The 1,153,433-nt window shown below is 44.0% G+C and overlaps 1 long non-coding RNA gene, 1 other non-coding gene and 2 pseudogenes across 2 annotated transcripts; 2 read left to right on the top strand and 2 right to left on the bottom strand.

Moving 5' to 3' along the window:
• Positions 1 to 3,288: 3,288 nt before the first annotated feature.
• Positions 3,289 to 3,406, top strand: LOC126177774 (5S ribosomal RNA; annotated as a pseudogene).
• Positions 3,407 to 40,650: 37,244 nt separating this feature from the next.
• Positions 40,651 to 817,839, bottom strand: LOC126177084 (uncharacterized). Its single transcript, XR_007535745.1, has 3 exons — positions 817,769 to 817,839; positions 225,306 to 225,370; positions 40,651 to 40,705 (listed from the first exon to the last, which is right to left on the bottom strand). It is a non-coding gene; the product is annotated as an uncharacterized LOC126177084 (long non-coding RNA).
• On the top strand, positions 443,829 to 443,903 carry Trnas-cga (transfer RNA serine (anticodon CGA)). The gene has a single exon. It is a non-coding gene; the product is annotated as a tRNA-Ser (tRNA).
• A 224,145-nt stretch (positions 817,840 to 1,041,984) lies between the features above and the next one.
• LOC126177609 (5S ribosomal RNA) lies at positions 1,041,985 to 1,042,102 on the bottom strand (annotated as a pseudogene).
• Positions 1,042,103 to 1,153,433: the final 111,331 nt, after the last annotated feature.

Here is a 1,153,433-nt window from a genome sequence, read left to right on the forward strand (position 1 = left end):
CGTCGTCGGCCGTGTCTCGGGGCGCGGTCAGTGTCACCAGCACGCCGGGGTCGCAGCGGGCGTGGGGCGGCCCCTCCTGCCAGGGCTCCGACTCCTGCGAAAACGTCACCGTGTAGGATGGACTGCACCATACCTGCTTTGCGGCCGGCCGCGGTGGTCTAGCGGTTCTGGCGCTGCAGTCCGGAACCGCGGGACTGCTACGGTCGCAGGTTCGAATCCTGCCTCGGGCATGGGTGTGTGTGATGTCCTTAGGTTAGTCAGGTTTAAGTAGTTCTAAGTTCTAGGGGACTTATGACCTAAGATGTTGAGTCCCATAGTGCTCAGAGCCATTTGAACCATTTGAACCTGCTTTGCCGCACTGCCTTCGACACACTTCCTGATAGCTCGCTTTATGTAACGCAAACGTAACATGCACTGAGGTGATAAAAGTCACGGATATAGACATACACAGATGGTGGTAGCGATGTGTCCACCAGGCATAAAAGGACAGTGCAATGGCGGACCTGTCATTTGTACTCGGCTGCTTCATATGACATTACGGTCGCACGACAGGAATTAACAGACTTTCCATTTCGGAAATCATTAGTGAATTCAAAATTTGGTGATCCACAGTGTCAAGAATGTGTCGATAATACCGGATTTCACGCATTGCCTCTCACCATGGACAACTCAGTGGCCGACGGCTTTCACTTAACGACCCAGAGCAGCAGCGTTTGGCCGGCCGGAGTGGCCGTGCGGTTCTAGGCGCTACAGTCTGGAGCCGAGCGACCGCTACGGTCGCAGGTTCGAATAATGCCTCGGGCATGGATGCGTGTGATGTACTTAGGTTAGTTAGGTTTAATTAGTTCTAAGTTCTAAGCGACTGTTGACCTCAGAAGTTAAGTCGCATAGTGCTCAGAGACATTTGAACCATTTTGAGCGGCGTTTGCGTGGAGTTGCTAGTGTTAAAAGACAACCAACATTGCCTGAAATAACCGCAGGAATCAACGTGTGACGAATGACGAACTTCTCCGTTTGTTCAGTGCGGCGAAATTTGGCGTTAATGGGCTATGGCAGCAGAGGACAGACTCAAGTGTCTTTGATAACAGCACGAAATTGCCTGCAGCTCCTCTCTAGGGCTCATGACCATGTCGGTTGGAGCCTAGACTTCTGGAAAACCAAGCCGTCTCAGATGAGTCCCGGTTTCAGTTAGTAAGAGCGGATGGTAAGGTTCGAGTGTGATGTAGACCAGACGACGCCATGGACCCATGTTGTTAACAAGGCACTGTGCAAGCTGGTGCTGATTACATACTGGCGTAGGCTCTGTTTACATGGAATGGACTGACCCTCTGTTCGAGTGAACTGATCATTAACAGGACTCTGAGACCATTTCCAGCCATTCATGCACTTCATGTTGCCAAACAACGATAGTATTTTTATGGGTGACAGTGCACCATGTCAGTGGGTCACAGTTCTTCGCAACTGGTTTAAATAACATTCTGGACAATTCGGGCGAGTGACTTGGCCACGGGCATCGGCCGACGTGTATCCTCTTAAACGTAATGACAGGTCAATTCGTGCAGAAAATCCTGCACCGATAATATTTTCGCAATTATAGACGGCTATAGAGGCAGTGTGGCTCAGTATTTCTGCAGGCGACTTCCAACGACTTGCTGAGTCCATGCCACGTCGAGTTTCTGCACAACGCCAGGAAAAAGGAGAAACACAGCGATATTAGGAAGTATCCCATGACGCTTGTCACCTCAGTGTGCAATCCCTTCACAAACGCCAATGGTGTGCACAACTTTAGGACGAAAGTAACTTTCGCTCGATTTCCCACTGTCAAGTTCAAAAATGGTTCAAATGGCTCTGAGCACTATGGGACTGAACTTCTGAGGTCATCAGTCCCCTAGAACTTAGAACTACTTAACCTAACTAACGTAAGGACATCACACACATCCATGCCCGAGGCAGGATTCGAACCTGCGACCGTAGCGGTCGCGCGGTTCCAGACTGTAGCGCCTAGAACCGCTCGGCCACCCAGGCCGGCTACGTTGGTGGTGCTCGTTAAGTCTCTGAAAAGTGGCATATATATTGAATATTCTGCCTTAGCAAAAAAAAAAAAAAAAAATGGCTCTGAGCACTATGGGACTTAACACCTGTGGTCATCAGTCCCCTAGAACTTAGAACTACTTAAACCTAACTAACCTAAGGACATCACACACATCCATGCCCGAGGCAGGATTCGAACCTGCGACCGTAGCAGTCTCGCGGTTCCCGACTGAGCACCTAGAACCGCTAGACCACCGCGGCCGGCACTGTCAAGTAATATACGAGGGTTGCACCGCATTTTTTTCCTCAATAATTCTTTATTAAACATAATGAGGATTACAGAAACGAAATAATGATGTTTTATCTAAGCACCCTAATTTTCGACGTAATCCCCATCCCGTTCTATGGCCTTCATCCAGTGTGAAACAAGGGCGTGTTCGCCCTGTTGGTACCAGTCTTTGTCCTGATGGTAGAGCCAATGCTTCACTATATGAATCGTTTCCTCATCGTCCTCAAAATGTCTTCCAAGAACGCCATCCTTTAATGGACCAAACAAGTGGAAGTCCGAGGGGGCTAGGCCAGGGCTGTCACGTGTGACAGCCGTGAACGGTCTCCTCGAAAGCCGCAAATCTTGGAGCTCCGCCGAACCGCGTTCTGTTCACCTCACCCTCTGTGTCCAGCGACTAACTGTACTTCTGTCGACAGCAGATTCTCCATAGACTTTGCGTAATCGGTTGTAAATATTCTCCAAAGTTTCTTTCTCTGTAGCGAGAAATTCAATGACGGCACGTTGCTTGTAACGTACATCACCTACAGATGTCATTTTGAAACTGTCCTGAAGCTACGCTATCTGTCGGAAGTGACGGAAACTAGGCAAGCTCACTCAAACGTCAAATAATACATACGTATCGTTTCTTATTCGTTGCATTGTTTTCGTCTGAGAAAAAAAAATGCGGTGCATTACTTTCTGGGTAAACCTCGTAGATCGATGAAACTTGGACCATTAAAAAAAATGCAACAGTATAGTGCAGGAACGTCACTGAAAGAAATACGCAATGAACTGAACATAAATGACAATTTTGTTCAAAGACCAAAAGCGCAATGCACTCCGCCTCGCCTTGTGTATACGCCTCCCATCCCCCATACTCTACACCTCCCACCGCCTTGATCCCCCTCATTCCCTGGTTGCTCCTCTCCTCTCCAACCCCCGCCCTCTGCTGCTCTTTCACTGTTGTGTCCCCCCTACCCTCCATCTCTGGCAACGGCCTTGCCGCAGTGGATACTCCGGTTCCCGTGAGATCACCGAAGTTAAGCGCTGTCGGGCGTGGTCGGCAATTGGATGGGTGATCATCCAGGGCACCATGCGCTGTTGCCATTTTTCGGGGTGCACTCAGCCTCTTGACGCCAATTGAGGAGCTACTCGACCGAATAGTAGCGGCTTCGGTCAAGAATACCATCTTACGACTGGGAGAGCGGTGTGCTGACCCCACGCCTCTCCTATCCGCATCCTCCACCGATGATGACACGATGGTCGGATGGTCCCGGTAGGCCACTCGTGGCCTGAAGACGGAGTGCTACCCTCCATCTCTACACCCTTAATCTCCTTTCCCAAGGTGGCTTTCGTCAACTCCCCCTCCCAGATGATGCCCTCTCTCCCTCCATTCATCCCTCCTATTAACTCTGATCCTCATTTTCCCCTCCTTTCCTCAGCTCCCTGTTCCTCCCCCCCCTTCCAACCTGTTTTTTCTCCACCAAACCTCTCTGCCTCCCTTCCCCCCCCCCCCAAGTCCTTTTGCATTCCCCTCCTCTGCTTTTTCCCCGCTCCCTGTCGTGTCTGCCCAGCCCCCCCCCCCCTCACCACTCTTATGGGTCCTGGTTCTCCATTGGCTCTTTCCCCCCTCCCCCCACTTAGTTTTTCCTCTCCTTCCCCCCTTTTCTTTCGGATCATCTGTCCAGGTCCCCCCCCCCCCAGCGCCATCTGCCCTCGGCTATGGTATGTCATATTTGTGCCAACTTTTTAGTGTAATGTTCGAGTGTTCAATGTTGTGTGTCTTCCCAAAGTGTTGCGAACAGAAGTCATGCTGTTGCTGGGTGTGCATTTTATATCTCTTGTGAACAGAAACCACACTGTCGCCGTGTTTTTTAATTGCCTGTCTATTATTTTACCTGTCTGCTTCCTGTATATTTTATTAGCATCATCAACCCTTTGTTTTATGTTATAAGTTCCACATTTTTCCGCCATTTTACCATTTAAGTCACCGATTTTATCGCCTGCTTTTATTATTTATTATCTACATCTTTTTAAAACAAATTCTGTAGGCTGAAGAGTGGCGTACTAAGCTGCTGCCAGCCCTCCCCCCTCTGGGGGAATCGAAACTCAATAAAGTAAAAAAAAAGACAAAAACCCCCTCCCCTGCTGCACCTTGCTCTCCCCTCCTTTTCCATCCTCTCAGGTTTCTCCCTCAGCAGGTCCCACCTGGCAGTTTTATTCTTCATCGTGTGTGCTCCAAGTAGGTTTAAAGTGTGTTGTTCTGGAGTGTTTTTAATACTGTGGTCAACTTTTAACCTGTGCGTGTGAATTCAGTGTCTCTTTTATGTTCTACGAATCGCCAACTGTGTTTTTTTAACCTTATGTCGACTTTTTTAATTGTCCCCCATGAACGTCTCCATGTCAGTGTATTTTTACCTCCATTATCTCCCCTTACTCTGTGTTATGTCCCCCTTTTTTATCGCCTTATATGTAACATTTTCTTCTTATATTAGCTGTCATGTCACTCGGCTGAAGAGCGGCGTATTGTGCTGCTGACAGCCCTCCACTGCCCATATGGGGCAGGGGAATGAAATCACAACAAAGAAAAAAAAGACAATAATTACACTGAAGTCACCGTGATTCATGATGGTCTTCTGGACGTTACAGAGGGCGGGATTGGTTCTTTATGGGACGTTTGATGATTACAGACGGTAAGGTGTGGCCTGCAACGTGCTCCCATGCTGACCACAAGATTCGTAAGGAGTTCTTATTGTAGGGTATTCCATTCCTTCACCAGTGCGGTTGACAACTCAATGGTTCAAATGGCTCTGAGCACTGTGGGACTTAACGTCTGAAGTCATCAGTCCCCTAGAACTTAGAACTACTTAAACCTAAGTAGCCTAAGGACATCACATACATCCATGCGTGAGGCAGGATTCGAACTTGCGACCGTTGCGGTCTCGCGGTTCCAGACTGAAGGTTGACAACTGATTGATGGTCGCTGGTCATGTGGACGTGCTGCAACACGTCTTCCCCTAACGCACATCACAGGAGAGCTCGATCGGATTTAAGTCGGAGAAGCTGCCAAGTCCATCCATTCGCCGAATATCCTCTTGTTACCTTCTTCTGCACTGTTCGACAGCTCGTGCATTGTCATCCACAGAAATGAAATGAGGGCCGAATGCACCCACGAAAATATGCGCATATCGAAGGAGTACAGGTTTACAATAATGCCCACCAGTGAGTCTGCCGTGTCCAAAGACATGGACGGCAGTATGCCCAGGCAACGTTATGCCTTCCTGCACCATAACAGCAGTACCATCAAAACTATCATGTTTAACAATGTTCCTGAGTGCAGTGTGTTCTAATCTCTTGCCATATGAGGGTACGGCAAAGTATTTAACTTAACTATTGGCACTTGCACTCGGCCTCCGTTAACATCATACTAAGTACTCACAAATATTTGTTGATAATATAAAGCAGATGAGGACTGGATGAAGTGAAGACATGATCGGGCAATACGTATTTTCCTTTTTTACGATGGCGGCAGTACAAGATACATTGGATGGAGTTGATTGTATAATACACTCCTGGAAATTGAAATAAGAACACCGTGAATTCATTGTCCCAGGAAGGGGAAACTTTATTGACACATTCCTGGGGTCAGATACATCACATGATCACACTGACAGAACCACAGGCACATAGACACAGGCAACAGAGCATGCACAATGTCGGCACTAGTACAGTGTATATCCACCTTTCGCAGCAATGCAGGCTGCTATTCTCCCATGGAGACGATCGTAGAGATGCTGGATGTAGTCCTGTGGAACGGCTTGCCATGCCATTTCCACCTGGCGCCTCAGTTGGACCAGCGTTCGTGCTGGACGTGCAGACCGCGTGAGACGACGCTTCATCCAGTCCCAAACATGCTCAATGGGGGACAGATCCGGAGATCTTGCTGGCCAGGGTAGTTGACTTACACCTTCTAGAGCACGTTGGGTGGCACGGGATACATGCGGACGTGCATTGTCCTGTTGGAACAGCAAGTTCCCTTGCCGGTCTAGGAATGGTAGAACGATGGGTTCGATGACGGTTTGAATGTACCGTGCATTATTCAGTGTCCCCTCGACGATCACCAGTGGTGTACGACCAGTGTAGGAGATCGCTCCCCACACCATGATGCCGGGTGTTGGCCCTGTGTGCCTCGGTCGTATGCAGTCCTGACTGTGGCGCTCACCTGCACGGCGCCAAACACGCATACGACCATCATTGGCACCAAGGCAGAAGCGACTCTCATCGCTGAAGACGACACGTCTCCATTCGTCCCTCCATTCACGCCTGTCGCGACACCACTGGAGGCGGGCTGCACGATGTTGGGGCGTGAGCGGAAGACGGCCTAACGGTGTGCGGGACCGTAGCCCAGCTTCATGGAGACGGTTGCGAATGGTCCTCGCCGATACCCCAGGAGCAACAGTGTCCCTAATTTGCTGGGAAGTGGCGGTGCGGTCCCCTACGGCACTGCGTAGGATCCTACGGTCTTGGCGTGCATCCGTGCGTCGCTGCGGTCCGGTCCCAGGTCGACGGGCACGTGCACCTTCCGCCGACCACTGGCGACAACATCGATGTACTGTGGAGACCTCACGCCCCACGTGTTGAGCAATTCGGCGGTACGTCCACCCGGCCTCCCGCATGCCCACTATACGCCCTCGCTCAAAGTCCGTCAACTGCACATACGGTTCACGTCCACGCTGTCGCGGCATGCTACCAGTGTTAAAGACTGCGATGGAGCTCCGTATGCCACGGCAAACTGGCTGACACTGACGGCGGCGGTGCACAAATGCTGCGCAGCTAGCGCCATTCGACGGCCAACACCGCGGTTCCTGTTGTGTCCGCTGTGCCGTGCGTGTGATCATTGCTTGTACAGCCCTCTCGCAGTGTCCGGAGCAAGTATGGTGGGTCTGACACACCGGTGTCAATGTGTTCTTTTTTCCATTTCCAGGAGTGTATGTGCATGCTGGTTACATTTAAGCACTTTCTGATTTCTCTCAGAAACGCGTAACAACTAAAACAAGGAGAAACATCGTTCACTACAATGTATTACATAAGCAGACGAAATGCTACTGAGAATACTGACAGTGTTCTAGAGCACTGTAGCCATCAGAAAATCAGCATAATAGCCCTAAACCGCCCATGACAGCAAAATAGAGCTGGCTGAAAATATTGTGGCTTGTTGCGCTCTCCCTTAACATTCCTTTTTATTTTGTCTTTTTTCTTGACTTGGAAAGAAGAAATAAAACGCACTCAACGAGGTAGACGTCAGTGCTGACGTCAGAACTGGGACCTTTTTAGGAAAGCACCGCAGATAACCGCCAGAGTAACTTGTCTTGCAGAGCAGCAGGTTGTTTCTGTGTACTGGGGAGTAAGAGAGATAAAATTACCGTGTTACTCCAGTTTTTGAGTCTTGGCAGACGCAAAAGAAAGAGCTTGTATCTTTCGTACGAAGTTATTATTCGAAAGGCAAGCAGCAAAAGCTACGATTTTTGACGTCATAAAGGCTTTCCTGAAACATATTTAGCTACTGACTGCATAAAGTACCTGTTTTGGGGCACTAATGAGCATGTTAAGAGTAGTTGGTAGTAGTTTAGAAGGCTCAAAATGGCTCTGAGCACTATGGGACTCAACTGCTGTGGTCATCAGTCCCCTAGAACTTAGAACTACTTAAACCTAACTAACCTAAGGACATCACACACACCCTTGCCCGAGGCAGGATTCGAACCTGCGACCGTAGCAGCAGCGCGGCTCCGGACTGGAGCTCGTAGAACCGCACGGCCACCGCCGCCGGCGTAGCTTAGAAGCATGGTATACACGTATTGATATTTATATCTTGTATGTAACTTAACACTGTATTTATTTTTAGAGGCTATCGATGTTTTAGATCTCGGAACCTCTGCGGCGACTTTTAACGACTGATAGTATTAAAGCCACGTATGTAGCTACTATGGTATACTGAACTTGTATTGTACTTAGCGATGAGTGCATCGAAATTGAGCCGCCAAGTGGCCGTAGATTGGCACAATGTTCACCAATGGATCCTTTTCGTAGGTGAATGTGATGCCAATGAAAGTCCTGTACTACTAGTTCCCCTCACGAATACATCCACTTTAACGATAATACACGCCGGCCGAAGTGGCCGTGCGGTTAAAGGCGCTGCAGTCTGGAACCGCAAGATCGCTACGGTCGCAGGTTCGAATCCTGCCTCGGGCATGGATGTTTGTGATGTCCTTAGGTTAGTTAGGTTTAACTAGTTCTAAGTTCTAGGGGACTAATGACCTCAGCAGTTGAGTCCCATAGTGCTCAGAGCCATTTAACGATAATGCACTTCATGCACCTAATTACCACAGAGACATTCTTTTTTTCTTTCCTTTCATGACAGATGAAAATTAAGAAGCAGAGAGCATCTGTCGTTGATGCATCTGTGTGGATGGTGGGCACTACGCTAGACTGCTAAGAGGACGTTATAGTCAGTGATTCATTATCTTTTCAACAGTAAGGAGAAGTTTATTATTTCAAGCACAATCTGTGTGAAATTGAGACGTTTTGGCAAGAAGAAACGTACTGTCCCGTTTTTCCAACTTTGCCGTACGTTTCCACTTGTCGTGGCATTTTCACTCCTACACTGTGATGCACTTATTAACCGTAACACAGGAGAATTGCGTCTGCAGGTATCAATCCCCCATTACTGTTACGCCATAATCTTAGTTTGCGACGACCTATGTAGCTTACTTTTTTAAGTCCACTCGTAGTTACGAAGAGCATAAAATTTCAAAGTAGTGATCTTTCTCTTCATATTACATCTTTCCTCACATCTCTAGATAAAGTTTTGTGGAAATGTCATTATCTGTTCTTCCAAACTACTCTCTTCAACACTAACTTTAAACTGTTATGAGCTACAGCTTTGAGATTGCAGACCATCTTCAGTTGTACGAAGTTAAAATTTCAGCTGAGATTTACACGCCAAATAACTGGCGTCTATCAAACAGTGGATCAACGATCACCATTACTTGGCATAAAATCGCGTATGAGGCCATGATTCACGATTGAAATGTTCGTATAGCCGAAGATGATTTGATTCAAACTGAGTGAATTAACATTATTAAACACAAAGATGTACAGTGCGTGACAGCACATTTCTTGAGGAATGTGGTCAATAGCTACAGCGATGACACCGGTATCCCGGATGTTTTTCGTAAAAATGTACGTTAAAAGCAACCCTTTGAGAGAGGTTACACACTCGTAACGAAAGATTCTTACACTCGCTGTTCATGTGAGGTTCCAATACGATGGTGATGATTTTAACTTTCGTAGGGTTTGCTGACTCATGGGGAATTCATATGCCAAGGGGTTTCGGCTATATAGTTCATTAGCTTTCCTCCTCTTTGTCAGAGGAAGTCTCTGTCTTGAATAGATACGTTGGTGGTTCAAATGGTTCAAATGGCTCTGAGCACTATCGGGCTGAACTTCTGAGGTCATCAGTCCCCTAGAACTTAGAACTACTTAACCTAACTAACGTAAGGACATCACACACATCCATGCCCGAGGCAGGATTCGAACCTGCGACCGTAGCGGTCGCGCGGTTCCAGACTGTAGCGCCTAGAACCGCTCGGCCACCCAGGCCGGCTACGTTGGTGGTGCTGGTTAAGTCTCTGAAAAGTGGCAAAAAGCATCGTGATTATTAGCTTAATAATTAAGTCCATTTCCGGGTTGTCCGGCCACCAGCACCCGATTTAGAGGTTGTAAATGTTACAGCAGCGTCGGTAAATGCGAATATTATGACGAAAAACGTGCCAAATAAAACAGGAGACGTGGCATTACTACGGTAGAACTGCCATTGGATACTGGTGGCGTATTTATAATGGTCACGAGGAGAACGACGTGTTGCCGTACTTTATACTGGGGAGTCTCACTACTTTATTCACACAGTTTTTAAACCGCTTGTGTATAGTGCGAAACTAACAGACAAAGTTAGCCATTCTGGAACTCAGTTTCGTTTATTACTGCCGCACAGTCAGTAAAGTTTTAATACGCAGCATTCAGCAGCGTCGTCATCCGTTAACTGCGATCCCGCCGTAATGCAAGGCTCGTTCCAGCTCCAGAGAGCAATGTTGTTGGCGCAGGGCGGTAGCGCGACTAAAGAAATGAAGAGATGTACGGGCCGGCGGCGGGCTGAATGTTAAACACCGCGTGGGCCGCGTAGGAAGTGGGGCGCGCTTTAAAAGGCGTCCGGATTAGGGCCGCAGCCACTTGGCCCTGCAAGTGGGTCGCCAAACTTGCGCAAAAGTTCCCTCCGCAGCCGGATTCGGGCCGATTGCCCGCAAAGTCGTCTCGCATACTGAGTTGGCTCGATGTGGAACTAAGTGAGATTATGGGAGTTTGCCATATTCGCAGCACCAGGTCACAGTTGTCTAAAGTGCATCCCGTAATAATTCCATAAACGATAAAAATACGTAGGCTTCTATTTAATCTCCTTAAAATCCCTCTCGGTGCACTGCCGAATTGTCTTATCTACCTGTCCTCTTTCTATTTCTGCTTCTATCTACAGGGTGTTACAAAAAGGTACGGCCAAACTTTCAGAAAACATTCGTCACACACAAAGAAAGAAAATATGTTATGTGCACATGTGTCCGGAAACGCTTACTTTCCATGTTAGAGCTCATTTTATTACTTCTCTTCAAATCACATTAATCATGGAATGGATACACAAGGCAACAGAACGTACCAGCGTGACTTCAAACACTTTGTTTCAGGAAATGTTCAAAATGTCCTCCGTTAGCGAGGATACATGCATCCAGCCTCCGTCGCATGGAATCCCTGATGCGCTGATGCAGCTATGGAGAATGACGTATTGTATCACAGCCGTACACAATACGAGCACGAAGTCTCTACATTTGGTTCAAAATGGTTCAAATGGCTCTGAGCACTATGGGACTTAACTTCTGAGGTCATCAGTCCCCTAGAACTTAGAATTACTTAAACCTAACTAACCTAAGGACAACACACACATCCATGCCCGAGGCAGGATTCGAACCTGCGACCGTAGCCGTCACGCGGTTCCAGACTGTAGCGCCTAGAACCGCTCGGCCACTCCGGCCGGCGACATTTCGTACAGGGGTTGCGTAGACAAGAACTTTTAAATGCCCCAATAAATGAAAGTCAAGAGGGTTGAGGTCAGGAGAGCGTGGAGGCCATGGAATTCGTCCGCCTCTACCAATCCATCGGTCACCGAATCTGTTGTTGAGAAGCGTACGAACACTTCGACTGAAATGTGCAGGAGCTCCATCGTGCATGAACCACATGTTGTGTCGTACTTGTAAAGGCACATGTTCTAGCAACACAGGTAGTGTATCCCGTATGAAATCATGATAACGTGCTCCATCGAGCGTAGGTGGAAGAAGATGGGGCCCAATCAAGACATCACCAACAATACCTGCTCAAACGTTCACAGAAAATCTATGTTGATGACGTGAATGCACAATTGAGTGCGGATTCTCGTCAGCCCACACATGTTGATTGTAAAAATTTACAATTTGATAACGTGGGAATGAAGCCTGATCCGTAAAGAGAACATTTGCACTGAAATGAGGATTGACACATTGTTGGGTGAAGCATTCGCAGAAGTGTACTCGTGGAGGCCAATCAGCTGCTGATAGTGCTTGCACACGCTGTACATGGTACGGAAACAACTGGTTCTCCCGTAGCACTCTCCATACAGCGACGTGGTCAACGTCACCTTGTAGAGCAGTAACTTCTCTGACGCTGACATTAGGGTTATCGTCAAATGCACGAAGAATTGCCTCGTCCATTGCAGGTGTCCTCGTCGTTCTAGGTCTTCCCCAGTCGCGAGTCATAGTCTGGAATGTTACGTGCTCCCTAAGACGCCGATCAATTGCACCTTGGTTCTGGAAATCGGTCTCGATACAATCGTACCGCGCCACGGCTATAGCCCCGTGTTAATCCATACATCAAATGGGCATCTGCCAATTCCTCATTTGTAAACATTGCACTGACTGCAAAACCACGTTCGTGATGAACACTAACCTGTTGATACTACGTACTGATGTGCTTGATGCTAGTACTGTAGAGTAATGAGTCGCATGTCAACACAAGCACCGAAGTCAACATTACCTTCCTTCAATTGGGCCAACTGGCGGTGAATCGAGGAAGTACAGTACATACTGACGAAACTAAAATGAGCTCTAACATGGAAATTAAGCTTTTCCGGACACATGTCCACATAACATCTTTTCTTTATTGTGTGTGAGGAATGTTTCCTGAAAGTTTGGCCGTACCTTTTTGTAACACCCTGTATACACATATAAATAGAAGCTCCCCCCCTCCTACTGTTCTGTTTGCATGCTCCGGGCAAACTTCAGACACAACTGCAGTGATTTTGATGCAGTTCTCACTAATAGGCTGTTCTCACTAATAGACAGACTGATTCACAAAGAATGTTTAGGTAGATAATTTATAAATATTTCGTGCAGACTGGCTGAACTTACTGCTTTTACTTTTGAGCCATCAGGCTTCGGCCTGGTTTGATGCGGCCCGCCACGAATTCCTCTTCTGTGCCAATCTTTTCGTCTCAGAGTAGCACTTATAACCCATGTCCTCGATTATTTGCTGGATGTATTCCAATCTCCGCCTTCCTCTACAGTTTTTGCCCTCTACAGTTCCCTTTAGTAGCCTGGAAGTTACTCCATTACCTCTTACTAGATGTCCTATCCTTCCGTACCTTCTTTATATCAGTGTTTTCAATCTACAGAGGGGTCCAAAAAGTGTATCCAGCGTTTAAAAGTCCATAACTGGCAAACTAATTTACGGAGTTGTCTCATGTTTGGTAGTGTAATAGTTTGTAGTTCCGGCAATCGCCACACAAGTATTGTATTGCGCTGTTTTGTTTTGTCAGATGACAGTCGCCATATAGTCAGTGTTTTGTTCTTAGTTGCACCAAGTTACTCGAGTAAACATGGCTGGCGCAAGGCTTACATTCGATGAAAGGAAGTCAGTTTTGAAGTGTCAGCAAACGGAGCCACCAACACGTTTAACGATTCGTCGCAATCGAGACAAATTTGAGGCCGAAGGCTGTGTTAATGATGTACACAAACAACGATCTGGACGACCTGTAACAGTAACAAGTCCAGCTAACTCCCGTCGTGTGTTACAACAATTCACTCACTCACCACAGAAGTCTGCGAGACAATGCGCCCGTGAAACTGGAGTGAGTCGCTCAAGTGTTTGGCGAATTTTGAAGACAGCAAAGTGGAAGTGCTACACGCAATGAACGAGGACGACCCAGATCGTAGAATGGAGTTCTGCGAGTGGTTTACTAACATGGTGCGCAACGATGATGAGTTTGCAGAGATAATTGTGTTGTCTGATGAGGCACAGTTCAAACTCAATGGTACAGTAAATCGCCAAAACTACATCTACTGGGCCGCCGAAAATCCGAACGTCCATGTAGACAAAGCCGTGAATTTGCCAGGAGTAAATCTGTGGTAAGGCTTGTCTTACCAAGGCTTGATTGGGCCATTCTTCTTTGACGGCACAGTTACCGGTCAGGTGTACCTTCAGAAGTTTCAGACATCCATTTTACCTGCCATCCGGGACTTGTATGGAGACGGAAGAGTTTACTTTCAACAAGATGGTGCCCCAACCCACTACCAAAATCGTGTTAGGGCGTATCTTGACGAAAATCTACCAGAAAGATGAATAGGCCGGAGAGGTGCTGTGGAGTATCCACTATGTTCCCCAGACCTAACTCTCCTGGACTTTTACCTGTGGGGAACACTAAAGGATGTCGTTTATCGACAAAAGCCACGCACATTGGATGAACTTCGAGAATCCATCGTACATTCATGTGCAAATATCCAACTGAACACGTTGCAGTCAGTAGTTCGTGCTGCAGTTCGGCGCCATCGTTTGTATGTGGATGTTAATGGCGACCATTTTGAACACCTACAGTGATATCTTAAAGGTGGACTTTAAGCTACACTTTCACCAAAAATGAGACAACTCCGTCAATTAGTTTGCAAGTTATGGACTTAAACAGTGGATACATTTTTTTGGACAGCTCTATATTTCTTACTTTGCCGATACTGCTGAGAAACTTCTCATTTCTTATCGTATTAGCCCGCCGAATTTTCCTAATTTTGAATATTTTCCTGTAGCATCCCTCTCAAATTCTTAGATTCTCTTCTGTTCCGGTTTTCCCACAGTCCATGTTTCACTACCATACAATGCTGTACATCGAACAAACATGCCCAGTAATTTCTTTCACAAATTAAGGTCTATGTTAGGTAGTGGTACACTTTTCTTGGGCATCAATGCCCTTTCTGCAAACTCTAGTCTGCTTGTTTAGTCCTCCTTGCGCGCTCCGTTACGGGTTATTTTGCTGCCTAGGTAGCAGAATTCCTTAACTTCGTCTACTTCGTGAAAACCAATTTTGATGTTAAGTTTCTTGGTATTGTCATTTCTGCTACTTTACATTACGTTCGTATTTCTTCGCGTTATTCTCAATCATTAGTTTGTACTCATTAAACTGTTCATTCCATTCAACAGATTCTGTACTCTTCTTCACTTTCACTGACGATAGCAATGTCATCAGCAAATCTCATTATTGATAACCTTTCAATTTGAATTTCAATCCCACTATTGAACCTTTCTTTATTTCTGTCATTGCTTCTTCGATGTATAGATTGAACAGTATTCGTCCACGAGACTCAGAGGGCCATAGACACGGGTTCACAGGTAGATGCCGTGTTTCTTGACTTCCGCAAGGCGTTCGATACAGTTCAAATGGTTCAAATGGCTCTGAGCACTATGGGACTTAACATCTATGGTCATCAGTCCCCTAGAACTTAGAACTACTTAAACCTAACTAACCTAAGGACAGCACACAACACCCAGCCATCACGAGGCAGAGAAACTCCCTGACCACGCCGGGTATCGAACCCGGGAACCCGGGCGTGGCAAGCGAGAACGCTACCGCACGACCACGAGATGCGGGCATATACAGTTCCCCACAGTCGTTTAATGAACAAAGTAAGAGCATATGGACTATCTGACCAATTGTGTGATTGGATTGAAGAGTTCCTAGACAACAGAACGCAGCATGTCATTCTCAATGGAGAGAAGTCTTCCGAAGTAAGAGTGTTTTCTGGTGTGCCGCAGGGGAGTGTCATAGGACCGTTGCTATTCACAATATACATAAATGACCTTGTGGATGACATCGGAAGTTCACTGAGGCTTTTTGTGGATGATGCTGTGGTATATCGAGAGGTTGTAACAATGGAAAATTGTACTGAAATGCAGGAGGATCTGCAGCGAATTGACGCATGGTGGAGGGAATGGCAATTGAATCTCAATGTAGACAAGTGTAATGTGCTGCGAATACATAGAAAGAAAGATCCTTTATCATTTAGCTACAACAGGTCAGAACTGGAAGCAGTTAATTCCATAAATTATCTGGGAGTACGCATTAGGAGTGATTTAAAATGGAATGATCATATAAAGTTGATCGTCGGTAAAGCAGATGCCAGACTGAGATTCATTGGTAGAATCCTAAGGAAATGCAATCCGAAAACAAAGGAAGTAGGTTACAGTACGCTCGTTCGCCCACTGCTTGAATACTGCTCAGCAGCGTGGGATCCGTACCAGATAGGATTGATAGAAGAGATAGAGAAGATCCAACGGAGAGCAGCGCGCTTCGTTACAGGATCATTTAGTAATCGCGAAAGCGTTACGGAGATGATAGATAAACTCCAGTGGAAGACTCTGCAGGAGAGACGCTCTGTAGCTCGGTACGGGCTTTTGTTGAAATTTCGAGAACATACCTTCACCGAGGAGTCAAGCAGTATATTGCTCCCTCCTACGTATATGTCGCGAAGAGATCATGAGGATAAAATCAGAGAGATTAGAGCCCACACAGAGGCATACTGACAATCCTTCTTTCCACGAACAATACGAGACTGGAATAGAAGGGAGAATCGATAGAGGTACTCAATGTACCCTCCGCCACACATCGTCAGGTGGCTTGCGGAGTATGGATGTAGATGTAGATGTAAAGATGGTAGATTGTATCCCTGAAAATTCCTGGCAGATTTAAACTGTGTGCAGGAACGAGACTCGTACTCAAAGTATGCAGGAGAGCTGCTGTGAAGTTTGGAAGGTACGAGACGAGGTACTGGCGGAATTACAGCTTTGAGGAAGGGTCTTGAGTCGTGCTTGGGTAGCTCAGATGGTGCACGCACGGCAGGTCAGCATTTCCGGTCAGAGAGCTGGCTGGCCTGTGTAATAAAAATCTGAGTGAAGGGATCAACTACTAACTTGAATGGATGTCATCTGACGTCTGCTACGACCACTAACTACAACGAAAAAAAAAGACGAGGATGGCAGAGCACTTGCCCGCGACAGACAAAGGTCCCGAGTTCGAGTCTCGATCCGGCACATCTGTCAAGAAGTTTCATATCAGCACACACTCCGCTGCAGACTGAAAATTTTATACTGTATCCCTGTCTCACATCATTTTTATTCTGAGCACTTCGTTACTGGTCTTAGAGTCTTATTGTTCCCTCTTACCTGTCTTTCCGTATAGCTTATCTCAATTTGTCTCAAACTTTCGAACATATCATATCATTTTACATTGTAGAACGCTCTTCCCACGTCGACAGATCCTATGAACGTTTCCTAATGTCTCTTCAGTCTTGCGCCCATTACCAACCGCAACGTCAGAACTGCCTCTCTGCTGCTTCTGCGTTTCTTAAAGCCAAACTGATCGTCATCTAACAGATCCTCAGTTTTCTTTCCCATTCTTCTGTACGTTATTCTGCTCAGCAACTTGGATGCAGGAATCGTTAAGCTGATTGCGTGATAACCGTCACACTTGAGGGCTCTTGCTATCTTCGGAATTGTGTGGATGATATTTTTCCGAAAGTATAATGGTACACCAACGTGTATAATTGTTTTGATGCCACTTCCCATAATGAATTTAGAAATTCCGGTGGAATGTTATCTACTCGTTATGCCTTATCTGATCTTAAGTCTTCCAGAGCTCTTTTAATACTAGATCCCCTATCTGTTCTCTATCGACTCCCGTTTTTTCTTCTGTCAAGTTTTCAGACAAGTCCTCACCCAACTATCTGCTCTCTCCTCTGTATTCAACTGTGGAATTCCGACTGCACTCTTAATGTTACCACCTTTGCTTTTAATTTCCACCAAGGTTGTTTTGACTTTTCTATATGCTGAGTTAGTCCTTCAGACAATCATTTCGTTTTATATTTCTTAGCATTTTCCATGCAGTTAGTTTGCCTTAGCTTCCCTGCACTTCCTGTTTATTTCATTCCTAAGTGACTTTTATTTCTGTATTACTTAATTTCCCAGAACATCTTTCCACTTCCTTCTTTCGTCGGTCAGCTGAAGTGTTTGTTCTGTTACCAATGTTTCCTCTCATTCACATTCCTTGTACCTACGTTCTTATTTCCAAATTCTCCAATTGCTCTCTTTAAGGATGTCTATTCCTCTCCAACTGAAATGTCCAATGAGGTATTCATTATGATTGTATCTATAACCCTAGAGAACTTAAAGCGTTTCTCTTCATTCCTATGTATTTCCGTATCCCACTTCTTTGCGCATTGTTTCTTCCTGACTAGTCCCTTACACTTCACCCTACTCTTCATCGTTACTTAATTGCGATCTGAGTCTATATCTGCTCCTGGATACGCCTTATAATCCAACATCTGATTTGAAAATCTCAACTTGATCATGGTGTAATGTAATTGAAAGCTTCCTGTATCTTCCGGCCTTATCCAAGTGCATCTACTCCTCTTGTGGTTCTTGAACAGAGTTATTACTAGCTGAAATTTATTGCAGAAGCCCATTAGACTACCTCTTCTTTCATTTCTACTACCAAGCACATATTCTTCCATTACCCTACCGCCCACTCCTTTCCCTACAACCGCATTCCAATCCCCCTTGGCTACTAGATATTCATCTCCATTCAAGTGCTAAATTATCCATTCAGAGTCCTCACATACTTTCCCTCTCTCTTCGTCTTCTGTTTGCAACGTCGGCATCTACATCTGAACTACTGGTGTCGCTGTTGATTCGCTGTCGATTCTGACGAGAACAACCCTGTCACTGAACTGTTCATAGTAACTCACTCCATGTCCTGCCTTCCTAATCATAACGAATTCTGCTCCGTTTGTACCATTTTCTGTTGCTGTTGGTTTTATCTGTTGACTGAACTATGATGAAATGATGACATTGCTATACTCGTATACAGGGTGTTACAAAAAGGTGCGGCCAAACTTTCAGGAAACATTCCTCACACACAAAGAAAGAAAATATGTTATGTGGACATGTACGTTTAATTTCCATGTTAGAGCTCATTTTAGTTTCGTCAGTATGTACTGTACTTCCTCGATTCACCGCCAGTTGGCCCAATTGAAGGAAGGTAATGTTGACTTCGGTGCTTGTGTTGACATGCGACTCATTGCTCTACAATACTAGCATCAACCACATCAGTACGTAGCATCAACAGGTTAGTGTTCATCACGAACGTGGTTTTGCAGTCAGTGCAATGTTTACAAATGCGGAGTTGGCAGATGCCCATTTGATGTATGGATTAGCACGGGGCAATAGCCGTGGCGCAGTACGTTTGTATCGAGACCGATTTCCAGAACGAAGGTGTCCCGACAGGAAGAAGTCCGAAGCAATTGACCGGCGTCTTAGGGAGCACGGAACATTCCAGACTATGACTCGCGACTGGGGAAGACCTAGAACGACGAGGACACCTGCAATGGACGAGGCAATTCTTCGTGCAGTTGACGATAACACTAATGTCAGCGTCAGAGAAGTTGCTGCAGTACAAGGTAACGTTGACCACGTCATTGAATGGAGAGTGCTACGGGAGAACCAGTTGTTTCCGTTCCATGTACAGCGTGTGCAGGCACCATCAGCAGCTGATTGGCCTCCACGGGTACACTTCTGCGAATGGTTCATCCAACAATGTGTCAATCCTCATTTCAGTGCAAATGTTCTCTTTACGGATGAGGCTTCATTCCAACGTGATCAAATTGTAAATTTTCACAATCAACATGTGTGGGCTGACGAGAATCCGCACGCAATTGTGCATTCACGTCATCAACACAGATTTTCTGTGAACGTTTGTGCAGGCATTGTTGGTAATGTCTTGATTTGGCCCCATCTTCTTCCACCTACGCTCAATGGAGCACGTTATCATGATTTCATACGGGATACTCTACCTGTGCTGCTAGAACATGTGCCTTTACAAGTACGACACAACATGTGGTTCATGCACGATGGAGCTCCTGCACGTTTCAGTCGAAGTGTTCGAACGCTTCTCAACAACAGATTCGGTGACCGATGGATTGGTAGAGGCGGACCAATTCCATGGCCTCCACGCTCTCCTGACCTCAAACCTCTTGACTTTCATTTATGGGGGCATTTGAAAGCTCTTGTCTACGCAACCCCGGTACCAAATGTAGAGACTCTTCGTTCTCGTATTGTGGAGGGATGTGATACAATACGCCATTCTCCAGGGATGCATCAGCGCATCATGGATTCCATGCAACGGAGAGTGGATGCATGTATCCTCGCTAACGGAGGACATTTTGAACAGTTCCTGTAACAAAGTGTTTGAAGTGACGCTGGTACGTTCTGTTGCTGTGTGTATCCATTCCATTATTAATGTGATTTGAAGAGAAGTAATAAAATGGGCTCTAACATGGAAAGTAAGCGTTTCCGGACACATGTCCACATAACATACACTCCTGGAAATGAAAAAAAGAACACATTGACACCGGTGTGTCAGACCCACCATACTTGCACCGGACACTGCGAGAGGGCTGTACAAGCAATGATCACACGCACGGCACAGCGGACACACCAGGAACCGCGGTGTTGGCCGTCGAATGGCGCTAGCTGCGCAGCATTTGTGCACCGCCGCCGTCAGTGTCAGCCAGTTTGCCGTGGCATACGGAGCTCCATCGCAGTCTTTAACACTGGTAGCATGCCGCGACAGCGTGGACGTGAACCGTATGTGCAGTTGACGGACTTGGAGCGAGGGCGTATAGTGGGCATGCGGGAGGCCGGGTGGACGTACCGCCGAATTGCTCAACACGTGGGGCGTGAGGTCTCCACAGTATATCGATGTTGTCGCCAGTGGTCGGCGGAAGGTGCACGTGCCCGTCGACCTGGGACCGGACCGCAGCGACGCACGGATGCACGCCAAGACCGTAGGATCCTACGCAGTGCCGTAGGGGACCGCACCGCCACTTCCCAGCAAATTAGGGACACTGTTGCTCCTGGGGTATCGGCGAGGACCATTCGCAACCGTCTCCATGAAGCTGGGCTACGGTCCCGCACACCGTTAGACCGTCTTCCGCTCACGCCCCAACATCGTGCAGCCCGCCTCCAGTGGTGTCGCGACAGGCGTGAATGGAGGGACGAATGGAGACGTGTCGTCTTCAGCGATGAGAGTCGCTTCTGCCTTGGTGCCAATGATGGTCGTATGCGTGTTTGGCGCCGTGCAGGTGAGCGCCACAATCAGGACTGCATACGACCGAGGCACACAGGGCCAACACCCGGCATCATGGTGTGGGGAGCGATCTCCTACACTGGCCGTACACCACTGGTGATCGTCGAGGGGACACTGAATAGTGCACGATACATCCAAACCGTCATCGAACCCATCGTTCTACCATTCCTAGACCGGCAAGGGAACTTGCTGTTCCAACAGGACAATGCACGTCCGCATGTATCCCGTGCCACCCAACGTGCTCTAGAAGGTGTAAGTCAACTACCCTGGCCAGCAAGATCTCCGGATCTGTCCCCCATTGAGCATGTTTCGGACTGGATGAAGCGTCGTCTCACGCGGTTTGCACGTCCAGCTCGAACGCTGGTCCAACTGAGGCGCCAGGTGGAAATGGCATGGCAAGCCGTTCCACAGGACTACATCCAGCATCTCTACGATCGTCTCCATGGGAGAATAGCAGCCTGCATTGCTGCGAAAGGTGGATATACACTGTACTAGTGCCGACATTGTGCATGCTCTGTTGCCTGTGTCTATGTGCCTGTGGTTCTGTCAGTGTGATCATGTGATGTATCTGACCCCAGGAATGTGTCAATAAAGTTTCCTCTTCCTGGGACAATGAATTCACGGTGTTCTTATTTCTATTTCCAGGAGTGTATTTTCTTTCTTTGTGTGTGAGGAATGTTTCCTGAAAGTTCAGCCGTATCTTTTTGTAACACCCAGTATAGCAGTGAATGTCGGAATATCTTGGAATAATCCTTTATATCAATGGTGTGTGGCAGAGAGTGCTTCTTACCGAAGTTACGTTGCAGTGTTCTTATCGATGTTGTATGGAAGAAGGTGCTCCGTACTGATATTACATGACGGAGGTTTCATTGTATATATGTTACTGGCAAAGTGTGCTTAGTACGAACGTTACGTGGGGAAGGATGATTTGTACCAATTTTGCACGGCAGAGAGTGTTTCTTACCAATCACAGGGTGTTTCTCTCCAAAGATGCGAAGCGGGGTGGACTGCTTCGTACCAACGGCGCGTGGCAGAGGGTGATCTGCATCGACTATGGCAGAGAACGCTTCAGTGCAATGCTTCGTGGCAGAAGGTGCTTCGCAACGATGTTACGTTGGAAAAATGCGAGAAAAGATCGCACAGAAAATGTAGCTCGTGCCAGATTGGCGCTCGACTCACGTGGCCAGTAATTGGACAGCCCACACTGAACTGGAGCTGCAGTTCAGCGAACCGCTTGGCGCAGTAGTTCAACCCTCATAGAACTGCCACAAGATATCGCTCCAAAACGCCTACTGAATATGGAATTCTGACAAACTTCATGGCGTGCATTTTTTTAAATCGTATGAAAGTAATGATATTCAGTTACCTAATGTCGTTCTCCGAAATTTAATCATGACTCTATGCGGTAGGCCATAACCTAAATCACCATTACACTATGCAAGTTGTCCGGCCATGGACACTTTGTGTAACCCATATGAAGCTGGGGAGTGTCGCTAATAAAATACTGAAACGCTGAACTACTAAAGCATCTGAAGTTTCGGATGTGCTGCAGTGGCCTGCTCAAGGCCACAGACTAATTTAGCTGAGATGTGCGGGCGTATTACGTTTCGAATGGTTTTAAAATACCATTGACGTTAGATTCCTGAGATTTAATTGTCCTAAATTGCCACTGAGCAGTGTTAGAGAGGGAGGGGAGAGCGAACACCAATTTCCTGCAAAATGAAGCTGAAAAAAACCTCCCACGAGCTTGTCAGTGGTTGGCAGTGTGCTGTTAATTACCAGCAAGCTGCGTATTCCACGAATGGTCTGCCATAGATCCCTTCCCTGTCGCGTAGCACCAACCAATGGCAATTTAAGAAATTTCAGGTTGGTTGTATTATGACACAGAAACGCAACATTCATTTGTGTAGATAGCAGCAGCTATATACGAAATACAGGGTCAGTCTGAATGATTCATCAGGTTTCAAGGCACTGTTTATTTACAAGTATACGACGTACAAAGACGGGTGATACATCAAAAGCTAGATACACTCACCACATTTCTAGTCGATTATACAAATGTTCAGTGTGTGCATCCTTGGTCATTCGGTACACATCTTAACGGCAATCCATTTGCAGCCATAAGTTCACAAGCATGTTTCCGTCAATGTGTGCAGTCCAGCAGCAGTGATGCGTTCCCGCAGTTCTTGCAGAGTTCTTGGCACTGAGGGTTCGTAAACTTTGTTCTGAAGATAACTCCATGGGAAGACATCACAAGGCGTGAGATTTCGCGACCTGTAACGGTGGATGGGGAGGGCGGTGGGGGGAGGGGGAGGGGGGGAGCATTGGCAACAGAGGAACATCATCCAGACCAGCGCGCCCTATTTGGCGTTGTGGCAGTTTTCTGTTGAGGAAGTTGCAGAAAGTTGTGCTCAAGCGAGATGGGGCCTCTTTGAAAGATTGAAGTCAAGAAGTCAGCAGTCAGGTGTGGTGACATCATCATCTTCCACATGTCCAGGTACACGGAACCTGTCACCGTTTGTTCGATGAAGAAAAAGGGACCATACATCTTTTTCCTGAAAACGGCACAGAAGACATTCGTTTTTGGTGAGACCCTTTCCACTTGCCTGCCGGAGTGGCCGAGCGGTTAAAGGCGCTACAGTCTGGAACCGCACGACCGCTACGGTCGCAGGTTCGAATCCTGCCTCGGGCATGGATGTGTGTGATGTTCTTAGGTTAGTTAGGTTTAAGTAGTTGTAAGTTCTAGGGGACTTATGACCACAGCAGTTGAGTCCCATAGTGCTCAGAGCCATTTTTGAACCCTTTCCACTTCACGTGGACATGCGGCAGTTCTGCACCCACACTCTCGCTCTTTGACAATTCAAGTTTCCTAACAGATGGTAAATCGCCTCCTTGCTGAATATTAGTGTCTCTGAAAAGTCGTTATCATCTCAATGGCTTGCTGCATTTGGGTACAGCACTCCGATTGGTGGGCATAATTATCTGGAGTAGGGCGTTGTAGTTGTTGCAAACGGTAGGTTTTGAAATGAAAACTCAGCCGCAAACCAGTCCACATTGTTTGCTGCGCAATGCACAGTTCGCGGTTTGCACGAGCAGTTGATTTTTGTGGGCTGCGCGCAAAGCTCTCTGTCACGCCCCCCACGATTTCCTCTGAGACACGCGGTTGCCCCGTGCTTTTCCCTCACAGAGACAAACATGTGTCACGAAACTTGCGAAACCAATACAAAATGCTCTCGTGACTGGGTGCCGCTTTATTGTATTTGCGTACAAGCGCATGCTGAACGTTCGTAACCAACGAACAGTTCGCACATTTTAACACACGAAAAGCCTTCTCCTGCGTTGGCGCAATCTCGTAGCGTGTTGTTGCAGGCCTGGAATCTAGTGTGCATGTGAGCCATAAGGTGGGCTTTTTAAACTTGGCGAGTGTATCTATTTTTTCCTGTCTCTGTACGTCGTATACTTGTGAATAAACAGTGCTTTGAAACCCAATGAACCATTTAGGCAAACATGTATTTCTATTTTATCCCACTAAATCAATCCACACTCGGAGGAATGCTGCAGCTCGATCAAAACGTCGCATATCTTAATATTTTAAGTTTGATTATTTTACTATTTTTAGTGTTTTACAAGGCGACGCGGGATTATATCCAGAATGCTTTAATAAGCTTTATAAACGGTTCAACACACTAAAAAAATTAAAGAAAACGATGAAATGTTTTATGAAATGACTTGTCTAAACATAAGAAACAAAACAGCTTAAAGAAACATGCGACGCACCTTTGAACGACGCTTGAAATGATGTACAGCAAATGAGGCGCGTCAGATATTTCTCTAACCTATTTCTATATTTCTTGTAATTAGACAAATCAGTTCACAAGACATTTGGCTTAGTTTTCCATTTTTCATTTTAAATTTTCGTTTAGAAAGCGTGAAATATAATTAAATATCGATCGGTATTTTGTTGTTATTAAAAGTATATAGATCTGGTGAAAGCTCAGCAGTTCACTTTATGTTGTAATTTGATGTAATGTGATATTAACTATACTCATTCAGCATGAAAGAAAGAATTTCTCAATTTTTACATCAATGTAATTTTTTACTCGCAAAATAGCTAGACCTTGGAGATGGTTCAAATGGCTCTGAGCACTATGGGACTTAACTTCTGAGGTCATCAGTCCCCTAGAACTTAGAACTACTTAAACCTAACTAACCTAAGGACATCACACACACCCATGCCCGAGGCAGGATTCGAACCTGCGACCGTAGCAGTCCCGCGGTTCCGGACTGAGTGCCTAGAACCGCTAGACCACCGCGGCCGGCAAATGGAAGAGGATGTAGATGAAGATGAAATGGGAGATACGATACTGCATGAAGAGTTTGACAGAGCACTGAAAGACCTGAGTCGAAACAAGGCCCCTGGAGTAGACAACATTCCACTGGAACTACTGACGGCCTTGGGAGAGCCAGTCCTGACAAAACTCTACCATCTGGCGAGCAAGATGTATGAAATAGACGAAATACCCTCAGACTTCAAGAAGAATATAATAATTCCAATCCCAAAGAAAGCAGGTGTTGACAGATGTGAAAATTACCGAACAATCAGTTTAATAAGCCACAGCTGCAAAATACTAACATGAATTCTTTACAGACGAATGGAAAAACTAGTAGAAGCCGACCTCGGGGAAGATCGGTTTGGATTCCGTAGAAATAATGGAACACGTGAGGCAATACTGACCTTACGACTTATCTTAGAAGAAAGATTAAGGAAAGGCAAACCTACGTTTCTAGCATTTGTAGACTTAGAGAAAGCTTTTGACAATGTTGACTGGAATACTCTCTTTCAAATTCTAAAGGGGGGGTAAAATACAGGGAGCGAAAGGCTATTTACAATTTATACAGAAACCAGATGGCAGTTATAAGAGTCGAGGGACATGAAAGGGAAGCAGTGGTTGGGAAGGGAGTAAGACAGGGTTGTAGCTTCTCCGCGATGTTATTCAATCTGTATATTGAGCAAGCAGTAAAGGAAACAAAAGAAAAATTCGGAGTAGGTATTAAAATCCATGGAGAAGAAATAAAAACTTTGAGGTTCGCCGATGATATTGTAATTCTGTCAGAGACAGCAAAGGACTTGGAAGAGCAGTTGAACGGAATGGATGGTGTCTTGAAGGGAGGATATAAGATGAACATTAACAAAAGCAAAACGAGGATAATGGAATGTAGTCGAATTAAGTCGGGTGATGTTGAGGGTATTAGATTAGGAAATGAGACACTTAAAGTAGTAAAGGAGTTTTGCTATTTGGGGAGCAAAATAACTGATGATGGTCGAAGTAGAGAGGATATAAAATGTAGACTGGCAATGGCAAGGAAAGCGTTTCTGAAGAAGAGAAATTTGTTAACATCGAGTATAGATTTAAGTGTCAGGAAGTCATTTCTGAAAGTATTTGTATGGAGTGTAGCCATGTATGGAAGTGAAACATGGACGGTAAATAGTTTGAACAAGAAGAGAATAGAAGCTTTCGAAATGTGGTGCTACAGAAGAATGCTGAAGATTAGATGGGTAGATCACATAACTAATGAGGAAGTATTGAACAGGATTGGGGAGAAGAGAAGTTTGTGGCACAACTTGACCAGAAGAAGGGATCGGTTGGTAGGACATGTTCTGAGGCATCAAGAGATCACCAATTTAGTATTGGAGGGCAGCGTGGAGGGTAAAAATCGTAGGGGGAGACCAAGAGATGAATATACTAAGCAGATTCAGAAGGATGTAGGTTGCAGTAGGTACTGGGAGATGAAGAAGCTTGCACAGGATAGAGTAGCATGGAGAGCTGCATCAAACCAGTCTCGGGACTGAAGACCACAACAACAACAACAACAACGTCAATGGTGGCTGTTAACCACAAAGTCGCAATTATTGTGGACCTTATGTTTATGTTGGCTCTAAGCACTATGGGACTTAACATTGAGCTCATCATTCCCCTGGACTTAGAACTACTTAAACCTAACCAACCTAAGGACATCACACACATTCATACCCGAAGCAAGATTCGAACCTGCGACCGCAGCAGCAGCAGCGTGGTTCCGGACTGAAGCGCCTACAACCGCTCGGTCACAGCGGGCGGTCAATTCGAAATTTGTGGTAAGGTCTTATGGGACCAAACTGCTGAGGTCATCGGATCCTTAGCCAACACACTACTTAATCTAACTTATACTAACTTACGCTATGGACAACACACACACACACACACACACCCATGCCCGAGGGAGGACTCGAACGTCCGACGGGGGGAGCCGCACGGACAGCGACAAGGCGCCCCAGACCGCGCGGCTACACCGCGCGACACCTATGTTTACTGAGACTTTTTTACTGCTACCATTGTCTACTGTATGCATTTACACCGATACCTATGATACAACTTACATATTTTAACTGTAAACACAAATGTAGAAGTTTTTCATCGATTCAGAATAAAAACATTTCCTAGCCGGATGAATGTGTGAACTGACACAGACATAATACCAGGAAACAAGGAAAGTAAAATGTTGTAAATGAAGGCCGCGTATTGGTAACCGAAGTATTCCTAACTTCGGTTGCATCGAGATTTGTGGTGGCCTGTGCACTTTGTGACCTTCACATGCAGGACTATCTGTGGCAAATGTCGGACCATTATCCTGGGATGATCCACGGTGCTGTCCACAGAAAAGGACAATATGTCAATAGCAGACACTGACAAGGCTACCATCCTAAAACAGAAGCAGATGGGAAAGCAACTTTGGCCCTCCAAGATTCCAACAGAACAACTTCTGTCACGGAGTGTTCTTATCCAAGCTTCCAAAGGACCAGATCTCCTTCTTGAGGTGTCCTCCTCCAAAACTCCAGCCAAACAGAACCCGAAGTTAGTTCTCCTCGACTGCTCTTCTCTCAAATTTTACATTCATTGGTTCGTCCATTGCATGTTCTCCATTCAGTAGGGTGTCACCTCACGAACTTGCGTCTCGCACTCAGTCCTCCTGCGGTCACCTTGCCCATCCACCAAACAAAATTGTCACAGAATATCTTAGTGATCAGAATATCCATGTTTGTCCAAATTATCTGTATCGCTCTATTTTCTAGCAGCGAGCCGGCCGGAGCGGCCGAGCGGTTCTAGGCGCTACAGTCTGGAACCGCGCGACCGCTACGGTCGCAGGTTCGAATCCTGCCTCGGGCATGGATGTGTGTGATGTCCTTAGGTTAGTTAGGTTTAAGTAGTTCTAAGTTCTAGGGGACTGATGACCACAGCAATTAAGTCTCATAGTGCTCAGAGCCATTTGAACCATTTTTTTCTAGCAGCGAATTTGATGTATTTCTGCCACCCTGCAGCAACATTTCTCTAGAGAAAACATTTTTTTTGTATCTGCGTGGACTTCATGGTGTTTAGATAGCTATGACAAGCCATTTATTTACAAATAGCTAACGGGAAGTTACCAGGAAGGTTTCTTCTTGTCGCAGAGTTATGATTTCCTTTCCCACGAACTGCTGTGGGGGTTGCGTACAAAGTACCAGCACCACTGACTGCAATGTTATCACTTCAATCTTCCGCTGTTTGATTGTTTATATACTTATCGTATGATGAGAGGAGGAAATACTAGACAACGAAGTCTAGAAAATATATTAACACTGATGATATTGCTTTGATCGCTCTGTATCAAAGATTTAGAGAAGCAGATCTGAAGATGTTGGATGAATACTCCAAACATTATTCTCTTCCACCGAATTCTCCAAAAGTGGTTGTATCAACCTTCCACCTATGGAATAAATACGAAAACTACAAACCTTATGTGTTCAAATGTGTGTGAATTCCTAAGGGACCAAACTGCTGAGATCATCTGCCCCTAGACTTACACAGTATTTAAACTAAATTATTCTAAGAACAACACACACACACCCATGCCCGAGGGAGCACTCGAACCTCCGGCGGGAGGGGACCCTCGCTCCGTGACATGACGCACTACAAACCTAACGCTAAACTCTCCAATAATGAAATTCTCCAAAATACCTCGGAGTGACCGTAGACAGGCCATTGACATGTAATCCATCCCCGGACTGTGGCAACTGAAATCAAAATTCGTAACAATAAACTCCAGAAGTTAACAGTAACTGTCTGGGGTGCCACTGCAACAGTTATCAGATCGTCAGCCGTAGCTCTTTCATGCCAAGTTGCAGAATATCGCTGTTCCAATTGGCTAAACAGTGCTACCATCAAAATAATTGACACACTGCTCAATAAAGGAACGCGCCTCATCACAGGGTGTATTCGTTTTACTAACAAACACTGGACCGGTTCTTAGCAATATTACACCACAAGCCGTAAGAGAATCACAGTCATTACTGAATACGTGGGTAAATATAAATTTAGCAGTTCATTTCACTTTTTTAGAACACTGGCGAATAAGGCCTAGAAAACTATCGTGGCACACAGCAGTGAGTCTGCAGAACAGCCATTACAATATTCAAGATGCCTGGAGCAATCAATGGCAGGAGCAAACTTCTTTGGTGCGTCACCAACTAATTAAAACTCCCTGGGAGCGACCAGAAGGTTCTCATTTACCGACGACACTGGTGCTTACTGAACCGGGTCAGAACTGACCGGAACAGATGTGGAGCATTACTGAACCAATGAAGACCTAAGTCATCCTCTGAATGTGACTGTAGAGAAGAGCAGCAAACAATACTGTGGAGAAGAGCGGTAAACAGTACACCACGTGATACTTGAATGTTCCCTCAGAGTATTAAAAGGCATAATGGAAGACGTTCGGAGAGTTTTGATTTGGAGTGAAGGTGCGATGAGTTGGTATGGGCCAGGCTTTGCAGGATATGAGACACAGTAGAGCGTCAAGACCCATATGGGACAGACAAAGCAGTTTTAGGTGTTTGAAGAAGTGTGAAAACTTATGAGTTGGTACAGGACGTGGGTGGAAGAAGGGAATCGGATACTGAAAACTCAGCACGCTGCATGTCGTTCTAAGATTCAGAGTCAGTAGTAAATAAAACGAAAATGTTGGCGATACGGTCCCACCATGTTTACACAGGGTGAGTCAGTAACTATTGCCACCTAGAATAACTCCGAAGGTATGATAGGTGCTGAAAAGTTTGAGGGACAAAAACTGCATGGGAGAACGGGAGATATAATATGACGTTGGTTTTTTGTTGCTAGGTGGGATCGCTTCAGGGATATTAAGGTCAACTTCGTTTTTTTAAATGGGGTGTTATAGTTTGGTACTTATTTTCTGATAGCGGCTATCGAGACGAATCCGATGATGAGTAACAGTAAAGTCTATGAAGGTCAACGAAGGTCGCAAAGGTGGCATGAACGTCCATTTATAGAAGGTGTTCGAAGTGATGACCGTTTGTATCAATGCAGTGCTGCAATCTTCTTATCATGGACTGAGTGGTATTCCATGTCACTTCGGCACTTACCGAAGCACGTGCTCTGGCAATTGTCTCTCTTATATCGTGCAGATAGTAAATATTCGCCGAAAACGGTGTTTCCATCTAACGTGCCATTGACATGTAAACACCATTCGACGGTTTCGCAATATAACACTAATAGCAACGGTAAAGCTAGTATCGTTGAATCAATCGAATGTGAATGATATATTCGTTCGAAGAACATATTGTTATGCTTATGATTTACGGAGAATGCCAATGAAATTCAGTGAGAGCTAGAGACTTATACGCTGAAAGACATCCTCAACGTACTCATCCTACACGTCGTACATTTAAATATGCGTATGATAAATTGAGAACAACTGGATCTTTAACGCACCAGAAACATATCCGGCAAAGGAAAGTTACTAACGAGGAAACGGAAATTAGTACTCTTGCCACTGTGGTTCGAGATCCTTTTGTTAGTTCACGTCAAATTGCAAGGGAATCTGGCGTGAGCCAGAGTAGTGTTGATCGTGCTCCGCATCGCCATAAATATCATCCTTACCATATCAGTCTCCACCAAGAATTAACTGGTACGGATTGCAGCCGTCGCATTGAATTCTGTCGATGGGCTCAACTTCACATTACGAGGAATGACACATTTATTTTATTTACTTAATAGGCTACATTCACGAAATATGAAAATGTTAATTTGCATAACATGCGTTACTGGGCAACTGAAAATCCATGTTGGCTTCGGCAAGTTGCACACCAAAAATCGTGGTCGGTGAATGTATGGTGTAGGATACTGGAGGACAGAATTATAGGGCCCCATTTCATCGAAGGAAATCTTAATGGTAGGAAGTACACCACATTCCTGCAAGAAACATTAAGTGTGTTATTGGAAGAAACACCTTTAGGAACAAGGAACAGAATGTGGTACCAATACAATGGGTGTCCGACACATTTTTCGCTGATGGCTAGAAATGAGTTGCAGAGACAATTCTCAAATCGTTGGATTGGATGCGGAGGAGATGTGTCGTGGTCGGTTCGTTCGCCAAACTTCACCCCCCTGGATTTTTTCTTGTGGGGATTCGTAAAAGACATTGTTTATGAAGACGTTCCAATTACACCTGAAGATATGCGAGAGAGAATTGTCAGAGCATATGCTTCGATACGTGCCGATGTGATAAGGAATACTACTCAATCCACGATAAGAGGATTGCAGCACTGCATTGATACCAATGGTCATCACTTCGAACACCTTCTGTAAATAGACGTTCATGCCACATTTGTTACCTTCGCTGATCTTCAAAGGCCTTACTGTTACACATCATTGGATTCGTCTTGATAGCCGCTATCAGAAAGTAAGTACCAAACTATAGCATCCCATTAAAAAAAAAAAGTTGAACTTCATTTATCTGAAGAGACCCCGCCTAACAACAGAAAACCAACGTCATATTATGGCCCCCCCTTGTCCCATGCAATTTTTGTCCCACAAACTTTTCAGCTCCTGTCACACTTTCGGAGTTATTCTTCGTAGCAATAGTTAGTGACTCACTCTGTAGAATCTCGTCTTTGTATCGCAGAGCAATGAGATCGATCTCAACAACCACGAGAGGTATACGGTAGTCTCTTGTGCCACCCCACAGCATCGCTTCAGCACCACCTTGTTGGACGTGTGGGACACAACGGAGGAGGCGTTCCATGTGGCTGGGTTGTATCGAAACTCACTGTCTGCCATTATCGGGGTACAAACAGATCGGAGTGTCGTCCAGAAACGACATCTGACTTCAATCCTGAGGCGTACACTCTGCATGATTTCTTCCCCCATTGTATTATAGTGCATGACGTGGTGACCGTCAATGTCGTCAGGATTGGAGAGTCGCATCATGGAATTATTTTCTAATAGTTTGACGCAATAGATTGACGTCCTGTAGCCTCTTTGATCGCTGAATTCAGTTTTGAAACACTCACTCCATGGTTCCTTTGGCCAAGAAAAACAATGTCGATTTTCACTAAAATAATAAATGCTTTTGTGAACCTGTGTTTTTCCCTCTCAACGCAGCACTACCAGCACCCATTGGGAGCCTGTTCTTGCTACAAGTATTGAGCTCTGCTAATCTTCCGGAACTTGGTCATTCTTCCAGATTATGAATATACAAAGGTGAACCAAAACATTATCACCACTTACTTAATAGCTTGTTTGTCCGTCTTTGGAACGAAATGTGATTCTGCGTATCATGGATGTGAAACTTTGTTGGAAGTAGATGACTTTAGACGTCTACACATAGGTCATGTGATACACGTAAACAAGGGGCCAGCCGGCCACTGTGGCCGAGTGATTCTAGGCGCTTCAGACGGAAACTCGCTGCTGCTACGGTCGCAGGTTCGAATCCTGCCTTGGGCATGGATGTGTGTGTTGTCCTTAGGTTAGTTAGGTTTAAGTAGTTGTAAGTCTAGGGGACTGATGATCTCAGATGTTAAGTCCCATAGTGCTGGAAGCCATTTGAACCATTTTGAAATAAGGGGCCGCTGATTTGCGTACGTGGTGAAGGCGCCCGATAGCGACCTAGATGGGTTCCATAAGATTTAAATCAGGCCTCTTTGTTCACCGAGACAGCATAGTCATTTCGCCACCATGCTCCTCAAACCGCTGTAGCATCGTTCTGGCTCCGAGACACGGACAGTTACACTGCTGAAAGATGACATCACCGTCGTGGAAGATATCAAGCATGAAGAAATGCATTTGGTTCACAGCTGTCACCATGCCCTGGATTGCTACGATAGATCCCATGCAAGCGCAGGAGAATCTCTCCCATAGCATAATTCTGCCACCACCAGCCTGTGTCCATGGTGCGTTACACGTTTCGAGAAGCCGTTCACCTCGATGGCGGCGTTCGTGGAGACGACTATCAACATAGTGTAGCAAAAACATGATTCACCCGAAGATACGGCACATTTCGATTGATCGACGGTCGAATCTCTATAGTCCCGTGCACACTGCAATCGTGAATGACGATGTCGTTGGGTCAACGTCTGAACATGTACGAGTGATCTGATCCGGAGCTACATGTTCAACCATGTGATGCGAAACACTTGTGCGTGACCCAGCATTGTGCTCGTTCAACAGAGACGCCACACATCACCTTTTATCATACACTCCTGGAAATTGAAATAAGAACACCGTGAATTCATTGTCCCAGGAAGGGGAAACTTTATTGACACATTCCTGGGGTCAGATACATCACATGATCACACTGACAGAACCACAGGCACATAGACACAGGCAACAGAGCATGCACAATGTCGGCACTAGTACAGTGTATATCCACCTTTCGCAGCAATGCAGGCTGCTATTCTCCCATGGAGACGATCGTAGAGATGCTGGATGTAGTCCTGTGGAACGGCTTGCCATGCCATTTCCACCTGGCGCCTCAGTTGGACCAGCGTTCGTGCTGGACGTGCAGACCGCGTGAGACGACGCTTCATCCAGTCCCAAACATGCTCAATGGGGGACAGATCCGGAGATCTTGCTGGCCAGGGTAGTTGACTTACACCTTCTAGAGCACGTTGGGTGGCACGGGATACATGCGGACGTGCATTGTCCTGTTCGAACAGCAAGTTCCCTTGCCGGTCTAGGAATGGTAGAACGATTGGTTCGATGACGGTTTGGATGTACCGTGCACTATTCAGTGTTTCCTCGACGATTACCAGTGGTGTACGGCCAGTGTAGGAGATCGCTCCCCACACCATGATGCCGGGTGTTGGCCCTGTGTGCCTCGGTCGTATGCAGTCCTGATTGTGGCGCTCACCTGCACGGCGCCAAACACGCATACGACCATCATTGGCACCAAGGCAGAAGCGACTCTCATCGCTGAAGACGACACGTCTCCATTCGTCCCTCCATTCACGCCTGTCGCGACACCACTGGAGGCGGGCTGCACGATGTTGGGGCGTGAGCGGAAGACGGCCCAACGGTGTGCGGGACCGTAGCCCAGCTTCTTGGAGACGGTTGCGAATGGTCCTCGCCGATACCCCAGGAGCAACAGTGTCCCTAATTTGCTGGAAAGTGGCGGTGCGGTCCCCTACGGCACTGCGTAGGATCCTACGGTCTTGGCGTGCATCCGTGCGTCGCTGCGGTCCGGTCCCAGGTCGACGGGCACGTGCACCTTCCGCCAACCACTGCCGACAACATCGATGTACTGTGGAGACCTCACGCCCCACGTGTTGAGCAATTCGGCGGTACGTCCACCCGGCCTCCCGCATGCCCACTATACGCCCTCGCTCAAAGTCCGTCAACTGCACATACGGTTCACGTCCACGCTGTCGCGGCATGCTACCAGTGTTAAAGACTGCGATGGAGCTCCGTATGCCACGGCAAACTGGCTGACACTGACGGCGGCGGTGCACAAATGCTGCGCAGCTAGCGCCATTCGACGGCCAACACCGCGGTTCCTGGTGTGTCCGCTGCGCCGTGCGTGTGATCATTGCTTGTACAGCCCTCTCGCAGTGTCTGGAGCAAGTATGGTGGGTCTGACACACCGGTGTCAATGTGTTCTTTTTTCCATTTCCAGGAGTGTATTTCACAGAGCAGGCGAACCTCTGACCACACGTTCTGTGTAGAGTCGCGGGTGTCCATCCTTTTAGCGCCTGGTGGTATTGTCACTGTGCTTCTGCCTCTCTCTATACAATTTCTCTGCAATTCACACTTAAGTGCCTGGTAGAGGGTTAATCGAACCATTTTCATACTATTTGACTCCCGAATGGGGCGTCGGAAAAAGGGACACCTAAATCTTTGAGTTCGAGCTCTGATTAGTCTTATTTTATTACGATAATCATTTCTCACTACGTAGGTTGGTGTCAACAAAATATTTTCACATTCGGAAGAGAAAGTTGGTGATTGAAATTTCGTAAATAGTTCTCGCCGCAAAGAAAACCGCCTTTGTTTCAGTGACTGCCACCCTAACTCGCGTATCGTATCAGTGACACCCTCATCCCTATTGCGTGATAACACGAAAATAGTTGCCCTTCTTTGTACTTTTTCGATGTCCTCCGTCAATCCTACCTGGTAAGGATTCCACACCGCGCAGCAGTATTCAACCAGCGGACGGACAAGTGTAATGTAGATGCTCTGATATGCAAATTATTAGCTTTTCAGAGCATTCACACAAGGTTGGAGCCGGTGGCGACACCTACAACGTGCTGACATGAGTAAAGTTTCAACCGATTTCACATACACAAACAGCAGTTGACCGGCGTTGCCTGTGAAACATTGTTGTGATGCCTCGTGTAAGGAGGCGATATGCGTACCATCACTTTTTCGACTTTGATAAAGGTCGGATTGTAGTCTATCGCGGTTGCGGTTTATCGTATCGCGACATTGCTGCCCGCGTTGGTCGAAATCCAATGACCGTTAGCAGAATATGGAATCGGTGGGTTCAGGAAGGTAATACGGAACGCCGTGCTGGTTCCCATCGGCCTCGTATCACTAGCAGTCGAGATGACAGGAATCTTATCCACATGGCTGTAACGGATCGTGCAGCCACGTCTCGATCCCTGAGTCAACAGATGGGGACGTTTGCAGGACAACAACCATCTGTATGAACAGTTCGACGACGTTTGCAGCAGCACGGACTATCAGCCCGGAGACCATGGCCTCGTTTCTCCTTGACGCTGCATCACAGACAGGAGCGCCTGCGGTGGTGTACTCAACGAAGAACCTGGGTACACGAATGGCAATACGTCATTTTTTCGGATGAATCCAGGTTCTGTTTACAGCATCATGATGGTCGCATCCGTGTTTGGCGACATCACGGTGAACGCACATTGGAAGCATATATTCGACATCGCCATACTGGCGTATCACCCGGTGAGATGGTATGGGGTGCCATTGGTTGCACGTCTCGGTCACCTGTTGTTCGCATTGACGGCAGTCTGAACAGTGGACGTTACATTTCAGATGTGTTACGACCCGTGGCGCTACCCTTCATTCGATCCCTGCGAAACCCTACATTTCAGCAGGATAATGCACGACCGCATGTTGCAGGTCCTGCACGGGCCTTTCTGGATACAGAAAATGTTCGACTGGTGCCCTGGCCAGCATATTCTCCAGAGATCTCACCAACTGAAAACGTCTGGTCAATGGTGGCCGAGCAACTGGCTCGTCACAATACACCAGTCACTACTCTTGACGAACTGTGGTATCGTGTTGAAGCTGTATGGGCAGCCCTACCTGTACACACCATCCAAGCTCTGTTTGACTCAAAGCCCATGCATATGAAGGCTGTTATTACGGCCAGAGGTGGTTGTTCTGGGTACTGATTTTTCAGGATCTATGCACCCAAATTGCGTGAAAATGTAATCACATGTCAGATCTAGTATAATGTATTTGTCCAATAAATACCCGTTTATCATCTGCATTTCTTCTTGGTGTAGCAATTTTAATTGCCAGTAGTATAATAATCTACACTTTGTCAAAGTTGCTTATCTCAGTGGATTTTCCCATTTGTAGGCCATATCTTCACCAAGGTGAACCCAAGTCCCTGTCTGCTCACATACTTTTATTTCTACATCACGTGCTGACAGAGCCAGCGCCACCCTATGGGATCCAACGTCGCGGTGGGCAGTGGTTGTAGTGTTTTGGGTTAACAGTTCTAACATTCTGGGTGGTGTCTGTTTGTTTTAAGTCGTGTCTCCCTACCACTTTCGCGCAAGGACGCTCTGAGCATGTATTTTAGGGAACTGACTAGTTTGAACCTGGGACCTGTTGCTGGTAAGAAGACGCCAGACCACACATGACATGTAGAGTTCAGAAGAGTTCAATGAGACTAGCGTTGATATAATCAAATACTTAATGATTTCACCGTCAGCTCCACTGCACTCCATGTAAAAGAATCTTAATACTAACTAAATTTAGTGGAAGTGGTTCAAAGCTTTCCTATTTTTAGTTAGCTGGTGAAATAACGTCGAAAAAGCAGTTAAGTTTACTATTGGAATTTTTATTCCTCACAAAACATTGTTTATAAATTGTACTATTGATAAAAGTTAATATTTTAATAGAGGATGATAAAAACCAGCCGGCCAGTGTGGCCTTACGGTTCTAGGCGCTTCAGTCTCGAACCGCGTGACCGCTACGGTCGCAGGTTCGAATCCTGCCTCGGGCATGGATGTGTGTGATGTCCTTAGGTTAGTTAGGTTTAAGTAGTTCTAAGTTCTAGGGGACTGATGACCACAGTTGTTAAGTCCCATGGAGGTCAGAGCCATTTGATAAAAACCAACTGCATTCAACAAAAATGTGAACGAATATTCCCTGAATGGGTTTCCAAGTTCTATAATGGATTGAAGGATGACCAATGCCATATCACATCTATAATATAGGTTTAAATTAAGTTTCATGAAAGAGAAAACTATCAAAAATGGTCTACAGTGACCCTGAATTATCTTTAATTACTTATTTAACTTGTCGTAGATTACAGTGGCTTATGTGGCTTCTCAATAATTATATAACAGAAAAATCATCGCGTTTCAGATTTTTACTCCAAACAGCAAATGTGAATACCACGAAGTTTAATTGACGATCGATACTAGTATTACGTAAAAAGGGGATGTAACAGATAAGACTTCTGCAGTTCTGAGTCAAGCCTTATGCGCTCTTATGCGGCATCGCGTGCGTTCATTACCTTGTCGGTGGTTAGGCAGCATCAGGGGCGGCGGGTGACACAGCTCCACACAAATCGCCGTCTCAGTAGCAACTCTCTCGAACTTATCCTTACTACTGTTTACCGAAGTTGGTTTAAGAAAAAGGTATCTGGCTGTGTTTTCAACGACCAGTCAGTGTCTCAATGTGAACCTTAAGCTCCACGTACAAAAATTCTGTCTATCCAATTAGGAACGTTATACTTTTCGTGGTGGGGCAATGTTTTTAATGTTTGCTACGTAACAGAGACGCGTATAGTCTCACGCTAAAACTTGCAGGTGGTGTAGCCCTTTTAGTGTTATCTATACTGTTCTTCTCGGGGGCTCTATCCTTGAACATGAGCCGGGGGATGGACCTCCCGGCGGTCGGCCGGCGATGTGGGTGTCGCATTGTCCCGCTCTTATCGTTAGGGCCTTCTAGCCTACACGGCTCTGCTCTCGGCTTCTGTTGTTGTTTCTCCTCTCAGGACTGCTTCACGGTGGGAAGGCATGACATACATTTAGACGTTCTTGGGTTAGTCTGTCGAATTCCATTTGCTCACTCGTTGATCGTATTACTTTGGTTAATTTAATGTCAGGGTTTATTCGGAGCTATGTGACATATTGCCGGATTTGTTATCATGTCAGGGTTTTCAGGGAAGGTGTTGAATTTGCCTGACACCTTACACAGTGTACAGACATGTGCCAAAGGGCTACTCAGATAGTATGACCTGCACGACATGTGCTCGTACGTATGTCATTCGCTGAGTTTGCCCACAGGTGAAGAGCAAACGAAATACACTCCTGGAAATTGAAATAAGAACACCGTGAATTCATTGTCCCAGGAAGGGGAAACTTTATTGACACATTCCTGGGGTCAGATACATCACATGCTCACACTGACAGCAGCACAGGCACATAGACACAGGCAACAGAGTATGCACAATGTCGGCACTAGTACAGTGTATATCCACATTTCGCAGCAATGCAGGCTGCTATTCTCCCATGGAGACGATCGCAGAGATGCTGGATGTAGTCCTGTGGAACGGCTTGCCATGCCATTTCCACCTGGCGCCTCAGTTGGACCAGCGTTCGTGCTGGACGTGCAGACCGCGTGAGACGACGCTTCGTCCAGTCCCAAACATGCTCAATGGGGGACAGATCCGGAGATCTTGCTGGCCAGGGTAGTTGACTTACACCTTCTAGAGCACGTTGGGTGGCACGGGATACATGCGGACGTGCATTGTCCTGTTGGAACAGCAAGTTCCCTTGCCGGTCTAGGAATGGTAGAACGATGGGTTCGATGACGGTTTGGATGTACCGTGCACTATTCAGTGTCCCCTCGACGATCACCAGTGGTGTACGGCCAGTGTAGGAGATCGCTCCCCACACCATGATGCCGGGTGTTGGCCCTGTGTGCCTCGGTCGTATGCAGTCCTGATTGTGGCGCTCACCTGCACAGCGCCAAACACGCATACGACCATCATTGGCACCAAGGCAGAAGCGACTCTCATCGCTGAAGACGACACGTCTCCATTCGTCCCTCCATTCACGCCTGTCGCGACACCACTGGAGGAGGGCTGCACGATGTTGGGGCGTGAGCGGAAGACGGCCTAACGGTGTGCGGGACCGTAGCCCAGCTTCATGGTGACGGTTGCGAATGGTCCTCGCCGATACCCCAGGAGCAACAGTCTCCCTAATTTGCTGGGAAGTGGCGGTGCGGTCCCCTACGGCACTGCGTAGGATCCTACGGTCTTGGCGCGCATCCGTGCGTCGCTGCGGTCCGGTCCCAGGTCGACGGGCACGTGCACCTTCCGCCGACCACTGGCGACAACATCGATGTACTGTGGAGACCTCACGCCCCACGTGTTGAGCAATTCGGCGGTACGTCCACCCGGCCTCCCGCATGCCCACTATACGCCCTCGCTCAAAGTCCGTCAACTGCACATACGGTTCACGTCCACGCTGTCGCAGCATGCTACCAGTGTTAAAGACTGCGATGGAGCTCCGTATGCCACGGCAAACTGGCTGACACTGACGGCGGCGGTGCACAAATGCTGCGCAGCTAGCGCCATTCGACGGCCAACACCGCGGTTCCTGGTGTGTCCGCTGTGCCGTGCGTGTGATCATTGCTTGTACAGCCCTCTCGCAGTGTCCGGAGCAAGTATGGTGGGTCTGACACACCGGTGTCAATGTGTTCTTTTTTCCATTTCCAGGAGTGTAGCAGTGAAGGTGGCGAAGCGCGTACGAGAAGGGGTGCGTACCTGCTGGACGTCGTCGGCGCCGCGGCCTACGGCGAGCTCGAGGCGGACGCGCTGGCCGTAGGGCTGCAGCAGGCGGAAGGTGCAGTCGAGGCCGGGCGGCACGTCGAGGGCGAGCGAGCCGTTGCGGCGGTCGAGGCGCTGGTCGTAGCAGGCGTCGACGAGGCGGTAGCGCAGCGCGAAGCGCGGCCGGCCCGCCAGCAGGAGTGGCGCGGCGGGCGGCGGCAGGTGCTGGGAGCGCGCGCCCGCCGGCAGCTCCTGCAGCTTGCCGCAGAGGACGCGCGAGCCCAGCCGCAGCCGGCCGCCGCCGCCGCCGCCGCCGTCGCAGGCCGCGTTCAGCCGCAGCAGCGTCACCAGCACCGAGGGCCCCGGCCAGCGCAGCCGGCAGCCGCCCCACGCCGCCGGCGCCGGCACCTCCAGCCACGACACCTCCGCCTGCGCCGGCGACAGCCGCAGCTCGCACTCTGCAACACGGCGGCTCCGTCTCAGATCGTCCTAAAACACACACTTCACTCCGGGAACGCACTGCAAGATACACTGTCTGATAACGTGTCGACCCAAGCTGGGGGATGGTCCATTTCTTGACAGGCCACAGGCCGTATCCGGTATATTTAAACCGTATGGTTGATCGACTATTCAAAAACAGTCTTAATCGCATTTATTATTATTAAACCGCCAACCGGTTTCAACCCGACGTAGGGGGTCATCATCTGGACGTTTACACTAGAGATGGGTAGTTCGCGAAAGAACGGTTGCAAAGGAACGGTTCACCAAGATGAACGAAAGAACCGAGGAACGAATTCCAAGGAACGATCGGTTAATAGTTCACTTCGGTCGCGGCGGTCTACTTATAGTTTCCAGGAACGAGGAACGATCGGTTCATAGTTCACTTCGGTCGCGGCGGTCTACTTATAGTTTCCAGGAACGAGGAACGATCGGTTCATAGTTCACTTCGGTCGCGGCGGTCTACTTATAGTTTCCAGGAACGAGGAACGATCGGTTCATAGTTCACTTCGGTCGCGGCGTTCTACTCATAGTTCCCGAGAACGATTAACGATCGGTTCGTAGTTCACTAGTTCACTTCGGTCGCGGCGGTCACTTTGGCAGTTCTCGTTCCAGCCTCGGTCCTGTGCTCGTCTCAGTCTCGGTCTCCCTCGGCCGCACTCGTCGTTCTTCGCATGACCACCTGTCTCAGTTCCACTGCCGACTAGAGATGGGGGATCCACTCTCGAACTAATTCATAGAGTTGAATCTTTCAAAGGAGTGAACAATCAGTGATTCAGAAAAAAAGAACGGTAGCTCCAAACGTTACCCACGGCAGAGAGAGAGAGAGAGAGAGAGAGAGAGAGAGAGAGAGAGAGAGATGGAGCATATCAGCAGCGCCTCTGCTGGTCAGAGCACAGTGCACACCACACAACACAGCCAGCGCCAGCCTCTGCCCTCCTTCTACCTTGGCTGCCTGCATTGTGCAGTGCCCCATTGGATTTTGTGTTTCACATATGCCGTGCCGTCTCTGTGCGTCGTCTGCTGTGTGCAGTGTCTGGCGCAGCTTAACTTTGCATCACACTCTGTCGGCGATCGTTTCAGTCGCACGTCCTGCCCTCTGGGCAGTTGATGCGAGCAACAGGACAGAGAGCCACCTAGCGGATAACGTAGGAACTACTTGCAAAAACCTGCTCGCAAGGGAACAGACGATTTGTCTCGGAGCGGGTGAGTTCACCGCTCCCCCCACCCTCGGAACTCGCCCGCTCAACGCTCACCCCACCGTCTCGACTCTAGCCAGAGCGTTGAGCAAAGCGACTCAGGTGTCACTCTGGTCTCTGCGGTCTCAGCTCATGCAGTAATACACCTCGCGGCTCGACCTGCTCGACTCAGCGCCTCTGCATCGGAGTTCGTCCCCACTGGATATTGTTCTTCGTAGTAATACCGCTATGTATATTACATTATTATGTTATGTATACATCAATTGTTTTTATTTTATTTTTATTTGTTTAAACTGATTAGATTAGGTTCCTGATGACTCCTACTACTATAGGATTTTTATTATGGACACTCGAATTTACGCTTTAATTACGAGCAAACCAATAAACGTATCGCAAAATGTGATACACCAATATTTTCCTTGTTTTATTCTGCGTAAGGCTATATGCAGCACTTTCGTTTTACAGTCAAATTTATATATTTTTTTCTTATTCTGGTACGGATTTTGCGATTTTAGGCGTCTTCGGAAGGAAACGTTCACTTTAAAAATATATGGCTTGTGATGTATTTGTATGAGGTTAATGAAATTTTAATACATTATAGCCAAATATATTGTTAATGTAAATCTCAAGTTACAACATTTTCCGATCACCCAAAAAACCACGATAGTGCAAAATAAATCAATAATCAAAAACTTTGTCATATCGTGGAAATTTCAATAAACAATACAGAATTCTTACTCATTATCTGTGTTACTTCAAAATAGGATCAAATAAGATCAAAATACAGCTATAGTACTGGAATAAACCAAGTTTAAAGGGCAATGTGCCTTCCATTTATTTTCTATTGTAAATGAGTGGTGAGTCATGAAAAAGAGCTAATTCATTTCAGGGAGTGAACAGTTATGATCCAATCTCTGAAAAGAACAGTTTTGCCCATCTCTACTGCCGACTGCTCCTAGTTAGTTCAGTATCGAGTTGTTCATTTCGTTCACTGCGCTCGCCCATTTTACATGTGTTCCAAACTGTTCTTCCACTTGCCTCTGGCTGTTCAGCGTCCACGACCGGTAATGAAAAAGTATTTTATAGTTACGTAAATTACAAAAAAATTACGTTGTATGTAATAGATACGTCTGTTCAGGTAACAAAAGGGCATATCAGATCACTTCATTATATCGATGAACAGCGGAAGACATACTTATAACAAGGGAAGTTTTTTTGTTATTCATATATTTTTAGGTTTCATCAACTTGATTTAGCAACTAACTGTCAATAATTTGCTTAATTTTTAGCGTAAGAAAATTCATATAAAACGATTTTCGTGTATCTTTCATGTACAAAACATTACATTTAGGAAGACTCTTATTATTTTTATGTTCGGTTGTTTCCAATTTGCATTACCTGCTAATTTGGTTTCTTTGAAAAAAATGGGTTGTGGGTCATTTTGGCTCAGTAGGAAAAGCGGTGCCTCTCCATTTGAAAAGACAAAGATTACCATAAAATCGTGTTTACTTATTATCTCAAAAACGTTTGTTCAGAAAGAGCTTTCAAACCAAAAACTTCATTACTGCGAACTTCATTATTATTATTATTGCTGCATTAACTTTAATAATGCAACATAAAAACCTAATTTTTACTAAGCATATGACGCCAAGTATGATGAGAAAACCACATTTTATTTTATGCTTCCATAAAGTCTCTACTTCGCCTACGAGCTCAGAGACAACGTGAAGTATATATAGGGTGTAAATTCATTGTTTATAACGTAGCATAGCTGTGTAGTGGAAGTCGAAACGAAAAATTTTATACAAGACACTTGTGGTCTATTGAGTTGGGAAACAGCCACCAACAGGTTTACAAGACTACATCTGCTGTAGCCCATGCGCGTTGCATGAGATTTTCATGTTCTCTTCTCCAGCTCTCTACACATCGTCATCGATTGTTTCGCAATTGTTGCTTGCATTAGCTTGTTATTTCTTCACTGCGTAACTATTACATGTCTGTCTGTTTGTTGTATCTGCTCGTAACGGGCAACACATCGTCCGTAATTGGCGAGCAGTCTGTACTTGGTGCCTGTTTTCCGTGCGCCACCCTATATTTTTTCCCTGCGTTCAGCCACAGCTGGCTAAACGAGAGGTTCTGCAGAATCACAGAAATTACTTCTAAAAGTGTGTAAGAATTCTGTAATGAATAAAAACTCTATACTCCAGGGGGGAGGAAAGTGGCCCCTCTTGGTGCCCTCCATCTTTCAGTCACCTACACTACTAGTTTTCAGTTTTTCATGAGAACCATACCAAGCACAAATGAACGGTGAACGAATAAAAATGAACGGTTCCCAAAAAAGAACGACCAGCAGTGAACTAGTTCCAAGGATGAACGAGTCTGCACATCTCTAGTTTACACTGTGAAATTGTAAAAAATGGTTCAAATGGCTCTGAGCACTATGGGACTTAACATCTATGGTAATCAGTCCCCTAGAACTACCTAAACCTTACTAACCTAAGGACATCACACAACACCCAGTCATCACGAGGCAGAGAAAATAATCCCTGATCCCGCCGGGAATCGAACCCGGGAACTCAGGCGTGGGAAGCGAGAACGCTACTGCACGACCACGAGCTGCGGACTGTGAAATTATAGATATCCGTCAGAAAGACTCCATTACACAACAGCTAAAGTTACGTAAATTTAAAATATGTTACCCATTGGTCGACTGCTGGTGGTGATGTCACTCCTGTCTACATAACGGCAGGAAAATATGCGAGACTAACCCTTCGTATGGGCTTAAATAGCGTACTGAGATCTCGTGAATAGACGGCAACACCCCCAGCGGCGATCAACGGCGATCAAGGCATACAGCCTCTCCCAGTAAGTTTGTGGCTTTGCAGGTGTAAATGGCTGAATCATCAGCTCGTAATCCAGTGACAGACAAACTGACATGGCCAAAGTCAAACGTAGTCCTAAGTCTAGTGCCAGTAGCAAGTGGTTTTCCATTCTTGAACCATTCAACTCGAAGGTTTGGATCTGTGCGTGGCTCCACTTGTGCCTCCAATAAAATATTTTGACCTTCTACGAATTTATCATGGCTGGTCAAATGAGTTGTGAAAACAGGTGCTTGTTGAGGTGTTGTATCTACAAATTGTGGAGGAACTTTATTCATTTCTGCTTCTTTCAGCTGAATCTTTTGCCATGCATCAGGTTGAAGAGTATCTCCAAAATTGATGAACGTGTTTTTACTTTCAGTGATATTGAAGACACTGCTTCCCCAGCTTTATTTATGGCTTTACACATATAGACTCCAGAATCTTCACTAATTACAGAGTTTATATCCAAGTTCACATAACCAAAGTCGTGTGTGACATGGAAGCGAGATCCTAATTTCAGCTCTGTCCCATTAATGTACCACTCAAATCGCATATTTGGATCACCGTTATTTATTATAATTACTAGTCACCTTCGTTTAACATAAATGTTAGTGACAGTTAATAACAGAAAACGGAACTATTCCATTTAAAAAGAGTTACAATTATAGTGTTAATTATAAAATAATAACAAATGTTCCGTAGCCAGCTCGTAGAAGTATATTACATTATGGGCCATAAGATAAAGTAAAACAATTTGTGACACACAAGAACTGTGTCACAGCCTCACCTAAACCAACATCAAGCAAACTCGTACACTGACAGACAGTGACCGCCGAAAAAAGCGGATGTGGTTGTAAAAAAAGCATCAAATCAGGGAAATGCTATCACTAGTCCAGCACATGGACTGTGCACAGGAAGATAAAAAGGATGAGGTACAATGTGTAACGGCTCATTTACTTGGCCACAGAGTCTGGAGATAAGGTTGAGCTCAATATTGGTCGTGCCTTAATCCAAGGGAGCGGCTGGGCATCCTCCTCCTTCGGCTGCGGGCAGACAGACTGGCTGGATGGCGGCTTCCGGTGATGGAGAGGGTGACTGGCTGGTCGCTCGCTGATGAGATCCCTGGGAACGCTCGACACAGGGAAATTGTCCCGTTCTCGCAAATGTTTGTCAATACGCATTGCGACCCCTGGAGTCGCTGTCGAACAAAATGTTCAAATGTGTGTGAAATCTTATGGGGCTTAACTGCTAAGGTCATCAGTCCCTAAGTTTACGCACTACTTAACCTAAATTATCCTAAGGACAAACACACACACCCATGCTCGAGGGAGGACTCGAACCTCCGCCGGGACCAGCCGCACAGTCCATGACTGCAGCGCCTTAGACCGACCGGCTAATCCCCCGCGGCCGCTGTGGAGCCATGCCGGCTCTGGGAACTCTGAGGCTGTTTTGCAAAGCCGGAATGGAGGTGTGTCGGCAGTTGTGCGAAGGGTTACTTTCCCATGGACAAAAGTAGCTGTGGTTCCCAGGCCAATGTTATACCGAGAAATTTATCAGGAAGGACAAAGAGGGGCAGTGGGGTTAGCAGGAAAAAGCGTGACCAATGACAGCGAGTTGCTGTTGTTGCCTATCGGACAGCCAATCATTAGAGGGCAGTCCAAGATTGGTGTAGCAGAGTACTGTGGTGGTAGCAGCATCTCTGAACTGGTTTCCCTGCAGTTCGACCATCCTTATGAAAGGACGCTGGTTCTTCGCGACTGTCAGGTGGACCACTGATTTCTGTTTACAATAATTCTCTTTGTCTCACGTGGTGAACCTGGCGACCTGAAATAATCAGGTGATGGGAGAGTGGGTATTAAAAGCTTCCGACAACAACTGACTTAGTTAAGTAGGTCACTGGACATCGGACGACTGGAAACGAGTGATTTGGAATGATGAATCAAGCCGTACCCTGTGCCAATCCGATGCAAGCATTTGGGTTTGGCGAATTCGTCGAGAACATTACCCGTCATCAGGTGTAGTGCGATCAGTGAAGTACAAAGGAAGTCGTGTTACAGTAGGCGAGGGGGGTTTGCTGTGATTATGGTGTAGTCTCTGTACGCTAATTTAAGAAATGTACAGTATTGTGTACTGAGTGCAGCAGAGAAACAGTTAGGAGAAGATGACTGTTTGTGTCAGCTAGATACCCTCCCACAAAGTAGCATCTTTGAGATGATGGGAAGTGGACGACGACATTCCTGAAACGGATTGGCCAGCCCAGAATCTCGACCTGAAAGTTAGAACGTCGACTTCGCTCCAGATCTTCTCTGGTTTCAGCTCGTGAGGAAGAATCACCTGCCATTCCTCAACAGGTATTCAGACACCTCTCTGAATGTGTCCCCAGCAGAGCTCAAACCGTCATGAAGGAGAAGGCTGGACACACCCCATGTTATTGCCCACCAGTAGGTGTATCATTTCCTAACAAGGGGACCTTCGAGATTAGACTTCGTAGTTTAGTAGTACACCTCAAGTATGTTTACACTAGCCAGAAGATTCCGAGAGAAATGGCCCTAAAGTTTTATCCACAGCTCATATAAGGGTCAATTTTTACGCTCTGGCAACATAGCGAAATAGCTGCGTCTGTAGAGGAGCCCCTTGCCACGTGGGCGATCTAGGTTCGACCCTGCCTAGTGACCCAAAATGTTATCTTCGAAATAAGGTTGGTTCAAATGGCTCTGAGCACTATGGGACTCAACTTCTGAGGTCATCAGTCCCCTAGAACTTTGAACTACTTAATCCTAATTAACCTAAGGACATCACACACATCCATGCCCGAGGCAGGATTCGAACCCGCGACTGTAGCGGTCACGCGGTTCCAGACTGAAGTGCCTAGAACCGCACGGCCACACCGGCAGGCTTCGAAATAAGGAAACTAACGACAGTGCTGTATATTGACGTTCTCGCCCGTTGTTTAAATTTTTGTGTGGCAAATGAACATATTCTATAATTATTAACTCTTGGGTGGTGGGGGGGGAGGGGGACAAGCAATGCCTGAATTATATGACAAAATCTTTGTGGAAGAGGAGAGATAACCGACACGTACAATTAAAGTGACTCCTCCGAAATGTACTCCTCTTATTCAGCCTTGTGACGTATATTTTTAGAGACAGATAAAAAATCTAATAAAGCGTATACAAAATGGCAGTTATCCGACTGAAAATAAAAGAGATATAAATTCCAGTGAAGATTCTATAAAAATAAAATAGGTAGTGCATCATCAACTGCCACTGCCACAGGCAGTGTTGCATGTGGTTACCACATGTCCTGACTCATCTTTTACCCTCCTTCACCGTGAATCTTGCACACTTTTCAATATAACTAGTTGCATTTGGTTTGCATCACATGCACTGATCACACTCTTCTGTGACGTCTGCAATGGCTCAAATGGTTCAAATGGCTCTGAGCACTATGGGACTTAACTTCTAAGGTCATCAGTCCCCTAGAACTTAGAACTACTGAAACCTAACTAACCTAAGGACATCACACACATCCATGCCCGAGGCAGGATTCGAACCTGCGACCGTAGCGATCACGCGGTTCCAGACTGTAGCGCCTTTAACCGCTTGGCCACACCGGCCGGCGTCTGCATTGGCGATGGGCTTCCAAATAGCCAGAAATCCAAAGAGTTCGAGTGCAGTGAACAGGGAGACCATGCTACAAGATCACTTCGACCCATCCATCGCCCATGAAATGTGTCTGTGAGGTACTGTCGCCGTAGAAAATAGTGTCGTGCCCTGTCGTCTATAAATGACGCCGTCTTTCTGTGGGGGTAACGTTCTCCAGCAGCACTGGTAATTCATCGAGCAGACATCGATAAACACATGTATCGCATCAAACGTTGCCCTTGTTACTTTTCATATTTTTAACCACTTTAAGTACAAAACCATAATTTGTTCATTCAAAAACAGATGAGCACTGAGATAGACATCGTAGCGTTTCTTACTTACTCGCACAAGACGCAGTTCATCAAAGAACAACCACTTTCGTCGATGTTCGTCACATAATTTCTGTTTGTATGTTTGTCATTCGAAAGTTTTTCTAATGAACAATGCTGCAGGTATGAAACTTCTGTATGATTAAGGATTCCAGTGAGATGAGCTTGTCTGTTTACTAAGTTGTTTACTAATTATTAACATCTGAAGTTTTACATATTTCTGTCAATTTTGATTGTGAGTTTCTACAGTTTGCCTTAGCTCACGAACAAAGTCTCGTACTGACTGAAAGTTTCCCGTACTTATTAGGTCTACGTGTGCTGACCATCTGTCATTGTAGATGAGTAGCCTAACACATCGTCTGCTACCACAGCCACAGCAGTTCTGTAACTCTGTAGTGAAATAATGTCATCACTCTGAATGTTTCGTAAACGCCACAACCAGGCATTAAAACTTCTTGTCTCCTTTATAGACATTCTGTTCTGTTACAACATTTATTGTAGACTGCTATGCTGAAACGTTACTTTCTTCCACACCTCGGAGCATCCGTAGCGTGCCGCAAAGCCACACTCGCAGCGTCGGACAGAGTCCACGTGACGAATTGCTCTACAGATATAATCGGAAACGTTTATTGGTGGACCCGGATTAATTTTCTGCACTGCTACACATGTAAATGCAGTATAAATACTGGTCCCTAAGCTCTCTCTGACCCTCGAGGCAGGGTTAAGATGCTCACTACTTCGAAGTCAGTAACTAAAAGCCTTGTAGCAAACCACTTACTTTCATAAACATTTCGAGTACCGACCACTGGACTACATATGTTCACTGCTTCCAATTGGCTCATAACCTGTCAATAATCTCCACACAACAAAATAACAGTACAGTTCAGTGTCAATAAACGAGAAATTCTGACATCAGCACCACACTCAAATTTGAACGATGACACTAGCCAAGTCCATCAGTTTGATCGAACACTGTCCCAGCTATATAATGGCTCCACGCTCAGTTCTGAAGATGTGAAAAAGCTGGAAGTGCCTGCGCCGAATTCAATAACTGCGCACGGGAAAGTGCTTTCGCTTTGTGGGCTTCCAGTACTGGAAAAGCAACTTCGGTAATCGCGTCGGATCACTGTAGCTGCGAAAAGATAACGACTTTAAAACACAAACTGCGCCCTAGAGGGTCAAAAACTTGGAACGTCAACCCAACGAGGGCTGTCTGACTGTTTCACGAGCTTGAAAACTGCTACACGAAATTACGTAACGTATTCGCCTTTCAGCCAATCACAGTCAGGAGCACAATGTATGCATCATAATTGGGCGTTTCGTGCTTACAACTCCTCTGTAAGGTGCTGCCTTCTAACAGGACATAGATCACGTGGACATATGGCCGGAATGGTTTCCAAGGGACTTGCATCCACTGGAAGGTGGACCTCGGACAGTGATGACTGAAAGCACCCATGAGGAGACCAGGCAAATAGGAATGTACTGTCTATCTGTATTTTAGCTTCACACTCAATTGGGCAGTGAGATGGAGCACTATCATATATAGACACATCACCCTTTTTACCTCCAAAGGTACGTCTCCCAGCAGGGGGAGGCGAAGTCATCCGCAGCGTAAGTGCACATTTGCCTCGTCCATGGGGAGTTGTGAAAGGATCACTGTCCCCTCGAGGAGGTCGCCAATAATCCCCGTCCACACATTGATGCAGAACTGGAACTGATGTTTGGTTGCCACCAGACCATGGTGATTCTCCGTAGCCCACAGGTGAGTATTGCGAAGGTTAAGGACACTTCCCCTCGTAAAAGCAGTCTCATGTGTTTGTAGGGTGGATAACAGAAATCCCTGCACCTTTGTGGCCTGTGGGACGATCCAGCTGTAGCCGTGGAGGCAAGTCCGTAAGCGATAAGGCCTGCTGGTATTATAAGTGATATGTGTAGTGGCTGATACCATGGTCCCCTTCACTTCTATGTGCTTGCCTTGGAACCCATTTTTGGCTATATGTCCACTTGACCATTTTTGCTCCTTATTGTCTCAGGCATCGTTTCGTGCAGTTTGTCCACATTTAACTAAATCATCCTGTATAGTAGGAGTCTGGGACGAGACTAATGCTTCAGTGAAATTTACTGCGGAACTATAGTTTCTGTTAGCTGAGACAGATCTAATAAAATCAGAGGCCATTTGATCCAGCATTGATTGTTCACAGTTTGGAGCCCAGTGTGGCCTTGGAGATTTACTAATCCCTAGTGATATTCTAAATGATTTGCTCGGTGTGACTGGTGCAAAGGTGCGAAGTTAGGTATTGATTGCGTTTGTGCAGTATAAAGCAGAACTCGGTCGCCTGTTTTCCGCAGATTGCGGAATCCGTTGGCGCAATCACGATACGACACGACGCAACGTATAACCGTAATGTGATATTCTGAAAGTCTGTTTGTATTCAACCCAACTGTGGTCCGTATGGTCTTTTAGACTGCACTGTGAAAACAATGGCCAATGTATCGTGTTACATCTTGGAGCAACAAATCATCAAGAGTACCTCGGCCCAAGAACAGTTACATGATTTACAGATTAGATGTATTGCTGCTTCACACCATTTACTGTAGCAAAAGAGAAAATTATGCGTATATTTAGTATAAGCAGAATCCAAATTTTTTTGAAGAATTGTAAATGAATCCACCTCGTGCAGTGCAACGTCTGCCACACACTTAGGCCATCAGAGTCATGTCCTGTAGTCATGAATCAGGTGGTTTATCCAGCGATTCTACATGACTGGTTTGTCCTGTAACTGCAGCTTTTTGGACAATTTCGTCAAATCTTGTTACAATGAATTTTACGGCAGGTCTGAAGGAACATTCTACTGAGGTACAAATGTATTTGACGACGGCTGCTAGTGTCGTCAGCACCTCCGACAAGGTCTCCCAAATGAGATAATGTTTTACGTGGAGCCGGCAAACGGGAAGTCACCCACAGTCGTTATCAGATAGCTTAGGACCTCAAAGACATTGTTCGAAATGTAGTTGCTTCCATTACTCTAACAATACTGCCGCCAATTTATGTCGCTCCCAGAGATAAAAAAGACTGTGCTATCGAAATGACAGAATCCACATAGATCGCATCGAGCAAAGCTCATTTATTTACATATTATATGTATTTATCTGCACAACCGTTCTGCACGAATACATGCTATTGCATGGACGTTTTGAAAACATATCTCAAGTATAGAGGGGAGAGGGTTTGTTTGTTTGTGTGTGTGTGTGTGTGTGTGTGTGTGTGTGTGTGTGTGTGTGTAGCTGGGTGGAGAAAAGGGAGGTGAATGGAAATTTTCGTACACTGTGTAGTTTGTTAGGTCACCGTGGGCGAGCTAATTTTGAGCTACTGAATTTATCGGCCTCTTCAATTAGAGGATCGTTAATTACATTTGTTACTTACAAATAATGGACTTAATTGCATCTATTGCAGTCAGAGAGATCAATTAAAGTAATAAATTTGTGTGCGACATTTTAAATAAAAAAAAATATTGGATTAGATGCGCCAGCTGCAGGAATGTAATTAAAATACGCCGCCTGAAAAGAAAAGAAAAAAAAAAACACCCAGAAGGGGAGGAGGAAAGGAAAGCGAAACTCTACTGTTTGAGAGGGCACGTGGCGTTATTTTAGTGACACAAAATGCAGTCAAATTTACAAAGATCTGAGCAGTATGCGCCCGCTTATCTGTACAACGTTGCACTCACTCTCCCCTAAACTCATGCACAGATTCGGTTGGGAAGGATGTCATAAGGTCGTTATATCCCCTCCCGAGGTAAGCTGGTCCACAACAGTTGTAGCTGCTCCTTGATGCCCTGGGAGTTGGAGTTGGAGCTGGAGTTGACGACCTAGCTGGTGCCACACATATTCTATCGGGGACAAACCTATAGGTCTGACCGACCACGGAACTAGCTCAACATCACACAGACATTACAATGAAATAAACACCATTAGCTGCTTACAGGCGTTGACATACGTCAATGCGGACAGATGAAAATGTGTGCCCCGACCGGGACTCGAACCCGGGATCTCCTGCTTACATGGGAGACGCTCTATCCATCTCCTTTTTTTTTTTTTTTTTTAGCTCTCGTTTTGTTCGTTTTCGTTAATTGTATCTGCTCTGGGCGGACGTCGAAAGACACCCGTTTCAGTTCGTTGTTGATCCATTAAGTCAGTTTTTTTATTACAGAGGGCAGCTAGCCCTTTGACCGAACACGCTCAGCTACCGTGCCGGCATCTGAGCCACCGAGGACACAGAGGATAGCGCGACTGCAGGGATTTATCTCTGGCACGCCTCCCGCGAAACCCACATTCTCAACGTATTGTTCCGCACTACATTCGTAATGCCCCTGCCTATTATATTCATTACTCGCGGCGCGTTGCCGATTCCTGTAACAGTTCGGGCACTGTTTGTGCATTGGCACAGAAGAAGAAGATGGTCAAGGGGCCGGTGAGCGTTAACGATAAATATACTAAGATGGTATCTGTCCTTTCGGGCATGTCCAAAAGGACAGATACCATCTTAGTATACAGGGTGATTCAAAAAGAATACCACAACTTTAGGAATTTAAAACTCTGCAACGACAAAAGGCAGAGCTAAGCACTATCTGTCGGCGAATTAAGGGAGCTATAAAGTTTCATTTAGTTGTACATCTGTTCGCTTGAGGCGCTGCTGACTAGGCGTCAGCATCAGTTGATGCTAAGATGACTGTAACTGGACTACAGTATCTGGAGATGTTAGAGAATTGGCTGTTCCCTCAGCTCGAACAAGAAGCACAACAATTCATATTTCAGCAGTATGGAGCGCCACCACATTGGCACTTATCTGTCCGTAACTACCTGAACGTCAACTACCGGAGGCGATGGATCGGCCGCCAGGCAGCCCGTGACAGAGCACTTCGTCACTGGCCTCCAAGAAGCCCTGATCTTACCCCCTGCGATTTTTTCTTATGGGGGTATGTTAAGGATATGGTGTTTCGGCCACCTCTCCCAGCCACCATTGATGATTTGAAACGAGAAATAACAGCAGCTATCCAAACTGTTACGCCTGATATGCTACAGAGAGTGTGGAACGAGTTGGAAATGGCTGGCTCTGAGCACTATGCGACTTAACTTCTAAGGTCATCAGTCGCCTAGAACTTAGAACTAATTAAACCTAACTAACCTAAGGGGCGTGAGTCGTGCTTGGGTAGCTCAGTTGGCCGGCAACGAGTTGGAGTATCGGGTTGATATTGCTCGAGTGTCTGGAGGGGGCCATATTGAACATCTCTGAACTTGTTTTTGAGTGAAAAAAAACCTTTTTAAATAGTCTTTGTAATGATGTATAACAGAAGGTTATATTATGTTTCTTTCATTAAATACACATTTTTAAAGTTGTGATATTCTTTTTGAATCACCCTGTATATATCACACTGACAGCTGTTCCAGACACGTGCCATGTGTCGACGTGCACTGTCTTGTTGAGAAATGGCGCCACTTCACAGTCGCATGAGAAGTAACATAAGGCCGTAATACCGGTACGTCAATGACGTGCCGTTGGGCGCCAGTTCCCTCATTTTCTATCGGCCGTTGCCTGATGTCACACAAAATGGCTCCTCGCGCCGTGACACCAGGAGCAACACAGCTGTGTTTCCCCAGAACAGTGGAAGAATGTCACCTCTGCCCGAGTTGCTGCCTCACCTGCCGACGATGGTCATGCTGGGCAGTGCATGACATGATCCGTCGTTGAACTCCGTGGGATGCTATCCATCAGCAGTCCATGTCTCCTTGCAACGGCACCACTTCAATCGCATCCTTTTGTGTTGTGATGTTAATGGCAGACCACCCATTCGCTAGGGGCTGGATGACATAAAATGTTGTAGGGAGTCCATTACCTGTTATCGGATGGCAGGCGTAGGTCCGAAGAGGTTAAACGTCCTTTTTTGCACATTGTAACCTCTCTCTCCTGTGCTGGTACGACGTTATTAGCCGGGAACTTCACGATGAGTCTGCCTGCCCTTATGCAGTCCAACATCGGGCCGCTGACACATCTAATTGCTCCACAAACGTGGATGCTGCACTATTTGACCAGCCGACTAAATTGAGATCCACAGTGGGTGTGTTTTCAAACCATGTGTGGTACTGTTTCACTCAAGTACGCGGTATCTGCGCATCCTTCACAGTGATCAACCAACATCTGACACTATTCACGCCCGATATAAACGCTACCAAGATCGGTGACAATACTTAAACATGAATACCTTAGTGTTCACTGGTGGCCGTTCTATCACAGAGACTAGGTAAGCCCGCAGCTCGTGGTCTGGTGGTTACCATTGCTGCCTCTGGATCATGCGGTCCCGGGTCCGAGTCCCAGCCAGGTCGGAGATTTTTCTCCGCCCGGGAATTGGTGTTTGTGTTGTCCACATCATTTCATAATAATTCGGGAAAGTGGCGTAACTGGACAAATTGGGAATTTGTACGGGCGTTGATAACCGCGGAGTTGAGAGCCCCACAAACCAAATATTATCATCATCATCAGAATGGTAACTCTAATTATTTACATACCTGCTGTTGGTATGTACATGTACGAAGTTATATTGACACCCGACTATGTCTTATGTGCGATTCACGTTTTTTTATAGGCATGTAGTTCAGTTCGGAAAGATTGCAGTATCGACCAATTGACTGGAAAATGTGCATCTCTAACAGTTTGTATACCGCCAGCAAGTGGCTCCTAGTGCAAGTAGGCTGTTTAGGTTTTTATATTGGTAACGCCACGTAGCGCTCTGTATGAAAATCACTGGCTGTGCTCTGTGCAGTCTGTGGCTGGTTGGCATTGTTGGAATATTCGCTATTGTAGTGTTGAGCAGTTGGATGTGAACAGCGCGTAGCGTTGCGCTGTTGGAGGTGAGCCGGCAGCAGTGGTGGATGTGGGGAGTGAGATGGCGAGTTTTGAGAGCGGATGATCTGGACGTGTGTCGATCAGAGAGAGTTAATTTGTAAGACTGGATGTCATCAACTGATATATATATTACGACTTTTGAAACACTATTAAGGTAAATACATTGTTTGTTGTCTGTCAAAATCTTTCATTTACTAACTATGCCTATCAGTAGTTAGTGCCTTCAGTAGTTGTTATCTTTTATTTAGCTGGCAGTATTGGCGCTCGCTGTATTGCAGTAGTTCGAGTAACGAAGATTTTTGTGAGGTAAGTGATTCATGAAAGGTATAGGTTATTGTTAGTCAGGGCCATTCTTTTGTAGGGATTATTGAAAGTCAGATTGCGTTGCGCTAAAAATATTGTGCGTCAGTTTAGTGATGATCAGAATAAGTAAAGAGAGAAATGTCGGAGTACGTTCAGTTTTGCTCAGCTGTTTGAAAATCAAATAACGTAAGGGGTTTACCAGCATAGTAATTCATTAATTTTTCTAAGGGGACGTTTCACTAGCAACTCCACAAATCCTAAAAAGGATAAAGGTTCAGATTTAATATGTTAGGTAAAATGTTAAACAAAACCTCCATAACACAAATTTTCACTGGAAGAAATGCAATTTACTGACTTCAGTTAGACTTCGCCAAGCCAGTAACTTTCATTAAACACCACCTCTAGGTAGCTACTGGTTAGACCTTTGCCTACAGACCTTGTCCACACTCGCTCTTATTGTGCCGAAGATGATGCTAAAATTATAAAAAAGACATCCTGCGACTTAATTTTATTCTGAGTTCACAGTAAAAGTGATACTATAGAGAACGCTTTAGTAATTTTTTTGTTGCTTTGTGATGATGTAAGTGAACCACAAAGAGTGAGTCACACATGTATTATGGCACACCAAGTAACTTTCGCTGAATGCTGCACTATACTTCAGTGTGACACATACACATGACACTATTATTGAACATAGTCGCCAAGCCTCTATAAACAACGCACGGAACCACCAGAAATTCACGGTGAATCTCTGCTCGATTTAGGCGTTTTGCCCGCAAGAATCGTACTATCCCGCCTACTTCATCTTTGGAATACGTTCCGAGTTGCTGCGTCATTTCACACCCAGACTGTGACCCACCCGTTGTCAGTACCTGTATCTGCAGAGAACCCAGAACGTGTACTCTTCCTGTGACAAGGAACAACTCTTGTTGTGCACCGTTCCTCGCGTGGAACGACATGTGTAGCTTACTTTCGGAAGTCGCTACGTGGTTTCGATCGGTAGCGAGTAACAATATAATTTATCAGCAGCGCTTGGTGGTATATAAATACGACTTTTTTAAATACTGTTTTTTACTTTCCTTTGTTAGCAGAGGTCAATGTCTGCTGGAACCGTACATTCGCTGGTCGTTTCTTCTCTGTTTTAAAATCTTCGTGTATTCCTAGTAGTTACCTTGTAAACTTGACTTTTCCTCATTTCATATTACATGTAGCCTGCAAAAGCTCTTTTCAGTAGTTTGTTTTTTGTAGCCTTTACGTAGGTACACATTCCACAAACAAACGTCTTCTAAGAGTAGAGAAGAAATGACCAATAAAAATGCTGTGCAACTCAGGCTGAAATCAGTTGTTACAACGAAAGAAAAATTTACTTGTAATCGTAAAACGAACAACAGGTGCTTAAAATCACTGATGCTGCTTTGCAAAACACTTTGGTAAGAAAAACTTCAATTTGCACAGGACATAAGACGAAAAAAATGTAAACAAAATAATAATTAGCACAACAGTTGCTCATGAAAATGGCTGCCAAGACAAACGTTATGTCTTTACATACAGGAAAATGTAGGAACTATTGAATATTCACTCAAACTGTAAATCATGGAACGTAAGTGAAGAGGATGATTGAAACCATTACCCGAGAATGCTTTACAAATTTAATGAATGAAGTCTGAATTGTTTTCTGTTACGTAACAAAAGAGATTCATTTATATCAGTCCAATGTGACAATTCCAATGAGTATCGTTGGACATCCATGGGGAAACCAGCTAGCGGAGTTATCGTAAAATGATATAAGAGAAACATTGAAGAACCAAGCCTTCGGACGCATAATAAGAAGGCTAATTGTTGGTTTCGGTATATTGATGGCACTTTCGTTGTATGATCTCACGGAGAAATGACTTTAAACGCGTGTCGACAAGTTTCTGTAACGAGAAATATCCATATTTTTCAACCATCCATGAACTATAAAGAGTGATCGATTCCGCTGTGGACACGTTATGGGCGACAATTTTTCAAGGTAGCGCTATACAATCTATGCGGAAGACATTGTTTGGTATGAAACATGAGATTTTGAAAACATCATCTTCTCTCTCATGCTGATTAACAGCACCGTAACACCTGAAATATTCAGTTACGACCTATTGCGCCTTATTTCAGAATACTCAGTTTAAGATTCTTTGCCGTCCGTGCCAGTTGGACACATATACGCAGCAAACAGAGCTAATTCATGCGCCGAAAGAATTCCAGGAACAACGTCGGCTCGATTTGGCGTCTGTTGACAGCTTTCGTGTGATGTCATAACGACGCGGCTGTTGAGCGGATACGAACACTTATTTCGGATGTTATCGTCTCTTGTTCTACAGTCAACAATGTTAGTACAGTTGCCTAGCAACAGAAGTACTACAGAAGTCGGTCTCGCAAGTTCGTTGCGGGTCAAGGAACCGTATGAATGTGCTGAAGGTAGGTTTTCATGTAAGCAGTTCGAAGAACTTTAGTGAAATGTGAGAGAAATTCGTCTGTGACAGTTAATAGTACTCGACTACCGGCATAAGGTCTCGTATCCTTTTTATTATCGTAGTCATATTCGGTGGTAACTACACGGGGTGTGCGATGAATATTATGTCAGCGTCATAGAATTCGTTTATAGGAACGACAGCCACTATGATTTTCCTGTTATCGGTAATACCCTTGCAACACGAATAACGTTCAGACCACTTCGGTAGCAAGAAATGAGCTCTCATAATAGTGCAAGGTAATGGAAATTCGAAACGATGATATAAATAGTTTGAAGGCAGACGGCGAAAACGCCAACAAATTGCGTCCGAAGTCCTACAAGGGACCTAAGGAGAAGCAAGCAACATGACCTGGCAAATCCTACAGCACTCGTCTGAGAAACCACCCGAGGCAGGTGGACCCAACGCTTATCCCGTTCTACATCAGCAAATAAAACACGCCTTTATCATTAATTACGTGCTGTAGGGTACTTATGTAACTACTATAGAGGATAAACGTACTTATAAAAGCGAAGGGAAGCTACCGAGTAGTGCGAACATCGAAGAGCTAAACGCAATTGCACGCATTTGATTGACTGCTTGTGTGCAGTGCTGCAATACTCATTTTAATGTTTATCAACTCCATTGCACCGTCTAGAAGATATTATCCGTCGACTTTGATCATTTATGTAAAGGTGACGACTGCTGTGACGTCATTTATAAGTGACCATTTTCAGTTGTCTTCCTCTGTAATGCTGTCCTTGTTATATACTAGTAGGTTTCGAGAGAAATTACGTTCTTAATCTCTGCCTTGTATAAGATACCAGATACCCTCTGTTCTTTGTTCTTTACGATCGCCACATTGTATACTCTGACTCGTCACTCCACACAACGTTTTTCCACTGTTCAATCGTCCAATGTTTACGCTCCTTACACCAAGAGAGGCGTCGTTTGGCATTTACCGGTGCGATGTGTGGCTTATGAGCAACCGCTCGATCATGAAATACAAGTTTCTTACCTCCCGCCTAACTGTCTAGTGCTTGCAGTGGATCCTAATGCAGTCTGGAACTCCTGTGTGATGGGCTGAAGAGATGTCTGCCTATTACACATTACGACCCTCTTCAACTGTCGGCGGTCTCTGTCAATCAACAGACGAGGTCGGCCTGTAGGCTTTCGTGCTGTATGTGTCCCTTCACGTTTCCACTTCACTATCACATAGGAAACAGTGGAGCTAGGGATGTTTAGGAGTGTGTAAATCTCGCGTACATTCGTGTGACACGCGTGATACGCAATCACCTGACTACGTTCGAAGCCCGTGAGTTCCGCGGAGCGCCCCATTCTCTCTCACGATGTCTAATAATTACTGAGGTCGCTGATATGGAGTACCTGGCAGTAGGTGGCAGCACAATGCACCTAATACGAAAAACGTATGTTTTTGGTGGTGTCCGGATACTTTTGATCACATAGTGTATATTCGTATCGGGTCAAGCGCACGGTCCTATTCCATCCATCTGCTTTTATTCATGAATTCCTGTGTGACGTCAAGAGTTTATGTTCCGACGGATCTAAGCGGTCTGTTATTGTGGTTGTGTCAGTAGCTGTTGTAAGCTTTGATGTTTGTTAACCATGTTGTTTATTCCAAATGTGTCGCAGTGTAACGGAGTGTGGTAAGTTGGAACCTGAGTGCTCGGTAAGATTATGCTGGTACCTAAGAGCACAACTTAAATTGTTGCGAGTTAAACGATGAGTGATTACAATTATAAAGTTGTTTATTATAGTATTTGCTTTATTTGACTGTTTTCTCAGTGTGGCACGTTTGTTAATTCTGAAGTTAGGCATGAAGCTAAGTGAATAGCTCAAATGGTTGCGAGCGAAATACTGATTCTTATATATATTTGCGAGTTTTTCTCCCCAAATGTGACATAGTGCAGACGTTGCATGTATCAGATCGATTGTTCTTTTCGCTGTCGTGTTGATAGTGGCGGATCACACTTTAGGGGACGTGTGTTTTTGCGATTTAGTTTGTCTTAGTGGGTTAGTTAAATGGGATTGGGGTTTTGGTATTTATCGATTACTTTTCTTTCCTTATGTTTGTTGAATTTCATTTGTATTATGATAATTTTTTAAATAGATTTTCTTTTGGCTTATTCTGGAGGAAACTGAGTGTTCCTTTCTTCGATTGATTCCTTGTTTTCTGCGGTTGTGTATGGTATCCCGTTTTCGTTTCAGCTATATACGTCAAGTGAAAAATGGTTCAAATGGCTCTGAGCACTACGGGGCTTCACATCTGAGGTCATCAGTCCCCTAGAACTTAGAACTACTTAAACCTAACTAACCTAAGGACATCACACACATCCATGCCCGAGGCAGGATTTGAACCTGCGACCGTAGCGGTCGCGCGCTTCCAGACTGCAGCGCCTGCAACCGCTCGGCCACTCTGGCCGGCTCGTCAAGTGAAGAATTCGACTGCAAATTTTGTTTAAGGTGGGTGGAGCTTTTATTTTTATTTCTTTTTTTGAGGAGGGTGGAGGCTGGTAACTGCTATCGCCGTCTTTGATATTTAGCTTTAGCATACGTTGCAATTACCCTAAAGTGTTTTCTTTTACAATGTCTTTTGATTTACTTTGAAAGAATTTATGCGTATTGTTATTCGACTTTTTCGTTGCTTTGTGGAGGTGTACCTGTACCCCTGTCTTCATTTGAGCTATATAGGTCACGCAAAATATTCTATTGTAAATGGATATTTCCTCTTTTTTTTTTTGGTTCATTCTAAAGGAATTTGTGTGCTATTTTTCGTATGTGGTTCTTTTGTGGTGCGGATGTCTGTCGTCGTCGTCTTCGTTTGAGCTTGTATTTGTATGTCTGTGGTTTGAGTATGTTTGCTGGCAACCCTGATATTAGTATGTATCGGTAATGCTTGATAAGTACGTGTCAGTGATATCCGTTATTTAACTTTAGTTTGTGTTTTGTTTCCAGAAGCGAAATTTATTTCCATTTATGGTTTTCAATTTTTCGATTCGTTATTTTCATTTGCAGCTGTATGTTTTTGTTGATAATGTATGATTTTCATGTGCATGAACCTGATAAAAATTGCGACACTGCTTTTTGCGGTTCGGTTTGCTGTTGTCGGTATCGCTATCTTCGTTTGAGCTATGGTCCAGGGAATTATTCGATACCAAATTTCTGTTTTCCATGTATTTTCGTTTCGTTTATTCTAGATGAATCTGGGTGTAATATTTTTGGATTTTTTACGAGGGTAATCCCAAAAGTAAGGTCTCTTTTTTTATAAGTGCATAGATCTGTTTATTTCTACAATGGTTTACATCAGTTTACAGCTTCAATATTTAGCTGTTTTCCGTCGATGCATTTTTGTAGACGCTGCGGCAGTTTTTTTATGCCCATGTCGTCGCCATGGTGATGAACCTCTCCTTCACTTCGTCGTCGGAACTGCCGCGCGGTCTTGGTTGGGTGCCTTGCCACGGTTCCCGCGGCTCCCCTCCCCCCCCCCCCCTCCCCCCGTCGGAGGTACGAGTACTCCATCGGGCATGGATGTGTGAGTTGTTCTCAGCGCGTAAGTTACTTACAGTTAGATTAAGGTGTGTATAAGTATAAGGACCATTGACCTCAAAAGTTTGGTTCCATAGGAGCTTACGACAAAATTTTCAGCAACTTGGGTGCATGAGCTGTTAAGCTGACTGTGCGATAGTGCTCACATTTATCTGCCTTTTCTATTTTCGGAATTGTATCGATATATCCGGTGGTATGTCTCCAGTATCATATATACTACACAGTAACGTGAATAATCGTGTGTTTGCCACTTACCCCAATAAGTTTTGAAATTCGAAAGGCATGTTATCTGCATAGTTTCTCTTTTGTTTGACCTCAAGTCATTCAGAACTCTAACCCTAATGATGCATCCCCTGAGTCTTCCAAACCGATGCCCATTTACTCTTCTGGGACGTCAGGAAAGAGTTACGCTACCTTGCAAAGGGTTTTATTTTGCATTCGTAATGTTGACGCCTCTGCCTTTAATTTCACTTATCATTGCTTTAACTTTCTTTACAGTGAATCATTTTACCGACGACTATTTCCTTCTAGATTCTTTCACGTTTTTTTCGTGCAGCCGCTTCCATTTTGCTTCCCTGCACTTTCTGTTGGTTTCATTCCTTAATGGAACATGTCCGATGTTGTCTAGATATATTGAGGGCGAATCCCCGAAGGTCCTAATCACAGATGTTTCTAGGACCGTCTCATATATCGTAATAGTGACTTCAAGTCACATGAACTGCAAGTAAATCCTTGCTAACCGAGTTATAGAATCTTATCATAGCATTATTAAGTACGAAGATATCGGTATCAACTTCGTTTTTTGTTTTAAATGTAGCTTACGGTAGTAGTATGGTTGATCTGGAACGACGTAGTTTCATTTTCAGACCATCGATAAGCTGTTACAGAAAACTTGAAGTGTGCGGAACTTAAGATTACTCTATTTGAACATCAAAGATTGTCTTACGGGACAGTACCTGATATAGTATATTATAAGAAACTATACGGAACTTTCACGTCGCTTCAGTGTGGTACAGCTGAACAAGACTAAACATTCGAAATAGCGGATATTCAGAATACAGGGTGTGCTCATAAAACTGGCCCGGAAAATATTTATAAGTCTGACGCGGAATTGACCTTTCTTAATGAACGGGAGAACTCCCCATGACGGTAAATGCTGGATACCGTGATTTCGATGCACCAATCGGTCCTGGCAGTGGTTTCTGAATGAAGTGGAATGTGATCTTTTGGATCATCAGCTTTTCATTTCTTCATATGGGGCCTAACTTATCCTGTCGGAGTCTGTGATTTCATAGATCAATCGCCTTTATGCCATCAAAAATATGTTCATCAGTACTTTGAGGAACCGTTACATAGTCTCAAAATTCTTATTCGGTTCACGATGTCTGGTGTCCACATAGCAGCTCGATTCTTTCACCATACTGATAACGCTAACTGGTATGTCCAGAAACTGTTTGCTCTACCTGTGGATCAACTCACAGAAAATGAACGACTGTGTGGATATTTTCAGCAAGAAGGAACAAGAGCACTTAAGACCCCTGTCAACCTTGTCACAAGTGCAAGAAGTGTTCGGTGATATCACATTGCCTAACGATTCAGAAGATATTGTCATTAAAATAAAACTGGGCCAGAAAATTTTTACAATAAAACTGACATAGGCTTGATCCTTGTTAATGAAAATCACAGAAGATACCAGAAATAGCCACCACTGACGACCGTTGACGTCAGTGTAGCACTGTGCTCGATTTAACTGACCGTGTGACACGAGTAGCAGCTCTGCCCGAGGCAGTGCAATATCCCGGCCACCTCGATCGCCTGATCTCTCTCCCTGTGATTTATACCAGTGGGGCTAATTGAAGTGTCAGCTGCACTCAAACAATCCTCACACACTGGAAGAGCTGCAGCAGGACACTCAAACCGCTGTCGCTGCTGTCCCTCAGGCAGAGCTGCTCCTCGTGTCACACAGTATGATAAATCGAGCACAGTACTACATTGACGTCAACGGTGACTACGTTCTGCGATGTTCATCAACGAGGTCAACCCTATGTCAGTTTTATTGTAAATATTTTCCAGCCCAGTTTCAGTTTGGCGATAAAATCTTCTGAGTCGTCAAAAAAATGGTTCAAATGGCTCTGAGCACTATGGGACTTAACTGCTGAGGTCATCAGTCCCCTAGAACTTAGAACCACTCAAAACTTAACTAACCTAAGGACATCACACACGTCCATGCCCGAGGCAGGATTCGAACCTGCGACCGTAGCGGTCGCACGCACGGTTCTAGACTGTAGCGCCTAGAACCGCTCGGCCACCCCGGCCGGCTCTGAGTCGTCAGGCAGTGTCACATTTCTCTTCAAACTTCTTCACTGCTTCACGTTTTGAGCTTTCTTTTGAGATCGTCATCAACATTCTATTGGCGTCCCTGGATGGCTGAACTCACTCTTATTTTTCCCACTCTGACCAAAGCTGCATTTCCTCTCCTCTCCATTCATTCCAACATCGCGGTGGCGCAACATTTCGTTTCGTCTTCATCCGATAGCACATATTTCCTTGTTTCAGTAGCCAGTCAAGATCTTCTGGATAAACGAACAAGCAGTTTGATGTTATAGAAATCCTTTCCGAAGTTTACGCATTGGAACTCGAAAGTGAGACGCCGTTGAATTCGTCTGTTTCAGATGTAGGTTGATAGCCATATCTTTGCAGCTAATTTAGGTATGAACAGATAACATATGAGGTATCTTCGGTACTACAATGAAGAGCCAAAGAAACTGGTGCACCTACCTAATATCGTGTAGCGCCCATGCGAGCACACAGGAGTGCCGCAACACGACGTGGCATTGACTCGATGAATGAAGTAGTGCTGAAGGGAACTGACAACATGAATCTTGCAGGGCTGTTCATAAATCCCTAAGAATACAAAGGGGTTGAGATCTCTTCTGAACAGCACGTTGCAAGGCATCCCAGATATGCTCAATAATGTTCATGTCTGGGGAGTTTGGTCGCCAGCGGAAGTGTTTAAACTCAGAAGAGTGTTCCTGGAGCTACCCTGTCCCAATTCTGGACGTGTGAGGTGTCGCATTGCCCTGCTGGAATTTCGGAAGTCCGTTGGAATGCACAATGGACATTAATGAATTCAGGTCATCAGACAGAATGCTTATGTACTTGTCATCTGTCAGAGGCGTACCTAGACGTATCAGGGGTCCCATTTCACTCCAACTGCAAACGCCCCACACCGTTACAGAGCCTCCACCAGCTTGAACAGTCTACTGATGACACGCAGGGTCCATGGATTCATGAGGTTGTCTCTATACCCATAAACGTCCATCCGCTCGATACAATCTGAAACGAGATCAGTCCAACCAGGCAACATGTCTCCAGTCATTACCAGTACAATGTCAGTGTTGAGGGGTCCAGGCGAGGAGTAACACTGAGTCGTGTAGTCACCAAGGGTACACGAATGGGCCTTCGGTTCCGAAAGCCCATATCGATGACGTTCTGTCGAATGGTTCGCACCTTGACACTTGTTGATGGCCCAGCATTAAAATCTGCAGTACTTTGCGGAAGGGTTGTACTTCTGCCACGTTGAACGATTATCTTCAGTTGTCGTTGGTCCCGTTCTTGCAGGATCTTCTTCCGGCCGCAGCGATGACAGAGATTTGATATTTACTGGATTCCTGATATTCACGGCACACTCGTGAAATGGTCGTACGGGAAAAACCCCACTTCATTGTTACCTCTGAGATGCTGTGTGTCATCGCTTGTGCACCGACTATAAACACCACGTTCAAATTCACATCTTGATAACCTGGCATTTTAGCAGCGGTATCGGATCTAATAACTGCGCTATTGCTACACCCTTGTTTTCTTAGATAGGCGTTGCCGATGGCAGCGCCGTATTCTGCCTGTTAACATATCTACGAGGTGTGGCTGGAAAAAAACCGGACTAGTACTGGTGAAACAATAAAACGAATGCAATAAGGCTGAAAGTCGCGTGGCCTGTCACGTGACTCTCGCTCCGCCTACTGCTCGAGTTTCATCTGCCTCCTGCACTCAGTCTGCCCGTGGCGTCTGTTTTAAGTAGTTGACGTTTTGTCTGTGCGTCGGAAAATGTTGAGTGTACAGAAAGAACAGCATGTTAACATAAAATTTTGTTTCAAACTAGGAATATCTGCAAGTGAAACGTTTGTAATGTTACAACAAGTGTACGGCAATGATTGTTTATCGCGAACACAAGTGTTTGAGTGGTTTAAACGATTTAAAGATGGCCGCAAAGACACCAGTGATGACACTCGCACTGGCAGACCATTGTCAGCAAAAACTGATGCAAACATTGAAAAAATCGGTAAACTTGTTCGACAAGATCGCCGTCAACTCCTGTTAACTCAGACACTGCTCTGATTGTTAAACGGCGATCTTGTCGAACAAGTTTACCGATTTTTTCAATGTTTGCATCAGTTTTTGCTGACAATGATCTGCCAGTGCGAGTGTCATCACTGGTGTCTTCGCGGCCATCTTTAAATCGTTTAAACCACTCAAACACTTGTGTTCGCGATAAACAATCATCGCCGTACACTTGTTGTAACATTACAAACGTTTCACTTGCAGATTTTCCTAGTTTGAAACAAAATTTGATGTTAACACGCTGTTCTTTCTGTACACTCAACATTTTCCGACGCACAGACAAAACGTCAACTACTTAAAACAGACGCCACGGGCAGACTGAGTGCAGGAGGCAGATGAAACTCGAGCAGTAGGCGGAGCGAGAGTCACGTGACAGGCCACGCGACTTTCAGCCTTATTGCATTCGTTTTATTGTTTCACCAGTATTAGTCCGGTTTTTTTCTAGCCACACCTCCTATGTATGTGAATATGCATGCCTATACCAGTTTTAATTCATGAAATACTCCCCACCCGGAGATCCGAACGGGGGAGTAGTTTATCTCCGGAATATTTTACTCCAGGAAACGCCATAATTATCCTCCGTCTTCCAACGTTCAGGAAATATATTAATGTGGTAGTCTTTCCATTTCCTTTCCACATCGCAGTATCATGGCCGAAGAACGAGACTATGGTTGGTTTCGCCCATGAGTCTTCGATCTTGATCCATATGAAGCATCATTTGCTGTGTGCATCAATTCGATACTGGTGCCCGCTGCTGCCCATTACCAGAGGAAGTATAGGATTGGGTAAAGAAAGACTCCTAGCCCTCGAAACCTAATAGCGTCAGGGTCGGAAAAAACAAGAGTTGGCCGACGATGGCCAGACAGGAAAGATAAAAGTGAGGAGCCTGGCATAAGTAAGTGGAAGCAATACCAGGACTCAGCTTGGGGCCCCGTGGTTGCCAGCCACGTACTCGCTAGGTGCAAGTCCCCTGGAGAATATATTGATGAACATCCTTAAGGAAATAGGAATCAACTGGAGAGATCGGAGACTTATAAGGAACTTGTACCTGGGACAAAGGGTAAGGATACGTCTGAACTATGGAGAAACAAACTGTGGTGTGCGTACTGTAAGACCTTCGGTACACACACCATCAGATTATTTGACTTGTCGCTGTAACGAGTGTCAGCAATATGTCTCGTGGTCTTATCGTGGCGTGTTTATCTTCTGCCATTAGGTCAGATGATAGAAATGCCACTTGCACGCTTAGAGTAGCAGATTGACGGTGACCAACTTTAAACAGAACTTGATTAATTTTCACACAAATTTATTAAAATAATAAAAAGCATAGACACTATGTAACGTGATTCTGGATGCTGTTTACAACTGACAATCTGAAGTTCCTTTGGTCTTGGTACGTTAATCTTATTCTCACATATCTCTGATAGTTGACAAAGTGTCTATACATTTCTCTTCATGGCTATGTACAGGAATATGATAATCTTATTAGGTGCAGACTGAAACTTGACTATAGACTGGTACAGACAAATGCAGACTAATGCAGACTGACTAATCGGAGGTCTGTACACTCGTTATAATACCTCGAGCGTTCAGCTATCACTGCGCGAGTGTGATCCGCTAGGAGAAAAGGTTCTACGTTAACAGCAATCTCATTGGCTGCGATACATATTAATACGCGGATCGGCGGAAGCAGAATTTGGCCCGTCTCTAAGACAGCGCCATCTCGTAGTGCAGAGACGGACGAGCGCTGCGCCTGCGCTGTTGTGCTTAGCGGGGCGCGCTCTAGTGGGAAAGTTGTGTACGCGCTAACTAAGCGGAACTATGTACACAACACAAACAGTGTGGAAATAGGAAGGGGAGTGAGACAAGGATGTTGTCTGTCGCCAAGCCTCTTCAACTTCTATGGAGAAATGCTGGCGAGACAAGTGCTGAAAGGATGTGGAAACTTCAAAGTGGGAGGACGCCTCATCAACACCATCAAGTATGCAGACGACCTGGTAGTGCTCGCCAAAAATCAGAGACATCTGCAACACAAGATGAACAATTTGGTGGAAACGGGAAGAAAATATGGCATGGAAATCAACATCAAAAATCAAAAGTGATGTGCATATCAAAACGTGAGAAACACTTGAAGATAAATGTTGGCAATCGGGAAGTGGAAAATGTGAATCAGTTCAAGTATCTGGGAAGTTTTATCACAAAGGATGCCCACTGCACCAACGAAATCCGAGCAAGAATCGCCATGGCCAAAGCTACTGTCAGCAAGAACAGGACTCTGCTGACCGTCAAGTTGAGTTTGGCATTGAGGAAAAAACTGATAAAGTGCTACATTTGGAGCATCGCACTGGATGGAGCGGAGACATGGACCATGAGAAAGAAGGAGAAAAAATAATTAGAGAGCTTTGAAATATGGTGCTGGAGGAGAATGGAAAAGATAAAGTTGACAGATCGCATAAAAATGACGATGTACTGCGAAGAGTTAGGAGAGAGGAGAAGTATTCTTGAGAGAAAGGTCAACTGGATTGGACATGTACTTAGGCATGAGGGACTCATACATAATGTCATCGAAGGGAAACTCAGAGGAAACGCAGGACGAGGAAGAAGAAGAATTCAACATCTGGACGACATGAAAAATGGAAGGAGATACAACAGACTGAAGGATGAAGCTGAAGACAGCGAACAGCGGAATCAGAAATTCTCCGTACCAAGACATGGACCTGCCACTAGGCTACATAATAATAATAATAATAATAAAATATAAGTTTCTCTGGCGGTTCAGTGTAGCTTACAGTTACTCTATCTCCACAGCTGTATAGTCAGCATAGATGGCTGCCATGCTGAGGATCCGAGACTGACTCCTGGGCCGCCCGCGGTGGTCTAGCAGTTCTAGGCGCTCAGTCCGGAACCGCGCGACTGCTACGGTAGCAGATTCAAATCCTGCCTCGGGCATGGATGTGTGTGATGTCCTTAGGTTAGTTAGGTTTAAGTAGTTCTAAGTTCTAGGGGACTGATGACCACAGATGTTAAGTCCCATCGTGCTCAGAGCCATTTGAACCATTTTTTTGAACTGACTCCTGGAACTACTCAGGATTTTTCCTTGGTGAGAGGACTGGTACAGGGTGCACTCAGCCTCGTGTGCCGAATGAAGAGCTACTGTACCGAGTAGCAACGGCTGGCCTGTCGGCAATCGGAAATTGGAGCAAATCGGGTGGGGGGGGGGAGGGGGGAGGGGGAGAGAGGAGGGTGTGTGCTGGCTACATGCCCCTCCATACCGCATCCACATGACGCCTTAAGGCACTGGACTATTATCATTCAGCTGTTTCTGCCCAGTGTGCAACCATTGTCCATCAATATGGTTTTGAATGTTTCAAGATGATAGTGTCATGATCGACTCTGTTCGCCGCGTAATAAACGTTCCTTTCTGATGTAGACTGTTTCATACTCAGTTTCATGTAAAGAAAAACTATGAGGTAATCAAGATTACAGTACGTAAAACAGACCTAAACAAATAGAATGGTAAAAATGACGTCGCTCTGTAAAACAGATTGTTGAGAAGGGGCAGCAGATACGCAAAGATGAGTTCAAAAAATAGATCTAAGCACTATGGAACTTAACATCTGAGGTCATCAGTTCCCTAGACTTAGAACTACTTAAACCTGACTAACCTAAGGACATCACACACATCCATGCCCGAGGCAGGATTCGAACCTGCGACGGTAGCAGCAGCTAGGTTCCGGACTGAGGCACCTAGAACCGCTCGGCCACAGCGGCCGGCAAACATGAGTTCAAGGAAGATTGAGGAAGTGAACGCTAATGAACTACTCGAAGTAAAAGAATAACTGAAAATCAAACTGTCGAAGGTTTAGGTTCTGAAATTCCAGATGAAAGGTACGCTAGTAAATTATTGAGTGCTTCTAGAGTGTATACTTTCATGAAAAAGAGTTCGAATAGTTTTTTGGATTATTGTTTGTGTGTGTCTCTTCAGCACCGTGTGTTAGACATATGATACGGTGCTGTGAACACGCTAAGGCATGGAAGGACTGGCGGCAGTGCAGCGGGTGGAAGCTAGTTGCGCACGATTGGACAGTTCCCACAGCAACAAGCTGCCACTCGGCGCCAACGGCCTGGGACTGAACGTTTCCCAGCAACAGAAATGGCCGGCGGCGCCTACGGGGAAAGGTTAACACCGATAGGCACTTTGCTCTCTGCCAGAGAGCGGACACGTGTTGCCTTCGTGTGAATAAACTGGCAGCTACTGGTTGCGTGTTCACTAAAGTACGCAGGCTGCGGCAGCTGACTCAAGTTTGTGACAAACCAGCACGAGAAATTGCAGTGAAATAATTCCTTCCGAATTCACTCTCCTCCGTCTTCGCGGCCTCCTCTCTCCTTCTTTTGCTGTCTTTCTATTTTACCTCAGTGTTCTTCTGAATAGTAAGCTTCTGGCTCATTCCAAAAGCTGTCGATTTTTGTTAACATTTCAGATGCCTCTAAATCGGCTCATAGACCGTGTTGTTTAGGTTTTCTGTAATGTGTGACGCATCTATTTTCTGTTTGCAAGCACACGGTTCTTCGATTCGTGTAGCATTTGACACTAGGCACATAAAAATTAAACGGTATTACAAAAAGGTACGGGCAAACTTTCAGGAAACATTTCTCACACACACAAAGAAAGAAAATACGTTATGTGGACATGTGTCCGGAAACGCTTACTTTCCATGTTAGAGCTCATTTTATTACTTCTCTTCAAATCACATTAATCATGGAATGGATACACACAGCAACAGAACGTACCAGCGTGACTTCAAACACTTTGTTACAGGAAATGTTCAAAATTTCCTCCGTTAGCGAGGATACATGCATCCACCCTCCGTCGCATGGAATCGCTGATGCGCTGATGCAGCCTTGGAGAATGGCGTGTTGCATCACAGCCGTCCACAATACGAGCACGAAGAGTCTCTACATTTGGTACCGGGGTTGCGTAGACAAGAGCTTTCAAATGCCCCCATAAATGAAAGTCAAGGGGGTTGAGGTCAGGAAAGCGTGGAGGCCATAGAATTGGTCCGCCTCTACCAATCCAACGGTCACCGAATCTGTTGTTGAGAAGCGTACGAACACTTCGACTGAAATGTGCAGGAGCTCCATCGTGCATGAACCACATGTTGTGTCGTACTTGTAAAGGCACATGTTCTAGCAGCACATGTAGAGTATCCCGTATGAAATCATGGCAGTGAATCGAGGAAGTATAGTACATACTGACGAAACTAAAATGAGCTCTAACATGGAAATTAAGCGTTTCCGGACACATGTCCACATAACATCTTTTCTTTATTTGTGTGTGAGGAATGTTTCCTGAAAGTTTGGCCGTACGTTTTTGTAACACTCTGTATATATATGTTCCATATCTCTCCTAAACAGTCAGGCAACAACCGATGTCGGGGAAAGAGCAACAGACTCCATCAAATTTCTGGAGATATGACGTCACAAAAAAACTACCATATCGTGCATGACGTTTAGCTTTTTTACTTCTGTGCTACTTACTCTATCTGCAAGAAATTTCGTAGACGATATCGACACATGTCACTAAATGCGCTTAGAAAATTATGTCACTGTACAGCACGTAGTTCAGGAGATATGAAGTCAAAAACAGTGAGCTGCGTGAAAAAATGTCGCATCATTCATGAAGTTTTCAATACGTTTATTGTTTACTACTACGATGCTCCTACAGTCGAGTGAACTTAAGGAAATCCATGATAACTGGCTGCGCTTTTGACAGTTTTCAACTGCGAACCGCAAACGGCTGTAGGCACAAATAAAAGCCTTCTATAGAGCTATGAAGAAGCGTTACGACAGAGACGTTCACTAACTGCGTCATGGACAAGAGAAGCAGATGTGCTTATACATTTGACACTATGCTTATTTCTTTGTACGTCTGTTCTATAATTTCGAAAGTGTTTTCACGAAAACATGAAAATGAAATGTTTTCGATATTACTCTACAAACACAGTTAATTTTTTGCTTTCATTTCTAATAGAAAATTGTCAAAATGAATAATCTGACAGCGCTGGATGTGTCATTTAATATTCAGTATTGTAAAGAATAATGTATAATCCTACCCGCAACAATTTCTCAATCCTAAATTTTACGTTAAGTGTAATATTGGACCGAACAATGCAATGTTATTTAGTAAAGAGTTCTTAATTGAGAACATGCGATTCTATAGCACATGAATGATGAAAGGAAGGAGCAATTGCTTCCAAAATACTGAATCTATTCGTCAACTATCGAACAAGAGACTCGTCCAATCAACCGTAGGCCAATAATATGATTCATCAATGCAGGTGTCGCCTACACGAGACGCTTCTACCATTAGGAATTACAGATAAACCTCTAGAACTGGCGTATCATTTGATTTGATTGGTTTCGCACATCAGACGCGAGTGCCTTCAGATACTCATTGTCCTGATGAGAGCACACATGAAAGCTTCAAAGTCCCGCCATTACAGTCACCAGTACCATTTCTGAAAGTGCTACTATTAGGACAATAAACATTTGGAAACACTCTCGTCTGTAGAGTCAAACTAATAATAAATCAGATCATATGCTGCTTACAGCAGTTTTATGTGTACGTGTACTGGGTTTAATTTAACTCTTATATATTTGAGGAAGACGTTGGCTTTAATCGATTTTCTTTTCTTCTGGAAGTAGGTTGTAGCTATTTATATTTTGTTTATGGAACGATACGTCCCACACAAAAATATGAATGTGTAGTGTTTGTATGTCTATCTGTAAACGGGTGTGAAGTTAACAACTTGCCTCACCTTTTATTACGTTCCATTCCCTACTCACGAAGCTACAAGACAGGGCAGAATGTGCAGTCCTGGAAGAGACAGGCAACGTCTTACTTCCTTCCACATATGGTGGCATGTGATGCATAGTTGTAGATGTTGGTATAGAGTAGAGTGAACAATTCGTACTGTAGAATCTTTGTTCTACCGAGGCAAAATCCACAAACTGAGAATAGGGCAGGTTAATTCCCAACTGGGAATAATTGATTGAGTTAGTAACCACTTTTTGTCTGACTGGAAGCGTTCGTATATATACAGGGTGTCCCAGCTATCTTGTCCACCCAAAATATCTCTGGAACGATAACAGCTATTGGAAAACGACTTTCACCGGTATCCATGTAGGGCTGGGGCCCATGAATGTACATATTTGGAAACATTCTAAAACGAAAGCATATGTGTTTTTTAACACAAACTTGTGTTTTTTTAAATGGACCTCCTATATTTTTTCTTCAGCAATCCATAGCATGACAAAGCACATACTCAATGGCGTTGATTGCATCGCAATATTCCCACTATATCCCGAGATATTGAGACGCGAAGATGATGCTTGGAACACCCGAACCCCATGCGTTAATGCAGGATGGCAGCAGACCGTATTATTCGTTTCGGACCTCTTGATAAGTATGGAAGTGTGATTACGCATGTCAATCACATCGCGATTACGGGCAGGATGGGGTTCACGCCTGAGCCTCAGGACGTGCGCTAGCAGCGCATGTCGGGTGTTTCAAGCGTCATCTTCGCGTCTTAATATCTCGGAATTTAATGGGAATATTGCGATACAATCAACGCCATTGTGTATGTGCTTTGTCATGCTATAGATTGCTGAAGAAAAAATATAGGAGGTCCATTTAAAAAAAAAACATAAGTTTGTGTTAAAAACACACACTCTTTCGTTTTAGAATGTTTCCAAATATGTACATTCATGGGCCCCAGCCCTACATTGATACCGGTGAAAGTCGTTTTCCAATAGCTGTTATTGTTCCAGAGATATTTTGGGTGGACAAGATAGCTGGGACACCTTGTATATGACAAAACTGCTGCAGACAAAACTGTGTCGGACTGAGCTACCTTGAAGAACTTGTTTAAGTCTACTATGTTTACTGCCCAGTAATTCAATGTGGATTGATATTAATCTGGAGGAATGAACCCCATAAATAATTCACTTCATTTTATGTTTTTACCCTTTTTCGAAATTATAATCCGTTGGCTCCATTATTCCAAGCTTTTTATGCACCAAGGGTTACTGTCTCACATCACGGCTGCTATGGTTAATGTTTTACTATGCATCCAATGCGGCTTTCACCACATATCAGTCTGCTAAGACCTTACCATCGACGCTACGTTAAACTCTAACCTTCCTTTCTCTCCACCACATACTCATGCGGAATGTGTTTTTCAGGAAGATACATTTGCTGTGGACGCATAGGGAAGTTATTATTACGCCGCCAGTAAATGAAGCAGGCAAAAAGGAATACAAACGTCTCAAAAATGAGATCGACAGGAAGTGCTAAATGGCTAAGCAGGGATGGCTAGAGGACAAATGTAAGGATGTAGAGGCTTATCTCACTAGGGGTAAGATAGATACTGCCTACAGGAAAATTAAAGAGACCTTTGGAGAAAGGAGAACCACTTGTATGAACATCAAGAGCTCAGATGGAATCCCAGTTCTTATCAAAGAAGGGAAAGCAGAAAGGTGGAAGGAGTATATAGAGGGTCTATACAACGGCGATGTACTTGAGGACTATATTATGGAAATGGAAGAGGATGTAGATGAAGATGAAATGGGAGATACGATACTGCGTGAAGAGTTTGATAGAGCACTGAAAGACCTGAGTCGAAACAAGGCCCCCGGAGTAGACAACATTCCATTGGAACTACTGACGGCCTTGGGAGAGCCAGTCCTGACAAAACTCTACCATCTGTTGAGCAAGATGTATGAAACAGGCGAAATACCCTCAGACTTCAAGAAGAATGTAATAATTCCAATCCCAAAGAAAGCAGGTGTTGACGTGTGAAAATTACCGAACAATCAGTTTAATAAGCCACAGCTGCAAAATACTAACACGAATTCTTTACAGACGAATGGAAAAACTAGTAGAAGCCGACCTCGGGGAAGATCAGTTTGGATTCCGTAGAAATACTGGAACACGTGAGGCAATACTGACCTTACGACTCATCTTAGAAGAAAGATTAAGGAAAGACAAACCTACGTTTCTAGCATTTGTAGACTTAGAGAAAGCTTTTGACGATGTTGACTGGAATACTCTCTTTCAAATTCTAAGGGTGACAGGGGTAAAATACAGGGAGCGAAAGGCTATTTACAATTTGTACAGAAACCAGATGGCAGTTATAAGAGTCGAGGGTCATGAAAGGGAAGCAGTGGTTGGGAAGGAAGTGAGACAAGGTTGTAGCCTCTTCCCGAAGTTATTCAATCTGTATATTGAGCAAGCAGTAAAGGAAACAAAAGAAAAATTCGGAGTAGGAATTAAAATCCATGGAGAAGAAATAAAAACTTTGAGGTTCGCCGATGACATTGTAATTCTGTCAGAGACAGCAAAGGACTTGGAAGAGCAGTTGAACGGAATGGATGGTGTCTTGAAGGGAGGATATAAGATGAACATCAACAAAAGCAAAACGAGGATAATGGAATGTAGTCGAATTAAGTCGGGTGATAGTGAGGGTATTAGATTAGGAAATGAGACGTTTAAAGTAGTAAAGGAGTTTTGCTATTTGGGGAGCAAAGTAACTGATGATGGTCGAAGTAGAGAGGATATAAAATGTAGACTGGCAATGGCAAGGAAAGCGTTTCTGAAGAAGAGAAATTTGTTAACGTCGAGCATAGATTTAAGTGTCAGGAAGTCATTTCTGAAAGTATTTGTATGGAGTGTAGCCATGTATGGAAGTGAAACATGGACGATAAATAGTTTGGACAAGAAGAGAATAGAAGCTTTCGAAATGTGGTGCTACAGAAGAATGCTGAAGATTAGATGGGTAGATCACATAACTAATGAGGAAGTATTGAATAGGATTGGGGAGAAGAGAAGTTTGTGGCACAACTTGACCAGAAGAAGGGATCGGTTGGTAGGACATGTTCTGAGACATCGAGGGATCACCAATTTAGTATTAGAGGGCAACGTGGAGGGTAAAAATCGTAGGGGGAGACCAAGAGATGAATACACTAAGCAGATTCAGAAGGATGTAGGTTGCAGTAGGTACTGGGAGATGAAGAAGCTTGCACAGGATAGAATAGCATGGAGAGCTGCATCAAACCAGTCTCAGAACTGAAGACCACAACAACAACAGTACCTATGGACAACATACACCATTCCATTTCAATCTATTTTATCCGTTGACGGTGATGTGGATGTACAACTTAAGAAGAGATGGCTGCAAGGGAGTAGCCACGTTGCGATATTATTTTTATTGCTCTTGTTTATTATTTATATTGGCCGCTTTTATGAGTTTCTTGTACAGTAATTCTGAAGCCGAACGCTCCAAACGCGTAAATTACAGTGTTTCTTACGCTATAAATGCGTTGTTGAGCCGAAATTTTAACATTAAAAAAAATTGATTCCGAAGGTTATGTTGTCTCCTATGAACTACATAGCTGTCAACGAAATTTCCGTTATTTTAATAACTTAATTAATAGTTTTCGTTGCAGCACTAATCATCACTAGTAAAACGAAACGTATAAAAATTTATTCAAAACTTACCGGGTTTGTATAATTTTTTCTGCCTCATTTAAATGTTTCTGATAGTTTTAATAATTTTATTTGCTACGATCCAGCTGTGCTCAGTAAGTCAGAGAATTAAGTTTCACAAATGCAGACTATATCAGTTTACAGCTTTTGGTGGCCGTGTCTGACATATGTGTGCAGTATTCTGACAGTGCCTTCTGAGAATGTATAAAAATACGTCTTCGCATTGTTACTAACTGTTCACTAAATGTACCCGTTGAAGTAACTGAACGTTTCCGCATTTATTGACGACAATTTCTTTTAAATAAGGTGCTGATCTCATTTACTCTCTCTACAACTAGTTTTTGCTGTGATTTTACACGAGAAGGTAACTATTGAGGAGTTATGTAATTCCAACAGAAATTTCTCTCAGTAGAGCGACGAAAGTTATGATTTACGAGGAGAGGCACCCGTCGCAGCACAAAGATGTCGGAAGTCTGCTTTCTACTAAACGAATAATCAGCTATAATGGGGAAAGAGTTCACGGATGAACAGCCTGGTGTACACAATGTTTCGGCAAGCGACCACGTTGCCATCATCAGAAGCGGTGACGAACTGACCGCCGAGGTGGCAGAGCCGGGCTTCTCTCTCCTCCCGCCCCCTCCCCCGTTTCAGGTGCTCCGAACGCGGTCCGTGCTCAGAATCACGTCAGTTGTAATGGGGTCTGAAAACCATCCTGATCTTCGTAGCAAATAGTTCCACTGAGAAAAATCATTCTCTATAGTTCGTCGCGTTATTTTTACCGAATGATACCTAGCAAATATTTTGTATAAGATGAAGTTCACAATATATCCGTAGATTACTCCGAAAGACTTGAATTTAACAGTAACTTGTGCCTTGTATGGTCTGTAACAAACATCCATTGCGCTTTGTAACGATCCCATTTTTGATCGAAGCGTTCCGCCAACGGAAACTCCCCATCGTCCCCCCACCCGTCTCCTCCCACTGCTCCGCACAGATTTAGTAACAAGAGGGCCCAGTGGATAACCCGTCAAACACTGAACGCAAATCAGGCTTGAAAACAGGAAGAGGGTGTATTGAACTGTGAAAAAAGAAGCAAAATAGAAACAGTGAACGGTCCAAGCCCTACAGCGTGCAGTCTACTGGTCTCAAATCACCGCCTTTTGCGTTTTCAGAGATATCAAGCGAGAGTTCACTGGAGAGGCCGAACATTTGTTGCGTCTCGGTGTCAGTAATTGCCGTGTGTAGGTTAAGAGAAGGCCAGCCGAGTGCGTGCAAACAGCTTGTCTGCGTGCTGGACACACGAAACGATCACCTGGAGGTATGGTCTGGAGTGATATACACTACTGGCCATTAAAATTGCTACACCAAGAAAAACTGCAGATGGTAAACAAGTATTCATTGGACAAATATATTATACTAGAACTGACATGTGATTACATTTTCACGCAATTTTGGTGCATAGATCCTGAGAATACAGTACCCAGAACAACCACCTCTGGCCGTAATAACGGCCTTGATACGCCTGGGCATTGGGTCAAACAGAGATTGGATGGCGTGTACAGGTACAGCTGCCCATGCAGCGTCAACACGATACAACAGTTCATCAAGAGTAGTGACTGGCGTATAGTGACGAGCCAGTTGCTCGGCCACCATTGACCAGACGTTTTCAATCGGTGAGAGATCTGGAGAATGTGCTGGCCAGGGCAGCAGTCAAACATTTTCTGTATCCAGAAAGGCCCGTACAGGACGTGCAACATGCGGTCGTGCATTATCCTGCCGAAATGTAGGGTTTCGCAGGGATCGAATGAAGGGCAGAGCCACGGGTTGCAGCACATCTGAAATGTAACGTCCACTGTTCAAAGTCCCGTTAATGCGAACAAGAGGTGACCAAGACGTGTAACCAATGGCAACGCATACCATCACGCCCGTGATATGCCAGTGTGGCGATGACGAATACACGTTTCCAATGTTAGTTCACCGCGATGTCGCCAAACACGGATGCGACCATGATGATGCTGTAAACAGAACCTGGATTCATCCGAAAAAATGACGTTTTGCCATTCGTGCACCCAGGTTCGTCGTTGAGTACACCATCGCAGGCGCTCCTGTCTGTAATGCAGCGTCAAGGGTAATCGCAGCTACGGTCTCCGAGCTGACAGTCCATGCTGCTGCAAACGTCGTCGAACTGTTCGTGCAGATGGTTGTTGTCTTGAAAACGTCCCCATCTGTTGACTCAGGGATCAAGACGCGGCTGCACGATCCGTTACAGCCATCTCGACTGCTAGTGATACTAGGCTGCTGGGATCCAGCACGGCGTTCCGTATTACCTTCCTGAACCCACCGATTCCATATTCTGCTAACAGTCATTGGATCGCGACCAACGCGAGCAGCAATGTCGCGATACGACAAACCGCACTCGCGATATTCTACAATCCGACCTTTATCAAAGTCGGAAAGCTAATGGTGCGCATTTCTCCTTCTTACACGAGGCATCACAACAACGTTTCACCAGGCAACGCCGGTCAACTGCTGCTTGTGTATGATAAATCGGCTGGAAACTTTCCTAATGTCAGCACGTTGTAGGTGTCGCCACCGGCGCCAACCTTGTGTGAATGCTCTGAAAAGCTAATCATTTGCATAACACAGCATCTTCTTCCTGTCGGTTAAATTTCGCGTCTGTACCTCGTCATCTTCGTGGTGTAGCAATTTTAATGGCCAGTAGTGTAGTATGACAGCGGGAACACTCTCTCGGTAAATTAACGCAGCCTGACTGCCAGTTTGTGCGTCAGTCTGGTCACTCGACCTGTCGTGCTGCTACTCATGAACAGCGTTCCAGGGGGTGTTTTCCAACTGCATAACGCTCACTCATGTACCGCTGTTGTAACGCAACATGTTCTACAGAACGTCGATGAGCCGTGTGTGGCTCGTGTTCCCGCCATCTTTTATTTTACACCCTGTTTTTAACGTACTTCCACCTCACTACGTTAATTTAAATTACTGTCACTGAGATGCTGCTTTGCCTGAACGTGACCGGCGCTATCAGCGCGTATCGATATATTCCCTCTCGCAGTATCTATGCTTGACTGCTATTACTTCCCGGTCGTTGTCTGTCGTAAGTCAGTTGGGTTTGCGAGTTCGAATCGCGAGTTCGGGTCTGGCAGTCAGTTGGAAGGCGTCTTTTGCGCAGTCCGGACCTGCAAGCCTGGGAGCTGCAATGCGGCACTAGTGTTGTCGGGTTGGAGCAGGAGCGAGGTCTGTGTCGACATGGCTCACCCGACCATTGCAGCCACCCATCACTTGAGCCGGGCCACGCTCTTGGTGGATCGTCGGTCGGTCGTCCTGCCGGACGACGCATTTGAATGTCGTTTAGGTCTTCGTGCAAGTGTTAGTCAGGTTGTGTGTTTAGCTGGCTTTTCTTGATCAAGTTACTTTAAATGTTGTTAGCGTACTGACTCTTAGGGGTCGGTCGTCTCATCGGGTTGGGCGACGTATAACTGGTTCTCAGAGCGCGTCTGGACCCCTTCAATTACCATCTTGTGGAACTTGGGTCGACCCTTTCCTGGTGCAGGGATGTCGTTTAGCTAGTGGGCGTGTTTCCTCTGCATGGTTGGGTCCGAGCCAGTATGTCCGCCGTCGTGTGTCTGCAAGTGAGTGGGAGATGCACCAGCAGTGCAGTCGCGACGGAGCAGCAGTCAGGCGGTCGGTTGCTGCGGACCAGGGAGGATCTCCGTGCGGTGCTGTCGGCTGAGTCCGCTGCCGGTCCCTGCAAAGTGTCGGAGCGTGTGTGGAGCTGTCCGATCTACATCTACATCTACATTTATACTCCGCAAGCCACCCAACGGTGTGTGGCGGAGGGCACTTTACGTGCCACTGTCATTACCTCCCTTTCTGTTCCAGTCGCGTATGGTTCGCGGGAGAACGACTGTCTGAAAGCCTCCGTGCGCGCTCGAATCTCTCTCTAATTTTACATTCGTGATCTCCTCGGGAGGTATAAGTAGGGGGAAGCAATATATTCGATACCTCATCCAGAAACGCACCCTCTCGAAACCTGGCGAGCAAGCTACACCGCGATGCAGAGCGCCTCTCCTGCAGAATCTGCCACTTGAGTTTGCTAATCATCTCCGTAACGCTATCACGCTTACCAAATAACCCTGTGATGAAACGCGCCGCTCTTCTTTGGATCTTCTCTATCTCTTCCGTCAACCCGATCTGGTACGGATCCCACACTGATGAGCAATACTCAAGTATAGGTCGAACGAGTGTTTTGTAAGCCACCTCCTTTGTTGATGGACTACATTTTATAAGGACTCTCCCAATGAATCTTTTTGTAGCGGTGAAGCCGCGACAAACACTTCGCTGTAGAAACGGCTTACGAAGTCACCGCCACACTTTTAATAGCGGGGCGACCGGTCCGCTGGAACAGTGAACAGAAAGATGAAAACCCAAACACTCTGATTAAATAACAGACGGTACTTATCTTTATTAACGAAGATACAGAAACACAGTAGTGAACTCCGTGTCTACAGAAATCTGTCTAGATCGAGTCGGAGCGGCTAGGTCAGCGTCGGCTGACGACAAACATCAACTCTGCTGCGATGAACACACAACGGTCTAGTAAGTACACAAAACGGTAGCGAGCATACCACTGAGCGGCGAATACAGAACTGTCCTAGCGCTCGCGACTCCAGCGCTTAAGAAGCCAGAAGCCAGCGGTGGCGCGCGCAGACTTGCGGCGATTTCCTGTATCGCTGGCGCTGCTTATGCGGACGGCGTCCGGACTTTGATGCTGCCAACCTTTTGGCAGCGGGCTCGGTTGGCACTACTGGCTAGGATATAATAAATCTCAACCTGGTACCCACCTTACCAACAATTAATTTTATGTGATCATTCCACTTCAAATAGTTCCGCGCGCATACTCCCAGATATTTTACAGAAGTAACTGCTACCAGTGTTTGTTCCGCTATCATATAATCATACAATAAAGGATCCTTCTTTCTATGTATTCACAATACATTACATTTGTCTATGTTAAGGGTCAGTTGCCACTCCCTGCACCAAGTGCCTATCCGCTGCAGATCTTCCTGCATTTCGCTACAATTTTCTAATGCTGCAACTTCTCTGTATACTACACCATCATCCGCGAAAAGCCGCATGGAACTTCCGACACTATCTACTAGGTCATTTATATATATTGTGAAAAGCAATGGTCCCATAACACTCCCCTGTGGCACGCCAGAGGTTACCTTAACGTCTGTAGACGTCTCTCCATTGATAACAACATGCTGTGTTCTGTTTGCTAAAAACTGTTCAATCCAGCCACACAGCTGGTCTGATATTCCGTAGGCTCTTACTTTGTTCATCAGGCGACAATGCGGAACTGTATCGAATGCCTTCCGGAAGTCAGGGAAAATAGCATCTACCTGGGAGCCTGTATCTAATATTTTCTGGGTCTCTTGAACAAATAAAGCGAGTTGGGTCTCACACGATCGCTGTTTCCGGAATCCATGTTGATTCCTACAGAGTAGATTCTGGGTTTCCAGAAACGACATGATATGCGAGCAAAAAACATGTTCTAAAATTCTACAACAGATAGACGTCAGAGATATAGATCTATGGTTTTGCGCATCTGCTCGACGACCCTTCTTGAAGACTGGGACTACCTGTGCTCTTTTCCAATCATTTGGAAACTTCCGTTCCTCTAGAGACTTTCGGTACACGGCTGTTAGAAGGGGGGCAAGTTCTTTTGCGTACTCTGTGTAGAACCGAATTGGTATCCCGTCAGGTCCAGTGGACTTTCCTCTGTTGAGTGAGTCCAGTTGCTTTTCTATTCCTTGGACACTTATTTCGATGTCAGCCGACCCAGGACGTCAAAATTGAGTGTGTAACCTTTTTTGTTTGAGTTTTCATGTACAGATTGGTGGCAAGCAGGTCGTTGTGTCGGTCGGTCCGTCGCTGCCCCCTGGTTGGGTTCCAGCTGATCAAGTATAGCTGGGCTCACCACCTGTCTCTCCTAAGTGAACGAGGGCAGGCCGACCTCCTTGGAGGCTTCTGAATGCCACCGGTGTTTAATTATCTGTTGTCAGCTGTTTTAAATTCAAGGCTTATGGTTATTTTTATTTAATTTTCATAATAATTTTGTAAAATTAATTTTAAATTTTTCTTTCAAGCTTAAACATTGTGGCCTTCTGCCTTTAAAGGATTATGGTTATATATTCTAAAATTTTTAAATTTAATTGTGGCCCTCAGCCATTTGTATTGCACTCTGCATATGTTTGCTGGTTTTTTTTAAATTATTTTACTGCAACCTTAATTGGATTTTTATCTTGTTTGGATGTCTTCAGCCGTGTGAGAGTTGCATTCGGTAAAGGTCCGGCTATGTGCCGCTTTGGTTGTAAAGGTTATTAAATTACAATAAATGATAATTAGAAGGAGAAACTGACATCAACCTTTGGCCCTTTCCACAATCCTATTACCTGTTCTGCCCAGCAGGTTTAACGGGCGTCTCAGTCGACATGTTGTCTGGGAATGCTCAGTCACCAGATATGTCTACAATCGAGCACATATGGGACACCATAGGACGACGACTCTAGCGTCATTCACAAATAGCATTAACCGTTCCTGTGTTGACCGACCAAGTGTAACAGGCATGGTACTCAGTCCTACAAACTGACATCCGGCACCTGTACAACATAATACATGCATGTTTGAATCGTTACATTTAACAGTCTGACGGTTTCGCCGGTTATTAATACGAGGTGCATTCAAGTTCTAAGGCCTCCGATTTTTTTTCTAATTATCTACTCCCCCTGAAATCGATGAAACTGGCGTTACTTCTCGACGTAATCGCCCTGCAGACGTACACATTTTTCACAACGCTGACGCCATGATTCCATGGCAGCGGCGAAGGCTTCTTTAGGAGTCTGTTTTGACCACTGGAAAATCGCTGATGCAATAGCAGCAAGGCTGGCGAATGTGCGGCCACGGAGAGTGTCTTTCATTGTTGGAAAAAGCCAAAAGTCACTAGGAGCCAGGTCATGTGAGTAGGGAGCATGAGGAATCACTTCAAAGTTGTTATCACGAAGAAACTGTTGCGTACCGTTAGCTCGATGTGCGGGTGCGTTGTCTTGGTGAAACAACACACAAGCAGCCCTTCCCGGACGTTTTTGTTGCAGTGCAAGAAGGAATTTGTTCTTCAAAACATTTTCGTAGGATGCACCTGTTACCGTAGTGCCCTTTGGAACGCAATGGGTAAGGATTACGCCCTCGCTGTCCCAGAACATGGACACCATCATTTTTTCAGCTCTGGCGGTTACCCGAAATTTTTTTGGTGGCGGTGAATCAGTGTGCTTCCATTGAGCTGACTGGCGCTTTGTTTCTGGATTAAAAAATGGCATCCACGTCTCATCCATTGTCACAACCGACGAAAAGAAAGTCCCATTCATGCTGTCGTTGCGCGTCAACATTGCTTGGCAACATGCCACACGGGCAGCCATGTGGTCGTCCGTCAGCATTCGTGGCACCCACCTGGATGACACTTTTCGCATTTTCAGGTCGTCATGCAGGATTGTGTGCACAGAACTCACAGAAATGCCAAATCTGGAGGTCGTCATGCAGGATTGTGTGCACAGAACTCACAGAAATGCCAAATCTGGAGGCGATCTGTTCAACAGTCATTCGGCGATCCCCCAAAACAATTCTCTCCACTTTCTTGATCATGTCGTCAGACCGGCTTGTGCGAGCCTGAGGTTGTTTCGGTTTGTTGTTACACGATGTTCTGCCTTCATTAAACTGTCACACCCACGAACGCACTTTCGACACATCCATAACTCCATCACCACATGTCTCCTTCGCTGTCGATGAATTTCAATTGGTTTCACACCACGCAAATTCAGAGAACGAATGATTGCCCGCTGTTCAAGTAAGGAAAACGTCGCCATTTTAGGTATTTAAAACATTTCTCATTCTCGCCGCTGGCGGTAAAATTCCATCTTCCGTACGGTGCTGCCATCTCTGGGACGTATTGATAATGAACGCGGCCTCATTTTAAAACAATGCGCATGTTTCTATCTCTTTCCAGTCCGGAGAAAAAAATCGGAGGCCTTAGAACTTGAATGCACCTCGTATTCTAGCATTTCGCATTTGCAATGGCGTATCCCATTCTTACATTAACTTGTTATCTTGCAATGTTAATCACTTTAAAATGTTAGCTAGAGAAATGTATTCCCTAATTTCACTACTCTACATTAACTATCTTTTTTGCTGTTGTGATTTTGTTTTCCGCGAGTGTGCTTCATCTTATTCATCGAAACTCAAGAGAAAAACTATAATAACTTTGATGATGAAAGTGAAAATCAAAATGGCAAAAGTATATACAAACGAAGGAAAGACGAGTAATGATTACTAGCATTTCTGATGCATTAAAAAGAAACTAACAATTACAAGATTTTTAAAAAAATCGAATTACGCCAATGAAATCTTCAATACGTTAATTAAAAGAGACACAGAAAGTTACAAATGTAAATGCCAAAATTTCTGATAGGGATGCTGAGTGTAAAAGAAATAGAATTTAGATATGTCTGCCAATGAAAGCTATTTTCAACACCTAGGCTTCTTGTTTTCCTTGTGCACAGGGGTGTAGTGAGTATTAGGATGTACAGAGAAAACAATCTATGATTATAAACTACGTGTTCGGCAGTAACTGCCATGATACACTGATGGAAGAAAATCACAGCACCAAAAAATAACAGAGCAATGAAATTTCTGGAATGCATTTGCATAGGTCACACGTGTAAGTGACGAACATTGTACTGTTTCTTCGGGATGGACATGAATATGAAATGTATAAATTACATGTTTTTACGATAAGTATTGTATGAGTTCCTTGCGAGATTTACCAAGGAAAATATATTATGCTACAATGTATGCCTATTCCATGGAATTGAGATTCTGTGTTTGAACTCTGACCTCTTTTGTCATTACTATTCTTCTTCTTGGCTTATGATCTGGACACGAACGGTAAGGAGCGTTTAACGAAGGTTCATCTTGCTGTATCAGCCAATGTAAGTTTAACAAAACTGAAAATAGAGTTGTTTGTGACTTTAAACTTGCGTCCGTGTTGAAATCATTTGTAATCCTAAACCTTGCTTGTCTAGAGTAAACATGGGCCTTAACAGGAATTCTTCATTGTTAGGCGCCATCTTAAAGAAAAAATGTTTCTGAGCACTATGGGACTTAACTTCCGTGGTCATCAGTCCCCTAGAACTTAGAACTACTTAAACCTAACTAGCCTAAGGACATCACACACATCTATGCCCGAGGCAGGATTCGAACTTGCGACCGTAGCAGTCCCGCGGTTCCGAACTGCGCGCCTAGAACCACTAGACCACTGCGGCCGGCCATCTTAAAGAATAATTTAGAACTTTCCTTTAGCTCATCGTAGAGACGTGCCGCCGGTTAGAAAACTAAACCTTTCTTTCAGATTCTACGCGCGTGGCGATCGCTGAAAAAAATTTAATAAGATTCACTTTCAGATTTTCTCGAAGTTACGAGATAATATCCCAGGCAGCAAAGCCTGGTCACAGGATTCTAGCTCTGGTATAAGATTTTATTTACAAAAGCTACGCTTTTTTTGCGGAGGGGGGGGGGGGGGGGGGGAATCAAGACGAAACCACGATTTTGAGTTACGGAGTCTATTGTTGTACAGTGAAAGGACTGGTGAAATATTCTCTGGTGCTATAAGCACACGACTTTTAACTTGAAGTCGACTAGGCATATACTGAGGAATATTTGTGGTGTTTTAATAGTTAAACAAATGAGTGTTCAGAATTCCGTAATCCCTGAGAACTGAGCTAGTTTACTGTGTGCTTATACCCGTCGGGCTAAATGAAACAACATATTACACTGCTGTTAATAATATTCCTACAGTGGTTATTTCTCTTTTATGCTGAGCCATTGCATTAATGTGTGTTTCTTCTTTATATACGTCACGGCTCATATTCGTTCTATAACATTACACTGAAAGAAAAACAGTCACAACTATTTTTATTTTCAGAATGAGATTTTCACTCTGCAGCGGAGTGTGCGCTGATATGAAACTTCCTGGCAGATTAAAACTGTGTGCCCGACCGAGACTCGAACTCGTGACCTTTGCCTTTCGCGGGCAAGTGCTCTACCATCTGAGCTACCGAAGCACGACTCACGCCCGGTACTCACAGCTTTACTTCTGCCAGTATCTCGTCTCCTACCTTCCAAACTTTACAGAAGCTCTCCTGCGAACCTTGCAGAACTGGTACTCCTGAAAGAAAGGATATAGCGGAGACATGGCTTAGCCAAAGCCTGGGGGATGTTTCCAAAATGAGATTTTCACTCTGCAGCGGAGTGTGCGCTGATATGAAACTTCCTGGCAGATTAAAACCGTGTGCCCGACCGAGACTCGAACTCGGGACCTTTGCCTTTGGCGGGCAAGTGCTCTACTCGCTGGACAGCTTCTGTGAAGTTTTGAAGGTAGGAGACGAGATACTGGCTATTTTTATTTTATTACATTGCAACATTACAAGATCACAGGTCAATGTAAGTGCCAGATAAACTATTTCCAATGTGAAATGGCACGCCTGAATGCAAGCATGCAGATTGACGTACAAATTTGCAGTTTGGATGCATGGGTTAACCACAAGAGTGCTGCTACTGTCATACGAAAACGCCCGCCAGATTATAACTTCATATGTAGGTCGAGCGCGTCTAGGATGCAGACAGGCTGACTGCAGGTCCCCAACTAGTCTCCTGCTAACCAACACACGGCCATCACTGGCACGGGGGCAGAATCAGCTTTCATCAGAAAACAGTGCAGACCTTCACCCTGCCTTCTAGTGAGCTCTATCTTGGCACAAAAGGAATCGCAAACGGTGGTGTTTTGGGGTCAGTAGAATGCACGCTACAAGGTGTCTGGATCGGAACTGTGCTTGAAATAAGCGATTTGTAACAGTTCGTTGCGTCACTGTGGTGGCAACTGCTGCACAAATTGCTGCTGCAGATTCAGTACAATGCGCGAGAGCCATCCGCCAAACAAGATGATGTTCCCTCTCGTTAGGAACACGTGGCCGTCCAGAGCCATGTCTCCTTGCGACAGTACGTTCTTGTGACCATTGCTGCCAGCAATCATGTATAATGGCTACATTACTCCCAAGTGTTTCTGCAGTATCGCAGAAGGAACATCCACCTTCTGGGGGTAGGCCTACTACACGACCTAGTTCAAACTCAGCGAGGTGTTGATAACGGCTTCTTTGTCCCCTTAAAGGCACTTGACTGAAGTGAAGTAACCATACCCAGGGTCAAAATAATTAACGCTGGCCGGCCGGAGTGGCCGAGCGGTTCTAGGCGCTATAGTCTGGAACCGCGCGACCACTACGGTCGCAGGTTCGAATCCTACCTCGGGCATGGATGTGTGTGACCTCCTTAGGTTAGTTAGGTTTAAGTGGTTCTAAGTTCTATTGGACTGATGACCTCAGAAGTTAAGTCCCATAGTGCTCAGAGCCTTTTGAACCATTTTTTGAACTAACGCTGAACACCGTTACAGCGTGTGTTTAAGGCAAACCTGATTTGCATCCTCATTGTAGCGCTATTAGTGCCGCTCTTATGAGACTGGCGTGAAATCTGAACAGACATCTTCTTTCAGATGTAGAAACAGGCCTACCAACTTTCGCTTTTGTCGCACACGACCTTCTTGGTGTTTCCATTTTTTCAGTCAGTGTGGGAACTATTTAGATATATTATCGGTTTCGTTATTGCACACTTTTTCGTACTGCAGCGTTTTGTCTGATTAGGCACAGCCTAGGTGATTACATGGAATGGACAATACCACAACAGGATGGTCCAACAAAGCGCAAATCGTGGTACAGGTCATAATATCAACGGACGGTAAAATTAAGTGAAAGGACAAACCGGATACGAGACACATACAGTCAAGGTCGAATAAAGGAAAAATAGAGTATCACAGCGTTTTGAGAAAGAAATTAAAACACCAAAAGTAACTACATTTAGTAACAAGTATGCGAGATTAGGAGAAATTTAATACACATGATCTACAAAAAAATTTTGTGATAGACTGTTCATGTAAGTTTTAAGATTTTGCGAAGTAATAACTTAAACGATGAAGCAGAAAAAGTATAGAAAGGAGTTTCTCTCTTGCTATGAAAACACGATTCCTCGATGTTACTGGCGAAATTGAAGTCTTTTACGACGTTCATGCATATTCTCCTAGCGCCACTTTCTCGCATAAAATTTGCATTAATCGAAGCGTTATTGCTTTTTATACGCCGATACCCGTCACGAAAAATTGTACAGCACTGGGCAACATTCTTATTGTACCAGTGAGAGCGTGTGTGAATAATCTATGAAGCAAGCGACAGCTCATGAATTAAAGAAGAATGAAAATTTACATACAATGAACATTCATATCAGAGAAAGTCATTATTGCCTGCTAACATTTATTTCACCGAATGAGAATGGCACTACCGAATCAGTACGCTATAAAATAGTCACAGAGGATTTTCATTTTCCGTTTTTTCTTTGTGGTGCGACTGAGCGAAAAGGCTGCAGTGGAGCGTATTCGTCAAGTAACTATCACAGCGAGGAATGAAAAATTTTGCCTCTGAAAAATCACAAAGTGAAATGTTTCACAATATTGCGGTTGTCGCCTGGTTCATTTATTTAGAGACAACTGAGCATCTTCATCCCCACATCCCGACCAACACGCAACAGTAAAATTAGATACATAGATATGCCGACAATAATTCTTCCCACGCACAATTCGCAACCGTAATAGAAAAGTGGAAATTCATGTTAATATACAGGATGATTCAAAAAGAATACCACAACTTTAAAAATGTGTATTTAATGAAAGAAACATAATATAACCTTCTGTTATACATCATTACAAAGAGTATTTAAAAAGGTTTTTTTTTTTCACTCAAAAACAAGTTCAGAGATGTTCAATATGGCCCCCTCCAGACACTCGAGCAATATCAACCCGATACTCCAACTCGTTCCACACTCTCTGTAGCATATCAGGCGTAACAGTTTGGATAGCTGCTGTTATTTCTCGTTTCAAATCATCGATGGTGGCTGGGAGAGGTGGCCGAAACACCATATCCTTAACATACCCCCATAAGAAAAAATCGCAGGAGGTAAGATCAGGGCTTCTTGGAGGCCAGTGATGAAGTGCTCTGTCACGGGCTGCCTGGCGGCCGATCCATCGCCTCGGGTAGTTGACGTTCAGGTTTCATAACTAACCTTTTTCGTAGGACTCTCCATACAGTTGATTGTGGAATTTGCAGCTCTCTGCTAGCTCTGCGAGTCGATTTTCCTGGGCTGCGAACAAATGCTTGCTGGATGCGTGCTACATTTTCATCACTCGTTCTCGGCCGTCCAGAATTTTTCCCTTTGCACAAACACCCATTCTCTGTAAACTGTTTATACCAACGTTTAATACACCACCTATCAGGAGGTTTAACACCATACTTCGTTCGAAATGCACGCTGAACAACTGTCGTCGATTCACTTCTGCCGTACTCAGTAACACAAAAAGCTTTCTGTTGAGCGGTCGCCATCTTAGCATCAACTGACGCTGACGCCTAGTCAACAGCGCCTCAAGCGAACAAATGTACAACTAAATGAAACTTTATAGCTCCCTTAATTCGCCGACAGATAGTTCTTAGCTCTGCCTTTTGTCGTTGCAGAGTTTTAAATTCCTAAAGTTGTGGTATTCTTTTTGAATCACCCTGTACTATGTATTCTTCCCTACACACTTTGATTTGCAGAGTATACTTTGTAAGGATCCTGTGGTCTTCATCTCACCTGAACTTGATTTTTGAATGAGTATTGTCAACGTCATCAGCTGTTGTTATCTAACTGCCTGTGACTGTCCTTACCTGCGGTAGACAATGCCCTGTCCAATTAGACAGCAATCTATGCTGGAAGGAGCTTTTACGCTGGACGATTAAATTCAAGAGGAATTTGACTGTGATGTATTTCTTCTGTAGTTCTAATGACATTTCATACTCTGAAGCGCCAAAGACACTGGTGTAGGCATGCGTATTCAAATTCAGCGATATGTAAACAGGAAGAATAGGGTACTGCGGTCGGCAACGCCTATATAAGACGACAAGTGTCTGGTGCAGTTATTAGGTCGGTTACTGCTGCTACAATGGCAGGTTACCAAGATTTAAGTGAGTTTGAAAGCTGTGTTATAGTCGGCGCACGAGCGATGTGACACAGCATCTCCGAGGTAGCGATGAAGTGGGGATTTTCCTATACGACCATTTCACGAGTGTACCGTGACTATCAGGAATCCGTTAAAACATGAAATCTCTGACATCACAGCGGTCGGAAAAATATCCTGCAAGAATGGCACCAACGACGACTGAAGGCAATCATTCAACGTGACAGAAGTACAACCCTTCCGCAAAGTACGGCAGATTTCAATGGTGGACCATCAACAAGTGTCAGACCACGAACCAGTCAACGAAACGTCATCGATATGGGCTTTCGGAGCCGAAGGCCCATTCGTGTACCCTTGACGACCACACGACACAGGGAGTTGCGCCTCACCTGGGCCCCTCAACACTGACATTGGACTGTTAATGACTGCAAACATGTTGCCTGGTTGGACTGGTCTCGTTTCAGATTGTATCGAGCGGATGGACGTGTACGGATATGGAGACAACCTCATGAATGCATGGACCCTGCGTGTCATTAATAGACTATTCAAGCTGGTGGAGGCTCTGTAACGGTGTGGAGCGTGTACAGTTGGAGTGATATGGGACCCCTGATACGTCTAGATACGACTCTGATAGGTGATACGTACGTAAGCATCCTGTCTGGTCACCTGTATTCACTCATGTCCATTGTGCATTCCGACGGACTTCGGCAATTCCAGCAGGACAATGCGACACCCTACACGTTCAGAATTGGTACAGAGTGGCTCCAGGAACACTCTTCTCAGTTTAAACACTTCCGCTGGCCACGAAACTCCTCTGACATGAACATTATTGAGCATATCTGGGATGTCTTGCAACGTGCTGTTCAGAAGAGATCTTCTCTCCCCTCGTACTCTTAGGAAATTATGGACAGCCCTGCAGGATTCGTGGTGTCAGTTCTCTCCAGCTCTACTTCAGACATTAGTCAAGTCCATGCCACGTCGTACTGCGGCAATTCTGCGTGTTCGCGTGGGCTCTACACGATATTAGGCAGGTGCACCAGTTTCTTTGACTCTTCAGTGTATTATAATACCAATAAAGCGTTAATCGGGTCCATTTGAACGCTCCAGTACATACTTCTTAAATGACAATTTATTAGTAAAAATCAGAGTCAGTACAAAGTGCTATGCAGGTAGACTTTGGATTAAGAAGGAACTACAGCTCTTAGCAGAATTTTACTTCGTTGCTTCGTCTTATCGTGAATATGTCGACGCTTCCCAAACTATAAGCTGCTTTAGCATGTTGTATGCTAACACCTAAAGGAAGCTGAATGTCAAGACGCACCTTCCATTCAGCCAAGGTCCACTAAGAAAATTCTAGCTGACAACCTAGCAGCATTGTCATCGTCAAGACAGATTTACACAGATAAGTCCAAACAAAAAGGCAGGGTAAGGGGTGCCTTTATAAATGGCAAGACTAATAGATGAGGCAAATTCAAGCTCCAGGAATTTGCGTCCATGCTCACTACAGCGATTTTAAATGCGCAAAATAAGTGTAAGAAGAAACAATCATACACTCCTGGAAATGGAAAAAAGAACACATTGACACCGGTGTGTCAGACCCACCATACTTGCTCCGGACACTGCGAGAGGGCTGTACAAGCAATGATCACACGCACGGCACAGCGGACACACCAGGAACCGCGGTGTTGGCCGTCGAATGGCGCTAGCTGCGCAGCATTTGTGCACCGCCGCCGTCAGTGTCAGCCAGTTTGCCGTGGCATACGGAGCTCCATCGCAGTCTTTAACACTGGTAGCATGCCGCGACAGCGTGGACGTGAACCGTATGTGCAGTTGACGGACTTTGAGCGAGGGCGTATAGTGGGCATGCGGGAGGCCGGGTGGACGTACCGCCGAATTTCTCAACACGTGGGGCGTGAGGTCTCCACAGTACATCGATGTTGTCGCCAGTGGTCGGCGGAAGGTGCACGTGCCCGTCGACCTGGGACCGGACCGCAGCGACGCACGGCTGCACGCCAAGACCGTAGGATCCTACGCAGTGCCGTAGGGGACCGCACCGCCACTTCCCAGCAAATTAGGGACACTGTTGCTCCTGGGGTATCGGCGAGGACCATTCGCAACCGTCTCCATGAAGCTGGGCTACGGTCCCGCACACCGTTAGGCCGTCTTCCGCTCACGCCCCAACATCGTGCAGCCCGTGAATGGAGGGACGAATAGAGACGTGTCGTCTTCAGCGATGAGAGTCGCTTCTGCCTTGGTGCCAATGATGGTCGTATGCGTGTTTGGCGCCGTGCAGGTGAGCGCCACAATCAGGACTGCATACGACCGAGGCACACAGGGCCAACACCCGGCATCATGGTGTGGGGAGCGATCTCCTACAATGGCCGTACACCACTGGTGATCGTCGAGGGGACACTGAGTAGTGCACGGTATGGATGTACCTTCATCGAACCCATCGTTCTACCATTCCTAGACCGGCAAGGGAACTTGCTGTTCCAACAGGACAATGCACGTCCGCATGTATCCCGTGCCACCCAACGTGCTCTAGAAGGTGTAAGTCAACTACCCTGGCCAGCAAGATCTCCGGATTTGTCCCCCATTGAGCATGTTTGGGACTGGATGAAGCGTCGTCTCACGCGGTCTGCACGTCCAGCACGAACGCTGGTCCAACTGAGGCGCCAGGTGGAAATGGCATGGCAAGCCGTTCCACAGGACTACATCCAGCATCTCTACGATCGTCTCCATGGGAGAATAGCAGCCTGCATTGCTGCGAAAGGTGGATATACACTGTACTAGTGCCGACATTGTGCATGCTCTGTTGCCTGTGTCTATGTGCCTGTGGTTCTGTCAGTGTGATCATGTGATGTATCTGACCCCAGGAATGTGTCAATAAAGTTTCCCCTTCCTGGGACAATGAATTCACGGTGTTCTTATTTCAATTTCCAGAAGTGTAATTTTATAAAACTCACGGTCTGCATTGATGCAGTTAAAATACTACGACGTCAGCAATACAAAAAATTAGCTAGTACATGGCATTTTACATAGAAGCAATGTGGGAGCTTTACCGTGTAAATAACACAACCATCATGTTATAGGTGAAAGTGTACAGCTGCATAAAAGGAAATGAAAAAGTGGATACTCTGGCCAAGGAAATGGCGTACGCTGGTTCAGTGAAATACAAAAAAGTGCCACCCGACGATATTCTTCATACCGTAAGGACTACAATCTGAGGCCTCTTGGAACAAAAATTTGCTTCAATCTTACGAAATTAAAAGAGGGCGTTATGCCGCATTGGCGCCTAATTTCCCATCACGTCCTTGGTACCAAAATTGCAGATGGAACAGAAACTTCGTAGTGACAACGGCACGAGTTCGCTCCATTCACGGGAGATTCCGGCAACATATCTACCGCCTCAACATGGTCGCATCTTCTTCATGTGAATGTGGCAATGAGAAGATGTTAATCACATTTTCTTCGGTCGCCACAGAAGGTTTCTAGAACGTGCTTGAGTATTCCAGCTCTGATGATGTCTGGAAATGCCGGCCGGCCGGAGTGGCCGAGCGGTTCTAGGCGCTACAGTCTGGAACCGCGCGACCGCTGCGGTAGCAGGTTCGAATCCTGCCTCGGGCATGGGTGTGTGTGATGTCCTTAGGTTAGTTAGGTTTAAGTAGTTCTAAGTTCTAGGGGACTGATGACCTCAGCAGTTAAGTCCCATAGTGCGCCGAGCCATATGGAAATGCTATGCCTACAACCATTAAACCCTTTTATCAAAAGAAGACACGAAAGTGCACAAGCTTCTATAATATTTTATAACAGAGGGTCAGCTAAGAATATAGGAAGAGAGAATGTTGTTACTTTATAATATATTAAATATGTAACTTTACTTAAGTCGTTCACCTAAGTTCAATTTAAATTTTCTGCAAGAGGTCATTCCGTACAGAAGCGAGTAGTAAAAGTGTGTCGTGTTGTTCAAACATATGAAAGTAGTCATAAAATTTTAACTATCACTTCAAAAGCGTCAAGCTGCGAACATGTAATTTCATGATGTCTTTAATCCTTCTCTGCATATTTGAAGGGCTTATTTCATTAGTGGTACAAGTCCATTTTTGTTCGTTCTGAAATACAGTCCTAAAGTTAAATGAGCGCTGAAAAATCTACAGTTGACATGCCAGAAATATTCAAGTATAAATACTCGAATATTTCTGATATCTCAAGTGCAGATTTTTTAGCGCTCATTTAACTTTAGGTCTCTGTATCTCAGAATGATCAAAAATTGACTTGTACCACTGCTGAAATAAGTCCTTCATTTATCCTTCACTTCTAGACTTTTTCTCAATGATGGGTGAATTGTCGGAGAACTTGGTAATAGAAGTCTGCATTTTGCTCCTTCAGGAAACCTCAAGAGCCACGTAGTTGTTTTTCTGGAAAAGTGTACAACGAAATGGTTTCTTCACCCTGGTAAGAGGAAGAAGTCAGTAGATACCATGTCAGGAGAATATACAGGCGAGGGACAGAATTGGAGTGGGGGGGAGAGAGGCAAAATTATACAGCAAAAAGGCAGAGTGTGGTGGTGCAGTGGTTAGTACACTGGACTCGCATACGAGAGGACGACGGTGCAAACCTGCGTCTGGCCATCCTGATTTAGGTTTCCCACAATTTCCCTAAATCATTTCAGGCAAATTCCAGGATGGTTCCTTTGAGAGGGCACGGCGGATTTTCTTCGCCATACTTCCCTAATTCGAGCTTGTGCTCCGTCTCCAATGACCTCGTTGTCAAATGGATCAAATGGCTCTGAGCACTATAGGACTTAACATCTGAGGTCATCAGTTCCCTAGACTTAGAACTACTTAAACCTAACTAACCAAAGGACATCACACACATCCATGCTCGAAGCAGAATTCGAACCTGCGACCGTAGCAGCAGCGCGGTTCCAGACTGAAGCGGCTAGAACCGCTCGGTCGACAGGACGTTAAAAACTAATCACCTCCTCCTTATAGCAAGAAGAAGTAGAATGTGGAATGGTGTCCCGTCCAGAATGAGCTGGGGCTTCTTCGTGGGTCAGAAACACCAGCTTGGACTGCTTCCGCAATGCATCGTCTTTACAGCCTCCCGTAATCCCTTAAGGAGATTTCGGTGCAATGTTCCTGTGATGGTTTGCCACTTACGAGCAGATCTCTTAGCACCACATCATGACAATCTCGAAAAACACTCAGCATCACCAAGCCCGATAAAGGTCGTGTCTTTATTTTTTCAGCAGTGGTGAACCCACATGTTTCCACTGCTTGCTATGATCCTTTTCTCGCAGTGATACAGCAGCACTCGTCCAAGGCGGTAAGCCGCCTAAAGAAGATATATGGATTGGCATGAGACAGCGGCAACATTTCCGCTGCTGCTTCAGTTCAGCGGGATTTCTGAATGGGTGTGAGCAGCAGCGGATATCAGCGGGCGGCGACATTTGTCGTCTTCAAAATACAGAACAAAAAGTTGAAAACAGATTTTTTTAATTTACATGGCAAACCCTATTTACAGGGCTATATTTTAATTTGGACTAATGGATTTATGCAGATATTTGTAAAAATGACGACGATACATCATCCCATATTAATGTAATACTGCCGCCTTCTGAAGAAGATAGATTTAAATCTGTCGAAACCTAGGCAAAGATTACTTTATCCATTGCAACTGGTCGGCTGGTTTTTAGTCTTATTATTATGGTTCAAAATGGCTCTGAGCACTATGGGACTTAACTGCTGTGGTCATCAGTCCCCTAGAACTCAGAACTACTTAAACCTAACTAACCTAACGACATCACAACATCCATGCCCGAGGCAAGATTCGAACCTGCGACCGTAGCAGTCCCGCGGTTCCGGACTGCGCGCCTAGATCTTATTATTATGAAAACAGAGTCATACTTTTTCTACTACCTCCTAGGGATTCTTGGTTTTTCCATAGAGAGGCTGTCCCTTTCATTGTCGCTGACCCGGGTTCGATTCGCGGTACGGTAGTTGCCACTATTTAAGTTCCAACCCTCGTTTTTGATTTATTGTTTTGTTTCTGATTAAAACTGGCAAAGACTGTTACGCTCTTTCCACTATAGTACTCTGAATAAAACAAGTGATATTTAGTTAACAGTTCTTAAATAATTTTGTTATATTTTCGTAAGTGTGCTACTAGACATTCAGTCACTTCTGGACGAGGAAGGCTCACTGAATTTTTTTCTGTAAATTCCAGATTCAATTGAGTATTCTTACCTGACAATTCTGCATTCAGCAGCACTGCATGTCTACGCTGTGTAAAGACTCAAATAACTGCGTTAACATTTTTCGTTAACAAAAAGCTCACCTTTGCATTTAATTGCTACGTCTTGACAAGGAAGAGAGAGTCACAGCACATCTGTGTCAGTACGGAGCATTGCGTGGAAAGTGAACATGTTTAATTATCTAACGGCCTATCGCTCCGCCTTTACTATTCCAAACCTGTCCTCACCATGTCCTCTTCCTGTCATTTCCTGTTATATGTATAAGACCTCAACGGCAGCGACAGCGGATAAAGAGTCTTTCGGTACAGTGAAGCTGGCGAAAGAGGCACCTTTTCTCTTTGGGTTCAAAAAGAGTACAAGTAGCGACTGTACCCCAGAGGGGTGGCTACAGACAGCGTCTCACTCATAGTTAGCAGCTGATTTTAGGCCTGGCATCCTACTGCCTATGTAGAAAGTAACGGGAAACTAACACATTGCATTCCCAAGCAGTACATCGTATGTCTCTCCATGTGAAATATACCGGAGTTAAAATTTCCCCTCATTCGGATCTCCGGGAGGGGAACACATTGAAAGTAGACATATTTGAATGGAAGAAAGGGGCAGTGAAGGAAGGAAAGATAAGGATTGGAACACAGAATGTGAGGACACTAATGCAAGCAGGAAAGCTAGAGAATGCAAAACAGGAGATGAAAAGAAACAGATTAGATGCCCTCTGTTTGTGTGAAATGAGATGGGGAGAGAATGGGGAGATAGAAAATGGAGATTATAAGCTCTTTTACTCAGGGGAAATCAAGAGTGGTGAAAATGGAGTAGGAATATTGATAGGGCAAAAGCTAAAAAGTAAGATAATGAAGGTATAATATATTGATAGAAGACTAATAATGATACGACTGAAGGGTATTTCAAAAGATTTGGTGTTAATACAGGTATATATGCCAACAAACCAACATAGAAATGAGGAATTGGACGAATATTATGAGAAAATACAAGAACTCATCGAGAAAGAAAGTAGAAATGTCTGCATTATCATCGTGGGGACTGGAATGCAGTGGTGGGTGAAGGAAGAGATGAAGATACAGTAGAAAAATTTAGTTTAGGAATAAGAAATGAGAGAGGTGACCGAATAATTAGTTTCTGTAAAGAAAATTGATTAGCAATGGGTAACACATTATTTGAACACCACAAAAGGAGATGTTACACATGGATATCAAATTTGAATAGGGAAAGATATGTTGGACTACATGCTGATACAAAAAAGCTTCAGGAACTGTTTGAAGAATACCAAAGCTTATCCAGGAGCGGATATAAATTCAGACCACAACATAGTAGTGGGAGAAATACAAGTGAAGCTGAAAAAAGTCTGGAGAGGTAATGCAAAAGAAAGACTAAACATAGAAAGACTCAAAGAGGTAGGAAAGGCATCAGATTTGGAAAACAGATGTATGGAAAAATGGGAAAGAGGTATTGTTGATGAAAGTGTTAATCACAAATGGATAAAAATGAGGAAAGGACTCATTAACTCTGCCAAAGAAGTACTAGCAGTTAGAGTATCCCAAAGTACCAGGAAAGAATGGATAACAGATAACATGTTGGAAAAAGTGGGAGAGTGGAGAAAGTTGAAAAATGTAGAAACTGAAGAAGGCAAAAAGAGGTACAGGAAACTGAATAATTAATTAAGAAGAGAAACTGAAGAAGCAAGGGAAAAATGGATGAAACAGAAATGCGACCAAATAGAGAAAATGGAGAAAGAGGGAAAGTATGAAATTGTGTATAGACTGGCTAGTGAGATAGTTTTTGAACGTAAAAGAAAGAGGAATTACATGGAAATAGAAAGAGCGGATGGTACTCTAGCAGAAGAACCACAGGAGGTTTTGAACAGATGGCAAGAATATATTGAATGTCTGTATAAGGGGGATGAAATACAAAGCGAAATTAAGGTTGAAGAGGAGCAATATGCTCCAGAAGATGTGCACAATGGGGGCGCGAATTGTCGTCCATGAGGAAGAATGCCTCCCCAATATGTTGCCGATATGGTTGCACTATCGGTCGGAGGATGGCATTCACGTATCGTACAGCCGTTACGGCACCTTCCACGACCACCAGCGACCGACATTCACAGCTGGGAACTTCCATCTCGCTGCACTCACTGGACAGTGTGTCTAAGGCGTTCAGCCTGACGGGGTTGCCCCCAAACACGCCTCCACGATTGTCTGGTTGAAAGCATATACGACACTCATCGGTGAAGAGAACGTGATGCCAATCCTGAGCGGTGTGTTCGGCATGTTGTTGGGCCCATCTGTACCCCGCTGCTTGGTGTCGTGGTTGCAAAGGTGGACCTCGCCATGCACGTCGGGAGTGAAGTTGCGCATCATGCAGCCTATTGCGCACAGTTGGATCCGTAACACGACGTCCTGTGGCTGCACGAAAAGCATTTATTCAACACGGTGGCGTTGCTGTCAGCGTTCCTCCAAGCCATAATCCGTGGCAGAAGCCTTTGGGCGGCCTGAGCGAGGCATGTCATCGACAGTTCCTGTCTCTCTGTATCTCCTCCATGTCCGAAAAACATTGCTTTGGTTCACTGCAAGATGCCTGGACACTTCCCTTGTTGAGAGACCTTCCTGGCACAAAGTAATAATGCGGTCGCGATCGAACCGAAATATTGACCGTCTAGGTATGGTTGAACTACAGACAACACGAGCTGTGTACCTCCTTCCTGGCGGAATGACTGGAACTGATCGACTGTCGGACCCCCCTGTCTAGTAGGCGCTCCTCATGCATAGTTGTTTACATCTTTGGGCGGGCTTAGTGACATCTCTGAACAGTCAATGGCTCTGTGTCTGTGATACGATATCCACAGTCAACATCTGTTTTCAGGCGTTCCGGGAAGCGGGGTGATGCAAAACGTTTTTTTTAAATTTGTGTATATATATGACAGCTCACATTTCCTATTAATATCCTTCGCAATAGTTGTCGCAGACTCTCCCAAGCTGTAGGTGGTGTTTCATTAAGTAACAATTTCTTGTACAATGGTGACCAACAATATAGCGCAGTACACATTAATACATCCATTTTTGTTGTATGTATCGTACCGAAACTCAAAAAGATATGGTAGAATGAATGCTTTCACGATCGGATGACGTAGCTACTGGTAAATCTTTCTGGGTATAAAGTCGTTGTCCACGAAGCCCTGCTGTTCCTAACGTTTCATCCAGAACTGCGCTGGACATCTTCAAGAGGCGTTGCCCTTCCGTTGAGTCTTACCGACTGACTGGTCGGACACTAGAGAGACATACAGGGTGTTTCAAAAATGACCGGTATATTTGAAACGGCAATAGAAACTAAACGAGCAGCGATAGAAATACACCGTTTGTTGCAATATGCTTGGGACAACAGTACATTTTCAGGCAGACAAACTTTCGAAATTACAGTAGTTACAATTTTCAACAACAGATGGCGCTGCAGTCTGGGAAACTCTATTGTACGATTTTTTCCACATATCCACCATGCGTAGCAATAATATGGCGTAGTCTCTGAATGAAATTACCCGAAACCTTTGACAACGTGTCTGGCGGAATGGCTTCACATGCAGATGAGATGTACTGCTTCAGCTGTTCAATTGTTTCTGGATTCTGGCGGTACACCTGGTCTTTCAAGTGTCCCCACAGAAAGAAGTCACAGGGGTTCATGTCTGGCGAATAGGGAGGCCAATCCACGCCGCCTCCTGTATGTTTCGGATAGCCCAAAGCAATCACACGATCATCGAAATATTCATTCAGGAAATTAAAGACGTCGGCCGTACGATGTGGCCGGGCACCATCTTGCATAAACCACGAGGTGTTCGCAGTGTCGTCTAAGGCAGTTTGTACCGCCACAAATTCACGAAGAATGTCCAGATAGCGTGATGCAGTAATCGTTTCGGATCTGAAAAATGGGCCAATGATTCCTTTGGAAGAAATGGCGGCCCAGGCCAGTACTTTTTGAGGATGCAGGGACGATGGGACTGCAACATGGGGCTTTTCGGTTCCCCATATGCGCCAGTTCTGTTTATTGACGAAGCCGTCCAGGTAAAAATAAGCTTCGTCAGTAAATCAAATGCTGCCCACATGCATATCGCCGTCATCAATCCTGTGCACTATATCGTTAGCGAATGTCTCTCGTGCAGCAATGGTAGCGGCGCTGAGGGGCTGCCACGTTTGAATTTTGTACGGATAGAGGTGTAAACTCTGGCGCATGAGACGATACGTGGACGTTGGCGTCATTTGGACCGCAGCTGCAACACGGCGAACGGAAACCCGAGGCCGCTGTTGGATCACCTGCTGCACTAGCTGCGCGTTGCCCTCTTTGGTTGCCAACGCGGTCGCCCTACCTTTCCGGCACGTTCATCCGTCACGTTCCCAGTCCGTTGAAATTTTTCAAACAGATCCTTTATTGTATCGCCTTTCGGTCCTTTGGTTACATTAAACCGCCGTTGAAAACTTCGTCTTGTTGCAACAACACTGTGTTCTAGGCGGTGGAATTCCAACACCAGAAAAATCCTCTGTTCTAAGGAATAAACCATGTTGTCTACAGCACACTTGCACGTTGTGAACAGCACACGCTTACAGCAGAAAGATGACGTACAGAATGGCGCACCCACAGACTGCGTTGTCTTCTATATCTTTCACATCACTTGCAGCGCCATCTGTTGTTGAAAATTGTAACTACTGTAATTTCTAAAGTTTGTCCGCCTGAAAATGTACTGTTGTCCCAAGCATATTGCAACAAACGGTGTATTTCTATCGCTGCTCGTTTAGTTTTTATTGCCGTTTCAAATATACCGGTCATTTTTGAAACACCCTGTATATACTGCAGAAAAGCGGGCGTGGCCCGAGTTACACGTGATAAGCAGAGATGATCCTCATGAAATATTAAATTTAACTATGGACTGTCGTTTTTGTCGAAGATAAAAATCTGTTTAGCGTTTCTGAAGAGCTACTGTCCATACGTCGTTAAGTTTCACGCCTTTCCTATTAAAATTATCCCTATGTTTATATATTTCACTGGATTCTCTACATAGCCGTGGACAATAGTTCACAGTCGTAGATAAAATTATTTGTTTCAGAAAACTTCACTTCGTAACTTCCTGGTAGAAGAGCATGCTCTGCTACAGCCTGTCCGCCCCGATAGCTGAGTAGTCAGCGTGACGGATTTCCGTCCTACGAGCCCGGGTTCGATTCCCGACTGGGTCGGAGACTTTCTTCGCTCAGGGACTGGGTGTTGTGTTGTCTTCATCATCATTTCATCCCCATCCGGCACCCAAGTCGCCCAATGTGGCGTCGAATGTAATAAGACCTGCACCAAGGCGGCCGGACCTGCTCCTCAAGGGGCCTCCCGGCCAATGACGCCAAACGTTCATTTCCATCTTTCTGCTACAGTCGAATTGTCTATTCTCCCTAGTCGGCAAAGACTTTTTTGCTCCCTTAGCCGTGTATTCACGCTTCTCTTGGTCGCAGTGCTCCAATATAAATTTTACGACACGTACACGGAATTGTATATACTCCACATGCTGACAGAGGAGGGCGTTTATGCTTCACAGATCGGAGTGCTTGACCTATTTTCTTTGTTGGTCTAAAAACCGGTTTAGGATATCCAGTTGAGGATATTGTCGCGAATGTAGAAGCAGATATACATACTCTCCCCAAAGAAACTGCAAATGCAGTCCGGTTTAAAACCACCAGAGTATTGTGTCGCAGTAAACTTTCGGAAAATAATTTAACGCTAGGTGGAAGAAAGGCTCTTAGAGATTTAAATGCACATGAAGAGATAGTGATTCTTCGTGTTAATAAGTGGGATGCTACTGTTCTTCTGAATGATGAGGATTATCGAAGCAAAATACTATACCAAACGTCAAAAAAAAGCATACTTGAGTTATGAATTTTATACTCCACTGACGGTGACCTAACTTTATGGCAACAACTGAAGTCGTAAGTAGATCACTAGGTCATGAGACTGCTCTTGCTTTCTCCTCCAGGCGGCTGCTGTAACAATCTGAGCACGCCATAGCTCATTTGTGCCGCGTTACGGCAGCTAGTGTTTGAAGCAGGGCGCAAGTTAGCTGCTGCTGACGTCAGCAACAGGCTCCCAGGCCTGGAGCGTTTTAGCGGGGTTGCATGCACTGTGCGGTGCGCTAACTTTCAGCAAGTGTCTGCCGCGAGCTGCGCCAATGAACGAGCTATACAGGTGAAACTATGCACTGTTACCAACCTCTCAGCAGGCATACAAATAAGCAAAATTCACACAACTTCCCTGCAGTAACGGGTTTCGTGGCAAAGTAAAGTTGCCGTGGTGCTTCAAGGGTGGGTTTTACGAGGTAGCTATAACGGTTAAATTGCGCCTTGAATACAGAAGACTTCTAATTTGCTGTTGCAACCACAGTTATCAGACGACTTTGTGAAATTTTCATCCACTTAGGCAATATACATTTTTATCTGCGCTATTTATGTGCCTCATCTGCGCATTTGTGTTACGTTACCAAAATTTCATTGGCATAAAAGTTTGGCGTCATAGTTACGAATGTGAACCGGATTCTGTATGCGTGGCGCTAGATAACGCTGTGCGTTTTCCTTTACTCTGTGTATATGATTATATTACTAGAAAGATAACAAGAGATTTAAGATCAACATTCAGATATATTTAGAAATGAGGATTGATGTTTATAAACGAAAATAAATATTTTTGGTAGATGTTTGGCAATCTTTGAAACCTACGTGAAGTACGTCATCTTCTAGCTCAATGAAAATCGGCACTACATAATGAAGGGCCTATTTCAATAGTGGTACAAGTCTATTTTTGTCCATTCTGAGATACAGAGTCCTAAAGTCCTTTAGGACTCTGTATCTCAGAAGGAACAAAAATAGACTTGTACCACTATTGAAATAGGCCCTTCATATGTCCAGTGATCGAAGAGAGCTCTATTTGCAAAAGTTTGTTCCACTCAGAAAAGAAGAGACTACTGTGGCTTGTACAGGAAAATCGACTGTTAAGTATCACTTGATCAACAAGATTTTTTGATACAGCGCAAAGGAAAAATTTACCCACATCATTTTTACTTTTCTCTCAGGTTCCACAGAACCAGCCGTGCAACGCTTCGCAGCGTAATACACAGAATACTGGTAAAGAGTTTTAGAAAACACCGAACTGAATGGAAAATATTACTCAGCATGGAATGAAAGAGAGCAAGATAGAATTTAACGTCTCGTCTACGTGGTTTTCGTTGAAGACGGAACACAAGTTTATTTTGGAGAGGATGGTAGGGGGAAACGCCCATTATTTATTGTAAGGAATAAATCCTGCTTGTGTCTGAAGTCATATTGGCATACAATCCTGGAAATTGAAATAAGAACACCGTGAATTCATTGTCCCAGGAAGGGGAAACTTTATTGACACATTCCTGGGGTCAGATACATCACATGATCACACTGACAGAACCACAGGCACATAGACACAGGCAACAGAGCATGCACAATGTCGGCACTAGTACAGTGTATATCCACCTTTCGCAGCAATGCAGGCTGCTATTCTCCCATGGAGACGATCGTAGAGATTTTGGATGTAGTCCTGTGGAACGGCTTGCCATGCCATTTCCACCTGGCGCCTCAGTTGGACCAGCGTTCGTGCTGGACGTGCAGACCGCGTGAGACGACGCTTCATCCAGTCCCAAACATGCTCAATGGGGGACAGATCCGGAGATCTTGCTGGCCAGGGTAGTTGACTTACACCTTCTAGAGCACGTTGGGTGGCACGGGATACATGCGGACGTGCATTGTCCTGTTGGAACAGCAAGTTCCATTGCCGGTCTAGGAATGGTAGAACGATGGGTTCGATGACGGTTTGGATGTACCGTGCACTATTCAGTGTCCGCTCGACGATCACCAGTGGTGTACGGCCAGTGTAGGAGATCGCTCCCCACACCATGATGCCGGGTGTTGGCCCTGTGTGCCTCGGTCGTATGCAGTCCTGATTGTGGCGCTCACCTGCACGGCGCCAAACACGCATACGACCATCATTGGCACCAAGGCAGAAGCGACTCTCATCGCTGAAGACGACACGTTTCCATTCGTCCCTCCATTCACGCCTGTCGCGACACTACTGGAGGCGGGCTGTACGATGTTGGGACGTGAGCGGAAGACGGCCTAACGGTGTGCGGGACCGTAGCCCAGCTTCATGGAGACGGTTGCGAATGGTCCTCGCCGATACCCCAGGAGCAACAGTGTCCCTAATTTGCTGGGAAGTGGCGGTGCGGTCCCCTACGGCACTGCGTAGGATCCTACGGTCTTGGCGTGCATCCGTGCGTCGCTGCGGTCCGGTCCCAGGTCGACGGGCACGTGCACCTTCCGCCGACCACTGGCGACAACATCGATGTACTGTGGAGACCTCACGCCCCACGTGTTGAGCAATTCGGCGGTACGTCCACCCGGCCTCCCGCATGCCCACTATACGCCCTCGCTCAAAGTCCGTCAACTGCACATACGGTTCACGTCCACGCTGTCGCGGCATGCTACCAGTGTTAAAGACTGCGATGGAGCTCCGTATGCCACGGCAAACTGGCTGACACTGACGGCGGCGGTGCACAAATGCTGCGCAGCTAGCGCCATTCGACGGCCAACACCGCGGTTCCTGGTGTGTCCGCTGTGCCGTGCGTGTGATCATTGCTTGTACAGCCCTCTCGCAGTGTCCGGAGCAAGTATGGTGGGTGTGACACACCGGTGTCAATGTGTTCTTTTTTCCAGTTCCAGGAGTGTATTTCCATATTTCAAGGTAACAAAAGCTAACACTTTGTCAGAATGGAACGCAACCACCATAATGCAGAAATCAAAGAAAGGCCATCAAAAATTTGCTTTGTCATGATGTGTGATTGCTCGACGACTGCGTAACAATTTTTAAATTACACGTTTTCCTTAGTTTGTCATTCAGAGAAAGATTGAGAAAGCCGCAGCGTGAATAATTTCCACTCCTGCTACTTCCTACTGGTGTAAAACTAAAGTGCTGCAAGAAAATATTCAAGATTCAGGTTATGGTTAACTTCTAAGAAAGGAAACCACTGCCGTCATGAAAATATTATGCTCAACGCTTTTAAAGTCAGGAAGCACTGCGTCCTTCCTTCTGCCGTTTCACTGCATACCGAAATTTGCATAGAAAATAAACTGTTGCAAAAAAAAGGTTCACACCAACTCCTGTCTGCGATAGAGTCTCGGGAGGGAATGAAAGAATGAATCTAAAAAAAAAAAAAAAAAAAAATGAAAATAAAATAAAAACGAATCAATAACCAAATCAAACTCTGTCTGTTTGAAAGAGCACATTTTTACACATCTCAGAAATCAAAATGTGCTAGTGGGTAACATTCAACACCCTGTCACACCATCTCTTCCATTGCAACGTTCCTGGGTCTTCCTCACCCGCAATGGTGGTCGAACGTTGCTTACTTCTGAAGTCTGTTCCACTCTTCGACTGTGGCCCTCACTGAGGTCATCCACTGTGTGAGAAGTGTTTTTGCGATGACGGATTGCAAGCTTCAGCTGGTCTCAAGCAAGGTAAATTGGGCCCTTGAAGTCGTAAACAGCAAACCATTCCGTTCGATTGATTCTTTCGTACACACTAAAAACAGAAAAAAGATCCACTACGAAAGAATTAACCAAACGCGACGGAAATCGGTAGATGTGATGTACATGCACACACAATTTATTACAATTTCAGACAAATGGATGATTTCTTGAAGAGAAACACCTTCACAAATCGAGAAAGTCAATAACCCATAGATCCCCCGGTGGCCTTTATGCAGGCAGTTATTCGGGTTGACATTGATTGACAGAGTTGTTGGAGGTCTTCCTGAGGCATATCGTGTCAAATTCTGTCCAAGTGACGCCTTACATCGTCAGAATCACGAGATGGTTGGAGGGTCCTGCCTATAAGGCTCCAAACGTTCTCCGTTGGGGAGAGAGATCAGGTGACTTTGTTGGTCAAGGTAGGCTTTGGCAAGCACAAAGACAAGCAGTGGAAACTCTCGTCGTGTGCGGTGGGCGGGTATTATCTCGCTGAAATGTAATCCCAGGATGCCTTGCCATGAAGGACAGCAAAACGGTCGTAGAACATTCTCGACGTACGACTGTGCTGTAACGGCGCCGTGGATAACAACCAAATGGATGCTGCTATGAAAGAAAATGGCTTGCCAAACCCTACCCTGGCAAACAACATCGCCGTATCTCTCCCCAATTGAAAACGTTTGTAGCTTTATGATCAGGACCAGCTACGGATTTTGATGATCTAACTCGCCAATTGGATTTAATTTGGCACCATACCCTCAGGAGGCATCCAACAACTATATCAATCTGTTTCAACCCAAATAAATGCTTTCATAAGAGCCAGAAGTGGTCCAATGAGTTATTGACGTTATTGACTTGCTCAGTTTGTGAAACTCGTTCTCTTGAATAAAATATCCAGTTTTTGTGATATTGTAAAAATTGGTTTGTCTGTACATGTACATCACATCCACATATTTCCGTCTAGTTCGGATATCTCCTTCATGGTGCGTAATTTTTTTCCTTTTTTTCTAATGTTGGTTTTGGTTACTGAGGAACACATGAAATAACTTATGTATTATTAATTTTTTCTTTCTTTTCAGTAATTTTTCATTCTTTGCCTATGTTTTTCTCTCCTTTCTTCTGCCTATATTGCACCTGTCTTTTTCTTTGTTTTCTCCTGGAAGCCCTTCAAACTTTTTACTTTTGCTCTGAACCTCTCTCTATCTCCCACATCTTCCTCCATAATTTCCATTTTCCTCATGTCTGTTTTAACTTCTTTTATCCACATCATTGATGTTTTGGAGTTTCTTTAAAAATAAATTAAAATTTCTTTTTGTTATCCTGTTTTCATGTAGCCTTTTGTGTGTCCATAAAATGCAACTCTTCTCTTCTTCAGCATGTCTGATATTCGCTCTATTTTTCATAAAATATTTTTAATTACTTTTCAAGTTTTATTTCCCATTCTCATATTTTGGTCCCAAGATTTTCCTGATTATTTTCCTTTCCTTCTCTTCTATTTCACCTGATTGTTTGGCTGTATTTAACGAAAGGCATTCATTCTGGTTTGTAGTGCCGAAGTTTCGCTTTTATGGAAATAGAATTTGTGTTATACTGGTTTTCTGTTAGTTGATAAGCCACCTCCATTTCCCTTGCCCTTGATAGGTTACCTTATTTATCTAAAGCGTTTGGTTGTGTTATGTCACCTAGATGTTTAAATTTTGCAGACATTTTCATTCTATCGTAAAAAATTTCCATACATTTCGGTGCTTCCTTCACATCTGTCATGTACTCTGTTTTTTTCCAAAGATATGTGTAGGCCTGCTTTTGAAGCTGTCTGTTGTAGGGTATTTATCTGAATTGTTGTATCTAATAGAGATTCAACAAATATGGAAAGATCATCTGCGAAAGCCAGACAATCAAAACTCTGATTATCCTTTTTTCTCCCAACTGTGAGCCTTCTAATTCGTTTTTCTTCTGATCTTTTCCTAAATTCCCTGATTATCTTTTCTAGCACACAGTTGAACAACAGTGGGGACAGTCCACACCTCTGCCTTATGCCAATTGCTTTTTTTGTGAGGTCTGACATTCTTACATTTTACTGGGTCAAAACATGACCGACCGATCTCTATGCTGAACCAGTGTGACTGCATTCCAAGACATGTACTGGTATCTGGAAGCCTCCATACTTCTCTACAACGATAAACAGACTTGAGACCAATTCCACACTCTTTAGTGAAAAAAAAAAACAGACGCCAGTGATCCATGCTCCATTCCAGGTGTTCCCTTGCTCACTTCCAGGAACCATGATGCCAGGGGATAGTACTGCTACTCATAATGGAAAGCTAATGGCAAAATTTGTCGTGCAAAGACGGATGCTTACTTTATGCTTCGACACAGCACTCTCAGGTGCCTCTAAGTACAGTTCTGTGGCCTTCTAGTTTTTGATACCTACGAGCCACATAATTTGTAAGTAGCTGGCATCAGCTGATGTTGCTGACCACAGGGGACTACTATAAGACATGTCTTCAACTTAATGTGTCTCACTATTGTGATTTGATTGTTCTATACAGCCACCGCTATATTTTGCGTGTTGTCGCAGTCGGGGGCTGAGGTATCGGCATGCCAACTATAGCAACAGGGCTGTATATGGATCAGACGCAGACTACACCAAGCACCGCCACCTCTCGCTGGGGCGAGTTTCAGCATCGGAGGCTGGCATCCCTTACAAGTATTTCAGCAGTCTTCTGCGCCAATGGCAACGTACACGAGTAGCAATGCCCCATCTAAGGCCTGCAATTTCTTTTCTCTGGACTGGAAAGAGATAGAAACATGCGCATTGTTTAAATATGAGGCCGTGTTCATTGTCAATACGTCCCAGAGATGGCAGCACCGTATGGCAGATGGAATTTTACCGCCAGCGGCGAGAATGAGAACTGTTTTAAATACTTAAAATGGCGATGTTTTCCTTACTTGAACAGCATGCAATCATTCGTTTTCTGAATTTGCCTGGTGTCAAACCAATTAAAATTCGTCGACAGTTGAAGGAGACATATGGTGATGGAGTTATGGATGTGTCGAAAGTGCATTCGTGGGTGCGACAGTTTAATGAAGGCAGAACATCGTGTGACAACAAACCGAAACAACCTCGGGCTCGTACAAGCCGGTCTGACGACATGATTGAGAAAGTGGAGAGAAGTATTTTGGGTGATCGCCGAATGACTGTTGAACAGATCGCCTCCAGAGTTGGCATTTCTGTGGGTTCTGTGCACACAATCCTGCATGACGACCTGAAAATGCGAAAAGTGTCATCCAGGTGGGTGCCACGAATGCTGACGGACGACCACACGGCTGCCCGTGTGGCATGTTGCCAAGCAATGTAGACGCGCAACGACAGCACGAATGGGACTTTCTTTTCGTGAGTTGTGACAATGGATGAGACGTGGATACCATTTTTCAATCCAGAAACGAAGCGCCAGTCAGCTCAATGGAAGCACACAGCACCGCCACCAAAAAAATTTCGGGTAACCGCCAGTGCTGAAAAAATGATGGTGTCCATGTTCTGGGACAGCGAGGGCGTAATCCTTACCCATTGCGTTCCAAAGGGCACTACGGTATCAGGTGCATCCTACGAAAATGTTTTGAAGAACAAATTCCTTCCTGCACTGCAACAAAAACGTCCGGGAAGGGCTGCACGTGTGCTGTTTCACCAAGACAACGCACCCGCACATCGAGCTAACGTTACGCAACAGTTTCTTCGTGATAACAACTTTGAAGTGATTCCTCATGCTCCCTACTCACCTGACCTAACTCCTAGTGGCTTTTGGCTTTTTCCAACAATGAAAGACACTCTCCGTGGACGCACATTCACCAGCCGTGCTGCTATCGCCTCAGCGATTTTCCAGTGGTCAAAACAGACTCCTAAAGAAGCCTTCGCCGCTGTCATGGAATCATGGCGTCAGCGTTCTGAAAAATGTGTACGCCTGCAGGGCGATTACGTCGAGAAGTAACGCCAGTTTCATCGATTTCGGGTGAGTAGTTAATTAGAAAAAAAATCGGAGGCCTTAGAACTTGAATGCACCTCGTAATTGGGGCGAGTGCCAATTGGTAAACTCCAGATGTCAGCGTTTCTGGGCGCAGCAGTCACGGCCCACTAGCCGTCAGCTAACTGCCACTGCGCGCCTTGCACCACCCTCACTACGTGCTGAGTGTGGAGTGCCCGCCGCAACACGAGGCTATGGGTGTAATCAAATGAGTTGTGATGAAGATTTGACATTTGATGCCTTTCTTCTAAGCTGCTACCGGCCTGCGTCCTCGCCACGACTCATCATCGCAACCCAATCTGGCACACAAGTGGTGCTTCATCCCAGGTCCACTTCAGTTGGAATGATGACGTCATAGTGTACGCCAGCCGGGCACGCAACTTCCTGTACTGACAACCCACCCGCCCTAAAATGATCGGTTTGAAAAGTGCAGACAAGCTTAATTGTCCTGTTCATGCGTGAAGACACAACACGTTCCGCTGAACCGCACTGAGAACGCAGACTTACTATTATATCCATTACACAAGCAATCTCTTGTGGTCACATGCGCGTTGAGAAAGTAGTTTCCGAAGAAAAAAGGGAAAATACAGTCTTTGTAAATCAAGAAGGTGATGCAGAAGTCCCCCGAGCGTTACTTGCAACTGTGTTGTAGCAGCTATAGAAGAATTACTCAACGAATTATGAGGTTTCATTATTAGCTCGGGTAATGCAGGAGTATTTTGTTATCTGCTGTGAAATTTCCTCGAAATTTTGCAGTACCTCACATGTCATTTTCGAAATTTATTGCTATTTACATATCATCTGTACATCATTTAGTATTTAGCAGTAAACTCCCGATTCCTTAAAGACGTGGACTCTCAAATACAGGATGATGAAGCTTTCCATATATGTGAGTTTTATGCAACCTGCAACACCTTCAAATAGCTGGAGCAAGGTTTTCATATTCTGTGCCTCACGTCTCATAAACTAGTAGTCCTACAGAAAAAATGAATATGTAGGAAAATTAACGTAGTTAAATTTCGTACTGGGAAATGTTTTCACTAAAATTGTTCAACAAAAACGTACAAAAGTAACATTCAAATACGGTTTTTTTCAAAAACCTCAGAACTGTGTCGTCCTTCGAAAACATAAGTCACTACAAAATTTAAATACAGAAAAATTTCCTACAAAAAGGTTCTGTTAATTTTCTCTGTACGAATAATAGCTTCTGTGTAGTGAGCGAGAGAATATGAAAATGAAGTTTCATATCAGCGCACACTCCGCTGCAGAGTGAAAATCTCATTCTGGAAACATCCCCCAGGCTGTGGCTAAGCCATGTCTCCGCTATATCCTTTCTTTCAGGAGTGCTAGTTCTGCATGGTTCCCAGGAGAGCTTCTGTAAAGTTTGGAAGGTAGGAGACGAGATACTGGCAGAAGTACAGCTGTGAGTACCGGGCGTGAGTCGTGCTTCGGTAGCTGAGTTGGTAGAGCACTTGCCCGCGAAAGGCAAAGGTCCCGAGTTCGAGTCTCGGTCGGGCACACAGTTTCAATCTGCCAGGAAGTTTCATATCAGCGCACACTCCGCTGCAGAGTGAAAATCTCATTCTGGAAACATCCCCCAGGCTGTGGCTAAGCCATGTCTCCGCTATATCCTTTCTTTCAGGAGTGCTAGTTCTGCAAGGTTCGCAGGAGAGCTTCTGTAAAGTTTGGAAGGTAGCAGACGAGATACTGGCAGAAGTAAAGCTGTGAGTACCGGGCGTGAGTCGTGCTTCGGTAGCTGAGTTGGTAGAGCACTTGCCCGCGAAAGGCAAAGGTCCCGAGTTCGAGTCTCGGTCGGGCACACAGTTTTAATCTGCCAGGAAGTTTCATATCAGCGCACACCCCTCTGCAGAGTGAAAATCTCATTCTGGAAACATCCCCCAGGCTGTGGCTAAGCCGTGTCTCCGCTATATCCTTTCTTTCAGGAGTGCTAGTTCTGCAAGGTTCGCAGGAGAGCTTCTGTAAAGTTTGGAAGGTAGGAGACGAGATACTGGCAGAAGTAAAGCTGTGAGTACCGGGCGTGAGTCGTGCTTCCGTAGCTCAGTTGGTAGAGCACTTGCCCGCGAATGGCAAAGGTCCCGAGTTCGAGTCTCGGTCGGGCACACAGTTTTAATCTGCCAGGAAGTTTCATGAAAATCTGGTTGGCGGTTTATGAATGTGTTGCGCCGTCCGATGTGGCCGTACGGGTCTAGGCGCTTCAGTCTGGAACCGCGTGACCGCTACGGTCGCAGGTTCGCATCCTGCCTCGGGCATGGATGTGTGTGATGTCCTTAGGCTAGTTAGGTTTAAGTAGTTCTAAGTTCTAGGGGACTGATGACCACAGATGTTAAGTCCCATAGTGCTCAGAGCCATTTTTTATTAATGTGTTGCGGGTCAAATACAACCCGTAAGTAGAGACACCTGAATCCCCTGTATAAAACAGCTTCGGGCTGTTGATTTCTTAAAGAATGAGTGCATGAGTTAAATGTTTAAGGCTAAACATGCAAGCGAGAAAGAGTTTAGAAAATGTTTTAAATTATGTTTAAAGTTTGTTGGAGGTGGTTAAGTGCTTTCGTTATTAAATGTGTTTATGCACAGTAAGCTAGGAGAAGAAGAAATATACACAGTTTCAGACAGTAACATGAGGTTATATCTATTCCTGCGTAGATTACGACAGAATTTAAATATTTTAATACTGTAAAAAATATGTAAAATTTGAAAGTCAATTTTGTTTTGGCTCTGGAAGCAGTTAGATATATAGGTAGGCTGCAATGGGAACCGAATGCCAAGAACCGGATCAGCTGTTGCGTAATATAGATTAAAATATTCTGTAGCTGATTTCAGTTATCCAGAAATATTTGGAAAATGAATTTTGGTTCAGTGGTTTCAAGTATGAGTCACTACGCACTTTAATGTATAACATGTATTTTACTGCATTGTACTTCACAACTACTTCACTGAATAAGAGAGTTGCCACACCGAAATGATCACTCTCCGTTAAACAGAACAACCACACAAAAGTGAGACACAGAAATCGATGAACGGAACGGACAGCGCAATATTTTTCTCACGTCTCTTAAGGCTACACCAAATGAATAAAAAAGCAGGCTGGAAGAATGCAAAATGGGAAATACGTGACAGCAATGTACGACGAAAGTTTTAGATGATAATAGAGACCTTTGATAGAGTATAGCTTGTCATATAGTCTTTTGAGCTACTCCTTATCTACAATGTGCGCAAAAACATGCTGAAATCCGTGTAACAGTATCCTCCGCTGGCGTTGATTCTATGAACATTGACATGTAGAAACAGTGATGTGTTCAGTGTGATTCAGCCGAGAGTATTTAAAATACTCTGTCTAAAGGCCCTGTCAGGCGATTCAGTACCGACGGGCCACCGTGTCATCCTCTGCCAGTTGTGTAATACGGCTGCAGTATAGAGTGGTAGGGGGTCAGCACACTTCTCTCCCGGCCGTGGTTAGCATTCAAAACCTTGTAGCTGCTACTTATTACCCAAGTAAGTCCTCAGTTGGTATCACGAGGCTGTGAGCTCCTCTGCCAGTTGTGTAATACGGCTGCAGTATAGAGTGGTAGGGGGTCAGCACACTTCTCTCCCGGCCGTGGTTAGCATTCAAAACCTTGTAGCTGCTACTTATTACCCAAGTAAGTCCTCAGTTGGTATCACGAGGCTGTGAGCTCCTCTGCCAGTTGTGTAATACGGCTGCAGTATAGAGTGGTAGGGGGTCAGCACACTTCTCTCCCGGCCGTGGTTAGCATTCAAAACCTTGTAGCTGCTACTTATTACCCAAGTAAGTCCTCAGTTGGTATCACGAGGCTGTGAGCTCCTCTGCCAGTTGTGTAATACGGCTGCAGTATAGAGTGGTAGGGGGTCAGCACACTTCTCTCCCGGCCGTGGTTAGCATTCAAAACCTTGTAGCTGCTACTTATTACCCAAGTAAGTCCTCAGTTGGTATCACGAGGCTGTGAGCTCCTCTGCCAGTTGTGTAATACGGCTGCAGTATAGAGTGGTAGGGGGTCAGCACACTTCTCTCCCGGCCGTGGTTAGCATTCAAAACCTTGTAGCTGCTACTTATTACCCAAGTAAGTCCTCAGTTGGTATCACGAGGCTGTGAGCTCCTCTGCCAGTTGTGTAATACGGCTGCAGTATAGAGTGGTAGGGGGTCAGCACACTTCTCTCCCGGCCGTGGTTAGCATTCAAAACCTTGTAGCTGCTACTTATTACCCAAGTAAGTCCTCAGTTGGTATCACGAGGCTGTGAGCTCCTCTGCCAGTTGTGTAATACGGCTGCAGTATAGAGTGGTAGGGGGTCAGCACACTTCTCTCCCGGCCGTGGTTAGCATTCAAAACCTTGTAGCTGCTACTTATTACCCAAGTAAGTCCTCAGTTGGTATCACGAGGCTGTGAGCTCCTCTGCCAGTTGTGTAATACGGCTGCAGTATAGAGTGGTAGGGGGTCAGCACACTTCTCTCCCGGCCGTGGTTAGCATTCAAAACCTTGTAGCTGCTACTTATTACCCAAGTAAGTCCTCAGTTGGTATCACGAGGCTGTGAGCTAAGAAGGCAGGCACGGTGTGTATTTTCGGCTTCAGATTTCGGCGTGGAAGGTCGGTCAATATTTCAATGAACCTGAAATACAAGAGCGGTCTATTTTCAGAGTCCATCTTTCCGAATCCTCGAAATCGACTGGCAAGTTGTAATAAGGTACAGTGAAAGTAGCCACTGCACTTGGGAACATATTATTGTTTTCGTTGTGAAGATTCTGGTTTCACATTGCGTTCAGTTCAATGGGACATCAGTTCTTGGTATAATGCAGCGTTTCCTCCATGGTTGGACATCACTCCCGTACAGTAAGACAAAATTTATAGCTCGTTCTTTTGACCCGGTTTGGAATAACTTTTCCGAATTTATTTTTCTACGTATTCTTTCCTGCCCTTGGCTCCTATATTAACGTGCTGACTCCAGTATTGTTTAAGCTAAACTGGAACTGGAAACCGAAAATCAAAAGACAGAGAGTTGCCATTCTCAGCGTTCATCGACTCACAACGCAGTAAGATCCCTTTTTATGAGATATGGCACAGAAACCCCAAACTAGTAACGACAGTGTGGTGCACAAGGAAACTTAAACATTGTAAACCTGACACTTTTTAGCTGATTTTAAAAATATTTCTTACAATTTTTTTATGGACGTTTTACATCTGAAAATTTTCATAGAACCACCATAAGTAATATCTATGAAAACTGCAAAACTGCTCATCAGACCAAGTTTTTCCGGTCTTCCTGGGTTTTTCTGACAGGCCAGTTGTCTGATCATGAATTTCCTGGGTAATTTTTTCTGACTGGTGTAATGAAGTGCGTTATTCCTGCTTCTTTCTGATCTTCTTTTACTGTTGTATTGTTTCCAGGGCCTCATCATGCAAACGGCGAAGACAGAGAATGAGAAGTAACAACCTCGTAAACAAAAGGAGATCTCACCTAGACTGGATGATAGAACCATGCAAGGGCCCTTTGCTGGGGGTGGCAAGGAAAACCTCAACGGCAAAAAAGGCGCAGAGAATTGGGTTATGACACCAGACGACCGTCGCTAGTGCTTTGCTAACAGCACGACCTGGCCTGCAGGACCTTGTCTGGGCTAGTCTCCATATCGGTTAGATCCTAGACGTCTGGTAAACTGCTGCCTGGTCGGATAGGTCCCGATTTCAGTTGGCAAGAGCTGATGGTAGGGTTCCAGTGCTGCGCAGACTCCACGAAGCCATGGATCCACATTGTCAATACGGCACTGTACAAGTTGATGGTGGTTCAATAATGGTGTGGGCGGTGTTTGCATGGAATGGATTTGGTCGTCTGGTCCAAGTGAACCGATCATCAACGGGAAATGGTTGTGTTCGTCTACTTGGGGACCACTTGCAGTCATTCAACGATGGAATTTATTTGGGTGGCTATGTGCCATGTCACCGGGCAACAACTGTTCGTCATTGATCTGAAGAACATTCAGGACAAATTGAGCGAATGATCTGGCCACCCTAGTCACCCGACATTAATCCCATCGAACATTTATGGGACATAATTGTGAGGTCAGTGGTGCACAAAATCCTGCGCCGGCAACACTTATGCAATTATGGACGGCTGTACAGGCAACATGGCTCAATATTTCTGCAGGGGACTTCCTACGAGCTGTTGAGTCCGTGACACGTCAAGTTGCTGGTCCGCAGCTCGTGGTGTAGTGGCTAGCGTTGCTACCTCTGAATCACGGGGTCCCGGGTTCGATTCCCAGCCGGGTTGGGGATTTTCTCTGCCTGGGGACTGAGTGTTTGTGTTGTCCTCATCATTCCATCATCTTTCATGAAAATGGCTAGATTGGACTGTGCAAAGATTGGGAATGTGTATGGGCGCTGATGACCGCGAAATTGAGAGATCCACACAAATCAAACATCATCATCATCATCGTCGTCGAGTTGCTGTGCTATGTGGAGCAAAAGGAGGTCCGACACGACACTAGGAGATGTCCAACGACTTAAGTCACCTTAGTGTAGAATGATATTTCTTAAATATGTCTTAATATTTTTGATAGTTTTAAAACTGATAATTTCATTGTTTTATGAATGAATTTTGCTGTTCCTTTGAAGCTCTGTATCTTGGTAAATATGTGATGTAAATGTGCGTTTGGCCACTGCAAACTGTAGTAAATTTTACGCTCCACAAGAAGAGTATGAGCGCAATTTGTAGTACGACGTAAGGAAAAAAATTATAGAGAAAAACCTGGAAAAATTGCCAAACTTTCACGGTTGTTCAGCTCCCTCCAAGTTAGCGCAGGTTCGTGAGTTGAATACTTGGATTATACAGTACAGAGAATCCATATACAACATATCAAAAGTTCATAAAATATGGACCTCTCGTGAGGACCTTGTACCTGCCGACTGGACTACTGATTATCAGGCAAATATGCCTAATTGTGATTCCCTCTGCCCCTCATTCAGCCGGATGGGAAGTTCGACTGTAAAGAAGCACGACTATTTAATGGGCCAGACGGCAAACCGTCCTCTCTGCTCCTTGGAGTTGAGAATGGAAGGGGGAGAGGGAGAGAGAGAGAGAGAGAGAGAGAGAGAGAGAGAGAGAGGCGTTAAGCTGCCGCCTTCCACCGAAATGTCAGCTAATTTACGCTATCTCAGGAAGTTACAGCGCTATGTCTATTAGAGCCATTCTGACTGAAATAGCCGGCCGGAGTGGCCGAGCGGTTCTAGGCGCTACAGTCTGAAACCGCATGACCGCAACGGCCGCAGGTTCGAATCCTGCCTCGGGCATGGATGTGTGTGATGTCATTAGGTTAGTTAGGTTTAAGTAGTTCTAAGTTCTAGGGGACTGATGACCTCAGAAGTTAAGTCCCATAGTGCTCAGAGCCATTTGAACCATTTTTTTTGACTGAAATACTTTAACGCAATCGTATGGTGTTTCTGGTATGTTTCCTTTTTACTTATTTGTTTATAGATAATAGAAATCAATTTAATTTGGTTTTATCGTTTATTTGGCTTTGAACTATGCCCGAAGTCAGATTTCAATAACTTTATTACAAAGAAAAAAAAAAAAAGAGGAACAGTATAAGTTGGCATTGCACCACCGATGGACTTTTAAAGACTCGTCAGTGAAAAAACATCTTAGTTGCGTGGTTTCCACTCACCATCCACAACGAGTAAACTGTATTATATACTATATTATTATCGTCTTAGGCGCAGCACAGCGGCAAGAAAGTACACTGCTGGCCACCGTAAATGCAACACCCTGAAGGAAGTATCCGAATCAAGTGAAATTTGCACCATGAGTTTGCAGCGATGAGATATGCAACTGATTAGAATTTCAGACGCACATCACGCGCGCCTGTGGCGCCACCTCATAGCGCCATTTAAGGCTTGGCGATTTCGACGAGTGTAACGATCAGTTATGCCTCGTAGACAACAGCAAACATCTTTTGATCAAGTATCCGAGTTCGACAGAGGAAGGATAGTGGCTTACCGAGATTGTGGATTATCATACAGAGAAATCGCTAGTCGTGTTGGACGAAACCAAACAACTGTAATGCGGATATGTGACCGTTGGATGCAGGAGGGTACGACGGACCGACGTGGTCGATCGCATTCACCTCGGTGCACCTCTGCACGTGCTGATAGACAAATTGTGCGCATGGCAGTGACGGATCGCTCAGTGACATCCCGAAACATAGCACTGCACATTGCGTCTGTAACGCATCATCCAGTGTCTGCGCGTACCATTCGACGCCGTTTACAGCAGAGTGGTCTGTCCGCAAGACGTCCATTGCTTCGTCTACCATTGACGCAGAACCACAGACGTCTCCGTCGCCAATGGTGTGATGACAGACGGATGTGGACAGCAGAATGGAATGACGTTGTCTTTACTGACGAGGCACGCTTCTGTCTGCAGCACCACGATGGTCGGATTCGAGTGTGGAGACACCGTGGAGAGAGGATGCTGGACAGCTGCATTATGCACCGCCACACTGGTCTTGCACCGGGTATTATGGTATGGGGCGGTATTGGATATTACTCTCGCACGCCTCTAGTATGCATTGCCGGTACTTTAAATAGCCGGCGCTACATATCCGAGGTTCTGGAGCCAGTTGTCCTTCCTTACCTTCAGGGCTCGGCCACAGCCATATTTCAACAGGATAATGCGCGACCACACGTGGCACGCATTGTCCAAAGGTTCTTCATTGCTCAACGAGTGACCCGGATTACATTCCCAGCTGCCACACCAGATGATCTTTGGCAATGTGTGGTAGCTGCTTGGGCTGCTGTACCCCAGGAACACATCCAACGTCTCTTTGACTCAATGCCGAGACGTGTGGCAGCTGTGATCTCCAACAATGGCGGCTACTCTGGCTACTGATTCTGGCAGGAACCAGATGTCACAGACGTCTGTAAACGTAATCATTTGATACTTGGTCAACATGTTATCTACAAAATAAATTCTGTTGTACTACCTCTTGTATTTCTTGGTGTTGCATTTACGGTGGCCAGCAGTGTAAATGGTTTAAGAAAGTAGCTCAAATTTACGTGCAACACTAGAGCAACTGCATTACTATTATCTATGGAGATATGTGCTCTTAGAAATATACGATTATCAGTTTTTTTTTGCAACTAATTTATCTTAACTACTGGCGTTGATTTTTTCAGAAACTACACAAGACCTAACAGCTTCACCGAAGTAAATATAATTTCTCTCGTTACACCTTACAATGCTATTTCAGCCGCCTTGAAAGAAAATTCATAGCAACTGACAGAACTTTTTCAGCAACAGTAGCCTGGTCGTGATCTCACTCGCAAGGGTCCATATATTTCATTGTACATTCAATCGCCTTCACACTTGTCGTTCATGTAAGCTACTATTGTAAGGAAGCGGCCTTGGGCGCCCTACTTTGTATATCAATGTGCAGTTGGACGTGTGCACCCTGAGTGGGTGGCAACACGCCGTTCTGTAGCAAAGTCGTTAGCACTTGAATGGCTGGTGGTGGGACGCGCGGAAGCTATTCCATTCCCACTGTACTCGCCCCACCGGCACAAATTCTTCTGTGGTGGCTCAGTGCGGGATACAGCCGCAGGTGCAACCGCCCGCACTGTGGCAAACCGGATTACGTTAAACCCCAAACTTTGTTTGCGAAACTGCCAACTCTGCGGCGACCAACGACAAGGAACGGATTCTCCTTTCCGAAAAGCACTTATCCTTTGAGTCTTGTACTTCTATCGAAGAGCTCCTGTATGCAAGGCCAACAGAGAGATTTTATGTGTAACCTGCATTGAGTATAAAGAGAACAGATATAGTTATCGGGTATGGGGAAATGGGTAAATAGTGTGCACTTATGTAAATAATATCATTTTCACACTTTCGTAAAAAGTAACTTAAAACTAACTGTATGCAAAATTGCTGTAGTTTCTCTACTCTTATTATACAACATAAATTTATGAGGTTCGTGAGAAGTCGAGTCGTTTTCTATTTGCAGGTTGGTATTCCAGTTGCTATTGGCTTATTTCTCGACTGTCACTTTTTATTTGTAGCTCACTGTTGCTATTTGAGTTTAAGTATTGTACGAAGGTCACTCCAAAGGAAATGCACACTTTTTTTTTAAATCCATCGTTTATTCTACATGTTTGAAAGTTTTACAGTGTGCACATACATTCTTTAGGAACAATATTTTCATTTCTCCACATAATTTCCAACTGCCTTATGCCATCTTGGAACCAGCGCCTGTATACCTGCACGGTAAAATTAGGACCAACCTGTTGGAGCCACTGTTTGGCAGCGTGCACAAGAGAGTCACCGTCTTCAAACCTTTTTCCACGAAGAGAGTCTTTCAGTTTCCCAAAGCCATGATAGTCACATGGAGCCAGGTCGCGACTGTAAGGCAGGTGTTTCAGTGTTGTCCATCAGAGTTTTGTGATCGCTTCCATGGTTTTTTGACTGATATGTGGACGTGGACGTGCATTGTCGTGCAACAGCAAAACATCCTGCTTTTGCCGATGTGGTCGAACACAACTCAGTCGAGCTTGAAGTTTCTTCAGTGTCGTCACATATGCATCAGAATTTATGGTGGTTCCACTTGGCATGATGTCCACAAGTAAGAGTCCTTCGGAATCGAAAAACACCGTAGCCATAACTTTTCCAGCAGAAGGTGTAGTTCTGAATTTTTTTTAATTGGGTGAATTTGTATGATGCCACTCCATTGATTGCCTCTTTGCCTCTGGTGAAAAATGATGGATCCATGTTTCATCATCTGTCACAATTCTTCCGAGAAATTCATCTGCACCTTTCGCGTACTGTTCCAAAAGTTCGATGCATACCGTTTTTCTTGTTTCTTTGTGAGCCGCTATCAACATTCTGGGAACCCACCTGGCACAAACCTTCTTTAACGCCAACACTTTCAGTATTCTGCAAACACTTCCTTCCACTATCCCAACGTAGCGTGACAATTCGTTCACTGTGATGCGTCTGTCAGCAGTAACCAATTCGTTAACTCTCTGCACATTGTCTGGAGTGTGTGCAGTACGATGCCTGCAGCTGCGAGGACAATCCTCAATATTTCCGTGCCCGCTTTCATCACGTAACTTGCTTGCCCACCGACTAACTGTACTGTGATCGACAACAGCATCTCCAAAAAAAATGGCTCTGAGCACTATGGGACTGAACATCTATGGTCATCAGTCCCCTAGAACTTAGAACTACTTAAACCTAACTAACCTAAGGACAGCACACAACACCCAGCCATCACGAGGCAGAGAAAATCCCTGACCCCGCCGGGAATCGAACCCGGGAACCCGGGCGTGGGAAGCGAGAACGCTACCGCACGGCCACGAGATGCGGGCCAGCATCTCCATACAGCTATTTCAACCTCTTGTTGATGTTTCCCACTGTCTCGTTTTCACAGCACAGGAATTCTATGACAGCACGTTGCTTCTGACGAACGTCAAGTGCAGCAGCCATCTTGAAGACATGCTGTGATGGCGCCACTCACGGGAACAGGTTGAACTAAGTTTGAAAACAAGCGGGAAGGATGTATCTACACACTGTAAAACTTTCACACATGCAGAATGAAAACTATATTTTTACAAAAAATAGTGTGCATTTCTTTTGGAGTGACCCTCTTAATTTTGTCATTTGGAGATAGTGAGTCGAGCTGCGGACCCAAAAAAATAGTGCCAAGCTGAGAAATCGAAACATTTCTGACATATTCTTCTATTTGAGTTCAACAGAGGGGTGATAGCAGCGAGCAAGAAATATTTGTGCCGTATATGTGGATAATGCCACTGCACAGAGCACAGCATGAAAATGGTGTTCTCGTTTTAAGGAAGATTGTTTTGACATTAGCAACTCTCCATGTTTAGGAAGATCTTCGGGGTCTCATGAAGAACGTTTAAACACTTTAATCCACCATAATCCGCGACAGTGTACTCGAGAACTGGTAACTGTGTTCATTTCACCATCGTGCGATATTTGCATGCAATGTGGCGGGTTCAAACATCGGGTGTACGGTTACCGCATGCTCTAAGAGAAAGTCACAAAAATCAGCTGGTGACCATATGTGCATCTCTGCTTGCTCGTCATCACTTGGCTCGTGAACGACACGGACCATTCCTATCCTGTATCGTTACTGGTGACGAGTAATGATGTCTTTCCGCTAACATAAGGAAAACAGAAGAATGGTTGCGCCCAAATAAAGCAGCAACTCCAGGTACAAAGACCTGCGCGAATCCACAAAGGAAAATGTTATGGATCTAGTGGAACAGGAACAATGAGGTGAACTAAGAATTGCTTCCCCGAAGTGGAACCATCACTGCCGATATTTATGGCCAGACGTCTTGCAAGCGCAATCCACGAACAACGACCAGAATGAATGTGTCAAGTGACGCTATTTCACCATAACGTCCGCCCGCATTCTGCTGGACTGACAAAAAACACTGTACAGGAGTGAGGTTGGGAAGTCATTTCGCACCCTCCTTATTGACCTGATCTCGCGCCGTCGGATTTCCACCTTTTCCGCTCTCTATCTTACAACTTTCTAGGAACTTCCTTTGCGTATGAAAGTGCACTCCTAACGTGGCTCGACGAGTTTTTCGCCTCAAAATCACGTGATTTCTACTGTCGCGGCCTCGGAAAGTTACGCCACCAGTGAAGGAGAACGTATTATTGATTACTAAAGTCTCGATTGCGGTGTGTTTGTTGTGTTTATTAAACTTATGGAAGAACGGCACGAACTTATGCACCAACCTAATAAATGTAAAAAAAGCAGCACAATGAAGCTAAATTGCAAGTATCAGAAAAGTGTGATTGAGCATAATTCTCCATTTTATGGCGTAATTTTCTGCGGTGTTTGGGGGACTGAGCACTTGAGAAGGGAAGCTTATACCAAATGTGAGTGGAAATCCTTTTTATCTGTATTCCCACGAGTTGCTGAGAGGCATAAACAAACAGTACGCGTATTTTGCAGAACTTCATTTGTAGATAACACTTTTCAACATTGCCAAAACACCGTATAAATTCATTGAGGTGTGTTCTGTCGTTGCAACTAAATTAAAGGGATTTCGTTTTTTTTATGAAACAGCTTCAGTGGCCTGAAATATACGATAGGATATAACTTCCTGGCAGATTAAAACTGTTTGCCCGACCGAGACTCGAACTCGGTACCTTTGCCTTTCGCGGGCAGCCATGCAGAACTCGCACTCCTGGAAGAAAGGATATTGCAGAGGCATGGATTACCCATAGCCTGGGAGATATTTCCAGAATCAGATTTTCACTCTGCAGCGGAGTGTGCGCTGATTTGAAACTTCCTGGCAGATTAAAACTGTGTGCCCGACCGAGACTCGAACTCGGTACCTTTGCCTTTCGCGGGCAGCCATGCAGAACTCGCACTCCTGGGAGAAAGGATATTGCAGAGACATGGATTATCCATAGCCTGGGAGATATTTCCAGAATCAGATTTTCACTCTGCAGCGGAGTGTGCGCTGATTTGAAACTTCCTGGCAGATTAAAACTGTGTGCCCGACCGAGACTCGAACTCGGGACCTTTGCCTTTCGCGGGCAAGTCTCTACCATCTGAGCTACCGACGCACGAAGCTGCAGAGTGTAAATCTCATTCTGGAAACCTCCACCAGGCTGTGGAGTAAATACATTATGAAGTAGTTACAAGGCTGTTACTATGTTACGTTTTATCATGTTTTTCTCTGGTTTTTTAGGTTAGAGACAATTTTTTCAGCACAAGTTTCGTGATGTTAAATTATCGTTTGATGTTATTTATTTGTTTGCTTACTTTCTTACTCACGTTCAACACACAATGAAAACTACAAGTGAGTTGCTGTAATAGATGTTGGTGAAAAAACGTTGGAATCGGCAATCTGGAGTAGGAGAGCGAGTAAATCCATTTCCAAAACCACACACATGTGGTAGCAACACTGGAAATAGTGATTAACACCAAACGCTGATATAGCTTCAAGAACTTGGGGCTACAAAAGGGAAAAACATGAGAAAACGTCACACAACAACATACTTGCAACTACTAAGTAATGCATTTATTACGCGTATAAAAAGAAACATGTATTACAGGCCACTGGAAATACAAATAAAAGAAGCGAAGCACTTGTGGCACAAAACAAACAATCTTTTATTTAGCTGCTTGGGCGGAACGAAGGTGGACATACCAGCTATTAGATAGGTGGTCATGATGCTCTGGCTGATCAGTGTAGATGACATTAGAAAATCTGCGGGAGCGACATGGATTAATTCAGGTGAAGACAGTAATGGGAAAGTTTGGAGGCAATCCTTAGCCAGCGTTGCGTGTCGAAGGCTGATAAAGATGAAGTAAATAACTTCGTCTTTTACTGAACAAATGAAATAATCCTTTTTAAAGATAAAAGTTCATTAACACGAGGTGAAAAATTTCGCTTAGCACATCTATGACAGTAGGCCTACACGAATTTTGAAGCAGATAAGGAACGACGGAAAAAGGAAAAAATGAGAGTGTAAATGTTGATTGGTTGGTTGATTTGGGGGAGGGGACCAAACCGCGAGGTCATAGGTCCCATGTGATTAGGGAAGTATGAGGAACGAAGTCGGCCGTGTCCAGCATTTGCCCGTAGCAATGTAGGGTAATCACGGAAAAACCAAATCAGGATGGCCGGACGCCGATTTAGCCCGTTGTCCTTCCGAATGCGAATCCAGCGTGCTAACCACTGCGACACCTCACGCGGTGTAAAACTTGGTCTCGTGAGTTTGGCGCCAAATATGAATTTCTTTCACTTCTACCCTGCCTCCCCCCCCCCCTTTCTCTCTCTCTCTCTCTCTCTCTCTCTCTCTCTCTCTCTGTCTCTCTTTCTCTCTCTCTGTATCTGTATGTGTTTAGCGGAGGCCTTATCAATAAATTAAATAAATTAGCAATTCAGCTCACTTTAATGAAATAAGGAGAAAGAGAAAAGGCACACATACAAAAATGGAGAAACATTCCACAGTATCATAAACAGCATAAGTACACCCACAGCATATAAACATCAGAATCGAACATATAAATTGCATGACAGAATCATCAACCACACTGACCAAACAAGGAAAGTGCCACTAAAACGAGTACCAAAACGTAACATTAATACACATACATCACACAAAACAATAGAAGAACTCATAAGGAAATCTGAACACATTATTAAAAAAAGAAAAAGAAAAACAAGTAATACTCAGCACATCAATTTTAAGAGAATTAGTAGCTGCAGAAGTAACATAATCAGAACACACAAATCCACCACAATCTCCAATAACAGAACACTGGATGAAATCACATCCAAGAAGCTAAAACAATTGTAAATAAAGGCAATAAAATTGAGAACGTGAATAAAAAGTAATTCACAGATCAAATGCTAGATCTCCTGGACAACTATAATGCCATGTTAACAATTCATCCAACAAAACATTCGATACATTAAAAATACATTCACAATTTGCCAGGTAGAAAGAATGACACGGAAATATCCGAAGGCTCCCAGTCTACAGTCCCTATCAAAAGCGCACAGTCAAAGTTATTAATCTCATAAATACTTCCTTCAGTTATCTAGGCAACACACACACACACACACACACACACACACACACACACACACACACACACACACATACTCTATTAAAAGCGAATGTACACTTCTAAAAACAACAGACCCTGGAAAAGTCAAAGGAATTAATAGACAGAATCAAGAACATAGGCCTTTTATCATTTGATGTCACATCAGTGTAAACTTGTATTCCAGTAGATGAAACAATCAACACCATTACACAAGGACTAAAACGAGTCCACACACCAGACGCATAAATCGATGAAATGCACAACACTTAAATTAACTACATCAAATTTTCTACAAAAAAGACCTGTTCATTTTTGCTGTAGTACTAATAGTTTCGGCGCAGTGAGCGAGAGAATATGAAAATCACACGCATGGTACTTTGGACCATTACAGATCAAAATTACTTCCTGTTAACAAAGAATATTAGTCCTAACATGAAGGACTGCCAATGGGATTACTTAGAGAACAAGATTTTCAGACACATAATAAAATCAAAACAATACGAAACTTAGCCTGGTGATTCAGCTATCCCTACCAATGGGTTTTATGCAACACATTCCGCCTTCAAATGCCACATGCAAGGTTTTCATATTCTCTCGCTCACTGTATGCAAACTATTAATAGCACAGAAAAAAATGAAGACGACCTTTTTGTAGGAAATTTAATGTATTTAAATTTTGTACTAGGATACGATTCGTTAGAGTGTGTGGTTTGTGAATTATTCAAGAAGAACGTACAAAAGTGAACTTCACATGCGTTTTTCTTGAATAACACGAAAATCGTGACCTCTAGCGAAAACGTATTCCAGTACAAAATTTAACTACATCAAATTTCCTACAAAAAAGACCTGTTCATTTTTACTGTAGGACTAATAGTTTCGGCGTAGTGAGCGAGAGAATATGAAAATCACACGCATGGTGTTTGAAGGCATTGCATGTTGCACAAAATCCATCAGAAGGGACACCTGAATCACCTTGTGTACTGGATAAACTATGCCGATGATATATGCCTGATCTACAAACCATATCAACACACAGAATAGTCAAATAATGAAATAAACAATTTAAACCAAATATTCATTTCACGCTAGAAACAGAAACGGACTACACATAAAATTTTGTGGATCTGGCATTACAAAGAATAAAACACACTTCGAACCTTCAGGGAACCAGCGATCATGAGCGCCACCATTCACACTCAATCAGACCATTCATTAACACCCATGCAAGCAAGCTTCACGTTCATGCTCCAAAGACTAAACGGAACACCCATAAGGAAAAGGGACTACACACAGGGGCTAAACAAAATAAAACAAAAGCAGTGGAAAATTGTTATGATACCCACATTCTAGAAAAACTATTACAACGAGTTCGTAAACGGAAATGTAATGAACAGGATACAAGTACACAACAACACAGAAGAACACAACATACTGGCAATGGTCACGTACAAGACACAACAAAGCAGCAACCCACACACAAAAAAATGGCACGTAGTCACCTACAGTAAAAAAAAAATTAGAAATTTGTGGTAAGGCCTTTGGGAGCAAACTGCTGAGGTCATCGGTCCCTAGGCTTACGCACTACTTAATCTAACTTAAACTAACTTAAGCTAAGGACAACTCACACACCCATGCCCGAGGGAGGACTCGAACCTCCGACGGGGGGAGCGGCGCGAACCGTGACAAGACGCCCAAGACCGCACGGAAACCCAGCGCGGCCACAGTAATGAAAACAGTTCACAGAATAGGCAACATTTTAAAGAAACATGGACTGTAAATAGGATACGGGACACAAAACGCAACATAGGAAAAACTCAGAACACAGGAAACACCCACAGATAAATTCAACGCATAACGCACTTGCAATACTTGTCATTCAGTATACATAAGACATACGTGCAAGAATTTTAAAACAAGATATCCACAAAACGCCAAGAGCTTTGAAATGCAACAGCCCCTGTAGCACATTTGCTGACCACTTAAGAGATCACACCCATCACCCAACGAAAATAGAAATAGATTTCAAAATACTAAAATCCAGAAGGGATGACAGAAACAGCTAAACATGTAAGCGTATTGTCATATCGCTGGCTTAGTTGTGGAGTATATTAGCGGGCAGCGGCGTCTAGACAGTCGAGCACGGGACACGAAACTGTTATGCTGTGTAGTGTGTAGCTCTGCGGCTACGGATTTCAGAATTCAAGACACAATGCATTGAATGACCAGGTGTGAAACAGGAAACATAACAAGTGGAAAGCGTATATAACATATTTTTGAGGGTGTAATCAACAGCATACCTCATGCCACAAGGGCAAACACCATGTGGAAAATATTAAACTATACTATAGTGAGCAAGATTAATGACTGATTGATATATTGTGACGTGTCTGAATCTGTATATATGTCTACTGCTATTGTCATTAAGTACAGACATTAATTTCTAATTATTATGAGGTTTCAAGAGGACACTCTAATCGAGTGAGATTTAACTAGGATGTGTTACTGCCATATGCAATTTTTTTTCTTCTTTCTTTTCACTTTCTTCTGTTGAACCTAGATTATATGTAATATATTTCTTCTTGCCCACACAGTGATATGGTTTGAGTGATTAATGGAGTCTAGTGTATGTAGGTTGTGCTATCCAAAAGTTGTTTTCATTTAGAAGTTTCTTACTACTCCTGCTTAATGATTGCTATTATTTTTTGTGCCATTCACTTAGTAACTAAATTTAATTTAGTGGACATCCATAATTTTTTTCCTTCTTAATAGCCTATGTGTTTATTATGTCATATAGAACATCGTAATGTCTACTGTAGTAGTAACAGACTAAGGATAAGTTGAATAGACATTGCTAGGGCAACACTGAGAGCAGCATTAACCTGTTTCATGTTCGCCAATGGACGGAATACCGCGAGGCGAGAGTGGCCAGCTGACGACTATACTGCACACCTGCTGGTCTGCGCAGCATGGACACTACAGTCACTCCCCACCCCCTTTCAATGCGAAGAACGCTCCCTTGTGATGCAGTGTTGTGAGTAGTGAAGTAATTTTTTTGTATTTGACGGCCTAGTGCTGATGGAGGTTCTCTAGTTCATGCCTAATAGTTACCGGTGATTTATCTACCAAACGTAGCAGTGCACGCGTGTTCTTTTTTTTGTATTTTTTTATTTATCTCTTTCTTTCAGGCACCTGCCTATCATACCTAATCCATATTATTTGTAATTGTAAACTTTCTACTTCAGGGACAATATTTTAGTGTCTTATTGTATTAACTCCTTGTTTATCCACTGCATTGTAACTGTGTTTTGCTATATAGGTTGCACTGTAGGTAGGGTTCTTTTATTGTGTAGAATTTCGTATATTTGACAACTGTTCTTTATGTTTCCATGATTATGTGTAACTATTGTCTGGTCCACGAGTAGCAATGGTATATAACTGTGGGATGAGGCAGTACACCCCCCCCCCCTCCCCTCACACCATCTCTTTAACCCCCTGCAGTAGGGAATTATCTATATTTCGATATTCTCTTCGACAATTCGAAAACTTTTTCATGCGGGAATGTAAGCGTATTGTCATATCGCTGGCATAGTTGTGGAGTATCTTTGCGAGCAGCGGCGTCTAGACAGTCGACCACGGTACACGAGACTGTTATGTTGTGCAGTGTGTAGCTCTACATGTAGAAGCATTGTTAGTACTCAGGTTGAAGTGTTGCTACAACTGCTATTATAGTAAAGTGATGACATATGGAAATGGTTCAGAGGAAAGTGCGTCAAGAAGTAATTGAAAATGAGCAGTGGCGTTAATAACGTATTTATGCATCCTTTCGTTGCGTGTCGCATAGCATCGATCATCCGCGCCGTGTTCGGTCTCCAAGAACGAACAAATGTGAATCAGTAATACTATTTACCACAGAAGAGTGCAATCAAGTGTCAGCGATTTGTAGCGAGCGTGAGAACGTGCCTTCGATCATTGCGTTCCGCATCATCAACAATCAGCCGCGCCGCGACGGTTACGCGCACGCTCGTACAAGTGAGAACTGAGAACTGAAAAATTAACTTTACGAACAGTGCTATATCATTACTAGTGACAAGGAGGATATCTGTATTTGTGACGAGCGTAAAAACTTCCTTTCGATCATTCGGCTTCCGCATCATCAACAATCACCCGCGTCGTATCGGTTACGCGTACGATTGTCTGAATTATATTTTGGACTGTTAATCATCAAGATTGTTAATTGGGATAAACATTTACGATTTAGAGCGTAATCAGTGCAACCTGTGAATTCCATATCGTATCAGAATATAGATGTTAATACCAGACATAGGACAGTGTTGTGTTTCAACGTTGAGTGGCTCCCCTAAATCCGATTGCATATTTCGATAGATAATTTCAGGCAAGCCAGCAGCAGTGTGGAGCAGGACAATACGACCGCCGTGGGATTATCAGGTACGTGGTGTGGACAGGGCGCACGGTCACGAAACGAGAAGTCAGTTTAAGGTACCCCCCACCCATTCGTACTACCGGGCGTGTTACAGACACACGCACATGCACACACAGCGACAGAGAGAGAGAGAGAGAGAGAGAGAGAGAGGAAGAAAATAAATAAATAAAATTCCAATTTGGCGTCAAATTCTCTCAAGTGTCAGCTAGCACTGGACAAACAACAGCAACATGTTTTTGAAACGAAGTTCTGCGAAGTATGTATAGTGTTTGTTGTGTGCTTCTCAACAACTCACGGGAACGCAGATAAAAAGAATTTACGAAAGCTTAATGTAAGTAATCGTAAATGTAGTCGTGAGATAATTTCACACAATAAAATTACATTTAGATGTAAAGCGATGTGTTAAATCGTTAACCAAATTCACATTAACAGATGTAATTCATTGCAGATGACAAGCTAACTGTTTCCGATAAATAACAGAGGGTTCTGCATGACCATAAAATTCAAAATTAAAGTAACGACGTTGACAATTGCTTTTAGGCTCAGTTTTAGTATCTTAGGGTGTCTGCTAGTTTTCGTAGATCAATTATCCCTTAAATTATGTTCATATTTTATGGATTTGAATAAAGAAAACGCATGGACGATGGAACAAAAGTGCTGAAACATATCTGGCTTCATATGAAAAACTGTGTTTTTCATAACAGGTGTACCTTAGATCCAGTAATTTTATCTGCAAACACCGCCAATGTAAATACAGCAAAACCAAAAGATGAATATACCTGCAAGTATTTCCACAGTCTGAACTACGTTAGGGAGATGTGAAAGAAGGAGAAAATTTTATTTTCACGTAATAGTGCCAACCACGGCGTCAGGGGACTGACATTCTAATTTCCACGTGACCCATGTTCTTTATTTTAAGAGGGCTGATACACAAACACTGAGACTGATTTTTACACAGATGTTTACTATTCCATTTCAATGTTTACATAATTTTTTTCAAAGTACTCCCTTCCTACTCGAACGCACTTTTATAGCGTCTTCGTCAGGGCCCGAATACATGGGGCACGCCATTCTTTGTCAGTTCCTTGATAAACGCCTCAGTTTTCTTGAGCACTGCTTCAGAGATTTCAGATAGAATGCCCCGAATTTTTGCCTTTAGTGATGGGAATTAAAACTCAGGGTGGAGTGTGGGGGCTACAAGTTGGACGCAGTACTCAAGTACAGGGTTATTACAAATGATTGAAGCGATTTCACAGCTCTACAATAACTTTATTATTTGAGATATTTTCAAAATGCTTTGCACACACATACAAAAACTCAAAAAGTTTTTTTAGGCATTCACAAATGTTCGATATGTGCCCCTTTAGTGATTCGGTAGGCATCAAGCCGATAATCAAGTTCCTCCCGCACTCGGCGCAGCATGTCCCCGTCAATGAGTTCGAAAGCATCGTTGATGCGAGCTCGCAGTTCTGGCACGTTTCTTGGTTGAGGAGGTTTAAACACTGAATCTTTCACGTAACCCCACAGAAAGAAATCGCATGGGGTTAAGTCGGGAGAGCGTGGAGGCCATGACATGAATTGCTGATCATGATCTCCACCACGACCGATCCATCGGTTTTCCAATCTCCTATTTAAGAAATGCCGAACATCATGATGGAAGTGCGGTGGAGCACCATCCTGTTGAAAGATGAAGTCGGCGCTGTCGGTCTCCAGTTGTGCCATGAGCCAATTTTCCGCGGGCTACGCGTGAAACTTGCCCGCACGCGTTCAACCGTTTCTTCGCTCACTGCAGGCCGACCCGTTAATTTCCGCTTACAGAGGCATCCAGAAGCTTTAAACTGCGCATACCATCGCCGAATGGAGTTAGCAGTTGGTGGATCTTTGTTGAACTTTGTCCTGAAGTGTCGTTGCATTGTTATGACTGACTGATGTGAGTGCATTTCAAGCACGACATACTCTTTCTCGGCTCCTGTCACCATTTTGTCTCACTGCGCTCTCGAGCGCTCTGACGGCAGAAACCTGAAGTGCGGCTTCAGCCGAACAAAACTTTATGAGTTTTTCTACGTATCTGTAGTGTGTCGTGACCATATGTCAATGAATGGAGCTACAGTGAATTTATGAAATCGCTTCAATCATTTGTAATAGCCCTGTATTGTTGAACTGAGCCAGAAACTGCATGACTTGATTTTCGACGTAAGGCCACACAGTGTCATGATGAAGTCGCCACCCAGTCCCAGAAAGTTCTGGTCCTTTCCTTGCAATTTTCTTCCTCAGTTTAGCCAATACTGACGTGTAGAATGCTCCTGTAAGAGTAGGTGGGTATGAGAAGAAACTACAAGCTGCTAAGTCATTCCATGACAATCAAAAAATGTGATCACCCTCAATTTCCCTGCAAATGTAACTACTTTGGCCTTTTTGGTGTTGCAGAACCTGGGATTTCCACATTGTGCTGGCTCGTTCCTTCAGGATCATAATGATACAGTCATGACTCATCAACTGTGATAATAGATTCCAGAAATGCATCCCCTCCATCAGCAAAAAGCGTTTTGCTCGGGAGTCAACAGACGTGGCACCCAACGGGCGCAAACACGTGTCATATGGAGAACACTCTGCCATATGAAATCTCGACACTTCACTGAGGTTACGTAATGTTATTCGCCGATCCTCAAGGACGATGACAGCAACTGTTTTGTTCATGTCGATTTCAGTCACAGTAGAATTCGAAACACCAGGCCCACCTTGCTTAATACAGACAAGTCAACCTTATCTGAAGCCATTGAACCAAATGGTTCAAATGGCTCTGAGCACTATGGGACTTAACATCTGTGGTCATCAGTCCCCTAGAACTTAGAACTACTTAAACCTAACGAACCTAAGGACATCACACACATCCATGCCCGAGGCAGGATTCGAACCTGCGACCGTAGAAAGCCATTGAACCACCTAAACAGTATTGCACGAGGTAGTGCATCTTCACCGTACACTTGCTATATCTTTACTGACTGTATGGTTTTAACGAAAACAGAATTTTATACGCCTTAGTGCTCCTCCGGCAACGGCCTTGCCGCAGTGGATACACCGGTTACCGTGAGATCACCGAAGTTAAGCGCTGTCGGGCGTGGCCGGCACTTGGATGGGTGACCATCCAGCCGCCATGCAATTTTCGGGGTTCACTCAGCCTCGTGATGCCAATTGAGGAGCTACTCGACCGAATAGTAGCGGCTCCGGTCAAAGAAAACCATCAAACGACCGGGAGAGCGGTGTGCTGACCACACGTCCCTCCTATCTCCATCCTCAATGAGGATGACACGGCGGTCGGATGGTCCCGATAGGCCACTTGTGGCCTGAAGACGGAGTGCTTTTAGTGCTCCTCTCGGGTCACCTCCATTGTTTGGTATACAAAACGCAAAGCCCGTCTGCAGTACAGAGCATTAATACCAACCTGCTTGTACGAGTGGGCTGTCGCCTGTGGACAGTATATGTAAAAACCCGCTGTCTTTAAATATTCATGGTACGGATAGGAAGCTATCACGGAAGCTACAGGAAAAAATCTATGTCAGTCTGCGCAACCACACCTAAATATAATGCCACAGCTTCCGTATCCGGGGCGACCTGAATGAAAAGAGGTTGGTGGGCGAGATTAATACCAGATAGGCCATCTGGGTCTCAAGTTATAATCGTACCCAGTATCAGACCGTGGAAAATCGTGGACTACGACGCTACTTACAAGGAACTATAAGGAACCATTTGCACTCGAGCACAGACAATATTTAATTTAGTTAACTTAGATTATATGTATCGATTTTTTAAGACAAGAGAATGCAAAAAAAAAAGCAATTAACTCCGCTCTCTTGTCACAGCCAGTAGGCATCAACAGACTCTCATGTCATTCGTTGTCCTAGAAGGACTTAATATTTTGTGCGGCTCCACAGTTAGCCATATTTATGTTTATTAGCAGAAGAGACGCAGAATTAATAAGTCGCTCTCATTTGTGAATGATCTGCAATTATTTCTCTATAATTTTACGTAAGTGTCAGTTATATCGTAATGTATATGTTAAAATGAATATATGTTTTATTTAATCGTATGCGTTTCTTTGTTTCAGTAGCTTTAGTCACTCCATTTTCATGATTGAAGCTCAGGTCAGATATTAGACTTTGTCTACAAAAAATATATAATGAGCCCCGGCTACGTTCCGTACATCTTCGGACGTGCGAAGCTCGATAAATTCACGACGTAAATTTTCATCTCTCAATTACTTACTCAACCAAACAAACAATAATTATTATTATTACAAATTATTATTATTATTATTATTATATTATTATTATTATTATTATTATTATTATTTAAAATTTTTTATTTGCTAAAGAACCATTGATTTGAATGGATGCTGGGGGAAGGTGGTAGGAATCGCGACACAAATAAACAGTCCAGAAACTAGCACAAAGAGACATTTTCTGAAATTAGCACGGAACAACTTGCTGTTAACCGAAAGCACCTTCACTGATATATACACATTCACAGAATGACATAGGAATAGCATTCGCCGGCCGCGGTGGTCTAGCGGTTCTGGTGCTGCAGTCCGGAACCGCGGGACTGCTACGGTCGCAGGTTCGAATCCTGCCTCGGGCATGGGTGTGTGTGATGTCCTTAGGTTAGTTAGGTTTAAACAGTTCTAAGTTCTAGGGTACTTATGACCTAAGATGTTGAGTCCCATAGTGCTCAGAGCCATTTGAACCATTTGAATAGCATTCACTCACAGCTACACAAGTTTAACTGAGAATATTTTGGAGAGAGAATACTGGATCATGGGAACTGTGTTTCTGCAAAAAAAGTAGGATGGTGGCAGAATTCGGTGAACCTTACCGCATGGTTAGCTCTGCTCGCGAATTACTCGCAATTATCAAACGCCTGAAACGGAGATAGAAAACGAATATCATTACAAGACAACGCCCGAAGTCACGAACCGTTCATCTTTACCGTTGCATGGCAACAATACCTACGGACAGTAGAAGATCGCGGGCGAAACGGCAGCTAGTGGACCTTCCAAGAAGACGTTCCAGAATGGCTGGAGAGGCGATGCTCAGGGCTTTTGTTAGTTGGTAGACACCTCAAACAAATATGTCTACGACTAAAAGAAGTAGGTTCGGTGCCAACTTGCTGGGTGGTCAAGTGTCTAGCTGGCGCCTGCTGGCTCATAGACTTGGCCGCTTCCTTTTCGCTCCAGAAGTTTCCTAACCTGACTTAGCCTCGGCCATTGGGATGGTGGGATGTTACGCGTTCGTGCGCGTTTCAAAACGAACAAGACGCCGGTTTCAACTTTAATCTTCTTAACGTCTGCCGCCATTAAAAAAAAATCCTTCGCAGCCAAGGTCTTTTTCGGTTCCTCTGTATGTAGGAAATTATTATTACAAGATTCTTTTTGTTTCTGTAATTATTTAGATTGCTTTAATTTGCAATTGAATGTTTAGAAACTTCGAAATCAAACTTATGTGCAAATTATGGGTAGAGCAGCTGTTTGCTCCTCTTCAAAAGATCCTCAATCTGCCATCCGATTTTTTATCCATCAATTACTCTCGACGCATCATTTGTTTCCGGCCTTGCGTGCCACCCACGGGCTCGTCACTGCACGTCGCGTTCTGTTGTAGATTGTCAATATTGTAGCAACTGACGTTGTCTCCTGGGCTACATTTTTTACCCCTCTGATGTTCTATGAGATTTACTCCTGGAATCTCGTTGTTGGACTTCTTGTGCTTTGGTTGATACTTTATGTGACTATTTTTCAGTACTCTGGTGGGAAACTACTGACTTGTCTTCGAATGACTAGATTGGTTGTACAGACATAACCTGCTAATATGGGCATCTTGAGACTTGCTAGCTGTCGCTTGTAGGTTACGCGAGATAGGTTTCAGCTGTCTAACTACACCTCCCCTGCTTCGCAGTGGAGCCCCCACCACTGCGTTTCCCCCCTCCCCTACCTCGCCGTCTGCACAACTTGCCAACTTTTTTTGTGTGCCCTCTACCCTGATGACTCTGTTGTTTTCTCCTTGCTTCTAATTCTCTATTTCTTCTTTGCTGGTTGCTCAGTGAAGCACCCGTGTACAGTTTTCCCTCTCTTGTTCCTCAACTCGGTCTACATTTCTTACTCTTTTCTTCTTCTCACGTTTTTCTACCTCTCTTCCCACAGGCGTGCACACCTGTTCTCTTTCAGCGGACGACTAGAACAGTCTGTCACTACAAAATAGTGCGATCAGATTGTGCGTGTTAAACTGCCATATTTAGAAAGCAAATCCATAAAACCACATAACGATTTACAGGTTCTAATAACATGGTTGTATAAATCAGTAATAACTGCAAGTTTAACTTCTTATTTCCTGTATGCTAAAAATAACAAGAAACGGATCTGCTTTATTTTTCTCATACTAACACATTCCTTATATACAAAGGTGTCTTTTTTGTTCCTCTTTGCTACTTACAGGAATGAGAAGAGGACAGCAGTAGTCAGAAGTTGTTATTTTCATCGTAAGCTTCAAATGTTGAATGGATAAGATTACCTGCCACGCGCAATTACCCAGATTGACTCAATCAGGCACCGACAAAAGGTTTCATTTTCTCCAACATGAAATGTTTGTTGAAAACTTGTCAGTCACAATTTTCTCTGTTCTTCGCAAGAAGCGCTTCGGGAAGCAATTCCCAATATCAATGTGTGCGATGTGTGAGCTGCTGCATGAATGTGGTGAGTATAGGATTTCTTGTTGTTCTGTAGAAACTCACACCCAGTATACACTAGAAACTCACGCACAGAATACATCAGTTCACGATTCGCAGTACAAAGTACACATTAAAATCAGACACACACATTAACAAATGAATAGCTTTTTCAGTGCTTGTTTATGTATGTTTCTCATTTTAACGCATGCCGTGGGATCATATTGTGAAATGATGTGTGCCTTGTGTGCGTTTCTACATCAGAAGGCAACAGAAATTTAAAATCATCTGAATAATGAATAAGGTCAAACACTGCAAACAACACACCTAAAAAACTTCATAGTACACGAAACATGAAACAGATAATGGGGTCTATTTCCCAAAAGGCGACGTTCGGTAAATAAACTAAAAAAATCCAAGACTGGCAGTAGCAATCGCTATTTTGTACATACATACATTAAAAAAAGAGTTAGTGGCACTGTTTTCCCTCAAACATCTCCTCTATTTCGTAGAAAAATGTGGATCCTCTTTAATTACTGTTTGGCATTCCATTCCGTTGTTAGGCCAATAGGTCGCTGGCGGTCGAAGAAATGTGCTGTATCACATGGTGTTATTATAATTTCCATAATGCGAGGAGCTCTGTGCTGTCGCTCAACATATTAAAGTGTGGTAAACTAGTTGACCGAATAAAATGGCATTAGGGAAAGTAGTACGGTGCTCCCTGTAAAGAATGACGAGAAATGCACCTAATACGTGTCTGGAAAGCAAGAATGGAAGATTTGGTTCCACGCTCCAGAGGCGAGCAAATTTGAGACGTAGCAAGGAGATGTAAGAAAATCAGCGACCTCCTTTTCAAAGGCATTCGCGTTATTCGATTTAGGGCAAAAACGGGAAAGCTCTGCCGTCACATGCGGTACAAATTTCGCTCCTATCAGAATTAAAATCGATTGGCTCGGATTCCATGGCGCATCCTCCTGTATACTGTAGGAGGCCCGTATTAACGAAAAACGAAGGATGCATTTGAGAACCTATATAACCGTCAAAAAACAATAACTCGAAGCATTCACTATTGTGTCTTCATTGTATTACAAAGAGCGACGTAATACACCGCCTGGCGAAAAAGTGAAGCACCCAGAAGACACTGTCGAATGTCAGTGAAACTTCGTTGACTTACAGACCATATATGGATATGCAAATAATTACAGTTTCAATTCTCTTTGAGAAATTGTAAGGTACCGCTTATTTGCAGATAAAAGCGCGTTTTACTTTATTTCCAGTTTTGCTATTTCATACACGTGAAGTGAATGTATCAGCGTTGCTGTTCCTATGGAGTAAGGAGCGAGCGATAGTTTCCCACCTTGGCTATCAGAGACTGTTGACCATCTGGCGCTTTCAGAGACAGTGGCGTGAGGTCCTGATGCGTAAATAGGTCGTGACTCCAGCAAAGAGATACGTAGGGAAAGTACAGTTTTTCTAGCGCGAATGAAGTAACTGCTATTAATAAACATTTGCTACAGAAAGTTGCCTTCTGCAACCAGACATTAGGAGTCACAAATACTATCTTTCAGTAGTTTTAAAGTGCCAGTAACGTTGGTTTTCATAAATAAATGAGTAACTTCTGTTTAACCGAAGATGTAAAATCTTATACGAACTATACCGATTGTACGCACAAGTTATAGACTATGCGCCATAGTCGTCAGGCGTCGATAGGATGCCTTTCGATCTAGTCGTGCGATAGACCATGCTCTCATAGCTTCATTACGTAAAAGGTAGAAGTAGCATTTCAGTTTCAGAATCCGACGGTGCTGCTACAGCTCTGCAGGACGACTTAAAACAACGAGAGCCTCTCCACACAAGAGGTAAGTAGAATTCCTACGCGGTGGCTTACTAAGTCAGTGCAAGGACGGACTGGTTTAATTATCGCAAAAATCGGGTGAGTAAGCATGCCCAGTTACACTGCACTCCCCTTATACCACCATCTACGGACTCGCCGGCTAAACTGAGACATTTATTGAGATTTAGTAGGGAGGGGGGGGGGGGCTCCTGCAGGGTGGAAAGGCCATAAGAGTGCAATGGTATTGTTCGTTTTTAGTGTTGGTACCAGGCATGGTACGGAGCACAACGGCCGGCTGTGAACAGAGTCAGATGTTGTGTGTTAGACATAGGCCACTGTTTCTATGTTTCGATACAGTGTATCGATACGTGGAACTGTTTCAGTGTTACGGAACGGTTGTGGTTCACTATTTCGAAACAGTGGTGTTTCATTCTGCCCCTGTCTCGGACCAGATTCGATCTCGAGCCAGCCACAGAAACTGTATCGTTGTTTCAAAATAAGGCTGTTTCAGTCCACCTGTGCCTGGAACGGACTAATTGTATCGATACAGTGATGTTTCATTCCACTCTGTGTCGGACGAGATTAGGGCTCGGCACAGGTACTGAAACACAACATACCACTTCATGAAACTCTTTCAAGAGTGTCGAAATCTTTTTAACAAGCAATAGCATGAAGCTTAAGATTTCCGAAAATAAAGCTTCGTTTCTAGCTGACTGTCCTGTTTCGAAATGGCGTAACATCTGCTTTATAAACTCTAACCAAACAATAAAACAACGATTACTATTCACATTCAAAATAATAAATATGTGAAAATCATTCAGTTAAATTACACTTTTTTTTATAACATACGTTTCTCTGTTCAAGTACAGTAATCATATTAAGAAACGCAATGAAGCCTAGAACATTTTGAATAAAAAAAGGCGTAGAGTGACAGTTATTAGACATATACATAAATTTGATGTAGGTGTAATTGCAAGCAATCTGTTTGACAAATCACTGATAGTGTAATGATAGTGTAATGGTGTACGGGAAGGGCTGGGAAGCATGGTGAATTTATAGTAACGGTTCGAAACACCTTGAAAGACAAAAAAAATTTCTGTTATATATTGTTATATATTGTTATTTATTCGACTTATTTGGCGTTATTTGTGAGTCTATAGTCACTGTGCCTATCATCCACAATGATTCCCTTTGTGTAGATGGAAATTAGCAGGATGGGTATATTACCCATACTAAAGGAATGTGGGACTCCCAGTAGAATATCCGTTGTTTCTGCAGTTTGGTCCCACCTCCAGTTCCGTTCGTGGTGGTTCTTCTGTTTTCAGCTATGGCTGTCCTCAGCTAATTGAAAAGTATGAAAGTCACGCGACACGAAAGCAGCGCATTTGCTGCAGGAAATACGAAACTGCCAAGACGCCTAAGTGATAGTTTTATACTTTCTGCGACATGATTAGCGCTCTCGCACCTCATTTGTGTTTATATGGACATACTTATACAGTAGACATTCAAGATGATAAAATGTGTAGGTTTATTAGATTACAAAACACAAACTGTTTTACTGTTTCGAAACAGCGTATCGGAACATTACATTGTACTGTTTCATTTCAAAAAATGGCTCTGAGCACTATGGGACTTAACATCTGTGGTCATCAGTCCCCTAGAACTTAGAACTACTTAAACCTAACTAACCTAAGGACATCACACACATCCATGCCCGAGGCAGGATTCGAACCTGCGACCGTAGCAGTCGCGCGGTTCCGGACTGCGCGCCTAGAACCGCTAGACCACCGCGGCCGGCGTACTGTTTCATTTGTTTCGAAACAGTTACGTGTTTCAGTTTGCCCATCTCTATTGTGTGATCACTGTCAAGGACATGTAATGCCGGTACTGGTCTGAGACACCGTTATCATCACGTGACAGAGTTTGAAAGTGGTTCATTATGGCCCTCCATTTAGCCGGCTGCAGTGTCCGGATTTTTTGGACCTTCAGTTGGAAAGTGACTCAATGTTGGACTATATTGGAACATGAGAGCAGCCATATTTGTTGCCAAGTACCTTGTCGACCATGTCTGGCCAACACAAAGGAGGATCGCCGTATTGTGACAAAAGCACATCGTAACCACTTCACATCTGCGCCTGCCACTCGAGAACAAATAATGGATTCCATGCACCATTCTGTGTCATTCCGCACCATTGATCGGGATCTAACAGCAGATAGACTAGGGAACTGCCATCCCACTCGTAGGCTCTCGTTAACAGTACAGCACAACTGCATCCATTTGGGGTGGTACCATGACCAAAACGTGAAGACTGCTGATAATGACATCACTATTCTACTCTACACCGGATGAGCATCATACGGGAGTACGGCGGCAGCGAGGGGACAGGTCCCATTCTTCACATATTTTGGAGAGGCGTAGTTGTTTTACTCGTGGGGTGAGGGTGTGGGGTTCATGGAGTATGACTTCAGGTCACTGCTGATAGCGATTGAGGGAAAGGACATCGCGCGTTCTCATGTGTTTCCTCTCATGCGACACTATCGTGAAGCCATTTTTCAACATCCCTATGCTCGCCCACACATGGAATGTGGGTCAATAAACTTTCTCCGTGATGGTGAGGTACTCCCGTCGCCAGCAAGATCCCCAGACCCGACGCTGATACAACATGTGTTGTACCGTCTTGGAAGTCAACTTTGTCTCAGTGCCAAAAACCAGAGTATCAACGACCATCTGCAATAGTTCTGGGCCAGCTCGCCTCGGGAGAGGATACGACCGAATCATACACACATCAACAAAATTTTTGCATCACCCCAGTTCCCAGAACTCCTGAAGATAGACGTTGACTCTGGATATTGTGTCACACACACAGTCCCTCTGACTGGTCAGAAATGTCACCAAACCCGCCCAAAGATGTAAACAACCATGCATGAGCAGCGCCTATTAGACGGAGGGGGTTCGACACTGATAAGTTCCAGTCATTCCACCAGGAAGGAGGTACACGGCTAGGGTTGTCTGTAGCTCAACCGTGCCTAGACGGTCAATACCACGGTTCGATCCCGTCGGCATTGTTACTTTGTGCCAGGGAGGACTCTCAACGAGGGAAGTTTCCAGACGTCTCGGAGTGAACCAAAGCGATGTTATTCTGACATGGAGGAGATACAGAGACACAGGAACGGTCGATGACATGCTTCGCTCAGGCTTTCCAAAGGCTGTAACTGCAGTGGATGACCGCTACCTACGGATTATGGGTCGGAGAAACCCTGACAGCAACGCCACCATGTTGAATAATGCTTTTTGTGCAGCCACAGATGTCGTGTTACGGCTCACACTTCGCGCAAAAGGCTGCATGATCCGCAACTTCACTCCCGACGTCCATGGCGAGATCCATCTTTGCAACCACGATACCAGTCAGCGCGACACAGATGGGCCCAGCAACATGCCGAATAGACCGCTCAGGATTGGCATCACTTTCTCATCACCAATGAGTGTCGCATATGCCTTGAACCAGACAATCGACGGAGACGTGTCTGGAGGCAACCTGGTCAGTCTGAACACCTTAGACGCAATGTCCAGCGAGTGCAGCATGGTGGAAGTTCCCTGCTGTTTTGGTGTGGCATTATGTGGGGCCGACGTACGGCGCTAGTGATCATGGTAGGTGCCGTAACAGCTGTACTATACTTGAATACCATCCTCCGACCGATAGTGCAACCAATGCAACGTTCCACTTATTTGTTACTCTCCCTACTTGCAAATACCCCAACAAATATACATGCTAACATTTCACGAGTTTTACCATGTGTTAAAATGTATGTTTGCTACAGAATCAACTTTTTATTGACATGTAGTGGCTGGTTACTGAGAGAACGCGTGACATCTCTGAAGACAAAAACGTGAGGCCGACTGCCTGGTCATCGTCTGCCAGGCCTCGTACGCCATCGCTTCTCAGAGAAGCGCTCGCGTATTCTCCCTGTAAGCGCCGATCAATGTCATAGCTCCAGAATAGCAGGAATGACTCCTTATAATTTCCTGTTCTGTCTGATTTATTCAAAAGTTAGTTCATGTTGAAATGCAGTCTTGTTAACTTCTATGTGCAGTATATATACATAATAATAAAAGTTTTGAAGTTGGTTGGAAATGGAAGGTATTGTTCATGTGAATGTGAATATTATTACCTGAGAGTAGTGAACAAATTTATTGAGAGTATGAGGATTATTTTCATCATATGATGTACTTCAGTTTTACAAAGGAGGTAAGTCAGATTAAGTACGAGGTGCATTCAAGTTCTAAGGCCTCCGATATTTTTTCTAATTAACTACTCACCCGAAATCGACGAAACTGGCGTTACTTCTCGACGTAATCGCCCTGCAGACGTACACATTTTTCACAACGCTGACGCCATGATTCCAAGGCAGCGGCGAATGCTTCTTTAGGAGTGTTTTGACCACTGGAAAATCGCTGAGGCAATAGCAGCATGGCTGGTGAATGTGCGGCCACGGAGAGTGTCTTTCATTGTTGGAAAAAGCCAAAAGTCACTGGGAGTCAGGTCAGGTGAGTAGGGAACATGAGGAATCACTTCAAAGTTGTTATCACGAAGAAACTGTTGCATAACGTTAGCTCGATGTGCGGGTGCGTTGTCTTGGTGAAACAGCACACGTGCAGTCCTTCCCGGACGTTTTTGTTGCACTGCAGGAAGGAATTTGTTCTTCAAAACATTTTCGTAGGATGCACCTGTTACCGTAGTGCCCTTTGGAACGCAATGGCTAAGAATTACGCCCTCGCTGTCCCAGAACATGGACACCGACATTTTTTCAGCACTGGCGGTTACCCGAAATTTATTTGCTGGCGGTGAATCTGTGTGCTTCCACTGAGCTGACTGGCGCTTTGTTTCTGGATTGAAAAATGGCATCCACGTCTCATCCATTGTCACAACCGACGAAAAGAAAGTCCCATTCATGCTGTCGTTGCACGTCAACATTGCTTGGCAACATGCCACACGGGCAGCCATGTGGTCGTCCGTCAGCATTCGTGGCACCCACCTGGATGACACTTTTCGCATTTTCAGGTCGTCATGCAGGATTGTGTGCACAGAACCCACAGAAATGCCAACTCTGGAGGCGATCTGTTCAACAGTCATTCGGCGATCCCCCAAAACAATTCTCTCCACTTTCTCGATCATGTCGTCAGACTGGCTTGTGCGAGCCCGAGGTTGTTTCAATTTGTTGTCACATGATGTTCTGCCTTCATTAATCTGTCGCACCCACGAACGCACTTTCGACACATCCATAACTCCATCACCACATGTCTCCTTCAACTGTCGATGAATTTCAATTGGTTTCACACCACGCAAATTCAGAAAACGAATGATTGCACGCTGTTCAAGTAAGGAAAACGTCGCCATTTTAAGTATTTAAAACAGTTCTCATTCTCGCCGCTGGCGGTAAAATTCCATCTGCCGTACGGTGCTGCCATCTCTGGGACGTATTGACAATGAATACGGCCTCATTTTAAAACAATGCGCATGTTTCTATCTCTTTCCAGTGTGGAGAAAAAAAATCGGAGGCCTTAGAACTTGAATGCACCTTGTATAATCAGGGTGAAACTTCCTGGCCGCCATATCCTTTCTTTCAGGAGTGCTAGTTCTGCAAGGTACGCAGGAGAGTTTATGTTAAGTTTGGAAGGTAGGAGACGAGGTTCTGGCAGAAGTAAAGCTGTGAGGAAGGGGCGTGAGTCGTGCTTGGGTAGCTCAGTTGATAGAGCACTTGCCCGCGAAAGGCAAAGGTCCCGAGTTCGAGTCTCGATCCAGCACACAGTTTTAATCTGCCAGGAAGTTTCATATCAGCGCACACTCTGCTGCAGAGTGAAAATCTCAATCTATAAAGAGGGTATTTTGTTTGTGTTGTGTTACTAAAGATGCTGAATATATCCTTACGAGAGTGCAGAATTTTATTTACTGTCTTTTTGGAATTGCGTATACAGTTTCTTTGCCACTTTGGATTAATTGAAGCAACATGCATCATGAGGCTTCAGCTAACTTTTAGGGCTATAACAGATGTGTTTACCGTCTGTGTTCCACATGGTTGATTTTGAACTTTCATGTTTTTAAAAAACACTAACTGTTCCGCGCACCAGCCGTACGAAACACAATAAAACTTTCAAGGTACCGTGTAAAGCGACTGTGATGGGTAAACAATATAAGACTTGAGTGAGTAGTAAACTGCCACTACTTCGTGATGACGCTACAAGGCACATTGGTGTGGTAAATGGCAGATTATTTTAAACGTGGAAAAAACGTAACTTAATACCGAAAACAGTCCTGCAATGTTCGAACATAGAATTAGTGGCGAGCTGCTTGAAGTTTTTACTTCAGTTAAACATACAGGCATAATGTTGCAAAGCGACATGAAATGGAACGAGCATACAACGTCGGCTTTAGAGAAGGCAAATTGTCGACTTAGGCTTATTGGGAGAATTCTGAGGAAGTGTAGCTCATCTATCAGGTCCACCACTTCGCTTCCACCGTTTTGCAATACATGCCAGGAGCGGCAAGTAGTGATGCTGGTGGTAGCTTGTAAGTGTCGTACAATAAGCTTAGGCGTTTGTAAACATAAAGCTATCAAATTATTAGTCGATTTGTGATTGCATCATAAAGTTATTCTCGACCGAATGTATCAGCTTACGAGTCCAACTCTATTCATTTGAGGAAGTATCGATTTTGTGTTTTAACACGAAGAAATCTGCGGCTGAGCTCATGAAATGCAGAGTAAGACCAATGGTGAGGGAACTGTTAGGGAAAGAACCTGGAGAGAATGATTTCAACGCTTCAAGAACGGAGATTCTGACATCGAAGACAGGCATGGCGGTGGAAGAGTAATTTTCGAAGCTACTGAAACCGACGGAAACAGTCACAGAAGATCATTAACGAAAGCGGTTCATGCGTCTGAGCCAAGTACTGAAAGACAAACAACGGCCACAGCACTGGGATAGACATGAAAATGTGATTTTGCAGCATGAAAGCGTTAGACCCAAGTCGCAAAACCCGTCAAAGCATACTTGGAAACATGGAAATGGGAAGTCCTACCCCGCTCGCCGTATTCTTTAGACATTGCTCCCTCTGACTACCACCTTTCTCTATAAATGGCACGCGGCCTGGCTGACCAGCACTCCCTGTCACATGAACAAGTGCAAAACTGGTTTGATTCATGGATCTCCTCAAAAGAAGCCCAGTTCTTCCTCCGCGGGATTCATATGCAACCCGAAAGATGGGAGACAGTTTTGACTAGCAATGGTCAAGACTTTGAATCGTAAATGTTTTGTACGTTTTTATAAAAAAGCCTCGAACTTCGTGAAAATATGGCGCCAGAGAAGTTGCAGACCTAGTATAAAGAAGACCGTGTGCAGAATACCTGTGCGATCCTTTCTTGATTGACCCGCTGCTCGAATGTTTAGGACCCGCGGAAGGTCGGATTAAAGGAAGACATCGAAGAAATTCAGTGTCGTGTTGCTAGATTTTTTACCAGTAGGTTATTAACATTCGAGTATTACGGAAATAATGAACTCCAATGGGAATCCCTGGCTGCAAGAAGACTTTTTTTCGGGAAAAAATATCGAGGAAGTTTAGAAAACCGGCATTTGAAGTTGTCTGCAGAATTCTACTGCCACTAACGTACATCTCGCGTAAGGATCGTGAAGACAAGAGAAATCAGTGCTCGAACGGAAAAAGTAGTTTCTTCCTCGTTCCATTTATGAGTGAAACAGGGAGGGAAATGACTAGCAGTCGTACAAAATACCCTCCACCATGGGCCCTGTGGTGGCTTGCTGAGTATCTTTGTAGATGTAGATGTAAATGGAAGAGTAGAGGTGCACTCTGGCGGTAACGCCATGACATATTCAAAGAGCGGTAAAAATCCCAACGTGTGAGTGCACATTCCGTGACCTTATCCTAGTCGATTTAATTCTCCGTGGGATAGCTCATTAAAAGTTAAATTTTCGTTTTAATGAAATGTTCACAATTTCATTTTCTCATCAAGGCTACCTACGTAAGAGCAACAATTTATCTTCTTCGATCTTAAGAACAGTTTCCTGGTCGTGGTACGAACGAGTACATAGTGCGGAATGTGTAGTTGTCTCAGCTTCAATAACAGGTGCTTCTGTTTCAGTGAGCTTTGTTCGATATGCTGTTTATTGTGCGACGCTAATTAATCGATGGTAATTAGAAATTAACATTTTTTATTTTGTGTATAGCTACTTTAGAAGCAGTAGTCCTCTGAATTGAATAACGGTGGGAAATGTAGTTGGTCATGCCCACGCAGAAGGAATCATGTTGTCACTTGCTTCATCTGATTTAGGAAATCCCTGGTAAACATAAATCAAAGTGGCCACGCGAAAACGTGAACCTCACTTCGTCCGACGTTCAACTTCACTGTCTTAATCACTGTGCCTTTTCACTAAGAACCAAACCTCCAGATATCAGACACTCCGATCAATACCAAACGTTGTATTGTAAGTGGGCTGTTTAGGTTTTTATGTTGGTAACACCACGTAGCGCTCTGTATGAAAATCACTGACTGTGCTGTGTGCAGTCTGTGGCTGGTTGGCATTGTTGGAATATTCACTATTTTAGTGTTGGGCAGTTGGAGGTGAGCCGCCAGCAGTGGTGGATGTGGGGAGAGAGATGGCAGAATTTTGAGAGCGGACGATCTGCACGTGTGTCCATCAGAAACAGTAAATCTGTAATACTGGATATCATTAACTGATATATATATATATATGATGACTTTTGAACACTATTAAGGTAAATACATTGTTTGTTGTCTATCAAAATCTTTCATTTGCTAACTATGCCTATCAGTAGTTAGTGACTTCAGTAGTTAGAATCTTTTATTTAGCTGGCAGTATTGGCGCTCGCTGTATTGCAGTAATTCGAGTAACGAAGATTTTTGTGACGTAAGTGATTCATGAAAGGTATAGGTTACTGTTAGTCAGGGCCATTCTTTTGTAGGGATTATTGAGAGTCAGATTGCGTTACGCTAAAAATATTGTGTGTCAGTTTAGTGTTGATCAGAATACGTAAAGAGAGAAAGGTGTGAGTACGTTCAGTTTTGCTCAGCTGTTTGAAAATCAAATAACTTAAGGGAATTATCAGCACAGTAATTCATAAATTTTTGTAAGGGGAGGTTTCAATATGTAGACAGAGTATATTTTTTTTTTTGTGGTTTTAGGGCGCACAACTTCAACGGTCATTAGCGCCCAGACTATGTTAGGAATGCACCGCGAGTCACAAGTTTAAAACAGAAACGAAACGGAAAACACGATAAAAGACAGACTGAGGCATAGGATTAAAAAAAAAGGGAAAACAGCATAATCAAATGTCCTTAGAGAGGGTTGTCAAACTGATAAAATGAAGAACGCGAGCAGCTGCTCGTGGGTCATCCGCTAAAAGGGCTTCTAGAGTACATGGCAGGCCAAGATCAAGACGCAGTGTGTTAAAATCCGGACAGGACGTTAAAATGTGGCGCACCGTCAGTAGACAGAGTATGAACCAAAACAGCGATTTGGTTGGTGTTGTGTGCTGTCGGCCAGTAGAACATGCGTAAAAGATAATTAAAAATAATACCAGAACTACGGAGCACATGAAATGCGTATCTCAGTGACAGTTTCGTAGATCTCTCGTGGGTGTGTTGCTAGAGCGTGAGGTCGTGGTACCAAAGGTCTGGCATTCAAATCCTAAAAATGACGATTTATTTCAAATTTTTCCCCTTGAAACTATTATATGGGGGAACATTTTTCTGACATGTAAAAGGTCTTTTCAGAGTTTGTAGCAATGTTCTTTTGACAGTCTGCTTTCGCTTCGTTAGCTGAAAGTGGCAAACCTATTGAGTACATTTGTAGAGATAGGTGCGGTGTTCTCAGGATATGAGCGAAGAACAGATACCACTCATGATGATTTAGGTTTTGCATTTGTAGTTTCACAGAATAACCAGTCGGAACAGTGGAATAAAGAAACAATTGCGTCACACGTGCAGATGTATTAATAGTCCCATATAACATTTCTACGCAATAACACAGCAAAACTGAAAAACTCTACCATCTGGTGAGCAAGATGTATGAGACAGGCGAAATACCCTCAGACTTCAAGAAGAATATAATAATTCCAATCCCAAAGAAAGCAGGTGCTGACAGATGTGAAAACTACCGATCAGTCAGTTTAATAAGTCCCGGATGCAAAATACTAACGCGATTTCTTTACAGAAGAATGGAGAAACTGGTAGAAGCCACCTCGGGGAAGATCAGTTTGGATTCCGTAGAAATATTGGAACACGTGAGGCAATACTGACCGAACGACTTATCTTAGAAGAAAGATTAAGGAAAGGCAAACCTACGTTTCTAGCATTTGTAGACTTAGAGAAAGTTTTGACAGTATTGACTGGAATACTATCTTTCAAATTCGGAAGGTGGCAGGGGTCAAAAACAGGGAACGAAGGCTATTTGCAATTTGTACAGAAACCAAATGGTAGTTATAAGAGTCAAGAGGTATGAAAGGGAAGCAGTGGTTGTGAAGGGAGTGAGAATGCGTTGTAGTCTATCCCCGATGTTATTCAATCTGTATATTGAGCAAGCAGCAAAGGAGACAAAAGAAAATTCGGAATAGGAATTAAAATCCATGGAGAAGAAATAAAAACTTTGAGGTTCGCCGATGACATTGTCAGAGACAGCAAAGGACTTGGAAGAGCAGTTGAACGGAATGGACAGTGTGTCGAAAGGAGGATATAAGATGAACATCAACAAAAGCAAAACGAGGATAACGGAATGTAGTCGAGTCAACTCGTGTGATGCTGAGGGAATTAGATTAGGAAATAAGACACTTAAAGTAGTAAAGGAGTTTTGCTATTTGGGGAGCAAAATAACTGATGATGGTCGAATAGAGAGGATATGAAATGTAGACTGGCAATGGCAAGGAAAGCGTTTCTGAAGAAGAGAAATTTTTAACATCGAGTATAGATTCAAGTGTCAGGAAGTCGTTTCTGAAAGTATTTGTATGGATTGTAGCCATGTATGGAAGTGAAACATGGACGATAAATAGTTTGGACAAGAAGAGAATAGAAGCTTTCGAAATGTGGTGCTACAGAAGGATGCTGAAGATTATATGCGTAGATCACATAAATAATGAGGAGGTATTGAACAGGATTGGGGGAAGAGAAGTTTGTGGCACAAGTCGACTAGAAGAAGGGATCGGTTGGTAGGACATGTTCTGAGGCATCAAGGGATCACCAATTTAGTATTGGAGGGAAGCGTAGAGGGTAAAAATCGTAGAGGGCGAGCAAGAGATGAATGCACTAAACAGATTCAGAAGGATGTACTTGCTGTAGGTACTGGGAGATGAAGCTTGCACAGGATCGAATAGCATGGAGAGCTGCATCAAACCAGTCTCAGGACTCAAGAGCACAACAACAACAACACAGCAAAAAATTGTCATCATTAGGGTATGAACCCAGAACATTTGGTACCACGATCTAACACTCTAAAAACGTTCCCACGGAAACCATACTTACTACAGTTATGCTTTTCCTGTGCTCCTTATTGCTTTTAATTTACGTTTACGCCTGTTCTGTTGGACGAGAGTACATAGTACGAACTAAATCGGAGTTTTAGTCGACACTCTTCTCAACATACAACGTTTGGCATCGGTATGAGTGTCTGACATCTGGAGGTTTGTGTGTAAGAAAGACGTGAGAAACACTGGCTGTGGTACGGCAGTAATGTGCCTGAGCGCCAAGTAAGAAATCAAAATTGCAGTCTAAAAACTCCGGTCGGAGATTGAGAATACATCATTACCGCCGCGTTCCTAAAGCCAGAAGCCTGTTTTACACGAGATGCGGAGCCGTATTTCAGAGATTCCTTGGCCGGCGGCGTTTTGAAACTGTGTCGCCTTTCTGTAGCGGCCTTTGTGGCGGTCGCTGGCGGGCGGCCAGAAAGCGCGTTGTTTGGCGGGCAGCGGCGCCAGAGCGGCGCATCAGGGTGTAAATGCAGTGGCTGCCTGCTCACTGCTCCCTCCTGCCTACTGCCTACTGCCTGCTGAGAGAAGCCGCGCGGGATGTGGGAGAGTGCCAGCCAGCTAGCTCTGCGGGAGCTCTCCAGTGCGTGCCAAGCGCAAAAAAATAGCATCTCACACAAAAACAGATTATCTGCTGCCCTCGCACAGCTCCGTTCTAGACTTCGCTGAGAGTTTCAGAGCGCGCCATTCCTTATCACTGCGAGAAAACGCTGGTTAATTCGGAACGAGAATTTATTGCTAGAATCTTACTCCTATTGCGCTTACTGTTTTCCTAAAAAATTCCGGCACATTCTACAACACGTCTCTGTCGTTTTCGACCGCGGGTCAGTGACAATAAAAGTGAAAGTCACGTTGTTGATGACAAGCTTATATTATTCGATCATTAGATACTGCTTTGAAGAATTTTTGGCGTTTTATTTCGGCGTATGTTAACAGGATGTGACTCCACGTATTGTACGGGAGTGAGTCAAATGAAAACCTTAAATTTGTAATAGCAAATCGAAATTTCGCGCCGCTATCCTGTAAGTTGGTAAGCGTGCTACAAATGTGCAGAATGGCCTGTAGGTGGCAGCATAGTGCAGATGCACACATACCGCCGCAGTATCAGTATAAAGATGGCCGCCCCACTTGCGACTTGCACCAGGGAAGAGCAGCGTTCTGTTATTCGGTTTTTGTGTAGTGAAGGTGTGAAACCTATTGAAATTCATCGACGAATGAAGGTTCAGTACGGTGACTCATGTTTGTCACAGCAGCAAGTCTACGAATGGAGTAGGAAGTTCGCAAATGGTGTGACTTCAGTCGAAGATGCTCCTCGTCCAGGTCAGGCACAACGAGTTGTGACTACAGAACACTGCAGCAGTTGAGGCCATAGTGAAGGAAAACCGCCGAGTGACACTGAATGACATTGCAACATGTTTACAGATTAGTCAAAAATGGTTCAAATGGCTGTGAGCACTATGGGACTCAACTTCTGAGGTAATCAGTCCCCTAGACTTAGAACTACTTAAACCTAAGGACATCACAAACAACCATGCCCGAGGCAGGATTCGAACCTGCGACCGTAGCAGCAGCGCAGTTCCGGACTGGAGCGCCTAGAACCGTTTTCTTTTTTTTTTAGTCCCATTTTGTGTCTTTTCGGTCGTTGTATCTGCTCGGTGCGGATGTCGCAAGACACCTGTTTCAGTTTGTTGTTGATCCATTAACTCAGTTTTTTTATTACAGAAGGCAGCTAACCCTATGACCGAACACGCTGAGTTACCGTGCCGGCGAACTGCTCGGCCACCACGGCCGGCACAGATTAGTCATGGGTCAGTACACCACAATGTGCATGATGTGCTCCAGCTTCACACAGTGTCTGAAATGAGAGAACGACATGTTGATGTTTGTGAGGAACTTCTTCGGCGCTTTGAATGAGAAGGTGGTGTCTTCCTTGCAAGAACAGTTACTGGGGACGAAACCTGGGTTCACTTCCACCAACCACTTCCTCATCCACCATACTCACCAGACCATGCCCCAAGTGATTTCCATATGCTTGAACCACTCAAAGACGCAATGGGAGGAAAGAAGTTCTGTTCTAATGAAGAGGTACGCCACGCGGTGCATGAGTGGTTGCGCGGACTACCAAAAGAATTTTTTTCTAAATGAATATATGCACTTTGTAAGCACTGGAGAACTTGCATTGAGCGTGGGGAACATTATGTTGAAAAGTGATTCAGTTTTGTACCACTTTTGCACAATAAATAATATTTAAAAAAAATATTTAAGGTTTTCATTTGACTCACCCTCGTATTACCTGGTAAAAAGAAATGAACACTTGGCCATGACGGCAGCACCGTGAATTTACACCCAGTGAGCATGACGGAGAGGTATGGCGAACACTCCATTATTTCTACGATTCACTTCACACAATACCTTGAAACGCGTTTGCTTTTCGCGTTGACTCGTTTCGTTGAGGCATTAACATGATGCTGTCATGCACGTCAAAAGAGGCACGCACATATACAGGGTGGTCCATTGATCGTGCCCGGGCTAAATATCTCACGAAATAAGCGTCAAACGAAAAAAACTACAAACAACGAAACTTGTCTAGCTTGAAGGGGGAAACCAGATGGCGCTATAGTTTGCCCGCTAGATGGCACTGCCATAGGTCAAACGGATATCAACTGCGTTTTTTAAAATAGGAACCCCCATTTTTATTACATATTCGTGTAATACGTAAAGAAATATGAATGTTTTAGATGGACCACTTTCTCGCTTTGTGATAGATGGCGCTGTAATAGTCACAAACATATGGCTCACAATTTTAGACGAACAGTTGGTAACAGGTAGGTTTTTTAAATTGAAATACAGAACGTAGGTACGTTTGAACATTTTATTTCGGTTGTTCCAATGTGATACATGTACAATTGTGAACTTATCATTTCTGAGAACGGGTGCTGTTACAGCGTGATTACCTCTAAATACCACATTAATGCAATAAATGCTCAAAATGATGTCCGTCAACCTCAATGCATTTGGCAATACGTGTAACGACATTCCTCTCAACAGCGAGTAGTTCGCCTTCCGCAATATTCGCACATGCATTGACAATGAGTTGACGTATGTTGTCAGGCGTTGTCGGTGGATCACGATAGCAAATATCCTTCAACTTTCCCCACAGGAAGAAATCCGGGGATGTCAGATCGTGTGAACGTGCGGGCCACAGTATGGTGCTCCGACGACCAATCCACGTGTCATGAAATATGCTACTGCTTAAACCGCACGCGAGCTATGTGCCGGACATCCATCATGTTGGAAGTACATCGCCAATCTGTCATGCAGTGAAACATCTTGTAGTAACATCGGTAGAACATTACGTAGGAAATCAGCATACATTGCACCATTTAGATTGCCATCGATAAAATGGGGGCCAATTATCCTTCCTCCCATTATCCCGCCGCACCATACATTAACCCGCCAAGGTAGCTGATGTTCCACTTGTCGCAGCCATTGTGGATTTTTCGTTGCCCAATAATGCATATTATGCTGGTTTACGTTAACGCTGTTGGTGAATGACGCTTCGTCGCTAAATAGAGCGTGTGCAGAAAATCTGTCATCGTTCCGTAATTTATCTTCTGCCCAGTGGCAGAACTGTACACGACGTTCAAAGTCGTCGCCATGCAATTCCTGGTGCACAGAAATATGGTACGGGTGCAATCGATGTTGATGTAGCATTCTCAACACCGTTGTTTTTGAGATTCCCGATTCTCACGCAATTTGTCTGCTACTGATGTGCGGATTAGCCGCGACAGCAGCTAAAACACCTACTTGGGCATCATCATTTGTTGCAGGTCGTGGTTGACGTTTCACATGTGGCTGAAGACTTCCTGTTTCCTTAACTGACGTAACTATCCGGCGAACGGTCCGGACACTTGGATGATGTCGTCTAGGATACCGAGCAGCATGCCCATTGGGCATTTTGATCACAATAGCCATACATCAACACGATATCGACGTTTTCCGAAATTGGTAAAAGGTCCATTTTAATACGGGTACTGTATCACGAAGCAAATACCACCCGCACTGGCGGAATATTACGTTATACCACGTACTTATACGTTTGTGACAATTACAGCGCCATCTATCACAAAGCGAGAAAGTGGTCCATCTAAAACATTCATATTTCTTTACGTACTACACGAATATGTAATAAAAATGGGGGTTCCTATTTTAAAAAAAACTTAGTTGATATCCGTTTGACCTATGGCAGCGCCATCTAGCGGGCCAACCATAGCGCCATCTGGTTTCCCCTTCAAGCTAGACGAGTTTCGTTCTTTGTAGTTTGATGCATATTTCGTGAGATATTTGGCCCGGTCACTATCAATGGACCACACTATACGTACCTATCTATGCTGTACTGCCTTGCGTAGCTCTTTGGACTCGCACGTAGCTGGGCACGTGACGTATCACACAGGATGCTCTTTGGTGCCAGGGGCCCATCAGATACTTGACGTGAGAATTCACTTAAATCTGGGAACATTGTGATTCAGTGTGTTTCTGTCTTGGTTCTGACCGACTACGAGTTTGTCGGTTGCCGAGTTCGCTTCATATCGCTGAAAATTTGTTGTAGAGATCAATACATGCTTTTGGCTTAAAACTCGCATTGATGGTATAATCGGCTGCATTCATGTAGGACGAACTTATTTTCCTGACGTTACTGTTAAGTACAGTGTCTTTTTTTTCATTTCGACTGAAAATGGGACTCAGTTATTTCTAGGTGAGTTAAAGTCGTGCGCCCATGTAGACCAGAATATCCACACCTTCTATTGCCATTTGTCATCCACGATCACACTAGGTATTAACCCTCCCTGTCATTCAGTAACAAATCAGACTTTTTTACCCTATTATATTATTTAGTCTGTAAAGAGATGTGTTTTTTGTATTTAGCTGGAATTTTCTGTGTTGATCAAAGATCTTCATCTTTTTACTCTGTAAAAGTTATTAGCAAACCTGCTATCTACACTCCTGGAAATTGAAATAAGAACACCGTGAATTCATTGTCCCAGGAAGGGGAAACTTTATTGACACATTCCTGGGGTCAGATACATCACATGATCACACTGACAGAACCACAGGCACATAGACACAGGCAACAGAGCATGCACAATGTCGGCACTAGTACAGTGTATATCCACCTTTCGCAGCAATGCAGGCTGCTATTCTCCCATGGAGACGATCGTAGACATGCTGGATGTAGTCCTGTGGAACGGCTTGCCATGCCATTTCCACCTGGCGCCTCAGTTGGACCAGCGTTCGTGCTGGACGTGCAGACCGCGTGAGACGACGCTTCATCCAGTCCCAAACATGCTCAATGGGGGACAGATCCGGAGATCTTGCTGGCCAGGGTAGTTGACTTACACCTTCTAGAGCACGTTGGGTGGCACGGGATACATGCGGACGTGCATTGTTCTGTTGGAACAGCAAGTTCCCTTGCCGGTCTAGGAATGGTAGAACGATGGGTTCGATGACGGTTTGGATGTACCGTGCACTATTCAGTGTCCCCTCGACGATCACCAGTGGTGTACGGCCAGTGTAGGAGATCGCTCCCCACACCATGATGCCGGGTGTTGGCCCTGTGTGCCTCGGTCGTATGCAGTCCTGATTGTGGCGCTCACCTGCACGGCGCCAAACACGCATACGACTATCATTGGCACCAAGGCAGAAGCGACTCTCATCGCTGAAGACGACACGTCTCCATTCGTCCCTCCATTCACGCCTGTCGCGACACCACTGGAGGCGGGCTGCACGATGTTGGGGCGTGAGCGGAAGACGGCCTAACGGTGTGCGGGACCATAGCCCAGCTTCATGGAGACGATTGCGAATGGTCCTCGCCGATACCCCAGGAGCAACAGTGTCCCTAATTTGCTGGGAAGTGGCGGTGCGGTCCCCTACGGCACTGCGTAGGATCCTACGATCTTGGCGTGCATCCGTGCGTCGCTGCGGTCCGGTCCCAGGTCGACGGGCACGTGCACCTTCCGCCGACCACTGGCGACAACATCGATGTACTGTGGAGACCTCACGCCCCACGTGTTGAGCAATTCGGCGGTACGTCCACCCGGCCTCCCGCATGCCCACTATACGCCCTCGCTCAAAGTCCGTTAACTGCACATACGGTTCACGTCCACGCTGTCGCTGCATGCTACCAGTGTTAAAGACTGCGATGGAGCTCCGTATGCCACGGCAAACTGGCTGACACTGACGGCGGCGGTGCACAAATGCTGCGCAGCTAGCGCCATTCGACGGCCAACACCGCAGTTCCTGGTGTGTCCGCTGTGCCGTGCGTGTGATCATTGCTTGTACAGCCCTCTCGCAGTGTCCGGAGCAAGTATGGTGGGTCTGACACACCGGTGTCAATGTGTTCTTTTTTCCATTTCCAGGAGTGTATATGACTGTTTTTCTGAAACTTCCTTTGTTTTTCCCGCAACCATCTGCTAACGCATCACCATAATGCCATACTGTGATCCCATGCTCTATTTAACTGTACCGCCAGTCTCATATACGAGGTGCATTCACTAAGTTATACAACACTTTTTTTCTCGGCCAGTTTCGGTTGAATATACGAAATTTGCTGTGAGATATCGTGAAATATTCCCCCTTCAGCCGCTACACTTTAAGTTCCGATAGGTGGCGACGCTATACGTAGCCTTCAAAATTGCGTCTGTAACGAAGGTGCACTCTAAGCAGAGCTGTCACCGATTTTCTTTTGGCAAAAAAACAGAGTATCTTTCGTTTCATAGCCCTCTGAAGAGTGTATAGAGATACATTGAACAAAACCACGGTTAGTCGCTGGGCGAAGCATCTGTTATCATCGCAACAAGATCGCGCAAACCAGTCCGATCTCCCGCGTGCCGTACGCCAGCACACAGCTGTGACGCCTTCAATGTTGGAACGTGCGGACACTCTCATTCGAGATGATCGACAGATCACAGTCAAACACTTCACTGCACTACTGGAAGTTTCTGTTGGTAGCGCTGACACACTCGTCTAACAGTTGGGGTACTTCGAGGTGCTCACTCTCTGTTTCCCTCGCCGCCTAATAGAAGGTCATAAAGAGCAACGAAGGTGTGTGCCTCTGAGGAAGTGTTTGCGCCTTACGAGGCTGATAGTGAGATTTTTTTATATAAAATCCACACAGGCGATGAAACATCTGTTCACCTTTTAACATTTTTTAATGTTCGGATAATAAGTTGCCGTCTCTTTAAGAATAGATGATGAATGCCGCTAGCCGCTATCTCTGTGTAATGTCTTGTCTGTATAGACGTGTATCTGTTGCCTTTAAGATCACTTCACCTTCACACATAAATCTATACAGTAAAGCAAGGCCCTCCCCGTTCTTGGCTGATCCGTGATAAGACAGGCGAAAAATTAGACTAATGGAGGATTATTAGTATTATCTCTATTTTCATTCGCTCTCTCTCTTTCTCTCCTTTATCTATGTACAGTTTTTAATATAATATTTCATTACGTGAAATCAGCCAAATAGGATCTTTGGTGGAGTCCTTCGTCTTAGTAATCAGCGGCTGGCTTGCTGTAAGAGACCTTTATATTTATTAGTACTGTTAAACACTGCAGTCAGTTGGGAGAATCAATCGTTTGGACAATTTATTCCTTTTACGAAAGATTGCGAATTCCAGATGTGTACGAAGCCTTTTTGGACGATTTAATACAGACTCAGTGATTGCAGGCTCTCTTCGACACAGCTGAAACTTCCCCACTAATTACAGGGCCAACGTGATCATCAAATGATTCAGAAAAAACTCATTCGTTCATTCACTCCAGAACAAAAAAGTCACAAACCTTATTTATGGAGAAATTGTGTATTAAATCCATCTCCATTACATGTCCAGATCTCCAGTGATTCCACGCCTTAATTAATTTTCCGTTTACGGTCTTTTTCTCTTCAAACAAACCGCTAGCGGCACAAATGTTAATTGGCTCGCTTTAGCGAGAAGAAAAGCAGAATATGTGTCTCTCAGAAACACGTCAATCCCTCAACAGATACTCCAGAAGCTGTCCTAGTTACCACTCTAACAACCATGGAGAATGCATATATGCATCTCTGTTATTTCAAAGAACAAACGCACTAGAAAATACTTTGGCGTCGTCGAGCTGTTGCCGCATATATTACGAGAAAATCAGATCAGATAACTTTCCCAAAGTGAATGAATGTGGATGGTTTGATTGAAAATGATTAATTGGTGCGTGGTAGAGTGTATTTTCTGTGGGGACATTACAACCTTTTCTGACCGGAAGAAAACGTCAATCTATCAAATGGCCCCAACGTGTCTTTCATCATCATTTCATCCTCATTCACTCACAAGTCGACGTAGTGGCGTTAAAGAACTTGTGGAGCGGCGGCCGAACCGCCCCGCGAGGGGTCTCCCGGCGACCAATGGCATAGACTCATTATTATTATCTCTCCCTCGCAGAAAAAGTTCAAAGTCGGACCCTCAACTGCAAAGTCATCTGGGCGTGTGAAGGGCTTATTCTCTTTGATGTCTTCCCTCATGTGCTCCCCACAGAAAACTGAAGAAACAACTTCAGCGTGTTCGCCGCCACAAAAATTCAAACTAACTTCTCCTTCTCCGAGACAACACAAGGCCCGCATCAGTTTGCGTGACTGTCTCTTCCTCCTCATCCACCCTAGAGTCCGGATCTCGCACCTTCCAACTTCCACCTGTTCGGCACAATGAAGCATGCAGTCCATGGGAGGTAGTTCGTGGATGATAGTGAGGTTGTGAGGTGGCTATAATTTCTCACCTTACAAGCACCCAACCACACGCTAAATGGTTCAAATGGCTCTGAGCACTATGCGACTTAACGTCTGAGGTCATCAGTCCCTTAGAACTTAGAACTAAGTAAACCTAACTAACCTAAGTACATGACACACATCCATGCCCGAGGCAGGATTCGAACCTACGACCGCAGCGGTCGCTCGGATCCAGACTGTAGCGCCTAGAACCGCACGGCCACTCCAGCCGGCCAACCACACACGTTGTTGTGATCTACACACACAATTAGGTATAATGTGATAGGCTGTACATCGTATATATGAATATATAAAGGAAACTGACATTGTCGCGTATGCCTTGTAAATAATTGTTAATGCTTATTGCATGAAAGGTGATGGAGTGTCTTCATTATGATACTAGTAGAGGTTAGAGTGGAAATGAAACAGTAGGCTAAACTCAAGCCATGGATGAAAGGCCCACACAAGTGTGTTGATTCTGCTTAAACCCAGGAAGCAGCAAGACGGACGTCGGGACACCTGAGCACTGGGGCACAATAGAGTCGCCACCGGCCGGATTTGTAGCTGAACCGGAAGGATTATACTTCGGAAGCTACGAAAATCATGGACGCAGCTGAGAAGAACGAGGAAGCGTCACCCCAGAAACCTCACAGGGTGGGTTATTTCCAAGGATTTTTACTCAGAAGTGCACCATCGTACGAGTATGGGTCTTTCCTCGCAAACTTCCCCCGCTGGACGACAAAAGAGTAAATAAGGTGGTTCGGCTTTCGGAAGAATCTGTAGAGAGAGAGAATATTCCGCGGTTTCGGGAATATGATTCGTTTTCGGAATTATGAGGGTGGGGAGCCGAGCCTTGCTGGGAGGCCAGTAGTGGGGAGACGAGGTCTTCCGTTGTGAGCGCCTGTGTGTAACGGTCGCTCCATGTCAGCTTTGTTGGTACAGACAGAGTTGCTATCTTTGCTCTCACGAGAGTTTATAGTTAGAACAGTTAGGCACTGTACTGTACGATTCTGGACTTCACCTCCAGATTGGAAGTCGTTATTGAGTACGCAGCATTCAGTAACTGAGAGCACTCCCTCTGCCTATACTTACGTTGAAATGTTATCTGAACTCTGTCCTCATGGCTGAGAGTTCGCGTTTCTCGTCTGTAGAACACAGAGAGGAGAAGACAGTATTAGAGTATATTAGTCAGAGGACTGCCTTCTGCAGTCCTAGTGTTTGAAAGATTTTATTTGTGGCTGGAGTTCTTCCATCGTCGCAGACGAATACGAGAACCATCACTTAGACGCAGCGGACGCAGTACATACCGTGATATCGCAAACTGCTTCGGCTTATTAGGGCTATAAAAGCTAAACAGCTGTGATCACGTTAGTTTGTTTGTACTGAGGTACCACACCACCGTAGATCATTTTGAAAATAGTGTCTTCTAGTGTTTTGTACATAGGTGATGTCAGTCATTTCACGTTATTGAAATTAGATCGCGCAGTCATAATAAGGGGCAAAGTTGGGCACTTGACTAGTAATTTTACTTAGGAAATGTAAACTTTGTAATATAAAGTTTTTTTTAATCTACAATAAATATATAAGCAGGAACAATGTTTATCATTTAGTAGTATTAGTCGCCTTAATCATTCATTTATGTTTAGGTTGTAATTTATACGCTAAAATCCATTAAGAGATCCTAAGATCTGCTTCAGGGGGTAGTCAGACAGGGCCAAATCTTCATTTTAGCGTTTATTATTTTCCGTTGCGCACATTTATTTTTACACCCGCCTGGAGTAGCATCTTGGAAGGTTACTGATGCAGCAAAACGTTATCTCCTATGGCGACCAGTAGAATGGTACCATGGGGACATACAGACCTTCCCAGAAAGGTAGCCTAAGGCCATCGCATTGAACGGAGATCATGTTGAGAAAAGCCGCGCGGAGTGGCCGCGTGGTTTGAGGCGCCATGTGACGGACTGCGTGGGCCCTCCCGACGTAGGTTCGAGTCCTCCCTCGGGTTTCTGTGTGTGTGTGTGTGTGTGTGTGTGTGTGTGTGTGTGTGTTGTTCTTAGCATAAGTTAGTTTAAGTAGTATGTAAGTCTAGGGGCCGATGACCTCAGCAGTTTGGTCCCTTAGGAATTCACACACATTTGATCATCATGTTGAGAAAGAATGTTTAACAACCGGAAGTGTGAGGAATAATATTGTATACTGGAATCCCGAATAAATTCAACTTTCTTTCATTAAAAAGTGTTGAATTTATTACTGAAAACGCCTCGTGCTTTGCACATTCTTCCAAAAAAAATGGCTCTGAGCACTATGGGACTCAACTGCTGAGGTCATTAGTCCCCTAGAACTTAGAACTAGTTAAACCTAACTAACCTAAGGACATCACAAACATCCATGCCCGAGGCAGGATTCGAACCTGCGACCGTAGCGGTCTTGCGGTTCCAGGCTGCAGCGCCTTTAACCGCACGGCCACTTCGGCCGGCCCACATTCTTCCAAGCTATGAGTATTGTGCAATAAGTGACTTCCAAGATTTTTGGGTAGATAATCATACAGGAGACTGCCGATTAATGCAGCAGCACAGCAAGTACTCCCTGCATATAAAGGTTCTCTAAGCATATAAAGGTTCGATAGTATTCAATGATTTTAGCGTATGTATTATTCAGAGTTGCGGTAGATTACACAAACTGTACGAACATGTGCATGGAGGGAAATTTTCTTACGACAGATACTACTACACTAAGTTCGTATCTGTGTTATTCCTATTTTAATTGCCGGCCGCGGTAGCCGAGCGGATCTAGGCGCTTCTGTCCGGGACCGCGTGACTACTACGGTCGCAGGTTGGAATCCTGCCTCGGGCATGGATGTGTGTGATGTCCTTAGGTTAGTTAGGTTTAAGTAGTTCTAAGTGCTAGGGGACTGATGACCTCAGAAGTTAAGTCCCATAGTGCTCAGAGCCATTTGAACCTATTTTAATTTCTTTTTAAAAATACTATTACCACGGCCAGCCGGGGTGGCCGAGCGGTTCTACGCACTACAGTCTGGAACCGCGCGACCGCTACGGTCGCAGGTTCGAATCCTGCCTCGGGCATGGATGTGTGTGACGTCCTTAGGTTAGTTAGGTTTACGTAGTTCTAAGTTCTAGGGGACTGATGACCTCAGAAGTTAAGTCCCATATTACTCAGAGCCCTTTGAACCATTTGAACTACTACCACGTTCATTTATTTTCTACTTCTTCCTCTGTTCTTGCGAAAGTTAACTGTTGCCGCCACATGAACTGCAGTCAGATGCGTACTCATGTGGGCTTGCCAGAAAACAACTGTAAACAAATAGTTCGAATTTTGGACGAGTTATTAAACCGGAGGAGGCGACAGTTAGTTTTCAACCTCTGTACAGTGCCCTGCACTACACAACATTTTGTTTGACAATGCTTAGCACACAATATCACTGTAGCGACATCGTTCCAGAGTGAAATGTGTACGAATCCACGTTTTGTTTCAATAAACACTGCCCGTTACAATTTTGATGCTCCATTTTCAGCAAAAATCTAATATATGCTTATTTGATACTATGACGTCTAGTTCGCACATATTAACTCTTTTTTTCAGACCACTTTTAAAACCAAATTCGATAGCCAGAACAATTTATCTCTGTGTTTCCTTGCTAGCCTTGATGTATAGCTTGGCTCAAATGGTTCAAATGGCTCTGAGCACTATGGGACAACATCTGTGGTCATCAGTCTCCTAGAACTTAGAACTACTTAAACCTAACTAACCTAAGGACATCACACACATCCATGCCTGATGCAGGATTCGAACCTGCGACCGTAGCGGTCACGCGGTTCCAGACTGAAGCGCCTAGAACCGCACGGCCATTCAGGCCGGCGATGTATAGCTCCGTGCAGCAATGTTCCCGCAAAGGTGGTGCTCGTATTATTCATAATATATCACAAATTTGAACCTCATTACACATTTTTCTACGTCGTAAATGAGATATACAGGGCGTGCACTTTGGTGCTTCATTTCTAGGGTAGGTAATTGACTCCCACTCCATTTGGAATCGAGTCCCATATTCTGTACTTTGCATACTGTCAACCTATTCAGTTTTAACGCTTTGGTTGCACATTTCGACAGCTTTTCCATCATCACCGTCACGCCTCTCACCTGCTCATCGTTGATAAATTTAATGATAATTGCATGCTGTCGTCCCGCCTGTCGCCATGAGAATGACGGTGGACTCACGCTGCACTCTGTTTAATAGAGTATGTACAGGGTGAACCAGAGTTTCACTGACAAAATTTCTGACGTTCTCCGGGGATAGTTTCCGAGTGTTTTGCAATAAGGAACCCGTGGTTTCCTGTGGCTCGTTAAAAAGTAATGATGTAATCATGATTTATTCGGTTTGTCAACCCAGTTACCTTTATTTGTGGGAAAATACCGTCACAACAATGAAAAAGTCTGTAATACGACAACACAAAATATGTGTTAATGCATTCAGTGAACCCATACAAGAGATGCATTTCTGCAAAATCTCCGTCAGGAAATCTATCTGTACTGCTGTATTTCACTGTTAACTGACGACTAACTCATGAAAAAATAAACAAATAAAAAACGAAATATTGTTGTTGTTGTGGTCTTCAGTCCTGAGACTGGTTTGATGCAGCTCTCCATGCAACTCTATCCTGTGCAAGCTTCTTCATCTCCCAGTACCTACTGCAACCTACATCCTTCTGAATCTGCTTAGTGTATTCATCTCTTGGTCTCCCCCTACGATTTTTACCCTCCACGCTGCCCTCCAATACTAAATTGGTGATCCCTTGATGCCTCAGAACATGTCCTACCAACCGATCCCTTCTTCTTGTCAAGTTGTGCCACAAACTTCTCCCCAATCCTATTCAATACTTCCTCATTAGTTACGTGATCTACCCATCTAATCTTCAGCATTCTTCTGTAGCACCACATTTCAAAAGCTTCTATTCTCTTCTTGTCTAAACTAGTTATCGTCCATGTTTCACTTCCATACAGGGCTACACTCCATACAAATACTTTCAGAAATGACTTCCTGACACTTAAATCTATACTCGATGTTAACAAATTTCTCTTCTTCAGAAACGCTTTCCTTGCCATTGCCAGTCTACATTTAATATCCTCTCTACTTCGACCATCATCAGTTATTTTGCTTCCCAAATAGCAAAACTCCTTTACTACTTTAAGTGTCTCATTTTCTAATCTAATTCCCTCAGCATCACCCGACTTAATTCGACTACATTCCATTATCCTCGTTTTGCTTTTGTTGATGTTCATCTTATATCCTCCCTTCAAGACACCATCCATTCCGTTCAACTGCTCTTCCAAGTCCTTTGCTGTCTCTGACAGAATTACAATGTCATCGGCGAACCTCAAAGTTTTTATTTCTTCTCCATGGATTTTAATACCTACTCCAAATTTTTCTTTTGTTTCCTTTACTGCTTGCTCAATATACAGATTGAATATCTTCGGAGAGAAGCTACAACCCTGCCTTACTCCTTTCCCAACCACTACTTCCCTTTCATGTCCCTCGACTCTTATAACTGCCATCTGGTTTCTGTACAAATTGTATATAGCCTTTCGCTCCCTGTATTTTACCCCTGCCACCTTTAGAATTTGAAATAGAGTATTCCAGTCAACATTGTCAAAAGCTTTCTCTAAGTCTACAAATGCTAGAAACGTAGGTTTGCCTTTCCTTAATCTTTCTTCTAAGATTAGTCGTAAGGTCAGTATTGCCTCACGTGTTCCAGTATTTCTGCGGAATCCAAACTGATCTTCCCCGAGGTCGGCTTCTACTAGTTTTTCCATTCGTCTGTAAAGAGTTCGTGTTAGTACTTTGCAGCTGTGGCTTATTAAGCTGATTGTCCGGTAATTTTCACATCTGTCAACACCTGCTTTCTTTGGGTTTGGAATTATTATATTCTTCTTGAAGTCTGAGGGTATTTCGCCTGTTTCATACATCTTGCTCACTGAACGCAATTACGGAAGTATAATGCGGACTTTGCTGTTGTCAACAGCAAGTACCATAAGTGGATGGAACACGTGTTCGCAAACAGGAATCACAGTACACGCCGTCGACATATGCTGATATTTTCAGGGCAATACATATACAGATATGAATGAGCACTACTCAGGAATGAGCCATCGGAGACTACGGGATCCTCATACCAAATTACTCGCAAAATATCCCTGAAAAACCTCCGAAATTTTGTCGGTGGAGTTCTGGTTCATCATGTAGTCCAGTGATATGCATTAATTTGTATTTCTTGACTGAGTTGATGTCAGTGTGCAGGAAGTCAGGTACGATGTCTTTTTCAACGTTGTGAATCTTGTGTTTCGCAACTTTACCTTCAGTACCGCTTTTATGATTATTTATTGTGAAATTTCAACGTCGCTCCACAACCATTATAAAACTGACTGACAATTATATGTTTCTATGGACAGTGGGATTTGTTTTTCATAAGGTGTGAGCATAAATGGTTTTAGCTCAAATGGATCCCATATCGGAAACGACTGGGACAACGTGACATTGTAAATGTCGATAAAGAAGTGGTTTTACTGATGAATAATTGCTGAGGACGTTGGGAGAAACAGATTTTGAGATCGGTGATGTAACATCATCGGAGTTCCCTGAAGATGTTTTTGAGGGCACAACTGATAGCAAAAACCAAGATCGCATTTTCGCGCCATGTTCGCCTACACTAAATGTTTCAACAACAAACCGCGTGTGCCTGTGACTGAATTACAACCTTCCATGCACACGGCGTCAGGAGCGAGGCTGTACTGCACCCACTAGAGCTCTCGTGGCAGTCGACGTGTTAAATAGCCATCCTTGGTTGCCACCTGAAAGAATCCGGAAACAGTTGGGGATGTTCTCTGCTGCATGCCCAAACGATGAAATAAGGATGAACTGGTGCATAAGATGCAAAATATGAAAGCCATCCTTTCGTAATCAAGACATGAGATACATACCGTGATCGCCCCGAAGCCTTCTTCGTCAATCAATACATTCTTAAGCGACTACAGGATGTAGTAGCAGTGCTGCTATTGCCTAAAGCGATCACGTAGCTAGCGCTGGGCTTAACATCTTAGTATGTCTGGCAATACAAAATATTCAAAGTACTTTTCAAAGCCACCGCCACAGCCAGCAAGTTAGGGGGACTTGCACTTAAAAATCCAGGAATCTACTGCACAACGATTCTCCAAAAATAGGCGCAGAAAATCTTCAACAATACTAACGACACATAAACCTAAATACCACTACGCAGCGTTCCACCAGCAAATCGATCCATCGCTGCGTCGAGACGTCGCCGCTAATGTACCAGGAAAAGTTACCATGTACTTCCAAGCCTTGAACCAGCTGCAGGAGGGAGTGTTTCGCGTCCCTATGAACATTCATTTTCTGTATTTTGCTTAGCCCTTTTCCGCCACGCCCCCTAGTAGCCAAGTTGCCACGGCTCAATTTGTCCGTGGGGCGAGCAAATCGAATGATACGCATCTCCGTACAGGCAACATGGTATGAAACGGCCACCAACACAGTGCCTACACGGGAGAAATTGAACCGAGCCAATCTCGCACAGAGCCTGCTCTGCAATCATTGTCAAGTTCCCCGTACCGTCGAACGATGGGTCTTGCATAGGAACCAAAAGGTCATTTGGAACATGCCGTGAATGAAACAGGGTCTCATCACCAGGAAGGCGCCTCACACAATCACGACATCACGTTTGCTACAATCGGACTGACAATTTTTCCCACCAGCCAAACATTACAGCTACGTGCGCCTGGTATGGAATTTCGAGTACGATGCCCCACACAGTGCACATATCGATCTTGAAGACTTCACGAGCTTAACAAGACAACATCACTGGTATCTAACGAAGCGCCTGCGAACGAGATACAAACCTAATTTTCATAACTGCACTCGTATTATAGCGCCCGCACCGTAACCCAATGGGGCACATAATCTCCGAGGTAGCGAAGAAGTGAGAATTTTCCCGTACGATCACTTCACGAGTGTACCGTGAATATCAGGAGTACCGTAAAACATCAAATCTCCAACATCACTGCGGCCAGAAAAAAAATCCTGCAAGAACGGGGCCAACGACGGCAGAAGAAAATCTTTCAACGTGACAGAAGTGCAACCCTTCCGCAAATTGCTGCAGGTTTCAATGCCAGGTAGTCAACAAGTGTCAGCGTGCTAACCATTCAACGAAACATCATCGATATGGGCTTTCGGAGCCGAAGGCCGACTCGTGTACCCTTGATAACAGCCTCGTCTGGGCCCATCAACATCAGCGTTGGACTGTTGATAACTGGAAACATGTTGCTTGGTCGGACGAGTCTCGTTTCAGGTTCTATCGAGCGGATGGAGGTGTACGGGTATGGAAACAACCTCATGAATCCATGGACCCTGCATGTCAGCAGGGGACTGTTTAAGCTGGTGGAGGCTCTGAAATGATGTGGGGCGTGTGCAACTGAAGTGACATGGGTCTAGATACGACTCTGACAGATGATATTTACGTAAGCATCGTATCAGATTGCCTGCATCCATTTATGTCTGATGTGTTGGCAGAAGTGCCAACACCTTGTAGTTAGAGGAGGCCGAAATGCACGCTAAAAGCACACGCAGCCTGGCGTGAGGTCTGAAACAGGATACGTAATGAATTCTAAAGTACGTAGCTTCTGGAATGCTTAACTTTAATCCACATTTGTAGAACATCGCTCGTGATGATACATTAATAGAATCTAAATATCTGTACTGGTAATGGCGCCTTGCTAGGTCGTAGCAAATGTAGCTGAAGGCTATGCTAACTATCGTCTCGGCAAATGAGAGCGTAATTCTCAGTGAACCATGGCTAGCAACGTCGGCTGTACAACTGGGGCGAGTGCTAGTACGTCTCTCTAGACCTGCCGTGTGGTGGCGCTCGATCTGCAATTACTGACAGTGGCGACACGCGGGTCCGTCGTATACTAGCGGACCGCGGCCGATTTAAAAGCTACCACCTAGCAAGTGTGGTGTCTGGCGGTGACACCACAATGTCCATTGTGCATTTCGATGGACTTGGGCAATTCCAGCAGGACAGTGCGACACACCACAGTCCAGAATTGCTACACAGTAGCTCGAGGAACACTTTTACGAGTTTAAACGCTTCCGTTGGCCACCAGACTCCCCAGACGAGACATTATTGAGCATTTCTGGGATCCTTGCAACGTGCTGTTCAGAAGAGACCTCCACCTCCTCTTACTGTTACGCATTCATGCAGAGCCCTGCATGTTTTATGGTATCAGTTCCCTCAAGCACTACTTCGGACATTAGTCGAGTCAATGTCACGTCGTGTTGCGGCACTTCTGTGTGTCCGCGGGGACCCTACACGATATTAGGCAGGTGTACCAGTTTCTTTGATGTTCGGTGGGGTATGAACCCTACTCTTGGGACACAAACTTGGCCATATGTTGGAAACAGTGTGAAACAAGACTCATCCGATCAAAAGACTTTCTTTCACTGCTCCATAGTCCAGGTTTTACGGTTTCGGTACCACGTTTTTCTATTGCGGATGTTTGTATCACTAGTGAGTAGGTTTGGAATTTCAGCACGCCCTACAGTTCCCAGGATATGGAGCCCCCATCGTGGTGTTCTGGTGGTGCCAGGGTTCACGACTGCGACGTTCAGGTCCGAAATGACTTTTACAGCTTTCATGCTCTTACTTTTCGTCACAGAGCTCTTCAATGAGCGTCTGTCACGATGAGTCAACACTCACTTTCGTCTGTGTTGTGACTTAGCGGAAGATGTGTTTCCCCTCTTCCTGTACGCTACGTGAAACTTCCTTACGGTGCCTCTTGAAACACCGAACACTTTGGCCCCCTTGGTTACGGAAGCACACACCAAACGAGCATCAACCATTTGGCTAAAAATGGCTCTGAGCACTATGGGACTCAACTGCGGAGGTCATTAGTCCCCTAGAACTTAGAACTAGTTAAACCGAACTAACCTAAGGACATCACAAACATCCATGTCCGAGGCAGGATTCGAACCTGCGACCGTAACTGTCTTGCGGTTCCAGACTGCAGCGCCTCAACCATTTGCCAATCTTCAGCTTCGCTTAGCTCCGACATAATTCACTCTCAAATACACAGAACAGTGCTCTGGATTCATATTCAACTACACAGAACAGTGTTCTCAATACACTTTCAACGTATTGAGGCCATTGCATAGATGTCATTTGTGGTCAAATGCAACAGCGCTACATCCAGATTTGGCTAGCATCAGCATTTACGTTTAACCATGGACCTTGCCGATGGTGGGGAGGCTTGCGTCCCTCAGCGATACAGATGGCCGTACCGTAGATGCAATCACAACGGAGGGGTATCTGTTGAGAGGCCAGACAAACGTGTGGTTCCTGAAGAGGGGCAGCAGCCTTTTCAGTAGTTGCAGGGGCAACAGTCTGGATATTGACTGATCTGGCGTTGTAACACTAACCAAAACGGCCTTGCTGTGGTGGTACAGCGAACGGCTGAAAGCAAGGGGAAACTACAGCCGTGATTTTTCCCGAGGGCAAGCAGCTTTATTGTATAGTTAAATGATGATGACGTCCTATTGAGTAAAATATTCCGGAGGTAAAATAGTCCCCCATTCGCATCTCCGGGCGGGGACTAATCAAGAGGACGTCGTTATCAGGAGAAAGGAAACTGGAGTTCTACAGATCGGAGCGTGGGATGTCAGATCCCTTAATCAGGCAGGTAGGTTAGAAAATTTACAAAGGGAATAGTTAGATATAATGGGAATTTGTGAAGTTTGGTGGCAGGAGCAACAAGACTTCTGGTCAGGTGAATAAAGGGTTAAAAATACAAAATCAAATAGGGGTAATACAGGAGTAGGTTTAATAATGAATAAAAAAGTAGGAGTGCGGGTAAGCTAATACAAACAACATAGTGAACGCATTATTGTGGCCAAGATAGACACGAATCCCATGCCTGCTAAAGTAGTATAAGTTTATATGCCAACTACCTCTGCAGATGATGAAGAAATTGATGATATGTATGAGGAGATAAAAGAAATTATTCAGGTAGTGAAGGGAGACGAAAATTTAATAGTCATGGGCGACTGGAATTCGAGAGTAGGAAAAGGGAGAGAAAGAAACATAGTAGGTGAATATGGATTGGGGGTAAGAAATTAAAGACGTAGTCGTCTGGTAGAATTTTGCACAGAGCATAACTTAATCATAGATAACACTTGGTTCAAGAATCATAAAAGAAGGTTGTATACATGGAAGAATCCTGGAGATACTAGAAGGTATCAGATAGATTATATAATGGTGAGACAGAGATTTAGGAACCAGGTTTTAAATTATAAGACATTTCCAGGGGCAGATGTGAACTCTGACCACAATCTATTGGTTATGAACTGTAGATCAAAACTGAAGAAACTGCAAAAAGGTGAGAGTTTAAGGAATGGGATCTGGATAAACTGAAAGAACCAGAGGTTGTACAGAGTTTCAGGGAAAGCATAAGGGAACAATTGTCAGGAATGGGGGAAAGAAATATAGTAGAAGAAGGATGGGTAGCTCTGAGGGATGCAGCAGAGGATCAAGTAGGTAAAAAGACGAGAGCTAGTAGAAATCATTGGGTAACAGAAGAAATACTGAATTTAATTGATGAAAGGAGAAAATATAAAACTGCAGTAAATGAAGCAGGCAAAAAGGAATACAAACGACTCAAAAATGAGTTCGACAGGAAGTGCAAAATGGGTAAGCAGGAATGGATAGAGGACAAATGTAAGGATGTAGAGGCTTATCTCACTGGGGGTAAGATACACTCCTGGAAATAGAAAAAAGAACACATTGACACCGGTGTGTCAGACCCACCATACTTGCTCCGGACACTGCGAGAGGGCTGTACAAGCAATGATCACACGCACGGCACAGCGGACACACCAGGAACCGCAGTGTTGGCCGTCGAATGGCGCTAGCTGCGCAGCATTTGTGCACCGCCGCCGTCAGTGTCAGCCAGTTTGCCGTGGCATACGGAGCTCCATCGCACTCTTTAACACTGGTAGCATGCCGCGACAGCGTGGACGTGAACCGTATGTGCAGTTGACGGACTTTGAGCGAGGGCGTATAGTGGGCATGCGGGAGGCCGGGTGGACGTACCGCCGAATTGCTCAACACGTGGGGCGTGAGGTCTCCACAGTACATCGATGTTGTCGCCAGTGGTCGGCGGAATGTGCACGTGCCCGTCGACCTGGGACCGGACCGCAGCGACGCACGGATGCACGCCAAGACCGTAGAATCCTACGCATTGCCGTAGGGGACCGCACCGCCACTTCCCAGCAAATTAGGGACACTGTTGCTCCTGGGGTATCGGCGAGGACCATTCGCAACCGTCTCCATGAAGCTGGGCTACGGTCCTGCACAACGTTAGGCCGTCTTCCGCTCACGCCCCAACATCGTGCAGCCCGCCTCCAGTGGTGTCGCGACAGGCGTGAATGGAGGGACGAATGGAGACGTGTCGTCTTCAGCGATGAGAGTCGCTTCTGCCTTGGTGCCAATGATGGTCGTATGCGTGTTTGGCGCCGTGCAGGTGAGCGCCACAATCAGGACTGCATACGACCGAGGCACACAGGGCCAACACCCGACATCATGGTGTGGGGAGCGATCTCCTACACTGGCCGTACACCACTGGTGATCGTCGAGGGGACACTGAATAGTGCACGGTACATCCAAACCGTCATCGAACCCATCGTTCTACCATTCCTAGACCGGCAAGGGAACTTGCTGTTCCAACAGGACAATGCACGTCCGCATGTATCCCGTGCCACCCAACGTGCTCTAGAAGGTGTAAGTCAACTACCCTGGCCAGCAAGATCTCCGGATCTGTCCCCCATTGAGCATGTTTGGGACTGGATGAAGCGTCGTCTCACGCGGTCTGCACGTCCAGCACGAACGCTGGTCCAACTGAGGCGCCAGGTGGAAATGGCATGGCAAGCCGTTCCACAGGACTACATCCAGCATGTCTACGATCGTCTCCATGGGAGAATAGCAGCCTGCATTGCTGCGAAAGGTGGATATACACTGTACTAGTGCCGACATTGTGCATGCTCTGTTGCCTGTGTCTATGTGCCTGTGGTTCTGTCAGTGTGATCATGTGATGTATCTGACCCCAGGAATGTGTCAATAAAGTTTCCCCTTCCTGGGACAATGAATTCACGGTGTTCTTATTTCAATTTCCAGGAGTGTAGATACAGCCAACAGGAAAATTAGAGAGAGTTTTGGAGAAAAGAGAGCCACTTGTATGAATATCAAGAGCTCAGATGGATACCCAGTTCTAAGCAAAGAAGGGAAAGCAGAAAGGTGGAAGGAGTATATAGAGGCTCTATACAAGGGCGATGTACTTGAGGACAATATTATGGAAATGGAAGAGGCTGTAGATGAAGATGAAATGGGAGATATGATATTGCGTGAAGAGTTTGACAGAGCAGTGAAAGGCCTGAGTCGAAACAAGGCCGCGGGAGTAGACAACACTCCATTAGAACTACTGACAGCCTTGGGAGAGCCAGTCCTGACAAAATTCTACCATCTGGTAAGCGAGATATATGTTGTTGTTGTTGTGGTCTTCAGTCCTGAGACTGGTTTGATGCAGCTCTCCATGCTACTCTATCCAGTGCAAGCTTCTTCATCTCCCAGTATCTACTGCAACCTACATCCTTCTGAATCTGCTTAGTGTATTCATCTCTTGGTCTCCCTCTACGATTTTTACCCTCCACACTGCCCTCCAATGCTAAATTTGTGATCCCTTGACGCCTCAAAACATGTCCTACCAACCGATCCCTTCTTCTAGTCAAGTTGTGCCACAAACTTCTCTTCTCCCCAATCCTATTCAATACCTCCTCATTAGTTACGTGATCTACCCACCTTATCTTCAGCATTCTTCTGTAGCACCACATTTCGAAAGCTTCTATTCTCTTCTTGTCCAAACTAGTTATCGTCCATGTTTCACTTCCATACATGGTTACACTCCATACAAATACTTTCAGAAAAGACTTCCTGACACTTAAATCTATACTCGATGTTAACAAATTCCTCTTCTTGAGAAACGCTTTCCTTGCCATTGCCAGTCTACATTTTATATCCTCTCTACTTCGACCATCATCGGTTATTTTACTCCCTAAATAGCAAAACTCCTTTAGTACTTTAAGTGTCTCATTTCCTAATCTAATTCCCTCAGCATCACCCGACTTAATTTGACTACATTCCATTATCCTCGTTTTGCTTTTGTTGATGTTCATCTTATATCCTCTTTTCAAGACACTGTCCATTCCGTTCAACTGATTTTCCAAGTCCTTTGCTGTCTCTGACAGAATTACAATGTCATCGGCGAACCTCAAAGTTTTTACTTCTTCTCCATGAATTTTAGTACCTACTCCGAATTTTTCTTTTGTTTCCTTTACTGCTTGCTGAATATACAGATTGAATAACAGCGGGGAGAGGCTACAACCCTGTCTTACTCCTTTCCCAACCACTGCTTCCCTTTCATGCCCCTCGACTCTTATAACTGCCATCTGGTTTCTGTACAAACTGTAAATAGCCTTTCGCTCCCTGTATTTTACCCCTGCCACCTTCAGAATTTGAAAGAGAGTATTCCAGTTAACATTGTCAAAAGCTTTCTCTAAGTCTACAAATGCTAGAAACGTAGGTTTGCTTTTCTTAATCTTTCTTCTAAGATAAGTCGTAAGGTCAGTATTGCCTCTCGTGTTCCAACATTTCTACGGAATCCAAACTGATCCTCCCCGAGGTCGGCTTCTACCAGTTTTTCCATTCGTCTGTAAGGAATTCGCGTTAGTATTTTGCAGCTGTGACTTATTAAACTGATAGTTCGGTAATTTTCACATCTGTCAACACCTGCTTTCTTTGGGATTGGAATTATTATATTCTTCTTGAAGTCTGAGGGTATTTCGCCTGTCTCATACATCGTGCTCACCAGATGGTAGAGTTTTGTCATGACTGGCTCTCCCGAGGCCATCAGTAGTTCAAATGGAATGTTGTCTCGTCCCGGGGCCTTGTTTCGACTCAGGTCTTTCAGTGCTCTGTCAAACTCTTCACGCAGTATCTTATCTCCCATTTCGTCTTCATCTACATCCTCTTCCATTTCCATAATATTGTCCTCAAGTACATCGCCCTTGTATGAACCCTCTATATACTCCTTCCACCTTTCTGCTTTCCCTTCTTTGCTTAGAACTGAGTTTCCATCTAAGCTCTTGATATTCATACAAGTGGTTCTCTTCTCTCCAAAGGTCTCTTTAATTTTCCTGTAGGCAGTTTCTATCTTACCCCAAGTGAGACAAACCTTTACATCCTTACATTTGTCCTCTAGCCATCCCTGCTTAGCCATTTTACACTTCCTGTCGATATCATTTTTGAGACGTTTGTATTCCTTTCTGCCTGCTTCATTTACTGCATTTTTATATTTTCTCCTTTCATCAATTAAATTCAATATTTCTTCTGTTACCCAAGGATTTCTATTAGCCCTCGTCTTTTTACCTACTCGATCCTCTGCTGCCTTCACTACTTCATCCCTCAGAGCTACCCATTCTTCTTCTACTGTATTTCTTTCCCCCATTCCTGTCAATTCTTCCCTTATGCTCTCCCTGAAACTCTCTACAACTTCTGGTTCTTTCAGTTTATCCAGGTCCCATCGCCTTAAATTCCCACCTTTTTGCAGTTTCTTCAGTTTCAATCTGCAGTTCATAACCAATAGATTGTGGTCAGAATCCACATCTACCCCAGGAAATGTCTTACAATTTAAAACCTGGTTCCTAAATCTCTGTCTTACCATTATATAATCTATCCGATACCTTTTAGTATCTCCAGGATTCTTCCAGGTATACAACCTTCTTTTATGATTATTGAACCAAGTGTTCGCTATGATTAAGTTATGCTCTGTGCATAATTCTACAAGGCGGCTTCCTCTTTCATTCCTTCCCCCCAATCCATATTCACCTACTATGTTTCCTTCTCTCCCTTTTCCTACTGACGGGGAGAGAAGGAAACATAGTAGGTGAATATGGATTGGGGGGAAGGAATGAAAGAGGAAGCCGCCTTGTAGAATTTTGCACAGAGCATAACTTAATCATAGCGAACACTTGGTTCAAGAATCATAAAAGAAGGTTGTATACCTGGAAGAATCCTGGAGATACTAAAAGGTATCAGATAGATTATATAATGGTAAGACAGAGATTTAGGAACCAGGTTTTAAATTGTAAGACATTTCCTGGGGCAGATGTGGATTCTGACCACAATCTATTGGTTATGAACTTCTTTCCCCCATTCCTTCTTCGAGATATATGAGACAAGCGAAATACCCTCAGACTTCAAGAGGAATATAATAATTCCAATCCCAAAGGAAGCAGGTGCTGACATATGTGAAAACTACCGAACAATCAGTTTAATAAGTCACGGATGCAAAATACTAACGCGAATTCTTTACAGACGAATGGAAAAACTGGTAGAAGCCGACCTCGGGGAAGATCAGTTTGGATTCGGTAGAAATGTTGGAACACGTGAGGCAATACTGACCTTACGATTTATCGTAGAAGAAAGATTATGGAAAAGCAAACCTCTGTTTCTAGCATTTGTAAACTTAGAAAAAGCTTTTGACAATGTTGACTGGAATACTCTCATTCAAATTGTGAAGGTGGCAGGGGTAAAATACAGGGAGCCAAAGGCTATTTACAGTTTGTACAGAAACCAGATGGCAATTATAAAAGTCGAGGGGCATGAAAGGGAAGCAGTGGTTGGGAAGGGAGTGAGACAGGGCTGTAGCCTCTCCCCGACGTTATTCAATCTGTATATTGAGCAAGCAGTAAAGAAAACAAAAGAAAAATTCGGAGTAGGTATTAAAATCCATGGAGAAGAAATATAAACTTTGAGGTTCGCCGATGACATTGTAATTCTGTCAGCGACAGCAAGGGACTTGGAAGAGCAGTTGAACGGAATGGACAGTGTCTTGAAAAGAGGATATAAGATGAACATCAACAAAAGCAAAACGAGGATAATGGAATGTAGTCGAATTAAGTCAGGTGATGCTGAGGGAATTAGATTAGGAAATGAAACACTTAAAGTAGTAAAGGAGTTTTGCTATTTGGGGAGCAAAATAACTGATGATGGTCGAAGTAGAGAGGATATAAAATGTAGACTGGCAATGGCAAGGAAAGCGTTTCTGAAGAAGAGACATTTTTTAACATCGAGCATAGATTTAAGTGTCAGGAACTCGTTTCTGAAAGTATTTGTATTGAGTGTAGCCATGCATGGAAGTGAATCATGGACGATAATTAGTTTGGACAAGAAGAGAATAGAAGCATTCGAAATGTGGTGCTACAGAAGAACGCTGAAGATTAGATGGGTACATCACACAACTAATGAGGAGGTATTGAATAGAATTGGGGAGAAGAGGAGTTTGTGGCACAACTTGACAAGAAGAAGGGACCGGTTGGTAGGACATGTTCTGAGGCATCAAGGAATCACAAATTTAGCATTAGAGGGCAGCGTGGGGGGTAAAAATCGTAGAGCGAGAGCAAGAGATGAATACACTAAACAGATTCAGAAGGATGTAGGTTGCAGTAAGTACTGGGAGATGAAGAAGCTTGCACAGGATAGAGTAGCATGGAGAGCTGCATCAAGCCAGTCTCAGGACTGAAGACCACTACAGTAACAACGACATGCATTTCTTGCGGTGTTTTCATATTTTAATCCATCCCCTGTACGCTTAAGTCATAACTTTCCTACCACGAAGAAGAAAACCATTTCCGATTGGATGCCTGAACAACCGATCTGTCTCTCCCAGCCGACAAAATCTTACCATTACTTCTTTTGTTAACAGATGAGTTATTCTACAGTTGTCTTTAGCTCTTTGCTGGATGTCGATCTGCAGAGTTTAGAAGCTGCCGCACAACTTCCGCTTGGTTCGACGCCCGCAGGTGTGTGGTGTGCACTCGCTAGCACAGCAGCGGCACGCCTCTGCGCTGGTCGTCACCCCCTGCAAAGTTCCCCGCGGCGCGTGATCGGGATAGGAAACGCTACCTGCAGTGCACCTGCGCTGCACCCGAACCTTGCGCCAACTTAATTAATATTCGGCGGCGTCGTTGATTTTCTACAGCACAGGCGGAATTTTTACAGGATCGTACGCTGGTGGCGTCAGCAGGACTCAATCAGAACAGTATTAGACGTGATGCAGTTGAGGCGAGATGCGCTTGCGGTAGCGAACGTTGCCAGAAACACAGCGCATCTGTGTGGATGCTAGACGCACGGTTTTTATCGTCAGAAACGTTTACCGGTAATTCCTGTGCGTTAAATTGTTGTCAGAACATCACTCCAATTTCTATAGAACAGATAACTTGAAATTTAGCGTGTGTTATTGTGTCTGGTTCAAATAGCTCTAAGCACTATTGGACTTAACTTCTGAGGTCATCAGTCCCCTAGAACTTAGAACTACTTAAACCTAACTAACCTAAGGACATCACACACATCCATGCCCGAGGCAGGATTCGAACCTGCGACTGTAGCGGTCACGCGGTTCCAGACTGTAGCGCCTAGAACCGCTCGGCCACCCCGGTCGGCTATTGTGTCTGGTCATTAACTTTATTTCTAGTTTAATATTATAGCCTGTGGTTCTTCGTCGATGAACTCTTAGGTCACTTAACTTTATTTAATTAAGAGTAGGAGATTTGTGAATAATTCTGTAGAAATTGAGTACTGGATCTGCAGTAATGACTACCGTACGTTCATCGTGTCTAGCTGTGCCGGTACCTATATTGCCGAGTTATCTGACGATGGCCGCTTGCTAGGTCTACAGCATGTAACTTGTCACGTCTGTCACATGATGTGTGCTGGAGTTGACGAGTAGGCAACTTACAGGCTGTGTGCACGTACGTAGTACAGAACACAAGTCCTCACACTGATAATTTAACAATTTTAAAGTCGAAGAGCACGTATTTTCTCTGCTGACTTACTCAGTATGGTACATTTGGCTCTATATCTTGCTCACAATGGGTTTTTAAACATCCATGGTAATAGGTATATGTTCTTTCGAGATAGTAAAGGTTTCGTCTGTCACAGCACTGAAGTGCTCATGGAATCGAGTCATATCTTACCATTCACTAGTGTTAAAGTTTTGAGATGTAGATACAGTGCTGAAGTGACAAATCCTGCTAACACGACAGGTGGTGCAACAATGACATATAAAATTCATTACTTCTGAATGATCGGGAGCGTCTTCGTGCCATATGCGTACGTTATTTAGTGTGTTCCTTTCAGGCACGAATCATTTGTGGGCAACGCCACTCTTACCAAAAAACACGATTAGATCCATCACCATCTTGGCATCTGAGAATACGGACTTTTCTTTGGATATAAGGGATTGTTGTACCGACTCATGTGGAACGCAGCATGCGAAATAAATTAATCTAAGAAAAAAATGGCTCTGAGCACTATGGGACTCAACTTCTGTGGTCATTAAGTCCCCTAGAACTTAGAACTACTTAAACCTAACTAACCTAAGGACAGCACACAACACCCAGCCATCACGAGACAGAGAAAATCTCTGACTCCGCCGGGAATTGAACCCGGGAACCCGGGCGTGGGAAGCGAGAACGCTACCTTAATCTAAGATATATATATATATATATATATATATATCTTCTTCCTCCTCATCCTCCTCTCTCTCTCTCTCTCTCTCTCTCTCTCTCTCTCTCTCTCTCTCACACACACACACACACACACACACACACACACACACACACCACGACACCAAGTCGTATACCACTAAATATGACTGCAGAGCTCGAAATACGTACTGACACAGTGCTTCGATACAAAGGCTTAACTGAAAAAAGAAAGTTGTTCGGGAACTTGTGGACAGCACACTGTATGTATCGCTAACTGCTAAAACGGATGAAGTTAGAGATTTATCTGAATCAATGCTAGAAAAGATCGACGTACAGAAACGAACAAACATGTAATGATTTCATCTTTATGTAAACTGCATGAAAGCCAAATGTGGTTGACTAGATCGTAATCTGAACCTCCCCACACGTCGACACGCGTAAGAGTTCAGTATGTTAGTGTTGTGCCCCACCTTGTTCCATTTAAGAGAATATGTGTAGATCATTTATATGTACTGTTGTGAGAGCCTTTGCACCCCGTTGTTTTTGAACTTCTTACTAATAAATGGAAGAACGAATATCAATCAAGGAAAGGAATAAACACAAAGTATTGAACTAAAACACGTACTTACATGAGGAAATATGTAAGATCGTTTAAGATAGCTTCGAAGTAGTATACAGAGAAACAGCTAATGTAATCGTATAGACAATGTCAATCGACGGTCATGGAAGTCGTAAGGTTTCCATCTTAACCTTCTGACCTTTCAAGCTGACGACAGTCAGTAAGTTAAATAGTATCAAGTGTGTTATTACAGTTTGTTGATGGTTTACATTTTAAACTACAATTGACAAAAGCAGGAAATATACACTAATTTATGAAATTCACCTTTGACTGACAGCGGAAGAAACGGTATCAATAATTTCAACAACAGTTGAGATCATATTATCTTTCTGTTATTTCTGTTATTTATAACTATCACATAGTTGTTTTATTATTTTTAACTGTATTTACGGGACACGCTCATACGTACACTGAACTCGGAAACTCTGTCGTCGGAAGCCCCAGAGAGAGCGACCGACCGCCATGTCGTCCTCAGTTGATAGGTGTCACTGGATGCCGATATAGGGGGGGGGGGGGGGCATATAGTCAGAACACTGCTCTCCCTGCCACTGTCAGTTTTCGTGGCCGCCACTTGTCAATCGAGTAGCTCCTCAACTGGTCTCACAAGGGCTGAGTGCACCCCAGTCACCCATCAAAGTGCTAGTCAAGCTAGATAGCGCTTAACTTCGGTGACCTGACGGCAATCGGTGTTACCACTGCAACAAGGCCGTTGCAGTTCTAATAACGGATAGCAAGAAAGGAAAATCCATAGTTTGAAACCATAATATTTAATAATTAATTATCTTATTTGTAACAGGAAACTGAGAAAAAGCACGTTATTTTGTGAAAGTGCTAACAGGACTACAAAAAACAAATGAAGTAAAAAAGTCACTGAATTTGTCACCGAATGCCACAACACAGCGCAAAATCGTAGTCTTCAGTTTTAGTCTATTCATTATTGTCTAACCCAGGGTCGGTATCGGCGTCCCATACTACACGTGGACGTGACGCGCTGCACGCATATGAGCTTAGGCTCGGCTTGTATGTGCTTTGCTGGGTCCTTCTCAGAAGTACCATGTACAGCGCGGCATTTGATATAACACAGCAGTGCGGCACTTTTCGGTCAGTTCGGCAGAATTGTGATGTCAGCGCTGTTTAGCCTTCGATATTTATTCATGGCATAAAGGAAATTCACAGGTACTTTGGACGTTTGCACACGAAACGTAGTCCAGCAATCCATCGTCAGAAGCTTTTAAAATGAATGGGACTGTGGCAAGAGAAGGACGAGAAGTGTCAGTATACATTATGCAGTCGCGTAATCGACAGGACTGAAAATTTGCTATGGAACAGCTATACAACACCATCCAGAAAGAACTTAAAGTAGACGATGAAAGTGTAAAAGAATACAATGATCAACAGAGGGGATTTATCGATCTGTACAGCAAAAACCACTTTGTGTTAAATTTGTTGGCATGAGGCGCGTGTTTAAACTGGTGATACGAACAGTTAATTCTCTGAAGCCAAGTCGCACGCCTTATTACACTGTCAGTTGCAACAGTTTTCGATGGAACTGAATGAAGAATATGGAGACTTCATATGTTACTGAAAAGTACGTTGGCTAACTCAAAGGCCATTCCTGGAACGGCTTTTGCGCTATAAAGCCCGCTATATTGAATTTATGGAGAGAAAAGGAAAGCAGGAGCGAAAATTGAAACATGTAGAATGGATTTCAGACCTCGCATTTTAAGTGAACCTGACTACAGACTGCCCACAGTAAGACATTGCAAGGTGAGGTGAGAAACAACTTACTTATGGTTTGATAAGTATGCAGTTAAAAGAAATCCCATTGTGGAAGTGAGAGATTCTGACAAAAATACCGTCTATTTCCGTAAGTTCACTGCCGTTAAAAGAAAGGCGAGTTTTGAAGAACTAATTGTGAACTTGTTACAATTACAAGTTTACTTTTCTAAACGGTTCGATGACACTGCCAATCCTACACCTGTTTACTGTTTTCGAGACCGTTTGCCTTTTCAGCTGAAAGCGCCCCTACCAATGAACAAAATGGTTCAAATGGCTCTGAGCACTATGGGACTTAACATCTGAGGTCACCAGTCCCCTAGACCTTAGAACTACTTAAACCTAACTAACCTAAGGACATCACACACATCCATGCCCGAGGCAGGATTCGAACCTGCGACCGTAGCGGTCGCGCGGTTCCAGACTGAAGCGCCTAGAACCGTACGAATGAACAGATAGACATGATTAACTGCAGTGTAGTTCTCATTTAAAACACAAATTCACTTACGTTAAGATCGTCTAGGAAGTCTACATTCTTTTCTTCAGGAAGTATTTCCAGGTCTCCATAACGAGGTTGCAAACGTGATAAAATTTTTGGATCAATATACATGTGTGAAAGGCTTTTTTCGATTATGAAACTAAATAAGCCACAATTACATGGCAATTTGAGTGTGAAAATCTTCGAAATATTCGACTTTTGTCCGTATGCACGACAGCTGGTGTCAGATAAAAATTTTGTCATCAGTGCATCTAAAACAATTAAACAACACCTAAATTTTCTTTGCTTGTGATCTATGTTGTTGCAAAATATGAAATATGAAAGGAAGCCGTATGCAGTACGACTGCGTTGCCATGTAAATGTAGCACTTTGCAGTTTCTTTTTCTTCTCGTTCCTCATGCTCGGACAGCGTGGCGTGGCGACGGGGGAACTGTGCACTGAGAAAAGAGAGGTATACACGCAGGCAGGAGTACTGCTCACGTGTCGATTTCATGGCCTCCCTGGTTAAACTAGTCCAAAAGTCCATTCAATATATTCGGATGCGTTCGAGAAAATGAAGAAATATTGAAAATGAACAAAATCTGTCGTACAAAACGAGAGCGCTTCTTTACAACATAGCAATTTCTGCATCCATCACCATTTGTGGAGTGTGTGACAGAAGGGTACATTACAAAGACAGCGATACCTGGTAGAAAATTTGGCCGCTAGAGTCGAATTCCAGATCTACTTTTTGCGTTCTTTTCTCTTAACTCCTAGTGAATACCTCATCACATTTCGTTTAAATAAACTACAACAATATAGCTATGCTAGTCAAACAAATAATATACTAAATCGGTGCATAAACCAAGCCTAACAAAGATGTTATAAGATCATATAGTGTGCTAAGTCGAAGAGGAAAAAATCAGTTACAAATAATGCAAGAGTTGTTCAATTCAATCCAGTAAGTGGCAGAGTAAGCAATATATTATTTCGCTAAGCGGATATATCGAATGAAACAATAAGTTTACAGTTACTAGTCACTTTTTGTTTATATCTACAACGCATTTCGAAGGTTTAAACCTCCATCATCACGTGGACGTACATGTGTTAGTACGAGGCGTGTGTGTGTGTGTGTGTGTGTGTGTGTGTGTGTGTGTGTGTGTGTGTGTGTGTGTGTTGTATTACGATTTTGGGGTAACCTGTGGCACTGTATGATGCAAAAACAGACACACTATTTCATAATATCGTTTTTGGGAGATTTTTGACTAAACTAAAAGTACAAAGACGAGCCAAAACATTATGACCATCTGCTTCATATTTTGTTTCTCCCTCTTTGGACCGAAATACATCACTGACGCTGCGTACCCCGGTTCCGACAGTTTGTTCCTAGTTTTTTGGAGGTATGTGGCATTAGACGTCTACGCACAGGTCACGTAATTCGTGTAATTAACGGGCCGCTGATTTGCGTACGCGGTGATGGCGCCCGATAGCGACCCAGATGGGTTGCATGGGATTTACATCAGCGAATTTAGTCGCCGAGGTAATAACTTGAGTTCATTGTGTCGCTCCTCAAACCACTGTAGCACGGTTCTGGCTCCGTGACACAGACAATTGTACTGCTGAGGTTAACAGCTGTCAGTGTGTCTTCGATGACTATCACAGGTCACATACAAGCGCAGGAGAATGGTTCGAATAGTATAATAGTCCTCCCACCAGGCTGCGCTGCACGTTTCGAGCTGCAGTTCACCTCGATGAAGGCGTTTGCGGAGACGAGACGACGTTGGGTCAACATGTGAACACGTAGGGGTGCGGGCTGCGGAGCTCCCTGCTCAACAATGTACGATGAACAGTGCGTTCCCAAACACTTGCGCTGCATCAGCATTGTGCTGTTTCGGCAGAGGTGCCAGAGATCATTATCTAACCTACTTTACAGAGCAGACGAGCCTCCGAACACATGTTCTGCGAAGAGTCGTCGACGTCCAACCATTTCGCAGCTAGTGGTAGTTTGACTGTTCTTCTGGATCTTTCTGTAGATGCTCATGAACACGCGACCAGCTTGCCGTTTTCGAGATACTCATTCACAGGCTCTGCGTAATAATAACTTGTTCCTTGTCAAAGCAGGTTATCTCAATGGACTTCTCCATCTGCAGACTATGTTTTCGCTAGGGCGATCCCCCGTTGCGTGTCTGCTCCGCTTACATACTCTTGTTACCGCGTCAAGTGCCCGAAACGCCACCAGGCTACATCCAACTTCGCGGTGGGCAGTTGTCATAATGTTTTGGCTTATTAGTGTACATCTAAATGCGAAAATGGTACAACTAAAACAGAATATCTCCAGTGGTCACAATGGATTACATGTAAACTGTTATACTTTGTAAATGAAAATGGAGTGTGGAAATTATTACGCGCAAAGAACATGTATCAAACCAGAATCATTATCTCGAAGTACAAAGAATATGTAGGAAAAGAGCACTGTTATTTCATAATAAGTTTTAAAGAAGTGTGGAGACTATGTTTAAATTTATGAATACATGTGGTGGAATGAATACTTCAAATGGTATACAGATCCTTTTCTGTGAAGTTTTTATATCTTAAATTTCATACCCGTTTTTATAATCAGTTGACGTATTGGAAATCTTAAGTACAATAACTATGTTGTGGCAACAGTAGTAAAATTATACATCAGAACAGTTTTGACTGGCATTCAGAGGTAGAGGATGAAATAACTGCTAGAAAGACACCTAACTGTAGGGTATGCTAGGGCAGTGGAGTCGTTCAACTTACATGTGTTACGTGTTATACCTAAGTAACTACTGAAGTTACACATTGATACTGAGTTGAAGATATTCAGATAGGTAAGCTCTAATAACATAAACAGATATCAAACTGACATGGGGCAAAAATTTTTGGTTTTATTTCCGTGGATTATTTAGTTTTGGGAGTTAGATAATTTATTGTTCAATTGGAAAATATCAAAAGAAACTTGCAAATAACTAAATTAACTCATGGAAAGTGGGAAGGAAAAATGGAAGCAGGGACTAAATAACTAAATTAATTAATGGAAAATATAAGGGTGAGGATGGAGGCAGATTGAGAGAGAGAAAGGGAGAAAAATAGATAGATAGATAGATAGAGAGAGAGAGAGAGAGAGAGAGTTAGATTCAGATATGAAAGGGTGAAAGGAGTGATTGGAGGAGAGGCAAAATTTTCGGAGCACACGGTTCTTAAGACATGATTTTATATGATTTTATAACAAAATAAAGATTGAAGTAATGCACTGGTAATGCTTTAAAAATATGCAGCTAGATATACAATTTGTTGTGTTAGTTGATATACATATAGTCTCAAGTTAACAGGGGGTACAAGCTGTTGGTGTGATGGTCTATTTCTAAATCAGGTCATCCCTTGTTCATTTGGGGAATGTCAGGGTAACGTAACTAACTAACTTCTTCTTCTTCTTCTTCTTCGCGGATGGATCACTTAGGAGCATGCGTAATCAACATTTGTTGGCCTTCCTTTTCGCCCAGTATTCCTTCATAAACAACGAATGGGCTAGCTTTCGTTGCGTAGACCATGTATGTCGGTCAGTTTTTCTCTCTTCTTCCTCAAAACCCCGTGTGTTTGTGATTTTTCTGATTTCATTTCTATCATGTAGATTTGGAGACCTTAATTCTCTCAGGTGTTTTTCCGTCTGTTTGTACCAGTTCGGTCTTGTAGTTTTGTTCTTTAAAAATGTATGGATTTTGTGCGTTAACCTGTTTGAGTCCATTCTTTCTAAGTGCCCCATGAATTGGATTCTTCTTATGCGCATTGTGTCTTATTTTGGTGATATTTTTATATATTTCTGCATTGCGTTTTGGATAATGTACCCCATCTTTGGTTCTTGGTCCTAGGATTTTCCTCATTATCTTACGTTCTTTCACTTCTAATTCCTCTTTTAGTGTTCTGTGTTGAAGGTTTAGTGTCTCAGATGCGTAGAGAGCTTCGGGTCTAATTACTGTTGTATAGTGTCGTATTTTGCAGTTCCACGAGAGACTTTTTGTTGTAAATGTTTTTTGTTAACTGAAACGCCGTCTCCATTTTCTGGACTCTTGATCTGACAGATTTCTTTTCATTACAATTTTCTGCAATCCATTCACCTAAATATTTAAATTCTTTTACTCGAGAGATGTAGTTATTACCAATTTTGAGATCAGAAGGTGCATTTTGACGTCAGTCATAAATTTTGTTTTTTCAAATGAAATTTGTAATCCTATTTTAACTGCCTGTTCTTGTAATAATTCTAGCTGTTTCTGTGCATCGGTAATGTCTTGTGCGATCAGTGCCATGTCATCAGCAAATGCTAAACAGTCTAATTCTATGCCCTTATGTCTTGGTCCCAGTCTGTGTGCTGGTGCACCTGCTTTTTTCCATTCTCTAACAACTTTTTCAAGAGCACAATTGAAGAGCACTGGGGACAGTACATCCCCTTGTCGTACTCCTGTGTCTATTTCAAATTCTGTGCTCAATTCTCCCATAAATTTTACTTTGGATTTGGTCTCCGTGAGTGTTTCTTTTATGATGTTTGTTGTCTTTTGATCTAGTCCAAATTCTGCTAATACTTCAAAAAGGGATTCTCGGTCTATACTGTCATATGCTTTCTTAAAGTCTTGACATAACTTTTGTTTGGAGTACTATGTAAATATTTCATTGAGTTTTTCAAGTTAAGGATTTGTTCTACGCAAGATCGACCTTTTCTGAACCCACCTTGGTATTCGCCTAGTTTTGAATCCAGCTGAGGTTCTGCGCGGTTTAGTAGGGCTTTAGACAGAATTTTGTAAGTTATTGACAATAAAGAGATTCCACGATAGTTGTTAGGGTCTGTTTTACTTCCTTTTTTGTACAGAGGATGTATGATTGCAGTCTTCCAATCTGTGGGGATTTTTTCAGTTTTCCAGATTTCATGTATAATTTCTTTGAATTTTGCAATAAGATTTTCTCCTGCATTTTTCCATAATTCTGCGATGATTTGGTCTTCTCCTGACGCTTTGTTATTTTTCAGTGACTGAATTATCTCTTTAATCTCTTGTAAACTTGGTGGCTTTGAGTCTGGGTTTCGTTGTGTACGATGGAACTCAAATTTTTCTGCAGGCTTTTCACAATTCAGTAATTTAGATAAGTATTTTGCAAGAATTTCACAGTTTTCGGTGTTGGTATGAGCAATTTCCCCATGGTCATTTTTGAACTGGAGTGATGGAGGAGAGTACTTTGTTACTTTTTGTTTGAATACTCTGTAGAAATTTCGGGAATTGTTTTTCTTGAAATCATTTTCTATGTCTTGCAATTTTTTGTCTTCGTGTTGTTTACGGACTGGTCGTATTGCTTTTGTGACTGTTTTCCTGGTATCTTTGAGATCTTCCAGGGTCTTTTGATTTTTGTTGCACAACCAATTTTGCCACGCCTGTTGTCTGAGATTTATCGGTTGGTCACACTCATCTGTCCACCATGGGTGTTTACGTGTTCTCGTTTGCGGTGCTACAGTTTCAGCTGCATTTAAAAGTCCTGGTTGCAGTTGTTGCCAATTTTATGCTTTTAAATTTTGCGTTGCTTTTGTAAATTGTTCATTGCCATTTATCTTTTGTACATCATATTTACGGTGTGGAGATTTCTTAGTGAATTTTCTTTTTTCTGGAATTTTTTTTTTGTGGTTTTAGGGCGCACAACTTCAATGGTCATTAGCGTCCTGACGACGTTAAGAATGCACCGCGAGGCACAAGTTTAAAACAACAACTAAAAGAAAAAACACGATAAAAGACAGACTGACAGGCATAGGATTAAAAAACAGCATCATCAAATGTCCTTAGTGAGGTTTGTCAAATTGATAAAACGAAGAACACGAGCAGATGCTCGTGGGTCATCCGCTAAAACGGCATCTAAAGTACATGGCAGGTTAAGATCGAGACGCAGTGCGTTAAAATCCGGACACGACATTAAAATGTGGCGGACCGTCAGCAATTGCCCACATGGGCAGAACGGCGCCGGCGCAGCCGTCAGCAGATGGCGATGGCTGAACCGGCAGTGTCCAATCCTTAACCGGGCCAAAACTACCTCCTCCCGCCGAGAAGGGTGTGAGGAGGACGTCCAAGCCACGGGAAGAGGTTTCAAGGCCCGAAGCTTGTTGGCTGTAAGGGCAGCCCAATCGGCATGCCACAGCGATAAAATGCGCCGACAAATAACCCTGCTAAAATCTGACGAAGGGACACAACAAGAAGCTGTCCGAGGCTGGAGGACCGCAGCCTTGGCCGCGGCATCTGCAGCTTCGTTCCCAGGGATACCGACATCGCCAGGGACCCACATAAAGCTAACCGGAGAACCGACGTCCACCAGCTGCCGAAGAGAGCGTTGGATCCGGTGCACGAAAGGGTGAACCGGATACGGATCACTAAGGCTCTGGATGGCGCTCAGGGAATCGGAGCAGATGACATAAGCAGAATGTCGGTGGCGGCAGATGTAAAGAACAGCCTGGTAGAGGGCAAAGAGCTCAGCTGTGAAGACCGAACAATGGCCATGGAGCCGGTATTTGAAACTTTGTGCCCCGACAATAAAAGAACACCCGACCCCGTCATTGGTCTTAGAGCCATCTGTATAAATGGAAGTCATATTGATGAACTTCGAACGAAGTTCCAGAAAACGGGAGTGGTAGACCGAACCGGGGGTAACCTCTTTTGGGAGCGAGCTGAGGTCAAGGTGAACGCAGACCTGAGCCTGGAGCCAAGGTGGCGTGTGGCTCTCGCCCACTCGAAAGGTTGCAGGGAGTGAAAAATTAAGGTGGTGAAGGAGGCGACGAAAGCGAACTCCAGGGGGTAGCAGGGCAGAGACATACAACCCGTATTGACGGTCGAGAGAGTCGTCAAAAAAGGAACGTTAAGACGGATGGTCGGGCATTGACAGCAGCCGACAGGCATACCGACAAAGCAGTATATCGCGCCGGTAGGTGAGTGGCAATTCGCCAGCGTCAGCATGAAGACTCTCTACGGGACTAGTATAAAATGCTCCGATCGCAAGTCGTAAACCCCGATGTTGTATGGAGTTGAGGCGGCGTAAGATGGATGGCCGTGCAGAGGAGTATACGAAGCTCCCATAATCCAGCTTGGAGCGGACGATCGACCGATATAGACGAAGTAGGACGGTTCGATCCGCTCCCCACGACTTACCACTGAGAACACGGAGGACATTTAAAGAACGGGTACAACGGGCGGCCAAATATGACACATGTGGAGACCAGCTAAGTTTCCTGTCAAATGTAAGGCCTAAAAATGTGGTTGTCTCCACGATTGGGAGAGCAACGGGACCGAGTCGTAAGGACGGTGGGAGAAACTCTTTGTAGCGCCAGAAGTTAATACAGACCGTCTTCTCGGCAGAAAAACGGAAGCCATTGGCGACACTCCAGGAGTAAAGACGGTCAAGAGAACGCTGAAGACAGCGCTCCAGGACACGTGTACACTGCGCGCTGCAATAGATGGTAAAATCGTCCACGAAAAGGGAGCCTGATACATCAGCTGGGAGGCAATCCATTATTGGATTGATCGCGATGGCGAAGAGAGCGACGCTCAAAACTGAGCCCTGTGGCACCCCATTCTCCTGGCGAAAGGTGTCGGACAGGACAGAACCCACACGTACCTTGAACTGTCGATCCATTAAAAAGGAACGAATAAAAAGAGGGAGGCGACCGCGAAGGCCCCATGTATGCATGGTGCGGAGAATGCCCGCCCTCCAACAGGTGTCGTAAGCCTTCTCCAAATCAAAGAACACAGCCGCGGTCGGGCGCTTCCGCAAGAAGTTATTCATAATTAAGGTCGACAAGGTAACCAGATGGTCAACAGCACAGCGGCGCCTACGAAATCCACATTGTACATTGGTAAGTAGGCGTCGAGACTCGAGCAGCCAAACCAATCGAGAGTTAACCATTCGCTCCATCACTTTACAGACACAGCTGGTAAGCGAGATAGGTCGATAACTGGAAGGCAAGTGCTTGTCCTTCCCCGGCTTAGGAATCGGGACAACAATAGACTCGCGCCAGCATGCGGGAACATGTCCTTCAATCCAGATGCGATTGTATGTACGAAGAAGAAAACCTTTACCCGCAGGAGAAAGGTTCTTCAGCATCTGAATATGAATAGAATCAGGCCCTGGAGCGGAGGACCGTGATCGGCCAAGTGCGTTTTCGAGTTCCCGCATGGTGAATGGGGCATTATAACTTTCACAATTCGAAGAGCGGAAGTTAGGTGGCCTAGCCTCCTCTGCCTGTTTGCGGGGGAGGAAGGCAGGGTGGTAATGAGCGGAGCTCGAAACCTCTGCGAAAAAGCGGCAGAAGGCATTGGAGACAGCCTCAGGGGCCACAAGGGCGTCATTCGCGACCTTCAAGCCAGAAACTGGTGAGTGGACCTTAGTGCCAGATAGCCGGCGCAGGCTACCCCAGACAACAGAAGAAGGAGTAAAACTGTTGAAGGTGCTTGTGAAAGCAGCCCAGCTGGCTTTCTTGCTTTCTTTAATAATACGACGACACTGAGCACGTAATCGTTTATAATTGATACAATTCGCCACTGTAGGGTGGCGTTTAAAGGTGCGTAAAGCACGTCGACATGCTGCGGACCACCAGGGGACCGGTACGCGACGTGGAGAAGAAGTAGGGTGAGGGATGGAATATTCAGCAGCAGCGAGAATGACTTCCGTGAGGTGGGCGACCTGACGATCGCAGCTTGGGAAGGTTTGATCCTGAAAGGTCGCCCTGGAAGAGAAGAACCCCCAGTCTGCCTTGGAGATGGTCCAACTAGAGGAGCACGGAGAGGGGGTATGCTGCAGGAGATGGATAACACACGGGAAGTGGTCGCTCGAATATGTATCAGAAAGTGCATACCACTCAAACCGGCGTGCAAGTTGGGGAGTACATGTAGAGAGGTCTAAATGGGAATAGGTGTGAGATGTGTCCGAAAGAAAAGTAGGGGCGCCAGTATTGAGGCAGACAAGATTGAGCTGGTTGAAAAGGTCTGCTAACAAGGAGCCCCTCGGGCAGGATGCTGGAGAGCCCCAAAGGGGATGGTGGGCATTGAAGTCTCCAGTTAACAAAAATGGTGCAGGTAGCTGAGCAATAAGTTGCATCATGTCTGCCCTGGTAACGGCAGATGACGATGGAGTGTAAACGGTACAAATGGAAAATGTAAAAGTGGGGAGAGTAATGCGGATGGCAACTGCCTGCAGGCCGGTGTGCAACGTGATGGGATCGTAGTAAATATCATCCCGGACCAGCAACATAACCCCTCCATGAGCTGGGATACCTACCACAGGGGGTAGGTCAAAACGCACAGAGGTGTAGTGTGCCAAGGCAATTTGATCGCATGGGCGTAGCTTCGTTTCCTGGAGGGCTACGACGAGCGGACGGTGCAAGCGGAGCAGCAACTTCAAGTCCTCTCGGTTGGAGCGAATGCTGCGAATATTCCAGTGAATAAGTGCCATCGTAAGAAAAGGTAGATGAAAGAAGGGGTCACCTCGAAGGCCGCTGAGGGCATGGCTGCGAGCGAGCACTGCCGCCGCTATCAGTAGGCGGACAGTCATCGTACATTGGGTCTATAGGTTCATCGGCCATCTTGGGAGGATGGCCGGGAGGGGGAGCTTCCTCCGCCGGTGAACGGCCAGATGTTCGGCTACCAGCGGTGCGGCCAGGCGAAACGGATGACGGCCTGGGGCGGAAACCGCTGGGTGGCGCAGGAGAAGAAATGCGCCGTGGCGGAGAAGGAGAACTGTGCTTCCTATGAGCCTTTTTGGAAGGACTTTTGGTGGAAGTACCGGTCGAAGGCTGGGAGGTCGAGGTACGTAGGAAGTCTGCATGGGATGGTTCCTTCTTGAAGGCCCGTGCATCTGACTTCGGGGTCTTCGTCTTAGCAGAAGCTGATGAAGGGGCTGGTGTCTGTGGGGTGATGGGAGGAAGAGGAGACGTCGACCGCGCGATCTTAGCACTGGCCGAACGGACGACCGTGGTGCTGAAGGTCAGATCGCATGTCTGGGTTGCCACCTCCCTGGTAGTCCGAGGAGAGGCGAGGACAGTACTGTATTTCCCCGCTGGGAGCAGCGCGGGCTTCCTACTAGCCAATAGCTTGCGAGCAGCCGAGGTGGACACTTTCTCTTTGACCCGAATTTCTTGGATACAGCGTTCTTCCTTATAGACAGTACAGTCGCGGGAGGATGCGGCATGGTCACCCTGACAGTTCACACAACGAGGAGACGGAGGTGGACAGTCACCCTCATGGGCATCCCTGCCACAAGTGACACATTTAGCCGCATTGGAACAAGACTGTCGAGTGTGATTGAAACGCTGACACTGGTAGCAGCGCGTAGGTGTCGGGACATAGGGGCGAACAGAAATAACCTCGTAGCCCGCCTTGATGCGCGATGGCAGCTTAACACTATCGAAGGTCAAGAAAAGTGTCCGGGTCGGTACAAGGTCATTGTTGACCTTTTTCATGACCCTATGGACAGCCGTCACGCCTTGCTCAGCGAGGAAAGATTGAATCTCCTCGTCAGTCAATCCGTCGAGGGAGCTAGTATAGACTACACCACGAGACGAATTCAAAGTTCGGTGGGCCTCCACCCGGACAGGGAACGTGTACAGGAGTGTGGCCCGGAGCAGTTTTTGTGCCTGAAAGGCACTCTCAGTTTCTAGTAATAAGGTACCGTTACGCAACCTGGTACAAGATTTGACAGATCCGGCTATGGCATCTACGCCCTTCTGGATAACGAAAGGGTTGACAGAGGAATAATCCTTTCCGTCCTCAGATCGAGAAACGACGAGGAACTGTGGGACAGGCGGTAGTACTTTTGTCACTGGTGGCTGGTCACGTTTCCGTTTTTGGGCAGAAGTCGAGAGAGATGGAGTGGAATCCATTGCGGAGGAATCCCCCATGATTGCCAGCGTCTCCGATGGCGCGCTCCTTCCTTGTGGGGACCCTCTCAGAGGGCACTCCCGCCTTAGGTGAATGTTTACACCTCAGGTCACACCTCCCGAGAAACAGACAGAGGGACCAATCGGCATGGTCAGAAGGTATCAGCTCAGGCAATCACCCCTCCCCGGGTCTGGCCTTTACCAGGGGGTACGCGCGTGCCTTACATGTCTACCCAGGGCGGGGAATTACGCGTTACCCCGTCACCGGCTACGCGTGCGAACGCGTGGGTCGGCCTTCAGGCACGCACAGGGAGGAAGGAAGAAGAGGAAAAAGAAGAGAGAGAGGGAGAAAGAGGACAGACTGTCTCAAACGCCGAGGCGGAGACCAGAGAAGGCAAGGAGAAGAAGGCAATGAGAAGGCAAGGAGAAGAAGGCAATGAGATGGCAAGGAGAAGAAGGCAATGAGAAGGCAAGGAGAAGTCAAGGGAAAGAGTAAGGAAGACAGTGAGGTGGAGAAGAGCAAAGAAAGGAACCAACAAAAGGAAGGAAGAAACGAGAAGTGAAAAACCAAAAAGACCACAATTATAGGTCGTGGAACCGTCCGTCTCCGGACGCAGGCGCTAACTACCCCCGTGAGGGGGATGGACTCCTTTTAGTCGCCTCTTACGACAGGCTGGAATACCTCGGGCCTATTCTAATCCCCGGACCCGCAGGTTTTTTTTTTCTGGAATGACATATAGGGAGAATTTTGTTGGGTAATGGTCGGAATCTAGGTCTAGTCCATTAAGGACTTTAAGTTTCGTGATTTCTACTGTATTTACGCGGGAGATCATTACATGATCCAACTGATATTTACCTAGTAATGGATTAGGTGACATCCAAGTTTTCGTTTTCGAAGCTCTTTTCTTGAAAAATGTTGATTTGAAAAATAAGTCATGGTTTTTGCAGATTTCAATGAGTCGCATGTCATTCCGGTTGGTCTGTGTATGCCCTGACCATTTACCTACCCAATATCGATATTTCTTTTCTTTACCGATTTGTGCATTGAAATCGCCCGTAAGGATTTTGACATGGTTATTTGGGATTTTTTGGAGAGTATTATCTAATTGGTTCCAGAATTCTTCTACTTCTTTGTTTTTGTTAGTGATGTTAGTTGGTGCATGTCCGTTGATTAGGGTGTATATCTTATTAGCTGATTTTATTGTCATCGTGGAGAGCCGACCCGAGTAAGATTTGAAAGTTGCGACTGAATCAAGTATTGATGTATCTACTATAAATCCAGTTCCAAATTGTGGACAATTTGCCATGGCTCGTTTTCCAGGTTTTCTTTTGTATATCCTGTATCCTTCCGAATCAAAAGGATTTTCATCTGTATATCGTGATTCCTGAAATGCAATAATTTTGATTTTACGTTCTCTGGATTTGTCCAGGATGTTTTTTAGTTTTCCCATTTTTAAGAAAGAATTTACATTAAATGTCATTAGCCAAATTCTAGATTTTGGTTTGATTTTGTTATTACGGGGTTTTGAGGTACTCCGATTTACCTCCATGCACACTTCTGTGGTCTCCCCAGAATCCGAATAGACCACTTGCGGTTTTTCAACCGTGGGATTTGACCCACTGGGGTAATTTGTCTTTGAAGGTGCTGTATCCATGTTGATTTAATTGGACTGGGTTTGTGACTGAAATTGAGATTTCAGTCTGGTTAAGCTCAGAGTTCCACTTCTGAGTTTTATAGTTCAGCCGCCACTAACGTGTGGAACAGACGCTGTAGAGTTACCGCCACTAACCTGTGGAACCGTCGTGACCTTTGTCCAAATAACCTTGGACGATAGCTTTTATAGTATCCCAAAAAGCAAGGTTGCCTCTTCCGCCAGTTCCGCCGTAGATGATCTTCATCTCCGCCTTCACTGCTGTTGAGGTCTTCACCGTGTCCCTGGCAAGGGGCCCTCACGAGGTACTATCACCCGGGCCAGGTCAACCAAGGTTTTTTTATGAGGTGTTACCCCTCCTCCTCCTCCTTTTTCAACCGGGCTTGGGACCGGCTATGGCGTAACTAGCTATTTTATGGTAAATTTGAAGCGAGGTTGTGCTTGTGTGTGTGTGTGTGTGTGTGTGTGTGTGTGTGTGTGTGTGTGCGTGTGTGCGATCTTGCGCGCGCGTGTGTGTGTATGTGTGTATGTGTTTGTGTGTGTGTGCGAATTGCAAATTTAATAATTTAGGCTGTTATCTAAGGCAGAAATGATACTATTGTAAATCTTCTCATTTTTGTCGTTTCATATGGATTCAGGTTCTTGGCTTTGGTGTTTGTACATTTGGAGTGTGTCAAGGATGTCTAGTTTCCTGCCTTTAGTTTGGATTTGTAGGACGATGATACTTGTGTTGTTGACATTTTACTTTTTTCACACAGGTGTGTGGTTATTGCTGATGTCTGGTAGTATTGTTTTTAGAGCTGTCATGTGTTCTTTGAATGTAACGTAAAACGATCCACCTGTCTGGTCTATGTAGAAACATCCACAGTCCAAACATACAGTTTTGCACACATCTATATGGTGAAGGGGGTTACGTGTGTTTCTGTTGTGAGGTAACCTTTGCCCAGTCTTATTATCCATGGTAAAGGATGTACTTACACCCTTTCGTTTGAAGACATCGGCAGCCTAATATGAAATACAATCCAGAAATGAAATTACATGGAAAGTATTATTTTCATGTTTTGTGATGTGATTATTTTGCGACTACTGAGTGTTTTAGGGTTTTTGAAATGGGATTGTTAAAGCCATTTGCAATAGCTGTTTGTTTTATCATTTCAATTTCTTGTTTATATTTACCTTCAGGGAGTGTGGTAGTTGGATTGCTCTGTTGGTCATATACCGGAATCCTGCAATTTTGTGGGCTGTGGGATGACTGGAGGAGCTGTGGATAGTAGTTTGTGTTATGGCAGGCTTCCGATAATAGACACCAATGTGAAATTTATTTGAGACCTACCGCATGACATAAAATGAACATCCTTGAAACACTCAAAGTGTACAACCACCAAAGCAAACAACCTAAATCTATCTTAAACGACAAAAATGGCAACATTTACAATAGTATCATCTCCGTTCTCTTAAATTTGAATTGCAAACACACACAAAACCTCTACACTCCCCTTCTTATTTATCATAAAATAATTAGTTATGTTATCCTTGACATATCCCAAATGAACAAGGGATTGACCTCTTTTACAAAAATACCATGACATCAACAGCTTGTACCTTCTGTCAGCTTGAGACTATATGTATATCAACTAACATCAAAGTTGTATAACTATCTGCGTGTTTTTAAAGCATTACCAACGTATAACTTGAACATTTGTTTTGCCACAGCATGTAACACATACAATCTTAAGAACCCCCTCATATTTTCCGTGAATTAATTTGACTATTTACTTTATGCCTCCACCCCTCCTTCCCATTTTCCACGAGTTAATTTAGTTATTTGCATGTTTCCTTTGATACCTTCCAAGTAAACAATAACTTACCTAACTCACAAAACTATATGTTCTTTGCACCTAATAGTTTCCAGACCCCATTTCCAAGTGTGACAGTTTACGTGTGATGTATTACGACGGAGAAATGAATCTGTGACCACTGGAGGTATTCTGTTTTAGCTGTTCTATTTTGACTTTTACTTATACTTTAAGTCTACTCAAAAACCTCTCAAAAACCATGCTATGGAATAGTGTGGTTTTTTTTTCAGTACACGGTGCCACTGGTTACCCCAAAGTCGAGACACAACACACAAACATGTTGTACTAACACATGTAAATCCACCTGATAATGGAGAAATTCGTTGTGGCTACAAATTGAGAGTGGTAACTAAACTTGTTGCTTCAATCTATACCAATAACAGTCAGGATAAAGTCTAACTTAATAAGTCCACGTTTAAAGATCAACAGAGGAATTTAAATTAAGTTTAGTATGTGATAAAGGAAAGCAGCAACAGAGCTTAGAAAAAGTACAACTCAGGATTTGAGATGAGCATACACTGATTCAAAAGAAATGATTTCTATATAGATGCATTGTAGAACTACGTGTATATTCAATGATTTTAACAGGAATTATTATAAGTAGACTATAAGATGAGGTAAAGAAACTAAAAATGAAAAAAGGGCAAAATGAACCAAACTACGAAGAAATAACTAGCTTTTAAATAAAGATTTATTGTCTTCTTTTCGTCATAAACATAGTTGACGTTAGCTGTCGCATGATTTACTGCGTACCGCCTCACTAAATTGATTTCCCGATGTTGTTTAATAATTTGTGATACAATAGACAGTTCACATAACTATCACAACGGCAAAATGAGTTTGTTTCTCCTCCGCAGCATAAAGTAGAATTATTTTGAGGATGTGCTATTATGCTAGTCGCTTCGTCCGTCACCTTGCAACGCAATGACAGCTGGGACTACTCATCGAGGTTAACGCTTTCAACAACGTAGACCAACAGGGATGAGAATCCTGCGACACTCCTTTCCTGATATACCGAAGTGCGCGATGCGTACCTAAATTCCGCGAGCAGTAACTGCGCCTGCAAAGCGAGCTCGTCCGCGCAAAACCAACACACCGTGTGCCAACAAAAACACGCCTCTGGTCTACCCACCCACTTCGTTTGTGTATCTCTGTTCACTACTGGCACACATTTTTTCTGTGTTATCTTTCCTCGTTTGCTCTAACGCAAATTACCGCATTGGAGTTACACGATTCATTCCTGCACGAACGGTATGCCAACTCATTTGTGTGTAAAATACGGTCTAGACTGTAAGAATATAAATGTTATCTCTGTACGCAAAGATTCCTCGCCACACGGTCAAGACCAAATAACACAACCGGAATAATACTAGCGCATCGAATAGTTGCTCTCTTATTTACCACCATAAAGGTTGATTTCAGCTCGTCGACATAATGCGCGTTAGATACATCGGCTTATTTTAATATTCCGCCAACCCTTTAATGTAAAAGTCCTTACAGAATCTACCTGGTATTTTTGAAAATACTGAATCGATTACATGATTTTACGTTGTGCACACGTCGTTCACGAATGACAATTGTAAAGAAACAAACCCTGTGATCGTGTTTCCAAGTTACTGCTATGTTAGCGACAATTTGTGAACAGTGACCAAGAGAACCACAACACATCACAACGGGACTACCACGCCAGAAGAACAAAGATGACCACAGCATTTACGAAAAGTCTATGTAACATCAGTATGACCTTATTGTAAAATTGTTTGTGTAATGCCATGTAGCCTGAAGATTAGGTTTAACTTTCGAAACAAGTCGCTATATAAATAATACAATACTTGACAAAGTTTGTGACTGCTAGCCGTAATTTAAAGAAAAAAAAAACCTTTACGTAAAGCTTTGTGTCGTGCAGTCATCAGGGGTACATGAGTGAGACTCCGGCTTCGAAAGCCCATATCGATGGCATTTCGTTGAATGGTTCGCATGCTGATACTTGTCGTTGGCCCAGCATTGAAATCTGCAGCAATCTGCGGAAGGGTTGCGCTTCTATCACGTCGAATGATTCTTTTCAGTCGTCGTTGGTCCTGTTCTTGTAAGATATTTATCCGGAGATTTGATGTTTTACCGGATTCCTGATATTCATGGGACACTCCTGAAATAGTCGCACGGGAAAATCCGAGCTTCATCGCTAGTTTTTGATGCTGTGTCCCAACGCTCGTGCGCCGACTATAACATCACGTTCAAACTCCCTTAAATATTGAAACCTGCCACTGTAGCAGTAGTATCGATCTCACAACTGCGCCAGACGCTTGTTGTCTTACACTACTGGCCATTAAAATTGCTACACCACGAAGATGACGTGCTACACACGCGAAATTTACCGACAGGAAGAAGATGCTGTGATATGCAAATGATTAGCTTTCCAGAGCATTCACACAAGGTTGGCGCCGGTGGCGACACTACAACGTGCTGACATGAGGAAAATTTCCAACCAATTTCTCATACACAAACAGCAGTTGACGGGCGTTGCCTGGTGAAACGCTGTTGTGATGCCTCGTTTAAGGAGGAGAAATGCGTACCATCACGTTTCCGACTTTGATAAAGGTCGGACTGTAGCCTATGGCGATTGAGGTTTATTGTATCGCTAAATTGCTGCTCGCGTTGGTCGAGGTAAAATGACTGTTAGCAGAATATGGAATCGGTGGGTTCAGGAGGGTAATACGGAACGCCGTGCTGGATCTCAACGACATCGTATCACTAGCACTCGAGATGACAGACATCTTATCCACATGGCTGTAACGGATCGTGCAGCCACGTCTCGATCCCTGAGTCAACAGATGGGGACGTTTGCAAGACAACAACCATCTGCACAAACAGTTCGACGACGTTTGCAGCAGCATGGATTATAAGCTCGAAGACCATGGCTGCGGTTACCCTTGACGCTGCATCACAGACAGGAGCGCCTGCGATGGTGTACTCAACGACGAACCTGGGTGCACGAATGGCAAAACGTCATTTTTTCGGATGAATCCACGTTCTGTTTACAACATCATGATGGTCGCATCCGCGTTTGGCGACATAGCGGTGAACGCACATTGGAAGCGTGTATTCGTCATCGCCATACTGGCGTATCACCCGGCGTGATGGTATGGGGTGCCATTGGTTACACGTAAAGGGACGGAGAAACGATGAAGGAGACTGGGGCCGAAGCCCCAATTGCTGCTGCTGGGGGGGGGGGGGGGAGGGAGGTGACCTGGCTGGCCGACCGGTGGGGATGCTGCTGCCGGCTGGGAGCGCTGCTGGCTCTCCCGTCCTGATCCTTCATTCTTGAGGCCCGGAACCTCACCCTTTTCCTTCGCCAGCATTTTCCCGGTGCCCCCATCTCCCTCCTCACTCCTCGCCGTGATTTGGTCCTCATCTCCTCCACCAGCCCCACCCTTCACACAGATCTCCTTTCCCGCATCACTGTCACCCGCTTTGGCCCTCATGCCTACCTCACCCCTGCCCCTTCCCTGCCTCCCTCCCTTAGCACACTGGACTCGCATTCGGGAGGACGACGGTTCAATCCCGTCTCCAGCCATCCTGATTTCTGTTTTCCGTGATTTCCCTAAATCGCTTGAGGCAAATGCCGGGATTGTTCCTTTGAAAGGGCACGGCCGATTTCCTTCCCCATCCTTCCCTCACCCGAGCTTGCGCTCCGTCTCTAATGACCTCGTTGTCGACGGGACGCTAAACATTAATTTCCTCCTCCTCCCCTCCCTCCTCCCTCCCTCCCTCCAACCCCAACCCCTGCGTCGCCCGCCGACCCTCACCGCCATGATCACTCGGCTTAGTCCGACGATCACGGAGGAGGAGGTGTTGGCGGAGCTCAAGGCGCAGCCCCATCTGGAGGTGCGTGCGGTTCGCCACATCCACAACTCAGCCAGCCCTACCCGCCTTATGCGGGTCTTTTCCCAACACGCCCCCTCCATAGACCGTCTCCTGAAGGAGGGTGCCCTTCTTTTTCACCAACGCTACCAAGTTGACCCTTCTCGTTCCCCTCCTCAATCCCTCCGCTGCCAGAGGTGCTTGCGGTATAATGCACACACGACATCTGAGTGCCACGAGGCCCCCACCTGCCCGCACTGTAGAGGAGCCCACTTCTTACGGCAGTGCCCCAATCTCCAGTCCTCCCCTCCTGTAATACCTGTAACCTCCTACTTACTCCCAGAAATGTAAGGCCCGACCCCCTCCTACCACTCCTGAACTCACCATTCCTGTCTGCCCTCTGGACGCCCCCACCCCTCCTGACAATTCCCTTCACCCACCCCCTACCGCTGAGGACATCATCAGATTCCTCACCATCGTCCTTCAGAATCTTCATCCTTTTCAGCACCCCCACACCCTCCAACTGATATCCCTCGCCGCCCGTTCCGTTTTCCACCTAAAAATGTATGCCACCTACTTCAAAAACCAGGCCCATTTCACCTTCTCCCATCTTGACACCCTTGTCTAAATCCCTGTCATGGCGTGACAGCACTGTATCCTTTTCAACAACATCCGCTCCCTTCCCGCCGACAAGAACCTCTTCCTGCACACCCTTGCCACCCACCACATGGATGCCTTCCTCCTCAATGAAACCTTCCTCCAACCCCACCACACCATCCACACTTCGCCCTACCTCCTTCATCTCTCCAATACTCCCCTCCCGATTGCACGTGGCGGAGTTGCCATTTGTCACCACCACCAGATCCCCGTTCGGCTCTAACCTCTCCTTCCCAACCCCACCGAACACCTGATCCTTAATCTCTTCTTCCCCGGCCTTACCGTCACCTGCGCCACCATCTATGTCCACCCTAACACCCCTATTCCCTTCGACTTCCTCTCCCACATTGACCGTACCTTCTCCTCCTACGTGATAGCCGCCGACTTCAACATCCATAGTCGTTCCGCCGCCCAGTTACGGCAGTGGCATCGGTTCCCCTCCTCCCTTCAAGGCGACCTCATCCCCATCCCCCAGCACACCCGTCCCAAATCCAACTCCACTCCCGATGTTATCCTTTCCTCCCCTAACCTCCTTGGCCATATAAAGGTGGATGTCCTGGAGCCTATTGGTAGCGACCATCTCCCTGTCCTCCTCACCATTTCAGACGGTCGTCGCCCCCACCCCAATCCTCATAATGACCCTCCCCCAAAGTACATCCATGACTATTCCTGTGCCAACTGGAATGCCTACCGGGATACCCTCTCCACCCAGGACGATAGCCACACCTTCACCTACCACCACCCTGATGATGTAACCCATGCCGCCTCCTTTCTCCAGCAGACCTTATCTGAGGCCGTCGAGGCCCACGTCCCTACTGTCGCCATCCACCAGCACCGTCCTACCCTACCCCCACAGGCCGTCCTCCTCCTCCATGAATCCCACTGTCTCTACCGTGCCTTTCTCCACACATGTGACCCGGACACACTACGACGCCTCTGGCAACTACAGCGACACATTCGTAATTTGCTCGCGGCTAGGAACGCCGGGACTGGCGACAGACATGCACCCCGTTTAAATGCTACCCTACCTATAAACTCGTCCAAGTTCTGGTCAGCCTTCCGTCGCCTTACTGGAACTAAACCCTCTCCCTAGTATCCTCTTCTCCATGATGATCACCCCTTCCCAGACACCCTTAGTAAGGCCAATCACTTTGCCTCCTGCCTCTCCGATGTGTTTTCCATCCCCGATGATCCCCAGTTCGATTACTCCCTCTGCCCAGATGTCCGCGATCGATCTGACACCTCTGTCCCTCCCCTCGCACCTGGTTTCCAGTACTTGGACAACATTGCACACACGGAACTCAATGGCCCTACCACTACACAGGATCTCATTGCTACACTCCGCACAAGACGCAACACCGCTCCTGGTCACGATTGTGTCACCTACCATCACCTTTGTGAAGCTCCTGTCTCTTTCCTCTCCACCCTGGCCAGGCTCTACAATGTAGTCCTGTCCACCGGTTACTACCCTGACCTGTGGAAAACCTCCCGTATCCTGATGTTCCTTAAACCTGGCAAACCGCCGTCCACTGTCTCCTCCTACCGTCCCATCAGCCTTACCTCGGTCTTCAGCAAGGTCCTGGAATCTATCCTCACTCGACGCATCCACCAGCATCTCTGCCAGCACTGCCTCCTTCCCGTTACCCAGTGTGGCTTACGGCCGACCTCCTCTTCTAACGACCTTCTCCTTCACCTCACTCATTTCCTTTCCGAACAGCTTAATTCCCGTCGCTCGGCAATCCTCCTCTCCCTGGACCTCGAACGTGCTTATGACCGCGTATGGCATTCCGGTCTACTCTTCAAGCTCCAAACCTTCGCCCTTCCCATTAACTACGTCCGTCTGATCGGCTCCTTTCTCTCCCACCGTCCTTCCTACGTCACCATACATAACACGGATTCCTACACCTTTTTTCCCTCCGCCGGTGTGCCCCAAGGCTCCATCCTCTCCCCCCTTATGTACCTTTTGTATATGGCGGACATGCCGCCGTCATCACCCCCTGTCGACTTTCTCCGGTTCGGCGATGACACCACCTTCCTTGCCCTTGCCCCCACCCTGCAGCGCTCCCAACACCTTCTCCAATCCCATCTTGACTGGTTCACCGCTTGGTGCAACCAGTGGTTGCTCAGGGTCAATCCCTCCAAAACCCAGGCGATCATTGTAGGCAAAACCACCCCTTCCTTCCGCCTCCTTGATTTCTATCTCACCATCTATGGCCGTCCTATCGCCCTCACCCCCACCCCCAAGTACCGTGGCGTCACCCTCGACCGTCGCCTTTCCTGGACCCCCATCTCCGGAGAATCCAAGCCAAGGCACTCTTCCGACTCCGTCTCCTCAAGCTCCTTTCTGGCCGCACATTGGGTCTGGAGCCCTCCACCATCCTTCACACCTATCAATCCCTCATCCGCCCTATCCTCTGTTACGCCCATCCAGCCTAGATCTCCACCCCCCCCTACCTTTTATAAATCCCTTCAAATCCTTGAACGCCATGCTCTCCGCCTCACCTATCACATCCGTCTCACCTCCCCCATGCGGATCCTGTACGATCTCATTCCATTCCCCCACCTCCTCCTTTGCCTTGAAAGGATATGGATCCTTTACACCTCCCACAAACTCGATCCTCCTCACCCGCTTGTCTCGCCCATCCTCTCCCACCCCCACCTGCTGCCACACCTGTATTCCTATGTCCCACCCGGTCTCCATCTCTCCACCCTCCTTACACTCTTCCAAGGTGGCTTCCGCCAGCTCCCTCTACCTGATGATGTGCTCCTCCCCTCCATCTACCCCTCCTATCAACTTTGATCCTCCCTCACCCACTTCCTTTGTCCTTTCCTATAGGCACCCTCCCTCCCTTCTCTTTCCTTTTCCCTCCCATCCCCCTTCCTCCACCCCTCTTCCCCCGGGATTCCCCTCCCCCTTCCTCTCCCTTCCTCCCTTTCCCCCTATCTCCCCTGCCCCTGGCATCTCTGCTCTCCCCTCTCCCTCTCCCACCCCTCCTCCTCCTCTCTTGGCAGGTCCCCGGACTTGTACACGCTCAGTGGACTTTCGCGCGCCGGACATCGTCGCCATCAGTGTCTCGTGTGTGTGCCTTCGTTTTGTGTTTAGTGTTCTTTCGCCGTCACGCCACCACTGTTCACGTGTGCCGTCGCAGTCATCCGTGTTATGTGCGCCGTGTCAACAAGTATTAGTGTTTTTTCTCGTCCAGCGTGAACGGCTTCATGTTTATTGTTTTTTGTATCTACATATTTTGCCCGCCGTCTTTATTGTATTGTCTGTGCCACCTATATGTCATATTATTGTACCACTCAAGGCTGAAGAGCAGAGTAATATGCTGCTGACAGCCCGCCATGTATGGGGTGATTAAAATTACAATAAAGAAAAAAAAAGCTCATCCAGTCAGTCTAATCTCGCTTACGTCGATTTACGCATCGCTTGTGCTAGACTGCTTTGTTCCTGGTTCGTGTACAAGTTTGTTTCCTTGTGACTCTGTCGTTCGGTCTTGTCGTATTCGTTCTGGTCTACGTTGGTCGTGTCCGTCCTTTTCCGTTGTGTTGTTGTTCGCGGGCCTCTCCGCGCGTCCTGCCGCGCCTTCCGTCAGTGCTAGCCCGCGACCGTAATGGTCGCAGTTACAACAATAATTGCTCAAACAAGTGCAGCCCATCTTTCATCCGACGCCCAATATTGACGGAAAGCGTCGGTTTCTTTCCTGTTACAAACATCGTGATTTTTAAAGCAGGGATTTCCCTTTCGATAGAGCCGTCCGAAATTTTTACAGTACGTTATTCATTTCATTGATATCTGGTAAAATGGAAAATAAAACTAAGAATAAAAAAAATGGTTCAAATGGCTATGAGCACTATGGGACTTAACAGCTGTGGTCATCAGTCCCCTAGAACTTAGAACTACTTAAACCTAACTAACCTAAGGACATCACACACATCCATGCCCGAGGCAGGATTCGAACCTGCGACCGTAGCAGTCGCGCGGTTCCGGACTGCGCGCCTAGAACCGCAAGACCACCGCGGCCGGCAACTGAGAATAACCAGTACACCAGCAGAGGTACCATTACCTGCTACCACCATGCAGCAGCGCTGCTCAACCGATGATGGAGTACTGGTTATTCTGCCTGTATTACTGTCCCTGTTAATACATATCAATAAAATGAATATCATGCAAGACTAATTTTGGACCATTCTATCTAATGGGCACGTAAAATTCCTCTTTAAGAAATATTTTGTTTGTAACAAACAAACAAACCGACGCTTTCTATCGACAATGGGCGTCGCATGCAAAATGTCATGAGGTATTTGTTTGGACTGACTCCAGCTAGACACCGAAAATACTAAATTGCAAATACACTCCTGGAAATGGAAAAAAGAACACATTGACACCGGTGTGTCAGACCCACCATACTTGCTCCGGACACTGCGAGAGGGCTGTACAAGCAATGATCACACGCACGGCACAGCGGACACACCAGGAACCGCGGTGTTGGCCGTCGAATGGCGCTAGCTGCGCAGCATTTGTGCACCGCCGCCGTCAGTGTCAGCCAGTTTGCCGTGGCATACGGAGCTCCATCGCAGTCTTTAACATTGGTAGCATGCCGCGACAGCGTGGACGTGAACCGTATGTGCAGTTGACGGACTTTGAGCGAGGGCGTATAGTGGGCATGCGGGAGGCCGGGTGGACGTACCACCGAATTGCTCAACACGTGGGGCGTGAGGTCTCCACAGTACATCGATGTTGTCGCCAGTGGTCGGCGGAAGGTGCACGTGCCCGTCGACCTGGGACCGGACCGCAGCGACGCACGGATGCACGCCAAGACCGTAGGATCCTACGCAGTGCCGTAGGGGACCGCACCGCCACTTCCCAGCAAATTAGGGACACTGTTGCTCCTGGGGTATCGGCGAGGACCATTCGCAACCGTCTCCATGAAGCTGGGCTACGGTCCCGCACACCGTTAGGCCGTCTTCCGCTCACGCCACAACATCGTGCAGCCCGCCTCCAGTGGTGTCGCGACAGGCGTGAATGGAGGGACGAATGGAGACGTGTCGTCTTCAGCGATGAGAGTCGCTTCTGCCTTGGTGCCAATGATGGTCGTATGCGTGTTTGGAGCCGTGCAGGTGAGCGCCACAATCAGGACTGCATACGACCGAGGCACACAGGGCCAACACCCGGCATCATGGTGTGGGGAGCGATCTCCTACACTGGCCGTACACCACTGGTGATCGTCGAGGGGACACTGAATAGTGCACGGTACATCCAAACCGTCATCGAACCCATCGTTCTACCATTCCTAGACCGGCAAGGGAACTTGCTGTTCCAACAGGACAATGCACGTCCGCATGTATCCCGTGCCACCCGACGTGCTCTAGAAGGTGTAAGTCAACTACCCTGGCCAGCAAGATCTCCGGATCTGTCCCCCATTGAGCATGTTTGGGACTGGATGAAGCGTCGTCTCACGCGGTCTGCACGTCCAGCACGAACGCTGGTCCAACTGAGGCCCCAGGTGGAAATGGCATGGCAAGCCGTTCCACAGGACTACATCCAGCATCTCTACGATCGTCTCCATGGGAGAATAGCAGCCTGCATTGCTGCGAAAGGTGGATATACACTGTACTAGTGCCGACATTGTGCATGCTCTGTTGCCTGTGTCTATGTGCCTGTGGTTCTGTCAGTGTGATCATGTGATGTATCTGACCCCAGGAATGTGTCAATAAAGTTTCCCCTTCCTGGGCCAATGAATTCACGGTGTTCTTATTTCAATTTCCAGGAGTGTATGTACCGAAACACCAGAGAAAATGCGCGAAGACTCTTATAAGGGACACCCGGTGTACATGTGCACTGGTGTGCAAGCCTTAAGGACGAAAGTAATTTTCTTGTGACGTGTCACGGCCAAGTAACATATTTCGATGAAACTTCGAACACGCATAGAAGGAACTGCTAAAATATCGTACAGAAATGAAAGAAATACACAATGAGACGAAGAGATACGACACTTTTACTCAAAGATAATAATTACACTGAAGAGAGAGCAATTCATGACGGCCCCAGGACATACATTCACTGGCAAACGTTGTTGTGGCTCTGTACTCCTTTCCAAAGTACTTATTTTCAGGGATGACAATGCGCGACCAAACCGAACTGTGCAATCGAGGACTTATTGAAAGGGTAAGATAGTAGGCGAATGGACTCGCCTGCTCGTTCCTCCGAATTAAATCTTATCGAGCACTTGTGAAATCCGCGTTGGCATTCTGCAGCACGTCCACAGGCACCAACGACCGACTTGCGGTTCTGAACCGCGCTAGTGGAGGAACGGAATGCCGAACCCCAAGAACTGTTTACCAACCTTGTGAATAGCATGGGAGCAGGTAGCAGAGCGAGAATTTTCATTCCTGGTGATACACACCCTATTAAGAACCGTATCACACATTAACCATATCACACATTTTATTATGTCCAGAGATCAACGTGAATCGCGGTGACTTCAATGTATTTATTGTCCTTCAATGAAAGTGTAGTTTCTATTCGTCTCATTGCGTATTTTCTTCAGTAAGCTTCTGCACGTAACTGTAACAGTTCTTTCTATGTCTGGTAAATGTTTCCTCAATCTACACTACTGGCCATTAAAATTGCGACACCAAGAAGGAATGCAGATGACACACGAGTATTCGTTGGACAAATCTATTACATTAGAACTGACATGTGATTACATTTTCACGCAATTTGGGTGCATACATCCTGAGAAATCAGTACCCAGAACAACCACCTCTGGCCGTAGTAACGACCTTGATACGCCTGGGCATCTAGTCAAACAGAGCTTGAATGGCGTGTACAGGTACAGCTGCCCAAGCAGCTTCAACACGATACCACAGTTCATCAAGAGTAGTGACTGGCGTATTGTGACGAGAAAGTTGCTCGGCCATCATTGACCGGACGTTTTCAATTGGTGAGAGATCTGGAGAATGTGCTGGCTAGGGCAGGAGTCGAACATTTTCTGTATCGAGAAAGGCCTGTACAGGACCTGCAACATGCGGTCGTGCGTTATCTTGCTGAAATGTAGGGTTTCGCAGCGATCGAATGAAGGGTAGAGCCACGGGTCGTAACACATCTGAAATGTAACGTCCATTGTTCAAAGTGCCGTCAATGCGCACAAGTGGTGACCGAGACGTGTAACCAATGGCACCCCATACCATCACGCCGGGTGATACGCCAGTATCTCGATGACGAATACACGCTTCCAATATGCGTTCACCGCGATGTCACCAAACACGGATACGGCCATCATGATGCTCTAAACAAAACCTGGATTCATCCCAAAAAACCACATTTTGCCATTCGTGCACCCAGGTTCGTCGCTGAGTACACCATCGCAGGCGCTCCTGTCTGTCATGCAGCGTCAAGGGTAACCGCAGCCATGGTCTTCGAGCTGATAGTCCATGCTGTTGCAAACATCGCTGAACTGTTCGTGCAGATGGTTGTTGTCCCCCATCTGTTGACTCAGGGATCGGGATGTGGCTGCACGATCCGTTACTGCCATGCGGATAAGATGCCTGTCATCTCGACTGCTAGTGATACGAGGCCGTTGGGTTCCAGCACGGTTTCCGTATTACCCTCCTGAACCCACCGATTCCATTTTCTGCTAAGTCATTGGATCTCGACCAACGCGAGCAGCAATGTCGCGATACGATAAACCGCAATCGCGATAGGCTACAATCCGACCTACATCAAAGTCGGAAACGGGATGGTACGCATTTCTCCTCCTTACAGGAGGCATCACAACAATGTTTCACCAGGCGACGCCGGTCAACTGCTGTTTGTGTATGAGAAATCGCTTGCAAACTTTCCTCATGGCAGCACGCTGTAGCTGTCGCCACCGGCGCCAACCTTGTTTGAATGCTCTGAAAAGCTAATAATTTGCGTATCACAACATCATCATCCTGTCGGTTAAATTTCGCGTCTGTAGCACGTCATCTTTGGGTGTAGCAATTTTAATTGCGGGTAGTGTATGTTCCCCTCCCAACGGCCAATGACACATCATGCGAAAGTCACTTTTGTCCTTACGCGTTTGTACAATATTTATCTACGTACAGAGTACGGAACAGTAGCGGTCGGTGTACGCCGCCCTATTACACCGCCCCGGTCTACCCTTCGCCCCTGCAGTGGGGTACAAGAATGGGCCCCATTCGACGCTCTGTGTGGGAACGGCTCACTAAGTACGAAATAGGTTGTTCTGTGTGGAAGGACGTACAAGTACATGAGACCTATGTACAGTAAACTGTGATTAGTATCACTGTTATACTCGTGACATTAATTTACGTGTCCATTCGTTCTAGGGATTCGACGTGATATTCACAAATGAGGAAATGGCTGACATGATATTACTGTACAGCGAATGTCACCAAAATGGCACAAATGTGACGCAGGTATATACCCAGCGGTACCATGAGCCGTCCTACCTTTATGAATATGTTAGAAGGCTTCGCGCGACAGGGCGGTTGTCTCCACGACCGCGGATCGCAATCAGAGGCGTAACACATGAAGCAGAAGAGGTAGCTTTTCTGGCATCCGCTGTAATAAACTCTCAAGCAAGTGCTCGTGAAATGGAGAGGCAGATGCGAATCCCTCGAACAAGCGCGATGCGTATTCTGCACAGGCATAGGTACCATCGGTATCACGTGGTACTAAATCAAGGCGACCACGAAAACGACGTTCACAATTGCCTGGAATACTCTCAGTGAGTTCCGCAGCAAGGACATGACTTTATGTGTAGGATGCTGTTTACAGATGAGGCCACGTTTGCAAACCATGGGAAAGTCAATTTACTCAATATGCACTACTGCTCACCAGAAAACCCACACTGGGTTCACCAGGTTGAACATCAGCATCAGTGCAGTGTCAATGTATGGCGTGGTATTTCAAGTCACATCATTGGCATGTGTTTCATTGATAGCTCTCTTAACGGACAAAAGTACACGAGGTTCCTGAGATGTACCTTAGTTGCACTGATGGAAGACCTGCCCCTTCATTTGCGTCAAATAATGTGGTATCAACATGATGGATGCCCTGCGCATATTGCCATGGTGGCGGGAAAGGCGATAACCAACAATTCCCACATCGATGGATTGGACGGGGAAGTCCCGTTTAGGGATTTCCAGCACTGTCGCCGGACCTAACCCCCACGAACTTTTCCCTCTTAGGACATGTGAAAGACTTGGTGTATCAGCAGGTGCCAACAACAATGGCCAGCATTGAAGCTCGTATTACCGCAGCATGCGCTGCAAAAACACGACAAACACTGACAGCCGTGAGTGGATCCGTGATGGAGCGCGCATACCGGAGTTGCCAAGCAGATGGCGATCGGTTGTGAAACATGTGATTGCACACCAGCGTACATATAGTGTATTGCAGAGAAGACGTATGATTGTTTTGTTGGCACTACTGTACACCATGACTGATTCTCTCTCTCTTACTGCCCCCATCTCTCTCTCTCTCTCTGTTGTGTGTGTGTGTGTGTGTGTGTGTGTGTGTGTGTGTGTGTGTGTGTGTTCCATGGCGACAGAGAGAGGGGGAAAGGGAGGATGGGGGGAATGGGGGAGAGGAAAAGAGAGGGAGAGACTGGAAGAGAGGGAGAGACTGGAAGAGGTGGAAGAGGGAGAGAGGGAGAGGGGTGAGGGAAAGGGATAAAGAGAGTGGAAGAGAGAGGGATACAGACAGGTAGTGGGGGAAGAGGGGGAGGGGGAGGGAGAGGGAGAGATGGGGAAAGATGGGTGGGAGGAGGAGGGGTAGAGTGGGGAGGGAGAGGGAGAGATGGGGAAAGATGGGTGGGTGGAGGAGGGGTAGAGTGGGGAGGGAGAGGGAGAGAGGGTGATGAGGGGGGAGAGGAGACGGGAGGGAGAGCGGGAAGGAGAGGGGGAGGAGAGGTAGACGAAGTAGATGGAAACAGTGTCTGGTATACACGTAGGCCTGTATTTTCCTTACATAAGCACTGGGGAATTAAATAGGGAAGATAAAGGAAGACTTTAAAACTGGCCAATAAAGAGCATTTAATTAATTGATACCGCATTTGACCTTTAGTTCAATGCCTGGATTTTTGTCGCTTGGTCCAGCATTATTCTGCATATCGGATAATGGCTGCGTGCCATATGGTCTCTGACATTAAATTAGCTATTGTATTATTTGTTTTCAGTTTTTCTATTAGCTCATGGCAGCGCCAATTAAGGGTAACAGGACGCTCAATTTCATCGAAATTAAACAACATTAACATTTTATCCCTCCGCCCCCACAGCTAGGAATAACAGCAAGTGCTTATGCGGAGAAACATGTTAAGCGGTCGGCAACGTACTGGTGAACGCCGGGTAGCATACAGCTCCGTACAATGGCCACGCCGCGCTCCGGAATGTTCCCTTCACAGAGCTTTTGTTCCAGGATACCCGCTGATACAATTACGCGTTGCTCGTCGCTTTTTCACTGGTTTTGTTATCATATCGGTTCTATGAAAACACGGGAAACATAATATCCGCACCGACAGGAAACACCAAAATCGCGAATCGAGGTTCTATAGAATCTCATTAAGAGCATTCGCCTCAATTTATTTGTGATATTATTCCCTTCCAGTAACCTTAGCTTTAGTGTAACGAGGGTTGTTCAATAAATAGTTCACCATGATTTTTTCCGCAGCACATACTTATTCTTAAGAGTCAGAATCAGTCATTTATTTTACACGTATTGTTGTTCTACATAGTCTCCATCACGTTCTATGATCTCACGCCAGCCTTGTATAAGCGCATATCTCCTGTTGGTAAAATCTCATTCCCTGTGCTAGTAGTCACATTCGTACTGCTTAAATTACGATCTCATCATCTTGAAACTATGTCCCACCTACAGAATCTGTAAGTGGCACGAACGGAAGTCGGAAGCCGCCAAGTCTGGGCTACAGAGCGGATAAGACAGTAATGTCCGATCCAGTTTGCGGATGTGTTGCCGGCTTACGAGACCTGTGTGTGGGCGGGCATTCTTGCCTTTAAACAGAACTTCTTCTGGATTCTTGACAGACATAACACGTTGAAAACGATTGTTGAGACTGTTCAGCGTCTTCACATCTTTTTCTTTTGCCTTTATTTCGCATCGACACAGGATCGGCATTTTAATTTTCAAATTTGGCATTGTTAATATTAAAGAGTGGCCGGATACCCTAACTGTCATCACCGCTTTGTCCCCTGGATGGAATCTACATCTACATTTATACTCCGCAAGCCACCCAAAGGTGTGTGGCGGAGGGCACTTTACGTGCCACTGTCATTATCTCCCTTTCCTGTTCCAGTCGCGTATGGTTCGCGGGAAGAACGACTGTCTGAGAGCCTCTGTGCGCGCTCTAATCTCTCTAATTTTACATTCGTGATCTCCTCGGGAGGTATAAGTAGGGGGAAGCAATATATTCGATACCTCATCCAGAAACGCACCCTCTCGAAACCTGGCGAGCAAGCTACACCGCGATGCAGAGCGCCTCTCTTGCAGAGTCTGCCACTTGAGTTTGTTAAACATCTCCGTAACGCTATCACGGTTACCAAATAACCCTGTGACGAAACGCGCCGCTCTTCTTTGGATCTTCTCTATCTCCTCCGTCAACCCGATCTGGTACGGATCCCACACTGATGAGCAATACTCAAGTATAGGTCGAACGAGTATTTTGTAAGCCACCTCCTTTGTTGATGGACTACATTTTCTAAGGACTCTCCCAATGAATCTCAACCTGGTACCCGCCTTACCAACAATTAATTTTATATGATCATTCCACTTCAAATCGTTCCGCACGCATACTCCCAGATATTTTACAGAAGTAATTGCTACCAGTGTTTGTTCCGCTATCATATAATCATACAATAAAGGATCCTTCTTTCTATGTATTCGCAATACATTACATTTGTCTATGTTAAGGGTCAGTTGCCACTCCCTGCAACAAGTGCCTATCCGCTGCAGATCTTCCTGCATTTCGCTACAATTTTCTAATGCCGCAACTTCTCTGTATACTACAGCATCATCCGCGAAAGGCCGCATGGAACTTCCGACACTATCTACTAGGTCATTTATATATATTGTGAAAAGCAATGGTCCCATAACACTCCCCTGTGGCACGCCAGAGGTTACTTTAATGTCTGTAGACGTCTGTGTACCCGAACTGTCTGCGTCTAGTGATATCTACATACATACTCCACAAGCGTGGATGAAGGTCCACTGTACCACTAGTAGTCATTTCCATTCCTGTTCCACGCTAAAAGAGACCGGGGGAAAAAGTGTGAGCCCTAATTTCTCGAATCTTATCTTCGTTGTCCTCACGCGAAACACACTACTGGCCATTAAAGTTGCTACACCAAGAAGAAATGCAGATCATAAACGGTAGTATTCATTGGACAAACATTTTATACTAGAACTCACATGTAATAACATTTTCACGCAATTTGGGTGCATACATCCTGAGAAATCAGTACCCAGAACAACGACCTCTGGTCGCAATAACGGCCTTGATACGCCTGGGCATCGAGTCAAACAGAGCTTGGATGGCGTGTACAGGTACAGCTGCCCATGCAGGTTCAATACGATACCACAGTTGATCAAGAGTAGTGACTGGCGTCTTGTGACGAGCCAGTTGCTCGGCCACCATTGACCAGACGTTTTCAATTGTTGAGAGATATTGAGAATGTGCTGGCCAGGGCAGCAGTCGAACATTTTCTGTATCCCGAAACGCCCGAACAGGACCTGCAACATGCGGTCGTGCATTATCCTGCTAAAATGTAGGGTTTCGCAGGGATCGAATGAATGGTAGAGCCACGGGTCGTAACACATCTGAAATTTAACGTCCACTGTTCAAAGTGCCGTCAATACGAACAAGAGGTGACCGAGCCGTGTAACCAATGGCACCCCATACCATCACGCCGGGTGATACGCCAGTATGTCGATGACGAATACACGCTTTCAATGTGCGCTCACCGCGATGTCGCAACACGGATGCGACCATCACGATGCTGTAAACAGAACCGAAAAAAAAACGAGGTTTTGTCATTCGTGCAGCCAGGTTAGTCGTTGAGTACACCATCGCAGGCGCTCCTGTCTGTGATGCAGCGTCAAGGGTAACCGAAGCCATGGTCTCCAAGCTGATAGTCCATGATGCTGCGAACGTCGTCGAACTGTTCGTGCAGATGGTTGTTGTCTTGCAAACGTCCCCATCTGTTGACTCAGGGATCGAATTGTAGCTGCACGATCCGTTACAGCCATGCGGATAAGATGCCTGTCATCTCGACTGCTAGTGATACGAGGCCGTTCGGATCCAGTACGGCGTTCCGTATTACCCTCCTGAACCCACCGATTCCATATTCTGCTAACAGTCATTGGATCTCGACCAACGCGAGCAGCAATATCGCGATACGATAAACCGCAATCGCGATAGTCTAAAATCCGACCTTTGTCTAAGTCGGAAACGTGATAGTACGAATTTCTCCTCCTTACACGAGGCATCACAACAGCGTTTCACCAGGAAACGCCAGTCAACTGCTGCTTGTGTATAAGAAATCGATTGGAAACTGTCGTCATGTCAGCACGTTGTAGGTGTCGCCACCGGCGCCAACCTTGTGTGAATGATGTGAAAAGCTAATCTTTTGCATATCACGGTATCTTCTTCCTGTCGGATAAGTTTCGCGTCTGTAGCACGTCATCTTCGTGGTGTAGCAATTTTAATGGCCACTAGTGTATGTATTGAGCGCGGTAGAGCAATTCTACAGTCAGCTTCAAACTCTGGTTCTCTAAATTTTCTCAGTGGTGTTCCTCGAAAAGAACGTCCCTCCAGGGATTCCAGTTTGAAGTCCCGAAGCACCTCCACAACACTTGCCTCTTGCTCAAACCTACTGGTAACAAGTCTAGCAGCCCGCCTCTGAACTGGTTCGATGTGTTCCTTGAATCCGACCTGGTGCGGATCCCAAACACTCGAGCAGTAGTCAAGAATAGGTCGCACAAGCGTTCTATAAGTGGTCTCCTTTACAGATGGACTACTCTTTCGCAAAATTCGTCCTATAAACCGAAGTCGACCATTCGTTTACGCTACCACAATCCTTACATGCTCGTTCCATTTCACATCGCTTTGCTGTGGTACGATCAGATATTAGCACGACGCGACAGTATCAAGCAGGACACTACTAATGCTGTTTCCGAACATTACAGCTGTATTTTCGTACATCTTTCTACTTAGAGCCACCTGACACTCATCACACTAAATAGAAATTTTGTCTAAATCATCTTGTATCCTCCTGCAGACACTCAACTTCGACACCTTCCCGTACACCTCAGCATCCTCAGCAAACAACCGCAGATTGCTGCCCACCCTGTCTCCAGATCATTTATGTGCACAAAACAGAGAATGCACTGTTTTCTAAATGTTTGCAAATTTTGTAACTAAGGTGCGTGCCCAGTATTCACCTAGTCCGATGTGGGAAACCGCCTAAAATCGCATGCAGGCTGACCGGCACACAAGCCTTCGTCGTTAATCCGTCAGGCGGATTTTATCCGAGGCCCGCGTACCTTCCCGAATCACGGATGTGGCGTGCTAATACGCACGGTTACCTGGGCGGGTTCAGCGTCTTCGCAACGACTCTGAATTAATGACTGATCCTTCTGGAAACACATGCACGAGAACGAGTCCACCACAGTCCTAAATGACTGTTATCTTGACTGGCCACCAGAGGAAGTTGCCTTGAATTTATTTCTACCTTTTCTTTGTGATTGCAGAGTGGTGGGGCTGTAGTGACTGTCTTTTTGTTTACGGCTCAAATTGGTGCACCCATGTTTCGACACCTGCAACGGGCTATAATCGAGATGTGATGCGCTCGTCTACACGAATAATGGGCTCCTCACGATTCACCATGTCAGGAGGAAAGGCTATGGCAGGACGCCCTAACGTGACGGATCCTGGCGTTTCGATTCTTTTTACCTATCACTCTACTCCTAACCAATGCAACAGTACCATACACTGCACACAAACATTAATGGAAGTTCATTTTCACCGCGGTTTCCGTTTTCGGCAACTAAGATTTCAATGACAGCACAGCGCCTGTAAGAAATGTCTTGCATTGACGCTATTTTGATGGCTGGGGACAATTCTGACAGATGACTCTCTTCGGAACTGCGCATACATGCAGAAGAAACGTTAAGTCTGATGCACCTTAAAGGACCTTTTCTTACGTACACTGCTAGACAGAATCTGAGGGACCCAGGAGACATTGCCGCATGTCAACGTAACTTCGTTCATATACGTGCTATCGGCGGGTACGCAAATAACTAGAATTACAATTCTTTGTGACACGTAGAACGACCACTAGAGGGCATCAGTGTTGTTCGTATTTAGCGTTATTACCATGGATAGCTGGATATACAGGGTGAGGCGAAATTCGCGCACTCGGGCTTCGCAGCGCATCTGCTGACATGCCAGCGATAAAAAACGTCTGTCAAAAAATTTTGTATGGCGAGTACATCCGGCAGAGAAAAACGCTGAAGAGTGGCAGTCCGGCAACCACATGAACGGTAGCTACTTCTGTCAGTACACTGTCTTTGTGCTGTACAGTTGGTGCAGTGGCTAGCGTTTTGGGTTAGCATACAGCAGGTCGATGGTTCGATCCTGAGTTGAGGCCTACGTTTTTTATTTGATAAATATAGTGCAGGTGGTACGATATCTGACAACTTAATCGTCAACAGTGATTGCAGTGGGTCCTCTAGAAAACACTTGTACTTACATACTACAATCGTAGAAGTGGAAGATTGGCCAGCTTTAAAAGAAGCCCTTTTCATATCATAGAATTTCACAATTACCTCATTCTCTAGATGTGAAACGTGTTTTCTTTGTATCCTCCTCCAATGGTCCCAGAGATTAGTAGCAACTACTATTCTTGCCTCGTTCAGGTACATACATTTCGTTGGGGCCTCACATTACCAATAGGACTACCAATGTGCTTTGTAAACAATGTCCAAACTCGGTTATTATTTGTTTGTGTTGTCACCATGGTCCCACGCCTTTCATCACTGAGTCTGGCAACCGCATGCTGCTTAACACGTTTTTCAATGCATTATTATTACTATTGTTATTATTATTCTATCGGTTGGATTGTGGAAACATCACGTCTAGTACCATTACGGACACACAGCGTAACTCGAAACAGAACATTTCACAATTAGCGCTGTCGGTATGAATCGTGCAGAACAATATCTGTCAGAGGGGTAATGCGCAATACATGGACTAGGCGCATCTTTAGCATCTCTAAATTGATATTTATTTTGCAGTAATTCTGTCCTATGACAGGTTATTGCTTCAACAATCTATTTCTTATCTGTCTAACCACATACTTGTTACGTTCAGAGTTACAAAAGTTGTAAATTTAGGATACACGTGACGTAAGAAACGGCGCATATTACAGTATGAAATGTCAGAATGAAATTAGGAAATAAAAAAAAATGCGCCCTAATCCAGGATCGAACCCACGACCTCCTGCATGTGAACCCAAAAAGGTGTTCACTGCAGCAACTGTGCAGAACGGCTAACGTGTACTGACAAACCTGCTTACCGTGCACGTGGTTACAGTGTTACCAGACTGCCACTCTTTAACGTCCTTTTTTCTGCCGGATGCACTCACTCCGTCTTCAGGCCACGAGTGGCCCATCAGGACCATCCGACCGCCGTGTCGTCCTCAGTTGAGGATTCGGATAGGAGAGGCGTGGGGTCAGCACACCGCTCTCTCGGTCGTTATGATGGTATTCTTAATCGAAGCCGCTACTATTCGGTCGAGTAGCTCCTCAATTGGCATCACGAGGCTGCGTGCACCGCGAGAAATGGCAACAGCGCATGGCGGCCTGGATGGTCACCCATGCAAGTGCCGACCACGCCCGACAGCGCTTAACTTCGGTGATCTCACGGGAACCGGCGTATCCACGGCGGCAAGGCCGTTGCTATGCCGGATTCACTCGCCGGACGAAATTTTGCTACAGACATTTTTTTATCGCTGGCATGAGAGGAGTCGCGCTGCGAAGCATGAGTGCGCGAATTTCGCTTCACCCTGTATAAGGGGCACGAACAACGTCAGATGTTGCGTAATGGCCGTGAAGGAGATGAAGGTGCTGCGTACTCTAATGCAACTGCTTTACCAGCATCTGAGACAGTTTGAAATGGGCCTCGCCGTGGGACTCTATTTCGCAGGCTGATAGAATTTTACAATATCCAGACTTGTGGGGAATTAGGATGTGGTAGTGGCCCGATGTTGGTATGCGTGGAAACAAGAGTTCAAGCGTACTTGTAGTCAAGTTTCTGATCGAGCACGTCTCAGCACCCCAATGAGGTATTGCCGTACTACACACCAAGCACACCATAACTCTTCGCGACATTCCGTGTTATCCCGAATGATTGGTCGAAGACTACTCTATTGGCCATTAAAATTGCTACACCACGTAGATGACGTGCTTCAGACGCGAAATTTAACCGACAGGAAGAAGATGCTGTGATATGCAAATGATTAGCTTTTCAGAGCATTCACACAAGGTTGGAGCCGGTGGCGACACCTACAACGTGCTGACGTGAGGAAAGTTTACAACCGATTTCTCATACACAAACAGCAGTTGACCGTCGTTGCCTGGTGAAACGTTGTTGTAATGCCTCGTGTAAGGAGGAGAAATGCGTGCCATCACGTTTCAGACTTCGATAAAGGTCGGGTTGTAGATTATCGAGATTGCGGTTTATCCTATCGCGACATTGCTGCTCGCGTTGGTCGAGATCCAATGACTTAGCAGAATATGGAATCGGTGGGTTCAGGAGGGTAATATGGAACGCAGTGCTGGACCCCAACGGCCTCGTATCACTAGCAGTCGAAATGACAGGCATCTTATCCGCATGGATGTAACGGATCGTGCAGCCACGTCTCGATCCCTGAGTCAACAATTGGGGACATTTGCAAGACAACTACTATCTGCACGAACAGTTCGACGACGTTTGCAGCAGCATGGACTATCAGCTCGAAAACCATGGCTGCGGTTACCCTTGACGCTGCATCACAGACAGGAGTGCCTGCGATGGTGTACTCAACGACGAATCTGGGTGCACGAATGGCAAAACGTCATTTTTTCGGATGAATCCAGGTTCTGTTTACTGCATCATGATGGTCGCATCCGTGTTGGGCGACATCGCGGTGACCGCACATTGGAAGCGTGTATTCGTCATCGCCATACTGCCGTATCACCTAGTGTGATGGAAGGGGGTGCCATTGGTTACACGTCACGGTCATCGCTTGTTCGCATTGACTGTACTTTGAACAGTGGACGTTACATTTCAGATGTTCTACGACCCGTGGCTCTGCCCTTCATTCGACCTCTGCGAAACCCTACACTTCAGCAGGATAATGCACGACCGTATGTTGCAGGTCCTGTACGGGCCATTCTGGATAAAGAAAACGTTCGACTGCTGCCGTGGCCAGCACATTTTCCAGATCTCACACCAACTGAAAACGCCTGGTCAATGGTGGCCGAGCAACTGTCTCGTCACAATACGCCAGTAACTACTCTTAATGAACTGTGGTATCGTGTTGATGCTGCATCGGCAGCTGTATCTGTACACGCCATCCAAGCTCTCTTTGACTAATGCCCAGATGTATCAAGGCCGTTATTACGGCCAGAGGTGGTTGTTCTGGGTACTGATTTCTCAGGGTCTATGTACCCTAATTGTTTGAAAATGTAATCACATGTCAGTTCTAGTATAATATATTTGTCCAATGAATACCCGTTTATCATCTGCATTTCGTCTTGGTGTAGCAATTTAATGGCCAGTAGTGTAGCTGCATCCGGAGTAGGGAATTACCGTCAAATACGGAGGCTGTCCTCAACACCCCAAGACAAAGGACTATGTATAGCGTTGTGCTGTGACCAGGAAGTATGGACTGTACATCAAGGAGATTCTGCATCGTTGAATGTCAGTATCAGTGTGATGATACTGTGGTGCCATTTTTGAACACCACAGTGCTAGTACACAAAATACATGTGTCTCTGCGAAGTGTCTGATTGATATTGAGGTAGGCTCGTGGGCAGCACGATCCGCAGATCTGTCCCCAGTGGGACATGTGTCGTACCAGCTCTGACATCAATTCTATCCCAGTGCCAGTATCTAGGAAGTCAAGTACCAGTTCATCAGTTGTGGGGCAGCTTCCTCCAGGAGATGATACAATCGCTTTATGACACCCTCCCAAGAGCACACATCAGGGCCAGGTGAGATGCAACGTCGTACTGATAAATGGGCTCATAGTGCCAGGTGCGCTGTTAAATTTGACTCGATATTGTAGTCAGTGAAATAACGTCACATAGTCTCTCAACCAGTGAAGTTTCGTTTCGCTTTCTGCTCCTCGTCCTCCTCCTCCTTTTCTGGGTGAATCACTTAATTTTTAATGTACGGGAGCGTTTTACACTGACAGAAAAAAAATGAAGAATCCCGGAAACAGAAATAAGGGTTCATCGCTCGACTTCAGGATACATATATGACGATCACAACCAAAATGGAGACAAAAATCTAAGATTAGATGTAGAGATTACACTCGAAAAGAATAAGGCATCTGATAAAATAATTAAATCACGTTGAAACATATCCAAAAGTAATGCAAATTTAAAGTAGCGACAGGAAGGGTATCTGGCTACCCTACAGAACTAACGTGACAAATCAAGATTTAACAGCCGAACCGGTGTAGATACGGAATAATGAACGAAGAAAAAGAAGAAGAACGCATAATTAAAAGCCATGCGGAAAGACTGTTGACGAAGACCGCAGAAAAGAGGTAACGACAGATTTTGATACCGCTGAAAGATGAACAGTTGTAACAAGACTGATCCTTAACTTTTAGTAGCTAGTGATGGTCAAAACTGAGGAAAAATTCCTATAGACATATGACCGGAAACAAATACGTGGGATAAATAACTAGACGCTCTTTGTTACAGATTTTCCGCGCTACAAAAGAACGTTGTTCTTGCAGAAAGGCAACGGTTGTCTTTTACGCGCGACAGGGCAGCATTACATTTTCGGTACTTCGTACAATAGCACCTAATATAAACTCTAAATGAGCAATGGTTAGATAGATCGAGATGTCCAGTACCGTGGCCTCTCAGTTCACATGGCGTTTAAATCTACGGACAGATGACAGTCACTGGCGAGAATAGCTCACAGCTGGCCTAGTAACTGTCTATAAAACTTTTTTGCTAGTTTTGACTAGTGCTATAGCCTCTAGGAGCATGATACACCCTGTATATATATTGTGAAAGTTACCGTGCATAAAAATTAAGCTACATGAATTTGGAGCATGTTTACTTTAAAAAAATACATTAATTAAAGAATTACCGAAAATACAGAAGCACAGGAAAACTAAAGACCGATATTAGAGTATCATGTGAGTGTGAGTTGCACATGATGGCAAATAAACAGAGATTGATGCACTGTTATGACAAACTTGTCTGGTTTGATACTTATTTGCAGGAATCAACTAAGAATATTCATTTCCATTGTTGGTTTGTTACATTAATAAGCTAATGTAAGACTGAATGATTAGTAAAGTGGCCTTCAACAGATACATTGAACTGTGTGTCTATTTTCGTTATTTACAGCGTTTTACTTTCCCATTTCTGTTGAACTGACTAGTGTAGCAACTGCGTAACTCAGTATTACTGGTGGTTGCTGCGAAGAAAATTTCTGATGAAAAGCATCACAGGAAATAAAAAAGGAACCTTTTTTCTTTTTGCTCTTATGAGTGTAAAAGCTTTCGTTTTGAGACTTGTTTACGTTTCCAAAACTCAAAGCAGCAAACAGATACACAATTGTTGTACTGTAAATCTGAAGTTTTAGCTAGATCAGCTGTGAAATTTTTCACATCATTTAGCTTACGAAAAAGGGGATTTGGGATTTGTGAAAACAAGGAAACGAAAATATCTCGAAAGTCTTCAGATAAGAAAGCAATTTTGACATGACACACAAGTAAGTGTAAGTGACGTTTCATTCACATAAAGGTTATGTATGAACTGTTTTGAATCTGTAAGTGGAAAAATAAAATTATGCCACTCACGAAAAAAAAGAAGAAATCGACTAGAGAAGTCTCTGTGAATACGTGCAAAACGCTTCTGGAACATACCGGTCGCCGGCCGCGGTGGTCTAGCGGTTCTGGCGCTGCAGTCCTGAACCGCGGAACTGCTACGGTCGCAGGTTCGAATCCTGCCTCGGGCATGGGTGTGTGTGATGTCCTTAGGTTAGTAAGGTTTAAGTAGTTCTAAGTTCTAGGGGACTTATGACCTAAGATGTTGAGTCCCATAGTGCTCAGAGCCATTTGAACCATTTGAACGTACCGGTAAAAAATATTATATTGCTGCACGAAAAAGGCGTTTGAATTCACAAAGCGAATGTTAAAATGAGGTAAAACACTTTGTAACGTTCTAAAAATTTTGTTTATTTGATCAAGAACCGGCTTTCGGCTTTTCAGGCCATCTTCAGGTGACAGTTAAATGCGACTTACACAGAGATTATCTGTACAGAGGATACAAAAATGTAAGTGTTTACACAGAAAAGAATTACTGTTTGTCGCTTAAGAAACATGACAAACTGTAAAAGGGACTAAACGAAGTTTTTAGGTGGAGATATATTTAACAATTAATGAGAAATAAGATGAATTTGCAGTCTGAATCCAGTATTTGTAATAAGAACTTAATATACTTTCCCCTTTCTTAAATTATGTTTTCATTGCAAATACTAAATTCAAACTGTAAATTTATGTTATTACTCATCATCTGTTAAATGTATCTTCATATAAAAATGTATCTTCATATAAAAAAACCATCTTTTTACTTAATTAGTAAAGTGTTTCTCTGTGGTAAAAAATAATACTGGGTGGGGCAAATAAAAGAGTTCTGGAGAACATACTTCTAGGGCACAAAAAAAGACAGCATAGGAAAGGAAATAAAGTACTAACCTGACTCTAGCAGATTCATCTCTTGGCACTTTTGGGCCCTGATCAGTAAATAATGTTAATGTTAAAACAAATTTTGCTACAGAAAACTACCCCAACAATTAACTGGTTATAAACTAGTGTCGAAAGAAGCGGTTTTGTGCATGCTGGAAACGGGTACTACTACACTACTGGTCATTAAAATTGCTGTACCAAGAAGAATGATAAACGGGTATTCATTAGACAAATATATTATACTAGAACTGGCATGTGATTACATTTTCACGCAATTTGGGTGAATAGATACTGAGAAATCAGTATCCAAACAACCACTTCTGGCCATAACAACGGCCTTGATACGCCTGGGCATTGAGTCAAACAGAGCTTGGATGGCGTGTACAGGTAAAGCTGCCCACGCAGCTTCAACACGATACCACAGTTCATCAAGAGTAGTGACTGGCGTATTGTGACGAGACAGTTGCTCGGCCACCATTGATCAGACGTTTTCATTTGGTGAGAGATCTGGAGAATGTGCTGGCCAGGACAGCAGTCGAACGTTTTCTGTATCCAGAAAGGCCCGTACAGGACCGGCAACATGCGGTCATGCATTATGCTGTTGAAATGTAGGGTTTCGCAGGCATCGAATGAAGGGTAGAGCCACGGGTCGTAACACATCTGAAATGTAACGTCCACTGTTCAAAATGCCGTCTATGCGAGCAAGAGGTAGCCCAGACGTGTAACCAGTGGCAACCCATACCATCACGCCGGGTGATACGCCAGTATGGCGATGACGAATACACGCTTCCAATGTGCGTTCAGCGCGAAGTCGCCAAACACGAATGCGACCATCATGATGCTGTAAATAGAACCTGGATTCATCCCAAAAAATGACGTTTTGCCATTCGTGCACCTAGGTTCGTCGTTGAGTACACCATCGCAGGCACTCCTGTCTGTGATGCAGCGTCAAGGGTAACCTCAGCCATGGTCTCCGAGCTGATAGTCCATGTTACTGCAAACGTCGTCGAATTGTTTGTGCAGATGGTTGTTGTCTTGCAAACGTCCCCATGTGTTGACTCAGGGATCGAGACGTGGCTGCACGATCTGCTACAGCCATGCGGAGAAGATGCCTGTCATCCTGACTGCTAGTGATACGTGGCCGTTGGGATCCAGCACGGCGTTCCGTTTTACCCTCCTGAACCCACCGATTCCATATTCTGCTAACAGGCATTGGACCAACACGAGCAGCAATGTGCGATACGATAAACGGCAATCGTGACAGGCTACAATCCGACCTTTATCAAAGTCGGAAAAGTGATAGTACGCATTTCTCCTCCTTACACGAGGCATCACAACAACGTTTCACCAGGCAACGCCGGTCAACTGCTGTTTGTGTATGAGAAATCGGTTGGAAATTTTCCTCATGTCAGCGCGTTGTAGGTGTCGCCACCGGCGCCAACCATGTGTGAAGGCTCTGAAAAGCTCATCATTTGCATATCACAGCATCTTCTTCCTGTCGGTTAAATTTCGTGTCTGTAGCACGTCATCTTGGTGGTTTAGCAATTTTAATGGCCAGTAGTGTAGATACGGTAAGAAAATTCCTTTTCAAAGCGAGTTAGGTCAGTGTAAATAGGTTTCGTAATTACAATTTTTTCTTGCAAAGGAAATGTTATTAAATATGTTTTGTATTACTAGAGTAATAAATTGTGTCTCGTACTTTTTAATTTTGTATCGGGTGTTTCAATTCTTTTGTTATTGCATAAAGTCTAGGATACTTGTACTAAGCGAAGTTCATTACTCGTATTTTAGCTGCTCTTTAGGTGTTATTCTGGCAGGTTTATGAGACTCACCGTCGAGCAGGGGCAGCACGAGGCTGGTCTCCCGGGCAGCCCCAGCGCCGTCCGAGTAGCGAGCCCTGCAACACAAAAGCAAGCGCAGGGTCACCAGCTAGCTCACGGCGCGTGCGCAGGTACGTGGCAGCGTGACGCGCGCGAGGCAGCACATCACACGGGGCTGCGCGGCAGGGTTCACTGCTAATGTGGCGGCAGAACGGGCGCAATTCTGAGAACGACACGCGCGCTGCCTCGCTGCGTCAGAGGCAGAGAGAGAGAGAGAGAGAGAGAGAGAGAGAGAGGGAGAGAGAGAGAGAGAAATGTGTACCAGTTCCATGTCCATCACATACGAACAGGGATTACGAATTTGAAGGGATTATTCCAGGATTTTGTCGCGAATCTTGTGTTCCTTCCAGTACATGAGGCGCATTTTTAATTAAGTTCGGTGTTTACGCAAGTCCATTTTTAAATTGATGTTGTTATCAGGTGAAAGACTTGACTTAATCTACTTTTCAACACAATTTCAATCAGTCATAAGGCAGCAATCGTAATGAACGACACCACCTTTTAAAATATTAATTGCGAGCCTTTCTTTATATATCTTTGGCCCATCTATAAGCCTAGAGACGACCGAACGTCGGGTCGGTGCTCAGTAGTTCCAATACAACATATCTACATCTACACTTATACTCCGCAAGCCACCCAACGGTGTGTGGCGGAGGGCACTTTACGCGCCACTGTCATTACCTCCCTTTCCTGTTCCAGTCGCGTATGGTTCGCGGGAAGAACGACTCCCGGAAGGCCTCCGTGCGCGCTCGAATCTCTCTGATTTTACATTTGTGGTCTCCTCAGGAGGTATAAGTAGGGGGAAGCAATATATTCGATACCTCAGCCAGAAACGCACCCTCTCGAAACCTGGACAGCAAGCTACACCGCGATGCAGAGCGCCTCTCTTGCAGAGTCTGCTACTTGAGTTTGCTAAACATCTCACGCTTACCAAATATCCCTGTGACGAAACGTGCCGCTCTTCTTTGGATCTTCTGTATCTCCTCTGTCAACCCTACATGGTACGGATACCACACTGATGAGCAATATTCAAGTATAGGTCGAAAGAGTGTTTTGTAAGCCACCTCCTTCGTTCAAGGACTACATTTTCTAAGGACTCTCCCAGTGAATCTCAACCTGGAACCCGCATTACCAACAGTTAATTTTATATGATCATTCCACTTGAAATCGTTCCGTACGCATACCCCCAGATATTTTACAGAAGTAACTGCTATCGTATAATCATACAATAAAGGATCCTTCTTTCTATGTATTCGCAATACATCAAGAACAGAATGTTAACAGCACAAAATTACACTCCTGGAAATTGAAATAAGAACACCGTGAATTCATTGTCCCAGGAAGGGGAAACTTTATTGACACATTCCTGGGGTCAGATACATCACATGATCACACTGACAGAACCACAGGCACATAGACACAGGCAACAGAGCATGCACAATGTCGGCACTAGTACAGTGTATATCCACCTTTCGCAGCAATGCAGGCTGCTATTCTCCCATGGACACGATCGTAGAGATGCTGGATGTAGTCCTGTGGAACGGCTTGCCATGCCATTTCCACCTGGCGCCTCAGTTGGACCAGCGTTCGTGCTGGACGTGCAGACCGCGTGAGACGACGCTTCATCCAGTCCCAAACATGCTCAATGGGGGACAGATCCGGAGATCTTGCTGGCCAGGGTAGTTGACTTACACCTTCTACAGCACGTTGGGTGGCACGGGATACATGCGGACGTGCATTGTCCTGTTGGAACAGCAAGTTCCCTTGCCGGTCTAGGAATGATAGATCGATGGGTTCGATGACGGTTTGGATGCACGATGTTGGGGCGTGAGCGGAAGACGGCCTAACGGTGTGCGGGACCGTAGCCCAGCTTCATGGAGACGGTTGAGAATGGTCCTCGCCGATACCCCAGGAGCAACAGTGTCCCTAATTTGCTGGGAAGTGGCGGTGCGGTCCCCTACGGCACTGCGTAGGATCCTACGGTTTTGGCGTGCATCCGTGCGTCGCTGCGGTCCGGTCCCAGGTCGACGGGCACGTGCACATTCCGCCGACCACTGGCGACAACATCGATGTACTGTGGAGACCTCACGCCCCACGTGTTGAGCAATTCGGCGGTACGTCCACCCGGCCTCCCGCATGCCCACTATACGGCCTTGCTCAAAGTCCGTCAACTGCACATACGGTTCACGTCCACGCTGCCGCGGCATGGTACCAGTGTTAAAGACTGCGATGGAGCTCCGTATGCCACGGCAAACTGGCTGACACTGACGGCGGCGGTGCACAAATGCTGCGCAGCTAGCGTCATTCGACGGCCAACACCGCGGTTACTGGTGTGTCCGCTGTGCCGTGCGTGTGATCATTGCTTGTACAGCCCTCTCGCAGTGTCCGGAGCAAGTATGGTGGGTCTGACACACCGGTGTCAATGTGTTCTTTTTTCAATTTCCAGGAGTGTATTATGCTGGAAGTGAATTGGAATGAATATTATTGATAACCAGAGAATAAGTTTGAACAACTATTTTTTCCAGAATGAGATTTTCACTCTGCAGCGGAGTGAGCCCTGACATGAAACTTCCTGACAGATTAAAACTGTGTGCCAGACCGAGACTCGAACTCGGGACCTTTGCCTTTCGCGGGCAGCCATGCAGAACTCGCACTCCTGGAAGAAAGGATATTGCAGAGACATGGATTATGGAGATATTTCCAGAGTCAGATTTTCACTCTGCAGCGGAGTGTTCGCTAATATGAAACTTCCTGACAGATTAAAACTTTGTGCCGGACCGAGACTCGAACTCGGGAGCTTTGCCTTTCTCGCAAGCGTACACTCCGTTGCAGAGTGGAAATCTCATTCTGGAAACATCCTCCAGGTTGTGGCTAAGCCATGTCTCCGCAATATCCTTTCTTCCAGGAGTGCGAGTTCTGCAAGATTCACAGAAGAGCTTCTGTGAAGTTTGGGAGGTAGCAGACTTGAACTGAATTGAAGCTGTGAGGACGGGTCTCGAGTCGTGCTTGGGTAGCTCAGTTGGCAGAGCACTTGCCCGCGAAAGGCAAAGTTACTGAATTCGAGTCTCGGTCCGGCACACAGTTTTAATCTGTCAGGAAGCTTCAACTATGGTTTATGAATCAATGACAGACATTTTTCGTGGATAATAAGTAAGTGGATTCCGCAGCCTACAGTTTCAACCTGTAAGCCATAGTTTAAATACAATCCTAGTACAACACGCAATCTAAATTCATTGCAAAGTTCTTTCATAATCTTGTCACCAGCATTAATTTTACGAAATCGATAACTCGGCTTCATATGTGGAATTTGTAAGTATCGTACCTGTGTCCCATAGGCGGTAGTATGCTACCCAGTAAAGTAACAAGGGGCCTGACGAATGGCCTTCTTCCACTTTCTTCATACATAACAGGTTTTGAAGCTCGGTGCTCAGACATCAATTTCTTAAAGCAGTACGGTGCAAAACTAAATTCTCGAGCGCTGTCAAGTACAAAATATTTGCAATTAAATAACAAAGTCCAGGTATTTGGGTCATTAGTGTTACAAAACGAAAAACTGTGTAGCCACTGGTTCGAATCTCGCTAGTAGAAACATTTTGTACAGCTATTTAAATCCCGTATTTATTAACAAATAGAAACGATAATTAATAAATATTAAAACATTTTTAATAAAATTAACATCTGTTTATTTTTATTTACTAGTCATACAAAAATCTAAGGAGTAGTCAAATGAAAACGAGACATATATTTAAAAAAAAAATCAATCGCCGTGACAGTTAATTCACTTATTCCACTGTGAGACAAGATGGTCACCGTCTTCGTGGAAAAATATTTGCAGTGGTCTACAGAACAACACTTGTGCCAAGGCGTGCATCTCTTCATCTGAAGCAAATCAGCAGCCAAAAATGTCTTTTTCTTCGGCTCCAAAAATATGGAAATCCCAATGGAAGAGGTTAGAACTGTTTGGAGGCTATGTAAACCTTCCCAGTGAAACTTTTACAGCATAGTCGAAATAACCTTGGCAACATGCGGACAGACATTATCCTGCAACGAGAGATTGCTGTCTGTCAACATTCCTGGTGTTTTGGCTTGTTCGCGCACTTAAATTTTCTCAACGTTTCCACGTGGACACCCGTGTGATTTCCATATTTTTGGATCTCTAAAGAAAGACATTCGTGGCCATTGATTCGCTTTGGACAAAGAGATGCACACCTGTATACGATCATGGTTTCACAAGTAGATACAAACATTTTTCAATGTAGGCACTGCCTGTCTTGTCTCTCAGTGTAACGAATGTATTAAGAGTTACAACAATTACTTTCGAAACAATAAACCCTTTACTTTCTTCCTTCTGCCTAGTTTTCATATGAGTGCTGCTTTAATATTATCATTGGCTATACGTACTTGTGAAATCCCTTTCTGTTAAATGAAAGAAGTTAAATCAGTCAATACTGTCCAGTTTTTAAAAACAAAAATTGTGTAATTCCCTACATGAAATTCCACATTTTTGCCCCAAAATTTTAATTTATTGTCAATACTGGCAGTTTAATGGAATGCGTAATTATAAATAAAAATCTTATTTTATTAAAAATTGAAATTCAACAATTTGTTAATTAATATTTCTGTTTGTCAATAAATTCGGAATTTAAATAAAAGTAAAAAAAAGTCGTGTTATCAGTGATATTCGTATCAGTGGCTCTATAAATTTCAGACATTTACGCCGTGCACTCAGCTACTGACGACTATTTTACTTAATTACAATGTTTTGTTTTTAGCACCACTCCGAATTCTAATTTTCAAAGGAAATTTTTTCGAGATCTCTTGAGAATTGTATCATACAGCTTTAGAAAATTAATGTGTGGGCATTGAGCTTTAAATTCCGTAAGTGGTGAAAATCAAAGAAGGCCACTCCGTAAGTCCAACACCACCGTCCCGCGACCTAGATAAAAATCCTCTCCGAGACCAAAAACCATCACGTTCCACATACCGAACGCCGAAAGCCATGCCCCTCATCACCTTTGTATGAAGGCGCAGGTAGTGTAGGCTACCCGCTAGACGCCCCTGACTGCAAGCATTTTGCGCAGACGTCAGCTGCTTGCTCGTCCCAGCTCACTAGTGCCTGGCTAGCAGAGTGCGATCGCATACACTACGGGCATTCTAAGAGACAATGCACATCAGCTCAGTTTCCTACCCCTGTCCACCCGCTGTAAGGCCCATCTTATTCTGCGCTAACCACAACGTCAAACAGCGCCCGCTACTAATATTTTCGCATTCGGAGGAGAAAGTTGGTGATTGGGATTTCGTGAGAAGATTCCGTCGCAACGAAAAACGCCTTTCTTTTAATGATGTCCATCCCAAATCCTGTATCATTTCTGTGACACTCTCTCCCATATTTCGCCACAGCACAAAACGTGCTGCCTTTCTTTAAACTTTTTCGATGTACTCCGTCAGTCCTATCTGGTAAGGATCCCACACCGCGCAACAGTATTCTAAAAGTGGACGGACAAGCGTAGTGTAGACAGTCTCCTTAGTAGGTCTGTTACATTTTCTAAGTGTTCTGCCAATAAAACGCAGTCTTTGGTTAGCCTTCCCCACAACGTTTTCTGTGTTTTCCTTCCAATTTAAATTGTTCGTAACTGTAATGCCTAGGTATTTAGTTGAATTTACGGCTTTTAGATTAGACTGATTCATCCTGTAACTGAGGTTTAACGAGTGCCTTTCAGCACTCATGTGGATGACCTCACACTTTTCGTTATTTAAGGTCAACTGCCACTTTTCGCACCATTCAGATATCTTTATCTAAATCGTTTTGCAATTTGTTTTGATCTTCTGATGACTTTTATTTATTAGTCGATAAACGACAGCGTCATCTGCAAACAGCCGAAGACGGCTGCTCAGATTATCTCCCAAATCGTTTATATAGATAAGGAACAGCAAAGGGTCTATAACACTACCTTGGGGAACGCCAGAAATCACTTCTGTTTTACTCGATGACTTTCCTTCAATTACAACGAACTGTGACCTCTCTGATAGGACATCATAGATCCAGTCACATAACTGAGACGATATTCCATAAGCACGCAATTTCACTACGAGCCGCTTGTGTGGTACAGTGTCAAAAGCCTTCTGGAAATCCAGAAATACGGAATCGATCTGAAATCCCTTGTCAATAGCACTCAACACTTCATGTGAATAAAGAGCTGTTTCACAGGAACGATGTTTTCTAAATCCATGTTGACTGTCAATAGATCGTTTTCTTGGAGGTAATTCATTATGTTCAAACACAATATATGTTCTAAAATCCTGCTGTATATCGATGTTAACGATATGGGCCTCTAATTTAGTGGATTACTCCTACTACCTTTCTTGAATATTGGTGTGACCTGTGCAACTTTCCAGTCTTTGGGTACGGATCTTTCGTCGAGCGAACGGTTGTATATGACTGTCAAGTATGGAGCTAATGCATCAGCATACTCCGAAAGGAACCTAATTGGTATACAGTCTGGACCAGAAGACTTGATTTTATTAAGTGATTTAACTTGCTTCACTACTCCGAGGATATTTACTTCTACGTTACTCATGTTGGTAGCTGTTCTTGATTCGAATTCTCGAATATTTACTCTGTATCCTTTTGTGAAGGCATTTCGGAAAGCTGTGTTTAGTAACTCTGCTTTGGCAGCACTGTCTTCGATGGTATCTCCATTGCTATCGTACTGAGAAGGCACTGATTGTTTCTTGCCGGCAACATACTTCACATACGACCAGAATCGCTCTGGATTTTCTGTCAGGTTTCGTTGTGCAAACTGTTATAAGCATCTCGCATTGAAGTCCGCGCTAAATTTGGAGCTTCTGTAAAAGATCGCCAATCTTGGGGACTTTGCGTCTGTTTAAATTTGGCGTGTTTGTTTCGTTTTTTATGTAACAGTGTTCTAACCCGTTTTGTGTACCAAGGAGGATCTTCTCCGTCGTTTGTTAATTTATTTGGTATAAATCTCTCAAATGCTGTCGATACTATTTCTTTGAATTTAAGCCACATCTGGTCTACACTTATATTATTAATTTGGAATGAGTGGAGATTGTCTCTTAGGATGGCGTCAAGTGAATTTTTATCTGAGTTTTTGAATAGGTATATTTTTCACTTATTTTTCGAGGATTTGGGGAGTACACTATTTAATCTTGCTACGACAGCCTTGTGTTCAATAATCCCTGAATCGGTTTTGATGCTCGTTATTAACTCAGGATTATTTGTTGCTAAGAGGTCAAGTGTGTTTTCACAACCATTTACTATTCGCGTGGGCTCATGACCTAATTGCTCGAGATAATTTTCAGAGAATGCGTTTAACACAATTCCGGGTGATATTTTATGCGTACCTCCGGAATTAAATATATATCTTTGCCAACATATCGAGGGTAAATTAAAGTCACCACCAACTATTATCGTATGATTCGGGTACGTGTTTGACATCAAACTCAAGTTTTCTTTGTACCTTTCAGCAACTGTATCATCTGAATTGGGAGGTAGGTAAAATGATAGAATTGTTATTTTATTCCGGTTGCCAACGATTACCACTGCCCATACTAACTCACAGGAATTATCTACTTCAATTTCGCGACAAGTTAAACTACTTCTGATAGCAACAAACACGCCTCCGCCAACCGTGTTAAGGCCTATCCTTTCGGAACACCGTTAAGTTCTTCGCAAAAATTTTGGCTGAGCTTATATCCGGCTTTAGCCAGATTTCAGTGCCTATAAAAATTTGAGCATCAGTGCTTTCTATTAGCGCTTGGAGCTCTGGTACTGTCCCAACACAGCTACGACAATTTACAACTGCGTTACCAATGGTTCCTTTATCTACGTTTTTTCTGTGTTCAGCCTGCACCATTCGCGACTGAAGCCCTTCTTGTGTTTTCCCGAGACCCTCTAACCTAAAAAAACCGCCCAGTCCACGCCACACAGCCGCTGCTACCCGTGCAGCCGCCTCCTACGTATAGTGGACACCTGACCTATCCAGCGGAACCCGAAACCTCACCACCCTTTAGTGCAAGTCGAGGAATCTGCAGCCTACACGGTCGCAGAACCGTCTGAGCCTCTGATTCAGACCCTGCACTCAGCTCTGTGCCAGAGGTCCGCAATCGGTCCTGTGACTACGCTGCAAATTGTCAGCTCTGCTTTCATCTTGCAAGCAAGACTGGCAGCCTTTACCTCCTCTGTTAGCCGCTCGAAACCAGAGAGAATCTCTTCTGATCCAAAGTGACACACATCATTGGTACCGACGTGAGCAACCGCCTGCAGTTGGCTGCACCCTGTGCTCTTCATGGCATCCGGGAGGACCCTTTCCACATCTGGAATGACTCCACCCGGTATGCGCATGGAGTGCACATTGGATTTCTTATCCTTCTTGTCAGCCAAGTCCCTAAGGGACTCCATAACGTGCCTAACGTTGGAGCTCCCAACTACCAATAATCCCATCCTCTGCGATTACCCGGATCTTGCAGACTGAGTGGAACAGGACAGGCAACAGCATCTGGCTCAGCGACAGTGTCAGCCACAGACAGTGAATTACATGAAATTACGACTTTAGAATCAAAAGGCTATTTTAAAATAACGAAATATACTTAGATACGCATTAAAGCACTGAGCAATTTGATATCGAAGATAACTTATCATGTTATTTCTTTTTCATTAAATGATAAATTTAATATTACTTGCTAAAAATATAGTAAAGCCAAGATCGCGTAAGTATTTCTTTATTTAAACTGGTTTCGACAGACTTTTCTGTCATCTTAATGTCCTAAGAAATCTTTTTATTATGAAATATGTTCATTTTAAGCTGGACCTCACGTCAAGTTGTCATATGGATGAAAATAGTACATTTCATAATGAAAAGATTTTTAAGACTTGAAGATGACAATAAGGCCTGTCAAAGTTGGTTATTTTAAATAAAGAAATATTTATGCGACCTTGGCTGTAGAAAATTTTTAGCACGTAAAACAGATCAGTCCTTTTGTCCTCTCATTTTGAGAACATTCAGTTTAATATTTACGCTGTTGCACAAATTCGGTCACTGATGACAACTTTTACAAAAATGATCCTACAAATGGATACAATACATCATTTTACAACTATTCAACATTTTGTTTCGTATGGACCTAGCAAAAATTTATTGTCACTTATTATTTGCTATTTAATTATTGAATCAGGAAACTTAGAGTTATCACAACTGTAATTGCACATATTCACAAATATAATCAAAGACGACGAAGAATGATATACAGAAAAGAATTCCTTAACAGCATACCATGGTGTATCATTCAGTGATTGTTTCTGTTTATTCGTATTTAAATATATAGATTATTACTGAAACTAAAAAACAATAGTAACTTTTAAAATAAATAAGGTAAAACAACGGTTAAGTTTTTATATTAATTCCCATAAAATTGTCTATAGCAAAATGTTCTTTAAAATGAGCACAAACAGTCTCGTCCGCAAGAAACTTTTAATTTTTTGGTTACCAGATTCGGTGTGATACTGACTATCTTCAGACCTCATACCATGATGGTAGGCTGTGGTGGAAAGAGGAGCAGTTGTGTTTAATAGCAATTAAATAAATTTTGCCTGAGCAGAAGTTCCTTTCCCATTGTAGAATACACACACACACATACACACACACACACACACACACACACACACACACACACACACACACACACAGAGAGAGAGAGAGAGAGAGGGGGGGGGGAAATAAAGGGGAGAGGAAAAAGTAATTATTAATGCGCTTTTCAAACAATTCATCCCAAAATTTGGCTTAAGAAATTTAGAGCAGCCATGGAAGATCAAAAGCTGGATGTACAAATAAACATTGAAACCCTGGTCCTCCCAGATCCGAGTACTGGGGGAGAGGGAGAAAGAGAAAGAGAGAGAGAGAGAGAGAGGTGCTAGAGTGCTAGATACATGTAGAGAGAGACAAAGACAGAGGGAATCATAATTGAAAACCCTGCAGGGCACTCACATCCCTCATGAAACAAAAACAAATGGACGTGAGAGCATCACCGGCAGATAGTTACGGCCCATGCATATTCATGGAATAATTTGATAGCGAAATACCGGCTCGCTGCGCAACGCCCCAAACAATGTAACGTTCATCAGCTAGTTAAAACCCACTTCCACTGGGAATATAAACGCAGCAGCAAAAACATAATGTTCTAACTAAATACGGGCATGTGTATCAATACTTATCAGAGGGTGGAAATTTAAGTACTCATATTATCAACGGTAATGTTTAAGGCATTTCAATTAAAATTATGCTATCTGAATGCGTGTAATTTTCTTATTCAGCAGCAGGCATACTTGACATCTTCACACTTACGCCGTAGGTTTAGAAAAAAGAAAGCGACGACGTCGCTAATATACATTAAAATATTCGTTCCAATTTCTTATTTGCTTGTTAAAGATATCTCAATTTTATCAGGCTTGGACCAAAAAGTTCCATGGTCACTATTTGCGTGAAGTGCTACCTTGGGGGTGAATGTGATTTGCTATTAGCCTCTTCTGACCTGTGGAAGATCTGCTAACGTGTGGCAAGCTATGATGGATGCTTGTACTGTGCAGTACATTGTTCTGTAATATTAAGACGTTATATGCAATGGAGGTTCCGGCGCTCCCTGGGTACGTATTAATTTCGATCTTCTATTAGCCTAGCTCCTCTATCCCTTCTCTCTATCTGTCTAATCCTTGACCCTACTTCTGTCCATCTCCTCCTCTCCCTCTCCATCTACTCCTCTTTACTTTCTCTGTCCATCTCCTCCGCTTCCTGCTCTCTGTCCATATCCTCCTCTTTCCTTTCTATGTCTATTTTCTCTCTCCATCTCTCTATTAATCTCCTCCTCTCTCTCTCTCTCTCTCTCTCTCTCTCTCTCTCTCTCTCTCTCGCTCCCTCTCTCTCTCTCTCTCTCTGTGCATCTCTTCTTCTCTCTGTCTGTCCATCTCTTCTTTGATGTGGCCATATCCTTCACTCTCCTCTCTGTTAGTGACTTTTGGTCATTTCATTGAAGAAAGAGGCTGAGTTTGAGAGATCAAATCCTGAGTATTCGACTCAAGTATCTGTTCAGCATAACAGTCTGTCGGTAATCAGCAACCAGATGTTTTACTGAGAGAGATACAGGAAAACTGCTGACTAGGCCAACAGTCGATCACACTCGGTTATCGGAGTAAGTACAGGTTACATGCGATCCAGTGCATTTGCTTTCCACTCATTCTGCCCATCTCCTCCTCGCGCTATCTGCGACCAGTTCTTCCTTTTCCCTTACTGCCTGTTCATCTCGTCGTCCCCGCCCCGGCCCCCCATCACCATCTCTCGTCACCTCGTCATTTTCTCTGCAATACGAGGTGGTTGGTGGCTATTGTCACAAATGCGATGTTTTCCAAACAGTGAGTGATACACTTACCAACATTGGTTGAAGTCGGTCAAGTGATTTACGAGGAAGTGTGGAACATACAAACATACGTACATACGAGGGTGAGTTGCCTGCCGCGGTGGCCGAGCGGTTCTAGGCGCTTCAGTTCGGAACCGCGTGACTGCTACGGTCGCAGGTTCGAATCCCGCCTCAGGCATGGATGTGTGTGATGTGCTTAGGTTAGTTAGGTTTAAGTAGTTCTAAGTCTAGGGGATTGATGACCTCAGATGTTGTCCCATATTCCTCAGAGCCACTTGAACCATTTGAGGGTGACTTAAATGAAAACCTTAAATATTTTTTAAATATTATTTATTGTGCAGAAATGGTAAAAAGCTGTATCAGTTTTAAACATAATCTCCCCCACGATCAATGCAAGTCCTCCAGCGCTTACAAAGTGCATAAATTCCTTTAGAAAAAATTCTTTTGGTAGTCCGCGCAACAACTCATGCGCCGCGTGGTGTACCTCTTCATCAGAACGTCTTCATCAGAACGTCTCTGAGCAGTCCAAACATATGGAAAGCACTTGGGGCAAGGTCTGGTGAGTATGGTGGATGAAGAAGACACTCAAAATGCAGGTCTGTGATTGTTGGAACTGTTGTACGAGCAGTGTGGGGCCTTGAATTGTCTTGTTGCAAAAGGACACCTGCTGACAGTAATCCACGTTGCTTTGATTTGATTGCAGTCCGCAGATAATTTTTTAGGAGATCTGTGTATGATGCACTGGTGACAGTGGTCTCTCTAGGCGTGTAACGCTCCAAAATCACGTCTTTTTCATCCCAAAAGAGAGTCAGCATAACCTTCTGCTGATGGTTCTGTTCGAAACTTCTTTGGTTTTGGTGATGAGGAATGGCGCCATTCCTTGCTCGCTCTCTTCGTTTCCGGTTGGTGGAAGTGAACCCAGGTTTAGTCATCAGTAACGATTCTTGCAAGGAAGCCATCACCTTCTCATTCAAAGCGCCGAAGAAGATCTTCACAAGCATCAACACGTCGTTCTCTCATTTCAGGAGTCAGCTGTCGTGGCACCCATCTTAAATACACTTTGTGAAACTGGAGCAGATCATGCACAATGTGGTGTGCTGACCCATGACTAATCTGTAAACATGCTGCAATGTCATTCAGTGTCACTCGGCGGTTTTCCTTCACTATGGCCTCAACTGCTGCAATGTTCTGTGGAGTCATAACTCGTGCCTGACCTGGACGAGGAGTATCTTCCACTGAAGTTACACCATTTGCGAACTTCCTACTCCATTCGTAGACTTGCTGCTGTGACAAACATGCATCACCGTACTGAACCTTCATTCGTCGATGAATTTCAATAGGTTTCACAACTTCACTACGCAAAAACCGAATAACAGAAAGCTGTTCTTCCCTGGTGCAAGTCGCAAATGGGGAGGCCATCTTTGCACTGATACTGCGGCGGTATGTGCGCATCTGCACAATGCTGCCACCTACAGGCCATTCTGAACATTTGTAGCACGCTTACCAACTTACAGGATACCGGCGCGAAATTTTGATTTGTTATTACAAACTTAAGGTTATCATTTGACTCACCTCGTACATACAAACATATAAGTATAAGTACATCCAGTTTTGTAATTTGTATTGATTCCTCTTTAAAAGTATTAAGCCTTCCATTGGGTATAAGATGGGATCCGAGTTATTATTGCTCACATTGGGTGGGATCCTTTGATTGTTACAAGAGTATGGAATCGATGGGTTCGTGAGGGTCCTACTAATTGTCCTGCAGGATCTTAATGATTCCAAATGACTAGCACCGGAGAGGACAGATACTCTCTTCACTCGGCCATGGAGGATTGAACAGCCTTGTCTCATACTTTGAGTCAGAAAATGGGCTTGTTTCCAACAGGATAGGTATCCATGCGGTACAGATATGTGTCAAGCACTATGGACTGTCAGCAGAGCGACCAATGTTGCGGATTCCCTGGAGGTGGTAGCAAAGAGAGGCACGCAGACAGGGATGCGCCCAACGACAACACTGAACACAGGAAAGGCACCACGTTGTCTTTTCAAACGTGTTCCGGTTCTGCATGCACTGTCATGATGGATGTATGCATAAGGAGGATTCAAGGAAAACAGACGTTGACAGATTGCATTCCTCATCGTCATACAGATCCAGCATCTGGCATTATGATTTGGGGTGGGAGTGGGTATGCAACACGATCAGCTTTGATTCGCATAGACAGTGATTTGGAGCGTTACATTACTGAGGTAAATGGATATGAGCATTTGGCGTCATTGGCTGGGAGGCCCCGTATGGGGTAGGTCCGGTCGCCTTGGTGCAGGCCTTATTACATTCGACGCCACATTGGCGACCTGCGCGCTGGATGGGGATGAAATGATGATGAAGACAACACAACACCTGTCCCTTACTGAGGTGATACGTAAGGTGCCTGTGTCCTATTTCAGTGTCTCAGTAACGCTATCTTTCAACAAGATAACACTGGACCCCATGCAACCTGTACTTACTCTGATAACCGAGTGTGTTCGACTGTTGGCCTAATCAGCAGTTTTCCTGTATCTCTCACTCAGTAAAACATCTGGTTGCTGATTACCGACAGACTGTTATGCTGAACAGCTACTTGAGTCGAATACTCAGGATTTGATCTCTCAAACGCAGCCTCTTTCTTCAATGAAATGACCAAAAGTCACTAACAGTCCCTGTTGCAATTTGTTTCTTCCTTGCTAAAGAAATCACAGTACTGGAACTCAAAGTGGTTCAGTCACTATTTACGTGGTGGTCCTGCCATGTTTTATCGCCGTGATCGTGGTGGCGGCAGTCTGCCATCAGCCTCTTCCGACCTGTGGACGATTTGTCAGTGAGGGGCAGGCTGTGATTGATGATTCTTCTGCGCTGACTGGTCTGGTGTTACGTATAGTAATATTGTGATGTTATACCGAATAGCATGATGTAGCACATCCCTATTACAAAGTATGGAGGTGGCCTTCGGGCACAAGCTCAACATATGCATCTGCATTCATGCTCATAAAATAAGGATAACTATAGAATGTAGTGCCACACAACGTGACACTACACAAAACTGGCGCTAATAGCATAGGCACATAGGGAACACACACGACACTGATCTGTAAGTCCACGGTATTGGTGATAAGTTGAGAAAACCGTTCCGAAAGACATGTGCTACAAAACGCCACTGTTTCCTGCGCATGTACCCCGACATCAATATGGGATGTGATCATCATGCACACGTACATAGGCCGCACAACGGGTTCGCATACTCTGGATCAGGTGGTCGAGCTGCTGCTGTGGTATAGCCTCCCATTGTTGCACCAGTGCCTGTCTGAGCTCCTGAAGTGTCGTAGGGGTTTGAAGACGTGCAGCGATACGTCGACCGAGAACATCCCAGACGTGCTCGACGGGATTTAGGTATGGAGAACAGGCAGGCCACTCCATTCGCCTGATATCTTCTGTTTCGAGGTACTCCTTCACGATGGCAGCTCGGTGGGGCCGTCTGGTATCATCCATCAGGAGGAAGGTGGGCCCCACTGCAACCCTGGAAAGGCGGACATACTGGTGCAAAATGACGTCCCGATACACATGACCTGTTACAGTTCCTCTGTCAAAGACATGCAGGGGTGTACGTGCACCAATCATAATCCCACCCCACACCATCAAACTACGACATCCATACAGGGGTTGGTATCTGGTTCCTAATTCACGCCAGGTGAAACCCGGCGAGAATCAGAGTTCAGACTATACCTGGACTCGTCTGTGAACATAACCTGGGACGACTGTTCCAGTGACCATGTACTGTGTGCTCTTGACACCAGGCTTTACGGGCTCTCCTGTGACCAGGGGTCAGTGGAATGCACCTTGCAGGTCTCCAGGCGAATAAACCATGTCTATTCAGTCGTCTGTAGACTGTGTGGATGGAAACAACTGTTCCAGTGGCTGTTGTAAGGTCCCGAGCAAGGCTAACTGCAGTACTCCGTTCTGTCTTCGTGCACTGATGGTGATATATCGGTCTTCTTGTGGTGTTGTACACTGTGGACGTCTCGCACTGTAGCACCTGGACACGGTTCCTGTCTTTTGGAATCGTTACCATAATCGTAAGATGACACTTTGTGGCACACGGAAGGCCTGTGCTACGACTTGCTGTGTTTGACCAACCTCCAGTCGTTCTATCCGGCCCCTGTGGCCGAGCAGTTCTAGGTGCTTCAGTCGGGAACCGCGCTGCTGCTGCGGTCGCAGATGCTTGGCCTGCCATAATAAAGTGTAACTTACGTTTTGAGTTCTACTCGTGGCACTGATAGCAAGAGAGTCTCAATGTACACACATCAACAAAAGTTTTGCATCACCACGGTTCCCAGAACTCTTGAACATAGACGTTGACTGTGGATCTTGTATCACAGACACAATCCCTTGGACTGTTCATAGATGTCACTAAACCCACCCAAGGACGTAACCATGCATGGGCAGCGCCTACTAGACGGAGGGGGTCTGACAGCCGTTCAGTTGCAGACCGTTCCACCAGGAAGGAGGTACACGGCTTATGTTGTCTGTAGTTCAACCATGCCTAGACAGGCAATACTGCGCTTCGATCGCGTCCGCATTGTTACTTTGTGCCAGGTAGGGCTCTCAAGAAGGGAAGTGTCCAGGCGTCTCGGAGTGAACGAAAGCGATGTTGTACGGACGCATAGCAGATACAGAGAGACAGGAACTGTCAATGAAATGCCTCGCTCAGGCCGCCCAAGGGCTACTACTGCAGTGGATGACTGCAACCTAAGGATTACGGCTCGGAGGAACCCTGACACCAACGCCAGCATGTTGAATAATGCTTTTCGTGCAGCCACAGGACGTCGTGTTACGACACAAACTGTGGGCAATAGGCTGCATGATGCGTAACTTCACTCCCGACGTCCATGGCGATGTCCATCTTTGCAACCACGACACCATGAAACGTGGTACAGGTGGGTGTCAACAACATGCCGAATGGACCACTCAGGACTGGCACCACGTTCTCTTCACCGATGAGTGTCGCATGTGCCTTCACCCAGACAATCGTCGGAGACGCGTTTGGAGGCAACCCGGTCAGGCTGAACGCCTTAGACACGCTGTTCAAAAAAATGGCTCTGAGCACTATGGGACTTAACATCTGTGGTCATCAGTCCCCTAGAACTTAGAACTACTTAAACCTAACTAACCTAAGGACATCACACACATCCATGCCCGAGGCAGGATTCGAACCTGCGACCGTAGCAGTCGCGCGGTTCCGGACTGAGCGCCTAGAACCGCTAGACCACCGCGGCCGGCTAGACACGCCGTCCAGCGAGTGTAGCAAGGTGGAAGTTACCTGCTGTTTTGGGGTGGCATTACGTGGGGCCGACGTACGCCGCTGGTGGTCATAGAAGGCACCTTAACGGCTGTACGATACTTGAATGCCATCCTTCGACCGATAGTGCAACCACATCGGCAGCATATTGGCGAGGCATTCGTCTTCATGGACGACACGTCGCTCCCCCATCGTGCCCATCTTGGGAATGACTTCCTTCAAGAGAACGACATCGCTCGACTGGAGTTGCCAGCATGTTCTCCAGACATGAACCCTATCGAACATTCCTGGGTTAGATTGAAAAGGCCGGTTTATGGACGACGTGACCCACCAACCACTCTGAGGAGTGTAAACAGAATCGCCGTTGAGGAGTGGGACAATCTGGACTAACAGTGCCTTGATGAACTTGTGGATAGTATTCTACGACGAATACAGGCATGCATCAATGCAAGACGCCATGCTACTGGGTACTACAGGTACCGGTGTCTACAGCAATCTGGATCAGCACCTCTGAAGGTCTCGCTGTATGGTGGTACAACATGCAAAGTGTGGTTTTCATTAGCAACAAAAACGGCGGAAATGATGTTTATGTTGATCTCTGTTCCAATTTTCTGTACAGGTTCCGGAAGTCTCGGAACCGAGGTGATGCAAAATTTTGATGTGTGTAGTTGATGAAGTGGTGCGATTGAATATACGCAGACGATGTCCTATGGCTGGAGGAAAACTACGTAGTATTAAAGGCTCAAAATGCTTCAAATGGCTCTGAGCACAACATCTGTGGACATCAGTCCCCTAGAACTTAGAACTACTTAAACCTAACTAACCTAAAGACATCACACACATCCATGCCCGAGGCAGGATTCGAACCTGCGACCGTAGCGGTCAAGCGGCTCCAGACTGACGCGCCTAGTATTAAAGAAGGACAGACCAAGGAGGAGATGAAGTGTGTGTACGTGTATGTGTTTTTGTGGGTGTGTGTGTGTGGGTGGGGGGGGGGGGGAGGGCAGAAAATCGAAGCAGTGCTGATGATGGTACGGAAAGCGTGGAGTGGTGTAGCGCGTGACAGAGAACAGATTACGCGTTTGAAGGCAAAGATGTCTTTAAAGGTGAAATTACAAACATGTCGGAACTCTAATTTGTGGGTTAGTGTTAAGTAAAGGAACATTTTTGGTTTAAGATCTGCTGCAATTGCTGTATAATATCAACCCGCCTGAAATCCCAAAATAAAATAAAATAAAGAATTACACGCAGACCCGGAATCTAAGTCTGGATCTAGAGTATTTCAACGTAAAATGCTACCTACCACACTCACTGAGCAACACATTTACGTACTACCGAAGCAATATGCTTGTCTATATGTGGTTAAAGTGTTGACAGATTTCCTTCGTTTTTACGTCAATTTTCTGCCGAAACCATGCATTGAACGAGAGTATGTTGGACGTTTCTGTACTGTTAACGTGAAAGGAATCGCACTGTGGCGTCGCAGTACGCGAAGTTTGATTTCACCCAGTTTAATGTACGTCTGTCATTCATAACCGATGCCGTGGTAACTCGAATGAGAACAAATTTCCAAATTCATAAATGTTGTTCGCGTCCAGTCTACTATGACAATAGTTAGATATTTGAATAGCAAATGTACATTATACACACGCGAGCCGACTGTGTACAATTACGAGATAATCAGTAAGCATTTAAAATGGCTCATTGCTGAAATCAGCTTAATGAAGGACTGCGATTGTAATGCAGGGGGTGTGAGGCGAAAGCACTGCTATTCTGGCCACAGGCGGCTAAACTGGGACCCACCGATCGCCGTGTCATCCTCGGCAGGTGTCGAGTCAGCACACCCTGAGCCGCTGCTACTCAGTCAGCCTCAGTTGGCGTCATGATGCTGTGTGTACACCGTCCCAATTCTTCCCAAAAAAAAAAAAAAATCGCTTGCAGTACTGAGAAGCAATTGGGTGGCCCGCACTACTGTAAGCAGCGCCGACCACTCAGCTGTGGAGGCAGACATCGTAATACTGACAAGGTGGGAAATGGAATTGTCTTTCAATAAATAAGCGGCTGTGACACCCGATATAAAAAATTCATTGAGCAGAATATGGCGGGCAGAAGACAGTAGTGACTGAAACATACCGCAACGGAATAATCATAAACTCATCAGAGAAAAAAATTAGTCGCAGGTGAATCATTAAGCCTTTACATATGGCGCAGCAATAGAGTCCCACTCTCAACCGCGAGCTTACCTGAGCGTATGGTAATAGGTTTTTTTTCCTTTATTGTTATTTTGAAACCTGTATTACAGGCAGGCCTGCAGCAGCATACGACGCCGCTCTTTAGCCGCAAGGAAACACAAATATACAAATGAAGATATTTAAAGAAAAAACATGGTGGACATATAAACGGAGACAAACACTTTTTAAAATACAAGGTGCCGTTCACGGGCGTAGAGTCCAAGATAAAATGTGTTCAGACACTTGGACACAGACAGAGACGAAAATTGTCACACGTGAACGTAGGTGCACAAAACGAATAACACTGAATCACTTAAGCACAAAACGACGGCACACACAGAACACGAGACGTTGATCTCCGGCGCGCGAATGTTCACTATCCGTGTACGAGTCCGGGGACCTGCCAAGAGAGGAGGAGGGGGGGGGGGTGGGAGAGGGAGAGGGGAGAGCAGATGCCATGGGCAGGGGAGATAGGGGGAAGGGAGGAAGAGGAAGGGGGAGGGGAAGCCAGGGGAAAGAGGGAAGGAGGGAGGGGATGGGGAAAAAGGAAAGAGAAGGGTGGGAGGGTGCCTAAAGGAAAGGACACAGGATGTGGGGGGGAGGATCAAAGTTGATAGGAGGGGTAGATGGAGGGGAGGAGGACATCATCAGGGATATGGTAATAGCGATCAGGGAAACATTTATATTTCAAGCGGACATCTTACGTAAACATGGCTAAATGTAACGGCGTGACAGAGTGGCAAAAAGGGGCAGTCGTGTTTGGCCGAGTGTGAAGTTGCTGGATTTGTTGGTGTTTCGCGTCGGACTTTCAACGTGTCTACAAGCAGTAGTGTGACACACGTGGCCACACAACGCCAGAATTGTAGTCGGAGAAACATTCCGATTGATTTCACGGCTTGTGAATCAAAGTCGCTTCCATACCACACAGGAACTGCTGAATGGAGTGAATGAACGCCCGTCCCGACCTGTTAACGAGAGAACTTTGCAACGGTAAATGCATACGATGAACATTTGGAGTCGATCACCTCTCAAGAGGTCATTTGCTCACACAGGAATATAAAGGCGACAACGGCAAAGTTCATCAGGCTGGAAGATTGTGTGACTGGTTTATAAACACTCCCCCACCCTATTACTTCTTGAATGGCCTGCAAATCCACTTGAACTCAATAGAAGAGTGTGAGACATGTTGGAACAGCGGGTCAGTATCCCCAGAATTTGTTTGAACCACGAAAACAAATTCTCAGTGAGTGTCTTAACGTTGGTGCGAAGGACATGCACAACCTTGTAGACTCATTCCCCAACCGATTCGAGGCGGTTATCAAGTGCATGGGCGGAACTACACCCTATTAAACGATGGTTGTAATGATTTCTCTTTCGGTGACTAACTTTTTGTGTGTTGAGCGGAGTTTCAACTGTTGATGTCGTGGTAACATGTAATTCTGTTTACCCTGAGTAATGTATAAAAAAAGTGCTATATAAATATCTCTGTATCACACTCCCAATATCAAACATGTATTTTGGAGAAAACATCATTTTGTCTATGGAGTGCGTGATTGATTCTTTGGTAAAATTTTTTTTGTTTATTTATAGACACAATCACATGTTTATGACACAGTCATAACCGGGTTTGGCCATACAATGACCATCTTCAGAATTTAAAACAAGACAAAAGAAAATTTATATTAAAACCTAAAAATACGTGCAATATTTAACCAGGCTTAGTAGTGATCTAACAGATATTATGCGAAATACAAATAGTTCATATCTAAAGGCGGCATACACAGCACACAGGTTCATGCTTTGTCAAACTAGCTATAAAATGTAAAACACTGGTCTTATATAGATATAAAAATTAGTTACATTTTGTTCACCTTCTTTGAGCTAGGTGTGCACTGCCTCTATAAGATAGTCCTGATTTTTCAAAGACCTAAAATATACAAATTTACTATTAATATTTAGGTCAAATGTACATAAAATTTAAGATTACAGAACAGATCGTTAAATAGTAAAATAACATTTCAGAACACGGAGAAAACATTGCTACAGATGAAAATAGTAGTAGCACTTCTAGAGTATATTTCTGACGCCCGCTGGCGCTGTATTTCCGGCTATGGCCTGTTTCTGCCTTTCTCCATTGGTACGACAGGGACGACACGGGCAGGACGACGAGTGTGGTGCTCTGCTGCATGTGGCTGGCACGCTCCTCCGCCTCAGAGGTTGTTGACATCTGCTGCGGCCCGCACTACACAGTGCAATACTCGACCGCCGGAAGGCTCCATCCTCAGCTGAAGCACGTATGTAGTAAAAACGATTCGCTCAGATGAACAGATCGTCGTCAATGTTGAAGTATGCGGCTGTTGCAAATTCATTCTGTTCATTGAGGAGTTTGTCAGGGACCCGGAGAACCTGACAGACTCCTCAATGAACAGAATGAACACGTTGTCGTGTCAGTTGACAGTTGATGGTTGGAGGGCTGACACATTATCTGCGAATCCAGTAATGCTGGCAACTGATGGGTTATGAATGGGGATCGTATCAACCTGTACCGCATCAAAACAGCCTGAAGATGACGCAATGAAACGTCTAAACTGGTAGCGACGAAATAAAAGAAAATCATAAGGACGGCTGAAGGTGTTTTTATTTTTTGTCACGACAGTAAACGGCCGTCGTCCCAGAGACGTCCTGCTAAAAGGATGGACATACAAAAAAATCTAACAAATTTTTATATCTATATAAGACCGGTGTTTTGCATTTTATAGCTAGTTTGACAACGCATGAACCTGTGTGCAGTGTATGCCGCATTTAGGTATGAACTAAATGTACACTCCTGGAAATTGAAATAAGAACACCGTGAATTCATTGTCCCAGGAAGGGGAAACTTTATTGACACATTCCTGGGGTCAGATACATCACATGATCACACTGACAGAACCACAGGCACATAGACACAGGCAACAGAGCATGCACAATGTCGGCACTAGTACAGTGTATATCCACCTTCTCCCATGGAGACGATCGTAGAGATGCTGGATGTAGTCCTGTGGAACGGCTTGCCATGCCATTTCCACCTGGCGCCTCAGTTGGACCAGCGTTCGTGCTGGACGTGCAGACCGCGTGAGACGACGCTTCATCCAGTCCCAAACATGCTCAATGGGGGACAGATCCGGAGATCTTGCTGGCCAGGGTAGTTGACTTACACCTTCTAGAGCACGTTGGGTGGCACGGGATACATGCGGACGTGCATTGTCCTGTTGGAACAGCAAGTTCCCTTGCCGGTCTAGGAATGGTAGAACGATGGGTTCGATGACGGTTTGGATGTACCGTGCACTATTCAGTGTCCCCTCGACGATCACCAGTGGTGTACGGCCAGTGTAGGAGATCGCTCCCCACACCATGATGCCGGGTGTTTCCCCTGTGTGCCTCGGTCGTATGCAGTCCTGATTGTGGCGCTCACCTGCACGGCGCCAAACACGCATACGACCATCATTGGCACCAAGGCAGAAGCGACTCTCATCGCTGAAGACGACACGTCACCATTCGTCCCTCCATTCACGCCTGTCGCGACACCACTGGAGGCGGGCTGCACGATGTTGGGGCGTGAGCGGAAGACGGCCTAACGGTGTGCGGGACCGTAGCCCAGCTTCATGGAGACGGTTGCGAATGGTCCTCGCCGATACCCCAGGAGCAACAGTGTCCCTAATTTGCTGGGAAGTGGCCGTGCGGTCCCCTACGGCACTGCGTAGGATCCTACGGTCTTGGCGTGCATCCGTGCGTCGCTGCGGTCCGGTCCCAGGTCGACGGGCACGTGCACCTTCCGCCGACCACTGGCGACAACATCGATGTACTGTGGAGACCTCACGCCCCACGTGTTGAGCAATTCGGCGGTACGTCCACCCGGCCTCCCGCATGCCCACTATACGCCCTCGCTCAAAGTCCGTCAACTGCACATACGATTCACGTCCACGCTGTCGCGGCATGCTACCAGTGTTAAAGACTGCGATGGAGCTCCGTATGCCACGGCAAACTGGCTGACACTGACGGCGGCGGTGCACAAATGCTGCGCAGCTAGCGCCATTCGACGGCCAACACCGCGGTTCCTGGTGTGTCCGCTGTGCCGTGCGTGTGATCATTGCTTGTACAGCCCTCTCGCAGTGTCCGGAGCAAGTATGGTGGGTCTGACACACCGGTGTCAATGTGTTCTTTTTTCCATTTCCAGGAGTGTATTTCACACAAATTCTGTTAGATCACTATATAAGCCCAGTTAAATTTGCACTTGTTTTTAGGTTTTAATATAAATTTTCTTTTGTAGTGTTTCAGCATCTGGAGTTGGTCACTGTATGGCCGAAACCGGTTATGACTGTGTCATAAACACGTGATTGTGTCTATAAATAAACAAAAAAAGATTTTTTATCAAACATGTATCACAAAGATAGTATTATAACCGCTTGCCGATTCTCCTGAAAATTAAGGATATTATTTCACGTGCAGGAACTGCCTCAGACCGAGGCGCCGCCCAGACGTCTCCTGCCGCTGTCGTTTATGGAAGGACGCGCTCTTTAATGGCTGGGCCCTTGGAGTCGGTGCTCCTGGGAGAGGCTTCTACGTCGTGTTTTTACAGGGCCCTGGCGGCTGTTTTCGGTAGCGTCGCGTCGCAACAAGACTAACATTTACCCTGCAGGCGCCCGCGCCGGCGCTCTCGTAATGCTTCCCCGTAGAGTGACAAAACAATGGAAAAGTGCTTTCTTAACCCACTATTCCGGGAGCAGCCCGAGACCCTGCGACAAACTCCACCGATACTTTACCCGTGTACGGGAAGCCTTCTGTGTCTAGGTGTGCATGTGATTCCACTAAATGTCGAGTATAATTTATTCAAATGAATAACAAAGAAGGAAGGAAGACGGAAAATAAATGTTTAACGTCTCGTCGACACCAAGATAACTAGAGAAGGAAAATAAGAAGGATATGAAACTAAAGACCGTAGGTGAAAAATATACTGACGAATGTGGAAAGCGTTACTCCGGAAATCATCAGTCCGATATTTATCTACAATTAGCCGTGAACCCGGCGTTGCCCGAGTATGCAATTAGTGCCATCTTCTATTAATCCATCTGCTCCTTCCCCCTCTCCTTAACCATCTTCTCTTCCACTCTGTCTCTCTGTCTGCCTTCTCTACCCCCATATCTCTTTCCACCTCCTGCTGCTACTCTCTCTGTCCTTCTCCTCCTCATCCCTTTCTCTATTTCCTCCTCCCCACTCTCTGCTATCCCTTCCCCACCCTGTCTTTTTCTATATTCGCCTCTCCCCTTTCTCTGTCTATTTCCCTCTCTTCCCCTCTCTTTCCATTTCCTCCTCTCCCTCGCTCTGTCCATCTCCTCCTCCCCAACTACCTGTGCCCACCCCTTCCTTTCCCCTCACTGTCTCTGTATTTCCTCCTTCTCTCTCCATGTTACCACGTTTACTCTAATAGGAGGCTGGTGGGTCGTACCCGTCACAGTATTTCTTTCCAGTTTGTAACTAATGTGTGAACCAAACTTGACTGATGTCGTTCCTGGAATTTTGGATGGGCGTTTTACTCGTGACTTTTGCACGTGTCAAACACTGAAGAGCCAAAGAAACTGGCACACGTGCCGAGAACAGGAACCGGGGGGGGGGGGGGGGGGGGGTTGGATATCTCTTCTGACCGGCACGATTAAAGGCATCTCAGACATGCTGAATAATGTTCACGTCTGGGGAGCTTTTGTGGCCAGCGGAAGTTTTTAAACTCAGAAGAGTTTTTCTGGAGCCACTCGGTAGCAGTTCTGGACGTGTGTGGTGTTACATTATCCTGCTGGAATTGCCCAAGTCCGTCGGAGTGCTATGTACACATGAATGGATGCAGGTGATCAGACAGGATGCTTAGGTACCGATCACCTGTCAGAGTCGTATCTTGACGTATCAGGCGCCCCATATCACTCTTAACTGCACACGTCCCACAGCATTACAGGGCCTCCACCAGCTTGAACAGTCCCCTGATGTCATGAAGAGCCCATGCATTCATGAGGTTGCAGTGGTGTCAGAGATTTGACGTTTTATCGGACTCCTGATATTCAAGGTACACCTGTGAAATTCTCGCTACCTCTGAGAAGCTGCGTACCGTCGCTAGTGCGCAAACTACAACACCGCGTTCAAACTCACGTAGATCTCGTTAACCTGCCATTGTAGCAGCAGTAACAGATCTAACAACTGCACCAGACATTTGTCGTCTTGTATAGGCGTTGTCGACCGCAGCGCCGTATTCTGCCTGTTTACATCTCTGTATTTGAATACGCATGCCTATACCAGTTTGTATGGAGCTTCAGTGTTTCTTTCGCAGATACAGGGTGACCTACTTAAACGTTCAGCGGAAATATCTCTGGTAGAAAAGTAGATACTAAAAAACAACTTTCATGGGTTTAAGTGTAAGGCAGGGCTCATAAAAGTAAATACTGTGACATGTTTTAAAAAGTAAGCAAATACTTATTTCACCACAAACTTAGGATTTTTAAACGGACACTCCATATTATTTCTTACCAAAAACTAACATGAAAAATCACAAAAAGAATGACGTCGATTGCATCACAGAACGTCAATTTCGTCCTGTGAAATTGCAGAGTGAAGTTCACACTTGAAATGAACGAAATGCGCCTTTATCGCACATCCACAGATACAAGCGTGATCCCCATATATTAGTGTTTGTGGCAGGAAACCCTACTATTACTTTCGGCTTTCATGACAACAGTGACAATAAGATTATGTACGTCAATCACATCGAGATTATGAGCAACATGGGGTTCACGTTTGCAGCAGCAGTGCGTTTCGTTTATTTCAGTCATCAGGTCCGCCTTGCGGTTTCTCGGGATCTAACTGATGTATTGCAATGCAACCAACACCATTCTTTTTGTGTTTTTCTGTTTTATTGACTGCGTAAGAAATAATATGGGTGTCCATTTAAAAAAAATATAAGTTCGTGTTGAAACTAATATTTGGTTACGTTTCAGAATGTCTCATGTTCTTTATTTTAAAGAAGCCCTGTCTTACATTCATATCCGTGAAAGTCGTTTCTCAATATCTAATTTTGTTCCAGAGATATTTGCCCTGAAACGTTTAAGTGGGCCACACTGTATATAAAATATTTCACACGTATTTGTACGCATACTTCACCTTTATGTCTATCGAATTTCTCCCAGCAATTTCACTTTCGTGCAGCTCAATGTTTATGGCGTCATACTTCCAGAGCAATGTTCTGTAAGGTAAAAGAATTTGCAGGTACATCCAGTGGTATATTTAGCTACTGTCTGCGAAATGTATTGTGAATAAAGCTAGTAGTAAAGAAATAATAAATTAAACCGTCATTTACGATGCGGCAATTTTTCACGCATCTCAGTGTTTATGAGATCATTTCTCCTGAACTATTTGTCGTACAATGATATAATTTTTCTGGTGTCCGCCCCTGGTAGCTAAGTGGTCAGCGCGAAGGACTGTCATACCTAACGACCCGGGTTCGATTCCCGGCTGGGTCGGAGATTTTCTCCACTTAGGGACTGGGTGTTGTCCCTAACATCATCATTTCATCCCCATCGACACGCAAGTCGCCGAAGTGGCGTCAACTCGAAACGCTTGCACCAGACGAACGGTCTACCCAACGGGAGGCCCTAGCCACACGGCATTTACATTTTTATTTTTTTGGTACATTCAGTGGTGTATTTGAATACTGCCAGCAATATGCGTCAGGAATCGCGAATGTAGTTAATAGTAGAGAAGTAATACATTAAAACGTCATACTTCATGCTGTGGTTTTACTGCATGAACACCGAAGTTGTAGTAAGCTATAAAATTTTTTCGTTTCATCATGTTGTGGGGTTGTCAGCAAGAAAATGTTCCGTAAAGGTTTGAAATTATGGACAAAGTTTGTTGTAAGTCGCTAAGTGCTCTAATCCTCAAGCACTAGATGACTAAACTAAGGGTATTCGCGCGTCGTGTGTCACACTGCTGTTTCACCCCCAATCTCAACCCTATGATGGGTACATGGTTCTTAGACCCACAGCGATTCCTTCTGGACAGTAAGTGAATGTGTACCAAGATTGGTTCAGGAGAAGATGTGGAAACATACCCATACCCATATCCATACCCATATACACACACACACACACACACACACACACACACACACACACACACACACACACACACACACACACACACAAATTCTTGCTGATAATATGTATTGATCTACATTGTCATCTACATCTACAATTATATGTTGATTTCCATCGAATATCGAGCGTTAAATGATTAAACTTTCCATTAGGAATTGATGTCGGTTATCAACATCAGAATGAGTTGTGTTCCACTATTGGCACGAATAGACCGTTTTATTCGTTAGGGGTAAGCCAGCAGGGTTCACCGTTCATGCCACATATTGGCGAGTATTACCAAATCTGCCCTGCTGCCATATCCCATAGCTTTCGACACAATTCCAGTAGTTGGAGAGCCATTATTCTCTACAATTGTTGCTTCCTGTGACATATGAACACATTGGCATCTATTTGATCACCATAAACGGAAGTGAAAGCCACCCCTGAACACCACAGAATGCCACTCACTGTCCCAGTTAACCATCACTCAGTGCTGTGAAAGTCTGTGCTGTCAGTGTATGTTTGTGTGGTGTCAATGGTAAATGACGCATTGCAATTCGAGATCTCAAACTACACTCCTGGAAATGGAAAAAAGAACACATTGACACCGGTGTGTCAGACCCACCATACTTGCTGCGGACACTGCGAGAGGGCTGTACAAGCAATGATCACACGCACGGCACATCGGACACACCAGGAACCGCGGTGTTGGCCGTCGAATGGCGCTAGCTGCGCAGCATTTGTGCACCGCCGCCGTCAGTGTCAGCCAGTTTGCCGTGGCATACGGAGCTCCATCGCAGTCTTTAACACTGGTAGCATGCCGCGACAGCGTGGACGTGAACCGTATGTGCAGTTGACGGACTTTGAGCGAGGGCGTATAGTGGGCATGCGGGAGGCCGGGTGGACGTACCGCCGAATTGCTCAACACGTGGGACGTGAGGTCTCCACAGTACATCGATGTTGTCGCCAGTGGTCGGCGGAAGGTGCACGTGCCCGTCGACCTGGGACCGGACCGCAGCGACGCACGGATGCACGCCAAGACCGTAGGATCCTACGCAGTGCCGTAGGGGACCGCACCGCCACTTCCCAGCAAATTAGGGACACTGTTGCTCCTGGGGTATCGGCGAGGACCATTCGCAACCGTCTCCATGAAGCTGGGCTACGGTGCCGCACACCGTTAGGCCGTCTTCCGCTCACGCCCCAACATCGTGCAGCCCGCCTCCAGTGGTGTCGCGACAGGCGTGAATGGAGGGACGAATGGAGACGTGTCGTCTTCAACGATGAGAGTCGCTTCTGCCTTGGTGCCAATGATGGTCGTATGCGTGTTTGGCGCCGTGCAGGTGAGCGCCACAATCAGGACTGCATACGACCGAGGCACACAGGGCCAACACCCGGCATCATGGTGTGGGGAGCGATCTCCTACACTGGCCGTACACCACTGGTGATCGTCGAGGGGACACTGAATAGTGCACGGTACATCCAAACCGTCATCGAACCCATCGTTCTACCATTCCTAGACCAGCAAGGGAACTTGCTGTTCCAATAGGACAATGCACGTCCGCATGTATCCCGTGCCACCCAACGTGCTCTAGAAGGTGTAAGTCAACTACCCTGGCCAGCAAGATCTCCGGATCTGTCCCCCATTGAGCATGTTTGGGACTGGATGAAGCGTCGTCTCACGCGGTCTGCACGTCCAGCACGAACGCTGGTCCAACTGAGGCGCCAGGTGGAAATGGCATGGCAAGCCGTTCCACAGGACTACATCCAGCATCTCTACGATCGTCTCCATGGGAGAATAGCAGCCTGCATTGCTGCGAAAGGTGGATATACACTGTACTAGTGCCGACATTGTGCATGCTCTGTTGCCTGTGTCTATGTGCCTGTGGTTCTGTCAGTGTGATCATGTGATGTATCTGACCCCAGGAATGTGTCAATAAAGTTTCCCCTTCCTGGGACAATGAATTCACGGTGTTCTTATTTCAATTTCCAGGAGTGTAGCTTTTAGTATTCCGTTCCCGGCAGTTCGTGGTGACATTTTGCCCGTAACTTCAATCCATATTTCAGCTGTTGTTATGCGAACATTCGTCAGAGGCAGTCGAAAAGTCCTATGATTTTCACATGGTGTAGTCCTACTGGAATGCCTGCCTTTCTTGCCACACTCTTGTGTTGAGTCCATTTCGTCATCTTTCGTTCTGCAGTCGTTTGATTGCAACCAACTGTCTTTACGCTCTGTTGTTATGATACTCCAATGTCCTTCATGCCACAGACTAGACTTTTCTCAAAGTCTGAGAGACGTGTACGACCTGTGGGCATATTGTGTTGTCATCTCCACATGAAAACTTCCTGTAAGGTTAAACATCATCATAAACTCACATCGTTATTCAAATATCGTATGACTTTTTCTGTACTGAAAATAAGCTTGCATAAAGACGAAATTTTAATCAACATATCCGACAGGCATGGAAATACAGGAGTAGCGATTTGGTAGAGTTCGATTAATGTGTTCACAGTTCGACACATCCCGTTTCCGTCAGAATATTTCAACAGAAATTTCAAACAAGGTTTGTCTGTATACTTAATGGCTACGACAACTACTCCGCTTCAAACAATGGTTACACCAAAGAGCAACGAATACAATATTGAGTGAAAAATAGTCACTATAATGTCACTAGTGTTCGCATTTTATTTTTAAGGAAGGACAGGACATTTACAAAATATTGCACGAAGATGTAGAACAAGTACATAAAAGACAAAATTTTGATTATGCAATCATAATTAGAAATTTATTTAGAAAAAATTATTTAGAAAATTTCTTTAGAAAAAAAGGAGAATAATCTCATTGGACATGCAACTGTCAACACACCTTTATTACAAGTTCTGAACTGAAATTGGTGACACTTGTATATAAATAAAAACGAGGACTGACTTGAAATTAGAGAGACTGAATGAATCGAAAATTACTGAAAAAATTACTTTCTTGTATTTTCCAACAGTTGCTACATAGTGATATGCGTAATTACATTCGTAGTAATTTATTTCTATTTACTCTCAGAACACTGAAACTTCTGCTTCTATAGCGTCCTAACTTCCTCAGCGTGTAATCGATTAATCTGAAACAGTGACTGTACATCAAGGTGTGGTACGCAAATGTATCTACTTACCTGACAAATCGCATTTCTTGCTCAGTGACAATTTTCACCGATAGATAGTAATCTATTTTGAGGCTCGACGACTGATATTAAGCAGAAATGTAAATGTTCGTTCGTTCAGCATCGTGTATTTCAGACAGTTCTTGAACGATAGCTTTAAAATTTTGACACACCGTTTGATTCTAATAATATTTTTAATAATAGGGAAACTTTATGAAATATACAATAGTGGAACGTTCTGAGGAAACAAGGAAATTGTATTTATGGCTTATTGGTTTATGATTAGAATACTACTACAGAATTTGAATGTGCAATAACGATAAACAACACTCAAGGTCAGAGAGAGAGAGAGAGAGAGAGAGAGAGAAGAAGAGATGGACAGTGGGGAAAAATGGACATAGAAAACTGGAAGGAGGAGATGAACAGATGAACAGAGAGAGGGCAGGAGGAGATGGAGAGAGAAGGGGAGAAGAAAATGGACAGGGAAAGGGGGAGAAGCTGATGAATAGAAAGAGTGGGGAAGGAGGAGGAGATGGACAAAGAAAGTTGGGGAAGGAGTTGGACAGAGATAGGGGAGAGAAGGAGATTAGAAATGTGTGCTTTCCCTTTACTTTCTTTTCCACTGAGCCACAACAAAGCCAGGCCAGATACAGTTAGTATGCAACAAAAACTTCATGTCTGCCTAATTTCTTACGTCGTGTGATGTTAATTCGTCCCCCACGTCCAGGTCTAAATTTTTCACTACGAACTGTTCTGTCAAAACAGTCTTACCATGAAATTTGTGAATACAGACTCTTCAAACAACTTGCTGTTCATCTTCGACTTAACTTTTCCTCGTAACACCATCGCAAATAAATCAGTAATATTTACTAAAATTATAACTGCAGAACTGGAACCAGCGATGTATTAAACTCTATAGCATAATATTATCCACAAACGGCAATATTGCTGTGACAAACGAACACCGAAGTCTGAACAAGTCCCATTGTTGATGGGACCACGATGCCTTCGAGTTTCCAACAAAATCTATATTGTGTATTGCTCTTGAGGCTTGACACAGCTTCGAGAGAATAAAGCATTATGCCACAATCGTTAAAATCCTTCAATAAAGCAAATAATACAAGATAAATTAGCACAGTGCTCGTAACGAAATCTGTGTGTGCAGCCAGTTGAAAAAAAAAAAAAAAAAAAAAAAAAAGGGAAAACCAACCAGGGTGCACTATATACCAAGGTTATTTCTTGAAAATACGGCCTGTTCTAGAAAAATCGGGATGGATGGGATTTTACTGTAATTCGCTCTCCATGTTGACACATGCTTTCTTTCATCGACTGAATCAAGTGATGATGGATAGTACATATCAAATTACTTCGATGGATGGCGTATTAGCCTCCAGATAGTATCAATAACTCCCTAAAGGCAATAATTTGGGCCACGATAGTAGTGGAGCTCTACCAGTTTGAGGACAAAATAACCTTGTTCTCCTTACGTAAACAAACATGCCACTTGGCCTAGCGGCCTTACTAAAACAAACTGCTCACCTGTATTTTTAAGTTATGTTTATGTAAGTATAATTTATGATACTAATGCGAATAGATTGGGTACATATACTCTTAGATGCATTTACACAAGCCTAATTTAAGACCAGATGCTCACAACCATATCTAAGTTATTATAATTTATGACCAAAAATGGTTAGCTTATAAATTCCCTGCTCCGATAGTTCAGTTGTTTAGTGTACAAAAGGCAGGTTAACCCATTGGTGGGATTTGACCCCACCACCATTCGAAGTTGTGGCTTACTCCTACCATTCATGTCTGACCAGGCACTTTGACATTGCACTCCAACGTAGTGACGGATACATATGAGGGGCGCAGCCCGCCCCCCCCCTCCCCCTGCTTCCTTGCAGGGCGAGGAGACTAGTGGGAGAGATTCTTGAATACAAGCAAACGAGCATAAACACCCTTAATGATTGTAATTCTGTTATGCAAGCGTTGTCTGTTTGTCCTAGATCTGACTATCCTACTTCGCACATGCTGTACAAAATATTTGCTTGTCTACCTGCATCTATTACTACAGTAGAAAGAAGTTTTTCAACATTGCGGCGTACAAAGACATGGGTGAGGTCGACAGTGAAGGAGGATCGACTTGATGGGTTACCTCTGTTGAACATCACCTTGACATTGATTGTCCTATTGACGATGTAATTTACCAATTTGCCAGGATGAACAGTCGCATGGAATTCATAATTTAAGGAGAGGACCACAGTTGTAACTTTATTACACCATAAGACGGCATTGTCTTGCATATGTGTATTATCAGTTTAAATAAAACTTTCTTAAACTTGATTATTTTTTATTATGGTAAAAGTAAAGCTAGCTCAAGATATCGTTAGCGCCCCCTCCTTGAGGTTTCTCTGTATCCGCCACTGCTTCAACATATGACCACCTTCCATTGATATTTACAGTTTGGGGATGTTACAGTTTTGGAGAAACAGTGCACATTTCCTGCCAGTATTCCAAATATCCATTGTTTCAAGACTGCCATCTAAAGAAACATGTTTGTTATCATAAATATAAATACAAGACTTTTAGTGTTACCACAGTGCATTATTTAAACAAATACAGTCTTGATATTACAAATTACATTGATATCGTAAGGTTTAATTAGCACAGTGTATTATTTAAACAAATAGACTCCTGCTTCATATAAAGTCTGTTTCATACAGATAAGAAATGAAGGTTGCTATGCTTTTGGCTGTCTGATTTTGGTCGTTTTCCAGATCATCAACCTATCCAATTTTTAGCAATGATGCAGAAGCTTTTTTAAAAATGTAGCCACTATAAAGGACTTGTGCTCACACCAGACCACATTAACAGCACTAGTGATGCCTATACTCATATTTAATGTTTAAACAACTTTCATCACTATAGAAGCAATTTCAAGCGTTTAATTGAACAAACACCACATCATGGAGTGTCCAAGAGTTCTGCAATGGACCACACCACCTCACGCCACACACCAGTGCTACCACTACATTCACCATGATGTGTATCTTATGGGCTTCACTATGTATGTGGTAGAAGCAGATGAGCATGACCACTGGCCTCTCGCTATGCTACTGCCATTATGGCTCATGCTGCTATGAACATGCATGGGTGGGTGAGTCTCAGAGTCGCCACCATCTAGTCCACAGACCGTCACAAGGAGGCAACAAACTACCATTGCTAAACACTAATAATTTTATACGACTTGTATGTTATTCACTGCAAATATTTCCAGACATAGGTGATATTAAAATTCCAGCATGATGTACTACCCCTGCCTGTATAGAACTATACAAACACTTTGGTCACAAAATTTAACAGTATGTAAGTGCAGGTGCATTAGCCACGTGTCAGCTGCTTTTCACAACATACTAGCGAGACTATAAATCTCTGATCGCTATGATAATATCATCATTTTGGAACTTAAACGAAGATTTAGCAGTATAGAAACATAATTATGGACGAGTATACTTCTGGACGATTCTCAAATTGTGATATAGCTGTTACAGAAAGACAGAAGTGCTGATGACGGTTAGAAAATTATGTTGGTGTAATTTGTATATGTATTTCATTAAACGATGCACTGTGGTGATTGTTAAATATTAAAAGTCTTGTATTTACGATAATCTTCACGTATATTTGGACGATGATCTTGAAAAGTGAATATTTTGAATACTAGGAGGAAATTGGTAAGGTTTCTGTAAAACTGTAATAAATTGCCCCAAAATTGTAAATATGAGTAGAAGGTGGTCATATATTGCAGTTCCCAGGGAATCATGAGTGGTGTGGGTAAGTCACAACTTGGACTGTTGGCGGGGTCAAATCCCACCAATGGATTAACTTCCTGCCATTTATACATCACGCAGTTGAACCAGAGGAGTGGGGAATATCTAAGATGGTCATTTTTGTCAAAAAATAAAAGCATGTTGTTATATATTAGACCTAGCTTGTATAACATAATAGCACAAGTGAACAGTTTGTTTACATAAGGAAAGACAAAATATCTGCATTACTGCTATGTATTTTAAACAAAGATATTCAGTGACAGAGATTAAAATGGAAGTACAAGAGAATGTTTTGTACATATTGCCTGCCATTAAAACTGCAACACCTGGAAGGACTGCAAATGACGAAATTCTACTAGTTGTGCGTGTACAGAATAGTAGATCTAATACATTATTAAATTTGTATGTGGTTTGGGCTACACAAAATGCTAAATTTAGTACACAGCTCCACCATCTCTGCCAGCAACAATAGCTCTAATCCAACTTGGAAGCCACTGGAATTGAGACTGGATGGCGAATATGGGTACATCATCCCATGCTGTTTTATTTCTGTGCCAGAGTTCATCCACAGGTGAAGAGTGGTGATGTAACAGTCTCTCGGCAACCCATGACCAGATGTCTTCAGCAGGTAATGTATCTGCAGAATAAGGTACTAAGGACAGCAGCCAAACACGTTCTGTATCGAGGTACTTTAGGATAGTATGGGCCACATGTGGTATTTCATTATCTTGTTGCATCGATATACAGGGTGTTACAAAAAGGTACGGCCAAACTTTCAGGAAACATTCCTCACACACAAATAAAGAAAAGATGTTATGTGGACATGTGTCTGGAAACGCTTAATTACCATGTTAGAGCTCATTTTAGTTTCGTCAGTATGTACTGTACTTCCTCGATTCACCGCCATGATACGGGATACTCTACCTGTGCTGCTGGAACATGTGCCTTTACAAGTACGACACAACATGTGGTTCATGCACGATGGAGCTCCTGCACATTTCAGTCGAAGTGTTCGTACGCTTCTCAACAACAGATTCGGTGACCGTTGGATTGGTAGAGGCGGACCAATTCCATGGCCTCCACGCTCTCCTGACCTCAACCCTTTTGACTTTCATTTATGGGGGCATTTGAAAGCTCTTGTCTACGCAACCCCGGTACCAAATGTAGAGACTCTTCGTGCTCGTGTTGTGGACGGCTGTGATACAATACGCCATTCTCCAGGGCTGCATCAGCGCATCAGGGATTCCATGCGACGGAGGGTGGATGCATGTATCCTCGTTAACATTTCCTGTAACAAAGTGTTTGAAGTCACGCTGGTACGTTCTGTTCCTGTGTGTTTCCATTCCATGATTAATGTGATTTGAAGAGAAGTAATAAAATGAGCTCTAACATGGAAAGTAAGCGTTTCCGGAAGCATGACCACTTAACGTATTTTCTTTCTTTGTGTGTGAGGAAGGTTTCCTGAAAGTTTGGCCGTACCTTTTTGTAACACCCTGTATACGGCTCAGCCATCAGGCTTAAAGTGTCTAGAAGGTAAGGGTTTCTGTCTAAAATGTCATCAGTATGACTGAGAGACCATCGAGTTCTGTACCTAATGGCAGCCTGTGCCATCACGAGAGGGGGTGCGGGATGCACCAGTACACGAATGACGAATTTAATCTATCAAAATTCGTTTTCCTTGGAGACTCTATACTGCATGCATTCATCGTAATGCTGCAACCAGGACATGGTGTCACTCTTACTATGTCCAGTGATGTCGTTGGGGATGCACTGTCGATGCACATCCCTGCTGCCACTTCAAGGGAAGCCACAACCACTGCTGCCATGCTCCTCCAGTGTCGCCGTACTCTCTTTGTGTAGACTAATCGTACTGTAAATAACATGTCCTGACTAAAGAATCGTAATATGGATGTATGATCCTGTACAGGTGAGCGGACAGTATTTCTGTCCACTGGGGCATTAGTCGGGTGGACCCACTGAGATCCCGTATGCTATTGAGTATAGCGCTTGTGAACCCATAGCTCCGGTATTCGTAACAGAAGTCCCAGCAATAGTGGCCGTGTTGCCAGTCTGTGATGCTCCAGACGTGTTGCACTGTCCATCTAAATACTGCTCTAGCTGCAGACAAGCTCATTTCCTGAGCTGAGATACACTCCTGGAAATTGAAATAAGAACACCGTGAATTCATTGTCCCAGGAAGGAGAAACTTTATTGACACATTCCTGGGGTCAGATACATCACATGATCACACTGACAGAACCACAGGCACATAGACACAGGCAACAGAGCATGCACAATGTCGGCACTAGTACAGTGTATATCCACCTTTCGCAGCAATGCAGGCTGCTATTCTCCCATGGAGACGATCGTAGAGATGCTGGATGTAGTCCTGTGGAACGGCTTGCCATGCCATTTCCACCTGGCGCCTCAGTTGGACCAGCGTTCGTGCTGGACGTGCAGACCGCGTGAGACGACGCTTCATCCAGTCCCAAACATGCTCAATGGGGGACAGATCCGGAGATCTTGCTGGCCAGGGTAGTTGACTTACACCTTCTAGAGCACGTTGGGTGGCACGGGATACATGCGGACGTGCATTGTCCTGTTGGAACAGCAAGTTCCCTTGCCAGTCTAGGAATGGTAGAACGATGGGTTCGATGACGGTTTGGATGTACCGTGCACTATTCAGTGTCCCCTCGACGATCACCAGTGGTGTACGGCCAGTGTAGGAGATCGCTCCCCACACCATGATGCCGGGTGTTGGCCCTGTGTGCCTCGGTCGTATGCAGTCCTGATTGTGGCGCTCACCTGCACGGCGCCAAACACGCATACGACCATCATTAGCACCAAGGCAGAAGCGACTCTCATCGCTGAAGACGACACGTCTCCATTCGTCCCTCCATTCACGCCTGTCGCGACACCATTGGAGGCGGGCTGCACGATGTTGGGGCGTGAGCGGAAGACGGCATAACGGTGTGCGGGACCGTAGCCCAGCTTCATGGAGACGGTTGCGAATGGTCCTCGCCGATACCCCAGGAGCAACAGTGTCCCTAATTTGCTGGGAAGTGGCGGTGCGGTCCCCTACGGCACTGCGTAGGATCCTACGGTCTTGCGGGAATCCGTGCGTCGCTGCGGTCCGGTCCCAGGTCGACGGTCACGTGCACCTTCCGCCGACCACTGGCGACAACATCGATGTACTGTGGAGACCTCACGCCCCACGTGTTGAGCAATTCGGCGGCACGTCCACCCGGCCTCCCGCATGCCCACTATACGCCCTCGCTCAAAGTCCGTCAACTGCACATACGGTTCACGTCCACGCTGTCGCGGCATGCTACCAGTGTTAAAGACTGCGATGGAGCTCCGTATGCCACGGCAAACTGGCTGACACTGACGGCGGCGGTGCACAAATGCTGCGCAGCTAGCGCCATTCGACGGCCAACACCGCGGTTCCTGGTGTGTCCGCTGTGCCGTGCGTGTGATCATTGCTTGTACAGCCCTCTCGCAGTGTCCGGAGCAAGTATGGTGGGTCTGACACACCGGTGTCAATGTGTTCTTTTTTCCATTTCCAGGAGTGTATGTAGTGTGACTGTACCGTACTGCACGGCCGAGAGAATAATATGTCTGCCCTCTCAGGTATTAATCATGTGGGGCCTTTGAGATCCTATATAGTGTTGCGTAAGGCCCTCCTGTACCCTTCGATTTCATATTCGCACCAGAGTCGTGAGAACAAGACCAAAGTGACCAGCAATATCACGGAACCATAAAGCTCACTCTCGACTGCCCACAACCTTGCTGCTGTCGAATTCTGAGATACCCTGGCAGATATTTTTTTTCTTTTTGTGCACTTATAAACAATGGGTATTCAGGCGTGATTGTGAATGAGAAACCCGTTGCGTAATCTCCCCTTGCATTCAGATTCTACATGGTGTTGCTCCTTCCTAGTTTGCGTCGTTGAGCTGAAATGCCAATAATTCGAATATCGAGTCATATAGTACACTTCACAACACTATATGACGTTTAATAAGTGCCACAAGCATGGTGTTACAATTTTTAGGGCAAGAGTATACGAGTATATGACGTCTGACAGTTTGTTTCAGTAATACTCGTCTGTCGACGATCATTTCCAGTAGACATACTACTAGGTCGTGTTGGACGTGCCCATAGTGTGACAGACTATAACAGTGGCTATTATAACAATAGACAAGGTAGTTATGTCATGATCGAAAACACGGCTCTAAAACATCATTTCAGTCACCCATAGAAGAATCAGTAGTTATAATTCGATAAACTCGACGAAGCATTCGGTTAAAGCTAGTATAATCACGTGTACGGCTAGAATTGGGAAATATTTCTTTGTTAAAATATTCTATGTGCTTACTACCAGGCAGTCATCTCTATTTCCGTTGATTTTTCTTGTTTCTCATATCTCTAGCGTAAGTGTTTGCTCCTTTATGAAGTATTTAAAGAAGGCAGCGAATCAACGAGAGAATTAACACGGGATGGTAAACAAACAAACCTAATTGTTGCCGATCAACATAGAACAAATAAACATAAAAGCTCACCGTCCACAAACGGGAGCACAAAATTTCCCATGTACGCTATTAATGTTCAATCCCCCCGAGAGCAAACTAGTGCGATGGTGCAAGGACACATTAATGGGTAATATACGGAACTAATCGAATGACAGAGTTCATCAAATACAGTGGGCCGTAATAAACGGGCAAACGTTATGATCAAACAGTAGAAGCAAACACAGACCAGCGCCTTACTCCAATATAGCCACGAAATTGCGCGTAGCCTGTTGTGGTGTTTATTAGTGTAGTACGCTAATGCAATTCAGAGAGATAAGCGGACAGAGTACACAAACTGGGAGTGTCCTGCGTGGGGTATGAAACTTCATGTTACTTCATGAGCTTTGTACTTCGTGTTAGAGCAAGAAAAGTAACGAAGAAACACCACAATCCAGTAAGTTTAAAGAAGGCTATAAAATTAAAGATACAAACACTGGAAGACTATGAAGTATATTTCTCACCACTAAAAATGTGTTGCGTATCGGTAAGCCAGTCGGGACTATACCTATCACATGACCTACATGTTTGCATAGATGGTAACTGCAGAAAGATGACTTGTTGAGAATGTACTGGTTGAAGGTAATTCACAGATTCTTCAGCTGACAAATTTCGAAATTTCTACCTGTTTGAAGCGTTTGAGAGTAACAAACATTATGCACCCAGCCTGCACTTCCTTTTAAACCATCAGACTCATCCATACACCTAGTCCCCTTAAACCACCTATAAGAATGTGTACACTGTCTCACTTATCTACGTTATGTTTCTATTTAATCTTGACATTTCAATACAAAGAGGCAGGCAAAGTGGTTCATCCAATTTCACAAGATTATATCTTCTATATGAATGAAGATAAGAAGTAGGGATCGAATTTAATGTATGTAGCGAAAGTTAAAATTTACCTTGCCAGTGTATATGGTTGCCGGTTGGGATACACCTGGTGCAACTAGATCGCTTGTTTTTTCATTATCCAAGCTGCGTTCTTGGGCTGCCAGTGCAGTCAGCGACAAGTTAAATACGCCAAAATCGATCTGAAGAGATCTATGCATAGCTAAAATGCTCATAAAGTATTCTGTTATTACGGACTAAACAGTTAAAAATGTTCGCATCTTATAGGTGCGATATAGCACCTCCTTTCCCTAACTATCTTGATGAAGTTGATCCACCACCCCAACCCAGCACTGATAACTATAAATAATTGGTTGCCAGCCTCACTATAAAATGTTTACCCGGTGAGAGAAGGGTAACTCACTATATGTGACTTATCAGGCCATAAATCAACTTAAATGAACAACTCTTCCGTTGGTTTGAATCTACCACACATTGATATTACAGGACACACTGGAATACAGCGTCAACACAAAACACCTGAAAACGCTTTAAAGAAAGGAGAAAGTAACTAATACTGACACATCAATACAGTGCCTTGTTTGGCATTTGGCACATGTAAATGCAGTTTCCGCAACTGTAGTATTTATTCCGAAGAAATTTCCAGAATCCACTTTTCTTCTTATTTTAAAAAACCATGCCCGGTTTCAGCCCCAAAGGCCATTATCCAATGGTATTTACACAGTATTAAGAAACAAACTTAAACTGCATTAGTTAAATAGAGAAAATGTAGCTATAGATATCAGTAACGAGCATGATACATAAATGTTACTAAACAACTTGTTCACGAACTTCATAAATGGAACAAAGTAAGAAATAATATTGTTCTGAGCTTGTCTACTATAAAAAATATCTTGTTACGCAAATTAAGCAATGTTGAAAAGCAGCTCGTCAACGTTTGTTTCGTCAATTGCCTCTCCCTCCCTGTCTCACACGCTGTGTGTTCTGTCAAACGTCAGACATGTAAGTTCACATTACATACGTCGATTTCTTAGACTATTAAGGAATTTATACAACACTTAAGACATTATCGCATTTTTATGATGTTGGTTGACGAGCTGTTTTTCAGCGTCACTAGTTTATGTAATATAAACATACTTTTCAATAGTAGACGAGTTCAACACATAATTTTTTTTGTTTTCTTGCTTTAATGAAGTTTTTTAAAATGTTTTTCATATTTTATGTATTAAGCTTGCTGTTGGTGATCCCCTGCTACATTCTTCTCTGTTTGACTAATTCTACTGTACTTGGTTTTTCGCTACTACGTAGCTGCCGCCGATCGTGGATCTTAAAATAGAAAGTACGTACGGAACTGGCATGCTGGTCAACATCGATATAAATTATGAGAGGAGTCCTTTTATTAAATTTAAATTCATTCTATTAGATCAACGCCCAGCAATTTCTGGATTCATATCCCGGCTCAGGTAGCTGCTAAAACTTTGTTAAATTTCAGTAACAGCCTTAGTAACTAATAGGTTCTCCTGCAAACTAGTCACAGTAACAGAAAACTACGGGTGCTCCAGACTTTTACTGGACAGCGTTCCTTCCTCCCACTAACTACAACGAGCTGCCTTCAGCACTGTACCTTAAGTTAGGCAGATGTCATGTCTCGTCTTTCCACCTCTTCAAGTAGGACTTCCAGGCTCTTTCTTTGTGTAGCATTTCCACTGCTGCCTTAATATTTTTCATCGCATTCCACACTCGCAAGTCTTCCCTTGGGCGATCAACGTGATCTCAACATCGGCTGACACCGCTTTCTTCCCGCTCCCGCACTCTGATACGCGTTGTTAGCCTCTGATCTCTTTTAATTGGCTGTTTCATAAACATCTATAGACACATGTGCACTTTGGTCATTCGGTTCTCCTCATCTTCCTTGGACCCTTTCTTGCTCTTCCCTAGTACATTTTCCAGTACAGCTGACTATTACCATAAAACATGCAGGGACAGTTTGCAGCTGCCGGTGTTTCCAAATAACCTTGGAGTTCCAGCAGCCGCTAAGATTCCGTAACAACGCCAGTTATCGTACAGGCTTCGAAGCAAACAGTAACGAGAACAGGCTAACTTCGTTGTGTCCAACTTTCCCTGGGAAACTGTATCTGAGCGCGTAGGTAAGCCTGCCTTCTGGCTTCTCAGGGACGCGCCACAATATGCACTGTTCCCACCCTTTCGCCGGAAACCGTTATCCAGGTAGATATTCTTATTGCGGCCTAGGTAAAAGGTTATTCACAACCCTTCTCAACCAAAGAATTACCTTTGCGGAGCTTACCGATTTATTACAGGTGAACATAAAAAAATACACACCACGAAGGAATTATTCGAATGGGACGGAAATTGGTAGATATGACGATTGATGTACCTGTACAGACAAACGTGTTGTGGGTTGGCAGGAGAGCCAACACCGGGTACTAGAGGAAGCCGAAAGGCACGCGTTTTAGCTCACGCAGGCTGGCGTGAGGTCTGGAACAGGAGAAGGAAATTAGAATTTAGAAAAACGGACGTAGCAGGTGGAATACTTAACTTTAATCCATTAATGATGAGCGTCACTCTTAACTGTACATGACTCAGTATCAATAGTAACTGGTAATGGCGCCTTGCGAGGTCGTAGCAAATGACGTAGCTGAAGGCTATGCTAACTATCGTCTCGGCAAATGAGAGCGTAATTTGTCAGTGAACCATCGCTAGCAAAGTCGGTTGTACAACTGGGGCGAGTGCTAAGAAGTCTCTCTAGTCCTGCCGTGTGGCGGCGCTCGGTCTGCAATCACTGATAGTGGCGACACGCGGGTCCGACGTATACTAACGGACCGCGGCCGATTTAAAGGCTACCACCTAGCAAGTGTGGTGTCTGGCGGTGACACCACAAAACGAATCTTATAATTAAATTTTGCCCGACACATTTAAGTCTCATCTTTATCTACGATAATGATGGAAACAGAAGACTTAAATGTCTCATGGAAAATTTAATTATAAGATCTATAAGATAAGGACTTCCCCCATTACGTCTGACGCTGGTGTGCTATCCCAATGCAGGAGAGCCCTGGCAATAGTCACAATGTAAGGGGGAAACTAAGCTTAAGAAAATGTTCAAATGTGTGTGAAATCTTATGGGACTTAACTGCTATGGTCATCAGTCCCTAAGCTTACACACTACTTAACCTAAATTATCTTAAGACAAACACACACACCCATGCCCGAGAGAGGACTCGAACCTCCCCCGGGACCAGCTACACAGTCCATGACTGCAGAGCCCTAGACCGCTCGGCTAATCCTGCGCGGCCTAAGCTTAAGATATGGATTGAAGTTTGTGTTGGGGAGGGCAATCGACCTGGGTAGTTCGTGCAGCAACGTTGGCCATAGTGCTGCAGTATGTAATGGTTCGCATATCTGCCTAGTAAGCAAAGAGACCCAGGTTCGAAACCTGGCCGTGGTACAAATTTTAATTTATTTCTTCTTCTTCCATCATTACCGTAGACGAACAAATGATTACTATTTCAGAAAAATTGAATGATTTATTTAAGAGACAGAGCTTCACAAACTGAGCAAGTTAACAACTCGTTGGTCCATCTCTGGCCCTCATGCAAGCGGTTATTCGAATAGGCATTGAGTGATGGAGTGATTCGATGTCCTCCTGAGGGATATCGTGCCAAATTCTGTACAACTGGCGCGTTAAATCTTCAAAATCCGGCGTAGGATGGAGCACCCTACCCATAACGCTGCAAGCGTTCAAAATTGGGTAGAGACCTGGTGACTTTACTGGCCAAGGTATGCTTGGCAAGCACACGAAAAGCAGTAGAAATTCCCGCTGTGTGCGAGCGGGCATTGGTTTGCTGTAATGTAAACCCAGGAAGGCAATGAGATATACGATATCGTCGACGTTCCGCTCATCTGTTAGGTTTACGTAGTTCTAAGTCTAGGGGACTGATGACCTCATATGTTAAGTCCCATAGTGCTTAGAGACTTTTGAACCATCTGAACCCTCACAGCAAGGTGGACATCGACGATATTCTACTCTCCGTTTTGTTGGCCTTCGTGGCAGGACATCGTAAGCTTACATTTCAACAAGATAATACCTGCCCTACCGTGACGAGAGCTTCTACTGCTTGTCTTCGTGCTTGCCAAACCCTTGCTCAGGAAACTTGTCGGATCTCTCCCCAACTGAGAACAGTTGGATCACTATGGCCGGGTCCCTGCAACTAGCTCGAGATTTTGACGATCTAACCCGCCAATCTGGCGTCAAGACTTTCATCAGGCGAACGGTCTACCCGACGGGAGGCTCTAGCCACACGGCATTTTTATTGGACAGAACTGACACGATATCCTTCAGGAGGGCACCCAACAATCCTACCAAAGAGAAACCGAATAGCTGCTTGTATAAGGGCCAGAGGTACATCAACGCGTTATTGACTTGCTGCGTGACGCTTTTTCTCTTGAATAGATCATCCAAATTTTCTGAAATTGTAATCATTTGTTTGTCTGTACAATGTACATCACATCTAGCGACTTCTGTCCTATTCGGATAATTCCTTCGTGGTGCATCGGTTGTTCTTTCTTTCTTCTCTATTTTTGTCTTAGAGTGTCTCAATTGTGTCTACAGTCAAAACGTAGTGAAGCATTAACTTTCCTTTAATTTACGTCTATGGTCACAAACTTTTTGTTAACAGATTACCGGTTTCGGTCTATAATGACCATCATCAGATCTGTTTTATAAAAACAAAGTCCTAATGTACTGCAGCCATAGTGGCATCATAAAATGTTAAATGCAAAATCAGCACCAGCATCGTCAAATATATACTGCTTTCTATTTATATATATTTGACGATGATGGTGCTGATTTTGCATTTAACATTCGACAATGCCACTATGACTGCAGTACATTAGGACTTTGTTTTTATAAAACAGATCTGATGATGGTCATTATAGACCGAAGCCGGTGATCTGTTAACAAAAAGTTTGTGACCATAGACGTAAATTAAAGGAAATCAGCACCAGCAACGTCAAATATATACTGCTTTCTATTTATATATATTTGACGATGATGGTGCTGATTTTGCATTTAACATTTGACAATGCCACTATGGCTGCAGTACATTAGGACTTTGTTTTTATAAAACAGATCTGATGATGGTCATTATAGACCGAAGCCGGTGATCTGTTAACAAAAAGTTTGTGACCATAGACGTAAATTAAAGGAAATCAGCACCAGCAACGTCAAATATATACTGCTTTCTATTTATATATATTTGACGATGATGGTGCTGATTTTGCATTTAACATTTGACAATGCCACTATGGCTGCAGTACATTAGGACTTTGTTTTTATAAAACAGATCTGATGATGGTCATTATAGACCGAAGCCGGTGATCTGTTAACAAAAAGTTTGTGACCATAGACGTAAATTAAAGGAAACTTATTGTATATGTGGGTCACTGTTTTATTCACGACAATGTCACAGCTTGTGAAAATAGTGAAGCGTTTCAGGGAGCTCTGTAATGTACGAGATGAATTCATGTTATAAGACCTTAGGCTTTTTGCCAGGACAGATAGAAACAGGAAGTTTGTTTTGAAATAGACGTGCATGCCTGGTAGGGATGTCAGCACTCTGCGGGACACAGAACTCCGGCTACGGCAACGAAAGTGAGGACTGGTTTTCATGCAATGGCGGCAAGTGTTCTCCGAGTGAATGACACGAATGCTGCCACACGACTAGAAGGCTGCTTGCATGGGATGTTGCCAGGCAATGTCGACGCGTGATAAAGGCATGAATTGGACTTCCTATTCATCGATCGCAACAATGGGTGAGACATAGGTGCCACTTTCCAGTATTCAAACCACTCCTACAGAACCGTTCGCAGCAGCCATGGAATCATGGCGCTGACGGTTTGAAAAATGTATACGACTGCAGGGAGATTATGTCGGGAAGTGACACAAGTTTCGCAGTTCTCGCGTGATTAGTATGCGAGAAAAAAAAATTCGTCAGTGTTTGTAACTTGAAGTATGTCGTAATAGAGGAGTCAGAGTCTCGGGATGCTGCACCCATCTTGGTCTCGCTTAACAAATTCCAGCGACATAAATTCCTTTTACCACTAGGGAACGACACACGTGGCAGTACACTGATGACAAATACCTTGCTGTGGTGCAAGGCAGTGGAGCTGTGTGGGCCACCAGCCCAGCTGCGCACACGGGCTCTGCGTTGCAATTACGCTTCTCCTCAATTAGCGCTGCCTTCCCTCCCCCTCCCCTCCCCTCTCCTGCTCTCCTCACCCCTCGTCCCCACCCTTCCACCACTCCACGTACCCCCTCCACCACTCTCAGCCAACACCAGGTGCGCTGTCCTCGTTAATTAAAACGCAAACCGCTCGAGTTTTTCCCGCCCTGCACTCGCGACCGATTTTGCGCTAATGAGTTCGACTTCTTCTCGTAAAATTTCCTTCATTTAGCGAAATGAACGCAATTTTCTTCACTAATATTCCTGCTAACTGGTCTGTGCCGCCACTTAAACAGCTATGACTTTAATGTTTTTTTTCGCTTATCTGTCAAACAGGAAATAAAGTCCAAACTATAATTAAGTAGCCATGCCGTTCAAAAATTTAATTTGTTAGAAGGCTTACGTCAAAAGTGACGAAAAAATCCAGTAAAAATGAAATAAAAGTTGTTTGATCACATTTGGTGACACTTGTATTGCCTCTACGTTGAAGATCATGCGTCCCGTTCCACCAGTAGCCAAATTCAGCACAGCTGTGCATGATTAGTGATTTCAAAAGAGCCGTGTCAATCTTAATTCCGGTAATGAATGTAATCGAGGTACTATTCGTCCTCTGTACGTGGTAATACCTTGTATACAAACTAGACAATACGCTGCCAGATTCCTACGAGGCCACTTGTACACATTGGAAGCGAGATGGGATGTGACCAGACTCTACACAATACCAGTATATGAATACCTCGACAAAATACTGACACCAACAATACTGCAAGGTATTTAAGGTTTTCAATTCATTTTCAAAATATTTTAATTCAGACAGACATATTTAGGATGCAAAGCAATTGTGCCTGGGTGAAGCAAGCGAGTACTCGTCCCTGGACGCCGTTTCCCTGCCTCAAATTGAAGCGTTTGTACGTCTCGATCATCCGTGAATATTTTAGTAGCTCGGAAACACTCTGCAAATTAAACATCAGACTACTTAGCAGACACAGTACAGGGTGTCTCTAAAAGTTAGATCTGATGCCACAAGACTATGCACGATGGTCAGAAACAGTTACAAAAGCTTGTAAGTGTGTTACAGAGTATATTCTACTAAGAAATTATTGTTATAAAAAAAATTCGATTCATAGCTCCGTTTCAGAGTTAATTAGAAGTGAAGTTAGCCAACCAGACATTTTCACGCGCAAGTTCAAATGGCTCTTAGCACTATGGGACTTAACATCTATGGTCATCAGTCCCCTAGAACTTAGAGGAGTTCCTAGATAACAGGACGCAGCATGTTATTCTCAATGGAGAGAAGTCTTCCGAAGTAAGAGTAATTTCAGGTGTGCCGCAGGGGAGTGTCATAGGACCGTTGCTATTCACAATATACATAAATGACCTGGTGGATGACATCGGAAGTTCACTGAGGCTTTTTGCAGATGATGCTGTGGTGTATCGAGAGGTTGTAACAATGGAAAATTGTACTGAAATGCAGGAGGATCTGCAGCGAATTGACGCATGGTGCAGGGAATGGCAACTGAATCTCAATGTAGACAAGTGTAATGTGCTGCGAATACACAGAAAGACAGATCCTTTATCATTTAGCTACAAAATAGCAGGTCAGCAACTGGAAGCAGTTAATACCATAAATTATCTGGGAGTACGCATTAGGAGTGATTTAAAATGGAATGATCATATAATGTTGATTGTCGGTAAAGCAGATGCCAGACTGAGATTCATTGGAAGAATCCTAAGGAAATGCAATCTGAAAACAAAGGAAGTAGGTTACAGTACACTTGTTCGCCCACTGCTTGAATACTGCTCAGCAGTGTGGGATCCGTACCAGATAGGGTTGATACAAGACATAGAGAAGATCCAACGGAGAGCAGCGCGCTTCGTTACAGGATCATTTAGTAATCGCGAAAGCGTTACGGAGATGATAGATAAACTCCAGTGGAAGACTCTGCAGGAGAGACGCTCAGTAGCTCGGTACGGGCTTTTGTCAAAGTTTCGAGAACATACCTTCACCGAAGAGTCAAGCAGTATATTGCTCCCTCCTACGTATATCTCGCGAAGAGACCATGAGGATAAAATCAGAGAGATTAGAGCCCACACAGAGGCATACCGACAATCCTTCTTTCCACGAACAATACGAGACTGGAATAGAAGGGAGAACTGATAGAGGTACTGAAGGTACCCTCCGCCATACACCGTCAGGTGGCTTGCGGAGTATGGATGTAGATGTAGATGTAGATGTAGAACTACTTAAACCTAACTAACCTAAGGACAGCACACAACACCCAGTCATCACGAGGCAGAGAAAATCCCTGACCCCGCCGGGAATCGAACCCGGGAACCCGGGCGCGGGAAGCGAGAACGCTACCGCTCACGCGCAAGTTCAAGCGGCCCGATAGACACAATTAGTGTCAGTTGTTCTCAGAGCGTAGGTGTTAGCACGCAAGACAGCTCAGCCTTTGGTTCGGTTTCGATCCTTACTACTGTTTCAAATCCAGTTTTTGTAACACTCTCTTGCTCAGTTTTAGGAAGCCGAACGAACAACACGTTTGGCGACACCGTCTTGGGCGGGTCACTTGAATTCGCACGCGCAGCAGCCTGATTGGCTGACTTCAACGCTAATTAATTCGGAAACGGTGCAACTTAACGAGTATTTTTCTTAGCAATATTATTTCTTCGCACAACCTACCGTGCAACACCCTTACAAACTTTTCACAATGTTTCTAACCTCCCTGTATATTCTACGCGAATTAAGACAGAAAATTGGCATGATCGTTCATTTAGGCATAGGATTACAAAATATTTACAAAAAAAAAAATCTGGTTTAACGAAGGTGCACCTGTGTTAGGTTGGTTGGTTGGTTTGGGGAAGGAGACCAGGCAGCGTGGTCATCGGTCTCATCGGATTAGGGAAGGATGGGGAAGGAAGTCGGCCGTGCCCTTTCAGAGGAACCATCCCGGCATTGGCCTGGAGTGATTTAGGGAAATCACGGAAAACCTAAATCAGGATGGCCGGACGCGGGATTGAACCGTATTCCTCCCGAATGCGAGTCCAGTGTCTAACCACTGCGCCACCTCGCTCGGTGCACCTGTGTTAGGTTGGCGCTTAAGCTTGTAGCGTTTTGCATGTTGGTGTTCTGGTTGCTATGGGTTTATTTATCGATTCTCATTTTTTTATTGTAGTTCACTGTTGCTATTTCAGTTTAAATGTTGTCTTTTGCCAGCTGCACCACGCAGTTTCCTGTCGGCTACCACATAATCCGTAAACTTACAACTGGCGCCCGTGTATCCTTCAAATTTCGATGTGAATGTTAAATTTCCATTTTTATTCCTGTAGAAGACATGGCATTGCGAAGCCGAATGAATATCTCCATACCACGGCGTACTACAATGTCAAAGCAACATATACAGAAACAAAAGGTAGGTAAGTGGGATGATGCAGATGTTGTGGGAGTGTCTAGGTTGTTTTGAGAGGAATTAAGTAGTGCAGAGTGGAGTCTGCCGGTATGCTGTGTGTCAGATATTTGCTGATCTCAAAGGATTCAAATGAATTGAGATTTCGTGTTTGTTTGTCATTAAACGCAGACATACTTCACACAATCCATCCTCAACAAAAACGGAGTCTACGTTCTGTAACCAGCAATGCTTTCCACTCACGTTTATTCAGTGTAACAGCTATAGGTTTGTCTGACAAAAGTTGCTCATTTACGAAAAGTACTATAAATTTCAGAACTGTCAAGTAATTACATCTTTCATGTCCTGATAAAACTTTGCGTAATTCTGCTCTCTTACACCAGAGGCGCCTCGATTTCAACTTTACTAAAATTCTGCCATTCCCTCATAAACCTCGTACACCACGCACTCCCTCGCCTTCCATATCGTTTTACCCTCGCCCACTGGAATCCTGCATTAATATCCAAATTTCCCACCTTTCCTCTCCAGCATTGGACTTCTTAAGATTTTCTAGTGCCCGCCAACTTGATACCACCCGCTTTATTGCTTCATCGCTCTAACCCTCGCCTGCACCAGCACATTCCCTGAATCTTACGCCCACACACTCTCACACCCTATCCCAATGAAACTTTAACTACCTTCCCCTATCTAAACACGAAATCCACCCAGACTGCTACCCAGCGTTCCAGATTATATGCAGCATTTCTTTTCTTCCTCTCACTTCCCTCTCCACTTTCATTTCTTGTTCTGTGGCCCTCCTCTCCAACTTCTCGATTTCGCTCCTGTTCATAAATGCTCTCCCACAACCACCTCCATCATTTGTTGCTCAGTATCTACAACTTAGTGCAAGAAATTTAAGTCTTCCTTTTTTACGCTGACTACTAACAAATTACTGTGTTCCAAAAGACAATAATATTTTACTTAAAACCTTCAACGTGCAGCCACTCGTTTTAATACCAGTACATATTTTTCATTTTAACTTTTTAAAACTATGTTTGTGTATTTTATGAATGCTATTCAGCTGAGGAGTGACACTGTACCACTGCCAGTTCACCCTCCTCTGATGGACAAGGGAATCAAATAGCACTAAATACGAAAAATGCAGGACTGATGATGTTTGGTTTCACAAGCTCAGTGTCTTGATATCTGCACCACTAACAAGGGAACCTCCCCATCGCACCCCCATCAGATTTAGTTGTAAGTTGGCACAGTGGATAGGCCTTGAAAAACTGAACACAGATCAATCGAGAAAACAGGAAGAAGTTGTGTAGAACTATGAAAAAATAAGCAAAATATACAAACTCAGTAGTCCATGCGCAACATACGCAACATCAAGTATGATGTTAGCGCAGGAGAGCCGTGGTCCCGTGGTTAGCGTGAGGAGCTGCGGAACGAGAGGTCCTTGGTGCAACTCTTCCCTCTAGTAAAAAGTTTAATTTTTAATTTTCAGTTTATGTGACAAACTCTTGTTTTCATTACTTTTTTGGGAGTGATTATCACATCCACAAGAAAACCTAAATAGGGCAAGGTAGAAGAATCTTTTTACCCATCCGCCAAGTGTACAAGTTAGGTGGGTCGTCAACATATTCCTGTCATGTGACGCACATGCCGTCACCAGTGTCGTATAGAATATATCAGACGCGTTTTCCTGTGGAGTAATCGGTTGACCTATGACCTTGCGATCAAATGTTTTCGGTTCCCATTGGAGAGGCACATCCTTTCGTCTACTAATCGCACGGTTTTCCGATGCGGTCGCAAAACACAGACACTAAACTTATTACAGTGAACAGAGACGTCAATGAGAATTGAATGTAGTCGAAATACTCTGAGTGATTCCGTGGAAATTAATTTAGGAATTGATACGCAAAGTAGTGGACGTGTTTTGTTTTTTGGAACATGAAACAACTACCGACGGCAGGAATGAAGAGGATATAAAATGCAGATTGCCACAACAATGAGAACCTTTTATGAAATAGAGTAATACGGTAACAATATAAACGTAAGCGTTGTGAAGTCTTTCGAGAAAGTATTTGGGTGGAGTGTAGTCTAACACCAAATCAAAATGCGCACATAAACTATAAAGACAAAAACTTCTCAAATGTGGTGCTACAGAAAAATACTTACGTTTAGATGGGTGAATAGGATAACTAACAAAGAGGAACTGAATCGATTTGTGGAGAAAAGAAATTTGCGGTATAGTTTGGCTAAACGGAGAAACAGCTTGGAAGGACACATTCTGAGGCATGAAGAAATAGTTTCGTAACTGAGAGAGCTGTGAGGATGGGTAAAAATTGAAGTGGTAATAAAGTCTGGGCTAAATTATGTTCAAGTGGCTGTAGGGTGCCGAAGATGAAGAAACTGGCTCATGTCAAACTACTGTGAAGAGCTGCAACAAACCCGTGTACAGAGTGAAGAAGACTAAACCAGCGATAGTAACTCAGATACTAAACAGATTAACGACACTAGAAAACAATTGAATAAATTAAAACCATGATGGAGTGTTTCTCCTCAGCTTGCTTCTCTTGAATGCATTCTGTTGTACTCTACATCATTGAAAACGATATAAATAACGTCATTTATTACTGTTAGCTTCTGTTAAGTGTTTAATAAGCAGCGCGTTTTGCTTTAATCCATTGGATTAATGTCGGGACTCTCGGCAGGGCAGACCATTTCAGGAAAGTTATTGTCCACAAACATTCAAAGAGGAGCTTTTATAACTCTCCCTTAATTTTGAAAAAACTCACTACATCCTGTTCTGTACACCGAATAGAATCATACCGACATTTGATGTAGCATATGAACAGGGCTCAGTTAATTAAATGTCTCCAAATTTTTGGGTGTTCACTCTGATGACAGCTTGAACTGGAAGAAGCATATTACTGAGCTTCTCAAACAATTAAGTTCAGCTTCTTTCGCTCTTCGTATAACCGTGGTAATTTACAGATCAGCCTTCTAACGTACTTTGCATATTTCCACTCAATAATGTCTTATTGAATAGTTTTTGAGGATAACTCACCACTTAGACATAAAGTATTGAGTGCACAAAAGAGATCAGTGAGAATAATTAGTGGTGTTCACCCAAGGACGTCATGTAGGCACCTTTTCAAGGAGTTAGGGATTTTAACTGCATCATCAGAGTACAAATATTCACTAATGAAATTAGTTACAAATAATCCATCTCAGGTCGAGAAGAACAGTGATGTTCATATGTACAACACAAGAGAGAAAAATGACCTTTCCTCTCCGTTATTGAAGTTGTCAGTTGCTCAAAAAGGAGTACACTATTCAGCAACAAAAATCTTCCATCATTTGCCCAACAACACAAAGTGTCTGGCAGGTAGCAGATCAAGTTTTAAATCTAGTTTAAAATAATTTCTTTTGGACGACTCCTTCTATTCCATGGACGAATTTCTGTTTCAGAAATGGTAAAAAAAATATTGTACCTCTAAATGTAGTTGATGAGTAGAACTAAAAATTTCAGTAACATTAATATTAGCACTACTCACGTGTTTATATATATATATATATATATATATATATATATATATATATATATATATATATATATATATATATATATATATATATATATATCTTGTAATCCGACTTGTTCCACATCATTTCGATAAAATAATCGCGAAAATGATCTACGGAACGTGACATAACTAAAACTAAACTAAAGCAGTGTACTATTATCCTGATTTGATCAATAATCGTCTCCTAACTGTTCCTCTACTGTACGCAGCACAAAATGATGTAATACGGATTCGTATTCTTCCACGTTTATAATTTTCTTAAGCACAACAAGGAGATCACACCGTAAGTAATAAAAACATCCCTATGTCATAACGCAACATCCTATGTACCTAACATTTGGCACTACAGATGATGGCAGGTAACGTTCTGCAGCAATTCGTTAAACCCAAACCCTTCCATCGGACTGCCACAAGGTGTACCGGGATTCGTCTATACAAACCACTAATTTCCAGTACCCACTGTCCATCCGTGTCCCTCTTCACAGTGCCTCAAGTGTCACTTAGCACTGGCTAGAGAGACGTGTGACTAAAGAGGAGTTGCTCGACTGTGTACTTCATTACTTTTGACTCCATACGCTCAGTCACTGTGCTAACTGGACTGCTGGTAGCAGTTGGTAAATATTGCATGAAATCATTCATGAGTTCGTCGCACTCTGCAGTGCTCCTTGGTCCCTGTCCATCCATAAATGAGGTCTGTCTGGTCATGGCTTAGCTACAGTTATTCGTTAGTGTTTCCACTGTAAGGTAGCAGAATAAATGGTCAGATTCACACCTTACATGAGACCTTAATACATTGCAACGAGAAGGTGAATGTGACACACAACGTAATTCAGCAGTTATGAGAACATTTGCCTATCAGTATGTAATGCAAAAAGGGATGACAGCCAATTGACAGTAATTAACACACCATTCCTATGCAATGCATGTCTTTGAGCAGAATGTGGAACAGGCAACACAAGTCGTTTTCAGTTTGAAAAGGCAGGCTGACAGCGAAGGCATGCTGCAGGGGTCACGATGGAAACCACTTAAAGGGGTGGCAGGAGGAATGTCAGCGACCCCGACCAGGTGATTCAGGAGGGAGGACTGTGTGTAGTCACATCTGCAGAAGGGACAGGGAAAGAGCTTTAGAAAGCTGCGTTTCAGTATTCCAACGGGATATGAACTTTTAAACTAGTAACGCATTTCGATCACATGTCCAGCGAGTGCAACACACAGAAAGGTCAATGTACTTTAGATGTCTAGAACGGGCAAAAAACGTCCGATCGGCGGAAAAGCACTAGGAAGGAGAAAAATACTGAAGTTTCGACGCGGTTTGATAGAAGGGACATTGCGATTGGCAGGGAGAGTTTCCACAAAATAAGAGGAACGCAAATATTGGTCAAAAAAGGCCGTGACATGAGGAACGAATGAACCCTAAGTGGGGGAGGAAATTCTGCCATGAGTAGGACAAGCAAGAAATTTTTGGGGACTCTTCTCTGAACTGGCGTTAAGTGCGGAACAGATGTTTAACTATCTATACGATGCAGAAAAAAAAATGTGTGTGGACACTGCATTCACAGCAGCTGCAGCCCAGCTAGAGATTAGCTGTAGCAACGTTTAGCTCCAACTGTGGAGAATGGAGAAACGAACCAGCCATATTAGTTAACTGTACTTGCGAGAACTGAGAGGGCACTATAATATGCACGCTGCTCCAACCATGCGCGTGTATATCACCACATACTAAGACTAGGGCTGAGTACATGTTTTCTCGCATAACGAGAAACATAGGGAAAGCTTCTACTGGGAAGTTCAGCAAAGGCCTGTTTAGTTTTGTGCCAGCCGTTGTGGCTGAGCGGTTCTAGGCACTTCAGTCTGGAACCACGCGACCACTACAGTCGCAGGTTCGAATCCTCCCTCGGGCATGGATGTGGGTGATGTCCTTAGGTTAGTTAGGTTTAAGTAGTTCTAAGTTCTAGGGGACTGATGACCTCAGATGTTAAGTCCCATAGTGCTCAGAGTCATTTGAGCCATTAGTTTTGTAGGAATTTCAGTGGGAGAGAGTGGCGATGCAGTCGGCAGCTCGTCGCAGCTTAAGGTAAACACTGCATGCAGAGGCATAAACTTTGTTGGTTCACCAGCTTGCTCCCACTGTAAACTCGAGTGGCCTCGGGTAATCTTGCGCTCAAATTTGTCACATAACTAACCATCCACCGTGGACTTGATTGTCATCCTAAATAGTACCGAACTTTGAACCGGAATCAGATGATTTTCGTAGTACTGACCAACATTTTGTGATAAAAATTGCGACATTAAACTTGGCAGTTGTTCTCAATCCTAGAATAAACACGCACATTACACCACTTCAGAACCACAACAGCAACAGTCGATTTGGGCAGCTTTAGAAGGACTGAAATGTCCCTGATAGATTTGTTACTCAGCTGACATCCAGTGACAAGTCAACTTTCGAAGCTACTGAGGTCTGCTGACCGGCTCATTCCGCTGCTACTGCCTCTCTACTGACAACACAATACACCCCGTCACCATTTATACTGACAAGTCCACCTGTCGTGACATCAATTTTGCATTACGTACGAGTGTCCGGATGTTATTTATCAGATGGTGTATATTAGACGTCGTTGGCATCGAAGCTACAGCATGTGCAAAAGATCAACAACGAACCTTTACATACAGTTATTGCACGAGACTTCTTCCCTTTCGGAGACAAGAATAGGAAATGTATTCAAAGTCTACAAAGACAGAGCTCTAACTACACACATAGGACACATAGGAAACGTAGGTGGACGTTAAGATAAAAGAAAAAAATACTGACTGAACAGTAACACGGTGTAGGCACAAAGATTTTATATTAAAGCCAAATTGCGATATCTGGCAGTGGTTTTGAAGCACAGCCGGCTTTCTTACATTCTCTTACTGATTATTTACGTAGATTAGATAATATTCGTGTGTCTCGATACAGTCCTTAACAGGATCCGATTGCTGTGCTGGGGCTCCGTATATGTATCGGAAGAAGGAATCCTATATCCAGATGGTGCTGAAAAGCCCAAGGGACGCAGACTGGCTGGGACGTAAATCCGCAGGGGATTTGCGTCCTGGTCGTGGAATTTGTATTGGAAGTGGTAGGGAGGGAGGTTCGTGCGAGAGCCGAAGCGAAGAACTCCCGTAGGGATCGTCCGCCAGCACAACGATAGACGAGCAGTGAATGTCCCAGGGGAACAGGCAACCAGTTAACCGTTATTGATGTACGTGTGACTGAAACAAACTCTTCTGCATAGAGCTTTGATAAGAATCTAATGACTTCGACGTCAACGGAATATTGAACTTTTATCAAATGATATAAACACGCTAAGCGGCAAGACAAAGGTGAGTTTGATGAGCTGTCTGAGACTAAAGAGCAATGGCATGCTGATCTGTAGGATCAGTATTTCACGCTTCAACTTCATACAGATTTTTTTTGTTTCAATGTAACGCACAATGTACAAGGTTGAAAGGTTCTGTCGAAGCTGCCCAACGTAACCTATAATCTACAGTAAGCCCTTCTTTTATAGCAAATTTTTGTACTGTTACAAATGGGAAGGTACTGAATAGGACTGGGGAGACAAGAATTTTGTGGCACAACTTGACCAAAAGAAGAGATCAGTTGATAGGACACATTCTGAGACATCAAGGGATCACCAACTTAGTATTGGAGAGAAGTAGAGATGAATACAGTAAGCAGATTCCGAAGGATGTAGGTTGTAGTAGTTACTCGGAGATGAAGAAGCCCGCACAGGATAGAGTAGCATGGTGAGCTGTATCAAATCAGTCTTCGGACTGACGACAGCAACGGCAACAACAACAACAACAACAAATGGGACACTCACGGAGAGAACGATACAGTCCATCTGATGGTGCAAATGATGAACTTCATTGAAGATTGCTTCTTAAGAAGCACGTGTATCGGCCTAAAATATCGTTCCTCACTCAGTAAGGCCTTAGATGAAGGTGAAACATTCATTAAAAGCATATGTGTTCCTAGGACGGCGTATGTGACGAGATCGATAAAAACGCTCTAGTTTCATGCGGTACATTTTCAGGTAAGGAAATTAGGTTGCTAATTAACAGCTGTCTCTTGTAACAACCTACTCTTGCAGCATACATTTTTATATGCAGTGTGTAAAGTTCTTCCCTGACTAAACGTATTTTATTGTAACATGACTAGTTTCAAACCTACAATATTATTTTCAAGTGGAATCTGAAAAAATACACAAGCGAAACAAAGCCACTGAACTTCCAGCTGCCTACAAGCAACATCAGTGTGCGTGGTTTAAAATAAAGTACTATAATACCTTACGCAATATCCAACATTAACATCCAGTGAAGAATGAAATATGCTGTTTCAGAAAACAGGATGTTGTAAAGCCCATATACTGATGGTTTTAGGTAATTTAATACTGTAATGATCTTATTTATGTTACATTTTGCTTGTAGGTTTTGCTTGTATGTTTGCTTGTACAGGGTGTTTCAAAAATGACCGGTATATTTGAAATGGCAATAAAAACTAAACGAGCAGCGATAGAAATACACCGTTTGTTGAAATATGCTTGGGACAACAGTACATTTTCAGGCAGACAAACTTTCGAAATTACAGTAGTTACAATTTTCAACCACAGATGGCGCTGCGGTCTGGGAAACTCTATAGTACGATATTTTCCACATATCCACCATGCGTAGCAGTAATATGGCGTAGTCTCTGAATGAAATTACCCGAAACCTTTGACAACGTGTCTGGCGGAATGGCTTCACATGCAGATGAGATGTACTGCTTCAGCTGTTCAATTGTTTCTGGATTCTGGCGGTACACCAGGTCTTTCAAGTGTCCCCACAGAAAGAAGTCACAGGGGTTCATGTCTGGCGAATAGGGAGGCCAATCCACGCCGCCTCCTGTATGTTTCGGATAGCCCAAAGCAATTACACGATCATCGAAATATTCATTCAGGAAATTAAAGACGTCGGCCGTACGAAGTGGCCGGGCTCCATCTTGCATAAACCACGAGGTGTTCGCAGTGTCGTCTAAGGCAGTTTGTACCGCCACAAATTCACGAAGAATGCCCAGATAGCGTGATGCAGTAATCGTTTCGGATCTGAAAAATGGGCCAATGATTCCTTTGGAAGAAATGGCGGCCCAGACCAGTACTTTTTGAGGATGCAGGGACGATGGGACTGCAACATGGGGCTTTTCGGTTCCCCACATGCGCCAGTTCTGTTTATTGACGAAGCCGTCCATGTATAAATAAGCTTCGTCAGTAAACCAAATGCTGCCCACATGCATATCGCCGTCATCAATCCTGTGCACTATATCGTTAGCGAATGTCTCTCGTGCAGCAATGGTAGCGGCGCTGAGGGTTTGCCGCGTTTGAATTTTGTATGGATAGAGGTGTAAACTCTGGCGCATGAGACGATACGTGGACGTTGGCGTCATTTGGACCGCAGCTGCAACACGGCGAACGGAAACCCGAGGCCGCTGTTGGATCACCTGCTGCACTAGCTGCGCGTTGCCCTCTGTGGTTGCCGTACACGGTCGCCCTATCTTTCCAGCACGTTCATCCGTCACGTTCCCAGTCCGTTGAAATTTTTCAAACAGATCCTTTATTGTATCGCTTTTCGGTCCTTTGGTTACATTAAACCTCCGTTGAAAACTTCGTCTTGTTGCAACAACACTGTGTTCTAGGCGGTGGAATTCCAACACCAGAAAAATCCTCTGTTCTAAGGAATAAACCATGTTGTCTACAGCACACTTGCACGTTGTGAACAGCACACGCTTACAGCAGAAAGACGACGTACAGAATGGCGCACCCACAGACTGCGTTGTCTTCTATATCTTTCACATCACTTGCAGCGCCATCTGTTGTTGAAAATTGTAACTACTGTAATTTCGAAAGTTTGTCCGCCTGAAAATGTACTGTTGTCCCAAGCATATTGCAACAAACGGTGTATTTCTATCGCTGCTCGTTTAATTTTTATTGCCATTTCAAATATACCGGTCATTTTTGAAACACCCTGTATGTTCGAGTGTGGTAGAATAAAAGATATGCTGCTGAAGAGGAGTTTTACATAAGCAGCTGTGGGGTACCCCAAAATGACAAAGAACAATTTTTAATTAAAACTGTACAAAAATAATTTTATATTCGATTAACTGCTTGGGGAAGAGTGGATTTAGCATAGGCATCTCAAAACCCACTCCCACAGGTGTGGGATGATGGGTATCAACCAATACCACTAAAAAGAAACATTCATCATCATCAAAGAAAGAAACGATGCGCTTAGACCAATCAAGTTTAGTGATACCTGGCTATCATGAGGAAGCTCTGGGTAACTGGCTGTCACGATGAAGCAGTTGTACTGGCGCCTATAGCAATCATCTACAAGTTGGTTTTGGATGACTGTGCTGAAAAAGTACCGTTACTGATTTGGAATTTATAGTTCATCGTCTGAGGGCTTAAACACTTTTATCAAAACATGTGGTATGTTTGCTATGACAAAACTGTCACGTACATCTAAAGAATATTGTTTCATTTTCTGCCATAATTTTGTGGCTATTTTATTGAGAGTACTGGACATATGGGTTTGGGAGAAAGGCTCTGCGCTTTTCGTGCTGGAAGTGCGCATTCCCCGTTTTGTCATAGAATCCTGTTGTCGGCAGAAGGCAGTCAGTGAATCTAATCAGGAGAAGTGAGTCTCCAGAGGGACATTTTTCATTAAAGTAACGCTGTGGCCTTCTTCGTGCTTTTGTGGGCAGAGCCAGCGAGCGGCCCAATCTGAGTGTAGTGAACACCGTGCTGCCTCTGACGTCCCCAGAGAATAATTGAGTATGAATTTTTTGTCTTTTCTGCATGGGCAGCAAGGATTGAGGTGCTGCAGTGCCACCTGGCCGGCATGAGAAAGACAGTTGCTTTCACTCCAAAATTTTGGTCATCCAGGCAAAATGAGTCACTCTGCCACCACGTTTGGTGCAAAGAGGACGACCAATTGACGAGACACTGCTCTAGGCCAGTAGCATCCTCGTGTCTGTTAATGTACATTTTGTACGGTAATAGTTGGATGTTTCTGCGGGAGTTCCATGGTTTTTTCATGAAATAAGTGATATTTTGTCTGTCACGTTGGCAACAGCATTGGGTCGTACCATCCATGTAGTGCTTTTTGAAAGTAGAGAGTTGAGGAGGGAGAAGTAAGTTTCGTTGCATTCGTACTCTGGCTACTGTGCAGTTGGTCTCTTGACAGTTGTCTGGTGCTGAAGGGTGCACACTTTGCTGATTTTGGGGAATGAAAGTGTCCCAGTCTGCGGTAGCATAGTCCATACTCTGAGCATGGTCCATATTCTGAGCAGCTTGCTACTTACTTGTTCTGACACGCTACTTGAGTTGCACACTGATTATAATTTGTGATTTTCTCTCATTAGCGTTAAATTTGCGACCTTCCCAGATACAGATAGACTGTTACGTTTCTGCATGCGGTCTTACATATAATTTGGTAACTCTACACGGTATTAGCGTCATTTCTGTGTAAAGGAGGCCCACGAGAAAGACAGGCCGCGGTGCGTACGTCACGAAGGTAGTCCTGAACTCGCTCGCTCACTCAGCTCAGCAGACAAAATGCGTTTCTAAACCTGTTAACTCGCAGCTGGGCGTGTAAGTACTAACGAGAATTGCATCTTCCACTGAAATCTGCTATTATGAAGTTTTACTGATTAACAGTACTACAGCAAAATTTAATTTAAGATCAATGCTCGATATAAATGGTATAATGGCTTGTTTATAGCATTTAGTCTCTTTTGATTAAAAGTACTCATTACATGCTGGAAGTGGTGCCTTATGCAACTGATAATCATTTTAGCATGATTTTATTTTATTGTACGTCAGTACAGCCGTAACAAATTATAAGTAGGCCCATGGACTTCCCATCATTATAGAACTAATAACAGTAAGACTCCATAATAGCGGATTACAGTAGGCCCATGGACTTCCCATCATTATAGGACTAATAACAGTAAGATTCCATAATAGCGGATTCCAGTAGAAGATTCAGTTTTCGTTTGTATGGACACGCCTAGTTACGAGTTAACAAGTGTAGAAACGTAGTCAGTCTGCTGATTTGAGCGAGCGAGCGAGCGAGCGAGCGAGCGCAGAACTACCTTCGTGACGTAAGCGCCGCGGCCTGTCTTCCTCGTAGGCCTCGTATGTAAATTCAACCCACGTGTTTTCGACAACTTTGCTCTATGTCAAGTATTGAATTATGTCCAAAAAATAGGGAAAAAAATAATCTGTTATATTCATACTTGATTTAAATTACCAGATCCCTTAAACTGTCGTACAATTTTTCCATGATTAGGTGACCCAATATGGCCTGCTGGACACCTAATCTTGTTGTTCTTACTCTGAAGGTGATAACACTGATCACTGCGACCAAACTTAACATCATTCTCTTGTTATTCGGATAAACTAACAAGCACTGCAATCGCTCTTCTTGTTATATTGTAAATCTGTTCATTGATCGAGAGAGCTGTGTCGACTTCCCATGGGATTGCAAGTTTGTTCTGTGTTGCTTTATGACTATTTGTCAACCAACACAGTAGTCAGACGTCATAGATTAACGAGGGGCCGGTGTCACTGCCCACGCAAAAACGTTAAACTTCCACGTTTGCAGACGAACTGACCTTGGATTAAAAGGAAAAAGAGAATCCAAAGATTGAAAATTACGACATTAATGGGTGCGCTACAAACGAGATCGTAGAGCAACCATAACTGTCACGCTTTCGAACCTCTGTTTATCCTAAGTCAACTCACCTGCAAAACATTCCCTACGTTTTGATTAAAGTTTGCAAGCCATCTGACGAAGAATGTATAAATTGGTCACCGGCAACGGTAGCTTTTCAGTAAGTTAAAGCAAAACCAGCTTGTTTTTGGTTTCTAGCGTGTACTATCAATATTCCGTACTTCATTCCTTTTTACCAATCAATTCCAGTCGGTCGCAAACAAAAACAAGAGATGCAAAATTTTCCAATACCTTCAGGGGGTTAGTTTTATGAAACTGTTGCTCGACACTGTCCAATACGTATCTCTTCATCGTTTCCCTTCATACACTTCGTCCTTTCCCATCCTTCTCTTTTCTGAGTACGCCATCAGCCACGCTACATAGCTTTAGCCTCAGAGGGCCACTCCAGCCAGGCATTCCCCAGAGTGATGCCACACACAGCTCTTACGAGTCGCCTCAAAAGCATCGCACATAACAGGAATCTTCTTACGCTTCCGCCAAAAGACGTTAAAATAGGTCTGCCTATCTGTCGATAAACGTGCGTGCCGCCACGGTGACCGCCGAAACCAGGGGCTACTTCCTACATCCAGCAAACAGAGCGCAGATAACGATTCATAAGCTGATCGTGGATAAAAATGACCACATACCTCTACTCGGCCAGTTGCTGAACATTTGTTGACCAGTTACCGTTATCTACAGTTGTCATACTTGTATCCCGGCTGCCGACGATTGGTGATTGTAGCCTGAACTATAGCTTACAGACTGAACTATAGGATTAGGTAGTTATCACTAAGATTTATTTTCGTTTCTATTACTACAGTGCTAGACCTTTTCATCATCAGACTGAAGATGGATATTTCGAACAATAATTTAATAAATTGTTATTTGCTAATTATGGTGATATATATATATATATATATATATATATATATATATATATATATATATATATTATACCAGTAGCCCACCCTGGCTTCGCACAGACAGCGCTATGTATCTATGGCCTGGTGACTTGTTTATAATGTGTAGTGACGAGCGACATAATGCATGATGCTCTCAGTCACAGTTACGCCATGCCTCGTTTTCGGAAGAAGTTTCCAAGGAGTAAGTTGAGGCCTGATGTTGTCAAGCTGCAGGAAGTCTCCTTTCACAGTCTTCACTGGATACTTGAAACCGCGTAGTCCTCATTCCTTAAGACGTTCTAGTGCACTGAGACGACTCAACAATTTTCTACTGTTTTTATTCGTCAACGAAACTAAATCAAAATGTAGTAAGCAGGCACCCAAATCACAAACAAAACACATTAAATTCGTTTCTCCTAGACAAGGAATCAAACACAAAACCTATCAAAAGAAGAAAAGCGACGTAGTTAAGTTTTTAATATACAAAGTGAAATCAGTAGATCCATACATCACAACCAACTAAATTCAATGTTAATTTGTATCAGTAAAAATAAAATACCTTATGAACCAAACATTATGAGCACCTGCTTAATAGCTTGTTTGTCCGTCTTTGGAATGAAATACATCGTTCATTCTGCATATCATGGATCCGACAGATTGTTGGTAGGTTTCTGGAGGTATGCGACATTAGACGCCTGCGCACAGGTCATCTAATTCGCGAAAATAACGGGCCACTGACATGCGTGCGCAGTGATATCTCCCGATATCAACCCACATGGGTTCCATAGGATTTACATCAGGCGAATTTTGGTCGCCGAGACGTGAACGTGAGTTCACTAGATCGCTCCTCAAACCACTGTTACACCGTTCTGGCTCCGAGACGCAGACAGTTATACTGCTGAAAGATGACGTCGCCGTCGGGGAAGACGTCAAACATGCAGGGATGCTGGTGGTTCGCAGTTCTCAGTGTGTCTTCCATTACTACCACAGGTCCCATGCATGCCCCCCACCAGACTGCGTCCATGGCGCGCTGCTCGTTCCGAGCCGCGCTTGTCCTCGATGTCGGCGTTTGTGGAGATGGCCAGGTACATGATGTAGCAAAAATGTGACTCTCCCGAATAGCCGACACGTTTCCATTGATCGACGGTCGACTCCCTGTGATTCAGTGCCCAGTGCAATCGTAGTTGACCATGTCGTTGGGTCAAAATGTGAACACATTGGGTGGTCTGCTGCGGAGCTACGTGTTCAACAATGTACGAAGAACGGTGTGATCCGAAACACTCATGCGTGTACCATCATTGTGCTCTTTCGGCACAGATACCACAGGTCACCCTCTATCCTACTTTACACAGCTGACAAGCCTCCAAAGCAACGTTCTGTGAAGAGTCGTGGACGTCCACTCTTTCCGAAAGTAGCACGTGAATATTCTACCAGCTTTTCTCTTTTCGAAATTCTCGTTCACAGGCTATGCGTAATAATTAGCTCCCCTTTGTCAAATATTCTTATCTCAAAGGATTTCCGCCGGCCGTTGTGGCCGAGCGCTTCCAGGTGCTTCAGTCCGGAACCGCGATGCTGCTACGGTCGCAGGTTCGAATCCTGCCTCGGGCATGGACGTGTGTGATGTCCTTAGGTTAGTTAGGTGTAAGTAGTTCTAAGTTCTAGGGGACTGATGATCTCAGAAGTTAAGTCCTATAGTGCTCAGAGTCATTTTTGAATGGATTTCCCCGTTTGCAGCCAATGTCATCGCTAGGGTGATATCTCGCCCGTCTCTGCTCCGCTTGCATACTTCTGTTACCGCATCACGAACTCACAGCAGCATCCAACCTCGCTGTGGGCAGTGGTCATAATGTTTTGGCTTGTCAGTGTAGTGGCGCTTAAATCTGTCACTAACGTTAGCTTCCTAAAATACTTCTGTTATAGAGAGAGAGAGAGAGAGAGAGAGAGAGAGAGAGAGAGAGAGAGAGAGAGAGAGAGAGAAAGAAACCAGAGCCATCTATTGGTTATTTAGTGTACTACGGAAGAACACGGCCATCTATCGGTTCTTCGGTGTACTACGTCGCGATGATCGAGTCATTGAGGTAAGCATCCGAATTGCTAAGATGATTAGACTTCAAAAAAATGGCTCTGAGCACTATGGGACTTAACTTCTGAGGTCGTCAGTCCCCTAGAACTTAGAACTACTTAAACCTAACTAACCTAAGGACATCACATACATCCATGCCCGAGGCAGGATTCGAACCTGCGAGCGTAGCGGTCGCTCAGTTCCAGACTGTAGCGTCTAGAACCGCTCGGCCACTCCCGCCGGCGATGATTAGACTCCTAAAATTTTAAAGTAAAATATCTTTCGTTCCGTGTTCCACAATTTTGATGAAATAAAGCCTATATGCAGCCTCATGCTACGCTGAAGGTACCTGTGAATACTTCACGAAAATTCATCTCGAGATTAGCACGGTGGTGGTGAGTTCTTATGGGACCAAACTGCTGAGGTCATCGGTCCCTAGGCTTACACAGTACTTAATCTAACTTACGCTGAGGACAACACACACACGCCTGCCCGAGGGTGGACTCGAACCTCCGACGGGGTCAGCCGCTCGAACCGTTTCCAGGCGCCCAAGACCGTGCGGCTACCCCGCGTGGCGGAGATTAGCAATTCGAACAGAAAATCACTACGGATAAGAGACATACAACGTTTTTAGACACAGTCTTATTGTATTCTGTTACATTCTCCACATTACCCGAAATCAGTTTTTGCCAAATATTTTCAGACAGACAGAATAGTTTTAGAGTTTTATTATCAGATTGACTGGAGACCTCCGGCTGCTGTCGAATGCCGCGTCTCACCCTTCAGAGTAACATATTTTGTCTTTCTTCAACTGTCAAATTTCTGTTGGTCACACTCCTTTCAATCTCTTGAATTCATTTAAGTCGTGTTCTTTCTCTGCGCCTTCCGTTTGTCGGGCTATATTCAAATATATTTTTCGGTGTTCTTAACTGTCCAGTTCTCAGTAAGTATCCTAATGATAAAAGTTACACTGGACTCGCATTAGAAAGGGTGATGGTTCGAACTCGAGTACGGCATCTTCATTTAGGTTTTCCGTGATTTTCCTAAATTTCTTAAGGCAAATGCCGGGATGGTTCTTTTGAAAGTGCACGGCTGAGTTTCCTCCCCCATCCTTCCCCAATCCGAGATTGTAGTCCGTCTCTAACGACCTAGTTGTCCTCCTCATAAAAGTTACCTGTATTCTATTTCTTCTATTGATATACACTCCTGGAAATGGAAAAAAGAACACATTGACACCGGTGTGTCAGACCCACCATACTTGCTCTGGACACTGCGAGAGGGCTGTACAAGCAATGATCACACGCACGGCACAGCGGACACACAAGGAACCGCGGTGTTGGCCGTCGAATGGCGCTAGCTGCGCAACATTTGTGCACCGCCGCCGTCAGTGTCAGCCAGTTTGCCGTGGCATACGGAGCTCCATCGCAGTCTTTAACACTGGTAGCACGCCGCGACAGCGTGGACGTGAACCGTATGTGCAGTTGACGGACTTTGAGCGAGGGCATATAGTGGGCATGCGGGAGGCCGGGTGGACGTACCGCCGAATTGCTCAACACGTGGGGCGTGAGGTCTCCACAGTACATCGATGTTGTCGCCAGTGGTCGGCGGAAGGTGCACGTGCCCGTCGACCTGAGACCGGACCGCAGCGACGCACGGATGCACGCCAAGACCGTAGGATCTTACGCAGTGCCGTAGGGGACCGCACCGCCACTTCCCAGCAAATTAGGGACACTGTTGCTCCTGGGGTATCGGCGAGGACCATTCGCAACCGTCTCCATGAAGCTGGGCTACGGTCCCGCACACCGTTAGGCCGTCTTCCTCTCACGCCCCAACATCGTGCAGCCCGCCTCCAGTGGTGTCGCGACAGACGTGAATGGAGGGACGAATGGAGACGTGTCGTCTTCAGCGATGAGAGTCGCTTCTGCCTTGGTGCCAATGATGGTCGTATGCGTGTTTGGCGCCGTGCAGGTGAGCGCCACAATCAGGACTGCATACGACCGAGGCACACAGGGCCAACACCCGGCATCGTGGTGTGGGGAGCGATCTCCTACACTGGCCGTACACCACTGGTGATCGTCGAGGGGACACTGAATAGTGCACGGTACATCCAAACCGTCATCGAACCCATCGTTCTAACATTCCTAGACCGGCAAGAGAACTTCCTGTTCCAACAGGACAATGCACGTCCGCATGTATCCCGTGCCACCCAACGTGCTCTAGAAGGTGTAAGTCAACTACCCCGGCCAGCAAGATCTCCGGATCTGTCCCCCATTGAGCATGTTTGGGACTGGATGAAGCGTCGTCTCACGCGGTCTGCACGTCCAGCACGAACGCTGGTCCAACTGAGGCGCCAGGTGGAAATGGCATGGCAAGCCGTTCCACAGGACTACATCCAGCATCTCTACGATCGTCTCCATGGGAGAATAGCAGCCTGCATTGCTGCGAAAGGTGGATATACACTGTACTAGTGCCGACATTGTGCATGCTCTGTTGCCTGTGTCTATGTGCCTGTGGTTCTGTCAGTGTGATCATGTGATGTATCTGACCCCAGGAATGTGTCAATAAAGTTTCCCCTTCCTGGGACAATGAATTCACGGTGTTCTTATTTCAATTTCCAGGAGTGTATCTTTGTTTTTTGCTGTTTCCCGTAAAACCTCATTTTTTTCTGTATTCCAAAAGAAAGACGCTTGTTTCTTGTCTTAGAAAGTCCATTTCTACGATTTCGATCTTCTTGCCGTTCTTCTCCGTAATCGTCCAGCACTCCGAACCCTAGATGGTGTTTGGCTCAATAATGCCTTTAAAATATATTAAATTTCGATTTTAATCCAGGTTTTGCGGACCACGTAGTGTTCAAATGTGTGTGAAATCTTATGCGACTTAACTGCTAAGGTCATCAGTCCCTAAGCTTACACACTACTTAACCTAAATTATCCTAACTACAAACACACACACGCAAGCCTGAGGGAGGACTCGAACCTCCGCCGGAACCAGCCGGACAGACCATGACTGCAGCGCCTAAGACCACTCGGCTAATCCCGCGCGGCCTGCGGACCACAAAAGGGAGTTCAGTTTTGAAATTGTCCTCCTTCCTGAGATCAATCTGTTTCTCAAGTCATGTTCACATGTTCCATTTTTATATGTACTCCCAGCTATTTACAACTTCCACATCTACCGACGATTGAATTGTCTGATATTTCAATATCTATCGATTGCGTTCTCGTGTATTTTAAATGTTTTTAAATTTTATTGTTGGATTTCAGGACGTGCCCATTCAGCCTTGTCAATAGTGAAATGTCAATTATGACAATACGAACGGAAAGACAATACAATACGTAATCTCTGGGCAGAGGAAATCTCCAACCTAGCCGGTAATCGAAACCAGGCCCCTTCGCTTGGCAATCCTACCCTCTGACCACATAGCTACCGAGACAACCACGTTGTCGTTAAGTATTCTGTCCGTTGCCAAGATTATTTGTGTTTTAGTTGCGACAGCTCTTTCATAAATCTAGCTGCAAGCATGCAAGCCACCCCCCCCCCCCCAACAACTACACTTCTATGGCAGATGTTTCCCTTCTTGCTACTTCTTATGAAGGGCGCCAAATTTATTTTGTGAATACAGCATTCTTCTTCTTCTTTCTCTTTCTCTTCCTCTTCCCTCTATCATTTTCTCTGCCCTTCTTCATCTTTTTCCTCGCCACGAAACTGCACCCTTACAGAAATATAGCCCAGGGTCTCCGCAGGTCAGTTTCACCTCTGCTAGATAACTTCTTGGTAGCCCCTATATGTCCTGGCCTTCACGACGAATCTAGCCCTTCTCTCCGCGACCCGAAAAGTGGCCGGATCAGAAGACGAAGTAGAGACTAATTCGCGGCGGAATCCGTTCCTGGGAATACGCGAACAATCCGCGTCGTGATTAATCGCGGCGGATCCTGGCGCGGGCGGGCAATTTATCAGAGGCGATACGCCTGCGGCCGGCCGCGAGAGGCCTGCGCTGGACCATTAGTCAGCACACCTGCTTCCAGGGCCGCGCGACCGCCTGCGACGAACGGAGCTCCCGCCAACGGCGCCGCCTCTCCGACACCACTCTGACGTCACAGCGCCATCACTCTCCTTCATCCACGCCTTACACCGATCGTACAAACTTTTCAGGTCAGACGAGACTGCGCTTGGCTATGGGCCCGTCCGCGGAGTGGAGTAAAAACTGTTTAGTTAGACATATTGTGGTGTGCGTACTGTAAGACCTTCAGTACACACACCATCAGAATATTTGACTTGTCGCTCTAACGAAGTAGGCGAGTGTCAGCAATATGTCTCGCGGTCTTATCGTGGCGTGTTTATCTTCTGCCGTTAGGTCAGACGATAGAAATGCCACTTTAACGCTTAGATTAGCAGATTGACGGTGACCAACTTTAAACAGAACTTGATTAATTTTCACACACATTTATTAAAATAATAACAAGCATAAAAATTACTTAACTTGGTTCTGGATCCTATTTACAATTGACAATCTGAAGTTCCTTTGGTACTGGTACGTTAATCCTATTCTCACATATATGTCTGATACTTGAAAAACATGTATACATTTATCTTCATGGCTTTGTACAGGAATATGGTAATCTTATTAGGCGCAGACTGAAGATTGAGTATAGACTGGTACAGACAAATGTAGAGCTCGTACAAACTGATACAGTCTAATGCAGACTGGTACAGACAAATGCAGACTGACTAATCGGAGGTCTGTACACTCGTTATAATACCTCGCGCGTTCATGTATCACTGCGCGAGTGTGATCCACGAGGAGAAAAGGTTCTACGTTAGCAGCAATCTCATTGGCTGCGTTACATATTAATACGCGGATCGGCGAAAGCAGAATTTGGTCCGTCTCTATGGCAGCGCCATCTCGTAGTGCGGAGACGTACGAGTGCTGCGCCTGCGTTGTTCTGCTTAGTGGGAAAGTTGTGTACGCGCTGACTACGCGGAACTATGTACACAACACATATGGATGAGTTATTCCTTTTAAATGATCCACCTTTGACAAGGTCGTAAACTTGTACAAATAACAAATACCTGAGCCATATTTTTTATGAAATGTATTAATCATGCGACAGGTTTCGACACTACAGTAGTGTCACCTTCAGGCCGTTATGCATACCGAATGGTGATAGCCAACTTTCGATGCATTAAGACAGGTACCATGTATATTCACTGGTCCAATTATCCAACGGTAACAACTGGTCGCGTAATTGATATATTTTATTAAAACTACGGCTGTTGGTATTCCATATTTCTGCAAGTTATTCATTGGCTTTTCAACTGTAGCGCACCCATACAGGGGTTATACAAATACATGGAAGCGCCGCGAGAGATGCCTCCTTGAGCATAAATGCATATGCTAGCCAAACCTGGATGTTATTCTGTTGTATTTGACCACGAGCGGTACCTGTGCAATGTCCTCATGACATTGAAAGTGTTAGTCGGGATCGGAGCAGTGTTCTGGTTTATTGAGAGTGCGTTATTCCGGAACCATGATTGTACCCAGGCGTGCACCGCTTCTCCGAAACAACTTGGTGGTCACGAATGTCTGTCTTGGGGCTCCAAACTATGGAAATCGCTTAGGGAGAGATAAGGGCTTTGTGGAGAATATTTAAGAGCTTCCCAGCGAATTTTCTGCGATGAATTCGAAACATTCTTAGCAGTATTTGGTTCATTGGTGAAGTGTTAAGTATGATCACTGCTTAGTTCTAGGAGCTTTATCTGTCACTCATCACTTCTTTCAAATTCGAAAATGTTCGTGAACGTGTAAACGTCCGAGTTGCACCTTGGAAGGTTTCCCTGTAACTGGCTGGGTGCGTCTATTCAAAGTTCAGAGGAAAAGAGCGGTATACCAGACCCAACAGAATTATGCCTATTAAAGCACTGTGGCATTCAAACCTACCTTCCTGTTGATGACAGCTTTACCTTCCTACGCACATGGAGCAATGTCATTGATTATCTGCTTGCTGGTCGCAGTGCTGCCGTATGAGATGGTTGACGGAAACCTAATGGTCTTGTTCACATTTACGGTGCAAATTAGGACTTCCTTCTAGCAATGGATGTGGTATTTTAGAATGATAAGTGTAGTAATGTATTCAAAAATGGTTCAAATGGCTCTGAGCACTATGGGACTTAACATCTGAGGTCATCAGTACCCTAGAACTTAGAACTACTTAAACCTAACTAACCTAAGGACATCACCCACATCCATGCCCGAGGCAGGATTCGAACCTGCCACCGTAACGGTAGCGCGGTTCCAGGCTGTAGCGCCTAGGAAGTTCGGTTATGGAGGTGGAGGTGGGATAGTACACATTGAGAATTAATATTGTGAAGTCATTTTAGTTCTGTCAACAGTTGGCTGCAATATTGCCGCCCGGATTTAAAGTTTTGCGAAACCGCTTTCATGGAAACAGTAGTAAGGAATAGTAACGTTCTATGAGGTTTCGTGATTGCAGCTGTCCACTTTCCTACTAATCAAGACGTTGGGTCATTAGGGCAATCTGTGTACCGTAAGCCCACACACGTACAGACTTCTATCTGCAAGCGTCCAGCTGCCATCACCCTTCACAAACTACTGGCGTCCTTAGAAAATTGGTTCAAATGGCTCCAAGCACTATGGGACTTAACACCTGAGGTCATCAGTCTCCTAGACTCAGAACTACTTAAACCTAACTAACCTAAGGACATCACACACATCCACGCCCGAGGCAGGATTTGAAGCTGCGACCGTAGCAGCAGCGCGGTTCCGGACTAAAGCGCCTAGAACCGCTCGGCCTTGTGGCACCGAGCACATGTTATTTATGACGGAGACAGCCTTACAAAGGAGCTAGAACATCTGCAGTCGGTGTTCAATGGTAATGGCTTCTCTCCACGTCAAACTAGTACATCGCTAAGGAGGAAGACACATGATCACCCACAACATCAATAAGTTAAAGAGCTGTTCAAACCCAGGGCGTTTCTTCCGTACGTAGGCAACCTTTCGTTTAAAGTAGCAAGATACTAAGGAAACATCAACTTAAAGTAATCTTCCGGCCTCAGGCATAGATCTCAGTTCTGAAAGGGACTATATGAAACTGCGGAACGCCAAAATTTATAAAATTCCTTGCCAGTGTGCAAAGCTTACATAAGTCAGACGATATGCACAGCACATAGAAAGTGCATTAAACATGAGCGCCACTCTCGTCTTTGGCAGCCCAGTAAGTTGGCCGTAGCTGAGCATTGTTTTATCACAAGACACTATGGATTATTTTGTCTCAAAAATCTTGGCCCCGGCGAGATCCTTTTGGCAATTAGTAATTACATAATCTGTGAAATACGTCTAACACAAAATCTTATAAATCGTGACACCGGCTTTCAACTGGACAAGACTTGGGACGCGGTGATGTCTCCAATTTTTTTTCTGAGAGGAAAATAATGACACGTCTGTCGACATCTGACGCTTGTTTTTAGCGCCGCGAGCTCGCTCTCCGACAGAGAGCGGCATGTAGTTTCATCTTAACAGGCATGGGCTTGCGCGCCACAGATGGAACAGTGTCTACAGAGGGCGCCGATTTCGATAGAGGACACTCCTGTGAGGTCGCCAATGCGCCATCCGTCTCCTCTCCAATCTTTGCTATAAAGCCCACACCGTGAACTGGCAGTCTCCAGTGGAGGGCACTCACCTGAAAATTGTTGGACGGTTGCCAACCGAAACATTGTGGCAAGAAATTGGACATTGTGGTAAGGTCTTTGTTGTGTCTAGACAAGACAGTCTAGACACAGGGCGAGGAAGCCGAAAGGGCACGCGCTTAATTCACGCAGGCTTGCTTAGGTCTGAAACAGGATACGTAATGAATGCTATAAAGGAAAGTACGTAGCTGCTGGAATACTTAACTTTAATCCATCAATTGTATACAGCATTCTTGATGATACAAGTGAGACTCTCAGATATGGTTAATGGCGCCTTGCTAGGTCGTAGCCATGGACTTAGCTGAAGGCTATTCTATCTCTCGGCAAATGAGAGAAAGGCTTCGTCAGTGTAGTCGCTAGCAAAGTCGTCGTACAACTGGGGCGAGTGCTAGTCCGTCTCTCTAGACCTGCCGTGTGGTGGCGCTCGGTCTGCGATCACTGACAGTGGCGACACGCGGGTCCGACATGTGCTAATGGACCGCGGCCGATTTAAAGCTACCACCTAGCAACTGTGGTGTCTGGCGGTGACACCACAGTCTTATGGGACCAAACTGCGGAGGTAATTGGTCCTTAAGCTTAAACACTATTTAATATAACTTAAACTAACTTACGCTGAGGAGGACACACACCCCCATGTCCGAGGGGGGACTCGAACCTCCGACGGTAGGAGCCGCACGGACCGTGACAAGACGCCTTAGACCACGCGGCTATAACCCCTGCAGCTATTGTAGCAAGAAGTCAACATGATCCGCCTGCTATCCCGAAAACTCATCGAATATTCAGTACGTCGGGAAAACTAGAAGAATCACATATAGGTAATGTGTTTGAATTAATGTAAAAAGTCCTTTACTACGAAACAAAAAGTAATTGTAAAATATTTTTCCTGAAAAAGAAAGGTCATATAGCGAAAGTATAAGGAAAACTATATCGATGATGATAGTTTTTTGAAACTGTCGCAGTAAAATGCAATTCGTTTTCTGTTTATTCTTCTGTGAGCGGCTAGAGGTAACGTAATCGTTACCTCTGTAAGAAAGATTGTTGAGTATTTAGTAGCAAAGAACTGGCAAATGGCTGTCAGCAAAACTCTTCTCTGTAGCAATGAGAAACTGGTTAGGAACAGTGAGATTATTTCCTAGTTTTCTCTGATGGAAAAATGGTTCAAATGGCTCTGAGCACTATGGGACTTAACATTTGAGGTCATCAGTCCCCTAGAACTTAGAACTACTTAAACCTAACTAACCTGCCCTAGGCAGGATTCGAACCTGCGACCGTAGCGGTCACACGGTTCCAGACTGAAGCGCCCAGAACCGCTCGGCCACATCGGCTGGCTCTCTGATGGAGATAACTGTAAATGTGGGTGTGTCCGGTGACAGCCAATCGTAGTTTGACGTTTCAGTTTAATTAAGTTGAAGTTTAAGTGAAATAAGGCATTTGTTATTTTTGTTTTCTTTCTATAATTTTAATGGAAAAACTTTAGCGGAGAAACTGCAATACAGAACGTAATTAGAACTGAGAAAGAAGATAGATCTTTTTTACTCATCGAGCTTGTAAAAAAGATAGAAAGCGTTAAAATGATGAGGAAAAAACCTACATTTTCTCTCTTTTTATTATGTGTGTAGCATGTGTTTTATGAAGGTAGGAATGTTCGTCTTTGTTTGGATTTGAATCATTCAGACTGTAAGAACGCCAAATTGCTACAAAAGATAAAATAAAAGACATAGTTCTCACTATTTTCTGAAATACGATGTAATGAAAAAAAAAAAGAAGAAAAGCTGAATACAGTTCCATCTGAGAACTCGAGAACTACAGATATTTATTTATTTATCTTTGGATTTCATAAGATCGTCTGCTACACAGACAAAGTGATACATTTTGATTGATATTATCATTTTTCTTACTGTATGTGTGGGAATTTTCAGAAAGCTTGAATGTAATTTGCAAACTGTTCAAATGGTTCAAATGGCTCTAAGCACTATGGGACTCAACTGCTGAGGCCATTAGTCCCCTAGAACTTAGACCTAGTTAAACCTAACTAACCTAAGGACATCACAAACATCCATGCCCGAGTCAGGATTCGAACCTGCGACCGTAGCGGTCTTGCGGTTCCAGACTGCAGCGCCTTTAACTGCACGGCCACTTCGGCCGGCTGCAGACTGTATTCCATGAGAAAAAAACTACAAATATGTTTAACGAGTCAAATGCTATTTGTGGTGAAAAAGGTATATGTTTCATCCTGCAAATGTGGCCGACATAATCGCTGTGTGCCGTACAGAAAATGAGACTACGAGCGTTCTACAAGATTTCAGCATCTGCTTGTCTAAGCCTTTTTTTTTTTTTCTTTTTCCATTTCGCTCCGTTCCCTCAATCACATGCGCGGCGGGTTGCAATCTGCAGTCTTCGGGCCCGGCACGACATCTGCTCCGCGGCTGAGCCATTTGCGGCTGCCACGGCGGATAAGACGTTTCCCCGAGCAGACAAGGTGCGGTCGGGGGGGATCCCGCGGTTCGCGTTTTATTGACGCTCTCCGGCGTGTCTGTGGAGATGGTGTCAGATAAAACCCGACCGAGATTGGCGCCCGGAGCATCCGCCTGGCGTACACCCCTCTGAGGGAATGTTGGCCAACTTTACAGCTGCGGCATCACACCAAGCGAGCGGCGCACCGTCATCTCCGGGGCGCTGTCTACCTTGCTTGTATGGGATTCCCCTGTGTAGCACGTTCATTAACCGGAGCCACATTACGCTAGGCCGTATTCCGGAATTGTACTGTTACTCACGTTGGCGTCCTACTAGACCAGGCGATGAGAAACAAATGTCATTTTTCGGAATTTTGTTTGACATCTGCTTTGTGCGCTTACTGCTTTCGTGGGCTCTTTTCCTATCGTCAGACCAACTTGTTGCGGACTTCTTGAGTTTTGCTGCAACGCTTTTTGTCCAGTTGTGGCTTTTCTGTCTAAAAATGTTTCTGTCTGGTAATCGTGCTTCTTTAAGGTCTTCGTGCATTGCACCTGTTGTAATGTTCTAACATTTGAAGCTCTTCCACTTCGGATTATGCCACTGTCGCGTAGCATACTGGACTCGCATTCGGGAGGACGACGGTTCAGTCCCGCGACCGGCCATCCTGTTTTAGATTTTCCGTGATTTCCCTCAATCGCTCCAGGCAAATGCCGGGATGGTTCCTTTGAAAGGGCACGGCCGACTTCCTTCCCCGTCCTTCCCTAATCCGATGAGACCGATGACCTCGCTGTCGCCGGACGGAGTGGCCGAGCGGTTCTAGGCGCTACATTCTGGAACCGCACGACGCTACGGTCGCAGGTTCGAATCCTGCCTCGGGCATGGATGTGTGTGATGTCCTTAGGCACTGTCGCGATATATGGTACAGTAAGTTAAGCCACAATGATAAATAATTTTGTTATATTAAGTGTGCTTTGCAAAAATTACAAAATGTTTTTATTTTTTGTCATTCTTTCATGTTCGAAGCGGAGTGGATATTCAGTCTCGGTTTGAAGACATTGACGTACTGGACCAAGCTACTGGCGAACCGTCAGCCATCCCTCGCAAGGAGATGTTTTATGTTGTGTAAAGGGCTCGCTGATAATTGTTAAAAAATAAGAGAAGAGAAATTATGCCCCATGCTGTAATAATGTTTTATCAGCTGAAGATTAGCTGCTTTTGCTTATAGAGATTTGTTAATTAACCTTGCTCTAACTTAAGTGGTGGTTTTACGTGTATTGTTCAAGTGTGATAAATCTTCGTGACGTGCTGAATATGAATTACTATTAAAAAGCTTTGTACCTGAAATGACAAATTTGTCTTCCGAGGAAATAATTGTACAAGGATCAATATATCTGAATCATAACTAAAGTTTAAATTCAACGGAGAAATATTTATATAAAAAGACCATTTCTCTTCAAAAGTTACGGCGACCACGTTTTATGAAACGATGTTTTAATTAGTTGTGAAATAAAAAGATGTCTGAGCCATTTATTACGGAAAGTACGAAGTTAATTACCAGTAACTGGCCAGCTAAGAAAGATACCTAAAAGTTAAAAATAGATATTAGTAACTCAGTTGAATAGCTAATTTGAAACTCAAAGATAATTTCAAATCAATGTGTTGCGGTGACTGAGTATCTCTCGATACCATAGCAACGATATCTGCACCCTCAAAATCTTACGCGAATTTTATGAAAAAATTGTAATTGCCAGATATCAGCAACTATTGTACTCCTTGTTGAATGAAAACGTTTTCAATACAAGCCTGCAACCTTTATATGTATTAGGGAAAATAATGCTAACACATTGAGTAGAGGCAAGAAAATTACGAAGATAATTCACGCACACGCCGCAGTATTATTATGTGCCTCGAAGATGACAAAGCAGTGTAGCATTATACGATCCATCCTCTTGTCTCAGCTTTAGATGTATTGTAACTTTTGCAGAATTAAGCAACCTGTCTAGTCAATCTGTTTAGTTACATTCTTTGGACATGCCTGCTTTTTTTCAAGACCGACGCGACGGGAGTGACAGCATGTCACGGGGAATCTATCAACTGTCGGCCAGCTCACAGAAGAATATGGCGCCTGAGGCGCCTGTATCGCTGTATTTTAATTACTGTACATTATTTAAAAAGAAAAAGAGTTATTTTTGCTATATCATATGCCATAATACTGAAAAATGAATCAGTCTATGTCCAACTGTCAACCCATTTACTGCTATGGACATGGTATCGCCGATCTTGTTATCATTTGTGTGTGAGCTGTTGTTGGGGATTCAACAAAACTGGTTTTTAAGATTTTTGTAATATAAATACACGATGAGTGAAAATCATGTTATTTCACTTCAAAATTATATTGAGGGTTGGATCGTAAAACCGTTAAAGTATAGTGTGAAAAAGTAATTTTATGTAAATTGAATTGAGCAGTGAAAGGATTTTTGCCAAGATCAAAGTAATTTCAACCAGTGAAGTGAATAATCTAAAATCAAATTCATATCGTTACAGTGTCTTAAAGACTCTCTTAAAGTTAACGATCATTTTTAATACTTTCATTCATTAATAACAGTTATGCTGAATTACATTTTCTGTGGAATCTTTCTAGAAGATCAAAACCACAGAGTCGATATACATCTCTATACTTAAAGTAAACTAATACGACGTAAAGAAGTTTCTCCAACGACAAGAAAGTTTCTCCTCGCATTAGCTTAACTCTGCGTGCGCCCAAGAAGAACCTTTTAACAGCGGATAAAAGCAACAGATCACAAATATAATTACGACAGACGTTTACAGTGTGGAGTATCGCCGAATGGTGACCATTCTGAACCAGCGCAGTCCGGTTGATGCTTGAAGAGAGTTTGTCATCAATCCTGTTACATTTCGACAACTAAAGAGCGTAACATCACTTCAGCATAGGTGATACTGGGGCTAAAAGGCAATGGCAGAGGAAACTGTCGTCGAGGTTTTAGCTCCAACGCCTCATTATGCAGCTTGAAGCACCTTTTAATGTTCAGTAACACTCTCTAAGAAACACCTTTAAAAAATAAAAATAAAAAAAATCTGTACGCTTCATCTGAAAGTACACTTCAGATGGCTTGAAAACTAAACAAAATAATACATCACAAGTGACGGGTTGGAAATACCTGCCCTTAGTCGTCTGCCTTCCGTTGAATGTTACCGAGCGAGACGGCGCAGTGGCTACCACACTGGATTCGCATTCTGGAGGACGACGGTTCAATCTCGCGTCCGGCCATCCTGATTAGGTTTTCCGTGATTTCCCTAAAACGCTTCAGGCAAATGCAGAGATGGTTCCTGTGAAAGGGCGCGGGCGATTTGCTTCCCTAATCCGATGGGACGACCGATGACCTCGCTACTTGGTTCTTTCCCCCGGATCAACCAACCAACCAACCTTTGAGTCTATTTTTGCTTTTTTCATATCACAAATGAAATCATTTCCATATTTTCCGAGGTCTTCCAGTATCTCTTTTTCTAATTAGACCTGTAGTTCAGGGTCTTTTGGGGAATTCTGTGATTATTACTGTTAATACATATAGACATGGTTAAAAATACCAACAAAAGCATTACTAACAGTAAAGCAACGTAGGAGGTAATATTAGTGCATTGTGGTACAACTACATCATGAAAAAATTGCGGAACATGTACACAGAGAGAGAGTTTCAGCGAGCCTTTCATGAATGCCTTGCTTGCATGACATAATGACGGAGACGATTCCGAATCAAATGCATTAAGAAAAGTAATTAATTTTTTTCGTTGATGTTTTAATTTCGATGGATGTGAAATGTGTATTGTCACTGTATTCGGATTTAAATTCTTCTATTCAAGCGAACTCATACCCAGGTAATACTATAGTCTCTTTCTGCCCGTCTGATTAGCATTTTCATTGTTTTTGCCTTTGTGTTTTATGGAGGATTTTTCACTTATAATTTAGCACCATCCAGATGCCATTTGTATACTATTTGACAAGGGAGTCAAGGTAACTGTTGTCTTTAGTGTGAGAATGGTTTCCACTGGCCACGTAGAACACGTAACTATGAGTGTAACATTTTGCTCTTACCGAGTGTTAAGATCTGTTTGTCACATTTAAACATTATCCCATAAATTAATCGTATATTTACGTTTACGATGCCATACGATGGTAATAACAAAATCTATCGGTTGTGGCGGGGAAACATCTTACAGTTGCTTTCACAAGAACACAGCCGCGTGGGATTAACCGAGCGGTCTTAGGCGCTGCAGTCATGGACTGTGCGGCTGGTTCCAGCGGAGGTTCGAGTCCTCCCTCGGGCATAGGTGTGTGTCTTTGTACTTAGGATAATTTAGGTTAAGTAGTGTGTAAGCTTAGGGAATGATGACCTTAGCAGTTAAGTCCCATAAGATAAAAAAAAAAAAAAAAACTCTAAGAGTCTCTCGCCAAGCAACTCTCTACATCCCCGCGCCTGTGAGACAAAGCGGCAACTTTCCAGAGCGATAGTATTACGAACATTGTTCACAAAGGGAAGAAAAAAAGTTGCCGGATCTGAAACTAGGGTGACAGTACAACAGCGAGGAAAACTGCAGACTTTTCATAAAATTTGAGCATTATTTCCCCGCACGAAAGCATCACTTATTCGGCTAAATGAGAGGACAACCTTTGAACGACTGTCATAAAATAAAAACGCGCACATAGATTTTTACAACCTTATCTGGCACAGCTTTGCATTCGTACAAGCGTTTCAACGTTTTGCACGATGGGTCATTTACTGACATACGTAGCCTACATTCCCGCATTTTGTTGCAGGAGGATCGTTTTTGTCCGTACCATGTCATGTAACGGGCGGGGAGCATTTATTATTTTTTAAGCTGAACGTATTCTAAAAATGTTTCCGATAAAAGTGAAGTACGAGAGTCTTTCTTTTCCATCTAATGCAGCATATAACATGATATCAGCAGTTCGGTAGGAAACTTTACACAACGTTACGCGCAAATATAAAAAGCCCTGATGAAGTTCGACGCAGCCGGAACCTACGTAAGGTCACATCTCGTACCTATAACTAAATTACACGGAAAAAGGGAAAGAGAACAGTGGAGAAGGACACACAGTACAAATTTTATCGTCTGCGCTTGTCAAGCGCGCTATTTCTACATAAGGGAGGCGCAGAAAAGAGTGAATTTGCACGACGAGAGAGAGAGAGAGCATGAAACGACCCTCACGTGTCTGTGTATGAGACATTCATGTTGGTCTGGTCCAACAGATAATGCTTACATTTATTCTAAGTCGTTGCAGCTGAAACAGTTTTAAAATCGGCGTATAATGATATCAATGACTGAAGGAACAGAAGCTCCAATATTCAAACTGTAGAAGAAAGTGAAACGAAAAGCTCATTTCTTAATCTGTCACATCTTGGAAGAGCGATTTCCTATATAAGAATTACATACAATATAATGTAAATGTCAGAAAAGTCGATTCCTGGAAACGGAGTATTGTCAAAGATGATAATATGGAAGAAAAGATAACAGCGATAACGACGTATTTAATGCTGCATCCAAGCAAGGGGGCGTTCCACCACGTATCGACGGTGCTCAGGAGTAATGTGAAAAAAAAAAGCCATGAGGGAAACAGATGATTTTGTCATTACACGTCGTTTTATGATATGGATATATTGAAAATGAATATAAACACATGACACAGAGCCTATTTTTGTTTTCAGTGTCATGAATTTCGAAATAAAGGAGCGATTAGAAAGTATTGTTGATGTTTGTGTATTCTTTTGAGGTACATATTGCCATACCTTCTCGAACGGATCTTTGTAGAGTATTCTTGAAATTATTACTCACTGTGTAATCACAAAACACACACAGAAACTCCAGTTTTACTGAGCAGAGCACAGTAAAGTGGATGGAGAAGGGTACTCCCTACATACACTAACGAATTCCACCTCTATGCATCCGCATGTGGTGCGAAACAAGAATAACTTTCTATATGCCTTTCACTTTATTTTCATGGTTGTGACGTCATCCTCAGGTGCTAACAGCAGACGTCTCAGGCCTGATAGTTACTCGTATGTAGAACACTTCATCAGTGTCGGTAAAAAAAGTATTAAAAAGGATTTTAGTGCCGTAGTGAAAACAACGGCCACGTATTTAGGAATAAAAACTTACGATAATTGCAGTTCTATGTAGGGGCGCTTATTCTTAAGGCAATTTTCTTCCTGTAATTTTCTTTCTTGTTCGTGTCATGTTTTATGTTATCAATAAGTAAAACAAAAGTAGAGACCAGTTAATTAAAATACGCTCCCTAGATCAGTTGTTTGTATCTAAAAACCTTTCTTGGAGTATATTAGACTTACCGTGTCTCATAGCATCAAGTTCTGAAAGGCAACGACGGTTTTTCATCATACACTGGCAGTTAGGTAAGGAATTTTCGATAGAAGATACAAAGAGAGCGGCTGTTGGAACTCTGAGAAACGACGCTGTGCGAGCGAGGCTGTGAAACGCAGCTAATGAAAGGAAAATATCATCGAGACTGTTCGTCACAAAAATTTAATTCCCGAAGGGAGTCAAACTGTTCAAAGACAGACCAGACGAGATACAACTAAGCTAAGAATGAAACAAATATTTTCGTTCCGAATGTAAATTAAGTACCGTTATTGTAACTGGTATAACGTGAATAACGAAAACTAATGACTGGAGTTCAACAGGAAAGGTTATCAAGAAAATGTTTTCTTCTCTTCTTCATTAGTGTACCCATCTTAGACAGGTTTCAACTGGAGGCTCTGCTTAGTGTCCTGTTATGAGGATCTTTCTTCGTCTGTTTGTATGTTAGTCGTCTTCCAACGTCATCGATTATTTCAAATTTCTTTATGCTTCTTTCTCGCATTTCTTTCACGTTTACATCTATAATTATTTGTCGCAAGTAATTCCTGCGTAGTATATGTCCTAGCCAGGAATTTTTTCCTCCATCTGATCACTTTCATCAATCTCCTTTCTCCTCCTATTTTCTTCATTACTACTTCATTCTTAAGTCTGTCAGTCCACTTCACCTTAAGCATTCTTCTCCATAGTCACGTTTCAAATTTTCGTAAAAATCTTTCTTTTTTCTTTTTGATTATCCATGATTCGCTGCTGTATAACACTGCAGTCCAGACACAACATTTATCATCTTTTCCCCAACTCCATCGGAATTCTTCTAGATGTTAGTAACTGCTGTACCTTTTCAAATGCTGTTTTTCCCATAGATATCTTCCTTCTCATTTATTCTGTAAAACTTCCACTCGATATCATTAAACTTCCCAAGTACAGAAAGTATTTCACTTGTTATATATTTTTTCCGTCTAGCAGTTTGTGAACTAGAGTTTCCTTCTTGCTTATTCTCATCACTTTTATCTTTCCTATATTTACCTTCATTCCATAATCTTTGCCCCTTAATATTCTTCAATATCTGCTGCAGCTCCTCTTCTAATTCTGCCAGTACTCCTCGATCATCCTAGCATTTTACAGTCTTTATCGTTTCTCCAACAATTACAATTCCTCTTGCGTTCTCTATGGTCTAACTCATCAGTTCGTCTCCATATACGTTGAAAAGCTTCGCTGTCAGTGAGCATCCTTGCCTTACGCCACTCTAATGCTCGTCGTTCCCGTCTCCTCATTCTCTACTCTAACTCTCACTTTTTGCATTGTATACAAATCTTCTTTATTAATCTGTCATTCCGGTCTATACCAACACCTTTCCAAATTCTCAGCAGTATACTCCAGTTAACGCTATTGAAAGGCTTCTCCCAGACGATAAAATAAAATGTACCCTCCTTGTTCATCCTCATCATTGTTTCCCCGATCATCCTCAGAGTACCTATAAAATCTACAAATCTTTAACATTTTAATTTTGACTGACATAATCTTATGATTATGCGTCTTTAATGTTTTAATTTTTAATCTGTGACATGACCAGTGTTTGGCTCACAAAATAATTTCATTTTTTGTTCTGAGGAAGATTCCATTACTGGAATCGAAACCTAGGTAAACGAGTAAAATTACCTTGCAACTGAAGGCTGAAAAAAATATTTATTTGCTGTACCTATAAAATCTCTTTTTTCTTTGCCCTTTCTGAATCGAAACTAGTCTTCCCCAATATTTTCCTCGGTTTTCTTTTCAATTGTCGTTAGTATGACTTTCGTTTAAGCCTTTGTTACATGGCTAACAAAATTTATTGTCCTATGGTCTGTACATTCTTTTGCGTTACACTTTTTATGATAAGCAGACACTGAGGCCGAATTCAAGTGCTATAAATACTATTTACAAAAAGAAATTATATTTACTCAGAAAAAACTCATAATGGGATGTTGTGTGAGTGAATTGCAGCTTAGGTACAGTGTGGCACAAAGTCCTGCAAAAAGAACGCAACAAGTCTGAAATTAAGTTGAGTGTTAGTTCACTACAGTGTCTCTCAGCGTTTCCACTGTTGGCTGTAAAAGTGGAACTGAACATGGCTTCATTTTGCTAGTGCTTCCGGCACATAGCAACGAAAACAGTGGACAATGGTAGATGTATGATGCGAAGTGTTAAACACCTTGTGGTATCCTACAAATATTGTATGTGACGTGAATGTATTTTTCTAAGAGGTGGCATTACTAACGTTAACACAAATTTTGGAGTACCTCGTTTAAAGTGGTCGACCGTGTTGCTGAGTATAATTTTTATCAAATGAAACTATTTGGTCCCAGAGATATTTTCAAGTCTTAAATATCTATGAAATATGTAAGCATAACCCATGCAATTATGCAAAGCTAGTGTGTCAGGGTGGCGTAGTGGTTAGTGCATCTGTCTAGTGGGAAGGAGTCCTGGGTTCCCATCCCAGCCTTGGTACAAATTTTCATTTGTCGCTTCAGTCTGCATACCTACATCTTACAACTTCTATATTGCAAATAGAAACAATAATTCCACAATTTTAATTCAAAATATTCTGTAACCGAGCATAGACTGGTAGAACAGTTTCTCGTTTACTACATATTGCTCGGCACCTTAGAGATTCTACGTTCCAGAATTATGCATTATAAAGTCAAGCATCAACCTTACAAAATTTTTGCGTAGACACATTGACAAAAAACTGTGAAATGTGTTCCTCTTCTAAATTTTTATTGCTTTTTATCGCCTTTAGCTATGAAGCCTTCTAACATAGGCATCAAAATTTTTGTTTTAAAGATTCGGGATATGAGTACTTTTCTGGAGCTCCCAACACAACAGAAAGTAAATTAAATAAAGGTGGTAATTGTGATGTACCAAATACACAGTATCTGGAGACTGGAGAAGACTCTCAAACCTCAGTGTCTACTAACTACGACGTCGAATAAGGGAGCAAGTAGAAGTAAAACCGGTCTCCCTGTTATAAAACAAAAGAATCATTTTATTTTCTGGGTGGCTACCGTTATTTGAAGTATACTGCATTATGTGACTCTAGTATTAAAAGTGCTGCTCTGGCGTCGCTAATCGAATCTGTGGTCTGCATTTCACGTTGTGAAGCTGTCTAATTATACAGCCTGCTTGCGGCATGGTGAAAACTTTGCAACCGCAGGACTATTAGCCACTCTCTATACAGAGTGTCCAATTTATCTTCAACAGTAGATGCAGAACGCCTCTCTTGCAGCGTCTGCCATTAGTCTTGGCTGAGCATCTCCGTGACGCTTACAAAAGGATCCTACACTGATGCGCCAAAGAAACTGGTATAGGCATGCGTATACAAATACGGAGGTATTATATGTGAACCAGCAGAATACGGCGCTGCGATCGGCAACGCCTATGTAAAACAAATGTCTGGCGCAGTTGAGAGATCTGTTACTACTGCTACAACGGCAGGTTATTAAGATTTAAGTGAGTTTGAACGTGGTCTTATAGCCGGCACACGAGCGATGGGACACATCTCTGCGGTAGCGACGAAGTGGGGATTTTCCCATACGACTATTTCATGAGTGTATCGTGAGCAACAGGAATCTGGTGAAACATCAAATCTCCGACACTGCTGTGGCCGGGAAAAGATCCTGCAAGAACGGGACCAACGGCGACTGAAGAGAATCGTTCAACGTGACAAAAGTGCAGTGGGCTTTCGGAGCCGAAGGCCCACTCGTGTACCCTTTCTCACTGATCGACACAAAGCTTTACCCCTCGCCCGGGCCCGTCAACACCGACGTTGGGCTGTTGATGACTGGAAACATGTTCCGTGGTCGGACGAGTCTCGTTTCAAATTCTATCGAGCGGATGGACGTGCACGGATATGGAGACAACCTCACGAATGCATGGACCCTTCATGTCAGCAGAGGGACTGTTCAAGTTGATGGAGGCTCTGAAACAGTGTGGGGCGTCTGCAGTTGGAGTGGTACTGGAGGCCTGAAAGGTCTAGATACGGCTTGACAGATGACACGTATGTAAGCAGTCTGTCTGATCACCTGCATCCATTCACGTCCATTGTGCATTCCAACGGACTTGGGTACTTCCACGAGGACAATGCGACACCTCACACGTCCAGAATTGCTATGGAGTGGCTCCAGCAACACTCTTCTGAGTTTAAACATTTCCGCTGGCCACCGAACTCTCAAGACTTGAATATTATTGAGTATATTTGGGACGCCTTGCAAAGTGCTGCTCAGAAGCTATCTCCGCCCCTCGTACTCTTACGGATTTATGGGCAGCCCTGCAGGGTTCATGATGTCGAATCCCTGGAGCACTACTTCAGATATTAGTCGACTCCATGCCACGTCATGTTGTAGCACTTCTGCATGCTCGCGGGAGCCGTACACGATATTAGGCAGGTGTGCCAGTTTCTTTGGCAGTGTGTAATGAAACGTGCTGCTCTTCTTGGAAGCTTCTTCTATAAGTCGTATCTGTTACGGATCACGCACTGACGATGAATATTCAGGTACTGGTCGTACGAGCGTTTTGTAAGTAATTTCCTTTGTTGATTGACTACATTTCCTAAGGATTCTTCCAATGAATCTCAATCCGTCATCTGCCTTTTCGCTATTAGTTTTATGTGGTCGTTCCACTTCAGATCGATCCATACGCATACTTCTAGGTATTTTATTGAAGTAACTGCTTCCAGTGATTGTTATGCAATTGTGTAATCATAAAATAAATGATCTTTGTGCCTATGTATTCGCAACACATTACATTTGTTTATGTTTGCGGTCAGTTACCACCCCCTGCACCAATCGTCAATTCACTGTGTGTCTTTCTGCTGTTTGCTACAATTTTCTAGCGCCTCGACTTCTCTGTAAGCGGCAGCATTATGCGCGAAAGCCTCTTGGAAGTTCCGACGTTATCTACTAGGTCAATTACATATTGTGAAAAGAAGTGCTATAACACTCCCGTTCGGCACGCCGGAAAATACTTTTACGTCTGAAGTCTTCTCTCCTTTCGGAATGACAGGCTGGGATCTGTTTTCTAGAAAGTCTTCAGTCCTGTCACACAGTTGGTCTGTTATATCATACGCTCATATCTTATTCAATACGCAGCAGTCACGAAACTGCGTCGAATGCCTTTCGGAAGTCAAGGAACACGATTTGTAGTTGGGCGCCTGTGTCTACAGCCTCTGTGTTTCGTGGACGAACGGGCCATGCTGGGTTTCAGACCATCGTTGTTGCGAAACCCATGTTGTCTCGTGCAGAGGAGATTTTTTATCTCTCTAATTGTCATAAGAAGCCAACGTAAAATGTGTTTCAAAATCTACGACAGTCTAATGTCATAGATGTAGGCATATTATTTTGTACGTCTGTTCGGCAATCCTTCTTGGGCATGACTTGTGCTTTTTTCCAGTTATTACGAACGGATCGCTCCTCTAGGAACCTACAGTAGACTGCTACTAGAAGAGGGACAAATTCTTTCGCATACTCTATATAGAATCGAACTGGTATCCCGTCAGGTCCAGTGGCTTTTCCTGGGTTGAGCGATTTCAGTTGCTTATCTATGCCTCTGGCACTTATTTCGATATCTGTCATTTTACCGTTCGTGCGACGATTTGAAGGAGGAGCTACAGTGCGGCCTTCCCCTGTGAAACAGTTTTGGAAAAGACGTTTAGTATTTTGGCCTTTCCTCTGTCATTCTCTGTTTCAGTGCCATTATGGGCACAGAGTGTCTGGAGAGACGGCTTAGATCCGTTTACTGATTTAACATAAGGCCAGAACTTCTTAGGATTTTCTGTCAAGTTGACAGTTTTACTTTGGCATTCGTTGAACGCTTCATGCTTAGCCCTACTAACGCCGATTTTGGCTACGTTTCAATTTTGTCTATCTGTGAGACTTTAGCTACCTTTAAATTTGCAGTGAATCTGTCGTTGCTTTTGTGGCAGCTTCATAACACGGTTGTCGCACCACGGTGTGTCTTTTCCAGTCCTCAAAATTTTGCTCGCGACATTCTTATCTAGAGCTCTTGAACTTTGTTCACTGTCGCTCAACATTGTCAGTGCTGGAGATGAAATTTTTGTAATTACCTGCTAGGTAATGTGGAATATGTCTCTTCTCGCTATTACTAAACAGAGAGATTTTCCTACCTTTCTTTGTATACCTGTTTACAGATGCATTCAGTGATGCTGTAACTAACTTACGATCACTGATTCCCTGTTCTACGCAAATTTAGTCGAGAAATTCGGGCCTGTTTGTCGCCACCAGGTCTAAGACCTTATCTTCACAAGTCGGTTCTCTGATTAACTACTCAAGGCAATTTTCGGATAAGGCACTTGGAACAGTTTCACACGGTTCTCTGTCCCTACTGCCCATCCTGATCACTTGAGGCTCCCAGTCTATAGGTGGTTAGCTACAATCTGCACCTAAATATAAAATATGACCAGGAAATTTACGCTATATTTTAGCAGACAACACTAGAAGCAGAGATGAATTTTTTCATCTAACACGTGACCCAGTGTATCCTCCTCCATGGTCACCACTTTGAGCAATCTTAACTTTTCTATGTTCTTTTGTGTCCGCGATGAATTACAGAGCTATAATGATATTAAGGATCGCCGTTCCTGCTTTTTTTTGTTGTTGTTTAATACTGTGCTCACGTGAATACATGATACATGTTTGATCTGGTCTTGAGGAGAAGGTGTGTATTACCGATCAAAAGAATATAGGGTCTATTTAAGTAACAAGAAAACAATGTACTGCTGTCCATATCCTCGTAGCAAACAAAGATACAAGATAGGCAGTCATTGTGATTGTTGTCTGCCTGTGAGTTAAACTGCTTTTGCTTGATATATATATATTTTTTCTGGGTGGTTAAGATATGGGTTAATGGGCCATCGTGTAGGTCCTCAAATTCAAACCATAAAAGCGCGACATCTATCGATGCTACGGTTGTGGCAGTAAATACGGTGGGAGCCACAAAACGCTATGGAGCCGTTTATAAAATAACAACTTAGCTGTAGTTACGTCATTTTCCCATCCGTGTCGCAGTTTCAAACAGAATCAGTGCTGCACTGCGATATGACCATGGGAACGCTACTATATCGTTACATACGTAAACTGACCCACTGCACTGGATAGGATACAAATTAGAGCATGAAACCGTTGCTTTAATCTAGGGACTCTATTTCCGATACAGCTGTCTGATTTTAAATTAGAACACTGCTCACACGTCGCAGATAGAAACTATTCCAAACGTCGACCGTGTAATACGAACTTTATCTATTGTTCACTGGCAGTATTGAAATATCGACAAATTGTTCATCATTTAAAGCATCGCACTCGGCGCATCAGTTCCTGTTGGAGCAGAAAGCTCCCAATTTTTTGTTCTGTCGTAGTTCCGCTCTGTGCGAGCTCGCTCTTTGTAATCGGCCTGCCACGTGTAGAACAATTGTCGCCAGCCATTCGACACCCCCTCCTCCCTCCCGCTCACGCCGATGCAGAACTGCAGCATTGTTCACGGGGGCCGTAATTTGGAGCAGCATGTTCAATACCCCCTGAATGCTGTCCGTAAATAAATGACGCGCGTTAAGCAAAACCATCGCGAGAGCTCGTACCGTCCGAACAATCGTGCGATGGTTCTAACACTACACGCTCTGCGTCACGCACGTGAGGAAACGAATTAACACTAGCGTTCTGTCTTTGTCGAACGTTTCTCCTATACATGAAACAAGATGAAAGAGATGTATGTTTCTTCATTGCGAAAAATATAGCGTTGCTATTATTGGGCAGAAGCTCTTCCTTGTTTTCGATGTTTGAACTAGGTTCCGATCAGAACTTCCGTTTTCTGATTAGCGTGAATGCAGGTCTGTGACACGCCGTGCGTTCCAGTTCACCAGCCGATATCATGATCGTATTAACCTGATGTGTTCTGTAATATTTACAATGCTTCGCTCTCTCGACACCTTAAATTTAAATATACTGACGGAAAAAAATCCCAGCACCAAGAAATAAGCGATAGTAATGAAACCTCTGGAAGACATTTGTCTCGGCTGAATTTTCTCATTTTAACCTGCCGTTGTGGCCGAATGGTTCTAGGTGCTTCAGTCTGGAACCGCTCGACCGCTACGGTCGCAGGTTCGAATCCTGCCTCGGGCATGGATGTGTGTGATGTCAGGTTAGTTAGGTTTAAGTAGTTCTAAGTTCTAGGAGACTGATGACCTCAGATGTTATGTCCATTGAGCCATTTGAACTAATTTTTTTCTCATTTTAGGAATGCAGAAGGAGAGATCTGGTGTCCTTGCTAAAAAATTTCTACAACCAAGACTGCATAAGTGTTTCTTTATTTAAAACAACCGGTTTCGACACACTTTACTGTCATCCTCAGGTCTCAAAAAATCTTTTAGCTTCTAAACGCGTTCATTTGGAGATTGACCTCAGGCCAAGTTTTCATGTGAATAAGAAACATCACATTATAAAAGATTTGTCAAAACTAAAACATTTAAAAACACAAAGCACCTTGTGCAAATGGCCATGTCCATATACCGCTCACTCATGATTTGACTAGGTAACATATTTAAACGATTAGCGTTGCAAGTTCATAGGCTAATGGAAGCACAAAGTAAGCCACTGTAAATGTGAAATGCTTGTATATTAGTAACTAGTGTAACCACCATAATGTTGAATGCAAACATATCAGTGTGCATGCTTGTGTCACACAGGTGGCGGTGTCAGCTTGTGGGATAGAGTTTCATGCCTGTTGCACTTGGTCGGTCAATACAGCGACGGTTAGTGCTGATTCTGGCTGATGCTGGAGTTGTCATCCGATGATGTCCCACACGTCCTCGACTGGAGACAGATTTAGTGATCGATCAGGCCAAGGATCACATGGTACAAATGGCTCTAAGCACTATGGGACTTAACATCGGAGGTCACAGTCTCCTAGACTTAGAACTACTTAAACCTAACTAACCTAAGGACGTCACACGCATCCATGCCCGAGGCAGGATTCGAACCTGCCACCGTAGGAGCCGAGTAGTTCCGGACTGAAGTGCCTAGAACCGCTCGGGCACCGCGGTCGGCTCAGGCCAAGGTAACTTGACACTCTGTAGAGATTGTTGTGTTACAACATTTGTATCTGGGCCAGCGTTATCCTGCTGGAAAACAACCCACGCCGTGCTGTTCATGAGTGGCAGTACAACAGGTCGAATCGCCAGACTGACGTGCACGTTTGCAGTCAGTGTGAGTGGTATAACCACGAGAGTGCTTGAATGTCCAGTTTGTCTATTCTACAGACAGGTTGGTTGCAGACGCTCATCTGGCCTCCTCCCAACCAACACATGGCCATCTCTTGCACCGAGGAGAACCAGATTTCATCAGAAATCACAAGCCTCTGTCCTCCAGTGAGCTCTCGCAAACGGCGGTGGTTGGGATCAGTGGAATGCAAGCTACAGGACACCTGACTTGCAGTTGTCCTTGAAGTAACCAATTTGTAACAGTTCGTTGTGTCAGTGTAGTGCCACCTGCTGCTCGCGCTGCTGCTGCAGATGAAGTACGATGCACCAGAGGTATACGACGAACACAGTCTCCCCTCGTGGAAGCGCTAAGTGGCCGTCCAGAGCCCGGTCTTCTCCCGACCGCAGATTTCGGTTACCACCGCTTCCAGCAGTCGTGTACAGCGGCTACATTCCTGCCAAGACTTTCTGCAATGACACAGAAGGACACAGAATGAACATCCAGCTTCTCTGAGCCCTATTTCAGGATTTAGTTCAAACACAGTGATCTGCTGATAATGGCGCCTTCGTCGTCTTAAAGGCATTCTTGATTAACACAACTCACTAAGTCCAATGTCAAACGTAACACCATACCTGCTATTGGATTCACGACTTCCTTGCAGATAGAACTCAACACGTCCCTCTTAACGGAACTAAATCGACAGATGTAAAGGTAATACCCGGAGTACCACAGGGAAGCGTGATATGACCGTTGCTATTTAATATATATATATAAATGATCTAGCAGCGACCCGCCAGGTTAGCCGAGAGCGCTAATGCTCTGCTTCCTGGACTCGGGTAGGCGCGCCGGCTCCGGATCGAATCTGCCCGGCGGCTTAACGACGGAGGCCGGTGTGCCGGTCAGCCTGGATGTGGTTTTTAGGCGGTTTTCCACATCCCACTAGGTGAACACCGGGCTGGTCCCCACGTCCCGCCTCAGTTACACGGCTCGCAGACATCTGAACACATTCGCACTATTCCATGTATTACACTAGACGCAGACAGCTGGGGTACACTATTTCCGTCCCGCGGGGTACGGGGTGGCGGCAGGAAGGGCACCCAGCCACCCCTTAAATTAACCTTGGCAAATCCGATTAACCATGCTGACCCTGCGTCCTTGCGGGAAAAGGCACAAGCAAAAGGAAAGAAAGCGTTGGATGCTCTTTAAGGCTATTTGCAGATGATGCAATTGTTTATACCAAAGTAGCAACTCCTGAAGGTAGTAAGAATTTGCAGAACGACCTGCAGAGAATTGATGAATGGTGCAGACTCTGTCGGTTGACCCTGAACGTAAATGAATGTAACATATTGCGCATACATAGGAAAAGAAATCCACTACTGTACAGCTACACTATTGATGACAAACAGCTGGAGACAGCGTCTGCCGTAAAAGATCTAGGCGTAACTATCCAGAGCGACCTTAAGTGGAATGACTATATAAAATAGATAGTGGGAAAAGCAGACACCTGACTCTGATTCATCGACAGAATCTTAAGGAAATGTAACTCTTAAGGAAATGTAACTCACGAAAGAAGTGGCTTATAAGTTGCTTATTCGCCCGATTCTTGAGTATTGTTCATCTGTCTGGGATTCCTATCAGGTAGGACTGATAGAGGGGATAGAGAAGGCCCAAAGAAGAGCGGCACGTTTCGTCACGGGTTCGTTTAGCTGGCGATAGAGCTTTACGGAGATGCTAAACACCACTGGCAGGCGTTACAAGAAAGGCGTTGTGCATCACGGAGAGATTTACTATTGAAATTTCGGGACAGCACTTTTCAGGAGTAGTCAGACATCATATTACTTCCCCCCACACATACATCTCGCGTATTGACCACGAGGAGAAAATTCGAGAAATTAGAGCCAATGCAGAGGCTTACCGACAATCATTCTTCCCACGCACTATTCGCGAGTGAAACATGGTTGGAGTGATCAGATAGTGGTACCGAAAGTACCCTCCGTCACATACCATTAGGTGGCTTGCGGAGTACGATGTAGAGGTAGATGGAGATGCAACTAACGCCCATGACCGTTACAGCGTGTGTTTAAAGCAAACTTGATCTGCATACTCATGGTGGCGCTACTTGCGAAACTCATCCCATTGGAGCGAAATATGAATAGACGTCATATTTCAGACGCAGAAATACGCCTACCAATACTTTTATCTCGCACGACTCCTTCTTGGGATTTTTTTCCATCAGTGTATTAGTATAAATTACCGTAGCATGTGTAAGTAGTACGAAAGATTCGCAGACCTGATGGTAATACAACTTAAGTCCTATTAAACACATTAAGCTATATATTTTTGATTTTAATACCTTTGTGCCATGGTGTGTACAAAACTTGATTGTTAAAAAGTAATACCTAAGGACTCAAAGGTGACCTCATATCTGTCCGATAGCTTATCAGCGAACATTTTCGTAAAACAGTTAGTCCCATGCTCCGGTATGACACCAAGCTGCCCCGTTATTTTTCAAGTAAAAGACCCCGGCGTAACCGTCTATGAACCTCTAAAATGGCAACAGAAAACTGTGACACCATGAAATTGGAAAATTAGAAAAAAAACTGTTTCTACTTAAAATAAAAGTAAAATAATTCCCGCAATTAACAGTGCGCAGTCTTCACTGCGGCAATGTAGTTCAACACTGAACAAATAACAAACTTCAGACGACGAGCTACGTATGAATACTTCCATGTGTTATCTATTTAACATTCGGCTGTTTGATCACGGCTGTTCACATTATGGGCAATTAGGCTGGGAATGAGCGAGAATTTCATCGACTGTGTCTTCTATTTAACATTTTCTTAGTCATCAGAATATCCACAAGAATAGCTGCATGTCCTCTTGCTGTCAGACGTTCACGTAGCAAGGCCACATTGAATAATGCAAGAAGGGTGAGCAGTCAATGACTTTTGTCCCTACGATTACTGAAACGTCAGTTGCCCTTCTTCAGGAATGAAATGTCAGTTCGTCCTCTCCAGAGATTCCTTCAAAAGTGTGTGAGCCTTCTCCATTTCAACTGTAACAAACTACCCAACAACCTGTGTCCGTCGCATTTAAGAAGAGAGATAGCTTTTCCCGTTACCATCAACGTAATTTTCAATTCCAGCTGTCTTCCCCCTATCCAACAGAGAACCAATATATTTATCACATTGTCAAAATCATCGCAGTTTTCTTCATCCCGGTTTATTTCTATTTTTTTTTCTCCGTCTCATCTGCTAACTTTAACCCGTTGTCTCCCGCTCTTCCTCAGATAATTTCTCTTCTCTTAATTTGTTCCTTCTGTACTGCTGCCAAGCACTTTTGTTAGTTTACAATTAATATCATGAGATAACATCGTTATTTTGTGCGGTATTATTACTGTAATTCCAATATTCGTCTCCATAACTATTATTACTGTACACAGCTCAAGTACCAGGCGCATTAGGATGTTAACCGTAAAATGACTTTCTAAGGATGTATTGTTAGATGTACGGTAAAATATGCTACGAAAAGTGAATACAAAAACAACAAATTGTCGTTGACTAAGATTGCCTTCATTTGAGAAGAAATGTAATTAGAAACCTAATTGACGAAAGTGGCAATTAGCAAGTTCAAGAACAGCCCGAACTATTTCTTCAGAAAAGAAATCTCTCGGGTCAAATGGAAAGTTTCTTTTTCTACGAAAATAGAAAGGGATCGCTTGGTCCTTTTAAGATGTAAAGATCGTGTAGAACCAGTATTCAGCAGTAGTTGACGGTTACGTTCTCCGTTGTTATCTTTTTTCTCACTTTCTTAATCTATGTTAGAGCGTGCCAGTTGCGTGTGAGCCAAGGCATCTCATATACACTTTCCTTACCCGCTTGGTTCAATGCTCGGAATGATTTATTGAAAGGGGACCGGCCCGAAGTCGGTATCTGATTGATTAGGGGATTATTATATTAATATTCCACAACGGATAAGGCGGGGAAGGGCTCAAGCAACCAAGTGGGCAAGTAGTTAATTTCCACGCTCTAACATGATCTATATTCTCTATCCTTGTTAATTTTCATTCCCGCCAGATTATCATGACTCTAGTTTAATACTAACAACGTTCGCTGCACAGGATGGGGTTACTGGAAGAGCATCCTTTGGCTACAGATATGGATATGTTCTTCCCTTACACCTTCTTTTAGTAAGGCGACACAGCATCTAAACGTAACGTTCTCTGGGAGACGGATCAGCCGAAATTTTCAAGGTTCTTATCCACAAAAGTCTTCGGATCAAACAATATAGATTTTTGCCTTTGAGGATGATTAAAAGTGGAGCCTACAAAAAACTACAAAAAAACAGCAAACAGAAAGACGACTTGATCGATCTGATTATGAATATCGCTGTGCTCACAAAAAACAAAAAAAAAAAAAAAACAGGAAGACGACCTCAGAACTGCACATGGTACTATCAAGAGAATTCTACAGCGTGTTGAAGTCAAAAGACGAGTTTATGAAAATTAACTTTGAACTTCATAATTTACCTTTGCTTAACACCTTCTGCAACTATTTATTTCCTCTCAGTTCTAACAATTGATCTCTATAACTAATAAAAATTAGACATATGTTAAATTGAATGTCGTATACTTCCAGCAACACACTGTATTTAAATATCACATTCAACACTACTATCACTCCTCTTCGATTGCGTAGGTGAACTAGTGATATTCTAGCAAATTTAAAAACTAATTAGAGCTCACATCCAACATTTTTTTAAACCTCATAGTTTATAGATAAGGAAATATGCTTTCTTATACACGCTGGTCAGCCAGAACATTATGAACACCGATCTACTATCGATATAAACCCTTCCAGGTGACAGCAACGTCACCCGGCGACGAATGACTGCTAGTCAGACATACGCACGCTGCATGTGGTATCAGTAATCGTGCTGTCCGTGAGTAGAATGGGGAAGGCGCGCGATCTATCTGAGTTTGACCGAGGACGGATTGTGATGACCCAGAGGATTTGGCAAGAGCATTTCGGAAACTGCACTACTTGTCGGGTGTTCGAGGAGTGCTGTGGTGGGGGTCTTCAACACGTTGTCTAACCAAGGTGACCACCTCTAGCCGTCTTGGGGTTGGGCGGCCATCGCTCATTAAAGATGTCGGACGTTGTAGACGGGCAGCCCGGTAAAACAGGACACGCGACGAACTGCGGCGGAACTAACAGCAGATTTTAGTGCCGGCCAGAGTACAAGTGTGTGTGAACACACACTGCCCAGAACGGTCCTAACGAAGGGCCTCCGCAGCCGACGACCCATGCCAATGTTAACACCACAACATCGGCAACTGCGACTGAAATGGGCACATGATCATCAGCACTTGACGTTGGTGCAGAGGCAGAGCGTTGCATGGTCTGATCATTCCCGATACCTTCTTCATCATACCGAACGGAGGGCGCCAATCTGTCGTCTGCCAAAGGAACAACTGCTTGGAAACTGTACTGCGGGACGGAGACAAGTTGTCGGCTGCTCCATTACGTTTCGTGGCACATTCACTGGGCATCGGAGCGTCCAGTGGAGCTCGTGCAAGGCATCATAATGGCCAAGGTGTATCGTACTGACTGCAGACCACGCACACTACTTCAAGACGATCATGTTTCCCAACGGCTGTGGCATTCTTCAACAAGATAATGTGCCATGTCACAAGCCCAGGGGTCTGATGGAGTGGTTCGAGGAACACAGTGGCGAAATCCCATTGATGTGCTGGCTTCCCAACTCTCCAGATCTGAACCCGATCGAACACATCAGGGATGTGGCTGAACATGGCATCAGAGCTCATCGCCTCCTCCCCGGATCTCAGGGGAATAAGGTGACTCGTGTGTGCAGATCTGGTGCCAACCCCCTCCAGCGATGTAGCAAGGCCTTATGGCTTCCATGCCACGACGCGTCGTTGCTGTTATCCTTGCCAAAGATGGACAAGCCGGGTATTGTGTTCTGGCTGATCAGTGTACATATTCATATGAGTAAGGGTGTATTTGTATTGCCAAAACATGAACCCCCCTCCATAGGAAAATTTTAACATTTGCTCACAATAAATTCAGCTAGAAGTAAAAACAAAACAAAAATTTCTTTCCAGGTGAATCTTTGATGACAAAAATGACTACAAGTAATTTTTACATAATTAGTCTAGAGAACATTTTGTCACAAAAAGTCCAACGTTGCATGCTTTGTAGCAGTATCTCTTTCTTTCCTGTGAGAGAGAAAACTTAATACGGCTGGTGAGTGACACCTTTTCTGGAAAATGGCTACCAAAATTTCAATTTGAACCCTCTTGCAGCTGCGAAGATCATGTTAACGTTTTTCTGTAAGTTCCAATAGAGAGGTCTCTTGCATAGTAACGGCTTTGTACAAAATAAAACCATTTACAACAGACTTAGGAAAACGTGAAAGGAAAGGGTTTTTTCAATCACTTCATTGTTTTGTCTGTGAATGGGTAGTAGCTGTAAAGCTGATTGACACTTTTTACACCAGTCTTGTTCATCTATAATCTATGACACTGTCTGGCTTTGCTGTACATTTAAAACTTCCTTTTGAACGTACAGAAAACTCTTCAATCTACATCTACGTGATTACTCTGCTATTCACAATAAAGTGCCTGGCAGAGGGTTCAATAAACCACCTTCAAGCTGTCTCTCTACCGTTCTACTCTCGAACGGCACGCGGGGAAAACGGGCACTTAAATTTTTCTGTGCGAGCCCTGATTTCTCTATCGTTATGATCATTTCTCCCTATGTAGGTGGGTGCCAACAGAATGTTTTTGCAATCGGAGGAGATAATTGGTGATTGAAATTTCATGAGAAGATCCCGTCGCAACGAAAAACGCCTTTGTTCTAATGATTGCCATTCCAATTCACGTCTGTGACACTGTCTCCCCTATTTCGCGATAATACGAAACGAGCTGCCCTTCTTTGTACTTTTTCAATGTCATCCGACAGTCCCACCTGATGCGGACCCCACACCGTACATCAATACTCTAGAATAGGGCGGACAAGCGTGGTGCAAGCAGTCTCTTTAGTAGACCTGTTGCACCTTCTAAGTGTTCTGCCAATGAATCGCAGTCTTTGGTTTGCTCTACCCACAATATTATCTATGTGATCGTTTCAATTTAGGTTATTTGTAATTGTAATTCCTAAGTAGTTGAATTTACAGCCTTCAGATTTGTGTGACTTATCGCGTAATCGAAATTTAGCTGATTTCCTTTAATATTCATGTGATGACTTCACACTTTTCTATATTCAGGGTCAACTGCCACTTTTCGCACCATACAGGTATCTTATCTAAATCATTTTTCAAGTCGTTTTGATCATATGACGACTTTACAGGACGGTAAATGGCAGCATCATCTGCAAACAATCTATGTCGTTAATACAGATCAGGACAATAGAGGGCCTATAACACTTCCTTGGGGAACGCCGGATATTACTCGATGAGTTTTCATCTATTACTACGAACTGTGACCTTTCTGACAGGAAATCACGAATCCAGTCGCACAACTGAGGAGATACTCCGTAGGCACGCAATGTGGTTAGGAGACACTTGCTGCCTATGTTCTGCGGAGAGGCAATTGTACATCTTTTTTTTTCAGTAGAATAGAATAGGACCAATCCAGGGAGAGAGAGAGAGAGAGAGAGAGAGAGAGAGAGAGTCAAATTCCTTCGCCTTCCTCGATTTCGGGCTTGTTGTTATACCCTGTTCTTCATGACAGCTCCTACAGCTAGTGTCTGATGTTCCTACAATATTTAAGTACAGTCACATTTGTAAATCGACTCCTGCTGCATCTAGTAGACAAAATATGAACCAGCACGGCTATCATACAGCCGGCAGTCGTGCTGCAAGCGGGAAACTCTTATCAGTGGATGATAAAGCTGTGCCTGTGTGGGATATGGGCGACGTTCACACGTCCAATACATGCGAGCCTTTTTTTTTTTAAGTGAAGTACTTTTAGTGAGATGTACAGTGAGTACGACACGGCGATGGAAAAGCGCGAAGGGCGTGGTGTTTCTCGATACCACACAGAGTGCGGCTGTTTTCGATCTGATGCGGGGCGTAAGCCATCCATCGCGACTGCTGAGCGATTCAATGCATGTTAAGCAGAGCCGTCGGGCCCTGGAGACGCGGGCTTAGCAAAGTTGGGAGCGTCTGCCGCGCAAACAATTTATCTCCTGCGAAGGACGGCACTGGCTGAAGCGCGGGTTGTAACGGGAACATCTCTCTACACCAGAGAGCAAGCTGCCAGAACGAGGCAGATTGATAGCGGTTTCTACGTCACTTCATACTTTTATCTGCACTGACAGGAAAAAATTGTAACGCCAAAAAATAATTAATGTACAGTAATATAACATTTGGAATACATTTGCCTATGTTACATACTTAAATGATTAATATTGCAATATCACAGCTTAACGCGCGAGATAAGCCATTGCAAATGTATAATGCTGGTGCATTAATACCCGGTGTAACAGGTTGTTGAATGCAAGAATGCAAAGGTGCATATTTTGTGTTGTACAAATGCCGCATGTCTGTTTGTAGGATGGTGTTCCATGCCTGTTGGACTTGGTCGGTCAATACAGGGACGGTTAACGCTATTTGTGGATGATGCTGGAGTTGTCGTCCGGTGGCGTCCCATATGTGCTCGATTGGAGACAGTTCTGGTGATTGAACATCCCCAGGCAACATGTCCACACTCTGTAGAGCGTGTTGGGTTACAACAGCAGTATGTGGGCGAGCGTTATTCTGTTGGAAAACACTCAGTGCCATGCTTTTCATAAATGGCAGCATGACAGGCCGATTCACCAGACGCTACAGTTTTGCAGTTAGGGTGCGTGGGATACTCTCGAGAGTGCTCCTGCTGTGACACGAAATCGCACCCCAGATTATACAGCTTCACGTGTAGGTCCGGTGTGTCTAGGCCGAAGTCAGGTTGGTTACAAGCCCTAAACTGGCCTCCTCCTAATCAAAACACGGCCATCATTGGCACCGAGGCAGGACCAGCTATCACCAGAAAACACAACAGGCCTCCATCATGCCGTCCAATGAGCTCTCGATTGAGACCAGTGAAGTCGCAAATGGAGGTGGTTTTGGGTTGGTGGAATACAGGCTACAGGGCGTCTGGTTCGGAGCTGCCCTTGAAGTAACCGATTTGTAGCAATTCGTTGTGTCACTGTGGTGCCAACTGCTGCTCAAATTACTGCTGCAGCTGCAGTACGATGCACCACAACCATACGCCGAACACCACTTTACTCTTTCTTGATAGTTCCACATGACTATCCAGAGCCCAGTCTTCTTGCGACTGTACATTCTCGTGACCACTGCTACCAGCAACTATGTACAATGGCTATAATCCTGCCAAGTCTTTCCGCAGTATCGTAGAAGGAACATCCAGCTTCTCGTAGCCCTATTACACGACCTCGTTCAAACTCGGTGAGATGTTGATAATGGCGTCATTTTCGGCTTAAAGGCATTCTTGACTAACATCAACTCACCACGTCCAATCTCAAAGGCTGATAACGCTCACAGCCGTCATAGCGCATATTTAAAGCAAAACTGATTTGCATCCTGACAGGGACGCTACTCTTATGCGACTGGTGAGGCATTGGTACACACATCATTTTTCAGATGTAGGAACACGCCTACTAACTTTCGTCTATGTTGCACAACTCCTTCTTGGTGCTGACTTTTTTCCGTCAGTGCATCTAGCTATCTCTCATGCTCCATTAAGTCACCTATGGGCGAAAGGAGTTCTGAGTTTCACAGAGTCTGTGCTTTTAGATTAAATGGGAACTATTTTATTGCTGAAATTTCATTTTGTTCAACTTCTAGCCAGAAAATTGATTATGTAACACTACACCCCATATAGCCAAACGTGCATTACATTTTATTAATTATGTTGGTTTTTGTGATGAACCGCACTAGATAAGTTTGGAATAAAATCAGTTATAAAAATTCCTTTGTTTTTAAGAGAGTCTGTTAATTACGTTTCTTTGTAAGTCTTGTCCCACCATGAATTACTGCTCCTATACGACAGAACTCATAAATAGGCCGGCACGTTCCATACTTGACAAATTATCCCGCCGTTTGTCGCATATGAAACTGGCATAGCACTAATTCTGACATCTCTGTGTAGAAATTTACTGCCTCTGGCATTCACGTACTTCTCGCATGGTCCCACGCCAAACAATTTTCAAAAAAGGCAGTTCTGGATAATAGTTTAATACCCACTGCGTTACTTTCAGTCAAATTAAATTTTTCGCGAATCCTGTCACGAATCCTATGTCTGTGTCTCTATCGAACTAATTGCAGGAGAGACATTCCGCGCAAAATCACACACGAATGAAGACATTCGTGCTTGAGCAAATGGCGAGCAGAAAGATCAGGAGCATATGTGGCCTCACTGCTGTTGTGAGACTGTAGTTGACCATTTAGCGTACCTCTGAGATGCCAACAAGATCTGAATCCGGTGACCTATACAGTGAACGGACTCCTCCTGTAAGATCATGTGGAATGTTATGACAAAGTTGCGTAACGTAAACTAATGAACGTCCGAACTTAAACAGGGGTTGCCCAATTTAACATCAAATACGGGCGCCATAGCTCACAAAAATATAATGAGAAAGGGTGTCACAAAACTACGTAATGAAAGTACAGGTCACAATAAAGTCCTGTTAAAACTAAGTTGCAGGTGCGTGATTCCAAGCATTTAGTAGATGGTTCAAATGGCTCTGAGCACTATGGGACTTAACTTCTGAGGTCATCAGTCCCCTACAACTTAGAACTACTTAAACCTAACTAACCTAAGGACATCACACACATCCGTGCCCGAGGTAGGATTCGATCCTGCGACCGTAGCGGTCGCGCTGTTCCAGACTGCAGCGCCTAGAACCGCTCGGTCACGCCAGCCGGCCATTTAGTAGACAATAAGAATAATTTGTAAAGGCACAATGTTTCAAGCGAATTACACAAAAGATATACGAAAAACAAGTGACGTCTAATAATTGATGGAACACTTTTTTTTTCTCGGGCAAATGCGAAATTTGCTGTGGGACATCAGCTTCTATAGTTTCATGGAGCTCCGATAGGTGGCGGCACTAAACGCACCTTTGAAAATGGAGTCTGTAACGGAGTTGCGTTCCACGCAGAGAACTATAACTGAGTTCCTTTCGGCGGGAAACCAGAGCATCGTAGATATTCATAGACTCTTGTTGGCAGTTAACAAAAGCACGGTGAGTGGTTGGGCTAGGCGTCTGTCATCATCGCAACAAGGTCACGCAAACCTGTCCGATGTCCCGCGTGCCAGACGACCGCACGCAGCTGTGACTTCTACAATGTTGGAACGTTCGGACACTCTTATTCAAGGTGATCGACGGATTACAGTCGAACACCTTGCTGCACAAGTGAACAGCTCTGTTGACAGTTGTGACTCAAGTTTGCACACCCGACAGCAGCTCACAAAATTTCATTAGATTGTTCTTCCTCATCACCTTACAGCCCAGATCTTGCACCTTCCAACTTCCATGTGTTTGGCCAAATGAAGGATGCGCTCTGCGGAAAGCAGCACATGGTTGATGGGGAGGTTACTGATCCCGCAAGACGTTGCTCAGACGCTGACCAGTAGACTGGCACCATGAGGGCATCCAGGACCCCCTTGCTCAGACGCTGACCAGTAGACTGGTACCATGAGGGCATCCAGGACCTCCTTGCTCAGACGCTGACCAGTAGACTGGTACCATGAGGGCATCCAGGACCTCCTTGCTCAGACGCTGACCAGTAGACTGGTACCATGAGGGCATCCAGGACCTCCTTGCTCAGACGCTGACCAGTAGACTGGTACCATGAGGGCATCCAGGACCCCCTTGCTCAGACGCTGACCAGTAGACTGGTACCATGAGGGCATCCAGGACCTCCTTGCTCAGACGCTGACCAGTAGACTTGGTACCATGAGGGCATCCAGGACCTCCTTGCTCAGACGCTGACCAGTAGACTGGTACCATGAGGGCATCCAGGACCTCCTTGCTCAGACGCTGACCAGTAGACTGGTACCATGAGGGCATCCAGGACCTCCTTGCTCAGACGCTTACCAGTAGACTGGTACCATGAGGGCATCCAGGACCTCCCAGTAAGGTGAGGTAAGGCCGTTGCATTGAACGGAGATTATATGCTGAAAAATACGGGTTTATAGCCAAAAGAGAGGGGAATAATATCGTGTGTTGTGAATAAAACTAACCTGCTTTCAGAAAAAAATATGTTGCATTATTTATTGAACGCCCCTCGTACCTTGGCACAAATGGGGGAGTTGGAAATTAAATGATAGTTACCTATGTCCACGTGAACTGTCAGTGATTGCTGAACTGATCAACAGATGAAAGAAATGACTCAGAAAAATTGTATAAGCACCAGTTCCCTTGCCTAAGTACATGCTGTGTTCAACTATCTGACTGCATGAATTAATTCAGAAAAATAAAACTTGAACTCTCAACAAACGACTTCGTTGTCTCCTCATCACAACACACGCAACAACAGCTCAGGCTTACCATCTTTATAAACTTAACTGTAAAGGCTTGTTGCACTGGTGGCTGTGAGTTATAAGTTCAGTTCCGGCATCTATGATCAGCTCTAGGACGAATTTATCCTCCTCTGTAGTTCTAAGGGCCGGCCTCGGTGGCCGTGCGGTTCTAGGCGCTGCAGTCCGGAACCGCGAGACTGCTACGGTCACAGGTTCGAATCCTGCCTCGGGCATGGTTGTGTGTGATGTCCTTAGGTTAGTTAGGTTTAAGTAGTTCTCCGTTCTAGGGGACTGATGACCTAACATGTTAAGTCCCATAGTGCTCAGAGCCATTTTTAGCAGTTCTAAGGTGAAAACATCTAAAAAAAATGGTTCAAATGGCTCTGAGCACTATGGGACTTAACATCTATGGTCATCAGTCCCCTAAAACTTAGAAATACTTAAACCTAACTAACCTAAGGGCATCACACACATCCATGCCCGAGGCAGGATTCGAACCTGCGACCGTAGCAGTCGCGCGGCTCCGGACTGAGCGCCTAGAACCGCTAGACCACCGCGGCCGGCTGAAAACATCTCTCGCACAAAATATTGCTGTAGACCTTTCACATTCTGACGAACGAAACTTATAAAAATAGCAACACACTCCTTTCGCCTATGGAATCGAGTTTGGTTAACAAGTTACATTTCTCTCTGAGATTAGGGCAGAAAGCAGAAAATCACTCCCACTATGAAGGTGCTTTCACGTTTGAGACAATGATAACGGCTACAAGTATGCAGTTGTAAGTCTTCGTCCTGCCAAAAAACTAATTTTGGTGAACCTGTCAAGGGCACTCTTACAAAATTTAAAGATCAGTTACTGCCGGTCACTTTTGGGCCCAACAGAGTCATCTCGTCCTGAGTGCCTCATATTTTCACATTTCCTTGCATATCTTTTTAGAAAGCATTTTTTGTGCTGTTTCCTACAATGGCAGTTTACAGCTGAATGCTATCTCCCGCTCTCTGCAAAGGTTTTATCGTAACTTGGGACACCGTCTTTGACATCACCTGTCCACTCAGGGTGTAACTTGCTGGGAATTTGCCTTTCAAATGGTTCAAATGGCTCTAAGCACCATGGGACTTAACATCTGAGGTCATCAGTCCCCTAGACTTAGAACTACTTAAACCTAACTAACCCAAGGACATCACACACATCCATGCCCGAGGCAGGATTCGAAACTGCGACCGTAGCAGTAGCGCGGTTCCGGACTGAAGCGCCTAGGTCTGCTCGGCCACAGCGATTTGCCTTTCAGTGAGGAATAGTTCTACGGCTCGCTTGCAATTGTACCACAGCGGTCCTCCCGCTCCCATGGTCAACCAGAGCATGCAGCTTATAGAGCAACGTATCACATGTGCTTCACCGTGTAGAAGTGAAATTATGAAGTACTTATTAGATTCTGAATCATTCGTGTTTGTTTGAATTACAAGCATACCTTCATGTGTCGCTAGTAATTTTTAATTGATATGGAAGTTTAGTTTGAATAGAGGGTTATTAGTTAGGTTATCGGGCATTTTTAGAAAAAGCTTTCGTCTAACAATGTGGACGAAGAAGCCACAAAGACGGAGGTCTTTGAGAGCTCTGCACCTCGTATAGTGTATTCACATTTGGACAGACAGCCATAACCTCCAATACGAAAACATATTTGGAAGCGGCTGCTATTAGTTGCATTTTAGAAATTGAGGTAAACTGTGACTGTTCTTCGGTTAACCATGTACAGGCAACAAGCAGATGAAATGCTTTATGAAAATAGACGATGAGTATGTCTGATTACTGGACTTGTGTGTTTAGTACCACATACACCACTAGAAGACTTTACAGGCAGCAACATACAGATGAAAGGGGTAAAAAAAAAGGAAAACTTCCTCTACAGGATACTGCTGCCTCCTCTAGTGTTGTCAGCTTGTGCAGCCTGCTGGACACCAGAATAATGATATTTTACTGTCGAACTACAAATTGGCTGTGATTGGTCACTGTGAGAACCAGTTGCCAGCCAAGATTTGGTAAAAAACTTTTGCCCATCGTTCGGAATTTATCAGAATCAAACGCCAGGGGAAGGAAACTATTTCCATGTCTAAGATTTCTCTGCAAGATATTACATGCGGGTTCGTATTATTAAGTAGGATTTCTGAAGCATACTGAGTGAGGAATATATTTGACTTCATTATTACAAGCCGCTGTCTCCTAAAGCTCATAGTCCAAATCTGTGACCAAGATGCCAGTTGACGTACCATGGTGTCGTATTTGGTGTAGCCCTATTCGAAGCCATTTCTTGTCTTCCTCCGACCTTTAGGCCAGCTACATACAAAAATGGTCTCTCTGATTGTGATACATCATGTGATTCTGAGGATGAGAGCCCAGCTTCCATTTCAGTGATTAGGCCACCAAACTTTCACAACGCATCAGACTCCATCTGAGCTTGCTGATGACCAGTCTAAGACTGAACGTAATTGGAGCAAAACAATGCCCTGATGATGTCCCTGCATTTATTTCCCAGTGTAGTCCCAGTGATTTTATTGTGGAGTTAGGTACACCATTACCATCTCAGTTATTTGGAGTTATGCTTTCAGGTGATATGATGGAGTTAATTTTGTTTCAGGCAAACTTGTATGCTCAACAGTCGTCTCTGACTGTTGGTAAACCTTATGTAACAGCATCCGTGGAAAACTTAAAAACTTTCTTAGGGATAAACATCTTGATGGACATAAAACCACTTCCTAGTTACAGAGATTACTGGAGTTCAGCTACTGACGTACATGACAGTTACATGAGTCAACAGCGGTCAAGGAGGCGTTTCGAGTGGTTTCTCACCAACTTGCATTTGAATGACAACAGTAAAATGCCACAAGGGCACACCAACTATGATAAACTTTATAAGTTGCGTCCTTTCTTAATAGAAATTGCACGTAACTTACAGAAAGCACTAAATCCAAATGAATGTATGGCAGTGGACACAGAAGTGGCAGTGTTTTAGTATAGTAAGGAGTCAAAACCTAGTATTTTCCACATGAAAAAGCATTTTCATAGAAATGACACATTGCTTGGCAGAATGGTACTGTAATCGACTAGCAGCCAGACAGCAAATAATTTTTTTTTTAATTTGAAGATTAAGAATGAAATCGTTCATACTGTAACATCATGATCTAAAAATGCCAACGGAGGTATAAAAGGCAAAAACAAGAGTGTAATCACTGTTACGGCATGGTGGTATTTACAGAGATGGATACCACATTTAAATGATCGAGAAAGATGAAGATTTCTGTTACGCTATCAATATGGCCTACTACTGCTCAAAATAAAAACTAAAGCGATGGATAACGATGATCGGGAGAATGTGATGATAGTTTAATAGTCACTGTGAAAATGGTTGTAACGTGTTTACTGATGTGTGGTATGGAGAAATACACTACATATTTTTCCTAAATCATTTGTTGTATCATTAAGCCTCGGAGCAGGAAAGTCATACGGATAGTATCGCAAGTTGTTGGTTGTTTAAGGGGGGACATTCATTCATGAAATACATACTATGTAAAATGTGCTCCAAATCAACAATTTTCAAGATACTGCAATGAAATTTCGTACCATACGTTATATGAAATTAACACATTCACTAGAAAGTTCCTCGGATAATATATATTTAACATTGTTATGGACTTTAAAAAAATTATTTAAAAAAGTAATACATGTACCTTCTTGTCAGAAATAATTCGAGAGATTTATACAGACTTTTCTCTGTTGAATCTTTTTGAATATAGTAAGCTTGTTCTATACGTTTTCTGAATATTTCGAATAGGTGAATTTTAATAATTTTTAACTGTAATTTTTTAAGCATAATGTAGAATCATGCAAAATTCCAACCATTTTGCCACATATCTCAGGTTACACTGAGAGTTATAAAATTTACTCCAGAGACAACATTTACTGGGTTTACGGGAATAAATGCACAAAATTTAATAATTCTAGACTTCATAGGTACTGAGCAAAAGGGTCAAAAACGTAAAGTTCAAACTAACGTTTTCTCTTACGTCACCTCCTCAGAAGGCTCCAGATTTGTACTCAGGGCTCTCTTTCCCTTCAAGGCTTCTCCTCTGGTTTCGTGTTTTCTGTCTACTTTCCTTTATCAGGTCTTCAACTGACTTTTCAGCTGCAGAGAAGCGGGTTAAATCTATTGTTCTTAAGACGTCTTGAGTGAAATTTCCTATCACAAAGCTAGCTCTCTCTAATACCTTCGTCCTCCCTTTTTACCATCATTAAACCCAAGAACTGCATCGTAAGTTGCAGTTCTCATAACTGTGGCAGATGAAAATGTGACAAAACAATAACTGCTTCTTCGTAAACAAGGCAGCGGTTTGTTATTATTTCTAACACATCGAACAGAGTCAGAGATGATTTATAAAACCGAAGAGTGTATGTCACAGCCTTCTAGATGTATCCTGTGCAAGTTAGCTTGAAAGTGATTCACGGAGTCGTTGTTCACCGAGCTAGTATTGAAGTGTTGCTTCAAAAAATGGGCGTGGCAGGAAGGTCGAGTCACACATTTAATTATTTTTCAGGCACTTTAGATACGGTTTCATCATTGAAACTGTGGGAACTTATTGTTCATGAAATCTACTAATAAATGAAAAATAAATTGAAAATTTACATTTCCGGTCAATTACATAAACATCCCCCCTTAATATATCGCACTGAATGTCACAGTCCATTGTGACGAGTCCTGTCTAGGTCACTGTCCACTGTCATCCTTGCTAGCGAAACTGTAATTACTGGCCGATTCAGAGAGCTCACGAGAGCACACACACATTATAACGGGTGGCTGGTGCAAAGCTTTGTGTTGCTCCGATTAGATAATGGAACACAGGCGTCGTGACAGCGTTACTAGCAGTGCTTTGATTATTTGGCGCTTAGACAGTGCTACTCACATTGAATGTCGACCAATGCTGGCGAATTAAAACGTAAAATTACGGTGACAAGAGTCCCAACGCTAAATCCCAAATAACGCGCGATTATAGGAAAAAAATATTCACCTACGTAGAAAAAGAAGCAACGTAACGAAAAAGCATTTGTGCTGTACTAATTCAAAATTTATAGTTTTAGATGAAGATCAGAAACAGGGGAGCCTTGGTGTGGAATACTGAGAAGTCATGGTCCATAATGGCCTGTTTGGTGTTAAAGACAGCAGCTTCGTGTAAAGCAGTATGTGAACCTATTGTATGTAAAAGCAGGTAACGGCGCTATTTCATAGCGGAAATCGAAAAGAGCGGTCAAAGCATGGCGCACCGAGAACTTGTCGAAGGTCAGTTTTATGGTGCTGCATTGAGACAGAGTTGCATCGAATATAGCTTTTTGTCGTTGTCAAAGTCACGTGACAGTTGTAATTAGCTGCCGTGGACCTGCAGAACTTTGAACTAAATTTGATTAATTGATATGAACGGAATTACTCAGCTGAAATAAATGATACGTTGTACATAGAAATGGTATTAAAAAAATACTTGAAGAAATATTGAAACTACAGAAATCGAGGTGACGTGTGACAGAACGTGATACGATTACGCCATCCATGCACGAGTCTGGGGAGAGACAAACGCTCAAGGTCACTGACGCTTTTCTCCTATCTTGTCATCTGAAGAAACAACCAGTGTTCATTCCCTAGGAAGAAGCACCGTCGAGGAAACAGATGTGATGTAGTATTGTGGCTTACCTTGCCACAGGGATATACACCACTTATGATAAAATCACTGCAATGACAAAAATTACGCCAAGCCGATGTGGCAGAGCGGTTCAGTCGCTTCAGTCCGGAACCGCCCGACGACTAAGGTCGCAGGTTCGAATCCTGCCTCGGGCATGGATGTGTTTGATGTTCTTAGGCTAGTTCGGTTTAAGGAGTTCTAAGTTCTAGGGGACTGATAACCTCTGATGTTAAGTCCTATAGTGCTCAGAGCCATTTGAACAAAAAATTAAAGCGCTAAAACCAGAGTTGTAGATTTTTTAACATTTCAGAGATGATAGATGATTTTGGTTGGAAACTTTGCGTAAAAAAGTTTTTAAACATTGTAAAATCACGACAGTTACCGAATTGTTGAAAGACGAAATACTAACATACGGAGATTCTGTTGTACAGTCATACATTCGAAAATTCAAAAGTTACAACTACGAACAGTTTTTTCCTTTAAAATCCTTTCATTCTCCTTTCAAAGGTGCGGGCTGTAAGTTGCCATTACGTAGGACTTAAACATTTATAATATTAAAACATGTTAAAATAGAAGATTGAAATACATTAAATGTGCTGAACAATATGTTTATGTCAGTGATTTGAGGAATCTGCAGTTATTATGAGTTGCTGCTTCTGGTGAAATATCTATATGTGTCTGTGTTGGTGTGCGTTATGTGCAGGGTCTAGACTCTAGAGCCTGGCATCCGTAAAGGCTTGGCATACATGATAAGTAAACATTCTCACACTGAGTGACACTAGACATTTGAAGTATGTTTGTCAGGTCCGGTACGCAGATAACAAAACTAGAGTTTCTTCAATATAAAGAGAATAACAAGCCAGTATTACACTGACCACCGATCGACAAGGAGACATGTAGCATTATTAGATAAAAAACAATAAATCAAAAGGCTAAAACATGTTCGATGTGTGACTACATAACATGTCTACTGAAACATCGTCTCCAGTCATGAAAGTTGAACTCAGCGAAAGTGTAAATCCATTTACAATCTTGTGGAACTATCTTTTTACTTTGCATCAGTTTTACTTTTCACCAGTTTTAGATAAACCGCTTGTACGTACTTTTCGATGGTAGCAGGACGTATTAGCATGTTAGTGACATGACAATCTGTTCTGTGCAGTGTTGTGCACTGCTGCTTTTGCACATGGTAACACTCTAAGCCTACATCAAAATCATGTGAAGATGGATCATAATATAACGAATTAAATTTTTCTCCTTCACTTCAAAAGAAAATGGAATGACATTCACATATTACTTAACTACTACCTTCACTAGAAATTTTTAATATTTAAACATAATTTATTCAACTCTGAATCTGGCCATTTTATCATAGCAACTGTTCCTTAGCTACTGAGGTAAGGAATTATGCACATACTCTCCATCTCCAGAGAGGTAAGCAAGAAGAGCTGCTTTACGTGCACTAAACTACTGGCAGTATGAGTGACGGCAGAGGTGAGAACTTCCATCAAAATTTTGCAATATCAATATTGCTCAATACACTTTTGGGTGGTTTTGTTCGGTCATGCGAATGGGTGAACTCCATCAAGAAGCTTGATGATGTAGGCCTACTCCAAACTTCGTCAGTAATACTCTAAGGAGATCGCAAATGATATCATCCATGCGTTATCTGCTTGCTGTCGTTACTGTAGTGACAGGCACGTAGCTTCTGTCTGTGGACACTCAACGGAGTAACCCTGGAACTTCCACGTAGCGCCATACCATCGTCTAATTTTGGCGATAACCAGCCCAACAGCCACAAAAACATATTTCAACCTCTCAAGCATGCAAATCAAGTGATGACAACCATTTCCCGATATGTCTGTGTCGCTCATTTTCACAAACACTGCTTTGCTGCCACCTGTTCGTTTAATGTACTAATATTTTCAAAGAATGTAAAAGATGGCTAAGAAGTCAGACAGTGCAGTTATTACAATTACTAAATCATACAGCACTCTCAACACATTTACATGGCAATGAACTGTGGATTCCAATGACCAATAACAGCAGCTGGATTCAGGCACAGAAATGAAATATCGGATTGTGAGAGGAATTAAAGGTAGTATGGATCCCACCCGCAATGAAAATATTAGGACTGGAGATCTCCCCCTTCCTCCCCTACCCACTGAAAAAAAAATCAAAACCGCCTGAAACATGTATTTCGAATGAGCAATCACTAGTTGCCAAAGCAACCTATTGTGTAACTGACAGGCTAAATCCTTTTGGGAAGACCAAGGTGAAGTGAATTCATGTTCTGGAACAGACCCACAGGCCTGGCTCCTGAGGTAAATTATGGTGATGGTAACGGTGATACAACATAATATTTTGCAAATTAAGAATACTCGTATGAGGCATTACTTACTGTATGTAAACAATATATCATTTTCTGTGTCATGTTACCATAACAACTGTTCCTTAGCTAATGGGGCAAGGAATTTCGCAGTGTAACACACTGAGGCAAAGAGCGTCACCACACAAGCAACTCCCACCACTGCCACTCTCTTATCTCCACCACCACCACCACCACCACCACCACCACGTCAAACATTATCATTATCGTGATCGTCATCTTGCTATACTGTGCTATATCCAATAACGCAGGATAAAGACTAGTCCTACTATGAAGATTTCAGTGGCTGTTCAGAGATACTGTGTATGAATTTTAGAATAAGAGATTCGTGGTCGGAGGTGGCCCGTTGTTGTACGAAGACTGGTTTGATGCGTCTCTCCACGCTACTCTATCGTGTACAAGCCTCATCTCTGCATAACTACTGTAGTGCACATCCATTTGAACTGTTGACTGTATAAGAGTCTTAGCTTCCTTCTAAAAATTTATTACCCCCCACCCCCCACACACACGTTTACGATGCTGATGATTTCTCGATGCCCGAGGATATGTCCTATCAGACTTTCTTTTAGTCAAGTTGTGACGTACTTTTGTGTTTACTCAAATTCGACTTTGTAGCTTCTCATTAGTTATTCGGTCAACCTATCAAATATTCAGCATTGTTCTACTCGTACATTACGAGGCTCGTTACAGAGTATGATTTATTCTATGTGCTATCCAGATTACCTGTCAGACAGGGGGAAGCAAATTATTATTTGTGGGGACTTCAATGTAGATTCTCTGAAAGAGGGTAATAGGAAAAATGACCTTGAAGTATTACTCGGTTCTTTCAATTTGACACCCATTATTGATTTTCCTACTCGGGTGGTAAAGGATAACAGCTCACTGATAGATAACTTCTTTATAGACCAAGATAAGTTTAACCAGATAAATGCTCAGCCTGTTGAGAATGGTCTTTCTGATCATGGTGCACAGCTAGTTACAATATATGACATAGCTCCATTCAGCAATACTAAACAGTCCTCCAAAGTAGTACGTTCAGTCAACGATTTAACAATCGCAAATTTCAAGGAAAGCCTACAGCAGTTAGACTGGGATGAGGTGTACCGTGAACCTGATGCCAATTTAAAATATAATTTATTTCATGATATTTTTGTAAATGCATTTGAAAACTGCTTCCCCAAGAAAATAGTTAAATATACTCGTAAGAAACCTTGTAACAAACAATGGCTTACTAAGGGTATAAAAATATCTTGTAACCGGAAAAGGGAAATGTATCTGACAGCAAGAAAGAGTAGTGACCCAGAAACTATCAAACATTATAAAAACTACTGTGTTATATTAAGAAAAGTTATTAAAAAATCCAGAAGTATGTATATCATGTCTGAAATCAGCAACTCTGATAAATAAAATTAAAACAATTTGGAATATTATTAAAAGAGAAACAGGTCAACCAAGAGCACAGGAAGACAGTATTACCATCAAATTGAATGAAAACTTTACGAACAAAAAGTCAGAAGTTGAAAATATTTTTAATAATCATTTTCTAAATGTTGTGGATATAGTAGGATCCAGGTGTTCATTAGAAGATGCTAGGCTGTTAATGGAAGAGGCCATACCTATGCAATTTGATACAATTGAAATCTCACCCACTTCTCCCTCTGAAATTAGGAAAATAATAAACTTGCTTAAAAGCAAAAACTCACATGGAATTGATGGCATTTCCAGCAAAATACTAAAAGCTTGTTCTCAACAGATAAGTAAGATTCTCAGCCACCTGTGTAACAGCTCTCTGGAACAGGGCATTTTCCCTGATAGACTGAAATATGCAATTGTTATACCTTTGCATAAAAAGGGGGATAGATCTGATGTCAACAATTACCGTCCAATCTCCCTTCTAACAGCTTTATCCAAAATTTTTGAGAAAGTAATGTATTCAAGAGTAGCTTCACATATCTGTAACAATGAAGTACTAAAAAAATGTCAGTTTGGTTTCCAGAAAGGTTTTTCAACAGAAAATGCCATATATGCTTTCACCAATCAAATTTTGAATGATCTGAATAACCGAACACCACCCATTGGGATTTTTTGTGATCTCTCAAAGGCTTTTGATTGTGTAAATCATGAAATTCTGCTAGACAAGCTCAAGTATTGTGGCATGAGGGGGACAGTGCACAAATGGTTTAATTCATACCTAACTGGAAGAGTGCAGAAAGTTGAAATAAGTAGTTCTCATACTATGCAAAGATCAGCACATTCATCAAACTGGGGAACTATCAAGAATGGGGTTTCACAAGGGCCAGTCTTGGGTCCTTTGTTGTTCTTAATATATATTAATGACTTGCCATTCTATATTCATGAAGAGGCAAAGTTAGTTCTCTTTGCTGATGATACAAGTATAGTAATCACACCTGACAAACAAGAATTAACTGATGAAATTGTCAATACTGTCTTTCAGAAAATTACTAAGTGGTTCCTTGTAAACGGACTCTCACTGAATTTTGATAAGACACAGTACATACAGTTCCGTACAGTGAATGGTATGACGCCATTAATAAATATAGACCTTAATCAGAAGCATATAGCTAAGGTAGAATATTCCAAATTTTTAGGTGTGTCCATTGATGAGAGATTAAATTGGAAGAAACACATTGATGATCTGCTGAAACGTTTGAGTTCAGCTACTTATGCAATAAGGGTCATTGCAAATTTTGGTGATAAACATCTTAGTAAATTAGCTTACTACGCCTATTTTCACTCGTTGATTTCATATGGCATCATATTTTGGGGTAATTCATCACTGAGGAATAAAGTATTTATTGCACAAAAGCGTGTAATCAGAATAATAGCTGGAGTCCACCCAAGATCATCCTGCAGACATTTATTTAAGGATCTAGGGATATTCACAGTAGCTTCTCAGTATATATACTCTCTTATGAAATTTGTTATTAACAACCAAACCCAATTCAAAAGTAATAGCAGTGTGCATAACTACAATACTAGGAGAAAGGATGATCTTCACTATTCAAGATTAAATCTAACTTTGGCACAGAAAGGGGTGAATTATACTGGCACTAAAGTCTTTGGTCACTTACCAAATAGTATCAAAAGTCTGACAGATAACCAACAAGTATTTAAGAAGAAATTAAAAGAATTTCTGAGTAACAACTCCTTCTACTCCATAGAGGAATTTTTAGATATAAATTTAAAAAAATATTAAAAAAATAAAAATAAAAACACAAAAAATGAAAAAGTTATATTAACTTAAGTATGTTGTTAAATTAACTTAATTATGTCATGTATTGGAAAATTTGACTCGTTCCACATCATTACGAAATATCGTATTCATTATCAATGGAACTAGTATTAATCTAATCTAATCTAACCTTACAGTGATAAAGTCTGTAATGTGAAATGACCATAGAACGGAGAGACGGCTATGTACGGATGCAAAAGTACTGTGATGTGGTTGCCACTATCTTAGAAGTATCATAGCAGGAAAAAACAAACGCGAGGCAGAACCGAGCGGCACTGAATGCAAGATTTAGGGAGAAGATTAGAAGGGCATTAAAACCGTCAGGAGCAGATATAGTCAATAAATGGAACAAGTTCGTTTGCAAACGAGACACACAGCGCATACCATTCACAGGTGCACTGTTGCGCATACATTTTCACTTCAATACAGATACAATGAGTAACGTGCGTAAGGAATGAAAGGAAATCCAATTTTAGCGAGCCACATGAGACCATCAATACTGATCGTCCAAAATCTTGTCGGTGGCGTTTGGGCACACCCTATTTTACTGGCTAGTCGCCTTCCCAGACTAGAATCCAACGCTCTCTTTTCCGCTGCAGGATTGGCGATGACTGTAGTGAACAACTTAGCCGGCCAGAGTGGCCAAGCGGTTCTAGGCGCTTCAGTCTGGAACGGCGCGACCGCTACGGTCGCAGGTTCGAATCCTGCTTCGGGCATGGATGTGTGTGATGTCCTTAGGTTAGTTAGGTTTAAGTATTTCTAAGTTCTAAGGGACTGATGACCTCAGATGTTAAGTCCCATAGTGCTCAGAGCCATTTGAACCATTTTTTTGAACATCTTACTGTAAACAACTCATGTTTATGGCTAACTGGTCCTTGTGCAAAATGTGATGTGGTGTAATGTGGCTGGATCACTACAGGGCAACACAAATTGCGTCGTAATGCATCGTTTACGGACTGGGTGCGTGGGTGACACATGAAAAGACAGAGAAAGTGCGTGGGTAATCACGTAGAAGAACGGAGGAATATGTTTTCTCGTCTCCCACTGGCTATCCATTAAAAGCAAGCTTTCCATTTTCTGATTGGATGAAATTGGAAAACAGATATTCCAGAATAGTTCGACACTAGATTAATGGCGTCACTTCAGTTTTTGGACTGGAGTCTGTCAGTTGAATCTTGGCTGTGACACTTACGTAGTGCGACAGTACATTTTTATTTCATGTGTAGTCTTTACAGTGTGAATGCGATGAAATGTAACAGCTCATATGGCAGCATGGCAATAAATTATTCTGACATCTCTAAAAATCATTACACAGGTTTAGAGAATCCTTAATCCTCATTACAGTCACTACAGATGTACACTCCTGGAAATTGAAATAAGAACACCGTGAATTCATTGTCCCAGGAAGGGGAAACTTTATTGACACATTCCTGGGGTCAGATACATCACATGATCACACTGACAGAACCACAGGCACATAGACACAGGCAACAGAGCATGCACAATGTCGGCACTAGTACAGTGTATATCCACCTTTCGCAGCAATGCAGGCTGCTATTCTCCCATGGAGACGATCGTAGAGATGCTGGATGTAGTCCTGTGGAACGGCTTGCATGCCATTTCCACCTGGCGCCTCAGTTGGACCAGCGTTCGTGCTGGACGTGCAGACCGCGTGAGACGACGCTTCATCCACTCCCAAACATGCTCAATGGGGGACAGATCCGGAGATCTTGCTGGCCAGGGTAGTTGACTTACACCTTCTAGAGCACGTTGGGTGGCACGGGATACATGCGGGCGTGCATTGTCCTGTTGGAATAGCAAGTTCCCTTGCCGGTCTAGGAATGGTAGAACGATGGGTTGGATGACGGTTTGGATGTACCGTGCACTATTCAGTGTCCCCTCGACGATCACCAGTGGTGTACGGCCAGTGTAGGAGATCGCTCCCCACACCATGATGCCGGGTGTTGGCCCTGTGTGCCTCGGTCGTATGCAGTCCTGATTGTGGCGCTCACCTGCACGGCGCCAAACACGCATACGACCATCATTGGCACCAAGGCAGAAGCGACTCTCATCGCTGAAGACGACACGTCTCCATTCGTCCCTCCATTCACACCTGTCGCGACACCACTGGAGGCGGGCTGCACGATGTTGGGGCATGAGAGGAAGACGGCCTAACGGTGTGCGGGACCGTAGCCCAGCTTCATGGAGGCGGTTGCGAACGGTCCTCGCCGATACCCCAGGAGCAACAGTGTCCCTAATTTGCTGGGAAGTGGCGGTGCGGTCCCCTACGGCACTGCGTAGGATCCTACGGTCTTGGCGTGCATCCGTGCGTCGCTGCGGTCCGGTCCCAGGTCGACGGGCACGTGCACCTTCCGCCGACCACTGGGGACAACATCGATGTACTGTGGAGACCTCACGCCCCACGTGTTGAGCAATTCGGCGGTACGTCCACCCGGCCTCCCGCATGCCCACTATACGCCCTCGCTCAAAGTCCGTCAACTGCACATACGGCTCACGTCCACGCTGTCGCGGCATGCTACCAGTGTTAAAGACTGCGATGGAGCTCCGTATGCCACAGCAAACTGGCTGACACTGACGGCGGCGGTGCAAAAATGCTGCGCAGCTAGCGCCATTCGACGGCCAACACCGCGGTTCCTGGTGTGTCCGCTGTGCCGTGCGTGTGATCATTGCTTGTACAGCCCTCTCGCAGTGTCCGGAGCAAGTATGGTGGGTCTGACACACCGGTGTCAATGTGTTCTTTTTTCCATTTCCAGGAGTGTATCAATGGACCTACGACCTTACGAGGTCTTCGCTGGAGATACACTACTGATACCAGACGCAGAGCGAGTGGACACAACTTTTGGGACGTGTGGCTGCAGTGTTACACGTCCAACCGAAATTCTCAAATGAACCGTTAGGCTGTAACAGCCAGTTCACAGCTTCACGTTTTTGAAAGTAATTTCGAGTGGAGATCTTCTTAAGTGAGAGTTCGTCTATATCTGCATCCGCACGCATACCAAAGGCCTCCGCATGCTGCATGGCGAAGGGTACGTTATACCACTGACAGTCATACCTTTTTCTGTTTCACTTGGAAATGGAGCGAGGAAAAATGAATGTCTATACGCCTCCTTACGAGCATAATTTATCTTATCCTATCTTAGGTGAAACGCATGTTTCCTCGGACATGGGTGTGTGTGCTGTCCATAGCATAAGTTAGTTTAAGTTAGATTAAGTCGTGTGTAAGCTTAAGGACCGATGATCTCAGCGGTTTGGTCCCACAAGACGTTACCACAAATTTCCATTTCCCAATTTCCGAAACGCATGTTAGCAGCAGTCGAATCGTTCTGTGGTCAGTTTCAAATGCCGGCCTCTAAACCTTGTCAATAGTGTTCTGCGAAAATAACGTCGTCTTTCCTCTACGTCTACGGATTCCCAGTTGAGTTCATGAAGCATCTCCGCAATACTATCGTGTTTACTGAAACTACCGGTAACGTAACTAGTAGCCTGCTTCAGAACTGATTCGATGCCTCCCTGCAATCCGACCTGGTAGAGATCCAGAAATGTCACACTAGCGTTCTATAAGCGATCTCCTTTACATATCAACCATGCACATTCCTCTATCGTGTGTGTTGTGTTCATTATACAGGGTGGTCCATTGATAGTGACCGGGCCAAATATCTCACGAAATAAGCATCAAACGAAAAAACTACAAAGTAAGAAACTCGTCTAGCTTGAAGGGCGAAAGCAGATGGCGCTATGGTTGGCCCGCTAGATGGCGCTGCCATAGGTCAAACGGATATCAACGTTTTTTTTTAAATAGGAACCCCCATTTTTTATTACATATTTGTGTTGTAAGTAAAGAAATATGAATGTTTTTGTTGGACCATTTTTTTTCGTTTTGTGATGGATGGCGCTGTAATAGTCACAAACATGTAAGTACGTGGTATCACGAAACATTCCGACAGTGTGGACGGTATTTGCTTCGTGATACATTACCCGTGTTAAAATGGACCGCTTACCAATTGCGGACAACGTCGAAATCGTGTTGATGTATGGCCATTGTGATCAAAAGGCCCAACGGGCGTGTGCTGTGTATGCTGCTCGGTATCCTAAACGACATCATCCAAGTGTCCGGACCGTTCGCTGGATAGTTACGTTATTTAAGAAAACAGGAAGTGTTCAGCCACATGTGAAACGTCAACCACGACCTGCAACAAATGATGATGCCCAAGTAGGTGTTTTAGCTGCTGTCGCGGATAGTCCACACATCAGTAGCAGACAAATTGCGCGAGAATCGGGAATCTCAAAAACGTCGGTGTTGAGAATGCTACATCAACATCGATTGCACCCGTACCATATTTCTACGCAACAGCAATTGCATGGCGACAACTTTGAACTTCGTGTACAGTTCTGCCACTGGGCACAAGAGAAATTACGGGACGATGACAGATTTTTTGCACGCGTTCTATTTAGCGACGAAGCGTTATTCACAAACAGTAGTAACGTAAACCGGTATAATATGCACAATTGGGCAACGGAAAATCCACGATGGCAGCGACAAGTGGAACATCAGCAACCTTGGCGGGTTAATGTATGGTGCGGCAGGATAATGGGAGGAAGGATAATTGGCCCCCATTTTATCGATGGCAATCTAAATGGTGCAATGTATGCTCATTTCCTACGTAATGTTCTACCGATGTTACTACAAGATGTTTCGTTGCATGAGAGAATAGCGATGTACTTCCAACATGATGGATGTCCGGCACATAGCTCGCGTGCGGTTGAAGCGGTACTGAATAGCATTTTTCATGACAGGTGGATTGGTCGTTGAAGCACCATACCATGGCCCGCACGTTCACCGGATCTGACGTCCCCGGGTTTCTTTCTGTGGGGAAAGTCGAAGAATATTTGCTATCGTGATCCACCGACAACGCCTGACAACATGCGTCAGTGCATTGTCAATGCATGTGCGAACATTACGGAAGCCGAACTAACCGAATCTCGTTACTCGCATTGCCAAATGCACTGAGCTTGACGGATATCATTTTGAGCATTTATTGCATTAATGCGGTATTTACAGGTAATCACGCTGTAACAGCGTGCGTTCTCAGAAATAATAAGTTCACAAAGGTACATGTATCACATTGGAACAATCGAAATAAAATGTCCAAACGTACCTAAGTTCTCTATTTTAATTTAAAAAACCTACCTGTTAGTTATCTAAAATTGTGAACCATTTGTTTGTGACTATTACAGCGCCATCTATCACAAAGTGAAAAAAGTGGTCCAACTAAAACATTCATATTTCTTTACTTACTACAAGTATATGTAATAAAAAACGGGGGTTCCTATTTTTAAAAAACGCAGTTGATATCCGTTTGACCTGTGGCAGCGCCATCTAGCGTGCCAACCATAGCGCCATCTGGTTTGCCCCTTCAAGCTAGACAAGTTTCGTTCTTTGTAGTTTTTTCGTTTGACCCTTATTTCGTGAAGTATTTGGGCCGTTCACGATCAATTGACCACCCTGTATACACCGGGTGTTTCTACTAATAGTCACCAGGTGCGTTTTCTCTAGTGTTTCGGTACAAATTTGCAATTTCGTTTTTTGACATAAAGACCTTTCTAGACTCTGAGAAGCTCATCTGCAGAAACCAGGACGGTTTTAGGAAACAGCGGTCATGCGAGACACAGCTGGCCGTCTTTGTGCGTGATATACGAGAAGTTCTAGATACCGACTCCCAAGTTGATGCGATATTTCTCGACTTTCGAAAGGCGTTCGACTCAGTTCCCCACTGTCGCTTGCTCCAAAAAGTGCGCACTTACGGTCTATCCGATGACATATACGGTTGGATAGAAAGTTTTCTAACAGACAGAGAGCAGTATGTTGTCCTGAAAGGGGTCTGTTCAACAGAAACAACCGTAACTTCAGGTGTGCCCCATGGCAGTGTAATAGGTCCTGTGCTTTTTACGATTTACATAAACGATGTGGTTGATGGTATTGACAGCGGCATTAGACTGTTTGCCGATGATGCTGTAGTCTACAGGAAAGTAATATCACACGGAAGTTGTGAACAAATCAATGAGAATTTGCAGAAAATAATTGCGTGGTGTGATGACTGTCAGTTATCTCTCAATATTAGTAAGTGTAACCTACTGCGTTTAACAAGCTTAAGGCCATTAATGTGAACGAGTACGAAGTAAATGCCCAGTCTTTGGAAGCGGTAACATCCGTCAAGTATCTGGGTGCGACTATTCGAAATGATCTGAAATGGAATGATCACAGTACACAAGTAACGGACCAGGCGAACTCTAGACTGCGGTTTATTGGTAGAATCCTGAAGCGATACAGTCCTTCAACAAAGGAAATTGGTTACAATACGTTAGTTGGTCCAGTCTTAGAGTACTGTTCGTCAATATGGGACCCTTACCAGTTACGTCTGATTCAAGAGACTGAGAAGGCCCAAAGAAGAGCTGCAAGATTCGTGATTGGTACATTTAGCCATCGCGAGAGCGTTACAAATGTCATAGAAAGTTTGGAGTGGGACACACTTGCAGATAGACGGGGCGCTAAACGGAAGGGGCAGCTCACTAAATTCCGAAATCCGATCTTCGCCGAGGATGTAGAGCATATATTATTACCACCAACTTTCAAATCGCACAATGATCACCATTCAAAGATAAGGGAAACTAGAGCTCGTACTGAGTCTTTCAGACAGTCGTTTTTACCTCGTGCGATCCGCGAGTGGAACAGAGTGGGGGATATGACTTTGGCGCGACTTGTGCCCTCTGCCCCACACAGCTTGGTGGCTAGCGGAGTATATATGTAGATGTAGCTGTAGCTCAAATAAATTTTGCTCATCACATACTTCATGCGACGTCCATCGTCGACGTAATGCATCAGTTTGTTTGAAACAAAATTATTTTTAAATCGGTATTTTACGTACCTATTCGATAGAGCACTACCTATTAGTCTAGTGCGCTATTTGTTTTATCGATACATATTAATAGGGAAAGTAAGACACGAAGACTAACTAGTATTCCAGCAGCGCGTGAGCAGCACACTTCTGCGCGGTGGTAGCAGTCAGGGTAGGGCGGTGCTGCCACTGTTGGAGTCCCGATATTCCTTATGTTTAATTGTTCCTGATAATACACGTCGGTGGAACGAATATCGCACTACAGTAGTATGGGATCGCTCTGTCTAATGGGTACGTAAAATTCCACTTTAAAAATAATTTTGTTTGTAACGAGAAAAAATAAACGACGGTTTCGATTTAGGCTGAGTGTCGCATGAAAGACATGATAAAAAGAAACGCACCCGTGACCATCACTATTGGTTGTCGTGCTGTGCGGCGTACGACAGTCACATTGGTATCTCACCGCTGTCTGGGCGTCTCCAGACACCTCTTCGCCTGAAATTTCATTCACTGTAGTAGGATTGTCTTCAGTGATGAGTCAGGCTTCAAGCTGAGCCACGATGACCAGCTAAGACGTGTCTCGAGGTGCCCAGGACGGTGGTGAGATACCAACCTGATTATCGCCCGCCATACGTCCCGGCAACCAGGAATGATGGTCTGGGGTGCCCTTTATTTTGATAATATGACGCCTTTGCTTGTGATCCGCGGCATCCTTACAGTACAGCGGTACGGCGACGATATTCTGCGCCCCGTTTCATTACCCCTCATGGGAAAGCCAGCCTGAGCTTGCATTTCAGCAAGATAATGCCTCCAGAAAGAGATTTTCACTCTGCAGCGGAGTGTGGGCAGATATGAAATTTCCTGGCAGATTAAAACTGTGTGCCGGACCGAGACTCGAACTGGGAACCTTTGCCTTTAGCGGGCAAGTGCTCTACCAACTGAGCTACCCAAGCACGACTCACGACCCATCCTCACAGCTTCAATTCTGCCAGTACCACATCTCCTACCTTCCAAACTTCACAGAAGCTCTCCTGCGAATCTTGCAAAACTAGCACTCTTCCCCAGTTCGAGTCTCGGTCCGGCACACAGTTTTAATCTGCCAGGAAATTTCAAGATAATGCCTGCTTGAATGCACGTGGCAAGAATTTCTACTACTTGTCTTCGTGCGACCTTGAATAGCAAGGCTGTCTGGTTTCTCGGCAACTGAGAACCTTTGCCGCATTATCTGCAGGGTCCTCCAATCACCTCAGGAATTTGACGATGTAACGCGCCAGTTGGACATAATTCAACACCATATCCTTGAGGAGGACATCCAGCAATTTCATCAATCAGCACCAAACCGAATAATTGCTTGCATAAGGTCCAAAGGTGCACCAATGCGCAATTGACTTGCTGAATTTGTGGAGCTCTTTCTCTTGGACAAATCGTCCAATTTTTCTGAAACTGTATTTTTTCTGTACATATACATTGTATGTAGGCTGTTTAGGTTTTTATACTGGTAACGCCACGTAGCGCTCTGTATGAAAATCACTGACTGTGCTGTGTGCAGTTTGTGGCTGGTTGGACTCATTGTTGGAATATTCGCTTGTGTAGTGTTGGATAGTTGGATGTGAACAGCGCATAGCGTAGGGCAGTTGGAGGTGATATATGATTGACTTTTGAACACTATTAAGGTAAATACATTGTTTGTTCTCTATCAAAATCCTTCATTTGCTAACTATGCCTATCCGTAGTTAGTGCCTTCAGTAGTTAGCATCTTTTATTTAGTTAGCAATATTGGCGCGCGCTGTATTGCAACAGTTCGAGTAACGAAGATTTTTCTGAGGTAAGAGATTCATGAAAGGTATAGGTTATTGTTAGTCAGGGCTATTCTGTTGTAGGGATTATTGAAAGTCAGATTGCGATGCGCTAAAAAAATATTGCGTATCAGTTTAGTGATGATCAGAATAAGTAAAGAGAGAACTGTCTGAGTACGTTCAGTTTTACTCAGCTGTCTTTGTATCAAATAACGTAGAAATTTACTAGCACAGTCATTCATAATTTTTCTAAGCGGACGTTTCAACATTACATCCACCGATTCCTGTCCCATTCGGATAATTCCTTCTGGTGCGTCGTCTTTTTTATCTTAGTTTGTATATGTGTGGTTGTCATAAAGTCTTAATTATTTTTTTTGTTCAAAGCTGCATGTCTGCAGTCGTGATACATTATGAAATTGCTGCGCCGTAGTAGAATAGCAAGCAGCTAGAGGCACCATAACAGAATGGTGCAGCATATTTGCATATTAGCAGTGGATTCCACCATTTTGTTCAGACTGTTTTAACGGCGTTACACGGTACTGTGAAGCGGAAATTTGAATGTGTACTAGGATTGCAAGCACGCACGTGCTTAAAAACAAAAATTTAATCAGGAAGTGTTAATTAAAACTTTGTCTACACCTCACAGATATAACCTACTTATTTATATACGTGTTTCCTCATTGGCATGGGATGCAGATACAAGTTTTACTTCCGGCCTGCATTTTCAGGGCTGTGTAGGCGCCACCAGCGCCAGCCAGCCTGCCCTAATGAAGCTGCCGTTAGGACAACACGAGCCAGGGCGTGACGCGGGCCGGCGCCGCATTTGCATGTTGATTCAACTGCGCGCTGTTCGCACAATGCGCCGCCGCTCGCCCTCTTACGGCACTGACAAACTGTCGCCTCCTCTCGCCCCATGTGGCATCCGAACCGCACGTCAATATCGACGCACGTTGTCCGTGAGCTGTTAGCACTCTTGTTGTACAGGAGCACACTGGGCCAGCCGCAAACCGTTACGTCCCGTCCGTGACAATAGTTTTGTCGATACGACCAATGTCCTGCAGATAAGGTCTCGCTCAGCACGCCACGTCACATTAGCAGCACTGGCGCGGCAGCAAATACACTCCTGGAAATGGAAAAAAGAACACATTGACACCGGTGTGTCAGACCCACCATACTTGCTCCGGACACTGCGAGAGGGCTGTACAAGCAATGATCACACGCACGGCACAGCGGACACACCAGGAACCGCGGTGTTGGCCGTCGAATGGCGCTAGCTGCGCAGCATTTGTGCACCGCCGCCGTCAGTGTCAGCCAGTTTGCCGTGGCATACGGAGCTCCATCGCAGTCTTTAACACTGGTAGCACGCCGCGACAGCGTGGACGTGAACCGTATGTGCAGTTGACGGACTTTGAGCGAGGGTGTATAGTGGGCACGCGGGAGGCCGGGTGGACGTACCGCCGAATTGCTCAACATGTGGGGCGTGAGGTCTCCACAGTACATCGATGTTGTCGCCAGTGGTCGGCGGAAGGTGCACGTGCCCGTCGACCTGGGACCGGACCGCAGCGACGCACGGATGCACGCCAAGACCGTAGGATCCTACGCAGTGCCGTAGGGGACCGCTCCGCCACTTCCCAGCAAATTAGGGACACTGTTGCTACTGGGGTATCGGCGAGGATCATTCGCAACCGTCTCCATGAAGCTGGGCTACGGTCCCGCACACCGTTAGGCCGTCTTCCGCTCACGCCCCAACATCGTGCAGCCCGCCTCCAGTGGTGTCGCGACAGGCGTGAATGGAGGGACGAATGGAGACGTGTCGTCTTCAGCGATGAGAGTCGCTTCTGCCTTGGTGCCAATGATGGTCGTATGCGTGTTTGGCGCCGTGCAGGTGAGCGCCACAATCAGGACTGCATACGACCGAGGCACACAGGGCCAACACCCGGCATCATGGTGTGGGGAGCGATCTCCTACACTGGCCGTACACCACTGGTGATCGTCGAGGGGACACTGAATAGTGCACGGTACATCCAAACCGTCATCGAACCCATCGTTCTACCATTCCTAGACCGGCAAGGGAACTTGCTGTTCCAACAGGACAATGCACGTCCGCATGTATCCCGTTCCACCCAACGTGCTCTAGAAGGTGTAAGTCAACTACCCTGGCCAGCAAGATCTCCGGATCTGTCCCCCATTGAGCATGTTTGGGACTGGATGAAGCGTCGTCTCACGCGGTCTGCACGTCCAGCACGAACGCTGGTCCAACTGAGGCGCCAGGTGGAAATGGCATGGCAAGCCGTTCCACAGGACTACATCCAGCATCTCTACGATCGTCTCCATGGGTAGAATAGCAGCCTGCATTGCTGCGAAAGGTGGATATACACTGTACTAGTGCCGACATTGTGCATGCTCTGTTGCCTGTGTCTATGTGCCTGTGGTTCTGTCAGTGTGATCATGTGATGTATCTGACCCCAGGAATGTGTCAATAAAGTTTCCCCTTCCTGGGACAATGAATTGACGGTGTTCTTATTTCAATTTCCAGGGGTGTATACACACCTGCTGACAGAAGCTTGCAACATTCGCCGAAATGTTGGTCTACGAATCGTGAGAACACGATCACATTCAGTGGTTCGACAAAAATTCGGAGACACCGCGAAAAATGCATGCTTCTACGTTAATGCAGATGTTAGCCAAGCTGGTACGTTAAGCTGTTGTAGTTGACCACGAAAGGCAGCTGTCCAGTGCTCTCAAGTGTCAATCGTGGTCAGAACAGTGTTCTGTGAGATTGTGAGGGAATTACTTCGAAGCTAAGTTATATCGAAGGTGGGCGTATCGTTGGTGCCTATATGCTGAGGGAGGAAGATGAAAGAAGATTAGAGGCACTAAAGATGTGGATATGGAGAAGAATGTGAAAAGTGAAATGGGAAGACCGAGTAAGGATTGAAGTATTAAGACGAGTTGGAGAACAAAGCAACATGCTGGAAGTCATCAGAAAGAGAAAACGGATCTGTATTGAGGAGGGACTATTTATTGAAGGAAGGAATAGAAGGAATGGTGGACGGAAAAAGGGGAAGAGGAAAAAGAAAATATCAAATGCTGGACAATATCAAAGGAGGCATATATTCAGAAATGAAAAAAAAAACTGGCTATGGACAGACAAAAGTGGAAGAGACTTAACCCACGAAAAGTCCTGCCGTAGGGCAAAATACCATATATACACATACATATGCAGGGTGCATCCATAACCAATGCAGCAGAAATGTTCCATGTTTCAAGAGGCATCGCATCGATTATTTGTACCGCAAACAGGGCACGTGGTAAAACTTCATCCGCTAAGTCAGAACGTGGACGATGGGTGTGTGTTGCGTGATCGTGACAGGCGGTCACTAACTAAGAGGACGACAGCTGAAAATGTATCTTCAGATCTGAATGTCGCACTCGCGAACCGTATGAGTATCGAAACAACACAAAGAGAGCTGCATAAGCTCGACATTTCAGGGAGAAGTTTAATTCCAAAACCGCACTTCTGTAATAAAAATGGCCGCACGGGAAAACTTGGTGTCGAAGCCATAAAAACTGGACTCATTTGATCGGATGAGTCTGGTTTCAAAGTATTTCCAATTTATGACCAAGTTTACGTCCCATGACGGAGGTTCAGTGACGATTGGTCAGCCATATCGTCATATTCCATGGACTCCATGGTTACTATGGAATGTCGCATTGCCGGCCGTTGTGACCGAGTGGTTGTAGGCGCTTCAGTCCAGAACCGCGCTGCTGCTACGGTCGCAGGTTCGAATCCTGCCTCGGGCATGGATGTGGGCGCTGTCCTTAGGTTAGTTAGGTTTAAGTATTTCTAAGTCTAGGTGACTGATGACCTCAGATGTTAAGTCCCACAATGTTTAGAGCCATTTGAACCATTTCAATATAGCGTTACTGTCAAGGATATATGAACATTTAGGCTGACCATGTCCACCCGATAGTACAGTGCTTGTTCCCCAATGGTGATGCTGTGTTCCAAGACGACAGGGCCCCTGTTCAGACAGCTCGAACCGTCGAGGACTATTTTTGTGAGCTCGAAGATGTCGCATCTCGCCTGTGCCATGACACTCATCAGACCTCAATATTATTGAGCCTTTGTCATCTACTATGAAAAGAAATGTGAGAGACCGCTATGCACCTCCGTCATCATTGTTAACTGAACTTCCCACAGTTTTGCATGAAAAATGGTATCAGATTCCCTCGAAGAACATATAGGACCTCTGCATGTCCATTCCGAGACGACAAAGCTGTTTTGAATGCCAACCAGTTTTCTATACTGCATTATGCGTGATTTTCTTTCTTTTTGTGTTCGCATATTTTGTCCAACTCATTTACGTACCTGCAAAGTATTTGTCGAAGACAGATACTAGTGCTCACACTAAGTAGGAGAACTACTATTGTACAGAGTGATCTATAGGTATGGAACCACCCTTCTAATAGAAAAGTCATGTAGCTAAACATAAATTTCAATTAAAGTAGTATGAGACTGAAGAGATGGGAAACCCTCTCAGGGAGGGGCACTCTGCAAGGCGCTGTCTCGATGCAACTCGAAATTTTCAAAAAGAGGTCACGTGACATGCCAAACAATAGAGAATTACACGAGCAAAACAATTGTTACTTTCATGTGAAACAATTGATGCTTTGTCCGTATTGCGATACATGGGTTGGTCTAGTCCACGAGGAATGGGTGAAATGAATAACAAAATCGTTACACAGTGCTCGACAGCACATCGAGCACATCTTGTTGGCTGTAAATGGCATCACCAGCAGCTGCCATGCTATGTACAAAATGCGGCATAACTGGAGAATGAAGAGTTGTATGCTCTTATGAAAGGAACTGTTGTTTTTTTCGTATAATTCCCTTTTAGTTTCATATGTCATGTGACCGCCTTTGGAATTTTACGAGTTGCAAACAAGGTGCAGGCTTCTAGAATGTCTGCCGTGTCTGTAGCAGCCTCATCTGTTTTCAGCCTCTAGTGTACTTGACTTTCAGGTTCTGTGAAATCACGTGCTTTTCTAGGGGATTGTTTCCACACTGTATAATGGACGATGGTGGCACCAGGCGATTCTATGGAGCATCTGAAGAGAAAGATGCATGCAGCAGTATTTAAATAAATTAATGTCAGTTGGAAGATTACCAATTAGAAATGAAATGTGCCAGTTATGCAATGGTGAGCAAAATTTCCAGACACGTACAAAATGTTAACTTCATTACACTTATAGGAAATGGTCGTAAAATTTTAACCACCACATCGAAAAAAATAAAGTTATATAATTAATTTTTTGTTTGTTCGCTGGAGTATAACCGCAGTCCTAATACGTCTTGAAATCCCCAAGCCACAGTACCGTAGCACTCCAGAGGAGCTAAAACAAAATAATGCAAACCGCTGATAAAGTGAAGTATAGTTTGATAATTCGTTTTCTGCGTTTGAAGGGGACGAACGCTACAACAGTCCACGCTGAACTGGTGGAAGTGAACGGCAAGAATGCACCGCAGTCCAAACGCCAAGAAATATTGACGGACGGCATTATTCCGTTGGAGGATAATGCCCAACCACATGATGCCAAAGTTGTTTTGACTATGCAGCAAGAGTTTCTCTGCGAAGACCTTACATATTCCCATGTGGTTTCCATATTTTTGTAGGTCAGAAGAAAGATGTTTGTGGCCGTCGATTTGCGTTGCATGAGGAGGTTCACGCTTGGGTACTACGCCAACCCCTTCTCTGTGACCTGTTTCCCCAATATTTTTAATTTTATGTTTAATTAAAGAAACTATGAATATTGTTGAAAATGTGAGACCATAAACTTTACATAATGACACGCCGCACGACAGGGCGCAACCAGCGATCATGTAACACAGACAATTGCAATAAGCGTTACTTCTCTGGAAAATGGCAACTCTTATTCCTTGTAACTTCATTATTAAGTTGAAGAGAACTGTAATAAATTAAGACTACTAAGGTCTGAGTTTTGTAGCGTTTAGAGATATTGAACGCAGTCGCCATGAGATACCATTGTTAGCAGCCATTTTAACAATTTTATAATTGAGAGATTTGCGTCCGATTGTGGACGAGGTTTGAAAAGTTATTGTGACTTGGAACGTTAGGGGTTGTTAACGAATGATTTACAGAATGATTCACAGAATAGTATCACACGATATTAAGTTTCAGGTACGTGACCAGCCCTTTTATTGCATTTTCCTGAACCCCAGTTTTCATGTTTAATGGTTTGACTCTACGCAGTTTTCCGGGATTGAGAAGGATGATGGGTTAAACAGATTCTGCACCATGATCTTTGTCTCTTTTTTTTAGCAAATCATTTAGTTGCGTAATTTCATGTTGTAAGCACAACTAATTTAGAATCCGTCGACCCTCCACGCAGAGTGCCACAATGACACAGATGCGGATTCCCTACTACTTATAGTCACGACTCAGAACTATGAATTATCAGTGAAGGCTTTTGCTAATGTATTATGATTAGCGCATTTCATCTCTGATGCGGCACTCTTCGGTGTGCATATGAAATCACATTCACGCAAGGAAAAGGCATTCAGGTTGGGATTGATATAACGAGGTTTCAGTGGAAATTTAATGAATTATAGGTATTAACTTTCTTTGCTGTACTATTCACAAAAGAGAGAAGATTTGTTGTACCAAGTTAATTAAAACATTTAAACTGTTATTTCATTCAAAACAGTGAACAATCTAACCAAAATTACTGTAAGTGTCTTATTGAGAAAGAGACAAGGCTAACAGATTTATTTAATATTCAGTCACAACATTTTACAGAAGATTTTTCTGAGTTCCATTTCCAGTTACATACACTGTAAGATAACATCTGCGTCAAATTATACAAAATGTTATTGTAGAAATACAATAGTACAATCACGTTTCCGGAGGCAACTGCATACATTTTTCCATGAAGGCATTGACTGTCTTTTCTCACAGTGGGATACATGTATAAACAGTTGTGGGATTACTTTCGAAACAGTTTACTTACTTTTCTCCATCTGTCTCGTATTCATTTGACTACTCGTTATATAACCTAGTGGACAAACGTCTGAAGCTCTGCAGAACTGTTCCCGGACATTTATGCTGCCTATAGGAAGCTTAACAACGTCAGAAGACGATACTGAAATGCAGAGAGAACAGCAGAACATTGACGACTGTTACAGTGATTGGGGTTTAAGCGTACATTACGAGAAGTGGAAGGCAACATATTAATTCATCCATACGTTTCCAGAAATGACCGGGATGGAAAAAATCAGATAAATTAGAGCTCATAAGGAAGCTCACAGAGAGACAATTTTCATTTGCGTCATGCAGAAGTGGAACAGAGGAAGGATTGCAACGGTAGTGGTTCTGGAAGTACTTTCTGCCACTCGCAGTTGCGGAGTAGCATGCACGTGCCGGTTAATTCGGCTCCGCCCTACCACTGGGAGTTGTGCAACCCGCAACGCCTTCAAATGCGACATACAAGATTTTCATATTCTCTCGCTTGCTATGCGCCTTTTTGTAGGAAATTTAATGTAGTTAATTTTTATACTGGGATGCGTTTTCGCTAGAGGCTGTAGTTTTCGAATTATTAAACAAAACATACAAAAGTTACCTTCTAACACGTTTGTATTGAATAATTCGAAAACCGTGGCTTGCAGCAGAAACGTCGCTCAGTACAGAATTTAAATACATTTAACTTTCCACAAAAAGGTCCAGTTAATTTTTTCTGTATGACTAATAGTGATCACGTAATGAGTGAGAGAATATCAAAACCTTGCACATGGAATCTGAAGGCGTTATTGGCTGCATAAAACCCAATAGTAGGGACAGTTGAATCGTCCTTTACAGGTGCATTTCGGGGCTACAGTTCCGTCGCTAATGACATCGCCAGCGATGAGATGTTAAATCCTAATCTTACCTCATCCAAGAGGTAAGTCACGACAAACTACTACAAGATAAAAATACTGGTACAACAGCCGCCTCCATAGCTGTATCCGGCATACGCCAGTGAATTCGTGTTCGAGTAGAACGTAGTCATGTCGTTACTTACTATCCTGACTGCCTGACATAGTGTCAGTAGCCTGGGTTAAAATATATGCTTCTCCGCGGTGTATCATGGAGTGAGGGCACGTAACACTTGTGTCCATCACATCAGGATGCTAAACGATGTTCGAAGAGGAGTGGTTTTGCGTGCAGTCACTAGGCTTCTCCCTCTCTCTTCTCTCACATTACTATGAAACAAACATGACGCCATAGTATATACACATTTGTTAAAGTCACCTACACTCAACAGGTATGTTGAAGACAACTCGCACATACTCTGTGGAAAATGGCCATTGTGCGTGGAGGAAGAAGCTCTTCTCTGATTAGGCTTCTGAATTTACCCTTTGCGAACTCCCTATTAACAATGCCATACTTGTGTGCATCAAGGCATTCGCAATTCAGAAGCAATCACAAGCAGAGATAGGTACCGAACAGGCGATGACCCCTTCCGAAATTGCATCCTTACTAAGGGTTTTTAGTGATTCTTCCCTAAGTAGTGAGGGAATGCTGTCATAAGAACCACCAAATAATGAATGAAGATATCAAGACCATATGCAAGGTTCAACAGATATAAATGCAGGTATGGTCTACTGTACAGCATTGCATCAGTATTTACATCACTTTCACACTAATAATTACAGGTATTACAAGTTGTAAGTTTCAAGGTTGGGTAGTACCTCCATGTATGTGTGGCGCAAACAAGCCATAAGTGTTTTTACCTGGACAGCAGGTCAGGTGTTGAAATGTCGATGCGTGGACGCAAAACGGACTGTCTACATTGACAGGCGTAATCCACTTTGCGATGAAGTTACAACCAGAGAGCACATTACAACTGTGAAAAAAATCCTGTCATAAAGTTTGTAACGTGTTTGTGGGAAGACTATTCGACACAGAGAAAAAACAACCAACCTAGTGATGTGTGTACATCTTAAGGTACCACATACAAAAATATCTGCATTTATACTCATTGTACCCCGTATATTTGAAACAAGGAACAGATGTTTAGCAGTTAAATTGAGGGAATAAACAAGATAAAAATTTTGAAACACTATTGCTGTTCCAATGCTTGTTTACGGAAATGAATCTTGGGTTACGTGCTTCAAGAAAGTCGCAGGCAAGTCACAGAAATGAAATTTTTAAGAGCAGTAAAGCGATGCACAAGAACCGATAGATTTCGTAATCCGAAAATTAGAGAAGAACTGGATATATTTAGTATAAAAAAATATAAGAAAATCGGAGAAATCAAAATGAACACACCAACGGAAAGACTGGGGAAAGATTATCTCTCCAGATAAAATTTAAGACAGTTCGGAGAAGAAGTGGAGGAAGACCAAAGAATCTATGACTACCGTAACAGGGAAAAAAAGGCCTAATGTTCCAAGTGAAGCTGATGATGAGATATCAAGACGATCGAGGCCTTTAGTAGCCCCATTAAAAAATAAACGGAGGTCAATTAGCAATCCTGCTACTCTTCCAAGGCCTCGCCACCAAATCAGGGCTAGCGTTATCAAGAAAAGATAATAATCACTAGCTCTTCAATCCTAGACTGACCACGTTAGACAAAATAGATCCTAAAATGAAGCCTGAAATCGCATTCATAGGTACAATTTTTAGAATTTAATAAACAAAATTGAAAGATGTATTTTTTTTTAAGTATGAACGTGCATCATCGGTACATCATCGAAAGATAGGAAAAATTTTCACTATCAACTGCTCCTCCATCAGCCTAGACGCTTGATGCCCTACACGAACACTGTGTTCTCCTTGGGTCTCAGTACCATTTCAGAAACCTTTAAGCGGAAATTTGAGTTCTGTAGCAAATGAACAGAAAAATTGAAATACCAGTGTTTAATTATTTGGGATTATGAAGCAGATTTGAGGAATATGCACCACTTTTCGAAATGGAACGGAATGAAAAAGATCATAAATCATTTAGTATAATTAAAAATCAACACGACGTATGGAGCCCTGCTTTTAAATTACTAGACCATAATTATGTGCTACCTGACAAACTGATTCTATGGTGGAAGACAAAAAGCGCCCTACGGAATTCCTGATGTCTGTACTGTATAGTGTATGTATCGGCACTTTCGGTATTCGGTAGCTTACTGACCGTTCATTTAAACAGCTTGCGTATTTATGCCGCTCCGTCGCAGACAAATCTGCAACGACTGTCAACATAGTGGCCATTATTCAGAAGAGTAGGTCAGCTACGCCCGTGTGTACTGTTCTGCACAATGGACGATTAATTTCCGATATAATGTTGGAGATTAATGGTAACAACCAAATTTCCAATCCGATACTAGGGGTTTGCTCTAATACCAGCCGCAGCTGACCTCTATCAGATATGCAGATCGTAACAGCACCGTAAATAATGACAATGAGCTATTGCAGTAAAAAGCAAACAGAATTATATGCGAGAGATAATTAGCATATGAAATCAAATAATGACGTGCCGTTACCAGTGAGGAAATGCCCGCAACTAATATGTCATTCTTACGTAAACAGCTACAGGAATAAGTACCACTGAGCTAATGGATTTGAACAGTTCATTTTATTTTCTGTGAAAGAATAGTAAAAATAAAGTGTGTCTGAAAGCTATACAAATGGTAAGAGGTTCCATCTTAGTGCCTTGAAATGAGGAATTAATGGTCGAAATGAATATAAAGTTTTTTATTAACACAAACAATAACACAACATAGCTATTATTGCATCTTCGACGTTATTTTGTGAGTCCGAATATGCAACAATCAGTAAACAACACATCTCAACGGCAGGAAGTGTAGAAATTGAGCAGCGAAGGAAAATGACTGTATGTATGAGATTTGATTTCTAAGAAAACGTCTTACTTCAGAAAAAGAAGTAATGTGTTCACTAGGAGTGGAATCCGGGACTGTAGAAACAGAAATGGAAAAAATAATAAAACTACGGAAAAATAGGACGAAAATTTGACAAGAATCACTGAAAAACTGGAAGCATCACAATATTTGCTGAACGTACAAAGCTGACGTAATTCACTCCTTAGTGATGACAACGGCGGAAGAAAACATCCATATAATCCCCATATTTGGAACACTATACAAACAGTCGTAGCCAGCTGTGATAATGTTATGTTTGAAATTCTTCAAGTGTAGCAAGTCTTTTTTGATCAATGATTTATAGTTGTCGTCCTATTATGTGGAGAGGTGGAGGGAGATTAAAGCAAATCGCAGCTGACGCAAACATACCTACTATTGCGATATCGTATGAAGAACATGTTTAACTGAGGTCAAGTCGACACTTTCGTGTATCTACAATAGACAGTTGAGAAGAATGGTTGTGCAGGGAGGCAGGGTGTGAGAAAACTGTCCTTCCTGAAGTCCCTTTCCTCCCTGTGGTTATCGATAGTCTGTGACATTGATCAGAAAATTATTGTGTTACTAGGAGACATCATTGTCAGCCTTGCTGTGCTGTGCTTTGTTGTTCGCAGTCAATTAGGAAATGCTTAAAAGGAGAGTGTACAGTGCTCACAAACTAATATGAATACTTTATTTGTTGTATGAGTGATAAATGTGTACGCACCTTCTAACATTCACTACTAAACTAAACTAAACTCCGTCCGAACAGGCCTTGGAAGTCCCTGAGGTACTGACCGGCCGCCGTGTCATCCCCAGCCCACAGACGTCACTGGATGCGGATGTGGAGGGACATGTGGTCAGCACACCTCTCTGCGGCCGTATGTCAGTTTCCGAGACCGGAGCCGCTACTTCTCAATCAAGTAGCTCCTCAGTTTGCCTCACAAGGGCTGAGTGCACCCAGCTGGCCAACAGCGCTCGAAAAGCCGGATGGTCACCCATCCAAGTGCTAGCCTACCACGACAGCGCTTAACTTCGGTGATCTGACGGGACCCCGTGTTATCACTGCGACAAGGCCGTTGTCTTTTGGCGCCATACACGGTGCATAATATTCAGTTAAAACTTGTGAGTGCAGACGTTCTACCTTTTGTTTCTCGAAACGAAGATACGTGTTCAAAAAATGGTTCAAATGGCTCTGAGCACTATGGGACTTAACTTCTGACGTCATCAGTCCCCTAGAACTTGGAACTACTTAAACCTAACTAACCAAGGACATCACACACATCCATGCCCGAGGAAGGATTCGAACCTGCGACCGTAGAGCTCGCACGGTTCCAGACTGTAGCGCATAGAACTGCTCGGCCACACCTTCCGGCAAGATATGTGTTGCTTGCTTGCATATTTCACGTGCTTTACGTTCGAAACTACTTTTTTATTTGGAGCATCAGTTACAAATCTAATATGTTACTGTGAAATACGCAGGCAACAAATCGTTTGTTGTGATGAATAAAACGGATTTCAGCTGTTGTATATACAATACAAGAGTTAATGCTCTGTTTATCCAGTAGCTACCAATACCACAGCCACGCCAACCAGAAATCTGATCGATGTTTTCAGAATAGTATCGGTACGCTGAAAAGCTGTCTCAATTTAATATACGAGTATTTACGTCGTTTCCATGTAATCAGGCCAGCCCTACAATATTTTAACAGTTGCAGAACGGCGAGTAGGAATACTATCCCGCTCTAGACAGCGTCGCAATGCACTCTCGACTGGCTGCTGTACTACTGTGGCCTACTTTCTCCTGCGCAGCAGACAGTAGCTGCCGGTATCATCACAGCTCGCAGAACATGCATCGCTGCTTCAGGTTAGTAAATACCATCTGAAAATCAACTATGCGCATGTTTTCTATTTGATAACGTGTCAAGCAGTTAGCAAACAAGTTAGTTTCTTATTTTACACTTACACTGGTTGGGTCTTATAAATTTAAATGGACACCACTACAGAACGCCTTATCGCAGAACAATTTAATGTTCTCACCAGGAGTGGAACTGGGACAGTTGTTTTAACAGCCAGCAACTATGAAAAGGAGAAGAACCCTAACCACTAGCCACCGGCTTCCTCCTAGGGATGGCGACTACCACAGAAACGTCCGCCTCCAGTAGGTAAGTGGTCACCGGCACGGTTGCTCAGCGTGTTCGGTCAGAGAGCTGTTTGGCCTCTGTAATAAAAAAACTGAGACCAAGGATCAACAAACGAACTTGACTGGATGTCATGTGACATCCGCAAGGACTAACACAACGATCAAACACGAACAAAATGAAAAAAAATGTGGTCAGCGCGACAGACTGTCAAACCTAAGAGCCCGGGTTCGATTCCCGGCAGGGTCGGAGATTTTCTCCGCTCAGGGACTGGGTGTTGTGTTGTCCTAATCATCATCATTTGATCCCCATCGACGCGCAAGTCGCCCACGTGGCGTCAAATCGAAAGACTTGCACCAGGCGAGCGGTCTACCCGACGGGAGGCCCTCGTCACACGACATTATTATTATCATCATCATCACTGAAACAAACCGTTTTAGGTATACTCGTTCTTTTCGTTTCCAGTTTAACCTGACTGTTGCAGCCGCTCAAAATAATCAGTTTCTGAAATAACCGATTTCAATTTTTTATGGCTGTTAGTTCCAGTAATAAACGTAGATTATTAACAAAGAATTCTTGTGGAGGTGAAAGAGTAGATCACTATCGATATGGGCTTGAGGCTGCGGCAGAAATTGGTCTCACTGTTTCCAGCGAAAATAGCTTAGCTGAAGTAGACAGGCGCGGCGAAATTGAGAGCGAAGGGTCACAAGTTGAAGACCTCCCTGCATCGTCAATTTTCGATGGTGTAAATTTTTCTTCCTGAAGCAACCACAAACTTACAGGTTCAGTTGTAATCCCAAGATAATAGCATGTCATTACAATCAGTCACATTTACCTTCCCTTACAAAGATCTTTGCGGATGTTGTCTCCTTATATGGTGTTGTAAGTTTGTTTTGTCTCCTCCCGTTTTTGATCTTTTAAAGCAAATGTTGCTGCCGCACTTCTTAAAAAAAAAATGGTTCAAATGGCTCTGAGCACTATGGGACTCAACATCTTAGGTCATAAGTCCCCGAGAACTTAGAACTACTTAAACCTAACTAACCTAAGGACATCACACACACCCATGCCCGAGGCAGGATTCGAACCTGCGACCGTAGCAGTCCCGCGGTTCCGGACTGCAGCGCCAGAACCGCTAGACCACCGCGGCCGGCTGCACTTCTTAAAATAATTTCCTAACTACGCATGGTCCTATTCTGATGTACAACTGATACCCGAGAACGACAGCGAGAAATCCCCCTCCGGACGAGAAGGGGGTAAGTCTTTGAAACTGCAAGTACATGCTTACCGTCACACGGCATTAGATACGTTATTGTATCTGCAATGAAGTACCGCCTCTAATGTCATGTGTTTGTTACCAGTTTCTAATTGAAGGCGCTGTTATTGAAGTAGTACTGCCCGCATTCCACAATTTATATATTAATCCAATAATTCGAAGCAATGAAAATTTTATGAATAAACAATACTGGTTTTATGGGAAGTTTTATTTGAAAGCAATAAAATTAACGTTGCTACAGTGACAATGTACTATTCAGGTTTTTACTCGATTATTAGTAAAAAATTTAAAAAAGTCTGTTGTATCCGTGGCCAAAAAAATATTTAAAATACCAATTATTCATAACTAAAATACCGGTATCTGTTTTAACCTGTAGGTTTTCCCATCCCTATAATATCTCCCCACCAGGCGATTGCTAATAAATGATGATCTGATGACGCCGATGTGATCTTGGTCGTTGCAGAAGCCAATCTGAACATCTAGTTCACAGGAACAAAGCGTGCTGATGGAACTTTGTGGTAGTTTGTGGAATTTGTAATTGGGTCTTTGCATTTCACAGGCAACGACTTAGTTACCCGAGAACGTGTCTTCAGTTTTCCTATACTTCTTACACGCTTTCCACAATCCTACAGAAGTATCTCAGCGAAGCTTGAAAACATAGAATTGGGAACATTGTCTCATACAACCTGTTATTCGGAATAAACACAAGTTTAAAGAAACTGTTGAATCTTAAGAACAAACTGAAACAGACCCACTACGTACTTCGTAAGTGATACTATGGTGTCACCGCCAGACACCACACTTGCTAGGTGGTAGCCTTTACATCGGACGCGGTCCGTTAGTATACGTCGGACCCGCGTGTCGCCACTATCAGTGATTGCAGACCGAGTGCCGCCACACGGCAGGTCTAGAGACACTTCCTAGCACTCGCCCCAGTTGTTCAACCTACTTTGCTAGCGATGGTTCACTGACAAAATACCCTCTCATTTGCCGAGACGATAGTAGCCTTCAGCTACGTCATTTGCTACGACCTGGCAAGGCGCCATTACCAGTTACTATTGATGCTGTAAAACACGTACCATCAAGAGCGATGTTCACCAATTATGGATTAAAGTTAAGTATTCCAGCAGCTACGTACGTTTTTTGCTAGTCTAATTTCCTTGACCTGTTCCAGACCTCACGCCAGCCTGCGTGAGCTAAAACGCGTGCCTTTCGGCTTCCTCTCATAGTGGGTTGGCGCTCTTGCCACTTCACAAGATACACACACGGTAACGTTGTTTTTGTATATAAATAACTTACATTATTACACTTGCTTGCAAACCAGTCACGTTTTGTAATTATTTCCTACTAAGAATCTCCACTACCATTTTAATGAGATATGTATTTGCGTAAATGTTTACAAGGAATCGAGACATGATTCGATAATTTTCGATCATCCTGATGTCTATTTTCGATTCATTGTTTAAGAGATAACGATTCTCATTGCACGGTGGATTTCATCGGCTCAGAAACCATAGTACAGTAATGAGAGCTATAGTAGAAAAACAGTGTGTATAGAACTGTCAAGAAAAGTAACAGTACAAAGCTACGACAAAATGACATTTACATTGTAACCGTGGACGTAAACATAACAAAAGTAGAAATAAAATGTTTTACTCTTCATCTAAGTAGTCTGTATCACATTTTATGGTTAAATAATTCTCTCTGTAAGTTTATTGTTCTAATTAAAAATTTATATACAACGAAGCTCCAAGCGTAGGTTTTAATGAAATATCTAAGAAAACAAAGATAGAATAAGGTAAGCTGGTTGTCATCAAGAGATGAAGATGGGGGACTGGCAAAGAAATGAGAGACTGCAATGTACCACCAGTAAGACTAGTGGCTTCTAGTGTCTCCCAAAGAAAATCCAGAATATGTTCCAACACCATGAAAGTTAAGTCACAGGCACCATTTCTGAAACACCAACATTTTACACGATTTACAAAAGTTAAAGTTAACATAGCCAAGATCTAGAAATACAGTATGAATGAAAGCAGTTCCAATTTTGGCCATCAGGTGCAAATCTGGTGCTGTGAATGCGGAAATGTTTCAGTATGTAATGGATTAGGAACGGGACGTGACAGAAAAGATCAAACAAGTGAGAAAGCCATAATATTAATTTTATTACTAACCACCGCTTCAACAATTTGTTCAGTACAAGCAACGGAAACGTGACGTTGGATCTCAGATACGGTGCTGTGACTTGACTTTCACGGTGTTGGAACAGATCCTGAATTTCCTTTGGGAGATACTTTAAGCCTCTAGTCTTACTAGTGGTATACTGCAATCTTTCCTTTATTTGCTAGTCCCCCAATCTCCATCTGTTGATGACAATCAACTTACAGGACTCAATCTTTGTTTACTTAGGTATGTCAGTAAAGCTTATACTTGATATACACTGGCCTTCGTATCAGGTAGAGAGCGAACATATCCCTGGTAAACGCGTTCTCTCAGATATCCTCAGAGCCAAATGTCACATGGTTTCAGATCAGGTGATCTTGTAGGTTACCCATCTGGAAAACCTTCGGAGATAAAACGTTCGTGGAACGTTACATTAAGCACATCTTTCACTGGGCGAGCAATATGACATGTTTCCCCATTCACGCAGCCACGCTTTTCCAAAGCAAGAATCATAGGCTGCACAAGGCGGTTTCGACAACGTGCAGACGTCACAATAAACCTGACAGGCCTTTAGGCGTGTTCTCTTCAAAGAAGAACGGACCAAGAACAAAGGTGCTTACCATACCATACCACACCATACAGTCATATATGGAAAATGGTAAGGCTCTTCGTCCGTAGCATACAGTTTAACAGTACCCCAAATTCGGCAGTTCTGTATATTCACTGCACACTGTAGTGTAATAAGTGCCTCGTCGCTCAGTGGAATGTTCCCCTTCCAGATGCCATCAATTTCGATCCGAGCCAGAAACGAAGTGCAAATTCAGAACGTTGCTGTCGTTCATGTGTTTTTGATTGCTGCACCGTCTTGATCTTGTGAAGGTGCCAGTGTAAAACAGACCGTAAAACGTTCCATACTGCTGACCATGAGATGGACAATTCTTGTGACGCTGCCTGAGCGCTAGCACTACCTGGACCACGAGCTGCATGGTCAGTTACAGCAACAGTAATCTCCTCTATAACTTGCACTGGGATAGGACGCTTTCTTCTTCTAGGTTCCACATAAAGTTCCCCCGTGTCGTTATCTTCTTTATACCATTTAATAACACTGGACCTCTTTTCAGTCCCTTTAGTCAGCGATTCTCTATCAATTCTGCACTGTAATTCCTGCCGTTCAAGTATAAGAATTTCACTAACAGCGCACCATTTCGCTTCTCGGTAGCCATACTGTTCATTCACGTTATGTCTCGTCAAATGACATCGTGGATGTCATACGTTATACAAACAGAGCGCAGCGCCACTGCGCCAGATTTGCACCTAGTGGCCACAATTGGAACTAATTCTTTTTCCGGCGTATATCGGTTCCGCATTAACGCAGTACATTTACCTACCAAGTTTCGCTCCCACACGTTAATTACAGTCTATGCTGGACTTCTGTGTGTAGCTGCACCTTAATGACAACCACCACGAGGAAGATAAAAAGTGGTTCAAATGACTCTGAGCACTATGGGACTTAACTTCTGAGGTCATCAGTCCCCCAGAACGTAGAACTACTTAAACCTAACTAACCTAAGGGTATCACACACATCCATGCCCGAGGCAGGATTCGAACCTACGACCGTAGCGGTCGCGCGGTTCCGAACTGTAGCGCCTAGAACCGCTTGGCCACCACGGCCGGCACGAGAAAGATAAGTAAACTTCTTGTGTAATGGAGTAGGACACAGTAGTGGGAAATGAGATTAATTTCCTAGTAACAGCTCGAATCAACACAGGAAATGGCACGATAACACTGAAAAACCAGACAGACTGCGAAAATAGTCATCGTAGAAAGAGTAAAGTAAATATAGTGATTTTTATAAGATTTGTGGGATTTGTAGAAATGACAAACTGCTGAGAAGTCTTGACGCCAGATGGCTGCATTGGGTTACAGTAGGTAGAGGACTTGCGTGCTCCTTCACACTAGTGAGATGGTAAACTGACAACACACCAGATTGTACTCAGGAGGACAGCAGTTCAAAATAACGTCTGGTTATCGATATTTAGGTTTCCGTGGCTCAGGTAAAACTATTAAGTCAATGCCAGGATATTTCTTGTGGTAGAAAAGAGCATAGCCAATTTCCTTTCCCAGTTCTCAGAGTTTTCCTCAGTCTCTAAAAATGGTTCAATGGCTCTAAGACTATGGGACTTAACCTCTGAGGTCATCAGTCCCCTAGACTTAGAACTACTTAAACCTAACTAACCTAAGGTCATCACACAGATCCATGCGCGAGGCAGGATTCGAAACTGCGACCGTAGCAGCAGCGCGGTTCCGGACTGAGGCGCCTAGAACTGCTCGGTCACATCGGGAAGCCTTCAGTCTCTAATGACTTCGTCGCCGCTTAGACTAATTTTCCTTCCTTCTTCGATGAGTAAGGCCAGGCACTGGTATGGACCACGTGGTAGGGCCAGTCTTACAAGGGAACCTCCCCATCGCTCCCCCCTCAGATTTAGTTATAAGTTGACACAGTGGATAGGCCTTGAAAAACTGAATACAGATCAATCGAGAAAACAGGAAGAAGTTGTGTGAAACTATTAAAAAAATAAGCAAAATATACAAACTGAGTAGTCCATGTGTAAGATAGGCAACATCAAGGAACGTGTGAGGCCATGAGCGCCGTGGTCCCGTGGTTAGCGTGAGCAGCTGCGGAACGAGAGGTCCTTGATTCAAGTCTTCCATTGAGTGAAAATTTTATTTTCTTTATTTTTGTAAAGTTATGATCTGTCCTTTCGTTCATTGACGTCTCTGTTCACTGTAATAAGTTTAGTGTCTGTGTTTTGCGACCGCACCGCAAAACCGTGCGATTAGTAGACGAAAGGACGTGCCTCTCCAATGGGAACCGAAAACATTTGATCACAAGGTCATAGGTCAACCGATTCCGTCTGATAAATTCTATACGACACTGGTGACGGCGTGTGCGTCACATGACAGGAATATGTTGTCGACGCACCTAACTTGTACGCTTGGCGAATGGGTAAAAAGATTCTTCTACCTTGCCCGATTGAGGTTTTCTTGTTGATGTGATAACCACTCCTAAAAAGTGATGAAAACGTAATTGTCACATAAACTGCAACAAATGAATGCAACAGTTTCATAGTCGCACAGTTTTCCCTGTGCTCTGTCAAAACATATGTTTTTAACGTTTTCAAATTTTTCCGTGTGTAGACCGTCAAATCCTGCATATATCCAAGCAAATCCGAAAATGTCCTGGAATTTTGGAGAGCGAAGTTGATTATATAAAAAATTAAACTTTTCACTCAAGGGAAGACTTGAACCAACGACCTCTCGTTCCGCAGCTGCTAATGCTAACCACGGGACCACGGCGCTCCTGCGCTCAGACGATACTTGATTTTGCCTATCTTACACATGGACTACTCTGTATATTTTGCTTATTTTTTTCATAGTTCCACATGACTTCTTCCTGTTTTCTCGATTGATCTGTGTTCAGTTTTTCAAGGCCTATCCACTGTGCCAACTTGTAACTAAATGTGAGAGGGGTGCGATGGGGAGGTTCCCTTGTTAGGAGTGTTTGAGACCTCACACAGCAGTGAGGGCAGATCATAAAAGCATCTCTCAAACATAGCGAACACTGAAGTTGACAAAAGAGAGCAGATATGGTCAGCGTCCGTAGTTGAGTAGATGGGAGTGGTCAGCATGACTGACTACCATGCGGGAGAGCCCGGGTTTGATTCCCGGTACTACCTGCAATTTTTCCTTGGTGAGAGTAATGAAACGGAATGTACTGAGCCTTGTGAAGCCAACTGAGGAGCTACGTTACCGGGTAGTAGCAGCACCACGTCTGTCAGCTCGACAATGGCAGGGAGGTGAGTGTTTTGACACCCCACCCCCTATACAGCTTCTCGGTGACCCAATTGACAGAATGATACGGAGACCGGTCGGGCCTGTCATTGGCAAGAGCGGCGATGCTTTGCTTTCCTTTCCTTTTGAGTAGATACTGGTCTTGTCGATAGAAAGAGTCTGGTGGAACATATGGAACGAAAATATGCAAAGTATGTAATTATAGAAAACTGATTATGCGTACTAGTGCGAATTCTGGATTGCTAGGAATGTGAAGAGAGATAAGTTTCTGAGGAACTTGCAATTAGATACTCGAAACAAAGTAAAAGGTTAATTGGCAAACAGATGTGTACGCCAAGATTACCAGAGAAATCATGAGTATATTGCTTGTGTTTCTGTGGGATAGGAACATTGTAAGTGAAATGGCTTCACAGTGATGACTCTGAATACTACTGCAGTAGTTGGTTGCCAGGTCTCCTGCAATCTCGTTCGAAGCTAGCGTCCGAGGACATTTAGGATAGAACTGTCACTTCTCTCTGAGGCGTAATATGTCACATACGCGGCACCGATATATTTCTTGGAGCCCTTTTGCTTCGTTTGCTTCTGGAGGAAACATGGTGTAACTTAGTCGTGGCCTTACTGCACGTATAACGTATCGGTATACTGAAGAAACTTCATGTTTAACCGGCTTAAGTAAGGGATGGAAATGATACAAAAACAGGGAATTCAAATTGCAAGTTGAAAAACAGTCTTTACGGAGTGGTATGCAAGACAGAAATAGCACTGGAATATAGAGTTGAGGCAAATACATAGTAAAATAGTTCTCCTTAATAATAATCTCCATAAAAGAGATAGTAATATACAAAGGGGAAAAGGCAATGATGATAACAATCGCAATTCAAAGGTGATAGGTGCATCACTATTTCCAAGGCGTCAGTAAACAAGTCATGACTAAAAAATACTAAGACGAATTACCTTCAGTAGAATAGCCTGGGGGAAAATCAAGTTGGGTCTCGCAGAAATATAGGTACACTTGAGACAATACTGACCCAACGAATTATCTTAGTAGATTAGTTAAGGCAATGTAAATCACTTTGCATGCCACTCGAAAGTTTACGGGGGAAAAAAAAAATCTTGTGATAACGATGACTGGAATACACTGTTTGATATTCTGAAGTTCTCAGGGCGAATGTACACGAAGCAAATTGAACATAATGAATAACATACGAAGAACCTCAAAGAGGGACGGTACTTCAGACGCGGGAAGAATGATGTTCAGGTCGATTCTTCACGTTATTCAGTTTATATATGCACTGATGAGCCAAAACATTATGACCGGCCAAGAGACTGAATGCCGCCTGGTGGCGTTATAGATAAGTGACGTGGCAGACGACACGGGAGGCAAATGGGGAAATCCATTGACAACAGCGATTTTTCCAACCTCGCCTTCCGCGCATGCGTCACTTAAGGCCTCTCTGGAAGGTTCCGGTCACTGCAATCGCGTCTATAAAGGATGTAATGGGTATAAGCATTTGTAGTCGTGACTAAGGACTAAGCAGTACACAGCATTACATCAGTATTTATGTCATTTGCAGACTAATAATTACTCATTAAATGTCACATGTTTTTAGGCTGGTTAGTACCTCCAAATGCATGTGAGAAGAGCAAGTCATTAATGGTTGTTTCCCCATGGGAAGCGGTCAGGTGTTGAACTGAGGACGCGCGAACGCAAAACGGTTAGTCTATATTGATAAGTGTAGTCCACTTAGTGGTGCAGTACGACTGAGCGGAAAACATCAGGTCGTAAAGTTTGTGACGTGTTTGTGGGAAGACTGTTCGACGCTGAGAAAAAAACAACCGATGTGTGTACGTATTAAGGCACCACACATAATACCGGGTGATCAAAAAGTCAGTATAAATTTGAAAACTGAATAAATCACGGAATAATGTAGATAGAGAGGTACAAATTGTTCAAAATATGTCCGACAGATGGCGCTTCATCTGATCAGAATAGCAATAATTAGCATAACGAAGTAAGACAAAGCAAAGATGAGGTTCTTTACAGGAAATGCTCAGTATATCCACCATCATTCCTCAACAATAGCTGTAGTCGAGGAATAATGCTGTGAACAGCACTGTAAAGCATGTCCGGAGTTATGGTGAGGCATTGGCGTCGGATGTTGTCTTTCAGCGTCCCTAGAGATGTCGGTCGATCACGCTGCACTTCAGGTAACCCCAAAGCCAATAATCGCATGGACTGAGGTCTGGGGACCTGGGAGGCCAAGCATGACGAAAGTGGCGGCTGAGCACACGATCATCACCAAACGACGCGCATCTGTCAGACACTTTGTGAACTTTGTTTTATTGGGTTCTAATAAAACCCCATGTCATTCCAAGCATGTGTGTCAATTTTTACCTCTCTATGTACAGTATTCCGTGGTTTATTCAGTTTTCAAATTTATACTGACTTTTTGATCACCCGGAAGTATCTGGACTTATACCCGTTACATCCCATGTAAGGGAATACAGTGCCAGTCCCAGCAGCCTGTGGTTTTTGCGATTATGAGAACAGAGACACCCGTTGTGAAACTTGCCCTTTGAATGTTAAGAATGACTGTGCTGGTAAAACGTCTACGTTACTTTATTTTCAAACTCCAGAGTGAAACTAAACGCACTTAGACTGTTTTCTCTTTACTTATTCTGATCATTTCAAAACCGACACACAATACTTTAGCGCAACGCAATCTGACTTTCAATAATCCCTACAAAAGAATAGCCCAGACTAACAATAACCTGTCCCTTTCATGAATCACTTACCTCACAAAAATCTTCGTTACTCGAACTACTGCAATAACGCGAGCGCCAGTATTGCCATCTAAATAAAAGATTCTAACTACTGAAGGCACTAACTACTGTTAGTACTGATAGTCATATACACTCCTGGAAATGGAAAAAAGAACACATTGACACCGGTGTGTCAGACCCACCATACTTGCTCCGGACACTGCGAGAGGGCTGTACAAGCAATGATCACACGCACGGCACAGCGGACACACCGGGAACCGTGGTGTTGGCCGTCGAATGGCGCTAGCTGCGCAGCATTTGTGCACCGCCGCCGTCAGTGTCAGCCAGTTTGCCGTGGCATACGGAGCTCCATCGCAGTCTTTAACACTGGTAGCATGCCGCGACAGCGTGGACGAGAACCGTATGTGCAGTTGACGGACTTTGAGCGAGGGCGTATAGTGGGCATGCGGGAGGCCGGGTGGACGTACCGCCGAATTGCTCAACACGTGGGGCGTGAGGTCTCCACAGTACATCGATGTTGTCGCCAGTGGTCGGCGGAAGGTGCACGTGCCCGTCGACCTGGGACCGGACCGCAGCGACGCACGGATGCATGCCAAGACCGTAGGATCCTACGCAGTGCCGTAGGGGACCGCACCGCCACTTCCCAGCAAATTAGGGACACTGTTGCTCCTGGGGTATCGGCGAGGACCATTCGCAACCGTCTCCATGAAGCTGGGCTACGGTTACGCACACCGTTAGGCCGTCTTCCGCTCACGCCCCAACATCGTGCAGCCCGCCTCCAGTGGTGTCGCGACAGGCGTGAATGGAGGGACGAATGGAGACGTGTCGTCTTCAGCGATGAGAGTCGCTTCTGCCTTGGTGCCAATGATGGTCGTATGCGTGTTTGGCGCCGTGCAGGTGAGCGCCACAATCAGGACTGCATACGACCGAGGCACACAGGGCCAACAACCGGCATCATGGTGTGGGGAGCGATCTCCTACACTGGCCGTACACCACTGGTGATCGTCGAGGGGACACTGAATAGTGCACGGTACATCCAAACCGTCATCGAACCCATCGTTCTACCATTCCTAGACCGGCAAGGGAACTTGCTGTTCCAACAGGACAATGCACGTCCGCATGTAGAAGGTGTAAGTCAACTACCCTGGCCAGCAAGATCTCCGGATCTCTCCCCCATTGAGCATGTTTGGGACTGGATGAAGCGTCGTCTCACGCGGTCTGCACGTCCAGCACGAACGCTGGTCCAACTGAGGTGCCAGGTGGAAATGGCATGGCAAGCCGTTCCACAGGACTACATCCAGCATCTCTACGATCGTCTCCATGGGAGAATAGCAGCCTGCATTGCTGCGAAAGGTGGATATACACTGTACGAGTGCCGACATTGTGCATGCTCTGTTGCCTGTGTCTATGTGCCTGTGGTTCTGTCAGTGTGATCATGTGATGTATCTGATCCCAGGAATGTGTCAATAAAGTTTCCCCTTCCTGGGACAATGAATTCACGGTGTTCTTATTTCAATTTCCAGGAGTGTAGTTAGCAGATCAAAGATTTTGACAGAGAACAAATATGATATATTTACCTTAATAGTGTTCAAAAGTCATATATATATATATATATATATATATATATATATATATATATATATATATATATATATATTCTTGACATCCAGTTTAACAAATTTCCTTTTTCTGACGGGCACACGTCCAGATCGTCCGCTCATCTCGAAACCCTGGCATCTCTCTCTCCACATCCACCACTGCTGGCGGCTCACCCCCAACAGCCCAACGCTACGGGCTGCTCACCTGTTCACATCCAACTACCCAACACTATACTGGCGAATAACTTCCAACAAAGAGTTCAACCAGCCACAGAATGCACACAGCGCAGTCATCGATTTTAATACAGAGCCCTACGTGGCGTTACCAACATAAAAACCTGAAAGGTCGCTTGTTTTATTCAAAGTGACTGGGCTTGTAAATAGAGAAGGTTTTATACGTAAGTGAATCTGACAAAGGGCGGATTGTTAGGGCCCAGCACCTGTGAACGAGCATCTTGGAAACGCTACGCTGGTCGACTATTCACATGCTACTGTCTTCAGCATCTATGGACAGTAGCTGAATGACACTGAAACCATGAGTAGATGGCGAGGTGTTGGACGCCCATATCGTATAATACAATGTGGAGGTGGGACGCTTGCCTACTCTGTAAATGATCTGTGACAATTCTGATGGCAGAGTACAATGCTGGTCCATAAACAAATATTTTGGAGCACGTGGTTCAGCAGATATTGTTGAACATGGGTTCTGCAGCAGGCCAATGCAACTTGCTCCCATGCCGACTCTATGACGTAAGTCGTTCCGACTGCAGTGGGTATGGGATCGTTAAGACTGGATCACTGAAGGGTGGAAACGTGTCGCCTGGTCAGATGATAACGTTTCTTGTTGCATCAGGTTGATTGTCGTGACTGGATGACCAATTAACCATGTACACGGCTGCTCTAAACACGCAATGCGTCATGGACACATGACGGCCATGCAATATTACGGGATACTGGTCTACCATGGGACCTGTTGCAGTACCCTAAGGCATCGTAACAGTGAACTACGAGGACATTACTACGGACCACCTGCCGCCTTGCATGCTTGATGTCTTCCCTGACTGCGATGGCGTTTTCCAGCGTAATAACCGGATAACTGATAGTGTCATAAGGCCAGAACCACGCTACAGAGTTTTGAGGAGCGTGACAGAGAATTCACATTGCAAAGTTTCCTGATCCGATTGCGATGGAATTTTTCTGGAACTCTACTGTACGCCAGTTCCTCGCCCATAAACCACTGACCCGTAATTCACGAGAAATGTGTGACCCGTGTGCAGATTTTGATGCTGTATTGCGATCCGAAGGTGGTCCAACACACTATTTGGCAGGGTGTCATAATGTTTTGGCTCATCTGTGTAGATGAAGCAGTCAAGGAAACCAAGGAGAAATTTGAAAAAGAACTGAAGTTCAAGCTGAAGATATAAAAACCTTAAGATTTGCCAACGCCATTGTAATTCCATCAGAGACAGCAAACAACTCGGAACACTACTTGAGCACAATAGATGTTGTCTTGGAAAAAAGTTACAAGATGAACACGAAGAAATGAGAAACAGTGGTAATGAAGTGCAGTCGAGTGAAATCGGGCAGTGGCGAGGGAATTGGATTAGAAAACCAGACATTAGAAGTGTGGCAGCAAAATGACTTTCTGAGGCTGAAGTAAAGATGTGCATACTAGCAATAGCAAGAAAAACGATCCTGAAAAAGAGAAATTTGGTCGGCAAAATAAACGACAACGTTAGAAACAAATAAAATTAAACTGAAGATTGGCAATGGCAAGAAAAACTATTCTTAAAAATACAAATAAGTTTAAAATGAATGTAAGTTTGTGTGTTAAGATGATTTTTCTGAAACTATTTTTGTGGAGTGGAGTCCCATACGGATACGAACGCTATTTCAGCTGGTTTAAACTGATTTCTATGGATTGCCGTGTTCAGCAAGTGGTTCTTACTACTATACTGTCCTTTTTATGGAGAATCTTGCTTTTCATTTGCTATCAGAAAGTTCAGTTTTTACAGTGCCTCTTGATTCCACCGTTTTCGGTTATGATAGTACGTTGTAATTGTGCTGTGCAAGAACAATAAACCTCTTTACACATTGTAAGTGTAAAATATGACAGGCCACATCTAGGAAAAATAGAGTAAAAGATACATGAAATGTATTCACATCAACTGGAGAATGGAATGACAATAAAAATCTGTGTCGAACTGGGACTCGAACACAGATCTCGCTCTTTACGGGAGCAGTAGCTTAGTCCCTTTGGCTATCCGTGCACGACTCACTGACAGACCCTCCCTTCCATATGTCCTCGTTCATGCAACACAACCTGCTCTCGTTCATATTATGTAATTCCCGTACGGGAATTTCAATTGAAAATCGCTTGCCCGGTGTCGGCGGATAAAAACGATATTACAGTACCTGTGTTGTCGAGAATTACGATGCGAAGTCGTACTTCTGAACGACACAGGTACTGCAGAATAGTAGAGCAAAAGGTATTCTACGATCTAGTAGGAGCATTGATGGTTTTCATCTCGTATCGTCAAAACGAAGAAAGGTGCCATTAATGTCGAATACGCGTAATGTGTAAAAAATATTGCACAAGGAACTAGTGAAAGAGAGAAACGTACAATGGACACAAGCTGCTGCAGCTATTTGTAACGTCACACAGCCTACAACTGTTTGAGTCATGCGTCTATATTTCACAAATACGTAAATAAATGTGCATCGAAATGAAGGCAGTGTGTAGTTCTGATATACTCGTACAACAAGTATGTATGGGACTGGCATTTTATATGAACAACTCGTAAGATTTCTATTGCATAAAATATTGCTTTAGGGTGATTGTATAAACCACACACTAATACTCTAATATCTGAAAATTTTTGTATTTATTTTAGTCTTAAATTTAATCTTTTACGATGTACAGAATACCGTCTGCAAATTTTAGCTCTACTGGAGTTATCTAAAATGTGTTGTGGAATTAAAAAATTGTCAAATGTATTTATTGTTTCATTTAAACAGAAATTAATACCATCGCAGTGCCCACATTGGTAACAGAATGTTGAACTCCTGTTGACAGAGATGCTTGGTATTGGTCCAGGAAACCGCATCCAACAAAAGTAGTGGACAATAGTATCTGGGACATTTTAGAATTTCAAGCTGCGATAATCAAGTAAAAAAGACATTTTCTGATGATGACAAATCAGTTAAATTTGAGACTACAGGATACTGTGTTGCACGATACTTTTTTCGAATAACAAACTAACTGAAAGCAAGCTGTGCTAGAACCTAAAGTGTTACCTAAACTTCTAACGCGGTATTCACTTGATGTTACCGCATGAAGAACAAGAAGAATGTTCGACTTCACAAGTATTCGCGACTTCATTTAAAACTGATAGGCGAAATTTTTTACTGTTTATTTGAACCTCAGGTCAGACACATGGTACCATGACCGGAGTCGACTAATTAGGAAGCCATCATAAGATGATACTAGAAGAACCGCCTGTGACCTGTTTGCTTCTCGGCCATCACGTCTAATGATGACTTGCTAAGAACGATCATGATACAATTTTTCTGTTCTGAGGTTGAAAAATACCATTTTAAAAATTCGTTTAGGAAACGATCAACTTGTTCCCGTAAGCCAAACTGCCTAGTCTGTATAAACATGATAGACTCGGATACGTCAGTTCATAAATCTCATTATACACGGCGTTTAAGAAAAAAGTGTATCATATGACTGTAGGAGGAAATACTGGTCAAAACTAGAACAAAAGTTCCTACAATTATATCTCCATCTACATCTACAAAGATACTCCTCAAGCCACCTTACGGTGCATGGCGAAGGGTACCCTCTACCACAACTAGTCATTTCCATTCCTATTCCCTCCCAAATAGAGCGAGGGAAAACGATTGTCTATGTGCCACCGTATGAGTCCTAATTTCTCGTATCTTATCTTCGTGGTCTTTACGCGCAGTGTATGTTGGCGGTAGTAAAATCGTTCGTCAGTCAGCTTCAAATGTCATTTCTCTAAATCTTCTCAAGAGTGTTTCTCGAAAAGAACTTCGCCTTCCTTCCATGGATTCCAATTTAAGTTTCCGAAGCATCACCGTGACACTTCCGTGTTGTCTGAACTCACCGGTAGCAAATCTAGCAGCCTGCCTCTGAACTGCTTCGATATCTTCCTTCCGACCTGGTTCGGATCCCGAACACTCGAGCAGTAATGAAGAATACGTCGCACCAATGTCCTACATGCCGTCTTCTTTACAGGTGAACAACTCTTTCCAAAAATTCTCCCAATAAGGCGAAGTCGACCATTCGCATTTCCTACCAAAGTTCTCACGTGCTCGTTCCATCTCACATCGCTTTGTAACATTACGCCTAGATATTTAAACGACTTCACTATGTCAACAGGACGCTAGTAATACTGTATCCGAAAAATTACAGGTTTGATCTTCCTACTCAACCTCATTATCTTACATTTTTCCACATTTTTCCACATTTATCACACCAACTAGAAATACCCGGGAACCAACACTTGTTGAGGTTCAAATGGTTCAAATGGCTCTGAGCACTATGGGACTCAACTGCTGTGGTCATCAGTCCCCTAGAACTTAGAACTACTTAAACCTAACTAACCTAAGGACATCACACACATCCATGCCCGAGGCAGGATTCGAACCTGCGACCGTAGCGGTCTCGCGGTTCCAGACTGTAGCGCCTAGAACCTCACGGCCACTCCGGCCGGCACTTATTGAGGAACAGGCCAACCTGTCCTCTTATTCTTCCCGTATAAAGTGATGCTATAGGGAGTGTATAGGCATGCTGCATTTGATTATCACCCATACTGACATAGCCTTCAGCCGTGCTTTGCAATGAATCACGGACTCTCAAATCCGTCTTGCTCCATTCGGATTGCGTCACATGCATTGATTATACGTTCCTGTATAGACTGCTTATTGTCGATAGGTTGGGCGTACACCGATGCCTCCAAACGTCCCCATAATCAAAGTTCCCATGGATTCATGTCTGGTGAACACTGAGGCCAAGGTACCAAACCACCTCGACCAATTCATCCACCACGAAACGTTGCGGTGCGATACTGTAATACAGTCTGTATAAAATAGGGTAGCACTGCATCGTGCATAAACCCACAATCGTTGTCTTTCTGCAAGGATAACGTTCTCCAACAGCGCTGGTAAATCATTGCGCAGAAATCAGTGATACGTACTATTTGTATAACTGTTTGGTAAAATGTATGACCCTATGAATCTTTCACTTACAGTTCAGGCCCGTACATTGAATTGAAACGATCCTTCATCACGATCGTTTCAATTCAAAGTACGGGCCTGAACTGTAAGTGAAAGATTCATAGGGTCATATATTTTACCAAACAGGCTGCTCGAGGATTTGCATCTGCCCACATGTGCGTAATTTTCTATGATATCTTTTGTGCATCCTGCCTAGAACTGATTGTCATTTAGATGTGAGTTCATTCATTGATCTTAAATACCCCTTGTGCATTAATGTTCACTTCTTGTATGCCATTAATCTCAGTTAATAGCTGCTACTGACCTTTCTAGTCAAATAAAATGCCGGCCATGAAGTACGGTTCTTCATATCTCAGCAGGTATTCGTTTTCAGACACATCATTTTAAGAAATTTTCTTGTAGTTTTGATCAATCTGGTCTTCTGTATTATCTTTTGTGGAACTACATTATTTTGAGATGTAATAAATAAACAACATTATGAATTTTCTCTTGTACAGTGTGTGTTATGCATTCTGTTCTGTCTTCCTGACATCCAGCCTTGATTATCAGTACTGCCTGATGTTACATGCTCATAAGTAGTGCGGTACTGAAGTTCCTGATTATCATTGCATATCAAGAAACATCAGATTCCTCTGATAAATTACAACAAATTTTTCCTTTAAAATTAATACGTGATGGACTGTATTGGAACCCACACACAAGACAATGTGGAACATATCTAGAGTAGAACTTTATTGACACGCAATAATTTAAAAATCCCACCCAGTAATTTGATTTACTGTGTCAGAGCAATCGTCGAATGTGTTTTCGACATTACAAGTTGCAGGACGGTATTCTTCATAAAGACGTGGAAAACATAAATTAAAAGGACTCTACTGCATCGAATAAATGCAATTTCACGCATGCACAAGGAATTATTAGAGGTTCTAAGAAAAAACAGAACTCGTTGACATTTTGAAAAATTTCTCTTTCTTCCGACAATTTAGATGCAAACCCGGCGTAACACATTTTCGTAAATATCGGTGCCCAAAATTGGTATAGTTGAATGTATTTCTTAGCATCTTCATGAGAAGCAATTTCTCGTTCGTTTTCAATTAAATATGAACAACTCTGAAGGCGCTTGACAAAGTTTTTAACGTGCCTACAGGAATAAAGGTCGAGTAAAATTTATTGTAATAATTAAAATGAGTAAAACGAAAACAACATTGGAAATTCTGTAAAAGTTTATGTAAATGTTCTTGCTCGTCTTTTCATCATATTATCTTTCAAATGTAATATATACGAAATAATATGACTAGCGTTGAAGAAAAGTATAAATTAAGCGGGACTTGATCCCGCAATCCACAGATTACGGAGTTTGAACGCTAACCTCACGACCATGACCAGCTCGTGCCCAGAGTGGCAACGCACTGGTACATTACAGGCGCGTGATACTCCTCTCGCGATTTTCTCGAAATCGCTTGAGTAATACGACTTACTACTACACTACTGGCCATTAAAATTGCTACACCACGAAGATGACGTACTACCGACGCGAAATTCAACCGCCAGGAAGAAGATGCTGTGATATGCAAATGATTAGCTTTACAAAGCATTCACACAAGGTTGGCGCCGGTGGCAACACGTACAACGTGCTGACATGAGCAAAGTTTCCAACCGATTTCTCATACACAAACAGCAATTGACGGGCGTTGCCTGGTGAAACGTTGTTGTGATGCCTCGTGTAAGGAGGAGAAATGCGTACCATCACGTTTCCGACTTTGATAAACGTCGGATTGTAGCCTATCGCGATTGCGGTTTATCGTATCGTGACATTGCTGCTCGCGTTGGTCGAGATCCAACAACTGTTAGCAGAATATGGAATCGGTGGGTTCAGGAGGGTAATACGGAACGCCGTACTGGATCCCAACGGCCTCGTATCACCAGCAGTCGAGATGACAGGCATCTTATCCACATGGCTGTAACGGATCGTGCAGCCACGTCTCGATCCCTGAGTCAACAGATGGGGACGTTTGTAGGACAACAACCGTGTGCACGAACAGTTTGACGAGGTTTGCAGCAGCATGGACTATCAGCTCGGAGACCGTGGTTGCGGTTACCCTTCACGCTGCATCACAGGCAGGAGCGCCCGCGAAGGTGTACTCAACGACGAACCTTGGTGCACGAATGGTCGCATGCGTGTTTGGCGACATCACGGTGAACGCACATTGGAAGCGTGTATTCACTATCGCCATACTGGCGTATCACGCAGCGTGATGGTATGGAGTGCCATTGGTTACACGTCTGGGTCACCTCTTGTTCGCATTGACGGCACTTTGAACAGTGGACGTTACATTTCAGATGTGTTACGACCCGTAGCTCTACCCTTCATTCGATCCCTGCGAAACCCTACATTTCAGCAGGATAATGCACTAGCGCATGTTGCAGATCCTGTACGCGCCTTTCTGCATACAGAAAATGTTCGACTGCTGCCCTGGCCAGCACATTCTCCAGATCTCTCACCAATTGAAAACGTCTGGTCAATGGTGACCGAGCAACTGGCTCTTCACAATACGCCAGTCACTACTCTTGATGAACTGTTGTATCGTGGTAGCTGCATGGGCAGCTATACCTGTACACGCCATCCGAGCTCTGTTTGACTCAATGCCCAGGCGTATCAAGGCCGATATTACGGCCAGAGGTGGTTATTCTGGGTACTGATTTCTCAGGATCTATGCATCCAAATTGCGTGAAAATGTAATCACATGTCAGTTCTAGTATAATATATTTGTCCAATGAATACCCCTTTATCATCTGCATTTCTTCTTGGTGTAATTTTAATGGCCAGTAGTGTACTTGCACATTATCTTGCCCTAATGGATTATAAAAACTGTAGTAAGTTTGAAGTAATTCCGTGATCTGAAAGTCGTGGCCTCTCTCTTGAGATTATGGCCTGCATCCGACCTCCAAACAACCCGAGCATTCTACTCGGCTAGACAGGGATCTATTGACACCTTCTGGTACTGCGTAGTAAGTTTTACCAGACGTAAAAAAATTGTAAATATGAGTTTGTCGTAAGAGTCTAGCACCTTGATATTTGTTATCTTTGAATCACGTGCTTATTCGAAACCTTTCTGCCTAGCAGCGGGTGTGAAAATTATTACGGCTGCAATTCTGTGTGACAAATCGAACGACCATCAGGCAGCGTTAGTGTTGTTCGTGTTGTAAGAGGTATGCGCTATATGCGCTGCCTGCAGTGGGCAAGGCATAGGAGAGCAGTATGTAGTTAGTTGTTGCTTGTCGCTGGTCGAGAGTAGTCTGTGTGAGTCGGCAGTAGTCGGCGCGTGTCTGCAGTCTGCCCTGGTCGGGAATCTGGAGGATGAGTATTATTGTAGAAGGTAAAGAAGCAGCCTTGCGCATATCTAGTAATGTATGTTAACTGTCATCCAATTTCTTTTAAAAAATGCCCCAATAATAATTTTTATAAAATAAAGTAATTTTTTTAAAAAAACACTCATTTCAATTTGAAGAATATATCCAATGCATGATCATTCCTTTCAAGAATTACAAAAAAAATATAGGCCAGCATTGCACGAAGCTGTGCCGAAAACGTTTAGGTAAGAGCAGATATATTCGCAGTTTTTATTGAGGTAGGAATTTTTTTTGTTTTTTTATTCAGAGTACAGGGCCATGCCGCAGCGCTGCTGTCGTCATAACATTTACCAGGTTACCGAATTTTCTTTATTATTTTGGTGTTTAGGAATATTTCTGTTTCGAACTTAACGTTAAATGAGAAAAGAATTTTGTGGGTACATTAAATGTGAATGCATTTCTGCACAGAGATTATAAATGGGAGCCAATTTTGTTCAGAGGTTACAATATTTAAAATTCATTTAATTATTATTTCTGTGGGGAGGTTACAGTGTTTATTGTTGTTACAAGGCCTGATATGGAACGTAAAGGGAGAGGTCCCATGATTCCAATGTTTTGGAGAGGCACAGCGATGTTTGCCCCTGGTGTCGTGAAGCATCGGTTATGACTTCAGGTCATGGCTGGTAGTGACTGAGGCAGCTCCGACGGCTCAATGACACGCTACGCCATATATATATACACTCCTGGAAATTGAAATAAGAACACCGTGAATTCATTGTCCCAGGAAGGGGAAACTTTATTGACACATTCCTGGGGTCAGATACATCACATGATCACACTGACAGAACCACAGGCACATAGACACAGGCAACAGAGCATGCACAATGGCGGCACTAGTACAGTGTATATCCACCTTTCGCAGCAATGCAGGCTGCTATTCTCCCATGGAGACGATCGTAGAGATGCTGGATGTAGTCCTGTGGAACGGCTTGCCATGCCATTTCCACCTGGCGCCTCAGTTGGACCAGCGTTCGTGCTGGACGTGCAGACCGCGTGAGACGACGCTTCATCCAGTCCCAAACATGCTCAATGGGGGACAGATCCGGAGATCTTGCTGGCCAGGGTAGTTGACTTACACCTTCTAGAGCACGTTGGGTGGCACGGGATACATGCGGACGTGCATTGTCCTGTTGGAACAGCAAGTTCCCTTGCCGGTCTAGGAATGGTAGAACGATGGGTTCGATGACGGTTTGGATGTACCGTGCACTATTCAGTGTCCCCTCGACGATCACCAGTGGTGTACGGCCAGTGTAGGAGATCGCTCCCCACACCATGATGCCGGGTGTTGGCCCTGTGTGCCTCGGTCGTATGCAGTCCTGATTGTGGCGCTCACCTGCACGGCGCCAAACACGCATACGACCATCATTGGCACCAAGGCAGAAGCGACTCTCATCGCTGAAGACGACACGTCTCCATTCGTCCCTCCATTCACGCCTGTCGCGACACCACTGGAGGCGGGCTGCACGATGTTGGGGCGTGAGCGGAAGACGGCCTAACGGTGTGCGGGACCGTAGCCTAGCTTCATGGAGACGGTTGCGAATGGTCCTCGCCGATACCCCAGGAGCAACAGTGTCCCTAATTTGCTGGGAAGTGGCGGTGCGGTCCCCTACGGCACTGCGTAGGATCCTACGGTCTTGGCGTGCATCCGTGCGTCGCTGCGGTCCGGTCCCAGGTCGACGGGCACGTGCACCTTCCGCTGACCACTGGCGACAACATCGATGTACTGTGGAGACCTCACGCCCCACGTGTTGAGCAATTCGGCGGTACATCCACCCGGCCTCCCGCATGCCCACTATACGCCCTCGCTCAAAGTCCGTCAACTGCACATACGGTTCACGTACACGCTGTCGCGGCATTCTACCAGTGTTAAAGACTGCGATGGAGCTCCGTATGCCACGGCAAACTGGCTGACACTGACGGCGGCGGTGCACAAATGCTGCGCAGCTAGCGCCATTCGACGGCCAACACCGCGGTTCCTGGTGTGTCCGCTGTGCCGTGCGTGTGATCATTGCTTGTACAGCCCTCTCGCAGTGTCCGGAGCAAGTATGGTGGGTCTGACACACCGGTGTCAATGTGTTCTTTTTTCCATTTCCAGGAGTGTATATATATATATATATATATATATATATATATATATATATATATATATATATATATATATATATATATATATTACTCCGCTAGCCACCAAGCGGTGTGTGGCGGGGACACAATTTGCGCCAAAGTCATATTTCCCTCCATCTGTTCCACTCGCGAATCACGCGAGGGAAAAACGACTGTCTGAAAGACTCAGTACGAGCTCTAATTTCCCTTATCTTTAAATGGTGATCATTGCGCGATTTGAAAGTTGGTGGTAATAATATATGCTCTACATCCTCGGCGAAGATCGGATTTCGGAATTTAGTGAGCAGCCCCTTCCGCTTAGCGCGCCGTCTATCTGCAAGTGTGTCCCACTTCAAACTTTCTATGAGGTCTGTAACGCTCTCGCAATGGCTAAATGTACCAGTCACGAAACTTGCCGCTCTTCTTTGATCCTTCTCAGTCTCTTGAATCAGACCCAACCGGTAAGGACCCCTTACAGACCAACAATACTCTAAGACTTGTTGAACTAACGTATTGTAAGCTATTTCCTTTATTGAAGGACAGCGTCGCTTCAGGATTCTACCAATAAACAACAATCTAGAGTTCACCTTGCCCGTTACTTGTATAATCTGATCATTCCATTTGAGATCATTTCGAATAGTCACACCCAGATACTTGACGGATGTTACCGCTTCCAAAGACGGACATTTATATTGTACTCGTATATTCATGGGGATTTTGGCCTTGTTATACGCCAGGGCTTCACAACATACGTGTTCGCGGAGCAAGCTGTGAGCAGGAGCAGCAAAGCGCGAGCATGGAGCAGCGCGACCACGCTACCCCCACTACCGGACCAGAGCCGAGAGTGGGGAGAGTCACTTGGGGCACACAACAGCTGCCGCCAGTCAATGTAAATCTGCGACCACCTGCAGGGATATCACTCACGAATTATTACTGCGACAAATGAAACAAATAAAGGAGAATGTACACGTGCCACATAATTTTATTAGCTTAGTGTATGCCTCTACATTCGTATTAATTTGTGAACTGTTATACAATAAAAGATGTCACTAAAGTGTGGGATTCTCGGTTATATTGTACTTTTTGCTCTTTACAATTGCGTCTGTGTTCGGAGTAATTGTTCTTGTGCATTGTAGGCGCAGCGTGCAGTTTAAATTTCGATCAGACAATGCGTTTCTCAGGCGCGTCTTGTTACATTTCATTGCAGAGAACAGTTGTTCACAAACATACGTGGAACCGAACATTGATATTATTGTAGCCGCCAATTTGTGCAAACGAGGAAATCTATCCTGAGGGAAGTGTCTGTAGAATTCCAAAATGTTTTTCTTGCTCTGAAATTTGTCTCTGTATTCTCTGTCACACTGGAGGTCAATAATTTCTAGTTGCAACTCAGGGCGAATCTCTTCAATATTCGCTGAGTATGGAGAGGATAACAGATCAGAATTACTGTCTAGTGCTGTCAGGTCTTGAAAGCGATGATCAAATTCTTCCTTAAGGGCAACTAAACTATGTGAATAACGTTCACAGTCTTTGTGAACATCTTGCACGGATGGTAATTTAGGAAAATGAATTAGATTTCCTGTTTCCAGTTGACTCACCCAAAGCGTCAATTTCATTTTAAAAGTTCGTGTTCGATCTATGAAATGAGTAATTAGCAGATCTTTACCTTGTAGTGAAATGTTCAAAGCATTCAGATGGCTAGTTAAATCTGCTAAGAACGCGAGATCACATTTCCATGAAGGCTCTTTCAATTCAGGAACACACATGCTATTTATTTCCATGAACATATTTATCCCATCTAATAGGCAAAAAAATCAATTTAATAATTCGCCACGACTAAGCCAGCGGACCTCGCTGTAATAAGGCAGGCTACCATACTGGTTTTCATGCTCAAGAAAGCTTTTAAATTGCCTGTGTTGTAGCCCATGCTTTCTTATATAATTGGTTGTACGAACAACACTCATCACATTTTTTAGAGTGATACTCTTTGCACATAAGTTTTCCTGGTGGATCACAAAGTGAACGCCCCTTATTTCATTCGGCATGGTCAGTTATTGCATTTTCTCCTTCAACAGCGCAACAAAACCTGACTTTTTCCCTGTCATCGCCGGTGCACCGTCTGCAGACACTGAAACTAAAGAATTCCACGACTATCCTACATTTTCAACACTTTCTTCAACACTACTTAAAATATCACCTCCGGTTGTAGTGTTCTTCATGGCTACTACATCGAGGAGATCCTCCCTCTCCTGAAGATCTCTATTAACACCTCTAATAAATATGGCAAGCTGCGCTGTTCCAGTGATATCAACACTTTCGTCCAGAGCTATACAATACGCCATAAAATCTTTACAGATATTTGCAAGCTGGCTCTGGACGTCGTCTGCCATGTCCTGTATGCGACGCATAATGGTCATGTTAGATAATGGCACAATCCGAAACTGTTCAACTTGAGATGGACTCAAACGTTCCGCTGCAACTACCAAACATACTTTTATTAAATCGCCATCAGTGAAGGGGCTAAAAAGAAAGCAATTTTGTAATTCACTCTGAGACCTGCCTCAGTTGATTTTTCTTCATCGTCCAGATCTTCTTCGGATAGCTTTCTTTTAAGTTTAATAACTTCCTGAGCACGATCTGGTCCATCATATTTCCCAACCCGTAGTCTTTCGCGTGGTACGACATATAATGTCGCTGCAAATTAAATTTCCTAAAAGAATTCAGCGTTTTGTGACATACTAAACATTTTGCAACACCATTTTTTTCTGTAAACAGATACAATTCCTCCCAATGGGGGTTGAACTGCGAAAGCATGGTTGGGGTTACACAACGGCGACTTGACATGATTCTTAACCAGCGAAGTGATTGCTAGAGCTGATAGTAGTACTTTAAACGTTACACAGTTGACGCGAATTCAATAGGCACGCTGCGGCCCTATTCAAACGTGTGCGCGCGTTTCCCCTCCCTCCCCTCCCTCACTGCTCCACGACCTTGCACCTGCTCGCGAGCACGTGCCTGAGCAGACGCGAGTACTCGCGCTCAAAACCGGCCAGTTGTTAAGCTCTGTTACACGCAGTAGGCTACACTTACTAATATTGAGAGATAACTGCCAGTCATTACACCACACATTAATTTTTCTGCAAATCCTCATTGATTTGTTCACAAGTTTCGTGTGATACTACTTTCCTGTGTACTGCAGCATCATCTGCAAACAGTCTAATGCTGCTGTCAATACCATCAACCACATCGTTTATGTAAATCGTAAAAAGCAGCAGACTTATTACACTGCCCTGGGGCACACCTGAAGTTACGCTTGTTTCTGTTGAACACAACCCTTTCAGGACGACATACTGCTCTCTGTCTGTTAGAAAACTATCTATCCAACCGCATATGTCATCGGATAGGCAGTAAGCGAGCGCTTTTTGGAGCAAGCGACAGTGCGGAACTGAGCCGAACGCCTTTCGAAAGTCGAGAAATATGTCATCAGCCTGGGAGCCGGTGTCTAGAACCTGTTGTATATCAAATGTTCAAACGTGTGTGAAATGTTATGGGACTTAACTGCTAAGGTCATCAGTCCCTAAGCTTACACACTACTTAACCTAAATTATCCTAAGGACAAACACACACACCCATGCCCGAGGGAGGACTCGAACCTCCGCCGGGACCAGCCGCACAGTCCATGACTGCAGCGCCTTAGACCGCTCGGCTGTTGTATATAATTAACAAAGAGGATGACCGCTGTTTTCTAAAATAGTGTTTGGTTCTGCAGATAAGCTTCTCAGAGTCTACAAAGGTCATTATGTCTGAACACAAAATAAGTTCCATGATTCTACTACAAATCAATGTGAGTGAAATTGGTAATTATGTGCATCGGATTTTCTACCCTTTTTATAGAGTGCTATGACCTGGGCTTTCTTCCAGTCCCGTGGAACTTTCCGTTGATCTGAACTTTCCAATGATCTCTGACAGATGATGGATAAGAATGGTGCTATATTTGTAGCATAGTCAACATAAAATGTCACGGGGCCACTGTCTTCATGTGTTACCTCTTGTGACAATATTGTGGTACCATTTTTCAAGAGGACAATGCTCGTCCACACATGACACTTATTTTTGTGGACTGTCTGCGGGATGCTGAGGTATTTCCATGGCCAGAAAGATCTCTAGATCTGTCCCTGGTAGAACATGTGTGGGACCAGATCAGAAAACTCCTTCCCACTGCCAGCATCCAGGACAACAAGTATCAGTTACAACAGCTATGGGCCAGCTTTCCCAAACCGAATCAGTAGATACATCGTCATACTGATAATGGACTCATACTGTCAGGTTCTTTGCAAATTTAATTCGATTTTGTATTCACTGAAATATCATCACATAACCTGTCAACCCTTGAAGCTTCGTTTCGTTTCCTCATCCCCTTACTGATATTCATTCACAGCGCTTGCTCGGATTGTTCCTTCCCATCTCTTTTTTTCCCGAATGTGTGTAACATCTGGACATTAGCATAGGACCTTTTGTTCTGGAAATATCCCGTACTGTGATGTTATTAATCACAGAGGACACAGCGAGCGAGGCAGCACCCAGTATCCTGCTCAGGCTGACGGAAACAGTGTGGGCTGATTGACAATCAGTAGGACAAAGCCCCGTTGCGACGTCGTGTGACGCTCCCTGTGGACGGGGTGGGGAACGGTGAGTGATGAAGTGGCACCTCGGTGCGTGTCACTCACGCCTGGTACACGACGCGTAATGAAAAGCGGCGGACGACCATCGCGGTCCATCAGACACGAGACGGCGGCTATCTGGCCACGCGGCAGCTGCTAATTAGAAATCAATAACGGCCAGCGGACAGACGCTCTCACTCTTCCTCTGCGGACACTTCCTCTTTAAGCGATTTGCTTTTTTCGTAATCTAGGAACCGCTCTCAAAGCCTTCACCAGCAACAGATGCAAGCTACGAGATCCACATCAAAACATTTTTGCGCCTCTGAAGGCCTAACTACAATCAACAGCTACCGTAGTTTACAGTCTGGGAACCTACAGTCATGTTCAATAAATCTTTCGTTCTACTGGAGAAAGGCGTAGTATCCGCCACCGTGGTCGCAGACGCAAGCGCGTGCTGTGGTGCCCACCTCACATTCAGCCAGTTCGAATCCTGGCTGTGCAGCAAAAGGCCCTTTTGGTCGGTTAGGAGAGGAGATAAGCGAGCGCGCAGACTTTTCATCACTGTACTAGATAAAATGGCACACCTCCCCGTCATGGCTAGTGGCGGAGATTCGTTCGTCGGATGGGGTCATAAATTGGGAGGTCTACTGGTGTTTTTCCAGAGAAGTGGGCTAATTGACGGTTCTCTGTCGCAGTCAGCAAATACAAAATAAATAAATAAATAAAATGGTTCAAATGGCTCTAAGCACTATAAGACAACATCTGAGGTCATCAGTCCCCTAGAACTTAGAACTACTTAAACCTAACTAACCTAAGGAGATCACACACATCCATGCCCGAGGTAGGATTCGAACCTGCGACCGTAGCGGTCGAGCGGTTCCAGACTGAAGCGCCTAGAACCGCTAGGCCACAACGGCCGGCAGCAAATACACATGTAAGTGGGCTGTTTATGTTTTTATGTTGGTAACGTCACGTAACGCTCTGTATGAAAATCACTGACTGTGCTGTATGCAGTCTGTGGCTGGTTGGACTCATTGTTGGAATATTCGCTTGTGTAGTGTTGGGCAGTTGGATGTGAACAGTGCGTAGCGTTGCGCAGTTGGAGGTGAGCCGTCAGCAGTGGTGGATGTGGGAAGACAGATGACAGAGTTTTGAGAGCGGACGATCTGTACGTGTGTCCATCAGAAAGAGTAAATTTGTAATACTGGATACCATGAACTGATATATATATATGACGAATTTTGAACATTATTAAGGTAAATACATTGTTTGTTCTCTGTTGTTGTTGTTGTCGTCTTCAGTCGTGAGACTGGTTTGATGCAGTTCTCCATGCTACTCTATCCTGTGCAAGCTTCTTCATCTCCCAGTACTTACTGCAACCTACATCCTTCTGAATCTGCTTAGTGTATTCATCTCTTGGTCTCCCTCTACGATCTTTACCCTCCACACTGCACTCCAATGCTAAATTTGTGATCCCTTGATGCTTCAGAACAACGTTTCACAAACACGGCAGTAAAAATCCACACACACTCACTACAGTCACCTCAATTCAACTTGTAAGTCTACATCACAAATTTAAGCGAAGTGTGTCAACGTGCCTCAGGGAAGAAAACATTTTTTCACGCCACTTACCTTTTCCTTGTACAAAGGTGCAGTGCATTTTGGCTGTATTATAAACTCAAGAAAATTTTCTGAGTGGGCAGAGGTGGAAGAAGCACATGAAAAGTAAACATTAACGCTGAAGGTGAATGTAAGATCGGTTAATTAACTGATATCTAAAGGAAACCGATTACAGCTAAAAACTGCGTACATAAAATAAATAGTGACTGAGTGGATTGCTGCTGATTTGAAAGAAGTCCTGCATGATGAGGGAGACTATTTTTTTCTCCTTTGCGTTTCCAAATCTCGTCCTGTTTGAGCTTATATGCTGTATCAAATGACGTCGCGTCGCTGGAACGTTAAATCAATTCTTCCTTGGAGGAACACGCTATTCGTAGAATATCGCTTCAGTTTTGAGCATAATTCACGTTGCGTATTCTTCGTAATGGAATGTGGAGACTTGTGTACTCCCAGGAACCTCGAGGAAACATAGAGCTTTGTTGGTGGTTGGGTCTTGGATGGCGATGCTTCATATTCAATTCGCATACGGCTTAAGATCGTAGTTGGTCTTAAGAACATTATTACCATCCATCCAGAGGTAGAGAGTTACATCAAACATGTGCCAATTTTAATAGGTGAATATGGTCCAGTTTTCCTTTTTATGGACGATAAAGTTCTTCCGTATCTAGCTGTTTTGGGGGGCGAATTTCTGTCATTCAGCAGGGCACTAAGCTTCAATCTGAAAGGTGGCGGTTTGTGTAATATACATTAATCACGATAAAATTTACCATACAGTAAGTGATTGACAACACATATACGGTTTTAAAAGATAAGATGTTCATATAAGTAAAGATCTACAGTACTTTCGATCCTCTTGAAACGTCTGTGAGCCTGGGTCACGTTCAGTTTCACATTCTTCTGTAAATTGTTCAGTACAGTAACATCAGCTTCGGCTGACCGAAAAGCATGTAAGCTCTCGGTGAGATATATGAAGGAAGAGCCGACCGCCTCGTTATGTGGGGGGACACGCTGTAAAGTGGGCCGCATATACCGGAGTTCGGTAACACATATCACTGTTTTCTGTGCAATAGCGCTCAGCTACACTCTGGTTTTAAAGGGCGAGAGGCTACATGTCTCGACTGACTGCCAAAATAGTTTGCAACTACTGTAGATTTGTTAAAATCGCTTTTCGGCAAGGACATGGGTGTCGGCGACGCTGCGGTGATATGAATTTTTATGTGGGGCCAGTAACGTTTGTGTATATTAAATGCACAATTTCGCTCAATTATTGATGTGAGTTTTGCTGTTAATCGGCGATCGTGTACCGTGCTCTTGTACCGGGATTTGCTTAACAGTTTATCGTTAATTCAATTCGTCTGCAATATGGACAGTCATGTTTTCCGTCAACTATTCCACGTTGCTTTGATGTTACCTGCTTCTTAATTTTTTTCATGGATTGAACGTAATTTAAATACCCCTCGCTTTTATGTACTGAACAGACTGTGCTTCTGTAAAGACGTGGTCAGGTGTTTGTGACACTTCAGTCATTGCAATATGTGTTAAGAACATTGATAACCCCAGTTATGCTTGAATTTTTCTTGCAGTATATCATTTGAACTATGGTTCTTCTTGGCTATTAATTTGTACAACTGGATCCTAAGTTTCAGTATTTCCCCTCTATCGTTACTAAGGTCAAAATGACATGTTTGTCTGTATAGAAAACTTGCGCAATTAGCATGCACTTGTTAGGCGATGCAATACAGTCTGTTGAGTGAAACAGTTTCAAGTGAAATGGCGAAATACGAGATTTCCATTCGTCAAAGAGCATTAATGAATGATTCATTTGCGCTTAGTGAATCAGTACGTGCAGTAAAGGACACTAATTCAGCAGGAATTTCCTGATGTTCAGGTTCCTAATCGAAGTACGATTCATGGATTGACGAATAAATTTCGTGAAACGGGAAGTGTTATTGACAGGAAACGTAGACAACCACGAACAGTACTCTCACAAAGACTCTGAATTGGTCTTCTAGAAAATCAGTTCGACGTTTTCCTCACCAAATGATGATGTTGAACGGTTCTGTTCAAACAACTACCAAGCTACTGAATGCGATAACTACAGTGCAAGAATTCAAACTTAGTGGTCCTGCAAAAGGTAGCGATTTTGTGAATGTATTTTGAATAGGGTGCACGACGAAGAAATTGACCCTCACCTAACTCTCTTTTCGAACCAATCATGTTTCCACCTAACTGGATAGTTAATTCACTGTTCTGAAAAGTCTTACGCAATACGTCAGGCACCACTGCCTGATATAAAAAAGATAGGAAAGTGGTGCGCTATTATCGGTGAGAAAATAATGGGCCCTTTTTGCATGAAATAATAAAAAGTGAGAGATATATTTTGCCGGCCGTTGTGGCAGAGCTGTTCTAGGCGTTTCAGTCCGGAACCGCGCTGCTGCTACGGTCGCAGGTTTGAATCCTGCCTTGGGCATGGATGTGTGTAATGTCCTTAGCTTAGTTAGGTTTAAGTAGTTCTCAGTCTAAGGGACTGATGACCTCAGATGTTAAGCCCCATAGTGCTCAGAGCCATCTGAACCATATTGAAGGATATTTTGCAGGCTATTTTTGGCCAATTGACAGAGAGAGAACGTACTTTGAAGACCTTTCAGCAGGACTCATTACGAGGGAAACAAAAGGAGTTTCAAGATAGAGTTATTACTAACATCATAATTGCCTCCTAGTCCCTCGATTTAACCCCCTACGATTTTTCTCTCTGTGGGGGCATTAAAAGAGAAAGAGTACAGCTCAAATACACACGCTTTAGATAATCTTAAAATTAACATTCGTCAAGAATATTTTGACATTTCACAGGGAGACCTGCGGATTTCAACGAGCAATATCCCAAGCAGGTGTCAGAAGTACTTTAACAACGATGGGGGACAATCGAAGCAGTGAGTGATTTAGTATTCTTTTTAAGCGTTCATGTTATGTATGTTAGAAATACCTTAAAACTAAAAGCACACGCCTATTACCAACGGAAAACACCAACTTCCAGAAACCATTTACCATGAGAGAGTTGAACAATGGCATAAATACCATGAAGAATGGGAAATCCGCTGGGTTTGATGATATCTGCGTGGAACAGATTAAAAACTTCTGCCTTGGTGCCAGGGACTGGATACTTGCACTTTTTAACGTGTGCCGTGAAACCTTTCAAATCCCGAAACTGTGGAGGAAGTCAAAAGTGGTGGCTCTGCTTAAACCCGGGAAGGACCCAGAGTCTCCGAAGAGCTATCGACCCATAACCCTTCTCTACCACCTGTTAAAGTTCTATGAAAGATTGATCCTCAACAGAATGGAGAATATCGTTGACTCGAAGCTAATTCCACACCAAGCAGGTTTTAGACCTGGAAAGTCCTGTACCAGTCAGATTCTGGCATTGACGGAACATATCGAGGATGGGTTTGAGAATAAACTAATCACCGGACTGGCACCAGTCCACGTAATTCCGCCTATGATACAGTAGATCACTGGACACTACTGCATAAAACCTACGTGACCCTGAAAGACTACCACCTAGTCAAAATAATCGAATCCCTGCTCCAAAATAGAGTGTTCTTCGCAATGCTTGAGGGGAAAAAAGAGTCGATGGCGGAGTCAGAAAAATGGGCTCGCGCAAGGGAGCGTGTTGGCGCCAATCCGATTCAACATATATACAAATGACCAACCAAATCCAGACAAAACCAAAACTTTTGTATATGCAGACGACCTGGCAATAACAGTTGAAGGCAACAGGTTTGAAGCCATCGAGGAGAAACTAGAAACCGCCCTTTCTATAATGTCAACCTACTACAAAAAGAATTCTTTAAAACCCAATCCCTCCAATACTCAAGTGAGTGCATTTCATCTGTACTCGAGGCAGGCAAAGTACAGGCTCAGTGTTACCTGGGATGGGACGTTACTAGAACACAGAGATACTTCCACATACCTTGGCGTCGTGTTGGACAGAACATTGACATACAAATATCATTGCGGAAAAACACGCGAAAAAGTATAAGCACGAAATTCCCTAATAAGAAAGCTGTCCAATAGCAAATGGGGTGCCAAACCTACCGTAATCATAACTTCAGCCCAAGATTTGTGCTTATCAACTGCCGAATATGCCTGCCCGGTACGGTGCAGATCCGCCCACGCAAAAAGGTAGATATAAGCTTGAATGAAACATACAGGATAGTGACAGGCTGAATGAAACCAGCCCCCATAGAAAATCTTTACAGGGCCGCAGGTTTCACAAACCCTGACTCACGTAGGAAAGCCCATGAACATACCGAGAAGCTAAAACAAACCTTTAGATGCCCGTCACTCAATATTTGGCCTAGAGTGTGACCCCAGCAGACTCAAATCCAGACGACGTTTCCTAAGTTGCGCCTTAGATGAGCCCCCCCCCCCCCCCCATCTACTATCCACTAAGAGAGGACGCACAGCCGGCCGCGGTGGTCTAGCGGTTCTAGGCGCTCAGTCCGGAACCGCGCTGCTGCTACGGTCGCAGGTTCGAATCCTGCCTCGGGCATGGATGTGTGTGATGTCCTTAGGTTAGTTAGGTTTAAGTAGTTCTAAGTTCTAGGGGACTGATGACCACAGATGTTAATTCCCATAGTGCTCAGAGCCATTTCAACCAGTTTTAGAGGACCCACAAAGCGGCGTTTCTGGTGATTGGGAAACCTGGAGAATGTTTAACCGCATCAGAACTGGGGTGATTCCTGTGAAATCTAATCTGATCAAGTGGGGTTTGTTGGACGAAAATGACGACAAATGCGACTGCGGTACTCGACAGGACATGGAACATCTCCTACAATGTCCTGCCTGCCCCCACAGATGCACACTCGACGATCTATGGCTGGCTAAAGAAGAAGCATTGGACATTGCCCAATACTGGGCAAACAAATGTTAGTTTTCGGACACGAAAAAGTAAAGTAAAGTAAGAAATACCTTAAGCGACATACCGCACTTTATTTACCGCGGCCCTCCTGTCACCACCGCCGCGGGCACAGCAGCCGGCCTCGCCAACCGGCCGCACGCCGCGAAAGCGGTTGCGTTAACGATTGATCGCCCTGTTTCAGACCTGGCCGAGTTCGCCTCGTTCACTAAAACTCCACCTCCCAGCCGGCTACTGGTTCCACGATGCGATTTGACGGCCCTACGTACTGGCTATATGCGTGTCCACTCAAAGGCAGCACTCCCTTTAATAAACCTAAAGTGCCTGAGCGGAATTCTCCGCTGGTTCGCAGGAACACGAATTTGGTTTCCTGTGGACTTTCCGTACCGGCAAAATAACTTCGTTGATCGCTCAGGGTCACCAACGACTGATTTCAGAAGGTGCTCATTTTGAGAGCTCCAGACCACACACGAAATGTGTATACATAGAATCAGTTGCCGCATCTATTAAAGATCATCACCTGAGAACTGCCTGACCGATTTGGTTGATTTTTTTTGTTATTGTCTTCGTTATTGTCACGAGAATGTTTCATTGAAAGAAAATTTTTGGAAAAATCGGACGGAAAAGCCGGAAATTAACATCAGTTGCCGCAGGATGTATGAAATATCAATTAAGAACGGCTCGACAAATCTGATTGATTTTTGTTGTGTTTGTAATTGTAAGAAAAAGATTTATATAAAGAAAACTTTTGTAAAAATTGGAAATCTATTTTGAAAGATCTACTGTGCAGAACGCCTCGACTGATTTATTCTTTTTTTGTGTTCATAATTGTGGGTTGTAATGATATTTTTAATATGAAAAAGAAAATCCGTTTATAAAAAAGAGACAAAATGTCGTTTTTTCCAAAATGTGTTTAGTCTGACAAGTCTGCTGTCACATGTTTTCATAGCAAAAAAGGAATCAGTTTGACAGTGTTTCTAAAAATCGAAAAACGTTCTACTGAGATGTTTGGTATCAACTGCACACACACACATATATATAAGAGATAGAGAGATGTATAGAGATAGAGAGAGATACAGATAGACAGAGAGAGATAGATAGAGAAGAGAAAGGTTGTCACCAAACATCTCGGAAAGTACTTGACGGATTTCGTTCTTGGCCTATTTACACCAAATTCCTACATTCAGATAAAACATTGAAGAAAATTATTAAAAAGTTAAATAGCTAACAAACAAAATATATCATGGTAAAACAAGTGTAATTCCTGTTGCAAAATAAATTACAGCTGCACTACCCATTTTGGAGATAGTACCGTCAGACGTCAGTAGATGGTGGTATGAGCGAAAGTTCACGAATTTGACAGAAACATGGTTTCAGACTCTTAGTTATTGATTAGTTGCCGCTGTTACTTGTGACGCATACCCTGCAAATTTCACAGTTATTTTCATTATTAAAATCCACAGTGCCATCCCAACCCTAAGGCACGTCGTGGATAGACTGTCAACAAAAGTCTCTGGATTGCGGGTTGATCAAGAGATCAAATAGAACCAGAAATTTCTCGAACTGTGGCATAAACTGTTGGAACAGTCTGAGTCATGGGCAAGCACAGCCCCTACTTGAAACAGTGAAAACTGAGCTGAAACAACAGGAGATGAATTTTCCAAAAATACAATGAGATACCGCAAAATGAAACGACATATGGAGCAACTGATCATTTTTTCATACAGGGAAAGTATGAAGTATGCGACACTTTCCTTGAAAAAATTATTTAAAAATGCCCTTCGATTTAAAGCAATTGCAGTTTCCCTTGCAGTTTGTATTCGCTATGAGAATCAACAAGGCACGCGACCAATCACGTTGTGTAGCAAATACGAGGGTTGCCCAGAAAGTACAGGGTGATTCAAAAAGAATACCACAACTTTAAAAATGTGTATTTAATGAAAGAAACATAATATAACCTTCTGTTATACATCATTACAAAGAGTATTTAAAAAGGTCTTTTTTCACTCAAAAACAAGTTCAGAGATGTTCAATATGGCCCCCTCCAGACACTCGAGCAATATCAACCCGATACTCCAACTCGTTCCACACTCTCTGTAGCATATCAGGCGTAACAGTTTGGATAGCTGCTGTTATTTCTCGTTTCAAATCATCAATGGTGGCTGGGAGAGGTGGCCGAAACACCATATCCTTAACATACCCCCATAAGAAAAAATCGCAGGGGGTAAGATCAGGGCTTCTTGGAGGCCAGTGATGAAGTTCTCTGTCACGGGCTTTCATCACTCGTTCTCGGCCGTCCAGAACTTTTCCCTTTGCACAAACACCCATTCTCTGTAAACTGTTTATACCAACGTTTAATACACCACCTATCAGGAGGTTTAACACCATACTTCGTTCGAAATGCACGCTGAACAACTGTCGTCGATTCACTTCTGCCGTACTCAATAACACAAAAAGCTTTCTGTTGAGCGGTCTCCATCTTAGCATCAACTGACGCTGACGCCTAGTCAACAGCGCCTCAAGCGAACAAATGTACAACTAAATGAAACTTTATAGCTCCCTTAATTCACCGACAGATAGTGCTTAGCTCTGCCTTTTGTAGTTGCAGAGTTTTAAATTCCTAAAGTTGTGGTATTCTTTTTGAATCACCCTGTAATGTATTTTCTTCAACAGTCCATTACTGGACATAATTAGAATTACACTCACGAAAGAATGGTGTTTTATCTATACATCCCATTTTTCCACGTAATCTCCATCCCGGTCTACGATTTTCTCTAGTGCGAAGCGAGGGCGTGTTTGCCTTGTCGGTACTAATGTGTGTCCTCAAAATGTCTTCCACGAATGGCATACTTCAATGGCCGAAACAAGTGGAAGTCCGAGGGGCCTTGGTCAGGGCTGTAGGGTGGATGGGGTAACACTGTCCAACCCTGTTCTGAAATGTGTGGAGCAGTCCTCAGACTAGTGGGGGGCCGAGCGTTATCGTGTTGCAGCAAAACGTCTCTTGGGTTGCTGTGGCACGAAGTCGCCAGAAGCGCGTCTTGAGTTTTGTTAATGTGTTGACATTGGTTTCTGAATTAATGGGACCGCCTCTTGGCATCACATCAATGAGAATCACACCTTCACAGTCTCAGAACACGGTGATCATGATCTTACCGGCGGAAGCAGTTGCTCTGAATTTTATCTTCTGTGCAGAGTGGGAATGGCGCCATTCCGTCGACTGTCGTATGTTTCGGGCTCGAAATAGTGAATCCATGCTTCATCACCTGTCACATTCCGGAACAACAAGGCCTCCCCCTCAGCTTCAAAACGTAGCAACAAATCAAGAAAAATGTTTTTCTCTGCGCGATTTTTGATCCACCGTTAGATACCGCGGGATCCATCTTGCACACACTTTTGAATATCCAGAAGTACGGATAACTGCAGTCACATTTCCTTTGCTGATTGACAGATGCAGCGTAAACTACTGAATCGTAATGCGTCCGTCCCAGCGAGTGACATCAGCTCGCTACAGCATGTCAGGTGTGACAGCCGTGGATGGTCTCCCTGAACGCTGCAAATCATGGAGCTCCGGCGAACAGCCATCTGATGACCTCACCCTCCCGTACCCAGAGACTAAGTGTACTTCTGTCGACAGCACATGCTCCACAGACTGCGCGCAAGCGTTCGTGAATAATCCCCACTGTTTCTTTCTCTGCAGTGAGAAATTCAATGACGGCAGGTTGTTTGTAATGTACAGGACTATTACAAATGATTGAAGCGATTTCATAAATTCACTGTAGCTCCATTCATTGACATATGGTCACGACACACTACAGATACGTAGAAAAACTCATAAAGTTTTATTCGGCTGAAGCCGCACTTCAGGTTTCTGCCGTCAGAGCGCTCGAGAGCGCAGTGAGACAAAATGGCGACAGGAGCCGAGAAAGCGTATGTCGTGCTTGAAATGCACTCACATCAGTCAGTCATAACAGTGCGACGACACTTCAGGACGAAGTTCAACAAAGATCCACCAACTGCTAACTCCATTCGGCGATGGTATGCGCAGTTTAAAGCTTCTGGATGCCTCTGTAAGGGGAAATCATCGGGTCGGCCTGCAGTGAGCGAAGAAACGGTTGAACGCGTGCGGGCAAGTTTCACGCGTAGCCCGCGGAAAATTGGCTCATGCCAGAACTGGAGACCGACAGCGCCGACTTCATCTTTCAACAGGATGGTGCTCCACCGCACTTCCATCATGATGTTCGGCATTTATTAAACAGGAGATTGCAAAACCGATGGATCGGTCGTGGTGGAGATCATGATCAGGAATTCATGTCATGGCCTCCACGCTCTCCCGACTTAACCCCATGCGATTTCTTTCTGTGGTGTTATGTGAAAGATTCAGTGTTTAAACCTCTTCTACGAAGAAACGTGCCAGAACTGCGAGCTCGCATCAACGATGCTTTGAACTCATTGATGGGGACATGCTGCGCCGAGTGTGGGAGGAACTTGATTATCGGCTTGATGTCTGCCGAATCACTAAAGGGGCACATATCGAACATTTGTGAATGCCTAAAAAAACTTTTTGAGTTTTTGTATGTGTGTGCAAAGCACTGTGAAAATATCTCTAATAATAAAGTTATTGTAGAGCTGTGAAATCGCTTCAATCATTTGTAAAAACCCTGTATATCACCTACAGACGGCATTTTGAAACTTTCTTTCAGCTACTCTATCTGTCGGAAGTGACGGAAACCTGGCGCACTCACTCAGGACATTTCAAATATTACTGACACACACACAGTGGTTACGGTTACTACAAGCCACACCACAATTTGGGAAACGGGGCCAAATTTCTAGTAGTTTACTGTCGAGTTGAGATTTTCACAGATGTTTTATTCGTATCTTACAGAAACTAGCAGTACGCCAATAAACAGCCTTTTAAACACGCCGCTAACGGCAATCAAGTAATTTATAGCAATACAACAATTTTTAAAAAAATTTAAAGAACATTAGTAAACAGGCTACTTAAGTAAATACAGAACTTTGTTAATAAGGTACAGTGAGATAGTGAAGCTACCAACACCGCCATTAAAAAAAGTTAAACTGGTTTCAGCAAACACATGATTAATGGCAATAAAAGGAATTTACAAACTTGGAGGAATTTAAAAAAAATTTAAACAAAAGTGCCCTGGAATTTGATTAGAACATAACAGATATGACGGACCCGTGCAAGGCGGCCACAAATCACCCACTCAGGGATGCTCAGGCTAGGCAGAATACTGAACAATTTAAATACGCCCGTAAACACAATTGCCACTCTCAGGCTGGTCACTGCACCGACTTTTAGCCAGCGAAAACTTGTTATAAGATGGCTTAACTTGCTGACGGAATTAGAGCTAACCTCGTGCAAGGAAACATTACACCACACAGTCCTGAATGAGCGACCACATGATCAACCAACAAGAAGCATGAATTTACTCATAACCCACGACAGAATAGCGAAACAATTAAACTGCCAAAACTACACCTCCCATCGGACAGTAACGAGAGGAGGAGGAAAGATCACTGTCTTCAATTACACCGGTGCCACGGACAGGAAACTCGGTCGCCGGAGGCCACAAGGCAGAAGAGACGCTGGTTACACAAAATTATTACTTAATGATTAAACCTTCCACAAACTTAACTTGCAATTATGCTCGAACAGGCAGTACGCGACCTCCGATGGCAAGGATCCACACATCCGACCGCGCACGCGTCGCCAGCGTACCCAACACGCCACTGTCACGTGACAACACGCTCTGTCACCGGAGTTCACGTCTTCTCTGCAAACGTTGACGGGTAGTGACCGCTCCTTCATGTTAGGCGTCTCCTTTTAAACTCCAGTGTTGAAACAGAGGATTTAAAGAAACTTGTTAACGTCCCACCAAGGCGAAATGAACAGCAACTACTCGTGGGGCGATTCTGTATACAACCAACACGCGGGGAGCTCTTCCGTCAACTCGACCCGCTCGTTACACACAACCGACATACATCACGTGGCGACTCGATACAACCGACCACGCCTGCTTCGCGCTGGAGAGCCACACTGCACTCCCGTGTCCACCACACGTAATCTGCGCGCAACGCCCCTACTTCCGCGCCACCACACGAGGCTACACCCGGTCAAAGATCTCACTTCGTCCATAGTAGTTTCCCGGAAGCAAAAACGCAGATATCGATAGCAGAGGGAAAAGACAACCAAGCAGCCACTTAATGACAGACAATATATCAAACAAACATGTCAGGGGAAGAAAAGGAAAACCAATGCAATCTAAACACAAGGTGTAGCACGAGTCGATACACGGCTCAATTCCATACGTAACGTTTTGCATTCGTAGCATCGTTTTCGTCTGAGACTAAAATGCGGTGCATTACTTTCTCGGCAACCCTCGTATTAAAGATCCTAAGCAATACCGGGCACTGCAGCTAGAACAGACACAAAAAAGCGGTGGTGGACTTTTACTTATCAATATGCAGAGTGTGTTAACCGGAAGTTGTCTGATTCCTGATGAATTCGCGTGGAGCAGAGGAAGCAGACCCTACCTCCACCCGGTGAGGAGCGGTGCGGGGCGGAAAGCCCCGCCTGCATCCCACATGGTAGACACCTTAACCAGTGTGGTCCACGCTTAGCCGCGTCGGGTACCCACGCGGTCCCAGGCGCCTTGTCACGGTCCTAGCGGCTCTCGCCGTCGGAGGTTCGAGTCCTCCCTCGGGCATGTGTGCGTGTGTTGTCCATAGTGTAACTTAGTTTCAGTTAGATTAAGTAGTGTGTAGGCTTAGAGGCCGATGACACATGTAGTTTGGTCCCATAAGACCTTCCCACACACACGGTTCACGCTTCCGCGAAAGCAGAAGTGACGCTCTGAGGTTAATGATGGCTTATATTTTGTTCGTAATCAAAAATGAAATCGTCTTATGTATTGAGATATTTAATAAAGACCTTAACTGCAACAACTACGTACAGTTATCAGCAGAAAAGGAAACTGCGAAGTAGAATTAAGTACAACATAATAGCAGAGCAGTCAACAATGATCATCTCACATACTGATGTCTGCTAGGTTACGTTAGCTGCAGTCAGAAACAAATGAATACCACAAAAACCTTCCGACGTCCAACGATGTCTACCGTTTCATGACGCTGATCGGCCAACCTAAAGTTAAGACAGTCTGTAGAATCTTTGTTACTGTGAATTTTTAGACTATAGTGTAGGTCACTATACGACGTGCATTCAAGTTCTAAGGCCTCCGATTTTTTTTCTCCGGACTGATAGAAACATGCGCATTGTTTTAAAATGAGGCCGCGTTCATTATCAATACGTCCCAGAGATGCCAGCACCGTACGGCAGATGGAATTTTACCGCCAGCGGCGAGAATGAGAACTGTTTTAAATACTTAAAATGGCGACGTGTTCCTTACTTGAACAGCGTGCAATCATTCGTTTTCTGAATTTGCTTGGTGTGAAACCAATTGAAATTCATCGACAGTTGAAGGAGACGTGTGGTGATGGAGTTATGAATGTGTCGAAAGTGCATTCGTGAGTGCGACAGTTTAATGAAGGCAGAACATCTTGTGACAACAAACCAAAACAACCTCGGGCTCGCACAAGCCGGTCTGACGACATGATCGAGGAAGTGGAGAGAATTGGTTTGGGGGATCGCCGAATGACTGTTGAACAGATCGCCTCCAGAGTTGGCATTTCTGTGGGTTCTGTGCACACAATCCTGCATGACGACCTGAAAATGTGAAAAGTGTCATCCAGGTGGGTGCCACGAATGCTGACTGTCGACCACACGGCTGCCCATGTGGCATGTTGCCAAGCAATGTTGATGCGCAACAACAGCATGAATGGGATTTTCTTTTCGTCGGTTGTGACAATGGATGAGACGTGGATGCCAGTTTTCAATCCAGAAACAAAGCGCCAGTCAGCTCAATGGAAACACACAGATTCAACGTCACCAAAAAAATTTCGGGTAACTGCCAGTGCTGAAAAAATGATGGTGTCCATGTTCTGGGACAGCGAGGGCGTAATCCTTACCCATTGCATTCCAAAGGGCACTACGGCAACAGGTGCATCCTACGAAAATGTTTTGAAGAACAAATTCCTTCCTGCACTGCAACAAAAACGTCCGGGAAGGGCTACGCGTGTGCTGTTTCACCAGGACAACGCACCCGCACATCGAGCTAACGTTACGCAACAGTTTCTTCGTGATAACAACTTTGAAGTGATTCCTCATGCTCCCTACTCACCTGACCTCGCTCCTAGTGACTTTTGGCTTTTTCCAACAATGAAAGACACTCTCCGTGGCCACACATTCACCAGCCGTGCTGCTATTGCCTCAGCCATTTTCCAGTGGTCAAAACATACTCCTAAGGAAGCCTTCGCCGCTGCCATGGAATCATGGCGTCAGCGTTGTGAAAAATGTGTACGTTTGCAGGGCGATTACGTCGAGAAGTAACGCCAGTTTCATCGATTTCGGGTGAGTAGTTAATTAGAAAAAAAATCGGAGGCCTTTGAACTTGAATGTATCCCGTATCTCGCTCAAAATACTAACCTAACAGGCAGTCGACCTTAGGAGGCGACGATGTTGTCTGTATACGTTCGCTAAACACTCGATATAGCTAAGGCAGGAATAGCTGTGAGTTTCCGTTCTGGGTACAGTCACAAGCCGCCTGTTAACTTACAGTATTAAATTTGGTCGGCAGGTCGTAGCTTACTTATCACTTTTCTGCACACTTTTACAAATATTTTAAGACATTCTGTCTAGTAAAATAAGCAAGCCGCAGAGAGAAACAATAAGGACAATGAAAAGAAGCCACAGTTGTTACGTTGCCAGGCGCTGGCGTCATTTGCAACTGATTGCGCCAGTGGGCACCGGACATAGTGTCATGGCTGTACTACAGGGGAGGCGAGATAGGGATAGGCTGCCGTCAAGGGCGCAGGAACAAACGAGGAGCAAAAACTCACCAGAAGAAAACGAAGACCCGTTAACAATTAACCGGAGAGGTAGTGACTTTTTCTACCCCTTGCATTCATACCTGCTAGAATTAGCCTATCCTTCGGCCCGTTACGTCGGTACCGTTCACTGTTGTCACAGTATCGTTTCTACAATGTCATTTTGTTCAAGTACCATCACGAAGAAATAACTGCTACCCAACAGACGTCTCTCGCTAACTTCGCTGCTGTCACAACAGTGTGCTTAGATCATATAGCTGGCACCTAAACAGTTCGTTCATGTTCAACAGGATTTCTTGGTGCTGCTTCGCTGAAGAACTGCACGATCTGTAAGAAATCACCAAAGACGCTATTAAACCCAACGCTTCCGATTATTGTCGATTCCTGCCGACTGAGATCTGGAGCGAAACGCGACAGTAGAGAAAGAATAAAAACTGGAAGGGATATTTAATTTACTAGCCATCCAAGGAAGTACTTTTGCTGCTCGCAAGTTTCGGCTGAAACGATCTCATGTGGAAACAGAAAAGAATTCACAAATAAGCTTCTTGTTGCACATTGCTAATAAACAGAGCTACTTGTCGTTATGCTTATAGACAACTGTAACCTGTTCATGTACGTTGAACACTCTCGTAAACAAAGGAATGACCCGCTATTGATAAAAAAATGGTTCAGATGGCTCTGAGCACTATGGGACTTAACATCGGAGATCATCAGTCCCCTAGAACTTAGAACTACTTAAACCTAACTAACCTAAGGACATCACACACATCCATGCCCGAGGCAGGATTCGAACCTGCGACCGTAGCGGTCGCGCAGTTACAAACTGAAGCGCCTAGAACCGCTCGGCCACAAGGGCCGGCCGCTATTGATCATCGGCTGCAATGCTCGAGCATACGATGCCTTACTATCACTGAAAGTAATGATGTTATAAAATATTTTGTTTATTTTACTGCGAAAAAAATATGTAACATAGTAAAGCACGGAGCATCTTTCTTTACCTTTCTTAGTTATGCCCACTAAAAATCGCGTTTTAACTTGTTACCTTGGTCTTCCTTTTCTTCTCTTCCCAAAATTCCTTCATTAATTCTCTGGGCTATTCTTTGCATTCCTCCATTCACTGTTTTTCTGTAGTGTTTTTAGCTTTCTCTGCGAATGTGTGATTTGCAACACTAGGAATCCAGTCTCTTCTGTGGGGTTTATTTGTCGTAAATTCTGCTAAATTATTTCCTAACAAGTGAATTTTATCTTTTTTGAATTTATAACATTAAATAGTTTTTTTTTGTAATCTACTGTTGCCCATTTTTATAGTTGTGACCAGAGGATTTCAAGTCTTCTATGCATTGAACCAGCGAACTTGTCTATTACTGTGTATGAGTTTTTTTATTTATTTTTATTTATGATGTAAATTTGATGCACTTGGTAAGCGAGATATCTCTGGCTTCTTGTTTTATAGGTTTGAAGATGATCGCCATATACCGAAATTAATTACCTGGCGTAAAATATTGCGGCCTGTAACTGGAGTAAATATAGAACAAACGTTTCCTGGAACGCTGGATTTTTGTTTGTAAATATTCTTCGCTACTCACTTTGGTATATGTTTAACTGACATAATTGTTGCATCAAATCTTACCTAACTATCGGTTTCGCTGTGCTCCACTTTTACCAGAACTACGTCAAAAACTAAAATTTTCTGGATATACGTAGAAAAAGGTATATAATATATTTTCTCAGTGGAGAGGTATGGGGGGGGGGGGGGGGGGGCGCAGTGTATGCAGTTCTGCCAGTAGCACAGTATCGGTACGGTTCTGGGTAGCAGAGCTTTGTGGACGGTGAAAAGAGAAAAAGGCATGTTGTTGTTGTGGTCTTCAGTACTGAGACTGGTTTGATGCAGCTCTCCATGCTACTCTATCCTGTGCAAGCTTCTTCATCTCCCAGTACCTACTGCAACCTACATCCTTCTCAATCTGCTTAGTGTATTCATCTCTTGGTCTCCCTCTACGATTTTTACCCTCCACGCTGCCCTCCAATACTAAATTGGTGATCCCTTGATGCCTCAGAACATGTCCTACCAACCGATCCCTTCTTTTAGTCAACTTATGCCACAAACTCCTCTTCTCCCCAATTCTATTCAATAACTCCTCATTAGCTATGTGATCTACCCATCTAATCTTCAGCATTCTTCTATAGCACCACCTTTCAAAAGCTTCTATTCTCTTCTTGTCCAAACTATTTATCGTCCATGTTTCACTTCCATACATGGCTACACTCCACACAAATACTTTCAGAAATGACTTCCTGACACTTAAATCGATACTCGATGTTAGCAAATTTCTTTTCTTCAGAAACGCTTTCCTTGCCATTGCCAGTCTACATTTTATATCCTCTCTACTTCTACCATCATCAATTATTTTGCTCCCCAAATAGCAAAACTCCTTTACTACTTGAAGTGTCATACATTTCCTAATATAACTCCCTCAGCATCACTCGATTTAATTCTACTACATTCCATTATCCTCGTTTTGCTTTTGTTGATGTTCATCTTATATCCTCCTTTCAAGACACTATCCATTCCGTTCAACTGCTCTTCCAAGTTCTTTGCTGTCTCTGACAGAGTTACAATGTCATCGGCAAACCTCAAAGTTTTTATTTCTTTTCCACGGATTTTAATACCTACTCCGAATGTTTCTTTTGTTTCCTTCACTGGTTGTTCAGTATACAGATTGAATAGCATCGAGGAGAGGCTACAACCCTGTCTCACTCCCTTCCCAACCACTGCTTCCCTTTCGTGTCCCTCGACTCTTATAACGGCCATCTGGTTTCTGTACAAATTGTAAATAGCCTTTCGCTCCCTGTATTTTACCTCTGCCACCTTCAGAATTTTAAAGAGAGTATTCCAGTCAACATTGTAAAAAGCTTTCTCTAATATGTGACTGTACACCGAGAACCGAACGCGGCCGCCGAGGGCGACCGCCATCCCCACCACCGCGCGCACGCCGCTGGTCCACCGCAGCCACCCGAGGACTAGTGGAGGGGGGTGACCGCGCATATAAATAGCGCGCTCTCCGCGAATCTCGACACTTCGCCAGAAGATGGGTAGTATGACATCAACGCTTCCACCCGGCTGGAGACCCGAGAAACCTTCATCAGTCTACAAATGCTAGAAAGATAAGTCGTAGGGTCAGTATTGTCTCACGTGTTCCAATATCTCTACGGAATCCAAACTGATCTTCCCCGAAGTCGGCTTCGTCTGTAAAGAATTCGGGTTAGTATTTAAGTTAAGGCTTAACAAAGCTCATTTCCTGATTTGTTATTGCTGTGGTAATTGTACTGTAAACTACTAACTGTCAACCGCATTGTTATTCTGATCTAGGAATAGCAGGGGCCACTTGACAAGATATTACACTACTAAAAGTAATATTTTATTTTTCGGAAATAAAGCTGGATGCACACAGTATGAGACGTAGGTGCCGTAATAAGCCCGAGTTACAAAAAAGGAGGAAAAAAACCTTATGGTATTTTAAGTAAGGTGGAATAACGTAATGTGTAATGCGACATCCAAAGGAATATCACAAACAACTGCTACGCAATTCGGCTCCGCTAATTAACTTTTATTTCAACGGTCTCTAATACGAGCAGAGTGAAGCTGAATTAAAGTCTGCTTCTGGAAAAAAAAGGAAAAACAGAGGAAAATGAGCTGGCCGTTTACGTCGTAGCAGTATTTACTCTCTGTTAATGGACTTTCGCGAGGCTCTCGCCGGCGCCCGAAGGACACATATTTTGTGTCATACATTTCCAAGAAATTCAGGACTCCGGCTGGCGCAGACGGTGAAACGAAACAAGGGCGCGACTGACGTCTCCAAAGAGGAGAGGTGAGGAGTGGAGGGGTAGGGGGTGAGGAGAGGGGGAGTGGAGGGGAGGGGAGGGGTGGGATAGGCGGGGGGATAGAGGCATCGAGAATTAGTAGCCAGGCGGCTGCGCCCGCGGTAGCTGGCTGCGATGATTACGCTAATGAGCCCGGCGACCGCGCATCGATTCTCATAAAAGGGAGTGGAGTCGAGCGCCTGAGCGGGCGAACAGACAGACGTCGTCCCAGGGGTGGCGGCGGCGGTGGTGGCTGCCACTGACAGACAGCCGTCCCGAGGGGCTTGGCACAGGCTGGAGGCGAGCGTGCGCACGTCACACGCACGACATCAGGACGGCAACACCTCGCAGGGAGCAGAGGTCACGCGCTAATGTCCGGTATCACGTCAAGAACGCAGTTTTTGAGTGCATAACAACACACTATGAAATTAAGTACTGTACATACACTACTGGCCATTAAAATTTCTACACCACGAAGGTGACGTGCTAGAACCGACAGGAAGAAGATGTTGTGATATGCAAATGATTAGCTTTTCAGAGCATTCACACAAGGTTGGCGGCTGTTTTGACACATACAACGTGCTAACGTTTCCAACTCATTTCTCATAGACAAACGGCAATTGACCGGCGTTCCTTGTGAAACGTTGTTGTGATGCCTCGTGTAAGGAGGAGAAATGCGTACCATCATGTAGCCCAGGGGCGGGCAAACGTTGCACGCGGCTCATGAGCGCACAGCGCTGCACGTGTGCTGCTCGCGTGCAGGCGTCGACCGGGGCTGTGGAGACGGCCGGCTGGTTGCGGCAGTGTAGTGCCAGGCTAAGCTGCGGACGTTGATGCGAAGCGAGCACTATGTAGTGAACGTTGTATTTCAAGAAACGGAGAAGTGGAGATTTGCTATCTTTTAAAAAGTAATGGGAGAATCATTTTTTCTTTGTGCAAAAACGTGAAAATTTGAAATGTTTAATATGTGGCAGTATTCTCGCTGGTCAACGGCAGTTTAGTATTGAAGGCCATTAGAATAAATTTCACAAGGACGAGTACAATTTATTGTCGGATTCTGAGCGGATGGGGAATTGACTGAGCTTAAGAAGAGCGATCTGACGATACCAGATGAATCTGTCGTAGTTGGCCGGCCAGAGTGGCTGAGCGGTTCTAGGCACTACAGTCTGGAACCGCGCGACCGCTATGGTCGCAGGTTCGAATCCTGCCTCGGGCATTGATGTGTGCGATGCCCTTAGGTTAGTTAGGTTTAAGTAGTTCTAAGTTCTAGGGGACTGATGACCACAGCAGTTAAGTCCCATAGTGCTCAGAGCCATTTGAATTTGTCGTAGTTGCTGTTGTCACGAAAGATCTGCGACTTTCTCTCGTCGTGTCTCTCATCTAACTGATTTAACATTTTATTGAGCATTGTTTTCAAGTTTTCAGGACGACAACAATAATAGCCCAGCGGTACGTGCAAGTTATAAGACTGCGCTTAATATAGCGAGAACTGGAAAACCGTTTGCTGAATTACTAAGTCTCGGTTAAGAGCAACCATCAGTGATGAAAATTTACGTAACTGTTTGTGTTTGTCTGTATGTAGAAATTTTGTTCCAGATATTAAACGTATTGTAAACTCCACCTGTGATAATTAAATAAAACGTATCGTAGGTAATAGGTGCTCTTTCAAACCATGATTTCTTTCAAGCACTCCTACTAACCTTATTCATTCACTCAGTAAAGCAAGCTAGGAAACAAAACGCATTACAGAGGAAGGAGCGGACAGAAGGTATGGTGGGGATGGAAGATATGCGGGTGGCTAGCTTGCCCCTGTGTGCACGCGGAACACCTGTTAACTGCACGCGTGCAAGTGCACCGCACAAGTGCAGGATTCCTGCCCGCCCCTGATGTAGCCTATCGCGACTGCCGTTTACCGTATCGCGACATTGGTGGTCGCGTTGGTCGAGATCCAATGACTGTTAGCAGAATATGGATTTGCTAATAGCTACACTACATCTTGTGACAAAAGACTGTACAGAATGTACTTTGCTAACATGGTGGAGTCCCATCACATTCGCCAACGCATCAAGGTGAAGGCCAAATAAAACTGGTGATCCTCGCCCAGCTGTCACAGGCAGGCCTCTTATGGAGGAGGACAGGCTGTTTCAGGGCGTGACTGCTCTCTTCAGTCGTAGATAGGAACGTTATTTCGTTTTACTTCTTCATTGTCGATTTCGGTTGATGCATGGGTATGGGGGAGAAGTTGGGAATCTATTTGAAACGTTTCTTGAAGATAGTTTTGGTATTCACTTTATAGCTAGGGGAAACCTGGCCAGAAATGCTGGTGTTATCGTCGTCTTCTCTCGCTTCGCCTCATCTTCTCGCAACTTTCTTCGAAGTTCATCGGGGATCTTCTTTCCTCCTCTGCGACCTGTGTTGTCTCCACTGCACTGTTGGCCATTCCTGGACGTTCACATTACTCCTCAGAGCATCTGCAGTCTTCGTGCCCTGGTACTGTGGGCAGCCCACGTTCATGCGCGCATTGGTTGCAGTTATTGTGGCGTCCAGTCTGAGCGTATCCTTTTGACTCGGGCAGTGGCAGGGACAACTGCACCCTCTACAATGCACGCTTGTGTCACTAGACACTGCAGCCAGGAAATCCTGATCCTTTCCGGTGACACCGAAACGGGGACGTGTCCGTGAGAGCCCCCCACCTCCCACCTTAAACTTCTCAATGGACGAGAAAGCTGGGGACAGAACAATGGCCTGCGGTGCTATTATCTTCTTACAATTTGATCAAGTTAGGCGCATACTGTGTCGTTGAAGTCAACTTGGAAGGTTCTTTCTAGTCCCATAGAAAAAAAATATATAGTTAAAAACAAATTTCCACTACCAGTCACAATAAAAGGTTATTTATTTGTCACACGACCGGTTTCGGGCTTGCGCCCATCTTCAGGTGTTTATACATTCATATACAAAAAAATGGTTCAAATGGCTCTGAGCACTATGGGCCTTAACTGCTGAGGTCATCAGTCCCCTAGAACTTAGAACTACTTAAACCTAACTAACCTAACGACAACACACACATCCATGCCCGAGGCAGGATTCGAACCTGCGACCGTAGCGGTCGCGCGGCTCCAAACAGTAGCGCCTAGAACCGCTCGGCCACTCCGGCCGGCATTCATATACATGTTTATATGTTAAATACAAAAAAAAAATTATTTGCTGGTGACTAAACAGATACAAGTGGGACAATTGTAAGTGGTAAGGCAGCATTTGTCGAAAATACATCTGTACTTATACAGGGTGAGTCACCTAACGTTACCGCTGGATATATTTCGTAAACCACATCAAATACTGACGAACCGATTCCACAGACCGAACGTGAGGAGAGGGGCTAGTGTAATTGTTTAATACGAACCATACAAAAATGCACGGAAGTATGTTTTTTAACACAAACCTACGTTTTTTTAAATGGAACCATGTTAGTTTTGTTATCACATCTGAACATATAAACAAATACGTAATCAGTGCCGTTTGTTGCATTGTAAAATGTTAATTACATCCGGAGATATTGTAACCTAAAGTTGACGCTTGAAACCTCCGACGTTCAGTTGCGTGTTGTAACAAACACAGGCCACGGTCGGCGAGCAGCATCTGCAGGGACATGTTTACGATGACGACCGTGTTACGAGTGTGGCTGTAGTGCACTGTTGTGGTTTGGTCTAGCTGTCGCAGTGTCCGCATGCAGCGCTTGCTGCTATTGTTATTCTGCATTCGTCTCCGCACGCAGACCAACTGTAGTGCACCGTGTTACCAGACGTCTGTGATAGTGTAGTGTTGTAGGAACTGTGACCATGGTGTATTAGAACTCTGAAAAGGCGGAGATGATACTCATCTATGGCGAGTGTCGACGAAATGCAGCTGAAGCCTGCAGGGTGTATGCAGAACGGTACCCGGACAGAGAGCATCCAACGTGCCGCACATTGCAAAACATCTACCGCCAACTGTATGCAACAGGTATGGTCGTAGCACCCAAACGGGTCCGTAACAGGCCCGTCACAGGAGAAGCGGGTGCAGTTGGTGTGTTAGTTGCTGTTGCCATGAACCCACACATGAGTACACGGGACATTGCGAGAGCCGGTGGATTGAGTCAGAGTAGTGTCATGAGCATACTGCATCGTCACCGCTTTCACCCGTTTCATGTGTCGCTACATCAGCAATTACATGGTGATGACTTTAATCATCGAGTGCAATTCTGTCAATGGGCATTAACAGAGAATGCGTTGCAGTTCTACCTGTTTACCGATGAAGCGGGTTTCACAAATCACGGGGCAGTGAATCTACGGAACATGCATTACTGGTCCGTGGACAATCCTCGCTGGCTCAGACAGGTAGAGCGACAGCGACCGTGGACCGTAAATGTATGGTGCGGAATCATTGGCGACCACCTCACTGGTCCTCACTTCATTGCAGGGGCCCAAACAGCTGCAACAAAATGGTTCAAATGGCTCTGAGCACTATGGGACTTAACTTCTAAGGTCATCAGTCCCCTAGAACTTAGAACTACTTAAACCTAACCAACCTAAGGACATCACACACATCCATGCCCGAGGCAGGATTCGAACCTGCGACCGTAGCAGTCACGCAGCTCCGGACTGAGCGCCTAGAACCGCTAGACCACCGCGGCCGGCCAGCTGCAACATACATCGCGTTTCTACAGAATGATCTGCCAACGTTGCTCGAAAATGTCCCGCTGGAAACGCGTCGACGTATGTGGTATCAGCATGATGGTTTACGTGCACATTCCGCAATTAACACTACGCTGACCCTTGACAGCATGTTCGACGGGCGTTTCATAGGACGTGGAGGACGCATAAATTGGCCAGCCCGTTCTCCTGATCTTACACCTCTGGACTTCTTTCTTTGGGGTACGTTAAAGGAGAATGTGTACCGTGATGTGCCTACAACCCCAGAGGATATGAAACAACGTATTGTGGCAGCCTGCGGCGACATTACACCAGATGTACTGCGCGTGTACGACATTCATTACGCCACAGATTGCAATTGTATGCAGCAAATGATGGCCACCACATTGAACATCTATTGGCCTGACATGTCGGGACACACTCTATTCCACTCCGTAATTGAAAATGGAAACCACGTGTGTACGTGTACCTCACCCCTCATGGTAATGTACATGTGCGTCAGTGAAAAAGACCAATAAAAAGGTGTTAGCATGTGGACGTAATGTGCTGTTCCAGTCTCTTCTGTACCTAAGGTACATCACCGTTCCCTTTGGATCCCTACGTAATTCGGTGCTCTCCGATACACACGATCGAACAGCGGAGGAGTGGTACTCAAGCGTCAACTTTAGGTTACAATATCTCCGGATGTAATTAACATTTTACAATGCAACAAACGGAACTGATTACGTATTTGTTTATATGTTCAGATCTGCTAACAAAACTAACGGGGTTCCATTTAAAAAAAACGTAGGTTTGTGTTAAAAAACATGCTTCCGTGCATTTTTTTTTTGTTTGTATTAACCAATTACACTAGCCCCTCTCCTCACGTTCGGTCTGTGGAATCGATTCGTCAGTATTTGATGTGGTTTACGAAATATATCCAGCGGTAATGTTAGGTGACTCACCCTGTATAAAGCTGAAGCATCATCATTATAGTTACGCTGTGGTAACCGTTTATCCAATTAGTCACTCACTTGTTATCATTTTCGCGTCCATATTTCAGTTTCATAAAGTTTAGCTGCACTATTACGATGTGCACTCATGAAATACACTGTGTTTACATACAAACATGTGGGCTGTGGTCAAAGAACTTCGACGTAGCAGGTGTAAAGATGTTGCTCATACAGAAACATGTAGGTTATTGTCAAAGAACTTAGCCACAGAAAGTGCAAGGGTGTTTCACATATAGAAACCTAAAAAGCTGTTATAGACTGCGAAGATTTTTTGATATACATTATGAAATTTTTTGGATCCACTTTTTTATCGGAAAACTTAGAGCTAGGAAGTACAATGATGCTATATACATGAAATTACTAAAAGCTATTACAAATTAAAAAATTACAGCTAGAACTGTTTTGAGCCACACTTTTGTCAGAGAGCTGTTGACAATTACGAAAGTTGGAATTACTTCATTTCATTAGAATCGACCACTTTCTTAGCTACAAGTAAGTATAAACTTGCCCGCCCGGTTGGCCGTGCGGTCTAACGCACGGCTTTCCGTGCTGGAAGGAGCGCCGGCCCCCGGCACGAATCCGCCCGGCGCATTTGTGTCGAGGTCCGGTGAGCCGGCCAGTCTGTGGATGGTTCTTAGGCGGTTTTCCATCTGCCTCGGCAAATGCGGGCTGGTTCCCCTTATTCCGCCTCAGCTACACTATGTCGGTGATTGCTGCGCAAACAAGCTCTCCACGTACGCGTACACCACCATTACTCTACCACGCAAACATAGGGGTTACACTCGTCTGGTGTGAGACGTTCCCCGGGGGAACCAACGGGGGCCGAACCGCACAGTAACCCTGGGTTCGGTGTAGGCTGGATGGGTGAAGTGGACTGCGGTAGTCGTTGTGGGGTTGTGGACCACTGCGGCTGCGGCGGGGACGGAGCCTCTCCGTCGCTTCTAGGCTCCCGGTTAACACAACAAGCATAAACTTCACCTCGATAAGTTTATTCGTTCTGGGTAAATTTTGAATGGCCGGTCATAACTGTCTCATCCTCTGTAATGAGGCAAAATACCGTGAATTGTATCTGTAATTACTTGGCCTCTTATCAGAATGTGCACAGTAACTCCTTACGTACTTAACTTACAGCGATGTTATACTGCAAGGCCTTTCTCAGGAAAGCGCACGGAGCGTGGAACTGGTTATAAATGACTGTGTTTGTTATATCTGTGATGTTCGACTCTTTGATCAGATTTCACCATCATATTCACAGCTATCCTGGCTGCAAGATAACGCAGTCCCTCATATCTCCCCTGGAGCTTAACGTTGTTATCTAACCAACATGGCAGAAACACCTGTTTCAATTAGAGAAAAATGCTTTCTCTCCATCGTTCAGCCACTTCCTCGAAGTCAGCAACAGGTATTCGAGTCTAGAGTAATATCCTACGTTACGTTAGAGAACTGCTTAACATCTACAGCTTCAGAAAACAGTTTTCATCTTTTTATTAATTTACCGCATGCGCTATTACCGTATTCGTAATACTACAAGTACTGAGTGTGTGTGTGTGTGTGTGTGTGTGTGTGTGTGTGTGTGTGTGTGTGTGTAATGTAATGGCCGGTCGCTGTGGCCGAGCGATTCTAGGCGCTTCAGTCCGGAACCGCGTTACTGCTACGGTCGCAGGTTCGAATCCTGCCTCGGGCATGGATGTGTGTAATGTCCTGAGGTTAGTTAGGTTTAAGTAGTTCTAAGTCTAGGGGACTGATGACATCAGATGTTAAGTCCCATAGTGCTTAGAGCCATTTGAACCATTTAGTAATGTAATGTAATGTTTTCAGAAGGAAGTTAATGGCGTATCTACTAAAGCAACAATAAGGATTACCATTGTCTCTTCGCACACTCATTACTCTTGTACATCCTTCTTCCAACCAGATCTTCATCTTTTGCCAGTGTTCTTAGCTGATGCAACCTCCTTAAATTTCCTTTCCCCAGAAGTCACTACATCAGGAAACATCTACGATGTACACCTATAAATTATTTTTGTATACTTGCCACTTATTATTGTTTTCACACTATTATTATTACTGTTATTATTATAATGATTATCACTATTAATGTCAGCAGCTGGAGTCGTACAAGTACTACCACTGTTAACTTGGTGAGCTCATGATGAGTATTATTTACTTACATTCCCGCTTCAGACATTCAAATCATTCTAATACTATTTATTATATTAAGCTTGTTATTTTTTTAGGAAACTATTATTTAAAAAATGTATGTATGTGTGAAACCCCGAGTCGTTGTAAGTGGCCTGATGACGATAATTAGATCAGGTTAAATAAATAAAAAGTAAAACATTTATGGCAGCTAAACTGCTCTGCCATCAGTCGAAATTGTTAACTACTACAGTATAATTAAATAAACAAACGTTTCTTGCTTTGTTTCTTCGTATTACTATGGTTACTCCACAACCTTGGTTTCGCGTTATAAGCCCATTTTATAATTATGTGTGAATGGGCTAAATTCTGCAAATACACTCCTGGAAATGGAAAAAAGAACACATTGACTCCGGTGTGTCAGACCCACCATACTTGCTCCGGACACTGCGAGAGGGCTGTACAAGCAATGATCACACGCACGGCACAGCGGACACACCAGGAACCGCGGTGTTGGCCGTCGAATGGTGCTAGCTGCGCAGCATTTGTGCACCGCCGCCGTCAGTGTCAGCCAGTTTGCCGTGGCATACGGAGCTCCATCGCAGTCTTTAACACTGGTAGCATGCCGCGACAGCGTGGACGTGAACCGTATGTGCAGTTGACGGACTTTGAGCGAGGGCGTATAGTGGGCATGCGGGAGGCCGGGTGGACGTACCGCCGAATTGCTCAACACGTGGGGCGTGAGGTCTCCACAGTACATCGATGTTGTCGCCAGTGGTCGGCGGAAGGTGCACGTGCCCGTCGACCTGGGACCGGACCGCAGCGACGCACGGATGCACGCCAAGACCGTAGGATCCTACACAGTGCCGTAGGGGACCGCACCGCCACTTCCCAGCAAATTAGGGACACTGTTGCTCCTGGGGTATCGGCGAGGACCATTCGCAGCCGTCTCCATGAAGCTGGGCTACGGTCCCGCACACCGTTAGGCCGTCTTCCGCTCACGCCCCAACATCGTGCAGCCCGCCTCCAGTGGTGTCGCGACAGGCGTGAATGGAGGGACGAATGGAGACGTGTCGTCTTCAGCGATGAGAGTCGCTTCTGCCTTGGTGCCAATGATGGTCGTATGCGTGTTTGGCGCCGTGCAGGTGAGCGCCACAATCAGGACTGCATACGACCGAGGCACACAGGGCCAACACCCGGCATCATGGTGTGGGGAGCGATCTCCTACACTGGCCGTACACCACTGGTGATCGTCGAGGGGACACTGAATAGTGCACGGTACATCCAAACCGTCATCGAACCCATCGTTCTACCATTCCTAGACCGGCAAGGGCACTTGCTGTTCCAACAGGACAATGCACGTCCGCATGTATCCCGTGCCACCCAACGTGCTCTAGAAGGTGTAAGTCAACTACCCTGGCCAGCAAGATCTCCGGATCTGTCCCCCATTGAGCATGTTTGGGACTGGATGAAGCGTCGTCTCACGCGGTCTGCACGTCCAGCACGAACGCTGGTCCAACTGAGGCGCCAGGTGGAAATGGCATGGCATCCAGCATCTCTACGATCGTCTCCATGGGAGAATAGCAGCCTGCATTGCTGCGAAAGGTGGATATACACTGTACTAGTGCCGACGTTTTGCATGCTCTGTTGCCTGTGTCCATGTGCCTGTGGTTCTGTCAGTGTGATCATGTGATGTATCTGACCCCAGGAATGTGTCAATAAAGTTTCCCCTTCCTGGGACAATGAATTCACGGTGTTCTTATTTCAATTTCCAGGAGTGTACTAGGGGTTGAAAACCTGTAGTGCGTCCACTCGAACGGCCCGGTTCCTCAAGGGCTTAAAAGAGTTCTTCGACAGTCGCCGCTTGTCTCTTTACTTCCTGCCAAGAAACTCGAGAGGCAGAAAGGGCGTCAGCAAGAGAGACACGACAGCGCGTTGAGTGTCCTTCCCCGGGGAGAGTGACTGGTAGGATGAGGGGGGGTGGAGTGGGGGAGAGGTGGGCATGCTCTCCTGGGAGCGCCTCTGCAGACACCGGGGCTGGGGAGGCCGGCATTGGCAGGCGCCAGGTGCTCCTACTCCATCACGGCGTCAAAATGCCCGTCCACCGGAGCAAAGGGCTGCTCTATTCAGCGGAGAGCAAAGCGAATAAATCGACCGTGACGCAGACCTGGCGATCGAGACGCTGAATAGCTGCTCTGGTGTGTACACCGAAGTGTGCTTCCTACAAAGGTACCAATAAGCTTGAACTTTTAAGCTATAGCCAGTTACGTACTGGGCGCCAGATGGAGTGGAATGACATCAATAGTTAAATACTTACCTGAAACAAATACACAACGGCTGTCGTTGTTATTGGGTCGGGCACTGTTTTTATTAATTTTCGATGTAAGTGAATGACAGTTATACCGAACGTACTCTAAAATGCACCGGAGCTGTCATTGAATAACTGGAAAATGTTACTGAAATCATTTGTAAAAGTAATTAATTTCGAAGGCCGTAAAGGAACCGATCTTTAATGTTCATTCAAGTAAGAGAACGATTTTAAGCTTACCTGTGTAAAACCACTGATGCTCACTCCTGCTTTGTTCCGCAGTGTGTACTGTTTGTATGACGTAAGAGAGGCCACACTCGCAAGATATCTTGTAGACCCCGGGTGTTCTGAGGCCTGCTGCGTCTTTAACTGGTCTCAGCAGTTGACAGATTTTTGTCGGAGCCCTGTAAATCGATATGATATTGTGTCTTTTCAGCATCTGGCTTATCTCGCCCGACACGGAGCCACAAAACGGCAACAAAGCCAGTTTCTTTTCCTGCTCCACGTCGGTGGTCTTATTTTGATTCTTGCTTGAAATCACTTCGCTTAGTCCGCAACTCGTGGTCGTGCGGTAGCGTTCTCGCTTCCTACGCCCGGGATCCCGGGTTCGATTCCCGGCGGGGTCAGAGATTTTCTCTGCCTCGTGATGGCTGGGTGTTGTGTGCTGTCCTTAGGTTAGTTAGGTTTAAGTAGTCTTCAGTTCTAGGGGACTGATGACCATAGATGTTAAGTCCCATAGTGCTCAGAGCCATTTTCACTTCACTTATTTGATGAACGTTATAGCCATTGTTCCAGAAGACCTAGCATAGGTGGCTCAGCTCAAGCGGCGGGTTATCGGCATTCATGCTCGATGCAAACAATGCGGGAAGGAGCATGAGGGGTTTTGTCATCTACGCTACACCGAGGAATCTGTTTTGGTTGAGATGCTTTAGTTAACGGTAAGCGGGTAAAATTTGACGAAACCTCCGTCTTGGCTCGCACTAATGGCTTCTGGGACTGAACAATTCAAGAAGCCATTGAAATTAAAATCACCGATAACATCCTTAACAGAGACGGCGAGCAACTAAGCGTGGCGTGGTATCAAGTGAGAGCGAAGTTGAAGCGGATACATCAAACGCTGCCTCAACGTATGCCTACGTACGATGCCACGACCAACCGTGACGTCATAGCCGGAGCTAGTATATATAAGGGCATACCAGCGGTCCAATGGCAGTTACACCACTTGACAATGACCAAAAGTGCTTGGCCGGAAGTTGGCATATTTCTCATCACTCGAGGCGGCTGGAAATCCAAGAACTTTTTATTCAGTGCTACCGTCTGAGACTCTGCACCCTTACATTAAATTTCTTGTTTCTATTCTAATAATCCAATCTAAAACTCTACTATGCACATCGTCTGTCAAGCAAATATAATGAGAAAATCAAATTTTCTTTTACAAATCCGTGTTTTTATTTATTTATTTATTTGTTTTTATTCAAAGCCCTGAAAACTTACGCCGATACTCTGGCACGCCGTGGAGAACGTAGAGCTCCTATTTCTCATGTTTCTCGTCTGATGTAAGTAGTTTCTGTAGACCTCTACGAGTTTCTTGACTAGGTGCAGACTGTTGATGAAAATATTCATTTGCATCCGTCTGTGAAGGATTTATCGTAATGAACTTGTCGTTCAAGGCGATGTGTCATAAAATTGTCTTGTTTCCTTAGAAAATAACTATTCCGTCGCGACACTCTAGCCACACTTGATCAATACATACTGAAATATTTTTAGTATTATCTTCTGATGGTCCCGCCTCCGGGCTCAACAGATTGACCATCGATATTTTTGAATCAGAAGACAAAATAGGAGTGAAGAATGCGAAAGCGCCAAATTCAGGTTAAAGGTATCATAAATGATTTTATTATTTTAATAAATACAGCAAGCAGTCACTTTTTAATGTATTTTGATTTATATTCATGCTAATAAGCTTTTCGGGGTTTTACCCATCTTCTACTGCCGTCACATGTATTCAGTCTTCACTTGTTGGTTGATACGTTAGTTCGCAGTATTTTTGTTTTGTATGTTGGTATTCCGGTTTCAATGGGTTCCTTTATCGATTGTCGTTTCTATTTGTAGTTCACTGTTGCTATTTTACTTCACACATTGTCATTTTGCCATCTGGAGATAGTGACTAGTGCTGTTGTAATGCATATGTCCCTTCACGTGTTTAAGGCAAGTATTATGCATATTTAAGCGATCGGGAATGCTCACAAGGGAACCTCCCCATCGCACCCCCCTCAGATTTAGTTATAAGTTGGCACAGTGGATAGGCCTTGAAAAACTGAACGCAGATCAATCGAGAAAACAGGAGGAAGTTGTGTGGAACTATGAAAAAAAAAGCAAAATATACAAACTGAGTAGTCCATGCGCAAGATAGGCAACACCAAGGATAATCTTAGCTCAGGACCGCCGTGGTTCCGTGGTTAGCGTGAGCACCTGCGGAACGAGAGGTCCTTGGTTCAAGTCTTCCCTCGAGTAAAAACTTTAATTTTTTTTATTTTCGCAAAGTTATGATCTGTCCGTTTGTTCATTGACGTCTCTGTTCACTGTAATAAGTTTAGTGTCTGTGTTTTGCTATCGCACCGCAAAACCGTGCTATTAGTAGACGGAAGGACGTGCCTCCCCAATGGGAACCGAAAACATTTGATCGCAAGGTCATAGGTCAACCGATTCCTCCACAGGAAAACACGTCTGATATATTCTATACGACACTGGTGACGGCATGTGTGTCACATGACAGGAGTATGTTGTCGACCCTCCTAACTTGTACACTTGGCGAATGGGTAAAAATATTCTTCTACCTTGCCCGATTTAGGTTTTCTTCTGTATGTGATAATCACTCCCAAAAAAGTGATGAAAACATAAGAGTTTGTCACATAAACTGCAACAAATGAATGCAACAGTTTCACAGTCGCACAGTTTTCCCTGTGCTCTGTCAAAACATATGTTTTTAACGTTTTCAAATTTTTCCTTGTGTAGGCCGTCAAATACTGCAAATGTCCAAGCAAATCTGAACATGTCCTGGAATTTTGGAGAGCGAAGTTGATTATGTGTGAGTACCTGAACTTTGAGAATTGTCTGAAAACAAAAAAATTAAACTTTTCACTCGAGGGTAGACTTGAACCAAGGACCTCTCTTTCCGCAGGTGATCACGCTAACCACGGGACCACGGCGCTCCTGAGCTCAGAGTTTCCTTGATGTTGGCTATCGTGCGCATGGACTACTCGGTTTGTATATTTTGCTTATTTTTTTCATAGTTCCACACAACTTCTTCCTGTTTTCTCGATTGATCTGTGTTCAGTTTTTCAAGGCCTATCCACTGTGCCAACTTATAACTAAATCTGAGGTGGGTGCGATGGGGAGGTTCCCTTGTCAGTAGCAGCCAGGCTACATAGAACACTTAACAAATAAGCGACAGAAAAGAACTTTAGAGATGAAATCATAGCATGCAATGTTGTGCAACCTTAGTAAGGACAAGACTCGACTATTTGGGAGTAGGATCTTACAGTCCGAGACAGTGTTACGAGACAAACGTCCGTCACAATGTCTGCAAATGTGACGTCAGATCCGCCTGGCAACGCCAATTGGCTGAAAGTTTGGATAGTAAACGAGCGAAGTGTTCCTATTGGCTGAGAGAGAAAGGTGGGGTCTCTTGTCCGTCGGGAAGACAGGGCGAGTTAGTAGCGAGGAGCCACTCAAAACGCACGGTCCAGTAACCGGGGCGGCTGTAAAAGAACGGTCTCAGCTGTTAAACAAGATATAAAGTGAAGTTGTTAGTTATCAGAACGCCACGTGTCGTGGGCAGTGTCTATCATTATGTAAAGTCAGAAAACTGTGTAAATGTGGTAAAGGGTCGAATATAACGGCGTAGCCCCGAGCCGCCATTTTGCAAATTCTGATTCTGTGATGTGTGTGACAAAGCAATTTCTGTATGAAAACAAGTATAATACAAACGTTGTTGACAATTAACAACTGGCATCCCTAAACACTCCACTTCAGCAAGATCACCACCAACATGGAACATGGCGACTGAGCGCTACTACTGTGCTACGAGGGACTTACCGAAGCAGCAAGACGACAGGTTAGTGATACCGCACAGACAAGTACCGGTACTTCCTTCTCGCTACAATGCCGCTGAGGGTGTTGAACTGTGGACGCTAGGTAATTGAGTGTCAAGTGGAGAAATCGAAAAATTTCCCACACATTCTTCTGGTTGAGTTCAATACAGGGGTGACAGAAGCGGAGGCAGCCAGAAACATTTGCGCCGAGTATGGATATAATGCCTTTGGGCAGAGCACGGCGAGATAATGGTTTTGTCGTTTTAAGGAGGATCGTTTTGGCATTAGTGACTCTCTATGGTCAGGAAGATATTAGAGGTTTGATGAAGATCGTCTAAGACAAATAAACCACCAAGATACACTTCAGCGTCCTCTAAAACTGGAAAATGTGACGAAATGTGATAATTGCACCATTTTGCAACATTTGCATGCAGTGGGAAGGTTCAGAAATCGTGTTACGGGTACCACATGCTCCAAGCGAAAGGTACACAAACCAGCAGGTGGCCATATGTGCATGTCTGCATGTTCGATATCAGTTGCCTCGTGAACAACACCGACCATTCCTATCCTGTATCGTTAGTGGAGACGAGAAATGGTGTCTATATGATAACATAAGGAAAAGAAATGAATAGTTGAGCCCAAATAAAGCAGCAAATACTGCCCCGTACTAAGACCTGCGCGCATCCAAAAAAGATAATGTTATGTACGTGGTGGAGCAGCGACGGTGTGGTGCCCTAATAATTGCTTCCCCGAGATGTAACCATCACTGGTTCAAATGGCTCTGAGCACTATGGGTCATCAGTCCCCTAGAACATAGAACTACGTAAACCTAACTAACCTAAGGACATCACACACATCCATGCCCGAGGCAGGATTCGAACCAGCGACCATAGCAGCAGCGCGGTTCCGGACGGAAACGCCTAGAACTGCTCGGCCACAGCGGCCGGCGTAACCATCACTGCTGACATTTATTGTCAACTGAGATGTCTTGCAGACGCAACCCAACAGCAAAGACCAGGAAGACTGTGTGAATTGATGCTACTGCACGCTAACGCCCGCCCACATTCTGCGAGACTGACAGAAAACATAAAACAGGAATTGGGTTGAGGGTTTATTCCTCCCCACCCCTCTTACCCGATCTTGCGCCCTCAGATTTTCACATTTTCCGAACAATTTCAAGGAGATTCCTTTCCGGATGAGAATGGACTTCGAACATGATGATGATGATGATGGTGATGTTGGTTTGTGGGGCGCTCAACATCGTGATCATCAGCGCCCGTACAAGTTCGAAATCTTTCAATTTCCAGTCTCGGCATTTCCCGAATGATGATAAGTATGACGAGGACAACACAAACACTCAGTTCTCCGTCGGAGAAAATCGCCGACCCGGCCGGGAATCGAACCCTGGACCGCGTGATCCAGAAGCTGTGAACATGACTCGACGAGTTTTTCGCTCAAAACGAGAAACTCAAAATACATCTTTAAAATATCGGCAGAAATTTTGATGCTGCAGATGAAATGTGTAAATTAACGTTTCTGTTTAGCTACTATCACGAGTTGTATATTTACGATGTATTACCTATTGAAATGGATGTAGGTACAAGTGATATAGACTGAACAGGATACTGTAGGACATCTACAGCTACATCTACATGGATCCTCTGCAAATCATATTCAAGTGCCCGGCAGAGGGTTCATCGAACCACCTTCACAATTTTCTATCATTCCAGTCTCGTATAGCGCTCGGAAAGAATGAACACCTATATCTTTCCGTACTAGCTCTGATTTCCCTTATTTTATAGTGGTTATCGTTCCTCCCTATGTCGGTCGAAAGTTGGTGATTGGAATTTCGTGAGAAGATTCCGTCGCAACGAAAAACGCCTTTCTTTTAATGATTTCCAGCCCAAGTCCTGTATAATTTCTGTGACACTCTCTCCCATAATTCGCGATAATACAAAACATGCTGCCTTTCTTTGAACTTCTTCGATGTACTCCGTCAGTCCTATCTGGTAAGGATCCCACACCGCGCAGAAGTATTCTAAAAGTCTCCTTAATAGGTCTGTTGCATTTTCTAAGTGTCCTGACACTAAAACGCAGTCTTTGCTTGGCCTTTCCCACAACATTTTCTATGTATTCCTTGCATTTTAAGTTGTTTGTAATTGTAATACCTAGGTATATAGTTGAATTTACGGCTTTTAGATTAGACTGATTTATCGTGTAGTCGAAGTTTAACGAGATCATTTTAGCACTCATGTGGATCAGCTCACACTTTTTGTTATTTAGGATCAACTGCCACTATTCGCACCATTCAGATATCTTTCCTAAATCGTTTTGCAGTTTGTTTTGATCTTCTGATGACTTTATTAGTCGATAAACGACAGCGTCATCTGCAAACAATCGAAGACGGTTGCTCAGATTGTCCCCAAATGGGTTCAAATGGCTCTGAGCACTATGGGACTCAACTACTGTGGTCATAAGTCCCCTAGAACTTAGAACTACTTAAACCTAACTAACCTAAGGACAGCACACAACACCCAGCCATCACGAGGCAGAGAAAATCCCTGACCCCGCCGGGAATCGAACCCGGGAACCCGGGCGTGGGAAGCGAGAACGCTACCGCACGACCACGAGATGCGGGCGATTGTCCCCAGATCGTTTATATAGATAAGGAACAGCAAAGGGCCTACAACACTACCTTGGGGAACGCCGGAAATCACTTCTGTTTTACTCGATGACTTTCCATCAGTTGCTATGAACTGTGACCTCTCTGACAGGAAATCACAAATCCAGTCACATAACTGAGACGATATTCCATAAACACGCAATTTCACTACGAGCCGCTTGTGTGGTATACTGTCAGAAGCCTTGCGGAAATCCAGAAATACGGAATCGATCTGCAATCCCTCGTCAATAGAAGTCAACACTTCATGTGAATAAAGAGCTAGTTGTGTTTCACAGGAACGATGTTTTCTAAACCCATGTTGACTGTGTGAGAAGTGCAGAGAACTGTTATCAAACCAGTGCTTGAAATTAGGACCCTAACAACAAGAGACAGGAACGGAGGAAAGCAGAGAGTGGCAGCCTTACGCTACGATACCGACCATGGAGGTAAAAATAGGAGGAGTTGTCATGACGTCACAAACTTGAAGCCGACCCAAGTGAAGATCCGCCTTGTTAGCTACCCCAAAACATTCGCTTCTGGTGGTTTGATTCTGTGTAGTCGTGAAGTGTTTTGATAAAAAATGCCGGCTTGCGTCGCTTAGGGTGTACTAATCGTTCTGATTATAGTCTAAAGTTTAAACAAATCACATTTTATTTGTAAGTGGACTTATTTAAGCGCTATGTTCTTATATATACTTGAAATTCGGATGCATTGTAAAGTTTTACAGTACGGTTTTATATATGTGAAGACAGTAACTGTTCTCGAGAGAACAGAATACTGTTGATGACCGTGCAGCTTTTCCCTGGAATAAATGATAACTAATTGAAACCCTCAGCTGCCGACAGGTGTTGTTGATATACCTCGATGTGGACAGTTGAAACTGTGTGCCCCGACTGGGACTCGAACTCGGGATCTCCTGCTTACATGGCAGACGCTCTATCCATCTGAGCCACCGTGGACACAGAAGAATAACGCGACTGCAGGGACTTATCCCTTGCACGCTTCCCGTGAGACTCACATTCCCAACTGTCCACAATTCTACATATGTAATGTACCTTATAGTTAAAGGCTATCGAGCCATTGACCTTCGTCTGTGCGAATGCGCACAGGTTGCTCAAACTCTTACGGGAATCGCCAAAGCGTGCGCGAGTAATGAGTGGATCGGCAAATGTCTATAGGTACATTAGATATGTAGAATTGTGGACAGTTGGGAATGTGAGTCTCACAGGAAGCGTGCAAGGGATAAGTCCCTGCAGTCGCGCTATTCATCGTGTCCTCGGTGGCTCAGATGGACAAGCAGGCACGGTAGCTCAGCGTGTTCGGTCAGAGAGCCGGTTGGCCTCTGTAATAAAAAAACTGAGTGGAAGGATCAACCACCGAACTTGAACAGGATGACTTGCGACGTCCGCAACGACCAAACACAACGATCAATAACGAACAAAATGTAAAGAAAAAAAAAGAAAAAAAGAAAGAAAATGGATAGAGCGTCTGCCTCGTAAGCAGGAGATCCCGGGTTCGAGTCCCGGTCGGGGCACACATTTTCAACTGTCCAAATCGAGGTATATCAACACCACCTGTCGGCAGCTGAGGGTTTCAGTTAGTATGGTTTTATTTTTGTGATTTGACTTAAGATTTCCAATCAATCCAACGCGAAGAGCTCTCTGGAGATGAGCAATACACTTGGTTTTCATTGTATGGTTATTCCCACGTAACTGAAAAGTACTGACAAGAAATATCCTGGAAATGGGACTGACGTTTTAAAACGCGATAATTTAATATGAAAGTAATGTAACTACACGTAGTTAATTAAATCTTCAGTAAAATGTGTGGAACACCTTTTACAGTGGTTAAATTATAAGTACTTGAAGGGTTACATATTTGTTAAAGCAAATTTCCCTATCTAAGTCCAGGCTATTTAGATCATTAAATTAGTCACTGTGTCGTCGTGTCACCCTGTAAATTGCTGTTATTTGCCACACTGAATGTCACTTGAAAGGTACAATTTAAAAACAAAGCAGATGTGTAAACTGCAATGGCCCTAACAATCTTAAATTCCATTGTTTTCCTTCGTAATTTAACGAATCTTTCACTTTGTTGACATGACAGCTGGCTTGTTTATATAATCCCTGCACACATCTATAGGACACAAAAAGGAAATAAGGTAAGTTTCTTGCAAACTTGAACATTGAAAATTTGCATTTGACTTGAAAATGCAACGAATACAAATCGGTGCCTCTAAACTATCAACCATTGCTTTTGAAGTTCTGGCTCCATCAGTTATCGACACAAACACAATAAAGTGAATAGAAATGGACTACGAAAGCACGCTTTCCATAGCACATACTGCTCTCCTCGGTTATTCGAAGTGTATAAACAAAAAGGAATTACTGTACTGAGGCCAGAAGAGTGATATTTCGGTGTCGTATTACTGTATCGAATACGCATTTAAGAGCAGAAAAACGTTTGAAGTTGCGTTCCTTATGCTGTGTTGTTCACTAAAATAGTGTAACATTTACTATATAAAATAAATATCGCGTGCACACGACAGAAATAACGAACAAGAAGCAATTGTAAACACTCGTCTGCTAATGTTTTGCGGGATCCAAGATGGCGGCAGGCCCCGACCACTGACTTCAAAACAACGTACAGCGTTAAGTCTGTAGCGCCTTCTCCCCTTATTCTACCTCCATGGTACCGACTCTGCTGTTGGGGATCGCCCTGACCACTCCAGCGGTGGGACCGTTGCGGTTGCGGCTGCGTTGCACGGCTGTGGGCCGGCCGGCATTGTGCGCGCTATCTGGCGCCGTCAGCGCCAACTTGCCGGCGCTCGCTGGCAGATGTTATCTGGGGACGCGCCGTCGACAAGTGGCCGGGACAGCACAAAGCGCCCGGAGTCGGCCTTTCCGCTGCCCACGTTTGCCGTTGTCGACTGACGCACCGCTCGCTGCGATCCTATCTGGGCTTACACCGCAAACGCCACAAGACGCTATAGTCAATATTACACAGATGACACTAAACAGTATTTTCAGAATAGGTCCTGAACGAACATCATGTGTGAAGCACATGGCTGTAAGTAGCCGTGTTTCGTATTCACCGCTCTACAGAACCTAACCTAGCAGTGAGTGTTGGCGTTTGGTACATCCCTTACAGCAAATTTATATTGTTAATTGTTGGATGGCTTCTTACACGATGTAAGTTCCCCGCTATGTGTTTCTGTATGAAATTCAACACAAACTTACCTCCCACACTATAAAAAAAATCTGGATATTATCAAAATATGTACCCACAAACTGTTATTCACCTGAAACTCCTATGCTAACCTTTCACTAAACAGAACCTGATTACGCCGGCCGAAGTGGCCGCGCGGTTCTGGCGCTGCAGTCTGGAACCGCGAGACCGCTACGGTCGCAGGTTCGAATCCTGCCTCGGGCATGGATGTTTGTGATGTCCTTAGGTTAGTTAGGTTTAACTAGTTCTAAGTTCTAGGGGACTAATGACCTCAGCAGTTGAGTCCCATAGTGCTCAGAGCCATTTTTTTAGAACCTGATTTGAACTGAACCGTAACTGGTCTGAAAACAACTCGTCTTTATATTAAATACGCAACTGAAGTAAAACAGCAGAGGTCGAAAATGCTTCAGTTGTAGGGTTGTTTGTTTAGAACAATACCGGTTCCGGGCTCTTATATGGCCATAATCAGGTTTTATACTGTAAATAAACTAGTGACCGGAGCTAACAAAAGTTTTAAACTCAGTAATACACATAAAAGAAACAAAAATTGAAGTTCCATATAACATTTTAGAAACCAGCGGTTGGGCAAGCTTCTGTAAAACCTAAGTCAATGGCAAAGTGACAGCCGGCCGGTGTGGCAGAGCGATTCTAGGCGCTTCAGTCTGGAACCGCGTGACCGCTACGGTTGCAGGTTCGAATCCTGCCTCGGGCATGGATGTTTGTGATATCCTTAGGTTACAGAATGAGATTTTCACTCTGCAGCGGAGTGTGCGCTGATATGAAATTTCCTGGCAGATTAAAACTGTGTGCCGGACAGAGACTCGAACTCGGGACCTTTGCTTTTAGCGGGCAAGTGCTCTACCAACTGAGCTACCCAAGCACGACTCACGCCCCTTAGGTTAGTTAGGTTTAAGTAGTTCTAAGTTCTAGGGGACTGATGACCTCGGATGTTAAGTCCCACAGTGCTCAGAGCCATTTGAACCATTTTGAGCAGAGTGACACTAGACAGTACTACGGACGACCACCTGGGTAAAGAAATATGCAATGAACACCAGGACACTTCGTGCTGTGACCCTACCGAGCGAGGTGGAGCAGTGGTTAGCACACTGCACTCGCATTTGGGAGAACGACGGTTCAAAACCCGCGTCCAGCCATCCTGATTTAGGTTTTCCGTGATTTCTCTAAATCGCTTCAGGCAAATGCCGAGATGGTTCTTTTGAAAGGACACGATCGACTTCCTTCCGCATAATTCCCTAACCCGATGGGACCGATGATTTCGCTGTTTGGTCCGCTTCCCCAAATCAACCAACCAACCAAGAAGCTGAGACCCCGAGCGCCACGGTGCACGAATGCAGGACGCACTGTATTACCCACGACCACAGAGCACATGTTGCGTACGCGAAGGGGGAACCAAACTGGTAAACCGAAGTGGCAAAGGTACTGCCGGCTGTCGACGGGAAGACGAACGCTGGGCCACTAGCCCGGTCTTTACAATTTGTATTAGTGATTTAAATTCAAAATGAACAAAAAAACTATTACATAGAAAGTTACATGAATAACGTTAGAAGTTCATTATGAGTGATAAAGGACATATTGAACAGGGCAGTACAGAACTGACTGGAAGCCGGTGACATAAAATTTGTATATAAACCGTAAAATACAATGAAGATTTTTCCCTTTCCACGGCTCGTAGAGAGGCATATAGGCAGTCATTTTTCCCTCGTTCTGTTTGAGAGTGGAACAGGGAGAGAAGATGCTAGTTGTGGTACGAGGTACCCTCCGCCACGCACCGTATGGTGGATTGCGGAGTATGTGTGTAGATGTAGATGCAGAAATATTACTGCATGTAAAGACTATTATTACCTCCGGTCCCGCCTCCGTAGTGCAGCGATAGCGTTACCGCCTACCACGCAAAGCGGCCCGGGTTCGATTCCCGGCAGGGGACTGGGTGTTAGGTGTCCTTCATCATCACTGACACGCAAGTCGCCGCAGTGGCGTCAACTAAAAAGACTTCCAATATGGCGGCCGAACCCCGAAGGGGATATACCGGCCAGTAAATGCCATACGTTCATTTCATTTTTTCTTGTTTATTTTCAGTATAACACCTGATGATGGGCATATAAGAGCCCGAAACCGGTCTTGTTCTAAAGAAAAAGAACCTTAAAACTGAAGCGGTATTTTCGATCTCTGCTATAACGCCCAGTTGCGGATATTCCCCCGACAGATTGTTTGAAGTAAAACAATTATCTGATCCTAAGCAAAATTTCCATTTACTTCGCGTCTTGACAACGTTGTTGCAGATTTCTCAAAAGGGCAACAGCAAACAGCAAGCAGGCAGCAACTAAGCTAGATATCTACTTTTTTATTAAAATTTCGAAAGAATACTAAAATCGTTGCCTACCATGTGGAGCAATGTGGTAATGCATAATGATAAACCTTATTTATACAGTGGGGTGGGGAGGGAAACTATTGCTATGAAATGATATTCAAAGACAACAGTTTCAGAATGAAGTGTGTATTCAAACAAATAGAGGAAAACTTCGCGTGATCTTCACACTAACACTGGTCTGAACAAAAGTATGTTTAACAAAGAGAACAATAATTTGAAAAGGGTAAATGTTAACAGCTTAATCATTTGATATGTTAATGCACGACGCAGGGAAGTTTGGATGGTCTTACTCTCAACCCTTAGCAAGTGAACAAAGTTAACCACTTGATAATAATCAGTTCGATAAATTAGCTGCATAGTGCTGCAGTCTTACATCAGACTTCTCTTCAAAAAAAGGTAACATTATTCAAAATTTATATTCTTTTCGCCTTTCACTATCTACATCATATTAATCCTTGCTGTCCTTTACAATAAATCTTTTTGTTGATCTAATAGATACAATCATAAGTCAGCACTGCACTAATGAATACGTCCAGTACCTACCACACAGCTAAGGATGTGTAAGACTGCGCAGAGATAAAGACTGGGCTCCGACAAGACCAGATCGTGATTAACAGTAACGTAACTTGCTCTCTCTCTGACGTGCGCATCGATAACTTACAAAAATCAAAATGCCATTCCCACCTTACAATTCGACTGTTGTAGGTGCTACTAGATGTCAGTAGAGTGGTACAAGTGTTTTTCTGTAACTTTAGTTGAGAACAGGACTCCGTGAGATACTGCTGAAACAAGTTTGAGCATGCAGGAGATTGTGAAACCCCACTACACCACTCTCGTCCCATAAGATTAAGTCAAGGTAGCTATTTCATTGAATTTTTGCGAGTATTTTGCATAATATATGATACTTTATCGCATAATTAATAGCAAATATTGTTATATTTTGATTATTATGGGCCAAAAGAGGACGAAAAGGCGTTCACTGGTTGACCACTACTTGATGAGGGGACAGTTGATTCCGATGATGGAGATGAAGAGGATGCTGTTGTTGAAAGTGATCGCGACACATCATCAGAGCAGGAAGGATCCAATTTTCCTGAAATTGTAACTGTACGAGGGTTGCCCAGAAAATAATGCACCGCATTTTTGTACTCAGCCGAATACAATGCTATGAAAGCGGAACGTTACGTATGTATTATTTGAAGTGTCCTGAGTGAGCGCGCCAAGTTTCTGTCACTTACGACAGATAGGGTAGCTGCAGGACAGTTTCAAAATGGAGTTTTTAGTTGTTGAGCGTTACAAGCAACGTGCCGTCACTGAATTACTCACTGCAGAGAAACAAACTGTGAGGAATATTCACAAACGCTTGTGCAAAGTCTGTGGAGCATCTGCTGTCGACAGAAGTACAGTTAGTCCATGGGCGCGGAGGGTGAAGTCATCAGAAGGCGGTTCGGCGGAGCTCCACAATTTGCAGCAGTCGGGGGAGACTATCCACGGCTGTCACATCTGACGTGTTGCAGGAAGCTGATGTTGTCATTCCACTTGTTTGGGACAGTAAAGGATGCCGTTCGTGGAAAATATGTTGAGGACGATGAGGAGGTGATTCACACAATGAAACACTGGCTCCGCCATCAAGACAAGAATTGTTACCGACAGGGCGTACACACGCCCTTCTTTCGTGCTGGAGGAAGGCCATAGAACGGCATGGAGATTACGTGGAAAAATAGGCTGTGTAGATAAAAATACCATTCTTTCGTGCGTGTAATTCTCATTATATCCAATAAAGAATTGTTCAAGAACAAAAAAAAAAAAAAAATGCGGTACATTACTTTCTGCAGAACCGTCGTATGTTTGTTTGTACATGTACTTCATATCTACCGATTTCCGTCCCATTCGGATAATTCCTTCGTGGTCCATATTTGGTCTTAGAGTGTACAATCTTTGTGAGGTGCGACAATTATGGCTACAACGCGCGCTTAAGCTTCTCTCTGCTGAGCAACGATTTTCTCCGTGGCTTGTTTCTGAGGGCGCGCCGTTGTGATTGTCGTTAATATTGGGTCTTCAGGTATGGTCGGTCATAACGCCAAGTTGTATAATGTATACTAAATATTACAGTCGTGTGACGGAAAAGAACTGAAAATTAAGTCGCACGAACAGAATTTTTTTCCAACATTTAAGCACTCGTGAAAGTTGATGTTTTAGTCATCCATCCTGTCATGCTTTTTGAGTTTGATTCAATAGTACATGTTGACAAAGAGCATAGTAAGTGATTAGTGATATTTCAATTTATTGTGGTTGTTGAACTTCACTCAACCGACCATTAAATAATAGTAGTGATGAAATAACCCATCGTTGACATGCAGAATGATAATTACTAACGAAGCCAGACAGTGCGGCAGGATCCTTACAATAGATAAATACCACAACAGCAATGGCGTCGAATTTTTTATGTGAAGTGTCAAAGGTTTTTAAATAAAACAAATTTTATTTACATTCCACATCTTTTCTACATCCTTATTCTTCATGTCTACGTATTTATTTGTCAACATAGATACCTTGACGGCCAACACATTACCCTCAATCAGAGGCCAGTTTGCTCATTCCGTCACTGTAAAATATTTGAATTCGTGAACGGAGTCACAGTCTCGCGTCAGCTTGCATCTTTTTGTCACTGTGAGAGTGAAGTCCTCGAACGTGATCTTTAAGGTCTGGAAACAGATGAAAACCTGGTGGGGCCAAATCAGCACTGAATGGAGGGCGATCGATGACAACGAACCGAAGTCGTCGGATTGATGCAGATGTCGCGTGTGTAGTCTGACATTGTCGTTCTGAGGTAGAGCGTGTTCCAAGTGTGAATGAACTCTGGCGAATTCGTGCTTTCAATTTTCTGAAGGTCTGTTTCTCAAGCACCAACGTAGTTACGATACACGCTGGCACGTTACACGCTACAGTTCGGAGCCCTCTAGTGGCAGAGCGCTGTAAATAGTATAAACGAAGAATAATGATGTAGAATATCAATAACGATTGTTTTATTGAAAAAAGTTTTAAGAATTTTCCCACAAAAGATTCTGATGCATTACTTTTCGGCGCGGCCTCGTATAATCACAATTATCACGCTAGCAAGAAGTTCTTTATGTTTTGAAAAATATCGAGACATTGTGTACTAAGAAGTTTAATATTGTAGAGGTTCTAAAGTAGAATGTTGACATTAGTGACCCTTCACGTTCAGGAAGACATTTGGGGTATGATGAAGATCGTTTAAACGCATTAATCCACAATGATCCACGCCATTGTACTTCAGAACTGGCAAATATGATGTGCTATGATAGTTTCACCGTCGTGGGACACTTAAATGCAACGGGTTAGAATCAAAGTTGGGTGTATGGATACCGCATGCTCTAAGCCAAAATCACAAAAATCAGCGGGTAGCTATATATGCATCTCTGCTTGCTCGTCATCAATTAGCTCGTGAATAACACCGACCAGCCGTAGTCTGTACTGTCACTGATGATGAGAAATGGTATCTTTGTGCTATCATAAGGGGAAGGAAGGAACGTTTGAGCCCAAACAAAGCACCAGCTCCCCGAACAAAGACTTGCGCGCATTCACAAAAGGTAGTGTTATGCGTCTGCTGGAACAACGACGGTATGGTTTACTACGAGTTGCTTCCTGGACAAGTAAGCAAAGCATCACTGCTGACATTTATTGTCAACAACTGAGAAGTCTTGTAGATGAAGTTCAAGGACAACGACCAGGGAGACTGTGTGAAGTGATGCTACTCCACGATAACACCCGACTGCATTCTGCTAGAAAAAAAAAAAAAAAAAAAAAAAGGAAGATCGTTTGGGATAGTTGGCCGGGAGGCCTCATGCGGGGGAGTTCGGCCGGCGTATTGCAAGTCGTATTTAGTTGTTGGCCGGGAGGCCTCATGCGGGGGAGTTCGGCCGGCGTATTGCAAGTCGTCTTTAGTTGTCGCCACATTGGCGACTTGCGAGTCAACGACGATGAAAGACACACAACACACAGTCCCCTGCCGGGAATCGAACCCGGCCCTCCTGCGTGGTAGGCGGTGGACACTGAAAAAAAAAAACCCGCTATACAGGAGTTTGGTTAGGAAGTTATTCCGCCCCCACCTTACTCATCTGATATTGTGCCCTTAGAATTTTAGCTTTCCCGCTCTCTATGGAACAACCTTCAAGGAACTTCCTTTCAGAATGAAAATGCGCTACTAACATGGCTCCACGGGTTCTTCGCCTCAAATCCACGTGATTCCTACAGCCGCGGAATCGAAAGGATACCCCAGCGTTGGCAGACTGTTGTAAATGGTGACATAATATATTATTGATGGCTGAAGTCTTTGTTATACGTATCTGCTACGTTTATTGAACTTGTGGAAAAACCCTACGAAGTCATCCATCAAGTCAATATGTTTTATTAGTTATTCAGGTCTAAAGAAACTTCAAATGATAAGACAGCGTGAAGATAAGTATCGAACTAGTCTTCAGATTGAAGACTTCAGCACAATGTAGCGCCAGTTTATGTGGCTCAATTGCAGTGTATTTACTAAAAAAAAGTGATACATAAAGTTATGTCTGCTGTTATAGTGGGCCGCGACAAGTGGACAAGCTGAACTGCCAGTTACGGAATTATTCCAGCGGCAGGGTCTATAATACAGCTAACTCAGCATCCTGTACGCTGCAGGCCGTCTTACGACAGACCAGGTTGCTCCGTTCTACCCTCTGGGGCAGCGCACGTGACAGAAAGAGGGGTTTTTGTCACAACTACGCCACCTTGCCGGGTATATCTTGGCTACCCGCCCGGCCGAAGTTCCTTGCACTGGGGACTTGACTGTCGTCACTCGACGCTAGATCTGTCCGGTCGTGTCCTGACTTCATACTGGGCTTCTGACGTGTCCACCGACGACGCCGTGCTGTGTCCCGCTCCTGACTTAGCCTCCAGCCTCGGTGCCAATGCTGTGTCTGCACCACCTGTCGCCCTCCTGGCTCCGCTAGTACGACGGCAGTTCAATAAGTAATGCAACACGTTTTTTTTCTCGGCCAATTTTGGTTGAAAAAACCGGAAATTTCTTGTGGAATATTTTCAAACATTCCCGCTTCGTCTCGTATAGTTTCATTGACTTCCGACAGGTGGCAGCGCTGTACGGAGCTGTTAAAATGGCGTCTGTAACGGATGTGCGTTGCAAACAACGGGCAGTGATCGAGTTTCTTTTGGCGGAAAACCAAGGCATCTCAGATAATCATAGGCGCTTGCAGAATGTCTACGGTGATCTGGTAGTGGACAAAAGCACAGTGAGTCGTTGGGCAAAGCGTGTGTCATCATCGCCGCAAGGTCAAGCAAGACTGTCTGATCTCCCGCGTGCGGGCCGGCCGTGCACAGCTGTGACTCCTGCAATGGCGGAGCGTGCGAACACACTCGTTCGAGATGATCGACGGATCACCATCAAACAACTCAGTGCTCAACTTGACATCTCTGTTGGTAGTGCTGTCACAATTGTTCACCAGTTGGGATATTCAAAAGTTTGTTCCCGCTGGGTCCCTCGTTGTCTAACCGAACACCATAAAGAGCAAAGGAGAACCATCTGTGCGGAATTGCTTGCTCGTCATGTGGCTGAGGGTGACAATTTCTTGTCAAAGATTGTTACAGGCGATGAAATATGGGTTCATCACTTCGAACCTGAAACAAAACGGCAATCAATGGAGTGGCGCCACACCCACTCCCCTACCAAGAAAAAGTTTAAAGCCATACCCTCAGCCGGTAAAGTCATGGTTACACTCTTCTGGGACGCTGAAGGGGTTATTCTGTTCGATGTCCTTCCCCATGGTCAAACGATCAACTCTGAAGCGTATTGTGCTACTCTTCAGAAATTGAAGAAACGACTTCAGCGTGTTCGTAGGCACAAAAGTCTGAACGAACTTCTCCTTCTTCATGACAACGCAAGACCTCACACAAGTCTTCGCACCCGAGAGGAGCTCACAAAACTTCAGTGGACTGTTCTTCCTCATGCACCCTACAGCCCCGATCTCGCACCGTCGGATTTCCATATGTTTGGCCCAATGAAGGACGCAATCCGTGGGAGGCACTACGCGGATAATGAAGAAGTTATTGATGCAGTACGACGTTGGCTCCGACATCGACCAGTGGAATGGTACCGTGCAGGCATACAGGCCCTCATTTCAAGGTGGCGTAAGGCCGTAGCATTGAATGGAGATTACGTTCAAAAATAGTGTTGTGTAGCTAAAAGATTGGGGAATAACCTGGTGTATTTCAATGCTGAATAAAACAACCCCTGTTTCAGAAAAAAAATGTGTTGCATTACTTATTGAACTGCCCTCGTAGATGCAGTCGCTCGCCTGCTAGAGCCAGCTCGCCTGATGCTCATGGGCATCGACTTGCGACCAGTCCGGTAGGGCCATTCAGAGCGCATCAGCTCCCAGCCCTCCATCGACTTTGGGGATCCTGGGATCGACCAGGGCCACACCAACTTAGGCTAGCCACCTCGTGGACTGTCGTCAATAATCGATGTTCGCAACTCTCTGCTGCAGGGCTGTTTTGTCACCGCCTACCTCAGCTAGGTCACTGTGCCAGCTGCTGCCAGCGCTGGACTTGCCACATTCCGCCACCTCAGTGGTTGCCGGCCACTTTTACTGCCTCAATTTTCTTTATAGAATGTGCTGTCAATAAGCGCTCTTTATTTTCTGACAGTCCGCCTGCTTAGCTGGGTGGTAACGTGCTCGCCTCCCATGCAAGTGGGCCCGGGTTCGATTCCCGGCTGGGTTGGACATTTTCTCCGCTCGTGGACTGGGTGTTGTGTTGTCCTCATCATCATTTCATCCTCATCCTTGGCGTGCAAGTCGCCCACTGTGGCGTCGAATGAAATAAGACGCACTCGGCGGCCGAACTTCCCCGAATAGGGGCCTCCCAGCAAACGATACCATTCGCTCATTTCCATTTCCATTTCCATTTTCTGACAGCATCCTCTGTCTTCGCCGGCGTCACAGACATTGCATTGATCATCCCCCGAAGTCACATCCTGAAGCCCAGGTAGCCATTCTTCTACCCTTGGGTGATTACTGATCAGCAACCCGCGCCACTACAATAAATTCGTTAGTGTGATAGTGGTATATACATGCCGAGCAATTTTCATCAGTAAGTAAGATTTGCATATGACAACTTGAGTCACGTCTTTAAAATTGTACAGATTTCCTAAGTATTTTTCTTACTTTAAAATACAGGGTGATTCAAAAAGAATACCACAACTTTAAAAATGTGTATTTAATGAAAGAAACATAATATAACCTTCTGTTATACATCATTACAAAGAGTATTTAAAAAGGTCTTTTTTCACTCAAAAACAATTTCAGAGATGTTCAATATGGCCCCCTCCAGACACTCGAGCAATATCAACCCGATACTCCAACTCGTTCCACACACTCTGTAGCATATCAGGCGTAACAGTTTGGATAGCTGCTGTTATTTCTCGTTTCAAATCATCAATGGTGACTGGGAGAGGTGGCCGAAACACCATATCCTTAACATACCCCCATAAGAAAAAATCGCAGGGGGAAATATCAGGGCTTCTTGGAGGCTCGTTCTCGGCCGTCCAGAACTTTTCCCTTTGCACAAACACCCATTATCTGTAAACTGTTTATACCAACGTTTAATACACCACCTATCAGGAGGTTTAACACCATACTTCGTTCGAAATGCACGCTGAACAACTGTCGTCGATTCACTTCTGCCGTACTCAATAACACAAAAAGCTTTTTGTTGAGCGGTCGCCATCTTAGCATCAACTGACGCTGACGCCTAGTCAACAGCGCCTCAAGCGAACAAATGTACAACTAAATGAAACTTTATAGCTCCCTTAATTCGCCGACAGATAGTGCTTAGCTCTGCCTTTTGTCGTTGCAGAGTTTTAAATTCCTAAAGTTGTGGTATTCTTTTTGAATCACCCTGTAGTCATAATAGGAAGCTATACTACCAGCACCTATGGTGTGCAGCATGAATGTGTGCGATTAGTTCAAATGGTTCAAATGGCTCTGAGCACTATGGGACTTAACATCTCAGGTCATCAGTCCCCTAGACTTGGAACTACTTAAACCTAACTAACCTAAAGACATCACACACATCAATGCCCGACGCAGGATTCGAACCTGCAACCGTAGCGGTCGCGCGGTTCCGCACTGCAGCGCCTAGAACCGCTCTGCCACACCGGCCGGCTGTGCGATTAGTGAAACAGAATGAACTTTATAAGCGTAGTATTAGGAAGTAAAAAAAGAAGCACTTCGTTGTTATAAAAATAGCTCGAAGTGTGCTTATAACCGTTGCTGAGAGATGTTTCGATGGTGAGAAGTTTGCAGAAGCCTGTGTGAGTGCGCTTGTACACATGTGCGGTCAGGTGTGGATTGAATTTGTTTTACTGTTATTCATTTTCTTCAATTACCTTTCACTTAATATCTATGCTGTGAAAAAGTAGACACTTGTACATCAAACCTCCAAAATAAATAGCACAAAATTTTAATTTTTTTGTGGGATTGCCTATTGTAAAGAGATAAATGAATATGTATAAATGAATATGTTTGTTGGGTCGATGTGATTGAAGAATTGATTGTATTCTAGTTGTGAAGTTGGTGATCAGAGACCGAAATTAATTACCTGGTGTAAAATATTGTTGTCTATAGTGGGAATAGTCCTGGACCACTGTCAATTATGTTGCGACTGTGTCGCAACTCGTGCACTCCTATGAAGAGAACTTGATACAATATAAGAGTTAATCACTAATGTACTGCATATTATAAAACGAAACTCGATGTTTTTGGGAGGCAATATGATCAAGGTCAGTACTAAACCTAAAAAGCACCTTCGCCAGTATCTTAATTTTCTGTAAAGAAACTTTAAATCAAGTCCATTCCAGAATCTGCGGCAAGTTGTTAAGATGTCTATGAAACACATGTACTAATTTCAAGGTAGTTTTGGATGGGATCTTACTGTTATAGCGACATAATGACAATAAAATCTGCGTAGCACTTACGGGCGGACATTACACCAAACCGAAGCCTCGTGAGAGACAACATATGTTGCCGATAAAAATCCTGTTGTTCGCATCTGAATGTTCATTCCATAGATATTCGTAATCAGTGGACCAATACAATGTGGTAAAGGAGCCACAATATGGGCAGCAGGGGAAAAGGGGGTTGTTGATAACGTGATTAGTCACAAGTGATATCTAATTAAGCCGCTGCTTCTCATAATTTTCTGAATATGCTCGTTTTTGTGAAATAGCTTGTGGTTGGGTCAGTAAATAAACATTTAAAAGATATTCTCTCTGTCGCGATTTCTTGTCTCTACTGTGACAACGGAAGTGACCATTGTCTGTAATCGAATGGACACATGGTTGTCTTTGCACTGGAGGACATGTCTCACTGTCGCAATCTTTTATTGCGAGTACGCATTTGGCGTTTATGGAAGCCATAATTTTCTACAGAACAGTAGTGCTTTATGGCAGCGCGGTTTCCAAAGTAATCCTTTTGATGCAGCTAGTATTTAGCTTCCTGTTAGTATGCACGTTTACTGCGTCCGACGAGAGGAGAACAGGCTTGGCCGTAAAACCTGTGTTAGCTGTTACCCAATCTCCTGTTTTGCCTCGTACTGTTGCCTTTGCGGACGGTGGTGGGGTGAATGTCCTCTTAACAACCATCAATAAAGCACAGCAGGGCTTAACTCTGGGGCCATTACTTCCACTCTATCGTACAGCTACTGGCCACGACGTTACTGAGGCATTTTGTTGCGTCACCCAAGTCCGGAAACTCCACCGTCACGGGTCTGTCTCGAAAAGAAAGTAGATTAAGTCTTAAAGTACTTGCAAAAGGAATAATGAAAGTGATTCTCACTGTTGATAGGCAATGCACTTAGTATCGTCTACAGCGCTAAATGCGTTCCACGCCTTGGAGCCAATGAAGAGTGTCTTAAATATTTAATCTTTATGTCATAACACCTTATGCTGTACGCTAAACGACATCATATCACATGCACCATTGCTTTAAGGATAATTATACATACAGTGTTAGATTACGTTATACAATCAAGAGGGCATTACAAAACACTGATTAAGAGGCATATACGATGTAGGAACCACGAAATGTGTAGAGAATGGGAAGTATTTTCTTTCTTTTCAGAACGCAGTCGTACAACATTATTAAGTTCTTGTTTGTTTTTCCTCCCGTTGGGTTCCCTAGCCAAGTTGCCTAGGCAAACCGTTCTTAGCCTTAATTCCTTACAGTCAGAACTTAGTGAACTCGAGTGCGACAATGGGATTCAAGTGTCTAAGAGGCGATTACCATTTTTGGGATTTTTGAGGAAACCAATGATACTTACTGTGAGATTGGAACTACTTTTGTTTCCTTGACAATAGCCTCCTACAAAGCAGTCAGGAGAGAGAGGGGGGGCATAGGATGGTAGAGGGCGGGAGGGGGTTAGGTTGTTTTGGGGAAGGAGACCAGACAGCGAGGTCATCGGTCTCATCAGATTAGGGAAGGACGGGAAAGGAAGTCGGCCGGGTGGGAGGGGGGGGGGGGGGTAGACGAAGGTAGAAGGTAGCAGAGAGAGGTAGAAGGGGCAATTGCGCAGGAAGGCGGGATAGTAGGGAAGACAATAATGCGTGTGCGTGTGTGTGCGTGTGTGTGTGTGTGTGTGTGTGTGTGTGTTATTGTGTAACCTATGACACTCTTTTCCCGAAAGAGTAGTCAGTGTTGTTGGTTTGTAGAGTTCACATACACTCCTGGAAATTGAAATAAGAACACCGTGAATTCATTGTCCCAGGAAGGGGAAACTTTATTGACACATTCCTGGGGTCAGATACATCACATGATCACACTGACAGAACCACAGGCACATAGACACAGGCAACAGAGCATGCACAATGTCGGCACTAGTACAGTGTATATCCACCTTTCGCAGCAATGCAGGCTGCTATTCTCCCATAGAGACGATCGTAGAGATGCTGGATGTAGTCCTGTGGAATGGCTTGCCATGCCATTTCCACCTGGCGCCTCAGTTGGACCAGCGTTCGTGCTGGACGTGCAGACCGCGTGAGACGACGCTTCATCCAGTCCCAAACATGCTCAATGGGGGACAGATCCGGAGATCTTGCTGGCCAGGGTAGTTGACTTACACCTTCTAGAGCACGTTGGGTGGCACGGGATACATGCGGACGTGCATTGTCCTGTTGGAACAGCAAGTTCCCTTGCCGGTCTCGGAATGGTAGAACGATGGGTTCGATGACTGTTTGGATGTACCGTGCACTATTCAGTGTCCCCTCGACGATCACCAGTGGTGTACGGCCAGTGTAGGAGATCGCTCCCCACACCATGATGCCGGGTGTTGGCCCTGTGTGCCTCGGTCGTATGCAGTCCTGATTGTGGCGCTCACCTGCACGGCGCCAAACACGCATACGACCATCATTGGCACCAAGGCAAAAGCGACTCTCATCGCTGAAGACAACACGTCTCCATTCGTCCCTCCATTCACGCCTGTCGCGACACCACTGGAGGCGGGCTGCACGATGTTGGGGCGTGAGCGGAAGACGGCCTAACGGTGTGCGGGACCGTAGCCCAGCTTCATGGAGACGGTTGCGAATGGTCCTCGCCGATACCCCAGGAGCAACAGTGTCCCTAATTTGCTGGGAAGTGGCGGTGCGGTCCCCTACGGCACTGCGTAGGATCCTACGGTCTTGGCGTGCATCCGTGCGTCGCTGCGGTCCGGTCCCAGGTCGACGGGCACGTGCACCTTCCGCCGACCACTGGCGACAACATCGATGTACTATGGAGACCTCACGCCCCACGTGTTGAGCAATTCGGCGGTACGTCCACCCGGCCTCCCGCATGCCCACTATACGCCCTCGCTCAAAGTCCGTCAACTGCACATACGGTTCACGTCCACGCTGTCGCGGCATGCTACCAGTGTTAAAGACTGCGATGGAGCTCCGTATGCCACGGCAAACTGGCTGACACTGACGGCGGCGGTGCACAAATGGTGCGCAGCTAGCGCCATTCGACGGCCAACAGCGCGGTTCCTGGTGTGTCCGCTGTGCCGTGCGTGTGATCATTGCTTGTACAGCCCTCTCGCAGTGTCCGGAGCAAGTATGGTGGGTCTGACACACCGGTGTCAACGTGTTCTTTTTTCCATTTCCAGGAGTGTATTTCCATCTAGATCACAGCAGTATGGGATTTCGGCTTGGGGTTCCCCATATGGGAAATTCTGGAGGGGTTATTCAGTTCCAGCATTTACATTACAACCAAGAAATACCTCCAGAAAATTCTAACTGAAACCGAGGAGTTGGAACTACGTCAGTCTGTAACTGATGATACGCCGTTCCAGTCACAATTATATAATCCCAGCGCCCGAGTGTAACTGATTGTGTATGTTTTAGACGTAAAGTCTATAATTTGTAAGCTACATTACATGTAAATTATACGTTTTTCTCTCCCTCATTTTTCATCCCATATCGTAACAGGCAGAGGAAGTCATTGTAGAACACGATATTTCTTAGCGGAATCTTAGAGACCCGCAACTATAGCGCACTCAACATCCCTAATTATTTATTGTATGTATGCCGGTCTCTGAATTCGCTTACAATTTCTACCCTCTACAGCTCTCTCTAGTACCACGGAAGTCATGCACTGACGTCTCAGCAATTGTCCTACCTCCATGTGCCTTCTTCTTTTCACTGTTTTCCAGACGTTCCTCTTCTCACCGATTCTATTGACAGCCACCTCATTTCTTATGTTATTTGTCCACCCAGTTTTCAACATCCATCTACAGTATATATTAAATGCTTCGTTTTGTTTTCCTTTTCCAGTTTTGTGTAACCGACATTGTCCAGCCAATTTAATGTGACCACCTGTAAAAATCCTGAATAACCACTTTTCGCAGCGCCGACTGCTGCAAGACATGCAGGAACAGACTCAATGAGGCTCTGGAAGGTACGGACAGGGATGTGGAGCTATGATGACTCCAATGCTGTGGTCAGCTGCGCTAAGTATCTCTGCTGAGGATCCGTGGTGCGAACAGCCCGATTGAGGTAATCTCGATTGGGCTTAAATGCGAAGAATTTGGTTGCCAGGGGCGTACAGTAAACTGGTCCTGGTGCTCTTGGAACCATGCACGTACACTGTGAGCTGTGTGACACGATGCATTATCCTGCTGGTAGATGCCATCATGCCGAGGGAAAGCAAACATCTGGTAGAGGTGGATGTGGTCCTCAAGGATAGATGCACACTTATGTTGATCCATTGTGCCACAAAAAGAATCACCAGACCATAAACCTCTCTCTCCCAGAATGAGATTTTCACTCTGCAGTGGAGTGTGCGCTGATATGAAACTTCCTGACAGATTAAAACTGTCTGCCGGACCGAGACTCGAACTCGGGATCTTTGCCTTTCGCGGGCAAGTGCTCGGAAGGTACTGGCAGAAGTAAAGCTGAGAGGAAGGGGCGTGAGTCGTGCTTGGGTAGCTCAGTTGGTAGAGCACCTGCCCTCGAAAGGCAAAGGTCCCGAGTTCGAGTCTCGGTCCGGCACACAGTTTTAATCTGTCAAGAAGTTTCTCCCTCTTCCAGTCTGCACTCTTCCAACGATTATTGCGCGGTATTTGTTTTCAGACATTCCACGCTGTACACGCCAACGGCAATCTGTATTTTGAAAAGGCCACATGTTGCCACTCAGTGGACGTCCAAATTCCTGCCGTTGTCACCGATGAACGGCAGTCATCATGGGTGCATGAACCAGGTACCTGCTACAGATGTCCATACGAAGCAACGTTAGCTGAACGGTGATTGAGGAGATACTGTTGGTAGCCCTTGTTTCATCTGGGCAGTCAGTTGCTCAACAGTTGCACGTCTATTCGCCCGTACATACCTCCACAGCCGTCGTTCAGTCATCTCATCTATGGTCCGCATGCATCACAGTTACCTTTGCCGCCAGTTTTGTACAGTGCCATTTCCTCCTGCATGGTATGCTTTAACCACGGCAACACGCGAACAGTTTACGAACTCATCCGTTTCGAAAATGCTTCCACTCTTGGGCCGATAGCCAATGATCATGCCCTTTAAAACATCAGATAAATCATTCTGTTTTCGGATTACGACAACAACTGCACTGTTTTCCGTGTCCCCCGGCAAGTTTGAAATATTCTCCACTGCTAGTGCGTCCACCTGCCGTCTGTGAGCGGTTTTTGCACGTTGACGCCATCACAGGTGGTGCCCACATTAATGTGACTGAACTGTGTGTAATAAAATGAAATACAGAATGAGATTTTCACTCTGCAGCGGAGTGTGCGCTGATATTAAACTACTTGGCCGATTAAAGCTGTGTGCCGGACCGAGATTCGAACTCGGGACCTTTGCTTTTCGCGGGCAAGTGCTCTACCATCTTTTTTTTCCATTATTGTTCGGTATTGTTCGTTGCGTTTGGTCTGGGCGGACGTCACGAGACATCCGTTCAAGTTGATCATTGATTCCCTTACTAAGTTTTTTTATTACAGAGGGCGAGCAGCCCTCTTACTGAACACGCTGAGCTGCAGCTGCAGCTGGAAACTCAGAATCTACTATGTAGGAATCAACATGGATGTAGATGTAGATGTAGATGTACCGTGCTGTGTCACCTGAGCTATCCAAGCACGACTCACGCCCCGTCCTCACAGCTTCAATTCTGTCAGTATCTCGTCTCCTACATTCCGAACTTCATAGAAGCTTTTCTGCGAACATCGCAGAACTAGCACTTCTCGAAGAAAGGATATTTGCGGAGACATGGCTTAGCCACACAAAAGCTTCTGTGAAGTTCGGAATGTAGGAGACGAGATACTGACAGAATTGAAGTTGTGAGGACGGGGCGTACGTCGTGCTTGGGTAGCTCAGATGGTAGAGCACTTGCCCGCGAAAGGCAAAGGTCCCGAGTTTGTGTCTCGGTCCGGCACACAGTTTTAATCTGCCAGGAAGTTACAAAACGAAATACACTTTCAGTTAATTCCACCAAATTAATCAGTCGAGGTGAAGCAATGGTCGGGACACTCGAATAAAGTTCTACAGAAGTATCAGCCAAATTCTTGTCTGTGGTAGTAGTCATCGTGATGGTATATCACAGCAAGCAAGTGTTTTCCAAAATGTAGCATAAACACTCTTGTTAGACGCACCCGCCTATTTCATGTTGCAATCAACCACAATGGATAACCTGTACATAAGTGATTTCTTACGGGTATAGAGCCATTAAAGGTGATACAGTGCGCTCTACTGGGAGGTCATTTAGAGTATAAATGGACAAATATTTCATTACGATAAAAGTCAACCATGTCACTGTGAACAATATTATGACAGCGGAAAAAACATAGAGACAGAAAAAGGACTTAAAATTTAGACTGATACATCAAAAATATCAAGAAAACCATTCGGTAAAAGAAAAATACTGTGGCATCCAATAAAGATTTGACTATTAGAACGTCTTTAGTATAACTGTCCGTGTTGTAGCCTTATATGCGAGTACTCATGGACCATAAGCATTACAGACATGCAGGGAATGGGAACTTTTCCACAGTGGTGCTACAGAAGCTTGATGAAGATTAGATAGGTGAATCAGGTAACTAATAAGGATGTGGAGGATCGATTGGGAAAACAGAAATTTAAGGTACAGCTTGACTAAAAGAAGTTGTGTTTGCATTGGACACATTGTGTGAGCCTTGAAGAAATCGTTAATTTGATAATGGGGTCGTGCGTGTATGTAGCGGAGGGTAAGGGGCAAGGAAATACAAAAATCTAGAGACCCTGACTTGACTGCAGAACCCGGATACAAGTGTATAAGATTTACAGCATGAAGAACCACTTGAAACTCGTCTTGGGACTGAGGACCACAACAACAATGCTATAATTTTATTGTTCTGATTTTCTATTTATGAGGAAGTAAAGATATGCAGATGCATTGCAACAATTCATAACGTTGATTTCTTGTTGAGCTGATGAAGCAGTGCGTGGCAGATTCCGCAACTGCAGTATTGATCTGCAGTCGAATAAAAGCATAAGTTGATCGTTCCTTTTTCTTCTAAGTGTCACATCCGGTTTCGATCACAAAGACAATTCTATGTTCATCGTCAGGAGAAAGTACAGTCCGTCTGGGAATTCTCAGGACGATAGACATACAGGGTGATTTAGCTGCCCCTATTGTTAGGTTTTGTGCATCCCACAACGCCATCAAAACCAATATGCGAGATTTTCATACTCTCTCGTTTGCTATGCGCAGACTACTCATATTAGTCCTACAGAAAAACTGAACAGTACTTTTTTCTAGGAGATGTAATTTAGTCAAGTTTTGTTCCAGGATAAGTTTCCGTGGAAGCCAGAGTTTTCGAATTGTTTAAAAAAGACACCATTTGAAGGCCACTTTTGAAAATTTCTTGAATAATTCGAAAACTATAGCCTCTAGGGAAAACGTATCCCAGTGCATAATTTAAGTATACGAGGGTCACTCCAAAAGAAATGCACACTATTTTTTTAAATCCATCTTTTATTCTACATGTTTTAAAGTTTTACAGTGTGTAGATACATCCTTTAGGAACAACATTTTCATTTCTCCACATGATTTCCAACCCTCTCAAGTGCCTTACGCCACCTTGGAACCAGCGCCTGTATACCCGCACGGTAAAATTCTGGACCAACCTGTTGGAGCCACTGTTTGGCAGCGTTCACAAGGGAGTCATCATCTTCAAACCTTGTTCCACGAAGAGAGTCTTTCAGTTTTCCAAAGAGATGATAATCACATGGAACCAGGTCAGGACTGTAATGCGCATGTTTCAGTGTTGTCCATCCGAGTTTTGTGATCGCTTCCATGGTTTTTTGACTGACATGTGGCCGTGCATTGTCGTGCAACAGCAAAACATCCTGCTTTTGCCGATGTGGTCGAACATGACTCAGTCGAGCTTGAAGTTTATTCAGTGTCGTCACATATGCATCAGAATTTACGGTGGTTCCATTTGGCATGATGTCCACAAGCAAGAGTCCTTCGGAATCGAAAAACACCCTAGCCATAACTTTTCCAGCAGAAGGTGTAGTTTTCAATTTTTTTCTTGGATGTATTTGCGTGATGCCACTCCATAGATTGCCTCTTCGTCTCTGGTGAAAAATGATGGAGGCATGTTTCACCACCTGTCACAATTCTTCCAAGCAATTCATCTCCACCATTCTCGTACAGTTTCAAAAGTTCGCTGCATACCGTTTTTCTTGTTTCTTTGTGAGCCACCGTCAACATCCTCGGAACCCACCTGGCACAAACCTTTTTTTAACGCCAACACTTTCAGTATTCTGCAAACACTTCCTTCTCCTATCCCAACGTAGCGTGACGATTCGTTCACTGTGATGCGTCTGTCAACAGTCACCAGTTCGTTAACTCTCTACACATTGTCTGGAGTGTGTGCAGTACGAGGCCTGCCTCTGCGAGGACAATCCTCAATATTGCCGAGCACGCTTTCATCACGTAACCTGCTTGCCCACCGACTAACTGTACTGCGATCGACCGCAGCATCTCTATACATCTTTTGCAACCTCTTGTGGATGTTTCCCACTGTCTCGTTTTCACAGCACAGGAATTCTATGACAGCACGTTGCTTCTGACGAACGTCAAGTGTAGCAGCCATCTTGAAGACATGCTGTGACGGCGCCACACACGGGAACAGGTTGAACTAAGTTTGAAAACAAGCGGGAAGAATGTATTTACACACTGTGAAACTTTCACACATACAGAATGAAAACTGTATTTTTACAAAAATAGTGTGCATTTCTTTCGGAGTGACCCTCGTATTAAATTTACTACAAAAAGGTCCTGTTCATTTTTTCTGTAGGACTAAGAGTTTTCAGATAGCGAGCGAGAGACTATGAAAATCTTGCGCGTGGTATTTGAAAGCGTTGCGGGATGCATAAAACTTAAAGGTCAGGGCAGGTGAGTCACCCCGTATAGCCACTGGAAAATGGACTTTGGTGACCGAAGCCGGAGGTGGCGCTTGAAATGAAACGATAACTTGAACTGGTGCGTTTGTTCGATTGCAAGTTCATAACATACCACGATGCGAGATACGCTATGGGCACGCACTACCTCTTTCATGGAAGAAACGGGAGTTCGGCACGTTCTTGTCTGCCTAGCAGTGCACGGGAAGTGGCTGACTTGCACATCGCGTGGTCCTAATTACATCGGCGGGCGTGGGTAAACACTGCCGGCACTCATCGCAATGTAGGTCGATAGAGCGCTGTCACAAGTTTGCACGTGCTCGTGCCAGCGCCCTCCTGCAATTTGCTAACACGATTACGGGTCATGGAACCCGCGCAGGGTCTTGCGTTCTGCAGCCACCGTCCATGGCCGAGGAAGATGGATTAACGTCCCGGAACTCGGGACAGTGTTCTCAGAAGTTGAGCCCTTCTGCTCGTTATGAAGCACTTACCGAGTACAGCAAAACAATTGCTTGAGGAAAACTACAAATTGTCGTTTCCTTAACACCCGTAATCGGCTGAAACCAGACTGGAACTTCCTCGTTTGTGTTTCTCTTAACTTCAGCCACAATGAAATACACTCCTTCACTTCAAAGTTCAGAACTTGGGGTACTTACAAGGGAAACTCCCTATCGCATCCACTCGGATTTAGTGGTAAGATGGCGCACAGGACAGCCCACCGAAAACTGAACGCAGATCAGGCATGGAAACAGGAAGAAGGTGTAGTGAACTGTGAAAAAAGAAGCAAAATACGAAAAGTGAACGGTCTAAGTTTAAGATGTTTTGCATCGGGCGTCTTTGTATAGCTGCGGCGTCTTGGTTGTGTGGTTACGATGTTGGTCTGCGTCGGGCAGATCCGTGTTCAAATCTCCGTCGTGCCCCACTTCTTTGTTCACAAAAATTATGAACTGTACATCAACTCATTGATGTGTCCGTTCTCCGCATTCAAATTTGTGTCTGTGGCGTGGTGTAACATACGTTTGTAACAGCGAGCTGTACGGAAAGGACCTCCAGACGTACGAAAAATGGTTCAAATGGCTCCAAGCACTATGGGACTTAACATCTGACGTCATCAGTCCCCTAGACTTAGAACTACTTAAACCTAACTAAAATAAGCACTACACACACATCCATGCCCGAGGCAGGATTCGAACCTATGACAGTAGCAGCAGCGTGGTTCCAGACTGAAGCGCCTAGAACCGCTCGGTCACAGCAGCCGGCCCAGACGTACGTACCTCTTATTTATTCTACATACGTAGCATATGTTATAGCTGTTGATTTCCATTTTGGAAATTATGACTCTTGAATTTCCTTGTTGCGACGTAGTTCTCATTATTCGTCACATTTACTTACGACGGTAATATATTCTTACCACGTGCTCATATTCTATAACCAATTGCCAAGACTACAGAAGGAAACCACGTACTTCAGTGACCGGACGGAAAGTTCGTAATTTTGTCAAGGGGGCAAAAGTGGTCACGAAGGAGATTTGAACACAGATTACCTGCTTTGCAGACCAATTCCATGAGTACACAACCACGACGGCACAGCTGTTGCATTTTGCTCGATAACGCATATCGTGAGCTCGGAGCGTTCACTGTTTTTATTTTTCTTCTTTTTTCACAATCCAGTAAACCTTCTTCCTGTTTTCATGCTTGATCTATGTTCATTTTTTGACGGACTGTCCAGTCGGCCATTTTACTACTAAATCTGAGGGGGAGGGAGGGGGTGTACGATGAGGAGTTCCCTAGTTAGTACAGTCACAATTGAAAGTACCCGTTGGTGACGCCTGGCAGGAGTAGCAACTTCTTCGTGTTCACACTGCCAGCCTGTGCGGCCGAGCGGTTCTAGGTGCTTAAGTCTGGAACCGCGCGGCCGCTACGGTCGCAGGTTCGAATCCTTCCTCGGGCATGGATGAATGTGATGTCCTTAAGTTAGTTAGGTTTAAGTAGTTCTAAGTTCTAGGGGACTGATGACCTCAGATTTTAAGTCCCATAGTGCTCAGAGCCATTTCAACCATTCCTGTTCACACTTGTCAGTAAAACAGCACTCCTCACGCGCATTATTTCAGGCACGGCAGCGTTTGATTTTCTCACGTGTTGCGTGTGTGACGGAACAACAGCAATAGAGGGTGAGGTAGCTAGGACGCTCCCAACAAATTATATTCAGAATATGTAAATACACCGATGTGCGGGTTTTGCTAAATTACAGCGAACATAGGGTGAATTTTCTGGCGCATTTTAAACAATTTGTCACTTTTGTTCTTGCTGAATAATATCACTGACTTTTTTAAAGGATCATTATAACTTTTTGTAGAATTTGAAAGATACATCGTAGAGGACTTCAAAGACATAACATGTGTTGAACATGATCGGATTGTGATCAGATAGCAGCGCCGAAATTCACTGTCCAGCTGTCAGGAGAACAGGTCCAACAAAAATGGTATTGCAGTGCCTATGTTGTTTGGATCTGGCGCTGCGAGAAATGCACAGGTAGCCAAAGCGTTTAAGGCGACCAATCACTTAAAGCGGGAAATCAGGTGACGAATACCCGTCTGGCACAAACTTTCACTGTCGTCATTACCTAATATAGCTGACGATTATTCATATTCATAACGGCGAGCACATTTAATGTAAGTCCAACAAACCTCTGTCCTAGTGTACCACATACATAGCTTCAGTGAACAGCAACAAACATTTTCTTCAGCTTCTTCAATCAATGCAGCATAATATCACAGAAACAGCTCTTCAGCAGAGAAGATCTTTGAAATTGGATCATCACGTGATTCGCAAGATGATACCGACTTTTGTAGAACTAACGAAGAAGATTAGTTTCTAAAGCAGTCTTATTTCAAACGGCAATCAAAAAGAAACCGTTAAGCAATACATTCTGTACGACGAAAGCATTACTTAGATAATACAGAGTAGATGTTTGGTGAAGAATGTAATACAAGCAAAGAACAATAAAATACAGCAGTCATTTCACCTTTTCTAATTGTTTTTCTTCTTTTTTGGCAGGCTTTATGCCAAAGCTCTGCAATTGACATCTTGGATTCATTACTAGGTTAACGGCTTACAGGGATAATAACACGATATTTCAAGCAAGCAAATGTGATGCTGTCGTACACAAAATGGAAACCCAACAACATCGTCACGGTCCTGATGTCAGATTGTAGTATGTGTTTACTGCTTATGGCGTATGCTGTGACTGGTCCTGAGAAATGTATGAACGGTGTAGAAACAGCTTTTTACCTTATGAAAGATCTGATTTGCTGGAATAGTTACACAGAACAGGACTCGAATAAGGTTACAGCGTTTTCACCAGCCTGGTTGTGTAGCCACGAGACGAAGGTTATAAACCCAATCCAGCCACTCTGAGATTTTCCGCCTTTTCCCTAAATTACTTGAGGGAAATGCCGGAATGGTTCCAAGTATAATGCCACGGCTGACTACCTGTCCCACACATGTCAAACTAATCCTGTAAACATATAAATTCATTATTATACTTAAAATTTGGGTTTTCGTCTTAAATTTCAATTGTACGGCATAACATTCTTTTAAATGAGTTACCTGTATGAATAAAATTGCTACAATAACAACAAAACGGCCCCTCCCGCCGGAGGTTTGAGTCCTCCCTCGGACACGTGTGTGTGTTGTTCTTAGCACACGTTAGCTTAAGTTCCTTTAAGTAGTGTGTAAGTCTAGGGACCAATGACCTCAGCAGTTTGGTCCCTTAGGTATTCACACACATTTGAACAACAACAACAACTACTACTACTACTACTACTACTACTACTACTACTGCCACTTTCTTCTGTAGATGATGAAGGCTATACTCAGTAGGTTGCGGGCTGTTAACTGAACAGCACTCTAATCAAGAAAAAAAAAAATCAAACGCATTTGCGTATTTGCTCATTATAACACTGTTGTACGAAATTTAAGACCACACGTTAGACAATGCAGTTCTTCTGCAGTTTTCGTGTTACTCGATGCCTTCGGATTATTTTGACCCCTTTCACCAGAGATTATACACTGAGGTGTTACAGGCTAGCAATACTCACGTACACAGATGGCGGTAGTACTGTGTACACAAGGTATAAAAGGGCAATGCATTGGTAGCGCTGTAATTTGTACGTAGGTGATTTATGTGAAAAGTTTTCCGAAGTGATTTAGTCACATGACGTGAAGTAACAGACTTGGGACGCGGGACGGTAGTTGGAGCTAGACGCACGGGGCATTCAGTTTCGGAATTCGTTAGGGAATTCAATATTCCGATATCCACAGTGTCTAGAGTGTGCCGAGAATACCAAATTTCAGGCATTACGTTTCACCACGGAGAACGCCGCGACCTTCACTTAACAAACGAGAGCAGTGGCGCTTATGCAGAGTTGTCAGTGCTAACACACAAGTAACACTGAGTGAAATAAGTGCATAAATCGATGTCGGACTGTTAGGCTTTAATGGGCTGTGGCAGCAGACGATCGACGCGAGTGTCTTTGCTAACAGCACTACATCGCCTGCAGTGCATCTACTGGGGTCGTGACCATATTGGCTGGAAGCCAGACGACTGGGAAACTTTGGCCAGCCCTGATGAGTCCCGATTTTAGTTTGCAAGGGCTGATGGTAGGGTTTAAGTGTGGTACAGAGCACAAGAAGCCATGGACCCAAGTTATCAGTTAGGCACTGTGCAAGCTGGTTGTGCTTCCATAATGGAGCGGGCTGTGTTTACATGGAATGGACTGGGTCCTCTAGTCAAACTGAACCGAACGTTGACTGGAAATGGTAATGTTCGGCTACTTTGAGACCGTTTTCAACCAGTCATTGACTTTATGTTCCCGAACAACGATGGACTTTTTATGGATGAGAAAGCGCCCTGCCACCGGGCCACAAATGTTCGAAATTTGTTTGCAGAGCATTCTGGACGATTCGAGCGAATGATTTGGCCACCCAGATTATCAGACAAGAATCCCATCGAACATTCATGGGACATAATCTAGAAACCAGTTCGTATACAAAATCCTGCACCAGCAACACTTTCGCAATTATTGTCGGCAATAGAGACAGACAGCAAGGCTCAATATTTTTGCAGGGGACCTCCAGCTTGTTGAGTCCATGCGACGTCGCTCCAGCTTGTTGAGTCCATGCGACGTCGAGTTGCTGCAGTATGCCGGGAAAAAGGAGGTCCGACACGTTATTGGGAGTTACCCCATGACTTTTATCACCTCGCTTGCAATGGATGAATACGGGTCCTATATGGTTACCAAAGGAAACTTGTAACATTCTTTCTGCGAAATAGTGGCACTGTCGGGTAACGGTGATGGAGGTGTTTAGGGATCTTGCATCCTTCTCTCCAAAGTAGACACCAAAGGATCAACAGTACTCATATCTGGTGACTTTGCTGGCTAGGGAAGATGCAACAATTTATCCTCGTGCTCACAAACCAATCCTGGACGATGGAGCTCTGTGAATAGTGTCCCTATCCCGTTGGAACACGGCATCACCTTTGGGGAAGAAACATTGTACCAAGAGATGGACCTAATCACATAATCCTTGTCCGTAATGTGAGGCTGCAGAGCAGCAATGGTGCTCATGCAATACCACGATGTGTTCGCCCAAGTCATCACCGAACCTCCACCATGTATCATTCTTAACTCAGCCAGAAGTTGGAAACAGTGTGAAACAAGACTCGTCCAACCAAATACTTTTCTTCCATTGCTCCATAGTTCAAGTTTTATGGCTTCGTCACCACATTTTCCTGTTACAGAAATTTTCATCTCTAATGATTGTTTCTGGTATTCCAGCTCGCTTCGCAATTCTTTGCGTCTGGAGCTCACTTCGTACCGTTTTCGTGCTGACAGGGTTCAGGAGTGCGACGTTGAGTGCTACAGCGACTTTTGCAGCTGTCGTCCTCTTATTTTTCGTCATAACTTTCTTCGATGACCGTCTGTCACGATCACTCAAAACGCACTTTCGTCCTCAATCCTGTGAGTATGTAAATTCATGTTGATAAGAACTACATTTTTTGTTGTTAAATTATAATTACACGCCATCGTATTCTTGTAAAAATGATAACCGTATGAATAAAAGTACTTCTGCTACTACTACTACGACTACTACTACTACTGCACTATTACGACCAGTACTGCTTTGTAGAAACAGATAGCGTGGACTGTAATCTGTAATCTGCTTTGTAGAAACAGATAGCGTGGACTGTAAGTTGTGGGCTGTCAACTGTGCAGAACTCCATTGTCAAATGACTCCGATGAAGAGAAATGGATTAAATGCAATTGCTCTTTTTCTTACTGTAACGAGGACTCTACACCGACGCGTTAGACGACGTAGTCTCTCGGCAGTTTTCTCGCTACTCAATGATTTTGGACTATTCTGACCCCTTTTACCGGAAATTATAGAATCACTGGATAAAATATTAGCCGCACACTTGTACGGGCAAACTGGTCGTTTTAAAGCGGAGTAGCTGTTGTACAGTTGGTAAAAAGCGGTCATGTGACCCTAAAACGAAGACGTAAGTCATGGCAGTGAAGTGGTGTGTATGGGCAAGTCGATTGTATTGAATCAGCGCAGTACCATAGGTCAAGCTGGAGAGATGACAATATAATAGAAAGGGGCTATCTTGCTTGGACTTCTCCATGACAACAGCGATAGTGAATCTCTCCGATTTGTGAACGTATCAACGCGGAATGTCCAACGAGTCCACATGGAATGGTACACCACTCACAATCACGTAACCCAACGTAAGGAGAGTGATCGTAAATTTATTCTAACCAACTCCTTGCCAATGACAGTCTATTTCAATCCCGAGAGAAATTGCTGCTTTCTGTGAACGAGAGGCTATCTCACCCAATTTTTTAGCGAGTACTGCCACGAGAATTGCATGCAATTGTCATTTGGAGCTCGGCATCTCCAAAAGCAGTCAAGAAATTTTCGAGAATTTTGTTAACAACTTTTTCCCTTTATGTATTGCATTTACGTTTATATATTGTATGTCTTAAAAAGAAATACAGCCTATGTCTCTCAGAAAGTTCATTAGGGTATCGCGTAAAGATTTTAAGAAAATCGGTCAACTATTTATCGAGGTTTCTGGTAGCAATGTTAAACAACGATTTGTCTTTATACAGTAGCATAAATTTCAAACTGATATTCAAATTCTGCTTTACTAGCTTGTTTCCAAAATTTAGGAATCAAAATAGGGAACTCGATATAAAAATAATGAATAGAACGCCAGAGTTCATGTTATTGCTTTCGTTTTGTTTGTACCCACTGCTACGTAACTGTGGTTGTAATTTCCACATGTTTCCAGAGCACTCCATGAATATGCCTTTTAATGAAAGGTTTTTCATTAAAAGCTTGTAAACAACAGTAAGGACGATATACTGACTAATTTTCCCGGTAGACTGCGGATTTACGTGGTAGTCCGGTGTTTTGATCGCATTTTTTCTCTGACTGACAGCGTTCTGGGAAGCCGTACCTCGCCGGTTGCGCCAGATTAGGTGCATTCAGCGGCGCGAAGCGCCTATTCAGGGTAGCGCCGCGCCCATCCCAATTACCGGTTGATTACGACGCGTAGAACTGCACCGGATTCGATCACGGCGCCGTATTAATGCGGATCCACGTGGGCGGCGTGACAACAAACGCTGTGCGGGGCGCCCGGCCACGAGAATAATACCTGTCCGAGGACAACGAAGAGCCATGGCACGAAATGCAGGCTGGGCCGTGTGCAAAGGGCGAAAGTTCGCACGGCATGAAGTTCTGCGGTAAATCGATAATTTCTGCTCTGAATGTGACTACCATACGTCAGTGGTGAGCAAAAGTACGCCTCGTCATATTGACGTACAGTAACACAAGCATGTGTCATATCTTCGAAATAAACCCACACTGTCTGATCAGTTGTATCCGAACACGTCTGTACAAGGTGAATCATCTAAAAGTTTCGCTGCAAATATTGCAGAAATGGAAGGTGCTAATGAGTGCGGTTTTCACAGAATGGGGTTGTAGTCAGGGTTTCGAAAAGAAATGGCTCTGAGCACTATGGGACTTAACATCTATGGTCATCAGTCCCCTAGAACTTAGAACTACTTAAACCTAACTAACCTAAGGACAGCACACAACACCCAGCCATCACGAGGCAGAGAAAATCCCTGACCCCGCCGGAAATCGAACCCGGGAACCCGGGCGTGGGAAGCGAGAACGCTACCGCACGACCACGAGATGCGGGCAGTCAGGGTTTCGTATTGTTACCCAACCAACTGATTGTAATAATAACTAGGAAGTGTATTTTTGAGCAAACATACACCATTTTAAATAGAACAATGCCTATCGAACTAAAAATAGGGTAAATTAGAATGTCAGTGGTGTTTGTTGCAAGATTCTAGTGCGAGACGTTTACGACATATAGTATTTTTAAAAGTTCCCACACCAACACGTGTGCAATACCTGTGGTAGCACATACTAAAGAACAATAAAAAATGGTTCAAATGGCTCTGAGCACTATGAGACTTTACTTCTGAGGTCATCAGTCCCCTAGAACTTAGAACTACTTAAACCTAACTAACCTAAAGACATCACACACATCCATGTCCGAGGCAGGATTCGAACCTGCAATCGTAGCGGTGGCGCGGTTCCAGACTGTAGCGCCTAGAACCGGTCGGCCACTCTGGCCGGCCAAAGAACAATACAAGTGCATAGATTAGTTATGTGGATTACCAGTAACGAGACCATTGGGCATCAGAGGTTGTGTTGAAAATGCATTCTCCGAATATTATTTCGAGCAGTTAGTTCATGAGCCCACGCGAATAGTAAACGGTTGTGAAAACACACTTTACCTCTTAGCAACAAATAATACTGAGCTAAAAACGAGCATCAGAACGGATACAGGGTTGTCGTAGCGAGACTGAATACTGTAACTCCAAAACCCACCAAAAATAAACGAAAAATGTTGTTGTTGTTGTTGTTGTGGTCTTCAGTCCTGAGACTGGTTTGATGTAGATCTCCATGCTACACTATCCTGTGCAAGTTTCTTCATCTCCCAGTACCTAATGCAACCTACATCCTTCTGAATCTGCTTAGTGTATTCATCTCTTGGTCTCCCTCTACGATTTTTACCCTCCACGCTGCCCTCCAATGCTAAATTTGTGATCCCCTGATGCCTCAGAACATGTCCTACTAACCAGTCCCTTCTTCTCGTCAAGTTGTGCCACAAACTCCTCTTCTCCCCAATTCTATTCACTACCTCCTCTTTAGTTATGTGATCTACCCATCTAATCTTCAGCATTCTTCTGTAGCACCACATTTCGAAAGCTTCTATTCTCTTCCTGTCCAAACTACTTATCGTCCATGTTTCACTTCCATACATGGCTACACTCCATACAAACACTTTCAGAAACGACTTCCTGACACATAAATCTATACTCGATGTTAGCAAATTTCTCTTCTTCAGATGAAATGCACCAGTTCAAAAAAGCAGATAAAAATTCACTTGATGCCTTCCTGAGAGACAATCTCCATTCCTTCCGAATTAACAATATAAGTGTAGACAAGATGTGGCCTGAATTCAAAGAAATAGTACTGGCAGCAACTGAGAGATTTATACCAAATAAATTAACAAACGACTGAGCTGATCCTCCTTGGTACACAAAACGGGTCAGAACACTATTGCAGAAAAAACGACAAAAACACGGCAAATTTAAACACACGCAAAATTCCCAAGATCGGCGATCTTCTACAGAAGCTCAAAATTCAGCGCGGACTTCAGTGCGAGATGCTTATAATAGTTTCCATAACGAAACTTTTTCTCGAAACCTGGCAGAAAGTCCAAATAGATTCTGAGCGTAAGTGAATTATGCTAGCTGCAAGACGCAATCAATGCCTTCTCTGCGCGACAGCAATGGATATACTATCGAAGACGGTACTACCAAAGCAGAGTTACTAAACACAGCTGTCCGAAATGCCTTCACAAAAGAATACAAATTAAATATTCGAGAATTCGATTCAAGAACAGCTGCCAACGTGAGTGACGTAGAAGTAGATATTCTCAGAGTATTGAAGCAACTTAAATCATTAAATAAAATCAAGTCTTATGGTCCAGACAGTATACCAATTAGGTTCCTTTCAGAGTTCAAATGGCTCTGAGCACTATGGGACTTAACTGCTCAGGTCATCAGTCCCCTAGAACTTGGAACTACTTAAACCTAACTAACCTAAGGACATAACCCACATCCATGCCCGAGGCAGGATTCGAACCTGCGACCGTAGCGGTCGCGCGGTTTCAGACTGTAGCGCCTAGAACCTCTCGATCACTCCGGCCGGCCCTTTCAGAGTATGCTGATGCAATAGTTCCATACTTAACAATCATATACAACCGGTCGCTCGACGAAAGAATCCGTACCCAAAGACTGGACAGTGGCACAGGTCACACCAATATTCAAGAAAGGTAGTAGGAGTAATCCACTAAACTACAGGCCTATACCATGAACGTCGACATGCAGCAGGATTGTGGAACATTGTGTTCGAACATTATGAACTACCTTTAAGAAAACTGTCTATTGCCAAACAGTCAACTTTTACGAAACATCGTTCTTGTGAAACAGAACTACCTCTTCGCCTGCATGAGGTTTTGAGTGCTATTGGCAAGGGATTTCAGACTGATTCCATATTTCTGGATTTCCGGAAGGTTTTTGACATTGTACCACACAAGTGGCTTGTAGAGAAATTGCGTGCTTATCGTCTCAATTATGTAACTGGATTTGTGATTTCCTGTCAGAGGGGTCACAGTTCATCGTGTAAAACAGAAGTGATTTCTGGCGCTTTCCAAGGTAGTGTTAAGGCGCTTTGCTTATCCATATAAACGATTTGAGAGACAATCTGAGCAGCCTTTTTAGGTAGTTTGCAGATGACTCTGTCGTTTATCGACTAATCAAGTCATCAGAAAATCAAAACAAATTGCAAAACGATTTGGCATTGGAACCTAAATAGCGAAAAGTGTGAGGTCCGAGATGGCTGCAGGAATACGTCGTTGCTTTCATCCGCTGTAGTTCATATGTCTTTGGAGAAACCGTCTTTTAGCTTTACACACACAATAAAGTCTACAGGTGCCAAATCCAGGGAACGGGCCGGCGAAGGTGCAGGTCCTCTGTGTACAGTCCAACGATTGGGAAACAATTCGTGAAGACATGCTGTAGTTTTCATGCACTATGGGCTGGACAGATATCATGTTAGGGCCACGGATTCCTCGTCGTATGTAGAGGAAAGTCTTCTAGCAGCCGTGGAATGCCCATGTGCAGCAGTTAACACGGTTCTCACACTCGTTTCCTTGCAGTTCTTGATGGAGAGAGATGTGACAGAGATGGAACCTACGTGATGGAGAACGCTTAGGACAGTTTCCTGACTATGCCACTTCGACTGTGCAGGAGCCAACGTGCGGATCAAATGCGACAGTAGCGAGCATACTCATTAATTTCCCCCTATTTTGTCATCATTTGTTTCCTAATCTTACGTTGTCTAGGTGTTACACTTGTTGAAAAGTTTGATAAATAAATTTCGTGGTGGTTGACGTCTATTGGGATATCTTGCCACATACACCGTACAAGAACGAACTACATTGTTCCTACACTCTCCATCGTCCATGAGCACGTCAGCTTTTTCTGCATTGGTAAATCCCATCATAGACTCATGCCTTACTGCTTGGATTGCCACACATTAACTGACTTGCAAGTCGCAATGTACTCAAGGAACACATAACCACACTGTAAGCAAACATAACAACATCACACTTAGTAAGTATACAGATTGAACGGCACGAGCATCGGTGCGGAAACTTTTCAAAATACGGCATCTCGTAAACGACGCTGACTAGAAGCCTGAAATAAACGCCACTGACATTCAAATTAACCTTCATTTAATTTGTCAATGTCAACAGGCACTGTTCCATTTTAAAAAGTGTTTGTTGGCAAAAAAAATACACTTTCTTACGACTTTTACAGCCTATTTATTGGGTAACAGTACAAGCCCCTGACTACCAATGTTTTCTGTGGGAACCGCACGTCAAAAGCATTTTCCATTTCCGCATTATCTGCAGTACAAGTTTTAGGTATTCACCCTGTACAGTATGGAATCGGCCACGAGATGTAACGAGAGCCACCCCCGCCTGTATAAAAGGAGGTGTTGAGTATCGTGTTGGCAGTAGCGAAGCCGTACCAGCAGAATGGATCGGTGAGGAGAGCTTAGTGACTTTGGGGGTGTACTGGTCATTAGACGACGCCTGACAAACAAATCCACCAAAGACATTTCAACTCTTCCAAAGCTGCCTAAGTCGACTAATGGTGATGCGATTATTGAAGTGGGAACGCGAAGGCATAACCGCGCCTAAACCAAAACCAGACAGACCTCGATTGCTGACTGACAGACACTATCGAGCATTGCGGAGTGTGGTGGTAAAAAATTATAGGAAATCAGCGGAAAGAATCTCTCGTGAATGTTACCAACAGTCTAGCTAATATAATGACTAGCGAGGTAAAAATAATGGTTGTACAGTCATCGAGCAGATCCTCATAAACCCCACATATCTGCAGTGAACGCTAAGCAGAGCTTCAGGACGTGTAAAGAGCGTCGCTAATGGGGCTGTGGACGGCTGGGAGCGAATGATTTGGGGTGATAAATTATACTACACCCTATGACAATTCGATAGGAATATACGGGGTGGTCCAATGACAGTCACCGGGCCAAATATCTCACGAAATAAGCATCAAACGAAAAAACTACAAAGAACGAAACTCGTTTAGCTTGAAGGGGGAAACCAGATGGCGCTATGGTTGGCCCGCTAGATGGTGCTGCCGTAGATGAAACGGATATCTACGGTTTTTTTTAAAAATAGGAACCCCCATTTTTTATTACATATTTGTGTTGTAAGTAAAGAAATATGAATGTTTTAGTTGGACCACTTTTTTCGCTTTGTGATAGATGGCGCTGTAATAGTCACAGACGTATATGTATGTGGTATCACGTAACACTCCGTCAGTGCGGACGGTGTTTGCTTTGTGATACATTGCCCGTGTTAAAATGGACCGCTTACCAATTGCGGAAAAGATCGATATCGTGTTGATGTATGGCTATTGTGATCAAAATGCCCAACGGGCGTGTGCTATGTCTACTGCTCGGTATCCTGGACGACGTCATCCAAGTGTCCGGACCGTTCGCCGGATAGTCACATTATTTAAGGAAGCAGGACCACGACCTGCAACAAATGATGATGCCCAAGTAGGTGTTTCACCTGCTGTCGCGGCTAATCTGCACATCAGTAGCAGACAAATTGCGCGAGAATCGGGAATCTCAAAAACGTCGGTGTTGAGAATGCTACATCAACATCGATTGTACCCGTACCATATTTCTATGCAACAGAATTTGCATGGCGACGACTTTGAACGTCGTGTATAGTTCTGCCACTGGGCACAAGAGAAATTACCGGACGATGACAGAATTTTTGCACGCGTTCTATTTAGCGACGGAGCGTTATTCACGAACAGCGGTAACGTAAACCGGCATAATATGCACTATTGGGCAACGGACCATCCACGATGGCTGCGACAAGTGGAACATCAGCGACCTTGGCGGGATAATGCATGGTGTGGCATTATGGGAGGAAGAATAATTGGCCCCCATTTTATCGATGGCAATCTAAATGGTGCAATGTATGCTGATTTCCTACGTAATGTTCTACCGATGTTACTACAAGATGTTTCACTGCATGACAGAATGGCGATGTACTTCCAACATGATGGATGTCCGGTACCTAACTCGCATGCGGTTGAAGCGGTATTGAAAAGCATATTTTATGACAGGTGGATTGGTCGTCGAAGCACCATGCCATGGCGCGCACGTTCACCTGATCTGACGTCCCCGGATTTCTTTCTGTGGGGAACGTTGAAGGATATTTGCTATCGTGAACCACCGACATCGCCTGACAACATGCGTCAGCGCATCGTCAATACATGTGCGAACATTACGGAAGGCGAACTACTCGATGTTGAGAGGAATGTCGTTACACGTATTGCCAAATGCATTGAGGTTGACGGACATAATTTTGAGCATTTATTGCATTAATGTGATACTTACAGGTAATCACGCTGTAACAGCATCCGTTCTCAGAAATGATAAGTTCAAAAAGGTACATTTATCACATTGGAAAGTACCGAAATAAAATGTTCAAACGTACCTACGTTCCGTATTTTAATTTAAAAACCCTGCCGGTTACCAACTGTTCGTCTAAAATTGTGAGCCATATGTTTGTGACTATTACAGCGCCATCTATCACAAAGCGAAAGAAGTGGTCCCAGAAATACATATTTGTTTACGTACTACACGAATATGTAATAAAAAATGGGGGTTCCTATTTTAAAAAAACGCAGTTGATATCCGTTTGACATATGGCTGCGCCATCTAGCGGGCCAACCATAGCGCCATCTGGTTTCTCCCTTTAAGCTAGACAAGTTTCGTTCTTTGGAGTTTTTTTCGTTTGACGCTTATTTCGTGTGATATTTGGCCCGGTCACGATCAATGGACCACCCTGTGAAACCAATGGTGTCCACAGTGAACTAAGGAAGAGGTGGTGTTACGATACGTGGGTGTTTTTGGTCTATAGAGTGTGGTTCCCATATCGAAGTAAAGTAAGTGCTGCATTAAGAGGGATTTGTATACGTTTTAAAGCAAGTGTACTGCGTACGGTAGAGGAACAGTTAGGGGGCGATTATAGTATTAGCGTGAAAATACCTCCTGTCATAAAGGAGCATCTTTGAGGTAATGGTTCGTGAAGAACAACATTCCTGAAATGGACTGGCCTGCCCAGTGTCCCGATCTAAACCCAATGGAACATCTCTGGGATGAGATAGAACGTCGACTTCGCTCCACACCCCAGCGTCCAACATTGCTGCCTTCACTGGTTTCGGCTCTTGAGGAAGAATTGTCTGCCATTCCTCCACACTCATTCAGACACCTCTTTGGAAGTGTCTTCAGCAGGGTTCAAGCTGTCAGAAAGCGATCGATGATCACACTCCATATTAATGTCCAAAAGTATGTGTCCAGACACTTTTATCACGTAGTGTAACTACCTATTTAGCAAAGTTCCTTAAGGAAGACCAAATTAAGGCAAAATAGGAAATCAATAATTGAAAACTCCACCAACTAGCCTAGAGGACCGGCGTTGCCGAGAGACTGCCATGCCCTGCTCTGCCAATTTTCTCATATGGATGAGATAGTAAAGGGTATGGGGTCAGAATCAGTACCGACCCTATCGGTTTTCCAGACCTTCCAGCTGCTACTTGCATTCAAGCATCTCCTCGTCTGTCCTCAGTCAACAGAGTACACCACATTCCAATCCTCTCACCACAGAAAAGCAAATATTGGAGTTTGAACCCAAAGTCCTCTTCACAGTTATGTTATGTTAACCGGGGACCTAGAAACAACGGAGAGGCTCCATCCCCGTCGCAGCCGCAGTGGTCCGCAACCCCACTATGACTACCTCAGTCTACTTCACCCCTCCGCCGCCCCACACCGAACCCAGTGTTATTGTGCGGTTCGGCCCTCAGTGGATTTTCTCCGCTCAGAAGGTGGGTGTTGTGTTGTCTTCATCATCATTTCATCCCCATCCGGCGCTCAGGTCGCCCAATGTGGCGTCGAATGTAATAAGACCTACACCAAGGCGGCCGGACTTATGCCGTAAGGGGCCTCCCGGCCAATGACGCCCAACGCTCATTTCCATTTCATTTCTCCGAGGAGATGAGTGCTGCGGGTCCTGTTACCCGTACTATAACTGGTAAACGCTACGAGCGTCTTTTGCCCACTTACGAAATTCCAACCCTTCAACAGGTTGTATGTGTGGGTAGGCGCATGGTGCTCTTCATCACAATGTACAGCCAGTGAAACGGCTGCTGGAGAGGCATTTCGGTTCAAAAATGGCTGTGAGCACTATGGGACTTAACAGCTGAGGTCATGAGTCCCCTAGGACTTAGAACTACTTAAACCTAACTAACCTGAGGACATCACACACATCCATGCCCGAGGCAGGATTCGAACCTGCGACCGTAGCTATCGCGCGGTTCCAGACTGTAGAGCCTAGAACCGCTCGGCCTCCTCGGCCGGCAGGCATTTCGGTAATGCTAAAATTTTCAGTGTCATTTCCCTACATGGGAATCCGCGTGACTTCTGGCTGTGGGGTTATCTGAAACATGTGTTCAGTGCACCAGTTACGAACGTAGCTGAATTTGGGGCTCGCACTCCGCAATGCATTCTAAACGCGAATCCCGAGACACTACAATCTGTTGTGGAACGTGCTGTTTCCCGATTTCTGCTTGTGGCAGAAAACGGTGGACAGCACATTAAACGTGGCTTGTACGTCTCAAGACACTTAATAACCGATTTCATTTTGTCCTTTATACAGTTTTTGACCCCATATTCTGTCAGAGACAGCAAAGGACTTGGAATAGCAGTTGAACGGAATGGACAGTGTCTTGAAAGGAGGATATAAGATGAACAACAAAAGCAAAACGAGGATAATGGAATGTAGTCGCATGAAGTCGGGTGATGCTGAGGGAATTACATTAGGAAATGAGACACTTAAAGTAGTAAAGGAGTTCTGCTATTTGGGGAGCAAAATAACTTATGATGGCCGAAGTAGAGAGGATATAAAATGTAGACTGACAATGGCAAGGAAAACGTTTCTGAAGAAGAGAAATTTGTTGACATCGAGTATAGATTTAAGTGTGAGGAATTCGTTTCTGAAAGTATTTGTATGGAGTGTAGCCATGTATGGAAGTGAAAGATGGACGATAAGTAGTCTGGACAAGAAGAAAATAGAAGCTTTCGAAATGTGGTGCTACAGAAGAATTCTGGAGATTAGATGGGTAGATCACATAACTAATGAGGAGGTATTGAATAGAACTGGGGAGAAGAGGAGTTTGTGGCACAACTTGACAAGAAGAAGGGACCGGTTGGTAGGACATGTTCTGATGCATCAGGGGATCACAAATTTAGCATTGGAGGGCAGTGTGGAGGGTAAAAATCGTAGAGGGAGACCAAGAGATGAATATACTAAGCAGGTTCAGAAGGATGTAGGTTGCAGCAGGTACTGGGAGATGAAGAAGCTAGCACAGGATAGTGTAGCATGGAGAGCTGCATCAAACCAGTCTCAGGACTGAAGACCGCAACAACAACAACAGAAACAGACGTTATTTTCCTTTTAATGGGTTTTTAGGTGCACGACAATTAAAAACCAATTTTTCCCATCCGATGTGGTACTGCCTTAACGCAGTGGATGGACTTACCTAACCAACAGCGCCACCACTGGTGACTGCCGAACTTGTGGCTCTGAGCACTATGGGACTTAACATCTGTGGTCATCAGTCCCCTAGAACTGAGAACTACTTAAACCTAACTAACCTAAGGACATCACATACATCCATGCCCGAGGCAGGATTCGAACCTGCGACCGTAGCAGTCGCGCGGTTCCGGACTGAGCGCCTACAACCGCTAGACCACCGCGGCCGGCCCGAACTTGTGCTGTCATGGACACTGAATTGTACGGATGGTGTAATTTGCAACTCAAACCACAGCCATTGTATTACGATTCATCTGTCATTCGTAGCTGGCCCCATTTACTTTAAGACGCTTGCAGTGCCACCTGCGTGAATAATATACTGTTACAATTGGACGTGGCTCTGTTTCTACAGCATTTTGAAACTGGAACTTTCATTATGGACACCGTGTACATTCTATACACACCATAAATTAAAGTCAATGTCGCGTTTTTCTGTTTTTTTTTCTGAAGGCTTATCTTAGGAATTACTATAGAGATTTTGATTTAGTTTTCACTAACAGGTAGACCAGTTAAGGAGGAAGTTTTTTGTATGTAATTACCGCTACGCCAAACAATTTTGCAGATTAAAATTTGTCACCCGTACACGTTTCTATGAGAATGATGTCCCCAATGACACCGTCATATCAGTTTCAAATATTTTGAATCAGTTGTATCGTTAACCAAACATAGTTTGGATATGATATGGACCGCGGTACCGACGAAGCAATTAATAGGTTTACTGAACACAGGAAATTTTTTTATATGATAAGAAATCACCACTTTGGATGCTCTACAAGTTGCTGATGTAGTCTGATCGTACGGCAGTCGTAACAGTCTATCAATCAATCGTTTTAGTCATAAAATATACGGTTTTCAAGTAATTCGTAGGAGCAGACCAAGACCAAATTATCTGCATTGTAATAACTACATTGCGGTTTCCGCAGGTTTAGATCCTTCACCCAATACTGATCTCCTATGTCAATAGTTTTTTGTATCACGAAGAAAAATTAGTTCTTTTCGTAGATGTTACACACAACAGTTACCAAAAAATGCAATTCTTTGCGATAGTGATTAACTGGTTTTGTTATATCACAATGTACTGAAGAATGCGAATTTTGATACTGGAGTTTCTTTTTTTAAATTCAGCTTATCTTTTCCAGATTGTATTTATTATACAAAAATCCTAACATGTTCACCACCATTGTTGCACAGATAAGTAATCACTTTAATTATCTTTGATGTAATTAATTGCACATATCTATGATTTTCCACCTCTTCATTAGAGAACCATCAACAGCTCCCCACCTTCAACCAATGAGCCGTACCAATGTGAAATGCAAATGTCGTGTGACTAGGGCCTCCCGTTGGGTAGGGCGTTCACCGGGTGCAAGTCTTTCGATTTGACGCCACTTCGGTGACTTGTGCGTCGATGGGGATGAAATGATGACGATTAGGACAACACAACACCCAGTCCCTGAGCGGAGAAAATCTCCGACCCAGCCGGGAATCGAACCCGGGCCCTTAGGATTGACATTCTGTCGCTCTGACCACTCAGCTACCAGGGGCGGACAACGTGAAATAATATATATGGAACTAATTCTAATGCATAAGTTCACTTTCTTTAGCCGTAAGAATAACTGCTTCATTTAGGGCTGTTACTTTCATTCAGTGATGGCACAGAGGATAATACGAGGGTTGACTCAAAAGTAATGCCTCCCCTTTCGTAACTCTTCAACAGTTAGTAGCATGGGGATGCGGTGGGTACTGGCTTATTCCATAGCCTCTTCTCGACAGCTCCAGTTGGCGGGAAGCTTTAGCATTGAACGGTTGTGTTGTTACAGTACAAAGTATGGAACCCTGTGCAGATGATCCGTCAATGCGATTTAAGCAACGTGCAGTCATTTAATTCTTGACGGCAGAAGGTGTCACCCCAAAGGAGATTCATCAGAGAATGAAAGCAGTTTGTAGTGATTGTGTTTATGTGAGTACTATGCATCGTTAGGCATGTAAGTTTTAAGATGTTGCGGCGGGAACATCTGACCTGCGACACAAACAAAGAGTTGGACTTCCTGTGACAGCAACCACCGACTTTAACAAGTAAAAAGTTGACAGGTTGATTCAGGACGATCGTCGTATCACTCAGAGAGAAATTGCAAGCACAATCGGCATTTACAAGATTGTGTGGGTCGCATTAGCGCTTTGCTTGGGTATCGGAAGATCTGTTCAAATGGTTCAAATGGCTCTGAGCACTATGGGACTTAACTTCTGAGGTCATCAGTCCCATAGAACTTAGAACTACTTAAACCTAACTAACCTACGGACATCACACACATCCATGCCCGAGGCAGGATTCGAACCTGCGACCGTAGCGGTCGCGCGGTTCCAGACTGAAGCGCCTAGAACCGCTCGGCCACTCCGGTCGGCGGAAGATCTGTGCACGATGGGTTCCCCGGATGCTTATTCCTGAAATGAAAGCGCACAGACCTGAAATTAGCCAGGAACTCCTCTCGCGTTACTAGAATGAAGGTGACGCCTTTCTCCATTCCGATAATTAAAGACGATTTGAGGGGACATCATTATGCTTCTGATGAAGACGTTGAGAGAACTGTGAAATTGTGGTTGCGGAAACAGAGTGTCGACTTCTTCCGTGACGGCTTCAGGAAACTTGTTCATTGTTGGCATAAATGTAGCCGATTGGCTGGCGATTATATGGAAAAGTGAATATTGGTAATTAAAGATGACTTTCTAAGAATTACTTCTGCGTTTGATTTCTTAAAATATTCCCAACCAAACCCAACCCAAGTAATGAGTGTGGAAGCATTACTTTTCATTCAAACCTCGTATTTTGAGGTATCTCGTCATTTAGGTGAAAGAAATTCATTGTGCAAAGAGAAGTAATTACAGATACTTCTGAAATGCGCTCATGTATATTTTGAAACTGTATATTTAAGCATATAGCAATATTAGCCACATCCTCAGAGTTTAGTCATTCACCGAAGATCATCAACAATCCATTTGAGTTTCAGAGTAACAAAGGTATCCAGTAATACAGTATTTGAAGGAAAACTTATGTACATCAGCCTCTAGTGAATCTATGGTTGGCATAGAGAGAAAACAACTTGGACATACACCCAAGGAAATAAAATGTCTTATAGACTGCAACAATGTAAACAGAGATTATAGTTGTTTCTTCTTATCAACTCCTCCTATAACGGGGAGTATTTATTGAATAGAAATTCATGATCATTTGGCCAAAAGATAAATATAAAACTCAAATTTTAAAGAACTGTCTACAATTTTTGTTCACCTGACACATTCCACATCGTAATGTTTATCGTCAGTTTGCTTCTGGGGGTCAAATAACTAATTGATAGGACAATAAACATTTAAAGTAATAAAACATAGTTTGAGTCAAAGTGCAAGGGATTATGTAAAAATCTGTAAAACAAACGATCTTCATGAATGAATGCATATTTTTTAGACAACTGGTGATGTTTATTGACATTAAATTGAGGGGAAACAAAAATGTCAGAATGTAAAGTACAATAAATCAGCCGAAAATAAAAGTAACCTCAAAAATAACCTGCAGCTACACTTCATAGTCCTCCTTGCAGCGTGAATCACCGATTATGTAGCGTACTAGAATCAGTTAACACTTTCTTGCCCATTCTCGAACGGTTCACGGGAAGAACTACTGCTTGTGAGGTTTCATATGAGTTTTCCAAAACAGTGGTTTCGGGAGATGTATGTGGGAGGAAAAAACATGTTGCTCGACTTCTTTTGTAACTATCTGGAATTTTAAGAGTAACACTTCAGCTGGAGTTTGAAGAACATCACCGAGATGCTATTGCAGTTAATAAATGTGCCGCTCTTCTTTGGATCTTCCCTACGACCTCCATTATTACTACCTGGTAACGGTTCTAGACTGAATGAGGAGTCTGTTAAACTCCCTTAACAGTCACCTAAATCGAGAGCGGTTTGACATATTCATAGTATGCGTTCAATAATACTCTGTCGTTTGACTTTTATACAGTTCTTTCATTTGATTTTATGTATACAGGCTGAAGTGGCGAGTGGAAATTTGTTCCAAGGCCGGGAATCGAAACCAGGTCCCCTGCTTACTAGGCAGGTTCGTTGGCCACTAAGCCACCTTGCCACAGCATTCACAGAACTACATGGATTATCGTGGCATGCCTTCCTCCTCAAACCAAATTCTCACTAACACAATTGCCGAAGCTCTCCATTTTCTGGAATAGCAACTCAGCATCGAACGTTAATGGGGGAACCAGCCTGTAACTCAGGAGCAGGTACTCATAAAAATGAAATGGCACAGTTTCGAAGACTTTAATGGTCATACGGACATGATTTTTTGTGTGTAGACTGAAGCAGCGAGTGAAAATTTCTACCAAGACTGGGAATCGAACCCGGGTCTCCTGCTTACTAGCCAGGTGCGTTATCCCCCTTTTTTTTTTTTTAATCTCATTTTGTTCGCTTTCGTTCGTTGTATCTGCTTGGGGCGGATGTCGTAAGACATCCGTTTAAGTTCGTTGTTGATCGGTTAACTCAGTTTTTTTATTACAGAGGGCAGCTAACCCTCTGACCGAACACGCTGAGCTACCGTGCCGGCTGTCCCCTAAGCCACTTTGGGACAGCGGTCCACACAACTGCAATTTAAAGTAGACTGGGTTTGCAGTGAGAATTTGGATCATAGAGGGGGGTGTGTCAGGGTAATCCATGCAGTTCTGTGGCTTAGTGGCTAACGCACCTGCCTAGTAAGCAGAAGACCCTTGTTCGATTCCCAGCCTCGGTACAAAGTTTCACTCGCCACTTCAGTCTCTATACATAAAATCATATCTTTATGTGACCAGTAAAGTCTCTGAAACTGTGTCATTTCATTTGTACTTTCATTTGGTTCTTCCGTCTTGAATTTCTACAGGTGCATACTCTTACATATTTTTCTGTTTCGTTTGTTGCCAAAGGTTCATAGCAAAACTTTTACCTGAACTCCGGTAGGGCTCCTTCCAAACTGGAAAATAAAAAGAACTAAAAGAACGGTCAGAGAGCTGTAAGGACACACCTTGGTCGAATGAGAAAAACAGAGAAGATATTTAGATGTAATAACATGTGATATTTCGCTGCCGCAACTAATATTATGCATTTCAATGTTTGCTCTGTCTCCTGGCCTTGAGTGTGAATGATTACAGTCAGAGTAACTCCAGATATATTTCGACAGGGTCACAGAACCATGCAAGCAGCACCTCGTGTCAAGCTGTGCTGTCATCTCATGTGCGATTTGCGAAAGTTAACAATTAATCTACGTCTAGTACACAAGCCATGTAGCCATGTTACGCATGAGAGTACCATAATGGATGTCCGCTTACCATGTTCCATCCGTCTAAACGTCAATAGTAAGTAATATCCAGGGAAGTGTTTTGAGATGAACATTAAGAGAATGAGCGTATTAGGTTTTATATTTTTGTTCGTGATGGAAGGGCGTTATTTGTTCAAGAGTGTTATGGTTAGGTATTAAGTAATTAACGAAAGTGTAACTGAAAATCATTTTTGCTGAGGTCCACGTTGGGTAATTGAAGTGGAAATAAAATCAGTAATAATGTAGTATAGTTACATTGCTACAGCTTTTATACCTGTTATTTTGGTTTCATTGATTGCAAATGCTTTACTGAAAGTACATTGGTTTCGTTAGTTTGTATGATTGAAATATTTGCCATTTGAATGCACTGGCTGTAATAGAAGTAACACAAATTTTGTCAGAAAACTGTATAGAGTTTTAAATTTAACGCTAAATAAATAGTTTAAACAAAGCATGGATACTGAGAAGGCAATACATAAAATATGTTTCCTAAATGCACTTTACAAAGTACATGATAAAAGTAATAATAATGACGTGTGGCTCAAAGGCAGAGTGCAAGTCTTTCAATTGAACTCCACTTCAGCAACAAAAAAAGTGTAGGATGAGAAACATTCACGGGTCAAAATTACAGCTTTTGCGTGATAGATATTGGTAATTACTCTACGTATCTGCATGTGTGATGGATTGCGGTTTAAAGGCTTTGTTCCTAGGGACAATATCGCCCAGCACTCGCGTGGGAAGAATTCGAGGTAATCAGGTGGGCTTCAACGGAGAACGGACGGCCCTCTCGGTCCAGTGCAAATATTCCATTCAGCTGGCATTCGAGGAGGGGCATGCTAAGCATGAAATTATCGACAGCAGTTGCAGAAAGCGGGGGCAAATTAATTCCGTCCATTCCGCTTATTGTCCGGGCCCGGTAGAACGTCTGGCCTGTATCGACAACATTGTCATAGCTCGGTGTTTGCCCTGCAAATTCCCGCGGTCATCTCGCTACGTTATTGAATGACGCCTGCCGCGTGGTGCCGAATTTTGGCGCGCAGTTTACGTCGCACGTAATAACGCCGTAAATTCACAGAACCCACAGAGGAGGAGGTCATTATGAGGTGATCCAAATACCGTATATAAGCTCGCTATTTTATTTTCTGCGGTTATCCGCTTTGAAGGGGTCTGAGAGGAAAGCTGTTGAGGATTTCATGGATTATATGTTACCGTCACAGTAAACTTTATAAAGTTTGCTATCAATGGTAGTGTTACTTGAGGCAGAGTTATAAAAAAATAGTACAAAACTAATAAAAAGGATAATGTTTTGGTAATACATCAGTTTTGCAGTGGTTTGATACCATGTTTCATTTCAGGCCATCGTGTGCTAATACTTCCACGGCTACACAACTGTTACACCCAATATAAGATATTTGACATGTTTCAGTTTTTGTTTTCTCTCTGTGTCTCCTACCTATGACAAGGTAACTATTGTCACTGAAGGTAAACAGTGATCCAGGGAATGTTTATCCTAATTCTCTGCAATCACAGTACTTTATCGCAAATGTACAATAATTTACTATCGATTTCGGTCAGTGTTGACCACCTTCAGATCTGTTTTATAATATCTAAACACACACACACACACACACACACACACACATACACACACACACACACAGACAGACAGACACACAGACACACACGCACACACACAGACAGACAGACAGACAGACAGACACACACACACACACACACACACACACACACACACACACACATATATATATATATATATATATATATATATATATATATATATATATATCAAACGGATATCAACTGCATTTTTTAAAAATAGGAACCCCAATTTTTATTATATGTTCGTAAAGAAATTTGAATGTTTTAGTTGCACCACTTTTTTCGCTTTGTGATAGATGTGAGGTATTAAGCGTCGGCTACATAAATACTTCTGAATCTCAAAATGTTAATAATGTCCAACGCGGAATACTTCCAGCCTATCCACGAATAGAAACAATAATGACATTTAGCATAAAGCGGCATCTGATGGGGCTGTTGGCGTCGTACTACGCTACAATGACGACAATAGAACACCAGCACACTTGGCGCCATGTGTCAGGCGTCGCAACTGTAGAGAGAATTAGAAGAGTGTAACAAAATCAGTGATGTAAAGTACGTGAAATGCTACCTAATTATTAAAATTTTAAGAAAGGGGGAGTAAAGTGCTGTATGAAAGTGAGGTTGCTGTACGATGATGATGGAAGCAAAATAAATGAATTAAAATTTGTATTATGGCCGGGACTTCAGCTCGGATCTCCTTGCTTACTAGGCGGGGATGCTGACCATTACATCGCCGCAGAACTATGGTCGTCATTGCTGCACGGACTACTCAAGTCCAGTGCCCTCCCCAACATCAACTTAAATTCATATCTTCAGTTTATTTTCCCCCTAAATAGTCAGTATTAAATGTCTCGAGGAAAATTTAATTACAAGATCTATACCAGGGGCAGGAATCCTGCACGTGTGCGGTGCACTTGCACGTGTGCAGTTAACAGGCGTTCTGCGTGCACACAGGGGCAAGCTAGCCACCTGCTTGTCTCCACTCCCCACCATACCGTCTCTCCACTCCTTCCTCTGTAATGCGTTTTGTTTGATAGCTTGCTTTATTGAATGAAGGGATAAGGTTAGTAGGACTGCTTGAAAGAAATCATGGTTTGAAAGAGTGCCTATTACCTACGACACGTTTTATTTATTTATCACAGGTGGAGTTTACAATACGTTTAATGTCTGGAACAAAATTTCTAAATACAGACAAACGCAAACAGTTACGTAAATATTCATTACAGATGTTTGCTCTTATCCGAGACTTATTAATTTTCATAATAGAAAAAATCTTTCACAAATGTATGTCGAAGCAAACATTGTCATTATCTTCGCGGCTTCACGATGGAGACGAGGAAACTCTTTCTGTGGAAAGTCGTGATAAAAGTCTATTACACGTCTTACCAAACGAACTTGTCTCTCAGACGAGAATTACACTGTAGATCTATTAATTCCATTTGCAAATTGGGATGAATATCATCTACAGAAACAGCAAATGGTCTCGAGAACCATTCAAAAGCATGGGATAAATATGATATATCCCCAATTCGCTTGAGAAATTCCTCTCTTATTCCACAAAGTACGGAAACATATTCTTTGCAATTCTGTTATCGCACAGTAGACAGAGTAGAGAAATGCACTGCGTTCCCTGACGAGCGCTGTCGTTCCCACAGCTCATACTTGCTAGTGAAAGCTTGCACCTTTTCAGCTATTTCACAAATTATCTGATTTCCTCCTTGCAAACTTGTGTCCAATACATTCATGTGTCCGGTAATGTCCACTAAAAATGCAAGGTCGACAACCCACTCTGGATCTTCTAACGTAGGGTCGTAACTTCCTTTGCCCTTTAAAAACTGATTTATTGTATTCTCAGCTCAAAAAATCTTTTGAGTACATTACCGCGGCTAAGGCAGCGGACTTCACTGTGATATGGTATGTCACCGTACTGTTCCCCAATTTCAGCGAAATATGCGTGAAACTGTCTATGTGTAAGCCCGTGGGATCTCAAATAATTAACTGCCCGAATAACAACTTGCACGACGTCTCCCAGTTTTGCTGCTTTTGCGCACAGTACTTCTTGGTGCAAAATGCAGTGCATGCAGTACAATGATTCTTCTGTACGCTGTAGCTTCTTCTTAGTAATCCAACAAATCCCATTTTTCCCCTTTCATTGCAGGTGCTCCGTCTGTTGTCACTGACACCAAACGTTCCCAGTTTAAGCCAGCTGAATCGGCAGCTTCTTCAATGGCTTTTAGGACGTGCGCGGCGGTGGTCGTGCTTTTCAAAGGTATCACATCTAAAAAATCCTCTGTTACGTGCAGAGCAGTGTCCACGCCACGAACATAAATCATTAATTGCGCGGTGTCTGAAATATCTGCCACGGTCGACGACTGCACGCGAGCAGCACACGTGCAGCGCTGTGCGCTCATGAGCCGCGTGCAACGTTTGCCCGCCCCTGATCTATACGATCACCTGAGGTACAGGATTTCCCCATTACGTCCAAACTGGGATGCTATTCTAATGCCGTAGAGCCCTGGCAATAGTGACGATTTAGGGGGGGAATTAGCTGAAGATATGAACTGAAGTTTGTGTTGGGAGGGCATTGGACTTCAGCCGTCCGTGCAACGATGGTGGCCACAGTGCTGCGGTGGTTTAGTGGATGCCGGCACGGTAGCTCAGCGTGTTCGGTCGGAGGGTTAGCTGCCCTCTGTGATAAAAAAAAACTGAGGGAATGGATCAACAACGAACTTCAACGGGTGTTATGGGATGTCCGCCCCGAACAAAGGCAACGACCAAAATGAGATAAAAAAAAACAGTAAGCAAGAATACCCGTGTTCAAGTCCCGCCCGTCGCACAAATTTTAATTCACATTTTCCGTCATTATCCTAGTTAAAGATCAGACTTAAATATCTGGAGCAAAATTTGATTGTAAGATCTATAAGGTTGTAATGTCCCCACAGAAAAATACCCTCTACCACGCAACAATTAATCATTGTCAATCAAACCATCCACATTTATTTACTCTGGAAAAGTATCTGATCTGATTTTCTAGTAATATATGCGCCGACAGTTCGTCGACGCCAAAGTATTTTTTAGTACGTTTATTCTTTGGAATAACAGAGATACATGTATGTATTCTCCATGGTTGTGAGACGGGTAACTAGGACAGCTTCGGAAGTATCGGTGGAAAGATTGACGGGTTTCTAAAACAGACATATTTGCTTTTCTTCTCGCTAAAGCGAGCTATTAACATTTGTGCCACTAGCGGGTTGTTTGAAGAGAGAGAAAGACTGTAAACGGAAAATAATTAAGACTTGGAATCAACAGAAATCTGGACATGTAATGGAGATGGATTGAATATACAATTTCCTTCATAAATAAGGTTTGTGACCCCTTTTATTCTGGAGTGAATGAACGAATGAGTTCTTTGTCTGAATCATTGATGATCGCTTTGGCCCTGTAATTAGTGGGGAAGTTTCAGCTGTGTCGAAGAGAACCTGCAATCACCGAGTCTTTGTTAAATCGTCCAAAAAGGCTTCGTACACATCTGGAATTCGAAATCTGTCGTAAAAGGAACGAATTGTTCAAACGATCGATTTTCCCAACTGAATGCAGCGCTTGACAATAATAATAAATGTAAAGATCTTTTACAGCAAGCCAGGCGCTGAATACTAAGACGAAGGGCTCCACCAGAGATTCTATTGGGCTGATTTCACGTAATGAAATATTATATTTAAAACTGTACATAGATAAAGGAGAGAGAAAGAGAGAGAGAGAGAGAGAGAGAGAGAGAGAGCGAATGAAATTAGAGAAAATACTCAAAATCCTCCATTAGTCTAACTTTTCGCCTGTCTTATCACGGATCAGCCTAAAGACAAAACTTACTTTACTGTATAGATTTATGTGTGAAAGTGAAGGGATCTTAAAGGCAACAGATACACGTCTATACAGACAAAACATTACACAAAGTTAGCGGCAAGCTGCATGCATTCATGTATACATCATCTATTCTATTCTTACATTAATACATTATAAGGTGTCTGTGGTGTATCGGGCATTCCCCAGTAGATCCGCTACCTCTCTGGCACTTGTGATATGCGAGAGGCCTAACCTCGAAGGGGTTACATCAGAAGATTAGTCACGCACACTAACAAGGTCGGCACGCGGCAGCACGAGCGCTGCTATAGGTAGCTCGCTCCGTGAACCTGTTTGCTTCTGCAAGTCACCTGATCGCTAACAGTTACTCTTTTATCTCCACGCAGCCTGCGCATTTGGGGCTGCGCAACACCGCTCTGAGTCATTTCTCCTCCGAGCTCTGGGGTAAGTGGCGACTGCGCCCGCAGTTCTTCAATCAGAATCTCTGTCGGAACCTTTACTACATAACACGTCATGCCAAACCAGATACCACCGACCGAGAGAGCCGCCAGTGTCTGTCTTCACCACAAGCAGCACTTGGCCTCTGCCTCTGAGACGACCAGGAGCTTTATATCAGCTGTCAACCTTCACTACGTGATTTTGTTCTACTTCTGAATGAATATAAGACTTTAACTTTTTCGTCATTATGGCCTTCAGCCTAATTTCAGACTTGTGTAGATTTAGTGCTGGACACAAACTTCCACAAACTATTCAAGTCATTAACTTTTCTCTGAAGAGGAGCCTTTGGTTGATGCACTTAACATTAAAACCATTCTACAGTATTTACCTGACCGGTGTTCTAACTGTCTCAACTGGAGCAAGGCATTTCAGTTGGCGACCAGGATTTTACAGACTCCAATACCTTTGATGGCTACAGCGCCATCTCCAAGCTTCGTCACATATCAGTTGTTGATGAGAACTTTTTGGAATCTGCACCTCCTTCGGCTCCAGCGCTACCTCCAAATTTCATGCCATATCATTTGGCGATGAGGAATTTTTCCTGTGAACCAAATCCTTCACATGCACTCTTCACTCCAGGTCTCTGTGTGCGTGTCACTCCTATATCGTGGGAACTTTGATGGTGACTTTCTGCACCAACGTGTCTAATTCCCAGGTGTTTGCCTTCAGCTGGAATCTCCACAATGCTGGAAGTACCCAGTCAATGTCTCACACGCTTCTCCAGGGTCAACAACCTCCAGAATCGTCCGTCACAACTTCCTGCTTCTGGCACAGCACCATAGCTCTTGCCCAGCCTCATCACCACTGTAGTAGATCCCAGCAGCTGCCCAACGCTCCTTCGGGGTCAGCCGCTGCCAGACAGCATCGCAGCAATTTCTGAACCAGTGTACGTATCTACCCTCGTGCACAGTCTTTTCAACATCTATTAGCAGCACAGCTGTGTAGTTGCGCCAATTTTCTCATGCCTGGCCGATCCCCTGTCTTAGACATGCACGAAATATCTGAACCAGTCTTCTGCGCCCAATCTCAGAACAGATGTCTTGTCTTTCCTCTCCAGACACGATCACTCCATACGTTTTACTATTTTCCCGGTGATTCCTCACCCATCTATGTCCTCTGGCCACAGTATTCTTCAACTTACAGTGCTTCTGCAGCTGTCTCTGTCCCAAAATCGATTGTACCCACCTCTACTCCCCCAACAATATCATTTCCTGTTTCCCATTCTTGCACACTCTTTTATGCCATCAAGGACCAACAGGTTAACTTTCCATGTGCTCACACACCCGCTTCTACCCTCTGGGCTCTGAAATTTTCTGTTTCAAGTGCTCCCACCCACACATTCACCCTTTACATACAAATTATCCACGCCCTTTTCAGAATCCTTTCACACCACTTTCGGCCGTCTGCATCCTGTATGTATATTCCTATGTTTGGTCTCGTTACGGACTCGCTCCAAACAGCTCGCTGCTCAGCTGCTGCCAGTCTTGCTAACCACTGCAGATCTATCCAGATCATACTTGTGTTAGGGCCAGGTTCCAGAGACATGACCCCTGGACATATTGGATGGCTTCGTATATCCATACTGCTAACACGCCAATTGTGGTCACCTAGCTTTTGGGTCTGGCTGTGGGAAAAGTGACTACATGCCAGATCTACATGCATCCCAACAGGTCTATCTGGTGTAACCCCAGGAAACATTGCCACCTCTCTTCCAGAGGATTTTCATGATCTTTTGTTCCAGGCTCGGAATTCCTCCCTTCGAGTACCCAGGACAACGCCAACCTGCCCCTGATTCAACAGGCTAGCGGTCCCGAGCTTCAAAGGACGTCAGCCAACTCCACTTGCAGCTCTAACGTGGATGGACGTCGCCAAAAATCTCCTGATGGACGTCTGCCACAGTCTCCTGTGCCACTAGTTCCATGAGCGACCACTTGCTTCCCGAGTCTTTGAAATGGGCCACCCATCCTCTCATCTTTCATGAGAGACGAGAAGGGGGGGGGGGGAGGGAGGGAGAACGTCGTGTATGGGCCTCTGACCTGGCAGACCCGCAACCACTCTCACACCTGAGGTACGCGAATGGCCTCGCCCGTAAGGGATTACCTTTTTTTTTGGACATCAGTCTACTGACTGGTTTGATGCGGCCCGCCACGAATTTCTTTCCTGTGGTAACCTCTTCATCTCAGCGTAGCACTTGCAACCTACGTCCTCAATTATTTTCTTGACATATTCCAATATCTGTCTTCCTCTACAGTTTTTGCCCTCTACAGCTCTCTCTAGTACCATGGAAGTGGTTCCCTCATGTCTTAGCAGATGTCCTACCATCCTGTCCCTTCTCCTTATCAGTGTTTTCCACATATTCCTTTCCTCTCCGATTCTGCGTAGAACCTCCTCATTCCTTACCTTATCAGTCCACCTAATTTTCAACATTCGTCTATAGCACCACATCTCAAATGCTTATATTCTCTTCTGTTCCGGTTTTCCCACAGTCCATGTTTCACTACCATACAATGCCGTTCTCCAGACGTACATCCTCAGAAATTTCTTCCTCAAATTAAGGCCGGTATTTGATATTAATAGACTTCTCTTGGCCAGAAATGCCTTTGTTGCCATAGCGAGTCTGCTTTTGATGTCCTACTTGCTCCGTCCGTCATTGGTTATTTTACTGCCTAGGTAGCAGAATTCCTTAACTTCATTTACTTCGTGACCATCAATCCTTATGTTAAGTTTCTCGCTGTTCTCATTTCTACTACTTCTCATTACCTTCGTCTTTCTCCGATTTACTCTCAAACCATACTGTGTACTCGTTAGACTGTTCATTCCGTTCAGCAGATCATTTAATTCTTCTTCACTTTCACTCGGGATAGCAATGTCATCAGCGAATCGTATCATTGATATCCTTTCACCTTGTATTTTAATTCCACTCCTGAACCTTTCTTTTATTTCCATCATTGCTCTCTCGATGTACAGATTGAAGAGTAGGGGCGAAAGGCTACAGCCTTGTCTTACACCCTCCTTAATACGAGCACTTCGTTCTTGATCGTCCACTCTTATTATTCCCTCTTGGTTGTTGTAGATATTGTATATGACCCGTCTCTCCCTATAGCTTACCCCTACTTTTTTCAGAATCTCGAACAGCTTAGACCATTTTATATTGTCAAACGCTTTTTCCAGGTCGACAAATCCTATGAAAGTGTCTTGATTTTTCTTTAGCCTTGCTTCCATTATTAGCCGTAACGTCAGAATTGCCTCTCTCGTCCCTTTACTTTTCCTAAAGCCAAACTGATCGTCACCTAGCGCATTCTCAATTTTCTTTTCCATTCTTCTGTATATTATTCTTGTAAGCAGCTTCGATGCATGAGCTGTTAAGCTGATTGTGCGATAATTCTCGCACTTGTCAGCTCTTGCCGTCTTCGGAATTGTGTGGATGATGCTTTTCCGAAAGTCAGATGGTATATCGACAGACTCATATATTCTACATACCAACGTGAATAGTCGTTTTGTTGCCACTTCCCCCAATGATTTTAGAAATTCTGGTGGAATGTTATCCATCCCTTCTGCCTTATTTGACCGTAAGTCCTCCAAAGCTCTTTTAAATTCCGATTCTAATACTGGATCCCCTATCTCTTCTAAATCGACTCCTGTTTCTTCTTCTATCACATCAGCCAAATCTTCACCCTCATAGAGGCTTTCAATGTATTCTTTCCACCTATCTGCTCTCTCCTCTGCATTACCTTAGCAGACAACTAAACATGAATCAGGCATGCTGACTAGGCCAGCAGGTGGCAGCGCGAGGGCCGCTAGAGGTCGTCCGTCTTGCGGACCTCCTTGCTTCTGCAGGCCACGTGATCCCAAATAGTTCCTCAAGTCTAGTATCTTTATGTGGTCTTGGTGTTTAAGGATGTGTAACTCCTCTCCAAGCCAGTCTTCCGTCGAGCACTGCGACAGGCGCCGACCGCACCAACAGCTCTTCAGTCGATCTCGATCTCAGAACCTTCTCTACGTATGATGCATGCTGTACTACCCAATGCCGGCTTGGGGGAGCTGCCAGTCTCTACGTTCACATCAGTAACGACCAGAAACGTATGATCGGCTGTCAGCCTTCACTACATTATTTCGTTCAACTTATGAGTGAATATAAGACTTTGAGTGTTTCATAATTACGGCCTTCAGCCTAATTTCGGACTAGCTCAAATTCAGCACTAATGACAAACTTTCACAAACCATCATGGCGGTTTAATTTTCTACAAAGAGGAGCTTTTGGCTGATGCATTTCTTAATAAAACTGTTTCCCACTGTTTACCTGGCCTGTGGCTTCATTGCACCTCAAATGGCACAAGGAAAATCAGTGGCAAAAGCTTGGATTATGAAATACAAGTTGTAGTGTAAAAACCAGGTGAGCATACATGTATTGGGGACATACAGGTAGTTTATTTGTAGAGAATAACAGAGAATATGCAGGTCTTGGTGTCACTCGCGTCCATCTAGAAAAGTTTTTGCTGAGTTTAACGAAGGCGATGTTGGCCTGATATATTTGACGATGCCCTTTGGCTACACTGACTATCCTTCTGAGAAATACCAAATTAAGATAACCTGAAGATTTCTAAATAAGGCGAAACGCGTAGTTGAAAAATAAAAAACTAAAATTGCAACCAAAACTGTTTTTAACCAATACATGTTCAAAAGTAAAGTACACTTCCTGATAAGCACATATACAGATGGTACTACTATCGCGTACACAATATACAAAAAGGGCAGTGCATTGTCTGAGGTATCATTTGTACTCATGTGATACAGGTGGAAACGTTTTCGAAGTGATTATGCCCGCACGATGGATATTCACAGACTTTGAATGCGAAATGGTAGTTGGAGCTAGACGAATGGGACATCACATTTCGAAAGTAGTTATGGAATTCAGTATTCCGAGATCCACAGTGTCAGAATTGCGCCGAAAATACGAAATTGCAGGAATTATCTCTCACCGCGGGGTGGCAGACGGCCCACGACTGGGAACAGAGGTGTTTGCCTAGAGTTGTCAGTGCTGACAGACAAGCAACACTGTGAGAAATAACCGCAGGAATCAATTTGGGATGTACGACGGACGTATCCGTTCGGACAGTGTGGTCAAATTTGGCGTTAATGGGCTATGGCAGTTGTGCCTTGAGAATGGCAGGGTGTGCTCCTGCCGAAATATCGGCGGTGGTCGACGACGTCACTCGGCAGCAAACCCGTAAATTATTTGAACATTCAGTTCGCCGAGAAAAGTTAAGGTCTCACGTTATTTGAAATGATTGTCACTATTGATCACTTTAAAAATGAAAAATCTTCAAAGATGAGCCAATGTTTCGCTAAGCTGCTTGTACTGTTTTCAGTTATTACCAATAAACTAAAGTAGATTTGATCATCCTATGTTTAGTGTTCGTGGATATTCACGAATGAGATTTGCAGCAAACGTTTGCATGTGACTGACCTAGTGGTTTACCTTGCAAAACCATTCTTTTACGGACAGTATAAAATGAGCACCGGCGTACTGAACGTAATATCAGTATATCATCTGACTTCTAACATCTACCATCATCAGAATACATCTCCGAGTACCATAAAGACGATTACCATTTTACTGGTAACAGGTTAACTACAACCAACTGAATGGTATTGCGGTGTACATATGTTGGACGAAAATATGGAAACACCATAAACACAGCGCATTACCATGCCTAGTACGGTGCAGGAAAAGTTTTGGGACTCAAAACAGATTCCACTTGTCACGTAATGATTAAATCAGGTCCTATATGGGTTTCAAGGGAATCTTATACCATTATTCCTGCAAAATAGTGGTAGATTCAAGTAATGATGACAGAAATGGATAGTAATAATGCACCCTTCTGTTAAAAGTAGACCACAAAGGCTCAATAATATTGACACTGGATGACTGTGCTAGCCAGGAAATATACAAAAATTCATCCTTGTGCCCACAAAATCAGTCCTGGATTCCAAAATGTGCGTGAACTGGGGATTTTTTCCGCTTTCGTCCGCGTTGTGATTTAGTGGATGGTGTTTCTCCGCTTTCCCTGCATAAGGGGTAAGTTTTCAATATGTTGCTTCTTGAAATACACTTAGCTCCATTGGTTACGGAAGCACCCACCAGAAGAGCACTAACAATTTGTCCATGTTCGAATCCACCTAGTTACGCCATAAATCATTCACAACTACACAGAACACTGTTCTGATCATGAATGACATTGCACATCTGCCATTCGTGGTCAAAGATAACAATGCAACCTGCAAGCAACATCTATGTTCAAGCACAGAGTTCTCTGGATGATTCCATATTTTAGTCCGCCCCCTGTACGTTAACTTCGAAATGTAAGAGCGTAAAATTGTGTAAGAGTACTACAATGTCGAACGATGTTCCTACAACGATTTCATATCCAGGACCTAAGAGCACTAATCTCGCCAACAAAAACAGGACTGACATTTAACATTCACTACAGTTTTATTTCATATTCAGGCTGCTACAGCCCGAGAACAGAATGGGTGTGTAAACATCTCAGACGATATTGGCATACAACGCCACATGTCCCCATCTTTATAATTATTGTATACTTACACTAAATATTCAATTTGTAATGATCGCGTATTATTGAGATTACATAGCAAAATAATTCGAGGATGATTTATAGCGTGTGACTGGTTGTGGCTATCGAAAACGTGCATATTTCTTTGGAAAAAAGACTCATTCTTGCAGTAAAATTATTCTAATTACTCCTTGTTGCCACTTTATTCAATCCCTGCGAACTTCGATTGTTATTATTACGGTCATCAACACTAAGGCAGATCCGATGCAGTTTTTCAATCCTCATGTCCGATATTTTTTCGTTTACACGTTGACAGCTACACTCGACTAATGGCTTTATATGTGCACATGTAGGTGCACTATCCCTGCAACAAGAGTTTTCAGCATGGAGTCACTTCGTGGTATCTTCTTTACTAGACTTCTCGTTGATTCTATTGTGAGACGACTCAGCCTATTGATCGATTCTTTCGTACCAATAGAGCTGTGGTACAAACACAGTTTTTCATGAATATTTATGTGGTTCCTAAACTTTCATTCTTGGATGTTAGCTGCCAGTGTTGTTTACTTAAATAAATTATTTATTTTCATAAAATGCTCTTTTGCTTTCCTGCTGTATACGTGTTTATATGAAATCCCTTGGTTTTCACGTGCAACGAAAAAAAACTATGAGACGTAGATACTGGCTATTTGCAGCGTCATGTAACCCGTGAAATGTCTAGATGATATTGTAAATCAACCTAAGAAGGCACAAGTATGTCTGGGATGATGGAGGCTATTGTATCCATAATTCTTCTGATGGACAAGGTCATATACGGAGGAAGCATACACAATGTCTTTCACACAACCTTAAAGTAAGAGATCCAGAGGAGTATTTCCGGAGATCGCGATGGCCACTTTCTTTGTCCACCACGTCCTATCCACTACTGTGAAATATGGCCCACCATCCTGCTGGAATGTCACCTTTGGGTGAAGAGGATGAAGCTGGGTAACAGCAAATTGCTGAAGCGTATCCTAATAAACGGTTTCTGTTACTGGTTAGTGGATGAAGAAAAAATGATCCAACTAGGTTGTCCTTCATCAACAAGTACCTCACGTTTACCTTTCCCCCGTCTCTGACATTTCCGTGTCTGTGGGGTTTTTTTGAGGCCCAGGTATGAATGTTGCAACCGGTTAACCTTCCCACATGTGCGCGATGCACGTGATAGATAGATAGACAGGTATTTTAGGCATCTCAGTAGCAAACTAATGGCGAATCTGCAAGTCATTTCGTTTCAACACTTGCACAGTTTGAGCTTTGTAAGATTTCAAGCGAATTAGTTTATGAGATACTTTGCTAACTGTTGAGCTACGGATATTTAGCTCTCGTGATGCTCGACGAAGTGGCGTTGATGGGGATCTTTGGAAAATTCTCTCCTCTCCATCAGATGTTGGTTTTCTGCCAGATCCTGACTCTCGGTTTACACTCCCAGTGACTAGTAACTTGTCGTACCAAACCATAATTGTTTTAACGTCTTATGGCTCCCTTTGAAACAGACGTCGGAAATTTCTTTGAACGGCGGTGGGTGATTTCGTTTCTACATACTACACCACGCATTGGGCTCTTTCTTGAGGTGTAGTTATTTCTGGTAACTATTTAGCGCCTGAATAAAAAGAATCATTCAGAAAAAAATTACATAAAACTTCTTTGAGTTGCTTTACATGATGTAGAAAACCGTTAGTATTTGTATCTCATAGTTATTTATTTATTTTATTATTATTATTATTATTCGGAAATCAGACAGGTTTCATGTGGCTATCCTGTTAGAATGTTCCTCCCCATCTACTCCGTTTCCAAGATAGCAAAATTCATCCGTCCCTCCAAGAGCTTCTAATCCAAGTTTAACATTTAACCATGGAGCACGTACACTTGCAACGCCCACCGATCACTTAGGTTTCTTATTTTTTTTAAATCCATGTTGTAGAATCAGCCAGCACACGTTTCGTTTCATTAAGAATCTCATTCAGTTCCTAGTCACTCTCAGTAACTACTTCTACGTCTTCAGCAAACCTTATCGTGCTTATCTTCTGTCCATAACAAAGAGCTCCCACATTGCGATAGGCCTTCCATTTCCTCTCCTACATACAAATTATATATTTGGTAACAATGAGCAACCTTTCCTAATTGTGGCTTCTTGTATTTTGTGAATGAACACAAGGCTGTATTGTTTTTTTATTATCTATGCGGTTGACCAATTTCGACCTTTTGTCGTTTTAAAGCACGTGTCGTAAGCTTCGAGCTTCATTTTACATCAAAACATACCGCTGGTACATGTCAAGAGGAAGACATCTTACTTCCGTGCTTATGTGGCACAAAAACAATATACTCGTACTGCTGTACATGGTTACATCTACTTGTCGGCTAATGTACATCACTGTGTACAATAGTGTATTGTTTTTGTGCCAGATATCCACAGAAGTAAGATGTATTGCGTCGACATATACCAGAGATATACAAGTATTATAATGTAAAATGAAGTGAGAAGTTAAGAGCCGGCCGCGGTGGTCTAGCGGTTCTAGGCGCGCAGTCCGGAGCCGCGCGACTGCCACGGTCGCAGGTTCGAATCCTGCCTCGGGCATGGATGTGTGTGATGTCCTTAGGTTAGTTAGGTTTAAGTAGTTCTAAGTTCTAGGGGACTGATGACCACAGATGTTAAGTCCCATAGTGCTCAGAACCATTTTAACCAGAAGTTAAGATACGTGCTTGAAAATGACAAAATGTCGCAATTGGCCAATCGCATAGGCAATAAAACAAAAAAATAATACAGCCAACGCGGACCATGTTTTCATTCACAAAACACGTTTGAGGCTGTGGACCCCCTTACAAAAATAAAATTTTAAACTTCTCGTATCTCGTTCCTATTATGCTGACTGCTGTAATCAAACAATGGTTTACCAACTAACTATTGTAGAATCTCTTAAACTGTTGATCCACACATCCTTTGAGAGTGACAAATTTTCGCTTCAATATACGCAAGAAGAATAGAATAATTCCAATTTTATACTCATTTTCACTCTGTAATGTTTTCTCAGAATTCCAAATAGTTCAACTGCCCCATTGAGGAGTGCCACTTCGGAATTAGAACACTGTGCAGTTTTATATAAAGTAACAAAACTGACCGTCGTATCTCCTCAGTACTTTCTCCTATGCACACTACGTTACGTGAACTCACAGCTGCAGTTAGTTTTGTTTGAAGAATTTTTGTAAACCACTAAAATGGGGCGATTTACCATTGCTGTGGACTGTACTACGTGTTGTTCTCTCTGTGATGGATTCCGGTTGTGCTGTATTTCTGAAACAGGCTGTTTACGGGTAGTATCACCTTTAAGGTCGCAGGGTTCTAGAAACAGTTGCGACGATAGATCACTGTGAGGCAGACAGACTGACAAAAGTGACCCAGAGCGTAGAGAGAGCGGCGGCGTGTCGGCTGTCGACAATCGATCATGCGTAGCGCAACTCTGCGAGGCAGAACGAGTCTTATTAGCGTGCTGGGGTGTGAACGCCACAGTCGGCTACGTGCTGCCAAGCGCAACAAACGCGCTCCAGACTCAGCTCGTGGAGTGTGGGGTTCATTGGGGCGGGAGAGGAAGAGGGAGGGGGAGGGGTAGGGCAGGGGGCAAACTGCACAAATAGAAATGTACATGCCAGAGTGACTTGTCAAAATAGACGATGGTCAACATTTCAGCATCGACAGCGGCTCATGGTTCTAAAATCAACGTGTACTAACGTTAGTATTATTAGACGTAAGGCCCGCATGTTATGGGTATGCTGAGGGTACTTCTGGCAGCAGTATCTAATCCCCCCTTCCCTGTTTCACTCGGGAAAGCCACGTGAGAAGAATGATTGAAGATAGGCCGCTGTATTAGCTCTAATTTCTCGGATTTTCTTGCGGTGGTCATTTCGTAGGAATACGTTATCCGACTTATTGTGGAAAGTGCTCTCTCGAAATTTCTATAGTAAACCACTCCGTGATGCCCAACGTCTCTCTTGAAGCGCCTATCACTGGAATTTGTTGAGCCTCTCCGTAACGCTCTCCCGACGACTGAACGAATCTGTGAGGAAACGTGCGGCTTTTGGCTGGGTTCTCTCTATTTCTTCTGTCAGTCCTACCGGGTAAGGGTCCCAGATTGATGAAGAATACTCAAGAATCGGTCGACCAGGCGCCTTGTAAGCCACTTGTTTCGTGGATGAGTTATATTTACTTAATATTCTTCAAATACATCTCTGTCTGGTATTTGCTTTTCCAACTGTTTTATGTGACAGTTCCTCTTTAGGTCGCTCTGGGTATTTACTCCTAGATATTTTGGGGCAGATACCTTTCCCAACAATTTTTCATCAATACTACAGTTGTTACAAGAGAGGCGTTGTGCATCACTCCCCCCCCCCACCCCCCCCACCCCCCCACACACACACACACGTACATCTGGCGTACTGAACACGAGGAGAAAATTCGAGAAATTAGAGTCAATACAGAAGCTTACCGACAATCATTCTTCCCACGCACTATTCACGAGTGGAACAGGGTTGGAGGATCAGATAGTGGTACCGAAAGTACCCTCCGCCATACACCATTAGGTGGCTTGCGGCGTATGATGCAGATGTAGATGTACAGCAGTGGATTTCTTGTACTTTGTATGCACACTATGTTACATTTAATGTATGTTCAGGATCAGTTGCAGGTTCTTTTGCAAATCGATACTGTCTTCTGGCGTTGCTACACTACTGGCAATTAAAATAGCTTCACCAAGAAGAGCAGATAATAAACGGGTATTCAGTGGACAAATATATTATACTACAACTGACATGTGATTACATTTTCACGCAATTTTGGTGCATAGATCCTGAGAAATCAGTACCCAGAACAACCAACTCTGGCCGTAATAACGGCCTTCATACGCCTGTGCATTGAGTCAAACAGAGCTCGGACGGCGTGTACAGGTAGAGCTGCCCATGCAGCTTCAACACGATACCAAAGTTCATCAAGAGTAGTGACTGGCGTATTGTGACGAGCCAGTTGCTCGGCCACCATTGACCAGATGTTTTCAATTGGTGAGAGATATGAAGAATGTGCTGGCCAGGGCAGCAGTCGAACATTTTCTGTATCCAGAAAGGCCAGTACAGGACCTGCAACATGCGGTCGTGCATTATCCTGCTGAAATGTAGGTTTCGCAGGGATCGAATGACGGGTAGAGCCACGGGTAGTAACACATCTGAAATGTAACGTCCACAGTTCAAAGTGCCGTCAATGGGAACATGAGGTGACCGAGACGTGTAACCAAAGCACACCATACCACACGCCGGGTGATACGCCAGTATGACCATTACGAATACACGCTTCCAATGTGTGTTCACCGGAATGTCGCCAAACACGGATGCGACCATCATGATGCTGTAAACAGAACCTGCAGTCATCCGAAAAAATGACGTTTTGCCATTCGTGCACCCAGGTTCGTCGATGAGTACACCATCGCAGGCGCTCCTGTCTGTGATGCAGCGTCAAGGGTAACCGCAGCCATGGTCTCCGAGTTGATAGTCCATGCTGCTGAAAATGTCATCGAAGTGTTCGTGCAGATTGTTGTTGTCTTGCAAACGTCCCCATCTGTTAACTCAGGGATCGAGACGTGGCTGGACGATCCGTTACATCCATGCGTATAAGATGCCTGTCATCTCGACTGCTAGTGATGCGAGGTAGTTGGTATCCAGCACGGCGTTCCGTATTACCCTCCTGAACCCACCGATTCCATATTCTGCTAACAGTCATTGGATCTCGACCAACGCGAGCAGCAATGTCGCGACACTATAAACAGGAATCGCGATAGGTTAGAATCCGACCTTTGCCAAAGTCGGAAACGTGATGGTACGCATTTCTCCTCCTTACACGAGGCATCACAACAACGTTTCACCAGGAAACGCCGGTCAACTGCTGTTTGTGTATGAGAAATCGGTTGGAAACTGTCCTCATGTCAGCATGTTGTAAGTGTCGCCACAGGCGCTAACCTTGTGTGAATGCTCTGAAAAGCTAATCATTTTCGTATCACAGCGTCTTCTTCCTGTTAGTTAAATTTCGCGTCTGTAGCACGTCATCTTCGTGGTGTAGCAATTTTAATGGCCAGTAGTGTATGTCCAGACCGGCGTAATTCTTCTATCTGAGTTATCTGCTAATACTGTGTGTGACCATTTCGGGTTTTGCAGAGAGGTCTGTTATGTGGTAGTGACAAACGACAGTGTACCAATTGGTGGAGCGAATAAAGTTGTAGAAGTGGGCGAATCTTATATAGCTAGAAGGAAGAACCAGAGAGAACGACCTTCAAAGAGTGAAATAGATCATATTTGGGTATTCGGTGAAATAGAAAGAGTGTCTCGGAAGTGTTTCGTTGTGAGAGTATTGTCGCGAGACAAAGTCACATTAGTGGGTCTGATAAAGCACTTCATGCTGCCTTGTACTAACGTCGTTACAGACAGGTTTCACGTCCGCCGCTCGTGGTCTCGCGGTAGCGTTCTCGCTTCCCGAGCACGGGGTCCCGGGTTCGATTCCCGGCGGGGTCAGGGATTTTCACCTGCCTCGCGATGACTGGGTGTTTGTGTTGTCCTCATCATTTCATCATCATCCAGGAAAGTGGCGAAATTGGACTGAGCAAAGGTTGGGAAATTGTACGGGCGCTGATAACCACGCAGTTGAGCGCCCCACAAACCAAACATCATCATCCCAGACGGGTTTCAGTTCTACAAGACTCTGAAAGCTGAAGGATTCGTCCACGAACTCTGAAGAGTTTATTTATTTGGATGGTGCTAGTGCGCACACGCAGAAAATCGAACGCCTTAGGCAATTTGTGAAGTCTTCCATTAAAAGAGAAGGGCGTCCAGGACAAATGGACGAACTTTACTTGTTTCAGTATCTCTGTTTCCACAACTTGCGTTTGCGTGATGTTGGCAGAGCTTACCCAGGCTATTGCAAAAAGGGAATTGTCCCTGTAGCGTACACATCACATGGACTTTCACATGACGACAACACCGACGACGAGTACGGTAAGTCGTCTCCTTTGTAATTACAAGTATTTTTTAACGCTCTTCTTTTGTCTTTGCTGTAGTGACTACCGTAAACATACTCATAACATCAGCGACGAGAGTCGCATGATCGATTTACAATTGCACGTTCGAGATGTGCCGTTTGCACCCCACGACTTCGATAGGCAATCATTCTTGAAAATTAGCCAATTACCCGAACAAGCGCCTTGTAAGCCACATATTTCGTGGATGAATTATATTTCCTTAATATTCTTCAAATAAATCTCAGTATGGTATTTGCGTTTCCAACTGTTTGTTTTATGTGATAATTCCCCCTTAAGGTTGCTCAGGGTAGTTACTCCTAGATATTTCGGGGTAGATACTGTTCCCAACAATTTTTCATCAATACTACAGTTGTTACAAGAGAGGCGTTGTGCATCACGGAGAGATTTACTATTGAAATTTCGGGACAGCACTTTTCAGGAGGAGTCAGACAACGTATTATTCCCCCCCCCCCCCCCCATACTACTCGCGTATTGACCACGAGGAGATAAGTTCATCAGTCCCCTAGACTTAGAACTACTTAAACCTAACTAACCTAAGGACACCACACACATCTGTGCCCAAGGCAGGATTCGAACCTGCGACCGTAGCAGCCACGTGGTTCCGGACTGAAGCGCCTAGAATCGCTCGGCCACAGCGGCCAGCACAGTGGTTCAAAGATGTTCATGCATTACTCTGACACACCTCCCTCTTTGATCCAAATTCTCACTGCGAACAAAATCTACTTTAAATTGCAGTTGTGTGAACCGCTGTCCCAATGCGGCTTAGGGGATAACGCACCAGCCCAGTAAGCAGTAGACCCGGGTTCGATTCCCAGTCTTGGTAGAAATTTTCACTCGCTGCACATCATAGGTGGCGTTGGGCAGATCTGTGGTGATATTTGTTTCCACTGTGACAACATGAACCCACCTTACACCTCGCAACAACTTCTGAGCTCTGGTCTCTTGTTTGCATGTGCCGACACCTCGCTGTCTGTATCGTCGTCGAGCCCGAGTCCGACGTTGTGCTTTTCACTGTTACGTAGGAAGGTTGTACGTAGGTTTGAGCCAAATTTCTAACTTCCATGTCACAAAGGGAGACAATTACGACGTGTCGAAAGCATGCCGGTGTAATTGTATTGTAAGGTGTTTTGAGCTATGTGCCAGTACGTTCATTTTACAGCTGTATTCCTTTGTCTTGTCCTTGAAAGAGCAAGGTGAAACTGTGGATAGTGCAAGCTACTCTTTGTTCTTAATATAAAATTAAAAAGTGTTATTTTTTTCAAATAGTGACTGGTTTTTGACGAAAAATTCATAACAGAGCAGCGTTTCTGGATGAGGTATCGAATATATTGCTTCCCCGTACTTATACCTCCCGAGGAGATCACGAATGTAAAATTAGAGAGATTCGAGCGCGCACGGAGGCTTTGCGGCAGTCGTTCTTCCCGCGAACCATACGCGAGTGGAACAGGAAAGGGAGGTAATGACAGTGGCACGTAAGTGCCCTCCACCGCACACTGTTGGGTGGCTTGCGGAGTATAAATGTAGATGTAGTAGATGAAGTATTGTACGACTGTTGTAAAACGTCTAGTATTTTCAGATTGTTGCGCACATGAGCTTCGAGAAATGACATCTGGTATTATTCTTACAGCTCCCTTCTGTACACTGTGCACTGAGTACTTTGCAACTAAGTACGGAGTTGTCCCGAAAAATTATTTCACATGGCATTAACGAATTAAAGGATGACGAATAAGGCAATGTACTGAAGCTTCCATAATCAAAATCACCGAACACAGCCTCAACAGAACTAAACAATTTGAGGTGAGTGATTTGTGACTCCCAATTCAAGTTTCGAAAAAATTTAAAACTTTTAATTTCACATTTCCATCTTTCTGTTATGCTCTGAGTATTGATGCTTCATACACTGCCATATTCGCAAAGGAATAAACTATGTTTTTTTCTGAGTTGTGCTGTAGATCATTTACCGAGAAGTAATCAATAATTTCGATAAATATTTCATTTGCTTTTAGTTCTATTGCTGAACTCCTACTGAGCTTAATTATACGCCGAAGAGCCAAAGAAACTGGTACACATGCCTAATATCATGTAGGGCCCCCGAGACCACGCAGAAATGCTGCAACACGACGTGGCATGGGCTCGAATAATGTCTAAAGTAGTGCTGGAGGGATCTGACACTATGGTTCCTGCAGGGCTGTCCATAAATTCGTATGAATAAATTCTGAACAGCACGTTGCAAGACATCCCAGATATGCTCAATAATGTTCATATCTGGGGAATTTGGTGGCCAGCGGAAGTGTCTAAATTCAGAAGAGTGTTCCAGGAGCCACTCTCTAACAATTCTCGACGTACGTGGTGTCGCATTGTCCTGCTGGAGAACGCACTATGGACATGAATGGACTCAAGTAAGACAGGATGCTTACGTACGTGTCACCTGTCACAGTCGTATCTAATCGTGTCGTGGCCCACATCACTCCAGCTGCACACGCCCCACATAATTACAGAGCCTCCACCAGCTTAAACAGTCCCCTGCTGACATGTAGGGCCCATGGATTCTTGAGGCTGTCTCCGTACTCGAGCACGTCCATCCGCTCGATACAATTTGAACCGAAACTCGTCCGACCAGGCAACATGTATTTAGTCATCAATAGTCCAATGTCGGTGTTGAGGGGCCCAGATGAGGCGTAAAGCTTTGTGTCGTGCTGTCATCAAGGGTATACGAGTGGGCCTTTGGTTCCGAAAGCCCATATCGATGATGTTTCGCACGCAGACACTTCTTGTTTGCCCAACATTGAATTCTCCAGAAATTTGCGGAAGGGTTGCATTTCTGTCACGTTGAATGATTCTCTTCAGTCGTCGTTGGTCCCGTACTTGCAACACCTTTTTTCCGGACGCAGCGATGACGGAAATTTGATGTTTTGCGGTATTCTTGATATTCACCGTGCACTCGTGAAATAGTCATAAGGGAAAATCCCCACTTCGTCGCTGCCTCGGAGATACTGTGTCCCATCGCTCGTCCGCCGACTATAACATCGCGTTCAAACTCACTTAAATCTTGACAACCTGTCATTGCAGCAGCAATAACCGATCTAACAACTGCTACAGACACTTGTTGTCTTATATGGGCGCTGCCGACCGCTGCGCCGTATTCTGGCTGTTTACGTATTTCTGTATTTGAATACGCATGCCTATACCAGTTTCTTTGACGCTTCAGTGTAATTATGCAATAAGAAGTGAGTACTATTTCTGCTTTTTCTGTGACAGTAAGATGGAGTGTCATATGATAGGATCAGTATTCTTACAATTAACTCCGTTGAACACTAGAAGCAATTTTTCACCACTAAGAAGAAGAGTCGACGGCCGTTGTGACCGAGCGGTTCTAGGCGCTTCAGTCTGGAAACGCGTGACGCTACGGTCGCAGGTTCCAATCCTGCCTCGGGCATGGGTGTGTGTGATGTCCTTAGGTTAGTTAGGTTTAAGTAGTTCTAAGTTCTAGGGTACTGATGACCTCAGATGTTAAGTTCCATAGTGCTCAGAGCCATTTGAACCATTTGAAGAAGAGTCGTCATGAAAACTGCATAGTGCATTTAACATGGCTGTTGACAATGTTGTGAATGGTGTGGCGAAAGTTTAATGCGAGAAATTTCACCATTTAGGTATTTAATTAGGGTTGGTGAAATACTAGATGCGTGATTTCGTGGTAAGGCATCCCTGGAATCTAAATTGTAGCTCAGAAGGATTGTCCGACAGATTCCACATTACAGTTGCCTACACAGTTGGCTACCCAGGAAACTAATAACTTGCATAGTATATAGCTGAACCATTTCTAGTCTTGAAGACGAATTCCGTTAGAGTAGCTTCTACGAGAAACATTAATTTACCGTGCACTGGCAAATACTGAAACAGTTTCGTGTCGGTTTGCCACGGAGAGACACTGATAGGTTGTAGGCAGTGTTCAGAGTCGAGTAGATTCTCAATCTAGGCGGAGGTTGTGATATCACGGAGTCACTCGCGTTCGCTGTGAAGCTATAAACCGGGTGCAGTTTATAAGGTTTCAAATAACTAGTCATTCAGTTTCAAACTTTCTGAACACTAAGAAACACATAATGGCGGCCATGTGCAGCTGTTACGGTGTCAAAACTCTCGCGTCGAAACGTATACATAATGCAGAAAAGAACTTTACTGTAACTGAACCGTTTCATTTTACATCCGCCCGAAGTCTTTCCGTACAATAGTACTTTTTCGGTGGTGGTAGGCTTTTCCGCATTCAGATTCAGTCTTCGTCTACCTCCTGGCTGTTTCTATGTCATATAAGTCATTAGCTTTATGCTGTGACCTCATGGTATTACGGGGGGATCAGAATAGGAAAACAGCGCGAATAACATCAAATGGCTCAAATGGCTCTGAGCACTATGGGACTTAACAGCTATGGTCATCAGTCCCGAATAACATCAAATGAGATCCTCTAGTGTCGTGTACTACATTCTTGGAATAGCATATTGTCATCTTTTAGAGCAAGGGTGTCCATTCTTTTAGCTTATCTGGGTCACGTTGGAAGAAAGCGAGTGTCTTTGGGCCGCAGATAATAACGAAACTGCTGAGCAAAAAATTCTCAGGGTTTTCTCAAAGTGCTGATCTTATACTTTTATGAAACGTCCCCTTAGAACAATTTCAGAATTACTGTGCTGATAAACCTCTTACATTATTTGCTTTTCAAACAGCTGAGCAAAACTGAACGTACTCAAACATTCACTAAAGTGACACACAATATTTTTAGCGCAACGCAATCTGACTTTCAAAAATCCCTACAAAAGAATGGCCCTGACTAACATTAACCTATACCTTTCACAAATCACTTACCTCACAAAAATCTTCATTACTCGAACTACTGCAATACAGCGAGCGCCACTACTGCCAGCTAAATAAAAAATTCAAACTACGGAAGGCACTAACTACTGATAGGCACAGTCAGCAAATGAAAGATTTTAATAGAGAACAAACAATGTATTTACCTTAATAGTCATCAAAAGTCATAATATATACAGCAGTTCATGACACCCAGTCTTACAAATTTCAAAATTCCCCCATTTCTCTCCCCACATCCACCACTGCTGGCGGCTCACCAACTGTGCAACGCTACGCGCTGTTCACATCCAGCTGCCCAACACTACAATGGCAGACAACAATGCAAACTAGCCACAGACTGCACACAGCACAGCCAAGGATTTTCATACAGAGCGCTACGTGGCGTCACCAATAAGAAAACCTAAACAGCCTACTTACACTTTTAGTTCCATTTTTACTCTTTGTGTGCTTTACTCTTGAAAACAAAAGTTCACAAACGTACGTGCATCCAAAGCAAGGTGATATATTTAACGCATGAGTGTGCAGCAATTGATATTTGTCTCTGGGCAGGTCAGATTTGTAACAGTCGAAAAAAGACACATGATCAAATTGGATGTCACACTGCAGCTCTATGCATTCCATCTGCATAGTATATTTAACGTGACATCTTTTGTACAAGGTTTAACATAAATACCAAAATTTTTATTATTTTTTAGAAAATCTTGAAATCGATTTCCAAATTTTTTCATCAAATAGAAAATTGTGGCTGCATATTTAATCCCGAATTTAGGACTATGTTTTCAAAATGTGCTGAAACGAACAAAAATCGTTTGCGTTAATTGTGCTTGTCTACCAAAAAGTCCAAATTTACTACCCAGCCGGCATCGTCACGTTCTGGCATACTTTTCATTATACGGCTCTAAATCTCTATTTTCGCAGTTGTAACTGAAGTAGTCTAAGAGAGCAGACCAGCGCATCTGATGGACTGATCGATTATGAGAACGACACTCTGGGGGTTCAGGTATAGCACGATAGGCAATGTTAAGAACGGGATGGAGCAATGAGAAAACAGCATCGTCTGACGGGAGTTTCAGATTGAAAATGTTCACTTTACCATAAATTTATGTAAACTAAATTTTATGTTTTCATTTCTTCTTATTTATTTATTTTTGTACCGGACGTGTGGCAGATACCCACTCGTTGGGCCGCGTTGATACTTGCTTTGGGCCTAATGCGAACCGCGAGCCATGAGCTGGACACCCCTAGCTTACAACAGTAAGATAACTGTATCGTCTGCAACTTTACCGAGAGTCAGTCTTTGAGAGATTGGTTTGTGTTTGCACACAGAAAAATCTGTGAATTCTACAGAATATACACCTTGAGACGGCACCATGGAACTTAAATGAATCAGTCTTATTATTTGACATCTCCGTGGATTCCCGGAGCCAGATGCGTAGTATTTAAAGCAGTGCTTTCAACTACGATTTCAAAACAATTACGTATATTACCTTCTTATGCCGTTACGAGTTACTGCTTTTCTGTTTAATCGGAATAACCACACTTCACTGTCTTCACTTTACAGTCTTCGTTTGAGTGAGACTGGTCATTTGAAGCAACTATGTGTATGACTGGAAATTCCACGCTGCTCCCGAAGCAGTAGAATTTCTGCAATATAGGAGCTCCTGCTGAGAACTGGAATCCTTTCGATAACTACACTGAATGTAATTGCCACCCTTGTAGCGACCTAGATAGCGAATATATTGACGCGTTCCTTAACGACAAAGGGGCCGTTGGCAAAGTTTATATGAGAGAATAGTTTCACCACGATCTCACTGAAAGATCTAGTTGCTACATTAGAAAGTCTTACCAATTAATTCATTTCCTTAGTCTATTGTGAGAGTGTGTGAAAATGTTGCAAGTGTTTGTATAAATTCACTTGATAGCTACTAGTCACAAATATTATTTATTCACTATGCGTTTAGAGTGCTTGTGACCTCATATTTAGGTACTGCATGCAATTAAAGTATAAAGAACTTGAACAGTAAACTACGAGAGATGTTCAATAATTAAGGAGATGAACTGGTGGAGAAATGAAAAAGTTTGTAGGAGGGGTCTTGCGCTTACGCGACTTTGGGGTGCTATCATTGGGATGATGAGCTGGCAACACCTGTCGGATTAAAAATTGTTTTGTTTACAACCTCAGTATTGCATTTAACGATGCCACGCCCGCATCAAGTTTCAACATTAGCTGTACAACGTACAGTGTTCCGTTTTTTGCTTTATGAAAATGAAAAACGAGCTAATATCTTTCCTCGAATGATTTTACGGTGTGGTGAAAGTTGTATGAACCGAGCAAATTTTTTAAACCGTTAGAATTGTTGAAAAAGGGTCGAACCTCGGTGACTGACATCTTTTGGGATGTTCATGGTGTCGTCGTCTGTGATTACGAGGAATATCAGTGAACAGCGAGAAGCGCCTAATACTAAGACACCTGAAAACGATAGAAAGAAATGGGTTGGAATGTACTGCCTCATCCTCCTTACAGCCCAGATATGGCTACCTCGGAATGGATCCACTCAAGGAGGCATTAAGTGGAAAAAAATTCAGCAACAACTAGGAGATGAAAGAATTTATGGGAAAGTAGCTCAAACAATAAGACAAAGACTTCTTTGTGTGAAGAATAAAAAACTAGCTCATCGTTGGGATGCGTGTATTAATAATTTCGAGAATGATGCTGAGAAGTAGTAAAAATCTCACTTCTGTAAAAATACACAGGTTACTTTTTCTAGATCAGTTTGTGTCTTTCGTTATTGACTGTCCCTCGCAATTAAACGGCTCCATCTGTCTGCCATCTAGATTAGACACAAAACATTATAGCTGTAATATGTAGTAAAAAGCAACACATCGAACATGCTAGTCTCAATATATTGATTTTAACAGCCGTGAATCTGTTCCACGTGTAAGTAGACGGTGCTGTATTTGCTGTTAGATTGTGCTGCACGGGTATGTGTAGTATAACGAATTAAAAGAAAACATTATGAAGAGTGATAAATATTTCAAGCTAGTTCTAGCTTCTTGGTATTTCTATCATAGCGACTCTGATAGGGCCCAAATGAACACCGAAATTAGAAAAAGAAAAGAAAAAAATCGCGTGTGAAATCATTACGTTAACACCGACGAAATCCATGTGGAAGACCCAGCGAGGTAGTGAAGTGGTTAGTTCCCTGGACTCGCATTCGGGTGGATGACAGTTCAAGTCCCCTTTCACACATCCAGATATATGTTTTACATGATTCTCTCTAATCACTTGACGCAAATACCGGGATGGTTTCTTCACAAAAGGTACAGCCAATTCATTCCCCACTCTTCCCTAATCCGATCTTGAATCGTTCTCTAATGACCTGGCTGTCGACTGGATGGTAAATTCTGATATTCCTTCCTTTTTAGGATTCCGTATCTCAGTCGGTAAAAAAGGAACCACTATAAGATCACTTTGTTATCTCCCTGTCCGTTTGTTAAGACCCCTTTTCCGCAGAAAAATGTAGAGGTATCAAGTTGAAATTTATGTCAAATACTAAGGCCTACGTTCCCTTGACGGTGTAAAAAGTTTAAGCTTCTCAGGCAATGTAACAAAAAATACGGCTATATAAGTCACATATTCTGATGCTTCCAAAGTCGCTCAATAAAACCTGTGCATGAATCGTCTACATACATGTTGGACCTGATGATCTGTTGGTAAGCACGTGCCTGGAGATCGAGAGATCGCGCGGTAGAAACTCTGGCGGTCCACGGATTTTGCAGTCTTAGTTGTAACCTAAATTTGTGAGCAGTGGCCAGAACAACACGAGGTTCGGATTCTGCGTTACACTGTAGGTCACCCTTCTCTGGCTGGATACGGGATACGCAAGTCGCTGAAGTGGCGTCTAGCGGAAAGACTTGCACCAGGCCATTGAGCGACACGAAATCATTATCGACGTACGTAATTAAGTTTGTGCGGAACACAACAGTGAGCTACTCACGGTTGCCGTATCTTTTTCTCCCAGACTGACAGAATAAAACACAACATTTGTTTAGAAAGTACAGTCACAATTAGTTCGAGTTTAATTGAATTACGCGATGCATTTCGGGCCTTGTGGGTCCATTATCACGCGAAAATCGTTTTATCACACCATTTACTTCTGCTCTTGAGTGAGGTGATGGGGAATTCTATACATTTTCCTTTAGTTGATCCGCGAATTTCTAAGCTTAACATATAACTTTCCAACAGGAACAAACATTTAGCATCCCGTCACTCAAGAAACAAACCTGATGTTGCATGATAAATGTGCATATTCAAAAGTGTTCCACATATAGCAAAAGTTAAGAGACGATTATCTACATTGGCGAGACAAAACATTATGACGACCTCCTTTATAGCGTGTGGTTCAATTTATAAAAACAATACAGCAGCGATTCTGCGCGACATGGATTCGACAAGTTCTTGGTTGGTTTCCGAAGTACGTAGGCATCTGGTCCCAGACGTCAACACACAGGTCGCACAGTTCCCACAAATTACGGGGCAGCTGCTTTTGAGAGAAAAGCTCCCTCCAAAAATTGTGTTCCAGATGTCTTACATCGTGGTCACGTAAGGCAAATTTGGTGGCCAAGACATCAAGACGAGTTCACTCCGATGCTCCTCAAACAAATTATCATGTTTCTGGCACTGAGACTCGGAGAGAGAACAAGAAGATGTCATCGCCATCAAGCGTGATGGGACGCAGGTGGTCCAAAATAAGGTTACTGCACCCCACAGCTGTTACGGTATCACCACAGATCTCTTTCTGAATATACGAGGCCTGTTCAAAAAATTCAGGAACATTCGTAATTTCGCGCCAGTGGTGTGTTGGAGCGGAATGTGACTGACATCCCTGCACACGCCTGTGTGTCATGTGTACCTACATCTACATCTACATCCATACTCCGCAAGCCACCTGACGGTGTGTGGCGGAGGGTACCTTGAGTACCTCTATCGGTTCTCCCTTCTATTCCAGTCTCGTATTATTCGTGGAAAGAAGGATTGTCGGTATGCCTCTGTGTGGGCTCTAATCTGTCTGATTTTATCCTCATGGTCTCTTCGCGAGATATACGTAGGAGGGAGCAATATACTGCTTGACTCTTCGGTGAAGGTATGTTCTCGAAACTTTAACAAAAGCCCGTACCGAGCTACTGAGCGTCTCTCCTGCAGAGTCTTCCACTGGAGTTTATCTATCATCTCCGTAACGCTTTCGCGATTAATAAATGATGCTGTAACGAAGCGCGCTGCTCTCCGTTGGATCTTCTCTATGTCTTGTATCAACCCTATCTGGTACGGATCCCACACTGCTGAGCAGCATTCAAGCAGTGGGCGAACAAGCGTACTGTAACCTACTTCCTTTGTTTTTGGATTGCATTTCCTTAGGATTCTTCCAATGAATCTCAGTCTGGCATCTACTTTACCGACGATCAACATTATATGATCATTCCATTTTAAATCACTCCTAATGCGTACTCCCAGATAATTTATGGTATTAACTGCTTCCAGTTGCTGACCTGCTATTTTGTAGCTAAATGATAAAGGATCTATCTTTCTGTGTATTCGCAGCACATTACACTTGTCTACATTGAGATTCAATTGCCATTCCCTGCACCATGCCTCAATCCGCTGCAAATCCTCCTGAATTTCACTACAATTTTCCATTGTTACAACCTCTCGATACACCACAGCATCATCTGCAAAAATCCCTCAGTGAACTTCCGATGTCATCCACCAGGTCATTTATGTATATTGTGAATAGCAACGGTCCTATGACCTGCCGAAAGTTTCACTATTGTATGTCTGTTAGCTATTGTTCAATGTTGTATTGAGTAGAGCGTAGTGTCGCATAGTTTACGAATTTAAAAATAGCAGAGTTAGGGGAGCAACGCATCTGCTTTAAATTTTGCGTGAAAGTCAAGAAAATCTTTACAGAGACACTGTAAATGATGGTTCAGATGGCTCTGAGCACTATGGGACTTAACACCTGAGTTCATCAGTTCCCTAGAACTTAGAACTACTTAAACCTAACTAACCTAAGGACACCACACACATCCATGCCCGAGGCAGGATTCGAACCTGCGACCGTAGCAGTCGCGCGGTTCCGGACTGAAGGCATATAACCGCTCGGCCACCGCCGCTGGCCACTGTAAATGATGTAGGAAGCCTACGGTGATGAGTGCTTAAGCCGTGCTCGGTATTTTGAATGGTTCACACGGTTTAAAAATGGCCGGATCGAAGTTGAAGATGATCCTCGTTCAGGACGCCCTTCGACGTCTACCGGCGACGCTCATGTCAGGAGCGCCAACGTAAGTGTGCGTGCCAGTTGAAGACTGACTATCGGAGAGATTGGGGAAGAACGCAACATATCAGTTGGATCGTGTCATGAGATCGTGGTACAGCATGGTGTTGTCGTCAAGTTCGTCCCATGATTCATGGTTCACGAACAAGACCAGAAAGACCTTCGCCTTGCAATCTGTGAAGAGCTTGTAACGTTCCCTGGCAGCACACACACTATTAATCAAAGGAAATGACATTTGATTGTACTATGTACGCTATGAAGCAATCCGTATGTACTGTAATTGTTTAGCAAAAAAATATTATTTAATTTTGTATAAAGGACATTCGTTATTATTGTAATATTTTCTGTAATAATATTCTCGATGTGTTTATGATTGTAATATTTCAATACTCATAATGTAATTACGAAATATGTTAATATCTGCGATAAGAAAAATGTAAAATACAGCCACAGAGGGGAGTAATGTTGTATGATTGCAAAGAGACATTAACGGTCGGCAGTGGTATAAATAGGAATACATAATGTGCATTCTTTGTCGTCTTCCTCGAGAGCTGAGAGAGAGAGAGGAACCTGTGACGTAGCATTTTATGAATGAGTAGATTTCTTTTGTCTGTATCTATCTTTAGCCGCCATTAGAGGAGAAATTACAAACTAATGCAAGTTGAATTATTGTTGTGGTCTAAATACATTACAATTTATCAAAACTGTGTATTACTAATGTAAATTAGCTTGCCCATGTCATCTATAATATTTCTTTAAAGAATTTTCAGCATTTTTAGCAATTATCGCTGGTGTTGCTGGGCTGTCCCGCGACCGAACGATTTGCAGCGGTGGCACATTTAAAAAATTGTTCCGCTAAGAAAAATTAACCAAACCCGTAAATCGGGAGCAGATAAAATTAGCAGTGAATTACGAAAATATTTTTTCTTTTACAGCGATCCTGAGACTGACGGAATTTATTACTGGATTCACATTTGTGCATTCATAGGCGGATAGTTAACGTTGAAGTTTAACAATCTGTTGGTTCTTTCAATTTCTAAAGCAAATAACTGAAACGTACAGTGAAGTGTGTTTTATCAATGATAATTAAACGTTCAGGTCGGCTTGGCAATATTTAAACATTTTCTGCTAACAGAGACAGTCTTGTGTTCCACAGCTAACGCCGGGAAAGAACTCAATAACTATTTTTAAAAAAACCACTGCATTTTGAAAATGTGTGCCAAGGCCGAAATACGTAAAAAAAATTTAATTTATACAATTTTCAACTAAATGTTCTTAATCAGTTAATATGAATTTATCAGCATGAGAGGGTTGACTAAGGTTCACGTAATTTTAAATGTGCTTAATTCTGTCTAAATGAATTTTTATTAGTTCTACAACAAAGTTAGTACTGAAGGAGCAAATAACAAAAATATTTAAAGCAACATTTCCATCCCCAACATTTTCAAATCAATTCATCTTTTTTTTTAAATTTCATTAAAAGCTTTTGGATCGCGCATATAAGAACGAAACATTCCTCAACAGAATCATAACTGGTCATGAGATTATTTTCTATGGTTACGACTTGAGACAAAGGTTCAATCTTCATAATGAGTCGGGAAAGTTTCTCCACGACCAAGAAAAGCTCATCAGGCCAGATCAAATGGTCAAAGCCATGCTGATAGCTTTTTTGACTCTGAAGTAGTAGTTCATCGTGAATATGTGCCACAGGGGCAAACTGTACTCGAACATTATGAATCACCTTGAAAAAATGACTTATTAACACATAACCAACACGGATTCAGAAAATATCGTTCTTGTGCAACACAGGTAACTCTTTATTCCCATGAAGTAATGAGTGCTGTCGACAAGGGATCTCAGATCGATTCCATAATCCTAGATTTCCAGAAGGCTTTTGATACCGTTCCTCACAGCGACTATTAATCAAACTGCGTGCATATGGAGTATCGTCTCAGTTGTGTGACTGCATTCGTGATTTCCTCTCAGAGAGGCCACCGTTCGTATTGATAGATGGTAAATCATCGAGTAGAACAGAAGTGATATAAAAATTATATAGGTGATAATCTGAGCAGCCCCCTTTGATTGTTTGCAGATGACGCTGTAATTTACCGTCTAGTAAAATCATCAGGCGATCAATTCCAATTACAAAATGATCTAGAGAGAATTTCTGTATTGTGCGAAAAGTGGCAATTAGCACTAAACAAAGAAAAGTGCGAGATCATCCACATGCGTAGGAAAAGAAATCCGATAAACATCTGGTATACGATAAATTAATTCGACTAAATACCTAGGAATTAAAATTACGAGGAACTTAAATTGGAAAGACTACATAGATAATATTGTGAGGAAGGCGAAACAAAGACTGCGCTTTGTTGGCAGAACACTTAGAAGATGCGACAAACCTACTAAAGAGATAGCCTACATTACACTTGTCCGTCCTCTGCTGCAATATTGCTGCGTGGTATGGGATCCTTACCAGGTAGGATTGACGGAGGACATCGATTCTTTGCAAAGGGAAGCTCGTTTCGTGTTATCGCGCAATAGGGGTGAGAGTGTCACTGATATGATACGTGAGTTGGGGTGGCAGTCAGTTAAACAAAGGCGGTTTTCTTTGCGGTGAGATCTATTTACGAAATTTCAATCACCAACTTTCTCTTCCGAATGCGAAAATATTTTGTTGACACTCACAGACGTAGGGAGAAATGAGCATCATAATAAAATCAGAGAAATCAGAGCTCGAACGGAAAGATTTAGGTGTTCCATGTCCCACACGCCATTCGAGAGTGGAATGGTAGAGAAGTTGTGCAAAAATGGTTCGATGAAAACTCTGCCAGGTACTTAAGTGTGAATTGCAGAGTAACCATGTAGATTTACATGTAGATGTTAATCGATGGTATTATCGAAAAGTGCTGCAACGCCTGAGAGAAAATGTGAGAAGGAAACGGCTTGAAAATGTGTGCGCCAATTTATGACGATAACGCACCCGCACATTCATCCCTATTGGTACTTGACTGTTGCACAAAAAACGAGATCACGGTGCTGCGTCATCCTCAGTACTCTCCAGACCTGGCCGCTGCAGAGTTTTTTTATTTCCAAAGTTGAAAACCCTGCTGAAAGGAAGAAAATTTGCGACGATGGACGAGATAAAAGAAAATTCGCAGACGGTGCTACGCGCGATCCAGTAAGACGCGTGGCAAGATTGCTTCCTTTTGTATCCCGCCTGGATAGGTTGCGCGTGGGTCTGCTCCTGTGAACTGCTTCTGTAATACAGGCCGAGAGTGAAGGAAGCGAGTAGGAGAGTAGAGGTGAAGCACTTCGGTACTGCACGTAGCTTTAACACTTTTAATAGAGTCAAAAACACAAGTAAATTCAAATGCATACATAACTTTGGCTAGGATGAGCACGTAGGAGTGAAGCCGTAGTCCACGTCAAAGCGTGTGAAATTAGGATTACTGTTCTGTATGATCTCAAAACTAACAAATACTTGTTGCTGTCAAAACTTTAACTGAACGTAACTAATACAAAGTCTCAGTAGGCTAGCGCACTCGGTAGTAGACGCGATATTTCATGGCCGTCTGCTCTTGATGAAATGGACGAAATCAAGAAGGCACTCCCTGAGTTCCACGGCGTCGGTCAGAGGGCGCTGTGATCGGCGTAGTTAGTCTTCTCTCGTAGTGCCAACTTACGAGAGCGTGCACCTACGTTGTGGCATCAGAACTATCGACGCCACACTCCCGGAAGTGGAAAAGGCGTTGGAAGCGGTGTGTCAATTGTGGAGGAGAATATTTCGAAGTAGATCATGCACAATCAGTAAAAGGTAAGCGTAGAAAAATGTTGTGGAGAAAGTCTCGGAATTTTTTTGAACAGAGCTCGTATATTCGTTTGGATGACGATGTATCCGGGCACTACAATCGACCAGCTGCAACAAGAAACGTGATTAATCTGGCCAGGGACACGTTTCAGCTGATCCAACGACCAGTCTCAATGATCCTGTGTACACATCGTTCATAATTCACCGTGTAGTCCGCTCAACATAGGAACACTTAGGGGGCGTCTTCTGCGGAATTCCATGTTCAACAGTGTGCGCTAAACACTGTGCCAGAGTTGTACTCAGTAGTCAGATCTGCCACATACTTCCGCCTATCCTGCTTTACAGAATGGGCAAGTCTCCGACCTCCACGTTTTGTGTTAAGATTTACTCGTGGTTCTACCATCTTTTAACCATTTGGCGTATGGGCTTAAGACAGCAAAATGCAAACAGCCGACCATTTTCACCGCTCCCTCGATTTCATTTCCAGGAGCCGGCCCATAACAATCTGTCACTTCTCAAGATCACTTATGATAGTGGATTTCCCATTTTCCTTCCGTATCGTCGCTTCAAACATTCTGCTTATAGTTTCCTTGCCGCATCAAGTGTTCGCAGTGCCCAGAGACGATAATCGATTTCACAGTAGGCAGTGTTGCCACGATGTCTTGACGAATCAATGCCTCTGACACACATGTCGCCACATTTCTCGAAACAGTAATTTACATAGCGGAATACAAACAACCGCCTATCGATATCACAGTATGAAAGATTGAAATGACTGCTTACAAATTACTCATACGATATAAAATTACAGTAATCCATACGAGGTGCGACAATAAAGTAATGAGACTGATTTTCTTTGGAAGATGTGGCAACCCTGCAGGATTGCGTAGGCACTATATCTTTGACCTTGGTCTATAAGCTGCTTCTAGTCCAAGCGGCACATTGATGCAACTGCTCAGTCGTCAGTTGTGCTGTAATAAGTTAACACGTGTTTGTGTCTCTCGTCGCGGAAGTGGAACCGCATAATATTGCGCAATGGTATGCCATTTCTTTTTGCGTTAAATTGGGTGAAAACGCGACGACAACTTACGGTAAGCTTTTGGAGAGGAGGTAATGTCAAGAACTCAAGTTTTTCGTTGGCATAATATGTTTAGTGAAGGCAGAAAGAATGTTGAAGATAAAGACCGCAGCAGACGATCATCAACCTCACAGACGGATGTCGACTTGGCCAGAGTGTGTGAACTCGTACAATCTGATTAAATATTATCCATGAAAAATTTTTGCAGAAGAACGTCAATCGAGAAACGGTTCGTCTAATAATAACTGAAGATCTTGGTATGAGAATGGTTTGTGCAAAAATGGCCCCCAAAAACCTCACACCACAACAGCGAGAAACACGGAAAAATGTCGCAGGCGATCAGTTCGAGCAAACGGAAATCAATCCAGAATTGTTGAGTCTTGTTATCACTGGTGACGAAACTTGATTTTTTTCAGTACGATCCAAAGACAAAGCGCCAAAGTTGGCAATGGTGCTCAAAGGAATCACCCAGACCAAACAAAGCTCGCAAGTCAGTCAAAAGTGAAATGCATGCTTGTGTGCTTCTTTGATTCCAAGGGAATTGTTCATAAAGAGTGGGTGCCTCCTGGACAAACGGTTAACCAATAATCCTACAAAGAAATTTTAGAAAGACTTCGTAGAAGAGTTCTTCGTGTCCGTGCCAACATTACTGATAGTTGGATTTTGCATCACGATTATGCGCCATCCCATACTGCTCTGTCAGTACAGCAATTTCTAACCTCAAAACTGATTTCAGTACTACGACAGCCACCTTATTCACCAGATATTGCTGCGTGCGACTTTTTTCTATTTCCAAGAGTGAAAACGGCGTTCAAGTGACACGATTTTCAAACAACACAAGGTGTCCAAAAACTGTGACGAGAGTCTTGAGGGTATTACAGGAGATGAGTTCCAGAAATGTTACCATCAATGTCAGAACAGCCCTCAAAACTGATTTCAGTACTACGACAGCCACCTTATTCACCAGATATTGCTGCGTGCGACTTTTTTCTATTTCCAAGAGTGAAAACGGCGTTCAAGTGACACCATTTTCAAACAACACAAGGTGTCCAAAAACTGTGACGAGGGTCTTGAGGGTATTACAGGAGATGAGTTCCAGAAATGTTACCATCAATGTCAGAACAGCTGAAAAAAGTGTGTTCAATCAGAAGGGAACTACTTTGATGGAGACAACACTAAACTTGACTAAAACGCTAAGAAACATTTTTTCTCACATCAGTCTCATTACTTTATTGTCGCACCTCGTATAGTAAAGAAAACTGGACAAAATTTGATCAAAGGTATTGCTTGACATCTAATAAAAATAGATGGCTGTATTTTCTAGTACCATTTACTATTGAAACAACAGTTCTTTTTATTTCAGTTTTCTCACTTACTAATCGGACATGTTTACTTCAAAATTGTAATTCGCTTCCTGTCAGCGATTAGACGTCCTTGCGCTTCCGAGACGAGCCGAGACGACACATGTTGAATGTGCTGTTTAGTGCCCACTGAAGGCGGGAATCCAGCTTAACGACTTCCGTAAGTTTACTCAAAGCTGACGCCGTAACTAGTTACAGTGCTTTTCAGTGGACTTACCCTGCTGTTGCGACGTGAATTTCGCGTGTTTTTCGTCGTAATTACCTACTTACAACTGAAAAACAAGGGCCCAACGGCCTATCTTTCGTACGGTATTATCTGAGTGCCCGATAATACTAAGCCAGTCTTGAGAAAGAAAGTTTCTCCACAAACACATTTCATCTGTAGCGTAGCGTAAAAAATAATGTGTTTCCAGGCGTTCACTGCCAGAAGTTAGTTTTCTGCAGAGTGTGAAGTGGTGTTACCGTTATTCGATCCCTTTTCTTCACGAAGAACGATAACATTTCTCGAAATGTTTCTCACGAGATATTCTTTAGAGGTAGGCAATCGCAGGCCACTTCAGCCCCATCGTACAGGCACTATTTCCCGGAAATATTGCCTCAAAACTTTTCAGGTAAAATGCGTTTTAGGTAAACCGACAAGGGTGAATAGAGTGTCTGGAAGCTGCTGGAAATCGATGACACGAATTCAGCAAGAGAATTTTAAATGGGAACATGGGTAGAAATTGTACCTTTCAAAAGAGCTCTCGAAACTGAACATTTTCCATTGAAAAGTTTGCTGTGTAATTTGCGGCATTGTGGTTAAATGGGTGACACTTGGAATATCGCTTCAGGAATCAAAAAGAAAGTTTCATACGATAACAGATGTGCATTTTGATGTAACGAAAACTACTTTGCCTTACACATTCAACTTTGAGTAAACTTTATCCAGTATTTTAATACTTCTAAAAATCTGTTAGAAAATATAGCCATTCAGTTCACAAAAATAAGTGTTTATAATGTTTTTTATGCTATTCTAAACACAGTACTGACCTCCTTTGTGCCCTCAGAGTAACCTAGAACGTCTCTGCATCTGGGAGTGACCGGCGTATTTTGCGAATTCCATCATTCACATCTCGCCTTCTGAGCCACTGATGATACACGTTCTCTGTGTTGCAGCTCTGAAACAAGTAATCTAGACGAATTGACTGTGGCAACCCTAGCAACCAAGACATCGGGCTTACTACAACCAGTCCATCAGCTAAAAAAAAAGTAAAGTTTGACCTGGTCTCCAAGGAAAATTGTTCCCTGTTGCAAGTTTTCAGTCGAACGTCTTCTAGAAACTCTGTCAATTCATGTTGAAGCATTTCAAAGTACAGCTCAGTACTTAAATTTTCAACAAACAAATACGTCGGATGATTTTTCGTGGCTGAGTCCACAGCAAATGTTCGGACTCTAGACGTGCTGGCTGTTTTGATGAAGTAACCAATGAGGATTTTCTTCTCACTTATAGTGAGCATTGTGGCTGTTTGCCTCGTCGCTAGATTTTTAAAGTGGCTCCATCAATGCACAATATTATAGTTTTGACGTTCAGATTTTGATTTACACTGAAACTGGTACACCTGCCTAATATCGTGTAGGACCCCGCGAGAATGCAGAAGTGCCGCAACACGACGTGGCATGGGCTTGACTAATGTCTGAAGTAGTGCAGGAGGGAACTGACACCATAAATCCTGCAGGGCTGTCCATAAATCCATAAGAGTACGAGGGTGGGGGGGGGGGGGGGGGGCTGGAGCTCTTCTGCTTCTGAACAGCACATTGCAAGGCATCCCAGATATGCTCAATAATGTACGTGTCTGGGAGTTTAATGGCCAGCGGAAGTATTTAAACTCATAAGAGTGTTCCTGGAGACACTCTGTAGCAATTCTGGAGCTGTGGGGTGTCGCACTGTCCTGCTGGAATTGTCCAAGTCCGTCGGAATGCACAATGGACATGAATGGAGGCAGGTGATCAGACAGGATGCTTACGTACGTGTCACCTGTCACAGTCGTACCTAGACATCCCATATCACCCCAACTGCACACGCCCCACAACATTATAGAGCCTCCACTAGCTTGAACTATCCCCTGCTGACACGCAGGATCCATGGATTGATGAGGTTGTCTTCATACGCGTACACGTTCATCCACTCGATACAATTTGAAACGAGACCAGGCAACATGTTTCTAGTCATTAACAGTCCAATGTCGGTGTTGACGTGCCTAAGTGAGGCGTAAGGCTTTGTGTCGTGCAGTCATCAAGGGTACACGAGTGGGCCTTCGGCTCTGAAAGCTCATATCGATGATGTTACGTTGAATGGTTCGCACACTGACACTTGTTGATGGCCCAACATTGAAATCTGCAGCAATTTGCGGAAGGTTTGCACTTTCGTCACATTGAACGTTTCTCTTCAGTCGTCGTTGGTCCCGTTTTTGCAGGATCTTTTTCCGTCTGCACAGTGTCGGAGGTCTGATGTTTTACCGTATTCCTGATATTCACGGTACACTCGTGATATGGTCGTACGGGAAAATCCCCACTTCATCGCTACCTCGCAGATGCTATGTCCCACCGCTCGTGCGGCGACTATAACACCTCGTTCAGACTCACTTAAATCTTGATAACCTGCCATTGTAGGAGCAGTAACCGATGTAACAACTGCTCCAGACACTTGATGTCTTCAGCGCCGTATTCTACCTGTTACATATCTCTGTATTTGAATACTCACGCCTATAGCCTTTGGCGTTTCAGTGTAGAAACCTAGATTCGTAACCTTCACTTAACATCTAATGAATATGAATTAAACAGGCATGTATAATTGTCTAGAAGGTACTTTTACTCAAAGTGAAAGTGTTCGCTATAGAAGGACGTGGATCGAGATTTATTGCAACAGTAAAGAGGACATGGTTTATCCTACAAACTTTCATATCTCTTAGGTGTTGTTCAGATCGTCCGATAGAGGAAGCTTTTTTTTATATCTCTGAAATGGCCAATGGCCTTGCCGCAGTGGCAACAACGTTTCCCGTCAGATCACCAAGGTTAAGCGCTGTCGAGCTTGGCTAGAACTTGGGTGGGCTACTGTGCGGGTCTGCCGAGCGCTGTTGGCAAGCGGTATGCACTCAGCCCGTGTGAGGCCAACTGAGGAGAGCTTGATTGAGCAGTAGCGGCTCTAGCTCTAGCCACGAAAACTGACAATGGATGGGAGAGCGGTGTGCTGACGACGTGCCCTCCATATCCGTACCCCGTGGCGCCCATCGTCTGAGGATGACACGGCGGTCGGTCGGTACTGTTGGATCTTCCGAGGCCTGTTCGGAAGAAGTTAAAGAAAATAACTGTATGTCAGGTCTGATCCACCTTGTGTACTTGTACAGGTGGGCAAAATAGAAACTGTCCCAGAAAATACACTCCTGGAAATTGAAATAAGAACACCGTGAATTCATTGTCCCAGGAAGGGGAAACTTTATTGACACATTCCTGGGGTCAGATACATCACATGATCACACTGACAGAACCACAGGCACATAGACACAGGCAACAGAGCATGCACAATGTCGGCACTAGTACAGTGTATATCCACCTTTCGCAGCAATGCAGGCTGCTATTCTCCCATGGAGACGATCGTAGAGATGCTGGATGTAGTCCTGTGGAACGGCTTGCCATGCCATTTCCACCTGGCGCCTCAGTTGGACCAGAGTTCGTGCTGGACGTGCAGACCGCGTGAGACGACGCTTCATCCAGTCCCAAACATGCTCAATGGGGGACAGATCCGGAGATCTTGCTGGCCAGGGTAGTTGACTTACACCTTCTAGAGCACGTTGGGTGGCACGGGATACATGCGGACGTGCATTGTCCTGTTGGAACAGCAAGTTCCCTTGCCGGTCTAGGAATGGTAGAACGATGGGTTCGATGAGGGTTTGGATGTGCCGTGCACTATTCAGTGTCCCCTCGACGATCAGCAGTGGTGTACGGCCAGTGTAGGAGATCGCTCCCCACACCATGATGCCGGGTGTTGGCCCTGTGTGCCTCGGTCGTATGCAGTCCTGATTGTGGCGCTCACCTGCACGGCGCCAAACACGCATACGACCATCATTGGCACCAAGGCAGAAGCGACTCTCATCGCTGAAGACGACAAATCTCCATTCGTCCCTCCATTCACGCCTGTCGCGACACCACTGGAGGCGGGCTGCACGATGTTGGGGCGTGAGCGGAAGACGGCCTAACGGTGTGCGGGACCGTAGCCCAGCTTCATGGAGACGGTTGCGAATGGTCCTCGCCGATACCCCAGCAGCAACAGTGTCCCTAATTTGCTGGGAAGTGGCGGTGCGGTCCCCTACGGCACTGCGTAGGATCCTACGGTCTTGGCGTGCATCCGTGCGTCGCTGCGGTCCGGTCCCAGGTCGACGGGCACGTGCACCTTCCGCCTACCACTGGCGACAACATCGATGTACTGTGGAGACCTCAGGCCCCACGTGTTGAGCAATTCGGCGGTACGTCCACCCGGCGTCCCGCATGCCCACTATACGCCCTCGCTCAAAGTCCGTCAACTGCACATACGGTTCACGTCCACGCTGTCGCGGCATGCTACCAGTGTTAAAGACTGCGATGGAGCTCCGTATGCCACGGCAAACTGACTGACACTGACGGCGGCGGTGCACAAATGCTGCGCAGCTAGCGCCATTCGACGGCCAACACCGCAGTTCCTGGTGTGTCCGCTGTGCCGTGCGTGTGATCATTGCTTGTACAGCCCTCTCGCAGTGTCCGGAGCAAGTATGGTGGGTCTGACACACCGGTGTCAATGTGTTCTTTTTTCCATTTCCAGGAGTGTATTTCGACAACTTTAAGCACCCTACTTTCACATTACATATTCAAGTCGTTGGTGATGTACGTTGTATTGCCTAGCTTAAGGAGCTTGTATATTGTGTAGACATCGAACGGATTAGTCAGCAATCGCTGCATTTTGCGAATCCACAAATAAGAGTGCGTTAATGTAACATTACAAGCAGTCTTTATATTATCTTTTAACTTCGGTATTGTTCCAGTGATGGCGTTCGGCGGAGGAAGAGAAGCGAGACATTTAAATTACGTCACTGGTCATTAGGTGAATTAACATAATTAGCAATAGACACAAGGAACAAACCTCTTGTGTGTTACCTTTTTCATAGGCACTTGGCATTTTAGAAAATTATCATCATAATCAGACAATTAACTAACAGCAGCTCCAGGTGTTAGTAGGAGATGATGTAGCTCTTCTCAACAAGTACTCATCGCATTATCATAACAGTGTATTTTTCGACGGACAAGTTTTTATACGAATATATGTAAAAGGTTGTCTTTCATAAATAGTCGAATAAAGAAATGTTAGCGTGAAGTGATACATGTTAAAAATAGCTTTCTGCATCTTCCTGTTACAGTGCTGATAACAATCGTAACCTTTGGCAAAGGATACCAACAGTTTCTTCGACTGTGTCATGTCCACCGCAGTGATGATAAACATGAGTTAGGGGACCTTGGTTATTGTTCTGAAAACGTTGTGAAACTCGTTACAGTTGTGGGTTTCCTACTCATTCTATGTAACAATCAGTTTCATAACAATGGGTCATTTGTGTCAGTTTTTTCAATTAATAACTTTTTCATCGAGCACGCGTAAGGATTTGTTTATAGTGCTATAATTATGTCCGTTTTTTGACATCGCACGCAATTTCTGATGTTGAAAGCGGCCTAAGTATAAAATATTTGTCTTCCAGTGAAACGGAATTGATCAATTATAAGCTGTGCTAAAAGTCAAAACTCTCGCCATTTTTGTTTGGTGCTGTGTGTGCCTTTATAGGTTCAGCTGGCAAAAAATTAATAAATAGAGGACATGTTTGATTTCTGCTCAAATTAGCTACAAAGATATGCGGGCTTCTCGGCAGTCTTCACTCGTTCTTAGAATGTTTACAGCTCTGTCACGTGCTATCGAATAGCGTAAATGGATTTTCACAGCACTAAGATATAATTCGTTTACGATAGCTTGGTACGACTAGTTTTAAATGAACCGTGTAAGTATCTCATTCTACACTGTAATTAGAGATTACTATTCCGCAAAACGGAGAACGTAAAAAGAATATCGAGCTGGAAACTGGTGTGACTAATTTGCATTAAGCACGAGGAATAAACTGATAGTATCGAATTTGAAACAAAAGCAGTTGCTGCTTTTACGGTGTCAGAACGTAACCGGTAAACTCAGAAATAAATCTTTATTACGCTGTGAAACGGCGGCATTCTGTTGTACTAGCCCGCATCCGTGGTGTATGACGAAATGCACTTTCAGGTTATGTCTGCGGGGGGGTTTCATGAAAGCGCTTATCTTCATTATTTGCTTAAGGTAGGCAAGGCTTAGTATAACTGTGTCTGGGTATGACGGGACTAAAACAGGAACAGGGAGCGCACACACAAATAAGCGCAATTACCTGCAAATTAGTTACGTCATAAAAAATGAGATTTGCTCTTCAGACCAAAGAAGTTGCATTTTATATTGTTGTATTGCATTAATCTCTCGCTGTTGCCGTGTGAACTTGTGGTAATTCTGGAATCTGAGGTATTCTTCCGGTAGATCTGGGAAATCATATGTAATACTACAAGTGTTCAGTAGCTGATTGATGTCATCAGTTCTGCGACACCATACATATATTTGCAATTTTTCCCCAGGTTTAAACACTTTCTTACTCTGCTAGTCCCTCGTTCCCATAGTAAAAACAAAAGAATTTACTGTCACTACACTTAGAAATTTTAATATTAACCACAAACTGACGGCTACACAGCATGCCAATTCCTGGATTCAGTTCAATACGAACGAAACAGCACAACAAAATATCAGTTCTTAGAACACAATATTCAGTGAATGAAAGAGGCAACGATTTGGCACTGAAAACAGAGGTGCATTTGCAACTTTGTGATCTGAAACGTTTTCTATGAACGCAGCTGGCACGATTTCGGTTATTCACGTCTGAAGCGGAATTGCAGTCAAAGCACTGCGTGGGAGCCGGTTGCCTGGCAGGAAATCGGGAGAGGTAAATTCCATCTGCCGGGAATGTTATGGCCTGTATTTCCTAGGATGCAAAAATTATTCTTGTGATTGAATGTCTCGGAATAGTTAAAATAACGCACTGGTAAATACTTGACAAGCCTCAACTGTATGAAATAAAATATGTGAGATACATTCTAGATTGCAAGACAAAACGAATAAAAACTCTGTCGCGTAATACACAAAAATGCCTAAAAGGAGCCTCGTCGACAGGAATACTGTGAGGGGTTTAGGAATGTGGTGTTGTAATATACACCCAGTTTGCGAGATTTCGTACCCTCTGACTTCACCTATCGTACTCCAAGATCTACTCAGATTTGTGGCTATAAAATGTTTTGAATCACCTGGAAGATTGGTATTTTGCAAATATTCCTGTGTTGTACTCCATAAATGGATTCTACTTCCACAAAGTGCAGTGACCTGAAACGAAACTACCTCGTTAATTAGTTAACTTTGCATCTGAAACACAGTCTTTCGCTGCCGCTGTGGTTGTGGTGGTCTTCAGTCTCAAGACTGGCTTGAAGCAGCTTTCTAGCTGGTCTGTCCCGTGCAAGTATCTTCATCTCTGCTTAGCTACTGCAACCTACATTACCTTGAACTCGTTTAGTGTAACATGCCTCCTTCAATAATTTCCCCCTCTGCCAGCATTTCGCACCATTACCAAATTAACTAATCCTTGATGCTGCAACATGTATGCATTCAACTGATACCTGCTTGAAGCAAAGCTCTTTTATCTACATATCGTCTCAGTATGTAAGATAGTTAGGTCCGCGGCTCGTGGTCGTGCGGTAGCGTTCTCGCTTCCCGCGCCCGGGTTCCCGGGTTCGAGTCCCGGCGGGGTCAGGGATTTTCTCTGCCTCGTGATGATTGGGTGTTGTGTGATGTCCTTAGGTTAGTTAGGTTTAAGTAGTTCTAAGTTCTAGGGGACTGATGACCATAGATGTTAAGTCCCATTTTTTGTAAGATAGTTAGCTCCCCTCCCTTTTTCTTTGCTAAACCTTCAGAAATATGTGAGTTCATTTAGTGAGGTCGTAGAGGACGACATAATAAGAGTAAAGTATGACTGGCTGTTCTTTTCTATCCAAGACTTACCGAGATTAATACGACCCGTCCTTGGATTATCTTAGTCGGTCGTCACGTAGGATTTCCTCCTACCAAAATTAGAATTACATTAATACCTTCAGCTGCTGACGGGCGTAGATATATATAAACGGGGACAGATGAAAATGTGTGCCCCGACCGGGACTCGAACCCCGGATCTATTGTTTACATGGCAGACACTCTATCCATCTTTTTTTTTTTTTTTTTTTCAGGTCTCGTTTTGTTCTGTATTGTTCGTTGAATTTGTTCGTGGCGGACGTCCGATGACACTCATTCAGGTGTTCGTTAATCCGTTCACTCAGTTTTTTTTATGACAGAGGGTAGCGAAACCCTCTCACCGAACACGCTGAGCTACCGTGCCGGCGTCCATCTGAGCCACCGAGGACACAGAGGATAGTGCGACTGTAGGGACCATCTCACGCACGCCTCCCGCGAAGACCCACATTCTCACCTTGTATGCCCGCACACTACATTCGTAGTGTCCCTCCCCAACACACTCATTACTCGTGGAAGACATTCTTACCAAGTCCCGTAAGAGTTCGCGGAATATGTGTGCATCCGCACAGAAGAAGGTCATGGCCGGTATTGCCAGAACTATATATTTACATGGATATGGTGTCTGTTCTTTCGGACATGCCCGAAAGAAGAGACACCATATCCATATAAGTACATTCCTCCTATCTGTTTTTCCGCAAAGCACTCATAGTTGACGTGCCTCGCAGAAGCGGTATCAGCTCCATCAGATTGTATGGAAAAGTGCTGCTGTTTACGTTGCAATTTCTAAGTGATGAATCGGGAGCGTATGTAACTTGAAATAATGTTCGTGCATGCCCTTATGATGTGTTTTTTAGGAAAACACCATTTTCGGCAGTAATAAAATAATCCGTCACTTTTAACTCAAAACTAGCTATTTCCTGAGAGCATGGTCTTGCGACACAACTAAACCGAAAGGCATGCTATCGGCGACTGGCAACTATGCCGCCCAGTCTAGATCTCATACTTACGGTCGCGGAACATCGTAACTGTTCGTACAATTATGTTACCTTAAACATTGTTCACTTGTTTATTAAAATGACTGTTTTCTTCAACCGTAATGTAGTTGTAAAAAAGTGTTTACGACCAGCAGGCTTCTCCTAATATCTGTAGTGGTAAAAGTAACTTTTTTTTCGTAAGTATTTATTGAATAAAGTTACTTGCTTAGCGCCAGAACGGTTGTTGTTTCCTGTATCGTGCGCTGGTGTAGCTGACTTTCTCACAGCTAGTCTCGGCACCTCACCACGCCAGATGGTCCACCGGCTACTTCAGCCAGCGTGGTACTCAACTCTTGCTCCCTGCTATGCGTTCTGCAGTGCCGCCTGAGCTTACTGAACGCTACTGAAGTGTGCAGACGCGATACAGAATGTAAATCTGGGAAGTCTCTGTGTATAAAAGGCACTGTCCTGACAGATTGACTGACTAACTCATCTTGGCCTAGCCCAAACAGCTGAAGATTTGGAGAAGATCTGGAGGTTATACTGTAGGCATTGTTTAAGAAGCGATTTATCGAAATTCCAACCATAAGGGGGTGAAATAGGGGATGAAGGTATCTTTTGAAGATGTCGCTATTAACGCAATTTTGAAGCTAGACCTAAAAAATTGGTATTTGGTTTCTTGATCAGAAATAGAGAAATACGTGTTTCAGCATTTTTGGAAATTCAATCCTATTGGAGGGAAATAGCGGGTGAAGGCTTTTTTTGAAAATAGATCATTATTAAAGAACTACAGGACGATGGTAATAAAGGAAAGTGGCCAGTTGTATGAGTAAAAGTTGCACCAAACGCTCACTGTCTGCAAATTTTACTCATGAAACTGGCCATTTTCCTTTATTATCGTCATTCTGCAAGATTACGGTCTATATTGTCGCTTGCTCACGGTGATGCTTTTAAACTTCCACTGTCATTGTACATGTATTTGCGAATTCATGTCATTGCATGACCACAGCTAATGACGCTTTCCCATGGATATTCACCGCATTTTATATTTATTTTGAATGATCTGAAGATGGCTGCAGATAGCAACCGAAACTAGTTGTCGACCTTTAATTGTAATAGAAAAATTGCAGTCTAGGCATTAAAAGTTTTACTTTCAAAACATTTTTATTTAATAAAGAATATTAAGACAGCCATCTCCTCCCTGACATTGTTACAATACAGTAATTTTTAGGTTTGTCAGAAAATTCACGACCATGAAATTTGTCCTCGACGGGTCATCACTTTGACCACTAAATGGAAAAATAAAAGTTCGGAAGCGACCGCTTCATCATCCCTTTTAATTCTCTTGCAAAAGGATTTCATGAACGTGCGTCAGATTTGAACTCCTGGACGAGATGTAATGCGACTTCCGGCTCATAGAGGACGGTGCGTAATGAATAATTCAGAACACACTGAATATATTTAAATAATATGAAAGGAGAAAGAACGGCCATATTTGTCAAGCTCCAGATTGATCGTATACCCCATAACAACGCGGAAGAATATGAAAGTGCGCCGCATTGCAGTAAGGCCGCAAAATAACCAAAAAATGAGCGGAAAGAAAACGTTACGCGGTGAGTAACCTCTTTAGCATTCCGCAGAGGAATAATTCTTGATACGGGAACATGCAACATTCCTATTTTGTCGTAACTGTTTCCAAACGGTTCGGGATTTTTCTCCAAGACGGCATTTGTTATCATTGCTAAAGAAACAGTAACTGCCGCTAAGATGGCGTATCATGTGGCATATCTAAGGGAAACTCTTGATAATGTAATGTTTGTGCCACCAGGCAGACTTGGTAGTAAAGCCCGTTAATAACGTAATCTAATATTCTCCACGATTTTTTGCATCATCAGACAGAAAAATCAATTAAGTGTTGTGAAAACAGTATTTGATGAAGCACGCCTATAATAGCAGTAGCATAAGAATTATCACATGCCCATTCTGTCGTATGATAACCATCCGCAGGAGGTGGTCGTAAGCCATTTTTACACGTCCTTCAGAACCCCGCATAGAATCACAAACTCGTATATTGAACATTTACGTATTTTCAGACAAGTTATTTATTGCCATTTGAATGAAAATAAGTTGAAATCTTTTTTACTTATTTCACATTCATGAGGATCATTTAACTTCGGTTCTGTAGAAGGTACAATTAGCATGTATGTTTTCATTTGTAAATATTTATCGTGTATTCACGTTTTCCGACGTGTTCTACACCGTGGAGGGCCTCCCACTATATTCTACTGGAATGAATAATTCATACGACGTAATATTATCTGCAGAGGACGCCGGAAGTCAAAATTTTCGGTTGTGAAAAAATGCGAGCAATATTTTAAAATATTAAACGAGTCACAAATGTAGTTGAAATTGCGTTGTAGGTATTTAAAACGTGTCGCATAATCATACAGAAAATAATATTGGCGAAGATTGGAAAAAAAGTAATATGAACGTACAGTCCGAGCAAAACCTTTTCGAGAAGCTGCCCATTCTGTCGTATGATAGCAATCCACAGGAGGTGGTAGTAAGCCATTTTTACAGGTCCTTCAGAACTCCGCATAGAATCACAAACTCGTATGATTACACGTGGCTACTCCCAGAACTAATAGCACGTATGGCACACACGCCACTGAAATGTACACATATTGGTGATGGGAGTGACGTACGTCAAAGCCTTTAAATGTTCCCATACCAGGAAATCTGAGACACTGAAGTCGTGTAACAGCAATGTCATTGTACTGGGTTGCCTAGACCAATCTATTGCTTTTAGGTACAGTGCGTGACAAGAAGGCGTCGATCTGGGTTGTTTTCCGTTGTACACAAAATGAATCCCCTGTATTCTGTAAGGGAAATATGCACCAGTAGTTCCCGATTCGCAGAATTCTTTGATAAACAGCACTGGTAAATGTTCACGGTAATGTGTAGGGATAGCGAGTGTGTCATAGTTACCATCCACGCATTGATACTAAAGACAGCCTCATGTCATGCTTCAGAGGTCACTCGAGACTTTGTATGTGGCATGTGTACATCGTGGTAACGCATGGATTCACTCTGCGTGAATCCAATTTAGTCTATAAATTAAATGCAAATTGCGAACTACGAAATTTCTGCACTTAATGCTGTACGTATGTAATATCTGAAATATGTGACAGGTGTAATTACTATGATGCCAGTACCAGAGACATCCGTATTAATGCAAAGGCATAATAAGCGAATAAGATATAAGCAGTAAACTCCGATAGGGATAAAGTCTACTCCACTGAGTGCTAAACATTCCGGATAAAGTGAAACTGGTCCATCCCTCCATCTATATTTATTCTTGGAGACAGGTTTACGTGACGTTTATCTAATTTTGACGCTTCTATAAAATAGGTTACTTTATTTAAAAAACCAACCAACACAGTAATATCTGTACAAATTTCTCAAAAAGCACCTCCGTGGTTTCAGAAGACTACTGCCCGAAGTAAGACATATAGGAAATAGGAATATATCAGTGCGTAGAATATCTCTAGATGATGTTAACTCAATGTAGGTATAGTCTGTGACGCCGCAAACGTCAGTAAGTTCGTGTAATTCATTGGAGTCGCTACTCAGAAAGGAGCCACGGCACCCCTTTTTGAAAGTATTTTCCTTTGATTGCCTGTCTATAGGCGTGAACTAATTTGATACGACAATACGGAGTGGTTCATATTTATAGAGGTTCTGACATTCTAGTCTCCTAGTGATGCTGCCACAGTATGCATTACGAGTCAAAACGTGGAGAGATGCTCTATATAACGATATGTGTCGATTTTCTGTATTTCTTGTTTTTCGGCAGGCGTCTTCTGAAAGCCCCACGTAGTCGTGAATAGCCCTGCATAACCATAGAACTGTATCTTGATTGGCGTGGTCGGCGAAGGAGGTATTGGAAAAAATGGAAAATTACCGAGGAAAAATTACTGCTAATGTTAAGTGAGAGCGTCGAATTACACTGAGGTGAAAAAATGTCACGGAATAGGGAAATGCACGTATAGAGATGGCGGTAGTATCACGTACGCAGGGAATAAAAGGACAGTGCATTGGCGAGCCTGTCATTTAAACTTAGGTGACTCATGTGACAAGATGTGTGACATCAATGTAGGTGCACGATGCTACTGTAGCAGGTTAGAGTCCTGCCTCGTGCATGGATGTGTGATGTCCTTAGGTTAGTTAGGTTTAAGTAGTTCTAAGTCTACGGGACTGATGACCTCAGTTGTTAAGTCTCGTAGTGCTTAGAGCCATTTGAACCATTTTAGGTGCACGATGGGAATTAACAGATTATGCAGGCGGATGCTAGTTGGATCTAGATGCATGGGACACTCCATTTAGGAAATCGATGGGGAATTCAATATTTCGAGATCCACAGTATCAATAGTGTGCCGAGAATACCAGATTTCAGGCATTAGCTCCCACCACGGACAACACAGTGACCGACGGCCTTCACTTATCGACCGAGAGCGGAGTTGTCAGTGCTAACAGACAAGCAACATTGAGTGAAATAACCGCAGAAATCGATATGGGACGTAGTCATACGTATCCCTTAGGACTGTTTGGCGTTAATGAGCTATGGCAGCAGATGACCGACGCGAGTGCCTTTGCTAACCGCACGACATCGCCTGCAGCGCCTCTGCTGAACTTGTGAGCATATTGGTTAGGCCCCAGACGACTGGAAAACCGTGGCCTGGTAAGAGCTGTTGGTACGCTTCCAGTGTGGTGCAGACCCCGCAAAGTCATGTCCCCAATTTAACAAGGTACTGTGCAAGCTCGTGGTTGTTCCTTAACGGTGTGGGCTGTGTTTACATGCAATGGTCCAACTTAAGCGATCATTAGTTGGAACTAGTTATGTTCAGCTACTTGGAGACCATTAGCAGCCATTCATGGATTTCGTGTTCCCAATCAATAACGAAATTTTTATGGATGACAATGCGCCGTGTCACTGGAGCACAATTGTTCGCGAGTGGTTTGAAGAACGTTCTGGACAGTTCGAGCGAATGATTTGGCCACTCAGATCTACATCTACATCTACATCCATACTCCGCAAGCCACCTGACGGTGTGTGGCGGAGGGTACCTTCAGTACCTCTATCGGTTCTCCCTTCTATTCCAGTCTCGTGTCGTTCGTGGAAAGAAGGATTGTCGGTATGCCTCTGTGTGGGCTCTAATTTCTCTGATTTTATCCTCATGGTCTCTTCGCGAGATATACGTAGGAGGGAGCAATATACTGCTTGACTCTTCGGTGAAGGTATGTTCTCGAAACTTCGACAAAAGCCCGTACCGAGCTACTGAGCGTCTCTCCTGCAGAGTCTTCCACTGGAGTTTATCTATCATCTCCGTAACGCTTTCGCGATTACTAAATGATCCTGTAACGAAGCGCGCTGCTGTCCGTTGGATCTTCTCTATATCTTCTATCAACCCTATCTGGTACGGATCCCATACTGCTGAGCAGTATTCAAGCAGTGGGCGAACAAGCGTACTGTAACCTACTTCTTTGTTTTCGGATTGCATTTCCTTAGGATTCTTCCAATGAATCTCAGTCTGGCATCTGCTTTACCGACGATCAACATTATATGATCATTCCATTTTAAATCACTCCTAATGCATACTCCCAGATAATTTATGGTATTAACTGCTTCCAGTTGCTGACCTGCTATATTGTAGCTAAATGATAAAGGATCTTTCTTTCTATGTATTCGCAGCACATTACACTTGTCTACATTGACACTGAATTGCCAATCCCTGCACCATGCGTCAATTCGCTGCAGATCCTCCTGCATTTCAGTACAATTTTCCATTGTTACAACCTCTCGATACACCACAGCATCATCTGCAAAAAGCCTCAGTGAACTTCCGATGTCATCCACCAGGTCATTTATGTATACTGTGAATAGCAACGGTCCTATGAAACTGCCCTGGGGCACACCTGAAATCACTCTTACTTCGGAAGACTTCTCTCCATTGAGAATGACATGCTGCGTCCTGTTATCTAGGAACTCCTCAATCCAATCACACAATTGGTCTGATAGTCCATATGCTCTTACTTTGTTCATTAAACGACTGTGGGGAACTGTATCGAACGCCTTGCGGAAGTCAAGAAACACGGCATCTACCTGTGAACCCGTGTCTATGGCCCCCTGAGTCTCGTGGACGAATAGCGCGAGCTGGGTTCCACATGACCGTCTTTTTCGAAATCCATGCTGATTCCTACAGAGTAGATTTCTAGTCTCCATCGCCCAACATGAATCCCATCGAATATTTGTGGCGTATAATCGAGAGTACAGTTTGTGCACAAAATCTTTCACTGGCAGTAGTTTCGCAATTTGGATGGTTATAGAGGCATCATGGCTCAATATTTCTACAGATGACGAAGAACCACTTGTTGAGTCCATGTCATGTCGAGTTGCTGCACTTCGCCGGGCAAAAGGAGGTCCGAGACGATATTATGAGCTATTCCGTAACTTTTGTCACCTCAGTGAAGACAAGATAACCTCGTACATATTGGGCTTTTAATCAAAATTCAGTGATAGTAAAACCACGAACGGTGTCACGTTACCTCAGAATTTAAATACGATAAACAGTCCCATATTCAGGGAATGTGCGTAGGGGGAGCAGATGCAGTACTCCTGCACCGCAGCTCACAACAAGGTCTAGGTGGTGGTGGTCAGCCTCTGACGTCTTCCGACATTGTAGTGAAGTGTCAAGTGTGTATCTGTGTCGTGTGATGACTGTGTTGAGTGTTTGTGCTGTTATGGATGAATTATTTTATCTATCGTATGGCAATACACACACATAAGAAAGAAACAGACAAATCACTAATATAACAAACGTTAATAATTGCAAACAAACATAACTAGTATAACAAAGTTTAAGGATTACAAACAAACATAGAGTCTATTAATATAATCTATCTACTCTGGAGTTGCGAGCAGGAAGTCGTCGGGGCTCCCATTAGAGGCTCTTCTGGAACACTCTTCAACGATGTGGCTGATGGTCTGACTTTCTCCGCAGTCACACTGAGATAGTATTTCGTCCCATTTATACAGGGAGTAAGCACATCTGCCATAATGAGTTGGAATCCTATTCAGAGTGGACCACGTTTTGCGTGGTAGGTCAAAACCAGGTGGCATTTGTGTGATGCAAGGCATGGTATGACTTTGCCATGCGTTCCATTTTTCAGACCATGCGTTTGTGGTACTGAAACCTTCTTGTCCAAAGGTCCTTGCTGTTCTTGTTGGCAGGTTCCTAGATCGAAACATATTAGTGTTTGCAGGCTCAGTGTCTTGGTGGATTGGCAGGCTTCGATTTCCCATGATGTTTTTGTATTCACGTACATGGGCGTCAGTACGTCGTTGGTGTGGCGGCGGGATGGGGCTTAATATTGGGAGCCATTACGTTAGAGTGGGTTTAATTACTCCAGAAATCATCCTTAGAGTGTTATTGCAACTGGACATCCACCTTTTTTACATGTGGGCTGTTTAGCCAAATCGGAGCACAGTATTCGGCAGAAGAGAATCCAATTGCTAAAGCAGAGGTGCGGAGAGTGGAGGCCGTTGCTCCCCAGGTAGTACCACAGAGCTTTTGAATAATGTTGTTTCTTGTCTTTAATTTTTCGGCAGTCTTTGTTAGGTGCTCTTTAAAAGATAATGTTCTGTCCAGCGTCATGCCCAAGTACTTCGGAATTTTATTGTGACTGAGAATGTTGAGTTCCTTTCCAGCGAGTTTGTTGTTGAGATTGAAGCAACTAACCTCTGTTTTGGAAGCATTTGGTAGAAGTCCACATACGGAAATATTCACCCATTATTTTCGGGTCTTTCGTTAGGGTGTCCTTAGATGCTTCAGTTGTGCTACATCTTGTAGCGAGGGCCCAGTCGTCAGCATACCCGAACTTTCTAGATTATGTTTCCGGCAGGACTGCAATATAGAGGCTATAGAGCAGTGGTACGAGCACTGATCCCTGTGGTAAGCCATTTTTAGTTTTTTGATGGAGCTGTAGTCAGTGCCCTGTCATTGAGCATGCTGTCTATTAAGCGTGCTATAGCTTTGCAAGGAATTACTCGGAGAATTTTGTACATGATGCCTTCTCTTCCCACACTGTCGTAAGCTGCTGGAGGTCAATAAAGGCCACTGATGTTTTCAATTTTCTCTGGATGAATGGAAGGGAGAGAATGAAACCTTGTTCCAGCACACAGCCTACGCCTCTCGAAATGCACCAAAGGGGCCGCCAAGCAGTACATCTCCTTCTGACGGACGGGTCGCCATCAAAAGTGTCACATACCCTCCTCACTACATGAGACACTGCGGACAGGTTTGGAATTTAATACAGGACACTGGCGCAAAGACTGGTGATCACGGATCTTACGTCACCATCGATCCTCCCATTGCCGACGACGTACAGGCAGTGAAAATTTCTTCCACCACAAGGATTAGAACCGGCTTACCTCCAGGCGTCGAGCGCCACTACACAGATGTGCTTCTAGCGACCTTGGACACGGAGGAAGATTTATAATTTGAAACAGGACTATAGATATGATTCTGATACTGTTGGGCCTCCTGTTGGCACTTAGCTGCCCGGTTAGCCGAGCGTGTTAACACGCCACTACCGGGATGCGGGGAGACGAGCCTGACCGAGATGGAACCCACCTCGCGGTCTAAGAACGAGGGCTGGTAAGCTGGCCAGCCTGGATGCGATTTTTAGGCGGTTTCCCACATCCCACTAGGTGAATAACAGGTTCGTACCCAGATCCCGCTACTCGAGCATCTGCACTCATGCTCATAAATTAAGGATAATGCTGATACATGGTGAAACAACGCTCTGGTTGGCGGTTTGCGGGTTTAAATCACCTCGGGGTATGACCATGAGGTGCATTTTACCCGCGGTCGTCGCACTGTGGTGCTGGCAGCAGTCCACATACGTAGAGGTGTGTTGGTGCATGTCAGAGTACGATGCAGCGAGTAAGTGTGCAGACGTTTTCAGGCGTGCTAATGGTGACTGTGTGTTGAAAATGGCTCAAAGAACACATACTGATGACGTTATGAGGGATAGAATACTAGGGCGACTGGAGGCTGGACAAACACAGTAGGTCGTAGCATGGGCCCTCCATGTGTCACAAAGTGTGATCTCAAGATTATGGCAACGATTCATGCAGACAGGAAACGTGTCCAGGCGCTACTGTACAGGACATCCACAGCGTAAAACATCACAAGAAGACCGATATCTCACCATCAGTGCCCGCAGACGGCCACGGGGTACTGCATGTAGCCTTGCTTGGAACTTTACCGCAGCCACTGGAACAGTTGTCTCCAGACACACAGTCTACAGACGACTGAACAGACATGGTTTATTTGCCTGGAGAACTTCAAGGTGCATTCAACTGACCCCTGGTCACAGGAGAGCCCGTCAAGCCTGGTGTCAAGAACACAGTACATTGTCATTGGAAGAGTGTTCCCAGGTTATGTTCACGAACGAGTCCGGGTACAGTCTAAACAGTGGTTCTCGCCGGGTTTTCATCTGGCGTGGACCAGGAACCAGATACCAACCCCTTAATGTCCTTGAAATGGACCTGTATGGAGGACGTGGTTTGATGGTGTGGGGTCGGAGTATGATTGGTGCACGTATACCCCTGCATGTATTTGACAGAGGAACTGTAACAGGTCAGGTGTATCGGGACCATTTTGCACCAATATGTCCGCCTTTTCAGGGGCGCAGTTGGTCACACCTTCTTCCTGATGGATGATAACGCACGGAGGATTACCTTGACAAGATATCAGGCAAATGGAGTGTGCCTGACTGTTCTCCAGACCTAAACCCCATCGAGCACGGCTTCAAACCCCTAAGACCCGTCAGAAGCTCCGACAGGCACTGGTGCAAGACTGAGAGTCTATACTCCAGCAGCTGCTCGACCACCTGATCCAGAGTATGCCAACCCGTTGTGCGGTCTGTGTACGTACGCATGGTGAGAATATCCCATATTGATGTCGGGGTACATGTGCAGGAAACAGTGACGTTTTGTAGCATATGTGTTTCGGGACGGTTTTCTCAACTTATCACCAATACCGTGGACTTACAGATCTGTGTCGTGTGTGTTCCATATGTGCCTATGCTAGTAGCGCCAGTTTTGTTTAGTGCCACGTTGTATGGCACCACATTCTGCAATTATCTTTAATGTATGAGTATGAGTGTAGAAAACGTTCTCACTCTGGCGCACTGGAATTACTCTGGACGCGGAGAGACGGTGTACATTGATTCCGTCCTGGAGGGGGGGGGGGGGGGAGGTGAATAAGAGACTGACGAGCTTAGATGTTTGGTCTTCTTAAACCAATAATCAGCGGCTGCATGGTACAGTGGCGTTGGAAAGACATTTGATCTCGTCTCTATCTTTAAATCTTGCGTTTTCAGCCAACTGACGAAGCAAGATGAACAGAAATTTTCTGCTTCCCCTTGGTGGGATTGCAAGATTTGAGGAGTTACATTGGCGACACGTTAAAGGCGTACTAATTCCTTAAGATTAACAACTTGCTGTACGTGTACTGGTCGTAACTGTGTTCTATACTTCGCTCAACTGAAGTCATTGTATCCGTACTGCATCGGAAATTCTTAAAATCTCGCTTTGTTGTAATTACCTAAAGACGAATGTACTTGGGTAAGTGTATGTAACACCTATGTTAAATTTAAATTAACCTCAATCTAAAATATTATTTATTTAAACAAAAATGTTGATACGAGTAGAATTGAATGCTGTTCGCCATGTTTTGGGTGAGAAAGATCTCTGACGTAATTCTGAAACTCTAAGTATAGGGAATGCCATGGCAGTATATTTCATTTTAATGTGAAATATTACTACAACTCTGATTTAGGGTTTAAGCTGGGAGTTACTTGACACAAACGCCTAGCAGTCATCTTCGAATGTTCTGTCAGCGAGGCTAGAGCTGTTAGATACAGATACAGACAGATCTGAAATGCTAAGCGCTCTGTAACCAACTGATAGAACTTTCCCCATCCCGAGGTCGAAACTGGATGTTAGCAGCTTCTGACGGATTCTCTGTCTGACATCACAAAGGGCGTATTAATTACACTGATGAGCCAAAACCACCCGCATAATAGCTTGTTCCTCCGTCTTTGGAGCGAAATAAACCACTGATTGTGCGTAACAGGGATCCGACAGCTCGTTGCTAGGTTTGTGGAGGTATGCGGCATTAGATATCTGCGCAGAAGCTGTGTAATTCGCCTAAATAAGGGGCTTCTGATTTGCATACGCTGTGATGCCGCCCGAGAGCGACCCAGATGGCTTCATAGGATTTACATCAGGCAAATCTGTTCGCCGAAACATCGACTTGAGTTCAATATAATGCTCCTTAAACCAGTGTAGGACGGTTCTGGCTCCGACACACGATCAATTATACTGCTGAAAGATGACACCGCCGTCGGGGAACCGTTAAGCGTAAAGGGCTGCAGGTGGTTCGCAGCTGTCAGCGTGTCTACAATCACCATCACAGGTCTCATGCAAGCGCAGGAGAATGTCTCCCATAATACTGCTCCCAGCAGCCTGCTTCCGTGCCACGCTGCACGTTCCGAAAGACGTTTGAGGAGACGTCCATTGACCTAGTGTAGCAACAATGTGATTCACCCAAAGAGCCGACACGTTTCCATTGATCGACGGTCGAATCCCGATGGTCCCGTGCCATCTGCAGTCGTAATTGACGATGTCGTTGGGTCAACTTGTGAACACGTAAGGGTGGTCTGCTGCGGAGCTCCATGTTCAACAACGTACAACTAACGGCGTGCTCCGCAACATTTGCGGGTGCACCAGCATTGTGCTCTTCCAGCAGAGATGCTACAGATCACCATCTATCCTACTTCATAGAGCAGACGAGTCTCCGCACCCACGTTCTGTGAAGAGTCGTGGACTTCCAACCATTTAGCGCTTAGTGGTAGTTTCTCTGTCCTACCTCTTTCCGTAGATGCTTACGACAGTAGGACACGGGACATTTGACCAGGTTCGCTGTTTTCGAGATACTCGTTCACAGGCTCTGCGTAGTAATGATCTGCCCTTTGTCGAAGTCGCTTGTCTTAATGGATTTCGCCGTTTGCAGCCCATATCTTTGCTAGGGTGTCTACACCACACTACTGTTACCGCGTCACGTGCCCGCTACCCAACAGCAGGAGGCACCCACCGTCAGGGTTGGCAGTGGTCATAATGTTTTGGCTTACCAGTTACGCAAGGTACTTTCTGTGCGAGTGATTAGGTAAAGTCTTCGCTTCTGGATATTGGGTTCTCCAGTTACCTGACAACGCCCTGTAAGTGTTGTGGCTATTGCAGGTTAATGGTACAGCTGTGCGCTTCAAGGAAACGAACTCAGTATGAACATTTTTGTAGATGTTATGTAGGAAGTTCAGATTAAGTAGATTCCTCTCATACCAGAAATGAAGGCAAGTAAAACACGTGGTTTAAGGCGACGTAGAACTTTATTTTTGAATTGTTGTAAATCTGGTTTGGCTGACAGTTGTTATTCCAAACTTTAGATAAGTGGAGCTAGCTTGGTAAGACAGAACTTTTAAATGTAGACTGTATGATTACTTTGTCGCAGTAGCGGTTCGCTGCAGTGACGATCAATAAACTTTGTACCTCACATGTATTAAATTTACATTTTCGTTACACGAAAATATATGGCCAATGTACAGAACTGTGCAAAATTAAAGCAACAAACTATGTCCCCATCGTGTATCTAATTCACGATATAATCAAACAGACTGTCAAGTGATGCCGTTACGGTCGAGTTCTGCTTGGAAGGTGGCATTCCGATCAACGGACAACCACGCCACGAATGACGTCAGGGCACCTATCCAGCGCGGTAGTGTTTGCAGGGTAGTCCCCCACTCACAGTCCCCCACTGTAGAGGGCCATAAGAAGAATGGAAGCAGGAGAATCGCAAACTGATGTGGCCTGATGGCTTATCGAGAACTGCTACTTTGTTTCTCGGATAAGGCGACAGTTTAGAAAGACCGAAAGTGTATCCCGGAGACCAAGATAGGGCTGACCACGTATGACCTCAGGAAGAGTGGACCGTTATTTGGCTGTAAGGGCACGACAGTACCGCCTTAGTACTACACTGCAACTGGCATCTGACCTCGCAGCATCCCCTGGATGTGTTGTATCGACGCAAATTGTGTACAGAAGGTTTCAGCAGAGTGGCCTTTATTGTTGGAGACTTGCTGTCTGCTTATTTGTAGCGTGTCTTCACAGAAGGGAGCGTCTAGAGTGGAGCCGTCAAGATGCCACCTGGACGGCCAAATGGTGGGCCAATGTTCTTTTCACAGATTAGTCCCGATTTTGTATGGAGAATGTTTCTCTACGGATTCGCATCTGGAGGGAACGTGGAACACGATTTTGGGACCCAAACATTGTGGAAAGATACCGATATCTAGGAGGACCCCAAATAGTGTGCTCAGGGGTTATGTTGACCGTTCGAACACTTCTTCATGATATTGTACCGGTGAATCAGCAAGATTTAACAGCTGTCAGGTACCGTTAGGAGATCTTGGGATCTCATGCGCGGTTCTTGCGAGGCGCTATGGGCCCAGACTTCTTATTAATGGACGATAATGCTCGACCCATTAGAGCACGGATGGTTGATTTTTTTTGGGGGGGGGGAGGGGGGGGGGGCGGAAGATACTGTACACATGGCGTGGCATGCTCGCTTCCCCGATTTGAATCCCACAGAGCACGTCTGGATACACTAGAGAGATGGGTTGTATCACGTCAGCATCCAGCAGTCACTCTCCAAGTCTTGTGAGCAACTCTGCTGGATGAATGGGCGTTATTGCCTCAACGTGAGATTGATGACATCATTCACAGCATGTCCAGTCGTTGTCAGGCCTGCATTGGTGCCAGAAGTGGTCACACCCCCTCCTGCGACCATTAACCGGTTGTCAGAATGTGTGTGCAAATCCCTTAAGTTGAAAAGAAACGAAGAACATCTTTCTCCACCGCTATGCTTCTTGCAGTTGTATTCTTTACATTGCCTCTACTTTACTATCACCTGTTTAATACCGTTTTGTGTCAAAATAAACACAACCATGCAAAATTTCCGTTTTTTAAAATTTAATTTTGGGACACCAGTATATATTTCATTACTATCATTATAAGCATAGTTTTCAACAACTTCAACTGTACAATATACTTCAATTTTCTATGTTAAACATGTTGTGGACTTAGGTCCATTTTCGACAAATTCAAAAAGTAAAAACGCGTTCTGGGTACGCCACGAAAATATACTAAAACAGCTTCACAGTGCAAGGTGATCTTGTACTTTAGTGACGTATTTTGTGGAAAATCTGACAGTCTGACAGTGAGGGGCTCTCAAATTGTAACAGTAGATATATATTATGTTTTGATGTTATATTATGTTTCAAGAAAGTAGCAAGACGCAATGTAGTAACAGTAGAGATTTCCTGAGATACAGGAGCTATTTACTTTATTATAATTTCAGTCACAGACAATAGATGTTTATCAATCACCTCATTAATTACAGTCAGTGACGAACATCTCCATATACGAGTAAATGCGGTACACTAAAGATATCGTGTACGCACAGATGTATAAGGTACAATCACAATGTTACCCACACAAGCTTCGTCACAAAGATACAAAGTTTAAATGTCGTAACTACCACATAAATGTTGGCACTCTGAGGAAACACGTTACACTCAATAACATACAGGACAGCAACTGCGTGAAATTTGTTCTAAGATTCGATTTTAATAGGTGCCAAAGTAAACGACTCATTATGTGCAAACAAGAAGACCGGTTTGATAACTGTAAAACATTAGATTTTCATTAAGAAATGAATCATCAGAATCAAAGTGGCCAGTCATTTACTCAGACGAAACGTGGAGTCATATCCATTAAAACGTGAATGAATATTATAAAAGTGAAACTGTGAGAGAATGTTCTGAAAAGAAAGTGCCAGTCACTTTTTGATTGTTGGTCTATGCAGATGATTCGCGGGCAACTTTGTTTGTCTGTGCTCCTCTTTAAGAACGCTGGAGTGTGTAATGTACGTGGAAAATACTAAACATTAACATTTTACACCCGCAAAATATCTCAGTCAAGTAAAAGCTGTATGTATTTTCCTCTTCAGTTGCGAAGATTAATCTATTTTGGCTTTAAATTTTAACTGAACAAATCAAACTACTTCGAAAGTACGTCGATGGTCCTGGGTTTGGTAAACTGTTAAACTAGACACGTTTTAAAACAGATCTTATGTGTTAGTCTTGACTAACTGTACGAACACTGTAACAAAGTCTATGAGACATTCGCAGACAGAGAAACCACGCTGAGACTGACTCTCAGTAATATATAGATTTTACACAGTTAGCTCAATTTTTACATTCATAATTGATAAGTTGTGATTTATTCATTAATTTCGAGAAATTTTTACGAAGTTTTATGCAAAATATGTTTTCTCGTAGTTATTTTCAAAAGTAACAATATTGCCATCTTTTATAAATCTGACATTACCTTTTGTAAATGTTTGTGATTTTTGCATGTGACATACAGTAATTTTTTTCATAAAATTTACTACTTATTTTGGGTTTTTTGCAATTTTGTGTACACATTCAATGATAATTTACTGTTATGTATTAAGAGGATAATCATACACCCATCAGGAGCGACAATAGCGGCAAGATGGAGACTGAATGTGCTGCAGATTGCCGGCCGCTGTGGCCGAGCGGTTCTAAGCGCTTCAGTCTGGAACATCGTGACCGCTGCGGTCGCAGGTTCGAATCCTGCCTCGGGCGTCCTTAGGTTAGTTAGGTTGGCATTGCTTCCCTGAGTCGTCTTCTGGAAAGACAAGAAGTGGACGTGCTCCTGATTCAGGAACCTTATTTACATAAAGGGGGTGTATCGGGCTAGAAATATAAGAAACTTCAGAATGTGCATTTCTGTAAAACATGGAATCATCTTCATGCCGATGGTGGACTTTTGTTCTAGGGACTGAGTGACCACCGGGATGTGGCAACGCGAGGAAGATATCACGAGGGAGTTTGTAATGGCCTCAGCATTCTTTCCTTATGAGGACAGTGCTCCTCCTTCTCAGGAGTTGAGGAGACTGAAGGAAGCCTGTCCACAACAGGGTGACCAACTATTGGTGGGATGCGATGCTAATGCCCACAACTTAGAGTGGGGCAGGACTGACACCAACCAACCTTCCAGAATTTCTTCTAGTTAGTAACTTAGAGATCCTCAATAGGGGCAAGAACCTACATTTAGGAATATAAGAAGGGGAGAGGTAATTGACATAACCTTCAGTTCCACTTTGATTTGTAGTTATGTCAAACAATGGCATGTGGCTTTAGAACCATCCTCATCAGACCACATTTGTATTACGTTTGAGGCTGAAATGGGCATTAGACATACCATGTCCTATAAGAAGCCCAGGAAAACGAACTGGGAGGCGTACAAGAGGGACCTCGACTCAAGCCTATCGGAAGTCAGTACTTCAATAAGGAATCCAGTAGAGTTTGAGGAGGCTGCAGAGGCAGTGAGATCTACCATCGTGACCCCATACCATGATAACTGCTCAATCACCAAGAAGTGCACGAATAGGAATGTATCTTGGTGGAACAACAACCTCTGAATCACAGAGGAGATAGGTATGAAGACTGTTTAATCTTGCGAGAAGGAAAGGACAAAGGGCAAAATATCGGGAGGCCCTTGTTAAATACAATCTTGCAGTTAAGCAAGCAAAGCAGTAGTCCTGGAAGGTATTCTGTGAGGAGGTAGAGGGTACAGCTGTTCAAGCCAGACTTGACAAAATCCTCACTATGATACCAACTAATTCAGGAGGAACTTTAAGAAAGAGGATGGGGAGTGACCTCTATATACAAGGACACTACATGAAACGCTGAAACTACTCCTCAAGACTCATTTTCCTCACTGAACTCTGACAGACAACATAGACCAGGACGAGATCCCTGTGAGATATCGGTTTTCAGGTATTAGAAGGGAGAACTGGGAATCTGCCAGGGAATGTGTTAATCACAATAAAATCTGACGGGCGGTGGGAACACTCCAATTGTTCAAGTCACCTGGTTCAGATGGAATTTTCCCAGCGCTCCTACAAAAAGCAGGAGTCAACTTAATAAGATTCCTACACAGGTTATTTAGGGTTAGCCTAGCAGCAGGAATCATTCCTAATGTCTGGAGGGCAGCGAAGGTTGTTGTCATTCCAAAGCCAGGGAGAATTGATCATACCAAGGCCAAGAATATGAGACCAATCAGTCTGTTCTCCTTTCTTCTTAAAACATTAGAAAAACTGGTCAATGTGCATGCTAGGGAGAGGAGGTTAACAAGGGTTCCTCTACACGTAAACCAACATGCATACCAACCAGGAAAATCGTGTGAAACTGCACCCCATCATTTTGTTGGGAAGGTGGAGAAAGCACGACACTTTCAGGAAATAACCCTCTGCATGTTCTTGGACATCGAAGGGATGTTAGCGACACGACCTTCGAATCCATGGTTAAGGCAACAGAGGTGCATGGCTTGGAGACCACCATTTGCAGGTGGATTACAGCCATGCTTAGTGGTAGAAGGATAGAAGCCACCATGATGCAAGAAAAAATGGTAATTAACACCACCAAAGGTTGTCCAAAAGGAGGGGTCCTGTCCCCTCTTCTATGGAACTTCGTGCTGAATGAACTGATTGTAGAGTTAAACTCTGTATTGTCTACTTTTGCCAGGGATACGCAGACGATCTTTTCATAGTAATACTTGGCAAATTTTCAAGTACAGTCAGAGCTATGGCACAAGGAGCATTGGACATTGTGCAAAACTGATGAAGGAAACAGGATCTAAGGGTCAGTCCCAAGAAGACTGTTGTGCTACCATTTATGAGGAAGCGGATCCAACACACATTCTGGAATCTCAAGCTTCTCGATGAAACTCTACCAGTGAAGGGGATAGTGAAATATCTAGGGGTAACCCTGAGCCGGCCGGGATAGCCAAGCGGTTCTAGGCGCTACATGCTGGAACCGAGCGACCACTACGGTCGCAGGTTCGAATCCTGCCTCGGGCATGGATGTGTGTGATGTCCTTAGGTTAGTTTGGTTTATGTAGTTCTAAGTTCTAGGGAACTGATGACCTCAGATGTTAAGTCCCATAGTGCTCAAAGCCATTTGAACCATTTTTTTGGTAACCCTGAATGAGAAACTATCGTGGACCCCTCACTAAGGAGCACCTGTTCCAAGGCGAAAGGTATTCTGATGACTACCAGGAGAGCTTGTGGTATAAACTGGGGCTGAAGCCTCAAGAGTATGTACTGGATACACCACGGTAGTAAGACCTATGATCACTTTTGGGGCAACTGTGTGGTGGAAAAAAGTAGAACAGCAGGTAGCTGCTGAGGAGCTTGCTAAGGTGCAGAGATTGGCCTGCTTAGCCATTACAGGTGGAATCAGCAGCACAAACACTGCTGGGAAGGGAACCATGCTGGACAAGCCCCCATTACACCTGTGGGGAAAGAGGGAGGAAGCAGCTGGAGCACACAGGTTAAAGACTGACAAAAACAGGACCTCACTGAGGTATCCAGGATCTCACACTAAAATACTGTGTGAGGTACACATAGGTATGGTTGGGGAAATTCCGGCCGACTATATAATAACTACCAGTTGCTTTAACAAGCCTTTCAATGTCGTAATTCAAGGTAGAGAGCTCTGGGAGAACAAATTTCGTCATCGTACTGGGGACATAATCGGGTTCACTGACGGTTCGAAAATAGACGAAGATGTTCGGAGTGGGGCATACGGAGTGCAGCCAAGGCTGGAGAGTGCAATCTCTGTAGGGAAAATAGCTGACATTTCTGCTTGAAACACAGTGGCTATCAGGGTGTACGTGCTGGAGAATTTGCGGAGATGCTACAGAGGTCGTAGCATTTTCATTTATTCAGACAGCCAAGCAGCCCTGAAAGCACTGGAAGCCTCTGCAACAAGATCAAAGATCGTGGAAGAATGCCAAAAAGTCATCTGGAGCTAGGGGGAAGAAATAGGGTAAACATATATTGTGCGTCTCTCGTCACCCAGGGGCTCGTGGTAATGAACAAGCCAATGGATTCGCCAGGATAGGGAGCGATGGCACCATTTATTGGACCGGAATCTGTCCTAAGAATCACCAAGGCGATGGTAAAAAAAAAAAAAAAAAAAAAAAAAAAACCAACTACGAGACTGGACAAGGAGGCAGCATGTAGAATATTGGGCTAAGATCTAAAAGCAAAAACTTGGCAGGGTATTGATGCAGAAGTCATGTTCTAAGAGAAGTCTCTCAATCCTGGGCTTGAGCAGGAGAGAAATGAAACTCATGGTTGGACTATTGACAGGCCATACTCATACAATGCGGATAATAGAAGACCCCCAATGTAGGATGTGTGGTGTGGGTGAGGAAACCGCATCACGTTTGATCTTAGAATGCGAGGTATTGTAGATTAAAAGATACAGAACATTCGGATCAACCAGACCTGAAGAAATCGTGTCTAGCAAAGCACTGGTAAAGGGCCTCCCTGCACTGTTCAAGGTTATTGGTTGGCTTTACTAGAGACACAGACGATACCGCGCAATAAACCCTGTTTCTGTGCGGGCAGCAGCGGGCTTGATCAATGTTGCTTCTGCTTCCCCGATAAAATCAGATCAATCAAACTGACAGTCGCTCGCCATGCGACCCGACAGCCATGAATGATGGTCTGGGGCGCCATTTCATTTCATAGCAGGACGCCTTTGGTTGTCATCCGCTGCACCCTTACAGCACAGCGGTACGTCGACGGTATTCTACGCCCCGTTTTGTTGCGCTACATGCCAAGCCATCCTGGGCTTACATTTCATAAAGATAATGCCTTTCCGCACACGGTGAGAGCTCTAATGCATCTCTTCACGCTTGCCAAACTCTAACTTGGTCAGCAAGGTCGGCAGATCTCTCCCTACCTGAAAACGTTTGGAGCATTATGGGCAGGGCCACCCAACAAGCTCCGGAGTTTGGCTATTTGAAGGGGAAATTGGATTGAATTTCGCATGATATCCCTGAGGAGGACGTCCAACAACTGGTTAATAAGCGTCAAACCGAATAACTGCTGCCATAAGGACCCAAGGTTGACCAACGCTGTTATTAACTTCCTCACTTTGTGAAGCTCTTTCTTTTAAATTAATCATCCAATTTTTCTGAAATTTTAGTAATTTGTTTGTAAGTGTACGTCGCGTCTATCAACTTCCGTCCTATTCAGAAAATTGTTTCGTGGTGCTGTTTTTCTTTCCTTAGAGTATACTCCGACGGTATCAACGTAGTCGTTGGTAGCTCAGCAGATAACGCCAAAGTCTGATCAGCAACCCTTTTAACTTTTAGTTAAAGTCTACGTTTATTATCAAATCGAAATCTTACTATACATACTGGTTCAACATTTTTATTGAAGATGAAAGAAAGGTATTATGGTCATTTACGAAGACAGCCGAAGAAGGCCAATCAGTACGTTCTCCTTGTGAGAATTATTTCTTCGGGGTTAGAACAAGAAAGTGTTCGCTATGAAACCAGCACGGTTTTGACGCAAGCACGGTATCGTTTGTACGAAATGTATTTGACCATTTCTGATTCATTCTACAGGTAGTACTGCCAGGTTTGTGCAAACAAAAGCGAAGGGGGATTTCGTGTGCTAGTATTTCCACTGGAAAAGGAAAGAAGAAATCAGTTTCATTTGTAGTACACAGATGAGATATAAGACAAATGGCTCTGAGCACTATGGGACTTAGGTCATAAGTCCCCTAGAACTTAGAACTACTTAAACCTAACCAACCTAAGGACATCACACACACCCATGCCCGAGGCTGGATTCGAACCTGCGACCGTAGCAGTCCCGCGGTTCCGGACTGCAACGCCAGAACCGCTAGACCACTGCGGCCGGCGATATAAGACACACATAGAAAATGTGTTTGCATTTCAGTACCAGATCTTGCTGTAGATATTGCCATGTCTTTTGAATATCTTTCAAGCCAGAAGCATCCGCTAGCGTACTCTTCTGAGGGTGCTTGTCACGGTAATTGTTTACTACTTCTTTTTCTTACAGTGACGCTCAAAGTTTGGTATAACTATTTTAGTTTCGGTATGTTACTGTACACATCATATAGACCTCTAAGTACTGCAATGAACTGATTTTTTGACGCACTACAGTTCTTTAAAATATGTTGCATGGAACCATTAGGTTTTATGAAGCCTGTAATTGACAGCTCTTGGTGGTAACGTAAAGTTTCGGTAATTTTTGCCACGGTTGTCCGCATATATGATGTCAGTCTCATTTTTATTGCGATCCAAAACAGCAGCCTTTGTTTCGGTATTACCTCTGACTGTTGTCCAGATACAGTCTTGACATACACTCCTGGAAATGGAAAAAAGAACACATTGACACCGGTGTGTCAGACCCACCATACTTGCTCCGGACACTGCGAGAGGGCTGTACAAGCAATGATCACACGCACGGCACAGCGGACACACCAGGAACCGCGGTGTTGGCCGTCGAATGGCGCTAGCTGCGCAGCATTTGTGCACCGCCGCCGTCAGTGTCAGCCAGTTTGCCGTGGCATACGGAGCTCCATCGCAGTCTTTAACACTGGTACCATGCCGCGACAGCGTGGACATGAACCGCATGTGCAGTTGACGGACTTTGAGCGAGGGCGTATAGTGGGCATGCGGGAGGCCGGGTGGACGTACCGCCGAATTGCTCAACACGTGGGGCGTGAGGTCTCCACAGTACATCGATGTTGTCGCCAGTGGTCGGCGGAAGGTGCACGTGCCCGTCGACCTGGGACCGGACCGCAGCGACGCACGGATGCACGCCAAGACCGTAGGATCCTACGCAGTGCCGTAGGGGACCGCACCGCCACTTCCCAGCAAATTAGGGACACTGTTGCTCCTGGGGTATCGGCGAGGACCATTCGCAACCGTCTCCATGAAGCTGGGCTACGGTCCCGCACACCGTTAGGCCGTCTTCCGCTCACGCCCCAACATCGTGCAGCCCGCCTCCAGTGGTGTCGCGAGAGGCGTGAATGGAGGGACAAATGGAGACGTGTCGTCTTCAGCGATGAGAGTCGCTTCTGCCTTGGTGCCAATGATGGTCGTATGCGTGTTTGGCGCCGTGCAGGTGAGCGCCACAATCAGGACTGCATACGACCGAGGCACACAGGGCCAACACCCGGCATCATGGTGTGGGGAGCGATCTCCTACACTGGCCGTACACCACTGGTGATCGTCGAGGGGACGCTGAATAGTGCACGGTACATCCAAACCGTCATCGAACCCATCGTTCTACCATTCCTAGACCGGCAAGGGAACTTGCTGTTCCAACAGGACAATGCACGTCCACATGTATCCCGTGCCACCCAACGTGCTCTAGAAGGTGTAAGTCAACTACCCTGGCCAGCAAGATCTCCGGATCTGTCCCCCATTGAGCATGTTTGGGACTGGATGAAGCGTCGTCTCACGCGGTCTGCACGTCCAGCACGAACGCTGGTCCAACTGAGGCGCCAGGTGGAAATGGCATGGCAAGCCGTTCCACAGGACTACATCCAGCATCTCTACGATCGTCTCCATGGGAGAATAGCAGCCTGCATTGCTGCGAAAGGTGGATATACACTGTACTAGTGCCGACATTGTGCATGCTCTGTTGCCTGTGTCTATGTGCCTGTGGTTCTGTCAGTGTGATCATGTGATGTATCTGACCCCAGGAATGTGTCAATAAAGTTTCCCCTTCCTGGGACAATGAATTCACGGTGTTCTTATTTCAATTTCCAGGAGTGTAGTTTCTTCGCATATGTAGTTAAATGCTTCAGCACTGTTCACTGTAAGTAAGCGTCTACTTGAAGACTTTTTTGTTGAACTCATCACCTCGGCATTCTTTTATAGTCCCATGAGATATCACACCTACTGATTTATTGTGTAAATTACGACAATATTAATTAACCTTGGGGAGAGATAGTTTTTTTACATTTATTTCGTCATTGTAGTATAGTTTAACACTATGGGATCTCGGTATTTGTGCAGTTACTCATAAAGGCATTCAGCCTGAAACCCTCGGTGGTCTCGCGGTTCTAGGCGCTCCGTCCGGAACCGCGCGACTGCTACGGTCGCCGGTTCGAATCCTGCCTCGGGCATGGATGTGGGTGATGTCCTTAGGTTAGTTCGGTTTAAATAGTTCTAAGTTCTAGGGGACTGATGGCCACAGATGTTAAGTCGCATAGTGCTCAGAGCCACCCTGAAACCTTGAATGACGCTGAAAAACGTTTTGTGATTACTTTTTGTTACGACTTCAAACACTTGTTCACAGTCAGAAACTGACGACTGTTTACGACTTCATTTCTTCTAGCATAATGTATGTTTCGAGTTTAACTTTTTTCATTTAACATGGAAAAAATGCCTTACATGACTAAATTTGAAATCTATGTTCTTGTGAGTGCAATGTTTTGTCTCATGATAAAGCTTCAAAAATCATCCAGTAGTACAAAAGACCTACATTAGCGTATTTCTCGGAATACAATCGTCGTCTTTTTTGTCTAAGTGACAGAGGTGTTTCAGCAGAATGCGCACTCAGCGATCGTTCGTACGTATGTTTTGCGCAGATTGGAAGTGCAGCGGCTATGGAGTGTCCCCCCCCCCCCTCTCTCACTCTCTCTCTCTTTCCCTAAATTGCTCCAGGCTAATGCCGGGATGGTTCCTTTCAAAGGGCACGGCCGACTTCCTTCCCCGTCCTTCCCTAATCCGATGAGACCGATGACCTCGTAGTCTGGTGTTCCCCAAAACAACCAACCAACCAATCTCTCTCTCTCTATTTCTCTTTCTCTCTCTCTCTCTCTCTCTATCTCTCTCTCTCTGTGCGTGTGTGTGTGTGTGTGTGTGTGTGTGTGTGTACGCACGCTCGCGCGTACTATTTGATAAATAGTATACCGGTACCTGTTAGTGGACATAAATGAGGGGTGTGTCCAACCTTCGCCGTTATCACAGCTTGTACTATGCTGGTGACACAGTGAGATGCTTGAATGTCTGTGGGAGAAAGGCACCCCACTCTTTCTCATGTACCAAAACCAGAGAAAGTAGTGAAGTAGAACACGGGGTTCTCGAGCGAACTGGGCGTTCTAATTCACCTCAAAGGACGGGACTCCGGCCAAGTCAGTCCATTTCAGGAACGCTATTTTACAAAAACAACTGCGCCACAGTTTCTGCTTTATTACGGGAAAACTGTACGACGTCTGCGAACTGTTCTTCTGCAGACTCAGTATAATAAGAATAAATAACTCAGGGAGGTGTATTATTCGTATAGCAACGATCCAATAGCGCAAAAGACAGTGACGGAAAAAAATCGTAACACCAAAAAATAATCAATGTAGAGTAATGAAATTGCGAGAATACATTTTTCAAGGTAACATACGTAAGTGATTCACATTGCGAGATAACAAGTTAACGTAAGAGCGATATAATACCTTGCAAATGTGCAATGTTCGGTCATTAATAAACGGTGTAATCGCCAGTATGTTGAATTCAAGCATGTAAACGTGCATGCATTGTATTGTAGAGATGCCGGATGTCAGTTTTTGGGATTGAGTACCATGTTCACTGTGTAAGTAGGCTATTTATGTTTTCTTATTGGCAACGTTACGTAGCGCTCTATATGAAAATCAATGGCTGTGCTGTGTGCAGTCTGTGGCTAGTTTGCATTGTTGTCTGCCATTGTAGTGTTTGGCAGCGGCAGCTGGATGTGAACAGCACGTAGCGTTGCGCAGTTGGAGGTGAGCCTCCAGCAGTGGTGGATGTGGGGAGAGAGATGGCGGAGTTTTGAAATTTGTTATACTGGATGGAATGAACTGCTATATATATTATGATTATTAAGGTAAATACATTGTTTGTTCTCTATTAAAATCTTTCATTTGCTAACTATGCCTACCAGTAGTTAGTGCCTTCAGTAGTTTGAATCTTTTATTTAGCTGGCAGTAGTGGCGCTCGCCGTATTGCAGTAGTTCGAGTAACGAAGATTTTTGGTGAGGTAAGTGATTTGTGAAAGGTATAGGTTAATGTTAGTCAGGGCCATTCTTTTGTAGGGATTTTTGATAGTCAGATTGCGTTGCGCTAAAAATATTGTGTGTCAGTTTAAGCACAGTCTTGTATAATTGTTCCAAGGGGACGTTTCAACTGCACTTGGTCGGTCAGTACAGGAACGGTTAACGCTGGTTGTAGAGGACACTGGAATTGTCGTCCGATGATATCCCATACATGCTCGATTGGAGAAATGTCTGATGATACAGCAGGCAGGTCAAAGCAACATGACGACATTCTGTAGACCATGTTGAGTTACAGCGGGAGTATGTGTGCAAGTGTTATCCTGTTGGAAAGCAGCTCCTGGTATACTGTTCATGAATCGCAGTACAACAGGTCGAATCACCAGACTGAAGTGCAAATTTGCAATCAGGGTGCGTGGGATCGTCACCAGAGTGCTCCCTCTGTCGCACGAAATCGCACCGCAGACCATAACTCCAGGTGTAGGTGCTGTGTGTCTAGCATGCACACAGGTTGGTTGCAGGCCCTCAACTGACATCCTCCTAACCACCACACGGCCATCACTGACACCGATACCAAACCAGCTTTCACTAGAAAACACAACAGACCTCCACCCTGCCCTCCACTGAGCTCTCTCTTGACACCACTCAAGTCGCAAATGACGGTGGTTTGGGGCCAGTGGAGTGCGCGCTAAGGTCATCTGGCTCGGAGCTGTCCTTGAAGCAACCGATTTGTAACAGTTTGTCACTGTGGTGTCAACTGCTGATAAGATTGCTGCTGCAGATGCAGTAAGATGCGCAAGAAACGTACGCCGAACACGATGGTCTTCCATCTACATCTACATCTACATTTATACTCCGCAAGCCACCCAACGGTGTGTGGCGGAGGGCACTTTACGTGCCACTGTCATTACCTCCCTTTCCTGTTCCAGTCGCGTATGGTTCGCGGGAAGAACGACTGTCTGAAAGCCTCTGTGCGCGCTCTAATCTCTCTAATTTTACATTCGTGATCTCCTCGGGAGGTATAAGTAGGGGGAAGCAATATATTCGATACCTCATCCAGAAACGCACCCTCTCGAAACCTGGCGAGCAAGCTACACCGCGATGCAGAGCGCCTCTCTTGCAGAGTCTGCCACCTGAGTTTGTTAAACATCTCCGCAACGCTATCACGGTTACCAAATAGCCCTGTGACGAAACGCGCCGCCCTTCTTTGGATCCTCTCTATCTCCTCCGTCAACCCGATCTGGTACGGATCCCACACTGATGAGCAATACTCAAGTATAGGTCGAACGAGTGTTTTGTAAGCCACCTCCTTTGTTGATGGACTACATTTTCTAAGGACTCTCCCAATGAATCTCAACCTGGTATCCGCCTTACCGACAATTAATTTTATATGATCATTCCACTTCAAATCGTTCCGCACGCATACTCCCAGATATTTTACAGAAGTAACTGCTACCAGTGTTTGTTCCGCTATCATATAATCATACAATAAAGGATCCTTCTTTCTATGTATTCGCAATACATTACATTTGTCTATGTTAAGGGTCAGTTGCCACTCCCTGCACCAAGTGCCTATCCGCTGCAGATCTTCCTGCATTTCGCTACAATTTTCTAATGCTGCAACTTCTCTGTATACTACAGCATCATCCGCGAAAAGCCGCATGGAACTTGCGACACTATCTACTAGGTCATTTATATATATTGTGAAAAGCAATGGTACCATAACACTCCCCTGTGGCACACCAGAGGTTACTGTAACGTCTGTAGACGTCTCTCCGTTCCCTCTTGGTAATGTCACGTTACCGTCCGGAGTTCTGTCTTCTTGCTGTCGAAGGTGACCACCGCTTCCAGCAGTCATTTACAGTGCTACATACCAGCCAAGTCTTTCTGCCTATCGCAAAGCAACATCTGGCTTCTCAGTTCTCTATTACCCGACCTGGTTCAAACTCTGTGAGACGTTAATAATTGCATCTTTGTTGCGTTAAAGGCATTCTTGACTAACTGCAGCTGACCGAGTCCAGTTTCAAAGGTAAGTAACGCCCACGACAGTTACAGCGTATACCTAAAGCAAAGCTGACTGCATCGTCATAGTGTCGCTACTAGCTCCATTCTTCGCGGCTGGCGCGAAATTTGAATAGACATGATCTTCGAGATGTAGAAACACCGCTACCAGCTTCCATTCATGACTCACAAGTCCTCGTTGGTGATCCGATTTTTTTCCCGTCAGTGTAATTATACACTACTGGCCATTAAAATTGCTACACCACGAAGATGACGTGCTACAGACGCGAAATTTAACCGACAGGAAGAAGATGATGTGATATGCAAATGAATACCTTTTCAGAGCATCCACAGAAGGTTGACGCCGGTGGCGACACCTACAACGTGCTGACATGAGGAAAGTTTCCAACCGATTTCTCATACACAAACAGCAGTTGACCGGCGTTGCCTGGTGAAACGTTGTTGTGATGCCTCGTGTAAGGAGGAGAAATGTGTACCATCACGTTTCCGACATTGATAAAGGTGGGATTGTAGCCTGTCGCGATTGCGGTTTATCGTATCGCGACATTGCTGCTCGCGTTGGTCGAGATCCAATGCCTGTTAGCAGAATATGGAATTGGTGCGTTCAGGAGGGTAATACGGAACGCCGTGCTGTATCCCAACGGCGTCGTATTACTAGCAGTCGAGATGACAGGCATCTTATCCCCATGGCTGTAACGGATCGTGCAGCCACGTCTCGATCCCTGAGTTAAAAGATGGGGACGTCTGTAAGACAACAAGCATCTGCACGAACAGTTCGACGACGTTTGCAGCAGCATGGACTATCAGCTCGGAGACAACGGCTGCGGTTACCCTTGACGCTGCATCAGAGACAGGAGCGCCTGCGATGGTGTACTCAACGACGAACCGGAGTGCACGAATGGCAAAACGTCATTTTTTCGGATGAATCCAAGTACTGTTTACAGCATCATGATGGTCGCATCCGTGTTTGGCGACATCGCGGTGAACGCACATTGGAAGCGTGTATTCGTCATCGCCATACTGGCGTATCACCCGGCGTGAAGGTATGGGGTGCCATTGGTTACACGTCTCGGCCACATCTTGTTCGCATTAACGGCACTTTGAACAATGGACGTTACACTTCTGATGTGTTACGACCTGCGGCTCTACCCTTCATTCCATCTCTGCGAAATCCTACATTTCAGCAGGATAATGCACGACCGCATATTGCAGGTTCTGTACGGGCCTTTCTGGATACAGAAAATGTTCGACTGCTGCCTCAGCAATTGTCAACGTCTGGCCAATGGTGGCCGAGCAACTGGCTCGTCACAATACGCCAGTCACTACTCTTGATGAACTGTGGTATCGTGTTGAAGCTGCATGGGCAGCTGTACCTGTACACGCAATCCAAGCTCTGAGTCAATGCCCAGGCGTATCAAGGCCGTTATTACGGCCAGAGGCGGTTGTTCTGGGTACTGATTTCTCAGGATCTATGCACCCAAATTGCGTGAAAATGTAATCACAAGTCAGTTCTAGTATAATATATTTGTCCAATGAATACCCATTTATCATCTGCATTTGTTCTTGGTGTAGCAATTTTAATTGCCAGTAGTGTAGTAGTGTAATTTTGGCGATTTCATCTTTTTTTTCTTTTTTTTTCCGCGTGAGAGATGTATTTAAGCGGACAGTGCATTCCGCTGTCCTTCGGCCGTACGTTCCTCCGCAGTTAGGGCGAAGCACGGCCACCGTAGCGGCATTGGCCACTCTCTGTACACGGGCTCCCTACGCCTGCCACAGACTGGCCAGGGCGGCGCGGCAGCCAGCTGGCGGGCTCGTTAGCCGCTGCTTCATTACGCCACGCGGCCCCTAATTAAAACACTCGCTGCAGCGCGCCGAGCTGGGCCGCGTGCCGCGTGCCGCCGCCCCCCCCCCCCCCCGCCCTACTTCTCCACAGCACCGCAGCCGCCAATCACGCTCTGCGTTACCGCGCGGCCGTCGCTTCACACCGCCGCTCGCGACGAGTCACACCCCAGCTCCGCGCCGCTCCGCTCGCAGTGCCGTCACTTTGGCTCGTGAATATTTATGTCATACACACGCGGGCCCTTCGTTAGCTGCCGCATCCTAACCAGGTTGGCCGGAGTTTTGATACCGCCCTGTGTTCTCACTTTCCGGAATGATCCACTTAACGGTGACGAGCCAGACCGGATTTGTCCACGGAGTGGAACACGCTGCGGTAACTTTTTGAAACTAAAACGAAAAGACGGTTTCACAAAATGTAGGCGTGGGAAAATATAACGAACGAAAACCTAGCGTCGGTTCACCACTGCGTTATGAATGTTAACGTATAACGGGACACTGTCTGACTTTCTACGCGACTATAAACTTACCTCAATAACTATATGTTGTAAGTTGTGTTCGTCACATTTGTTCAAATGGTGAAACACGTATGTAACATAGCAGCGATGGTGAGGCACGTTAAAATCTTTGACCAGAGAGCCTATTTTCGTGGTTAGTCTGCGCTTGACCGCGCGAGTGTTGCGAGCTGTTCTGTAATAGTCGTCATGCAGAGCAGTCGGTCAGTAGTAGCAGCCCAGTGCGGTTGTGTGATGTAGTCTGTCGGCAGCACTGGTCAAGATGCTGAATGAGGTATATTGTTGATTAAGGTAATCATCAGATAATGTAAAGTTTATTTACTGTAATTAATTTCCAACAAGTGCCCCAATAATAATTTTGATTTCAAAAGCAATTTTACAAAAAAAAAATTATTTAATTGAATTAACGATTTCGTTCCACTTCCCTTAAACAAAAGTTTCAGTTTAATTACAAAAAAAAAAGGAATATTATTATTTGCAATGCAGTTCCTCCAAGCTGTGCGCAAGAATAAGAGCAGAAATTTGACTAGCAGTTACAATGAGGTAAGAATTTAATTCTGATTTGCACAGGGCCGAAGACCGATATTTCGGTTTAATTGAATTTTCATTGTCACTGAAGTTTTATTAGTACTGAATTGTTTTTCATTATTTTTGCGGGAGCTTACACCAGAGTCAGATTGCGAATTTCACATTTTTGTTGTCATTGTCAGTAAATATATTTGCTGGGAGATTACGTTAGGTTGTATTCTTGTTAATATTCAAATTATTGTCCGGTCAACATTTTTGTGGCAAGGTTTCTCTTGGCTCCATTTTTATTAAATATTGTCATTTCTTATAAATTTTTCTGGGGAGGTTACACTTGGCGACCCCAGTCCAGGATCGTATTTCGTTGAGAGTCTTTTGAACAACAGTCAGATATCTGCTCTTATTTGCTTAGATATAATTAGGATTTGGCGCAACGCTTTTATTAACTTGTGACTTTCTTTCTACAGGTCAACGGCAATTCGTTGCTCTGTTGTATTTATGTGTTGCTTTTGCATTGTGCTTATTTATTTTGTGAATATTTGTGACTATTGTAAAAATGCCGCGAAAGACTGTGAATAGTGTATCGCGAAGTATTTTGAATGAAACTACCGACTTAAATAATGTAAACGATAGTAATTGTGACACGCAGTGTAATGATGACAATCCTGCGTTCACTAACAATCAGTGCATTCCAATCACTAATGATGACTTTTATCTTAATGATGAACAAGCCAACTCAATTGTCTCCTCTGTGAATTTGACGACAATTGATGACGCGGAGCGCTCTATTGTAATGAGCGCTGCCCAGCTTAACGCACCCGGTTCGGAGAATTCAAGTAATGTACAGACGAATTTTTCTAATGAAAATGAACAGTATACACAAAGTACGACGGATCCATTTCATTCCGAAATAGTGACCGACCGTGTACATTCGACTGACAAACCTTTTTGTAAGTCTCAGAATAGCCAAATGGTTATAGAAAACGAGACAATTCCAGATCCACCACTAAACAGCACAGAGAATATAAACGCTAATTTTGACTTGGTACGAATTATGAGAAGTTTACTACAACAGCAAAGTGAGAAAATAGACAGCAATTTCAAACAACAGAGTGAAGATTTCAAACAACAACTTAGTGAACAGAACAAACAGTTTAATGAAAAATTAGACAATAATAACAAAAAATTAGACGACAATTCCAGACAGTTAAATGAAAAATTAGACGACAATTCCAGACAGCTTAGTGAACAAATTAGAGCTGTTGCCGCGCAGTGTCATGACACTAAGGAACAGTTGCGCGCAGAAATTGAGGCTTGTTCAAAAAAAAATAGCGAAGAAATTAAGTCTGTTGCGCAGGAATTAAGGGAAATGCAAACTGCCGCAACAGACACACTCAGAGACGAAATTAGCGGAGTCGCTAAACAATGCTCTGAAAAGGCTACACAATTACGCGACGAGTTTAAAGCAATGACGGTAGAACTTTCGCGCACAATGGATTCAAAGATAGACGCGAAATTCGAACAGCAGAACACTCAGATTAACGAGCGCTTTAATCAGCACATACAGAACAGTGATACGCGTTTCCGGAAATTTATTCAAGATCAAAACAAAGTAAAACGACAAGTCATGGAAACAATCACTGCACAAAGACAAGAAGACAAACGTAAAATGTTCGCGAAAGCGAAGACGTATGTAGACAATAATATTACTACAGTGTCCGACGAAATTAATTCCATCAAACAGTCGAACACAGAATTACGTGACGAAATTTCCAATCTTAAATCAAAAACAGATACACACACAGTAGATATTCAAACAGTGACAGACAGATTCGAACAATTAGAACTAACGCAGGATTGCGATGTCATCAAAGCTGATGTTAGAAAACTGAGCGAAACTACGCGTAAGTTGCAGAAACAGATTAATGCGTCCGATTCTAAAACCGATGATCAGGCAAAAATACTGACTGAAAAATATGATGAATTAGCCAGTCGTATTGATGCTATTGAAAGTAGTAATGATAATAAATCAGACGATACTGCACCGATTTCATTTAACCAAACACCTGAATTTCAAAATTTGCAGCAGACAATTAATGAGATCGACTCGTCTAACAACACGTTGCGTAGAAAACTGTCGAGTTTACAGCAAGAAGTAACAGAGATTAAAAATATTTCAGTTAATAACACATCACAGCAGGCGCCACTTTTCGAACATTTGCCAGACTCACGCAGTGCGTATAATTTGAGTAATCTACAGAGAGTACGGGACTTCGATTCCGAACAACCACAGTTCAATAGATACTCTTACGATCCTGAACCTGTTGCATCACACAGAGATGATAATTTCGATTACAAACATTTTCTGTCAGTGAGAAAGTTTAAAGTATTTAAAAACGATAGAACGCAGGTTCACCCACTGGACTGGATTCAACAATTTAGCTTTGCTCTTCCACCGACTTGGCCTGTAACGCATAAACTTGAATTTATTTGCAGTTTTTTGGAAGGCGAACCGGCAACTCGTATGAGATCGATCGCGAGGCAATGTTACTCGGTAGAAGAATTCCAGAATGCTTTTCTGTCAGCGTACTGGTCGAAGACGACACAGCGCGGAATTAAAGATCAGTTAATTAGCTTACCAAATTATGAGAACACAAATTTTCCCAGTGTCACGCAATTTTTTGAGCACATGGTTCAACAAAACCAGTACCTAAGTGAACCGTACAGTGAATCTGCACTTATACAATTATGCATTTCCAAATTACCACGGTCGTTAAGAGTGTCACTTCTAACGGGCCAGCAAAAAGAAAACATTTCAGCATTCAGGGATCTTTTGCAGCTTTTAGAAGTACAGCAATCTGATTATTCATTTGTAAACAAAAACTTTTCGTATAATATCCAAGGTCAACAAACTTACAGTAATTATGATCAAGGACGTAATTTCAATAGGAAAAGTAACAGGCGCTTTAGGAACGACAACTACCAGAACTTAAATCAGAGACAAAATTCTAATTATCAATATCGTCAAAATTTTCAGCAACAGGAACCACACTTTAGTAACAATAGAGGTATTTCACAACAACAACATCAAAACCAGCCGGTTAGCACACCTAACCAACAATGGAATGCACAAGGTCAACCAGGCTTTAATGTTCTGCCGCGTGCACGTATAGTCCCTGATACAACAAATAGTAACGCACGACAGCAAGGAAACAACTACGTACAAAGAAGACAGTATTTCAATTCCTATCGCAATACACCGTATAGGAATGATTATCATGACAGACGTAAAAACGATGAACACAATTATCAGCGTACATATAATAACAGTCGGTCTTACCAGCAACAAAGTAATCAACAAGAACATATTCTCATGAATGAACCCGACAGTAGGTACCATCCAGAGCGTAACACGTCTGGAAGAAGTAATAGGACAGTTCAAATCGTCGAAATGCCACAGAATCCTCCTAATAATAATAACACGTCAGACAGAATCTGTCTAGATACTGTACAGGACGCATCTTCCAATAACACAAGCACTACGTTTGACACGCAAAATGTTGTTCACGAAAATGTAATTACTTTTGATGATATCAGAGACACTCTCTTGCAGGAAAGACCATTTGTTCAGAAAACTATTTCACATCCTGTCATCGAAATTAAAATTGGTTCATCAAAATTCTCAGCAGTAATTGATTCCGGATCACCTATATCAGTAATAAATGAGGAGACTTTTAACGAGTGCAACAAAGAGAATACTTATCCGACATTACCTTTAGGCAAAACAAAAGTGAAAGGAGCAGTATCGAGTAAAGGAGTAGACGTTAAATTACAGACGCATTTATCATTTTGTATTGGAGGTCATACTTTCCACTCAAATTTTTGGATTGTTCCTTTATTGACAACAGACGTAATTTTAGGTACGAATTTTCTGGTACAACACGATGCAGTTATCGATTTTCAAAATTCTTATTTAATGTTAAAGGATGAAAATGTACAATTGGCTTTAGAATTTCAGCACTCTTTATCTACGGAAGAACAAACAATTAACCGCACAGAGGTCATTTCCGCAACACGTAACATAGACTGTAATCCCACATTGTTCACGGATACGTACGTACACAACGATAATACTCCAGACGAAGCTGACTACGACGTAATGCAAATGATTTCCGATAAAGTTAGACAAAGCAGTGCAACTACAGACGACGAACGAATGCAACTACACAAAATTCTTTTACAGCAAGCTCCAGTTTTTGACAACATTCCTGGTACTATGTCCGATTTTATGTATGAATTTCAAGTGAAACAGCACGACACATTTAAAGCAAAGCATTATCCTATTCCGTATATTCACAGAGAACAAGTTAAAAAAGAATTGCAGGATATGCTTGATCAAGGAATTATAGAACCAGCAGTTAGTCCGTACATAAACCCGCTACATATTGTTAAGATGGCTCACTTCGCCTCGTACGTGATTCACGTCACATTAATGACATTATTATTAATGAAACAGATCGACCACAGACACTAGAGGAACTTTTACAGAAATTTCACGGTACTGCTATTTATTCTACATTAGATTTGAAATCGGGATTTTGGCAAATTCAACTTCATCCAAATTGCAGAAAATATACAGCTTTTCTCTGTTTCGGCGACTGTTATCAATTTTGTAAATTACCATTCGGCTTAACTATTTCTTCTGCAGCTTTTATTCGCGGTTTGAACACAATACTTCCGACAGAACTTAAGGACAGAATTACGACGTATGTAGACGACATTCTTATTGCAGAAGCTAACTGGTCTGATCACAATCTGATTCTTGAACAACTGTTACAAACTTTCCATGCACAAGGACTCACAGTTAATCTTAGTAAATCGCACTTTGGCAAAACTTCTATAAAATTTCTTGGACACGTAATTTCAGCGGAAGGCATTGCACCTGATCCGGAAAAACTTCAAGCTCTACGTGACATTACTGTTCCTACGACAAAAAAGCAACTACGCAGTTTTTTGGGCTTAATTAACTTTTTTCGTAAATTTATTCATCATTCTGCTTTAGACACACCTAGATTATGTCAACTGACAGGTAAAAACAGTATTTGGTCTTGGGATAAGCAAGCACATTCTGAATTTGTGAACCTGAAACATGCTTTGTTGAATGCTCCACTTTTATCGCACCCAGATCTTACCAGAAATTTTTCCATTGCCACCGACAGTTCTAACACCGCTTTAGGCGTACACATTTTCCAGGAAATTGAAGAAGATGGTTCTACAGTAATTAAAAACATCGCATTTGCAAGCCGCATTTTGTCACCTGCTGAACGAAATTATTCCGTTACAGAATTGGAAACATTATGTGTTGTATGGGCTTTCACGAGATTTAGGCACTTTCTTTATGGCAGACATACCACCGTGTACACAGACCACAGAGCGATACAATTTTTACTTTCGGCCAAATTCACGCACGACAGATTAAGCAGATGGAAACTTTATTTACAGGAATTTAATTTTACAATAGTTCACATTCCCGGTACGCAAAATGTTATAGCAGACGCACTATCGCGTTCTCTCGGCAACAATCAGCAAGACGTAGCAACCAACTTCTGCAAAACAAATTTCAGTGTCATGTACATTCAGGAAGTAGCATTTGAAAATTTTATTTCATCGTCATTACAGGACATAGCACAAGAACAAAATAAAGACAATGTGTGGAAAGAAATTAAACACCTTTGGCAAGATAGGAAAAATGTTACGATTAGAAACCATTACACTGTACGCAATGACATTCTGTTTCGCCGTTCTCATCCTGACAGCAACAATTGGTTATTATGCATCCCTGACGAACTTGTTAACAAATTAATCTGGTACACTCATTTAAGTTACGCACATTACGGAGCACGAAAATGTTTTCTTATACTGAGACAGAACTGTTATTTTACCAACATGGAGAAACGTATACGACGAGTTTTAGCGTCTTGTAAAATTTGCCAGAAAGCTAAATCAGACACCACTTCACATATTCCTCCTTTATATCCCATTGTACCTGTTAAATTAAGACATATGGCCGCAGTAGATATTTTTGGTTCGATTCCGAAAACTAACAGAGGTTTTTGCTACATCTTTGTCGCTGTTGAGCTCACTTCAAAATTTGTTACTTTCACTCCGTTACGCAAAGCTACTGCTAAAACTGTTTCGAAAGCATTTGTAAAACATTTTCTATTTCATGTAGGGCATGTGATGAAAGTAATTTCTGACAATGGATCTCAATTTCGTAGTAGCATATGGACACGCATGTTACGAGCCAGAAACATTTCTCCGATCTATATATCCAAGTACCACGCTTCTTCAAACCCCTGTGAACGGTTAATGAAAGAAATTGGTAAGCTGTGCCGAATATACTGCCACAAAAGACATATTGATTGGGATACACACATACTCTCATTCCAAGATGTAATTAATTCCATTCCAAATGAATCCACTATGCTATCTCCGTCTGTTATACTGAAAAACGTTGAACCACCAAACAAAATTAAAGAATTTGTAAAATTTCCTACATCTGGTCGCTTACGACACCACGAAATAATTGACATTGCGCTGAACAACATCAAACGTGCCGCAGAGCGCCGGAGAAGACAGCAAAAACAGGTTTGTACACGCCGAGACTTTCACGTTGGACAGAAAATATTAGTACGTACACACTATTTATCCAGCAAATTAAAAGGTAAGTGCAGTAAATTTGAACTTCTATACGCAGGTCCATATCGGATTCGCAGCATCCCTCACCCCAATGTTGTACACGTCGAAACTTTGAGAACCAGAAAATCGAAAGGCAATCACCATGTCTCAAACATTAAACCGTTTATTGAATGAAATCACTTTATGATGTAACATGCTATGATGCCATTTACTAATGCAATTATATTCACCTGACTAATTACTGATGATTATCGTATTTTTTCTTGGCAAGTGCCCGGCAAGGTAAGGTTGGCGGGTCGCTTTTCTTGTCGTTGCACATCAGACCGTGCACATTTTCCACTTTTTTTTATGTACGATTGTATTCCAGTTTTGTCTATGTGCACTGTGAAATAGTTAAGATATAACACACACCAGTCGACTTTGACATTTTTTTTTTTTTGGCCTTATGACATCTCAACATCGTGACTTTTACATTTTTTGCTGCTGCATTGTGATATTCTCTGTACATTTTGGCTTTGAACACTGTCAATGTCTTTGACATATTACGTTGTCTGTAATGTTATGCTGTATGGTTAATTGTGTCACCATAAACCAGTCATTATTTAGTGGGTATATGATTTAAATGCAAGACGTTAATCTCTGTTCATCATTTTCAGAAAGAAATAACGTGTAAGCGAAATAAATTAAACGGGAATGGGTATTTCAACTACGGAATAAACGATAGAAGATGCAATAACTTTATGAGGAAGAGTAAATGGATCAGGATTAACAAGCATTAACAAGAATATACTATACTCATCGTAGAATAGCAGTCTTAACTAATTTTTTCTTTCAGGATACAAGGTGATTGATGCAGGCTGTCGGACAGAACTGCACATCTTAGTTTTAGTGATGAAATATGCTAGAGATAAGGAATAGTTGTATAATGAGTAATGAAGTGATATTTTTGCAGATGATAATGAATACTGATGAATAATGATGAAGAATATGCTATTATGAATAATGAAATTTTTCTTTACAGGTGATGATAATAATGAAGTTATGATAATATGGATAATGAAGTGATTGATAATGAAGTTTTTTTCTTTACAGATGAGGATAATGTTGAAGTTATGTATTTATGCTACGTAGTTATTTAAGTATTTGTTGCAGTTTGTTTTGACAGCAGGTGTTATATTGCATAGCAGGATGTTGGAAAGGACAGCTATGGAACACATGTTTATACACATTTCACTACTTGTTAATTCGAAGTTCACTACTTTTCAGCATAGTGTGCGTTTCTTCTTTCAGGTCAATAATCCATTTTGTATTTTTTCCAGGAGAAGTTTTTCATGATACATACTAAACCTGTTACTTATTATATCTGTTCTAGTACTTGCATTTTTATTTTTTTTAACCCATTTGTGTTTATCATTTATAAATGTGATCACATATACTGCCTTGTTTCATAACCTTGCTACAGCTGACTCATGACGAATGATGTTACACATTTTTGATTTACAGGAACAACTACACATTTTGATTTACAGGAACAACCCAGTACCAATTTTTTTTCTCTTTTTTCTCTTCTTGCTTTCTCTTATAATTACCAAACGCAATGCATTGCTAACAAAAAATGTATTACCAGTCCCAAATAGTGATACCAATTTGAGAAAGTTCTGAATAATACTGATCAACTCTGAATAGTATGTCCCTTCAGTAATGACTTCATAATGATACAAAAAATATATATATAAAATAATGCTTTGTAACTGGCTAATAACTGCCACTGTTTATTGTAATGAGACTACTTATAATGCCCATGATTATTAATGCTATGACTGTAATTAGCTGATTTTTAATAATGACTTCGTAATGATCTGAATAATACTGAGTGATGAACAATGTTTTATTCTATTCAATACTTGATGGGCACTGAGTGCCAATAATTAATGTCACTCAATGAATTATGTTATTAATTATGCCATTAATTAGCTCTTGTTTTCAATGTTGATACTTTGTAACTCGAAAAGAATGCGATTGCTTAATAATGCTTTGTAATCAGAAGAAGGCTAATGATTCTTACTATATTGGAATGACAAATGATTAATTAACTGTAATCAGAAGAAGGCTAATGATTCTTAATAATACTTTGTAACTGAAAAGAATGCGATTGCTTAATAATGCTTTGTAATTAGAAGAAGGCTAATGATTCTTACTATATTGGAATGACAAATGATTGATTAACTGTAATTAGAAGAAGGCTAATGATTCTTAATAATGCTTTGTAATTAGGCGAAAGCTAATGATTATTACTATTGAAATGACAAATAATTAATTTACGATGCCATACTTTGTAACTGGAAAAGAATGCGATTGCTTCATAATGCTTTGTAATTAGGAGAAGGCTAGTGATTAATACTATTGGAATGACAAATAATTAATTAACTATGCCATACTTTGTAACTGGAAAAGAATGCGATTATTTAATAATGCTTTGTATCTAGGAAAAGAAGGTTACTGATTCTATGTAAAACAATTAATGAACATTTTTCTGTAATACTACATACTTGGTACAGAAATGTTCAATCACTGGGCTATGAATGCCGCAAACTACTAATGAAGACTGTAATTGTCAATATTATGTGACTTAATGTCCTTCACCTCATGAGCTAACTACCCTGAATTACTGCAATGTCCATTTGTCCTGTCTATCCTAGTGATCATGGAGCACTATCTTTGGTTTTGCACTAATTCTACGTTGGTGTGCCTTGTAAGAGCGTGGTGTTGACACGACATGCTGTCCACCACCGTGGGCGATGAAGACGTTATTATGGTCCCACTGTTTGGTGTACCTAATGTACTGCCAAAATGAGAACATGAAATGTTACTACGAGAGTTCAGTGTCTTGGCTACACTGGTAAATTCTGATGGGAAAGAAACTTCAAATTGTGTCACTTGGTGTTGTACTTCTGTGGAAAGATATGGACTTTCAGAACAGCTGTGTGCAATCTAAAGTGCTACAACCATGATGCGATCCTTCCCTTTCCTATCCTAATTCTTGTCACATAGTGAAAATCATTTTTTTGCTAACATTATTTATGTTCATGGGTTATACATATTTTTTTTTTTTTTTGATTCGCTGAACTCCAGTGCGAGTACACTTATGTCACTTGTCGATATGATTTTTGCCATTATGTTTATTTATTGCAAAAATGCCTAAGACATTTTTCCGATTTGTTCTCAAGTACAGTATGTGCACTCTTGTCTTTTATATTGTATATACATTTTTTTATTTATTATTTTATTTTAATGATATGTTCTGAACTACAGTGCATGTGCACTTATGTTGTGTGTTAAATTGTTTTCTACTGAACTTCAGTGCCTGTGCATTTTCAATATGATTTGTACTCATTCTGTATATTCAATACTTCAGTACGTATGCACTTATGCCATTTGTTACTAACTGTATATACATTTCGTAAATTGCTAATATGTTCTCAACTCCAGTGCGAGTACACTCATGTCACTTATCAACACGATTTATGCCATTCTGTTTATTTGTTCTGAAAATGCTAAAGAATTTTTTCAGTGCGTGTGCACGTTGCTATCTGTCAAATAATTTGTATATACAGTTTTCTGATTTACTACTATGTTTTGTACTCACATCCTGTCTTTGTCTGATATACTTTGTACTCGGTGCATGTGCACAACATTTAATTTATGTACTAAATTTGAATATTCTGTAAATTGTAAAAATTTCTTGCGATGGCAAGTCCAAATGACTCACCATCGCTGCCAAATTTTTGCCCCCCCAGTGGAGGGTTATGAAACACGTATGTAACATAGCAGCGATGGTGAGGCACATTAAAATCTTTGACCAGAGAGCCTATTTTCGTGGTTAGTCTGCGCTTGACCGCGCGAGTGTTGCGAGCTGTTCTGTAGTAGTCGTCATGCAGAGCAGTCGGTCAGTAGTAGCAGCCCAGTGCGGTTGTGTGATGTAGTCTGTCAGCAGCACTGGTCAAGATGCTGAATGAGGTATATTGTTGATTAAGGTAATCATCAGATAATGTAAAGTTTATTTATTGTAATTAATTTCCAACAAGTGCCCCAATAATAATTTTGATTTCAAAAGCAATTTTACAAAAAAAAAATTTATTTAATTGAATTAACGATTTCGTTCCACTTCCCTTAAACAAAAGTTTCAGTTTAATTACAAAAAAAAGGAATATTATTATTTGCAATGCAGTTCCTCCAAGCTGTGCGCAAGAATAAGAGCAGAAATTTGACTAGCAGTTACAATGAGGTAAGAATTTAATTCTGATTTGCACAGGGCCGAAGACCGATATTTCGGTTTAATTGAATTTTCATTGTCACTGAAGTTTTATTAGTACTGAATTGTTTTTCATTATTTTTGCGGGAGCTTACACCAGAGTCAGATTGCGAATTTCACATTTTTGTTGTCATTGTCAGTAAATATATTTGCTGGGAGATTACGTTAGGTTGTATTCTTGTTAATATTCAAATTATTGTCCGGTCAACATTTTTGTGGCAAGGTTTCTCTTGGCTCCATTTTATTAAATATTTATGTCTTTTCTTTTAAATTTTTGTAGGGAGGTTACAATGGTTCAAATGGCTCTGAGCACTATGGGACTCAACATCTTAGGTCATAAGTCCCCTAGAACTTAGAACTACTTAAACCTAACTAACCTAAGGACATCACACACACCCATGCCCGAGGCAGGATTCGAACCTGCGACCGTAGCAGTCCCGCGGTTCCGGACTGCAGCGCCAGAACCGCTAGACCACCGCGGCCGGCGTTCGTCACATTTCAAATGGTGGAATATGCATCCATATACTTGTGAGTTTCAACTTCCAGATGATATTACTGTGTTCGATGCAGAATTTGTGCGGTACTCTAGGTAGACGAGAGGTGATGGAAGGAAAAAAATATCTTATTTACACGATAATGTGGATATCGTTCAAACTATGAGGAAAATGTGTAAGAGAAGAAAATGGTCCAGTATACTTGATGTAACGGGTAGAAGCGCAGATATTTTTATATATGGTACATTAATATATACACACATCCGTTGGTTTTCTCTGCATCGAAGAGTCTTCCCACATACATGTCACAAATTTCACGATGTGATGTTTTCTGCGTGGCTGTAACTGCACCATTAAGTGGACAACGCCTGTCACTATAGACTAACCGTTTTGCGTCATCACTGGGCCTGAATTACATTATTACTATGGCCATTTTTTCCGTGTAAGTTCCCGAGGAAACATTCAGAACAGATGTTGGTGATTGCAATTTCGTGAAAAGATCTGGCGGCAACGAAACACGCTTTTGTTTTCATGAATGTCACCCAAACCGGCTTATCAATTCTGGGACTCTCTCTCCCCTATTTCGTGACATTATAAATCGTGCTACATAAACGACCGTATCTGTAGATTGCGTTGACATAGAAGCTCGCTTTTTTACACCACCAAGGGGCCGTATACCGCAGGAAGTGCGATACATATCCGTGTATTATGTCTACCCGTACTCGAGGTAAACGCGTTTTAAGGGTTGGGTAGACAGACGGACGTTCAAGAAAATGAGTCTAGTAGCGTTCCATTTTTACGATTTAAGTGACGAAATCCTAACACCGAAAATAGCAACGACCGTTACTGAAGATGAGGGCCGCTTAAATAATTCCCCCTACTCTTTATTCGAAATGTTCTAGTTGCAGTCTTACATCAGCATATTAATCGTAGCTCCGCTTTTGATCCAAATCACGTTTACAGGAATGCAAATAAAATCCATTTGCCTACACACGTGGTAATTCAGATTCCAGTATTAATGCCACCGCGTTTTAGATGTACGAGTATTCCCTTTGCTAACTAGCTTAAGAAACACTTCGGCTAATGAACGTTTTTTGGCTGTGGCGAGTCTAATGGAGAATTCGAAACATTGTACAATACGATTGGCAGCTATGTAGCCGTTTATTTCCTGGGGTGATGCAGAATTATTCTACTATATTTACTCGGTAAACATCCCGAATGATTGTCACATAAGCGGTGACGTAAAGGTAGAAAATTTATGTTTTTGAGTCTAGAAAGTTCTATGCAACAGAAACTGCTGATCATTTTGCCATTTTCTTTGCGAAATTGCCGTCTTATTCATGTCTGGAGTAATAACAGAGGGCTGTTTGCCTGGGTTGTCTGCTAGAGTAGTGAGAGGTGTTTGCTACTGCAAGGGAGGTCAGGTTTGTTTTCGGTTCTAATCTCGATGGAGGCAGATAGTCGATCAGTAAAGCAATTATAAGAAATTCTCGGGCCCCAATACGTTTTATTGCAACTTTTATTCTGGAGCCCTGTGGATGTCAATATGAAACTCTTGTAGAATTTCACACTTGTTACTGCCTATTTTTTCCACTTCTGTCAATAACTGAACTGACTTAAGTGTGGCACTGAATGATTTTTCACTGAATTTCGCTATGAATCTTCATGCATTGCTAAATTTGCACACTTTCATGGTGGGTCAGCAACGGTAATCCAGTATGACTGGTCTGAACGTTGGAATGAAATGTCGTGTGACGAGGGCCTCCCGTCGGGTAGACCGCTCGCCTGGTGCATGTCTTTCGATTTGACGCCACTTCGGCGACTTGCGCGTTGATAGGGATGAAATGATAATGATTAGGACAACACAACACCCAGTCCCTGAGCGGAGAAAATCTCCGACCCAGCCGGGAATCGAACCCGGGCCCTTTGGATTGACAGTCTGTCGCGCTGACCACTCAGCTACCGGGGGCGGACGTCTGAACGTTGATACAGACCGTTTCGCTGCCGAAGGCGCATGATATTCTGCTAATTCGTAACGATCTGGGGTACTTTGTCGTACTAAAACAGTTCTGTTATCTCGATAAACTGAAATTTTTTTATTAGTACAGTTCATACTCATTAGCGTTTCTTCTTTCATTTATATCTTATATTTACGTGTTGTGTTTAACACACTAATCAACATTAATATAGTCTTACACATGACTGAAAACAGTCTGACAAAGTTCGGATAGTTTTTCAATTTCACACCTGTGCATAGTATGTTGGTAGCACTTCGTCGCTTTGCCTGTTATGCTGTGAAGCAGACTTATAAGCTGTGCGGATCAGCATAACGAAAAGGCGAGGGGTCTCGCTCGTTTTGTCCACGACTGTACATCGCCATTCTGTCATGCAGTGAAACATCTTATAGTAACATCGGTAGAACATTACGTAGGAGATCAGCATACATTGCACCATTTAGACTGCCAACGATAAAATGGGGCTACTTATCCTTCCTCCTATAATGCCGCACCATACATTAACCCGCCAATGTTCCTGATGTTCCACTTGTCGCAGCCATCGTGGATTTTCCGTTGCCCAATAGTTCATGTTATGCCGGTTTACGCTACCGCTGTTGGTGAATGACGCTTCGTCGCTAAATAGAACGCGTCCAAAAAATCTGTCATCGTCCCGTAATTTCTCTTGTTTTGGGCTACCGGAAACAGAAGACAAAATGGTAGATATCGAAATAGACGACAGAGGGATAGAGATAAAATTAAAATCACTCAAAAGAGGAAAGGCCGCTGGACCTGATGGGATACCAGTTCGATTTTACACAGAGTACGCGAAGGAACTTGCCCCCCTTCTTGCAGCGGTGTACCGTAGGTCTCTAGAAGAGCGTAGCGTTCCAAAGGATTGGAAAAGGGCACAGGTCATCCCCGTTTTCAAGAAGGGACGTCGAACAGATGTGCAGAACTATAGACCTATATCTCTAACGTCGATCAGTTGTAGAATTTTGGAACACGTGTTATGTTCGAATATAATGACTTTTGTGGAGACTAGAAATCTACCTTGTAGGAATCAGCATGGGTTTCGAAAAAGACGGTCGTGTGGAACCCAGCTCGCGCTATTCGTCCACGAGACTCAGAGGGCCATAGACACGGGTTCACAGGTAGATGCCGCGTTTCTTGACTTCCGCAAGGCGTTCGATACAGTTCCCCACAGTCGTTTAATGAACAAAGTAAGAGCATATGGACTATCAGACCAACTGTGTGATTGGATTGAAGAGTTCCTAGATAACAGAACGCAGCATGTCATTCTCAATGGAAAGAAGTCTTCCGAAGTAAGAGTGATTTCAGGTGTGCCGCAGGGGAGTGTCATAGGACCGTTGCTATTCACAATATACAGTACATAAATGACCTTGTCGATGACATCGGAAGTTCACTGAGGCTTTTTGCAGATGATGCTGTGGTGTATCGAGAGGTTGTAACAATGGAAAATTGTACTGAAATGCAGGAGGATCTCCAGCGAATTGACGCATGGTGCAGGGAATGGCAATTGAATCTCAATGTAGACAAGTGTAATGTGCTGCGAATACACAGAAAGATAGATCCTTTATCATTTAGCTACAAAATAGCAGGTCAGCAACTGGAAGCAGTTAATACCATAAATTATCTGGGAGTACGCATTAGGAGTGATTTAAAATGGAATGATCATATAATGTTGATTGTCGGTAAAGCAGATGCCAGACTGAGATTCATTGGAAGAATCATAAGGAAATGCAATCCGAAAACAAAGGAAGTAGGTTACAGTACGCTTGTTCGTCCACTGCTTGAATACTGCTCAGCAGTGTGGGATCCGTACCAAACAGGGTTGATAGAAGAGATAGAGAAGATCCAACGGAGAGCAGCGCGCTTCGTTACAGGATCATTTAGTACTCGCGAAAGCGTTACGGAGATGATAGATAAACTCCAGTGGAAGACTCTGCAGGAGAGACGCTCAGTAGCTCGGTACGGGCTTTTGTTAAAGTTTCGAGAACATACCTTCATCGAAGAGTCAAGCAGTATATTGCTCCCTCCTACGTATATCTCGCGAAGAGACCATGAGGATAAAATCAGAGAGATTAGAGCCCACACAGAGGCATACCGAACCGACAATCTGGCTCTGAGCACTATGGGACTTAACTGCCACGGTCATCAGTCCCCTAGAACTTAGAACTACTTAAACTTAACTAACCTAAGGACAGCATACAACACCCAGCCATCACGAGGCAGAGAAAATCCCTGACCCCGCCGGGAATCGAACCCGGGAACCCGGGCGTGGGAAGCGAGAACGCTACCGCACGACCACGAGATGCGGGCCCCGACAATCCTTCTTTCCACGAACAATACGAGACTGGAATAGAAGGGAGAACCGATAGAGGTACTCAGGGTACCCTCCGCCACACACCGTCAGGTGGCTTGCGGAGTATGGATATAGATGTAGATGCCGATCCAACGTCACACCCAGACAGGCTGGTTTATCCGTGTGTTCCAATTTGGTATTATTCCAGGAAACAATGTGCTTTCGATTTGCTGCCGAAAGGTTGAAGCGGTTTTTTGAGTCTTCGAAGGATTCAGTTAAAGGGAGTATTTTGATAGTGTTCAGACAAGGCTCCGAGTGATTAGTGACAAAATAGTAGGGGTTTCGAGTCCTGCAGTGGGCGACCTCTACAGGGATGTGACGAGACATCCATTTTTTTCATTTGCAAAATACAAATTGGTGAGCAGATCGAAGCCGTGTTTGAGCCTGTAATCAACAGTACCCACACAATCGCCAGATTCAGTAGAGAGCAGTGACAATCTGATTCTTTTATAACGGTATCAGGATACCCTGTAGTTCTGTTACAGCAGCTTCCTGTCCTCCACCACAACTCTACCGGCTTCGCAGATCAATTAGCGGGGAGCCGCCGATACCGCAGAGGAGCCTTGTATCAGCCGTGTATGGGTCGCAGATTTATGGCGGCGCGTAAAATGAGCGCTAATTGCGAAACAACGGCAGGCACCCAGCAGCAGCGGCAGATATGTTTAGCTTTTATCCACGGGCGCGTTCTGTCAGTCCGAATGAATTACTGGCCGCCACAGCGGCAGCCAGCCCGGAGCGCTTGTCACATGGCGCGGGCAATCCCGTATTTATGGCCAGTACATCACAGCCGCCGCCGGACGCCAGCCGTCTGCTGCGGGGGTGGCAGAAATACGGCCGCTGCGGCCTCGGACACTGTACGTTACTGCCAGGGACAGGCACGCAGCGGAGGTGATAGTTTCTCGGCAGATCTCATTTTTCTGCTGCGAGTATTGTGGTCCGTGAGGTCCCGGCAGAGCTACGACTCGGGTCGTTGGAGACAGCAGGCAGCTTATGTGCGAAATACCACTGCACACCCTGGCAGTGTTTCGGTAGACGCGCTATGTAATGTGGAATTTACCACCAGATTCAGGAGAGGCGAACACGCCAGTATAAAAGATGGCGCGAAATATCACTGAAAGTTTCCTTTAAAATTTTTATTTTCGTATAATTTTGAACTCTTACTGCCTTGAATGGTTACTTGTTTGTAACTTTTCTGCTGCTTAGCTTTGGGTAATTTTGTGTGTTTCAATTGCGAGGGGAAGAAAGTACACTACTGGCCATTAAAATTCCTACACCACGAATATGACGTGCTACAGACGCGAAATTTAACCGACAGGAAGAAGATGCTGTGACATGCAAATGATTACCTTTTCAGAGTATGCACTCGAGGTTGGCGCCGGTGGCGACACCTACAACGTGCTGACATGAGGAACGTTTCCAACCGATTTCTCATACACAAACAGCAGCTGACCGGCGTTGCCTGGTGAAAAGTTGTTGTGATGCCACGTGTAAGGAGGAGAAATGCGTACCATCACGTTTCCGACTTTGATAAACGTCGGATTGTACCCTTTCGCGATTGCGGTTTATCGTATCGCGAAATTGCTGCTCGCGTTGGTCGAGATCCAATGACTGTTAGCAGAATATGGAATCTGTGGGGTCAGGAGGGTAATACGGAACGCCGTGCTGGATCCCAACGGCCTCGTATCACTAGCAGTCGAGATGACAGGCATCTTATCCCCATGGCTGTAACGGATCGTGCAGACGCGTCTTGATCCCTGGGTCAACAGATGGGGACGTTTGCAAGACAACAACCATCTGCACAAACAGTTCGACGACCTTTGCAGCAGAATGGACTATCAGCTCGGAGACCACGGCTGCGGTTACTCCTGACGCTGCATCACAGACAGGAGCGCCTGCGATTGTGTACTCAACGACGAACCTGGGTGCACGAATGGCAAAACGTCATTGTTTCGGATGAATCCAGGTTCTGTTTACAGCATCATGATGGTCGCATCGGTGTTTGGCGACATGGCGGTGAACGCACATTGGAAGCGTGTATTGGTCATCGCCATACTGGCATTATCACCCGGCGTCATGGTATGGGGTGCCGTTGGTTACACGTCTCGGTCACCTCTTTTACGCATTGACATTGACGGTTCTTTGAACAGTGGAATTTATATTTGAGATGTGTTACGACCCGTGGCTATACTCTTCATTCGATTCCTGCGAAACCCTACATTTCATCAGGATAATGCATGATCGCATGTTGCAGTTCCTGTACGGGCCTTTCTGGATACAGAATATGTTCGACTGCTGTTCTGGCCAGCACATTCTCCAGATCTCTCACCAATTGGAAACGTGTGATCAATGGTGGCCGAGCAACTGTCTCGTCATAATACGCCAGTCACTACTCTTGATGAACTGTGGTACCGTGTTGAGGCTGCATGGACAGTTGTACGTGTACACGCCATCCAAGCTCTGTTTGACTCAATGCCCAGGCGTGGAGGTGGTTGTTCTGGGTACTGATTTCTCAGGATCTATGCAGCCAAACTGCGTGAAAATGTAATCACCTGTCAGTTCTAGTATAATATATTTGTCCAATGAATACCCGATTATCATCTGCAGTTCTTCTTGGTGTAGCAATTTTAATGGCCAGTAGTGTAAACCTTACTGCGACAATACAACAAGAATTTAACCCCGTCTTAAAATCTTTCTAAAATGTGCAAACTTATTATATGCTGAACTTTACTATTAATCTCTTTAATTAAGCCGCGCTAGGTAGCCGCGCGGTGCTAGGCGCCTTGCCACGGTTCCCCGCGGCTGGCCCGTCGGAGGTTCGTGTCCTCCTTTGGGCATGGGTGTGTGTGTGTTGTCCTTACTGTAAGTTGGTTTAAGCTAGATTAACCCTCCGTTGCTCGCGCGGGTGACACTCGTCATCCACATGACTTTCCCGCTCAATTTTGTCTGAGTGCGCGCCATTTTCAGTACCTTTCCGTTAACTCTCCGGCAGTTAGCTCCAATCATTGTTGGCTTTCAGTTACGAAAGATACATTGTTTATGAAACATTATTATAGTCTGGAGGACACTTGTTATCCGTGCGAGCTCTGCTGCCACAATATGAAACAAAGTAAGTCCGTATTACTTTATTGCTTTCCTAGATTCAATCGATCTTCCACGTGCGTAAATTTAGACATACTGAAACTGATTGCAGTTACCTTCCATGTTACCTAGTATTCTCTTTATTTTTATATTGTGGAAGAAATGTCAAAGGCAAAAAGCCTCGAACAGAGTTTGGTAGAGATCCTAATGTATGGTTGGAAGGGTTCAATGAGCTGAGTGGTCAAGATGCTCACAGTGATAGCGCTGACTCAGAGAGTCGGGATTCTGTCCATGAAAGCGGTCACGATTCAGGAACGGAACAAGAAGTGTCAGAAAATGATGAATATGAATCACAGGAAGAAGTAACTCAAGCAAATGCATTTTTTTAGGTAAAGATGGAATAACTAAACGGAGGAGAAATAAATATCCTACCATTGTTAGAAGCAGATCTTGTAATTTTATCACGCTTTTGCCTGGACCAAAAAATCAAGCTCGCATAAAAAAGGCAGAAATAGAAATTCTGAGTTTGTTCTTGGATGAAAACATAATAAGCATTAACGCAACATGCACTAATATATACATCAATGAAGTTCGTGGTGCCGGCCGGTGTGGCCGTGCGGTTGTAGGCGCTTCAGTCTGGAACCGCGTGACCGCTAAGGTCGCAGGTTCGAATCCTGCCTCGGGCATGGATGTGTGTGATGTCCTTAGGTCAGTTAGGTTTAACTAGTTCTAAGTTCTAGGGGACTGATGACCATAGATGTTAAGTCCCATAGTGCTCAGAGCCATTTGAACCATTTGAAGTTCGTGGTAACTTCTGTAGGGAAATGGTTCAAATGGTTCAAATGGCTCTGAGCACTATGGGACTTACATCTATGGTCATCAGTCCCCTAGAACTTAGAACTACTTAAACCTAACTAACCTAAGGACAGCATACAACACCCAGCCATCACGAGGCAGAGAAAATCCCTGACCCCGCCGGGAATCGAACCCGGGAACCCGGGCGTGGGAAGCGAGAACGCTACCGCACGACCACGAGATGCGGGCTAGGGAAAGGGATTCTGAAGAAACAGATGCGATAGAGTTCATAGCTTTCATTGGTTTGTTATATCTATGTCGATCTTTGAGATGTTCTAGGAAGAGTAAATCGAAATTGTGAGATACCTCAAAGGGAAACAGACTTGAAATCATGTTATTTATGAGTAAGTGAAAACCGAGTCAGGTGTCTGAGGTTCGATAATATGCGTGATAGAGGTGTTCGCAGAGAGATTGACAAGATGGCTGCTATCAGAGCGGTGCTTGAACTATTCACGAACAATTGCCAAAAATATTTTTCTCCTAGTGAATATCTTACTGTTGACGAACAGCTTCTGGCATTTAGATGAAACTGCCGGTTCAGGCAATATGTTCCTAGCAAACCAGCAAAGTATGGGTTAAAAGTGTTTGCTTCAGATGATGTAAAAACAGCTTACACTTTGAATTTAGAACCGTATGTCGGTAAGCAACAAGAGGGACCATGTAATGCCAGTAATTCAGCTGAAGATATTGCTCTTCGAATGGTCAAACTGTTTCAAACGTTAGAATATATTACGCTGTGTACAAATATTAAATTTATCATATTTAGATTTAATAGAAAAATCATAAAACCAGTCATAAAGACTGTTCAAACTGTACAGATAGACCACTTGCTTTGTGGATGACACCAGTCATCCGCGCGAGTGACGATGTCACGAACTTTCGCGCGAGTAACGGAGGGTTAAGTAGTATGTAAGCCTAGGGACCGATGACCTCAGCAGGTTGGTCCCATAGGAACTTAGAACAAATTTCCACGTTCCAATTTCCCTCACTTCTCGTATCTTCGTGGTCCTTATGCTCAGTGAATGTTGGAGGTAGCAGAATCGTTCTGCAGTCAGCTTATAATGCCAGTTCTCTAAATCTTCTCAATGGTGTTCCTCGAAAAGAACGCCGCCTTCCCAACAAGGATTCCCATTCTCAAAGCATCTCCGCAACAGTTACGTCTTACTCGTACCTACAGTAAGAACACTAGCAGCCCACCTCTGAACTGCTTCGATATATGTCGTATGACTCGGACATCCCGTCGGGTAGACCGTTCGCCGGGTGCAAGTCTTTCGATCTGACGCCACTTCGGCGACTTGCGCGTCGATGGGGATGAAATGATGATGATTAGGACAACACAAGACTCAGTCCCTGAGCGGAAAAAAATCTCCGACCCAGCCGGGAATCGAACCCGGGCCCTTAGGATTGACATTCCGTCGTGCTGACCACTCATCTACCGGGGGTGGACAATTGGTTCGATGACTTCCTTTAATCCGACCTGGTACGGATCCCAAACATTCGAGCAGTAGTTACGAATAGGTCGCACGAGCGTCCTACATACGGTCTCCTTTGCAGATGAACCACACTTTCCTACAATTCTCCCAAAAATCCGAATTCAATCATCCGCGTTTACCACCACGACTCTCACATGCTCTGCGACGTAACGCCTAGATATTTGAAGGACGTGACTGTGGCAGCCAGGAACTAATGCTGTATCCGAACATTACGGGCTTGTTTCTTCTACTCGTCCGAATTACCTTACATTTTTCTACATTTAGAACTAGCTACCATTCACCTCACCAATCAGAAATTTTGTCTAAGTCACCTTGTATCCTCCTACAGTGACTCGATTTAGAGGCCTTCCCGTACAGCACAACGTCCATCAGCAAACCACCGCAGATTGTTGCTCATCATGTCCGCCAAATCATTTAACGTATATAGAGAACAATAGCGGTCCTATCACACTTCCCTGGCGCATTGCTGACGTCGAGGACAACACAATGAGTTTGCGAATTTAAGAAGTCTTCGAGACACTCACATATCTGTAAACCTGTTCGCTATGCTTGTGCCTTCTTTAACATCCTACGGTGGGGCACCGAATAAAATGCTTTCCGGAAATCCAAAATAAGGAATCTGCCTGTTTCCCTTCATCCACAGTTCTCAGTATATCATGTGAGAAAAGGAGAAGCTGAGTTTCGCACAAACGACTCTTTCTAAACCTATACTGATTAGTGGATATAAGCTTCTCGGTCTAAAATAGGACGAGGAATTCCGCCTATGCAAGACACCTTTTTCTGTTGTGTTTTACCCAGACATGTTTCAGCACAATACTGTGCTATCTCCAGTGGGGTATTTTTTTATTGTCATACTGTAAAACTGTCGTTACATATTAACATTTAGCCAAACCTTTCCTACATAATACACTACTGTTCTTTAAAATGGCTACACCAAGAAAAATTCAGAGGATAAACGGGTATTCATTGAACAAATATATTATACTAGAACTGACATGTGATTACATTTTCACGCAGTTTGGGTGCATAAATCCTGAGAAATCAGTACCCAGAACAACCACCTCTGGCCGTAATAGCGGCCTTGATACGCCTGCGCATTACGTCAAACAGAGCTTGGATGGCGTGTACACGTACAGCTGCCCATGCAGCTTCAACACGATACCACAGTTCATCAAGAGTAGTGACTGGCGTATTGTGACGAGCCAGTTGCTCGGCCACCATTGACCATACGTTTTCAATTGGTGAGAGATCTGGAGAATGTGCTGGCCAGGGCAGCAGTCGCACATTTTCTGCATCCAGAAAGGCCCGTACAGGACCTGCAACATGCGGTCGTGCATTATCCTGCTGAAATGTAGGGTTTCGCAGGGATCGAATGAAGGGTAGAGCCACCGTTCGTAACACATCTGAAATGTAACGTCCACTGTTCAAAGTGCCGTTCAATGCGAACAAGAGGTGACCGACACGTGTAACCAATGGCACCCCATACCATCAGGCCGGGTGATACGCCAGTATGGCGATGACGAATACACGCTTCCAATGTGCGTTCATCGCGATGCCGCCAAAAACGGATGCGACCATCATGATTCTGTAAACAGAACCTGGATTCATGCGAAAAAATGACGTTTTGCCATTCGTGCACCCAGATTCGTCGTTGAGTACACCATCGCAGGCGCTCCTGTCTGTGATGCAGCGTCAAGTGTAACCGCAGCCATGGTCTCCGAGCTGATAGTCTATGCTGCTGCAAACGTCGTCGAACTGTTCGTGCAAATGGTTGTTGTCTTGTATCTGTTGACTCAGGGATCGAGTCGTGGCTGCACGATCCGTTACAGCCATGTGGATAAGATGCCTGTCATCTTCACTGCTAGTGATACGAGGCCGTTGGGATCCAGCGCGGCATTCCGTACTACCCTCCTGAACCCACCGATTCCATATTATGCTAACAGTCATTGGTTCTCGACCAACTCGAGCAGCAATGTGGCGATACGATAAACCGCAATCGCGATAGGCTACAATCCGACCTTTATCAAAGTCGGAAACGTGATGGTACCCATTTCTCCCCCTTACGCAAGGCATCACAACAACTTTTCACCAGGCAACGCTGGTCAACTGCTGTTTGTGTATGAGAAATCGGTTGGAAACTTTCCTCATGTCAGCACGTTGTAGGTGTCGCCACCGGCGCCAACCTTGTGTGAATGCTCTGAAAAGCTAATCATTTGCATATCAGAGCAACTTTTCCTGTCGGTGAAATTTCGCGTCTGTAGCACGTCATCTTCGTGGTGTAGCAATTTTAATGGCCAGTAGTGTATTTACAATCGTGAATGAATAATTGTTGTAAAACATCACACAGCATTTGTTCATAGTTCATAGTTGAGATACGTATTAACGACCTGATACACTGTGTGTTATTTATAACATTATGTCAAAGTTCTATTTATAGTTTAATTGGCAAAAAGAGTGCATGTAAACATTATTTTACATACTTTACATGATGGTATTGGACATTTATGTTGGTAGCTATTCTGTGAACAAATTATGTATAATATTTTACAACAATTATTCATTCACGACTGTAAATATTATGTGCCAAACGTTTCGCTAAATGTTTGTGTGTAACAACAATTTAAAGTACGAAAATAAAAATAACCCAATGAAAATAGCACATAATTGTGCTGAAACATGTCTGGGGAAAAGAAAACAGAAAAAGATGTCTAGCATAAGGCGGAATTCCTCGTCCTAATTTTATAGCAAGCAAGGGCATATGAAGAGGAATAGCAAAATCATAAGATGATTAATTCTCGGCCTAACAAAAATTATTATATTTGAATTGAGAATCTGTTCAAGGATTCTGCAGCAAACCTATGTTAGGGATACTGCTCTGTAATACTGCGGTCCGTTTTTTTATTTATTTTTTTTTTTTTGCCCTTCTTATAAACAGGAGTCCCCTGCGCTTTTTTCCAGTCGGATGGGGCTTTGCTCTTCGCAAGAGATTCTCCTGCCTTAAGGAGATATAATTCCATAACCTATTGACACAAATAAAAAACTACTATGACACATATTTCTCTCTAGCCCAAAAATGCGCCGCAAAGGGAAAAAAAGCGTATTTGCTAGTGCAATCATAAAAATTTAATTACGGAACAGTGTCAAAAGGAGAGCGAAGCGGACCCGTCAGAACGCAGACATGGCACCACAATACTTCTCCCTTAGTTCAATTTGTCCTCTAAATGCGGACTGTTTTATCGCGGAAGCATACCGCCTGGAGTAGGGCAGCTGAAATACAGCTCGGTGGCCTGGATTAAATCCGCATAGTTTGCGCGACTGCTGTAATTCTTCGACGCGGTGACAATTTAGCCCGCGGCCCGCTCCGCTGCACGGGGCCCCATACAGAAAAAGTGTCGGCGAATTCTGCAAACTGCATTTATTTCGTTAGATTAAAACCCGCTTCTGGAACTAACCGTGGAAAACGTTTTAGAGTCTAAATGGATTACAGCCGGAAAATCCTGTTTGGTATCCAGAACGGCCAGCTCCGACGCATCCGCGCGATTAATGCAATAAATTCGGCTGGTGTCAGCGGGCTCGCGAAGGGTGGTGGTGTGTGGTGGAGGGTGGTTTGTGCGGGTTGTGGGGCGCGGGTGGTGGCGGGACAGGTCGGCTGCGAGGGGTTTACACATAAAGGTAAGCGTGGCGCACGAGGAACGGCGGATGCTAGGTGGCTTTCGTAAGTTTTCTTCAATCCATGACGTATCTCTAACGGGAAAATAGATGGAACAGCCTGAGGCAAAAATAATGTTGCGTTTTAATCATGGCGAAGAAGTTCAAATAATCACTGTCGTATTTCTACTTTGTAAGCCTCCTACTACTTTTTTTTGCAAGTGGGCTGAGTACATGAGAACATGTGATTACAATAAAATGCTCTGAGCGTGTTCCCCTTTTTATACAAAATTTTGACCCAAGAAATAATTTAGAACGCCATGTGACTACGGTTTTGTAAACGCATTCAAGAGAAGTAAATGCTTTACATTTCGCAGCAGGAAGCCAAGACACAGTACCTCGTTATGACGCGTGGTCATTGTCAGACTGCTGATCATCTAATCACTGCAGGTTGGGGACCATTCCTACAAGAGAGTTCAAGAATCCAAATACCTAGGGGCACTTTTCACTGAGAACTCGTCATGTGAAGCAGAGATCAATGCCAGCAGGAAACCGATCTTACCACAGCCTAGCACAACTGCTTCGGTCCAAATCTCTCTCCAGACAGTTCAAGATTCGACTGTACAAAACCCTGATCCAGCCTGTTGTTCTATATGGCTGTGAGACATGGAATATCCGGAAACAGGACTTCCATAAGCTCCTTGTTTTTGAGAGAAAAGTGCTTCGGAAGATCTTCGGTCCGGTTCTGGATGCAGATACAGGGGAATGGAGGATCAGATACAACCAAGAGCTTGAGGAACTATACCAGCAGCCCAACATAGCAGGAACTGTCAAACCCAAACGAATGCAGTGGGCCGGCCATGTGGCCTGGATGGAGGATCACAGATGGCCTCGGAAGCTCCTGGATTTCACACCTACAGGAAAGAGACCGCCAGGGAGACCCAAGAAACGTTGGAGGGATGGACTCCATGAAGATTTAAACCAAGTGTCAATAGATGACGAATGGCGGATAGCAGCAATGGGCAGAATACAGTGGAGGAGGAAACTTGTAGATGCGTGCGGTCCACTGGGCCTGATAACGTAGTAGTAGTAATAGAAGTAGTAGCAGGAAGAAATGGGGGCATGTATGAGCATCTGAATCGATTTAGCCCTTTCATGGGCAATGGGAAGATGTCTTCCCTCATACTTTAATGTCCTCCAGGGACCAAAGAGCTTAACATTCCCACGTCTAGCTGGTGCTGCCATCTGTAGACTAGAATAGAAACTCGTGAAAATTCCCGCGCTGCCAGCAGTTGCTCTGCAACAATTGAGGTAGTCTTATATGTCAGTTGTGCTCAATCTGGTGGCAAGTAGACGTCGTTTTGATGTAATTTAGTGATTGTATATCTGCAGACAATAGCATTTTTAAGTAACTCCACGGTACTTATTCGATATCTAATGCAGCTTTCTTCATGTTAATGCATGAAAGAAATTTTCTGGTCGATTCTAACACATCAAAGATATGTTGTAAACATGTGGGAATATTTGCTCCAACGGCCCAAGTTGGCCATACGTCTGGTACTATTTCTAACTTTTAGTGTAGACAATAGGCCTCTTTACTGATGTATTATTAGGCATATTCATTTAGCTTACGTATTTATCACTGCAGAATTAGTTTACCAGAGAGGAAGACATGCTAGAATATTTCTTCTCACTTCCTGAGAATGAGTCAGTTTCGGACATTGAATCGGACAATGTTGCAACTGGTGAAGAAATTATTATACTGAGCATCCACCCACAATCACCTGCTATTTTTCAACAACAAGTTCATTCAGTAGGAGACAATGCTTCAGTCAATGGAGTGTGTTCAGTCTCCGCAGGTTCTCCCACAGAGTCGAAAAGAATTCCAGCTTTGAGTGATAGTGATGAGAGTGCTGAAACTCTTTGGGCGGAAACACTGCCTAAGTGTTTAGACATAGATTCTGTTAGAGAAAGTTTAGCATTGCCAAAGAAAGCATTCTCTAAAACGAATCGTCTATATGAATATTTTCTTGAGATCTTCAACTAAAATATCGTTAGAATATTGTCGAACAAACAAACTTGTAAGCATCCCAAGAGCGACACAATTTACGACTGAGCTCTGAAACACCTGTAACAACAGAAAACTGGATGGACACGGCAGACATTGAAATAAAAGCATTTACTGGTTTGTTTATGATTATGGGCGTCCACAAATTGCCACATTTATCAAATGACTGGAGTTCAGATACCCTTCTGAATGTTGAATCAGTGTAGTATGTGATGAGTCTAAAACGGTTCAAAAAATTTTAGAAAACCGTCATCTGAACAACAATTCGAAGCCAGTGGGGAAGGGTGCTCATTAATACGATAAATACACTCATGCTCATAAATTAGTGATAACTGCAGATGTGGTGCCACACAACGTGGCACTGCACAAAACTGGTGCTAATAGCATCGGCACTTAGGAACACACACGACATACATCTGTACGTCCACGGTATTGGTAGTAAGTTGAAAAAAGGTCCCGAAACACATGTGCTACAAAACGCAACTGTTTCCTGCGCATGTACCCCGACATCAATATGGGATATGATCACCATGCACACGTACACAGGCCGCACAACGGGTTGGCATTGTCTAGATCAGGTGGTCGAGCAGCTGCTGGGGTATAGCCTCCCATTCTTGCACCAGTGACTGCCGGAGCTACTGAAGTGTCGTAGGGGTTTGAAGACGTGCAGAGATATGTCGACCGAGAGCATCCCAGACATGTTCGATGGGGTTTAGGTCTGGAGAACAGGCAGGCCACTCAATTCGCCTGACATCTTCTGTTTCAAGGTACTCCTCCACGATGGCAGCTCGGTGGGGCCGTGCGTTATCATCCATCAGGAGGAAGGTGGGACCCACTGCATCCCTGAAAAGGTGAATATACTGGTGCAAAATGACGTCCCGATACACCTGACCTGTTACAGTTCCTCTGTCAAAGACATGCATTGGTGTACGTGCACCAATCATAATCCCACCCCACACCATCAACCACAACCTCCATACAAGTCCCTTTCAATGACATTAAGGGATTGGTACCTGGTTTCTAGTTCACGCCTGTGTCACATGGTCACTGTTCCAGTGACCATGTACTGTGTTCTTGACACCAGGCTTTACGGGCTCTCCTGTGACCAGGGGTCAGTGGAATGCAGCTTGAGCGTCTCCGGGCGAATAAACCACGTATGTTCCGTCGTCTGTAGACTGTGTGTCTGGAGACAACTGTTCCTGTAGCTGCGGTGAGGTCCCGAGCAAGGCTACCTGCAATACTCCCTGACCGTCTGTGAGCACTGATGGTGAGATATCGTTCTTCTTATGGTGTTGTACACTGTGGGCATCCCGTACTGTAGCGCCTGGAGACTTTTCCTGTCTGCTGGAATCGTTGCCACAATCTTGAGATCACACTCTGTGGCACACGGAGGGCCACCTGCTGTGTTTGACCAGCCTCCAGTCGTCCTAGCATACTACCCCTCACAACGTCATTAGCATGTGTTCTTTGAGCCATTTTCAACACACAGTCACCATTAGTACGTCCGAAAACGACTGCACACTTACTCGCTACACCGTACTCTGACATGCATCAACACACCTCTGCTTATGTGGACTGCTGCCAGTGCCACCGTGCGACAACCGCAGGTGAAATGCACCGCATGGTCATACCCCGAGGTGATTTAAACCCGCAAACCGCCCACCAGAGCGTTGTTTCACCATGTATCAAAGTTATCCCGAATTTATGAGCATGAGTGTATATAGGCCCCAGACTGACGCCCTAAATGCCTATTTCTTAGAGGCATATAATCATTCATACAGATTATCTGTTGAAGAAGCTATGTATGATACCTTTCAATACAACAATATATGCCCAATAAAACAATATATTCCCATGAAGCCTATCAGAAGAGCGTACAAGGTCTGGTGCGTGGCTGATGCTAAGACAGGCTATCTACTGAACTTCCAGATCTATTGTGGAAAAGGGGAAGACAATATTTCCAATATTGCTCATGGTGAAAGGGTTGTACTTGAATTGTATTCATCTTTGAAAAACAGAAAATGTATTGTTGCATTTGACAACTATTTCACTACGTACGCCCTAATGAAAACGCTTCTGGATAATGGAATATATTCTGTAGGTACTGTCAGAGTCAACAGATGTCTTCCAGAAGGGCTGAAGAAAAATGACTAACTTTCACGAGGGGAGTTCAAGGCGCAGATAAAAGATTCAGTTGTTGCTATAAAGTGGCAAGACACAAGGACAGTAACAGTTTTACTACAGCAACATCTCCCAAGGATGTAACATTCGTTTCCAAGAAAGGAAGAGATGGTTCCACATGTGTCATTGCTTGTCCAAGTGCCATAAGTTTGTACAACAGTGTAATGGCCGGTGTGGATCTCTTTGACCAGAAGCGAGAACGATATGAAGCTGGACGGCGACGGCTAAAATGGTGGCACATAATTTTTTTTCTGGTTGGCGCTGCCATTGTGAATGCGTTTATATTGCAGGCAGCAGTCACTGGAAATGGAGAGTTGTTAACATTCCGTTTACAGTTGGCAATGAAACGATATGGTGGTCCACCTGTATTCATTTTTAAAAAAAGCAGACAGCATTAGTGTTCCTGGTGAACTCAGACTTTCAAATGTGGGTGAGCATCTGCCAAAGCAAATTGCAAAGTCTATACGTTGTCGTATGTGCAGCAGAAGAAAAGAAGAAAAAAGAAACGAGATCAATGTTCTCAAATTGCAGTGTTGCTTTGGGTGTAGATCCATGTCTCACACTGTTCCATAACATCTAGTAATTGAATTTTTGTTAATATCTTGTGAGTAAAAGGTAATCTAGCAATGATGTATATTCTTTATTTTGTTTTGCAGTGTCAACATTTACAATAAAAAATTCCTAAAAATTTGATAGTATCATCTCGAGGACCGTGGAAAGCCATTTTCGCACATAAATGGGTGCCTAATTTTTTTTGTTTTTGCATGGTATGGCATAGGTGGTTCATAGCAAGTCGCTGAACTACAAACTGTCACCTGTAATAAACAGTAAAATGTGCCCACGAAAGGGATAAGATCGCAACTGCTTACCGAAGTTTCATAACCTCATTAGTTGGATGCATAATTAATCTTCCTTGTAGGTAAATCAAGTGCTATGAGGACGTGAGTCTTAGTATCGTAGTAGCCTAAAGCCTGCGCACACAATGCCATGAGAAATACTTTAAGAAAGACAAAAAAATAACGTCGCAGCACGAAGGAATTATCCGAGTGGGTCAGAAATCGATAGATGTGACGTACATGTACAAACAAATGATTACAATTTCAGAAAAACTGGATGATTTATTCAAGAGAATGAGCTTCACAAATTGAGCAAATCAATAACGTGTTCGTCCACCTCTGGCCCTTATGCAAGCAGTTATTCAGCTTGGCATTGTTTGATAGAGTTGCTGAGTGTGCTCCTGAGAAATGTCGTGCCAAATACTGTTCAACTGGCGCCTTAGACCGTCAAAATCCCGAGCTGGTTGGAGGCCCTGCCTATAATGCTCCAAACGTTCTCAATTGGGAAGAGCTCTGGCAATGTTGCTGGCCACGATGGGTTTGGGCAAGCACTACGACAAGCTGTAGGAACTCTTGCTGTTTGTGGGTGGAAATTATCTTGCAGAAATGTAAGTCCAGGATGGCTTGCCGTGAAGGGCAACAAAACAGCAACAACAACAGCATTCAAATATAACAGCTACGCGACACGAAGTCCATTTCTCATTTATAACGTGGATGCCATTACAGATGCTGGTAGCAAGTTTTCAGGGAGTAATTATGATGTGCTTTCATCCCAAAAACAAAAGCTATAAATGTGGAAGCAATAATTGTATGCTGCTTCGCTATTTTTCCCCACAAGTGTGTGTTTCGCGAGAAGTGGGCAACTTAAAGAGGACTCTCACACCGAAAACTTTAGTACTGGTAGGTCTACATTCCCTTTAACTATTCCTATCTACCAGTTAGCAACCTCACATGTGTGCTGTGTAGCTGTCGTTTTAATTAATCTCACACGTGAGTAGCCATCAAAAGTGGTCTTAATTAGAAATTATTTACATTTGTCACAGATCTCCCAGGAATCCAGCGACTGTCTGTTACTAAACATATTCACTTTTAATTGCCAGTGACAGTCGCAATTTTAATAAAATTGCAGTTCAGAATAAATAACGCTGGTGTGGCTAGCATATTAAAGTGAACATATTTAATTACAAAACTGATTCACGCCGCAGCAACAGATAACATGCCGCTGACGTCAACGCTTCGACCAGACTAATTCAGCAAAACTATGTCACTGAGCAGTTGCTCACCAGTGAGCACGAAATGAAGTATGCAGGTATTCACCTCGCGGAGCAGGCACCGTACTTCTGGTACAGTGTTACAAAGAAGGCGATTAGAATATAACTTCCATTTGTTTAGATCGTGAATTTATAAAATATACTGGTTTAGACTGTAGTGGCAGTTATCTTCAGATCTAAAACTGAGAGAGAAAAAAATATTGTTCATAAGATGTTTTACCTACTTACAATAATTAGAATAGCAAACGAGAGGAAAGTGCCAAAGAACATACCACAAAATATCGTTACAGAGTGTGACATGTCGCATGCTCTACATTAAAGTGCTGAGTCATAAAACTGCTTTGTGTTCCGTGATACTACTACTTAACATACAAAGAAGTGTGCATTTACTAGAGCGCCACACTGTATGCACAATCACATACTAAAGTTTATGACACTAAAACAAAGGTAAAAATATACAAAAATGTTGGTAGTAAAAATTATGGTAGTAAAAGAGTTCAACAAAGAAAAATAATAAAATATGGGGAGAGTATATAAGAACGTAAAACAATAATTCTAGTGAGTAGGCAGTTAATTGATAATGTGAGGTGCTCCTTAGTACATCACCAAGTAATTTTTAAAAAGGAGAACATACGGTAGTTTTATTACTTAGCACTTTAATGTACTACAAGTGATGTGATGCATTCTGTAACGATATTGTACTGAATGTTCTTTGCCACTTTCCTTTCATTTTATACTCTAATTGTTGTAAGTGAATACAACGTTTTATGAACAATATTTTCCTCTGTCCATTTTAGGTGTGAAGAGGACTGCTAGTACAATCGAAACCGGTAATATTCTAGAAACTCGCGATCTAGGCAAATATGAGTTATATTAAAAATCAAGATCGCCGTTCCAACTTTTTGACCATGTCACGCATAATTAAACGAGATTAAAATGACTGATAATTTAAACAAGAGTGACAGACACCTTAACAGTAAGTAAGTCGTGGAACACGAACATTGCAAAACATGTCAGTCCGGCAGGGGGAACGTCTAGACCCTAAGGGGTGGAGCTGGAACGAAATAAATTTTCAGCACTGGCACACATTCAGTGCACCAACAAGCGGCACGCAATTTGTACATTTCTACTAATTTCTTAGGGAGATTTTCCTTTGCTACGGTGCAAATTCCGTAACAAGAAATATTCGCAATTAGAAACCCTGTTGTCTCACTCTCAGGAATTGGCGGAAGTATAATAAAGTGATACGACAGGTTGACAGCTATAAAGACTATGACTATTCTAAACTGTTGACCTTAACCGTGGTGCTCTGGTAACAAGAAATAAGGTTCAAAGTGGTTCAAATGGTTCTGAGCACTATGGGACCTAACATCTGAGGTCATCAGTCCCCTAGAACTTAGAACTATTTAAAACTGACTAACCTAAGGACATCACACACATCCATGCCCGAGGCACGATTCGAACCTGCGACCATAGCGGCCGTGCGGTTCCAGACTGAAGCGCCTAGAACCACTCGGCCACCCCGGCCGGCAATAAATAAGGCGGCGAATAAAGTGGTATGAACAAATTAGTCACACCTCTTGAATTAAAACCTGTTGTTTTTGTGGTCTTCAGTCCTGAGACTGGTTTGATGCAGCTCTCCATGCTACTCTATCCTGTGCAAGCTTCTTCATCTCCCAGTACCTACTGCAACCTACATCCTTCTGAATCTGTTTAGTGTATTCAACTCTTGGTCTCCCTCTACGATTTTTACCCTCCATGCTGCCCTCCAGTACTAAATTGGTGATCCCTTGATGCCTCAGACCATGTCCTACCAACCCTACCAACCGATCCCTTCTTTTAGTCAAGTTGTGCCACAAACTCCTCTTCTCCCTAATTCTATTCAATACCTTCTCATTAGTTATGCGATATACCCATCTAATCTTCAGCATTCTTCTGTAGCACCACATTTCGAAAGCTTCTATTCTCTTCTTGTCTAAACTATTTATCGTCCACGTTTCACTTCCATACATGGCTACACTCCATACAAATACTTCCAGAAACGACTTCCTGACACTTAAATCTATACTCGATGTTAACAAATTTCTCTTCTTCAGAAATGCTTTCCTTGCCATTGCCAGTCTACATTTTATATCCTCTCTACTTCGACCATCATCAGTTATTTTGCTCCCCAAATTGCAGAACTCCTTTACTACTTTAAGTGTCTCATTTCCTAATCTAATTCCCTCAGCATCACCCGACTTAATTCTACTACGTATCATTATCCTCGTTTTGCTTTTGTTTATGTTCATCTTACATCCTCCTTTTTGCTTTTGTTGATGTTCATCTGATATCCTTCTTTTTTGCTTTTATTGATGTTCATCATTAAAACCTTATGAGCTATAACCATTCGGAAATAATCAAATCGTATGAATTTTAAGGTAAGGGAAGATCTCACCCTCGTGAAATAGTACTGGGCACATCAGACTTGGAACTTGTGGAGAGTCAGTGGGGACTTTATTACCTGTATTGTCTGGAGTACATTAGGGATAGGAACTGCAGCCTTTTTGAGATTACACACTCTGCGATCCTCCTAGTGCAAAAGTTGAATGAGATAAACACGCGTTACCTGCAGGTGAGTGTAGTGACCAATCCGCGTCTACGGTTTTGTAAATTTCCGATCGTTGCCTCTATATTTTCGGAAGTACTGTGACGAAATGAAGCATCACAGAGTTTCCGGAAGTGGTACCTGCGCCAAAAAGTGAAGCGGAAAATCGAATAGTCGGAGGCGCGTTAACATCGTTAGGGTCAGGGAAGCCCCACCCGCCGTGCACCGAGGTGCGAAGCCCTGCGCCGTTGACATGAGTCACATTGCGTCACAAGGCAACCAGCTGCCGCTGCTGAGGCAAACCCGTGTGACGTGTCGCCCGTCTTCAGCCTGGACTGTGACGTTTGGTCGCTTTCCAGTCTATAGACTTTGGGCTCGTCCTATACCAGCTGTTTGCGAGACCCGACTGCACCCCCATTCCTACTGTGCTGGTGCAGTCGGCACGATAATACCCTTAGCTCCTCGAGGAACGGTTTCCTAATCCCGGCCTGGCACTACTAAATCACGATCCCCATGATTTGGAGGTCGTCCGCAGTTACAAGCCGTATAATAACTGTTCCATCACTTGAAAATTCTTTTATTTCAGTGGAGATTCAAAGGAGAAATAACACAGCCAACCAGTTGCATGTAATTGTTTGATACATTTACGTAGGTTTCGACACCTATAAGGATGTCTTCATCAGAATGAAAATTTAAAAGCCCTATAAAATAATAGATAGAAAAATAACTGTGACAGAAACAGTAACCAAGATGAAAAATATCACAACACACAAAGGTTACTTACGTAAAATTACATTGCGAGAAGGTAATAGTCAAAGCTTGGAGCAGACATGCTCAAGTCAAAAATCAAAAGCATTCCAGCCCTTGCTACGTACACTTTGCAAGCAACAACATCAAACTGAGTAACCCAGTCGCTTACATTGCTGCTACAAAAACAAGAGACAAGTTGCTCCGCCTATAGGGCGTGGACAGTGAGCCATCTATATTTGAGACATTATAATAGAAAAAACCGACTTTAACAACAGTTAATTACAAAAAAAAATTCAAAGCATGAGAGCTTAATGTACTTTTGAAAGTACAAAGTAGTCAAAGAGCCATATATTAGACTTTACTGAAATGCCCATTACGTAAAGTACAAAGTATTGTAGAATATTTACACAAACTGCTACACAGTCCAAAAAGATCTGAACGAAGGAAACTATAGTAACACAATGTATTAAATAATTATTTGACTGTGTTACTTCTCCATTAAAATTTATATATGGTCGCTGAAACACAGCCATGTTCATAACTGTAAGATTCTTTCATTTCCCAGTTTTACTTTTAGCGAGTCCTCCCTGTCTGTAAAATCGTTTCGAGGACTTACAGTAATGTTAATTATTTCCGTTGTGAAACAATACTGACGTCACCTAAGTACGATACTACATGCAAGGGAAAAATAACAGATAACTACGAATGTCACAGAGAATGGAACGAGTTAAGTATCAGGTATTTTCTGGATCATGTGGGAGAAAGTACTGAAAAGCGACCCGCATCACAAAGGAAGGGAAAGCTCACCTGATAACAATGGTTCTATGACAATGGCATGACTGACAGATCTGAACTAATATTTACAAAATATGACATGTTCGTCACCTACGCACTTCCATTTCTAAAGGTATACATGAGAATTTTGCAAGTATGGTCCCTGTTGCAGGGACTGTAAGTTCACCCTAAACATAAATACATGTTCCACATTGCACACAATTAAGCAAGAAGTTTACTATTTTGTTGGCAAAAAATAGCTGGAAATAGTGGCAACCTCAATACACCCAGGCGTTACTGTACGCAACGACCTAACATGGGATAACCGTATAAAACTAGTCCTAGGAAAACAGGAAGCCGGCCGCGGTGGTCTAGCGGTTCTAGGCGCTCAGTCCGGAACTGCGCGACTGCTACGGTCGCAGGGTCGAATCCTGCCTCGGGCATGGATGTGTGTGATGTCCTTAGGTTAGTTAGGTTTAAGTAGTTCTAAGTTCTAGGGGACTGATGACCACAGATGTTAAGTCCCATAGTGCTCAGAGCCATTTGAACCATTTTTGAAAACAGGTGCTAGACTGAGATTCATTGGAAGAACCTCAAGAAAATGTAATTCATCCACCAACCGATTCTTGAGTACTGTTCATCTGTCTGCGATCCTTACCATGTAGGATTTACTGTAGAGTTGATCCTACAAACAGCGGCACGTTTCGCCATGGGGTCGTAACGGAGATGCTCAACAAATTCTAATGGCAGACGCTGCAAGAGAGGCGATGAGCATCACGGTTAGGTTTATAGTTGAAACTAAGAGAGTTTATGTTGGAAGAACACTTTGTCAATATAGTACTTCCCCTCACATACGATCTCGTAAAATGACCGCGACGAGAAAGTCAGAGAAAATAGGGGAAATTAGAATTCATATCAAAGTTTTTCAACAGTAATTTTTTCGCTGCACAACTCGTGAACAGAAGAGCGAGCGAAGTAAACGGTAACGGAACATATAGCACCCTCCGACAAACAGCATAACGTGGCTTTCGGAGTGTACATGTAGATGGAACCTTATCGCTGGTAAAAGTTGAATAAGTGGTGTTGATTAGAAATGGGTCAACGTCAAAAATAAATCCATTTCTGTATTCAGAACACGAACTGTCTCTACCCGCGAGACAACATTACATCTTGGTCTCGCGTCTTGCGATGTTAATGACGTGGGTCTGGAGAACCGGCTGGGTACTTTCTCATGTGGGTGTGGTAAACCGTACAAAAACCGCACTTGACTATGACTGGTACACTAGGTTAACGTTCACTAATCCGGCACGCAGTAGCAGCCGGCCAGTGTGGCCGAGCGGTTCTAGGCGCTACAATGTGGAACCGAGCGACCGCTACGGTCGCAGGTTCGAATCCTGCCTCGGGCATGGGTGTGTGTGATGTTCTTAGGTTAGTTAGGTTTAATTAGTTCCAAGTTCTATGGGACTGATGACCTCAAAAGTTAAGTCCGGTAGTGCTCAGAGCCATTTGAACCACGTAGTAGCAGTCCTTGTCAACGAGCGAGGTCGCGCTTTTCACACTGTGCTCTTCCTTCCCTTTCCTATAAACTTTAACTGTTGATTGAGTTTATATATTTTATTTAATGTCCTCTGCAAATTCTATGTATGCTTCACCAGTCTTAAGAACTCAGTACTAATTTTATCAAGATAAAGTAAAATGGTTTGGAATAGGCTGAGGTGGCTACGCCGTAAGCATGTGCTCCGGGCTATTGAGGCGGAGTGGTCTGTTGCGAAACGTGAAATAGACTGCATGCAGGCTCGTCGTCTCAGTCTCCCATTTCCATGTCGTATAATCTTGAAATCAGGGATTTCCGGGTGAGCCTTGAATTTATTTCCTTCGTATTGTTCAATGACAATAATGGTATTTTACAATAATAATGATGGCATCATTTTATTCCATACATTTCCACATCCTAGCAGTTCAAATCTAACTTAACAAAAAAAGACTTCAATAACAACTACTTCTTTATCATTAAGCAGCAAACGAAAGAACGTAGCAAAACACATAATGCGTACATCTAGGTGATGGTGACAGCGATCGCCTAATACAGTTATAGAGTAGAAATATAACTGGAGTGAGCATTCAGATGCGCAGAATTGTTTTTCCGTTGTCAACACACATTGCCACTGTGATCTCGGGATAGCGTAGGTCTGTCCGCAAAGCGTGCTATAAATTTCGAATGTCATTGTGTGCTAGTGCTGACAGACTCTCTTTGTAGTCGCCGTGGATTTGGTAAAGGCGTTCTGTAGGCACCATAACAATTTCCACTTGATACCTGGAATAAAGCAGGCTCTTAATTTTGAAAAGCAAAATGAACCGACATCACATAACGACACCGTCACTGCAGGGTGAGTTTACATTGCCCGACATGTCATGTCACGACACATAACGTGAATTCGCTTAGCCCCGTACCAAAAGGAGAAGGTGAGGTTATGAATCACCATCCGTGATACAAAAAGAGTACAGTAGCATAACTGAGGAACCAACAACAACAACGTTTATTACGAGCCAAAGCAAATTTCATGACGTGTGTTCTTGATCAATTTTAATTGTTAAGCTGCTGAAAAGTGAAACAACATTTCAAAACATCGACAGTTATTTGATAGGGAAACTATGTACATGCAAATACTTCAAACAATAACTTTAAAGAAATAAATGGAAACTGTTTATTTTATCCATTATGTTTTTCTTCTCACGTAACTAAAACGTCATAAACAGCTCTACTTTTCTCCTTCATTAATGCTGACCTTTTCACTTAAAACGTAATGTAATGGAAACTACTTCTATAGCATTTGTTGTTATTTCCACGCACTGTGGGCGTCAGCCCTGTTGTTATAAAACTTAAATAATTTTACGCGTTGATGTATCTGACCTTGCTTGTGTAATAAAACTGAATGAAAAATATACAAGTCATTGCGGAACATATGCAATCTGTCACTAAAACAAAGCATAATAATAAAATGAAGTTAAGACGACACAAAACACTAAAACATGAGTGAGCACGCGAAAGTAGGTTAACTTACGTTGTTAGCAGGTGGCAATACCATCAACACTTCCTTCCCGAGAAACCTCGACGTGCCGTGATATAACATGACGGTTCTTTGACGGTATGCGTGAATGCCGCAATTTGAAACGCGTTATGAAATATTTTGACTTGACGTGAGTTGGCGTGACATGACGTGATGTGATGTGTCGTGACGTGACATGACAGCTAATGTCAACTGGCCTTAAAGCAAACAACGTCGTCCCGAGATCGTGTGACGATTCCAGCTTAATGGGCAGAATACAATGCTCGCTCCGGAGATTTTCTACTCTACGAATACGTTTAGCGTAGAATCGTCATTGTATTTGACCAGTAGCTTGACGCTTCACAAGTACGTAGATAAAAGAGTTGAATGACAGTTTTTTTAACTCACAGAAAAGATGATATTACAATATCAGTCTAAACGAGATGGCAATTACGGGTTCTAGAGGCAACAGAATGTGTGTTGGCTGTCAGCATCGAAAGAACAAACTTTTTGGCGATTATTGGATTCGATTTATTTGTGTGAGCAGGTTGTGCTGTGCTTGGCTCACTGGACTCGTATTCGGAAGGAGGGCAGTTGGGTACAGGGCTCAGATCGCCGTGCCGCTATTCACATTTACAGGTTTTTCTGCGGCTTCACTAAATCGCTTAACCAAATGCTATGATGTATCTTTTGAAAATGACATAGCCGAAGTGCTACTCCATTGTTCCTCCGTTCCGAGAATGTGCTTCGTCTCAGTCATCTTCTTCGATGAGGCATTCAACTCTAATCCCCCTTCCTTTCGATTTGTTTAACAATTCACTTCAAATTATCTACTCCGACAGCTGTATATATACTGAACAATTACAACCTATTACATGCTATGTCGTGCTCTTTACGCACCGCTTGATATATCTATGTGGAACATCTGAAGATGGTTTATTAAATAAACCGAAAGAGAGAATCTTCAAAGCAAAAAATTCCGATCACTTCGAATAATAAATGTTCTTAATTTCTCCATGTTTGGAGTGCGCTGCTGCTACACAGCTGTTTACTGAATTAATGAATAGATGTTCCAGTTAATAATACGTTCTATATTTTAGTCCACTACCGATTTGAAACTTTAACACAATGCAAGACTTGTACCAGAATACTGGCGCCTACAAGATTTAGTTCTCTGACTGTAATGCTAGATATATCAGATACACGTAGAAATTTTACAACGGGAAACATAATTACAAATGAAAATCACAGGAAGCACATCCACCTTCGAAGCTCACACAGAGCAAATATCGTGTATCGTGAATACGGGTTACTTTATGAACACACACTGCAGAAAAAAAATTAGTACAAACTTTTAGAGATTTCAAATTTGCTCCAGATAGGTTGATGTAGCAGTGCATATGGAGTACATGAAATGATTACATTTAAAAGTCAATTGCACAAGCGGTTCTGTTGAACGAGTTATCGGCCCATGCCGCAATGCTCAGATCTGTATGTGATGTAGCCTCCACGGATGGAATGCAGGCGCTGACTGTGGCTTTGGAGAAGAAGCTAAATATATGGGAAAGGAAAGTGCTGAGGAAGATTTTTGGTCCCGTAAAAGAAGGTGAGACATGGAGAACTAGGACTGATGAAGAATTAAGGGCTCTGTACAAAGAACTTGATATGGTAACCTTAATCAAAACGGGAAGGCTAAGTTGGTTAGGACATGTACAACAGATAACATCAGAAAGGCTCCCGAAGATGATGATGATCCTGATGGTAGAAGAAGGAGAGGACGACCGCGTGTGAGATGGCTGGAAGATGTGTAAGCCGACCTGACAGGAGTGGGAATGAGGTGGTGGCGCAGGTGTGCTGAAGACCGAGACGATTGGAAATCTGTGATTGAGGAGGCCATGGGGTAAGTAAGTAAGTGGTGGTGGAATGACGGCTGTGTAGTGCTGGGGTGGGAACAAGGAAGGGGCTGGATGGGTGAGGACAGTGACTAACGAAGGTTGAGGCCAGGAGTGTTACAGGAACATAGGATGTACTGCAGGGAAAGTTGCCACCTGTGTAATTCAGAAAAGCTGGTGTTGGTGTAAAGGATCCATATGGCACAAGCTGTGAAGCAGTCATTGAAATGAAGGCTGTCGTGTTGGGCAGCATGCTCAGCAACAGGGTGGTCCGCTTGTTTGTTGCGCACAGTTTGTCAGTGGCCATTCATGCAGACATTCAGCTTGTTGGTTGTCATGCAGCACAGTGGTTGCAGCTTAGGTTGTAGACCACATGATTGGTTTCATAGGTAGCCCTGCCTTTGATGGCATACGTGATGTTAGTGACCAGACTGGAGTAGGTGGCGGTGGGAGGATGTATGGGCCCGTATCTCGTGGTCGTGCGGTAGCGTTCTCGCTTCCCACGCCCGGGTTCCCGGGTTCGATTCCCGGCGGGGTCAGGGATTTTCTCTGCCTCGTGATGGCTGGGTGTTGTGTGATGTCCTTAAGTTAGTTAGGTTTAAGTAGTTCTAAGTTCTAGGGGACTGATGACCAAAGATGTTAAGTCCCATAGTGCTCAGAGCCATTTGAACCATTTTGATGATGTATAGGACAGGTCTTGCATCTAGGTCTATTACAGAGGTATGTTCTATGAGGAAATCTCCTGTGCCTTATCTTTCCAGTCTCCCATCACCACCCTACACAATACACTCGTCCATCCTTACACAACTCCTGCTCCCAATCCCTTACCTCATGGCTCATACCCCTGTAATAAACCTAGATGCAAGACCTGTCCCATAAATCCTCCCACCACCACCTACTCAGTCCAGTAACTAACATGACATATCCCATCAAAAACAGGGCTACCTGTGAAACCAGTCTACGAGCTAATCTGCAACCACTGTGCTGCATTACATGTACCCATGACAACCAACAAGCTTTCTGTCTGCATGAATGGCCACCAACAAACTGTGGCCAACAAATAAGTGGACCACCCTGTTGCTGAACATGCTGTCAAACATGACATCCTTCATTTCAATGACTGCTTCACAGCCTGTGCCATATGGACCCTTTCCACCAACACCAGCTTTTCTGAATTGTGCAGGTGGAAACTTTCACTGCAGTACATCCTATGGTCCCATAACCCTCCTGGCCTCAACCTTCGTTAGTCACTGTCCTCACCCATTCAGCCCCTTCCCTGTTCCATCCCAGCGCTACACACCCATCATCCCGCGACTACATCCAGTCTCTTTATTTCCCTTCATTTCTGCTACTTCTGCCCCTTCCCCACCTCTTCCCTGCGCTCAGCCTAACCTGCAGCACTTCACTAACCACCACCCCCACCATACTATCCCTCCCCATCCCCACCCCAGCCTCTTCCTTAACCCAACCCAGTGGCCACTCCCATTATGCACTGGTGCTGCTGCTGCGAGTGTGGTTTCAGTTGCCTGAGACTGCAGTCATGTGTGTGAGTTGCTTCTGTGTGTGTGTGTGTGTGTGAGAGAGAGAGAGAGAGAGAGAGAGAGAGAGAGAGAGAGAGAGAAGGAGTCTACTGTTGACAAACTCCTTGGTTGAAACCTTTAACTGTGAGAGTCTTTTCGTTGTGCCTATCTGCGACTCAGCATCTCCACTATATGGTGAGTAGAAACTTTCCTTCTCATAAAATTGTTAAATATCTATTAATAACAAAAGTATGGTCAGCACTGGTCGTTCAGTAGGAATCGTTATTTCTATTGCAGATCGATTCCAATCACTGCGAGACCATTATTAGTGGTAGTATTAAAGCCCTGTAGACTCATAAATACAAGCAGTAAAACTGTAGTATCTACACATATCAACAACGAGTACTCATCAGACCGAAGGTAACACTGCAATCTGCAATTTTACTGCTTGTATTTATGACTGCACAAGGCCTTACTACTAGCACTGATGGTGGTCACGCAGTGACTTAAATCTGTTTGCAACAGAAACGAAGATTTCTGTTTCAATGACCTATGCTGACCCTCTTTTTCTTTATTAAAACGGCGAGGTGGTCGTGGTGCACGCAACTTCCGATGGAGTCCCCATTCAACTAAATGTCTATTTACTGTGTTCATTCTTATCAAATTTAAACCAGTTATTGTATAATTGCAGGAATGTAGCCAAATTCACAAGAAAAGCCCGTGTACAGAGCTTATAAACTGATATGTTCAAAATAATTTACAAAACAGTCGTGAAAATTGTCTACGGAACGTCTGACTAACCAACCAAAATACCTTTCGATACACTATATAACGAAGTTTTAGGGACGCCTTTACAATGTTGACTTGCTTTCAAACTCAAGAATCTTACCAATTAATAGTGTATAATTCTTAGAAAAAGATGAAACTTCTGTTAAGTACGAAAAGGTATGCATTTTCTGATAGTCCGGGCGTAATTGATCACTCATTAAATTCCAAGCATGCAGCCGTGGAATTCCAACTTTTCTGCTGACATCCCTGCCATTTTTGGAGTGGGTCAAGAGACAGACGGCACGGTGCCAAGAATGACCTTACATTCTTCACTTCTGACACACAGCACATACCAGCGGAGTAACAAATGCTGATCGGCCCGCGGAAAAGGTATACCTTGCCCACACGTGGTCTGAAAGACGAAGGTGGTACTTTAACTCATCTGCATTTCTAACTTACACGGCTGCGCTTTCCTCGAAGGTCGAATTTTCGAGAAAAACAGTCTGTAATTGATCGTTTGTCCTCCTATGAAGACTGTAGACATAGTCAGTTCTTTAAAGAATGATTCTTTGTTTCGAAAGGCGGGAGTGTATCAGACTGTGTGTAAGAGTTGCGGTATTTCATATGTTGACCAACCACCACGATCAGTTCGTGAGAGGGGTATTGAACCCCAACGGCACACCCGCATGCCGCAGACAGGCAAGTCAGCAGTGTCAGAACATTGCCTACATCTGGGTTACATTGTGGACTGTAGTGAAGTAAAGACATTTGCGCCCACCTCATCGTTTTGAGACTCGAGGAGGACACAGCGAGTGCGATCACCCGATTTGCCAGATACTTTGCTCAGTGAAAGAGGGGTCAAAATAAACGAACACATGTTTCGGCTGGCCCGTAGATATTTGAGCGTTTGTGAAAAAATGAAGGTCAGATTTTCCGAGAACTTTTTTTAAATTTTGTGCCTCATGTTCGAATTCGTATCATCACCTTTGTTTCTCATTTAGGTAGCCACGTGAGTAGAAGATCACTATACCAATATTTTCCAGTGTATAATGACACAACGTTGTCATTATTCGTCTACTAATTGTATGTTAGGTGAAAGAATTTTAAAAAAATAACAAAATTATTTGAAATCGTTTTCAGTGAAATTCCTGCAGCGTATCTCGATTCATAATCAGTAGCAAGAGCCAGTTTTCATTAAAGTGATCCGTTACGCAAGATTTGCCGCGAAATTATTGCCAACATGCGAAATTTTCACCAATGTTAACGATGCTTCGTTCCCGAGTAAGACTCATACGAATAAATGTCACTGTGGCGAACCTGCCTTCGCGCGATGCTTGTGGTGTTCAGAATATGTGTGTTTCGAGTGCTTCTATGATGGGTGTCATAAACGGGAATGCACCTTATCTTCCTGAAGAATAGACATATGAATAAAATATAAGAATTAATGTATGAACTGATATAAGAATGAAATATCAGAACATGAGAATTTAAATAGACTGAATCCCTTCAATGTACCATACACACACGTATATTACATAATAAATGTACGACACTTATCGTGAAATCCAGTTGCAGTTTTACAAGTAGCGTGACACCCTTGAGTTCCCTAATTTGATACGAAACATTCGTGTAATAACCTTCTACGGATATGTGTAGGCGAATGAAAAGAATGAAAGTAAAGGAAAATAAAATAAATAAAAATAATAACCGAATTTCGAACAATTTCGTCCGAGAATAAAAGACACATAAAGCACCCTCGATTTTAGAAACAGCAGAATATCTACTAATAAGCCGAAACACGTGTTCGTTTATTTTGACTCTTTTTCCTCTAAGCAAAGTTCCTGGGAAATTATTTAATGGCACTTGCCGTGTTGTCCTCATCAGCGTTATAGGAAGCTGTGGACACTTGATTGCCGGAACATTTAATACATTGTGATAGCCATTTTAATTTGAACATGGCAAGGAATCCAACCCTTGTTATAACTCGATCGCCACGATGTTGTCCGCACGAAAAAGATATATCGAGAAACGGTTCGACTTCCTGAACGTTTTCTCCACCGGCTACAGGGGATGCGCGTCTTCAAGGTACACCTCTTTGCCTTCCATCAGTATCTGTGTCGTGGAGGGCACCGTTATCGATACCCTTACCGAAGATCGACATAGTAGCTCACTTCCGGCGGCTGCCACATCGTTAAAGCGCCGACGGCCGGGATTGTCGACATCAACGATATCACTCTGGTAAACCGCGTGCGGCTTTCGGACGTGGGGAGTAAAGTAGTCGTTGACAAGTGTCCGAGCGCGCAGGATGGGCTGTGGTCCTTTTTGCGGATAAAAATTAAAATTGGCGGACGGAACTGTCTATATACTAGTTGACTCCGTGATGACGTTACAAACTTTCGGGGATGATGGAAAAGCTTTAATGCGTTAATTTGAGGTAAGAAAGCCTGGTTCAGAAATGACTGCGTCGAAAGCTACAAGTTAAAATGGTTCTGATACTTCTGACAGTGAAATACACTCCTGGAAATTGAAATAAGAACACCGTGAATTCATTGCACCAGGAAGGGGAAACTTTATTGACACATTCCTGGGGTCAGATACATCACATGATCACACTGACAGAACCACAGACACATAGACACAGGCAACAGAGCATGCACAATGTCGGCACTAGTACAGTGTATATCCACATTTCGCAGCAATGCAGGCTGCTATTCTCCCATGGAGACCATCGTAGAGATGCTGGATGTAGTCCTGTGGAACGGCTTGCCATGCCATTTCCACCTGGCGCCTCAGTTGGACCAGCGTTCGTGCTGGACGTGCAGACCGCGTGAGACGACGCTTCATCCAGTCCCAAACATGCTCAATGGGGGACAGATCCGGAGATCTTGCTGGCCAGGGTAGTTGACTTACACCTTCTAGAGCACGTTGGGTGGCACGGGATACATGCGGACGTGCATTGTCCTGTTGGAACAGCAAGTTCCCTTGCCGGTCTAGGAATGGTAGAATGATGGGTTCGATGACGGTTTGGATGTACCGTGCACTATTCAGTGTCCCCTCGACGATCACCAGTGGTGTACGGCCAGTGTAGGAGATCGCTCCCCACACCATGATGCCGGGTGTTGGCCCTGTGTGCGTCGGTCGTATGCAGTCCTGATTGTGGCGCTCACCTGCACGGCGCCAAACACGCATACGACCATCATTGGCACCAAGGCAGAAGTGACTCTCATCGCTGAAGACGACACGTCTCCATTCGCCCCTCCATTCACGCCTGTCGCGACACCACTGGAGGCGGGCTGCACGATGTTGGGGCGTGAGCGGAAGACGGCCTAAGGTGTGCGGGACCGTAGCCCAGCTTCATGGAGACGGTTGCGAATGGTCCTCGCCGATACCCCAGGAGCAACAGTGTCCCTAATTTGCTGGGAAGTGGCGGTGCGGTCCCCTACGGCACTGCGTAGGATCCTACGGTCTTGGCGTGCATCCGTGCGTCGCTGCGGTCCGGTCCCAGGTCGACGGGCACGTGCACCTTCCGCCGACCACTGGCGACAACATCGATGTACTGTGGAGACCTCACGCCCCACGTGTTGAGCAATTCGGCGGTACGTCCACCCGGCCTCCCGCATGCCCACTATACGCCCTCGCTCAAAGTCCGTCAACTGCACATACGGATCACGTCCACGCTGTCGCGGCATGCTACCAGTGTTAAAGACTGCGATGGAGCTCCGTATGCCACGGCAAACTGGCTGACACTGACGGCGGCGGTGCACAAATGCTGCGCAGCTAGCGCCATTCGACGGCCAACACCGCGGTTCCTGGTGTGTCCGCTGTGCCGTGCGTGTGATCATTGCTTGTACAGCCCTCTCGCAGTGTCCGGAGCAAGTATGGTGGGTCTGACACACCGGTGTCAATGTGTTCTTTTTTCCATTTCCAGGAGTGTACATACATGTGCCGGTACTGTCGCTAAGACTCTAGGGTAGGAAACTTTCAAAAGCGCTAATATGGACAAAAGTAAAGAAAAAATGTTTAGTAAACAGGGGCCCTTGTTCATCTTTGCAAATGTGAAACACATCTCTTCTACTGAACAGGGGCCCATAGCTCTCAAGGGAACCAGGAAGTAAAAATCCATCAAAATTCCGATTTTTTTATATTGTGTTAAGTTACAGGCCAGTCCTTCTTGGTGAATTTTAATAGGAAAGAATGACCATTTTGTAAACAACGACACATCCCCTTCTGTCTGCTATCAGTTGATCTGTGCATAGCCCGAATGCAGTAGATTTTTTTCTTTACTCTATTGATTCTTTTAGTACTGCTTTGCAAGTTGGTTAGCCTGGTACTAAGCGAGTGTATGCAACGACTCAACATCAGTTCAGCAGTCTGTGACTGTTTTCATTTTATTCTTTGTACCGACCTGAAAGAACACTTGATTTTAGGAAGTAATCTTATTAAGTTTACAGTTATATTTTGTCCGTGCAGATCGTAAATACGAACATCATAGAGGAGTTTAACAACAGGAATAAGTTTAAAGGTAACATAGGACCTCCGTCATTCTCTCTGTCCAAAGGGCTCCGAGTCTTGGTCTAAGTATCAGAGAGTTACTGTAACTGGTAATGAATACAGATATAACTACCCCTACCAAAGTCATAACAGATGTTATAAAACCTATCTATAAAGTCTTAGCTAGAAAAAACTTGCTTTGTTTATGCTTCCATGGGAGAACTCAAAATCCCAATGAAAGTTTCAATAACTGTGTTTTGGAACTCTTGCCGAAAACAATATCTGTGGGCCTCAAACGCCTAAACACTGGTGTCATGGATGCAGTGTTGTGTTTCAAGGATTGGTCAGCGACAGCCAGCAGGCTGGAAGTTTCCAGACCTGACGTGAACACGAATAATGCGCTTACCAGGTATGGGTGAGGGAGGATGAGAAAAATGATCTGTAATGACGAAAGGGGCCAGAATTCGAAACAACGCCCCCAAACGTAAGTTGGAGGGTACAGAAACTTGAATAGATGACAAATATAGACCTGGCGAGTTTTAACTCTAAGTATAGGATGAAAAGATTGTACCGAAAACTTCAAATGCATTTGCCCGAAAATATTAAATTTTGAGCTTTATCTACAATTTTCTCAGGGGACTAATACCTCTGCGTCAATGAAACTTACAGAGACTAATTACATCACTTTCATTAAAACATTCTAGAATTATGGAAATGAAATAAAGGGATTGAGAAACATTTGGATATCACTTTCTTTAAGCACCAATTTCTTACGTCACATACATTTCTTAATTTCTACCGTGATAACAATGGTACTATTATATAAGTTGTACAGTTTGAAGAAAATATGACACCTTATGCATGTTTGAAATTCGGTTTGAATTGAACATATAGTTTTTGAGAAAGGTGTACTAACGTCAGTGTTGTCAAATACAGGAAATTCCCTCACGACCGGTCCCCTTAAGGCATACATTTCAGGGGCCATGGTTACTTTACATTTTTTTTTTGTTTTGGTCCATGCGGACACCTCTGAAACTTGTCTACCCTACACCGTTAGCAACAGCAGTAACGGTACATGTATTCCACTGTCAGTGGTATCAGAAAGACTTTTATCACAACTTTCGACTCAGTTGTTTCCAGACCAGGGTCCCTTATCTCAGACTGACATATTTACCATTTTCCATCATTCCTGAAAGTTCGTAACAACAGCACGGAATCAGCCTGCGTAACTGTTAAGAAATGTTATTGGAATCTAAGAAGCATGTAAGTATATCCAGACAGTAGGAGAGGCGTCCAATAAATAACGCAACACAGTTTTTTCCCGAAAGCAGGTTGGTTTTATTCAGGATTCCAGCATACCGATACACCATCCCCACTCTTCTGGCTAAAAAACCCTATATTTCAACATAATCTTCGTTCAAAGGGACAGCCTTACGCCACCTTACTAGGAGGCCCCGTATGCTTGCATGGTATCACTCTACCAGTCGACGACTGGGCCAACATCGTGCTGCAACAATAACCTCCACATCATCAACGTACCATTTCCCGCGGAGTGCATCCCTCATTGAGCCAAACAAATGGAATGAAATGATTATTAAATCAAGACCCTAAGCTGTTGAAAGGTGTTGATATACATTAACGGGGACAGGTAAAAATGTGTGTCCCGACCGGGACTCGAACCCGGGATCTCCTGCTTACATGGCAGAAGCTTTATCCATCTTTTTTTCGTCTTTTTTTTCTTATTCTGTTCGTTGTGTATATTCAGGGTGGACGTCTCATGACACCCGTTCAGGTTGTTCGTTGATCCGTTCACTCAGTTTTTTTTTTTTTTTATTACAGAGGGTAGCTAATCCATCTGAGCCACCGAGAGCACAGAGGGTAGTGCGACTACAGGTATTTATCACTTGCACGCACCCCGTGAGACCCATATTCCCAGCTTAAGGTCCACACACTACATTCGTAGTGCCCCTGCCCACTGCACTCATTACTCGCGTCAGACAATCTTACCGAGAGTTCGGGCAATACGTGTGCATCCTGCACAGAAGAAGGAGGTTAATTGCCGGTTAGCCTTAACTATATGAAGATGGCATCTGTTCTTTCGGATATGTCCGAAAGAACAGATACCATCTTCATAAACAAATGGAAGTCGGAAGGAGCGAGATCCGGGCTAAGGGATGGACCAGGAAGAACAGTCCAATGAAGAGTTGTGAGCTGCTCTTCTCTGATGTGCAGACTTGTGTGAGGCCTTGCGTTGTCATGGAGGAGAAGTTCGTTTACAGTTTTGTGGCGACAAACACGATGATGTCGTTTCTTCAATTCACTTGGAGTAGCACAACACACTTCAGAGTTGATCGTCGCACCATGATTGAGGACATCAAGGAGAATAACCCCTTCAGAGTCCGAGAAGGCCATCGCCATGACTTTACCGGCTGAGGCTATGAAAACTGAGTTTTTTCTTCAGAGGAGAGGTGGCGTGGCGCAACTCTATGGATGGCCGTTCTGTTTCCGGTTCGAACTGATGAATCCATGTTGCCTTTCCTGTGACGATGTTGACAAAAAATTGTTTCGATCAGTCTCGTAACGCGCAAGCAATTCCGCACAGATGGTGCTCTTTATGGAAGCCAGCAGGCACACACCTTTGAGTACCCCAAATGGTGGGCGAGTGTGTCAGCACTATCAGATGAGTTGGGCAGCGAGGTGTTCGATTGTGATATGTCGATCATCTCGAATGAGAGTGTCCGCTCTTTGCATCATTGCAGGTATCGCAGCTGTGTGCAGTCGTTCGGCACGCGGGAGATCGGAAAAGTTGGCATGACCTTATTGTAATGACAGACACCTCGCCCACCGACTCATCGTGCTTTTGTGCACTGTCAGGTCTCCGTAGACGTTCTGCAAAGCGCCCCTTGAATATCTGTGATGCTGTGGTTTTCCTGACAACTCTCTAGACACCATTTTGAAGGCTACATATTGCGCCGTTATCTAGCGGAACTTCATGAAACTACAGTGGCTGAAGCAAGAACATTTCACGATGCCCCGCAACGAATTTCGCATCATTTCAACCGAAACTGGCTGAGAAAAAAGAATGTGTTGGCTTATTCAACGTCCCTCTCATTAATGAGGAATTATTTACGAAGAATTAAGGGTCTATGAGCAATCACAGACTGCGAATTGATATATCTGCGTGGGCGGATCATGTACATAGGAAATTATTTCTCTTATAGGCGACCGTGTCGGAAATTCATTCACTGAAAATGTAAACTTTTATGTCAAAACCTATAGTATGTGTCCTCTGAGTCTTTCGCAATGGCATGCGTGAATAAAGTATTCTCGGTTTACAACCGCGTCACATCTCATAAAACACTCGATCTTTCGACGACTGTATGCGTCATTTCTTAAAGAGTAAAACACCGAGGTGTGCGGCTCATAGCAGGTCTGGCTCACCGCGGGACCATTTCACGTCAGGCGGCGCGAGGGATCGGGCGCCGTGTTTGAAATTGTCGTTCCCGTCTCCTTACGAGCGTACGTCTTTGCTTTCGCTAGATATCCAAACCACCCCCCCCCCTCCCCCCATGTAGCTCTTCTCAGGCTTAGATAAAGTAGGGTGAATAGCTAAATGACTTTGATTTTTGCAGATTGTCTTGTTAATTTGGTCCCGTATTACTATAGGAAGCAGAATATAGGACGATATTAGATACCCGTGACATGTGATAATCACCTGTGTTTGTGGTGTTACATATTTCTTTACTCGACCGATTGCTTAAACTGTAAAACTATCTAAAAGTAGCACTTCACATTCACGCATGCGCAGCGCCATTGTGGTGGAGCGTTTAAGGCCGCCGTCTGGGACAACATGCAGGGTGATTACAATTAAAGTTAAACTTTCGAAACGCTGTAGAAATAACACCACTGGTCAGAATTATCGGAGAAGGGGGAAAACGTGTGGCGGAAGAAGGAAAATAAAGTGAAAATTGATCAATAGACGGCTCTTTACGTGTCAGAATACGTAAATGAAAAGCCGGTCGGAGTGGCCGAGCGGTTCTAGGTCTGGAACCGCGCGACTGCTACGGTCGCAGGTTCGAATCCTGCCTCGGGCATGGATGTGTGTGATGTCCTTAGGTTAGTTAGGTTTAAGTAGTTCTAAGTTCTAGGGGACTGATGACCTCAGAAGTTAAGTCCCATAGTGCTCAGAGCCATTTGAACCATTTGAACGTAAAAGAAAACACCTGCCATCCGCACGACCCACTGAAGTTGGTGTAAAAACGTCGGTACAGGGCTTTTCCTCCTATCGCGTCTGTGACGTTCGCCATGACTGTCTCAATGCAGGATCGCGCTCTGCTCGCAGAGCTGTATTACAAGGATGATGACTGTGCACACGTCACTCTGCAGACGTTCTGGACACTGAAGGGTTTGAAAAAAGGCGTTAGTCCGATGACTGTCCTGGGTCTGGAGAAAATGAATCGGAAAATTCGAAAAGACGAGTTCTTTTGTTGTGCAACCTGGTAGAGGGAGGAAACGAATTGATTCGACTTCAGTGGAAGCAGTGGCCACAGCAATGCAGGAGGAGACGAGTGGTGGTGGGCAAACGTGTAGTGCACGGAGAATTGCCCGAACATTGGACATATCCGTGAGAACGGAGCGCAAAATCCTACGAAACATCCTTCTTTGCTATCCATTCAAAATTACCCATGTGCACGAGTTGCTTCACATGGCTCTGGGCACTATGGGACTTAACATCTGATGTCATCATTCCCCTAGAACTTACAGCTACTTGAACCTAAATAGGCTAAGGACATCACACACATCCATTCCATAGGCAGGATTCGAACCTGCGGCCGTAGCGGTCACGCGGTTCCGGACTGAAGCGCCTAGAACCGCTCGGCCACCGCGGCCGGCCGAGTTGCTTCCTGTTGACCTGCCAGCAAGAGAGACCTTTGCTTTAGAATTTCTTACTCGCGTGGAGGTGGACAATGATTGGCCGTGGAAGGTTTTGTTGACAGACGAAGCCCACTTCCATCTGACAGGATATGCCAATACACAGAATCGTCGAATATCCACACGCAAATCAACCAGTACGACTTCATCCTGAAAAGATCATAGTGTGGTGCAGGTTTATCATAGAGCCACATTTTTTCGAAGATACAGTTGATTCCGGTCCTGTTACCTGTACCGCTCCTGGTAAGCGCTATGAGTGTCTTTTGAGCAACCACGTCATTCCAGATATCCAATAGCTTCGATGGGATCATTTTTATGCAAGATGGCGCACCTCCGCACACTGCAAACCCTGTTAAGCAGCTGCTGAAGCGCCATTTCGGAAATGCTAGAATTATCAGCCTTCATTTCCCTACAGCTGGCCGTCCCGATCACCTGATCTTAATCCGTGTGACTTCTGGCTGTGGGCTATATGAATGATGTTGTGTTCAGTGTTCCGATTGCAAACTTAGCTGCATTGAAGCCTCGCATTGCGCAACACATTCTGAACATGACCCGGAAACACTTCGATCAGTTGTGGAACACGCTGTTTCTCGATTTCAACTTGTTGCTAAAAACAGTGGACAGCATATTGAACATGTTTTGCGCCAGTCACACCGAAATTGATAACCCTATTTGACTGATGCTTTTATGCGTTTTGTGGCCTCAGGACATTTAAAAACCGATTTTTCCCATCCGATGTGAGATGACCTTGCCGTGATGGATGGGCTTACATAACTAACAATATCACACACACTGAATAGTACAGTTTGTTTAACGTCCAACGTACACCTTAGGCATTGTTGTATGATTCATTTGTCATTTGTAATCGACCACTGTTAAATTATGATGCTTACTGTGGTGTCACCGCCAGACACCACACTTGCTAGGTGGTAGCCTTTAAATCGGCCGCGGTGCGCTGGTATACGTCGGACCCGCGTGTCGCCACTGTCAGTGATTGCAGACTGAGCGCCACCACATGGCAGGTCTAGAGAGACGTCCTAGCACTCGCCCCAGTGGTACAGCCGACTTTGCTAGCGAAGCTACACTGACAAATACGCTCTCATTCGCCGAGACGATAGTTATCATAGCCTTCAGCTACGTCATTTGCTACGACCGAGCAAGGCGCCATTACGTTTATATTGAAATTATAAATCATGTATCAACAAGAGCGATGTTCTCCAATTATGGATTAAAGTTAAGTATTACATCAACTACGTACTTTATTTGCTACTATACATTCCCTTAACTGTTCCAGACCTCACGCCGGTCTGCGTGAGCTTTAACGCGTGCATTTCGGCCTCCTCTAGCAACACGGTGTTGGCTCTTCTGCCAACAAACACTTACAACGCCATATATTTCTACATTTTGTAACTATTTGTTTTTCTTCTGCCATACGTTTTCCCCCTTCTCCGATAATATTCCGTTGCAATTTGACGACATTCTGGCCAGTGTTGTTATTTCTACAGCTGGTTAAAAGTTTAACTTTAATTATAACCATCCTGTACTTTTCCAGTTGCGAAAACAACTCAATATTCAGAGGTGGTTATCGACGATAAACTAATATGGGCTCCTCAAATCCGACGTACCATTATCATACCAAACATACAATCTCATCATTTCTACGGGCTGGAGTCTGTTGAGACTCTGATCAGCGGACAGCGATGTCTTTATACCGGTCCCTAGTAATGACGCTGACTACGGCCACCTATACTACCGATCAGCATGAGACGGCAAGCTCCAAAGACTCGATACTATGCAATACATAGCCTTGCGAATAGTTTCTTGGGCGTTCGTGTCAACAACAAGCAACGCTTTACCGGTTGAAGCGAATGTGCAGACGGATATCACGACCAGTTTAACGTGTCGAAGTCAGTACCCAACTAACACAACGGCAATGGAATTCCTATCTCATTATCACAATGCGTGGAAGGTGTATGCGAATGGTTTCAAGTGTAGTGAAGGCGCCGATAGTGCTTATGGGGTATCCCGAAGCCAACAACAAGCTGGAGCCACAATCCACTATTATGACAGCCGAGTTGATTGCCATTTTGGAGGCCCTCCGATTCGCACAGACGACCACAGAAGACACAACAGTCATCATGTCTGATAGTAAGTCAGTTCTGTAACTAATTAGAAACCACCACAATAGTTGTAGCAACCCAAAAGTTGGAGGCAATTGTCGACGTTTTGTTTCGGCTGCAGAGGAACTATCGAAACATCGTGGTGGTATGGATGAAAGGCCACTCTGGGATATTTGGAAATGAACAAGTAGATGCCCTAGCAAAGCAGGCATCTCTTCATGGAGCTATTAGATATGATAAACTTCCTCCCACAGATGCAATACCATTGCTTAGAAAGCGGTTGTCCTCAGACTGGCAAGAGAAATGATCGCGGTCATGTGATATTAAGGGCAGTCACTATGCATTAGTACATCCCACGATTCCTAGAGAATTACGGTATAATAAGACACAACCATCAAGGAGGTTCACGACAGTTACAGCATGGCTGAAATTTAATGATTGGAAGTTCCACAAAGATCTCTATCGGCTCAACCGAAGAGCCACCTCTGAATGTAACTGCGAAAAGAAGAAGTCAAAACCATGATTTCACCAGTGCCCTTGGAGCATGTATCATATAAACGTTCTTGAAAGTAATCTTCGGACTCTTGCTCATCAGTTATTTGGCAGCCTCAAAACCTTGTCAACGTCAGACGATAGTGCAATGTACAACCTACTGCACGAGTTCGTCAACAGTGCCAACATCAACATATAGCTCCCTGCGCTGCTAATATAATGTTCATGGTACTTAGAATGCCAGGGGAAAACCAAAAGTTCAGGTAACTATGTACCTTCTATGTGTACGTCACTGAATATTGGTGTATCTATACGTGTGCCTGCAATACGCAACTCTGGTTCTTGTAAACTCTCCTCCTGATCTGTCTAGATGGCAGTTACAAACCTGCAGAAATATTCAAGTCTTATCTGCAGTTTTTGAAGCAATTCACACAGGACAAACAAAGAACGTTTTATTGTTAATTGAGATATATAGTCATTAATATGGACTAAATTGGGAATATCCCAAATGTGTACCAACAGTGATTTGTCATTTCACATTGTGTTATAAGTAGGAGTTTTATAGTCAACGATCTCTGTATGTCCTGTGTTCCATTTCCGTCTTGTTTACTCGTTTTAGTGTACTCTGGTTGTAAATCTTGGCTGGCTCTGAGCACTATGGGACTTAACATCTATGGTCATCAGTCCCCTAGAACTTAGAACTACTTAAACCTAACTAACCTAAGGACATCACACAACACCCAGCCATCACGAGGCAGAGAAAATCCCTGACCCCGCCGGGAATCGAACCCGGGAACCCGGGCGTGGGAAGCGAGAACGCTACCGCACGACCACGAGATGCGGGTGAGTAAATCTTGTTTTACGTCGACAGTCTTTTGTTAATCCTATGTAACTTCGTACCAGGGTACGAATTAAAGTAATTTCTAGCATAAATTGTCAAAACAAATCGTAATGTAACATTTTCTGCGTTGAGATGGCTGTATGGGCGCGTTCCTAATGCCAATAAACCTAAAAAAAGGCTGCCATCGATAGTGTGTTGTCTCTGCATTAGCTAAATTCTAAAAATTATGTGGTCTCCTGGTAAGACAAGCAATTTGCCTTGTCTTTCGCGTCTGTCTGCCTTCCTCAACTCTCATACTAAACTAACTCAACCATAAATCACGCCCTCTTCCCCTCCTAGAGCACGTGTTGACGCAAAACTTTAACCTGCTACCCAGTATTCTATCTGTTACTTATCAATCCAGGTATTCTGCTGCACCACTACCTCCACATCCCACCGTCCATTCACCTTCGTCCCTTATCCATCCTTCTCCGCTAGAACTTAAACCAACTGCCGTTACCGGAAGACGAAATCCATTCCAAGATACACACTTCTTTCCAGCCCTAGTCACAACGCGCCACTTGACACCATCCTTCCGCCTTTCTATCTACCCCTGAACGACTTTTCATTACTTCCTGCAGCTCCACTAGGACCAATAGTCATACGCATCATCCCACCTCCATCATGAAGCTGATCATTTTCATGCATCAGCGTCACCATTATACCATAGCAGTAGAACGTTATCATCAGTGATTGCATTATAAATGTAGGATAAAATCTAAATACTTTAAAACTTGTATTAAATAAATAAAACCTTTGGCTGAGCATATAAAGCTACGAGCATCTTCCGCAAGCCAACACACGGTGCGTGGCGGAGGGTAGGCTGTACCACTGTTAGTCGTTTCATTTTCCATTCGCAAATAGGGCGAAGGAAAAACGACTATTTATATGCTTCCGTACGAGACCTCATTTCTCATATCTTAGCTTCGTTGTCCTTACGCGAAGCGTATGTTGGCGCCAGTTGAATCGCTCTGCAGTCAGCCTCAATGCCGGTTAGCTAACTTTTCTCAACAGTGTTCCTCGGAAAGAAATTCACCTCCTTCCAGGAATTCCCATGTGAGTTCCCGAAGCATCTCCGTAATACTTGAGTGCTGTTCGAACCCACCGGTAACATATCTAGCAACCGGCTCTGAACTGCTACGATGTTTTCCTTTAAATCCGACTTGAAGCGGAACCAAAACACTCGATAGTATTTTAGCCGTGTGTGGCTCGCACTGATGCCATTATTCATAGCTTGGCATCTTGTAATAGCGATAGTGGCGTCTCGTTTTCTTAGTGTATTCACTGTGAAACGTCCCCTTAGAACAATTATACATGACTGTGCTTAAACTGACACACAATATTTTTAGCGCAACGCAATCTGACTTTCAATAATCCCTACAAAAGAATGGCCCTGACTAACATTAACCTACACCTTTCACAAATCACTTACCTCACAAAAATCTTCGTTACTCGAACTACTCCAATACAGCGAGCGCCACTACTGCCAGCTAAATAAAAGATTCTAACTACTGAAGTCACTAACTACTGATAGGCATAGTTAGCAAATGAAAGATTTTGATAAAGAACAGACAATGTATTTACCTTAATAGTGTTCAAAAGTCGTATCAGTTCATGACATCCAGTCTTATAAATTTACTGTCTCTGATGGACACACGTCCAGATCATCCGCTCTCAAAACTCCGCCATCTCTCTCCCCACATCCACCACTGCTGGCAGTTGACCTCGAACTGCTCAACGCTACGCGCTGTTCACATCCATCTGCCCAACACTACAATGGCACACAACAATGCAAACTAGCCACAGACTGCACACAGCACAGCCAGTGATTTTTCATACAGAGCGCTACGTGGCGTTACCAATAAGAAAACCTAAACAGCCTAGTTACAACTGGTGCCAATACGTTTGCTCGCCTTGTCAGTCCGTGAGTGGCAGCAGCAGCGCTTATCGATAGCGCGTACTGTGGTACAATCTTTGGAGCGGCCTCTACTATTTCCGGGTCGTTGTGTGTCGAGCTAGGGGAGTTGGGACGGAGCAGCAGTGAGGTCAGGTCCGGACAGCCAGTATTCGCCCGACCGCTGGCGACACACATGCACTGTCCGACGGAAGAATGTGGTCGCGAGAGTGCGCAACCACGTCAAGGACCGAATTCAGCGAGTTTCCGTTGAATGGACTGTGATATCCGAGTAGTGCAACTTTCACCTCTCTCTCTCTCTCTGTGTGTGTGTGTGTGTGTGTGTGTGTGTGTGTGTGTGTGTGTGGGTGGATGGGTGGGTGGGTGTGTCCGCCTGTCAGAGTGCCCTCATGGCAATAAGTTGTCAGTCGACGATATATACTGGGATCTTTCCCGTGCCTGACTTGAGTGAGGACGACCGTTGGTTGGTCGTTCAGTTGGTCGTCGCAGCGGACGCCGTCCATTTGGTTTTCCGACCGCTTCTGGCTTCTCTGTGTTTGTGCGGACTAGTAATTCGTCCGTGTTGTTTCACAGTGACTGGTTTTAGCATTTTTTGAGGCTTTGTGGAACTATCTTCGTGGACCCATGTGCATCTTTTGGTTTTTAATGTCCAGTTATTGAAATGCTGCCTGCGTTCTGGTGTCGGTAGTTGGGCTTCAGCCGGAGCAGCTAGCAGGTCTGCAGCGCGAGGGCACGCCGGGACCGCTGGAGGCGTGCAGCTACTGTCGGATCGAGGAGCTGTAGCCCACGCCCGAACCCAGGACGTTTGAAGTTGAGTGAACCGTGTCCAATGCTGAAACCTCCACTTTTTGAGATCTCGCTGTTTGTGTGTTGTTGCTCCCACGGTCGGTGAGACCAACCGCAATAAGTGGAGTCTGTCAGGTGGGTGGGAGCTATTAGCTGCTTCTACTCCTGGATGTTAGTTTGGATTTAGTATTACTCTTATTAGTGAAGTGCAACCAGCGGTATTTTCTGAATTGTGGCCGCTAACGTCCGAGTTACCTGACCTGGAGGTTAGTGAACCTTTCCAGCAGTCCTCGTGGTGTTGACGCTGTCGGACACGGCGTGTAGTTCGAGAGCCTCCTGAATTGTCTACTGTGCATACGTTTCTGGGAGGTGTAGCTTGGTTCTAGAGTTTCCTTCGGCCTTGGGTGTGTTTCTGAAGACGTGGTGCTGCCTGTCTCTTCGCCTTGCATAAAAATATTCCATCGTTGTACAGGTGATCGAACGTTAGGCGGATTGGTTAGTCTGTCGGTCGGCGCTTAAGCTACTCCTAGTGTGACTTGCCATCCTGTTACGTGGGTACAACTCTTGGCTGCCTGTCTCACCGCTTACACAGCTGTAGTCACCTTCCTCAGGTCGATCCTCACTCTTATTTGGACAAGATGTCATAATTGTTTAAAATTTACCCTAATGTTTTAACATGTTATTGCCTTCCCCACTCGTAATTCCGGCCTTCAGCCATTGATTGCGTGTAACATCGTTTGTGGTCTTCAGTCGACCAATAATTTGCAACTTTTTCTTAATATGGCCTTCGGTCGTTGCTACAGCATTTTTACCATTTTGATTGTTAAGAAGAAAATATCTTAGAATTTGTTCATGAGTAAGTGCCTTCCTTACTTGTAATTCAGGCCTTCAGCCGTTGTGTATTTTTGCTATTGCTTCTGGCCTTCAGCTGACGAATAATTTTGAACCTTTTTAGTGAGGCCTTCAGGCATTGATTGTGTGTAACACTGCTTGTGGCCTCCAGCCGACAATAACTTCCAATTCTTCCAATAATGCTTTCAGCTGCCAGTGTAGTAAAATCTTTTTTAAAATGATTATTGAGCGTTTTGTGTTTTGAAAATAAAGCGTATGTGTTTCCTGTGTAACCAACGATAACTGATTAGGCACCGTCCACATCTTTCCTGTTTTCCCTAAGTCAAATGGTTCAAAATGGCTCTGAGCACTATGGGACTCAACTGCTGTGGTCATCAGTCCCCTAGAACTTAGAACTAATTAAACCTAACTAACCTAAGGACATCACACACATCCATGCCCGAGGCAGGATTCGAGCCTGCGACCGTAGCAGCAGCGCGGCTCCGGACTGGAGCGCCTAGAACCGCACGACCACCACGGCCGGCATTTCCCTAAGTCCCGCGTCTCAGTATTCTCATAAGCCGCACTGGCTTCATGTGTCATCAGTCCCCTACGACTCAGAACTACTTAAACCTAACTAACCTAAAGACATCACACACATTCATGCCCGAGGCAGGATTCGAGCCTGCGACCGTAGCAGTCGCTCGGTTCCAGACTGAAGCGCCTAGAACCGCTCGAGCACAACGGCGGCTCTATTTTCAAACTACGCCCATGTATTTAAAGGACGTGACTGTATGAGACAGGACACTAACACTGTATTGAACATTACTGGTAGTTTTTCCTATTCATCGGCATTAAGTTACATTTTTTTACATTTAGAGCTAGCTGCCATTGAACACACCAACTACAAATTGTGTCATCTTGTATCCTCCTACAGTTACTTCCCGTACACCACACCATCATCAGCAAACGACCACATACTGCTGCACACTAGGCCACCCAGGTCATTTTTGTATAGAGAACATAATACCGGTCCTTTCACACTTACCTGGGGCTCTCCTGACAGTAGACTTCTCTCTGATGAACACTCGCCGCCGAGGACAACTTACTCGGTTCTTTATCCGCTACCAGCCCGCCCTTCCACCGACGAGGTAGCGCAGTGGTTAGCACACTGGACTCGTGTTCGGGAGGACGACGGTTCAAACCCGCGTCTGGCCATCCCAATTTAGGTTTTTCCATGATTTCCCTTAATCGCTTCAAGCGAACGCTGGGATGGTTCCTGTGAAAGGGCACGGCCGACTTCCTTCCCCGTCCTTCCCTAATCCGATGAGACCGATGACCTCGCTGTTTGGTCTCCTCCCCCAAACAACCCAACCCAACAATTTGGAACGAGACTAGTGCGACCAGGCAACATGTTTCCAGTCATCAACAGTCCAATGTCGGTGTTGACGGGCCCAGGCGAGGCGTAAAGCTTTGTGTCGTACAGTCATCAAGGCTACACTAATGGACCTACGGCTCCACAAGTCCATATATGTGATGTTTCGTTGAATGGTTCGCACGCTGACACTTGTTGATGGCCCAGCATTGAAATCTGCAGCAATTTGCGGAAGGTTTGCATTTCTGCCACGTTGAACGATTCTCTTCAGTCATCGTTCGTCCCTTTCTTGCAGGATCTACTTCCGGCCGCGGTGACGTCCATGATTTCCCTTAATCGCGTCAAGCAAACGCTGGGATGGTTCCTGTGAAAGGGCACGGCCAACTTCCTTCCCCATCCTTCCCTAATCCTATGGGACCGATACCCTTGCCTTTTGGTCCCCTCCCCAGAATCAACCAACCAACGCACCCCTCGTGGGAAATTAAAATGGCGATAAAAAACAATAAAGCTTCTCGTCAATCTCAGAGTTCATTCCTGGATTGCCAGGAGATATGCGCCCGAAATGTCAGTAGAAGAGTTGCAAATAACGCGGACACATGCCTCACGCTTAGTGACACAGACAAAAGTGTGTGTGTGTGGCGCTCATAACGAGGATCGAGAACAACACAGGGAAATCGTGAGATAAAATTTTACACATAGACGTAGATGTCTTCGGCAGTTTGCGATGAGTGTTCCTGTAGCAAAGTTGTGCGTTGCTGCCGCCGGTGTGACTCAGATGGATGGGCGGCGCCGCCCCTGGGACCGGTCCTCGCCAACCGGCGCGTCTCTCTCGGAGGAGCCCTTCGGGCGTTGGCGGCAAGCAGCAAGTTTCCTCGCCTTCCTGCGCCTCTGGCGGAGCTGCTCCTGTCTACGGCTGTGGACGCACCTGCAGCACGCGGCAGGCGGAGGCGGACAATTTCCCCGCCGATGGCGGCCGTCGCCTGTCGCGCTTTGTGAACAGAGAAGGGCCGACGTCGGGGGAGACAGCGCTCCTGTGGGGACGATATACTGGGCGCTTCTCTGTTCAGTCGCCAGCGGCGCAAGTGTCAGAGCTTCTCACAGCGCACTGCACTCGACGTGCTGCTTACACAATTTTAGACAAGGGACGTGACTTCTGGAAAATGAACACAAAAGGAAAATCACCTCCTTTGCTGAAATCATGAAATGTGCAGACGAAGAAATGATTACTTCATCCGGCTGTGCCTGTATGATCGCTACTTGAAATCCATACGTAGTATAAAAGTTTGTGTGTGTTTGTGTGTGTGTATACTACGAGTCAAGTTCTAAGGCCTCCGACTTTTTTTCTCCGGACTGGAAAGAGATAGAAACATGCGCATTGTTTTAAAACGAGGCCGCGTTCATTGTCAATACGTTCCAGAGATGGCAGCACCGTACCGCAGATGTAATTTTACCGCCAGCGGCGAGAATGAGAACTGTTTTAAATACTTGAAATGGTGACGTTTTCCTTACTTGAACAGCGTGCAATCATTCGTTTTCTGAATTTGCGTGGTGTGAAACCAATTGAAATTCATCGACAGTTGAAGGAAATCACTGGCCCGATTTTAGCCAAACTCGACAGGCATATATTTTACTGTTAGGCGACAATTACGATGAGGGTAAGAACTACCATCCATGAAAGGTACAGAGGTGGAAAGTAAGCGTAGCCTGCAATGTGTGAATTCCCAGACTTCAGTCATCCTTTGTTTGAGAATGAGAGCACTTAGCGACCCATGAAGAAGATATTTTTAGAAATATCGTAACGTAGGTCAAGTGCTAATGAACCTTTGATTTGCAACTCGTTGGCTGATTATTTCATCCTCTTTATAATTTATTACTTCTTTACTACTAACAGTAATGGCAACACATTTGCAGACGGTACGCGCCTACACAACTGAATGTAAGTGCGAAATTATTTCGTTGTACGAGGTGCATTCAAGTTCTAAGGCCTACGATTTTTTTTCTCCGGACTGGAAAGAGATAGAAACATGCGCATTGTTTTAAAATGAGGCCGCGTTCATTGTCAATACGTTCCAGAGATGGCAGCACCGTTCGGCAGATGGAATTTTACCGCCAGCGGCGAGAATGAGAACTGTTTTAAATACTTGAAATGGTGACGTTTTCCTTACTTGAACAGCGTGCAATCATTCGTTTTCTGAATTTGCGTGGTGTGAAACCAACTGAAATTCTTCGACAGTTGAAGGAGACATGTGGTGATGGAGTTATGGATGTGTCGAAAGTGCGTTCGTGGGTGCGACAGTTTAATGAAGGCAGAACATCGTGTGACAACAAACCGAAACAACCTCGGGCTCGCACAAGCCGGTCTGACGACATGATCGAGAAAGTGGAGAGAATTGTTTTGGGGGATCGCCGAATGACTGTTGAACAGATCGCCTCCAGAGTTGGCATTTCTGTGGGTTCTGTGCAGACAATCCGGCATGACGACCTGAAAATGCGAGAAGTGTCATCCAGGTGGGTGCCACGAATGCTGACGGACGACCACATGGCTGCCTGTGTGGCATGTTGCCAAGCAATGTTGACGCGCAACGACAGCATGAATGGGACTTTCTTTTCGTCGGTTGTGACAATGGATGAGACGTGGATGCCATTTTTCAATCCAGAAACAAAGCGCCAGTCAGCTCAATGGAAGTACACAGATTCACAGCCACCAAAAAAATTTCTGGTAACCGCCAGTGCTGAAAAAATGATGGTGCCCATGTTCTGGGGCAGCGAGGGTGTAATCCTTACCCATTGCATTCCAAAGGGCACTACGCTAACAGGTGCATCCTACGAAAATGTTTCGAAGAACAAATTCCTTCCTGCACTGCAACAAAAACGTCCGGGAATGGCTGCGCATGTGCTGTTTCACCAAGACAACACACCCGCACATCGAGCTAACGTTACGCAACAGTTTCTTCGTGATAACAACTTTGAAGTGATTCCTCATGCTCCCTACTCACCTGACCTGGCTCCTAGTGACCTTTGGCTTTTTCCAAGAATGAAAGACACTCTCCGTGGCCGCACATTCACCAGCCGTGCTGCTATTGCCTCAGCGATTTTCCAGTGGTCAAAACAGACTCCTAAAGAAGCCTTCGCCACTGCCGTGGAATCATGGCGTCAGCGTTGTGAAAAATGTGTACGTCTGCATGGCGATTACGTCGAGAAGTAACGCCAGTTTCATCGATTTCGGGTGAGTAGTTAATTAGAAAAAAAATCGGAGGCCTTAGAACTTGAATGCACCTCGTACATCTCCTCCCAAATCACTGGCCCGATTTTAGCCATACTCGACAGGCATATATTTTACTGTTAGGCGACAATCACGGTGAGGGTAAGAACTACCATCCATGAAAGGTACAGAGGTGGAAAGTAAGCGTAGCCTGCAATGTGTGAATTCCCAGACTTCATTCATCCTGTATTTGGGAATGAGAGCACTTAGCGACTCATGAAGAAGATATTTTTAGAAATATCGTAACGTAGGTCAAGTACTAATGAACCTTTGATTTGCAACTCGTTGGCTGATTATTTCATCCTCTTTATAATTTATTACTTCTTTACTACTAACAGTAATGGCGACACATTTGCAGACGGTACGCGCCTACACAACTGAATGTAAGTGCGAAATTATTTCGTTGTACAACACACAGCTGAGGAGATACGAAACCATAAGCAATGAGGTGCATTAAAAAAAAATAAAAATAAAAATAAAAACATGCATCGTGCATGACGTTTAAATTTATTAGTTCATTGTTGGTGATTCTATTCGCAACACATTTTGCAGATAGTATCCCCGTATGCCGCTGAATGTACCTACAAAATTATGTCTTTGTAGTAGTATTAGTATTAGTATTAGCAGTAGTAGTAATAGTAGTAGTAGTGGTGGTGGTAGTAGCAGCTTTATTCATCTGTAGATCTCTTTTTACAAGGTTATAGGACATGTCAAAGTATTTACAAGTTTAGATCAATTTAAAATAAGCTAATAAGCTAAATAGCTAACTAATAAGCTTAATAAGCTAAAATAAGCTAATTCATATACACATATATTTACAGAATTCTAGTTAGAGACAATCATTACATTTACTCCTGGTATACAATACAAATAACTTATTAAATAATGTAATGCCACACTGTTCACTCATATGTCACTATCAGTCATGGCACGCACTATACACACATTGTTTCATAATACTTCAATCACTACACACACACACACACACACACACACACACACACACACACACACACTCACACTCACATTGGTGATCTCTGGGCCATTTTTGTACTGCAGCTTCCCTTTTGATACCCTGAAAAACTGAGTCAGTATCACTCCGCAATGGGTGAGACGTTGAGCTCAGAAAGAGGAAGAGGTGATAGTATTGTGCTATGCTTAGCTTGGGGGTAAGTATTTCTAGAAAGGAAAGAAGAAGGAAAAAATAACACAAAGTGAAGGTGTAATGTTGCACGTTTTATAATCATTATTATTTATTTGAATAACTTTTTTTTATCAAACCCCTCCTCTGTTTTATTTAAGTAATGTATAAAATGTATTGCATAACAGGTACTTTTTAGTTGCCTTTTTAAATATGTGTAATTTTGCAGTTTCTTTAATATCTTTTGATAATTTATTGTAGAGTTTTATTCCTTGGTAGAAAATGCTGTTATGAGTTTTATGTTTATTTTTTCTTGGTAAATGTAAGTTGAGTCTATCTCTTCTTGCAGGCTCATGGACAGAGCTGTTTGTGCAGTAATTACCAATGTTATTTTTGATGTGTACAACTGACATGGTTCAGGAGTTATGACGTCATGAACATTAGGCACAAGGCCAGACGCTGCATGGTACGGATGTGAACGCACAATTGTAAATAAGTAACTGGGTAGCGCCGGGTTTTTCTCCGCTAGTAACTGAATAAAACACAGTAGCCAGGTTAATGTTACCTGAAAGTTTCTCTGAAGGGGCAACCGCTTGCATTCATCGAAACAGTTTTCTGTAGATCAAAAAGAATCTGAATCATTAGATTCAAATGTGATGTGTCACAAAATAGGAATTACAAAGTAGAATAGCCTCTGGCTGTAAGATTAGTTTTACAACTTTTTTCATATTACATGATCAATATCGAGACAACGTGTTCCATCTTCAGACGCAACTAAACACACAGCAACATTTTTCAGAAACTACGTTACATCAATGCCTACACTCATAACAGTATTTCTCGTGAAATACATGTTACAAGTTTTCTAGCCTGCCGGTCATAAGATCAGGTTAAAGTTCTTGTATATACTCGGAATTGTACTTACTGATAGCCAAGACTAAATATTAAACCAATATAGGTTACCAACAATATGAAATGGCTATAAAATTACTGTCGTCAAATCAATGCCTCGTAGATGCTTCTTTGCATCAGGGTGAGTGCCATGTTATGCACTCATCGTCTGAAACAGTCCCTCTTAAGTACACACTACACAATGTGTTCATATCCATCTTCATTTAGCATTTGCGTAAGCGCAAAAAGGTATCGCACCATAACCACGAAAAAATACCTCCACATTCAAGTACCACGTGTAACAGTGGCTCCCGCCTTGCCCAAATCGTGGAGACCCATACACACAGAATTTAAGTATGAAGCGTCTTGAACTTTTTTTTTTTTTAATTAGCAACCTGCCACGGCTTCGTGCGGATAGCACTAAGTTCAAAAATGGTTCAAATGGCTCTGAGCACTATGCGACGTAACTTCTGAGGTCATCAGTCGCCTAGAACTTAGAACTAATTAAACCTAACTAACCTAAGGACATCACACACATCCATGCCCAAGGTAGGATTCGAACCTGCGACCGTAGCGGTCGCTCGGCTCCAGACTGTAGCGCCTAGAACCGCACGGCCACACCGGCCGGCTAGCACTAAGTACCGGATGGTTGTAATTAAAGCGCAGCTACTCAAAGAGGTCGAGTATGGATTGTAACTATCGTATGGCAGCGAGACAAGGTAGATATCGTAACTCGTTAATGTTCCAATTTTGGCCACCAGGTGCAATTCTGGTGCTGTTTTGCATCTCATCGACGTCTCCGGTGCTCATATTGAACAAATTGTGTAAGCAGCGGTTAATAATAGTATCAACGTTATGAGTGTCTCTTTTGTTTCACCTTTTCTGTCATGTCCAGTTCCCAATACATTACATATAGAAATATTTCTATACGTCTTTCTTGCATTCACGGCGCTAGATTTGCACCTGGTGGCCAGAATTGAAAGTAATTTTTTTGTCTAGCGTAAATCGGTTCCGCACTAACGCGGTGGAATATCTGCCAAGTTCCGCTGTCATCCGATAATTGTAGCCCACACTGAACATCTGTGAGTAGCCACCGGTATTTACAACGGAAAGACTTTTCTACGTGTCTGTGGGGCAGTCCTGGCAGTGAGAAAACGGTTCAGCTAGAGCATGTGCAGCGGCAAGAATTGCTCTCTGTGCCGCCGGCTAACACAGTGTGTTCGTTGTTGCGCAGTACCGGTAGCTACACAGCAGGTGGATCGGACCTGCGCTTACAGCCTTAGCTGGCGCCGGCGGCACACAGCGGCCAGGTCGGACCGGTCGCGCTAATTGAAATCCACACACGGCGCTAACGAGCGGTCCTGACGAGGCAGCGCCGAGAGCGGCAGTCTGCAGGGGCCGTTCCCTGGCATCCCAGCGACGCCGCGATAAACTGCGCCGATGGCGCCAGCCGCGATACGCTTTTGATCTCGGCTCGGCGAACCCTCGCCGAGAGAAATATTTCCTTTGACACTGGACTGCGGGTAATGATGGCCAGCATGGAAGCGGTTTATCTCTCCACGCCTGAAAATAACTACGATCTACAGCTCATCAACTGAGATGTAATTCATACATGAACCGGATTATTTAATGACATTTGTAATTTTAAGATAGTAGTACACGGTCTCTTTCGGAAAATATACTTGATTATTCACAACTGTCGTAATCGCATTTCTGGGCTTTTGATAGTTTCGGTTCTTACAACTACAAGGTTGCATGCCAGCTAGCTCCGTAGATGATGAATAAATTGAGAGACTGTTGGATGAGATAAAAAGAATTATTCAAGACGAAAATTTAACTGCGGAGAGGGATTGGAATACGATAGCAGGAAAAGGAAGTGAAGGAAAAATTGCGGGAGAACGTGGACAGGGGGAAAGAAACGACAGAGGAAGCCACGTGGCACAATCCTGCACAGAGCATAACTTAATTATCACTAATATGTAGTTTAAGAAATTTGAAAGAATGTTTTATACGTGGAAGAGTCCTGGAGAGACTGGAAGGTTTGAAATACACTATGTGATCATAGTGCTGCCACCTACTGCCAGGTGCTCCATATTAGCGACTTCAGTCATCAATAGACATCGTGAAAGAGCAGAATGGGGCGCTCCGCGGAGCTCAAGGGCTTCGAATGTGGTCACGTGGTTGCGTGTTACTTGTGTTATACGACTGTACGTGAGATTTACACATTCCTAAACATCCCTAGGTTCACTGTTTCCGATGTGTAACTGAAGTGGAAAAGTGAAGGGACACATACAGCACAAAAGCGTACAGGCTGACTTCATCTGTTGACTGACAGAGACTGCCGACAGTCGAAGAGGGTCGTAATGTGTAATAGGCAGACATCAACGCAGACCATCACACAGGAATTCCAAAATGCATAAGGATACACTGCAAGTACTATGACAGATGGGCTGGAAGTGAGAAAATTTGGATTTCATGGTCGAGCGGCTCCTCATAAGCCACACATCACGCAGGTAAATGCAAAACGACGCCTCGCTTGGTGTAAGGATCGCAAACATTGGACGATTGAACTGTGGAAAAATGTTGTGTGGAGTGACGAATCACGGTACACAATGTGGAGATCCGATGGCAGGGTGTGGGTATGGCGAATGCCCGGTGAACGACATCTACCAGCGTGTGCAGTGGCAACAGTACGAGGTGCATTCAAGTTCTAAGGCCTCCAATTTTTTTTCTAATTAACTACTCACCCGAAATCGATGAAACTGGCGTTACTTCTCGACGTAATCGCCCTGCAGACGTACACATTTTTCACAACGCTGACGCCATGATTCCATGGCAGCGGCGAAGGCTTCTTTAGGAGTCTGTTTTGACCACTGGAAAATCGCTGAGGCAATAGCAGTACGGCTGGTGAATGTGCGGCCACGGAGTGTGGAAAAAGCCAAAAGTCCCTAGGAGCCAGGTCAGGTGAGTAGGGAGCATGAGGAATCACTTCAAAGTTGTTATCACGAAGAAACTGTTGCGTAACGTTAGCTCGATGTGTGGGTGCGTTGTCTTGGTGAAACAGCAAACGCGCCGTCCTTCCTGGACGTTTTTGTTGCAGTGCAGGAAGGAAATTGTTCTTCAAAAGATTTTCGTAGGACGCACGTGTTACCGTAGTGCCCTTTGGAACGCAATGGGTAAGGATTACGCCCTCGCTGTCCCAGAACATGGACACCATGATTTTTTCAGCACTGGCGGTTACCCGAAATTTTTTTGGTGGCGGTGAATCTGTGTGCTTCCATTGAGCTGACTGGCGCTTTGTTTCTGGATTGAAAAATGGCATCCACGTCTCATCCATTGTCACAACCGACGAAAAGAAAGTCCCATTCATGCTGTCGTTGCGCGACAACATTGCTCGGCAACATGCCACACGGGAAGCCATGTGGTCGTCCGTCAGCATTCGTGGCACCCACCTGGATGACACTTTTCGCATTTTCAGGTCGTCATGCAGGATTGTGTGCACAGAACCCACAGAAATGCCAACTCTGGAGGCGATCTGTTCGACAGTCATTCGGCGATCCGCCAAAACAATTCTCTCCACTTTCTCGATCATGTCGTCAGACCGGCTTGTGCGAGCCCGAGGTTGTTTCGGTTTGCTGTCACATGATGTTCTGCCTTCATTAAACTGTCGCACCCACAAACGCACTTTCGACACATCCATAACTCCATCACCACATGTCTCCTTCAACTGTGGATGAATTTCAATTGGTTTCACACCACGCAAATTCAGAAAACGAATGATTGCACGCTGTTCAAGTAAGGAAAACGTCCCCATTTAAGTATTTAAAACAATTCTCATTCTCGCCGCTGGCGGTAAAATTCCATCTGGCGTACTGTGCTGCCATCTCTGGGACGTATTGACAATGAACGCGGCCTCATTTTAAAACAATGCGCATGTTTCTATCTCTTTCCACATCCGGAGAAAAAAAAATCGGAGGCCTTAGAACTTGAATGCACCTCGTAAAATTCGGAGGCGGTGGTGTGGTCGTGATTTTCATGGAGGGGGCTTGCATCCTTGTTGTTTTGCGTGGAACTATCACAGCACAAACCTACAATGAAGTTATAAGCACCTTCTTGCTTCCCATTATTGAAGAGCAATTCGGGAATGGTGATTGCATCTTCCAACACGATCGAGCACCTGTTCATAATGCACGGCCTATGGCTGAGTGGTTACACGACAGTAACATCCCTGTAATGGGCTAGTCTGCACAGAGTCCTGACCTGAATCCTATAGAACACCTTAGGGATGTTTGGAACGCCAACTTCGTACCAGGCCTCACCGACCGACATCGATATCTCTCCTCAGTGCAGTACTCCGTGAAGAATGGGCTGCCATTCTCCAAGAAACATTCCAGCACCTGATTGAACGTACGCCTGCGAGAGTGAAAGCTGTCATTAAGGTTAAGGGTGGGTCAACATCATACTGAATTCAGCATTACCGATGAAGGGCGCCACGAACTTGTAAGTCATTTTCAGCTAGGTATCCAGATAATTTTCATCACATAGTGTATATTAGATAATGGTAAGAGACACATTTCCAGGGGCAGATGTCGATAATGATCACAATTTATTGGTTACGAAGTGTAGATAAAAAGTGAAGAATTTGCAAAAAGATAAGAAATTAAGGAAATGGGACTTGCATAATATGAGAGCTCAGAGGTATCTGAGTGGTGCAGAAGGAGCATTAAACAACACTTGACCGAACAGGGGAAAGGAATACAATAGAAGATGGGTGTGTATCTTTGAAATATGTAACAGTGAAGGCAGTATAAGAATGATAAAAGGGTAAGACCCCGCAGGAATCTTTAAAGAACACACGAGATATTACCAAGCGAGATGGCGCAGTGGTTAGCACACTGGATCGCACTCGGGACGACGATGGTTCAAACCCGGGTCCTGCCATCCTGTTTTACGTTTCCGTGATTTACCTAAATCACTTCAGGCAAATGCCGGGATGGTTCCTTTGAAAGGGCACAGCCGACTTCCTTCCGCATGCTTCCATAATCCGATGGAGCCGATGACCTCGCTGTTTGGTTCTCCCCCCCCCCCCCTGAAATCAACCAACCACACGAGGTATTGAATCTAACTGACGAAAGGAGCAAATATAATGCATTAACTAAACAGGAAAAAGTCCGCCCCAGGTAGCTGAGTGGTCAGCGCGACAGACTGTCAATCCAAAGGGCCCGGGTTCGGTTCCCGGCTGGGTCGGAGATTTTCTCCGCTCAGGGACTGGATGTTGTGTTGTCCTAATCATCATCATTTCATCCCCTTCGACGAGCAAGTCGCCGAAGTGGCGTCAAATCGAAAGACTTGCACCAGGCGAACGGTCTACCCGACGGGAGGCCCTCGTCACACGACATTTCATTTCATTTCAACAGGAAAAAGGTAATATACATGAGATGGACATGAAACGTAAGATCTCAAAGCAGGAATGGCTAGACGAGAAATAAAAGGACGTAGAAACGCGCACAACTAAGGGAAAGATAGGCACCACCTACAGAAATATTAAAGAAGCCTTTGGAGAAAAGAGAAGCAGCTGTATGAAAAGCAAGAGCTCGGATGCAAAACCAATAATAAGCAACGAAGAGAAAACTGACAGGTGAAAGGAACAAACTGAAGGGCTCTATAATGGAAATGGACTTAGAGGTAATATTACAAATAGGAAATGAATGAAGATGAAACAGAGGATATGATTCTGCGATAACAATTTAACACTGCACTGAAACACCTAAGCGGAAACAAAGCCTCTGGAGCAAATGATAATCCCTTAGCAATGTTGAGGTCTTTGGGAGCACCAGCCATGAGAAAACAATACCACCTGGTGTGCAAGGTATGTGAAACAGACAAAATACCGCCAGGCTTCAAGATGAATGTAATAATCCACATTTGGAAGAAGGTATGTATTGCCATTTGTGCATATAATTGATTCATCTCTTTATTAAGTAATGGTTGCGAATCACTGGCACGAAATGTTTACCAAGGAATGGAAAAACTAGTACAAGCCGACGTCAAGAAAGATCACTTTGTTTATTTGAGAAATCTACAAACATTTAGAGGCTATACTGACATTACTACTTATCTTAGAAGATAGACTGAAGAAAGACATACATATGTTTATAGCTTTTGTGAATTTAGAGAAAGTTTTTGATAATGTTGACTGGAATATACTCTATGAAATTCTATTCGCTAGTCGCAGAGTTTAAGTAACCAGCTTGAGACATGCCTTTGTGCTTCTAGACGAAAGTCTAAGGCACTTTGGCAGACGGAAGGCGGACTATATGTTCTTTGTGATGTGCAAGTGTTTTCTGATACACATAGGAAAACAGAGTATGACGGGTATCTATAGCAGATGACTTTCAGTTTGATCTGCCATTATTTATACACTATCAGGGAAAAATGCATCACTGTAAATGACAAGGCCATTCTATTCACAAGTTCTTTGACAGCTATTTCATCATCGTAAGAGTATGTGATAGCGAAGTCAGACCAAATGAAAAACACATGCCACAGAAAAGGGTGCCCAAACGGTACCATCAATGCATTATTTGGGAATGTCAGATATGACCTCGGTTTGCGGAATGCCGGGGTATACCAGAGCTAGTGACAATGTGGCATGGCATGTATTGCACAAAATGTGCGCATAATTGAAGATCGATGTCGAGAATGTCAGCGGCACAGTCAACTGATGTAGCCCAACCAGTCGGCGGTCACAGACCACTGTTTGTGATGGAATATTGGGACAGTGTCGTTAGAGAAGCTATCGAAATTCGCACCAGGAATAATCTTATTAACCGGGACTGCGGATATAATCTCAGCAAGGCTTGGGAGCCAGCACTGGGTCTAATTAAGACAACCCTCAGCAACTATAATGATCTGACGATCAGGGCAGATAGAGCAACTACGTCGACGCTACCACAGACGCCAACGTGAGTGAGCGTCTCCGTGACTACTGACGCGCTCCCTTTGGCGCAGACAGCGAAGGGAACGGCTTGCGGTAAGGTAAACAAGTCGGCTGCGCGCCCCATGGAGCTGAGTTCGCAAGCGCGGCTGACGATGGCGACATGTCTGATCTCCGAAATATTGTGCCGGTTGGACAGTACGGACCGACGTTACATCGGTGAACTGTTCGATCTGAAGGAATTAATTCCCAGTTGGGACACTAAAAGTAGTAGATGAAGTTTGCTGTTTGGGCAACAAAATAACTGACGAAGGTCGACGTAGAGAGAATATTAAGTACAGATTGGCTATAGCTCAAAAAATCTTATAAAGAGGAATTATTTAAAATCTAAATGAGTTGGTTTGGAAGTCTTTTCTGAAAATACGTGTCTTGTTTGTAGCCGTATACGTTAAGTGTAACGTGGACGATAGACAGTTCAGGCAAGAAGAAAATAGAATGTCTGAGATGTTGCTGAAGATTAGATGGGTATATCGAGTAATTAATGAGAGGCTACTGAATATTATTGGAGGAAAAAGCTATTTACGACGCAATATGACTGGACGAAGAGAGCACTTCATAGGTCACATCGTGAGACATGAAGTAATCGTCAGTTTGATAACAGAATGAAGTGTTCAGGATAAAAATTGTAGAGGGAGACCAAGTGATGAATACTGTAAGCATATTGTAATGGATGAAAGTTGCAGGTGTTGTTCGGAGTTGAAGAGGCTGATACAGGATAGGCTAGCGAGAAAATCTGCATCAAACCAGTCTTCAGACCAAATACCACAACAGCAATGAGTCATTATGAGGACCAGCATGTAATTACTACAGCTACACGTCAGTGGTCAAGAGGTGCCACAGTGGTTCATTTAAAGTGATCGCAATGGGTGCTAAATGACTGTAGGCCAGTAATTGTCGTAGCGGAGACTAGGCCCAGTGATGTCTCGGTAAACTATCGTTAAGACCAGCATGAGGACAATTGTGAGCGAAGTAGGACTTATTGTTCTAGTGAAAAAAAAGAAAAAAAACTCAAGGAGTCTGTCGTGCATGTACTAAATTTTATGCGTGTATTTGGGTGCTGCTGCACCTTGCACATTGACACCAACATCAGCTCACTTTCAAGTCTCGCAAATTTTTTAGGAAGCCCAGCAACATAGCCTCCATGAAATTCGTTACTCATTCATTGCAGGCTTCCGCGGCCCAAAACCACATGTCTAACCTCAGTCTTTGTTTTTTCGATTAGGTTTATTTTTGTGCGTTTGAATCTCTATGGCATATCTGTACAACGTAGCATAGTACTGATTACACATTTGCAGGCGTTACTGCTGCATAAAACAAACAGCGCCAGCTCCTCCACACAGCAAGGTCTACAATACGCGTCGGTGCGGCTCTGCGATCTTTCGAAGCAGTCTGATGACGTCAAGGCTCAATCGTTGCTTGCGTACGTATAAGCAGTTCGGCTTGCTGAGCTTGTATGAGTTTCAAACAACTATCTGAGTCTTTGTAGCCTCTAATGTTGCCTCCGACATTAGCAGACGAAACATTGGGCACAGAAACACCCCTTAGACCCCTTTAACAAACACCATGAAGGGTGAAATTCATTGTGCTCGTCGACGTTGTTGTGGTGTGTGTACAGTATTTGCAAGAAAGAAATTCGCTTTATCCACTATTTCATGAATGTCACATGACTTTACTCTCTGCTCACGTCAAGGAAATCGTTCGTGTCCTTTCAAAGGAACCATTATGCAATTCACCTTAAGCGGTTTCGACCTAAATGTCGATGACCAGACGTGGTTTCGAACCACTGACCTCCGCAGGACGAGTCCGGGCTCTAACAACTGCGTCGGTAAAGTTACTGAAGGCGGAGCTTTACCTCTGACTGGATTAGTATCGAGAATATAAATCGGTTGATTCCTTCTCAGTGAAGCATTCTCTCTGTGGCTGACTTTGGTAGACCACGGGAAACCCAATATGATCGTCCGGTCGGAGGTATAAACCTCCTCCCAGCTCTTGCACGTTGTCTACTTCTCTACAGTGTCATTAAGAGGGCTGTGGGGATTAACGAACACACCCATCCTAATCACAGATTGTCATCAACAGCGTAAAATACCCTCACTCCACGGGACGCTTCTTATAGGTTTGGAATTCAGTCGAGGATATTCGCTAAGAGTTTGGGTACCACTAAGTGTTGAAATTCGTTTTAACTGGATTCTCAGGGGAGGTGATGCTGCAATTAAATGCCTAGTAAAGAGTCCCCTTAAAAGTACAATACATGCTGTTTGTTACAGCTTTCTGATACACGTAATACACGATAAAACGACATGTTCGCAACGTGGATAAGTTAGCAGTGGAATACGAGTATTACACATAAATTAACAGTCCGTCAGTTACAATTTTGCAACAGAAGAACATAAAAATCTTTAAATTTTGCGTACGAAGTCTAGAGACACGGAAAGCTATGAACCTTGGACAATGTAGATAAAAGTCTGTCTCACAGTGAACCACGAGGCGAGTCAACCATTGCTAACAGAGGAAAGTACAACAAAAAAGTAGTCAGGATTCCCCATAGAAACGCCATGAACGTATTAAACACATATGATTAAAACAAGGCATGAAAATTGGTCGATTTTTACCACGAGATGTCTTCAGACACACTACAAGTAATTTCGAGCCATGTTATCGTGGAATACCTTACAGACACTAGCTACCGACTGACCTACACAAATACAGGATCAACATCCCGTCGCATGAAAAATTGTTGGCTGGACAAACTACTGAGGTATACCTCTGGATACTGGCCAGTTCTGGAATCCATAACAATACGTTCAACTTCCGACTGGATTCATAAAATAGACTGTCAGCTCGAAGTGACACTATGCGGCAAGATTACTTTTTGGGATTATTTCAGTGAAAAATCCCCACCGGCTACTATCTCTTTTAACTAAAACTGGCTTCTACCCTACAGCTTTCTGTTAAGACCAGGATACACACGTCAGCTTCCTCTCATGTTAACAGACGTGAGAAACTTTGGCATCTCCCTTAACCATGGACTGCATTCGAGGTACTACCAGAAATTAAGGTCAAATGAAGATATTCCAGAGATACATAAATAAAAGTCATAGACAGATTCAGATAATCACACACGTTAAATAAAGCCATAAATTACAGATACAACAAGCTCCTTTAATGACTTAATGTGATATCACTGAAATGAGTGGCAACATGTGCTTAAACGGTTCAGATTTTACAGGTTGCTGGACCGGCAGTCGCTGATCGTTCAACATGAGCAAAATGGCACCCAAGAAATATTTCAATACACAAGAAAATAAAAGCGAACGAGAGTTGTGTTCTGTTAGATGATGATACGACAGCAGTCGGGGGTTTAACATAACTGATCTGCAGGTTGGATGACGTCTCAGTTCGATTGTAGCTGTTCGAACTACCATTATCGTATCTATTAATCGAGTTGTCGCAGATCTATATCTACATCTTCGTGAACTACTCTGCTATTCACAATAGTACCTGACAGAGGGTTCAATGAATCACCTTGAAGCTGTCTCTCTCGAAGGGCGCGCGGGAAAAACGAGCACTTAAATTTTTCTGTGCGAGCCCTGATTTCTCTTATTTTATCGTGACGGTCATTTCTCCCTTTGTACGTGGGTGCCAACAGAACGTTTTCACAATCGGAGGAGAAAACTCGTGATTGAAATTTCATGAGAAGATCCCGTCGCAAACGAAATCGCCTTTATTTTAATAATTGCCACTGCAATTCACGTATCATGTCTGTGGCACTATGGTGAAATAGGGATTTCACGATAATACAATTCTTTGAACTTTTTCGATGTCATCCGTCAGTCGCACCTGATGCGGATCCCACACCGCACATCAATACTCCAGAATAGGGTTTACAAGCGTGGTGTAAGCAGTCTCTTTAGTAGACCTGTTGCACCTTCTAAGTGTTGTGCCAATGAATAGCACTCTTTGGTTTGCTCTACCCACAACACTAGCTATGTGATCGTTCCAATTTACGTTATTTGTAATTGTAATTCCTAAGTGATTAGTTGAATTTACAGCCTTCAGGTTTGAGTGATTTATCGCGTAATCGAAATTTAGCGGATTTCTTTTATTGCTTGTGTAAATAACTTCACACTTTTCTTTATTTACAGACAATCGTCACTTTTCACACCATACAGGTAACGTATCTGAATCATTTTTCAATTCGCTTTGGTCATCTGATGACTTTACAAGACGGTAAATGGCAGCATCATCTGCAAACAATCTAAGAGGGCTACTCAAATTGTCACCTATGTCGTAAATAGAGATCAAGAGCAGTAGAGGGCCTATAACACTTCCTCGGGGAACGCCGGATGTTACTTCTGTTTTACTCGATGACTTTCCCTCTATTACTACGACCTGTGACTTTTCTGACAGGAAATCACGAATCCAGTTGCACAACTGAGGCGATATTCCATAGGCAAGCAGCATTGTTAGAAGACGCTTATGAGGAACGGTGTCGAAAGCCTTCTGGAAGTCTAAAAATATGGAATCAATTTGACATCCCCTGTCGATAACGCTCATTACTTCATGAGCGTAAAGAGTGAGTTGTGTTTCACAAGAACGATATTTTCTGACTGCGTGCTGACTATGTGTCAATAAATCGTTTTCTCCGAGGTAATTCATAATGTTCGAACACAGTATATGTTGCAAAACACTACTGCAAATCGACATTAGTGACATGGACCTCTAATTGAGCGAATTACTCCTATTTCCCTTTTTAGCATTGGTGTGACTTGAGCAATTTTCCAGTTTTTAGGTGCGGTTATTTCTCTGAGCGATCGGTTGTATATAATTGCTAAATATGGAGCTATTATATCAGCATACTCTAAAAGGAATCTGACTGGTATAAAATCTGGACCGGAGGCCTTGTCTTTATTAAGCGATTTGATCTCCTTTGCTACACCGAGGATATCTGCTTCTATGTTTCTCATCTTCGCAGTTGTTCTTGATTGGAATTAAGGAATATTTACTTCGTCTTCTTTGGTGAAGGAGTCTCGGGAAAATGTGTTTAATAACTCTGCCTTTGTGGCACTGTCATTAGTGACTTCACCGTTATTATCGTGCGGTGAAGGTATTGATTGCGTCTTGCCACTGGTGTGCTTTATGTACGACCAGAATCTCTTTGGGTTTTCTACCATATTCCGGGACAGAGTTTCGTTGTGGAAAATATTAAAAGCATATCGCATTGACATATAGCGTGGACGTGAACCGTATGTGCAGTTGACGGACTTTTAGCGAGGGCGTATAGTGGGCATGCGGGAGGCCGGGTGGACGTACCGCCGAATTGCTCAACACGTGGGGCGTGAGGTCTCCACAGTACATCGATGTTGTCGCCAGTGGTCGGCAGAAGGTGCACGTGCCCGTCGACCTGGGACCGGACCGCAGCGACGCACGGATGCACGCCAAGACCCTAGGATCCTACGCAGTGCCGTAGGGGACCGCACCGCCACTTCCCAGCAAATTAGGGACGCTGTTGCTCCTGGGATATCGGCGAGGACCATTCGCAACCGTCTCCATGAAGCTGGGCTACGGTCCCGCACACCGTTAGGCCGTCTTCCGCTCACGCCCCAACAGCGTGCAGCCCGCCTCCAGTGGTGTCGCGACAGGCGTGAATGGAGGGACGAATGGAGACGTGTCGTCTTCAGCGATGAGAGTCGCTTCTGCCTTGGTGCCAATGATGGTCGTATGCGTGTTTGGCGCCGTGCAGGTGAGCGCCACAATCAGGACTGCATACGACCGAGGCACACAGGGCCAACACCCGGCATCATGGTGTGGGGAGCGATCTCCTACACTGGCCGTACACCACTGGTGATCGTCGAGGGGACACTGAATAGTGCACGGTACATCCAAACCGTCATTGAACCCATCGTTCTACCATTCCTAGACCGGCAAGGGAACTTGCTGTTCCAACAGGACAATGCACGTCCGCATGTATCCCGTGCCACCCAACGTGCTCTAGAAGATGTAAGTCAACTACCCTGGCCAGCAAGATCTCCGGATCTGTCCCCCATTGAGCATGTTTGGGACTGGATGAAGCGTCGTCTCACGCTGGTCCAACTGAGGCGCCAGGTGGAAATGGCATGGCAAGCCGTTCCACAGGACTACATCCAGCATCTCTACGATCGTCTCCATGGGAGAATAGCAGCCTGCATTGCTGCGAAAGGTGGATATACACTGTACTAGTGCCGACATTGTGCATGCTCTGTTGCCTGTGTCTATGTGCCTGTGGTTCTGTCAGTGTGATCATGTGATGTATCTGACCCCAGGAATGTGTCAATAAAGTTTCCCCTTCCTGGGACAATGAATTCACGGTGTTCTTATTTCAATTTCCAGGAGTGTATATTTGGCAGGCATTTTTCGTTGCTTCTGCAACAGCGATCTGACCTGTTTTGTGTACCATGGGTATCAGTACCATCACTTATTAATTTATGTGCTATATATCTTTCAATTGCTGTCGATGCTATATCTCTGAAATCATTCCACATCGTGCTTACATGATCAGAACGAAAGGAGTGGAGACTCTCTCTTCAAAAGACGTTAAGAGTGTTTTTATCAGCTTTTTTTTTTAATAGATGTACTTTGCGTTTCTTTTTGATGGTTGCGGGTGTTACGATATTGAGCCTAGCAGCAACTGCCTTGTGGTCGCTGATCTCTGTAACCGTCATGATACTCCCTATTTGTCCAGTATTATTTGTTGCTAAGAGGTCAAGTATGCTTTCGCGACCATTTACGCTTCGAGTGGGCTAATGTACTAACTGTTCAAAATAATTTTCTGAGAAAGCAGCAGTACAATTTCGTATGACGTTTTAACCTGCCGCCGACTTGAAACGCTTAATTTTTCCAGCCTATCGATGGTAGAGTGAAATCGCCGCCGACAAAAAATTGGGGAACCTATTTGAAATAAGACTCAAGTTTTCTTTGACCTGTTCAGCAACTACTGTATATCTTCTGAGTCGGGGGTCGGTAAAACGATCCAATTAACAGTTTAGTCCGATTGTGAAGTATTGTAAGTAGGCTGTTTAGGTTCTTATATTGGTAACGCCACGTAGCGCTCTGTATGAAAATCACTGGCTGTGCTTTGTGCAGTCTGTGGCTGGGTGGCATTGTTGGAATTTGCTATTGTAGTGTTGGGCAGTTGGCTGTTAACAGCGCGTAGCGTTGCGCAGTTGGAGGTGAGCCGCCAGCAGTGGTGGATGTGGGGAGAGAGATGGCGGAGTTTTGAGAGCGGATGATCATCAGAGACAGTAAATTTATAAGACTGGATGTCATGAACTGATTATATATATTATATAATGACTTTTGAACACTATTAAGGTAAATACATTGTCTGTTCTATATCAAAATCTTTCATTTGCTAACTATGCCTATCAGTAGTTAGTGACTTCAGTAGTTAGAATCTTTTATTTAGTTGGCTGTATTGGCGCTCGCTGTATTGCAGTAGTTCGAGTAATGAAGATTTTTGTGAGGTAAGTGATTCATGAAAGATATAGGTTATTGTTAGTCATGGCCATTCTTTTGTAGGGATTATTAAAAGTCAGATTGCGTTGCGCTAAAAATATTGTGTGTCAATTTATTGATGATCAGAATAAGTAAAGAGAGAAATGACTGAGAACGTTCAGTTTTGCTCAGCTGTTTGAAAATCAAATAACGTAACGGGTTCACCAGCACAGTAATTCACTAATTTTTCTAAGGGGACGTTTCATATGTCGACCCTTAGCCGAAGATACTTCACTGGAATCTTCTAATTTTTTCTTGTAGTTTGTGTAATTAGTGTAGCTATTGATTATTGCTAGCGCAAAGTGCGAATATTGCCGGTTGAAATGTACTGCTGAATAGCACTGAGGAACATGTTTCAGACACCAGTGCATTGTTATAACAGTTAATGCAACAAATGGGACAAAGGCTACAAAAGTTAGACACAACGCTTGAACAAAATGAGAAACAAATTGGACAAAAATCTTCAAAAGGTAGACCCAATGCACCAAAATCAAAAACAGTCACAGCAACAGCTTCAAAAGTTAGACACCACGCTTCAACAAACACGTGAAGGTTTCACTGCTGAGTTACTTAAAATGGAAACGAAATGTCAAAATGTCTGTAATGACGTAAAAACACAAATTTGTGAGCATTTTTAAACTATTTTTTCGCGTCATGAAAATGCATTACTGGATCACGAAGCAGCCATAAAAGAACTGCAAACTATTGTTCATGAAAATCACGACACCTTGCAAACTTCAATTGACTCAGTGGCATCTACCGATTCAGTTACGCAACTTAAAAGTACACACGATTTCAACGCAAATGGACACTCTGAAACTTGGTTCAGAAAAACACACTGAGGGAATAAGTTCACTATCGGAGAAAGTAGCCGAACTTTCGGATCATTTCACAAACTTACCTACAAAGGTAGATGATGTTCTGAATGACACAAGACCTGTAGCCTTCACTGACACGGAAGAGTATGAATAAATTAAGAAATTCAAACAAAATCAGAATCAAATTAATACGCAACACAAAAGAGAAATCCGGGAAGTACAAGATCAGTTGGTACAAGTAATACAAGAATTACATATTTCAGAGGACACCCTTGCTCCAACACGAGAAGAGGGACTTAGAAATACGGAAAAGCCACAAAATAATAACACAGGGCATTTCGGAAATTATGAAAGAAATTGGCAAGGTGAACCGAATTTTGAGATGGAACCGCCGACAAGACGTAACAATGACTGATATGCGACTCGCCGACACGATGATTTTGACTATAAGCTGTTCATTACTACACGTAAATCCAACACATTTAAGAATTCTGGCAACGACATTCATCCATAAGCGTGGCTTCATCAATTCTCTCATTGTTTATCTCCCAACTGGTCATTAGAGCACAGATTAGAATTTATGTGTGGCTACTTAGAGAATGAACCAGCTGTAAGAATGCGATCGTTCATTCACGATTGCCACAGTGAAGGAGAATTTTATCATGCCTTCCTCTCAGCATATTGGTCTCAAGCTACACAAGACCGAGTAGAACATAGCCTCATAATGATGAAACATTTCGAACAATCTGAATTTTCCAGTCTTTTCAAATATATATCAATTATATTCAAATATATATCAAACCCATACAGACCCTTAGAACTCATCTGCATTTGCTTAATCAAATTGCCTGAACATTTACGACATATTATTTTAGCAGGACGTTGCAAAGACAGCATTGAAGCTTTTCAGGGACTCTTACAAGAATAAGAAAATGACACTGACAATCACGGGACGCGAAAACAGGAACACAACAATTACAGGTCACATCCGTCACAATTCTGCGATGACAGAAATAATAAAGGGAAACGACAAGGCTATTCTTACAATGTAAATCGTGACCAAAACAGACACCACCCATATGACAACCGTTGGCGGAGTAGTAGTAATTACAGGGAAAGATCATCTCTCTGCAGTAATGGCTATCACAGAGACAATCAGAGAAACAGACAATATGGGAACCAAAATAATTATTATCAAGGGAGACAGAATAACTTCAGACGCAACGGTCCACCGCGCAGTTACGATTTCGGGAGAAATTCTCCACCACATGACCGACAAAAAAGAAACTATGTAAACTACCGACAAAACGACAGACCTGAATTTCATCAGAACTGGTGGCATTCAAACGGGGCAGGGCCCTCTCGACAAGGTGAATTTGTAGAAGTTAGATCTCCAAATCCCAATAACGACGCGCGTCAACAAAGAGACAATAGGCAATGACTCACACACCTGGCAGCCACAAAACGTACTTATGAAGCTGACGACGTAGCTGCCGTGGCTAGTAATTAAGTAAAAATGGAAGACATTAGGGACATCTTACACCAGGAACACGACGTAAAACATAACAACATTGCATATCCTGTAATTCACATTACAGTAAATGACGTAAAATTTATGGCAGTACTTGACTCTGGCAATCCCATTTCAGTAATTAGTGAAACAGACTTTAGCAAATGCAACGAATCGAACGATTGCCTCACTCTTCCTTTACGTAAGATTAAATTACAAGGTGCAATTTTTGGAAAAAGTGTAGACGTACGTGAACAAACCAACTTAGAATTCCATGGTCAAAGTCACAGCTTCTCTATGAAATTTCTTATTGTTCCGGTACTGTCGACGGAAATTATATTGGGAGTAGACTTTTAGAATGAATACAAAGCAGTTTTAAACTTTCACAATGCTGAAATAAATTTAGATAAAGAAGATAAGTCAATAGCTTTGAAATTTGAAGATTGGCTCTCAAACCATGACGAGGAAATTAATCGGCTTTACCTGCTGTTAGACAACAGTTCGGAATTTTCGACGGAACTTGACACTGAAAGGTGGCTTTCATTTGTGACATTCATTTCGCAGATGATTCTGCATATTTGGAGTAAATATACCCATATAATGGTTAATTAGTCTTATTAGGTGGATTAGAAAGAGAGATACGTGATGATTAGACACATGTCTGAAAGAATACTGGCTTTGGTAATGGTAATATTTAGTTGCATGCTGTAGGTGTAAGCAAAGTGGATTTGCCAGTGGAGGCGGGAAGGCGAAGGCCGGTGAGCGCCGGAAGAGCATTGTGCAGGGGCCGGGTGTCCCAGAGGATGCGGCCACTGACCTGCAAGCATCAAAAGGAATGCCGCCGGGTGCCAGGTGAGAGACAGAGGGGAAATGTCGAGCAGACAGAGAGCGTCCAATGTACGCGCTGGCGCCGCCCGGTCGCGCGCTGTTTTAGCGGCAAACGGGCTGAGCTCTGGCTGGGTAGTTCATAAGAAAGTGTGGGAAACGCTGAGGGTCAACGCCCGCTGTTTGGACAGAGAAATTTTTGGATAGGTGGAGAAACTGTATCACTCCGCGAGGGAGATGTGGGAGGCCTTTGCAGGGTCGGGATTGGCTGATTAGAGTTTGGTGGCAAGATCGTCGCAAAAGCATTGTGCAGAGCGAGGCAGGAGAGAGCGTCTTGTGCCGTAAAAGCGCACAGTCGCAAAGTTCGGTAGCTCTGAGATAGGGACTTAGAGTCTGAAGAGTGTGCTGTGTGTGATCTACAGTCTGCAGCCACACTCGGACATCAGCGTCCACGAAAGGCATTGCATTGACTACTAGTATAAATGCAGTTGATTCCGCCTTATAGGCTGGCAGTCACCATTGAACGTAGTCAACCAGTGCATAGAGCTATCATACTGGTATTGCACGTTAGTACAAGACACATTGGGCTGCACCGTAAAGGTTGTTGATCCAGTCTTGAAAGCATTGTATACCATTTAGAGGCAATATAGGGCTAGTGGTATTAGCAGTTTCTGATTAGGTTATTCTGCTCAAGATATTTGAGAGACTTATCTTAATTAGCGACTTTGCAGCTGCAGTCGTCGCCTCAACAGTATTGACGGAGCCAGCACGCTTGTACACGGTATAGTAAAACTCGCAGCAGCGGCAGTAAAGTTCAGAAATAGTTGTTGGATCGTGTTCTTGCCATCCACTGAGCATCCGTGCAGTTTTGCTTACGATTCGTTATAGGCTATTTGTCTTTTTGCATGTTGTTTGGTTTGTTTCTTGGTGATGGTGTCCGAAATGCATATTATTTCAGACACAAAAAATATTATAGGAACGCAGTCAGATCGCATTTACCATTTGCTTATCCAGAGGCATAATTAAATCTAACTTCGCATCAACTTAACATTAAGAGCTGAGACCCAATCTTACCAGTGTATATATCTAAGAACAGTGTACAATTTGTTTAATTTGTTTTCATTCATGATTTGTTCAATATGATCTAATTTTCATCGTGAGATAATTTACAATAAATACAAGTTATTTACAATATCGCTTTTGATTCAGTAATCAGTGGTAGTTAGCTGTCAGTGTCACATTAATATATTTTATTCATGTTTAATTTCGGCCACTACCCCAATAGGATTACTACAACACTAACAATCACTCTGCAAGTATTGAGAGGAATGATATCGACGGCGTATTTGATACTAATGAGTTAATTCAAAATAAAATTCAAACAATTGAGAATTGTAATGACACATAGGCAGAACCTTTTTGAGATTTTACAAGTACATTCCACAGTTTTTACTCACAAAACAGGAACAATCAAGGGATTTCAATACCAATTTCGTGTTCGTGAGCATACGAAATTTTGTGATAGACCATACGTAATTCCGGCACATTATAGGGACCGTATTAGAACAGAAATACAATCTATGCTTGACGAGGGATTTATTGAGCCTGCAGTAAGCTCATACAACATTCAATTACATGTTGTTGCGAAGAAAAATGGATCGATCAGGCTTATCTTACATTCGGGACAAATGAATACTATCATAATTCCTGAAACTGACAGGCCGCAAACGTTGGGAGAACTTCTTCAAAATATTAATGGTGTAAAAGTGTTGTCTTCCATTGATCTTAGATCCAGCTTTTATCAGATCGAACTTCATCCAGAATGTAGAAAATACACAGCTTTGCTTTGTTTCGGCGTTTGTTATCAATTTCGGAAACTTCCTTTTTGTTTGAACATTTTTTCGGCAGCATTCGTTCGTGGGATAAATTCCATATGACCTGAGTTCTTAAAACGTCACATCACCTTATATGTGGAAGATATTCTGATAGCAGAAGCCTCATGGGAACAACATAATCGCATCCTCAACAGCGTGTTACATATTTTTGCAGAATCTGGAATTACAGTTAACTTGGAAAAGTCTGAATTCGGTAGGACAAAGGTGAAGTTTTTGGGACATATTATTTCTTCTGAAGGCATTCAGCCGGAACCTGAAAAGTTAGAAGCAGTCAGAGCCATTCCAGTTCCATCCACAAAAAAACAAGTCCGCACTTTTCTAGGTCTCGTAAATTTTTACCTTCGTTTTATGAATATGCAAATTCTAGTTACACCAAAACTTTGTTCTCTCACGAGAAAAAAAATACTATTTGGAACTGGGGCGAACAGGCACAGTTAGAATTCAATTCTTTGAAAGAATCGCTACTTAACGCGCCAATATTAGCTCATCCAGATCTGTTACAAGATTTTTGCCTTAGCACGGATTCTTCTATAGCTGGTCTTTGTGCCCATTTATTTCAAGAAGCCATAGAAAATGACACTGCTGTTCAGAAAACCATTGCTTTTGCTAGCCGAGTGCTAACAAAATGTGAAAAAATTATTCCATTACTGTATTAGAAGCTTTAGCAATCGTTTGGGCATTTAACAAATTCCGTTTCTTTATTTCTGGTAAGCACGTAAAAGTATACAGTGTTTTTATTTCATTCTACTCACCACATTGTAACCCGTCTGAACGGATTATGAAAGAAATCAATAAGCTTTGCAGACTTTATTGTCACAGAAAGCATCAGCATTGGGACAGATATTTATACTTATTTCAAAACGTGCTGAATGAAATGCCTCGTGACTCCACTGCTTTACCACCTATTCTTGTACTGAAGAATGAAGAACCACCAAACTGAATCAGAGAGCTTGTACCTTTACCGAATACACGTAAACTTCGACACAAAGACATAATTAATTTGGCTATTAAAAATATAAATTCTGCTGCAGACAAAAGGAGAAAACTACACGGTAAAGCATATGCAAAGAAACTGTATATTGGTCAGCAAGTTCTCATTAAAGCTCATTCATTGTCACATAAGAAGAGACACTTGAGTCATAAATTCTTTCTGGTTTACAATGGACCTTACAGAATCCGACGTATACCACATGATAATTGCGTTGAAGTTGAAACTCTGCGTACTAGGAAGAGTAAAGGTTTACACCACATTTCACATGTAAACGTTTATTGAGAGATAATCTGCTTTTTAACTTAGTCTTTGCCATAAAACTTTTCACTTCACGTTACTAGTATGCTTTGTCAGACTTAGAATCTGTTAACATGCAACAATGTTTGAAGTTAAATATCCAGTCAAGAACCAAGAGAACTTATTTAAACAGAAATTACTGATGCTTTGTTATAGTAAACAGACGACACAGTGTTGTTATTTGTACATTCTTGCTTGTTAGTTGCACGATTACGTAACGAATATACGGCTTACATACTTAGAACATATACTGCTAATGAGATTTTAATGCAACATTTTGGTTTACTTGAAAAGATATTCTTTATTTGAAGTACATTCTGTGAGATTAAAGATGACTTAGCATTTGGTTTCTTTTATAGCTACACGATTATATAACGACGCTACTAATATGTGACACAATTTACATTGTTGCTTTTGCTGTGTATTGTTTTATATCTTCACAGTTTTTCGGTATTATTCTGGAAAGTAGAACATGTTTTAGTAGTAACTTTGTGGTGTAGCTACGATGAGACAGCCTTTTCTGTAGCACAACAATACGTTACAGTACAGTACTTACTTCATCACGGCAATAAGCGTAATAACTACGATATTTATAGGCAAAGCATTTCACTTTTGTTTATTACGAGGTAAGTGCATTGACTTCTACATAACTTTGCTTACGGACGACGATAATTACGACACTTGCCACATTTTTTACCCTCAAGTAATGACAGAGATTATCTTACAACAAGACGCACAATTTAGCACTACAGTACACATATTTGAGTGATTAATTTTGTACTTAAAACATTTATTTTTAAAGATTTTTGAATTACAAAAATACTAAGGTTTTCCGTGATACATTTCATTCCTTTTCTGCAATCTGTAACACCTGAGGGTATAATTACATTAATCCTCAGGGGGTACACGCCTACTTTGTGTACCATGTGTTTGGCAAGCACAAGGAGCCCTAGCTAATATGGTATTTGCTTATACAACTTCACACATCGGTACCATATTTCTCTAACACATAATTACACAACTATCAGATCATTTAACTGAGAGAGACAAACATTGTTTTTACTACATCAGTGACAGATGTTTGCGTAATTACACAGTTGGATAACTTCACACTTATGAAACTGTATTTTGTTTGTACTTTGTGAACTGTTCATATTTTTTCGGAACCACTGTGATACTATGAGAGCTTTGAATGCTGTATTCGGTATGGGATCATGATTTTTAAAGTACGTTTGAGGTAGATGACACTATTTAAATGAGCAGAGAATATTTTTTAGGTTTTGAAATTATTGCAGAAAGCTACGACGGTTTTGAGATTTGACTGAGGTGTTATGATATTATTATGATGACGATGTGTATTATGCTGCTGAGGTATATTTGTGATCAATAAGCGGATGCTATAAGAGGAATTTGTTTATGCTATGTATTTATTATGATAAAATATTGAAGAAGTGTCAACAAATATGTATATGTGTAATAAGGTAGGGAATAATGAGTAGTGGTTAGGGACTCTGACTTGTGAAAAAGGATGTTGGAAACCAAGAATCATACTTTAAGAGTTATGAAATGTGTGTAAATGCGTGAATGTATCACAGTGCCACCGAAAATTTTTTGGACACTGTTATATTTATAGGATTTTGTTTCTACACATTTGTAAAGCAAATTCTCGACCTGTGAAATTTTTTATATGAGACTGTCACTGCTGTCGTAAATATTTCGGTAAGAACATTAAGTGACCTTCACGTAATGCGTCGTGGGTGCCCAGCTGTGCCACCTGCCTGGAGAAAAAGCCATTAGGAGGAGAAACAAAAGGAGACCATTAACCTCGATATTGACATTCCTTTGTAGAAAGCATCGCAAATACGACACTTTCTGATATTTACTGAAATGACTAATGAAACGATGAGAAACATTTCATGGCTATTGTCTTGCTGGTTGAGAGATTTTTTACTGCCTTATGAAATGCCATATGGCTAGTGAATGACGTTTCACCCCTTGCTTTATGTATTTATTTGCTCATTTTGTTTAGTATCTAGTTCCTAGTTGCACTGCAACATTGGTAAAATAAAATGTAATAGATGTACTAATATCAATATTTTCTGTCTACAGAACCAGTAAAGAATAATTTTATGATATACTTTCTTAGAAAAGAGAGCACAAATAGACATTTCCCTTCACAGGAATTGCATACATAATTTTTGTCAATGACTGGGTAACTTGTTTCGTAGAGTAAGCCAAGGTGATGCATCAGTCTAATGTTAAGATGTGACATAGTTATTAGACATTTCCTATCTTTACTGTAATATTTTTTCTGCTTGAGCTTTGTCTCATTTAGGTATAAGTTATTGTATTTGCTACTGCTGTTTGCCAGGCATAGTGCTACTTAATTTCACTTTGTATTACTCTGTTAAGCCAGTTTTACTACTGATTTATTTTTCTTGTTTGCTGCACATTGACTTATATTAGTTGTAACGTTGCAATTGCTCTGCTAATTTAGATATACCGCTGCTTGCTTTGCCAATTTGCATTTTTTTGTCAGTGCTGTTTGTGTTAATTGTTTTGTACTGCTGCATTGCCTCGTCCCTTAGTTTATGCATCTGAGCTCAGTAGATTTAAGTTAGCTTAAGAGGGGGTAGGCTATATAAGAGAATGAGTTGCGATGAATTGGAAGAAATGCATTGAGAAGTTAAATGAAAAAGATTTGGACCAAAATGAGTAGTGTACAATGAAGAATAATTATTTTTAAAGAAGATATGAACAGAACAGTAGGGTTTGGGGACAAGAGGTATAGATAGGACTTTTTGGGAATAATGATGAATGAAGGGAGATCTCCAAGAAGTAACGAAAGTTTTGTTTGCAAAATACTGCAGTAAAACAAACCTTGTCCTTTCCTTTTGTGTTATTCCTTTATGTGTTCGTGTAACCTTGTGTATTTGTGTATTTCCTGTCTTTATGTGTTTAGCTAATAAGATTTACGTTGTAGAATTTTTCTAATACTCAGCTATATTCACTATGATGAGGAATACTGTTATCCTCAAATATAATTTGCATTTATAATATTTTATTTACTTTGTAAAGATGTTTGGACATCATTTATTCTGTTTTGTTTTAATGATCATGTGTGAAATTAATGTTTTGAAATCTATTCTCATTATTTTATATATATTACATATGTCATAATTCCTGTAACACTGATGTATATGTCTATTTCTACTCTTTTGTAAAGCCTGTATTACTAAAAATGTTATCTGTACTATTATCTTCTTTAACTATGTATTTTGTACCTTTGTAATTGTATTCCTATGTTGTAAATTTATAATTGTATAGACACCAGATCTTCAGGTTAAGTTTCATTTCAGTGCACACGTTTCTGTTGGTCATAGTATCTGCACAATATGTGAGAAGTTGGGACTGTTAATGTTTGCGCATGTGTTAACAACTCAGCAAGGGACTGGTTAACAGCCTTGCTAGTTCTAAGGACATTTAAAAAAGTTTTTTGTGATTGCACAATTGGTTGTTCATGGATTTGCTATATTGTCCGCAAGACTCTTCGATGGTGATTGTGCACCTGCACAGTCGCAACAGATGGCTGCTGGCCATCTCTACAAGGACTGAAGTGGGTCTACACCTTTGATGACCCACTAATACCATTATTTCTACAAGGACTGCAGTGGGTCTGCACCTCTGGTGGCCAACCAATACCATAATCTCTACCAGGACTACAGTGGGTCTGCTCTGTGATGACCTACCTACCAATATTCTTCAAAACGTCGACTGACTCTGCGGTGGGTTTGCTCTGTTGTGGCCCATTACCTGTCTGCATGTCAAGAGTCAGCGTTGTCTTTCTGTTGGAAGGACAACACTACTTCTTCAAGACTGCATGGAAATCCACTACTTCCATGTGCATTTTCTTTTACTAATGAGATTTTGTGCAAAAAACCGTATTTACGATTGTGATAAATGATCAGGACGGCCTCGATGAGAACAATTTTTGCTTTTGACCAAAAGTGTATCAGTAAGAGTGTGCATTTGATATCTTTGTTATTGTAATTATGAAAAAAATTTTCAAATCTGTATTAAACCACTGTCCAAAACAATTTGTAAAATTTTTTGTGGAGAGCATGGGGGGCTATGTAAGTAGCCTGTTTAGGTTCTTACATTGGTAACGCCATGTAGCGTTCTGTATGAAAATCACTGGCTGTGCTTTGTGCAGTCTGTGGCTGGGTGGCATTGTTGGAATTTGCTATTGTAGTGTTGGGCAGTTGGCTGTTAACAGCGCGTAGCGTTGCGCAGTTGGAGGTGAGCCGCCAGCAGTGGTGGATGTAGGGAGAGAGATGGCGGAGTTTTGAGAGCGGATGATCTGGACGTGTGTCCATCAGAGACAGTAAATTTATAAGACTGGATGTCATGAACTGATATATATATATGATGACATCTGAACACCATTAAGGTAAATACATTGTCTGTTCTTTATCAAAATCTTTCATTTGCTAACTATGCCTATCAGTAGTTAGTGACTTCAGTAGTTAGAATCTTTTATTTAGCTGGGAGTATTGGCGCTCGCTGTATTGCAGCAGTTCGAGTAATGAAGATTTTTCTGAGGTAAGTGATTCATGAAAGGTATAGGTTATTGTTACTCTGGGCCATTCTTTTGTAGGGATTATTGAAAGTCAGATTGCGTTGCGCTAAAAATATTGTGTGTCAGTTTAGTGATGATCAGAATAAGTAAAGAGAGATATGTCTGAGTACGTTCAGTTTTGCTCAACTGTTTGAAAATCAAATAACGTAAGGGGTTTACCAGCACAGTAATTCACTAATTTTTCTAAGGGGACGTTTCAGTATAACCTCTACCCACACAATTTCGCAAGAACTATCTGCTTCAGTTTCATTACAATGTAAAGTACTTCTGACAGCAAAGTGGTCGCGCATAAGGTGGCATCATGTCACGGATTACCTGTCGGAGGTTCGAGGCCTCCCTCGGGATTGGGTGTGTGTTGTTCTTAGCATAAGTTACTTTAAGTAGTGTGTAAGTCTAGGGACCGATGACCTAATCAGTTTGGTCCCTTAGGAATTCACATACATTTGAACATTTTTGAACACAGCAATAAATATTCCTCCACCAACTGTGTTTAATATATCCTTTCTGAACACTGTTAGATCGTTCGAAAAAATTTTGGGTGAACTTTTTTTCGTCTGTAGCCAGCTTTCTGTACCTGTAAGTATTTCAGCTTCAGTGTTTTCTATTAGGCCTTGGAGCTCTGGTTCTTTCCTAACACAGCTACAACAATTTACAACTACAATACCAATCGTTTCTGCATTTACTTCACTGTGTCCTTCTAGACAGACACCCTTTCTGTGGTTTCCTGAGACCCTCTTACCTAATAAACCGCCCAGTCCCTTCCACACAGCCCCCACTACTCGTGTAGCCGTTTCCTGTGTGTAGTGGACTCCTGACCTATTAAGCGGGACCCTGTAACCCACTACCCGATGGCCCAAGTAAAGGAATCTGCTGCCTACACGGTTACAGAACCGCCTGAGCCTCTGATTCAGACCCTCCACTCGGCTCTACACCAAAGGACCACAGCCGGTTCTATCGAAGATGCTGCAGACGGTGAGCTCCGCCTTAAACTCACAAGCATGACTGGCAGTCTTTACCATTACCGGTAGCCGCTCGAAACCAGTGAGTCTCCTCCAATGCAAAGCTACCCATGTCATTGGTACCGACGTGATCCACCACCAGCAGTTCGCTGCACCCTGTACTCTTCATGGCATCCAGAAGCACCCTTTCCACATCCGGAATGACTGCCCCCAGTATGCACACGGAGTGCACACTGGCTTCCTTCCCCTCCTTGGTAGCCATATTCCTAAGGGGCCCCATTATGTGCCTAACATTGGAGCTCCCAACTAGCAGCAAACCCACCCTCTGTGGATGCCCAGGTCCTGCGGGCCGAGAAGCTTTCTCTGGAAAAGGGTGGACGACTGCATCTGGCTCTAAGACTTCGTCAGCCGCAGATAACGCCCGAAACCTGTTCGTCAAATGAAGTGGGGAGGCCGTACGATCGGCCCCTTGGAAAGTCTTTCGCTGTCTGCCAGACATTGGAATGATCTCCCACTCGACCACGAGTGAGGAGTCAACCTCAGTGCAGGCAGTCCCCCGAGGCCGACCCCTCACAGTGATGCCTCTTGGCAGCAGCCTCAAGCTGTATGACAGGAGCCAAAACCGCCTGGAGTTGTAAGTGAAGGGTCACCGGTTCAGCTCGCATCTACACACAGCTACAACAGATCCTATCAATTACAGAAGTCGTTCCTGTTTAAAGTTAGTAAAAATATGTAACGAATGAACGACAATCTTGCCTTATTAGCAGCAGGAACTCGAGGTACTCTCTCTCTGACGGTCTAACCGACACTGCGAGGAACAAGGCGCTTAAATGGTTTCATTGTAGAAAACCGGCAGCCTTCCCCAAACCTCTGAGGATTCAGTACTACAGTATGTTGCCTAAACTGTGGGTCTGTGTAGGCTGGAGGCTGACAATACCAGTCAGGTAAATGCATGTTGATCACTGCAAGGCGTTCCAAAGAGTGAGAATCACTGCTCGTTTTGGGTGCTATTTACAATCTCTAATACCAAAGAAACTAGCCAACAGTTCAAACCGGCACTACCCTCTATGGCCAACTTAAATGTGTGTTTTACATAAGTTCTTACAATAGCACTCTGAAACGTTAAGCTGCCAGTGTCAGGTTTCTTGTAACGACCAACTTAACCTCACTGTCGAATGAAACAACAGGTTTACTGCTACCAGTAACTGTTGATTTATATGAACAACAGGTTTACTGCTACCAGTCACTGTTTATTTATATCCACAACGTGTTTCGAAGGTTTAAGCCTCCATCATCAGGTGGATTTACATGTGTTAGTATGACATACGTGTATGTTGTGTTACGATTTTAGGGCAACTTGTGGCACTGTCTCCAGTGGTAAAAGGCTCCCTCCTCTGTCATAACACACAACATGTAAACTGTCATATTTTGTAAACAAAGACCATCTTTGGACATACGTCCGATACATGCGAAGCCCATGTTTTATCCTGGTCTCCTACCCTCAGTAGCAAGATTACTCTGATAGGCAGTCGTCACAAGAGGTGTCATATTTTGGCTACGCGAGGGAAATGTTACTTCATGACAAGTGTAAGAAAAAAGTTATTCACGGATTTTAAAAATTTTCGTGGCGTTCTGATTAAATAAATTTTACCCTTCAAAAGCACTCGAAAACTACAAAATTCTGCATTAATTGCAACACAGAGAATATGAAATTCACATTATCAGTAATAGTAATAATGTTTGTAATACACAAATAGATGGATCAAGTTGGGTTTTGTAATTCATTTAACAGATGTGACAAATGGTTCAAATGGCTCTGAGCACTATGCGACTTAACTTCTGAGGTCATCAGTCGCTTAGAACTTAGAACTAATTAAACCTAACCAACCTAAGGACATTACACACATCCATGCCCGAGGCAGGAATCGAACCTGCGATAACAGATGTGACAACCAGAGGATGATGATGATGATGATGATTCGTAGGTAAGGGCGCTAAACAGCCAGGTCATCGGCGCTTTTGCATGAATGTTATACAGACGAGCGTGATGAAATTTTTATTAAAAATAATGATAAATGGGAAAACTAAGATGCATTCACACATAATAATTGAAAAGACAACCACGATAAAGTCAGCATCAGAAAAGCTCTCAATAAAAGTGGGACGAATCACAGCGGAATAAAAGATGGAATCAGGTGAAAAATACCAGTACAGACACGGTTAAAAAGGGAACCGGTGACTGTGGTTGGTTGACTACTCAGTGACAACCTGAAAAACAAAATTACCCCCAAACTAAAAATGTAGATTGGGAAAAACAGATGTATTGCATCTCCGAAAAATCTATAATTTTTATGGTGATATTTTGAAAGGAGGAAATACATGAGAATAGGCTATTTTTGTTCCTGAAAATTTTCATTGTTGTTGTCAGCAATGATTCTGAATTCGTTTCAAGAGTGCTTGCTTTTCATCAAGCCGAATAATTACAATTTTTTTTTCGTTTTACCACTATCCCTTGAGGCTGAGGCATTAGAAGTGACTTTATGTCAGTCAGAGATCGTAGGGTCAGCACGACTGTAACTGTAATACCTCAATACGTGACAGAGACAGAGAGGACAATCTCATTAAAGTAAATGCAGATGCTGAAAGAAATAGAACAGGCTTATTGTAATGGCAGCGACTTCGGCTACACCGATGTAATCCTTGTCAGTGAACAGTGGCAGTGACTGGCTGCTTCCACCGCTTCGTCTCTTTAGTGGGATACGCACTGCGCCGGCATCAGATTCCGCTGGCTGTGCGTTTCTGTGCTAACAGGTACACACAGAGACGAAACGACGCGCTGGACAGAAGGCCGCCTGGAGCACAATGGGAGGGCCAGCCTGACTCGGGGGCTCATCGACCAGACGGTCGCCCATCCGCAATTAACGCGAGCCGCCGCTATTTCCATTCCCGTACCCATTCTCATTCCAGAGCCGACGACCACGGGCCTTCAGAAACCTCCGGCAGACGAAGCGGCCGAGAATTCCCCAGCGGAGGGCCGCTTGCCGAGCAAATGCGCCATAATTCAACGCGTTGGCTGGGCCACCAGGCGCGAGTGCGCTCAAGGACGCGGTAAACATTCCAGATTAAGTTAATTTAATGAGGTTTGGTCTCCAGGGCTGAAATTCTCCAACGAGTTAACTTCCATTGCTTACTTAACGTGCACTTATAGTACATTCAGTGATAAATCTTCTTCTCGGAACTTCGTAATTTCCTTAATTATACTCATAAGAAGAGAAATAATGTTGTAGAGTCTTCGTGAACCAAAGATATTACTGTCTGCACTGGATGAATCACAAACATATGGCACACTGTTACGCAGTCGTAAATAATGACTCCTACACTGCCGAAAAAAAAAAATGCAGGAACCTCAGTGGCACCACGGTGTGATATGTGCATACTGAGGGGCTGTACTGTTATTCATTTTTCGTCATTTTCGACGATGGAGCCCTGGAGGTCTGTCTATGTGCCCTCTGTTTTGATGCTGCAGGATGGGGTTGGGTTGTTTTTGGGGAAGGAGACCAGACAGCAAGGTCGTCGGTCTCATCGGATTAGGGAAGGATGGGGAAGGAAGTCGGCCGTGCCCTTTCAGAGGAACCATCCCGGCATTTGCCTGGAGTGATTTAGGGAAATCACGGAAAACCTAAATCAGGATGGCCGGACGTGGGATTGAACCGTCGTCCTCCCGAATGCTAGTCCAGTGTTGCTGCAGGATGTAAATATGCTGAGTTCGGAGCTGAACAGTGTGTGCAACGCTCATTCTAGGTAGAGCCATGCCCTGCCGACGAGTACATACTGAACAACTTAAGCCATTTCAACAGGGTCGCATTATGGGCCTGCGGGAAGTTGAATGGACGAGTTCATTCGTATGTTCGGCGCAATGTATTGGTAGTGTCAGGGACAAATAAGTACCAACCCAGAGTTCATGATTTGGGCGGTGTATGGGGGGGGGGGGGGGGGGGGGAGGAAGGGCATCAGTTACAACTCGCAGTCACATTTGGTGTTTCTGTGTGCTAAAATAATCAGTGCCACCTATTTTTATACACAGACACGCAGCCATTTGAAATGTGAGAACACTGCTTCCGCATAGCAAGCTAGAAAATGCAAAACTTGAAATGTAACGACTGGGAATCGATATCCTGGGCATATCGGAGACGAGATAGCCCCAGGCAGGTGACTTCTGGCCTGGAAAATACAGAGTCGTGAGAACACTGCTTCCGCGTAGCAAGCTAGAAAATGCAAAACTTGAAATGGAACGACTGAGAATCGATATCCTGGACATATCTCCGCATAGCAAGCTATAAAATGCAAAACTTGAAATGTAACGACTGGGAATCAATATCCTGGGCATATCGGAGACGAGATAGCCCCAGGCAGGTGATTTCTGGCCTGGAAAATACAGAGTCGTGAGAACACTGCTTCTGCGTAGCAAGCTAGAAAATGCAAAACTTGAAATGGAACGACTGGGAATCGATATCCTGGGCATATCGGAGACGAGATAGCCCCAGCCAGGCGACTTTTGGTCTGGAAAATACAGAGTCATTCACACCGGAACTGACCAAGATAGACCAGGAATTGGAGGAGTTGGAGTAATTTAGAGGAAAAACTATGGCTCACGTGTCAACGGATATGTGCAATATAGCTCTCGAGTAATACTAGTCAAACTTGAAACTAAACCAAAGGACACTGTGATATAGAAATATACATGCCAACATCCAAAGAAGAAGATGCAGTCATTGACGAAAAATACGAAGAAATAAGTAATGCGATGAGAAATGTCAAGGTAGATGAAAACCTGATTGCCATGGGCGACTGGAACGCGATTGTGGGTGAAGAACCGGAGGAAGGAATTGTTGACATATATGGACTTGGAAGAAGAAATGAAAGAAGAGATTGGCTTATCGAGTTCTGCTCGAGGAACCAATTAATCGTTGCAAAGACACTTTTCCAACATCACAAACGAAGAAGACACGCATGGAAGGCCCCTGGAGACCTGAGGAGACGACAGATTGATTACATTCTAGTGAAAGCACGTTTTAGGAACCAGATAAAAGATTGCAGGAGCTATCCATCTGCAGACATAGGCAGTTATCATAACCTGGTCCTGGTGAAAAGTTCACTGAGATTGAAACGTTTGAAGAAGCCAGTAAAACTTAAATGGGAACTAGAAAAACTGAGGGACTGGCAAAGCGCTATGCTCATGAAACAGATAACCTAGCTAAGAATTTTCAACATGAAGTAAATGAAAACTGGGATCAAATTAAATCTTGTATATACAAAGCTGCAGAAAAGGTAGTTGGAAGAACCCAAAAACAAGAGGAAATGGATTACAGCAGATATTATTGAGCTTATAGAAAACAGGAGATTATACAAAAATGCAACTGATGGACAAGGAAAAGCTGAATACAGAAGACTAAAGAATTTAGTTAATAGAAAGCTAGGAAAGCAAAAGAAAATTTTCTTGAAGAAATGTGCAGAGAAGTGGAATAAAATATGCAAAACGGAAGAACTGATTTAGCCTACAGAACAGCAAATCAGTTTTTAACAAATGTAAAACGACACTCTCAGGCACAATAGAAAATAAAGAGGGGAAAATGCTGTTTCGTGAAGACGTGATGAAAAGATGGAAAGAATACGTAGAGGAGTTGAAATCCTGAACACCTCTTTCAAAGGAAGTAATAGGAAGAGAAGAGCAAGTAGACGAAGATGACAAGCGAGATGACATTCTGCAAGAAGAATTTGACAGAGCTCTAAAAGAACTACGGGACAAGAAAGCAACGGGTATTGATGACATCCCTGCAGAACTAATAAAGAATGCTGCTGAGAGCATGAAAATGATGCTGCTTAAACTTATTAGGTCCATGAGATAGCGACAGACTTCCAGAAATGTATCATTGTTCCTATACCAAAGAAGGCAGCAGCTACGGAATGCGAACAGTACCGAACTCTAAGCCTAATATCACATCCATCAAAAATTCTCATAAAAATAGTTCTGAAGAGAATGGAAGAGAAGGTGAAGGATATGCTCAGTGAAGATCAGTTTGGCTTCAGCAGGGGATTGGGAACATGAGAGGCGATTCTGGCACTGAGACTCGTTATCGAAAAGCAATTACAGAAAAATAAACCAACTTATATTGCCTTTGTAGACATGGAAAAGGCGTTTGATAACGTTATCTGGCAAGAGATGTGCAGAGTGCTGAGGAAAAGTGGAATAAAGTATAAAGACATCCGTGTGATACTCAGCTTCTATAAGAATGAGGTGGCAGTGATTAGGACATGTCACCATGAACAAGAAGCAAATATTAGAAAAGGGGTAAGGCAAGGATGTGCTCTCTCTCCTCTTATATTCAATGCTTACATCCAGGAAGCTATAGACCAAGTTCGAGAAACTACTGAGGTGGGGATCAAAATTAATGGGCAGAAGATAGACATGCTACGTTATGCAGATGATATTGCTATAGTCACGGAGACAAAAGAAGATCTAGAGGAAGTCCTCAGAACAATGGAAAAAATTCTATGCAATCAGTATGGAATAAGAATAAACAAGAAAAAGAGTAAAGTGATGGTATGCAGTACAGGAGCAGAATATGAACCTCTGAGAATAAGAATTGGAAGAGAGGAGCTGAAAGTGATAGAGGAATTTACTTACCTCGGAAGTAAAATCACAAGAGATGGTAGAAGCCGGAAAGAAATTGCAACCAGAATACAGAAGGCCAAAATTGCATTTAATTGGAGAAGGAACTTACTCACCAGCAACAACATCAGTCTGAAAATAAGGAAACGTATCATGAAAGGATTCGTTGGGAGTGTGGCCCTATAAGGATGTGAAACTTGGACGATTGGAAGAGAAGAGAGAAGACGGATAGAAGCCCTGGACATGTGGTGCTATAGAAGGACTTGTAGGGCACATCCTACGACACAACAACATCACTGGAACAATAGCAGAAGGAGCTATTGAGAGAAGGAATCGGCGGGGGCGACCAAGGATATCATACATGCAACAGATCATGAATGACGTTGGATGTAAAACATACGTGGAAATGAAGAGGAAGGCAGACAGAAGAGAGGAATGGCGCTCTGCTGCAAACCAACCTCAGGGATGAACGCTAAAAGAAGAGGACACACACACACACACACACACACACACACACACACACACACACCTACACACATCCTCGCGAGCTATTGCCAATTCCTTTCACAGGAAGGTGATGTGCCTCTTGAGTAGGACAGTGCACGCCCACAAAGGACCGCTCTGACGCAACGAGTTCCTCGTGGTTTGCTACAGTCCTGGCGTGTAAGATCATCAGATCCCTAGCCAATTGAAAACATATGGGACGTGGTGAAGCAGAAACTTTGCAACAAAAGTGCAAGGTTCATGGGGTAACATATTGTAGGATTCCATTCGGTACCTTTACGATCGTTTGCATGCGAGAATATACGCCTGCGTTGCCGCCAGAGAGGATTACGCTCTGTACCCATGGTACAGTTTGGGCACCCTTTTCTGTGGCAAGTGTATTTCATTTGGTCTGAATTTCTTATTATATAATCCTACAATGATGAACTACCCGTAAAATAACTTCTGAATAAAATTACCTTGTCCTTGAGCGTGTTGTCTGGTGTAGACACTTCTTACATTCCATACTCATATGCGTATCAGAAAGCACCTGCATGTCACAAAGAACATATAGTCAGCCTTCAGTCTGCTGGAGTGGCCGAGCGACCGCTACGGTCGCAGGTTCGAATCCTGCCTCGGGCATGGATGTGTGTGATGTCCTTAGGTTAGTTAGGTTTAATTAGTTCTAAGTTCTAGGCGACTGATGACCTCCGAAGTTAAGTCGCATAGTGCTCAGAGCCATTTGAACCATTTTGCTGGAGTGGCTTCTTCTGTGGTCGAGAAGCATAAAGGCACGTCTCAAACAAGCTTCTTTAACCCCGAGATCAGACAGCCAATACCACTGCTTAGCATGGACACTCTTTATCGAGGCCCTGCATGACTGTTGGACAAAAGGAACACGTGATCCACTTCCCTCTGCTACCAAATACGCCCTCTTCTTCTGTGTGATCGTGCTGCACTATTTAGTATAAACGCTTGTCTCGTGAAATAGAAATGGACACATGGCCCAGGGTTACGGTGAGATGGTCACTTGTTTGCACTGCCTTTGCGTAGTTACACTTGCAAAACTTCCCCAATGGTAGTATACCTCCAGAAATGTCTCAGTTTAACCGTTGAGTACGTAGATGATGGTATAAATGGCGTACAGTATAACTGGGCACACTTTCCCCACCCGAGGTTTGCGATAATTAAGCCAGTCCGTTCTTGAACTGACTTAGTGAGGCACCACATAGAAATTCTTCCTGCCTGTTATGTGGAGACGCTCTCGCTCGCCGTTTTAACTCCCCTTGCAAAGCCGCAGCAGTACCTTCGGATTCTGAAAGTGTAATACTACTGTCTATATTTTACTTAATGAAGCGGACGATTTTTTATGCAAATAATTTTTATTCTGAATCCCATTATGGTGTCTCTATTTAAGAAACATTCAAATGAACTTGTTCACACTGTTTATAAGCTAACTATTAACGTACGAGAGTATGGTCTATCACATGACTAGATCGAAAGGCATCCTATCGACGACTGTCGCACAGTGTGAAACATGGTGGGTAAAATCGGTATAGTTGGTATAAGATCGTACATCTTCGGTTATGCCAAAGTTATTCATTCATTTATTAATATCGACGTTACCTGCCATTGTAAAATTATTGAAAGATTGTATTTACGATCCATAGATTCCCCCTAACGTCTGGGTGGCAAAATACAGTAAAATTCGGAGGCGGTGGTGTTATGGTGTGGTCGTGCCTTCCGTGGAGGGGGCTTGAACCCCTTGTTGTTTTGCTTGGCACTATCACAGAACAGGCCTACATTGATTTTTTAGGCACCTTCTTGCTTTCCACTGTTTAAGAGCAAATCTGGAACCGAAGGTTATGATGTGGAAGGATGCTTTCGTAATCCACGTAATTTCACTTTTCCTATAGTTGGACTGACAGCGAAAGAAGCTGGAACTCTTAAACCAATGCTTGTTCGGTTACTGTTAATGCTTCTACTTGGTTACATTTCCAGCTTTCAGCTCGTATGTACAACGTTTATGGTGTCCATGTTTGCAAAAAACGTACCTAAGATCTCTTTGTTAGCCCACTAACGTGTGCAATGAGGAAAGAAGCAAGGCGTACTATCGTATGGCCGGCCTGAGTGGCCTAGCGGTTCTAGGCGCTACCGTCAGGAACCGCGCGACCGCTACGGTCGCAGGTTCGAATCCTGCCTCAGGCATGGATGTGTGTGATGACCTTAGGTTAGTTAGGTTTAAGTAGTTCTCGGGGACTGATGACCACAGAAGTTGTCTCATAGTGCTCAGAGCCATTTGAACCATTTGCTATCGGATCTTGCGCTCCAACAAAGTGAACGATTATAGAAATGTGCAGTATATCAGGACAAGATACATACTGGGATTTTTTATGACGCAACTGCGGTGCACACAGTCAAAGCACCAATGTTATTTGGGATACGACCACGAAATTCGATGGTTATTCCTAACGGTCGAAACTGGGCATGGGCGCTTTAGACTGACGTCACGGGGAAGTATTGCCGCGGTGAACCATTGAAGTGAATGCGGTGAACCTAATGTTCTTGGGCTAGGTGAGATGGCGGATGTCGTCTTTAAGTTTGTGACGTAATGAAAACTCACTTTTTTTTTTACCTCCATGTACAGAATCATATCTGCAGTAATCCTGCGATAGAAGCAGGAAAGCGTGTTTACCCACAGCTGCAGTGAAATTAATTACTGATTCAAAAAGTGTGGCTAGTTGCAATTTCCTTCCTCACTGATATAATTCACAACAAAACATTTGTCGTCATTGCATTGTAACTGTACAGCCAAATACGACAATTTCTCTCATTATTTTGTAATACCTGTTTAAAATGCGTATGAAACTTTACTCATGTGATCGAGTGCTTTAACATATTAATCTTTTATTTTTGACTGTCATATGCACATACATAAATTGCACAACTGGCGAGTTTTCACAGTATTCACGTTGTTCAGTCTGAACACCGGAACTGGTTGATAAAGGAACTTGGTACAATAATTCACGGAGAAGTATAGATTAATGATTCCGGTGAAAGGTATAAACTACTACCAACTTACTTCGCGGTTTAGCCAATATAACCATTAATACAGAATTTTAACCGTTCTGTTTACCTGTTTGTAAACAGTTAAATTCTTTCGACTTCCGTTACAGACATCTTAGTTCAAATCGTTCAAATGGCTCTGAGCACTATGGGACTTAACATCTGTGGTCATCAGTCCCCTAGAACTTAGAACTACTTAAACCTAACCAACCTAAGGACATCACACACATCCATGCCCGAGGCAGGATTCGAACCTGCGACCGTAGCAGTCGCGCGGTTCCTGACTGAGCGCCTTGACCGCGAGACCACCGCGGCCGGCCAGAGACATCTTAGTTCAAAATGGTTCAAATGGCTCTGAGCACTATGGGACTCAACTGCTGTGGTCATAAGTCCCCTAGAACTTAGAACAACTTAAACCCAACTAACCTAAGGACAGCACACAACACCCAGCCATCACGCGGCAGAGAAAATCCCTGACCCCGCCGGGAATCGAACCCAGGAACCCGGGCGCGGGAAGCGAGAACGCTACCGCACGACCACGAGATGCGGGCTACATCTTAGTCTTAAGAGACTTTATGGGGTGTTGTAATGATAGGGTGCATGTTGCTGAACTAACAAACAAGTCGACGCACGACTAATATACAGAATTTACTTCTCTTGCAAATTTGAGTGAGGTGACGTGTTAGCTAATGGACTTCTGATGCTACTTTCATGTATAGAAGTAAACGGGTTCATGCTGAGAGCCACTCAGGCGTTCTCTGCGGGCGTGCCAACTGGAAGTTTTTATAGTCTGCAGGTTTCCACGCTCTTACAAATATTTATGACGCAAAGCAGAAGTAGGCTACGCCGTGCGTCGCGGACGACTGAAGTTGAATGCTGCCCTACTTACCGGTGCCTCATGTTCGGCAGCTCAGGCTCCGTAAAACTGAGTATTTCGGAGACATAGCCTTTAATTTTTATGTCGTTCGTGAAGTGAGGCGTTGTTTCTTCCGCATAGGTTTTTGTTAATTGTTTTCCACATATATAAACGTTTCTTGGAACAAAAATTTGTGTATTCCTAGGAGCCAAGTGCTACATCAGAAAATTCAACTTTACTGTGCTTTGGATTCGGTGAGAAATACGAATCAGTATTAAGGCACTAAGGAATTGTGGGGCATTTAGAAGAATGATTTGCATCTTGGTGTAAAAGTTTTGCTGCTCACTGTCACGGGAGTCTCACATTACTTCAAATGACGTGAACATATTCTGCATAAATGGCAACAGTAATGGGGAATTCACACCATTGAAAAGTAATGAGAGCAGTTATGATTTTTCCTGTGCCAAACTGTGTGAAACATATTAAATCCGAAAGAAAAGAAAATTGTACCAAAACTGATATGGAGGAACACAAATAAAATTAAATGAGTATATCATTTGAAGACGGAAATTATTTTCTGAAACTTGTCCTTAGTGGTTAAAAAGCGCAAGTATGATTGGGAAAGTTTATCGAAGTATGAGTATTTGCGGATATGGGCAGCGTACTAAAGATACCATTGCTAGTTCTGTATTTATTGTCTACTCGTAAAATACTTGTCACGAGTAAAAGTGTGATATAAGATCTACTAATAAGATAAGCACTTTGGAACAAGAAATTGTTACTGAAGTGACACAACAAAAATACTGTGTCACAGCGCTGTACCATGAACAGTCATAAAATGATCGCAGCCGACAAGGCTTGGAGACAGATGTCATGACATGCCAATGACAATCGCTTGCAAGCTCGACGGTAATTACTGTACCTTAAATGTATTCGCAATTGTGCGTAGGGGACGATGCGGGAGACCCACGCCGCCGTACTAGGCAAGGTCCTAGCGGAGATGGTTTGCGATTGCCTTCCTCCGACCGTAATGAGGATGAATTATGATTATGAATACGACACAACAACAACCAGTCATCTCGAGGCAGGAAAGCGAGAACGCTACCGCAAGACCACGAGCTGCGGACATTTGGCAATTGCGAATGCATTTAATGTATTTCATAACGGCTGCAGAGGCCGCATGCATAATGGATGTATAAGTACAGGTCGTAGACGCGTGGTTGATGACAGATGAAAGTTTGCGTCGGGCGGTGAGCCGTGCACGGGTGAACGCTCGCGATAAGTGGGAACTCCGGGTTCGATCTCCGACTGATAAACATTCTCACTGTCGTCATTCCATTCTACAGCTGATAGTTGTCCTTCTCACGTCATCATTGCCGAAGTCAGTTACATGCGACGGGCTTTTGGAGTTCGGTACGTCGCTGAACGGCTCAGTAAGGTATTGAATCCGCAGTGTGTGCCGGATGTAATTCAGGCCAGACGTGGTTGTGTATGTTTTGGAGGTCCTTTCTCGAACCATGACTTGTGTGGGATTTCTTGATCTGGGAACCATAACATTTACTCCCAAACCTCACTTCGTGATTGAGGAAGTTAATTTAGCTCAAGCGTGACATAAGAGGTGGTGTGAGGTGCAGCCATACTTTCATTTATTAACATTCCTTGAAAAGGTATTGCGATCTGATTTTCAGTTACCGCAGTGGTCCCCAATAGTAGCATACCATACCCACATTCTTTAATAGCCCCGATATTATTTAATGCAGACCAAGCAGGAAGCATTCTGTGCGCCCTTGGTGTGTCAGCCATGTGAATCAAGTGAAGTGTTTCGGGCTAACTATAGTAGATGAATGATAGAAAGAGCAAAGTGAGCGCATGGTTAGAGTAGCGGTTCAGTACAGTTGTAGACAAAGCCGCACATTTAACATCTTAGATGAGCACTGCTTATGTAAATATTAACGTACTGCGTCTCTGCGAACAATGCAGTGCGGAAAGAGTCATCTGGAGGTTTATTTTCATACGTGACTCTAAATTACGCAAAGTATCGTAAGAATAAAGATCATCACTAGACTGAAAAATGCTCCTAGCACAACATAGAAAAGCTAAATATGTCCTGAGCAGAGTTAGAGATGTAGAATAAAGGAACAAGCTTTTCGACTTATCTGACGGCTTCAAAGACTTTTAAATCAAAACATCTCGACATACTCACCCGTTATTCCTTGTTAGTGTACCCATGTCATGTAATATAATCAACTGTGTCAAGTAAAGTAATAAATAAATGAATGTCGTGTGACTAGGGCCTCCAGTCGGGTAGACCGTTCGCCGGATGCACGGCTTTCGATTTGACGCCACTTCGGCGACTTGGGTATCGATGGGTATGAAATGATGATTATGATTAGGCCAACACTGCAACAAAAAATTGTTCAAATGGCTCTGAGCACTATGGGACTTAACATCTATGGTCATCAGTCCCCTAGAACTTAGAACTACATAAACCTAACTAACCTAAGGACAGCACACAACACCCAGCCATCACGACGCAGAGAAAATCCCTGACCCCCGCCGGGAATCGAACCCGGGAACCCGGGCGTGGGAAGCGAGAACGCTACCGCACGACCACGAGATGCGGGCAATGATTATGATTAGGCCAACACAACACCCAGTCCCTGAGCGGAGAAAATCTCTGACCCAGCCTGGAATCGAACCAGGGTCCTTAGGATTGATATACTGTCGCGCTTACCACTTTTTTTTTTAATCTCATTTTGTTCGTTTTCGTTCGTCTCATCTGCTCGGGCGGATGTCGCAAGACACCCGTTTCCGTTCTTCGTTGATCCATTAACTCAGTCTTTTTATTACAGAGGGCAGCTAACCCTCTGACCGAACACGCTGAGCTACCGTGCCGGCATGGGTAGACCGTTCGCCGGATGACACTCAGCTACCCGGGGCTGACAGTAAAGTAACGTGACACACGATGTCATGCCCCAGGAACAAATACACCACCAGAAATTTTATCCCCCCAGAAAAACTTTTTTAGCTGATACATGTACGCTCTTCAGCCAAATAATATTATTATACAGGGTGTCTCTCCTAACAGTCGTCATGCGCGTTTTTCTGGTATTTCGTCTGATATTTGTAATTTAGTTTCTGCTATGTGTAGCTGGAGTCATCTCAAATAAATAGTGCTCATCACGTCTCCCAGTGTCGCGCAAATCGTCGATGTGTCTATTGTTACAAACGAAATTATTTTTAAAGTGGAATTGCACGTGCCCGTTCAACAGAGCGGTTCAAAAATGGTTCAAATGGCTCTAAGCACTACGGGACTTAACATCTGAGGGCATCAGTGCCCTAGACTTACAACTACTTAAACCTAACTAAGCTAAGGACATCACACATATCCATGCCCGAGGCAGGATTCGAACCTGCGACCGACGCAGCAGCGAGGTTCCGGACTGAAGCGCCTAGAACCACTCGACCACAACGGCCGGCAACAGAGTGGTCCAAGATTAGTCTAGTGCGAGATTCGTGTTATCGATGCGTATGTACACGGACAGTAAAACACGAGGAATAATCAATACTCCAGTAGCGAGAGCACCATCCTGACCTGTACTGGCTGCTACCGACAAGAAGTAGCAGCGCTGCCTAGTCGCTGCTGGAGTAATGATTATTCTTCGCGTTTTGCTGTCGCTGTTAATACGCAAGAATAACACAAATATTGCACTAGACTAATAATGGACCGGCCTGTTGAATGGGCACGTAAAACTCCGCTTTAAAAATAATTTTGTTTGTAACTGGAAACTAACCGACGATTCCCGTCAACAATGGGAGTCTCATGAAAGACGCAATGAGCACTATTTGTTGCGGGTGTCTCCAGGTATACATAACAAAATCGAGACTGCCAATATCTGCCGAAACACCAGAGGAAAAGGACCTGACAACTGTTAGGAGAAACACCACGTATATTACTTACTGTACTTGGCGAATCTTCTGGATTATGGGCACAGAATCAGGGACTTTAGCACGTAAATCGCGAGAACCAGGGGTGCCAATACTTTGCAGCTAGTTGAGCTCGCTGCTTTGGAGAAGGAGGGTGAACTCGTAAAAAGGTGCGAATATGTCAAGATATTTTGTTTCGAATCTCTTTGACTTGGCGAAATGCATGGTAAACACGGTGCTGCCTTACAATATATTTGTTCACAACCGATTTCGAGCATTGATTATTTTCACAGTGGAAAAATGTTGTGACAGCTTCACATGTCATATTTTTCCACTGTGAAGACGATCAATGATCGAAACCGGTTGTGAATAAATATATTGTGAGACAGCACAGTGTTTACCATGCATTTGTCCAAGTATATTGGTGCTGTCGACAGTCGCCCTAAAAAAATTATAAAAATCGAATCTCATTGAAGCTGCCACGTTAGTCGAAATCCTAGTTCCCTTCTTAAACATTCCTAACTCTGCCCAACACACATTCACCTCCTTCTGTGCTGTGATAGCAGCAGTTTTCATTCTAGTTCACAACATTTAGTCTTCCGCAATTTTGACATTAGATTGCCATAGCATAGCAAAAATGGTTCAAATGGCTCTGAGCACTATGGGACTGAACTGCTGAGGTCATCAGTCCCCTAGAACTTAGAACTACTTAAACCTAACTAACCTAAGGACATCACACACATCCATGCCCGAGTCAGGATTCGAACCTACGACCGTAGCGGTCGCACGGTTCCATACTGAAGCGCTCGGTCACAGCGGCCGGCATAGCGTAGCAATCGACGTAGATTGTTGTTGAATCTGGGGGGACGAGTGATCCGGTAAAGGTTTATTTTTTATTGTCTTTTGAACCATGCTGCTTATATATTAGCATTGTAAAAAGCTTTCACAAAGCTTTCACAAAGAACTGGACCAGCATTCATTAAATGTACTTGTATTCCTTCTTACAAAATTTGAACTGATTCTCACAAATTTGAAACACGTCAAATGGCGCATATAAAAAAGCTTAAAATCTGAATGAAACTAGATTTTTGAAAGCGAGTTAGCAATTCTATCGTGATAATGTATTTTTTATTTATTTGAATCTCTTTTAACCGCTTCCCGCACAATCAGTTCACGTAAGAATGTACTTTACTTACTACATCCAGCTCGACTTTAAACCACGGTATCTCGACAACGGATAAAGCTTATTGGATAAAAAATTTCGTTTTGGTTTATCCATTTATCTAACGCAGTGCAAAGTTTGAACTGATCCTTAAAACTTCAAAACGTAGAAGTGGCGCACTTCAAAAACCTTCTAGAAACGCGTGTTTGTTGCACGTCAAATCAGAACGGTGTACATACAAATGGTACCATTAGCTGAGAATTAATTTCAACCCAATTAACATCTTATGTGAAAGGAATCAAGCGATTCGCAAAACTACCATGGGCGCAAGCTCTGGTTCGGAGGGCAAACATTTCTTAATATACTGTAACATAGCTACAGTGAGACAAATGTTCGAATGGCTATACAAATGGCCGCTGGTGCGGGATAAACCAAAAACATTTGACCCAATGTTCCTATTTCAAATAGGAACCGAGCACCAAGTGCCCCGAACCACGATTCTACGCGCAGCTTTCGCAAACATATTTGTTACAGCGCTTCCGCTCGGTAACGATTGCAACATAATTATTTGAAATGTATTACGTGGGAAATTATATCCAAAAATCTTTTGTTCTATTTGTTCAGTTACAGCCTTGTCTGCTACGTCGTTTCGATTAGTGAACTCTGTTGGCATCTCTCTCTAGATTTCAACTACGTGATTTAGTAGCACTGAGAGCCTTAGCCCACACCCCAACGACTTAACGAGTTGCTTCTGCACAAGGACAACTGTAGAAAACACCGCGTGGGTGGAAAACTAGAATCTGTGTGTTCTGCCTTGATGCAGCAGAGTGAAACTGTGGCCCCTCGAATGGTCTGCATCCAAAGTATAAGTCTGGACAGGTCCTTATAACCTGTAGAGGAGGGAATATGGAGGACGCTAGTTACACCGACCACTGACTCCTGCTTCCATCCGGGTGCAAAGGTTAATAAGTTTCATAGCAATTAGCACTTTCCCCAATCTGCATTTTGTTCTGCTGAACATGGGCAGGTTACCTAAATGGCTTTGGCTGGATTGGTATACTTGAAAAAATTGTGGATGCTATTACTCACCAAATTGTAGCAATTTTCAAGGATAAAAGCGCTGCGACACGGTATTATCGTTACATTAGCCAGGTGACTAATTTTTTATCCATTGTCCTCATCTTGTTAGTAGATCTTTAGAAAACAAAAGTAATGGGTTCCTAGTTGCCAACTGCTACATTAGAAATTTCAAATAGTTATTACTATACATCGGGTGTGGCAGAAAATACGAATCACTATGGAGTAGCTAACAAATTGCGGCACATTTCGAACAATAATGTGCATCCTGGTATGGGGTGCTTATAATTAAAATTCACAGAGGTGTAGTGTGAGCTGTAAATATCGCATGACAGCGAAACGAGTTATATTCTGATGCGTTAATGCGGAACCTAGTTTCCTCGATAAAAATTAGTTCCAATTCCGGTCACCATGCGCAAATCTGAAGACATACACAAATGTTTTCATACATAAAGGGTTGAGAACGGTACTTGGATAGGAAAGATAAAACAAGTAAGAAAAGCATATGTAGATTTTATTATTAACTGCTGTTTAGAGAGATCGTTTGACATGATCACTGGAGACATCAACAAGATGCTCCACAGGGCCTGATTTGCACCTAGTGGCCAAAATCTGAACTAATTATTTTTCCAGCTCATATCGGTTCCACATTCACGCATTGGCATATCTACCAACATTTGCTGCCATACGGTAACCACAGCCCACACTGGACCTCTTTGAGCAGCTGCAGTTTAATTACACTGAAGAGCCAAAGACTCTGGTATACCTACCTAATATCGTGTACTACCCCTGCGAGCACGCACAAATGCGGCAACAGGATGTAGCGTGGGCTCGGCTAATGTCTGAAACAGTGCTGGAGGGAAATGATGCCATGAATCCTGCAGGGCTGTCCATAAATTCTTAAGAGTACAACGGGGTGGAGATCTCTTCTGAGTCCGCATCTCGTGGTCGTGCGGTAGCGTTCTCGCTTCCCACGCCCGGGTTCCCGGGTTCGATTCCCGGCGGGGTCAGGGATTTTCTCTGCCTCGTGATGACTGGGTGTTGTATGCTGTCCTTAAGTTAGTTAGGTTTAAGTAGTTCTAAGTTCTAGGGGACTGATGACCATAGTTGTTAAATCCCATAGTGCTCACAAGGGAACCTCCCCACCGCACCCCCCCTAGATTTAGTTATAAGTTGGCACAGTGGATAGGCCTTGAAAAACTGAACACAGATCAATCGAGAAAAATGGAAGAAGTTGTGTGGAACTATGAAAAAAATAAGCAAAACATACAAACTGAGTAGTCCATGCGCAAGATAGGCAACATCAAGGATAATGTGAGCTCAGGAGCGCCGTGGTCCCGTGGTTAGCGTGAGCACCTGCGGAACGAGAGGTCCTTGGTTCAAGTGTACCCTCGAGTGAAAAGTTTAATTTTTTTGTTTTCAGACAATTATCAAAGTTCAGGTACTCACACATAATCAACTCTTCTCTCCAAAATTCCAGGACATGTTCAGATTTGCTTGGACATATGAAGGATTTGACGGTCTACACAATCGAAAAATTTGAAAACGTTAAAAACATATGTTTTGACAGAGCACAGGGAAAACTGTGCGACTGTGAAACTGTTGCATCCATTTGTTGCAGTTTATATGACAAACTCTTATGTTTTCATCACTTTTTTGGGAGTGATTATCACATCCACAAGAAAACCTAAAACGGGCAAAGTAGAAGAATCTTTTTACCCATTCGCCAAATGTACAAGTTAGGTGGGTCGACAACATATTCCTATCTTGTGAAGCACATGCCGTCACTAGTATCGTATAGAATATATCAGACGTGTTTTCCTGTGGAGGAATCGGTTGACCTATGACCTTGCGATCAAATGTTTTCGGTTCTCATTGGAGAGGCCCGTCCTTTCGTCTACTAATCGCACGGTTTTGCGGTGCGGTCGCAAAACACAGACACTTAACTTATTACAGTGAACAGAGACGTCAATAAACGAACGGACAGATCATAACTTTGCGAAAATAAAGAAATTAAAATTTTCACCCGAGGGAAGGCTTGAACCATGATCCTCCCGTTCCGCATGTCCTCACGCGTTCACGGGACCACGGCGCTCCTAAGCTTACTTTATCAATGATGTTACCTATCTTGCACATGGACTACTCAGTTTGTATATTTTGCTTATTTTTTTCATAGTTCCACACAACTTCTTCCTGTTTTCTCGACTGATCTGTGTTCAGTTTTTCAAGGCCTATCCACTGTGCCAGCTTATAACTAAATCTGAGGGGGGTGCTATAGGGAGGTTCCCTTGTCAGAGCCATTTGAACCATCCCCTCTGAACAACACGTTGCAAGGCATCCCTCATATGCTCATAATGTTTGTGTCTGGGGAGACTGGTGGCCAGCGGAAGTGTTTAAACTCAGAAGAGTGTTCCTGGAGCCACTCTACAGCTATTCTGGACGTGTGGGGTGTCGCATTGTACTGCTGGAATTGCCCAAGTCCGTCGGGATGCACAATGGACATGAATGGACGCAGGTGATCAGACAGGATGCTTACGTACGGGTCACCTGTCAGAATCGTATCTAGACGTATCAGGCGTTCTATATCACTCCATTTGCACAGGCTCCGCACCATTACAGAGCGTCCATCATCTTGAACAGTCTCTTGCTGACATGCAGGGTCTATGGATTCATGAGGTTGTCTCCATTCCCGCACACGTCCATCCACTCGACAAAATTTGAATCGAGACTCATCCGATCAGACAACATGTTTCCAGTCATCAACAGTCCAGTTTCGGTGTTGACGGGCCCAGACGAGGCGTAAAGCTTTGTGTCGTGCAGTCATCAGGGGTACACGAGTGGGCCCTCGCATCCGAAAGCCCATATCGATGATGTTTCGTTCACTGGTTCGCAGGCTGTCACTTGTTGATGGCCCAGCATTGTAGTCTGCAACAATTTGAAGAAGTGTTGTACTTCTGTCACGTTAAACGATTCTCTTCAGTCGTTGGTCCCGTTCTTGCAGGATCTTTATCCGACCGCAACGATGTCGGAGATTTGATGTTTTAGCGGATTCCTGATAATCACAGTACACTCGTGAAATGGTCGTACGGGAAATTCCCCACTTCATCGCTACCTCGGAGATGCTGTGTCCCATCGCTCGTGCGCCGACTACAACACCACTTTCAAACTCTCTTAAATCTTGATTAACTCCCATTGTAGCTGCAGTAACCGTTCAATCAATTGCGCCACCACTTGTGTTACATGGGCGTTGCCGACCACACTGCCGTATTTTGCCTGTGTACATATCTCTGTATTATGATACGCATGCCTACAACATTTTCTTTGGCGCCTCAGTGTATAACCAAAAGGTATAAAAATTTTGCTGCTGAATGTCACAAGAGTCAGATATTATTTCTAATGAATGAAAATATTCCATATAAATGATAATTGAAATGGAGACTTCACGTGATGTGTAGAATAAACAAGTAGTAAAAGAACTCATCGTGTATTTTTTGTGTAAAATATTTGTCTTTGAGTGATTTTTTTTCATGAAGCGCTCTTCCTCTCTAGTAGCCTACTGTGGTTCAGCAGACACTTGGAAGTACAGGGGAAAAGTTACAATTATGGTTTAGTAAAAATACGTGACGAGGTAGTTGAGAGCTTTGGGAAAATAAATAGGAACTTCCCCACACGGTTGTTTGATAAACCGAACTAATTTAAGTATAAGTTTGTTATTCTGTCATAAGCTGACCGTACAAAATATTAATCACCCGCTTCAATGAACACACTGATTGCTTAGGAGCGCAGTGGTTATATGAGGAGCGTTTGAAAGGTCCGTGCAAAAATAAAAACTACTTACGTGTTTAGGGTAAACTTTTCTTATTTTTCGGAATAGTCTCGTTTTAGACTTATACACTTCGTCCAACGCTGTCCTAATTTGTTGATCCCTTCCGAATAATAGGAATTGTCCAAGTCTGCAAAATAGCTATTAGTTGCTGCAATCATCTCCTAGTTTGAATAAAATCTTTGTCCCGCCAGCCATTTCTTCAAATTGGGGAACAAATAGTAGTCCGAGGGAGCCAGGTCTTGAGAACGGGGGGGGGGGGGGGGGGGGGGGATGGGAAACGAGTTGGAATCCTATTTCCATTAATTTTGCGACCACAACTGCTATGGTATGTGCTGGTGCGTTGTCGTGATGGAAAAGGACTTTTTTGCGGTACAATCGCCGGCGTTTTTCATGCAGCTCGGTTTTCAATCGGTCCAGTAACGATGAGTAATATGCACCTGTAATAGTTTTACCCTTTTCCAGATAGTCGATGAAGATTATCCTTTGCGAATCCCAAAGACAGTCGCCATAACCTTACCGGCCGAAGGAATGGTCTTCGCTTCTTTGGTGCAGATTCTCCATTGGTAACCCATTGTTTAGACTGTTGTTTGGTCTCAGGAGTATAGTAATATATCCATGTTTCATCCACAGTGATGAAACGACGCTTAAAGTCGTGCGGGTTCTTCCTGAACCGCTGCAAACCATCCTTGCAACACTTCACACGATTCCGTTTTTGGTCAAGCGTGAGCAGTAGCGGAACCCATTTTGCGGATATCTTTCCCATGTCCAAATGTTTATGCAAAATGTTATGAACCCGTTCATTCGAGATGCCCACAGCACTAGCAACCTCATGCACTCTTCTGTCACTCATCACCATATCATGGATTTTATCAATGATTTCTGGAGTCGTAACCTCCACAGGGCGTCCAGAACGTTCAGCATCACATGTGCCCATATGGAAACCCCGAAACTTTTGGAACCACTTATAAACTGTTCTAATCGTAGTTTCAGAGTCACCGTAATGTTTATCAAGCTTCTCTTTAGTCTCCTGAGGCGTTTTGCCTTTCATAAAGTAATGTTTAATCACAACACGAAATTCTTCTTCGTCCATCTTTTGACAATCACTCGACTTCCTTCATTCACACGAATGCAAAACAGAAAAAAATAGACCAACATGGCTGAAACTTGGTGTGCGTTTTTTCCAAAGATGCTACTAACTAAACATGGCGTCGATACGCACCGGTCGTGCCATCTCTCGGACTTCGCAGTAACTTTTCAAACACTCCTCGTACAACTGGTACCAGGTGATGTGACACAGGTAGCGTATGGAACAAATGCTGTGAAGTGAGTCGACGTAGAGACAGGACAGAATGGCCGAATGGAACCACTTGTTTCGACATGCCCATGGCTAAACCGCGATCTGTTAATCTTCAAACGCGGACCGTTCAACGTGTAATTAATGGACTGTCTACCATCGCAGCCATTACTAAGCGACAATTTTAATTTTTCCTCTGCTGAACTAGATAAGAAGATTAGAAAGCACAAATACGGCACGGGAAAGAATTAACTCAATAACACACTGTTTACACTAAAAAGCCTCATGAGATTCGGTAAACGTGTAAGCGAAGTCGGCGTTCAACATCCCATAGACATCGTCTCCATCAGAGAATTAGCTCCAGCTGGACAAAGACTGGGAAGGAAAACGGATACAGCCTGGTTAAAGAATACTTGCTGGTTCTCAACTCAAGAATTTGGCCGTATTCACGGAGGAAAAGGTGTAGAGGACTGGGTGTAGATTTGAAACCGTACTCTTCTGGGTATGAATCCACCCGTTTAATTACTGCATCTGCCTCTCGAAATGAACTTGCAGAATTCTTTGAGAAGCTTGCCGAAGATCATTGTTCTTCAGGAGAGTACTGCTTTTTTCGTTTAAGTCCCCTTTCCTTCAACATCGAAGACGAATGTAGGATATATTAAGGAAGTCCCGACAGCCACTAGCTCATTTCGCCCTCTGAAGAACCTGCAGACGTCCAGCTGCACCTGTGAACTTGGTTGGAACGCTGAGTTTTTCCATCGGCAGCCCTGTGCACGCAGAGGCTTCTCCGCTAACTGCAGTGTTTTCCTTTAATCTCGGGCCGAGTCGCTGCGCGGAGCCTTTTAGCTTCATTCGCAACTCGTACCGTGAGCTTGTAATCTTCCCCGAGTCGCGCAGCCCGCGTTATTTACTTACAAAATATTTTTCCACCTCATAAAAATTAAACTGGGAGCTCTCCCACCACACAGACCGCGGCGCCGGCTTCGCTTTGATATTGCGGACTTCCCACTTTCGCCTGAGCTGCTCTCTGCTCTCGGCTTTTGTCATCAGAGTCTTACCGGTTTTCCTTTCAAGGCTTTCTTCAAAGAGCAGAGCCACTTACTACTTGCCATTAACTCTTCAATTGCCTTCTCCTTTTTTTTATCAGTAGCCGTGGAACTTCGCTGCTTCAATAGCTGCACAGCTTTTCTACGCTTTTTCCTCGTCTGTAGCGGCGAACAACAGAACACCTTGTTTCGGCAAGAAGTTTTTCTGCGACGCAGCTGTCACAGAATGACGATGACATCTTTTCTCAATTCGTTAATATAAAATATAGTGACATATAAATTCACCTGAACGGGATAGAAAGGAAAACAAATTGTATGCGTGTTTACGACAGGCAGCAAGACATTTTCAACGAAAGAGTAACATGTCACGTTAACTTACAAGTTACTTGAAGCTCCCATTGTTGATTTGCGCAGAATAGTAGCCACGCTACCGCCATACGACTTACCTAAAAAAGAGAGAAACACACCATCAGGATAAAAGTGATAACTGGAATGACATTATTCATACCTACCTCGATACCACGTATGAAACGCTGTGTATCAAACCACACATAAGTTGGCGATTATATTTTACTTTGTTTTATTTTCATTTTAATGTATTTTCTCTTTAGCAATTCCGAAGTGCTGACAATGAAATTTCGGTGTTTGTCTTTCTAATTTGCCATAAATACATACCAATTTTGGTAAACGAAATGTGAAGATACAGAACAATTAAAACATAGGAAGTAAACAAAAATGAACTGGCATTTTTCTATGCTATAAATGAGGGAGGAGACAGTGCAGTGTGATGTCAGGAACATTTGGTCCTCTCTGCAAGCCACTATGATTCTGGACGGTTACCTGGGATGATTACCTCAAAGGATCACTACATACAAATAGCATTATCTACAGAGTGAGTCACTAACTATTGACACCAAGAATAACTCCGGAGGTATGATACGAGCTGAAACGGTTGAGGGACGAAAGTTGCATGGGACAACGGGGGCTATAATATGACGTTGGTTTTTTGTTGCTAGGTGGCGTCGCTACAGAGATATGAAGGTCAACTCTGTTTTTTTTTTTTTTTTAATGGTGTGCTGTAGTTTGGTACTTATTTTCTGATAGCGGCTATAGAGACAAATGCAATGATGTGTAAGGTCTTTGAAGGTCACAAAGGTGGCATGAACGTCCACTTACAGAAGGTGTTTGAAGTAATGACCTTTGGTACCAATGCGGTGCTGCAATCTTCTTATCATGGAGTTAGTGGTATTCCTTATCACATCGGCACTTATCGAAGCACATGCTCTGACAATTCTCTCTCGCATACCTTCAGGCGCAATTGGACCGTATTTATAAACAATGTCTTTTACGAATCCCCACAAGAAAAAAAATCCAGAGGCGTCAAGTCTGACGAACGAGCCGGCCACGACACATCTCCGCGTCCAATCCAACGATTTTGGAATTGTCTCCATAAATTATTTCTAGGCATCAGCAAAAAATATGCCGGCCACCCATCGCGTTGATACCACAATCTGTTCCTTGTTCCTAAAAGGTATTTCTTCCAATAACAGACCTAATGTTTCTTGCAGGAATGTGGTATACTTACTACCATTTAGATTTTCTTCGATGATATAGGGGCCTATAACCCCTCACCATGCATTCATCAACCACGATTTCTGGTGTGCAGCTTGCCGCAGCCGACATGGATTTTCAGTTGCCCAATAATGCATGTTATGGAAACTAACACTTCCATGGATCGAAAATGTAGCCTCGTCAGTAAATAAAATCAAATTAATAGATGTGTCATTCCTCTGAATCTGAAGTTGAGCCCATCGGCAGAATTCAGTGCGATGCATACAATCCATACCAGTTAATTGTTGGTGAAGACTGATATGGTACAGATGGTTTTTATGGCGGTGCAGAACACGAACAACACTACTCTGTCTCATGCCATATTCCCTTGCGATTTGACGTGAACTAACACTAGGATCTTGTACCACAGTGACAAGAGTACCAATTTCCGTTTCCTCGTTAGTAACTTTTCTTTGACGGATATGTTCCAGGTGAGTTAAAAACCCAGTTGTTCTCAATGTATCATACATGTATTTGAATGTACGACGTGTAGGGTGAGTACGTTGAGGATGTCTTTCAGCGTATAAGTCTCTAGCTCTCATAGAATTTCATTGGCATTCTCCGTAAATGAGAAGCGTATCGACTTGTTCTTCGAAGGAATACATCATTCACATTCACTTGATTCGACGATACTAGTCTTAACGTTCCTATTAGTGTTGTATTGTGAAACTGTCGAATGGTGAATATTTACTATTTGCACGATACACGAGAGAGAATTGTCAGAGCATGTGCTCTGATAAGAGCCGAAGTGATAAGGAATACGACTCAGTCCATGACAAGAAGATTGCAGCACTGCATTGATACCAATGGTCATCACTTCGAACATCATATAGAAATGGAAGTTCATGCCACCTTTTAGACCTTCGTTGCCCTTCAAAGACCTTACTGTTACACATCATCGGACTCGTCTCGATAGCCGCTATCAGAAAATAAGTACCAAAGTATAACATCCCACTTAAAAAAAGAAAAAAAAAACGAAGTTGACCTTCGTATCTCTGACGCTACCCCACCTATCAATAAAAAACCAACGTCATGTTATGGCCCCCGTTGTCCCGCGCAAAATTTGTCGCACAAGCGTTTCAGCTACTATCATACTTTCGGAGTTATTCTAGGTGGCAACAGTTAGTGACTCATCCTGTATAAGCTGAGCATCTGTAACATTCTATGTTTATTTTAGTATAACGGAACCACGTTCTCCATTTCATCGTTACAAAGTAATAATACACTTTCAATTTATTCGATTTGTAGCTAACGGGGATCCACTATGTCTGAAATGATAAGGTTACAGTTCGTCCGTACTGGTAGTTTGACTTGTGTGGGTTGTATATCAATATTTTGACTTGTCACCATAGAGCTGGACGTGTGACTCTGAAAAAAAGATAGGTATTTATGTATGTATTACGGTATTTTAAATTACTAATGACGTCACTGAATGAAATGACAGAGGAACTGCAAAAAAGCGCATTCGGTGACACATTGCTCGTGGTGGCGTGTTGGGGGAAATATTGCACAATGGCAGCCTCTTGGGACAGGAAGTAAGACAGTACAGATTTATTGCCAGTCTCGGGCCTAGCACAAAACTGTCCTTCAACGGAAACGTCAGAGACAAATTCGGAGATGTGTGCATACATCGGTTGGTTTAGCGACATGCTAGGAACAAGTGCAGAAGGCTCTCTGAAACTAACTGCCGAAGAAAGGCCAATTGTTTTGGAGACGGACAGAGCTAAGAGAGGAGACGAGTCTTGTAGCAGCCTCTATGAAGCATGGGTTCTTGTTTCCGGTGCCGGGTTCGTGCGTCATTGAGATCACTCTCACTCCAGGAAATAATGTTGCTGTATGCAGGAAAACAATGCGTTCGTGAGAAAACCCTGCCGTAATTTTTTTTCCCTTTTCTGTCACGCTCACCTGATTTCTGTGCGTTTTTCCATTATTTATTTATCGCACTGCATACATTACAAGTTTTGGATTCACATGAGTAGTTATACATAAGATTACTGTACTACTACATAACAAGATTTCAGTACAGCTCTCCAGCGCAATACACTGAAGAGCTAAAGAAACTGGTACACCTGCCTAATATCATATAAGTCCCCCGCAAGCACGCTGTTCTGGACGTGTGGGGCGTCGCATTGTCTTGCTGGAATTGCCCAAGTCCGTCGGAATACACAATGGATATGAACGGATGCAGGTGATCAGACAGGATGTTTATGTACGTGTCACCAGTCAGAGTCGTATCTAAACGTATAAGGGGTCCCACATCACTCCAACTGAACACGCCCCACCAGCTTGAACAGCCCCTGCTGTTGTCTCCATAGTCGTCCACGTCCGATCAAGCAACTTGTTTACAGTCATCAACAGTCCAATGTCGGTGTTGACGGGCCCAGGCGAGGCGTAAAGTTTTTGTGTCGCGCAGTCATCAAGGGTACACGAGTGGGCCATCGGTTCCGAAAGCCCATATCAATGATGTTTCGTTGAATGGTTCGCACACTGACAATTGTTAATGGTTCAGCATTGAAACCTGCAGCAATTTGAGGGAAGGTTGCGCTTCTGTCACCTTGAACGATTCTTTTTAGTCGTCGTTCTTCCCGTTCCTACACGATCGTTTTCCTGCCGCAGCGATGACGGAGATCTGATGTTTTATCTGATTTCTGATATTCACGGTGCACGCGTGAAAAGGTCGTACGGGAAAATCGCCACTTCATCGCTGCCTCCGAGATGCTGTGTCTCATCTCAACACAACTTTCAAACTCACTTAAAACTTGATGACCTCCCATTGTAGCAGCAGTAACCGATATAACAACTGCGCCTGACACTTGTTTTTTTATGCAAGCGTTGCCGACCGCAGTGCCATATTCTGCCTGTTTACATAACTTTTTATTTGATTACGTTTGTCTATACCAGTTTCCTTGGCGCTTCAGTGTATAACAGAAATGACGATAGCTGCAAGTGATTATCAAGGTCTTTTACGATGGCGTGCTGAAAAATAATGAGTCTGAATTTTTTTATGTGAAAACTCTTAAAGCTTTCTCCATCCAACTAACGTTATTGACATTCTGCATCCTTAAATCTCATGTATATATATTTAGTTCTCGACGTAGTTAGCCTGGCGACGAACACATTTCTCCCAATGAGGGACATGGAACATGGAACTTAGAGAAGGCGCGATTTGGCGCGGACGGGGCCTTACTCAGTTACCGCTGGCTGCTCAGAATTAAAAAAAAAATCACGTGTACTTTATTTGAAATCAATTGCAAATGAGGTTGACAATAAGGAACAATTATCAATTTGACTATTAAGACACAATGTCTAGTAAAAAAATTCTTAAACAAGTTGCACTAACGGCTGAGGGCCTTATTGACTAGAAATTCAAATTATTTTTCGGCTGAAGTACTGGATAGAAAATCTTAAGAACAGTTAAACTTCTCCAAGAGATACTAAAATATTTTTTTTTAAAAAAGGAAAAACAAGCTCATAAAATTTCACTATTAAGAGACAATATCTAATAAAAAAATTCTCTAGACAAATTGCATTCATGGCTGAAGGCCTTATTGACCAGAAGCTCAAATTATTTGCCAGCTGAAAGCCCCAATAGTAATAACTCAAAAAACAATTTAACAGCTGAAGTCCTGGATAACAATTCTGAAGAACAGTTAAACTTCTCCAAGGACACTAAAATATTAAAAAAAACACTTTCATTTCAATGTGATCAAATCAAGAGAGAAGTGGGCCTCAGACAGTGCTCCAAGGATCGGCATGGGAAAAGTCGCTCAACTTCGTACCCGACGAGACAGTCAGCTTAGAGTTATATTCACTTAACCGGATGGCAACTCCATCAAGTGACAGTTTAAACGCAGACCAGCACTCTTGCAAAACCTACCTAACGTCTGGTAACCAACACAACGGTGGAATAATCCAGGCAAGGCGGAACCAGTGGACAGCACTGCATATTCAAAATCCCGTGTTTAGGACATCCAGAAGCAGAAGGAACCACTACGACCAAAGTAGTCCAAAAGAAACAAATATCAGAACCACAATCAAGGAGGCCGTCGAACTACACGCCTTACCAGACAGCAGCGGCAAGGCGAGGAAAAGTACACTGCTGTGAAAATATGCTAACCTCCAGGGCAGGTAACTGAGGCGTTAGCGGCCACTAGGCAGAAAAATACCTCTGGTTGAACTTCATGAATAAACACAAGGGATCCAATGATTAATAATAGGAAGTGGAGGACGGCTAACTAATTTCGTCAACGCCAAACACTCCACTCGTTGCCCTTCATCTCAGTGACCCTGCGAGCAGCAACGCACGAACAAACGGCATGATCTCAAAATAGTGGAGGTTTCATTACTGGGTTAATGTTCACACAACTCAAAGGTCCTCGGTCCGGTGGACAACAAGGTTGTGGCCCTCGCAACTACAGCCCCTCAATCCGGCAGTGCCTGTGTGCCGCCAGCGGTCCTGGCATGTCCTCACTCTGCTGCATCTCCCTCCAGCTCCGTCCTAACCGAACTACCGACACACCTGACCCCAGAAAACACTTGACATCCTTCCAAAGATAGTACCACAGTACTAGATATCGATAAAAGCTGATGCTGCCACTAGTAGACAGACAAAACTAGAAAACGTAGTGGCACCTGTAAACACAAGAAAAAAACGAAACGCCACTATCCATATTACATGATGCCAAGCTACCAACAGCACCAACATGAGCCGCACACAGCTCAGAAGTATGACGATACCGACAATGTGGGATGTTTGACTTTGTTGACGGAGCCACAACCTCACCTCTGCTTGTACCACCTCATCACTATCGAAATGAAGTCCATGAATGCATTCTTTAAGTTTTGGAAACACATTAAGATCGGATGGGGCCAAGTTGGTACTGTACGGAGGATGATCAATGACAGTAAACCTAAGGCGTCGGATTGTTGCTGATATTGTTGTGCCTGCGTGTGATCTGGCATTGTCATGTGAAGGAGAAGGTGCTCTATCTGTGGAGGAACTCTACGAATTCGGAATTCGATTACTGCACGCTGTTTCTCACGCACAGGCATAGTTACGTTACACACCGCCATGTTACACGCTGCAATACCGAGCCCTCTAGGAGCAGAGGGCTTCAAATATGGACACATGAAGCATTAAGATATAGAATGGTAATGACGTTTGTTTCATTTAAAAAGCTTTAAGGAAATCTAAAATTTTCCCGGCGAACTAAATATTCAAATTTGAGTGGGTACACAAGGATGCAAGTTCTCGGCAGATGCCAAAATTTGATCGTCTGGTGCCACAACAGCCGTCGCCACAGGGGATTACTGCACGACGTTCCGTTGTTAACTTCACGGACAAGAATTTGGACGACGCGACGCTGTTGGTATTAAGTAAGGGTTTGAATTTTGCACCTACACCTAGAGCACCAACTTTGACAAGTTTTGTGAGTGGTGTTGAAGAAGCCGTACGACGCCTTCGTATGGAAACTGCAGAAGAAGTAAGGAGGGAAACTTGCCGTGCTCTTCTGAAAGCTCCTCCTCAACACAGTAACATAACCTCCGCAGAAAGGGCTGCACTGCGAAATCTCCGAGAAGATCCGGACGTTGTTGTACTGAAGGCCGATAAAGGCAATTTGACTGTACTGTTACCTCGCAGTTCGTATGTGGATAAGATGTATGGTCTACTAAGTGAATCTGCCTACAGGAAGATTGATAACAATCCTACAGGACGTGTGCAACGGAAGACATCTACACTCCTGAATTCTTCCTCGTTGCCTCCAGAGACGATCAAGAGTTTAACACCTCATGGCAGCGTACTCCAAGACTGTATGGCCTGCCGAAGGTACATAAAGACGGACTACCCTTACGGCCAATAGTGAGCAATATTGGGGCCCCCAATTACGATTTAGCCAAACATCTTGCATCTTTGCTGAGGCCATATGTTGCCAAATGTCCACTTCACATACGAAACTCGGCCGATTTTATCAACAGATTGGCGGCTCTTCGCCTAAGTACTTCTGATCTTTTAGTTAGTTTTGACGTGCTGTCTCTTTTTACAAAGGTACCCCTCGCAGACTACTTGGCACTGATTGGAAATAGTTTTCAGGTGGGAATCACTGCTTTGTTTCGCCACGCTCTCTCCTCAACATATTTTATGTTCAACCAAGAATATTTTGAACAGATTGACGGCGTCGCCATGGGTAGCCCCTTGTCTCCCTTGGTGGCCAACCTAATTATGGAGGATTTTGAGGAGAGAGCACTTGAATCAGCAGCCCTCAAACCAACTGTTTTTGGAGGTACGTGGATGACACTTTCGTAGTGTGGCCTCATGGAGAAGACAAATTAATGCAGTTTTTAAATCACCTCAACTCCATTCATGAGAACATTCGGTTTACCATGGAATTAGAGAAAAATAGTTGCCTCCCTTTCTTGGATGTGCTTGTTAGATGGAAGAGTGATGGCTCTCTGGGGCATTCAGTTTATCCAAAGCCCACAATACTGATTTGTATTTAAATTCGTCCAGCTGCCATCACCCATCGCAAACAATGAGTGTACTTAAAGCACTTGTACATAGAGCTCATGTAGTGTCAGATGCAGATAGTTTGCCTGAAGAGCTTGCCCACCTGAAGAGGGTTTTCAAAGAGAATGAATATTCTACCCGGCAAATTAGCAAGGCACTTGCAATTAAGCCAAAGAAAGAGGGAGTAGAGAAAGGAGAGAGCACGCCTACTAAATCTTAAGCTTTTCTTCCCTTTGTTGGCAACATTTCCTTCAAAATTGCAAGAATCCTCCACGGTTTCGAAGTGAAAGTGATTTTTCGTCCACCATCGAAGATTTCCGACCGGCTGGATTCAGTGAAAGACGATCTGGTATTGCGGAAGGCGGGAATTTATAAAATACCTTGTCAGTGTGGCATGTCATATATAGGACAAACATTGCGAACAGTTGAAGTACGTTGCACTGAACATCAACGCTGTACTCGCCTTTTGCAACCTAACATGTCTCCAATTGCTGAGCATTGCATTTCCAGTGGACACTCAATGGAGTATGACAGGACAACAATTTTGGCCACAGCAACATCCTTTTGGCACTCCGTCATAAAAGAATCAGTGGAAATTCGCATGACAGACAATCTTATGAACCGTGACATTGGCTACCAGCTAGATGATGCGTGGAACCCCGTCATCTCTAAAGACCTGCTCCAGACAAAGACGTCAGAGTACTCCGATGGCCGCGGCAATTGACAACGCCGAAGACAGCTGAGTTCTGCAGTTCCACCAGCGAGGGCGCTGTTGGCGGGCGGTGTGGTTCGTCTGTCAATATGATCTTGACACATGCGCGGAATACTCGCTGCACGCTATATATTGCGGAACGGAGGGCGTCTTCGTGCCCCAAGGCTCCGTCCTCTCCCCCCTTCTGTGTACCTTTTGTACACGGCGGACATGCCGCCGCCGTCACCCCCCGTCCACCTTCTCCAGTTTGCCGATGACACCGCCTTCCTTGCCCTTGCCACCACCCTGCAACGCTCCCAACACCTTCTCCTATCCCATCTTGACCGGTTCACTGCTTGGTGCAACCAGTGGTTGCTAAAGGTCAATTCCTCCAAAACCCAGGCGATCATTGTAGGCAAAACCACCCCTTCCTTCCGCCTCCTTGATTTCTATCTCACCGTCTATGGCCGTCCTATCGCCCTCACTCCCGCCCTTAAGTACCTTGGCGTCACCCTCGACCGTCGCCTCTCCTGGACTCAGGAGAATCCAAGCCAAGGCACGTTCCCGACTCCGTCTCCTCAAGCTCCTTTCCGGCCGTACGTGGGGTCTGGACCCTCCACGATCCTCCACACCTATAAATCCCTCATCCGCCCTATCCTTTGTTACGCCCATCCCGCCTGGATCTCCGCCCCCCTACCTTTTATAAATCCCTCTAAATCCTTGAACGCCATGCTCTCCGCCTTGCCTATCGCATCCGTCTCCTCTCCCCCACGTGGATCCTGTATGATCTCATCCCCTTCCCCCACCTCCTCCTTTTCCTTGAAAGGATGCGGATCCTGTACACCTCCCGCAAACTTGATCCTCCTCACCCGCTCGTATCCCCGATCCTCTCCCGCCTCCGCCCGCTGCCGCACCTGTATTCCCACGTCCCGCCCGGTCTCCATCTCTCCACCCTCCTTACCCTCTCCCAAGGTGGCTTCCGCCAGCTCCCTCTCCCTGATGATGTCCTCCTCCCCTCCATCTACCCCTCCTATCAACTTTGATCCTCCCCCCACCTCCTGTGTTTTTTCCTTAGGGTACCCTCTCTCCCTTCCCTCCCTCCTCCCTTCCTCCCCTGGGCTTCCCCTACCCCCCATACCTTCAGTCCTCCCCCCATCTCCACTTCCATTGGCATCTCTGCTCTCCCCTCGCCCTCCCCCACCACCTTCTTCCCCTCTTGGCAGGTCCCCGGACTCGCACACGTTAAGAGGACATTTTCTGTCTTCCTTTTCTCTTTTATTGTACTGCTTGCGGCTGAAGAGCGGAGTAAAATTTTCCGCTGCCAGCCCACCTTGTATGAGGTGCAAAATAACAATAAAGAAAAAAAAAAGCGTCTTCGTCAGTCTTCGATGGCTCACCTGAGGATGGCTGGCAGTTTTCCAGTCAAAATATCGTGGATGGAATCCAACGACGACCGGCTGCAAGTCCGAAATCTTTTTGAATAAGCTTTAAGGATTTTGACATAAAAATTATCAGGCATTACTTTTCAGTCCGCCCACATATACGGCTTATCACTCCACTCACCACTGTCAGGAAATTTTCGAAAGGCCCCTTGTAGGCACTTGTGTGAGATGTCGACACCACTTGAAAAACTGTCTGTTGTTCAGCACCACAGTCACAAAACAGTGATGTAGATTTGCCCCACCTGTAGAGAGTTTCGGACGGGATTCAGAGGCTGGTCATAACCAGGGGAATTCTCCTGGACGCTACGCTGTATCCAGGGTTGTGGAGGACAGTTTTATTGCCAGCAGCGATTCTAATTATCGATGGCATTGAATATATCTTCACCTAGAGTCTGACTGTGGTAAGAGTGGGGTGTCTTGACCTTAATGTTTTTCGCTCTGCAGGGAACACCTCGTTCAATATTGGAAGTTAGTCGTCATCAACAATCTTTCCACATTCCTGTAGTAATACAGTTTTCAATCTGATTTTAGGAGAGGATGTGACTCAACATAGATAATCAGTATGTGGGAGTGTTGACCCACTAACAAAAAAAAGTGGTTCAAATGGCTCTGAGCACTATGGGACAACATCTGTGGTCATCAGTCCCCTACAACTTAGAACTACTTAAACCTGACTAACCTAAGGACATCACACACATCCATGCCTGGGGCAGGATTCGAACCTGCGACCGTAGCGGTCACGCGGTTCCAGACTGAAGCGCCTAGAACCGCACGGCCACACTGGCCGGCTGACCCACTAACAATGTGCGTAGATTCGTTAAGTAGTATATCTGTCTTTTCCATATACTCACAATGAAACCAGAAAGATTCACAGTAGTCCACTGGCTGTTGAATACCCAAGCGGCGATATTCAATGAGTGTCTGCTGACAGACGCCATCCAGTGCCACAGAGCTTATGAAGAATGTTAAATCTGATTTTTAGCTTAGCAGAAAGTCACGTGAAATGCTCTTTAAAAGGAAGTGTCCCGTCTAACGGGTTCCCAAAGTTTTTTGGATACATACTATGATGAAGTATATCTCTCTCAAAACAGAGAAAGAGGGCTCTGCGCGCCAATCTACTGGACAAATGGAAACACATAATATCTGTTTTGTTTGAGCTCCCATTTACGGAAGTATTGGCTTAATGTGTAAAGTTGCAGTCCATTTTTACCACCTTCCATTGGCGGCATACAAGATTGCAGCCCATTTTACCACATTCCATGAGCATCTCCTCGATGATACGTCTCACACTCTACTTTAGGTGTAACAGACATTTTGCGTAGCAAATCATAATGGAAGTGTACTTGGCTGATTGGAATACGTTACTACATAATCCCTTCTCTCATTTGGCTGTACAGGTAATTCAGTAGCCATGCAGACCTTGAACGGAGAGGTGGCGACAAGACACGATACAATATTTTACTTTAAAAGCCACTTTGAGACCCGTGTCGAAGGATAGGGATGGGTCATAAATATTATTGCCGCAAGGGAAGCAGCGCGAGTGTTGATGGAGTCATGTAGCTTGTTCCGCCACAGGGGGTGACAGCGAATTTACCGCCTGAGGTGTTCCAAGGGAGAGGCGACTGCGCAGTTCGCACTAACTGGACAGCACACATTTTCGGAGGTGCAGAAGGAAATATTTAGTTGAAACGGCACATAGCACTCTTGTGAACTGTGCATGATATCTTCATACAGACATAAAAAAAAAATCTGCATCACTTCGGTTCCGAGAGCTCCGGAACCTGTACAGAAAATTGGAATAGAGATCAACATGAACATTCCACCCTATTTATTGCTCTTGAAAACCACAAATTGCATGTTGTACCACCATACAGCGAGACCTTCAGTGGTGGTAGTCCAGATTGCTGTACACACTGGTAACTCCAAATAAACAGTAGCATCCTCTTGCATTGATGCATGTCTGTATTCGTCGTGGCATACTATCCAGAATTTCATCAAGACACTGTTTGTCCAGATTGTCCCATTCCTCAACGGCGATTCGACGTATGTCCCTCAAAGTGGTTGGTGGGTCACATCGTCCATAAACAGCCCTTTTGAATCTATACCAGGCATGTTCGATAGGGTTCATGTCAGGAGAACACGCTGGCCACTCTATTTGAGCGATGTTGTTACCCTGAAGGAAGTCATTCACAAGATGTGCATGATGAGGGCGCGAATTGTCGTCCATGAATACGAATGCCTCGGCGATATATTGCTGATATGGTTGCACTATCAGTCAGAGGATGGCATTCACGTATCGTACAGCAATTATGGCGCCTTCCATGACCACCAGTGGTGTACGTCGGCTCCACATAATGCCACCCCAAAACAGCAGGGAACCTCCACTTGCTGCACTCGTTGGACAGTGTGTCTAAGGCAGGTTGCCTCCAAACACATCTCCGACGATTGTCTGGTTGAAGGCATATGCGACACTCATTGGTAAAGAGAACGCGATGCCAATCCTGAGCGGTCCATTCGGCTCGTTGTTGGGCCCATCCGTACCGCATTGCATGGTGTCGTGATTGCAAAGGTGGACCTTGCCATGGATGGCGGGAGTGAAGTTGGCATCATGCAGCGTATTGCACACAGTTTGAATCGTAACACGACTACCTGTGGCTGCACGAAAAGCATTATTCAACATGGTGGCGTTGCTGTCAGGGTTCCTCCGAGCCGTAATCTGTAGGTAGCAGTCATGCATCATTCGCTGCAGTAGTAGCCCTTGGGCTGTCTCTCTGTATCTCCTCCATGTCCCAACAACATTGTTTTGGTTCACTCTGAGATGCGTGGATGCTTCCGTTGTTGAGAGCCCTTCCTGGCCCAAAGTAACAATTTGGGCGTGATTGAACCGTGGTATTGACCGTCTATGGATGGTTGAACTACAGACAACACGAGCCATGTACCCCCTTCCTCGTGGAATGACTGGAACTGATCGGCTGTCGGACACCCTCTGTCTAATAGGTGCTGCTCATGAATGGTTGCTTACATCTTTGGGTGGGTTTAGTGAAATCTCTGAACAGTCAAAGGGACTGTGTCTGTGATACAATATCCACAGTCAACATCTATCTTTAGGAGTTCTGGGAACCGGGTTGATGCAAAACTTTTCTTGATGTGTGTGAATTGTATGAATACTAATAAAGGTCTCTCGACCTGTTGTAGAACGCTCTTTCAGTGGCTGAAGAGTCAGAAAATTTCTAGTGAAGGGGCATTGCACAATTTATATCATTTCTTTACAAGGAGGAGTTAGTGGATATGTAGCAGTTTGGTTGGCAGATTCCAATTTTGGAGGGAGACAATGTCTTCACAAAGGGGGCAGCGGTAGCTCAATATATGAAATTTGCAGACAAGATAGGGCTCTTTCTCTGAAAACTTGTGTAGAAACATGGAGTACTTAATGCTCCGTGGAATTTGAAGAGTGATTTATACTCTGGTCACTTTGATCACAATGGGCTCTAAATAGATCAGAGTTAAATAAGCTGAGAATCTCGTGTATTCTCAAAGTGCAGATATCGAGAAGAGTCATGTTAGTTAATTCTTGCGAGACCTGTTAGAGGACTGCTGTGCATTTCACCCCATCGACAAGGCGAGTGTACACAGCCATTCTAGACACACTAGGTATGAACAGTCTTCTGCTTCACATAAGAACTCAGTAAGAGTGTATGACTGAAACTTCTGTCAAGAATAAGCAGATTTATAGCTTGACAGGCAATGCGGAGCAGATGCAGTCATGTGGCATCCCACACATCCAGCGATGTAGCATGCAGCAAAAGTAAATGCATTGCAATCACCTAGGTATTACGTTACATACAATATCGTCACACGCATGTATCTTCATCCAGATCAGTGTTTAGTTTGGAGTAGTGTACTAAACCCTTCCTCGTGTTGCAGTCAGCCAAGGAGGATCGAAATGCTGAATGTCAGTTAGGAACGATTGTCCAGCTACATTAATTAACATTTGTTTAGTAAACTGTAGAATCCATTTCTGCCGAACTTACGTCTGATCTTAATTGTTTGTTTTAACTTATTTGGTAGCAAAGAACTGTAATCTATAACTTTATGATCCTTTGATGAAGATTCGTGTGTTCTTTTTTAAATGTAATCATCAGTAAACCATTTCTATGCTGAATAATTTTGTTAATAACATGATGATAAAAACAATATGATAGTAGAGGGAATGGGTTTTTGTGCTAAAAGTAGGCTAACTGCTCTCATTAAATTAAATTACTTGGTAGAGAAACTCTTTCAGGAATTCACAAATAACCATTCTTCTGATGTGTAACCAATTCTGTGATTCGTGCATGCCACCTCACAGGGCCAGAAAATAAACGTTTATTCACACATTCAGAGTGATCCTTGCATTCCAAGTGGCAGCGGCGGGGGGTGGGGGTGGGAGCCTGGAAGAATCTACATTATGTTAGGTAATTGCCTGCCAGGATAGTGAAAATGGTAATTATTCTGATTAGGTGGTAGTAATTCGAATAATCAATCGTAGTTAGATGAACCTGCCAGGATGGTGAAAATGGTAGTAATTCTGTTGAGAAATTATAATTAGATGAACATGGCAGGATTGACAAAAATGGTAGTAGTTCTGATAAGCAATCATACGTGTACTTAGATGATTCTAGAAGGGCACAGAAAATGGTGCCGTTTCTTATTAGTACATGTTGTTAGATGTCTACAGCAATGATTTTGACTATGTTTGTAGATTAGATATTTTGCTCGAAAGTATTCAGTAGACTGAAATCATTTCCACGCCAAGAAATGGACTTGAGATGATCCAGGAGAATAAAGCAATTGTGTGACCCTTCTAGATTGGATAGAAACATTAAATTTATGTAGTTTTAATGTACTTGCTGCTTGGGCTTTTCAATCTTTTTTATTTTTTATTTTTTTGGATTATGTTCCACCACGTGAACAACGTCGCATTGCCAATGTAACTAAAGAGTAGAGCAATGTTTTGCAAAATTAATGTCATCTCGAAAATTTTCGTAGATTAGAGATGTCAGATAGGAACATGATTGATTTTCTTGGAAGGAGTAAAATCCTATAACTACACTCCTGGAAATGGAAAAAAGAACACATTGACACCGGTGTGTCAGACCCACCATACTTGCTCCGGACACTGCGAGAGGGCTGTACAAGCAATGATCACACGCACGGCACAGCGGACACACCAGGAACCGCGGTGTTGGCCGTCGAATGGCGCTAGCTGCGCAGCATTTGTGCACCGCCGCCGTCAGTGTCAGCCAGTTTGCCGTGGCATACGGAGCTCCATCGCAGTCTTTAACACTGGTAGCATGCCGCGACAGCGTGGACGTGAACCGTATGTGCAGTTGCCGGACTTTGAGCGAGGGCGTATAGTGGGCATGCGGGAGGCCGGGTGTCCGTACCGCCGAATTGCTCAACACGTGGGGCGTGAGGTCTCCACAGTACATCGATGTTGTCGCCAGTGGTCGGCGGAAGGTGCACGTGCCCGTCGACCTGGGACCGGACCGCAGCGACGCACGGATGCACGCCAAGACCGTAGGATCCTACGCAGTGCCGTAGGGGACCGCACCGCCACTTCCCAGCAAATTAGGGACACTGTTGCTCCTGGGGTATCGGCGAGGACCATTCGCAACCGTCTCCATGAAGCTGGGCTACGGTCCCGCACACCGTTAGGCCGTCTTCCGCTCACGCCCCAACATCGTGCAGCCCGCCTCCAGTGGTGTCGCGACAGGCGTGAATGGAGGGACGAATGGAGACGTGTCGTCTTCAGCGATGAGAGTCGCTTCTGCCTTGGTGCCAATGATGGTCGTATGCGTGTTTGGCGCCGTGCAGGTGAGCGCCACAATCAGGACTGCATACGACCGAGGCACACAGGGCCAACACCCGGCATCATGGTGTGGGGAGCGATCTCCTACACTGGCCGTACACCACTGGTGATCGTCGAGGGGACACTGAATAGTGCACGGTACATCCAAACCGTCATCGAACCCATCGTTCTACCATTCCTAGACCGGCAAGGGAACTTGCTGTTCCAACAGGACAATGCACGTCCGCATGTATCCCGTGCCACCCAACGCGCTCTAGAAGGTGTAAGTCAACTACCCTGGCCAGCAAGATCTCCGGATCTGTCCCCCATTGAGCATGTTTGCGACTGGATGAAGCGTCGTCTCACGCGGTCTGCACGTCCAGCACGAACGCTGGTCGAACTGAGGCGCCAGGTGGAAATGGCATGGCAAGCCGTTCCACAGGACTACATCCAGCATCTCTACGATCGTCTCCATGGGAGAATAGCAGCCTGCATTGCTGCGAAAGGTGGATATACACTGTACTAGTGCCGACATTGTGCATGCTCTGTTGCCTGTGTCTATGCGCCTGTGGTTCTGTCAGTGTGATCATGTGATGTATCTGACCCCAGGAATGTGTCAATAAAGTTTCCCCTTCCTGGGACAATGAATTCACGGTGTTCTTATTTCAATTTCCAGGAGTGTACATGTTGACTGAGAACCAAGCATGTAAGCATTTAGAGGGACAAAAAGCTATAGTCTGGTTAGAAGTCGCAAACGGCGGTTGGTCGAACAGAACCGCGAGGTCGAGGGGTTGGACGAGATCAGGCTGGATGAGCAGCCTGGCACTGATGGTGTTCAGCACGATGAGGGACAGGAGACTAGGAATGAAGCGGAGACACTTAGTAAACAACAAGCGTCACATCCTGAAAATGAGAGACGTGTGGAAGCAGAAGTAATCGAAGATAAGCCAACTGGACAAGTAACGGAAATTGTGAGTGATCATGAGCAGGACGAATTAGTTTACGTGGAACTGCACACAACCACAGAGGATCGAAGGTCACAAGATAGCTACGAACGTAATACCTAAAGATTGCTTGTTAGCGCACCTGTATTACGTACAGGGTAGAAAGAATCGGCAGTTAACAAACGAAACAGGAAAAGACTGCATGTAGTAGTCACAGAAAAGAAGGACAGTAAACACAACACCGAACTTGGTAAGTCCGCATTTTTTCAGGAACTGAGTCGAAAAATTACCGTAAGTCAGCAACAAACCTGTCAGGAAATATCAGATTGTCATTAACAAATCCGACAAGAGATTCGAGAAAACTGTCAAGCGATTAGAGGGACAAAAAAGGCGCTAAATGAATAGTTAGATCGTATAAGAGATGACGCGAAGGCAACCGTTGATACTACTGAAAAACTGACATCACAATAAGACTACATGGAGAAATATACCCACGACGTAGAGAAAGGAACGCCAAAAATCAGGGGGAAATTAAACACCTAATGCGACGAGACTCAAAAGAGTGTCGAGAGCGCGAACAAAGACGTACGTAACGTCAAAATAAGCGCGACTTGGACTTCGACTGGAGCGAGAGAAGCAATAGAAGAAACGGTTGCACGACAGAAAGCAACATGTACAACGTTACAGAATTCTCTCAATTGAATCAAACAACAAAGAACAATTAGAATGGTTGAAATAAGAAATATTCAAAGCATGAAGGAACTTAGTGATAGCGACAGCTTGAGTTCTGAGTCCATAAACCCCTCCGCAACCTCACAAAATTTGCCTAAAGCTCTAATTGGAGTAAAAACGAATAAGGCACGGAATGTTCGAACTGTGGAGAGTGACCAATGACCACCACCACCAACACATTACTATTGAAAAAGGGGATACACGAAGTGAGAAGGAACGCGGAAAGACATCTAGAGCCCAAACTGAGTGTAATGTAGGACGCACATAATTCCCAGTTGGTACATCATGCGAAAGAACCATTGATCAAACGTACATAAGAGAAACAGACAATCTGCAGTTGAAATTATGCGAATCACAAGGCGTAACATCAGGTTCAAAGTAAGTAGGAATGATAATGCCACAACACAGCGATCTCTAGTTGCATTTACGCCTTGAAAATGACCGATTTGGGGAGTGTAGGCCGATCATGGTAACTTTTTGCCTCTGTACAGGGTGGTCAGAAACAGTCCGAAAAGCTAGTAAGGTCGTTGCCGGTTAGTCTGTGCTGAGAAATAACTGTTATGGAAAGAATTCGATACGTTGCGCCGTTTCCAAGATAACTAACAATAAAGTTTGCCAATCAGCCCGTTGCGCGCGCAAATTCATGCGTCCTGCCAGATATACTTAATGTCGGTTGTCCTTATAGTGTATGATTGCGCACTAGACTGCTCAGCCTTTGGCGCGGGTTCGAGCCCTACTACCGTTCCACATCCAGGTATTGTACCTCTGTCCTGTTCAGTTTTAGAAAACCAAACGAAAAACACATTTGGCAACACCGTTCACGGCGAACCACTTGAATTTCCTTTTGAGTAGGCCTGCTTGGCTAACTTGAATGCTAATTAACTCGGAAACGGCGCAAACGTCTCTGCACAAACTACTCTGCAACACCGTCAAGAACTTTTCAGACTGTTGCTGAACATCGCGTGTAGTTTTGGTGACGATCAGCAGTCATCTTTAGGCGAATGTACAATTAACACGAAGATTTACGTTTGAAATATCGAGGAAATTCCGAAATACTAATAAGTGCTAATGAGAATCTGTGTCGAGATTAAAATGGCAAGTAACCTGGTAAACAGAGACGGAAATTTCTGCTTACCCTTGAAAACTAAAGGGGGGAAAATGTGACATTGTTACTAAACTATCGTAAGTTTTACTAACTCATATTTTATTCAGAAGAAATCATTATTTATAGTTTATGCGCCAGTCAATTACAATTACATGATCCTCACTGGTATGTCATATATAAAATAAGTACGGAAGTCCTCTTTTACACCATGTACTGACGGTAGCAGATTGGTGGGAACCACGAATTGGTACCAACTGCAATCTTAAATTTTACGAGGGTTTAGTAATCGAGGGTTTAATTGGGAACCTACTCTTCCCTTGGTCAGGCAACAGCGAGACAGAGTTAGCTGTACTTTGTCACCCATTGTTGATGTATTACTATCGACAAATTCTGACATTGGTTATCTTTGGTCGTTTGGTACAAGTTGTTCATGGTGTGTATTGTCTTTCTGCGTACGCCTTCTTTTATAGCTGATTAGCAAAGCCCCTCCCAGCAAGGGTTTAGATTATGCACAGCTATCTCTCGTTACATTTATGGCTTGAAAATGACGCGATTTTCACCTGTAGAAACATCAGCGATTGTCGAAGCCGCTACCTAACCGCATTCCAGTACGTTGTAATGTTGTTACTTTAATTTCGTATGCTGATATCGGTGCTAATTGACAATGAAAGTGAGTTAAAAGCCGTGATCTGTCTGGGGACGTTAACCGTGGATTACTGGGCAACTGTTTCATCAGATATTTAGTCTAGGTTTACCAAGCAGACTAACATTAATGATAATCTTTTAATAGTCATACAAAACCGGTAATATATATATATATATAAAGGAGAATTTAAATAAAAAGAAAGAAATCAGTTTATATTTGGAAATTTATTTTAAGATTGTTCATTGAAATTTCAGCATATTATACGTGAGTTATAACTGAGCTGGTGCCTTATTTACGATTGAAAAAAATGTGAGATTGTAATCTTACGGAACACATAAAATATGGAGCCAATATTGGGAGACTCCATACAACACTGCATTCATAAAATAACACACGAAGAACATTGAAACATAAGCAAGAAGAAATTAACCACAACCAACAGATTCAGTTTTTTACCCAAAGAAATTACGTTCATACCACAATCCTGTCAGTCATGTAATTACCACACACTGGTATACTAAATTCATATTAACTCTTTGTGAAATCTTCGCAAAAAGAATAGCTGAGGGCTACTTTGATGATTACACCACATGCTTCACGTGGTCAACTTGGTTTACACAAAGCGTATAACTCCACAATAATTTTGGTAATTAAAATAAATTCGATCGAAAAGCAATTGACAAAAGAAAAACCTTGAACTGGTTACTAACGTCTTACTATTAACCTGATGGGTCAAACAGTTATATAAGCACGTGGGACTGGTCTCGCAAAGTACACCCCACGTGGGTTGAACATAAAGAAAAGCATAAAGAAAAGTTGCTATATTAAAAAAATATTCTCAAGACGAGACGTTATAATCTCACGCACATTCGGATTTAAGATTGATGAACTTAGTTAGAGTTACTGATCAACACGTGGTTTCACTTTACTCACAAAGTAGTAACAAAGCAACTACCGGAAAATAATCTGAACTTCACACGATAATTACACTGCGCTGCAATTTAAGATAACATCGGTTATTTTAGACCTAAACCCGAAATAAAGGTGATTAAATTTTCAGTTAGGCTGAACTTAAGAAATCCATTGTCCTACGGACTTAACAGACACGTGCTTAGCCGGAGATCTTACCACTTCAGACGCTCGCCACGGCCACACTGCAACTGCCCTACTGCCGAGCGTGCTTCCTGAGGGTGGCTCACAAAGACCAACGAAAGTGGCCAGAGGGGCAGCTTCCTATACCAACATGACAACGGACGGACAGGACCATACTAAGGATAGAAACCTCTTTGCTTTTAGAAAGCGTAGCTACCTGTTCCGACGTTGGTCCTACTGTTCTCTAGCAGACAGCCTTGTCTGCTACCCTCAAGCATGCAACTAGAAATACATATGCTCATTCATCCTCTCACACAAAAGGGAAGGGGGATGACAGTATCTTATCATATACAGTATATAAAAGAAAGCGGATGTAGGTTCCGTTTGAGACTGTGTGACATGAATTACATATAAGAATTACATATAAACTGTGCTTTAAAGTGTAGTAGTGTGACAGATCGTTCTTGTTTATGTGTAAAAGTAACACGTTCCACTGCTCAGTCTCCTCCCAGATAGTCAGAAACGCCACAGTACATTTAGAAGAGGAATTTATTCCATAAATGGCAACAGATTTAAGAACTTAAACATGAAAGGAATCCAACAGAGACCTTTCAACGTTATCTCAACAATAGCTACACCTAGAGAAGCAAGTTTCACAGCCTGCCGTACGTTAAAAACTCTTACAGAAGATGGTATACCATAGACGGCGAGCTTTTGCTGCAGAAATAGCGCATCGGGTCAAGGAAGACATTGGCGAGATGGGGCAGGGGCCATTCTTGGGGAATGGAAGGACACAAAGAACGGCGTGGGCCCAGCGGCGGGAGGGCGCGCTGTGTTGACTCGGTCAGAAGGGCCGCTTTGTCCGGCGCTGGCGCGCGGGCATTGTCGAGCTGCGCGCCACAGGCAAAGTGTTCCCACACAGGGCGGGCACAAAAAGGGCCGCCTCTCCGCCCTGCTCTCATCCGCTAGTGGGCCGAGACCCCCGGCCAGTTATTGCGGTACTTAACACCAGTGTTGTTTCTCTAGTACAGCTGTGTTGAAGAAGACCGCGCCACTGGCGACACGAATGGGCACGTCTGATAAGTACTGTATTTAGGGATAATACACTGTCACGTCACATTAATGTGGCAACCTGTCAGAATCCTCAATAATCGCCTTTTGCACCGCAGACCGCTGAGACAGTCAGTCAGGATCTGAATGGTGCCGACAGGATGTGGAGTCGACTCCAGACCTCTGGCCAGCTGCGCTTGCGTTCTCGGTTGAGGACCCGTGGCACGAGGTGGTGCGCAAGCTGTGTGAGACGTTGCATTGTCCTGCTGGTAGATGCCATCATGCAGAGGAGAAACAAACGGCATGTTGGGGTGGACATGGTCCCAAAAGGTAGACGTATGCGTGTGTTGATCAACTGTACCTTCCAGAATTATGAGATCATCCAGGGAACGCCACGAAAACATTCCCCAGACTACAACGCTCCCTCCTCCGACCGGGGCCAAGACGTTTCGCGCCGTACAAGCTGACGACCATCTGTCCAATGAAGCATACAACGTGATTCATCTGAAAAGGCCACTTGTTGCCATTCAATGGAAGTCCGGTTACGGTACTGGCGTGCAAATTCCAGCCCTTGTCACCGACGCACAGCTGTCAGCACGGGTGCCAATACGCAGCAACGTTCGCTGAACGGTCGTTCAGGAGACGCTGTTGATAGCCCTTGGTTCATCTGCACGCTCTGTTACTCAACATCTCCACAGCCTTTCTTCGCCCTCATCGTTGGCCTGCGGTGCACCGCAATTGCCTTGGTGCCGGTTTTGGATAGAGCCGTTTTACCATGTACGGTAGACTTTAACCACAGCGCCAGGCCAACCGTTTACAAACTTAGCCGTTTCGGAAATGCTATCACCCTTGGCCTGAAATCCAATGATCATGCCCCTTTGAACGTCAGATTAATCGCTCGTTTCCGCATGACGACAATGGCTGCACTGTTTTCCACGTCCCCCGACAGGCATTTTATATACCTTCTACTGCTAGTACGACCACCTCCAGTCTGTGGATGGTTATCACACCTTGAAGTAAAAATGAATCGATATGTTATGGGAAAATTGTAGAGTAACAGTGTAGGCGACTGGAAGACTTACATTTGTTGCAAGGTTTCTAAAATGCAATGCATTTTGTGACGCTTCCATCAAAAACGACATATTCTTTTCCGACATTTTTAATTAGATTTATTGCTGTGAGCCAAGTCGCCTTCATCAAAAGCAGCTACGTGAAGTATCAACAATTTTCCTATTGTTCCATGCGTTGGTCGTGCATTCAGTGCATTAAGGAATGATAAAAGCAGCGTGTAACAACTCTAGGGCACAAATATGGCATCCTATAAACATTAACAGAATAGCATCCTTGATGATAAAATCTGCAAAGGAAATCACATGCAATATGCTAGTGCGACCAATTCTGGAGAGTTGTTCCACTCTTTGGGGTTCTTATCGAGTAGATATGTAAGGAGACATTGCGAGAATTTATAGAGTCGCTGCTAGGCTCGTAACAGACAGCATAACTCGCAAGAAACTGTAACAGCAGTGCTCGATAAACTGTAACATCATTCCCTAGCTGCCGACGTGAGGTAGCCCCCTTCACTATTGTAGTCACTTCAGCCAGTTTCCGACTGCAGGACGAAGCAGGTTTCTGTTTGTTGCCAAGATGATGGGTGGTTGATGTTTAATCCACCTAGATGGGCGGTAGTAGGAGTGGATTGTGCTTCATCCAAGGGTGAGTGAGTTCTACAAGATGGCCGCTCTTCCCTAAGATGCTCGCATGAAGGTACTTGGAAACCCTTGCTGTATGACGAGTTACATTAACAGGATCTGAAGGTGACTAGTAGACTCGTTGGCTGAAAGGTCTAAACGTTAAATAATTTTGTGAAGCGGTCGAGTGTTCGCAAATTGGAGGAGTCGGCCAGCAGCGTTGAGGTGTTAAGTTTGTGTTTCAAAGTTGTTATCATTTCGGAAGTCGGGAGGCAGTCGTCCTTCGTGATCAGTGGCGCAGTAAGGTCACATTTCATACATGGAAAGGCTACAAAGCGGTTTAAAAGGCGTTCTAGAGCACGGCCGCCAAAACTGGATTACACACATTCCTGCTTTTCTCACCAGTGTAAAAAGAGACCTTAGAGCGGAGTGTGGAGCCATTAGCTAGCTGGAGGTGGTCTTGGCTAAGCTTTATTATTGCCAATAAATTTCATTTCCTGCTGTGAGCCTTTGAGTGTGGTGTTTGTGTGATATTTTTTCTTCACTGACATTGCAAGATACGGACTCGTATAATAATCAAGCTTTTGGTCTTTTCAGTAGTCTGTTCCAGCTAAACCAACCGAGAGACAGGTTGCCCCCCCCCCCCCCCCCCCATGAACCCAGATACGGAAATGAATCTGTTGAACAACAGATCCAATAATGAGAAAAATTATCCCTCGTAAATGAGCCCTGGGTGGTGGTTCCTAAAAAATCACGAAGGATTAATAATTGCAGGGCCGTTCCCGGTAGCTGAGTGGTCAGCGCGACACAATGTCAATCCTAAGGGCCCGGGTTCGATTCCCGGCTGGGTCGGAGATTTCCTCCGCTCAGGGACTGGGTGTTGTGTTGTGTTGTGTTGTCCTAATCATCATCATTTCATCCCCATTGACGCGGAAGTCGCCGAAGTGGCGTCAAATCGAAAGACGTGCATCCGGCGAACGGTCTACCCGACGGGAGGCCCTAGTCACACGACATTTTAATAATTGTAGGAGAATACATACCTACTGAATTTAAAGTCTTGGTACAGATTATCCCAGTTTTATTTGCTCCTCGCGAGCACCCGCATGAAAAAAAATGGCTCTGAGCACTATGGGACTTAACATCTATGGTCATCAGTCCCCTAGATCTTAGAACTATTTAAACCTAACTAACCTAAGGACATCACACACATCCATGGCCGAGGCAGGATTCTAACCTGTGACCGTAGCGGTCGCGCGGTTCCAGGCTGAAGCGTCTAGAGCCGCTCGGCCACTTCGGCCGGCAATATGAATATATTAATAATATAAAAAAAGCGAAACGGATGACAGAAATTGAACATTGAAACTATTTAGCTGAATAGTAGATCAGCCAGGCAAGAACCACAAGAAATAGGTAATATGTGAATGAGTATCACCCCTAGACGTCGTTCTCTAAAAAACTGCGTAATCACAGCTGAACAAGCAATGATTGCTCGAAACGTACCAGGAAACAAGGTGTCGATTCCACATGCAAATGTCTAAACCTACTCCGTCAAGGATGAGGCCTTGACTGTGAGACTAGATTGAATGATGCTGCCTAATCATGTTTAGTATGAAATGAATCGAAAGTACCTAATCATAATCCTCCTGTGGTAACCCACGCTGTGGGCACCTCTCACCAAAGTGCGGGAGATAACGCCCGCTTCTGCTGCAGCCTGCTAGTGGCCAAAACTCGTCGGTGATGGTGCGACGAACTGATTGTCCAGATAGCTGACTACGGCACAAACGGCAGCTTCCAGCTAAGCCTGTCTTCCTCTACGTCCCCACCCAGTAAGTCCAAAAAATTCTACCTCTCCTCTCTGCTCCATAGAAGGTCTGCGCAAACGAGCTTCCACCAAAGGGAATGGCTCAGCCAATGATTAACCGAAATGATTTTTCTATACTGTGCTCTAGCTTCCTACTTAGCACCTATTTTTTAAGTCTCCCAATATGACCTGCCTTCCCACGTATTGATGTGTTAGGAAGTTCACGTATAACCTTTCCGACTGTCAACAATGAACAAATGAATTCGGATGTGTAAAGCCCGAAAAATTAAAAAAATCATTCTTTGATCACACCTCATATACACTCCTGGAAATGGAAAAAAGAACACATTGACACCGGTGTGTCAGACCCACCATACTTGCTCCGGACACTGCGAGAGGGCTGTACAAGCAATGATCACACGCACGGCACAGCGGACACACCAGGAACCGCGGTGTTGGCCGTCGGATGGCGCTAGCTGCGCAGCATTTGTGCACCGCCGCCGTCAGTGTCAGCCAGTTTGCCGTGGCATACGGAGCTCCATCGCAGTCTTTAACACTGGTAGCATGCCGCGACAGCGTGGACGTGAACCGTATGTGCAGTTGACGGACTTTGAGCGAGGGCGTATAGTGGGCATGCGGGAGGCCGGGTGGACGTACCGCCGAATTGCTCAACACGTGGTGCGTGAGGTCTCCACAGTACATCGATGTTGTCGCCAGTGGTCGGTGGAAGGTGCACGTGCCCGTCGACCTGGGACCGGACCGCAGCGACGCACGGATGCACGCCAAGACCGTAGGATCCTACGCAGTGCCGTAGGGGACCGCACCGCCACTTCCCAGCAAATTAGCCGTGCGGTTAAAGGCGCTGCAGTCTGGAACCGCAAGACCGCTGCGGTCGCAGGTTCGAATCCTGCCTCGGGCATGGATATTTGTGATGTCCTTAGGTTAGTTAGGTTTAACTAGTTCTAAGTTCTAAGGGACTAATGACCTCAGCAGTTGAGTCCCATAGTGCTCAGAGCCAACCCAGCAAATTAGGGACACTGTTGCTCCTGGGGTATCGGCGAGGACCATTCGCAACCGTCTCCATGAAGCTGGGCTACGGTCCAGCACACCGTTAGGCCGTCTTCCGCTCACGCCACAACATCGTGCAGCCCGCCTTCAGTGGTGTCGCGACAGGCGTGAATGGAGGGACGAATGGAGACGTGTCGTCTTCAGCGATGAGAGTCGCTTCTGCCTTGGTGCCAATGATGGTCGTATGCGTGTTTGGCGCCGTGCAGGTGAGCGCCACAATCAGGACTGCATACGACCGAGGCACACAGGGCCAACACCCGGCATCATGGTGTGGGGAGCGATCTCCTACACTGGCCGTACACCACTGGTGATCGTCGAGGGGACACTGAATAGTGCACGGTACATCCAAACCGTCATCGAACCCATCGTTCTACCATTCCTATACCGGCAAGGGAACTTGCTGTTCCAACAGGACAATGCACGTCCGCATGTATCCCGTGCCACCCAACGTGCTCTAGAAGGTGTAAGTCAACTACCCTGGCCAGCAAGATCTCCGGATCTGTCCCCCATTGAGCATGTTTGGGACTGGATGAAGCGTCGTCTCACGCGGTCTGCACGTCCAGCACGAACGCTGGTCCAACTGAGGCGCCAGGTGGAAATGGCATGGCAAGCCGTTCCACAGGACTACATCCAGCATCTCTACGATCGTCTCCATGGGAGAATAGCAGCCTGCATTGCTGCGAAAGGTGGATATACACTGTACTAGTGCCGACATTGTGCACGCTCTGTTGCCTGTGTCTATGTGCCTGTGGTTCTGTCAGTGTGATCATGTGATGTGTCTGACCCCAGGAATGTGTCAATAAAGTTTCCCCTTCCTGGGACAATGAATTCACGGTGTTCTTATTTCAATTTCCAGGAGTGTATAAGGCTACGTGTACACCTGTTTCCACTTCATACTGATGCTTCTGGCGGTGCTGGTGAACATATGCAGAACTCCAACATCGGCTGTTTTCGAGTTCACGAACCCCAATTTTTGATGGCTACTTTAAAAATAAAAAGGAACATTTGAGGATAAGCCTCTTCATAATGCACAGGTTGTAACAGTCGGTCACAGTACTGACACTGAGCAACGTATCAGCGTCGCTTTAGGTAGTACGTCTATATGTATTACAGTTAAGTTGAATTTAAAGAATAAATTTGAACTGGTCAGTCACTACAAATACCTGTATGAATTGTAGTCTGAAGAGCTAAATGGTAGATCAATTTTGTATGACTTGCTTTTAATGCCGCTTTTAACTAATCCAGTTCGGACAAAAGACTTATGACACCAGCCAAAGGTACATGAACGGGCTTCAGTGTGCTTGGCGAACGGAGACTCCCTAGTCGTTATTATTTCCCTCAAAGTGCCGAAAACGTAACTTGCGTCATACTCGAAAAACTTTGGATTTCTATATTACCTACATCTTAGTATGTATGTTTGCTATTTTGCTAACTCTGTATTAATTTATTTATGAAAGATGTTTTGTAAGAACTAGTCGTGACTACTGCAGTCTGTGTCTTTTACGTTCAACTCAAAAGTCATTGTATCACATTTCACACAGTGTGACACGCAACAGTTGTACGCAGTTGCCTTAAAACGGAAAAATCTTAACTACCTGTCTTGTTAATAACTGCAGAAAAGGGAACTGAGGTATGGAAGGATATGCTTCAGCCCCGACTGATGTGCGAAACCTTACGTCGAGCCACCAGTGCTGGGAGTGTCGCGCCAGGTGGGAGCTAGCAGCCGAACGCAGCCCAGGCGGACGTAAACGGGCGACGGTAATTACGCGAGTGATTGGCCGTGCGCTTGTCTCATTGGCAGCTGATTGGCAGCGGTTGTCAGGGGAGTACCGCTACGGCGCCTCTCACCCCCGCGGCCGGCCATTGCTGGTCCCTACGTGGGCTGACGACGTAGTCACACGCCACTGCGACTTAACAGCCTAACTGTACTCGAAGAAGCCCTGCTTCAAAAATTGCTGAAATAACAGGTGGCAAACACTTCTTGTTAGCAGGTGCTGGAGAATGTTATGAAATTTGTTTTCCACTTCATCACCCAGAAATTCGTACACGTCCCGTTCTATTTTAATTAGTTGTGGCATATAAGTAAATACTGGGTCAAACGCAAAAAATGTGATTTACAGATAATCAGCAAAATGGGTGTAGCAGTTTTACAAAAGGAGTATAAAAGTTGTGGACACGACACAAACACAAAAACGTGAGAGTTAACGAGCATTGCGCTCTCATTTAAATATATGACCGAAAGAGTCAGACTACAGGAATTTAGTGCGGACGTCAATGCGAGATGCTTTTAATAGTTTCCACAATGAAATATTGTCTCAAAATATGATAGAAAAACCAAAGAGATTCTGGTCGTATGCAAAGTACACCTGTAGCAAAAAACAGTCAATACCGTCACTGCGCGATAGCGATGGAAATGTTAACGATGATGGTGCCACTAAAGCGGAGTTACTAAATACAGTTTTCTGTAATTCCCTCACGAAAAAAGAATAAGTAAATATTCCAGAATTACAAACCAGAACAGCTGTTAGCATGAGTGACATAAAAATAGATATCTTAGGTGTTGCGAAACAACTCAAATCACTTGCGAAAAGCAAGTCTTCCGGTCCAGATGGTATACCAATCACGTTCCATTCGGAGTATGCAGACACAATAGCGCCTTTCTTAGCACTCATACAACCACTCACTTGAGGAGTGGTCTGTTCCTAAGGACTGGCAAGTAGCACAGGTCACACCAATTTTCAAGGACGGAAATAGGAGTAACCCATTGAATTACAGACCCATATCACTGACGTCAATTTGCAGTAGGAGTTTGGAGCATATACTGAACTCGAACATTATCAATCACCTTGAAAAAACTGACTTATTGATACATAACCAACACGGATTCAGAAAATATCGTTCTTGTGCAACACAGCTAGCTCTTGATTCCCATGAAGTAATGAGTGCTGTCGACATGGGATCTCAGATCGATTCCATATTCCTAGATTTCCGGAAGGCTTTTGATACCGTTCCTCACAAGCGACTATTAATCAAACTGCGTGCATATGGAGTATCGTCTCAGTTGTGTGACTGGATTCCTGGTTTCCCCTCAGAGAGACCACAGTACGTAGTGATGGTAAATCATCGAGTAGAAGCTAGTTCCGCAAGGTAGTGTCATAGGCCCTCTGCTGTTCCTGATTTATATAAATGATCTAGGTGATAATCTGAGCAGCCCCCTTCGATTGTTTGCAGATGACGCTGTAATTTACCGCCTAGTAAAATCACAAGACGATCAGTTCCAATTACAAAATGATCTAGAAAGAATTTCTGTGTGGTGCGAAAAGTGGACATTAGCAATAAACAAAGAAAAGTGCGATGTCATCTACATGGGTACTAAAAGAAATCCGACAAATTTTGGGTATACGATAAATCGCACGAATCTAAGGGCTGTCAATTCGACTAAATACCCAGGAATTATAATTACGAGTAACTTAAACTGGAAAGACCACATAGATAATATTGTGGGGAAGGCGAAACAAAGACCGCTTTGTTGGCAAAACACTTAGAAGATGCGACAAACCCGCTAAAGAGACAGCCTACATTACACTTGTCCGTCCTCTGCTGGAATATTGCTGCGCGGTATGAGATCCTTACCAGATAGGATTGACGGACGACATCGAAAAAGTGCAAAGAAGGGCAGCTCGTTTCGTTTTATTGCGCATTAGGGATGAGAGTGTTACTGATATGATACGCGAGTTGGGGTGGCAGTCACTGAAACGAAGACCGGTTTTATTTGCGGCGAGATCTATTTACGAAATTTCAATCACCAACTTTCTCTTCCGAATGCGTAAATATTTTGTTGACACCCACCTACGTAGGGAGAAATGACCGTCATAATAAAATATGAGAAATCAGAACTCAGAAGGAAATATTTAGGTGTTCCTTTCTCCCACGCGTCATTCGAGAGTGGAATAGTAGAGAAGTAGTATGAAAATGGTTCGATCAACTCTCTGCCAGGCACTTAAGTGTGAATTGCAGAGTAACCATGTAGATGTAGAACCTTGCCGTCCAGGACCGCGTACCACAAAGGGCGCAGATTCACCACGAGATGGGGAAATTCACAAGCGTCTATTGTCTATTGAGGCCTAAGCGCTGTACAGTGCAAATGACACAGACAAGAACCTACGTCATAGGTAAACCCAGTAAAAGGCTTTTGTGGCCAAGGAGACGTACCAGTTTTAAATATGGCAGACCTAAGATCGGCCATAAAGGGAAACATTTATGAAAACTATTTAATTCTGTAGTAATGCAGGGAATGAAGCCACAGAAATTTTAATCTGACATCCTCCATAAATTTTCATGGTGAGGTCAATAAAACTTAAATTTTGATCATATCTATAATAGTTTAGGATTTACTGTTGAAGTGAAATTAATAAGTTTTACAACAAAGACCTGAATGCTAAAGTCTAAACGGTTTGGTCGATCTTAACGCTCGATATTTCATATAGAAGAGCATCATTAAAATGAGAAATGTGAATATCAACTCTATGACTTTATTTGTTTTAAAGAAATAGTAAATTTAAATTATCGTAATTTTCAGTTAAGCATCAGATCATCATTTCCTCCACACAAAACACATTGAACGATGACAGCATGACACTTTATTGAATCATTAGGTAATACAATATTTATTGTAAAGTTTAGTGCATAAGAGTTACTTTTGTTCTTTATTTATTTATCAGAAAGCACATTGGTGCAAGGCTACTGGCCGTGACATTCAAAATTAAGAAGTAAATTTTATTGGATTTATGCAAAAGAATTTCACGTTTATTCTATCTATCGCTTGAGCCTTGTCCAGCATTTACGTAGGGTCAGCCATCGTTAATCGGATTTGGCATGTTAATGTTTAAGGGGTGGCCAGATGCCCTTCCTGCCGCCACCCCATACCCCCCGGGACGGAATTAGTGTACCCCAACTGTCTGCGTCGAGTGTAATCCATGGAATAGTGCGAAAGTGTTCAGATGTCTGCGAGTCGTGTAACTGAGACGGAACATGGAGACCAGCCCGGTATTCACCTAGCGGGAGGTGGAAAACCGCCTAAAAACCATATCCAGGCTGGCTGGCATATCGGCCCTCGTCGTTAATCCGTCGGACGGATTCGATCCAGGGCCTGGCGGGTCAAAAGAATTTAACGATTATTATGTAACGGATATTATTGATGTTACTGTGGTGTCACCGCCAGACACCACACTTGCTAGGTGGTAGCCTTTAAATCGGCCGCGGTCCGTTAGTATACGTCGGACGCGCGTGTCGCCACTATCAGTGATTGCAGACCGAGCGCCGCCACACGGTAGGTCTAGAGACACTTTCTAGCACTCGCCCCAGTTGTACAGCCGACTTTGCTAGCGATGGTTCACTGACAAATTACACTCTCATTTGCCGAGACGATAGTTAGCATAGCCTTCAGCTACGTCATTTGCTACGACCTAGCAAGGCGCCATTACCAGTTACTATTGATGCTGTAAAACATGTACCGTCAAGAGCGATGTTCACCAATTATGGATTAAAGTTAAGTATTCCAGCAGCTACGTACTTTTTTTGCTAGTATAATTACCTTGTCCTGTTCCAGACCTCACGCCAGCCTGCGTGAGCTTAAACGCGTCCCTTTCGGCTTCCTCATAGTGGGTTGGCTGTCTTGCCAATCCACAACAGTTACTTTGTTTAGAACGTGAAAGTGGTGAAGCTTTGATCATTTAAATATGGTAAAATGTAAAATAATGTAGAATAAGCTGTAGCAAATCAGGTGGACGGATTCAGGAAAGGGAACTGCCCTAGTCAGTTGAGTGACGATGTTCGGTGCGCCGGAAAACGCGTCCGGAGACGGGCAGAGAGAGACAGTTCAGGTTAGGACAACAAAAGGGACAGGGCTGAAGGAGACGCGAAAGCGGACGGTCCGTCTTTAGGCAGCTGGAAGTGAAACGACTTAGAAAATTTCGCGTTGTGTGGTATCACGGGACTTGAGCAGCCGCGCGCCTGGTGTGAACTCTAACTTTCCGCGTAGATAACTTGTAGTTCGCGAAAAGATTGTGAATGATCGAACTGTGGCAAAGGGATATGCCCTCGAGTTTAATAGTAATTCTAAATAAGACCACTTTCGCTATTACTTTTCTTTCTGAATAAACATTATTCTAACCAAATCTGAACTGTGTGGCCTACATCATTTACGGGTCGTTAATTTAGTTCCCGATATTATTATTACAGTTATCATATGTTATATTAACTGTGTACTTCGCAAACTTGCCATCAGCCAGTCAATTTAACCAAAGGGTCAGAAGTGTCTAATTTAGGGCGTGTAATGTGACACGTGCGGTTCAACCCCTAGAAGAGTTTGAACAAAGATATTTCGACGAAGAGGAACCGCATGTGAGCCCGAATATCTCAGAGATGTTATCTCGCAAACAATAAAACTTTCTTGTCATATATGAATTTTTATTCTGCGTCAATAGGTTTAAGAACAAAATGACAAACAATATAAAGAAAATAAAACGTTCTATATTCAGTGGCTTTACTATAAATAATTATAGGAGTGCCATAATGCCCATTTTCACTCATCTGACAAGGTTATCGTAAAATCAATTATTTTGCTCTTTTACAGATGGAATCATTTTAGATAAACCCTTTCTCTTTCTTTCAGACAACCTAGATACCCACCGTAGTGTTTACAACTGCATCTGTTGAATGTCGGAAGGCTTCAAGTTTCTCTTGAAAATGTAGTGTTCCTTGAATTATTCAGTTACATTGAGAATTGACCGAACTTGCCATACCCCTAGCCATTCAGCAGTTGCTCTGATCCACTACGCTCTTGAAATATGCAGATTGTTGGAATTTTACATTTGTCAGCAGCTAACTGAAGATCGTTCAAATCTGTTTCTTGCATAACATTCTGTGAATTGTGTTATGTGCTTAGCTTCAGTGATGAGGCGAAATAAATCTTTCGAAATTTAACACCCCGTTAACCCCTCTCATTTTTCAGAGTGAGCAAAATCACGATCACAAGACATAAAAGTGTGTCCTTTCGCAAAGAACTTGTGTACTATTTCCATAAGGTAACCCTTTGCTGTTAGATAAACCCACATAAACATCATTTTAATTTTGTTCTGACCACAGGAGTTGCCACTCCATATGATCAGTATGTCTTTCCAAATAAGTTTCGATGTAAAGGCTTTCTGCACAGTCCGCAGCTCGTGGTCGTGTGGTAGCGTTCTCGCTTCCGCGCCCGGGTTCGATTCCCGGCGGGTTTAGGGATTTTCTCTGCCTCGTGATGACTGGGTGTTGTGTGATGTCCTTAGGTTAGTTAGGTTTAAGTAGTTCTAACTTCTAGGGGACTGATGACCATAGATGTTAAGTCCCATAGTGTTCAGAGCCTTTCTGCACACAGGAAGCAATTTCATTCCCATCCCTGCCACATACCAGTAAATCCTCATGCCAGAGAACCATGTGACCAGTTTGATTATCACCAATATGAATGTAAAAGATGTAATTTGAGAGCTGCCACAAACAGAACATTTCACTGCGCTTTAATGAAGAAAGAGTATATTCCTTTGCTTCGTTGCAAGAGTATTCCCTTCGCTTTGAGCACTACTTTCACCACACTTACTCCGTTTTGGAGCAGTTTTCTTCCCATTTTGCAATATTGTGTATTATGTATCACCAATAATTACTTCTGCAGTGACCTATTATTGCAAACAAGCCGCAGAGCTACTTCAGTTGTCAGCAGTTCACACAAGTACACGTCTAGACATTAACAGAGACTTGATTGTTGTTTTTTTTCTTTATTGTTATTCTGAAACCTGTGTACAGGCAGGCCAGCAGCAGCATACTACGCCGCTCTTGGGCCTCAGAGAAACACAAAAGATACAAATGAAGACATTTAGAGAAAAAAAATACGGTGGACATATAAACGGAGACAAACACTTCTTAAAATACATGGAGCCGTTCACGGGCGTAGAGTCCAAGATAAAATTTGTTCAGGCACTTCGCAGAGACTTGGCGCATGACTCATTATTTGAACATCGATGTCGGTGTTGTTATGTACGAATGCGCTGTAAACAGCGTGTCCCGCTGTTCTGGCGCTTGTGTCAAAATGTAGGTTACTAGTCTTGGCGGGTTTGCAGTGGAATTTCACCAATAACTCAAATTTCAATTTTTGGCACTTGACTCGCTATTTACTTACATGCCACACAGTTGATAGTGAAAAAGTTTCACCTCTGTAACTGAGTACCCAGCACGTCTGACGGTCTTCCGGAGGAGTTGGGTTCAGTTCTCGTTAGTGTAACGGATTTCATCTTAAAATAAGGACTAGAATGAGATCCACTCAGCCTCGTGATACCAGCTGCTGCATGGTCTGGGAAGACAACAACGGCTGGGAGAGCGGTGTGCTATCCCAAAGCCCCTCCAAATGGTGTCCATATGGCTCCGTATGGCAGAGGATGAAACGGAGACCGATCGGCATCGCGTTGTCCTCTGCGTCTAATAGTGGAGATGTTTCCGTGTTACGTGATTAAAATGTCAGCAATGAAACAAAAAATATGGTTAAGTGTGACAGCTCAAGGAATGGGATTACATCAGCACAACTTGTTCTCGTATTTCTCTCTCTTTGGGCAATACTTTAAAATAAAATTTATTCTTTTCTTTCAGTTATCAGGCTGAGTTACAAATAGAGTAATGTAAGGTTTAAAACTACACCACCGGCCAGTGTGGCCGAGCGGTTCTAGGCGCCTCAGTCTGGAACCGCGCGCTCGCTACGGTCGCAGGTTCGAATCCTGCCTCGGGCATGGATGTGTGTGATGTCCTTAGGTTAGTTAGGTTTAAGTAGTTCTAAGTTCTAGGGGACTGATGACCTCAGATGTTAAGTCCCATAGTTCTCAGAGTCATTTGAACCAAAACTACACTACCGTTAAGGGCAGTCTATGACAAATGCAATCGAATTAATACTATACTAAATTCGCCACATCTCCCAGCTACTCGTTCTAAAAACTCTGTGTCATGTTTTGCACAGGTAAATTAATTCTCTTAACCCATGAAGAAACTTTTTTTTTTTTAAACATGGCAAACTAGCTTGTTTCTGTTTGCTGATAACGGCTGTAGTATGTCGATTTCTGTAGCAATTTGAAGAGGGCAAGCATATGTTAGAGCAGCAGAGTCCAGCTCTTCACTGGATACTCCAGATCCGTGGGATGAAGAATCAACTACCGGGTGAAGTGAAATATCTGTTATACCTACAGTAATTTCACCCAAATTTCTAAAATCCTTAATTTACTGCCCAGAAACATCTAGCAATAGAAATATGTTAGCAGAGCTGAGTTCACGTATAAATTACTAACTCAAATATTGGGTAAACCGTACAATTCAGGCACTAATGGAAAAATGTAACAACGATGTTAGCGTAAATAAATGTAACTTTCATCAGTTATGTAAACACTAGCCTTTACCCCATGGCTTAACGCGCATATGCGTTCGTTACATATATTGAACACACCTGCCCCTACCAGTATCTGTGTCCGCTTCTTCCTGCCTATGTCCAAATTGGTTCAAATGGCCCTGAGCACTATGGGACTTAACAAAAATGGTTCAAATGGCCCTGAGCACTATGGGACTTAACAAAAATGGTTCAAATGGCTCTGAGCACTATGGGACTCAACTGCTGTGGTCATAAGTCCCCTAGAACTTAGAACTACTTAAACCTAAGTAACCTAAGGAGATCACACACGTCCACGCCCGAGGCAGGATTCAAACCTGCGACCGTAGTGGTCGCGCGGTTCCAGACTGAAGCACCTAGAACCGCTCGGCCACAACGGCCGGCCCTGCCTCTGTCTGCCCACATCATGCTTCCACCTCTATCTATCTCCTCCTCCGCACTTTCCCTGTCTCTTCATCTCCTCGTGCCTTTCTCTTTATCCATTTCCTCCACCCGTTCTCTTCCGCTCCTCCCTCTGACCATAGCCTCCTCCCCTCTCTCTTTCCATCTCTGCCTCCCCCACTTCCTTTTCCATCTGCCCATTACTCCTCTACGGCTTCAATCTGTCTCATGCATCCCTCCCTACTCTATTTTCTCTGTCCATTACCTCCGCTCACATGTGTAGCCTCTGCAATACAGTTCAATAAAGCACTACCGACAACACGCTTGCAATACAGAGCACGCTACACATCACATCAGGAGCCCATCACGTACAGGCTGCCATGCACAGCAGGTCGATAGAGAAGGCCAATACTAATCCAATGAAACACGACTGGCATGCAGGGCAGCTTACGTGTCGGTTCCAGGAAAACGTTCCAGGGGGGCGTCTCGCAGAGGATGGAAAACAAATTTTTGCCCATATCATCACTCCTATTGGAGCAAAGAGGTTATACACTGCACAGTGCTGATACTTGGGAGGTTTGCTGTTTCAGTGTCAAATTTGTTGAAACTGAGTTAGGGATTAAAGAGAAGATCCCAGACATACAAACACACACTCGCCTTTATACAGGGTGGTTCATTGATCGTGACCGGGCCAAATATCTCACGAAATAAGCGCCAAACGTAAAAACTACAAAGAACGAAACTTGTCTAGCTTGATGGGGGAAACCAGATGGCGCTATGGTTGGCCCGATAGATGGCTCTGCCACACGTCAAACGGATATCAACTGAGTTTTTTTTTAAATGGGAACCCCCATTTTTATTACATATTCGCGTAGTACGTAAAGAAATATGAATGTTTTAGATGGACCACTTTTTTCGCTTTGTGATAGATGGTGCTGTAATAGTCACAAACGTATAAGTACGTGGTATCACGTAACATTCCATCAGTGCGGATGGTATTTGCTTCGTGATACATTACCCGTGTTCAAATGGACCGTTTACCAATTGCGGAAAAGGTCGTTATAGTGTTGATGTATGGCTATTGTGATCCAAATGCCCAACGGGTGTGTGCTATGTATACTGCTCGGTATCCTGGACGACATCATCCAAGTGTCCGGACCGTTCGCCTGATAATTACGTTATTTAAGGAAACAGGAAGTGTTCAGCCACATGTGAAACGTCAACCACGACCTGCCACAAATTATGATGCCCAAGTAGGTGTTTTAGCTGTTGTCGCGGCTAATCCGCACATCAGTAGCAGACAAATTGCGCGAGAATCGGGAATCTCAAAACGTCGGTGCTGAGAATGCTACATCTTCATCGACTGGACGGGTACCATATTTCTATGCACCAGGAATTGCATGGCGACGACTTTGAACATCGTGTACAGTTCTGCCACTGGGCACAAGAGAAATTACGGGACGATGACAGATTTTTTGCACGCGTTCTCTTTAGCGACTGCATGGGGGCTTATTTTATATATATAATGCAAATATTTTTAGTAGCTGTAAGTCCGATTACGCAAGTCTCGTAAACGGCTGGCCCTGACTAGTTTTAGTACGCAATCTGACTGCATAGAACAACAACAAAGAATGAAATGAAAATTTCAGTTAATACAATTAATTAATTAAGTCCCCAGCAACTATAAAACCTACGAAACCAACAAAGCACAAGTGTAGCTGTTCTGTATGTGGTAGTATGACTCAACGCACATCTGGCACGGTTCTTCTTCAACAAGACAAGAATTTTTAAATACCAATTATACTGACGTGATAAAAGAAAATTAGAAATACTATAATTGTGCAAGAAAACCAAAATTACACTCTAATACAAGAACACAAGCCAGATGCTTTGTTGACTGAACCTGTAATGATGCATTATTTAGGTCACTGAAATAATGAGAGAGAAAAATGAAAGTAGTTTGTTACCTTAATTTATATTGACGAAATGCACTCTGATCATTACAATGTCCCCATTAGAATAACATCTGCTATCTCTCCCATCAAATAGCTGCCTAAAACATGGAACAAACACTCACTACTACCCCATCTCACTCCAACTTCAGCGACAAGCAGTGTCCACCACAACTTCTCGGCAAGAACTGCCTGCCGCTACGTCTCAATAAGCACTGCCAGTGGAGGCGGCGGAACAATACTCTCTGGCGCGATTTCTGGCGCTGTGGCTCAGTGTAGCCACCTTTCACGACGAAGCGTCATTCACCAACGGCGGTAACGTAAACCGGCATAATATGCATTATTGGGCAACGGAAATCCAAGATGGCTGCGACAAGTGGAACATCAGAGACCTTGAAGGGTTATTGTATGGTGCGGAAGTATGGGACGAAAGATAATTGGCTCCCATTTTATCGATGGCAATCTAAATGGTGCAATGCATGCTGATTTGCTACGTAATGTTCGACCGATGTCACTACAAGACGTTTCACTGCATGACAGAATAGCGATGTACCTCCAACATGATGGATGTCCGACACATCTCGCGTGCGGTTGAAGCGGTATTGAATAGCATATTTCATGACAGGTGGATTGGTCGTCGAAGCACCATACCATGGTCCGCACGTTCACCGGATCTGACGTCCCAGGATTTCTTTCTGTGGGGAAAGTTGAAGGATATTTGCTATCGTGATCCACAGACAACGTCTGACAACATGCGTCAGCGCATTGTCAATGCATCTGCGAACACTACGGATGGTGAACTACTCGCTGTTGAGCGGAATGTCGTTACACGTATTGCCAAATGCACTGAGGATGACGGACATCGTTTTGAGCATTTATTGCATTAATGTGGTATTTACAGGTAATCACGCTGTAACAGCATGCATTCTCAGAAATGATAATTTCACAAAGGTACATGTATCACATTGGAACAACCAGAATAAAATGTTTAAACGTACCTACATTCTGTATTTGAATTTGAGAAAGCTACCTGTTACCAACTGTTCGTCTAAAATTGTGAGCCATATGTTTGTGATTATTACAGCGCCATCTATCACAAAGCGAAAAATGTGATCCAACTAAAATATTCATATTTCTTTACGTACTACACGAATATGTAATAAAAAATGGGGGTTCCTATTTAAAAAAAAACGTAGTTAATATACATTTGACGTATTTCAGCGGCATCTAGCGGGCCAAACATAGCGCGATCTGGTTTCCGCCTTCAAGCTAGACAAGTTTCGTTCTTTGTAGTTTTTTGGTTTGACGCTTATTTCGTGAGATATTTGGCCCGGTCACGATCAGTGGACCACCCTGTATATATAAAACAGATAACATTCATTCCTAAATAAGTCTGTTAATGACTACACATCCTCTGTATCACTGCTATATACAGTAATAATTTAACTTTGTTTTGTGTTTGTAATACAGCCATATTCATGTTTCACAGACTCTGAAAGGTCTTAATTTTCATTTCGCTGTTGTAAGTTATGATGTTGGCGCCCAAAAAGTGATTTGATGCAGTTCTCCCCACTAGTCTATCCCCTTCAAGCCTCTTCATCTCTTTGTAACATTTGATCTACATCAGTTTGAACCTACTTCCTGTCCTCAAGATTGGTCCCTTTCTATAATGTTAACACCGCACCCACAATTCCTTCAGCTACCAAATCGACAGTTTCTATCAAGTGATCCCATATTTCAGTTTTGCATCACAAATTTTTCCCACAGTTCTATTCAGTGCCTGTCCTTTAGTTATTCAATAAATCCATTAGACTTCAACATTCCTCTGAAGCACATTTTTCCCACGCCCGGGTTTACGGGTTCGATTCCCGGCGGGGTCAGGGATTTTCTCTGCCTCGTGATGACTGGGTGTTGTGTGATGTCCTTAGGTTAGTTAGGTTTAAGTCGTTCTAAGTTCTAGGGGACTGATGACCATAGCTGTTAAGTCCCATAGTGCTCAGAGCCATTTGAACCATTTTTTGAAGCACATTTCAAAAACTTCTGTTCTGTTCTTCCCTGAATTCTTAAACACCCAAACTTTACTTATATTCAAAGCTACACTGAAGACGAATACCTCCTGAAAACACTCCCTAAAAATTAAATTTGTATTTCATGTTAACTTATTTATACTTTATTTAGAAAAACGTTTTCTTGATATTGCCATTCAATATTTAATCTCTTGTTTACATCAGCCATCAGCAGTAATTTTGCTTCCTGAATAGCAAAACTCTTCGACTGTTCCTAATTTTGTTCCTCTATTAACGCCTGATTGAATTCCACTCCATTCCATTACTTCTGTTTTACTTTTGTTGATATTCATCTCAGATGTTCTTTTCAAAACACTACTCACTCCGACCAGCAGTTTTTCCAAACCACTTATTCTCTCTAATTTCATCAGAATGTCATGCAAGGTCTCACTGTTTTTATTTTTTCTCCCTGAACTTTAATTCCCTTTCTCCATTTCTCCAGTGTTTCCTTCACAGCTTGTTCAACATAACGTCGGGGATGGCTACAATTCTATCTCAATTACTACTTGCCCTACATGTCTTTCGGCTCATACATGTAGTCTGATTCCTGTGTAAGTTGTAGGTAACCTCTTGCTTCCTACGTTTCATGCCAGCTATCTTGAGAACTTCGAAGAGTATATTTAAGGCAAAACTGCCATTATTTCTCTGTAAAACTGCAAGTGGCACGAAAGCAGTTTTATTGTTCTTCAACCTGTCTCTTAGAAGTTGGGCCAGAATTGCCTCATGTGTTCATCACTATTTTGCAAGAATGACTTACTAAACCAATAGAAATGTATTCCCAGTTGCGAATGCGAACAACCGTTAGCTGTATAACGGAATGACAACGAAAATTTGTGCCGTACCGGTACTCTAACAAGTATTTCTCGATAATCACGCTGTCCGAACACGACTCACTGCCAGACCCAAACTTCCATACGTCATGAGCCATGTGTCTACAACCTACATTCGTACATTCATTACGTATGTTCCTATACAGGGGAGACATTTTAATTGACAGTCGCTTGTCCGGTGTCGGAGGATAAAGAAGATATTGCAGTGCCTGTGTTTCAGAAGTACGATGCAAGCATGTAGAAAGGAACATTGCACCGCACTTCTGAAACACAGGCACTCGTGATGCCCAATGAGTATCTACTTGTACCAACAAGCACCACCATCATCAGGTTTCATATACTGGAATTACGAGCGGAGGATTTGGGCCTGTGGCCTAATCCGTGAATGGTGCTTAGGTTTACGTGAGATCCAGTGACTGTTCCACATTTGAAGTCACTGAGCTCTCTTGACCGACTCATTAAACTGCTACTGCTTCTGTTCACTAAACACCGCTGTTGTGGCCGAGCAGTTCTAGGCGCTTCAGTCTGGAACCGCGTGACCGCCACGGTCGCAGGTTCGAATCCTGCCTCGGGCATGGATGTGTGTGATGTCCTTAGCTTAGCTAGGTTTAAGTAGTTCTAAGTTATAGGGGACTGATGACCTCAGATGTCAAGTCCCATAGTACTCAGTGCCATTTGAACCATCTGAACACAATACTTCTCGCCTCCTTTTATACTGGCGGTACCGCCTCTTGCTACAGCTTGAGATCCATTCTACATTACATAGTGGTGTCCGGATACTTTTGATCAGGTAGTGCATAGCCCTTCCATCTTTCGAAATACCCTTCTTTACTATTACTGGTATACGATATGAGCTCTTAATATTCATACATGCTTTTCTATCTTAATTTAATTGCAGTGAGGTGAAGCAAATGTCAGACGTTTTATTCAGACGGTGAGCGGCGTGTCTTAGCGCAGTTTCAGCAGCACATGAAGTAAAAGGGGCGCCGACTTACAGATGCGGTGCGTATTTCCCTTTCAGGCGAAGCTTGTTACAGGCATGGTGGATGAGCCACCACTGGCCCTCGTAATGTATCATTGGTGCTTGGAACTAACAGATATTCTCATAAAATTCACTCAATGTGCTTAGCAATTACTTGAACATTCGACAACGCCCTACAGTTCATTCCAATTTCCTATAGACATCATTTTCGTTTCAGGTGTTCAACAGTCAGCAGACTTTCATCACGACCCTTACAAAATTTCCCCGTACTGTAATCCGTTTTCAGATATTGACGTTCCTCCTAAAACATTCATCAAAAACAGCGAAGAAACAATACGAAGAAATAGTACCTTCCAAACTCAACCAATGTCTTTTCTTTTCCCTGGGAGCGCCAGTCAGTCTCAGCTACACTGCTATTGCTATGGCGTAGTAAAGGGGATGAACGCCTTCCTCAAAGGCGGGCTACCGTCCAGCCATCTACAGCGACGGGCAGTTCCGCTTTAAGCTGATTAAAATGCATACCGCAGGGTCTTATAATTAAATCGAGTTTACAGTGTCGAGAGGCTAAATAAAACGGAAATTAATACGATCCGTGCTTATTAAGCAGCAGTTGAGCTAATACTGTGTTAAATTACATCAAATTTTTTGTTACCTCCGGCGAAAAATGCCGGCGTTATTCGATGCATTACGAAAATAGCTTATCGAGCAGTTTTACTGAATTTTGTAATACAATTCTGCGAAATTAGAAAAAAATAACGTTTCCGAGTAGAAACTTGCAAATTTTTTAATTCCATTTACTGATATAGAAAATACTGAAGGACACGTTGTCATCATCGAAGAAAGTTTTGTAGTTTTTATATGACGAAGAATTCTGCCCGGCCTTTTTATACATTATGTCACAGACCACATAGCTGACTGCATTTATTTGCCCTCTTCATAACGACGCGTTAGTGGCTTCGAAACGAACCCAGAGGCATATTTTGTGGTTGGCAGTGGCAACAATGGCAGTGTCCAGGCACACACAAATGACAGTCGAACAGAAATTGTGCGTACCAAAGCAAAATCAGAAACTTTGAACTTCGTTTTCAAATGTAGTTTTAGAAAGGAAAATTCAGGACTACCAGGCTAAATTACACTCCTGGAAATGGAAAAAAGAACACATTGACACCGGTGTGTCAGACCCACCATACTTGCTCCGGACACTGCGAGAGGGCTGTACAAGCAATGATCACACGCACGGCACAGAGGACACACCAGGAACCGCGGTGTTGGCCGTCGAATGGCGCTAGCTGCGCAGCATTTGTGCACCGCCGCCGTCAGTGTCAGCCAGTTTGCCGTGGCATACGGAGCTCCATCGCAGTCTTTAACACTGGTAGCATGCCGCGACAGCGTGGACGTGAACCGTATTTGCAGTTGACGGACTTTAAGCGAGGGCATATAGTGGGCATGCGGGAGGCCGGGTGGACGTACCGCCGAATTGCTCAACACGTGGAGCGTGAGGTCTCCACAGTACATCGATGTTGTCGCCAGTGGTCGGCGGAAGGTGCACGTGCCCGTCGACCTGGGACCGGACCGCAGCGACGCACGGATGCACGCCAAGACCGTAGGATCCTACGCAGTGCCGTAGGGGACCGCACCGCCACTTCCCAGCAAATTAGGGACACTGTTGCTCCTGGGGTATCGGCGAGGACCATTCGCAACCGCCTCCATGAAGCTGGGCTACGGTCCCGCACACCGTTAGGCCATCTTCCGCTCACGCCCAACATCGTGCAGCCCGCCTCCAGTGGTGTCGCGACAGGCGTGAATGGAGGGACGAATGGAGACGTGTCGTCTTCCGCGATGAGAGTCGCTTCTGCCTTGGTGCCAATGATGGTCGTATGCGTGTTTGGCGCCGTGCAGGTAGGCGCCACAATCAGGACTGCATACGACCGAGGCACACAGGGCCAACACCCGGCATCATGGTGTGGGGAGCGATCTCCTACACTGGCCGTACACCACTGGTGATCGTCGAGGGGACACTGAATAGTGCACGGTACATCCAAACCGTCATCGAACCCATCGTTCTACCATTCCTAGACCGGCAAGGGAACTTGCTGTTCCAACAGGACAATGCACGTCCGCATGTATCCCGTGCCACCCAACGTGCTCTAGAAGGTGTAAGTCAACTACCCTGGCCAGCAAGATCTCCGGATCTGTCCCCCATTGAGCATGTTTGGGACTGGATGAAGCGTCGTCTCACGCGGTCTGCACGTCCAGCACGAACGCTGGTCCAACTGAGGCGCCAGGTGGAAATGGCATGGCAAGCCGTTCCACAGGACTACATCCAGCATCTCTACGATCGTCTCCATGGGAGAATAGCAGCCTGCATTGCTGCGAAAGGTGGATATACACTGTACTAGTGCCGACATTGTGCATGCTCTGTTGCCTGTGTCTATGTGCCTGTGGTTCTGTCAGTGTGATCATGTGATGTATCTGTCCCCAGGAATGTGTCAATAAAGTTTCCCCTTCCTGGGACAATGAATTCATGGTGTTCTTATTTCAATTTCCAGGAGTGTATTTCTTGCGCCACTATAAAGATATGTGATACACATATTAGGATCTGCAGTGTTGGAGAAAAGGCAAAATGAAATCTCTAACACTGAACAATAATCCGATGTAATCACTGTCAGACTCTATACAGATTTTGCATCCGAGAACCAAAATCTACCACAGACACCTTAATGAGAAAGTACAGTTCACAACCATAAACATAAATGGTTGCGGAAGTGATCCGCAACACTACCGTCCAACATCATTAACATTCATCTGTTATAAATGGCGGAAGAAATGCAACACGTCCCAGCACGTCCGAGGACAAGATCATTTCACTGATAAGTGATGTGACTGGCACTTCATCATTATAGGAGTACATCATCAATTAAGAGCAAATGAAACACAAATATCACAGTAAAGGGTGTCCAGACTGTCGCATCAGTAGACAATGCACCCCTCTCTGCGACCGTAGCAGCAGCGCGGTTCGGGACTGAAACGCCTAGAACCGCTCGGCCACAGCGGCCGGCAGGAGGGGGGTAGAGTGTATCCTCAGCCGCAGGAATAAGTACAGGCGTACCCGAGGGAAGTGTGTTGGAAGCCTTATTAACTGCCGATAATAAAGTACTACGTGTGAACTAAACAAATATCGCCATGTCTTGATACAATTTCACATTAGTGAAAGACTGACAACTTGCTCAGATGTGCAGAAATGTAAAACTGTGCCCTTCAAAAACGCGAAAATGTAGTGCAGTATGACTACAGTGCCAATAAGTCACAATGGAATCAGTCAACTCTTACAAATATCTTGCTGTAATGATTGGTGGAGATGTCAATGGAATTAATGTTGAGCTTTAGGTTGAACAGCTAGTTTGTTCATTCCATTTTCACGTACAATGTCGGACGATCGACCCAGTCTTTATCTTGCGGGTCTGCGAACCGTTTTGTTAAGGGTACTCTGTCCCATTTGGAGTCCAGGCAACGAGAACGCATAAACAAATTACCGCACTCCCAATGGCATTTACACATCCATTCTTCCCGCACTCAATACGCTAATGGAACAGGCAGAGACTCTAATTTGTGATATAAAGGGAAGTACCTATGCCATGCACTTTACAGAGGTCTCCACATTTTGTGTGCAGATGGAGATGCGTGTCGCCTGCAATAGAACGTCGTGACAGACTGGTCCATACTCGTTCTTGAGATTCTGCTTCGAGCCAAAATGACAACAGTCCTCAAAGGCTGGTTACGGATATGTGTATACTATGGCGGTCCTCTTGTGATGATATCATAAGGCACGCTGTGCTCGACGCGCTTCTAGCTGATGGCTTCACTCTCACGTAACTACCGCAGAAGTGAATCTTGTACCAGATGAAATGTCGCCCTACACGTACATATCTCCATAAAACCCGTCATTCTACGCCATTATATGTCACTATCTGCTGATATTACATCCTCTGATGTCAACATTGCATACTGACCTTTAAGATTTCAACTTCATTTGACAACGCTTCACTCTCACAGAGCTTGGCTTGACAGAGCCATTTACGAAAACACTTGAGGGGATGCTTTCTGAACTACATGTACACTGTACCCTGAACCGGGGCTGCTCTTAAAACGTGCTCCATTTCAGCAGGTCGCGGTTTTGGTGGCATATCTCCACGCCTTTGTATGCAGATATATTATAATGCTGAGTCTTCGGTTTGTTCACATCGGAAAGGCAGCTCTGTGTTTCCCTGTACGTAATTACCGGGAGCTATGTTTTGTATTTATTGAGATTTTGCTTCTGATTATGGTATTCTAGTTCTGTAATTTGAGTTGATGGTGCATGTCGGTAGTCCAATCCGACCAGTCCGTTCCAAAATGTGAGGGTAGCATTTTTAAATAGTCCCTTTCACACAATTACGAGACAATACGAATCTTTGCAACCCTTATTTTTCAGCACGCATTCACGCAATGTATGTTCTGCAGTGGTAACGTCCGCCGACTATCCACGTCTTTGTCTGAGCGTTGGCCATGTAGTATACGTACACCTTGTTCAAAAAGCCGCATTGAATTTTATCTTCGTTTAAATCATCAACTTTTTCTTTGTACTGATCAAGTTGCAGAGCGTTAGGAGTTGTTTTTGTATAATCCTTCAAAAGGTGAAATTTTATTACAATTTTCAATGTGACGACGTCCTTCGGATGTTATGGTATTTGAGTTCATAGCCTGGTACTCCATCAGTGCCACCTTTGTAATGAAATGCGGCAGGTAAACGTTTTAAATGATGCCCTATATCTTAGGAACCGTCCATTTCCTAACTTTTTTGTCAGTGTTGACCGAATGGAGGTCAAACTACACTACTGGCCATGAAAATTGCTACACCACTAAGATGACGTGCTACAGACGCGAAATTTAACCAACAGGAAGAAGATGATGTGATATGCAAATGATTAGCTTTCCAGAGCATTCACACAAGGTTGGCGGCGGTGGCGACACCTACAACGTGCTGACATGAGGAAAATGTCCAACCTATTTCTCATACACAAACAGCAGTTTACAGGCGTTGCCTGGTGAAACGTTGTTGTGATGCCTCGTGTAAGGAGGAGAAATGCGTACCATAAAGATTCCGACTTTGATAAAGGTCGGATTGTAGCCTATCGCGACTGCGGTTTATCGTATCGCGACAGTGCTGCTCGCGTTGGTCGAGATCCAATGACTGTTAGCAGAATATGGAATCAGTGGGTTCAGGAGGGTAATACTAAACGCCGTGCTGAATCCCAACGGCCTCGTATCACTGGCAGTCGAGATGACAGGCATCTTATCCGCATGGCTGTAACGGATCGTGCAGCCACGTCTCGATCCCTGAGTCAACAGATAGGGACGTTTGCAAGACAAGAACCATCTGCACGAACAGTTCGACGACGTTTACAGAAGCATGGACTATCAGCTCGGAGACCGTGGCTGCAGTTACCATTGACGCTGCATCACTGACAGGAGCGCCTGCGATGGTGTACTCAACGACGAACATGGGTGCACGAATGGCAAAACGTCATTTTTTCGGATGAATCCAGGTTCTGTTTACAGCATCATGATGGTCGCATCCGTGTTCGGCGACATCGCGGTGAACGCACATTGGTAGCGTGTATTCGTCATCGTCATACTGGCGTATCGCCCGGCTTGATGGTATAGGATGCCATTGGTTACACGCGTCGGTCACCTCTTGTTCGCATTGACGGCACTTTGAACAGAGGGCGTTACATTTCAGATGTGTTACGATCTGTGGCTCTACCCTTCATTCGATCCCTGCGAAACCCTACATTTCAGCAGGATAATGCACGACCGCATGTTGCAGGTCCTGTACGGGCCTTTCTGGATACAGTAAATGTTCGACTGCTGCCCTGGCCAGCACATTCTCCAGATCTCTCACCAACTGAAAACGTCTGGTCAATGGTGGCCGAGCAACTGGCTCGTCACAATACGCCAGTCACTACTCCTGATGAACTGTGGTATCGTGTTGAAGCTGCATGGGCAGCTGTGCCTGCGCACGCCATCCAAGCTCTGTTTGACTCAATGCCCAGGTGTATCAAGGCCGTTATTACGGCCAGAGGTGATTGTTCTGGGTACGGATTTCTCAGGATCTATGCACCCAAACTGCGTGAAAATGTAATCACATGTCAGTTCCAGTATAATATATTTGTCCAATGAATAGCCGTTTATCATTTGCATTTCTTCTTGGTGTAGCAGTTTTAATGGCCAGTAGTGTATTTGCTGATCGAGCTGTCCACCTTGCATTGATTCTGCCTGTCTTTCTTCTGAATGAACAATGTTTTAGCTATGAAATGCGAGTGTGTTGGTGCAGTTTACCGCCCTACATCTACGTAAAGCTTCCTTAAACCACATTCTGTTGCTTCGAAGCTAATGTATTTAGGCGATGTTAAACACCACAGTCAGCCACTGTGTACCTCATCAGAATATGTAATATCTTACAGGATTGTTGTCATATTGTATAGGCAAATCAGGCCCATGCAGTTGTGCATGCAATCAAATTTCAGTTAGTAGTTGTTATGTGTTCTTGAATATACGAACCGTGAAGTGAAATTAAACCTACGTAGGGAGTTTATTCAAATATACTTGCATTCACCAAGAAGACACAAACATGTGGCTTTCAGAAGTTAATACTCCAAGGGAAACTTTGTTGCATTAAAGGTTTTGGATAGTCATTCATTAACTCTAAACATCTGCTTTATTGCACTAGAGGATAGATTTCACTTGAATATGACAACAAAGGTAAAACGTTTGAATCTCTGACTCTTTAATGATTTAACGATGGTTCACTGTTATTCAGATAACACGATTTTTGATTCATCGGTGTTATATTTTTTTGTGTTGAAACGTGTAGAAGCATTTTGTATTCGTGGACGACTGGGGCCTGCATTGACCTGGTATATTCAGTGCTCGCAGCGCCTCACGTAGAGTTTCCGTTTGGTGTACAGACACTGCAAAGCTCCGAAAAGTGATGGGGTACCCTTGTACTATCTAGACCAGGGGTGATCAAAATTTCGGCTCTCACGACATCGATGGGAAAAAAGTGTGAAAAGCGCCCAGCCTCGGTTCCCATTTTCCCCATTACCTCGCCACGGTCTTACCACGAGCAGGGTGAAGAGAGGAAAACTCTGAGTGCACAGCATTCTAATGGCAGGCATACTACTTGATTCTGTATTTCACATTTCTCAACAACAAAGGTCACAAAGAAAACAAATTTTCAGTATTATTTAATTATTTTTTGTGCGCAGAAGACATGATTTTCACCTGGTACGAACTGCCGGCATGCAGAGAAACGCAGTCAATTTCACATAGTTTCGCACTCAGTTTGTTGCGTAATCTCGATTTATTTAGTTTCATAAACGAAAAAAGATCTTCCACTCAGATATGTTCATCGAAATATTCTAGCATTTTTGCAACCTGATTATGGAGACTTGGAAGCTCCACCTAAGGAAGGCAATGTACACTCCTGGAAATTGAAATAAGAACACCGTGAATTCATTGTCCCAGGAAGGGGAAACTTTATTGACACATTCCTGGGGTCAGATACATCACATGATCACACTGACAGAACCACAGGCACATAGACACAGGCAACAGAGCATGCACAATGTCGGCACTAGTACAGTGTATATCCACCTTTCGCAGCAATGCAGGCTGCTATTCTCCCATGGAGACGATCGTAGAGATGCTGGATGTAGTCCTGTGGAACGGCTTGCCATGCCATTTCCACCTGGCGCCTCAGTTGGACCAGCGTTCGTGCTGGACGTGCAGACCGCGTGAGACGACGCTTCATCCAGTCCCAAACATGCTCAATGGGGGACAGATCCGGAGATCTTGCTGGCCAGGGTAGTTGACTTACACCTTCTAGAGCACGTTGGGTGGCACGGGATACATGCGGACGTGCATTGTCCTGTTGGAACAGCAAGTTCCCTTGCCGGTCTAGGAATGGTAGAACGATGGGTTCGATGACGGTTTAGATGTACCGTGCACTATTCAGTGTCCCCTCGACGATCACCAGTGGTGTACGGCCAGTGTAGGAGATCGCTCCCCACACCATGATGCCGGGTGTTGGCCCTGTGTGCCTCGGTCGTATGCAGTCCTGATTGTGGCGCTCACCTGCACGGCGCCAAACACGCATACGACCATCATTGGCACCAAGGCAGAAGCGACTCTCATCGCTGAAGACGACACGTCTCCATTCGTCCCTCCATTCACGCCTGTCACGACACCACTGGAGGCGGGCTGCACGATGTTGGGGCGTGAGCGGAAGATGGCCTAACGGTGTGCGGGACCGTAGTCCAGCTTCATGGAGACGGTTGCGAATGGTCCTCGCCGATACCCCAGGAGCAACAGTGTCCCTAATTTGCTGGGAAGTGGCGGTGCGGTCCCCTACGGCACTGCGTAGGATCCTACGGTCTTGGCGTGCATCCGTGCGTCGCTGCGGTCCGGTCCCAGGTCGACGGGCACGTGCACCTTCCGCCGACCACTGGCGACAACATCAATGTACTGTGGAGACCTCACGCCCCACGTGTTGAGCAATTCGGCGGTACGTCCACCCGGCCTCCCGCATGCCCACTATACGCCCTCGCTCAAAGTCCGTCAAATGCACATACGGTTCACGTCCACGCTGTCGCGGCATGCTACCAGTGTTAAAGACTGCGATTGAGCTCCGTATGCCACGGCAAACTGGCTGTCACTGACGGCGGCGGTGCACAAATGCTGCGCAGCTAGCGCCATTCGACGGCCAACACCGCGGTTCCTGGTGTGTCCGCTGTGCCGTGCGTGTGATCATTGCTTGTACAGCCCTCTCGCAGTGTCCGGAGCAAGTATGGTGGGTCTGACACACCGGTGTCAATGTGTTCTGTTTTCCATTTCCAGGAGTGTAGCTATCATGGACAGATTTAATGTAAAACGATTTGTCATTAAAACTGGAATTGCACTGCAGGTCAGTCAGTTACATCTGTGCATTCACAGCAGCGCTTTCAACTGAAGCGGCAGTCGGTCTCCAAAAAAGCTCGGCAATAGATGGAAGGTTGATACTGCCCTCAAATTCTTTGTAAAGCTATCCTTGTAATTGTTTCAGGACAACAATGACTTCTTGGAACCTCGCGTTTTCTTTTACGATAGTGAGCTTAACTAATTGGACTGACTTTGTCAGAATGTGTCCCTTCTACAGCGCAATTTTCTTTTTACATTCGTTTCCAAAGATGGTACCTTGCAATGTCTAACTGTGAGCAGTGTTCGGTCGAATCCACTTGAAATGTACAGTCTGCACTCCATTCCGAATCTTCTAATTTTCGTTTCTGCACTCCTTTTTCCTTAATAAATTCTGCAATAGCGAGTTTTTAATAGGAAAAAAATTCGTTCCAGGCATGCCCCTTTAGTTAACCAATGTTCTTTGCAGTAATGTATGAAGTATCCATCCTCTTCGTTGGATTCCATTAAAAATATTTATAACTGTCAACAGAATAATGCGTGGGATTATTCGTGCCACCAATTTATTCTGTGGCCGAGCGGTTCTAGGCGCTTCAGTCTGGAACCGCGCTGCTGCTACGGTCGTAGGTTCGAATCCTGCCTCGGGCATGGATGTGTGTGATGTCCTTAGGTTAGGTTTAAGTAGTTCTAAGTTTAGGGGACTGATGACCTCAGATGTTAAGTCCCATAGTGCTTAAAGCCATTTGAACCAGTTTCTTCACGTGCTCCAAGACTGCAAATTTAGCATCAAGTGCTTTTTGATGTACAGGACGATGAATCTCGTCTGTCGACCTATGTAATTTTTTGCTCTTTCATAGTCAACTAAATCTTTAAATTCTTCCTACATGGTAATGTAATGTCGTTTCATAGCAAATACGCAATCCCAGTCGTTTATATGAATTGAGAATTCTCATCCCTCTCTTCTGTCATTTCCATTCATTTTGAAGAATTGTGACGATAGATCGCTGGACTCCCTCTTTTTGCGCAAACAGCCACTGGACCCGTGAACGTCCTTCATACCAGGAACAAATAGCGAAGCTTAAACTGTGCTAACACGATTCTGCCGAACTAAGAGGGTTGTCCGGTCCGAAGAATGCGGCACCGCAATGCTACAAGGAATGTCACGCTGTTCCGAGTACCTCGGAGAAGCACCGAGCAAAGGCGAGTGGCAGGCCCGGCCGGCAAGTCCCAACTTTTACACTGTCCAATTTTTTATACAATCCAACCTAGCTACTGGCACGAATGATGACGAAATGATGAGGACAGCACAAACACCCGATCCCCGGGTAGAGAAAATCAAATCCGACCGCGAATCGAACTCGGGACCCCGTGATCCAGAGGCAGCAACGCTAGCCACTAGACCACGAGCTGCAAACTGCACGTATGAAGTTTGGCCGGCCCTGATCTAGACAGTGTTCTCGATACTGTTCTTTGGAGTGATAGATCTGCTAGAAGCATCAGCATTTAACGTAGCCTGCACCAAATTTATTGATCGCCATCCATTCTGTGCTTCAAGTGGCAGAGAGTCTAGTTAACAGAAATCGATAAAGAACCTGTTAATTCTTTCTTCCGGTTCGAGTGGTATTATTCAACATCTGAGATCAGAAATACAGACTGGTCTTCCACAATTCCTTTTTACTGATGGATGCGTTCCTCGAAAATGCAAAAAAACTTCAACCTACCTTCCACTATTGTTGCTACTGATTGTTCAGAGGCTTTTACATTAGTAGTTTATCAAATGTCTTACTCCATGTACTGAAAGATTGTATTTCCAACCATTTGCAGCATTTACTGAGACTCGACATACAGTAATATCTTCATAGATTCCCATATGTCATTCTTCACGCCTTTTCTTGTAATTTTTACTCAATATATAAGCACTAATTTATGTATTTTCCCACGTTGGAATGTCTGCTTTCTTCAACCGTTTCATCTCATGCTACAAGGGGCGTTTGAAAAGTCCGTGCAAAAATAAAAACTACTTATGTGTGTGGGGTAAACCTTTTTTATTTTTAGACATAGTCTCCTTTTAGACTGATACACATCGTCCAACGATGTTCTAATTTGTCGATCCCTTCGGAATAATAGGAATTGTCCAAGTCTGCAAAATAGCTATTAGTTGCTGCAATCGTCTCCTCATTTGGATAAAATCTTTGTCCCACCAGCCATTTCTTCAAATTGGGTTCAAAAAATGGTTCAAATGGCTCTGAGCACTATGGGACTCAACTGCTGAGGTTATTAGTCCCCTAGAACTTAGAACTAGTTAAACCTAACTAACCTAAGGACATCACAAACATCCATGCCCGAGGCAGGATTCGAACCTGCGACCGTAGCGGTCTTGCGGTTCCAGACTGCAGCGCCTTTAACCGCACGGCCACGTCGGCCGGCTCTTCAAATTGGGAAACAAATAGTAGTACAAGGGAGCCAAGTCTGGAGAATAGAGGGATGTGAAACGAGTCGGAATCCTATTTCCAATAATTTTGCTACCAGAAATGTTGAGGCGTGTCCTGGTGCATTGTCGTGATGGAAAAGGACTTTTTGCGGTCCTATAGGCAGCGTTTTTCTTGCAGCTCGGTTTTCAGACGGTCCAATAACGATGAGTAATATGCACCTGTAATAATTTACCCTTTTCCAGATAGTCGATGAGGATTATCCCTTGCGAATCCCGAAAGACAGTCGCCATAATCTTTCCGGCCGAAGGAATGGTTTTCGCCTTTTTTGGTGCAGATTCTCCCTTGGTAAACCATTATTTCAATTGTTGTTTGGTCTCAGGAGTATAGTAATGTATCCATGTTTCATCGACAGTGACGAAACGACGCTTCAAGTCCTGCGGATTCTTCCTGAACAGCTGCAAACCATCCTTGCAACACTTTACACGATTCCGTTTTTGGTCAAGCGTGAGCAATTGCGGAACCCGTCTTGCGGATAGCTTTCTCATGTCCAAATGTTTATGCAAAATATTATGTACCCCTGCATTCGAGATGTCGACAGAACTAGCAATCTCACGCATCTTAACTCTTCTGTCATCCATTACCATATCATGGATTTTATCAATGATTTCTGGAATCGTAACCTCCACAGGGCGTCCAGAACTTTCAGCATCACTTGTGCCCATATGGCTACTAGGATAATTTTGAAACCACTTATAAACTGTTCTAATCGAAGGTGCAGACAGTCACCGTAATGTTTGTCGAGCTTCTCTTTAGTCTACTGAGGCGTTTTGCCTTTCATAAAGTAATGTTTAATCACCACACGAAATTCTTTTTCGTTCATTTTTTGACAATCATTCGTCTTCCTTGATTCACACGAATGCCAAACACAAAGAAATAGACCAATATGGCTGAAACTTGGTGTGCGTTTTTTCCAGAGATGCTACTAACTAAAAATGACGTCGATACGCGCCGGTGGTGCATTCTCTCGGACTTTGCACGGACTTTGCAAACGCCCCTCATACACACCATAATTCTGGAAACGACATTGCGAACAGTGTCACCAGAAATGAAGAACTGCCAACTATAGACACGCACAGACACTGAAGTATTAACGGCACAAATGTATGAAGACGACCACAGGCGGAATCGATATGAGTAGGAACGATTCATCTTTCCAGTATCTGTGCAGAAACTGTTCGCAAATGTGTAGCGGACTGCCTGCGACCTGATTCTTGTATGGTAAAAGCCTTTATCACACAAAATGTTGTTTTGAGCCCTTAAAGTCGTTAACTATAAACCGTTCATTAGGAGGTAGTGGTGAAAACAATATTCAAATCCTGGATATCATACAAGAAACATTGATAAATAAACGTAGAGGCATGAAAATCTTCTTTCTATGGGTTGCAGTTCATCTATGCTCGGTATACAACACAAGGTCGGTGGACTGGCGAAGGAGATCAGCGTTTCTGGCTCTGTAATGCTCGCCAATCATCCAGTTTCAAAGTACTGAATGTCCGTCTCCGGTAGCTGAGTGGTCAGCGCGACGGAATGTCATACCTAACGGCCCGATTTCGATTCCCGGCTGGGTCGGAGTTCTTCTCCTCTCAGGGACTGGGCGTTTTGTTGTCCTTATCATCATAATTTCATGCCCATCGACACGCAAGTCGCCGAAGTGGCGTCAACTCGAAAGACTTGCACCTGGCGAACGGTCTACCCGACGGGAGGCCCTAGCCAAACGGCATTTACATTTAAAGTACTGAATGCGTAAACTTGTAGATGACTAACGCCTTTCAGTCTGCCATAAAGGTCAATAACCGGTTGCGAACGATCCAGTAATTCGAAGCACCCTCGGTTTCTAAAATTTCAAGTCAGCAGGAAGCTGATAACTACCTTGGTACGAATATGTACCAACAATAGTTCGGCTCCCTCTCACTTACATCGGATAAGCATCAACAGGAATTCATTCTACGACTGTCAGGGGAAACACGGCACAAATGTCAATAACCTGCTGTTTTCCTGCTGTTTCTCCGATGCACAGCAAAACCGCTTGCAGCATAATCTTGCGAAATTGAAGGTGTCCCTTTCGGCAAGCGCACCTGTTTTGTTATGTCAAAAATAACCTCCGACATACAAAGTGCTACTTTGTTTTCAATAAGACTGTAACGTGTAGATACGAAGTTTGGTTTACTATCTACGGTTGCATAATCGCTCCAGTCTCCAGGAGTACACTTCCCAATCTCTGCTTAGTTCTCTTTTTATGTAATGGTTACTGTACAGCTGAAATGTCGAAATTACTTAGCTATAAGTATTGAACCTACAGGCGTTGCACAAGAATTCGGAATCCCGCAAGAAATTTATGCATCAACATGAATGCAGATGCCATCCAAGCGTGCAGTTGGCGCTGTAGTATTTAACAACACACAGCACTTGTGCTGTGCTGTCAAGACGTTGTGTCAGTCGTGTTAGAACAGTGTTCTGTGTAGTTGTGAGTGCCATTATGTCGGTGCTAAGTGAAAGCGAACATGGGTGAATTCTTGATCTGGGACGGTCGGTGCTTCCGTAACCACGGTAGCCGAAGTGTTGGTTGTTTCAAGAGGCACAGTTTAGAAGATTTATACCACCTACAGGGAAAAAGGAAAAACATCGTCCGCTGAACCACAAAACGGGCGAAAATGTGTTGAGCCTTCGTGGTGGATGGTCACTGAAGAAGATTATGACGAAAACTAAGAGAATTACATCTGAAAAAGTCAGTGAAGAACTGGGAGTCGCACTCGCGAGCTTTGACAGCAGCAAAACAATGCCAAGGGCGCTCCATAAGCAGGACGTTGCAGGACAAGATGTAATTCCAAAACCACACACCGCTCATGTAAATGCTCGCAACGGGAAAACGAGGAGCCGAAGCCATACAACCTGGTCTACGGAGCAATGCGAGAAAGTCATTCGAACGTATTACTCATGTTTCTCACTGTTTCCAACCTCTGGCCAAATTTACGTCTGGCGTATAGCGTCCCACGCCTGCTTGCTGCCAAGAGTGAAACATGACGGGGGTTCGGGGATGATCTGGCAGCAATATCGTTGTATTCCAAGGGCCCGATGGGTACTCTGCAAGGCCGCATTACTGCCACGTATTATGTGCCCAGTGAGGCTCATCATATCGATTGCATTATAAATTGTTTGCTCCCAAATGGCGTTGCTGTGTCCTAAAACGACACAGCCCCTGTTCACACAATTAACATCGTACAGGACTGATATCGTACACGACAGTGAAGTGTCACATCTCACCTGGCCACTGCACTCATCATTATTGAGCCTTTGTGATCTGGTTTTGGGAGGAAGGTGCGTGATAGCCCTCCATTTCCATCAGTGATATCTGAAATTGCCACTATTTCGCAGAAAAAGTTGTAGAAGTTGTCTTGAAAACCAACGGGAACTGTATTTATCCATTCTGAGGCGACTGGAAGTGTTCTGAATACCAACGACTTTCCTACACAGTATGAGGCGTGATGGGTCGTGCTTACAGCACTTCCGTATTCTTCTAGACTCCCTGTACGGAAACTGTAAAGTAATTCCCGCGCCCGGGTTCCCGGGTTCGATTCCCGGCGGGGTCAGGGATTTTCTCTGCCTCGTGATGACTGGGTGTTGTGTGATGTCCTTAGGTTAGTTAGGTTTAAGTAGTTCTAAGTTCTAGGAGACTGATGACCATAGATGTTAAGTCCCATAGTGCTCAGAGCCATTTGAACCATTTGTAAAGTAATTTAAAATCATGGTTAAAACTATCTGCGTTATGATTTCTCTGTATATATGATTTATCTTTGTACGAAGTTGTTGGCCAAATACACTGAAGCGCCAGTGAAACTGGTACAGGCATGCTTATTCGAAAACAGAGGTATGTAAACAGGCATAATACGGCGCTGCGGTCGGCAATTCCTAGGTAAGACAAGTATTTGGCGCAGTTGTTAGATCAGTTACTGCTGTTACAATGGCAGGTAATCAAGATTTCAGTGAGTTTGAATGTGGTGTTATAATCGGTGCACGAGAGACGAGGCACAGTATCTCCGACGTAGCGATGAAGTGGGGATTTTCCCGTAAGACCATTTCACGAGTGTACCGTGAATATCAGGAATCCGGTTAAATGGTTCAAATGGCTCTGAATACTATGGGGCTTAACATCTGAGGTCATCAGTCCCCTAGAACTTAGAACTACTTAAACCTAACTAACCTAAGGACATCACATACAACCATGCCCGAGGCAGGATTCGAACGTGCGACCGTAGCGGTCGCGCGGTTCCAGACTGAAGCGCCTAGAACCGCTCGGCCACATCGGCCGGCAATCCGGTTAAACATCAGATCTCCGACCTCGCTGCTGCCGTAAGAAGTTCCTGCAAGAACGGTACCAAGAATGACTGAAGAGAATCGTTCAGCGTGACAGAAGAGCAACCCTACCGCAAACTACTGCTGGCCATCAACAAGTGTCACTGTGCGAAACATTCAACGAAACATCATTGATACGGGCTTTCGGAGCTGAAGGCCCACTTGTGTATCCTTGATGACCGCACGACGCAAAGCTTTACGCCTCGCCTGGGCCCGTCAACATCGACATTGGACTGTTGATGACTGGATGCATGCTTCCTAGTCGGATGAGTCTCGTTCCAACTTGTGTCGAGCGGATGGACGCGTATGGGTATGGAAACGACATCATGAATCCATGGACCCTACATGTCAGCAGGGGACTGTTCAAGCTGGTGGAGGCTCTGTAACGGTGTGGGGCGTGTGCAGCTTGAGTGATGTGGGACTACAGATACGTCTAGATACGACTTTGACAGGTGACACGTAGGTAAGCATCCTGTCTGATCACCTGCATCCATTCATGTCCATTGTGCATTCCCATTGGCTAGGGCAATTCCAGGAGGACAATGCGACATCCCACCCGTCCGTAATTGCTACAGGGTGGCTCCAGGATCACTCTTATGAGTTTAAACATTTCCGTTGACCAGCAAACTCCTCAGACATGAACATTATTGAGCATAATAGTGATGCCAGCAACGTACTGTTCTGAAGAGATCTTCACCCCGTCGTACCCTTTCGGATTTATGGACAGCACTGCAGGATTCATGGTGTCAGTTCCCTCCAACGCTAATAAAGACATTAGTCGAGTCCATGCCACGACGTGTTGCGGTACTTATGCATGCTCGTGGAAAACAGTTTCTGGCCGGCCGGAGTGGCCGTGCGGTTCTAGGCACTACAGTCTGGAACCGAGCGACCGCTACGGTCACAGGTTCGAATCCTGTCTCGGGCATGGATGCGTGTGATGTTCTTAGGTTAGTTAGGTTTAATTAGTTCTAAGTTCTAGGCGACTGATGACCTCAGAAGTTAAGTCGCATAGTGCTCAGAGCCATTTGAACCATTTTTTTAAAACAGTTTCTTCGGCTTTTCAGTGTATGTAGGAGAGTGGTAGACGACACGGCTGTGCTGATTTTCAGAAGCCAAGGACTATTTTCTGTGGGAGCACCCGCCGTGTTGAGGCGCCTCCATTGTAGAAAGCGAGCGCCTCACGGCGCTCCCGGTAGCCGCGAGTCGCCACGGTAGGCGTTCATTTCCTGTGTGGGAGCGACGCCGGGCAGCGGTCGCCGCCCTCATTTCCCTCGGCCCGGCGGCGGGCGAGCAGCCGATCGTATCGCGCACCCGTCTCCACATCGATCCCGCTGTCGTTTACTCATCGCTCTCACCTACCGAAAGCGTCCTCATACCCAACTGATGGCGAGGACGTTGATGCGGAGGGCCCCACGACTCATCCTACTCATTGCTCATACATTAACGTCGATTAAAAAACTAGGCGTAACGTTGCAAAACGACACGAAGTGGAATGAGCACTTAAGATTAGTAGTACCGACGGTGAATGGTTGACTTTGGTTTACTGGGACAATTTTAGGAAAATGTAGATCATCTAAGTCGAAACAAGGCGCCGGGAGTAGACAATATTATATTAGAGCTACTGATAGCCTTGGGAGAGCTAGCCCTGACAAAAATCTACCATCTGGTGAGCAATATGTACGAGACAGGTGAAATACCCTCAGACTTCAAGAAGAATATAATAATTCCAATCCCAAAGAAAGCAGGTGTTGACAAATGTGAAAATTAGTGAACTATCAGTTTAATAAGCCACGGCTGCAAAATACTAACACGAATTCTTTAGAGACAAGTGGAAAAACTGGTTCAAGCCGACCTCGGGGAAGATCAGTTTAGATTCTGTAGAAATGTTGGAACACGTGAGGCAATACTGACCCTTCGACTTATCTTAGAAGGTAGATTAAGGAAAGGCAAACCTACGTTTCTAGCATTTGTAGGCTTAGAGAAAGCTTTCGACAATGTTGACTGGAATACTCTCTTTCAAATTCTGAATGTGGCAGGGGTAAAATACACGGAGCATAAGGCTATTTACTATTTGTACAGGAACTAGATGGCAGTTATAAGAGTCGAGGAGCATGAAAGAGAAGCAGTGGTTGGGAAGGGACTGAGACAGGGTTGTAGCCAATCCCAGATGTTATTCAATCTGTAAAGCAAACAAAAGAAAAATTCGGAGTAGGAATTAAAATCCATGGAGAGGAAATAAAAACTTTGAGGTTCGCCAATGACACTGTAATTCTGTAAGATACAGCAAAGGACCTGGAACAGCAGCTCAACGGAATGGACAGTGTCTTGAAAGGAAGATATAAGATGAGCATCATGAAAATGGATTGTAGTCGAATTAAATCTGGTGATGCTGAGGGAATTAGATTAGGAAATGAGACACTTGAAGTAGTAACTGAGTTTTGCTATTTGGGGAGCAAACTAACTGATGATGGTCGAAGTAGAGAGGATATAAAATGTAGACTGTCAATGGCAAGGAAAGCGTTTCTGAAGAAGAAAAATTTGTTAACGTCGAGTATAGATTTAAGTGTTAGGAAGTCGTTTCCGAAAGTATTTGTGTGGAGCGTAGCTATGTATGGAAGTGAAACGTGGACGATAAATAGTTTAGACAAGAAGAAAATAGAAGCTTTCGAAATGTGGTGGTACAGAGGAATGCTGAAGATTAGATGGGTAGATCACATAACTAATGAGGAGGTATTGAATAGGATTGGGGAGAAGAGAAATTTGTGGCACAACCTGACTAGAAGAAGGGATCGTTTGGTAGGACAGATTATGATGCATCAAGGTATCACCAATTTAGTATTGGAGGGCAGAGTGGAGGGTAAAAATCGTAGAGGGAGACAAAAAGATGAATACACTAAGCAGATTCAGAAGGATGAAGGTTGCAGTAGGTGCTGGGGGATGAAGAAGCAGCTTGCAGAGGATAGAGCAGCATGGAGAGCTGCATCAAACCAGTCTCTGGACTGAAGACCACAGCAACAGCAACAGCTCATTTACAGAGCCGAAAAAAAAAAAAAAATTGGTACTCCCAGAAAGACGTCAGTTTTGACTCGACGTCGGCGGAAGCCACATATGTGATAGTAGATTTACTGATAATTGTTTCAAAGTCGTCCACCAACAGTCAGCGTAGTGGCATAGCTACCAGAGCGCCGTCTATGTCTCCCCTTTAACAAAGAATGCTCACAAGTGTTCGTGTGGTGCGAACGTGTGAAGCAAGCAGGAAACTACGCCACGGAGACGCAACCGTGCTTCCTGTAGCCAAATGAGGGAGTTTGAAAGGGGTCAAATTGAGGTATTCCGAATGGCAGGATGGTCCTTACAGAGAATTATAACACAAGTCAGTTGTGCAATGATCCTGGTATCAGTAATCACGTGAATACTCTCACACCTGTAGATGAGGTTCTGGATGTCTACACAGGACGGACGCTCGCCAGGATTGTTGTACTGTAAGGGTAGCAGTGGAAGATCGTATAGCTACCGGATAAGAGGGCTTGTGAGTCCAGGCGTGTGAACACAGACTGTTGCGAACCGTTTACTGACAATGGGACGAAAGGCACTCACACCTCTAGCCCGTCTTCCTATCACGCCACAGCACCTGTCTTGGAAGATGGAACGGTGCACTGCGGTCTTCAGTGATGAAAGCAGATTATGCCTGCACGCAAGTGATTTTCGTCTGCGCGTAAGACGTAGGCCTAGCGAGCAGTGTCTCGTACTTCTGCAAACCTTGTGGAACTAGGACTTCTGGAAAAAGGATGCGGAGACATGGCTTAGCCACAATATCGTTTCTTCCAGGAGTGCTAGTTCTGCAAGGTTCGCAAACGAGCCTCTGTGAAGTTTGGAAGGTAGGAGACGAGGTACTGGCAAAAGCAAAGCTGTGAGGACTGGTCGTGAGTCGTGCTTGGGTAGCTCAGTTGGTAGAGCACTTGCCCGCGAAAGGCCAAGGTCCCGAGTTCGAGTCTCGGTCCGGCACACAGTTTTAATCTGCTACAATGTTTTGTAATGTAGCTATTTCGTACACCGTTGCTATAATAAATCTTGAGTGAATTGGAAGCCTCTAAAAACGGGTAGTAATCTTCTTTTCCGGCAGTATATAAATGAGACCATGTCTACAATAATGTGACACATTCTCGAGTGCTGCTGGACTGTTTTGGATCCGCACCAGGTCAGGTGAAAGAAATCGAAGGAATTCAGAGTCGAACTGCCAGATCCATTACCGGTATGTTCTATCAACTCGCGATTATTACCGAAATGGTCCATGAGCTCAAATCAGAATCCCTGGAGGGAAGACTACCTTCTTTTCACAAAACGCTGTTGATGTAAGTTAGAGAACCGACATTCACGGCTGACTGCACAACGCGCCTACTGCTGTCAACGTACATTTCGCGTGAGGATCGCGAATATAAGAGAAATTTTGGCCCGTACGAAGACACATAGTTGTTTTTTCATCGCTTTATTTGCTAGGGGAACAGGAAAGGAGATGACTAGTAACGGTACAAGGCACCATCCGCCAGGCACCGTATGGTACGGAGTATCGAGATGCAAATGTAGAGTGTATAATGGACTGCAGGCGAGGACGTCGGCGGAAGTAGAAATCGCCAGTCTTCACCGTCCACTGTCACGTGGCACCGCAAATCTAATCCTGAATTTAGATCACAATGTGATCAAAATACAGTATCATACACACTCCCTGAGACATTTTTGTGGGAATGGAGATGCCCTAGAAATATCATAACGTACTTTAAACTGATACACTACACTATTGCTCTTTAAGGACCGTCTTCAGTGGTCCATATGGAGCTACAGACATTTGAAACGAAAAACGTGGGGCGCATGTAATAGATAATTGAAGATTTATTATGTTAAAGGGGCTGTGTGTCAGTTCTGCATAAATTATGTTTCCTACTCGTTAGCAGGTCTGAGAACATGGATTTTATATATTAAAAGGGCTATCTCCAATTATGGCTGGTTTAGGTACTATAGAAGTCAGTAAATGGTGTGAGAGGTAATTCCTATGACTTTTTCATGCTGAATGGGATAAGTGGAGATTGTGTTTCGCGAGTTGGTTGTACTGGACATAGAGATTACACAGTTTTGTTTAATTCTGCTGTTCTGTAGCCTACCTCTGGCTTATCTTAACTGGCGGCACAGTGGGCAGTGAAACCAGTATGCATAATTCAGCTAAGGGAAGTAACAAAAATCTGGTAACTCTTAAGGAAATCTAGAGCAACGGTATGGAAGCATTTTGTTCCTGATGATTCAATGAACACCATAACGACAACTCCCAATAAGCAACCATTTAAAGTTGTTCAGATGGAAGGCAGTTACTTTATGTGCTTTCAGAAAGTAGCTAATATGATCATTGATACAACTAAAGTTAATAACTAAAGTTAATACACGTTCTGCCTCATGGATTAAAAGTACCACGCCTAGGGTACTTCAGATAAAGAGACATTTGATGAATTAGACAAATTTGAAATGATAAGAGTGTTTATAAAAGGGTTGCGAAATGCAGATTTAAAAACTATGGCCCTCAGTCAGGTCACTGGTGAAAAAAATTGTATTCAAAGAAGAAGAGAGACATCAAAAATGTGATGGAATTCCTACCTGAGGTACACAAAGAATTTTACGGTGAATTGTGCCAAGACCAAATAGGAAAATGATTACTAGAAGTAGAAATATGACAAACCTTCTTTGCTGGACTTAGCCGTTTAGCGTTTCAGTGCAAATTTATTTTGAATAGTCAGTGTTTAATTGCTATTTTGGGATCAAGTCAAGTGATAGCTTACTCTCCTGAAGTCAATGAGCAATAGATCATCTGAAATTATTGAATATTTATATTTTTGTTATCTGAATAAGTTAATTCTGAGTAACCTAGTAAGTACATTTTGTTACTTAGACCCTTTAGCATGCTAACCCTTCAATTTATGCACGAATAGTTCCACAAAGTCACTAACAATTTTATTGTACTGCAAATGATATGAACTGCTGTATAATGTTCCTTAACGAAAACTACTCTCTCCATTCATTACTACTATCTACTGCACGTTTCCTATGTTTTTCATTCTAAATTTTTCAAGTTTTGTCATACCTATCTGTACTGCGGCTACGAGAAACTTTTTCCTACTTTCTAGTCTTATGTATGTGAAATTTTTCAGTCAATTTCAAATATTTAGATGAGATTACAACACAGACATAGAGCCAGGTGGTAAATTTCAGGTTTATATCAGTTCCTCTTTACCTGAGTCAAGCAATACGTATATTGTTTGTTCCTAGGAATCCGCGAAACATTCGGGACTGCCACTTGTGTTGCTATGCCGGAAGCTTTCAATGAAGGATGACTTCAAAGGGGTACTCCAGAGGAGCATCTGTGATAAAACAGTGCAAACAATCATACCAAAACAGAACTGGCAGTCGAATGAACGGATATGGAAAAATGAGATATTGTTGTGGTTATATTGACTGATTTTTTACTCGTAAACTTAATACATTCTTTGACACAATCACGGAAGGTGTATTGTATTATGGCGGTATCGGTCACCACTGGCCCTAATCAAACCAACTGAAAGCAGCTTCAGACGGTGACGAAGTAATGATCTGTCAAACTTACTTGCAGACTGTCTGATCCTCCACAACCGTTCTGATGATGTCTAGTGCTGACGGATAACGTTAACTATGTAATATATTTTCTCTGATTGTGTCGGAGAAAATATTGAGTTTATATCTGAAAGAATATGTTAGTAGCGTAATTCATATACAATAGTCGACAGGACGTTTACTCCTAATTTTCCTTCATTCCACATACAGTGAAATTTTTCGAGGTACCACTATCACTAAAATAAAGTATGACCATGAGATTGTATTAATTATACGTTGTCATGTTGGAAATCAGATCTGGAAGGTGGAAAGATCTGTAGAGACTGAATATGAGTCCCTAACCGATCTTTCCACCAACCTATCGTCTTCTAAAGTTGAGTCCCCAGCGCAGAAGACATCTCGTCGGTCGTGGGATCTTCTCCGGTGGAGGTTGCTATGCTGCCATTTAGAACTTGAACCTATGTTTGTGCGTTTTTTTTGTGGGATGCCACTTGCCCAGATTAGCCTCTGTATCTACAGAGGGCAAGATCTGTATTGCTGACGATGATGGTAGACGACACCTCTCAATAATGTATCCTGTTTGTTTGTACAGGGTGTTTCAAAAATGACCGGTATATTTGAAACGGCAATAAAAACTAAACAAGCAGCGATAGAAATACACCGTTTGTTGCAATATGCTTGGGACAACAGTAAATTTTCAGGCAGACAAACTTTCGAAATTACAGTAGTTACAATTTTCAACAACAGATGGCGCTGCGGTCTGGGAAACTCTATAGTACGATATTTTCCACATATCCACCATGCGTAGCAATAATATGGCGTAGTCTCTGAATGAAATTACCCGAAACCTTTGACAACGTGTCTGGCGGAATGGCTTCACATGCAGATGAGATGTACTGCTTCAGCTGTTCAATTGTTTCTGGATTCTGGCGGTACACCTGGTCTTTCAAGTGTCCCCACAGAAAGAAGTCACAGGGGTTCATGTCTGGCGAATAGGGAGGCCAATCCACGCCGCCTCCTGTATGTTTCGGATAGCCCAAAGCAATCACACGATCATCGAAATATTCGTTCAGGAAATTAAAGACGTCGGCCGTGCGATGTGGCCGGGCACCATCTTGCATAAACCACGAGGTGTTCGCAGTGTCGTCTAAGGCAGTTTGTACCGCCACAAATTCACGAAGAATGTCCAGATAGCGTGATGCAGTAATCGTTTCGGATCTGAAAAATGGGCCAATGATTCCTTTGGAAGAAATGGCGGCCTAGACCAGTACTTTTTGAGGATGCAGGGACGATGGGACTGCAACATGGGGCTTTTCGGTTCCCCATATGCGCCAGTTCTGTTTATTGACGAAGCCGTCCAGGTAAAAATAAGCTTCGTCAGTAAACCAAATGCTGCCCACATGCATATCGCCGTCATCAATCCTGTGCACTATATCGTTAGCGAATGTCTCTCGTGCAGCAATGGTAGCGGCGCTGAGGGGTTGCCGCGTTTGAATTTTGTATGGATAGAGGTGTAAACTCTGGCGCATGAGACGATACGTGGACGTTGGCGTCATTTGGACCGCAGCTGCAACACGGCGAACGGAAACCCGAGGCCGCTGTTGGATCACCTGCCGCACTAGCTGCGCGTTGCTCTCTGTGGTTGCCGTACGCGGTCGCCCTACCTTTCCAGCACGTTCATCCGTCACGTTCCCAGTCCGTTGAAATTTTTCAAACAGATCCTTTATTGTATCGCTTTTCGGTCCTTTGGTTACATTAAACATCCGTTGAAAACTTCGTCTTGTTGCAACAACAATGTGTTCTAGGCGGTGGAATTCCAACACCAGAAAAATCCTCTGTTCTAAGGAATAAACCATGTTGTCTACAGAACACTTGCACGTTGTGAACAGCACACGCTTACAGCAGAAAGACGACGTACAGAATGGCGCACCCACAGACTGCGTTGTATTCTATATCTTTCACATCACTTGCAGCGCCATCTGTTGTTGAAAATTGTAACTACTGTAATTTCGAAAGTTTGTCCACCTGAAAATGTACTGTTGTCCCAAGCATATTGCAACAAACGGTGTATTCCTATCGCTGCTCGTTTAGTTTTTATTGCTGTTTCAAATATACCGGTCATTTTTGAAACACCCTGTATTTTAAAATATCACTTTTTACACTGTCTTCTACAACACTCGACGTAGCTTTCTTAATAGTACGGTAACTTTTCTGACAACTTCCGATATAGAGCACGACATGTCCGTCCGAAATACAGATACACGTCCGGTTCTGAAAAACACCCGAAACAGATTTGGGTGGCCGTATGTTGAGAACGCCAGAAACAGTCTGACTAGCGCAGCCGAAGTACTTCGCCAAAGCGACCCGAAGGTGTCCGAAGCATTTCGGTTGCAATATCGTTACTCTTATGTTTCGCAAAACTAGTGAAATTTAATAAACAAAAACGGTAGTCTCGTAGGGTAACCATGAAAGATTATCATGCTGAAAACTGGGTTAAATACAATGAAAAGTGTATAAATAATTAATCTTTTCCAAGTAGAGTAAGTGCTCAAACGTAGTACCGCCAACTTCAATACACTAAATAATCCGCTTTTCAAACGACCGTACATATGACGGAAGCATATCTCTGGGAACATCAACACAGGTGTTTCTGGTGCGGTCGACCATGTTTTCACGGCCTGTTGGCACTTGCTGGTACACCTTTTAAATATCCCCATAGAAAGAAACCCGGCGACCTAGCGGGCCAATTAACACTCTGCCGTCCGGCGATACCACAGTGGTGTCGTGCGCGAAATAGCGGTCAACGTCCGGCGACACCACAGTAGTGTCGTGAGCATAGTATCGTTTGTGGCCGGCGACAGCACTTTAGTATCTTTTGCATTCGGTTTGTGTTTTGTTTAGGTAACAACAAGCTACACACCTCACAAGTTTTTTGTTTTTATAAGTATTTGTGTCCTTTCATCGCGGCAGGCTAACGAGACGGTACGATTATTTACGATGAATGCGCGGACGTCTTTGACGTTCCGGACGACTTGGCCGATTGGGAAGAAGGCATTTGATATCGAAAAAACGAAAGTGAAGCAGAATCATCAGTACATAGTGAAATACGTCCAAGAAGAATTCGGCGAATGGTACAGTTGCCAACTGATTCGGATGAATCAGGCGAAGAAGACAGTGCACAGTGGTCGGACTCTGATTTACCGAAGACCCATAATAAATTTGAAGGATATCCGGGTCGAAAAATATTTCCCAAAGATACACAGAGCGTCGAGGATGTCGTCGAAATATATATTGAGAACGATCTATTTGAATATATTAGCAACGAAACCAACAAGTACTTCTGTCAAAATTGCAATACAAGTAAACTGGATTTTTAAAAAAATGCCAAATTTGTCGACATTACGGGTACCGAACTTAGAAAATGGTTTGGGCTTGCTATCCTTACGGGAATTGTAAAAAAAAAAAAAATCAAGGATTGACGGTTATTGATCAACGAATCCGTTGATAGACACACACAGACTTTTCGCGAAACGATGTCCCGCAACCGATTCAGACAAACCTTATCATTCTTACATTTTTCCGACAACAACAATAAACCGGATAATGCCGACCGCCTCTCAGAGTGCAATTCGTAACTGATTATTTTTTCAAAAAGTTTAAATAAACGTATATTTGAAACAAACAAATTTTATATTTATTTACGTATGTATATCTCCGAAATTTCATTAAAGTAGGGGAACAGGGTTGAGAACTCAGGAGAACTAACGATGAGATTAGTAATACTTACCAATTTATAATCTCCCGATAATGTCACGAACGGCCGGCGACAAGCCAAGTAGTCTCAATTAACACCGCCGGCGCCAAGAGAATCAATTTGAATGAGACGTGCGGACGGCAAAGTGTAAATAGTGCCACTGCTGTTGATCCACCGACCAGTGTAAACACGGCCTAATACCTCTGGCTCTGGCTCTGAGCACTATGGGACTTAACTTCTAAGGTCATCAGTCCCCTAGAACTTAGAACTACTTAAACCTAACTAACCTAAGGACATCACACACATCCATGCCCGAGGCAGGATTCGAACCTGCGACCGTAGCGGCCGCGCGGTTCCAGACTGTAGTGCCTTTAACCGCTTGGCCACCACGGCCGGCCCTGATACCTCCTGTGCTTCAACTGCGTGAAGCGCTGGACAACCGTCATGCTGAAAGCACGGACGTCGAACGTCCAGGACAACATCCTGAAGTAGCACGGGCAGTTCCTGTTTCAAAATAGTTCGATTCTTGCGTCCATTCAATGTGCCGTCGATAAAATACGGACCAATGAGTGCGTTCCCCATAATGCCACACCATACGTTAACCGACGAAGGACGTTGATGGTCAGATGGGTAACCGATGGGGATTGTCTACACTCCAACAATGCATGTTATGGCGGTTATCGCTACCGTGGTTTGTGAAGGTTGACTCATCAGAAAAGAGTACCTCGGCAAGGAACGTGGGGATCGTTCACATTTGTTAACGTGCCTATTCATAAAACACTAACCGGTTGGAAACTGGCGCCGTGAAGTTCTTGATGCAGTGACACGTGATGTGGATGATACTTATGACGATGCAGCATAGTGACAATACTACCTACTGGCGTACCGGAATCGAGGTGTAATTGTCGGGCGTTTATCCGTGGGTTGCGGTGCACAGCGGATAGTACAGCCGATTCATGAGCTTCTGCTGTAACACGTCTGTTCCGTTTTCTTTTGCCGGTCTGTCCGCTGTCATCACACACTAAGGAGTACTTAACACTGTAAAAGAATGAACGAGAGCGAACTTTCTCTGGAAAACGCTCGGCTTACGAGGCAACAACAGCCTCAGCAATTCTTCTACATTCTCCGTAAATAAGAATGATTTCAGATTTTTTCTTCTGTAGTTGCAACATTCATCGTCCACTTGCACGTCTGTTCTTCCAAGATGGGTAAGTGTGCAGGCAATAAACACTGACCAAGTATTATAATGTTTAGAGCCGCAGTCTGTTATTCATCTGCACGAAACGGGAGCTCCGGTCGCTGTGTACTGCCTGTTATGATACGCTGTAGTTCGCTATACGGTCACAGTAGCACGTGGGGTTTCCAAATAGAAGTTGCGAAGTATTGGTCTGTCCCACGCTCGCAGCCTGGAGGTGGGGTCCCACGCGCCGCTGGATATTCAAGGGCCACTAAATGGCACGTCGTAAATTACTATTGAGTTGTTGTTGTTGTTGTTGTTGTGGTCTTCAGTCCTGAGACTGGTTTGATGCAGCTCTCCATGCTACTCTATCCTGTGCAAGCTTCTTCATCTCCCAGTACTTACTGCACCCTACATCCTTCTGAATCTGCTTACTGTATTCATCTCTTGGTCTCCCTCTACGATTTTTACCCTCCACGCTGCCCCCCAATACTAAATTGGTGATCCCTTGATGCCTCGGAACATGTCCTACCAACCGATCCCTTCTTCTGGTCAAGTTGTGCCACAAACTTCTCTTCTTCCCAATCCTATTCAATACTTCCTGATTAGTTATGTGATCTACCCATCTAATCTTCAGCATTCTTCTGTAGCACCACATTTCGAAAGCTTCTATTTTCTTCTTGTCCAAACTATCTATCGTCCATGTTTCACTTCCATACATGGCTACACTCCATATAAATACTTCCGGAAATGACGTCCTGACACTTAAATCTATACTCGATGTTAACAAATTTCTCTTCTTCAGAAACGCTTTCCTTGCCATTGCCAGTCTACATTTTATATCCTCTCTACTTCGACCATCATCAGTTGTTTTGCTCCCCAAATAGCAAAACTCCTTTACTACTTTAAGTGTCTCATTTCCTAATCTAATTCCCTTAGCATCACCCGACTTAATTCGACTACATTCCATTATCCTCGTTTTGCTTCTGTTGACGTTCATCTTATATCCTCCTTTCAAGACACTGTCCATTCCGTTCAGCTGTTCTTCCAGGTCTGTCTGACAGAATTACAATGTCATCGGCGAACCTCAAAGTTTTTATTTCTTCTCCATGGATTTTAATACCTACTCCAAATTTTTCTTTTGTTTCCTTTACTGCTTGCTCAATATACAGATTGAATAACATCGGGGAGAGGCTACAACCCTGTCTTACTTCCTTCCCAACCACTGCTTCCCTTTCATGTCCCTCGACTCTTACAACGGCCATCTGGTTTCTGTACAAATTGTAAATAGCCTTTCGCTCCCTGTATTTAACCCCTGCCACCTTTAGAATTTGAAAGAGAGTATTCCAGACAACATTGTCAAAAGCTTTCTCTAAGGCTACAAATGCTAGAAACGTAGGTTTGCCTTTCCTTAATCTTTCTTCTAACATAAGTCGTAAGGTCAGTTATTATTGAGTACCCATTCCTATTCCTTCGATTACAGCGCCGTATGTGGTGAAACGAGGAAAATACTTCAGGGAAAACGTATTTAGATTTTGTCGCAGAACTGTAATCTGCAATAAAAAGGGGCTTCCTATTGAACATTTCAAAGTTATCTCCCGCGGCCCACACGCGGGGTCGAGTGGCAGGTCGAGTGTGGTATCGTTGGAAGTCCCCTTCCGCGACAAACAAATTGGAATAATAACTTTTTTTGATTCGATGTACAGTTTTCGAGATATTTCAATGTCTTCACTTAAAATGAACACACTGTACACTGAGGTGAAAAAAGTCATAGGAAACCTCTTAATATCGTATCGGACCTGATTTTATCTAGTGCAGGAATTCGACTTACCAAGGCCTCCGCGAGTCGTTGGAAGTCCCCTGCAGATATACTGACCCATGCTGCCTCTACAGCCATCCATCGTTACGAAAGCATTGTCGCTGCAGAATTTTGTGCACGAACTGACCTTTCGATAATGTCCTATAACGTCCGATGGGATTCTGGTCGGTCGATCTGGGTGACCAAATCATTCGCCCAAATTGTGCAGAATGTTTTTCAAACAAATCTACATCTACATATCCACATATATACTCCGCTAGCCACCAAGCGGTGTGTGGCGGAGGGTACAGTTCGCGCCAAAGTCTTATTTCCCCCCTCTGTTCCATTCGCGGATCGCGCGGGGGAAAAACGAACGCCTCAGTACCAGTTTTAATTTCCCCTTCGAATGGTGATCACTGCGCGATTTGAAAGTTAGTGCTAGTAATATATGCTCTACATCCTCGGCGGAGATGGGATTTCGGAATTTAGTGTGCAGCCCCTTCCATTTAGCGCGTCGTCTATCTGCAAGTGTCTCCCACTTTAAACTTTCTATGAGATTTGTAACGCTCTCGCGATGGCTAAATGTACCAGTCACGAATCTTGCCGCTCTTCTTTTGACCTTCTCAGTCTCTTGAATCAGACCCAACTGGTAAGGGTCCCGTACAGACGAAAAATACTCTAAGACTGGACGAGCTAACGTATTGTAAGCAATTTCCTTTTTTGAAGGACCGCATCGCTTCAGGATTCTACCAATAAACCGCAATCTAGAGTTCGCCTTACCTGTTACTTGTGTAATGTGATCATTCCATTTGAGATCATTTCGAATAGTCACACCCAGATACTTGACAGATGTTACCGCTTCCACAGACCGAACATTTATTTTGTACTTGCACATTAATGGGGATTTTCGCATTGTTATACGCAGTAGCTCACACGTACTAATATTGAGAGATAACCGCCAGTCATTACACCAAGCATTTATTTTCTACAAATCCTTATTGATTTGTTCACAACTTTCGTCTGATACTACTTTCCTGTAGACTACAGCATCATCGGAAAACAGTCTAATACCGCTGTCAATATCATCAACCAAATCGTTTATGTAAATCGTGAAAAGCAGCGGACCTATTACGCTGCCCTGCGGCACACGTGGTGTTACGCTTGTTTCTGTTGAAGTCACCCCGTTCAGGACGACATACTGCTCTCTGTCTGTTAGAAAACCTTCTATCCAACCGCATATGTCATCGGATAGACCGTAAGCGCACACTTTTTGGAGCAACCGACAGTGCGGATTGAGTCGAACGCCTTTCGAAAGTCGAGAAATATAGCATCAACCCGGGAGCCGGTATCTAGAGCCTGTTGTGTATCATGCCAGCTGTGTCCCGCATGACCTCTGTTTCTTAAAACCGTGCTGGTTTCTGCAGATGAGCTTCTCAGAGCCTAGAAAGATCAGTATGCATGAACAAAAAATATGTTCCTTGTCTCCACAACAAATCGATGTCAGTGAAATTGGCCGGTAATTAAGTGCATCCGATTTTCTATCCTATTTATAGTTTGCTATGTCCGGGGCCTTCTTCCATTCTCGTGGAACTTTCCGCTGTTCCAATGATCTCTGATGGATGATGGATAAGAATGGTTCTATATTTGTAGCATAGTCGACATATAATCTTACGCGGATATCGTCTGGGACACATGCCTGCCTGGCGTCTAAGGATCTTAACGGTTTTTCAATCCCAGATACACTAAACACTACGTCAGCCATCCTGGCGTTTGTTCGATGATTGAAAGGGGGAATGGAGCTGCAGTCCTCTACCGTAAAAGAGTTTTTGAAAGCTAGGTTTAGAATTTCGGCCTTCTGTTTATCATAATCCCTTACATTACCCGTACTGTCAGCAAGAGAAAGTACTGAATTATTTGAAGTGTTCATAGATTTTACGTACAATAAAAATTTTTTGGGGTTATTTGTGGAATCTGCACATACAATACAGGGCTATTACAAATGATTGAAGCGATTTCATAAATTCACTGTAGCTCCATTCATTGACATATGGTCGCGACACACTACAGATACGTAGAAAAACTCATAAAGTTTTGTTCGGCTGAAGCCGCACTTTAGGTTTCTGCCGCCAGAGCGCTCTAGAGCGCAGTGAGACAAAATGGCGACAGGAGCCGAGAAAGCGTATGTCGTGCTTGAAATGCACTCACATCAGTCAGTCATAACAGTGCAACGACACTTCAGGACGAAGTTCAACAAAGATCCACCAACTGCTAACTCCATTCGGCGATGGTATGCGCAGTTTAAAGCTTCTGGATGCCTCTGTAAAGGGAAATCAACGGGTCGGCCTGCAGTGAGCGAAGAAACGGTTGAACGCGTGCGGGCAAGTTTCACGCGTAGCCCGCGGAAGTCGAAGAATAAAGCAAGCAGGGAGCTAAACGTACCACAGCCGACGGTTTGGAAAATCTTACGGATTGCCGTTTACAATTGCTACAAGCCCTGACACCCGATGACGAAGTCAAACGCTTTGAATTTTCGGCGCAGTTGCAACAGCTCATGGAAGAGGATGCGTTCAGTGCGAAACTAGTTTTCAGTGATGAAGCAACATTTTTTTCTTAATGGTGAAGTGAACAGACACAATGTGCGAATCTGGGCGGTAGAGAATCCTCACGCATTCGTGCAGCAAATTCGCAATTCACCAAAAGTTAACGTGTTTTGTGCAATCTCACAGTTTAAAGTTTACGGCCCCTTTTTCTTCTGCGAAAAAAACGTTACAGGACACGTGTATCTGGACATGCTGGAAAATTGGCTCATGCCACAACTGGAGACCGACAGCGCCGACTTCATCTTTCAACAGGATGGTGCTCCACCGCACTTCCATCATGCTGTTCGGCATTCCTTAAACAGGAGATTGGAAAACCGATGGATCGGTCGTGGTGGAGATCATGATCAGCAATTCATTTCATGGCCTCCACGCTCTCCCGACTTAACCCCATGCGATTTCTTTCTGTGGGGTTATGTGAAAGATTCAGTGTTTAAACCTCCTTTACCAAGAAACGTGCCAGAACTGCGAGCTCGCATCAACGATGCTTTCGAACTCATTGATGCTGCGCCGAGTGTGGAAGGAACTTGATTATCGGCTTGATGTCTGCCGAATCACTAAAGGGGCACATATCGAACATTTGTGAATGCCTAAAAAAACTTTTTGAGTTTTTGTATGTGTGTGCAAAGCATTGTGAAAATATCTCAAATAATAAAGTTATTGTAGAGCTGTGAAATCGCTTCAATCATTTGTAATAACCCTGTATTTCTTTCAAATCGTTAAAAGAATCTGTAATTCACCCTTTGACAGCTGCTTTCATTTCGCATAATTTTGCGAAAACTGTGGCTAGGTGACATGGCGCATAGTTGTAGGAGGACATGAAGTCCATGAATGGCTGCAGATTGTCTCTGAGGAGTCGAACAGAACCATTTCCAGACAATGATCGGTTCGGTTGAACCAGAGGATCCAGTTCACTCCATGTGAGCACAGCCCACACCGTTATGGAACCAACACCAGCTTGCACAGCGCGTTGTTGTCAACTTGGGTCCATGGCTTAGAGATGTCTGCGTCACACTCTCAACATACCGTCAGCTCTTATCAACTGTCTCTGCAGGCGATGTTGTGCTGTTAGCAAATGCACTCGCGTCGGTGGTGTGCTGCCATAGCCCACTAACACCAAATTCCTCCACACTGTCCTAACGGATAAGTTCGTCCTACGTCCCACACTGATTTCTACGAATATTTCCCGCAGTGTTGCAGTCTGTTAGCACTAACGACTCTAGACAAACGCTATCGCTCTCGGTCGTTAACTGAAGGCCGTCGGCCACCGCGTTGGTCATGGTGACAGGTAACGCCTGAAATTGGGTATTCTTGACACACGCGTGACACTATGGATCTCGGAATATTGAATTCCCTGTTTCCAGAATGGAATTTCACATGCGTCTAGTTCCTACTAACATTCCGCGCCCAATGTCTGTACATTCCCCTCGTGTGGCAACAATGCCGTCCGAAACCTTTTCACGTGAATCACGTGAGTAAAAATAACAGCTCCGCCAATCCCCTGCAGTTTTATACATTGTGTACGCGATTCTATCGCCACCAGTGTAACTACATGTCGCCATCCCATGACTTTTGTAACCCCAATGTATAGCTACACTGAAGCGCCTAAGAAACTTGGTATTGGTATGCTATTCAAATACAGACATATGTAAACAGGCAGAATACGGCGTTGCGGTCGACAACGCCTGTATCAGACAAGTGTCTGGCGCAGTTGTTACATCGGTTACTGCTGCTACAATGGCAGGTTATCAAGATTAAAGTGAGTTTCAACCCGGTGTTATAGTCGGCGCACGAGCGATGGGACACAGCATCTACGAGGTAGCGATGAAGTGGGGATTTTGCCGTACTATCATTTCAAGAGTGTATCGTCAAAATCACGAATCTGGAAAAACATTAAATCTCTGACATCGCCGGAAAAAGATCCTGAAGAACGGGGCCAACATCGACAGAAGAGGATCTTTTAAAGTGACAGAAATGCAACCCTTCTGTGGATTGCTGCAGATTTCAATGCAGATTGTCAGCGTGCGAACCATTCAACAAAACACCATCGATATGGTCTTTAATAGCCGAAGGCCCATTCGTACACCCTTGATGACTGCACGACACAAAGCTTTACGCTTCGCCTGGGCCCATCAAGACTGACATTGCACCGTTAATGACTGGAAACATGCTGCCTGTTCGCACGAGTCTAGTTTCAAATTGTATCGAGTGGATGGACGTGTACTGGTATGGAGACAACCTCATGAATCCATGGACTCTGCATGTCAGCAGGTGACTGTTCAAGCAGGTGGAGGCTCTAGGCCGGTGGTCGTCAAACTGCGGCCCGCGGGCCGCATGCAGCCAGAATCAACAATATGCATCTGACAACCAACAGCCGAATTCAAAATGTCAACTAACGTTAATAGCTGTAGTTTTCCAGCTTAATAACAAATAAATACTAACACAGCCAGTACGAATTTAAGATGTGCTTAATTTTAATCGATGTTGATGAATTCGTCCATGAGCTACGTAAAGCTGGACGCTTACCTCAGGGGTTGTTATTGTTGTTGTGGTCTTCAGTCCTGAGACTGGTTTGATGCAGCTCTCCATGCTACCCTATCCTGTGGAAGTTTCTTCATCTCCCAGCACCAACTGCAACCTACATCAGGGGTATAAGGGACAAGTAGCGCGGCGACTGCTGTGTTACAGCGGGAAACTTGTTGTTTTGTCTTCCAGTACCGACAACTCACGTTATGAATTTTGAGACGGAAGTAACATGGATTTGTGAATGCACGTTACAGAGACGGTCATCTTTAAATGTAATACTTGCTTGCAGCAAGGAAAATTACATTAAAGATATTATCATACAGTGCAATGAGTAGCAGAAAACTGACATTCAAATCATATGTCATAGTGTCCGATATTGAATAATGTTTTTAAACGTAAGTGCAGTTACATTTATCAACAATTTAACCATCCGTTCACACAGACAACACAAGACGCAAAGCTGTTCTACGACTTTGGGGTCGCTGAGGGTGCAACGATCTGAAACAGAGAACTGTTGACACGAAGTGGTCTGAATAGTGCTGATTTTTAACGACCACTACATGGAGGCCAGATGCCAACTTATCGCGCTCTTACCACAATTAGTCTACTGGACGCTTGCAACATACAATTTTTTTTGAAATGGCTCTGAGTACTATCTTAACATCTTAGGTCATCAGTCCCCTAGACTTAGAACTACTTAAACCTAACTAACATAAGGACAACACACACATCGATGGCCGAGGCAGGATTCCAACCTGCGACCGTAGCAGCAGCGCGGTTCCGGACTGAAGCGCCTAGAACCGCTCGGCCACAACGGACGGCTACCAGTTTGTATAGCTTACCAGTTAATAAGATTGGTACATATGCGACTCGAGGTGTCGTCCCTCAATGTTAATACTGGCTCTCGAGCAAAAAGCTTTGACGACCACTGCTCTAGGCTCTGTAATGGTGTGGGGCGTGTGCAGTTGGAGTAATATGGGACCCCTGATACGACTAGATACGACTCTGACAGGTGACACGCACGTAAACATCCTGTCTGATTACCTGCATCCATTCATGTCCATTTTGCATTCCGTCGGACTTTGACAATTCCAGCAGGACAATACGGCCGGCCGAAGTGGCCGTGCGGTTAAAGGCGCTGCAGTCTGGAACCGCAAGACCGCTACGGTCGCAGGTTCGAATCCTGCCTCGGGCATGGATGTTTGTGATGTCCTTAGGTTAGTTAGGTTTAACTAGTTCTAAGTTCTAGGGGACTAATGACCTCAGCAGTTGAGTCCCATAGTGCTCAGAGCCATTTGAACGAGGACAATACGACACCCCACACATCCAGAAACGCTATAGAGTGGCTCGAGGAACACTCTTCTGAGTTTAAACACTTCCGTTGGCTACCAGGCTCCACGTACGTGAACATTATTGAGCATATCTGGGATGTTCAAATGGTTCAAATGGCTCTGAGCACTATGCGACTTAACTTCTGAGGTCATCAGTCGCCTAGAACATAGAACTAATTAAAACTAACTAACCTAAGGACATCACACACAACCATGCCCGAGGCAGGATTCGAACCTGCGACCGTAGTGGTCACGCGTTTCCAGACTGAAGCGCCTAGAACCGCACGGCTATCTGGGATGTCTTGGAACGTGCTATTCAGAAGATCTCTCCACGCCATCATACTCTTATGCATTTATGGACAGCCCTGCAGGATTCATGGTTCATTTGCTCTGAGCACTATGGGACGTAACATCTGAGGTCATTAGTCCCCTAGAACTTAGAACTACTTAAACCTAACTAATCTAAGGACATCACACACATCCATGCCCGAGGCAGGATTCGAACCTGCGACTGCAGCAGTCACGCGGTTCCGGAATGAAGTGCCGAGAACCGCTCGACCACCGCGGCCAGCGACCAGGATTCATCGTGTCAGTTCCCTCCAGCAGTACTTCTGCGTGCTTGTGGGTCCCTTCATGATGTCAGGCAGGTGTACCAGTTTCTTTTGTTCTTCACTGTAGATGTTATCACGCAACTATCAAGGGCCATGACATGTTTACTCTACTGGAAAAAAACGAAGACATCAGCTAATAATTAACAAAGATGTACAGTGTGTAAACTTTTAGATGGCAGACCTCTCCCTAGTCCTGAATCGGTAGAAGTCGGTAATCGTCGGGAGGCTTCGGTAGGCATGCAGTTGCAACTGCTGCCAACATTACGTAGCTGACTGTGTTATACAAGGTAGCCATTGTCGTCCGCTTCCATATTGTTTTGCGCTGTACTGTTCTGCGTGTTTTTATTGTGCAGTTGTGCTAAACATTATCAAAATGAGTGAAGAGGCAGTTGCTGGCCCATCTCGGGAGTCGCCAACAACCCCTACCGGTAGGCCTACGGTTAGAAGGAAACGAGTATTACGTAGCGATGCTCGCAAAATTATATTGCGTGTGATTGAATGCTGCGAAAGGGAAAGGGAGCAGAGAAAATTGCTTCCATTACTCTTTTCGGGCGTTCGGAGAACAACTCACCAAAGTTTCATTGCAATCGGATGAATGGTTTGTGAGCGCATAGTAGACAAACATACATACATTCATTTTTATATACAGGGTGATTCAAAAAGAATACCAAAACTTTAGGAATTTAAAACGCTGCAACGACAAAAGGCAGAGCTAAGCACTATCTGTCGGCGAATTAAGGGAGCTATAAAGTTTCATTTAGTTGTACATTTGTTCGCTTGAGGCGCTGTTGACTAGGCGTCAGCGTCAGTTGATGCTAAGATGGCGACCGCTCAACAGAAAGCTTTTTGTGTTTTTGAGTACGACAGAAGTGAATCGACGGCAGTTGTTCAGCGTGCATTTCGAACGAAGTATGGTGTTAAACCTCCTGATAGGTGGTGTATGAAACGTTGGTATAAACAGTTTACAGAGAATGGGTGTTTATGGAAAGAGAAAAGTTCTGGACGGCCGAGAACGAGTGATGAAAATGTAGCACGCATCCATCAAGCATTTGTTCGCAGCCCAGGAAAATCGACTCGCAGAGCTAGCAGAGAGCTGCAAATTCCACAATCAACTGTATGGAGAGACCTACGAAAAAGGTTAGTTATGAAACCTTATCGTCTGAAATTGGTTCAAGCACTACCTGAACGTCAACTACCCGAGGCGATGGATCGGCCGCCAGGCAGCTCGTGACAGAGCACTTCATCACTGGCCTCCAAGAAGCCCTGATCTTACCCCCTGCGATTTTTTCTTATGGGGGTATGTTAAGGATATGGTGTTTCGGCCACCTCTCCCAGCCACCATTGATGATTTGAAACGAGAAATAACAGCAGCTATCCAAACTGTTACGCCTGATATGCTACAGAGAGTGTGGAACGAGTTGCAGTATCGGGTTGATATTGCTCGAGTGTCTGGAGGGGGCCATATTGAACATCTCTGAACTTGTTTTTGAGTGAAAAAAAAACTTTTTAAATACTCTTTGTAATGATGTATAACAGAAGGTTTTGTTTCTTTCATTAAATACACATTTTTAAAGTTGTGGTATTCTTTTTGAATCACCCTGTATAAAGATTTTAAGTTACATGACGATTTCAGTTTCGTTTACGAACAACATTTAAAGCGAGTTTTACTTCCAAGCCTTTCGTCTGATTTCGTGTAAGCATGACGCGCAATTTGTAGTGCCAGCACTGCAACTGGTAGGCGTGCCTCGGTCGCCCCCCTCCCCCCCCCCCCCCAACGGCTCCACACCCCTCACTGCCAGCCAATGCTTGCTTCCTCCTCTCCCCGCACTCCCCTCACAACTCTGCCGTCTTAGAGTTAACACATTGTATTTTTCGATCCAGTCCGTTACAAACGTTAGAATGCAAGGCAGTAAGGCGCGCATCAATATTCCGGAAGTGCCGGAGTGGGACGCCCTCGTGCCGCTCGCCGACTGAGGAAGTGCGCCGGACGGCCACTGGCCGGTGAAGAGCAGCGCCCTGCAACATTGATGTCGGCGGCGGCCGGCGCGCTGTCGGCGTTTTGCCCACTTCCTGTTGCGTAATCGATGAGCACGTTGTGTAACAGCCGACAACGGAGATCGCTCACTGAGGCGGGACGCCTCGCTTCCTGATTCCGTCCAAACTGCTACTGTAGAGCACGCACGAATCCAGGACCGCCTCAGCCAACTGGGCATACATTATACCGATTCTAAACAAGAAAAAAGATGTATCGTTTTCTGTTCTGTCTGAAATGAGCTGTTTCCATTTGCGTGAATTACTCAAGTGAAACTTCTGGGCAGATTAAAAGTGTGTAGCGGACCGAGACTCGAACTCGTTACCTTTTACTTTAGCGGGCAAGTGCTCTACCGACTTAGGTACCCAAGCTCAACTCAGGACCCGTCCTCACAGCTTTACTTCCGCCAGTATCTAGTTTCCTTCCTTCAAAACTTCGCAGAAGCTCTCCTACGAATCGTGCACAAGTAGCACTCCTGGAACAAAGGATATTGCGTAGACATGGCTTTGTATTGTACGTTAACCGGGGACCTAGAAGCGACGGAGATGCTCCGTTCCGGCCGCAGCCGCAGTGATCCACAACCCCACGACGACTACCGCAGTCCACTTCACCCCTCCGCTGCCCCACACCGAACCCAGGGTTATTGTGCGGTTCGGCCACCGGTTGACCCCCCAGGGAACGTCTCACACCAGACTAGTGTAACCCCTATGTTTGCGTGGTAGAGTAATGGTGGTGTACGCGTACGTGGAGAACTTGTTTGCGCAGCAATCGCCGACATAGTGTAACTGAGACGGAATAAGGAGAACCAGCCCGCATTCGCCGAGACAGATGGAAAATCGCCTAAAAACCATCCACAGATTGGCCGGTTCACCGGACCTCGACACAAATCCGCCGGGCGGATTCGTTCCGGGGACCAGGCGCTACTTCCCGTCCGGAAAGCCGTGCGTTAGACCGCACGGCCAACCGGGCGGGCTTAGACACGACTTAGTCACAGCCAGGGAAACGTTTCCAGAATGAAATTTTCACTCTGCCAGGAAGTTTCCTATAAGCGCACACTCCGCTGCAGAGTGCAAATTTCTCTCTGGAAGCATCCCCCAGGGTGTGGGTAAGCCATGTCTCCGCAATATCCTTTCTTCCAGGAGTGCTAGATCTGCGCCGGCCAGTGTGGCCATGCGGTTAAAGGCGCTTCAGTCTGGAACCGCGCGACCGCTACGGTCGCAGATTCGAATCCTGCCTCGGGCATGGATGTGTGTGATGTCCTTAGGTTAGTTAGGTTTAAGTAGTTCTAAGTTCTAGGGGACTGATGACCTCAGATGTTAAGTCCCATAGTGCTCAGAGCCATTTGAACCATTTTTTTGCTACATCTGCAAGATTCGCAGGAGAGCTTCTGCGAAGTTTGGAAGGTAGGAGACGAGATACTGGAGGAAGTAAAGCTGTGAGGACGTGTAGTGTCGTGAGTAGATTAGTCGGTAGAGCACTACCTTGCGGAAGACAAAGGTATCGAGTTCGAGTCTCGGTCTGGCACACAGTTTCAATCTGTCAGGAAGTTTCATATCAGCGCACACTCCACTGCAGAGAGAAACTTTCATTCGGGAATTACACAAGTATTAGCGACGTTATCGCCAGAATAAGGCTAGGCGAAAATACCATTGCTGTCGTGGCTGAGCGGTTCTAGGCGTTACAGTCCGGAACCGCGCGACCGCTACGGTCGCAGGTTCGAGTCCTGCCTCGGGCATGGATGTGTGTGATGACCTTAGGTTAGTTAGGTTTAAGTAGTTCTAAGTTCTAGGGGACTGATGACCTCAGATGTTAAGTCCCATAGTGCTCAGAGCCATTTAGACCATTTTTGAACCATTGCTGTCAGCAGTTTAGACACCACTTAACGATGCCCATGTAGCAGATGGATTACAGATAACATACGAGGTGCGACAATAAAGTAATGAGACTGATTTTCTTTGCAAGATGTGGCAAACCTGCAGGCTTGCGTAGGCAGAATATCTTTGACCTTGGTCTATAAGCTGCTTCTAGTCCAAGCGACACAGCGATGCAACTGCTCAGTCGTGAGTTGTACTGTAATAAGTTAACACGTGTTTGTGTATCTCGTCACGGAAATGGAACCGTATAATATTGCGCAACAGTATGCCATTTCTTTTTGCGTTAAATTGGGTGAATACGCAACGAAAACTTACTATAAGGTTCAGAAGGCCTTTGGAGAGGAGGTTATGTCAAGAGCTCAAGTTTTTCGTTGGCTTAAATTGTTTAGTGAAGGCAGAACGAATGTTGAAGATGAAGACCGTAGTGGACGACCAACAACCTCATGGACGGATGTCAACTTGGCCAGGGTGCGTGACCTCTTACGATCTTATTGATGATTATCCATGAAAATCATTGCAGAAGAACTGAACATCAATCGAGAAACGATTCGTCTAATAATAACTGAAGACCTTCGTATCAGAAAGATTTCTGCGAAAAGGGTCCCCAAAAATCTTGCACCACAACAGCGAGAAACACGGAAAAATGTGGCAGCCGATCTGTTAGAGCAAACGGAAATCAATCCAGAATTGTTGAACCGTGTTATCAATGGTGATGAAAGTTGGTTTTTTCAGTACGATCAAGAGACAAAACGTCAAAGTTCACAATGGTGCTCAAGGGGATCACCAAGACCAAAAAAAGCTCGCGTGTCAAAGTCAAAAGCGAAATGCATGTCTGTGTGCTTCTTTGATTCCAAGGGAATTGCCTCGAAGAGTGGGTGCCTCATGCACAAACAGTTAACCAGTATCACTAGAAAGAAATTTTAGAATGGCTTCGTAAAAGAGTTCTCCGTGTCCGTGCCACATTGCTGATAATTGGATTCTGCATCACGATAATGCACCATCCCATACTGCTCTGTCAGTACAGCAATTTTTAACCTCAAAACAAATTTATGTACTACTACAGCCACCTTATTCACCAGATATCGCTCAGTGCGACTTTTTTTCTGTTTCCAAGAGTCATAACGGCGGTCAAAGGACACCTTTTTCAAACAACACAAGATATCCAGAAACTGTGACGAGGGTCTTGGATTATATTACAGAAGCTGAGTTCCATAAATGTTACAATCAATGGCAGAAGCGGTGGGAAAAGTGTGTGACAACACTAAACTTGACTAAAAGGCTAAGAAACATTTTTTTCACATCAGTCTCAGTACTTTATTGTCGCACCTCGTACAACGCCGGAAAAAAAATAGTACACCTGCAGAGCTGAAGTCAATTTTGATTCGATGACGACATATTTGCCACCTGTGGGGGACAGCTGCCAGAGCGCCTTCTGTGCCTACCCTTTAATAAAAAATGGTTCAAATGGCTCTGAGCACTATGGGACTTAACTTCTAAGGTCATCAGTCCCCTAGAACTTAGAACTACTTAAACCTAACTAACCTAAGGACACCACACACATCCATGCTCGAGGCAGGATTCGAACCTGCGACCGTAGCGATCGCGCGTTTCCTGACTGTAGCGCCTAGAACCGCTCGGATACCCGGCCGGCACCCTTTAATATGAATGTTCACAGTCGGAAGGCTCTGTGTTGTAGAGTCGTGTGAAGCAACCTGTCAATCATGCCACATAGACGCACTCTTGTGTCCTACAACCAACTGAGTGAGTTTGAAAGGGGTCAAATTGTGGGCTTCCGAGTGGTGGGATGGTCCTCTCGGAGCAGTTCCACATGAGTTGGCCGTGTTGCGTCAGTTGTGCAACGATGCTGATCAGTGGTCACGTGAACATTGTCACACCTGTAGACGCGTTTCTGGATTTCCACTCAGCACAGACGATCGCCAGGATCGTCGTGTTGTAAGGACAACAGTGGCAGACCGTACAGCTTCCAAGGCACCGATTAGAGGGCTCAGAACAGGAAGTGTTGCAAACTGGTTATTAGCAGTGAGACTACTGGCACGCACGTCTCTAACCCGTCACCGACTCACGGTACAGTAGCGACGTGCACGGCAATCAAGTGTGACTTAGAAGACGGAATGGCACTCCGCCCTCTTCATCGATGAAAGCAGATTCTGCCTCCACGCGAGTGATGGGCGTTTGCGTGTTCGACTTAGTCCTGGTGAGTGCTGTCTAGCGGAACGCATTCGTCCAACACACACTGGCCGCATCCCAGTTCTGGTGTGCGGTAAGCTACAATTCTCGTTCACCTGTGGTGTTTCTGGAGAGCCGCTAACCAGCGCTCGGTTCTCGCAGAATACCGGTAGATCCGTTGTTTTGCCGTTCTTGCAACAAGAAGCTGATGTGTTGTTCCGCCGGCCGGAGTGGCCGAGCGGTTAAAGGCGCTACAGTCTGGAACCGCACGACCGCTACGGTCGCAGGTTCGAATCCTACCTCGGGCATGGATGTGTGTGATGTCCTTAGGTTAGTTAGGTTTAAGTAGTTCTAAGTTCTAGGGGACTTATGGCCACAGCAGTTGAGTCCCATAGTGCTCAGAGCCATTTTTTTGTGTTGTTCCAAGACGATCATCTTCGCTCACACACTGCCCGAGAAACTCGACGTGCTCTGCAAGACGTGCAGCAACTTCTCTGGCCAGCACGATCTCCGGATTTGCCTCCATCAGAGCACTTGTGTGATATGATGAGACGAGAAGTGATTCGTGCGAATCGTCAGCCAACAATTTTTACAAAACTACATGAACAGGTCGAGCAGGAGTGGAATAACGTATCCCAGGACAGTGTTCGCCATCTGTACGGTCGACTGGATGCCGGAGTAAGCGCCTGCATTGCCGCCTGTGGAGGCCACAGCGTGCTAAAATGGGTGTTTCAGAATGGGTCGATATCTGATCGCTTGTGCTATTGATCTGTAACTGTAATCTTTTAAAGTACTCCATCTGCACTGTTGCAGCACTGAATCATGAGTGAACTGCGAATATCTAAAACGGTGTATACATTTTTTTTCCAGCAATGTAGTACACATTCGTTTCGCTGCAAAGTTTCTAAGGTCTTTTTTTTTAAAAAAAATGGAAAAAGAAAAAAAAGAAAAAGTCTCCTTACAGCCATGCTAAGAGCCTCGAATTCTGTCACCATCAATTAGCTACTTCACTGTCTCTTCACTGCAAAGTGCCTAGCCTGAAATCTGCCAATTTCATGTAGAGTGGCTACTGTGTGGGGCAGCACTTCCTGATAAAAATGGAAAACAAAGTCCACAAAGGTAAAAATGGCGACTTGAGACCTGGGTGGTCGAGATGATGCCACATGTTGCGAATATGACATTTATAACAATGCGACTGCGCCAGGTATTGTATTCGTCAGTCACTGTGTACAGTGTCAGAGCGCTCTGCATTATACAAACGATTCACTAATCATCGCCGGCCACGGTGGATGAGCGGTTCCAGGCGCTTCAGTCCGGAACCGCGCGACTGCTACGGTCGCAGGTTCGAATCCTGCCTCGGACACGGTTGTGTGTGATGGTGTTAGGTTAGTTAGGTTTAAATGGCTCAAATGGCTCTGAGAACTATGGGACTTAACATCGGTGGTCATCAGTCCCCTAGAACTTAGAACTACTTAAACCTAACTAACCTAAGGACATCACACACATCCATGCCCGAGGCAGGATTCGAAACTGCAACCGTAGCGGTCGCGCGGCTCCAGACTGTAGCGAGTTAGGTTTAAGTAGTTCTAAGTTCTAGGGGACTGATGTCCTCAGATGTTAAGTCCCAAAGTGCTCAGAGCTATTTGAAGCAACTAATCATCAACACTGGATCAAACAAGCAGTTTCAGAGCACAGCATCAACAGCAACTTAGCATTATGGCTGATGAGGCAGAAATTATAGTCCATGCATTGAATAAGTGCAATTCGGTGATCACAGACGCCGTGGAGATCATGAAATGTAACTTGAACTTAGTCGGTGGTTATATCCTTGGCGACAAAACGGTAGTAAGAGTCTTGGCTGGAATATACTGAGTTTCCTTTATTTTGGAATTAAGGAAGGAAGAAAGAACGATGATTAAAGTTTAACGTCACGTCATCAGCGAAGTCACTAGAAACCTATCATGAGCTCTGCTTAGAGAAGGATGGGGTGGAAATCGACCGTGATCTTTCACAGGAACCACCCCGGTATTTGCCTTAAGCGTCTTACGAAAATAATGAAAAGGTTATCCATGGATGAACGGTCGAGGATTTGAACCAGCACTCATCCGAAATTTACTGTGTTATCATTGTGCCACCATACTCGGTATTACTACCGAGATCTGTGGGTCTACTACAATTCATTCATCACTGACGTATACATAATCTGCGGAGATGTACGTAAACTGTTTGGTGTTTGCATGACGTCATGGCAATATAATTCAGAATGACTGTTAAACGTGAAGTACCGGCACCTTGGCTTTTGTATGACGTCAGTGAAACGTAATTCGGGAAGAAATTTTCATGTAAAAAACTTTCACAGCATTAGTTTAAACTTCCAATTCTGCTGACAACGGAGGAGCAAGCTTTGAATATTGATATATAACTGAAACATACTATTACGTCAGAAAGTCGTCGCGCTCCATATTCGCAACATCGCGCATTTACGATGCCCGTTCCTGCAATGACAGAGCGAGTTCATACAGCAGTTAAGACTCGTTTCGCATTCTTCAGCAAACGGGTTCATGTCTCTGTCATTCCACACTCATTCAGGTTTTTTATGGTTATGTTAAATAGAATATGGCAGTATCACAATCGTTCATTCCTCAGATCTACGAGCTCTACCATTCTAGAGAGTATCTATTAATGTTACGTCACCAATGACTTAGATGTCAACGGCACGCTAACTTCCGTTTCTACATAATGGGACACGTTCTTGGAACTGTTTGCGGCGTTCTGTCGTGACAGACGACTACTCTAGCTATACCTTACGCAGAAGATGAGATGTACTTTCGGTCCACTGTGGAGAATAGGTGAAAAAATCGAAGCTTGTGATATCGTTCAAATCCAAGGCGTCAAGAAAGCAATGAAAAGACAGAAATAGCTTCATGGCATTGCCAGTGGCGAAACGCAGAGGTGTTTTCCAACCTTCTTATAGGAAATATGTGTCGAATGCCTTGCTTCATTCTGGTTTCTGAAACTTCTGGCTTCGTTGACTCTGTTGAATGTAATTGACTACAATGATGTGTGTAGTGTGTGGTGTCATATTTGCAAGAATGCTGAAGATTTGATGTTACCAATGAGGAGGTACTCAGCAGAATCGGGGAGAAGAGGAATTAGTGGCACAACTTGAATAGAAGAAGGGATCGGTGATGGAGTGAAGAGTGGAGGGCAAAAATCGTAGAGGGAGACCGAGAGATGAATACACTAAGCAGATTCAGAAGGATGTTGGTTGCAGCAGTTACTCGGAGATGAACAAGCTTGCATAGGATATAGAAACATGGAGAGCTGCATCAAACCAGTCTCTAGACTGAAGACCACAACAACAACAACAACAACAACAACATCAACAACAACAAAGGTGGAACAGGGGAGATGACGAAGCCTTGTGCCGGCGCCTAGAGTACACCTCTCGAATAGCAGCGGGGTCGGGCGGGCTTAACGCCCAAACCCGACGGACGGATAGGCGTCAACAGTGTCATGTGTCCCTATTCCATGAGACACTGCAGAAGGGCAGGCAGTTTTTCCAGCACAATGGCAAAAATGCAGTCAGCGACATACGTCTCATCACCTTTGTCGCATAAATATTAGAGATGAAAATTTCTTCCACTACCGGGATTTAAAACGGTTACTTCCAAGTCAAGCGCCAACGCACTGGCTTGTGTTAGCGACAGGGATACCAAGCAAAGTAACAGAAGAAAATTTACGCCTGTTGGGAACATGTAACGTTATACTTCGTACAGCGAAAGAAGTCCTGAGAGCCGACAGCATTGTTGCCTGCTTTCAACTGTTATGCGCAGAAAACTGCCGGCGGTATCGAAGCTACGTCGCTGAAAACAATAGTTGTGTATAGTGAATTGGTAATACTTAGGCGCTGCTGCAAAGAAATGTACAAAATGGCGTTATGAGATTGGTAGCTACGCGTCCACGCCGAGCTTACTGACAAAGTAGAATGTTTAAATTACACGTAGATTAGAGTAACGATGTGACTGACAGTGATAGACAGTTGTTTACAAAAAGAACTGCTATAGCAACCAACTAGAAAACGAGCTTGGTCGCGTTTGCCGTTGTCGTATAGCTGTCGTCAACTGTAATGGTACGCCGGCTGTTGTGATTCGATATTGTCAAGTGCATTGGTTCTTTGTGCTGATTTCTTGTAAGGGGCAAAACAATGTCTGCAGATAACAGCGAAGATCTGGATATGTGATAAAGCTATTGTGATCCTTCAAGGAAACTTGGGATGGATCAGCAGAATTGCACAGATGTTCCTGCCGCAGTCACGTTCGGCGTGTGGGTAACAACGAACTGACAGCGTCACCTCTTCCTACGTCTGTCAATCACTCTGTTATTCTGACCCAGGTATGGCAGTAAAAGTGCACGGCTAAATAACAAAGCTGTTGCAATCCCGCAAGGCGAACTCAGCACTGCAGGTTAACTGGAGACGTTGATCACATTCTGAGCTGCGTGGCAGAACTGCATACTGCGCACTGTGATGTAATCGAGCCCAAAACACGAAGGCACAGTCCGCAACTCGTGGTCGTGCGGTAGCGTTCTCGCTTCCCGCGCCCGGGTTCCCAGGTTCGATTCCCGGCGGGGTCAGGGATTTTCTCTGCCTCGTGATGACTGGCTGTTGTGTGATGTCCTTAGGTTAGTTAGGTTTAAGTAGTTCTAAGTTCTAGGGGACTTATGACCATAGATGTTGAGTCCCATAGTGCTCAGAGCCATTTGAACCATTTGAACTAAGGCACATATCGATACCGGTAGATATCGATAATTTCATTTGTAATCAGTGACCTTACGTAAAACAGTTTATATTTAAATGTATACTTGGGTGTATTGCTGCTTCCATTCGATATGACTAGAATAATTTTAAAGTTAATTAACAAAAATCTTAATTATGTCCAGTTTATAAAATTATTTACAATATTTCCACTAGATGTACTTGTATTACGTGAAGAATACGTATAAATTCAATATTGTCGTTGCCAGCAATGTAAATGGCTAGATACTTTGCCTACAACTGTAATCTCTCTGATGTCTCTCGCTTTGCGGGAATAGTATTTCTAAGAATAGAAGTCAAGTCGAGCCATTTGTGAGAGGCGTGCTGGTTTTTGCAGTTGTAATGAGTTGTTGAAATATTCTAGCTGATGTTATCATGGAAATTAGACTTCTGTAGAAGCTGTAAGTTATTGTAGCCAGTTGTTAGACAGTTTAATCATACGCAGGCTAAAATGAATGAGCTTCTCTTATCTAGTAGTTCACGACACCCATTGAACCACCACAGTTTTGAAGTGCCAGACTACTTTGCATAGAAAAAAACTCGACGCAAGAATCATACCACGACGGAGACGACGAAGTCAGACTAAAATGAGGTAAGTACAACACTCAAAATTATTCACTGTGGACAGAACTAAAATTACAAAAAATGACGTACATATCAAGTCAATGGAGGTATGACTTCAATAAAAGTGGCATGTCACAGTGTGCAGATCCGGCCAAAGTGGCCGAGCGGTTCTAGGCGCTAGTCTGGAACCGCGCGACCGCTACGGTCGCAGGCTTGAATCCTGCCTCGGGCATGGATGTGTGTGATGTCCTTAGGTTAGTTAGGTTTAAGTAGTTCTAAGTTCTAGGGGACTGATGACCTCAGAAGTTAAGTCCCATAGTGCTCAGAGCAATTTGAACCATTTTAAACAGTGTGCAGAAAGACATTAGGCAGTTTCTTATCTAACGTCAAATATATTGTTGGAATATCCTGGCCCATTAAAATTGTGTACCGCACAGGAGCTCGAACCTAGGACCTTTGCCTTTCGCGGGTACATACTCTACCAATGAACTACCCAAGAACGACTTACGACCTGCTCTCACAGCTTTACTTCCGCCAGAACCTCGACTCCTACCTTCCGAACTTTACTCTGCCACGACGTTTTCAAACCAGCACAACTTCGCTGCAGAGTGGAAATTCATTCTGGAAACGTCCTCAACAACCTGTGGGTAAGACGTTCCTCCAACAGTGTTAGAGCCGCAAGACATGCACGAGAAATTGTACAAAGTTGGAAAGCATGAGAAGATGTACTTGCGGGAGTAAAGATGTGAGGGCGATTCGTGAGTCGAGCTTGGACAGCTCAGTCGGTAGAGGACTTACTCGCGAAAGGCAAAGGTTCCAACAGGTTCGAATCCCGCCCCGTCACGCAGTTTTAAGCTGCCAGGAAGTTTCAAATCAGTGCACACTTCACTACAGAGTGAAGATTCATTCTGCAATTACTACGTTACTATGAACCCACATACAGTGAGGTGACAAAAGTGGGATAGCGATATGCACATATACAGACCGCGGTACACAAGGTAAAAAGAGCATGTACATTGCTGGAGGTGTCATTTGCGCTTAGGTGATTCATTTGAAAAGGTTGCCGAGTTAATGCCGCAACGACCGCAATTAACAGCCGGTGGAGGCGGAATGGCAACAGGAGTTAGACGCTTGTGACAATTCATTTCGGAAAACGTTAGAGAATTCAATACTGCGAGATCCATAGCATCAAGAGTGTGTCGAGAATACCATATTTCAGGCATTACCTGTCACCATGGTCAATGCGGTGGCCGACGGCCTTCACTTAAAGACCGAGAGCAGCGGGGTTTGCGTAGACTTGTCAGTGCTAACAGAAAACCAACACTGAGTAATAACAACAGAAATCATTGTGAGACTTAAGGCGAATGTATCTGCCAGGACACTGCAATTAAATTTGGCATTAAGGCTATCGCAACGACAACCGACGCTATTGCGTTTGTTAGCAGAGTGACATCACCTGTAGCGCCTCTCCTGGGCTGGTGACCATATCGGTTGGAACCTATACGACTGTAAAATCGAGGCCTGGTCAGATAAGTCCCGATTTCAGCTGGCAAGAGCTGATGGTTGAGTTCGAGTGTGGCGCGGTCCCCACGAGGCCGCTGACCCAAGTTGTGAACAAGGCACTATGGGAGCTGGTGTGGCTCCATGATGTTGTGGGTTGTGTTTACGTGGAATAAACTGGGTTGTTTGATTCAGCTGAACCGATTATTGACTTGAAATGGTTATGTTCGGCTAGTTGGAGACCATTTGTAGATATTCATGTACTTCATGTTCCCAAACAACGATGGAATTGTCACCGGGTTTCAGTTGTTCGCAAATGGTATGAAGTACATGCTACACAGTTCGAGCATATGAGTTGGCCACCCCGAGCGTCTGAAATGAATCGCATCGAACTTTTACGGTACATAATCGGGAGGTCAGTTCGTGTACAAAATCCTGCATTGGCAAGGCTTTCGATCTGGTTGATGGTATTGACAGCGGCATCAGATTGTTTGCCGATGATACTCTAGTCTACAGGAAAGTAGTATCACACGAAAGATGTGAACAAATCAATGAGGATTTGCACAGAATAAATGTGTGGTGTAATGACTGGCGGTTGTTGTTGTTGTGGTCTTCAGTCCAGAGACTGTTTTGATGCAGCTCTCCATTCTACTCTACGTTGTGCAAACTTCTTCATCTCTCAGTACCTACTGCAGCCTACGTCCTTCTGAATCTGTTTAGTGTATTCATCTCTTGGTTTCCCTCTACGATTTTTACCCTCCACGGCGCGACTGCTACGGTCGCAGGTTCGAATCCTGCCTCGGGCATGGATGTGTGTGATGTCCTTAGGTTAGTTAGGTTTAAGTAGTTCTAAGTTCTAGAGAACTGATGACCACAGATGTTAAGTCCCATAGTGCTCAGAGCCATTTGAACCATTTTTTTTACCCTCCACGCTGCCCTCCTATACAAAATTGGTGATCCCTTAATGGCTCAGAACATGTCCTAGCAACCAGTCCCTTCTTCTAGTCAAGTTGTGCCACAAATTTTTCTTCTCTCCAATTCTATTCAATACCTCCTCCTTAGCTATGTGATTTACCCATCTAATCTTCCGCATTCTTATGTAGCATCACATTTCGAAAACTTCTGTTCTCTTCTTGTCTAAACTATTTGTCGTCCAAGTTTCAATTCCATACATGGCTACACTCCATACAAATACTTTCAGAAACGACTTCCTTACACTCAAATCTATACTCGATGTTAACAAATTTTTCTTCTTCAGAAACGCTTTCCTTGCCATTGCCAATCTACATTTCATATCCTCTCTACTTAGACCATCATCAGCTATTTTGCTCCCCAAATAGCAAAACTCATTTACTACTTTAAGCGTTATCTCTCAATATTAGTAAGAGTAACGTAGTGCGTATAACAAGGTGAAAATCCCCATTAATTACCGAGTACAAAATAAATGCCCAGTCTTTGGAAGCGGTAACATCCGTCAAGTATCTCGGCGTGACTATTCGAAATGATCTCAAATGGAATGATCAGATTACACAAGTAAAAGGTAACGCAAACTCTAGATTGCGGTTTATTGGTAGAATCCTGAAGCGATGCAGTCCTTCAACAAAGGAAATTGCTTACAATACGTTAGTTCGTCCAGTCTTAGAGTATTGTTCGTCTGTGTGGGACCCTTACCAGTTGGGCCTGATTCACGAGACTGAGAAGGTTCCAAGAAGAGCGGCAAGATTCGTGACTGGTACATTTAGCCATCGAGAGAGAGTTACAAATCTCACAGAAAGTTTGAAGTGGGACGCGCTTGCATATAGACGACACGCTAAACAAAAGAGGCTGCACACTAAATTCCGAAATCCGATCTTCACTGAGGATGTAGAGGATATATTATCACCTCCAACTTTCAATAAGCGCAATGATCACCATTCAAAGATAAGGGAAATTAGAGCTCGTACTGAGGCGTTCAGACAGTCGTTTTTCTCTCGCGCGATCCGCGAGTTGAACATATGAGGGGGGGGGGGGGGGGGGTGGATGACTTTAGCGCGAATTGTGCCCTCCGATACACACCGCTTGGTGGCCAGCGGAGTATATATGTAGATGTAGATTTAGATATGGACGCCTACAGAGGTACGAGGGCTATCCACAAAGTACATTACGTTTTGGAATTAAAAATAAATAAAGTACTGGAAATTTTTTTAATTATATACAGATGAAAAACACACTTGAATACTACTTTTCTACATAGTTGCCATTTAAATTAAGGCACTTATCGTAGCGACGGACGAGCTTGGAAATTCCTTCGTCGTAAAATTCGGCCACCTGCGCCTTCAACCACGTGGTTACCTCTTCTTGAAGCTGTGGGTCGTCATCAAAACGCTGCATAGCCAACCACTTATTCATTGCTGGGAATAAGTGGAAGTCGCTCGGTGCCAGGTCGGGACTGTACGGCGGATGAGGAAACAACTCCCACTTAAAAGATTCGAGAACTTCACGAGTGGCATTTACCGTGTGGGCCCGGGCGTTGTCGTGAATCAGCAAGATCTTTGAGCCCAACTTTCCCCTGCGCTTGTTTTGTATTGCTCTTCTGAGGTTGTGCAGAGTTTGGCAATACCTTTGAGAGTTTATTGTAGTGCCTCTTTCCAGGAAATCCACAAAACACACCTTTTCTGTCCCAAAAGAGGTAACCACGTGGTTGAAGGCGCAGGCGGCCGAATTTTACGACGAAGGAATTTCCAAGCTCGTCCATCGCTACGATAAGTGCCTTAATTTAAATGGCAACTATGTAGAAAAGTAGTATTTAAGTGTGGCTTTCATCTGTATATAATTAAAAAAATTTCCAATACTTTATTTATTTTTAATTCCAAAACGTAATGTACTTTGTGGATAGCCCTCTTATAATGGCAGGGGACTTTCAGCGACTTGTTGAGTCCACGGCAAATCGAGTTGCTGCACTACTCCAGGAAAAAGGAGAAGCGACATAATATCTGGAGGTATCCCATTACTTTTGCGACCTCAGTGTATAATGTAAGACATTGCTATGGCCGGACCTAAACCTAATACCAAAGGAGTGGAATGATCAGCGAAGACATCGAAAGTGGACGTGTGCTAATTATAGAGATTGGAAGCATATGCTTTTGCAATGGAATTTCGCAAGGTGGAGGGGTCAAGGCCAGTCGCAGTTCTGAGCAGTGAGGGGAAACTGGCCGCCACGTGGCGCCGTTAATGTCCGACCCGGAAGGCCGGGTTTTGGAGGCTATAAATAGCTCGCGATGCGGGGTCGCGGGCGGGCGCAGTGCGCGGGGTTAACGGCCTGCCCGGCTGCTATAGGCTGGAGGCGGCCGTGGCGGCGGGAACACGTGGCGGCCGACCCAGCGGGGGCCAGCATCGATCCCCGCCGCCACAATGCCGCCTGACGAGACGATGGCCCGCCTCCCGCCTTGTGCCTCCTTCTGGGCCACGGCTCCAAGGCGCCGGATGGCGGTCGCGGCTGCCGGCAGAGGCCGGCCGGTGTGCTGCGGAAGCTTGCGATCCCTCTGGAGGTAGCCATTCCCCTGGTGATAACCTGGTAGCGAAGGCTGGAAGGAGAACTGGGCGGTGCTTGATATTGTGGTCAATATTCTCACACTCGTTGCCCCCTCGACTTGACGGGACAGTGTTTCTTGCCGCAATATTATCCATATCGATTATCCACATTTGACACGCAAATACAAAAGGAAGGGGAAAAAAATAAGGAAAAGACGCACCACAGAGGAATCATCCGAACGGCGAGGAAATAGCTAGACGTGATGTGCATGTACAGAAAAAAAAAATTCCAGTTTCAGAAAAAAAATGGCTGTGAGCACTATGGGACTTAACTTCTAAGGTCATCAGTCCCCTAGAACTTAGAACTACTTAAACCTAACTAACCTAAGGACATCACACACATCCATGCCCGAGGCAGGATTCGAACCTGCGACCGCGGCGGCCGCGCGGTTCCAGACTGTAGCGCCTTTAACCGCTTGGCCACCACGGCCGGCCCAGTTTCAGAAACAATGGATGATTTCTTCAAGAGAAAAAGACGTCACAACTTGTCCAAATCAATAACGCAATGCCAGCCGGTGTGGCCGAGCGGTTCTAGGCGCTTCAGTCTGGAACCACGCGGCTTCTGCGGTCGCAGGTTCGAATCCTGCCTCGGGCATGAATGTGTGTGATGTCCTTAGGTTAGTTAGGTTTATGTAATTCTAAGTTCTAAGGGACTGATGACCTCAGAAGTTAAGTCCCACAGCGCTCAGAGCCATTTGAACCATTTGAATAACGCTATATGTCCGCAGCTCGTGGTCGTGCGGTAGCGTTCTCGCTTCCCACGCCCAGGTTCCCGGGTTCGATTCCCGGCGGAATCAGGGATTTTCTCTGCCTCGTGATGACTGGGTGTTGTGTGCTGTCCTTAGGTTAGTTAGGTTTAAGTAGTTCTAAGTTCTAGGGGACTGATGACCATAGATGTTAAGTCCCATAGTGCTCAGAGCCATTTGAACCATTTTTGAATAACGCTATGGTCTGCCTCTGGTCCTAATGCAAGCAGTTATTCTGCTTGTCACTGATTGGTAGAGTTGTTCTATGTGCACCTGAGGGATATATTGTCAAATTCTGTCCATCTGGCGCATTAAATATTCAAGATCCAGAGATGGTTGGAGGACCCTGCCCGCAATGCTCCAAACGTTTTCAATTGGGGAGAGATCCGGCGGCTTTGCTGGCCAAGGTAGTGTTTGGTGACCACGAAGACATGCAGTAGAGACTTTCACCGTGAGAGGGGGGTAAAGCCAGGATAGCTTGCCATGGAGGGCAACAAAATGGGGCGCACAATATCGTCCGGTGTACCACTGTGCTGCAAAGAGCCGAGGATGATAATCAAAGAGGCCCTGCTATGAGAAGAAATGGCATCCCAGACAAACACTGGTGGTAGTCATGCCTTATGGCGGGCGACAATCAGGATGGTATTCCACCACTGTCCAGGGTGTCTCCAACACATCTTCAGTCTGGAATCTCGTTGACTGAACCACATTTATGGTCCAAATGGCTCTGAGCACTATGGGACTTAAGATCTGAGGTCATCAGTCCCCTAGAACTTAGAACTACTTAAACCTAACTAACCTAAGGACATCACACACATCCATGCCCGAGGCAGAATTCGAACTTGCTACCGTAGCGGTCGCGTGGTTCCAGACTGTAGCGCCTACAACCGCTCGGCCACCTCGGCCGGCGAAGCACAATTATCTTCAATGATGAGACCCGCTGCGACTTCAGCCCCTATGAGCAGTGAAGACGCCCCAGACAGCGGGCAGAGTGCCACATCTCTTGACGTACAACCCCTTCGGGTGCCATCCGTGGCACTCTTACAGCACAGGATACGTCGTACGGTATTCTACTCCCCGTTTTGTTGCCCTTCATGGTAAGCTATCCTGGGCTTTCATTGAGATCATGTTTGTCTTTGGAAGCATTTTCTCTCGACCAAATCATGCAGTTTTTCTAAAATTGTAATCATTCATCTGTGTGTATATGATTAAAACATGCCGGCCGGAGTGACCGTGCGGTTCTAGGCGCTACAGTCTGGAGCCGAGCGACCGCTACGGTCGCAGGTTCGAATCCTGCCTCGGGCATGGCTGTGTGTTATGTCCTTAGGTTAGTTAGGTTTAATTAGTTCTAAGTTCTAGGCGACTGATGACCTCAGAAGTTACGTCGCATAGTGCTCAGAGCCATTTGAACCATTTTTGATTAATACATCTACCTATTTCCGTCTCATTCGGATACACCTCGCAAAATTTTCTTTGTTATTTTGGAATAACCTAAGGAATATTTTTAATGATTCCGTATACATTTTATTTTTCTTGCAAAATTCGGGTACAGAGGAATGCCTCAAAATTTTATGCTGTAGTTATTTGTGCGTCTGAGGTAGTAATTTCATTTAGCTTGACAAGTTTCAAATCCTCTCTTATTTGCGTTATTGCCTGACAGATTTGTAGATATTGTCTTTGAGTATATGCCCGGTGTGACGAGGTGGATGATTGTCAGAAACAGAATCACTTTGGATGTTTTTTCCTTATTCAGATTCTTGATACTTATGCAGTTCTACCTAGTGAGGATGTGAAACACAGAATTGCTACAGCACTTCAAAAATTTGTCAAAGAGATGAATTTTTTAATATCTAATAGAGATTTATGTGTTAGGGAAATCTGGAGTGTAGCCATGTTCGAAAGTGAAACATAAACAATAAACAGCTGAGACAAAAAGAGAACAGGAGCTTCTCAAACGTGGTGCTATGGAAGCACGCTGAAGATTGGCGGAGTTCGAGTAACTAATGACGATGTTTCGTCAAAGACACTATATGAAACTCAGCTATATAACTTACAGTGTATTTGAGTAGAGATTTCGTGTCACTCATGTAAAATACACTCCTGGAAATTGAAATAAGAACACTGTGAATTCATTGTCCCAGGAAGGGGAAACTTTATTGACACATTCCTGGGGTCAGATACATCACATGATCACACTGACAGAACCACAGGCACATAGACACAGGCAACAGAGCATGCACAATGTCGGCACTAGTACAGTGTATATCCACCTTTCGCAGCAATGCAGGCTGCTATTCTCCCATGGAGACGATCGTAGAGATGCTGGATGTAGTCCTGTGGAACGGCTTGCCATGCCATTTCCACCTGGCGCCTCAGTTGGACCAGCGTTCGTGCTGGACGTGCAGACCGCGTGAGACGACGCTTCATCCAGTCCCAAACATGCTCAATGGGGGACAGATACGGAGATCTTGCTGGCCAGGGTAGTTGACTTACACCTTCTAGAGCACGTTGGGTGGCACGGGATACATGCGGACGTGCATTGTCCTGTTGGAACAGCAAGTTCCCTTGCCGGTCTAGGAATGGTAGAACAATGGGTTCGATGACGGTTTGGATGTACCGTGCACTATTCAGTGGCCCCTCGACGATCACCAGTGGTGTACGGCCAGTGTAGGAGATCGCTCCCCACACCATGATGCCGGGTGTGTGCCCGGTGTGCCTCGGTCGTATGCAGTCCTGATTGTGGCGCTCACCTGCACGGCGCCAAACACGCATACGACCATCATTGGCACCAAGGCAGAAGCGACTCTCATCGCTGAAGACGACACGTCTCCATTCGTCCCTCCATTCACGCCTGTCGCGACACCACTGGAGGCGGGCTGCACGATGTTGGGGCGTGAGCGGGAGACGGCCTAACGGTGTGCGGGACCGTAGCCCAGCTTCATGGAGACGGTTGCGAATGGTCCTCGCCGATACGCCAGGAGCAACAGTGTCCCTAATTTGCTGGGAAGTGGCGGTGCGGTCCCCTACGGCACTGCGTAGGATCCTACGGTCTTGGCGTGCATCCGTGCGTCGCTGCGGTCCGGTCCCAGGTCGACGGGCACGTGCACCTTGCGCCGACCACTGGCGACAACATCGATGTACTGTGGAGACCTCACGCCCCACGTGTTGAGCAATTCGGCGGTACGTCCACCCGGCCTCCCGCATGCCCACTATACGCCCTCGCTCAAAGTCCGTCAACTGCACATACGGTTCACGTCCACGCTGTCGCGGCATGCTACCAGTGTTAAAGACTGCGATGGAGCTCCGTATGCCACGGCAAACTGGCTGACACTGACGGCGGCGGTGCACAAATGCTGCGCAGCTAGCGCCATTCGACGGCCAACACCGCGGTTCCTGGTGTGTCCGCTGTGCCGTGCGTGTGATCATTGCTAGTACAGCCCTCTGGCAGTGTCCGGAGCAAGTATGGTGGGTCTGACACACCGGTGTCAATGTGTTCTTTTTTCCATTTCCAGGAGTGTATTTTAACAGCGATAAAAGCATGTATGATTTACGCCATTTTCACGATGTACGAAGCTTCGCTCTTTCTTTCGGTAGACTACAGAGGCCCTGGTTGGGACCTCTAGTGTTGCAGGGTGCAGCGATGCTGTGTGGGTGGGTAGTGCCCGGTCTGACTCTCGGTGGGCGTTAGTAAAACAGCACGAAGGAATTAAATATTTTATTGTCAGTTAAAATGCTTGTATCTTCACATTACAATGTCCTTCAGACAGGCATGCACGTGTGACGGAACAGACACTGTTCTGACGATTACAGCTGTGGTCAGTCAGACGAAATGGATTCGCTTTCTGCGAATCCTGAATGATGTCAGATGTTCACGACACACGAAAATTTGTACCGGACTGGGACTAGACATCAGATTTCTCGCTTATCGCTAGCGGACGCCTTAATCACTTCGGCCTTCTGATCACGACTCCAGGACCGATCAGAACTTCCACGTGTCACGGAGTCCATATCCCCGTAAGTTTTCAAATTGCGTGATTTCCGCACAGGAAAGACAAATATTTCATTTTAGGAAATTTATTCGTTATTTCGAATTATTTTGACATCAGATGTGTCAGGTGTCGAAATATTACCTATTGGTGGCACAGGAAAATTTTTGCCGCACCGGGACTGGAAGCCGAATTTCCCGCTTATTTCGAGCGATCGCCCTAACCATCTAGGCTACCCGTATGCGCTCCCTGAAACGTTCCAAACCTCTATATGCCACATTGTCTACTCACCTATTGTTTGTAACATTACTTGGATTCCCGCAATAAGGATAATGAGAGAAACATGTTCAACGGTAGTATTCTTGTCATCGTCGTTTTGCCCGTCAAGGCTTTTAATACTTATACTGCCCGTTCCTTCAGACATGCTTGTCTGAAGGGCACTGTCATTTGTCGATACAAGCACTGTATAAACACAGACGTTGTAACCATCAACAATGTGTCCATGACTCGACAGGCTAAAGTGATAATAAAATATTTGATTCTACGGCCACGAAATGTGCGAGCATAAGAGCAGTGGACTCCGCGACATACGGCAGTTTTGATTGGTTCTGGCGGCGTGCTGGGATAGCCAAAGCCAGATCGTCGGAACTAGGTGGGACTAAAACATTCTATCATTAATTGGACAGTAGTGTAGTGCACGATTGACCACGCTCACCTACTTTCATTGATCAGTTCTTCATTATACATGGTCGTGAAGCGGAAGTGGCCAACGAATGAGAAAAAACGCACTATCCATTCATGTGTCAATGGTGCGTCATGCTCGATACGGACAATCACCGGTTGGTCTGCGGCGTAGCTTTGGAGGTCTGGACTGGGGCAAGTAAGATCATAGTGTTCTTGCGGCGCATTATACACACAGAAATCTCTTGCGACACAGTGTTTCTGTTCCGGAGGAGACATATTGTCCACGTCGTTAGACTAACGAGACTGGCGTGAGTCAAGGTTATGACCGCCCAATACATATATCGCGATATAGATATGAACGTACTGCGTTATTGACAATCCTTCAAGACGAACACAAGAAAGTGTTACGGTTACACAACTGCAAGGACTGGTACGCAAATTTCTTATGAACGGTTATCCGCCAGATAATTGAGGTGTTCTGGATGTACAAAGATGAGCTGCGATTACGTAGTTTGTGGAACCGATCGAGTAAAGCGATCTGCTAATGCAAAACAGCGCTAGTAGAAGTCTCGGGAACACAGAACAGATGTCAGTCTAGCACCAGAGTTTACTTTTTATTTTTTTGTATGTAGTTATGTTTGGGAATTGTTGAAGTGTGCGGAGGTGGTCCCCACCTTCTAGTTATTTTCCTGCTGCGAGGTCGGGACGATTCGACAGGTATTGCACGTTCCACACGAAAATGGGATTCCTGCCAAGACAGTTATAAGATTATCCAGACATACTTCGGTTCTGTGAATAATAAAGGTTCCTGTTCCTCCTCGGTGAGGAGTGTGGTATCGATAGTAACGATGCCGCGGCATAGTTTCAAAGATTGGCACTACCACGAGACACCGACGACACCGCCCCCTAGCTGATGCTGTGCAGCTCTACGAGCTCCGCTACAGATTCAGCCCATTTCATGAGGTGCAGCCAGCGAGGAGACTTCGCTTCAGCTTTGCTCTACATACGACGGGTCTAAGACTTCGCATGTGTAGAAGGTTATGTATTCTTTCTTGCACCAGTAAAGCACCTTTACTCACTGCAGTACCGACGTAATTTTCCTGCTCCTGCTCCTACCCAGGACACTGTGCCAGGCAGGGGTTCGACCTCTGCCTGCTCTGTCCCCTCCCTCAAGCCTCCACTAGCCCTTCCTAATAAAAAGTGGATAAGGCGATAAGCGGGAAATCCGGGTTGGAGACCCGATGCGGGACAAAATTTCATGTGTCGCAAAGAGCTAACGCCAATGCACTTCGTATAGGCAAATATTTATAATTCACCAATACACCTAATATACAGACGATACGTCGACATTCCAGGCCGCTATTGGCAGCAGGGCAGTAGCAGGAAACTTCCGGTCAGGATGGTACTGACGTCGGCGCACTGCCAGCGTCATTGTGGCAGAGGTGACACAGTCGGACAAGGCCTATGAGGTGACGGGGCCTCCACTGCAAGTCAGCTGTTCTGTCCAGCAGCAGCAGGACAGCACTTCATTGCGTGCGCCGAGGCGTGGTAATTCATGCTGCGGCGTCCGGACAGGAGAGGCAGCCAGTAGCATTGAAGTCTGTCCAAAGGAACAGACACGGGCTGTACGGAGAGCTCTCACCCGCCAGATGGTGAAAGAGCGGCTGCATGTCCAGGCTCGAGCTGGAAGGCAACACTCTGCCCGTTGGTCGAAGGCGCCAAAGTCCTCCACATCAACACGGATGCCGGTGCTGCAGCTGACACCGTCCAATTCCCCAAGGTGGGACTTGCAGCGACATGGAAGCTTGTAGACTGCTAGATGAGTAGATGACAGACAGAACTAAGTGTGGTATCATGTATCGATAACACCCCACGGGCGTCACAGTGGGCAGCAGAATAGCGAGGTTCCGTCTGACACCGACAGCGGTCGCGCGGGCTTTGGAAGACCCAATGCTGCATGACTGCTGGGCTGTTCCTCCAGCGTCTCTGGACTACGAGCGTCCTTCACCGCCGCGATATAGGACGGCCAATGGCAGCCGCTCACCCCATTTGCACTTGGAGCCTCTTCGATATGACACCGTCGTTTGTGCTTGATGCAGTGAGCCTCATCCTAGCTGTTATTGCAAGAGGCGTGTTTTTTATGTAAGGTCCGTTTGAACATAAGTACACAACGAAAGGTTGTTTCAAAAAGTAAATTTATTTCTGAAAGTACATACTTCCTTCTATTTTTCGACATAGTTGTCAAGTTTGTTGAAACACTTATCATACCTCTCAACCAATTTTAAAATACACTCTTCATAAAAACTTGCCGCCTGCTCCGATAACAAAGAGTTCACTGTCGTTTTCACATTGTCGTCATCATTGTAAGGGTTGCCACTGAGGTGTTGTTTGAGGTGGAGGAACAGATGGTAATCGCTCGGCGCAAAATCAGGACTGTAAGATGGGTGGTCTAAAACGTCCCAGCCAAAACTGTCCAATAAATCGCGGGTCTGACCTGCAGTGGGAGGTCTTGCATTATCATGGAGAAGGACAATTCCCTCTGCCAGCATGCCGCGTCTTTTGTTTTGAATCGCTCTGCATAGCTTTCTCAGGGTTTGGCAGTATGCTTTTGTGTTCGTAGTGGTTCATCGTTGCATGAAGTCGACCAACAAAACACCATGACTATCCAAAAACACCGGTGCCATGATTTTGCACTGGGACAGAGTCTGTTTGGCCTTCACCTTTACAGGCGAGTGTGTGTCTCTCCATTTCATGCTCTGTTGCTTCGATTTGGGCGTGATATGCGAAACCCATGTTTCGTCTCCAGTTACGATCTGACTCAAGAACCCATCACCTTCTGCGTCAGTCAACAACTTCATCGCACACTCAAATCTTTGGTTTTCGTGGTCCTCTGTTAGAAGTTTTGAGACTCAACGGGAGCACGGTTTCCTAAACTTTAGGTGTTCAGAAACAATATTGAAAAGCACTGATCTCGACACATCAGGAAATTCGTTTGAGAGAACTGTTATTGTGAAGCGCCTGTTCTCACGAATCCTCGCTTCAAGTGAAGCCACCAAATCGTCTGTAATCAAAGAAGGGCGACCGGAGCAGTCCTCTCATGGACGTTGTCACTGCCGTCTTTGGATTCTCGTACTCACTGATGCACTTTTCTTTCACTCATATCAGTATCTCCGTACACTTCACAAATCTGTCGATGAATTGATGCAGCAGACAGGTACCTTGCTGACAAAAACCGTATCAGTGAGCGAGACTTACACGCGGCTGGCGAGTTGATAGTCTTAAACATTTTGAAAGCACAGAACAGAACCGTACAGGTTAGCTACAGAGCTGAAACTGCGCACAGTTGATCCTGAGGCATGCCGGTACACGACGCACGCGCTCGTTGCGCGTTGCGGTATGCGCGCGAACTACTAGTGTCTACAACAAAACAGACCTTAGTTAAAAGACACGCCTCGTATTAGCTGGAATCTGACTTTTGCTGCGTAATTTGTAATGTGTCTTCATTCATTTGGTGAAATACAACTTAAGTAAATGTTCTGTTTGCCATGTTAGATTGTTCGCTATCGTTTTTGCGCCTGTCAGCTTTCCTACGGTAACAGATGGTTCAAATGGCTGTAAGTACTATGGGACTTAACATCTGAAGTCATCAGTGCCATAATAACTGATGCTGCAACACTCTGTAGTCCTCTTCTCCTTTTCATTGTGCACAAAGTTGTACACAACACCAAGTCCCTCCTTTTTGTAGGATGCCGGTGGACTCCCTACTGAAAACTCTCGTATTTATACGGGACTGGCCTGTGCTTGTTATGTTACTTTAATGGTTTCCTCACATCGAATTATAAGAGAGTTATGGCCAGGGCATGGAGAAATCAGGCCACTGGCGCCGTGAACGTTCTGTCTTCCTTCTGTGTTTATATTTTTCCCTGCACCGGCAGCAATGTGAAGTAACCATTTTAGCGGAGTGCCCGTAATACTGCAATAAGCAGACTGTCCTTGTTGAAATTCCGTTCGGTCGTTATGGCTTGACGCACTTTCGTCAGCATCTTGCGTTGCCAGCGAGGACGCCTGCATTTTACTAGACTGCACCAAGTTCATTATTACACGATGCAGTGCATTGTTTGGGCTGTCATTTGTACTCAGGTGATTCGGGTGAAAACGTTTCTGACGTCATTATCGTCGCGCGACGGCATTTAACAGACTTTGAACGTGGAATGGTAGTTAGAGCTAGACATACGGGACATTCCATTTCGGAAATCGTTTGGAAATTCAATGTTCTGAGATTCACAGTGTTAAGAGCATGCCGAGAATACCAAATTTCAGGCACTGCCTCTCACCACTGACAACGCAATGGCCGACGACCTTCACTTAACGATCGAGAGCAGCGGCGTTTGCGTACAGTTGTAACTGCTAATCCACAAGCAACGCTACGTGAAATAATTACAGAAATCAATGTGGGACGTACGACGAATGTATCCGTCAGGACAGTGCGGCAGAAGTTGGTGTTAGTGGGCAATGGGAGCAGACGACCGATGCGAGTGCATTTGCTAACAGCACCTCGCCTGCAGCGCCTCCATTGGGTTTGTGACTATATCGTTTGGACGCAACATCCAGATGAGTTTTGGTTTCAGCTGGCAAGAGTTAATGGCAGTGTCAGAGAGTGTCGTAGACTGCACGGAGTCATGGATCCGAGTTGTGAACAAGGCACTGTGCATGTTGGAGCTGGCTCCATTATGATGTGGGCTGTGTTTACATGAACTGGATTGCACACTGTGGTCCAAGTAAACGATCATTGACGGTAAATGGTTATGTTCGGCTACTGGGACACCATTTGCAGACACTCATGGACTTCATGTTTCCAAACAACGATAGAATTTATGGGGGTGATAACGCGCCATGTTACTGGGCCACAATCGTTTGCGACTGGTTTGAGAACATTCTGGACAGTTCGACAGAATGATCTGGCTACCCACCTAACATTTATGGGACATAATCGAGAGGTCAGTTAGTACACCAAATGTCGCACCTGCAACACTTTGGAAGTTACAAAATATAGATGCAGCGCGGCTCAGTAATTCTGAAGGCGACTTCCAACGACTTGTTGAGTCTATGCCTCGTCGAGTTGCTGCACTACGCTGGGCAAATTGAGGTCCGACAAGAATTAGGGGGTAACCCACGACTTTTGTCACCTCAGTGTGGTACAATAATTACACTTTTTTGGAAAACTGGAAATTTGTGGTAAGTTGCTATGGGACCAAACTGCTGAGGTCATCGGTCCATAGGCTTACGCACCACATAAACTAATTTAAACTTACTTACGCTAAAGACAACAGGACAAAACACACACACACACACACACACACACACACACACACACACACACACACACACACACACACACACTGAACCTCCGAGGAGGAGGGGGGGGGAGGGGAGCCGCGCGAAGCGTGACAAGATGCCCTAGACTACACGGTTACTCCGCGCGGCACGCTTTTGTCAATTGGCGATGGTTTGCTTTAGTACTTCTACTAAATATCCCAAATTTCACTTCCCTATGTGTCCCGAATCTTATTTATTTTATTAGTTTAAATATGTTGTAGTAATCGAATAAATAAAGTACGTTATTTACTGTTGTCTGCTAAGTTTCTGTTCCCGTAGAATAATTTTGGATAGGTGTGTATGTCGAATCTGTGGAGATGAACCAGCTAACCGCAGCTCCTTCATGTTACATAATTCTCCGTCTCCAAAATTTTCACCATCCAGGCGATGAATATTTTTATCTGTGGTGGTAGAATCTTGTAAGATGTTAGGCAGTGTGGTGTTATACTTCAGTCTGCTCCACACCATCGATGTTTCGATCCTTTCGCTGGGGTCTCCTTCAGTATCTTGCGGTGTTCACGGTAGCAGAGGGTTTGAAACGTCGATAATGCTGAAGTAACTGAAGCGCAGCTCGACACGCTTTTCTTTACCTTCAATGTCAACGGTTTCGAAAGCTCACAGACACTCAAAATTTTATCTATCGCCTATAGATTGCTAACTTTGTAATGTGCTACACTTGGCCGTGTCTGTAGGCTTGTCCTTTGGCAGTTGTGGACCGGTTTCCGGTATCTGTTGGATGTGGTCTTTGTCCCGTCTGGGAACGATGGGTCTCACTATCTGCAATTCGTGTAAGGCGAATCGTAGTCGGAATCTACTAGGCTAGCTTTTTGCGTATCCCAGCACCTGTCGGAACGAACTTCTGAAAATCTGACAGGAAGCATCAGTTTCAAGAGCAATGGTATTAGCGTCCAGTGAAATGGCCTACATACTGCTCTGGAGGCTGATAGGAGGGTATTGCTGGGTACTACACAGCATGGTCATCAGCACCCACTCTCAAGATCGTGGTACAGGTCGATTTGTTACTAGTGTTAAAACGAAAACCAAACGGCATATAAATGCTGTGACAGTACTAAAAATGTCGCATACAATCTCCAGTATATTTACTCATAACGTTGTCGTAAGTTAATAGCATTAATTAAACAGTGAATAGCATTAAGATGATGGCTAAAATGATAAGATGAGCCAGCCATCCAATAAACATGTTAAAACCGTCGTCCAATTCAACTGTGCAAGAGTCCTGACGTCACACAAAATATCAACCTTTTCTTCACTGTTGTTTCACCATCGCATAAAATTCAGACTAAGTATTTCGGTAGACCAAAGCCTTCCTTCCTATCAGCGTACAAAATACACGACGTTAAATCGTGGTGCACCGTGAGTGTGACGCCACCAGCACTGCATTCCGGTGGATCCACACGCCACACCACGAGGACCACTTCGTCCCTTCTTGTAGTTCTAAACGAAATGCGCTATGGTAGTATAGTTGGTCTGACAGCGGCTTGGTGTTGAAACAGTTTCATGGAGTGGTTGTGAGCTCGAAAGGTGAATGAGTCAGCAAGCAGTCCTCACATGTATAGTAGCGTGTCATGGACCCGGTAGGGCTGAGATGATGTTGAGTTCTCAAGTTGGGAGTAAATAACCCTACGTAACTCATAATGCTATTTTTTCAATATGAAAGGTTCAAAATCCGTTTTAGTGCGTGTGTATTTAATTATCATTTATCATTACCTGATTACCTAGGCCAATGGCTGCGCTTCAGCAAGCGTGTACATGGTCGACTGGGAGAAGACAACACACCAGATAGTGGATCCAGTAGTAGCCGGAGTATTAGTGAAAGATTTGTGCTTAGCGAGGTCCAAGCAAAGCAACTAAATTCGATTTTCTTATCTGAAATAATGAAGTGCTGTTTCTAACTTGGAACCGTTGCCCTGGTGTGGGTAACTGTCAGAAGTTACTTGACTCCAACTGCAGACATGTGTAACATATGCTAGTATTGGATATTTTCAAGTCAAGTGATCAAATCCTGCTTTCTGAAAGCTACAGGGCATTTATTAGCGACATAAGAATAATAATTTTAGGTCTCACTCTTGGATCAAAGGAGGCTGCTGATCTTTTTTTACATTGATTTCACTATCATAACAATGAAGAGGATGCATCTGGATCCTCCCACAAACTCTTGGTGGAGCAATACGTCACGTCATTTGTCTCGCGAACAATTCAAATGGCTCTGAGCACTATGGAACTTAACATCTGAGGTCATCAGTCCCCTAGAACTTAGAACTACTTAAACATAACTAACCTAAGGACATCACACACATCCATGCCCGAGGCACGATTCGAACCTGCGACCGGCGCGGTAGCGCGGTTCCAGACTGAAGCGGCTAGAACCGCTCGGCCGCTGCTGCCGGCTCACGAACAGTATGTCACTAAAACTGTGTGGATCTTGGACGCGACCGTCAGTGGGACTTTGAAATGTTTTATCGCAAACAGACACTATGCTGAGATGTGCCACATCTCAGACATGATGTTGGTTTATTTCAGCAAAATAATACGATATATGGAAACCGTAAAATTCCACAGTATGGGATAAACGCAACTTGACGGCGCATGTTGCGTCTTGATGAAGTTCTGGGTGTATGGTCGGACATGTGAAGCGACTTGGAAGTAAGTTTTTTCGTATCCCATTGACTGTGCACAGCACTCTCATATAAGAGAGAACTGCTTTTTCTATCCTCTGATTGATTAGTTTTTGAGAACAGACTCGAGAACGACCTGACATGAAGGCCTCGCAACAAGAAAAGCCTTTAGTTGGGTAATTGCCACCTTAACTCCCATATTATACCCATGAAACTCTCTCCTCTATTTCCCGATAGCAAAATTCGAGATGCCCTTCTGCGAAATTTTGATGTCCTCCATCAATCCTATTTGGTAAAGGTTCCGTACAACTGTAGTGTAGCAACGGCGGAGAAAGTAGTGTAGGCATTCTCTTTAATAGACCTGTTACTTCTTCTAAATGTTTTGCCAATAAATCGCAGTCTTTGATCTGGGTCCCCTTCGATATCTGCTATGTGATGGTTCCGCTTTAATCAGGCTGGGACTCATTAGGAACCGACATATTCAGCAACTGTGAAATAACACAGCAATCTTTTGCTTATCACTCTGTATTTTACCGCAGATCTAGATAGATTTCATCTACAGTATAGCTACTGTCAGTGCTTTTAGAAGGGATGATATACACCTACAAACTTTCTACAAGCACATGCTGTTAAAAAGACCTTAAACTACTCACAGCTCAATTTGAGCAACTTGATGACAACAGTGCGCGATATGCTTGCAGACAGCTGACAGCATGGAACGAAATGCACACAGTCAGCATATCAGTGTCACTACGTCGCCACAGTACATCACGCGCCGTAGCTCACCAACAATGCACATATGGTCACAGAAGTGTGACTACCTAACTTCGCACTATGTTTACGCATTATATCATGAGAGTCACGACGCCATTTTTACTTTCCCAGGTAAAAACATGTAATAATCAAATTTTGCTTTTATTATGAAAGATAAGTTACATAATGCCATTTTATTATTTTACAACCTTGCCAGGAGCACTAGTTTCATTAAATGGAATGGTTCGAGTGGCTCTGAGCACTATGGGACTTAACACTCAGGTCATCAGTCCCCTAGAACTTAGAACTACTTAAACCTAACTAACCTAAGGACATCACACACATCCAAGCCCGAGGCAGGATTCGAACCTGCGACCGTAGCGATCTCGCGGTTCCGGACTGAAGCGCCTAGAACCGCACGGCCACACCGGCCGGCGGTTTCATTAAAGAATTCAATAATACTCACTTGAGTAAGAAGAAACACCTAAAATTCTATTTATAAAGAAGAATCAGAGTATAGTATTTACTGTTGTCCTTTAAGAACTCATACACTAGCACCCAAAATTTAAGCAAAAACCTGAACAGGATGTCAGAAGTGTAAATCAGCAAAGTAGAATAGATCGCACTACATTAGCCAAGCAATAATGTTCATGAGTGTGTGTGTCTGTGTGTATTTCAGTCAACTGCGTGTTTTGGAACACTGTGCCGTCACCATTTTATCATTTATCCAACCTTTGAGATGGCTTATAAGGAATCTACTTTTTCATTTAAAATATTTTACTTCTCTGAACGGTGATCCACACGACGCACGTACCACCCTCCCCCTCACCACCCCCGCACAAAATAAGATCGGGAAGATACATAATGGCGTGTTGGACCATCAGCTACTAAATTTGCATCTGACAGTTGACGGCGCAGGCGTCTCAGAAGAAACAGATCGGAACATTATAAACGAACACTTACCAATAAGATAGGTCCTGCAATATCGCACTTATCTGATAAGTGCCCGAGAAAATCAGTTGTAAAAACAAATTCCTCAGCTGTATTGCAACTTTCTCAAAAAGAAAACTAACTCTTTTGCAGCGATTACAGGGGACCACTATTTGATGTGTAGAATGAAACAAAAATCAAACCAGCGGGTGGGAAGGCCAATGGCTAGTAGTTTCTGGCATATGAAAAGACTGTTTTTGTAATCACACTGCAAATAATAAAACCATAAGTGACAATTACTATCCATCCGAATGGAAAAATATTTGATATTAAGGCTACATAGCAAAACAGAAAAATCAGAAAGGATATATTTTTTGTTGGAAATCATTTAAGATACAGCTGAACAGATTATGCCACCGTACACAGCACTTTTTTTTCCAGTCATACACAATCGAAATTCAGGAATGAACTCTATTTAACTTAGGACAAAGTGCACCAAATAAATACGTCGAAAACTAAGCAGACTACTGTGTTCCCATAAAACACACTATTCCATTGCCAGGGTGAGCAAATTTTCAGCGCCGGCCGGAGTGGACGTGCGGTTCTAGGCGCTGCAGTCGGGAGTAGAGCGACCGCTACGGTCGCAGGTTCGAATCCTGCCTCGGGCATAGAAGTGTGTGATGTCCTTAGGTTAGTTAGGTTTAATTAGTTCTGAGTTCTAGGTGACTGATGACCTCAGAAGTTAAGTCGCATAGTGCTCAGAGCCATTTGAACCATTTGAGCCAATTTTCAGCAGGATTCCTACTTGACAGTGTGTCATAACATATTTTGTAAACTAGTATATATGGAAGCTTTTTCCTACAGCTGTCTGTACTGTGTGCTTCATTACATTTATAGAAACCTACGGCAAGTAGAACAATGAAACATATAATGTTAATAAATTCCACTATTTATTCAATACATCGACATGAAGAAACTCTTAAAATTTTACACTAATGCTTCAGTTTTACGCCTGTCTGAACGCATTCGCTAATACTAGGCCAAACAAGCAGCTGTAATATTTCTTACAATTTTTGTGAAAGAGAATTCCAACGTTATTCCATATAGTAAATGTGTGCTATATGGTCTTCATAGCAAAGTTATTTTCATATCTCACCTCTTATTGTGCGACGTCATACGTCATAAATAAACTCCCCTTTGCCAATCGTATAAATCATTCTTTTTATACTCCTTGACATCACTCGGCATCCTCTCTTCTGCAAGCCACTCTGATTTTTGTGCACCTATCATTCTTCGTGTTTCTGTTCTTCCGAATTTTTTTTCTTCGCAGTTTTAACACCTGTGTTTTGATATTATTTAATATTTGTACAATCTTTTGGGGCTATTTTAAGTTGCTATGAATCATGTTGTCTCCGGTATTTCGTTACTGATTTTGCAGATATTGCTTTAAAGAAACCAATTCCTTGTTTATTGCTATATGCGACCTATTAAGTAGTTCAACTTGATGGGTTAATACAGATAACATTGCCAATGTAATCATGCAATAATTCAGATGTTACACCAGATTAATGTTGTGTAGGTCCCCCGTGAGCACGCAGAAGTGCCGCCGCACGACGTGGCATGGACTCGTATAATGTCTTAAGTAGTACTGGAGGGAACTGACACAATCAATCCTGCAGGGCTGTCCATAAATCCGTAAGATTACGAGGGGATGGAAATCTCTTCTGAACAGCACGTTGCAAGGCATCACAGATACGTTCATTAATGTTCATCTCTGGGGAGTCTGGTGGCCAGCGGAAGTGTTTATACTCAGTGTTCCTGGAGCCACTCTGTAGCAATTCTGGACGTTTGGGGTGTCGCATTGTCCTGCTGGAATTGCCCAGGTCTGTCGGAATGCACAATGGACATGAATGGATACAGGTGATCAGACCGGATGCTTGCGTATGTGTCAACTGTCAGTGTCATATCTAGAAGTTACAGGGGTCCCATATCACTCCAACTGCAACGCCCCACTCTATTACAGAGGCTCCACCAGCTGCTGACACGCAGCGTCCATGGATCCATGAGGTTGTCTCCATACCCGTATATGTCTATCCTCCCTATACAGTTTGAAACGGGACCCACCCGACCAGTCAACTTGTTTCCAGTCATCAATCCAGCGTCGGTGTTGACGGGCCCAGGCGAGGCGAAAAGCTTTTTGACGTGCAGTCGCCTAGGGTACACGAATGGGTCTTCGGCTCCTAAAGCTAATATCGATGATGTTTCGTTGAATGTTTCGCACGCTGACACTTGCTGATGGTCCAGCAGTGAAATCTACAGGAATTTGCGGAAGGGTTGCACTTCTGTCATGTTGAACCTTTCTCTTCAGTCATCGTTGGTCCGTTCTTGCAGGATCTTTTCCCGGCCGCAGCGATTTCGGAGATTTGACGGGTCGCCAACGCCTATATAAGACAACAGGTGTCTGGCGCAGTTCTTAGATCGTTTACTGCTGCTAAAATGGCAGGTTATCAAGATTTAAGTGAGTTTCAACGTGGTGTTATAGTCGGTGTACGAGCGATGGGGCGCAGCAACTCAGAGGTAGCGATGACTTGCGGATTTTCCCGTACGACTATTTCACGAGTGTACCGCGAATATCAAGAATCCGGTAAAACATTAAAACTCCGACATCACTGCGGCTGGAAAAAGAACCTGCATGGACAGAACCAATATATACACTAAGATCCATATAACTAAAAAAAGACATATTTTATACCATTGCGTCGCAATTTTGTTGATCGTAAAAGTAATTCCACGAAATATAAATAATATTCCACACGTCTGTCACTGAAAGATGTTAATATACAGTGAGTCACGTAAGACATAACACCCCTCTTATTTCGTGAACGGTTACACACACAGAAACACGGTTTTAGGCAAATGTCAGAGATTCAAGGGGCACGTATTTTTTTCATTTGGTTAGCATTTTTTTAGACCTGATATCAACGGAGATTTTGAAGCAAGTACTTTTTTAAAAAATTGGAACCCTACATTTTTTGTAATTTCATTCGATAGCTCCTGAGAAGACAATTACAGCGATATAGCATTTGTTAATGTTGACGTTGAAACCTAACGTAAATAAATTCGATAAATGTCCTAGAAATGTGAGAACACAGTGGCCGCAGTTGACATTAGCGGTGCAACGCCAGAGTCCTCGTGCTACGCTATGTCAGAATATCAACACATTTGCCATTTACGTGTCTGCACTGCAGGCCGCTATTTACTGCTTCAACATTCGTTGCGTGCAGACATGTACACCAATGAGGAGAAGTAGGACACATTATTTTTATGTGGTGAATATTAAAGAAATGCCGTAAAAACAGTATAGCAATATAGGGCTACCGAACCGGATCACCAATGTCCGACGCCCCAGACAACAGCACGAATTGTTAAGACACGGACAGGCTGCTTGAACGTCAAAAAGATAACAAGAAACAGGAGTCCAACTGACAGAGAACACGAAGAAACTGTTCTGGCTACTACGTTACTGAATCCGCACAATGGTCAGAGACATACTGCCAAGGAATGTCGAATCGGCCAGACGAGTGACGTTTGCATCCTGCATCGAGAGAATTTTCATCTCAGTCATCTGTCACTACATCAGGCACACTACGACCGCGATTTCGAACGTCGTCGGTTTTCCTTTCAGCAACTGAGAGACGGTCCTGCTTTTTCGAAGACGTGCTGTTTATCCATGAATCAACGTTGACTAACCACGCTAATATAAATGTGGGTAACATGCACTACTGGGCAGCCCAAAATCCGTACTGGCTTTTTCAGGTGCAACATCAACGGCCGTGAAGCATGAACGTATGATGCGGCATCATAGGACATTACATTGTGCGGCCTTACTTCATCTCAGGCGTTGGACATTTGGGTGCACACTTTCCGACGAACATTCTGCCGCTTCTTCTAGAACAGGTACCACTGGATATTCAACAGTGTATGAAGCCACAACACGACGTTTGTCCAGCTTATGAATCCTGTGTTGCAACGCAAATACTAAATGAGACCTTTCCTGCACGGTGGACAGGACGAAATTATGTTGTCAAATGGCCTGCTAGGTCCACCGATTTGACTCTTCTTGATTTTTCTTTTTTTTTTTTGGGGGGGGGGGGGGGGGAGCACCCAAAAATGCAGTCTATGACGAAGCCCTAACTACGCCAGACGATGTGTTTTCGAGTTGCTAGTGCATGCTCTCCCGTATCATCCACTGTAGTTACATCTGTTCATCGTTCTTTCGAACGTGGTTTGCAAATGTGCCTTTCAGTCAACCGTCAACAGTTTTAACAAATGCTTAAATAAATGATAAAGTTATTTAAGACGACGTTTATGCTATATGATTTGGGTGGTTACCAAATCATTGTTAACAAATTGTTTATTATGTTTACGTATGTACGAAATTGCATTGCAATGTCAAATAAGTCCACAGCGTGTATTGCACGTAGCTGGCAACACTGTCATTACGCGCTTACATTCAGCATGAAACGACGTTTCATGAAGAAGAATATTTATTTTTCGTTGTACAGGTGGCCATCAATATTTTCAATAAAATGTTTAGTTCAATGAATTTGTCCCATGTCATATAATTTAGAGCAGTGAGGTAAAGAGTTTTCCGACGGCATGTATTTTACCTCTAAGAAGAGCACAGCCACGTACAGGAAAACATAGGTCAAATCTTTCTTCTAACGTTTCGATATTTAATACTGAAGTTGCTTTTTGCAGCGTATAAGACCTCTTAATTTTTTAAGAATGAGCAGCTGATTTCTTTGTTTCAGGACACGTAAATCTGGGAGGAAACACAGTTGTGTAACAGTTATCTTAAGCCCTTTGAGACACGCTATATTCTAGCCTATGTCGCATTTCCATATACATCATTCGTAGGTGAACCTGCCTCTAGGTCGTAAGTTGGTTCAAGGGCAATAAAACTTTACTCTCGTAGCATACGGCTACCTCACGGGATACAACTATGCAGCCTGCTCTGGGACCTTCTTGACAGTGTTTGTACCATAAATTACGTTTCCGGCCACCGTCGTGTCACATTCTATGACATTTCTCCGATTTTTTTTTACGTTAGGCTTCAATGTCAACATTAGCAGACTCTATATTTCTGTAATTGCCTTCTCAAGAGCTATCGAATGCAGTCATAAAAAGTAATCGGTTCCATTTAAGAAAATTAACTGCTTCAGTATCACCGTTGATACTAGAGCTAAAATCAGTCCACCAAACAAAAACCAACATGCTCCTTGACGCCCTAACATTTGGCGAAAACCGCATTTCGATATGTGTAACCAATCATTCACGAAATAAAAGATGTGTTACGTTTTACGTGACTCATAATATATGCTACTTTCAGTTAGTCTGTGTTTTAATCTGACAGATTTAAATTAATTTGTATCTGAAAGCTATGGCAACCTTCTGTTCACATAAGATATACAATTAATATACTCACATAACGTAATATGTATATAAAAGGAAACTATCGCCTTTTAATACTGTGCTAAGATGACAACTGTGTGCTGCGGGGTTGCATAACCAACAGATAGCCTCTCGCTCACGCATTTTCATTGAGATGAAAATCTAAGAGTACACTGATGTTTTCCTGTATCACAAGTAACAGACGCTTCGATTTTTTTGTATCGTAATCAATCAATTAACTTAAGTTATCAACAGTTAGTGTGTGTATAATATTCCTTACATTTCAAATATGTATCTGCGCTATCGTTTCACCACTTGTGACTATTTTGCTTAGTTTTTATAATTTTATTCTTGTTCTTGGAGCCATCGCTGCGGCACTATAATAAAATCATCTCAGTTATCGAGGTGCGTGTGGTTTTAAAAACGTCTATGTCGTGTAACGTTTTTTTGTTAATTTTTTCACTAACAAGCACAGGAGTCTGACAAAAAATTTAGTGCCTGCCGGTAGCCTTGTAAATGGTATACTGTTTCACAATGTAAACAAAAATATGGGAGCATCCACAGTTTTATATTTATTGATAAATACAAAGTAGATATTTTTCTACCGTTCTACTCTCGAATACCGCGCGAGAAAAATGATCATTGGAACCCTTCACTGCGAGCTCAGATTTCTTTTATCAGGATGGTCATTTCTATGTAAGAAGGTGGGTGTCAACAAAACATTTTGTCGTTCGGAGGGCAATGAGGATGTTTTTTTTAATTTCTTGGAAAGATCTCGCCACAGTAAAAACACCTTTGTTTTAAAGACTGCCATCAGATCTCTGTCATCAAACTGCGACACTTCCTCCCGTACTTCCGGATAATACAAAACGAACCGCCCTTCCTGGAACTTTCTCGTAGCCCTCCGCCAATCCTACCTGGTAAAGTTCTCATCTTGTGCCGTAACAGTCTAAAAGAGGACAGACAAACGTAAGGTAGGTAGTCCCTTCCGTTGACTTGTTTCAACTACTGTTCTGCAAATAACAAGCAGTCTTCGGTTCGCTCTTCTCAACTTTTTCCTTGTCATAGTTCCAATTTGAGTTATCTAAGATTCTAATCCCTAGGTATTTGTTTGAACTGATAACTTACAAATTAATGTGATTTGTCGTGTGACGAAAGTTTAACGGAAGTGTTTTAGTGCTCAAGTGAAGGCTTTCATACTAATTACTGTTTACTGTCAACTGCTACTTTTCACAACATGCAAATGTCTTGTCTAAATCATTTATCTATTCGTTTTCATCTTATGATTAATTTATTAGACGGTAAATGGCAGATAATTTGCAAAAAATGTAAGATGACTGCTCAGATTGTCTCCTTAATCGTTTATATAGACTGAGCACAGAAGAGGGCCTATAGAAACTCCTTAGGTAATCCAGGATATAACCTTAATTTCACTAAACAAATTACCATCAACTTAAACGAAGTGAGATGTTTCAAATGGGAAATTTCGAATCCAGTCACACGCCTGAGAAGCTATACTCCATAGACGTCACATTTGCTCAGAAGCCGCTTATAAGAAGCAGAGTCACAAGCCGTTTAGAAATCTAAGAATATGGAATCGACTTGAGATATCCTGTCGATAGCGCTGGTCACTGCCAAGGTTATAATGAAGATTATGAACGTCAATAATAAATTAGGGAAATAAATAAGTAATTAACACGTTAAGGAAAGACACAGACATATCTAGATGAACAGTGATTATCTGGCGACAGTTCTCTCATACCACACCTCTGTCGTCAATACTTTTGCTCGTACGTCACCATGATGTAATACTCTGAGAATACTTTGCTGTTGACATATTCACCTGTGCAACTGCCCAGTGGCTCTTCTCTCCGTGGACCTTGGTCGCATAGGAGTCCTAGTTTTTCATCACGCGCCACACTATGGCCACCTGACCCTGGCAATGTACTTCGACAGAGGAAGAACGTGCAGCCTTTCACGGCGGATATAGTACCAGGACGTATTCTTGGAGGGCGAACGCAGAATTCCTATTTTTAGGGCACCTACCCTCTGCCCCACCAGGCGGTGTTCGCTTTAATGGAGCCCGGGCTGTCTATAAACCACCCCTTTGAGATCAGTGGAACGTGAAAAGCCCTCGACCCACGAGCGCCAGAATTGGTTTTCTTTATCGCCGTTCTACGCGCTCCTCTCCCTTGACTCCCCGCACAGCGTGTGGCGGCGTATGCGTGTGTGTGTGTGTGTGTGTGTGTGTGTGTGTGTGTGTGTGTGTGACACACTTCCTGTTTATCTTCACCACAACAAAATACAGAAGAAATTCCATTCGACGAACGACTTGTCATAAACAGGGGAATGAGGACACAAGAAAATATATATTCTATTTATAGTTCACTGTTATAAAACATGATTTACGTAATATCATATGATACATATAACGTGGAAACTGTTATTATTTCACAACTGTTTCGAAATGTCGATACGATGTTTGAGGTAAATTGTTTTAGTGGAGAGGCAACAAATTAGCATTGATAACACTATTTTCTTCTAACGAGGTATTAAGGCCACTTCGGCTTCTTAAATAGAATGACGTAGTTTCTTCGACAGCACCAGAAAGCGATTTTTTGTATAAAGTAGTGCAAGCTGAGATTACCCATAGTTTATCGCAATTCTTATGTTAGAAAGTCGAGGGACACGTATTTTTTTATCTGGTTAGCGTCTTTAGCGCTGATATCAACGGAGATATTCAAGCAAGTACGTTTCTTTTGAACGTGGAACCATACACAGTGGCGAAAAAGAAGTGTAGATTTATTGTAATCGATTATATTACATTTCACTTATAACGGAGCGTAATTGTTAGATATTAATGAAAAAAAAACATAACTCTGTTGGCGGATCGATCAGTTTTTCCATTAACAAAATTCAGACGTAACCTCATCTACAGATGGATGCATATGTCTCTTTTCCAGTTGTTAGTTTCTTAAGAAGAGATTTAAGAACGATATTTTTATATTAAGTTGTAACTTGTAAAAATTGTACTTTCTATTACTTTCCGTGAGTTTAATGAGAAACCTATAAAATTGTAGACAATCTAGAGATGGTCTTAAGTCCAACAATGATTACTGGTAAACACATCATGTTCTTTCATCGACACCCGGGTGCATACTGAATGGTGATTACATAATTAATAATTAATAAACAAGAAGCTAACAACAAACGTCATAACTGGAAACACGAAGGACAAGTAAAAAAGAATTTTGCTATGTGCGTAGTATAAAAGCAAATAACAACCGTGACACAACACAAATTGATAGAATAACATGTCCAAAAAACAAACCATTAGGAGTATAAGAAGTTCATTGGGAAGTAACCATTAGTCACACATATTGGGTGATTCAGAAACGAAGAACAGATTTAAATTGTTTATTACAGGCGAATTATGAAAGATAGGAAGGCATTGAGAATGTCGCTTCACTGGATAGCGGAAGTTTCGAAGTTTTATGCTCGCACAGACACTGTACCATACACTTACTATGAACACCATGCGCTGTTCGAGAAACATCGAAACGGTAGTCTATTCCATTCCACACACAAATCAACAGATCTCTTTTTATAGAAACGACAACTTCACATCTCAACTTCTTAGGTCTTGAAGTGTAGCTGCCATAAGTCGGACAAAACTCTGTCCTTTGTGTATCCCCGCAGAAAGAAATCGCAAGGTGTGAAATCAGAGTACCTGACAGGGCAATAGCAAAGAACAAGATCTTGTTGTTGACCTCCAGTCCGACGTTGTGGGATGGTGGTGTTAACATACCTCGAGGTGAAAATGAGTCGAGGGACAGTCATGTATGAAAATGAAATCATTGATATCTTTGTGAAGCTGAGAAACTACCAGTTTCGCAGCATGTCCAGGTATGAAATTCCTGTCACTGCTCCCTCCGCAAAAAAAGGAAGGTCCATAAACTTTGTGTCCAGGAACGGCACTAGACACATTCAGTTTGTGTGACACTTTTTCATGTTCGACAACGACACCAAGATTCCGTGATCCCAAAATTGTTACGCTATGGCTGTTTACTTTACCCGATAGATGAAGCCCCAATTCCTCACGAGAGATGAGGTCTTCGAAAAAAGTGTCTTCTGCCATATACTAGAGAACTGAATTGCTAAATTCGTACCTTGTGTTATGGTCGCCGCCGTGCAATTTCTACAGTAACTGCAACTTACAAGGCTTCATATGCAAGCGTCGATCCAGAACACGCCGCTCCATTGTTTGAGTAAGTTTTAGTGTCCGAGGGCTCCGTATGAACCCATCTCGGATACACTCGACAATTTCATCACACATGTATGGCCGACCAGTGCTCTTTCCTTTGCATGTGTAATCAACTTCGAAGATTCTTTTATGGCACTTATAAATGCGCTTATTCAGAGACGGCTTCTTGCTGAATCGATGGCGGAATGCACATTGCACTTAAAACATGGACTGACCTCAAAATGGTTCAAATGGCTCTGAGCACTATGGGACTTAACTTCTGAGGTCATTAGTCCCCTAGACTTAGAACTACTTAAACTTAACTAACCCAAGGGCATCACACGCATCCATACCCTAGGCAGGATTCGAACCTGCGACCGTAGAGGTCGTGCGGTTCCAGACTGTAGCGCCTAGAACCGCTCGGCCACCACGGCCGGCCGGATTGACTTCGCACAAATTCCGCAAGAAAATAATTTCTCTTGTGGTGTAGTCGCCATGTTGCTACAAACAACCAACATCGCAGCAGTGTGAACATACTCCTACCCCGTGATGTACGCAATGTGTTTCTATCTTTTGAGACCGAGCGAGGTGGCGCAGTGGTTAGCACACTGGACTCGCATTCGGGAGGACGACGGTTCAATCCCGTCTCCGGCCATCCTGATTTAGGTTTTGCGTGATTTCCCTAAATCGTTTCAGGCAAATGCCGGGATGGTTCCTGTGAAAGGGCACGGCCGATTTCCTTCCCAATCCTTCCCTAACCCCGAGCTTGCGCTCCGTCTCTAATGACCTCGTTGTCGACGAGACGTTAAACACTAACCACCACCACCACCACATGTTTCTATCTTTTGTATTTCGTCTATAATAAACAGCTCATACGTGTTCTTGCTTTTGAATGACAATGGCCGACAGAAGTATGCGATAATCTTTACTATCCAATCCGCAGCTCGTGGTCTCGCGGTAGTGTTGTCGCTTCCCGAGCATGGGATTCCGGGTTCGATTCCTGGTGGGGTCAGGGATTTTCACCTGCCGCGAGATGACTGGGTGCTGTTGTGTCGTCTTCATCATCATCATTCATCCCCATTACGGAAGGAGGAAGGCAATGGCAAACCACCTCCGCTAGGACCTTGCCTAGTACGGCGCTGCGGGTCTCCCGCATCGTCCGCTACGCTCTGTCAAGGGCCATCATCATCATCATCATCATCATCATCATCATCATCAATCATGCTATAGTAGGGCTTGTTCGTCTACAAACGATAACTTGGGGAGAAGAGCTCATGTTTCTGCTAAGGAATGATTTAATATCAGTATTTTAGGAATCAATACCGTAATATCGGAGTCATTTTCATTCACTGTGTGAGTTTCGTTCACTTGCGTTGTGATGTAATTGTCAGAAATAACACGGAAATTGTAAAATTTCTGCTGCTTCTTTTTAAACACGCAAAATAGGGAGTGAACATTAATAAAACCGACAAGCTGCAGGGACGGATTCCTGACTGGAAGCGGAAGAAAAATGTCCTGTGAACATGTACGCAGAAATGGACGGTCTGTGTGCAACGACAAGAAATCGTTCCGAACACAGTACAGAGCTGCATTCCATCCACGTCACAACAGATGTTTAAAGTGGCCAATATGGGATGCAACGCACGAGTTTACACGTCGCATCGTGGCCTGCCAAACTCTTTCGTCCGTTTCGGCCTCTCTCCGAATAACGCTGTTGAACGGTCTGCACATGAGGAACTGGTTCAGCATACACAACGCTTTTCAGGAGTCCCACGAGGTAAAAATACAGGGGTTCAGGTTCGGCGATCTACCAAGCCATGCTACAGGGCCACTGTGTCCTGTCCAACGTCTGGGGAAGACGTTGAGGTGTCAGCGATCTGTAATGCGGAGTGGGGTGGTGCTCCGTCATGCAGACACCACATAACCTGTCGTATTGCCAAAGGCACATTCTCAAGCAACCGAGCAGGGTATTCTGCAGGAAGTCGAACTACGTTCTTCCGTCGATGCGTTGTGGAATAATAACCAGTCCAATCAAGTGGCCGCCAAAAACCGCTGCCCACGCGTTACTACTGAACCGATGCTCATGAGACGCCTCAATCACTCACCTTCTGTTACCTACAGATGATGATTATGCACATTGATGATGCCAATATTGTTAAGAATGGCCTCGTCAATAAAGAGGACTGATAACAGAAATAATTGTTATGGTCTAGTGCAAAATACATCGACAAAGTCTTTCCGTGGGAAATCCGCTGCTGGTGATCCTTGCACTCGTTGGAGGGGATAGGTAGAGTGTCGATTGTCATGTAGTAGCAGGACACACATAATCGTACATTGGCTTACACCATGTTGGCGGGGATGGTTCCTCTGAAAGGGCACGGCCGACTTCCTTCCCAATCCTTTCCTAATCCGATGAGACCGATGACCACGCTGTCTGGTCTCCTTCCCCAAAACCAACCAACCAACCATGTTGGCGGGCCGCTTGCCTGGAGCTTGCACTAGGGTTCGTCTCATTATCTTGCAGAATCCAGTCCTACAAATCAGGTGTACGCATAACTGGTCTACACGCCGCCTCACTGCACATCGTGTGTCTGATAGGACCCACGGTCACAAAAACGCTCGAAAGGGGCTTGAAATGTTGTGTGATATAGTTGGTGTCTTTGAGGGTATTTGCTTTTGTATAGCCGTGCTGCCTCTGGACCGTTTCCATCTGACCGCCGTACATTAATACCGGATCATTCTCCTGCATCGATGACACAACCTGTAACACACGAGGAACACACGGCACGTGGTCAGAGGAACTTCCATTCGTCAGTGCCATCTACAGTAGCATTTCCGGACACGTGTTCATAAGACCTTTTTTCCTCCGAGTAAGAAATACACTACTGGCCATTAAAATTGCTACACCAAGAAGAAACGCAGATGATAAACGGGTATTCATTGGACCAATATATTATACGAGAACTGACATGTGATTACTTTTTCACTCAATTTTGGTGCATAGATCCTGAGAAATCAGTACCCAGAACAACCACCTATGGCCGTACTAACGGCGTTGATACGCCTGGGCATTGAGTCAAACAGAGCTTGAATGGCGTGTACAGGTACAGCTGCCCATGCAGCTTCAACACGATAGCACAGTTCATCAAGAGTAGTGACTGGCGTACTGTGACGCGTCAGATACTCGGCCACCATTAACCACACGTTTTCAGTTGGTGAGAGATCTGGAGAATGTGCTGGCCAGGGTAGCAGTCGAACATGTTCTGTATCCAGAAAGGCTCGTACAGGACCTGCAACATGCGGTCGTGCATTATGTAGGGTTTCGCAGGGATCGAATGAAGGGTGGAACCACGGGTCGTAACACACCTGAAATGTAACGTCCACTGTTCAAAGTGCCGTTCAATGCGAAGAAGAGGTGACCGAGACGTGTAACCAATGCCACCCCATACCATCAAGCCAGGTGATATGCCCGTATGGCGATGACGAATACACGCTTCCAGTGTGCGTTCACAGCGATGTCGCCAAACACGGATGCGACCATCATGATGCCGTAAAGGGAACCTGGATTCATCCGAAAAAATGACGTGTTGCAATTCGTGCACCCAGGTTCGTCGTTGAGTACACCATCGCAGGCGCTCCTGTCAATGATGCAGCGTCAAGGGTAACCGCAGCCATGGTCTCCGAGCTGATAGTCCATGCTGCTGCAAACTTCGTCGAACTGTTCGTGCAGATGGTTGTTGTCTTGCAAACGTCCCCACCTGTTGACTCAGGGATCGAGACGTGGCTGCACCATTCTTTACAGCCATGCGCATACGATGCCTGTCATCTCGACTGCTAGTGATACGAGGCCATTGGGATTCAGCACGGCGTTGCGTATTACCCTCCTGAACCTACCGATTTCATATTCTGCTAACAGTCATTGGATCTCGACCAACGCGAGCAGCAATGTCGCGGTACCATAAACCGCAATCGCAACAGGCTACAATTCGACCTTTATCAGAGTAGGAAATGTGATGGTACGCATTTCTCCTCCTTACACGAGGCATCACAACAACATTTCACCAGGCAACGCCGGTCAACTGCTGTTTGTGTATGAGAAATCGGTTGGAAACTTTCCTCCTGTCACCACGTTGTAGGTGTCGCCACCGGCGCCAACCTTGTGTGAATGCCCTGAAAAGCTAATCATTTGCATATCACAGCATCTTCTTCCTGTCGGTTAAATTTCGCGTCTGTAGCACGTCATCTTCATGCTGTAGGAATTTTAATGGCCAGTAGTCGGTTTTGTTAATGTTCGCCCTGTGTACTGCACGTCTACCAGGAATTACGACGTACATCCATACAAAATTTGTTTGTCACAAGCCACCACCGCACGGTGTGTGACGGAGGGCGTGCAATAATCTAGCAGAATCAGCCTAGTCTTTCTGTATCCGTTATCCAATTCCTACTACATTCGGGATGGATGTTAAAATGACTCTAAATTTATAAGTGTGGTCATTACGCTGGTTGCAGCGTTACGTCGGCACTTGGCACCTCAGTTTCTCTGTTTATTTATTTGCACACCTTCTTATCTAACCTCAGAGACTGATTACGATTAGACTCTACTACAGAGTATCCCTATAAAGGGAAAGCCTGCTTGGTGACTGGACAGGGTTAGCACGGCTGCAGGCAGCTGCACCTGCCGGTAGAGCATAGAACAATTGTTTTATATGCTTGAAATCTAAATTTCCAAAGAGGAGGGCGGGCTGGTAGCCGCCATGTTGCCGCTCTTCGCGCTTTGAAAAAAGCAGTTAAATATGCCTAAACAGGTTTTGGGAGGAATAAAAGTCATGATTTGAAACATTGAGATGGTGATAAATGTGTCTGGTTTTAAATCTTGTGGAGATGGTAGTACTGGGTTCTCCACATGACGTTCTAGGTAAGGTATTTAGATGAATTTGGGAGTGGAGAGGAAGTTGTAAGAAGAAAGAATGTTGAGGAAAGTACTAGGTAGGGTTAAGACACGGTTTGTAGGTTGTAGGAGCGGGTAGGATTACAGTTATACAGGGAAAGGATGGACTGGAACCTTCATTTGGACTGGATGAGGGAGGGAAGTTGATATTACAGGTGCATTTCAGGTATGATCATGGGCTGGAACTCTGTTAAAATTTGTCTAGAACAGGACACGAAGTGTGTCGGCATGGAGAGAAGGTGGGGCGTGGTGATAGAGACAGGACAACAGGGTGGATGCAATCTGGTACAGTGGTTTTGTTGTGCGGGACACATAGCACTTCCAAAGGTAATCCAGGTTTTCGGGAGGTGTGGAAACTTTAGCAGCTAGTACAGGACATGGGCGGGGAAAGACACACTTGCGGAGGTTCCTTAGTTAGTTTTTCGGTATCCATTAGCACAGCTGTAATAGTAGAGTAGTAGTAAAAGTGGTGGTGGTGATTGTTGTTGGCTGCGCGGGATTAGCCGAGCGGTCTCAGGTGCTGCAGTCATGGACTGTGCGGCTGATCCCGGCGGAGGTTCGAGTCCTCCCTCAGGCCTGGGTGTGTGTGTTTGTCCTTAGGATAATTTAGGTTAAGTAATGTGTATGGTTTAGGGACTGATGACCTTAGCAGTTAAGTCCCATAAGATTTCACACACATTTGAACATTTTTTTATTGCTGTTGTTGATGTTGTTCTGGACTTTAATCCAAAAACTGGTTAAATGCAATTGTCCGTGCCAGTCTCTCCTGAGCAAACCTTTTCATCCCCGCATAACTGCTGAAACCTACACAACTGCGTACTTCACAATTTTTACCTCTTCCCCCAGCCTCCACCTTTCCTACTGACAGTTTCCTCCATTACCAAATTGGCAATTTCTTTATGTCTCAGGATGATAGCTGTCAATCGATTCGTTCTTTTTGTCAAGTTGTGCCATAAATCTCTTTTCTTCCCAATCTCATTGAGTACCTCCACATCAGTTATATGATGTACCCATACAATAGTAAGCATTATTCCGTAACACGGCATTAGAAAACTTCTATTCACTTCTCATGTGAATTATTTGTTCACCACGGCTCACTTCCGTACAACGCTACACTCCAGACAAATACCTGCATATCAGAGACCCCATGACATTTAAACTTATATTTGAAGGTAACAAATTATAGTTACTTTTCTGCTGAAATAGTGAAGATCGTATACCAATTTCAGCGTTTCATTTCCTAAAAAACTTCCTTCTGTCGGAGGTTCGAGTCCTCCTTCAGGCGTGTGTGTGTGTGTGTGTGTGTGTGTGTGTGTGTGTGTGTGTGTGTGTGAGTGTGTGTTGTCCTTAGCGTAAGTTAATTTAAGTTAGATTAAGTAGCGTGTAAGCATGGGGACCGATGATCTCAGTAGTTTGGTCCCATAGGACCTTACCACAAATTTCCAATTTCCTAAACAACTTCCATCAGGAGCGCTCGATTGAATTCGTTTGCATTCATTACCAGTGTTTTTCTTTTGTTGATCTTCGTCTCACATTCTCCCTTCAAGACGCTATCCATCCCATTCATCTGCATTAATAAGTCAACCGCCTCTGACAGACTTACAATATCATCGATATACTCGTACCTGAAAGTTTTAAATTACAACTGCAGCCTCATTTCTATGCTGGCTGTAGATACCGTTTTGTTCGCTGTATTTTGTACCTGCTACCTTCCGAATTTCAGTGGGTGTATATAAGACAACATTCTCAAAAGGTACCTTCAAATTTAATTCTTAGGATCATTAGTGCCTCAAGTGCCCCTCACGAACCAAGTTCTTCTCAAGATCGGCCGTATCAGTTTTTGCGTTTTTTCTGTAATTTTTTAGTGTCAGTATTTCGGCAAGAATGATTTATTAAACTGACGTTTCAGTCAGGTACACATCTATACACGTCTGCCTACATTAGAATAGGGATTATTATATTCTTCTTGTCTCCTACACAGGGTGATTTCAAAATGTTAGTAACTTTCAGGCATGATGAAGAGAGGTAAATGTATCCGTTTGACGTGAGGGATCGTGGTCCGAAAACGATAGAGTCGAAAGTTATATGCGAAAATTGTTTTGATAAACTGACAGTGGAACTTGTTGATAAGATCTTAGGGTAGACAACTTTACGAGGTGGTAATGCGGACCAAACAAGAAAAAAATGTCCAGCAAACGTGAGCTTTAAAATGCACACCATAGGAGCTACAGATACTTGTCAATAGAAAGGATGTGTTTTACGGTAGTGAAGATGTAGAAGTGCTCATAGCTCTTAAGAGAGGCACGTTAGAGCTCTTTTTTGCTAGACTTGTTTGTTGTTTTGATCGATACTCCCTCCTCTGAAGATCGTCTACACTACAACGTTAGAAGAACAATACCGATACATATATTCCACTATCAGAGCTATGTGAACGATGTTCGCTTATAACTACTGATTCTGTCCTTTCTGTACTAGGGCCCCTCAATTCATGTTTATATACACCGAAGGGCCAAAAAAACTGATATAGGCATGCGTATTCAAATACAGAAATTTGTAAACAGACAGAATACGGCGCCGCGGTCGGCAACGCCTATATAAAACAACAAGTGTCTGGCGCAGTTGTTAGACGGATTATTGCTGCTACAATGGCAGGTTGTCAAGATATAAGTGAGTTTGAACGTGGTGTTGTAGTCGGCGCACGAGCGATGGGACGCAGCAACTCCGAGGTAGCGATGAAGTGGGGATTTTCCCGTACGACCATTTCACGAGAGCACCGTGAATATCAGGAATCCGTAAAACATCAGTCTCCGACATCGCTGCGGCCAGAAAAAGATCCTGCAAGAAGGGGACCAACGACGACTGAAGAGAATTGTTCAACGTGACAGAAGTGAAACCCTTCCGAAAACTGCTTCAGATTTGAGTGCGTGCCATCAACAAGTGTCATCGTCGAACCATTCAACGAATCATCATTGATATGAGTTTCCGGAGCCGAAACCCAATCGTTTACGCTTGATGACTGCACGACACAAAGCCTTACGCCTCGCCTCGGCCCGTCAAAGCCGACATTGGACTGTTGATGACTGGAAACATGTTGCCTGGTTGGACGAGCCTCGTTTAAAATTGTATCGGGCGGATGGATGAGTAAAGGTATGGAGACAACTTCATGAATCCACGGCCGCTGCATGCAAACAGGGGACTGCTCAAGCTGGTGGCGGCTCTGTAATGGTGTGGGGCGTGTGTAGTTGGAGTGATCGGAACAAGTGATACGTCTAGATACAACTCTAACAGGTGGAACGTACGAATTTATCCTGTCTGAGTACCTGCATCCATTCATGTCAATTATGCATTCCGACGGACTTGGGCAATTCCACGAGGACAATGCGACACCTCACACGTCCAGAATTGCTATGGAGTGGCTCCAGGAAAACTCTTCAGAGTTTAAACACATCCGCTGACCACCAAACTCCTCAGACATGAACATTATTGAACATATCTGGGATGCCTTGCAACGTGCTGTTCAGTAGAGATCTGCACCCCCTCTCTTACGGATTTATGGACACCGTGCAGGCTTCATGGTGTCAGTTCCCTCCAGTAGTACTTCAGACATTAGTCGTGTTCATGCCACGTCGTGTTGCGGCACTTCTGCATTATAGTGAGAACCATAGGATATTAGGCAGGTGAACCAGTGTCTATGGCTCTTCAGTGTATGTGAACGATGTTCGCCTATAACTTCTGAGTCGGTCCTTTCTGTATTAGGTTCCATTCATTTAAATTTATACAGGGTGGTCCATTGATCGTGACCGGGCCAAATATCTCACGAAATAAGCGTCAGACGAAAACACTAAAAAGAACGAAACTTGTCTAGCTTGAAGGGGGAAACCAGATGGCGCTATGGTTGGCCCCCTAGATGGCGCTGCCATGGGTCAAACGAATATCAACTGCGTTTTTTTAAATAGTAAGCCCCATCGTTTATTACATATTCGTGTAGTACGTAAAGAAATATGAATGTTTTAGTTGGACCACTTTTTTCGCTTTGTGACAGATGGCGCTGTAATAGTCACAAACATATGGCTCACAATTTTAGACGAACAGTTGGTAACTGGTTGGTTTTTTAATTTAAAATACAGAACGTAGGTACGTTTGAACATTTTATTTCGGTTGTTCCAATGTGATACATGTACCTTTGTGAACTTATCATTTCTGAGAACGCATGCTGTTACAGCGTGATTACCTGTAAATACCACATTAATGCAATAAATGCTCAAAATGATGTCCGTCAACATCAAGAGGGAGTAGTTCGCCTTCCGTAATGCTCGCACGTGCATTGACAATGCGCTGACGCATGTTGTCAGGCGTTGTCGGTGGATCACGAAAGCAAATATCCTTCAACTTTCCCCACAGAAAGAAATCCGGGGACGTCAAATCCGGTGAACGAGCGGGCCATGGTATGGTGCTTCGCCGACAAATCCACTTGTCATGAAATATGCTTTCACTACCGCTTCAACCGCACGCGAGCTATGTGCCCGACATCCATCATGTTGGAAGTACATCGCCATTCTATCATGCAGTGAAACATCTTGTAGTAACATCGGTAGAACATTACGTAGGAAATCAGCATACATTGCACCATTTAGATTGCCATCGATAAAATGGGGGCCAATTATCCTTCCTCCCATAATGCCGCATCATACATTAACCCGCCAAGGTCGCTGATGTTCCACTTGTCGCAGCCATTGTGGGTTTTCCGTTGCCCAATAGTGCATATTATGCCAGTTTACGTTACGGTTGTTGGTGAATGACGCTTCGTCGCTAAATAGAACGCGTGCAAAATATCTGCCATCGTCCTGTAATTTCTCTTGTGCACATTGGCAGAACTGCACACGACGTTCAAAGTCGTCGCCGTGCAATTCCTGGTGCATAGAAATGTGGTACGGGTGCAATCGATGTTGATGTAGCATTCTCAACACCGACGTTTTTGAGATTCCCGATTCTCGCGCAATTTGTCTGCTACTGATGTGCGGATTAGCCGTGAAAGCAGCTAAAACACCTACATGGGCATCATCATTTGTTGCAGGGAGTGGTTGACCTTTCACATGTGGCTGAACACTTCTTGTTTCCTTAAATAACGTAACTACCCGGCGAAGGGTCCGGATACTTGGATGATGTCGTCCAGGATATCTAGGAGCATACATATCACACGCCCGTTGGGCATCCTGATCAAAAAAGCCATACATCAACACGATATCGACCTTTTCCGCAATTGGTAAACGGTCCATTTCAACACGGGTAATGTATCACGAAGGCAATACCGTCCGCAGTGGCGGAATGTTACGAGATACCACGTACTTATACGTTTGTGACTATTACAGTGCCATCTATCACAAAGCGAAAAAAGTGGTCCAACTAGAACATTCATATTTCTTTACGTAGTACACGAATATGTAATAATGAATGGGTGTGCCTATTTAAAAAAACGCAGTTGATATCCGTTTGACCTATGGCAGCGTCATCCAGGGGGGCCAACCATAGCGCCATCTGGTTTGCCCCTTCAAGCTAGACGAGTTTCGTTCTTTGATTTTTTTCGTTTGATGCTTATTTCGTGAGATATTTGGCCCGGTCACTATCAATGGACGACCCTGTATATTTTCCCTTCTCCATCATGCATAAAAGCTTGTAACATCATCACGGGATCAACATATATTTTGCACACAAATTGTAATAGTTTCGTCATGATCCCCTCTCCCAAGTGTCTCAATTATTTTGAAGGAGTATCGCCTACTCCAGTACCACAAGATAAGGTTACAAACGAAAGCCGTGATTGTTGCCGTAGCTGTGAATTCAGCCAGAGTTGGCCCGTACACGTGGAGTCACGCCGGCTACATAACTGCCACCCTCACGGGTCAAGGTCAGTCGGTGTCTGGTGGTGGCGGGCGGGAAAGGCGGTCAGTGCAGGGGAAGGCAGAGGGCGTGCCAAACGAGATTAGCCGCGGCGGAAGGTCGCCGCAGTCGCACGGCTTCCGACCGCGGGGCCTCGGCGTGCCGAGTGCCTTCACGTGTCTGCGGGGCATCAGCAGCTGAGCAGAGCAGGGCTGCCTCACAGCCGACAGGCGCTTGTGGCCGCCGATCCCTGTTGATGCCCTCTGGCTAACTGTGAACGCGTGTAGCAACACGGCAATTAACACTACAGTTTGTCCGGTACTAGGCGTTTTGTCTGCCGCGCGCGATCGAGTACAGGCATGTGCTTCGTCTACAACTACATCTACATCTACACCGATTCTCTGCAAATCACATTTCAGTGCCTGAGAGACTGTTCGTCGAACCACCTACCAATTTCTGTTAGCGCGCGGAAAGAACGAATATCTATATCTTTCCGTGTGAACTCTGATTTCCCTTATTTTATCTTGGTGGTCATTTTTCCCCAAGTAGGTCGGAGTCAACAAAACATTTTCGCATTCGGAGGATAAAATTGGTGATTGGAATTTCGTGAAGAGATTCCTCCACAACGAAAAACCATCCCAAATCCTGCATCATTTCAATGACACTCTCTCCCTATTTGGCGTAAATACAAAACGTGCTGCCCTTCTTTGAACGCCGGCCCGAGTGGCCGAGCGGATCTAGGCGCTACACTCTAGAACCGCGCGACCGCTACAGTCGCAGGTTCGAATCCTTCCTCGGGCATGGATGTGGGTGATGTCCTTAAGTTAGTTAGGTTTAAGTAGTTCTAAGTTCTAGGGGACTGATGACCACAGATGTTAAGTCTCATAGTGCTCAGAGCCATTTGAACCATTTTTTTGTTACATTTTCTAAGTGTCCTGCTAATACCACGCAGTCTTTGATTAGCTTCTCCACAACACTTACTATGTGTTGCTTCCCATTTAAGTTGTTCATAATTGTAATTAGTAGGTATTTAGTTGAGTTTACGGCCTTTAGATTAGACTGATTTATCGTGTAACCGAGATTTATCGAGTTTCTTTTAGCACTCATGTGGATGACCTCACACTTTTCGTTATTTAGGGTCAACTGCCACTTTTCGCACGGATCAAATATCTTTTCTAAATCGTTTTGCACTTTGTTTTGATTTTCTGATGACTTTATTAGTCGATAAACGACAGCGTCATCTGCAATCAACCGAAGACGGCTGCTCAGATTGTCTCCAACGTCGTTTATATAGATAGGGAACTGCAAAGGACCTATAACACTACCTTGGGGAAAGCGAGAAATCACTTCTGTTTTACTCGGTGTTTTCCGTCAATTACTACGAACTGTGACCCCTCTGACAAGAAATCACAAATCCAGTCACATAACAGAGACGATATTCCATAAGCACGCAACTTCACTACGAGCCGCTTGTGTGGTACAGTGTCAAAAGCCTTCCGGAAATCCAGAAATACGGAATAGATCTGAAATCCCTTGTCAATAGCACTCAACACTTCATGTGAATAAAGAGCTAGTTGTGTTTCACAGAACGATGTTTTCTAAACCCATGTTAATTATGTGTCAATAGAGCGTTTTGTTAGAGGTAATTCATAATGTTCGTACACAATATATGTTCAAAATACTGCTGCATATCAATATGAGCCTATATTTTGGTGGATTACTCCTACTACCTTTCTTGAATATTGGTGTGACCTGTGCGAATTTCCAGTACATATAGGTACGGATTTTTCGTCGAGCGAACGGTTATAAATGATTGTTATGAATGGAGCTATTGCACCAGCATACTCTGAAAGGAACTCAAATGGTATACAGTCTGGACCATAATACTTGCTTTTATTAAATGATTTAAGTTGCTTCACTACTTTGACGTTATCTACTTCCATATTACTCACGTTGGCAGTTGATTCGAAGTCCGGAATATTTATTTCTGCTTGTGTCGGCTTGTGTATGTATGAGTAATTTATGCACCATCTAATCTCCTACAATTTCTACTTACTTAACACACCCAACATCCAATCCAGACTGCTGGTTGTTGAGCGTAGCGTTACCAACGTACTTTCCGTAACAGGCATCACTAGGGTGGTGGTGGTGGTGGTGGGGGTACTTTATGCCTATCCTAAAAAAGTTAAAAAAATAAGTTCGTTAACTATTCTTGACTTACATTCACAACATACCTTTTAAATAAAGAAGTTCTGATGCGTAAAGTAGGGTTCAAAACCTTAAAGTATCTTATACCATACTCTTAGCAACAACAATGCATTTTCAATAATTTTAAGTAACGTGTACTACTATGGGGGGGGGGGGGGAATCCTATATTTTATGGCCAGCACAAAACACTTTAAAAATGCAAATTTCGTTCGTTTTTGTTGACTTTCACTCACTACATATTTTTTACAGAGATTTCGATATGTAAGTAACGTCATGCACCTGAAAATATTCAATAATTTTCATTGTGAAAAGTGATATTTAGTAAAACAAGTTTTTGGGTTTAGTTTAAAACAGTTATGGAATCTGGTAAAAGAATTCATTAAAAACAAACATTTCTTTTTTCAAAACTTTAAATTGTACAATAACTGACTGGATTATAATATTTTCAAAAGTTGGGCGTAAAGTACACTCCCCATCCCCCTAGGTACTGCAGAGGTTAAAGTTACGATATCATGTAGGCGGCAAACAACAACCGGCAAACTGACAGGGAGTGTACTGCATGCTAAGATACTCAGAAGATCAGCGTTTAAGCGCGACCGCACGAAGGAGGAATCACCTCACCTGCATTCTGTAGGTAATAAAATATTGCGCAGCGGATCTGTCTTTCAGAAATCGCATTTGAATGTTAGCTGTTTGTGTAAAGATTGTGTTATGCCTCGTGTGAGAAGGAGAAGCATCTGCCAGCCCGTGACGGGATTCGGCAGCGGCAGCATCTCGTCCTGTCAAGACTCCGGTTTATCGTTCCACGATATTGCTCCTCGCGCTGGTCGGCGCTGTCACGTGAATATCGAGTCATGGGTTGAGAAGAGCCGTGCTCAGCGCCATGTAGATGCCCGTAGAGGACAGACATGCTGTCCGCTCGGTCGTGCAATATCGCGTACTCATATCGTGTACCCTGAATAGAGAAACGAGCTTTTTTGCAGCAAGAGAAGTGCAGAGTTGGCCAAAAGTGACTAAGTGGTTACAATTGTGAATAATTTCTTTATTAATCATTAGCTTCCATTGGAATTTCACAGATTTAAAGCCCAAGACCTGGTGATTTTCTTACATATTTGTCGAATATAATATCAGCTAAGTTTAGGAAAAAAGAAGAAAGGGAAAAGTTATTGACAGTTACTTCGGAAATTCTGGCGCACCTCGTATTTACACGAACAGTGCGACGACGTGTGGAGCACTACGGACTGTCAGAAGGTGACATTAGGGATCCCCACACGGACACTCTAAACACGTGATTTATGAACAGCCACGCAGACCCGCGCGCAAGAATTCCCTAGTGAACACATCTGAAGTAATCAGCCAGGTGTGCGGTTAAGCCGCCGGTTAGATGCGCGCCGTTCCTGCGCGACAGCGCATTTAGAAGTACACTTCTGGCGTGCGGTGTTGTCACGCAGACCTTTGTGGGCTCTCTCGCTGACGGTTCTTTCAGTTGCCTACGGTACGCGACGGGACTCCTATGCAGACAGTACCCCACACAATCATGGTGGATTGCCATTGCTGGACCAAGACATTTTTGACGGAGTTTATAAATAATCTACAAAATGAGATACTACATAAATCAGGACTATATAAATCAGGATTTAAAGACTGAAGCTTATGATAAGTAACGGCGTCTTGTAATGCAGTTTTCCTCGAAGCGAACCGGAATTTTGTTGCACGGCTTCTCTTAATAGTTTTGCAATCAATATCGTAATTATTTGGTCGAGGCAAGTAGCAGCGGCGAGGCTGTTTACTCGTTTTTAAGCAGTGACGTCACTAAAAATTAACTTGGATCTCTGTGAGAATTTCCTTGCATGTAATTTTCGGCAATTTCTTAAATAAAAAGTATATTAATAAGGTAGCCAATACTTGTGACGGTAGTTGTACTCCATATGTTTCAATATTTTATCCGTCTTCAGCAACTGTAGTCGTACATCTTCATCTACATCATTACTCTGCAATTCACATTTAAGTACTTGGCAGAGGGTTCATCGAACCACAATCATACTATCAGTCTACCATTTCACTCCCGAACAGCGCGCGGGAAAAAAGAACACCTAAACCTTTCTGTTCGAACTCTGATTTCTCTTATTTTATTTTGATGATCATTCCTACCTATGTAGATTGGGCTCAACAAAATATTTTCGAATTCGGAAGAGAAAGTTGGTGACTGAAATTTCGTAAATAGATCTCGCCGCGACGAAACACGTCTTTGCTTTAATGACTTCCATCCCAACTCGCGTATCATATCTGCCACACTCTCTCCCCAATTACATGATAATACAAAATCAGCTGCCCTTTTTTGCACCCTTTCGATGTCCTCCGTCAATCCCACCTGGTAAGGATCCCACACCGCGCAGCAATATTCCAACAGAGGACGAACGAGTGTAGTGTAAGCTGTCTCTTTAGTGGACTTGTTGCATCTTCTAAGTGTCCTGCCAATGAAACGCAACCTTTGGCTCGCCTTCCCCACAATATTATCTATGTGGTCTTTCCAACTGAAGTTGTTCGTAATTTTAACACCCAGGTACTTAGTTGAATTGACAGCCTTGAGAATTGTACTATTTATCGAGTAATCGAATTCCAACGGAATTCTTTTGGAACTCATGTGGATCACCTCACACTTTTTCGTTATTTAGCGCCAACTGCCACCTGCCACACCATACAGCAATCTTTTCTAAATCGCTTTGCGACTGATACTGGTCTTCGGATGACCTTACTAGATGGTAAATTACAGCATCGTCTGTGAACAACCTAAGAGAACTGCTCAGATTGTCACCCAGGTAATTTATATAGATCAGGAACAGCAGAGGTCCCAGGACGCTTCCCTGGGGAACACCCGATATCACTTCAGTTTTACTCGATGATTTGCCGTCTGTTACTACGAACTGCGACCTTCCTGACAGGAAATCACGAATCCAGTCACACAACTGAGACGATACCCCATAGGCCCGCAGCTTGATCAGAAGTCGCTTGTGAGGAACGGTGTCAAAAGCTTTCCGGAAATCTAGAAATACGGAATCAACTTGAGATCTCCTGTCGATAGCGGCCGTTACTTCGTGCGAATAAAGAGCTAGCTGCGTTGCACAAGAACGGTGTTTTCTGAAACCACGCTGATAACGTATCAATAGATAGTTCCCTTCGAGGTGATTCATAATGTTTGAATATAGTATATGCTCCAAAACCATACTGCAAACCGACGACAGTGACATAGGTCTGTAGTTCGATGTATTACTCCTACTACCCTTCTTAGTTTCGAGCACTTCACGCCCTTCTTCAGAAGGTTATACCTATCGTATCATTTGCAAGTGTCAATAATAAAGTGCATACAGCAAAATGACAAGGTCCTAAAAAATATGCGGTAGAAATAAGTAAAATACCACTGAATCCATTAATACAATAAGAGCTCTTAGCTGTCTACATGTACTTCACAGTACTGCACAAAACTAGTACAAAGAAGCGAAACAATAAGTGCTGTAAATTTTGACTACACAGCTTTGACTACATAGCTGCAACCACTACTGCTGTAGTTCCAGTAATAATACGTGTACGATTGGTTTTCGCACGCAACATGGCTGCAATTAACCTAAGCGCCGTGTACACGCCGCACAAGGCTTTAGATCTGACGAAACTTCAGACGCCACTCTCTTACGCGCGTACTGGCGCGCAGGTTTCCCAAGTATTTACACGCAGACGTTTCTCCGTCGCACTCCTGGAAGCCGACTTGCTCTTAAGCAAGTTTCACTCCCACTCCACGCATCTGCGCTCCACGGTTGTCACTGCTCCTCTTGACGCGCCAGCAAAGAGAAGCGCGCTAGCCCAGGGACAACACAGGACACAAGAGCAGCACCACGGCGTATGATGAGACGAGTGCTGGTTCCACGTATAGCACTGTGACTGAAAGCTCCGAAGACAGACAGCGTTTCAAAAAAATGGTTCAAATGGCTCTGAGCACTATGGGACTTAACATCTGTGGTCATCAGTCCCCTAGAACTTAGAACTACTTAAACCTAACTAACCTAAGGACATCACACACATCTATGCCCGAGGCAGGATTCGAACCTGCGACCGTAGCAGTTGCGCGGCTCCGGACTGAGCGCCTAGAACCACGAGACCACCGCGGCCAGGAGACAGCGTTTCAGTTTGTATTAGTGATCGTCACACAGATGCAGTACTTGGCGTTGTGGTACGGTGTGCCACTGGGTGCGGAACATGAGCAAATCTGGTTCTCATAACCAATGATTTGGGTATCAGCCGTTACAAGGTTGTTTCAAATGGTTCTAAGCACTCCGGGACTTAACATCTGAGGTCATCAGTCCCCTAGACTTAGAACTTCGTAACCTAACTAACCTAAGGACACCACACACATCCATGCCCGAGGCAGGATTCGAACCTGCGACCGTAGAAGCAGCGCGGTTCCGGACTGAAGCGCCTTGAACCGCTCAGCCATCAGCCGTTACATTTCCTAAGTGTCAAGGCCGTTTTCCGCGCCCAGCTTCGAGATCTCTGTATCGTTATCATTCAACAAGGTAACTAAAGACTGCAACATGCCTGTCCTGTCTTGAACTTCATCAATGTAGAAGCTGTTCTACCGTTTCCGTGGCCACTATGTTCTCCAGATCTACAATCCACTGTATATATCTAACTATGGGTTGACGAGAGACAGGCAACCTATCAATCGGCAGCCACTACGATTCAGTAACTATGGCATACAAGTTAAGCACCACGTGAAGATATATCCGTGTCTGTCACCTAAGAAGCTCTGTTACAATCTAAGGTAAGACAGAGTACATTCACTGTTGCTGTGAGATATGTTGTGGGCTGGCAGGAGAGCCAACCCGGATTACTAGAGGAAGCCGAAAGGCACGCGTTTTAGCTCACGCAGGCTGGCGTGAGGTCTGGAACAGGACAAGGAAATTAGAATATAAAAAAACGGACGTAGCTGGTGGAATGCTTAACTTTAATCCGTAAATGGTGAACGTCGGTCTGACGGTACATGATTAACAAGATCAATAGCAACTGATAATGGCGCCTTGCTAGGTCGTAGCAAATGACGTAGCCGAAGGCTATGCTAACTATCGTCTCGGCAAATGAGAGCGTATTTTATCAGTGAACCATCGCTAGCAAAGTCGGCTGTACAACTGGGGCGAGTGCTAGGAAGTCTCTCTAGACCTGCCGTGTGGCGGCGCTCGGTCTGCAATCACTGATAGTGGCGACACAGGGTCCGACGTATACTAACGGACCGCGGCCGATTTAAAGGCTACCACCTAGCAAGTGTGGTGTCTGGCGGTGACACCACAAGATACGTATCAATTCAGTCACATATTATATATTTAGTCATATATTATACTATAGTAGGTACAATGAAGATGTGTATCGGCGGTTTAAGGAAGCAGATATTTGGAGAGTGATTGCGAGAAGAACGCTAGAGTGGGCAGGACAAGTTCTCCGAGCAGAGGATACTCTCCCTAAGAAAGTATTAGTACTGTAGTCAACTGGTAGACATTCAAGAGGTCGTCCGCGAACGAGCTGGAAAGACAAAACTTCAGTGACGTGGAACAAGCAGATTCCACAGCCAGCACAGAGGATGCCAGAGAAAGAAATACAAAGAGGTGGCGAAACTCAGTACGAAACACCGTAATATCGTGTCGGCCTCCTTTTGCAGCACGTTGTGCAGAAAGTCGACGAGGCATGGACTCAGTCGTTTGAAGTCCCTTGCAGGAATATTGAGCCATGCTGCGTCTATAGCCGTCCATGACTGTGACAGTGTTGCCGGCACAGGATTTTCTGCACGAATTCTACTCTCCATTATGTCCCAAAAATGTTCTGTGGTGTTCATATCGGGCAACCTGGGTGGCCAAACCATTCGCTCGAAGTGTCCAGAATATTCTTCACACAAATCGCGAACGATTATGGTCCGGTGATAAGGCGCATTCTCATCCATAAGCATTCCATTGTTGTTTGGGATATGAAGTCCATGAATGACTGCAAATAGTCTCCAGGTAGCCAAACATAACCATTTCCAGGCAATAATGTGTTCAGTAGGAGCAAAGGACACAGTCTATTCCAGGTAAACGCAGCCCACTCCATTATGGAGCCGCCATCAGCTTAGACAGTGCCTTGTTGACGACTAGGTTCCATGGCTTTGTGGGGTCTGCGCCACACTCGAGCCCTACCATCAGCTCTTACCAACTGAAATCGGGTCTCATTTGACCATGCCACGGTTTTCCAGTCGTCTAGGTTACAACCGATATGGTTACGAACACAGGAGAGGCGGTGCAGGTGGTGCCCTGCTGTTGCCAAGGGAAGTCTCGTCGGTCGGTCTGCTGTAGTGCCCCATTAACGCCAAATGTCGCCGCACTCCCCTAACGGATACTTTCGTCGTACGCCGCGCATTGATTTCTGCGGTTATTTCATTCTGTGATGCTTGTCTTAGCACTGACAACTCTACGCAAATGCCGCTGTTCTCGGTCGTTAAATGAAGGCCGTCAGCCACTGCGTTGTCCGTAGTGTCAGTTAATAACTGAAATTTGGTATTCTCGACAGACTCTTGACACTGAGGATCTGGGAATACTGAATTCACTAACGATTCCCGAAATGGAATGTCTCAGGCGTTTAGCTCCAGCTGCCACTCCGCGTTCAAAGTCTATTAATTCCCGTTGTGCGGACATAATCACGTTGGAAGCCGTTGCACTTGAATCACCTGAATACAAATGACAGCTCAGCCAATCGACTACCCTTTTATACGCGATACTTCCCACATCTTTATATGGGTATATCGCTATTCCACGACTTTTGACACTTCAGTGTAAGAGGACAAACATGTGTAATCAGTTTTTGTGATGCTACAGATTTATTTAGTTGTGATTCGTGGATTGGATGTGTTGATCGTAATGTTACGTTTTTACGGTTATGGATTTGTACATTTTTGTCTTCTGCACTGAGCCTAAATGGTCTCCTTATGTCCAATAAATGATGGCTGTGATGATGATGACTATATTATATACATACAATAATTAAAAATTCATTATTTGCTAACTTTTCTGGTGTTGTAGTATGAATGGCTAGCAGTGACTTTTCTCTTTCTTCCCCTTCTTTTTCTTATTATTCATGTTTCTGCGCTCCTGAACCACACGATGTACAAAAAGAGGTATTTGTAAGGTTTCTTTTGCTTTTCTTAGAATTTTTTTGAATATTTGTTCCATCTACTACGCGTCTGAAGAGTCGTTTGATGCAGCTCTACACACTACTCTATCCTGTGTAAGCCTCTTCATCTCCGAACAACTATTGTAACCGACATCTATTTGGAACTGCTTACCTTATTCACCCCTTGGTCTTCTCCTACACAAACTGAGCTCAAGACCAGAGCGTCAGCAAGCAACTACACCTACCACTGGACCATAGAGCACCTGTTTCACTTGTATGAAATCAACACTACTGGTCATTAAAATTGCAACACCAAGAAGAAATGCAGATGATAAACGGGTATTCATTGGACAAATATATTATGCTAGAACTGACATGTGATTACATTGTCACGCAGTTTGGGTGCATAGATCCTGAGAAATCAGTACCCAGAACAACCACCTCTGGCCGTAGTAACGGTCTTGATACGCCTGGGCATTGAGTCAAACAGAGCTTGGATGGCGTGTACAGGTACAGCTGCCCATGCAGCGTCAACACGATACCACAGTTCATTAAGAGTAGTGACTGGCGTATTGTGACGAGCCAGTTGCTCGGCCACCATTGACCAGACGTTTTCAATTGGAGAGAGATCTGGAGAATGTGCTGGCCAGGGTAGCAGTCGAACATTTCCAGTATCCAGAAAGGCCCGTACAGGACCTGCAACATGCGGTCGTGTATTATCCTGCTGAAATGTAGGGTTTCGCAGGGATTGAATGAAGGATAGAGCCAAGGGTCGTAACACATCTGAAATGTAACGTCCACTGTTCAAAGTGCCGTCAATGCGAACAAGAGGTGACCGAGACGTGTAATCAATGGCACCCCATACCATCACGCCGGATGATACGCCAGTATGGCGATGACGAATACACGCTTCCAATGTGCGCATGGCGATGTCGCCAAACACGGATGTGACCATCATGATGCTGTAAACAGAACCTGGATTCATCTGAAAAAATGACGTTTTGCCATTCGCGCACACAGGTTCGTCGTTGAGTACACCATCACAGGCGGTCCTGCCTATGATGCAGCGTCAAGCGTAACCGCAGCCATGGTCTCCGAGCTGATAGTCCATGCTGCTGGAATGTCACAAACCTTGAGGACACTCAATGAACACGCGCCAAATTCCAGCAAAGATAATGGGCTGTTTGCTCAGCATGGTTGTACATCACAGAAGGTATTCAAAATGTTGACCACCGCATTCAGCACAGGCTTCAAAAGATCTTCTGGTCCTTTCTACCAAGTACAGCAGGCACCTAGCGAATCTTATCAGACGCTGCAAGAACCCCGGAGAAGAGTTTTGCTTTCTCGATAACTGCTGTCACGTACACGAGCCTTTTGATATGCGCTCATAAAATTAAAAAAAAGGGAAATTGTTTTATCCATTATGGGTGAGGATCACTGAGACTGTGATGAATAAATTTTCTTGGAATTACTACAATCAGTCGCCTTTTATTTTTTTCTTCAATTTTTATTATCCCATTACCTGTTTCGAGCCGCCTAGCTATTCATCGTCAGAAAGTTCCTATTTATTGATTGCTTACAGCACTGTGGGATTCGTGTAGCTGTGGCAGGATGTATAAACGAAACATGTAAGCACTGAGTGTCGCGAGAATTATTCACATTATGAGATCGATTTTGTCGCGTTGCTTACAGTTATAAGTATCCGTTGGTTGGTTGCTGGTGTACACAGTATTCTGAAAAAAAAAAAACATGAATGTTGTCTAGTGACGTTAATGAAAATAATCGCAGGCACCAGATCAGAGGAGCGAGGTGAGAATTTAGCTGGGTCTCCCCTTCCCATAAAACGCCTGGGATACGTGACATTGACTACTTTACAGACTTGCACAGGTAAGTGTGCAGTTGCTCCGTCCAATAGAATCCAACCTTACGTGCACAGTGTACTATCTTTTCTGAACTTAAGGCGCGTGTGTTTTAACTGTTCTTGTTGTTCGTGACACTCTAAACCTTTGAGAGGCTCAAAATTTCTTCGAAGCTCATATGTTTTTCTCCCAGAGTTGTTATACTTCGACGCATCGATCAGCTCCTTCAATCTGTACACATTCTTTTGAATTGAATGGCTCTGAGCACTATGGGACTTAACAGCTATGGTCATCAGTCCCCTAGAACTTAGAACTACTTAAACCTAACTAACCTAAGGACAGCACACAACACCCAGCCATCACGAGACAGAGAAAATCCCTGACCCCGCCGGGAACCCGGGCGTGGGAAGCGAGAACGCTACCGCACGACCACGAGATGCGGGCTTTTTCTTTTGAATTACTCTTTATATTATTTTGCGTGAGAAAAGAGTAAGTACTGATCTGTTGTCGGCTTCTGTTAAAATTGAAGTCTGATTAAGGAAATAAGTTGATACAGAAAATCAGGAGGCGCCTTTCACAACTCGTTTTTCAGTCCTGCAATTGTGACCCTGAGCTGATGAACCAACACTATTAACTTGCATGACTAATACTAATGAACAACCAACAGCTACTGTTTAGAATGATCTTTCCATCTCTAATACTAAGATACAGTTTCGCTAGCGCGCCATTAAATACAAGACAATTCAAAATGAAGGCAGTGATTATAAATGGCTATAGCTATTTAATGCAGTGGATACGTCAGTAATGATTAGAAAGGATGTGAAAGGAAGTTCGAAGAAACTGGTTTATGCATTCCATATAAGTGTTCAACATAGCACCCCCTGGTCATATGGGCAGCATCTCAGCGATAATCCCTTCTGAAGGCTGAGTCGTCGACAAGAGCATATAGAAATGCGCATTTCGAGTTCCGAAATTGATTTCACCAAGGAACACACGTACAGAAGGTCTTTGATATGATTATTTAAAAAGAAATGCATGGGCATCAGGTCCGGGCTTCTAGATGACTAAGGGCTGAACACAGCATCGTCATGTCATGCACAATCGGTGCAGCGGAACGGAAACTGTTGACTTAAAAATGTGCGAAGGTGCACAGTCCAACGCGCATACACCATCTTCCTGAAAGATGTGAAGCATGGATTCGATATCAACCTATGGCAATCAGCCATTCATCGAACATGTCTAGGCAAACCTTTATTGAATCAATTAGCTCAAATTAACCTTCAGTTATAAATCACGTGCATGTACCGGCTTCCAATTATTCGCGCTTGCGCAACGATCAAAATTTTGAACTTCGTTTTACATTCTCTGCAATTCGTTTCGATGTTTCGCTGTGCATAAAACAGCTATAACCGTTTTTAGTAATTGCTATATTCGTATTGAACTGGACGTGTGTATTCGTCACACACAAGTATAATGAAAAAGTTGGCTTGGTTCTTTTGTTTATCGACGAGAGGTCGCGTGTTTTGTGTATCAAATGGCTCTGAGCACGTCTGTGGTCATCAGTCCCCTAGAACTTAGAACTACTTAAACCTAACTAACCTAAGGACATCACACACATCCATGCCCGAGGCAGGATTCGAACCTGCGACCGTAGCAGTCGCGCGGCTCCGGACTGAGCGCCTAGAACCGCTAGACCACCGCGGCCGGCTGTTTTGTGTATCTCTGAAACTAAGTCGCCTAGTGCGGTTGACGCTTTTTCCTTATATCTGGCGCTCTGGATTACTAGGAAACAGCAAGAACTATTTCAGCTTTATCGCTTTAAGACACTAATGCCTCGCAAAAACCAAGTACAGGGTTGCTTATACACACACACACACACACACACACACACACACACACACACACACACACACATATATATATATATATATATATATATATATATATATATGAAGACAGTAACTTGTCCTCGCAAGAACAGTTACTGTTGATGACCGTGCAGCTTTTCCCTCGAATAAATGATAACTGACAACTTCAGCTGCCGACAGATGTTGATATACCTCGATGTGGACAGCTGAAAATGTGTGGCCCGACCGGGACTCGAACCCGGGATCTCCCGGTCGGGGCACACATTTTCAGCTGTCCACATCGAGGTATATCAACAACATCTGTCGGCAGCTGAGGTTGTCAGTTATTGATCGCTTATACATATTTCCGGGGTTCCAGAAGACGATTGCGCGAAAACTACCACAAAACATATAGGCAACAGACACACATCAATGTACGGAGCATCTCTCCAAGTTTTTAGCCCATATTGCAAGTGCTCAGTATGGACAGCATTTGTGACGTGCAAAATGTCTATACTGACGGAAAAGCACGTGCATATAATGCAGTGGCGTTCTGGGTTTGATAACCATTTGGGTTGGAGATCTATTTCGCTCGGGGTTTCTGTGTTTGCGTTGGTCTACTCATCGACATGTACGTCGGTGAAGTGGTGTCAAATAAAAAGACCAGCACTAGGTGGCCGAACTACCTCAGATAATACCCGAAAGGGTTACACATTAACTGATATGATAGTAAATCACAGGTTTTTGATATTTTACCGCTTGGTGCATTTTTGAACGCAAATACAATGAAAATTATTTGTTTGTTCGGAATACTGCCAGTCTGTCCGTCTGCTTTGTTGGGTGGTAACGTGCTCGCCTCAAATGCAAGCGGGCCCGGGTTCGATTCCCAGCCTGGTTGGAGATCTTCTCCGCTGGGTGTTGTGCTGTCATCATCATCATTTCATCCTCATCACCGGCGCGCAAGTCGCCCAATGTGGCGTCGACTGAAATGAGACTTGCACTTGGCGGCTGAACTTCCCCGGATGGGGCCTCCCGACCAGCAATGCCATACGCTCATTTCATTGCCACTTTAAACAACTTTGCATGCTGAACACATGAGCGGTACACAGTCTCTAGTTTCCAGAGTTTGCATTATTCAGCATAATGCGGGGAAACAAGTAGGTAACGGTTGAGTCGAGCCGCAGCCTAGGGTGATGGTAGTAGTTGATGAGTAGTAGGGAGAGGGCGTGCTATCACGGCAGAATGAGCAGCTTGGATAGCGAATGTGCCGCACAGAGATGTCTATTTGAGATTTTCCATGATGGCTGAGGACGAAGGATGATTTTTAAGATGATTGTATAAAGAGATAGCACTTCAGAAGAAGATAATTTATTTTCATTTTGCTAGCTGCAAGCGCGAGTTCAGTAATTACTGCTCTGTAAATATTTAATTGTTGGTAATCAGAGTGAACAATCAATCATGTGATCAATATTCCAGTTATTTAATTTAAAAGTACCTCCTTCTGTCATTGTTAAACACTTGGCAAAGCATATTCTCACTGTTCAAAGAAAAATGTGTCTGGTAAATTTTGCACCGTCACGCCTTGTACTTTTGCGTGAATAGTAATTAATGATTTTGAAAAGAGGATGAAAAAGTATTTTGGTAAAACAGCAATTTAAAACAAATAAGAATGAGAAGGCAAACTGCTGCGTAGTGGTTTATTTCAGCTTATCATTCTTGCAGTGCAACTCGAGCAGGAAAAAATGAAAAAAAAATGTTCAGATGTGTGTGAATTCCTAAGGGACCAAAATCCTGAAGTCATCAGTCCTTAGACTTACACACTACTTAAACTAACTTATGCTAAGAACAACACACACACACACCTATGTTCGAGGGAGGACTCGAACCTCCGGCGGGAGGGCCAGAGCAGAATCAAGTTATCGTTTGAAAGGCAAAAAATTTTTGTAGGGTCTAACTGTATACACTCCTGTAAATTGAAATAAGAACACCGTGAATTCATTGTCCCAGGAAGGGGAAACTTTATTGAAACATTCCTGGGGTCAGATACATCACATGATCACACTGACAGAACCACAGGCACATAGACACAGGCAACAGAGCATGCACAATGTCGGCACTAGTACAGTGTATATCCACCTTTCGCAGCAATGCAGGCTGCTATTCTCCCATGGAGACGATCGTAGAGATGCTGGATGTAGTCCTGTGGAATGGCTTGCCATGCCATTTCCACCTGGCGCCTCAGTTGGACCAGCGTTCGTGCTGGACGTGCAGACCGCGTGAGACGACGCTTCATCCAGTCCCAAACATGCTCAATGGGGGACAGATCCGGAGATCTTGCTGGCCAGGGTAGTTGACTTACACCTTCTAGAGCACGTTGGGTGGCACGGGATACATGCGGACGTGCATTGTCCTGTTGGAACAGCAAGTTCCCTTGCCGGTCTAGGAATGGTAGAACGATGGGTTCGATGACGGTTTGGATGTACCGTGCACTACTCAGTGTCCCCTCGACGATCACCAGTGGTGTACGGCCAGTGTAGGAGATCGCTCCCCACACCATGATGCCGGGTGTTGGCCCTGTGTGCCTCGGTCGTATGCAGTCCTGATTGTGGCGCTCACCTGCACGGCGCCAAACACGCATACGACCATCATTGGCACCAAGGCAGAAGCGACTCTCATCGCTGAAGACGACACGTCTCCATTCGTCCCTCCATTCACGCCTGTCGCGACACCACTGGAGGCGGGCTGCACGATGTTGGGGCGTGAGCGGAAGACGGCCTAACGGTGTGCGGGACCGTAGCCCAGCTTCATGGAGACGGTTGCGAATGGTCCTCGCCGATACCCCAGGAGCAACAGTGTCCCTCATTTGCTGGGAAGTGGCGGTGCGGTCCCCTACGGCACTGCGTAGGATTCTACGGTCTTGGCGTGCATCCGTGCGTCGCTGCGGTCCGGTCCCAGGTCGACGGGCACGTGCACCTTCCGCCGACCACTGGCGACAACATCGATGTACTGTGGAGACCTCACGCCCCACGTGTGGAGCAATTCGGCGGTACGTCCACCCGGCCTCCCGCATGCCCACTATACGCCCTCGCTCAAAGTCCGTCAACTGCACATACGGTTCACGTCCACGCTGTCGCGGCATGCTACCAGTGTTAAAGACTGCGATGGAGCTCCGTATGCCACGGCAAACTGGCTGACACTGACGGCGGCGGTGCACAAATGCTGCGCAGCTAGCGCCATTCGACGGCCAACACCGCGGTTCCTGGTGTGTCCGCTGTGCCGTGCGTGTGATCATTGCTTGTACAGCCCTCTCGCAGTGTCCGGAGCAAGTATGGTGGGTCTGACACACCGGTGTCAATGTGTTCTTTTTTCCATTTCCAGGTGTGTATTTGGGCTGAATATTAGGAACAGTTTTCAATCAGTGATATTTCTTATAAATTCAAGAGTTGCATTTTTGTAATTGGGCACATTTAAATTACGTAAATGTTCATTATACTGAGTGTTCTTGTGTGTCATTCCTTTTATGCAGTCTAATTTACTGTCAGATGCATTTCAGATTAATTAAAATCACGTCCCTAAAATATAATTTGCGTAAATAAGATCACGTTTATAAGTAGGAAGGGTCTGATGACTTGACAGAAGAGGAATGGGGGTTTGATCTTGGAGAAGAGACCAAACAGTGAGTACATCGGTCTCATCGGAGTAGGGAAGGATGGGCAAGGAAGTCGACTGTGCCCTATCGAAGGAACCAGCCCAGCATTTGCCTGAAGCGATTTCGGGAACTCACGGAAAACATAAATCAGGATGGCCAAACGCGGAACTGAACCGTAGTCATCCCGAATGCGAATCCAGTGTGATAACCACTGCGCCACCTCGCTCGGTTTATAACTAGGGTAGTTACGCTTATTCTAGATCACTAACTGTAATCGAAATTTAGAAGTCAGACAGCTTTCACATTGTTAGGGAGAAATTCAGTTACACAGAATTTCAGCATACACATTCCAATGAACATGCAACTTTCATGCCATACCATCATTCCATTACATTGACGTTGCAAAAGTTGCGACGTCAGTAGCTCGCTTTGTAAATCTCTTGAATGGGCTGCCTATCTGCAAGGGCAAACTAATTCGATGCGACGATATGGACCGGACTTTTTACCTACATGTTCTGTTATGCCTGGCCCATAGTGGTGGCTCTTCGTCGAAGACTTACAAGCTGAAATTTGGTGAGAGGCTCGGCGATCAGTCCCAGACGGGTGCGTGTCCTCCTCTACCGTACGGCGGCATAAGTATGCGGTATGGAGAAGCATGAGGTAAGCGCATCGCTCTCCCGGCCGCTGTCGGTTCTTCAGACCTCTGGAGCCACTGTTTCTCAATCAAGCAGCTGCTAAGTCGGCGTTAGGAGGTTGAATTAACCCCACCCCAGTCTTCCCAACAAGGGAAATGGAAAAAAAGACATTCAAGCACCGAAAATTGGACCCAGGTCATTCGCATGGTAGTCACACATACTGGCCATTTTCTTTCTCTCTATTTGTCTTTCAGTCTACTTTTCGTCGCTTTTGTCAGTGTTTCTGTGCGGATGTTGCATGCTACAGATCAGTTCCTTTTTTTTTTTTATTGTTACAGACGGTGGCTAGTCACCTGAGCATACACGCAAAGCTATTGCGCCGGCTATCACACAGTGACGTAGGCGGACTATGGAGAGAATCTCTATCCATTGATATGTGTCAGTTTTCTGTATGTATCTGTAGTTTTCGTGGGGTCATCCTCTGAAACCTTGAAGTTATTTGTGAAAAGCTCTGTACCATAGCCGAGCTGAAAATTTATTATATGCTTTAGACGACAACAATAATACCACCAAATGGCATTTGCATTAAAATCTGGGCGCTAGTGATGAAGTACTAGCTGGGGCTGCACAATCTATTGTTTGGTAATAATATAAATGTCGTATGGCATAGTTGGGTGGGGCAAACCATGAGGCAGATTCAGCCAGCTTTCGGAAAGGGTGTTATTTCTACGAGCACATTAGCCCTTTTCCTTGCGGATATGTGGGAGGAGTGCCGAAGTGTATTTCTAGAGTTTAGGGGAGATTAATGGAACCATGTGTAGCGCAGTGTATTGTTTGCGTTGAATGAAAACTAAGGTAGTCGCCGAACTTAACGTTGCTATCTGACGAATGGGACACCATCGGCAGAGTCACTTTCCTTCGCTCCGTGAGACAATGCCCAGCTGTTAGTAATTCAGTCCACGACATTGACACATTTACTGGTGATCAGGAATTTTACGCTACCTACATCTTTTCCCTCTGCCCGCCAAATACTGGCAGTGAAATTTTCATCCGTCGACAGTATTCGAACCGGCTTACCTCCAAGTCTTTTGCTGCCACACAGGCGTGCGTTTCCGACCTCGGCTACGGAGTCGGGATGGTGTGGTTATTGTAATGAGAGTCGACAGTGCAATGGTTAGACCTTGTGGGATAGGGATGGGAAAAACGACCGGTTAAAACCTATGCCGATATTTTAGCTCTAAATAACTGATAAGTTTCAGTATTTGTTTAGTCTCTGTTGGCTCTGAGCACTATGGGACTTAACATCTTAGATCATCAGTCCCCTAGAACTTAGAACTACTTAAACCTAACTAACCTAAGAACATCACACACATCCATGCCCGAGGCAGGATTCGAACCTGCGACCGTAGCAGTCCCGCGGTTCCGGACTGAAGCGCCTAGAACCACACGGCCACCGTGGCCGGCTTTTAGTCTCTGTTACAAAAGATATTTTTCTTTTTTTTACCGAAAACCGGGTATCAAACAGATGCAGCAATTTGCCATAACAGTGACGCTAAAATTTGTAATTTTAAATAAAACTTCTTTTGAAAAACACGTTTAGCGGAGCCTTCTGAGGCTTCTGACAAGACTGCTATCGCCTTTGAATGGTATTGTTTTTTATGAAAGATGGACAATAAATTAATATATTATTGAAGTATTAACTATTGTCAGTAATTGTTCCTCTTAAATTTAAAATTTTTTCCAGTATACAAATTCTTCATTTGAATTTTTTGAAAGGGCGTTTTTTATTTTGTCAGCAAAACACCAACTATATTTCAATTCCCAATAACAAGTCAAGATACGTATTTGACTAAAAAACGGGTTTTTCGTTCGAAATAGTTAAAAAGAACGCTATAAATTTTACAGAAAAGCTTATTATTTCTCTATCAGTTATGTATGTTTTATATACATAAATGATCTGCGGACCCGGGAAGCAGTAGTTTGCGGCTGTTTGCTGATGATGCTGTAGTGTATGGGAAGGTGTCGTGGGAGGATACGAGACGACTTTGACAAAATTTATAGTGCTGTCATGAACGGCAGCTGGCTCTAAATGTACAAAAATGTAAGTTAATGCAGATGAGCAGAGGAAACAAACCCCTGATGCTCGAACGCATTATTAGTAGAGTACTGCTTGAGACAGTCACGACTGTTTCATATATGAGTGTAGCTTTGCAAAGCGATATGAAAAGGAAGGAGCAAGTAAGCGCTGTAGTAGCGAAAGCGAATGGTCGACTTCGGTTTATTGGGAGAATTTTAGAAAAGTGTGGTTCATCAGTAAAGGATACCGCATATGCGACCCATTGTTGAGTACTGTTCACGTATTTGGTATTCTCCAGAGGTCGGATTAAAGTAACACATCGAAGCAATTCAGAAGTGCACTGGTAGATTTGTTACTGGTAGGTTCGAACAACAGGCAAGTATTAAGGAGATGCTTCGGGAACTCAAATGGAGGCAAGGTAAGAAGACTGGGTTTAACGTCCTATTAACAGCGAGGTTATTAGAGACGGAGCACAAGCTCGGATTGTTTCAAGGATGAGGAAGGAAATCGACCCTGACCTTCCAAAGGAACTATCCCGGCATTTGCCTGGAACAATTTAGGGAAATCACGGGAAACCTAAATCTGGATGGCCGGACGCCGGTTTCAGCCGTCGCCCTCAAGAATGCGAGTCCAGTGTGCTAACCACTGTGCCACCTTGCTCGGTGGAACACAACTGCGAATCCCTGGAGGGAAGACGACGTTCTTTTGAGGAGCTGTCTTGAGAAAATTTAAAGAACCGGAATCTGAGGCCGACTGCAGAATGATTCTAATGCCGCCAACGTACATTCCGCAGAAGGACCATGAAGATAACATTAGAGAGATTAAGGTTCATACATAGAGGTACAGACAGTCTTTATCGCTCATTCTACACTCCTGGAAATGGAAAAAAAGAACACATTGACACCGGTGTGTCAGACCCACCATATTTGCTCCAGACACTGCGAGAGGGCTGTACAAGCAATGATCACACGCACGGCACAGCGGACACACCAGGAACCGCGGTGTTGGCCGTCGAATGGCGCTAGCTGCGCAGCATTTGTGCACCGCCGCCGTCAGTGTCAGCCAGTTTGCCGTGGCATACGGAGCTCCATCGCAGTCTTTAACACTGGTAGCATGCCGCGACAGCGTGGACGTGAACCGTATGTGCAGTTGACGGACTTTGAGCGAGGGCGTATAGTGGGCATGCGGGAGGCCGGGTGGACGTACCGCCGAACTGCTCAACACGTGGGGCGTCAGGTCTCCACAGTACATCGATGTTGTCGCCAGTGGTCGGCGGAAGGTGCACGTGCCCGTCGACCTGGGACCGGACCGCAGCGACGCACGGATGCACGCCAAGACCGTAGGATCCTACGCAGTGCCGTAGGGGACCGCACCGCCACTTCCCAGCAAATTAGGGACACTGTTGCTCCTGGGGTATCGGCGAGGACCATTCGCAACCGTCTCCATGAAGCTAGGCTACGGTCCCGCACACCGTTAGGCCGTCTTCCGCTCACGCCCCAACATCGTGCAGCCCGCCTCCAGTGGTGTCGCGACAGGCGTGAATGGAGGGACGAATGGAGACGTGTCGTCTTCAGCGATGAGAGTCGCTTCTGCCTTGGTGCCAATGATGGTCGTATGCGTGTTTGGCGCCGTGCAGGTGAGCGCCACAATCAGGACTGCATACGACCGAGGCACACAGGGCCAACACCCGGCATCATGGTGTGGGGAGCGATCTCCTACACTGGCCGTACACCACTGGTGATCGTCGAGGGGACACTGAGTAGTGCACGGTACATCCAAACCGTCATCGAACCCATCGTTCTACCATTCCTAGACCGGCAAGGGAACTTGCTGTTCCAACAGGACAATGCACGTCCGCATGTATCCCGTGCCACCCAACGTGCTCTAGAAGGTGTAAGTCAACTACCCTGGCCAGCAAGATCTCCGGATCTGTCCCCCATTGAGCATGTTTGGGACTGGATGAAGCGTCGTCTCACGCGGTCTGCACGTCCAGCACGAACGCTGGTCCAACTGAGGCGCCAGGTGGAAATGGCATGGCAAGCCGTTCCACAGGACTACATCCAGCATCTCTACGATCGTCTCCATGGGAGAATAGCAGCCTGCATTGCTGCGAAAGGTGGATATACACTGTACTAGTGCCGACATTGTGCATGCTCTGTTGCCTATGTCTATGTGCCTGTGGTTCTGTCAGTGTGATCATGTGATGTATCTGACCCCAGGAATGTGTCAATAAAGTTTCCCCTTCCTGGGACAATGAATTCACGGTGTTCTTATTTCAATTTCCAGGAGTGTATTTGCAAGTGGAAAGAATAACAAAGGACTGGTAGTAGTACAATGTTCATTGCAAATGCACAGACTGTCTCGACACGCTCCCTCGCTGACCCATACTCCCACCTAGAGCCGCCCGCATCTCGTGGTCGTGCGGTAGCGTTCTCGCTTCCCACGCCCGGGTTCCCGGGTTCGATTCCCGGCGGGGTCAGGGATTTTCTCTGCCTCGTGATGGCTGGGTGTTGTGTGCTGTCCTTAGGTTAGTTAGGTTTAAGTAGTTCTAAGTTCTAGGGTACTGATGACCTCAGATGTTAAGTCCCATAGTGCTCAGAGCCATTTTTAACCACCTAGAGCCACCTATCCCCAATTCCCTTCCATGTCCTCCGTGCTCGCTGATTTTAAATTCCCGCTTGAGGTCGAGCGTAAGTGTGCATCTGTACTGAAGGTTGTGGATTCATTCATCTAACTGATTCGCCTCGATGGGCAATGAATCCACAATATCAGGGTGGAGGACATTTAAGACCTACCTCCTGCAGGAATCTAAAATTGGCGACCATGAAGGAAATGGACGGGGACTGGGGAGGGGAGGTGCTAGGTGGGAGTGTGGGTCAGCTGGTGAGCGTGCCAAGATGGTCCGCGCACTTGCGACGAACACGGTGTCCGGGAGGGGCAATGGTTGACGCAACTGCCTAGTAAGCAGGAGTGGATTCCACGTGCGGCACACATTTTCACTCGTCAGCGCTGATTTCGCATAAAGTTCCAATACAGCTGACATCAATAATTCCTTCCCTTTCGTTCTCCCATTTCACCTTCACGTCACATAAAATGTGTAATGGAAAAGTCTTAAGTGGACGCAGATTTCTTCATTGTTAGTCAGATGTCTACGTTCATTGTCGGAAGTAACAGCAACAAAAAACAGAAAATCGGTTTTTTAAAAACCGGTTATAACACAGAAGCGCAAAAGAAACTTGTATAGGCCTGCGTATTCAAATGCAGGGATATGTAAACAGGCAGAAGACGGCGCTGCGGTAGGCAGTGCCTAAATAAGACAACAAGTGTCTGGCGCAGTTGTCAGATCGTTTACTGCTGCTACAGTGGCAGGTTACCAAAATGTAACTGAGTTGGAACGCAGTGTTGTAGTCTGCATACGAGCGATTGGACACTGCATCTCCGAGGTGGCGATTTTCCCGTACGTCCTTTTCACGAGTGTACCGTGAATATCAGGAAGCCGCGAAACAGCAAATTTCCGACATCGCTGCAGCAGATCCTGCAGATCCTGCAAGAACGGGACCAACGACCACTGAAAAAAATCCTTCAACGTGACAGAAGTGCAACCTTTTCACAAATTGTTGCAGATTTGAGTCCTTGGCCATCAACAAGTGTCAGCGAGTAAACCATTCTTCGAAACATCATAGATACAGGCTTTCGGAGCCGAAGGCGCACTCGTGTACCCTTGACGACTGCACGATATAAAGCTTTACGTCTCAACTGATACCGCGCGGGTATCCGCGTGGTGTCGGGCGCCTTGCCACGGTTCGCGCGGCTCCCCCTGTCGGTGGTTCGGGTCCTCCCTCGGGCGTGTGTGTGTGTGTGTGTGTGTGTGTGTGTGTGTGTGTGTGTGTTGTCCTTAGTTAGTGTGTTGTCGTAAGTTAGTTTAAGTTATATTAAGTAGTGTGTAAGCCCAGGGACCAACGACCACACTCGCGGTTGTAGGCGCGCAGTCCGGAACCGCGAGACTGCTACGGTCGCAGGTTCGAATCCTGCCTCGGGCATGGATGTGTGTGATGTCCTTAGGTTAGTTAGGTTTAAGTAGTTCTAAGTTCTAGGGGACTGATGACCACAGCTGTTAAGTCCCATAGTGCTCAGAGCCATTTTAACCATTTTTGAACCAACGAGCACAGAAATTTGGCCACAAAGGAATTTACTACAACTTTCCAAATTTTTACGTCTCCCGGGCCCATCAACACCGACATTGGACTGTTGATGACAGGAAACATGTCGCCTTATCAGACTAGTCTCGTTTAAAATTGTATTGAGCGGATGGACGTGCAGGGGTATGTATGGAAGTATGGACGTATATGGGTATGAATCAATGGACCCTGCACGTCAGCAGGAAACTGTTCAAGCTGATGGAGGCTCTGTAATGGTGTGGGGCGTGTGCAGTTGGACTGATATGGGATTCCTGACAGGTCTAGATACGACTCTGACACGAGAGACGTCCGTAAGCATCCTGTCTGATAACCTACATCCATTCATGTCCACTGTACATTCCGGCGGATTTGGGCAATTCCAGCAGGATAATACGACATCTCACACGCCCGGAATAGCTATAGAGTGGATCCAGAAACACTCTTCTGAGTTAAAACATTAGTGAGCATATTTGGTATGCCTTGCAACGTGCTGTTCAGAAGAGATCTCCACCCCCTCGTACTCTTACGGATTTATGGAAGCCCTACAGAATTCATGGTGTCAATTCCCTCCAGCATTACTTCAGCATTACATTAGTCGAGTCCATGACAAGTCGTGTTGCGGCACTTCTGCGAGCTAGCGGGGGTCCGACACAATGTTAGGCAGGTATACCAGTTACTTTGGATCTTCAGTGTATGAGCAGTTGTAAGAGTCATTTTAAGCTGAAAGAAAGGAAGCACTGTAAACGTTAACAGATTACTTCATTGATAACGCTATCGCTAGAGTGGCAGCTGGCGTGGAGATAGTGGCAGCTGGCGTGGAGATAGTGGCACTCACCGGAAGGTGACGTTGTGAGGCAGCGAGGGGTCGGGTCCAGGGGGCGCGGCCCAGGTGAAGCTGGCGTTGTCGGCCGGCCTGGGGAGGCGCGAGGCGGCGCCGGAGCGGCAGGGCACGCCGTCCCACGGCGGCGCCACGGCGCCCGCGTCCGACCACACCCACACCGCGGCGCCGGCCGGCAGGCGCGAGTCGGGCCGCGACACGCGCACTGCAACAGCAGGTGGCGTGCACACCTCAGCCGGCCGTCTCGCAGGGTTACATGCTGTAGTATACAGAGAAGTTGCAGCACTAGAAAACTGCAGCGAAATGCAGGAAGATCTGCAGCGGATAGGCACTTGGTGCAGGGAGTGGCAACTGACCCTTAACACAGACAAATGTAATAGGTAAAAAGAAGGATGCTTTATTGTATGATTATATGATAGCGCAACAAACACTGGTAGCAGTAGTAGTAGTTGTTGTGGTCTTCAGTCCTTAGACTGGTTTGATGCAGCTCTCCATGCTACTCTATCCTGTGCAAGCTTCTTCATCTCCCAGTACCTACTGCAGCCTACATCCCTCTGAATCTGCTTAGTGTACTCATCTCTTCCTCTCCCTCTACGATTTTTACCCTCCACTCTACCCTCCAATACTAAATTGGTGATCCCTTGATGCCACAGAACATGTCCTACCAACCGGTCCCTTCTTCTAGTCAAGTTCTGCCACAAACTCCTCTTCTCCCCAATTCTATTCAATACCTCCTCATTAGTTATGCGTTATACCCATCTAATCTTCAGCATTCTTCTGTAGCACTACATTTCGAAAGCTTCTATTCTCTTCTTGTCTAAACTATTTATCGTCCATGTTTCACTTCCATACATGGCTACGCTCCATACAAATACTTTCAGAAACGACTTCCTGACACTTAAATCAATACTCGATGTTAACAAATTTCTCTTCTTCAGAAACTCTTTCTTTGCCACTGCCAGTCTACATTTTATATCCTTTCTACTTCGACCATCATCAGTTATTTTGCTCCCCAAATAGCAAAACTCCTTTACTACTTTAAGTGCCTCATTTCCTAATCTAATTCCCTCAGCATCACCCGACTTAATTCGACTACATTCCATTATCCTCGTTTTGCTTTTGTTGATGTTCATCTTATACCCTCCTTTCAAGACACTGTCCATTCCATTCAGCTGCTCTTCCAAGTCCTTTGCTGTCTCTGACAGAATTACAATGTCATCGGCGAGCCTCAAAGTTTTTAATTCTTCTCCATGCATTTTAATGCCTACTCCAAACTTTTCTTTTGTTTACTTTATTGCTTGCTCAATATACAGATTGAATAACATCGGGGATAGGCTACAACCCTGTCTCACTCCCTTCCCAACCACTGCTTCCCTTTCATACCCCTCAACTCTTGTAACTGCCATCTGTTTTCTGTACAAATTGTAAGTAGCCTTTCGCTCCCTGTGTTTTACCCCTGCCACCTTCTGAATTTGAAAGAGAGTATTCCAATCAACTTTGTCAAAAGCTTTCTCTAAGTCTACAAATGCTAGAAACGTAGGTTTGCCTTTCCTTAATCTTTCTTCTAAGATAAGTTGTAGTTACTTCTGTAAAATATCTGGGAGTATGCCTACAGAACGATTTGAACTGGAATGATTATACAAAATTAATTGTTGGTAAGACGAGTGCCAGGTTGAGATTCATTGGGAGAGTCCTTAGAAAATTTAGTCCATCAACAAAGGAGGTGACTTACAAAACACTCGTTCGACCTATACTTGAGTATCGCTCATCAGTGTGGGATCCGTACCAGGTCGGGTTGACGGAGGAGATAGAGAAGAACCGAAGAAGAGCGGCGCGTTTCGTCACAGGGTTATTTGGTAAGCGTGATAGCGTTACGGAGGTGGTAAGCAAAATCGAGTGGCAGACTCTGCAAGAGAGGCGCTCTGCATCGCGGTGTAGCTTGCTGTCCAGGTTTCGAGAGGGTGCGTTTCTGGGTGAGGTATCGAATGTATTGCTTCCCCCTACTTATACCTCCCGAGGAGATCACGAATGTAAAACTACAGAGATTCGAGCGCGCACGGAGGCTTTCCGGCAGTCATTCTTCCCGCGAACCATACGCGAGTGGAACAGGAAAGGGAGGTAATGACAGTGGCACGTAATGTGCCCTCCGCCAAACACCGTTGGGTGGCTTGCGGAGTATAAATGTAGATGTAGATGTAGACCGCTAGGTACACGAACTGCTCATAGATAAACACTGCCTAAGTGACACAATGAATCACTAAACTCCCAGCGTTTTCAGGATTTCGTGCCTCAGTCAGTAAGAATTTAACCGTTATGGGATGGCTTTTTTGTACGTAAGTCCGTCCGTCTGTCTATCCGACTATTACAATTGTACTATTATAACAACCTTTTTGTCAGGAACGGGTAGGCGTACCAGGCTCAAATTTATGTCACGCATTAAGCTCTATGGTCCCTTGGCGTTATAATACGTTTAAGCTTCAATGAAACCGAAACATACGGCCATGTATGTCACATATTTTGAAATTCGCAAAGTCACTCATCAAAACCTATAGGCTGTTTCCGTTGATCCAGAATCTTAAAATTTGGTTAGAAGCAAGGTGTTTAACACGTGACTCAAAAGCTGTATACTGTATGAATTGTCAATAAATCACATACAACTGTTCTTCCGGTGGGTGCCCCTGTTTTAAAATTATTTTTGAAACACATGGATTGGTGTGTGTTCTTTCGGACATGTCACATAAAAAATATTACTTTGTCATTTGAACATACATTGCATTAATGGTTCAAATGACTCTGAGCACTATGGGACTTAACATCTATGGTCATCAGTCCCCTAGAACTTAGAACTACTTAAACCTAACTAACCTAAGGACATCACACACATCCATGCACGAGGCAGGATTCGAACCTGCGACCTTAGCAGTCGCGCGGCTCCGGACTGAGTGCCTAGAACCGCTAGACCACCGCGGCCGGCCCCTCTTCAGCAGCTGAAGGTATTAATATATAATTCTAGTAATATTTTTGAAAGTTATCTGTCGCCCATTAGAATTAATAGCGTACTTCCCCTTGACCTAAAATCCTGAAATTCGGCAGGAAGCAATGTTTCACACTGCAAGTAAAGTAAAAAATCTGATACTTGTTAAACTGCAATTATATCACATAAAAAATATCAATTTCTTATTTGAACATACATTGCATTAATCATCCGTCAGACGAGCATTACTGCATGGAAACATAAAATGTAAGTTGTCGTTATGTTTTAGTAAGTAAATATAAATGTTTTAATAAATTTTCTCTCTCTACATATACAAACTGATGCCCCTGCTCGCTTCTTTTCGTATGTCCGGGCTGGTCTGCGTAAATACTTAGAGAGTTTGATATGGTCTTGGAATTCGAGGGACTAATATCTTGCCAGTATTGGTATCGATAACAGGACAACTTCGTTAAGATTATCGATTCCCAGGATGCATGAATTGTCTGTATAGATAATTAAGTTTGCAACGAACCCTCAGCGCGAAAGTCCTACCTGCTAGTCGCCATCTTTTTTTCCCCCTTTTTAATTCGCTACTGCAGCGCCGCCAAGCACCTGACATGTATACACACACTACGAAACGACTGTGTATACGAAGCCGAGAAGCACATTCAGAATGACAATGGGATTGTATTTCGGAGCTAATTGTTGCGCGAAGGCGTTGTATAATGTGGGATGAAAGATAAAGATTTTCCTTTTTTAGGCTGTGTGGTATCGATAACAGAGCTAGATGGAAGCCTATTCTCCTTCTTCAAAGCGAATTACAGTAGTCTACACTGACAGATTTGTGTAAGGAGTCAAGACCAGAGGAATTAAAAAAGAATGAGAGAATTAACCCTCGCAGTAACAAGGGGTAGGGGAATTTTAAACCCATCTCCTGAAAATCTATTCGGTTACTGAATTTTAAAATTAAAAAAAAAAATCTTTAGTGAATTTTTCTATCAGATTCCAGACATATTTTAAATTTTTTCATTAAACTGAAAGAAAAAATTTAACTCTCCGCAGCAGATGACACTTTCCACAGTGAATGTAGTATTCAATATTTCTAGATTCAAGGCCTTACTTACACATGAATAGCTCTTTAACAATTATTTTGAGACTAAAAGTAAAAAACAACGCACGAAACATGCACGTTTAATTTTTTTGCGGTGGCCATGAAGTACGTAGTGCATGGTATTGACAGGGTGTTGAAATTGCTAACAGTGTGATAAAAGCTATATTCAGCTTCTGTACCCAACTTACTCATCAGTATCTCTATAAAACGTATCTTGTTAATATAATTCAACGACAACTAAGGAATTTAGATTTTTGTTATTTTTTTCCTATGTCTCCACCCCCCTTAGTAATGCGCGTTATGGAAAACTGCCTTGGTTTTGCTCATTGACGAACCCATCCAAATGAAAGCGGGCTTCGTCGTTAAGGTGCGTGCGAGTGCGCATACTAGTTCCCATTATGTCCCGCGTCCAATCGTACAATTTGGACGTCCTAACTCAAACCGTTCGAAAGTTATAACGATCTTATTTCGTGATGTTTAATAATTGTGAACCTGCATCCTCTTAACCAGGTCCTTTTGAACTTTAACATATCAGGTCGCATTTTATTTCTCATGTTAAAGGATATTCGATGGTACAATTAGGACTCGACTACTGTGACCCACATACGTTACAGAGTCCTCAGATTTTATGAGGGAGCAGTCAAACGACAACCGAACACCTGCCACAACGGTACGATGGAACGGTTCCATTCAAAAGTACATCACACGAGTTAAGACATACATCCCATTGGAAGAGGAGGTGATCAACTCCTGGTTCGCAGAACGCGTTCGACGCTGACGAAGGCGCAACAGCGTCCACTCTCCCACTTCCTCGTCTGGCTAAAGCCGACGTCTACGCACGACTTTTTTTTTTGGGGGGGGGGGGGGTCAAGCCACCAAAGACATGAGAATCACATGGCCGCAGTGGCCGAGCGGTTCTAGGCGCTACAGTCTGGAACCGCGCGACCACTACGGTCGCAGGCTCGAATCCTGCCTTTGGCATGGATATGTGTGATGTCCTTATGTTAGTTAGGTTTAAGTAGTTCTAAGTTCTCGGGGACTGAAGACCTCAGAAGTTAAGTCCCATAGGGCTCAGAGCAATTTGAACCATTTGAAACGTAGCCCTCGTCCGATAGGCAGTGTGAGAGCGGGAATGATAACGCAACAGGATGATTCCATCTGACAGCATTCGAACAAAAAAAAATGGTTCAAATGGCTCTGAGCACTATGGGACTTAAGAGCTATGGTCATCAGTCCCCTAGAACTTAGAACTACTTAAACCTAACCAACCTAAGAACAGCACACAACACCCAGTCATCAAGCATTCGAACAGCCCGAGAGCAACAGTGGAAACGTACTACATTTCCCCCAATAAAGGAATCCAAAGCTGTGACACCCAAGTTCTGGTAAGGTCATGATGACCTTCTTTTCGACTGTAGGAGTGTCGAAAAATGGCTCTAAGCACTATGGGACTCAACATTTGAGGTCATCAGTACCCTAGACTTAGAACTTCTTAAAGCTAACTAACCTAAGGACATCACACACATCCATACCAGAGGCAGGATTCGAACCTGCGACCGTAGCAGTCGCACAGTTCTGGACTGAAGAGCCTAGAACCGCTCGGTCTCAGCGGCCGGACCTGGAGTGTCGAACTGCCAACATTGAGTAGCGCAATGAAGACAATTTTCAGAAACTGCGATGCTCCATAAAGTCAAAACGCCCTGGAATGCTGTCGGACAGAATCATTCTGTTGCATGAATCGGACAAAGGCTAGGCTTTAGCGGTTTGGTTGAGAAATGCCGCAACATCCTCTGTGCTGCCCTGATGCTTCACCGTGTGATTTTCACGTCTTTGCATACCTGAAAAAAGACGTACGTGGATGTCGGTTTCAGTCGGACGAGGAAGTTCCATAGTGGGTGCGGTGGTGGATCGATCAGCGGCCAAGGGTGATCTAAGAAACTGGAACTGAACTTCTAGTCTCTCTGTGGAATAAGTGTCTTAGAGCACGTGGTGATCAGTTTTGAATGGAGCCATATGTGGCCCCCTTGTACCTGACGTTGGGTTTTCATTTGAATGACCACATTTTAACATTAGAAGTAGGCGGGATATTACTTCAATTAACAGAACGAGATTTTCCCTCTGCAGCGGAGTGTCCGCTTATATGAAACTTCCTGGCAGATTAAAACTGTGTGCAGGACCGAGACTCAAACTCGGGACTTTTGCCTTTCGCAGTCAACTGCTCTACCATCTGAGCTACCCAAGCACGACTCGTCTCAAGATACTGGCAGAAGCAAGGCTGTGAGGACGGGACGTGAGTCGTGCTTGGGTAGCTCAGATGGTACAGCACTTGTCCGCGAAAGGCAAAGGTCTCATGTTCGAGTTTAGGTCCGGTACACAGTTTCAATCTGCCAGGAAGTTTCATATCAGCGCACACTCCGCTGCAGAGTGAAAATCTCATTTTGGAAACATCCCCCAGGCTGTGGCTAAGCCATGTCTCCGCAATATCCTTTCTTCCAGGAGTGGTAGTTCTGCAAGGTTCGCAGGAGAGCTTCTGTGAAGTTTTGATGGTAGGAGACGAGATACTGGCATTTAGTTCAATTATGTTTTCCTGTTCGTTTTGGAAAATTCACTGTGACTGTGAAATCTGGAAGTAAAAGCATTAAAAATAGTAATTCCTCAGTTGATATCATGCCGTTTTTCTGTTACTACATGGCAGCCGCTTGGGGCGCTAGCATCGCTGCAGCAGTCAAAAGATCCCATTTTTATTTTATTTTATTTTATTTTGCCCTGTAGAGTTTCGCTTCCGTTTGTCGTAGACTGTGACCTAAAACTACTACTTAGTCGTACTGTAGAGCAACAACGTAAGTTGGACGACAATAGCGTCGTCTATGTCAAAATATAAGTGTCGCACGAATTTCAGTACAATGTTATATGTCTGAATGTTGTACTAACGAGATGACCTTAGGGACTGGTCCTTTGCGATTTTATTTACACTTACGCAATTTGTTGATTGTTGACTAGCGCCCCGCCATTACTTTCTTAAAGAACTACTTCTTGAAGAATTACGCCATAATTCTGAGAAACTGGAAAAATTAGTAAATATCTACTCGCTCTTACCTATAAAACAATTCTAGTTTATTATCATAGAAAAGGGGCGTAGCGTAAAAAATCTAGTAATCGTAAAGTCGCCGGTTCGAACCTCGCGAATAACATTTTAATACTTTCATTTAAATTAAAATTTATTATCAAATGCAAATGTTGTTTGACAAATGATAATACACATTGTTCAGTAAAAATCTTGTCTTTTATTTGTAATTATTACACTACTGGCCATTAAAATTGCTACACCAAGAAGAAATGCAGGTGATAAACGGATATTCATTGGACAATTATATTATACTAGAACTGACATGTGATTATATTTTCACGCAATTTGGGTGCATAGATCCTGAGAAATCGGTACCCAGAACAACCACCTCTGGCCGTAATAACGGCCTTCATATGCCTGAGCACCGAGTCAGAGCATGGATGGCGTGTACAGGTACAGCTGCCCATGCAGGTTCAACACGATACCACAGTTCATCAAGACTAGTGACTAGCGTATTTTGACGAACCAGTTGCTCGGCCATCATTGACCAGACGTTTCAATTGGTGAGAGATCTGGAGAATGTGCTGGCCAGGGCAGCAGTCGAACATGTTCTGTATCGAGAAAGGCCCGTACAGGACCTGCAACATGCGGTTGTGCATTATCCTGCTGAAATGTAGGGTTTCTCAGGGATCGAATGAAGGGTAGAGCTACGGGTCCTAACACATCTGAAATGTAACGTCCACTGTTCAAAGTGCCTTCAATGCCAACAAGAGGTGACCGAGACGTGTAACCAATGGCACTTCATACCATCACGCCGGGTGATACGGCAGTATGGCGATGACGAAAACACGCTTCCAATGTGCGTTCACCGCGATGTCGCAGAACACAGATGTGGCCATTATGATGCTGTAAACAGAACCTGGATTCACCCGAAAAAATTACGTTTTGCCATTCGTGCAGCCCGGTTCGTCATAGAGTAGACCATCGCAGGCGCTCCTGTCTGTGATGAAGCGTCAATGGTAACCGCAGCCAAGGTCTCCGAACTAATAGTCCATGCTGCTGCAAACGTCATCGAACTGTTGGTGCAGATGGTTGTTGTCTTGCAAACGTCCCCATCTGTTGACTCAGGGATCGAGACGTGGCTGCACGATCCGTTACAGTCATGCGGATAAGATGCCTGTCATCTCGACTGCTAGTGATACGAGGCCGTTGAGATCCAGCACGGCGTTCCGTATTACCTTGCTGAACCCACCGATTCCATATTCTGCTAACAGTCATTGGATCTCGACCAACGCGAGCAGCAATGTCGCGATACGATATACCGCAATCACGTTAAGCTACAATCCGACCTTTATCAAAGTCAGAATCGTTATGGTACGCATTTCTCCTCCTTACTCGAGGCATCACAACAACGTTTCACCAGGCAACGCCGGTCAGCTGCTGTTTGTGTATGAGAAACCGGTTGGAAACTTTCCTGATGTCAGCACGTTGTAGATGTCGCCACCGGCGCCAACCTTGTGTGAATGCTCTGAAAAGCTAATCATTTGCATATCACAGCATTTTCTTCCTGTCGGTTAAATTTCGCGTCTGTACCACGTCATATTCGTGGTGTAGGAATGTTAGTGGCCAGTACTGTAATTATTCAGCACTGCCGCCTGATGAACAAAATACACTCGTATGGAATATTTGGCACGCTGTCTGATCGTACTGAAGTGTTTCTAGCAATCAGAGCACTGTATGTCACTCTCAACGGAGAAGTCTGCGGACGTGAAAGTAACTTCGGGAGTATCCCTCGGGAGTCTTATTCGCGGATGATGCTCTTGCATACAGAGAAGTAAAACTGTTGACATTCACAACAGCTTTCATTCGCCTCCGAATGGGTAAATACGGGTCCAGTATGGTTTCCAAGGGTATCTTGTACCGTTCTCCCTGCAAAATACCGGCACGTTCAGGTAACGATAATGGAGATGGACAGCGCTGACGCACACTTCTCCTCAGAATAGACCTCAAAGGCTCCATAGTAGTGAGATCTCGTGACTGTGATGGCCAGGGAAAGTGCGGTAATTAATCGTTGTGCTCACAAAACTCACAGAACCAGTCCTGTATGATACGAACTATGTGAACAGCTGCCATGTCGTATTAGAACACAGCGTCATCACCAATGAGAACAAACATTGCGCCAGAGGATGGAAGTGATCAGCCACAGTGAACGCATAATCCTTGGCAGAATTGCGACCTTGCAAAGTAATTGGGGGCCTATGGAATACCACGATATGGCTGCTCACATCACCTCCGAATCCCCGCCGTGTTTCCTCTTGAGATGTAAACTCAGCTCTAAGCTGGAAACAGTGTGAAACGGGACTCATCCAACCAAATGACACTTTTCCATTGCTCCGTATTCCAGGTCTTACGACTTCGGCACCACGTTTCCCTGTTACGGGATTCTGCATCACTTATGAGAGGTTTTGGAATCCCACCTCGCCTTGCAAATTCCCTTTATGTTGTTTTGTTGCTGACAGGGTTCGCGAGTGCAACATTCAGTTATGGAGTGACGTTTGCAGCAGTCATCACCTTATATTTCATCACAATGCTCTTCCGTGACCGACTGTCACGATAGCTCCGCCCGCGTTGTGACTTAGCGGATGTCTTTCCGCTTTCCCTATATGCAGTACGAATCTTTGATGCGGTGCCTCTTAAAACACCAAAGAAATTCAAATGGCTCTAAGAACTATGGGACTTAACATCCGAGGTCATCAGTCCCCTACTTAAACCTAACTAACCTAAGGACATCACACACATCCATGCCCTAGGCAGGATTCGAACCTGCGACCCTAGCAGCAGTGCGGTTTCGGACTGAAGCGCCTAGAACAGATCGGTCACAGCGGCCGGAAAACACCAAAGACTTCGGCTCCCTTGGTTACGGAAGCACCCACCTGTCGCGTACCAACAATTTTCCCACGTTCAAATTCAGTTAGCTCCGATATAATGCACGCACAACTACACAGAACGCTGTTCTGAACAAGATTGACGATTAGAACGTATTGAGGACATCGCACAAGTGCAGTTCGCGGTCATCTACGACAGCGCAACTTGCAGGCTTAGCTACCATTGGCATTAATTTTCAAGCATGGATTTCTCGCTATGTTCCCGTATTTTGGCCAGCCCCTTGTTTGATTTGTCGCTTTCCATTTATTTGTTAGTAACAGCAAAGATGAATAATTGTAGCTGCTACCAATACAAATCGAAATTACTTCTGAGAGCAAAACCTTCTTTTCAAGAGTGGTATCCTCAAATATTCTTACTATAAGAATCTTCCGAAACAGATTTTATGTATTACATGCGTAAGTAAGCTGTTTAGGTTTTTATGTTGGTAACGCCACGTAGCGCTCTGTATGAAAATCACTCGACTGTGCTGTGTGTAATCTGTGCCTGGTTTGCATTGTTGGAATATTCGCTATTGTAGTGCTGCGCAGTTGGATGTGAACAGTGCGTAGCGTTGTGCAGTTGGAGGCGAGCCGCCAGCAGTGGTGGTTGGTTGGTTGGTTGGGGGAAGGAGACCAGACAGCGTGGTCATCGGTCTCATCAGATTAGGGAAGGATTGGGAAGGGAGTCGGCCGTGCCCTTTCAGAGTAACCATCCCGGCATTTGCCTGGAGTGATGTAGGGAAATCACGGAAAACCTAAATCAGGATGGCCGGACGCGGGATTGAATCGTCGTCCTCCCGAATCCAGCAGTGGTGGATGTGGGGAGACAGATGGCAGAATTCTGAGAGAGGAGGATCTGGACGTGTGTCCGCCTGAAAAATGAAATTTGTAAGACTGGATGTCATGAACTTATATATCAGTATTGGCCCTCGCTGTATTGCAGTAGTTCGAGTAACGAAGATTTTTGTGGGGTAAGTGATTTATGAAAGATATAGGTTATTGTTAGTCAGAGCCATTCTTTTGTAGGGATTATTGAAAGTCAGATTGCGTTGCGCTAGAAATATTGTGTGTCAGTTTATTGACGATCAGAATAAGTAAAGAGAGAAATGTCTGAAGACGTTCAGTTTTGCTCAGCTGTTCGAAAATCAAATAAGGTAAGAGGTTTACCAGCACAGTAATTTATAATTTTCCAAAGAGGATGTTTTAAATGTTGTATGTGAACTTCTCTTGTTGATTCCGTGTGAAATACGAGCCTTTGACAACATCCTTCACTGACTTCATCGTGAAAGCAGTTGACCATGAAGTAGTAACGTAATCACACGTAATGTAGCTGATATAGTAATGGACACTGCGACTAGAGATTACATTTGAGCTAACGATGAGACTTCACTAGCTGTGTCCTTGTTCCGAATTATAAAGCGTGTTGCCATCGTTCGGTGCTGAGTGCTAATCCTGTTCTCCATTAATGTTGTTGACACACATTAATTCCCGGTCTCATTCATGACTGAGTCCTAGAATTTTAAATTTTTACCCACAAAGCACAAACAAAATCTTATGTATGTTATGTAGATAGCTTGAACAGACACATATATTCGCTCTCACTTCAACCCACTGGGTTCAATCGTCAAATACGTTTCGAGTATTGAAATGTGTGTCAACAACTTAAAAAATGCTTGGTAGTAGGCACCGAGACTTGCATAGCTTTCTTTTCTTCTTCTGCTCCAAGTGGAGAAGTGGGCTGCTCGAGTTCGGCAGTTCTTTTCAGCCAAATTCCAGGCGATATGGTAGTGCCGCACATAAAATCTCAACCGGGAGTAATTTGCAGGGATTCTCTAGTACCGGCACTTGCACTGCAACAAAAGGAAACCTTCCAGATAACCTTTGCCAGAAACGCGTGTGGGGAAATATTTTTATTTTAATTCTTGGAGGGTGTGACCTAGAAAACAGTCTGAAATATTGGTGTTGGCCATAGCGTATTTGTTTATGCGTGCATACAGTGTTTGACTGTTGTAGGTACAAACGGAAGCGGCAAGCAGAGGACAACAAAACGTAAATAATCCTAAAAGAGATAGGTCTGAAAACCAATTGTTTCCTGGATACAGCATATGCACAAGTGTAGCCATGCCGGCCGGCCGTGGTGGTCTAGCGGCTCTAGGCGCTCAGTCTGGAACCGCGCGACTGCTACGGTCACAGGTTCGAATCCTGCCTCGGGCATGGATGTGTGTGATGTCCTTAGGTTAGTTAGGTTTAAGTAGTTCTAAGTTCTAGGAGACTGATGACCACAGATGTTAAGTTCCATAGTGCTCAGAGCCATTTGAACCATTTTGTAGCCATGCCAGTGTTTCAACTCTCCCGATGTCAGACACTGCTGGTAAGGCGTGAATTGCGATGATGGCAAACTGTCTTGGTTTGATTTTACCATCGTTGCGGATACCTAAGCACTGGTAAATAACGATTGGGAATCAACTGTATCAATCGTGGCCTACAAGTTCCCTCGACTTGAAATCGTTGGATTTTTTGGTGTCGAGATATTAGAAAACTTTGGTGTATTTCTGCTCTGCTGATATACCTCCACATCTACATGGATACTCTGAAAAATCACACTTAAGTGCCTGGCAGAGGGTTCATAGAATGACCTTAATAATAGTTCTCTATGGAACAGTGCGTGGAAAAAAATGAACATATATATCTTTCCATGCAAGCGCTGATTTCCCTTATTTTATTATGATGAGCGTTTCTCCCTGTGTAGGTAGGCGTCAATAAAATATTTTTGCATCAGGAGGAGAATGTTGGCGATTGAAATTTCGTGAGAAGATTCAGCCGCAACAAAAAAACGCCAGTGTTTTTAATTATGTCCACCCCAAATCCCTTATCATGCTAGTGACACACTCTCCCCTATTTCACTATAATACAAAGCGCGTTGATCATCTTTGAACTTCGTCGATGTACTCCACTAATCCTATCTGGAAAGGATCCCAGAGCGCGCAGCAATACTCAAAAAGAGGATGGGCAAGCCTAGTGTATGCAATCTCTTTACTAGATCTGTTGCATCTTCTAAGTGTTCCGCCAGTAAAACGCAGTCTTTGGTTCGCCTTCTCAACAACATTTTCTATGTGTTCTTTCCCATTTAAATTGTTCGTAATTGTAATTCCTAAATATTTAGTTGAATTTACGGGCCTTAGGTTTGATTGATTTATCGTATAACTGAAGTTTCACGGATTTCTTTCAACACTCATGTGGATGACCTCACACTTTTTGTTATTTTGGGTCAGTTGCCAATTTTTGCTCGATACAGATATCTTTTGTAAGTCGTTTTGCAACATTTTTTGATCTTCTGATGGCTTTACTAGGCAATAAAGGACAGCCTCATCTGCGAACAACCTAAGGCGGCTGTTCAGATTGTCTCCTAAATCGTTTTTATAGTTAAGGAACAGCAGGGAGCCTATAACACTACCTTGGGGAAGGCCAGAAATCGCTTCTGTTTTACTCGATGACTGTAAATCACGAATACACATACCTGAGACGATATTCCATAAGCACGCAATTTCACAACTAGCAGCTTGAGAGGTACAGAGTGAAATGCCTTCTGAAAATCTAGAAACACAGAATCAGTTTGAAATCGCTTATCAATAGCATTTAACCCTTCTTGAGAGTTTCGATGAACTCCGGGAAGGCATTGTGGGTGGCTGTCAGTGCATTCGAAACACACGTGGGATTTTTGAACGTTTATGTACTTTGATGAAGGGACGTGCTCTAACCTGCCTTCACATGACCGGTAGCCGCGTGGACCACTTGTTATAATGTGTTTTGCCACGCGGGGTAGCCGTGCGGTCTTTGGCGCCTTGCCACGGTTCGCGCGGCTGCCCCCGTCGGAGATTCGAGTCCTCACTTGGACATGGGTGTGTGTGTGTGGTGTCCTTAGCGTAAGTTAGTTTAAATTAGATTAAGTTGTTTGTAAGCCTAGGGATCGATGACTTCGGCAGTTTGGTCCCATACAAGTTATCACAAATTTCTAATTATGTGTTTGTCTTGAAGTGCGTATCTAGAGTTCGGACCCTCGTGTGCTCTGTTAAAAGATGTTCATCTACTCGACCGTAATACTTTGTATCGGGGAAACCATTGTTTTCGGAGCCTATGTTTACAAGGATTATTCTCTTGTATAATTTTCATCTACGTACTCATTTCGACTGTACCTATAATAACACGACATGTGCAGTGTATATATGAGCCTGCCACTTGATGCAGTCCCAACTGGGTAGTGTGTACCGTTTTCTACACTGAAGCGCCAAAGAAACTGGTATAGGTATGCGTATTCAAATACAGACATGTAAATAGGCAGAATACGGCGCTACGGTCGGCAACGCCTTTTTAAGACAACAAGTGCCTGCGCAGTTGTTAGATCTGTTACCGCTACGACAAAGGTAGCTTATCAAGATTTATGTGAGCTTGTACGTGGTGTTATATTCGGCGCACGAGCGACAGGACACAGCATCTTCGAGGTAGCGATAAAGTTGAGATTTTCCCGTACGACTATTTCACGAGTGTACCGTGAATATCAGAATCGGGTGAAACATCAAATCTCTGACATCGCTGTGGCCGGAAAAACATCCTGCAAGAACGGGACCAACGACGACTGAAGAGAATCTTTCAACGTGACGGAAGTTCAACACTTCCGCAAATTGTTGAAGATTTCAGTGCTGGGCCATCAAGAAGTGTCATCGCGCTAACCATTCAACGCAACATCACCGATATGCGCTTTCGGCCCACTAGTGCACCCTTCATGACTACACGACACGAAGCTTTACGCCTGGTCTGGGTCCGTCAACACCGACATTGGACTGTTGATGACTGGAAACGTTTTGATTGGTCGGATGAGTCTCGTTTCAAATTGTATCGAGCGGATGGACATGTACGGGCAAGTAGACAATCTCAAGAATCCATGGATCCCTCATGTCAGCAAGCGACTGTTCAGGCCGGTGAAGGCTCTGTTATGGTGTGGGGCGTGTGCAGGTGGATTAATATGGGACCTCTGAAACGATTAGATACGACTCTGACAAGTGACACGTTCGTAAGCATCCTGTCTGATCACCTACATCCATTCATGTCCATTGTGCATTCCGTTGGACTTGGACAATTCCAGAAGGACAATAAGACATCCCAGACGTCCAGAATTGTTACAGAGTTGCTGCAGGATCGCTGCTCTGAGTTTAAACGCTTCCGCTGGCCACCAAACTCCCCAGACATGGAGATTATTGAGCATATCTGGGATGCCTTGCAACGTGCGGTTCTAGGCGCTACAGTCTGGAACCGCGTGACCGCTACGGTCGCAGGTTCGTATCCTGCCTCGGGCATGGATGTGTGTGATGTCCTTAGGTTAGTTACGTTTAAGTAGTTCTAAGTTCTAGGGGACTGATGACCTGAGAAGTTAAGTCCCATAGTGCTCAGAACTATTTTTGAACTTACATTCGTCCGAGCGAGCGAAATAATGGGCGCACGCGCTTGATGTTAATGTGTTCTGTTTGAGATAGTAAAAAGCTAAGCTGCTACTAACTGCAAGGCTGCTTATGGATGCATAGATGATTTGTTCATTACTAAAGGGTCCTGGATCAGTCATGTGATTGATTGCTTATACTGAGCTCCCAGAAATGTTGCGACGAACTTCGAGAGGTTGCAGAGTGTTTATTGAGGTACAAATCAGGGATACGATCCCGTGTCCAGAAACTCATCCAACGACGTTACACAGTTTCGAAATTACTGGCGCTGGCGTCTGTCTCTAGGCCACCGCTTCGACAGCAGATGTGACTTTGTAGGCTAACGGATCACAGCCGAAACGTCTGGCAATGTTGCTCGTTATTCAGTGACCGTGAATGATTGCCACTGTCACTAATAATGAAGACGGAGTTAGTTGCGGCGTAGAAAGGCCTTGTCAAATACGAATGTGATGCTCTTTTACCTCGATGTATGACAATTTTGGACAACATAGCATCATGTTGATAGGAGATAAGGCCTGTATACCTCCATCTTCTCCACTGGTGATCGTGGCAATCAGTCGTGATCAGTGAATAACAAATGAATTGCGACACGATGCGCCTATGGTACGCCAGCGTAGAAAGTTACGTTTGCTGCCGAAGGGGTGGTCTAGAGGCGGGCACCAGCGCCTGTAACCTCAACGCTCTGTAGCATCATTGGTTGAGGTCACTATCCTCGATTTGTTCCTCAAGATACCCTCTACGGCCCGTCGAAGTTTTTCGTAGCATTTTTGGGACACCCTGTACATTCGTACTCGACTCCTTCCTCGTTTGCGGCCTTGTGCGGCCATTCGGGCCCACGTCGTGATACAGCTACACGCAGATTCCCGCTATCAAAATCTCACGCTGTGAATTGTCTGCCATGAACCTGTCTCTTTCAGAACAAGCAACCAGATTTTTTTTTAACAAAAGACAAGTCACAGAGGGTAATCAACGTTCCGCCTTTCATTGATTTGTTTCTGCCGAGACTTTGGGAAATGCAATTTAAAACGTAATAAACGGCGTGGCACGTGATAGTAACAGACTGAAGACGATCTTTCATTGTCTTATCTACTGGTACAGTTTATACATGTGATTTTCTTGTGGTCTGATCAAAAAGCCAGCGTAAATTTGAAAACTTGGTAAACCACGGAATAATGTAGATAGAGAGGTAAAAATTGACACACATGCTTGGAAGTTCACAAAATGTCCGGCAGATGGCGCTGGACACCAAAACGTCAGTGACTGCGCATGACAATCGTGTATAAAAGGAGCTGTAATGAGAGAGAGAATCAGATGCCCCAGCAGTCGCAGCATATTGACGTTACCTGAAAAGGCGATTTCAGTGAAGCTGTATTCAGAACGGGGAATGTGCTAGATCAGCGTTACGATCCTATCGCCATAGGAAGGGGATTCGAACGGGTAAAGGGTAAAGGTCCGTTGAAAAATGCAGCTGTGGGTACAGGTCCGTTGAAAAATGCAGCTGTGGCGAGAATGATTTCGAAATTCGAAGCCACGGCTTGTTTCGACGGTAGACCCCGTGGTGGCCGACCGAGCACTAGGCGTAATGCTGCTGAGACAGTTCAGGAAGAAATGGAGACTGTAGCGGCTTCGTCTATGCACGGAGAAGTCAGCGCTCGTGCAGTCGCACGTCGCACCGGTATTCCATACATTACTGCTTGGTTGGCACTTAGGCGTACCCTCCGATGCTATCCGTACAAAAGCCATCGGCATCATGAACTGTTACCTGGCGGTTTAGTGAAGCGGAGGGCATTTGCGGTGTGGGCGTTTCAAAAGATGTCGGAAGATGACGACTGGTTGAGTAACGTGCTGTGGACCGACGAAGCTCATTTCACGCCCACAAATGCAGAATTTGGGCTACCGAAAATCCTAGAACTGTCGTGGAAACTCCATTGCACGACGAGAAAGTCACGGTATGGGTTGGATTTACCACAACTACCGTCATCGGGCCTTTTTTCTTCGAGGAAATGCGTGATTCTGGTTTTGTAACTGCTACCGTGACGGGTGAGAGGTACACCGATATGTTACAGAATAGCATCATCCCCAGCCTGGCTGATAAACACCTGCTGAAACGTACGATGTTTATGCAAGATGGCGCTCCACCCCATATTGCTAGACGCGTGAAAGATCTCTTGCGCGCGTCGTTTGATGATAATCGTGTGCTCAGCCGCCACTTTCGTCATGCTTGGCCTCTCAGGTCCCCAGACCTCAGTCCGTGCGATTATTGGCTTTGGGGTTACCTGAAGTCGCAAGTGTATCGTGATCGACCGACATCTCTAGGGATGCTGAAAGACAACATCCGACGCCAATGCCTCACCATAACTCCGGACATGCTTTACAGTGCTGTTCACAGCATTATTCCTCGACTACAGCTGTTATTGAGGAATGATGGTGGACAAATTGAGCATTTCCTGTAAAGAACATCATCTTTGGCATCTTTGCTTTGTCTTACTTTGTTATGCTATTTTGATCAGATGAAGCGCTATCTGTCGGACATTTTTTGACCTTTTGTATTTTTTTGGTTCTAATAAAACCCCATGTCATTCCAAGCATGTGTGTCAATTTGTACCTCTCTACATACATTATTCCGTGATTTATTCAGTTTTCAAATTTATACTGACTTTTTGATCACCCAGTATATCTGACCATTATATTTCTTCTGTAAAATTTTATTTTGCAAATTCTAAGTTCTATGTCACAATGATTTTGAGCTTCTTCTGAGTAAACAAATTACCAGTCCTCTAAATTATTTCTATTAGAGTTAGATGTCATGCTTTTGCTAAGGTTAAAAAACGTCATAATTGGCTGTCACTTGTGTTACTTTTTATGCGGTTCACAATGTGGTACACTATTGGACGGAGTGTGTGCCATTCGGTACATTGTACTGTCCGATATATCATGGTTTCCTTCATTTTTACTGAGGTATGGAACGTGAGAAGAATGACTATAAAAGCTCTGTTTAGTTCAGTTTTACTGTCAAATTACTTTCAATGCGTGGGAAGTTGTAGACATTTCGTATGTCTTCTCCGGAACACATGTTCCTCGAAGATTTTGAGTATACTCCCAGGGATATTAACCAAATTAATGACGTGACTTCTTAATTCAACCTGATATTTATCCCACATGATGTCACACAATCCCACCTTATGCAGTCGTACTGTTTTGTAAGTTATCCATTTTGTATTTAATTAGATTATCTCAGTTGTTTACCAAATCATTTAAGCATGCCAGTTGCTTCATCCGTGGCCGAGCCTATATCATTATTCCAATTCTTATTTTCATGCATTGGTACTCTCAGATATTTGTACGAAATGCATTTTCTTAACGCGATAGTCGCATTTGAAGCTGCATTTATCACGATATAAGCAACAGACAGTGGAAAAATCGCGGAAGAACTTCCAAGTTGGTAGGCGGGCACTTTACCTTATGAAAAACTGCGCTATAAGCGAAGCCTGGAGCAAAATCTAGTATCATGTAAATCATAGCAGGAGAGAGCAACATGAGGGCTTGAGGCACTTTCAAAGGTAGGTAGACTACAGTTAATCCCTCAGCAGAGCTAGGCAGCCAAAGTGCTGAATTATTAAAGGTGATAAAATCGATAGAGATGAAGCGCGAGATATTGAAGGCATTGTGTTCTAGACTTTGATGTGGCGCCGGAGCGGGCAAATATTTGACCACTCTCCACCACTGCGAGAATCTCACAATCGATTGTCAGTTTACTTTGGAAGCAAATACTGGTTAATTCAATTGCCTCCTATTACGAAGCAAAATGTTATTATCAAGATTAATATTCCAGTGAAGCATTAAAACGAGTTGGTAACAGGAAACACTATTGCACAGTAACTATAAAATCATTTCTTTTATCATTAAGCGATTCAGCATGTGATGTAGTGTAGTCTATAATACAGTAAATGTATGGGAGCAATTGTGCAAATATTTTCTATAAATAGTGTATTATGAGTAAATGTCGTCCGCTTATAACACGTGACGAGCTACTTCATGGGTATATTACTTACATTTACAGATGTTACATCAAACTGCTACGGTCGCAGGTTCGAATCCTGCCTCGGGCATGGGTGTGTGTGATGTCCTTAGGTTAGTTAGGTTTAAGTAGTTCTAAGTTCTAGGGGACTTATGACCTAAGATGTTGAGTCCCATAGTGCTCAGAGCCATTTGAACCATTTTTTTTACATCAAACTTCTTGCATTATGGTGAGTATGGATTTGAACAACAATAGACACGCACTAGAAAGTAGTTTAAGAAGAATAATACAGGTGACGTGATTACTGAAATAAATTCATATTACTAACGTAACATGTGACATCTCGAGGGATAGCCCTAGAGATGTAATATTAACATATTGTTGACCTGTTAACACAATAAACTGTCCATTAGGTTTAGAAATAATAACATTATATTTAAATATGCAGAGATATATCTGAATGTCTACGTAATTAATCAGCAGTAAAAGAGCGGCAATAAAGTCTCGGAATACTTGTTTTGCAGTTCTTGAATTCAGTATCGCAAAATTTTATTTTTTGTGTTTTAAGTGCTGTAATTAATAGATTTAGAGCTCCTGACTAAGTAAGCTATATGATTTAATAATGATCCATATGTTAAGACTAAACAACGCGAGTTAGTTGGATTTTTTTGCTACTTTCAATTCAGCTCACTATGTGGTTTGCAGCAAGAGGGGGCAAAGTCTACTTCTAACTGTCAGTAGTGACGTTTTTATAGTTACCAGAAGTAGGAGCAAACCATGTACACTGCTGGCAATTAAAATTTCAAAACCATGAAGGTGGCATGCAAAAAAATTTGTACAAAATATACTAGATGCTTATTTACGCAAATCATTAACATTTCAGCGAATTCATACAAAGTAGGTGGTAGTAACAAATGTATATACATGTCCAGCATCTCCTCTTAAGTAAATGGATCTATTTCAACCAAATTTGGTACCTTATATATTCCTTGCTATATGAATATCAGCACTTGGGGGTTTAGAACCTCCTAACTCCAATAAGACCACAGATACAAACAGAAAAGTGTTTTCTACCTCTGACATGTAGGCTGCACTGCATGACTTGGTTGTGTGTGAGTGGTGTGAGCATACCTTTCAGGCTATACATGCAGATAGATACAGAGGGAGGGGGAGGAGATACAGGGCTATTACAAATGATTGAAGCGATTTCATAAATTCACTGTAGCTCCATTCATTGACATATGGTCACGACACACTACAGATACGTAGAAAAACTCATAAAGTTTTGTTCGGCTGAAGCCGCACTTCAGGTTTCTGCCGCCAGAGCGCTCGAGAGCGCAGTGAGACAAAATGGCGACAGGAGCCGAGAAAGCGTATGTCGTGCTTGAAATGCACTCACATCAGTCAGTCATAACAGTGCAACGACACTTCAGGACGAAGTTCAACAAAGATCCACCAACTGCTAACTCCATTCGGCGATGGTATGCGCAGTTTAAAGCTTCTGGATGCCTCTGTAAGGGGAAATCAACGGGTCAGCCTGCAGTGAACGAAGAAACGGTTGAACGCGTGCGGGCAAGTTTCACGCGGAGCCCGCGGATGTCGAAGAATAAAGCAAGCAGGGAGCTAAACGTACCACAGCCGACGGTTTGGAAAATCTTAGGGAAAAGGCTAAAGCAGAAGCCTTACCGTTTACAATTGCTACAAGCCCTGACACCCGATGACAAAGTCAAACGCTTTGAATTTTCGGCGCGGTTGCAACAGCTCATGGAAGAGGAGGCGTTCAGTGCGAAACTTGTTTTCAGTGATGAAGCAACATTTTTTCTTAATGGTGAAGTGAACAGACACAATGTGCGAATCTGGGCGGCAGAGAATCCTCACGCATTCGTGCAGCAAATTCGCAGTTCACCAAAAGTTAACGTGTTTTGTGCAATCTCACGGTTTAAAGTTTACGGCCCCTTTTTCTTCTGCAAAAAAAACGTTATAGGACACGTGTATCTGGACATGCTGGAAAATTGGCTCATGCCGCAACTGTAGACCGACAGCGCCGATTTCATCTTTCAAGAGGATGGTGCTCCACCGCACTTCCATCATGATGTTCGGCATTTCTTAAACAGGAGATTGGAAAACCGATGGATCGGTCGTGGTGGAGATCATGATCAGCAATTCATGTCATCGCCTCCACGCTCTCCCGACTTAACCCCATGCGCTTTTTTTTCTGTGGGGTTATGTGAAAGATTCAGTGTTTAAACCTCCTCTGCCCGCATCTCGTGGTCGTGCGGTAGCGTTCTCGCTTCCCACGCCCGGGTTCACGAGTTCGATTCCCTGCGGGGTCAGGGATTTTCTCTGCCTCGTGATGGCTGGGTGTTGTGTGCTGTCCTTAGGTTAGTTAGGTTTAAATAGTTCTAAGTTCTAGGGGACTGATGACCATAGATGTTAAGTCCCATAGTGCTCAGAGCCATTTGAACCATTTGAAACCTCCTCTACCAAGAAACGTGCCAGAACTGCGAGCTCACATCAACGATGCTTTCGAACTCATTGATGGGGACATGCTGCTCCGAGTGTGGGAGGAACTTGATTATCGGCTTGATGATTGCCGAATCACTAAAGGGGCACATATCGAACATTTGTGAGTGCCTAAAAAAAGCTTTTTGAGTTTTTGTATGTGTGTGAAAAGCATTGTGAAAATATCTCAAATAATAAAGTTATTGTAGAGCTGTGAAATCGCTTCAATCATTTGTAATAACCCTGTAGATAGTGAGAAAGAGGGAAGGAAGAGATGGACAGAGAGAGAGGAGAGGAGAAGATGGACAGGGAGACTGTGGATGATGATGATGATGATTATGATAATGATGATTTGATGTTGAGGGCACACAAAAGGAAGGGCTTTAGTGTACATACTAAAATGTAATGAGATGAGTGTGGATGAAGGTAACAAAATTATTAAAATTTGAACTGCAAACAAAAACATCCTATAAAATTTTACACACACACACACACACACACACACACACACATGCATGCACGCACATGCACACATACGAACAACAAAAATCAATTCATCAGATTTAACACAATGGATACTGGACAGAGAGAGAGGCTAGGGGACACAGACAAAGAGACGGGAGAACACATGGTCGAAAAGAGGGGTCAGGGAAATGGGCCCAGAGAAGGAGAGGTGGAGATGTGTGCAGTACACGTGTTAAACGTATACACATGCGAAACAATAGGGAAAAGGCTAGTTCTGTACGTAAGGGAATATCACACAGCGGGTATCTCAATCAGAAATCGCATTTGAACGTTTATTGTTTGTGATAAGATCGTGTTGAACCTGGTGTGAGCTGGATAAACGTCTACCAGCACACGTCTGAATTCGTGAGCTACAGGATCGCGCCCTATTGAGACCCATTTATTCTTCCACGATACTAGTGCACGCAGTGGCCAGGATCTCACGACTTTCAAGCGGATATAGAATTTATGGCTTCAGGAGGGCCATAATCAATTACATACAAGATCCCAGAGGCTTCACGGGACTAGATTCCGAGAGGGCAGACATATTTTCTGTCTCCCGTGGTGAATCATACAGCCTCCTCATGTAGCCCGATCACGAAATAAGCTTCTGATTAACAAGTATCTAATGGACGGTGCTACGACGTCAGGATTACACGAACTGTCAGCATAGTGACCACTGTTGCAGCTTACATTGAAGCAACAGGAGATACAATCGTGCTTACAATGGTTAACACAACGACAACACTGGCCACAGAAGCGGCACCATCTCGTGTTCTCAGATTAGTTTCTGTTCTCTGAGTAGCATCGTAATTACGTCCCTGTGTGTGGAGCTTCTGAGAAGAACGAATGTAGCCATATTGCATTCGTCATCGTCATACTGGCCCAGTGCGTAGCGAGTGGTATGGGAGCCATTTGTTACCGAACACAATAACCTCTGGCTCGCATAGCCAATAATTTAGACAGTGGCCGTTACATTTCTGGACATTAAGGCTGGTGCCATATTAGAAGTCTCCTTGAGTCTCCGTGACGTTACTTTTCAATAAGACAATGCAATACAGCGTGCTGGCCTTGCTGTGCTGACCTACCTCGATACAGAAAGTGCTAGACTGTTGCCCTGACGATTGCCGTCTCCTGTTCTCTCACCCATTCAGATCATATGGCCAAGGACCACCAGTTGACTGACAAGCTACTACTCCCCAGCGGCTGAAATTGATGAACTCTGCCACAGAGGTGAAGCAGCATGGACTAACGTACTCTCGTCCTTCGTCCAAGCTGTGTTCGACTCAGTTTCCAGCTGGGCTGGAGCCTCTGTTGCTGCCAGAGGCAACAGGTATGTGAATTAAGTTTCACAACCTTTAAGTCGCCAGTTCTCCACAAAATTTGTTACACCTTCCATACTATACTAAAATGTAGACTTTCACGGCCGGAAATATCATGTCCATTGTAATTATCCTGGCTGTTATGCCGTGGTCGGTTGATGAATTCTGTGTCGATTCCAAACGTTTCGTCTCCGACTGCGGGAGACATCTTCAAAGGGGTCCGTAGCTCAATGGAAGGTTCAACACACCCACTGGGTCGCTACTGACTGCCGCTAAATTCCGTGTCCGCGCGCTCCCACGCCGCGGCGTGACGTCACGTGTTTTGAAAACGTCAGTGCAATTGGCCGCTGTCCGTCGCCGTTACCATCACCCAGTAGTGGGCGGATGGTACACATCTTCTTTAACACCGGCATCCATATGCCGTTTAATTTCACACCCTCCTCCTTACGGTTGAAATTATTTGGGTGTTTAGCGATTTCGATTGCCGCCCTGTAGAGCCTTTCGTAATATCCGCTCGTGGCCGCTAGTACTTGCGTCTCCTCGAAACGAATATTGTGGTTCCCTGGCTGGAAATCATGCTCCGCAACAGCTGATCGTTCCGTTTCTCCTCTTCATCTAAGGTTTTCCTGCCGTTTGTTAAAAATGTAACGGAAAGAATAGGGAGGATCTTGACGAAGCGGAATATTACCGTAATTTACAAGCCCACCAGGAAGATACAGAAATACCTTAAGCCTGCCAACGACGCTCGCAAACCACTGGAAGAAAGCTGGAGTGTATAGGATCCCATGCAGCTGTGGTGATGTTTATGTGGGTACCACTAAAAGAACTGTTTCTAAACGTTTGGAAGAGCATAAGGGAAATTGCAGAAGAGGAGAAACGGAACGATCAGCTGTTGCGGAGCATGCTTTACAGCCAGGGAACCACAATATTCGTTTCGAGGAGACGCAAGTACTAACGGCCACGAGCGGTTATTACGAAAGGCTCTACAGGGAAGCAATCGAAATCGCTAACCACCCAAATAATTTCAACCGTAGGAGGAGGGTATGAAATTAAACGGCATATGGATGCCGGTGTTAAAGAAGATGTGTACCACCCGCCCACTACTGGGTGATGGCAACGGCGGTCAACGGCGACGGACAGCGGCCAATTGCACTGACGTTTTCAAAACACGTGACGTCACGCCGCGGCGTGGGAGCGCGCGGACACGGAGTTTAGCGGCAGTCAGTAGCGAGCCAGTGGGTGTGTTGGACCTTCCACTGAGCTACGGACCCCTTTGAAGATGTCTCCCGCAGTCGGAGACGAAACGTTGGGAATCGACACAGAATTCCTCAACCGACCACGGCATAACAGCCCGGATAATTATAATGGACCTTCCATACTGTATATGCACGTTAAGTAAAATTTTGTTAGTTCGTAATATTTCTGATGTTTCATGGACAATAATATTCGCCACGGTAGCTGCGGAGTTAGCGTGATTGCATGTCGACTAAATGGTCCCAGGTTCGACTCCCTACCGCTCCTCGAGGACTGGATGTTGTGTTGTCCTCACCATCATGTTGTTATCTTCAAGCAAGTCGCATAAATAGCGTCAACTAAGGCGACTTGCATCCGACGACGAAGCTGCCACACGACAGAGAGAGAGAAAGAAATGGACAACCACATGCTTGAAATAATACCTAGCTGCCGAATGTGTCCCTATAATTTAACGTCTCATCGACGACAAGATCATTAGAGACTTAGCACAGGTGCGGATAGGGAAAAGATGGAGAGGAAATCTGAACAAGTCCTTTGCAAAGGAACCATCCCATCATTCGCCTTAAACGATTTAGGGAAAGCACGTAAATCCTAAAACTGGATGGTCGGATGGGCATTCTGTCACGTCTTTGTTCTCAAAAGCAGGAGCAAATCTTACAACTGTGGGCAGACGACCGCATCGGCAATTTGTTTTGTAAATAGTACCACCCATTTATACTTCTTTGTAGCTCTTTCTCCCCCATCTCCTACTCCTCCCTCTTATCTTCTACATTCTCGTCCGCAGAAATCTCCATCGAGCGGTCCGTCGTCTGCATGGGCCCCAATATTGGGCTGAGTAATTGTCACCGGCTCGCTCGCCGAAGAACAAAGCCGCTTACAACGAAGTTAAAGCCTGCTCAGCCTCCTTATTCATTTAAAAGATTGGCCGTTACAAGCGGAGCAGAAAATTAGCGCGAAGCGCAGTGCGTAATTAGAGAGAACCGCTAACGGAAAAGTGCTGAATATAGAGAGAGAAGCCGCCAGGCACAGACGGCTGCTAACCCTGCCGCTAGGATCCGACGCGTCGTAATGAAGTTTCTTCCAAGTCCTGCAGCAGCTGTGATAAAACTGTCAGATAGTAGAATAACAACAGAGTCAGACTTTGGATTCTAACATTGTCGGTGGGAAGAGTAGAAAGCGGTAGATAATCATATCTGGTCTACATTATTCCAGAATTTCAGTAATAAATATTTCTCACAGACTAATATATGGCTAGAATGATAAAACAAATAACGGAAACAGCAGTTAGAACAGATCGATCAGCATGTCCGGAAAAACAATGCAGAGACTTCTATCAGACGATCAAGTCGAATTTGAAAGGTTACCAAGCCCCTTGGTGGATGTACTACAATCTCTGATCTCACCCAGTTACATCACTCTACAGCACCATGAAAGTCATTCCCTGATGCCTAAAACGCACGTCCTATCATCGTCTCTCTTCTTCTAGTCAGTGTTTTCCGTACGTTCCTTTCCTCAACGATTCTGAGGTGAACCTTGTAATTCGTATCTTATCAGCCTTATCGTTCTGTAACACTAAATATTAAAGTCTTTGATTCTCTTCTACTGTTGTTTTCCCACGGTCCACAATCCACTACCGTACAACGCTGCGCCCTGGACGTGGTAGGGAGTAGGAGACAAGTCCCTTTCGGTGAGGTGGCTGGTGGGGCACGCCATGAGAACTCGGGACACCCTGCTCAGCTGCCTGTGAGCCACGACACTGTGTGCAGCGCGAATGAAGTGGAAATGTGTTGGAACTAGTGTCGGGAGCCAAGACACAGCGACAGATCGACGTGCGTTGAACAAGGCGACTCTAAACGACGGGAAATATTGGAATGAAGATTAATGAATGACTACAATAACTTTATAAATATTTATTTGTGTGACTGTATGGTACAGAGTATACCATTAATGAAAGACAGAAGGATTTTTATTTTTCGAACTTCACAACCGATAGACGAGCTCCCTCTCGGTGTACACATTCCTGCCGCCCGATAAGAATGTCACGCGTCGCTCGGGCTAACATTTTAATAGAAGTTCTGGAGATTCCTTCCGGTATTCCTGGTCCTTTTACACTATTGGCCATTAAAATTATTACACGACGAAGATGACGTGCTACATACGCGAAATTTAACAGACAGGAAGGAGATGCTGTGATATCCAAATGAGTAGATTTTCAGAGCATTCACACAAGGTTGGCGCCGGTGGTGACACCTACAGCGTGCTGACATGAGGAAAGTTTCCAACCGATTTCTCATACACAAACAGCAGTTGACCGGCGTTACCTGGTGAAACGTTGTCGTGGTGCCTCGTGTAAGGAGGATGAAATGCGTACCATCACCTTTCCGACTTTGATAAAGGTCGGATTGTAGCCTATCGCGATTGCGGTTTATCGTATCGCGATATTGTTGCTCACGTTGGTCGAGATCCAACGACTGTTTGCAGAATATGGAGTCGGTGGGTTCAGGAGGGTAATACGGAACGCCGTGCTGGATCCCAACGGCCTCGTATCACTAGCAGTCGAGGTGACAGGCATCTTATCTGCATAGCTGTAACGGATCGTGCATCCACGCCTCGATCCCTGAGTCAACAGATGGGGACGTTTGCAAGACAACAAACATCTGCAAGAATAGTTCGACGACGTTTGTAGCAGCATGGACTATCTGCTCGGAGACCATGGCTGCAATTACCCTTGACGCTGTATCATAGACAGGAGCGCCTGCGATGGCGTACTCAGCGACGAACCGGGGTGCACGAATGGCAACACGTCATTTTTAGGATGAATCCAGGTTCTGTTTACAGCATCCTGATGGCCGCATCCGTGTTTGGCGACATCGCGCTGAACGCACTTTGGAAGCGTGTATTCGTCATCGCTATACAGGCGTATCACCTGGCGTGATGGTATGGGGTGCCATTGGTTACACGTCTCGGTCACCTCTTGTTCGCATTGACGACACTTTGAACAGTGAACGTTACATTTCAGATGTGTTACGACCCGTGTCTCTACCCTTCATTCGATCCCTGCGAAACCCTACATTTCAGCAGGATAATACACGACCGCATGTTGCAGGTCCTGTACGGGCCTTTCTGGATACAGAAAATGTTCGACTGCTGTCCTGGCCAGCCCATTCTCCAGATCTCTCTCCATTTGAAAACGTCTGGTCAATGGTAACCGAGCAACTGGCTCGTCACAATACGCCAGTCACTACTCTTGATGAACTGTGGTATCGTGTTGAAGCTACATGGGCAGCTGTACCTGTACACGCCATCCGAGCTCTGTTTGACTAATTACCCAGGCGTATCAAGGCCGTTATTACGGCCAGATGTGGTTGTTCTGGGTACTGATTTCTCAGGATCCATGCACCCAAGTTGCGTGAAAATGTAATCACATGTCAGTTCTAGTATAATATAATTGTCCAATGAATAACCGTTTATCATCTGTATTTCTTCTTGGTGTAGCAGTTTTAATGGCCAGTAGTTCTGCGGTGGTAACAGGTCGAGTCCGTTAAGCGAAGCTCTTAGGGTGACACCTCAACAAGAAGGTGACACTCTTTCAGGTCAGGTGATCTTGAGGGCCATGTACTGTCACTGTACCCTGAAATGACACGGTTACCAATCATCGAACAACTCTCATCGATAATCGTGTCGTATGTGCCGTTGCTCCGTAATATTGAAACCAATGTTGACAGGAATATGAGGCAGTTAATGCAAATCAGAACTGTTCATGATGACAACATACTGAACAGACGTTACAGTGGTTGCATTCCCACCGCCCTATTCATTAAGGTAGGGGCCTATAACGCCACTCCATGACGTGGCGCACCGTACAGTAATTTCTCTGCAATATAATGGACACTAGTGTAGCCGACGTTGTTTGCTGAGACCAATAGCGAAAATTCTGTGTATTGGCAAAGTCACTGACGATTAAGTGAGCTTCGTCAGAGATTTATCGGTTGTTAATGAAATTGTCGTCGTCGTGCCATTTTGCTAACATACTGTCTACGCCGTAGCAGCTGGTTAAGTCGAAGTTGCTGAACAGTCTGCAGCTTGTACGTATGGAAGATAAAATCCACTTTTAGTATTCGTTGAACACTCTAGTTATGCAACCTTTCGCTGGACGAAAGAACCGTACCCGAAGACTGGAAAGTTGCACAGGTCACACCAATATTCAAGAAAGGTGGTAGGAGTAATCCACTAAATTACAGGCCCATATCGGTAACGTCCCCCCCCCCCCCCCCCCCCCCCATGAACCATGGACCTTGCCGTTGGTGGGGAGGCTTGTGTGCCTCAGCGATACAGATAGCCGTACCGTAGGTACAACCACAACGGAGGGGTATCTGTTGAGAGGCCAGACAAACGTGTGGTTCCTGAAGAGGGGCAGCAGCCTTTTCAGTAGTTGCAAGGGCAACAGTCTGGATGATTGTCTGATCTGGCCTTGTAACAATAACCAAAACGGCCTTGCTGTGCTGGTACTGCGAACGGCTGAAAGCAAGGGGAAACTACGGCCGTAATTTTTCCCGAGGGCATGCAGCTTTACTGTATGATTAAATGATGATGGCGTCCTCTTGGGTAAAATATTCCGGAGGTAAAATAGTCCCCCATTCGGATCTCCGGGCGGGGACTACTCAAGAGGATGTCGTTATCAGGAGAAAGAAAACTGGCGTTCTACGGATCGGAGCGTGGAATGTCAGATCCCTTAATCGGGCAGGTAGGTTAGAAAATTTAAAAGGGGAAATGGATAGGTTAAAGTTAGATTTAGTAGGAATTAGTGAAGTTCGGTGGCAGGAGGAACAAGACTTCTGGTCAGGTGACTACAGGGTTATAAACACAAAGTCAAATAGGGGTAATGCAGGAGTAGGTTTAATAATGAATAGGAAAATAGGAGTGCGGGTAAGCTACTACAAACAGCATAGTGAACGCATTATTGTGGCCAAGATACATACGAAGCCCACACCTACTACAGTAGTACAAGTTTATATGCCAACTAGCTCTGCAGATGACGAAGAAATTGAAGAAATGTATGATGAAATAAAAGAAATTATTCAGATAGTGAAGGGAGACGAAAATTTAATAGTCATGGGTGACTGGAATGAGAGAAGGAAACGTAGTAGGTGAATATGGATTGGGGCTAAGAAATGAAAGAGGGAGCCGCCTGGTAGTATTTTGCACAGAGCACAACTTAATCATAGCTAACACTTGGTTTAAGAATCATGATAGAAGGTTGTATACATGGAAGAATCCTGGAGATACTAAAAGGTATCAGATAGATTATATAATGGTAAGACAGAGATTTAGAAACCAGGTTTTAAATTGTAAGACATTTCCTGGGGCAGATGTGGACTCTGACCACAATCTATTGGTTATGACCTGTAGATTAAAACTGAAGAAACTGCAAAAAGGTGGGAATTTAAGGAGATGGGACCTGGATAAACTGAAAGAACCAGAGGTTGTACAGAGTTTCAGGGAGAGCATAAGGGAACAATTGACAGGAATGGGGGAAAGAAATACAGTAGAAGAAGAATGGGTAGCTTTGAGGGATGAAGTAGTGAAGGCAGCAGAGGATCAAGTAGGTAAAAAGACGAGGGCTAGTAGAAATCCTTGGGTAACAGAAGAAATATTGAATTTAATTGATGAAAGGAGAAAATATAAAAATGCAGTAAGTGAAGCAGGCAAAAAGGAATACAAACGTCTCAAAAATGAGATCGACAGGAAGTGCAAAATGGCTAAGCAGGGATGGCTAGAGGACAAATGTAAGGATGTAGAGGCTTATCTCACTAGGGGTAAGATAGATACTGCCTACAGGAAAATTAAAGAGACCTTTGGAGATAAGAGAACCACTTGTATGAACATCAAGAGCTCAGATGGAAACCCAGTTCTAAGCAAAGAAGGGAAAGCAGAAAGGTGGAAGGAGTATATAGAGGGTCTATACAAGGGCGATGAACTTGAGGACAATATTATGGAAATGGAAGAGGATGTAGATGAAGACGAAATGGGAGATACGATACTGCGTGAAGAGTTTGACAGAGCACTGAAAGACCTGAGTCGAAACAAGGCCCCCGGAGTAGACATCATTCCATTGGAACTACTGACGGCCTTGGGAGAGCCAGTCCTGACAAAACTCTACCATCTGGTGAGCAAGATGTATGAAACAGGCGAAATACCCTCAGACTTCAAGAAGAATATAATAATTCCAATCCCAAAGAAAGCAGGTGTTGACAGATGTGAAAATTACCGAACAATCAGTTTAATAAACCACAGCTGCAAAATACTAACACGAATTCGTTACAGACGAATGGAAAAACTGGTAGACGCCGACTTCGGGGAAGATCAGTTTGGATTCCGTAGAAATGTTGGAACACGTGAGGCAATACTGATCTTACGACTTATCTTAGAAGAAAGATTAAGGAAAGGCAAACCTACGTTTCTAGCATTTGTAGACTTAGAGAAAGCTTTTGACAATGTTGACTGGAATACTCTCTTTCAAATTCTAAAGGTGGCAGGGGTAAAATACAGGGAGCGAAAGGCTATTTACAATTTGTACAGAAACCAGATGGCAGTTATAAGAGTGGAGGGACATGAAAGGGAAGCAGTGGTTAAGAAGGGATTAAGACAGGGTTGTAGCCTCTCCCCGATGTTATTCAATCTGTATATTGAGCAAGCAGTAAAGGAAACAAAAGAAAAATTCGGAGTAGGTATTAAAATCCATGGAGAAGAAATAAAAACGTTGAGGTTCGCCGAAGACATTGTAATTCTGTCAGAGACAGCAAAGGACTTGGAAGAGCAGTTGAATGGAATGGATGGTGTCTTGAAGGGAGGATATAAGATGAACATCAACAAAAGCAAAACGAGGATAATGGAATGTAGTCGAATTAAGTAGGGTGATGTTGAGGGTATTAGATTAGGAAATGACACACTTAAAGTAGTAAAGGAGTTTTGCTATTTGGGGAGGAAAATAACTGATGATGGTCGAAGTAGAGAGGATATAAAATGTAGACTGGCAATGGCAAGGAAAGCGTTTCTGAAGAAGAGAAATTTGTTAACATCGAGTATAGATTTAAGTGTCAGGAAGTCATTTCTGAAAGTATTTGTATGGAGTGTAGCCATGTATGGAAGTGAAACATGGACGGTAAATAGTTTGGACAAGAAGAGAATAGAAGCTTTCGAAATGTGGTGCTACAGAAGAATGCTGAAGATTAGATGGGTAGATCACATAACTAATGAGGAAGTATTGAATAGGATTGGGGAGAAGAGGAGTTTGTGGCACAACTTGACCAGAAGAAGGGATCGGTTGGTAGGACATATTATGAGGCATCAAGGGATCACCAATTTAGTATTGGAGGGCAGCGTGGAGGGTAAAAATCGTAGGGGGAGACCAAGAGATGAATACACTAAGCAGATTCAGAAGGATGTAGGTTGCAGTAGGTACTGGGAGATGAAGAAGCTTGCACAGGATAGAGTAGCATGGAGAGCTGCATCAAACCAGTCTCAGGACTGAAGACCACAACAACAACAACATCGGTAACGTCGATATGCAGCAGGAGTTTGGAACATTTACTGTGTTCAAACGTTATGAATTACTTCGAAGAAAACTTTTGACACACAGTCTACATGGGTTTAGAAAACGTCGTTCCTGTGAAACACAACTAGCTTATTATTCACATGAAGTGTCGCACGCTATTGACAAGAGATTTGGATCGATTCCGTTTTATGGATTTCCAGAAGGCTTTGACACTGTACCATACAAGCGGCTTGTAGGGAAATTGCGTGCTTATGCAATATCGTCTCAGTTATGTGACTGCATTTTTTATTTCGTGTTAGAGAGGTCACAGTTCATATTAACTGACCGAATGTAGTCAAGTAAAACAGAAGTGATTTCTGGCGTTCCCCAAAGTAGTGTTATAGGCTCTTTGCTGTTCCTTCTCTATATAAACGATTTGGGAGACAATCTAAGCAGCGTTCTTAGGCTGTTTGCAGACGACGCTGTCGTTTATCGACCAATAAGGTCATCAGAAGATCAGAAATAATTGCAAAACGATTAAGAAAAGATATCTGACTGGTGCGAAAATTGGTGGTTGACCCTAAATAACGAAAACTGTGAGGTCATCCACATGAGTGCTAATAGGAATTCGTTAAACTTAGGTTACACGATAAATCAGTCTAATCTAAAATCTGTAAATTAAACTAAATATCTAGGTATAACAATTACGAATAGCTTAAATTAGAAGAAACACATAGAAAATGTTGTGGGGAAGGCGAACGAAAGACTGCGTTTTGTTGGCAGAACACTTGGAAAATGTAACAGACCTACTAAGGAGACTGCCTACGCTACGCTTGTCCGTCCTCATTTACACTCCTGGAAATTGAAATAAGAACACCGTGAATTCATTGTCCCAGGAAGGGGAAACTTTATTGACACATTCCTGGGGTCAGATACATCACATGATCACACTGACAGAACCACAGGCACATAAACACAGGCAACAGAGCATGCACAATGTCGGCACTAGTACAGTGTATATCCACCTTTCGCAGCAATGCAGGCTGCTATTCTCCCATGGAGACGATCGTAGAGATGCTGGATGTAGTCCTGTGGAACGGCTTGCCATGCCATTTCCACCTGGCGCCTCAGTTGGACCAGCGTTCGTGCTGGACGTGCAGACCGCGTGAGACGACGCTTCATCCAGTCCCAAACATGCTCAATGGGGGACAGATCCGGAGATCTTGCTGGCCAGGGTAGTTGACTTACACCTTCTAGAGCACGTTGGGTGGCACGGGATACATGCGGACGTGCATTGTCCTGTTGGAACAGCAAGTTCCCTTGCCGGTCTAGGAATGGTAGAACGATGGGTTCGATGACGGTTTGGATGTACCGTGCACTATTCAGTGTCCCCTCGACGATCACCAGTGGTGTGCGGCCAGTGTAGGAGATCGCTCCCCACACCATGATGCCGGGTGTTGGCCCTGTGTGCCTCGGTCGTATGCAGTCCTGATTGTGGCGCTCACCTGCACGGCGCCAAACACGCATACGACCATCATTGGCACCAAGGCAGAAGCGACTCTCATCGCTGAAGACGACACGTCTCCATTCGTCCCTCCATTCACGCCTGTCGCGACACCACTGGAGGCGGGCTGCACGATGTTGGGGCGTGAGCGGAAGACGGCCTAACGGTGTGCGGGACCGTAGCCCAGCTTCATGGAGACGGTTGCGAATGGTCCTCGCCGATACCCCAGGAGCAACAGTGTCCCTAATTTGCTGGGAAGTGGCGGTGCGGTCCCCTACGGCACTGCGTAGGATCCTACGGTGTTGGCGTGCATCCGTGCGTCGCTGCGGTCCGGTCCCAGGTCGACGGGCACGTGCACCTTCCGCCGACCACTGGCGACAACATCGATGTACTGTGGAGACCTCACGCCCCACGTGTTGAGCAATTCGGCGGTACGTCCACCCGGCCTCCCGCATGCCCACTATACGCCCTCGCTCAAAGTCCGGCAACTGCACATACGGTTCACGTCCACGCTGTCGCGGCATGCTACCAGTGTTAAAGACTGCGATGGAGCTCCGTATGCCACAGCAAACTGGCTGACACTGACGGCGGCGGTGCACAAATGCTACGCAGCTAGCGCCATTCGACGGCCAACACCGCGGTTCCTGGTGTGTCCGCTGTGCCGTGCGTGTGATCATTGCTTGTACAGCCCTCTCGCAGAGTCCGGAGCAAGTATGGTGGGTCTGACACACCGGTGTCAATGTGTTCTTTTTTCCATTTCCAGGAGTGTATAATACTTCTGCGCGGTGTGGGATCTTTACCAGATAGGACTGACGGAGTACATCGAAAAAGTTCAAAGAAAGGCAGCACGTATTGTATTATCGCGAAATATGGGAGAGAGTTTCACAAAAATGATACAGAATTTGGGCTGGACATCATTAAAACAAAGGCGTATATTCGTTGCGACGGAATCTTCTCACGAAATTCCAATCTTCAACTTTCTCCTCCGAATGCGAAAATATTTTGTTAACACCGACCTACTTAGGGAGAAACGATCAGCACGATAAAATAAGAGAAATCAGAGCTCGTACGGAAAGATATAGGTGTTCGTTGTTTCCGCGCGCTATACGAGATTGGAATAATAGGTAATTATGAAGGTGGTTCAATGAATCCTCTGCCAGGCACTTAAATGTGATTTTCAGAGTATCCATGTAAATGTAGATGCAGCTGTAGAGACTCTGCGTGACGTCGAAGAGTGTGCTGTGGTCTTCTTCCGAAAGCAGTTCGCACAGCCTCGACATTGACTCCCGTACAAGCGGTTCAGGCTGTCCCTGCAGATTCCTTCCTCAGGGTAGAACCCGGTGCTTCTAAATCGAGGACCCGTGTGATGTTGATTACATGCACTGAGTAAACACGACCATGCCGTCCGATGTTGAAATGACGCCGAAATTCTCGACGCGCGGCCTCCAAGCTTCCATTCTTCTAACAGGCTTTTCCCGCAAAAGCCGCGCGGGGTAGACGCGCGGTCTAGGGCGTCTTGTCACGGTCCGCGCGGCTCCCTCCGTCGGAGGTTCGAGTCCTCCCTCGGGCATGGGTGTGTGTGTGTTGTCCTTAGCGTAAGTCAGTTTAAGTTAGATTACGTAGTGCATCAGCCTAGGGACCGATGACCTCAGCAGTTTGGTCCCATGAGACCTTACCAAAGATTTCCAGATTTTTACCGCAAAGGCACACTGCACACCGTTCGATTGCTCCACGTTTACTGTTTAGTAAATGGCAAGACAGTGCAGCTTACTACATGTCATTTGGGGACGCCTATGTAGCTCAGTTGGTAAAGCACTTGCCCGCGAAAGGTAAAGGTCCCGAGTTCGAGTCTCGGTCCAGCACACAGTTTTAATCTGCCAGGAAGTTTCATATCAGCGCACACACTGCTGCAGAGTGAAAATCTCATTCTGTTTTATCCCCTGGTTGTCGATTCCTCTGCACAACATGCAGACCGTGCGGGCAGCCACTCTACCAAGGAGTACGTATGTAGACTGCCCCGGAATGTTTATCACGAAGTTACTCTCCCCCTTTACAGCGTCTGGGGCCGCCAACCTCGCCGATAAGCTGTGTGCCCGTCGCAGCAGAGGCCACTGTCGGTACGGCAGTATTTTGTTACGCCATGTCGCCTGCCCTTGCAGTGGCACGCGGATACCCTTCCGCTCACGACTATTTAGGCCACCGCCGAACTGTGCTAAGTCAGGGTTGCCCAACGCCTCGAGTCAGCTGTGTCAGCAGCTACTTCTCAGCGCTCCACTCCGCCAGACGCAGCCCAAGTTCGTGTTGGTTTTCACTAGTAGCACGTCAGCCTTCATAAGCCGACAGCACCGGGCCAGTTGCGTCCCAGGTTTTCACGCCGCTGCCTACTATGGCTCTTGGGTTTATCGTGTAAGCACCTCACAGACAACGCCACATGAGAGATATTTCTGTTATATGTAGTTGTGTGGATACTCATCCAATGTCTTTATACACTGAACAGCCAAAGAAACTGGTACACTTGCCTGATATCGTGTAGGGTCCACGCGAGCACGCAGAACTGCCGCAACACGACATGGCATGAATTTGATTAACGTCTGACGTAGTGCTGGAGGGGACTGATACCAATGAATCCTGCACAGCTGTCCATATATCAGTAAGACAGGGGGTGGAGACCTCTTCTGAACAGGACGTTGAAAGGCATCCCAGATATGCTCAATAATTCATGTCTGGGGAGTTTGGTTGCCATCACAAATGTTTAAACGCAAAGAGTGTTCCTGGATCCACTCTGTGGCTGTGCTGGACGTGTGGGATGCCGCACTGTCCTGCTGGAATTGCCTACGTCCGTCGGAATGCACAATGGACATGAATGGATGAAGATGATCAGACAGGATGCTTACGTACGTGTCACCTGTCATAGTCGTATTTACACGTATCAACGATCCCATATCACTCGAACTGCACACGCCCCACACAATTATAGACCCTACACCAGCTTGACCAATCCCCTGCTGACATGCAGGGCCCATGGACTCATGAGGTTGTCTCCACACTCGTACACGCCCATCCGCTCGATACAATTTGAAACGAGACTCGTCCTACCAGAAAACATCTTTCCACTCAACAACAGTCCAATTTCGGTGTTAACGGTCCCAGGTGAAGCGTAAAGCTTTGTGTCATGCAGTCATCAAGGGTAGATGAGCGGACCTTCGGCTCCGAAAACCCGTTGACACTTGTTGATGACCCAGCATTGAATTCTCCAGCAATTTGCGGAAGGGTTGCACTTCTGTCAGGTTGAACGATTTTCTTCAGTCGTCGTTGGTCCCGTCCTTGCAGGATCTTCTTCCGGCCGCAGCTCTGTCGGAGATGTCACATTTTACCCCATTCCTGATATTCACTGTACACTCGTGAAAAGGTGGTACGGGAAAATCCACACTTAATAGCTACCTCAGAGATGCTGTGTCTCATCGCTCTTTCGCCGAATATAACACCACGTTCAAATTGACTTAAATCTTGATAGCCGGACGGAGTGGCCGTGCGGTTCTAGGCGCTACAGTCTGGAACCGCGTGACCGCTACGGTCGCAGGTTCGAATCCTGCCTCGGGCATGGATGTGTGTGATGTCGTTAGATTAGTTAGGTTTAAGTAGTTCTAAGTTCTAGGGGACTGATGACCACAGCAGTTAAGTCCCATAGTGCTCAGAACCATTTGAACCAAATCTTGATAACCTGCCATTGTAGTAGCTGTAACCGATCTAACAACTGCACCAGTCACTTGTTGTCTTATATGGGTGTGGCTGACCGCAGAGCCATATTCTGCCTGTTTACATCTCACTGTATTTGAATATGCATGCCTATACCAGTTTCTTCGGAACTTCAGTGTAATTTATTATTGTTTCGTTAAAAAAGTTATTCTTTTAAAATTGTCTTCGATCACTGCTCAGTACGAGGATATTTTTAAAAACTGAACACGTCTGCTACGAGGAGTTTTGATATGAGCCGTGAGGCTTGTAATGGTTAACATTTCCAATTGCATAAATGTTTTCTTCAGCAGCATGTCGTCGGCTCCAGGACATTGTATTTTGTGCCACGTTATTTTGTTTCGATGGCAGAAACATGCTGATGCACCTGTATTTATTTAGAGATAAGATGAAACATTTGTATACATTTACATATGTTCCAGCGGACGACGCTTCGTCTTGCCCCTCCAGGTCAATATATATGAACTGTAAACAGCATACTTGTTCTGAACAAATCACCGTGTTACGTAAAACTCATTTTAAAATATTCTTCATGTCAGTTTAAGCTTCACGCATGTAGTTTACACACTATGTTTTTCTATATACAGCAAGAAGCTACATTAAGCAAAGATGACATTGATTTCTTATTGATCAAAAATCTAAACAAAGGAAACCAAATATGTGGATGTTGCAATATGTTGAAGACAGAAAAAGCTTTTTCTCGAAGAACTGACATATTATTTAAGGACTCTAGGAAATCAGTTTTCATTTTTTTAAATTTTAATTTTTATAATTTTTAAACAGCAACTGGCACCGTAAATTTTAGCTAATCATTTCCAAGCCATCACGCTGTTGCTGCTGTTTATAAAATAAAAATTAAAAAATTCTTGAGAACGTACTAGTGTCCTTGCATAGTAAGTTCATTCTTCGAGTAAAACTTTTAACATGTTGCACCTTCCACATATTTTCATAGTTTAGTGTAGATGTTTGATCAGTAAGAAATCAATGATATCTCTGCTTAGTGGATACTTTTTGCTTTGTAAACAAACTGCCCAGTGTAAAGCACATGTGTGAAGTTCAAACTATCATTAGGAATATTTTGAGGTGTATTTTATGTAACAGAGTTATTTGTTTAGAATATGTGTCCTGTTTACAATGCAACACCTTGTACATAATCCAGTATAGGCAAGACGAATCGGCGTCCACATGAAACGTATGTAAGGGTATACAACTATTTCACTTTATATCTAAATAAATTACCATTGAAATATCAAAGTGGCACTAAATGTTGAAATATTCTTGTGCAGTGCAGTGCTGGAGGTGACAACATGCTGCTGATGAAAACATTTGTGGAATTGCTAACACTAACCTTCTGAAGATGGGCGCATAATATGCCCGAAGCCGTTTATGGCTCTGAAATAAAAGAGTTTTAAAAGTATTTGTGGCTGGTTCAGTTATTCACCAACAGTCATTAACGTACGCGGAGTTCACAGGATCCAAGTTCGACAAAATTCCAAAATGATTTGGTATGATATCTGTGTACTATCAAAAATGACAACTGACTTTACACATGCGTACTAAAGGGAATCCGTTAAATTTCGGTTACACGACGAATCACTCAAATTTAAATGTTGTCAATTCATATAATTACTTAGGGGTTATAATTACGGCCAACTTTAATTTGGAAAGATGACATAGAAAATGCGGGGAAGGCAAACCAAAGAATGCGCTTTATTATCAGAACACTTAGAAGTAAAAAAAGATCTACTAAAGAGACTGTCTACATTACTCTTGTCTGTCCAGTTCTGAAGTAGTGCTGTATCTTACCAGGTAGGATTGACGTAAGACTTCGAAAAATTTCGAAGAAACGCAGCTCATTTTATCGCAAAAAAGAGAAAACAGGATGACCAATTTGATACTTGAGTTGAGGTGGAAATCATTAAAACAAAGACGTTTCTCATTACGGTCAGTTCTTTTCACGAAATTTCAAGCACCGAACTTCTCCCCTGAATGCAAAAATATTTGTACTCCTTCTTTCTACACTGGAAGAAATAAGCAACGCAATAAAATTTAAAAATGACAACAAGCACAGGAAGATTGAAGTGTTCGTTTTTCCCACGTGCTATTCGAGAGTGGATCGGCAGAAAAACACACTGAAAGTGGTTCGAACAATAATCTGTCAAGCATTTCACCGCAAATTGCAGAGTAGTCATGGAGATGTAGACGAACGCCATAAGAGCTAATGTAGCGACTATTAATTATTGTCTACAGTTTTGTATGATGACTGGAAAGGTACTCAGAAATGTTCTAGTAACCGACCCAGAAGTTACTGACAAGTGCATAAACAACATTCTGATATCACCAGTTATTGTTGGTAAAAATTCTATAACTATAGTGCAGCATTTAATCGATGCTGATCATTAAACTATAATTTATTAATTAACTGTCTTAACTGGAGAGATTATGATATTTAGAGTTGTAAATAAACCGATTTAGAAAACGCAAAGTATTTATTGTAAGTATCGGAGCTAAATGAAGAAAAGCTGCTCTCTTATGAAGCAAGAAATTGAAGTCTGATGTCCCTTCGACCACGAGAGAGCAATAGTTTGGATTGAGGAACGAATTCTGAAGTTCCCTTTCAAGGAATTATCCCGGCATTCGCCTTAAACGACTTTGGTAAATTACGAGGAATGTAGATCTTGATAGCCGGACCGGAGTTTGAACTAGAGAATCAAGTAGGCCATTATGGCAATTCTGCTCTTGACATTAAGGTGGAATTGTACGTTGCGAAGGAGGCCATTTGACCAGAGAAACATGTAGAAAACCACAATCTTAAATCTTGTTTTTCATGGAAACAGACTGGTGTACAGAAAAAGAATGGAGACAATATTTCTTCTCCAGTTGTCAGTCATTTTTACTAATGCAAATTCCGTCCACAATTGTAAATCGAATGTGTCATATTTGTATTGTCAATGCTTCAGATAGCTTCAGTGACCTCTGGCACGAAGGCTGGTATGACACTTTGTAAGGCTGTGTAAAAGAAAGTTATATCTGCTGCTCTCTTTCTAGCTCTCAGTGACTTCTAAACTCTTGAAAAACTTATAGTGTCTTCATTGGTTATTTAGATGTTGAGCAATTGGCGCAGGATGAGCGTTTAAAGCTTACAGGAAATGTCGCATGACTGGGAACGTGGCCGAAACGCACCGCGCTGTGCAAAGCCAAATGGACGGTTTGTGTAATGCCGGCATGTACCGAATTTAATTAACGAATTGCGGTGGCTTGTTTATTGGCTACTGGCGTGACATTGTGTTTAACAACGGACAGATTTATGGAGCTAATAATCGAAACAGGGCTCATATAGCGAATTATAGGGAGCTTCATTCATTACTGGGGATGAAAGCGAACTTCACAGTCAAATGTTTAAGCTTGTTGAGAATGTTGACTGTGTTTGCATAAAAAAAACACACAATCTCGTATGATTCACCTGATTCTTCCGTCGCTTTTTGGTAGAACAACATTATAATTATAAATGAGAAACACAATGTCGTTTATATTCTGCAGTATTAATTTATTTTTGTTAACCGGTTCTCAGCTTACAAGGCCATAATCATACTTTATCTATCATTTCGAAGATGGCAAAATTTTTATTTACAATATTATAAAAGATGTTACGAACATGATGATTACTATGTGTTCATACATTTAGTCTTTATGTTACAGTGCAGCGATAATGCAATTAAAAGTGTTAACATATTTAACAACATTACCAGTGTGCTGTGAAACATGACACTTACTCTCTGCTCGTACCTCACTCTTGATGGGTAACATCTTTTTCCTTTACAGCTCGTATGTTGTATTACTGCATAATTTTTAGTGATGTCTTATCGATAGTAATTTTAATATTTATTGTAGTCTTTATTATCAGATTTAGCATGAAAGAACCAGATGCACATGAACTAAAACAAGTACAATATTACAGACACTTTACCGACGTGATCGTAAGAGACCATAGGGCCTTATCTCATTTGGTTTCTTAACAGTGGAATGCTGACACAGGTGCCCCATTGCCTAATTAACTGCGAGTCATTTGTGTCAGCTGACCGTGTTATGTGTGTGTGTGTGTGTGTGTGTGTGTGTGTGTGTGTGTGTTTTCCACTGGACAAGATTGATCTAAAAATGCCTCTGAGCACTATGGGACTTACGTTCTGAGCTCATCAGTCCCCTAGAACATAGAACTACTTAAACCCAACTAATCTAAGGACATGACACACATCCATGCCCGAGGCAGGATTCGAACCTGCGACCGTAGCGGTCACGCGGTTCCAGACTGTGGCGTCTAGAACCGCTCGGCCACAAGATTGATCTCAAAGTAGGAATTCTTCGCTTGCAACGATTATATTGGTATAAGCAGTAACATGTCAATATATAATAAAAGGTTAATTTGCAATAAAGTAATGTATGAGCAAGCGCGAGATAGTGTGCAGTTGACGCCATCTTCAAAGCGTTCATTTTATAGCGTCAAAATTGGTGACTACGAAGTGAACGAAGTAAATGAATTGTGCAACCTTTGATGCAAAATACCATGGTGAACAAGGCAAGGAATATGTAAACAGCGGACTACCGCAAGTAAAGAGAGCATTTCCCGCTAAGGAAGGTCACCTAGAATCAAACGTAGAACTTAATTTAAGGAAAAAAGTTCCTCTTGAATGTGTGTATGAATCATTACAGTGTATGGAAGTGAATATTGTTCTGTAACAAAACTACAAGTGAAAAGTATCGAAGTGTTTCGAGATATGGCGGTACTGAAGGATTGCATTGATTCACTGTTCCGTTGGTTCTTGGTATAATATTTTATACATTATGAATGAAAACACACATCACACTGGTGTAATATTCTACAACTTTTGTTATTTATTTCACATACCAGTTTTTGGCTGTTACGCCATCATGAGGCGTAAAGATAAATGAAAATTGATAAACTCAAAGAGTTTATGATAAACCTAATGCATTCACAGAGTATCTCAGTTTCCAAAGACGAAAATATTGTTATTACATCTAGGAATAAAACTAGACGAATTATTTCAGTGAAAATACGATGCTAGTTTATTTGACTAAGATAAAGTATGCGATAAACTACCTAATGAAGTACATAACAAATTACAATAATTGTTCTTAGAAGAGAATGAATTGAACTATAAACTTTGATGACATATTGGAAACTTAGAAAAGAACAATCTACTTTTGTAGACAACCTGCTTAAGGAAGGCCGTTGTTAGAAGGTGCAATATGAGGTATTAAATCACATCCATAAAGGAAGAGAAGGAACTATCTTGAAATGATGGAAAGTAATATATATTTATTCATCGCCCCAGGCTTAGTACTGAATGTCCAGACACAGTACCCTTCTTACTCACATGCCCCATGTTTTCCCTTATTTCAGTTACTATAATTTCTCTTGTGCTGTTGAACAATTCTGCTTTATATAATCACAGCTACATCACTTAACTGCTTAATCTCACTAGTTTATCTGTTTGTAATATATAGCTTTTTGAGGACAAGATTATTTTGTTCACTAGCACCCTCGGAACATGTCACCAATGTTTATTGTTCAATCCATTTTCTTCTAAGAACAATTCTAGTAATTTGTTATGTAATTATTAGTTAATTATCTCTAATATTTTATCTTATTTAGATAATCTTATACGACTTTTTAGTGTAATAATTCCTCTAGTTTTATTCCTAAACTAACATTAACAATTTAATCTTTCAAAATGTACATAATCCATAGATGGCCTAGTTCAAAATCTTTGATTTTACGAAATTTCACTTCACCACTTATACAATATACCGTTGTACCTGATGATGGAGCAACAGCCGAAAATCAGCTTGTGAAATAAATAACAAATATTGTCAAATATTACACCAGTGTCATGTGTGTTTTCATTCATAATTTACAGAAGCACGATGAAATTAATTAATCAGTAAGATAAAACATGGCAGGCTCTTCGCAGCTCTCGTGAGGAAAGGAGGATACGAAAAATACTTACCTGAAGAAGGTATAGGATGGTAGAACAAGTGTTAAGACGACGTGTAATAATTTCCATGGTGCTAGAAGGTGCGGCAGAGATAAAAAACTGTAGAGGAAGACAGACATTCGAATACACCCAAAATATAGCAAATAAATTATCAGTGATGCTGAGTGCAAGTACTACTCTGAGACGAAGAGATCGGCACAAGGAGGGAATTCGCGGCGAGCGCCATTAAACCACTCAGAAGGCACACTAAAATGTTTGTTGGTGTTTTCGAAGTGTTGCGTGTTAGATGCGGAGATGGCATAAGCAAACGGGTGCTCTGGGCGTGGTATGAGGTTTTCTAGTCGCAGGAGCGCATTACCTCCGTCCCAACAGTTGTATCCCGCAAGAAGACACCTGAAGGTTTGTCAAGAATTCCATTGTATGCTGGTGGCTTTCAAAAGAAAAAAAAATGGTCACGTCCAGTTTGTAGCAGTTTTGTGTTTGTCACGATTGTTTTCCAATACTTGCTGCATAACTCAAAGTCTTATTACAGGGCAATGACGTGTAAATTCCTGTGTCAAATAAGTCTCTTTAAAAATGTGTTGTGCAGTGCGTTTTAGTGAAGTCTAGCTGAGGGACCCGGCCCTGGCCAAGTTTTCAGTTATAGCTGTACACAAGACTTATTTTGACTTATAAAGATTTTTGTATACATCGTTTGAAGTAGTGTCACTGGGGAGATGAACGGAGAGCTTGCTTGCTTACTAATATAGGAGAGAGCGATGTAGAGCTGGACGTGCGGAAAGGAAGTGACACTAAGGTGCACACCTACAACACGCAACATCTGGCCTTGAGCTTTGTTTATGTTCATGGCATAACATAAGCTTACAGAGAACTGCACGCATTTAAAACAAAATGATAAACTGTTGAGGATAAGGGGGATCCACGGTATAAAAACTCGCTGACCTGCAGGCCACCTCTCGACAAAATTTCCATTTCTGTGATGTTACGTTGGAGTGAAGTAACTTTAAACCTCAGTAAATGAAGGGTTCCGAGGAGCGCAATAGTGAATGATGCTCTCGATAAGAGTTACATCGCACATAGCTTCAAGAAGGAGTTGCCGAAGACCGAGATAAAGCCTGATGTTCTCAAGCTGCATTACGTATCACCTGACGATCGTTATTGGATTCTTGAGAACGCATAATACTTAGTCTTTTAGCCATTCTGATGTATTCAGAAAGACTCAACGGTTTTTCTAAGCATCTATATTCATAAAAAAATCTAAACCAAAATGTAATAGGCGCATCTGTCTGGAACCGCGCGACTGCTACGGTCGCAGGTTCGAATCCTGCCTCGGGCATGGATGTGTGTGATGTCCTTAGGTTAGTTAGGTTTAAGTAGTTCTAAGTTCTAGTGGACTGATGACCTCAGATGTTAAGTCCCATAGTGCTCAGAGCCATTTGAGCCATTTGAGCCAAAATCTAATGAGTCGGTACCCAAATCACAAAGCCAGCTTATGAAGCCGTGTTTACTAGCAAAGAATATACATAAAATCTAGCGAAAGAATCAAAGCAATGTCGTTTAGTTTTTAATACACAAAGCGAAATCAGTAAATCAGTACATTCTAACCAAGGAGATTCGCTTTTAATTTTTATTCATAAAGATAAGTTCGTGGAGCTTAATTCTCTCACTGACGTAAACTTCCTAAAATACGGGTTGTATCAAAAAGAATCATCCGATTTGGCACGTCTATATTTCTGAAACTAATAAACATATGCAGTGAACTTAGTTTTTTGATGAACGGAAAACTCAAAAAGATTTATCTTTTTTCATATCTTTTCATATGTGTTCAATATGCCCCCTTGAGATGCACAGCTTAAGTCAATGCGCTGTTCAAATTGTTCCCACACTACTGCGAATGCATCTTGAGTTACAGCTTCCACAGCTGCTGTTATGCGATGTCTCAGTTCATTCATCAATGTAGGTAACGGAGATACATAAACAGAGTCTTTTATAAATCCCCACAAGAAATAATCATCAGTAATCCTTTGATTTAGAAATTCTCGCGCTTCCAGATGACAGTGTGGCGGTGCCCCATCCTGTTGGTAAATGAAGTCGTTCGAATCAGTCTCCAACTGTGGAAAAAGGAAGTTCTGAAGCATATCGAGATACGTGCTTTCTGTAACAGCGTTCTCGCCAAACAAAAATAGACCGTACACCTTTTCCCACGAAACTGCACAAAGCACACTAAATTTTGGAGAGTCCCTTTCATGTTGAACAAGTTCATGTGGTTGTACCGTACCCCATATTCTCACATTATGACGGTTCAGGTTTCCATTTAAATGGAATGTTGTCTCGTCACTAAACACTAAGCGTGGAAGAAAACTGTCATCCTCCATCTTGCCAAGTACGAAATTACAGAACTCCACATGTTGTTGTTTGTCACCTTCACGAATAGCTTGCAGTAACTGAATTTTGTGTGGTTTCTTGTTTAAAAGTGGGCGCAACACACGCCAGATGGACATCGGGGGCATGTAGGGATGTCGAGTTGCACGGTGAACGGATTTCTGCGGACTCCTTGTGAAACTATAGCGGATGCGTTCGACGTCTGTGTCAGACGCTCGGGGACAGCCCGATTATTTGCCTTTACACAAACAAATGGCTCTGAGCACTATTCGACTTAACTTCTGAGGTCATCAGTCGCCTAGAACTTAGAACTAATTAAACCCAACTAACCTAAGGACATCACACACATCCATGCCCGAGGCAGGATTCGAACCTGCGACCGTAGCGGTCATGCGGCTCCAGACTGTAGCGCCTAGAACCGCTTGGCCTTTACACAAACAACCTGTTTCTCGGAATTGTTCATGCGATCATCTAATGTTGTGTTCTGTAGCAGGATCCACACCATACCCAGTACGAAATTCACTCTGAACTATTATTACTGACCCGCACTGCGCAAAACGTAGAACACAAAACGCTTTCTGTTGTTCCGACACTATCTTTACTAGAACTGAAGTGGGTGCACACTGCTGCTACCTAGCGAGAACCGTGTAAAACTCGAGAGTTTTCTCTTTCCAACAGTACGTTGTTGACGCAAATATCTCCAATAATATAATAGTTATGATTTTTTTAATCGACTGATTCTCGTTGATATATCCTGTACATCTATCACTCGGTTAAAAAAACTAACAGCAACATCTATGGGTTATTTTGTGCACTAAAAAACTATCAGTGCCATCTATTGGTTCTTTGGTCAAATGCACCAAGATGATTAAACATCTGAGTTACACGACTGAGTAGATTATTTTAGAAGAAATTTTAAACTACATTACTTTTCATGTTACAATTTTGATGTAATACAGCCTATACATTGCCGTAAGCTACACTCACGTTAACTATGATAACTACAAGATAATTGGTCTAGTGCGTTTCAAACAGACAAAGAGACGGACACTACGGTTTATTATTAGTACAGACAAGCTGGTATTCATGACTGTCCTCACGTATCGCTAGTTTTCTCATGATAAGTGATAGTGAGTAAGCAAGCTCCTGTACATGTCGCAGCATCAGCTGCCCTCACATTTCTGCCTTTCTGTGCAAACAAAGCTCGTGATGTGTACCCCTTTCTTCCCCCTCCCAACCTGTCCCAATCCATACGATGTGTAGGCACGCACGGCATTGCTGCTGGTCATTGCGTACCAGAACGGCATGGGCATCAGCGCGCGTCCACGCACCGTGCTACTGATGTAGCTATACACCAACAGTAAAATGCTCCTATTGGCGCACAAAAAAGGCAAATATACTTTTCTTTATTAAAAGATTGACTGAAAAATGGGTTACTATCTGTCTCATTCTACCTTCCTTATCACTTTTAAAATTTTTCTTAAAAATATCTACGTGCAAAAAAAAATAATAATAATAATTTGGCGATCTTTTTAACATGCAACTCACTTCTCACTCCCACAAGTTCCCCTAACTGTAACTCGCTCACACTTACTATTCAATCGCTGTAAGTCCCTCGTGCCCACCCACTCCCAGTTGCCGCACTCACTGGGCCTACATCATGGTCATTGCCTCTTCGTGACTCTCCAGCTATCATTGTCTCCTGCCTCGCAAACAATTCGCCTTCGTTCTGTTGTACAACTACTGTCTCCTCTCACCCCCCTTGTTCTGCCTCACTGCTGCTGTCTCATCCATTCCTTCCCATGGCTGCAGTCTCTTCTGCTTGTCGCTATCTGGCTCTTTCTCGATGTCATCTCAAAAACGGATAAATGGAACAAGAAAATCTTCAAGGTTTTTCCAGATCGGTATTTTAGGTATATATTGCAAAACCTTCAGCTATTTCCTGTGTGCAGCCATCTTGAAACCCGCGACTGGGGTTTGACCCACTGGTAACGGCAAAAATATAGTTTAAAACACGTTTTTGGGAGTTTTCCGAGGAACGACTCAAGAACTAATGGTGGCTCCATAGGTCACATCCAGCTCGCCGTAGACCCATCAAATGCAAAAATAACCAACCTGTTCCCTCCACTTGCCTACGAAGAAAGAAGTGAGGAGTGTGTAATACTCATATTTTGATCTTGTACTATAGGATAGTTACACTAAAATTACCCTTTTGTCGGGAACAATTTGGAAATTGTGGTAATTTCCTATGGGACCAAACTGCTGAGTGCATCGGTCCCTAGGCTTGCACACTACTTAAACTAACCTAAACTAACTCACGCTAAAGACAAAACACACACACACACACACACACACACACACACAGAGACACACACACACACACACACACACACACACACACACACACACACACACAAATACTATGAAGTTACTGGTATACATGCTGTCGAATGCATACTGACTGTACAACGTATACATTATGCTACAAATAGTGTCGAAGTATCGATTAAACACATTGACAATTGCTTAAGCATTGTATTAATTCCTCTGAATGGTACTACGTAGCACAAATCAATCAATAAAATATTTTCGGAAATATGATAAAGAGCAAACGTCATAGAGTGAACAGCTTTTTCAAAGGGTAATCATTTTTCCTTAATTCACGTAATGTTCTTCAAATCAAGAAGTATCTTTTACTACACACTTTCTAAAATAGCCTACGTTCCTCTTCTGGTTTCAAGATATCCCATTCCAAAGCTAATCTAAATCATTTCAGCGGATTATTCGTGAAAACGTAACAGACTTACTCTCCCATTAATTATATTAGTATACACAATACTGTCAGTTACGATATCTTTTCTTCCCGTGACCCAATTTTGATGAAATAAAGCTTATACAGAGCCTTCGGCTATACTCAAGTTACCTGTGAATAACGCGTGAAAAATATTCAGGCGATCAAACAGAGAAACAGATACGAAGGTTTTACATAAGACATTAGATCACGATACCTTTTTTTACGTTATCGGATTTTGATGAAATCAAGCCACTATGATGGGCCAAGCTACACTCGAGTTATCTGCGAAAGCCCCATGAAAATCCTGCATTGATTTTGGAAATTAACCTGTTCAGACAGAGAAACAGACAGACAACAAAGTTTTAGTAAAACTTTAAATCATTATATCATTTTTCTGTGATTCGTTTTCAATGAACTAAAGCGTATATTGTGACCAAAGCTAAGCTCATGTTACCTGCCACAATCCCTTTGAAAATCTGTCTAGCAGTTTCGGAGAAGTGTGTTTAACAGACACGCCAGTTTTACAGGTGCATTATTAGTATAGGTGTTCACCTTGAATTTTTTATCATTCTGAATTAAATCTGAGATATTACGACGTAAAAGTATCTCTGTCTATTGACCTCTGGGACTGAATTTCACTCATTAGCCAGAACATTGTGACCACCTACTGAATAGCCAGTATGTCCACCTTTTGCACGGATAACAGCGGCGACGTGTCGTGGCATGGAAGCATTCAGGCTTTGGTAGGTCGCTGGAGGGAGTTGGCACCACTTCTGCGCCCGCAAGTCACCTAATTGCAGTACATTTGTGGGAGGGGAGACGATGAGGTCTGAAGCCACATTCAGTCACAGGCCAGATGTGTTCAAATGGTTTGAAATCCGCCGAGTTGGGGAGGGAGGTGGGGGTGCAGCACATCAACTGGAACTCGCCACTGTGTCCCTCGAACAACTTCATCACACTCCTGGCCTTGTGACATGGCACCGCCGTCGGGAAACATAATCGTCATGGAGAGGTGTACGTGGTCTGCAATCAGTGTACGGTACTCCTTGGACGTCGTGGTGCCTCGCATGAACTCCATTGGACCCAAGGGTGCCCACGTGAATGTTCCCCAGAGCATAATGGAGCGCCGCCAGCTTGTACCCGTCCCGCAGTACAGGCGTCAAAGATCTGTTCCCATGGATGACAACGGATTCGCTCCCTCCCATCGGCATAATGAACAAGGTATCGGGATTCATCAGACCGTGCAACATTCTGCCACTGCGCCAACGTTCAGCAACGATGGTCACGTGACCAGAGTTGTAGTTGTCGATGTCGTGAACATTGGAATATGCGTGCGTTGTCGGCTGCGGAGGCCCATCGTTAGGAGTGTTCGGGGCACAGTGTGTTCAGGCACACTTATACGCTGCCCAGCATCAAAGTCAGATGTTAGATCCACCACAGTTTGCCTCTTGTCCTGTTTTACCAGTCTGCCCAGCCTACGACATCCGAGATTTATAATAAGGGGTGGCCGCCCAACCCCACGACGTCTGGGCGTGGTTTCACCTTGCTTTCGGTACGTGTTGAACACACTAACCACAGATCTTCTAGAATACCCGACAAGTCACGCAATTTACAAAATGCTCGTGCAGAGCCTCTGGGCCATCACAATCTGCCCTTGGTCAAACTCAGATAGATCGCGTCTTCTCCATTCTACACACAGACGGCACTCTCACTGAGACTTCATGCACCGTGCATTTGTCCGACTAGCAATCATTTCTCCCCTGGTGACGCTGCTATTGCTCGGACGGTCTTATGACGGTTGTAGGTCGGTGGTGATAATGTTCTGGCTGATTAGTGAATTTACAATGGAGCGAAGTTATAACTCATTCTTTTGATATTTCTGAAACGAAAGGAAATGTACTTTATAGTTCTTATTTATCTAGAAAATGATCATAATGAGAACGAAGTTTAAAAAGCAATTCAAACATTGGAAATAATTAATGTGTATCCAAAGCTTAATACACTCCTGGAAATGGAAAAAAGAACACATTGACACCGGTGTGTCAGACCCACCATACTTGCTCCGGACACTGCGAGAGGGCTGTACAAGCAATGATCACACGCACGGCACAGCGGACACACCAGGAACCGCGGTGTTGGCCGTCGAATGGCGCTAGCTGCGCAGCATTTGTGCACCGCCGCCGTCAGTGTCAGCCAGTTTGCCGTGGCATACGGAGCTCCATCGCAGTCTTTAACACTGGTAGCATGCCGCGACATCGTGGACGTGAACCGTATGTGCAGTTGACGGACTTTGAGCGAGGGCGTATAGTGGGCATGCGGGAGGCCGGGTGGACGTACCGCCGAATTGCTCAACACGCGGGGCGTGAGGTCTCCACAGAACATCGATGTTGTCGCCAGTGGTCGGCGGAAGGTGCACGTGCCCGTCGACCTGGGACCGGACCGCAGCGACGCACGGATGCACGCCAAGACCGTAGGATCCTACGCAGTGCCGTAGGGGACCGCACCGCCACTTCCCAGCAAATTAGGGACACTGTTGCTCCTGGGCTATCGGCGAGGACCATTCGCAACCGTCTCCATGAAGCTGGGCTACGGTCCCGCACACCGTTAGGCCGTCTTCCGCTCACGCCCCAACATCGTGCAGCCCGCCTCCAGTGGTGTCGCGACAGGCGTGAATGGAGGGACGAATGGAGACGTGTCGTCTTCAGCGATGAGAGTCGCTTCTGCCTTGGTGCCAATGATGGTCGTATGCGTGTTTGGCGCCGTGCAGGTGAGCGCCACAATCAGGACTGCATACGACCGAGGCACACAGGGCCAACACCCGGCATCATGGTGTGGGGAGCGATCTCCTACACTGGCCGTACACCACTGGTGATCGTCGAGGGGACACTGAATAGTGCACGGTACATCCAAACCGTCATCGAACCCATCGTTCTACCATTCCTAGACCGGCAAGGGAACTTGCTGTTCCAACAGGACAATGCACGTCCGCATGTATCCCGTGCCACCCAACGTGCTCTAGAAGGTGTAAGTCAACTACCCTGGCCAGCAAGATCTCCGGATCTGTCCTCCATTGAGCATGTTTGGGACTGGATGAAGCGTCGTCTCACGCGGTCTGCACGTCCAGCACGAACGCTGGTCCAACTGAGGCGCCAGGTGGAAATGGCATGGCAAGCCGTTCCACAGGACTACATCCAGCATCTCTACGATCGTGTCCATGGGAGAATAGCAGCCTGCATTGCTGCGAAAGGTGGATATACACTGTACTAGTGCCGACATTGTGCATGCTCTGTTGCCTGTGTCTATGTGCCTGTGGTTCTGTCAGTGTGATCATGTGATGTATCTGACCCCAGGAATGTGTCAATAAAGTTTCCCCTTCCTGGGACAATGAATTCACGGTGTTCTTATTTCAATTTCCAGGAGTGTACAAGTTGCTGCGCGGTAACGTTATAACGTCTCTGGTTCTCCTATAAACACTTCAATCAACTGCGCAACCATTACACAAGGCTTTAATCTGAATTTTTGCTGGCCAAAGATAACACCCATTATGCCATTACTTTAGACGAACCTGTATCAAAATTCTTCGGAATTGAAGAGTAACGCTGATCCTAAAGTAGCCAGACAATTTCATTTGGAGATTCAAATGCAATTTATTACGAAGCCCAACTATGTTTATACTACGTTCCCATTTCGTGACACCATACCGTGGAAACACTGCAAGTTACTGTGGCACGTCTTAACGTTTGGATGCCAATTTAGCAGTGCGATAATGATTAATTAAGTCTGTACACGCAATGGTTCTTTGCTTAGCGCCAAAGACGCATTAGTGAGCTAAGTACAGGGCTGAAGCTGTGTTCCTGGACCTAGTCTCGAACGGCATCGGCGACCTAGCGTCCCATTCGTCGGCAACCCAAGAACCCTTCTCGCCCATCCTGCACTCGACTGTCACACCAACGACTACTGCAATGTATGACGACACATTTTATCACGCTGAAACGATCCTCTTTCCAAAATTATGTGAAAATGATCTCTTGAAGTTTTGTATTCAAATTATTCTCTTCTAGCATCACGAACTGCTAATGTAATACATTCCTCAAGTTCAAGGAAAGAGAAATCAATTAGTAAAGAGTCTGATGAACAAAAATAAAAAGAAAGATTTGCTCATCATCTTTAATACAGTCCTCGTAGTTTCGCTAGGAGATGACCTCCTGGCTCGGGCTTTTTACCGACGAAGTGTATACACTTCTTCACGATTTGACACCACGTGTTTTTTTCGCATTTTAACTTGACAGGAGCGTGAAAGTACACCATACAGCTTTTTAGTACTAGAAAGAACTTCCAGAATGAGATTTTCACTCTGCAGTGGAGTGTGCGCTGATCTGATACTTTCTGGCAGATTAAAACTGTGTGCCGGAGCGAGACTCGAACTCGGGACCTTTGCCTTTCGCGGACAAGTGCTCTACCATCTGAGCTCCCTAAGCACGACTCACGCCCCGTCCTCACAGCTTTACTTCCGCCAATACCTCGTCTCATACCTTCCAAACTTTACAGAAGCTCTCCTGCGAAGAGCTTTTTATTCGCATCTTTGTGAGACAAAAGGCAGACTATAGTCCTGCTATAATAAAGACTAATGCATAAAGGCCTATTGACTGCCGACTACTGACTGATAATCTGGATCGGATTCATTTCTATGTATTAAATGGTGAACTTCTAGAATACTCTAGAAGGTGTATTAATCAAAATAATCGTTAAAATGACATCCAATTTTTGTATTATTAATAATTTTACGTAAATGTATCTTTTTTCACTCTGCAAAAATCAAAAGAATATTAGTATAATTTACTTTATAAAGTTGCAAAATAGAAATTTTTTTACTCTAAAACGCGCTACGTGTAAATGACACTATATATTTAGCTTTTACAAAATACTGAATCATTTACGAAAAAGTGAATTTTTAGAACATGTTAATAGTTTTCTGTTTAGTAAGCAATAACCTGCGGTGAAACATTACGTGTATTACATTTTGGAAAATGTTCGAACCATGTGGCATTTATTAGGGTCAAAGGTGGAAAAATGGGCCCCTGCTGGTATTATGGGCCCCCTACATATTTGGAAGTACAGGCCACTAATTCTAGCGGAGAGCACATGAATTACTAGAACTAGTTGCCAAACTTCACTGTAGAGTGCGCAGACGTAGTAGCTGTCATGGTTTGTGAGTAGTTGTGCTGTGAATTTTTTCGCTGTCATCAAAAGTTCGAAAAGTTAGTGTTTACTCGCATAAAACTTAAATTTTTTAACATGTTATTAGTAAACCTAAGGTAAGGTACTTATTTGGCTTGTTGTTGGGATGTCGTTTTACATTAATTAACGTCGGTTGCGAACCAAACTAACCGTAGGCAAAATCGTTTTTCCCAAGATGACGAGGCTGGATATATGGGCCCCTTTTGCTGCTGGTATTATGGGCTCCGTAAAATCAATCAGATTTTATGGGACCATTTACAAATATTGCTACTCTTTATGTTTCAGATGCCTCGAAGACATCTTGTACCCCCAAAAAAATCGAAACGGTAGTCGTGGGACAAAGCAAATATGGCAAATACTGTTGTAGCTATTAAAGAGAAAAAAATGGGGTTGAAAAAAGCGGTTAAAGTGTACTCTGTCCCTCGTTCTACGCTCCAAAGGCTTTCACGAATCGATAAACCGGCCGAAGAAATAATTAATATTAAATTGGGCCGTCCACCGGATTTACCACATGGACTTGAGGACGAACTGGTTAAATATCTTCTCATTATGGAATCCAAATTCTATGGCCTTACCAGAAATGACGTCAGGCGCATGGCCTACCAGCTTTGCACAAGAAATAAAATCCCTCATCCATTTGTAAAGGACGAAGTTGCTGGTCGAGCTTGGTTTGACCATTTTATGTCACGTCACAAAAATATTCTGTCTATTTTGAAGCCATCCGCAACTTCTGTTTCACGTGCTAATGGGTTTCATAAACAAGCTGTCGACAATTTCTTCAATTTACTTGAAGCTGCGTTTAGTGACTACAAATATCCTGTGGACAGTGTTTTTAATGTAGACGAGTCAGGCCTTAGTGTCGTTCAAAGCAAAATTTCACGTGTCATCGGCCCGAGGGGAAAAAGGCAAGTTGGTGCATTATCTGTAGCTGAAAGAGGATCACTTGTAACGTGTGTGTTCTGCATGAGCGCTTCTGGTACTGTCGTCCCACCAATGCTAATTTTCCCCAGGAAAAATATGACGGATACACTGATGAAAGGGGCTCCGCCTGGCTCTATAGGAAGGTGTCATCCCTCTGGTTGGATTCAGAGCAACCTTTTCACTGATTGTTTAATCAATTTTATCTCTAAATCAAAGCCATCAAAAGATGATCCTATTTTGCTTATTTTAGATGTCCACCATATCACACAAAGAATATTGAAGTAATTGACATAGCTCGTGAACACCACGTTACAATAGTTAGCTTGCCTCCACACACTACACACAAGCTGCAACCACTATATAGGAGCTTCATGGGACCCCTTAAGAATCATTATAATGACTACATAAGGCAATGGATGCTGCACAACAATAGGCCTCTTGGATCATACGATATTGCTGAGCTACTTGGAAATGCATTCCTGAAATGTCAAACAGCTGAAATAGCCATTTCAGGGTTCAGAGTCACAGGAATTTTTCCTGTGTTTAATGATATTGACTTTGCTCCTTCTGAAGATATTGACGTTCAAAGCTCTGAAAGCCAGTAAAGAGCAAACTCCTAAGGACAAGCCTTCAAGTCAATCAGCTCAATGCATTCATCCTGGCACATCTTCGACATTAACTACACCATCTGAAAGAGACTTGGCAGAAGCTGGGCCCTCAGGATGCTCTTCCCAACAACGTATTGGTCATGTTTCTCCTCAGGAGGTATTGCCGATACCAAGACCAAAAAGAAAATTGACAAACAAAGGCCCTAAACCCATTACTTGTGCTGTTGTAACTTCTTCTCCTTATAAACGTGCTCTAGAAGGGCAGAAGAAAAGAAAAATAAGAAAAATAAGAAGAAACAAGACGGAAAAGAAAAGGGCAGGACAATGAAGAACGGCGGCAATGAGAAACAACCAAATTCTAGGACAAGTAGAAGAAATAAGTTAGTGTATGAACATGAATCAGATGAAGAAGGTGACGAGGCAAGTGTAGGTTTTGATTCGGGAGAATCCCTCCCAGACATTGAAGTTGGTGTTTCTCTCCCTGATGTTGACGACGCTGAATGTCTATTTTGTGAAAGGGTATTTTCAAAGGACACAAAAGGTGAAATTTGGGTCTAGTGTATAGCCTGTGAGATGTGGGCTCACAACGAATGCGCTGGATGCGAAAAAGATGCTTATGTGTGTGACTATTGTAAATAGGCTAGGCGTAGGCTGTGAAAATCATCCCACCAGTAGACGAATTAACAATGTTCAGAGTGAGTCTTTCTTTCATTATACACAAAAGCGAAATAAAATTATTTTTTCAAATTTTTGTTTCTTTTTATTTCAAACTATCTTGGGGCCCATATTACCAGCAGAAATTCTTGACGCAACAAAATGCAGACTATCAGGGAAAAATAAAGTTTTGTTTTAAATATTAAAAAGTTGAACCAAAACATGTAAGTATTGCAGGACATACTAGAGAAATGTTTTATGTTAATTTCAGGTGATTATAATAAAAATAAAAGGTGTTATATAAAAAACAAAGTGGGGGCCCGTTTATCCACCTTTACCTATATAACCTACGTAAAGCGAAATCTATACAACTAATTTTTAGGACCAAAAACCTTTACATTGGAGGCTACAAATAAAGATTCAATATGTTGCGAAATAATTTGGAGAAGTATATCATTTTCGTAAATGCTTCGTTATGAGGCGTTAGTCCAATAGACATGAATCCTGTACTCTGCAACTGCAGTTACAATGAACATTGCCGAAGGAAGAGACAGGATCGATGTTTTTGGTAAACTAACGGTGGTATGGCAAACTACATTTGAAATAGGAAACCCGTAACCTTAGTGTGTTATGACGCTACACGTTACACTACGTACTTAGCCGTTGTGGCTGTTGCAGTGTCTCTGTACTTCTCCCCAACATCACGGCAACTGTGTTTAAATCAGTTTTTTGTGAATGTTCGGTCAGCATTCAAGTTGATAAGCAAACGCAGATTCTTCAGTATGGTCAGTAAGGTCTGTTCTGTGAGCACAGTACTGCGGAAGAACTGCTAGGGCACTGCTTTTTTTTATTGAAAGTTCCACCCAAACATTGCAAAGTGCAAAACATGTAAAATAATATTAGGGTAACGTTCCTCACAAAAAATATATTTACGTTTATTACGCTAGTGAATTTAGGTTTCTCACAATTTATGATAATAAAGTCTCATAAATATTAATTTTGTTACTATGATCTTCAGTAATAATAATGGTTTTGATGCAGCGCTCTATACTTGTCATTGCTCTGCAGGCCTCCATCTCTCTGAACAGCTACTACAACCTACATCCGTTTGAGCCTGCTCACTGTATTCATGTGTTGGTCTCCCCGTAAAATCTCCTCAGCAAACATCTCTTCACTACGAAATCGACAATTCCTTAGTTCCTTAGGATGGGCCCTATGAGCCGATCCCTTCGTTTACTTAGATTTTGCCAAATGAAAAGAAAAGTTCTTTTTAATATTCACGTTTTCTTCCTATCACCGTTTTAACTATATTTAAGATAGAAATACCGAGTATTTTTTATTAAGTTAGTGTGTTTTAAATAAGAAAAAACTCACCGAAACAGAGATGCGTATTCTGAAATTTTACGCCTTTACTACTCGCCTTCCGCACGCTATCCTTAGCAGCTTATATTCTAGTTAACACTCCAGCGATATGTCACTCCAGCTTCCTGTCTGCAGCTCATGGTCTAGTGGCTAGCGTTGCTGCTTCTGGACCACAGGGGTCCCAGGTTCGATTCCCGGCCGGGTCGGCGATTTTCTCCGCCTGGGGACTGGGTGTTTGTGTTGTCCTAGTCATCTCACCATCATTCAGAAAGTGACGAAGACGGGAAATGGGAAGATTGGAAACTTGTACGGGCGCTGATGATCACGATGTTGAGCGCCCCACAAATCACCACCACTCTGGCTTCCCTCGTACGTCCTCAGCGTGTCAGCATACGCTGTAGTTGTCTGTAGAACGAAACTGTCTGGCCTTTCTAATCGCTAATCTGCTTCTTCACTCCTTCCAAACATGGAAAACAACGGTAGGGATTCATCGCCAAACGTCAAGGTACGAGACACAGTATCTTGTCCTTCGTTCGATAAGGTTTCTTCATTGGACTGCCCATTTACATGACATTTAGTGCATTCAGTACGTTTCGTAAACATTCATCCAGCAGCCATAAAAGCTACACAGGTAGCCCGTATTAAAGCTGTATGTACTGTTGTACCTTTTTGAGACATTCAAAACCCGCGATTTGCCGTAACGTGGAGAGGCTCTTATTATTATCCAGTATTGTTTTTTAGTTTTAATTCGGTGCTTTAGATTAATCATTCGTTTGTATCCAAGTTGATCATATCTATATTAAAACTCACTCTTTTTTTAAAAATAGTTATGCAGTTTCGACAAACGGAAGCCTAGTAGACGGCATACACGACCATCTGTGTCTACGTTCTCTGATTCAGCCTTCTCTGCGGGGATACGTTGCGCTCCACTGGAAGATGCGATAAATTTTAATGCGCTACGAGACAAGCTTAACGGAAATTCGACACGTAAATCAGAGTGGAACGGCGCGGGGACCACTTAAAATCTCAAGACGGTACGCAAAAAAAGAAATTACGGTTCCGCGTGCGCTGACAAAACTGATGCACGGTAGCGAAGGCCGTAAATCAGTGAGTAACGACTCATAAACGAAGGAGCGCGCCCACCCATGGCGCTATTCGGGCGGAACACAACAGAGCAGAGCAAAGTGACAGCCCGCACTGTGCTTTGTACTGTCACAGAAACGGCGCCTGACGGCGACTTTTTCATCCTTTTACTGTCCAATATACAAGAAAATGTTTTCATCTGCGTTGATAATGGATTCTTTTTACTAACTTTTCGGGATCAAAGATTCTACGGTCTATAACAACCCTACCACAACAAAGGTCAAAAATTAATTATAATTGCGGTGTTGCTCACGCTGCTAAATATTGCATTTTCGGGCAACAACAAAGATATATTATGTGGCAGGTGTCATTAGAGCACAGTTAATAAAGTCATTTCTTGAAATAATGGATAAACTAGGCACTCATAACTCATGGCTCAATCGTCGAAAATCTAGCTAGTGATGATTTCAAGCTCGGATGCAAAGAGGCTTAGGTGTTATTCTGCGATATTCAAAAGTTTTATAGATGTGTTTCGTAAACCATTCTTGAAGATTAAACTTTTTCAAGTTAGGACAATGGTGATGTAAAAAAGTAATCAGCACTCCGAATTTAAGTACACTTCTTTTTTATTACTTTTGTTGCAATATCACGTAACTCGTTCCAAACATCACTTCACAATATAAAACATACTTGAAAATATCTTCCTCACTGTTAAAGTTCAAATTTCATAAACTGACTACAATTTGCGTCTTTTTAATATGAGGACCAAAGCTTGACTCTAATAACCGCTTATGCGCCCAACAATCAGAGTTACAAGTACGTCAAAGATCATAGTGACAAAAGAATACATATAAGAATAGCATTGCAATATATACATATCGAAGTACCTCTACATTAATGAAATCAAATCTGAATGTTGTCACAGAAATATGTTAGCTATTTTACAGAAACACAGTAAAATATTGCAGGTATCGAGAGGTTGAGGTGAGTTGCCGTAATGGTTACGTAATTCAAGTACCATTACAACGGACACCACGAAGAGACCTGTCATATTCTCAGGCGCTCACATTTTCTGAGGCACGCACAAAGAGGTTGTCTGTGTAGCTGAGTAGCTACCACATATCAGTATATACAGTTGGGAAGTGTCTAGGACAACACTGCTGAAACGGCTGAACGAATACTTATTTACGAAACTGTAGCATTTGCGTTGATCGGAAGTGCAATGCAAAGTTCCTTTGGACATGCAGTGCGGACGTTGTCAGACATAAGCGACATAAAAATAAAAATTCGGGCATACTTTCGTTGCTTTCACAAGGTATCATTTTTCGGGGAAACTCAAGCCAAGATAAAATTTTCCACATTCAAAGCCGGCCGCTGTGGACGAGTGGTTCTAGGCGCTTCAGTCCGGAACCGCGCCGCTGCTATGATCACAGGTTCGAGTCCTGCCTCGGGAATGGATGTGCTGATGTCCTTAGGTTGGCTATGTTTAAGTAGTTCTAAGTCTAGGGAACTGATGACCTCAGATGTTAAGTCCCATCGTGCTTAGTGCCATTTGAACCAAATTCAAAAGAACGTAGTTCCAATTATTTGTAATGTGAGCTCAAGAATGTCCTGCAGACGACTTTTCAGGGAATTGGGGACGCTAACTACTGCTTCCAAATATATCAATTCTCTGATGACATTTGTGATTAACTGTATCTCTTTTTTTTTTCAAACTAACAACTCAGTTGATGAAATCAATATCAGAAGTAAGAATAATTTTCAAAAGGATTTAAAGACACTTTCTTTGGTTCAAAAATATATCCATTATTGAGGAACACACATTTTCAATAACTTGTAGCAGCCATATAAAGTTTAACTAATAATTAAGTTCAGCTGAAGAGAAATCTAAGGACCTTATTGATGGTCATTACACTGATAAATTTTATTCTACCGTGAGACAAGACGGTCAAAACCTTCATTGGAAAATGTCTGCATTTACCTACAGCAGCATGTATTATACCCCAGCGTGCACCTCTTCCACCAGAGAAACTCGACGGTGCCGGCCGGACTGGCCGAGCGGTTCTAGGCTCCACAGTCTGGAACCGCGCGACTGCTACGGTCGCAGGTTCGAATCCTGCCTCGGGCATGGATGTGTGTGATGTCCTTAGGTTAGTTAGGTTGTAGTAGTTCTAAATTATAAGGGACTGATGACCTCAGATGCTAAGTCTCATAGTGCTCAGAGCCATTTTGAACCATTTTTTGAAACTCGACGGCCATAAATGTCTTTCTTCAGCGCTCCAAAAACATGGAAATCAAGTGGAGAGAAATCGGAATTGTATAGAGGATTTGTAAGGGCTTCACAGCAAAACTTCTGCAGCACACAGGAGACAACCTTAGCAACATCTGAGCGGTTCTGTATGTGTTTTGGGGTGCTGAATCGGAATATCATGTTTACTGTCTTGTAGGAGGTCGGCTTCACAATGAAAAACTCAAAAAACTTCTAAATATTCTCACCTTTTCGCTTGTATCTCGGAAGCTATGTCTTTTTCAGATATAACCATTCTATTCCAAACTAGCTGTCCCCTCCACACTTAGCTGCGGCTCAGTCTGGTTAATCTGGGATGAAAAGTAAGAGAAAGCATACGTTTCCAATAAGTATGGGAATTACGATATACGTCCCGGTACCCTTGTCCTCCCTGTTTCTGTCCATCTGCTCCTCCCGCTCCCTTGTGTCCATCTTCTCCCCCTTCACCTCTCTCTGTCCATCATCTCCTTCCCCCTTTCTCTATCCACCTTCTACTTCGCCCTCTCTCACCATCTTCTCCTGCCCTCTCTCCCTCCTCCTCTCTCTGTCCATCTCATCTTCCCTCCCCTTTTGTCCATCTCCTGCCCCTTCGCCTCTGTTCACTACCTCGTCTCCCCTTTCTGTGTTCCTCTACTCCTCCCTCCCTCTCTCTCCATACTCTCCTACCTCCTCCCTCTGTCCAGCGCCTGATTTACACTTTCTGTGTCCATTTCCTTCTACCCCTCTGTCCCTGTCCTATTCCCCCTAACTCTGATCTTGTGCTTTGTTTATTGTTATTGCGAATTCGGACTCTGCAGTAGTCTTCTAACGACAAGCCGATATACCATAAATACAACTTTCCTCTATGCTAACAACGTTTCAGTATTATAGATATAATATGTAAACTATGTCAGGCCGAACATATATTAAAGTACTGTGTAAAAATCTGAAGTAAATCGACCGAGAAGTTTTTAAAAATCTGGATAATAATGTTTCTCCTTTCTGTATTACAAAAATGGTTCAAATGGCTCTGACCACTATGGGACTTAACATCTGAGGTCATCAGTCCCCTAGAACGTAGAACTACTTAAACCTAACTAACCTAAGGACATCAAACACATCCATGCCCGAGGCAGGATTCGAACCTGAGATCGTAGCGGTCGCGCGGTTCCAGACTGAAGGGCCTAGAACCTCTCGGTCACAACAGCCGGCTCTATATTATACATTTATTTCTAAGTTAAATATTTATTTATACATTATATTATTGAAAATTTGTATGCAAAATCATAAAAATACTCGAACGCAACGTTGAGTCAAAATTTCTAAACATTTGGTGAATAACTTCCAGAGACTGAACATCTTAAACAAACATTTGCATTATCATGCGATTTTCAGATTAATTACAATATTTACAGCGCAGGATTTATCTGTTGTGAACATTAAACCAATTGTCGTGTTATGCGGATATTTGTGATTTTATACCCAAATAAGGAGATACGTCACAGTGGATAAGGAGGAAAAAAATTTTTATCAGCGTGATTTCGAAATAACTGGGCAGAGAGGAAATACAGTTTTCATTCTGTCTGTGTCGTTCATGTGTGTCGAGCGCTGGTTACATTTAAGAAAAAAAAGGTCTTTCAGGAGAAACACGACATATACTACTTTCTTGTGGAGAATGCAGAAGGAACGCGAAGGGAATTTGTCCTGTACGTAGGAATGACCCATAATCAACAATATTTACTTAACATGGATGCTGGCAGTTTGAAAATCAATGTTTCACTATCGATACTAAAATCTTAGAAAGATGAGAGCGTCGATGTTAAAGATTAAATACCGACCTTCGGTGCTGGCATAAAAAACAGCTACTTGCTACCGCTGACATTTTTTTGCCCTGTAAACGAATCCTTTTCTGAACAAATCTGACAACGGCATCAGCGCACTAGTTAAAGGGGTAGTATTAGTAAGAAACAGATTCAGTATGGATACTATTTTGACCACATGCTCAGTTTGGGAGCAAATCTTTAACTGAAAAAACTGACAATGTGATTAAGTTGATTACTACTGTGAAAATGATTGTAATGTGGTTTATTCCACAGAATAATACGTCGCAAGCAGTAGAGTAATCCAAATAACTGCTATTCGAACATCAAAATATCTGAGTACAATTCACAAAAACTGTTCCAACAAGAATAACATCGTAGCAGAAATAAAAATTGCTATCAGCTGAACATGTAAATATTGGTATACAGGACGTATCAATGTTGCTCGATCCTAGATTCAAGAAATTCACGTTTAAAACGCCTTAGTGCGTACATGAACACCTACATCTACATCTATACTCTGGAAGCCAGCTTGAAGAGTGTGGCGGACGGTGCCTTGTATACCTCTGTCTCTTCTCCCTTTCCTGTTCCAGTCGCGAATACAAGGGGCGTTTGAAAAATCCGTGCGAAGTCCGAGAGATGGTACCATAGGCGCGTATCGAGGTCGTGTTTAGTTGGTAGCATCTTTGGAAAGAACACACACCGAATTTCAGCCATATTGGTCTATTTATTTGTGTTTGGAATTCGTGTGAATTAAGGAAGTCGAGTGATTGCCAAAAAATGGACGAAAAAGAATATAGTTTGGTGATTAAACATTACTTTATGAAAGGCAAAACTCCTCAGCAGACTAAAGAGAAGCTTGATAAACATTACGGTGACTCTGCACCTTTGATTAAAACAGATTATAAGTGGTTTCAAAATTTTCGGCGTGGCCACATGCGCACAAGTGATGCTGAGCATTCTGGATGCCCTGTGGAGGTTACGACGCCAGAAATCATTGATAAAATCCATGATATGGTGATGGATTACAGAAGAGTTAAGGTGAGTGTGATTACTAGTGCTGTGGGCATCTCGAATGAACTGGTATATAATATTTTGCATACACATCTGGATATGAGAAAGCTATCCGCAAGATGGGTTCTGCGATTGCTCACGCTTGAACAAAAACAGAATCGTGCGAAGTGTTGCAAGGATGGTTTGCAGCTGTTCAGGAAGAAAAAATGGTTCAAATGGCTCTGAGCACTATGGGACTTAACATCTCAGGTCATCAGTCCCCTAGAACTTAGAACTACTTAAACCTAACTAACCTAAGGACATCACACACATCCATGCCCGCGGCAGGATTCGAACCTGCGACCGTAGCAGTCCCGTGGTTCCGGACTGCAGCACCTAGAACCGCACGGCCACCGCGGCCGGCTGTTCAGGAAGAATCTGCAGGACTTTAAGCATCGTTTCGTCATTGTGGATGAAACATGGATACGTTACTATACTCCTGAGACCAAACAAAAATCTAAACAATGGGTTACCAAGGGAGACTCTGCACCAAAAACGGCGAAGACCATTCCTTCGGCCGGAAAGGTTATGGCGACTGTCTTTTGGGATTCACAAGGGATAATCCTCATCGACTATCTGGAAAAGCGTAAAACTGTTACAGGTACATATTATTCATCGTTACTGGACCGCTGAAAACCGAGCTGCATGAAAAACGCCGGCGATTGGACCGCAAAATGTCCTTTTCCACCATGACAATGCACCAGCACATACCTCAGCAGTTGTGGTCGCAAAATTATTGGAAATGGTATTCCAAGTCGTTTCACATCCCCTCCCCCCCCCCCCCCCATTCACCAGACGTGGCTCCCTCGGACTACTATTTGTTCCCAAATTTGAAGAAATGGCTGGCGGGGAAAAGATTTTATTCAAACGATGAGCTGATTACAGCAACTAATAGCTACTTTTTAGACTTGGACAATTCCTATTATTCTGAAGGGATCAACAATTTAGAATAGCCTTGGACGAAGTGTATAAGTCTAAAAGGAGACTATGTCGAAATATAAAAAGGGTTTATCCCAAACACGTAAGTAGTTTTCATTTTTGTACGGGCTATTCAAACGCCCCTCGTAGTTCGTGGGAACAACGACTGCCGGTAAGCTTTCGTGTGGTCTCCAATCTCTCTAATTTCATCTTCATGGTCTTTTCGCAAGGTATATGTAGGAGGAAGCAACATATTTGTTGACTTGTTGGGACGCACACTCTCGGAACTTCAATAGTAAACCCCACAGGGATTCAGAATGACTCTCCTACAGCGTCTACCACTGGAGTTTGTTAATAATCTCTGCTACTCTTCCGCGCTTACTAATTCAATCTGTAACGGAACGTGCTGTTCTTCTTTGGATCTCCTCTGTTTCATGTATTCAATTCAGCCTGGTACGGATCCCATACGAACGAAGGTATTGTAAGCAATCTCCTTGGTCGCTAGACTACATTTCCTGGGGAGTCTTCCAACGAATCTGATTCTGGCATCTGCCTTCCTACGATTAGTTTTAGGTGGTCGTTTAACTTAAAATAACTCAGTAGGCATACTCTTAAACATTTTATGGAAGTAACTGCTTCCAGTGATTGTTCTGCTTTCGCGTAATCATAAAATGATGGGTCTTTCAAATGGTTCCAATGGCTCTAAGCACTATTGGACTTAACATCTGAGGTCATAAGTCCCCTAGACTTAGAACTACGTTAACCTAACCTAACCTAAGGACATCACACACATCCATGCCCGAGTCAGGATTCGAACCTGCGACTGTAGCAGCCACTGGGTCCGGACTGAAGCGCCTAGAACCGCTCCGCCACAGAGACCGGCGATGGGTCTTTCTGTCTATACATACGGGATACATTACATTTGTTTATGGTGAGGGTCAGTTTCCACTTCCTGCCCCACGCGTCGATTCTCTGCAGATCTTTCTGCATTTTGTTACAATTTTCTAACGTTGCGAATTCACCGTACACAACTGCATAATCCACTTTTTAAATGCGAACATTTTAAGTTAGGCTTTACCGTGAATGTTATTGAAATTAAATGAAATAACTAGTTTACCGTTACCAATCACTGTTTATTTATTTGCACGATGCGTTTCAAAGGTTTAAACCTCCATCGTAAGGTGGATTTACATTTGTTAGTAGGACGCGCGCGCCTGTGTGTGTGTGTGTGTGTGTGTGTGTGTGTGTGTGTGTGTGTGTGTGTGTGTGTGTGTGTTTTGTGTTATGATTTTTTTGGAGGAGCTTATAGCACTGTCTAGTGGAGAAACAAAATACTACTTCAGAACATGGTTTTGGGTTTCTTTTGAAAAAATAAATAAAAAAAGACTAAATGTATGTCTAAGGGCGAAAATAAAATAAGTAAAATACGGTACCTCCAGTGGTAACACGTTCCTTTCACTGTCCTAACACATCATATGTATACTGTCATATTTTGTAAACAAATATGGCGTCTGAAAACCATTAGGTGCCAGGATAATAAAGCAGAAGAGAAACATTGATACAACGTTCAAAGAATATACATCGTAAGAACATTATTACAGAATAAGTTTTAAGGAATTCTGGTGATATTTGTTTTAGGTGTTGAATACATGCGATTTTGTAAAGTTAATATTGGATGAACTTCATATTCATTGGTATATAACCAGGTGACATGTTGCAAGCTTTAATTACAATAATTTTGTTGCGTACAATGGTAAAATTATACATAAATAACATGTTTGGTTGGGGCCCATAGATAGGAATGAAAGGTAGAGGGAGAGGAAGAGAAAGAGAAAGTGAGAGGGAGAGAGAGGGTGGAATGTTTAAAGAGCAAACTTTCCAAAACAGGAGGTTCTTAAGATTATACACGCCTTTTTCAGGTAATAACTGCCTATAGTTTGGGGTAATACATTGGTTAATTCTTTAAAGTATGTAGATGGAAGTACAATTTGTGCTATTACCTTATGTACATATACCTTTAAGCTGACAGGGGGTACAAGCTGTTCGTGTGATATGAATTTGTTCGAGATGGAAGAATGTGAGAGATGATGCAAAGAGACGAGATGCAAACTGACACTTTTCAAAGATTACAACCGATTCACAACTAAAAAGTGAAGAATAATACATGTCGAAACACAAACAACGACAAGGATAGAAGAAATCCAGTTACATAGAAAATTTCGCTGTATCCACTACGGTTATACGGGGCCGCTGAAAAATAAGTTTCTGGAACGCGGCGTTTGACTTTTATTGGAGAGAGGGAGCGCTGTGGTGACATTTTCATAACCCTGCTGGGAGGAAACAGGAGGTAAAGTGATTTTCCTGGGCAGCCGGAGGACTGCTGCTAATCCACAGAGGCGGGCCGTTTTTTAGCTCATGAATTATGCCGGGCACGCGCGGCCACGTGCTACGCACGCTGTTTGCTCCTCAGCGGCGCTGGGAAACCAGGAGGTGCGGGGTTGCCATTAGAGAGAGAGAGAGAGAGAGAGAGAGAGAATGGGGGTGGGTGTTGTGGATTAGGCTGCTTGGGTGCAGAACACGGCTGTGCCCAACGCTGGACATTAAGGAATACAGCACTCTATTACGCCAAATACACTGACGGAAAAAAAAAATCGCAGCGCCAAGAAGGAAAGTTTGTAGGCGTATTTCAGTATCCGAAGGCTGTCTATTCCGATTTCGCGCCAGTCGCATAACAGTCAATTGAGGATGCAAATCAGGTTTGCTTTAAATACACTCTGTAACGGTCGTGAGCCTTAGTTAGCTTTGAGACTGGACGTGTTGAGCTGATGTTAGTCAAGAATACCTTTAAGGAGACAAAGATGCCATTATCTGATGGCTCTCGATCTTCCACCATAACCGAGTTTATCATCATGAGGTAGCAAATGTGATGTAGCCAAGGAGGTGGAAACATGGGTTCTACTATGCCAAGACTGCTTAGTAGCTACAACAGGAAAACACAATTAATTAGCAGGAGTACAAATTAAGGAAGTATTTATTATTTAACGTTGTTGTAGTCCATGATCTGTTGGCTGACAACTATAGAAGACGCGACTAGACTAGACGTCTGTAGAATGACATAATTTATAAGTCACAAATCTTGCAGTGACGAATTAATCTCACGTGATCTTTAATGTCGAATCTGGTGAATTTGGAGACTAACTTGTCTGTCGACATGACAGAACGCAGAATGTTTATAACTGCCAAGTTAGTACTGTTGACTTTACTGTAGTACTATTACCGAACTTTACAACTAAGCTACTTGACTTGATGGCAGCAATGACTGAGCTGCAGACGATGACTGACTAACATCGGTGCTGGCTGACCACGTCAGTCTGGTGATTCGTCCTTTTATGCTCCCATTCACGAACATCATTTCAGGGGGTGTTTCCAAGAGGATAATGCTCGCCTTCTTAGCACTATTGCAATCCGACATGCTCTACAGAGTGTCAACATATTGTCTTGGTGTGCTCGATCACCAAATCAGTCTGCAATGGAGCATATATGGGATATCATCGGACGACAACTCCAGCATCATCCAAAAACAATATTAACCGTCACTGTATCGCCCGACGAACTACAACAGGTATCTCTGTCATTTTGTTTTGATTTGCACCCACTATTACGTTTACACGATGATGTCTTTCCATTTTTTGTGAAGGCTCTCATGACTGTTGAAACAGTTGCTCCTGAAACATTCAATAAGTTGGCTGTCTTAGTTACGCTCCAGCTAATCAGGCCCACTAAATCTGCCCTCTTTGGAACTCTGTTAGGTCTTTCATTGCACGTCGACCTCGGCCTCTGAATCAAAATACGAAGTGTACCCTACTCGTATATAACCTGCACTGATGCCTAGTCCGTACTGAACAAGCTTAGTCCAGCACGATACGTGCCTTACCGTCAAACACTACCACCACTGTTTACATTATTTTGCCTATCCACTGTACGTGTCTGCATGCTAGACACATTGGACCTACACTTGGAATTGTGGTCTGGAGTGCGATTTCGTATGACAGCAGGCGCACTCACGTGGTTATCCCACGCGTCCTGACTATAAATTTTGTAAGTCAGTTGGAGATTCGACCTGTTGTGGTGCCATTCATGAACGGCATTCCAGAGGGTGTTTTCCAACAGGATAGCGCTAGCTCACATACCACTTGTAAACCACCATACTCTACACAGTGTCGACATGTTGCCTTGGCCTGCACGATCACCAGATTCTCGAGTCAATCGCGTACGGCATATAATCGGACAGCTCCAGCGTCATGCAAACCAGCATTAACCGTCCGTGTATTGATCGATCAAGTGCAACAGGCATGTAACTCCATCTCACAAACTGACATCCGGCCCCTGTACAACACAATGCTTGCATGTTTGCATGCTTGCATTCAACACTCTGGCGATTACACCGGTTATTCATGTACCAGCATTTCACATTTGCAATGGCTTACCTCGCGCTTGCATTAAACTGTGATAGACCAAAGTCAATCACTTAACTGTGTCACTAAAAGAAATGTACTCCAGAAATTTCGCTTCTCTATATTAATTATTTTTGTTAGTTATTTGATTTTTTTCCGTCGGTGTATATTTTCCACTCAGCTGTGTAACTCACCCCGGTAAGGTAACTACTCTCCCTTCGATTCCCGAGATACCACAACATTTGCCTTAAGCGATTTAGGCACATCACGGGAAACCAAAACCAGCATAGCGGGATGGGGATCTGAACCATCACCATCCTGAATAGGAAGCCAGTTTTACTAACCACTGCGCTATACCGGTCTGTAATTACGTGTTGCCTGACAACGAAATATGACTAACGTGACCTCATATTACAAGGAGAAAAATAGCTCTCTTGCAGAATTCCAGTACCAACAATGGATCCCACGTGAAAACTTTGACTAACGCTGTGATAATACGCAGCTATGATCTTCTCGAAATACAGCTTTTAAAGTTTGGTGCGCACCCTTGTTTACCACTAGCTCCGCTCCATTGCAGTCGTCTAATGATCGAGCGCGAAATACTGTACAATTAAAAGACAACGAGCGCCCTTTTTGTGCATTTTCATATTTTCGCGGCACAATCTGATCTATAAAATTTCGGGCATGCAGCCGCATAAATTTGACTTCTTCTTCTAATATTTCGGCTTGAGTACCGTCCAGCCATCTTCAGAGTGAGCCGAGGTGACTCACACTCCAGCACTTATGTGGTGTCATCGCCAGACACCACACTTGCTAGGTGGTAGCTTTAAATCGGCCGCGGTCCATTAGTACATGTCGGACCCGCGTGTCGCCACTGTCAGTAATTGCAGACCGAGCGCCACCACACGGCAGGTCTAGAGAGACGTACTAGCACTCGCCCCAGTTGTACGACGACTTTGCTAGCGACTACACTGACGAAGCCTTTCTCTCATTTGCCGAGAGATAGTTAGAATAGCCTTCAGCTAGGTCCATGGCTACGACCTAGCAAGGCGCCGTTAACCATTTCTATAGAGAGTCTCACTTGTATCATCAAGAATGCTGTATACAAATGATGGAGTAAAGTTAAGTATTACCGCAGCTACGTACTTTTCTTTATAGCATTCATAACGTATCCTGTTTCAGACCCCACGCCCGTCTGCGTTAGAGTATAGCGTGCATTTCGACCTCCTCTATCTACAAGGTGTTGGCACATTTGCCAACACATCAACTTGAGCCGTCCTTTTAAAGCCGTGGACCGAACCACTGCGCATGCGACCACAGATACACACGGCGCCAGAGACGTTAATCGGCGGCAAAGATGTATGGCTTATGCATGGAAATAGATCTATGGCTGCGCAGTCGATCCACACGGTGATATCGATGTATCACTGCGAGCTGCTCGTCACAACGTCTCTGTGATTTTATTAAAGAAATTGCCGGATTCCAAGATTTGTCCAAGCTGAAGCCGCTATCTCTATTAATTAAAGTCGTCACCAAGCGAATTTCAATTGCTTCCTTCACTGCTGAGTCCCAGAAGGATGAAGTCGAGGCTAAAATTTCGACGTTATCCTACACCATCGAGTATCCAGTGTCAATACAGTGCTCGGCCACCACAGATTTATTAGGTTGTAAGAGGCGGGTGTACCTGCGGTGCTCTGTGCTTCTCTTCTGGATAATACGTGTTGTCTGTCCGATGTATGAACAGCCGCACTCACAGGGGATCTTGTAAACCCGAGGCTTCCGAAGCACCAAATCACCTTTAATAGAACCCAGGAGTGCTGCTGTCTTTAGTGGAGGGCGAAAAATCACGTTCATTTCATGCTTACTGAGGATCCGTCCTATTTTTGACGACAGGCTTCCCACGTATGGCAGAAAAGCCATCGATTTATAACTTTCCTTGTCTTCTTCTGACATTCTTACACCCACAGTTGGTTTCATTTGTAGCGCCTTATGTATCAGTTGTTGTAGGTACCCGTTGGCTTCGAAAACTCTTCTCAGGTGTAAAAGCTCGTCCTCCAGATTGCTCTCGTCAGCAATGACATGTGCTCTGTGTACTAGAGTTCTGACTACACTCATCGTCTGTGAAGGATAGTGGCAGCTACACTCCTGGAAATTGAAATAAGAACACCGTGAATTCATTGTCCCAGGAAGGGGAAACTTTATTGACACATTCCTGGGGTCAGATACATCACATGATCACACTGACAGAACCACAGGCACATAGACACAGGCAACAGAGCATGCACAATGTCGGCACTAGTACAGTGTATATCCACCTTTCGCAGCAATGCAGGCTGCTATTCTCCCATGGAGACGATCGTAGAGATGCTGGATGTAGTCCTGTGGAACGGCTTGCCATGCCATTTCCACCTGGCGCCTCAGTTGGACCAGCGTTCGTGCTGGACGTGCAGACCGCGTGAGACGACGCTTCATCCAGTCCCAAACATGCTCAATGGGGGACAGATCCGGAGATCTTGCTGGCCAGGGTAGTTGACTTACACCTTCTAGAGCACGTTGGGTGGCACGGGATACATGCGGACGTGCATTGTCCTGTTGGAACAGCAAGTTCCCTTGCCGGTCTAGGAATGGTAGAACGATGGGTTCGATGACGGTTTGGATGTACCGTGCACTATTCAGTGTCCCCTCGACGATCACCAGTGGTGTACGGCCAGTGTAAGAGATCGCTCCCCACACCATGATGCCGGGTGTTGGCCCTGTGTGCCTCGGTCGTATGCAGTCCTGATTGTGGCGCTCACCTGCACGGCGCCAAACACGCATACGACCATCATTGGCACCAAGGCAGAAGCGACTCTCATCGCTGAAGACGACACGTCTCCATTCGTCCCTCCATTCACGCCTGTCGCGACACCACTGGAGGCGGGCTGCACGATGTTGGGGCGTGAGCGGAAGACGGCCTAACGGTGTGCGGGACCGTAGCCCAGCTTCATGGAGACGGTTGCGAATGGTCCTCGCCGATACCCCAGGAGCAACAGTGTCCCTAATTTGCTGGGAAGTGGCGGTGCGGTCCCCTACGGCACTGCGTAGGATCCTACGGTCTTGGCGTGCATCCGTGCGTCGCTGCGGTCCGGTCCCAGGTCGACGGGCACGTGCACCTTCCGCCGACCACTGGCGACAACATCGATGTACTGTGGAGACCTCACGCCCCACGTGTTGAGCAATTCGGCGGTACGTCCACCCGGCCTTCCGCATGCCCACTATACGCCCTCGCTCAAAGTCCGTCAACTGCACATACGGTTCACGTCCACGCTGTCGCGGCGTGCTACCAGTGTTAAAGACTGCGATGGAGCTCCGTATGCCACGGCGAACTGGCTGACACTGACGGCGGCGGTGCACAAATGCTGCGCAGCTAGCGCCATTCGACGGCCAACACCGCGGTTCCTGATGTGTCCGCTGTGCCGTGCGTGTGATCATTGCTTGTACAGCCCTCTCGCAGTGTCCGGAGCAAGTATGGTGGGTCTGACACACCGGTGTCAATGTGTTCTTTTTTCCATTTCCAGGAGTGTAAAAATAGCCCGAATTTTCGCATGCGACAGATTGGTAGGGTTGATATCCAGCAAGTGTGATTTTTTCTCCTTAAAGTATGAGGTAAAGTTGGTGAAGTTTCCATGTGGTTCCATTCCACTATCCGCGGAAGCGCAAATTACACGGACACTTTTGTTTTCACCTCTTCACAGTAGACCATATGGTTCACATATACATTAGCCGAAACTGAAAATCATCACAGATCAAACGCAAATAATGAAACTTCTTTGTATAGAAAACAAAACACATTTGTAAAAATCGAACATCATAAAAGGGAAGCAGTTTAGATGGGGGCGAGACAGAGTTGTTGCCTATGCGGCGTATCATTCAGTCTACAATAGGACAGAATTCTGAAACAGGGATTAAAGATTTGGGGAATAAATAGAAAGTGAGAATTGACGATGACATTGTAATTCTGGCAGAGCATGCATGGGCGTTGGAAGATAAGCTGAACAGAATGTTCAGAATCTAGAAAAGACGTTTAAGACAAACGTACAGAAAGTAAGACAAAATCAATGAAGGACAGACGGGGATAAGATAGCAAAGTCAGACATCGATAATAATCGGCGAGTTTTGTTATTTGGGCAGCATAATGATTGAAAACGACTGAAGTAAAGAGGAAATATAATAGACAGCCAACAGTCAGGAAAGCGTTTTTGAAAGAGAGACAACTCTTAACGCCGAATATAAATTTAAGTTCAGATGGTTCAAATGGCTTTGAGTACTATGCGACTTAACTTCTGAGGTCATCAGTCGCCTAGAACTTAGAACTAATTAAACCTAACTAACCTAAGGACATCACACACATCCATGCCCGAGGCAGGATTCGAACCTGCGACCGGAGTGGTCGCTCGGCTCCTAACTGTAGCGCCTAGAACCACACGGCGACTCCGGCCGGCTAAATTTAAGTTTCCGTAAGTGTTTCTCGAAGCTACTTTCTGAAGATGAGGCTTGTCTGGAAGTGTAATGTCCACAAAACAGGTACAGATAAGAGGAAAATTAATATAGGATGGTACAGGCGAATGAAAATTAATGTGTAGATCTGGTAATTTGTTGTAATATTATTGAATTGTTAATGGGGTATCCCATGTTGACCGTCAAAATTTAGTAAATTAAAATCAAAGCGATTATTATATGGAAAAATTTACATTTATTACTATTTTATTACCATTAACAGATCAATGCTACAAATATAATCAGATGGCCGACTTGACTGGACTTAGGGTTGAGTAAGAAATTGAGCAAGTACGAGGAGAGGAGACTGACCGCTTCATCACACCACTTGATGGAGTCAGCATTAGTTGCTGGGGTGAGCAGCTGATACAGTATTGAGGCGATGTGGATCTCCTCTTTTGTCGTTTGTTAATTTACTAAATTTTGGCGGTCAACATGGGATGCCCCATTAACAATTCAATAATATTACAACAAATTACCAGATCTACACATTAATTTTCATCCTATATTATCTTTCCTCTTATCTGTACCTGTTTTGTGCACATTCCTCTTTTGTCTGACATACGGCAGTCTTAATATCTCGTGCCCTGTAGATGTGAAGCGACGCCTTGCTGACTAAACTCCATGCTTCCTCCATAATCCGTAGAGCACAAACCGGTGGCCGGCGCAGTCTTATTGTCGATGCGCCTGGTGTCTATTGTCTTCAGTGATTAGCTGACAGTGGCGACGTAAGTGTAATATTTGGAGTCTGACGTGAGAGAATGGTTGCACAGTTGCTTGATTAAGGATTCAAGCATCAAGGAGATTAATTCATACAACACCAACAATGGTTTATTTGGTAATGGAGGAAGAGATGTGGGTGACAATTGTAAACACTTGTACAGGACTGACTAACTTGGAGAATTGCAACAATTTTATTTATGAACCGAAAACTGTATCAGTTTTGTTCCCGTTTCAAGGCAAAGTTATATGTCTATATCAGCTTCAGTTCTGAAAGATATGAAGTTCGACCATTTGAATTGTCCCTTCTTTTTTACTAAGTCCTATATGAAACACACTGCCCTCAATTGCTAGGAAAATAACCTACTATAGAATTAATGAAGGAGATTCATACACAAATTATTAGCAACAGAACGTCGAATACTGAATACTACGCCTTACCGTCCCCAATGAGTGATAGTTAAGTGGAAACGTGAAGGGACGCGTTCAGCACAAAAGCGTACAGGCCGTCCTCGTCTGTTGACTGACAGAGACCGCCGACAGTTGAAGAGGGTCGTCCTGTGTAATAGGCAGTCATTTATCCAGACCATCACACAGGAATTCCATACTGCATCAGGATCCACTGCAAGTACTATGACATTTAGGCGGAAGGTGAGAAAACTTGGATTTCATGGTCGAGCGGCTGGTCGTAAGCAGCACATCACGCCGGTAAATGGCAAACGACGCCTCGCTTGGTGTAAGGAGATTAAACATTGGACGAGCAAACAGTAGAAAAACACTGCGTCGAGTGACGAATCACGGTACACAATGTGGCGATCCGATGGCAGGGTGTGGGTATGGCGAATGCCCGATGAACGTCATCTGCCAACGTGTGTAGAGCCTACAGTAAAATTTGAAGGCGGTGGTGTTATGGTGTGGTAGTGTTTTACATGGAGGGGGCTTGCATCCTTGTTGTTTTGCGTGGCACTATCACAGCACTGGCCTCCATTGATACTTTAAGCACCTTCTTGCTTCCAACTGTTGATGAGCAATTAGGGGATGGCGATTGCACCTTTCAACACCATCGAGCACCTGTTCATATTGGACGACCTTTGGCGGAATGGTTACACGACAATAACATCCCTGTAATGGACTGGCCTGCACAGAGTCGTGGCCTGAATCCTATACAACACCATAGGTATGTTTTGGAACGCCAACTTCGTGTCAGGCCTCAACGACCCACATCGATACCTCTCCTCAGGGCAGCACTCCGTGAAGAATGGGCTGCCATTCCCCAAGAAACCTCCGAACACATGATTGAACTATGCCTACGAGAGTGGAACTGTAATCAAGACTAAAGGTGGGCCAACACCATATTGAATATTGAATTCCGGCATTACCGATGGAGGGCGCCACGAACTTGTAAGTCATTTTCAGCCAGTTGTCCGCTTACTATTGATCACAAACACACACACGTTGCGAATAGGACAACCACCAGCTGTATAATGTGATGACGACAGTGAAAATTTGTGCCTGACAGGGACTCGAACCCGGGTTTCCTGCTTACTGCGTGAAGTCGCTTTGCCATTATGCTACCCAAGCACGTCCAGACCTAAACTTCCTTATGTCGTCAACCATGTGTCTACAGCCTGCACTCGTGAATTCATTATGTATACATGTCCAAAGGAACACTTCATCGTAATTCTGAACAACAAAGGCACTGCAATATCGTTTCGTTAAGATGTATCTGATCTTGTATAATGTATATCAGGACGCTATTGCGAAATGTGTTGCAAGCGTTCTCTTTCACCTCAGACAACGCTTGTTGTACTGCGCTGTTTCTTTTGTGGAGAACAAGTATCACGAGAATTAGCACCCAGTAGTTCCTGACTTTCTATAAGCTAAGGGTGGTCTTTTATCCTCCGAGTCTTTGTACAAAACACCATCACATGTTAGCGTTTATAAAGTGCAGTCGTCCAGGAAATCTCCATAACTTTCTTCAATGTCTACCATCTACCGCCGTCCGAGGTGGCCGAGCGGTTCTAGGCGCTACAGTCTGGAACTGCGCGACCGCTACGATCGCAGGTTCGAATCCTGTCTCGGGCATGGATGTGTGTGATGTCCTTAGGTTAGTTAGGTTTAAGTAGTTCTACGTTCTAGGGGACTGATGACCTCAGAAGTTAAGACCCCTTGCGCTCAGAGCCATTTTTTCTACCATATACCATTCCTAGCTATTAATATCCTTTACCAGTTGTTATACGAAAATTTGCCAGCACTGATGATATAGACGTACTCAGTTATTTATTGGCTTTTTATTACTATAACTCTGCGTTTATAGTGACATGGTTGAAAATCCTGCCGAAATTCATGAGAATGATTTTCAAGTGACTAGACCTTTTGACTTATAATGTTTAGTACATATTCCTTATCTTATTTTTATCACCCTTGTAAATTTATTTCATTGCCATACAAGAACCACCATAAGAATAGATTTAAAATGTCGTTATCATGGTCTTCACTCATAGTATGGGCTGTACGTACTGTTGTGGAACCCAGTAGATTTAAATTAAAGACTATAAATGAGAAATTACTTCATACGGCTGGATGATTTAATATGGTTTGTGAACGTGGGCTATTTTCTTTGGACAGAATAATATGTTTAAAAATGAGCTAGTTAATAAAACAGCGGACTCTCCGGCAGTAAAAGCAGACCATAAAATATGTAGACCATAAATGACGAAGTAACGTAACAAACAGAGATACGGATAATGAGGAACGTATATCACAGTATACAGTAAATCCAACAGTGTTACAGCTATGACAGAAAATGACAAAAGCAGGAAGTAACTAAGGTACCAATTAGATTTCTAACAATGAACGACGGTATTTTTAAAGTGTGTAAAAAATAACAAATAAGAAGCGAAGAAGGAACGGGTTAGGGCAGAGCTGTTCTTTGTTTAGGCGAACATCGATGCGGCACTGTGAAGCGCAGACAAATGGCTATTTTAAAAGAAGTATATTACGAGCAGTCGGTAGAAATTTTTCTCTTCGAAATAGTTTGTGTCGTTTCCTGGCGACAGCTACTATGAATCTTGCTTACATGAACGGCTGTAGCCATTTACTGCAACGCTGTATAAATTGTCAGCGTCACGCTACATTCCATTTTACGAATGAGTAATTTTCCAGCAGATCCAGAGTTTAGAGGAAGGTCACGTGATGTTTCCCGGTTATTTGATTTATGTCACCAACTGGCAGTGACCCGCGAGTAACGAAATAAAAATGCTACGTTTGGTCGGACGATGTCCAAACACAGTCTCATAAATTAACTATTTCCCTCTGCCGCCTCCTTTGCAAATATGGCCAAAAGCAATCTCAAAACTGTCTTCGTTTGTTATGGGAAAAGAGTGAATCACTGCCCGCAGGCAGCAGAGGCCAGAAGAGGAGACAGTGGGGAGCATAACTTAGTGCCGCTTCTGAATAAAAGGCATTCCGAATAATCAATATCAGCGAGGAGAAATATCGACATAACGTGACATACTGCTCTTGCTGTATTCACATTTGGTGAAACATGATGTTCACCGAATGTGGATGCATCAAGAGGACTAGTACTGCAAATCAACATTAAATCCACAACATTTTTTATCATTCCATGTTTCATACTAGTACTAAATTATGATTCTCAACGTTCATCAAATTTGGAATAGATGGGGTTCATACTTTCCGATCTAGCCGAGAGACACAGCACCGTTGCTCAGGAAAAAGTCGCTCTGTGAGGATTATTAAGCTCAAACTGCATTTAATTCAAAGTGTTCTCCTCTATCTGTATGTATGGCTCTCGTAATAATTTCTAATTATTTGCAGCAGAGGTCGGCTACTATTGTATGCAAGAAAGTGATTCAAATACTGTTGCACTCTTGCGTAAATGTCGCATATAGAAAAAGAGTGTCTCATCAAAGAAAAATGAGGAAGAGAAACATGACGATATTTCCGGAATCTTTGATAAATGTCATCAGGTGACTTTCTTCTGATGTTTTTTAAGTTAGCATGTGTACAAACAAATGATCACAATTAAAACTGGATGACATGTTCAGTTGAAAGGGCTTCAGAAATTGAGCAAGTCAATAACGCGGCGGTTCACCTCTGGCCATTATGCAAGCAGTTATTCGACTTGGCATTACTTGTCAGAGTTGCTGGAACCCCTGAGGGATATCGCACCAATTTCTGGTCAACTGGCGCGTTAGATCGTCAAAATCCCGAGCTGGATGGAGGTCCCTGCCCATAATGCTCCAAACACACACTGGATGATCTTTATTGTATGATTATATGATAGCGGAACAAACACTGGTAGCAGTCACTTCTGTAAAATATCTGGGAGTATGCGTGCGGAACGATTTGAAGTGGAATGATCATATAAAATTAATTGTTGGTAAGGCGGGTACCAGGTTGAGATTCATTGGGAGAGTCCTTAGAAAATGTAGTCCATCAACAAAGGAGGTGGCTTACAAAACACTCGTTCGACCTATACTTGAGTATTGCTCATCAGTGTGGGATCCGTACCAGATCGGGTTGACGGAGGAGATAGAGAAGATCCAAAGAAGAGCGGCGCGTTTCGTCACAGGGTTATTTGGTAACCGTGATAGCGTTACGGAGATGTTTAACAAACTCAAGTGGCAGACTCTGCAAGAGAGGCGATCTGCATCGCGGTGTAGCTTGCTCGCCAGGTTTCGAGAGGGTGCGTTTCTGGATGAGGTATCGAATATATTGCTTCCCCCTACTTATACCTCCCGAGGAGATCACGAATGTAAAATTAGAGAGATTAGAGCGCGCACAGAGGCATTCAGACAGTCGTTCTTCCCGCGAACCATACGCGACTGGAACAGGAAAGGGAGGTAATGACAGTGGCACGTAAAGTGCCCTCCGCCACACACCGTTGGGTGGCTTGCGGAGTATAGATGTAGATGTAGATGGAGAGCAAACTGAGCAAGCCTGCGATGCTATTTCGTTGGAAACAATAAAGTTGGCATGACGCTCAGTCGTAAGTCGTTATGGACGGTGTATTGCGATGAACGGACACCAGTTTGAACATTTACCACCTTAAGTCGGACCATGAGGCACCTAAAACCACCAAGATTGTATTTCTAACCCCTTTCATTAAAGAGATGTTCAGTTTCAAAAAGTGCCTACATTATTTTGGGACACCCTGTATATAGAGCGAATAATGAATTCGTAAGAAACATGTACTACCATATAAAGAGAAGTTGTAGTTTAACGCTGTTACCAAAAACCTCGAAAGGTTCTTGACCGTTTTACTTCACATTTTCACATGAGGCTCTAATTTTGCATTTATGGCTTATCGACTTATGATTAGGATACTACTGTGGAATCAGAATCATACGAAACTTTGGAGTACTACCCATTTGCAGATTAAAATTATGAGAAACACTGTCGTTGAAGCTACTATCCCCGCACCTCCAGCACCTGGAATGGTCTCTCCGGTACCGCTTACATTAAAGATCCCAAACGAATTACTTATTCATTATTAGTGACCTTATTTCCCAATCGAGCCTTCATGTGCAACAGCAATAAACAAGGCTCGAGGTCGGAGAGAGATAGGGAAAGACGAGATGGACAGAGAGGGGCTGAGGAGGAGATGGAGAGAAATTGTGGGGTGGGGTTAAAATGGACTATGAGAGGGGGAAAGAGAACGAGATGGTCTAAGAGAGGGAAGGAGGACATGGACAGAGAGAGGGAAAGAAGGAGATTACGACGTATATACAATTCCTATACGTATTTAGCAGTTGCAAAACTTTGCCGGATTCGCTAATTATTTACACTTTCATGCAGTCGTGGGAAGGGTCTGACAAGAAATCATGATGTAAAGTAACGAGCCATGAAAGGGTACCTTGCTTATAAAAATTGACTACTAAAATTAAACACCTTATTGAATCATTTCAACTCTGATCAGTAATTATCGGCTTTTTTTTTCACTGATGTGCCACATTTATAAAGCTGAGTTTAGGGGTGACGACCCTCACACACACAGAGGGAGAAAGAGAGAACTGAGACATGAAACCTTTCTGCCGTTATTCGCATAAGGCTAGAGGTGGCGCAGTCTAGTTTGGGTCTCACCAAACGAGCGCCCACGGGGATCCATCGGCTTTGTACCTCTGTGAAGCAAAGCCTGAAAGCCAGTGCCGGCCGTAGGGCGGGGAATCCCCCAGGAGCAAGGCGAGACCCGGTCCTTGTCAAAGGCGCGTACCACCCGGCTCTCGCCACGCCCGCCCGTCCAGGGGATATGTTACGTGTCGACTCTGACTCTTACTTGCCCGAAATAGCTGGCATGCCGCATCTTTTGCTTTCAAGTTCAGTCTGATACAGGGATGTAACGCAAAGGCACAGAGGGCATTATTACTAATGCTGATTCTGATCAACGCGTCTCCGTAAGACAAGAGAATCCGTACAGCTTCGAGAGGCGGTACGCGGATGGTTGTCATTAAAGTGGTAGGCCCGTTTGAAAATTTCGAAAAATCTATTCTGCCAATTTTCTCTTAGAAACGAAACTTTATACGCACTCTTGCAGCAGAAAGCGTCAGATGATCCTGGACAGTTTCTGTAGGCTGGGTGATGCTGTTTTGCATGTCCACAACACAATTTGTTAAACGTCTCCATGAAAACGCCTCTTCCTAGATCTATAAACGGCTTTTGTTTTCGCCTGCAGCCGGTAGCGCTTAGCAGTTGGAAGCTGCAAAAAGCGCTGCCAGTTGTCTATGATTTCCTTATGTTGACTCGATTTTAGGAGTGTCTTCATAGTACAGAATAAATGTATTAGAACTTCATGCATGATGCAGCATATTTTCAGGCATTTCAATGTTTGTGACTTGATATCTCTTAAAGTATGTGGCGCAGAATGACATATTTGTGTAGGTACACTCGTCTACATATATGGATACTATCTGCGAAATATGTTGCGCATAGAGTACGCAGCAAAGAAGTAAAACATTTAGATGTCAGAACAATGCTGCCATTTTTCACTAATCTCATTTTTTATGACTCCTTATCTGGAGTGTCGGATTTAAAAATTTTGCGCCCCTAGGCATACCATATTATATGCTCCCCACCCAAAAAAAACATGTTTTAAATAATAACTATTACCCGGTCCCTTCACAATTGCCTTTTTGGGTGGGAGCGCTGTGAGGCGTTTTCGTGCTCTGCTATTCGTTGTTCTGAAGGACGCGTCAGTGGTCTAGTCGCGCTCTATCAAAATGTATTGTTGTTCCGGAACTGTATTTGGTGTACGGCAGTGGATAAAACACCCTTAAAACTGCATTGTATTAACACATTCTTCTGTCGAAAGACAATAGAAACGAACACAAGGAAAATAACTTTTCTTTTATAGCATAAAAATTCAGCAGAGCGCGTAGGAGACAACGGATTTTTGTTATATATTCACTTTTAATATGTCTTCCCTTGGTAGCTGAGTGGTAGCCGGCACGGTAGCTCAGCGTGTTCGGTCAGAGGACTAGTTGGCCTCTGTAATAAAAAAGAACTGAATGGAGATCAGCAAACGAACTTGACCGGATGTCATATGGCGTCTGCAACGACCAAACACAAGGATCAACAACGAACAAAATGAAAAAAAAAGAAAAATAAACAAGGAAAAAAGTGGTCAGCGTGACAGAATGTCAATCCTAAAGGCCCGAGTTCGATTCCCGGCTGGGTCGGAAATTTTCTCCGCTCAGGGACTGGGTGTTGTGTTGTCCTAATCATCATCATTTCATCCCCATCGACACGCAAATCGCCGAAGTGGCGTCAAATCGAAGGACTTGCACCCGGCGAACGGTCTACCCGATGGTAGGCCCTAGTCACACGACTTTATTTTTGCTTTTTGCTTTTAATATGCTCTTTTACACGAAACCGTTGAAAATGAAAATAAAAAAGTTGTGTTACGATCTAAAAATTTAAGCGAACGTGCCATACATTGGAATTTAATACGTACTCTTACAGAGAATCGTTCAAAATGAAAATTAAACCTTTATTTTACTATCTAATAACTTGAATGTGTAGCAGATAAAAAACACGTTCGGTATTAATACGTGAATCTGTTGGAAAGAATAAGAAATGAAAATGAAATAGAGATTTCGGTGCACGAACTAATAACTAAATATAGACGAACAAACACAGAAATGGATTTGCTATTAACTAATTTTACAGACTAATGTGGAAAAATGAATTTTGTTTTACAGTCTAATAGTTAACGTATAAAGCATTAGGGTCTGTGTAGGTAGATGCTGCATAGTAAGTGTACACAACACCCTTAATCCATGTCAGAGCTGAACAGTTTTATAGTGAAGCTACTGCTCTTACCATAGCTCTTTCTTACGATATTAGCAAAGCTTTTACGTATTTACCGACAGAACCGAACTACTTTATTTATTAACACTGTTTCATCTGAGTGCACTCTCCAATTACGTATGTTTCCGCGACAACTATACATTTCAGCAGACGCCAAGAACACGCATCAGTTGTAATATACTACAGTATCAGTATGACTTGACTCTACAGCACCGAGCGGTTTGAGTCATTCGGGTATTGTTTAGTATTATCGGGCGCCTTGGGTCACGTCTGCGCGTAAAAGAGGTTTAGTTCCACGTTCTGCCATCGAAAATTGTAAATTAAACAGGTAATACGTAGTTTGTAAATCCAATGAATGTGCTCTAAGTTTTAATAAAAATCACATTATAATCTCAAATTTTTAAAATCAATATGAATAAACAAATAAACTCAGCAGTCAGCAAACTTTGCTTGTGGCTTTGGCGTTGTGTTGATCATATCTTCATATTTCAGACGGTTATCAGTTAGGAGGTCGGCTTTGATGTGAAGAATGGACAAGGCGTTCAATCTCTCCTCAGACAACGTAGAACGTAGGTACGATTTCAGTCTTTTAAGAGCCGAAAACAAGCGTTCTGCTGAACAATTCGTAAGTGTCATACGCAGAAATATTCTAAGAGCAATGTCAACATTCGTAAACACAGACAGTAACCTCTCTTTTCGTAAAAATTTACTCGTTTCGACTGGTATATCACTAATCTCAGAAGATTTCAGAAGTTCCGCGAAATGTACACATTAACTAGGGAATCTAGGCTCTAAATCTGTGCCATACGACGCTTGGAGTTTTGCTGCACGTTCAGCAATATCGTCAGGTGAACTGTTCTTAAGGTTACTGAAAACTGTGAAGGAGTCCAACAGTGTTCAATAGCTTTCCTTCCTCCTCACTAATTCGGGGTACAAATTGTCGAGTACTGGGAGAAATGTTTCGACTCTAAATTTTTCCTTTCCAGTCACAAAAACTTCTTCGGAGTCCGCTTCTTCGCTATAATAAAGTTTACGTTTTCGTGTTCTTTTATAGGTGATTCATAGTGTATATCAGTCACAATCTCCATGCATTTATTTTCATAATAGTTGAACGTGCCACAAATAGATGCAATAAATTCTACAAGTGATTCATAAATTCATGCACTATTTTAGTATCAGTATTTACACTTTGCAATTTCAGATTTACACTATTAAATCTCTGGAGTAGTCCTTCCAAACCGTCATCATAAATACCGTTTCCAGTCTGCTGAGTTGATACAATAAAGCTGAAGCCTCATTTCGCACAAGTGATTTTTCAGACGTATTATTGGCAACATGTGTGAGGGCATTGATAACGCCCTCCCAGTTTTCATACAGACATACACACGTTTCCTCTCGTGCATTTTGCTTCCTGGTTTCATGAAAGAAAGAAGTTTATCCCAGCGCTGTGTAGAAGCAGAGAAAAAATTATAAAGGTTTTTCACTACATTGAAAAACGAGCACGCTTCCCGACAACAGCTTGCAGCACTAGTGCCGACTAAATTCAAAGAATGTGCAGCACAAGGCACATAATGCGCTTTCGGATTTCGTTCTTTAATGTGTGCCTGCAAACCAATGTAGGTTCCTGACATATTGCTTGCGTTGTCATATGACTGGCCTCTACAGCCAGTAATATCAATGGAATTTGTAGACAGGACTTCAGACTGAAAACTACAGAGCTTTCACATTAATTACAGTAATGGAGAGTTGACTTGATACTTCCTCGTAATTTCTACCAGAAATTTAAGCAGAGTCGGGTTTTATATACTGAGGCCCACACGAGTTACAATTTTTAAGAAACTGATGATAAATTTACAACAGTTTTTCAGGGATCCCGGTATTTTCACGGGGAAAATATGGTAGGGTTAAGTAGAAGCCGACAACATTCTCGGAATAATAATGTTCCAAACACTATATTGTAGATTGCCGTCCTGACAGCTTACTTCAAAATATTTTGAACACTCATGAAGTTGACACCAGACAGAAACCCAATGTTAAATTTCCATTCAGTCACCAAGTAAACTGTGTATATTCCCCCCCCCCTCCCCCTAGCAAATTGTTTAACAATATTAAAAAATTTTGTGGTTTGTAAGCGCAGTTATTTTAAAACGTAAAAGGTTAAAATGAGTACAGATTAAAAAATGCTGTCACCCTTAGGTTTACGCCCCTAGGCCCGTGCCTAGTGGGCCTATGTGTAAATCCACCACTGCTCATCTGGTGAACTATGATAGATAGTTCTTACCCTCTACAGGCATTCTTGCCTAACAGTAAGGGATATGTCTACCGCTTTAGGTTAAAATCGGTCTTCTAGTTTAGGAGGAGATGTGGAACATACACTCCTGGAAATGGAAAAAAGAACACATTGACACCGGTGTGTCAGACCCACCATACTTGCTCCGGACACTGCGAGAGGGCTGTACAAGCAATGATCACACGCACGGCACAGCGGACACACCAGGAACTGCTGTGTTGGCCGTCGAATGGCGCTACCTGCGCAGCATTTGTGCACCGCCGCCGTCAGTGTCAGCCAGTTTGCCGTGGCATACGGAGCTCCATCGCAGTCTTTAACACTGGTAGCATGCCGCGACAGCGTGGACGTGAACCGTATGTGCAGTTGACGGACTTTGAGCGAGGGCGTATAGTGGGCATGCGGGAGGCCGGGTGGACGTACCGCCGAATTGCTCAACACGTGGGGCGTGAGGTCTCCACAGTACATCGATGTTGTCGCCAGTGGTCGGCGGAAGGTGCACGTGCCCGTCGACCTGGGACCGGACCGCAGCGACGCACGGATGCACGCCAAGACCGTAGGATCCTACGCAGTGCCGTAGGGGACCGCACCGCCACTTCCCAGCAAATTAGGGACACTGTTGCTCCTTGGGTATCGGCGAGGACCATTCGCAACCGTCTCCATGAAGCTGGGCTACGGTCCCGCACACCGTTAGGCCGTCTTCCGCTCACGCCCCAACATCGTGCAGCCCGCCTCCAGTGGTGTCGCGACAGGCGTGAATGGAGGGACGAATGGAGACGTGTCGTCTTCAGCGATGAGAGTCGCTTCTGCCTTGGTGCCAATGATGGTCGTATGCGTGTTTGGCGCCGTGCAGGTGAGCGCCACAATCAGGACTGCATACGACCGAGGCACCCAGGGCCAACACACGGCATCATGGTGTGGGGAGCGATCTCCTACACTGGCCGTACACCACTGGTGAAGTCGAGGGGACACTGAATAGTGCACGGTACATCCAAACCGTCATCGAACCCATCGTTCTACCATTCCTAGACCGGCAAGGGAACTTGCTGTTCCAACAGGACAATGCACGTCCGCATGTATCCCGTGCCACCCAACGTGCTCTAGAAGGTGTAAGTCAACTACCCTGGCCAGCAAGATCTCCGGATCTGTCCCCCATTGAGCATGTTTGGGACTGGATGAAGCGTCGTCTCACGCGGTCTGCACGTCCAGCACGAACGCTGGTCCAACTGTGGCGCCAGGTGGAAATGGCATGGCAAGCCGTTCCACAGGACTACATCCAGCATCTCTACGATCGTCTCCATGGGAGAATAGCAGAATGCATTGCTGCGAAAGGTGGATATACACTGTACTAGTGCCGACATTGTGCATGCTCTGTTGCCTGTGTCTATGTGCCTGTGGTTCTGTCAGTGTGATCATGTGATGTATCTGACCCCAGGAATGTGTCAATAAAGTTTCCCCTTCCTTGGACAATGAATTCACGGTGTTCTTATTTCAATTTCCAGGAGTGTACATACATACGTACGTACATACATACATAGATACACGCCCCCCCCCCCCGCCCCCTCACTCACACACACACACACACACACAGACACACACACACACACACACACACACACACACACACACACACACATTTTTATTTTATGTATGGATTCATCCCGAATTAGCCAGAAACCCCGTTACCGAGTTACAAGGTAGGTAGTGATAAAGTGTCTACGGGAACCACAGTGGGAACAAAACAGTTGATATTTAATATGAACGAAGGCGTATCAGGCATTACGGAAATTATGAACGTGATCGAACTTCACAAAAATGGACGAAAAGCGTATAGATTGAGCAGGTCAGAGGATGAGAGAACTGCTGAAGAGGCCCACAAGACCACAATGACCACGATGACAACAAAGAAGATGCCGGAGGACCTTCTTTTGGATCTGGAAAGATTGATGTATGGTCCAGGGAACGCTGACTGGAGGTAGGTATATCGTGACTATAATAAATGTAACCCAAAACTTTAAACGTGTTTCTCTCGAAACCGTAGTTTTCAAATTGGAGGGAAACGTAACACGAGAGCAATAAATACAATTTTGATCGAAATTTGATGCCAGCATTCTAAATTGAATTCTCTATTAGCGTACCTAGAAGTTTTGCGATATCTTCAAAAGTAAATTTTCGGTATTAGCTTTTGCTCGATTTTGTGGGCGAAGAAACTGACGTTTGTTTCAACAATTCGCTGTTTCGTTGGAGCTTAATATTTTTAATTATCCAATGTATGCTGATAGAAAATGTACTGAAAATGATATATACAAAATTATTTTGTTACAGGTCCAATATGAGACCTTAGGGAATCCACGCCGACGACCAATGGTCTGGCCGCAATGTGTCCTTCCACCTGGTGCAGCGGTAACATGTGGCGTCCGATGTGGACTCGAAAATGAGTTCTTATAGAGAAAAGAGTAAGGAATAAAATTATATAATCATATATAGCATAACTTTTTATCTTACTTAAAAAAAGTCACGAAAATCGCCTATTTTTCATGCATTCAAAGACTTCACCATATGCGAAAGATGTTGCCAAACTATAGATCATACGGGCAGTGAGTTGCTACAAATTTTCAACAAATTACCAACAACTTTTATTCCCGCACACCATTCGCTGCTACAACAGGAAACCAGGAAGGGTGAGGTGGGCAGTGGGGAGGGGACCGAGAGCACTCTCCGCCACACACCATAAGGTGACTTGTGGAGTATAGATATAAAAGCAGACGTAGCGGAATGTGTGTAACTACTAGTAATACTGGCAGGCTAAAGCTACCTGCCGGAGCAACCTCTGGCGCCAGCGCGCGCTACCCTCTTACCGGTTGATCTATCTGGACGTCCCGCAACACCTATCACTTTCTTGGTCTAGCAGTACCTCTCTCTTGATTCTCTCCATGATTCAGTAGAAATATTCCGAAGTTCCTGCGAAAGCTCATAGAGCTGCACGCTACATTCAGTTGACGTCAAATACATCTTCCTTAATTAAAGGTACATAAAACCAAAACAAGCACAAGGACAGCTTTTAATGAATTCGAAAGAGAAATCTTAAATGTGAATTAGTCACATTTAGAAAGTTTTGCGCCTTCCTATAATCAGTCAACAGATTGGAGTTGCTGTCCATATGCATGTAGGTCATGATGGCACCGAAGAACATCACAAGACTATCTATGGACATGAAAATGAATGATACAAAAAAAAAAAAAAAAACAAAAAAAAAACGAATACCTACAGTTCGTCTGCATTCTAGGTGTAAGCTATCAAAGGACACTGGAGCAATGAATTGTTGGTGAGAGGAAACGAAGGTCGTTCCACTCTTCATGAAGGTAATAGGATAATGCACAGTCTGACTACCTCACCAGTGCCAATTTCATCTACAATTCTGTAACATACTATGTAATACCGTACGATGACCTTTGGGTGGGCGAAAAGCTTCTCAGCACCAAACGTAACGAACGACTGTGTGACACTCCACTTGCATTGTTCGTGCCTAAAGTTGTAGATGACGAACCACAGCACTGATTACCGCAAATTACTGGGTACAGATCCGCAGCATCGTTTAACACAAGATATACGTGCTTGCGAAAAATCTGGTCAGATATGCGGTTACAGTAAAGCCATCCTAACAAACAGATACAGTATGTTGTTCGAATTGACAGACAGAACCAAAAACAAAGAAACATATCCATACCTGAAGAAACTGTGATGGGGTTGTTACTGTTTATAGTATACGTATGTGTTAACGAGACGGCGGACAATGTCACAACTCATATAAGAAGCAAACAGACGCCTTTATAAAGTTTTGTTCGAATACTGTTACGAAATACAGGAAGCCTTGTAAATACTACTTTGAGCAAAGACTGGCAGCAGATCATGGGCGTTGCGCCTAAATACACAAAAAGAACTAATATCGTTTGTACAGCTGATGATTAGGCACTGAAATTACTTACAATTATTAAATCTCCAGGAACATCTTTCAGAGCCAGTTATAGTGGAGAAATCCCACGCATCTAGAAGGCAGATGTCAGACTGAGAGTTATCGGAAATATTGTACCTCTTCGACGACTATAGTCACTTTGTGTCTGATCACTGGCGTGTAAGCGGAAAACCGATTAGCGGAATAAATTAATACTGTAGGGTATTCAGAATTTTGTGCTTTTAATTTATTATTATGGAGTTTTTAAACTAAGAAGCGACTGAATTAGTTAATGTAATTAAAAGGTATCGTAAATCTTCCGAGATGGATAGTGCTTACAGAATCCTCTTCCTTCAATTCTGGAGTATTGTTCATAGTTCCAAAGCGGGTACGCCGGAATGCATTTATGAAAGAGATAGGGAATAATGTAAGAAGAGATGAGCGCATCGGCACCAGTTTTCTTTGCCAGAGAGTTTCACAGAACTGCTCAACAAACTTCCAAGTGAAGCGCTACAATAAAGGAGCTCAGTATTGGGGAGAACCCTATTATCGGTACCACGAGAGCTCTCATTTCAAGAAAACTACTGAAATTGATTTCCTCCAACATCTGTTTGGCATAATAACAACAACAAAATGAAGTTTATGTCTTATACAGAGGAGTAGAAGCAAACTTTCTTGTCAGTTACTATTCGTAATAGCAACAGGGGTTGCTTGTACAGAGGAGTAGAAGCAAACTTTCTTCTCAGTTACTATTCATAATAGCAACAGGGGAGGGCGAAGATGATTCTGATACATGATGCGCGCCTAGCTCAGAGGTTACGCTGGCTAGCGGAGTGCAGATCTAATTATAGACGTAGCGGTGCACGGCCTCAGTGTCCGTTCACTGCGTTGACTGCTGTCTCGGTTCTATTGAGAGAATGCGGTCGCGTGGCTCATTCACAGCAATAGATTTGATGTGTCTATGCCTTCTTGTGATCTTTAGTGGTTCTTGGGTGGATGAGAAGAGGGTGGTATGATACGTGGGTGGCCGATTTCTTCTCACTACGACACAAAATGCACACGTCGTTAAGATGTCCTCACACGTATCTGAAGGATGTCTGACTAATATCATAATAAAATGAAGAAAACTCATAAGGACTATTCTCCCTCTGTTAAGTATATTCTAAGTGCACTAACGTACATCATGCTATAATAAGACCTACACTGCTGGCCACCGTAAATGCAACACCAAGAAAGACAAGAGGTAGCACAACAAAATTTATTTTGTAGATAACATGTTGACCAAGTATCAAATTATTACGTTTACAGACGTCTGTGACATGTGGTTCCTGCCAGAATCAGTAGCCAGAGTAGCCGCCATTGTTGGAGATCACCGCTGCCACACGTCTCGGCATTGAGTCAAAGAGACGTTGGATGTGTTCCTGGAGTACAGCAGCCCAAGCAGCTTCCACACGTTGCCAAAGATCATCTGGTGTGGCAGCTGGGGATGTAATCTGGGTCACTCGTTGAGCAACCATGGACCACATTTTTTCTATCGGCGAAAGATCCAGAGAGCGAGCCGGCCAGGGAAGCAATTCAATCTGGTTATTGACGAAGAAGCTTTGGACAATGCGTGCCACGTGTGGTCGCGCATTATCCTGTTGAAATATGGCTGTGGCCGAGCCCTGAAGGTAAGGAAGGACAACTGGCTCCAGCACCTCGGATATGTAGCGCCGGCTATTTAAAGTACCGGCAATGCGTACTAGAGGCGTGCGAGAGTAATATCCAATACCGCCCCATACCATAATATCCGGTGCAAGACCAGTGTGGCGGTGCATAATGCAGCTGTCCAGAATCCTCTCTCCACGGTGTCTCCACACTCGAATCCGACCATCGTGGTGCTGCAGACAGAAGCGTGCCTCGTCAGTAAAGACAACGTCATTCCATTCTGCCGTCCACATCCGTCTGTCATCACACCATTGGCGACGGAGACGTCTGTGGTTCTGCGTCAATGGTAGACGAAGCAATGGGCGTCTTGCGGACAGACCACTCTGCTGTAAACGGCGTCGAATGGTACGCGCAGACACTGGATAATGCGTTACAGACGCAATGTGCTGTGCTATGGTTCGGGATGTCACTGAGCGATCCGTCACTGCCATGCGCACAATTTGCCTATCAGCACGTGCAGTGGTGCACCGAGGTGAATGCGATCGACCACGTCGGTCCGTCGTACCCTCCTGCATCAAACGGTCACATATCCGCATTACAGTTGTTAGGTTTCGTCCAACACGATTAGCGATTTCCCTGTATGATAATACACAATCTCGGTAAGCCACTATCCTTCCTCTGTCGAACTCGGATACTTGATCAAAAGATGTTCGCTGTCTTCTACGAGGCATAACTGATCGTCTTGTGAAACAACCACAAGGTAAACACACGTGCCGAACGTACACTCGTCGAAATCGCCAAGCCTTAAATGGCGCTATGAGGTGGCGCCACAGGCGCGCGTGATGTGCGTCTGCGCTGAAATTCTAATCAGTTGCATATCTCATCGCTGCAAACTCATGGTGTAAATTTCACTTGATTCGGATGCTTCCTTCAGGGTGTTGCATTTACGGTGGCCAGCAGTGTAATATGGACTACGGATGCATCTGGTTCAGAAAAACAAAATAGGCTAGAGAAACTAGATAAGTAACAGTATAAAACCACCAGAGGCTGTATTGGACATTCAAATCTACTCCAACTAATACTCTACTGATGGAAGCAAACGAAATGTCGTCAGAATTGCATAGGAAATATATCTGCGCTAAACTCCTGTTGAAACGTTTCACCTTCTTGCAAGATAGTTTATGAACACATATTAGGGACTGCTAAATAGTATGCAGACAGCTATTGGCTTAACAAGATCTTTAGTTCGATGTCTTCTTTCCACGAATTCATCGCCATTTCTTAAAATTTGAGCTGCGTCAGCATGCCTCATGCTACACCTTAGTGAAGCTGAACACTAAGACTTTCCTTACGTTCATCCACCGTATACTGAGTGAGAAAATTTTAGCAAAATGGCATTCTGAAGGATCTTAAGGAAGATTTCCACAGATGGGTCTAAACAAAAAGATGGAGCAGGATGTGAGATGCCAAGGGTAATCGAGAGGGAAAATTCCAGCTCCCTGAAGTAGCATTCACACTCGCTGCAAAATTTACAGCGATCTTAGAGCGACTTAAAGACGCAGAAGAAATTCAAGAAGAAACAATCAATATCTTTTCAGATCCACAGTGAGCACTGATGCGCTTAAAATGCTGTGACGTCAACAACATCAAAATTTATCTTCTATATGGCATTACAAAAACCGTTCACAAAACTAATGCAGCACCTGATGTCTCCTGGCAGTGCATTACCAACAAACATTCAGACTATTTTAGAGACAGAAAACATAAAAGTGAGTGAACTCCTGTGCGATGTTATAGCAGAAGGACATAAAAGTATATCATAAAAGTGATTTTGTATTTTTTTACATCATAATATAGTAAATCAATAAGTCTGTTTTCTGTGATGATCCTCCTTTCATATTAATGAATCTCTTTTTATTTTCTTCGATAGCAGACTTAATTTCATGTTAACCGAATGTAAGTGACGACTGTTGATTTTTGACGGTTCAGGCTTTTACACATTTAAATGTTAAAAAATCCTTCTGAGGCTTCAAAGCCACAGGTAAATTTTTTAAAAAAGTATCCTGGAGATAATAGTTACCGGTGCTTGCTGTAAGGTGGAAGTATTAGTACGTTTGCTGATTAATAAACACCAATTTTCAATAATTTTTGTGTCTTACTTTGTAAAGAATTGTGTCTAGTTTCCTCTGGCCTCCCCTTTCATGTAACTAACATGATTTGCTACCCCCACCCCAACACCCTTTTAGCAAAGTTCCTGAGAAAGCACTTCACAACAACCTGCTGTGTGTTGGCAAGCCACTTTTATGCTGAAGATTCCTACCAGTGAGAACAAACCGACGTAAGTTTCTGCTTTGGCAGAGTTCTCAGTTCGCTGTTAGTTTCATGTCACGTGGATCATTTCTACAATTAATTGTAATAATGTTGAACGAGTCATTTTACATTCGCATTACACAGTCATACGTAAATAAGGCCACATGCTGATCATTTACACTTTTTTAAAGTAGTGTTGTGAGTAAATAATTTCTATCTGTCATCTTGTACACATTGCAAAGATGAAATGCTACTGTGGAATGGAAGTAATTGTCAAGGAAAAACTTTGTGTGTTTGTTGTCAAATCTAACTTTGCTGTCTGCGAGACATTTTATATCATAGACTACGTGATCAAAAACTTTGGTGGCAATATTGTGCACACCCTTTTGTTCTAAAGATAATTTTATTGTGAAGTAATAAATGCTATTATTTCTTTCTCGTATTGTAATTATGAATATCATTGTTCCTTTTGAAATGGAGTGGGTTACTTACAAATTCGTGACGGTATAAAATTAAGGTACTCCTTAAACAGATTCCTATAAGCCGATCACGCCTAAGTAGCAGATATTATTCTTGCAGCGCGTTTTCGAGCAGTGTACACTTTCTTTCTTAAAGTTGAGTTATCCCAGAACATTAATCCCTATGACATTACTGAATGAAGATGCCCAAAATACATAAAATTACTTATTCGTATCTCCCCAAGATTCCCACTGATTCGAAGAGCAAAGGCGGCTGAATTAAGTTATTTTAAGTGTTCTGAAAAGTGCATTTTTAATTTTAAATTCTTATCAGTATGGAAATCTAAGAGATTTTTGTTCCACTCTATTTATTATTTCCTCACCGCGTGTTAGACTCACCACTGGTGAAGTACCTCTAGATGTTCAGAATTGAATGCATGATATTTTCTAAATGGAGGGTGAGGCCATTCGTAGAAAACCACTCAATAATACTTTTAATGATATAGAGTGTTTCACATAAAACGTATTTTTCAATTTAGCAATAAAACAAATCACTGATTTGAAAACTGCTATTATTATTATGTCAACATGAACCACAAAGCCTGCGATTAAACATAAACGAAAACGTCAGGTGAATGTCTCTCATAGCTTCACGCGCACACATCGACTGTTTGGGCAAAGCTTTCGACTGCTCTACGACAAAGTTCCGCTTGAATTTGACCAATGACACTTCTGACTTGTGTTAAGGGGTGGTTCGTGGATTGTTCACACAAACATAAGCTTTCTCACAGGCCCACAAAGTAAATCACATGATGTCAAATGACTCTATTTCGTTGGGTAGTTCTGGTCGCCATTGCGAGGGATGAGACGAGCAGGGACTTTTTCTCTCAGCACCCCTGACGCGGTAATGTGGCACGTTGCCCCATGTTGTCAGAGCCACATGTTTTTCCACATTCAGCTCTTGCAGCTGTGGCCATAAAAACTATGTAATCACGTAGTGATAACGATGAGTAGTCTTAGTCACTGCTTTTCCAGTCTCGTCTTCAAAATAGTATGGGCCAATTAGTACGCCAGGCCATAACCCACACCAAAGAGCGCCTCGTTTTTGATAGACACTTTTCACGAACCATGCGAGGGTTCTCTGTGCCCCAAATCCGGCAGTTTTGTTCATTCACATAATCATTAAGCTGCAAGTGTGCCTCGTCAGTGAAGATCATTTTCTTATGAAAATCACTATCGGATTCTTATTTTGTGACTAGCTGACCGGCAAATGATCGATGCTTCGAATAGCCCACCGGCTTCAGCTCTTCTGTTAGTTGGATGGTAAAAGGATGCAAATGCAGCTCATTTGTTAAAATTCGATGAAAAATGGTTCTCGGGATGGCTGACTGTTGAGAACAACGGCAAATCGACTCCATTGAACTCGTAGCGATGTTATCACTGACGACAGCAACATTCTTTGCCAATCGACGAGAACGAGGACGTCCAGTTGGTTTGTTGATCACTGTCGATCCTGTAACTTCGAATTTATTTACCAGTCTCTGCACATCACGCACATTTTGCCTCACAAAAATTACACCAAGTCTTTGAGCTCTCTCTACATAGCATTCGCCGTATTTGAAATGCATTTTCAATATCTGGGTGCGTTGATCCATCGTGTATCGCTCTGGTTTAGCTTATAACAATATGCACGAATACCAGTTGACAATGACAATCGGCAACCGCGGTATCAGTTGACAGTCGCTTGAATTTCAGGTGCGACAACCTAACAAGCTGAAAGAAGTGCTCAATTTAAAAACTGCATTCTTTTAAAAACTGCATTATTTATGGGACATCCTTTATTATTTACCATTTTTTCTGTTGCTGTTTGTATGTTGTAAGATGTGTATATTTCTATTGCCTATTGTCAAACCACAATTTATGAAATATGTTTATATTTTATTAGTAGGATTAAGTAGAAATAATTAAAATTTGTCATGTTGGAAATTATTGTGGTAGCAGGGAATGTCTGCACCAAAGTATTGTTGGCAGGAGAGACCGCAAATTGATATCATTTTAAAAAGGGCGGGAGAGACCGCGTATGGGTACATTTTAAGAAAAGAGCGGGAAAGACCACGCATTGTTACATTTTGCAATGGTAGCAGGGATTGTCTGCACCAGAAAGCATTGTTGGCGGGAGAGACCGCACTTTGGCATTCGTCGTAGGAAGTCAGTAGTAAGCGAGAAGTGAAGGGAGTCGGTAGCAGGTCTGAAGCGAGAGGTTGGGAGGAGCGGTGTGCCTGCCAGCCACCAGCTATGATTTAAAAGAGATTATAAACGGATGTACAGAGACATCAGCTAACTATTATCATAGGAGCAACTGATATTATAGAATTTTTTTTTTTTTTTTGAGAAACTCAAGACTATTGAAGGCATGTTTGCGTAATGCTAATTGTAAGATTATTGTAAAAAGTAAGTCCCATTTGAACGCCTGTAAAATCATTTCATTCAGAATACAACTTATTTTCGTCAGCAATATTGCATTACTGATTATAATCCATCCCAAAAACCATCAACGTAAAACTTTGAAAAATTTTATTGTTTTCAAGAAAAAGTTTAACTATGAATTACGTAACTTCAGTCAAATTAATTAAAAAATAACGTCAGCTTTGGTAATAAATACAGCCACTTATTATGACAGCCCACCAGCAGCTAATAGAGTACAGTAAAACAGAGTAAGTATATTCATGACGCATTTCGATGTAGCAGTCAAATGGCGATCCAGTAACAGTGAAAAAGGTAAGTTATTGCAGGTAACGACTGAGGGTCATGACAACGACACGTTCTATGTTTCGCCGAAATAATCAGAAAATCATTTTTAATAAGCAGAATTTAAATTTGTATGCAAAGATTGAGAAAGAGAATTCATTTCAAGGGGAAGATTTCATTTGTTATTATTAAGCAAGAGATAGAAATCCTAAGGGAAGGTTTCATAGGTTATTGTAGAAGGGAAGGTTGTGTAACAAAAGACATATAGAGGAGACGGGAAGGTTTCAATGTTAGGACCGATTATAATACTAGTGTCACGTGTAGAGTGAACTTATCCCTTTATGTTAGACGGAAAGTCGTTTAGATATACGAGAAACAATAGTGGACCTAAGATTGAGCCTTGTGGAGCCCCCTTAAGATGCTTAGCACCGCGTCTGGCGGCGAGGGGCAGCCGCAAAGTGTGCGGGCCGCTTAGCGGCGTGAAGCCCCCAGTGTGGCGCGGCGAGGCAGGTGTGGCCGACGTATCGACCACGGACGCCGACGCTGATAAGGGCGACCGCCGCCGGCCGCCCACGACACGAGTCTGGCGCTCCAGCGCTCCAGCGCTCCAGCGCCCCGCCTCTTGCGGCCACTCCAGCGGCCTGGCCCGGCCTGCCAAGCGGCGCCACGCTAATGCCCCCAAGGCGTCGCCGTTTACGAGCTCCCCACTCTCCTCGTCCTCCTCCTCCACCGACTACTACAACTTCTCATATCGTCTTATCTTCCCTAAGTGTCCCTATGTGGTAACGCTCAACTTGATGCTGCTAGACATTATCATTCGATCGACAGAAACACATTTCCTCTCTTGATTACATCTGTCATTTATCATCAGCTGCACTCCAAAGCTTTTTGTTTGCACGTTTAGGTCAGGAAGCGTAATTTCAAAATCTTACTTTATTTAACTTTTCAGTTCCAGCTTTATTTTAGGTCGGTGCATAAGTTAGTACCGTTTCTGTTTTACCTGTTGGTTTTGCAGTTTATTTATCGATTGCCATTTTTTTATTTCTAGTTTCCTTTTGCTATCTCAGTTTACATAATGTCATTTTGTCGTTTGGAGATAGTGAGTGGAGCTGTGGGCGCTAGAAAATGGAGTGACAAGTGGAGTAATGGGAATACTTCCGACATACTCTTCTGTTCGAGTTCAGTAGAGCGCTGTTCGCCCCCGGTAGCTGAGTGGTCAGCGCGACAGACTGTCAATTATAAGGGCCCGGGTTCGATTCCCGGCTGGGTCGGAGATTTTCTCCGCTCAGGGACTGGGTGTTGTGTTGTCCTAATCATCATCATTTCATCCCCATCGACGCGCAGGTCGCCGAAGTGGCGTCAAACCGAAGGACTTGCACCAGGCGAGCGGTCTACCCGACGGGAGGCCCTCGTCACATGACATCATCATCGAGTGGAGGGTTGACAACAGCGGAGGCAGCCAGAAGCATTTGTTTTGAGTATAGCGATAACACCACTCGACAGTGGACCGCAAAAAAATGGTTTTCTCATTTTGAGGTGGATTGTTTTGATGTTAGTGACTCTGACTCTCCAGGTTCAGAAAGACCTTCGGGAATGGAAGAGATCGTTTAAACTAGTTAATCCATAGTGATCCACGTCAAGGTACACGAGAGTTGGCAAACGTGTTGAAATGTGATCTCTGCACCATTGTGCGACATTTGCATGCAGTGGGGAAAGTTCAAAAATAGGGTGTATTGCGTTCTCCAAGCCGGAATCACAGAACTCAGTGGGTTGCCATATGTGCATCTCTTCTTGCTCGTCATCGATTGGCTCGTGCACAACACCGACCACTCCTATCCTGTGCCGTTACTGGTGACGACAAATCATGTCTTTATAAGGAAAAGAAAGGAGTAGTTCAGTCCCAAACATAGCAGTAGCTCTGCATACAAAGACCTGTGCGCATCCACAAAAAATAATGTAATGCATCTGGTGGAATAGCGATGGTATGGTGTACAACTAAATGCTTCCCCGACGTATAACCATCACTGCTGATATTTACTGTCAACAACTGAGACGTGCTGCACACACAATCCAAGAACAACGACCAAGGGAGGTGATGCTACTCCACGGTAACTCCCACCCGCATTCTGCTAGACTGACGCAAAACGCCATACGGGAGTGTGATTGGGAAGTCATTCCGCACTCACTTATGCATCTGATCTTGCGCCCTCAAATTTTCATCTTTTTCGCTCTCTGTCGAAATGCTTCGCAGAACTTCCTTTCCGGATTGCAAACATGGCTCCATAGCTCGACGAATTCTTTACCTAAAAACCACATGAATTCTACAGCTGCAGAATCGAAAAGGTCCCCCAACATTGGCAGACTATTGTAAATAGTGAAGGAGACTATATTATTGATGACTAAAGTCTCTATTATGCGTATCTGTTGTGTTGATTAAAATTATGAAAAAAATCTGCGAACTTAAGCAGTAACGCAATGTAAAGCTTTATAACTTATGGATACAAGTCCACTAATTCGTAATTTAGAACACGCAATTTTATAGTTTCTCTTGTTAAATTCATATATTTAACTTCTGTCTCATTAATGTTCCTACTCTGTCTCTTCATATTTTCTCATTTTAAATTATTTTTTATTGTAGGAGTTACTTCTTGAGGTGATTTGTTTGAAATAAATCAAGTGTTTAATCATTAATCCAGTAATTATTATTATTCTCGAATGAGAAACATACAAATTTACAGTAGCCATACACATCAATAAATATGTACATATATATACACAAATTGTATTTATATTACATGTGCCCAGTACTTTGCAACCTCCAAGGTGCTTGGAGTGGCTTGCAGGAGATCAACCTTCGTGCAGGATGTAGGGCACAAAAGGCACTGGAGCATGTGGCTTGTGGTTTGTCCTTGTCCACGATCACAGGACGTATCTTCTGTTATGAAGCCCCATCTCTTCAGGTTGTCTGTGGATCGTCCAACTCCTGATCGTAATCTGTTTAAAGATTTCCACACCAGCCAGCTCTCGTTGTGTCCAGGTGGTAGTTCTTCAGCTTCTGGCGTCTGCAGGTGAGGCGTCGACTTCTTCCATAACTCCAGCCTTGCCTTCTCTGGGTGAAATGAAAGGAGCCTCCACGAAGATTGCAATGATTTCCGACCAAGATAAGACTTGCAATCGGGCGTACCTTGGGCGTCAGGTTTCTCTGGCGGCTGATCCTTTCACACCAAATACATCATCTTGGTCCTTTTCAGGACCACAGTTGATCATCATAACGATGAATATAGAAGGTAAATCCATTAATTATTTGCCTACTCATATCACCTCTTCTTTTCAATTGATTCACTTCACTGTTCAGCATCTGCTGATGAGAATTAAAATATGTTCCAGTTTTTCTTTTTAAACAGTTATTTTGTTTATTTTCTATTCCCCAATACATTTAGTTTAGAGTTTTTTCTACTTTCTGAATTTTATTATATGCATTTTAGCTTATTATATTGTTAATTGCCACTATCCTTGGAGTATATTTTCCTTGATAATGTCTAGTTTATATGACTACTGTTCTTCATTTTTACACATTAGAGCTAACCCTTAGAGACCATTGAGATTCAGACCCTGGTGCAATATGAATAAAATTTTCATGCTTGTGTGGAGAAAGATTGCAAGACCACACACAACAGTCCGAGCGACACATGAGCACATCTGGGCTGCAATGAAATTCTTGGTTGCTGTGCTATTGCCAGTGGTGGACATTCCGTTCAAGAAAGAATTTCGTATGGCGTGCTAGTACTTTCTATTATTGTGTGTTTCACATCTATACGCATATTTAGAAAATTAAATCTTAATATAAAAATGATTCATTTCAGAACTCATGTCCATACACCACATTTTCTTTTTCTACGTGTGAAGTTTGGTTTTTGGAAGTTTAGTCTCACCTTTTTGTTGCACCCTTTAAAAACGAGTTATTGTTTTATGAAGAACCGGACAAATTATTAGGTCGTTAGGATACTGGTAGCTTATTTTTTAATGTTTCATTAACTCTTTTGAGGTTCATAAGATTCTAACTTATTTCGCTTGATAAAGAGACAATGTTAACTGATTTTTCTGTCGCTGCTTGGTACAGCAACTTCGTAATTATGAATGAAAATCACAAAATTGTGGCTGTTTTACAGTGTGAAATTATTTCGTTGAAATGTTTTCGGTTAACAAGGCCATCAACTTCACACTATTTACAGCTTCACAATTATAACCTGATGACAAACTTCTGTACAAAGCACCGATTAATGAAATTATCTAACGTTGTAGAGCACACACGATTTCTGCTCTTCACATGTTAATAATATATTCACCACCGGGTTTTTGTACATTAACAAATCACAGGAACAAAGTTAGTAATAACGATTATTTTGTAAACTGAAGTAAGATTTCTTTGATTTCAGAAGAGTGGGATCTGAATGTTTAAACAGAATTTAGCAGGGAGAATGAATTTAAAAAAAGAGTTTGGGTTACCATGCGAGACGGGAGGAGGGTGGAATGAATGACGAATATTCACACCAAGTAGTTCGTAAAACATATAAATTATCGAATTTTTATTAGTTCCTGAAATATTTTTCTCTCCATAATGGTTTTCACTAGTTGGCACGCCACTAACTTATGAGTGTTGTTACCAAAGTTCTTCAAGAACATCGGTACTGAATGGAGAACAGTTTGCACGCAGTTGCTGGTCAGGGTCACCTTATATTCGTCAAGAAAATAATGTCACCTGTGTCATCTCGTGTCGATGCAGCGTGCCAGATGAAAATAAACTTGATTTATCAACAATATACCCTAAATTTATCTGAGTGTGTCTCCCAGCAAGCCTCATGTATGTGAAAATTGATTCCACCAGACGCCAAGTGTGAAGTGCATGCTGCCATCAAATTTCTTTATGCTCAGGGCTTCCGCCCGATTCCATGCGGCCCCATAACGTAACTGTGGTTCGTGACAACAAAATGCGGCAATGATGCAGGAACTGTTAAGTAGGACGTACAGATGTTTATGATGTATGTGGTCCGGAAAGGAGGTGTCAACCGATGATCTTGTTCAGCAAGTGGATCAGGCGATTCGAGGAAATCGTTTACAAAGAGCAATTCAGGAAAAGCGAATAGGACTGTTGTTATCAGTCACTATCCTTCTTCATGAGATTGTTGAGCTACACACTGTAGCTCCAATAGAAGACGCTTCTGCAGCGTTTCTGTTGGGAAGTGAGCCCGGACTTGGCACTCTCAGATTTTCATTCCTTTGCTCACACAGACAGCTGGCTGTGCGGACGAAATTTTGGCACAGACAATGAGTTGTGAAGCAGCGTAGATAATTCAAAAATGGTTCAAATGGCTCTAAGCACTATGGGACTTAACATCTGAGGTCATCAGTTCCCTAGAACTTAGAACTACTTAAAGCTAACTAACCTAAGGACATCACACACATCCATGCCCGAGGCAGGATTCGAACCTGCGACCGTAGCAGCAGCGCGGTTCCGGACTGAAGCACCTGGAACCGCTCGGCCACAGCGGCCGGCTGTAGATAATTGGTGGAAAGCACAGGTGGCTGGCTTCTACTGCGAGGGTAGTGTAGAGCTGGTACAACGCTACGACAGATGTCTAAATCTGAGCAGTGACTACACTTAGAAGTAGCTGGAAGGTGTGGCCAAATGTTACAAATAAAACATTCAATTTCGTCACGAATCAGGGCTAGGAAAGAAAAAAATGTCGTCATATATGTGCCAGCAATTCAGGCAGTAGCTTCATTCCACTGGAACCGTCAACTCGTCTGGCACAGTCTCCACGCGTCATTAGTCGAGTGTGCAAACAAGTAGGTAAAGGTTCACTGAGCAACATCATGTGTTCGGCGAATCCACTGATCTATGAGCCCATAGTAACCCCTAATGGTTCGGGGCTCTGAACTGATACCACCGAGGCAGGCATCTTATTGCGTGTCGTCGTCCGCAGCTCGTGGTCGTGCGGTAGCGTTCTCGCTTCCCGCGCCCGGGTTCCCGGGTTCGATTCCCGGCGGGGTCAGGGATTTTCTCTGCCTCGTGATGACTGGGTGTTGTGTGCTGTCTTTAGGTTAGTTAGGTTTAAGTAGTTCTAAGCTCTAGGGGACTGATGACCTCAGATGTTAAGTCCCATAGTTCTCAGAGCCATTTGAACCATTTTGAACCATGAAATCTATATGTCAGCAGGGAACTGTTCAAGCTGGTGGAGGCTCTGAAATGGTGTGGGGTGTGTGCAGTTCGAGTGATATGGGACCCCTGATACGACTCTGACAGGTGACACGTACGTAAGCTTCCTGTCCGATCACCTGCGTCCATTCACGTCCATTGTGCATTCCGACGGACTTGGGCAATTCCAGCAGGACACTGCGACAATCCCACACGTCCAGAATTGCTACAGAGTGGCTCCAGGAACACTCTTCTGAGATTAAACACTTCCGCTAGCTACCAAAATCTCCAGACATGAACATTGTTGAGCATATCTGGGATGTCTTGTAACGTGCTGTTCAGAAGAGATCCCCACCTCCCTCATACGCTTACGGACTTATGGACAGCCCTGCAGGATTCATGGTGTCAGTTCCCTCCAGCACTTCCTGAGACATAAGTCGAGTTCATGCCACGTCGTGTTGTGTCACTTCCGCGTGTTCGCGGGGGCACACACGATGTTACGCAGGCGTACCAGTAATGTTACATAATTAAAAATTAACCGTTATCGGACTTTTTCCTTTACTTCCACTGTAAAAACTTTGCTGCTTGCCGAATTTCAAGATTGTTTAATAAAGGAATATACACTATATGTTTTGATGAGTGAGTTTTCGAGTATCAAAATATGTGATTAAATTGGCTTAGAATCTTGAAACTGTTGCACCGCCAAAGGACCACAGACCTTAATTTGTGACACAATTTTGAACTTGACCAACCGGCCGTTGTGGGCGAGCGTTTCTAGGCGCTTCAGTCCGGAAGCGCGCTGCTGTTACGGCCGCAGGTTCGAATCCTGCCTCGGGCATGGATGTGTGTGCTGTCCCCTCGTTTAAGTAGTTCTAAGTCTAGGGGACTGATGACCACAGACGTTAAGTCCCATAGTGCACAGAGCCATTTGAACCATTTTTGAACGTGGTACTGGAAAATCCCATCCCACAGCCTCCGGCACACGCCTTTCTGCAGGCAGAAGTGACCATTTTGCAGCACTGGTGTTAGCGTAACTGTCAACACAAACGCGGTATCATTATAGAGTATACGTCAGCTGGATATAATGGCAACTAAGCGTTGGCGATGTAACTAACAGTGCAGCAACAGCAGCAGATGCGCTGTACCGCTGACGGCCGCCGGACACCGCCGCTGTCCGCGGGTCCCGGGTCGGCGGTGGAGGTGGTGGAGGAGGCGGAGGCGGAGGAGGAGGCGGAGGCGGAGGAGGCGGTGTTATTGGATCGAGCGCGCGTGTCGCGCTGCCCCAGACAGCGATCGCGCTAACACGCCGCGTCCGCTGTGACACCGCGCCTAATGGTTGTTTGCGACGAGTGTCGCTTGGTTACTATCGACCTGCAGGCGCATTTCATTTCACAGGACGTTCACACGGGCCGCGTTCGACAGTATCGACCACGTGAAGCGCATTAGCAACGATTGCAAAAGGCAACACAAGATAAATGACCACTTTCTGCTGTCATATACAACGACCCAGCCCTCCTTCGCAAGAGAACCATTTTTCACTACGTTCCTTATCGTACATCACACACCGTACGTCGCCTACGAAGAATTCTAATTGAAATACGATGATAATGAAGGAAACAATGGCCCGTTGACCGTAATCAGTTAAAGAAATAAATTCCATAGACGAAAAGGCATGTCACTTACAAAGTTAAGCCTTACTTCACTTCTCTACATTTCCGTTATTTAAGCTTTAATCTTACGTGTTCACCAGCTTTAGAATTCCTGTATCGAAGTGTATGCAGCCAGTTCAAATGGTTCAAATGGCTCTGAGCACTATGGGACTTAACTTCTGAGGTCTTCAGTCCCAACTTAGAACTGCTTAAACCTAACTAACCTAAGGACATCATACACATCCATGCCCGAGGCAGGATTCGAACCTGCGACCGCAGCGGTCGCGTGGTTCCAGACTGTAGCGCCTAGAACCGCTCGGCCACCCCGGCCGGCGCAACTTGATGCCCAATGTGAACTGAAATGATCAATTTCACTGCAAGAGCTACAAACCCTAACAAAATCAATGCGAAGGAGAGCTTTTAAGATAATTATGGAGTACGGAGCTTGGAAAACATACTGACAACGCAATAACACTAAAGGACACTAAGTGCCTGTGTACCATTTTCCAACCCGGAAATGCAAACGCCTTATTTTGTTTCTCCCCTTATGATGTTCAAATGTGTGTGAAATCTTATGGAACTTAACTGCTACGGTCATCAGTCCCTAAGCTTACACACTACTTAACCTAAATTATCCTAAGGACAAACACACACACCCATGCCCGAGTCTCCCGTTATGAAAGAAACTTGTAATTCCGTCAGGATTGTTTATGTCCTGTATATGCATTAACCAAATTCATAACAAATCCAGTACATGTGTGCTCCAGGAAATAAAGACAAGTTCATTGAATTTGTCGACGTAGAAAAAAAGCATTCGACAATGCAGAATCGTTCAAAGTTTTGGAAATTCTGAAGAAAATAGGTGTACTATATAAAGAAAAATGTATAATGTACCCTATGTGTAAAAACTAAGATGGTACTATAAGAATGGAAGACCAGCAACGAACAGCTCGGGTTAAAAAGGGTGTAAGAGAGGGATGCAGTCTTCCATTACAACTGTTGACCTATATATCGAAGAAGCCATAGAAAGGTTAGGAGTGGAATCAAAATTCAGCGTGACGGAATATCAGTGATAGGACTCACTGAAAATAACAAACAATTACAATTATTTCATTGTCAGTGTCAGTAAAGAAAAATCTTCTTAATATCAATACTTACAAATGCAGTTTACGGTAAACAGTGCAAATTTCTCAAATAGTTATTTCAGATTTGATTTTACTCTACTTAGGTTACAATCATGGACATACAGAGCAGGGTTTTCTTTCTCGACTTATGTTAAATTAATGAATGTTTCCAAGTAACTGTAGGAGACTTTACACTGAATAAAAGTTGCTAAATTACAGGATGATAGATGACAAAATTACTTTTATTATACGAAAAATTTAGCAACACACGCGAGGCGTAGTGGGGAGCGGAAGGGCTGAAGTCTTTTAGAAACAAATACGCTACTCAAAAGAATTGGAGGAACACGTTTATCAACAATCAGTATGTTAAATCTATTTCGATACATGCGGTACCTCTAATCTTATTGCAGGGCTCGAGATCTGCGTTTTCACTGCGGACAACAATTAAAACCGCTCTTTATCTAAGGTGGTACGCAATACTGTATCAGGTGCCCCTCAGTAGGAAATAAGCACCGGTGTCCCAGCGTTTTCTAGTTAGGCCACACATAGCAGTTGTCATATGTGGTTAAACCAAGCACATGGAATGCGACATCTTACTGCAGCTCAAGTTGTAAGATTGTCTGCTCGATATAAAAAGGATGTACATTCGGTCGTGTTGCCGTAGATGTCAGTACCTTTCCACGTGTTATCCTCAAGCTGTGGACACGTTACAAGTAGACAGCTCATTACACAACACAAATTGTACAAGGTTGCCGACGCATTACAATCCCACGTGATCGGGCCATCTCTGCGTTGCGGCGTCGTACAGTTATAACCAGAGCACTGCAAGACGATCTCAGAAGGGCAAACGGAGCCGCTATGCCCGATCAGACTGTAATGAACAGCTTATGAGGAAGGGCCCAACACCCAAACGTTCTATTCGAGTGTCCCGCCTAACAAGACATCTAGAAACTCACCTTCAGTTCTGCCGTCCCCATGTGAAATGGCAACTTCATCTCAGACGACTCTACATTTCGTGGAGCGAGACCCGTGGTGAATGATACTTGCCAAATGTTGTCCAGGAAATAGACAGTGATACAAGTTTCTGTGATTGTGTGGGCAGGCTTCAGTGTTGACAGCCATACGGATCTTATGGTTGTCCATGGTCGTCTTACAGCCAGGTGGTCATCGAACAGATCCATATCGACCAAGTGGTGGCCGCTGTATACGGTAGTGTTCCTTTTAATGGCATGACCTATGCGGCGGATGCCTTGCGAATCCTGCACATTGAAGTAATGAAATGGCTGGCTGCGAGTGCCGATCTAGTCCTCAACGTGATATGTAGGGCGTGCTTGACTGATGTGTTCCTGGTCGTCCTGTTCCACACAGACCCTGCAGGAACTCTCATGGGCTTTCATTGAAGAATGGCAACGGATACAATTGGGCGACCTCTGTAGATGTGTACGGGGCATGTCACTTAGGTATCGCCGGCCGGTGCGGCCGTGCGGTTCTAAGCGCGTCAGTTTGGAACCGCGTGACCGCTCCGGTCGCAGGTTCGAATCCTGCCTCGGGCATGGATGTGTGTAATGTCCTTAGGTTAGTTAGGTTTAAGTAGTTCTAAGTTCTAGGGGACTGATGACCTCAGTAGTTAAGTCCCATAGTGCTCAGAGCCATTTGAACCATCTGAACTTAGGTATCAGGCAGTGATAAACATTCACGGAGGGCATACACGTTGTTGAGGCTCTCGAGATCCAGAGAAAAGCACACAGTAAGACAGGATCAATGATTGTTTCATTTTGTTTTACGACATCTGTCGGACACTTCAGTTCTTTTCGTGTAAGCTATGTGGTGTTGTGTACTTAACTTTTGAAAGGCGAAGGTATAATTTGGTAACCTATCCAGTTCTCAATTATTGCTCAATGGAGTATGGCAGACGCCAAAAGTCATGTTCACCTAATTCTTTTGAGTGGTATATCTTCATTGATGAGTGACGTGATGCGCTGAGTTGTGGTCTAAAGAGAGACAACAGGCAAGTTGTGGAAATACTGTCCATTGAACTCCGCACTAAAATGAACATGGGACTCATCAGTCATGTTGATCATTGCATTTTGCTTTTCTTTAAACGGCCCTTACAGTCGTATGGTGAAATCCTCTCTATTTTGATAGTGTGATGCCTTAAGCTGTTGAAAAACACACATCTTGCGAGGATAAAATTTTAAAACTTCCTGCATTAATTTACACACTGATCCAATTAAAATGGCTCTAAGCACTATGGGACGTAACATCTGAAGTCATCAGCCCCCTAGACTGAGAACTACTTAAACCTAACTAACCTAAGGACATCACACACAGCCATGCCCGAGGCAGGATTCTAATCTGCGACCGTAGCAGCGCGGTTCCGGACTGAAGCGCCTAGAACCGCTCGGCCACAGCTGCCGGCACACACTGATCAAGAGTATATCTTAATTCACTAGTGTCAGGTCGTCTTGGTCACTGAATCGTCACCTGTCCATTCCTCTCCACCCATCCCGTAGTCCTTCTATCCTTATATCAAATAGCTGTGTTCTTCTTTAGAACAGTTCGTGCTGTTCTCAGAATGTGGACTCACCTCAGTACCGTGTTGTGGCTACCATCGTATCTCAGATCACGGAGTCGAAATGATTTTAGAAAAGCCACGAGGTTTCTAAAAGATTCTCTCGTAATATGCAATCATGCGGGAATTTACGATTCACCGACTCATCTGTAATAAAATGACATTCTTTAGCATTGCCAATAGCTGCCGAACCCCTCGCCCTATCTACCATCTACCTACGCGCCGCATACTATCTAGTTAAACCTGTGGCTTACGTCGGTTAAAGTGAAGTAGCTGCGTGAGAGAAAAGACTACTAGCAATTTAGTTTTACAAATATTCGGATTTTCCTGTCACACTCTGTCAGTTTCTAGAATGTTTTGCCTTGTACGGTAACTTTAAAAAAGTGGACTTATCCTTATATGTTCTGTACCTTAATCTTCGTAGTGAGTATTTGTCAGATTTTGTTAAAAAAGTCACTTCAGCGCATTTCCTGAAAAGAACGTTGCAAAAAATATGACGTCCAGTTTTTAGGACACACGCTCTATTTTAACACAAAGACGGACATAAGTTCGTTCTGCTGGTACATTTAGAAGTGTAACTGATATTCTGAATGAAACAACGTTTTAAGTCAGAGATAGGATCCAACTTCGCTTTACGGTCTGTTTGCCTTCTCACAGAAATCTCAAACTCTTTCTCTTCCTCTCTCTCTCTCTCTCTCTCTCTCTCTCTCTCTCTCTGATACGTTTCTGATCTCAGTAAGCGCAAGTTAACTTCGCATGGTAACTGCGCTCTTAATAGCTGTCGACTCAACGCTTCCAAAGTTTCACAGTGGTAACATTCTTGTAGAGAATACAGAAAAAATTTTCAGAGCAGCGAGAGAAGCGCATTAAATCCGCCGTGTCTATGGCAGGATGTGTGAAGTGCAAGCTACGTTGGGCGCTACATTTCTGTGATTCTTCTTCCAGTAATTCGTTTCTGTGTATTTTCTGTGAATGCCAGTGCGTGAAACACATGCGTTTAATTGTTTCTCTATATCCTCTACTGTTGGTTACTGCTGGTAGGTGTTATCCAGTGAACGTAGATCGTTGGTAAGTATCCGTGAGTTTTAACCGTATACTTATATTGTCGAAATGTTTATGGCATTGTTTAACTGGTTCCATTTTTCTCATTTCAGACAGGCACTCCTGAAGAACAGAGTTAATTTTGCTCCTGACGGCCTCAGTTATTTGAGTAATCACATTTATACAGTGCTCAAATACCAGGTTTCAATGGCTGGACATAGCTAAATCAGAAGTGTGGACTTTCAGAGGAAATGTTTACTCCTTGTACGCTTTCGTATTAAATTTTTCAGCCACACCTTTGCCAGCACGTCTTGAAAATTTGGAAATTTGTGGTAAGTTCCTATGGGACCAAACTGTTGAGGTCATCGGTCCCTAGGCTTTCACACTACTTAACTTAAAGTAACTTACGCTAAGGACAACACACACACAAATGCCCGAGGGAGAAATCGAACCTCCGACGGGGGAAGCCGCGCGAACCGTGGCAAGGCGCGCGAACCGTGGCAAGGCACCCTAGACCGTGATGTTACCACGCGCGTCAGCATGTCTTGAAGTGACATATCTGTGACCTATGGCAACAGCATGATATTTAGCTCATACAGAATAGCTTGCTTTTCAACTTTGCAAAGGAAAGTGAGTACATTGGGCTCAATCATTTAAGATAAACCTACCGTGAAATACAAGTTAGTATGTAACACTAAATGAGTTATCAGCCAAAAGACACACTCACTAATATAGCTGAAGGTGGTTTCACTGAACTACAGGGATTTGTAAGTTTTGTTCATTATTGTAGAACTATGAATCTAGTGTGCTACACGATTAGAGCACATAGTGAAAGTAAAACGGGAAACATCTCTGATTTGCAGAAATGGCAGATTCGTAGGACGTGGTTTGATGCAAAAAAAAAAACATCGAATCGTTGAAGTTGGTGAGAAAATATGAAACTCGTAGTTTGTCAATTTTCAGTGACTACTCATACTGTAAAGAGGGATACCCACAGTCATCAAGAGCACGAAAAAGGACAGAGAGCGTTATTGCAACAACTATGTACAGCTCTAATGTCGTAGCTCATGTTTTTGATTAATTGGTCATACATATATTTATATTCAAAACGTATAGTTGTCTGTAGCAACAGAAGTTGAAAGAAATGCGCTGAAGAGCATTCGCTAAGATGATGAGAATAATCATATATCTAAAGGCTTTTCATTGCGACGTGTAGGAGCCCTTACGTCAGAAATTAACAAAAATATGAAGATCCTAATAGTGAATAAGAGCGACTGTGGCAACGAGGGGAAGGGGTGACTGAGATATCGCTGGGTAGTGGCTATCTCTCATCAGGAAGGAAGGTTTACCGTAGAATCCCGCTTGTGTTCCTGTTCTCTTAAATAACCATAGGTATATAACACAAATGCACTTTGAAGTGGCTCCTGTGCCATATAATCCTTCCACCAAAAAAGAAAAAGTGGAACTGGAACATAGCAGTGACCTACTACTAATTTCATCAACAGAAATTAGTAGCAGTTTATATTGTTTATTGAGTCCAGAAAATTTTAGAAAAAGAAGACGACTGGAAAAGCTGGTCTACACAGTTTCAATTACAATATGAAGTTATATGAGATCTGTCCCGGTTTTACAACGGCTTTTCACTCTGTTTCAAAATAATAATAAACAATGCAATATAACGAGGAACTCTAACTGAATGATAGTTCCATTGAACAAAGTAAATCAAAAGCAGTAAAACAGCCCTAGTTTCGAAAAATGTCACAGTGAAAAAGTAGTTAAGCAAGAAGTACCTGTTTGAAAACTAATCATACCATACAAGAAAAAATTATTATACGCATTTTAGAGATCATACAGACGAGCAAGTCATCTCCATAGCTAAACTCAATAATTTGAAATCTGAAGATATCCTAGCGAAACTGGTAAGCGAGTTGACCAAAGCAGTAACCTCTCTAAAGAATCATTTTAACTGGAGAGATCAAATGACAAGTGTAAGGGAAACGGTACTTGAGTAAGCACAACAGTTTACATATCTCGGAAAGATCTTAAAGTTTGGTAACAGTCAGGAATAGGAGCCTGATTCTCTAGTAAGCTTTCATAAATTTCACATTTTGCTCGGGTGACATAACTTTTGCCTGAAGGGGAAAAAGAACCATGTGTATCTTATGTATCAATCGACCCCTCACATGCGACCTACAATCCTGGGTTCTAAAAGTAAGATGGAAAGCAAAATCAGGCCTTATCGGATTGGCGTAGTAGGGAGTGTAAAGAAACGTACTAATCGTTACGTTACAAAAATATGGTTTGAAACAGAGAGAGAGAAAAAGTAGAACACAGGTAAATGACATATAGACGCAAGGTAAAGGACTGAAATGGCGATGTGAGGAAGACTTGCTGAAAGAGCAAATTTACCTCAGAATGAAGCCATCCTTAGAAGGAGAATGCAGGAGAGAAAGGTGAATGAGAAGTTCGTCAGACGGTAAGGCGCGTTGTAGCCAACAGCAACACAAAAAATAAAAAAAAAACTGAGTGTTGAAGGAAAAAATCTCGCAACAGTTGAACATTACTAACTTTCAACATCAATACTAAAACTAATGAAATGGATGGGTCATCTTGAAGCAACGTTTCATCGATTTTCTTTACCTGAAGATGACGTGCAGAGAACTGGTTGAAACGTTGCAACATGACGACTGCCACACGACTGATAATCCAAGAAGGTTTTACCAGCCGGCCACTGTGGCCGAGCGGTTCTAGACGCTTCAGTCCGAAACCGCACTGCTGCTACGGTCGCAGGTTCGAATCCTGCCTCGAGCATGGATGTGTGTGATGTCCTTAGGTTAGTTAGGTTTAAGTGGTTCTAAGTCTATGGGACTGATGACCTCAGATGTTAAGTCCCGTAGTGCTTAGAGTCATTAAAAGGTTTTATTCTCATGTATTAAAAGCTGTTCAAGACTTTAATGTTATGTTCATAGAACAATCTCTTTGATACGACGTTCGGCAGATACATTCCATGGATCCCTACTGTCTAAAGTGAGTTTCCCTCACAGACATTGTCTTTCAAAGCAGCTCACAAATTCTCTTGTCGAAGCACAAAAAAGAATAATATATTCCTCCTTAAAAGAATGACAGAAAATTGGGGAACTGCCAACCTAAAAAATTGTTGTATGCTAACATATTCGCGCTCTTTTGACAGAGAACATTGGAAATCATTTTACCCAGTTTTTCTCTTTGCAGTGAACTATCGATACTCAGCATCTCCCTTCCACTGCGATTGTCTATAAGTGTTGTCATGGGTATAAATACAAAAACTTTTATATGTAGTACCTTAATACGTACATACATCAGTGTGTTGATTATTTTTCTGTGTCGAACAGTCTTCCCACAAACACGTCACATAATTTACTAGCCGATGTTTCCTGCACGGCGGTCGTACCTGGACCACTAAGTGGACTACCCCTGTCAGTGTAGACTAACCATTTTGCATCCACACATCCCCACATCGACACATGACCTGCTGGTCAGGGGAAAACAAGCATTAATGCTTTACTCTTGTCACATGTACTTTGGCGTAATACCCAACCTAAAATCATATGACTTGTAATAACTATCATTATTAGTCTGCAAATGACGTTAATACTGTTGTAATGTTCAGTACACTGTCGTCTGTCAACAACAATAATACGTGCACTTTTACCCGTTACACTGTGTATATGTTGCTCTCCCAGTGTCTCCTTTTTCTCCCACTGATTTACACTGTCTCCTTTTGTCTTTCTGTCCCACTGTGTCCTGGCACTGTGTCCTCTCCCTTCTACCGTCACCGTCTCCTCTGTCTTCTACAGGCAGCGTCTCTCTGCTACTCTCTTTCGGTACAAAAAGGAAAGGATAGCTGCACATGATAAAATCTATGGCGAGGAAGGCGCAATCAGGATTGAGCCAACTGGTTTCCCGCTTTTTGTGTTGAAGTCTTTTAAAGTGGAACGTATTCCCGATTTTTATGCTCTGACATACGCATTTTTCGGCCGTTTCCCTTCTTTTCCCTGCTACAGCAGTGTGTGCTGCGTATATAAAACGAATTCTAAAGGTCAGTAAAGTTTTGACAGTTTTTCGTGTAATTTGACACTTTTATATACTTTGTCAAACATAATCAACAAATAAGTGTCATAATACGAGGTTAACACAAAATAACTTGCTTAACTTTTTTTTATACTTTGCTCCTCTCGCGCAATACATCGAAAACTTGTATCTTAAAGAGTAAAAATTTTACTAGAAATATTTTACAAATTTGCAGTCTTTTCACTTTTAAAACATTTTCGGTAGTCATTTTAGGTTATTTATAGGCATGTTAAGACCTTTTCCAGCCTATTTTTTGTCACAGCAGTACCAATTTGGGCATATTTTTACAGGCATGAAGTGCCCATTATACAGACCCAGCGCGTCATAAAGTTTTATTGATGAAAACGTGCTGACAAAAACGTAGTCTGGTGAGCTCAGCCATAGAACCCATGCCATGTGTTCACTATGCCAGTTAAAACTACATTCACGCCTCAGATGAATATTACGTGCATATTATCCATGCAAATGTATGGTAACTTTGAACCTCTGGATTTTATTTTTCTTTATTGTTATTATCACATCTGATACAGGTAGGCCAGCAGCGGCATACTACGCCGCTCTTCGGCTACACATATGACTAATGATACAAAAGGAGACAATTGCAGAATAGACATCGTGGATATACAAACGTAGACATACAAAATTAAAACACCTGGAGCCGTTCATGGGTGCAGTGCCCAAAATAAAATTATTCAGAAACGTGGACACACACACAGATGACAGAGATGACACACGCGAACGATGGAGCATAAACGATGAAACACTGGAACACGAACACGATGGCACACACAAACTCTAGGAGATGATCTCCGGCGCGCGAAAGTTCACTATACGTGTACGAGTCCGGGGACTCGCCAAAAAGGGGAAAAGGCAGGGGAGTAGGGAGAGGGGCGGGTGGAGATGCCAGTGGCAGAGGAAATGGGAGGGAGAGGAAAGAAAGGGGGGAGAGGAGGCCTGGGTGAGAGGAGGGAGGGAGGAAGGGAGCAGGGAGAGAAGGGAGAGAGGGGGCCCTTGGGAAAAAAAATAACACAGTGGGTGGATGGGGATTTTCAGAGCTGGTAGGAGGGGTAAATGGAGGGGAGGAGGCCATCATCAGGGAGGGGGAGTTGGTGGAAGCCACCTTGGGCGAGGGTATGGAGAGGGGAGAGATGGAGAGCAGGTAGGACATGGGAATACAGGCGTGGCAGAGGACGGGGGTGGGAGCGGACGGGGGTGGGAGAGACAAGTGGGTGAGGGAAATCAAGTTTCCGGGAGGTGTAGAGGATCCATATCCGTTCGAGGAAAAGAACTAGGTGTGGGAACGGGATGAGGTCATATAGGATCCGCTTGGGGGATGGAAGGCGGATGCGATAGGCGAGGTGGAGCACATGGCGTTCTAGGATTTTAAGGGATTTGTAAAAGGTAGGAGGGGTGGAGAGCCAGGTGGGATAAGCATAGTAGAGGATAGGGCGGATGAGGGATTTATAGGTGTGAAGGATGGTGGAGGGCTCCAGACCCAATGCGCGGCCAGAAAGGAGCTTGAGGAGACGGAGTCGGGAACATGCCTTGGCTAGGATAGTCCGGAGATGGGGGGCCCAGGAGAGGCGATGGTCAAGGGTGACGCCAAGGTACTTGATGGTGGGAGTGAGAGTTATAGCACGCCCATAAATGGTGGTATAGAAATCGAGGAGACGGAAGGAAGTGGTGGTTTTGCCTACAATGATCGCCTGGGTCTTGGAACCTCTGGATCTCGGTACGAGATACTGATATCGAAAAACGTTTCAAGTTTTGCCGAGATCATCATCTTCAGAAGATATGGTAAAAGTTTGGACGATTTGTCATGAGTAGAAATTACCGAAATGGCCATCCCTATAACTTGTTCTTGTTCTGGCGTAACGACAAGCGCTGGCACGACGATCAAGAACGGAAGAGCAGAGAGAACTGCGAGACGACGTCAGCCAATAGCACGCTGACGAACCCCTCTCTAGGACGACACCAAGACAGGAGCGGCCTCTACACGAAGAGAATATAAGTGCGCGCTGCCTAGCCGAGGCCCGAGTGGGAGACGTGCCGTCATACAAACGCTATAGCAGTGACTTATACACTGCATTGTTTTGGTAGCATTGAAATTGTCTGGACACCGATTATTTGCATGTCGCCATTTGCTTGCAACACACCTTTGTGAATACGCAGAGCTAAGTATTTTCAATTTAACTTACCGTAATAAACTCCATTAATACGATTTGCTTCAATTGTCGTCTAGCGAACTGAGAAGACAGCTTCCTAGGCACCCTATATTGGACGAGTGGGCAGACTCAATAGTTCCTTTGGTACCAAAAAATTATGGTTTTCCGTATGTATCTTAATAAGAGATATAGATTTTCGAAAACTGGAAAATGGTGTTTCTAGACGAATGACAAAAGAATGCGGAGTTAAAATTTGAGCCATTTACTATGGTTATTTACACTCCTGGAAACTGAAATAAGAACACTGTGAATTCATTGTCCCAGGAAGGGGAAACTTTATTGACACATTCCTGGGGTCAGATACATCACATGATCACACTGACAGAACCACAGGCACATAGACACAGGCAACAGAGCATGCACAATGTCGGCACTAGTACAGTGTATATCCACCTTTCGCAGCAATGCAGGCTGCTATTCTCCCATGGAGACGATCGTAGAGATGCTGGATGTAGTCCTGTGGAACGGCTTGCCATGCCATTTCCACCTGGCGCCTCAGTTGGACCAGCGTTCGTGCTGGACGTGCAGACCGCGTGAGACGACGCTTCATCCAGTCCCAAACATGCTCAATGGGGGACAGATCCGGAGATCTTGCTGGCCAGGGTAGTTGACTTACACCTTCTAGAGCACGTTGGGTGGCACGGGATACATGCGGACGTGCATTGTCCTGTTGGAACAGCAAGTTCCCTTGCCGGTCTAGGAATGGTAGAACGATGGGTTCGATGACGGTTTGGATGTACCGTGCACTATCCAGTGTCCCCTCGACGATCACCAGTGGTGTACGGCCAGTGTAGGAGATCGCTCCCCACACCATGATGCCGGGTGTTGGCCCTGTGTGCCTCGGTCGTATGCAGTCCTGATTGTGGCGCTCACCTGCACGGCGCCAAACACGCATACGACCATCATTGGCACCAAGGCAGAAGCGACTCTCATCGCTGAAGACGACACGTCTCCATTCGTCCCTCCATTCACGCCTGTCGCGACACCACTGGAGGCGGGCTGCACGATGTTGGGGCGTGAGCGGAAGACGGCCTAACGGTGTGCGGGACCGTAGCCCAGGTTCATGGAGACGGTTGCGAATGGTCCTCGCCGATACCCCAGGAGCAACAGTGTCCCTAATTTGCTGGGAAGTGGCGGTGCGGTCCCCTACGGCACTGCGTAGGATCCTACGGTCTTGGCGTGCATCCGTGCGTCGCTGCGGTCCGGTCCCAGGTCGACGGGCACGTGCACCTTCCGCCGACCACTGGCGACAACATCGATGTACTGTGGAGACCTCACGCCCCACGTGTTGAGCAATTCGGCGGTACGTCCACCCGACCTCCCGCATGCCCACTATACGCCCTCGCTCAAAGTCCGTCAACTGCACATACGGTCCACGTCCACGCTGTCGCGGCATGCTACCAGTGTTAAAGACTGCGATGGAGCTCCGTATGCCACGGCAAACTGGCTGACACTGACGGCGGCGGTGCACAAATGCTGCGCAGCTAGCGCTATTCGACGGCCAACACCGCGGTTCCTGGTGTGTCCGCTGTGCCGTGCGTGTGATCATTGCTTGTACAGCCCTCTCGCAGTGTCCGGAGCAAGTATGGTGGGTCTGACACACCGGTGTCAATGTGTTCTTTTTTCCATTTCCAGGAGTGTAGATAAATGTGGGCCATGGCGAAAACGTAATATGCACAAATACGATAACTGAGAATCTTTGAATTTCGGTAAAAGTTTCGAAGTTGCCCGATCATGTCCCTTTAAGAACATACGGGAAAAATTTCGACGATCTGCCATTTCGTACCCAAAAATCACGGTTTACCAGGGTTTTCTCAGGATCAGCCCATGAGTAAATGATACTTCTCTAATCTGCCTAAGGTCCACCCTAAACTACATCTAATGTAAAATAATCAGCCGATTTGCTCAATTTGCCTGGGCTGGAGGAAGTATGTGATGTTTAAGTTATGACCCTGTACTGCAGGAAAGCCACATTAGGCCCGTTCTTCCGATATGTATACAAATAGTTGCTAGGCCAGTGATACCCAAAACGAGTAACCGCTTACCTGTGTGATCAACAAAACCAAAGATATGGCCCCCTGAAAAATCGCATTTAGGCGCGGGGCATCGTGGGTCACATTGGCACCATACGCTATCGTGCACGGATCGATTCGTCCGCAGTTTTGGCTTGTCGGTCGTCATAATCACCGCTTGCATTCCAAGGTAGGGGACGGAAGCATTTCTCCAATATCGGAAAGCAGGTATCATTCAGGTGTAAACATTCGTCTTTGCAGTTACTGGTATGTGAGGCAATCTCCTTCGGCCATCTGCAAAAAACATTAAGTCATCCTATGATGGCTGCCAAGACCTGGGACTTGCTGAATAGAAATATACTGTTTACTGACTGCAAAGCCTGCGTGGCTGAAAGAGATTCACCCACTCCCTCGCTCTGACGACTGTCTTTACCTTTTTACGTAATTTCCACACACTCCACGATAGTGTTAAGAAATTATTTAGCATATGGTGTTTATGCATTGTCGATAATTATATGCCATTTCTGTCGTATCTACGGTTTGGATGATGACAACCTTGTCTACTACGCTACAATGCAAGGCGATGCAGTAGCCAGCACACTGGAGTCACATTCGGGAGGACGACGGTTCAAATCACCGTCAAGCCATCTAGATTTAGGGAATTAGTGATTTCCCTAAATCGCTCAAGGCAAATGTCAGGATGGCTCCTTTGTAAAGGGTAGAACCGATTTCTTTCCCCACACTTCCGCAATCTGAGACTGTGCTCCATCTCTAATGATCTAGCCGTTGACGGGACGTTAAACTCTAATCTTCCACTCTTCTTTCCTTCTTTCGTTCCTCGTCTAATGCCGGTCTGAATTACAGATTCCGTAGACTCACGGTTAATTTTGTCCTTCGTTAGGTAGAGACGTTGATACGTCGGAAAATGAGCCCTTATCCTGTCGGCCTGTTTCTCTCTGGAAAGCACAGCTCTCCCCAATGCATTTACGGTGCCACGGAACATAATCAGAGAAAAAGCTCAGTAATGGGAACGCCACATCTCCAAGACTGAATGAAACCTAAGAAATCTTATCGGAGGGCTGTAATCGAGACTGGTCTGTGTTGACATCCTCGTACAGGCTAGGAAGTGATGCCGGCAGTCCGAAGAAAGGTCTAATTAAATATTAAAATCCAATCAGAACGTGAATGGTGAGGGAGCAGATATTGAAACATATGTGTTGGTGTCCATGTTTCCCGTGCGGTTGAATGCGGTTCTTAGGATGTTGCCCTACTCCGGCTTAAGGAAGGTGTGACTCAGTATAGTTTAATAACACGTTTTCCACATTTATCAAGCTAAATTACAAAAATTTCTGTCTTAGTGAAGTATGATGTTGTAAGGTTTTTGAAACAGCTGCACACCAAGATCATAGTATGCAGGGTGATCTACAGCCCACCAACAAAGGTCCGAACGTTGTTCAGGGATAATTTCTGAGTATTCTGCCTCAAGGTACCCGTGGCCTCCGGTATCTATTACAGAATAACTCAATTTCGTTCGATTTGTTACACTCATTGACCTTTATGTATTTGAATTTCGTTGAAAATATCTGCACAACAGTGAAAACGTCGACGGTATGCTCTATGTGTGTTGGTTCTAAATAAATTTTTTCCATTTAATCAAGCTATCTGCTGACAACAGAAATGTCCGCCTACACAAAGCGTAGAAAGATATCATCGTGTAAACGTAATAGTGGGCGCAAATCAAATCTAAATGACAGAGGTCGCCGTGCACTAAGACGAATTGTGTCAAAACAACACAAAACTACGGCAGCTAAAGTGACTGCAGAGCGCAGCAGCCATCTTCGAGACCTCGTATCTACCGTCACTGTCCGCCGAGAACTCCATAAAGCGAATATTCATGGACGAGCTGCTATACCGAAACCGTTAGTGACGACAACAAACGCAAAGAAGTGTAAAACATGGTGTCAGGAGCATAAATCGTGGGCGACTGACCAGTGGAAATACGTCATATGGTCCGACGAGTCAAAGTTTTCGTTATTTCCAACATTGGTGATCAGGTGCACCCCATTATTCAGATTATATTCCACAACAAAGATGCCATATTTCAGGACGATAATGCAACCATTCACATAGCCAGGACAGTAGAATCGTGGTGTGGGGCGGTATGCTGCTGAACTGCAGCAGCCTTCCCTGACCAGCATAGTCCACGGACTTGAACATTATCGAACCCCTGTGAGCGGTATCGGAGCGCAGACTCCGGAGCAGATTTCCGTCTCCCTCATCACTATAGGAGTTAGAGGAGGTACTGATCGAAGTGTGGCATAATATTCCACTGGAGACTATGCAATCATTATATGCCAGTATTCAGAGAAGAATCGCAGCTGTATTACGGGGAAATGGGGGTCCAGTCCCTTGTTAATAAACCATTCCCAAGTAAATACAGGTGTTCACATTATTTTGTCTATCCCCTGTAGGTTGCAGGTCCTCAACTTGCCTCCTCATTGTGGTGTCATCGCCAGACACCACACTTGCTTGGTGGTAGCCTTTAAATCGGCCACGGTCCGTTAGTATACGTCGGACCCGCGTGTCGCCACTGTCAGTGATTGCAGACCGAGCGCCGCCACACGGCAGGTCTAGAGACACTTCCTAGCACTCGCCCCAGTTGCACAACCGACTTTGCTAGCGATGGTTCACTGAGAAAATACGCTCTCAGTTGCCGAGACGATAGTTAGCATAGCCTTCAGCTACCTCATTTGCTACGACCTAGCAAGGCGCCATTACCAGTTACTATTGATGCTGTAAAACATGTACGGTCAAGAGCGATGTTCAACATTTATGGATTAAAGTTAAGTATTCCACAGCTACGTCCTATTTTGCTAGTCTAATTTCCATGACCTGTTCCAGACCTCACGCCAGCCTGCGTGAGCTAAAACGCGTGCCTTTCGGCTTCCTCTCATACCGGGTTGGTTCTCTTGCCAACCCACAACACTCATAACCAACACGCGGCCATCTGGCACAGAGAGAGAACCAGCTTTCATCAGACCCCCGTCCTGCTCTCCAATCAGCTGTCGCTTGAAACTACTGAAGTCGCAAATGGTGGTGGTGGATCAGTGGGTTGCAAGCTACACTGCATATGGCTCCTAGCTGTCCTTTATCTAACCTATTTGTGACAGTTCCCTGTGTCACTGTGGTGCCAACTGCCGCTTAAATTGCTGCTGAAGATGCAGTACAATGCGTCAGAGCCATACGCCGAACACGACTGTCTTCCCTCTGAGTAGGGCCATGTGGCCATGGGGAGCCTGCTGCCAGAAATCACGTACAGTGCTACATTCCTGCCAAGTTGCCCTTCAGTATGGTGGAAGGAAAGTGCAGCTTCTCGATGGCCTGTTACACGAGCTCTTCGGAACCCAATGATCAATTTACAATGGCGGGTTTGTCGCCTAACAGGCATTCTTAACTAATATCAGCTCACCACGTTCAATATTAAAGGTGACTAACGCTCACGACCGTTACAGCTCGTATTTAAAGCAAACATGATTAGCGTCCTCTCAATGGCCCCTCTAGCGCCACTCTTATACGACTGGCGTAAAATCTGAATGGGTGTTGTCTTTCAGTTGTAGAAAAACGCTTCCCAACCTTCTTTTATCTCACAGAACAGCTTCTTGATGTTGGGACTTTATTCAATCGCTGTACATCTCGACCAGTCCCTCATTTGTAAACATATCAACTCTGCTCTGTATCACAATCTAAAAATTGTTCAAATGGCTCTGAGCACTATGGGACTTACCATCTATGGTCATCAGTCCTCTAGAACTTAGAACTACTTAAACCTAACTAACCTAAGGACAGCACACAACACCCAGTCACCACGAGGCTGAGAAAATCCCTGACCCCGCCGGGAATCGAACCCGGGAACCCGGCCGTGGGAAGCGAGAACGCTACCGCACGACCACGAGCTGCGGACTGTATCACAATCTAAAGCTAACACTGCTGGAAAAGCAAACTCAAGATAGACTCGAGCAGAACTGATTGTACTCTATAATGCATGCTTGCATTCAATATTGTGGCGGTTACACTCGTTATTAATGTACCAACATTTCACATTTGCGACGGCTTTACTGATATTTATTTTTCATCTATGATCTTGCAACATTAATCACTTAAACATGTTACCTACGCAGATATATTATCGAGATTTCATTACTCTACAATAACTATTTCTTGGTGTCGGGGTTTTTTGCGTCTCTGTATATGGTTCACTGAAAGCAATGGAAGAGTGGTACAACGAAACTAAGCTGAGCTGTTCACATTGTACCACATAACATTACTTTTGCGTTTGAGGGTTGTTGCATTACGCTGTCTTCAGTATTGAACGTTCTGCTGATTATATACTACGGGATATTTCAACGTTACGAAATAATTTCCACAGAAACAGAGATAATTTTGGAAATGAACAGAATGAATCATAATTACATTACTACTCTGTAACGAGCAATTGGGAACCACGCGTCTCCTGTACCAAGACACACTGAAAAACAGAAGGGAAGGAGGAAACGAAATGAAACTTCGCGAGGTGAGAGGATATGTGAGGTTATTTCCGTGATTATAAAGCCGAATAAAATCTACAAACTTCTTGACATTATGAGCCCACTTATTAGTACAGACATCAAAAAAAAGTTTTGCATCACCTCGGTTCAGATAGTTCAGGAACCTGTACAGAAAATTGGAATAGAGATCAACACAAACATAATTTCCGCCCTTCGTATTGCTCATGAAAACCACATATTGCATTTTGTACTACCTTACAGCGAAACCTTCACTGGTGGCGGTCCAGACTTTTGGACACACCGGACCTCTAATACCCAGTATCACGTCCTCTTGCATTGATGAATGCCTGTATTCGTCGTGACATACTATCCACAATTTCATCAAGGCACTGTTGGTACAGATTGCCCCACTCCTCAACGGCGATTCGGCGTACATCCCTCAGAATGGCTGGTGGATCACGTCGTCCATCAACAGCCCTTTTCAATCTATCCCAGGCATGTTCGATAGGGTTCACGTCTGGATAACATGCTGGCCATTCTAGTCGAGTGATGTTATCCTGGAGGAAGTCATTCACAAGATGTGCATGATGGGGGCGCGAATTGTCGTCAATGACAACGAATGCCTGGCCAGTATGCTGCCGATATGGTTGCACTATTGGTCAGAGGATGACGTTCACGCATCGCACAGCCGTTACGGCGTCTTCCATGACCACCAGTGACGTACGTCGGCCCCATAATGCCAACCCAAAACAGCAGGGAACCTCCACCTTGCCGCAATCGCTGGACAGTGCGTCTAAGGCTTTCAGCCTGACCGGGTTGCCTCCAAACACCTCTCCGACGATTTTCTGGTTAAATGCATATGCGACACTCATCGGTGAAGAGAAAGTGATGCCGATGCTGAGCGGTCCATTCGGCACGTTGTTGGGCCCGTCTGTACGGCGTTGCATTGGGTCGTGGTTGCAAAGATGGACCTCGCCATGGACGTCGGGAGTGAAGTTGCGCATCATGCAGACTATTTCGCACAGTCTGTGTCGTAACAGACGTCCTGTGACTGCACGAAAAGCATTAATCAACATGATGGCGTTGCTGTCAGGGTTCCTCCGAGCCATAATCCGTAGGTAGCGGTCATCTACTGCAACAGTAGACCTTGGGCTGCCTAAGTGAGGCATGTAATCGACAGTTCCTGTCTCTCAGTTATCTCCTATATGTCCGAACAACATCGCTTTGGTTCACTCCGTGACGCCTGGACACTGTCCCTGTTGAGAGCCCTTCCTGGTACAAAGTACCAATGCGGACCCGATCGAACCGCGGTATTGACCGTCTATGCATGGTTAAACTACAGGCAACACGAGCCGTGTACCTCCTTCCCGGTGGAATGACTAGAACTGATCGGCTGTCGGACCCTCACCGTCTAATAGTCACTGCTCATGCATGGTTGTTTACATGTTTGGGCGGGTTTAGTGACATATCTGAGCAGTAAAAGAGACTGTGTCTGTGATACAATACCAACAGTCAATGTCTATCTCTGGTAACCGGGGTGATGCAAAACTTTTTTGATGTATCTATGACGTTGCATCGTTGTCCTGCATGCATGCAATGATTCGGTTGGACGTTGAATTCTCTCTGGGGCAAACTGATCCACAACTGTTGCATCAGGTCCTTTTTATCAATCATACTGTCACTGGGGCAGACTTAACGTCCGAGCTGTTCACATACGTGTTCCGTCTAGGACAAATCTGCGATCTAGCTGGCCACAGAAGTGCCACAGCAGCAGCCATACGGTTCTTAAACGCACGTTCCGTGTTTGGACAAGCATTGTCCTGTTGAAAAATGGGAACAAAACATTAAAGGTAACACCTAAAGGATGCAGAATGTCCGCCGTGACGTACTGCTGTGTCTTCACAATTCCCTCTGACTGTGTTCTGAAGTCATATCCTGTGACTCTGCACACCATGAAGTCAGTGTTAACAACGCTTTGCCTTTCCAGACTATCGGAATAACATGACTTCTCCCCAGGTCGCCATCATACATACCGACGATTGTCGTCCGGGATAGTGCAAATCTGCTCTTGGTGCGCCATTCGGCGATCGTCCCTTGTGGTGATCAGACATGGTCGTCGTAATGTTGACGACGAATATTCCTGTCCTCACTTCCCGCAACATCGTCCCACTTGTAACGCCGGAAATGCATGTCCTCCTATTTCCATCTATTGTACTATAAATTTTTTCCTTATTTTGCTACCTGAAGATATGACATTTGTGTCAGTGTATAATTGGTCTGTTTTGTAAATATTACTTGTATTTTTAAGCTGAGTCAGGCCTAGGGAAAACTATGCTATTGAACGATTACATCGATAGGTCGTGTGGAGAACCAAAGTGTCATGGATCTTTGGTAGTGTGAACTTGGCCGCGTGGAGCGCGGGCAGAGGGGAGTCTGGCGGGAGTAGTGCAGTGGAGCAGGTGCGTTGTGTGACGCTCCCGCGAGTTGCCGCGCTTTCGGGGTTTGGCAGCATGTAATTGCGCTCGACTTGCTATGTTAGTTTCTGACATGGTGTCGCGGACGGGAAGCGTTAGCTGGCACACATCAAGAGCCCGTTTCGTCGGGAGACCGTGTCGAGAAGAAGGCGCGCCAACATCCAGCTTCTGCAACAGCTACGGCCGAGTGATTGCGGCCACTTCCTCGACCGACGACTTCAAACCTTCAATCAACCAACAAGGAAGACTGGAAGCACGTAAAGTTTTAGAACTGTATGGCAGACCTCAGCTTTTTAAAACTGTTCCATTTGCCTCACAAAATTACAGCAACTTAGCATGAAACTTTGTTGCCCATTGTCCCAATTGCATTACCAAGCAGGGTCCCTTCCTTTTCCGGAATGAACCCGAGTGTCGTTGAAATTCAAACGCCAGCATTAAAGTAATATCATTCGATTTCACTGCTTTAATTTCAAAGTTCAGTTAAGGTATTAATAGCTGGCTACAATATTTAGATTACACAAGCACATATTAAGAGTGCGAGTTTTGTTACCATATTTTAGCTTACCTGTGACTGCAGCTCAGCTTGCTACGTACTAAATTTTACTATTGTTAATTGTTCAGAATCATTTAATTCAAGTTCAAAGTTAAATCTCTTATTTCTAAATTGCGTAGCTTTAAGTAGCTTTTGAAATTATTGTTGAGGTAGCCCAAGACTAACCTTATTTCACTGAATTTCGTAGTGCTTCAGAAACAAAGCTCACTATTAATTTCAGTCACTAAATTAACTTTCAATTTTCCGGTTTTATTAATTCTTTTGCTAAAGAAGCCAGAATGTAGCGAAATTTATTACTTCTGACAAACATTCAGTTTTCACACAACACGTGTCAACCTTCAGTTGCCACGCTTTTAGTGCTAATAAGATGTGCAATAACCTTTCTCTTTCAGTTATTATAGTAGTTGTCCATAGGACTGGCGACCGTAATTTTCCTCAAATCTCAAATATCTAATTAACGCCATTTATTGTTAACGGAACGACCGCACATTTACTTTCTTTATTAACTTTACCCCTTTTGAAAATTAATTTCCACCAGTTTCATTTGCATTTTTCCTTTCATTTAGATGTAACCCTTTCCTCTCTCTTTACCGACAGAATAACTTCGGTGACGATTGCTTTTCCCAAATTTCCATTACGTACACGCGGTTTATATTTTACTGTCATTAAGGTCGATAAATGAGGGGGAGGTTACACACTGTCATACGGAATGTCTCACAAATCTGAATACTCTTCGGTCAAATCTGCCAGACAAATTGACCGCCGCAGTGCGGCCCCTCTCAAACTGAGTCATTTGCTGTTTGACACGAGTACGTGACATGTCGGAGTCCTAGACAGTGATCGCTCAAGATCTGAAGGTGTTCACGGCGTCATATACCAATAAAATAAAATAAAATAAAATAAAATAAAAATAAACACGAACAACATCAATGCACTCTGACGGACATTCTACCCGTCACAGAATATTGCAATTCAATCATTTGAATGTAAATCGAAAGTGGCGAAGGACGGAGAGGGAGAGGGGGGAGAAAGGACGGGGAAGAGATGACAGATGTGAGCTGCTTCCGGGACATTTCGCGGAATCAGCGGTGACTTGTGAAAATGTGTTCCAGATGGGGATTCGAACACGGGATCTCCTGCTTACTAGGCACTGCGCGATCTGGGACGCAGTGTTATCGCAAATGCACGGACTACCTCGGCACACCTCACCGCCGACCCCATTGCCACCGAGCGCCAGCTAACTGTAGCCCTGTCCATTTCCTCCATGCTCGCTACCCTGAGACTACCGCAGGAGGTAGATCCGCACTGAGGAATGTGGATCCACTGCTCAGCGTGGCGAGTCAATTATATGAATGCGGGGTTCCGTTCTTTTGGACATGTCCATAAGAACAGACGCCACGCATTCATCTAATCTTTTACTTACAAGTTGATAGCGTGTATGTGCACGATGTTTCGTGGAGATCTACTATGTCTTCCGAGTGCTTCACTTTTTCAGTGAGTGTACACAGTAAATACGAGGCCTATTCGGAAAGTAAGGTCCGATAGGTCGCGAAGTGGAAACTACAGTGAAAATCAAAAATGTTAAATTTGCAACAGTTTGCTACGCCTTCCAGCTACTTCTCTACACAGTCGCCGTTCCGACTTAAACATTTATCGTGGAGGTGTACGAACTTTCCAATACCCTCGTCACAGAAGGCAGTCGCCTGTTGTTTCCGCCACTTCTCTACACTGGTCTGCAGGTCGTTGTCTGTGCTAAAAGTTGTCTTCATAGCCAGAGGTCCATGTGAGCAAAGATGAGCGTCAGAGGGAGCCAAGTCCGGGCTGCATGGTGGATGATCAAATACCTCCAATCGAAAACGCCTGCTGTGTGCAGCAGAGAATTTTCATGAAGAAGGAAACGGGTGACAGATGCTTTACGTGTGGATGCATGAAACTTCCTGGTAGATTAAAACTGTGTGCTGGACCGAGACTCGAACGCGGGATCTTTGCCTTTCGCAAGCAAGTGTTCTAGCAACTGAGCCACTCAAGCATGACACACGACCCCCCTCACAGCTTCAATTCGGCCAGTACCTCGTCTCCTTCCTTCCAAATTTCACAGAAGCTCTTCTACGAACCTTGCAGAACTCGCACTCCTGGAACAAAGGATATTTCGGAGACATAGCTTAGCCACAACCTGGGTGATGCTTCGATAATGAGATTTTCACTCTTCAGCGGAGTTTGCGCTGATATGAAACTTCCTGGCAGATTAAAACGGTGCCAGGAAGCTTCATATCAGCGCGCACTCCGCTGCAGGGTGAAAATATCATTCTGGATGCATGAAATCAGGCAAAACCTCACTGGGTGCACCTATACTCGGGAGAAACTACTGCTCCAGCCGTCTTTAAGCGCTCACTGTGTGCACAGAACTGAAAAGAGCGACGTTATGTGATCGAGAGGCATACTGACCAACATATCTGTGCAAAGTTTAATCGGTTTTCGACTGTCGTTTCCATTTCGCGACCTATCGGAACTTACTTTCCGAAAAAACCCTCGAATACCCGAAGAATCTACCAAATATTATCGATTGATTTCGGACTCACTCTGTATAGTCCGAAGATACAACAAGCAAGCGAAACGTACTTACAAGAAGTTAGTGTACACTCAATACAGGGATACCCAAAAAGGAGGAATAGATTTCAAACTTTGATTGCTTCCAAACTAGGAAAGGTAGAAACACAATTCCAACGTTCCTGTTAAGAGAAAAGTTCAAATGTTTATTCATTCAATGTGATTACCATGCTTACACGACAAATATAAAAAAAATTTCCTGCCACAGACGAAGTAACTGGTCCCTCGTTATCGGATACACAGCTTCAAAAATGCGATATCGCAGACTTTTAAGATTTCAGGCTTAGGGGGGGATAAAAATGTGTGTGTGTGTGTGTTTTTTTTTACGTAACCCCAGAGGTAAAAGCCACAAGGTGCGAGGTCTGAAGACCTAGGTGGCCACCGGCGATGAAGTTCATCTTCTGGTCCTGCTCTTCCAATCCAACGTTCTAGAATGGTGTCAGTCAGGTAACGTCGGAAGTGCTTAGAGAAATTCTCTAAGTTAATTCTCTAAGCACGTCTGATGTTACTTGAATGACACCATTGCAGGACGCTGCATTGGAATAGGAGGAGCCGGTGGTCTTCCAGTTCTCCGGACCTCACACCTTGTGACTTTTATTTGTGGGATCACGTAAAAGACCACGTTTTTATCCCCCACCCGCTACGCCTGACACTCTTGAAAGTCTGCGACATCGCATTGCTGAAGTTGTAAATTCGATAACGAGAGACCAGGCGATTCCTGAGTGGCAGGAAATGAGCCGTGGTTATGATATTTCTCGTGTAACACATTGTGCTCGCATTGAATTCAACAAAAATTTGTGTTTCTATCTTTTGTAGTTTGGAAGCAATAAAGGTTTGAAATCGGTTCCTTATTTTTCAATAGCCGCATATAACTAGAAGTACTCGCATTTAAGAAATTGTACAAAAAGGAAATCAAATTAATTCGTTGCGAAATCAGCATCAGCTCAGATCTAACAAACTATAGGAAGCTGTTGTATTATTCTACTGTAGTGAACTGTTCATGAGCTTGACGTCCAACTTCATGTTCATAGATGTACTTTTCTAACAGCAGAATGTAATATCCATGGCAAAATTAGCACGCTGAATAAAACACAATGGCGATTGTGTGGCAACGTTGGCGCTGAGAGTCTGCTGCGCGCACGTGAGTGACGCAGAAATTATAATAGCGGCTTCCGGGCGATATTTTCAATATAGACACCGTCAAAAGCTGCGCTGCGCGCTATAGGTGTACGGTATCGACGTATCGGCCGCACGTCAAGATCAGCTCGCGAAGCAGCGACAGCCGCTGTAACTCCACACCGCACGCTCTCCGCTCTACACGCTACGGCGAAGCAGAGCAGCCGAGCAGCACCATCACTGGCTCTCGCTGGGAATCTACGGGAGGACGATTTACTAACGGAAAACCAATATTATAGTTCGTATATGGCACTGTAAGTATAGTAAATAGATGGGAAGTACACTAGTGCTCAAAATGGTTCAAATGGCTCTGAGCACTATGGGATTTAACATCTGAGGTTGTGGTTGGGTTGTTTGTGGGAAGAGACCAAACTGCGAGGTCATCGGTCTCGTCAGATCAGGGAAAGACTGGGAAGGAAGTCGACCGTGCCCTTCCAGAGGAACCATCCCGGCATTTCCCTGGAGCGATTTAGAGAAATCACAGAAAACCTAAGTCAGGATGGCTGGACGCGGGATTGAACCGTCGTCCTCCTGAATGCGAGTCCAGTGTGCTGACCACTGCGCCACCTCGCTCGGTAAAACATCTGAGGTCGTCAGTCCCCCAGACTTAGAACTACTTATGACCTAACTAACCTAAGGACATCACACACATCCATACACGAGGCAGGATTCCAACCTGTAAGCGTAGCGTAGCAGCACCGCGGTTCCGGTCCCAGCGGCCGGCAAAATAGCGCTCAATTAACTCAGTTTCATTATGTGGTCAAGGCAGAAAACAGGTGGTGACATCATGGAGACATGTGTGTCTGCGAAACAATAAACAAAATAAAATCAAGGAAATTGCATGTATCAGAACAATAAAAGGGAGTAGCACAGTTGAGGACTACACAGTAAAGGTGTTGTGCGAAGCTCGGTCTACTGACCCGAAATTCAGCTTACGCGTTCCATGAACGAGAAGAAATAAATTATTTAAATTGAGAATGTTACCAAAGTTTCGATAAGCTGCCAGACTGGGCGAAATTATGGTGAGATGTTAACGGAAGTGATTTTAGGCCCAGAAAAAGCGATGGTGGACGTAGATCTTCTTAGAAAATGAGTCTGATGGTTGCAAAATAAATGCTTAGCGGTTTGATCTTTGTCTTGGGAAACCAAGAAACCTTAGTGTTCTGTGCAATACCTGCCAACTAGGAGAAAGACTTGCATACTGGCCGATGTTGCCCCTACTAGAAATAGAACGGATTACCTTAATGGCCGAATTTTCCTCTAGAGGCCGCGCAAAATGTAAGTTTGCATTAACGTGCCGTTGTGCCACACTCACATCAAAGTACTCTGTGTACCAACGCTCAGTGTCCCGCGACCATGAGAGACAGAAATGTAGAAAACTGTGATTTATTACAACTGAAGTGTGAGACGAAGGGATGTAAGAGATGATGTAAAGAGATAAAACACACTCGATTCAAGCTAAAAATGAATTCTTTTACTTTAAGCAATGAGTTTGCTGGGATGGCCGGCCGAAGTGGCCGTGCGGTTAAAAGCGCTGCAGTCTGGAACCGCAAGACCGCTACGGTCGCAGGTTCGAATCCTGCCTCGGGCATGGAAGTTTGTGATGTCCTTAGTTAGTTAGGTTTAACTAGTTCTAAGTTCTAGGGGACTAATGACCTCAGCAGTTGAGTCCCATAGTGCTCAGAGCCATTTTTTGCTGGGATGACTACATGTAAGAAGTTGATACTGTCAAACGCAACCAGATTATAATTAAATCTTAATTTGTGGCATGCAATAATTGTGGATCATATCCGGGAAATGAGTTGGTAAACTGTGCTCCAGAGGAACAAGAGGATATACACGACCTGACATTAGATTTCTGTAATGTATGTACGTGAAAAATAATGGAGAACGTGTCAAGAAACGATGTCATGCCTATCTAAATAGTCTCCTCTCCCGTCACCCGGAAACACACACTAGGATACCCCGCCACCATCTATGTGATAGAAGTGATGTTTGTATACGGCAGACATACCTCGTTTTGTTTACTTGTGCTCTAATATCAACGAGTACAGAGGTTTACCATGGCCCATTAGTCGATGCGACGTTATTCCAATGACAACGTCACCGCACCCATGCCAGTCTCTGCGGCATGCCATGAGCAGGGCTACACTTATGTGGCTGTGGTTTCTGTACGTGATTGTCAGGTATGCTTTTGATTTTTGTTGTCCAGTAGTTAAATATCTATCGCCCTTCTTTAAACTGTTAGATTTCACGATATAGTTAGCTATCCGTCTCAACAAAACATTTTGCTACGACAGTTGACCTGGTTATGACGATCACATTGAATTCTTAATCAGACTGAAAGTCCTTGTAGATGCATACAACCATTACGAATATAATTATTGGGAAGAATTTAAAAAGGATGTGTGGCTGCTTAAAAATAATCGCTGGTTTCCTTTGAAATTTTCTTTATGAACTGTCATGACGCATTTCACTTTTAATCCATCATCTGCCATGGGATACCATTTAAGGGCACAGAATCATAATATAGTTTCCAATGAAACTTTTTGTCGGCCGCGGTGGTCTAGCGGTTCTGGCGCTGCAGTCCGGAACCGCGGGACTGCTACGGTCGCAGGTTCGAATCCTGCCTCTGGCATGGGTGTGTGTGATGTCCTTAGGTTAGTTAGGTTTAAGTAGTTCTAAGTTCTAGGGGACTTATGACCTAAGATGTTGAGTCCCTTAGTGCTCAGAGCCATTTGAACAATTTGAATGGAACTTTTTTTATAAATATTGCACACTGGAAATAAGGTTAATAATTTGGATATACTTCAGTGGTCAAACTCAATCCCTTGTGATTAACGAGCAAACAAGAAGCAACCGCAACTGGTATTTTAGCCTTTTCGACGAACTATCCTTCTGACGGAACAAAATAAAGTAATATATTATCCCGTTCCTGCTTATGCCGTTATCTGAGCTATTGATAACCTTTCATTTGTGAAATTTTAACTTGGTGTAATGCTATACCTATTATTGTACTAGGTCAGGTGAGTGACGAGCCATGCGTCTTTCTTCTGTTGTGAAATTGTAACCTTCCATTTGTGAAGTTTTAAGTTATCTAATGGTGTACGTATTTGCACCTGGTAGGATGATCAACGACCCAAGAACTTTTACATTCTAATAGAACTTAAAATTTATTTCCTCGCGAAATTACCTAGCCAATTCACACTATAACAGATTTCAATTGGTGATAACTTGACAATTTGACAAACTTATTGAAACAGAAAGCTTTGTAAGAATTCTTGTACGCTGCTTTTATGGTAATTATGTCACTCTAATTCTTATAAGATAGATAGGATTTTTGCTCGTGTATGGGCAAGCAGTTTTTAGGTGTTTTATACACTGACAGGCGCTTTCGGCGACTGCTACTTAAAAATTTAAATGTAATACTTACATTGGGCACGAATCTGTGTGGCGCTCTTTGAACGTGAACAGACACGGTTACGGCAGCTAGCGTGACAGAGCCGGTGGCGCTGGCCACTGCTCGTGGGGTACTTCAACAGTTAGGGTCGAACTGTGTAACTAATTGTGCTACCTGTTATTCTACATATTAGTAATGACAGTATTTGACGTCTACATCGAAGCCTCGTGTATTTGTATCGAAAATGCTATCTCTTTATGTATACAAAAGCGTTTTGATCTTCAATATTGTTCGTTTACAACTGACATTTATAAGAAATTTGCGTTCCTGTTAAATTTTTAACTTGACATCTGTTACCTTTGTCTGTTTATAACAGGTCTCGGGTAAAGGACTAAACTTAAAACGCGTCGTAACAGTTAATGAATAAATTCAGGAAGGCCAGCAACTGTTTTCAGGCAATGCTACAGGCGTTTTAAATTATTTCCAGTACTTATACGATTACGCTGGGCAACAAAAAGAAAACTTAATTGCTTTTGGTATGTAACAGCTAAATTTTTTCACTCCTGAGCACAGATTCCAAGATTCACCTCGTTTTTTCTATAACGTGAAGTTGTGTCACAATGTGACTTCGTGATAAACTAAAATGTTAGATCAACATGTGTAACGGGGATGAAAATAGTTTAATTTCTCAACATAACGTAACATAAATTAACCTTTCATGCACTTGAAACATTTATTTATTACATTGGCTTATATATTTACGCTCGTTAAAGCATGCCAACACTTCGTGTATTAACAACAGATCATAATGTAGGGAATCGTGAAATGCATTTCATACTGAATGATTGAATAGAGACTGAACATGTCTCCTGTCTTCGCCAACTTGTTTGACAAGTGTGCAGCTCGGCCACTGGGCAGCCTTCTGTTTTCTTTCAAAGTAAAGCGGGTCTGACAGTCCGTACCGCTTGGCTGGCTGTCGCATATAACTTTCAGTAGACGCGTACGGTATGTCTCGTGGTGCTCAAGATTATTGCCTCGCGAGATCCAGTCAGAGACTTTGGTGTGAACTGCAGTTTGAGAGAGCACTGTCTGCCGTAAAGTACACCATTTTGGGCTAAGTTTTGGTATCGTGCGGACGCTGCTCTGTCGTTCTCTGACACTCTGCTCGTACGTGAGATCACTATTTTCTCTTGGCTTAAACAACGCTTTTCATCCGTGTTTCACTTAAGTTTCGCCTAGGACATGCTATACGATTTTTTTATTCATGTTCCTAGTGGAGCCATTTCTCACGTCGTGTATTTATTTAAATTCTGATGGAACGCTGTATTCCTTTGTGTTAGATTCAGGAAGATGGACCCACTTCGATAAAGATATCCAGTTCTATTTTGCACAACCAAGAGCCCTAGTACAAATCAGTCGCTGACCGCTATGGCTGAGGTTCGAATCCTGCCTCGGGCACGGATGTGTGTGATGTCCTTAGGTTAGTTAGGTTTAACTAGTTCTAGGTTCTAGGGGACAGATGACCTTGTAAGGTGTCAGGTAAATCCAACACCTTCCATGAAAACCCTGACATGATAAGCAAATCCAGTAGTATGTCACATAGCTCCGAATAAATCGTGACATTAAATTAACCAAAGTAATACGAGTAACGAGTGAGCAAATGGAATACCACAGACTAACACAAGAATGCCTAAATGCATGTCATAACTTCCCACCGTGAGACAGACGCAGTTCCGAGGGGAGAAACGACAACAGAAGCCGAGAGCAGAACCGTGTTAAGCTGGAAGGCCCTACGATAAGGGACGGACGGACACCCACGTCGCCAGCTAACTGCTAGGACCACACCACCCGCAAGTTTTAGCGTGAGACCTTTTCGCGTCTCTGTTACGTTAGGACCCCCCTCCCCCCCCAGCCCATGTTAAAAGCTAGAGCCCTCCAGAAGAACAGTATAGATCTTACGATAACACAAAAAGGGCTACACCACCTGCAAGTTTTAGCGTGAGACTTTTTCGCATCTCTGTTACGTTAGGACCACCCCCCAGCCCATGTTAAAAGATAGAGCCCTCCAGAAGAACAGTATAGATCTTACGATAACGCTAAAAGGACCACACCAGCTGCAAGTTTTAGCGTGAGACTTTTTCGTGTCTCTGTTACGTTGCAAACTCCAAAAACATTGCCCCACCACGAAAAGTATAACATTTCTCATTGGATAGACAGAATTTTTGTAGGCGGAGCTTAAGGTTAACATTGAGACCCAGATTGGTCAGATGAAAACACAGCCAGATATTTTTTTTTTAAACCAACTTCGGTAAATTGTAGTAAGGAGCTGCTAGAGAGTTGCTTCTGAGAGGGCGAGCTGGACGGAGCTGCGCCGGCCGCCGCCCCCTGACGAACACCGACAAGGTAATGAACGCATGCGATGCCGCATTTTTGAGCACATAAGGCTTCACTCAGAACTGCAGAAGTCTCATCTGTTACAACCCCTTTTTGCGTAATACTAGTGTCGATCGTCAATTAAAGCTCGTGGTGTTCACATTTGCCACCTGAAGTAAAAATCTGAAACGCGATGATTTTTCTGTTATATAGTTATTGAGAAGCCACATCAGCCACTGTAATTTACGACATGTTAGATAAGTAATTAAAGATAATAGGGGGTCACTGTAGACCATTTTGATAGTTTTCTCTCTTGTGAAACTTAATTTAAACCTAGATTATAGATGTGATATGGCATAGGTCATCCTTCGATCCATTGTAGAACTTGGAAACCCATTCAGGGAATATTCGTTCACATTTTTGTTGAACGCTGTTGGTTTTTACCATCCTGTATTAAAACATTTCCTTTTATCAACAGTGCAATTTATAAACAATGTTTTGTGAGTAGAATAAAATATCCAATGGTAAACTTAACTGCTTTTTCGACGTTATTTTACCAGCTAACTAAAAATAGGAAAGCCTTGAACCCATTCCACTAAATTTAGTTAGTATTAAGATTATTTTACAGGGAGTGCAGTGGAGCTGACGCTGAAATCATTAAGTATTTGGTTATATCATCGCTAGTCTCACTGAACTCTTCTGAATTCTACATGTCATGTGTGGTCTGGCGTCTCCTTACCAGCAACAGGTCCCAGGTTCAAACTAGTCAATTCCCTAAAAAACACGCTCAGAGCGTCGTTGCGCGAAAGTGGTAGGGAGACACGATATAGAACAAACAGACACCATGCAGAATGTCGTAGAACCTGTTAAGTCCCATAGTGCTCAGAGCTGTCAACTGTTAGGAAGTAGATTACGTTCGTCATGTGATATCGGTAGAAAAAAAATCTCTATATAAAAATTAGGTACATGATGGCTTTTGCACAACATTCCAGATAGTTTATAGTCATCTTTGGGTTGCTTATCACGTAATTAGTGACTTAAAAATTTATTTTCTATAATATTTAGATTCGGATCGTGTAAATTGCAAAGAAATTTGCACTGCGTGAATCCGGGCCTATAATATGGGACACATCACACAAAGCATTCATGAGCCTCGTAGAAATCCATACTAGTGTTAATTAATCTGTTTAATTCTGAAGTACATCTGTGAAACCTCCTTCGTGCTTGTGAAAGTTGAACTGTCTGTCGCTAAATCTATGGTGTCAGACAACGTTATCACAGGGTTATGTCTGAAACACTGGCCAGGTGCGAGCAGGATTCGCACAGTGAGGGTCCCGTACAAACCTAGTTATACACGTAGACAGTTTGTCTGTTCGGTAATCGAGAATATTGACGATTTTGTCTGTAATCGACACTGATAATGGAAGATATCGGTCCCTGGGGATCCCAAGACTTTCGAGATTGTTTTAATTTCTAGTTTGAAGTCGGATAACAAACGACAAAAGAAATACTTTTTTCGTGTGATACAATTAACAATTTCAGAATTTCCCTTTACTTATACCACGAAACCTTTATTCTTGTCATATATCGTGATTCTAGATCAAGAGTTTTGATGGGCGAGTATCAAAATATGTGACATAAATGGCCGTATCATTTGATTGAACTGATTTAGAATCTTAAAATTTTTAGCCCGCCAAGAGACCATAGATCTTAGTATGTGACATAAAATGTCACCTGTTCCAGAGAAAGAGGATCTTAACAGACGGAGGGAAAACAGGGAGATATACACTGAAGTGCCAAAGAAACATATAGACATGCGTATTCAAATACAGAGATATGTAAACAGCCCGAATACGGCGCTGCAGTCGGCAACGCCTATATAGGACAACAAGTGTCTGGCGCAGTGGTTAGATTAGTTACTACTGCTACAATGGAAGGTTATCAAGATTTAAGTGAGTTTGAACGTGGTATTATAGTCGGCGCACGAGCGATGGGACACAGCTTCTCCGAAGTATCGATGAAATGGGGATTTCCCAGTACGATCATTTCAGGAGTGTACCGTGAATCTGAGGACTCCGATGAAACATCGAATCTTCGACATCGCTGAGGCCGCCAAAAGACCGTGCAAGAACGGGACCAGCGGCGTCTGAAGAGAATCGTTCAACGTGACAGAAGTGCGATCCTTCCACAGATTGTAACAAATTTCAATGCTGGGCCATCGACAAGTGTCAGCGTACAAACCATTCAACGAAACATCATATGGGCTTTTGGAGCCGAAGGGCCACTCGTGTTCCCTCGATGACCGCACGACACAAAACTTTACACCTCGCCTGGTGGGACGAGTCTCGTTTCACATCGTATGAGCGGATAGACGTTTATGGGTATAGAGACAGCCTCATGAATCCGTGGACCCTTCATATCAGCAGCGGTCTGCTCAAGCTGGTGGAGGTTCTGTAATGGTGTGGGGTGTGTGCAGTTGATATGGGACCCCTGATACGTCTCGATACGAATCTGACAGGTGACACGTACGTAAGCATCCTGTCTGATCACCTATATCCATGCATGCCTATTGTGCATACCGACGGACTTGGGCAATTCCACCAGGACAATGCGACACCCTGCACGTCCACAACTGCTACAGAGTGGCTCCAGCAACACTCTTCTGAGATTAAACACTTCCGCTCACGATCAAACTCCGCAGACATGAACATTTTTGAGCATATTTGGGGTGACTTGTAAAGTGCTGTTCAGAAGAGATTCCCACACCCCTCATACTATTACGGATTTATGGACAACCCTGCAGGATACATGGTGTCAGTTCCCTCCAGCACTTCTTAAGACATTAGTCGAGTCCATGCAACGTCGTATTGCGGCACTTCTGCGTGTTCACGGGGGCCACATACGGTGTTACGCAGGTGTACCACTTTCTTTGGCTCCTCAGTGTATAAAATATGACAACAAGTATTTTTTCATGTTACATAATTAAAAATTAACAGCTATCGTATTTTTGCTCTACTTGCATAGTAAAAACCTTGCTTCTTGCCGAATTTCAAGATTCTGGATCAAATGAATGTACATTATAGGTTTTGATGAGTGAGTTTTCGAGTATCAAATTGTGTGATTAAATTGGCTTAGAATCTTGAAACTGTTTGACCGCCAAAGGACCAGAGACCTTAATTTGTGACACAATTGTGAACTTGATACGTCTACTCCTTCCTGAGTAAAAGGATTCTTCACAGTCGGACAGTCAGACAGACGGACGAACGGACAACAAAGCAATACTATAAGGTTCCGTTTTTACAGATTGATGCACCGAATCATAAAAATGGCCGTTAATTACATTATAAGTCGTCTCAAGATTTCTATCGGCATTAAGTAAAGTTACCCGAGAACGGTTAGCCTTTATGATGATACGTCTGAGCGCTTCCCGGTAGGACGAGGGACAGAGACCGAGAGCTGACAACAGTCCTGGGCAAACACCGGCCAGCTGTGCAGCGCACGTTTGTCGAGCGAAACCGCAGCGGTGGGATGCAGGTGAGTAACGGCGAACACGCAGCGATTAATCTGCGGCTCAGCCCAATCCCGTCAGACAGATCAGCGCTGGAGCGCTCTTCGTTTAATCGGATTGCTCGAAATTGGTCCATCGAACGCGATATGCAGGAAAAAATGCAGATGACTTTGCTGATAATGCGCAATTCAGCTTAACGGCTGCAAATTGTGCGGCCTGCAGATCGGGTGCTTGCCGACGAAAGGGCCACTCTGCAATCTACTCTATTGTGTAGCAGCTGCAGATACAGACGCACCGGCACCTAACGCACTGCCATGAGCAATTTGTGAAACTGTGAGAAGCACTGGAAAACAGTCTACGGACTTTTCGTCTTACTGGACCACTGTGCTGCCTTAACAGTAGATATACTTATATGGATATGGTGTCTGTTCTTTCGGAGATGTTCGAAAGAACAGGCACCATATCCATATAAGTATATAGTCTGTTGGGTGTGCAGAATGTTAGCTTATAACATTCAGCAAGGAACTAGTTGATCATTTACTTGACTAACTAGGTGAGCTAATGGACGAGTTCAAGTGTATATTATTTACAACTCTACTGGACTTTTTTTATATAAAAATACGTCTTTTTTCTGCACTACAATTGCATGTTCGATACAGCCCTCTAAAAATTTAAAAGCCCAAAATGCAAAGGATGAGAAAAGTATAGAAACATCAACGAATCTATATTGCAATGATTTCGAGATTTTTAATTATATAGTATTGTTGAGTGTGAAGAACGTTAGCCTATAGCATTCAAGAACTACTGTAATTCCAAAAAATGTTTACGTGTCCAGTACTACCTGACCTTACCTTATCCACTTCTTCTGTTTAACGAAATTAGAAATGTATATAAATACCTTCAGGTGCTGACGGGTGTTGATAGATATGAACGTAGACAGGTGAAAATGTGTGCACCGACCGGGACTCGAACCCCGGATCTCCTGCTTACATGGCAGACGCTCTATCCATCTTTTTTTGTTGATCCTATTTTGTTCCATATTGTTCATTGAATATGTTCGTGGTAGACGTCCGATGACACTCGTTCAAGTTGTTCGTTGATCCGTTCACTCAGTTTTTTATCACAGAGCGTAGCTAAACCCTCTGACCGAAGACGCTGAGCTACCGTGCCGGCATCCATTGGAGCCACCGAGGGCACAGAGAATAGTGCCATATAGGTATATAGTTCTGGCGATACCGGCCATGACCTTCTTCTATGCGGATGGACACATATTACACGAACCCTTACGGCACTTGGTAAGAATGTCTTCCACGAGTAATGAGTGTGTTGGTTAGGGACACTACGAATGTAGTGTGTGGACATACAATGTGAGAATGTGGGTCTCGCGGGAGTCGTGCGCGAGATAGTCCCTGCAGTCGCACTATCGTCTGTGCCCTCGCTGGCTCAAATGGACTGCCGACACGGCAGCTCAGCGTGTTCGGTCAGAGGGTTAGAAGCCCTCTGCATTAAAAGAAACTGAGTGAATGGCTCAGTAATGAATTTCAACAGGCGTCAGGGGACGTCCGCCACGAACAATTGCAACGAAATATAACGAACAAAATAAGATTTAAAAAAAATGGATAGAGCGTCTGCCATGTAAGCAGGAGATCCCGGGTTCGAGTCCCGGTCGGGACACACATTTTCACCTGTTTCCGTTGATATCTATCAACGCCCGTCAGCAGCTGTAGGTATTAATATACAATTCTAATTTCGTTTAACAGTAGAAGTGGATAAGGTAAGGTCAGGTAGTATTGGACACGTAAGCATTTTTTGGAATTACAGTAGTTCTTGAATGCTATAGGCTACCATTCTTCACACTCAACAATACTATATAATTAAAAATCTCGAAATCATTGGAATATAGATTCGTTGATATTTCTATACTTTTCTCATCCTTTGAATTTTGGGCTTTTAAATTTTTAGAGGGCTGTATCGAACATGCAATTGTAGTGCAGAAAAAAGACGTATTTTTATATAAAAAAGTCCAGTAGAGTTGTAAATAATATACACTTGAACTCGTCCATTAGCTCACCTAGTTAGTCAAGTAAATTATCAGCTAGTTCCTTGCTGAAACCGCCTTCTCCCCGCCAACTTGTAGTTTCAATTGTTCCTAGTCTTACAATGAGGTCACGGGATACTTCCTAACATCGTGTCCGATCTCCTTTTGCCCAGTGAACTGCGGCAACTCGACGTGGCATGAACTCAACAACTCGTTGAATGTCCCGTCCAGAAATATTGACCCACGCTGCCTTTATAGCCGTCCAAAACTGTGTGAGTGTTGCTGGTGCAGGATGTTCTGCAGGAACTGACCTCTCGATTATGTCCCATAAATGTTCGGTGGGATCCATGTCGGGCTATCTGGATGGCCTAATCATTCGTTCGAATCGTCGAGTATGTTCTCCAAATCAACCGTGAACAGTTGTGGCCCAGTGACATGACATCGTTATTTGGGAAAAACAAGAAACCGAACATAAGCATTTCTAGTCAATCATCGGTCCAGTTGGATCAGAACACCCAGTCCATTCCATGTAAACACAGCCCACACCAAAACGGAGCCACCATCTGCTTGCAATGTGCCTCGTTGACAATTTGGATCCATGAATTCGTGGAGTCTGCTCCACGCTCGAAACCTTCCATCACCTCTTACAAACTGAAATCGGGACTCATGAGACCAGCCCACAGTTTTCCTGCGGTCTAGATCCAACCCATACGGTCACGACCCCAGGAGAGGCGCTGCAGGCGACGTTGTGCTGATAGCAAAGGCATTCACGTCTATAGTCTGCTGCCACAGCCCATTAACGCCGTTTCGCCGTACTGTCCTAACTGATTCGTTCGTCGTACGTCCCACATTCTTTTCCGCTGTTATTTCACGCAGTGTTGCTTGTCTGTTAGCACTGACAACTCTACGCAAATTCCACTGCTCCCGATCGTTAAGTGAAGGCCGCCGACCACTGCGTTGTCCGCAGTTCGAGGTAATGCGTGAAATTTGGTATTCTCTATACACTCTTCACACTGCGGATCTCGGAACAGTGAATACCTTAACGAAATGGAATGTCCTATGAGTTTAGCTCCAGCTAGCATTCCGCTTTCAGAGTCTCCTAATTTCCATTGTTCGTACATAATCACGTCGGAAACCTTTTCGAGTGAATGATGTGAGTGCAAGTGACAGTTGAGCCAATGCATTGTACTTTTATACCCCGTGTACGCGATTCTACCGCTATCTGTACATGTGCGTATCGCTATCGCACGACTTCTTTCGCCTCAGTGTAAGACTTGATGGTTTTTCATAAAATCATTATGAAAATCCCGACTTCATTTCTGTCTTGCTGACCCAATGCGTTATTTTCAGTTGCTCTACGCATCTGTATGCTAGATTTAGGATTTCGTCTTTACTCGAAGGACTAAGGGGAGTGTCTACATTTTTATCATCATCGTAAAACACTGTTTCTTGCTCATCAATATGTATTCTGAAAAAAAAAACAATTATTTTCTAAAACAGGTCTCATGATCACCTCTTTTCTTCAGTAAACCCATAAGCCTGTCATCTAACGTACTTCCTGCAGCTGTATATTTCTCACTTCATTCATCTCATGAGGCCTGTGTTTTTCTACCACTTCATTCACATTATTTTAATTCCGGTTATGTCCTAACTTCATCTTCTTCTTCTTCTTCTTTGCTCACAAAAGAAAAAAAAACAACGTAAAAATTAAGTGTTTATGCTGCCTCCTTTGTCCAGTCGAGCTCGAAATCGCTTTGCCTAATACAACCCAAGTGTACCTCTATAGTAGCTTAACATTCTCGCTGTTATCACTTGAGCCTACAATACAGATAGTAATACAGGGGTTGGGCAAACACATATAAACTTCCAGAGAAATGTATGCTTGAAAATAAATACAAATTCCAACCAAGCCTGAAGATTGCGCTGCCATATTTGACTACGAACGGTATCTGTGCGATCTCCCCAATACGTTGCAACTGTCAATCGTGGTCAGAACAATATCAAAAAATGTTGAAATGTGTGTGACATCTTATGGGACTTAACTGCTAAGGTCACCAGTCCCTAAGCTTACACACTACTTAAGCTAAATTATCCTAAGGACAAACACACAACCATGCCCGAGGGAGGACTCGAAGCTCCGCCGGGACCAGCCGCACGGTCCATGACTGCAGCGCCCTAGACCGCTCGGCTAATCCCGCGCGGCAGAACAGTGTCCTGTGTAGTTATGTGTGCATTGCGTCGGAGCTAAGGGACATCGAACGTGGATGAATTGTTGATGCTCGTATGGTGGGTACACCCGCAACCGAGGTAGCCCAAGAATTTGTTTGTTGTTTCAATAGGGAACAATCAGAAATTTATACAGCATGTAGGAAAAGCGGAAAAACTACTTCCGCTGAGTCACAACGCGGACGAAAGCGTGTGTTGAGGGATCGTAACGGACAGTCATTGAAGGGGATTGTTTCGGAAAATAACAGGACGACAGCTGTAAAAGTCACTGCAGAACTGAATTTCGCTCTCGGGAACCCAGTCGGCACCAAAAGACCGGGAAGAGACCTCCGTAAGCTGAAATTCCAAAATCTCACGTCAGTGATGGAAATGAACGTTACAGAAAAACGTGGTGTGGAAGCCATGAAACATGGACTGTGGAGCAATGAAAGAAAGTCATTTGGTCGGATGAGTCTTGAGCCGGCCGGAGTGGCCGAGTGGTTCTAGGCGCTTCAGTCTGGAACCGCGCGACCGCTACGTTCGCAGGTTCGAATCCTGGCTTGGGCATGGATGTGTGTGATGTCCTTAGGTTAGTTAGGTTTAAGTAGTTCTAAGTTCTAGGGGACAGATGACCTCAGATGTTAAGTCCCGTAGCGCTCAGAGCCATTTGAATAATTTGAGGAGTCTTGTTCCACACTGTTTACAACTTGTGGTCGAGTTTACGTTCCAAGAACGAAACATGGCGGGTGTTCGGTGATGATCTAGGTGGCCATATCGTGGTCTTCCATGCGCCCCATAGTTACTTCACAAGATGTTACTGCGAAGAATTACATGACTATTCCAGATGGTCATGGTACTATATTTGTTCCGCAATGGTGATGCTGTGTTCGAAGGTGACAGGGTCCTTGTTTACGTAGCTCGCATCAACGAAGACTGGTTTTATGGGAACGGTATTTTGCAATCTAACGAGACAGTTTGACAGAATCGGGCAGGATATCGCTCCGGAAGACATTTAACAACACTATTAAGCCGAATAATTACTTGCATAAAATCCAGAAGTGGACCAATGCATTACTGACTTGCTCAGTTTCTCAAGCTCTTTCTCTTGAATAAATCATCAATTTTTTCTGAAATTGTAATGATTTGTTTGCCTGTGCACATACATCATATCTAACGATTTCGGTCATATTCGGATAATTCCTTCATGGTGCGTCGATTTTTTGTCTTAGAGTATATTTAGTGGCAGTACCAAGGAGTGAAATAAAATTGGACGATAACATAAAATCGGTATTAGGGAAGGTGAATGGTTTGGAGTCCTTATCAAGTAGGCTTTGCATGGCAGCAGTCATCGAACGAATTCAGATCCTTTACTAGGGTCTTAACAGGTTGGATCAGCACATACGGAAGTGTAGCAGAAATTCTCTGGAACCTTAAATGAGAGTACTTTGGAGAAAGATAGTGCTGATCTTGCGAAAACTTGTTACATAAGTTGGGAAAACCTTTATTCGAAGAAGACCGTACGAATTTTATACCGCCATCGGGGCTAGCCAAAATGATTTGTCGGGCTTCAAAGCGCTGTTTATTTACAAGTAAAAGAGGTACAAATACGAGTGATGCATGAAAGGAAACATACCTTCAAGTTTCTGGTAAACTCTACAAATGTTCTATGTGTGCGCCCTTGGTCACACATCCAAACGGTAATCCAGTTCCGTGTCCAACACAGCAGCAGTCATGCGTTCCTGCCGTTCTTGCAGCGCTGTTGGCAGTGGACGTATATAAACTTTGTCCTCAACGTAACATAGCGTCAGATTTGGCGACCTAGGGGCCATGGCAGCAGTGGAACATCACCCAGAACAGCGCACCCTTTGCGGCGATGTTGAGAAAAGTGCGGACGATTGCGCTCCAATGAGGTGGAGCACAGTCGTGTTGAAAGATGAAATCTAGGAGTCTACAGCCACTTGTGACAACAAACACTACGAAGACATGTCCACGTATGTGGAAGCTGTTACCATCTGTACGATGGAGAAGGGGCCATTCATTTCTGGCGAATACATTTCCAACTGTACATAAACATGTGTATTTGCGAATAAATGCGCGCTGAACGCTCGTAACCGACGAACACTTCTCCTATTCTAAACACAAACTCTCTTTTCTTGCACTGTCGCCATCTTGGAGAGTGTCGTGATACACTTGCCCTTTAGCAGGTACGCGAGCCACGCGTGAGTGCATCTATCTTTTCATGTATCAAATGGTTGAAATGGCACTGAACACTAAGGAACTTAACATCTGAGGTCATCAGTCCCCTAGAACCTACAACTACTTAAACCTAACTAACCTAAGGACATCACACACATCCATGCCCGAGGCGGGATTCGAACCTGCGACCGTAACGGTCGCGTGGTTCCAGACAGTAGCGCCTAGAACCGCTAGGCCACCTCGACCGGCTTTTCATTTATCAACCACCCTTTTTACGTCGTGTACTTGTCAATAGACAATGCTTTTAAACCTCACGAATCATTTAGGCTAACCCTGGATATGTCACATACGGGTCATCAAAATAAGACAGAGATCAGAAAGCACGGATACAGGGTGTTACAAAAAGGTACGGCCAAACCTTCAGGAAACATTCGTCACACACAAATAAAGAAAAGATGTTATGTGGACATGTGTCCGGAAACGCTTAATTTCCATGTTAGAGCTCATTTTAGTTTCGTCAGTATGTACTGTACTTCCTCGATTCACCGCCAGTTGGCCCAATTGAAGGAAGGTAATGTTGACTTCGGTGCTTGTGTTGACATGCGACTCATTGCTCTACAGTACTAGCATCAAGTACATCAGTACGTAGCATCAACAGGTTAGTGTTCATCACGAACTTGGTTTTGCAGTCAGTGCAATGTTTACAAATGCGGAGTTGTCAGATGCTCATTTGATGTATGGATTAGCATGGGGCAATAGCCGTGGCGCGGTACGTTTGTATCGAGACAGATTTCCAGAACGAAGGTGTCCCGACAGGAAGACGTTTGAAGCAATTGATCGGCGTCTTAGGGAGCACGGAACATTCCAGCCTATGACTCGCGACTGGGAAAGACCTAGAACGACGAGGACACCTGCAATGGACGAGGCAATTCTTCGTGCAGTTGACGATAACCCTAATGTCAGCGTCAGAGAAGTTGCTGCTGTACAAGGTAACGTTGACCACGTCACTGTATGGAGAGCGCTACGGGAGAACCAATTGTTTCCGTACCATGTACAGCGTGTGCAGGCACTATCAGCAGCTGATTGGCCTCCACGGGTACACTTCTGCGAATGGTTCATCCAACAATGTGTCAATCCTCATTTCAGTGGGATGAGGCTTCATTCCAACGTGATCAAATTGTAAATTTTTACAATCAACGTGTGTGGGCTGTCGAGAATCCGCACGCAATTGTGCAATCACGTCATCAACACAGATTTTCTGTGAACGTTTTGGCAGGCATTGTTGGTGATGTCTTGATTGGGCTCCATGTTCTTCCACCTACGCTTAATGGAGCACGTTATCATGATTTCATACGGGATACTCTACCTGTGCTGCTAGAACATGTGCCTTCACAAGTACGACACAACATGTGGTTCATGCACGATAGAGCTCCTGCACATTTCAGTCGAAGTGTTCGTACGCTTCTCAACAACAGATTCGGTGAACGATGGATTGGTAGAGGCGGACCAATTCCATGGCCTCCACGCTCTCCTGACCTCAACCCTCTTGACTTTCAGTTATGGGGGCATTTGAAAGCTCTTGTCTACGCAACCCCGGTACCAAATGTAGAGACTCTTCGTGCTCGTATTGTGGACGGCTGTGTTACAATAGGCAATTCTCCAGGGCTGCATCAGCGCATCAGGGTTTCCATGCGACGGAGGGTGGATGCAAGTATCATCGCTAACGGAGGACATTTTGAACATTTCCTGTAACAAAGTGTTTGAAGTCACGCTGGTACGTTCTGTTGCTGTGTGTTTCCATTCCATGATTAATGTGATTTGAAGAGAAGTAATAAAATGAGCTCTAACATGGAAAGTAAGCGTTTCCGTACACATGTTCACAAAACATATTTTCTTTCTTTGTGTGTGAGGAATGTTTCCTGAAAGTTTGGCCGTACCTTTTTGTAACACCCTGTAGAGGCATACATACGGTCGTTTTTTGTTGCACAGTACGCGCGATTGGAATAGGATAGAAAATCGATAACACTAGTACGATCTACCTTCCACAGTAGCCTGCGGGTTATATATACGTAGATGTAGATGATAATCACGCACATTGACCACTTGTGAGCACACTGAAGGATTTGCGTTTGGCATAGTGCTCGTTGCTACGTTTTACCAGAGACTATTGCTACAGTCTCTTTGGTTACAACATATATTCTTTTCGTGTTTACCGATAATAACACCACTGTTTTGTTACGTTTTCCGGAGTATTCATGACGAAACCACGACAGAATCGTATACAATCAATACGACACGCACACTATGTCTCCACACGATTCCTCATTCGTCAGCGTCTCGACAGTAAGAACATGACAGACACAGGGTGCAGCGTAGGCGCAGGTTTTAGACACAGCTTGCTCATGTTCCCGATAACGAGATGGGTAGGTCGATTCCTGCAGCTCACTGCACAGGTAACAAGGGGGCTTCCGTTGGCAGACTTCTCTGGAGGCTGCGGTACGGATTTGGAACAAAGGAACACTGGCTTTTGCAAAGGCTACAGCTGTGAAACATAGGTACGTCCTTAGTGAAAAGGCACTCGTGTTACCATTCGTGAAAGGGGTTCCAACCATTTCCCCTGTTCTGGGAGATTTCTGTGGCCAAAAACGTCACAGAGTAATAAAGAGTGCTTACAATGTCTCCACCGATATACTGACCTCTGACCGTCAATTGGTACAACACCAGTGGTAAATTTAACACATGGACAGGAATTAGTAAATATGACGTTAAGAAGAATTACGCCGACTATCATCTTAACATCGTACACTTCAACAGCTGCAGATCCCCAGAATACAAAGTGCTTGGGTAGTAAATAAGGCAGAATCACCGACATACACTCCTGGAAATGGAAAAAAGAATACATTGACACCGGTGTGTCAGACCCACCATACTTGCTCCGGACACTGCGAGAGGGCTGTACAAGCAATGATCACACGCACGGCACAACGGACACACCAGGAACCGCGGTGTTGGCCGTCGAATGGCGCTAGCTGCGCAGCGTTTGTGCACCGCCGCCGTCAGTGTCAGCCAGTTTGCCGCGGCATACGGAGCTCCATTGCAGTCTTTAACACTGGTAGCATGCCGCGACAGCGTGGACGTGAACCGTATGTGCAGTTGACGGACTTTGAGCGAGGGCGTATAGTAGGTATGCGGGAGGCCGGGTGGACGTACCGCCGAATTGCTCAACACGTGGGGCGTGAGGTCTCCACAGTACATCGATGTTGTCGCCAGTGGTCGGCGGAAGGTGCACGTGCCCGTCGACCTGGGACCGGACCGCAGCGACGCACGGATGCACGCCAAGTCCGTAGGATCCTACGCAGTGCCGTAGGGGACCGCACCGCCACTTCCCAGCAAATTAGGGACACTGTTGCTCCTGGGGTATCGGCGAGGACCATTCGCAACCGTCTCCATGAAGCTGGGCTACGGTCCCGCACACCGTTAGGCCGTCTTCCGCTCACGCCCCAACATCGTGCAGCCCGCCTCCAGTGGTGTCGCGACAGGCGTGAATGGAGGGACGAATGGAGACGTGTCGTCTTCAGCGATGAGAGTCGCTTCTGCCTTGGTGCCAATGATGGTCGTATGCGTGTTTGGCGCCGTGCAGGTGAGCGCCACAATCAGGACTGCATACGACCGAGGCACACAGGGCCAACACCCGGCATCATGGTGTGGGGAGCGATCTCCTACACTGGCCGTACACCACTGGTGATCGTCGAGGGGACACTGAATAGTGCACGGTACATCCAAACCGTCATCGATCCCATCGTTCTACCATTCCTAGACCGGCAAGGGAACTTGCTGTTCCAACAGGACAATGCACGTCCGCATGTATCCCGTGCCACCCAACGTGCTCTAGAAGGTGTAAGTCAACTACCCTGGCCAGCAAGATCTCCGGATCTGTCCCCCATTGAGCATGTTTGGGACTGGATGAAGCGTCGTCTCACGCGGTCTGCACGTCCAGCACGAACGCTGGTCCAACTGAGGCGCCAGGTGGAAATGGCATGGCAAGCCGTTCCACAGGACTACATCCAGCATCTCTACGATCGTCTCCATGGGAGAATAGCAGCCTGCATTGCTGCGAAAGGTGGATATACACTGTACTAGTGCCGACATTGTGCATGCTCTGTTGCCTGTGTCTATATGCCTGTGGTTCTGTCTGTGTGATCATGTGTTGCATCTGACCCCAGGAATGTGTCAATAAAGTTTCCCCTTCCTGGGACAATGAATTCACGGTGTTCTTATTTCAATTTCCAGGAGTGTATTTGTGTGTACATACTGATGACTGGAACTGGAGTATTGTTCAGTCACTTTTATACATAGTGCCTTTGCAACTCATCGAGAGAAACAAAGCAGTTATTCCACAAATTCTACTTACATTCATTCAATAATATCTACAGACATACAGTCAGGGGCAATTTTTCTTTAAGAAAGATCGTTTTTTATTACATGAAAGCATACCAAAAGAATAGTACAAGGGGGAGTCAAATGACAATATAGATAGAAAAAAGTAAATAAACTTTTTATTCTTTCTAAAGGATTCGCCGTAACTGTTAATACATTTATCCTACTGTTAGACAAGTCTGTCAATACCTTCATGAAAAAATATTTGCGGTTGCCTACGGAACCCTGATTGTCCACAGGCGTGCACCTCTTTGTCCGAAGTAAATCGACAGACACGAATGACTTTCTTCAGGGCTCCAAAGACTTGGAAATCGCTTGGGGAAGATCAGGACTGCTTCCCATCGAAACGTGGGAGATCCAATTATTGCCAAATTCCATGTCTCGCTATCAGTTGACTGCCCCCTACAGAATATTCTCACCCACGACCGTCATCTATACAGTTGTGTAAGGAGTCAGCCATTACACATTTAGCCTCACAGTACCAAAGTCATTACTTGAAGACAACCAATTGTTGAGACCGCTTCCCAGTCCTGCACTCGAGAAGGCGCTTCCCAACACATTGTAAAGCATCTGCACAGAGAGAACAATTTCATTGAACACTATCTGCCAACTTCTTAAACACACACAACAACACCGTCTCCGCCCTAAAGGAACCAAAACTCGCCTCTTGCTTCGAAGGAGGGATTCCAGTCGACTACTCCTGGTCTTCGCTCACTCCCAACAAGCTTCACGAAATTATTTTAAAGCGCACTCCTTTAGGCCAATCAGCTTCCAGTACAGAATGTAAGCACTTAGATTACCTGTTCCCTGTTAACACCCATAGTACTGCTGTAAGGTGTTGCTGCGTGCCTACAATTTCAGAAGTTTTTCCCAAAGGGTGTTGGGAAACATCAGCTATCCTTTGGAAATTACTTGCCTTCGAAAACAGCGCATTCGGGCAGGATCATCTCGTTTTAGTCCGATTAGGGTAACCTGCATTTTTTCTAGAGGCTGGATAATAGTCCCAGTCACGCGGAAACCTGAGAAACCTTCCTGCCCATCACTATAGCGACCAGCACTTGCCTACGCGCACCGCCAGGAAATTATAAGAGGCAAATTTACTAACTAGGTATCAAATGTATCAGAAATAATGCGTTTTGTGACAACACAACTCTTTTACCATTGTCTCAGTGTGACAACATGTTTCGTTATACTGTGATTTTCTTAAGCAACTGTTCCAATTTAAGGTTCCGTACCTCAATTGATAAGTACGATATTGCAGGGCTTGTGTTATTCCGAATTACGATGCTAAGTTCCTTTGGTCATGCATGCATATCTAAAGCAAGAGACATGCGGCGACTACAGCAGTTATGAAATGCATTAAATGTATTCGCTGTTGCAATATAGACGACCATCAGCTGTAAAATGGAATTTATGCTGGACCGGGACTCGAACCCAGATTTCTCGCTTATCGCAAGCGATCGCCTTACCATTTGGCTATCCTTGAACGACTCGTAACCAGGTCCAAACTTCTATATGTCGTCAACCATGCGTCTACATACTGTACTAGTACATACATTGTATATATTCCCATACAGGCGAGGCATTTTACTTGAAAGTCGCTTGCCCGGTGACGGCAGACAAATACCATACTACAGTGACTGGTACATTCCGAATTCCGATGCAAAGTGCATTTTGGAGCCCTCAGAGCTTGAGTTCTACTCGGACCTGACCAGGATTTTTTCTTTTTATATGTGTGGTTCATGGTGTGGGTTCCTGTAGTCATGTCCTAGTTCATGAACCACGGGCAACGTATGAGTGGCCAAGTAAGTGGTCCCGACAGTCGGGATACCAGTTACTTTGGAATAAGGCTGGGCATCTCGGACATATTCTGAGGCGTGGTCACCTTTGTGCTCATACGGCAAAGACTACCAAATTCACCGGTTAGTCCCTCAGCCGTTAGGGGTAGAGATGGGCAAAACTGTTCTTTTCAGAGATTGGATCAGAACTGTTCACTCCCTGAAATGAATTAGCTCTTTTTCATGACTCACCACTCATTTACAATATAAAATAAATGGAAGGCACATTGCCCTTTAAACTTGGTTTATTCCAGTACTATACCTGTATTTTGATCTTATTTGATCCTATTTTGAAGTAACACAGATAATGAGTAAGAATTTTGTATTGTTTATTGAAATTTCCACGATATGACAAAGTTTTTGATTATTGATTTATTTTGCACTATCGTGGTTTTTTGGGTGATCGGAAAATGTTGTAACTTGAGATTTACATTAACAATATATTTGGCTATAACGTATTAAAATTTCATTAACCTCATACAAATACATCGCAAGCCATATATTTTTAAAGTGAACGTTTCCTTTCGAAGACGCCTAAAATCGCAAAATCCGTACCAGAATAAGAAAAAAAAATATAAATTTGACTGTAAAACGAAAGTGCTGCATATAGCGTTACGCAGAATAAAACAAGGAAAATATTGGTGTATCACATTTTGCGATACGTTTATCGGTTCGCTCGTAATTAAAGCGTAAATTCGAGTGTCTATAATAAAAATCCTATAGTAAGAGGAGTCATCAGGAACCTAATCTAATCAGTTTAAACAAATAAAAATAAAATAAAAACAATTGATGTATACATAACATAATAATGTAATATACATAGCGGCATTACTACGAAGAACAATATCCAGTGGGGACGAACTCCGATGCAGAGGCGCTGAGTCGAGCAGGTCGAGCCGCGAGCTGTATTACTGCGTGAGCTGAGACCGCAGAGACCACAGTGACACCTGAGTCGCTTTGCTCGACGCTCTGGCTAGAGTCGAGACGGTGGGGCGAGCGTTGAGCGGGCGAGTTCCGAGGGAGGGGGTAGCGGTGAACTCACCCGCTCCGAGACAAATAGTTCGTTCCCTTGCGAGCGGGTTTTTGCAAGTAGTTCCTATGTTATCCGCTAGGTGGCTCTCTGTCCTGTTGCTCGCATCAACTGCCCAGAGGGCAGGACGTGCGACTGAAACGATCGCCGACAGAGTGCGATGCGAATGGCGCGGCAGACGACGCACAGAGACGCCACGGCATATGTCAAACACAAAATCCAATGGGGCACTGCGCAATGCAGGCAGCCAAGGTAGAAGCAGGGCAGAGGCCGGCGCCGGCTGTGTTGTGTGGCGTGCACTGTGCTGTGACCAGCAGAGGCGCTGCTGATGTGCTCCGTCTCTCTCTCTCTCTCTCTCTCTCTCTCTCTCTCTGCCGTGGGAAACGTTTGGAGCTACCGTTCTTTTTTTCTGAATCACTGATTGTTCACTCCTTTGAAAGATTGAACTCTATGACTTAGTTCAAGAGCGGATCCCCCATCTCTAGTTAGGGGTAAAACCCAATGGGACTCGGGGCAAGTAAGGCTAGCAACCTGCTTCCCTGGTACTTTAAATATGATGCTGGCAAAAATCAGAGCAAAATGCCTCGGACCTTTGGAGGTGACGGAGTCCCACCTCTAACTGACAAACCAGGGACTCCTAAGATACGACTTGGCAAACAAATGGTAATGAGATGGGGAGCTATTAATATCAATGGGGGCTACTCTGGGAAGAAGGCAGAGCTGGCAGAGGCGGCAAGTAAGATGGTGCTGAATGTTTTAGCTGTTAGTGACATTCGGGTAAGGGGTGAGAAAGAAGAGGAAGTGGGAGAATACAAGGTCTACCTGTCAGGAGTCAAAGCAGGAATAGCACAATGGGGTGTAGGGCTTTACATCAGGAAAGAAATGGAACCCAGTGTAGTTGCAATAAGGTATGTAAACGAACGACTGATGTGGATAGATTTGATAGTGTCTAGCAAGAAAATTAGGATTGTGTCAGTATATTCGCATTGTGAAGGGACAGATCAAGATAAGATGGATAGTTTTTATGAGGCACTCAGTGATGTAGTTGTTAGAGTAAAGGACAAGAACAGTGTTCTGCTCATGGGTGATTTTAACGCCAGGATTGGAAATCGAACAGAAGGGTATGAAAAGGTTATGGGTAAATTTGGAGAGGATATGGAGGCCAACAGGAACGGGAAACAACTCATGGATTTCTGTGCCAGTATGGGCTTAGTAATCACAAACTCCTTTTTTAAACATAAGAACATTCACCGGTATACTTGGGAAGGCAGGGGAACCAGATCTGTCATTGACTATATAATAACAGATCAGGAATTCAGGAAGGCTGTGAGGGACACACGTGTATTCAGGGGATTCTTTGACGACACTGATCATTATTTAATCTGCAGTGAAATTGGGATTGTGAGGCCGAAAGTGCAGGAGGTCAGGTCCATATGTAGGAGGATAAGAGTGGAGAAACTTCAGGATAAGGAAATGAGGCACAAGTACATAACAGCGATCTCAGAAAGGTACCAGTTAGTTGAATGTAGTCAATTACAGTCATTGGTAAAGGAATGGACAAGGTACAGGGACACAGTACTAGAAGTGGCTAAAGAATGTCTTGGAACAGTAGTGTGTAAAAGTAGGAGGAAGCAAACAGCTTGGTGGAATGATACAGTCAAGGCAGCCTGTAAAAGGAAAAAGAAGGCGTATCAAAAATGGCTACATACCAGAACCCAGGTAGATAGAGAAAGTTATGTTGAAGAAAGAAACAAAGCCAAACAGATAATTGCAGCATCCAAGAAGAAATCGTGGGAAGACGTTGGAAACAGGTTGGAGACTTTGGGTCAAGCTGCTGGAAAACCATTCTGGAGTGTAATTAGCAGTCTTCGAAAGGAAGGTAAGAAGGAAATGACAAGTATTTTGGACGGGTCAGGAAAACTGCTGGTGAATCCTGTGGATGCCTTGGGCAGATGGAGGGAATATTTTGAAGAGTTGCTCAATGTAGGTGAAAATGCGGTCAGTAATGTTTCAGATTTCGAGGTAGAATGGGATAGGAATGATGATGGAAATAGGATCACATTTGAGGAAGTGGAAAAAATGGTCAATAGATTGCAGTGCAATAAAGCGGCTGGGGTGGATGAAATTAAGTCGGAACTCATCAAATACAGTGGAATGTCAGGTCTTAAATGGCTACACAGGATAATTGAAATGGCCTGGGAGTCGGGACAGGTTCCATCAGACTGGACAAAAGCAGTAATCACACCAATCTTTAAACATGGAAGCAGAAATGATTGTAACAACTACAGAGGTATCTCTTTAATCAGCGTTGTGGGTAAAATCTTCACAGGTATTGTTGAAAGGAAAGTGCGAGTATTAGTTGAGGACCAATTGGATGAAAATCAGTGTGGGTTTAGGCCTCTTAGAGGTTGCCAGGACCAGATCTTTAGCTTACGGCAAATAATGGAGAAGTGTTATGAGTGGAACAGGGAATTGTATCTATGCTTTATAGATCTAGAAAAGCCATATGACCGGGTTCCTAGGAGGAAGTTATTGTCTGTTCTACAAGATTATGGAATAGGAGGCAAACTTTTGCAAGCAATTAAAGGTCTTTACATGGATAGTCAGGCAGCAGTTAGAGTTGACGGTAAATTGAGTTCATGGTTCAGAGTAGTTTCAGGGGTAAGACAAGGCTGCAACCTGTCTCCACTGTTGTTCATATTATTTATGGATCATATGTTGAAAACAATAGACTGGCTGGGTGAGATTAAGATATGTGAACACAAAATAAGCAGTCTTGCATTTGCGGATGACTTAGTTGTGATGGCAGATTCGATTGAAAGTTTGCAAAGTAATATTTCAGAGCTAGATCAGAAATGTAAGGACTATGGTATGAAGATTAGCATCGCTAGAACGAAAGTAATGTCAGTGGGAAAGAAATATAAACGGATTGAGTGCCAAATAGGAGGAACAAAGTTAGAACAGATGGATGGTTTCAAGTACTTAGGATGCATATTCTCACAGGATGGCAACATAGTGAAAGAACGGGAAGCGAGGTGTAGCAAAGCTAATGCAGCGAGCGCTCAGCTACGATCTACTCTCTTCTGCAAGAAGGAAGTCAGTACCAAGACTAAGTTATCTGTGCACCGTTCAATCTTTCGACCAACTTTGTTGTATGGGAGCGAAAGCTGGGTGGATTCAGGTTACCTTATCAACAAGGTTGAGGTTACGGATATGAAAGTAGCTAGGATGATTGCAGGTACTAGTAGATGGGAACAATGGCAGGAGGGTGTCCACAATGAGGAAATCAAAGAAAATCTGGGAATGAACTCTATAGATGTAGCAGTCAGGGAGAACAGGCTTAGATGGTGGGGTCATGTTACACGCATGGGAGAAGCAAGGTTACCCAAGAGATTCATGGATTCAGCAGTAGAGGGTAGGAGGAGTCGGGGCAGACCGAGGAGAAGGTACCTGGATTCGGTTAAGAATGATTTTGAAGTAATAGGTTTAACATCAGAAGAGGCACCAATGTTAGCACTGAATAGGGGATCATGGAGGAACTGCATAAGGGGGGCTATGCTCCAGACTGAACGCTGAAAGGCATAATCAGTCTTAAATGATGATGATGATGATGATGATGTGCTATTCCCAGTCAGCCTAGGCTATCACAGCTTTTTATAACTTAAAAATTTGAAACTGGTGTGAAGTATGTTACATGCTTCGATATGCAATTGATGATCATTTCAGCGCTACTGGACCAAGTACACTGAAGAGCGAAAGAAACTGGTATACCTGCCTAATATCGTGTAGAACCCCCGCGAGCACGTAGAAGTGCCGCAACTCGCCGTGGATGGACTCGACTAATATATGAAGTAGTGCTCGAGCAAATTGATACCATGAATCCTGCTGGGCTGTCCAGAAATCCGTAAGAGTACGAGGGGGGTGGGGGGGGGGTTGAGTGGAGATCTCTTCTGAACAGCACATTGCAAAACATACCAGATGTGCTCAATAATGTTCTTGTCTAGTGCGTATGGTGGCCGGCGTAAGTGTTTATAAACTAAGAAGAATGTTCCTGGTGCGACTCTGTAGCAATTCTGGACGTATGGGGTGTCGCATTGTCGTGCTGGATCTGCCCAAGTCCGTTGAATGCACAATGGACTTGAATGGATGCAGGTGATCAGACAGGATGATTATGTACGTGTCACCTGTCAGAGTCGTATCTAGACACACCAAGGATCGCGTATCACTCCAACTGCATACGCCCCACACTATTACAGCACCTACAGCCTCCACCAGCTCGAACAGTCCCCTGCTTACAAATAGGGTACATGGACTCAGGAGGTTGTCTCCATACCCGTACGTGTCCATCCGCTCGATACAATTTGAAACGAGACTCATCCGACCAGGTAACATGTTTCCAGTCATCAACAGTCCAATGCCGGTGTTGACGGTCCCAGGACAGGCGTACGGCTTTGTGTCGTGCAGTCATCAAGGCTACACGAGTGGGCCTTCGGCTCCGAAAGCTCATATCGGTGATTTTTCGTTGAATGGTTCACACGCTGACACTTGTTGATGGTTCAGCACTGAAATCTGCAGCGATTTGCTGAAGGATGACACGTCTATCATGCTGGACGATTCTATTCAGTCGTCGTTGGAACCTGTTCTTGCAGGATCTTTTTCCGGCCGCAGCGATGTCGGAGATTTGATGCTTTACCGGATTTATGATATTCACGGTATAAGTAGGCTGTTTAGGTTTTATTATTGGTAACGCCACGTAGCGCTCTGTATGAAAAATCACTGGCTGTGCTGTGTGCAGTCTGTGGCTAGTTTGCATTGTTGTCTGCCATTGTAGTGTTGGGCAGATGGATGTGAACAGCGCGTAGCGTTGAACAGTTGGAGCTGAGCCGCCAGCAGTGGTGGATGTGGGGAGAGAAATGGCGGAGTTTTGAAATTTGTAAGACTGGATGTCATGAACTGCTATATATATTATGACTTTTGAACACTAGTAAGATAAATACATTGTTTGTTCTCTAGCAAAATCTTTCATTTGCTAACTATGTCTATTAGTAGTTAGTGCCTTCAGTAATTTGAATCTTTTATTTAGCTGGCAGTAGTGGCGCTCGCTGTATTGCAGTAGTTCGAGTAACGAAGATTTTTGGTGAGGTAAGTGATTTGTGAAGGGTATAGGTTAATGTTAGTCAGGGCCATTCTTTTGTAGGGATTTTTGAAAGTCAGATTGCGTTGCGCTAAAAATATTGTGTGTCAGTTTAAACACAGCCATGTATAATTTTTCTAAGGGGACGTTTCAACGGTACACTCGTGAAATGGTCGTACGGGAAAATCGGCACTTCATCGTTGCCTCTTAGATGCTGTGTGCCATCGTTCGTGCGCCGACTGTAACACCACGTCCAAACTCACTTAAATCTTGACAACCTGCCATTGTAGTAGCAGTAAACGATCTAACAACTGTGCCAGACCCTTCCCTTATATTGGCGTTGCCGACCGCACCTCCTTATTGTGCCTGTTTACATGTCTCTCTATTTGAATACAAATGTCTATACCACTTTTTTTGGCGCTTCAGTGTATTATTATTATTATTGACTTTTTTTTCTCAGACTTAAGTCTGGTTAAAAATGGAACGTGACGCGGACCTCGGTCAAGCGTGACTTCCTTGTAACTGTATGGTATATGTTATATTGCATTTAGGAACTTTCGGGTAATTGAACAAGTATCAATAATTACAGATTTTTGTAATTGTATATATATGTTTGGATGTAGCTGTATTGCATTGATGTACTGGTGAATATTGTGAGGTATGAATCCTGTAGTTGATAGTATAATTGGGATAATGTCGACTTTATCCTGATGCCACATGTCCTTGACTTCCTCAGCCAGTTGGATGTATTTTTCAATTTTTTCCCCTGTTTTCTTCTGTATATTTGTTGTGTTGGGTATGGATATTTCAATTAGTTGTGTTAATTTCTTCTTTTTATTGGTGAGTATGATGTCAGGTTTGTTATGTGGTGTTGTTTTATCTGTTATGATCGTTCTGTTCCAGTATAATTTGTATTCATCATTCTCCAGTACATTTTGTGGTGTGTACTTGTATGTGGGAACGTGTTGTTTTATTAGTTTATGTTTTATGGCAAGTTGTTGATGTATTATTTTTGCTACATTGTCATGTCTTCTGGGGTATTCTGTATTTGCTAGTATTGTACATCCGCTTGTGATGTGATCTACTGTTTCTATTTGTTGTTTGCAAAGTCTGCATTTATCTGTTGTGGTGTTGGGATGTTTAATAATATGCTTGCTGTAATATCTGGTGTTTATTGTTTGATCCTGTATTGCGATCATGAATCCTTCCATCTCACTGTATATATTGCCTTTCCTTAGCCATGTGTTGGATGCGTCTTGATCGATGTGTGGCTGTGTCAGATGATACGGGTGCTTGCCGTGTAGTGTTTTCTTTTTCCAATTTACTTTCTTTGTATCTGTTGATATTATGTGATCTAAAGGGTTGTAGAAGTGGTTATGAAATTGCAATGGTGTAGCTGATGTATTTATATGAGTGATTGCTTTGTGTCTTTTGCTAGTTTCTGCTCGTTCTAGAAAGAATTTTCTTAAATTGTCTACCTTTCCATAATGTAGGTTTTTTATATCTATAAATCCCCTTCCACCTTCCTTTCTGCTTAATGTGAATCTTTCTGTTGCTGAATGTATGTGATGTATTCTATATTTGTGGCATTGTGATCGTGTAAGTGTATTGAGTGCTTCTAGGTCTGTGTCACTCCATTTCACTACTCCAAATGAGTAGGTCAATACTGGTATAGCATAAGTATTTATAGCTTTTGTCTTGTTTCTTGCTGTCAATTCTGTTTTCAGTATTTTTGTTAGTCTTTGTCTATATTTTTCTTTTAGTTCTTCTTTAATATTTGTATTACCTACTCCTATTTTTTGTCTGTATCCTAGGTATTTATAGGCATCTGTTTTTTCCATCGCTTCTATGCAGTCGCTGTGGTTATCCAATATGTAATCTTCTTGTTTAGTGTGTTTGCCCTTGACTATGCTATTTTTCTTACATTTGTCTGTTCCAAAAGCCATATTTATATCATTGCTGAATACTTCTGTTATCTTTAGTAATTGGTTGAGTTGTTGATTTGTTGCTGCCAGTAGTTTTAGATCATCCATGTATAGCAAATGTGTGATTTTGTGAGGATATGTTCCAGTAATATTGTATCCATAATTTGTATTATTTAGCATGTTGGATAGTGGGTTCAGAGCAAGACAGAACCAGAAAGGACTTAATGAGTCTCCTTGGTATATTCCACGCTTAATCTGTATTGGCTGTGATGTGATGCTATCTGAATTTGTTTGGATATTAAGTGTGGTTTTCCAGTTTTTCATTACTGTGTTTAGAAAGTGTATCAATTTAGGATCTACTTTGTATATTTCCAAAATCTGTAGTAACCATGAGTGGGGTACACTATCAAAGGCTTTTTGGTAATCAATGTATGCGTAGTGTAGGGACCTTTGTTTAGTTTTAGCTTGATATGTCACCTCTGTATCAATTATCAGTTGCTCTTTACATCCTCGTGCTCCTTTGCAGCAGCCTTTTTGTTCTTCATTTATAATTTTGTTCTGTCTTGTATGTGTCATTAATTTCTGTGTGATGACTGAAGTTAATATTTTGTATATTGTTGGTAGGCATGTTATGGGGCGATATTTAGCTGGGTTTGCTGTGTCTGCTTGATCTTTAGGTTTCAGATAGGTTATTCCATGTGCAAGTGTATCAGGGAATGTGTATGGGTCTGCAATGTAACTGTTAAATAACTTAGTTAGATGTGAATGTGTTGAGGTGAACTTCTTTAGCCAGTAATTTGCTATTTTATCATTTCCAGGGGCTTTCCAATTGTGTGTAGAATTAATTGCTCGTGTGACTTCATGTTGCAAAATTATCACTTCAGGCATTTGTGGTATCATCTTGTATGCGTCTGTTTCTGCTTGTATCCACCGTGCATGCCTGTTATGTTGTACCGGGTTTGACCATATGCTGCTCCAGAAGTGTTCCATGTCTGTTATGTTTGGTGGATTGTCTATTTTAATGTGTGTGTTATCCATTGTTTGGTAAAATCTCTTTTGGTTTGTGTTGAATGTTTGGTTTTGTTTCCTTCTATTTTCACTTTTTTTGTATCTTCTAAGTCGTTTGGTCAATGCTTGCAATTTCTGCTTTTTTTCATCTAATTGCTCTATTGCTTCTTGTTGTGAGATTTTACCTAACCTTTTTCGTTTTTTGTCTGATATTTCATTTCTTATAAATTGTGTTAGCTGTCCGATGTCTTTTCTCAGTTTTTCTATTCTGATCTGTAACCTGTGTTGCCATGCTGGTTTTGTGCGTTTCTTCTGTGTGTTGGTTTGTTCTGATCTCTGCCTAGTGTGTATATTTAGTGTAGTGAGTGCTCCTATATAAACCAGTAGTTGTAACTCTTCCATAGTTGTGTTTTCATTTATTTTGTTGTGTATGATTGTGTTGATAGTTTTTATTGTTGTTTCGACTTGTGGGTTATTTGGCGGTCTATGCAAGAATGGTCTAATGTCTGTATTTGTGTCTTTGTATTCTATATATGTCAGCTGAAATTTCTCTTCTATATCTAACACGTGTGTCTCTTCGTGTTCTATTTGTGCTTATTCTGGTGGCTGTCTTAAGATTTCGTTTTCCTCTGATTGTTTAATTGATGCGTGTTGGTCTTTGTTTGTTTGCTCTGGGATGTTTGAGTCCATTACTGTGTTTTCTTCTTCTTCTGATTGCACATTATTTTGTTCCAGTATTTGTTGTACTTGTTGTTTGATGTTTTCTAATTCTGACTGGGGTATCCTGTTATTTTTGATTATTACACGGATCTGATCAGCTAGTCGTTGTTCTGTTAAAAATTTTAATTCCGGGTATCTGGTAATAAATGTTGTGTATACTTGTGATCTGTATCCAGTTGTGTTGGTTCCTAGGTTTGTTGCTTGGTAATAACAGAACATGAGGTGTCGATTTACTTCATCTGACCATCTCATCCTCTGTCTTTGTTTTCCTTCTAGGGTGGTTGCAGGAAGCATATCCTGCAAAACACCTCTATTCGGATTTAAATCATTTTCCATGTGGCTAGCAGTGTCGTTACCATTGTGGGCGGGCATAGGGTTCAAGCGTCGTCCCCGACCATGACGGCGCTTGTCCGAGGCTTCTTTAGTTCTGTCCTGAACCAAGTAATCACACTAAAAGGGGGGTTAGCCCTATTAGTGGTTTGTTCTTTTCGTCGCCTTTTACGACTGGCAGAACATACCGGAGGCCTATTCTTTTCCCGGGCCTCCACGGGGGTTATTATTATTATTATTATTATTATTATTAGTGGTAGTAGTAGCATTAGTATTATTATTGTTACTATTATCATGATCTAATACATAATTAAGTTCCTATGGAACCTTCACATCATGAATGATACTCGTACCTACCCAGTTTTTTTTTTCTTTTTATATGTGCTATGTCCAGTCTGCCTTGGCCGTATGATGACATCTGTCTACAACTTAAATATTTCAAACTGACATGAAGTGTATTATATGCTTCGGTACGCGTATGATGAGCATTTCAGAGCAACTGGACCAAGTTTGTTAGGAGCAATGCCAAATACATTCTGTATGTAAGGAAGTATTACAGAGTGGTTGTCTCATTTATAAATCTCATCTGAATTCTGGATGACTGTACAGATCGTGTTACGACACTAGGAAGAAGAAGAAGAAGAAGAAGAAGAAGAAGAAACGTCCGCCGGCCGTTGTGGCCGAGCGTTTCTAGACGCTTCAGTCTGGAACCGCGCGATTGCTACGGTTGCTTCCCCGGGCATAGATCTGTGTGATGTCCTTAGGTTAGTCAGGTTTAAGTAGTTCTAAGATCTAGAGGACTGATGCCCTCAGATGTTAAGTCCCATAGTGCTCAGAGCCATTTTTTGAAGAAACGTCTACCATCATCTGGCGGAATTCCACAGTGGTAGGATTGTGGCTTATCGAGCTTACGATTTACAGCTCCCGATATTGTTGACTGAACAATCCGTAAGTGTAACAGCGGTGCATCGTTGACGAACTGAGCTCCTGAGTCGATTTTTTTCTTCTCGGAAGTTAAGAGGAGGTGGGCTGTTTGAAGGCTTGCTTTTCAGTCAGACATTTTAATTCATTTATTTTCTGTAGTACAATATTCGTTTTGCTTGCTGAGTTTGAAAGTGCATTAATTTCTCTTTTTAAAATATTTTTGCACTTTTTAAAACTTTTAAGAAATAATTGTAACTGATCTTTAGGAACTTTTTGTTTTTACATAAAATTCTTAAAAACACGAGAGCATGAACAGAGTACGATAGAAATGACATTATGAGAACATACACGTAAATGAAGTGAAACATAATTTTGTAGTACAACTAATGTCACGGTAGCCAATTTGATAGCAAGCAATCAGGATTTTAATAATATAGGAATAAATCACTGTATCACAATACACATTATCGAAATATATTAAGTGTAAGTGTGTGCGGACATTTATACTGGACTGTGATCTACAGCTACATCTACATTTATACTCCCCAAGCCACCCAACGGTGTGTGGCGGAGAGCACTTTACGTGCCACTGTCATTACCTCCCTTTTCTGTTCCAGTCGCGTATGGTTTGCGAGAAGAACGACTGTCTGAAAGCCTCCATGCGCGCTCGAATCAATCTAATTTTACTTTCGTGATCTCTTCGGGAGGTATAAGTAGGGGGAAGCAATATATTCGATACCTCATCCAGAAACGCACCCTCTCGAAACCTGGCGAGCAAGCTATACCGCGATGCAGAGCGCCTCTCTTGCAGAGTCTGCCACTTGAGTTTGCTAAACATCTCCGTAACGCTATCACGGTTACCAAATAACCCTGTGACGAAACGCGCCGCTCTTCTTTGGATCTTCTCTATCTCCTCCGTCAACCCGATCTGGTACGGATCCCACACTGATGAGCAATACTCAAGTATAGGTCGAACGAGTGTTTTGTAAGCCACCTCCTTTGTTGATGGACTACATTTTCTAAGGACTCTCCCAATGAATCTCAACCTGGTACCCGCCTTACCAACAATTAATTTTATATGATCATTCCACTTCAAATCGTTCCGCACGCATACTCCCAGATATTTTACAGAAGTAACTGCTACCAGTGTTTGTTCCGCTATCATATAATCATACAATAAAAGATCCTTCTTTCTATGTATTCGCAATACATTACATTTGTCTATGTTAAGGGTCAGTTGCCACTCCCTGTACCAAGTGCCTATCCGCTGCAGATCTTCCTGAATTTCGCTACAATTTTCTAATGCTGCAACTTCTCTGTATACTACAGCATCATCCGCGAAAAGCCGCATGGAACTTCCGACGCTATCTACTAGGTCATTTATATATATTGTGAAAAGCAATGGTCCCATAACACTCCCCTGTGGCACGCCAGAGGTTACTTTAACGTCTGTAGACGTCTCTCCATTGATAACAACCTGCTGTAGTCTGTTTGCTAAAAACTCTTCAATCCAGCCACACAGCTAGTCTGATATTCCGTAGGCTATTACTTTGTTTATCAGGCGACAGTGCGGAACTGTATCGAACACCTTCCAGAAGTCAAGGAAAATAGCATCTACCTGAGAGCCTGTATCTAATATTTTCTGGGTCTCATGAAAAAATAAAGCGAGTTGGGTCTCACACGATCGCTGTTTCCGGAATCCATGTTGACTCCTACAGAGTAGATTCTGGGTTTCCAAAAATGACTTGATACTCGAGCAAAAAACATGTTCTAAAATTCTACAACAGCTCGACGTCAGAGATACAGGTTTATAGTTTTGCGCATCTGCTCGACGACCCTTCTTGAAGACTGGGACTACCTGTGCTCTTTTCCAATCATTTGGAATCTTCCGTTCCTCTAGACACTTGCGGTACACGGCTGTTAGAAGGGAGCCAAGTTCTTTCGCGTACTCTGTGTAGAATCGAATTGGTATTCCGTCAGGTCCTCTGTTGAGTGATTCCAGTTGCTTTTCTATTCCTTGGACACTTATTTCGATGTCAGCCATTTTTTCGTTGTGTGAGGATTTAGAGAAGGAACTGCAGTGCGGTCTTCCTCTGTGAAACAACTTTGGAAAAAGGTGTTTAGTATTTCAGCTTTACGCGTGTCATCCTCTGTTTTAATGCCATCATCATCCCGGAGTGTCTGGATACGCTGTTTCGAGCCACTTACTGATTTACCGTAAGACCAGAACTTCCTAGGATTTTCTGACAAGTCGGTACATAGAATTTTACTTTCCAATTCACTGAACGCTTCACTCATAGCCTCCTTACGCTAACTTTGACATCGTTTAGCTTCTGTTTGACTGAGAGGTTTTGGCTGCGTTTACACTTCGAGTGAAGCTCTATTTGCTTTCGCAGTACTTTCTTAACTTTGTTGTTGAACCACGGTGGGTTTTTCCCGTCCCTCACAGTTTTACTCGGCACGTACCTGTCTAAAACGCATTTTACGATTGCCTTGAACTTTTTCCATAAACACTCAACATTGTCAGTGTCGGAACAGAAATTTTCGTTTTGATCTGTTAGGTAGTCTGAAATCTGCCTTCTATTACTCTTGCTAAACAGATAAACCTTCTTCCCTTTTTTTATATTACTATTAACTTCCATATTCAGGGATGGAGGCAAGAGAAAGCTGCAAGGAGAATGAACGTTGCCAGGTGGCGTAAGTTCTCACCATAAGTGGCCAGCACTTGGCGTGACATTATGGGGCATCAGTAAGTACACAACACGATAACCTCTGGTTCGCACCGCGGGCAATTTTGACAGGAGGTGCTACACTTACGACGTGTTCAGAACGATGGCTGTCGCATTAAGTCAGTGTCCTCATGTCTTCATTAAAAAATACAACTCAAGACAGCACAGGATGAACTTTATTATATTCTATCCTCCTTGATACTGCAATTTTAATTTCCACAGGTGAACTTTATTACTCATTTATTTGTCAGGTTCCGTCGGTCTATGCGAATCAAAGCTACTTGGTTGTGGAATGGGGCAGTACATAGTTTACAGAACGCTAGTCACATAATTTATAACGAGAGAATTAAGAATTAACAAATCATTAAGGAAACTGTGAGAGAGTATATGAATAAATACTAGGGGTGTTCTGTGCGTAATGCAACACTTTTTCCGTGAAAGCAGATTGGTTTCAGTTGGTACTGCAATACATTGTATTATTCCCTAGTCTTTCGAGTGAAAAACACTTGTTTTCAACATAATCTCTGTTGAACGCGATGGCCTTACGCCAGGCCACTGGGAGGGCCTGTACGCCCACATGGTACCGTTTTACTGGTCGACGCGGCAGCCAACGTCTTTCTATGTCAACAACCTCCCCGTCATCCACGTCCTGCTTCCCACGGAGTGCATCCTTCATTGAACCCGAGGAAATGGAAATCGGAAGATGCGAGATCCGGGCTGTAGAGTGGATGAGGAGGAACAGACAAATGAAGGTTTGTGAACCCTCCCTGGGTGCTCAGACTTGTGTGAGGCCCTGCACTGTCATAGATAAGTAGAAAGTGGTTTACTTTTTTGTGGCGATGAACACACTTAAATCGTTTCTTCAATTTCCTAAGGGTATCACAATACATTTTAGAGTTTATCCTTGCACCATGAGGGAGAACATCAAACAGAATAACCCATTCAGAGACCCAAAAGATCGTCCACATGATTTTACCGACTGAGGGTGTGGCTTTGAACCTCCGATGAGGAGGACTGCCACTTTCTTACTGGTTCGACGTTATGAACCCACATTACATCGTCTGTGACGGTATTTGACAAAAGAATGTCGCGATCACCCTCGCAATGTGCACACAATTCTGCTCAAATGGTATTTCGTTGCTCTTTATTTCCTTGTGTTAGGCAGCGAGGAGCCGTTCGGGCTCACAGCTTTGAGCACGGGATCTCATTGCAATGATGACAGACGCCTTGCCCAACAACTCACCGCGCTTTTGTTCACTGCCGCTTTTCCTTAGAAATTCTGAAAGTGCCTATGAATATCTGTGATCCCATTGTTTTCTGCCAAAGCAAACTCAATGACAAGCCTCTGTTTTGAATGCATCTCCCTTACAGACGCCAATTTGAACGCGTCGGCACACATCAGAACGTTATGAAATTATAGGAGCTGAAGCGGGAATATTCCACGATGTCCAGCAAAAGAATTCCACATTTTTGCAACCGAAACTGGCTGAGGAATAAAAGTGTTGCAGCACTTATTAAATGCCCCTTGTAATACGTTGCAGAGGAACGTTCTCAACTCTCCAGAGGAAGTCCCGTACACACTATGAGTGTGTCACAAGGAAATCTATCAACTTTAATTTGAACTCTGAGAAGTTTATCACTCAATTTTGTCAGTTTCTATGGAAACCTATTGAAAGCTAAACATGTGAAACACATATTTCTGGACAATGCATAGGATAGTGTCGTCCAAGAGGACATCGTTTTTCCGTGTACACACATCAAAAAAAGTTTTGCATCACCTCGGTTGCGACAGTTCCGTAACATGTACCTAAAATTGAAATATAGATCAACATAAACATCATGCCCGCCCTTTTTTATTGCTAATGAAAACCACACATTGCGTGTTGTACCACCATACAGTGAGACCTTCAGAGGTTGTGGTCCAGAATGCTGTACACCCCAGTACCTCTAATACCCAGTAGCACGTCCTCTTGCACTGAGGCATACCTGTATTCGTCGTGGCAACTATTCACAAATTCATCAAGGCACTGTTGGTCCAGATTGTCGTGTGATGTCATCATCCTGAAAGAAGTCATTCACAAGATGTGCACGATGGAGTCGCTAATTGTCGTCCATGAAGATGAATTCCTCGCCAATCTGCTGCAGATATGGTTGTTCTGTTGGTTCAAAAATGGCTCTGAGCACTATGGGACTCAACTGCTGTGGTCATAAGTCCCCTAGAACTTAGAACTACTTAAACCTAACTAACCTAAGGACAGCACACACAACACCCAGCCATCACGAGGCAGAGAAAATCCCTGACCCCGCCGGGAATCGAACCCGGGAACCCGGGCGTGGGAAGCGAGAACGCTACCGCACGACCACGAGATGCGGGCAATGTTCTGTTGGTCGGAGGATGGCATTCACGTATCGTACAGCCGTTACGGCGCCATCCATGACCACCAGCGGCGTACGTCGGCCCCAAATAATGCCACCCCAAAACATCAGGAAACCTCCACGTTGCTGCACTCGCTGGACAGTGTGTCTAAGGCGTTCAGCCTGACCGGGTTGCCTCCAAACACGTGGCCGACGATTGTCTGGTTGAAGGCATATGCGACACTCATCAGTGAAGAGAACGTGATGTCAATCCTGACCAATCCATTGGGCATCTTATTGGCCCATCTGTACCGTTCTGCATTGGGTCGTGGTTGCAAAGATGCTCCTCGCCATGGACGTCGGGAGTGAAGTTGCACATCACGCAGCCTATTGTGCACAGTTTGAGTCGTAACACGTCGTCCTGTGGCTACCCGAAGAGCATTATTCAACATGGTGGCGTTGATGTCAGTGCTCCTCCAAGCTATCCAAGCTATCCAAGCTATAATCCATAGGTAGCGGTTATTCACAGCAGTAGTAGCCCCTGGGCGGCCTTAGCGATGCATATCATCAACTGTTCCTTTCTCTCTTTATCCCCTCTGTGTCTAATCATCATCTCTTTGGTTCACTCCAAGACGCCTGGACACTCACCTTGTTGAGAGCACTTCGTGGCACAAAGTAACAATGCCTACCCGATCGAACAGTGGTATTGACCGTCTAGGCATGTTGAATTACAGACAACACGAGCAGTGTACCTCCTTCCCGGTGGAATGCCTGGAATTGATTGGCTGTTGGTCCCCTTCCGTCTAATAGGCGCTGCTCATGCATGGTTGTTTACATCTTTGGGCGGGTTTAGTGACATTTCTGAAAAGTGAAAGTGACTGCGTTTGTGATACAATATCCACAGTCAATGTCTTGTCTTCAGGAGTTCAGGGAACCGAGGTGATGCAAAACTTTTTTTTATGTGTGTAATTTTCACTGACGTGAGTGCAGTATTTTCAACAACAAATCAAAGTATGAAATGTATGATATGGAAGACAGACTTAAAATTCAAAGACACCTGAACAAAACCTTGAGAGACCTATTTTAAATTATGGAAGAGGCTTATTCACGGTGAAAATTGTTCAAATGGACAAAATCTGGATGGTTCCAGTGGACACCAAAACAAATATTTTACTCTAATGTCATAACTTCCTGTGAGCATGTATTCAAACCGTTAGAAGGCGTATTCGCTCTTCAGTTTTAATGATCGATATGTTGTTGCAACTGTTCCCGTTGTATCGGTAGGGGGCATAATTTGCTCTTCAGTAGTAATAGCTGTGTCACATGTATATTTAGTTGTATATCTTGAACCATCTTAGTACTTCCTTACTAGTGGATCCAAACATCATGAATGAATGCGCTGTTATGGTTGCTGCATATTACACAGCGAAGTACAACGGACTAGTAGCACACGCCGTACGCCACATCATTCAACTTTTGCTGCAGTGTATCAGCATGAGACAGGGTCATTTAGTAAACTACCTGGACGGGGACGAAGTCCCACAGTACGAACTTTGAAATTTGAGGAAGCTATTCTGCAGCATGTAGAACAAGATTTTCCCTTCAGCACTCGCGCAACTTCATGAGGACAAATCAGACGAAAGTAATAAACGTTGTTTATGAGCAGTTATTAATCTATTTCACTTCCAGTGTGTGCGCAAGCTGGAAACAGATGATCATCCACTGAGAGCACAGTTTTTGCAATGGTACATTTCCATCTTCTGTGCTGTTTGCAGATGAATCAACGTTCGGGCGTGATGGAGCCTTCAGTATCCTCAGTTCACAAGTTCTGTGTGCCTTTAATCCATGTACCTCATTTTCGTGCTCATCAAATGGTGTTCTATGTGAGCATGTTGGCAGCTGTTATTGGTGACTTGAATTGGGCCATATCTCCTACCTAGACTATTATATTAATGACATGCATTATTACAATATCGTTGCCAGAGCATTGACAGAATTGTTGGATGACGTGCCACCCGCTACAAGACAGCGCATGTGGTTCCAGCAGGATAGGGCGCCTGTACATTTCAGACGTCCTGTGCCTCGATTCTTAACAGTTTCAAGAAAATCGGATTGGCGGGGGTGGTCCTGTACCATGGTTTACTCGCTACCCTGATGCATCTGGACCTTTTTGTATGGGGAGAGATGTGCAACCTTGTTTACAAAATCACTTGGTTGCCCGGATAGTAGTAGCAGCAGCAGGGAAAATTAAGGCCCCTCCTACAGTCTTTGACCGTTTTAGACAGAACATGGCCCACTAATGTAACCTTTCTTTACAAGTCAATGGTGGCATTTTTCAATCTATACTCTGACTGAAGTAGCTGTGTCGTATTAATGTTGTTGTCTCTTGGTAGTAAAGAATTACAAATAAGTTGTGAAACAGTTGTCTACTGAAAGAAAGATATGACATTTTCGTAAAATGGTGTCACACAGGAAAACACTTTAGAATAAGTGTTTTCAATGTCCCATGGAACCTCCGAGAGTTTCTTGGTCTAGTTAATTTTCATCCATAGAATACTTCCTCTACAAGTTTAAAAAATCCTTACAGGAAAATATGACATTAGAGAAAATATTTGAATTTATGTCCCGTGCAACTTTCCAGAGATCGTCGGTTTAAATAGTTTTCACCCTGTAGAGAGATGATATAAATATAGTTTACTTTAAGAGACACGTGTCCAGCGCGGAGCACGAACCTGGCCGTATTTTTAGACGGACGGGAATCATTATTTGTCACTCTTCATCAGAGCCGCACCGCAGCCTCCCGAGGCAATTAGCAGGCCGGCATAATTCACGAGTCCCATTCAGCCCATTGTCGCCGTTTATTCAGGGGCGCGCCATTCATTCCGCACAGAACTTAGTCGAGCACCTTTTGTTCTTCGTAGAAAGTTTCCGTGCGCAGGATGAAACCCGACACGTCTTTGTTTTGCTCTCGGCTCGCTGGCATCAAAAAACCGGCCACGATGCTGCGCACGCCGCGAAAATTGAATTCCGCACTTGCTAACTCGACAATAATTCCCACTTAACACGCGTCACTAGATCCTCGGTAGGAAGGTAACGTCTTGGTGACTCTCGCCACCACCAGAGTAACGGTGAGACACGAGAAATTTTTCACACTCTGGTGTAACAAACGAGAAATAAGAAACTGAAGTATGTTGTATGTTGTTGCTGTGGGCTTAAGTCCGAAAACTGATACGATACAGCTTTATACGTTACTCTGTCGTGTGCATACATCTTCATCTCTTCATATCTGCTGCAATCTACTTCTATTTGAACCTTCTTACAGTGTTCAAAACTTGGTTTCTATCTGTAATTTTTACCATATCTGACCCCCGCCCCCCTCCCCCCCCCCGGCAACCCCCCCCCCTCCCCGCCCCACCTCCCGCTACCAAACTGACGATTCCTTGTTCCCTTAAGGTGCGTCCCATTAAGCGGTCATTCCTTTTCGGCCAGTTGTTGAATAATTTGTTTTATCCCCAAACTGATTCCACACCTCCACTTTAGTTGCCGCATCTACGCATCTAATCTACAGCATTCTTCTGTAAAACACGATTTCGAAAACTTTTATTCTAACATAGACCGCACTGAAATTTCCTGGCAGATTAAAACTGTGTGCCGTACCGAGACTCGAACTCAGGACCTTTGCCTTTCGCGGGCAAGTGCTCCAACCAACTGGGCTACCCAAGCACGACTCATTCTGGAAACATCCCCCAGGCTGTGGCAAAGCCATGTGTCCGCAATATCCTTTCTTTCAGGAGTGCTAGTTCTGCAAGGTTCGCAGGAGAGCTTCTGCAAAGTTTGGAAGATAGGAGACGGGGTACTGGCAGAAGTAAAGCTGTGAGTACCGGGTGTGAGTCGTGCTTCGGTAGCTCAGTTGGTGCCGGCACGGTAGCTCAGCGTGTTCGGTCGGAGGGCCAGCTGCCCTCTGTAATAAAAAAAAACTGCGTTAATGGATCAACAACGAACTGAAACGGGTGTCTTTCGACGTCCGCCTAGAGCAGATACAACGAACGAAAACGAACAAAATGATATTAAAAAAAAAAAAAAGTTGGTAGAGCACTTGCCCGCGAAAGGCAAAGGTCCCGAGTTCGAGTCTCGGTCGGGCACACAGTTTTAATCTGCCAGGAAGTTTTATATCAGCGCACACTCCGCTGCAGAGCGAAAATCTCATTCTGGAAACATCCACCAGGCTGTGGCTCAGCCATGCCTCCGCATTATCCTTTCTTTCAGGAGTGCTAGTTCTGCAAGGTTCACAGTAGATCTTCTGTAAACTTTGGAAGGTAGGAGACGAGGTACTGGCAGAAGTAAAGCTGTGAGGACGGGGAGTGAGTCGTGCTTGGGTAGCTCAGATGGTAGAGCACTTGCCCGCGAAAGGCAAAGGTCCCGAGGTCGAGTCTCGGTCCGGCACACAGTTTTAATCTGCCAGGAAGTTTCATATCAGCGCACACTCCGCTGCAGAGGGAAAATCTCAATATAGACCGTAGTGTTTATCATTAAAATTCAGCTTGCATATCAGGCTATACCACAGAAAAATAATTTCGCTAAAGACTTCCTGATACTTAGATTAATGATGTTTGTATCGTACTGAGGTGATGAATGAAAATTTTTACCATGACCGGGACTTGAAGCCGGGTCTCGTGCTCACTAGGGAGATGATCTAATCACTATGCCAGAGTGGCTTTGCACAACTTCGCGGACTACTCTAGCAAGCCTCCATCCTCAGTCCAAACTCGCATTCACGCCTCAGCGCAATTAGCATTCCGTGTTGCCAGACTTCTCTCGTTCAGGAACGTTGTTCTTGTTACTGCAAGTCAACATTTTATATCCTCAGAACATCTGCTATCGGCAATTCTTTTGCTGTTATTTTTCCTGTCTTCCTAGGCTAGAGTCTGTTTCCTTCTGTACCCCTCAGTCTATACTGTGTTTTTCGTTCCATCTTTTCTTTGGACGGCCAATATTTCTTTTACTAGCTGGTAATTTATTTCTTACGATTTTCACAATATTTCATTCATCCTTCTTGCCTATTTGTTCATCCAATTCGTGCTTTCTCTTATGTACCTAATCACTGATGGAGTCCACTTTACATCCTTTTCTAAAGCTTTTATTTCAGTGTCTCGCAGTGAGTAATCCTTCGCAAAATCTTCATTTCTGTGGTTTCCAGAAGTCGTTTTATTTTTGATGTTTCCGGTCTTGCCGCAGCTGTGTGTAACTAGTCTCACTACCGTTTCGTATATTTCTGCCTTTGCATTTTTCCTATATGCTTATTTTTCCAAATAGTATCATTTAAACACCCTGAAACTTTATCTGCTATTGCTGCTTGTTCTCAGCTTCCTCTTCGACATTTACACTGCTGCTCAGTTCAGCGCCAAGACATTTAAATGTCACTACCTATTGAATAACTTTTTCACCCACTTGCAGTTTATATCTAACTCGCTCCACAGATGTGGTCATAATTTGGTTTTTATAGATTTTGGCTGCCACGTTGAATATATGTAAATGTTTCTGCAGGTTACGTGCGTGTTTGCCAGAAGAACTGCATCGTTAGCATAACAAATGATTTTTATTTCATCGTCCCCCAATCTATAGCCAATACCAGCTAGTACCTTCTTTAGCACCTCGCCCATGACTATACTGAAAAATAGCCACCTTGCCCAATACCACTCTTAACTGCAATGCAGCTAGTTAACTTGTAACCATTTGCCGCCTGGATGTAGTAGTTGTATTAAATGTCTTCAACTGTTTTATTAAGCTGGAAGGAATCCTCCATTTGTAGAGCAGGTGTACCTCATCTGTTAACTGAATCCTATCGAAAACATTCTGTAAATCAGTAAAACAAAGATAAGCTGGTCTGTTGTATTCAATGGACTTCTCTGCAACCTAGACGTACGAATACTGCATCTGTGCCTGAACTACAGAATAAAAATCATAATGCTCCTCTGCAAGGGCTGTAATGCTTTTTATTTTATTCCCTATTATGACTGTTATGAACTCAGTAGATTTGCGTCTCTGTAGTTGGATGGATCTTTATTATCGCCTTTTTTGCACATGAGATTGTAATACTCCTCCCCCATTTGTTTGGAATTTTATTACCTGTTATAACATCGTTAACCATCTTGGTTCATTGTTCAGTTAGTGGACACCATCCATACTTCAGAATTTCCTATATTTTAACAGGCTTACAGCTTCTTCTACCTCTGCATGTGAAACAGTTACATCATCATTTACTTGTATACTGCTCTCTGATGTCTCTTTGTTTCTTAGTGATTTTCTTACCCTAACACAACTTTGTTAAATATTTAACCCACGATTCATCATTTAAGTCGTTCACTCTCAAAATTTCGTTTAATTCTTTCTTCTGTTGTCGTATCGTTCTCCAAATTTGTTTCTGTAACTCATATAACTCCTGGTCTAAATTTTTTGGAAAAGGTTTCCCATTGTTCCTGTTAAAAACGATTCACTGGTGATTTTGTCTCATTGCGAGTTCTTTTGCAGTCTTCAGAAAACACTTGTGTTTTCAGTGTTTCATGTTTCAAATAGGCATTTCTCTTTTGTTATTACACATTTCCTTAACGTCTTTGTGAAACCATGGTGTTCTGTTGAAATAGCAAAACTTGTGTACCAGATTCAGCGTTTCGTTTCCTAATCCAGTTCCTTCAGGAACTGACTCCATTTTACTGTATCTCAGTACCATTTTTTTATTTGTGTTGATGTTGATCATATCGCACCCTGGCAAGAAAATTGACTCTAGTACAATAACGGCAATTGTTAGTGTACTCGCATGTCGCTGAGAAAGACGTGTGAAGTGCTCCAACATGCACTTAGAACGTCACATCTCCATCACGCACTTTGTTCTCTTTAAGGCAGTTTTATCAGTTTTGTTGTAGGCGAGAACTGTGTCACCTCAGTGTTGCTACTGGGAGGTGTGCATGGGTCATTCAAGAAGTGCGGCACGCATAAGGCAAACTGAAACTAATTTTAATATAATTGATAATTGCAATGTCTGTCTGTGTACAGTGTCTGCATCTTATATTGCAGTATCTTTCAGACATGCCAGCATGTCTGGAGGAAGAGAGATTGTTTTGACGATTGAGCTGTTGTTAATATTACGAACTTTCGTGCGTTGTGGCGTACAAGAAAAAAATGGATGGTTCCCCCCGTTGGAGGTTCGAGCCCTCCATCGGGCATGGCTGTGTGTGTTTTCCTTAGCATAAGTTAGTTTAAGTTAGATTAAGTAGTACGTAAGCTTAGGGACCGTTGACCACCGTAGTTTGGACCCACAAGACCTTACCACAAATTTCCCAAATTTCCCTTTTTTCAGCGAAAAGCATTCCTACACTGTATAAGCCAATTTATGATTCAATACGTATGTTTTTGGATAGGGTCCGCCTTAGCGAAAAACAATTTTGGTTTTTAACCCAAACATCTTTCACTGCAGTTGCAGTATCTTCAATGGGCTTTTATTTTTCATCTGTTAAAGATCGAGAGTGCTATTTGCTGTTTGTATACACGTAGCTATTAGTTTTTAAATCACAATTACAGATATTTTTCATATGCCACATAATCATGAATGTTGAGATGGTAAGAACGATTGAGCTGCTGCCCTCTTTGTCCGTATTCCGTATTTCTCATGACCAAGATGATTTCTGTTTTTAGTTCCACTGAATATAACTGTAAGAAAATTGGACGATCTATTGCGAGAAATATCGCACAATCACCGTAACATCTCATGCGTTCAAGTTGGTGACGGAATATTAACAGAACTAGAGAACCCACGGATGCTTCACAACAGCTATATATGTGTCGGAATTAGACATATGTCCTAATCTCCTTCCCCTCTTTCTTTCAGTCCATCACCTACTCACTCGTTTCTCTGCCCATCTCCTCCTCCTAAGTATATTTCTCTATCTCCTCCTCCTCAATTTCTCTGTCCAGCGTCTCCGTTAGTCTCTCCATGCCCATTTCCTTCCACTCCTCCCCTTCTCTCTGTCCATTTCCTCTTTCCCCCTCTGTCTGACCCTGAGCCTTTTTTTATTTATTTTTCTGTTCTTTTGGTATTGCCAACGAAACCTTGATTGGGAATTGGCGTCATTTAAAATGAACTGGTAATTTGGTTGGACCATTGATATATATATATAAGATATGAGAAATCACCCCTACTGCAGGATCTGTGAAGTAAGTGAGATGGTGCAGTGGTTAGAACACGGGAGATCCATTCGCGAGGACGAGGGTTCCAATCCGCATCCAATTATCCTGACTTAGCTTTTCCATGATTAGCTTAAATCGCTCCAGGAAAATGCAAGGATGTCTCCCTTGAAAGAGCACGACACGGTCGATTTCCTTCCTCATCCTTGAAACATTTCGAGTTTGTGCTCCGTCTCTAGTTAACTCGATGTCGATGGTAAATTCATACCTAACATTGCTTGCTTGGGTTTGTGAGGACAGTAGCTTGAATGGCAGTATTGCGCATAGCTTTAGTCGGCAAACGGGTAGGATTACAAAGTTTCAGCCGATTCAGATTTCGTATTAGTATTCCAATCATAACCCATACATTCAACCTGTGCGGCTGGTCTCGGCGGAGGTTCGAGTCCTCCCTCGGGCATGGGTGTGTGTGTTTGTCCTTAGGGTAATTTAGGTTAAGTAGTGTGTAAGCTTAGGGACTGATGGGCTTAGCAGTTAAGTCCCATAAGATTTCACACAGATTTGAACATTTTTTGAACTAAAAGAAATCAGCTAAATTTCGATTACGCGATAAGTCACACAAATCTGAAGGCTGTAAATTCAACTAAATACTTAGGGATTACATTACAAATAACTTAAACTGGAACGATGACATAGATAATATGGTGGGTAGAGCAAAACAAAGACTGCGATTCATTGGCAGAACACTTAGAAGTTGCAACAGGTCTACTAAAGAGACTGCTTACACCACGCTTGTCCGCCATATTCTGGAGTATTGCTGTGCGGTGTGGGATCCGCCTCAGGTGGGACTTTCCTGTAATGTCGTGTATAATCTAGTAGTAAATCAGTCTAGAACCTTTAGAGTCGAAATTTTTGCTAACAACGTTACTGGTACTTCAAGTATACACATACTATGTGATCAAAAGTATCCGGACACCTGGTACCCTCCATCGGTAATGCTGGAATTCAGTATGGTGTTGGCCCACCCTTAGCGTTGATGACAGCGTCCACTCTCGCAGGCACACGTTGAATCAGCTGCTGGAAGGTTTATTGGGAAATGGTAACCCATTCTTCACGGAGTGCTGCACTGAGGGCAGGTATCGATGTCGGTCGGTGAGGTCTGGCACGAAGTCGGCGTTCCAAAACATCCCAAAGTGTTCTACAGGATTTAGGTCAGGACTCTGTGCAGGACAGTCCATAACAGGGATGTTCTTATCGTGTAATCACTCCGCCAGAGGCCATGCATTAAGGGGCTCCGGAACGCCCTATACTTGCAATGTTAGAATAACGCTTATAAATTACATCTTTCCTCACAAGGTATTTGAGGTAGGAATTTGAACTTTTTACGGATTATTTATTGGAATATGGGCTACAACTTAACACAGGGATTTTACAAAATTTTAGTTCAGTTATTAAAGATGAGTTTTTTTTTCAATTGTAATGAAATTTCACAACATTTTTTTGCAATTTTTTATTTATATATTAAAAAATATACAGTTTTTTGGAAAAAGGCTGTGTTAAATTATGCAGAAGGTACTGTGTAACATTTACTGAAAGTGTGAAACAAATATGTTTGGAAGATCCTTAGAAAACATGTAATTAGTATGAGAAAATAAAAGTTTTGGGAATCGAGCGACAAAGATTGGATTAACTTTTTAGTGCATTCCAGGTCCATAGGATGGATTATCTTCATCCTCTGCAAACTCCTCGTCCAGCTTCCTCTTGTTCCTCTTCCTGTTTACTCTTGCTTGTATTTCTAGACTCTTTACAGCCCTGTCTGCAACCCGAAGGCGTTCCTTGTCTAAAGCAAGCATCGCTCGTACCATGTTAGAACCTATCTTCATTCCCATATTTCTAAATACCTTGCACCTTACAATGTTGCCATCATTGAAAGTCGCAACAGCATCATACACACCAAAGTGAAGTGTTTCTATTCCAACAAATACAGTCTTGGGGATTCTCGACCATATAACACTATTTACACTTTCATTGGGGTTTTGAGTTTTTCCGTGAATACACTTTTTCAACAGTTCAGGTGCTGCTAAGTCTCTCAAAATAGGTTTTATCACCTCCATTATTGCATGAGGCAGACTATGCTTATGAGTTTACACTTCACCAGTTAGCAATCCTTTGTTATATTTACACCAACTGTCTTCTTCTTTGGGACGCAAGCTATGTTGGGGATTTTCATCGGTTGAAGAAGTATGAAAAAAAGAGCCCAAACAGCCTTCTTCATTTCGTCAACACTTTGTGTATTTTGCCTAATAGCCATTCCATAATAGTTCTGTATTTTGTCAATTACACTGTCAGTTAACCTTCCCTTCCCATCAAACCCTTTCCAATCACTGAGTTTTTGTTTTTTGTACGAAGCTTTCAGTCACCAAAGTCCTGTTCCCATTCGCTTCTGTACGTGTCCAATACACCCAAATTTCTGCACTACAACATCATCACCATAGGGCTTCAGTCCTTGAACATGTTTGAAACTTTTAGAATCACCGTCACCAAGGTAATTAACATTTGCACTTTATCACACGCCTCAGAACGCTGGAATATACTGGCAACACCAGCCACTTCCATTCCTCCACTACTGCCACTATAGTTAGCTTTGCAATTATTTTCATGTGTACCTTTATATTTTTGTGGACATCTATAATACTTTGATATTACTGCTACATCTAAAACTTTCCCTGTATACATACTGGTGGCAGATACTACACCATGAAGAGATGTGTGTCCCCGTTTATGCCAGGTACCATCGAACGCTGCAGTCAAATCTCTGTTGCCATTCCATTTCCATTACTGCCTCTTCCACAGCGTTCTTCATAGATTCTATACAGACATCTTCTACTTTAGACCCTGTTAATTTATTATAGGTCGTAAACTTGGTTGGGGGATTTGGAAGATTCATGATGCCACTGAAAATTGCACCTGCAGTAACACCCTTACCAACTGAACGCAAGGAATAAACAAATCTAATGTTGTGTTCGTAGATTTTGCTACCATTTTCTTCAGTTGCAGTTACTGCAACACTGTTCCAAAAGGTGGTCATGTATGAACACTTATCACATTTCAGTTGGATTTCACTAGCAAGTCCTACGTGCTTTATTATGAAGAGTTCCAGACCAACTTCACTACAATGAATACATCTTACACAGTTTGAAAAAATTCGTTTGAGAACCGACATATCAAATATTTCATTCACATCCGATTCGCCCATAAAACATTCATAGTTTTCACTCATTGAACCAAGCTTCTTCTGTGAAGTATTTTCTTTCCCACTTTGACTGCTATGGGCAGGTGTACTTGAGAGGTTATGTTCACTCACTTGGTTATCGTCTTTATTGTTTACAGTAATAACACATACCTTTGGCTTTCCAACATTTCTCCTTTTCTTAAAAGCCTTCAGAGGATTTCTAATAACTTTACTTTTACTCATTATTATACTTCAACAAAACAGAGACTCAAGAAACAGAATTAATTACGAATATTTTCGAGATAACGACAGAGTAAATAAACATGAAACAATCGACAATCACACCAGCGATATATATTGAACCATCACAGGTTAGCCACAACACATACTTTATCTCACATCACTAAAATGTACCTGATGAACACGGACGTTAATAATAACACCATTTGACAGCAGTTTAACAGCGCCACAGTGGGTCACGCCCATGTAGAACACATTTCAAAAAAAATTTAAAAATAGTTGTAGTCTTCGGAATTGAATAAATTATATATCTATTAAAAGGTAATAGTCTGCAGATTCAGAAAACGCAAAAAAGTAAAAATTGAACTTTTCATGATTTTGAGCCTTTCCGGAGCCCCTTAAGAACAAGTGCTCGATCGTGCTGAAAGATTCAATCGCCATCCACGAACTGCTCTTCAATAGTGGGAAGCAAGAAGGTGCTTAAAACATCAGTGTAGGCATCTGCTGTGATAGTGCCACGAAAAACAACAAAGGGTGCAAGCCCCTCCATGAAAAACACGACCACACAATATCAGCACCGCCTCCGAATTTTACTGTTGGCACTACACACGCTGCAGATGACGTTCACCAGGCATTCGCCATTACCAGTCCCTGTCATCGGATCGCCACATTGTGTACTGTGATTCGTCATTCCACATGACGTTTTTCCACTGTTCAATCATCCAATGTTTACGCTCCTTACACCAAGCGAAGCGTCGTTTAGCATTTACCGGTGTGATGTGTGGCGTATGAGCAGCCGCTCGACCATGAAATCCCGCCTAACTGTCCCGCCTAACTGTCATAGTACTTTCAGTGGATGCAGTATGGAATTCCTGTGTGATGGTCTGGATAGATGTATCTTTATTACACATTACGACCATCTTCAACTGTCGGCGGTCTCTGTCAGTCAAGAGACCAGGTCAGCCTGTACGCTTTTGTGCTGTAGGTGTCCCTTCGCGTTTCCACTTCACTATCACATCGGAAACAGTGGACCTAGGGATGTTTAGGAGTGTGGAAATCTCGCGTACAGATGAGTGACACAAGTGACACCCAGTCACCTGACTACGTTCGAAGTCCGTGAGTTCCGCGGAGCGCCCCATTCTATATATATACGTTTTTAGAGTATAATGTAAAAAGTTTAAGTAAATCGGTCAAGAATTTTTCGAGAATTTTCTTATCAACGTTAAGCAAAGGTTTGTCTTTAAGTAGTAGTGCAGATAAAAGGAATGGAAATTAAATCGACTCATAAAATAACAAATGAGGCGATCCCGCGCAGAATCAACGGGAGACGAAGATGTGCAAAACTTTAATAAGAAGAACGGACAATATGATGGACTTCTCTTAAGACAACCGGTAATATTAGATGCTACTTGAGGGAACAAGGGAGGATGAAAATTGTATGGGAAGATAGATACTCTGCCGGCCGGGATGGCCGAGCGGTTCTAGGCGCTACAATCTGGAACCGCATGACCGCTACGCAGGTTCGAATCCTGCCTCAGGCATGGATGTGTGTGATGTCCTTAGGTTAGTCAGGTTTAAGTAGTTCTAAGTTCTAGGGGACTGATGACCTCAGAAGTTAAGTCACATAGTGGTCAGAGCCATTTGAACCATAGATATTCTGACATCTCCAACAAATAATTGAGGGCATTGCGCGCAAGATTTACCCCGAGATAAAGAGTTTGAAATTCGTGGCAGGCCGCATCAAACGTGTCAGAAAACTGATGACGCAAAAAAGAGGAGTAGTGTGTTATGTATACATGTTGTACGGAGCAGAATATGTTCAACTACCTTCCGTGCCGTTACTTGCCGTTCATTAGGCGCTATTTGTATCCACACGAAGTCCGTATTTCAGTCGGCTGTCAAAGTTTATTAGTATCTTTTACTACAACATTTTCCCCCTACAACTTTCAGCTTATGGTAATTCACCCCGTAAACTGCAATTTAAATTCCATACATATCTGCAATGTGATTAGGTTTATATGTTGGTCACGTTCTATAGAGTGTGAGAATTCTATGGCCGGTACTTTAAGTGCCTCTACTTAATTCTGTTTTATTCTCTTTCCATTCTAACTCTTTAGTTAATGTATATGTATGGCACACCTGTATGGTGTACGCTTGTATCCCCTTCGTCTCATCCACCACCACTCCCAAGTCCAGTATTTTCTGCATATTGGGTAAACATTACGAAAATCAAAAACGTTTGCTACCAGTTAACACTAACGTTAAATATGAATTTAAGCTTTGGGAAGTCTTTTCTGAAAATATTTATCTGGTGTGGGAGTGAAAGGTGGCAAATGCGGACGAAAGTAGGACAGAGGCTTTTGAAGTGTGAAGTCAAGGAGAATGATGGAGATCGGATGGGCAACAGGAAACTGTCTTTTCAATAATGGATTAAGAAGGATTGGGGGTGGGGGTTGGGAGCGGTAGAAATTTTGGCGGGAGATTCAAATGGCTCTGAGCACTATGGGACTTAACATCTATGGTCATCAGTCCCCTAGAACTTAGAACTACTTAAATCTAATTAACCTAAGGACATCACACACATCCATGCCCGAGGCAGGATTCGAACCTGCGACCGTAGCGGTCACGCGGTTCCACACTGAAGTGCCTAGAACCGCACGGCCACGCCGGCCGGCTGTGGCGGGAGGCCAAGGATTGACTACAGTAGATAGATTCAAATGGATGTAGTTTGTAGCAGTTATGCAAAGATTAGGGAACTTGCAAGGGTAGCGCAGATATCTTTAAAAACAACAACAGCTTTAAAGAGGTTACAACGTGATTACTTTTCTCTGTTTTCATCAAAGAGTCTTGTAAACGTGCTTCAATTGGATTTTCTGGATAGTCGCTGTTGTTACCTGGCGATGGTGTAAAAGCAGAACACTGAAATGTAACTAAACAGTATCTAGTTGAACAATTGCAATTTTTTTGCTTTCCACCTTTTGTTTTTTAAAAAAAAAGTTGTTGTTGACTCTGAGGCAATGACACCCGGGTGGAATGCATGCATTGACGCTAATGTCGACAAGTGTTGTTGTTTTCTTTAAAGGAAAAGGAAAGGTGACATCTCCTACGCATTAAAATTCCCTGAAGGAAGGTAGCGTCCCAAAAACTAGAAAAAATTATAAATAATCATACAAGAAAAGTTTCACTGGTGATATTCGAGTTCACTGCATTTGAGAGAATTATTGACGTCTGTTTTCACTAGCTACTCCCATGAGCGCCGAATCCATCCAAAAGTAAAGTTGTTTTAAAAAGACAGTAAATATCAAAAAGAAACTCTTCCCTCTGCTGCCACAAATGAACTGTTTCACGTTTATAAATCTGGGACTTTAATTAAATTCTCGTATTGTTTGTTCGGGAATGAAGAAACTTTCCACTATCTCGAATACTGGGAGACGATTTATTTCCTCTTGGATACTAATAAACGCTGTGTAATATCACATTTCTCGTGGCATTATGATACAGGACGAATGGAGTTATTATACCAGCGGTGCTTATTCCGGACTCAGTACGTGCCACACCACATGGTGCTAGAGAAACAAAGCGGCAGCGGTATCTCCTTCAGTTAAGTGGAAGGTAGTCCAGGCGGCCACGGAATTCCTGCTGGACAGAGCTTCTTGCGGCATCGGCGTACTGTTGCTAGTTGCGGGGACTCTCGGAAGGCAAATCCAGGCGCTCTCACTGCAAAAACCAACAGCCACTGTCTTTGTCTGCTTAAATTCATTAGCAGTCCCGCTGCGCCTGTTGCATATTTCACACAATTATCTGCCTCCTTCTAGTCTCAGTTACCTATTGCAGGACGCAAGCGCCGAGGGATCGGGAAGAATTGGGAACGCGATCTTCTGACGCTTTCTATTAGTATAACCGAGATACACGCCACTGACTCTATTTGACATACCTGTTACTTTCCTGATTTTCCTTACCCCGTTACCTGATTTTCGTATCTTGTCTGTTTTGAAAACTGGCGTAAAACAGATACTTTTATGAATGCTAATGTTGTTGCTTCAAGAACACTGGAAGTTTCTATAAGCTTTGTTTTTAGGACTCTGTACCTGAGTAGGTAAAAAAGGAAACCGTACAGGATTACTTTTTTGCTGGTCTCTCTGTCTGTCTTTCTGTTTTCCCGACTGTTCAAAAACCTTTTTTCCTCAGGAACATATATCAAGTTGAAATGTAGTCATGTATTATAATCTACACTCCCTTGGCGATGAAAAATAATGAAGCTTCTAAGTCAATGTTATCAAAAGATACGGTCATTTATGTCAAATATTTTAATACTGGCAAACTCAGACATCAAAACCTCCACAGTACATTCCGTTGACCTGGAATCATGAAATTTGCCAAGAAGCAAGGAGTCACACCACAACCAAAGGAAGATATCCGGTAATTTGTAATCGCATCACAAGAAAAAAATTATTTTTTGATAATTGTTATCAGAGTGTATCTAAATTTGGAAATTTGTGGTGAGTTCCTATGGGACAAAACTGCTGAGGCTTATTCACTACCAAATCTAACTTAAACTAACCTACGCTAGGGACAATACACACTCACTCATGGCTGAGGTAGGACTCGAACCTCCGACGAGGGGGCAGCCGCTTGAACCGTGGCAATGCGCCCAAGATCACGCGACTACCACGCGCGGCCTAGAGTGTATGTCTGTCTTTCCATCTGTTAAGACCCTTTCTTCTCAGAAATTGGTACCTGTATCAAGTTGAAAGTCACATACAAAGGTTTATGGTTTCTTGGCTGTATAACAAACGTCAGGTTTTACGTCTATGCAATCAAAAGATACTGTCTTTATGTTACGTATTTTGATGTTCGCAATCTCATTCAACAGAATCAATAGGGTACTTCCACTTGATGTAGAAACATTAAAATTGGCAAGAAGGAAAGTTTCGCAGTGCAAGTAAAGGAAAAGATCAGAAAATTGTTAATTTGTAACGATAAGAAATGAAGAAAAAATACTTCCTTTGTAATTTGTCACCCAACTTCGGACTTGAAATTAAAACATTCTCCAAAGTGTTGTAATAAGTGAGACCGATGTCTTGCCAGAATCAGTGTCGATAACATGCAAACATTGTCGAGGTCCTCGACTTCCGGAATGCAACTGTCTGTATACTTCATTAAGTTTGTACGAAAGCATGAGTGTGCGAGTCCTTCTCGCACCTTGCCAATTTTTTTTATAGAACGGCAAGAAAATTTATGTTCATAGTCTAACAGGATAACATATTGTATCGGCAGTACCCTACAAGCCAAGCGGGCAGTTGGAGTAGACAAATTCGTACCCCCGGGTCGCTCCGGTGTCCGCAGGTCAGATATCATCTGCATCAGAATCGAAAATTTCTACTGCAATTAATGAGATTTGGATGGAATTCTGGGTTAACTTAATGAGTCTCTGCCTGATGCACCAGAAAGCCTGGGTATCTCATCACGCAGCTTTACACACTTGTCGAGGTAAATTCTGGACTTCTTTGCCATCACCACTTCAGAAACTTACAATAACAATCGTTATACACAGAGAACAAATTGACCCAATCACAAACAGATGATGCATACAACTTTCCTCCCTCTGGATAAATGGCGTTTGTTGTGACAGGAAGGGACCTCAACTGTATTATAAAAACAATTATTTAAGTAAAAATGAATTTTTAATGTACCACATTTTTTAAATCGACTAAGAATGTTAATTTTTTTTGTCTTCGCCCCACATCCATCCCTAAGCCCAAATACATAGTCCTGGAAATATATGATTCTGAATTTTTAATAGCTACGAAAATACTTGAAAGATTTGTAACAGAATATGTCGGTCGCATATAATAGATAGAGGACTACTATTCATACAACCATTATGTACTGCATGCACTTCATGATTTCGTTATATATCTTACAAGTATTTTCACAGCTATTAAAAATTAACAGTTACAAATACAGGGTGTTTCAAAAATGACCGGTATATTTGAAACGGCAATAAAAACTAAACGAGCAGCGATAGAAATACACCGTTTGTTGCAATATGCTTGGGACAACAGTACATTTTCAGGCAGACAAACTTTCGAAATTACAGTAGTTACAATTTTCAACAACAGATGGCGCTGCGGTATGGGAAACTGTATAGTACGATATTTTCCACATATCCACCATGCGTAGCAATAATATGGCGTAGTCTCTGAATGAAATTACCCGAAACCTTTGACAACGTGTCTGGCGGAATGGCTTCACATGCAGATGAGATGTACTGCTTCAGCTGTTCAATTGTTTCTGGATTCTGGCGGTACACTTTCAAGTGTCCCCACAGAAAGAAGTCCCAGGGGTTCATGTCTGGCGAATAGGGAGGCCAATCCACGCCGCCTCCTGTATGTTTCGGATAGCCCAAAGCAATCACACGATCATCGAAATATTCATTCAGGAAATTAAAGACGTCGGCCGTGCAGGCAGTTTGTGCCGCCACAAATTCACGAAGAATGTCCAGATAGCGTGATGCAGTAATCGTTTCGGATCTGAAAAATGGGCCAATGATTCCTTTGGAAGAAATGGCGGCCTAGACCAGTACTTTTTGAGGATGCAGGGACGATGGGACTGCAACATGGGGCTTTTCGGTTCCCCATATGCGCCAGTTCTGTTTATTGACGAAGCCGTCCAGGTAAAAATAAGCTTCGTCAGTAAACTAAATGCTGCCCACATGCATATCGCCGTCATCAATCCTGTGCACTATATCGTTAGCGAATGTCTCTCGTGCAGCAATGGTAGCGGCGCTGAGAGGTTGCCGCGTTTGAATTTTGTATGGATAGAGGTGTAAACTCTGGCGCATGAGACGATACGTGGACGTTGGCGTCATTTGGACCGCAGCTGCAACACGGCGAACGGAATCCCGAGGCCGCTGTTGGATCACCTGCTGCACTAGCTGCGCGTTGCCCTCTGTGGTTGCCGTACGCGGTCGCCCTACCTTTCCAGCACGTTCATCCGTCACGTTCCCAGTCCGTTGAAATTTTTCAAACAGATCCTTTATTGTATCGCTTTTCGGTCCTTTGGTTACATTAAACCTCCGTTGAAAACTTCGTCTTGTTGCAACAACACTGTATTCTAGACGGTGGAATTCCAACACCAGAAAAATCCTCTGTTCTAAGGAATAAACCATGTTGTCTACAGCACACTTGCACGTTGTGAACAGCACACGCTTACAGCAGAAAGACGACGTACAGAATGGCGCACCCACAGACTGCGTTGTCTTCTATATCTTTCACATCACTTGCAGCGCCATCTGTTGTTGAAAATTGTAACTACTGTAATATCGAAAGTGTGTCCACCTGAAAATGTACTGTTGTCCCAAGCATATTGCAACAAACGGTGTATTTCTATCGCTGCTCGTTTAGTTTTTATTGCCGTTTCAAATATACCGGTCATTTTTGAAACACCCTGTATTCAGAAATATTTTTATGGTGCTTGGAATCTGTATCAGGCTGGGAGAAATTGTTTTATACTTTTGTCTGGTTCAAAAACGTGATTTATGAAAAATTATTTCATTCTTAATTATTTTCTGCATTTTAATGTGTGTGTGTGTAGGGGGGGGGGGTGTCTGTGTCTGTGATTGGGTGGGTGTATCAAATATCAAATTTTTCAATCGATTTCAAACAATTTGATGAGATTACAACACAGATATTGACCAAATTTCTGGTTTCTTTCAGTTTCTCTTCACTTAAGTCAACCAGCATATTGCTCCTGCTATCTCGCGAACAGACCGTGAAGGTGAAATTAGAGAGAGTTGAGTTCAACAGATGTGTACCAGCAGTCGTTCTTCCCTCGAAACATTCACGTCTGGTCCAGGAACAGGGGGAAATAAAACTGGTGCATTTGATAGGCTCTTATCATATGCCGGACAAGAACATGAGTTAATATTGCATTATCAACCAGTTCTGAACTGTACTTAAAATTTTCAGTCTCTTGCTCACCAGAAAGGTAGTTTAAAATCAATTGCGAAATGTGTATCAACAGACAAGACATGATATCCATCTCGTCCTCCCTCCTCTCCCTTCCCCGTCGCCCCCGTCTGTTCGCATACCTCCTCGAAAGCATTCTACCTGCACGACACACTGGTTCAAATGGCTCTGAGCACTATGGGACTTAACAGCTGAGGTCATCAGTCCCCTAGAACTTACAACTACTTAAACCTAACTAACCTAAGGACACCACACACATCCATGCCCGAGGCAGGATTCGAACCTGCGACCGTAGCAGTCGCGCGGTTCCGGACTTAAGCGCCTAGAAATGCTCGGCCACCGCGACCGGCGCGACACACTGGCTCTGCAGGTCTGCCGAGATGTCAACCACTATTAATCTCTCTCACCCTCATCCCCCCCCCCCCCCTCCCCCAGTAGATCAGCAGACACGAAAGCGACTTAATAGTGCATTAGCATACAGTTCTGAGCTATGTATAGAGTTTTAAGTCTTTAGTTAATGAAGAAGGTAGTTTAAAATAAATTGGAAAATTTGTGCCAAACAAAAATACAGACAAGAAAGCGATGTAAAGAAAACATAAGAAAAAGCATTAATTTGCTATGTCCTCTGTATATAACGTAAGAGGGCAGAATTTTTCCACCAGTGTCTGTTCCGGCCAAATAGATTTTGTAATACTTTAGTCAGTCACGAAAGGCGACGCTCTGAAGAGAAACTTGCTGTTGATACTATGGAACGATCTGAAATGGGACGAACACATAGTAACAGTTCTAGGGAGGAGAATGGAAGGCATATTTTTTGGAAGGGTTCTGGAAACATGTAAAGTACTGGTGAAGGATACTACATACAACTCTAGAGTATTGTTCCAGTGTCTAAAGTTCTCATCAGCAAGTCATGACCACAGACCGATCGATAGAGGTCGGTACTGACAGCACGGAAGTGCAACAAAAATAATCACGGAATCCTTGTAAGAAAGACGACGGATTCATCGCAAAACTATTTTCGGTGAATTTATAGAATCCATATTCGAAGAAAACTGAGCATTTTGCTGGCTCTGAGCACTATGGGACTTAACAGCTGTGGTCATCAGTCCCCTAGAACTTAGAACTACTTAAACCTAACTAACCTAAGGACATCACACACATCCATGCCCGAGGCAGGATTCGAACCTGCGACCGTAGGAGTCGCGCGGTTCCGGACTGCGCGCCTAGAACCGCGAGACCACCGCGGCCGGCTGAGCATTTTGCTGCTAACCATCGTACATCTCGCTTAAGGAATGTGAGAATAAGAGGAGAGGAATAGGGCGCGGTACAGAGGCATATAGAGCCATTTTCCCCTCTGTCAATACGGCAGAAAAGCGATATTATTGGTACGAAATACCCTCCACCATGTGCTCTATAGCAGCTTGCGGAGTGTCTGTGTAGTTGTTGGTCTAGAGTAAAGAAGTAAGTCACAATGTACGGCAAGTGTGTCAATTTACCTGGTTATTAGGCCGAGAGTCGTTCAACAGGCATTTATTACTTAGTTCCTGCTTGTGATCCTAATCATAAATGCATGACGTATAATTGTAGTAGCTGTATCAGTAGATGCGAAGATAAACGCCGTTTTGTCGAATGTAGACATTATGAGAACCGTGGTTTTAGTACAATTACGAAGTTTATAATTTAAATCAGGAACCAGCCACAAGTAAGTTTTGAAGGAGTTCAGTTAAATGAAACCATTACCGATTTCCGATTTATTACAAACTGATTGTTATGCTGGCATATATAGGGCATTCAACAGCAATGTAAATACAAACACCATCCGAACAGGCCTTTGAGGTCCGACCGGCCGCCTTGTCATACTCAGCCCTTAGGCGTCACTGGATGCGGACACGGAGAGGCATGTGGTCAACACACTGCTCTCCCGGCCTTTGTTTTCGTGACTGATGTCACTACTTCTCATTTAAGTAGCTCCTCAATTGGTCTCACAAGGCCAACAGCGCTAAACATCGGTGATCCGACGGGAACCGGTGTTACCACTGATGCAAAGCTGTTGGCAGCAATATGAATAGCAACAAAAAATAAAAAACACTTAACATCCAATAATCATTCAAATTAGCGTAGAAACTACAACAAGTAAAAAACTCGAGAATAATGAAGTATTTCCAAAAGCAGCAAAGCTTTATGAAGGTGCTTTCTTTACAACTACCGGTTTCATGTCAGCGCATACACATCTTCAGTTTATAATGGTTATATTCAAATGTTCAAATGTGTGTGAAATCTTATGGGACTTAACTGTTAAGGTCAGCAGTCCCTAAGCTTACACACCGCTTAACCTAAATTATCCTAAGGACAAACACACACATCCACGCCCGAGGGAGGACTCGAATCACTGCCAGGACAGAATTGTTATATTTCCATACTGCAGATGAACAATTACGAAGTTCCAACATTCGGGAAGTTATCCACGTTGAGAGTCAAACCACTTTAGATGGTATGAAATGTAATCCCCTGCCTCTCTGGAATACTCACACTTTCACACAGAACACTAAACGAGGTACTCCTCAAGGCATTTTGTGATTAACATACGCAGACGATAACTACACAACACCTAAAAAAGTGTAACAGGGAGCTATGCATGGTTGAACAATGGGAAAATAATAGATGAAACCATTGCACTGGAAACATATTAAAATATTCTACCTATGATAGAAAGGAGAAGCTCAGGCGTCACACAGAACCTTAAATAATGGACCTCATTCGATTCATCTCCTCCTAAAGTAGGGAGCAGGTCAGCTGATAATTTTGTCGCCGCCTTCGTCGTTTGGTATAAAACGCATTCTGTTAAAATGTGGTGTACAGATACCTGTACGTAACAACCACAGGGGGATCCTCCTGTTCGAGGAGGAATCCACGTGGCAGAGGGCAGTACTATACCCGGAGAACTGTTAGGAGTATTTTCTCCCGCTACAGATTCAGACGGGAGGGAATTCATAGCCGTGTCGTTAGTTTCACAGACCGCAGTTTGTTGTTCCTCAAACCTAACCACCCCTCCTCCCGCAAAACCATGGTCCTGCGTCTCAATAGCGCGCTAACAGCTAATCTCTTACATATAATGGCCAGTCAATAAGATATCTCGTATCAATATTTAACTATATTCGATGATCGAAACTCAGTTTTATCACTGTAACAAAAAACATGTTGTGCTTTGGTACTGCACGCGATGTCCCTCATCTAACGCCCATGTTCAGTGCTGATTCCATTCAATTATTTGGCTAATAAGGAAGATCCGAATATATCATCATACTATTCTATATGTAATACAAAATCCGTATAACGAGGAGCTTTCAACAAGTAATGCATCACAGTTTTTTATCGGCCAATTTAAGTTGAAAAAATACGGAATTTGCGGTGGGACTTCAGCCCCTATAGTTTCATGACGTTTTTGTAGAACATCAGCTCCTATATTTTCATAAAGTACCGACAAGTGGCGTCGCTATACGTAGCGTTCGAAACGGTGTCTGTAATGAAGGTGCATTGCAAGCAGAGAGCTGTCACCGAGTTTCTTTTTCCAAAAGACCAGAGCATCGCAGATATTCGTAAGCGCTTCGAGTATGTCGACGGAGACCTGTCAGTCAACCAAAGCACGGTGAGACGGTTGGCAAGGCGTTTGTCATCATGCAACAAAGTTGAGCAAACCTGTCCCACTTCCCTTTGCCAGTCGGTCGTACACAGCTGTGACTCCTGCAGCTATATCTACATCTACGTGATTATTCTGCTATTCACAATAAAGTGCCTGGCAGAGGGTTCAATAAACCACCTTCAAGTTGTCTCTCCACCGTTCCACTCTCCAAAGGCGCGCGGGGAAAACGAGCATTTCAATTCTTCTGTGCGAGCCCTGATTTCTCTTATTTTATCATGATGATCATTTCTCCGTATGTAGGTGGGTGCCAACAGAATGTTTCCGCAATCGGAGGAGAAAACTGGTCATTGAAATTTCATGAGAAGATCCCGTCGCAACGAAAATCACATTTGTGTTAATGATTTCCACTCCAATTCACGTATCATGTCTGTGACGCTATCTCCCCTATTTCGCTATAATACAAAACGAGCTGCCCTTCTTTGTACTTTTTAGTTGTCATCCGTCAGTCCCACCTGATGCGGATCCCACACCGCACAGCAATACTCCAGAATATGGTGGACAAGCGTAGTGTAAGCAGTCTCTTTAGTAGACCTGTTTCACCTAAGTGTTCTGCCAATGAATCGCAGTCTTGTTTTGCGCTACCCACCATATTATCTTTGTGATCGTTCCAATTTAGGTTATTTGTAATTGTAACCGCTAAGTATTTACTTGAATTTACAGCCTTGAGGTTTGTGTGGCTTATCGCAGCAAGACGCTGGCTCCGACGTCGGCGAATGGAGTGAGTGACACCGGCCGTCCCATTAAGGTGACGTAAGACCGTCGCATTGGTCAAAGATTATATTGAAAAATAGGGTTCTGCAGCAAAATGAGCTGGGAATAATATACTGTATTGGAATCCTCATTAAAACCACCCTGCTTTCAGAAAAAGATTTGTTACTTTCATTATTGAACGTCTCTCGTGGGTTAGATGTTTATACACATTTTTACCATTTGAACAACAAAGAAAGGAAAGACATACTTTATTGTGCTCTTGTGCTTTAAATATTGTTAGACGTGTTAAGAACATGCTCAACACTGATTCCATTCCAGGTACAAATACTTTACCTCACCACAATATGAAACACACACGATCTAATTAGGTAGTTGTCTCCCATAAACCTATCATTGTTAACATATTATACTTGTTTGTGTAATGTTAAGCATCTAACAAAATACCAAATTGGGTTCTATATAATGCAAAGTTATTTCTCTTTTCGACCAATAAATCAATTTCGTCAGTTCAGGAAAGACGTATTGTAAGTAGGCTGTTTAGGTTTTTATGTTGGTAACGCCAAGTAGCGCTCTGTATCAAAATCACTGACTGTGCTGTGGGCAGTCTGTGGCTGGTTGGCATTGTTGGAATATTCTCTATTGCAGTGTTAGGCAGTTGGATGTGAAAAGCGCATAGCGTTGTGCACTCGGAGGTGAGCCGCCAGCCGTGGTGGATGTGGGGAGAGAGATGGCAGAGATTTGAGAGCGGACGATCTGGACGTGTCCGTCAGAAAAAGGAAATTTGTAAGACTGGATGTCATGAACTGATATATATATACATATATATATAATGACTTTTGAACACTATTAAGGTAAATACATTGTTTGTTCTCCATCAAAATCTTACATTTGCTAACTATGCCTATCAGTAGTTAGTGCTTTCAGTAGTTAGAATCTTTTATTTAGCTGGCAGTATTGACGCTCGCAGTGTTGCAGTAGTTCGAGTAACGAAGATTTTTGTGAGGCAAGTGATTCATGAAAGGTATGGGTTATTGTTAGTCAAGGCCGTTCTTTTGTATGGGTTATTGAAAGTCAGATTTCGTTGCGCTAAAAATATTGTGTGTCAGTTTACTGTTGAACACAATACGTAAAGAGAGAAATGTCTGAGTACGTTCAGTTCTGCTCAGGTGTTTGAAAATCAAATGACGTAAGAGGTTTATCAGCACTGTCATTCTTAATTTTTCTAAGGGGATATTTCAGTATTTCACTACACCCATCTAACTCATACAACGTCTGTAACTTATAATCTTTACTACTCCATCACTCTAGAAACTAATGTTTTTGTTCCTCATTTAAAGTTGGACGAAATTTTACAAATGTCGACCGTGTGAGGACCATGAAACGTAGAATGTTGTGTGTTGAAGTATTTCCCCACGAACTTAACAGCACTTAAAAAAAATGGCTCTGAGCACTATGGGACTTAACAGCTATGGTCATCAGTCCCCTAGAACTTAGAACTACTTAAACCTAACTAACCTAAGGACATCACACACATCCATGCCCGAGGCAGGATTCGAACCTGCGACCGTAGCAGTCGCGCGGTTCGGGACTGCGCGCCTAGAACCGCGAGACCACCACGGCCGGCTAACAGCACTTACATATCGAACTTACTAAAATGTGGATACTTTAGAATAAATAACACAAATACATGACAAATTCGTCGCACGGAATTATACGCATACGTTTACGCCACGTTTCGTGTTTTATTAACTTCAAAAGATTTCTTGTATGTTTTCTTGAAGATGAAAGAGAAACAAAAAGCATCTCTCGTAATTTTACTAAATTTTAAACGAGAATTTCTCTGTTTTTCTAACTTACTGCGCAAAACAGATAAAGATTACAAAACGAGGCTCCAGAAAAGAAGCAATAAAATTTGTAATAGACATCTGAATATGAATCTGTAATAAATGCGAAATGGTTTGATTTATATAAACTTTTCTTTTAAACCATACTTGCGGCTGGTTGCTGCTTCAAATTATCGACCTTATAGACGCGACGCTAGTCATGTAGCCGCAGTTTTAACGTGCGCGCTTATTTCTGCTCCGGCAGTAATATTGGACGGCTTAGGATCTGATATTAGGTGACGCGCCCGGTCTAGTTCACGTAGTTTCACGGATTTCGCCGGCGCGTCTGCGAATGCGAAATCGGCGAGCGCTGGTGCGCTGTAGGCCGCTACAGAGCTGTCGGAGCGTAGGTATTTCCCGGGGGAGCGCTGCCGGGACCCGCCCCGGATCTCTGGGGCGGGCGGCTCGCAAACTGCTGGCGCCCCGGGCGCCCGTCGCCATGGAAACCCACTACGGAACGGTGGCGGTCGAGCACATTGCACAGTGCGACTCGGTTCATAAGGCCCTTCGTAATACCCGTACAGTCTTCTTTCCACTTCTGCACAGCTCAATATTGTGAAGACAAGAGAAAGAAAACGAGTGCCTGTACTCATATACTCACTGTCGCAGGTGACGAACAAAGCAGAACTGCACGCTACTGTCTGAGAATATTCGAGGTAAGTGTACGAGATGTTTCGATATACGGGGTGAATCAACAGTAACTGTACATACTTCGTGGGTGTAACGTATGCATTAAAACGAGAATGAAACGATAAACAAAGTTTTGTCGGAGATTATGTATCTCACAGTTATGCGGTAGTGTAGGGATTGAAATATGTCAATAGAAAATCAAATTGTAGTGTGCAAGGAAAACGTTAAGAAAAATGTTTTGTAAAATTTATTTAAGTTCTTTGCACATCGATGGTGACAGTGAAGTATCAGCACCACGCTCTTTGTTGGCGGGAGAGCTCGCGCATTGATACATAAGGAGCGTGGAAAGAAGCGCGCAGCATTGTCGATAGAACACATTTGAGTCAACCTTTGAGCAGTGATGTTGTGTGTAGAGACAGAGAGGTGTGCCTGTTCGCCACCAGCTATATATTACTTGAAGAATACTATAATTATATAATGGGTAATTATTATGAATTACTAAAAATAGACGTCATGAAGACATCAAAGGTATTTAAGCGCTAACTGCATATTGTAAGTTAGTTGTTCAATTTTTAATCTGTTTTATGTAAACAATCCTCAGACTAAAGTTTTATAAATTGAATTATTATAAAGAGCTAAAAGTTTGCATCCAATCGTTTTTAGAATAGATCAGTATATCTCATTCAGTATCGTATTATTTTTCATTGAACCCAGTAACCACAAGATTTAACTTTTGTTGAGTTTTCTCAATTTTTTTAATTTAATAATGACACTGAATTTTTCACCAGTCACTTCAATCAAAAAAGCAAATGAATAATAAGCACGGTTTTAGCTCACATATTTGCAATCCCAGTAAATGAATGCCAACCCAAATAATTATCAACAATAGATCACAGTGAATATATTCAGACATGCAGTCAGATGACATTATCCAGAGGCGACCCAGTAAAATAAAAGGTAAGGAAAATACAGGGTGTTTCAAAAATGACCGGTATATTTGAAACGGCAATAAAAACTAAACGAGCAGCGAAAGAAATACACCGTTTGTTGCAATATGCTTGGGACAACAGTACATTTTCAGGCGGACAAACTTTCGAAATTACAGTAGTTACAATTTTCAACAACAGATGGCGCTGCAAGTGATGTGAAAGATATAGAAGACAACGCAGTCTGTGGGTGCGCCATTCTGTACGTCGTCTTTCTGCTGTAAGCGTGTGCTGTTCACAACGTGCAAGTGTGCTGTGGACAACATGGTTTATTCCTTAGAACAGAGGATTTTTCTGGTGTTGGAATTCCACCGCCTAGAACACAGTGTTGTTGCAACAAGACGAAGTTTTCAACGGAGGTTTAATGTAACCAAAGGACCGAAAAGCGATACAATAAAGGATCTGTTTGAAAAATTTCAACGGACTGGGAACGTGACGGATGAACGTGCTGGAAAGGTAGGGCGAACGCGTACGGCAACCACAGAGGGAAACGCGCAGCTAGTGCAGCAGGTGATCCAACAGCGGCCTCGGGTTTCCGTTCGCCGTGTTGCAGCTGCGGTCCAAATGACGCCAACGTCCACGTATCGTCTCATGCGCCAGAGTTTACACCTCTATCCATACAAAATTCAAACGCGGCAACCCCTCAGCGCCGCTACCATTGCTGCACGAGAGACATTCGCTAACGATATAGTGCACAGGATTGATGACGGCGATATGCATGTGGGCAGCATTTGGTTTACTGACGAAGCTTATTTTTACCTGGAAGGCTTCGTCAATAAACAGAACTGGCGCATATGGGGAACCGAAAAGCCCCATGTTGCAGTCCCATCGTCCCTGCATCCTCAAAAAGTACTGGTCTGGGCCGCCATTTCTTCCAAAGGAATCATTGGCCCATTTTTCAGATCCGAAACGATTACTGCATCACGCTATCCGGACATTCTTCGTGAATTTGTGGCGGTACAAACTGCCTTAGACGACACTGCGAACACCTCGTGGTTTATGCAAGATGGTGCCCGGCCACATCGCACGGCCGACGTCTTTAATTTCCTGAATGAATATTTCGATGATCGTGTGATTGCTTTGGGCTATCCGAAACATACAGGAGGCGGCGTGGATTGGCCTCCCTATTCGCCAGACATGAACCCCTGTGACTTCTTTCTGTGGGGATACTTGAAAGACCAGGTGTACCGCCAGAATCCAGAAACAATTGAACAGCTGAAGCAGTACATCTCATCTGCATGTGAAGCCATTCCGCCAGACACGTTGTCAAAGGTTTCGGGTAATTTCATTCAGAGACTACGCCATATTATTGCTACGCATGGTGGATATGTGGAAAATATCGTGCTATAGAGTTTCCCAGACCGCAGCGCCATCTGTTGTTGAAAATTGTAACTACTGTAATTTCGAAAGTTTGTCTGCCTGAAAATGTACTGTTGTCCCAAGCATAGTGCAACAAACGGTGTATTTCTATCGCTGCTCGTTTAGTTTTTATTACCGTTTCAAATATACCGGTCATTTTTGAAACCCCCTGTATTTATGTACGTTTTCAGGTTCACTGCATAGACAACCAGTACTAGGACCCACGGCGTAAGCTTATGTGTTCACGTCGAAATAATCTTCTTTTGATCAGTCACATTAATATCGTTACCAATAAAGGCACAAGGCGTACAAAATTGTGTACGCTGAAGACTATCAGATCAGACAGGTTGTCAAAAGCAAGTCCAGACAGGAAAGCTGCAAGGCACAAAAAGTTCAGTTCTCTTTCTTTCTTTCATTAGATGGAAAGTACGTTAAATAAGTAAAATTACTTTGTTCTATACGGGAAGGTTATCGTCTAACCGTATTAAGTTCAATCATTATTTCTTTTATTTATTCGACGGGAAGGTTTCAGGATCACAAGGGCAACACGAACGACGCAAAATTAATTGTTCTCAGAAAGCAACGAAAGAAAATTCAACTCAACGACGTACTGTACGTTTACCCCAGAACATCTTCACAATGATGTCCATGTAGACAAAGTCAGTGACATGCTCGACTTCTTACCGTTCTCAGAATGTAGCGGGCTCCGTTCATCTCATTGCGCACAGTTGCACAGCTATTTTCAGTTCGCTGCTGTAGTTGTGCTACATTCTCAATTGCCAGACCATACACGAGCTCCCTGAGACGACCCCAACGGTAGAAGTCCAGTGGTTAAGACCCAAAGATCTGGCGGGCCAAGCAACTGGTCCTGCACGATCTATCGATTTATCGGGATAAGCAACTTTGAGAGACTCTCTTGCCTCACGACTGCAGTGTTGGTGAGCGCTGTCGCGAAATCAACATCAGTCGATATGCAGGCGAATACGACACGCCAAAAGCCTGCACTGGCCCCATTATGTTATGCCTACCACAAATGCCATTACGCACTGTAACTCGCAAATAAGTGTACAGTTGCTTTTCAATCACCCTGTATATGGTGTGAAAGTATATTGCGTCTGTAAAGGAGGAGCATGACGTGAAAGGGTGGGAAATGGTGTAATTCTACGGCTTTAAAAGTGTAAATAGCGTACCCCGTCCCCCTCCCGCCCCCTCGTCCCATGGCCAACCAACCTCTTAGCATTGTTTGTCACCGAGCGAGGTGGCGCAGAGGTTAGCACACTGGACTCGCATTCGGGAGGACGACTGTTCAAACACGCGTCCGTTCCTCCTGTTTTAGGTTTCATTGGTTTCCCTAAATCGTTTTGGGCAAATGCCGGGATAGTTCCTTTGAAAGGGTACGGCCGATTTCCTTCCCCATCCTTCCCTAATCCGATGGGAGCGATGACCTCGCGTTTAGTCCCCTCCCCCAAATCAATAATCAAATGGTTCAAATGGCTCTGAGCACTATGGGACTTAACATCTGAGGTCATCAGTCCCCTAGAACTTATAAATATTTAAACCTAACTAACCTAAGGACATCACACACATCCATGCCCGAGGCAGGATTCGAACCTGCGACCGTAGCGGTCGCGCGACTCCAGACTGAAGTGCCTAGAACCGCTCGGCTACACCGGCCGGCATCAATAATCCAGCCAACTATTATTTCCAGAATGAGATTTTCACTCTACAGCGGAGTGTGCACTGTTATGAAACTTCCTGGCAGATTAAAACTGTGTGCCGGACCGAGACTCGAACTCGGGACCTTTGCCTTTCGCGGGCAAGTGCTCTAGCATCTGAGCTACCCAAGCACGACTGACGCCCCGTTCTCACAGCTTTAATTCCGCCAGTACCTCGTCTCCTACCTTCCAAACTTTACAGAAGCTCTATTATTTGTTTAAATCACATCACATGTCTTCCCCTTTGCCGGTTTGTTATACAGGATTACTCATAAGTACCTTTGTCGTTTCAGGAGGCGATAGTGCAAAAATTACAGGACAGCCAAGAAAATGACACACATCAGTGTATAGGGCATCTCTCCGAACTTTGATTGGTAATACTCGCTGTGGTGTAGTTGCAGAGCGAACCACTCCGGGCAGTCGTGTCTTATTACTGCATATAAATGAAGTGGTATGTATATTTTGCATCCTTGAATTCGCCATATATGTGTCAATTGCGACGAGTCGGCTTATGATTTAGTACCAGATATCAGGTGAAAGTCTCAACAGAACAAACAATGGTTGGATGGTACGAAACGTTCCATGAGACTGGCAGCTGATGTGATGCAAAGAAAACAGGATGGCTGGGATCGTCAGCAAGCAATGTGGAGCGTGTGGGTGGACCGTGTGCGGGAATCATTCTTCATCGACATACCTAACCCGCAAACTACCGTATGTCATTTCCTTTCCTGTTCCACTCGAAACTCAAGCGAGGAAGAAACGACTATCTAGAAGCCTCCTTAGGGGTACCGATTTCTCGCATCGTATCTTCACAATGCTTACGCGAAGTGTACGTTGACTGCAGAAGAATCGTTCTGCAATTGGCCTCAAATGCCGCACCTAGATTTGCGCGATAACCCCTGTGGAAAGAGAATCGACTCTCCTCCTCGGATTCCCTTTTGGGTTCACAAAGCATCTCCGTAATACTTGCTTCCTGATCGACTCTCATGCTAACAAATCTAGCAGCACGCTTCTGAATTGCTTTGGAAATCATCCTTTAATCCGACCTGGTGGGGATCCGAAACACTCTAACAGTACTCAAAAATGGCTTGCAGCCGGCCTTTGTAACCGAGCGGTTCCAGGCGCTTCAGTCCGGAACCGCGTTTCTTTTACGGTAGCAGGTTCAAATCCTCCTTCGGGCATGGATGTGTGTAATGTCCTTAGGTTAGTTAGGCTTAAGTAGTTCTAAGCCTAGGGGACTGATGACCTCAGACCTTAAGTCCCATAGTGCTTACAGCCATTTGAATGGCTTGCACTAGCACTGTATTCGCCGTCTCCTTTATGGATGGGCTACAGTGTATCAAAATTCTCCCAATAAAACGAAGTCGGGCTTTCGCCTTCGCTACTGCCAACCTGACGTGATGATTCCATTTCCTATCGCTCTGCAACATTACACGTAGATATTTAAGCGAAGCGACAGTATTCAAACCTTTCCTACTCTCCCGCAGCAACTTACATTTTTCTACATTTAGGGCAAGCTAACATTCATCACAACAACTAGAAGTTTTGTCTAAGTCATCCAGTGTATTGCTACCGTCACACAACGACAACACCTTCCCGTACACCGGAGCATCCTAACAGACAGGCGTAAATTGCTGCTCAGCCGGTTCGTTATGGCATTTGCATGTAGAGAACTAAAGCAGTCCTATTACTCTTCAATGGGACGCTTCTAACGATATTCTCGCCGTCGAGGAGTTCTGTTACGTACAAGTCTTCGAGCCACTCACGTATCAGGGAACCAAAACAGTATGCTCGGTCCTTCGTGAACAGTGTACGGCGGGGCACCGTGTCAAATGCTTTCCGGAAATCTACGTATGTGAAATCTGCCTTTTTCCGTCCATCAATGGTCTGTAGAATATAATGTGAGAAAAGGGCAATCTTAGTTTCGCACAAGCAGCACTTTCTAATTTTGTGCTGATTTGTGGACAGAAGCTATCCTGTCTCAAGGATACCTATTATATTTGAACTCAGAAACTGTTAAAGAATTTCGCAGCCAACCGATGTTAACGACATTGGTGTGTAATTAGGTGGGTCAGTTCTTTCACCTGTTTTATACACAGGAGCCAGCTATGCTTTTTTCCATTCGCATGGGACATTTTGGTGGGCGACAAATGCTATAAATGCAAAGCGACCAATGCCGTAGAGTACACTCTGGAAAACCGAACTGGGATTCCGTCTGGACGTGGCGACTTATTTGCTTTCAACTCTTTCAGTTGCTTCTCTACGCCAGGGATGCTAGTTTCTTCTCATTCGTCAGGAGCCCGGAGAGATCTATGACACTTCCGAGCAGAGAACTACATTATAACAGCCAGTTGTCTGGCGCAATCTACGCAAGCATCTGCGTGTAAAACCATATCGGCTGCAGTTGATACATGCGCTGACTGCTTGGGGCAATGTGCTTCGTTCTGATTTTTATAATTACTGTAAATGTAAATGTCGTGTGACTAGGGCCTCCCGTCAGGTAGACCGTTCACCGGGTGTAAGTCTTTCGATTTGACGCCAATTCGGCGACTTGCGCGTCGATGGGCATGAAATGATGATGATTAGGACAACACAACGCCCAGTCCCTGAGCGGAGAAAATCTCCGACTCAGCCGGGAATCTAACCCGGGGCCTTAGGATTGACATTCTGTCGCGCTGACCAATTTTTTTTTTTTTTTTAATTTTGTTCGGTATTGTTCGTTGCGTTTGGTCTGGGCGGACGTCACAAGACATCAGTTCAAGTTGATCGTTGATAACTTTACTCAGTTTTTTATTACAGACAGCACGCAGCCCTCTGACCGAACACGCTGAGCTACCGTGCCGGCAAATGATTATGGGGACAATACAACACGCAGACCTCAAGCGGAGAAAAATGGAAATGAGCGTTTGGCAACATTGGGCGGGAGGCCCCTTACGGGGCAGGTCCGGCCCCTTTGGTGCAGGTCTTATTACATTCGACGCCACATCGGGTGACCTGCGCGCCGGGTGAGGATGAAATGATGATGAAAACACAACACAACACCCATTCCCTGAGCGGAGAAGGTCCCCGACCCAGCGCCACTCAGCTACCGGGGGGGGGGGGGGGGGGGGGGGGGGGGCATAATTTACTGCTGGAGAAACACGGTTCTTTACAGACATTTGTTTACAGTGACGAAGCCATGTGCCATTTGTATAGTAGGATGAATCGTCATAACATACCTGTCTGGGGCACAGAACATCCACTCGACGTTGTGGAAGACATTCCTGATTCATCCAAGTTTTATATTACATGCTCTTCAAAAATTTATGGGCCTTTTTCTTTTCGAAGACTGCGCACGCGGACATGCTGCAGCTATTGCTTATGCCGACCTTACAGTGAGACAGTGAAGACTTCATTTTGCACCAAGTCAGTGCTCCACTACACTTTCAGACGTTTGTGAAAACCTCAGTGCCATACAGCCTCAGCGTAGGGTTGGAGGTGCTTCCCATCATGCTCCATCCGTCTTCGGCGGCTCCCGCTGTCACCTAACTTCACTCCACGTAATTTCTTCAGATGGGGTTACGTAAGGGATCGTTTTGTTCTCTTCCACTGCCAATTAATTTGGAAGATGTGCAAGGAAGGATAAATAATGGGGTCGTTGATACCAACCGTGACATGTCGGGACGCGTACAGCAAGAGTTCGACTATCTTACTGACTTTTGTCGCGTTACAAACGGTGTGAATACTGTGCACCTGTGCTGTGTGTTAAAAAATTGGAGGAAAGCTCTATGTGCTGGTACGTCATTTTTCTGCTTGTCTCGTAGTTTTATATTCTGAAACAACAATGTCCGTATGAATAACCCTGTATCTGAATGTGTCAATAAAGCAAAATAGTGTTTTTCGTTAGTTGTTGAATATTTCAGGAAAGATAAATTTTAGTCTGAAGCCTTTGGAAACATGTTTGAACAAGAAGTATCTCATAACTACAAACCGACTAAATGTTTAAGTTGTTAAAAAAATTCAGTGAGCTGATGCATAAATAGGCAGAACGACAAATATTTTTGGTGTTTTGCTGCTACATATAGTTAATTACCAGTTGCATTCAACCTCAGAATTAAAATTGTGTTCTCACAGAAAAGAAAAATGGTAAAATTTAATTATTAAAATCAATCTATGTAACCAAACAACACAAATAATTGAAAAGTCAAATATTTCCTCAAAAAGATTTTTTTGTTGCATGGGAATTATATTTTTCATATAACCGCTTGAGATCTTGCTATATCTTAAATATATTCCTATGTATCACGAAAACACTCTCTATATCATTGGACGCATAAGTTGATACCACAGAGTCTTCAACCTGGTGTTCAAAGATTTTCAGCAGCAAAACTACGTCTTATTTTCACTCAGCAATGGATTAATCAATATACTCTAGCATCAGTTGTTAGATTAGCGTCAGCAAGGTAGAGTCAATGATAAACACATGTCTTTCAAGACGATCAGGTAACACTGCAGCCAAATATTAAACCCGCCATTCTTTCCAGATGGTGGTGCAGAGATACTTTTAAATTCTTAATTGCCAAACCAATGGCGTAGGTAGTAGGAATATAATTTTTAATCACTGTTTGACTTCAGTTCTTTCATTCATGAATATTAATTTAGTGATGAACAAACATATTGACCCTCACTACGAAAGGGAACTGCGTACAAGCCTTTCAGTCGCTGGTTGTATACCCATGATGAATATTTGTAAGTCTAAAAGGCGAAGACCCGATGTTGCTGAATACTACTAGCTAGGCTTATTGCACTCATAAATTAACAAAAAGACGTAACCTGCTGTTTTAAAATTTTCTATACACGTTTTTATTCATACCATGGACGACACTTTTCATTCAGATTTTTTTTAAATTTAATTTGTTAAAAATTATGTTTAAGGCATGTTATGGATATTTCATGGTGTTATTTACTATAAATTATATTTTTCTTACAAAAAATTATAGTTTCATATATATATATATATATATCCATAACATCATAATTTTGCAATTAAAAAAAAAGTTCTGTATACCGAACCCATAATAGGAGTACGTCAAATAACGCAAAAATATGTGGGAAAGGATTAAATGAGAGAAAATTTATATAATTTTCAAAATTATTAAATTTTTGGGCGTTTCCATTGCTAAATCCAACGGTCCCGTTGTTGGATGTTCCTGTATATTTCCTTTCAGAGAGTTTCATTATGCAGCTTACAAGGAAAAGAAGAAAAATATTAATCAACTTTCTCCATCCACTTCCTCCTTAAAGGATGCACAATTTATTGCTCTTCGCCAGTTGAAAAACTGTTTTTTGCAAGTCAGCGCAAGTAAGCACAGAAACAGCTTTCACAGCAAGACAGTACCATACCACCTGTTCATCGATACATTCACTCAAAACGTCAGGAATAATTCTTTTTCTTGCTCAAATCTTCCGTACGTAATGTTAGAAATAACGCTCGTCAGTGACGTTTGTGGTACGCTGAAGTATTTGTAGGCCTTTCCCAACCCAAAATTTATGTCTTTGTTTAGTTTGTTTATCTCCCTATGTTCGCCTTAGAGTTAGAAAAAACAGACCACATAAATTTCCTAGATATACCCATCACAAAGAAAAATAATCAACACTCATTCAGCATTTACTGGAAAAGCTCCACACAGACACAATTTTATATCGATCATCTAACTACCCACAAGCGCAAAAAGAATCTGACGTCTCGCAGGACCACTTGACAAACATAGCTATAACAAGGAGTTGGATATGATTGTTCAGATAGCAAAACATGATGGATACCAAGACTACCTAATGGCAAATATAAACAAGAAAATCAGGAAAAATATGAAAATTAAAAAAAAATACATATACGAAAAAAACACCACACCACACCACACCCACCACAGACACCCGCACTCCATATAGAAGCTGGTACATACTTTCAAACGGAAACAAAGTGGCACACAGAATCGGGAACATCCTCAACAAACAAGGAATAAAAATAGTATGCCAATGCAACAATTCTATACAGAAATGTCTAAAAAAGGAAGATCAAATTGGCATGTACCCAAAAGCTGGCATTTACCAACTCCAATGTAACAGCTGTGATGCTCTATACCTAGGACAGACAGGCAAACTTTTGAAATAAGATTTAAGGAACACAAAGATTCATGGAAATGTGGCACTAGCCGTTCAACATGCCCAAAACACCTCCAATAAGAAAACCACCACCCTACACCAATAGAAACGGATATGAAAATAGTCAGATTCAGCTACAAGAAACATCTCGTAACCTACAAAAAAACTTCCAGATTCAAAAAGAAATAATAGAGAAGATACACATAATAAATGAGCAGATTAACGTCAGCAACCAGACGCTCTTTAAAATAATAAAACATATTGTTGAGAAAGAACAAACGCCTAGACACCACAATATAATTTCTAAAAGTAGGCAATATCTCCAGCACTGACCATCCACCACTGTACCAGAGTAGAGGAATAAGTTACACACACAGTAGCAAAGACATGTAAGCTCCCAGCTCCCTTCACACACACACGACAGCAGACGTTTCCACAACCACCAAAACAAACAAAAGACGAAAGGATCCCGCAACAGCAAAACCAAACACACGAAATGGCGAGCGGAGAGTGGTACTTCCCAACACAGAAATATGAATATACACTCCTGGAAATTGAAATAAGAACACCGTGAATTCATTGTCCCAGGAAGGGGAAACTTTATTGACACATTCCTGGGGTCAGATACATCACATGATCACACTGACAGAACCACAGGCACATAGACAAAGGCAACAGAGCATGCACAATGTCGGCACTAGTACAGTGTATATCCACCTTTCGCAGCAATGCAGGCTGCTATTCTCCCATGGAGACGATCGTAGAGATGCTGGATGTAGTCCTGTGGAACGGCTTGCCATGCCATTTCCACCTGGCGCCTCAGTTGGACCAGCGTTCGTGCTGGACGTGCAGACCGCGTGAGACGACGCTTCATCCAGTCCCAAACATGCTCAATGGGGGACAGATCCGGAGATCTTGCTGGCCAGGGTAGTTGACTTACACCTTCTAGAGCACGTTGGGTGGCACGAGATACATGCGGACGTGCATTGTCCTGTTGGAACAGCAAGTTCCCTTGCCGGTCTAGGAATGGTAGAACGATGGGTTCGATGACGGTTTGGATGTACCGTGCACTATTCAGTGTCCCCTCGACGATCACCAGTGGTGTACGGCCAGTGTAGGAGATCGCTCCCCACACCATGATGCCGGGTGTTGGCCCTGTGTGCCTCGGTCGTATGCAGTCCTGATTGTGGCGCTCACCTGCACGGCGCCAAACACGCATACGACCATCATTGGCACCAAGGCAGAAGCGAATCTCATCGCTGAAGACGACACGTCTCCATTCGTCCCTCCATTCACGCCTGTCGCGACACCACTGGAGGCGGGCTGCACGATGTTGGGGCGTGAGCGGAAGACGGCCTAACGGTGTGCGGGACCGTAGCCCAGCTTCATGGAGACGGTTGCGAATGGTCCTCGCAGATACCCCAGGAGCAACAGTGTCCCTAATTTGCTGGGAAGTGGCGGTGCGGTCCCCTACGGCACTGCGTAGGATCCTACGGTCTTGGCGTGCATCCGTGCGTCGCTGCGGTCCGGTCCCAGGTCGACGGGCACGTGCACCTTCCGCCGACCACTGGCGACAACATCGATGTACTGTGGAGACCTCACGCCCCACGTGTTGAGCAATTCGGCGGTACGTCCACTCGGCCTCCCGCATGCCCACTATACGCCCTCGCTCAAAGTCCGTCAACTGCACATACGGTTCACGTCCACGCTGTCGCGGCATGCTACCAGTGTTAAAGACTGCGATGGAGCTCCGTATGCCACGGCAAACTGGCTGACACTGACGGCGGCGGTGCACAAATGCTGCGCAGCTAGCGCCATTCGACGGCCAACACCGCGGTTCCTGGTGTGTCCGCTGTGCCGTGCGTGTGATCATTGCTTGTACAGCCCTCTCGCAGTGTCCGGAGCAAGTATGGTGGGTCTGACACACCGGTGTCAATGTGTTCTTTTTTCCATTTCCAGGAGTGTATTTAGTGCAGTGAAAAGGCTGCGTGCAAAAACTGAACACACACACGTAGATGACAAAGAGGAATGCAGTAAACAACAAAAAACCGTGAGTAACGGAAAGAATATAAACGGTTTTTAGTAGTAAGCAAAGCATGCGAATTATTCACGATCATAAAAAACATAATTGCAAGAAAAAAAGCAGTTTGTTACAGTGACCACTGACGCTGTAGAATAAAGCGAAACGCGTCTGGTATTAATAAGATTCTTACTTCATTTGTAAAGGGTTTAAAATTAACGTTGAATATTTTCATTGTTTTATTAACAGTGGTATCTTTTACCTCAGAACATTGTTGATTGTGGCTATTACGGAAATTCTTAACAATCACGAAAAACGTTAAGGTGATATTTTGCACGATAGGCACGTTCTCTGTGGATTCCATTGTTTGGTGGCATATGAAACGAACAAAGGAGAGGGATCTTGACTATTTAAATCTCTGAATACGAATACCATTTTGTCCGCAATCTGCGAGGACCTTCAAAAGAGACTGGTAATATTATCACGCGTCTCCTCTTCAGAAATACCTCAGTTTTCTACGGCCTTTTGCCTTGCTAAACAATAGACATACGTTTGTATCGACGTCCGCTATGTTGGTGCAGTGGTATTTAAGCTATAATTATTATGAATCACGGCTTACGGCAAAATTCCCGACTTGCCAGAGACAAACTTTCTCGAACAGTACACTGTATTTACTGGTGCAACAATATCGAATGAATCGTTTGCATGTGGGAAACTCTGAAAATAATAATTAAGTGCTTTGGTAACTAAGAACATCCGTATTTACAAAGTATCACCTTCATGTGTGTAGAGATCTGCGCCCCGGTATAGTAATGTGGCACGTAGTTTCCCCTGTTCTAATTACTATTGGGGCGGCGGAAACCAATATCAATCATCCAGTACGGGACCTACGCCCACTGCAGTAATGTATGTCCCCAAATTGCCATCCTGCGATAGAGAATGGAGTTCAGTAGCAAAGCCGTAATAGCTCCCCAGATTACAAAACTGTCCATCACATACGTTGATTACCGTGTAAAGCTTTGATCCTCCGAGCACATACAGTACGTCTGTATTGCTACACTTGTAAAACCGAACGCACATTGTGACGGATTAGTATATCAAACGACGTAGCACACGGATTTATTATTGTTACTAATATTATTATGTCAATAACTTTGTGTAACAAAAGAATTTCCTCCGAAGCTATATGAAACTGTGGTGTACAACATTTCACTTCATGGGACGCATTATCATGAAAATTTCAAACATTTCATATTCTTCTTTACTTATTACAGAATGCTAGTTACTTTATGTGCTGCTTTTTGCATGAGATTAAGACCAGATGACCATTCCGTGAAAGTACGTTCATAGAAATAATGCCTGAACTCAATATGTGAATAAACATTGTCAATTAATTATTAATGCCAGTAGAAAGAAAGTTCGTATTCATGATCATGTGTCTCGATTTTTCTCCTTGTTAAGCAACTGTATTTTATGTTTAGATGTAATAGCTATCCAGTTTCACGATTTACAAAGGCTCTGTTTTAGTGAAAATTAGAAACTTTTTTTATATTTTTATTTACTGTACGTAAAGAATGATTATCGCAAATGCCTCTCTTAACTCCTTAGAATGGTCGTTTCAGTTTTTCTTTTTAAGGTTCGTCTTTGCTATTAAATAAACTTCATGAATATTAACAACACACACACCTCGATTTATTATTTTATTATATGTTGTTTGAAGAGCTATGAAACACTTATTACCGGAAACTGCTAGTCAGAAACGGAAGTTGAAAAGCGGAAGATGGCGTCGCACTTGCGAACATTAGAGACACATTAAAAGCTCACAATAAAAGTTTATAGACAATAATGAACCGTTCCCTTGTCAAGCGGAATAACTGTTATTTTGGGCCGTTGTTTGATATCTTTCAAAGTTGCCTACATTATAAGGGGTATTACCAGTCTCTGACGCAGTTCGTCGAGCAGTGGTACCGCAGGCGAAGGTAATTCCAAAACTATGGCATCTTGTACTAATGTAATGCTCGTCGACAGAAACATCCCTCATTCCCCTGAATGATGTCGTTAAAGAAACCATCACCGACACGTTGCACTATATGCATGGCGTGAGGGAGCTCAAGAAGAATGACGATAAGGAAATGCAGGGCTATACACTGACATTTGGCTTATAGTCTTTGGCGTAGCGCAATAATAAACATGTGATACACTGATTCTCGTCGTTGAAGCAGAAAAAAAGACACCTGCGAAGCGACACGGTTTCATGTTTCCGATGGCGTAGCACGTGCAGCCACCTACCTTAAGCGGAAATCGATTGACATTTCCATACCGCTGCTAGCCCTAACACGTTTCCAATACGTCCCTCTAGAGTTTTTACGTACTCTTCCCCGACTCGAATATGTGAGGGTACTGCTTAATGTCCTACTGCCTGTCCCGGTGTCCTCGGATTATTCAAACAACAGCTCTGTCTCATCACAGCTTCCGCATTTCGTTTAGCATCCTTACGCGATTTTAGCGATGGCCTTTTCGAGGCAGCCAGTATGTCAAACAGATTTTTTATTCTTCTGTTCGTCGGAATCAACTCTAACTGAACTATAGAAAAACCCCTGACTTTTCCTAATATACAGAGTACACCACTATGTTCATCGCTTTCGATTTCCAAGTCAAGTTTTCGCCAGATTTATATACCACAGTTGTAAGTGGAGTATAAAGTTAACATTTGCGCAGATGTTCTCGCAAAATTTGTTAGAAAGAACAGGCAGCATGAATTCTTTTCTGCAGAACCATCATTTGAAACCCTAATTCCATCGTTTCTGGCCCATGGTGAGGAACATTAGGCCTTATTAGCTTTCAGTCTCTTAATTGATGAAATAGACAAAAAGACAAGACCTAGTAGGAATCCCTGGATAACACAAGAAATACTGAATATAACTGATGAAAGGAAAATTTTTTTAAATGCACCAAATGAAGCAGGCGAAAGGAAATACAAACGTTTGAAAAATAAGATTGAGAGGAAGTGCAAATTGCTAAGTAGGAATGGTTAGAGGACAAATGCAAGGATTTAGAAGCGTTTTTCAACAGGGGCTAGATAGATAACACCTGCAGAAAAATTAAAGTGGCCTTTCGAAAAAAGAAAAGCAGCTTTACGAATATCAAGAGCTCAGATTGTAAACCAATCCTAAGCAAAGAAGGGAAAGCTGATAGGTCGAAGGAGTACACAGAGGTTGTATAAAAGAGAGATGAACTTGAAAGCAATAACAGAGAAAGAGAAGTGGGCGTAGGTGAAGATGAGATGGAAGATATGACACTGCGAGAAGAACTGGACAATGCTCTGATAGATCTTAGTAGAAACAAGGCCCCTGGAGTAGGCGATATTTCGTCAGAACTACTGACGGCCTTGGGAGAGCTAGCCATGACAAAACTCTTCCATCTGGTGTCCAAAATGTATGAGGGAGGCGAAATACCCTTGTACTTCAAGAAGAATGTAGTAATTCCAATTCCAAACAAAGCAGTTCCTGTGAGGTGTGGAAATTATCGAACTATTAGTTTAATAAGTCATAGTATAAAATACTAAAACGAATTCTTTACAGTAAAAGGGGAAAACTGGTAGAAGTAGACCCCGGGGAAGATTATTTTGGATTCCGAAAAAAATATAGGAACACGCGAGGTAATACTGAACCTGCGACTTATTGAAGGAGATAGGTTAAGGAAAGGCAAACCTACGTTTATAGTGTTTGTGAACTTAGGGAAAGCTGTTAACAATGTTGATTACACTCTCTTTGGAATTCGAAAGATAAAAGGGATAAAATACAGGGAGCAAAAGGCTATTTACAAGTTGTACAGAAATCAGACGGTAGTTACAAGAGTCAAAGGGCACGAAAAAGAAGCAGTGGTTGAGATGGGAGTAAGACAGGGTTTCGGCCTATCCCCGATGTTATTCAGTGTGTACATTGAACAAGCAGTAAAGGAAACCAAAGAAAAATTTGGAGTAGGAATCAAAGTTCAGAGAGAAGAAATAAAAACTTTGAGGTTTGCCGACGACATTGAAATTCTGTCAGTTGAATGGAATCGACAGTATCTTGAAAGAAGAATATAAAGGAACATAAAAAAAGCAAAACGAGGCTAATGGAATATAGTCGAATTAAATCAGGTGATGCTAAGGAAATCAGATCAGTAAACGAGAGGTTTAAAGTAGCAGAAGAGTTTTGCTATTTGGCAGCAAAATAACTGATGATGGCCGAAGTAGAGAGGATATAAAATTGTAGACTGGCAGTGGCAAGAAAAGCATTTCTGAAGAACGAAATTTGTTAACATCGAATATAGATTTAAAAGTTAGGAAATATTTTCTGAAGCTACTTGTCTAGAGAGTAGCTTCATACGGAAATGAAACATGGATGATAAACAGTTTAGGTAAAAAGAGAACACAAACTTTCGAAGTGTGGTGGTACAGAACAATGCCGAAGATTAGATGGATCGATCACGTAACTATTGAGGAAGTACTGAACAGAACTGGAAGACAAGAAATTTGTGGCACAACTTGATCAAATGAAGGGGTTGATGGATAGGACACAATCTGAGACATCAAGGGATCATCAGTTTAGTACTGGAGGGAAGCGTGGGGGGGTAAAAATTGTGGAGGGAGACAAAGATATGATGGTTGGAGGTTGCAGTAGTTATTCGGAGACGACGAGGCTAACACAGGATAGAGTAGCGTGGAGAGCTGCATCAAACCAGTCTTCGGACTGAATACAACAACGACAACAACAAATGATATTCTTTGAAATTTATGAATTAATACAGGATATTTATCTTACATTGTACTAGCTACAATTCAAATGCACGTTGTCATAGTGCACTAGATGTGAAACAGATGTACATCTCTTTTGGTTCGGCAAGTCTAAAACAATTCAGAAGCCTGGGATGCCATGGCTATACAGACGCTAGTAGAATTAGAAAACAGACACATTTCGAGAATCGGAGCTCCGAGTAAAACTGTTATGTATGTAATGATTTGAAACTTTTCATGGACATATATAGATAAATTTAGTTAAAGATGTACCTACGGGAATATCCTCATCCACAACTGATACTTTACTATACAGGGAGTCGCATTTATCACGACCACCCTAAATAACTGTTTGTCCACAAGCAAAATACAAAATGTTTCAAGCAAATGTTCTTTAGCCGTCAGGGGGGCCATCAATCTGCATGATTGCCTTCGTTGTAGCTTTGTTTTTTACAAAGACATAAACAGCGGTATGACTTTTTTAAATGGCATTGAAATCTGCAGCAATTTGCGGAAGGGTTGCACTCCTGTCACGTTGAACGATTCTCTTCAGTCGCCGTTGGTCCCGTTCTTGCAGGATGTTTTTCCGGTCGCAGCGATGTCGGAGATTTGATGTTTTATCGGATTCCTGATATTCACGGTACACTCGTGAAATGGTCGTACTGGAAAATCCCCACTTCATAGCTACCTCGGAGATGCTGTGTCCCATCGCTCGTGCGCCGTCCATAAGAATACGTTCAAACTCACATAAATCTTGATAACCTGCCATTGTAGTGGCAGTAAGCGATCTAACAATGGCGCCAGACACTTGTTGTCTTGTTTAGCCATCGCCGATTGCAGCACCGTATTCTGCCTGTTTATATATCTCTGCATTTGAATACGCACGACCATACCAGTTTCTTTGGCTCTTCAGAGTATTAATCTGTTCAGTGTTGTTGACATTGTGTGCTGTTATCGCCTTCAATGTGAAGATTCCTTTGATTATGCTCTTCCTGCTAATCTATCCTGTGCAAGCCTCTTCATCACTGCTTAGCTGCTGTAACATCTATCTGCTTCAATCTTCTTGCTATAGGCATGTCTTGGTCAGTATATAATTCTTTGAACGTCAAACCGACACGTGGTGGTCAGTTTCTGGAATGATACGTCTCATCTTCTGTGTCATAATGTTGTGTTATTCATTTTGTGTGAGTTCAGTTGAAGCAAGGTGATGTACGCTTACGTTTATAGAAAGCAATAATCAGTGATTGCAGAGATTAGGACGGCAATTAACATCTTACTTTTTTCCGTATGTATACTGTAGTCGCATGCCGGTCTTCCTGTGACTCCCGTGAGGGAAGAATCACAGACGGAAGCACCCACTAAATGGCTCGACTTCCTCAGTGGATCGTTCTGCACTTAACAGTGACCACCCTTTGTGGCTTAGGGCCAGGTAACGGAAGGCCGGTGCGGCAGAGCTTATAAGCTGCCGGCCACGGCGTTGTCCGGGATTTGCGTACCGCCCGCGGTGAGTCCCAGAGCAGCTGCTGTGCCGTATTTCACACTAGATGCGGTCCAGGGCCTTCCCAGTAGATCAGGTAAAGTAGCGGGAGAACATTTCAGTTCGGACGACTCGGTGGGCTCATCGGTTTGGTGCAACAGTTTCAAGACAGAAGTTTGTTTTCAAGCTGTGAAGTTCTTTCCAGATGCAAGTGAAGTCAGGTGGCGAGCACCATGTGGAACTGTGAGAAACTGCAAAGCCCAAGTCTTCACATTGTAAGACATCATGGTCTCCTGACCTTCATTGCTTACATATTCCGCCCTCACAATCAGATTCCGCACATCAAGACGCTTCATTCGAACCGAAACTCGATAAGATAAAGTCAATGTTGTATGAATTCATGTAAACGATATGCAAATAACTAGTAAAACGCAAATGCATACCGAGATTGAAATACTCGAGGCTGGCGAACACACACACATTCCAGACACGACGGGCACAGGAGCTTTTAGTTCGAGAGAGGCAGACCGCACGCCGGGAGGCCGGTCCCTTCAGAGGACGAGTCAACCTCGACCGCCCTTAGAGCAGACGGCGTTTGCCCGAGTGAAAGGAAGAACGACCCCGTGTTCGGCTTAAAAGCAAATTCCGCTACACTGTGTGGGAGCGCCCAGCCTATGCATTCTTTAGAAACATAGCATGCAGTTTCAGAGGTTTTCACAGGGAGAGAGCAAACGCCAAACGCCGATGCTACAAATTTCCAGATTGGTCGCCTTAAACGAAACGTCATTCTCCTGTTTTAGAAGAGCAATGCTGATTGGCAGACGACATTCCTGACGCCTTGAGCTGAAGGGGTAATGGAAGAGACCGAAAGATATACTCCTTCACATCTGACATGGAGAGGGGCCGTTCTGTTGTCGCTCTTGGAGCGAGAACACGTAATGAGAGCGTGCACGCTTGTACGTGTATTCAAAGAGCGAGGAGCAAGTCTCCCCTCAGTACTTCACTGGGAGAGCACCTCTACCGAGAGCGAATTGGAGTTCGACTCTATATTGAGTCCTTGTGATTAAGCGTTCTTCACTGCGTTGGCCGCCACACTTATTGTGCAGTGTCAATGGATTATAGTTAAACGCCCGCAAGCGAATTTTTGAGTGGCATCGCGGTGGACTGGTTATCTGACCGGTGTACCACACTAATAGTTAGACTAGGGGCGAATAGGAGTCCTTGACTTCATCAAGATGTAGGGAGAGTTTGATTGGCGAAGGTCAATCCAGATAGAACGAGAGTTATCTTATTTGTCAGCAGCGAGAGGCGCAGACAGCAGTCACCACAGCTTACTGTATTATGCACTACAGCTCTTGCGAGCCCCATATTTCCTCCACAACAGTACACTTCACTGCATTTCACATGCGACAGCCTCGACCGTACCTAGCAACATTCTAAAGGATAACTATTCAAGTTGAGTAGCTGCGCCTCTCAGCCATACTGCCAAGTCAATAACAATCTTAAACTTCGTATAGAAATTTCATTAGCGAATCCTATCCTTAAGAGGTAACTTCACATTCCGAAAAGAATCCGGAAATAACTTGTTCAGTTCATAACTGAAAGTGCCATTGTGATTTCTCAGAATTTCAGAAAAAATAACGATTTTCGTTAGTTTCATGTTTTTCTTTCACTAACTAGCACTACTCCAGTACCCAAGTCATTTCCTTACACCGGACGACTCCAGAAGATATTTATTGCTGAAAGTTTTTCAGGCATCTCTCTTTAGCGTCTGTCTGACTTCTGTAGTAGTGTGGGGCTGGAAATTGCATCCTGCAGGAGCTGTAGGGTAAAGGGTACATCTCAGATTAACCCGTTGCGCAGAATGACAGAATAGCACCCACACGCTCACAACATGGGACAATGCGGCATGGCAGTCGTCAATTCAGAATGACACTTCTTACTGCTTAACAGTAATAATTTAGGAGGGGGGCAGAGGAGAGTGCTGGCTTCCTGAAAGTTCAAAACTGGGAACCAGCGGGTTTATCAGAGGGAGAATGGCATAGCAGTGTCAGAAAGTCTGGTAGTCTTATTCAGAAATGTGTCCCTCCGTAGGTTAATGTTGAAATCCTGGAAATTGTTAATTTACACTAAAATGCCAGAAAAAAACTGGTATAGGCATACGTATTCAAATACAGAGACAGATAAACAGGCAGAATAAGGCGCTGCGGCAGGCAACGCCTATGTAAGAGAACAAGCGTCCAGCGTAGTTGTTAAATCGGTTACTGCTGCTAAAATGGCAGGTTATCAAGATTTGTGGCGATGACTATGGGACTGAACTGCTGAGGTCATCGGTCCCAAGGCTTACATACTACTTAATCTAACTTAACCTAAATTACACTAAGGACAACACTCACACCCATGCCCGAGGGAGAGCTCTATCCTCCAACGGGGAGCAGCGCGAACCGTGACAAGGCGCCCTAAACCGCGCGGTTTATCGAGGTTTAAGTCAGTCTGAACATGGATTTATAGTCGGGGCACGAGCGATGGGACACGGCGTCACCGAGGCAGCCATGAAACTGGGATTTTCGCGTACGACCATTTCGCGAGTGTATCAGGAATCCGATAAAACATCAAATCTCCAACATAGCTACGGCCGAAAAAAGACCCTGCAAGAACGGGACGGACGACGACTGAAAAGAATCGTTCAACGTGACAGAAGTGCAACCCTTCCGCAAATTGCTGCAGATTTCAATGCCGGGCCATCAACAATTATCAGCGTGCGAACCACTCAACGAAATATCATCAATATAGGCTTTCGGAGCTGAAGACCCACTCGTGTACCCTTAATGACTGCATGACACAAGGCTTCATGCCTCGCCTGGGTCTATCAACACTAACATTGGACTGATGATGACTGGAAACATGTTGCCTGGTCGGACGAGTCTCGTTTCAAACTGTATCAAGCAGATGGATGTGCACAGATATGGAGACAATCTCAAGAATACATGAACCATGCATGTCTGCTGGGGACTATTGAACCTGGTGGAGGCTCTGTAGTGATGTGAGGCGTGCGCACTTGGAGTGATATGGGACCCCTGTTACGTCTTGATACAACTCTGATGGGTGACACGTATGTAAGCGTCCTGTCTGATCACCTGCACCCATTCATGTTCATTGCGCATTTAGACGGGCTTCGGCAATTCCAGCACGGCAACCCAACACCCCAGACATCCAGAATATCTACAGAGTGGCTCCAGGAATAGTCTTCCGACTTTAAACACTTCCACTGGCCACCAAACTTCCAAGTCATGAACACTGTTGAGCATATCTGGGATACCTTGCAACGTGCCATTCAGAAAAGACCTCCACCCCGTGGTACTCTAACGGATTTGTGGGCGACCCTGCAAGATTCATGGTGTCATTTCCCTCCGGCACTACTTCAGACATTAGTCGAGTCCACACGACATCGTGTTGCGACACTTCCGCGTGCTCACGGGGGTCCTGCACGATTATGCAGGTGTACCAGTTTCTTTGGCTCTTCAGTGTATGTAAGACCTTCCTACTGGGAGAGTTTTATAAAATCGTCTAACTGGCTCACCAAAGGAAAGTTGGTCTGGAGAACGAAGCAAACACTACTTTTCCACCTGTTGCCGAACACACGAGTTCTCCAGGAGAACAAAGTGAACAGGATTTCACCACCAAGAGCTGAGGTGAAATCACGCAATCACTTGACAGATACCGCGACTTTGTAATTGTACATATCACTTATCAGGCGATAACCAGACGAATCCCCTTTTATTACGGTCATTGCGAAGAATTTAGTATTACTCATGTTCAGTATTTTATGATCATCAATCAGATCGTATGAGTCAATTTATGTCTGTGTGTTCCGACCACTGTTCGTAATAAATTCATCTGATTTTGAAACGCGCTTTATTTGGTAATTAGATGACCTGCTTCGCTTTGATTAAATACAGCGTGTAAAGGGCATAAGTCCAGACATTTCTCATGTTGACTGAGGATCGAGCACTGAACAACATCACCCAAGTATTTACGTCATTTGCAGACTATTAATTATAACTATTACAAGTCAGTATTTTTAGGTTGGTTAGTACCTCCATGGGTGTATGTGTATTGTATATTGCACCAGGGACCTAGAAACGAAGGAGAGGCTTCGTCCAGCCGTAGCCCTCAGTGGTTCACAACTCCACAACATGCCACAGCAGGCCACCCACCCCACCGCCGCCCCACACCGAACCCATGGTTATTGTGCGGTTCGGCCCCCAGTGGATTCCCTCTCATACCAGACGAGTGTAACCCCAAATTTTGGAGTGGTAGAGTAATTATGGAGTACGCGTACCCGGAGACAGTGTTTGGGCAGCGATCGCTGACATAGTGTAACTGAGGCGGAATAAGGGGAACCAGCCCGCATTCGCCGAGGCAGATGGAAGACCGCCTTGAAAAACATTTACAGGCTGGGCGGCTCACCGGACCTCGACACTAATCCGCCTGGTGGATTTGTGCCGTGGACCGGCACGCCTTCCCGCTCGGGAAGCAGCGCGTTAGACGGCGCGGCTAGCTACGTGGGCACAGTACCTCCATGTACATGCGGAAAGGGCCGGCCGTTAATGTTTATATTCAGCCGGGTAGCAGGTCAGGTGTCGACGGGTGAACGCAAAACGATTAATCTGTACTGACAGGTGTAGTCTACTTAGTGATGTAGCTACGGCCATGCAAAAACCATGAGGTCGTGAAGTTCGTGACGTGTTTCCGGGAAGACTGTTCGACGCAGACGAACAACAACCAACACACTGACGTGCCTAAATATTATGGGACCACACAAAAGAATATCTGCTCCCATACCTGTTACACGTTACATATTTCTAGATTACTTTATTTTATTGCTGGAAGGTCAACACAAGCCTCACGTCTCATTACGGCAATTTTTATTAAAGAAGAAGTTATCCACTGCACACAATTTATTTAACTCACAGGAGCCTATGGAAGCTCGGTCACGTGCCAAACGTCTGACGTCTACTAGCACGTTCCTCTATAGCCAAACTGTCTACTCCTTAATGCCTCCGGATACGTCGTATTAACGGATTTCTCTCAAGTTATTCCATACATTTCTCTTATCACCATTAGGATTCAGTACCTGTTCATTAATTACCTCATGTACGTACCTCATCTTCGGCAGTGTATCCTCGGTCAAAATCAGAAGCACCTGTTATCCTCTCTTTTATACTATTTATCACCCAAATTTATTTCCATGGAACGCTAAACTCCAAAAATGACTCCCTGCCATATTATATCAAATGCTAACATATTTCTCTTTTTTCGGTAAAAGAGTTACTCACTACTGTCAGTCTGAGTTCTATGTCATCCCTACTTTGGTCAACATCACCTATTTTGTTGCCCTAATGACAAAACTCATCTACTGTTTTACTGTTTCATTTCCTAATGTTATTCCGTTGGTACCGCACGATCTAGCTTCACTGCAGTGTATTACATTTTTTGATGTTCACCATATAAACTCCTTTCAAGAAATAATCGATTCTGTTCACTTGCTCTTCTAAGTCCTTTGCCATCTCTGAAAGAATTCAGTGTCATCGACAAACCCCAGTGTTGTAAAGTCTTCTCCATGAATTTTAATTCTTTCCCAGTTTCTCTTTGTTTCGTATACTGGTTACTCAAAGTACAGATAGAATAACAAAAATTAGGAAAGTAGGCCGTGTACCTGTCTCACTTCCTTCTAAATAGCTGTTTGTCATTCGACTCAAACTGCACTCTCTCTTCTGCACAAGTTATAGAAAATCTTTTACAGTACTTAATCCCTGAAAAGGACAAACTTTCAGGGAGTTGTGAACAATGCCAAGTATAAGGTCAATTTTCCCTCTCCTGTTCCTACAATTCTCCAGAAATAGAGAATAATCTTCCCCAAGTATGCTTCTACACTCCGTTTTTCTGTAAATAATTGATGTGAGTGTTTTGCCATCTTGGGTTACCGCACTGGTGTCTTGGTAATAATCATACTTGCTAACAATTGACTTGTTTAAAATCAGACAAGAAAAAGAGACGCACCACGAAGGAATTATCCGAATGGGCCGAAAATCGGTAGATCTGATGTACACGAAAAGACCAACAAATCTCAGAAAAATTGGATGATTTATTCAAGAGAAAACGCTTCACAATTTACGCAAGACAATAATGCGGTGGTTCACCTCTGGACCTTACGCACCTTGGCTTTGATTGATGGAGTTATTGGAAGTCCACCTGAGGGATACTATGCCAAATTCTGCTCAACTGGCGCTTCAGGTCGTCAAAATCGCGAGATGATTGGAGGGCCCAGCCCATAAAGTTAAAAACGTTTTCAATTAGGGATAGATCTGGCAATCTTCCTTGCCAAGGTAGAGTTTGGCAAGCATGAAGAACAGTAGTAGAAACTCACAATGCGTGTGTTCGCTTGATCTTGGTGAAATGTAAGCCCAAGATGGCTTGTCATGAAGAGCAACGAAGTGGAGCGTAGAATATCGTAGACATATCGCTCGGCTGTGGGAGTACCACAGATGACAAACCAATGGGTCCTGCTCTGAAATGAAGTTGCGCCAAAGACTCTTGCTCCTGATTGAGAGCCCGCATCTCGTGGTCGTGCGGTAGCGTCCTCGCTTTCCACGCCCGGGTTCCCGGTTTCGATTCCCGGCGGGGTCAGGGATTTTCTCTGCCTCGTGATGGCTAGGTGTTGTGTGCTGTCCTTAGGTTAGTTAGGTTTAAGTAGTTCTAAGTTCTAGGGGTCTGATGACCATAGATGTTAAGTCCCATAGTGCTCAGAGCCATCATTTGCTCCTGATTGTCTGGCCGTTTCGCTGACGACAGTCAGGCTGGTACTGCACCGCTGTCTGGGGCGTCTCCAGACGCGTCTTCGCTGATCATCGAGGCCTGGCTGGAACGTAGTTGGTTCAAACATAATTGTCTTCAGTGATGAGTGCACTTTCGAAGTGAGCCCCGATGACCAGGGAAGACGTGTCTGGAGATGTCTCTCACACCTGACGGTTCTACAGCCAGGAGTGCTGGTCTGGGGTGCCATTTCAATTCATAGCACGACGCCTTCGGTTGCCATCGTTACATCACAGCAAAACGTCGACGATATTCTACGCCCCGTTTTGTTACCCATCACGGCAAGCCATCCTGGGCTTACATTTGAGCAAGATAATCCCTGCTCGCCAACGACGGTTTCTATTGCTTGTCGTTGTGCTTGCCAAACTTTATCTTACACAGGAAGGTGCCCAGTCCTCTCTCCAGTTGAGAATGTTTCGAATATTAAGGGTAGGGCCCTCCAACCATTTTGGAGTTTTGACGATCTAACGCGCCGTTGGACAGAATTTGGCACGATATCTCCAGCAAATCCAACAACTCTATCAATCAATTTCAAGCCGAATAACTGCTCGTATGAGGTCCAGAAGTGGACCAACGTGTTATTGAGTTGCTCATTTTGCGACACTCTTTTTCATCCATTTTTTCTAAAACTGTAATCAGTTTTTGTCTTTATAATTACATCACGTCCGCCGATTTCTGCCCCATTCGGATAATTACGTCGAGATACGTCGTTTTCTTTTGCTTAGAGTGTATATGATAACGCTGTACTGCTCCTATGCCGGGCGTTATCATGCACGTGATCTGGAAGAAGAAGAAGAAGGAGGAAGAGGAGGAGGAGGAGGAGGAGAAGAAGAAGAAGATGGAATATAGCTAACAATATAGCTAAATAATGAAAATCAGTGTTTACCTGATCTGGGTGAAAGAAACTAGTGAGGGAACTTTCCCAGAAATACTCCGAAGACACAACGGAAAAGACACCTCGGTATGGTGGAACTAGTCACGTGATTGAAAAAAAAATAGTATTTGCGTCTGGCTCTGGGAAGTGGGAATGTGCTCGGCGTCTCTTCACCAGAGATGCAGTTCGACCTGAAAATTCTAGAGTATGCCCTCCAGTAAAACCAGTTTTTTTTACAAACTCAACCCCGTAATTGCAAGCATAAAAATGGAGCACTTTGGTAAACTCTGAAAATGCTCTTACCTATATACTAAGGTGACAAAAAATGGTTCATATGGCTCTGGGCACTATGGGACTAAACTTCGGAGGTCATCAGTCCCCTACAACTTAGAACTACTAAAACCTAACTAACCTAAGTACACCACACACATCCATGCCTGAGGCAGGATTCGAACCTGCGACCGTAAGGTGACAAAACGCATTAGATATTTCCTGATATCGTGTCGAACTCCTTTTATCCGGAGCAGTGCAGCAACTCTTTGTGCCATGTACTAAACATGTCGTTGGAAGTCATCTGCGGAAATACTCAGCCATGCTACCTTTGTAGCCATCCATAATTACGAAAGTGTTGTGGGTGCAAGGTTTTGTACACGAACGGATCTGTCGATTATGTACTATAAATGTTCGATGGGATTCATGGTCGATGATTTGGGTAACCCAATCCTTCGATCGAATTGTCCAGAACGTTCTCCAAACCAATTGCGAACAATTGTTGGCCGGTGAAATGACACGTTAACGTCCATAACATAAAGTCCATAAATGGCTGCAAATGGTAGCCGACGTAATCATTTCCAGTCAATGATCGGTCCCGTGTGACCAGTGGACCCCGTCAATTCCATGTAAACACAGTCCACAACATTATGGAGCCACCGCAAGCTTGCACAGTGCCTTTATAACTACTTAGGTCCAAGGGTCGTGAGGTCTGCGCCACCCTACCTTCAGCTCTTACCAACTGAAATCGGGAGTCATTTGACCAGGCCGTGGTCCTCCAGTCTAGGGTCCAATCGTTATGGTACGTGCCCAGCACACGCACTGCAGGCGATGTCGTGCTGTTAGCAAAGGCACTCGTATTGGTCGTCTGCTGACATAGACCATTATCGCCAAATCTCGCAGACTGTCTGAACGGACATGTTCTGCGTACGCTCTACATTGATTTCTGCTGTAATAAAACGCACTGTTGCTTGTCTTTCAGCACTGACAAATCTATGCAAACCACGCTGCTATTGATGTTTAAGTTCAAAATTCGTTCAAACAGCTCTGAGCACTATCTTAGGTCATCAGTCCCCTAGAACTTAGAACTACTTTAACCTAACTAACCTAAAGACATCACACACATCCATGCCCGACGCCGGATTCGAACCTGCAACAGTAGCAGTCACGCGGTTCCGGACTGAAGCGCCTAGAACCGCTCGGTCACCGCGGCCGGGTGGTCCTTATGTGAAGGGTTGGGTTGGGTTGTTTTGGGGAAGGAGACCAGACAGCGAGGTCATCAGTCTCCTCGGATTAGGGAAGGACGGGGAAGGAAGTCGGCCGTGCCCTTTGAAAGGAACCATCCCGTCATTTGCCTGAAGCGATTTAGGGAAATCACGGAAAACCTAAATCAGGATAGGCGGACGCGGGGTTGAACCATCGTCCTCCCGAATGCGAGTCCAGTGTTTAACCACTGCGCCACCTCGCTCGGTCCTTAAGTGAAGGCTCTCGGTGACTGCGATGTCCGTGGTGAGAGGGAATGCCTGAAATTTGCTAATCTCAGCACACTATTGACACAGTGGATCGCGGAATACTGAATTACCTAAGGATTTCCGAAATGGAATGTCCCATGCGTCTAGCTCCAACTACCATTCCGCGTTCAAAGTCTGTTAATTCCCGCCGTGCGGCCATAATCACGTCAGACACCTTTTCGCATGAATAAAATGACAGCTCCGCCAATGCAATGCCCTTTTATACCCTGTGTACGCGATATTGTCACCATCTGCGCACGTGTACATCGCTATCCTTTGATTTTTGTCTCCTCAGCGTGCAACACATGGTCGACTACCGCCCAAACGCGGTTAATAACCATATGAAAATACAGACATTTGAAATCATTCAGTACTTTTTTCATTACTCTTTCGCAATACGCATTACGCTTATACAAAAAGACCTTCAAATTTCTGGAATTGTAGTTTGCAGGAAATAAGTTTGACATCGGGGGGAATGTGGAAGGCAGTTCAATTCGCACGGAAAGGAGCAGTGACTTGGCACACGTTGTCGGCAACTAAAGGCGGATCGCGGGGCTCAGTTTCCACTGAGGGGAGCACCACTGGCGCTGGAGGTCATTACGAGGCGCCGCGCAGTGAGGGAAGAGCCGTGGCTGCCTAATTGTCCGCCGCGGTGACCTCCCGTTGGCGGGAGACAGGCGGCTGTTTACCCGCAGGGGCCATTATGCCCGCGACAATGGCCGGCCTGGGGATCCCCTGTCCCGGAGAGCGTGTCTCGTGCTGAGTGTGCGTGTGTGTGCTGGTGTGTGTGGGGGTGGGGACTAGAGCGCCGCACCTAGCGAGCAACTGCCTGCGCACAAATGGACTGGTGCATAGATAGTACGAATACTACTAATAATTTATATCAGAGCCTAAGAAAAATGAGAGAGTCCGAACTCTTACATGTCACGCAACCAAATTATTGTGGTTTTCTTTTTTTTTTATACTGGTACAGTCTTGTAAAATTACAATTCCTAGTAAGTGGGGCATAAATTCTTAAGAGATCATGTAATTTTTATTCATGCCTCCCTATAATTTCTCGTTGCTTACTAGGGAATTTCATTTACTCTGAAGATCCAAAGAAACTGGTACACTGGCCTAATATCGCGTAGGGCCCCCACAAGCGCGCATAAGTGCTGCAACACGACGTATGGCATCCCTGATATGCTCAATAATGTTCACGTCTGGGGAGTTTGGTGGCCAGTGGAAGTGTTTAAGCTCAGAAGAGTGTTCCGGGAGCCATTCTGTAGCAATTCTTGACGTGTGGGGTGTCGCATTGTCCTTCTGGAATTGCCCAAGTCCGTCGGAATGCACTATGAACATAAATGAATGCAGGTACGTGTCACCCGCCAGAGTCATATCTAGACCTATCAAGGGGCCCACACCACTTCAACTGCACGCGCCCCTCACCACTGCAATGCCTCCACCAGCTTGGACAGATCCTGCTGACACCCAGGGTCCATAGATTGATGAGGTTGTCTCCATACCCGTATACGTTCACCCACCCGATACAATTTGGACCGAGCGAGGTGGCGCAGTGGTTAGCACACTGGACTCGCATTCGGGAGGACGACGGTTCAATCCCGCGTCCGGCCACCCTGATTTAGGTTTTCCGTGATTTCCCTAAATCGCTCCAGGCAAATGCCGGGATGGTTCCTTTGAAAGGGCACGGCCGACTTCCTTCCCCGTCCTTCCCTAATCCGATGAGACCGATGACCTCGTTGTTTGGTCTCCTCCCCCAAACAACCCAACCCAACAATTTGGAACGAGACTAGTGCGACCAGGCAACATGTTTCCAGTCATCAACAGTCCAATGTCGGTGCTGACGGGCCCAGGCGAGGCGTAAAGCTTTGTGTCGTACAGTCATCAAGGCTACACGAATGGACCTACGGCTCCGCAAGTCCATATATGTGATGTTTCGTTGAATGGTTCGCACGCTGACACTTGTTGATGGCCCAGCATTGAAATCTGCAGCAATTTGCGGAAGTTTTGCATTTCTGTCACGCTGAACGATCCTCTTCAGTCATCGTTCGTCCCTTTCTTGCAGGATCTTCTTCCGGCCGCGGTGACGTCGGACATTTGATGTTTTACTGGATTCCTGATATTCACGGAACACTCGTGAGATGGTCATACGGAAAATCCCGATTTCATTGCTACCTTGGAGACGCTATGTCCCACTGCTCGTGCGCTGACTTTAACAACACGTTCAAACTCACTTAAATCTTGATAACCTGCCATTATAGCAGCAGTAGCCGATCTAACAACTGCGCCAGACACTTTTCGTATATAGGCGTTGCCGACCGAAAATTTCTGTATTTGAATAAGCGTGTCTATACGAGTTTGTTTGGAGCTTCAGTGTATAATGACGGAAAAAAACCACCTCAACAAAGGAGTTGTGCACCGTTAACCAATCTGAAGGATGATGTCTATTCAGATTTCCCGCCAATGGCATAAGAGTGGCGCTAGTAGGTCCACTTAAACTAAACTAAACACTCCTCCCGAACAGGTCATGAAGGCACAACGGTACCGACCGGCCGCCGTGTCATCCTCAGCCCATAGGCGTCACTGGATACGGATATGGAGGGGCATGTGGTCAGCACACCGCTCTCCCGGCCGTATGTCAGTTTCGGAGACCGGAGCCGCTACTTCTCAACCAAGTAGCTCCTCAGTTTGCCTCACAAGGGGTGAGTGCTCCCCGTTTGCCAAAAGCGCTCGGTAGGCCGGATGGTCACCCATCCAAGTGCTAGCCCAGCCCTACAGCGCTTAACTTTGGTGATCTGACGGGAACCGGTGTTACCACTGCGGCAGGGCCGTTGGATGGTAGCTCCACTGCGAAGATGCAATCAGGTTTGCTGTAAATACACGCTGTAACGGTCGTGAGCGTCAGTTAACTTTCAGATTGGATGTGGTGAGTTGTTCTTAATGAAGTATGCCTTCAAGACGACAAAGATGCCATAATCAGCCCCTCACTGAGCTTGAACCAGGTCGAGTAATTGGGCTACGTGTAGCTGGATATTCCTTCTGCGATACTGCAGAAAGACGTGGCAGGAATGTAGCCACTGTACAAGACTGCTGGCTGCGGTTGTTACGGGAATGTACGGTCGCATCGTGTTTGGCGTATGGCTTTAACGCACCGTAGTGTATCGGTAGGAGAAATCTGAACAGCAGCTGGCAGCGCAGTGATACAACTAACTATTTACACTCCTGGAAATGGAAAAAAGAACACATTGACACCGGTGTGTCAGACCCACCATACTTGCTCCGGACACTGCGAGAGGGCTGTACAAGCAATGATCACACGCACGGCACAGCGGACACACCAGGAACGGCGGTGTTGGCCGTCGAATGGCGCTAGCTGCGCAGCATTTGTGCACCGCCGCCGTCAGTGTCAGCCAGTTTGCCGTGGCATACGGAGCTCCATCGCAGTCTTTAACACTGGTAGCATGCCGCGACAGCGTGGACGTGAACCGTATGTGCAGTTGACGGACTTTGAGCGAGGGCGTATAGTGGGCATGCGGGAGGCCGGGTGGACGTACCGCCGAATTGCTCAACACGTGGGGCGTGAGGTCTCCACAGTACATCGATGTTGTCGCCAGTGGTCGGCGGAAGGTGCACGTGCCCTGTCGGCCTGGGACCGGACCGCAGCGACGCACGGATGCACGCCAAGACCGTAGGATCCTACGCAGTGCCGTAGGGGACCGCACCGCCACTTCCCAGCAAATTAGGGACACTGTTGCTCCGGGGGTATCGGCGAGGACCATTCACAACCGTCTCCATGAAGCTGGGCTACGGTCCCGCACACCGTTAGGCCGTCTTCCGCTCTCGCCCCAACATCGTGCAGCCCGCCTCCAGTGGTGTCGCGACAGGCGTGAATGGAGGGACGAATGGAGACGTGTCGTCTTCAGCGATGAGAGTCGCTTCTGCCTTGGTGCCAATGATGGTCGTATGCGTGTTTGGCGCCGTGCAGGTGAGCGCCACAATCAGGACTGCATACGACCGAGGCGCACAGGGCCAACACCCGGCATCATGGTGTGGGGAGCGATCTCCTACACTGGCCGTACACCACTGGTGATCGTCGAGGGGACACTGAATAGTGCACGGTACATCCAAACCGTCATCGAACCCATCGTTCTACCATTCCTAGACCGGCAAGGGAACTTGCTGTTCCAACAGAACAATGCACGTCCGCATGTATCCCGTGCCACCCAACGTGCTCTAGAAGGTGTAAGTCAACTACCCTGGCCAGCAAGATCTCCGGATCTGTCCCCCATTGAGCATGTTTGGGACTGGATGAAGCGTCGTCTCACGCGGTCTGCACGTCCAGCACGAACGCTGGTCCAACTGAGGCGCCAGGTGGAAATGGCATGGCAAGCCGTTCCACAGGACTACATCCAGCATCTCTACGATCGTCTCCATGGGAGAATAGCAGCCTGCATTGCTGCGAAAGGTGGATATACACTGTACTAGTGCCGACATTGTGCATGCACTGTTGCCTGTGTCTATGTGCCTGTGGTTCTGTCAGTGTGATCATGTGATGTATCTGACCCCAGGAATGTGTCAATAAAGTTTCCCCTTCCTGGGACAATGAATTCACGGTGTTCTTATTTCAATTTCGAGGAGTGTATATAATAATTCTCAGGTTCAAAAATGGCTCTGAGCACTATGCGACTTAACTTCTGAGGTCATCAGTCGCCTAGAACTTAGAACTAATTAAACCTAACTGACCTATGGACATCACACACATCCATGCCCGAGGCAGGATTCGAACCTGCGACCGTAGCGGTCGGCTCCAGACTGCAGCGCCTAGAACCGCACGGCCACTCCGGCCGGCCAATTGTCAGGTCAACACTCTTTCTCTCAACACATGAAATCACACAGTGATGAATGAGGTATCGTCAGAATGGTCTTTCACTGGCTTCTGACTCCGCGCTACAACTTACTATTTGTGGAAAATTTTAACATAAAACATACTTTTAACTAACATAGGTAGAAGGGTATCATTGAGGCCTTCATACTTATAGTATTTTACGACGCTGATTTATTAACCATGAATAAATGACTCCCTTTTCATGTTACCTTATTATATCATTTTATTTGTTTCAAGTACTTAGTAACTGAATAGTCTGTGTACATCATTGTCATAGATAATTACCGTGACCTCTTCGGTAGTACATTATCTCTGCCCGTCCTTAAAGTTGGCTTCAAGAGTAACGAAATCAACAAATACTTTAGTTTGGCGTTTTCCAACACAGCAACGTTCACTCTTATCTCGCTGTTGTAACGCATCATGCTCTATAGAGTGTCGACATGTTGCCTTGGCCTGTTCGATCACAACACGTATCTCCAATTCGGCTCACATGGGACATCATCGGATGACAACTCCAGCGACATCCACAAACAGCATTAACCGTCCCTGTATTGACCGACCAAATGCAACAGATATGGGACTCCATGCCACAAACTGACATCCGACACCTGTATAATACATCGTATGCACGTTTGCATGCTTGAATTCAACGTTCTAGCGGTGACACCAGTTATTACTGTATCAGCATTTCACGTTTGAAATGACGTAACTCGCGCTTACATTAACCTCTGTTCCTGCAATGTTAGTCACACACTTACCTACACAAACGTATTCCTGAAACTTTGGCACTCAACATTAATTATTTTTTGGTATTGCCATATTTTCCAACCAGTGTGTGCACACTGTTCAAGAGAATTAAAGGATCTCTTTTTCAAAACCCCATAATTATTTCCTACTGCAATGCATGAGTCTAAGTATGAATTTTAGCTCAAACGTGCCTACGATCTTCCTTTGTAATACTGCAAAATCGTAGCGCCCTGTGACATCACTGTCAGTCTAGACGATGCTTCAAACAGCAAGATTTCAACACATGTGACAGAAAGGTGACAGCTCAGAAGTCCGTGTGAGGTGTAAGGTGATTTAATGATGTCACATTGGCACACAGTTTCACCAAAATTCTGCACAACGCCACTGTGGAACTGTCACACGATGGGAGGTCGTTGCACCCCCTCTTACCCTCATTTCACCCCTTCTTTTGACGCCTACGTAATGAAGGGTATAACCGCGACGCCCGTCGTTGAAATCAAGCGTTTTTATTATGTGAGAGGCCGAGTAAAATATTCAGACAAACGGCCGCTCAGAATCCACCACTTCCCTGGAGGCGTTGATTCCCACACATTTTGCAGTAGAAAAAAAAAAAGTGTCCGCAGCTCGTGGTCTTGCGATAGCGTTCTCGCTTTCCGCGCACGGGGTCCCGGGTTCGATTCTTGGCGGGATCAGGGATTTTCTCTGCCTCGAGATGACTGGGTGTTGTGTGTCTTTCATAACCATTTCATCATCATTGACTCGCAAGTCGCCGACGTGGCGTCAGCTAAAAAGGACTTGCAATTTCGGCGGCCCAACAACCCGCATGGCGTCTTCCGGCCAACAATGCCGTACGATCATTTCATTTCATTGCCGTAGAAAATGACAGTTCATAGCTTGTTGAGCAACAGCTTTTTTATTCTTTATTGAGTTTCTATTCCCCCCCCCCCCCCCCCCCCCCGAAGGTGGCGGGCTGGCAGCAGCTTAGCACGCCGCTTTTCAGCCTACAGAATTTGTTTTAAGACGATGAAGAGAATAAATAATAAAAGCTGGTGATAAAATCGGGACTTAAATGGTAAAATTGCGGAAAATTGTGGAACTTAAAACATAAAACAAAGGGTTGATGATGGTAATAAAATACAAAGGAAGCAGAAAAATAATAGACAGACAAGTAGAAAACACGGCGACAGTCTGGTTTCTGTTCGCAAGAGATATAAAATTCACATCCAGCGACAGCACGATTTCTGTTCGCAACACTTTGGAAAGACGCACAACACTGAACACTCACTTGAACACTGCACTAAAAAGTTGGCACAAAATTGACATACCACAGCCGAGGGCAGACGATGGGAAAGAAAAGGGGGGAAGGAGAGGATAAAACGAAGTGGGGGGGAGGGGGAAGGAGCCGATGGACAACGAGTACCCATAAGAGGGGGGAGGGGCTGGGTAGACGCCACATGGAGTGGGGAAAGGCAGAGGAGGGGAATGCAAAAGGACTCGGGAGGGGGGGGGGAAATAGGGTGGCAGAGAGAGGTTAGGTGGGGAGAAAACAGGATGGGAGGGGGGGGGCAGAGGGAGCCCAGGGGAAAGCTGAGCAACAGCACAACGTTCCTAACAAGGACATCACGGGCCACAAACCCCTCTGAGCAGGTCTACTAACTAGGTGTGTTGCATACTACCTACCCCAATGAAGTTGTGTCGTGAGTTTCGCCCGATAAATTTATAGAATGAATTTCAACAGGAGAGCCTTGCGAATAAGTGGGTCTAAACGGAGAACGATATTTTAGAAGTTAGTGAGGAACTTCAGTTTTTCTGAGTCCATCCCCTTTCATACGGAGCAGATGACAGAATTACAGCCAACACACAAGGCGTACTCACGCCCTAGAGTACCTACATGCTGCCAACGGTCGGGGGCACAACGAGTACAAAACGACACCTTGTGTCACCGGGAAGAGTTTTAAATATCCTATATATTTCTAAATTCTCATCAGAATTGTAATCAGTCAGACTCCTAACTCTGAATGCTGTGTATTCGACACTAACACTCGTTGTTTTCCAGTATTTCCTAACCTCAACCCATCGCACTCTTACGCGTGAAATATCATCGGAACTGTCATCACAAAAATTGTTGATCTGACACTAAGTTTAACTCTTTACGATTATTACTGTCGGTCGTTCCTTCCCAATTTCTAACCATACGCCCAGGAGGGGAAAGACGCCAAGACTTTTGCCAGTCAGCCAAGGTACATGAATAATCGAATTCTACAATGGTATCGAGTCTTCGATCACTTTTGTAGGTCATCATCTTACATCTGTAACTGACAGCGTTGCGTTTCACCAGATGTACACGAACGCTGATATTTCTTCAGAGGTGTATTTCTTGAGGGATAAAATATTTTTCCACCTTTGTGTGGTTAAAGTTTTGAACGTAATATTTTTTTTCATTCAGTTTTTCAGTATCATCCGATTTTGATACATCGCAAGAATCGAGCGCTTGCTAAAATATCCAGCTCAACAAGAAATAATGTTGGTATACCCATGTCATACAGTATACAGGGTGGATGAAATAAAACTGGCCCAGAAACCTTTCATGCATCTTAAGATACGCAACCCAAATTATGCCATCTGCACCTGGGGCTGATGATTTAAACTGGATTACTTACAGGCTGTCAATTACTAAACTATACCAAAAAACATAAATTAGCTAAAAACTACGGCGTGCACACACATTATTCAACATGTAAACGTCACTAGAGATATTCGGATTTAGCTTACGACCTGTTAGATATGTCTGCCACCATTGGTAATGATGTGGAGCAGACGAATTGCGAAATTCTGCATGACCCGCTGAAGTGTCGGATCATCGATGCTGTCGATGGCTTCCTGAATGGCTGTTTCCAGCTCAGAAATGTTTTTGCAGTTATTGCTGTACACGTTGTCTTTAATACAACCTCAAAAAAAAAAAAAAGGAGTCGCACGTGTTCAGATCCGGAGATTATGGCGGCCAGTCGAGGCCCATGCCAGTGGCCTCTGGGTATCCCAGAGCCAGAATGCGGCCCCCAAAGGGCTCCTCCAGAACATCAAACACTCTCCTGCTTCGATGGGGCGAGCTCCGTCCTGCATAAACCACCTCTTATCGAGATCAGAGTCACTCTGCGTAATGGGGATGAAATAATCTTCCAAAACCTTTTCGGCAGTCATCGTGCCGTCAAGGAATAGCGCACTGATTATTCTGTGACTGGACATTGCACTCCACACAGTTATCCACTGAGGATGAAGAGACTTCTTTATCGCGGAATGCGGATTCTCAGTCCCCGAAATGCGCCAGTTTTGCGTATTGAGGAATCCATCCGAATGAAACTGGGCTTCGTGACTAAACCGAACAATAATTTCATACTAATTCCCATCATGTCCATCGGTCAACTGTGCGGTTTGAATGTCCTAACGCAAATCGTTCAGAAGTTCTGACGATTTTATTGCATATAGTTCAATAATTGTCATCATGCACCTTAAGGTGAATGATGCATGAAATGTTTTCTGAGCCAGTTTTATTTTGTCCAGCCTGTAGTAGTGAATTATAAGATAAAGAAAAATACTATTTGAAAATTAAAAATACGCAAAGGTGCCAGATTGTTTTTAATTTAAGAATTGTGCTGCAGTAGTGCACATATACTCAGATAATTTCGTAATATGTGTATTTTGTTTGGGATGTACTTCTAAATTTATCATCATGCATTTTGTAAAAAGTATCTCTAAAGATGCTTAAAGGTAAGTGTCAGTAGCCACTATTAATGCAGACGCAGCATATAAGGCATGAATCTACAACTGTGAAATGTTTTCTACACGCTACCAACGAGCTCACTCGTGTGCAATATATATTGAGAGCATGCACTCGTGGTCAAATGGCTTACAGATAGCTGCTGTGTTGCAGGTAGAGCGCTGCTATCGCCACAGTAAATGGAAGAGTCACGTGCTTGGTACATCGTCATACCTTGTACTGTCCGCCAACGTAACGAACGATGTCCAAACACGCGATTCCAGATCGTTTGGTCGCGGCCAATTCACGGATGCATAACGCACCGGACACACCGCCGTTTAGTACCAACTTGGATTTTCACAAACCATACTGCCAAGTGTGTGCCTTGTGTACCATGCCATCACCTCGCTATGGGGTGCACAAACCACCATCATGTTCGTGTACCTCTGCTCTGCACAAATGTATTAGGACACAAACGTTAGCAAAAGCGCATGAAATTCGCCAGTTCAAAGGAAGAAAACCGATCACTTGGGCTGACTAATCGTGGTACTTGGCAATGTCAGCGTCCGAGTACGTCGAAAGCAAGTCAAGGTGATGTCTCTTTCTTGCCAACTAGAGCCACCCACAGGCAGGGTGTGGAGATATTCTTTTGTTTAATTGGCATGGAAAGGGGAGTATATTACGTCTAACTCGTTTCTTACAGACAAACTGTACTGTAACATACTCTCAAATCACGTGTGTCTTTTCTTTTTCAAATATAATGGATCATTCTATCGCTTCTTTCAATAGTGTCACAGTGAGTTACGACCATTAACACAGTAGTCATATAGCTCAGGGAAAACACAACGATGGCCTCAAACGAAATTATTTTCATGTATTATTTAACCTCGTTTCACACAGAAGGCATCAATAACGAGTTCCGTCCTCTTAGCAACCCATAGACGATCTCCTTATTAAGAAAGAAAAAGGCGATGTAGAAAAATAGTAGGAAAGTTTACTACTAAATGTAACATCTATACACAATGCTACATGTAGGGTGTTGCACGCAGTTGTGTACACGTATCATATCCAACTATCCAACTGCTCATAGCCGGCGGGTGTGACCGAACGGTTCTAGGCGCTTCAGCCTGGAACTGCGCGACCGCTACGATCGCAGGTTCGAATTCTTCCTCGGGCATGAATGTGTGTGATGTCCTTAGGTTAGTTAGGTTTAAGTAGTTCTAAGTTCTACGGGACTGAGGACCTCAGATGTTAAGTCCCAGTCGGCCGCTGTGGTCTAGCGGTTCTAGGCGCTCAGTCCGGAGTCGCGCGACTGCTACGGTCGCAGGTTCGAATCCTGCTTCGGGCATGGATGTGTGTGATGTCCTTAGGTTACTTAGGTTTAAGTAGTTCTAAGTTCTAGGGGACTGCTGACCATAGATGTTAAGTCCCATAGTGCTCAGAGCCATTTTTTTTTTTTGCCAACAATTTTTAATGTCTGGCTCGATATAATTCATACGTTTTTCTGTACCGTAAAGAGGAGATCGTCCTCAGCTAAGCATGTTAATTCTTAGCGTAAAAACTGGATCTAGCCATTATGATTACTTCAGATAGTGCTCCTGTCTTCAGTATGTGTGACTACCGTCGAATCATTTAATGAAGTGAGTGTGTTTGTACGAATTAATGTGCGAATTAACATATTTATTTAGTCATTATTGCTTGTTCCGAAGTTGTATTGTTTCTATGTGCACTGATGAATATTGTATTGTCTCAGCACGTCTGCAGACTATTTTGTATAATTTTATAGCGCCAGATATGTTGGTGCGTCAATCGAAACTGATTCACGGATTGCATCTGAGCAGTGGTTATAAACACTCCATTATCTTCAGCACTGTTAAGAGGCAGATTTTGAGCATACGCAGATTTTTTCATAACTTAGAGGCCGATGCCGCAAGTATAGTATTAGATGTACTTTTATTACATTTCGCCATGACAGTCTGTTTCAAGGACGTTAACAGATCAGGTTCACACTTGTTGTTGTTGTAGTCTTCAGTCCTGAGACTGGTTTAATGCAGCTCTCCATGCTACTCTATCCTGTGCAAGCTCCTATATCTTCCAGTACTTACTGCAACCTGCATCCTTCTGAATCTGCTTAGTGTATTCATCTGTTTGTCTCGGTTCACACTTAAGACTGAATTTTTCCTGTGTCCGTAGTGTTACTGAGACGGTCCAGTATTGTTACCGGAGATTACGGCACGCTTAGATGAACGAAAATATCGTATCAATAATCACAGTTTGCAATCCTCGTGGCGATGATGACGATGACGATGCAAATGAAAATGATTAGGGGAGAGTCCTACAGTACCGACCATGGTAGTTCTCCTTTCAAGTACAAGGTAGCAGTACATACACTGAGTGAGCTGAAGAATGCTATGTTCCCACTCCTGATACGTCGGGAATTTTGTCCTGCGTTCAGTTATTTGTGAGTCGTGGGCGTTTAACGTAGTTTGAGTGAGAACAGCGCGCAGGAAGTTAGATTCACGACTGTGGTACGCGTTTATGAGGTGAATAATTGAATTTAGTTCTACATTTGTTTTAACTGTATTGTTTAAGTATACTGTAGCCGTAAGACTTTCAAGAACTGGTGCATTAAACAATACGCAATCGCTATCTATTCCATTGGGTGATCGTCGTACAGTACCGGCCAGCCAGTTGTCTTCCAGTACCGTCAAGTCAGAAAGTTAGGTGGAAAATAATAAGTCTTTCTCTTCACTTCTCAGAATGAATTGGTTGATAATAAGGGGAAAATGAAAGGAAAATGTACTGAAGGGAATGTGAGACTGGCAATAAATGAAGTAATCGGGGAAAACGACAGGAAGGCAGAAAGCAGAGAAAATAAAGTCAGAAAGAGACTTGAAAGTCAGTCAAGCGCTCAGTAGAGAAAGGTCGGGTGCATCTAGCAGAAGCAAAGAAGTAAGTAGTTCAAATAGTGATGCAAAAAATAGGAAGCGTCAGAAGAAGCTGGAATTTGGTGGAGACACTAACAAACGGACGAGAGCACAATAAGCGTATTATGCAGTGAGTTGTTTGTATTTTGTTAATGATCATTGCAATAAGTGAACAATGTTTTTTTTAATTACTCGTTTTTGTTCATATAATAATTTCTTTAACGGTTTTCGTTACTTTTGTAGTGTTATTTATGAATAATGCCTGAAAATCTTCCTGTAGAGGCAATGAACGGTACTGGGAGATAATTTTTCTACTGGATGAAAAACCATCTGATTTCACTTCTACATGACGTGTCACTTTTGTAAAATTTCGGTGAAATAATACATATACAGGGCGAGTCACCTAACATTACCGCTGGATATATTTCGTAAACCACATCAAATACTGACGAATCGTTTCCACAGACCGAACGTGAGGAGAGGGGCTAGTGTAATTGGTTAATACAAACCATAAAAAAATGCACAGAAGTACGTTTTTTAACACAAACCTACGTTTTTTTAAATGGAACCCCGTTAGTTTTGTTAGCACATCTGAACATATAAACAAATACGTAATCAGTGCCGTTTGTTGCATTGTAAAATGTTAATTACATCCGGAGATATTGTAACATAAAGTTGACGCTTGAGTACCACTCCTCCGCTGTTCGATCGTGTGTATCGGAGAGCACCGAATTACGTAGGGATCCAAAGGGAACGGTGATGGACCTTAGAGACTGGAACAGCACATTACGTCCACATACTAACACATTTTTATTGGTCTTTTTCACTGACGCATATGTACATTACCATGAGGGGTGAGGTACACGTACACACGTGGTTTCCGTTTTCAATTACGGAGTGGAATATAGTGTATCCCGACATGTCAGGCCAATAGATGTTCAATGTGGTGGTCATCATTTGCTGCACGCAATTGCAATCTCTGGCGTAATGAATGTCGTACACGCCGCAGTACATCTGGTGTAATGTCGCCGCAGGCTGCCACAATACGTTGTTTCATATCCTCTGGGGCTTTAGGCACATCACGGTACACATTCTCTTTTAACGTACCCCACAGAAAGAAGTCCAGAGGTGTAAGATCAGGAGAACGGGCTGCCAATTTATGCGTTCTCCACGTCCTATGAAACGCCCGTCGCACATCCTGTCAAGGGTCAGCCTAGTGTTAATTGCGGAATGTGCAGGTGCACCATCATGCTGATACCACATACGTCGACGCGTTTCCAGTGGGACATTTTCGAGCAACGTTGGCAGATCATTCTGTAGAAACGCGATCTATCTTGCAGCTGTCTGTTACAACACGCAACTGAACGTCGGAGGTTTCAAGCGTCAACTTTAGGTTACAGTATCTCCGGATGTAATTAACATTTTACAATGCAACAAACGGCACTGATTATGTATTTGTTTATATGTTCAGATGTGCTAACAAAACTAACGTGGTTCCATTTTAAAAAAAGTAGGTTTGTGTTAAAAAACATACTTCCGTGCATTTTTGTATGGTTTGTATTAAACACTTACACTAGCCCCTCTCCTCACGTTCGGTCTGTGGAATCGGTTCGTCAGTATTTGATGTGGTTTACGAAATATATCCAGCGATAACGTTAGGTTACTCACCCTGTATATCCATAAAGCATTAGTTAAAGTAGGAGATTAGCATACTGTATAAAATTCCAAATTTTTTTAATATTTCACGTTTTACAATTGAAAATGTTAAGGAGACCGGTACTTTAGGAGTCTCCCCTATCATGACGACGAAGGTTTCTGGGGCAGCATCGGCATGGTTATCAACGCCCTTGTATAACTTGAATTAAATAATTAGTGGAAGAAAAGTCTTTTCTCGTTGGCATGGATGATGGCACATGAACACATGTTAGAGACTTGAGAGACTGTAAATGACAACACAGACAGTTGTTGCTTACTAATATATTTAAACGAATTACAAAAATTACGCATGGAAGCGTCTATGTCTACATGCACGTTCATGCCCTTTTCTCCCGCATCCACAATATTATAATATAGACATGACATAAATTCTAAAGAGAACGAAATTCAGGTGAAAAAGTGCAAAAGTACATGTGGCATGTAGGGAAAATCTCAAATACTATGAGAACAAGTGATAGTTAAAGAAACTTCCTGGCAGATTAAAACTGTGTGCCGGAACGAGACTCGAACTCAGGCCTTTGCCTATCGCGGGCAAGTGCTCTACCATCTGCGCTACCCAAGCACGACTCACGCCCCGTCCTCAAAGATTTACTTCTGCCAGTACCTCGTCTCCTACCTTCCGAACTTAACAGAAGCTCTCCTGCGAACCTGCCCCGAGTTCGAGTCTCGGTCCGGCACACAGTTTTAATCTGCCAGTAAGTTCCGTATCAGCGCACACTCCGCTGCAGAATGAAAATCTCATTCTGCAAGTGATAGTTGTTTAACGGTTCAATTCAGGGGTGTTAAAAGCACTTAAATAAAAACCTAAGTCGCATTGTAGAATGTATTTTAAAAGAGAAGTGAACACGATCTGAAAATGTAGAACTATCACTTAGATAATTGTGGATCACTAGACTAATTAATGATAAGCGTGGCAAAGATGCAACTGCTTAAAATAATAGCCCTAGTAATTTCAGCCAGAGTCTGGACAACAAACAATACTGGAGGTAACATTTTCCGCACTCGTCGATTTAATCATCTCAATACATAGTCATCTGCAGCACTATGGGGCATAGAGAAATTACAATTTCGAGCTTAAGCCTTTACATTTTACAGGAGATCAGAAATTCCTTATTTCTCCCGCACGAGCTCATCGGCTATGGCACAATGCCGAACCAGACTGCAACGGCAATCGTCTACAGAGGTTCACTAGACCGGAGATCCATACTTCTTCACCTCAAAACTAGAAAAGCGGCCAAACTACAGTAATACCAAATGCAAAGTGGTAAGTCACTGGACCGGTGCAACGCATCCGTAGTACTCGGAGTTCTTCGCCGTCGGCCTTCCATTGACATCTAACTCAGAGGATTAACCTCGCGCAGCACCAACACTGAGATGACTCAGTTTCTGGTTGCTTTGGAGATCACGGTACACACAAACTATCCCCAGTATTACATACTCATTCTCGTTTTGAATTGAAATAACAACGACTTCCAATTTCATGAGTATAAACGGAATGTTACCATTGCAGTCTCGATCAATGTTTTGAAGAGAAAAATATGAATACTTTTTTAAATTAGATAGCCGCGCAGTTACAAGTGCGGTAGCATTTACTTACAGTGCAATAGGCTTGTGACAGTCCAAGAGCTCCACCGCTACCGCTACCGCTACTGACCTATAAATAGTAAACAAAAGAAATAAATACTACAATGATGATACAGTTACATACAGATATTAGATTGATAAATATATGACAATTAAGATCACTGTAGAACATGGTTAACATTGAGTGATTTGTGTCTATACATTTTGAGAGAAAATTTTCACTTTCCATTTTACCAATAAGTACACTGGTGTCTACTTCTTTATAGTGCCAACGTGTCTACAACGTTCTAGCAAATCGAGTCCTTTGACTACATGCCAACGTGTCTATAGCATTCTAGCAAATCCATTCCTTTGACTACATGATGGAATACCATGAGATATTTGTTTATGTTCATGAATAAGTGATCTTTATTACGTATGTGAGAGGCTTTTGCAGATTGTGTGTTGTCTTCTTGGCTATTCGAATTAATGTCTTCACCATATTTTACTCTAAAGTTTGTCATATGCGTTAATAGAAACATTTCTACACGTTATTTTGAAACTGAATGCTTATTAAAATCGGTCTAGATTTACACCAAATGTAAAATACTGAAAATGCTGTGACTTATATGTTTTCAACGAGCGTACTTGCGGTTTTTTCGTTTTATTATGAGGAAACAAAAATAAAATTCTTTGTTCAGGCACCACACATTGCCGATCCACTGTTAAAACCGAAAGTGTCAGTTACCTGAAAATTGGATTTATATTGCCAACTGCGTCGTATCTAGCATATTAAATAGTGACTAAATCGTGACCTACTATAAGAGAAATATAATTCCAGTACGTCTTCATTGCGTATTTTTATCTAGGCAGTGTGGTGTTGTCAACGTGGGAACATCATACAAATTCAAGCTCGTGTGGTGTTGTCAACGTGGGAACATCATACAAATTCAAGCTCGTGTACTGTCTTACGCCACTCGTTCTCCCAGCACATCATTTGCACATGGTACAGGGAATGAGGACTGTGAAGTATTACGGGAAATAACACCAGTCACATTCCCTAAGACAAAGTGTAATCTAGTCTATACTGACATAATTTACACATGATTCTAGGAGGGAAACAGAACGGAACAGAAAGGTTACTGTGCAATGCCTTGTCGACCACCAATTTGTTAGTGACGCAGTTAAGTTCGGAATCGATAAGAGTATGGAACGAAATAGGCCACATTCTTTCAAAGAAATCATTCAGAGATTCGCAACTTAGAGAAATCACGCAAAGTCTTGACTTCAGGACCTTGACCTGAATCCGAGTTCACTACCCGGTAAGAGAAGTGCGTCTCGGTTCAGTCTGTACTCTTCTAGGAATTCACCTAGAACAGTACAGACTGTCAACCAATTCAGAGCAAACCTAACAAAATACACTGACGGAAAAAAAACCTCAGCGAGGAGGAGTCGTGCGACATAAACGAAAGTTGGTAGGCGTGTTCCTACATCTCAGAGATGATGTCTATTCAATTTTGCCGCCAATCGCACAAGGGTGGTACTAGAAGCGCCACTATGAGGATGTAAATAGGGTTTACTTTAAAAATACAGTCGTGAGTGTTAGTTATCTATGAGATTGGACGCTGTGAGTTGATGTTAGCCAAGAATGCCTTTAAGGCGACAAAGACGCCATTATCAACATCTCACTGAGTTTGAATGGAGTCGTGTAATAGGGCTACCAGAATCTGTGTGTTCCTTTCACAATTTTACTGAAAAACTTGTCAGGAATGTAGCCACTGTAGATGACTGCTGTCAGCGGTGGTCACGAGACGATGGTATCAAGAAGACCGAGCTCCAGATAGCTGCGTGGCACTACTGAGAGAGATGACCATCGTGTTCGGCCTATGGCTGTGACGCATCGTTCTTCATCTGCAGGAGAAATTTAACCAGCATTTGGCAATACAATGGCACAAATAACTGCTAAAAATCGGCAATTTGAAGGACAGCTCCGAACCAGACGTACTGTAGCGTGCGTTCCACTGACCCTAAACACTCTTGCCAATTTCAGCGATGTTATGCGAGATTTCGTTGGAGAGTAAGGTGGAGGTACGGTGCGAGGCACACTAGATCTATAATTGGAGTTATCGTCTGGGGTGCGATTTTGTATGACAGCAGAGGCACTCTTATGTTTATCCCAAACAACCCGACTGCAAATTTATGTCTCTCTGGTGATTCGATTTGTTGTGCTGCCGTCCATGAACAGTATTCCAGGGATGTTTTCCAGCAGGATAACGATCGCCCACATACCGCTGTTATAACCCAACATGGTCTACAAAGTACTGACATGTTGTCTTGGCCTGCTCGATTACCAGTTCTGTCTCCAGTCGAGCACATATGGGGCATCATCGGACGAGAACTCCAACGTCATCCACAAACAGCATTAAGCGTCGCTCTATTGACCGACCAAATGCAACAGGCATGGAACTCCATCCCAAAAACTGACATCCGACACCTGAACAACACGACGCATGCACGTTTTCATACATGCTTTCTGCATTCTGGCTGTTACACCGGTTATTAACATATCAGTATTTCACGTTTGCAAGTGCTTAACATCCGCTTACATTAACTTGTGATCTTGCAGGGTTAATCATTTAACCTGCACAAACATAATTTCGGAATTTCGTTACTCTACATTAAATATTTTTTGGTGTTGCGAATTTTTTTTCCTTCACTGTCGTCGGGTGGATGTCACTATGAAAGGTTGCAATACTCCTCATTTGTGAAAATTCTTGCAATGTATACCTCGTCATTGTTAGTATTTTCTTTTTATTCTGCCACACCAGTGTTAGGTCTGGGGCCTGTTCCAATCTCACCATTTCCTCAGTCTTCCCACATTTCTCCTACCCAGTTTTCATATTATATTGTTAGTTTTGGAAATTTTTGTTGCGGCATACGAACTACATGTTCTTTCCATTTTTCTTTGTACTGTATTTCATTTTATGTTATTGCTACTTCGTTTCTAATTTTGTCTTCCCTAGTGCAGCCTTTCACAGGGCTTACAAAATTTCTTATCTGATGCGTCCAGATTTCTTAAATTTTTGATTCTGAGCGTCCAACTTTTCGCGCTATATAAGAAAGTGAGGACTGCCATAACTTTATTTTCTTGTGTTTCTTTTCATGCTTTATCCTTTCACTTTCTCCTTATGTCACACATACGCTAATAGGTACTAGCTTTTTTCTGTATATCCATATCTTGTTCGTATGATATGTTACATCCTACGAGTTGAAAATGGGCTACATGTCCTTTCGGTTCATTATTGAGGACTATTTTTGTACCTACTTGATGAATACACAGAAAGTCATGGTTTTAGTTTCATTTATACAGGGTGATTGTTTGTGCCATGTATAAACTCTAGGGACTGATCGACGAGAAGGATCTAATCAACTTATGTCCGAAAAGGTTGTATCAGGAGACCTATCCCCGCCGACAGCAACCATAGCATTCAGTGTTTGCAACCGTGTTTCGCCGGTTTGTCTGAGACAGGATCGTTTCAGGAAGCAGGACGAAATCATGGAGGACGTAGACGAAATGTTTGGACAAGAATCTTGGATGAAAATGTAATTAACACTGTGGAATGCGACCGCCGTGTCAGTACCAGGCAGTTGGCTCGCCAGTCCAGGTTAAGCTAGACGACCATATGGAACATTCTCCTTGACAACTGTTTCTGCGCTTGTCACTTACAGCGTGTGCAGGTCTTACTAGCGACAGAATTTCCACATCGGGAGCAGTTTTGTCACTGGTTTCTTCATAAGGCAACCATGATTTCGGGATTTGTGTTATCTACCCTATTCACAGATGAGGCAACCTTTCCGCGGGGTGGTATCTTCAACTTTCATATCAGTCATCTGAGTGAGAGCACACAGAACCCCCGTGGTATGGTGGCAACGAATCATCAGCATCGGTACAGCCGGAATGTGTGGACTGGGATAAATGGCGACCTGTTTTGGGACCAGTCTTCCTTCCTCGTCGCCGCCGGCCGTGGTGGCCAAGCGGTTAAAGGCGCAACAGTCTGGAACCGCGCGACCGCTACGGTCGCAGGTTCGAATCCTGCCTCGGGCATGGATGTGTATGATGTCCTTAGGTTAGTTAGGTTTAAGTAGTTCTACGTTCTAGGGGACTGATGACCTTAGAAGTTAAGTCCCATAGTGCTCCGAGCCATTTGAACCATTTTCCTCGTCGCCTAACAGGCTGGAAGTATCGAAAGTTTTTTGCAGGTGACTTGACCTCACCTGCTGGAAGAAGTGCCACTGATGATTCGAAGGGTTATGTGGCTGCTGCATGATGGTGCTCCAGCCCACTTCGCCGTTAACGTCCTGACGCATCTCAATCGTGTCTTCCCTGGTCAGTGGATCGGACGAGGGCGTCCAGTTGCGTGGCCTACTCGTACACCGGATCTCAACCCGTGCGATTTCTGGTTATGGGGCCACCTCTAAAAGTATCGTGTATGCAGAGGCCATTCCAGATGTGGGGACGATGGAGCTGCAAACTCGTGCTGCCTTTGACGCTGTTCGGATGCAGCCGGTCCGATACGAACGTGAGACAGAGCATGCTACGGTGCGTACACGCATGTGTTGAGGCACATGAAAACCATTTTCAACACATACTGTAACTATGGCTGCATGGTACAGCGCGTATTAGAACACAGTCTCTGTAACGGTGTGTGACTGATAAAATGGTCTCTAGCATGGTAACCATGCATTTCCGGACATAAGTTCATTAGACCTCTCCTGTTTCTTACCCTCTCATCGATCAGTCCCTGGAGCTGGTACATGGTGGGAAAAAAAATCACCTTGTAGATATAATCAGTTTGTCCGCAGCTCGTGGTCGTGCGGTAGCGTTCTCGCTTCCCACGCCCGAGTTCCCGGGTTCGATTCCCGGCGGGGTTAGGGATTTTCTCTGCCTCGTGATGACTGTGTGTTCTGTGCTGTCCTTAGGTTAGTTAGGTTTAAGTAGTTCTAAGTTCTAGGGAACTGATGACAATGGATGTTAAGTCCCATAGTGCTCAGAGCCATTTGAACCATTTTTTATAATCAGTTTGTATCTTTCACTTATCTCATTTTATATATGATGACTTTGTCACCCACGAAAAGCATCATGTTAATACGTTTCTTCCTGCCTGTTTTTATGCCTGATGGTGTTCTCTTTCTTTTCCATTCTCTCATCATGTCATCTATACACTGAGTAAAGTTGGTGAAAAGCTACACGTTTGTTTTACTCGTTGATTTGTTTGTGTTTCATGTGTTCCATCTTTATCGGTGTCAGTTATAATCCTGGTATTCATATACAGCAGATTCCCGAAGCAATGTATCATTCACAGACGTTCGCACTGACGCACAATTCAAAAAAGGGTAGAATTTAACGTGGGAACTCATAGCATATGGTGAATTATGAAAAAGCATTAAACAGAATGCACAGAGACAAGCTATTTGCTACAATGGGAAAAAGAGGAATCCGTAAACATCTGGTCAAAGCCAGGCGAGGCATCCTGCACGTCTGATCTAAGTCTCACCGATTCATTACCTTCGGTTTATAGCGACAACGACAGCTGCATGCACATTTTACCGGTAGGTGGTGTCGCGCCGCTATATCGCTGTTCACGTTGATCTACTAGGCCGACATGGTTCAAACACTAATCATTTCTGCGGAACATACCAGTACGGGCGCTGATGACCGAGCAGATGAGCGTTCCACAAACCAAAGCATCAGAACATACCGATATACGTGTTCTTTGAGTATGAACTCCCTACCTCTAGTCCACGCCGGCACGGTAGCTCAGCGTGTTCGGTCAGAGGCTTAGCTGCCGTCTGCAATAAAAAAACTGAGTGAAGGATCAACGATGAACTTGAACAGGTGTCATGGGACGTCCGCGTCGAACACATGCAACGAACAATAACGAACAATATGAGATCAGAAAAAAGAAAAAAAAAGAGGGGGTAGCGTTGCTGGATCACGGGGACCCGGGTTCGATATACGGCCAGGTTGGGGATTTTCTCTGCCCGGAGACAGGGTGTTTGCGTTGCCCTCATCATTTCATCATCATCATCATCATCATCATCATCATTTGTGGGAGCGACTAGATTGTATTGTGAAAAGGAAATGGACTGTGTAAAAATTGGACTTTTTACGGGCGCTGACGACCGCGCAGTTGAGCGCCCCACAAACCAAGCATCATCATCATCATCGTCATCATCATCATCATCATCCCTGTCTCTAATCGATCAACGTGTTCTGTTTCTTTCTGAACTTAAGTGTAGCATTTTTAATTCTAAGAGAATTTCTTCGTCGACATAAAAGTTTTCTGGGTTTGGTACCGCGTCATAATGTAAAAACTACTGCTGCTATAGAAAAGCCAACGTTTCGGCCACGATTGCAGCGGCCTTCTTCTGGGTCTAATTAGACCCAGAAGAAGGCCGCTGCAATCGTGGCCGAAACGTTGGCTTTTCTATAGCAGCAGTAGTTTTTACATTATGACGCGGTACCAAACCCAGAAAACTTTTATGTCGACTGACTCTGACCGCGGAAGCCTACGCAATTATAATTTCTTCGTGTTTAGTCAGTTCACTCTTCATTCCATCGAGGTGGAAGAGGAGGAAGAGGAGGAGGAAGAGGAAGAGGAGGAGGAGATTAGTGTTTAATGTCGCGTCGACAACGAGGTCATTAGAGACGGAGCGCAAGCTCGGATTAGCGAAGGATGGGCAAGGATATCGGTCGCACCCTTTCAAAGGAACCATCCCGGCATTTTCGTGAAGCGAGTTAGGGAAATCACGGAAACCCTAAATCATGATGCCCGGACGCGGGTAACACATCTCCTGGAGAATTTCGGTTTTTCACTTCTTTTTTAGAAGTGTCCTCAGTTCTATCAGCTCTATAAAATCAATTCCTTGCAGTTGTTCCTTATTATTTGCTTCTTTGTTTCCGTAGCTGTACCACAATCTTTTATAACGTGTAATACAATTAGAAGTTTGTATTAAATTTAGATTTACAGTGTCTCTTCTTTGCTAATGACATTACTCTTTTTCGCCTGTCCGTCGTTCTTAGACAACGTAGTCGTTACAAAACGCGCAGTTAGTGTTTTATAGGATTCTCAAACTTCCTGTACGCAACTGTAAAACTAACTAGGCCTTTGAAAAGCAGCTATTCATTTTCTGCTGACTGAACTTTGCCCTTAATAATCGTTCAGAATTTGAAAACTATAGTAGGCTTCATAAATATACCCCATGCAATAAAATGATCAACACTATGTACAACTTAACCTAAATCTGGCACATAAGAGACTGTTTCTACATTCATAGAATTACTCGACCACCTCTACAGTCAATGAAACGCACTGATATACTGTACGAAAGTGTGTGTGTGTGTGTGTGTGTGTGTGTGTGTGTGTGTGTGTGTGTGTGTGTGTGTGTGTGTGTGCGCAGAGGGGGGGGGGGAGGAGGACGTGCATACATGTCTTATAGGTTAATATCCAGAAATTATGCATTATAGAAACAGAATTTAAGTAAGTCAAGGAAATGCCCAGCATGCATCAATAATACGAGTGTTACTGAAAAAGGGGTCTCATTTCTATAAACACTTTAAATGAAGATGACATGTGGAACATCAATATGAATAATGCACGGTCGTTACATGGCAGACAGACCATTTTCAGAGAAAAACGCGAATTGTAATTTGTGAGAGATTTATCGCAGTACACGCCTCAGCCTCGCGGAAGTTCTAACTCATATGAAATGTATGGCTGTGAAACAATAACGCTGATAATGGCATGAAATGCTTTGTTAAACTTCCGAAGCTCACGTATCAGTTGACAATGCTCATTTGCGCATAATGGACGACGGACCTATAAAAACGTCAAATTCACGGCATTAGACAGATCCGAATGTTCATTCACACTGGACAGCTGGGTTGATAACGCAAATATGGGGTGTAAACGTTAAAAACGTTGGCTCCATAAAAATCAGGCATCGATGTCTTCGTTGCGTGGTATAATACTGGCCGACAAGGATTTTCGTACATGCTGACAGAACAGTTCTGGTGATAGCGGTAACAGCGTATGGGAACTGTGTGTACACTCGTTATAATTACAGACTCTCTACATTTCAAAGTCTAAGTGAGAATTATAGTTGGTGATTGTTCTGTGAAGATTATTCTTGTGATTCTTTACCGTCAGGATCAAAATGTGAATGGTAGACTACGTAAGTCGGTCGCAAGAAGACTGGCTTATCTTTCACTGCTGTCTACTTAGTATTAAGAGTTTCCCATTCCGCCACGGTTGATTCTGGCGTGAAACTTTGCCATAGGGTAATCAGAACGTCGGTACTTGCGTAATCCCCAGTCATCTCTGTGCTCATTTGTGTTCAAGACACCGTCTGGCCAAGGCTTGACTTTTTAGAGCACAACACTGTTTCACGATAAATCTGAATTGATTTATAAATATTTGTGTATCCTACAAAGTCGCAAAAATTTACCATGTAACCGGTTTCGCTTAATGTGTTCAATTCTGGAAGCGAAAATCGTCATCATGCATCAATTTCCATAGCAAATCTTTAGTTCTGCAGGGGAGTGTACAATGCTTTCATATTACCTGACAGAATTTAACAGTGCGGTGGACCGGGACTCAAACCCAGATTCGCGTTTCGAACGCAGTACTTTTATCGACTAAGCCACTACTTACGACCCGTCCTAGCAGTTTAGTTTCTACCAGTATATCTCTACTACCTGCCAAACTTCACGGAAGTAATCCCGCATAGCTAGCTGGGCTAACACTCCTGGAAGAAACGATACCTCGGAGAAATGTCTTATCCAAAGTCTAGAGGATTGCTTCCAGACTAAATCTTTCACTTTCCGGGGTCAAGACCTGGTACAGCACACAGTTTTAATATGTCAGGAAGTTTTAATATAACGTCATTTAAAATAGGTTGCTGGTTAGACCAAACCGGAAAATGGGTACAATAATTGTGACGAATAAACATTTCTAAAGACGGACGAATCTGTTACGTCACTTTCTTCAACCGCATATTTGTCACAAATAATATAAATGGCGATGTTAGCCAGTTCCTGAGCGCTGAATTTGAAAAAAAGTCAGTTTTCGGTTATCGGATCCAGTTTTCTTGTATCACAGTAGCCTCTTTCCATCGCAATACTTTAAATCGTCGCATGTTGATTACTTTGCTGAGACTTAACTGAATTATTTTTACGATGTAGGTACTGAAAAAAATCCAAATAGTTACAATTATAATACATGACGCTCAGTAGGTGCACCTGCAGGATGTGAAAGAAGTTTGGCAAGAGGACCGATGAGTCAAGCCCGGACACCAGTAATTGCGTTGTGTCTCTCCAGTTGCATTTAAATTGTGTCGCTGTATTAAGAGTTCTTACATACATTGTTGCCAGCGAGCGATCGTTGTTCTACCTTAGTAAAGGCTAATTCAGAAGGAATGAATTATTTGTCTACGCAGCACACTTCTTGTTACATCTGCGAAAGGTAGGTCTACAATAAGAAAAAGGTAAACGTAGTCTTCTATTGAGTAAGACGTATACCGCTCCCATTTTTGTTGTTGTTGTATGTATGGATGGTGCCCAACACAATAAATGGGACCCTAACATATGGTAACAATAAATGTGACTAATACCTTGTCAAAATCAATAATTTGCTACCTAACTACCAGAGGCCAAATGCAAAACGTCAGATTTTTTTATTATGGCTCGCTTAGTCAAGAGAGTTTCGGCCATGCAACGTTGCATTAACGACAGATTACTAAATCCTCCTAAAATTTGCAGCTAAAATTGGTATCTCATCGTTGTTGTCTCCAGTCTGTACACATTAGCGACATATGTTGTCGAGTATCATCATGCAAAACGTAGTTGTTAACAATGGCTGAATTATTTACTGCTTAACTCCAGCAGTTTGCTGGCGCTGGTGTCCTTGCCGTAAATACCACGGATGTTAAACAATTGCGCGCTTGTTTTCTAATAGTCGACATACTTGTTTTGTCACTTAGATTTTATCACAGTGCGATATAGTAGGTAAATATCAAGCAGTCACAGTTAGTCGAGTGTTGGCTTATACAACACTTGTCCTCCTCAGTTCAAAATGGTTCAAATGGCTCTAAGCACTATGGGACTTGACATCTGAGGTCATCAGTCCACTAGACTTAGAAGTACTTAAATCTAACTAACCTTAGGACATCACACACATCCATGCCCGAGGCAGGATTCGAACCTGCGACCGTAGCGGCCGCGCGGTTCCAGACTGTAGCGCCTAGAACCGCTCGGCCACTCTCGCCGGTACTCTCTACCCATTTTATGTGTAAAATAGAACTTTTAACTTATTTTACAAGTAGCATAGCCCTGAAGATCTAATAATTGTAATTAATTAATGCTTAACCTACAAATTGTGACTCCCTTTGATTCATGTTTGGAGTAGTACAAGGGCTATCCACAAAGTACATTACGTTTTCGTTTGTGTCCGTTAGGGGTGGGGCTAGCGCGGCCATCTTGGTGTCATGGCATTCCGCCGCTCAGTCGGCATCCTGCCGTGCTAGTGAGATGTTCGTGCTGTACTCCGTTGAGTTACTGTGAAAGTTTGAAATGTCAGTGTTAATTGAAAATGCCGCGAAGTGTGAAGTTCGTGCTGTAATAAGGTTTCTGACTGCAAAAAACTGTACACCGATAGATATCTATCGCCAGCTTTGTGAAGTGTATGGGGAAAACATAATCACTGAAGGTGGAGTGCGTCAATGGGTCATAAAATTTAAAAATGGCCGAACTAACGTTCACGACGAAGAGCGAAGTGGAGGACCCAGCATAGTGACTGCCGAACTTGTCGAAAAAGTCGATGCCGCTGTCCGTGAAAACCGTAATTTCACAATAACGGAACTCTCTATGAGTTTTCCACAAATTTCACGAAGTTTGTTGCACGAAATCGTTACGGAAAAGCTTGGTTACCACAAGTTTTGTGCAAGATGGATACCAAAAATCTTGACAGAGATTCACAAAAATCAGCGAATGGCTGCAGCGTTAACGTTTATGGACGCTTACGAGAAAGATGGCGACTCATTACTCGATCGCATCGTTACTGGTGACGAAACATGGGTTAAGCGTGTGAACTGCGAGACAAAATTGCAGTCAATACAGTGGGGGCACACAAATTCCCCCAAAAACCCAAGAAATGCATGCAGACAATGTCGGCAAGGAAGGTGATGGCGGCTGTCTTTTGGGGCAGAAAAGGTGTCATTTCTGTGGATTTCCTGGAAAGAGGCACTACAATAAACTCTCAAAGGTATTGCCAAACTCTGCACAACATCAGAAGAGCAATACAAAACAAGCGCAGGGGAAAGTTGGGCTCAAAGATCTTGCTGATTCACGACAACGCCAGGGCCCACACGGCAAATGCCACTCGTGAAGTTCTCGAATCTTTTAAGTGGGAGTTGTTTCCTCATCCGCCTTACAGTCCCGACCTGGCACCGAGCGACTTCCACTTATTCCCAGCAATGAAGAAGTGGTTGGCTATGCAGCGTTTTGATGACGAAGTACAGCTTCAAGAAGAGATAACCACGTGCTTGAAGGTGCAGGCGGCCGAATTTTACGACGAAGGAATTTCCAACCTCGTTCATCGCTACGATAAGTGCCTTAATTTAAATGGCAACTATGTAGAAAAGTAGTATTTAAGTGTGGCTTTCATCTGTATATAATAAAAAAAATTCCAATACTTTATTTGTTTTTAATTCCAAATCGTAATGTACTTTGTCGATAGCCCTCGTAGAATTTAGAATGGTTAAGTAGTAATGTAATATATTTGTTCCTTTAGAACTCTATGTTTAAGCTCTTACAGAAGTATGGAACACTTGTGAAGCACATTGATTAGCATACACATTAGCAAATAAATAACAAATGGATAATGATCATTAAAGTATGTGATAAACCCTATGAAATAATCCGTGGGATAATAATATGGGCTACAAGGGATTGGTTTGAACTTATATGAATATACCAGGTGTAGAAACATGAAACCGGAGTTTCCCTATAGATAGTGCTAGTCGTCAGAGTAGGGCCCGTGGGACCGCGTCTGCAATTCCAACACACAGTAACCCAAATTCCACACATCTGTATGTGTTTCAAACCTGTAAACATGTCAAGTTTTGTTCCTAAGAACTACGCTTGCAGACAGCATTGGGTTTCGTTATCATTTGAAGAAAACTGCTGCAGAATCGCATCGAAGGCTTGTCGAAGCTTTCGACGAACATGCTCTTGGGAAAACACAGTGTTTCGAGTGGTTCAAAAAATTCAAAAGTGGTGGTTTTGACGTGACAAACGACGAGCGCAGGAGACCACCGAAAAAGTTCTATGATAACGAATTGTAGGCCTTATTGGACGAAGATGAGACTCAACCTCAAGAGGAACTCTCTGAACAATTGAGTGTAGCGCAGAAAGCCGTTTCTCTTCGGTTGAAACCTATGCGAAAAGTGTGAAAATGGGTTCCGCATGAGCTGAGTGAAAGCTGGAAAGCAGTTCGAAAGATCATTAGTAAAATGCTGCCCGCCAGATAAAAAATAACGTAGCTTCTCCATCGAATAGCGCCAGGTGATGAAAAATGGATATGTTTTGAGAATCCTAAGCGTCGTAAATCGTGGGTAAATCCAGTCAAACCATCGGTATCCACTGTAAGACCAAATCGCTTTGGAAAGAAGACAGAGCTTTGTGTTTACGGTTGGATCAGAAGCGTGTCATTTATTACGAGCTAAATCTAGTGAAACCGATAACACTGATCGCTACCAACAGCAAATGATCGATTTAAATCGAGCATTACTCGAAGAGCGACAGAAATATGGAAAAAGGCCACAAAAAGTCGTATTGGTCTATGATAACGCCCCATCACACACAGTAAAACGGGTCAGGAAAGCGATCGAGGCGTTCAGTTGGGAAATACTTGGGCATGCGGCTTATTCTCCAGACTTGGCTCCGTCCGATTATCGTCCATTTGCACCACTGAGACACGCTCTAGCTGAACAACGCTTCAATTCGTATGAAATTGTACTAAAATGGATCGCTGACTGGTTCGCTTCAAAAGAAGAACTGTTTTCTTGGCGCAGCATTCATAACCTGCCGGAGAGGAAGGAGCAATGTATAAATAGCAATGAGATTATTTTGAATAAAATATTGTCTATCAGTTTCAAACAACAGACGTGTAATTATTGCAACGAAATTCCGGGTTTCATACTTCTACACCTGGAAAACTATCGGAAAAAAAATGCAGGTCTCTCAGGGACTGTGTTCAAGTGGCACCAGGAAGTGGATATTGAGGGATTCTACTGTTAGTGTTTCATTGGTGACTGTCATAGGTTATGAGAAGGCGCTCGTGAGACCTGTCTGTGCACCCTCTTTTTTCACGCCTCAGGCAGTAGCTGTGCTGAGTTTAAAGGTAAACAGTGTTTACAACATTGTGGGCCTGAGCGAAGCTGTATAGACGTATCGATGGATTGCTGCACATTTTGGGTGCAGTGTTTGGGTGGTGTGTCATTGCTTTCAACAACGGTCACATGACCTTTCCCACTCCTGTAGGCTAGGTTCTGCACGCCCGCATAACAAAGACGAAAGTCAAGATCGACACACTGTGCGAGCAACGATGGCCGAACGTACATCAACCAGGGACGAAATCCAGACGCATTTTGCTGCGCCATGACGGACCGTTGGGGAACGTCATCTTGCATCAGAACTAAAATCACGAGTACCTCTGTTCAGGCTGTCACTGACGCCACACCACCGCCAGGCATGGCTACTCTGGTGTCATGGAATACTTCACTGGAGAGTGGAATGACACTCTACTGTCTTCACTAATGAATGTTCTGTCGTATGCGAGTAATGGACGTAAACATGTATGACGTAGATCTGGTAAGCTGCCAATTCCAAAGCCCATTCGTCCATGTCTCTCAAGTCCCATCCTGGGCCTCATGCTGTGGAGAGCCATCAGTTACAACTAGTTGTTTCATTTGGTGTTTCTGCGGGGAGAAGTAACCAGTGCCCAGTACACTGGACAGGCTGTTATCCCTGTGCTACTGCTGTTTCTTCGACAGGAAGATGATGCGCTTTCTCAGCCGGAGAGTGTACCTCCACTTACGACTGCCCTGGCCAGCAAAATCACCTGATCTCTCGCCAACTGAACTCTTACGGGACATGATAAAGGAAGGAGTTACTAGTTCTCCAGGGCCAGGAAGAACCATTGCCAAACTGCAACAAAAGGCGAAGATGTCTGGGACAATCTATCGCAGAATGCCACTCAGCACTTTCATGATCGTTTGCATGCGAGAATACACCTCTGCATTGCAGAGGAGAGTATATTGTGTATTGATGCGAGTGTTTGGGCCTCCTTTAGTGTTATATATGTGTTTCATTTTGTCTGGCTTTATCATCATATACTCCTACTGTGACGAACTAACTGTCGCTTCACTTGTCAATAAAACGACCTTGTTCTAGAAGGTGTTGCATTTTTTTCTGACAGTGTATTCGAAAGGTAGCCTCTCTACGATGGCTAATTCGATACACCATTGATTCAATGTAGTAAATAATTATTGACCTGTAGTGAAAATAGGTCGTTCGCAGTCAGTAGGTAGGAAAGTAGGGTGTTTCAAAAATTGTCATCTTTCTTCAGAAGGTTTGATCTTCGACATGAATGAATATGGAAATTTGGGATGAATTTTCATTCATGTATCTGTATTAACAGTTTGCCATAATGCCAGTTGTGAGTCGTAGTTGATAGTTGATGTGGTTGTCAGTAAAGGTCTCACTGGTGCAACTGACGAAGTTAACTCTCTTTTTCAGTAACCAACGTATGTGGAGTCGAGACGGGGATGTCAGAGTAACAGAAGACGTGCGTTGTTCTCTGTTTCAACAGGTCCAGTTCAGTTACAACTTTTCGCGGAGAGTACGGCACTGCACCGCCTACAGCTCAGAGCATTCGTCGGTCTGTGTATTTTTCGTGTGTACGAAGGAGGGTTCACTGAACATTTATGGAAGGAAAATGAAGACTTTTCCCCTAAATGTAACTGTAATGAATTAAATAAGAAACCGTTTTAATATTACTCTGTTTAAAACGGAGCAACAAGTATAAAATAATGTCTCATAGCCCCATTCAGCTTGTCCTGTAAATTTGTACTTATCATTTTTTTAATAGGTACGACAATACTCGCAAAATTTAAAACGAAAAATGTGAGACACATGCAGTAGATAATGGATGTATGTATAGCTGCCTTGAGTCACTAACAATTTTGTTGCACTCCAGGCGATATGAATAACGTAGTGTGATATTTCTCAGCGCTAGCTACCCATTATTAACTCTTACATTTACGTGTTACATGTCCCTCACGTTTCTAATTTTAAAATTTTCATTGTCGTAGTTATTAAAGATGGACAACTAGCTATTAAAGATTCACAACTATAGATTTTCAGGTTTGTCAGTATGGGGGCTAGAAGAAATTAATTCATAACTGTTAATCTGTTTTAAAAATGTGTTATACTGAAAGAGTATTTTAATTTAAAGAAGTGTTTTCTGCGTTTTAATTTTTGTGTATATAATTTTACAATCTTTTTAAAACATTTCTTGTCAATTTCAGTTTTTCATCGCTTGAGTCATTAAGTATATTGCTTCTTTATACAAATGTCTCGTGAAAAGCCGCGAAGGTAAAACTGAGAGAGAATGGATTCACACTGAGGTTACTAACAATTGTCCTCACAGCGAAAATTTCGCTACTGGAACAAAAATATGGGAAAACAGCACTGTGCCAAAGATATATATATATATATATATATATATATATATATATATATATATATTGGGAAAAAAAGTTAGAAGACCTGCAAAGACGACGTCAGTTTTGATACTATGACGGCATACACTCCTGGAAATTGAAATAAGAACACCGTGAATTCATTGTCCCAGGAAGGGGAAACTTTATTGACACATTCCTGGGGTCAGATACATCACATGATCACACTGACAGAACCACAGGCACATAGACACAGGCAACAGAGCATGCACAATGTCGGCTCTAGTACAGTGTATATCCACCTTTCGCAGCAATGCAGGCTGCTATTCTCCCATGGAGACGATAGTAGAGATGCTGGATGTAGTCCTGTGGAACGGCTTGCCGTGCCATTTCCACCTGGCGCCTCAGTTGGACCAGCGTTCGTGCTGGACGTGCAGACCGCGTGGGACGACGCTTCATCCAGTCCCAAACATGCTCAATGGGGGACAGATCCGGAGATCTTGCTGGCCAGGGTAGTTGACTTACACCTTCTAGAGCACGTTGGGTGGCACGGGATACATGCGGACGTGCATTTTCCTGTTGGAACAGAAAGTTCCCTTGCCGGTCTAGGAATGGTAGAACGATGGGTTCGATGACGGTTTGGATGTACCGTGCACTATTCAGTGTCACCTCGACGATCACCAGTGGTGTACGGCCAGTGTAGGAGATCGCTCCCCGCACCATGATGCCGGGTGTTGGCCCTGTGTGCCTCGGTCGTATGCAGTCCTGATTGTGGCGCTCACCTGCACGGCGCCAAACACGCATACGACCATCATTGGCACCAAGGCAGAAGCGACTCTCATCGCTGAAGACGACACGTCTCCATTCGTCCCTCCATTCACGCCTGTCGCGACACCACTGGAGGCGGGCTGCACGATGTTGGGGCGTGAGCGGAAGACGGCCTAACGGTGTGCGGGACCGTAGCCCAGCTTCATGGAGACGGTTGCGAATGGTCCTCGCCGATACCCCAGGAGCAACAGTGTCCCTAATTTGCTGGGAAGTGGCGGTGCGGTCCCCTACGGCACTGCGTAGGATCCTACGGTCTTGGCGTGCATCCGTGCGTCGCTGCGGTCCGGTCCCAGGTCGACGGGCACGTGCACCTTCCGCCGACCACTGGCGACAACATCGATGTACTGTGGAGACCTCACGCCCCACGTGTTGAGCAATTCGGCGGTACGTCCACCCGGCCTCCCGCATGCCCACTATACGCCCTCGCTCAAAGTCCGTCAACTGCACATACGGTTCACGTCCACGCTGTCGCGGCATGCTACCAGTGTTAAAGACTGCGATGGAGCTCCGTATGCCACGGCAAACTGGCTGACACTGACGGCGGCGGTGCACAAATGCTGCGCAGCTAGCGCCATTCGACGGCCAACACCGCGGTTCCTGGTGTCTCCGCTGTGCCGTGCGGGTGATCATTGCTTGTACAGCCCTCTCGCAGTGTCCGGAGCAAGTATGGTGGGTCTGACACATCGGTGTCAATGTGTTCTTTTTTCCATTTCCAGGAGTGTATGTCACTTGGGAGATAGTAGATGTACTTATTATATTTTCAACGTCGTCTACCAATAGATAGAGTAGTGGCATAGCTACCAGAGCTCCCCCTGTCCTTACGCTTTAATAGGGAATGCTGACAGCCAGAGCCTCAATGTGGTGCAAATGGCTGGCCGCAGTGGTCGAGCGGTTCTAGGCGCTTCAGTCTGGAACCACACGACAGCTACGGTCGCACGTTCGAATCCTGCCTCGGGCAGTGATGTGTATGATGTCCTTAGGTTGGTTAGGTTTAGGTAGTTCTAAGTTCTAGGGGACTGATGACCTCAGATGTTAAGTCCCATAGTGCTCAGAACCATTTGTACCATTTGATTTTGGCGCAATTGTGCGAAGCAAGTAGGCAACCACGCCACGGAGCCGCAGTCGTCCTTTCTACAGCCAACTGAGCGAATTTGAAAGGGAGCAAACTGTTGCGTTTCGAGTGACTGGATCGACCTTTCGGAGAATTTCCACACAAGCTGGACGCGATGCGTCAGTTGTGCAACAATGCTGGTGTCAGGGACCACGTGAACTCTCTCGTACACGTAGACGAGTTTTGGACGTCCATGGAGCACAGACGCCCTCCGACATCGTCGTATTGTAGTGGCGTCTGTGGCAGTTCGTACAGCTACCACAACACGGATAAGGCGTTTTATGAGCCCAGACGTGTTAACACGAACTGTTGCGACTCCTAGCCGTATTCCACTGACACCACGGAATCGAGGTGCACGGCTTAGCAATGAAAGTAGATTCTATATATATGAAGATGGTGAAGATGGTATGTGTTCTTTCGGACGTGTACGAAAGAACAGATTATATATATATATATATATATATATATATATATATATATATATATATATATATATATAGTTAATGCTCACCGTCCATTGGACCATCTTCTTCTGGGCGGATGCACAAACAGTGCCCGAAATTTTACGAGAGTCGGCGGTATGGCCGCGAGTAATGAGTATGATGGGCAGGGGCACTATGATTATAGTGCGGGACAATAAGTTGCGAATGTGGGTCTCACGGGAGGCGTGTCAGGGATAAGTCCCTGCAGTCGCACTACCCTCTGTGTCCTCGGTGGCTCAGATGGACGGTAGCTGTTGGTTAAAGGTAGCGTGTACAGTACATAATCGCCTGTGAGGTTAAGGTCCTGGGTTCCATTCCCGGCTGTTCTTATAGCCGGCACAGTAACTCAGCAACTCTGTAATAAAAAAAATCTGAGTTAATGGATCAACGACGAAATGAAACGGATGGCTTGTGACGTCTGCCCCGAGCATATACAACGAACAAAAACAAACAAAATGAGATTAATAAAAAAACACAGATGGATAGAGCGTCTGCTATGCAAGCAGGAAATCCCGGGTTCAAGTCCCGGCCAGGGCACACATTTTCAACTGTTCTCGTTGACTTACATCAATGCCTAAGGGTATTCATCTCATTGTAAAGTAGACTCTATCTGCACACAAGTTGAAAGGTCTCTGTTTTATTCCTTTCATATTAATTTACTGAATCTGTTGTCGTTTATGGCATAAATTCCACTTCTAAATTTACAGTGGTATTTCTGACTCCATTTGGGAGGAGACTGAGCGGTGGAACGTGTTACTTTTACACATAAACAAGAATGATCTGTCACACTACTACACTTTAAAACACAGTTTATATGTAATTCATGTCACACAGTCTCATATGGAACTTACGTCCACTTTCTTTTATATACTGTGTATGATAAGATACTGTCATCCCTCTTCCCTTCTGTGTGAAAGGATGAATGAGGAAATATATTTCTGGTTGCATGCTTGATGATAGCAGACAAGCCTGTCTACTAGAGAAGAGTAGGACCAATGTTGGAACAGGTAGCTACGCTTTCTAACAGCAAAGAGGTTTCTATTCTTGGTATGGTCCTGACTGTCCCTTGTCATGTTGGTATAGGAAGCTGCCTCTCTGGTCACTTCCGTTTGTATCTGTGAGGCACCCTCAGGAGGGGCCCATGGCAGTCTGTCCGCGCCGAGCATCTGAAGTGGTAAGATCTCCGGCTAAGCGCTTGTCTGCTAAGTCCGTGGGAGAATGGATTTCTTAAGTTCAGTCTAACTGAAAATTTAATCACCTTTATTTCAGGTTTAGATCTAAAATACCTTATGTTATCTTAAATTGCAACGGAGTGTAATTCGAGTGTGAAGTTCAGAATACCTTCCAGTAGTTGCTTTGTCACTACGTTGTGAGTAAAGTGGAACCACATGTTGATGATCTGTAACTCTAAGATCATCCATCTTAAATGCGAATGTGCATGAGATTATAACGTCTCGTCTTGACAATATTTTTCAATATAGCAACTTTTCTTTATGTACAGCCCACGTGGGGTGTACTTTGAGAGACCAGTACCATGTGCTTATACAATTGTTTGACCCATCAGGTTAATAGTAAGACAATAGTAACCAGTTCGAGGTTTTTCTTTTGTAAATTGCGTTTCGATGTAATTTATTTTAATCATCAAAATTATTGTGGAGTTACACTCTTTGTGTAAACCAAATTGACCACGTGAAGCATGTGGTGTAATCATCAAAGTAGCCCTCAGCTATTCTTTTCGGGAAGATTCCACAGAGAATTAGTATGAATTTAGTATACCAGTGTGTGGTAATTTCATGACGGACAGGATTGCGCTACAAACGTAACTTCTTTGGGTGAAAATTGAATCGGTTGGTTGTGGTTACTTTACTCTGGCATATGTTTCAATGTTCTGCGTGTGTTATTTTATGAATGCAGTGTTGTATGCAGTCTCCCAATCTTGGTTCAATATTTGTTGTGTTCCGTAAGATTACAAACTCACATTTTCACAATCTTAAAAAAGGCACCAGTTTAGTTATCAATCAAGTTTAATAAGATGAAATTTTAACGGAACAATGATCAATGCTAAAATAAATGTCAAAATATAAATTGATTTATATCTTTTTATTTAAATTCTCTTTATATATATATATATATATATATATATATATATATATATATATATATATATATATATATATAACCGGTTGTAGTAAGATGGCTATTAAAAGACTATAATTAATGTTAGTCTGGTTGGAAATTTGGTAAACTAGACTGGATACCTGGTGAAACAGTTGCTCAGTAATGCAAGGTTAACTTCCCCAGATAGCTCACAGCTTTTAACCCGCTTTTATTGTCTTGAATATCAGCACCGCTTTCAGAACAACTTAATGTATCAACATTACAAAGTGGCGGTCGTCTGCCCATGTAAGGTAGACCTGCTAAGCGCTGTCTCGTAGAGTGCATTCGTCGAAGACAAACTGGCCCCACTCCAGGTCTTATGGTCTGGAGTGCGATAAGCTATAACTTCGTTCACCTTTGGTGTTTCTGGTGCTGGATACCAGCGCTCGGTGCTTGCAGGATTCTTTTAGACCAGTTGTTTAGCCGTTCTTGCAACAGAAAGGCGATGCGTTATTCCAAGAGGACAGTTCTCGCCCGTACGCTGCCCGTGAAACTCAACGTGCTCTGTAAGGCGTGCAGCTACATCCCTGGCCAGCAGGGTCTCCGGACCTACGAGATACGATGAGCCGAGAAGTGACACTTGCGACGCATCAGCCAACGACACTTACAAAACTACGTGAACAGAACCAGCAGCCGTGGAATAAAGCATCCCAGTATTCGCCAAATGTACGATCAATTAAATGCCAGAGTCAGCTCCTGCGCTGCCGCCAGTGGCGGATGAATCATGTGCTGATATGAGTGTTTCATTATGGGTCGTTATCTGGTATCTCAAAATCGATTGTGCTATTGATCTATAGATGTACTATTTCATGTACACTACTGGCCATTAAAATTGCTACACCACGAAGATGACGTGCTACAGAAACGAAATTTAACCGACAGAAAGAAGATGTTGTGATATGCAAATGATCAGAGCATTCACATGTTGGCGCCGGTGGCGACACCTGCAACGTGCCGACATGAGGAAAGTTTCCAACCGATTTCCCATACACTAACAGCAGTTGACCGGCGTTGCCTGGTGAAACGTTGTTGTGATGCCTCGTGTAAGGAGGAGACATGCGTACCATCACGTTTCTGACTTTGATAAAGGTTGGATTGTAGCCTATCGCGATTGCGGTTTATCGTATCACGACATTGCTGCTCGCGTTGGTCAAGATACAATGACTCTTAGCAGAATACGGAATTGGTGGGTTCAGGAGGGTAATACGGAACGCCGTGCTGGATCCCAACGGCTTCTTATCACAAGCAGTCGAGATGACAGGCATCTTATCCGCATGGCTGTAACAGATCGTGCAGCCACGTCTCGATCCCTGAGTCAACAGATGGTGACGTTTGCATGACAACAATCATCTGCACGAACAGTTCGATGACGTTTTCAGCAGCACGGACTATCAGCTCGGAGACCATGGCTGCGGTTACCCTTGACGCTGCATCACAGACAGGAACGCCTGCGATGGTGTACTCAACGACGAACCTGGGCGCACGAATGGCAAAACGTCATTTTTTCGGATGAAACCAGGTTCTGTTTACGGCATCATGATGGTCGCATCCGGGTTTGGCGACATCGCGGTGAACGCACATTGGAAGCGTGTATTCGTCATCGCCATACTGGCGTATTACCCGGTGTGAAGGTATGGGGTGCCATTGGTTACACGTCTCGATCACCTCTTGTTCGCATTGACGGAACTTTGAACAGTGGACGTTACATTTCAGATGTGTTACGACCCGTGCCTCTAATCTTTATCCGATCCCTGCGAAACCCTACATTTGCGCAGGATAATGCACGACCGCATGTTGCAGGTCCTGTACGGGCCTTTCTGGATACGGAAAATGTTCGACTGTTGCCATGGCCAGCACATTCTCCAGATCTCTCACCAATTAAAAACATCTGGTCTATGGTGGCCGAGCAATGGTGGCTCGTCACAATAAGCCAGTCACTACTCTTTATGAACTGTGGTATCGTGTTGAAGCTGCATGGGGAGCTGTACCTGTACACGCTATCCAAGCTCTGGTTGACTTAATGCCGAGGTATATCAAGGCCATTATTACGGCCTGAGGTGGTTGTTCTGGGAACTGATTCCTCACGATCTATGCACCCAAATTCGGTGAAAATGTAAATACATGTCAGTTCTAGTATAATATATTTGTCCAATGAATACCCATTTATCATCTGCATTTCTTCTTGGTGTAGCAATTTTAATGGCCAGTAGTGTATTCCATAGGTACTGTTGCAAAAACAAATCTCGAGTGAACTGGAAACCTCTAAATTGTGTTTACCGGCAGTGCAGTTTGGCAAAAGCTTTGCAAAATCTCTATTCGTGGATTTTTCAGCAACGACCTTGACATTTAGTAGGTTTAGGAGACACGTTATTAAAAAATAGGTCGGGTAGTTGGTAGAACTTTTATAAAGTAAAACGGAGATATTGGAGTACTTCGTGCACGTAATACCAGTGCCCCAACAAACTCTGGCAAGAGCGGGCGACGAGCGCCGGAGTAAACGCTGGCACACGGCCGCAGTGCAAACACTGGCCAGCCGGTGGCCAACATTGACTTTATGTGGCTCCCATTAAGCTACCACGCGACCGGAGAACGCCACGAGAAAATCACTACCGGAAGCTCCTCAAAGGCGCGTGCACGTGGACGCGCCACTCGTCACAAGCAAGTGGAGCTGTCTGACAGCTATATCCTCCATACATGTGCTTTCTTATCCTCAGGGAAAGTGAAGTGTTAAATTAAACAGTGGCATTTTAAAGGCTGAATCAAAACAATGTTTCGTGAATGATGGAATCAGAGCTGCAAGGTTGGGGGGGGGGGGGAGGGGATTGGGAGAGGGTACTATCATATCACTAACCGTTGTTCAAAATCTCTTGCATTTGAGCTTAAGAGCCGCCACGTACTGCATTGAGGTGAGAAAAGTCAACGACGATGCAATTTCTATGGATTACAGTGCGCCATGTGCGAGCATTCTGGACAATTAAAGCAAATGAAGATCGCCTAACATGAATTCCATCGAACAATTATGGGGCATAATAGAGAGGTCAGGTCCTTCACAAAATCCTGCAGTGGCAACACCTTCGCAATTATGGACGGCTATAGAGGCAGCCTGGCTAAATGTTTCTGCATGGGATTTGCAACAACTTGTTGGGTCCATTCCACGTCGAGTTGCTGCACTACTTCGGGGAAAAGGAGGTGCGACATGACATTAGGAGGTAGTGGCTCCAAACTGCTGAGGTCAACGCTCTGTAGACTTACACACTACTTAATCTAACCTAAACTAACTTACGCTAAGGACAACACACACAACCATGCCCAAGGGAGGACTCGAGCTTCCGACGGGGGAAACCGCGCGAACCGTGACAAGGCGCCTCACACAACGCGGCTACCCCGCGCGGATGTTTGGTGGTATCCCATGACTTTTCTCACCTCAGCGTATACAAGTTAAGACTGATGTACTTGGACACGTCACTCATTTATAAATGTACACTACCGGTCATTAAAATTGTTACACCACGAAGATGACGTGCTACAGACGCGAAATTTAACCGACAGGAAGAAGATGCTGTGATATGCAAATGATTGGCTTTTCAGAGCATTCACATCAGGCTGGCGCCGGTGGCGACACCTTCAACGTGCTCACATGAGGAAAGTTTCCAACCGAATTCTCATACACAAACAGCAGTTGACCGGCGTTGCCCGGTGAAACGTTGTTGTGATGCCTCGTGTAAGGAGGAGAAATGCGTACCTTCTCGTTTTCGGCTTTGATACAGGTCGGATTGTAGCCTATCGCGATTGTGGTTTATCGTATCGCGACATTGCTGCTCGCTTTGGTCGAGATCCAATGACTGTTGGCAGAATAGTGGGTTCAGGAGGGTAATACGGAACGCCGTGCTGGATCCCAACGGCCTCGTATCACTAGCAGTCGAGATGACAGGCATCTTATCCGCATGGCTGTAACGGATCGTGCAGCCACGTCTCGATCCCTGAGTCAACACATGGGGACGTTTGCAGCACAACAACCATTTGCACGAACAGTACGGCGACGTTTGCAGCAGCGTGGACTATCAGCTCTGAGCTGCAATTACCCTTGACGCTGCATCACAGACAGGAGCGCCTTCGATGGTGTACTCAGCGACGAACCTGGGTGCACGAATGGCAAAACGTCATTTTTTTTGGATGAATCCAGGTTATGTTTACAGCATCATGAAGGTCGCATCCGTGTTTGGCGACATCGCAGTGAACGCACCTTGGAAGCGTCTATTCGTCATCGCCATACTGGCGTATCATCCGGCGTGATGGTCTTGGGTGCCATTGGTTACACGTCTCGGTCACCTCTTGTTCGCACTGACGGCACTTTGAACAGTGGACGTTACATTTGAGATGTGTTACGACCCGTGGCTCTACCCTTCGTTCGATCCCTGCGAAACCCTACATTTCAGCAGGATAATGCACGACCGCATGTTGGTGCGAGCCTTTCTGGATACAGAAAATGTTCGACTGCTACCCTGGCCAGCACATTCTCCAGATCTCTCACCAACTGAAAACGTCTGGTCAATGGTGGCCGAGCAACTGGCTAGTCACAATACGCCAGTCACTACTCTTGATGAACTGTAGTATCGTGTTGAAGATGCATGGACAGCTGTACCTGTACACGCCATCCAAGCTCTGTTTGACCCAATGCCTAGGCGTATCGAGGCCGTTATTACGGCCAGAGGTGTTTGTTCTGGGTAACGATTTCTCAGGATGTATGCACCCAAACTGCGTGAAAATGTAATCACATGTCAGTTGTAGTACAATATATTTGTCCAATGAATACCCGTTTATCATCTGCATTTCTTCTTGGTGTATCAATTTTAGTGGCCAGTAGTGTGTCTGGCTACCGTGCATTAGTTATCTACGATGGACAGCCTAGGACGTGTGTAATATACTGCTCCAATGAGCATGCGTGCTAAGTACTCCGTGCTGCACATGGTATAGCTACCGCTCGGACGCGGTTGAGCGCGCAGCCGGCGCCGTAACATGCCAGTGACGTAAGCACCTGGCAGAGCAGCGCTGTCCTCGTCTGCGACGATAAACAATTCTCAAGAAACTAAAATCGAGAATTTTTACAGATTGAAAACTTAGAAATGCATGTAGCATATGAAGATATCGATTCTGGTCACCAGAAAATGGCACTTACATAAAATAATGATAACTCTGAAATTCTATCGATATACGTGACGGATGACAATCACACAGTGAAAACTGACAGTAACGCATGTGAAAATCGTGTTGCACCACCTCATAAGAACAAGAAAGGAGAACAGCTTATTGAGCAGCGGATGTCGAAGCTCTCAGACACACAAATCAGGTCAAATCAAGACATCGCCGATCAATCCTAGTCACGACAAGGAAAAGAGCGGAAGCCACCCCTGTATCAGTCCGAGTAAAAGAACAAACATCGTAGAGGGCCACGCAACCTACGGTCTCACTACAAAAAGAACAAAATCTAAGGATAGAAATGAAGGCAAAACCTTAGGTACATTGGATTAATCCACTGAAATGGTAGGCCAGTAGCGAAAACTAGCCAATAACAACCAACGCATCACTTCAGATGTTGACAGATGAAAACCTTCATGGAGTTAGTCCTGAGTCATTACGATTCCAGGGAGAAAATCAATGATATTGCTGTATTACAGGAGGTTATGCTTACACTTCTTTAAATACCATGCTTTAAAGAAATTTTAAATGCGGATGGCGGTAACTTTGTCTGCTATATAATAAATGAGATAGTATCAGACTCATTTGAGGAATACAAACATTACAATGGATTTGAATTCTTTGAAGAATCTTCTACTGTCCACCAAATAATATTTTGTCGGCAAGGAATAAGTTAATATGTAATAAAATATGTAAGAGAGATATTGAGCAAAGATGAATAACACGTACTAATTACTTCGGTGTTTGCAGATCCCATGGGAAATACGGGCCCCGCAACGAAGTTATGACGTCACACTAATTGCCTTGCCCGACGTACATCTCGAACGTGCGGCTACGTTCGGAAGGAAGATTGGGCTTAACGTCACGTCGACATCGTGGTCATTACAGACGGAGCACAAACTCAGATTGTGTCAAGGATGGGGAAGGAAACTGGCCGTGCCTTTTCACAGAACCATCCCGGAATTTTCCTGGAGTGATTTAGAGAAATCGCGAAAAACCTAAATCGGGATGGTCAGAAGCGGATTTGAACCGTCGACCTCTTGAATGCAAGTCCAGTGCGGCAACCATAGCTCCACCATACTCCGTACTACGTCTGGTTTTAGGCGGAAAATCAGTATTTCAATGGAAAGGGTACCCACTAAACTCCTTAACTTTGTCATATATTATCGAGGGCGTGAGTCTATTTAAACGTGCGGCTACGACGAGTTCAAGTAGTCTCGAACAGTAAATCCCTTCCCACTCGCTACAACTCGTCGGACTTGCAGGGTCACGTGCTCTGACGTGCGCCACGGAGCTCATATATCTCGCTGGACCCAGTGTGTGCCACGTGTGTAAAGAATCTTATCAAAATTATTGTGGGATGTATATTTTTCATTTGCTTTCAGTTCTCTTGAACTACATTATTTAGCTGATCTGACACTTCTTTAATTTTCGTCGTTTCAACGTCATATATAAGGGAATTTAAAAAAAGAAGCTATTTATTTATATACATGTCCTTTTTTCTTGAGGAACGTGATAATTTAATACAGAATCAAGAAGATTCTATTATTAATTTTATTTTCACTATGTCAAGACCATGTGCGAAAAAATGATCCTTTTCATAAGATCCAGTTCCATTAAGAGCAAGAATTTATTTTAATGTCGGTATTTATTAAGCGAAGAACGGACTGTGTACTTTATAAAGTAGTAATTACGTTTTTATGCAGAAGCAAGTATATACATCTTTCTTTTTTGTAAATTTTCTACCTGATAATCAACCAGAAACGAATGTTATTTTCTTGAAGAAGACAACATTTTGTTGAATTGCATATAAAGCCGCGCCAATAAGGTACATATTGGTGAGCTCAAGGAAGGGCTGAAGGGAGGAAGGCGGTCCGCAAAAAATAGAAAAATAAAATTTTTAGCGTAAGAAAAAGGAGGGTGGTGCACTTTCCCGCGAAAGGCTAAAGTCATAGTTCGATCCCCATCCAGCGCACAATTTTAATTTGCCAAGAAGTTTCAAATGAGGGCGCACTAAGCTGCAGGGTGAAAATTTATTCTGGAAACTTCTGAAGTCTCTGTAGCAGTTGGTATTAGTCCTATATTGCTTTAAAGGGGAATACTGCTAAGGTTACGTGTATTATGAGGCAGATGATACATACTGAACTTCAGGATGTCTCGCTAAGACTTACTACGACTAACATCTACCATAATTTCAAACGCTAGCTTCTGTACTTGTATTCTAAAAAAATATATGATCTGCGCGTGGGAATATGCAAACTAATCCAGTTTCTGCATTTTTAAAAGTCCTGTGTACAAGATTATTTATACCACGCCCGTCTCATTGTACATCATAAGACAAATCGCCATACCGATCTTTGGTTCCACTATTCATATTTGCAGATTCTGACGTTCTCTTTGAAATTCTGAATTGTACTAGAAACATCGTATCTTCATTATTGTAAGTTATTTTAATAGCTGTCCTTCCAGTATGAAATATTCTGTTTTATATTCAGAATGAATGTTCAGCACGATCAATTTTCAGTACCGTTTGTCATTGTACCATCAAACATGCTGTAATCAGCGATATACGAATTATGTTAGTTTACTTTCGTGGTGGTAAAAAAATAGAAGGAAGGTTACGGTTTAGCTCCCGGTCAACGACACAGTCATTAGAGACGGAACACGGGCTGGAACCAGGGAAAGTTGGAAAAGAAATCGAAGCCTTATCTTAGGGAAGGAACCATTGTTACATTAGGCTTAAGCGACGTCCTTCCAAATATGAGTCCAACTAGTTACCACTGGGTCCCCTTTCCGTTGTTGCTGAAGGCTTTTCTAATTTCGTGGAAAAAGAAAACATTACTGAATAGTTCTTCTTTATAAGACGCTTTTGGATACTTGATTATAATTAATATCATTGTTTGCACAGTTCTTTTTTATGATAAAATATTTGACGTAATCAGTCGTTATGTTACGTAATACGAACTTTGTTAAAACCGTTTAGATTATCTCGCATCTTATTTTTACAATTACGCAGATCATCACGAAATATAGTTTAACGTCATAACCAACGAAATGGTAATCATTTGTCTGTAAGAAAAGTAATTCGGCTAGATTTCATCCCCTTCAAATTGGAACAACAAACGTTTAACTTCCAGGAAAGTAATTAAAAGCTCAGAATCGTTGGTCCGTCAACTTGTCGAGAACTTCGCAGTCGTAATGAATGTACTTAAAGCAATAAATGGTCCTTTAATGTCTTACACAGAAGGTTCTTCGCAATGAAGAATGCTTTACTGAGCAATATCGGTTCCAACTACAGAATTTCCCGAGCTGCTGTTCTCTACGATATTATTAGCCGTGAAGTAGCGCGAGAAATACGGAGTATATCCTTACGCTCAAGACTTCTGTCCTTCTGCCTTTTGCCCATATTTCATATAGAGATATCTTGAGACAAAGCTGCAATTTTTTTTCTTTTCTACAGCCTTATGACTGGTTTGATGCGGCCCGCCACGACTTTCTCTCTGCTGCCAATCTCTTCACCTCAGAATAGCACGTGCATTCAAATATTCTCTGACACGAGAAACTTTAGAAAGCAAGTTATTTGATTCTAGGGTGCTGTTATTGTACTGGATTCCTATAAACCTCTTCTAACAGTCCGTCCTTAACGATATACTATTCTTTTCTGTAGATCAATTATTTTGCACTTTTAGTAAACTTAATTACATCTGAATCGAAGATGTATGGCACAAAAATGACTTAATACACCACTTCCTAAAACAGGCCGCTCGGGATTGGCCGAGCGGTCTAGGGCGATGCAGTCATGAACTGTGTGGCTGGTCCCGGCGGAGATTCGAGTCCTCCCTCGAGCATGGGTGTGTGTGTTTGTCCTTAGGATAATTTAGGTTAACTAGTGTGTAAGCTTAGATTTCACACACATTTGAACATTTTTACTAAAACAGGATCCTTCCTCAACTTGGCACATAAAAGACCAACGGCGAGCTTCAACATATCTTCAGTCTTCTGGAATGACATTAATACTTTATGTATTTTTGTAATTCCTTAAGCAAGCCCAGAATATGGTTTGTCTGTAAACTGTGTCCTATAACAATGCGTTACGTTTCACAGGGAGTTCAAGAACAGATAGTAAGACAAGGCTTCGACATTCGACATTACTTTCACACACTTTTGCAGAAATACAACGCTATACAAAAACCGGATGTCGCTGATCATAATGAATTAAACCTTCACACGTAAAGCACATTTCACTGAAAGAGCTCTTCAAGCTACTGTGCCTTGTACAAGTTCGATCATATCTGCAGAAAGACTGCTCAAAATATGCTCAAAATATCTGTTTGAGCCTGTTTACTGTCTTTGGTCTCCCTCTACAGTTCCCTTGCCCCCACCCCCCTCCGCACGCACGCACGCCGGCAAGAGCGCACGCGTGCACACACACACAAACACACACACACACACCGGCGCGCGCGCCCGCACGCACAGTTCCCTCAATCAAATTCCTCAGGCATCATTGTCATCTGGTCGCAGCCTGCAAGGTTGATTGCGGCCGTCTTTTTAGTAACCAGGTCGAGGTTTGAATAATATAATACGTCCTTATTCCCAGAGACTTCGCCTCACAGCTGTTGTTCTGGTTACAAATAACACGCTTCTTGTCCTTAGGATACTGTACTGTGTTAATGCTTTCATAAGCAGTGGCCACGCCAAGAATATGCGTTGACGGAAAGAAGTCCGAATACCAAAATAAAGAAATTAATGTAGAGTAATGAAATTTCTGGAATATGTTTGTTGATGGCTATACAAGGGCGACGTACTTCAGGACGATATTCTGGAAATGGAAGAGAATGTAGATGAAGACGAAATGGGAGATACAATACTGCGTGAAGAGTTTCACAGAGCACTGAAAGACCTGAGTCGAAACAAGGCCCCGGGAGTAGACAACATTCCATTAGACCTACTGACGCCCTCGGGAGAGCCAGTCCTGACAAAACTCTACCATCTGGTGAGCAAGATGTATGAGACAGGCGAAATATCCTCAGAATTCAAGAAGAATATAATAATTCAAATCCCAAAGAAAGCAGGTGTTGACAGATGGCAGTTATAAGAGTCGAGGGGCATGAAAGGGAAGAAATGGTTGGGAAGGGAGTGAGACATGGTTGTAACCTCTCCCCAATGTTATTCAATCTGTATATTGAGCAAGCAGTAAAGGAAACAAAAGAAAAATTCGGAGTAGGTATTAAAATCTATGGAGAAGAAATAAAAACTTTGAGGTTCACCGATGACATTGTAATTCTGTCAGAAACAGCAAAGGACTTGGAAAGGCAGTTGAATCGAATGGACAGTGTCTTGAAAGGAGGATATAAGATGAACATCAACAAAAGCAAAACGAGGATAATGGAATGTAGTCGAATTAAATCGGGTGATGCTGAGGGAATTACATTAGGAAATGAGACACTTAAAGTAGTACAGGAGTTTTGCTATTTGGGGAGCAAAATAACTGATGACGGTCGAAGTAGAGAAGATATAAAATGTAGACTGGCAATGGCAAGGAAAGCGTTTCTGAAGAAGAGAATTTTGTTAACATCGGGTATAGATTTAAGTGTCAGGAAGTCGTTTCTGAAAGTATTTGTATGGAGTGTAGCCATGTATGGAAGTGAAACATGGACGATAAACAGTTTAGACAAGAAGAGATTAGAAGCTTTCGAAATGTGGTGCTACAGAAAAATGCTGAAGATTAGATGGGTAGATCACATAACTAATGAGGAGGTATTGCATAGGATTGGGGAGAAGAGTAGTTTATGGCACAACTTGACAAGAAGAAGGGACCGGTTGGTAGGACATGTTCTGAGGCATCAAGGGATCACAAATTTAGCATTGGAGGTCAGCGTGGAGGGTAAAAATCGTAGAGGGAGACTAAGAGATGAATACACTAAGCAGATTCAGAAGGATGTAGGTTGCAGTAAGTACTGGGAGATGAAGAAGCTTGCACAGGATAGCGCGGTTCCAGACTGTAGTATATTTATTTAGGCGACATGTTTAAGTGATTAACACCGCAAGATCACAGAATTCAAGGGCGAGATATACCACAGCAAATTTGAAATGCTGGTACGCCAGAATGTTGAATGTCAGCATGCAATCTTGCTCGCATGGTGTTTTACAAATGCCGGATGTCAGTTTGTGGGATAGAGTTCGATGCCTGTTGCATTTGGTCGATCAATACAGAGACGGTTAATGCTCGAGCTGGCGTCCAGTGATATCCCATTTGTGCTCGATTAGAGACATCTGATGACCGAGAAGGCCTAAGCAACATATCGGCACTCTATAGAGGAAACTGAGTTACAAAAGCGGTACATGGGCGAGCGTTATCCTGTTGAAAAACAAGCAGCACAACAAATCCAATCACCAGACTGATGTACAAATTTGCACTCAGGGCGAGTGTGATAACCACGAGAGTCTACATCTACGTGATTACTCTGCTATTCCCAATAAAGTGCCTGGCAGAGGTTCAATGAATCACCTTCAAGCTGACACTCTACCGTTACACTCTCGAACGGCGCGTGAGAAAAACGAGCACTTAAAGTTTTCTGTGCGATTCCTGATTTCTCTTATTTTAACGTGATGATCATTTCTCCCTATGTAGGTGGGTGTCAACAGAAGGTTTTCGCAATCGCAGGAGAAAACTGGTGATTGAAATTTCATGAGAAGACCACGTCGCAACGAAAAACGCCTTTGTTTTAATAATTGCCACTCCAATTCACGTATCATGTCTGTGGCACTATATCCCCTATTTCGCGATAATACGAAAAGAGCTTCCCTTCTTTGTACTTTTTCGACGTCATCCGTCAGTCCCACTGGTGTGCATTTCAAACCGTACAGCAATACTCCAGAATAGGTCGGACAAGCGTAGTGTAAGCAGTCTCTTTAGTATACCTGTTGCACCTTCTAAGCGTTCTGCTAATGAATCACAGTCTTTGGTTGGCTCTACCCACAACATTATCTATGTGATCATTCCAGTTTAGGGTATTACTAATCGTAATCCCTAAGTATTTAGCTGAATTTACAGCTTTCAGATTTGAGTGACTTATCGCGTAATCGAAATTTACTGAATTTCTTTCAGTACTCATGTGAATAACTTCATAATTTGCTTTAGTCATGGTCCATGCCACTTTTCACACCATAGAGATATCTAAATCATTTTCAATTCGTTTTGGTTATCTGAGGACTTTACAAGACGGTAAATGACAGCATCATCTGCAAATAATCTAAGAGGGCTACTCAGATTGTCTCCTATGTCGTTAATATAGATCAGAAACAAAAGAGGGCCTATAACACGTCCTTGGGGAACGCCGGATATTACTTCGGTTTTACTCGACGACTTTCCGTCTATTATTACAAACTGAGTCCTTTCTGACAGGATATGACGAATCTTTTGTTAGAAGACGCTTGTGAGGAACAGTTTCGAAAGCCTTCTGGAAATCTAAAAATCTGGAATCAATTTGACATCCTCTGTCGATAATAGTCATTACTTAATGAGTGTAAAGAACGAGTTCTGTTTCACTGTTTCACAAGAACGATATTTTCTGAATCCGTGCTACCTGTGTGTCAATAAATCGTTTTCTTCGGGGTAATTCATAATGTTCGAACACAGAATATGTTCCGAGATGCTACTGCAAATCGACGTTAGTGATACGGGCCTGTAATTCAGTGGATTTCTGCTATTACCCATTTTGGGTATTGGTGTGACCTGAGCCATTTTCCTCCTTTCAGCGAGCGGCTGTATATAACTACTAAATATGATATGAAGCTGTTGCATCAGCATACTCTGAAAGGAACCTGACTGTTATACAAACTAGATCGGAGGTCTTGTCTTTATTAAGTGATTTAAGCTGCTTTGCTACACCGAGATTATCTACTTCTATGTAATTCATCTTTGGCAGTTGTTCTTGATTGGAATTCAGGAATATTTACTTCGTCTACTTTGGTTAAGGTGTTTCGGAAAACCGTGTCTAATAACTCTGCTTTAGTGGCACTGTCATCAGTTACTTCACCGTTGTTATCGCGCAATGAAGGCTCTGGTGTGCTTTATATATGACCAGAATCTCTTTCGGTTTTCTGCCAGATTCAGAGACAGAGTTTCATTGTGGAAATTATTAAAAGCAGCTCGAACTGAAGTACGTGCTATACTTCGAACTTCTGCAACTCTTTGTCAATATTGGGGATTTTGCGTTGCTTCTGCAGTAGCGATCTGACCTGTTATGAGTATCTGCTGTCATTAAAAAATAGGACCGCAGACGATAACCCCAGATATACACTACTGGCCATTAAAATTGCAGATGATAAACGGGTATTCATTGGACAAATATATTATACTACAACTGACATGTGATTACATTTTCACGCAGTTTGCGTGCATACATCCTGAGAAATCAGTACCCAGAACAACCACCTCTGGCAGTAATAACGGCCTTGATACGCCTGGGCATTGAGACAAACAGAGCTTGGATGGCGTGTACAGGTACAGCTGTCCATGCAGCTTCAACACGATACCACAGTTAATCAAGAATAGTGTCTGGCGTATTGTGAAGAGCCAGTTACTCAGACGTTTTCATTTGGTGAGAGATCTGGAGAATGTGCTGGCCAGGGTAGCAGTCGAACATTTTCTGTATCCAGAAAGGCCTGTACAGGACCTGAAACATGCGGTCGTGCATTATCTTGCTGAAATGTAGAGTTTCGCAGGGATCGAATGAAGGGTAGAGCCACGGGTCGTAACACATGTGAAATGTAACGTCCACTGTTCAAAGAGCCGTCAATGCAAGCAAGAGGTGACCGAGACGTGTAACCAACGGCACCCCATACCATCACGCCGGATGATACGCCAGTATGGCGATGGCGTATACACGCTTCCAATGTGCGTTCACCGCGGTGTCGCGAAACACGGATGCGACCATCATGATGCTGTAAACAGAACCTGGATTCATCCGAAAAAATGACGGTTTGCCATTCGTGCACCCACGTTCGTCGTTGAGTACACCATAGCAGGCGCTCCTGTCTGTGATGCAGCATCAAGGGTAACCGCAGCCATGGTCTCCGAGCTGATAGTCCATGCTGCTGCAAACGTCATCGAACTATTCGTGCAGATGGTTGTTGTCTTGGAAACGTCCCCATCTGTTGACTCAGGGATCGAGACGTGGCTGCACGATCCGTTACAGCCATGCGGATAAGATGCCTGTCGTCTCGACTGCTAGTGATACGAGGCCGTTGGGATCCAGCACGGCGTTCCGTATTACGCTCCTGAACACACCGTTGTGCCAACAGTCATTGGATCTCGACCAACGCGAGCATCAATGTCACGATACGATAAGCCGCAATCGCGATAGGCTACAATCCGACCTTCACCAAAGTCGGAAACGTGATGGTACGCATTTCTCCTCCTTACACGAGGTATCACGACAACAACGTTTCACCAGGCAACGCCGGTCAACTGCTGTTTGCGTATGAGAAATCGGTTGGAAACTTTCCTCGTGTCAGCACGTTCTAGGTGTCGCCACTTTCGCCAACCTTATGTGAATGCTCTGATCATTTGCATATCACAACATCTTCTTCCTGTCGGTTAAATTTCGCGTCTGTAGCACGTCATATTCGTGGTGGAGCAATTTTAATGGCCAGTAGTGTATATGCAGTGTGTGTAGCACGCCGATAGTTTGGTTTCAGGTCCTCAAGTGACCTCGTTCTAACCAACAGATGGTCATCACTGGCACCGAGGCAGAACTAGCTTACATTGAAAAACACAACGGGTCTCCATTCTGCCCTACAATGAGCTCCCGCCGGACTCCACTGAAGTCGCAAATGGCTGCGATTTGGGGTCAGTGGAATGCACTGTACAGGGCCCTGGCTCGGAGCCCTCCTTAAAGTAAATGATTTGTAACAGTTCTTTGTGCCACAGTTGTGTCAACTGCCGCACAAATTGCTGTTGCAGATGCATTACGATGCGCCAGAGCCATAAGCCTATCTCTATAGTCTTCACTCTCGGTAGTGCCACGCGGCCGTCCGGACCCCAGTCTCCTTGCGACCGTACATTCCCGTGACCACTGCTGCCAGAAATCATATAGGGTGGCTACATTCCTGCCTAGTCTTAGTGCAATATCGCAGAAGTAACATCCAGCTTCTCGTACCCCTCTTGCACGACCTTCTTCAAACTCACTAAGGTGCTGAAAACCGCGATTTTGTCGCCTGAAAGGTATTCTTGGCAACATCAGCTCACCACGTCCAGCCTCATAGGTAACGACAGTTACAGCGTGCATTTAAAGCAAACCTGATTTGCATCCTCAGACTGACGCTACTAGCGCCTATCATATGCGACTGGAGCGAAATTTGAATAGGCGTCATCTTTCAGATGTAGAAACACTCCTACCAACTTTCGTTTACGTCGCACAACTCCTTCAGGGTGTCGCGTTTTCTTCCGTCAATGTACAGGTTGATTCAAAAAGATTACCACAACTTTAAAAATGTGTATTTAATGAAAGAAACATAATATAACCTTCTGTTATACATCATTACAAAGAGTACTTAAAAAGGTTTTTTTTTCACTCAAAAACAAGTTCAGAGATGTTCAATATGGCCCCCTCCAGACACTCGAGCAATATCAACCCGATACTCCAACTCGTTCCACACTCTCTGTAGCATATCAGGCGTAACAGTTTGGATAGCTGCTGTTATTTCTCGTTTCAAATCATCAATGGTGGCTGGGAGAGGTGGCCGAAACACCATATCCTTAACATACCCCCATAAGAAAAAATCGTAAGGGGGTAAGATCAGGGCTTCTAGGAGGCCAGTGATGAAGTGCTCTGTCACGGGCTGCCTGGCGGCCGATCCATCGCCTCAGGTAGTTGACGTTCAGGTGCTTGAACCAATTTCAGACGATAAGGTTTCATAACTAACGTTTTTCGTAGGACTCTCCATACAGTTGATTGTGGAATTTGCAGCTCTCTGCTAGCTCTGCGAGTCGATTTTCCTGGGCTGCGAACAAATGCTTGCTGGATGCGTGCTACATTTTCATCACTCGTTCTCGGCCGTCCAGAACTTTTCCCTTTGCACAAACACCCATTCTCTGTAAACTGTTTATACCAATGTTTAATACACCACCTATCAGGAGGTTTAACACCATACTTCGTTCGAAATGCACGCTGAACAACTGCCGTCGATTCACTTCTGCCGTACTCAATAACACAAAAAGCTTTCTGTTGAGCGGTCGCCATCTTAGCATCAACTGACGCTGACACCTAGTCAACAGCGCCTCAAGCGAACAAATGTACAACTAAATGAAACTTTATTGCTCCCTTAATTCGCCGACAGATAGTGCTTAGCTCTGCCTTTTGTCGTTGTAGAGTTTAAAATTCCTAAAGTTGTGGTATTCTTTTTGAATCACCCTGTAGTTTGCAGCATGCCTTGAACTTGGGGATAACTAATTGTCGTTTTTCCTAACACTGTTTGCAATTCCTTTAAGTGTGTAGGATTGTTTAGTGTCCACTGGTAGTAGAATGTTGGACTGAGAACTCTTGACCTTAACCTTCCTTGTTAAAGTATGTTCACCTTGGCTTGTTTGTCATGTTTTGCTTATCTGGCTAAAGGAAATACAGAAAGGATTTCATATTAAATTACGCAAAATATCTACACTAAGTGATCAAAAGCATCCGGACATCCTGAAAAACATACGTTTTTAATATTAGATGCATTGTGCTGCCACCTACTGCCAGGTGCTCCATCAGCGACCACAGTAGTCAACATACATCGCGCCGGCCGCGGTGGCCGTGCGGTTCTGGCGCTGCAGTCCGGAACCGCGGGACTGCTACGGTCGCAGGTTCGAATCCTGCCTCGGGCATGGATGTGTGTGATGTCCTTATGTTAGTTAGGTTTAAGTAGTTCTAAGTTCTAGGGGACTTATGACCTAAGATGTTGTGTCCCATAGTGCTCAGAGCCATTTGAACCATTTTTGAACAGACATCGCGAGAGAGCAGAATGGGGCGCTCCGCGGAACTCGCGGACTTCGAACGTCGTCAGGTGATTGGGTGCCACTTGTGTCATACGTCTGTACGCCAGATTTTCACACTCCTAAACACCCCTAGGTCCACAGTTTCCGATGTCATAGTGAAGCGGAAACGTGAAGGGATACGTACAGCGCAAAAGCGTACAGGCCGACCTCGTCTGTTGGCTGACAGAGACCGCCGACAGTTGAAGAGGGTCGTAATGTGTAATAGGCAGACATCTATCCAGACCATTACACAAGAATCCCAAACTGCATCAGGATCCACTGCAAGTACTACGACAGTTAGGCGGAAGGTGAGAAAAATTGGATTTCGTGGTCGAGTGGTTGCTCATAAGCCACACATCACGCCGGTAAATGACAAACGACGCCTCGCTTGGCGTAAGGAGCGTTAATATTGGACGTTTGAACAATGGAAAAACGTTGTGTGGAGTGACGAATCACGGTACACAATGTTGCAATCCGATAGCAGGGTTTGGCGAATGCCCGGTTGACGTCATCTGCCAGTGTGTGTATTGTCAACAGTAAAATTCGGGGGCGGTGGTGTTATGATATGGTCGTGTTTTTCATGAAGGGGGCTTGTACCCCTTGTTGTTTAATGTGGCACTATCACAGCACAAGCCTACATTGATGTTTTAAGCACCTTCTTGATTCCCACTGTTGAAGAGCAATTTGGAGATGGAGACTGCAGCTATCAATACGATCAAGCACCTGTTCATAATGCATGGCCTGTAGCGGAATGGCCGGCCGCGGTGGACGAGAGGTTCTAGGCGCTTCAGTCCGGAACCGCGCGACTGTTACGGTCGCAGGTTCGAATCCTGCCTCGGGCGTGGATGTGTGTGATGTCCTCAGGTTAGTTAGGTTTAATTAGTTATAAGTTCTAGGGGACTGATGACCTCAGAAGTTAAGTCCCATAGTGCTCAGAGCCATTCGAACCAATTGTGGGGCAGGCCGGGGTGACCGAGCGGTTCTAGGCGCTGCAGTCTGGAACCGCGCGACCGCTACGGTCGCAGGTTCGAATCCTGCCTCGGGCATGGATGTGTGTGTTGTCCTTAGGTTAGTTAGGTTTAAGTAGTTCTACGTTCTATGGGACTGATGACCTTAGAAGTTAAGTCCCATAGTGCTCAGAGCCATTTTGAACCAATTGTGGCGGAATGGTTGCACGACGATAACATCCCTGTAATGGACTGGCCTGCACAGAGACCTGATATGAATCCTATAGAACACCTCTGGGATGTTTTGGAACACCGACTTCGTGCCAGGCCTCACCGACCGACATAAATACCTCTCCTCAGTGCAGCACTCCGTAAAGAATGAGCTGCCATTCCTGAAGAAACATCCCAACCTGACTTAACGTATGCGAGAGTGGAAGCTGTCGTCAAGGCTGAATTCCAGTATTACCGATGGAGGGCACCACGAACTTGTAAATCATATTCAGCCAGGTGTCCTGAGACATTTGATCACATAGTGTATATAAAAGGTTTTTTTATAATTTTATAAATTTTGTGGATCCACAACTGTTTTCTTGTTATCAACATCTCCTTTAATAACATGTTGAGTTAAACCAAAGACTGTGTTAACTTTTATTCAAACATCAAAGAAAGTTTTGCATTACCTCGGTTCCGAGACTTCCGACTCCTGTACAGAAAGCTGGAATAGTGATCAAAATAAATATTAAGACCGCCCTCTTTATTGCTCTTGAAAACCACACATTGCATGTTGTGCCAGCATACAGCCAAACCTACAGTGGTGGTGGTCCAGACTGCTGTACACACTGGTACCTCTACAGTACCACATCCTCTTGCATTGATGCATGCCTGTATTCGTCGAGTCATACTATCCACAAGTTCATCAAGGTATTGTTGGTCCAGATTGTCCCACTCAACGGCGATTCGTCGTAGATCCCTCAGAGTGTTTGTGGGGTCACGTCGTCCATAAACAGCCTTCCCAATCTATCCGAGGCATGTTCGATGAGCTTCATGTCTGGAGAACATGCTGGCCACTTCCTGGAGGAAGTAATTTACAAGATGTGCACGAAGGTGGAGCGAATTGTCGTCCATGAAGACGAATGCCTCGCCAATATGCTGCCGATACGATTGCACTATCAGTCGGAGGATGGCATTCACGTATCTTACAGTCGTAATGGTGCCTTCCATGACGACCAGCGGAGTACGTCGGCCCCACCTAATGCCACCCCGAAACAGCAGGGAAACTTCACCTTGCTGCACTCGATGGACAGTGTGCCTAAGGCGTGCAGCCTGACCGGGATGCCTCCAGACATGTCTCCGACTATTTGATGTGTGTATTTGTGACATTAACGAACTGTCAACAAAGACCACCATCAGACGTGGTTTCCCCAGCCAACCATTCTCTTGCGCCTTGTAATGCACAGTTTTTCTGTTTCAAACATTACCGTGGTCTTGGACTGGTATATCTATGCGGAATAGTTCAGTACATCACTTTCCATTGCGTGTATGGAATCTTGGCTGATCCTGATGTAGAGTCTGAAAAATTTTTAGTTGTCCATTCTGCTTCTTAATAGTCGATCACTGTGTGTCTTTCAATAGACATGAAAGGTACTGGTCACCACCGGCGTTAGGCTGCAAAGATTGTTTCTTAGAGCATATGATCTATGGCTATGCACGTCGTAGACACACGGAAGCAGAAAAATGTCTACTATGACGGGAAACGTCACACTGGGTAAAACGTATGAATGTGTCAAGAAATATGCAGTATCAATACGAACTACTCATATTTGCTCTTCCAGATTCGTTCTCACCGGGATGATTGGTATTATTTCGCAGAAACAATCTAAATTTTAGTACCAGGACTCCTTTAAAGAGCTCAAGCTTGTGAGAAATGAATTTCATGATGTAATCTATAACGTCAAACAACATGAAAAAGCACCAACTACATTCTAACAAATGTTAGAAATGAGAAACGATTTTCATAATTTAAGCTGTAACGTCAAACAATAGGAAAAAGCACTAGCTACATTCCAACAAATGCCAAAAGAAACGTTCACTTCACTGAACTGAAGAAACTCAGTTTTAAAGATTGCAGTGGCCACTGGAAAATTGCGCTGACCTTTACACAATTTTAAGACCTTCAGAGGTTGGTCGCCCTCTAACCTTCAGACTAACGCAATGCTTTTTCATTCAAAAAATTTTTGATGTATCTTTGCAAGAAATAGAAAGTACTCAAATTTTTCAAAAAAACGTTCTCGAGGTGCTACGGCAGCCACGCGATGAATCGTTTAAGGCGTCGTGCTTTGCATGTGTACTGTGCTGGAGCGGTCGCCGTGTACACAAGAAATTAACGTTTGGGGAGACGCGGTCGGTCAGGCGAGAAGCTCGTTAGGGAATGCGGAGGCGAAATTCTCCTCTCACCTTTCGACCTTTCCTATCTCGATCACCGCCGTATCGATCTTTGAGGGGGTGGTTTGCGTATCTTACGACGCTCCCAATACTTGAGGCGTACTTTGGAGGTCGTAAGTCAGGTGCTCTATTTTTCACTGAGTCAAGCGTGGTAACTACAAAAACATGTTAATTGAAAGTAAGTAGAGACAGATATTGTCGTAATGCTGACCGTAATCAAGAAATGAGAACTCTTCTCCAAACCAGATTGTCAAGAATTAACCAAAAATAGTTTAAATGTGAAATACACATAATTAGAAATGTTGTGAATTTTAAAACTTATTTATTTTGAATAAAAAAGAAAAAAAATGCCGAAGATTTTACAGATGGTAACAAAATTTTTAATACGGGTCAGTAATACTTCCTGGTCACACAAGTACTTGGCATGAATCTGACAGACTATCCACGAGAGTTATAAGAGATGTAATACTGCAAGAGCTGTAAGATCAGTCGACACCGTTACTGAGATATGTCATAGGCCGTCGTGCTGGATCAAGATACTTGTATCGCGAATTTGTATCCAGTTAGAGGTAAAATCTCTCACTGTACAATTACTTTTTTAGGATATCACTCTTACAGTTAGTGGTCAGGCCGGGCTGTACGAGATACGGTCTATTTTGAAGCGCGGTTCTTTTGGGCTAAGTTCCAGTGCGCTAAGATGGTCGGTTGGTTTGGGGAAGGAGACCAGATAGCGTGGTCATCGGTCTCATCGGATTAGGGAAGGATGGGGAAGGAAGTCGGCCGTGCCCTTTCAGAGGAACCATCCCGGCATTGGCCTGGAGTGATTTAGGGAAATCACGGAAAACCTAAATCAGGATGGCCGGACGCGGGATTGAACCGTCGTCCTCCCGTATGTGAGTCCAGTGTCTAACCACTGAGTGCGCTAAGAGTGAGGCAGAGATGTTGTGGCACTGAAAATAATTAGGAGGGATTTCCAGTACTTGTATTGCACTTACAATCAAGGAAAGGCCTCTGAAAGATGTGGTCGGTATCGGAGGATTTCAGGTATTTAAATTTGTTTCCATTCCAATATACCCACTCGGAAGCGTGGTCGCCGAGTGGGTGCCCGTGTATTGTGGCGGAAATTATCTTCGTCTTTACAGGACCGGTATTACTAAGAAGTAGAGAAAGTGGTATCGGTATGTAATACTGGAAAACGTACCAATAGGTAGTGGCTTAGAAAGCAAGGTTTCATCCAAGAACACTGATATGTAAGATTTAGTATGAATAGTAAAGTATATGGAAGAGCTTTATCGACCTAAATAAATAATTATAATATTATGTAAAATATTGTTTTGTGTTTATGTTCTGCGAGTACATGTTAACAAAATATTTAAAGAATGATTTCTGATCTGTAAGAAATCAGTACGTGATTTTAATTTTGTGCGGAAGCCAAAATAGTTATTGATATTGAGGATGATTGATTTTTGATTGTTGAGAGTAGTGTGTGTGTGTGTGTGTGTGTGTGTGTGTGTGTGTGTAGTTACGGTGCACTGTGGTGGTTGTCTTCATTACGAAGTGGCCTCGAGACATCTGGATGACTTAACACAGACAAGAATAATCGGTAAACTGGAAGGAGGTCGAAGTGTGACGACTGTATACGAGGACTTTGGTATTGCTCACAGCAGTGGTTCACATGCACGAGGACTCCGTTTAAAACCTTCGTGATCGTCCTTCACAATCATAACGAGGAAAATTATGTGCTGGTATCGAAATCATTTATTGTTACATGTGGATCTAGAAACATTTTATGACTCTGATGGTTTTCAGTTTATTAAACGGAAAGGTGAGTTGCATATCAGTTTAATGTACACTACTTTTTTTGTTCCTTTGAAGATGGTTGCTATGGTACAAAATAAACAATAAATCTGTGCGACCGGTGGCAAACATGGATTTGTTATAATAAACCAGAAACCTCCCCATACCCGATTGTTTAAGGACACGAATTCCTATGAATAAAACAGCTGAAGACGCGAAAAATCCTAATGATGTTGCTTTTATTAGTTTAGGATTATTCATAAATATACTAATTGAAGAGTAAAAGCCAAGGTTTATGACATTAGTTCTCCTGAAATGTGTCTGCCGTAGTGATATAATTTTTCAGGTACATTCAGTGGTATATGACGGAAATATCTGTAAATTTTTTTTGCGCATAGAGCAATTACTAGAGAACGAATACAATAAACCAAAGCAACTGATATTGAAGTTTCACAGTGTGAACAGTGAAAATTTAGTAAATGATTACCTTTCATTATTTTGAGGAGGATGTCAGTGAAAATGTTTCGAAAACATTTGAAATTAAATTAAAATATGTTGGATAACGGTAAGTGCTCTCATTCTCAAATATTGGGTGAATATAGCCTTAATAATTTGCGCCGCGTGAGTTACCCTCTGCCTCAACACATATACATTATTTCTAACCTTAATTCTTGACTTCTTGTCTTAAACATTAAACGTAAGGAGTAAATTATGACAGCATTTTGAGTCATCATTCTTCCAACAGCTTTGATGCGTCCCGAGACGAATTCCTCTCCTGTGCCAATTTCTTTATCTCAGAGTACCTCTTACTTCTTACATCTTCAAATGTTTACTGGATGTATTATAATCTCTGTCCTCCTCTACAGTTTTGCTCTCTACAGCTGCCTCAAGTGTCATAGAAGTTATTCCCTAATGTCTTAACAGATATCCTATCTTCCTGTCCCTTCTTCTTGTCAGTGTTTTCCACGTATTCCTTTCCTCGACAATTCTGCGGAGAACCTACTGATGCCTTACCTTACTAGCCAACCTAATTTCCAACATTCCTCTGTAACACCATTTTCAAAATTTTAGATTCTCTTCTGTTCCGGTTTTCCCACAGTCCATGTTTCACTAATATACAATGCCGTGCACCAAAAGTACATTCTCAGAAATTTCTGCCTTAAATGAAGCCTATGTTTGTTAGTGACAGACTTCTCTTGGCCCTTTTTGCCAGTGCCAGTCTACTTTGTATGTCCTCCTAACTCCCTCTGTCATAGATTATTTTGCTGCCTAGGTAGCAGAATTAATTAACTTCATCTACTACGTTGTCATCAATTACGATATTAAGTTAGTCGTTGTTCTCGTTTTTGCTATTTCTCAATACTTTCGCCTGTTCTCGGTTTACTCTAAATGCATCTTCTGTACTCGCCAGACTGTTTATTCCAATCAACACATCCTGTAATTCTTCTTCAATTTCACTGAGGGTAGTAACGTAATAAGCAAATACTATCACCTTAATTTTATTCCCATCATTGCTTTTTCGATGTGTACACTAAACTGACAAAAGTCATGGGATAGCGATACGCACATATAAAGATTGTGGTAGCAACGTGTATAAACGGGCAGCGCTGTGGCGGAGCTGTCACCGTACTCCAGGTGGTTCATATGAAAAGGTTTCTGACGTACTTATGGCCGCACGACGGGAATTTACAGCCTCTGAACGCAAGATAGAAGTTGCAGCTAGAAAGAAGCGGCATTCCATTTCGGTAATCGTTAGCGGATTCAATATTGCTTGATCAAGAGTGTCAAAAGTGTGGCGGGAATACCAAATTTCAAACATTACCTCTCACCTTCACTTAACGACCGAGAGCAGCTGCGTTTTGTCTAGGGTTGTCAGTGGTAACAGACAAGGAAAACTGTGTGAAATACACTACCAGCCAATAAAATTGCTACACCAAGAACAAATGCAAATGATAAATGGGTATTCATTGGACAAATATATTATACTAGAACTGACATGTGATAACAGTTTCACGCAATTTGGGTGCATAGATCCTGAGAAATCAGTTCCCAGAACAACCACCCCGGGCTGTAATAACGGCCTTGATACGCCTGGGCATTGAGTCAAACAGAGCTTGGATGGCGTGTACAGGTACAGCTGCCCATGCAGCTTCAACACGATACCACAGTTCATCAAGAGTAGCGACTGGCGTATTGTGAGAGCCAGTTGCTCGTCCACCATTGATCAGACATTTTCAGTTGGTGATAGATCTGGATAATGTGCTGGCCAGGGCAGCAGTCGAACATTTTCTGTATCTAGAAAGGCCCGTACAGGACCTGCAACACGCGGTCGTGCATTGTCCTGCTGAAATGTGGGGTTTCGCAGGGATCGAATGAAGGGTAGAGCTATGGGTCGTAACACATCCGAATGTAACGTCCACTGTTCAAAGTGTCGTCAATGCGAACAAGAGGTGACCGAGACGTGTAACCAATGGCACCCCATACCATCACGCCGGGTGATACGCCACTATGGCGATGACGAATACATGCTTCCAATGTGCGTTCGCCGCGATATCGCCAAACACGGATGCGACCATCATGATGCTGTAAATAGAACCTGGTTTCATCCGAAAATAGGACGTTTTGCCATTCGTGCACCCACGTTCGTCGTTGAGTACACTATCGCAGGCGCTCCTGTCTGTGATGCAGCGTCAAGGGTAACCGCAGCCATGGTCTCCGAGCTGATAGTCCATGCTGCTGCAAACGTCGTCGAACTGTTCGTGCAGATGATTGTTGTCTTGCAAACGTCCCCTTATGTTGACTCAGGGATCGAGACGTGGCTGCACGATCCGTTACAGCCATGCGGATAAGATGCCTTTCATCTCGACTGCTAGTGATACGAGGCCGTTGGGATCCAGCACGGCATTCCGCATTACCCTCCTGAACCCACCGATTCCATATGCCGCTAACAGTGATTGGATCTCGACCGATGCGAGCAGCAATGTCGCCATACGCTAATCCGCAATCGCGATAGGCTACAATCCGACCTTTATCAAAGTCGGAAACGTGATGGTATGCATTTCTCCTCCTTACACGAGGCATCACTACAACGTTTCACCAAGTAACGCCGGTCAACTGCTGTTTCCTCATGTCAGCACGTTGCAGGTGTCGCCAACGGCGCCAACCTTGTATGAATGTTATGAAAAGCTAATCATTTGCATATCACAGCATCTTCTTCCTGTCGGTTAAATTTCGCGTCTGCAGCACGTCATCTTCGTGGTGTAGCAGTTTTAATGGCCAGTAGTGTAATTGCATAGATCAATGTGGGACGTACGACGATTGTATCCATTAAGACTGTGCGGCGAAATTTCGCATTAATGAGCTAGGGCAGCATACGTTGCTAACAGTTCGCATCAGCTCCAGGTCCTCTCCTGGGCTTGTGGCCATATCGGTTCGACACCAGACAACTGAAAACTGTGACCTGGTTCATATGGGTCCAGATTTCAGTTGGTAAGAGCTGATGGTACGGTTTGAGTGTGGCGCAGACCGCACGAAACTATGGACGCAAGTTGTCAACAACGTAATGTGCAAGCTGGTTGTAGGCTCCATAATGGCTGTGTTTGCATGGAAACGGCTGGGTCCTCTGGTCCAACTAAACTGATCATTAACTGTAAATGGTTATGTGCAGCTTCTTGGACACCATTTGCAGCCATTCATGGACTTCGTGTTACCAAACAACGATGGAATTTTTGTGGTGGTAAAGCGCCGTGTCACCGAGTGACAACTGTTTGCGACTGGTTTGAAGAACATTCGGAATAGTTCGAGCCAATGATTAGGCCACTCAGGCCGCCCACCATGAATCCCATCGCATAACTAAGGGACATAATCGAGAGGTCAGTTCGTGCACGAAATCCTGCACCGGCAACAATTTCGTGATTATGGATGCCTGTAGAGGCAGCATGATTTGATATTTCTGCAGGAGACTTCCGAAGACTTTTTGAGACCAAGTCACGTCGAGTTGCTGCACTACGCCGAGCAAAGGGAGGCTCGAAACGATATTAGAAGCAATACCTCAGTGTGGATGGAATAATGACACAAAGACTACAGCCCTGTTTTACACCCTTTTTAATCCGAACGCTTCGCTCATTGTCTCCCACTCTTATTTTTCACTCATGGTTCTTGAACACGTTGTTTATTATTCGGCATTCCCTATGGCTTACCCAGAACTTCGAACATTTTTCACCATTTTACATTGTCGAACGCTTCTTCCAGTTCCATAAAGCCTATGAATGAGTCCTGATTTTTCTTCAGTCTTGCTTCCTTTACCAACCGCAACGTCCGAACTGCTTCTTTGGTGTCTTCACCTTTCGTGAAGCCAAACTGGCCGTCATCCAACAGGTCCTCAGTTTCTCTATTCTGTCTGTTATTCCTGTGAGCAACTCGGATGCATGTGCTGTTAAGCTGACTGTGCGCTAATTGTCGCACTTGTCGGCTGTTGCAGTCTTCGGAATTGTGTGGATGATGTTTATTCAAAGTTTCAATGGCGTATCGTCAGTCCCATATATGCTACACAGCAACGTGAATAGTCTTTTTGTTGCCGCTTCCACCATGGTATTAGAAATTCCAATGGAATCTGATCAGTCGCTTCTGCCTTATTTGATCTTCAGTCTTCCAAAACTCTTTCACATTTAGAATCTAATACTGGATCCCCTATCGACTCCAGCTTCTTCACGTTATCAGGCAAGTCCTTCCCCTCATGAACGTCTTCACAGTCACCATATATCGCTCTCTCGTCTGCATTTAGCAGTGGAATATCCATTGCGCTCTTAATGTTACCACCCTTTTCTTATTTTTGTATTCGGTCAATGATTTTACGAAGTAGTGAAAATCAGATGGACACCATCCAACTGAAACTGTGCCTCGTTTTAATCATGTAGATTACAAAAATAAATTGTTCGGATACTTTCTGACTTATCCTTGTATACTGCTTCAATATACGCCATTTCTGGGGTGTAAGCAGTAATCAACATTAATACCTGGTTGGTAGCTGAGGGCTGCGATGGACACCAGGGAATGCTTCGATCACCACCTGCTCTGTGTGGACCTATCACACCCTATCTTTGAAACCTGGGAATAGTCTCTGACGGAGTATCACCTGACTACATTCTCCGCTCGTGCCGTTCTGATGCAAAATGCAGCAATAATACCACGCCAAGGGCGTCTATACAATAGATAAAGACCTGAGATATTGAGTATTTTTAATATTTTGGAAGACAAATGGCGTCCTGTAAGTAGCCATAAAAGATTACAACGCCGACCCTCTGAGAACCTGCGCAATATTGACTTTTAAATCATTTCATTGAAAGAAAAACCCCTGACTTCACTGCATTTTTTTTCCTTTCCTTGAGAGCTGGAAGGAGCAAGGGAAGGAGAGCAGGGTCGCGTCCTCCCCTTGCCTCCGGGTATGGGCGCTCTTGCGACACACACTTCGCTTCCCATCATATCTGCACACGGAGATGCTCTCTTAAAGGAGGCAGAGGATTTTTTTACGTTCGTGCATAACTTCGTAGAATTTTTGTTTTGCATATTCGTATTCCGGTTCCTGTGGGTTTATTTATCGATTGTCATTCCTTATTTTTGGTTCACTGATGCTATTTGAGTTAAATTATTGTCCTTTTGTCATCTGGAGATTGTGAGTGGAGCTGTGAACGCTAGAAAATGGAGTGCCAAATGGAGAAATCGGAACATTTCCGACATACTCCTCTAACTGAGGTAAATAGGAGGGGTGACAGAAGCAGAGGCAGCCAGAAACATTTTCACCGTGTATGGGGATAATGACAGAGCACAACCGCAGGTCAAAGGCGCCTTGCCACGGTTCGTGCGGCTTCCCCCTTCAGAGGTTCGAGTCCTCCCTCGGGCATGGGTGTGTGTGTTGTCCTTAGCCTAAGTTAGATTAAGTAGTGTGTAAGCCTAGGGACCGATTACCTCAGCAGTTTGGTCCCATAGGAAGTTACCACCAGTATGTATAACAAGACAGTACAACAAGAAAATGGTTTCTCGTTTAAAAGAGGATCGTTTTGACATTAGTGACTCTCCACGTTCAGGAAGACCTTCAGTGATGGAAGAAGATCGTTTAACCGCATGAATCCACCATGATTCATGTAATCTACTCGAGAACTAGTTAATGTGATGAACTGCGATCATTCTACCACCTGAGGCGTAGCGCCGTATAACGATCCTGCCTTGGAGGCGGTTAAGTGGGAGATGTGTCTCAGAGCTGGATAGTGACAGATGGTGTCGTGGGACTGGACGCGCACGTAGTTTATGTATCAGCCGATAGAGGACAATACTGGATAGGGGGAGTGTGATTTTAGTTTCGATTGTGCCCACTAGAGTGCACTAAAGTAATAGAATGTTTTTCACAAACTGTTCTAGTATTTTCATAAAGTGTTATTATGTCTTTTTGTGTATGTAAAATGTTATACATGTGTTTCAGCAGTATGAATGATGCGTGAGTGTGGTTTAAGGTTAATACAAAGATAATTGTTTAACGAGTTATGTAGTGGGATTTAGTGTGGGAACATTTCGAAGTAGTACGGATATGGACAAAGGGGATTTTTGTACAATAGATCTGTAAAGTAAGTTTATGTTAAAGGGAAAGTTAATTCAGGTATAACTAACAATAGTAAATAACTTTATGCATAAGCAAAAATTCAGCACATTATCTAATTACGTGGGTAAAAAGCGCAGTCGTTAGGTTTACTATTTGCAACTGGTTATTGGTGAAAAGCGCGGATTGACGTGGGAGAGTGTTGTTTTGCTATTGACTGTTGAGTAAACTGACCAATGGTAAAGCAATATTCTTCGCGCGCCTTTCTCTGCTGGTAGAGAAGACTTAGAGTATTCTAAAGAAGTGCGGGAGTCTAGCCACGAAACAGGTCGGACGCGTGTAGTAGTAGTTCCGATGGAAACGATAAGTTGCCGGATCTAGCAGTGTTTCATACATCAAAAGTGTTGGAAAGTGACTGCATAATTATTCCGATGTGTGTGTAGAAATTTCGGAAATTTTAAGTGAATTTTGTGACAAGAAAAGACATATATTCCGCGTGGCGTATTGAGCAGGTCGGTGGCTAAAAACTGTGACTGCATTTGGTACCGACGGACTTAATATTTGACGAGCATTATCAATCATTTTTGTAGTTATTAAGTTTTCGGGAAATGCAACACCATAAACTTGCTAACGTGAGTGAAAAGGATTATGAGTGGCTGTGTTAAGACTAGCACGGGCTTGGAAGTGATACTTGTTCACCTAAGTTTCAGAATATATTAATTGAGGACAAAATTTACAAACATTCATTTGTGTAAAAACTTTCTCCCGAAACGTAGATCAGTGACTTAAATTGCAGCCTGGTTCACGTCGAAGTACAGTAGGTTTCACTCGGCTTTCCTACTGATGATCTGCTGAGACAATGTTCATAGGTGGGTGCAGGTCCGTCGTAAAGGGACGGAAAGAACCGCGTGACATTTTCTGTGGTGTAAGTTCAAAAATCTGGTGTATGGGTGCCGTAGGCTCTAAGCCAAAGTCACAAAAATCAGCGGGTGGCGATATGTGCACCTCTTCTGTCTCGTCGTCAATTGGCTCATGAACAGCACTGACCATTCCTTTCCCGTATCGTTACTGTTGAGGTGAAATGGTGTCTTTAGGCTTATGTAAGGAAAAGAAATGAATGGTTAATCGCAAACGAAGCAACATCTCCCCGTACAAAGACCTGCGCGCTTCCATAAATGATGATGTCATGCAACTGGTGGAACAGCGACGGTGAGGTGTACTAAAGTGCTTCCGCGAGGTGTAAACATCACTGCTGACAATCAAAATATCCACGGGTGTGCTGCCGGTCTATAGTGTCCAACGGGCACAATATTTCGGCGATCATACATGTCGCCATCATCAGGTGAACTGACGGACTGAGCTCCTGTGAACGTGCCGGCACGGAGATCCGCACGCTATGGCTGCTCAGAGGGAACTGGGTTCGGTCGCGGCGGCGGCCGATTTAAATACCCTCCGCCCGCGGCGCGCTCCCTCCGCCGTCCGCGCCCCGCGCCGCGGTCGCGCGGTGGAACAGATTGCGACGGCGTCTGAGATGACGCCGGTGTGATGGCTCTGTCCGCCGTGGTCGTCACAACTATACGTTTGCTCGATTTACTCTTGATTAACCCAATCGCTGGTTCCCAAGACTTGCTAAGATTATAGCCACAGTCACGGTTTATGAGGTTGTCATTGGTGCGAATTTCGATGGCCTCTCTAACAACGCTGTCCCAGTATCTCGACGTCTGTACCAGAATCCTCGTGCGGTCATACTCCATAGCGTGATTTTCCGACAAATAATGTTCAGCGACCGCCGACTTGCTCGGATACATCAGTCTAGTGTGCCTCAGGTGTTCACGGCATCGATCCTCGACGGTACGCGTCGTCTGACCAATATACGACTTGCCACATTGACACGGAATCTGGTACACGCCAGCCTTCCTCAAATCGAGGTCATCTTTGGCCCTCCCCACCAGTGCACGAGTTTTATTTGGAGGACATAACACAGTTCCGACCTGGTGTTTCTTCAGAATACGGGCGATTTTTCGCGAGAGTGCGCCTGTGTATGGAATAAATGCGGTGCCTACCTCCTCCCTCGTGACTTCATCCATCTCAACAGGTTGTGCTGCAGTGGTTGGGCGGAGAGCACGTTGAATCTGCCACTCTGAGTACCCATTTTTTCGAAATACAGTTCTCAGGTGTTCCAATTCCTGGGGTAGACTCTCTGCGTCAGAGATAGTGCGCGCCCTATGTACTAGAGTTTTAAGTACCCGGTTCCTCTGTGAAGGGTGGTGGCAGCTGTCTGCGTGCAAATACAGATCAGTGTGCGTTGTCTTCCGATACACCCCATGACCTAGGGTGCCGTCAGCAATCTGTTCCACCGCGCGACCGTGGCGCGGGGCGCGGGGCGCGGACGGCGGAGGGAGCGCGCCGCGGGCGGAGGGTATTTAAATCGGCCACCGCCGCGATCGAACCCAGTTCCCTCTGAGCAGCCATAGCGTACGGATCTCCGTGCCGGCACGTTCACAGGAGCTCAGTCCGTCAGTTCACCTGATGATGGCGACATGTATGATCGCCGAAATATTGTGCCCGTTGGACACTACAGACCGGCAGCACACCCGTGGATATTTTGATTATCAATTACGCCGGGAGAAACTCAAGAATCATATCACTGCTGACATTTGCTGTCAATAATTGAGACGTAAAAGAGAGGTGCCGCGAACACAAGCGCCATACCGAATTACGCCAGGCCACCAAATCAGCCGTGGCTGACCATTGTATAAAGACTGGCCATACTGTGGACTATGAAAAAACAAAGATACTCTGTCAGTCCTCCTACCGCTGGGACTGCGTTACTAAAGAGGCCATCGAAATCCGACTACAGGACGATCTAATTAATAAAGACAGCGGCCTTCAACTTAGTCAGGCTTGGCACCCTGCACTCAGTCTTGAGAGAAAGATGCGGTCCCAGAGACGTCTTGCAGACGCAATCCAAGAACAACGACGAGAAAGACTGTGCGAAGTGATCCTACTCCACGATAACGGCCGCCCACACTCTGCTAGACTGACAAAAAACACTGTACAGTATTTGCTCTGGGAAGTCATTTCGCACCCACCTCGTTCATCTGATCTTGCGCCCTCAGATTTTCATCTTTCCAGCTCTCTATCGAACAGACTTCAAGGATCTTCCATTCCAGATGAGAATACCTGCAAACATGGCTCGACGATTTCTTCGCCTCAAAACCACGTGATTTCTACAGTCGCGGAATCGAAAAGTCGCCCCAGCGTTGGCAGACTGCTGTAAGTGCTGAAGGAGAATACATTGTTGGCGACTAACGTTTCTTTTATGTGTATTTGTTGTGTTCATTAAACTTACGGAAAAACGCTACGAACCTATGCGCCAACCCAACAGAACAGTCCACAGTCACCTATTCACCACAATCACTTACACACACTCACTGGTCATATCGGACTCGAGAGTCCATTACCGCAGCAACGTATTTTCGCCATCTGTCCCTGTCTTGGGCTATTTCCTTCCATTCACCTTCAATACCTAGGCTCCTCAAATCAGCATTCACATTGTCCTCCCATCTACGCCTTGGTCTCCCCACAGGACGTTTTCCCTCTAAGTGCCCTACCAGTACTCTACGTGCTGCCCTGCCCTCATCCATTAGAGCTACGTGACCCGCCCATCGCTGCCTACGTGATTTAATAATACTGATTATGTCAGGGATTGAATAAGAGTTTGTGAACCTCTTCGTTATGCAGTTTTCGCCACTCTCCGCTAATGTCATCCCTCTGTGCTCCGAAAACTTTCCTCAAAATTTTGTTTTCAACTACTCGAAACGGCTTTTCATTTTGCACTGAGAGAGACCAAGTCTCACACCCATACAGCATAACTGGTAGAATAATAGTTTTGTATATTCTAATCTTTAAATTCCTAGACAATATCCGTGATGAAAGTAATCTATTCAGTGAGAAGTAGCACGCATTTGCCGCCCATAATCTCTTCTTCAGTTCGGATTCAATCTCATTTCTCGAAGTGATGTCCACGCCTAGATACTTAAATGTGTTCACTTTTTCAAATTGCATGTCTCCAACTCTTAACATTTCCTGATCTACTGCTGTTGGCATTCTAGTAGTAACCAGGTATTTAGTTTTGTCTTCACTTATCCTTAGACCTACAACTTCACTATCCTTGATTAACGCATTCGCATTTGCTGTTACAGATTCTTTCCTATCGCTAATGATGTTTAGATCATCTGCATACCCTAATATCTTAATATTTCCATTTAACTCCACACCCTATGAATTATCTGCTGCCATTCGAGGACTAAGCCGGCCGCGGTGGTCTAGCGGTTCTAGGCGCTCAGTCCGGAACCGCGCGACTGCTACGGTCGCAGGTTCGAATCCTGCCTCGGGCATGGATGTATGTGATGTCCTTAGGTTAGTTAGGTTTAAGTAGTTCTAAGTTCTAGGGGACTGATGACCACAGATGTTAAGTCCCATAGTGCTCAGAGCCATTTGAACCATTTGAACCATTCGAGGACTAAACTAAAAAGTAGCGGAGACAGGGCATCTCCCTGCTTAAGTCCGTTCTTTATTACAAATTCTTCTGACTCCAATTTCCCCACGCGTACTCTACCTTTTGTGTTTTTCAAACTCTCTTCCATAAGTCTAACATACTTCTTTGGTACTCCAAGTTCCAAAAGAATTCTGTACAGTTTTGATTGCAATACTGAATCATATGCTTTTGTGAAATGTATGAAAAGATTATGAACTGGTTTATTGTACTTCCATTTCTTTTCCAAAATTTGACTCAGGGTGAATATTTGGTCTACAGTGGATCTGTTCCTCCGAAAGCCAGCTTGGTAGTCGCCCACAATTTCATGTGCATATGGTGTAAGCCTGATTAGCAGAATACTGGAGAAAATTTTGGAGCATACTGGTAATATTAATACGGCAAAGTGTTAATTGAGGAGGATACTTACATCTCCCTCTCATCGCTAGGAAACGAAATGATAATGGTATTCATTGCCTATCGGTCGCTGCAAAATGACGTAGCTCAGTGACGATTGGTATACGTTATTTGCAGAGGGTACACTCTAACCTTTGCACAGTTTTCACAGAGGAGAGGTACCACACTCGCTCGCCGCGGTCACATTTGACTGCCGGAGCCGGGTAATTGGGGGCCAATTACGCAGCACTATTACGAAGATTAACCGGCGGCGCGGCGGGGGCTGGCTTACGTTAGAAGCTGTTAAATATTCCGGAGGACTGGGGCGAGGTGCCCTCTGCAGGCGGCGAGCCTTTAATCATCGTTAGCAGCGGTACCAAGCTGTGCTCGGCTGCGCCATGTCGCGGATAATCTGGTGGGCACAACTTTGTTCCTGCCGCAGTCGCCGACTCGCAGTTAGGCAGGCGCGCCAACGCGCCTTCCGCTACTACTTTTCAATTGAAGCAGAACCGCTACCCAGTCAATTTGCAGCTAATGGCGTTACACACAGACGGGGGCAGTATACAGGTGTGCACCAGGCCGACCTATTACCTCTGGAGTGGAAACGAAATAAAGTGCCTAAACTTCTCAGCCGCGTTCGGAATTACGTATACTAAAGTATATTATCATTGCTGCCTAGGCTGATTATCTGACAAATGTAACAGTTCTACAGAAGAAGGTGCCGAGACGTAATGACGCAATCCTGTTGTCATCCCAGAGTCCACCAGCAATCTCCCTCCAAACCCTCAACTTTTAAAAGAATCAAACTCGCACGTATGGAACGTCTGATTACTTCAAAAATGAGTTAATCCACACTTCTATGTAAAAACAGGTCGCGTTTAACGTAGTTACCGAATATCTAGAAAGGTCTTGACTTATTTGCTTCAGAGTTTTACAAGATTTTCTTTTATACGTTATACGGACAAAAGCTATATATTCTAATATATAAAGATATATGTAATGTAATTTACAATGAAGAAAAGTTACCAGCAGAAGATCACGACCTGTTCTCGATCGATTTAACTCGTGTTTTACATGATATTCTAACATACATTTGGACAGATATAGCCTACATCTAATTTTCAATATATATAATAATTCTCAGGTTCAAAAATGGCTCTGAGCACTATGCGACTTAACTTCTGAGGTCATCAGTCGCCTAGAACTTAGAACTAATTAAACCTAACTGACCTATGGACATCACACACATCCATGCCCGAGGCAGGATTCGAACCTGCGACCGTAGCGATCGCCCGGCTCCAGACTGCAGCGCCTAGAACCGCACGGCCACTCCGGCCGGCCAATTCTCAGGTCAACACCCTTTCTCTCAACACATGAAATCACACAGTGATGAATGAGGTATCGTCAGAATGGTCTTTTACTGGCTTCTGACTCCGCGTTACAACTTACTATTTGTGGAAAATTTTAACATAAAACATACTTTTAACTAACATAGGTAGAAGGGTATCATTGAGGCCCAGCTTCATACTTATAGTATTTTACGACGCTGATTTATTAACCATGAATAAACGACTCCCTTTTCATGTTACCTTATTATATCATTTTATTTGTTTCAAGTACTTAGTAACTGAATAGCCTGTGTACATCATTGTCATAGATAATTACCGTGACCACTTCGGTAGTACATTATCTCTGCCCGTCCTTAAAGTTGGCTTCAAGAGTAACGAAATCAACAAATACTTTAGTGTCCTTTAAAGTGAATGGCCAACATAAACTACACGAAGATTACATTCTTACCTTAAATATCGTTTATATGGAGGTATTGTAACCCTCTGTAAGGAATTTTGTTCAAAATTATGTGCATGTACAAGGATGTATCATAAATTCATGATTATTATTTCACGTCAAGTGGTTCACATGGTTCAAATGGGTCTAAGCACTATGGGACTTAACATCTGAGGTCGTCAGTCCCCTAGAACTTAGAACTATTTAAACCTAACTAACCTAAGGACGTCACACACATCCATGCCCGAGGCAGGATTGGAACCTGCGACAGTAGCAGCAGTGCGGTTCCGGACTGAAGCGCCTAAAACCGCTCGACCACAGCGGTCGGCCGTGAAGCGGTTTATTTATAACGATGCTTTCTCTTCATTGCCACAGAAATCCTTATGCCAACGACTACACTTATTCCAAATACTGCCGTTACTTGGAAATATAAAAGTGCGGAAGATTCGATTGCAACCCCTGGTTATACACAGGGTGTATCAAAAAGGAACATCCGATTTTAAAAAATCATAACTATTATGTTATTTGAGATACATGCGTGAACAACGTACTGTTGGAAACAGCAAACTCTCGAGTTTTACATGGTTCCCAATAGGTAGTACACTGGCATCTCGAAGTGCGGGAATTTTTAAATCAAAGGATTTCTCAACGATGGATTGGTTACAAGGGACCAAATGATTCAGCCTTACATTAGTGGCCTCCTAGGTCACTGGACCTGACTGTATGTGATTATTTCTTGTAGGGGTTTATAAGAGACTCTGTTTATGTGCCTCCGTTACCAACAACAATGAATAAACTGAGACATCGTATAACAACAGCTGTGGAAGCTGTAAATCAGTACGTGCTCGCTGCAGTGGGGGAACAATTTGAATACCGCACTGACATACGCTGCGCATTTCAAGGGGGGCATATTGGACAGCTATGAAAAGTTATGAAAAAAACTTCTTGAGTTTCCCGTTCATCAAATAACAAAATTCATTGTATATGTTTATCAGTTTCAGAAATATAAACGTGCCAAATCGGATGATTCTTTTTCATTTACCCTGTGTAATAGGTAAAAGGTGTTAGCAAATATCTCGAAAAGTTGTTGACCGAATTACTTCAGAGAGATTAATAAACATGCAGACAGTATTACGCTATGTATTTTTTTAACATTAATATAATATGATTAGAAAACAGCCGACCAGTTGCAAAGGATAAAGTAGTCTTTACCTAGGTTTCAATAGATGTAAATCAATCTTCTTCAGAAGGCGGCAGTATTACATTAACATGGTGTAATATGTCATTGCCGTTTTTACAAACATCTCAAAAGCTCCATTAGTCCAAATAAAATATATCCCTGAGAATAGGGTTTGTCAGGTAAATAAAAGTAAGTACATGGTAGTTGAAGAGCGCATAAGCGACTAAACTACCATGTACTTACTTTTATTTATCTGATAAACCCTATTCTCAGGGATATATTTTATTTGGACTAATGGAGCTTTTGAGATGTTTGTAAAAACGGCAATGACATATTACTCCATGTTAATGTAATACTGCCGCCTTCTGAAGAAGATAGATTTACATCTATTGAAACCTAGATAAAGACTACTTTATCCTTTGCAACTAGTCGGCTGTTTTCTAATCTTATTAATTGGAACCATTGCTGTTGCGCAGCTATGTTTAAAATAATAACATTAATATATTAATTTCCTATTAAAATGCAGTGCCAGAATAAAAATGCTGTGCAGTGAAAATGTGCGGTTTTGCTTTCTTTCTCGCAGTCAATTGAACTACTATAGCAAGTCAGTGAAACCATCAGACTCTTTTTCCTTCTATATAATTTGAAGCAAAAGTTGTATACCCAACTGTCTGCTGTTTTGTTTTCTTTCTCGCAGTAGGTTCTAAGGAAAGTTATATTTAAGTGTTATCGGCTTATAATTAAAATTGTCGTCGTCGCGCTCACCACCATGGTACGGGACTACAAATCCCACCGCCGCACCTTCACCTGTCCATGTTAGGCAATAAACTCTGCCTGACTCATGTAGTACTATCACCGTCAGAGGGTGGTACGGGACTACAAGTCCCACCGCCACACCTCCAAAGTGAATTGCAGTGACGCAGTCACTGCACAGTGGAAATTTACTGGCTCACCAACACAGTTAGACCGCAATAGACCGGTGATGCTGTATTGTAACCTATCACCCCGGACTACAAGTCCATTAAAAAAAAAAAAAAAAAAAAAAAAAAAAAAAAAAAAAAAAAAAAAAAAATAATTAAAATTGTACTTTGGAATCTGAATCGTTTTAAACTTTGCAATTCTGTTAGCTTTTAGACTAAAATCAAGCGAAATCGGTCACTGAAGCTGCTGTCTTCATAGATCCACCAACATGTCAAAAGGCCTTAAGGTCAGCGAGAGGGGAAGTGCAAATGGACAGACCGGATGGGACGGATATTGGACTTAGTGAGGAGGAAGGAAGATATGTATAGAGGAGGAGGGAGGAGCAGGTGAGGTGAGATAGGGGGAAGAGGAGTTCGTCAGGGAGAGGGGGGGGGTAGTAGATCGGGACGAATATCCAGTTTCCATACATATTTAGCAGTTGTGAAGCATTCCTGTGTTCTCTAGTGTCCCACATATTTGACGTTAACCATGTTATGTTCGGTATCGTAAAATATTCTGCTGTTATTATTAGTTTCTAATGAAATAGTGGAAACTAAAACTAGTGAGGGTAATTTGTGCTCCGTTTTAAGAAAAGTTAGTTTTTCACGTATCTCAAATTTTGGCAACATGCACCGTGCACTTATGTGTCAAACAGTGATATAATTTTGCAGAGACATTCGGTGGTATATGTGGATACTGTGAGCAAAATATCTAACAAACATGGTTAGTAGTAATAAATTAAAATCTCATGCCTGATCGTTAAGCTTTACTGCAGGAACAGTGAAAATGTAGTAAGCAATAAACTTTTTTCCCTTCATTACTTTGTGAGGATATGTCAACGAGATACAGTTTCGAAACTGCTTGGAATTGTGTATAATGTTTGGTGGAAGTCGCTAAGTGCTCTCATTCTCAAGTAATGGACGAATATACACTGATATACTTATATGGATATGGTGTCTGTCTGTCCGAAAGAACGGGCACCATATCCATATAAGTATAGAGTTCTGGCAATACCGGCCATGACTTTCTTCTGTGCGGATGCACACATATTTTCCGAACTCTTACGGTACTTGGTAAGAATGTCTTCCACGAGTAATGAGTGTGTTGAGGTGGGACACTACGAATGTAGTGTGTGGACATACAAGGTGAGAATGTGGGTCTCGCGAGAGGCGTGCGCGAGATAGTCCCTTCAGTCGCACTATCCTCTGTGCCCTCAGTGGCTCAGATGGAGAGAGTGTCTGCCATGTAAGCAGGAGATCCCGGGTTCGTGTCCCGGTTGGTCACACATTTTCACCTGTCCCCGTTGATATATATCAACGCCCATCAGCAGCTGAAGCTATTAATATAATTCTAATTTCGTTAATATACACTGGGGTGACAAGACATGAGTAGCGATATGCGCACACACAGATGGAGATATGAACACGTACACAAAGTATAGAAGGGTAGTGCATTGACGGAGCTGTCAGTTGTACTAAGGTGATTCATGTGAAAAGGTTGCCGACGCGGTTATGGTGAATTAACAGACTTTGAACGTGGAGTGGTAGGTTGGAGCTAGACACACGGGACGCTCCATTTCGGAAATCGGCGGGGAATTCAATATTCCGAGATCCACACTGTCAAGAGTGTGCTGAGAATACTAAATTTCAGGCATTACCTCTCATCATGAACAACGCAGTGGCCGACGTCATTCACTTAACGGCCGAAAGCAGCAGCGTTTGCGTAGAGTTGTCAGTGCTAATAGACAATAACGCTGTGTGAAATAACCTCAGAAATAAATGTTGAACGTATGACGAACATATCAATTAGGACAGTGGCGTAAACTTGGCGTTAATGGGCTATGGCAGCAGGCGACGGAATCGAGTGACTTTGCTAACAGCACCACATCGCCTGCAGCACTTCAGCCATGTCGGTTGGACCCTAGACGACTGGAAAACCGTGGTACTGTCATGTGAGTCCCGATTTAGGTTGGTGTGAGATTACAGCAGGGTTGCAGTGTGGCACTGAACCAACGAAGCCATAGACCCAGGTTGTCAAGAAGGCACTGTGCAAAGTGGTGGTGGCTCCATAATGGTGGGGATTGTGTTTACATGGAATGGACTGGGTGTCTTCTGGTTGAATGGAACCGGTCATTGACTGGCTTCTTGGAGACCATTTGCAGCCACTGATGGACTTCATGTTTTTAAAAAGTTGTGGGACTTTTGTGGATGAAAATGCACCATGTCACCGGACCAAAGTTGTTCGCGGTTGGTTTGAAGAGAATTCCAGACAATACGACCGAATGATCTGGCCATCTATCGAACATTTATGGGATGGAATCAAGAGGTCAGTTCGTGCACAAAATTCTGCACCGCCAACACATTTTATTTTTTCGCTGCCATTTACAAGCGTTGCTCACTCCAAGCGTTACATTTACCGAGTTTTTAACGTTGTTTATGAATTATAGAACTATGTTTTAACATAGCTCATAAATAACGTTAAAGATCCCTTAAATTTGCCACCTAGGAATGAGTCATGTTCGAAAATTGTAGCGGAAAAATAAAATACAGAAACAAATGAACTGCAACTATACTGGAATATACATCTTAAAAAGTCTATCAGGGGGGGTTATTGAAGTTTCAGAAGCTCAGTTCAAATAATATGTAGATTATTGTTTGCAGTACCTAGTTCAGAGCTGAGTTTTTGTAATGAATATTCAGTTGTCGCAAATGTGAAGTGTACAGATCTAAAAACATTATGTACGAAAACTGTATTCATACGATTTTATTCATTGAGGGCAGTAAAGACAATTATTTAATGTCGTGCTTTGGATGGAGTAGGTGCGGAATACTGAACATGAAAAAGCGGCGCCTGTAGTGGCAAATGGCTCTGAGCATTATGCGACTCAACTTCTGAGGTCATCAGTCGCCTAGAACTTAGAACTAATTAAACCTAACTAACCTAAGGACATCACACACATCCATGCCCGAGGCAGGATTCGAACCTGCGACCGTAGCGATCACGCGATTCCAGACTGAAGCGCCTTTAACCGCTCGGCCACACCGGCCGGCAGGCGCCTGTAGTAATTGAATTTGATTTTGTACCACAGTGACCTGTAATTCTGACCATTTGGATGAGTAAGCGTATAAGCCAGGACAGTGTGAACAAGCGTATTGTATTGTATGTTAACCGGGGACCTAGAAACGAGGGAGAGGCTCCGTCCCCGCCGCAGCCGCAGTGGTTCACAACCCCACGACGACTACCGCAGTCCACTTCACCCCTCTGCCGCCCCACACCGAACACAGGGTTATTGTGCGGTTCGGCCCCCGGTGCACCCCCCAGGGAACGTCTCACACCAGACAAGTGTAACCCCTATGTTTGCGTGGTAGAGTAATGGTGGTGTACGCGTACGTGGAGAACTTGTTTGCGCAGCAATCGCCGACATAATGTAACTGAGGCGGTATAAGAGGAACCAGCCCGCATTCGCCGAGGCAGATAGCAAACCGCCTAAAAACCATCCACAAATTGGCCGGTACACCTCGACATAAATTCGCCGGGCGGATTCGTGCCGGGGACCAGGCGCTCCTTCCCGCCCGGAAAGCCGTGCGGCAGCCCGTACGGCCAACCGGGCGGGCGTGAACAAGCGTAATTGTATAGTTAAATGTATTTAAGTCAGTTCATATTGAGGGTCTGCGGGAGGTGGGGCGGTGCTTTCGAAGGAAGTCCAGACACATTGGACTTAGAGCACAGCTGTATATCAAAACTGACGCCCGTGATCGCATGGAATTGTTCATTCTCGTGGTCCTATTTATAGTTGGCGTCAGCGTACAGATTTACAGATTGACCATTGCGTAAGAGAGGTTGCCAGTGCTCAATGAATGGACACTTTCATTTTTGTAGCCACAGTATCTTCAAGATCTATCTGAGCGGTTTATTGAAAACTTTTCTACAAATAAGGGTGCCACACCGCAGTCCACTCCAGATTTTTTAGCTAAAGATTAACGCTTACAGGGCAGAAATGGGGAAAAATGAATTTTGTGATGCTAGGATGCGCAGCATTGGCGTCGGCCACGGTCGTGTAGGAACATACAACGCCCATAGTAGCTAATAATAGATCACAGCTATGGATCGTGGTGGGTGGCAAGACATATAATTGCTTTCGGTATTGAAGCACAAAAGGGTTTCGTGAACGGCGCACATTTACCTACAGTTTCGTCCCGTTTCTCGAAATTGACGCTTGCGCTCTTGTCCTCTTATACGTCAATATCTTGCAAACGATTTTGTGACTAGCTGTTTATAGGCGTGAATAAGCATATTAGTATAAACAAAATGGTTCAAATGGCTCTGAGCGCTATGGGACTTAACATCTGTGGTCATCAGTCCCCTAGAACTTAGAACTACTTAAACCTAACTAACCTAAGGACATCACACACATTCATGCCCGAGGCAGGATTCGAACCTGCGACCGTAGCGGTCACGCGGCTTCTGACTGAAGCGCCTAGAACCGCACGGCCACACCGGCTCGCTTTAGTACAAAACAACGCTCGCATATATCACATAGTACTCGTATTATGGATAATAATTTAACAACAAAAAAAGAAGTTCAGTTAAGAAGGATCCGCAATAATGGAAAATGTCGTAAATTTAAAAGATGTAACAATGCAATAGTACTGGTAACCTATGAATCGACAGACAGATTAATTTCTACTTTGATAACGGAGAATTCTTATAATGCAGATTCAGGAACTCGAAATCAAGCTGTGTTGATGCTTCACTAATCATGTCCAGGAATCGGTAAGTGGTTCTAGGTTGCCCTTTCTTCATCAGAAATCTTCCATACTCATTTACGTCTGCAAAGCTATGAATTCTATTCGACTCCAGCTTTTGTCTGAACTTTTAGCATAAAAATCGACTTCCTTAAAATGGAACTAGCCATCACCGCCAGGCTATGAACTTGATTCTCCAATAATGGATTAAAACTGTTTTTCAGAAGAACATTATGTGCTTTCTAGTGGATTTTAGTTAATTTCTTAACAGACATTAAAATAACAGACTGAAGGAACAGTTATTAAGCCATTAGAGTCTAAGAAAGTTGTAAGCTTGCTCATTTTTCTCTCTTCCCCGTAATGCTAAACAAAGAACGAACGTGATTTTACATCTAAATCTGCGTTCGTATTGCGTAACCTGCTAAGCAGTTAGCGATAGTTGGTCCGTAGTGCATTGGCATCACTAATTCCTCAAATCAATTGCATTCTCTAGTAGGGCACGGCTAAATGTGTCTGTGCCATAATTACTTTCATTTTACCTTTGTGATCAAAAAACGTTGTTCTGCGAAAATGTGCTTCTGGAAGATGGGTTCTGCGAATTTCATTATCAGTCCTTTTATGATTCAATGCATCTTTGGTTAAGCTACTCCCAGAGGAGTTTATTCGGTATTTATTTGAAACTCTTGGTATGACTAACCGAAACCATGACGACTCGAGTAGCTCATCTTTTTGCCTTCATTTTCTCTTCCATCAACAGTGTTTGGTAACCATTTCATACAGGGGAAGAGAAGGTTTGGATCGTACGATAGTTGTGTAACCAGCAGTTTTTGTAAATAAGTTAACTTTTCTAGAGTAAGTGAAACAATATTAGTCTTACTGTTCCTTTCCTGACGCCTATGTATATTTCGTCTTTTCTGAGTAACTCGCCGCGGATGGTAATTCTTAAATTTTTGAGCTGTTAGAAAGACTTTTTGAGAGTCATACTAGTGACATGTTGTAGCTGTATCCCACGATAATGAATACTCCAGTCTTCAGCGGAATGTATACTGCTTAAAATGAATTAGAAATGTGCACTAGAGCGGGACTTGAACCCTGACGTAGTCTGGCACATTATTCTGTCGTCCAGTAGTTTCATAACAGTGTACGTTCTGCTGTTGTGTGAAGGTTTCGTTCTGGTACAAGCTTCACGATGTCTCCTACCTGTACGTTGTCATGTGGTAACTCCTGTCATTCAAGCCGGTCGTTGTGGCCGAGCGGTTCTAGGCGCTTCAGTCCGGAATCGCGTTGCTGCTACGGTCGCTGGTTCGAATCCTGCCTCGGGCATGGATGTGTGTGATGTCCTTAGATTAGTTAGGTTGAAGTACTTCTATTTCCAGGGGACTGATGACCTCAGATGTTAAGTCCCATAGTGCTTAGAGCCATTTGAGCCATCTTTTATTCAAAAACATTTTCTTAGCACAGGAAGGGGCGGACAGAAGGCTCTACGGGCTCAGTTCGCGAATTTCATACACACCTTTTTCACGAGTCTAAGAGTTCTTGCTGCGACGTCTATCGATATATATCTTCTCACGGGATTTGTAATTAATTATAAATAACCGTTCAAAGGAAACTGCAGTATTCACCAAATAAACTTTAGGCAGTATTAGATTTGTGGTTGGACAATATTTTCTTACTCACTGTAGAAATATGTGTCTATTATTTAGCAGGTTCCCTTTTTCAAAGTCACTTAGCAGAACTGAAAAATCTGATTCCTACAATCCATATTTTCAAATATAATTTCGAAAGTGGCCTTATAATGCAATCCTTTTGTTCTGTACAAGAGCTTCTTAGGATCTTCCATTCAATGTGTAACACTTTTCATATTACAGTATAGCAAATCTTTCGCTTTTGAGGTTTAAATTTTTACGCCTTTTGTAAGCATTAAACGTATAATATGGTAAGACACAGAGGGATTACAGACATTGGCTGCGAGCAAGTATTGATTGAAATCAATGGAGAAAGTTGAAAATTTATGCCGGACTGGGATTCGAACACGGGTCTCCTGTTCATTAGGCAGATGCTCTGACCACTTACAGAATAACACAGTGTTTCTTATCAAGTGAGAGCAGCTTTGGGGCCCATGCTCTCACGGAACAGAAAGGGGAAAATTATCGTTACACTCTGGTAGGAGAAAGAATATCCCCACATTCGTCGGCTTGTTTCCAGCTTTCAACCAAGAAGTGCAAAAAGCTGCATGCTGTATCATGAATGTTTGTCTGTAGGGAAACTATTGTACTTACTCTTTATGTACAATAACGAACAAAATAACGAATGGTGAGCCTACCTTTACGCATCCTGCTCGAGAACGGAAGCCGCACAGTCGTCGTAGCCCGACTGACACTCAGTCGATGCCATCGTTATCTTCACTGCTCTCATGATCATTGTCTGACTTCGAAACTGCTACACTTTAACTGTTTTGTTCTTTTTCGTCATCTTGTTCGTTCTGCCTTTCCGATCTCAACTTACGTGGTACTCCCACTTCTCTAGCGTTGTCCGTGCGATAGTCTGATCAACAGTCACTTTGCGCTCGCAATGTGAACGCTCCATTCGCTCCGCGACATTTCCTTTACTCTGAGCGCACCCTGCAATGCCACTGGGTAAGACAGATAAATTTTAGGCTATTGTGCTACGATAATCAATCCATTAAATACATTGTTTCTGTTGTTTAAACATTTGACTGGTTCTAAAAGTTCCGCAATTGGTAAATTCTTATCAAAATCTATAGTAAACTCCATCAATCTTGTAGACACAACTGGTAACATATTTAACTATGCGGAATAGCAAAGTGCATTATCCACTACAAAAGCAATGCCCTAAAATGGCGTATGGCCGCTACTTAAGCTTCCAGTTCTTGTTTAAACTGAAAAATATGCGCATCAGCAGCACCAAACCTGGATATATGAAACAGCTTACCCGTCTTTGTTCCTACTTACCGATATGCCCCAATGGGGTATCGTCAGTGCGTCCGATGGATCATTAAAACGAGCGTCGACCCATGTTTCATCCATTTACATGATATTGTCTGGTTTCATAACTTGCACATCACGGAGGTAGCGGTGCCTCCCGTCACACGGTCTCGATTTGCAGTTAACGCCTTTGTATAGGAGCTTTTCCACCTGAGCAGATGTTTCTTGGAATGGAGTCTCGTGTAGTTAGAGAAGAAAATAGAGTTCCGACAGCGCCGCTTGTTCTTTGTCGGCGTTGTAACGTATGTATGCAGCCTAACTATATTTTCAATAAAACTGTTCCGTGTCTCTCACATTAAATTATCTCTTACCTAATTCTACACTTCTACCGTCTTATCGATCGCTTCACTGACTGGTACCAAAGGACCTCCGGTGTCCCACCGCCTTACGAAATGAACACTCAGTTTCTGAACACGTATAATTGTCTTTACGGCGTAGGTCGTGTTCCATAGTTCTCTTTCCTATGGAATAAGAAATAAAATAACGGCAAGAAGCCATGGAGTGCACATAGACTCGCGAATGTTCGAAACAAAACACGCACCAAACTACAACCGCCTAGAACTACTGCAAGACTGAGACGTTTCCATAGAAACGTAAACAGAAGTCGGCATATATTTTCGGTTGTTACGGAGTAGTCATTAGATGACTACATTAAATATCACTTGGCTGAATGGGATATGGTCTGTGGCTAAGATACGGTGCGCGATGTAATTTCTGTCATAGGTGCTAATCTAGCAATGTTTGTGGGATAGATTCTTTAATGACTTGAAAGTACTAGAAATGGATGGTGTTGCTGTATTTTTTTTAAAGTTAGTTAGGGCATTGCCTGCGAAATGTATGGTTTGACATTCGATACCTAATAAGGAAATATCATAACTATATCATTTCACGGTTCTCCATAATGCATTACGGTTGAATAGTTGCAGATCATCCACCATTTTTCGTTGTTCGTCTGCTAAAGAATACAGTATACTGCAGTTATCTCCTGAGTCATTCACGCTGTTATTGGGTCAGTAAATAGCAACAGCTATCATCTATTTTTGTTATAGGGTCACCTTTGTAATCAAAACGGACTGAAACCGCCTAAGGATTGGTGTTAATCAGCGTTCAGTGACTTTTTATACGAGTCCTCCGAGAGAAACTATTGCTTCGTTAATAGACCATAGAGTAGGAACGTGGAGTTCACTGCTTTTTCAATAGAGACCACAATGTCTCCATAAAATTCAAATGGAAATGCTGTAGGAGGAAGGTTGGAAGATTGGGGTTTAACATCCTATCGACGACGAGGTTATTGGGGGCACCGCACAGACTCCCATAGGAGAAGAGTGGAGAAGAAAATTTGCAGTGCCTTTCCAAGAAAACCATTCAGGTATACGCCTAAATCGATTTGTGATAACATGCGATTACGGTCGCGCCGAGTGGGAGTGCAGCATTTTATACCACTCTGCCATCTCGCTGACTCGTTCTGAAGGAAAAGGTTCAATTTCCCACCTGATCTTCAGATTTACGCGTTCCGTTATTCCCCAAAACAGCGAAGGTAATTTCTGAGACCGTTCCTTTAAAAAGACCTTATCGCCGACGGAACACTAAATGATAATCATCCTTGTTTCGCCCAGAATGTGAGTCAAATGTTGTCACTGCGCAAAGTGTGACGACCACTGCCAGCGCTCTTATTCATCTCACGCTAATGAAACAAATTTTGTATTTTTCAGCCCAGCTAGTGGAGACTTAGTTGCAAGGGAATATGCAGTCACCAACTGGCAGTCACGTGAGGGTCACTGAAATCACACAGTATATAAAAGTGATTTAACCAGTTTTATGCTGCATGCTCCACTGTACCCTATCCACGCATTCACACTATTTACAGGAAGTTTCTCAGTAATAGTTCTGTCATAAATATCTTGTTTACGCAGTTATCCTCTCGAGTTTCTGGCAGATATGTGCGCAAGATGTGTGTTAAGGTAAGAAGTGAATTTTATTTTAGGAACACTTTAGTTAGAGGTAATCATCTTTTAAGTATTTTGTAGTCTTCATCTGCACCGGTTTCGTGTTTAGCGGCAAAGATTTTCTCATCCTGATATTCAATAAATGTGTTATTGATTTCTTACCAGTATTATTACTTCCTTTACCCCTGGCGATGATTTTCTTATAAAAAATATTGCCAAGTTGTACACTGAATCGGAGTTTGCTTTAAATAATGGCTCCCCCTATAACTGGATCGTTATGACAATTTGAAGGTCGGAGAATGGTGTTCAACTTCCAATATGACAATTTCTATTAAATTGTTGCGGTGTTCTAGATCTTCTGGCTGAAGACGGCCTACCGATACCGTTAGTTGCTTTGCAACCCTTTTTACAAATGCGCTTAACAGGATAATTCAGCTCGCTGGGAAACTGTCTGGTAGCACGCGATGTTATATTATCATATTGCTGAAAACGTACTGGTGAGTGATATCTATCCCATGTACAGAGGGTAGGCACAAATTAGAAAACACCGAAAACACGACACATTAACAAGCTTAATACTGTTTAGGAAACCTACTGGCACTCAAAAGAGTTACAATTCCTCTCGTGATGAATAAATTCAGGTCTTGTATGGTTTCCATGGGAATGTTATACCAGTCTTACTGTAAAATAGTGGCAAGTTCACCCAAGGAAGCCGGCCGCGGTGGTCTCACGGTTCTGGGCGCTCAGTCCGGAACCGCGCGACTGCTACGGTCGCAGGTTCGAATCCTGCCTCGGGCATGGATGTGTGTGATGTCCTTAGGTTAGTTAGGTTTAAGTAGTTCTAGGTTCTAGGGGACTGATGACCGCAGCTGTTAAGTCCCATAGTGCTCAGAGCCATTTGAACCATCACCCAAGGAAAATGGAGGAGGATAGATATCAGGTAACCTTCTATCCACAACCAAGAACAAAGAGTCAATAACATTAAGATCAGGTGATTGTTGTGGCCAGGAGGGGATGCGGCAATTCATCCTCGTGCGCACAAAACGAGTCCTGGAGGATGATAGCTGTGTGAACAGCGACCATGTCGTCTTGGAGCAGTGCATCAACAGGGATGCAATGCAGATCATCAGTCAAAATGGTCAAATAATCCTTGGCAGTAGTGCTACTTTGCAGAGTAACAAAGAGGCCCATGGAATACAACGATACGGTAGCACAAATCGTCACCGAACCCCCATCATGTTTGCTCTTTTAACGTAAAATCAGCCAGAAGTCACAAACAGTGAGAAACGAAATTCATCCGACCAAATGGCTCCTCTCCATTGTTCCGTAGACCAGGTGTTACAGTTTCAGCGCCACGTTTTCCTGTTATGAGCATTTGCATCGGTGACGAGTGGTTTAGGAATACCGGGTCGCACAGCAATTCCCCTATAAATATAGTTCGCTTCGTGTTGTTTTGTTGGTGACAGAGCTCGTGAATGCTACGTTCAGTTCTGCAGTGAATTTTGCAGCTGAGGTTCTCTTATTTTTCGTGACGATCCTTTTCGATGACTGTCTATCACAAGCACTCAACACAGACGTTCGACAGCGGTGAAATTAGCGCATGATGTCTCTCCGCATTCCCTGTTTGCGGAATAGATCATCAATTTAGTGCCTCCTGAAACAGAAAACACTTCAGCTACCTTAGTTACGGAAGCACCAACCATACTAGAACCAATAATCTGCCCCCTTTCGAATTCAGTGAGCTCCGAAGTAATGCACCTCACTCGCAATGTACTGAGGGCATTGCACAGGGGCCGAGCTTGGTCAAATACAACGGCACCACCCGCAGGATTGGCTAGCATCTGCATATACACTATGTGATCAAAAGTATCCAGACACCCCCAAAACCGTACGTTTTTCATATTGGGTACATCGTCCTGTCACCTATTGCCAAGTACTCCATATCAGCGACCTCAGTAGTCATTAGACATTGTGAGAGAGCAGAATGGGGCACTCCGCGGAACTCACGAACTTCGAACGTGGTCAGGTGATTGGGTGTCACTCGTGTCATACGTCTGTACGCGAGATTTCCACACTCCTAAACATCTCAAGGTCCACAGCTTGCGATGTGATAGTGAAGTGGAAACGTGAAGGGTCACGTACAGCACAAAAGCGTACAGGTAGACCTCATCTGTTCACTGAAAGAGACCACCAATAGTTGAAGAGGGTAGTAGTGTGTTATAGGCAGACATCTATCTACACCATCACACGGGAATTCCAAACTGCATCAGGATCCACAGCGAGTGGTATGTGTGGTGTCACTGCGAGACACCACACTTGCTAGGTGGTAGCTTTAAATCGGCCGCGGTCCATTAGTACATGTCGGACCCGCGTGTCGCCACTGTCAGTGGTCGCAGACCGAGCGCCACCACACGGCAGGTCTTGAGAGACGTACTAGCACTCGCCCCAGTTGTACGACGACTTTGCTAGCGACTACACTGACGAAGCCTTTCTCTCATTTGCCGAGAGATAGTTAGACTAGCCTTCAGCTAAGTCCATGGCTACGACCTAGCAAGGCGCCATTAACCATTTCTAAAGAGAGTCTCACTTGTATCATCCAGAATGCTGTATACAAATGATGGATTAAAGTTAAGTACTCCAGCAGCTACGTACTTTTCTTTATAGCATTCATTGCGTATCCTGTTTCAGAACTACTGCCCACCTGCGTGAGTTGACGCGTGCATTTCGGCCTCCTCTATAAATTAGTGTACGTTGTGTTGGCTAATCTGCCGACACAACAAATATTTTGGCGACGAGTCTTAAAAGAGGCTTTCGCGTTCGTATTGCTCTGATTTATTTGTGTCATGGCTTCGCCACATTCTCCAGATGTATTTGGTTTTGGGGGCCTCTGGTGAGGTGCCTCGGCATCTCAATCAGCTGCGCCTCTGTCGTCGCACGGGTTCTGCCGCTCCCCGTCTGCTTTCAGCGACGGTGCCGTCCGGTCAGCGCCCTGGGGACCCATCTACTGTCTCGCCTCATCCCCAGGTGTTACCGACGATGCCTTCGATTTTGCCCCATGGCGACGCGCCGCCGCCGCCGCCTGTACTGCCGCCGGCGCCGCCCGCAGTGGACGCTTCGCTGCAGCCGCCACGCGCCTCCCTGGGTCACGCGCCGCCGATCGCTTCCCGTGACCAGCTGTCCTCCGCCATGGAACTCTTGCCCGCTCCGGACCACATGGCGTCATCGCGCGTCGGATACCCCGACGCAATGGAGGTCGACCCTTCGGCCCCTCCTGTCTCTTTACGGGCGCATACACCGCATGTTGACGTGCACCCTGGACTAGGTTTTCAGGCGTTTCCTAGCTCCCCTCGGACCGATTGGCCGGGTGCGGGTGGCACAGACTCGCCTGTTGTTAGACTCCCCACCTCATCGCATACGTCAACATGGGGTCCTCTCCACGGCGGGCGGAAGCCTTATAACACGACCGTTCGCCGGTTTGCGGGGGAGGAATGTGGTGTCACCGCCAGACACCACACTTGCTAGGTGGTAGCTTTAAATCGGCCGCGGTCCATTAGTACATGTCTGACCCGCGTGTCGCCACTGTCAGTGATCGCAGACCGAGCGCCACCACACGGCAGGTCTTGAGAGACGTACTAGCACTCGCCCCAGTTGTGCGACGACTTTGCTAGCGACTACACTGACGAAACCTTTCTCTCATTTGCCGAGAGATAGTTAGACTAGCCTTCAGCTAAGTCCATGGCTACGACCTAGCAAGGCGCCATTAACCATTTCTAGAGAGAGTCTCACTTGTATCATCAAGAATGCTGTATACAAATGATGGATTAAAGTTAAGTATTCCAGCAGCTACGTACTTTTCTTTATAGCATTCATTACGTATCCTGTTTCAGAACTACCACCCACCTGCGTGAGTTGACGCGTGCATTTCGGCCTCCTCTATAAATTAGTGTACGTTGTGTTGACTAATCTGCCGACACAACAGTATGACAGTTAGGCGGGAGGTGAGAATACTTGGATTTCATGGGCGAGCGGCTACTCACAAGCCACTCATGAGGACGGTAAATGCCGACCGACGCCTCGCTTGGTGTAAGGAGCGTAAACATTGGACGATTCAACCCAGTGGAAAAACGTTGTGTGGAGTGACGAATCCCAGTACACAATGTGGCGATACGATGGCAGGGTGTGGGTATGGCGAATGCCCGGTGAACGTCATCTGCCAACGTGTGTAGTGCCAAAAATAAAATTCGGAGGCAGTGGTTTTATAGTGTGGAGGGGCCTACACCCCTTGATGTTTTGCGTGGCACTGTCACAGCACAGGCTTACATTGATGTTTTAAGCACCTTCTCGCTTCCAACTGTTGAAGAGCAATTCGGGGATGGCGATTTCATCTTTCAACACGATCGAGCACCTGTTCATAATGCACGGCATGCGGCGGAGTGATTACACGACAATAACATCCCTGTAATGGACTGGCCTGGACAGAGTCCTTACCTGAATCCTATAGAGCGCCTTCGGGATGTTTTGGAACGCCGACTTCATGCCCGACCTCACCAACCGACACCGATACCTCTCCTCAGTGCAGCAGTCCATGAAGAATGGGCTGCCATACTCCAGGAAACATTCCAGCATCTGATTGAAAGTATGGCTGTGAGAGTGGAAACTGTCATCAAGGCTAAGGGTGGGTCAACACAATATTGAATTCCGGCATTACCGATGGAGGGCGCCACGAACTTGTAAGTCATTTTCAGCCAGGTGTCCGGATACGTTTCGTCACATAGTGTATGTTCAGGCCTGCGTTTCTAGCGGTTTTTCTAACTTATTTTCCAGTCCCTCTATGCTGTTGTGCATGGATAGTTACAGAGGGGTTTTAAAAAAAATGCCACATATTCCTGCAGGAGATAGTATTAGTAAAAACTAGAAGAAAAGGTTCTACAATTTTATGACCGAAAGCCAGTACCTGTTGATATATGGTCCGTTTTACTTGTGACAGATAATGAGTATTGTTCGGTGGTATACGGCATCACCGGAGATGGCATAGTAAATCAGCTCAATATAAACATATGGGAGGATGCAAACCCTCGAGCAATCGTGGAGGTGTTGCATCATGGTCGAGTCATTAGGAATGTATGATCACGCTCACCGGGCCTTACGCTTTATCAAACAGACTAATAGGTGTGGTGTACTACCGATTTCTTTGTGACGAATTACCAACGCTACTGGAGAGCATTACCCTTGCAGAAAGACAGATTGCAGTTTATGCACGAAGGTGCAACACCCCATTTTCTGCGGATCGTACGACTGCACCTCACCGCGACGTTGCACAGCTGAAGGATTGGCGAGGATGCCCCATAGTATGGTATCCCCGCTCACCGACACTGAATCAGTTGAAACTGTCGCTCTGGGGACATTTAAAGGCACCGATGTATCCTAACCCATCGAGTTGGGTTCTTTTGAAGGAGGAGACCAGACAGCGAGGTCATCGGTCTCATCGGATTCGGGAAGGACGGGGAAGAAAATCGGCCGTGCCCTTTCAAAGGAACCATCCCGGAATTTGCCTGGAGTGATTTAGGGAAATCATGGAAAACCTAAATCACGATGGCCGGTCGCGTGATTGAACAGTCGTTCTCCCAAATGCGAATCCAGTGTGCTAACCACTGCGCCACCTCGCTCGGTCCAACCCATCGACAATGTGCAGAGTGTGTGGGGAATGCTTGTGACGCAATCCGAAAGGAGCCTGGTGTCTTTAAAACAGTGTGGGATTCTCTGCGAAGATGGGCTGAATTGTGTTTCAGGATGAATGGTAACCACATGTATCATTGTCTATAGTGTCTACGACTACGTGACAGATAGATGAGGATGAGTGGATGGGTTGTCTCTTATTTCAGCACTATTGTTTTCCGGACATACAAGTGTACGAACTCTTTTTCTAATTTCGACCAATACTACCTCCAGTAGGAACTAAATGGCTATGCGACTTAACTTCTGAGGTCACCAGTCGCCTAGAACTTAGAACTAATTACATCTAACTAACCTTAGGACATCACACACACCCATGCCCGAGACAGGATTCGAACCTGCGACCATAGCGGTCGCTCGGCTCCAGACTGTAGCGCCTAGAACCAGCAGGAACGTTACGCCCTGTGTAAGCTTAGAAACTGACTATTTATACCATACTATCGTCAGAGCGCGAGCGCAGTGGTGTGTTCATTCGTTTGTTTGTGTCTTCTTTAACGTAATAACACGAGTAGCTATAGTCTTGCTACACCGTTTTTAGTATACGCTTTAAGACAAGAAAAACGACACACCTCGAAGGAATTATTCGAATATGCCGGAAATCGGTAGCCTTGATGTATATATGCAGACAAACAAATGATTAAAAAGTGAGGCAGATTGGATGATTTATTCAAGAGAAAGAGCTTCACAAATTGAGCAACGCATTGGTCACTTCTGGCCCGGATGCAAGCAATTATCCAGCTTGGTAGTGATTCATAGAGTTGTTGTATGTCCTCCTGAGGAATATTCTGCCAAATTGTGTCAGATTACGTAGTTAGATCTTCAAACTATGGGGACGGTAGGAGGGCCTTGCCCATAACGCCTCAAACACTCTCAGTTGGGGAGAGACCCAGTGAACTTGTTAATCAACGTAAAGTTTAGTAAGCAGTACAAGCTCCCGCCACGTTCGCGTGGGCATTATCTTGCTGAAGTGTAAGCCCAGTATGGCTTGCCAAGAAGGGAAACAAAACGGGATGTAGAATATCGTCGATGTATTGCTATTCTGTAACGGTGTTGCAGATGACAACCTCACTTCGCAAGAGGCCGTTGCTCACACAGGCACATAAAATTGGGCGTCTTCAGTGGGCTAGAAGTCATCGACTTAAAAACAGTAGCAGACTGGCAAAACGTAATGTGCTGACGAATCACGTTTTTGACTATATTCAAATGAAACACGCTGTAGAGTGCACCGAAGGCAAAATAAATCATTTCACTCTGAATATGTGCAATGTCAGGTTCAAGCTGTAGCTGGGTATGTGATGTTTTAGGGCTGGTTTCCCTATCATGAACTGGTTCCACTCACTGAGGTAATCACTACCATGAAGCAGCATGTTTATTTAAACATTCTCAATGATCAAGTACTGCCTTCAGTCAACCTCTGCATGAAGACTTCGTTACTGATACCTTCCTTCTCCGTCTTCTTCGAGACGACGGAATAACCGCAGCAAAGTTCATCGGGCTGAAAGAATATTTGACTGGTTTTCTGAACCCTATTCCACCCTATTACATTTCGACTGGCCTGCAAAACTGCGTGACCTGAACCCCATAGAAATTCAGTGGGACTAATTGGAACTGAGGGTAAAACGATCCACAATTTGGTGGAAGTACTCGATCAGATCCTCAGCGAGTGTTTTAACCTGGATGCGACGCACCTACACAACCTTATAGACTCACTTCCTAACCGAATACAGGCGGTTATCAAGTTCAGGGGCGGAATTACACGATATTAATTGACGCTTGTTTTGATATCGCTAAGAGTGACTAGCTATTTATCAGGTGAGCTTGGTATTACTGAGTGCCTTTCTGCAAATGGTCTCATACTCAATTTCAGACAGACACAAGATTCACTTCTGCACACGTAGAGGTACTGCACCAATGACTATTGAAGATCTTGGTTAGGAAATAATAAATAAGGTGAAGACTTCAAAATTTTTAGTTATTCCCACTGATGAGAAATCAAACCGAAAAAAAATTTCGTACTCCTAATATAACGTAGTTCAGTCGCATTTGAACTTGGTATCATTGCAGACCTTGCAGAGAAACAACTCACTAAGTTAAAATATTTTGGGTATTTTCATTTAGTAGTACTTCATGCAGTAAAGTTCTAGGGTAACTCTTCTTTAAGAACGGAAGAGTTCAGGGCACAAAAAATGTGTGGAAGAATAATATGTAATGGTGACCCAGAATCATCTTGCAGCTATCTTTTTATAGGAATCAGGCTTTCCGACTGCTGGCTCACAGTATATTTATTCCCTCATGAGGTTCATTTTAAGTATTCCACAGCAGTTAATAAGGGAACAATGGTTTTCACAATTACAATACCAGAAGAAAAAATGACATCCATTACTCCTCACGAAGATGGCCTTTAGCACAAAAAGGAGTGCATAATGCTGCCACCAAAAGTTTTGGTCACTTACTCAAAAACGTAAAACGTCTGACAGACAGCAAAGTTTAATCTGAAAACAAACTGGGAATGGTTCTACTTCATAACTGCTATTCCCTAGAGAACTTTTTGTGATGTGTAAATGGTGGTGGGCAATAATTACTAATTCAGACTTGTATTAAACAATACTTGAAAATAGTCAGCATGTAGCGATATTTACATATGAATGTGTAATGCGAATGTAAAGTGACCTATTCCATTTCATTACGATTAATAGAACAAATGATTCCCGGAACATGAAATTAACTAATGATGGTATACTAAGGTCGGTAAGAAAATAAATAAATAGTACTACATGACTAAAAGAACCGATCGGTTGAAAGGACACATCTAGAAGCACCAACGAATTGGTAGTTTCGTAGGGAAGGTACGTGGAGGAAAGGGGAACGGAAGTTTGTAGATCGGGAGACTGAAGCAGCTAACAGGTTAAAGTGAGACTATGTTTCTGTAGTTATGCAGAGGTAAAGAGACTTTCACAGGACGCACAAATCTGGGGAGCTGCATCATCAAACCAATATCCGGACTGAACATCAACAACCAGATCGGTATTCCGCAAAACTGATAAATGCAAGCAGGAAATAAAAATTTTAAACGACTATTTAGTCTTATCTGGAACCAACAATACGTGGAAAGGTTGTTACGACAAAATGGAATTGAAATGTTGTAACTATGTTCAAGGCTCGCGGCTGTGGCACAAAACTGACGTAAAGGGAAGTTGCGCCGTGGCGAGTTTGCAGCGGCCCAGTACGTTAATAACGGCTCACGCTAGCCTGCGCTCATTTCGCTGGCTTATTAGCCATGCACACAGACGCACAGGCAGCCGTTTATTAACCCTTGCGAAACGCTGCACGCCAACAAAATCTCGTTTGCCTAACCATTAGTTCAGCATTCTCGCCCGCAACAAAATGGAACAGTAACTCGCTCGTCACGAGCAGAAGATAACCGCTTTACTGTGAGTACTTTCAGCAGAACCGGGTAACAGACGTTGCCGTGTAGGGATATGGGGAGAATCCTGTTCAACTGAAGCACCTCGTGAAAATATTTGGATAAAAATATCAATATAAACTATTCCCCAATAACATGACATGAGCGTATGGCATTGGTGGCCGGGAGACCCCTCGAGGGGCGGTTCAGCTACCGCTCCACAAGTTCTTTAACGGCGCTACGGCGACTCGCGAGTGCATGAGGATCAAATGATGATGCAAGACACACGACACCCAGTCATCCTGAGGCAGAGAAAATGCCTGACCCCGCCGGGAATAGAACCCGGGACCCCGTGAACGGGAAGCGAGGACGCTACCCCAAGACCACTAGCCGCGGACTATTCCCCAATCAATTTGATTTACAAAAGGATTCTGAAACCAGATGACTACATATACAGTAGTGCACTTCAACAGGATATGTAACTGCATAGGTTTTGCAGTCTTTCCGCAAATATACTGAACAATAACGACAGCATGTTTTTGCGGTGGTGTCATGGATTAAATGAGAAGCAACAGACATCAGACTTGTGAATTACTCTAAAGTGGAGAACGTCCAATTACAGGAAGTAAATCATGCAAACACAGGCCAATCATCACAAAATTATGCCCAGACAATGCAGTTCTTTTATCACAGAATTTCATTTTACGTGCGAGACTCTTCAGCCAATTTTACCTGTCGGCAGCCAGGTCAAAACTTTGTCGCTGCATTAATGTGGAGGGTTTAAAATTTTTTACCTGTACTGTGATAAATTTTATGGTAGTTAATAAATAGCAGCTTTCTACATTTTCCGAAAATGTTGTGAGTGAATGTTACGGCTAGCAAATACAGCCAGCCGGAATGGCAGAGCGGTCTACGCGCTACAGTCGGGAACCGCGTGACCGCCACGGTCGCAGGTTCGACTCCTCCCTCGAGCGTGGATGTGTGTGATGTCCTTAGGTTAGTTAGGTTTAAATAGTTCTAAGTTCTAGGGGACTGATGACCTCAGAAGTTAAGTCCCATAGTGCTCAGAGCCATTTGAACCAACCAAATACAGTCTCATACCGGCTGCTTAATCGACAAAACAACTCTCATTTTCTAACGTAATTCCTCAGTCAGTTTCTAAACTTACAACATTGTCATCATGTACCATTCACTCATTTTGCTTTATATTTTTCTGCCAATTTCTACTTAAGTTTTATGTAGTCTATTGTTTGTTATTTATTTTTTACATTTTTACAGCTCACAGCAGTGGTATTTATCCCGCATTTTTAAAATTGTAAGATAGTGAGCAATTGCTTAGTTCCAAATTTTAGATTTTGATGAATGACCATTTTTAATCTAGAGCCTCATTTGTGCGTACCTGTATATTTAGTCTAGCGTCTGGTTTGTTTGTCTTCTGTGACTATTATTGTTGTTTTTCGTGTCTTCAAATCTACCGTTTAACCACGATATATTTTGTTAATAAATTGGTCCACCTTCCCTAAATATATTGTCTGTGGAAACTATGGGAGGCGGTAGGCCCAACGTTAGCAAACTAATACCGTAGCTGTCGGAAGAGAAAATTATGGACCTTACTATTGTAATTATGCAATTAACAAAGGTAGTTCAAGTGTTGAACAATGTTAACCGTTTGTCATTTAGACTGCGAGTTATCTTTCCTATTAACTGAAAGGAACTTGGACTCAAAACAATAGATGATAATATGTAATAAATCAGTGTAATGTCCATGTGGTTATCGGAGCACTGCATTAACTTTATGGCGCACACACACACGGCAGTTTTCACATACACTATAAAATAAAATAAACACAAATTCTCTGTCTTCATACCTCGTCTAATATGCCACCACCTGATCTCGGCCGTAAATATGCAACACTCCGAGAAGGCAAAAAGCTATTTAGCTGATCAGTTCCTACAACCTCTTCAATAAAAAACAATAAAATGAAAAATTCTTCTTACCTTACACGTCAGGATTAAATCTAGAAAACCTGTTTGGGATCACAACAGTTTTCACCAATCGACTCCTGAGGAGCTAGTAATTGTATAATGTTTGATGGGCATGACCTATTGAATCAGATTGATCCATGCAGCAGCTAATAAAAGTTTGGAGCTGCCTCATCTACATCAGAACCGAGCACGTAAGATGCAAAATATCCCTTTATAAATATGGTACTTAAATGGTTCAAAAGGCTCTGAGCAGTATGGGACTTGACATTTGAGGTCATCAGTCTCCTAGAACTTAGAACTACTTAAACCTAACTAACCTAAGGACATCACACAGATCCATACCCGAGGCAGGATTCGAACCTGCGACCGTAGCGGTCGCGCGGTTCCAGACTGAAGCGCCTAGAACCGCTCGGCCACAACGAAATATGGTACTCTACACAGCCCATAATGTGACGTGTTGCATTGGAATGAATAATAGATCACATTATTCATGAAGGACCAATAAGGTATTATGGAGTCTAGTCTCTGCAAAGGCTACTGCACGGTTCAGCTACCTGGACAGAGAGGTGTGATGCAACACAGAAATTAATAACTCCTCTAGATGTTCACTTGCTGTAATTTTATACTAGTTTGTTAATACTTTCATATGTTTGATTTATATGTTATCTTTCTGCTTGTGTATCAGTACTTTCCGTAGTGTTTCCATTCTCTAGATAAATAAATAAATAACGTCTTTAATTGCTAATTGAATCAAAACAACAATCATAACTGCTAGATCATCTGACATGTACAAGGCCTGCTCTGTACGACTATTTTCACCACCACACTCCAAGAAGGAAACCTGTACGTTTCAAGTGTGGCAACAGACATTGGTCTTTTTTGCAAGTAACAGCGGGCTCAGGGAGTGCTACGGTGGACCCTGCAGAGATACTGCGTATAGTGGCAGTTGGTGGTGTCAGACCTCTTTACCCCACACAGCTATCCACGATCAGAAGTGATGTGGAAATTAGAAGCTAATGCATAATACGAAGGACGTTCAATAAATATTGCAACAAATTATTCACTATTCCTATACAATATAATATTCGCCACCCTTTCGGCTACAAAACCCTATTTTCCAACATAATCTCTGTGGTATCGATAGCTACGATGCCACGTCGTAGGTGCAAATTAAGTTGGCACTACGACAAACACCGACGATAGCGGCCTCTAGCAGGCGCTGTTGAGGTCTACGAGCGCCGCTGCAGATTCAACCTATTTGATCAAGAGCAGACGGCCGGGGTACTTCGCTTGCTACTGAGACTGTGTACTACGAGTACTTACGACTGGTCTAAGACTTCGCACCTCATTGCAAAGTTATGTATGCCCTGTATATAATCATCACCAGTAAACTACTTTTACTTTCTTGCAGTACCGACGTGTATTACATTTTCCTGCTCCTACTCACTTCTTACATTCGGCCAACCCTTCAGTTTTCAGGAGCAGACCCACGCGCCGCCTTCCAGGCGGGATACAAAAATCTCCGTTCAATACGACGGCCTTACGCCATCTTACTGGGAGGGCCTGTACGCCCTCATGGTACCACTCTACTGGTCGACGTCGGAGCCAACGTCTTGCTCATAACCTCCCCATTGTCTAAGGTACTGCTTCCCGCGGAGTGCATCATTTATTGTGCCAACCAGATGGAAGTCCATCAGGTTGCAAGGCAGGTTGTAAGACGGATGAGGAAGAAAAGACCAGCGAAATTTTCTGAGCTGCTCTCGGATGCAAGGGCTTGTGTGACGTCTTACGTTGCCGTGGAGAAACAGAAGTTCGTTTGCATTTTTGTCGTGGCGAACACGCTGAAATCGTTTCTTCTGTTTCCCGAGCGCCGGTCAGTACGCGGGAAATCGGACAGGTTTGCGCGACCTTGTTGCGATGATGAGAGACTCTTCGCCCAGCGATTCGCCGTGCTTTTGTTCACTGCCAATTTTCCGTAGACATTCTGCAAGCGCTTATGAATATCTCTGATTATCTGGTTGTGTGCCAAAAGAAACCCAATAACAGCTCTCTGCTTGGAACGCACCTTCAGCACCATTTTGAATGCTACGTATAGTGCCGCGATGATGAGAGACTCTTCGCCCAGCGATTCGCCGTGCTTTTGTTCACTGCCAATTTTCCGTAGACATTCTGCAAGCGCTTATGAATATCTCTGATTCTCTGGTTGTGCGCCAAAAGAAACCCAATAACAGCTCTCTGCTTGGAACGCACCTTCAGCACCATTTTGAAGGCTACGTATAGTGCCGCCACCTATCGGAACTTCACGAAACCATAGTGGCTGAAGTGGGAATCTTCCACGATGTCCCACAACTAACTCCGCATTCTTTCAGCCAAAACTGGCCGTGAAAAAAATGTGTTGCATTACTTATATAACGCCCCTCGTACATTCTGCGCAGAAGTACCTTGCATCGTTGTCAATGTGTTCCGTGCCTTTATTTCGTACGAAACACCTCTTCTTTCCCTTCACAGCTATCAATACCTAGGCATGGTTCACAGGGAAGCATAGTTTCTGCATCTGACGCCGTCCGAACAAATTCATGTATTCAGAAAACCATCGCAATCGATTGCTGACATAATGCCTGCCGTGTGTGTTTTATGGCATCGACGACAAACATCACAGTAGCTAAACAGTATCACTATGCCTGCAGTAACGCTAAAAGCTTTAACCTCAGCCCGAAGCGCTTGCCCAAGGAGCCGTAGCAAAATGACTATTGGCCAGCACCTCATCCTTTACGCTAGCCCTTTCTGCTACGCAGCTGCACACCACCCAAGTGCACTTTGCTCTCATCTACCTCGGTGTGAAACTTAGCATGCTTATTCCACATCTTTAATCTTCCTAGTAGTAACCTTTGGCGGCTTCCCTGGCAGGTCTGAAACGACTCGTCGTTTGCGGTGGGGTTTGAGACAGCGCCTTAACCCGAATGAACAAATGCCGACGCATTTTAGTGCTTTCTTGTGCAGTGTGTCCGAGGTGCTATGTCACCCACAATTGTGTTAGTTCTGCCAGTGAATACTTCTAACAGTCAAATCACAAGCTCGAATATATCGTCGAATAACACTGAACAGAAGCTAATCACGCAAAAACTTGAAAGAAGAGCCCTCTCTTCAGTGTCAAAAGTTTTTAACGTTTCAGTCTCGACTCTTCGGCCGGCCGGGGTGGCCGAGCGGTTCTAGGCGCTACAATCTGGAACCGCGCGACCGCTACGGACGCAGGTTCGAATCCTGCCTCGGGCATGGATGTGTGTGACGTCATTAGGTTAGTTAGGTTTAAGTAGTCCTAAGTTCTAGGGGACTAATGACCGCATATGTTTAGTCCCATAATGCTCAGAGCCATTTGAACCATTTTCGACTCTTCGGCACCCTTTCTGGAGCCAGAAAGAACAATTTTTTTTCTCACCATCTCTCTGAGGTAATCTACCTTTCCGCCATCAGTCTAAACAATTATTGACAGTTCGTCTCTTTTCTCCTTGCTACAGTTTCGGAGCTATTATTTATCATCCCGTGCACGATGCCAAAACTCACATAATCTTCTATGAACACCCGAGAAATGTTCATTAACTTTAGAGACAAGGCATCGTCTTATTCAATCGTAAGAATGTTAGTCGTGATATATAGTGCCCAGCTTTGGAGCAATTTTGCATATCTGTCTAGGGGTCATTGTGATGGTGTGCTCTTACAAGAAAGCGGCACCAACTTGACCACCTATTTTAAGCAGAAAAAGGCAAGATGTCAGCCAAAGCAATCGAAACCGTGCGAACATTTTAGCATAATTCTGATAGTGTGCAGTAATGACCTTCTGAATGTACAGATTTTAAACTTCTGCAGTAGCAGATGTTTGGCATTCACCCCGCCCCAGTGGAGCCACCTAATACTCATGCGCGAAGTATTGTGCTTTCGAATGAGTAGGAGGTTTGTGAAACGCTGTTCACTGTATGGAAGTGCTCGGCTTCTGATCTGTAGCTTGTGCCAGAGATCTCTTTGCATTGAATTTTTTAATGTTGGGATTCGGAAATGCAGTGAAAACGAATGAAACGAGTTACTCTGTCTTTAAGAATGTAGCATAGCATTGTGTGTGTGTGTGTGTGTGTGTGTGTGTGTTTTATTAGCATAAAGCCGGTTAACAGGTAAGATGAACGAAGTTTTGTATTGTTTGACGCTGTTAGCAATAGGTTGTCGATTAATTTTTTAAAATTGCTGCGAGAAATGTAAATTAAGTCACAAAAGCCGCAGCCTCTAAACGGAAAGTCATCAGTTCATATTAATGTTAGTAATTTTTCTAGTTTGAAACTGACAGTAACCAGAGTTTAGTTTTGATGAAATTACAACACCCGGTATGTGATGCCAAAACGTGCACCGATGCTGTAACATCCATTTTTATTCCTCCTACAAAACCGAGAGTAAATATAGGTAATTAACATGCAATGTATGTGGGACGAAATATTTCGTCGCTCACAACAGGAGCCTGTGATTTCATCTTTCCGCATCGAGTCGATATAGTGGCTCTTGTAGTTCCTGATAATTACCGGCTTACTCTAAGGGATATTTGGTATAGCTATATAAACAGCTGCGTTTAATTTAGTTCAGTTGCTTGCATTTACATTTTTTCAACTACTTCTAGGTATTAGCGTTTTTATATCTGCACAAAGTATCTACAAACTAAGGAAATCAAGCAAAAGCTTGAGGGTAAATTTGAGACTTAAAAAGTATACGCTAACTTGTTGAGAACAGATCAAGTCCAGACTTTTTCCGTCTCTATATGGAGATGGCGAAATCAGGCGTAAAGTCAGTAACTTACTTTTCAACAGTTCGTGGAGTGTTTTTCTCAAGTCAAATAACGATTCGGCTTTTCGCTTTAGCTGTGTGAATTATTCAGGTCTGTAACTTGACTGTCTTTCGCTTCCAGCCCGCACTCATCAAATTGCAGTCGGCGGTTACTTATCCTTAAGTACTACTCGTGTAGGTGGGTCATAAGGGTCAGGTAGGAGTACAGTAACATTTCCTTGGCCTTCTTAGATACAGCCCCATTTTGAGGTTGTGATTCGACGAAAGTATTATGTAAGTAGAGAAACACGTATCATATTCACCTGAACAATGTTTTTATGCTTTAGAAATATTGGCCACGTGGTTTTACTCGACGAATAGTGCTAAGCCATCATAAAATAGTGTCCACCCCATTTTAGTAAAACCATTAACCACGAAGGCAGTTACGCTACTTTTTGGGTCCATACATGACAAATACAGTGGTATAAATTTCTGGTGTGTTTGGCAGGATATTCCAGAGTAAAAATTAATTTGAAAATATATTGTTCTGTGATTCTATGGACGAGCTGAAACCTACTCCAAGTGGAAATAGGTACCGTCGAGATCAGACGCAAAACAGTGCTGCACTCTTAGATTCTGCAAAGCAGTAAATGTTTGTTGCACTATTAAGGCACAAGAGTTTAAAAAAAAAGATGCATTCTGCATAACACCAGTGATTCACGCAAAATTATTTTTTTAATACTTCTATTCTAACATAGGTGAAAATGGAATGAATAAAATAGGGCGTATAATCTAAGCACGATATCGCTAGTTTCTACTTTTATTACTATGAATGCACATACCCATAAGAATTATGGAATGTAGGTGTATATGTTTAATCAATTTTTTTTTTCAAATATGTTTAAAATGTTCATGAGGAAGTACTACAGGTATTCTGGGGCTAAAATCTGAACATAGTTTTGTTATTATGTGGTCCGTCTATGCAAGTAAATAAGAGGTTTTTCTGTGGCATAACCGTTCCGCTACTTTTAATATATCAACCATCTTCAGTGGCCTACAATGCATGTTTGTGTTGCGTATAATAAGTGCGTTACATAGTGTTTTCAGGTATGTTACTATATTACTCGTTTTTGTTGTTCTCTTATTGTTAGGTAGGAAGCACTATTTGTTGGGCAAATTTCGTAAGTTTAAATTACCGTTTGGTTTAATTATCATTTCTTGTTCATATTATTCCGTATGTGTCGTCCTGGAGTTTCACTTAGGTGTTCTACGTACTCCAGGATATCCGATTTTCGAGCACTCGTCAACTGAATACGCCACTTTCACGGTGTGTTGGTTGTGGGCCTCTACTGTAATAGTACTGTCAATTGTCGCTGTGTGTGTTTCTGGTCGACTGTTGTTTGATTCGTGGTATCTGTATGCAGTTTGACATTAGTTCGTTATTTGGGTGAGAGTGTTACTGTGTGTATTGAGGCCCGCTCTGGGAAAAGGGGTAAATTTTAAGTGGAGGGAGTGCAAAAGCAGTTTCATTATTGTTAAATGTATGTAGTGTGGAGATTGAGTTATTGTTTAGTCTGTTATGTTCTACATTTCGGTTAGTTATTGCTTTAATGGGAAACAAACAAAAGGCAATCGAAAAATTAGAAACAGGTATTGCATGTGTGTTCTTGCTACGAACCGTACCCGTGTATGTGAATTAGTAAACAGCGACATATCTCGGAATTTTCTTTTGATGGTAAGCTTAAGTTCAATGTCTTACAAACAATGACAATGTAACTATAACATGTCTCCAAGTCCCTGGCCTGATGACGTAAGCGGCTTGTGATCCAGGCTATAATGACAGTAAATTTTTTCCCTTCTTTTTTAATTTTTTATATATTTACTTTGAAATATGCGTCAATGTTTTATAAAAATAACAACCAGTACCACCTCTTGGTGGCGTGTGAAAATATTTATATTTTTACATTACCTGTGTGAAATTTTATTATTATTTTTTCGTTATTTCTCAATTAATCAAATGTACCGATGAACATTTGAATAACGTGCGAACACTATAGAATGTGTAGCATGAAGGGCAGTATTTTTATAAACGTTTTACTAGCACTAGAAAAAGAGTTGCTCGAGGAAGGGCAAAGGTTATTTGTTGATAAGTAAGGGGCATATAGTCAGAGTCAGTAGCGAATAGTATCTCTGAATGGCAGTGCCAAGCAATGTGTTACTCTGTAGAAAATATGTGAATCACCATAAGGAAAGCACGAGGTGCTGAGAAGGTTTTTTTCCCACTTATTCTTTTGAGAGCTGGGTGCGCTGTTGCATTTTTTTCAGCTAAATATCCCATCCGGCTGGAAGCGGAGCAAGGTGAACCCTAATTGAGAATATATGAGAAGGGACTTCCAGTTCTGCCATTCTACAGATGACCAAGGGAAACCTCCCGTAAATTTCGTTTGGAACTGGGGAATGGGTACTATTTTATTTCTTGGAAAATGATGGCCATTGCCCTATACAAAAGTACATGTATTTATGTAGAGTAGAATGTGTATGAGTGTGTGTGTGTGTGTAGAAGCAGTGTCTGAAGAAAGTCGTTTAATACCATGGTGTATTACCCACAAAATTTTACCGGCAGAACTGCGAGGGAGAGGTAAAGGCCAGTTAGCCACTGACATTACGATACCTGCAAAAAACACAAAGAAGTGTTACAAAGTTTTTAAAGTGCAGCTCCAAAAATTTTTTGATAGATCTTAATTTTAAAAAATTATGTAAGTGGTTTCAGAGTTTCAATGACTATTTTATCCATCATGGCAGAATTATGTCTGTGATGATATTAAAATAGTGACCGACATATTTGTTTCTTTGATATGACATAGATGTTCAATAATTTCGATAGAATGTTGTATTCAAAATATACAATATTACACTGAAACACTAAAGAAACTGGTATTGGCACGTCTATTCAAATACTGAGATATATAAACAGGCAGAATACTATGCTGCGGTCTGCAACGCCTATGTAAGACAATAAATGTCTTGCGCAGTTGTTAGATGGGTTACTGCTGCTACAGTGCCAGGTTACCAATATTTAAGTCAGTTTGAACGTGGTGTTACAGTCGGTGCACGAGAGACGGGACACAGCAACTCCGAGGTAGCGATGAAGTGGAGATTTTCCCCGTACGACCATTTGAGGAGTGTACCGTGAATATCAGGAATCCGGTAAAATATCAAATCTACGACATCGTTGCTGCCGAAAGAAGATCCTTCAAGAACAGGTTCAAATGGTTCAAATGGCTCTGAGCACTATGGGACTCAACATCTTAGGTCATAAGTCCCCTAGAACTTAGAACTACTTAAACCTAACTAACCTAAGGACATCACACACACCCACGCCCGAGGCAGGATTCGAACCTGCGACCGTAGCAGTCCCGCGGTTCCGGACTGCAGCGCCAGAACCGCTAGACCACCGCAGCCGGCTCAAGAACAGGACCAACGACGATTGAAGAGAGTTGTTCAACGTGCAACCCTTCCGCAAATTGCTGCAGATTTCAATAATGGGCCATCAACATGTGCCAGCGTACGAACTATTCAACGAAACATCATCGATATGGGCTTTCGGAGCCGAAGGCCCACCCTTGTACCCTTGACGACTGCACGACACAAAGCTTTACGCCTCGCCTGGGCCCTTCAACACCGACATTGGACTGTTGATGACTGGAATCATGTTATCTGATGGGACGAGTCTCGTTTCAAATTGTATCGAACGGGTGGACGCGTACGGTTATGGAGTCAACCTCATGAATCCAAGGAACGTTGCATGTCAGCAGGGAACTGTTCAAGCTGGTAGAGGCTCTGTAATGTGTGGCCTGTGCAGTTGGAGTGATATGGGACCCCTGATGCGTCTGGATACGACTATCACAGTTGACACGTAGGTAAGGATCCCCTGCATCCATTCATGTCCACTGTGCATTCTCACGGACTTGAGCAATTGCAGCAGGACAATGCGACAACCCACACGTCCAGAATTGCTACAGAGTGGCCCCAGGAAGAGTCTCCTGTGTTTAAACCCTTCCGCTGGCCACGAAACTCCCCAGACATGAACATTATTGAGCATATCTGGCATGCCTTGCAACGTGCTGTTCAGAAGAGATCTCCAACCCCTCGACTCTCACTGATTTATGGACGGACGTGCAGGACTCATGATGTCAGTTCCCTCCAGCACTACTTCAGACATTAGGCGAGTCCATGCCACGTCATGCTGCGGCACTTCTGCGTGCTCGCGGGTGCCCTACACGATGTTAGGCAAGTGTATCTGTTTCTTTGGCTCTTCAGTGTATTTTGTGCATACTTAATAATGACGTGGCGTGCGCTAGTGTGTGTGTGTGTGTGTGTGTGTGTGTGTGTGAATGCTTTTCATGATTATTTTAAGTTATTAGTTGCGTAAATGTAGTGCTAATATTTCTTGTACCAAATCGTTGACGGTATCTTCTTAAACTCTAATTACATTACATGATTTCGTTGAATTCTTTCTTTTGAAAAATACGCCCGTGATGTAACAGTACCCGTAATATGGGTACCTGATATTTTTTGTTGTGATGTGATTTCTTCCGCCCGATTAATATACGGTCAACATTCCTTACTAGTAGAGTGATTTACCCAACAAGAGCCGAATGTCGCTAGGTACAGAGTCTTCGGATACAGTCCAATTCCGAAATTAGGAAGGGTACGAAACATCTTTCGTGTGCAGCGTACAGCGGCTGGCAGAGTGTTCGTATGCATCTGTAGATGTAAGATGTGATCTCTGAGATGACTTTTCTCTTGTGAAGAAAATTGGAATTTGTCATAACGGCGCATCGTTACCAACTGAGTATTCGTCAAAGTTCTAAGTTAAATCCGTGTCCATTCGTCAGTGTCTCATCGAAAACGTCTATCGAACTGGTGGCTCAGCACGGCATCTCCTTGGTGCAGATGGAGGCGTATAAACTATGTGTCACCATCAGATCCGCTATTCTTTCACTGTCTGCACTAACATCGCTACACAGAAGTGCGCATGATTACAGATACTACGAGGGTCAGTCAATGAATGAGACACAAACTGCGATAAAGATATCAGAGTTGCGAGTGCCTGTCTGTAATTTACTTTCCTTTTCAACAAATTCTCCTTGTAAACAAAACACTTATGACATTGCTCGACAAAGGCTTAAAATCGAGCAGCGTAGACTTTAGAGGCAGTGTTCGCAGCTAACGAGTGACCTCTCGGGATTTATAGCATGCGCAAAATGTCGTGGCCGCTAGATGCGCAGTCGGCTCGGGAAGCATGGGGGAGCGGCAGTGCGCTCAGAGCGCTGTAGGGGAAATACTGACAAGGGAACCTTCCCATCGCACCCCCCTCAGATTTAGTTATAAGTTGGCACAGTGGACAGCCCTTCAAAAACTGAACACAGACAATCGAGAAAACAGGAAGAAGTTGTGTGGAACTATGATAAAAATTAGCAAAATATACAAACTGAGTAGTCCATGAGCAGGATAAGCAACATCAAGGATAGTATGAGCTCAGGAGAGCCATGGTCCCGTGGTTAGCTTAAGTAGCTGCGGAACGAGAGGTCCTTGGTTCGAGTCTTCCCTCAAGTAAAAAGTTTTAATTTTTATTTTCAGACAATTATCAGAGTTCAGGCACTCACATATAATCAATTTCGCTCTCCAAAATTTCAGGACGTGTTCAGATTTGCTTGGACATATGCAGAATTTGACGGTCTACACAGGGAAAAATTTGGAAACGTTAAATACATATGTTTTGACAGAGTACAGAGAAAACTGTGCGACTGTGAAACTGTTGCATTCATTTGTTGCAGTTTATGTGACACACTCTTATGTTTTCATTACTTTTTTGGGAGTGATTATGACATCCACAAGAAAACCTAAATCGGGCAAGGTAGAAGAATCTTTTTACCCATTCGCCAAGTGTGCAAGTTAGGTGGGTCGACAATATATTCCTGTCATGTGACGCACATGCCGTCTCCAGTGTTGTATAGAATATATCAGACGTGTTTTCCTGGAGAAAATGTTTTCGGTTCCCATTGGAGAGGCACGTCCTTTCGTCTACTAATCGCACGGTTTTGCGGTGCGGTCGCAAAACACAGGCCCTAAACTTATTACAGTGAATAGAGACGTCAATGAACGAACGGACAGATCATAACTTGCAAAAACAAAGTAAGTAAACTTTTCGCTCAAGGGTAGACTTGAACCAAGGACCTTTCACGCCGCAGCTGCTCACGCTAACCACGGGATCATGGCGCTCCTGGGCCCAGATATGCCTTGATGTTGCATATGTTGCCCATGGACTATTCGGTATATTTTGCTTATTTTTTTCATAGTTCCACACAACTTCTTCCTGTTTTCTCGGCTGATCTGTGTACAGTTTTTCAAGGCCTATCCACTGTGCCAAATTATAACTAAATCTGAGGGGGGTGCGATGGGGAGGTTCCCTTGTGAGTGCTGGAGGGGAAGTGCTGTTGTAAACCGAGGCCTACACTCACGTTTCCGGCAAATATTAATCGGGGACCCTCCACTCCCACACATACATGGTGAGCATTCAAAAAGATCTTGGTTAGTACCTAAAAAGGATTCCACCGAAAATGCAGGGATTTATTTTCGCCTGGTTTGTCAACCATTTGTAACTTTCAGAGAAGTGTCACGAGTGGCGAACTTTGAGTAAAACCTACACATTTCTCTTCTTCCCAAGATAAAATTTGCTTCTTTTGGTAAAACACAGCGGAGCTTACACATTGTCACCTCACTAACATGTTGTGCATACACAATTGCGAGAGAATTATGAAACAGTGGTTTATTCAATTTTATCATGTGAGCAACTGAGGAAAAGTAAGGTCAGTGTCTTATCATAAATCGTACCCTCAGTAAAAAATAAAAGTGTAATGGTTCAAAAAATGGCTCTGAGCACTATGGGACTTAACTTCTGAGGTCATCAGTCCCCTAGAACTATTTAAACCTAACTAACCTAAGGACATCACACACATCCATACCTGAGGCAGGATTCGAACCTCCGAACGTAGCGACCGCGCGGTTCCAGACTGTAGCGCCTAGAACCGCTCGGCCACCCCGGCCGGCAACGTGTAATGACTTCACTTATGTTTCTCCAAAGTCGATAGCATTCTCGTTTCACCAGCTATCGAAGGCGCTTAAAAATTGCGTTCTTTCATCGGAAAAGTCTATAGCTAGTGGAATAAGATGGTAGATAATGAAGTTTTTCATAATAACCATAATCCAAAACAATCTCCTTTTTATGTGATTTGCTAAAATCTTATTTCGATTTCTCAAACCGTTTACGAAATAAAAGCAATTTTGTGGATATTTCACTCTGGTTTTCTTTTTGACGGGTGCGATCGCAAATGAGTGCAATACGCCAGATCAGTTTTGGCTCTGAGCACTATGGGACTTAACTTCTAAGGTCATCAGTCCCCTAGAACTTAGAACTACTTAAACCTAACTAACCTAAGGACATCACACATATCCATGCCCGAGGAAGGATTCGAACCAGCGACCGTAGCGGCCACGCGATTCCAGACTGTAGCGCCTTTAACCGCTTGGCCACACCGGCCGGCTCCAGATCAGTTTTCTCGAGATTGGCGACAGATAGCTCCAACCAAGTCTATACGAAAATTCAATATGTTAGCTAAATTTCACACGCAGAAATATATTATGTAATAAGCATCAAACGCATAATCGTAACGACCTCATATTTCTTATTGCAAACATTCTCGAATTTCGCGCACTGTCTTACTCCCACGTAAATATCACAGTAACTATGACCATTAACGAAATGACTGGCAGGTCATAATGAACCTGACATATAAAGTTACAAGTAAAGCAAAATTAATTTTTTTACGGAATAGTTACTGAAAAATCTTTTGAGAAAGATTGCAGGGTGTGAGCGTCGATTCCGTGATCGCCATCCTCGTGAAAGGTGGGAAACGCTTGTCCGTCTCCCATTCTGAACAAATGAATGAACTCTCCCAGTTCTTTAGGCGAGAACTGGTCACTGAGCGTCGTCCTGCGTGACCTATATCAGTTTTAACAGTTACTACTAAAATCAGTCTTGATCACAAATTTATTTATTCTGGTAACCGGTTTCGACCATGCCTGTGGTCATCTTCAGACCAAAATACTGTATGAGCAGGAGCCTCCGAAACGAACAAATTTGTGATCAAGACTGATTTTAATAGTAAGTGTTTGTAATAACATTGATCACCGTGTGCTCCCACGATGTATTCAAAAGCGATTACGTCAATTGAATTTGGTTCCTTGAAGTACAGCAACCCACAAGAACGGTGTGTCCTGCGTGTAACGAAATACCCTTAAACAGGGAAACAATGTACCATGACTTCGTGACCAGGACGACCAGGACGCTCCTAGATTGTTAGCTTTATGTCCTTCGCCCAACTCCTATATCCAGCTGAACAAAAATGTTCATGAAATACAATTCTAACCATATACGGCACGAATTTCGCTATGTGGGTGCTCTGCGGACGGTCCCTCGTCTTACAAAAATCTCGTTTTTCTAGTCACGTACACACGCATAGCACACCTGCCATCTTGGTCAGCCGGTAAATGAATCACTGGCCGCGGTATACTGTGTATCGGTCACCTTCCACGACACTTATGCTGCCACGCTGCGAAATTTAAAACGAAATGCCGTATCTGGCGTTTGTGACTCACTTGGTGTGCCGGAAAAAGACTTTGGCTACCAGCAAAGCAAATTTACCGGGACTGTGCCTACGTGTTTCAGATAACCTCCTTTTCCTAGGATTCTCTAATTTGAAGTTTTAATTCTTTTAATTCTCTCATCATTAAAGCCTCTGCATACAACTGTGCTGTACATAGCTAATGATGAACAATACATTCCCGGATTAGAAAAACACCTTACCACAATGGAACCAGTGTTTTTATAAATCAAAATGAAACTGAAGCGATTTCTTTCCGTGTCACTGAGAATTAGTTGTTAGCGTACTTTTCGCCCAGTGTGTTATGTGTCGATTTCTTCTTTTCCTGGAGACTGCAGCTCCTCAACTCATTTGGGTTCAATGTGGGGGTTGGCCTCGTTGATCCCTGTATCCGCGGCATTCTGGAAGAGCTCATTATGGAAATGGAGCCTTGGCATGGGTTCGCCCCGCAGCCTTCTCTGTTACCGACCGCAACCGATGCCGGTGCCTGCGCCTACGCCTGCGGGTAGAAGTCCTCTTCCCTCCTCTCCCCACCCATTCCTCTCCCACCCGTCTTCCACCACAACCCACAACCTCCCAGCCACCACAGTGCAGAGAAACTTGGCGAAGTCGTCGTGGCGCGTCTTCAAACAATGCGGCTGCAGGTGGAGGAAGACGCCGCTCTGCGCCCTGCTTGGAGAACAGAAGACCGTCTCGAGACCGCGATACCGATCAATCGCCGCGTCGCGATCCGATAGCTGTGCAGTCTAGATTCAACGCCGTGCTGTGCCGACCGCGGGCCCCGCCTAGCATTAATATTAACGTTGTCCTAGATACCAGCAGGCGGTAGCCTAATTGCGTTCCTCCGCCTTTGTGTAGGAACATCCTGTATTGCTCCGGTGAAGATCTTTCAACTGTCAGTATGCTGAATAGCAAACTTCGTCTTAATTCCAGTCACCCTCTCTTTCAATGACAACAATTACATATGAAAAAAATTAAAGCAAAGCCCAGGTAGAGAATGAGATGTTTTCACCCTGCAGCGGAGTGTGCGCTGATATGAAACTTCCTGGCAGATTAAAACTGTGTGCCGTACCGAGACTCGAACTCGGGACCTTTGCCTTTTGCGGGCAAGTGCTCTACCAACTGAGCTACCCAAGCACGACTCACGCCCCGTCCTCACAGCTTCACTTCTACCAGTACCTCGTCTCCTACCTTCCAAACTTTACAGAAGCTCTCCTGCGAACCTAGCAGAACTAATTTCATTCTGGAAAAATCCCACAGGCTGTGGATAAGCCATGTCTCCGCAATATCGTTTCTTTCAGGAATGCTAGTTCTGCTAGGTTCGCAGGAGAGCTTCTGTAAAGTTTGGAACGTAGGAGACGAGGTACTGGCAGAACTGAAGCTGTGATGACGGGGCGTGAGTCGTGCTTGGGTGGCTCAGTTGGGAGAGCACTTGCCCGCGAAAGGCAAAGGTCCCGAGTTCGAGTCTCGGTCCGGCACAGAGTTTTAATCTGCCAGGAAGGGAAAAAACGACACGCCACGAAGGAATTATACAAATTGGTCACAAATTGATAATCATGCAGGTATCGACGCAAAATAGAAATCTGTAAACTTTAGCGGCCCATGGATGAATCTGTGACTCTCCAGTCCAACTTCACAGCACAGCTGACAAGAATAATAAACAGGGATATGTCGATAACCGGACATAAAGTCTTTGCGAATTTCTGTCCTTGTACTCAGTTGGGCAGAAATTCTGGGAGAGAACAATATTCCCAGATGTCAGCCTTTGAGAGAGGACATGTTGTTGAGCTCAAAGTAGCCGGTTGGAGTAATTGCGGATCGATCGACATTTCAGTAGGAGCGAAGCTACTATTCGACCATCTTGTCATGAATGGCCGAACACAGCGTCAAGAAAAAAGCAGTCAACCTAGAGAAAAGACAGAACGAGAGCACCGAGGAAAAGTCATCGACGCACTCAGAGCTCCAGATTCATCATGATCATCGATTTGACGTGCAACTGGAGCTTCAATGACCACAAGGGCCATCAACAGACGGCTTACAGAAAGCGGGTTCAGCCCACGGCGCACCTTGCGCCAACAACCATTGACCTCTGTTCACCAACAAGCCAGTTTGCGGTGTTGTCTGGCACATTCGGCCTGAAATCTCATTGAATGGAGTAGAACTGTCTTCAGTAATAAGTCGCACGTCTTACTGAGCCACGATGATCAGTGAAGACGCGCCTGCAGACGTCCCGGATAGTGACGCGTTACCAACCTCACCGTCATCCGCCATACGGCCCGACAACCTCCTGTAATGGCCTAGGACGGTTGTTGTTCGTTGATTTCGGGGAGGGGACCAAACAGCGAGGTCATCGGTACCATCGGATTAGGGAAAAAAGTCGGCCGTGCCCTTTGAAGGGTACCATCCCGACATTTGCCTGAAGTGATGTAGGGAAATAACGGAAAACCTAAATCAGGATGGCAGAAAGAGGGTTTGAATAGTCGTCCTCCCGAATGCGAGTCTAGTGTGATAACCACTGCGCCACCTCGCTCGGTAATGGTCTAGGGGCCGTTTTATATCATAGTACGAGCACTTTGGTTGTCATTTGCGGTACCCTTACAGCACAGCTGTACATTGTCGATATTCTATGCCCCGTTTTCTTTCCCTTCATGGCAAGCCGTCCTGGGCTTACATTTCAGCAAGATAATGCCTGCCCGCGTGAATGGAGAGTTTTTACTGCTTTTCTTCGCGCTTCCTAAAAGCTGCCTTGACCGTCTATGTTGCAGAATCTCTCTCCAACTGAGAACGTTTGAAATGTTTTGGGCAGGACCCTCCAACTGGCATGGGATTTTGACTATCTAACGCGCTGATTTGGGACGGTATCTCTCAGGAGGACATTCATCAACTCTATCAATCAGTGCCATGACCAATAACTTCTTGCATAAGGGCCATACGGGTGCTATTGGTTCCCTGTATTTGTCAAGCTCTTTCTCTTGTATAAATCTTCCATTTTTTCTGAAATTGTAATTATTTGGTTTATCTGTACATCACATCCACCAGTTTCCGTCCCATCCGAATAATTCTTTCGAGTTGCGTCTTTTTTTTTTGTCCTTGACTGTGTATCAAAACGTTGTATCAATATCAGACGAAAATGACAGTGGAACTGACAGACATTTATTTCATTTCAAGTAAAGGTGTAGTGCGAAAGGAATAAGAAAAGTTTCGAGCGTAGACTGATGAAATAACGGCATTCGCTAGGAGTGATTAAACAGAACGAGAGGAAACTTAAACCACGATGCCTGGGATGAGCCTAAAAACCTCAGATCTCTTGTCAAAAAGTACTTTTAACGCGAACGTTGAGATTAGGTTGTGGGTAACAACTGACACTAGTTTTTATGTTAAAGACAATTCTGGGACAGCTGTTTTCCATAGTACGATGTGTGCCTAATGAAAGACTGCTAGTTAAAGTGTATGACTGTAGATCTGTAGTACGTAAGTCATCATGATAGACAAGCGTGATTGTTCCAGGTACATAATTTCACTCTTACGAACTATAAGGACGAGTAATATTACAAATAAATATAGGAACTGTGGGAAGAATCGTCTTTAGATTCATAATGACAGATACACTATCTGACTAAAAATATTCCGAGACCTATTAGTGGGCGCTAAGTGGGATGTGTCCACTGTCGATTGTATGACTGTGCATTGGATATTTTCAGTGAAGTATCTGAATGTCTGGAGAAATGGGGCCCACTCTTCCGCAGAAGACGAAACCAGAGAAGGTTCTGATGTCAGACGCCGGCGTCTGGAGTGGAGTCAACGTTCTAATTCATCTCGAAGCTCTTCCACTGGGTTATGGTCACGACTCTCCTCTGGAAATTTATTGCCGACAAACCATTGTCTCGCGGATGTTTCTTCATGAAAGGATGCATTCTCGTGTCGATACGATCAGTCATCGTCTCACATCGGTTCGTCTACTGTACGCAGGTCACAGCACCGTAAAATATGTTAATATCCTTCTGTGTTCAGCGTTTTCTTAAGTGCAACATGGGAACAACGCACTGACCACGAGAAACACTCACATATCGTAACAGTAATGATGGCACTGCACAAGATGGCTGACATCGTTTTCCAGGCATTCACCAAACTCACTGCCTCCAACCGGATAGCCACAAGGTATAGCGTGACTCGTCATGCCTAACACTCGTTTCCAGTGACTGAGTGCCCAGTCGCGTCGCTCTTTAAATCACCACAAACGTCTACATCTACATCTACATTTATACTCCGCAAGCCACCCAACGGTGTGTGGCGGAGGGCGGCGTCGATCAGCGGTGACAAAAGTATGGTTTATATGGCGCTGCTCGACCATCGTACCCAAATATTTTTAACTTCCTACGCACAGTCGTTGTACTTGCTGGACAGCGGACAGCACTTTGCAACTCACGAGTGATTCTTTCCGCTGGTTTCATGCGATTTTTTACAACCACCCTCCGCAATACCCAGTCATTACACGAGGTCTGCTGGTCTTGGTATCGTTGTAGTTGGTCCTTCGCGTTTCCATTTCACAATCACATCATCAACAGATAACAAGGGAAACTTCAGAGGGGTTACTCGAGTGACATTCTATGATCAGTGCACGTTCGAAGTCACTGAGCTCTCGTGACTGGACAGATCTGCTGTTACTGATTCCCTACTGCCAACACAACAATCCCGCCTGCTTTTAGAATGGCGGGTCCACCTCTCGTGACATGTAATGGTCAATTCAGCACTGCGTAAAGGCGTCTGGATACTGCACAAAAAATTCAACTGACGAAGTGAAAAATCAGCATACAACTTCCTAAGAGGAGATGCAACTTAAATATATTCTTAAGGAGCCGGAAACTAAGCAGAGGCAAGTGTTTGGGTGTTCCAAAATGATCCGCAGCTAAGAGAACGCTTCTTCTTGGAGCCCATCTAAGAAAATCATCGTTTATTTCCTTGGTTGCACTGGACATGTCGGGACAATTGCTTCATACAAAAGAAGAACACTTGTAATGTGGCTATAATTTTGCACCTTACAAGCACTCATCCACATACTTTTCCGTGAACTACATCCAAAATTAGATATCATTTGATAGGTAGTACATCGTATATATGCTTTGTAAATAATTGTTAACGCTTATTGTATGAAAGTTGACGGAGTGTCTTTATTAAAAAAACGGCGTAATGGATGATTGCCTATACTAGAAGAGGTTGGAACGCCAGTGGAAACGAAACGTTAGGGGGAAGCCCTGGGTGGAAGGCCCACACAGGTGTGCTGGTCCTGCTTAAACACAGCAAGTAGCTAGACGGACGTTGAGACACCTGAGCGCTGGGGCACAATAGAGTCGCGACCGACCGCTATCGTAGCAGGGCCGGAAGGATAACCAGATAATACTTCCGAACTTTGCAAATCTTGGACGCAAGTGAGAGCAACGAAGAAGCGGCACCTCTGAAACCACGCAGGCTGGGTTATTTCCAAGGATTTTTACTCAGAAGCGTACCATTGCATGAGTATAGGTTTTTCCTCGCAAACTTTCTGCGCTGGACGACAAAAGACTAAAATATGGTTGGTCGGCGTTGGGAAGAATCTGTAGAGAGGGAGAATATTCCGTGGTTTCGGGAATAGGATTCGTTTTCGGAATTACGATGGGTGGGGAGCTGAGCCTTGCTGGGAGTCCAGCAGTGGAGAGTCGTGGTCTTCCATTGTGAGCGCCCGTGTGTGACGGTCGCTCGATATCATCTTTGTTGGTACAAACGGACTTGCTGTCTTTGCTCTCAGGAGAGTTTATAGTTAGGCACTGTACTGTTGCGAACCTATTACGATTCTGGACTTCACCTCCAGGTTGTAAGTCGTCGTTGAGTACGCAGCGTTCAGTAATTGAAAGCACTTCCCCAGCCTATACTTATGCTGAGACGTTATCTGAATTCCGTCCTTGTGGCTGAGAGTTCGCGTTTCTCGTCTGTAGAACACAGAGTGGAGAAGACTGTATTAGAGTATATT

The sequence above is a fragment of the Schistocerca cancellata genome, chromosome 3, assembly GCF_023864275.1.
Source record: "Schistocerca cancellata isolate TAMUIC-IGC-003103 chromosome 3, iqSchCanc2.1, whole genome shotgun sequence".
In the NCBI taxonomy this organism is placed as follows: Eukaryota; Metazoa; Arthropoda; class Insecta; order Orthoptera; family Acrididae; genus Schistocerca; species Schistocerca cancellata.